The sequence below is a fragment of the Schistocerca americana genome, chromosome 1 (assembly GCF_021461395.2).
Source record: "Schistocerca americana isolate TAMUIC-IGC-003095 chromosome 1, iqSchAmer2.1, whole genome shotgun sequence".
Taxonomy (NCBI): Eukaryota; Metazoa; Arthropoda; class Insecta; order Orthoptera; family Acrididae; genus Schistocerca; species Schistocerca americana.
Window position 1 is genome coordinate 969,551,997 of NC_060119.1, and position 1,153,433 is coordinate 970,705,429.

The 1,153,433-nt window shown below is 42.9% G+C and overlaps 1 protein-coding gene across 1 annotated transcript; it reads left to right on the forward strand.

Moving 5' to 3' along the window:
- Positions 1-154,135: 154,135 nt before the first annotated feature.
- LOC124595630 (discoidin domain-containing receptor tyrosine kinase B-like) lies at positions 154,136-965,883 on the forward strand. Its single transcript, XM_047134455.1, has 21 exons — positions 154,136-154,296; positions 438,540-438,647; positions 598,166-598,249; positions 673,957-674,062; positions 732,603-732,834; positions 808,085-808,232; positions 851,815-851,973; positions 878,853-878,992; positions 883,563-883,773; positions 892,551-892,642; positions 892,700-892,939; positions 915,538-915,685; positions 924,313-924,464; positions 936,611-936,648; positions 936,706-936,871; positions 942,058-942,167; positions 951,979-952,185; positions 962,649-962,741; positions 962,859-963,000; positions 964,404-964,553; positions 964,664-965,883. The coding sequence occupies exons 3-21, from the start codon at positions 598,186-598,188 to the stop codon at positions 964,814-964,816; spliced, it is 2,751 nt and encodes a 916-aa protein (XP_046990411.1). The 5' UTR covers positions 154,136-154,296; positions 438,540-438,647; positions 598,166-598,185; the 3' UTR covers positions 964,817-965,883.
- The last annotated feature ends 187,550 nt before the right edge of the window (positions 965,884-1,153,433 follow it).

Here is a 1,153,433-nt window from a genome sequence, read left to right on the forward strand (position 1 = left end):
AGGCGGACTAGTAGTTATAATTCCGCTTATGTGATAATGTCGCTGTCAGTCGTCCATTGTTTACGCACAGTAGACACAGCTACTTTTGTTTATAGGATACAAAGGGGGGATTGCAAAAGATATGATCCATATCAGGGACAAGACGTAGCGGTTGTCTAATTTAAACACTAATAATTGATAACATTCAGACGTTTTATTTCCTACACACAACTCAACAACGCGTTCCTAGAGACAGTGCTCTCATCATCAAGGTTGCCGAACGTTGCTCATGATGTTAAACCACTAAAAAGTGTTGGTAGACATCTTACATTCATCATGAGCAGAGTTCACAACATGATGTGAGCACTGTCTCTCGGGATTCATTGATGAGTTGTGTGTAGAACATAAAATGCTACAGATTATGACTAATCAGCTATGAGCTGTTACTCGACAGTGAAGAGTAGGTTTCAGTCTGGCTTCATCAGTTTACTTTTATAGAACACACTGGAAAGACTTAATAGCACACACACAGTATAATATACAACTTACAATAAATTTGTGTAAATACTTCATTACAATGAGAAAGTGTCATTTATTCTGAAATATTTTTCTCAAAGTCTTAAAAAGTGCCAAATAGAGAGATAGTGTTGTGATCTGCAGTACGAAGACTTGTTTTATACAGCTCGCTACGTAAGTCCATCCTGTGGAAGATTCCATAGCTCAGCGTAACTACGAGGGTCGTTCAATAAGTAATGCAACACTTTTTGCGGTCAATTTCAATTTGAAAAATGCAGAATTTGACGTGGAACATCTTGAAATAGTTCCATTCCAGCCCCTATAGTTTCATGACATTCCGATGGGTGGCGGCGCTATATGTATCCTTCCAAATGGCGTCTGTAATGGAGCTTCCAAGCAGAGACGTGTCACTGAGTTTATTTTGCCGATATTCGTAAGCGCTTGCAGAATATCTACTGCAGTGAAAAAATGTGCGGTGATTCGTTGGGAAAGGCATTTGTCGTCATCGCAACGAAGTCGCGCAAACCGGTCTGATCTCCCGCGTGCCGGCCGGCCGCACACAGAGACAACTCCTGCATTGTTGGAACGTGTGGACAATCTCATTCGACGATCAGATATTAAAATATCATTCCTGTACAGGAATATACATAATGGATGTACGAGTACACGTGGTGGACACATGGTTGTCGACTTATGGACCGCAACCAACTCGCAAAAACTGGTTTGCAAAATTCAGCGGACAACAATGGTGGAATTTCGGATCTTACACTCATAGTTGCCAATAACTGTTAGCTTGATTTACATGCAATAGTGCAGGACACTGTTACATCCCATCCGAACATTCAGAGTACAATTAACACCAACATTCATTGATCAGACAAGATGCAAAGTCCAGATAACTATTTTTTTAAAATCTGAACGTTTCTTTCTCTGAGGTTATTCAAAATTCGAGATTAAATGTTGCAAAATCACCTCCATTGAAAACCTCAGTCACTCAAGCAATGCAAATTTTTTCAGACAATGCAGTCATACATCTTGTTCATGACTCAACAAACATTACGAACTCGTTGCGGAACAACGAGCTTGGGCTTCTGCTTCAGCAGTTATGACAAGAAAATAAGAAAAAAATTGCAAAATAACTCGACACTTTATTTAAATCTGGACCGAATAAACTAGCAAACAACAAAGAGTTAAAAAATTATGTTGGGTATAAATAACTGCTTCAGCAATATCTGGTCCGTTATTACCGTATCATTTCCGGTTTCGTGGACCAAAAGTCCCATCTTCTGGTGAACATATGATTAAAACATTAGAGCGGAAAATCTCTGAATCTTTTTTCCCAACATTCGTTGTCTGTCAAACAAAACACCGCTAAAAGACCCTACGTCATGGGTTAAAAACTGCCAGATTCTAATACGTGTTTTAACCATATGATCACCTGAAGATGTGGCATTTAGCGCCACGAAATCAGTAGTGACACAATAATAAAGGACCAAATACAGATGAAGCGATTATTAATACACAAGATGAATACTCATAGCTGTGGCTGCCCCACCTGCAACGTTGTTTGCCTAAGATCAAGAGGTATTTCCTAGCGCAGTCGTAAAGAAATTACAAAAGAAGTCAGGAGCACGTTCAGAACAGATATAACAAATGGAAAACGACATAAAAATGATCTATGCGAGAACGAAGGAACAGTGTGAGACACTGAAAGCCAAGGCTGATGACCGTTCAAGCAAAGTAACTCAGTTACAGCTAAATGCAGATAATCAGTCAGCTGGAATTCAACTGGTACATTTAACAGAAACAGAGGAATAGCAATCGTTAGAAAATTTTAAACAAGGACAGATGGCACTTAACAGACAGCCGTAAACATCATTCTTACCATATCAGTCTCCACCAAGAATTAACTGGTACGGATTGTATGCGTCGCATTGAATTCTGCCGATGGGCTCAACTTCAGGTTCAGAGGAATGACACAGCTATTAATTAGATTTTATTTACTGACGAATCATGGAAATGTAAATTTGCTTAACATGCATTACTGGGGAACTGAAAATCCATGTTGGCTGCGGTAAGTTGCACACCAAAAACCGTGGTCCATGAATATATGGTGTGGGATTCTGGAGGACTGAATTATAGGCCCCTATTTCATCGAAGGAAATCTTAATCGTAGGTACTACACCATATTCCTGCAAGAAACATTAAGTCTGCTGGGAAGAAATACCTTTAGGAACAAGGAACATAATGTGGTACCAAGATGATGAGTTTCCGGCACATATTTCGTTGTTGTTGTTGTTGTGGTCGTCAGTCCTGAGACCGGTTTGAAGCAGCTCTCCATGCTACTCTATCCTGTGCAAGCTAGAGTAGCATGGAGAGCTGCATCAAGCCAGTCTCAGGACTGAAGACCACAACAACAACAAGAACGAAATATGTGACGGGCACCCATCGTCTTGATACCACATTCTGTTCCTTATTCCTAAAGGTATTTCTTCCCAACAGACCCAATGTTTCTTGCAGTAATATTTCGTTGATGGCTAGAAATGAGTTGCAGGGTCATCACTTCGAACACCTTCTCTAAATGGATGTTCATGCCTCCTTTGTGACCCTCGTTGACCTTACAGTTGTACATCATTGGATTTGTCTCGATAACTGCTATCAAAAAATAAGTACCAAACTGTAGCATCCTATTTACTGGAACAAAGTTGATCTTCATATCTCTGAACATGAATGCTGGGCCCAGGGTAACGAATGTAAGTCCTTTGCTTCATTTCAAAAAACTATAAATTTCCTTTCTTATAAATAGTGTTTGTCGTCAAAACTGCTGTGTATATGGTAAGAATTTCATCTATTGGAGTAAGCTCGAGAATTTTCTCCTTCTCTCCTTTTCTCAAAGGTTTACTCAAATGTTACTGTTGAATACTTTCCATTTCGCGTTCGTTATAGTTTTCCAAAAAGTTGTGAGTACAATCCTGAGAAGTTAATCTCTTTTCAACTTCTGCTAGATGAGCGTGATTTTTGTTTATTTATTGATTGTGCTGCCTGTTAACTGAAGAAAATGGATAACCAATGTCAGGAGCTAAGACGGACAAGTCGAACTCTGAAGTCGGAAGGGGGTTACTCCAATCAACCCAGAAGGAGACACCGATGGAGCGTCTATACATTGTCTATATAGGCCCTGTGCTGTACACTTAAGTGGGGCAGCAGTACATATTTTTTGCAGTGGATGAGTTACATAGGTTTAGCTGGTTGGTACCCATTGAGAGAGTAACAGCCAGGCAAAGAATTGAATGCCTGCCCAGAATTATTTTCTTCTTTGGGCCCCCAAGAGGGACAGACATAATTCCCCAGCGTTAGTATGGCCGGAGATCCCTTCGCCAAATGGGTGAATCGGTATTTAAAGTCCATCCTCACTATATTTCATGCTGGTGCCCAAACTAAGTGGAACCATCCATTGCCCTCAGTAAACTTAGCCTTTCACAATGTGAAATACGAGGCCCACGTGCCGACCCCTGGATTCGCTGTTCACTCAGTTCGCCCTTGTCCAACATCTGGTCGATGCAGGACATGCTGCCTGACGAGATTAGTCTGGCAGTAATTGATAGCATGCAGAGAAAGGATCCGACACAGCACAACAATGGTCGACGTCTGTGCAACATTGAGATCGATGATGTGGTCTTTGTGGTGGACTATGGTGGTCGGGACTGTACAGCAAAGACATTGGAATAGTTGTCACCGGCGTTTATGGACCATACAACGTGTTGATCACTCTCACAGTCGGTAATGAGGACGTAGGTAGCAAGCAACGGATGCAGCTGAGCCAAATCAAAGTGCGCAGCTCTGACGAGCTTCACCATTGTTGTGACTTCAGTTTATAGGGAGGAGGGTATGACGCTGGGTGTGCTCACAGGTTGTACCACACCCTGTACCAGCTTATCTTTGGAGTGCGGACCACGCGCCTTGAGAAGTGACAGGGCGAGGCCTCGACATCAGGTGGGAAACATGAGTGGTGGTGGATAGAGGTCACGGTGAGTCACGCGGGAAGTATGAGTTATGAGTGGGTGTCTGCGCTGTCTGCGAGACCCTGTGTCTCGAACCCTATAGTCCATTGCCAATACGTTTCTTGAGCACGCTGGGCGTGTTCCCGAGAAGGACGTGTGGAAGTTAATTCAGTGGATTGATGTGGGCACACTCTGATGGGACCAAGCGGGACGAAGCCGCTAGCAGCACCACCCCAGCTTACGCCAATAGTGGAAATTCTTCTCTTGAACTGACACCTCACAAAAACTTCCCAGTGAGGGCGACTTGAAAGTCTCTTATTTCGCGGGGCTCACTTTAACTGTGAAAAGCTCGTTTATGACTGGTGGTGATGTCTAAGTTTTAGTGTTCTTAGAGTCTCTCCTGTTGAAGTAGGACCCTCTGTTTTGTCTATTACTCTGTTCCGCACCAAGGGCGTAACATTTGAATTTGATTAACAGTTGGTGTTTGTACTTATGCCGGTCTGCAGCGACAAAGTGGGCGCCGAGCTTTCGAGTCTGTTAAATTTGTTATCAGAAATTGCTCTGAGTACATTGGCGTCAACTTGTTTAGTATCTTACAATGATTCTATAATCGGTACGCAAATTTTGCAATTTACGTGTCGGCTTCCCGATATATAAATAATTGCTTTGGGCATTACGGTGTTCCCTAACGCAGCCTTCCCCATCTCTCTCTCTGATTTCAACTTGTTTAATTGTTAGTTGTATTATGTATGTGTATAGTCACACACACACCTACATGTGTTCCGGAGGGCGACAGCCAGGAGTTCTGAGTAGTTCGATTCGTTAACCGCCCTGAGTTCGGGCCAGTGGCGGCACACGGTGTGTATCGATTGTCTTTGTATTGTGTTTTAAACAGGATGTCGTAATATTCAGTTGGCCAGAGTTTAGAGAAGTTGCACTCCGCAGACTTTTGGTTCACTGATTGACAACTTTATTATTAACGTGACTATCTCCCAGGTCTTAATGTTAGTAAGTGTTCTTATGGATTCCCCATTGAACGTACTGAATCACAGGTCTTGATATTTTTATATGTTGTGACCTTGGCATTCCAGTTTCATATTTTAATAAGCATTAAAATTATACTTTTTAAATAAAATGGTTTAAAGCCTTTAGTTACATTACTTTCTCATTTCAATACGGGGCGATCTTTAACTGTTATATCCAACTTCATACTTGGCTCAAAATGTTAAAATTGGTTCCGAGGGAGAAACATTCAAGTGTGATCCGTTAGTGGAAAGAGACTGAATACTCTTGCCACCTCTGCATATCGAACTGGGTATAATGAACTACTCTGTAAAGGTATTATCTACGTGTGATAGAAGTTTCAAATATCTATGTGATGTTTCCCAACCATTTAGACGCTAAGATGAGAGAGGATGTGTCCACTGTTTCCCATATTCGGAAACCATCGCTATAAACAATAACGAACGCGAAATGGAAAATAAATGGAAAAAAAGCCAACATTCATGCATTCCGAGACGTTTTACAATTACTAAAGATTGAGGAGTCATACTTTCAGTTCAGGAATAACAATTTTTCACACAGAAACCGCAACTGTCAGGTCAGAAACAATAGAAGTCATTCAGGGTCATTTAATGACAACATAAAAAATTATTTTGGCAACGACGGACTATATCGAAACCAAAATTATAACAACGAGAACTTTAATGGATCATATCAGAACAATTACCAGCAGAATCACAATTTTCATCGCGACAACCAGCAGACATTCAACACAATGGGCAACATGAACTATTCCTCACATCAATACTCACTGTCTCCGTCGCATAGGCGATGCACAACACGAACAACACTACTCTTGCTCATGCCAGATTCCCTTGCGATTTGAAGCGAACTAACACAAGGCTCTCGAACAACAGAGGCGAGAGTACCAATTTCCATTTCCTTGTTAGTAACTTTCCTTTGGCGGATATATTTCGATGTGTTAAAGATCCAGTTGTTCTCAGTTTATCATACACATACTTAAATGTACGACGTGTAGGGCGAGTACATTGAGGATATCAATCAGTGTATAAGTCTCTGGCCCTCACTGAATTTCGTTGGCATTCTCCGTAAATGAGAAGCATATCGACTTGTTTTTCGAAGGAATACATCATTCACATTCGCTTGATTCGACGATACTGGTCTTGTTCCTATTAGTTTTGTACTGCGAAACCATCGAATGGCGTTTACATGTCAATGGCACGTCAGATGGATACGCCGTATTCGGCGAATATTTACTATTTGCACGATATACAAGAAAGAATTGTCAGAACATGTGTTTCGATAAGTGCCGATGTGAAATGGAATACCACTCAACCCATGATAAGAAGATTTGAAGCACTGCGTTGATACCAATGGTCACTTCAAACACCTGCTGTAAATGGTCGTTCACGCCACATTTTTGATCTTCGTTGACCTTTTAGGACCTTACTGTTACACATCATTGGATTCGTCTCGATAGTCGCTATGAGAAAATAAGTACCAAACTATAGCATCCCATTTAAGAAAAAAAAGCTGACCCTCATATCTCTGACGCGACCCACCTAGCAACAAAAACCCAATGTCATATTATGGCCCCCGTTGTCCCATGCAACATTTGTCCCACAAACTTTCCAGCTCCTATCATACTTTCGGAGTTATTCTTGGTGGAAATAGATAGTGACTCACCCTGTACTTCTACGTGTAATTTGTCTTCAAAACATAGCGAGCTTACAACTATTCGGCCATCTTTCGTGAAGGATGATTTGATGCTCTACAAGGATGCGGTATGGTCTTCTGCCCAATAAATCGGCTGTGGCTGATCACTGCCTCGGCATTGGACACTCTGTGCTTTATAACAATGTCGAAATTCTGACGCTCACTTCATCATTCTGGGACAAGGTAGTTTTGTGAAGGATTTAATTAATATAGGCCTAGATAGTGGCTCAACAAAGGATGGAATACTGCGCTTTCAACTCTCAGAGACATCGTTGCAATACAGTTTCTGTTGATGCATCGATATTCCAGAATGGATTGAGCGTGTAGTCATAAATCCACTTAGTACAAATTTATTCGCCACGGAACAAAATCTCTGGCTCTTGGGTATCGTGTACCTCCAAGGGCAGAACGCAATTTAGAGACACTGGATAGAAAACACTTAGTGAATGGAGCAATGTTGAAAATATTGGAATTTGATTAAATAGCAAAGCAAAAGATGACTGAGTTATGATTAGTTTGTAGTAGAGGTTATCGCTCCTTGATCACAACATTGTGACTAATTGTACGGTAATAACTACAGCGCTAATCAAAAAGAAGGAACATATTTGAGACATTTATTGCTTCCTAACTACAAAAGATAGAAACACAATTCCAACGTTCATGGAAAGAGAAAAGTTCAAATTTTTATACATTCAATGTGAGCACCAGGTGTTAAAGGACAAATATCAAAACGGTGGCTGATTTCCTGCCATACACGAAGCAGCTGGTCTCTCGTTACCGAATTCACAGCTCCAACAATGCGATGTAGCAGAGTTTCAGACTTTCAGGAGTGTCAGAGAGACGGGGGGCGGGGGGCAATAAAAAGGCGGTCTTTTAGGTAACCGCACAGATAAAGGTCACAAGCTGTGAGGCCTGCAGATATGCGAGGTAACTGGCCATGAAGTTCATCTTCTGCTACGGCTCCTCTTCCAATGCAACATCCCGGAATGCTGTCAATCAGGAAACGTCGGACGTACTTGGAGATATTCTCTAAGCACGTCCGACATTACCTGAATGACACTATTCTAAGACGTTGGACTGGAAGGAGCGAAGATGAACTTTATCTCCTGTGGAATGCATAAAAAACGGAACTTTTCTCTTTCCAGGAATGCTGGAATTGTGTTTCTATGTTTTGTAGTTTGAAAGCAATAAAAGTCTGAAATCTGCCCCTTCTTTTTGAATAGCCCTGTATTATCTTACGTACTCTGACTGCAATTGGCGAAAGGCTGATTACTCCCAAGCTGTAGCAATATATCTCAGTAAAGGTCATTGCTTTAGCTAATTACAAGTTACTCTTGTAAGGTCTTTAAAGTTTATGGACTGAAGGAATTCCATACCTTGTGCAAGAGTGACGCTCTCAGTGGCTGATGGACCGTAGATTCCATTGTTAAGTTAAACGAAAACTGCTAGAAACAGGACGAGTTCGGAAGTACAAGTTCGTTCCATAACTCCACATTCCATTGATCCACAAACTGCCGATGAACGACTGAACATGGAATCATGAATATTGAAGAATGATACGCCGAAATTATGATTCAATATATGTAAGTTATAGAAGGAAACCATTCTTACATTCTGCTGACTGCAACATTAATGGCCGGACGAGGTGGCTGAGCGGCTCTAGGCGCTTCAGGCCGGAACCGCACGACCGCTACGGTCTCAGGTTGGAATCCTGCCTCGGGCATGGATGTGTGTGATGTCCTCAGGTTAGTTAGGTTTAAGTAGTTCTAAGTTCCAGGGGACTGATGACCTCAGATGTAAAGTCCCTTAGTGCTCGGAGCCATTTGAACCATTTGGAACATTAATACTTCGTCCACAGTTCAGACAACACGTTCACAATTACAAAACAGCTCTAATGGCATCTTTTAACAACACAAATCAGCTATCCAGATCCCTCTCAAAACAGTAACTCCCAGAAGAATCCTTTCTCTTCGTTATCATACATGAAGTAAAGCCTCGTCAAAGGCCGTAGATCATCTGTAACATTGTTTCTCAAGTGGAGGTATAATAAGTGGAATTGTCATGACGCCACAAACTTGAACCGATGTCAGCCATATTTGCTGTCACAGGCTTTAGATTCTGCTGGAAGTGCATTGATCTAAAACTGTCAGCTTACGTAATTTACGGAGGTGCTGATCGTTCTAATCGTAGTCTACAGTTTAAAGGCATCACATTTCACGTCACATTTCATTCGTAGCTGGAGTCGTTCAAACGATATTTTCTTTTATATACCTGAATTTGATCACATTATTTTCTGCAAGAGGACATTCATCTAACATCACTTTCTTCAGTCCGTATTACGGAAAATGCTGGATTACGAAAGGAGCCATGTCACATTACAAGCTGCTCTTCTTGTTTACTGGAAACGTAGAACAAAAACAAAGTTACGTTGACGAGGTGATATGCATCATATCACTGGATCAAATATGCGTTTGAAACGTTAGAAACGTCTGAAAATGCCTTCTTGACACTGCGCTATTCACGAGAGCAATGTAACATTTGCTATTTGAAACAACTGCCATTTGCACACAACACAAATTAAGAACAAGAGCCGGTCGGAGTGGCCGAGCGGTTCTGGGCGCTTCAGTCCGGAACTGCGCGACTGCTACGGTCGCAGGTTCGAATCCTGCCTCGGGCATGGATGTGTGTGATGTCCTTAGGTTAGTTAGGTTTAAGTAGTTGTAAGTTCTAGGGGACTGATGACCTCAGAAGTTAAGTCCCATAGTGCTCAGAGCCATTTGAAACAAGAACAAGAAGCAGTGGTAAACAGAAGTCCGCCAATGTTTTTAGGGCTTCGAAACACCGCACATCGCTAGTCTGTAGCGCCGCTTCTCCTTATTATACTTTCATGGTGTCTCACCGCCGTCGGCCGTTAAGTACAATCTGTGGAGCGCTGCTTAAACCTGTACATAACCTTTACAGTCTCTCCTGCTTAAAAAAACGGATGCGTGTGCTGTAGCTTCAGTCTATGAAGATGGTGATCAGGTAAATGGCCGAACTATCAGTTCAAGAACTGGAATTATTGCTGCCGAAATCTGAGGGATAAGTTGATGAGTAGCGAAAATTTGAGCAACAGAAGTTGTATAGCTTTTAGCAAAAAAAGAAGGCAAAAAGATTGGAGCGTATGAGCCTAAAGACAGTGGCGCTGGAGGAACGAAACAAGAGCAGGTATACAGCAAATATTATCCTATGTGTCGTGCCGTCTTTCTTTTTCATAGCACCGGACGTAGGAAGCTCATTTCTCTCCGCCCTCGGATCCGCCGCCGTAACGGATGCTGTAAGAGGAGCGTGGAGCAGAAAACTTGGGTGTATATACTGCAGTGCAGCCCGCTTCGCACCCCCAGACCACCCCTCCGACAACACATTACTTCTAGCTTTGCCTCCCTTGCATCGACTTTTGCACCCTCCTACTGCCTTACTCCTTTTATTTTCTTCCCTCTTTTTTTTTTTTAAATAATCTGAAAACTAGTTGAATAGCTGTCGAATGGAGAACCCGTGGGGAGTCACGGCAGAAGCTGGAGCCGCAGAGGAGAAGGGAGGAGGAAGCTACGCCTACGCCCCCGAGCCGCGAAGCGAGTCCTCGAAGCCGTCGCGCCCACCCCTAACGGCTCGTTAGGCGAACGTTTCACATGTAGCCCACAACAGCAATACGACAATGAGAGGTCATTAACGGATGCCCCGCTCTCGCCGCCGGCTCCGTCCCCACTCGCTGCTCTCCGCTGCAAGAACTCGGGCCGTCGAGATCGGCGGGTAGCGCCAGGGAGAAGGGAGCCGCCCCCCACAGGCGACAATGATGCGTGCCACAAATTTTCCTGCCGCGCCGCGGAGAGCAGAGAAAGAAGCTGCAGCGTTTTAATTGGACGGAACTGTTGAGGCTGGCCGTGCCTTCAGGCGATGTACGCAGAAAATGAATTTCCCTTCCTGCCCATTGTGTTAGCGGGCGCCTGCGTCGCAACCCCCTGACTCCTTTCGCTGAAAACGTTGCGAGGGACTCTTTTTTCACGCAAATGGGAGTGGGAAATGAAAGGTATAGGTACCAGTTCCTCTAAGGCTGCTAGGTGTTTAAATTTGTCACTCCTGGCGGTCGCTGCAAAACGGGTGCATTTATGAGAAAAGGAAAGTAAGCCGTGCAGGTATCTTTGTAACGCTTACACATTCTTGAAATCATAAATATTATCGCGGAGAAAGTCTTGCATAACATTCAAGATATGTGTAAATAATAAATTAGAAATTTATCTTAATTTGAATAAAATACTTTTTTGTTTTAGGCCGCGTCATTGTACAATACCAAAACAACTAAATTGCCAACGTTTAGACGATTTGATGCTATGGTCTTCAGGAAGGTTAACTGGTGGATACTGAGGAGTGTCTTCCCCTACATACTGTCTGTTTCAGTTATCTGGTAGCTACCGATGTCATATGTCGGGGATGTCATTGGACAATTCGAGGAGAGTTTGCTCTAGGCGGGTTGGGGGCGGAGGGGGTGGAGAAGGCTTTACGGTTCTGGTGGCTGGATGGAAGTCAGCTCCAGTAGCTCATTCATTAGAAATAGTTTACCGGCAGGCTATTCTCTCTGCAACTCTAGTGAGTGAATTGTGGGCAACTCTCGGTGGTGACAGGTAGACAATAGCAAATCGTCTGTTAGTATAAATGGGGTAGTGTTTTCGTTCAGTGCAGCATTCAGTCCCCGCGGCAAGTCTCTCGTGGCAGCTCTTTATGTTGCTAAGCCCGGGTCAAGTGGTGCTAATGGTAGACGAAGACTCGCGGTCTGCCGGGCTGGAATCGCTAGCAGCCAGGAGTTAGCTAACCCATAGTTTGAGAGCGGATTACGTGCAACATAGAAAGCTCAAATAATGCATGAAAATATGCATGGATAATGCTTAAATTATTCACGAAATGTGTCGAAATATGTAGGATCAAATAACAAAAAACACTGTAGTTACGGTGTGCGATGTATCTCGATGTTGGTTTGATTGCGAGAAAGAGCGCAGACCACGTCAAAAATGCTGTTCTCATGACGTATATTCTGTGGTATAGGTTAGGCAGAGTCACTTTCGAGATGTGTTTTTAAGAAATTGCGAATACAAGACTCACACCATGTTTCAAATATTGGTTCTTCTTTGCTGTTGTTGTAGGCAACAAGCCAATGCGATGCGAGTTAGATGCCGCCAAAGAATCGGCATGCATAGGTCCAACTTTGAGATACAGCGAACGCAGAGGGACATACACAAGAACTCCGTAATATATTATTTCAGTAACAAGATACAATCAGGAATTTTTTGAGCAACATTAACACTTAATATTATCGGACTGAAGTATCGTTTACAAATTATTTTACATTTTGCTGCTGTTGTAAACATAAACTATCAGGTACAGTTCCAAACGTTCAGTAGTAAGATGTGTTTCCGATCACTCATAACGTTTTTATGAGACCAGGACGTTCTGCATACATTGCTATTTTCGGAAAAGTCCACCTGTTCCTTTGATAAGACTATTAGTTTGGGACAAGACTTCAAAGCATGGATTATTGTTCAAAACGTTTTCAAACTTGTCGTAAGTTTTCTGTGGAGTCCCTCCGGCAATGAGAAGGTCACAAGAGTAATTTTATTCAGAAAATGAATAGATCTATTCAACGAAGAACCTTGAGTTTCAAGCTCTGTAACACTCGGCAGCTATATAAGAAATATGAGTGTTATTCACAGCATTTCTTAAATACTGTAGCCATTAAATGCTTCCTTACACTGACAAACTACCCAAGTGTTTGGTACGCATCTGATGGCCTCAAATGTTCATTGTAAAACATGACACCTTTGACTCGTGTACCCCAACGGGTTACCACTGGTTCCGGAGGTAGAGATATATCTGATAGTTTTTCTCTGTAGGCCTTGATGAGAGCATCTGCCTTAACACTAGAACCGCGGCTGGGTCACTCGTGACCCACTTGATAATTCTTTTGTATGGCACTCTTTTGTGTTATTGCCTAGATTGTTACATTTATGTGACTTTTTATGAAATAAGGTAATTAGTGATTATACTTCATTTTACACTTTTTGGCGAAAACATAAAAGAGAAATATGAAGATTCACCTAGAACTGCGGAAGGGTCAGTTCTGACCCGCCCGGCGCAGTCGCTATAACAATCGCATTTTTCATGTAGCTTCATGCCTATTTTTAGTGTTTGTTTGGTCAACAATCGCAAAACTCGTTTTTACTTCACTTCCGGCTGACGTTTCAGTTTTCAGCAGGGGACGAGAGGGAGAGAGGTTCAAACAAGTCTGACCTTGTATGCAGATATTGCGCACCTAGAGTTTTGTACCACGAAAACGGGTTTAGTAGTGCATTCTGTCTGTGTAGATAGTGCTTGTAACTTACGAATATATTATAGCCAAATTTCTACGCACAGAAGAGGACATTATAAATGCTCTATATGAGATTTTAGATAATGAATCTGAGGGCGAATCGCTGGAGTCTTTAACGGAGGAAGAATTTCCATCGCCAATAGCTCCGGATTCTTTATCGGAAGACGATGTTACTCCTGAGAAGGTTCTACTGAATGCTCATGAGAAAGGTATGCTTGTTTAAGTGTTTGTTTTATAATGATTTTTGTTTATGTATATGCTGCGTTGACACTTATTTAAATTGCAACACTTATGTTTATACTTTGTTTCATGTTGAATTTTTACAAGTTATATATTACATTTATGAAGGTGTTTTTTTGTTCTAATATTACATAATATATTCAATATTAAATCTCGTTCTAATATGTATAACTACTATTACAGGATCAGCTGCCACAAAGACTAAGTCAACTCGAGGAAGTGGACGTCCTCAAGGTCGGCGTGGGCAACAAAATGCCGAGGGTTCTGGACTACTTCAGTTTACGTCTGGTAGCGATATTGCAGCACCCGATGGAACAACCTGGAAAGTTGGAGTAATAGGTGACTGTTCAGCTGGAAGATATGCACAACAGAATGTTTTCAAAGATAGGACAGGACCATCTCCGCATGCAAAACGAAACCTGAATGAGGCCTGTTACAGTGCATGGCATCTATTGATAACGGACAAAATTTTGAAACATATTGTAAAAAGTACAGAAACTGAAGCACGTCGTGTACTGAGCTCAGATGAGTGGACTATAAAAATTGAAGAACTGGAAGCTTTTATAGCTATATTGTACGTCCGTGGTACTATTGGAGCTAAGAGCGTAGAACTAGTGGGGAATTAATTTTGTGAGATCAACAATGGCTCGTGACAGATTCAGCGAGATAATGCGTTACCTCAGATTTGACATTAGACCCACGGGATCAGAACGACTAAGAAAATATAAGTTTGCTTTGGTATCAGAAATCTGGAATGAGTTCATTGTGAATGCACAGTCCAGCTACATACCGGGTCCATACATAACAATCGACGAACAACTTTTGCCTTCAAAGTGCCGTTGCAGATTCACGCAGTTTATGGCCTCAAAACCGGACAAATGCAGGCAAAAGTATTGGATGGCGGTAGATAAAGAGTCAAAATTTATTGTGAATGCTGTCACTTATCTAGGAAAGGATGACACTTGGCGGAGTGATGAGCGTCTTGGTGACTTTGTTGTAAAAAATTGATGCAACCTTACCTCAAGAAAGGAATAAATGTCACATGTGACAATTTTTTCACCTCCTTAGCGCTCTCTGATACACTGAAAGGTAATTCTACGAGTCTTGAGGGCACAATAAATCGATCTCGCAGGGAAATACCAGTATGTATCAAGAAGGCAAGAGAACAACATACAGCACAGTATTGTTGAGAAAAGATGATACCACACTGACTGTTTATCAGGGTAAGAGCAACAAGAATGTCCTGATTCTGAGCATTATGCATCCTTATGTGACGATTGAGGATGGTATAAAAAAGAAGCCAGATACAGTTACATTTTATAACTGCTCTAAATATGGAGTGGACGTGGTCGACCAAATGGCTCGCAAATACTCTGTCAAAGCACCATCGAGACGTTGCCTCTTTACACATTTTACAGCTTGCTGGATTTGGCTGGGATAAATGCGTGGGTATTGTTCAATTCTCTAAATGATAAAAAAATTAAACCCAGGGATTTCATCCTGCAGCTGGGGGAGGAGCTTGCTAGAAGTACGCAGCGATTAGAAAGACTTGCGTCTCTGTCAAACCTGAAGATACTCCTGACAGACAAAAAAAGCGAACACGTTGCCTTGTAAAGTCTAACTGTGAACGAAACAAATCATTTGTAAAGTGTCACATCTGCAAGAAAACTGTGTGCAACGAATGTACATCAAAAGACTATTATTTGTGTTCATTATGTAATGGTAGCCAGTAAAAACACTCAGCAAACACATGAAAGTTTGAAAACATAAAATTATAATTTGTGTAAACCTTGCTTATTTTTGTTAATTTCATTCTAAAATTCTTAGTGCTTCTAACAATAGATTCATTGGCAGTAACAATAACCCATTGACATAGGGGAAATAAAAGAAAAGATCACGGTTCATTAGTGACCCAGCCGCGGTTCTAGGTATGTCCAAATATCAGCGGTTCTAGTGTTAAAAAACGCTTTCTTTGTGCATGAAACCAGTCAATTTACATTCCCAAACGTGGATCGCACATCTTCAGCACGATGATGTACTCCATGTGGAAAGCACGTCACATGAATAAAATTGGGATAAAGTACTCGGAGAACTTCTTCTTATTTAATCATGTAGGGAGCAGCAACTGAGAAAAACACCAACAGACTTTCAACTGCAGAAGATTCTAGAAATATTTTCCTAATACCCTCATTCACAAATCTGGCAGTCATAAAACGATTTGTCTTTTCAAGTTCCTTGCAAGTGGCTAAACAGGAGGAAGGCGGCTCTTGTTTTAACGCATCAACAATTAAATTAGCAAGTGTAACAGCCACAGGTGTCGGTAGTTTCGTCAACTAATATCCAGATAATATTGTCCTAGGGTCCATTGTTTATTTTATCCAGAACATGTAGGTAAACTGTAGGCATGTAATTTTTAGGCAAATGTTGATTCTTCTGGTGTATTTTGATTTAAGCAATATTTGCGCCACCGGCCCCTGTGGCCGAGCGGTTCTAGGGGCTTCAGTCCGGAACCGCGCTGCTGCTACGGTCGCAGGTTCGAATCCTGCCTCGGGCGTGGATGTGGGTGCAATCCTTAGGTTAGTTACGTTTAAGGAGTTCTAAGTCTAGGGGCTCATCACCTCAGATGATAAGTCCCATAGTGTTTAGAGCCAATATTTGCGCGGGAAAACTTTGATGATAGGGTTTGTAAGTTTGTTAAGAGGAATATTACTTGCAGTGGATGCGTCACTTTGCTCCATGTTCAAGTGAATTTTTTGTTACCGTGGAGGTTAAAGCCCTGGTATTACTACTTGTCGCTGTCAAAAGTTGCTGTGGGTCTTTCTTTTGCAATCCTGCGGCATGGAGACTTGTCTTAACATGCTGGCCTATTTGAATCTTTGTCTTGTTTTGGACGAAACGTTTTTCTCGCAAACTCGACGACATAAAACAATTTCAACATATGTAAATTTTTCTCCTGCACCACACGTTACACACTGCGTATATAAAAGCGTAAAGAAAGAGAAAAATAAACTGAAACAACGGACGGGCGACTAACGACTGTCGTAATTTAATTCAATTGTTGACGAAGCGTGCGGTATGACAGGGAAGGGGATTAAGTGCAGGCGCGGGTGGCAGGCGCATTGACTCTGCCTGGCTGTTCATGTTCAGTGAACAGTGAGCTAGCCAGTAGCCTCTCGGTTAATGTTAAGCTTTAATAAGTTATTGCAGTCCGGTTTGTTAAATTTCCTTTTTCTCCTGTTCACTTATGTTTTGTGTATTACTATAACTGAAGCGTCGTGCTGATTCCAGTCTGGGGCTGACGTGTGAGTTGAAACTTAGGTCTCGCGGAATTCTGTAGTAATTTTCGTGAACCATCAACTGTTACCGCCCGCTATAAATAGCTTTCTGGCACAGCGTGGAGGAAGTACTGTAGCCAAACTTTCGGCGATATTTATCCATGCGAACAGAGTTCTGTCCTACGTGCTGTCACGTGGATTTGTTTTGGTTCTCCGCCAGGGCCGTGATATTTGAAACCGATGAGCGGTTCGCATTTGAACTTATTCCGATATACAGGAACAAAGTGGGTGGGGTCCTTTCCAACGAGCTAATCCGTTACCTCGGTTTTCTAATCAGAAATTAATCTGAGTGTATTGCTGCCAATTTGTATATTGTCTTGGAATGGTTCTGTAATTGAAACTTCCTGGCAGATTAAAACTGTATGACGGACCGAGACTCAAAATCGCGACTTTTGCCTTTCGCGAGCAAGTGCTCTACCATCTGAGCTACACAAGCACGACTCACGCCCCGTCCTCACAGCTCCACTTCTGCCATTATTTAGTCTCATACCTTCCAAAATTCACAGAAGCTCTCCTGCGAACCTTGCAGGACTAGCACTCCTGGAAGAAAGGGGTTCTGTAATTGTATATCGAAACTATACATGATTGTCTTATTGGGATTGCTGCGATCGGTCTTTGAATAAAAATATGGCATTTCAGTCTTTGATTGCTATTTTTTATTTTCAGTGACCGGCTTCAGTCTAGCTGCCCATATTCAGGTCATATTCGCAGTTACAGAGTAACCTATTAGTACAGAACTATTGGTTCGCTGTAATAAATGACCGTAAATTTAGGCTGGAGACAAATAAATAAGCTGTCAGCTGGATTCTGGCACACACACGAAAAACTCTGACAATTGGGCATTAGGCCTTGTGCACTTTGAGCTTCCAGTTTCCTGTGCGCTCATAGGATAGCAAGATAACGTCGTAGTTGATGCCCTGAGTAGGACGTTTGAGGAGGAGACGGACGGCCGTTTTACGAACGGACCAGGGACGTAGGTGAAGAGCTGAATGCTATCCTCACTGAGGTGCCAGCCTTGTTTGCAGACCTATAGGAGAAATAATTATTCCATTCCATCTCGGCGTGGTTGTACGGCAACTTTCTATTGTTAGTATTTAAAAAACGGTCGTAGGTTGCAAAATGTCCTTTACTAACTTAAGAACGACGCATTTCGTCCAGACAGGGCATCATCAGTAGCAGCACGATGAAGACTTTGATTTTGGCCACGTTAGGGAGTGGTTGAGGAGAGGCAAGGAGGTACTAGAGTATGATCTGTGGAAGGGGATTCTTTCCCACCATAAACACCAAGATGAGGAAGCTAAGGTCAGTGCTAGGACAAGCGGTCTTTAAATACTATCACAGTTCAGTGATTGGAAGGCACCTGGATATATATAAAACAATCCACAAAATCCGAAAATCCCTGAGCTCGCCATCACTACATATAATGTCCAGAAAATGGTGAACCAATGTCAGGAGCTAAGACGGCCAAGTCAACCTAGATGGAGACACCGTTGGAGCGTCTATTCATTGTCAATGTAGGTCCTGTGCTGCACACTTAAGTGGGGCAGCAGTACATATTTGTTGCAGTGGACAGGTTATATAGGTTTAGCCGGTTGATACCCAGTGGGAGAGTAACAGCTGGACAAAGAATTGAATGCATGATCAGGATTTTTTTCCTTGTTTAGCCGCCTGAGAGTGACAGTCATAATCCTCCAGCGTTTGTATGGCTGGAGATCTGAAAGTTCTGCTTCCAGTCTGGAGTGAAACATATCACCACTGCACCCTATTATCCCCAACCCTACAAAAATGGTCTCTGTCTGGGCAACATTGAGATCGATGATGTGGTCTTTACGGTGAACTTTGGTGTCAGGACTGTACAGGAAAGACATCGGAAAAGTTGTCACCCACTTTTGTGGACCGTACAAGGTATTGATCACTCTCACGGTCCGTAATGAGGACATAGTTACCAAGCAACTGGCACAGTTAAGCCAAGTCAAAGTGCGCAGTTCTGACTAGCTTCACCATTTTGTGAACCATTCCCTGAGGGACTTCAGTTCAGAGGGAGGAAGCCAAGACGTTGGGTGTGCTCACAGGTCGTACCACAACTTGTACAGGCTTATCTTTGGAGTGCGGGCAACGCGGCTTGAGAAGCGACGGGGCGAGGACTCGATATCACGTGACTCATAATAGCGGCAGCGAATAGAGGTCACGGTGAGGCATGGGGGAAGTATGCGTTTTGAGATCGGTGTGCGCGCTGCCTGCTAGACCCTGGGTTGCGGATACTATAATCCATAGCTAATACGTTTCGTGAGCACGCTGGGCGTGATCCCGAGAAGGACGTGTCGAAGTTAATTCAGTGAATTGATGTGGGCACACTTTGACGGGACCAAGCGGGACCCAGCCGCTTGCTGCACCACCCCAACTTACGCCAACAGTGGAAATTTCTCTCTTGAACTGAAACCTCACGAAATCTTCTCAGTGAAGGCGACTGGAAAGTCTTATTTCTCGGGGATAACTTAATCATGCAAAGCTCATTTATGAGCGGTGGTCATGCCTAAGTTTTTGTGTTTTTAGAGCATTTCCTATTGCAGTAGGTGCCTCCGTTTTGTCTATTACTCTGTTCCGCCCCAAGGGCGTAACAATTGAATTTGATTAACAGGTGGCTTTTGTACTTCTGCCACTCTGCGGCGAAAAAGTGGACGCCGTCCTTTCGAGTCTGCTAAATTTGTTATCTCGATTTTAAAGGTTTTCTGATTAGAAATTGCTCTGAGTACATTGGTGTCAACTTGTTTCGTGTCTTGAAATGGTTCTATAACTGGTACGCAAATTTGCAATTTAAATAGTTTCCAGATATACGAGTAATTGCCTAGGGAATTATGGTGCCCAACTCTTTCCCTCTGATTTCAACTTGTTTCATAGTTAATTGTGTTATGTATGTGCATAGTCAAACACACCTCCTACGTGTGTTCCAGAGGGTGACAGCCAGGTGTTCTGAGCTGTTCGATTTCTTAACCGCCCTGAGCTTGAGCCAGTGGCGGCAGGCACTGTGTATTGATTGCCTCTGTATTGTGTTTTAAATAGGATTTCGTAAAATTCACTTGGCCGGAGTGTACATAAGTTGCACTCTGCAGACTTTTGGTTCACTGATTTACAACTTTATTATTAATGTGACTATTTCCCAGGTCTTAACGTTAGTAAGAGTTCTTTCGGATTCCCCACTGAACATACTGAATCACAGGTCTTGATATTTTAAATGTTGTGTAAGATGGCAGCAACTTACATGAAGTCATTAAAGATCACCTTACTCGCGTTGAGCGAACAGTAGGGCTGAACAAAAATGACTGACAAGTCACAATGCATCTTGTAGAGGGTATAGTATGGATGTATTGGAATAATTAATGTCGGGTGATGTAAGGTAATTCAAACGACATGAAAACTTCATGGAAACGTGTCGATTTATTAGAGGCTAGTTTATCCCAGGGAAGTATTAAGAGTTGAACGTGGCCGGCTGGGGAGCGGCGAAGGGAAGCAACAGTAGGCAGCTTAGGGCGGCTCAAGCTCTGAGAAGGCGGTAACGGGGCGCAGCCTCCAGCTGCCTTAAGAAGAGTGACAGTGAATGGGTGGTTGACCCCATGCTGGTGAACCAGGAAGCAGACGGAGAGCTTGTATGCCTGTTGATAAATGTCCATCGTCCATTTTCAGCGAAACATGTGAGAAAGCCACGCAGAAGCTATGGTGGAGTGGTCAACAGAGGCCAAAATATGCGTGTTCATGACTACAGCAACTTCACGCTGAATTCAAGGTCCGCAGAGTCCGAAGTAGGTGAAGAGCGAAAGAATGAAATATGCTGGCCTCCGATGGGAACATAGGACCAAGGAATTTGAAGTACTCTCCTGGGAGTCAGAATTCCGGAAAAATTGGTGTTTTGTGTAGACGCTAACCTTGATGGGTGGCCTGGGAGGAGCTAAATAGCAGAAGTTGAGAGGAAGGGAAATTTTGTGGGAATTTGTTCACTTCCCAGAGCAGGCGTTGGTCAGCGATGGGAAGCGACACATAATTAACGCGACTTGCGCTGCAATTAGCGTAAGTGATTTTGCTGAAGGGGAAACCGAGGCAAAGAGCGGACTGGGAGAAGTCTCCGTAGAGGTCTTCCGTTCCCAGCTTGCCTACAGTGCGGATGTGGCGTTCTTGACTCAGCTTACCTGAGAAAGAGTGAGCATCTCTGCAGTTTAGGACTTAGCAAATGGAACGATTGAGCTTGGAGATAGAAAGTTTTGGTTCAGCTATGTACTGAGCAAGATAGCTAGGAGTGAATTGATGAGTGCAGCCTTGCAGAACCACGAGGCCGGCCGACGTCTTCACAATGACGCCGCTCCGCCACGCTGAATTCGGTGATGTTGCACCTGCTCCAGCTTGAATTAGGCCACATTAATTTGTTGGATCATGACGGCAAAGTTTCCACAAGGATTTCATGGACCGTGTATTGGGGAATTCTTCTCGCACTTCGCATTACGCCTGTGTCAGTCGATACGAATTAATTTTGATTTATCACACTTTACTCCACGTAAACGCAATTTATTACCACTGTCTGATAGGAGAGTCATGTAATGTGATGATGGAATGTCGGGAGATAAAATAAATTTGTGCTAATCGACTGCATCTGTTTTCAATCAAGTAGTTGAAATCCCAGGTCATTTTCTTAATTAATTTTATGTTCAACATTTGCATCTGGTGTTCAGTGGCTGAATATAACATAAATGTGCACCCCTTTTTAAATAAAAGTGATCAATTCTGAATCAATTAATGTCAACACTGCCACCGCAGTTCAATCAGGATTCACAGGGCCTTATTACTTTCTTTGCATTATCCGATATTGCGGCAGTTTTGCAGTCTCTGTTGATCCGATAGTCAATGAGCTGGGGTGAACACACGCCAAAACCAGCTAAGTGACGGTTGGGGTGTTACAGTTGTTAATCTTGGCATACAGGTTTCATATTTTAAAAGCAATAAAATTTTACCTTTTCAAAGAATTGGCTTAAACAATTTAGTTACATTACTTTCACGTTTCAATACTGGCAGATCTTTAACTGTTGTATCCAACTTCATACTTGGCTCCGATGGTAAGAATTGGTTCCGAGGGAGAAAATATCAAGTGTGATCCGTTAGTGGAATGAGACCGAACACTCTTACCATTTATTCGTATCGAACTGGGTATAATAAAGTAGCCTGTAAAGGCATTACCTAAGTATGGCAATTGTTTCATGTATCTATGTGATTTTTCCCAACCATTCAGACGCTAAGATGAGAGAGAATGTGTCCACTGTTTCCGATATTCGGAAACTAGTGCTAGATTCAGATTAACTTCATTCAATGAATGGCGTGGAGCGAGAAGCCTGGACTGTCTTCAGGTGTGGTTAAAACCTTTATGGGAAACAATAGTAGCCCCTCGTATGTGACGTAGTTGAGAACATGCTGAGAAAATTCAAAATGACGGGATGTCATTCGCTTCTAGACTCTTTTTCTCCATACCTGGGTGCTGTAAGCGACGAATAGGGTGATAGATCTCTGGACACAAGGGGCATGAAACGCCGATACCAGCGAACTTAAGATGTTTGGATGATGGGCGATTACTGCTGGATGCCTCATCGTGAGCACACGAATATGCCAAATAAGAGGAAAATAGGGGCCACGCCATGACAACTAAGCACCGTATGAATGAGGCTGGTGCATATTTTGTACTATATTCTCTGCGGGCATCTGTTCACTGTGTGCATATTTCAATACGTTGTTGTTTTAAACCTTCGATGTACTTTATTACGATTCGTGTGTTTTCTGTGTGTCTCCCTCTCGACGTATATACAGGGTGTCCCAGCTATCTTGTTCACCCAAAATATCTCTGGAACAATAACAGCTATTGGAAAACGACTTTCACCGGTATCAATGTAGGGCTGGGGCCCATGAATGTATATATTTGGAAACATTCTAAAACGAAAGCATATGTGTTTTTAACACAAACTTATGTTTTTTTTAAATGGACCTCCTATATTTTTTCTTCAGCAATCCATAGCATGACAAAGCACATACACAATGGCGTTGATTGCATCGCAATATTCGCATTACATCCCGAGATATTGAGACGCGAAGTTGACGCTTGAAACACCCGACATGCACTGCTAGCGCACGTCCTGAGGCTCAGGCGTGAACCCCATGCTGCCCGTAATCGCGATGTGATTGACATGTATAATCACACCTCCATACTTGTCAAGAGGTCCGAAACGAATAATACGGTCTGCTGCGATTATGGGCAGTATGGGGTTCACGCCTGAGCCTCAGAACGTGCGGTAGCAGCGCATGTCGGGTGTTTCAAGCGTCAACTTCGCGTCTTAATATCTCGGGACGTAATGGTAATATTGCGATGCAATCAACGCCATTGTGCATGTGCTTTCTCATGCTATGGATTGCTGAAGAAAAAATCGAGGAGGTCCATTTTAAAAAACATAAGTTTGTGTTAAAAAAACACGTAAGCTTTCGTTTTAGAATGTTTCCAAATATGTACATTCATGGGCCCCAGCCCTACGTTGATACCCGTGAAAGTTTTTTTCCAATAGCTGCTATTGTTCCAGAGATATTTTGGGTGGAGAAGATAGCTGGGACACCCTGTATAATTTCAATTGAGATATCAGTGCCCGCATCTCGTGGTCGTGGGGCAGCGTTCTCGCTTCCCACGCCCGGGTTCCCGGGTTCGATTCCCGGCGGGGTCAGGGATTTTCTCTGCCTCGTGATGGCTGGGTGTTGTGTTCTGTCCTTAGGTTAGTTAGGTTTAATTAGTTCTAAGTTCTAGTCGACTGATAACCTCAGCAGTTGAGTCGCATAGTGCTCAGAGCCATTTGAACCATTTGAGATATCAGTACTGGCAAAGTATATTATTGGTGCCAAAACTATAGGTGATACGATGTTTTCAGTATAATTAGTGAATTCTGGTGGTGCATAAAGAATACATACGTTTGCTCAAAAAGATTTTTCTTATTTGAATACTGGGCGGGTCACCATTTATTTTTATGTTCATATTGCTATCTGATTAGCCCTGCTAAGGTAGATCAACCTCAGACATTACACTAAAACTATTTAATTGATTCCAACTGGTTTATGCTCGTATACAACGTTTTAGCATCAAGGAGTCTATCATGATATTTATTTAAAAAATCCAACGAAACTGGGAAACAGAACCTGTACATCTAAAACGTCCCATTAATTCTACTGATTGGGCTGAGGTTAACATTGGCACAACACCTCTCTTCCATGGACAAATCGCGTCACCGTTTTCACAACATTAACACTTAAATGGTCGATACGGTGTGGCCTCTTTGCAAGCAAAAGCCTCCACACTCAGTGGCGCTGAGAACAGGGGGCTAGAGAGATATATAGTGGAACTGAACACATTTACCGTTATGGTTCACTATTACTGAGGCCGTGGCGTGGATGTCATCATAAAGAGTCGACTGGAGAGCACTTTTGCTGTGTCGATCTGCGGAAGGCGGCTTTCTGCGTGGAGACGAACTATGAGGTGCAGATGTGAATATGATTACACATAGGAGATGTGGTTGCGTCTGCAAACTCCTATGTTTGGGGTTAGTCAAGTATAGGGTTCGTTCACGAGCCTAGGTAAATTTTTTGCGCATTCACCAGGAGCAGACACTTGACTCAAGAGTGTGATCGTAAGTGATCACTCGGGAATGCCTGTACCTCCATGGAGAAGCACGTATTAGTGGCCAGGTCGGCACTTTGTCAGACTAAGTATGAGGAAGTGATCCCTGGACGCTTTGCTAGCGATGTCTGAAACAAATAATACGCACTCCAGCGATTTGTATCAGCTGTACACCCATCAAAGAGTCCCTGACACCTTTTGCTTCGATATTAACAAAGCTTGGTTCAGTTTTGTGGACTCTCGGCTCATCCAATGACGGCCTTCGTTTCAATCTGATTTCCTTGAATTCTTTGCAGACATGAAACCTCCAGCTAGCACCGAGCAGTTCATACTAAAATTTTCTAGAAGCTTCTCGAACAATTTCAACTAACATCTGCCTGAAGCCCTTAGCCAGCCACAGCACCTCCTGGAAACAGCGGCGGGAAAGTGCTACACGTTCTGCCTAGGAAGAAGTCTTAACCATTGAATACTGGACGCCGCCTGTGTGGCAATAGGAGCTGCATACAGACAGGGCGGAAATGAACTACAGGCTATTCTTGTTAGATGGAACTTTACTGCCTCCTTTCAACTTTTGCCCTCACCCCTGACAATGGGAGGCGGCACTCGCTGGCCTGCTCCACAGGACGGCAAGCTGCAAAAATTGTGCCCTTTGGCCGCTGAGCAAAAAGCTCCCAGCTCACCCCCGCATTGCCCGAAGTTCGCATCTTGGTCAGCATCTCTCTCGCTGTCGTAGCCAGCCCCAAAATTACTTTTGTAAAATATGCAGTAATTCATTCGTCAATGTGAAACAGCCCAGTATCAACCAGTACGATCAATAAACTGATAACCTCACCTAACATTCAATCCCAAATGATATAAACATGTTGATCTAATCGACCAAATTAATTACTTTAAGCCACTATTTAAGGAGACCAAATACCGGCGTCTAACGTTATTTAGGGGAAGTCAAATTGATCCCATATTTTTATTTTTCCAGAATCCTTTTGACACCGTTCCTCACAAGTGACTTCTGATTAAATTGCATACTTATAGAGCATCACCTCCGTTGCATGACTGGATTGGTGAGTTCCTGTCAGAAAGGTTACAGTTCGTAGCAACTGATAGAAGTTCCTTGAGTGACACAGAAGTAATATCTAAGTGTTCCACAAAGAAGTGTTACAGACCCTCTGCTGTCCCTGATCCAGATAAACGACGTAAGGGACAATCTGAGCAGCCCTCTTAGATTATTTCCAGATGATATAAATTCATATGACGATCAAAATCGGTTGCAAATGATTTAGACCAGTTATGTATATGGTGCGAAGAGTGTCAGCTGACTCTACACAATGGGAAGTGTGATGTCATCCACATTAGCACTATTCTGATGTTGTTCGCAGCTGGGCATACGTGGTAAAGGCTAGAACGCTGTGTTTTACTTTTGACAGGAGCTTACCTGCTCCAGATTCTGACCATTGCTTTTTAGTATTGTTATTTTATGGTTTAGCAACATGTATTCTGACAAAGACACGCCTAATAGGTGTCGAACCTACTCAATGTACCTACCGTTTACGTGCAACCAGTTGGCTGTTTAATCCTATGTTGAAACCACACTGAAAAGCCAAAGAAACTGGTACACCTACCTAATATCGCGCAGGACTTCGAGATCACGCAGAAGTGTCGCAACACGACGTTGTATGGACTCGACTAATGTCTGAAGTAGTGCTGGAGAAATTGACACCATGGATCGTGCAGGGATTGTTTACAGCCACTCAAGGGCGATCCAATTATCATTGCTGCCGATCGTTTGCGCACATGTATATGGCAATATGGGCAGTGTAATAATAATTTATTACTGATTAACGTGTTCAGTTTCCATAAGCAGCTACGATCTTGCACCTTTGGTCGACTTAGCTCTAAGAATACAACGATGTGCAATGATTGTCACTCGCTGAACAACATTTTAGATTGACCTGAAGATAGATCGTTAATGATTGTAAACTGGTAATCAATGAAGAAAATTTGCAATCTTGACCTAGGGTTTTTATCCACAAATGTTTTATTAGTAATTATGAATACTACAGAACGGTGCAGTGTATCTGCGCATTATATTTTATGTCACATACCGTCTGAAATACCCCAGTCTTTGATTTGAGCTTAAGGCGTAACATCATAAGATGTTTTGCTTTTAATACTTCATCTTCACCCTGCTCCAGGATTAAAACTAAAAAGATAGATTTTCAATTAACAAACGTTCTTCACGTGGCTCTCAAAATATATTTTCCAATAGCAGCTGTACCAAAGTCAAAATGAGCGTAGGAGAGCACATGCAGGAATACTGAACAGCAACTCTTGGCAAAGTCTTAGTCGAGGTGGTTTGCCGTTGCCTTCCTCCGGCCGCTTATTAAGTATCAGCTGTGTACGAGTATGCGTATCATGAGGACGACAGATGAGTGCTGATCAGGTGTAGTATTGGATACGAGTTTTTGTGTATAAATGGAGAGGATAAGATGAAACCAGGTGCCGGCACATAGCCTACTCCTCGCAAATAGTACTAAGGAGGCCGCAGAGCTTAATGTCACCATACCACGGACTGATCAGCACCAACATGCCCTCACTTCATGTGACACTGTGGAGAGATTTTGGAATTTACTCCAGGACACTAAAGAAAAGGCAGGTTATCAGGAACCTTACACCACAATCTCTCGTCTCTTTGCCGGCGAAATACTGGCAGTGAAAATTTTAGACTACCATGATTCAAAATGACTTACCTGGGAGTCAAGTGTCACAGCGCAAGCGTGCCTTAGATACCTCGGCTGCAAAATTGGATCAAGTGTCATTCACGACCACACTGTGTCTACATTCATAGCGTTAACTGTCCAGACACTGAGGTATGGTACAGCACACACTCGGGTAAAGGAAATGACATTAGGGTTTAACACCTGCCCCGTCGACGGCTACGTCATGCGCCTTTGATTGGATACAGCTAGGAAAGGAAAAAGGATGTGTCAAGTTCACAGGAACTCACCATGAGTGTTTTAGGCAAATCTTGACCAACATAAATCGCGATAGCCAGACGAGAATTTATTTACCACTCTTCCCCAATGTAATTCGAAAAGCCTAAACAGCTGCGCCACTGGTTGCTCTTGGAGGTTTTTGGCATGAATGTGTCCCTTGCTGTAAGTGCCAAAGATGGAATTCAGAGTTCTGATAACCAGAGATCGCGTTGGCTGCACTGGACGCACGAACCACTTCACTAACACTCTCGCCTCTCCGTTCTTCGTGGAGTGACTGAAACAGATTAGCCGCTATAGTAATGTTAATGCCTTGGTGTTAATCATAGTCCTATCCCGCAGGTGTCTGCGAACATTACAGGTGGACTCATTATTACACACGTTATTCCTATTAGCTGGTCTTGAAATGTGGCCTCACAGGAGAAAACAACGTTTCCCCGGAAATCATCATTTCTGCCAATTTCACGCACTCAACAGTTGCTGGACGTGCTGGCAGATTCTGTTTTATAGTTTGAGTAGTAATAATTTTGTAGACGTTGAACTGTGTTGCGAAACTCATCACATCCAGCTGGCACATTTCTTAACTGTTCGTATAGGCAACGTAGCAGTGTTGACTGGACAACTTCCGGATGATTAGGTCTGCACAACATCCTGCTTAGATAGATTACATTCGCAAGTAAATTACTACGTACACATATCCTAAATAAAGTGTTAATAACGATATTAAAATATTATGAAGTTTTCATGAAACGTGTGGACTGAGACCAAATACATGCACTACTCACGAGGAAGTTGGGAGATAACACATAAAAATCCACCAAGACGCACATTTACTCATCACAGATTTACAAAATTGTTCTTGTCAGTATTAGCGATTATTTGTGGATGTACATAAAGCTGCTTGAGTTTTCTAAGTGACTGATAAATTTAATAAAATCAAGCAAATTAAACTGGAAACATATAATGAAACCCACAAGCAAATTGCCTCGGTATTCTGAGGTAAAAACAGGTGGAACCATTTCCACTTCCGTATAATATATGCTTCAGCTTTATGGAAATAAATCACTCAGTTTAAAAGGATACAGAGATTTTTGAGAAATCCCAAAGAGAACTGAAAGTAATCATAAAAAGAAACATTCACAAAGATACTGAGGAAGGAACATACAAACTAAGAGCAAATAAGAAAATAGAAAAGTAAAACCACAGTGACTGGTTTATATACTACTGTCAGGATAAACATGCATGAGAGCTTTGAAGGAGTGGAACTAGTTAGATTAACTAGACAAATTATGGAACTCTAAGAATATCTTAGTAAAGATCAAACTGATGTAAATGTGTTCATCGCCTCACGAAAAGGAGAGTTGAAATAAATAGGGACAACATAAGAGGTAATACACAGTAAATTCAAGGTTGGACGTTTTATCGAGCAGCAAACATTAGAAGACTAGAATCAAGTGGTCTGAGGATACATAAATAGCTCACTCTGAAATAATTAAAGTAATATTCCCGCAAAGAAAGCTTAATAGAATTTTGCGCTAGTATTGAAGGTCGTTCATCCAAACGGAGCGTGAATAAAATTGACACAGCACACACTTTTGCGAAAAGGTTTTGGATGTCTTGGATCTGGTTACATATAGTGTAGTTTATTACGCAACAGCAGTAAATGCGGCATCATCTTATAAGAGAGTCATGAAATTAAATTGGAGAAAAGAGATGTGCTGACGTATCACCCATCAAATTCTGTCACATGTCTACCCTCTAATGAGTTTCGTAAATTATCGTCACTATATTAATTCGTATTAGATTAGACTTTAGTATTATGAAGACATGTTTTAGTACAACAGTCTCAAGAACACACAGAAAAAAACGATGCATTTTGTATTCCGTTCATTTACAAGCGAGTTACTAGATTTCAGAATGTATTTCACTGATTCCAGTCACAAGTATACTCACATTTTTTGTTTTATTTTATTACATTATGAGCTGTGTCCAGTTCGTTTCACTCACATTTTGGTTTTATGTGCACACAACACGTAAGTTATTATTAAAGAAAAGCATGGTCGGTGAATCGATAAGTTATTATTTGGAAACTAAGAAGTTTAAAGTACATCGAATTATTTGTTAACGAGAACGTGAGGCAACTATAATGGGCGATAGGAAGGACTGGGGTGAGAGGGGAGGGACAGCTAATATGCAAAAGACTATAATCTTTCGTTGTTAGAATGTGATAGTAATTACTTTTGAAAGGCCGACTTCATGCTAGCCAAAAAGCGTTTGTAATGGATCTTTCCAGTCAATTAGTTACCTTCTTTAAGTCATGGACTAACACTGTACCACAATATAAAATATATCTAATGTCCCTGATATCAAATACATTCTTTTTTCCCAGTTGTGGTATCTAACGAGGGCGTCTATTATGTTGCATATTATCTAGCAGTTACCAAGAGCAAAAACTGACACCCCTATTATTGTGCACACAACCCCCTTCCCAGGCCCCCTAGAATCATGGATAGTGCCAAGGTGACACCAAAATCATATTTGTGGTATACTTAACGCTACATAGTAAACCGTTATTTTAGAAATTTTTCAATTGAAAAAACTGAAAATTCTAAATAAATCTTCTTACGACGCTTATTCTTGATGAAATTGGTCGTGAACCGTACGTCTCTTGCTTCAGGCCTACGGTAAATGTAAATGTCGTGTCACTAGGGCCTCCCGCGGGTAGACCGTTCGCCAGGTGCAAGTCTTTCGCTTTGACACCACTTTGGCGACTTGCTCGTCGATGTGGATGAAGTGATGATGATTAGGACAACACCCAGAAATCTCCGACCCAGCCGGGAATCGACCCGGGCCCGTAGGATTGACATTCCATGGCGCTGACCACTTTTTTTTTTTGCACAGTTTGTTTGTTGTTGATCGTTGTGCTTGGACGTCACATGACATCCATTCCAGTTCGTCTCCTGATCCTTCCACTCAGTTTTTTTTATTACAGAGTCCAACCAACTCTCTGACCGAACACGCTGAGCTACCGTGCCGGCTTAACACAACACCCAGTCTCTGCGCACCACTCAGCTACCGGGGGCGGACAGGCCTACGGTTCAGTTCACGAACTCTGTAGCAGAAGAACGAGAATCTATATAAAGCCGGAAAGTCATTTAATTTGGTGCATAAATTTGTCCACTGTTCGGGTTCACATATTTACAATAATCTTCAGGGAAAACTAAAAAATGTTAGCTACTAATAAAGGGAAGCGTTAGAAGAATCTTCGATCCCACTGGTATATTCCTTGAAGAAAAAAAGTTCACCTCACGGAATCAACAGGGTATTTATGCAGTCTTCGCAGAAACTAAAGCCATTTGCTTGGTCCCGAAACGTACACGTTGTTCAACACCCCACATAGTCGACATCCTGCCGGTAAGCATAAATAATTTAGTGACTGTAAAAGTACCAGTTAAAATCTATTGTATTTACTAGTTGCTAACGTCTTCTAGTCCACTCAAGAACTTCTTAGGAGAACCTATTTGCCCATATAATCAACCACATCACCTGACGTAGTGATCTCGGCGAGTCATCGGCGAGTGAGGCAGTCTAAGTTATCATTGTAAAGGTATTTTTCTGATAATGCTTGCCTACAATAGCATAGGATATATCTTATTCACATGGGAATTTAAATATCTACGTGATCGTGACAAGATCTGTATGATACACCAAATGAAAATATTTGAATTAAACCGTTCAGTCCCACTGCATCTGTTTCAAACATTACGTTTGACGTTACTGTGAGGTCATGGGACTTACTGCCTAATCATTATCCCACAGGGCTGAATTGAGAGGTTAGCTAGGAGTTGAGGACAAAGTGGCCCCTCTCAGGAAAATTGAATTTTGAAACCATGGTTATAGATAAGGGCTTGTCGTTTACACTTTCAGTCTATGTATTATAAAGTACAGTAAGCCGTCACACCAAATATTTTTAAGTGAAATGAATCTAATACATAGCAACTATATTCTTTTTTTTTGAGGTCTTGCATTGTAGCGACTTTTGTCTTCTTAAGGCGACACTGTAGCCAGAGACTGGTCACCTTTCCGTATAGGTGATTTGCCTAAAAATATTGTCGTATTTTGTTCCGCTCTGTCTACTGGAACGCTAATCTCTGTAGGTAATTCACAGTGAATCCGTAAAATCGCTATAATCAAGGATTTCTGGTTCTTGTTATTCACTGAACACCCTCCTTATGCTTTACATAATATTTGCCACCTATGTGCTCTATTTTTTTCCTAGAAATCATCTTTTCGGTGTCTTACAGCTAAATTGTTTTGCTGCTATAGAAATAGAGCATGTTCTCATTCTTCACCACCCCAGTCGCATATTCCATGTTTGTTGCCCTGATTTCAGGACATATTTTAAGGTATCTTGATGCCCTATTACCTAGAACACTACCAGGAAACTGCAGCGACAGTTTTTAATCGGGCTTTTGTCCTCCGAAAAATATAACAGAACAGAGATGTTTTTAAATACAATTGATTAATTAATTCGCATTTGTAAGATGACTTCTTTGTACAGAAGAGAATTTAGAGCTCAACCTGAAGTATTGTGATGGATGTTCGGGAGAGACTAACTCTCATTGACATAAAGAGGTTAAATATGACTTGTTGGGAAAAATGGCCCAACTCAGCCACGAGTAATGTGGCCATTTTTCTCGATCGGACACCATGCAGGCATTAGTCATTCACAGATGAAACTGACACGAAACAAACAACACGAAATTGCATTTTTGATCCAAAGAATGTTATTTAAACAGTGATATTGTTTAAAAAATTACTCTACATACAACCGAGGCAACAAGACTAATTTAAATGACTTTCCCAACAAATCAGCAAAAAATGCTTCTATATCTTTGCTCATAAGGATGGCTGCTGATGAATCTAGTATGAGAGGGGTTGCACTAAATGTCGACATATACTCACATAATCGATTCAATAATTCATTATAGTCAGACCTCAACTGGGCTACCTGATTAATTAGACTCTTGAATAGTCTCATGGGTGTGAACTGTTTTTGTCTGACTGTCTGCCACTGTAACGCTTTTCTGTTTAACAAATGGTTATTCTCACAAATATACTTTCTGCCACCAGAAGAGCATAGACTCAGTTATACAAGAAGTAACATTAGAAATCTGATTACAGTTCCTTTCAAAGTAACAGGAACATCTAACACCATCCGAAAAGAAATTCTCTAGTCTGACATTTCTTAGAAAGAATGAGAACGTTACATCGTTTGTTATTTATACCGTGAAAGCTTTACTTGAAAAAGAAGAACATCTGGAACCAATTTGCAATCACCAGTGCACTGAAATACTGTCCGCTGGCTGCAGGCTGTCGTCTGCTGTCTGTAGGTTGTTCGCGGCCCGTCGCTGGCGGTGGCGTCATGAATTTCTTGCACCACAAATTCCCTACCATGTACACCTCAAAATAGAGCCAAGGTTACCTGACACCAAATGCAGCGAGTCGGTTTTAGTGACACTGGATATTGAGCGTCAGTGACAGAGGGGAGCAGTGGTCATTACATTGTCAGGGATGCCGAGAGGGAAAGCGACACCAATGGGCTCTTTCCTTGGCTCAGAGGGTAACTCGCTCAATTTCTCGCGGCAGCGGGGTCGTAGCGTGCAGGTTCCGCTGACCGCTAATGCGCTGACGGCTCGTCTTGCAGCGGCGCTCCGGCGGCGTGTTCTTCCATTCAGTATTCTTCCATTCAGTACCGAACCCGTGACTCACTGCGGCGGCGGCGCCCTGTTCTCCTCGTGAATTCGCTCGTTGTGTTATTAACAAGAAGCTAAGTAAGGCATGGCGCGGAGTGCTCCCGATCCGGAATCGAAGTTACAGCAGTAGAAAATTGCAGCGAAATGCAGGAAGATCTGCAGCAGATAGGCACTTGGTGCAGGGAGTGGCAACTGACCCTTAACATAGACAAATGTAATGTACTGCGAATACATAGAAAGAAGGATTCTTTATTGTATGGTTATATGTTAGCGGAACGAACACTGGTAGCAGTTAGTTCTGTAAAATATCTGGGAGTATGCGTGCGGAACGATTTGAGGTGGAATGATCATATAAAATTAATTGTTGTTAAGGCGGGTACCAGGTTGAGATTCATTGGGAGAGTCCTTAGAAAATGTAGTCCATCAACAAAGGAGGTGGCTTACAAAATGCTTGTTCGAGGCTGGCTCTGAGCACTATGGGACCCAACTACTGAGGTCATCATTCCCCTAGAACTTAGAACTACTTAAACCTAACTAACCTAAGGACATCACACACATCCATGCCCGAGGCAGGATTCGAACCTGCGACCGTAGCGGTCACGCGGTTCCAAACTGACGCGCTTAGAACCGCACGGCCACACCGGCCGGCACGCTTGTTTGACCTATACTTGAGTATTGGTCATCAGTGTGGGATCCGTACCAGATCGGGTTGACGGAGGAGATAGAGAAGATCCAAAGAACAGCGGCGCGTTTCGTCACAAGGTTATTTGGTAAGCGTGATAGCGTTACGGAGATGTTTGGCAAACTCAAGTGGCAGACTCTGCAAGACGAGAGGGTGCTTTTCTGGATGAGGTATCGAATATATTGCTTCCCCCTACTTATACCTCCCGACGAGATCACGAATGTAAAATTAGAGAGATTCGAGGGCGCACGGAGGCTTTCCGACAGTCGTTCTTCCCGCGAACCATACGCGACTGGAACAGGAAAGGGAGGTAATGACAGTGGCACGTAAAGTTACCTCTACCACACACCGTTGGGTGGCTTGCGGAGTATAAATGTAGATGTAGATGAACCAGCGACCCTCAGGTTCGGCGTCTTCTGGCGGAGTTCATCAACCTCTAGGTTCACAGGTGACCCATTTGGTGAGGCCGCAGCCCCCTCGTCTTCATCGGCCACCTGGGTAAGTAACACACGAACTTCTTTCGGGTAACATCTGGGATGGTATCTTCTCCGTTGACCTATTGGCGCGGTATCAACATTATCTTCTGTCAAGCAGCGTAGCGGCTGAGTCGTTTTTGCGAGGTACGTCGTCCGCTGACTAACCATCGGTCCGCCCGTCCAAGCGACGTTTCCTCATGTCTTCTTTGTTTCCTCGAAGGACCTACTCATGCCCGTTTGTCGAAGATATTTACTCTATGTGTTGCCAATGTCGTAAAGTTTCTATGGCTGCGAATGAATCTTGGTCGTTGGTCTGTGCTTCTCACGTTGGGCAGAAGCGTTACCAATATCGACATACGTGCCGGATTTCTATTGTCTTAGCTCTATGCTGTCGTCTTTAGTCATTGCCCTTTCGTCCTCCACCGCATCGCCAGATACGACACGCATGTGAGTTCAGTATGCTGACAGTTCCTGGAACATTGACCGCTGATGTGCAAACTGCGCTGGTCGTGGTTCTCCTAGGAAGCATTGCCCGTCTGCTCGGTCGTTGATCTGTCGAAGTGCTGGCTGCTGCTGCGCAAACTCCACTGGTCATCGGCCTTCTCACGCTGGACAAAAACATAACCAATGTAGACATGTGCCAGCTTTCCTTGTTCGACTGCTGCCGCTTCCAAATATTGTGGCTTAACTTGTCAGAGTCACTAAAATGTTTACTTAACCTATAATAAGTCTTTACGTCTTTTTCTGCTTTGAACAACCATAAATAACACATAATTATTGTACATAATTATTATACACCCTAAAAAACGAATTACCAACGATGTCTTTGGCATTTACCACATAGAGACGACAAAAGTCATCAAGCATCTATACAAACATTCTGCATAGATGGGCGAGATGAAGAATGGAGTGAAAAAACGTCGATACATCTCTACATTGCTCATTGCCAGTTTGCTTAGCATATGTGAACAGAGTATTAGCAGGTGAGGTCTTTTGTTATTATATGTTATGTGTTTTTGCCCCACTAATATACTCCAATTCCTACAGCATCTTTCTGGAATGGGATTACATACTGAGCAATGTATTTACTCTGATGTTAAACATCAGGCCTACCAAATGATTTGAAACGTGACTGACACGTCAATCCAGCGCTGAGGAAAGTGAATTATTGGGGCGATTCTGAGAATGTGAGTGCAGGAAACCGCACACACAGTACCACCGCAAAGAATTATTCTAGAGCACTACTCCATATAAGGCACGACTTATAGCAAACATCTAAAGAATTGAGGTGTGTACATTTAAGTGCTACCAGCATGAAAGTGTAACAGGTGTTCTCATAGAATTTAGATCGGAATTTTTAGAAGACAGGAGTCTTAGATCTCGATAATCCCTAGTGGATTAATTTAGGAAGACTGTACAGCTGTTCTGCTACCTTCATCAGCACAGCGCGTGAGCATCGGCACCTTGAGAATATGAGGAAACGGATTAAAAATTGGACATGGACAGTTACTCTTCTTCTGCTCTGTAAGTCAACAGAATATGGCAGAAAGAAACTAGTATTAATAAGATGCACCCTTCTCCATACACTAGGCAAAGACTTCGTGGGTATTTGGGTAAATGTAGAAGATAGTACAACAGCGTGTAAAAACTACAGCTGATGTTTCACGTTGGTAGTCTGGAAACACCTGTCTACTTCTCAAAGTGAAAATTTTGTAAATTAGAAGACAGTTTTTCGGTAACAAATTTAATATAATGCTTTAAGGGTTGGCAGCTGCAACTTGTGTGCTTATAGTTATCATTGAATTCATCTATTTTTTCAACTTTTGATGCTCTTGGACATTCACAGTTGCAGAAACAATTATAAACAAGGAAGCTATAAACAACAGGTCAAATAAAGAAAAGTCCACTGTCTCGGTTTTCCAATGACTCAATTGCTTTTGAGCCCTCCTGACAGTTAACCCTGGGATCAGGCGAAAGCACGCAGTGAGCAGTCCTGAATTAATTTTGTCGACCTCGCTACAATCACCGTTTCAAGAGTCACGCTATCTTCAGCTATCTACGGTAAGAGCTTTCCTCCCTGTTCCAAATAGTTTTCGGTTCAGTTTGGGCCAGGTAACGCGATGCAGACTGAGGCGTAGGAGTCCACTGACACTATGGTTTTTGACTCAAAAGAAGCCTTGCTGGGATGAAGGGGACCAATTCGATTGCCTGGCAACCGCAGGATTGAAGAGTGCAAGCTAACAGGCTCATGATGGTTTTCCAGGATTTTCACTATGTTTAAGTCATATTGTAGAACCTTGCTTGTTGATATCACGTATGACAGACTGGCTCTTCTCTATTATAGTTCATGGTCGAGTGAGAGACTGATGTCCTCTCATGAGAGGTAGAGTGATGCTGGGTAATACAGAAACTTACCATATACTATATGCATGATCTCTCGATACTGAATATTTACTACATGGTTGTGGAAAATGTAGAGCCATACAGCTGCATACAGCTGAACTACACTCAGTTAATGAATACACTGAATCCATTACTGTTGTTCTCATACTATTTTCGTCGGGTCCCCAAGAGTTCCTTTACCTTTTGCGATAAATTGTTACGGTACTTCATTTTTGCAGCTGTTTTCGGAACATTATGCCGGAAGGTATGCTTTCTCTTCAAACTGACACTCAGGTAGTTAGGATTGATTTTGAACTGTTATGTCTGGCGATAAAATACTGCAAGTTTCCAGCTCAGATGGGTTACTGCAATTTCTGTCTTCATTGTGTTCTGTTTAAGCCTGTTTAAGATTCTGCCTTCTGAAATACTCATGCAATCCATATAGATCTTCTGTCACTCTTTCTTCTGCCACTGAGAAACGTCTGTTGCACAGCTAGACGGATGTTACTGTGACATATATATACAACTGTGACTCAGTTTTCACAATAGCCCTTGGCAGGACTCAAAATTTCAAACTAGTAGAGACTGAGAAAACGGTTATTTCTTGAAGATTTTTCAGGAGTACTTTCTTGGCTTCCTGGTTTGACAAGACACGGGTATCAATGGCAATTGGCGGTTCTGAAGCAGATGAGAAATACTTAGATACAATATGGCAGCAGCATACTGTGTCATACATACCCTGACAACATTTGTCAAGAATGATATGGATTATGAAGTCAGGCTTCCACCATCAGCTTCATCAGACTTAATTTCAACATCCCCTCAAATTCCGAACATTGTAATCACAATATAAGTTAGCAAATGTTTGCTATCCAGAACTCTTCCTTGTAATACCTGTTCAAGATCGTTCAATACTTAGAGGCTTCAACAATTACTGTACCATATGAGACTATTATGAAACAGACGAACGTTGAATTGATATGTCAGTACGGGCAGATATAAGTCATGCAAGTATTGGATGTGAGGCCAAAGAGAACGACAAATTGCATTAAGCTCGTTGGAACTAAGACCATTCTTGTTTTGCATCTCCGTTTGATGTCTGGTGTTAAATGACCCAGTATTAACAGAATAGGATTTTATATCCCAGTTGTATCATCTATTTTTGTGGGATAGCTTAAGGCTAGTTCCAGAGAGCTCCGGAAGGTACTGTGCCCTAATTAAAGCAAGAGGCAAGAAATACATTCAGTAGTGAGTCTGACAGGAATGGAAAGACTTTCTGCTCAGTATCTCTAATTCCTAAACTGGACCCCTTGTTAGTACGAAAGAAGCGTGTAAAATCCCCAGACAGCTAACTTGTCTCAGTTTACAGGTTAACAGCCGACATGAAGCTCACCAGATGGGTCGAAAATGAACTGCATAAGGTGATATGCGCGTTATCAGCGATGTCATTTATATTGTTATATCTTAAAGTGTGCAAGACACTTTAACATTCTCTAATGTAGAAGGCTGCAGGCTTCGATGGGATGTTCCCGGACCACAAGTACGGTGGACGGTGGACGTCCTATTACGCTTAAGCTCGCTTTCTTTTTCAGTTGCATGTAAGAGTGAAGTGGACCACTTGCCATCTACAATTAAAAAAAAAGTGCACTGGAGAAAGGCAGCCGACTCCAATAGCCGCGCGCATTACGATGCCACTTCTGGGATTCGGAGAAGCGCGTCGACCCCTTGTCGCGTCCACCCGGCAGATTAAAGACGAAAGTAAGGGTGGGTGCGTCACCCAGCCTGGATTTAGTTTTCATGTGATTTCCCACATCCGAGTACGTGAATCCTGGGCTGGTACCCACCTTCCACCTAAGTTAAATGATTCACAAACACTTCAAAAAGGTTCCCTCACTTTCACAAGGAGATAACACTAGACGCGGACAGATGGAGTACACGAATTCAATGGCGAAGGAACCGCATCGGGCTGTGCTCTACCACTAGCATGGCCAAATCAAGATTAACACGGCGACCATGTGAAGATACGGGATAAGGGCAGGAAAGAAGATAGCGCTGGGGAAAGATCAAGACCTTCCACAAAAATACAGATGAAAAGTTAATCCTAAAAAGAACATCATCGCCTACTGAAGCTCAAATCCCTGAACAACAATTCTGATTCCGCCCAAATCGTGACTGCAATGACCAGATCCTCTCCTTGTGTACCTGTTTGGAACCTGGCTTGTAGAAGTAACAAAAACGAGTTACTGTTTTATTACGTCGGTACGTATCATACGACACAGTTTGGAGACCAGGACTTCTAATAATATTGCCCGCATCTCGTGGTCGTGCGGTAGCGTTCTCGCTTCCCACGCCCGGGTTCCCGGGTTCGATTCCCGGCGGGGTCAGGGATTTTCTCTGCCTCGTGATGGCTGGGTGTTGTGTGCTGTCCTTAGGTTAGTTAGGTTTAAGTAGTTCTAAGTTCTAGGGGACTTATGACCACAGCAGTTGAGTCCTACAGTGCTCAGAGCCATTTGAACCATTTGAACTTCTAATAATACAGATCAATGATAATAGTCTATGAGTGGTCGTATTTTTAATCATTGCTGTTAATAGAAAGGTAAACAACTATATTCCAAGTGTCCAGGCAATATTTATGTTTGATAAGAATGGGGCCACGTGGGATTAACCGAGCTGTCTCAGGCGCTGCAACAAATGGCTCTGAGCACTATGGGACTTAACTTCTAAGGTCATCAGTCCCCTAGAACTTACAACTAACTAAACCTAACTAACCTAAGGACATCACATACATCCATGCCCGAGGCAGGATTCGAACCTGAGACCGTAGCGGTCGCTCGGTTCCAGACTGTAGCGCCTAGAACAGCTCGGCCACCCCGGCCGACTCAGGCGCTGCAGTCATGGACTGTGCGGTTGGTCCCGGCGGAGGTTCGAGTCCTCCCTAGGGCATGGGTGCGTGTATGTTTATCCTTTGGATAATTTATGTTAAGTAGTGTGTAAGCTTAGGGATGATGACCTTAGCAGTTAAGTCCCATAAGATTTCACACACATTTTAAGAATTTTTTTTTTTTTTTTTTTATGTGGATGGGGCACTGGACTTTAATATCCCGTGTACAACTAGGTCATTAGAGATGGATCACAAGCTCAAACTGGGGAAAGCTGGAGAATGAAAATGACTTGTCCTTTTGAAAGAAACTATCCGCAAATTCGAATAAATGATTTAGGAAAAGCACAGGAAACCTAAATCTATGGCCACACATATGAAGAATACAGGTATCAGGATGGCCTGTCGAGGATTTAGGTTTGATCTCCCAAATGAGATTGTCCACTGCCTGAATACAATAAAAACAGTTTTTTTAAACTGAGGATTTTCAATGACCACACATCGAAGAAAATAGACTGATATTCATCAAACAAAATTATACGTTACTGCCAGCTCACTCTGAGTAACTCTTCCAATCAATAGCCCACATGGTAATGACGGTGTTGCGAGGTGACAGTTGAGCTGTTCAGCACGCTCCTAAGGTGCTGCGAGTCTGATACCCAGGGATATACAGACACGGGAAACTCACCATAAGATAATGGAAATGTAAGAGAAACGATGTCACACAATGGATAATGCCTTATCGAATGAAAATCACTGTGAGTGGCCCAATCAAAAATGAAAGTATGGGTACCCCACCTCACACAATAGTAATACAGTGACCCATCTACGTACAAACTGAAACTAGCTCTCACTATAACAATTTGATTTACCCACTGACTCAAGCACTAAACATTAAATAAATGGACAAAAGCTTACAGATGTACTACAGCCTTGACGCAGGTAGATGGATACATGAAAACATAATACGAAAATATATAGTGAATATGGCCAATAACAGCGCAGATGGCTAGTGATTTGAAAAAAAGAAACCTGGGAAAAAATGGTTGGTTCAAATGGCTCTGAGCACTATGGGACTCAACATCTTAGGTCATAAGTCCCCTAGAACTTAGAACTACTTAAACCTAACTAACCTAAGGACATCACACACACCCATGCCCGAGGCAGGATTCGAACCTGCGACCGTAGCAGTCCCGCGGTTCCGGACTGCAGCGCCAGAACCGCTAGACCACCGCGGCCGGCAACCTGGGAAAGGAAGAAAGAACATCAATAGTTTCGCCAAAGCGTATGATGGGAGGAACTAGGTGGCTGTGAATGTCAAAACTGCGCAGTTAAACCGTGATGGCTTCACGACCCTCTCGCCTTGGTGATTGCATCCAAGGCTCAAGATTACTACTCTTAAATGGTGTGAGTGTGGAAGACGTCTTCAGTAGCACGTGGAACTTCTGAGTGTGTCTGGCTCTGTGCTATTCGCTAAACTGGAGACATCTCTCTTTTCCACAATTATGTTCTTCAGCGTCCCTGAAGTAAGTATATTCTTAGATGTAATATTTTACTTTCCAAAACGTGGCTGATTCTGCCAGTACAGCTATCTCGCCGGCCAACTGCAGCAGATCTCGCGAGTTCCTACAAGTAATAATTCCTACTCTACCGGATATCGTCAGCCGGCCGCAGTGGCCGAGCGGTTCTAGGCGCTTCAGTCTGGAACCACGCGACCGCTACGGTCGCAGGTTCGAATCCTGCCTCAGGCATGGATGTGTGTGATGTACTTAGGTTAGTTAGGTTTTAAGTAGTTTTAAGTTCTAGCGGACTGATAACCTCAGATGTTAAGTCCCATAGTGCTCAGACTCATTTGAACGATTTTGGACCGGATATTGTCACGAGTGACCATTATGGTGTGGTCTGGGAAAGAAGGCAGCAAATCCTTCCCACTACATGACAGATTTCGAACCCCAGACAACCAAAAACCCTGTAAGTAGACACCAAAATAATTACTGTGAACTAATCACAAACCATCTTACTCAGATTAAAACTATCATTACTGTGTGGTGTGGCCACGTCCAACAGCTGCTTCCACAGTCTCAACCTCTGAGTTTTTCACCTGGCTTTCAGATCTTAACACGTAAAAAACGGTTTCTTCTAGCACCTCGCACAAAGCTGTTTTTATGGAATGCAGGCCACCCTCATACGTGCCTGCTGTGTGGACATTGGACCCTGCAACTTCCCTGTTCTATACCGTCTCAGGGCAAGCTCTCAGTGCTGAACAAGTATACGACATTATGGTCCTTCTAATTAAACTTCCTTGTCGTGAGCCAACTAAAGAAAGCTCCCAAGGCTGCAGGTAATAACACTTTTCTCCCATCAAAATAAAGGAAAGGAGAATAAAAAGCAATGAGCATTGAATTCATTGGCCGTAGCGAATATTGTGTGAAGTTTTCATGCAGTGTTGAAGCGCAGATAATACTGAATAAGCGACGTGCATATTACCCTGTAAAATATGTTACATGACAGTTTGGGCATAAGCTGAACATAACAGAGTGAGTCTTGGAAGTCACTTTGTTAGGTAGTGCCCTCACACTAGGCCTCTTCGGTTGGTTGGTTTAGTCTACCGTGAGAAGGGGTTATTTTCGTACCTGAAAGTCAAACGAAATAAAAAGAAGTAATGTTTCCACTTGCTCCGTGATATTAGCACCAGTGTAACGTCTGATGTTGTCACAGCTATGCCACAGAAGGGATCCACGGGAAGCTGACTCGTGCGGGCTCCACAAGCTGTCCCTTTAATGAGCCCAGATTAGGCGACAAAGGGGCAGTCACAGCTCGCGCGGCGAGCGTAGATTTACGCAGCGCTGCAGAGGCCCGGCCGGCGCCGCTCGGAAAGGAGACGTCGGGAGGGCGGCCGCGCGCGCAACACCTGTTAAAGCAGCGCCGTGTCTCGTTATCTTGCTTCGCGGCTTCAAACAGGATTTACCGCCGAGCCCTTTTCCATCTCTCATTTTCTGCACTCGCGGCGTCAGAGCACCCCGCAGCGGGGGGAACTCACACCGAACGTGCCGCGGAAGCACGTGGCTGGATTTTGTATGGCACGTGTACTCGGCACCCAAGTTCGCCTGGCTTATTACTCGGGAGAGGCTGCAGACGACGGAGGGCAGAGGGATCTTGGCGCTTCCCAGACACCTGTACATAGTGTCGCAGCTGCCTCTCATACCTAATCTGTGACAAGCCGTCGCTTTCTGCCTTGTTTGGTGTTAATTATGCTTCTTCAAATATAGTTTAAATTCCTCAGAAACTGTAAATCGATATCATAAAAACATTCTAGGAGTTACATAACCGTCTCCATCAGAGTGATCCTGGACACATCTACCAACTTTATCATTTATTAACACTGAAACTTACTGAGCGTAGGGAGAAACCCTTAATGGAACTGAATATAAATGGTGGTTACCGTTTGATGAGCGGTCGTCACGCTTATAATAAAAAAACTGTCAACGAGTCGTGGAAGATCCCCGAGACTGCAGTGAAACATAACGGAGAGTTAAGCTGGTCCTGAGTGTGAGTAAATATGAACGAAAAGTCGGAAGCTTGGAAATACTTTCCGCTAAGCAGATATGGAGAGGTCCTACGGACAATGAAAAGATTAGTGCGAGCGAGCGACTAAGTTTTACTGACAGTGCGATAACAGGTGGCCGCAGGACAGTCGCTATTGACCGCAGGTAGCTGGACACTAAAGTATACGGTTGGCTAACGGCAGACATACTACATGTTTCAATAACATGAAATGAGGCTACGAAGACTGTAACTGTAAATGGAAGAGCATCAAATCAATCAATAGAGTGCAATATATCATATAGAAAACTATCACAAATAGATCTCTGATAAGATATGTAATAAAAATGATAAGAGTTGGTGTCAGCAGACACATCACGACATAACCTGTCAACTAGGAATTGTATTTTAGCTATAGAGTCTCTAGTGTAAGAATGGTGGACCATCTTCTTATATGTCGAAGTGCTGTACCGAGTAAGTTACTGGATGGGGAACTGCTCAAGCTCTCATTGGCTGAGGTGTCATGAGGATGGTGGTGGAAAAGATGCTCTTTGGAGCAGGATGTATGAAGAGGAGGAAGAACGGGATATCGAATGAGAGTACGGGGGTTGTTGTAACTTAATTTGTGTAGAGACACTTTGGATCACTTATCGGATGTAAATTACGGGCATTCAAGGATTTAGGTGAATAATCTTAAATAATGAGTCCATGTCGTGACTTGATCTCAGTGGGGGGTTCGGTCATCTTTCGTCTCATTGTAAATAATTCAAGGGCTACGATATATTTTAATTACTAATTTTATTTGCATGTAAAATTGCATGTAGGACTACCATTCAGTCGGAGTTCGGAGCCTACTGAATAAAAAACAATGGTTTAGTGTTTGTTTAGATTAATCAATTTATAGTATGCATCACTTGTCTCAATTATCTGATCACAGGAACACGCTTCAATGAAATATTTTGCTAATACAGCAAAAGGGTGTGAAGCAGATGGTGAACACATTCCTACGAATTTACAAGCGAAGCTCTAGTCAGAAGAAGAGCAGTGACATCAACACGCAGATTTTTACACTGCTGGCCGCAAAATATCAACACCAGTAAGGACAGAAAATAAAATTTTACTTAATGTCATTTTGAAGTATGTCTCTCTGGAGTACAACGGTTAGTATATTACTTAAAAATGAATATGAACCGTCACAACCGCAATAAACTTTCTTATATGAGGTTAGTTGTTTCGGTCTGTTTTAGACAATCTTCAGTCCTTACACCACGATGATAGATAGCGGCTGTGAACCGGGATTGCCGAAACCGGTAACCTCACGTAAAGGATAAACAAAAACTAGTTTATTGTGGTTGTGGATATTAATTTTTACGTAATTTCGTTATACAGTTTAGTAGGAACAATAGACGATTACATTTGTGGGCGGTTCGGGGGCGGGAGGGGGTGTAAGAATGTGAAATTTAGTAGCAAACGGTGTTGCCAGTTCTGGAAACAACAATGGCACCGAGTGGAATGGGGCTTGATTGAAAAATATGACATAATTCTGTAGTACTTTAGATCTGTGCCACACTTTCTGGTGAATGATCGTGTGCCAATCTTTGCGCAAACCATGATTAGGCCATTTCAGTTTCAGACAAGGCAGTGTTATTGGTGTCCACTGTCTACCCTCATGGTACTCCTTGCTGACGTTGGGTAAATTAAAATAATTAATGAGTAAGTAAAAGAAAGTCTAGCTGCATAGAGAATTTTTTTAGAATAATGGAACTGCAACGAGGTCAGAGTAACGGCTCACGACATACTGACGTTTAATTTAAGGTCACTCACCACAGAGCGAAGTGAGTGGACACCGACTGCTAGTGCCGCGACGTGGGACGGTGTTGACCGAGAGACCTGTCACCCGTGCGCGGGCGTAGCCACCGCTTCTGGAAAATTCAAAGGCTATTGTTCGGTTATATACGTCCAATAATCGAAATCCATCGTTTTCTGCATCCGCTTCTGGAGATACGTATCAAATTTTATGTATTATATATAAAATCTGAACACTCATAGCTACGAAAGGTGGATGCGAAATGTGTCCTGAACCAAAACTACTGCGTAATTTCCTGCGGAGAATACTCTTTTCCGAACGGTCGGACGAGTCCACAGCGACATAAAAGGTAGTGCCCGAGAAAGTTAAATATTTAATGGTTAGGAGAGACGTCTAATTATGGTAGACGTCATTCAGAAAGCGTCTCACTTGGAGGTAACGACAGAAGCGAGTCTAATATCAAAATTATTCCCAATTATTAAAGGTGGTAGCGTGAGGTCATTCTCGCTCTGATGGGGCAGAAGACATAGGACGCGCCATTATCGGAGGAGAAAGCGGGTGGGATCTGAAGTGTGCGGACGTATCGCGAGATGTCTGTTCAGTTATGGCAAAATAAGCATTGTCTGTGCGTATTTTGCATGATTAATGTTGTCAATAGTCAACCATTGTAGGAAGCACATTTAGAAGTGTTTGTTTATCTTTGCGACATTCTGATGCTTAGGCGCCGTCAGATACTGCTCAAAGTTTTTGTCAGTCGCATCGGCATTGCTACCATGCGAAGAAGAGAGATGGTTGTCTTTACTGTTCCACTGTGCGCTGTGTCAACATTGTGTAAATAGTGTCGCTGATGGCCATTTGGTTGCTACAGGGAACGATAAGACCCTCATGGCAGGTACAGTTTCCAACAGAGAGTGCCTTCTGGAGCATGTCACTGGTATTGCGTATCAGTAGTTTCGGGCCGACAAGCAAAAGTTACGCCCGCCAGTGCGCTATGAATTATGATCGAGGTAGCTGGTACTGTATACAAATGATTTAAGGAATGAAACCGTACTGGGCCTAGATAGTATATCAAGATTTTATCAGCTTTTTCTGTAGTTTATTTACCAGAGTAACCTCTTCCATAGAGTATTATTTTTGGCCTACTTCCGTCCTCAGAAGTCACAGGTTGGAATGCTAAGTGCAGTTAGTTGTTCTGTTGGTAAGTTTACGACAGGTGTGGTTGGTGCGTTTGGGCTCCAAATTTGCGGCAACACAACGGTCGGTCTGCTTGATCCACGCACCCCAGGTGCACCGCAGGCGGTTGACATATACGTTGCTAGTTACAGTCTATACCTCTGAGACTTCCTCTCGTTACATACCAATGTGTTTTAATTTAATAGAGACTGAGAAGGTTATAAGAGAAATTTACTTAAAATGTCAGAGGAAAGACAGATTTTGTTACAAATTTGAGAGAGATCTGGAGATTTTATGGGTCTGGGCAACAGTGAGAAACCACCTAACAAGATAAGTCTTCCCAATAACGCGGAAAAAAATACACCCGTCATGGATACCTCTAAGGGAGGGCAAAGTCACCAGCCTCCAAAGGTAATAAATTTGAGTCCTATTTTTCCAAATTACCAGCAACAAAAGTCCAGAGGTTATAGTGTTGTGTACACAAAGGTACCCCATAGTATAGGCAGTGGGCACGTATGACTGTGATAATTGCAGTCTAAGCCTTTGTCATTCCCATCAGAGTTGCACACGAATGCATCCATTGCGATGCTGTAAGAAGAACCGAGACTTGCCTGAGGAAAAAAAGGGCCAGTGTCGTCTCTAGGCGCTCCACCGACACCCCCGGGATAACAAGGCCGTCCGGCAATGTTAGTGACGTCACACTAAGCGGCCCTTAGCCGACGCAGCAGTCCACGGACACCTCCGTACAGACGCGCCTGCTGCTAACGATCTTCTGTCCGTCATACAGAAAGGAGCGAACTATAATTCGAACCAAAGACCAAATTATATATATTTTTGTAAACAGCATAAAGGTTCATAACGAAATACCGATTACATATACGGGCAGAAATAGGTTCTAGAACTCCTCTGAAAAGTTTTTATCTTCAGTACCAGAATGAACATCAAATTGTCAGGTTTTCTAAATAGAAATGCACTTTGTTAGTAACAGACAGCAATAATGAGACTTGCAGTTGGTGATTTCTACGTGGAAAAGCTGTAGAGAGATTGAAAATGGTAAGTAAAGAGAGCCTCAGCCTTTTGCTCACATTCTTACATGTAATGCACTTGGCTGTTTTTCATTTCCTTACCTTTCATAACATTTTTAATATTGTTTCAAGAAGTGTATCTGCAATAGCAGAGTGAACTTCAAATTGTCAGGCTTTTCTTAAAGGGAAGAGCAGTCCCTTAGTATCACAGTGCAAGACAGAATCTTGTGTTCAGTGATGTCTATGTTAAAAGGAGAATATTTGTTATCTATCTTTTGTCTCCATTCTTTATTACTGGGGATACACTTGTAAAAATTCTTGAAAAGAGGTGTCACCATGAACATATGAGTAAATTCACAATAGTCATGTATTTTATGAGATAAAGCGAACTCTTGTTACCTTATTGTAAACGAAAGTTGTGAGGGTTTTGCTATACATGACAGTGTTTAAGATAATTTACTTTCAGTGTAATAGCTTGAAAATGTTAAGTACTGCTGTCAGTTGGCATTTGTCACCACCTGTATGCGAGTTTTAAAGCTAAATAGTGTTCTGACAATTATAAAATAGTGGCAAAGTTCCTCAATCGATTAAACTTATTCCTGCCCGTATATGTAATCGGTATTTCGTTATGAACCTTTATGCTGTTTACAAGAATGTATATAATTTGGTCTTTGGTTCGAATTATAGTTCGCTCCTTTCTGTATGACGGCTTTCGCATGAAAGCCGTTGGATCCAGCCGAACACGAACAGAAATATCGTGGGGTGGTAAATTGCAGCTTCGATCAACCGCGATCCTGCTGCTCTCTAATTCTGACTATTGCTGATACTTTTTTTCATACCGGAAGTACAAAACGCTTTCTCACAGACAAACAACGTTCAAACGAGATTTTTAATGAACAACGCGCTTGTCTAACACACTACTGGCCATTAAAATTGCTACACCACGAAGATTACATGCTACAGATGCGAAATTTAACCGACAGGAAGAAGATGCTGTGATATGCAAATGATTAGCTTTTCAGACCATTCACACAAGGTTGGCGCCGGTAGCGACACGTAAAACGTGCTGATATGAGGACAGTTTCCAACCGATTTCTTATACACAAACAGATGTTGACCGGCGTTGCCTGGTGAAACGTTTATATGATGCCTCGTGTAAGAAGGAGAAATGCGTACCATCACGTTTCCGCCTTTGATAAAGGTCGGATTGTAGCCTATCGCGATTGCGGTTTATCGTATCACGACATTGCTGCTCGCGTTTGTCGAGATCCAATGACTGTTAGCAGAATATGGAATCGGTGGCTTCAGGAGGGTAATACGGAATGCTGTGCTGGATCCCAACGGCCTCGTATCACTAACAGTCGAGATGACAGGCATCTTATCCGCATGGCTGTAACGGATCGTGCAGCCACGTAATGATCCCGGAGTCAGTAGGTGTCGACGTTTGCAAGACAACAACCATCTGCACGAACAGTTCGACGACGTTTTCAGCAGCATGGAGTATCAGCACGGAGACCATGGCTGCGGTTACCCTTGACGTTGCGTCACAGACAGGAGCGCCTGCGATGGTGTACTCGATGACGAACCTGGGTGCACGAAAGGCAAAACGTCGTTTTTTCTGATGAATCCAGGGTCTGTTTACAGCATCATGGTGGTCGCATCCGTGTTTGGCGACATTGGCGTATCACCCGGCGTGATGGTATGGGGTGCAATTGTTTACACGTCTCGGTCACCACCTGTTCGCACTGACGGCACTTTCTGGATACACCAAATGTTCGACTGCTGTCCTGGCCAGCACATTCTCCAAATCTCTCACCAATTGAAAACGTCTGGTCAATGGTGGCCGAGCAGCTGGCTCGTCACAATACGCCAGTCACTACTCTTGATGAACTGTGGTATCGTGTTGAAGCTGCATGGGCAGCTGTACCTGTACACGCCATCCAAGCTTTGTCTGACTCAATGCCCAGGCGTATCAAGGCCGTTATTACGGCCAGAGGTGGCTGTTCTGGGAACTGATTTCCCACGATCTATGCACCCAAATTGCATGAAAATGTAATCATATGTCAGTTATAGTATAATATATTTGTCCAATGAATACCCGTTTATCATCTGCATTTCTTCTTGGTGTAGCAGTTTTAATGGCCAGTAGTGTACTTTCTTATACGGAAGATATCCATGATGGTGTGCTGAAATGACAATTTTCATATCCAACCACTGAAGCATATTAATATGAAAATAATAAAAATATGTGCTTATCTGGCAATTCTTAATTCTGTAAAAGTGAAAGAAACCATCTACCTATTATCACGAACTAAATTACAGATTCCCAGAGAATATAATACTTTTCATGAAGGTAGCAGACACTAGAACTAACTGCTTTAACGCTTTCCGTGCCTTCATAGCTGTGCAAGTCTTAACCGGGACCTTCGTACCAGCAAGGCAACCATTAGCTGAAATGAAAAGTAGCTGCGCTCATGCGTGTTTGTAAGGGGACGCGCAATGAATACCACAGCTCTGCCTCCCAGTAACAGCTGCCACAATCTATCAAAATGAGCTCAGTTCCTGTTATTTGTACTTGAAACAAGAAGGTATAGGCATGCAGCCATTTAACATGCTTAAAAACTTTATAGCTGAATGTTCCATGGGATTCGTAAGAATTACTGATGAAACTACGACCAGTTTTGCATAATACCGAGGTAATCAGTAATCAGTTCCACCGTCTTGGAACAGAACCGCGCTGACTAGAGCAGCTAAGAATGCAGCGCTGGTGAGTCGCTGCTGAACTGCTGTTTATTCTTCGTGGTCTACTGTCCCTGTGAAAACATACCGATAAAACGAATATCGCACTAGACTAATCTGGGACCGCCCTATCGTATGGGCAGGTAAAAGTCACATCACTGGACGTCGCATCTAAGACGTAATGAACAGAATTTGTCTGGGCTGATTCCAGCTATACAACACAAAAACGAAATTGCAAATATGTGTCGAAAAACCAGAAAAATTGGGCTCCGCGATTCTTAGGAGAGACATCATAGATATCTGCGAAAATGCCTTAAATGTTGCAGAGATTCTAGGACATTTCGTCGCATGGTATCGCTAAAATTACACTTCGACGAAACAGCTTACCTTGTAACAATGACGTTGACTGTTGGTGAAAGATCCCAATGGCGTTGCGATGAAATAACGTTGCATGTTATTGGAAAAGCAGTTCTTAGCCATGAGTAACATTTCATTCTCTACCTCAAAGGATAGAGCGATCTGCGAAGCGCGGTTCTTTCAACCCTAGCCCCGCGTTCTATGAGTGCTCTTCAGAACTGGAATGAGATTAGTAGCTGCAGCATTTGTCTTACAATTATGGGAACTGTCTGAGAACTCTGGAGGATTGGAGTGCACTTGGAGAAAGTACACTAGAGGTATCTCTCCCAGTCCGAAGGCTTTTTATTTCTTTTGCAGCGTTTTCTTCTGTTAGCTTCACGCTTTTATCATTGTCATTTCTTGATTATGTATCTGATGTTGTATCTTGTCTTCCTGTTAGTTAAAATAACGTGAATACTAAAAGAAACGCTAAATTTCGATTACGCGATGAGTTATGCAAATCTGAAGGCTGTAAATTCAACTAAATACGTAGGGATTACAATTACAAATAACCTACATTGGAACGATCACATACATAATGTTGTGGGTAGAGCAAACCAAAGTCTGCGATTCATTGGCAGAACACTTGAAAGGTGCAACAGATCTACTAAAGAAACTGCTTACACTGCTACACTTCTCCACCATATTCTGGAGTATTGCTGTGCGTGTGGGATCCGCATCAGGTGTGACTGACGGATGACATCGAAAAAGTACAAAGAAGGGTGGCTCATTTTGTATTATCACTAAATAGGGGAGATAGCGACACAGACATGATATGTGAATTGGAGTGGCAATCATTAAAACAAAGGCGATTTTCGTTGCGACGGGATCTTCACATGAAATTCAATCACAAATTTTCTCCTCCGATTACGAAAACATTCTGTTCGCACACACCTACGATCATTCATTTCACTAACGTTCAACGTGGATCTGTCTCTAAGTGTACTGCATATTTTTGCTTCGTCGCTATCGGTAAGTTTTAGTGACACCATACGTCACGACAGGGTCAGATCTCTATTACAGCGAAAAGACTAAATCACACGTATGAAGAAATGTCGACTGGAAACTGTACTTTCTATGTTGGTCACACTGCTGAGATACACACGCATTCTTTGTCTGCTGCAATATGCCCATCACGATATTTAACTACTACTCAGCCTGACAAAAAAAGTGAAGCATCCAGAAGAATTTAACTCCGTACACGTACAAACCAAAGGCGGCTACATAAATGATTAGATTTGTACTCGTAATTGTCTGTGACAGGTAGAACAACCATCAGAGTTCATTAGTGCTGTTACCAGACGTCGTAAGGTATCGATATATAAGGGTCGTTAACAGCGTCAGATGTTGAGTGATCACTGTCAGGGACACGGAGGTGCCACACATATGTGTGGTACAGTGTGATCAGCATCAGAGTTGGGAACGGCCTCAATGTGGGTCTCCACTTGGCCGCCTGGTCAAATAGTGCAACTCACAGATTTCTGTGGAATTGTGATGCGACAGCGACACAGTCTTGGACTGCGTGGGAACCTAAGTCTAGTACAACATAAAGTACAAATCCATAAGAAAAGGAACACATCTAATTCAAACAGGGGAAAATTACCCAAACAACCAAAGAAATTATCAAACTGTAAACAGGGGAAAAATATTGAAGTAAATAATTAGCGTCAAGGTTCCGGTCGGCACCATCAGAACATCAAGGGAGTATCCCTGCACTATGCACATAGCAACCCCCACCTCCACAACTGTGCCAGCGTCCATTACAAGTAAAGGACTCGCTGCAACATTCTGTGTCATCCCGTTACATTGGTCAGAGGCTAGCAGCAATTGGAATGGCTTGGTTGGTTGATTTGAGTGAGGGGACCAAATAGCGAGGTCATCGGTGCCATCGGATTAGGAAGACAGTCGGCCGTGCTCCTTCATAGGAACCATCCTGGGATTTGCCTGAAGTGATTTAGGGAAACTATGGTAAACCTAAATCAAGATGGCCGGACGCCGGTTTGAACCGTCGTCTTCCCGAATCCGAGTCCGTGTGCTAACTACTGCGCAACCTCACTCGGTACCGGACTGGTAATTTGTCATATCTGTAAGCTGCCGTTAACACCGAAACACAAGCTTGTTAACCATTTGTAAGTTTCAGAGAAGTGCTGTGAATGACGAATTTTGAGTAAAACCTACACATTTCTCTGGTTGCGATTTAAAATTTGCTTCTTTTGCCAAAACACAATGGCGTTTACAGTCTCACTTCACTGACATGTTGTACAGACATTTGCGAGAGGATTCAAAGAAAGTTGTTTATGAAGTGAGGAACTGAGGAAAGCTGAAGTCCAGTAGCTTATGAAAAAGCACATTCTTGCTAAAAAAGAGTAATGTCTTCACTTACGTTGTTCCAAAATCCATAGCATTTCTTTTTTGACCAGCTATCGACGTCCCTTAAAAATTACATTTTTTCATCGAAAAAGTCTGTAACTAGTGGAATAACATGGTAGATAATGAAGTTTTATTAACGATATGGCAAAATACTAACCTCTTTGCGTGTTACCATTTGCCAAGTTCTCATTACGATATGAACCGATAATGAAATATGGGGAATGTTGTGGATATTTCAGTCCTGCTTTATCGCTGGCACAGCACGATCGCAAATGATTGTGCTGAGATCAGTTTTCTCGAGACTGGCAACCAAAGCTAAAGAAAAATTCAGTATGTTAGCTACATTTCATACTCACCAACATATAGTGTAATATTCACCAAACGCAAAATCATAACGACCTTTATTTTTCATTGCAAACTATTCTGAATTTCGCGCAGTGCTTTACTTCCACGTAAATATCACAATAATTATGACACTTAACGAAATGATGGGCACATCATCATGATACTGACATACGGAGCTATTACTTCAGCAACACTGCTAGTTAATACCATAATATTTCTGAAATCCTATTCGAAATGATGGCAAGGCGTACGTTCCGATACGGCTGAAGTGTGGCAAACGATCGAGTGAACTCGCACATGGGTTTGAACGATATTTGGTAGTGCAAATCACTTACCACAACTTTGCAAATCACTTACCGTAACCTCAACAGGCTTTCTTTCATATGTGATATGTTACAGTTCAGCATCACCGGTCTTTTGCGGTCTGCGTTGGTGAGGCAGTAAACTTATCCACAGGGCAGTGACGTTGCGTCACTGCAATGCACTTTGGAGGTGTGGCGGTGGGACTTGGGAGTCCTATACCACACTCCAACGGTGACAGTACTTCATCGAACACGCAGAAGGCCTTAGGCTTAGCCTGACACGAGGACTTACAATTTGCCAGCTGTCCCCGCCAGGGAATGCATCCCTAGTGGGCGTGGCAGGCCATCACTAACCATTGTCGACGTCCATTTCCTTTTGAGGGGTACAGAAAAGCGAAATGAAGAAGCAAGCGGCGCGGACGTACAATTCCAACATGGAATAACTCGTTGAAACACTGAAACAGACTTTTTTTTTTTTTGTTTTTTTTTTTTTTTTAAATGGACTTGTAGTCCGGGGTGATTTGTTACAATACAGCGTCACCGGTCTATTGCGGTCTAACTGTGTTGGTGAGGCAGTAAATTTCCACAGGGCAGTGACTCCGTCACTGCAATTCGCTTTGGAGGTGTGGCGGTGGGACTTGTAGTCCCGTACCACCCTCTGACGGTGATAGTACTACATGAGTCAGGCAGAAGAATTTTGCCTAACATGGGCAGGTGAAGGTGTTCAGAATCTAGAAAATATAAGCAATACATATCCATAATTCGAGTGCGAGAGAACTCACGGATATGCCCTGCTTGACCCGCAGCACAGGACAGATAGAATAAATTGTGGAAAGGGCCAAAATAAGGGGCTGTCAGTTACACTCGAACATACAACTTTATTATCTGATCAAAAATTACAAGAACGGAAAAAAATTTTTAAACACACAGCTTTAATCTTTGGGACTTAATTACCGGCGGAAAGTTACTTTGATTTAAAAACAACTGAAGGTGAATCTTAAAACGCAAGCATAATGAGAAATTTAAAAGTCAAGCCTGATCTTAAAACCAGTTCTTTAGTTAGGCTGAAGTAAACATGTTAAAAGTCAATCGGCTGAAGGCCGAAACTTAAAACTCCAAAACTATTTTTTTTTAATACCAATGTCCTTACGTGAAACAGTTCTTTAATTTAGGCTGAAGGTCTTAAGCACAACAACAAAGTCAAACCGGCTGAAGGCAGAAGACCTAAAAATTCAATAGGTTGAAGTAAACTGATTAAATTCAAATCGGCTGAAGGCCAAAGACTAAAAAATACAAAAAATTTTTAAATGCCAAAGGGCTTGCGTGAAACAGTACTTTAAACTAGGCTGAACGCCTTAAGAGTAAAACAACTAATTTAAAACACAAAACTGACTAGAAGCCATACAAGTACCAACAACAAGAACAAACAAAAATAATAAGGCAGTCCACACAAAGGCGTCCAGATGTTCCAGGGTCGGCCTGTAATTCAAACACCAACGCTTGCTTAGGTTAGACAGGCAATCGAGCCAACCATTCACGATCCGACTACAACCCAACCGACCGACAGTCAGCGGACCCACCGACAAGATATCTTCCACTTCTCACGACCAGGGCACAACAGGGAGTTCAACGGAAGAACGTAGAAGATTTTGTGGACTGGCAAGACAGCCAATCCACTATGACAGGAAGCCGAAAGGCACGCGTTTAAGCTCACGCAGGCTGGCAAGAGGTCTGGAAAATGACAAGGAATTTATAGTAGCAAAAATAGTACGTAGCTTCTGGATTACTTAACTTTAATCCATAATTGGTGAACATCGGTCTGACGGTACATGCATCACAAGATAAATAGCAACTGATAATGGCGCGTTGCTAGGTCGTAGCAAATGACGTAGCTGAAAGCTATGCTAACTATCGTCTCGGCAAATGAGAGCGTAATTTGTCAGTGAACCATCACTAGCAAAGTCGGCTGTACAACTGGGGCGAGTGCTAGGATGTCTCTCTAGACCTGCCATGTGGCGGCGCTCGGTCTGCAATCACTGATAGTGGCGACACGCGGGTCCGACGTATACTACCGGACCGCGGCCGATTTAAAGGCTACCACCTAGCAAGTGTGGTGTCTGGCGGTGACACCACAGAAGATATTGGCGCCCACAACCAATCATACATGGAGCTGTCAAACTACACACCGCGCTGGACAGAAACAACACGAAGAGGAAACCACGCTGCCTGAAATTTACGTTAACGCCCGGGGCAGGTAGCCGGAACGTTAACGGCCACAAGACAGAAGGTTCCGCAGGTGCACTTCAATTCAAATAACCAAATACTGTGAAACTCCACCGGAGGGTGGCTAGAATTTTCGAACTTGAAGACCACGTTGTTGCTAGCGGCAATATTCCAACAGCTGACAACGAACTCCAAATAACACGACGTGAACAGTCTTGACTTGCTGGTAGGTTGAATCAAAACTCTATTTTCGTGTGCAGGGTCGGTGAGCCACGGACATTGTAGCAATGGGAACAGCGCCACACACTCCGACACCGCGTAGAGACAGCCAGCGGGCGCCGGCCAAACTACGCTCCGCCGAGAATTCCTCACTGCTCCACGCCAATCTACCGACTCCTCAGACCCAGTACGCCGACAAAATTAAAAATAATTTGTCAATCAAAATCACACAACCCTCACACAATTTCACGAACACTTGGACGAAGAACCAGACAATGCTAACTGCAGTGAATGCACAGTAACAGGGACGAATCACGATTCGGGACACAGCCAACCCATTCGCGATCGCCGGCCACATGCACATCGTCCGGAAAGACAACCGACCGACGACCAACCAAAGTCATGGGCAACCGACTGAACTCGTGCCGCGTGACAACTCAAACACTGCAAGGGCCGAACTAACTACTGGCACTTTCCGACGCAATAGCAGATACGAACTGACTCCGAACACACGACAACTGGGAAGTAATAGCAGTCAGCAAAGATAATACGCCAGGGCTTATCACGATAAGCACCGCTGCTGCCGCTCACGGGCAGGCAAGGAGGCAACTCAGTGTCACCAGTAATCGAAATTAACATAATGAGGTGGTAGTAGAACCGAATCTTTGGAATGGCGTGTTTTTTCCATGACGATGTAGCTTACGTAGACCTTCAATTTCGTTGTTTACCAAATCAACAGTGCTTAACCTGCTCTACTCCTGTTATTTGTTATCAGAAGACGACTAATTTTAGGGAATAGTATAAAATAGTACACAGAATAAGTCTTGAGAGACATAAAGGGATTAGCTATACCGCCTTTCATGTACATCTTTGCCCTACCGAAAAAATGAATGCAATCAACAATATGGCGACGTGTGACGTAGTATTTAATTTTAATTTATAGACAGCATTGTTCTGAAAGCCATCGCCAAACTCGTGAGTGAGAAAGAAAATTAAAAAAAAGAAAGACGGCAAAATCCGGCTTCTTGAAAGGAAACGAGAAGTCAGACCAGCAGCCTTGTGTGTGTGTATGTGTGTGTGTGTGTGTGTGTGTGTGTGTGTGTGTGTGTGTAGTTCATTCGAGCACAAAGTGTTTACTGATAACTTAATAGCTCGTTTCGCTTACAAGTAGACTCTTGGCCATGCATGAACAAATAACCGCCCTCCAAATCACGTCTTTCACATGCAAATCGGAATAAGATTACGAACCTACTATTCCTTTTTATAAGAAGCATTTTACAAATTTCATAACGGACAGGAAACAATGTATCATACTTGTTTTACCGTTATGTTCCACAATTACAGGTAAGTCATGCTCTATGCGCAGACAATCCCATTTTAACGAATAATTTTTTTTTTCCAGGCATGCAGATAAACCAAATATAGTCATAGCTTCAACGGTTGCATGTTCTAAAATAATACTTAGCGCAGATATTGTGATCTTCGGCAACATTTAACCCTTACGAAGAGCGAGGTTTGTCCGCCCGAGAGCCGAAACTTCGGCTCGGCGATTCGTATCCTACGGACAGATTTCTTGCCTCAGGGGCCACAGAGCGGTGCAGACACTGGAGCCTCGTTAATCACTGCTCTGACGATGCGACCTGTGACGGGCGAGGGCGACGCTAGCAGATGCTGTGAGACGTTCATCGGAACGGCTGCAGAGTTTTCGATGGCGGAAATGATTCATTCTTTCTGTGCGATGAATACTTCGTTTTTTTGTATGTGTTGAGTTATTAACTCATCGAAAATATTACGTGGGCGAAACTAAAATCCTAGGTTACTGCAGATAAAAAGAAGGAAGTAGTGCGAAGTCAACAGCCAGCTCTGTATTGGACCTCAAATCGATGTAGCAAGTTCAGTACAGGGATATACGCGATTAAATCCTCTAAAAGTCTGTTATAGACTTAGTTTTTGCTATACGGACAGTGGTCCAGAATTTTCATGACAATCTTGAACATTTGCATTCACAAGTAATTGAATCGATATTTGAAGAAACGACGTAAGTTAGTTTTTCTAAGTTTTACAGGTAGACGAAAAGATTTTTATCTTTTCCAAGTTTCGATGAAATATGTTCATAAGTTTTTTTGTGTAGATATCTCTTACATAAAAACAAAAAGGTGTTATCAACTTCTGAACTGATTTCAATGCTATTTCCAAATGTAAAACATTTATCCCTTTGCTCTGAATGGCGAAACAATTGGATGAAACAGGAGGTAGCACTTTTGAACTGGTTTCAGTTGCTGTTTCTAATTGCAAGACTTTTTTTCCTTTTACACTGAATTAACAACTCTTTGATGAGATAATATTAACATTTATTTTGTAAACAAATTGTGGAACACAAGACTTTAGTCACTCTGCATTCTCAAATTGAAAAGTAATACATAGATCCGTTACCAAGTATGCAATATTTTCAATCTGTTATGAAAAAGTTTCACATAATAACATGTTTAGACAGCAACATAACGAAAATTTATTAAAGTACAATATTTTTTATAAAAAGTTTGTCAGAGTGATAATTTCAATAAAATCTTCATTTGAAGTGTCATTTTCTATCCCGGTAACAGGGTGCTGGACGATAGTTTGAAATATTCAGGACGTCAATTAATTTTTGAAATCATTGAGTTACGTATTTTCAGCCGTTCGTTAGTGACAAAACATAAAAATGGCACCTTCCTGCTGTATAAATTCCATCTCTTTGAGTATATGAAAGGCTATTTAAATTCTTAATTTCTGTGGTTGTCGCATCTGTAGTTCCACTACAGTTGTTAAAGTTAAGTCTGTTTGCACAACTACTAAAAGATTTATGTTTTTTTAATGGGGGCCAAAGAAATATATTTCTCACAACTGCAGCACCACAACGATTTTCTTTCCACCACACACACACACACACACACACACACATTCCGTTGCAGAGCATAATAGTAATTAAGTACAGGACTAAAATTTTGTTGGAACCGACGAGGATTTAGTGAAGCAGGTCCTCCAAGTACGCAACAGTGGTGTAACCAATACCGGCACTCAGGAGAGGTAACAATAAAAGGGAATTCATTGCCTCAGAGCGAGCGACGGGAGGTGTCAGGAACATCTTATTCACCGCTTAGACGACAGCGCAGAGCAGACAAACACTCTTCTGTAACGGGTCCGTGGGTAGTATCTTCACCTAGCGTTGACGCAAGGACGCCTTTCAGGCTGCAGACTTTACATAAAGCAACACTCTGAAGCACTGACAGGTTCAGAAAACGGGAGCACAGTCGGTACCAGTGTGGGGGAATTATGTCATCGACTGCTATAAAACTCTTGATTTCCAGCCTCTCACCCTCAGAGTCAGGCCACTCCCTCTTCATCACTGGTACCGATGGAAGACCAGCCCTCCGAGCTGCGAGATGGCTTGATGAATGCAACAAAGTGCGTTCTGCCGAAGCCAGTTTTGAATCCACTGCTCTGAGCCTGCCCTCCTCAGGCTACGGAGGGAGCTTCAACTTTGCAAGCTGCATTCCTGCCATTCACAATGGTGACTGATGAAGGCTCAGCCATCTTCCACGGATGAAGAGCTGATCTGCCCGTGCGCGAGCTGTTCAGTATGGGAGCAGGGTGCTTGTGATGCCACGCCGGGCAGTACGCGTACTGGCTTTACCGGCTGCGTGATAGGGCCGCATCCTGGGCTGTAGTCCATCGTATTCTTCTGCCACATACACGCCGACAATCGACAACCGGGGCATCCAGATTTCTCAGGTCGATCTTAAGCGCAGCTTCACTAAAAAAAAAAGCGCTGAGGCTGTCCCAGATGTCAACAGCCACGCGAGGCTGTAGAAACACCCCGGTCGCAGTACATTCTTGTGACGGAACTGCATCAGTGATCATAGTCAACACCAGGCACTGCACCAACAGATGTCTCTCCAGTCGCTGACGCCCTCTCCTGCAACGCCTCCGTGCAACGCGGGCTCAGCACGACCGCAGGGAGGCAGCACTGGAAAAAAGACAGAATGACTGTAAAACACGGAATATAAACGTCTGATAATTAAATATCTCATCAGTCCCCCTCCCCCCACCCCGCCTCCCCCGGCAACCTCAGGACCCCACCACCGCTAACAGCTCGACCATACTACACACACGTAAGAGGTCACCTCTGGTGGGCTCTAGAATACATACACAGACGTACGCACACATACAGCAGTAACAACAGTGACAATAATAAACAGACAACCGAGAAACGGATCTACATATGACTGCATACAGCCACTCCTATACAAGCAAAAGGTGACAGAAGAATGTGCTGTTGAAGTTGACAAAACTTCAAATAGTAAACACATGGGATCAGTACAAGTCTCTAAAGACACACTGAAGATGAAAGAAGGAAGTTTTCCTTTATTAAAGGTATTTAAAACCAGTTTTTGCAAATATTAATCAATGCTTTTGTATTTTATCTAATAAATTTCCTTTGATCCTTTTTAAAACTTCGTCGGTAACGTGGAACTAAAAATATTGTCAATTTCGGTTTGCTTTCCAAGCCTAACTCACTTTTTTTCAGAAGATGATGAATGTTGTTGGTTTTTTTATTTTTGTTAAAAAAAAGAAAGCGTTTTTGTCTCGTTTCTGCTTACGTCTGCACGTGTCACCTGATTTCACGTTTCCTTGGTAATCTTGCGTTTAGCACTGATGTTTTCGACCTAATTTCATGTTGGCTTGCAGCCCTACACTTTTACGAACATGAAATACTTCAAGATATTGCTGTACTAGCATTTGCTTTTCCTCTACCGGCACCACTTCAACGTTGGGCAATAAATGGTGTCTAGTCATACCATTCAGAACCACGTCCTTACTGTAGGGGTATAGCCAGCAGTCCACACTGAGAGCTCTGTTTGCAGCATGTTGTAAGCACAGAGACTAGCACAATAGTGATGCCACTGGACGCTCCAAGCATGTCTAATGATTGCATGGAATGGTTACTGACGATACATTTTGGTTGCTCGTCAATTCAGAGGTCGAGTACGACGAGAACCAACTCAGGCAATGCAGTCCGCTTTTCATCTCGGCAGGTCTCGGGTACATTATAGAGCTAGTTTCGTGCAGAGTGTGTTTAATCAGGATGAAGTGAAGCTCCTGGTACGCTTGCAATTGCATCTCACGGTCAAGGTGGTTCGCCTACTGTTCGCAACAGGAGACCCAAACATTCCGAAATGCATTGTACCCCGCTCCCTTTCCATCGCTCACGAACTGTGCCACGCTTGTTTTTAAATTTTCTTCGTTAACCTCTTCCATTAATTGTTGAGGTAAGCAATTCAAGGTCATCAGAAAAATGAAGGTGGTTTTCGTTTATCCCATTAACATACTGTCTTTGCTTATTTAGTTGTTATCTCGTTTAGTCCGAACACATTATGGGCTTCAGGCCCTGTATTCCATCGGACCAGATAAAAATATACAGTAAAAGTATTACAATACATTTATAACAAACTTCTCAACTTGTTTGTACACCTATTAAGTACACATCTGACATATATTATTATTGTAATAACAATTATCACCTCAAATAATATCTGTAATAAATTTGTTGTTTTGATTTGTAGTTCGAAGACTGGTTTGTTGTAGATCTCCACACTAGTCTCTCCTGTGCAAGCTTCCTCATATATAAATAACTAATGCAACCAATTCATTTGAACCTTCTTACTGTAGTCATGCCTCTCCACACTTTCCTCCATTACCAAATTCACTGTTTCTTGATACCATAAGATGTGTTCTTTCAACCGATTCCTTGTTTTAGACAAGGTTCGCTATAAATATCTCTTTTCTCTAAATATCTCTATTTACAGATACCTAGATTTAGTACCTCCTCTTTAGATACTCCATCTAACCGTTTAACCTGCAGCATTTTTCTGTAATACCACACTAACAAAGTATCTATTCTTCTCTTGTAACTGCTTATCATCCATGTTTCACTTCTGTACAAAGATACACGCCAAATATCTTCGGAAAAGACTGTGTAACACTCAAATTTATATTGGATGTTAGCAAAAATCCTCTTTTTCGTACATACTTTTCTTACTTTTACCACTCTGCCTTTCGTATTCCATCTATTTCGACCACCAGAAGCTACTTTTATTGTCTCGTTTCTTAATATAATCCAATCAGCACCTTCTGATTTCATTCGATAAAATTCCTGTAGCCTTGTTTAACTACTGAGGATGTTCGTAACCTTGTTTGAAGGCACTATTTCTTTAGTTCAACTACTCTTCAAAGTCCTTTACCGTCTCTGTCAAAATTATTGTGATGTAATACTTAACGCTTTTAATTCTTTTTCCAAATACGTCTTTGGTTTCCTTTACGCTTGCCCAGTGTCCAGTATGAATAAAATCGTGGATAGACTCCGACCCAGTGTATGGCAACCCCTCACAATGGACACACCCATCTAGCTGCTTTCACAATATAGAATACGACACTTTCAAAGTAACAGAGGAGCGATCTAGCGATGATGTAGAAACTGGGAAGCATTCTGCTGTGTGATTACCTGGCCTTGAAAACACTGAACAGCTGGTATACTTTGACCGAATGTACATACTGCACAGTCATCTATCTGCATTCGTAATCTGGTATATGTTATTTGCTAAATAACGCAGGGGTGTTCTAGCTATGTTAAAAATATTGGGAAGTATTCTACCATGTAACTGACTGGCGTTGAAATTACGAAACAACTGGTTATCTGCTACTTGTCACTGTGGAGCATGGGAAGAAATGTCGAGGTCATCACTGCTAAATCACCCCTGCATTATTTGTATTGGAGGAAGATCTACCCAACAGACTGTCAATCACATGAGAGGGTTCCTGCATTGTTCCTTCACAAGCAGTTTAAAACATTCTTTTCTCAATTATAACCTATACAACGATTGCACACCGCCATACAAATTCTTTTTCTACCATGACTTTGAGATCTGCGTCGGCTGCTACTAAACAGACATTAACACGTTTCCCACAGAAAGCTGAACAACTCACAGTGTGAGCTGTACAGCTACCACAACACAAAGTTTGACTGAAATAAAATACAGAGGCGATGTTTATGAATGAACAATGAAGGAACCCTCTCATGTGATTGACAGTCTGTTGGATAGATCTTCCTCGAATACAAACGACAAAACCTTGTGCAAATCTGCGCAAACGACTTCGAACATTGGCCTCTAGCTCCAATGGAGCGATACATGTATATGTAATATGCTCAATGACAACACGTTGACGGTAATCGTTTTTCACTATATGAGAAGAGAGAGACAAGGCAAAACCTTATCGGAGGTTCCATTACAAGGTGTACTACTGCTGGTTTAAGTTCTGATACAGATAGTTCTTTCAAAACTACACCGATTTTGCTCATAAAACTAATAGAAATCGGCTGTATCTATTCTCGTGGAATCATGACTTTTTTATATTATCGTCACGATTGTGTGATTAAAACATAGGTGTTACCACCCATCCTATGTTATTTCACACTTCATAAGCTCTAATTAAAAGGAGACACCGCCTGAACTATACATAGCTCATTGCGGAATCTAGATATGGTAGCTATATTTTCCCGACATGAGAGGTGATTGAGTGAAATGGGCTGTGATGATTAAATTGCTTACAAAACTAGATAACAAGAATTTGTTGCTGTATGACAGTACCTTTACAGACACATCGGTAGAGGTGAGTTGTGCATCAAAAATGTTAAATGGAAGCACACAGATGGAAATTGGTTTCGATGTAATGGAAGAGTGGGATACGTGATATAATCTTATAGGAGGTTCTAGTACAATAGAGGCTCTCTCGATTTGTTTTGAAAACGCCAGTATGATATAGCACAGTATTGGTAAAACGAGACCTGCCATGGTGTACAAAACAGCTATGTCCTCTTGCACTGTAGCTTATTGTCATTGAAGGTAAAATGATTGTGTTTTAATTTTCCGACATGTGCGCAAATGGCGTGAAAGATTGAATTTTATAATGATATTTCATGTGTCTGATATGTTTGTAATACACATAGGCATGACAGATTATTTGCAGACACTGATTTGAATGTGATAGACACTCTCAGGTAGCGAAATTTGTCCATTAAGCTGGAGGAAATTCTCTAATGAAATTTTCACTCTACAGCGGAGTGTGTTTATATTGACAAGAGAAGAATATTTTTATGCTATTAATTTTTAATTATTTTCTTTCTTTATTTAAGTGTGATGTTTGTTTTTTAAGAAGTTTGTTATCGAAAGTGAGCAGTCTTTCACATCGATTTTCTTAGAAACATTTTTTTTTATAAATGTAGTAATTAAGTAAAATCTATTCATAACACATTTTCTAAATGTCATGTACAAGTAAAATGTTTTTGTTTCTAGACACTCATTTCAACATTGTTACACTAACAAATAAGAATTATTTCCAAGAATTGCTTTGACAAAGAAATATACGTACACAAGTATTGAGATACTACCCTAACAAATGGTACTAATGATAAAAAAAAAGGAAAACATCCCACAAAATAATTTTTCATTCTTTGTTTTTATAAGGAGAAAATAAGTAAAATATAGTTATTGTTTTATTTTTATGAGGAGAAAATAAGTGGCATATAGTTTTAGTGTTTATTATACCTTACTTTTGTTATTTATATACTGTCCATTTCAGAACTAATGACTTATTTTTATCGATAGTCTATTTTTTATTTAAGTCCATAGTCAATGACTGTTATTTTGTAGTTTAATAGCAGTATTGTGACTTTCACACATATTTTTTTGCCAGTGGTGGCTTGCCCAAGCTGTCTTCTCATCGGGCCGTTTTTTGCTCGCTCCGCTGAGTCGGGGCATCCCAAGACCCTTTTGGCCTTTCATGTTCTGTCCCAGCTGGGTTCTGCCACTCTGTGGTTCCGCTTAGCAGCAGATTTACTGCCCACTTAAGATACTTTGTTGGTCTCGCTGTCCTTTCCCTTCTCTCGACGCTTCTGCCTTGTGGGAATCAGGTCTTGCTAATTACATCCCTCTTCTTTCTTGATACTTCTCTCGTGGCAACTTGTGGGTTATTGCATCTGGTTGTTGCTGGAGTTTTCACAAAGGTTCTTACAAATAGTTTTACTTATATTCATGTAACATTTGTCTAGTGCCTACATTGTTTTACACCTTTTTAAAAAGCTTTACAAATTTCGGCGCCCTTTCCACGTTACAATTCTAAGATATTTTGAGTCTTATCTTCTACAAGAATCCTCAAATTCGTTTTTTATTTTTGTGTAGTGTTATGGTGTATAGCATTTTAGTATTTCATGCTGTCAGACTATCTACACTTTATCCCTTCACCTTAATCTATGGTACTATTGGTATTATTTTTGTTTTTGTTTTTATTGAAACTACTTTCTTTTCCCCACCTTCCTATCTCTTCATTCATCTTTCTCCTGACGATCTTATCTGCAACATAAACTTGAAATATTTTGCTAATTAATTGCTTGAACTTCTTGAAATTTTTCCTCGATTTGACTTCTAACATCAGTTGAGGCGATTCCCCCTTTTGTGCATACCATTCTAATTCTTCATCCTCTTTATCTCGCATCATTCTTAATTGTTTGTTTATAACTAGTATTTCCTCTAATTTTAGCTTTTCCTCAAAGAGAAGTGTGACATTCCCGTATGTTACACTACCTTTCCCCATATCTAGTACCGCTCATCTCTCATTTAAAAAATCTGCACCTATAATCAAATGTACAGTTGGTTTAGGTATGATCACAAAGTTGGCTTCAATCTTTTGACCTTGGCACGAAATAGTTAACCTTGTTTGTCTCGTAACTTCCGCAGCATTGTTTCTAAAAGAACCTCTTACTTTAAACTTACATGTTTTCAGAAGTGGCAATTCCTCATTGGCATTACACTGCATAAACAAATTTTCTGAGATCGCAGTCAATTCACTTCCGCTATCAATTACAATATTGACTGGGATATGCTTTGCCATGGCCTTCACGATTGGTTGAATTTGAAAGGGTTGATTCTGTTCTTCTTCTTCTTGCATCACCAAATCCTCCACTGAATCATACATGAGTCTTTTCAGGAATTTCCCTTGTGAATTCGAACATTCTGTAGGATAAGCTTCGACTGCTACTTCTCTCTCTTTTATTTCCTCTTCTCTATTTCTTCCCTCATTTACACTTTCTTCAACATCCTCTACTTTTTTCTCATCCTCATCTATATTCTCCTTCTTCATCCCTACTTCCACATAATCGCATTGAAATGCTCTAATTATCGCTGCATAACTTCCTTCATTATATACGTTGGGTTGTGTGCCCACTAGTAACTTATTTTCAACTTCTGACGACTGCGCATTATCCTCATTGAATTCGCTTTCCCTGGTTTCCATCTCAAATAGCTCTGCAATACTCATTACTTCGTCCTTTCCTCCTACATTCGTTGTGCATGCCTCTGGTAATTCATCTTCCTTGTCAGTATTCTCCCAATTGATTTTGTCCCAACACGATATTGTTATTTTCCTGTCTTCGTTTTCGTCTGGTCCCTGCGATTTTGTTTCTTCCTTCTTCTCTTCTCGTGATAAGGTATTTAGATCTCTGTTCAAGGTGGTGCAATTGTCCTGGGTTGGTGCGTCATTCTCTTTTGCATGGGCGCTTAGCTGTCAATTCGAACGTTTTTCGGGCTTTGGTGGTCTTACCCCCATCTCTTCTATCTGTATTCTCTTTTCATGTTCAGCTTGTTGATATTGGTTTCCTTGCTGATAATTTGTCGATCTATTGGTTCTCAAATACCCGTTCCGGTTGTCGTTATTGCCTCTGTAATAGTTGTTGCCGTTCCTGGGTGAATTATAGTTTTTGCGGTATTCTCTTCTAAATCCATAACGTTTTTTTTGTCGAAATCTGTTGTCATTACTTGGTGTGAAGTTATCACGTGGTTCATAATTATTGTTTCTTCGTACTGTGTCTTGTGAATTCCACTGCTTTTTGCTTTCGTTTTCACGTGCGCTTCGTCTTTTTCTTGCCTCATCTTCCGAAAATATAATCTCTAGTTCCCGTATAATTCTTTTAAATGATTCGACGTCATTGCCTCCGCGACCTACTAATGATTGCGGGTATTTCAATGGTAACTTCATCGCGCATAATTTAATCAACTCTCCGTCACTGTATGGTGCATCTAAGCATTTTTTTTTCTTTTTTTTGCCATTACTTCGAAAAATTTCACGGGACTCTTCTCTCCTGAATTTTCAAAATATGGGTTCTGCAATAATTCGTACCTCGCTCTGTTCTATGCTTCACTGGACCAATATCGTGGGAGAAACTTCTCTCTGAAATCTTCGTACGATCGGCATGTCGCTGCAACATTCTGCATGGTTTCTGCGACTGTTACTGACATGTGTGCACATATAAAGTCTAATTTGTGTGCTAGCGTCCAGTGTTCTGGTAATCCTACTCGGAATTGATCAATAAAAGTTCGTGGATGTAATGAGTTTCCTTCTCGAAAGTGCTGAAATTTTCTGACTGTGAGGCAATTATCATTGCCGTACTTTGTCATGGTTCCATATGAAATTCGCAATTCTTCGCCACTTTTGTTTCTGATCATTTCTCCCGTCGTTCTTTCCGGTTGTGGTAGATCCATTGGATATTGTCCACTGTAACTTTCGCCTACACTTGCGAAGTATCGTTGGAGTGGTACGCAATAATTTTCTTCCATCAGTTGTGAACGTGTAGCTGAATGCATTGCACTGTACTCTCCGCGACCTGGCTTTCCACTGTCACGTATTGGTTCAGTATCTTGTCTGGCTAACCTTGCCGTTTCATTGCACGATCCAGACTGTCTTGAAACATACATTTGTGGTTCTGCATGTGTTTGTGGTGCCGTTTGTTCATCAAGAGCTTCGAAACGTGTTTGTTGCGGTGCAGGCTGTCTGATTTCACGTATGTTACTTTCAGCCTGTGACTGGAATCGCAAATGCGTAATATCTTCGTTAATTGCTTGTTTTTCCGGTGCTGTTACAGATACGGATGTGGTTGCAGACTCAGTGCTTGTTCGATCCTGTTCACTACGCTCTTCAATAGTTTGCAACAACTCTGTTCGCAATTTCTGAAATTGTTGCTTCGTTTGCGCTTCTATTTTGACTATGGGGTTATCATATCTTTTCAGTGCTGCTTTTGTGATACGTTTGTGTAAGACACTGTTTTCAACAATTCCACGCGATGTGCCTGCTGCTTGTCTAGTAACTACGTTTATCTGTTTCTCTAGTTTCTTGACTTCTCCCTGGGTGTTATTACGTAATGTTTTGATCTCGTCCTGAGTGTCATTACGCAATGGTTGTACGACCGCTTGTACCTTGTCAATATCTGTTCTCAGTTGATTGTGACCTGTTATTAAGTTTTCTATCACTTCTAGAGATTCTTTTGACTCGTCTTCAATATGACTTAGGTGTAACTGAATTGTTTTGTTTTGTTCTTTAACCTCACGCATTTGTCTCGTGGTTTCTGCAATTTGTTTCGTCGTTTCTGCATTCTGAATTTTAATTTGCTTCGTAATTTCTTTATTTTGCCTTGTCATGGTTTCCGTAAAATGATGTTATAATTCTGCCAGATTGGTGGGTCCTATTGCGTTTTCTTTCGACGTCCTACGCTCTGTACTTTCACCCAAGTGTTGGTTTGTAACCGATTGCATTGAACTGTGCGGTGACACGTTTCTGCTCGAATTCCTTGTACTGTGTGATGAGGGAGCTCTGATTACTTGTACTATGGGTTCTACGTATTCAAGACGCAAGTTAGAATCCTCATCGGCTGTCTCTCTATTTTCCTGCTCCTCTGTCGTATGCTGACCTAGGTTTTCTGTGCCTTGGCGTACATTATCCTCATTATGGTGCGTTATCTGTCCTATTTCTCGCGATATTGCATCGACTGTTGTACTGTCCTCTATTCTCTGTCCGTCTTCATGCTGGGTCTCTACCTCAATTCGGTCAAGGTCTCGATCAGCCATTGCTAATCTTTCTGATTCCCTTATTTTCTGTTTTAGAAGCAATTCACGCGCCCCACTTCGCGTTAACATGCCCTCATACGATCTCACGCGTTTTATAAACTTTTTGCACACACGACTTGACACTTATTATAACCAAGACTGACAATCCATTCACTTACTTGTTGGGTCAGAACCAAATTGTCAACGATGTATCCGCCACCTGTGCACTTGCATTGGAGAGAAAACTTAATTCTAAAAATATTAAAATTCGTAACTTAATTATGCTATTGTCTCTGCTAGACTGTCTCACTTTCTATTGAATACTTTCTTACTATCTATCGCAGCAGCTACGTTTTCAACTATTTATGCCTTTCAAAAAAAAATTATATTACGAAAATTTTTAACAGAATATTTTTCTGGCCTAGTTGGGCATGTGGTCGACCATCAATCATGGTATTTTACCATCCTGGCAGGGTCACCATTCTCTAACATTCTGCGTGGTGTCTGTTTGTTCTAAGTCGTGTCTCCCTACCACTTTCGCATAACGACGCTCTGAGCGTGTTTTTTAGGGAATTGACTATTTTGAACCTGTGGTAAGGAGACGCCAGACCACACATGACATGTAGAGTTCAGAAGAGTTCAGTGGGACTAGCGATGATATAATCAAATACTTAATGATTTCAGAGTCAGCTCCACTGCGTTCCCTGTGAAAGAATCTTAATACTAACTAAATTTAGTGGAAGGGGTACAAGGCTTTTCTATTTTTAGTTAGCTGGTAAAATAACGTCGAAAAAGCAGTTAAGTTTACAATTGGAAATTTTATTGTACCCGCAAAACATTGATCATAAATTGCACTATTGATAAAAGGAAATATTTTAATATAGGATGATAAAAACCAACTGCGTTCAACAAAAATATGAACGAATATTATCTGAATGGGTTTCCAAGTTCTACAATGGATCGAAGGATGACCTATGCCATATCACATCTATAATCTAGATTTAAGTTTTCATAAAAGAGAAAGCTATCAAAATGGTCTACAGTGACCCTCAATTATCTTTAACTACTTATCTAACTTGTCGTAAATTGCAGTGGCTGATGTGGCTTCTCAATAATTATCTAACAGAAAAAAACATCGCGTTTCAGATTTTAACTTCTAGTAGCAAATGTGAACACCATGAAATTTAATTGCCGGTCGTCACTAGTATTACATAAAAATGGGATGTAACAGATGAGACTTTTGCAGTTCTGAGTGAAGCCTTATGCGCTCAAAAATGCGGCATCGCGTGCGTTCATTACCTTGTCGGTGTTTAGGCAGCGTCAGGGGGCGGCGGGTGGCGCAGCTCCACACCTCGCAGTCTCGGAAGCAACTATCTCCTAACTTCCTTACTACAATTTACCGAAGTTGGTCTAAGAAAAGCTATCTGGCTGTGTTTTCAAGTAACCAATCAGGGTCTCAATGTTAACCTTAAGCTCTGCCTAGAGAATTCTATCTATCCAATGAGAAACGTTATACTTTTCGTGTTGGGGCAATGTTTTTAACGTTTGCAACATAACAGAGACGCGAAAAAGTCTCACGCTATAACTTGCAGCTGGTGTGGCCCTTTTAGTGTTATCGTAAGATCTATACTGTTCTTCTGGAGGGCTCTATCTTTTAACATTGGCTGGGGGGGGGGGGGGGGTTTTGGCGGTCAGCTGGCGACGTGGGTGTCCGTCCCTTATCGTAGGGCCTCCTAGCCTACACGATTCTGCTCTCGGCTTCTGTTCTCGTTTCTCCCCTCAGAACTGCGTCTGTTTCACGGTGGGAAGGTATTACATGCATTTAGGAGTTCTTGTGTTAGTCTGTGGTATTCCATTTGCTCACTCGTTGATCGTATTACTTTGGTTAATTTAATGTCAGGATTTATTCGGAGCTATGTGACATACTGCATGATTTTCTTATCATGTCAGGGTTTTCATGGAAGGTGTTGGATTTGCCTGACACCTTACATGGTGATCCAGCCCACCTAACATTACTCCTCTGGATTTGTTACTGTGGGGTTTTATTAAGGAAAAGGAATGTCGTACCAAAGTGACAACTCTGGAATAACTCGTAGGAGGATTAGAGGTAAAATTGGGGGAGTTACACCACATGTCCTGTTACAGATACTTAACAAACCAAATTTCAAGACTTTTGATATCTATTATTCCCATGTCTCTTCTTCATGCATCGAATATACGTTGTATTTCAGAATAGAGCGGTTCGTCTCTGACACCCTGTACGTGAACGTAAATCGTTCTTCGACTGGATCGTATAAAAAGAAACTATACAGTATTTCCATGAGATTTCAGAATTGGACTCAGATACAAAAATTTGGTGGAACAATCATTGCTAGGGAGGTATCCATTCCAAAAATTTAAATTATTCGGAAAAACTTAAACCATGAAAACATATTTAAGAATACACCCCATCGCCACTGCACAATATCAAAATAATAAGAGAGTGATAGAGCGTCACACATTTGTTAATATAAGTGCATGGCGACATGGACAAAGCACTCGTCTATTTCGAACCTGCTGTGGATAATCAAAAATATGGAAAGTGTACGTTAACACCTGTGTCACCACTAGGGCTAATGTTTCAGAGCATTGGGAAGAACTGAAAGTATTATCCTCCCAGAGGCCGGCCGCTGTGACCGAGCGTTTCTAGGCGCTCCAGTTTGGAACCGCGCTGCTGCTACATTCGCAGGTTCGAATCCTGCCTCGGGAATGTATGTGTGTCATGTCCTTAGGTTAGTTAGGTTTAAGTAATTCTAAGTCTAGCGGACTGATAACCTCAGATGTTAAGTCCCATAGTGCTTAGAGCCATTTGACCATTTCATCCTCCGAGTTACATAATCTAGTCAACGAATATTTGCCAGTTCCAGCGACACTGCACTCCCAGCCTTTATTTTTAGAGGTAGGCAGCAGTTGTCAAAGTCATGTACCACACTATTAGCGAAATGACGGGATAAAATATTGTTTTTGAGTGTCTGTGCGAAGGTAGAATGAAAAGTTTAGATAAAGTTTTAATTATTTGCTTTTTGGAACTCTTGAGCTATTTTTCTGAAAATTTGTTCTTCAGTATCAAATTTAAAGTTCCATATTTCTCAAAATTGTAATCTGCACTGCAAATGAAAACATTGCTTAATGTAATGCTGGTGTTATTCTATTTAAAACATTTGAAAATCGGCTATGTCTTTGTGTCATACGTAGATTACAAGAAAGATGGCGAGATTTCAGACTGTAGAGAGTTCCTAATCTAAACATTTTATCAAAAATATGTATGGATACCTCGAGATATCGATATGTAGCCTTTGGTACCCTAACGATAACGTTTGTGTCTTACGAGACCACACATGAGTAAAGTATCGATACTTTATTTCGATACCACGTTCTGCTCATTACGCCTGGGAAAACGCGACCAAATAGACAGCTATTACGTTAGGTGTTCTACTACTGTGTCCTACTACTGTACCAATATCAACACACATTCCCAGTTCGCGCGCATGGCCAAGCCGGAAATAGATATAACGATCTTTTGGCAAGGAACTCCGATACCGATCTAAATTGTGGGATAAAATATGATGAAAACCGAAAAAGACAGCTATTGAAAATAGTGTCCCATTACGATGACCTAAAACCCCAGCTGATGTCACCAATTCACATCATCACCACTTCCTTGTCATATCACTATTATTAAATGCAGATGAAGCACGAAGCAGCAGTCACTGAAGTAGTGACTAAATGTGCAGCGTAAGAAGTTTCTCAAGAAACAGTGAAATTCGTCCCTCAAGAGTTAATCACGTGAAAAATGATGACTGATGAGCGAGTAGCTCTTATTGCACCTTCCCGCGGTATCCTTCCAGCCCGCCGCGGCCATGGAAGGCTCCCTCCGTCACTGCTGGACGGTGACCCAGTGGGCTGCCACTGAGCGCGTGAGCGCAGTACAGCCAACATTTCAGTGAGAAATGGCTCCAAATGCATCAGCGGCGCCTGCACTCGCGCGCTGAAGCCTTGATTCATCAGAAGATTATCAACATTGCCGACACGGCCGCCCGCTCGGATTAATGGCTGGCACTCCTGCGAGCGCACTCGTAACGCAATATACGAGCACGGCCATTTCTCTCACACTTCCTCATATACGCGCCCCACGTAACGCACCGTGAGGGCGGTCAAAGGTCTGCCATATCTCCAACACCCTGACACCATTTTCTACCGGCCGGCTGAAGTTACGGTGTGGCATCTAGATCCCACTATGAGTTACGGCAAGGCCGAAAGAAATACAGTCACAACATGCGACAACACTTTTATGAGAATGTACGTCTCATATATAGCAATAATCTCGACATGATTCCAGTTCTCTATAACAATTTGAATATTGCAGAAAATAACAGAAGTCGGCAGCTGCGGCATAATTCTGTTGAACCCTGCACAATTTTTCTCAAGCAAAGATCGATTGCAAGTTTTGGAGTAATAATCGATTGCTTTAGACCATGGCTCCTTATTGACCATAACATAATTTTCGCGTAATAAAGTTTGATTCTCAAGTAAAGTAACGACACTTTAGATTAAAATGTAATACTGCTTAAGATTAACCGTCTTGTTCATAAAAGTCTTTTTACACTACTGGCAATTAAAATTGCTACACCACGAAAATGACGTGCTACAGACGCGAAATTTAACCGACAGGAAGAAGATGCTGTGATATGCAAATGATTAGCTTTTCAGAGCATTCACACAAGGTTGGAGCCGGTGCCGACACCTACAACGTGCTGACATGAGGAAAGTTTCCAACCGATTTCTCATACACAAACGGCAGTTGACCGGCGTTGCCTGCTGAAACGTTGTTGTGATGCCTCGTGTAAGAAGGAGAAACGCGTAACATCACGTTTCCGACTTTGATAAAGGTCGGTTTGTAGCCTATCGCGATTACGGTTTATCGTATCGCGACATTGCTGCTCGCGTTGGTCGAGATCCAATGACTGTTAGCAGAATATGGAATCGGTGGATTCAGGAGGGTAATACGGAACGCCGTGCTGGATCCCATCGGCCTCGTATGATTGGCAATCGAGATGGCAGGCATCTTATCTGCATGGCTGTAACGGATCGTGCAGCCACGTCTCGATCCCTGAGCCAACAAATGGGGACGTTTGCAAGACAACAACCATCTGCACGAACAGTTCGACGACGTTTGCAGCAGCATGGACTATCAGCTCGGAGACCATGACTGCGGTTACCCTTGAACTTGCATCACAGACAGGAGAGCCTGCGATGGTCTACTCAACGACGAACCTGGATGCACGAATGGCAAATCGTCATTTTTTCGGGTGAATCCAGGTTCTGTTTACAGCATCATGATGGTCGCATCCATGTTTGGCGACATAGCAGTGAACGCACATTGGAAGCGTGTATTCGTCATCGCCATACTGGCCTACCGGCCGGCATGATGGTATGGGGTGCCATTGGTTACACGTCTCGGTCACGTCTTCGCATTGACGGCACTTTGAACAGTGGACGTTACATTTGAGATGTGTTACAACCCGTGGCTCTACCCTTCATTCGATCCCTGCGAAACCCTACATTTCAGCAGGATAATGCACGACCGCATGTTGCAGGTCCCGCACGGGCCTTTCTGGATACAGAATATGTTCGACTGCTGCCCTAGCCAACACATTCTCCAACTGTGGCCGAGTAACTGGCGCCTCACAATAAGCCAGTCACTACTTTGGTATCGTGTTGAAGCTGCATGGGCAGCTGTACCTGTACATTGTTGCTCAATGAACTCCGAGCTACGTAGCTCTTTAACGCATCAGTGTTCGTTGGTAGCAAGTCTCTTATCAAGGATTGTCTGCTTTTATAGTTCACTTCTTCAGTTAGTCTTCCTAGATGGATAGGATGTATGCATTCTGTGTGCGGAGGCAGGAGAAGCTGGCCGCAGTTCGTTAACAGCTGAACGTGCTTTTGGCTCTGGTTAATCACCTTCTGGCTGCTGCCTCGGGGTATAGCGGTGGCGGAGAATCTGGAGCGGCGCCTGGGACACCTCAGATGTCGCTTGATTTGCCTACAGGCTCTGCTTCCGAGGCACCTCCTAGCGCACCCAACGCTGTGGATCCAGCCTTGCAGCATGGTGAGTGGCGGTGGTAAAGCGTTCGCGTTGCTCGAGGCGGAGTGCCAATGCGGAGACAGGCCCTCGTGCACCCTGTGTGTGGACAGGTGGCCACTCCTTCAGCAGAGTCCGAGCAGGCACACGGGGAGGGGGGAGGGGGGGGGGTTCAAAAAATGGCTCTCAGCACTATGGGACTCAACTGCTGAGGTTATTAGTCCCCTAGAACTTAGAACTAGTTAAACCTAACTAACCTAAGGACATCACAAACATCCATGCCCGAGGCAGGATTCGAACCTGCGACCGTAGCGGTCTTGCGGTTCCAGACTGCAGCGCCTTTAACCGCACGGCCACTTCGGCCGGCGGAGGGGGGGGGGGGGGGGGAGATGATGTTTACTGGGTTTAGGGATCTCCAATGTTAGACACGTTATGGATCCCCTCAGGCAGACAGCATTCAGGGCTGGAAATAAAGCCATTCTGCACTCGGTATGTCTGCCGGGAGACCTCACTCGATATGTGGAGGCGGCCTTGGCTGTGGCTACAGAGCATGCACGGTGCAGACGTCTGCAGGTTGCGGGTTGCGTCGGTACCAACGATGCCTTTCACATGGGTTCTGAGGCTATCCTGTTCGTACAGGCTGCTGGTGGAGGTGGTGAAGATTGTTCGCGCTGAGTGCAAATAGAGCTTGCAATTTGCAGCACTGTTCCCAGACAATCGGGGTCCTTCCGTTTGGCGCCGAGTGGGGGGTATCAACCAAAGGCTTCGTCCACTGTGTGACGGTCTTGGCTGTGTTATCGTGTGGAGATCTGTAGGACTCCCCTTGATAGATAAGGCGTGCACTACATAAAGGAAGCAGCTACTCGGGTAGCAGAGTACTTGTGGAGTGCGCATGAGAGATTTTTAGGCTTATCGGTAGTTTGAGGTGCTCTAATTAACACTCGCCAATCTATTCACAGCAAGGGAACTCAAAAGGCGCTCAGAATAAAGACATTCCGACTGTCACAATTTTGTCAGTAAACTGTCGAAGTATACGTAATAAAGTACCCGAATTTACTGCCCTCCAAGATAGTTCTCACGCTCACATATATCTTTGGACCTGGAACCTGAAATGGGAAGCTCTGATATATTTAGCGAGTCGTGGAACGTATTTCGGAAAGACGTATTTGAGGCCATAGGAGGGGAAGTGTTCATTGCAGTTGACAAAAACATTTGCCAGAGAACCAGAGAAAATACTGGTCGTATGTAAAATTGCCAATCCGATCTAAGGCTTCCATTCAGTATTTTGTTGACCAGTCTCATATGGCAATTGAATTCAGCAAAACGAAAGCCGATGTTTCAAATATGCTGGTGAAGAAGTAGTTCCATCATTTGACCATCGGACAGACTCCAGCGTCGATGACATAGAAATAAGCATACCAGGCTTAGAGAAACAACTGAAAGATCTAAAATAAATAAATCACCAGGTCAGTTCGATTTTACAGGTAGTAGTCTCCGACACCCGTTGTGTCTTCGATTAGTAATCAAAATGTGCTAGGTCCCGGTTTCGATACCCACCGCTACTAAAGTTTTAATTAATAATCAGCATTGGCGGCCTAAAACATCCTGCATAAGAAGTCACCCTCATTCTGCCAAAGGCCTTGTCAAAGAGGGCGGAGGAGCGGACAAGGGTTCAATGCACTCTCTTGTCCTAGGGATGGGAAACTGCCCTAAAGGCGGAAGAATCAACAATCATCAGAAGGATGCAGAAGGCAATGGAAACCACTGGATTAAAGACCCCTTACGTGTATCTACAGGGAATGTGACCTGTAATTGAAAAAAAAGGTAATGATGACTCCTCCATTGGCAAAAGATTCTGGAACAGTCCCCCATTCGCATCTCCGGGAGGGGAAAAAAAGATAGCGTTCTACGAGTCTGGGGCTGGAATGCCAAAACTTGAACGTGGTAAAGAAACTTTAAAATCTGAAAAGAGAAATGAAAAGGCTCAATACTGATACAATAGGGGTCAGTGAAGCGAAATGGAACGAAGATACGGATTTCTGATCAGATGAGTGTAGTGTAATACCAACACCAGCAGAAAATGCTATAAAGGGAGTAGGAGTCGTTATGAATAAGAAGGTAGGGCTGAAAGTGTTTCTGTGAACAGTTCAGTGGTAGGGTTGTTCTTATCAGAATCGACAGCAAACCAACACAGACAACGATAGTTCGGGTGTACATGCCGACGTCGCAGGTAGAAGATGAAGAGATAGATTAAATATACGAGGACACTAAAATGGCAATACAGTATATAAAGGGAGATGAAATCTAATAATCACAGGGGAACTGGAATGCAGTTTTAGGTGAAAGAGTAGAAGAAAATATTATAGGAGAGTATGGGCTCGGGACAAGGAATGAGAGAGGAGAAAGAATAATTGAGTTCTGTAATAAATTTCAGTTAGTAACAGAAAATACTCTGTTTAAGAATCACAAAAGGAGCAGGTATACTTTGAAAATGCCGGATGATACGGAAAGATTTCAGTTAGATTACATCATGGTCAGACAGAGATTCCGAAGTCAGATACTGGATTGTAAGGCGTACCCAGGAGCAGATATAGACTCAGGTCACAATATGGTAGTGATGAAGAGTAGAGTAGACTGAAGTGTGCGACATTAGTCAGGAAGAATCAATAGACAAAAAGTGAGGTACGGAAGTATTAAGGAATGACAAGATATGCTTGTAGTTCTCTAAGGCTGTAGATACAGTAATAACGAATATCTCAGTAGGCAGTAAGGTTGAATAGGAATGCACATCTCTAAAAAGCGCCATCACAGAAGTTCGAAAGAAAAACATAGGTACAAAGAAGGTAATTGCGAAGAAACCATAGGTAAAAGAAAACATAATTCAACTGAACGATGAAAGGAGGAAGTACAAAAACGTTCCGCGATCAAAAGTATCCGGGCATCCCCGAAAACATACGTTTCTCATATTAGGTGCATTTTGCTGCCACCTGCTGTCAGGTAATCCAAATCAGCGACCTCAGTAGTCATTAGTCATCGTGAGAGAGCGGAATGGGGAGCTCCGTGGAACTCACGGACTTCCAACAGGGTCAGGTGATTGGGTGTCACTTGTGTCATACCTCTGCACGCGAGATTTCCACACTTCTAAACATCCGTAGGTCCATGGTTTCCGATGTGGTAGGGAAGTGGAAACGTGAAGGGAAACATACAGCACAAAAGCGTACAGGCCGACCTCGTCTGTTGACTGACAGAGACCGCCGACAGTTGAAGAGGACTGCAATGATAGCAGACATCTACCCAGACCATCACACAGGAATTCCAGACTGTATCAGGACCCATTGCAAGTACTATTACAGTTAGGCGGGAGGCGAGAAAACGTGGATTTCATGGTCGAGCTGCTGCTCATAAGCCACACATCACGCTGGTAAATGACAATCGACGCCTCGCTTGGTATACGAAGCGTAAACATTGGACTATTGAACAGTAGATAAATGTTATGTGGAGTGACGATTCACAGTACCTAATGTGGCGATCAGACGGCAGGGAGTGAGCATGTCGAATGCCCTGTGAACTTCATCTGCCACCCTGTGTAGTGCTAACAGTAAAATTCGGAGGCGGTGGTGTTATGGTGTGGTCGTGTTTTTCGTGGAGGGGGCTTGCATCCCTTGTTGTTCTGCGTGGCACTATCACAGCATGGGCCTACACTCATGTTTAAAGCACATTCTTGTTTCCCACTGTTGAAAGGCAATTCGGGGATGGCGATTGCATGTTTCAACACGATCGAGCACCGAATCCTGTAGAACACCTTTGGAATGTTTTGGAACGCCGACTTCGGGCAAGACCTCAGCGACCGACATCGACACCTCTCCTCAGTGTAGCACACCGTGAAGAATGGGCTACCATTCCCCAAGAACCTTCCAGCATCAGACTGAACGTGTCTCTGCGAGAGTGCAAGCTGTCATCAAGGCTAAAGGTGTGCCAAGACCATATAGAATTCCAGCATTAGCGATGAAGGATGCCACGAACTTGTAAGTAATTTTTGCGAGGTGTCCAGATACCTTTGAAGACATAGTGTACAAGTCGCTGACGAATGAAATAAATAGGAAGTGCAGGGAAGCTAAAACGAAATGGCTGCATAAAAAATGTGAAGAAATCGAAAAAGAAATGATTGTCGAAAGGACAGATTCAGCATACAGGAAAGTCAATATAACCTCCGGTGTCATTAAATCAAGGGTGGTAGTATTAACAGTGCAACGGGAATTCTACTGTTAAATGCTGAGAAAAGAGCGTATAGATGGAAAGAATACACCAAAGCCTCTGTGAGGGGTGAAATTCGTATGATGTGACAGACGAAGAAGCAGGAGTCGATTTAGAAGAGATAAAGGACGCAGTATTAGACTCAGAATTTAAAAGAGCTTCGCGGATTTAAGATCAAATAAGGCAGTAAGGATAAGAAACACTCCATCAGAACTTCTAAAATCATTGGGCAAAGTGGAAACAAAACGACCATTCACGATGGGATGTAGAATGTATGAGTCTGGCGACATACCATCTGAATTTCGGAGAAATACCTCCACAAAATTCCGATGACTGCAAGAGCTGACAAGTGCGAGAATTATCGCTCAAGCAGCTTAACTGCTCAAGCATCCAAGTTGATGACAAGAATGACATGTAGAAGAATGGAAAAGAAAATGGAGAATGAGCTACATGACGACCAGTTTGGCATTAGAAAAGGTAAAGGAACGAGAGAGGCAAATAAGACGTTGCGGTTGATAATGGAAGCAAGACAAAAGAAAAATCATGACACGTTCATAGGATTTGTGGACCTGGGTAAGTCGTTCGACAATATATAATGGTGCAAGGTGTTCGAAATTCTGAGAAAAATTCGGATAAGCTTTAGGGAGAGACAGGTAATATACAATATCTACAAGAGCCAACGGGGAATAATAAGAGTAGATGACTAAGAACGAAGTGCTCGAATTGAAAAGGGTGTAAGACAGATATGTAGTCTTTCGCCTTTACTGTGGCAGGATGATACGACATTGAAACATGGAAGAATGACTTCCATGGTACTAGAGGGAGCTGTAGAGGTCAACAATTGTAGACGGAGACAGTGACTGGATTACATCTAGCAAACAATTGAATACAAGTTTGCAAGTGCTACTCTGAGAGGAGTTCGTGGCGGGCCGCATGAAACCAGTCAGAAGACTGATGACAACCCCCCCTCCCTCTCCCACTCTCCTTTTTCAATTACGGAGTGGAATATAGTGTGTCCCGACATGTCAGGCCAATAGATGTTCAATGTGGCAGCCATCATTTGCTGCACACAATTGCACTCTCTGGCGTAATGGATGTCGTACACGCCGCAGTACATCTGGTGTAATGTCGCAGCAGGCTGCCACAATACGTTGTTTCATATCCTCTGGGGTTGTAGGCACATCACGGTACACATTTTCCTTTAACGTACCCCACAGAAAGAAGTCCAGAGGTGTAAGATCAGGAGAACGGGCTGGCCAATTTATGCGTCCTCCACGTCCTATGAAACGCCCGTCGAACGTGTACCTCACCCCTCATGGTAATGTACATGTGCGTCAGTGAAAGAGACCAATAAAAAGATGTTAGCATGTGGACGTAATTTGCTGTTCCAGTCTCTTCTGTACCTAAGGTCCATCACCGTTCCCTTTGGATCCCTACGTAATTCGGTGCTCTCCGATACACACGATCGAACAGCGGAGGAGTGATACTCAAGCGTCAACTTTAGGTTACAATATCTCCGGATGTAATTAACATTTTACAATGCAACAAACGGCACTGATTACGTATTTGTTTATATGTTCAGATGTGCTAACAAAACTAACGGGGTTCCATTTAAAAACACGTAGGTTTGTGTTAAAAAACATACTTCCGTGCATTTTTTTATGGTTTGTATTAACCAATTACACTAGCCCCTCTCCTCACGTTCGGTCTGTGGAATCGGTTCGTCAGTATTTGATGTGGTTTACGAAATATATCCAGCGGTAATGTTAGGTGACTCACCCTGTATATTGTGGGACACTTAACGTGTTGTCAAACCCAAAGTTGGTCACAAATTAAGAAAAAAAATGTATGACAGTTGCTCAGGAACATAAAAAACTGGGATTCTAATAGTTGCCTGACTCCAAAGGTACTTTCCCAACATTCCCGGTAGTACTTCACGGAGAAAGATAAAATGTTTTCCTCCGCCAAGCGTATTGGGTAGAAAATACGGTTCAATCAGATGATCGTACACAATACCAGTCTGCATATTTATGGTAAATCTTTATTGATGGTGGAAGACACGAGTTGCCTTAGGAGTTTCAAACTCGCCGGCAAAGCGATTGTGGCCGTTGAATACGACTTCTTTTGTTGTTGATCCGTTTAGCTAAGGCTGCAGCTATTGTTCGTGAAACACGTGGTTGTTTTGAGCGTATTACACAGTCATTAGCAAGCAGATATCAACTGTCGATAACTTAAACGGACGACATTTCAGCAACGGACACCGTCTCTAGACATCACTGGCGTGAAAAGCTTCATGGATCGCCAGCGGGAAAAAGTTGTACCTGTGCCCTTTTTTTTTCAAACAAAAAGGTGTTGTTTTTTATCTCCCCTAACAAATGTAAAGTTTTGTGTAAGCAGTGTTATTTGTGTTGCTCCTTTTTCCTCTGCGTTGAACAGTCTTCCTAGAAACACATCACCTGATAATTTCTGCACTGTCGTAACTAGCCTGTCAAAATAGACGAACCGTTTTGCATCCACGCTTCCAAAGTTCAGCACCTAATATGCTGCCCACGGAAAAATAACTATTACTTGCCACATCTACTAGGAGGTACTAAACAGCCTAAGAAGAGTTGGAACAGCCATAATTTGTCTACAAATTACGTAAATATTGATGTACCACAAATATAGCGGAAAATGAAAGTGCAGTGCAAACATGACTTACCTTCCCTCCGGAACTTTTCGCCGCTCTTGGTGAGTGCCTTTCTTGTGTCTCAGTGGCGTTTCAGGAACTAACACAAACTGCAGAATTTTTAGAATCGTGTCAGTCTACCCAGTGTCAGATGTATCGAGTTCAGGCACATTTGGCACATTACAGTAACTATCTGTCTGGTATAACAATCGTTAATCCTCTGAGGTTGGATACCCGTCATCATCAGAAATTACCGTATGTGCTAAAGTGCGCTCCTTGAAGATTCGTCTGCTGGCTATTGGTTGAGGGGGCAGGTTTTTGGGCTGAACCCGACGCCGAGATACGACCTTTATTGACTGAACAGCCGGCACGAGAATTATTGATCAATTTGCTCGTTGGCCTAACCCGACATTGTTGCTTATTAAGGCTATTAAGGAACTTTCCTTGGGTTATGTGACTCAAGTTCGGCAGGTGTTATGGTTGCTTGTACGCCTTTAGGTTCACGCGGATGCCTTACAGGGTCGTCAACCCGTTTTGCTAGCCTTACTTTATCTGGTAACTAGAGACGGGTTGAGTACGCTTTGGGCGGATGTTTTGCTGGAACGTGGGTCGTTAGGGCAGCTTAGGCAACGTGTGTTAAAGCAAAAACTGTTAGCGCGTATGCTTGTTCATGTAGAGCGAGAATATTATTGGAAAGTGCAGGCGCAGCAGAAAACCTTGGGACAATATTTTGACCGAGTAGGTATCGCTGCCGACGCATTAGACATGCGCATCCAAGAAGCACAGAGCATTGACCACGTTATTGAGGGAATGCGGCCCCAGGACTACTCGCGTTTTACCTTTGCGAATAAGCCTTCCTCATGGAGTCACTTGCAAGATCTTGTAGATACGGAGGAAGCTCTTGCGTTTTCTGACTAATAGCGCGTTGCTTTGATGGATTGTCAGGACAGTGTTAGCGAGTTCGCGTTTAAACAGAAGCAAACACCAGAGATCCGATGTTGATTTCGCTGTGGCGCTGACGACCATTTTATTCACCAGTGTTCGAAGCAACGAGCTTCCCGTCCTAATAGTTGACGTTCAAAGAAGAGGGGGTCGGCTAGTGGTAGCAATTGGCCAGTTAATTGTAGGGCTATTGGCTCATCGACCACCCACTCCCTCCCTTATATTTTTACACTCACTTGCATCGAACACGTATGTGCCCTGTTTGATTCGGGCAGTTCGGTTTCTCTCGTAGATCAGGACTCAAAAATGGTTCAAGTGGCTCTGACCACTATGGGGCCTAACATCTATGGTCATCAGTCCCCTAGAACTAGAGCTACTTAAACCTAACTAACCTAAGGACAGCACACAAGACCCAGTCATCACGAGGCAGAGAAAATCCCTGACCCCGCCGGGAATCTAACCCGGGAACCCGGGAGCGGGAAGCGACAACGCTACCGCGCGACCACGAGCTGCGGGCAAGATCAGGACTGGTAGCCTACATGGAGTATCGACATTTGGGTAGATTTTCGGTTTCGAGGCCGGTCGCACAAAGAGGTAGACTTGCGGATTGCTAAGAGTTGCCTTTGTTAGGCAAGGTGCGCGGCAGTTAAGCGGTGCAGTGCTGCTCATGGCCCATGAAATTTATTACTGCTAAAAACTTGAGAGCCGGCCGAAGTGGCTGTGCGGTTAAAGGCGCTGCAGTCTGGAACCGCAGGACCGCTACGGTCGCAGGTTCGAATCCTGCCTCGGGCATGGATGTTTGTGATGTCCTTAGGTTAGTTAGGTTTAACTAGTTCTAAGTTCTAGGGGACTAATGACCTCAGCAGTTGAGTCCCATAGTGCTCAGAGCCATTTTTAAAAACTTGAGCATACCAGTAATCCTGGGCTGTGATTTTATGCATCGTACCGGGTTAGTGCTTGATTATGCTGGCGGTACCTTCCACTTCCAGTTACCGCCTGGAGATTTCTGTGAGTTCTATGCATGCCGTAAAGGTAGTTGGGGTGCATACCGTGCACAGCTGTGAATGCAACATTAATGTTAGTCACTTAGATGATCTGCAGCGTAAGTCTATGAGGGAACTGTTGGATCGTTATCTTGATGTTGTGTCGGACAGACCGGGTGTCACGACTCTTATCCAGTATGATATCCATCTTCTGGATGGAAGTCCTGTGAGCCAGGCGCCCTATAGACTTTACCCTCCTGAGATGAGCGTGCTAAAATCGACTTATGTTGGAGGACGGTGTCATCCATCATTCTACCTCCGATTATGCTTCGCCGGTCTTCCTTGTGCCTAAAGGGCAGGATGGCGATTTTCGAGCTGTTGTTGATTATAGGGCCCTGAACAAGAAAGTCATCCTGAACTCAGTTCCCTTGCCCGACATTCACAATTCTTTCACGAAGTTTTCTGGAGCGCGCTACTGTACCGTTTTAGATTTAAATCAGGCATACTATCAAATTCCGCTGGCTGAGTACTCGAAAGCGGTTACGGCTTTCTGTACCGATTGGGACTTATTTGAGTTCAGTTGAGTTTATTGCGGCCTTGCCATTGGCGCAGCTGTTCTTTCCCATCTGTTGGATAATGTTCTGTGACGTATTAAGTATAACTGTGTTTCTGACTATCTGAATGATTTGGTTATTTTTAGCAATTCTTTATCTGAACATCCTGAGCATCTTGATCAGGTTTTCTCTAGGCAGTGAAGGGCTGGGCTTATGGTCAAGCCGAATAAGATTAGCCTGTTCGGTCTGGTATTTCATTTTTGGGACATCTGGTCTCTTCCGACGGTGCTAGAATTGATCAAGAGCGTACTAGGGCTCTCGGGCAAATGCCCTACCCCCAAAGACAAGAAGGGCATTGCCAGGTTTATTGGCATTGCGAATTTATTCGTAAGTTCATTGTTAATTTAGCGCAACTGGTCGCGCCACTTAATGATCTGCGCAAGAAGCATCACCCGTTTGTTTGGGGGGGGGGGGGGGGGGGGGGGGGAGAAGAGCAGTAGCATGTCTTTGAAGCGATTAAAACCGCTATTGCCAATTCTCCGGTTTTAGCAATACGACTTTCATTGAGCAGATTGGTGCCTCTCATTCTGGAACTACCACCGTTCTTCTTCAAGAACAACAAGGCGAAGGGCCCCCTGTAGCTTATGTCTCACGTCGGTTTACTTCGGCCGAGACTAATTATTCTGTATACGAATGCCAGGCTTTGGCAATATTGTTCTCTCTCGAGTAGTTTTTTATTTGGAACACCAAGAGTTCCTTCAAAAAATGGCTCTGAGCACTATGGGACTTAACATCTTAGGTCATGAGTCCCCTAGAACTTAGAACTACTTAAACCTAACTAACCTAAGGACATCACACACATCCATGCCCAAGGCAGGATTCGAACCTGCGACCGTAGCAGTCCCATGGTTCCGGACTGCAGCGCCTAGAACCGCACGGCCACCTTCTTGAGACGGACAATGAAGCCCTGCGTTGGGTGTTATCCAGGCAAGACCGATCGAACAGCCCGTTGGGCGGTCCGGATATCTGTCTTCCGATTTAATGTTAAGTATGTATGGGGATCTGAGAATGTCATTGCCGATGCTCTTAGCCGGATGTTCACGGAAGAGTCGGGGGAAGGCGGAGAGAGCGGGGAGAGATCTCAGCCGGTTCTCGGTGCTAATAACTTTCTGAGACACCCGGGCTATTTTGTGATTCTAAGGCTAAGCAGGGGGAAGATCCCATATGGGGACCATCACACCAGCACAACATGAAAAACGTGCTCTATTACAAAAACGAGGGGCGAGATTTGCGAGGGATGAAATTTGGCTGGGGGTTTTGTGAGCATGGTCTTACAGCAAAGCCGTTCTTTATTGAACATGACACTACAAAATGTGAGAGTAGGAGAAGATTAAAATCTTGTCACCCAGTAACACAAATGAAGAATTCAGAAAGATGCTGTTACCAGAAATAAAACAATATGTCGCCCAGACAGATCCTTAACTCAAATCAGCAATAATAATATATAACACAACTTATTCTAAAACACTTCCACACACGAGGGTGAGTCAAATGAAAACCTTAAATATTATTTACTGTACAGAAGTGCTGCGCTTACAAAGTGCATATTAAATTCCTTTAGAAAAAAATTCTTTTGGTAGTCCGCGCAACCACTCATGCACCGCGTGGCGCACCTCTTCATCAGAACGGAACTTCTTTCCTCCCATTGCGTCTTTGAGTGGTCCAAACATATGGATATCACTTGGTGATGAGGAATGGCGCCATTCCTTGCTCGCTCTCTTCATTTCCGGTTGGTGAAAGTGAACCCAAGTTTCGTTCCCAGGAACGATTTTTGCAAGGAAGCCATCACCTTCTCGTTCAAAGCGCCGAAGAAGTTCTTCACAAGCATCAACTCGTCGTTCTCTCATTTCAGGAGTCAGCTGCCGTGGTATCAATCTTGCATACACATTGTGAAACTGGAGCACATCATGCACAATGTGGTGTGCTGACCCATGACTAATCTGTAAACATGTTGCAATGTCATTCAGTGTCACCCGGCAATGTTCTGTGGAGCCACAACTGGTTGTGCCTGACCTAGATGAGGATCATCTTCCACTGAAGTCACACCATTTGCGAACTTCCTACTTCATTTCCAGACTTGCTGCTGTGACAAACATGCATCACCGTACTGAAGCTTCATTCGTCGATGAATTTCAATAGGTTTCACACCTTCACTACGCAAAAACCGAATAACAGAACGCTGCTCGTCACTGGTGCAAATCGAAAGTGGGGTGGCCGTCTTTATACTGATACTGCGACGGTATGTGTGGATCTGCACTATGCTGCCACCTACAGGCCCTTCTGCACGCTGTTTGTAGCACGCATACCAACTTACAGGATAACGGCGCGAAATTTCGATTTATTATTACAAATTTAAGGTTTTCATTTGACTCACTCTCGTATTATAAGTGAGGGCGTTCAATATGTAATGCAATACATTTATTTTCTTGGCCCATTTCGGTTGAAAAAATACGGGATTTAGTACGGAAAATCGCAAAGTATTCCTGCTGCAGCCCCTGTGTTTGCATGAGGTACCGATAGGTAGCGGCGCTATACGTAGCCTTCAGAATGTCGTCTCCGACGGAGGTGCGTTCCAAGCAGGAAGCTGTCGCTCAGTTTCTCTGGACGGAAAATCAGAGCGTCGCAGATATTCATAGGCGCTTGCAGAACTTCTAAGGAAACCTGGCAGAGAACAAAAACACGGTGGTTCGTCTGGCGAGGCTTCTGCCATAATCGAAACATGTCCGATCTCCGGCGTCCTGGCCGGCTACACACAACTGTGAGTCCAGCAACGTTGGAAAGTGCATATGCTCTCATTCGAGATAATCGGCGGGTCACAGTTTATCACTTCGCTGCTCAAGTCGACGTCTCGGTTAGTAGAGCTGAAACACTCGTCCAGCAGTTGGGGTTTCCACCCTGCATCCTAGGTCTCACACTTCCATCTGTTTGGTCCAATGAAGGATGCACTCTGTGGGAGCAGAGCTTGGATGATAGGGAGGTTGCTGGTTCAGCAAGATGTTGGTTCCGACATGCTCAGGATTCATACGTAAGCTGGATGAGGAAGGGAGCTTAGCAAAACTTGCTCAGTGTTTGCTGGCTGCCTTGACCTCGCCGTTGAATACTTCGCAGGAATTGGTGGATGAGTTGAGTAAAGGCATAATCTTTTGTAAAAAATTGTTAGCAGACCCACAGGATGATGTGATAGGTTTTTTTGTTTGCCTCCGTGTCACAAAGGCAAATTTGCTCGGTACAGGCTCCACTTGATCATTTAGTCAGTAGAATGCACTCTATGTGCTGGAACTGTTATTGTTGTTAGTTAGGTTGCACGAGTGGGCCAACGTGTCGTGTGTCAGTCACAGTGTATACTGCAACTTATTTAACCAGTGGCCATAGGATGTTTAGGGAGGATAGTTGCAGAACCATTAAGGCAGCAGGAATCATTTTGAGACTTTTCGGAAATCTCTCTTAAATAAGTGTGTTCGTACTTGTGAGAAGAAAGACATAGTTGATGAACTATTGTTTTGCCTGGATCAAAATTCGTTCAATCAGCTTACATCCGTAGTTAAGCCCTTTTTCAAATTTTAATTGTGAAGTTAATTCTATGTAGCAGTAATACGGTTTTTATTAAGTTTTTAGGTCATTATGCTGTTTAACTTGCACGCCAACAATTGTTTGATTAAATTGGTGCTAAATTTTTTAATTTTGCTTCAATTCATTCTGTAATCATGATCATACCACCAGTTGCTTATGATAGTATTATTCTGTAACTGTGTTGTTACCAATGTTGGCATTTTGGTTTTGTCAAATAAACGTCCTTATTTTACTGTTGCCTCAAATTGCAGCTCGCCATTCCACTCCAGCAGCCTTGTGCCCTACAATCTATCTTATCACAGAAGTTGGAAAGGAAAACATAGGCACATTGAAGGGAACTGCGAAGAAACTATGAATAACAGATGAAATGTTTCAACAGAATGAAAAAGCAGTACAAGTTGAAAGTATTTTATTTTTCTTTCGATGAAATAATATTTGTAATTTGGACTGGTTTTTCGTTCTATTGATTAACCTAAGTTGCTGACCTAAGCTACTCCAGTGTGCTGGAAGTTCATAGAAATGTTTCAGTTGATCGATGAAAGGGGAAGTACAAAAGTGTTCATGGACTTTTAGGAATGCAGATATATAAGTCACTTAGGAATGAAATAAATAGGAAGTGCAGAAAAGCTAAGGCAATATGACTGCATGGAAAATATGAAGAAATCGAATAAGAAATGTTTGTTGGAAGGACTTCCTCAGCACATAGAAAAGTCGAGACATCCTCCAGTGAAATTAAAAGCATGAGTAGTAACATTATATGTGCATTGAGAATTCAGCTGATGAATGCAGAGGAGAGGGCTGATAGATGGGAAGATTACACTGAAGGCCTCTATTAGGAGGAGGGGGGGGGGGGACTTGTCTGATGGCTTGATAGAAGAAAATACAAGAGTCGATATAGAAAAGATAGGGGAGTCAGCAATAGAATCAGAACTTAAAAAAAAAAAAGAAAATTGGAGGGCTTAAGATCCAATAAGATAGAAAGGATAGACAAGATTCCATCAGAATTTCTAAAATAATTGGGGGAAGTCAGAACGAAATGATTATTCTCGTTGGCGAGTAAAATGCAAGAGTGTGGCGATATACCGTTTGATTTTGAGAAAAACATGATCCACGTAATTCCGAAGACTTCAAGACCGACAAATCGAGAATTATCGCACAATCACCTAGACAGCTCATACATTAATGTTGCCGACAAGAATAATACACAGAAGAATGGAAAAGAAAATTGAGGATGTGTTAGATAAAGTTCAGTTCGTCTTCACGAAAGAGGAAGGTATCAGAGAGACAATTCTGGTGTTGCAGTTGATAATGGAAGCAAGTCTAAAGAAAAATCAAGACACGTTCATGGGATCTGTGGATCTGGAAAAGGCATTTTACATTGCAGAATGGGGAAAATGGTCAATATTCTAATAAAAGTGTGAGTAAGCTATACGGAAATACAAGTAATATACAAAATGTACAGGAATCAAGGCGGAAAAGTTAGAGTGGTAGACCGTGAAAGATGTGTTTGTTTGAAACAGAAAGACGGAGATGCAGTCTTTCGCAGCTACTGACCCACATACACATCGAAAAACCAATTACGGAAATAAAAGAATGGCTCAAGAGTGGAATTAAAACTCAAATCGAAAAGATAGCAGCTATAAGATTCGCTGATGTTGTTCCTATAAACATTCAAAGTAAAGACGAATTACAGGGTTTGTAGAATGGAATGAGCAGTTTAATGCTTAGAGAGTATGGATTGAGAGTAAATTGAAGAAAGAGGAAGTAATGGGAAGTAGCAAAAATGAGAACAGCGAGAAAATTATTGGTATCATAATTTATGAAAGCGAAGTAGGTGAAGTTAAGGAATTCTGCTAACTGGACAGCAAAATAACCTATGACGGTTGGGGAAATGACATGAAGAGCAGACTAGCCCTGGCCAAAAGGAAATTTCCGGCCAAGAGAACTCTACACCAGGATCAAACCTAGGCCTTACTTTGTGGAAGAAAATTCTGAGAATTACATTTTGAGCACAACATTATTACTTAGTGAAACATGAAGTGTGAGAAAACAAAAGGAGAAGATAATCGATGCGTTTGATGTGGTGGTAAAGAAGAATGTTGAAGATTAAGTGGACTGATAAATTAAAGGATGAGGAGGTTATAAGCAGAATCGACGAGGAAAGGAAAATGTGGAAAACACTGACAAGATCAAGGGACAGGATGGCAGGACACCTGTCAAGAAGTCCGTTATAGCTTCCAGGGTACTAGAGGGAACTGCAGAGGACAAAAACTATAGAGGAAAACAGAGACTGGAACACCCATCAAATAAATGAGAAGGTAGGTTGCAAGTGCTACTCTGGGTGAGGAGTTTGACACAAGAGAGGAAATCGTGACGGGCCGTGTGAAACAAGTCAGAACACAGTTGACTCAAATAAAGGCTGCCGTAAAGTTCTATGGTGGCTTGTATGATATTGTTGGGGACGAATATCAAAGGCTAATGCCCATTCACATTGTGTAGCAGCACGACACCGAAGTGTAGAATGAGGCGTCCGAGAAGATAGCTAGTGGATCGTCGGGATTTGGATGTTGTGTGAGGCCCGTCTGACAGGCCTGAAGTGCTCCCTGTACTTCGTCAGTCCAACTGACGAGCGTGGAACCGCGCACCTTGTAGTGAATGAGGATAGCATGGAATCGCGCATATGCTCATCAGCCCAGGGTAAAAAGCAAAGGTAAACATCTATCATCCCCAGGTAGCGAAGGACTTCGCGCACTAGATTGGATGTAAGTGCGGATGCCCTCAGCTAGCTGATACTTACCGGTCGTGGTAACCCGAAATCTCAAGAATGTCACTTTGCTACCAACTATGACGCTTTTATGAGGATTCCAGTGTCATCAAGACTTCGGGAAACTGTGTGCAGAGATCTTTCAAGTTCTTCAGAAGATGTCGATGCCACCGAACGTACCATCTATGTACGAGAAACACGAGTCAAGTCCCCGCAAAAATACACCAATAAAGTGCTGAAAAGTCTGTCCCACGCTCCGTAGGATATATGACATGTATGGAAATCCAAATAGTCCAAAAGGGATTTTTATAGATATCGTCTCCTGCTGCATCTTCACAGGCCTTTACTTGGTCAAACGTAGAGAAAACGACTCGTCCTGTCAGTTGGCATGTAAAAATCTGTGAAGTGGCAAAATGGTTTCCGGTACGTAATTGCTCAAGAGTTGAGTCTGCTACAGTCGCCTCAGGAGCGCCCAGATGTATGGTTCCTTTCATACCAGATGAACGGAGAAGCCAAGTTGCTTTCTGTTGGTTGTGCCATGTCTGCTCAGGTCATTGCGTCAGTTTCTGCTCTTGCGGTTCGGAGCCTGCTGGGCGCCAGCCCCCCTGGGCCACGAGAGAACAGGACGCAGTCTTGATATCCATTGTTGAGCGGGTGAGGCTATGGCACTCCGGGCAGGGTAGCACGACTGACAGGAACTCTCACAGCAGGAGCGGCTGTGGCACTGTGTGACGAGGAAGTGTATCCATGGGTCTCCGCGCAGTATAGGCTTACACGAAACCGCAATGACGTGACACAGTACAAAACGAATTGTTCCTCACATCCGAAATATGAGCTCACAGGAGAACACGAACTCCAGCAGGACTGAGCCGTGGCAGGAAGCGTGGTGGATTGGCTGGTGAGAAGCAAGTTAGGCGCAGTTGGTGGAATGGAGATAGGGTCCGGCGAGAGAGTTTGTGAAGCCCTGTGCTGCTGCGAGCAGCTCGGTGGTTGGATCCTGTGTTGTTCTCGGCTTGACAGTGCGTCGCGGTCGTCATCATCCCTGCACAGGACCCATGGATTTGTCGCATGTCTTCCTGTATGGAAGATGTTATTTCCTTCAGCCATTCCTCTTCGTTTCTCGGGCCGAACTTGAAAGAAATGAAGGTTATTATTTAGGAAGCTGAGATGTTACATGTCCTTGCTCTCTCAATCTATGCTTTGTGACATCTTGTCCTGATCTTTCATGTCTTGGTGGTGTGAGAAAAAGATAGCCTCTCAGTTACAATTAGAGCCCTTCCGCCTCGCCGAAACTGTAATATTTGTGTGTATGATGTGGTAATATTTTTAAGCCCACAGTTTTAATTTAATCATTAGAGCGCTTTCCTTGCACAAGGAATTGACGTGTATTTTAGTGTTGTCCACGGAGCCCACAAAGTTTCAAGTGTGCCCTATGTCACCTTGCAATTGTGCCGGTTAATGTCCAGGTCATGTTATTTACATTTCGGCTTGCTACCGGTAGAGACGCAAACAGCAAGCTAATAGAGTTCTTCATTGCTCCCGCTTTCTAAATTTTACTGAATGCCAACCATTGAACGACGCCCCACAGGACCCTGCGTTGTTTGCAGTATTCAGTTTAGTAAAGCTGACTAAATATGTTACTAAATATTTTAGTTGAAACACAGTACCCTTTGTATTACTCACACTTGTTGTGTCGAGTAGTGTGAAAATTATTTAGCGGATGTTGTTGCCTTACATTTCTTCGTCGTCACTTGCTACTAAGGTGACTGGATTATATTTCAGCCAATAATTTACGACTTGCAACTTTAAATGTAAAATTGTGCACGAAGACTAGCGTAATATTACTGCACCCAAGCTGTAGTTCAGTACCTGTGCCGGTCCATGTGAAGATTTGGTATTTACATCCTAACTAACAATATTTTCTGTATCTCAGGTGCGCCTGCCATATTTATTGTCAAAGTTCGGCTGGGCCCTTCCAGCCACGAGAGCAAGCTCGGGTCCCTTCGGAGCATTTGGTCGGTTCCATCGGCTTCCTGGTTTCGGCGAAGGCAACATACACATCGGAAATGCTAGCCAATGTGTGCAACGGCGGCAAGGGGTTCTCAGTCTGTACATATAACCTGTCTCTATCAATAAGCGGATCCCGTAGGTAACTTAGATTTACTGTCAAAAATTATCGTGTATACTTTTGGCTCCTTAGCTCTGATCTTTGCGTTTGCTATCTTGCTAGATTCTGATGTGCCCCTGTTACAGGGTATCAGCGAAAGAAGTTGTTCAAATTTCCAATTTATTTAAAAGTAAGATTTTAAATTGAAACTTTTAAAAAAAGTTTCAAAAAAAATTATTGTTCTTTTGGGCCTCCTATGATTTTCTCTAATTAACTACTTGTTTGTTTCAGGGAAGCGCAATTATTTCCTGAAGTAATATTGAACTTTTAAGAAACTGAGAAAGTAAACGCTTTTCATGTTAGTGCTCCGATAAAGGCAGTAATTTAATGAGTATAATACTATTTAGTGGACTTAACCTGTTTGGAGAGATGTTGTACCTTAATTAGAAGGTTATTTGTCTCGTTTGTTGTTAGTTTTATGGAAAAATATTCTGTGGCTTTAAATTTTTTCTTATTCTCAGATGTTGGTCAGTTAACAATTGTAATAGGTCCTTTCAGTTTTCTTATTAATCAATTGCTCTTGTTAACGGCTGGCACTTGTTGTTTATGTAATAAACATATGTTTTTATTTTTATCGGAAGGTGAATATTGTTGAAGAGAAAACTCCTGGGATCCAGTCCTTCCATCTGGGTCCTACTCCGGAAATATTAATGTAGCTAAGGTCAATCGCCACTTGAATCACCGTCGTAAACCATGCTCAAATCTAATATCATGAACCCATACGTAGCTACGAGAGAATCATTTTGAGTTGATAAGTCGTAATTTGCAGACGGTCGCGGTTACCACAAGAGTCGCTTGGGAACCACACTCACGTCAGAGCTGGTATCCATCGGAAATAGTAGTCCTGCCTGTTACCAATAAACATCGTGATAGTTTTCCAGGCTGTTACTGTTGGCAGACTAGTTCGTCTGGCATGGGAGGCTGCTGTTCACAGTTTTCGTCCAGGAACACAGCGTCTGTACCTACGCCAAAAAACGGTTGTGGTAAATAACATTCGTTCCGGTCTGGCGAGAGCGTGGAGCACACATTGGAGGGTCCGTGAGATGGCATGTTTTCTCACGTTTGTGTATACAGACGACTGCCGCCTGCCGTGTCTATCATCGGGACGAGAGGTTATATCGTCCAGGCTGTCTCTAGCTCGCGTTGTAGTAGTAACCTGTCTGTGATCTATGCCAGTGTGCTCAAATTCATCTCTTGCCTTACCGAAGGAATGCATCTTCGTTAAACATAGTTTCCTTACGGAGCAAAGGAGTGAGTCCGGGGCCTTCATCCAAGCAACGTATGGAGGTTTCGCAGGAAATGTGATTACCTCCTGTCGCCCATATCCTAAGTGTTACGTGTTAGAGAGGATAGCTGCAGAATGAGGTCGACTTGTGGTAACTCTTTCTTTCCGTAGACAGGCAGGTTTGTGATAATACTGAGCAGTTTAAAATTCCAATGCGAAACTGCTGAAAAAGAGACCGCGAAGGAATGACAGTGTTTGTTTTCTAAACTATTAATGAGGAATTTCTGAAACATAAGAGTTTAGATTTCGCCTTAAACATTCCAAAGCTTGGGAACTCAAAGACTCCACTGTGTAAAGCAAGAAGAGAAGCTACCTGGACGACCCAGAACCCTTGCAGTTATTCAGAAATTCATCTCAGCGAACACCTCTTGAAATTGAATGAAGGTAACAGTTTTTTGAAAACTCACGATCGGTCTGTACCTGATAAAATAATCTTTATGTTCGTTTATGAAAACGTGGAGAAAATACTGTGTGAAATTGAAACTATTCTTATGGATGGGACATTTGATGTTCAAAACTATTCAAACAACTGTATTCCATGATATCGGAAGAGATGAAGGTATTTCCTGTTTTATTTGGTTTGCTCTCAGATTTAAGTCAAAACACATATGAAAAACTTTTATACTGGGTTGAAACATAAACTGCGTAGGCGGTCACCGAAAACCAGTGAGTTAGACATTAAAATGGCTAGGATTAAGGCTACGAAAACATTTTTCTCCGAAACTTCCTCTCCGTTTGCTGTTTTCAATTCAACCAGTACCTCTGAAAAAAAATACAAGAAGACGGATTAAAGAAGGAATACAGCAACAGAGAGGAAGCCCGATTGTTTTTGTATCATGTGTCTTGCAGTGGTACATTTTCCTCCAAAACGTTTTGAGTGTGGACAATAATAATGGAGAATTTTCCCAGTGGAGAAAATGTCATAAAATTCACGTACTACGTCCTCAGTCAGTGGATGGAAGATTCTTATGCATCAATTGACATGAGAAACGCTTTTACCAGCGGCTCAGGACCACGAGAGATGTCAAAGGTCTGTTTAGAAAACTAAACAGAAATCAGAATCTCCCGATGTATGCTTCCAGATATATAAGCTGAAGGAGAGAACAGTAAATGTTATACAAGAAATTCAAAAAGATTCCTTTGGCCTGTGTCTTCAAAAAAGAAGGAAAACATTCATAGATAATGACATAAGGTTGAAAGACATTGTAAGAGTATATAACGACTCGGTTGAGTCATTTGCTGAAGGAATGCTGTAAAAAGGAAAAATGTAAAAATTAAAACTGCTAATAAATTCGAAAGATGAAAATCAGAAAATGAATAAAACCAATTTACACATGCCCATGTACTATGTGAAAAATATCGCACAATCAGCTTAACAACTCATTCTCAAAGTTGCTGAAAAGAAAACACATTTATGAATGAAAAGATAACTGAAGTTCTGTTGATGGCAATCAGCTTGGCTTTATGAAAAGTAAAGGCACCAGAGAGGCAGTTCTGACATTGGACTTGATAATGTAATCGAGACTGAAGAAGAATCAAGACACCATAATAGGATTTATGGACCTAGAAAAAGCGTTCGGCAATGTGATGTTCTGAATTCTGAGGATGATAGGAGTACGCTATAGGGAAAGTTGAGTAATGTGCAGTATGTACAAGAACCAAGTGGAAACATTAAAACTGGAGGACCAGGAAGGAAGTGCTCGGATTGAAATTGTTGTAAGACGGAGACGCAGTCTTTCACCTCTACTGTTCAAACTATACATCCAGGAACCATCGAGGGAAATAAAAGAAAGATTCTAAAGTGAGATTATAGTTAAGGGCGAAAGGATATCAATGATAAGATTCACCGATGACATATCTAACCTCTGTGAAAATGAAGAAGAATTACAGAAACTTTCGAAGGGAATGAACAGCATAATGAGCGTAAAATATGGGTTCAGAGTAAACCGGAAAACGAGAAAATTAATCAGCAGTAGCAAAAATGTGAATAGTTAGAAACTCAGCACGGAAACTGGCGGTCGCAAGCAGATGGAGCAGACCAAAGTAAAATAACCCATGACGGACAAAGCAAGGGGGGCATATAAAGCAGACAAGCACAGATAAAGAGGTCATTTAAAGCCAAGAGAAATCTGCCTGTGTCTAACATAGGCCCCAGTTTGTGGAAGAGAGAATGCACGTTTGGAGCTAGAATTGTGTGGTAGTCAACCACAGGCAGTTGAGAAATGAGGAACAGAAGAGAATCGAAGCGTTTGTGATGTGGTGCTACAGAAGGGAATTGAAAATCAGGTGGTCTGATATGGAGGTTCTCTGTAGAATCGGCGAAGAAATGAATATACGGTAATCGCTTACAAGAAGAAGATCTGAAATGAAGAGGTTGGCTTCGTCTTTAAATAGTTTTGAAAACGGCGAAGCTGAAATGCCTGAGCCATAGTAACTGTATAAATACTGTGGTCAAGACCTATAAAAGTGCCGGCCGGTGTGGCCAAGCGGTTAAAGGCGCTACAGTCTGGAACCGCGTGGCCGCTACGGTCGCAGGTTCGAATCCTGCCTCGGGCATGGATGTGTGTGATGTCCTTAGGTTAGTTAGGTTTAAGTTGTTCTAAGTCCTAGGGGACTGATGACCTTAGAAGTTAAGTCCCATAGTGCTCAGAGCCATTTGAACCACTTTTGAACCTATAAAAGTGTTTGAGTACAAGACACTGCATTGTTCTGTTGCGCAACAAGACAGACAACTGATATCACGGCAGGTGGCGACGTACTGCCTGCAGCGTTGCCGGCGTTGGTCGTGGACTGACCTGCTACAGGTTAAACGTACTGGGCTGTAGCAGCTAGAGTGACTGAATCTGTTGGTAGCTGGAAATCACTCAAGTGGCACAGCACTTTTGCCGAACATTTGGTGAGAAAAGGTCATAAAAACAAATTCTATGCAGAACTGTTGCATATTGCAGAGACATGGACAAAAACGTTTGGCCTATTGGAAATATTTGAGCTAAATAAACATTTGGCAAAAAATCACCACCTGGTTACAGCTGAGCATGTCCCTAATCTTAAGCTTCACATTAAATCACATTCATCTCCACAAACTTGTGCCGCAATACAGTTTTCATTATTGCTTATTTTATTTTACCTTGCAGATTTTAGTATTAGTATTAGTATTTTAGATTTTAGTATTGTGTTATATGGTATTGCATGTTTTCGTTTTGTACTGCGTTTAATACTATCCATCTTGTAAACAGTACTTTAACAGTGTAATTTAAGTGTTTGGTATATGAGACGAGTGATGAGATATGACATTTTCCACCTAATATCATGATACTGCTTTTGTTGCTGGTACCTTTGTTTCTAAAGTTTCATTGTCTACACATTAATATCTCTTATGGACGCAAGATAAATCTTTCCCGACGATGTTCCAATAAGCCGAACATTGGTTCAAAATAAATATTCGTTGAACAAAGACACAGATTGTATCTTTTTCAACCTTAAACGCGAAGTTTTTCTGTGCAAAAAGTACGGAGAAATCCAGTAAATTTATTGCCTGAGAAAGCAGGTCAAGCACCCAGAAGGGGAAGTGGAAACGAAATGAAACTTCACATTTTCAGAGGATACGTAAAGTTACTTTCGTGATTACAAAATCGAGTCAAATTTACAAAGAACTTGGCAGTGTGACTCCACTTATTAGTATCATTTTGCACTACCTCTGAACTGCACTTATTTGGTTGGGACGGGTGTCATAAGGCCGTTCTATCCCCTCATCAGGTAAGCTCACCCACAACTGTTGTAACAGGTCTTTGATACACGGGGTACTGTCACCGGGAAGGAGATTGAAAGGAGCGGGTCCCATAAACATTCCATCGGGAACAGATCTGGGGATCTAGCTTGCCAAGGGAGTACTTCATCATCAAGTACACGTTTCATAGAGACAATGTCATAAATAGACGAGCATCGTTCTATTGAAAATTTGCTCCCCAATACTACCGTATGAATCACACAACGAATAACGTCCATAATGTACCATTGTGCTGGCACAGATCCCTCACTCACCACTAGCCGTTACCAGTATCCTGACTCCAGAAGTAATATTGCAGTGCTTCACCAAAATGTTGCAAGAATGGAAGCCCTCCCCAGGTCGCCGCTATGTCGTTCCACGCTAAGGACATTACACAATAAGAGTAACTCGTTGTTAGGAGAGAGTTCATGTTACGGGTTTCCTGCTGAGACAGTTCTATTCGGGTAAAGCAGGTGCATCACAGCGAGGGAGTGAAATGGCGGTATGATCGGAAACGTGTTCCAAAGCTGAAGTACCCGTGGTAGTAGAATTCATGTGGGTAAATCGTCCAAATTTGACTCAGATTCACCTTAAAATTCTGGAGATATGTGTACGAAATGAAATGTTGGTTTCAGGCGTAGTGAAATCTTACCTACAATTTAACCAACCCACACGTAAGTGTGTGATCAGGATGTCCGTATCTATCACTATGTGATTCCCATCTAACGACCAAGCTGTAAGAACATAGGAGGGAAACGAGATTTTCCGAAAGAGTAGGACGATCACGCAGAGGTTTTCGAATAGCTTCAGATTTCTAGCGCTGAGGACCTTCGAGACCTTTCTTTCTGTGATGTTTGCAAGGTAGATGATGAGTTACCGGGAGAAGTACACTGGTCACGGCGGGTCGTGAGTCATTCTTAGATACTTCAATCGGTGGCGCACTTGTCCGCGAAAGGCAAACGTTCCAGATGTCCGTATCGACCCGAAAAATAGTTTTAAACTGTTGGGAATTTTCAGATCACGTGGTTTTATCGTGCGTATTATCTTACATAGCATTGGACTGGTCACGAAACACATTTACTCCTGTCTCTGACTCAAACCTAATGACACAGCGAAGTACTCTGGACTGGGCATGCGAGAGATGCGCGTGCGCAGACATGTGATAGTAACGTGACTTTCAGGGTCGATTCTGCGTCAGAATTATAAATATTTCCCGGGCGAGTCTTATTTCGCCCACTGTAAGTAACTGGAGAGTTTCTTCAGAATATATACAGAGCGTTCAGTATATCGCGACCAACCCAGAACAAAAATAAGAACCGTATTAGACAAATGTTTCAAGGCTACCAGCGCGCATTGACCATTATGATGACTTCCTTGTACATTTAAACAGCAGTATGTCTTTTCTTTTACGTGCACCTGTTGTCGAGTGGCCGGTCTGTCTTCGTTTGTGATGAGGCGAGAACGCCTGTTGTGCTGCTTACGGGAGAGTGCACATTTGTTTAATTCCGAGTAGCGGCTTTTGTTAGAGTTCGACTTCAAGGATCATCAAGGCGTTTTCCCACCCCCAAGCCCCGATTAAATAAACCTTTCCTCTAGATCATGAACGACCAAACGCGTATGAAGTAGAACACTTTATGCGGGACGAAATGCATCTCCCGCTGCAGGATGTTCTCCGAATACAATTTTCCTCACCTACTACTGTGTAAATTAAGCTGATGAATGGAGAGCTGTGCACTGACGTTGTGCGGTGCCATAATAATGAAGTTCTGATACTCTGACAGCCATACAGCGACTGTCGCGGTTGATCATAATTGTTTTGGGTTCCAAACTTTGCAGGTTTTCCAACTCCCGGTTGAGTTGCCGGTGGACATTTTGGTGGCAGTCTTTAAACCTTACGGTAAGATCATCAGACACGTTACTGAAACGTGGATGACATTTGAAACCTACAGTGTCCTCAGTGGAGTCCGTCAGATAAAAACTGAACTGAGGAAGCACATGCCTTACTACTTGGCAATTGCCGGTTGCGGATTTTTCGTATGATGGCCGGCAGCGCACTTGTCCATGTTGTGCCCAGGAAGACCATGTCCGGTGCGAGTATTTCCAACGTAGATTGCTTCAGACGCCGATCGGAGACGTTACTCTTCCTGAGGCGCCCACTGTGTTCATCTTACGCTTCGGCGGTGGTGCTACCTGCTGCGCCCCCGCTGCATCAGCCGGTATCGGCACTGACTCCTCTCGACGACGCGATGGAAGTTTTGCCTCTCTATCCTACACTGAGGCCGGAGGCAGCACCAACGAACGACGGCCGTCAGAAAACGCAGTCTGTCTGTCCCGACAGCATGGTTATTGGAGCTGTATCGCTCTCCGATTTTCTGCCGTCTGGCCACGCGTCAGACGAAAGTCGCCCACCACACGACATTGAACAACATGTTAGGAAGCAACAAACACCGAGGACACGGAAAAGACAACGCCATACCTCTTATGATGACTGCCTGCATCGGGTGATTTGTACACAGGATGGTGCACTGGATAGTGCATTGGATGGTACACTGGATGGTGCACTGTCCTCAGACGCCCTGACATCTGACGACGCGACTTCCTTCCCCCTCCTCCATCTCCACTCAGCATCCATCTCTGGACACCGACCTTTTCCTGCCTGCGTCTTTTGCGTTTGCTTCCCTTTCTGTGTCTGACGCTACCTGTGGGCACCTCTGGTAGTGCTCCACTGAACCAGCCAGGTGGACAGCTGTCTCCTGGGCGACGACGTCGATGCTGAGGGTGGACATTATGGAGGTGTACAGAGCAATGAAAGCCCCTTGATGGGGTCAAGTCACTCCTCTTCACAGTGATGTACCCTTCCACAGTAGCCTAATAGGGAACTTCCTGTTCTTTCCAATGTTTGCTTCGCCCTCACTATATGCTGTGCACATTGACGTTGACAGGTGGTTCATACCGCAAACTTTTGTGCTCCCTTTGGCTTTACGGCTCATGTCTGCCATACTTTCCCTATTAATAGCGGGCAGACGCTCCTCCAACGTTACGATATCCTCGCTGAGGTAGTTGCCTATCTCCCTGATGCGAGAGTTATGCCTCTCTCGTTTAGAGGGGACACGATTATCAACGTCTATGCGCCATGTGGTTGGGGTCGCCACCACAAACGTTCCATTTACTTCTCCACCGGCTGCATTGATAATGGGAATTGACTTCGACTCCACCCAGGCGCCGAAAGACTAACTGCCGCGTCACACATTGTGCACAGCGCTACCGGGAATTCTCCAGCACCTCAACTTTGTGGACTATTGGGAGCATGTTCATAGCGATTGTCCCAGATTTACGTTTTTCACCGACCATGATGCATGTATCTGTGCCATCATTCTCTGCCGGCGGAGGGTGTGACGCTGCCGGGGACCATGAAAACTGATCATCCATATTATTTCACCCGACAGCCGCAGCTCATCAAGACGACGTGTACAGTTTGTCGTCGGCTCCGTGTTTCATATGTCTGCCCTGGCATGGTGGGTTCTCCGCCCAAAGCCTCCCCTCCACAAGGCCTTGATTTGTTATGGAAGGGAGGTCGCGACGTGGTGACGACGAACCCCTGATTTCCACATCCCCATTCTCCAGGAATGTACTACGATGTCGCATTAATCACAGCTTAAGGCGGTGGCGAATCGTGCCAAGGCACAGCTTACATCCCTTTCTCGACGTCACCGTGAGGGGACTAGGGACAGTGCGCACAACACGACAGGTTAGAACAAGAGCGTCCATCATGTAACATATGATAGCGGAATGGCGCCACAGTCGGAGAAATTACATTAATATTCTCACGGCTGATGATGCTTGGTGCTTAGATACCCATCGCTCTATAGGGTCTGCCCGCCAAGCACATTCTGTTATGCCGCACTCTAAACGACGTCGCCACGCTGCCAGCGTTACGGCGGTCTCCCGATTCTCCATTGGCTCGGTTCCCGGGGATACAACGGTGGATCTGCAGAGGACGAAATTTATGATGCTATCTAGATAGAGTTCCATGAATTAGTCGTCCGGTCCTGACGGTCTCCCACTAGAGTCCCCTAATGGTGCCACTGTGGACGGAAATTTGTCGAGAACTTATGACGCCTCTCGTGCAGATCCCAGACAGTTTCCTCGATGGTTTCCTCATTCCTCTCCACAAGCCTCGAGGCACATAAAGGATATGCGATTACCACCCTCTGACGTTGCGCAACAGCGACACGAAAATCTTTATTCGGCTATTGGCTGCGGCCCAGTACGTGGGTTCCCCAGACCAAACTTCATTGGGAAGTGCCGACAGCATTCGCACTGCCCTCTGTCACTAATGAGACATGATCGCTCTTGCTCACGCTCGTCGTGTGCCTGGACTTTTGGCGGCTCTTCACTCCAGCCAGGGCCGATCACGTCTACCTGGAAGGTGTGCTGCGCAATGTGGGATACCCTGATACTACCGTCGACGTCGTAATGCGTCTCCTCCGTGGAGCTACGTCCTGTATACTCTACAACGGCCATCTCACTCCTCCAATCTTGATCCGTCATTCGGTGGGTCAAGGCTGCCCGCTCTCTGCGCTGTTGTATACTTTCGCCGTGGAATCGTTGTCTGCGGCCACCGTCAACGCCTGTTTCGAATGGCCACGTATTATGTGGATGACCTCTTAATCATTCTCCGTAGCGGTGGCGAAGTCAGGGAGTCACTGGAATTGTGTACGACCTACGCCGAATCTTCTCGTAGATGCCTTAAAGTACGCAAATCGGACTCCTTGGTTGTAGGTGCGGAGCTTCCTGCGGACAGCACTGTTCCAGTGAGTGTAGCTGCTACAGTCCGATGCTTAGGACTCGATTTCGCAAGTGATCTACACCGCACGACTTCCCTCAACTACCGGCGACTACTGTCCCAACTACGAGCTGGGCTCGTTTACGAGTCCTCGATCTTCTGCCACGGACACAATATACAAATGTATATTAGGCGTCACATTTCCCTCACGTGTCACAGAGACATCCTGTTTCGCCGCTCAAGGCCCGCCGCATGCCCGTGGCATTGGGTTCGTATGTTTGCCACAGCTCGCTGTTTCAAGTTAAGGTTTGAGACCTTCACCCTCCAAGATGCAGGGGCGATTTAGGCCTGTGTCATGTCCATGACACAGCGATGACCCTTTTCGTAAGCTCTCAGCCGTTGTCCTAACTGCCTTACACCCTTTTGCTGGTAACCGTTCCACCACACTCTCTCAGCCCCCAACCCAGCTTTCGGAAGTCCCGCCGCCCCTATTTTACTTCCGCCATTTTCCCTCAAACTGAGCTGTGTCCGTACTGCGATACTGCCAGCGCACATGCCATCCACTGAGGCGATCTATGGATTTTTTTCAGCAGCACAGGCGCTGAATGTGACGGGAAGCATTTCCATGTCGACAGGCGTGCCGAATAGCCATCGGTGTGTGCTCCTTTCGATGGTATCGTACTGTCATTTGGAAGCAAACTGCCGGTCACGCCTCCACGAGATCACCTTGCAGAGGCCCCGTTAGTTATCGTCTGTGATATTCTGGACACAGACGAGCATCGTCTAGTGTTCGGATCGGCGATAGGTATCCGGTTCTTGGTGAGAGAGATGTTGGTCCTAATCACCCGTACGATTGCTCATCAAATATCTCCTCACCTAATCCTCTATCAGGTCTCTTGGTACTTCCCAAAACAAAGACGAACCCCGTGAAGTGGATTTGTGGACAAGCAGTTCACTACTTGTTTTCTGACTGTGAGAAACATGTCCTTGATTTCTGGCACCTCCTTAATGAACGCCATTGTACAGTTGTACGTAATACCAAATACAGTAGTGTCTTCCTTAACCCAACCCGGAGTTGGAGTGTACTGCAATGAGGAGTTGATCCACTCCTTTCTCACTCTTCAAACCGGTTATTCTCTTTTCATCGGAATTTCGTCTCCAAAAAACTATGCGTCGGTAGTCTTACCGAATCTGGAGACTTGTCGCTCCCTCATCCTCTCGATGTCGATTTCCTGCTATCCTCCATGTTATTAATAATATTTAAAAGTACAACAAAAAAGGAAAAAAATAAACAAATAAATTATTTATTCTTCAGTTAAAACTTCCGGGCCGAGAAGCCGTGGTCGATATATAAAATTTCCACCTGATGTTCCTTTTAGCGCTACGTCACATTTCCTATGCTTTTGTTGGTTCCTGAGTAGAGGGAACGGGAAATGGTGGTTAGGCCCATCCCTGTATTTCGGTGCCAGAGAGTTCCCTTTGACAAAAAGTTTTGAAAAAGTCTTAACGCCTTTCATTAGTAATAAAAATATCCTCGGTCCCCAGTCTGAGCCCCGCCACGGCTTAAATTTGGAATCAAAACCATTAGCAATGGAAGCCGAAGACTTCTAGCATTTGAAGTCACCTTCATCCAGCCAATGGCCTTGTCGATGGGGCGAAGAGCGGACAGTACCATTTTGCCCTTGGGGTAGAAAACTGCTTTAAAGGCGGAAGAATCAGCAATGAGTAACGGTTTAGGATGCAGAAGGAAATGGAAACCATTCTATTAAAGACACGTAATACGTATCTACAGGACATGTGTGCTGTACCTGAAAAGGAGTCATCATGATTTCTCCATTAGCAAAAGATTCCGGAGTAGTACCCCATTTGGACCTCCAGAAGAGCGCTGCCAAGAGGAAGGTATCCATGAGAAACTGTTTGAATAACTAACGAAAGGATAACGTTCTACGAGTTGGGTGGTGGAATGTAAGAAGTTTGAATGTAGCAGGGAAGCTAGAAAATCAGAAAAGCAAAATGCTAAGGCTTCTATAAACCCTACCACAACAAAGGTCAAAAATTAATTATGATTGTGGTGTTGCTCACGCTGCTAAATACTGCATTTTCGGGCAACAACAAAGTTATATTATGCGGCAGGTGTCATTAGAGCACAGTTAATAAAGTCATTTCATAAAATAATGGATAAACTAGGCCCTCATCTTTTCGTGTTTCCCACGCTGGTCTCGTTGTGAACTCATGGCTCAATCGTCGATAATCTAGGTGGTGGTGATTCCAAGCTCGCATGCAAAGAGGCCTGGTGTTACTCTGCGATATTCAAAAGTTTAATAGATGTGTTTCATAAACAATTCTTGAAGATTAAAGATAGCACAATGGTGATGTAAAAAAAGTAATCAGTACTCAGAATTAAAGTTACACTTTTTTATTACTTTTGTTGCAATATCACGTAACTCACAAAACATCGCTTCACGATATAAAACAAACTTGAAAATATCTTTCTCACTGTTAAAGTTCACATTTTATAAACTGACTACAATTTGCGTCTTTTCAACATGACGACCAAGACGTGACTCTCCAATAACCGCTTACGTGCCCAAAAATCAGAGTTACAAGTACGGCAAAGATCATAGTGACAAAAGAAAGAATACACATAAGAATAATATCATTGCAATATAAACATATCGATGTATCAAAGTACCTCTACATCAATGAAATCAAATCTGAATGTTGTCACAGAAATATGTTAACTACTTTACAGAAACACAGTAGAATATTGCTGGTATCGAGAGGTTGAGGTGAGGTTCCGTAATGGTTACGTAATTCAAGTACCATTTCAGGCTCAATCAAGATATAGTGTGGGCCTCTGAAGTAAAATAGAAAGAAGACAAAGGTATCTGGTCAGGTGAATGTAGGGTAATATCAAAAGCAGCAGACAGTGGTATAAAGAGTGTAGGATGCGTTATGACTAGGATGTGTTACTGTGAACAATTCAGTGCTAAGGTTATTCTTATCAGAACGGATAGCAAACCATGACCGACAACGATAGTTCAGGTATACATGCCGACATCATAAGCCGAAGATGAAGAGACAGAGAAATTATAACAGGATATCGGACGAGTGTAGGAGAACAGTAGAAAAAAGGGTTGTGGGAGAATAAGGGCTTGGCATTATGGATGAGAGTGGAGAAAAACTAATTGAGTTCTGCAGTAAATTCTAGGTAATAATAGTGAATACTCTGCTCAAGAATCACAATAGGAGGAGGTATGCTTGGAAAAGGCCAGGGGATACAGAAAGATTTCAGTTAGATTACATCAAGGTCAGACAGAGACTCCGAAATCATATACTGGATTTAAGGCACATCCAAGGGCAGACATAGACTCAGATCACAAGACTAGTCTGAAGTTTAAGAGTCTAGTCAGCAGGAAACAGTGTGCAAAGTAGTCGGATATGGAAGTACTAGGTAATGAAGAGCTATGGTTGAAGTTCTCTGAGGCTGTAGATACAGCAACAAGGGAAAGCTCAGTAGGCAGTTCAGTTGAAAAGGAATGGACATCTCTAAAAAGAGCAATCATAGAAATTGCGAAACAAAACATAGACACAAAGAAGTAACGACAAAGAAACTTTGGGTAATCCAACAAAAAAAAAAAAAAAAAAAAATTCTGTTGGTCGACGAAAGGAGGAAGTACAAAAATGTTCCTGGAAATGCAGGAATACAGGAATATAATTTTCTCAGGAGTGAAACAAATACTAAGTGCAGGGATGCTAAGGCGAAACGACTACACGAAATACACTCCTGGAAATTGAAATAAGAACACCGTGAATTCATTGTCCCAGGAAGGGGAAACTTTATTGACACATTCCTGGGGTCAGATACATCACATGATCACACTGACAGAACCACAGGCACATAGACACAGGCAACAGAGCATGCACAATGTCGGCACTAGTACAGTGTATATCCACCTTTCGCAGCAATGCAGGCTGCTATTCTCCCATGGAGACGATCGTAGAGATGCTGGATGTAGTCCTGTGGAACGGCTTGCCATGCCATTTCCACCTGGCGCCTCAGTTGGACCAGCGTTCGTGCTGGACGTGCAGACCGCGTGAGACGACGCTTCATCCAGTCCCAAACATGCTCAATGGGGGACAGATCCGGAGATCTTGCTGGTCAGGGTAGTTGACTTACAGCTTCTAGAGCACGTTGGGTGGCACGGGATACATGCGGACGTGCATTGTCCTGTTGGAACAGCAAGTTCCCTTGCCGGTCTAGGAATGGTAGAACGATGGGTTCGATGACGGTTTGGATGTACCGTGCACTATTCAGTGTCCCCACGACGATCACCAGTGATGTACGGGCAGTGTAGGAGATCGCTCCCCACACCATGATGCCGGGTGTTGGCCCTGTGTGCCTCGGTCGTATGCAGTCCTGATTGTGGCGCTCACCTGCACGGCGCCAAACACGCATACGACCATCATTGGCACCAAGGCAGAAGCGACTCTCATCGCTGAAGACGACACGTCTCCATTCGTCCCTCCATTCACGCCTGTCGCGACACCACTGGAGGCGGGCTGCACGATGTTGGGGCGTGAGCGGAAGACGGCCTAACGGTGTGCGGGACCGTAGCCCAGCTTCATGGAGACGGTTGCGAATGGTCCTCGCCGATACCCCAGGAGCAACAGTGTCCCTAATTTGCTGGGAAGTGGCGGTGCGGTCCTCTACGGCACTGCGTAGGATCCTACGGTCTTGGCGTGCATCCGTGCGTCGCTGCGGTCCGGTCCCAGGTCGACGGGCACGTGCACTTTCCGCCGACCACTGGCGACAACATCGATGTACTGTGGAGACCTCACGCCCCACGTGTTGAGCAATTCGGCGGTACGTCCACCCGGCCTCCCGCATGCCCACTATACGCCCTCGCTCAAAGTCCGTCAACTGCACATACGGTTCACGACCACGCTGTCGCGGCATGCTACCGTTGTTAAAGACTGCGATGGAGCTCCGTATGCCACGGTAAACTGGCTGACACTGACGGCGGCGGTGCACAAATGCTGCGCAGCTAGCGCCATTCGACGGCCAACACCGCGGTTCCTGGTGTGTCCGCTGTGCCGTGCGTGTGATCATTGCTTGTACAGCCCTCTCGCAGTGTCCGGAGCAAGTATGGTGGGTCTGACACACCTGTGTCAATGTGTTCTTTTTTCCATTTCCAGGAGTGTATGTGAAGAAATCTAGAAAGAAATGTTTGTCGGTAGGATTGACTCAGCATATAGAAGATTCATACCAGTACTCGGTGATACTGAATGCGACAGGGGTAACATTAAAAGTGCAATGGGAGTTCCACTATGAAATGCAGGGGAGAGAGCAGACAGGTGGAAAGAGTAAACGGAAATCCCCTATGAAGGCGGAAGAGTCACCTGATGACGTGGTGCCGGCCAGTGTGGTCCAGCGGTTCTAGGCGCTTCAGTCTGGAATCGCGCGGCCACTACGGTCGCAGGTTCGAATCAAAAATGGTTCAAATGGCTCTGAGCATTATGGGACTTAACAGCTGAAGTCATCAGTCCCCTAGAACTTAGAACTACCTAAACCTAACTAACCTAGGGACATCACACACATCCATGCCCGAGGCAGGATTCGAACCTGCGACCGTAGCAGTCGCGCGGTTCCAGACTGAGACGCCTAGAACCGCTGGGCCACCCCGGCCGGCGGTTCGAATCCTGCGTAGAGCATGGATGTCTAGGGGACTGATGACCTCATATGGTAAGTCCCATAGAGCTCAGAACCATTTGAACCATTTTGATGACGTGGTAGAAGAAGAAGGAGTACTCGATGTAGAAGAGATAGGAGACACGGTATTAGAATCAGAATTTAAAATATATTAGAAAGATTTAAGTTCTAATAAGACAATAGGGATAAGTAACATTCCATCAGAATTTCTAAAATCATTGGGGCAAGAGGCAAAGAAAAAAAAAAAGAAAGGAACAACTATTCACGTTGACGAGTGGAAATTGTGAGTCTGCCGATGTAGCATCTGGCTGTCGGAAAAATATCCACAAAATTCCAATGATTGTAAGGGACGACAAGTGCGAAAATCATAACACATTTATCCTAATAGCTCATGCATCCAAGTTATTGACAAGATTAATACACATATGAATGGAAAAGGTAATTGAGAATCTGTTAGGACGATTAGTTTGCCTTTAGGAAGGATAAAGGCACCACAGAGGCAGTTCTGACGTTGCGATTGATAATGGAAGCAAGACTAAAGAAAAATCAGGAAGTGTTAATAGGAACTGCCGACCTACAAAAATGGTCTGACAATGTCAAATGGAGCAAGATATTTGAAATTCCTAGAAAAATAGTAGTAAGCAATAGAGAAAGATTGGTAATATACAACATGTACAAGAGCCAAGAGTTGAAGACCAAGAAGGAAGTGTTCATATTAAAACGTTTCTAAGGCAGGATGCAGTCTTCCGCTCCTACTAATCAGTCTGTACATCGAAGAAGCAATGACGGAGATAAAAGGTGATGTGATTCGCTGGTGACATTGCTATCTACAGTGAAAGTGAAGAATGATTACAGAATCTGTTGAATGGAATGAACAGTCAAATGATTACAGAATGTGGACTGAGAGTAAATCGAAGGAAGACGAAATTAGTGAGAAGTAGGAGAAACGAGTACAGCGGGAAACTTGACATCAGGAATGGTGATCACTAACTAGATGGAATTAAAGCAACTTGCTACATAGGCAGCAAAGTAACCCGTGACGGAAGAAGCAAGGAGGACATAAAAAGGAGGCTGGCACTGCCAAAAACGGCATTCTTGGCCAGGAGGAATCTACTATCATCAAACATGGGCCTTAATTTGAGGAATAAATTTCTAAGAAACTGCGTTTTTAACACAGCCTTATATGATGTGAACCAAGGACTGCGGGAAAACTTAAATAGAATAGAGTCCAAGTCCTTGAGATGTTGTGTTATAGAAGAACTCTGAAAATTATGTACACTGGCAAAGTAAGGTAGCTGACAACCTATGCTCCAGGTGACATGCTTCAAGTAGAATCATGTTTAGGGCTCCATGCTATATAGGAGTATGCTAACTTTACGATATAAAACATTTCTGTTTTATTGTTCGCATTAACGCTAGAATCACAAATGTATTTTCCATAACCGGGGGAGGGTTCTTTTTACCCATCAAAAAATAAAGTTAAAGAAATAAATTTCGCTACTTGTTGCTAAATTTAATTGACAACATACTTTTAAAATAGGTACTGATAAGTAAGTAGGCTCCAAAACTTGAAATTTTAGCACAATCTTCGCAACACCAAATCATTTCCCACAACGTCTACACCGTGAAGAGAGGTAAGTTATGAACAACACAGAATATTAAAAAATACGTATTTTGTTAACTGTAGATGACTTTTAATCACAACATACTTTTTAGAGATATGTAGATGTGCAAGAACGTTCTGAACCTTAAATGTATATACTATATATATTGTGAAAAGTCACAACCACTACTAAGACTTTTTGGGTTAAATTTTACTGAAATATTTAAAGGAATTACAGAATCTGGTGTAAGACATAATTAAAAACATTTACTATTTTTTCGAATTTTTAAGAAATTGAGTACAACCTAGATTACGATATTTTCAGGATGTGGGCATAAAGTAACTCACTCTCCTCCACCCCTCCCCCCCCCCCAGCCCTCCCCCTCACCTTTCGTATTGCCAAGGTTAATTGGTTTCTTCTCTCAAGATACACAATTATACTTTACTGTAATAAATAAAAATGTTTTCACGGTGTTTTCTGCTTTGTTTAGCTTTTACTAACGCAGCAGATTTTCTTCCATTTACTTCGTTTCTGTCTTCCTACGAAATGAATCTAATTGCTAGTCTACTAATACGTGCACTACAATCATCTTCATCTTCAGGATCGTACTCGTACTCATTTTGTGAATCATGCTCGCTACAGTTAATGGCTTCCTCGTCTTCATCACAACTGTCGTAATACCCACCTGAATACTCTCTTTCAGCATCAGATCTTATTCGATAGCTTATGAAGTTTGTCAGTTGTGACGTTTTCACGCGACCTGAACAACAAAAAGTCTTTTGTACTCTATAGACCACTTGCATACAAAACGAGACGCAAAACACTTCCCGTATTAGGAAAATAGAAAATCCTAACAGAAGAAATTTTGTAATCTCTTTGACTTTCCGGCGATTCGTTATCTTAATGATATCGGATGTTGTGCAGTTGGTCCATGTCTTCCCAAAAGTTATTTCGAGGTCTAACTCGACGTGTTCATGAGGTGTCAGCCACAGGGAATACCTGATGAAGACGTCGAGCTACAGCCTGAAAATTTCGTGCTTGGAAGACGCGGACCACCGGCAGAACACCCGATCTCAAACGAGATGGTGATAGAAAATTTGCTTTTATGAACAGCTGCGACATGTATTTTGTACACCAAACGTGACAAACTCATTTGAACCTCTCACAGACGCACTACTGGTCTTCGACAACATAAAAAAACGGTAACTGAAGCAATGATGAAGGAACATCTGTTTGTGCTGACCTAATAAAAAACTCTAGACAGTACTTGGAGTTGTCCGCTGGAGGGTTAAATAGCACCCTATAATTTTTATTCGGTAATCTACTTCTTCCTGTCAAGGCCTGTTTCAGAACGTATCGCAAGGTACCGTTCCTTAAACGTAATTAAAAATGTAACACAGAATTGACTTTGTTTCTAGCACATAGTGCGGTAGTGGGTATAAGGTACGGTCGAGTTGCTGAGGCCGTAAAGAAATGGGAACACAAGAAAAATTCACTCATCACTAACGGTTTGTGTGGGTACAATGTACACCAACTAAGAGAAAATGAAAATGATTCTAATGGAAGACTTAAGTAAGAAGAGCTCCAATTGCAATACTTATTTCGTACTTCCAACACAGATATACGCCCTGCAGTACTGTAGTACTTTTAAATGTTATATTGTGTGCAGTAAAAGTAGTCCCTAAATGGTTCAAATGGCTCTGAGCACTATGGGACTTAAAATCTATGGTCATCAGTCCCCTAGAACTTAAAACTACTTCAACCTAAGGACATCACACAACACCCAGTCATCACGAGGCAGAGAAAATCCCTGACCCCGCCGGGAATCGAACCCGGGAACCCGGTCGAGGGAAGCGAGAACGCTACCGCACGACCACGAGCTGCGGACAAGGTAGTCTCTGATAATACACAAACCTTCAACTGAAGACGCTTGACTGAATGATCAGAGTGCATTTTCTTTGTGTTTCCATTTCTTTACATTCAACTTCATCAAGTTCATGGGTACAACTACTAGTGCAGTCAGATTTGTGTTACGGTTTGAATAATGTCATGTTTTTGTGAGTGGTACAGGAGGAGAGGAAGTGGATTGCCAACAAAAAAAATAGGATGGCCTTTAAAAAATGTAGTGATGTTTGAAAATATGCTGTGTTGCTGATTTGGGTGCTGGCCTTACGCCTTGACGGCACCCGCAGTCGGCGATATGCTGTCGGTACCCGCTTAAACGCACTCCGTCTTTTTGCGCCTACAGACTCCTGTTTCGGCTACCTGTGCGACAGCGCCGCATAGTCCTGACATACACCAAAGCCGTGTATGCATTTCTTGTCGCACTCAAAGTTTGTGAATCGGCATGACTTCCTCCACGCAGGAGAAGACAGTCCACACTGGCAATAACAAGTAATAAATACGCTTCCAGACAAAGCTGTTTCTTTTGCCCCTTAAGGTAAATGACAGCCACCCTCACCAGCTTCTGCGCTCAGCCTCCTCCACCAGCAGCGTCACCACCTCATCTATGCAGCATCCACATCCTCTAAAAATCCTGAACTGAGGGTGACTGCTACAGGCGATAAAACTTTGTAACCTCCCCCCTCCTAATCAGCCTGTTGGATTGCGATTTAAGGACTGTGATCGCGTATGCCTTGTGAAATTTTACAATGAGTAAGGCTACCGTTGTCGACGGAAAATAATACCGTTTAGTAGGAGGAAAGTGTACAACAAGCCCTTCTGAAGGAAGTATCTATTCTAAACCTAATCTAAATACTGATAATAATTTCGAAATTGGTGGAATATAGTGCAATCACTCACGAGCTACAGGAGGGGTAAAAGGGTACCACGTAATATTTTTAACACATGTAATATTTTTAACACTGCCACTAGGGCAGTAAATATCCAAAATCTCAAGAAAGATATTGGCAAAGGAAATTAAGCAAATAATCACTGGCGTGGTAACAGAAGGTTGTCACGCTTTTCTATAGCACAACAGTTCATGACAAAATAAATGAATCAGAAAGCACTGAGTTTGCATTTACTCACTATGAAATACTAAATTTTGAAAGCAAAGTTAAATGAAGTTCCTGGATAAATAAATGACTGACTTTAAGCGAAACTTTGTTAAGTAATAATTGTCTTTCAGTAACCTCAGCGTAATGGAATGCAAAATTTGGAAAAAGGCAAGTAATTTACTTTCAATCATCGAATGATTGTATTGAATTTACTTTAAGCGAATGAGGAACCGATTTACTTTTAACGTAAGAACAGTGAGATACATAGCAAGCCAGCAGAAGTCACTCGCTAAGCTAAACACATCCACTAAAATGATGTCAAGTCGGAAAACTCCCCGGTAGAGAAATACAAGGGGAAGGGTACAGAGTCACAAAGACGTTCACTATGGAGTGCAACTTTCTCAAAGACTTAGACGTGCAACATCATACCTTCCCAAACCATGAATTTCGATCACCAAAACAGTCATGTTTGAGAATCTTCTGGTGTATATTACATATTCACCATATTATGCATCTTTTGAGAGGTGCAGTGGGCCCATATTTCATATTTACGGAATACAATGTGCGAACGCATCGAAGAGTGCTGATGTAGGAGCTCATGGAATGAGACTATATTCGGCGAACGGACTGGTCTGTCCAGTCCCCCAACTCTAATCCCATCGCGCACCTGTGGGATGCATTATTGAGGAGACTTACTACAGCACGTCACGTGCATGTCACGACCATTTAGGATTGGAATGCCTACAGCAAGCACTGCTCACCATCCTTGGGGCCAGCATGTGAGCACGTATCAGAGCATGTATTGCCGTCTTTGGTGACAATACACCTTATTAAGAACCGTTTAGCGCCGTTTGCAATGTGCAGGGGGCCTCATGTCTCACAGTACCTTCAGTGTAAATGTCTTCGAATATAAATATCCGCCACTGCTGTTTATCTTATTGCGAATTCTATCAGCTACCTTCAGTACTACAATGTAGCATTTATTTCTTTGTAGAGTTCATCTAGCCTTGCGACTTGGCAATAACACAAAATGCAAAAGTGGCTTTCGTCCTTCAGTTTTTCATGTCAATGCATATTCAAGATGATGCTGGAAAACCATTTTGAAATTAACACTCCGTGCACGATAATGCGCGATATCAATATGTTAAAAATGCCTCACACGAAAATTCAAATTTTCAGGCTTTCATATCTCCATTTCTATTGGTCACAGAGATAGGGTGTCAAGTGTTTTGGATTGCCCTTGGCCTAGCGACCATTTGTATACCTACCGGAAGAACGGACATACTGTAGCTATAGTATTGTACAGAACCAAAATTTAAACATTATACACTTACTGAAGGCCAGGAAAAATGAGCAAATCGGTTGGACCTTTTGCACTAAGTATGGTACAGGGTTGGTCTTATACGGCTTATAAAAGCACCATTTGTTCATGGGTTATCCTGAGAAATTCCACCCCCCCCCTCCCAAAAAAACCACAGTTTTTTGGTATCAAAACTACCTCTTCTGTGGAGGTCCAGACCTTTCATTTCTGTTCATAATAAACCGTCAAAACTTTTACCTTATGTTAGAGTTTCAGATTTTCAGTACCGCAGAAACCGGTTCTTTACCGTTTTTTCAACTATGTCTCTAAATAACTAGCGATAGGAAACAGCTCAAATGATTTATGTCCATTATTTAGACATTTATCTAGATAAACCATTTTCCCATTTTCCAATACCTTTATCCGTAACCAATATAGACCTGAAAAACCATGATTTTTTTGGTATCGAAAGCATCAGTTCTGGGCATGACCATGTCTATAACTTCTATTCATGGCAAATCGTCAAAATTTTTACCATACATTCTTAAGATTTTCTCGCGGAAACTTCAAGCTTTCTTCGATATGGCTGTTAACAATATCCAGACGTTAAAATTTAATGTACTTATTCACTTAAGGTATACATTTAATATCCGGCCTGAGACGTAAATGTAGTTTTAATTAAAGTGGTAAGGATTATGGGGTTATCAACAAGGTTTGTAAGGTCACAAACTTTTGGTTTTATTGACATATGTTCATCAATAAAATTTTACGACGGGCTGTCTCTGCATATTGCGCATTTCACGTCCTTACAGGCCTTCTTGACTTGGTGATTTGTCGATGGTGCAACCTGGCGCCTTAACCAGCTTACGTAAAATTTATTTTGTCATCCGAAATTCATAGCACCTGCAAATAAAACGTCGTATTTTTGTTACACCTATAGTGTAGCTAAAAACTGCTGTGCATTTTTAAGTTGATGTGTTGATGGGACACAATTTTGCACGTTGAAAGCTATAAAGTGATGCCAATAACTAGTATGTTGAATATCAAAGTATCAGAAACGCAATCAGTACGGATTATTGGAGATAACATGAAAAGTAACATGACAGCAGATATCAGAGGGCTTGCTACCAGCTTAACATATTGACATTTCCGCCATATCAAGAACACAAATTTTCAAGTTTGCTCAACATGTTCGAAGGCCATCAAAACCAACATGGATTGGCTTGATGTTCATGAAATGACTCACATTACGGATGGTCAACACATTGATACACTACAGGAAAAGAGAGGAATTTTTTTTTTATGGATTACAAAGTAGTGCTAGAAGAAAATGATTTGGGAACAGGAACAGACGTGCCATCACAATTAAGTTATTATTATCGCAAAATCGCCTTACGGATTTTGAACACAATCCGTTAGAAGCGTGGACTCACATCACTACCTATCAAGACCTGGACTTTATTATTTAAGCTCTACAGCCACTTCGTTAGGTTCTGAAAGTACTGCCTGAAGGAGAAACGTCTATCAGAAATGTTTTTGTTATCCTCTGTAGACATCAATTTTTTGTAAATTTGTGGTAAGTTTCAATGGCACCAAACTGCTCGGGTCAACAGTCTCTAGGCTTACCTAAACTAAATTACGCTAAGGACAACACACACACCCAGGGAGGACTCGAACCCCCAACGGGCGGAGCTGTGCGAACTGTGGCAAGGCGCCGCTGACTCCCCGACTACCCCACGCGGCTAATCAAACTGTGGGGTATACAGTGTTATTACTGTGTTTGTTGATTAATCAGTATAGTATTTCATGTATTTATACGTTGCTCTTAATGTCATTTTATAGCTTCATTGTTCAATACAGACGTTGGTGCTGTCGGTACTAGATGTTTATACATCGATGTCGGCCGTCGATGTTCACACGTCGATGATGAAACAGAAATCAGCGCCGATAATACATGAACATCGCATATCCCTGCAATACCAAAACAGTCCAACATGTACACTCTTTGACATAAAACTCGACCGGCGGCCGGCCGCTTCAGAGGCTAAGTCCGCACCGATCGCGACATGGGACAATAAAACTGGCCAACTCGCTAATTCTCTAAGTCCGGTTATCTGCACAATCTGGCAACACTGCAGACTGCGGCACTTCCTGGAGGAAAACTTGTGCACTAGGCTGATTACGCCTGTGGTCTAGCGGTAGCGTGCATTGTTTCTGTTCGTAATCTCAGTGGATCGAGAGCAGCTGGCATAAAATATTTTTATAGCCTCTTCTGTCTGAATGCTGAAGACGTGAATGTAATGGTAGCGCAGATTCAATCTATTTCGCTTTCTGACACACCGATATCAAAATTTTATCCAGTAACGATTTTGCGGCAGATTTCCTGCAGACTGTCCTCCTCTGGCCGCCGTATGCGGCAAAGCTCCGGGATCCATTTGCTGGCTACCGGCAGCGGCCGTGGCGACAGCAGCGGCGCTGCACTCCCCCGTTCTTTATCGAAAGCGCCTGCTCCCGCTCATCGCTTTTGATGATTTAAAACGCTTTATTATTAAATGTTGCTCCACAGAAAATTTCTACGATTTCCATTCACGCTCAAAAGCAACGGAGACAGACGCCCTGATTAGTAGGCGGGTATTATATTACATTAATCGGCAAGAGCTGAGTATGGCCCGAAATTAATTTTATAGACTGGGACGAAATTAAACCACCTCGCTACATTCGATGAATTTATAAATGCTTCATACCTCGTTTCTTTTCCTTTCAAACTCAATTATTTGTGCATCTTTTGGTCAATGTTCGGATGTTTTCGTCAAGCCGGGGTGAGCGTCTGTGGTGTAAAGTGTATTACAGTTCTTGTTTCATTCCTTATGGTAACTCTATGCGATAAACTGTGTGAATACCTTGCAATACATGCTCTGTACCAGTGCAGGAACACTGCACATTTGGAGTTCCATGTATCGGTTCATGAAGTATTTAATGTTGATCGGAAGTGATAGTTAAGGTCATCAGATTTATACCAGAAAAATTTGTCGTTTTGGAGGTTTCAGAGAACGGAAAGGAATTGCTAACGCCGGTGTTAGAAAACGTCTACAGTTAAATGCTATTGCAAAAATTTAGAAGAGGGGAACTATATTAATCAACATGTGCACTTCATAAACAACCTTCTGACATGTTAGACCAATATGATGAACAAAACTCAAATTTATATCGTTGACAGTCGCTTTGAATCTTTTCAGGCTCTATTTTACAGTGAAGAACCTTGGCATTTGCAAAGCAGACATCCATTATATTAACTTAATTTACTAAGTCGAATCGGACGAAGATTGATGTTTAAAGGCATTCTTCAGATTTCGTATAAAGAATTTTTACTAGCCGTTTGCAACTCCATAATTAAAATGGAAAATAAAAGGTTGTAGTCAGCGGCTTCCACCGAGATTGGAACTGCTTGGTCATACAGTACGACCACCGCAACGCACAAGGGAACCTCTTTTTTTAATTTTGCTTTTTTTCTTTTACTTTGTTTGACGATTACCCCCTTTTTTCTCTCTTATTTTAAAGCCCCTTAGGAAAATGGCAATAAAAAAAGAAACTAAGTGCCACGGCCACTTTTCATTCTATAAAAAAAAAAATAAAATAATCTGGTCCATTTTAGGCGTTGGCTTCTGACTAAACCTACCCCAAGAGCTGCCTACATACCAGGGGAAATTACAGACAAAACAAAATCTTCCTTTTTCTGAATTTTATTTTGATTTTGATTTTTGTTTTGTTGATTTTTGTTGTGTAATTGATCAGACGCCTTCTGCGCCCCGCTGGTAATATGTTGAGTCACGTCTTCTCGAAATTGGTGTGTTCCGTTCAGTAGTTCAGAAATGTTCATTGGTTCAAACTGGAAACCTTCTTCACTCTTGGCTTAACACATTCCAGCTGCGAGGCGGGTCGTGGAAAGCACTCCCAAGGAAATTCGAGAAAAATTGTCTGTATTTTGGGTGGCGGACAACGACATAATGACGGTCGTTGAGGTATGTCCAAAAATCGAGTACAGAGTCTCCAGTTTGTCTAACTAGGTAGTGAATGGCATGTCCGCGAATCCAATTCACAGCATTGGTCTTTGTCCGAGGAAAATAGTCACGTCCCGGAACTAATAATGGAAGGGGAGTAGTCCGATTCAGAATGTCCCGCGTTAGAAAAGCCACAATGTGACGAATAACCTCTGAGCTAACGACACACTGGCGACCACAGACGGACTATAGTCACTGCGATGTTGCCTGAGCCTCAAAACTCAACCTTAAAACACACAAATAGGTGTTACTTATGTGAAGAACGCCGTTCTTGGAGTCCAGAAATTAATTATACTTTCTAAGTGTCTCATCTTACAGTGGATTCTATCGTACGAGTCTTCGATGTGGAAAACGAATGTCAAGTGAATTTAGCGAGGTAACGCCGGCCTACACCCGGAAGCAAATGCACTATCAGAGTGTTGACAAATACTTGCTACGACGCTATTTCTCGGTTCTCTTACGAGGCAGCTCTTCAGCGAAATGCTTGCCGTGATTCTCCGATACGGTACTTCCTAGAGGAGACGCGCGCGCACGTTTGGTTTTTATGCGGCGTTCTCCCCTGATGGTTTCTGACGTCGCCTTGTGGGCTATGTCTACATTTGAGACATTCAATTATCATTAATCCAGAATGATACAAGTTTCAGCTTCCGGCGTGGAAGAAGGCTGTTGACGCCGACATTATATCATTTCAACGTAGGGAAAGCAAAACGGGTCATTCAATGTTTCTCATTCAACATAAAGCATGTGAGATAATTTTCCGTAACGTTCATAATCATCTAAAAATACAAACGAAGTAAAAATACATCTGAAGCTTATTCGAATTGCATATAATGTGAGATACCAAACGCTTTGCACCTCGATGTCGAATTTGTCCACGTGCAATCTTTTGCAGCATACAAAAAGAATGTCATGATTACCACGAGAATGAAGAAATATGTTGGTACGGATGGAAGCAAGGAGAGACGCAGTCAACAAATATTCGATTCCTCATGGCATTCATTTCATTTGAGACGTAAGAAGAGTTAAAGCGGGATATTACTTTCGTTAACACGAAAGATATGCCGCACATATTGATAACGAGGAAGTCTGCGTCTTCATACGTTTCCTCCTTGAAATCTGTATGCTCTCTTACGTATATACTAAGTAGCCTGATCATTGTTTCAGTAATGTTACCCTCTTGTTTGACCCCGTAACGATGAACAGATTCCAAATGCATGTCTCTGCATGAAAGTAGCTGTTCGAACCCTTCCTGGGTTGCTTTTTGTGTTTTATTGCTTGGAATTCCTGAAGCAGGCCACTGTGCCTTCCCCCTTGTGGGTTAGGTCTCAAAACTAAACCGCTTTTTATCCAATGGCATAATTTATTCAGACAGCATCAGCACAAGACTGCCAAACAAAGCCTTCCAATTACAGTTGCAACACTCTAACCAGCACTGACCGAAGTGTAATCCACGGTCATGGTCCGTAATTAGCAGCTGTCTGCTACTGTGGCAAAGTCCGTACTACACTTTCGATTCCGCAGCACCATTTTATCTGGTAACACTGTGTAGTTGCAGAGTTGTGCCAGCATGTCTGTCTTCACACTGTCAACTTTATGTATCTCACTTCTCCTGCAGCGTTGATCACGAGGAGCAGAAGCAAATGAGTATATTCTGCATGACGTAACATTCAGTATTCCCTTCTTTCATAGCCACTCTTCATGTGCATCGATACCAAATAGGAATGTGAAAACTCTTGCGAGTGAGAGGATGACAATAACAATCGTAACAAGAACAATCAAATAATGAATGATGTTTATTCCAACGCAGAACGAGAATGGCTTTAAATATAAAAATCTGTATCTATATCCATATCTATTATCTTTGAGTTGGCACAATGCAAATATATTCTTAGCATTTAGTTACCGAATTTAGTTCGGGAAATTTGCAGAGAAAAGGAAAAGTCGGTACTTCTCGCTAGTGTAATATAATGTGAACCAGCAACTACCCTTTCCTTATAACACGACTCAAGCAGGTCCCCAAGTAGGTACCAGGGCACTGCTGCATTCTGTTCCCTGACATTGCTCTGATGACGGTTAATGCAGATAGTTCCGATTATGAAATACAAAACGTATTGCAGGTTAGTTCCTAGGATAGTAACATTAAATTTGCGTTGTAGACGGCACATGAACGTGACGACTATCCATATTACTCATCAATATAAAAAGACAATATTATGGGAATTTAGCAGGATTACTCAACATGAATTCTGAAATTGGTTGACTGACCGCACAGGTGCTAAACGTCGTCAAGAGTATACGATGTCCTAATTGCATTAGGAATATGAAGATCGTCTTCGACAGCTCGCAACTTTCACATTGCTATCTCCACCCTACTCCAGACAGCCCTCGGTGGAGTTGCACTAAGTTGCCGATGCAATGTAAGGCCTTCAAACCGACAACAGACCTCATATTGAAAATTACAAGCGAGTTCTCTTGCAGCGTAAGCTTATTGTAACTAATCTAAAAATTATTGGACAGGAACATTGTCCTATTCAAAAAAAGATGTCCAGCAGGTCCTCTAATCGCTCCTTGGTACAGTCGTTTGACTATTGAAAATGGTTCCAACAAGTCACCACTAGAAAACACTACTCTGTACCGCAATAACTCAAGATGTAAAGTAATACCACGGTACTACAAATATCAGTGAACACCTTATCACAGATAAGACTGTCCTTAAGGCTTGTACGCTCACATTTATTACAATAAATGACATACCTGAAATGTTACCACTCTCATTATTACGTCAGATTGGTAATGCACGTAGTAAGTTCGTCGTTTTCATGATTGCCTCTTCAAAGTAACATACCGTACTTATTATTTAACACAAAATGACATTAAAAATTTAAGTTATTCACGAGCAGCTAGTTGAGAATATGTATGAACTTCAAATGACACGACGAACCGTCTTGTTCCGCATATGGATTCAAACCCAGCTCATGCAGACTAAGCAACGATTTCGTTACTGACGGAAACTAACAGTCATTCCTGATTAAGCATACAGAGAGTGATATACCTCGATTTTAGACAGTATCAGTTAGCAAATATCAACTTTAAATTACATAACGCAAACATGTTTAACAGACGCGAATTCCTACCCATCATCTGTTGTTCCTGTTGACGAACTACGAGAGGTGTTAAATATTGCTTCTTCACAAGTAACTTACTTGAAATGCCGTGACGTAAAGCTTTGTGTTGGACACGGATTCGAACCCAGAACCTAATCGGATTGCTATCGAAGCACAGTCAAATGTGACATATCGGATTCTCGCGGCAGTAGCTAGATGTTTTAACTGAAATGACGAGACGAAACATTATTTTTTTCCTTCCCAGGACTCCTACCCGGCACCTATCGCTGTTATATTCTAAAGAAAACTAACGTTAAATATGGGTTTGTTACGCCAGCAGTGATATGTGGGCATGTTTGAACTAAAAATAATATAACGAAGAGTTCAGCGCTCACTGGGAATAGAGCCCCACATATATCGTTGTTGACTACACACAAAGAGACGTCAGCTACCGAATTTTTCTCCACCAGCTGCTCAGAATAACATCTTGAACTTACAGTCATCTCGCAAATAGTTCTGTGTCTCACTGGGAGTTAAAAACGTCAGATATTGTTAGTGTTGACAACGAATAAAAATACATTAAAAATCAAAATTCTTATCCACCAGCAGATAGGTGTTCTCATGCTAGAGCTTGATAATACATAATTAAATCTTTAGCGCCGGGCCAGGATTCGATCCCATTCACGCGTAATATGTGGAGATGTTGAGAAATCTGCAGTTTAGAACAAACAACAAATTGTAGCCGAGCTGTATTGTCTCGAAGGGATTAAATTCCGCGTTAAGGGCGGTCTGAGTTGCATTCCCAGTTCAGAACCAATCTTATCGACATACAGAAGCTCAGATAAAAGATGGAATAAGTGTCCTGTAACCATACATAGCATTTGTTTCGTCACTTTAAATAAATAACTAGTATAAGAAAGGTTACTGGTGATAGAGTTTCTACATGTCGCCACTCCAGACTTTATTGCGGTTCAGCCTACCGTCTACTTCGTAGAGAAGGAAAATCATCTTTAATGTGAATTTTCAGACCACACTACCATTACACCTTCTTCACATGGTGTAGCCAGGAGAGAATGGACTCTGCCCCTCCCTATCTAAAATCATTGACAGACGTGGGAATCCAGCCCAGACCATAGGTATAACAACCTACCATCCGTCCAAGAGACCACGATATCCTCTTCTCTAATTTTCCAATCGCAACGCCGTTGCGCCACACTGGATGAGAATTCTGTCACACAGGCGTCCTGTAGTAATTTGCACCATGTTCAGTAAATTCATATACTTGGTTGACCGAATCACCATGAACTAGCTGCTTCGGCTACCCAGTGCATACATTCCACTCTATATTTTGTAATCACCGAAATAAAATCACGTAACTGCCACCTACACAGAACTGCCGACAGTGTAGGATGCAGAAGTTTAAATAGGAAGTGTTTCTTTCCACTTGAGCTATTCTATTGCGCTATCTGATTGCAGAAAACGTCGTTCAGTAAAATAAAAAGAAAAGCTGCAACTGTTGGTCTCTCAGAAGTCAAGACCTGACCATATGCATAATCTCACAGTGCTGTGGAATCAAAAAGTTCTGGAGGAATAGTTGTCGAGCTCTGGAGCTGTTGTAGCTACGTGTCAGCTAGTAGCGTAGATAAGATGTCGCGAGTTCGAATACATTCAGTGCTACATTTTTTAAAACGCAATTCTGCTGTCTGCTGAAGGTGTCAGTCTAATGGAACTTTGAACATACTTCCCTTCACTTCTCAACCCAAAGTAGTCGCATGTGGAAAAAGGGCTAACTACTGTGACATTTTGTTCTGTTCAGGTTTAATAGACGGCAGGCAGCAGATGCATCTCGAAGATGTGTAGGGAGAGCGCATCGTGCCACAATATGTCAGAAAAGTATTTTCTACATTAGCTGTCGTGTGGTAGTGAGATTTTATTCTTCTTCAAACTTTGTTTGACAGCTTTAACTCAGAACAGGTTTTCTACATGCATGTAATCAATAAACTGCACGTGCATTGTCATACTGTCATAGATAACATCAGAGAATTCGCATATATCGTTGATGATTAATTTCTCTCTCATGTTTACTATTGTTTTAATACTACTAAAGGAAACCTTACGAAAATTGTGCACTAAATTATAAGAAATGAAATAAAACTAACCACGATAACCTTACGACGAAAGTATGTTTTAATAAAACCGAGTATCTGTACACAGATGTGCCTCTATCGACACGAATTAGTAAAATACTACTCACTTAGATTTTGATTGGGTCTGTGTTTCATTGGTATGCTGTGTCGTACTCAAGAGGTATGCAAATGTGGCATTTCATAAATATAGTTACGTATTCCTAGAAACCCAAAATTCGCTTGTCAGCAGCGGAAAGAGGCGTTGCCTGTTGTGCAGCATTGTAAGTTTTTCAACATTGCACTATGAGCCGAAAGTATTTTCTTGCGATTTCCTTATTGATGTTTGATCCGACTCCTTGTAGCTCTTTCACAGAAGGGATAAAAACGTTGCAGTCAGTGAGACTGGAACTGCAAACCACAACAGGCGCTTTTCCACAGATCAGCACGTTACCACAGACCTGGCGAAGAGGTATGGGTCTGAGCTTCCTCTTACGGGGGGAATAGTGCCTAGAACTCGTAAACCGCTATTTAAAGGTCGTGATTAGTTGCGATTTCCACCTGCAACGACTTTCCTGGGCTGAAAACCGTAAATTTACAATCTTTTGTTACCCTTCAAGCGATAATAACTCAGATTATTCAATTGAAATGACAGGTAAAATCAAGTGAACTTTGAGGCTTAATTCCGTGCACACCAGGAAGTAACTCGTCGATCACAGAGTTGCCAAACATACGTTGCCTTGTTGCCAAATCTCAGTTACAGTACCAGCAGGAAGAAGACGAACCGATGTGATCCTACAGCGGGCTGGGAAGTGACCATAGCTGGTGTCTCCAAGTAGCGGCTGCTACGGCCTGGAATACGTAATGCGTCTGACTCGGTTACTGTAACTAGGTTTAGGGACTGGAGCGTAGTTACTAATAATACTCAGAACTGACTGCAACCGAAGCATCATAAATCAGTAACTCTCATTGTTGTTTTTATATTTCTTTAGTAAGTGTACTCAAAACTAAGAAACTCATTCACAGGCGTTTTGGTGCCTCGCCGATAGTCGAGCACAACAAACAAATAAAAATAAAAAATAATGTTTATGTGTGTGTGTGTGTGTGAGTGTGTGTGTGTGTGAGAGAGAGAGAGAGAGAGAGAGAGAGAGAGAGAGAGAGATAAAAAAGAATGAGAGTGTAAAAAATTGTTGTAATGAAATTGAATCATGGTATTTAAAGAAATCTTTCATTGTAATGATACGTTCCACATCATTACGAAATGTCGTATTCATGATCTATGGAACAAGAAGTAATCTAATGTAATGTAATCTAATCTAAATACATCATATTGATGACTAGCCATAAAGAGTCATGAATTACCGAAATTTTTGCCAATACCAGAAACTAAATGTAAACTTGAAAATAAAAGACGACAAGTTTTGTAATAAACCGTGACTCCTATCAAGACCCTTTCGTCCCTGTTATCTAACCACGAAAGATGTCTGATATACCTCCATTCTGAAGTAACAAAGTGTGCATGCATTTAAAGATGAAGTGCATGATGTGAAGTTCTGTGACGGAGATACAAACGCAACACGTAATCGGATTGTTAACTAAGAAAAATCAAATGTTACGTATCGGTTTTTCTTACGAGCCGCTAGGTGTCTGAATCTAAAATAAGGATACAAACTTTTGTGTCTAAGAGACAATCGAACTGCACACCTACCGTGCATCCACGAATGTAGCTTAAGTATCAGTTTCTTACTCACGAACAGTAAGATGTGTGCGTGTTTGACCAGAAATAACGACACCTGTTGCGATTGTTGGCAACACATGAACAGACATTAAAAATGCGCGTTAATTTTCACTAGCAGGTGGGTGTGCACTTGATAGAGCTGGAAATGAAATTATGAATATTTTTGTACTGGATCAGGATTCGGACCCACATATTTACCTTTGGAGGAGACCTAGAGAAGACGGCAGTCTTGGGAAAAGGAACGAAATGATTGAACTATACTGTTCCGAGAGATTCAGATCCTCGAAAGAGGCAATACGAATGCGAATCACAGTCCAGCACCAAATTTTTCAACGTCTCTAGTTCAATCAAGTACAAGTAAACTAAGAGCCCTGTCCCTTTAAATGGCTATCGGTTCATCAAATAAAATAAAATTTGCTAATGTAAGTAAGCTTACTGGCGACTGTATTTCTGTTTACAATGACTTCCGCCCATGTCTTTTCCCAACGTAAACTGGCTCTGCCCAGTTGGTAATGAAGCAACGCGATGTTTAATGCGGATTCTGAATTATAATGTCTTTCTCTTGACGTTACCAGAGGTAAAATAAATCTGTTTGTGCCTCTTAAAAGCAAATGCCTGAACCCACTAATTGCACCTGTGATAGTTCGTTCCACCAGACCATTGTGGCCACATTTCCCAGCCCCTGGAGTGTGCTGTAACGGATGATGTGCTTAGCTTACAAAATTAATCACGGTGGAAAAAATGCGAGTCTATTAAATGGTGAAGTAGAAGCAAGCTTCTGACGCAGAGATTATGCTATTCTCATGTCAGCAGGATGTAAAGGCTCTTCTAGGCATCATAGGCTGGATGTGAAGCCATTTTGATTTTTCACAAATTCAGCAAATTTCTTAGTTCGAGAAAATCCACTGTGAAGTGTGAAGTTGCCGGACAATTCGATTATTACTGTTATTATTACTATCATTTAATTCATACCGCTGCTGGAACACGACCGTAGTCTTGAGGTAAAACGCGAGACCAGCTAATATGACGTCTTGCGACCGAAAGTACATATCGACAAAATTTTTATCGCCCCTTTCCTCTCGGTGCTGAAGCTATGAGTGTAATTCAAGCGAATCTACTATATAATATTATCTGGTCTCGCGTTTTAGCTCAAGACTACGGTCGTAGTGAAGAGCAATGTACTAAGACTGGAGACAAGACTTCCTCTGGGAAGTGCCGCAATCTACATGCTGCCAGATCGAGCATGTTGCCAGACATAGAATTCTGAGAGGAGCACGACTGTATTGTCCACCTTACGTGAACGACTCGGCGGTCAATTTTTTGGTCTAAGACTGTATCTACAACACATATTGCAGGCTGGAGACCCAGAAGAATTAAAGAAACAAAAGTAGTTTATGAGAGCAACGTTAACCATAGCGTTCGAAGTATTCATAGTATTGTATACGTGTGTGTAAACGCCTTCCAATGACCACTCAAGGAAGACAAGGATACACAGTCTAGCTTCAGTATTATAAATACGCCTCAGTTTGTGGATGAACTCAGACTTAGGTTGATAATAATTTTGAATATTTAGCAGCACTATACCAATTGGTGTTAAACTCGTTTTCAACCAATGATTCCCATAGCTACAGGAACACTACTTGTGATACCTCATAGACAAAATACTTAAGCAGTGTTATCAGACGAAAAGATCAACCTAACACAAACTGTGGGAAGTTTGTTTCACAACCTTCGTACCTGGATAATGAGCTTTTTCCTATTTGAGATATCTGTGAACGTTGCTGCTTAAGACGACTTAAGCAGAAACTAAATTCCCTCAGCTTCGATAATGTTTAAAGAAATCGTCTTATCGGCAATAACTCGTGATTTGTGAATTGTTTACCGGCCGCACTCTGCCGTATTTCGCCGGTTGGAAGGCAAAAGGTTACTGACAAATTTCAGACAGAAATTACTGTTACAGTGTACTTATGGAGCCAAATGAGTGGATTGCGTATTATCCGGTGAGAAAGAGCACTGGCAAACAGTCTTTGCTACATGAGGTTATTTAAACTGGTGTCACTTTAAAAAATGGTTCAAATGGCTCTGAGCACTATGGGACTCAACTGCTGAGGTCATTAGTCCCCTAGAACTTAGAACTAGTTAAATCTAACTAACCTAAGGACATCACAAACATCCATGCCCGAGGCAGGATTCGAACCTGCGACCGTAGCGGTCTTGCGGTTCCAGACTGCAGCGCCTTTAACCGCACGGCGGTGTCACTCTGAGCTAGAATTTATGGTCAGGTCAATGTTTCGGATGCGAGTTTTGCAACTGTGAAATACTTTCCTACATTATAGAAGCGAATATTAAATTTGAACTAATATTGCGAAAATTTTGTACTTGGACAGCTTAGAATGAAAATACTTCTGTTTATTTCAAAGGGAAACAATAGATTTTCTAAAACATTGTCTGTCATACACAACTTGAAACAAGTCATGTCGACCAAATCATGTGGAAGAACTAACAGCGACGTATATCGGAAGGCAGTAAGATCTCTTGCCTTTTGGTTTGTCAGTACTCGATAGCCATTTCTAGGTGCAAGTAAATGACGAAAGGCAGCGCGTTTTTGTCATCAAGTAACGTCTCCGTCAATTACTGTAGTTTTAATGTAATCTAAGAGTAATTGCCGATGTTTGATATTAACATGAAAAGGATTCCGTATACAGGGAAAGAACCTGTTCTTGGGAAACTACTTCTATAGTAACCAAAAGGCATTAAATGATCTTCAAGCACTTGTGTTCCAGCAGCGGTATGAATAAAATGATAGTAATAATAACAGTAATAATCGAATTATCCGGCAACTTCACAATTCACAGTGGATTTTCTCGAACTAAGAAATTTGCTGAATTTGTGAAAAATCAAAAAGGGCTTCACATCCAGCCTATGATGCCTAGAAGAGTCTTTACATCCTGCTGACATGAGAATAGCATAATCTCTGCGTCAGAAGCATGCTTCTACTTAACCATTTAATAGACTCGCATTTTTTCCACCGTGATTAATTTTGTAAGCTAAGCACATCATCCGTTACAGCACACTCCAGGGGCTGGGAAATGTGGCCACAATGGTCTGGTGGAACGAACTATCACAGGTGCAATTAGTGGGTTCAGGCATTTGCTTTTAAGAGGCACAAACAGATTTATTTTACCTGTGGTAACCTCAAGAGAAAGACGTTATAATCCAGAATCAGCATTAAGCATCACGTTCCTACATTACCAACTGGGCAGAGCCAGTTTACGTTGGGAAAAAACATAGGCGGAAGTCATGGTAAACAGAAATACAGTTGCCAGTAAGCTTACTTACATTAGAAAATTTTATTTTATTTGATGAACCGATAGCCATTTAAAGGGACAGGGCTCTTAGTCTTCTCTAGGTCTCCTCCAAAGGTAAATATGTGGGTCCGAATCCTAATCCAGTACAAAAATATTCATAATTTCATATCCAGCTCTATCAAGTGCACACCCACCTGCTAGTGAAAATTAACGCGCATTTTTAATGCCTGTTCATGTGTTGCCAACAATCGCAACAGGTGTCGTTATTTCTGGTCAAACACGCACACATCTTACTGTTCGTGAGTAAGAAACTGATACTTAAGCTACATTCGCGGATGCACGGTAGGTGTGCAGTTCGATTGTCTCTTAGGCACAAAAGTTTGTATCCTTATTTTGGATTCAGACACCTAGCGGCTCGTAAGAAAAACCGATACGTAACATTTGATTTTTCTTAATTAACAATCCGATTACGTGTTGGGTTTGTATCTCCGTCACAGAACTTCACATCATGCACTTCATCTTTAAATGCATGCACACTTTGTTACTTCAGAATGGAGGTATATCAGACATCTTTCGTGGTTAGATAACAGGGACGAAAGGGTCTTGATAGGAGTCACGGTTTATTACAAAACTTGTCGTCTTTTATTTTCAAGTTTACATTTAGTTTCTGGTATTGGCAAAAATTTCGGTAATTCATGACTCTTTATGGCTAGTCATCAATATGATGTATTTAGATTAGATTACATTACATTAGATTACTTCTTGTTCCATAGATCATGAATACGACATTTCGTAATGATGTGGAACGTGTCATTACAATGAAAGATTTCTTTAAATACCATGATTCAATTTCTTTACAACAATTTTTTACACTCTCATTCTTATTTATCTCTCTCTCTCTCTCTCTCTCTCTCTCTCACACACACACTCACACACACACACACACACACACACACACACACACACACACATAAACATTATTTTTTATTTTTATTTGTTTGTTGTGCTCGACTATCGGCGAGGCACCAAAACGCCTGTGAATGAGTTTCTTAGTTTTGAGTACACTTACTAAAGAAATATAAAAACAACAATGAGAGTTAATGATTTATGATGCTTCGTTTGCAGTCAGTTCTGAGTATTATTAGTAACTACGCTCCAGTCCCTAAACCTAGTTACAGTAAGCGAGTCAGACGCATTACGTGTTCCAGGCCGTAGCAGCCGCTACTTGGAGACACCAGCTATGGTCACTTCCCAGCCCGCTGTAGGATCACATCGGTTGGTCTTCTTCCTGCTGGTACTGTAACTGAGATTTGGCAACAAGGCAACGTATGTTTGGCAACTCTGTGATCGACGAGTTACTTCCTGGTGTGCACGGAATTAAGCCTCAAAGTTCACTTGACTTTACCTGTCATTTCCATTGAATAATCTGAGTTATTATCGCTTGAAGGGTAACAAAAGATTGTAAATTTACGGTTTTCAGCCCAGGAAAGTCGTTGCAGGTGGAAATCGCCACTAATCTCGACCTTTAAATAGCGGTTTACGAGTTCTAGGCACTATTGCCCCCATAAGAGGAAACTCAGACCCATACCTCTTCGCCAGGTCTGTGGTAACGTGCTGACCTGTGGAAAAAGGTCTGTTATGGTTTGCAGTTCCAGTCTCACTGACTGCAACGTTTTTATCCCTTCTGTGAAAGAGCTACAAGGAGTCGGATTAAACATCAATAAGGAAATCGCAAGAAAATACTTTCGGCTCATAGTGCAATGTTGAAAAACTTACAATGCTGCACAACAGGCAACGCCTCTTTCCGCTGCTGACAAGCGAATTTTGGGTTTCTAGGAATACGTAACTATATTTATGAAATGCCACATTTGCATACCTCTTGAGTACAACACAGCATACCAATGAAACACAGACCCAATCAAAATCTAGGTGAGTAGTATTTTACTAATTCGTGTCGATAGAGGCACATTTGTGTACAGATACTCGGTTTCATTAAAACATACTTACGTCGTAAGGTTCTCGTGGTTAGTTTTATTTCATTTCGTATAAAACAGTGCACAATTTTCGTAAGGTTTCCTTTAGTGTTGTTAAAACAATAGTAAACATGAGAGAGAAATTAATCATCAACGATATATGCGAATTCTCTGATGTTATCTATGACAGTATGACAATGCACGTGCAGTTTATTGATTACATTCATGTAGAAAACTTGTTCCGAGTTAAAGCTGTCAAACAAGGTTTGAAGAAGAATAAAATCTCACTACCACACGACAGGTAATGTAGAAAATACGTTTCTGACATATTATGACATGATGCGCTCTCCCTACACATCTTCGAGATGCATCTGCTGCCTGCTGTCTATTAAGCCTGAACAGTACAAAATGTCACAGTAGTTAGCCCTTTTTCCACATGCGACTACTTTGGGTTGAGAAGTGAAGGGAAGTATGTTCAAAGTTCCATTAGACTGACCCCTTCAGCAGACAGCAGAATTGCGTTTTAAAAACTGTAGCACTTAATGCATTCGAGCTCGCGACATCTTATCTACGCTACTAGCTGACACGTAGCTACAACAGCTCCAGAGCTCGACAACTATTCCTCCAGAACATTTTGATTCCACAGCACTGTGAGATTATGCATATGGTCAGGTCTTGACTTCTGAGAGACAAACAGTTACAGCTTTTCTTTTTATTTTACTGAACGACGTTTTCTACAATCAGATAGCGCAATAGAATAGCTCAAGTGGAAAGGAACACTTCCTATTTAAGCTTCTGCACACTACACTGTTGGCAGTTCTTTGTAGGTGGCAGTTACGTGATTTTATTTCGGTGATTACAAAATATAGAGTGGGATGTATGCACTGGGTAGCCGAAGCAGCTAGTTCATGGTGATTCGGTCAACCAAGTAAATGAATTTACTGAACATGGTGCAAATTGCTACAGGACGCCTGTGTGACAGAATTCTCATCCAGTGTTGCGCAACGGCGTTACGATAGAAAAATGAGAGAAGAGGATTTCGTGGTCTCTTGGACGGATGGTAGGTTGTTATACCTATGGTCTGGGTTGGATTCCCACTTCTGTCAATGATTTTAGATAGGGAGGGGCAGAGTCCATTCTCTCCTGGCTACACCATGTGAAGAAGGTGTAATGGCAGTGAGGTCTGAAAATTCACATTAAAGATGATTTTCCTTCTCTACGAAGTAGACGGTAGGTTGAACCGCAATAAAGTCTGGAGTGGCGACATGTAGAAACTCTATCACCAGTAACCCTTCTTATACTAGTTATTTATTTCAAGTGACGAAACAAATGCTATGTATGGTCACAGGACACTTATTCCATCTTTTATCTGAGCTTCTGTATGTCGATAAGATTGATTCTGAACTGGGAATGCAACAAAGACCGCCCTCAAAGCGGAATTTGATCCCTTCGAGACAATACAGCTCGGCTACAAGTTGTTGTTTGTTCATAACTGCAGCTTCCTCCACATCTCCACATATTACGCGTGAATGAGATCGAATCCTGGCCCGGCGCTAAAGATTTAATTATGTATTATCAAGCTCTAGCATGAGAACACCTATCTGCTGGTGGATAAGAATTTTGATTTTTAATGTGTTTTCATTCGTTGTCAACACTAACGATATCTGACGTTTTTAACTTCCGGTGAGACACAGAACTATTTGCGAGATGACTGTAAGTTCAAGATGTTATTCTGAGAAGCTGGTGGAGAAAAATTCGGTAGCTGACGTCTCTTTGTGTGTAGTCAACAACGATATATGTGGGGCTCTATTCCCAGTGAGCGCTGAACTCTTCGTCATATTATTTCTAGTTCAAACGTGCCCACATATCACTGCTGGTGCGACAAACCCATATTTAACGTTCGTTTTCTCTAGAATATAACAGCGATAGGTGCCGGGTTGGTGCCTGGGAAAGAAAAAATTAATGTTTCGTCTCGTCATTTCAGTTAAAACATCTAGCTACTGCCGCGAGAATCCGATATGTCACATTTGACTGTGCTTCGATAGCAATCCGATTAGGTTCTGGGTTCGAATCCGTGTCCAACACAAAGCTTTACGTCACGGCTTTTCAAGTAAGTTACTTGCGAAGAAGAATATTTAACATCTCTCGTAGTTCGTTAACAGGGACAATAGATGACGGGTAGGAATTCGCGTCTGTTAAACATGTTTGCGTCATGTAATTTAAAGTTGATTTTTGCTAGCTGATACTGTCTAAAATCGAGGTATATCACTCTCTGTATGCTTAATCAGGAATGACTGTTAGTTTCCGTCAGAAACGAAGTCTTTGCTTAGTCTGCATGAGCTGGGTTTGAATCCATATGCGGAACAAGACGGTTCGTCGTGTCATTTGAAGTTCATACATATTCTCAACTAGCTGCTCGTGAATAACTTAAATTTTTAATGTCATTTTGTGTTAAATAATAAGTACGGTATGTTACTTTGAAGAGGCAATCATGAATACGACGAACTTACTACGTGCATTACCAATCTGACGTAATACTGAGAGTGGTAACATTTCAGGTATGTCATTTATTGTAATAAATGTGAGCTTACAAGCCTTAAGGACACTCTTATTTGTGATAAGGTGTTCCCTGATATTTGTAGTACCGTGGTATTACTTTACATCTTGAGTTATTGCGGTACAGAGCAGTGTTTTCTGGTGGTGACTTGTTGGAACCATGTTCAATAGTCAAACGACTGTACCAAGGAGCAATTAGAGGACCTGCTGGACAACTTTTTTTGAATAGGACAATGTTCCTGTCCAATAATTTTTAGATTAGTTACAATAAGCTTACGCTGCAAGAGAACTCGCTTGTAATTTTCAATATGTGGTCTGTTGTCGGTTTGAAGGCCTTACATTGCATCGGCAACTTAGTGCAACTCCACCGAGGGCTGTCTGGAGTAGCGTGGAGATAGCAATGTGAAAGTCGCGAGCTGTCGAAGACGATCTTCATATTCCTAATGCGATTAGGACATCTTATACTCTTGACGACGTTTAGCACCTGTGCGGTCAGTCAACCAATTTCAGAATTCATGTTGAGTAATCCTGCTAAATTCCCATAATATTGTCTTTTTATATTGATGAGTAATATGGATAGTCGTCACGTTCATGTGCCGTCTACAACGCAAATTTAATGTTACTATCCTAGGAACTAACCTGCAATACGTTTTGTATTTCATAATCGGAACTATCTGCATTAACCGTCATCAGAGCAATGTCAGGGAACAGAATGCAGCAGTGCCCTGGTACCTACTTGGGGACCTGCTTGAGTCGTGTTATAAGGAAAGGGTAGTTGCTGGTTCACATTATATTACACTAGCAAGAAGTACCGACTTTTCCTTTTCTCTGCAAGTTTCCCGAACTAAATTCGGTAACTAAATGCTAAGAATATATTTGCATTGTGCCAACTCAAAGATAATAGATATGGATATAGATACAGATTTTTATATTTAAAGCCATTCTCGTTCTGCGTTGGAATAAACATCATTCATTATTTGATTGTTCTTGTTACGATTGTTATTGTCATCCTCTCACTCGCAAGAGTTTTCACGTTCCTATTTGGTATCGATGCACATGAAGAGTGGCTATGAAAGAAGGGAATACTGAATGTTACGTCATGCAGTATATACTCATTTGCTTCTGCTCCTCGTGATCAACGCTGCAGGAGAAGTGAGATACATAAAGTTGACAGTGTGAAGACAGACATGCTGGCACAACTCTGCAACTACACAGTGTTACCAGATAAAATGGTGCTGCGGAATCGAAAGTGTAGTACGGACTTTGCCACAGTAGCAGACAGCTGCTAATTACGGACCATGACCGTGGATTACACTTCGGTCAGTGCTGGTTAGAGTGTTGCAACTGTAATTGGAAGGCTTTGTTTGGCAGTCTTGTGCTGATGCTGTCTGAATAAATTATGCCATTGGATAAAAAGCGGTTTAGTTTTGAGACCTAACCCACAAGGGGGAAGGCACAGTGGCCTGCTTCAGGAATTCCAAGCAATAAAACACAAAAAGCAACCCAGGAAGGGTTCGAACAGCTACTTTCATGCAGAGACATGCATTTGGAATCTGTTCATCGTTACGGGGTCAAACAAGAGGGTAACATTACTGAAACAATGATCAGGCTACTTAGTATATACGTAAGAGAGCATACAGATTTCAAGGAGGAAACGTATGAAGACGCAGACTTCCTCGTTATCAATATGTGCGGCATATCTTTCGTGTTAACGAAAGTAATATCCCGCTTTAACTCTTCTTACGTCTCAAATGAAATGAATGCCATGAGGAATCGAATATTTGTTGACTGCGTCTCTCCTTGCTTCCATCCGTACCAACATATTTCTTCATTCTCGTGGTAATCATGACATTCTTTTTGTATGCTGCAAAAGATTGCACGTGGACAAATTCGACATCGAGGTGCAAAGCGTTTGGTATCTCACATTATATGCAATTCGAATAAGCTTCAGATGTATTTTTACTTCGTTTGTATTTTTAGATGATTATGAACGTTACGGAAAATTATCTCACATGCTTTATGTTGAATGAGAAACATTGAATGACCCGTTTTGCTTTCCCTACGTTGAAATGATATAATGTCGGCGTCAACAGCCTTCTTCCACGCCGGAAGCTGAAACTTGTATCATTCTGGATTAATGATAATTGAATGTCTCAAATGTAGACATAGCCCACAAGGCGACGTCAGAAACCATCAGGGGAGAACGCCGCATAAAAACCAAACGTGCGCGCGCGTCTCCTCTAGGAAGTACCGTATCGGAGAATCACGGCAAGCATTTCGCTGAAGAGCTGCCTCGTAAGGGAACCGAGAAATAGCGTCGTAGCAAGTATTTGTCAACACTCTGATAGTGCATTTGCTTCCGGGTGTAGGCCGGCGTTACCTCGCTAAATTCACTTGACATTCGTTTTCCACATCGAAGATTCGTACGATAGAATCCACTGTAAGATGAGACACTTAGAAAGTATAATTAATTTCTGGACTCCAAGAACGACGTTCTTCACATAAGTAACACCTATTTGTGTGTTTTAAGGTTGAGTTTTGAGGCTCAGGCAACATCGCAGTGACTATAGTCCGTCTGTGGTCGCCAGTGTGTCGTTAGCTCAGAGGTTATTCGTCACATTGTGGCTTTTCTAACGCGGGACATTCTGAATCGGACTACTCCCCTTCCATTATTAGTTCCGGGACGTGACTATTTTCCTCGGACAAAGACCAATGCTGTGAATTGGATTCGCGGACATGCCATTCACTACCTAGTTAGACAAACTGGAGACTCTGTACTCGATTTTTGGACATACCTCAACGACCGTCATTATGTCGTTGTCCGCCACCCAAAATACAGACAATTTTTCTCCAACTTCCTTGGGAGTGCTTTCCACGACCCGCCTCGCAGCTGGAATGTGTTAAGGCAAGAGTGAAGAAGGTTTCCAGTTTGAACTAATGAACATTTCTGAACTACTGAACGGAACACACCAATTTCGAGAGGACGTGACTCAACATATTACCAGTGGGGCGCAGAAGGCGTCTGATCAATTACACAACAAAAATCAACAAAACAAAAATCAAAATAACAATAAAATTCAGAAAAAGGAAAATTATGTTTTGTTTGTAATGATAGCCCTAACCTTGAATTCCCATATTTCCCCTGGTATATAGGCAGGCAGCGCTTGGGGTTGGTTTAGTCAGAAGCCAACGCCTGAAGTGGACCAGATATTTTTTTTTTTTTTTTTTTTTGTTATAGGATGAAAAGTGGCGGTGGCACTTAGTTTCTTTTTTTATTGCCATTTTCCTAAGGGCCTTTAAAATAAGAGGGGAAAAAAGGGGTAATCGTCAAACAAAGTAGAAGAAAAAAATCAAAATTAAAATAAAAGAGGTTCCTCTGTGCGTTGCAGTGGTCGTACTGTAAGACATAGCAGTTCCAATCTCGGTGGAAGCCGCTGACTACAACCTTTTATTTTCCATTTTAATTAATGGAGTTGCAAACGGCTAGTAAAAATTCTTTATACGAAATCTGAAGAATGCCTTTAAACATCAATCTTCGTCCGATTCGACTTAGTAAATTAAGTTAATATAATGGATGTCTGCTTTGCAAATGCCAAGGTTCTTCACTGTAAAATAGAGCCTGAAAAGATTAAAAGCGACTGTCAACGATATAAATTTGAGTTTTGTTCGTCATATAGGTCTAACATGTCAGAAGGTTGTTTATGAAGTGCACATGTTGATTAATATAGTTCCCCTCTTCTAAATTTTTGCAATAGCATTTAACTGTAGACGTTTTCTAACACCGGCGTTAGCTATTCCTTTCCGTTCTCTGAAATCTCCAAAACGACAAATTTTTCTGGTATAAATCTGATGACCTTAACTATCACTTCCGATCAACATTAAATACTTCATGAACCGATACATGGAACTCCAAATGTGCAGTGTTCCTGCACTGGTACAGAGCATGTATTGCAAGGTATTCACACAGTTTATCGCATAGAGTTACCATAAGGAATGAAACAAGAACTGTAATACACTTTACACCACAGACGCTCACCCCGGCTTGACGAAAACATCCGAACATTGACCAAAAGATGCACAAATAATTGAGTTTGAAAGGAAAAGAAACAAGGTATGAAGCATTTATAAATTCATCGAATGTAGCGAGGTGGTTTAATTTCGTCCCAGTCTATAAAATTAATTTCGGGCCATACTCAGCTCTTGCCGATTAATGTAATATAATACCCGCCTACTAATCAGGGCGTCTGTCTCCGTTGCTTTTGAGCGTGAATGGAAATCGTAGAAATTTTCTGTGGAGCAACATTTAATAATAAAGCGTTTTAAATCATCAAAAGCGATGAGCGGGAGCAGGCGCTTTCGATAAAGAACGGGGGAGTGCAGCGCCGCTGCTGTCGCCACGGCCACTGCCGGTAGCCAGCAAATGGATCCCGGAGCTTTGCCGCATACGGCGGCCAGAGGAGGACAGTCTGCAGGAAATCTGCCGCAAAATCGTTACTGGATAAAATTTTGATATCGGTGTGTCAGAAAGCGAAATAGATTGAATCTGCGCTACCATTACATTCACGTCTTCAGCATTCAGACAGAAGAGGCTATAAAAATATTTTATGCCAGCTGCTCTCGATCCACTGAGATTACGAACAGAAACAACGCATGCTACCGCTAGACCACAGGCGTAATCAGCCTAGTGCACAAGTTTTCCTCCAGGAAGTGCCGCAGTCTGCAGTGTTGCCAGATTGTGCAGATAACCGGACTTAGAGAATTAGCGAGTTGGCCAGTTTTATTGTCCCATGTCGCGATCGGCGCGGACTTAGCCTCTGAAGCGGCCGGCCCCCGGTCGAGTTTTGTGTCAAAGAGTGTACAATCACGGCACTCAATGTTGTGAAAGTTGTTACGATCAGACAGTAACACACTAGCGCCCCAAGGGGCATGAAAGCCATTCGGCACTCAACCTCATATGTACTATAAGATTAATGTTTATCTATAATTTTTTATAGTTAATTTATGAATTAGTTATTATGTTTTAGCATCCCAGGAGTTAGCAACACATCAGGAGACCTGAATAATCATAGAATAACTCTAAACAGAGCTAAAGCTCACGACTGAAATGACAAGAGGTGCAATTTCTTCGTGAAAAAATATTCTCTAAACAGCATATAATTTCAACTTATTCGACTAAAGGCAAGAAAATATGCACATGGTACTTCGTTCGTAAGAATCATGGATTTCTTTTGCTGACTGTTCCTGTGCCTTCCACTTTCTTCTTTTGTCGTCATTGCACTTCACCCGTCTTCTCAGTTCAACAAGGAAGGGGATGGGTGATCGGTAGGTAAAAACAAAAAACATAGTTACATCAACAACATATCACGGGTAGAATGCCAACGAAACGTGACATCATAAACCATAACAATTTTATACGTAGCAAGTCATCGATGGTTTCGGAATAGCTTCCACGTTTTGTAACTTGTGTAAAACTAATGACATATACGCCAGATGGCAACTGACATGATTTCATCGGTTATATATTTTAACTTTATTTCTGTTTTTATTTTTAATGGGAGAGTCTATCCTTCCCCTTAGGGCATTTCTAGCAAGAAACAAAGGTAACCAAAACTCTCACGCACATTTTAAAGTCGAATGGTTACCTCTGACTTTGTTGTTATTTTATTTACATTTTTCATAAGTATTTTAAATGTTTTAATGCTGCTATCTATTTGTATTTTAAATGGCATTGTAGGTACATTGTATACAGTACGCCCTCTATCATAATTATCTTTCTCTCCCATTTTAATAAATTTTCATTATCATAATAACCTGACAATTGATATTTCTGTAATCATTCACTGTACATATACCGTTTAGTAATAAAGAAGTTTCTTTGTTTCTCTTTACACAAATGTTTCAGACGTTGGTCAACTATGTACCACATTTTAAAATAATTAAACCTTCGGCCACTGACACCTTATTTACAGTTATAAATAGTCAGCTGTGTTGCTCCTTTTCCTCTTGGGTGGCGCTTGCTGTCAGCATAAATGTACTGTGGCACTACCTAGTGGCCATGCTCTCTGTATTCACAATCTGAATTATGTCAGTCCGCTCATGTTCGTTACAAGTCGACCATGTAACCATGTAATTCTCTGGTTTTTATCTGAACCAGGATAGATAATTTATTGTAAAATTTTGGATGTTTGTAGTCTACATGTATAGTAATGTTCCATTTGCTACATGTGTCTTATCTGTAATTATTTCACGTACCTCCAGTTTTCTACATGCTAGCTCTAAGTATTTCCACTCATTTCTATTACATGTGTATACATTTGTTTATAATTCTAGAAATTCTAATGATGGCTAGTGCCGAAGCTCGTAAAAATGGATGAATAAATGAAGAAATATTACTTTCTAGCTTTTTTTCCACATTACAATCCCTTCATCTGCGAGCAGTTCAGCAGATTGCAGACTACGCAAATAATTCTCCAGGTTCGCCTCCCTCCTCGTTGCCTTTATGGCATGCCATTCTTGCAGCAACGCTGTCTTGAACGGTACGTTAAATACACTACTGGCCATTAAAATTGCTACACCACGAAGATGACGTGCTACAGACGCGAAATTTAACCGGCAGGAAGAAGATGCTGTGGTATGCAAATGATTAGCTTTTCAGAGCAGACACACAAGGTTGTCGCCGGTGGCGACACCTACAACGCGCTGACATGAGGAAAGTTTCCAACCTATTTCTCATACACAGCAGTTGACCGGCGTTGCCTGGTGAAACGTTGATACCTCGTGTAAGGAGGATAAATGCGTACCATCACGTTTCCGACTTTGATAAAGGTCGGATTGTAGCCTATCGCGATTGCGGTTTATCGTATCACGACATTGCTGCTCGCGTTGGTCGAGATCCAATGACTGTTAGCAGAATATTGAATCGGTGGATTCAGGAGGGTAATACGGAACGCCGGGCTGGATCCCAACGGCCTCGTATCACTAGCAGTCGAGATGACAGGCATCTTACCTGCATGCCTGTAACGGATCGCGCTGCCACGTCTCGATCCCTGAGTCAACAGATGGGGACGTTTGCAAGACAACTACCAACTGCACAAACAGTTGGACGATGTTTGCAGCAGCATGGACTATCAGCTGGGAGACCACGACTGCGGTTACCCTTGACGCTGCATCACAGACCGGAGCGCCTGCGATGGTATACTTAACGACGAACCTGGGTGCACGAATGGCAAAACGTCATTTTTTCGGATGAATCCAGGTTCTGTTTACAGCATCATGATGGTCGCATCCGTGTTTGGTGACATCGCGGTGAACGCATATTGGAAGCGTGTATTCGTCATCGCCATACTTGCTTATCACTCGGCGTGATGGTATGGGGTGCCGTTGGTTACACGTCTCGGTCACCTCTTGTTCACATTGACGGCACTTTGAACAGTGGACGTTACATTTGAGGTGTGTTACGGCCCGTGGTTCTAACCTTCATTCAATCCCTGAGAAACCCTACATTTCAGCAGGATAATGCACGACCGCATGTTATAGGTCGTGTACGGGCCTTTCTGGATACAGAAAATGTTCGACCGCTGCCCTGGCCAGCACATTCCCCAGATCTCTCACCAATTGAAAACGTCTGGTCAATGGTGGCCGAGCAACTGGCTCGTCACAATACGCCAGTCACTACTCTTGATGAACTGTGGTATCGTGTTGAAACTGCATGAGCAGCTGTACCTGTACACGCCATCCAAGCTCTGTTTGACTCAATGCCCAGGCGTATCAAGGCCGTTATTGCGACCAGATGTGGTTGTTCTGGGTACTGATTTCTTAGGATCTATGCACCCAAATTGCGTGAAAATGTAATCACATGTTAGTTCTAGCATATTTGTCCAATGAATACCCGTTTATCATCTGCATTTCTTCTTGGTGTAGCAATTTTAATGATCAGTAGTGTAATTTAGCTGCCCCATTCCATAGCAGTTTTCTATTTCTTTGTGCACTGATAAATGGGTTTGTCTGGAAGTACAACGAACAAAAATTTACGTTATGGTGTGGATATACGAAGTATTCCTGAAAGTCGTCGTATGTTTCGTTATTTACTGTCGATTTCTCGTTCTAAAAAATATTGCGAATTTTTCTGTAAACAACTGTAAATTATAAGAAGTTCGGTACCTTAATTGCTGTAAAGCTATGGTTCCCACTACTGATGGTTCTTGGGAAACCTAAACACTGAGAAATTTGGTAGCCTTTAAATAAAACTTTCATTACAATTGCAAAAGACAGTAATAAATTTATGAAACTACTACAGTTTTTGAGCAACGTACTGCCCCATTTGTACAACCTGTATTACAAGGCAATATCGCCGCTCATACACGAGCGACTAAAAAAAAAACACAATGGGTAAGTGACCCAACTGATTGCCAACTTCCTGTTGGCCCGGCGCAACTTTGAAATTAGAAAACTGCGGGTGCTGTGTGCGTGCGTGCATCAGAGGAAATGTTCTTTATCACATTCTTTATCACATTCGAACATGTCGAGTACAGATTCGAGCTCAGGGGAAGATGTGGTTCTCTGTTATTAATACACACGGGGGAGAAAAAGAAGAAATATCTGGATATCCGAATAAACATATACTGCAAACTGTTTTAGCAGCCACGGAGCTGCAACAGACAGATTCGAAACACATAGCAGTTTATATAATATTAGTCTGTCCGTTATAAGCTGAAACCGCTGCAGTTGTTTCTGTAAATTACATGGCAGGAAGTACTCGAACCAGCCGCAAGTTTTTAGTAATGTTTTTATTGCACCGTTATTGGTTTTGAGAGTGAACCCATCCCCAGACGGTAGCGCCGATTTCTTGGCAAGTTTTACATTTGTAACTGACGATGGGCTCAGTCCCAATATAGTAGAGGTACAATAAAATCCTTTCTAAAAAACCTTGTGGCTGCTTACAATATATCCTGCAGCGTAGTTTTTATAGAACGACTGAACAGTTTTGCAATGATTTCGCACAGTTGATTTCTTCCACCATAATACAGCTTCACTTTTATTTTAAAAACCGATTTTTTTTTAATTTATGTACGCGCAGATGTGGTTGTGGTTGTTTGTGCTCGTCATATCATTCGTATGTGAACACACGTATGAGAGACTTATGGCTTTCCTCTCGTTTTCCCACCGTTTTCACTGTTTGTTTCTACATCTACATCTACATTTATACTCCACAAGCCACCCAAGGGTGTGTGGCGGAGGGCACCTTACCGGCCACTGTCATTACCTCCCTTTCCTGTTCCAGTCGGATATGGTTCGCGGGAGGAACGACTGCCGGAAAGCCTCCGCGCGCGTTCGATTCTCTCAAATTTTACATTCGTGATCTCCTCGGGAGGTATAAGTAGGGGGAAGCAATACATTCGATACCTCATCCAGAAACGCACCCTCTCGAAACCTGGAAAGCAAGCTACACCGCGATGCAGAGCACCTCTCTTGCAGAGTCTGCCAATTGAGTTTGCTAAACATCTCCGTAACGCTATCTCGCTGACCAAATAACCCTGTGACGAAACCCGCGCTCTTCTTTGGATCTTCTCTATCTCCTCCGTAAACCCGATCTGGTACGGATCCCACACTGATGACCAATACTCAAGTATAGGTCGAACGAGTGTTTTGTAAGCCACCTCCTTTGTTGATGGACTACATTTTCTAAGGACTCTCCCAATGAATCTCAACCTGGTACCCGCCTTACCAACAATTAATTTTATATGATCATTCCACTTTACATCGTTCTGCTCGCATACTCACAGATATTTTACAGAAGTAACTGCTACCAGTGTTTGATCCGCTATCATATAATCATACAATAAAGGATCCTTCTTTCTTTATATTCGCAATACATTACATTTGTCTATGTTAAGGGTCAGTTGCCACTCCCTGCACCAAGTGCCTGTCCGCTGCAGGTCTTCCAGCATTTCGCTACAATTTTCTAATGCTGCAACTTCTCTGTATACTACAGCATCATCCGCGAAAAGCCGCATGGAACTTCCGACACTATCTACTAGGTCATTTATATATGTTGTGAAAAGCATAACACTCCCCTGTGGCACGCCAGAGGTTACTTTAACGTCTGTAGACGTCTCTCCATTGAGAACAACATGCTGTGTTCTGTTTGCTAAAAACTCTTCAATCCAGCCACACAGCTGGTCTGATATTCCGTAGGCTTTTACTTTGTTTATCAGGCGACAGTGCGGAACTGTATCGGACGCCTTCCGGAAGTCAAGGAAAATAGCATCTATCTTGGAGCATATATCTAATATTTTCTGGGCCTCATGAAAAAATAAAGGGATTGGGTCTCACATGATAGCTGTTTCCGGAATCCATGTTGATTCCTACAAAGTAGATTCTGGGTTTCCAGAAACGACATAATACGCGAGCAAAAAACATGTTCTAAAATTCTACAACAGATCGACGTCAGAGATACAGGTCTATATTTTTGCGCATCTGCTCGACGACCCTTCTTGAAGACTAGGACTACCTGTGCTCTTTTCCAATTATTTGGAACCTTCTGTTCCTCTAGATACTTGCGGTACACGGCTGTTAGAAGGGGGGCAAGTTCTTTCGCGTACTCTGTATAGAATCCAATTGGTATCCAGTCAGGTCCAGCGGACTTTCCTCTGTTGAGTGATTTCAGTTGCTTTTCTGTTCCTTGGACACTTATTTCGATCTCAGCCAATTTTTCGTTTGTGCGAGGATTTAGAGAAGGAACTGCAGTGCGGTCTTCCTCTGTGAAACACCTTTGGAAAAAGATGATTAGTATTTCAGCTTTACGCGTGTCATCGCCTGTTTCAATGCCATCATAATCCCGGAGTGTCTGAATATGCTGTTTCGAGCCACTTACTGATTTAACGTAAGATCAGAATTTCCTAGGATTTTCTGTCAAGTCGGTACATAGAATTATACTTTCAAATTCACTGAACGCTTCAGGCATAGCCCTCCTTACGCTAACTTCGACATCGTTTAGCTTCTGTTTGTCTGAGAGGTTTCGGCTGCGTTTAAACTTGCAGTGAAGCTCTCTTTGCTTTCGCAGTAGTTTCCTAACTTTGTTGTTGAACCATGGTGGGTTTTTCCCGTCCCTCACAGTTTTACTCGGCACGTACCTGTCTAAACGCATTTTACGATTGCCTTGAATTTTTTCCATAAACACTCAACATTGTCAGTGTCGGAACACAAATTTTCGTTTTGATCTGTTAGTTAGTCTGAAATCTGCCTTCTATTGCTCTTGCTAAACAGATAAACCTTCCTCCCTTTTTTATATTCCTATTTACTTCCATATTCAAGGATGCTGCAATGGCCTTATGACCACTGATTTCCTGTTCTGAGCTTACAGAGCCGAAAAGTTTGGGTCTGTTGGTTATCAGTTGGTCCAAGATGTTATCTCCACGAGTCGGTTCTCTGTTTAATAGCTCGAGGTAATTTTCGGATAGTGCACTCAGTATAATGTCACTCGATGCTCTGTCCCTACCACCCGTCCAAAACATCTGAGTGTCCCAGTCTATATCTGGTAAATTGAAATCTCCACCTAATACTATTATACGCTGAGAAAATTTATGTGAAATGTATTCCAGTTTTTCTCTCAGTTCTTCTGCCTCTAATGCTGCTGAGTCGGGAGGTCGGTAAAAGGAGCCAATTAATAACCTAGCTCGGTTGCTGAGTGTAACCTCCACCCATAATAATTCACAGGAACTATCCACTCCTATTTCACTACAGGATAAACTACTACTAACAGCGACAAACACGTCACCACCGGTTGCATGCAATCTATCCTTTCTAAACACCGTCTGCAGAATTTATCTCTGGCTTCAGCCAGCTTTCTGTACCTATAACGATTTCAGCTTCGGTGCTTTCTATCAGCGCTTGAAGTTCCGGTACTTTACCAATGCATCTTCTACAGTTTACAATTACAGTATCGATTGCTGCTTGGCCCCCGCGTGTCCTGACTTTGCCCCGCACCCTTTGAGGCTGTTGCCCTTTCTGTACTCGCCCGAGGCCATCTAACCTAAAAAACTGCCCAGTGCACACCACACAACCCCTGTTACCCGTGTAGCCGACTGCTGCATGTAGTGGACTCCTGACCTATCCAGCGGAACCCGAAACCCCACCACCCTATGGCGCAAGTCGAGGAATCTGCAGCCGACACGGTCGCAGGACCGTCTCAGCCTCTGATTCAGACCCTCCACTCGGCTCTGTACCAAAGGTACGCAGTCAGTCCTGTCGACGATGCTGCAGATGGTGAGCTCTGCTTTCATCCCGCTAGCGAGACTGGCAGTCTTCACCAAATCAGATAGCCGCCGGAAGCCAGAGAGGATTTCCTCCGATCCATAGCGACACACATCATTGGTGCCTACATGAGCTAGCACCTGTAGATGGGTGCACCCTGTACCCTTCATGGCATCCGGAAGGACCCTTTCCACATTTGGAATGACTCCCCCAGGTATGCACATGGAGTGCACATTGGTTTTCTTCCCCTCTCATGCTGTCATATCCCTAAAGGGCCCCATTACGCACCTGACGTTGGAGTTCCCAACTACCAGTAGGTCCACCCTCTGCGACCGTCCGGATCTTGCAGACTGATGGGCAACCTCTCAAACGGGACAAGCAGCCATGTCCGGCCGAAGATCAGTATCAGCCAGAGACAGAGCCTGAAACCGGTTCGTCAGACAAACTGGAGAGGCCTTCTGTTCAGCCCTCCGGAATGTCTTTCGCCCTCTGCCACACCTCGAGACGACCTCCCACTCTACCACCAGCCTCAATGTGTGGGCCGTATCCCTGGGAGCCACAGCCGTAGTCCGATCGGGGGATGCGTGGGACGAGCTGGCCGTCCCCGACAAACCCCCATCCGGACCCCCACAGTGATGCCCATTGGCAACAGCCTCAAGCCATGTGACTGAAGCCAACACTGCCTGAAGCTGGGAGCGAAGGGAAACCAACTCAGCCCGCAACACAGCGAACACAGCGCTTGCAGTCCCTATCCATGCTAAAAACTTTTGTGCAAAGAACGTCTGAACTAATCTACAGGGAGCACAAACAATTAGACACAAAATTTAAACGGTTATTAAAATACAAGATTGCCTAGTAAATGCAGCAATGCTACTACTTGCGCACTGCAGACACACTGCTCGGCGGCGGAAGGAGACTACACTATTTTACACTATTCAGGTACTAAAACGCGATGCTACAACTCTCAAATACTATAATACGCCCGAAATTTATGAATTAAACAATGCAAGTACCCAAAAACACACAAAGAAATTAATAATTAAACTATGTAACAAATAAGTCAGCTAAGAGTATTCGACTTGCTGCTGGCAGCTGCTTATCCAACGGTGGCAGGGAGCAATTTAATTTTACTGAACGACACAGGTTGTTAGTCACGCAGAAGTGTACTTTCGGTATGATTCACATTTTTGTACATGTACTGCCATTGATGCACCGGTAATTATATTTTAAGCAGTAGTTGCACGTTACACTACATGCTCGTCGTATTGTATATTTTTCGCGGCTAACAACACGCGTTTCCTGTTAAACCTGCCGTGAAGCAGTCTAGTTGTGCAAAATGGGAATTTTAGCTCCTCCCGTACAAAACTGATATTCACAAACTGCTCATCCATTTTCATATTAAACCAATATATAGCTGTGTTCGAGGACACGAAGTAACTCAGATCGCTTGGCAACGCGGACGCCAAATTGTTGGCAACGCGTCGTAAGCGATTTACTGGCGACTCACTCAGCAGTCACGAAGTTTGCGGAGCCCTATTTAACAACACAGGAAGTGATTCGCAGTAAACCGTTTACCAACTTGTGCCGACAACGGGTTTCTTAGAGTCGTTCGGAGCGTGGAACCGAACGTTGAGCATTGAGCGTGCCGAGTTTCTGACGTCATAGCGTGGAATATCACGTTCGTGAGTTTTTCCAAACTTGCAGAGCAATATCTAGCATGCCAGATATTCTGAGCGTGCGTCTGAGCGTTGACCAATGAGATGGCACAACGCCACCTACGTCACACGCACGCCGTCTCCCTTCGGTACGGAGTTGTGAGGCGCCATATTGGCATTCATTTCAAGCCTACACGTATATATGCCGTTTCTGAGCCCAGCAAATTGAGAATCACTGGAAGACCCGTTGTTAACTGTGTGATCCGCTGCAATAAAATAATGAGAAACATCATATTCGTGGCCAAGGAATTATTGTAACTTGTGTATTATGAGAGTATGCTATTTGAAGGCAGCAATACACTGAAGATACACCCAAAACGCTTTGTTCTTGGTACAATTTATTAAAATTAAATTTCAATTGGTAACATAGTTACCATAAAGTTTTCAGCAACTGCTAAGATTGGTAACATCCTTGGAATGGCAATTAGCTCCAAATTTTTGGTTTAGCGTGGTGAGTAGCGTCAGTCCGCTGTTAGCAGCGGTGGGGCAAGGTCGTCGTGCCTGTGTTCCCCTGTCAGCGCACCGCGCGCGAGTGTTTACTGTTTACCTTCCGCTGCGGCGAGTATCACACGTCCGTGTCTCGGTAGTGCCATGGCGCACTCGTACCTCAAGTCCACAATTAAGATCACATTTCAAGCGGACTACGCAAGACCTCGATCACTTGACATTGAACGTTTCATCCGGGAAGAACTTCATATTGCACCTCAAGACATCATTGGGATCCACTTTTCTATAACACGAAGTGTCGTCTACATAAAACTGATCAATGAAAAGGAGTGCACTGACGTTGTTTGCCGACACGCTCATGGACTTGAATTTAAGCATTCTGATGGTCACATAGGAACTGTCACGATCGGCTACGATGGCTTAGGCCTTTGCACTTTGAGGGTCTTCGAGCTGCCATTCGAAGTCCCATTAGATGTTGTGATGACAGCTTTCAAACCGTATGGCAACGCGCTAAGCCACTTGGCTGAAAAATGGCAAACGTTTGAGACGTACCCCGTCTTAAATGGAGTGCGATAAATTAAGATTGAAGTGACGAAGCATGTGCCATCCTATTTTGTAATTGGCAGCTGCAGAGCCATTGTCATGTACGACAGACAACCGCGTACTTGCGCCGGCTGTGACCAGGAAGCACATGTCCGATCGGCCTGCATTCAACGCTGACTGACTCAGACACCGGTTGGTGAAGTTCCATCGCCGGCGACGCCTACTTCACTCCCCATCACGTATGCAGCGGCTGCAATCGCAACAGCTGTTCCTGCCCAGGATCGTAACACTATATTGCAGTCAGTGGTCGATGACAGTATCGCGGACAGCATATCCCCCTCTACGACGTCATCGGCAGACTTAACTCAAGACGGTGATCAATTGTTCCACCAAGAAGAGCCTAAAGAGAAGATGGAAGTAGAAACGGAAATTGTCCCGACCTCTGCCTTCCTACGAATGGAGACCGCATCAGATGATTGTCGCCCGCACTCTGACACAGAACAACATGTCCGGAAACAACGGTCCCCTCGAAAACGCAAGAAACGGCGCCATACGCCATCCGATGATTGCCTGCATCGGATGTGTGACCCGGACGAACATCCGGCGTCGGACAACACGCAGGACTCTACCACCTCAAATCACCCTTCCCATCACGATGCTGTGGCGGATACAATTTCTGAGCCTCGGTCTGACAACATCACTTCTGCTACTGAACATGCGCGCAAGCGCTCTACTGACAGCACTAATCAACAGTTACCAATTGCTGCATCTGTTTCTTGGGCGGATGATGTCGAGGATGAGCCACAGCACCAGGAGGATGCCGAAGGCAGACATGCTCCCTCGGCTGTACCCAGCACCAACCAAGCACAGTGACTACGGCTGTATCGTCAGCCTCTGTGGGGCCGCCCCTGCCGTCCACACCTGGCCTCCTGCACAACCCAGTTGCCGACCTGGCTGACCAAACATACCGTCTAGCGACGATTAATATCAACAACATACGTGCCCGACAAAAACTAGCGATGCTACAGGATCTACTCAACGCAGCAGACATCAACATTGCGCTCCTTCAAGAGGTGTATGTCGCAGACTTCAAGGAACCCTATGGCTACAAGACTTGGGTCTCAAATGCGTCTGGCAATGGCAGTGGTGTGGCGATCCTCCTCCGCGAAGGTATATCCGCAGAAGACGTTGAGTATCTCCCTGACGCCAGAGGCATGGCTCTTACTGTCCAAGGAGTCAAACTTATTAACATCTATGCACCGTCAGGATCTGGTCGGCGTCGCGAACGATCCACCTTTTTCGCTCATACCATCACGCCCCTCTTTATGGGCCGTCAGGACGCATTGATAATCGGACGGGACTTCGACTGTAGTCAAGCACCAAAGGATCAGTTACCACATCATTCTCCCTGCGGAGAACGTACGACAGTTATAAATAATCTTCAATTAGTGGACTTGTGGGAACATGTTTGTGGCGATCGGCCCGGATTCACTCACTACACCAGCCATTCCTCCAGCCACATAGACCGGATTTACATCTAGCGCTCCATAGCTGTGGGGGAAAAGAGCTGCCGAAGTTTGGCCCACAGCTTTTTCTGACTACGAGGCCTACATCTGCGTTATTACCCTCGGCCGCCAGAACGTATGGCACAGCCATGGTTCTTGGAAGTTGAACGTTGCCCACCTAGCCTCTCAGGAATGCCGCCGCGTTATAGAGACCACGTGGGACTCTTGTAGACGCCGGCGTGGCACCCACCGGTCTACACTGTCGTGTTGGTTACTCTGCGCCAAACCAGCCCTCCGGAAGACCTTGATAGGCTACGGCCGAGATGTTGCAGCATGGAAGAGACATACCATGAACTTTTACTACAGTTCCTCAAGGGAATGTACAACACTGCCGTACTCACCTGCACGGCAGGTGACGGTGAACCGTGCCAAGGCACAGATCATCAGATTAACACGTTGCCACCTTGAGGGTGCGATCGTCAGAGTGCGCAGTGAAGACGGAGTGGCTCAGGAGGAACCCTCCATGTACCACGTCATTGCACAACGACGGCGCCGACGCAGGAAACTGATCCTAGCTATCACGAAGAAGACGGACGACGCCTTAATACCCAGCGCGACATACGAAACGCCCTTCATGCTCACTACACTAGGCTGTACATGGAACATCAACATCCCCTAGAGGTGATCGCCGAAGTCTCTCAACTCACTTATGGCACGATCTCTCCGACAGCGGCAGCGGATTTGACTGCAGATGTAACGGAAGAGGAAATCATTGAGGCAATACAGGCTGGGGCTGCTCATAAGTCCCTGGGACCTGATGGCCTCCCTCTGGCATTTTACCGGACATATCAACAATTACTGGCACCAGCATGGACTGATATTTGCCGCGATCTTATGTCTCCCACGACGCAGATACCTGGGGCTTTCCTAGAATGACTGATTGTGCCCATACGCAAACCACGAGGCGGATCCAGGATCAGTGATTATCGGCCCTTGACCTTACTCAACAGTGACTTGAAGATTTTCACCCGGCTTCTGGCGGCACGCCTAAAGTGATCAGTACGATGTGTTGTGTCGCAGGACCAGACATCGTTAGGCGGTGACCATAATATTCGCACTGCATTGTGCCGATATAGAGATATGATCGCGCTAGCCAAAGCTCGCCAACTGTCAGGAGTTTTGGCCTCACTCGACTTTAGCGACGCCTTTGACAGAGTCGACCACACATTTTTGATGGAGGTACTGCGACACATGGGGTATCCGGACGTCATAGTTAATGTACTGATGCGTCTCCTACGCGGCGCGACGTCCAAGGTGTTATATAATGGCCGTCTCACGCCGCCGATACCGATCCAGCGATCGGTGCGACAAGGCTGCCCTCTTTCGGCGATATTGTACGCCCTCGTCTTGGCACCACTCCTCTGCGGCCTCCGACAACGCCTGACTGGGATGTCCCTAGGTGGACACACTTTTTGCTGCACTGCCTATGCGGATGATCTGGTACTCCTTCTTCGCAATAATGACGATGTTCGTGGTGGAGACCTACGGCGCGGTATAGGGGAGCCATCTAAATCTCCACAAATCACACGTCCTGTCTTTAGGCAGAGGCCTACCCGACGAGAGCGTCGCACCGCTACAAATCAGTGACACAATCCGCTGTCTTGGCATTGATTTCACATCTGACATGAAGCGTTCAACAGCCCTTAACTACAGGCGTTTATTGAATCAGATGAGAGCAGGGATAAGTGACCACCGTCGGAGGCATCTAGACCTCCTGTAACGGACACGATATGCTAACGTCTATTTGGCGTCACGTATCCCCCATTTTGCACAGATACTCCCGATACCACCTACCCTGGCTCACCGCATGTTGGCGGTTTTGGGATCCTTTGTTAATACGGGCATGTTATTTAAGATTCGTTACGAGTCCCTAACCCTCCCGAGGAGCAGAGGGGGTTTAGGCCTTTGTCATGTTCAGAACAGAGAGAAGGCCCTGTTCGTCAGCTGTCACCTGCAACTGTGGTGACGAAGTCCGACGTGCCTCACAAGTCTCTTACTGGAAGCCTTACGACCAATCTCACTCGCACCCCCTGTGATGATATCGGACATGCCAGCACCTTTCTTCTACATTAGCCAATTCCTCCTTGAATTAAGCTACATCCGCACCGCACTACTGCCCACACGCTTGATGATGACGAGGGCGGTATATGCTGCCATGTAAATGAGCAGAACGCCGAATGTAATAGAAAGCAAACACCCCACTACAAAGTGGCGCGCTGTGTGGCAGGCAGTGAATGCCACCACCCTTGATACTGACGTGCAATCTGCATGGTACGTAACTGTTATTGGGAAACAGTTGTGCCAGTCCCGCATACATCACATCCACGTCGCTGACTCACCCTTGTGTGACACATACCAAGTGATTGACACGGATGAACATCGCTTCGAATGCGGGTTGGCAAAGGACGTTTGGTATTTGGTGCGTCATATATTGGCAATTCTCACACGCACGACTCCCTTTTCCCCGATAAGATTTATTTCCAAAGAGCAAAAACCACCTCTGTGACGTGGATCAGCGGCCACGCTGTTCACTACCTATTCGGTAATGGCGAAAAGACAGTACCCGATTTTTGGTATTACCTCAACGAACGACGTTGTGCGATCGTCAAGAGCCCTAAATATATGCAATATTTTTCTAATTTTCTTTGGAGCGCATTCCATAATCCACCGCGCAGCTGGATTATCGATGACATGAGAAGATAACCATAGCACCTCTTCGCAGATCCTTTTTTTTATGAGATTGAACAAACAACGGAAACAACACAGCAACGAAACGGCAGTCATTGAAAAATTCGCGGCAGGCTATAGTATGGAGCATCTTTTGTCGTAACGGGGCGACTTCCTATTATTCTGTTTACGTAGCCGAAGAGGAACGGCCTTCCTTTTATCCATTTGTATAAAAGTAAAATAAAATAAAAATTTAAAAAAAGCAGAAAACAAACCTTCCAAAATCCTTTTTCCTTTTTTTTCATTTTTGTTAAAAAAGTGGGTAGGATAGCTGGCTATTAAAAACAAAAAGTTGCATCAGTGATTAGATAAATTTTTATGTTTGGGCGGTGGTTCGCGACTCGCCAGTACGCACGTTCTGTTTCCTAAGATTTGGGTATTTATTAGGTTCTTTTACTTTATTGTTAGTTTAATGTAAGTACATACTATAATTTCTGACGTTATGTAAATATAAGTTCACCTATCTTTGGGTGTTCGATTGGCTTGATCTACAGGACACCTTGCGCTACTTATGTAAAGGCATTTTGCTCCTTCTTTTACGCTTCGTAGTTGACGTGTTGCAAAGATTCTACTACTGGGTAGGAACAATGATCAAGTAAGACTGACCTTAAAGTTTTACTAAAATGTTGGAATGATGAAATAATGTTTATCTTATGTGAAGAAGTATTGAAATTTAGTATCGCGCTGTTTGTTATGGAACTTTTATATGCCTGTGTCCTTATTGATTGGACATGGTACTTTCCTTTTCGTGGACGATGGAGGAAATGTGCGTTTTAATAGAGCTAACGTGGAAATTTTATACTCGCCCGTTTAGTAAACGGTACGATTTACGAACTAGAAACTTCGCGCAACTGCCGCCGGAGTGCGTTGCGATCGTGTGTACCAAGTTGGGGTCCACGTACCTTATGCACAAGTCTACATCTACACCTACATCGCATCATTTCTGAGCGTTCAGCAGCACGTTGAACTTAGTACGCTTAACGTTGACGTTCGACAGCACGGTCCGTGTGCCGACGGCTTTAGACTGCGGTACCACGATGACCAGGCTACATTACAGTGTCACGTGGAAGGTTTGAACTTATCCCTTGTGGAGATCTAACAGCCATTAAACCGAGCTCTTGACAGTGGCGTTCAGACATGTGAGCTGGGGTTGGCTTCGCGAAGGCAGGAGCTGCCGCAATTAAGCTTGCCTATTGAGGACGTCCGCCGTGGGCAAGCCCTCCACGTCCACGCCGCTGGTCACGCACGGCGGCGGCGCTAGTTGCGGCGGAAGGCCAGCAGACGGCGCTGGCGGCGGCTTCGCCGTCGCAGTGTGGCGCGGGCGCGCGTCCTGTCCGGTCTGTTGTGGTGGCTGTGCGAGCGGCGCTCCGTAGCGTAGCGTAGCGTGCGCCCCTACTGTGCGGTGCGGGTCGCCGAGTGACATGCCACGGGCTGCGCAGACGTCGCCGTCGCAGGCCCCCGCGCTCAGCTGAGCCGCTGCTCAAGGGTAAGCGCGTTTGCCAGCAGACTTGCGCCTCCTTCTGTGACGAGTACGTCGCAACTCCTTCATCCGCGGTACAACACCACCTGTTCTAGTTTCGTTTCGTTTTTTCTCGTTTCTTTTCTTTTCCTGTTCCATCTGTAAGCAGCTTAGGGATAATGGGCAGGACACTGGTCAACGTATGTTTTTGCCAGCACAGTGAGCAGTTCATAATATATGGCGAACGCAGCAAACAGAAATTCTGGTGATTGTAACAATATTTGATCGAAAGAGATTTTTACTTGTGTTTTATAACCAGTTTTCACCAATAATGGACACCTTCACACCAATCTGGAAGACGCAAGAGGGTCTGCATGTGTGTGTGTGAATACTGTACATCCTGATTAGAAGGTTTTGACAGTAGCATGTACTTATAATGGGAAAGTAGTAAAGTGATACAGTCGTAGGACAACATACTTGTGTCAATATAACTGTATATAAAACGTCATAAAAATCTTTCAGAATCTGTCGAAATTAAGGAACAAGAAATCTAAGTATCTTTGCCTCTGTGTGTCGCCCGCTACTTGCTCACTTGACAAATGCGTTTGTGTCAAAGGAAGAACAAGAATGATAGGTATTTTTATGTCATAAGACGATATTATTCTGATCATCAAGTGGAAGCTTTTTCATCTGTTGCGTTTACGTAAAATACGTGGAATAACAAGAAATGAGGAGGTTCTTTGCGGTCTCATCGAGGAGAGGAACACGTGGGAGACATGGACACCAAAAAAGGGGCAAGACCAACGACATGTTTTAAGACATCAAGGAATAAATAAAATGAAGAACACGTGCGATTGATGACAGGCACTAATACTACGGTTTCCAACATCTATATCACAGTGGCTCTGTGACGATATCACATTTAATAACATTAAACATTCTCAAAGAAAGGACAAAAATATCTAGCAGAATAACATTGTTGAGGCATTATAGCAGAATGGAGAGAAAGAGTAGGATGATGTAGGAGAGCATAAGCTCACATCATTTCCACAACGTTACTGTTAATGAGATGATAAACTGAACTTTGGATGGCACTGTTACGACGAGTGTTTGTAGTAATGACGCCAGTAGGTTCCATTTAATTGGAAAGAGTGTACCTCAGTACATTTAAACAGAGCGAACACAAAATACGTTTTTGTTTTACATCTATAATCACGACAAGCCTGACAAAACCATCAGGTATCGAGGCAGCTTGAATGTCATGGGGATTGATGTACTCATAGTTGGTCATTGTTTCAATTTAACAACTAAGCTTGGTGTAAGTGACGCTTACTTTCGTCATTGTTTCAGTTTAACACCTAAGCTTGGTGCAACTGATACTTACTTTCTAAAGAGCTAATTTTAACCTGGCTTCGCATGTGTAGCGAATTTCCCATTTGCTTTTCGTTGGACGCTATTCGCAGCATATGATTAAGTTCATCGTGTAAAATAATATGTGTATATAAGTAAACCAAGTGACAAATTTATGATTTGCTGAGAATTTAGTGTTTCGCTATCATCATGTTTCACTTTAGCTACACTTTTTATTTCAGCTACAATAATTCTTTAGTTGTCATTTTATTTTTAGTCTTGACTCCAGATTCTACAATAGAAAGTAGTCGAATATAGTGCTTTGCAGATGACAAACATCTTAAGTAATATCCCCGTAATACATGATATTTTAAAAATAATAAGTGTTTGTCAGAACACCGTTTAGTTATTAATGGTACTATTATTTCCTCTTTGTTTGAGTAACGACGTGAACTTATAAGGGGATAGGTAGGTGTGTGTAGCCCTTTGTACCAAATGGAGAACAAAAGTAGGTCATTTACACTTTCGTATAAGGCTTAGATTCTCTCGTCGAAGATCGTTAGAACCATCTGCTACCGCTGTGACAGAGGCTTAAATGTCTTTAAAAGTAGCCAGACGTCTTTAGCTGTGCCGAAATGTAACGCCACTCTCTGCCATATTGACATACCGCATGTGTTATGTCATGGACATGGAAGAGACCGTTGCTTACCAGTACGTATCGCGGGATTGATTCGCAAGGCTGAGGAGAATGACAATTCTTTGAGAATATTTGCGCCTTTCGACAGCGTTAAGTTACTCAAAGTACTGCTGATTTCATAAGCTCCTTATGAACAATATGTATTAGTAATTCCGATCTCTGTTTACTAGTAATTCCGATCCCTTTGTGTTAGTTATATGTGTAACTGGTGTACTTAACTACGAAAACGGTGCATCGAATGCAGTATTTTTCTTCTGTGTTGTTGCACATTGACATGAAACGAATCGCGAAGTTGGGTGACACAGCCGGTTCATCTCCTAAATCTCCCCTAGAGAGCAAGGGAAATGTAGAGCTTATCATCTCCGTCAGATGAACGTCGATGCCTCGTGCACAGACACATTGCCATAGTTCTCATCAGCAGCGTAGGGTCGCTTAGAGAGTCACTGCTCTCCACGACCTAACGACTTGGGCACAAAGGTGGGTTAAGCTCGGAAGAACCGAGATTAAGTGAGAGACATAATAGTGGTAGCAGATTTAGAAGGAACTACGTAACTGATACTGGAATGTTGGATTGTCTGACATCTGAGAACATAGAATCCGATATCTGTGGCATGCCATTTGTTCTAAAAAACTGTACACTATAGAAATTTAGTTCTGTAGACTGCGCTACATAGTATAACTTTTCAGTGAGATATATAATAATCAGCAGTAGTTTTTCGTATGTTTAGCTTTCTCGGATAGTTAGAGCTATAATTTATACTTGCAAAACAATACAAATAAACCTAAGAAAGAGAAACTTGCTGAATTACTAACGAACTACTAGCCTAAACATTTATTGTATGAGAATGGCTCAAATGGAAAGTGGTAAGATAAATAGTTCAAGATTAATGCCAACTGCGTCTTATCCAGAACCACTCAACATTCAAGAGGGAACTCAAAACTTACTTATTAGGGACGGTATAGCCACCATTGCTGTGCCCCTCTCACCTCTTTCTTTCTTCTCTCCATCATAGCTTCGAATTTTACCATTCTGTTTCTCTTCCTCTAACGTAGCCCTTTTTTTTTTTTTTTTTTTTTTGTCATCAGTCTACTGACTGGTTTGATGCGCCCCGCCACGAATTCCTTCTTTCCTGTGCTAACCTCTTCATCTCAGAGTAGCACTTGCAACCTACGTCCTCAATTATTTGCTTGACGTATTCCAATCTCTGTCTTCCTCCACAGTTTTTGCCCTCTACAGCTGCCTCTAGTACCATGGAAGTCATTCCCTCATGTCTTAGCAGATGTCCTATCATCCTGTCCCTTCTCCTTATCAGTGTCTTCCACATATTCCTTTCCTCTCCGTTTCTGCAACAACCTCCTCATTCCTTACCTTATCAGTCCACCTAATTTTCAACATTCGTGTATAGCACCACATCTCAAATGCTTCGATTCTCTTCTGTTCCGGTTTTCCCACAGTTCATGTTTCACTACCATACAATGCTGTACTCCAGACGTACATCCTCAGAAATTTCTTCCTCAAATTAAGGCCGGTATTTGATATTAGTAGACTTCTCTTGGCCAGAAATGCCTTTTTTGCCATAGCGAGTCTGCTTTTGATGTCCTCTTTGCTCCGTCCGTCATTGGTTATTTTACTGCCTAGGTATCAGAATTCCATAACTTCATTGACTTCGTGACCATCAATCCTGATGTTAAGTTTCTCGCTGTTCTCATTTCTACTACTTCTCGTTACCTTCGTCTTTCTCCTATTTACTCTCAAACCATACTGTGTACTCATTAGGCTGTTCATTCCGTTCAGCAGATCATTTCATTCTTCTTCACTTTCACTCAGGATAGCAATGTCATCAGCGAATCGTATCATTGATATCCTTTCACCTTGTATTTTAATTCCATTCCTGATCCTTTCTTTTATTTCCATCATTGCTTCCTCGATGTACAGATTGAAGAGTAAAGGCGAAAGGCTGCAGCCTTGTCTTACACCCTTCTTAATACGAGCACTTCGTTCTTGATCGTCCACTCTTATTATTCCCTCTCGGTTGTTGTACATATTGTATATGACCCGTATCTCCCTATAGCTTACCCCTACTTTTTTCAGAATCTCGAACAGCTTGCACCATTTTATATTGTCGAACGCTTTTTCCAGGTCGACAAATCCTATGAAAGTGTCTTGATTTCTCTTTAGCCTTGCTTCCATTATTAGCCGTAACGTCAGAATTGCCTCTCTCGTCCCTTTACTTTTCCTAAAGCCAAACTGATCGTCACCCAGCGCATTCTCAATTTTCTTTTCCATTCTTCTGTACATTATTCTTGTAAGCAGCTTCGATGCATGAGCTGTTAAGCTGATTGTGCGATAATTCTCGCACTTGTCAGCTCTTGCCGTCTTCGGAATTGTGTGGATGATGCTTTTCAGAAAGTCGGGTGGTATATCACCAGACTCATACATTCTACACACCAACGTGAATAGTCGTTTTGTTGCCACTTCCTCCAATGATTTTAGAAATTCTGATGGAATGTTATCTATCCCTTCTGCCTTATTTGACCGTAAGTCCTCCAAACCTCTTTTAAATTCAGATTCTAATACTGGATCCCCTACCTCTTCTAAATCGACTCCTGTTGCAGACAAATCTTCACCCTCATAGAGGCTTTCAATGTATTCTTTCCACCTATCTGCTCTCATACCTGTTTCACAGTTTAATGAAACGACATGATAAATCCCTTACCATCTACCACTTACAGTATTCAGTCCCAGTTGGTTTACTGGAAATAATAAAGCAGATTGTAGTAGTGCAACAACAGATACGGAAATGATTTATAAAAAACGCTCTAGATGTGAGTGTCTCTTGGGGGAAAAAGGTCAGAATAACTTTTAGCTGAAGGAATGGACTACGAACGGGCTTGGAAAGTTATCTGAATGAGGGAAATCAAGCAAGATACATGTCACGGGACTGGACTTGGGGTCTGCGTTGTTGATCTTGTACATGGAAAAATGAAAGATACCTTAGGACCATTATAGAAGGTGACCAGTGTTGTAGGAGGTGATCACATCAAGGAAGACATCAGGAGCGAATCCGCAAACACAAATAGAACATTCTTCAACAAGTGAACACGCTCTCTACCATGCACTTCACAGTAGTGTGCAGTGTGTGTATGTAAATATAGATTGTATGAAATGTTTAGATTTTACAAGACAGCAGCTTGTCAGAGGACGCATTACGTGGGAAAAGTGAAGAACGTTCGTATTCGGTTGTTCGAGATTAAGGGAGGAATTTTATACAAATTTTAGAGTGTGAGACGAATCAGATTTAAGGGAAGTAGTTGCCGGAAGAAGGAACAGGTTAGGTGGAGCATTTCCTAAGGTAGCAAGGACAATTAATACAGAATATAACATTGTAGGGATAACTCGAGTTAGGAGAAAAGTTTGCATCATGTAGTATAATGAAAAAGCAGTGGCGCGTAAGAGAGGTGCTTAATCGGAAAGATTATTAATACACCATAGGGACCATAAAAACAACGTCCTCTACTACTGCTGCAGCTAGTATTACTATTACTACTACTACTAATAATAATACTAGTAATAATAATAATAATAATAATAATCAAGGGTTGTATTATAGTAATGAACAACAGTAATACATATTCTGTAATCACATGGTAATGCACAAAAAATCGGGACTTGTGTCTGTACTACTTACTGGAGAAGTCTAGATTAAGTTCGTTATGATACAAGGGAATCCTCAAAGAATTCATAAGGAAGTAGCTTTTGTACAACTCAAAGTAAAAGTATGTTATAGATGTGTACAGGTACGTCACTACCTGCCAATCCCAGGTATGGTAAGATATCTCAAAAAGCGAATTTAGGCTATCAAAGATTTGTTGGTTCGCGTCCCAAAGTAGGAAAACCTGTAAATTCTACACGGTTATGTCAATGGTCTTCATTACTTCCCCAGCCATCTTTCAGCTGCAGTTTCTTGTACTGACGACCACATAATTACTCGTACACTTGTAGACAGTCAATAAAATTCTTTTGTGTCTGTGATCGCATTGTCGGTGTGTAAGACTTCAGACGTTTCGGCCCCTACTGCAAGTGACTGCATTGTCAATGTGTAAAACTTCTTCAGCCACTTGCAGTAGTGGCCGGAACGTTGGAAGTCCTACACATTGACAATGCGATCACAGACCCAAACTAATTTTGATTGTGACAGTGGCCTCGGAAGCTTACGTTACTGCTATACTTGTAGATGTTGCTTTGTCAGTGCGTACCTTGGTCTCCAAAGTAGGGCGAGCACTTTTGGGAAAGCGACACAGTAAAACGGAAACGAAAAACGAAAGAAATAACGAGAGAATATTTCTGCTCATATACAGTCTCTGTAGCTTTATCAGAAACTAGTCACTGCAATAAATTCTGATTTGGGAGCGTAACCATGGAATGCAGTCGGTATGTTAGGCGACAAAGGGTGAGGTGGTCCTCCGCATGATACGGTTCGGCTAGGCCCTCGGCGCGGCGGCAGCGAGCTGGCGTGCCATCGGCAGCATGCAGTTTATTGACTGGGAGTGTTACGGCTTCCTGGCACGGAACTCTGTTTTTCGAGCGTCGATAGCATGCGCGACATTCAGAAATGCCGTTTACAGAAATATCTCGTGAGTTGGGCTGCGCTGGGCTCCGCGTATCTTATGGTAGGATTTGTTGACATTCTCTTCGGTGCCACTATTTTTTTCTCTTTATCAGATCTGTGTCCTTTCTCCCAGTCTCCAACGGGAGTACCTATTACAGTTTGTTAGAAAATAGAATGCGAGACTGAGGCAGACATCGAACAGAAGTCTTCTAAATATATATTTATTTACTTGAAATATACGTCCAGTATAGAGGCGGGTAAATTACGGAACTAGTTCATTGATGACCGGTTATTTTTTGGATCCTTTAACATTTTTCCTCACACCATATCTGTTTCATCTAATTTTTATGCCGTGTAGGTACAGAAAAGTCAAAAGGCGAAACTAGAAGTAGTGTTCCCAATAACAGAGTCGTACAAAAATTCATTAGCTTCGTGGGAAGAGAGAAACAGTTTTTAGATACAGCAATAAACTGTTCTGGATACACATGTTCTAGGTCAGTATCTGTTGCAGGTTCCACCTTACTTGAAACAGATTCTGCACATCTTCTGCGTCACAGGATAAGATAAAATTTCAGCGTTTTTTATGGGGTGACCGCCGATTCCTCCTCTACGTATGCCCATTCATTAATTTTAAAAAGAAAATTCATTATATATTTCTAATGACATGTTTAAATCTTCTCGTGACACGTATTCCATTACGAAAGAAGAACTATACAACGGATATCACGACAGGCACGGTGAATATTCAGATGTAAGACAAATTGACACTCGGTGACATCAATTCACAGTATCAAAGATGAACAAATGCTATTACCTCTTAAGGTATGCAGTTTAGAACCCATTACTGCACATGTATTTCTTGTTTTTATCCACACTGCCACCTGTCAAAATACAGAAAGCAAAGAGCTTCCTGTAGAAGACGTTTGTTTCACAGTACCGAAGATGAAGACGTGTTTATTGCTCTTAAGCTATTCATTTTGGAGCTCGTGTTTACCAGAACGCCGGCCGCAGTGGCCGAGCGGTTCTAGGACCTCCCGTCTGGAACCGCGCCACCGCTACGGTCGCAGGTTCGAATCCTGCCTCGGGCATGGATGTGTGTGATGTCCTTAGGTTAGTTAGATTTAAGTAGTTCTAAAATCTAGGGGATTGATGACCTCAGATGTTAAGTCCCATTATGCTCACAGCCATTTCAACCATTTTACTAGACTTTGCTTCGAATGATAGTCCCTATCATATACCTGAGTTTCGACCATTTCTCCTGGGATGCACGAGATAGGTAATAAAAAAGTCGACATTAAAAAATTTTCAAATATTTGGATAAATGTTTATCCGTCGAACTTAAGATTCGGTATTAGAGCCGAATTATGACGACGTCTTGCCACAGTATTTCGGTTGACAACAATTCAATCATCCGGAAGTGCATGTATGTATGTGTATGTGTGTGTGTGTGTGTGTGTGTGTGTGTGTGTGTGTGTGTGTGTGTGTGTTTTATACAGGAGATTGCTGGTGCACGTTGCTAAGTTTTACCAAAACCAGTTGCAGAGGCGTATTTCCACAGATTACGGCTTCATGAGCGTCTTCTGTCGAATTTAACGCCCTCCTAGAATACTGCTCCATCTGAGACGGGCAGGCGCAGGCGTAATGGTAACACTGCATACGTGCCCCCTGTCAGAGTGAGGGCCCACGTACTTAAAATTCGGGTGTCAACATAATAAAATCATTTGTCGCTACACGTATCTTTAGTCTAGAAATGTTTTCTTTCTCGAGATATGAAAAAAATCACCGGGATCCACGATTAGTAAGACACTCTGCCAAATATGTTTCCACAGACTGCTTGATAACTGAATCTCAGACGGATTTTGTAGAGGAAACGATTTCCATAGCAGAATAAACTGCTCGGCCATGGCTGACTTACTGGACTGCAAAAGGCTAGTGTGGATATCATGTTCAACGCAAGTGTCCCACGTACTGTGGAACGACGTAGTTGTCGACTTGAGGAAACGAATGGACTCCACGTAGTCCGACTGCTCTCTAATCAGATGATTATCAGCTGTATAGTGGAGGCTGAAAAGTGAAAATTGTATAGGGCACTGCTTTGACAAAGACATTTAATTTCATTTTCAAATTTTATTTTTAACAGCCCATAAAATATGTACATCGAAAATTCAACCTTGTCATTGATTAATAGTTTTTATGGAAGCTAAAATCGAAGTGATGGGCAAGCGTGTCCAAAAGTGAGTTCCTGTCATTCGGGTCTTCTTGTTTTAAATTTAACTTATAATTATAATGAAGTTATAAATTATTCAACATAGATGCAAAACGGCTCATGCCAAGCAGGCCAGATTTCTAGAACTATTTGAAACTGAGCAAGAAACGGCGAATGCAATGAGCGAATGGAGCCCTATCTCGGTAATGTACGAAATTGGTCGAACCTGAACCAGGAACGAGGGAGCACCTGTCAAAGAACAAGACCAGTCGAAAGAGTCCAAGGTGCAAACGAGACCGACCTTAAGGGAAGGCTGGACGAAACGTCGTTCCTCAGTCCTTTCACTCAGTTCGGTGAATGGCTCTTTGGCACCCATTCCTACGCTACCGATCCACCTTTAGTCCGTTCCTCACACTCAAAGACTTGCGAAAGTGGCGGACTATTTGAGCTAATAAACAGTACTGTCAATATGGAAGAAAAGCAAATATTAAAGCTAAACGGTCCTTTGATTGACTGATAATTAGAGATGGATCAGAGTTTCTGACTCAGAAAGCCTGGGGAAAAATTGGCCAAAACCTTTCCTGTTATTTCCTTACTTTATTTTAAGGAAACAACAGAATCCTACATCTGGATAAGCAGGCTGAGATTTGTAACGTCGTCTTCCGAATGGTAGTCCAGTCTGTTACCACTGTGCGAACTCGCTTTCTAGTCCTGTCAAGATATTTTGGTTTTTGTACAAGTAACGTCTCGTTGACAGAACTCTGATTGTATTTAAACAACTGCCTGTTATAAATCTGATTTTGTGTTCCATTTACTTTCATCGGTCTACAAGGAATAGGGCGTGGTCGTATAGTGTGGCGCGCAGCACTCTCGCTTCTGGGACCAGGAAGTTAGACAGTTCTGGATTGAATCCTCGCGACGGAATAACGATACTAGGTTTTTTACACTGGCCAGCTTGAATGTGGTTTACAGGCGGTTTCCAGCGCTCGCACTGGGGTGATCACCAACAACTGCCTTCGAAAATACGATACAGAAGAGTAGAAGTACCACAACACACGGAACAAAGAATCCATTCATTAAATTTCCCTTTCTCAGATGAACTAACGACAGCGCCGACAGGGTCACTCTGCCAAGAAATTAAAATACACTTGCCAAATTATGAAAACATCGGACCTCGTATGACGGGATTAACGTTATGAAAGAAAAGTTTAGGTGGAAGACGACGGAAGGAAGGAAGGATGATTTTGGTTTAGTGTCCTGTCGGACGACGTGGTCCTTAGCAACAGAGCTCACGTTCAGGTTCAGAAGGTTGGTAATGAATATCGGTGGTGCGTTTTTCAGTGAAACCCTCCCGACATTCACCTCTGTCGGATTAAGGAAAACACAGAAAATTTAAATTTAGATAGTATGACAGTGGTTTGAACCTTACTCCTTCGGAATAAGAGTCTGTTGTGGTAACCTCTGTACCCCGTCGCACGGTTTGCATTGCGAAATACATGATAGGCGTCTCTGATGCACTACTATAGAATTCAAACCAATTAACTTGTTATTTTCTTTGACTGCTTTCAGAAATTATTTTAAAAATTTCGCAATCCAGAACGAAGTTGAGAATGATTTCGACGTCTGCACATTGAGCAGAACCGTACCAGCATTTAGTGATGAGTGGTACAGAGGACAGGAGAAGACGCTCGCAACTGTCGGGAATGGTCAGTCTCAAATAAGGATTAGCCAGTCAGACGAAAGCAAACATGAAGGTGAAAGTACAGCCAGTATGCCGCATCGACTTTGCAGCGAGCAACGTACAAAACGAATTCGAACCGAACATCGCGGGATGTCTACGTGAACTGTTTGCATCACACTGTGACTTTTTGGCTAGTAGGCCTACTGGCAATGCTACTAGGATAATGATTTGTGTATGCGGACAGGAAACGATCGTTTGGGACAAAAAACATAAATTTGTTTTGCTAAAGGCGGACTCCGGCAACGGCCTTCCCGCAGTGGATACACCGGTTCCCGTGAGATCACCGAAGTTAAGCGCAGTCGGGAGTGGTCGGCCCTTGGATGGGTGACCATACAGGTCGCCATGCGCTGTTGCCATTTTTCGGGGTGCACTCAGCCTCGTGTTGCCAATTGAGGAGCTACTCTACCGAATAGTAGCGGCTTCGGTCAAGAATACCATCATAACGACCGAGAGAGCGGTGTGCTGACCCCACGCCCCTCCTATCCGCATCCTCCACTGAGGATGACACGGCGGTCGGATGGTCCCGGCAGGCCACTCGTGGCCTGAAGACGGAGTGCTTAAAGGCGGATTCCGCCCAAAAACAATTGTATTGTTAGTGCAAACACAGACGAAAGAGCTTCAACCTCAAGATGATTAAATTGTCGGCAGTGTTGGATCCACACTGTATCACTATGACGACTGAGGGCATTGTTGTGTCGACGGCATGCCGCATTGAGCTGAAGGCTGCTCTGGTGTCACGCAACATACGACGTTGACTTATACTATGCAGAAGGTACTTAGGGTTGAAGTAGCTGCCTTCGTTCAACGTGCCTCCGATTTGGCACATCCTACACACGATTGTAGTAGGCTACATACATAGACGTAATAAGTACTCCTCTAATACTACTGCCTATACGGCATCAGGGAATCTAGGTTAAGAGTTCCACGACCCTGTACCAATACCGTATGTTACCTTATGTGGTTTCAACATGAAGTGCCACCAGCACACTTCTCACTCGGTGTTAGGGATCATATTGATGTGCACTTTGAGCAACAAAGGATTAGTCATCTTGACTCTGTTCCAAGACCAGATTAGTCAATAGATTGGATGACTACTTTTTGGAGTATGTCGAAAGACAAGTTTACGAGACCGCACTGACACATGGTCTCGGTTGCTAGGATTGCTAAGTTCTTGGAGTTATTTAGCGTGCGATAGTGCATCGCTGTACAGTCTGTGGTGATAATGACGGTTGATCTTTCGAAAAGTACGTGAGAGGGACAGTTCTGCATCTGTTACGTGCTCTATTGCTCACTAACCGAAGTGACTGAATGCACTGTGAGAAGACTGTACGTGTTTCATCTGAGGGCTGTTTCATTCATCTAAATCATCTACATCATACTCCGCAACCCACCTAATGGTGTGTGGTAGAGGGTAATTTTTGTACCACTAACTGAGCCCCTCGTCCATGTTCCAGTCGCGAATAGCGCGTCGGAAAAAAGATTGTTTGTCAATAGGCCCTTGTATTGGCTCTAATTTCTCGATTTTCTCCTCTGGTCATTACGGGAGACGTATGTGGTGAGGGTGGGGGGGGGGGGGGGGGGGCGAAGTAACATATTTTTCGATTCTTCCCGGAAAGAGCTCTCTCGAAATTTCAATAGCAAATCTCTCCGTGATGCACAACGCCTCTCTTATAATGTCTGCGAAAGGAGTTTGTTGATCATAAGGCTGACGTGACGACTAAACAATTCCGCGACGAAACGTGACGCTCTTCTTTGAATCTTTTCCTTCTCTCCCGTCAGTCCCATTTGATATATAGGATAGATGAAGAATGCTTAAGAGTCAGTTGAACAAGTTCCTTATAAGCCACTTCCTTCGTAGATGAATCACATTTCCTTAAGATTCCTCACATGATGCTGTGTCTGGCATCTGATTTTCCCACTATTTGTTTTATGTGGTTATTCTACCTAAAGTCGCTCTGGATAGTTACTCCCAGATATTTTACGGCAGAACCTATTTCTAGTAGTTTGCCATCAGTAGTGTAGCTATGCAGTTCTGGATTTCTTGTCCTATGTATGCGCAATATATAACATTTATTTATGTTCAGGGTCAACTGCCAGAGCCTGCACCATTCATCAATTCTCTTCAGGTCATTCTGCAATACATTACTACTTCTGGCGTTGCTACTTTTTTATGGACAACTGCATCATCTACAAACTGCTTTAGAGAGCATCCGACGCTTTCTAGTCAATTTCGCAAAACCGAATTCAGTATTTCGGCCTTCTCTCTGTTATCTTCCGTTTCGGTGTCAGTGTAGTCACTGAGTGAATGAGTTGATGATTGTGATCGACTTACTGATTTTACATACGACCGAAACCTGTTGGGGTTTAAACTCAGATCGGCTGACAAAGATTTACTTTCAAAGTCATTGAACGCTTCTCTCATTGCTCACCTTACTCTCAGTTTCGCTTCGTTCAGCTTTTGTTTATCACCTGAGTGTTTACTTCTCTTGAATCTGAGATGAAGTTCTCTTTGTTTACGAGGCAGTTTTCTAGCACGGCTATTAAGCAATGGCGGGTCTTTTCCATGCGATAAGACCTTATTCGGAACACACTTGCCTAGAGCATATTGCACGATGCTTTTGAATCTTTTCCATTTATTCTCAGCATCTTCTTCCTCAACACCGAATATTCGATGCTGATTGTTCAGATACTCGACAATTTGTATCCTGCCACTATTGCTAAGAAGAAAATATCTTTCTAACCATTCTTAATGTTCGTTGTCAGACCCGATGTCATAGATGCTATCACAGTCTTGTGATCAATGGTACCTTCATCCGCGTTAACTGATTCGATAAGTTCAGATGTCTTTGTTGCCAGTAGGTCTACGACGCTACCCTCAATATCTGGTTCTCTAACTACCCGCTCAGAGTAATTTTCGGACAAGACATCCATAACAACGTCGCACGAATCCCTGTATCTGGCACCACTTTTGACATCATGACACCCCAATCTAAACCCGGCAAGTTGAAGTAACTCCCTATTACAACAGCATGAACAGGAAAATTACTCAGTGTTTTGTGTTCTACGTTTTGATAATTGCATATTACAGGCATTCTCAGCGTCGTAATAGTTTTTCACATTGAAACAAGGGTATTAAGTGTCACAAACCGAGTAAATCATAATTAAAGTGCTACTGTGTAACGAGCCACCGGAGACCACGGGTCGCTTATACCAAAATACTCAGAAATATGGTTCAAATGGCTCTGAGCACTAAGGGACTTAACTTTTGAGGTCATCAGTCCCCTAGAACTTAGAACTACTTAAACCGAACCAACCTAAGGACATCACACTCATCCATGTCCGAGGCAGGATTCGAACCTGCAACCGCAGCGGTCGCGCGGTTCCATACTGTAGCGCCTAGAGCCACTCGGCCACCCCGGCCAGCCATACTCAGAAATACTGTGAAAAATGAAGTGATGACAATTTCTGCAGGACCTGGCCATCATTTTACAGGACAACTCTCAAGCACGTTAAGCGCAAGCTGTTACTGATTTGTTTGACTGGTGGGGCTGCTAAGTGCTATACCACCAACTGCACTCCTCTGACATAAGCCCTCGTAAGTTCAACTCGATTTCTAAACTGAAGGAAACAGTTCACGGCATTCGCTTCAGAACTGTTACAAATTCGTCGAACAATAGACCACACCGCTCAAACTGTCAATACAACTGCCTCTGCTAAGAGTATCCTACGACTTCCACATCACTGGCAACGGGTTATACACAATGCTAGTGACTACTTTGAAGGTCAGTATCTATTTTGTACGAGCCGTATATTAATAGTTGCCACTGTTAAGGTTCCAACCCTCACATTTCGACGTACACTTGAATGAGAATCGTAACTTAGTCTCACATGTCTCTCAAATATGCCAGAAAGCTGCCAAAGTTTTGCATAAATTAGCAAGACTGGGCACAATTGGATTTAATATTCCACTGCAACTGTTTAGACTGTGACAATGAGACACTCATTGCTGTCGTAGCATTTGCAGCTAGTTTCTTGGCATTCAGACTGCGATGCAATAGACGCAGTTCACTCATAAGGCGTACAGAGATCTGCATGCTGCACAGGCTCACGGTAGCTTTCGGGACAACAACGGTGGAAGCACTATTAGTCGTACTAGACGCGTGTCATTAGTTTCGTCCTACTGAAAAAAAAACACATTTATGCTGATGATTTCAAATTGCATCCAAGTCCAAAACCAATCAACTGGAAGACAGCTATCGAGATATTCGATACCGAGCTGTGTGCACTATCCAAATGGGCAAAGAACGTAGGCTCAGACCTCAACGCAACCAAAAGCCAAGTGGCCCTGGTAGGCCATATTAGGTTAATTAGCACAAAGTATCGAGAATCCCTATCATCTTTAATCTTAAACGGTGCTGTTATCTCTTCTCACCATCAGCGAAGAATCTGTGAGTACTAACAGAGGAAAAGCTGGATTGGGACTGAGCACAAAGCCGCATTGTACAAGAAAGCATCAGCATCCCACCGTGCCCCACTAAAATATTAAGAGCTCTTCCCTTTCGACCAGAAAAAGAAATCACTACAAATGCTTATACAGCGGCATTATCTTGTAAGATCTTCCTCAGTAAAGCTGTGTCCGAACTGGTGATGAACACCTGCTTTCCATGTATCTGAGTCGTTCGACACTTTGATGACATTTCATCGTTCTTGGCTAAATGCAGACAAGTGCAGATACTTCCTTGCATTCTGTGTCCTCTACAGTCCTATCAGCGTAAATTGTCTCTCGTATCTCTTCTCGGCCTTAACGCTCTTGTTTGAACATCATAGCTGGAATACTCGTTCCCATCACAGCAAAATTCTCTCTGTCCCAATGAATCACTCAGCCAGTCGTTGGCGGGAACCTGACTGGAATGACCTCCCTTGTAATATTAGATACCTGAAAAACACCTCCATCTTCAAAATACGGTTTACGACAAATCTTCTGAAGCTACAATAACGTCATACCTTTGTGAGACCTGAGTTTGTCCAGGCGTATACAACTTTCAAATAACTTCCGGGAATTCAGCCAGGTAACACTTTCAGCAACCGTCGATATTTCGGCGGGAGAACACCCCTCCATTTTCAAGGCAACTGTCGAAATATCGGCGGTCGCTGAAAGTGTTGTTACCTGGATGAATTCCCGGAAATTATTTGGACGTCATACCTTTGTCCCACTACTCACCCGTTACCCCATTACATCTCTCTCTAGAACCAGACGTCCCTCATTTTCTCATGCTCACAACTGGTGCACATCACCTAAATTTCTGTGCCTCATAACTCCAAGGAAATTTTTTTGATTCCCCCATAAGTACATTATATATCTGCTAAATTACAATCGCAATCACGGTTCCACAACTTCAACAACGTGTTGTGAAAAATTTCGAGGAAACGCTCTAGTCAGCAGTGTGCAACTCAATTTAGCACATTCAACCGTGAAGTCAGGCTCTGAATATGCCTGTTGCCTAATGAGCGCGTTATAGGATGAAAAAAAAGGAATAGTCACAGAAGGTTGTCTAAAGAGTAGTCTACAGGACTGCGTTAGTACGCTTCATTCGAGGCAGACGGAAGTGTGAAAGCTGTTTACATTTTCAATCGAAAAAGTCTAGTTGATGGGCAACCCGACAATTTGAAATGCTACCTGTGAAACAACGGTGCTTGTTGTGGAAGCGACTGTACGCGAAGCCATACGAAGTGCAGCTGCTCCTGATGGTAAAGGCTGCGGAACACATGCTAACACGGCAACAAGTTCTGGGGCTGCGGCTGCACGACTGGCCAGGCAACAGGGCAAGGGCCGCCGCCTTCACCCCCCTCTTCACCCTCCTCCACCTGCCCACACACACGACACCAATCACCCATACGTTTGAAAACATCCTGAATATGCACACCATATGTGTGCGACGTGATTTGTAGATGACCCAATACCGTTAAGGACTACAGTTGTGTACATTTGGTGGGCGTTTTTTGCTAAAACTAACAGGAATCACTTACATTTTAAAAGATGATGTTACTTTCAAACTGTCAGTGATGTTAACTGGTGCCGAGAAGTAATATCGGCTTTGAGTATCCCCCCCTCCCCCACCGCCAGTCCTATATCGACATCACAGTATTTTTCCGTTTGACCATCACTAATTAGGGTATTTATTCTTTTACTGAGAGCGACACGGCTTTACAATGAAGCAAAAAATGCACTCAATGACTTGGTACAACACATCGTCGAAAGACACCTTGCTTACAACACATATGTAATCCCATTATTATTGTTCCACGTTCTATCAGTTCAACGAAATGACAAAGAAAACGAAGACGTAAAATAAACTCCATTTTCTTAGTTTAGGTTCAAACGGCTCTGAGCACTTTGGGACTTAACTGCTGAGGTCATCAGTCCCCGAGAACTTAGAACTACTTAAACCTAACTAACCTAAGGACATCACACACACCCATGCCCGAGGCAGGATTCGAACCTGCGACCGTAGCGGTCGCGCGGCTCCAGACTGTAGCGCCTAGAACCGCTCGGTCACTCTTTGTTTAGGCTCACATGGCAAAACTACAGTGGCATCAACTAGCGGTTCAAAATAAGTAAGTATCTACTTACCAGCGCTTTCCAATTCGAATCTGATAGCTACATCAATCCTTTTCCTTTTAAATGCCCTCTATTTCTTTTCATTCCTCTACTTCCTTCAGAGTACAGTTCGCGATCACTCTCATTGGCGGTGACCCAAAGACCGATGGAGCTGGAAGTTTTATTATCAAAAATTATTATTATCATTATTATTATTATTATTATTATTATTACAACAGACGCACCTAAAACCGTAAAATTCTGACAATATTAGCGATGTCTATACGGTCTCTCTAAAAACTGCTAGGCTACCTAGTGAAACTTCATTACCGTTATCATAAAATCTAACGTGTAGCCTACAACGTGTGGTACGAAAACCCGAGGTTTCAGTATCCAAACATTTTCTGGAACTTCCTACTCTCGGACGTGTAGATTCTGACAGAACGAAGAAACAGAAGTTAATTACCCATCCTATAAATCATGAAAAATCAATTCTCCTGTATCTGACGTCGATTTTTAAAATATTCTCTAACGTCTCCTAACAAATATACTGTAATATTCCTGCACGCAACAGACAACTTACCTCGTCTTGCCGCTGCAATTTGGTGAATGTTCTCCATCCAGCAACGTGCTAAAATAATTCAAAAGAAATACTGAGATCCATGCAGAGTGCAATGCATGGCGTCAACTACTGATGCAATAACAGCTTTTTTTCAAAGAAATTAAATGATCCGAACTGGCTGGATCAACAAGCCTTATGCTTTGTAGAAAATAAAACGAACCAATAAAAACTTTTAATTTACTGTATTCTCAAAATTGACGATTCAAACGCTGACAAACTTTATTCAGACCTTTCTTTTCTTCGATAGTTTGATTAGCAAAATTTTTAATTATTCCATAATGTCTTTAATCAATAATTACGTATCTGGTCACATATACCTACGTGTATGCGTACACAAATCTGCCAAAATGTCTCCAGTGCGCAAGCAAGCAACAACTACTCGCACCAAGAAAACCATATTACCAAAAATCCTCGATTAATTTAAAAATCTCCTCTCGGGCTGCTAGTACGGTCAGGGCAGGCTGCGACCTATCCTGACGCGGATTTTCTCCACGCCAGGTTGCTTACTCTGAACAACAGTTCGCTCGCTACTACTTGCAATAATAATATCTCAGATTCAGAGTTAGTGTATGCACGCAACAGCAGAATCAGTAAACGACTATCCGAAAAACGATACGAACGTCCAGCTTCAGGACAAACAGGCGTCTTCTATGGTCAAAGATTGCGGAGCTCACGAAATGAACGACTAGCCAGAAGCAATGCCCACGGCACAGTGAAAGTCGTCGTAAGTTGAGCAAACAGTCCTGGGAGCGATCCAAATCGATAAATATAAACACACACATGGTCGATCGGTCTGTTATCAGTGGCATGTATCGAAGGGTTAAGAGAAAAGCGAGAGTTGTCGGACAAGTGTGGAGCCGCGATAATTATGGACACTTTCACGTCAGTGGAATGGCGCACTTGACAATACACGTAGGTTGCGTCCTCCGCGAGAGTAATCTGCGGCAGTGGTCTTCACCGTTTCCTCCGTAGCGATAGCCTGGTTCGGCGGTAAACAGTCGTCCCACTTCAACCGGCACGTAGGGTCGGAAATAGACCGGCCAGAAAGGCGAAAGAGAGGTGTTAGAGTCAGAGCCAAAACCTCGCACGATGTTTGCTCTTCACGATGGGTCGATTAGGGCGTTGGGGATGTCTGTGGACTTACCGGCGGATGGATAGTTTCTGGGTGCCGGTTCGACCTGCTTACGAAAAGGTGGGTACCGCCAGTTATTCAGAGGGGAACAATGATTCAGCATCCTTCGGAGCCTCTGTTCGAAAATGTTCAACCTCCGCCAGCTGTTTGGTGAGAGTAGCTCTGGCGTTAGTGGGAGCCAGAAGTGGCATAACAGATGGAAGTAGTTCCACCTCCAACGGCTGCCAACGCTAACCACTGGTGACCCTCCGTTGACGTCATGTACTTCGCACTTCGCAACCTAAAACATTTGGCACCTCCCAATCTCCTTGGATTCTCCTGGGATTGTAGTTGAAAACGCGAACTCATACGTGGGATCCCACGCAGTAATAATCCTGCGTGCTTTGATGGTGAACACAGTGATAGCGTGTGAGCCACTGCGTCCGTTTAAGCCGGCCGAAGTGGCCTAGAGGTCCTAGGCGCTACAGTCTGGAGCAGCGCGAAGGCTACAGTCGCCGGTTCGAATCCTGCCTCGGGCATGGATGTGTGTGTGATGTCCTTAGGTTAGTTAGGTTTAAGTAGTTCCAAGTTCTAGAGGACTGATGACCTCAGCGGTTAAGTCCCATCGTGCTCAGAGCCATTTGAACCTTTTTTTTTGTCCGTTTAAGATTTCAACCAGACTACATCCGTTTTCGAGTGGTAGACCATTAGGTTGCAAGGAAACTGGAGAGTACTTCCCTGAAAAGAGATATCGTCATTATCTAGCGCATTAGTGGTTTGAAGATCCTGATCATCCGCCTGGCTTCCGCATTGGACGCTAGGTGGAAAGGGACGGTTGTCAGGTGCTCAATACCGCTTCGTTTACGAAAATAAAAAATCTGAAACGTTGACGCTTGTGTGGAAGGTGCCCCCCTTTTGCAAATACGAGTGTGACGGCACAAACGGTAGCTGCTTTGGTTGTGCCAGGCACCTATACAACCCCTGCCATATACGTAAAGTGGAGATGATATCAACAGTCACATTGCGCCTAAAAATGGTCCTAAATAATCAATATGTAGTCTTTGCAGAGGTGTGGGCTCAGGGCCTGGCCAAAGAATGAAACGCTGCGCGGGGCTGACTGATTGCGGGTGCAAGCCTAGCAGTTCAAGACCATCTGGTTTTTGGTGGCGTCAACAGCATGCCAGTACACTTGACACCTCACTGTTGCCTGTATACTGTACATTCCCCAATGAGCAGTGTGGAAGAACTTTAGTACGCGGGAGCAGAAAGAAGGCGGGATTACCGCCCAGCATTCAGATTCGTCCATGGCTGACAATGAGACACCGTCATCTGCATTTAGCCGGTGTCTTAATGTCTTAATGGACAATACGGGTGCCATGCCGGTTGTACGCCTTTGCAGAGGCACTCCGGCCAACCGCGCTCTGTAGCAGACAACCAGCGGGGCAGCGGATCACGGCCTACTTCTGTTCACTCACCATAATTGGGAATTCGTCGATGGTGTCGAAGGCAAAAAACAGCGCTTCACGTATGTCTAACTCTGCATCTGAACCACAATGCAAGCGGAGAAGTGAGTCCACATTTGCGAGTCGTGGTCTGTTAGTGGATCCCGTTGTTATAGCTACTAAGAAACAACTCCCACCATGAGTCTTTGTGACGTCTTATCGAGATGTTTAGAGTGAGGACCGAATATCGAAATGCTGGGTTGTGATCGGTTATCAGGTCCAACTTACTACCGCAGATATGCGTCAAACTTCATACCGCCCCATGTGACAACCAATGGCTCTTTCTCTGTATGTGAGTAATTTTCCATTCCCACATTTAATGAATTAGACTTAAATATACAGTGGACTATGCTATGCAGTCGGTATGTTTGTGGGACATCATCGAATCAATACCACCATCTGGGACATCGGTGGCAAGTGTTAATCATTTGCCCGGTTTGATCGCTGCAAAACAAAGAGCCGACTTAAAGCACTTTTTAAGTTGTGAGAAAACATTCTGGCTCGCGTGTAGCTATACCAGTTGACTTCATAAACAAAGTACTCACGGGGTAGGGTATCTAGACTGCCGTAGAAATTAATTTCGCATGATAACCAACTTTGCCCAAGCACGACTGTAGTTCACAGAGTTTCTTAGGAGATGGTAATTTGTTGATGGTGTCTACATGACGCCGGCCGCTGTGACGGAGCGGTTCTAGGCGCTTCAGTCTGGAACCGCGCTGCTGCTACGGTCGCAGGTTCGAATCCGGCCTCGGGCATGGATGTGTGTGGTTTAAGTAGGCCTAAGTCTAGGGGACTGATGACCTCAGATGTAAGTCCTGTAGTGCTTAGAGCCATTTGAGCCATTTTGTCCACATGACCTTGTGGTGTTTGAGCCCTTCTTTACTTAATACACAATAATAATGAGCTCTTGGTACTGGTGGCCGGGAGACCCCTCGCGGGGCGGTTCGGCCGCCGCTCCACTAGTTCTTTAACGCCACTACGGCGACTTGCGAATGAATGAGGATGAAATGATGATGAAAGACACACAACACCCTGTCATCTCGAGGCAGAGAAAATCCCTGACCCCGCCGGGAATCGAACCCGGAACGCCGTGCGCGGGAAGCGAGAACGCTACCGCAAGGCCACTAGCCGCGAACGACTTTAAACAATGTCTATATATTTCACAGATGTGTTCCCATATAAACCAGGTAATTAGCAATTCTACATACCTGAGAAATTGCAGGAGCGCTTCCGACCACTAATCGCAGTCTTTTATAATGATTGTAACAGTTCTGGTACTAAATGTAACACTTCTGCTACTAAATGTAACTGGGTATTCTCTTTTGATGCTGTCAATTGTCAGGATGAGCATTCTAAAGCATTCTGTCAGGGTGAAAATATTAAATAAATCAACTTTTCTCTCTTAACAACATGTGGGCAGGGTGGGTTCTTCCTTGACTCGGGTATGAGGTAGAATGAAACAGCATTTTTACATAAGAAAACTTTTATTGAAAGTTTCGTTCAACTGTATCTTACTGGACGTTCTGGTTCGGAGAGCGGCAGCCGTGTCGTTTGCGTAGCCTTCTGCTGCGGCAGCGGCGTCTGATTACGCGTAGCGGTGTGTATCTCGTGTCGCCGTCTCGCCCAGGTGACTGGAGACGCGCAGCGCGAGGTGGCCCGTTTAATTATTGCGAGCGAAGTCGTGCATCGGATGGTGATACCTTGGATGTGGAGTCCCAGTGTTTCTCTCCTCTAAGCGGCCTCTTGTGTTGTGCGTCGGCCAGCGGAGCGGTGCGGCGGGGGAAGGCCAGTGTCCTGGACTCGAACCGCGGACTCCCTCTTGCCAGTCTTCGGCTCTCAGATCTTCATCCCAGCTCACAGGTGACTGCTGATGTTAGGCCGTCTCCTTCCCGTCCTCACGAGTCACCCGGGTACGTAAAGATCAGACTTCAAATACCTTTTAACTTCTGTCTTCTGGCGCTGAGGCTGCTGCTTGCTATTCCATTACAGCGGCGTCTGTGCATGATGTAGCCTCTTCTTGCATGACGGTCTTCAGCACCGAAACTGACTTAAAACAACTGCTACGCTTCTTCACTTCTTCGTCTTCTTCGTCGCTCGTCTCCGTCTTCGTCTCCGTCACTCGTCTCCGTCTTTGTCTGTCGGGCCCAACGCGTCTCGCGTATTTATTCACTTCAGTTCACTGGAGGTGAACGACTTCACGGCCATTGCCTCTTCTGTCAAGTTGAAAAGCTTCTCGAAGAATCTTCTTAACGTCGGTCATTGGCTCTTGGGATGCAGGCGAGGGCCTTTGCTCATATGTGACAACTGAGAAACACGTGAGCCGGTCATTGCCTCTTCTGTCACGTTGAAAAGCTTCTCGAAGAATCTTCTTAATGTCGGCCATTGGCTCTTGGAATGTAGGTGAGGGCCTTTGCTCATATGCAACAACTGAGAAACACGTGAGCCGGTCGGGCGATGCCCTGACGGCTGAATCGACAGTGCCCGCTTATGTGGAACTTGTTGACTTCACGGTCATTGTCTCTTCTGTTCTGCTGTTTTGCCCGCTGTTTGCCAGTATGTAACTCTCTAAACTAAACCAAGTTTTTCATTTATATTCTAATTTCTAGTTCACTTTGATTTCACTAATTTATTTACTTAAGTACCACTCAACATGATATATGTCGAATGGCGTATTGGTCACTACAAATTTTTTGTGTGCTCATCCTTAGGCAACTGAAAATAGGTCAGCGAGATCTGTCTTGGAAAACTGCTAATTTTCCAGCAATTCCTTTGGCCTTCGAATGAGGTGCACATATGCACAAATTAGTTTCGGCGTTAATGGTGTTTAAAAAAAAAAAAAAAAAAAAAAGTCTTCCCTCCAGGGGTTTCCGTTTTAATTCACGAAGTTTCGATGTCTAACTTTAGTCCGATTGGGAAGGGAACCCAAAACACTGGACCAGCACTCAAGAATGGACCGCACTTCTGAACGCTGTCTGCTTCACAGCTGAACAACACTTTCCAAAAATTCTCCCAGAAAACCGAAGCTGACCATTCGACATCGAACGCGTTCAAAATCATATCGCTTTGCAACGTTACACGTAGATATTTAATGGACGTGATTGTATCAAGCAGCACACTACAGAATGCTGTATCCCATCTGTGCGGGATTGTTTTTCCTACTCCTCTGGAGTAACACTATTTTTTCTGTTTTTAGAGCAAGCTGTCAGTCATCGCACCATCTAGAAATTCTGTGTAAGTTATGCTGTATCCTCGCACAGTCAATCGACGATCATATTTTCCCGTGCACCACAGCGTCGTCACCAAACAGCCACAGATTGCTACTCACCCTGTTCGTCATATCGTGTATGTATATAGAGAATAACAACGGCCCTATCGCACTTCCCTGGTGTATTCCTTATGATAATCTTGTCTCTGATTAACAATCGCCATACAGGACAACGTATTGAGTTTCATTACTTAAGACAACTTCGAATCACTCACACATCTAGGAACCTAATCCATATGCTCGTACCTTCATTAGTAGTCTGCTGAGAGGCACCCTGTCAAACGCTTTCGAGAAATTTAGGAATATGGAAACTGCCCGTTGCTACTCAGCCATGGTTCACAGCATATCATTTGAGAAAAGGGAATGCCGAGTTTCACAAGAGGGATGCATTCTAAATCTGTGCTGATTTGTGGACAAAATCTTTCCCATCTTATGGAAATATATTATGTTCTGAATCACAATATGTTCAAGAACTACTCGATGTTAAGGATGTTGTTCTGTAACTTCGAGGGTCCGTTCATTTACCCTTCTTATATAGAGGATTCACGTGCGATTCTTTTTCAGTCGCTTGGGTCTATGCGCTGAGCGAGAGATTCACGATAAAAGCAAGCTGAGTAAGGGGACAAAATCGTGGAGTACCTTCTGTAGAACCACATTGGGATTCCATCCGGACATGGCAGCTGCTTTGTTTTCTGTTCTGTCTCTTGCTTCTCTACGCTAGGGATGCCTATTACTATGCCATCCATGCGAGAGCCTGTGCATAGGTCAAACGACGGTAGGTTTGCACGAGCCTTCAGCATGAATGATTTCTTAAACGCGAAATGTAATACCTTAACTTCCCTTTTTCTGTCTTCTGTTGCATCGGAATGGTGAACGAGTGCCTGGATAGAAGCGTTCGAACCACTTAGCGTATTTGTCTTGGACCTAGATTTCGCCCGTATCCGAGCTGATCGTTTCAGTTAGTATCTTTAATGAATGGACACTTGGACGACTCGACAGTTCGGTGTACTGAAAACCGACGCATGCGAATGTATGTCTTACCAAGCGTAGCTTTCACAAATAAGCTCAGAAAAAAGCTATGTAGAACCCTCCAATAGAAAGAGGTTTATCTATTTTGGACATGAACCACTGTGGCTCCGAATCAGTTATCTGAAGACGATGTTTAGAAGGAACTGATATTTAGTCCGTGATATTAGGTCAGCTCTGTCGAGGAAGTTAAAACGGGACGCCGTTCAACCAAGCCAGGGGGACAATCACATAGCGCGGTTTCCGTTCTGTGGTGAAATAATTAGTAATATACGTAGAGTCATAAACAGGCGAGGAATCAGTCTAGTCTTCCGGCCACTCAGGAAAGTCAAAGAAATGGTGTGACCTGTTACAGACAACAATGGACTGAGAGTACCATGTATTTCTGATATTGCCTACAGATGGTTCAAATGGCTCTGAGCACTATGGGACTTTAACATCTGAGGTCATCAGTCCTCTAGAACTTAGAACTACTTAAACCTAACTAACCTAAGGACATCACACACACATCCATGCCCGAGGCAGGATTCGAACCTGCGACCATAGCGGTACGCGGTTCCAGACTGTAGCGCCTAGAATCGCTCGGCCACCCCGGCCGGCTTGCCTGCAGATGTGGCAGCAGTTTAACCAACCTATATGGGTGATTGGCTAGGGCTGTGTTAAACATCATCGCCAACTGAAGTACAGATATCTAGAAAAATTAGCGGTTGCCGAACACCGTCCAATATGAGATTTCCACTTCTCAGCGGAGTGTGCCCTGATATGAAACAACCTGGCAAGCTGGGGCTAAGCCATGTCTCCGCAGTATCCTTTCTTTCAGGAGTGCTAGTCCAGCAGGATTCGCAGTAGAGCTTCTGTAAAAGTTTGGAAGGTAGGAGACGAGATACTGGCAGAGGTAAAGCTGTGAGGACGGGACGTGAGTCGTGCTTGGGTAGCTCAGATGGTAGAGCACTTACCCGCGAAAGGCAAAGGTCCCGAGTTCGAGTCTCGGTCCGGCACACAATTGTAATCTGCCAGGAAGTTTCACAATCCAATAAATAAACACACGACTGTGTTTGAGTAGAGAAGTATTCTTGCTAACGCTTTGAATCGCTAGGGAGCAGGAACATAGGATTAACTGGTAGGTGCGAGTTCATGAAAATCACAAATTGCACAAACAATGTTGGTAGTTTAGCATAAATTTGAGTACATAGAACATATAAAAAAATAAATTTCAACATTTATAAGAGGAACATATTTAACAAGCAATGAAGATCCAAGTGGTGAATTGAGGAAATTTAATAACTACCATTTGCCGCAATTCTGAAGCATTGACGTAAAGAGCAGACTAGAGTCTTGGAATAGTAATAACAGTTTGTCAGGTTGACAAATGATTCGGAGCTGTGACAGAGAGAGACACAGTAATTAAACAAAAGAAAAACAATTACATCGTTAAAACACGAAGTTGCAGACTCAGTAAGCTTACAGGGGAGTAGTTATAACATGTTCTCCAGCTTAGATGGTAAGTTAAAACATTAAACACTGTTCTGAACAGTCACCAACCGACGCAGCGGAAGATTAACCCCCAAGTAAAATATTAACCATTACAAGCAGAAAAGGTAAATATTCAGTGTCAGTTTTCGAGTGAGATCGGAAGCAGATTCAACAATAAGTTCTCACGGAATAAGCATTCTTCTGCGATCATCTTGAAGTAACGGAGTCATAGCCTTGAATGCCCTTGTCAAACTTAATGCGCTTAGGCTAACACCCTTCTCAAGGTGCTCTACTAAGTTAACAGCCAGACCTGGGCTAAGGAATGCATCAGAAGTAGAAAGGCGGCAAGAAGAAGTAGCTCACTTTGTCACAACATAGATACCTAACAAAGTACCATCCCTAGCCCATCACCGCTTATGATGCTCCATGTTACTCCAGGATACGACTGCGACGGCGAGCTCGTGTGATCGCAATGTGTCGGTACCCCTTGTGGGTACGAAAGGTAAACATGTTCTCGACAGCTAAGAAATGATATGCTTGCACACACTATGGATCCTGCGCATTGGCACAGGTGACTTTGTTAGGAAATTGGTGAAAATTAAACTGTATGTGTTTTTCCTGAAGTTAAAATGAGGAATATTAAGTTAAACAGAACATTTAGCATTGTATGGAAGAGTGCTTTTGCTAAAGAAAGATCACAGAGGAAGTCTTCACATAGTTTATCGCCTGTTATCAGTGGTGAGGCTCAAGGCACGCTGCACAGGACACACACAGACTTGCTGTACGGATGCAGAGGGTGACGCCTGAGCAAATCCTGTTCTACCCAACTTCGCCACTGATAACAAGCGACTCATTATGTAAAGCCTTTCTTTATGCTCTTTCTCTGACAAGAGCGCGCTTCCGTGTATCGGCAAATACACAGCCGATGTCTCTATCGAAGTTGTCACATTGTTTAATTTCCACTGCTTCCCTAATCAGCGAGCCCCAGTAAGTAGAAACAGTTGCACGTGAAAGACTAATCTTGACCTTTTTTCACATGATATTCTACAAACCATTCATGGAGGGCAACAGGCAAGCTTCCGGAAAGCGTTTGACACGGAAGCGCACTGCAGGCTGTTGGCGAAGGTAAGAGCGTATCATATGGGTTCCCGGATATGTGAGTGGCTAGAATAACTTTTAAGTGATAAAATCCGGAACGTTGCCCTCGATGGCAAATCTTCCTCGGAGACAAGGGTATCGTCAAGGGTGCCCCAGGGAAGTGTTATGCGACCGCTCTTCCTCTTTATATACATATAGGCTATTATCTGGCGGTCAGGGTGTGCAGCTGTTTACAGCTGTTCACTGATGATGGCATGGTGCACAGGATGGTATCGTCATTGTATGACTGGGGAGAATGCTATGTGACATAGGGAAAATTTCTAGTCGGAGTGACGAATAGCAGCTTGATCAAATGTAGAAAAATGTAAGTTTAAGCTGATGAGCACAAAAAATAATCTTCTAATATTCGAATAATGCGTTAGTAGGTTGTTGCCTGAGACTGTCATATTCATTAAATATCTAGGCGTAAATTCACAATGTGATACGAAATGAAACAACGATGTGAGTTTGGCAGCAGGGAAGGCGAATGCTCGACTTTGTTTTATTGGAAGAATTTTGAGGCAATGTAGCTCATCCACAAAGGAGACGGCGCACGGATCATTAATGTAAACTATTCTTGAATGCTGTTCAAGTGTTTTGTGTCTGGTAACCCCAACAGATAGGATTAAGGGAAGACCTCGAAGCTATTCATAGGCGTGCTGCTAGAAATGTTACCGGTACATTTTATCAGCATGCAAGTATTACGGAGATGGTTCGCGAAGTCAAATGGGAATCACTGTGAAGGAAAGAAGATGCTCTTTTTGCGAGCCACTACTGTGGAAATTTTTAGAAATTGCTATTGAAGCAGACTGTAGGACGATTCTTCTGCCGACAACGTGCATTTCGTGTAAGGACCACGAAGATAAGATGGGTGAAACTAGGGCTTTTACGTAGGCTTTTAGACAGTCTTACTTCCCTCGCTCTGTTGGCAAGTGGAGTAGAAAAGGAACTGACCGGTTGTTGTACATGTTACCCTCCACCATGCACTATACGGTGGCTTGTTGAGTACGTATATAGATGTAGAATTCTAGCGCAATCCAGCAACTTAGATACCATCCCGGGGGCATTAAAGTAGGAGCATCGCCAGGTTCACGACAGTCAGGGTTAGAGCTGCTGATAACGATAATGGATGCAGTCATTGAAAACTTTGGTTTTTATCCGAATTTGACCGGGCAATTGGACCTACTACTCTTTATTCGAGTATCCCATTGCAAAAGACTTCGTTGCCATGTTGCGTGAATGTTCTCTTTGGCGAACAATACTTGAAGAATTTCAGAAAACTCCTCCGCGGAACTTTATTTTCACCGGAGGTCGCACCCGATGAGATAAAGTAGCGACGGTGTAATTGAAATTTACGGGCTGGCATAGCGGCGGCCCTGAAGACACATTAGGGCCCCGCTGCCGCCCTTGACCCTCTCCTCCGGCGCTGCGGCGGCGACCACAGCGCTCTGATTTACACACCACGGGGCGCCCTCCGCCCACCCCAAAACCAAAATACGAGCCTCTGCGGTCCCAGAGGCCGCATGCGGGCGCCGGCCACGCTGCTGGGGGCGCCGCTGCCGCGGGCCGCCTCTGCAGGCGCTCCACCGCATCGCCGTTATGCGCTTATTCCGCAAAGTGCCTCGTGTGGCCTGCGGGACGTAGTAGCCCCGCATTTACAGACAACTTTACGTCAAAGAAATGCAGACACTATTCCGTCCTCGGAATTGCTTACGTTTTCACATCCTCTTACAAGTGGCACGCCAATGTATTACACAGACGGAAAAAATCCGCAGCAGCAAGAAGGAGTTGTGCAACATAAACGGAAGTTGCTAGGCGCGTTTCTGATACAAAATATTTATTCAAATTTCGTGCCAGTTGCATAAGAGTGGCGAGAGTAGAGCCATTATGAGGATGCAAATCAAGGTTACTTTAAGTACACACTGTAACGGTCATGAGTGATTAACTAACTTTGTGGGGAGTTGAACTTTGTCAAGAATGCCTTTAAGGTGACAAAGATGCCTTTGTCAACATCTCACTGAGTTTGAATGAGGTCATGTAATAGAGCTACAAGAAGCTGGATGTTCCATCCACCATATTACAAAATGATTTGGCAGGACTAAAGCCAACGTACATGATACCTGGCGGCGGTGCTCACGAGAATATACGGTCGCAGGAAGCCCGAGATCCGCGCTGTGGTTGGTTGTTTAATATGGAGGGGACCAAACAGCGAGTCCATCGGTCCCTTTGGTTTAGGGAAGGATGTGGAAGAATGTCGGCCGTGCATTTTCAGAGGAACCATAACGGTATTTACCTGAAGCGATTTATAGAAACCACGGAAAACGTAAATCATGACGGCCGGACGCTGGCTTGAACAGTCGTCCTCCAGAATTTGAGTCCTGTGTGCCAACCACTGCACCACCTCGCTCGGCGATCTCGATCACCATGTAGCACTACCGAGAGGGGAGACCGTCGTATTCGGCGTATGTCTCTGGCGCATCGTTCTGTATGTCTAGCAGCAGTTTGAGCAACAGTTGGCACCACAGTAAAACAACTAATTGTTACAAAACGGGTACTTCAAAGACACCTCCGAGCTGAACACCCTATAATGTGCAGTCCACTGACCCCAAACCAATGCCTTTTGCTACGTCAATGGTGTCAAGCGAGAGCAGGATGTAGGTCTCAGGTGTTTTCCGATCAAAGTCAGTTCTGCGTCGGAGCCAGTGACGGCCGTGAGTGGTTAGGAGGAGGCCAGTTTAGGGCGTGGCGTGCTGGACACACTAGGCCCTCACTTGGAGTCATAATCTGAGGTTTGATTTCGTATGACAGCAGAAGCACTCTTGTGGTTATCCCAAACACCCTGGCTGCAGATTTGAACGTAATCTGGCGATTCGACCTGTTGTGCTCCCATTCATGAACAGCATAGTAGGAAATGTTTTTCCAACAGGATAACGCTCGCCCACCTACCACTCTTGTAACCTAACATGCTCTGCAGTGTGTGGACATTTTGCCTTGGTTTGCCCGATCTCCAGATCTATCTCCAATCGAACAAACATGAGACATAATCGGTCGACAACGCCAGCGTCAGTAGAACGCACGTGCGTTTGAATGCTTACTCAACATATTGGCAGTTACGTGAGTTATTAGTATACCAACATTTCACATTTACAATAACTTATCTCGCGCTAACATTAACCTCCGATCCTTAAATACGTTACCTAGACAAATATATTCCCGCAATTTCATTACTATACACTAACTTTTTTTATGTTGCGATTTTTTCAGTCTGTTTATTTTGGTGGCTTGAGTACTCCTCGGCTGTTTTGTGAAATATCAATGGAGAAAACTTGCAGCCAGTCACACTTTTCGACTGATGATGATGATGATGATGATGATGATGATGTTGATTGGTTTGTGGAGCGCTCAGCGCCCGTACAAAGTCCCAATTTTTACACTTTCCAATATTTAACTCAGTCCAATCTAGTAACTGTCACGGATGATGATGATGATGATGATGATGATGATGATTAGGACAACACAAACACCCAGTCCCCAGGCAGAGAAAATCCGCAACACGGCCGGGAATTAAACCCCGGCCCCTGTGAACCGGAGGCAGCAACGCTAGCCACTATACCACGAGCTGCGAACTAATCTGCCTGACAAGAAAGTGAAGCACAGAGAGCACAGCCCGATCAGTGTAACTTCATACACGTGCACACCTTCGACAGGTAATGGAAACGATTAGAGCAGCAATTCTTCGTGACAGGTAGAACGGCCACTAGTGCTCATTAATGTCGAGCGTCTGTGGTGTTGTTATCGGGCCTGGTAGGGTGTGTAAGGGGCGTGAACTAAGCCACATGTTAAATAATCACTGTGAACGACAGGGAGGCGCCGAGTACGTGTGTAAGACAGGGTTATCAGCATCGCACAGTCTGAATGGAGCCCCATTATAGGTCGGATCGAGTCATGCAGTATCCACATCTGTGGGGGATTCAGGTGAGACAGTGGCTTGAAGGTGGACTGCACGGGCAGACACATTTGTCGTCGTCTGCACCTCGTTGTCTAGTGGCTAGTGTTGCTGCCTCTGGGTCCCGGGGTCCCGGGTTCGATTCCTGGCAGGGTTGGGGATTTTATCTGCCCGAGGACTGTGTGTTTGTGTTGTCCTAATCATTTCATCATCATCATCATCATCATCATCATCATCATCATTCGTGACAGTAGCTACATTGGACTGTGTAACAATTGGAACTGTGTACGGGCGCTGATGATCACGCAATTGAGCGACCCATAAACCAAACATCATCAACATTTCTCGTCGAGCTTACGGTCAACCATATCTGACAACCAAATTGTGGATCGTTGTACTGAGTACCAGGCACGTCGTAGCCCCTTCACATTTGCGCCTGCTGTTCATGAACACCTAAATGGACTGCCTGTAATATTCCTTGTCATCCCGCACCATTGGCCAGAGATTGGCAGCAGCCGGGCTGGGAAACTATAGCGCCTTGTGTCGCCTGGGGTTGTGTTTGGAGTGGTGTCGTTACAAAGAAGCTTAGAATGCTGATGAATGGAATCACATTCTGTACGGCAATGAATGGTCGTTCAGGGCTACCCCAGGTGATTTGGAGAGATGCAGCGATATTACACCTGTTGTGAGAGAGAAGCCGTCGAGTATGGCTCAAATGGCTCTGAGCACTTTGTGACTTAACTTCTGAGGTCATCAGTCGCCTAGAACTTATAACTAATTAAACCTAACTAACCTGAGGACATCGCACACATCCATGCCCGTGGCAGGATTCGAACCTGCGACCGTAGCGGTCGCTCGGTTCCAGACTGTAGCGCCTAGAACCGCACGGCCACTCCGGCCGGGCGTCGAGTATGACTTCAGATCTTCTCTGGTAGTGGTTGAGGGAATTTTATATGACGGTGCTGCGTTACAGAGACTCTGTCTGCGTCCTAATGTGTTACATCTCGTGCGACGATATCGCGCTGCCATTTTCGACAGGACAATGTTCGTCCATACGATGCACTCCATGAAATGTATGGATGATATGGAGCTACTCTGGTGGCCATCACAATCCCAAGATCTGTCCCCAAAAGAATACGCATGGAACTAGCTCCGACGTAAAGTGCATCCCAGTGCCATTATTCAGAGTACCAATGAGTATTTACAACAGTTATGGTCCAGCACGCCTCAGGAGACAATATAACGATCTTATGACACCCATCGCAGCCCACACAGTGCATGTGCGTAGGCCAGAGGAGTGGAACGTCATACTGATAAGTGGGCTAAAACTGCTAAATTCTCTGTGAATATGACTCATGTAGTCATCACTGAAATAATATTACATACCCCTGTGTCCATGAAGTTGCATTTCGTTTCATCCTGCCCTTCTGCCTGCTTCATTTTTTCTGTCTGGCAGTGTAATTTCTGCCCTGAGTCCAATCAGAGGGCAGTGAAGACTTTTCGTAGAACCTTCACATTTTTGTCGTATAATAGAATGTTCAAGATTTTATTGTTTACATTATCTTTTATATTATACACATCAAAAAAAGTTTTGCATCACCTCCGTTCCGAGAGTTCCGGAACCTGTACAGAAAACTGGAATAGAGTTCAACATAAACTTCATTTCCGCCCTTTTTACTGCTCATAAAAACCACACATTACATGTTTAACACCATACAGCGAGACCTTCAGAGGTTGTGGTACAGACTGCTATACACCCCGGTACCTCTGATACCCAGTAGCACGCCCTCTTGCATTCATGAATGCCTGTACCCGTCGTGGCATACTATCCACAAGTTCATCAAGGCACTGTTGGTCCAGATTGTCCCACTGCTCAACGGCGATTCGGTGTAGATCCCTCAGAGTGGTTGGTGGGTCACGTCGTCGATAAACAGCCCTTTTCAGTCCATCCCAGGCAGGGTCGATAGGGTTCATGTCTGGAGAACATGCTGGTCACTCTAGTCGAGCGATATCGTTATCCTGAATCGTTCACAAGATGTGCACAACTGGGACGCGAATTGTCCATGAAGACGAATGCCTCGCCAATATGCTGCCGATATTGTTGCACTATCGGTCGGAGGAGGGCATTCACGTATCGTACAGCCATTACGGCGCCTTCCATCACCACTAGCGGCGTACGTCGGCCCCACGTAGTGCAGCTCCAAAACAGCGGGGAACCTCCACCCTGCTTCATTCGCTGGACAGTGTGTCTAAAGCGTTTAGCCTGACCGGGTTGCCTCCAAACACGTCTCCGGCATTTGTCTGGTTGAAGGCATATGCGACACCCATCGGTGAAGAGAACGTGATGACAATCCTGAGTGGTCCATTCGGCATGTTGCATGCTGCACGAAAAGCACTATTCAACGTGGTGGCGTTGCTGTCAGAGTTCCTCCGAGCCATGATCCGTAGGTAGCGGTCATCCACCGTAGTAGTAGCTCTTGGGCGGCCTAAGCGAGGCATGTCATCGACAGTTCCTGTCACTCCGTATCTCCTACATGTCCAGACAACATGACTTTGGTTGTCTCCGATACGCCTGGACACTTCCCTTGTTGAGAGCCCTTCCTGGAACAAAGTAACAATGCGTACGCGATCGAACCGCGGTATTGACCGTCCAGGCATGGTTGAACTACAGACAACAAGATCCGTGTACCTCCTTCCTGGTTGAATGACCGGAACTGATCGGCTGTCGTACCTGCTCCGTCTCATAGGCGCTGCTCATGCATGGTTGTTTGCAACTTTCGGCATGTTTAGTGACATCTCTGAACAGTCAAAGGGACTGTGTCTGTGATACAGTATCCACAATCAACGGCTGTCTTCAGGAGTTCTGGGAACCAGGATGACGTAAAAAGTTTTTTGACATATGCATATAATAAGCTGTTTGGAAAGGCTTCTCCTGAGAAATTACAGCACAGAGGTTTGAATCATTCGTACATGGCAAGCTGAAAATTAGCTAGATTTAAGTCAAGATGGGAGACATATGCGCTCACATCTGATGTCACGTCAGCTACTGATTTGATTCGTTACATGAAAGGACACACGATTTGAGATTGAAAGGTAAATTAAATCGTAACTAATTTTTTAAAGTAATCCACACAACAAAGCTTGTATATATGAACTGCAGTGTGTGTCCTAAATTTTGTAATGACCAACTTTTAGAGCTCCATTACTGTACCATCTTGTTCTTTCATGCATTAAATGAAATCACTAGCTGTTATGACGTCTGATGCAAACGCATGTGTCCGCCATCTTGTCTTTAGTGTAGTACGTGGTGAGAATGTATGTGGCGCAGTGATGGAGGCTCCTATATTGTTCCGTAAAAAGGAAAATCATTCCTCAGAAAAGTAAAATGCAAAGACCTTGAACATAATGTGAAAGCCTTTGTAAACAAATAAATCAAGAGTACTGTTTTATATTAGAGGCTGAAAATATGAAATTGCAAGGAGAAATCCTCACTGGTGTCTGACGAAGCGCCCGGGTCCGAAGTAAGTGAGAATGGCCGAAGAAGAGAGGACATAAAATGCAGACTAGCAATAGCAGAAGAGTGTCTCAGAAAAAGAGAACTTTACAAACATCGAATATAAATTTAATGTTAGCCTTTTCTGAAGGTATCTGCCAAGTGTAGCCCTGTACGAAAGGGAAAAGTGGACGATAAACAGATGAGACAAAAGAGAACAGAAGCTTTAGAAATGGGGTGCTGCAGAGTAATACTGAAAATCAGAAGGGTATGTGGTATGACAGATGGAGGGATGCTGAATCGAGTTGGCAAGGAAAAAAAATTATGTCACGACTAACAGAAGATTCCATTAATAGGACCCGTCGTGAGTTACCAACGTCAATTTATTTAGGTCGGTAAGTGGTAGGAAAGGGGCAAAAATTGGAGGGAATAAGATAGGCATGACTGCAGTAAGCAGGTTTAAGAGTAGGTAGATTATAGTAGTAAATTCAAAGATGAAGTGACAACCACGGGATAGGATAACGTGGAATGCTGAAACAAATCACCACAACCACAATAACGGGTTATTAGTTTTTGAGCCTTTTTCAGGTCAAAAACTTTGTTGTCAGTTGCTCGCGTACATTTCCAGCTGTTCTGATAATGTTATAACTAATTTCGAGTTCGAGGCTGTTTTGTAGGAGATACGTGTCACAGAGTTTTGTCAGCTGAGTCGAGTATATGTCTGGCGCACTCTTCTTGGTACCTTTTTTGTTTTTGTACGTTACACATCAGGTGAACGCTACAATAGTATTAGTAACGTCATGGTGCCGCTAAAACCATGTGTAGTTCTGTTTGACAGCCCCATGAGGTACATAAACCACTGGTAGTGCTGAGAATACAATAAAGCGTAACAGAGCTTTCTGAAATTGTCGCACTGTCTTGTAGCTTCCACCTACAAAAATGATTTACCGGACATTACTATCGTATAAGACACAGAATATCTTCGGTTTCAGTTGCCATTATGCGATATAAAATAGTTTGTACAGTATTCTAAAGTCTATGTGAAATGTATTAATGTTGGCCTTCCTCCTCCAGAAAAGCTATATATACTTTCTGCTAGTCCCCTTATGATGGACCGCTACGGTCGCAAGTTCGAATCCTGCCTCGGGCATGGATGTGTGTGATGTTCAAATGGCTCTGAGCACTATGGAACTTAACAGCTGTGGTCATCAGTCCCCTAGAACTTAGGACTATTTAAACCTAACTAACCTAAGGACATCACACACATCCATGTCCGAGGCAGGATTCGAACCTGCGACCGTAGCAGTCGCGCGGTTCCGGACTGAGCACCTAGAACCGCTCGGCCACCAAATGTGTGTGATGTCCTTGGGTTAGTTAGGTTTAAGTAGTTCTAAGTTCTAGGGGACTGATGACCACAGATGTTGAGTCTCATAGTGCTCAGAGCCATTTGAACCAATTTTCAACCCCTTATGATGCATCACGTCAACATTCGGACCGCAAGTCATAAATGGAGAGGGAAAAATTGGGAACGTTCTAACCTTGATAAAATAATCCTTTTGATAGCTATCAACCTTTATTTTGGGCTTATAGATTTTGTGGATGTATTCCGATCCGATTTATCTTACTTTAGTTATTTCTTGTGCATGAGTTTGACCATTACCCACATGTGTCTTGGAGCATTTTATTTATTCCTTATTACGAATTTTATTTTATTTGGCGTTTTCGACGCTAACCGGAATAGACCTGTCATAATCGAAAATTCTCAGATTGATTATTCCTGAATTATTCATATATTGGTTACCTCGAGAGAAAATAAAAGCCAAAAAACTCAATCCTTCAACGTAATATACAACAAACTACTTGGCACAAGAAGTGGAGGACTAAACGGGATGTCTGGCTGAGGTACACCATAGACTACCTACTTACGCTGCGCACTCGAAGTCCAGCCGCACATACTCTTACCAGTAATGCAATTGTTCATACACTGCGCTCCTTTATGTGAAACGTGACTTAGCTCTCCATTAAACACAACACTCTGGGATGGTTTGATACACCATAAAAGCAATAGGCAAATATGGTATAATCTTAAGACGTTGTTGAAGCAGCTCTGTTGCAAGATGGGCAAACCCCACCCAAGGGCTGTCGAAGAGATCACGTATCCCATAGGCATGGAAGTTTCTGAAGGTACATTTTTAATGAACCGAACTAAGCTGCGTATGTGGCACCGAGGGTGTTACCAAACCAGGGAGTCTTGGAGGGACACATTGCCGTTTTATCCACACACATGTTAATGTTGCATTCCATAATGATCACGCTACAGGAGGGCGTAAAACAAGAGGGTTTAAAAAGCATAAATACCCTTTGCTACTTGCGATAACGTTCGGATTTCTTCGAATGCTTTTGTACGGTTACTAATGGTTCGAACCTATACACGGAAGCAGGTCGCGGTGCACTCCAAAGGGGTGCTATCGTATTGAAAGGGGGCGCAGCCCGCCGCGTCATTATAAAAGGGTTGAAACGTCCAAATGTATCAGCAGTGACAAAGATCGTCAAGAAGATCTTCCTGTTGCTCGTCACACTGCAAACTATAGTTTGTGGGAATGGATGCCCCACGGAATGGGGTGAATTCATTAACGCTTTTATGCCACCTCATGAGGCCTTTTTGTGTCGATTCTGAGCAGCAGTTTCTCTGACATGTTTTCCTCAGCCACCCATAAGAAAATCGCGTAATTTAAAGGATGGGTGTCGCTGTTCTGATTTCCATCGCAGAGACGTCGAAAGAAGGTGTGAAATGTGTGTAAGAGGGGCTCTGACGACCTTCTCGTCATGTGACAGGTACACTGTGGCGTTGGCAGAATTGTGCTGAAATTTGGTGCCAATGGGACACCATTAACCCACTTTACTACTCACGTGAATTTCCGAGCTCTGGTCTCTTTTTTCGCATGTGTCGATTTCTTAGTATTTGAAGCGTCGCTGAACGGGAGATCGACGTCGCAGGTTGTCACACTTTTGCACTATTACAGAGGAATGTTGTAGGCTTTTCTGAGCCAAATTTCCAACTTACGCGTCGCAATGAGAGGCAATTAAGAACTTTCGAAAAACCCAGCCTTCAAGTCTGTTGCACAGTGCATTCGCAACACTGAGGCGGTATACAACTAGATAATCAGCATCGTCGAATTTACTGACGATAGGTTGATGTCGACACAATACACGACAAAAGCTTTGGTCATTACACGAACTTTGACTAAGATTGCTCTGTCACCATTAAAATATACGTTACGAAACCAATGAAAAACACAGAATGCGTTTCTGTATGTATCTTCGTCTACGTAAAATAATCAGACACAAAGCTTATTGCGCAGCTGGGGTGGAACTGCCATCTGAGAGAGGTCCAGCCTCCAACAACAACCGATGCATTCTGTCACCCCAAATTGAAACTTAATGGCCTCCTTGTACGCCATACAAGCCACAGTACTAATTTTTACCCTTTTAATAAGATAGTGTCCTACACCAGTTCTTCCAGTGGCGATTCTTTCCGAACACTGCTTAAAATAAATTATTCTTCACACGAACACTTAAAAATAGTAATTTTTGAATTGACTGTTTTTCCTTTCCCGGTCTTCAAGACCAGAGACTGGACCACATGACTGTTGTAGAGCATTGCCTGCCATTGCAAACTGTGCCGAAGCTTAATCAAAATTGAAATATCTCGTTATCTATAGCTCGAATCGTGATGCAATTTGCACTAGTCGATCTAAAAGGAAAGACGGAACACATAGATGTTATGAACCAACCTCCTTGCTTATCTTAATCATCTAACATAACATGATTGCAGAACTTAAGAATCCGGAACTGAGCGAGATCAATGAGATTACATATAACTGATACACCTCAGTCTCATTGTAGCAGAAACGCCATATAAATGTTGAGCCAAGAGAGCTGCTATGATTTTCAGTACTCCTTTCGTATTCAAAGCTTAAGAGCAGGTGCTGCATTATTAAACAAGTAACACTTCAATAACTAATTACGGTTGCGAAAAGGCTTCATTTTTTACGTTCATTTCAGTGTTTGCCAGCAGAGAATTACCTACTCCACGAGGATACAACAGGGTCATAGCCGACCTTGAATCGAGTGTCTTTAATTTATTGTAAAGAATCCAATGCAGGCATTTTAAAATCTCTGCAGTGTAAAATCAATGATGGAAAATTTCTATTGAGGTAGTTGGAATTTCGTTCAGTTGCATAAATTTCTCGTTGGTTCACAGATATTTTACTGTATGACATATAACATGTGCTTAACAGTTACATGTTCGAAAACGAAATACAATATTATCAACGTACTTAAGGGCAGAAGAAACAGTTCATGGAGTATGAAGTGAACCTAGATAAAACACTGAAAAACTCTTAAAATTGGCAGTCGATCATATTTTCACATGCTTCACTTGATAATATGCATTTGTTTTTATCTTGAGAAACCATTCATTATAAACGTAGGATTCTTCTGGCAGGAGCGCGGAACAAATTTGTTGGAAAACTTGTTAGTACGAAAAAAAGGAAGTGAGTGATTCTGTGTGTGTGTGTGTGTGTGTGTGTGTGTGTGTGTGTGTGTGTGTGTGTGTGTGTGTCGTTTCCGTAAACAATCGATGTCTGTATTAAAACGGTGGCAGCTTTATGTTACCCGCAGAAAAGGATGTTACGTTATTAAGTCCGCACGTTTTTCCGACAGAATTAATTTCGTATCTTTTGCATTTTACTGTGAACAAGCGGGAAAATTTAAAACGACTGCATGGTATGATGGAGACCATACCGAACAAAATGCAAAAAGCATATCAAAAGCTTTTGTCGTCATGCTATCAATTGAACGATTAATGAAGCGAATATTTATCATCATTCAGAAATTAACATTTAGTGCGAATGTGCTGCAATTAAACAACAACCGTACAATAAGGATGAACGTACCCATTATTTGTTTAACGCGTTCGAGTGGCTTTAAAGAGCATTCACCAAAAGAACGAAAGCAACCGAAACGGCAGATACTGCACTGTTAATCATAGAATTTCATCGCTTTATAACGCCATTCTTTGAACAGTGAACACACACACACACACACACACACACACACACACACACACAACTTGGGTTTTCTCCGAATGCGAATCCACTCACTGTTGACTGCCTACTTATATAAATACTAAGGAGTGAGTCTGCGGGAAATCTATTCAGCTCCTTCAAACAGTGATGGAAACAAAATTTAAAGTCGTTCGAATTTAAGCAGCGTAGTATCCCCATGGAATATTATTTCATATCTTCTAGATTCTGGAAACATTGCCGTTTTATGCCACTTTGCTTATCTTGCAATACTGCAGTGCACAACCTTTGAAACGCCTCCGTACATTAATAATCTTATTATGGGAATAGAATGATCTAATCGGTTTGAATTGTAAATATTTGTGTAAAATTAAACTGTTTTCAGAGTGATTAAAGCTAGTTCTTATTGTCGGTCAGAACACGTCACAGGGGGGAGGGGTGGGGTGGGGGCTGCAAGTACAGTGGATATTTTGAGTGTGGATCTTCTGTTTCGTTGGTGGGCAAAAACGTTCGTACTTCCTGTACTTTCAGACAAGGAGCGTTGTCATGGTACCTTTTGATCGCCAAATGACAAACATTCCATCCCAAAGAAGCAATCTCCTAGTGAATTGAGCTTCAGTTCTGGATCACGCCCATAAAGCCATGATTACGACAAACTCTTCATGTTAACACTTTGTTACGGACACTGTTTTAATCTGCCAGTAAGTTTCATATCAACGCACACTCCACTGCAGAGTGAAAATCTCAATCTGGAAACATCTCCCAGGTTGTGGCTAAGCCATATCTCTGCAATATCCTTTCTTCCAGGAGTGCTAGTTCTGTAAGGTTCGCAGAAGAGCTTCTGTGAAGTTTGGAAGTTAGGAGACGAAGCACTGGCAGAATTGATGCTGTGAGGACGGGTCGTGAGTCGTGCTTGGGGAGCTCAGATGGCAGAGTACTTGCCCGCGAAAGGCAAAGGTCACGAGTTCGAGTCTCGGTCCGGCACGCAGTTTTAATCTGCCAGGAAGTTTCATCTCAGCGCACACTCCGTTGCAGAGAGAAAATCTCATTCTGGGGACAGTTTACATCGCTTACGAAAATACTCATCATGGCATAACTGACACCTCCGTATGGATTACAGTCGTTAAATAATTGAAAGCAGTGTGTAAAAGAGGCAACTAGGAGGAGAACCCGCCAGGACAGCGTTTTAGTCCACAGAAATAATTTCGCTAATTTTAAGTAGTCCGCCATAGACTTTATGGTATAAAATGTGTCATTGGTCCCAATTTCTGCTTGGAGAATAAAAGTAAGTTGTTGCTTGATACTATTTCCTACGTCATGTGCTATATCAATATTTAACGGTGAGATAAATGCGTTATCTTCTTTACGTTTTCGACGCTAGAATATATGCTCTTTTGTTGCAAGAGAGATGAAAAGTGACTTGCGTATCACATCATCTCAATCGTAGCTTGTGCATCGTACGTATTCTGTAGTAAGTTGTTCTCATAGTGGTATCACTTACTGTTGGTTAGAGATTTGAGATTGGCTCCCGGAAAGTGAAAGCAAAAATAAGTGCTTAGAGTCTTGGGAGAAGCAACCTCTGAAGTTCTGCCAGACAGTTCAGAGTTTAACATAACATAATTTCTCCCGTTCCATATCTTCTCTCCAGTTCTTCCAAAAGTCTGCGCTTAGTTTTCTTATCCTCTTTCTCTTCGTGGGAGCCAATGCTGCGTCCCTAACGACATTTCTGTCGACAGTAAGTTAACTTGTGACCTTCCGTCCATTGTGTCTAATTTCCATTCCCAGGGTGTAAAACAAGAAAAAGGAATTTCTGTAGAATTCCAGCGACATACGCTGAAAATTAGGACTTATATTATCCAAATAGTGGAGTACTCTTTCAACTACTAGTTTTCCATAGTTTCTATGAACGACATGAGCAACATGGTAGAAAGCTCTCTCTGTTGGCGTACATTATAAGGAGTTTATTTATTCATTTATTAACTTAGATATATTCGGAACGGTTATAGATTTATCATACGAGAACTGTCTGGTTTAGTCACTAACGTCTAGAGAAACACAACATAGCGTTACGGTTCCTGCAGAGCAGAGAAAATAGCGCTGGCTGCAGTACGTCGCTGCAAGTCTTTTTTCGGTGAGGCTGATCGTTCATGCACTTTCTGTACGCTTCCTGGCTGTTGTGAATGTCGACGAACTGCCTGATAAAACACGCAGAATGTTATTAATTTGCCGAGCGGTAAATACTATTCGCTTCCACGGTCGCTGTTGTCAATCGATGTCACTGCATGTGAACGGAAATCAGTTTGGAGGGTCATATCACCGGGGAGTATGCGATGTTCATTCAGGACTAATGGTTAATATTCTCTGCTCACGTTCGTTGCAGTCAGTGTTACGTAAATGAAAATTTTGTCTCTCAGATGGTGGCATGTATTGAGCCTACACGATCTCATAGATTGATAACTGACCCGTTATTCGTAACGAATGATAACTAGTAAAACTGTCCTAACAGCTACTGCCTTCTGTGAGTGGCTGACCCTCGAACTAAGACTACTTGACTAGTTAAGACACTTCTATAAAAGGTAATTTACCTTGTAGGTCACTGACGTATTCTACAATACCTCCAACTGTGACTGACAAATATGAGTGCATTTAATGTCCTCGCTTCACTATCTGAAGTGCTCTGGAAACAAGTGTTTATTACACTTTCACAGATACTTAATACTTTAACACACAACGTGTCCACAACACCTTAGTGAGCGATATAAACACGAAGTATGCTTCAAATATGGCTAAAGAAATCTCTGATATACGCTTATGTCTACCTTTCCCTTTATGCCTGACTTAGATGAATAAGGCAGACGACTAATGCATTCGCATTCACTCTTACAAAAAAATGAATACAATCAAATACCTACACAGATACAAATTTACAAATTCTAAACGGGTCTACTGCAGTGAAATTATTGAGATGCTGTTTCCAATTTTAAATGAATATGTGGACAAGTATCCGTGTTATGTTTAGCGCAGATGTACAGAGAGCAAGTGAACAGAAATGCTTTACTAACGTTTGTTACTTTTTTGGATAGAGTAAGGCATTCAGATCGAACGTAATAACAAAATATTGACTACTGTAATTGCTGGTTGCTTTGACGATGTGAATCCTAACCACATTTAATTAATTGTAATGCAGATTAGCATTTAACTGCAGTGAACGATGATTCCTGTAGGAAATCTATATTGAAGTTGCTGTCACCTAAAGGTAAGCTTCTGTTACGTTTCACAACAACCCCTAACTTTTATACTGTATGTTTAAGCGAAATTAGTAACGTCTTTAATCTCGTTTACAGCTCCGTCGAAACATATTTAACAAACTACTCCAATAACAACGAATTACAGGGCTGATGATGTAAAACTGCTACCACAAGCACAAACTGTAATTTTATCACAGTTTCGTTACACCATACGACTGCAAACTTCTCAGTGAGAGAAAGGGAATGCTACCGCTTTTAATGTAATTGAAATGCCGTGCAATATTGTTAATTGGATCTTAAAGCAATGTTAACACTGCTACTCCGCGTTTATTCACTTTAATTTAGTAGTTTGACGAAGGTCTGTTTTCGCACAAAGCAGCAACAAAGAGAGCGGTTGTGTTATAATTTCTGAATCGCTGATATTGCTCATCTTGTGATGAACTACAGCGTGGTAGACTCTTTGCTGTTGGCGTGGTGCTGTTGTTCTTTGAAGACCGTTGAACATCTGTAAAATGTGGCCGCTATTCTCGTTAATTAGAAAATTAATCACCAAAATTCAAATAAAATTTCCACGTCTTCTCCAAAGTTTATTGTTACATGGCTGAACCTACTGTAAACATATGTTGGGTTAGCAAAGTTAGCAGATATGTACTTATGCTTTCGACAGTTCTGTCTGCGTGACTTTATTTTAAAAGGCAGGTCGTACTTTTATTACTTTTCTCAAAACGATGTCATTGGGATGTCAAGGCTTCACAATTTTTAGTTTAATCTTTCAAAGCCATTTCCACGTGTAAGTCTGTAGAACAGTAAAATTCAATTCCTCTGTTTCGTCTTAAATATCACGGAAAGTAATTCGGTTTACTAGTCAAAAAAATCACGATCTAACGGCGCTCTTTTATTGTATTGCTTCAGTTTATTGACTCTTACATGAGTTTCGGCTTCATCTTCTTCTTCCCGTCGTCTTCGGTAATGATCATACAATATCTTCTCTCTTATGGTCCTTGGTGCCTCTCCAAAATCTTCACCACTTGTGCTTTCCACTTCTGCTTTTATTAGTGAAATAAATGTTTTGGCGGAAATATTAGTAAATTACAGCAGAATAGAGAATCAGTCGTTTTTCAGAAATTTCTGGCATCTTCTGGCCTCTCCATGCTAAATTACAGCTTTTTCATTCTCAAAACACTATACCTGATATCTTCCAACATTCTCCTCTTTTTACCAGAACTGAAACTGGCTTATTTCCGCAAAACCAATTAATTTCTCACAAACTTATTCCGCACTCGCACCCGACTGTCTTGCATTTGGGTCCTGTTGTGAACTACCTCGCATTTTTTTCATAAAGTAACTTTCTTGTGACGTGTCACTGGCAAGTAACATAGCTCGATAAAACTTTGTACCGTATGTAGAAAGTGCTGTCTCAGTATAGTACAGAAGGTAGCTGAAAGAAACAAGCAACAAAGCGAACGGAAATGACGCTTTTATTCATAGAGTATAATTACTCTGAGGTCGTCGCAATTCATGTTGGCCCCCAAAACATCACAAAAGGCGAGACAGGGTTCTTAATAGAGTGCGTGATCACAAGAGCGCCAGTGCATGCTCAGCAGTGTGCTCCCATGCTGGACCCAAGGATGGTAAGCGGTTCTTGTGGTAAGGCGTTCCATTCCTCCGCAAGTGTGGTGGGATTCGGCCCTCACTTCATTTTTTTATGGATGACAGGGCGTAACCGCATCAAGCAGTGCGGGTGGAAGAGCTTTTGGAATGGCTTGTTCTTTCACCCGACTTAAATCTCATCGAGCACGTCTGGGATACATTTGGGAGACGTAGAGCGGCACCGTCTCGTGCACCAACGACCATGAATCAGTTGCCAACCACTCTCGTAGGTGAACAGAATGCCTACCGCAACAACTCTTCAATAACCTTGTGGCCTGCATGGGAGCACGATGCACTGCATGCGATACCACCTGTGGCGATCACGCACCCTATTTAGAACCATGTCCTGTGTTTCGTAATGTTTAAGGAACGATCATGTATCGGGGCGATTTCAGTGTAATTATTGTCTTAGAATGAAAGTGTTGTTTCTGTTCGTCTCATTACGAATGTGTTTCACTTACCTTCTGTATTATAATGTGCAAGTTTCGTCGAGCTTGTTGCTTGGCAGTAACGTATCATGCAGAAGATACTTTTATCCTTAAGTTTCTCACACCAGTGTATAACGCTTCCAAGGCTACCGTTTAGACTGACTCGCTTATCAGCTGCCACTTTCTTGCTCGCAATATTTTGTTACTCAAACAAAATGTTTCCTACCGGGCCGAAGATTCCAAAAATGCAGAGAGGATGTATATAATAACACTAAAACAACATTACACCTCAAATATAATTTTTCTTTATATAAATCCACATATCCAAAGTCATGGAATAGACAAAATAGAAAGAAAGACAAAATATATATACAATGTTACAATACATAGGTCTACCAATGGAGCATTAAATTGGTGACGATGCTGTTGTGTGATCGTTGAAGGGTCTGAAAAATGCCTATGACCATAATAATCACTCAGCTAAAGTGTGCCAATATTGCTTCCGAATACAGTCAATATATGTAAGTTAAAAGTACTACGTTTCATACTCAATGGTTTATGGACAGATTGAATTCTTTTGTCTTTGTGACGTCGTCGTAATTAGTTCTTCTCTTCTTCACTATTAGGATAGAACTTACTGCCTCTGGAACACTGTTTCTTGTCGCAGGATGGTTATAATGTTACGTGCACATTTTTCAGAACTAGCTGTAACAACTTTTATTAGGATCGAAGCACATTGTATTGCTCAAGAAGTTACAATCAGATGAAAAGCTTATCTTTCACAATTTTTGTAAGATATATCGGATTTCGCTTGGCGTGTGTATCCCCTCTGGTTCCTATATCCACTTTCGTAGCATAAGCCGCTGATGCATTGATACTGAAATCTGAGTCCAGTTAGATGGGGACTTAATCGAATTTTGTACATTTCACATACATTTTTACTAACTAACACATTACTTAATACTGAAGTCAGTGGCAAACCCTAATCATAGGATTCTCAGTTATCCTGCAAACGGCCTGTCTGACGACGCATGCTTCTATGTGCATACATTTTGTTTGGCTGAATCATAATGTGGCCTTATTTCTATTGAACGACATCTTTCTAAACTGCAACTACAGATGAAGACACCAAGAAAATGCATAGCGTGGTACTCATAACATATCCGCATCAGAAGATGTACGAAATGTTTCACGTGAAGAACTGACAAAGAGAAAGCTTGTTGCAAGGTGGATGTTAATTTGTTAAATCCTGACGAAAAGTGGGAAGAATACATTTTTATTGCTGTGTTTAAATATTAAAAAAGGCAGTTTACAGGTATATGTGTTAGCAGCGAAATAGTCATCATATCTATACACAATAACCCCCTCTAGCCTTCCGCACAAGTCAATCTCAGATTTAGTTGCTCACCTTTGGACACTGAGCAAACTATGCTTAAGGGGGGTAGGACGTCAAACGGCACGACTTGGAGCAGGAGAGACACTACAGGAATTTTTAATTTCCACTGTCTATACTTTTAAAAATAAATTCATAGAAGTTTGTCACAAAGACCAGAAGGGATTAAGGATTTACACTTATATTGGTGGAAGTTCAAAAACATAAGAAAATTATTTATTTTTTACGTTTGTATTTAACCTTTTTTTCACTTACAATGGGCAGCATTTGTTGCTGTAGGTACACTTTTCTTCATAAGTAAGGGAGATTCTTCGATGAATTTTGCACAGCATACAAACCATAGGTATAGGTGTATGAAACTCTAGAATTTTCCAAATCTATTAAAAACTGTGGTGAAAATTGAGATAATTGACTAATTAACTATAAAATTTGAGTTTTTTCTAAACATGAAGTTTAAAAAATAACATCACATTCATTTTTTCATAAATTAAATAATTTGTAGAGTTTCATACACCTGTAAGTATGGTTTGTATGCTGTAAAAATTCATCGAAGAATCTCTCATGCTTATGAAGAAACATGTACCTATAGCAACAAACGCCGCCAATAGAAGTGAAAAAATGATGAACTTTCAGATGTAAAAAAAATTGTTATTTTTTGAACTTCCACTGCTATGATTGTGAATCCTTAATCCTTCCTGGTCATGCTGACAAAGTTTTATGAGCTTATTCGTTAAAGTATAGACAGTGGAAATTAAAATGTCCTGTGGTGTCTCTCCTGCTCCAAGTCGGCCCGTTTGACGTCCTATACCCTTAATGGATGACAAATTCAACAGAATTGTGTCCCCATTTGTTACTGTGGCTGAATCATAAATATACAACTTCACGTATAAACGAACCAACAACCAAAACGCACGCACCATCAAAACAGAATAAGCCGATTTAATCTGCCATTAGGGTTGTAGCTGTGTTTTCGGAAATGTTGAAATGAATTTTCTTGTAGCAAAGAGGAAGATTACAGCAGGAAAAGTACAGATTGGATACGTGAAAAAATAATTCTTGAGGACAATGAACCTAGTCAGGAATATACTTTGGTGATAACACTGAGGGATAGAAACTATAAGTTGTTGAAACAAGAAACACTCATCAGATATGGCTCCTTCTTAAGTCCACGTATTTCCTTATTTATGGAAATTTGTAACTGTAATACACTGAGATTCTCACGATGGATCTATGGGAGCTGTAGATGGGTAGTTTGAGAATTCCAGGAAAGCAACATGTATTATAACAAAGCACTGGACAAAGTTCATTTTCATTTTATTATTGATATTTGAAGACGTGTTACCTAGTATCTTAAAACAAGTCGCTTGTCTTACGATTTTCTTCATGCAGTAACAGACACTATTCCATATTACAAGCACTATTGTGTTCAGCAAAGAAAAATAAAGGTAATAATAATGAGTTACAAAGAGAATTAAGCAAAACTGAAGCTGCAATTTAGCTAATGAAGGGTGATAATTAATAATGTCAAAAATTTACAAGAAAATAAAGAGAGGATACAAAGTATATATAAAACTGTTGCACGCCACCATCAATGATCGGAAGGGAAAACTTCGGAATTGAATCTAGCCTTCGCCTGTCGATTAGAAATTACATTTTTATATGTAATTTGAGTGTATATTAAGGGTATTTATTTGCTACTATTAGTTCTACGTTGTGTTGATTAATTGTATTTATCGGTTCCTAAATCAGTTACACATTTCAAGTGACCTTTAAGTAATAAATGCCAATCACTAATACAAGTTGTACACAACGTATGGTGAATGCTTTAAATAGTTAAATTTTAAAGTGAACTTTAGAGAATAATAGGCGGTCACATATTATAAACAGTTATTATAATAGTTATTGCTGTCAACTCTTCATGGGGTTCGTTATGAAGGCAGATCTAGGATTGGAGTCCTCTAGTTATCCATTTCCGACCACCATTTTCTTTATTCGATAAGTTTCTACGCAGTTTTGTTTCTCTGTGTTTATTCCTCTGAAGAGCATGTATACTCTGAGGACCATGTCCGGTCATGGAACGTATCAGTCCCCGCGTTGGAATGCCGTGTTTTATTCCTGATGTGTGTCTTATGCTTGGGAAGAAATCATGGACTCTCCAGCCCTTACCATATGTGTTCCACTCCTTTTCCCATGTATCCCTCGCAGGCTTTTAATATGGTGTTTGTCGGTGATGATTTCTTCTATAAGTGCTCTTATCTCGCCCAAAAGCTCATCTTCATCCAGTATGCTGAAGCACGTACCTCATAATAATGTCGATTGAAAAGTTGACCAGAAGTACAGAAATGGTTTCTGGAGATGCGCTTCTAAAGGCAACTGATAACCATACAAGAACATTCTTCTGCCCGCTCCTCACGCTATCTCTGTTTGTCTTCACATGGAGTGTACATGCTCATGTACTTGTCGGAAAGCATGTAATCGGTTCAGAGATTAGAATGGTATGTTCTGATGCGTGTTAGCGGAAAACTGTAATCTGTAGTGTTTATTCTTGCCAATGTTTGTCGTTGTTTCTTGGGCCTGTCTTTTGCAGCTTCTATGTAGGAGATTCCTTCGTCAGTCGTAATTCCCAGGTAACTTGTCATATGTTTTCGCTCTACGTTTCCAGTTTTCACTGATAGGAAAACTTTAGATTCTGATAAACAGGCTGCGCCAGCCGTAGATGGAAGATTTCAAATATTCCTGAACCTTAGCCAGCCGCTGTGGCCGAGCGGTTCTAGGCGCTTCAGTCCGGAACCATGTGGCTGCTACGGTCGCAGGTTCGAATCCTGCTTCGGGCATGGATGTGTGTGATGTCCTTAGGTTAGTTCGGTTTAAGTAGTTCTAAGTTTAGGGGACTCAGACCCAGCTGTTAAGTCCCATAGCGCTTAGAGCCATTTTAACCATTTGAAGGCTACATTAGCTTGTGCATTGTGCTATACATAACAATCCCATTTTGTACTTTTGACGTCCAGGCTTGTCTTCAGAGGGCCGGTACATATACTATAAACTTATTCCTTTTAGTGTCCCCACAAATCAATGTCTAGTGGATTAAGTTTCGGGGAACGCGGAGACAAGAACAAAGGACCTTCACGACCAGTCCATATCCCTGGAAACACTTCATTTCAGTACGTACGTACATTCATAGCAAAGCGTGGCGGTACACCGTCATGCTGAAACGATCTGTCGCCGAACACCAAATGGAAGGTTTCCAAACGCACCAGGCAAAGGATTCAGGGGCGCATTCAATTTGTCCGGCAATATGTAAAGACCCAAAAACACTCCTCCCACCATTCCAGCCCATAGGTCTTCTGGCCTCTGATGTTAACATATGTCCGCAGCTCGTGGTCGTGCGGTACCGTTCTCGCTTCCCACGCTCTTGTTCCCGGGTTCGATTCCCGGCGGGGTCAGGGATTTTCTCTGCCTCGTGATGACTGGGTGTTGTGTGCTGTCCTTAGGTTAGTTAGGTTTAAGTAGTTCTAAGTTCTAGGGGACTGATGACCATAGATGTTAAGTCCCATAGTGCTCAGAGCCATTTGAACCATGTTAACGTATGATATGGATGCAGTTATTCGTCCTGTAACACTTCAACAACCATTCTTTGTGACTTCTGGAGCTACTTTGCCGTATCTCTGTTACACCACCGAGGTGATTGGTGAACAGTTTCAAGAATCGTGTCCTATGATTATGGAGTAAATCTAGTCCTCGGACGAACACTGTCCATTACTTGCGGACGAAGAGCACCTGTTTCCCGAAGGTATTGTTCCAGGTGACGGAAAGTATTCTTACCGGGAAGACGCCTTTGAGGAAACCGTGCATCATACGCACCACCACCACCACCACCACCAGCAGCTTGATTATCGGATCCACCCAGCATCAAAACCATACCGACGTATCTATCGTTCGCGTACTCCATCGGGAAGTCTCCCTACATGAACCTGATAGGACCATTTATACCTGGACACTGCGAGGTTAGTAGACGCATGCACCAGTTTATTGGATCCCATTGTCATGAGTTAAGCTATTGTCTTGTGACAAAATAATGTCCTGATTATAAACGACTAGAAGTAGTGATCGTACGTCTAAATATAAAAAAGGACCCTGACGAGGATTCGAACCATAGCTCCTTGGTGGACGTTACCCTTACGTTACCTTGATGTACGTTCCTCTGTACATTCCGATGCGCTGCATGATGTAACAGTGTTATCAGCTCCTTGTTTTTATACATGTGTAGTGTTTTTTTTTTGGTGGGGTTTAAGGGCGCTCAACTACGGAGGTCATTAGCGCCCAGCCATAAGTGTTAGAGCGCATGGAATCTAGTAAAACTCAAGGGGGAGGGGGGACACCAGAAAGTCCGTATAAAGATGCAGAGAAAATAAGTAAAAACGTTAGATGTCGTTGGACAAGTCAGTCAAAGTTATAAAACGCAGAACACGAGCAGCTGCTCGAGCGTCATCAGCTAAAATATCCGGTAAAGTAGATGGCAGGGACAGGACAACACGAGATTGACTAAAGCGGGGACACGACAATAAAACATGGCGCACTGTTAACGCTTGACCACAAGGGCACTGCGGGGCTGGGTCACCAGAGAGCAGGTAGCGGTGGCTAAACCGGCAATGCCCAATCCGCAACCTGGTCAGAAGGACCTCTTCTCGCCGAGACGGTCGGGAGGAGGTCGTCCAAGCAGTTGGGAGCGGTTTTACTGCCCGGAGCTTGTTTCCTTCGAGGGATGACCAAGCATCCCACCACAACGACACAAGCCTCTTACAAACAACCCCACGAACGTCAGATGACGGGACACAATGGGAGGCTGGCCGAGGCAGGAGGACTGCAGCCTTGCCTGCAGCATCAGCAGCCTCATTCCCAGGCACTCCTACATGTCCGGGAACCCACAGAAAGCTGACAAGAGAACAATTATCAGTGAAAGAATGGAGGGACTGCTGGATCCGTTGTACCAAGGAATGGACTGGATAGGGAGCTCCAAGGCTCTGAAGAGCACTGAGTGAATCAGAGCAGAGTACATACGATGAATGGCGGTGGCGGCGGGCATACGGAACGGCCTGATGGAGAGCAAAAAGCTCGGCCGCAAAGCTGGAACACTGGTCGAGGAGCCGGTATTTAAAGGTGACGGCCCCGACGACAAAGGCACAGCCGACACCATCGTCAGTTTTGGAGCCATCGGTGTAAATAAAGGTGTGACCGGCAAGTCGAGCACGAAGTTCGACAAACCGTGAGCAATACACTGCAGCGGGAGTACCCTCCTTCGGGAGTGAGCTGAGGTCGAGATAAATATGAACCGGAGCCTGGAGCCAAGGTGGTGTCGGGCTCTCACCCTCTCTGAAGGTGGTAGGGAGGGCAAAATCCAGTTGTCGAAGCAGGTGACGGAAGCGGACTCCAGGGGGCAGCAGGGCAGACACATACAACCCGTACTGACGGTCGAGCGAATCGGCGAAGGACTGATTAGAGGGGTGGTCGGGCATTGACAATAGCCGGCAGGCATACCGACACAGCAGTACGTCACGGCGGTAGGTCAATGGTAATTCGGCAGCTTCAGCATAAAGACTCTCGATGGGACTAGGGTAGAAGGCTCCGGTCGCAAGACGTAACCCCCCCCATGGTGGATGGAGTTGAGACGGCGTAAGAGGGATGGCCGAGCAGACGAGTAGACGAAGCTCCCATAATCCAGCTTCGATCGGACTATGGACCGATACAAGCGAAGCAGGACAGTGCGATCCGCTCCCCAAGGTGAACCACTAAGAACTCGGACGACATTAAGGGAACGTGTACAACGGGCCACCAAATAAGAGACGTGCGGAGACCAACAAAGTTTCCTGTCCAATGTGAGCCCTAGAAACCTAGTTGTTTTCACGAATGGGAGAACAACGGGACCGAGATGTAAGGATGGCGGAAGGAACGCTTTATATCGCCAAAAGTTGATACAAACAGTCTTCTCTTCAGAAAACCGGAAGCCATTTGCCACACTCCATGAGTATTGGCTGTCTAGACAACGCTGAAGGCAGCGCTCCAGGAGGCATGTTATCCGGGCACTGCAGTAGACCGTGAAGTCATCGACAAAAAGAGAGCCAGATACATTAGGTGGAATGCAATCCATAATTGGATTGATCGCGATGGCAAAAAGGGCTATGCTCAAGACGGAGCCCTGAGGCACTCCATTCTCCTGGAGGAAGACGTCGGACAATACGGAACCCACACATACACTAAACATTCGATCCGTTAAAAAGGAATCAATAAAAAGGGGCAGGCGACCGGGTTGGCCCCACCTGTGCATAGTGCGGAGGATACCTCTTCTACAACAGGTATCATAGGCCTTCTCCAAATCGAAGAACACGGCTACCGTTTGGTGCCTTCGCAAAAAGTTGTTCATGATGAATGTCGACAAGGTCACAAGGTGGTCAACAGCGGAGCGGCGACGACGAAAGCCGCATTGGACATTGGTAAGTAGCCGTCGAGATTCGAGAATCCAGATTAACCGAGCTTTAACCATGCGCTCCATCACCTTACAGACACAGCTTGTGAGAGAAATGGGGCGGTAACTAGAAGGAAGATGTCTATCCTTCCCGGGTTTGGGTATAGGAACAACGACGACGTCACGCCAATGCATGGGGACCTGACCTTCGGTCCAGACGCGATTGTAGGTACGAAGAAGGAAGCTTTTGCCCGCCGAAAAAGGTGTGCCAGCATCTGAACGTGAATGGCATCTGGCCCTGGAGCAGAGGACTGGGACAGTGCAAGCGCACGTTCGAGTTCTCGCATAGTAAAGGGGGCATTATAAGTTTCCAGATTCAGCAAGTGGAAGGAAGGTCGCCGAGCCTCTTCTATCTCTTTCCTGGGAAGGAAGGCAGGGTGGTAATGGGCGGAGCTTGAAACCTCCGCGAAAAAGCGGCCGAAGGCGTTGGAGACAGCCACAGGATCAACAAGAACCTCAATACCTGACATCAGGCCAGGTACCGAGGAGTGGGCCTTAATGCCCGACAGCCGGCGCAGGCCACCCCAAACGACAGAAGAGGGAGTAAAACTGTTAAAGGAGCTGGTGAAAGAGGCCCAACAAGCTTTTTTGCTGTCTTTGATGACCCTGCGGCATTGCGCTCGGAGTCGTTTGTATCCAATACAATTCGCCAACGTAGCATGGTGGCGAAAGGTGCGTAAAGCACGTCGTCGAGCACGGATAGCATCTCTACAAGCCTCATTCCACCAGGGGACGGAAACGCGACGTGAAGAAGAGGTAGTACAAGGAATGGAACGTTCGGCAGCATTGATGATAACAGATGTGAGGTATTCGACCTGACTGTTACAACTGAGAAAATCGTGGTCCGGAAAGGTCGCCAGGGAGGAGTAAAGTCCCCAGTCAGCTTTCGGTATGTTCCAGCTCGAAGGACGTGGGGATGGGGTGTGGTGCAGGAGACAAACGACACAGGGAAAGTGGTCGCTCGAATAGGTGTCAGAAAGGACATACCACTCAAACCGACGGGCAAGAGTGGTAGAACAGATCAAAAGGTCCAAGTGGGAGTAGGTATGAGTAGAGTCTGAGAGGAAAGTCGGGGAGCCAGTGTTGAGGCAGACACGATTAAGATGGTTGAAGACATTCGCCAAGAGGGAGCCTCGTTGACAGGATGCAGGAGAGCCCCAAAGGGGATGATGGGCATTGAAGTCGCCAAACAATAAGAACAGGGGAGGAAGCTGGACAATCAGGTGCATCATGTCAGCCCGATTAACTGTGTATGACGATGGAGTATAGATAGTACAAACTGAAAAAGTAAAAGCAGAAAGAGTAATACGGACAGCTATTGCTTGGAGTGGGGTGGTCAATGGGATGGGATGGTGATAGACATCGTCCCAAACGAGCAACATGACCCCACCGTGAGCTGGGATACCGTCCACAGAAGTGAGGTCATACCGCTCCGAGGTATAGTGAGTAAAGGCAATATGGTCAGTTGGGCGCAACTTAGTTTCCTGGAGACCAAGGACGAGCGGAGGAGCAGTTGTAATTCCTCCCGATTAGATCGAATACCTCTTATGTTCCAATGTAACAAGGCCATCGCTACTCAAAAAAAAAAAAAGCGGAACGAGACGGGGGAAGAACTGGTCACCTCGACGGCCGCGGAGGGCCAGGTTTCGAGGGAACAACGCTACAACTGGCGGGAGGCGGATCCTGTTCCATGGAGTCGTCGCCAGCTGCGGCCACTGTCCCGGGTTGCGTAGGAGGGGCAGCATCATTTGCCGATGAGAGGCCAGCAGAGCGCCTGGCAGAAGAGCGTCCCGGCAAAACCGAGGACGGCCGGGAGCAGCGACTCACGGATGGAGCGTCAGACGAAACGCGCCGGTGTGGAGAGAGGGATAGAGACTTCTTCTTGGAGGCCTTCTTGGAAGTCCGAGGAGACACAGGGATGGTGGGCTGGACCCGAAGAAGGTCCTCACGCGCGGGGTCCGTTTTGGAACGCCGGACCTCGGAAGCCGGGGTCCGGAACGTTTCCCCAATTGACGCCTGAGAAGACGATCACCTCTCAGGTGGCGGGGGGGGCGGGGAGGAGGAAGAAGGGTGGCCCCTGGGGCAGAGGGGGCGGGGGCCGCGGGGAGGAGGATTTGGAAGGGAGGGTTTTGGGAAGCGGAGGCATAGACCCCGGATGGGCGGAGGAGGTGGAGGGGGGACAGGATAGGGGTGAGGATACTGTGGAAGGAGTGGACACGACTGAGGCAAACAAAGTGGTCAACGTCACGGGATGGAGGCGGTCATACTTCTTCCTGGCCTCAGAATAAGAGAGATGATGCAAAGTTATGAGTTCTTGAATCTTCTTCTCCTTCTGATATGCGGGGCAGTCTAAGGATCAAGGCGAGTGGATGCCAGGACAATTAACGCACCGAGGTGGTGGGGTGCATGTATGTTTCTCACAAAGAGGACGTCCACAATCGCCACAAAGGGACTCAGCCTCACACCGTGACGACATGTGCCCAAAGCGCAAACACCGAAAACATCGCATAGGAGGTGGGACGTAAGGTCGCACGTCGCACCGGTAGCACATCACCTTTACCTTCTCCGGGAGAACGTCTCCCTCGAAGGCGAGGATAAAGGCCCCGGTGTCGATGCGACGGTCATTGGGGCACCGCTGGACGAAATGCACGCCTCGGCGCTCCAGGTTGGCCCTGAGCTCCTCATCAGATTGCAGCAGGAGGTCCCGATGAAAACTAACCCCCTGTGTCCTATTCAGTGCCAGATGTGGGACAATGGACACTGGGATGTCCCCTAGTCGATCGCACGCCTGGAGCGCCGCCGACTGTGTGGCGGAGGTGGTCTTTATAAGAAAGGACCCCGAACGCATTTTGCTGAGAGCCTCGATTTCCCCGAAGATGTCCTTGATGTGCTGAACAAAGAACATGGGCTTGGAGGTGGCGAACGTCCCCCCATCGGTCCGAGAACAGACCAAATAGCGGGGGAAGTACTTCGCCCCAAGCCGGCGGGCCTGTCCTCCCTCCCAGGGAGTGGCCAAGGGGGAAAGGGCAGGAGAACCAGAACCAGAGACAGTACTTTTCTTTTTGAAAGACTCGGCCATAGAGCGACCTGATACATGTTGACGTTTCATCTGCGAAACGTCCGCCCCGATACCACCCACTCCGACCAGGGGCTCTCCCCACGGGCGCCACCCAGCCTCAGCAAGGGCCACCTGGAGACGGGCGCCAAGGAGACGGGCATCTACTCCTTGGCCGACGTGGGGAGGGTGCAGCTCAGGTATCGGCAGTACGATCCCTGTGTTGTCAGGGGGCTACAACCTAGAGGGTACATGACGACCCCACCACAACGGGCTGGCTACCATGCTGGATTTCGGGTGCCATGGAAAGTCTATCATGATCGTAGGTGCAGATGGGGACGCACTATGGGCGTAACTTTTACAACCCATCAGGCGTTTAGGCCCAATTTGATGAATAGTCGGTATGGTTACAACGCCGTTACAATGGTGAGTGCCAAGGTCTTAGTGCACGGAGGACCAGTGATACACAACGTAAGGTGTCCTTCCCCAAAAGGCTCGTACTTCTGTAGAATTTTGAAAAATGGAGGTCAAACCCCAAGGGGGACCATTACATGGAAGGCCGAAACGGTTGAAACTCCTTTTAGTCGCCTCTTACGACAGGCAGGAATACCTCGGGCCTATTCTTACCCTGGACCCACAGGGGGACATGTGTAGTGAAAATGCATTCGAACTAACTTTACTAGATAAACTTCTGTCTTGAATCTGGATGAGGAATCAGATTCCGACCTCCAAGTGCGGTATTTTTTCTTCACCCTGGATATTCAGCGTGCCGTTCTGCTGCCCTAGAGTTCGAAAAATGTGTACCAAATATGTACAACGTACAGAGAGAACATTTCATCGAAGAATCTTCCACATGTGTACTGTTGCACTAAGAATTGTCGTATTGGCGTCCCATGTTTGTGAGATTTTTCGCCCTTATGTGGTATACAAACGTTAGGCACGGATGAAGATTTATTGGTGGACATCGATGATACTGACTAATCTGTATACATACGATGAAAACCACGCTTGTTCACATGCTTAGCTACTGACAGAGTAACATGAGATAACCTTATGGAGCTGATATACCGTCCATCCAGCAGCAGTTCCGCAAGGTGGCAGTGCTGTGTGCGGGAAAGGTGTCATTATTGGCTGCCTAGGGGCTCGATCTCACTGCAACCGGCAGAGTCACTGAAGCGGAAATTACCCACGTATCGGTGTTCCGAGCTCATCTACGCCTTTCACACCATCACGTGGTTTTGCTGCACAGTAGAAACTTTTAAGTTCCTTGCCGGATTTTCACTCTGTAGCGGAATGTGTGCGGATTTTAAACTTCCTGTTGTATTAATACTGTGGGACCTTTGCCTTCCGCAGGCAAGTATTCAACCAACGGAGCTATCCAAGTAAGGCTCACCACCCACCCTCACAGCTTTAGTACCGGCAGTACCATCCTAACTTGTCATTTCTTCCACACGCCTTGGGGAACTAACAGCTCTTTCTTCCAGGTACGGCACGTAGTTCTAATCTGACAGGAAGTTTCAACATGTAGCTTCGTTTTTTCGGTTAATTTCTTTCGGTCCTTGTTACACTTAATTAGTTAATTAGTATATAAGACTTATTATCACCTTTCGTTACTCAGCAATGGCAGCTTGGTGGTCATCCAGTTCTGGGGCAAAGAAGGGATTTGCAAATTAACTGTAATTGTTGTAATCATTGAAGACGTGTGTTTCTAATTCCAGATCGACCGCCATTTATGTTTGTGATTATTTTGGATTCAATATCCAATTCTTTGCACGTCCGTCAGGTTATAGTTCATGTGCGTGTTTTTTATGAAACACTCCAGTACGGTTTTCAAAACTGTTGCAAAATTTATCGATACGTAACAATGTGAACCCCTTTATACAAAGTCTCCATTTTTCACCTAACTAATATTCCTTCATGTTATGTCTAGTGTCACTTTCTCCGAAATCTGCATCGCGCAGAAGCCGATGGCATAAACCACTAGAGTTAGAAGGCATAATTGACTCTCCGGTATTATACACGTTTACATTCCTTGTCAGAGGAAAGGAAAATGAATGACTTCTTCTGCTTCTTTTTCTTTGTGATTAAGGTTTTGGGCGGTGTTTAAAATGATACTCTGTTATAACTGAATTATTGAGCTGAGCGCCTATATTTGCAGCTGACACAGGGAATTCCGGTTCATAAAACATTCTGAAAAAAAGAAAAACATATTAAGGAATTTCGTTATTCTGCACCGGTTTTATTGCTCTTCAGTCACATTTATTTCGCCTCTCTTGCCCAAAAGTGCTTGTTTTGCTAACTGAATGAAACTTGACTACACACATATAAAAAAGTTACCGTGTGGTTCTTTGAGAGCGACAGTTGTGGGCTACTATTGGTTAATCTACGAACAATAAAGCACACATCCTTTTAACTTTCACTCTGTGCGCTTTTCGTATTGTCATAGAGCGCATCTGTATGGAAATGAGAAACCAGTCCAACAATTATGCAAATCACTGTGGCAGGCTGTGTCAAAAACAAACCCGCGTTATCTGGAGTACAGGCATTGTTAATGAACCAGTGCCGCTCATCCGAATTTTCCCTTCCGGCTGGAAAGTATGTCACCTAAAACACTCCATTGCTGCAGGTATTCAGAACATCCAACATGTAATGCAGAATTGTATTCTCAGTGTTAGATGACAGTTTCTGAATTTTTCTGTATTCTTAGCCCTTTGGGAATAAACACAACAAAAACAAGGGTGGGAAAAAACTAAACGAAAATCATAGATGTACCGACCGAGCGAGGTGGCGCAGTGGTAAGACACTGGACTCGCATTCGGGAGGACGACGGTTCAATCCCGCGTCCGGCCATCCTGATTTAGGTTTTCCGTGATTTCCCTAAATCACTCCAGGCAAATGCCGGGATGGTTCCTCTGAAAGGGCACGGCCGACTTCCTTCGCCATCCTTCCCCAATCCGATGAGACCGATGACCACGCTGTCTGGTCTCCTTCCCCAAAACCAACCAACCAACCATAGATGTACCTTAAAATAACAGAGCATTTGATAAGTATATACCAGAAAAAACTCATAGCATATCATCAGCATGCCAACAAAACTTTACTCCACTACCGGTTTCGGTCCGTAAAACCACCACTGCAGGGAAAGCTGGATGTTTGTGATTTACACATACAAATTGGTACAGTAGCATTTCACCATGAATTTACCTTCGTCTTGGCTGACACAATATTTTCTAATCATTACAACTTATGTCAGAAGATCTCTATCCCATACTCATATTATTCACATATATATATACGAGGGGGTTTGCAAAACGCCATGCAAAGTCCGAGAGATGGCACCACCGGTGCGTATCGAGGTCATGTTTAGTTAGTAGCATCTTTGGAAAGAACGCACACCAAGTATCAGCCATACTGGTCTATTTATTTGTGTTTGGCATTCGTGTGAATCAAGGAAGTCGAGTGATTGTCAAAAATGGATGAAAAAGAATTTTGTGTGGTGAATAAACATTACTTTATGAAAGGCAAAACGCCTCAGGAGACTAAAGAGAAGCTTGAGAAAGATTACGGTGACTCTGCACCTTCGATTAGAAAAGTTTATAAGTGGTTTCAAAATTTTCGGAGCGGCCATTTGGGTTCAAGTGATGCTGAACCTTCTGGTCGCCCTCCAGAAATCATTGATAAAATCTATGATATAGTAATGGATGACTGAAGAGTTAAGGTGCGTGAGATTGCTAGTGCTGTGGGCATCTCGAATCAACGGGTACATAATATTTTGCATGAACATTTGGACATGAGAAAGCTATCCGAGAGATGGGTTCCAGGTTTCTCACGCTTCACCAAAAACGGAATCGTTTGAAGTGTTGCAAGGATGGTTTGCAGATGTTCAGGAAGAATCCGCAGGACTTTGAACGTCGTTTCGTCATTGTGGATGAAACATGGATACGTTACTTTACTCCAGAGACCAAAGAACAATCTAAACAATGGGTTACCAAGGGATAATTTGCACCAAAAAAGGTGAAGACCATTCCTTCGGCAGGAAAGTTTATGGCGACTGTCTTTTGGCATTCGCAAGGGATAATCCTCAACGACTATCTGGAAAAGGATAAAACTATTACAGGTGACTATTATTCATCGTTATTGGACCGTTTGAAAACCTAGTTGCAGGAAAAACGCCGGCGATTGGACCGCAAAATGTCCTTTTCCATCACGACAATGCACCACCACACACCTCAGCAGTTGAGGTCGCAAAATTAATGGAAATAGGATTCCAACTCGTTTCACATCTCCCCTATTCTCCAGACTTGGCTCCCTCGGACTGCTGTTTGTTCCCCAATTTGAAGAAATGGCTGGCGGGACAAAGATTTTATTCAAACGAGGAGGTGATTTCAGCTATTAATAACTATTTTGGAGACTTGGATAATTATTATTATTCGGAAGGGATCAACAAAAGAGAAAAGCGTTGGACGAAGTGTATAAGTCTAAAAGGAGACTATGTCGGGCCGGCCGGAGTGGCCGTGCGGTTCTGGGCGCTACAGTCTGGAACCGAGCGACCACTACGGTCGCAGGTTCGAATCCTGCCTCGGGCATGGATGTGTGTGATGTCCTTAGGTTAGTTAGGTTCAATTAGTTCTAAGTTCTAGGCGACTAATGACCTCAGAAGTTAAGTCGCACAGTGCTCAGAGCCATTTTAGACTATGTCGAAAAATATAGAAGATTTACCCCAAACACGTAAGTAGTTTTTATTTTTGCGTGGACTTTTCAAACGCTCCTCTTATTCAAATAATTTTCTGACAAGAGTTGTTGTTATTGGCAAATATTATGAGAGCCAAGATAGATCATATTCTTAGTGAAGTCCATTCTACCGATATAAACACGCATTTTTTCAAGTACTGCACAGCTGTGGACAGTTGGTTCAAAAAATTATAAAATATATAGAGTCCGGAATAGACAACTTAGACGTAGTTGTACACTATGAAATAGAACACCACCGGCTAAATTTTGGAGATCGTACAGGATTACTTTCTGAGTATTTTGGTACAAGAGACCTGTGGTCTTCGGAGGCTAGTGTGGAGTAGTTTCATTACATGAGTGTGCAGTGCCTGTGTTTTTAAGAAGTATGATGCAATATTCCTTCGGACATGCATACATGTCCCAGGGAACAGGCACTGCAGCGACTACATCCAACATAAAATACGTAAAATGTATTCGCAGTTACAAATACCGTCAACCTATAGCTGTATAATAGCATGACGACAGTTAAAATTTGTACTGGACGGTCACTCGATCCCGGATTTTCCGCTAATCGCGAGCAAAGAGCCTTAACCGCTTTGGCTGCCCGTGAACGACTCACGGACAGACCCATAGGCAAAACGGTTAAGGCGAACGGTAGCGTAAAGCAGTAGATTCATGTTCGAGACCGGCACAAATATTAATTGTCATTCCATTATACAGCTGATGGGTCTCCCTATTCGCAACTGCGAGTGCGTTTCATGTATTTTCATTCTGTTTCATTTCTTACCCTCATTTGTCTTTGCATCTGCAGAGCACTGAATATTGTTGTGACCGAGGCACAGCGCACTTAGAAAGAACTAGCTTCCAAGTTGACAAGTAATTCCAAAGTAGGTTAGCAGCATAAATGAAGACACTATCTTATTCATTTGGGCTGTCGTTGAATTTGTCATTGAAAGGCACTAAAATGATCTTCTGAATATAATATGTACTGCTGCAGACTGATAGTTTTGTGAAGCGATGACATGTCTTAATTAGGTGTCCATGATGAAGCTTAGTCACGGTGAATCGTGTTTACGTGCGGACAGGCCTCAAGCCGGACTGCTGTCCAGCGTTCACCATAATAAAGTCTATGATGGTTTGATACCAAGTCCAAAGTCTGGAATCCCCAGAGATCACGATCGATAAGGTGGAGGATCGGGGTAGACCACCTGGCATCTCAGGAAAACGGTGCAGTCGAAGACGGAGAAGAAGTCCGAGGACAGAGTCCTGAAGGGCAAAGGTCAATTAAACGACGGTTCGTGACTGACCAACTGGCTGCTATTGACGACGGCACAGGCGACGTGACCCTGGATCGGCTCCTGACTCCGACAGGTTTGGCCACTGACACAGAACTCGCTGCTACGGTTACTGGTTGGCTGGCAAAGACGAAAATTCTGCTACGGTGACTGGTTCGGTTACGAAGTCCCGCTAGCTAGCTGTGACCGAGCGTTAGCTAAATACTGTACAGGCGGAGGAACATGGCGTGGCCTACTTGAGGACGGAAGAAAGTAGTACCGTGATTGTTGCACCTCTTGCTGGCGATCCAAACGCCACCTGTTGGCGTCGTCGGCGCCACTTACCGCAGTGGTGGCTGCTGTAGTTTCCTATGACAACAACTTGGTTCGGTTGTTATTGTCTAGGACTGCTGCGTTTGATTCGCATTGTTGCTATCCGGAATTTTATGTTCGTTCCTTGACGGCATAGTGACGAGAGGCCTGCGATTAGGCAACGCGAAGAAATCGTCTGTTTTTCTGATAGACTATGTCACTCGTGACAGCAAAAATATTTCCACAACGGTACTAACGCAAGCGGTGTGCTCTCCGTATCTAGTTAGGAAAGAAACGTGTTCCATTCACTCACGGTAGTTGTTGTTGACAATAGTAATGTCCAGTTTAATCTCCGTCCTGTATTGAGTCCTTGCAGCGTCTCTCAGCCCCCCTTTTTCTGGTAAAGAGGGTCCGCCGTTCATATTGTTTATGGGTTTCAAAAATGGTTCAAATGGCTCTGAGCACTATGGGACGTAACATCTGAGGTCATCAGTCCCCTAGAACTTAGAACTACTTAAACCTAACTAACCTAAGGATATCACACACACATCCATGCCCGAGGCAGGATTCGAACCTGCGACCGTAGTGGTCACGCGGTCCCAGACTGAAGCGCCTAGAACCGATCGGCCACTCCGGCCGGCGTTTATAGGTTTACTTTACACTTTCAACAGGTCTCATAAACTGTGATAGAAGTGTACCGGTACGTGTTTCGTTTGGGGGTTGCTGAGCTGTTTTGTGTTTTACTTTTTCATGATTGCATATTAGAAGCATTTTCGTTGATGTGAATGTTTTTTCACAGAATGAAAGGTAATTAGGGTAACAAATCGAATAAATCACAATTACATTATTGCTGTGTACAAATGGCGGTGCCCCCCTGTTTGGCAAATAGCGGTTGTCAGTGAATAGTTACCACAGAAATTAAATGTATACTTGAAGTATATTGGTGTAAGGACATACGATTTCCTAGATTATTTGTCCCTCATACCAGTATAATCAGAAAACTCCAAGAACAATTTCAAAATTTTAGTCGATGGAGTTCGGGTCACGCTGTATAAATGATTTATTCAACAAGCTACGATTACACAGTATACAGAGTTGTTTAAAGAAATTCTAGGCCTCTTCTTTCGACACGTCTTAACCATTTCAGCATTAATGACCGAATAATGAATCGGGGATCCCCACAAAAGCCACAGAAAGACTTACATCACAAAAGAGGCAGCAAATTTCGGACATCGAACGGAAATTAAGCTTGGGAATGACGAATGTAATACAGAAGATAACAGGCTGTGACAGAAAACAATGCTGTTAATAAATAATCAACAGAGTAATTAAATGAAGAAGTGAAGTACACATTCAATTTCACATCACGTAGTCACAATAGTGGGAAATAATCTCTTCCTCTATAATTTTGAAACGATAAAACAAACTACTTATATCAACAGTAGCTGAGATGTACAATGAACGGAGAAATAGGTGATGAATGTCTCTGATCGTCGAATCATCGAGATACTTTTTAAAGTTATTTAGACAAATTGTATGTGATGAACATACACACAGAGGGCAACGGGTGTTTTAACAAGGCACCGTCTTAACTTATTGCCGTCAATTTTCAGCACTGAGCTGTACTCAATATAAGATTTACGCCTTTCCAAATGTGTCGGAGATAGCTAAGAAGATATTCGTAAATTACACCGAGTTCAAAATGTCACTATAAATTCTTCCTTTAACAAAAACGTAATTTTCGTCAAAAAATGAGGAATGCGTGCAGCGGTGTACACGATAACAATATTTAAGCGCAATGGTTGAGTACTGTGGACTACCGTGCAACGGGCACGTGTGTCGTCACTTTCGACAGTTGGTCCCTTCTATTCAGCTGCCAGTGGTTGCTTTCTTTGACTGAATTGCCTGATGACTCCTAACGATTTTAATGCACCAGATTCTCAGAGCATTCTTACTCACCGGCTGTTGGCACTTTAGCAGACTGCAACAGACAAGATAGTTGAAAACTAAGTTTCTTTGGCGACCAATTCATAAGAAAAATTTGCATTGATTCAGCGCTGTGTAAGATTTCCCAATGCTCACACCAAATTCTGTATATGAGTCCATACTCTGCTTTAGTTCAACTTTAGTTTGTATTCACAGCGCCTTGTTGAAAATATTACCGGTATTGAATACGGAATACTGGAGTTTATTGAAAAGTATCCTGGAGGCGCCTGCCATCTTAATTATATGAGACAGTGTGTATGTGCTATTAAGAAAACCAATAAGAAGGTTAACAACGGACAACAACTGGAACCATACGACAGATTTATAGTAAAACTCTTTGATAGCCCAAGAAGTCTACTTCCTCTATAGTTATAATTATCCCCCATTGTAGGATGCGCATGTGCGCACAGCACATGAGAATTACGCTGACGGAAAAAAATTGTAACACAGAAAAATAATTGATGTAGAGTAATGAAATGTCCATGGAATACACACTGAGTCTTAAATCAGGTAGTCGTACTAGTGGGAAATAATTTCTTCCACTATAATTTTAAAACGATAGCTGAGATGTTGGGGGAATGTTGGGGTGGGGGTGGGGGTGAGGGGTGCTTTCGTGCCTCAGAAATACAGATAGCACAACCGTAGGTGCAACCACAACGGAGGGGTATCTGTTGAGATGTTAGACAAACGTGCAAACGTGTGGTTCCTGAAGAGGGGCAGCAACCATTGCTGTAGGGACAATAGTCTGGATGATTGACTGAACTGGCCTTGTACCATCAATCAAAACTGCCTTGCTGTGCTCGTACTGCTGAAAGCAAGGGAAAACTACAGCCATAACTTCTCGCGAGGCATTACAGCTCTACTGTATGGGTAAATGATGGTGCCATCCTCTTGGATAAAGTACTCCGGAGATAAAATGGTGCCCCATCAGGATCTCTATGATGGGACTACTTAAGAGAATATTGTTATCTGTAGAAATAAAACTGGCGTTTTACGGGTCGGAGCTGAAATGTGATGCAACTTAATCGGGCAGGTAGGTTAGAAAATTTAAAAAGGGAAAGGGGTAGGTTAAAGTTAGATTAGTGGGAGTTTGTCAAGTTAGGTGGCAGGAGGAACAGGACCTGTGGTCAGTTGAATACAGGGTTATAAATACAAATGAGGTAGATGTAATGCGGGCGTAAGTTTAATAATGAATAAGAAAATAGGAACGCGTAAAAGCTGCTACGAACAGCATAGTGAGCACATTATTGTAGCCAAAACAGACAAGAAGCCCACACCCAGAACACTAGTTCCGCAGATGTAGAAGAGACTGATGAACATGTATGATGAGATAAAAGAGATTATTGAGATACACTTAAAGTAGACGAAAACAGTAGTCATAGGTGACTAGAATTCAATAGTAGGAAAAGAAAGAGAAGGAAAAAGAGTAGATGGATACGGACTGGGGGAGGGTAATGAAAGAGGAAGCCACCTGGTAGAATTTTGCACAGAGCACAATTTAATTACCGCTAACACTTGGTTTAAGAATCATGAATGAAAGTTGTATGCGTGAAAGGGATCTGGAATCACTGGAAGGTTTCAGATTGGTAATGTAATGGTAAGACTGGGATTTCGGAACCAGATTTTGAATTTAAGCCGGCCGCGGGTCTCGCGGTTCTAGGCGCTCAGTCCGGAGCTGCGCGACTGCTACGGTCGCAGGTTCGAATCCTGCCTCGGGCATGGATATGTGTGATGTCCTTAGGTTAGTTAGGTTTAAGTAGTTCTAAGTTCTATGGGACTGATGACCACTGATGTTAAGTCCCATAGTGCTCATAGCCATTTGAACCATTTTTTCTTTTAATTTAAGGCGTTTCCAAGGGAAGATGTGGACTCTGACCACAATTTATTGGTGTGAACTGTAGATTAAAACTTCAGAAATTGCAGAAAGGTAGAAATTTAAGAAAATGGGACCTGGTTATACTGATAGAACCAGAGGTAGTTGGCAGTTTCAGAGGAAGCGTTGGGGAACGATTGACAAGAACAGGGGGAAGGCGTATAGTAGGAGAATGGATAGTTTTGAGAGATGAAATAGTTAAGGCAGCAAAGGATCAAATAGGTAAAAAAAACGAGAGCGAGCAGAAACCCCTGGGTAACACTAGAGGTATTGAGTTTAATTGATGAAAAGAGAGAATATAAAAATGCAGTAAAGGAGCAGTCGAAAGGGAATACAAACATCTATAGAATGAGATTGGCAAGCAGTGCAAAATGGCTTAGCAGGAATGGCTAGAGAACAAATGTAAGGATTTAGAAGCATATATCACATGGGGAATTAAGGATACCATTGGAGAAAAGAGAGCCACCGCCAGGAATATCAAGAGCTGAGGTGGAAAACCGTCCTCTGCAAAGAACGGAAAGCTGAAGGATGGAAGGAGTAAACAGAGGGTCTGTACAAGGGAGATGTACTTTTGAGCAATATGATAGAAATGGAAGAGGATATAGATGGAGATGGGAGGTATGATACTGCGTGCAGAATTTGAGACAGCACTGAAAGACTTAAGTCGAAAGAAGGTCCCGGGAGAATACAACATTTCTTTAGAACTACAGATAGACTTTGGAGAGCCAATCATGATCCGTCTGATGAGAAAGATATACTGAAGCGCCAAAAGAACTGGATAGGCATGCGTATTCAAATACAGAGATATGCAAACATCACAGAATACTGCGCTGCGGTCGGCAATGTCTTTTCAAGACAACAAGTGTCTGGTGCAGTTATTAGATCGGTTACTGCTCCTCCAGTGGCAGGTTATCAAGATTTAAGTGGGTTTGAACGTGGTGTTAAATTCGTTGCATGAGCGATTGGACACAGAATCTCCGAGGTAGCCATGAAGTGGGAATTTCCATGTACGACGTTTTCACGAGTGTACTGTGGTCGGAAAAAGATCCTGCAAGAACAGGACCTACGACAACTGAATATAAGCATTCAACGTGACGAAAGTGCAATCCTTCTAAATTGCTGCAGATGTCAACGCTGTGCCATCCACAAGTATCAGCGTGTAAACCATTCAACGAAACATCATCCAGTTCGGCTTTCGGAGCCGAAGACCCACTCGTGTACCCGTGATGGCTACACGACACAAAGCTTTACGCCTCGCCTGGACCCGTGAACAGCTACGTTGGACTGTTGATGACCGGAACCATGTTGCTTGGTCGGACGAGTATCGTTTCAAATTGTGTCGAGCGGATGGACGTGTACGGGTATGGAGACAATGTCATGAATCCATGGTCTCTGCATGTCAGCAGGGGACTGCTCTAACTGGTGAGGTGTTGGGCATGTTCAGTTGGAGTGAGACGTCTAGATACGGTTCTGAAAGGTGACACGAACGTAAGCATCCTGTCTGATCATCTGCATCCATTCATGTACATTGTGCATTCCGACGGACTGAGGCAATTCCAGCACAACAGTGCGACATCTCACAGGTATAAAATTACTTGAGAGTGGCCCCAGGAGCACTCTTCTGAGTTTAAACACTTCCGCTGGTCACCAAACTCCCTAGACACGAACATTATTGAGCATATCTTGGATGCCTTGCAACATGCTGTTCAAAAGAGATCTCCACCCCCTCGTACTCTTACGGATATAATGGACAGCCCTGCAGGATGGTGTCAGTTCCCTTCCAGCACTACTACAACCATTAGTATACTCAATGTCACGTTGTGTTGCGGCACTTCGGGCGTGGTCGCGTGTGCCGTACACGATATTAGGCAGGTGTACAAGTGTCTTCGGCTTTTCATTGTACATGGGACAGGAGAAATATCCTCAGACTTCAAGAAGAAAATAATAATTTCAATTTCAAAGAAAGCAGGTGCTGATAGGTGACAGAATTACCGAACTATCGGTTTAATAAGTCATCGTTACAAAATACTATCACAGATTCTGTACACAAGAATGGAAAAACTGGTAGAAGCCGACCACAGGGAAGATCAGTTTGGATCCCGGAGAAAAGTAGGAAACACACGAGGCAGTACTGGTCCGACGACTTCTCAGAGAAGTTGTGTTAAGGAAAGACTAACCTACAATCATAGAATTTGTAAACTTAGAGGAAACTTTTGACAGTGTTTACTGGAATACTCATTTTAAAATTCTGAGGGTACCAAGGCTAAAGTACATGGAGCGAAAGACTACCCGGACTGTGGTTACAAGACCCGAGGGGCACGAAAGGGAAGAAGTAGTTGAGAAGGGAGTGAGACAGGGTTGTTGCCTATCCTGTTACTCAGTCTGTACATTGAGCAAGCAGTAAAGGCGAGAAAAGAAAATTTTGGAGTAGGAATTAAAGTTCATGGAGAAGAAATAATAACTTTGAGATTTGCCAATGACATTGTAATTCTGTCAGAGACAGCAAAGAATTTGAAAGTATAGTTGAACGGCGTGGACAGTGTCTTGACAGGAGGATATATAATGAACATCAACAGAAGCGAAACGAGGATAATGCAGTGTTGTCGAATTGAATCAGGTGATGCTGATGGAATTAGATCAGGCAATTAGACATTTAAAGTAGCAGATGTGGTTTGCTATTTGAGCAGCAAAATAAAAGACGATGGTTGAAGTAGAGAGGATGTAGAATGCAGCTTGACAATGACCAGGAAAGCGCTTCTCAAGAAAAGAAACTTGTTAACACCATATATAGAATTAAGTGTCAGGACGTCTTTCCTGAAAGTATTTGTATTGAGTGAATCCATGAATCTGAGTCTACGCCTGCTCCTGAGTACGCCTTACAATTCAGTATCTGATTTCGGAATCTCTACCTGACCATGATGTAAGCTAATTGAAATCTTCCCGCATCACCCGGCCTTTTCCAAGTATACCTTGTCCTCTTGTGATTCCTGAACAGAGTATTCGCTATTTCTAGCTCAAGTTTATTACAGAACTCAATTAATCTTTCTCGTCTCTCATTCCCTGCCCCAAGTCCATATTCTACTGTATCCTTTTCTTCTACTCCTTCCCCTATAACTGTAGTCCAGTCTCCCATGACTATTAGATTTTCATCTCCCTTTTAATACTGTACTACCCTTTCATTATCCTCATACACTTTCACTAGTTCTCCATCTTCAGCTTGCGGCGTCAGCATGTATGCCTGAACTATCGTCGTCGGTGTTGGATTGCTGTTCAGATTTTCTAGTTTCCCTACCACGTCAAAGCTTCTGACATTCCACGCCCCGACTCGTGGAATGTTATTATTTCGTTGGTTTTTCAATCTTTTTTTCTCATGGTAACCCCCCCCCCCCCCCCCCCTTGACAGTACCTTCCCGAAGATCCGAATGGAGAACTATTCGGGAATCTTTTGCTAAAGCAGAGATCATCAAGACACTTCTTCAATTACAGGCCACATGTCCTGTGGATACACTTTAATGCAGTGGTTTCCATTGCCTACTAAATCCTCATGAAGTTGCTCATTGCTGAGTCTTCCCCCTTTACTGGCAGCTTCCCACCCCTAGGACAAGAGAGTGCCCTGAACCTCTGTCCGCTCCTCCACCTTCTTTGACAAGGCCGTAGGCAGAATGAGGAAGGCTTCTTATGCCGGAAGTCTTCGACTACCATTGCTGATTATTAATCAAAATTTATGCAGGGGCGGGATTCGAACACGGAACCGAAGACGTTTTTATTATTAATCAAACAAGACCACAGGTGCCAGATAGACTGAGATAAGCCATTGAAAATGTGAAATGATTGTACATTACTAACCGATACAACCGCCTGAAAGTTGACTACAAGCATGCAAACATGCATGTGTTGTAATGTATGTGTGCCGAATGTCAGTTTGTGGTCTGGAGTTACATGCCTGTTGCACTTGGTTGACCTGTACAGGAAGGAATAATGCGGTTTTATGGATGGCACTGGACTTGTCGTCCGATGATATCCCATATCTGCTCAACTGGAAAAAGGTCTGATGATCGAGTAGGCCAAGACAAAATGTCGACACTCTGCAGAGCATGTTAGGTTACAATAGCGGTATGTTGGCGAGCATTATCCCATTGGAAACGCCCTCTGGAATGCAGCTGATGAATAGCACACAACAGGTCGAATCAACAGACTGGCGTACAAATTTGCTGTCAGGGTAACGTGGGATAACAACAAGAGTGCTCCTGCTGTTATACGAAATCGGACCCCAGACCATAACTCCAGGTGCAGGCCCAGTGTGTCAAGCGTGCAGACAGGTTGGTTGCTGCTCCTCAACTGGTCTCCTCCTAACCAACACACGGCTATCACTGGTACGAGGCAGAAGTAGCTTTCATCGGAAAACACAACAGACCTCCACCCCGCCTCCGATCCCCCCTTCCCCGCTCTCAGTGAGCTCTTGCTTGACACAACTGAAGTCGCAAATGGCGGTGGTTTGAGGTCTGCGGAATGCACGCTACAGGGGTGTGGCTTGGTGCTGTTCTTGATGTAATCGATTTGTAACAGTTCGTTGTATCACTGTGGTGCCAACAGATGCTCAGATTGCTGCTGCAGAAGCAGTATCATTCGTTTGAACCCCACGCTGAACTTATTGGTCGCCCTCCTCGATAGTGCCACCTGGTTGTCCGGAGCCCTGTCTTCCTACAACAGTACATTCTCGTAACCACCGCCACCAGCAATCATATACAGTGACTACAATCCTGAGAAGTCTTTTTGCAGTATCGCAGAAGGAACATACAGCTTCTCGAAACCCTGTTACACGACCTCGTTCGAACTCTGTGAGGTGTTGATAATGGCTTCTTTCTCGGCTTAAAGATATTGTTATTACTTTAATGATGACATCATTGGTAGGGCGGAAGTGCTACAGCATATGGGAATTAATCATGGAGCAAACTGCATCAGAGAACTTGAACGGATGGACAAGGTTCGCTTTGATAAAGCAGAGTATGCAGCATAGTTGGCCACTAAGGAGTCTAGAAAGAAGAAAAGAAGAAAAAACTTGGAAAAAGACCAAGAGGATGATATACAGTATGGCGCAGGATGCTTCTGAGTGACTAAAAATTAAAAAAAATTAATCATATATTAAGTGAGTTACAATCTTCCGGAACTTTAGAAGCCGTTCCTGAAAATTTACATTTTCTGTTGGATTTTTTCCCTAAATCTCAGAAACCACTTTGAGTAGAGGATTCAAATTTTCAGGGAGTAATAACATACATATCCTGAGTCTACTGACTAAAAGAGGAACATAATGTTATGTACAATAAATATATGTATGGTAACGTACAAAAAAAGAACACAAAATTTTAACCGTTTAATTAAAAAATTGTTTTTCTGAAAGCAGAGGCTGAAATACAATTATTATGGTCAAATAGACTCAGAACATACAGTTTAATGTCCTGTAAAATATTCATGTCAATGGCTGGAGTGGTTCCTGAAATACAGGGAAGCCAAGTCACTAAATTTAACACTGTCGGGATAGGGCGTTCCGACTCCCTTTAAGCTTTTTCCTTTGCGTGATGTTCAAACACATCTCCTGCAAAATGTTCTATCGTACGACCTTGCGAAACTGACTTATATCTGATCATATTGTCAGTTTATTAGCCCAGCCAGTCAAGCGGAGTTTTCCGTTAGAAACTGTAAGAACAACGTACCGTTTGTGTCCATCGGAAAATCTTAAAAGTTTGCATTTCGCCCGTCTTCTACAGCCACCATCCAGATGGGCAGGCCGCCTTATCATTCACATAATTAACAAATGAGTAACTGTGACTCACTAATACGGTCCACGACTGGAGACCGAGCGAGGTGGTGCAGTGTTTAGCACAATGGACTCCCAATCGGGAGGACAACGGTTCAAACCTGCGTCCGGTCATCCTGATTTAGGTTTTCAGTGATTTCCCTAAATCGCTTCAGGCAAATGTTCGGATGGTTCCTTTGGAAGGGCGCGGCTGATTTCCTTCCCCATCCTTCCCTAATCCGATGCGGCCGAGGACCTCGCTGTTTAGCTTACTCTCCCAAATCAGTCAGTCAACCAACCTACGACTAGATCCACATTCAGTCGCGATGTTTAAATAACACCATCTTGGGTATTAGGCCACGTCATTTTGAAACACTAAAACAAGTTTAATGCCGATTTATCGAGCGTGATAGCAGCGGTCCTTTTCATGCTGGTTAAGCGCTGGATTCTGGTGACGCATTCACCTATATACTTCCTTATATATCCTAGGCTGTGACGTCAGTAACCACCTGACTATTGAAATAAGGCAGTATATAGGTAACAGAATTTGGCAGTTAGTCGCACTGAAGCGGACTGCTGCAAAGTCGGTACAACATTCGGTATTTTTGTTGGTTTATTGTTTCATAATAACGCCTCCTCCTGCCAAAATTATTTTATTCAAATTGTCACATGCCTTGGAATTCTGGTACCTTATGACAAGGCAATATTTTTTTCTATTCATTTTTATTCTCTGTAGGTCCTCAGTGTAAAGGTGCGACGTCGCCTAACTATTGTTGTAATATGTTACAACAGTACGGGAATCAACGAGTGGTTATAACCGAGCGAAATTAGCAGCTTGAATGTGAGTCCTTTTGCTGACTCGTGTAAATAACCTATGGTCCAACAAGAACTCTTAGAGAACTTTGAAAATGACATTACTGAAGACACGGGTTTCAGTAGGGCAGACACTGTTTTGACAGCTGCTTTTCGTAACGGCCGGAATACCTCCCTGCGGAGGTTATGTTAGGTTAGGTTAGTGTTTAACGTCCCGTCGACAACGAGGTCATTAGAGACGGAGCGCAAGCTCGGGTTAGGGAAGGATTGGGAAGGAAATCGGCCGTGCCCTTTCAAAGGAACCATCCCGGCATTTGCCTGAAGTGATTTAGGGAAATCACGGAAAACCTAAACCAGGATGGATGGAGACGGGATTGAACCGTCGTCCTCCCGAATGCGAGTCCAGTGTGCTACCACTGCGCCACCTCGCTCGGTCCTCCGTGCGGAGGGATCTATGCAAATGAGGAGTCCTCCATTTCCAGCCATTAGCGTTCATCCGCCGTATTAAGGTAATTTACTATAGTCTAAAAACAGAGCGATAATCAGTAAGCAAAATTATACGAAATTACTTCGTACTTAGCTAACATATTGAGCTAACAAACGTTGAGCTAACAAGCGTCTTTATGCCGACAGTGGAACACATATCTATGACACACTTCACTAAATATGTTACGGTGTAAAGTCAAGCGCCGGCAGGCCGGTTGGAGAGGGCTGTGTCAAGACGTCAGCCAATTGCACGCTGACCGACCCCCCTCCAGGACGACAATGCGTCGGCAGCAGCCTCTGTGCGAAGAGAACATGAGCGCCGCTCCAGACTGGCCGCGGACCAGTTCTAGGAGAAGCTTCAAGACCAGTGACCTGAATAGAAGTCTCAAAGCTCGTTACTTGGCTCGAACATTCTATGCAGCTCAAACTTGGAACGTTATACTGAAGAATAATGTTTATTTAGTCCGTCGCTCTTTGCTTGCGATACTTCTGTGTACTAATCAAAGTTAGGTATGGTCGTTTGTCTTATTGCAATAATAAATCATTAATGAAATTTGTTTGAATGTTGTCTAGTGATCCGAAAAAGCAAGTTTCCTAGAAACCCCATATTATTGATAACTAATTGATTGAATTTGGCATTGTACATGAATTTCCTTACATTTCTTTTATGTTTTACCATCCTACGCTTTTATAGAGACTGTACATTTTTCAAGAAATTTTGGATAATTATTATAGCTATTTTTCTGTATATTTGCTGACGTACTCGTGGAAGTGACCTCATCCCTGTACTTAGTACAGAAATACAAACTTCATCACTCTTAAGAAAACTCCGTATGCTTTCCTGTGTTTTAAAACAGTTTCACTGATAATTATGCTATACATGTTTAAAGTATGTTCATTTTTTTCGACCATATCATTCCTTATTGTGAAGTACCATCGCACCATCGGTTGAGTCTAGCGTCTGCTCAGACAGTGCGATGTCTCTTATTTTCAATTTCAACAGCACTGTCTGAACAATATAGCAGAAACACTCGTTCTGAATAATGCAAAACCCTCTCTATACACTTTACAACGCTGTTCTCTTTCTAGCGCTCCACTCACGGAAAGCGAATGGCTAAACCAAACATTTAAATCTTTCCGTGTCAGCTCTGATATTTGTTACTGTATTAAGACGGCCATTACTCTCTATGTATTTGGACGTCGACAAAGTAATTTCACATTCGGAGCAGAAAGTTTGTGATCGAAATTTCTTGAATAGATCTCTATAACTTTGTTTTGATGACTCCCATACGCATTTTGTTATAATATCTGTCGCTCTCTCTCCCCTATTTCGCCGTAGCACAGAACAAGCTACCTTCTTTGGCCTTTCACCACATTCTTCGCCAGTCCTATTTGGTAACGATTCCATACCGCGCAGCAATACTTCAGAAGAGGATAGACAAATGTAGTGTATTAGACCTGTTGTATCTTCTAAATGTTATGCTAATAAAACGCTGTCTTTCGTTAATCTTTCCAAAACTTTCCACATGTAATAGTTGAAATTTAAATTGTTCGTAATTATGTTCCCTAGATATTTAATTGAATTGACAACCTTTAAATTTGTTTGATTTATCATGTTAGCGAAATTTAATGGATTAAGAACTCATGTGAATGACCTCACACTATTATTGTTGGCAATAAATTGCTACTTTTCGCACAATACGAATGTCTTCTCTAAATAACTTTGCAATTGGATTTGATCTTCTGGCTTTACTAGACGGTAAATGACGACATCATCTGCAAACAAATTAAGAGAGCTGCTCAGATCGTCTCCTAAATAGTTTATATAAAAATTAGGAACATCATATGGATATAACACTTCCTTGGGACCGCCAGATATAAAGTCTGCTCTACTCGATGACTTCCTGCCGGTTACTACAAACTATAACCTTTCTACAGGAAATTACGAATGCAGTAGCGTAACTGATACGGTATTCCATAGCCACAGAATTTGATCAGGAGCCGCTTGCGAGGAACGGTGTCGAAATCTTTCTGAAAATTGAGTTTTCCTGTCGATAGCACTCATTACTTCCCGTGACCAAAATGCTAGTTGTGTTTCGCAAGAACAATGATTTCTGAAACTATGCTGACGATGTATCAATAGATTGTGTTCTTCGGGGCATTGCATAATGTTCGAAGACAGTATGTGATCCAAGATCCTATTGCAAATCGACGTCAGTAATGCCGGTATGTAATTCAGTGCATTATTTCTGTTACCTTTCCCGTGTATTGGTGTGTCCCGTGAAACTTACCAGTCTTTAGAAAAGTAACTTCCGTCAAAGAAGCAGTTGTATACGAAAGCTAATATGAAGCTATGGGGGGGGGGGGGGGGGGGAATAATGTTATACGAACTGGACCGGAAGACTTGCCTTTAGTAAATGATTTGAGTTGCATCGCTAAACCGAGGATGTTTACTGTCGCTGTTATTTCATTTCTCTCTTCTACCACTATCGTTTACTTTTCTGATGATATCAAACACAATATCAAAAGTTAATTAATATTTATACTAATAATGGCAGCTATTTTTATTGTTATTGCTGTAATTTGTTATTGATATAACCTATTACCACCATGATAATAGTATCTTAGATGTACGAACTAAACCACAAGTAGACATAAAAAGTCCGAAACTTTTTTAATATTTTTTCGTGTGTGTAGTCCATTATCTGGCGTAACAGAGGAACTGAAACCTGTCAAATAAAACAATCAACAAAGGGTACTGCTTTTTCGGAGTTTAGCCTCACATATCAATTTTTATGGAGGAATAAATTTCTGTTGTGTAGAATATCCACGCCACCCACACTGAATGTCCTATATTACGTTAATTTAAACGAGAGATTAATTTATGTGTCTAACACAATAAAGTTATTCTCGGTATCTCCGTTTATCCACACTCGCCTTTTGTTGAATAGCCACCCGTATAGTGTTATGTATCTGAACTAGGCACTGCGGTACGTATCTCGCTTCTGTCTAATTTACTCGAAACTTTTTCTAGGACTTCGCATTTGCAGACACTGGGTTATTAACTGAGTTCCATCATTACGATTGCGTTTAATGTTTTATAATTAATGGTGGAGTAAGCGAGGAGAGTGAAATCTGAAGGTTTCTAGTTTTTATCTCTTCCGTTATTTGCCACTTGTTAATGAAATAACAGTGTAGTTGCTTCGTGATTGATAGTCAATATCAAACTGAAAAATGGTTGTGTAGCTGGCTGGGCAACACAGCTCAGTGTTTGAGGAATGCAACGTTATACCACTCTCAATAGGAACAATGAAACTAAACTTAAAGTTGGGGACGACCTATAGGGGATACTTCCGTCTACATTCCAATATTAAACGCTGGAACGTCCGGACAAGTATGGAAGCATGTGTACACCTAATTCGATTACTTCCTTTAGGAGACACCTGCAGCTTGTAAATCTAGAGACCTGCTTTGTTATACAAGTTGCTTGACTGAAGTGCAGAGAAAAAGAGGGACAGAAAGAGTGAGAGTGTACCGTCGGTCTCGTCACAGACGGGCCAATAGAATCCGGTCTACCACCATGTCATCCATCAGTGAATGGGGTTATCAAGGCGCTGTGTGGAGGTGTGGGTATCAGAACACCGCACTCACTGTCGTTGTCAGGTTAGCAGACCTGGTGCTGCTGGTACGCGTTTACGTAGCTCCTTATTTGGCACCACGTATTATGTTCGAGTATAATGACTTTTCTGGAGACTAGAAATTTACCATGTAGGAATCAGCATGGGTTTCGAAAAAGACGATCGTGTGAAAACCAGCTCGCGCTATTCGTCCACGAGACTCAGAGGGCCATAGATACGGGTTCCCAGGTAGATGCCGTGTTTCTTGACTTCCGCAAGGCGTTCGATACAGTTCCCCACAGTCGGCTAATGAACAAAGTAAGAGCATATGGACTATCAGACCAATTATGTGATTGGATTGAGGAGTTCCTAGATGGCAGAACGCAGCATGCCATTCTCAATGGAGAGAAGTCTTCCGAAGTAAGATTAATTTCAGGTGTGCCGCAGGGGAGTGTCGTACGACCGTTGCTATTCACAATATATGTAAATGACCTTGTAATAACATCGGAAGTTCACTGAGGCTTTTTGCGGATGATGCTGTAGTATATCGAGCGGTGGTAACAATGGAAAATTGTACTGAAATGCAGGAGGATCTGCAACAAATTGACGCATGGTGCACGGAATGGCAATTTAATCTCAATGTAGACTAGTGTAATGTGCTGAGAATACATAGAAAGAAAGATACTTTATCATTTAGCTACAATATAGCAGGTCAGCATCTGGAAGCAGCTAATTCCATAAATTATCTGGGAGTAAGCATTAGGAGTGATTTAAAATGGAATGATCATATAAAGCTGATCGTCGGTAAAGCAGATGATAGACTGAGATTCATTGGAAGAATCCTAAGGAAATGTAATCCGAAAACAAAGGAAGTAGGTTACGCTACACTTGTTCGCCCACTGCTTGAATATTGCTCACCAGTGTGGGATCCGTATCAGATAGTGTTGATAGAAGAGATAGAGAAGATCCAACGGAGAGCAGCGCGCTTCATTATAGGAGATGATAGATAAACTCCAGTGGGAGACTTTGCAGGAGAGACGCTCAGTAGCTCGGTATGGGCTTTTGTTGAAGTTTCGAGAACATACCTTCACCGAGGAGTCAAGCAGTATACTGCTTCCTCCTACGTATATCTCGCGAAGAGACCATGTGGATAAAATCAAAGAGATCAGAGCCCACACAGAGGCATACCGACAATCTTTCTTTCCACGAAAAATACGAGACTGGCATAGAAGGGAGAACCGGTTGAGGTACTCAAGGTACCCTCCGCCACACACCGCCAGGTGGCTTGCGGAGTATGGATGTAGATGTAGAAGTTGAGTGCACCTAACAAATCCACCAGGGACATTTGAACCTTTCTGAAGCTGCTCAAATCGGCTGTTGGTGATTGATTGTGATGTGGAAACGCGAAGGAACAACCACAGCTAAACCAAGACCAGGCTGACTTCATGTGCTGATGGACAGGGACCGTCGACCATCGAGGAAGGTAACTGTAAAAACTCGTATGAAATCAGCGGAAGATATCACTCGTTGACTACCAAAGTGCTACCAGCAGTCCAGCTAGTACAATGACTGTTTATAGGCAGTTAAAAGATTGGGGTAAAATGGTCGACCTTGTATTCCAATAAATGTATTATGTTTTTGTCTTTCGGTATGAAATCTTTGTTTTCTATTAATAACAAAGAATAATTAAATAAAACAATAGATTTAAAATCATAAAATAAATATTTTCATACAGTATAATAAGACAGACATTTCTTTAATCATTACAAAGCGACACTTTAATTGGTGCAAGGACCGACACCACTAGACAGCGGAAGATTGGAAACGATGGAAGGATTTGGCTTTGCGAATGCGTGGAAAACCTTATCTGCCATCTTTTGTGGTGCCAGCAGTGATGATCGCAGCTGATGGTGTCACGATATGAAGAATTACACTACAGAAAAAAATTAAGATCATACTGTGAGAAGCTAAACATGTATTAAGGGTTAAAGGCTCGTCGATGTCGAGGTCATTAGAGACGTAGCACAAAGTCGGACTAAAGAAGGATCGGAAGGTAAAATAAACGTGAGCTTCCAAAGGGTCCATTCGGATTCTCCTAAAGTGACGTACAACATGGAAGACCTAAATCCTGTTGGCTAGACAAGGATTGAAACCGCCTCATCCAAAATGCTAGTCGAATATTATAGTGTCTAATCACTGTCGCATTTTGTTTTTCAGCAGAATTGTGGAAGGGAAATAGTATTTGGAGCAACGTTTGCAAATCCCTTGGCTTCGTACGTAAACTGCTCTGCTAAGTCTCCCTGGAACACAATAAAACGAGCCATGTGAAGCAACGATTAGGATTAGATTTCTAAGGAACAGTATTTGCTCTTCCCGAAATCGTGAAAGCCGGCATGGATCCCTTGAAAAGCCGATTTTATTTGAAGGACTTTGGCAATTAGAGCTTGTGCTTATACCCCCAATGACTTCCTTCATGTCATTTATAAGAAATAAACTGATGTCGATTGAGCCATTTGCACTATCTGACGAAAAGTATCCGGCAATCCCTACGTAAATCCAAATTGACCATCAGATGTCACGAAGTGCGGAAATGCCTGAATAAAAGGAGGCGGGTAGTATTTTGCAGTCAGTGAAGAAGCAGTAGCGGCAGAACTGGTCGTTCTGGAGCGCTCACTGACTCAATGAATTTCACCGAAGTAACAAATCTATCACGGACTTGACAAACCTTCTAAAGCTGTCCAAGTCGACTGTTCGTGAAGTGGAAGCGCTATGGAACAATCACAGCCGAACCAAGACTAGATGGACCTCTTGTACTGACGGACTGCGATTGTTACTATATTTTGAAGGGTGGCTATAAAAATCGCCTGAAATCTGTGAAAGGAGTCACTCGTGTGTTTCAAAGTGATGTCAGTCCAGTTAGCGCAATGACTATGAGCTGGAAATTCAAAAGAATGTGTTTAGCGGTCGAGCTGCTCCTCATAAGTCACACATTTCTTTGTCAATACTAGGTGACGCTTGAGGAGGTGTAATAAGCGACACGGTACCACTAGACAACCGAAGATTGGAACCAACTGTTTTTGAGTGATGAAACATGCAACACCCTGTCGCAATGCAATGGAAGAATTTTCGTTTGGCATATGTATGGAGAAGGTTACCTGCTGTTGTGTACAGCGTCATCAGTGAAGTACGAAGGAGGCGGTCTTACGGTATGGGTCTGTTTTTCGTGGTTAGGGTGCGGTCTGTTACTGCGCATGAGACAATGCTAAATGCGGAAGGATATGAACACATGTTACTGCATACGGTAGAGGAAGAGTTCGGAGACGATGATTGTTTGTAAAAGCCTTGTCATAAAGCAGTAACTGTGATGCGAAAATCTGTGGACAATAACGTTCCTGAAATGGATTGGCCTGCTCAGTGCTCCGACATAAACTCAGTGGAAGACATTCGTTCCAGACACTTAGCGTCCAACACCACTACATTGTCTGGATTCGGCTCTTGAGGAGGAATGCGCTGCCATTCTTTCGGAGACACCTTGCTAAAAATGTGTCCAGTAGAATTCAAGTCATTGTAATGGCGAAGTTTGGACACATCCCGTATTGTTGTTCAATACTTGTCCGGAATAGTGTATTAGTAAGTTCAGGTGAATTAGTTCAAATTACCTATGTGGGTCTGAAATGAGTCGATGGTCGTATAACTGCGCTATACGCCACCTCGCTCGATGTGCTGTATGTCGAACTGCTCTGTGTTACAGTGAATTGTGTAACTACAAAATCACTAAATTTACATGCATGTCTGAAAGAACAGATACTGTTGACGACACACAGCTGCACGAAATATTTCGAAATTAATTCGCCGACTCTGAATTTCTTGACATCAGCTACTGTAGGTGTAGATTTACTACCCAGTCGTGACATGTGAAAGTTTGTACCGGACTGAGACTCAGTCCCGGATTTCCGGCTTACCGCGAGCGGTCGCCTTAGGTCCGTCGGCTATCGGTGCACGCTACCCGGACAGTCTATGGCCACAACCAGATTTCAAAGAGCGGGGAAAATCAACCATCTAAGAAGTAATTTAGACTTGGGGTTTTGTCTAGATATGCAAAGAAAACTGCAATACAAACAGAACAGTCAGAATTAGATGTTAAAGAAGAAAAAAGCAAAATGCGTGAAACAAGAGCACTTAAACAGAAAAAGCACACGTGTAAGCTCATTTGTTGCGATCAGTCTGCAAAACGAGATCAAGTGCCTTCAAGCTGTCTACATTTACATCTATGACTATGTTGATACTCTGAAAATCACACTTTAGAGCCTGTCAGAGGGTTTATCGAATCACCTTCACAATAATTCATAGACATAGGTATGTATAGGTAACGAGTGAACAGAAGTGACCAAAGAAAATTTTAAACTTGGAGCCGCTAGTAAGAAGGAGAGGAAGACCATATGGAAAGCAATGAAAGGCCGAACAGTGGGACCATGTAAGTGACTGGAACGAAAGAGGGCTGTAAAGCTCGAAAGCGACTAACTTCTATTGGGAAACTCCGAAGAAGACGAAGGAAAATGAAAAGGAGGTATTTGATAAATGCATTACGTTATCATCTTTTTTTTTTTTTAAATCTGCTAGAACTATGAACTTCAGTGTACTGTACATGTCGTCTTTCCAATTAAAATTTTGCTTAATTCAATAGAAAGATCAAGGAGAAAGTTATAAAAATGTTTGTGGATAGAGTGCGAAACATCTATGAAGCAGAGCCCCTCGAAGAAGAATTAGAATGTCTGAACAATGTGTTTCTGAATAATGGGCGTTCGTCCGCTGAAATAAAAAGAGCGTTAAAGACCTCCATTTGAAGCCTTCTGCGAGATTCAAATTTTTCCTGCCTCTACGTGAAAACATCACTGACACCACATGATGGAAGACCTTGAAGAAACGGAAGATGACCGTAGTTTACAAGCCCACCAGAAATGTACAGAAACTTCTCTAAGTCGGCCAACGAGCGCTCTAAGTGCTGCAAAAAGAAGTTACAGGAATCCATGTAGTTTCTGAGTCATGCCATGAGTACGGTGGGAAAACGACTGGAAGTACATAAAGGCAGTTCCGGAAAGTGAAAAAAAAAAAAGAAAAAAAGAAACAGAGAGATAAGCTTTTCAGCACGAAATCTTCAGATTCAGTTCGACAACTCTCTTCTGGCTGCAGCGAACGTGTATACCTATATGCTGTACAGAGGAGGAGGAAGGTGTGAAACTAAATGGTATGGGGCACATGTGTATCACGGTACCTCCGTGGGCTTCCGACAGCATCTGATGGTTCAAATGGCTCTGAGCACTGTGGGACTTAACATCTATGGTCATCAGTCCCCTAGAACTTAGAACTACTTAAACCTAACTAACCTAAGGACATCACACAACACCCAGCCATCACGAGGCAGAGAAAATCCCTGACCCCGCCGGGATTCGAACCCGGGAACCCGGGCGTGGGAAGTGAGAACGCTACCGCACGACCACGAGCTGCGGGACAGCATCTGACAACGGCGCTCGAGTTTTTAAGACATATAACGTTATACCTTTTACTGCAATCTGTAGGAATGCAGGGTGTGAATCAGACATTCATGGAAAGTACTGTCCAACTTGAAGATGTCCTTCACAGTCGGTGTTTCTCTAAGAAATTAATTTCACCACCGCTTAAGAGCACGGGATACGGTAACAAATGTGAAGGATAAAGACGTGAAATATCGTCATTATGCCTTAGAAAATAAATCGTAACGTCTTGTCCTGCCACAGTCACAAGTTGACCCACCTGAAGGTTGAGTTGTTAGATTACATAGCCGTCATTTAAACACTGTTTAGCGAGTAGTATCCTCGACAAAGATAAAATCAAGATATTGAAACTTCCTTCGCGAAGTCTTTCTGATGATATGTCTCCTTGGTCATGGAACGAGTCAATACATGAAATTATAACACGATATTAGAAACAGATAAAATGAAGTATAAAAAAATATATTCAGGTGACAAGTAAGTTTAAATAAAAAAATCAACAATGTAACACTGGAATATGCTTAATTTTTTAGCTCTTCCAGGAGCTCCTCGACAGAATAGAAGGAATGAGCCATGAGGAAACTCTTCAGTTTAGACATAAAAGAGTTTGGGCTACTGCTAAGGTTTTTGAGTTCTTGTGGTAGCTTATTGAAAATAGATGCAGCAGAATACTGCACTACTTTCTGCACAAGAGTCAAGGAAGTGCATTCCACACGCAGATTGGGTTTCTGCCTAGTATTAACTGAGCGAAAGCTGCTAACTCTTGGAAATATGCTAATATTGCTAACAACAAAAGACATTAAAGAAAATATATACTGTGAGGGCAATGTCAGAATTCCCAGACTATTGAATAGGGGTCGACAAGAAGTTCTCGAACTTACACCACATATAGCTCGAACAGCCCGTTTTTGAGCCAAAAATACCCTTTTTGAATCAGAAGAATTACCCCAAAAAATAATACCATACGACATAAGCGTATGAAAATATGCGAAGTAGACTACTTTTCGTGTTGAAGTGTCACTTATTTTAGATACTGTTCTAGTGGTAAATAAAGCAGCATTTAGTTTCTGAACAAGATCCTGGACATGGGCTTTCCACAACAGCTTACTATCTGTCCGAACGCCTAGGAACTTGAACTGTTCCGTCTCGCTTATAATATGCCCATTCTGTCTGATCAAAATATCGGTTCTTGTTAAATTGTGAGTTAGGAACTGTAAAAACTGAGTCTTACTGTGATTTAGCATCAAATTATTTTCCACAACCCACGAACTTATTTCATGAACTACATTATTTGATACTGTTTCAATATTACACACAAGATCCTTCACCACCAAGCTGGTGTCATCAGCAAACAAATATTTTTGACTCACCTGTAGTACTGGAAGGCATATCATTTATATAAATAATAAACAGCAGTGGCCGCAGCACCGACCCTTGGGGAACGCCCCACTTAACAGTGCCTCATTGGGACTGAACATCACTACCTCTCTCAATATTGCGGAGAATTATCTTCTGCTTTCTGTTCTTAAAGTAAGAGGGGAACCAATTGTAAGCTACTCTCCTTACTTCATAATGGTCCAACTTCTGCAGTAATATTTTGTGGTCCACACAGTCAAAAGCCTTCGTTAAATCAAAGAAAACACCTAGCCTTCGCAACCTTTTACTTAATCCGTCCAAAACCTCACAGAGATGAGAGAAAATAGCATTTTCAGTTGTTAAACCATTTCTAAAACCAAACTGAACATTTGACAACAAATTATGTGAATTTAAATGCTCCAGTAACCTTGTATATACAACCTTCTCGATAACTTTAGCAAACACCGATGGCATAGAAAAAGGTCTATAATTGTCATTATTATCCCTGTCTCCCTTTTTATAAAGTGGCTTCACTACCGAGTACTTTATTCGGTCAGGAAACCGACCACTCCTAAAGGAAAAGTTACAGATATGGCTAAGTACTGGGCTAACATACATAGAACAATACTTCAGTATTCTGCTAGATACCCCGTCATATTCATGAGAGTTCTTGGTCTTTAGTGATTTAATTATTAACTCAATCTCCCTCTTGTCGGTATCATGGAGGAGCATTTCATTTCAGGTAACAGTCTCGGAACACTTTTTTCTAAGAGCGCTATATGATTCCCTGTTGGGACTAGGTTTCTATTTAGTTCACCTGCTATATTCAGAAAGTGATTATTAAATATTGTACATATATGCGACTTATCAGTAACACGGACATTCCCACTACGCACTGATTCTGTATCCTCGACCTGTCTCTGCAGACCAGCCACTTCCTGTACGACTGACCATATGGTTTTAATTTTATCCTGAGACTTAGCTATTCTATCTGCATACCACACACTTATTGCCTTCCTAATAACACAAGTACCCGTGGTCCAGTCTGGCTTTAGCTGTCGCAGCGGTCGCGCGCTCCTCAAGTTTGCTCCGTGAACGTTCAGTGTTTACGCCAGTGTTTTCGAGTTTCGTGCTCGTTTATTGACGTTTTGCACGTGAATTAAGCGTTACCAATTGAGCATTTTGTTTTCGTCGTGTCATCTTTCTACGTAGTGCTGTTGGGATTTCGGCGTTGTCCGAGATTTCTTCGCTGCAGAACACCATGGCAAACTCCGTGAGAAAAAACACCGTGATTTTCACCTTCGACAAGTACACCCGTCGAGTACAGCCCTCTGCACTTGAAATACACGACTGGATTACCGAGGTAATTGGCCTTCATTCTGAATCTGTTCATACCATGCAGCTAGACTCTGATGAATACTGCATTTTTGTAAAGTTTAACGATTCCGTGAGTGTAGACCGCTTTCTGGCAAAATTTGGTTATGAAACGGAATTTATACACGGTGATGGTACTAAAAGTACTGTAAAACTCCGGAATTCCGAGTCTGTTTTGAATATTCCCATAGAAGTAGACAACTCGAAAATGAAAGATGTCCTTTCAAAATATGGGGTTGTCAGGCAAATAGTCAACGAATGGTGGGCTTCGCATTTCAAGCTGCAGTGCTTTAACGGCATTCGCTCCGTGGAGATGGAAGTGAAGGCAAACATTCCCTCTCACATCTTTGTTGACGGGCACAAGGCGCATGTTATGTACTCAGGGCAAACCCCTACATGTCATGTATGTAACGAGTCTGGTCACCTCCGTCAGGACTGCCCTCGCCGTGTTTTTGTGCTAACAAATAACCTTACGCAACGCCGGAAATTAACACTCAACGATTTGTTGCCAGCCAGTAATACAACAGAGCCGGCGGCTGCCGTGGATCCTGTTACTACCTCTGAAGGTGTTTCACTTAATGTTAATGACTTTCCGTCTTTAAAACCTGCATTAACTGCTGAAATTCCGTCCCGTGACAGCGAGATTCCCACTAAAAAGCGTCCTCTAGAGGACACTGAAAAAAATGTTGATGAGGACTCTTCCTGTGAAACACCCGTTGCCAGGAGGCCGAAGCCCAGTCCTGAAGATCTGTTGGAAGTGGAAAAAGGAGATGGAATGCAGGTCGATGTGGCTCCCACTTCCGCACAAGGACTTACACCGCCACGAACAAATAGTGACGCAGCTGGTAGTGACCTTTCACGGAAATGTGACCCTGAGCCTGAGCCTGAGGTCACGACTGAAATAACCGCATCAAGTGCACAGGCCATACAGTGCGAACAGTACGAGGAAGTACCAAGTAAACGAACTGCTGACTCCGAAGCGCAACGCCGCGCCGAAGGAGGAAATAAACAAGCATCACCGCCTCGCCAGCAAGACAGCACAACAGACACCACGCCGGAACCAAATATTGACGACTCGCAAGCCACGGCCGTTGCCCCATTAAGCCACCGCCGGCGGCTGCGACCGACACCGGGTCTTGCTGTCACGCGTCATCAAGCGAAAGCCACACCAGAGAAGAAAGACATCAAGAGAAAGAATATTAAACATGAAGTCATCAGGGCCAACACTGACGAGGAGAAAGATAATGGCCACAGTGACTTATAGCAATGCATTGTCGGGATTTCAGGATACTTTTCTTCTCAAGCTCTTTGTTGAGAGCAGTGCAAATTTTTCTAGGAATTTAGTACATGTAATGGGCACACAGCTTGTAAAGATCGTGCCTTGTAGGGAAGCACGTTGATGCTATAATCATACCGATCCTCATCCCAAATAGCTTCTGTTAAAAAAGTTAGTAAGTGATATACACCTTAAGGATGTGTGGGAACTTCAGCACCCGACGTCAGTCGGGTTCACGTATATAACCAACCACTCCCGCAGCAGACTAGATAGAATTTACGTGTCACCAAATTTGCAAAATTATTTATTAAACGTTGAAACTATTCCAGTGTATTTTAGCGATCACAGTACACTTCTAACTTGCTTAAATTTAAGTGTACAGCCAACCCGACGATTCAGAGGCCAATGGAATTTAAATATCCCTGTTTTAAACGACGAAGATCTGGAACAGGAAATAAGAGTAGCGTGGACTATGTGCCTCCGCACAGTAGACAAGCACCCAACAGTCATTGACTGGTGGACTAGGAGGGCTAAACCAAGGCTGCAGAAAGTTGTCATGCAGTATAGCGCAGCGAGGCACAGGGAGTTGAGGAATACAATGGAGTTTTGGTATAAAGTTTTAAGAGACTTATATCAACAGGCCCATGATGACGTAATTCGTCTGAATGATATCAAAAAAATAAAAGCCAAGTTATTAAGCATTAAACGGCAACAGATGGAGGGACTAAAAATTAAATCGAAAGCCACATCAGTCGTAGCAGATGAAACAGCTTCTCTGTATCACTTGGTGCGGCATGCTAAAATCAGACGTCTAACTTTTATTGATGAAGTCCAGACGCATACTGGTACGAGGCTCACATGCCAGAAAGAAATACTGGACGAAGTCCACAGGTACTATGAAACCTTATTTGCCCCTACCACAGTGGAAGATGCAGCTCTCGAGGACTTTCTCACTATTGTAGGTCCACAATTGTCGGGAACAGACAACGCTGACATCCTGTCACCTATTACTAAAGATGAAGTCTTTGAGTGGTGATAGAACTGTCATACGATCTTATGCTGATGACGTGGGCGTTGTAATAAGAAACAAGGAGGAGACAGTTACACTGGAAAGAGAAATCCAAAGGTATTGTCTAGCGTCGGGAGCGACAGCAAATGAAAACAAAAGTAAAATATTGAATCTACGGGGCCTAGATCACCTTCGACTGGCATGGGCAAAACAAGACAACAAACATAAGACTTTGGGAATAACCTTAATGGCATGTACGATGAGGATGGCTTCTTTTAACTCGACGGAAACTAGGAGGAAAGTTCATGGTGCTGTAATGGAGAACATCCATCGAACTATGGACCTGGTGCAAAAAGTCAGATTCGTCAACTCCTGCGTTTTGTCTAAAGCGTATTTCACTGCGCAGGTATTTACAATCCCTAAACTAGTAGCGAAAGGGATCATGTCCACTGTTACCAATTATTTATGGCGAGGAGACATATTCAGGGTTGGTGCGACTACCGTTATACTGGATGTCAGAAACGGGGGCCTCGGTTTGGTGGATATTCGCAATAAAGCGTCTGCTCTGTTCCTCAAACGGACTTTACATATACTCAGAGAACTTCCACAATGTATAACCGCAAAGCCCTTTGAGGCTGTGACACCCCATAGCCTGCAAGCACCGATTGATGTGCGAAGGATTAATGCCCGTCTGCAGTATGTAAGGAACTTTTTCCTCGAAGCAAGTTATCTTAGTGACGACATCATACTTGAAAGGAAGTTAAATGAGGGTAGAAACAAAATTGAAACGAAATTCCCAAATTGTGACTGGAAAGCTGTATGGCGGAACATCAACTATGCCGGGCTACCTACAGACGCTATTTCCGCATGGTACAAAACAGTTAATAATGTCATCAGCACCAACGAGAGACTATATGGGATCGGTTTAAACCAGACACACCTTTGTGGAAAATGCAATCTGGTGGATACACTCAGCCACAGATTCACCTGTGGTGGCAATGTGCATAACTGGAATTGGATCAGGCAACAAATCGCCTTTCTCACCAGATCCTCTACGGAATATATAACGCCATCGCTCCTCCTGAGACCAGACATGACATACTTTCCGAAATTAAACACCAACGCCATTAGCTGGTTACTGGGAAAATATGTCAGTTATGTCATCCACACACTTGGGTGTGGTTAGTAAAAATTGGATTGCTGGGGAAAAGGGATGGATAAAAAAGTGGATAGAGAAAAAAAAAGTGTTAAAAAAAGGGGTAGGGAAAAAAAGTGGTCTAGGGGTAGCGTCTTTATTTCATAATCAAAACGTCTTCGGTCCCGGGTTCGATCCCCGCCACTGCCTAAATTTTGATAGATAATCAGCATTGGCGGCCGAAGACTTCCGGCATAAGAAGTCAGCCTCATTCTGCCAACGGCCTTGTCAAAGAGGGCGGAGAAGCGGATAGAGGTTCAGGGCACTCTCTTGTTCTAGGGGTGGGAAATTGCCCCTAAAGGCGGAAGAATCAGCAATGATCAACGACATGAGGCTGCAGAAGGCAATGGAAACCACTGCATTAAAGACACGTAACGTATATCCACAGGACATGTGGCCTGTAATTGAAGAAGTATCATGATGATCTCTCCATTGGCAAAAGGTTCCGGAATAGTCCCCCATTCGGATCTCCGGGAGGGGACTGCCAAGGGGGAGGTTACCATGAGAAAAAGATTGAATAATCAACGAAAGGATAACGTTCTACGAGCCGGGGCGTGGAATGTCAGAAGCTTGAACGTGGTAGGGAAACTAGAAAATCTGAAAAGGGAAATGCAAAGGCTCAATTTAGATATAGTAGGGGTCAGTGAAGTGAAGTGGAAGGAAGACAAGGATTTCTGGTCAGATGAGTATCGGGTAATAGCAACAGCAGCAGAAAATGGTATAACAGGTGTAGGATGCGTTATGAATAGGAAGGTACGGCAGAGGGTGTGTTACTGTGAACAGTTCAGTGACCGGGTTGTTCTAATCAGAATCGACAGCAGACCAACACCGACAACGATAGTTCAGGTATACAGGCCGACGTCGCAAGCTGAAGATGAACAGATAGAGAAAGTGTATGAGGATATTGAAAGTGTAATGCAGTACGTAAAGGGGGACGAAAATCTAATAGTCATGGGCGACTGGAATGCGGTTGTAGGGCAAGGAGTAGAAGAAAAGGTTACAGGAGAATATGGGCTTGGGACAAGGAATGAAAGAGGAGAAAGATAATTGAGTTCTGTAACAAGTTTCAGCTAGTAATAGCGAATACCCTGTTCTAGAATCACAAGAGGAGGAGGTATACTTGGAAAAGGCCGGGAGATACGGGAAGATTTCGATTAGATTACATTATGGTGAGACAGAGATTCCGGAATCAGATAGCGAATTGTAAGGCGTACCACAGGAGCAGATATAGACTCAGATCACAATATAGTAGTGATGAAGAGTAGGCTCAAGTTCAAGACATTAGTCAGAAAGAATCAATACGCAAAGAAGTGGGATACGGAAGTACTAAGGAATGACGAGATACGTTTGAAGTTCTCTAACGCTATAGATACAGCAATAAGGAACAGCGCAGTAGGCAATACGGTTGAAGAGGAATGGACATCTCTAAAAAGGCCATCACAGAAGTTGGGAAGGAAAACATAGGTACAAAGAAGGTAGTTTCGAACAAGCCATGGGTAACAGAAGAAATACTTCAGTTGATTGATGAAAGGAGGAAGTACAAACATGTTCCGGGAAAATCAGGAATACAGAAATACAAGTCACTGAGGAATGAAATAAATAGGAAGTGCAGGGAAGCTAAGACGAAATGGTTGCAGGAAAAATGAGAAGATATCGAAAAAGATATGATTGCCGGAAGGACAGACTCAGCACACAGGAAAGTCAAAACAACCTTTGGTGACATTAAAAGCAACGGTGGTAACATTAAGAGTGCAACGGGAATTCCACTGTTTAATGCAGAGGATAGAGCAGATAGGTGGAAAGAATACATTGAAAGCCTGTATGAGGGTGAAGATTTGTCTAATGTGATAGAAGAAGAAACAGGGGTCGATTTAGAAGAGGTAGGGGATCCAGTATTTGAATCGGAATTTAAAAGAGCTTTGGAGGACTTACGGTCAAATAAGGCAGAAGGGATAGATAACATTCCATCAGAATTTCTAAAATCATTGGGGGAAGTGGCAACAAAACGACTGTTCACGTTGGTGTGTAGAATATATGAGTCTGGCGACATACCATCTGACTTTCGGAAAAGCATCATCCACACAATTCCGAAGACGGCAAGAGCTGACAAGTGCGAGGATTATCGCACAATCAGCTTAACAGCTCATGCAACGAAGCTGCTTACAAGAATAATATACAGAAGAATGGAAAAGAAAATTGAGAATGCGCTAGGTGACGATCAGTTTGGCTTTAGGAAAAGTAAAGGGACGAGAAAGGCAATTCTGACGTTACGGCTAATAATGGAAGCAAGGCAAAAGAAAAATCAAGACACTTTCATAGGATTTGTCGACCTGGAAAACGCGTTCGACAATATAAAATGGTGCAAGCTGTTCGAGATTCTGAAGAAAGTAGGGGTAAGCTATAGGGAGAGACGGGTCATATACAATATGTACAACAACCAATAGGGAATAATAAGAGTGGACGATCAAGAACGAAGGGCTCGTATTAAGAAGGGTGTAAGACAAGGCTGCAGTCTTTCGCCCCTACTCTTCTATCTGTACATCGAGGAAGCAATGATGGAAATAAAAGAAAGGTTCAGGAGTGGAATTAAAATACTAGGTGAAAGGATATCAATGATACGATTCGCTGATGACATTGCTATCCCGAGTGAAAGTGAAGAAGAATTAAATGATCTGCTGAACGGAATGAACAGTCTAATGAGTAAACAGTATGGTTTGAGAGTAAATCGGAGAAAGACGAAGGTAATGAGAAGTAGTAGAAATGAGAACAGCGAGATACTTAACATCAGGATTGATGGTCACGAAGTCAATGAAGTTAAGGAATTCTGCTACCTATGCAGTAAAATAACCAATGACGGACGGAGCAAGAAGGACATCGAAAGCAGACTCGCTATGGCAAAAAAGGCATTTCTGGCCAAGAGAAGTCTACTAATATCAAATACCGGCCTTAATTTGAGGAAGAAATTTCTGAGGATGTACGTCTGGAGTACAGCATTGTACGGTAGTGAAACATGGACTGTGGGAAAACCGGAACAGAAGAGAATCGAAGCATTTGAGATGTGGTGCTATAGACGAATGTTGAAAATTAGGTGGACTGATAAGGTAAGGAATGAGGAGGTTCTACGCAGAATCGGAGAGGGAAGGAATATGTGGAAAACACTGATAAGGAGGAGGAGGAGATTAGTGTTTAACGTCCCGTCGACAAGGAGGTCATTAGAGACGGAGCGCAAGCTCGGGTGAGGGAAGGATGGGGAAGGATATCGGCCGCGCCCTTTCAAAGGAACCATCCCCGCATTTGCCTGAAGCGATTTAGGGAAATCACGGAAAACCTAAATCAGGATGGCCGGAGACGGGATTGAACCGTCGTCCTCCCGAATGCGAGTCCAGTGTGCTAACCACTGCGCCACCTCGCTCGGTACACTGATAAGGAGAAGGGACAGGATGATAGGGCATCTGCTAAGACATGAGGGAATGACGTCCATGGTACTAGAGGGAGCTGTAGAGGGCAAAAACTGCAGAGGAAGACAGAGATTGGAGTACGTCAAGCAACTAATTGAGGACGTAGGTTGCAAGTGCTACTCTGAGATGAAGAGGTTAGCACAGGAAAGGAATTCGTGGCGGGCCGCATCAAACCAGTCAGTAGACCGATGACAAAGAAAAAAAAAAACAGTTTTAAGCACCTTAAAATACTGTTTGTAATGGGCTGCTGCATTTAGATTCTACCTGTTTCTAACGTTTTGATATAATTGCCACTTTGTTCTACAAGATATTCTTATCCCTCTAGTCCGCCATCCAGGCTGCCTGTTTGTGCTAGTACCCTGTTTTGAACGTTCTAACGGAAAGCAACTTTCATAGAGCACGAGAAAAGTCTTGAGAAAAGCATTATATTTATCGTCTACTGTGTCAGCGCTATAAACATTTGCCACTCTTGTTCCTTGATAAGGTTTACAAAGGTCTCTACAGCAACTGGATCAGCTTTCCTAAACAGCTGATGACTATATTTAACACGCGTTGCAGCACAAAAATCCTTTAGAGTTAAAATTTGTGCATAATGATCTGAAAGGCAAATTCACCTTTTTGCTAACAGAATGCCCTTCTAGTAATGAGGAATGAACAAAAATGTTGTCTATGGTTGTTCTACTGTTCCCTTCCACTTTCGTTGGAAAGAGTACGGTTTGCATAAGATTATATGAATTGAGGAGGTCTACCAGCATCCTCTTCCTTGCACAATCACTTATACAATTATTATTGAAGTCACCACATATAACTAACTTTTTGTATTTCCTAGCTTTAGCAAAAATGTTGTGAAATCGGAGTCTGGGGATCTATAACAGTTAGAAGTTTAGCTCAGTTAAATTTAACCACACATGTACAACATTCAAACACCTTTTCAGTGCAGTACTTTGAAACATCAATTGACTCAAATGGGATGCCGTTTTTCACATACATGGCTACTACCCCACACCGCAAAGAGCTCCTCGAAAAGCTGCCAGCCAACCTGTATCCTGGTAAAGGAAGCCTCTGAATTATCTCCTTATTTAAGAAGTGTTCAGATATACCAATAATTTCAGAGTCAACATCTATAAGCAGTTAACTTACTTTATCTCTAATACCTTGTATATTTTGATGAAATATACTAATTCCCTCATTACTCGGATACCTAAGCTTTGTCAAAAGTGGTTCCTTTGTTAGAGAGACTTCCCTTAAGCAGGAAAACCTATCAGCTGACTTCAGTCTAAAAAAGGTGCAGCTCTAACACCCACTACTGCAGGAATTTTCCCATGAGTGATCCCACCAACCCCACCTATGCTGTCACCTATAAGCTTTGCTAACCTTGCCTTCCCATACCTGTTGAGGTGCAGGCCATGTCTAGTGAAACCCGTCTTGCTGATAGACTCCACCTACACCACTGAAATGTGACCCATGCTTTCTGTCATCAGCGCACCCCCAAGTCTCATGTTATTACGCCTGACGGCTGTATTAAGATGAGGCCGATCATGACGCTGAAGCAGTTCCACGAAATGCACATTCGTGTTGCCAGTCTGAGTGGCTATCTTTTCCAGGTCACCATCTATGTCATACTCCCCATCCCTATCAATTCTATTACCAGCCCCACCCACAAACACTACCTGATCCTCTTTAGTAAAATCCCTACATAACCCCCCTATGTTAACAGTCACCTGAGCCAATCCTGCATTAGGCTTCACAATGCTGGTGACATGGTACTCACTCGCCAGCACTTCCTGCAACTGCTGGCCTACACCTCTGCCATGAGAACTACCTAACAGCAGAACCTTGTTCTTCCTCTTCGTCTTCGTCTTTGCAACTGTTCTAGCCACCGTAACTACTGAGGTCTGCTGCATACTTCCTACATCTACAGCTACTAGAGATTCCTCTCCACTAGACTCTGACAGTTGGTCATATCTATTGTAAACACCAATGGTAAAACTATCTGAAAATCTTCTTCTCCTAGCAGATCTCTTGCCAACAGCTAGCTCCCATTCCCGAACCCCCTTCTCCCTCCTCATCCTATCTAGCTCCTCCTGTGCGTTTTTCAACTGCACCTGAAGGGTACAGATCTTACGCTCCTGCTCCTCTTTCAACTTACTCTTGCTACATAACCTGCAGTTCCAGGAGAGGATCCCACCAGAATGCCCACTGGCTTCCCCACTGCATTGCCCCCAGTGAAAATACTTCGAACAAGTCTCACACCGCAATCCACTACTCACGAACCTACGCCAAAGCCCACACTTCTCACTCATGGTAAAATTGTACTTTTTCTAAGTTCTGCTACTACAATAAGAAGATGTTAAAAACCTGACTACAATAATCACAAACTTACTCTACAATGGAAGCAATTACTATTATTAACAGTATTAATAAACAACAAATGTGAATATAAAATAAGACTAATACAGAAAGAGAATCAAACGTCTAATGACACAGTAACGAAGCTGAAAACAGTTCCCAAAAGGTTCTTCTGAAATTATTTCACCAGAAAACACAAGAAACACCGGTTGAAGACTACTAAAGTTCCTAAATAAACCACTATACACAAACAATTAATCAGTACTTAGCTTTCGATGCGCCGCTACAGCTGCAACTGGTAATCGCGGAATGTAAACACAGCTAAGAGGTTACGTTGCTCGATACGAAACACTCACAAATATCGGGTCACAACACAAGAAAGACAGAGGTGAATGAAGAAACCACTAATAAGTCACCTATCTAGTAAATATTATCACAAAAACCGTTAAAATATATATCTGAAACCAAAAAATATATAAAAACGTAGAAAGCGATCTCACACGCAGTCACTCGCTTATGACGTCACACCAAAGAGCTCTCTCTCTCTCTCTCTCTCTCTGAGTGTTCTGTACAAACTTATTTATGTACAGAAACAGTTCATCCATCTCGGGAATCGAAAGAGTGTCACATAAATAGCCGTGTCTTCTAATTACATCGACTTAGATGCTTACGTGTTTTACACCGCCAAGAGACCATCGATCTTAGTGAGTGACATAAAATTTGAAATTGATATTTCAACCAGTTGACGAGAAAAAGTTGTCTTAATAGACGGACGGACAGTCGGATAACAAATGACAATGTTTTTCACGTGAGATAGCTACAGATTAATAGTTTTCGGACTTTTCCGTTAGTTGTATTGTGAAAAGCTGCTGCTTGCCAAATTTAGTGAATCTAGGTCAACGAGAAGTATGCTATAGATTTTGATGAGTGAGTTTGCGTGTACCAAAATAATCATCTTCTGAATAGTATCTTAAATTTTTGATACCGCCGACGGAACGTACACAAAAATTTAAACTCGATACGTCATTCCATTCTTGAGGAAAAAAGTTTTTAACAGTCGGACAAACAAAGGGTTTCGCTGTTACCGAATGAGGTACAGAACCTTAAAAATACGTTTCAAAAGTTTGTAACGAGTTTTCCACCATCCTCTGGAATGTACAGGACAGAAGGATGAGGTATCCATTGCTCGTTGCTAGAATGAAGGTTCTTAATTGGGGACGCGAGATGCGTAACGCATCCAGTGTCACTGACGTCACACAGGATCTCATTTAGGCGCTAATTAGAGGGCAGGTGGAGCTGCTCTGCACACCTTCATGGGGGAGGATATTAAACTGCGGTAATGCAGTGGCGTGCTGATCTCGTGGGCTGCAACCTTGTTTCTCATAGGTGAAAGAAATTTTCATCGTCAGAGAACTGCTGCTGAAAGAATAGGTACGGAGTTCGTTTCTGGATCAGGTGATTCCGCCCGAAGCGCTCTGGGTCATGTTCCTCGCATCTGCGAACTACTACGACCCATTTCTCTTGCTCTGGCCGTATAATACATGACTATTTCATAATATACGGCAATGGTTTTCATGAGTTGCAGAAATATTCTAAACAAAGACTCTTTTGGGGAAAATGCGAAGCAGTTAGCTCGGAATATCAATGTGTATGGTGGGGTCACGGGTTCTTTGTAATGTTTATCGTGTTAACTGCCCTCAGGTCCGATAACATTTACGTCCGTTCATTCATGCGTGTCTGCAGTGACTCTTTCTGACCATTAAGGATTCCTCTGCACCAGGCAACTCAGGAAGCTTTCTTGGTAATAAAAACATGTTAATATTTGCTCCTCTTCTATCTGTGCTGCCAACTCTGCTTGTGTACAGAGAAGGCTTTCTTTATAAACTTGAAAAGAACCAATCACCACTAACAATACTGATTAAATAGGTCGAGAAAGTCTGAATTCTGTTTTAAAGAAGACACATTTTGCAGTTGGAAACAAGCACCGTGTATCAAAATATCCAAGAAGTAAGTTTCATCAAACGGCACCAGATATTAATGAAAGATCAAAATCAGCTCCTCCTAAAATAAAAACTACACATAATACTACACATAGATCAGTCATTGTTCAGTTCACCATCGTAAAAAAAAAAAAAAAAAAAAAAAAATTAAAAAAAAATAAAAAAAAAATCTGTCAGTGATTTTGATTCTTGGCGATTTACGAATCTGTCGCTCTCCAGTCTGCATCTCTGTAGACTGTCGGCCTCACAAGCCATCTACATCCGCATCTACATGGTTACTTGCAAGGCACAATCAAGTGCCTGGCAGAGGGTTCATCGAACCACCTGCAAGCTATTTCTCTACCGTTCCACTCTGGAACAGCGAGCCGGAAACACCAACACGTAAATCTTTCCGTGCGAGCCTGATTTCTGTTATTTTATTACGATGATCATTTCTCCTTATATAGGTAGGCGCCAAGAAAATATTTTCGCACACGGAGGTGAAAGTTCGTGATTGAAATTTCTTGAGAAAGTCCCGCCGCAACGAAAAACGTCTTTGTTTTAAAGATTGCCATCTCAATTAGCGTATCATACTTGTGGCACCCTCTCCCTGTTTCGCGATGGTACAAAACGAGCTGTCCCTCTTTGAAGTTTTTCATACCCTCCGTCAATCCTTTCTGATGTGTCTCCCACCCGCACAACAGTACTCCAAAAGGAGGCGGACATGAATAATGTAAGCAGTCTCTTTAGTACACATGTAGAGTTTCCTAAGTGTTCTGCCAATGAATCACAGTCTTTAGTTTGCTTTCCCCACAACATTCGTTCTAGTTTACGTTATTCGTAATTGTTATACCTAAGTATTTAGTTGGCCAAAGGCTTTGCTGCGGTGGTAACACCGGTTCCCGTGAGATCACCGGTTTTGGGTTTGGCTACCACTCGAGTGAGTGACCGTCCGGGTTTGCCGAGCGCTGTTGGCAAGCGGCATACACTCATCGGGTTGTGAAGTCAATTGAGTGTTGTGTTGGCAGAAGAGCCAACACCGTGTAGCTAGAAAAGGCCGAAATGCACGCTTTTAGGCTCACGCAAACTGGCGTGAGGTCTGGAACAGGACAATGTAATTAATATAGCCAATAAGGTACGTTGCTGCTGGAATACTTAACTTTAATCCATAATTGGTGTACATCGCTCTTGACGGTACATGTTTTACAATCTCAATATAAACTGGTAATGGCGCCTTGCTAGGTCGTAGCAAATGACGTAGCTGAAGGCTATGCTAACTGTCGTCTCGGCAAATGAGAGCGTAGTTTGTCAGTATAGCATCGCTAGCAAAGTCGGCTGTACAACTGGGGCGAGTGCTAGGACGTCTCTCTAGACCTGCCGTGTGGCGGCGCTCGGTCTGCAATCACTGACAGTGGCGACACGCGGGTCCGACCTATACTACTGGACCGCGGCCGATTTAAAGGCTACCACCTAGCAAGTGTGGTGTCTGGCGGTGACACCACATTGAGTATCTACTTCACTGCTGCGGCTCCAATCACAAAACCTGACAACGGCTGGGAGAGCAGTGTGCTGACCACATGTCCCTCCATATCCGCAACCAGTGGCGCTGTCGTCTGAGGATGAAACGGAGGTCGGTTGGTACCGTTAGGCCTTCCGAGGCGTGCTCGAACGGAGAAGTAGTAAGCAGCTACTTTATTTCAAGCCATTAGATTTGTGTGATTTATCGTGTAACCGAAATTTAGCGGATTCCCTGGCAAACCGGGACAAGGCATCTTAATGTGATCCAAACGAACGCTTATCTGGATAAAACAGTTACATTTGCAGATGTCGTACCAAAATTGATGAAGGTTAGCGCATGAAAATAGAAGACACTGCTGAATGATATGGGTTTTCATCTACGGCTATAGTTAGAAGCATATTAAATCTCCGATTGCAAGCAAGTCGTCAGAATTAAGATAGAAATCACTGAATGTTGTTAAACATACTCGAGTTTCCCTACAGTTCGTCTAGCTGTTGCAGCTGGATCTCACCAACCTCGTAACCTGTTGGTGGCTGTTGAACTGTCTATACAATCCGTCACTGGCTCCATATTCACAAGTTGGGTTGTCTAAGTTCTTCTCAAATAAATGAGAGCCTTCGACTCTGAAGTGAAGTCAATACTTCTGTATGTCCACAATCTGTTTGTTGAAACTCAGTAAACAGAATTATTCCCGCGAAGTCGGCCAGAGAAGAAGAGGTAACTTTCTGCAGTATCCTTTCAACAAGGAACACTCATTCTCTGCGTTTTTCAGGTATCACGTAATTTTGATTGGTTCAATGATAAATATTGAAAGTGGTGACCAGTAATAAGTTGGCTCAGAAGACTCTGGCCTCCCTCCCTTAATCTCGCTTCAGGTGGTTAACCAGTTACAAAATTCATTATATTTGGCGCTCAAAAATGGTGTCTTACTCTCTCTCTCACTATTACATTCTTGTGCTGACAAGTAAAGTTGGACCCTTGTAAGCACAGTCGTGTTTCTTATCCCACTTCTAAGTTTTGGAGTTAACTAGTGGTAGCTACTTTTACATGTTGTTAAGCATTTGGTCCTGCGAGACATGAGTGCGGTGTTGACGGGTCACAATTTTAATAGGTGTCTTAAACTTTTTCTGTTCCCATTCCACTCTGAGATGTTAGAATAACGTCTCGTGTATTTCGACAAATTCTGTTTGTCTGCAGTTCTGCGTTATAGTCAGTCTTCCGCGACTCTGCCAAAAATTAAAAGCATCCCCTGACCACACACAGCTCCCTAAAAACTGTCTTTTTTGTCCCCGCACTGCTTATAGATACAATCTGTTTTGTGACTTTGGGGCATCCGGTGCCAAGGGGCTTCGTTCAAGGCACTGTCTAGTCCGACCTCCTGGCATGATGGCTTCCACATGTGCGAGGGTGTCTTCTGAGAAGTCTGCTGGTCGCTGTTTTTCCGGCCGGTATCTTGACCCATTGTGGGTCCCCTTACCCACAGCCAAGTGCAACTTACTTTTAAAGAGGCGTATTATCTAGGTGTACGTGTCGTTCAATGCATGAAATTGCCAATATGCGTTGGAGACCTGTAGTTAGGCTTGCTAGGTTGCATAAGAAGTCATACAGCACGTAAAGAATGACTTTGTTCATTTCAAAGTATGCATGACGCGTTTTGGAATAAGTTCCATTTTCAGAAGTCCTAGTAAGCACATCAAAAAATGTTTTGCATCACACCGTCTCCCAGAACTCCTGAAAATGAACGTTAATTGTGGATACTGCATCACAGACACAGTCCGTTTGACTGTTCAGAGATGTCACTAAACCCGCCCAAAGATGTAAACAACTATACATGAGCAGCGCCAATTAGACGGAGGGTATCCGACAGCCGTTTAGTTCAGTCATTCCATCAGAAAGGAGGTACATGGCACGTGTTGTCTGTAGTTCAACAATGCCTAGACGATCAATACCGCGGTTCGATCGCGTCCGCATTGTTATTTTGCGCCAGGAAGGGCTGTCATCGAAGGAAGTGACCAGGCGTCTTGGAGAGAACCAAAGCGATGTTGTTTGGACATGGAGGAGATGCAGCGAGACAGGACCTGTCGATGACATGCCTCGCTCAGGCCGCCCAACGGCTCCTACTGCAGCGGATGACCGCTATCTATGAATTATGGCTCGGAGGAGCCCTGACAGTAACGCCCCATGTTCAATCATGCGAATAGTGTTTTCGTGAAGCCCCAGAACATCGTGTTACGACTCACACTGTGCGCAGTACGCTGCATGATGCGCAACTTCGCTCCCGTCGTCCATGGCGAGGTCCATCTTTGCAACCACGACACCATGCAGCGCGTTACAGATGGGCCCAACAACATGCCGAATGGACTGCACAGGATTGGCATCACGTTCTCTTCACCAATGAGTGTCACATATGCCTTCAAACGGACAATCGTGGGAGACGTGTTTGGAGGCAACCCGGACGGGCTGAACGCCTTAGACATGCTGTCCAGCGAGTGCAGCAATATGAAAGTTCCCTGCTGTTTTGGGGTGGCTTTATGTGGGGCCGAACTACGCCGCTGGTGGTCATTGAAGGCCCCGTAACGTCTGTACGATACGTGAATGTCATCCTCCGACCGGTAGTGCATTCGTCTTCATGGACGACAATTCGCGCCCCTGTAGTGCACATTTTGTGAATGACTTCCTTCAGGATAATGACATCGCTCGACTAGAGAGGCCAGCATGTTCTTCAGACATGAACCCCATCGAACATGCCTGGGATAGATTGAAAAGTGCTGTTGATGGACGACGTGACCCACCAACTACTCTGTGGGATCCACGCCGAATCGCCGTTGAGGAGTGGGACAATCTTGACCAGCAGTGTCTTGATGAACTTGTGGATAGTATACCACGAAGAATACAGGCATGCATCAATGCAAGAGGACGTGCTACTGAGTATTAGAGGTACCGGTGTGTACAGCAGTCTTGACAGCCACCTCTGAAGGTCTCGCTGTATGGTGCTACAACTAGTACTGTGTTGTTTTCATGAGCAATAAAAAGGGCGGCAACGATGATTATGTTGATCTCTCTTCCAATATTCTGTCCGGGTTCCGGAACTCTCGGAACCGAGGGGATACAAAATTTTTTTGATGTCTGTAGAAGGGTAGCAAAACGGGTAACGCTGTCGTCCTTGTGCTATCTTTGCACTTGGATTGCTGAAGTTATTCTGAAATTCCTCATGCATACTTTGTACTCAGTAAACTCATTTGTCACCTGATGTATGACTTCTTAAGTGGCCTAGCCGGCTTAACTGCAGATCTTCGTCTATTTACCAGAATAGTCGCCAGCCTTCTATGTGACTTCATGTCACACCTTTATTATCCGAAACTATAATTCGCATTCGGGGGGACAAGGACTCAAGCTCATGTCCGGCCATGCAGATTCGGGTTTTCCTTGATTTCCCTAAATCGCTCCTTGACACAATCCGAGCTTGTGCTCCTTCTCAAATGACCTCAATGTCGACGGGATGTTGAAACCAATCTTCCTCTTTTCTTCTGAAATTGTTATCTGTGTTAGTTAAATACTTGCAGTCACTTTTACTGATTCATTTATCATTTTCTTGTAGAGATTAATTTATTCCGATTTGATTTCATTCTGTTCGGGATTTGCCTTAGATACAGGACAGTCTGGGAAAAATGGTAGCGTAACAGCAGATGATGAAAACTTATGGCGTTTGAGAAAGGCTGAGTGACTTGCACGAGGAACATTGCAGCATCATATCAAAAGGTCACACAGACATTCATCTGCAATGCAATGACCGCAGAATGAATGGTAATGAGATGTACTCAGGACAGCAGTGTATCAAGAAGATTAGGCATGGGCTCTCCAGAAAGAGTACACCACGAGAGGATCGCAAGGCGGATCAGATTGCTGTGATGTACAGACGGATGATATTAGCTGAAATTCTCGCAGAAGTTACAGGTAGAGTGTAACAGAACTGTTTAAGATTAGTGGGAACTAGGTTGGCATCTCGAGTTGCCATGGGCAGATTCTACACAACACACATTTGTATGGTGTAGAATCAGTATCAACTGGCATACTGAGTGGCCCCCTGCTATGTTCAACGACGAGTCTGTCTATTTGGTGGTCAGATAGGCAGCAACCTCTCCTTAAATGACCTACTGAAATTCCACGGAAGCAGCAATTTCAGAGATCAAACCTGTCCGCCTACTCATGGAATACTGCGTGCAGAACTGTTGAACGTGACAACAGAACTGACTTCGTTTACTGCAAATCATCAAAGATACATATATAAAGGTAATAAAATGAGAATTTTAAAACACGAGTGATTCATAGATCAAATTATAATAGATAAATAAATTAGATAAGGAGACTTATTCAAACCTGTCCTGTTCAGCTTAGTAACGGACCGCATCATTGATCCTGTAAGAAGTAAACCTGGATATAAAATTGGAAATGATGTAATAGACATTATATACACTCCTGGAAACGGAAAAAGAACACATTGACACCGGTGTGTCAGACCCACCATACTTGCTCCGGACACTGCGAGAGGGCTGTACAAGCAATGATCACACGCACGGCACAGCGGACACACCAGGAACCGCGGTGTTGGCCGTCGAATGGCGCTAGCTGCGCAGCATTTGTGCACCGCCGCCGTCAGTGTCAGCCAGTTTGCCGTGGCATACGGAGCTCCATCGCAGTCTTTAACACTGGTAGCATGCCGCGACAGCGTGGACGTGAACCGTATGTGCAGTTGACGGACTTTGAGCGAGGGCGTATAGTGGGCATGCGGGAGGCCGGGTGGACGTACCGCCGAATTGCTCAACACGTGGGGCGTGAGGTCTCCACAGTACATCGATGTTGTCGCCAGTGGTCGGCGGAAGGTGCACGTGCCCGTCGACCTGGGACCGGACCGCAGCGACGCACGGATGCACGCCAAGACCGTAGGATCCTACGCAGTGCCGTAGGGGACCGCACCGCCACTTCCCAGCAAATTAGGGACACTGTTGCTCCTGGGGTATCGGCGAGGACCATTCGCAACCGTCTCCATGAAGCTGGGCTACAGTCCCGCACACCGTTAGGCCGTTTTCCGCTCACGCCCCAACATCGTGCAGCCCGCCTCCAGTGGTGTCGCGACAGGCGTGAATGGAGGGACGAATGGAGACGTGTCGTCTTCAGCGATGAGAGTCGCTTCTGCCTTGGTGCCAATGATGGTCGTATGCGTGTTTGGCGCCGTGCAGGTGAGCGCCACAATCAGGACTGCATACGACCGAGGCACACAGGGCCAACACCCGGCATCATGGTGTGGGGAGCGATCTCCTACACTGGCCGTACACCACTGGTGATCGTCGAGGGGACACTGAATAATGCACGGTACATCCAAACCGTCATCGAACCCATCGTTCTACCATTCCTAGACCGGCAAGGGAACTTGCTGTTCCAACAGGACAATGCACCTCCGCATGTATCCCGTGCCACCCAACGTGCTCTAGAAGGTGTAAGTCAACTACCCTGGCCAGCAAGATCTCCGGATCTGTCCCCCATTGAGCATGTTTGGGACTGGATGAAGCGTCGTCTCACGCGGTCTGCACGTCCAGCACGAACGCTGGTGCAACTGAGGCGCCAGGTGGAAATGGCATGGCAAGCCGTTCCACAGGACTACACCCAGCATCTCTACGATCGTCTCCATGGGAGAATAGCAGCCTGCATTGCTGCGAAAGGTGGACATACACTGTACTAGTGCCGACATTGTGCATGCTCTGTTGCCTGTGTCTATGTGCCTGTGGTTCTGTCAGTGTGATCATGTGATGTATCTGAACCCAGGAATGTGTCAATAAAGTTTCCCCTTCCTGGGACAATGAATTCACGGTGTTCTTATTTCAGTTTCCAGGAGTGTATTATGCTAAAGATGCATTAGTGATAACAAACATTGGAGACAATATACAAGAGTTACTACAACATTTTACTAAAACGGCAAAGCAATATAATATGGAAATTTTGTATACGTAAATATACAAGCAATGTGGTAATGACAAAAACACGTGTAACATGTAAGTTGGAAGCAAATGGCGTGTCAGTTGAACAAGTGATGAGCCTTAATTATCTAGGGACTTCTGTCACCAACTAAAGAGACTTTAGCATTGAATGGGAAAATCGAGTGATAAAGGCAATAAGGGTAGTCGGATGCCTCCAAAATACTGTATGGAGAAACACATTTACAGTAACTGAGGAGAAACGAAAAATATATAAAACAATGGTGCATCCTGGTATCACATATGTACCAGAAACTAGAGCGGATACGAAAGAGCTAAAACAAAAGTTAACGGCAATGGAAGTGAAGCTACTAAGCCAGATGCAAGGAGTAACTGTGTGGGACAAGAGAACAAATGTATCGATAACGGAACCGTGTGGAATACTTGATATAAATAAATGGATGAAGACAAGAAACAAACCTGGATCATATTGAAAAGATGGATCCCACGAAGCTAATTAAAATTTGTTAACGTTGACGACGACACGGGAAACGACTACTAAGACGACCATCCAGGAGAGGGGACAGCAGCTGGTCCAGTGTATCCACGGAATGAGGTAGAAACGGGGGAAACCACAGTCAACAGTAGAAGAAGAACAAGAAGGGGAAGAACAGTAACAATGACAATTGGCTTCGCAATCGTTGCGGGGATAGAGAATGCCCGCTAGCATGAGGCATGAGTGGCGTAACCGGTCGTCACACACACTTCAGGACCATGATACTAGAGGCCATATTCCTGTAGCATATAGTAAGGCGCCATGCAGTTCACGTAATAAAGGCATTGAGGAAGGCACAAATCATAGGCTGACCTGCCCTGCTACCTACTTTGTCACCCACAGAGTATGTCTGGGATATGATTGGAAGGAACCTACATGAACTACCATAGCATGTATTCCAAGCATGGAAAGACGTTCATCAAGACGACATTCGGAGGCTGTCTGCTTCCAGGTTTTAGGACATCTTCGCTCCAGTTTCATATGGGCTCTAGCGACCTATTGTGGACTTAGCAACGCTTGTCTGATTCATGCCGAACGATGTTTCCAAACGCTGGAACAATAATTACTTCTTGAACCTTGCGTACTATACCATATCTATCCAGAATATTTAAACAATATCTATACACTTGAATGCTGACTGACAAGTTAAAAATTAATTGAATGTCTATAAAGGTTGCTGTTGTAGTTGGATTTTATGTTTATGGTTTATCAGACGTTAAGCAGATTAAACTGAATTAATAATGTTTGTTAGCTGTGACTAGATTTCTGTTTTGCAGAAAGGAATTCAACGTCTTCGTCGTCCATTTGGTGTTGAATCTGAATTGTGAATGTCTAAAGCCCTTGTAATCCAGCAAACACCAACACGGCATAATATATTTGCCAAAGCAACCCGAAAACCTGCGCTGAAATCATTTATCAGCGAATGATGCAGAATTCGACCAACCGGTCAGCCTTCAGTCTTCCCTGTATCTTCCGTCGAAATAGTTCCTGGCCCATGAAATAGGACCCAATAACTATCGAGGAATTCACTTTGATATTTCCGACGTTTCCAGAGATGACAACGATGCAGCCACATCTACAGCATCACTTTGCCACGGGGCAAATGTTCAAATACCGGTAACATGCACTTTACAAACATACCTAGAAATTAGTGTAGGGACGGGGATAGCACAGTATAGTCCTGTATGTGGTAATTCGAGTACGAATTATATTTATTGCCAGTGTCTATTTGACACCCCACATGAATTTAAACGACAAATATCCAAAACTTGTTACAGAATTTTACCAGCCAGTTATATATCATCAACATGCCAAATCTTCCTCAGAGGGGCAATAGCTTTATTCTCCACCACTTGAACTTAACGCAGGTTTGGATGTAGGGGTACTTCCTGTATCTGTGTATTGTATTCACCTTGTCTGATAATTGCAGTGAAACCTTAGAACCATCACATTTTTGCTTCTGTATCAGGAGGAAAATTTAGTCATAAATTTTACGAATGATCAAATACCTTCTGAGTACAACATCTGACTGCCCACTCACTGCATCTAACACATATCCCTTTCTCCATCTGGTATGTTTGAATAAACAAATAGAAGTTGCAAACTTCAATAAAACTGAAAAGAGTGGGTCAGAATGTTGATTACTATGCACTATTACCGTTGGCGAGAGGTAAATTCTTTTATGATTTGTGTGAACATACTGACAGGTATTTATGCACATTGCGACAACAGAGGAAAGAGTATGAATACGATATTTGAGTCTTCTGAAGCTCTTCAACCCCATTCGTAGTGGGAAACTGCTAAAGTCGATTGTAGGTCTACGGGTCTAGTGGGTTGCAAAACTTGGTAAGCCGGTTAAGGAAGCGGCCGAGAGGTCATCTCCCGTGGAGGATAGCCAAACTATTGAGCCGGCGCCACTCCATCCCGGAACACGACCAATTACAGGGGCAGGCCGGCCGCCTTCTGGGCGAGAGTCTCCGCGAAGGCTGGCGCGGGGGTGGAGGAGGAGGCGGCCGAGGAGAAACTAAGACGGTGTGGAGCGGCAAACCCTGTCAGAACTTGGGAGCGGCCCCTCTGCCGAGAGGTACACTCCGCAGCGCCCAACTGCGCCGCGGGCCGGACCGGCGACCGGCCTCCTGCTGCCCTCAAGGGCTCTGGGCGCGGCCGCCTGGCAGCCGCAGACCCTCCACAATTGTCTGCGTTTGTCAGCCAGTACAATCTCAAGCACACGGCTACTTGACGCTTTTGGGAACGTAACTTTTCTGCAATAGACTGAATAACCTTTTATTTCATCACTCTACCATCGTAATGTTCTCATTTGAAGTTAATTATAAAACGGTTTTGTTTAAACACACTCTTGGTTGCAATTTTAGTTCTTTATATTTCAACGACCCGTTTTGCCTTATTTGGACATCTTCAGGTTGTCATAATTTGGTATTTCTTAGAAAAGGTAATGATTTTACTATTTTATATTTCTAGTTTTTACTGAGTTTAACGAAGGCGATGTTGGCCTGATATATTCGACGGTGCCCTTTGGCTACACTGACTAAAGGACTCTTCTAAGAAATACCAAATTAAGATAACCTGAAGATGCCTAAACAAGGCGAAACGCGTCGTTGAAAAATAAAGAACTAAAATTACAACCAAGACTGTGTTTAACCCATACTGTTAAGCACTGGTTTGCTGTGTGCCACATATGGATTGGAATAATTTCTAAAACGGTTTTGATCGCAAGATACTGTAAGTAGGCTGTTTAGGTTTTTTTATTGGTAACGCCACGTAGCTACCTGTATGAAAATCACTGGCTGTGCTGTGTGCAGTCTGTGGCTGGTTTGCATTGTTGTTTGCTATTGTAGTGTTGGGCAGCTGGATGTTAACAGCGCGTAGCGTTGCGCAGTTGGAGGTGAGCCGCCAGCAGTTGTGGATGTGGGGAGTGAGATGGCGGAGTTTTGAGAGCGGATGATCTGGACAGAGACAGTAAATTTTTAAGACTGGATGTCATGAACTGCTATATATATTAAGACTTTTGAACAGTATTAAGGTAAATACATTGTTTGTTCTCTATCAAAATCTGTCATTTGCTAACTATGCCTGTCAGTAGTTAGTGCCTTCAGTAGTTTGAATCTTTTATTTAGCTGGCAGTAGTGGCGCTCGCTGTATTGCAGTAGTTCGAGTAACGAAGATTTTTGTGAGGTAAGTGATTCATGAAAGGTATAGGTTATTGTTAGTCAGGGCCATTCTCTTGTAGGGATTATTAAAAGTCAGATTGCGTTGCGCTAAAAATATTGTGTGTCAGTTTAGTGTTGATCAGAATAGGTAAAGAGCGAAATGCGAAATATCTGGGTACGTTCAGTTCTGCCCAGCTGTTTGAAAATCAAATAACGTAAGAGGTTTATAAGCACAGTAATTCATTAATTTTTCTAAGGGGACGTTTCAATACGTTTATTTAAAAGGTGAACAGTTTCGATCATCACATCTTCAGACCTTTCGTTTGACAATATCTGCATTTACATGCTGTTTCTTGTTAGTCATAAGATGATTCCACGTAATTTTCATGCTGTATTTACTAATAACAACATCTTTTTGTACATAGATCTCTTGACTTATACCAGATTTTTTAACGCCGACATGCTGTCAGCTGTAGAGGGATCCCCACTACTTAAGAAATAGCTTTACTGCTCGCCCAAGTAGTTGACTATAGCCATTCAGTGGTTTCTGCTCCATGTGCAGCCATCGTCCATCAATACAACCGTGTTGTGTAATTTCATAGCTAATTTTATGTTTTGATGTGTCCCTCTGATTTATATCCTGTATTATATTACAGATGAAGGTCGTTTATTTATTTAGAGTATGGTTAGAATTACTTCACACTAGGAAACATTTTGTCTTTAACAATACATTCAGGGTGAACATTAATAAAACCAACAAACTGCAGGGTCCGATACCTGACTGGTAACTGAGGAAAAAAGGTCATATGAATACGTGTTTGGAAATGCATCCTTGCCACTATAGACGGCGCTGACGAATGACTGTTCCTCTGACCATGTGCTGTGTTCTCCTCCTTTATTACAGGCTCTGTGATTAACGCAGCGTGCTGTAAGCAGCAGAATGGTTAGGTATTGACGTCGGGAACACGCCGAGATGGTATCTGTGTACGGCCGAGCAGATGGAAAGGGTCGAGATGCTGCATGGTTATACCAAACCAAGTACCCTCACAGACACGAGTCACTTCACAATATTTCAAGACCTTTTTGGGCGTTTTTGCGATCAATGGCCCTTTCAGACAGACTATCTTGCGGGGTGGCGGCGGACTTTGCCTAGATCAGATATGGAGGACCAGATTCCGCAGGATATTGAGACTAACCCTAGTACAAGCTGCAGGAAAGTGACCCACCAACATGGTGTAAGCCAATGTACGATTAATGTGTATCTGCATGAGAGGGCTACTATCCCTATCGGCTGGAATCCCATGCAGTCCACTTTGAACCTCTGGTGTAAGGTGGATGCAATGCAGCTTCGCACTCCTCCATTTCCAGTCAGGAATCCGTCCCTGCAGTTTGTCTGTTTTATTAATGTTCACCCTGTATACAAATTATAAGTTGATTAAATTTAAAATATTTACGAAGCACAGAAGGTCACAGGCCTATGTCCAACTGCTGAACATACACAATTGATCCCTTAAGTGCTAACGGAAACTCCTCCGGATTTCCAGGAAAGAATCGATTTGGACACGGACTAACGAACGTACGATGTGCTGAACAGTTTGTCGTTTTCCATCAGTCACCACTAGGCAATGTAGTTTACCACCATTTGTACATCGAGTCAGCTCATCTTCTACTACTTGCCCGTATTCTACTGAGTGCAGACCACATCTTGCAGTGCTCTTCTAATCTGGTCGAGATGCATGACATCTTCAGCTGTTCTTAGGTATCGTCGTTCTGCCATATTTCTATCCATAGACCTGCTACTGTTGCTGTGTTGTCCACCAGAGATTTTCCACCGTGTCGAGGCGGGGGATCGAAGAAACAGCGATGGAAATAAAAGAAAGGTTCAGAAGTGGAATTAAAATTCAAGGTAAAACGGTATCAATGAGACGATTCGCTGATGACATTGCTATAGTGAGTGAACGTGAAGAAGAATTACGTGATCTGCTGAATAGAATGGACTGTCTAATGAGTGCAGAGTAATGAGTGCAGAGTAAATCGAAGAAATGAGAAGTAGCAGAAATGAGAACAGCGAGAAACTTAAAATCAGGATTGATGGTCACGAAGTAGATGAAATTAAGGAATTATGCTACTTAGGCAGCAAAATAACCCTTCAAGATATACCATTATTTCCTTGTTTGATAGCTTGTTGTTAAGATGTAAGCTGCTAACTTCTGTTTTGGCCAGCCCTTAGCTTAACCTCCAGTTTGCCAACAAGTAATAGGTCTTCAGTCAAGGTAGGCTCAGTAACGCTGAGGTCTTTGTAGGTCGCAGCAAGAGTCCAACCGTCAGTATATCCAAATCTCTATGAAGCTGTTTAAGGCATGTTTGCTATATACAGGGAAAACAGAAGAGGGACTAACACTGATTTTGTAAGTCCATTATTAATCTTCATTAGAGGGCTTATTTTATTACGCATTAGAACTTGGAAGGTTCTCTTGTTTAACAAAGCATTTATAAAGCTTCCAATTCTAAGACATGGTATGACTCTTAAAAGTTTGAATATAACGTTTTGCCTCCACACGTTATCTATGAACACACTTGAAGTCTTTCTTGTCTTTTCTTTTTTTCTTTTCTCTTTTTGAAATCTCACTTCAGTAAAAGTTGTCTATATGTGATCACGTCGTGATCGAAAACGGTCACCTTTTAATACACGTGCTTTGCGGTCTAGACTAATATATAATTAATTTCAAATATTACATTGTAATCTCTGCTTTCTCCAACAATGTTTTAAAAACTAACTAATGTCCTCATATTTTGTGTAATACATCGAGCTATCGTATGTGATTCGAAGACTCTGCAAAAGGAGTTAGAGCACTATGCGGCGTAATTTCGCAAACCTCTTGTCGACACCTTTTCGAGGGTCTGGAAATTATGAGATTGCCCTCTCACTATACAGTGTGTAACATTTTTTGGTTGATGAAGATAGAGAAAAAGGTACCACCAAAAAAGTGATAATAACTCTCTAAATCAAATAGACACACAAGAATTAAAATCAGCGATAAATGTAAAAAAAAAAAGAATGACTACAGATCTAGATGAAATTAATACTGAGTTAATCAAATACGGAAGAATCATTTTAGAATCCTGTTTCCTCCATCTATAATAATAATACAAATGTAAAACCGTGGTGAGTGTCTATTTGAAAACGCTTCTTCTAAACTACTAGAAGAGTTTTCATAGTGTTTTCACAGGTAGCTTGGTCATAACTTGGGCACCGTGCATACTTCATTCTGAGGTGATAGAAGTCAAGTGGTACCTCCTTTTGCTGACGTAGTACAGCAAATCAACGTGGCATGGACTCAAAAAGTAGTAGGAAGTCCCCCGCAAAAATAGTGAACCATGTTACCTCTATAACCGTCCATAATTGTGAATGTGTTGCCGGTACTGGAAGTTTTGCACAAACTGGCCTCTCGATTATGTCTACTTTGCCATATGGCTTCGTGAGATCTGCTCCACACTCAAACCCTACCATCTGCTCTTGCCAACTAAAACCGGAACTCATCTTACCAGATCACGGTTTTGCAGGGGCCAACCGACGTGGTCGCTAGCCCAGGAGACACGTTGCAGGCGATGTTGTGCTGTTGCCAAGGGCGCATCAGTCGTCTGCTGCCACAGTCCATTAACGCGAAATTTCGTAGCACATTCGTCGTACCTCCCTCATTGATTTCTGCGGTTATTTCACGCAGTGTTGTTCGTCTCTAATCACCGACAACTCTAAGCAGACGCGGCTGCTCTCGGTCGTTAAGTGAAGGCCGTAGGCCACTGCACTGTCCGTGGTGAGAAGTAATGTCTGAAATTTGGTATTCTTTGCACACTCTTGACACTGTGGATCTCTTGAATACGGAATTCCCTAACTGGAATGTCCCATGCATCTAGCTCCAACTACCATTTCACGTTCAAAGTCTGTTAATTCCCATCTTGCGGCCATAATCAAGTCGGAAACCTTTCCAAGCGAATCACCTGAGTAAGAATGACAGCTCCACCAATGCACAGCCCCTTAATGCATTATGTACGACTACCGCCATCTGTGTATGTTCATGTCAGTATCCTGTTACTTTTGTCACCTCAGTGTCATTCATCAAAATCGGATCACGGACAAAAAAGATATCGTAATTAATAATTTTATCCATACTAACATTATAAATACCAAAGAGATGCTGTCTGTTATGCTTTCACGACTAACCTGCCGAACCGTTTTCGATAACGATGTAGCTTGAACCCTAAAGAAGAACTTAAGTTGCTTTAGAACGTGTGGAGTACAAAAGTCTTATTGATTTGAAAATATGACGCAAATTAGGGAAAATATTTACTCTTGGGAAAAGCTATTTACTCTTTGACTGTTGAACTCTAACATACTTGTGAAAATGCTTTTATTGGTCGGTGTATGCTACGTGATACGATTGAAAGTAATGAATTCAGTGCTTATACAAAATTTAGTGCGTTTAATCCGTATCTCAACACTATTTGTTGCATGAAGTACACGTTGTATAATGTATAGCTACTCTGATAGCGTGATGCACAAACGCGCACACCTGCTCGCCCATCTGTACGCGCTGCGCGGCAGCGATGCTGCACATGCCAACGCGACGTGCGCTGGGTCAGCTTAGGAGCGGGGAGAGCGACGCACACGTCAACAATTATGCATACTCGAACAGGCAAGAACGTGACGACTTGTGATATTATCGTATTTACAGTAGCTTACTTCAACCATCATAACAATGTGCTATTATTCATATAGTTAATTTCGTGTATTGACTCGTTAGACCATCGACATGTGCGCCTCAGTTTGGTCCTGCGGTGCTAGACATGTAAATTGAAAATAAAAATAAAAGAAAGTAATAAAAGAAAGTAAACTCTGAGAAACACAAATTAGCCGTACAATTTCATTCCGCGCCCAAGCTATTGCGGACACCGTAATCCTCTTCTGGCGCTAGTGAAAAGTGGTTTCGTTCAGCCTGGAGGACATGAACTGGTCATTCTGCATGCCTTCTAAATGTGTTGTGTTAGTGGCTTAAGGGGTAGTTGTTCCTGTTTTCAAGCATCTGTTGTACATAAACTTTTGAAAAATTCTGGCAGGCAGCAGCACTTCGTTATTGGAAGCTGCAGGTAATGGTTAAAGAAATTCTGCCCCTGTGGTTGATTGGTTAAAGGCATGAACGTTAAACAATTTCGTCAAGCTGTTTGGAGGTTGCAAGATCGAGACGTTAGCAGCTTTTGCGAGCGTAGGAGTTAAGTTGTTTGGTCTTTAGGATAGAGGTGATATTTTAAATGTTGCATTTGTGAAGTTGGAAAGCGAGTGATATCAATGATCAGAAAAAACCATTCTGATAGTACGGAAGCCTACAAGAATTTGATAGAAATGGAAACACAATTGTTGGAATAAATTGTCTCACTTTTGCAGATGACTTTGCTATACTACCTGAAAACATAAATTAATCTCGTACAAGAAATAGCCAGTGGGACTAGCTTATGAATTTTCGGAAAAAACATTTTTTTACAAACATTAAATAAGCACCGACATTTCTAAAAAAAAATGTTGGCTAAATATAAAATGCAAAAAAAAAAAATCAAGTAACTTCGGGCCACAATGCAACAAAATGGATAAGAAAAAGCTACTGTACAGGAATGATACTTAAAATACGAAGGGCACATGGTATAACTAAATACTTTTATAAGAAAATATGACGGTGGAAAATGTAAAAATAAGGCACTACAAAACAGCAATGAAGACAGAAAGTGAATATGCAAGCAAATGTCCGTCATTAAACTGTAATTTAGATACACTGAAAATTCTAGACAGACGAATCATTAGGAAAATACTTGGCCTAGGAAAAATTATCGAAGGGCGGAAGTTAAAATTTATTGCAACACAGAAAACGAATCAGATGTAATTATAAGAACACTGATATCTTTTCGGCATATCTATCAAATGCAAGACCAAAACTATCTTCAAATATGTGTGGAATAAGAAGAGAATAGCGACTTGAATCCATTTAGAAAGAAAAACTTAAAAGCAGAAGAAACATCTGACAAAAGTGTTTAGGGAGGAAGTGTTGACTATGGAAGAATTTCAAGGTAGGAGAGTTAAAAAAAAAAAGTCTGAAGTGGGCAAAGAGGAGAAGGTAAAACATAGTGAAGAGAAGAAAGACTGCCGGAAGAAAAGAACAACAAAAAAGGAACTGAAATTGGCACGAGGTCATTTGTTCACCATCGGAGAAGGAAAGAATAATAATAATAATAATAATAATAATAATAATGATGATGAATTTGCGTACAGATCAATAGCCGAGTGCAAGTCTAACTTGGGACGTCAATTCAGTGACATGCGTGTCCCTAAAGTACCCTAGTTGTCTACCTGGAGAAAGGGGACTTACAGTTTAATGTGGAATCCGAACCAAATGTCGTTCCTGGCAACTCTTCACATCTTAGAGACTTGAAGGTCAGAGTAACGGCAGACCGAAATGTTATGTGGTCCGACTGGAATTGTGTCCCGCGATCCCTCTGTTTCTAGGCGTGCGCTTTACCAATAGAACACCAGGCCCGGTATCTATGATGATGACTGTCACAAATAGCCACAGTAATTTGAAATGCATTTAAGTGTTAACGACAATGCGTAGCCTTAGGTGACGCTGTATTATGCAAGTTGCTGTTTACCTGACCACCGGCCATGTGTAGTCAGGGAGAACGTTTTACGAGGAGTGTAGTTTGATGTCTTAAAAAATAATCCGTACGATCTTTCGTCGAAACATTGAAAGTCTCAATTCTTTTCATCTTCGTTGTTGAAGTTTGTGGTTTCATTCCATTGACCGTTTCTTCTTTTTTATTGTCTGTCACAATGCACTCGGAAAATGTCTCATTCTGACAAAGTAGGATACCACTCGTGGTAGGATTTTGAGAATACACGGACACTGTGAACTCAGATTTAGAGAACAACACATAAATAGCATTATGCAGTATTCCGCAGACAAAAAATAGCTCCTTTAATACAGTTGTTGTAGACTGCCGACGCAAAATATTAGTCGCTAAACATAAAACATTTCTGACCCCTGTACACCTAATTTTTACGAATTGATGCGCAATAATAATACTAGGAACTATTGTTACCGCTTACTCCCCATCAAGTTCTCAGACAAACATTTCTGGAACTTCCTAATTCAATTCTAGATAAAACACATTTTGAACGATTCACTTACAGTGACATTTCTCGATTATTATGTCACATTCTTATAGAAACTTATTTTGCCTTACTGCATCAGTAAATTTTAAAAATATGTAGGTGTGTTGCACAGATCATTTCTTTCACATAGATGAGTCTTAGATATAGGTTTTCCACAGTCTCAGTCAGGGAAACTTACTTTTTAGAAAGGCTAGTACACCACTGTCAATTATGACAAGGAGACTGCGCATACCTGTTTATTTCTGGACTGTCAACCATTTCAGCAACAGTGGGCTGGTGGACGGCGGGCGGTCGTTGTAACACGGCTGATATTTCAACTTTACTTTACTAGCTAAGCTCTAGGTCTAGTTCAATGCAGATTATTCGCTGATTTCTTTAACACATGTCTTACCTTCTATCCCGTCTTCTAGCATATGCTGGGATACCTTAAAATGGTTTCTAATAAATTAATATACAGACAAACAGAGTGCCTAAACAACCCTGGAGTACCTTTTTCGTACATTTGAATACCACTGAAATATGCACTAATGAGCTGTCGTTTTGGCAAATCGGGATTTCTGCCAGTAATCCGCGTCATACTCGCGCATTATTTCGATCGCTTAACTTCATAATATGCTCCCCAAGCCTCTGGGAGCACCTAATGAGCACTGAGAGCTATGCGATCGAACTATCGTGAAGTTTCGACGCGGATTACCGACAGAAAACCCGATTTTCAAAGACGAAACGGAATGGTACCATGAAATCTGCTACAGTTTCGCCAAAGTAGTTCAATGCCAAGCAAGTGATGCTTTCGCCTCACCTACACGTGGCTAGTCTCACGTTTGCGCTTGCTTACGACATGTGGCCTCGTTCCACATACATACGCACATTCGCAGTTACGTAAAACAGGTACAAAAATAAAATTGTAACAATATTTATACAGCTATTTGGACCGATAACCTACTTCTCGGTTTTAGCTGAATGGTTGTGCATCAGTGTAACTAGTATGGATTCTCTTGTGTAAAATTACGGAAGTATAAACTGTTCTGAATTACTGGTTCTGCTGAGCATCTCTATGTAAAAGTGAAGTTCGGATGGAAACTTCAACATAATTTTCTATTGTAGGATTATAACTGCAGTGTAAGGACTCATATAGGCCAATGCCAAGTTAAGTTTCATTTATATTTAATGCTGACTTCAAATAGTGGATTTGATGTATTTTTTAAAACAAATTGCAAAGTTAGTAACTGCAGTATGTACTGGTCCTTAGTAAGTCCTGACAATTTAGTTAGATTTCCCCACATAACAGTAAACTGTTTTCGCATTTGAGATATAAGCAATCTATGCGTAGCAGCAACTCGTCTGACACAATCGGTTAGCCATGCTAAGAATGCATGTAGGTATATAAATTATAACAGACATATCTCCAACTTTGATCAATTATGACCTTAATAGGTCTGCATAAAAAGCAAAAGAAAGTTACTTACCCAAGCGTGGAGATTGAGTATCGTGTTTCAAATGACATCTGAGCAGCTAGTACCGCTGATTAAGTTATTATAAATTGCACCTATTTTGGATTATTTTTTAGTCTTCCTCATTTAACATCGTCTAATATACCGTATCTTAATGCGATTGTAAAATTCCTCACATTTAAAATTGACACGAAATATTGATATTTGTCCTACCGTAAAAATTAAGATAGCAAACAAAGATTTACCAACTCTCTGGTCAGAGACATAGAATAGGTCAGAGATCCTATGAATATCATTATGCCTTTTAACATATATATATGATGTATCGTAGAAATATGATTTTAATTTACGTGACTCATCATTTTCTTTTAGTAAACTTATATTAATTTTCTATTTTCCGGATAACTTCTCATTTAAGAATTTGAATGCATTTCATTGCTTTTTTTTACTAAAAACCTATTTCGGAATTATAGCATCTTTGTACGTAAAATTTAATTTGTCCTTCCTTTCATTTCTTTTGTGGTTTGTTGTGGATAAAGTAAAATTATTCCTTTTTGTTTCTAAGATCCTTTCAGTAGCAGAGATGGGTATATATACTAGACCAAATAGCTACTGAACAGACAGATCAGGATTTTATATTTAGTGTTGTAAGGTAGACTGATTTTGTGATCACATGAATTCGTTACACGTGAAAAAAATGAAGGTAGTGTGTCCACAGTTTGATCCATATCAACTTAACAACTGAAGCTATCTCCACCACATCAAGCGTTGGCTCTAGCTAAATGCTCTTCCCAGGAGTTGTTACAACTAAGACAGAAACTCGATTCAGCTTATTAGTAAGTGACTGCAAACGCAATACCCTGTTGCTTTTAATTGATAGAGAATGTGTTCAAGTACAGTTTTAGTTCAGCTAACAGCTCAAACTCCCGGTGTTCGACAGTAGTCCCTGCTACAATAAACTTCCTATCGTGTCTACCACGAGCACACAAGATAAATCTATAATTACTTATTTTAAGAAAAAAAAGAAACACTTTATACAGCCCACTACATCGCCTAGGAAATGTAATCGGTACGTAAACCGATGACGGCAGCAATAGAAGAAAAATGTTTTAGTCTGATATGATCTTTATCTTACGACTTTAAACAATTCTCTAAAGTTGACTTAGGTACCCAACTTTACAATTAATTGTTCTCGCAGGAGTCCCTAAGATAATTACCCTCAAGCAACGCGCTTATGCAGTTCCTCTCATGAAACTGGCCAGTGCAACTACCATTATGCAACTGCCATTAAAGCCAAACTAAGCAGATACTGACAGTTAATATTTCGTGCACGATGACGAAGCGTGCATTTGTCGGTTTCGTTCTCGTAGAATACTCTTTGTCGCCGCGAAGTTTCTGCATAGCTTGCTATCCCCGGCAGTAGCATTTCGCGGCATCATTCTACAGTCTTAGCATCTACGACACAATTCGCATGGTCTATTTCAATAAGTATCAACAGAGCATCTTGTAACATTTAACCAGCATATTTGCCCTTAAACACTCACTACTAAATAACGATTCATTACTATTTCTCTCCTGATACCTACGATATTTCGCTGCCGTACTTATAGTTATAGTCAAAACTTTTGACTGCTAGCGAATTGTTAGTTTGAAGGTAAAATGTAATACATTGGGATTTAGTCTTGTCAAGTAAGTTGTCAACTAAGTTGGCCTAATAAGCCGAAAACTAGTTCATACAAATAAAAATCAGTAGAACAAAAAACCGCCTAAGTGTTATTCAACCCTCAATAAGTTGTTCAGTTTCTGTCACCCTTCTATTAAGTGCACTGCGTGATGTTATGTTCTGAAGTAAATGGTTACTAACGTCTCGAAACAATGGCTGCCACCAAAGAGATATACTTATTTGTTCAGGTGAGATGTATCTCGTGCAGTAGCTGACAATGGCAGAAGGCATATAACTGTAAGTGAAATATTCGGTAGTGTACAAGAATACAAGATGGCGGCAAGCTATCTTCATAAATAAGTATACCATCTTAGGAAAATACTATGTATTAAAACAGTCGCTCCGTACACAGTCTAGCTTTGTAGATTTAAGAGATAAAATTTTTATAGCAATTTAGAAGGTGAATTGGAATGAGATGTGCTGGGAAGGCAAGCGGACATAGTGTTTTCAAGCACAACAATGGACGGCCATGTAACGATGTATTTAAGGGGCGTTACGACACTTTATTAATGCTTCACTGTCAAGCTTAGAATGTGCATTGGTGTTCACATTAAATACCTTTTAAAAGTATTCGATCAATTTACTGTCCGCCTACCGAAACACGAAAATCGATTCATTATCACTTTTCGCAACACAGTTCGCTCTACCGCTGTAGTTCACAGACTCCTGTCTGCTCTAGGTAAAATAACGCGTTTATCCGTTTAGCACAGTCTCTGTTACTGCAGCATACACTTGCGCGTTGTAAAGACGCCTAGACCCTTCTCGTATTTGGTGTCTTGATTCCTCATCTTGATAATCTTCTGTTCTTCTGCGTTGCTCTTCTTTTGTATTTTAAGTTCTACAATATTGTCTCATACGTCATCTTTCTCTTCTCTCTTTTATTATCTGTCGATAATTTAGAGAAAGTGGTAGTATCATCGCAAATTTTCGTATTTTACTGTGACAGTATTGCTGTGACAGTTTGCTGGATACTTCTTCCGTTGTTCAAAAATGGTTCAAATGGCTCTGGGACTTAACATCTGACGTCGTCAGTCCCCTTGAACTTAGAACTACTTAAATCTAACTAACCTAAGGACATCACACACATGCATACCCGAGGCAGGATTCAAACCTGCGACCATAGCGGTCGCGCAGTTCCAGACTGAGACGCCTAGAACCGCTCGGCTGCATCCATTGTGTCCGTGCTACAGTTCACTTCTCTACGCTATACCTTCCGTGTATTACTATAAAGAACACAGTTCCTTTTCCCGGAGTTTTACTTTCCTTCAGAATTAAAACGACACATCCCTCCCGTCTGTCTTTATACCGCCACATCTCAGCTTTAGCTTAGTAGCTGCCATTCTTTGCCTCCGTCGTTTACAAACAGACAACTTTTTCTAGAACATAACAACACATTTACAGAATTCGTGAATTTCTTTAGATTTAAAATAAAATAAAGATGTACAGATTATAAGAAATCATTATTACATCTATTATTTGTCAAGGAATATACGCTGTGTTAGTTTGTGGTGGTCAATTTCTCCGTCACAGCCTTGAAAATCCTCCATCATGAGACTGGCAATCAGAAGTGTAGTTAGATTATGTACCATGGTGTGGCTCACACGTACCGGCCGGGGTGGCCGAGCGATTCTAGGCGCTACAGTCTGGAACCGAGCGACCACTACGGTCGCAGGTTCGAATCCTGCCTCCGCCATGAGTGTGTGTGACGTCCTTAGGTTAGTTAGGTTTAAGTAGTTCTGCGTTCTAGGGGACTGATGACCTCAGAAGTTAAGTACTATAGTGCTCAGAGCCATTTGACTCACACGTCACCAGGCTCTCTGCTACGGATCGGCCCTGAGTCGTGAGAAAAAATGGCAGTCTAGATTTAAAATACCGTCAGTGTAAGAAACTAGTGAGTCAACAGATCAAAGATAGCGACGTGTGTGCCACATAGGCCAACTATTACAAATGGTTACTAGTTTCGATATTTCACTAATCATCCTCAACCATAAGTTCTCACAAGTTGCAATCACGTACTTAAAAAAAAAAAAAAAAGAAAGGTTGTTCATGATTTGTAATGGCCTAGCACTGAATATCATAATTGAGTAGTCGAAGCTGGTTATCATTATAATATTTACATATCCGCAACGGAGACGGGAAAGTAAACAGTTATATTAAAGATGCAGTGGCGGTATCTAACACGGAAAAGCTGCGTCCATTATCTTTGAAAAATCGAGTATTCTCTTTGCTGCCGCCAGCGAGCGTAGTGCTCAGCCAGCCTGCGCCAGCGGCATCTTCAGTTCGAGGCCCTCAAATCGGCGAGGGAGGCCGCTAAAGAGGCTTAAAGGGGCGCGCAGCCGCGCGTACGAGTTTTACGCCCTGCCGCCTCTCCTCGCGTTCCGCCACTGCCCCCAGGCGCCCGACTTTTCTCCGATAACGGCACAAAACGCAGCCTCTTTCCGCGTCGACGTTTGGACGACAGAGAGGTAATGATGTACTCTGTAACGTCGCTTGCAGTCGCCGGAACAATGCATTTTGTATCACAGAGTTTCATTTAAATTTGTGCCATTAAATCAAATGTGCTGGCTCTTATTTCAAGCTGTTTCGAATATAAACACTCGATCGCTGTAAACTGATATCGAAAGTAGAGCTAACAGTATCAAATGACATTGATACTGTTGCAGTATTATGCTCTGGTGAGCAAAAACATAACGACCGTTGCCCACCGTCAGAGTAAATGGAAGCGGGTAGTCATGTCGGCGCGCCGGTTTTGTCAAAGGACGGATTACTGTGGCCCAGTATCTGGAAACGAGCCACTCGGAAATGCGAAGATGTTCGACTGCTTGCGTGGTACTGACCATCTACAGCTAGTGGTTGAAATACGCTGAAACCACTAGTAGGCGACAAGTTGTTGGTCGTCCACACCTTCTTACAGAACATAGAGGTCAATGACTTGACCGCTCTGTGAAGTAGGATAGACCTCATCCTTTGGCAGACCTGACGACGGACTACAACGCTTGTGCAGGCACCGTGTTTCTGAACTCCTCCGTTCAGCGCACAGAGCGCGCAGTGGCGAATACTGGGGACCGCAGACGATGATCCCTGCTTATCCCCACCTAAACCCAGCGACATGGTGAATTACAACTGAAGTGGGCACATGCTAGCTGTCGTTTAGGTGAACAGTGTTGCGGGCCACTTGTATACCCTAGACTTTTAATGTCTACACCGACGGAGAAGCTGGATAATGTCCGTGACGCAAGACCATAATAATACACTACTGGACATTAAAATTGCTACACCAAGAAAAAATGCAGGTGATAAACGGGTATTCATTGGACAGACATATTATACTAGAACTGACATGTGGTTACATTTTCACGCAATTTGGGTGCATAGATCCTGAGAAATCAGTACCCAGAACAACCACCTCTGGCCGTAATAACAGCCTTAATACGTCTGGGCATTGAGTCATACAGAGTTTGGATGGCGTGTACAGGTACAGTTGACCATCCTGCTTCAGCACGATACCACAGTTCATCAAGAGTAGTGACTGGCATATTGTGACGACCCAGTTGCTAGGCCACCATTGACCACACGTTTTCAGTTGGTGAGAGATCTGGAGAATGTGCTGGCCAGGGCAGCAGTCGAACATTTTCTGTATCCAAAAAGGCCCGTGGATGACCTGCAACATGCGGTCGTGCATTATCCTGCTGAAGTGTAGGGTTTCGCAGGGATAGAATGAAGGGTAGAGCCACGGGTTGTAACACATCTGTAATGTAACGCCCACTGTTCAGAGTGCCGTCAATGCGAACAAGAGGTGACCGAGACGTGTAACCAATGGCAGCCCATACAATCACGCCGGGTGATACGCCAGTATGGCGATAACGAATACACGCTTCCAATGTGCGTTCACCGCGATGTCGCCAAACACGGATGCGATCATCATGATGCTGTAAACAGAACCTGGATTCATCCGAAAAAATGACGTTTTGCCATTCGTGCACCCAGGTTCGTCGTCGAGTACACCATCGCAGGGGCTCCTGTCTGTGATGCAGCGACAGGGGTAACCGCAGCCATGGTTTCCGAACTGATAGTCCATGCTGCTGCAAACGTCGTCGAACTGTTCGTGCAGATGGTTGTTGTCTTGCAAACATCCTCATCTGTTGACTCAGGGATCGAGATATGGCTGCACGATCCCTTACAGCCATGCAGATAAGATGCCTGTCATCTCGACTGCTGGTGGTACGAGGCCGTTGGGATCCAGCACGACGTTCCGTATTACCCTCCTGAACCCACCGATTCCACATTCTGCTAACAGTCATTGGATCTCGACCAACGCGAGCAGCAATGTCGCGATACGGTAAGCCGCAATCGCGATAAGCTACAATCCGACCATTATCAAAGTCGGAAACGTGATGTTACGCATTTCTCCTCATTACACGAGGTATCACAACAAGGTTTAACCAGGCAACACCGGTCAACTGCTGTTTGTGTATGTGAAACCTTGTGTGAATGCTCTGAAAAGCTAATCATTTGCATATCACAGCATGTTCTTCATGTCGGTTAAATTTCGCGTTTGTAGCACGTCATCTTTATGGTGTAGCAATTTTAATGGCCAGTAGTGTACTACAGTGGCACCTACCGCCAGGAACCCAAAATTACTAGCCGACTCAATGCCATGTAGAGTCGTTGCTTTATTGCGTTTCAGCATACTTTTAAGCTGGTGGCCATAATGTTTTTTGTCTAGAAACTTTGGACATAATCAGAGAGAAACGCTCATCACACTGTACATTTACACTGATGAGTCAAAACATTATGACCGCATATTTACAAGCATCTTGGTGCACCTCTGGAATGGAGTTCAGCCGTGATTATCCGTGTCATGGATTAGACAAAACCTCAACAGGATTACAGACGTCTGTGGGATCACAAGTCTACACACAGGCAGCTGGTTTGTGGGAGGCGAGCTGTCGCCCGATAGCGACTCATATGGGTTTCATCAGATTCAGATAACCCAAAATTGATGGCCAAGACATCAACATGAGTTCACTATCACGCTGCTCAACCATTGCAGCACGATTCTGGCCTTGCGACAGGGACAGTTATCCTGTTGGATTATGCCACCGCTGAAGGGAAGACATCAAGCGTAAGGGTCTACAGATGGTTCCTAATGATACTGACGTAGTCAACAGCTGTCTTGGTGCGTTCGATTACCGCCGCAGGTCCCTTGCAAGCCCTGGTAAATGGCCTCCACAACATAATACTGCTCCCACCGCCAGCGTTCGTGGCGCGCTGGATGTTTCGAGCAGTCGTTCACCTGGAAGACGTCGTATTTGGACACGATCATCGATCTGGTTCAGCAACAGCGGAATCATCTGACCAGGCGACATGATTCCGATGATCTGCGGTCCAGCCTCGATGATCTCGTGCCCATTACAATCATAATCGTCGATATTGTTGGGTCAGCATGGGAACACGTAGGGGCTCTCCGTCGCAGAACGTCATGTTCAAAACTGTGCGCTCAACGGTGTGCTCCAAAATACCCGTGCCTGTGCCAGCACTGTACTCTTTCGTCAGCTCTGACACAGATAGCCGCGTATTCTGCTTTAGAGATCGGGAAAGCTCCGGTCCCTATGTTCTGCGACAAGGTATGGACGTCCAACTTCTTGTCACCTACTCGTGGTTTCAGAAATCTTCAACCACTTTCCATAGAGGCTTAAGACAGTATCACGCGAACAACCAACCAGCTTCACCATTTCCGAGAAGCTCGCATCAAAACACTGGGCTACAACTATCTGTCTTTTGTCGAAGTCGCCTAAGTCGGTGGATTTTTGCATTTGCGCCACTTCCTTGAATGATCCGCCATTCGACCCTTCTCCTCTCATATACTTCTTTTACCGCGTCACCTGTCCTCAGCGCCACCAGGCTGCGTTCAACTTCGTGATAGGTAGTGGTCATAATGTCTGGGTCATCAGTATATTTCTAGGCATATGTAGCATGTTACTAAACAGAAAATCGTGCGACATGTATGCATGGTATCGATAATGTCAGCTGTTAATGAAGTTGCTGCACTGTGTTCACGGAAAATTAATAGTGTCAAGGATGCTAGGGGTTTGATCAAACCACAAAAGTCGCGGTGCAGCCATCTTTCTGTCGGTAATCACGGTTCTGCCTACATTATTTTCGTATAACATTCAACGGTCTTCAGTATGCGGCGGGTCGGAGTCATTCTGTCGTTCTTTTCGTCTCATTACTCTCTCTGTCATTTTCATCGAACAGTTCACATTCCTCAATATTTCTTCCTTCCGACGTCACTTCACTCTGCAGTAGTAAATACATGTTAGGCAGTGTAAAGCAGCATTGATGAAACCACTACCTAATACCTACCACACAGACTCCGTGTAACCAAGTTGCAAATCAGTTCCCGTAAGTTCACTTTCACAAATTTCGGGCGGTAGGAGAATGCAGTTTGACTGCAGTAAGCTTTTGAAAATTCTATTAACGCCTTTTTATTCATAAGAAAGAACATGAAATGGCTATCAAGTCCATATTTAGTAATGCAAATGCTCTATCATTCCAAAGTTCACTGTTTATCCAACATATTTCACACGGAAAAGCAGTCAGAATTCCTGCAAGTCCGTCATGATTAATTTTGCGATCTAACAGGCACTGGTCTACCACTATTAGTGAGTTGAACATTCGGTCGTTTCAGTGGTCTTCTATGTCAGAAGTGCTTGCCAAAATATTCCATAAAGAACACGGAATATGCCACGCGGAACTGTCACTATGACTGAAAATTTCACAGCTTACAGAACTTCAACTAATTAATTCTGAAACATCGCTCTTTCCTCAAAATGTTCGTAACTTAAACCGATTTAGTCACGACATGTTGTATCTGAATTGATCTCACTAGCTCGTCATTTTACATACCATTCTCGCGGAGACATCTAGCATGGTGTTACTCAGAATCAGGTTAGCGAGCGACTCTCCCGATGCTCCTCTCCTCTCTGCCTATCTATCTGCAACCGGGAAACGCTTACTTCTGATTGGCTATTGATCTGAACGACCAGTCAGAATTATCCTCCCAGATCTTTCTGGCGGCAAAACCTGTCTTAGCCAACCACCAATCAGATGGTCATTTACGTCATTACAATTTCAATTTCTAATATATTGCTTAATAAAATAGAACGAAATGCAAAATATTCTTTCAATTAATACAGAAACTTTTTCTGCATCAGACTTTTATTCTGGCTGCTCTCTTACAAAAGCAGGTACACATCGACATACGTCATCAGCATTGTCATTGCAACATAATTTTCCCACGGTTCAATTTTAAAAGGTTTTACATAAAATGACATTAAGTTTTAACGTATGTCCCGCATACACTCTCTCATTCATTCCCATGTATTGACACAAAAAATTAGCTGCACTGTGAGTCAGAGCAAAGATAAAACGTAGCAATCCTGAAGCTACCGTGCTACACGGCTGCGTGCTTTACTGCATAGAATGCTATCACGTAACAACTTGCTGCGTTACAAGTAGTCTGGTCCAGTCCAGTGGTACCTCAGGTACCACTGTAATTGCCCAGTTCCATCTTCCATTCGCAAATAGTGCTTCTGAAGAACGACTATCGATAAAATTTCTAATTTAGGTGATTAGCTTATGATGGCAATTTTGTGACTCTTTCTCGAACGTACATTATTCTTATTTCAAGAGTAAACCTCTCTGTGATGTGCAGTGCCTCTCTTGAAGCGTCTGACACAGTTATTTGCTGAACATCCTTGTAAGCTTTCGCTCCTCCTAAGCGGTCCCGTGACGACATGTGCCGCAACCCGTTTCATCTCCCATATCTCTACTATTATAAGAATTTCAGAATGATGAACAATACAGAGGAATCGGTCTTTCATGTTTTTAAGTCACTTTTTTCATGCAAACAATGCATTCCTTACGATTCTTTCTATGTACCACTTTGGATCGCTGTAGACAGGCACTGCTAGCTATTTCACTGTTGTTACTGTTTACAGTGATGTTTCGCATATAACGTAATAGAACAGTAATTTTAGCCTAACTAAGCTCAATAAAAACTAAAGTGAACTCTCCAAACCAGGGCTGAATCCCAGGCGATGTAAAGTTGTTGCAATGTCATCTGCGATTTTGCGTCGTTCTGGGGCGGTACAAAGGGGCACTTGGTCAGCACACCGCTCTACCGTCCTCTGCCGACTTTGCAGACCTCGGGGTCTCCCCTTCTCTTTCAGGTGCCTAGCTACTCAGTTGGCATCACGAGCCTGAGTGAACCACTTTATACAGCTTCCGCAAAGGAAAAATACGTGGCAATTCCGGGAATTGAGCTCGTGTCCTGTGCCTGACAATGATAGTCAGGCGCACTGACGACTCGAGGACAGAGGCCGACAACATCATTTACACTGAATTTCAACTGCCAGTCCCCGTACAAACCATCGATACTCAACAAAGTTTCCTGCATTTCGCTGAAACTCTATGGCATTAAAAATGCCTATAAATTCTTCCTTCTTTTTCCTTCAAATAGTTCTTAAGCTTTATGGCATTGTCATTTAACAACATTACTCATTCGCTCTTGTCCAGTGTGTCCCCTCCTTTTCCTATCTAGTAGCTTACTTGTCACCACTCTACTAAGGAATGACACTTCTGCACTCCTATTTTTGTGGACTCTGTTCTTCTTGCTTTTATTATTACTGTCTAGCATTCAAATCCATAACGCAGTTTGGTCAGTGCTGCTATGCTGTTAACCCTATCTCTAGCAATCTGTCCCTAGTGCTTGTCTTCATTACGCCCAATCGATAATTTCACTGTTTGAAATTTTGCATTGATATCATTGTTGGAGTTCACAACCCATAAATAAAAATATGTGGACCTACTATGTTTGTATGTAGTTAACCTCTTACCTCGTACTCACCCCCCCCCCCCACCCCACCCCCCCCCACCACGTTTAAATTCTTCATGTAGATATTTTGTGATTATACGCTTGTGCTACGTGCTACATCGACCAGCATGTTCAGCCTCCTTTGATAACAGTTCTGTGATTTATCAAAAATCACCAGACCATGAACAAAGGGCTCCTTACCTGAATCACAGTCTTCAAATGAGAAACGTGTGGGCCAGTTGTTAATTCTGCAAAAGACCTATTGAAGGTTTTCACTTTGATTGGCTCCGCTTGCAACTTTTTTACGTGACTGTTTTAGGGATGTGGTGTCCAATTTTATTCACTTACCAGGTTTTCGACAAGGTTATGCAATACTAGACTGCGTCAGTCGGACCAAATCACTATAATGCGTCTTATGCAACATTATACATTGTGCAATAATATTTGTCCGATAACGCTGGGCGTACACTAGTATGACGGGAGGAGAGAGCATGTAATACATCGAACTTTTTCGTTTTTCTGGTCCAGGTATTATGGTGCGAGGCGGCATAATGTTTTGAGGGCGTGGTGATCTCTGAAACTTGAACCAAGCCAGTCACCCGGTCAATGTTATTGTGACACTGAACTCTTTCCCCACATGCGTTTTCTCTTCAGCGTTACATTCATCCCTGACTTTCATTTTATGGATAGACGACGCAGGTGGAGCAGCTCTTAGAAAAATCCTATCGAACTCGTGTGAGATGCTTTGGGGAGATACAATGCAGCACATACACATGCACGAACGACCAACCAGCACTTGTCAACCACGCTTGTGGAGGGATGGAACACACTACCAGCATGGGAGCATGTTGCAGAGTATGCACTGCCACTCTTGGTGATCACGTGCCGTATTAAAAATCATGCCACGCCTTTTGTAATGTCCAGGGTACCATTATGAATCACTCTGACGTCAGTGTAGTTAGTGTCTTTTAATAAAGGTGCCACTTCTGTTTGTCTCAAAACGAATTTCCTTCAGTCACTTTCTGTACTGTACTTAGCAGTTGATTCCATATAAGGTTCTAGTGTCATCGAGCTATATTATTTGGTAGTGACACATATGCGGAAGTTACTTTCGTCCTCAAATTTTGTAGATCAATGTACGTTACTTGTGCAGCGTTAGTATTACGTAAAAATATTAACTCTGGAAAGGGAATGCCTCTTCATCGAGTAGTGGAATACGATATATGTTCATCCAATGAGACCTGATTCGATGGTGAGGTCATAGGAAAGGAGAAAAAATGACGGAACGCAAAATTGCCACTTTGTAGCTGGTAGTCCCTCGCACAGCACTGCTCGAAAGCTGATCGTGTCAGTAGGGCAAATCAGAGTTGAAGTATGTGGATGCAGCATAAATCAAGGATGATGAGACGGCCGAGCGGTTCTAGGCGCTACAGCCTGGAACCGCGCGACCGCTGCTGTCGCAGGTTCGAATCCTGCCTCGGGCATGGCTGTGTGTGATGTCCCTGGGTTAGTTAGGTTTAAGTAATTCTAAGATATAGGAGACTGATGACCTCAGAAGTTAAGTCCCATAGTGCTCAGAGCCATTTGAACCACCAAGGATGATGAAACGTATAAAATGAGGAGCCACTTCGGAGAATCAGTAAGGAAGGGATTATGTGGAAAATGGTAACTAAATCTGGATAAGTATAACAGGATGACTAAAAGAAGTTTGTTTTCAAGATGGCTACCGCAGCAACAACCAACCAGCGAATGAACTGCCTCACGCCTTCCATTATGTGTTCCACTGTCATAACCCTCCACTTCCTAAGTGCCAGTTACCAACGTCAAATGAAAACGACGCTTGCGGACAGTAGCGTAACAGTTGTGATTTGTCGTCGTCGGTTTGCTTGTTTCTTCGCGTGGCGTGTTTATTTTACGTGGCAGAATGTCTGAAAATAGTTATGGAAGTGCAGAAGAAAGTAATAAGACTACCATCATCATCATGCTAAGCAAAAGAAAATATAGCACGTTAACAGAGAGTGTGTGTGAACCTATACAGAAGGGAAGCGCAGAGGTGTTGCTGCTGCAGCTATACACGTACTTTGCGCACTGGTGAAGCCAAACCGGTAGCATTACCCCCTCCAGTGCTCGACTGTCAATCACATCGTTATTTTGATCGAAGCATAAATGAACGGGCACGACGATTGGTGTCATGTTCCTCAGTGTTTTAACTAAACATGTGAAGTTCAATATCATTTAGTTTTTCAGTTTACTGCACATTATTACATTCATTTGAACCGTATCTATTACGTTATAATGCACAACACTCTAGCGGTTGCACATATAATCTAGCTCTCGCTTCCGCGTCGTTAATACGTATGCTCGTCTGTGCGCTCATCACGTATATCGGTAATGTTACTCTAAAATGACAGAGGCCACAATATTAATGGGGTCGCTTTGGTAGTGCATGCTGTATTTTGTTTTAAACATTTGAGTAATCTTCGGAAATACTTTAACTGCTTCATGAGAATGAATTGAAAAACTTATGAATTAGCATGTCGATCGTTAAGAGTGAACTCTGTTGTATTATGTTTGCTGCCCATCCTCTAACCTGACGACAAGGTTCCTTTCAGAGCTGGAATATAGTATCTGGATCAAGCGTATTATCTACTGCGACCGTGAGGAGAGCATGACCCACGGCTCCACTATAAGAAAGAAATGTCAATTACAGAAGGCCGTCAGTATTTAGTGCCTAGCGATACATCGATAAGAATAAAGAAAATGCAAAAGAAATTTCAGTATTTCGATCGTCGCACGGGCACAGTGAATCGAAAGTGAGGGCTTGCATGGTGAAAATGGTGGATATTATACAAATTTTAAAAAAAATTTCGTTCTGTCCTCATAGTGCTGAGAATATTTCCTCGGTGATAAAAAGAAGCTACTGCAATGTTAACAAAATTCGCAAATTACATTAAAACCTACAATTATGGATAAAGGTATGTGTCATTTCCTGTTAGCACCTTATTGACATAAATAACTCTGAAACAACAGATGTCCTTGGTGATAAAATCAAGCAACTGCAAATGTTAACAAAATTCGCAGATTACATTGAAACCTAAAGTTGTGGATAAAGGGATGTAAGGGGAAAAAGGCAGGCCTGCAATAATAAGAGCTTCACTTAAGTAAAACTATCAAACAGAAAACAGGCAGGCCTTCTTTGATAATAGCTTCAGTTAAGTAAAATTACCAAATCGAAAAAGGCCAGGCGTTCTTTAATAATAGCTACAGTTACGGAAAATTACCAAATACAAAACAGACAGGCCTTCAATGATAACAGCTTCAGTTAATAAAAATTACCAAATACAAAACAGGCAGTCCTTCTTTACTCGGAAGATTAATCATGTGATAATACATATGGAATTTAATAAATAATATCCAAATTTGGCTTTTCTTCACACGTTTTCGCCTTAAATCGTTCAAGGTTACGTTAGTTCCAATTTTAATCAATTCATTCACGTCGACGACAACTACCCCAATATAACATTTTACACCACATCTAACAGTTAATGAACCTCTGGTCACCAGTCACTTCAGGACAAGACAACACATAACTACTAGTGCCCAATGGAACAGCTCTAATGGTACATCAGTATGCGCTATGCTCTCTATATGCCAAATCATCAGCCCAAACTAGTTATTTTTCTCGCAGCAGAGCTTAAACAGCTCAGCACAGCTTAAGATAGATACATTCTGAAGCAAGCCAGCTTGACAGCGCCAAATCTGCATAGACACCACTTGTGCTAGGTGAATAATCAGTACACTATCCTACATCTAACTTAGAATTAGGGGCCAGCTCCTACGCGAGCAAAAAAGTTTCTTACACTCGTACTTTTAATTTCATTGAACACAACACTTGGAAACAATATCAAAAGGCCCCGCCAATTGCGATTTATCAAATTGCACATCACCATGTCTTTGTTCACACTAAATGTGGCAAACACACTTCCTGGTATATTTCGTGAGGATACATACCGTATGTAATTCTTTCACTGGCATTGCGGCTAATTGCGCAGTCCTCCACTTTTATCGCCGTGGTTCCCAAAAAACAGGAAAAAAAAAAGTTTGAACAGGGATAAGAAATACAATTTTCCATGACCAGCAAACATGCTTGCTGTGACAGTAGCGATGTGACAAAATGCAAACTGCACACCACTCACAATTTCTCCGACCCGAGAACTATGGCGACTGCACTGCGCAAAATCACTTAATAGAAGACCTGTGATGCGACACCAAATCAATCATCAGAACATAAATGAACGGTATCCACTCAGTAAGCCGGCATATGTCTTTTGCATCAACGACCCTACACACTATTTTAATATGCTCCGATCATACCGGCAAGTCGACAAATCGTGTGGAATCCACAGGGCAAAAGCTGCAGAACAACGATGTACCCGTAGACACCAGCCATTAACACCTGGCTGGCCAATCTACGCTCGAAGACAGCACTCGAATTCAGCCACGCATTCAAATCGGCCCACAAATATATACAGCAACCACTCGGCGGACTCCGCGCTCAGAAGGTCTGCGCAAGTGCTCGCCTTACTCGCTGGGAGGGGGGTGGGGGGAGGGGGGGGGGGGAAAGGGGGGGGCAAGGGACTTCCCCACTAGCATCATCGCTTCGTTACCAGTTCCCACCCCACAGCAAGCCCCGGCCCCCATCAATAATCTCGAGAGAATTTTTTTTTTTTTTTGGTCATCAGTCTACTGACTGGTTTGATGCGGCCCGCCACGAATTCCTTCTTTCCTGTGTATAACCTCTTCATCTCAGAGTAGCACTTGCAACCTACATCCTCAATTATTTGCTTGACGTGTTCCAATCTCTGTCTTCCTCTACAGTTTTTGCCCTCTACAGCTCCCTCTAGTACCATGGAAGTCATTCCCTCATGTCTTAGCAGATGTCCTATCATCCTGTCCCTTCTCCTTATGTGTTATCCACAGATTCCTTTCCTCTCCGATTCTGCGTAGAACCTCCTCATTCCTTACCTTATCAGTCCACCTAATTTTCAACATTCGTCTATAGCACCACATCTCAAATGCTTCGATTCTCTTCTGTTCCGGTTTTCCTACAGTCCATGTTTCACTACCATACAATGCTGTACTCCAGACGTACATCATCAGAAATTTCTTCCTCAAATTAAGGCCGGTATTTGATATTAGTAGACTACTCTTGGCCAGAAATGCCTTTTTTGCCATAGCGAGTCTGCTTTTGATGTCCTCCTTGCTCCGTCCGTCATAGGTTATTTTACTGCCTAGGTAGCAGAATTCCTTAACTTCATTGACTTCGTGACCATCAATCCTGATGCTAAGTTTCTCGCTGTTCTCATTTCTACTACTTCTCATTACCTTGGTCTTTCTTCGATTTACTCTCAAACCATACTGTGTACTCATTAGACTGTTCATTCCGTTCAGCAGATCATTTAATTCTTCTTCACTTTCACTCAGGATAGCAATGTCATCAGCGAATCGTATCAATGATATCCTTTCACCTTGTATTTTAATTCCACTCCTGAACCTTTCTTTTATTTCCATCATTGCTTCCTCGATGTACAGATTGAAGAGTAGGGGCGAAAGGCTACAGCCTTGTCTTACACCCTTCTTAATACGAGCACTTCGCTCTTGATCGTCCACTCTTATTATTCCCTCTTGGTTGTTGTACATATTGTATATGACCCGTCTCTCCTTATAGCTTATCCCTACTTTTTTCAGAATCTCGAAGAGCTTGCACCATTTTATATTGTCGAACGCTTTTTCCAGGTCGACAAATCCTGTGAACGTGTCTTGAATTTTCTTTAGCCTTGCTTCCATTATTAGCCGTAACGTCAGAATTGCCTCTCTCGTCCCTTTACTTTTCCTTAAGCCAAACTGATCGTCACCTAGCGCATTCTCAATTTTCTTTTCCATTCTTCTGTATATTATTCTTGTAAGCAGCGTCGATGCGTGAGCTGTTAAGCTGATTGTGCGATAATTCTCGCGCTTGTCAGCTCTTGCCGTCTTCGGAATTGGAGAATATCTTAATGGCCTCAAACCCGAGCGACATCACATGGCAGATCGAGCTATTGGCGCCAGGACTCCGAAAGTCGGCGCCAGCAATCCCGCCACCGCTGAGACATCAGGATTTGAACACAAAATACTGAAGGAATTCTCCTTTCCTTTGAACGTAGTGTAGGGATTCAACGTTGGTAGCTAGTACAGAACGCTTTCTCAAAACGAAGCTGAAAATGGAAACGTACGTACTTTAAATTTGGGAATTAAAAAAGGTAGATTACGTCAGACGTACCAATTATGCTATGGTAATGCTCAGATTCATAAAGAGGAAAGCATTTGTCTCACATATCAGTTTTAGTGATTAGGCATCCATCCACTTAAAGGACACAACAAGCAGTTCGCTGGTCATGCTTGAACAATGGCCGATGCCGCAGCTTGATACGGGTTGAACGGATTAGATCTTCCAGTAAGATGGGGTTCGCACGCTTTTAAATCAACATGTTCCAAACCGTGGGATGGGTCGTACTGGTTGCTGTGTGCTGTTTTAGGCTCCTATGACTCCTATGACTTTCATGTGGATATACCAAAGACTGAGCTTAAGTGCCTCCTTTGCCGAAACCAAATCCAGAACTCAAAACATGCATTTCCAAAGCGCTTGCCTTGGTGACCACATAGGTTTCGAAATGTGTCGCATTAAATGGATTGTCGTTTAGTTGTGACCAACGGGTGACGTAGGTTGTTGTTAATGTAGTGGAGTTCAGTATGAAGACGGATCAGGAATGGGAGCTGAGTCAAGCCAGTCTAATACAAACCTTTCCATCTCTGCATAACTACTGCAAACTACGTCACATTGAGCCTGCTTACTGTATTCAAGCTTTGGTATTCCTCTACAATTTTACCCCCCAACACTTCCCTCCACTAACATATTAAAGTTTTCGTGATGTCTCACAATGGGTCACATCAAACGATGCCTTTTTTCATTCAAGTTGGGCACAAATTCCTTCTTTCTCCAATTCGCGTTTCAGTTTACCGTCACAAGGTAGTTGATAAACCTATTTAATCTTCAACGATTTTGTATAACACCACATTTCAAAAGCTTCTATTTTTTCTTACCTGAACTACGGGTCGTCCGGGTTTCACTTTTGCATACGCTACATTCGAAAATAATTCCTAACATAAGTGCTCGATGCCAGGTTATTGTTGATTTTGTGAAACCCTTTTCTTCCTAATGATAGCCCGCATTTTATATGTTCTGTGCTTCAACCATTAACGGTCATTTTGGTGCCCAAAAAGCAAAACTCAACTGTTGCTTTTAGTCTAATTCCTTCATTGCCGTATGTTTTAATTCGACTGCACACTAATACCTTTGTTTCTCTTTTGTTTGTGTTGATATTATAAACTTGTTTCAGAACACTATCTGTTCCGTTCAATTGCTCTTCCAAGTTCCATACACCCTGTGACACAACTAAAATGTCGTCGGCAACCTCAGACATTATATTTCTGCTCTGAGAACTTTAATTCTGTTTCAGAATCTCGCTTTTCCGCTCAATGTGCAGACAGAAAAACATCGGACGTAGGCTACAATCTTACCTTCCATCTCAACCAATGCCTCCGTTTTATTTCCTTCGAGGCCGGCCGCGGTGGTCTCGCGGTTCTAGGCGCTCAGTCCGGAGCCGCGCAACTGCTACGGTCGCAGGTTCGAATCCTGCCTCGGGCATGGATGTGTGTGATGTCCTTAGGTTAGTTAGGTTTAAGTAGTTCTAAGTTCTAGGGTCTGATGACCACAGATGTTAAGTCCCATAGTGCTCAGAGCCATTTGAACCATTTATTTCCTTCGACACTCATGACTGCAGTTTGTCTCCCCTAACTAGTGGATAACCGTGAATTCCCTTCGTTGTATCCGCGGTACTTTCAGAATTTCAAACAGTGCATTCCATTCAGCATTGTCAAAAACATTCTGTAGATTTACAAGCATTATAAACGTAGATTAACTATCATCTAAGACATGTTTCAGGGCTAGTATTGCCTCCCACAGTCTTTTATTTCTTTGGCTTATACCGCAATTTCCGTTCTTCAGTAAATAATTTTTGTCACTAGTTTGCAACCATGACGTATTAAATTGCTAATACTGTAACGTTCGCAACATTCACCACTTACCCTCTTTATATTTGAGGTAATTATTTTCCTTGTCGTCGTATGACGTAACAGAACGTATACAATGATTTACCGGTTGCTGTATATATATGACAGAGACACAGTGACACCCGGTGTCACTTCATGCGTATCTTCCACATCACTTCTGTAACCATGTGGCTCGTAGTTCTTCATAATTGGTCCTGTTTTTCGTTCCTCTGCACCAGAGTCACAATTGTCACTTGCACAATAATCTCACTTCTTCGAGGTGTGTCCACATCGGCCTTGCCCCATTTCAACGAAGCTGCGTCTCGACCACTCGTGACGGGGAGGATCAAACCATGCAACTTCATCGTTGGTCTTAGATTAGGTGGGATTTCTGTGATGAATGTTCATTTCATCGCTCTTTCCATTTCTTGGTATTATAGAAAATGTCTGTGGCTCGAAGATCGTGCCAATGTCGCTTGCATGACTTGAGACGTGTAGCTGGTGCATTATTTTGATATCAGAAAGGGAAAAGATAGAAATGCCAACCCCGGAACGGAAGAATATCTGACAAGGCCCTCATTGCACCATTCAGACGTACACCTCAGTTGTATGTGTGATGTTTTCCTACACAGCGGCACGATATTCGCAGCTGAGAGCACAAATGGAATTACAGAACTGCGTAGCGTGTTTTCAATTTCTCCTTGACTGTTTCTGGCTATCTTGTGGAGTAGCTGTACCCCATCAAGCATCATTAATAGTTTCGTGCAGTGTTTCTTAAATGACTACCCGATCGGGGGTGAGACATAGATATTTAGGGACATAATCAAATGACATGTGTAACTTCCTGTGCGTCTCTTAGTTAGGGAGATTGAACACTGTTCCCTTTGGTTTACTTGGGTTAAGATGGAGTCTCCATTTGCAAATTTATTCCTCCATATTGGTTCGGTCACTTTAGAGTGTATTTTGACGATGGTTGACGTTTTTGTTCTGAGAATCTAATGCAAGTTCATCTGAGTTCTGGGTTTTCTTGGAAAAAGAATGGGAGCCAAGGCTGATCCTTGATGAATGCCATTATTCATTGATGTTCATTTGGTAGCTCATCCACTGAGAAAAACAGAACATTCGATCGGAGAGCATTGGGAATATTACAACCTTGCGGCCGTAGGGTATTATTTCACTGCCTATCTATCTGCTGTCTGTCTGACAGTTAAGAGTCCTTTTTCTCAGGGACGGGAAGTGGTCTCACTTATCAAAACTTATAGATGAGCTATCTACATACGTGCGGCCTGGTGGTCTAGCGATGAAACGCACTCTGGAAACCGAGAGGTCGCGCTACCGATCTCAGTCAGAACACGGATTTTCAAGTCTTCGTTTTAATTTAGCCTTCATCGTTCAACGACATGAGGAATCACCAGAATCAACACCTGGCTTGGGTTTCACCTTAAACAGTAGGTCCCTTTCCCTATTCAGATGACTGCGGAAGCTTTGAAACACAAACTTCGCAGAAACGGCATCCAATATAAAGACTTGCAACAGGCCATTTAGTCACACGAAATTATTATTGTTATCTGTATACATAATTAAGTTTGTGTGGAACACACCGAGTGCTAGACTTACACGCACTTGTTGTCGGTTTTCTTTCAACATTACGTGTTCTTTTAATCGGTGTACCGTTACGCATTAAACAGTTATAACTGTTTGTAATCACTATATTCATTTTGAATAGCCTCTCAGTGTTTGCCTGTTTATTTAGCATTAATGCGCAGATCGACGGTAATAAAGGGGAGGTGGCAGGCAGGGTACAAAAAAACTTCAGTCAGTGCCGAAACTGGCAGTCCCCTGAGGGAACGGTGTTTTCTCATCTCGACAGGCCACAAGGGCAGACTTGATCACCACCACTTCCATCAATAAGAGCCGGAGGATCGTTCTCGGCTCGTCTTTGGAGAAGCCCTACTCCTACCCTCGTCTCCCCTCTACTCTTCCCGGCCTGCCCCGGGCGACACGTTCACGTTCGCCGGACGCCAGATTTACTTTGTCCGAGGTGAACTTGGCCCGGGCTCCTCTCCGCGCTGTTCCGACAAAACACTTGATTTAGGTCCGAGCGGGCCAGCTGCAGCACTCGGGGGTTAACGCTCGCTGCCTCCTCAAAGAGAAAACGCCACTGCGAAGACCTAGTATTACGGGCTTCGCAGGAACTGCACTGACCCTTATCACAGACCTCAGCTACGCTGTTCCTCAAAACAAGGGCTTCCTGTAGCAGCTATCGTATATTGTACTTCTTCTGTCTACCGTACTTTATTTATCTCTTTCTTTCTTTCCTTCTTCTATCCTTTACAGCAGCTATTCTTATAAGGATTTCCCCCTTCATAAACGTGGGGATGCTGTAAAAACGACAAGCGGTCTATACAACCAAACTTTTATAGGGAGGACACCTTAGACATTCGCACTACACTGGTAACCAAAGGGCTTGAATTTTCTGCGGCAGTTCTTGCTAGACATAAGACCATAGTTTCATGGCTTCATTGTCTCTCTGTTCACTCTTGTGAATCTAATGAGTTTTCATGATACGAAAAGCAGAAGACGAGTTTGGCTATTTGGGTACCAAAATGACTGATGGCGGCAGAAGAAAAGAGGATGTAAAGTGCATACTCGCAATAACAAGGAATGCATTTGTAAAAACATGGGATAGCAGCAATCAGTGATTTTATAATGTTACTTAAAATCCGTCTTGATTGCAAAGTTTTTTATTCATATGACCGTTTTCGTTCATTCAGAACCATCTTGAGATCTGATGTTTCAGTTGCAGAGTAACCCGTCCAAATCCAGCAACTTTCACATGCTACGTCACATGTGACGTCACATGTGACGTAGCATGTGAAAGTTGCTGGATTTGGACGGGTTACTCCTGTATCTGAAATATCAGATCTGAAGATGGTTCTGAATGAACCGAAACCGGTCATATGAATAAAAAATTTGCAATCAAGACGGATTTTAAGTAACATTATAAGGAATGCATTTCTAAAAAAGAGAGATTCATTAACAATGAATACAAATTTAAGTTCCGGGAGGTATTTTCTGAAGGTATTTGCCTTACACGAAAGTGAAACGTAGGCAACAAGTAGGCCACATCAGAATGATTTAAAGATTTTGAAATGTGCTACGAAATATAGCTAAAGGCTAGGAGGATAGATTGAAGAACTAATGATGAGGTATTGAATCCAGATGGGTGAAAAAGAAAGTCGTGGCACAACTAAAATCGGTCGATAGGACACATGCTGCGAGATTAAAGAATAGTCTGTACAGTAATGTGGGGATTTGTTGGGATAAAAACTCTAGAAAGAGACCAAAACTTATGTACAGTAAGCAGGATGGAAATTAATCTGTAGTAGCTACGCAGTAACGGTGAGGTCTGTACAGAACAATGTTGAGACTGAAAGCTACTGCAGCAACTGCGAATTTTCAGACAAAATTAAATGAAATTAATTTCGGAGGGTGTAGGTATTCCGAAATATGTCTTGAGAGCGATCTAGTCGCGAAACTGCACCTTTCTTCGTTTCAGATGATATGTAAAATAAAATTCAAAAGAATTTTTTTTTTGATAAAGTCATTGTGGAATTTTCGAATCGACATGTGACGTGACTATTCAATACGATGCAGCTCCTTCCACATGAAACATATATTGTGGAAGTTCCGTTAATGTCACGTTTATGTTTTTTGCCGTCCCGTAGTTGCTTTATTATTATTATTATTATTATTATTGTTTCCATAGTCTATACAATTTACGTAAAGGCTGTTGTTTTTATACCACACGGGTTTCATTTTCTTTTATTTAGCGATAATTTTTTAGATCTTGGTATCATACATGAGTCGCCACGGAATGCTATCCCGTTGCCTTCGTACATCAGGGTGCCCGATTTGCGGGGATGGTAAGCACATTTGAAGTAAACTCTTAACACTCGAATTATTCTCTCTTTTTTTAAAAAAAGAATGCTTGTGTTGGTTGTGTGTTTACCGTCTACAGCATCATTCATTAACTCTCGCAACAAATGCATATCCATGAAGTTTTGAATTTAATGACCAACCCTTTTTTTTGGTCATCAGTCTACTGACTGGTACCTACGTCCTCAATTATTTGCTTGACGTATTCCAATCTCTGTCTTCCTCTACAGTTTTTGCCCTCTACAGCTCCCTCTAGTACCATGGAAGTCATTCCCTCATGTCTTAGCAGATGACTTATCATCCTGTCCCTTCTCCTTATTAGTGTTTTCCACATATTCCTTTCCTCTCCGATTCTGCGTAGAACCTCCTCATTCCTTACCTTATCAGTCCACCTAATTTTCAACATTCGTCTATAGCACCACATCTCAAATGTTTCGATTCTCTTCTGTTCCGGTTTTCCCACAGTCCATGTTTCACTACCATACAATGCTGTACTCCAGACGTACATCCTCAGAAATTTCTTCCTCAAATTAAGGCCGGTATTTGGTATTAGTAGACTTCTCTTGGCCAGAAATGCCTTTTTAGCCATAGCGAGTCTGCTTTTGATGTCCTCCTTGCTCCGTCCGTCATTGGTTATTCTACTGCCTAGGTAGCAGAATTCCTTAACTTCATTGACTTCGTGACCATCAATCCTGATGTTAAGTTTCTCGCTGTTCTCATTTCTACTACTTTTCATTACCTTCGTCTTTCTCCGATTTACTCTCAAACCATACTGTGTACTCATTAGACTGTTCATTCCGTTCAGCAGATCATTTAATTCTTCTTCACTTTCACTCAGGATAGCAATGTCATCAGCGAATCGTATCATTGATATCCTTTCACCTTGTATTTTAATTCCACTCCTGAACCTTTCTTTTATTTCCATCATTGCTTCCTCGATGTACAGATTGAAGAGTAGGGGCGAAAGCCTACAGCCTTGTCTTACACCCTTCTTAATACCAACACTATGTAACATATTTGTAATGTCGAAGTCTTTCCACTTTCCCAATGCTTTCTCGGCAGATACTTGTTTCTCAAGTGTAGTGTACATCTGCGACTTGCCACTTTCAAACTATAGTGAATTAGGTAACTGGAGTTACTCATCCTGCATTTTTCAGGAGGACGTTCATATACGTGTAGTTTTTGCTTTCGTTATGAATCATTTTTTGGTTAAAATTGACGCCTTATTATCAGAATACTTCCGTCTCAGCCATGCCTTCAGGAGATTACTGATTAGAGTGGAACTTGTCTTGGATAACAAGCTTGCAACAAACCAGTTTCGTAATGTGATGTGAAGCGGCAATCACATTCAAGTATATCTTCTTATCGGTCCATCATTTATCGAATCTAATTTTATTTGAATTTATTTAAAAACTAATTCGTCCGAAGCTTTGGTCGAAATGACAGATATGCAACTAATCTCTAAAACACGATTTAGATGCTGTTAAGCTTGACAGTAGATTTTAAGTGTCCTGCGTGCAGATAGGCATCTGAAAATCTGAAACCGCCTTCTCTGTCAGCAGACATCCTACCCTCACAGTTGCCAACTCAGTCCCGTAAGACAAATCTGAGAGCCAATAATATCACAGAAGAACGTCGTAAGAAATGCTCCATTTCAATTCCATTCTTTCACACATGAAAGTTTTCGGCAATGAAATCTGTGTTCTTAGCGCATTACCTATAATAATGGATACTCACCACCAACCTGTCTTGACAATTCCTTTGTACCAACAATATTTTCAGTGTGCTGTATTCACACAAGCCAAGATAGTTTATATTGATCGGCTCTAATTTCACTGTCTTAAAAAATCCTTCATTCACTGCAAATAGTCTTAGAACACAAGCATTTACTAACCTGTTCTTGCAAATCAATAAAATTGTTGAAAGTGTAGTTAATACTGTAGACAAGTACTGATTAATACCAAGTGGATGGAGAGGAAAATAAATAAACACTAGAGTAAAAATGGCCCCAAGTACTTTTGGCACAGTTAACTTCGAAATTTTAGATTCAGTGTGTATGTCTAGCTTTAATTTATTGCAGTGAGACTGGAGCTTTTTGCGAACTCTACTATACTACTAAAAGCGGCTTAGCGAAGAGTTGACGGATGTGTGTTAATTACTAGGCGAGACTGGAAAGAAGATAAAGTGGAAGATATAATTATGTCGGTAATGAAAATGAGATAGAGGTGTGTGTGACATGTAGGCAGGATAATGTATGATAGCTGGACCAAGGAAGTTCTTTACTGGATTCCAATAGGTAAGAAGAGATCGCTACGACAACCTAAGGAAGGTGGGTGCGTGACATCTAAAAAGATTCATGTGGCTGAAAGTTGCTATACATTGGAAAACTTTAGAGGGGATATATGTCCAGCAGTGAATGTCAGTTCGCTGTTCGTGAAGATAAAATAGATTTTAACCCTCAGAAACATTAATTTTTCTCTCGGATTGGGAATCATCATTCTAGACAGCCTGATGAATTACATTCTTCAGCGGTATAGCGAACAAAAGTGAAGAGTGATAATTTGAAGCGCCGCAGGACGCAGTATGTGATATCGTCTGCTATGCATTCAGGACAACATGAATGTTACGCACTTTACCATCAAGTTTCTGAGATAAGTACTCTCTTACTTAGCTTTACATCCTATGTTTTGGTAGGACCACGCCTGGTCACCAGTATGTGGAATGTCAATTTAAGAAACACACGTTTCCACTGCTCCTTGACCTGCACGTTCTTCACAATGTCTTGGATACACTTGTTTAGTAACTTAATCGTCTCTGACCTCCGTGAAACCCTGTTGATGGACATCCCCAATCTGTGTTACGAAATTTGATTGCAAGACGAAGGTGTTTTGCACTATATTGAATAATGTGTTTACCTGATAAGATCAGTCGGTATAGAAGACGATCTATAAATTTGCACTGTCGTCTTCTTATGAAAGCATTCATTTATTTGCTAACATCGTTATGTTAACACATACGTGGATTACTAGTTTCGACAATATAAATTGCCATCTTCAAGTCTATAAAGGAAAGTATGCCGAAGTTAGAGGCTTAAGGTAATGGAAAAACACAATGGGGGACACACAAACCTCAATCACAAAAAGTTACATAGCCATAAAACCGGGTAGTGGTATTTACATCACACAATAATTTAAATCACTCTGTGACAATAACATAACAATCTTTGGCTTACGTGCCTCCATATCAGCTGAATTTGAGACGTTGTGTGACAGAGTGGTTTAAATGACTGCATGATGTAACTGCCAGTACCCGGTTTTATGGGCAAGAAATTTTCTGTAATTGAGTTTTTGCGTACATTCTACTGTGTTTTAGTATTACTTTAAGCCTGTAACTACGGCACATTCTCTTTTATAGAGCTGAAGAAGCTCGTAATCCATTAATGTTTTAACATAGCGATCTTGGCAAATAAAAGTTTTCATAACAAGACAGCAGTACATACTGAATTCCCGTTATCAAAGATAATGTCCAACTTGTAACCTTAATTATTATGACATTATCATGCACTCAATCAGTGACAAAAACAACGTAACAGATACTTTTTTGGTCATGGTGCGGCAGTTTTGACAAGCAATAGTACACTCATGAGCATCTGAATGTCAGACATCTGTTTTATCGGTTGGAACACCGAAGGGAGTAGCACGGCGAGTCACGTTATTGGGTTATCAGCAAAATGCTCGCTGTTGGCGTGGTAGCCGAGCGTAAGACTGCACATCAGTGCATTGGGTCTTGGGTTCCTGACACGTGGAAAACTCCGAGGTAACTTACGGACTGTGCTTCCCAAGTGCCATTATGTGTAATCAGTGTCTTCAGGAACTCGATCTACTGAAAAGCTTCGACCCCAGAATCAACACCAGTGTGTAACAGCTGTGAGGACCCATGGGAATAAAAGAAGAGATATCATTGTGCGTAGAGAGTCTTGTAGACTTTTTTGTCTCGCTCAACAACAGAAAAGTATAAAGCTGGCAGCAAGTACACTCGGCTATGCACTGTCCAGTGGATTGTACATTATAAACGTACATGTAGGTAACGGAGTAAATGACTCTAGTAAAATTCTTCCATTTACGTTCTACTGTTCTTCTGTATACAGTAATGAGACAAATATTTTGTTGATTCAGCAAGAAGAGTCCCCTAGCGGAACACTAAATAGCTTACATTAGATCATTAGATACCCATGAGCATGTTAAGCAGTCCGTGCAGATTCTCACAAGATACCCGGTAACTAACTCAGGCTTGACTGTACAGCTGCGTGTAACACGGACGATACCTGGTGAAATTTTGTACAACAGAGTAAACTGTACCTCGTCCACAATCTCCTAAGGCAGTAACACGGCTGCTGGTATACTCAGTTTGCCTACGGAGCAGATGGATAATGGTGACTTCATAGGCTGTACTGAACGACAGTAAGATGAACCTTGTTAACTGATATCACGCTGCTTCCCGTAGCAACGCTACAGCCAACGCCAGCTTGTTTGAATCCCAGGGCAACTAATCTGAACAGGCGCTCTCCTGGGACAGAATGACATCTAATGATCACCAATATAAGCAAATAAAAATTCGTCAATATGTGCTCGAAAATAATTGTGCCTTTCACATGCAATGCAATCCACAGGCGCCAATGACGGCAGTGCATAAACATCACATGATAACTGAAGCTCCTTTTATCAAGACACTTGGAGTGAACAACTTTCCAATTTTCTCTGCTGTGAATTCAGGTAAAGTTTACTGATTACTTCACTCATCTGTACCATACCTTCCGTTGAAGTAGTCCTGTTATGTGTATTTTGTTCAAGCGGAAAAAATGGAATACGGCAACGGCACAAAATTCTTTTTAGTAGTCGACGAATCTCAAATAGAAATTCATTTCGGTTAAGTGAAGTTTTATGACGAAAATTACTTTATTCTCAGGAGTAGAGAATAGACAGCTGAACTTACCGTTGCCGTACGTCTCAAAAAGAATGGCGTTCAAGAACAGCAACCACTAATTAAAGCCCCGAAAACAGCACAGTAAGTTTTAAGAGCATTGACTGTTAAATTTGTAGCAAATATCTGACACCATAGAGTAAAATACGAAGGTTGAGACGAGAAAGGCATAAGTTTTATTTTGTGGAAAGTTCAAGCTATTGAAACAATGTTTTGGGCAAATGATAACACGCAGGGAGGCATTTAATGATCATCAATGTCATCTGTAGACATGCGGCATAAGAAGTCACCCTTATTCTGCCAACGTGCAACTCAAAGAGGGAGCAGGGGCGGATAGAGGTTAAGGGCACTCGCTTTCCCTTGGGTTGGAAACTGTCCTTAAAAGCCAGAAGAATAAGCAATGATCAACGGCATGAGCATGCAGAAAGCGGTGGAAACCACAGTTTTAAAAACTAGTAATTTGTATCCACAGGACGTCTGGCCAGTAATTGAAAAAGCGTCATGATTATCTCTCCTTTAGCAGAACATTCCGAAATAGTCCCCATTCGGATCGCCGGAGGGGAGTGCAAAAGGGGAGTTGACCACGAATAAAATGAATGGTCAACGACGGGATAACATTTTGCGAGTCGGAGGATGGAACGTCAGAGGGCTGAATGTGGTAGGAAAGCTAGAAATTCTTAAAAAGGAAATGCAAATACTCATTCTAGATATAGCGGAGGGCACAGTGAAATGAAATGGAAAGAGGACAAGGATTTCAGGTCAGAGGAATATAGCTAGGTTAAAATCAATAGCAGTAAAATGTTGTACAACTGGAGTAGGATTCGTTATGAATAGTAACGTAGGGCAGGAAGTGAGCTACTTTGAACAATTCCGTGATAGTTCAGGTATACATGCCATTGTCGCCAGCAGCAGATGAAGAGACAGAGAAAGTACTTTAGGATGTTGAACGAGTAATTCAGTATGTAAAGGGAGATGAAAACCTAAAAGTTTTGGGGTTTTGAACGCTACTGCAGGAGAAGGAATATAAGAAAGGGTTACGGAAGAATATGCACTTCCCAGTTGGGAGGAGAGAGGAAAGAGACTAATTGAATTCTACAGTAAATTTTAAATGGTAATAGCGAATAACCTGTCCAAAATCACAAGACCCAGAGAGACAGGAGCGGTACAGCTGGATTACATCATGGGAGGCAGAGATTCTGAAACCAGTGTTAGATTGTAAGGCTCACCCAGGAGTGGATACAGACTCAGATCACATTGTAGTAGTGATGAAAAGCAGGCTGAAGTCTAAGAGAATGGCCAGAAACAATCATTGTGGTAGGAAGTTGGATACTGAAGTACTGAGGATTGTCGAGACGCGTTTGATTCTCGCTAAAGACGTAGATACTGTGAGAAGGAACAACAGAGTAGGCAGTTCAGTTGAAGAGGAATGGACGTTTGTAAAGAGGGCAGTCACAGAAGTTGAAAAGAAAAACATTAGTGCAAGGAAATAACTGCGAAGAAACCCTGGGTAACAGAGAAAATACTTCAGATGATCGATGAAAGAGGAAGAAGAAAGGAATACAGCAATCTAAATCCCACCGGAACGAAATCAGTAGCCAGGGCTAAATGGATGCAGGAAAGGTGTGAAGAAAATGAAATATACAGGGTGTTACAAAAAGGTACGGCCAAACTTTCAGGAAACATTCCTCACACACAAATAAAGAAAAGATGTTATGTGGACATGTGTCCGGAAACGCTTAATTTCCATGTTAGAGCTCACTTTAATTTCGTCAGTATGTACCGTACGTTATCATGATTTCATACGGGATACTCTACCTGTGCTGCTAGAACATGTGCCTTTCCAAGTACGACACAACATGTGGTTCATGCACGATGGAGCTCCTGCACATTTCAGTCGAAGTGTTCGTACACTTCTCAACAACAGATTCGGTGACCGATGGATTGGTAGAGACGGACGAATTCCATGGCCTCCACGCTCTTCTGACCTCAACCCTCTTGACTTTCATTTATGGGGGCTTTTGAAAGCTCTTGTCTACGCAACCCCGGTACCAAATGTAGAGACTCTTCGTGCTCGTATTGTGGACGGCTGTGATACAATACGCCATTCCCCAGGGCTGCATCAGCGCATCAGGGATTACATGCGACGGAGAGTGGATGCACGTATCCTCGCTAACGGAGGACATTTTGAACATTTCCTGTAACAATGTGTTTGAAGTCACGCTGGTACGTTCTGTTGCTGTGTGTTTCCATTCCATGATTAATGTGGTTTGAAGAGAAGTAATAAAATGAGCTCTAACATGGAAAGTAAGTGTTTCCGGACACATGTCCACATAACATATTTTCTTTCTTTGTGTGTGAGGAATGTTTCCTCAAAATTTGGCCGTACCTTTTTGTAACACCCTGTATATAATATAGGGCGCAAAATGCTATTTACAATTTGTATAGGCACCAGATGGCATTTATAAGAGTCGAGGCACATGAATCGGAAGCAGTGGTTGGGGACGGAGTGAGACAGGGTTGTAGTCTATCCCCGATTTTATTCAGTCTGTATATTGAGCAAGCAGTAAAGGAAACAAAAGAAAAATTTGGAGTAGGAATTAAAATCCACGGAGAAGAAATAAAAACTTCGAGGTTTGCAGATGATATTTTAATACTTTTTGGTTTGGTTCGGTTTGCTTTGAGGAGGAGACCAGACAGCGAGGTCGTCAATTTCATATGATTAGGGAAGGAAGTCGGCCGTGCTCTTTCAAAGGAACCATCCCGGCACTTGCCTGGAGCGATTTAGGGAAATCACGGAAAACTTAAATCAGGACGGCCGGACGCGGGATTGAACCGTCGTCCTCCCGAATGCGATTCCAGTGTGCTAACCACTGCGCCACCTCGCTCGGTTGTAAGTCTGTCGGAGACAGCAAAGGACCTGGAAGAGCAGTTGAACGAAATGGACAGTGTCTTGAAAGGAGGATATAAGATACACACCAACAGAAGCAAAACAAGGGTAATGGAATGTAGTCAAATTAAATTTGGTGATGCTGAGAGAATTATATTTGGAAATGAAACACTTAAATAGTAAACGAGTTTTGCTATTTAGGAAGCAAAATAAGTGATGATGGTTGAAGAAGAGGAGATTTGTCATGAAGTCTTTTTTGAAAGTATTTGTATGGTGTGTAGCCACGTATGGAATGAAACATGGACGACAAATACTTTAGACAAAAAGAGAACAGAGGCTTTCGAAATGTGGTGCTACAAAAGAATGCTGAAGATTAGATGGGTAGATCATTTAACTAATGAGGAGGTACTGAACAGAATTGGAGAGAAGAGGAATTTGTGGCACAACTTGACTAAAAAAAGGGATCGGTTGGTAGGACATGATCTGAGGCATCAAGGGATCACCAATTTAGTATTGGAGGGCAGCGTGGAGGGTAAAAATCGTAGAGGGATATCAAGAGATGAATACACTAAGCAAATTCAGAAGGATGTTCGTTGCAGTAGGTACTTGCAGACGAAGACGCTTGCACAGGATACAGTAGCATGGAGAGCTGCATCAAACCAGTCTCTGGACCGAAGACCACAACATCAAATATATGTAAAAGACGAAATAATCTTCGGTGAAATTAAAGCAAGGGTGGTAATAATGAGAGTGCATTGGTAATTCCATTGTTAAACGCTGAGGAGAGGGAAAACGTGAGAAGATTACACTGAAGGGCCTCTTTGAGGAGGTTAAAGGCGCTGCAGTCTGGAACCGCAAGACCGCTACGGTCGCAGGTTCGAATCCTGCCTCGGGCATGGATGTTTGTGATGTCCTTAGGTTAGTTAGGTTTAACTAGTTCTAAGTTCTAGGGGACTAATGACCTCAGCAGTTGAGTCCCATAGTGCTCAGAGCCATTTTTTTGAGCCTCTTTGAGGAGGACTTGTCTAATGAAGTGGCAGAAGAATTTGTCGTCGATATGGCAGAAACAGGGGATCCAGAATTAGAGACGGAATTTATAAGAGCTATGGAAGAGCTGAGATGATCTAAGGCTCAGTGGACAGATAACATTCCATCGGAATTTCTAAAGTAAGGGAGGGAAGCGGCAACCAAATGACTATTCAGGTTGGCATGTAGAAAAGATAGAGACGGACGACGTACCGTCAGACTTCGGGAAAAATATCAGCCACACAATTCTTAAGATAGCAAGAGCAGATAATTGCGAAAACTATCGTTCATTGAGTTTAGCTGCTCATGCATCCAAGCTGCTGAAAAGAATAACAAACAGAAGAATGGAAAAGAAAATTGACCATCTATTACATGGCGTAAAGGTATCAGAGAGGCAATCCTGACGTGGCCGTTAATAATGGATGCAAGGATGAGGAAACATTAAAACCCGCTCATAAAAAAAGGCGTTCGACAATGTAAAATGGTGCAAGAAGTCCTAAGTTCTGGGAAAATGGATTGGAAAGGGTGTAAGAGAGGGATGCAGAATTTTCCCCCCTTCTACTGAATTTATCCATCGAAGAAGCAGTGATGGAAATAAAAGAAAGGTTCAAGAGTGCGATTATAATTCAAGGTGCAAAGAGATCAATGATAAGATTCGCTGATGACGTTTCTATCCTCAATGAATATGAAGAAGAATTAGAGGATCTGTTGAAAGGAATGAAATGTCTAATGAATACAAACTATCATTTAATAGTAGACCGGAAAAAGTCAAAAATAATGAGATGTAGCTTAAATGGGAACAGCAAGACACTTAACATCGACGGACGAAGCATAGAGGACATAGAAAGCAGACTAGCACAGGCAGACATGGGATTCCTGGCGAAGAGAAGTCTACTGGTACCAAACTTAGGCCTTAATTTGAGGAAGAAATTTCTGAGGATGTACGTTTTGAGCACAGCATTATGTGGTAGTGAACCATGGACAGCGGAAAAGCCGAAACAGAAGAGTATCGAAGCCTTCGAGATGTCTCCGCAGAATCAACGAAGAGATGTAAGATACTGAAAATAAGAAGAGACAGGATGATAGAACATTTGTTACAACATGAAGGAGTTACATCCATGGCACTACAAGGAGCTGTAGAGCGTAAATACTATAGAGGAAGACAGAGATTTGAATACATAAAAAAAAATTGATGACGTAGGTGCAAGTCTACTCTGAGATGAAGAGGTTAACCAAGAAGACGAATTTGTGTAAGGCCGCCTCAGATGACCGAAGACTCTTAAACTAATGTTTAATCCTCTTAACTTTCTTATCAGTCGAAATTCTGAAGCAAGTATTTATTTTTAATAGACTGGAAAGCATCCAAACACTTTTGAATGTGCGAGAACAGTGATATGATGCTTGCTAATGGTGGCTCGCAGTAGTACAATTGTAAGTATTGTATCTGACCTTATGTCGATACCGTTCAAGTTGGGGCCTAGACGAAATCTTAGTAGCTATAGCCTGTCTTCTTGCTGCATAACAGTAATGAGCCTGCTGTGAGAGCTCCAAGTGGCGGTTGCCTTGCCTTGGAATACGAGAATTTTTCTTCGGCTACTTTTGCGGAAAGTTTCAGCGACAACATCGACGTGTATGTATGTACTCGTCTTTTCAAAAGATTTTTCATAAGGTGAAAAAGTACACCGGTCCATTAAGAAAATCATACATGCTACAGTATCTCTATTGGTACAAGGGTTAAAAGGATTAAACGCAGCAATATGTGCCACTCGGCGTACTGTCATTTGCCTGAAACTGAGTATCGATGTCCTGAACCATCCATGACGAAACTGATGTGCCACGTCTCAGCAAATCATGCCTTCGGCTTCCTACGACACTCATTTCAAATATCCAACGGTAGTTACAGTTTGACATTTATTTAATGTTCTGCAACACCACGTCAGTTCATAGACACCGAGATCGTAAGAAACAGAATACAGGTTCGCAATGACAGGTCACTGCCTCGGAACTATCTCATAAACCATCACATACCCGTTTCACTGAAGCAGAACAGCAGCTGTAATGCTGGTAGGAGACAAAGGTGGCGTCTTGTATCACCTGTTGCTGGAACTGTTGAACACGGGCGGTTCAGGGAGCGGGCTTTGAAATATTGAAGAGTAAAGCCACGGCTGTCGCTGTACGATACACGGTCGTCTGCAAATATCCAACAATTTTTAGTTACATGTGGAGATCCCTGATATCTGTAGTGGGACGGACTACACACATTCGAGAATTAAGACTTTTTAACAGTGGTTCTATTGTGTTTTTCTTTTCTTTAATGGCACTAGTTCAGTACATAAACTTACAGCTGCTCATTGCTGATGGATTGGTTACATGACGCACGAGCAAGTCTACTGACGCCGATTTTTAATTCACTTGTTGGTTGTAGGACCACTGTTTGCAAACAGGGACCACTGAAAGCGGTCGGATTTACGTAAGCGGATACAGACACACAGATGACGGTGTTATCATTATTTTTCGCTCTGATTCGTCTGTCAATTAGTTTTATTATATTTATAGACTTCTTGGACAGTGAATCTTTAGTCATTTTCTGACGTACTTAAAAGACAATTGGGCAAATCATTTTCCACATTTGAGAAATAAGATATTCAAGTACCTATCTAGCTGTGAAAGAGGCTTCAATGAAAACCCGAGTTTATTGTATGTTTCAGAGGAATGTGACTTTACAGATTCTGAGGGCCGATATACCGGCTAATCAAAATCAGTATAAATTTGAAAACTGAATAAATCACGGACTAATGTAGATAGAGAGGTACAAATTGACACACATGCTTAGAATGACATGGGGTTTTATTAGAACCGAAAATGAAAATACAAAAGGTCAAAAAATGTCGGACAGATGGCGCTTAATCTGATCACAATAGCAATAATTAGCAAAACAAAGTAAGGCAAAGCAAAGATGATGTTCTTTACAGGAAATGCTCAATATGTCCACCATCATTCCTCAACAGTAGCTGTAGTCGAGGAACAATGTTGTGAACAGCACTGTAAAGCATGTCCGGAGTTATCGTGAGGCATTGGCGTCGGATGTTGTCTTTTAGCATCCCTAGAGGTGTCGGTCGATCACGATACACTTGAGACTTCAGGAACCCCAAAGCCAATAATCGCACGGACTGAAGTCTGGGGACCTGGGAGGCAAAGCATGACGAAAGTGGCGACTGAGCACACGATCATCACAAACGACGCGCGCAAGAGATCTGACAGACATTTTGTTTTTCTTCGGTTCTAATAAAACCCTATGTCATTCCAAGCATGTGTGTCAATTTTTACCTCTCTATCTACATTAATCCGTGGTTTATTAAGTTTTCAAATTTATACTGACTTTTTGATTACCCGGTATGTAAACATAACTTTTGTCAACGTTTGCTAACTATTTATCTAGATTGACCTTTTTTTTTTTTTTTTTAAACTGTGGGCTTTTAATTCAAATCTCTTGCATAAAGAGGACTGCCTTTATTTCGTGTTTCCTAGTTAAAAGAATACGACATTTGTAACTACATGGGCGTACTGAGAACTAGTGCTTCCGTGTTTTACATGGAAAACTGATAAAGTATTTTAAATAAAACAAAGGTTTTTAACATTCTACATCTTTCTACTTCACGTATCCACATTTACATATCAACATAATCACCCTGGCGACGAACACATTTCTCCCAACGAGAGACGAGTCTTTTGACACCGTCTCTGTGCAATAGTTGACGGAGCCACAATCGCCTCTACTCGCTTTGCTTCGATACTATCAAAGTGAAGTCCTCAGTGTTTTTTAAGTTTCCGAGACGAATGAAAATCGGATAGCGCTAAGTCGGTATTACATTGAGGATGATCGATGAAAATGAAGCCAAGACGTCGCTGCAGATATCGCAGCTACCGTGCTCCATGTGTGGACGAATTGGAAACTCGATTACAGCGTGCTGTTCATCGCGCAGCGACATACATTGAGGTTACACAAGTCACGGCAGTAGTATCGCGTGAAAGTGCTGTAAAAAGACAAACATCGTAGGGACTGCCATTTGTACTCAGGTGATTCATGTGAAAAGGCTTCCGACATGCTTGTGGCCTTACGCCGGGAAGTACACACTTCTAACGCGGAATCGTAGTAGGAGCTAGACGCATGGGACATTCCATTTCGGAAATCGTTGTGGAATTCAATATTCCGAAATCCACTGTGTCAAGAGTGTGCCGAGAGTATCAAATTTCAGGCACCACTTCACGCGAAGGGCAACGTAGCGGCCAACGGCCTTCACTTAATGACCGAGAACAGTGTCACTAAAGCGTGCGACTTTCCTTGGAGGTGAGGCCACCGAAGAGAAAAATCTTCGGCCGTCGATCACTACAAAAATGATAGGAAACTACGTCGATATCCTCATGGATGGCCGACCAGCCCCAGATCTTGTTGACTCTGGAGCATCGTATTCAGTCATTTCGGAGAACTACCGTCGCCAGTTGCAGAAAACCGTATTCGTCGACAGGAAAACACCTCTGCTGAAGGTGGCTAATGCGAAATATGTAAAACCTTCAGGAAGATGTACCATTTGTGTGGGTATAAGTGGCCATACACAGCCCATAGAATTCATAGTCTTACAAGAGAGTAGTCACGACGTCATTCTCGGATTGGACTTTTTGAAAGCTTCTCAGGCAATTATAGATTGTGGTAGATCAAAGATTATGCTAGATGAGATGAGATACTGTGGACAGGAAGATGTGCATCCGAGTGTGTGGAGGCTATATGTGCTGGATGAAGTGATCGTTCCTGCAGTCAGCGCTAGAAAGGTAACATTCACGTGTCATGCCATGCATCAACCCATGGATCTTGTAATGGAATGTAAGAGAAGCATACCATTGAAGAATAACTTGGTCATCCCCGCCTCTGTCGTCTCGTTTAGGAACCAATTTGGTGAATTGTGGGTAGTTAACTGTCGCCGAGAACCACAAATCTTTCCAAGACGCATATGCGTACCAAGCGTTGAGCCGTTAATTGAAGAACAGCTGAGCGACATAGAAACCTCCCATTCTGTGGGCGAAATTAGCACTACCACTACGAGACAAGATCTTCCATCTCGACTACCAGCAGATCTCACTAAGGAACAACTACACAAAGATTCCAACGGGTATGGGATCGGTGCTGTCATGGTGCAAATTTCGGATGGAACGGAGAAGGTTATAGACTATTCTTGTAGGACACTTACAAAATCCGAGAGAAAATACTCAACTACAGAAAGAGAATGTCTTTCTGTGATCTGAGCCATGTGCAGATTTCGACAGTATCTTTATGGAAAACCATTAACAGTTGTTACACACCATGATTCACTTTGCTGGTTGACAGGTCTTGAGGATCCAACAGGACGACTCGCCAGGTGGGCACTACCTCTTGAAGAGTGTGACATTACCATAGTGTACAAAAGCGGAAGAAAACACAAAGATGCCTGCTGTCTCTGAAGAAACCCTTTGCAAGACCATCAAGACTTTGATGAAGATAGTGACTGTCTCGCTGCACTCCAGGATCTCTCTGCTGAGCAGAAGAAGGACGCCAAGATATCTCAAATTATACTTGCCTTAAATTAGTCAGAGGATGTGAAAGGACTAGAAAAACTTTGATTTGTTTGGAAAGAGGTGGCTACCAGTGATCCCTAAACACATGCGCTTCGATGTTCTACAGAAATTCCATGACACACCTGAGGCAGGACATTTACGATTTATTAAGACATACTGTAGAATCCGCAAGAGATTTTTCTGGGCAGGTTTATTTAGGAGTGTCCGTCACTATGTGTAACACTGTCGAGAGTGCCAGAGGAGAAAGGCAGTTCCTCAGAAACCACATGGCCGACTCATACCAATTCCACCAGGCATAAAGCCTTTTCAGTGTATTGGGATTGACCTCCTCGGACAATTTCTAACGTCTGCTAGTGGCAATAGATGGATTATTGTTTGCACTGATTATCTGACACACTATGCCATTACAAAAGCCGTGAAAACAGTCGAAGCATCCGAGGTAGCCAAATTCATCATGGAAGTCATTATATTAAAACACGGTGCCCCACGGTCGTTAATTACGGATCGAGGGAAAGTTTTTCAATCGCATCTTGTGGCAGAGATTAACCGTTGGTGCAACATTACTCATCACATGACGACTGCCAACCATCCCCAAACTAAGGGGCTTTCTGAACGCCTTAATAAGACTATAGCCGACATGCTATCAACGTTCGTCAATGTTGAGCAGAGGAACTGGGATGTGGTGCTACCTTTCGTGACGTTTGTCTACAACACCGCCAAACAAGACACCACAGGATTTACGCCATTTTTGCTGATGCATAGGCGTGAGGCGACTACGACGATGAACACTGTGCTTCCGTTACATCTTGATGACGTGAACGACGACTACACCGCCCAGGTGTTAACCAGACTGAGGAATCTCGGCAGCTGGCTCGACTCCGCACGCTGCAGGCTCAAGACAATGATCGCCGAAGTTATGACGCGAGCCACCGCCCTGTTGTCTACCAGACTGGTGACCTCGTCTGGATCAACATTCCTGTTAGGAAGGTTGGTCTCTCTGAGAAGCTCCTCAGGCGCTACTTTGAAGCTTATAAGGTTGTAAGAAAGTTGTCTGATGTTACTTATGAAGTTGAAGATTTCGCCACAAAACGACGTAAGGTCAGAGATACGGTCCACATCCTTCGGATGAAGCCCTATAAGGATCTCGCAACCCAGGGTAAATTCGAAGCTCCAGAGACAGGCGACAAGCGGAAAGGTGACATAGAGCGTAGCGAAAAAAGAAGTTCTAAGAAGATCAGTCATCGGGTGTCGGAGTATGCAGGACCGATGACGCGTTCCCGGACTAGGAGCATGTTAACACTGAGACGCCGTTCTCTTAAGGAGGGAGCAATGTCGCAGAAAAAGCTGAGGAGCCCCGTGGTGTAGTGGTTATGATATTAAACTGTTGCATGGGTAGTCGTGAGTTCAAAACTCCCCTGGACTTTACAATTTTAATTTCTATTTTCGATTCGCGTACATTCTAGAAGTATCCACAAATTTCATTCTACTGGAATGTTTTGTGGCTGTTTATATACTGTATGTGTTCTGACCGGAGACAGTTCGCTCCGCGCTCTTGTATGTGCAAGTGCCGAATAAACCTTCGATAAATGAAGTTTCTGTCCATCATTCATCTAATTACAACTTTTTCTACGTAACAGTATAGCACTCTTATGGGTCAGGATCGGATTCACTTTCCTGCTAGCTATATAGATTTTCTGTGCTTTTGCTAAAAGACTTTCTGCTGTATACCAGAACGGTTCCTTTGACAAGGTTTCCGTATGCCCTCTACTCTGTCTCGTTGTTTAGTCCGAGCTGCATATTGGAGGTGTCTTCCTTCCATTCTACGTCTATCCAATCAACAGCAAGACGCGCGTGCCAGTATCCACTTTCGTGGCACGTGAGCAGTTCTTAAAAAACGCGCGTAGCTTCCAGCAGCTATCTTAACACTGCGCGCTTATTTGTCGCAAGTACTGCTATGTGACATTGAGTCATATAATTATTTCCGTGTGCTTTCTGATATTGGTTTCAGTAAGAGAACATTTCACAAGATTCAATAGTATGACGTTAAGATACAAACAGGATATTTGTTAGACTAAACAAAACTTAAAACGCATTACGTTACATTAAAAAACCATATAAAGATAAACGAACAGTGGTGAGGGAAACAGAGTCTCTAAAGTACATTCGTCAAAATGCACCAAATCAATAAAGGATATACACAGTAATATACGTAATGAAAAATACGAGAAGTTTCTCTAATTTTGTACCTACCTTTTCATACATGTAAGAAATGGTAATGTATTTGGTAATGATCATATTCGTGGAACTAAGACCTACCCTGAGAGAAAAATAATCATTGAATTTTAAAATATCCTACAATGACATTGTTCTTGGACCATTATATTTGTCGCATTCTCGTAATACGTGTACTCTTTCCTCTTGAATGATTCAGCTTAGAGAGGGCATGAATGTTAACCAATGTCTTTTTCTATTAGTTTTCACGGGACCAGCACTGTTAATAATAATAATTCCTTTTCTCTTGAACTCTGGGAGCTAACGAACCAAGAATGGACTGTTATCTGTAGCTGAATCGCTCAATTGCAGGTGCCGCGTCCAGTAACTTTACTTTTTTCGCTTTTGTTTGTTTTGCGAGCTTCCTATAGTATTCACTGCATTTTAGTGGTGTGTTGGTGAGAAGCCTTCCATGTGTTTCTTTTTGTTTTATGTAAGTTTTAAATACGTGTTGGCCTTGGGGTGATATCTTACACAGGTCCCACACGTTACGAATACCAATTATTTCCAGCTGTTAGTTTTTCAAGCCAGTGTGTTCTGAGACAGCGGTCAGTTAATGAATTAACTGCTGTTGTGCTCATTCATTAACTTTTTCGTAGTCGCTCTGCACAATTTACACTGAAAGGTTGTTGAAAGAGTCACATATCAGCAAAAAAAATTAAGTTGCTCTGCTGTTTGTTGCGTATACACAAAAAGAACGTTTCGTTGGGTCAAACAGATTCTGTTGTGATTCAAGAACACAAGGCCCTCTGAAATCCGCATGAAGAAAAATACCTGTGTGGCAATGAATGGTACTACGGAAAGCGCAAAGGTTATTCACGGATGATGTAGACATTTTGCACTGTGTGGTCCAAAAGAGAACTGCACATTTCTACACGGGTTAATCTAATAACCGTGAGAGCGCTGTGGAGATATTTATTAGACTCATGAGGCAAAGGTTGCAAGAAAAACATTATTCATTATGCTGAGGTTACTATTAAAATTCTGAGAGTACACGTGCCATAAGAGTCAAATAACAAAGACTTCCTACCACAAACCTCTCGCGAGATGACCACGGGACACTAAAGAAACCAGATCTTATACATAGGCCTTCAGAGGTTTGTTCTTCTAGTGCACCGTTCGGGAATGAGAAAGGAGAGGAGAAAATAATTATGGAACCAGAAATGCTCTCAGAGACCCATCCATACGGTGGCTTACAGAATACAGATCTAGATGTAAAATAAATAAATAAATAAAAATAAAATCTCAGTTACCAATAGCTTGGCTTGGCTTGATTGATTATATTATGTAAACGATAGTCAAAGTGCCCTAACTCTCCTATCTCTAAGCGGATGCCTGTTTACGGGTATGGCTGTATTTAATCACATTGATGCTATATTCTGCAGCCACTTCCGTCGACTAGTTTATCGGGATTCAGGAACCCGCCATTTTTTATCTGGTGAAACTCAAATAATCTTTCACTCTGTAGCGAAGATTTATCATTTTCCAGCAAAATAAAATTTTCTGCTCGTTGCAAAGACTTAAGCCTGTAAGTTGATAAGTAGTTTTAAAACAAATATATTACACTATAGTTGAAAGATTCCTCTTTTATACTCAATTCGACCATTGTTTGTTCAGCCAACACACGACTGGTTGCTCTATTACGGGTACCCGAATTACGTATATAATAACAAACTGACTTTGACTGCAGACGGCTGGCAAAAGTATCGTTCCTGGGACCAGAATTCCATGCGCATAGCGGTTGATGTTGTCCATGGAGAAGAGATGGCCTATTTAAAGTCTGCAAAATCTTCTGGTGTATACCAGTCAACCTCAGATTACGTTACAAAATGCAATACCAGCAGTAGACATGACTTTTTAAGGGCAAATATAGGTAGAAAGCCAATACTCACATTTAAACTGGAAAATTATCTAGGTCAGTAGCAGGCTTTCTAAAACGACGCCTGGATCTAGTCCCGAACTCCAGAAAAGCCATGATAACTACGGGCAATGGTTTCGATTCGGAGAAAGTGAATTCAGTTTCGTCCCCTTAAATACCAGACAAAAGTCATAGTTTTCCCTCCACGTAGGATTTTCACTTACGATGAGACGGCAGTCGTGATTTTTCAGACATTCCTGCATCATTCAAGAGGAAACTATACAAGTATTACGAGAATGTGAAAAATATAAGGGTCCAAGAACAATTTCACTGATGGATATTTTAAAATTCAAGGATTATTTCTCTCTTCGAGTAGGTTTTAGTACCATGAATATTACCATTACCCAAAACATTGCCATTTCATACGTGTGTGAAGAGGGACGTACAAAATTTGAGAACCTTTTCTTATTTTTAATTAGGTATGTTACTGTATACATCCTTCGTTGCTATGGTGCATTTTGACGAATGTACTTTTGAAACTCTGTATCCCTCAGAAGCAAAATCTGCAGAATCATTGGCTTGAAAGGGGAACAAAATTGTCTCAGAAGTATCTTTCGCCGATAGGGACCTCTTATGAGTGTTATGACGTGTGCGAGTCCAACAGAACGTTTTGTTCCACCATTCGTAATATTTCCTAGAAAGAATAGAGACGAAAATCTCAAGAAGGAGATCATCAGTTTCTGTTATCAGATATCACTTGTCACTTTGACAGTTACGGCCAGTTTTCACCTAGTGGTTCGAACATTTCATCAGTAGTGTGGAAGCTATTCCTTAAGAAACAGCTTTGCTTATTTCTCGTGGCCACTACTCTCATATTCGCAACTTCGATGAGTTTGATCGTGTTTCACACTAACGCGCGCACGCGCGTGCGCACACACACATACTACTCAAGGTCTTCCATTTGACCCATTAGATTTTTTCATTAGTTGACTTCCCTCCTCAAGAAACGACTGATTATTGGTGAACCAACTACTCCAAGTTATGAAAACTAGCAGATGACAGGTCAGGAGGGTGAAGTGGAAGCAGTATTTTAAGTCCACATCGACTGTTCCTAGCTTGAAAAACAACCACAAGAGGAGACGAATTAAGTTGAAAATTATCATTGTAGCCTTTAAGAGTTTGTGTTGGAAAATTCATCAGAAAATGACGAAGATGAATAATATATTTACTGCAGTCAGCCATGGTAAACTGATGAGTCTGAAGATGCTAGAACAAAGCGCACCAAGTGCTTCCGCTAGGGATAGGAACTGTGTGCTCGGAACGAGCATTATAGCACGAAAGGATTTGTGTGAAATTCAAGACTTAAAATGTGGAGTACGTGGTTAATATGCCTATAAAGTACGAGCATTTGAGTACTATTAAAGCGTAGGCAAGAAAGTATTTTGTAATGTGTAAATAATCACACTGAATTTCCAAGACTTCTGATAACTGTAAAATACAAGTATGTTTCTTTTAGTGAAATCCAATATTAGGAAACTTATTTACTCTAAATTAGGAATCACATACCTCGAAGACTTAGGATTCTCCTGAAGATTCATTTACAATGGAACATGTGTCTAGGTATGCAAAACAGTTTAATTTTTACAGTTTCGTCAAATTAATTACATTTGAACAACAACTCAGAAGTAGGGAACTGTCAGTTCGGCTTAAGGAAACGCAAAGGCACCAGAGCGGCGGTTCTAACGTGGCGCTTGATAATGGAAGCAATACTTAAGAAAAATCAAGATACATGCATAGGTTTATTAGTGTCATAAGTGTTGGACAGTGTAAAATGATGCAAGATGTTCGAAATCCTGGGGGAAAAATATGATTAAGCTATAGGGAAAGACAGGTACCGCAGTATACAACACGTACAAGAACGAAGAGGGAAGAATAAGAGTGAAAGATCAAGAACGCATTGCTTGGATTAAAAGGGGTGTCAGGCATTACACATCATAGTAAAGTAATGTAGGACTGAACCTCATTCACGTAACGAGCGAAGTGAATGGTTTTCAGTCCTGCAGTATATTATAATGACGTGTTTGACTAAAACTGACATGTGGCTGTCGTAGTCGATGGTACTGCATAGTTTATTGGATGAGTTGTTAATGAGCTCAGGGCTCGAAACTAGTCATCAGATAATTAATATTGCAAGTTCGACGATTTTTTTGCAATTCACTGCATAATTTCGTACACCATACAGTTGCTGACGCCATTCCTTCCAGGATCCTGGAAGTTAGTAGAAAGTATATTTTCCTTATTAACTTTACGAGTGCATTGGACTAATGAAAGAAATTTTCTGTACAATGTGTACAGAATTTGTTAAATATTTCACTTGTTCTCAATACTACGGTAACATCAAATCCAAGAAACAGTTACATAAGAATGTCGAAGATGTGAGAAAATTTCCTTTGTAAAAAATGGAAAAACAAAGAAGCATTGTGGTTCACGTACAAGTTGTTTTTAATACTTCTTAGTTTTTTTAACTTGCAAATATTGTAACCCTTGTCCTCACTGTGGAGGTAGGGCTACCTAAGGAATAAATTTCAAGAATTTCCGGAACAATTGAAGATATTTTCGACAAGAGGTATGCCCAAATGGGAGCCGCACGAAACGTTTTCACCTTTACCTATATGCAAACTCCGCAACCACTTTGAGCAATTGAAAAAATTTCCCATAAGAGCTAATACTCCAGCGGACAAATCACGTAGAACGCGCATGATGTTTTACCAAAATCTACACATACAGCGTGTGCCACGAGGAATGTAAATATTTTAGGACGTCTGGACAGCATGGCGGATGCAAGTGACATTCTACCTTCAGATCTGTGATTATCATCAGTCTTCTGACCTTTTTTTTATGCCGCCCGCCAAGAATTCCTCCTTCCGCCAAACTCTTCATCTCACAGTAGTACTTGCAACTTACGTCCTCAATTATTTGCTGAATGTGTTCCAATCTCTGTAGTTCCCTCTGGTATCATGGAAGCTATTCGCTGATGTCTTAACACACATCCTATTATCCGGTCCCTTCTCCTTGTCAACATTTTTCAAACGTCCCTTTCTCCGTTGATTCTGCTCAGAAGCTCCTCTTTCTTCATCAGTCCACCTAATTTTCAAGATACCTCTGTAGTACTCTCAAACGCATCGATTCTATGCTTTTTGGTTTTTGCGCAGTAAGTGTTTCACTACCGTACAATGCTGCCGTACATTGATGTGCTCCTTATGTACATTTTCAAGAATTATTTCACACCTTAAGGCCGATGTTTGATAATAATAGACATCTCTTGGAAAGGCATGCTGCCTTTGTGTGTTCAAAAATGGTTCAAATGGCTCTGAGCACTATGGGACTTAATTTCTGAGGTCATCAGTCCCCTACAACTACTCAAACCTAACTAACCTAAGGACATCATACACAGCCATGCTCGAGGCAGGATTCGAACCTGCGACCGTAGCGGACACGCGGTTCCAAACTGAAGCGCCTAGAACCACACGGCCACACCGGCCGGCCCTTTGCCTGTGCTAGGCCATTTTTATGTCCCTCTTGCTCTGTGTGTCATGTTGTTTTCGCTTCCAATGTAGCAGAATTCCTTCATTTCGTCTGTCTCAGAGTTTCCACTTGTGATATAAAGTTTATCGCTAATCTCATTTCTATTACTCCACCTTTAACCCATCCTTTAATTCTTCTTCGCTTTCACTGACGATTTTATCGTTGATATACTCTCGCCATAAGTTCTAATTCCAATGTTGACTCTATCTTTTATTTGCATCACAGCTTCTTCGACGCATATATTGAACAGTTGGGGGGAACTACTGCATCATTGCCTGACACGCTTTGTAATCTCAACAGTTCGTTCCTTGATCTTCCACTCTTATTCTTCCCTCTTGGTTCTTGTATGTATCGTATTTTACGTATCTGTCTTTCCTATAAGTTACCCATATTTTCCGCAGAATTTCGAACATCTTGCATCATTTTACATTGTACAATTTGATAATTTATTTTCCACAGCGGCATTTTGGGCGTGGATTGCAAAAAGGCATTGCACAATTTTCAGAAGTTGGTGCGCAGTCGTGTCCAGAACGACTGTTCACGAAAACAAACCACAAAGTCGCCGTACGACAACAGTCGACGATCACGTGACGTGTTGCCAACTGCTTTCACAGTTTCAATTTCAGTCCGCGAGATGACACTTGATATCACAAAAGAACAGCTTGACACGGAAGTCGAAAAATCGGTTTTTTTACTGCTCTATAAATTTTCAGCCGGAGGTTTAAATAGATCATTAAAAACCAGGTGGGAAGGGATAAACCAAATTATTTGGTGTCCCTAGTTAGAACTGACCTGATAAAGTAATTACATATCATCAACATTAACGTCCAGCTCCTGCGATAAACTATGTGCAACAGTTGGTGAAGTTTAAGCATCCGAAACGAAAACTGAGTTAAATTTGGGCCCTTGCCGCACGAGCTTGCATCTCGTTTAGCGGAACTGCCACCTGGCGAGCGCTACTGTATTATCCAGGACGCTGACACGCACGCTCCCAGCGGCAGGAAGAGCGGCAATCGGAACAATGGGCGCGAGTAGCTGCGACGGGCGGCGCGCTGTTTAAACATTGAGGCCGCGCGGACAGCGCCGGAGTGCCGTGCGGTGTCCCATGAATTATTGGCTGGCCGCGAGGACCGGCCGTCACTCGCCAGGCGCGCGCACCGGCTGCGGCCGCGCCACGCGGACCGGGGGCCGCCGCGCAGCGTTCCGATGGCCGCCTGCGAGCTGCGGTCGGTCGTCCCAAGGCGACTACTGTATGTGCTGCGCCGACTGTGGTGGATACCAAAGGAACCTGTTGTGTGGAGCTGCCGCGTGGCACTGTGCCACTTGGAGAGAGGCAGCTTGCGAAACACGTGAGTGCGACAGGTGTCTCGAGTAGCCGACCTTAGGTACATATAAAACGCGCACGCCACTTGTAATGGTTATCTATTTACGTAACCATTACGGCACTCCAACCCCAGTTCTCGATACCAGTAATATCGTACTACTTTTCTGTGAATTGACAGACACATTTTTGTGACAATATTCAAATGGTTCAAATGGCTCTGAGCACTATGGGACTTAACATCTGAGGTCATCAGTCCCCTAGAACTTAGAACTACTTAAACCTAACTAACCTAAAGACATCACACACATCCACGCCCAAGGCAAGATTCGAACCTGCGACCGCAGCGGTCGCGCGGTTCCAGACTAAAGCGCCTAGAACCACTCGGCCACACCGGCCGGCGACAATATTCACATTTGGTTTTATTAATGTGTAGGTACTCCGATGTATCGATGTATTACAGTGATGTGGTTCTTGTGTGTATTCATTTCTATGAGACTGTTATAATCTTTGACTCACTTGTAACGGTTTTGGCACGAATGCGCACGGAGCGGTCTTTGTTTCACTTTGGCAGAAGTTGTTATTTCGCTTTGTAAAAGAGCAGTCAAGTCTTGTGTTTGGTTAAAGTGGAAATTAAATATATGAAGATTGATACAAAACTGTTTCTTTGGTCATGTGACAATCAAGAAGAAGTATATGTGAATTTACAAGAAGTTAATAAAAATGTGGATCGTGAACACCTAGTCAAAAATTACTTCTACCATACCATTGTTCTGATCTGGGATTATCTGATCATTAAGAATTTCCTGAAAAACGCATTTGTTAGGTCTTCAAATATTGCTAATATACAGATCTGGACCTTTTAGCACCCTAGAATCAACAAAATGAGCCATAACAACTTAGACGAAATCTACGTGGGAACCCATTCAAGATAAGTGCCAAATTAATGACTTTTTTACAGTGGCCTCATTATTTCCATTCTGACGATACCATCCAGAGTCAATAACTTCGTTGTTGCTCGATAAAGCGAACATATGCTGCGTGAGCAACATTATTAATCTGATTTCTAGCCTACTTTGCAAGTGGTGGTATTGTTAGATACTGAAATATCTATCAAGTGAAACCTTTGACATTGTACGCTCGGAGCCGCACAAAATCATGCTTGGACTAAGACTGTATCGTAGAAACGACAATGGTCCCTATCATTTCGAAGTAAAACTCCACGCATCTCTGCTAGCTACACTAACAAGCGCTCGAGTTGCGTGGAGGTGTAGCTGCATTACGAATGTCTCCCTTGTATTGTTCACATGCGGATTATTACTGCGTAATTTGTGTGCAGCGATATAAAGAAGAGAATAAACCCTACGAATATTGTCCAGATATTAGGGACAAAGTTGCGACGTGCTGAATATGGAAATATAACCTGGGTTGCCAGCTCGGATGGCCGAGCGGTTCTAGGCGCTACAGTGTGGACCCGCACGACCACTACGGTCGCAGGTTCGAATCCTACCTCGGGCATGTATGTGTGTGATGTCCTTAGGTTAGTTAGCTTTAAGTAGTTCTAAGTTTTAGGGGACTGATGACCTCAGAAGTTAAAGTCCCATAGTGCTCAGAACCATTTGAACCCTAACCTGGGTCGAGGATAGAGAGTTCGTGAGTATGTTATACAGGGTGGTCCATTGATAATGACCGAGCCAAATATCTCACGAAATAAGCATCAAACGAAAAAGCTACAAAGAATGAAACTCGTCTAGCTTGAAGGGGGAAACCAGATGGCGCTATCGTTGGCCCGCTAGATGGCGCTCCCATAGGTTCCAATGGTTGAAATGGCTCTGAGCACTATGCGACTTAGCTTCTGAGGTCATCAGTGGCCTAGGACTTAGAACTAATTAATCCTAACTAACCTAAGGACATCACACACACCGATGCCCGAGGCAGGATTCGAACCTGCGACCGTAGCGGTCGTTCGGCTCCAGACCGTAGCACCTAGAACCGTACGGCCACTCCGGCCGGCGCTGCCATAGGTCAAATGGATATTATCTGCATTTTTTAAATACGAACACCCATTTTTATTACATATTCGTGTAGTACGTAAAGAAATATTAATGTTTTAGTTGGACCACTTTTTCGCTTTGTGATATATGGCAGGTTCGAATCCTGCCTCGGGCATGGATGTGTGTGATGTCTTAGGTTAATTAGGTTAGGTAGAACTACTTAGTTCTAAGTTCTAGGGGACTGATGACCTCAGCAGTTAAGTCCCATAGTGCTCAGAGCCATTTTTTTCAGTGTGCTTTTTCCTGTTCAACCCCTTATCAATCCATACACCTAGAAATTTTGAATATTCTACCTTAGCTACCAATTTCTTATCGAAGTCTATATTTATTAATGATGTCATTCCATTTACTGTGTGGAACTGTATATACTATGATTTTTCAAAGTTTAATGACGTTTCGTCTCCGACTGCGGGAGACATCCTCGGAGGTACAGCGGCGAACTGCGTAGAGAACTTGAGGAAGCGCTGATTATATAGGCAGTACAGAGGGCCCCACTGTCGATCATGTGGCGTCGGCTATGAGATGGTCTCTGGTAATGCCAACATTCTCGACTGAAAGTAATCGATTGTCACGCTTGCGGTGCAACGCTGACATCCAGATTTTATCCAGTTTAACACCTTCGTCTTTCCTGTTAAAATTGTTACGGTTTTTATTATTCTGTATAGCCTCTCTATACATGCGTGCATAATAATGCGAGGTTTTTGATATGACGCTCGTCTCGCTGAATTTTATTTCATGATCACATTCCAGGTAAACATGTTCCGCTACGGCGAATTTATTCGTGCGACCCAGGCGGCAATTCCTCTTATGTTCAACAAGACGGTTGTTCACACTTCTCTTTGTGGTACCAATATAAACCTGTCCACAACTACAAGGAGTTTTATACACCCCTGGTGTAGCCAAAGGGTGTCGTGCATCTTTTGCTGATCTTAAATATTCTTTTATTTTCCTGGTGGGTCTGAAAATGGTTTCCACACCATAGTTGCTTAAAACTTTCCCAATGCGATCTGTGAACTTACTAATGAATGGAAGAAAAACTTTGCCCTTGGGCGACTGTTGTTCGTCGTTGCTCCTGATTCTGTGCCTAGAGCGAAGTGCCCGATCTATATCCTTGCTAGAATAGCCATTCTTCACGAAAGATGGCCATAGATGTTCAATCTCCTCTATTAAATAAACGGGTTTACAAATTTTGTGCGCCCTGTCTACCAAGGTTTTCATTGCACTTCTTTTTTGTCTAGGGTGGTAGTTTGAATCTTTATGTAGATAACGATCAGTATGTGTGGGCTTTCTATACACCTCATGGCCCAACGTTCCGTCCCGTCGTTTAATCACAGACACATCCAGGAAATTCAATTGCCCATTCCTTTCCGTCTCCGTAGTAAATTGGATTTTCGGATTAATACTGTTTAAATGTGTTAGGAAGGCATCCAACTCCTCTGCTCCGTGCGTCCATAGTACGAACGAGTCATCGACATAGCGATACCAACTGGCTGGTCTCTTACTGGCAGTCTGCAACGCCCGTTGTTCAAAAGTGTCCCTAAATAACTTAACCACAGCAGGACTAAAAGGACTGCCAATCTGTTCATAAAAGTTATTAATGTATTGAAAGTAGGTTGTGGTAAGGCAGTGTCGGAGTAATGCCACAATATCGGTAGGAAAAATATCCGCTATGTATAAGATAGCTTCATTTACCGCTTGGTAAATAACGTCACAATATCAGAACTGATGAGGATATCATCCGGGCCCACACTCGTTTCCTTTAACTTGTCAATGAAATGAGCTGAATTTTTAATATGACTGTCTGTCCTACCACCATAAGGTAGCAGCAATGAGGCAAGGTGTCTAGCTAACTCGTGTGTTGGTCCGCCACTTGACGGAGGGCACAAGGCCGAGTTTCTTTGAGTACAGACTTTGCGAACTGGAGCTGACAGTTATACTTCATCTCATTTGCAGCTGAAATGATGCATTGGTCGTAAAAAATTGAAGAACTTGTTGTATTAGTGTTACACATAGTCACACATACACTTACATTAATATGACGGTTATCATTTTGACATTTGGCCAGGTGAAAGGGTAACAAACATGTTGTTGTGTACATAGTTCCGCGTAGTCAGCGCGTACACAACTTTCCCAATAGAGCGCACTCCGCTAAGCACAACAGCGCAGGCGCAGCGCTCGTCCGTCTCCGCACTCCGAGATGGCGCTGTCCTAGAGACGGACCAAATTCTGCTTCCGTCGATCCGCATATTAATATGTAACGCAGCCAATGAGATCGCTGCTAACGTAGAACCTTTTCTCCCCGCAGATCACACTCGCACAGTATACCTGAACGTGCGAGGTATTATAACGAGTGTACAGACCTCCGATTAGTTAGTCTGCATTTGTCTGCACCAGTCTGTAACAGTCGGCATTTGTCTGCATTAGTCTGTAGTCAAGTTTCAGTCTGCACCTAATAAGATTATCATATTCCTGTACATAGCCATGAAGATAAATGAATAGACACTTCGTCAAGTATCAGAGATATGTGGGAATAAGATTAACGTACCAAGACAGAAGGAACTTCAGATTGTCACTTGTAAACAGCATCCAGAATCAAGTTAAGTAATTTCTCTGCTTTTTATTATTTTAATAAATGTGTGTAAAAATTAATCAAGTTCTGTTTAAAGTTGGTCACCATCAATCTGCTACTCTAAGCGTGCAAGTGGCATTTCTATCGTCTGACCTAATGGCAGAAGATAAACACGCCACGATAAGACCACGAGACATATTGCTGACACTCGCCTACTTCGTTAGAGCGACAAGTCAAATAATCTGATGGTGTGTGTGTACCGAAGGTCTTACAGTACGCACACCACACATACTGACAGTTATTTTTCCATTCAAATGAGAGTACGACACTTCATCAATGAATTCTTGTTCTTGTTGCACTGTGAGTAGTTCACTTCACCTCTTTCACAGGAGAGGAGAAGTATTGTTTTGACAGGACGTAATTTGTTTCCTAATCATTCCAGAACCACATGTGTGAAATGTTTTATTATGCTTTTGTAAGGGATGACATTCATTTATATCCATATTGTCCAGGTTCTGTACAAAATAGACGCTTAAGTTTTATGACTTTTGCATAATCTAGTGTAGATAATGAAACAATATCAAGTTAAGCATACCATTAGAAATCTGTAGCTGTAAAAAGTCCAGTTGTGAGTGAGATGTTAATATTCTGTTGTCTCAAAATCTTTGTCGTTCATCGAGGTTTAAATCTGAGGACTAACATGCATCCTTCAACTCGTGGAAATGACTCCACAAGGATTTAGAAGTATGTTTACAGCATAGCTTTGTTTAGTCGTTTGGCTTAAAATTCTCCCATTTCAAAGCAAGAGTCCAAGCATTCCTTCATATCTGTCAGTGGTAAAACTGGTATCAGTTTTAAGATTACAGAGAAACAACGCATGAAAATGAACAGAAAATTATTAAAAAGGATGACCTCGCAAATAATATTTCATAAACGTCCACACGTATTTCTTACAACATAGAAATGTAACGATCCATTCATTCAATTTGTGTTACTTAGACACAAAAAATACTCTCAAATGGAAGGCCATTAGCAACTGCTTGGTAACAATATCATTCCGTAATTTCAACCTGCAATTCCACTGACCTGAATTCGGAAAATATGCTTGCAGGTTCTTTCGTATTTTTAAAATGAATGAAATATTATCCTTTCAAATATCTTTCAGTGCAACCAAATGCTGCACAAGATATCACCATTGTAATACAAAAACCTTTTCTGAATATACTGCAGTTAATAGACAAATAAATTTAGTAGTATTAGGGAAATTGTCTGCAAATGGATGCCAATAACAGTCAACTGATCGGGATGTTATTCCAAGAAGAAAACGTCGTTTTTTTAGTGCTCCTGTTCTGTTATTTTCACGCAGGTATTTCCGCTACTCCGAACCCTGTGGCTCAGCGTCCATTTGTCTCATGTTGCTACACGTGGTATCCGGAAGGAACAAAATCCAGACTGTAAACGTCCCCTCAGTGTCGCAATGATTAGAGACTGAGTAATTGATCAACTGATGTGATGCATCCGCATTTTTCGGACGTTGCATGAGCTTCATAATTACGGTACAGAATAAAATCCCAGGAAAAAACTCTATATTGTTAACAGGAAGCAATTGCAATAATCTCCTGTACCAAATAACAAAACAATATCTACCCTTATAACGACAGGGGCATGCGTAAATGAGATAAAGTGAAAACAGTTTGGAGGGGGACTGTGCACGTTGTTAATGGCATTGGGAAACCCCAATTAACATTAACAAAAGAAGTCCCAGCTGCAGTGCAGCAAGAAATAAGCCGAGAACAATATAATACCTTTTAAATAAACACAGCCGAGACCGTGAGTAGGTGGCTAGACAGCTTTAACAAGGTTGAGACCTTTACGTCGGCGAAGTGAGGGCGGTACGCTTCACATATCGTGGCGACAGATGTAAGGCATTAGTTCATATTCCTGCGTGAATTTTTCCGAGCAGAGCATTGTGCACGTCGCTCCATCCCTTAGCGAGTGTGCAATAGCCACTATTTCCACTAAGGAAAATTTAATGTTCTACGGAACGCAGGAAAGTAGAGACTTAGTGATTCAGTCAAGGCCAGACTAGGGAATTAGCGATTCAGATCCAGCACAGAGACAACGCCGCCACAGTTCCTGATTGGTAATGTACCAACACGCATTAGGTGACATTAAATGTTGAGTCGAGAGTTTGCTCACTCCAACTTTTGTACGCTTTGAATACAGAATTTTGTTGAATATTAACATACCCTCCATTGAGTACATGAGATTTTGATTACTCTAAAAGATAAAATTTCATTCTCCACCAACTTAGTCCATTGAACAGCTATGACAGCATGGATGTAAATTTCATTGATACAGATTTAATTGTTTTACTAGTTATGACATTTTAATATATAAAGATTTAATAATCACATAGTCAATGTCTAAATGTTAATTATGTTGTTGAGAGTGGAAAGCAATTGATCTTGCTTATTATGTATCACTTGAACTCTGAAAGCAGTGATAAATTAAATGTAGAAGGAAAAGGAAGAGGTTGTGTTGTCATTTTAGAAAAAATCCCAATCTCTCATTCATATTAATTTGTGCATTCTTGTTATGTCACAGCAGAATCTCTAATTAATTTGAGACAATTCGCACCTAACACTATCAGTATTACAGGGCCAAAGTAATAGCTATGTAGAATGTCTGTTTACCCCCCCCCCCCCGGGCTTGAGACGACAGTAAGATACGTTATCCACTTGTGCGTGATCACAAAATAGCATTACCCACCAGCACTTTACAGAAAATACCTACACATTACACTGAGCACAAGGGATGTAACATAATATGTCATGAAATTTTAAAAGGAACCATCCAAATATCCGCATGGTGCTATGAAGCGATATGAAAAAGGTCGATCTCACAAAATAAGTATTGCGGTATCCAAATGGAGTACTTAGATTTGTTGTAAGGGTTCTGCTGAAATGAATCTTTAAAGAAAATTACTTAAAAGAACGCTAGTGTGTACAGTTCTTTACACATCGAACGAATTCTGAAACAGGCTGCTAGGGTCTTAACAGGTCAGTGCAAATATGAAAGAGTAACAAAGGCGACAGGGGAACGTAAAATAAGAATCCAGGGATTAAGGATGACATAGTTCTGGTGACACCCTGTATTCGAAGAACACAGTGTACCAATCCCCGCCACCATCGTATATAATGTACGTACAGATAACGAGAGAAAGGTCACATACAGTAAAACACTTATGTACACGTATAAACAGTCGTTTATCCGTCACTAAACACCCGGATGAAATAGAATACAACGAAAATGTTCTTACGATACACACTTCACCATGCGTCATATAGTAGCTTGTGTAATATACAGGTAGATGTAGAAGTAGATGTAGAAACAGTTCAGGAAACTCAGGAGACAAGTTAATCATGACGGCCTGAAAGAGGAAATTAAACTTGGCTTCTTCCGAATATGAAACTTTATCATCACCAACATCACTACCTGTACCACTACCATCACTATAAACATCATTATCATCATGAGTTTTCTGCTGTTGCTGTCAACATTTTTTGCTTTTGATGAAGTATTTCTTCAGGTCGTTCTATTTACATCTATGATGCAGATCTTCCAGGATATGAGGGCTGTTCCGTCTTTCTTTTCTCTTTGATTCCACACATTGTTTAAACGGTTATTAAAAATCTATCATACTTTCTCAATATATACCTAGTCTAATTATATTACCCACATTTGCTTACATCCAGTAATTACCTTCCACTTACATTCTCATCACAAATTCGTTAGTCACGCAATCTACCCTCTTGTCCCCTCCTTTCTCTTCTGTATCTACATTTTAAAAGGCTCCAACCACATCCTGTCCTTATTCATGATCCGTTTCTCAGATACGTACAGTGGACCACTCCAGATAAAACTCTTCATCTACATTTTTCGTAATCCCATTTGCATAGCGCTTAGACAAGGATCACTTTTGCCACAGATTTTCCGAATTTAATATATGTGCTGCAACTCCTACTGCTTTCAATTACGCTTCCTAGAAACATCAAAAAATTCTCATATCCCGTTTGACTGCATTCAGCATTATTTTGACGCCATATATGACTACTGAATCTTTAACTACTGCATTGTCAAGTAGCTAATGGCAACAGACATTCGACTGTCATATACAATACTATCCTTGCTGGAAAACAAAGGGAAGACAAGCTTAGAAAGTAACACTTTGTTGAGATCAAGGACCACTTACTCATTATAACAGTGGGTACCTATAATAGCTCTAGCGGCAGTATCTTTAATTCCTAAGGCAAACGTCCTCAGTCCCGGGTTTGGAATTTGCTACCGATTAAATTTTAATTAATAATCAGCATTGGGAAACAGCAATAAAGAGTAGATCAGTAGCCAGTAGAGTTGAAGGCGAATACATCTCTAAAAAGAGCAATTATGGTTCAAATGGCTCTGAGCACTATGGGACTTAACTCCTGTGGTCATCAGTCCCCTAGAATTTAGAACTACTTAAACGTAACTAATCTAAGGAGATCACACACATCCATGCCCGAGGCAGGATTCGAACCTGCGACCGTAGCGGTGGCACGGTTCCACATTGTAGCGCCTAGAACCGCTCGGCCACCCCGGCCGGCGAAGGGCAATTACAAAAGTTGAAAAAAACCATAGGTACCAAGAAGGTAACCATGGGTAACAGAAGAAATACTTCAGTTGATCGATGGAAAAAGGAAGCAAAAAATGTTCACAGAAAGGAACACGATTCGATTTAGAGGACATGGGAGATCCAGTACTAAAATCAGAGCTTCGTAGGGCTTTGGAGGACTTACGAACAAATAAGGCAGAAGGAACAAATAACATTCCATCAGATTTTCTAAAGTCATTGGGAGAAGTGGCAACAAACATGTTGGGGTGTAGAATGTATTAGTCTGGTGACATACCATCTGGCTTTCGGAAAAATATTATCCACACAATTCGAAGACTGCAAGATCTGACAAGTGCGAGAATTATCGTTCAGTCGGCGTAACGGCTTATGCATCTAAGTTGCTGACAAGAATGACATATAGAAGAGTGGGAAAGGAAATGGAAGATGTGCTACATGAGAATCAGTTTGGCACTAGAAAAGGTAAAGGCACGAGAGAGGCAATTCTGACGTTGCGGTTGATAATGGAAGCAAGACCAAAGAAAAATAAAGACACGTTCATATGATTTGTCGACCTGGAAAAAGCATACGACAGTATAAAATGGTGCAAGATATTCGAAATTCTGAGAAAAATAGGGGTAAACTATAGGGAGAGACGGGTAATATACAATATGCACAAGAGCCAAGACGGAATAATAGGAATGGACGTCCAAGAACGAACTGCTCTGGTTAAAAAGTGTGTAGGAAAGGGGTGTAGTCTTTCGCACCCTACTTTTCAATCTGTACATCGAATAAGCAATGATGGAAATAAAAGAAAAGTTAAGGAATGGAATTACTATTCATGGTCAAAGGACATCAATGATACGATTCGCAGATGATATTACCCTGTGTGAAAGCGATTTCATGATCTACTGAATGAAATGAACAATCTAATGAGTACAGAATATGGATTGGGAGTAAATCGGAGAAAGACGAAAGTAACGAACCGCAGGAGAAACGAGAACTGCGAGGAACTTAATATCAGGATTGATCATCACGAAGTATGTGAAGTTAAGGAATTCTGCTACCTAGGCAGCAAAATAACCGATGACGGATGGAGCAAGGAGGACATCAAAAGCAGACTAGCACTAGCAAAAAGGGCATTCCTGGCCCAGAGAAATCTACTGGTATATAACATAGGCCTTAGTTTGACGAAGAAATTTCTGAGAATGTACGTTTGAAGAACAGTATTGTATGGTAGTGAAATATGGGCTCTGGGAAAACCGGAACAGCAGAGACACGAAGCATTTGAGATCTGGTGCTACAGACGAACGTTGAAAATTAAGTGGACTGTTAGGGGAAGGAATAAGGAAGCTCTGCGCAGAATCGGAAAGGAAAGGACTATGTGAAAACACTGGCAGGGAGAAGGGACTGGATGCTAGGACATCTGATAAGACTTAACAGAATGACTTCCATGGTACTAGAGAGAGATGTAGAAGGGAAAAACTGTAGAAAAAGACGGAGACCGGAATACATCCAGCAAATAGTTGAGGACGTAGGTTGCAAGCGCTACTCTGAGATGAGGTTGGCACAGGAAAGGAATACGTGGCGTGCCAAATGAAACCAGTCTGAGGACTGATGACGCAAAAAAAAAAAAAAAAAAAAAAAAAAAAAAAAAAAAAAAAAAAAAAAAAAAAAAAAAAACCGCTCAGACTCAGATCACAGATTTACTTCAGACTTCGTACACTTCTTTCGTAATTCATTAGGACATCATAACGTGCAACTAGCAAGGCAAACTACTTAAGCAATTTCGAGATGTACCGGTGCGATGTAGACGTGAGCACGATATCACAGCAGTCACGTGGTTTGCGTTCAGGTTCCATGATCGGTGGATCACTCGATCAAGTCCGGCTCTATTTTATTTATATTTTTTCTACACTACTCACTTTTTCGTACAAATTGTATTTAAATAAAGGTATTATGATGAAAAGACACCTGTATTTGCATGAACTTTTATTGAATTTCCAACGTTATTGTGCTGTTATCTAATATTTATTATTGTAACAAGTATTACGTGGTTTTTGTTTCTATAGGGAAGCTAAAAGCTTTATCAAACACCTTCAGACTTGTTCATATTTGATTATTAACGAACGAGAAATTGCTTCTCGTGTGGTTGCTATTACATTTTTTTCAATCGTACATCATCAATTCTTGGCACCGATATTTACGAAAATGTTGCGTTACGCAAAGTTTGGATCTAAATTGTGAGAAGAAAGTCTTACAAAGTCTGAAGATTCCTTGTGCATGCAGGAAAATTGCATTAATTCAATGATATACCGTTTTAATTTATGTTATACGTGTCTGTATTAAGAATATCATCCTGCAACTTGTAATATCGAAACCACATCCGACGATTAATCGTACATTACTTCATATTGTGGCATATTGTAACTCAATGTATTACTGAGTAAAGTGATATACACCTTTACTTATTGTTGTTTGACTTGCGCTTTCCTAGACTATCACTCGTACTTGAAAACTTGCGCCTGCATATGGAAGGGTCCAGGTGCAAAGCAGTTCTCGATGCGTTACCCGATTGCAGATATGAGGGATTTCGGATATCACGACAGGCATACATTTTCAATAAATCTTCATGCATCTGGTCGTTTACTTGTAGACAGTTAGAAATGTTATGCCTAGTGGTTATAATTAATGTTTTCCTATGTAACACGTCCTGACACGGAAACCAATTACCGTACAAGTACCAAACTTGGTAGCATTAATGCCCAGTGTGTGCGGTGCATAATTTCCATGCTTCACCGAGCCATCGTACAGTTACAACTATGGCCACCAGGTGTCGTGATCAGTCATCTTGATTCATAGTCTCACATATCTGACCAGTCGCAGTGGAATTGTTGACATGTCAACATGAGAGCTTGAACGAAAGGAGCTGGGTATTGTTGGTGAAGCTCTATTATCGAAACAACAGTAATGCCGGAGCTGCACTTCGAGTAAATCGCTGGCTGAAAGGATTACGGATTTCTCCACCTTCTATGAGGAGCACGATGAAGATATTAGAACCAACTGAAGAACTGGGCACCACTCCGGGAAGAAGCCGACGCCCGGCTGCACCACAGGTGGTTGATGTAATCACTGTTGCTATGGCAGACAACCCTGCATGCACTTTCCGATATTCAGGCTGTGCGCGTGCTGTGCCACGACCGTATAACATCCCGTGGTCCATTGTACGGAGGGTGCTTCGAACCTTTTTCTCAAGTGGTATCTGTACAAGATACATATCATACAGCAGCTTGCACCACAGGATGCACAACGACGTGTTGACTTCGCTCTCCACTTTCTCACAAGGATTAAGTAGACGAGGGCTGGACCTGGACCATCCTATGGACAGACGAAGCTCATTTCTCTCTGACAGATAATGTTACCAGTCAGAACTGCCGAATGTGGGGATCTTCACCACTAGTCAGTGTGTATGAAGTTCCTCTATATGGTGAACGTGTTACCGTATGATGTGGCTTCACCGTTACGTTCATCACTGGCTCATTCTTTTTTTAACAGGTTGGTGCTCAAGAACCAAAGACGTGCAGTGTGACTGGGCAGCGTTACTGCGATATGATTCGCCAACATGACATACACTCCCTACAGGAGAGAGATGCATTGAACTCAACAGTTTTCACGCAAGATGGGGCTCCTCCGTACATAGCTTGTGAAGTTCACCTGCTTCACCCGAAACACATTTGGAAACGATCGAATTATCAGCCGTCGGCCGGTGTGGCCGAGCGGTTCTAGGCGCTACAGTCTGGAGCCGCGCGACCGCTACGGTCGCAGGTTCGAATCTTGCCTCGGACATGGATGTGTGTGATGTCCTTAGGTTAGTTAGGTTTAAGTAGTTCTAAGTTACAGGGGACTGATGACCTCAAAAGTTAAGTCCCGTAGTGCTCAGAGCCATTTGAACCATTTTTTTTAAATTATAACCCGATCGTTACCAAATGCTTGGCCGGCACGATCACCTGATCTCAGTCCCAGTGATTTCTGGTTGTGGAGGTACCTGATGGACAGGGTTTACCAGGGGAGCCTTCACACACGTGCTGATCACAAGCGCAACTTATCAAGAGATACCTAAGGACGTGCTTCTTTTCGCTGTGCAAAATCCAATCCTCCGCATTCAGACTCTTCTGGACACTAATGGGCGCCATATTGAACCCATTTTGTAGCAGTAATGATACCGGAATGTAATGGTATGGTGTACCATAGCAGCACATTGAAGGTGTTTCCATTGAATTGATTCTTTATTGCTTCTCTTCCCCGTGTCCTTGACATTAATGCTACCAGGTCTGTTACTCTTACGGTAATTAGGTTTTGTGTTATAATTTGTTAAATAGGGAAAGTTTAATTATAACCACCCGGTATTTGTTGTAATAATAAAAATTAGCATATAACAAAATAACATTGGATATTCAAAAAAAGCTCATGCAAAGAAACGTGTCTCTCCATCATATTACCGTCCAAATGCAATATTTATGAAATGACACGGCTAGTCATCATTATCATCATCATCATCATCATCATTTCCTTTCACTCCTTTCAAGAATTAGGCTGTTGCCAGTTCCGAACTCACAAACAGAATCATTCCGCTTCTTTTTCTAGGTCTTCCAACACCTCTTTTTCTCATTCGGCATGTAGTTCTGAGGAATTCTATGACGTGGCATTCTCATGAGGTGTTGTCTACAATTTTTGCAATAATTCTTAATTTTTTCATTCATGCTGCAAATATTTAATTTTGTTGTAGTATCTTCGTTTCTAATACAGCTCTTCTTGTGTAGCCCTTCGTCGTTCTTAGGAATCTCATCTCTACTGTTTCTTCAATTATATTTTTAAAAATATTTTATGTATTTATTTATTTTGTGGCAATCCAGCTTTCGTTGCCGTTACTTTATAGACTTACATGATGGTTTCTTTTTGAACTTTACGGCCTGATGTCTTGCTAATGAAACAACTGTCACCTTAGAATCGGTGTATTTTATTATCAGTATCAAGGTCAAACTCAATATAATACACTAATTAAAAAAAGTTTCATATCACCCCGGTTCCCAGAACTCCTGGATATAGACGTTGACTGTGGATATTGTATCACAGACACATTTCCTTTGCCTGTCCAGAGATGTCACTAAACTTTCCCAAAGACGTAAACAACCATGCATGAGCAGCGCCTATTAGACGGAGGGGGTCCGACAGCCGATCAGCTCTAGTCATTCCACCAGTAAGGAGGTACACGGCTCGTATTGCCCGTAGTTCAACCATGCCTAGACTGTCAATACCGCGGTTCGATCGCGTCCGCATTGTTACTTTGTGCCACGAAGGGTTCTCCACAAAGGAAGTGTTCAGGCGTCTCGGAATGAAGCAAAATGTTGTTATTCGGACATGGAGGAGATACAGAGAGAGACAGAAGCTGTCGATAACATGCCTCGCTCAGGTCGCCTAAGGGTTGCTACAGCAGTGGATGACCGCTACTTACGGATTATGGTTCGGACGAAACTTGACAGCCACGCCACCCTGTTGAGTAATACTATTCGTGCAGCCACAGGACGTCGTGTTACGACTCATACAGTCCGCAATAGGCTACATGATGCGCAACTTCACTCTCAACGTCCATGGCGAGATCCATTTTGCAACCACGACACCAAGCAGCGCGGTACAGATGAGCCCAGTAACATGCCGAATGGACCCCCCAGGATTGGCATCACGTTCTCTTCATCGATGGGTGTCGCATATGCCTTCAACCAGACAATCCTCAGACACGTGTTTGGAGGCAACCCGTCTGGCTGAACGCCTTAGACACACTGTCCATCGAGTGCAGCAAGGTGGAGGTTCCCTGGTGTTTTGGGGGTGATATTATGTGGGGCCGACGTACGCCTGTGGTGGTCATGGAAGGCGCTGTAACTGCTGTACGAAACGTGAATGCCATCCTTCGAATGATAGTTCAACCATATCTGCAGCATATTGGCGGGGAATTCGTCTTCATGGACGGCAATTCGCGCCCCCATCGTGCACATCTTGTGAATGACTTCCTTCAGGATAACGACATCGCTCAACTAGAGTGGTCAGCATGTTCTCCAGACATGAAGCTATCGAACATGCCTAGGACGGATTGTAAAGGGCTGCTTATGGACGACGTGATCCACCAACCACTCTGTGGGATCTACACCGAATCGCCGTTGAGGAGTGGGATAATTTGGACCAACAGTGCCTTTATGAACTTGTGGATGGTATGCCACGACGAATACAGGCATGGCTCAGTGCAAGAGGACGTGCTACTGTGCATTAGAGGTACTGCTATCTGGACCACCACCTCTGAAGGTTTCCGCTGTATGGTGATACAACATGCAGTGTGTGGTTTTCATGAGCAATAAAAAGGGCGAAATGATACACTCCTGGAAATTGAAATAAGAACACCGTGAATTCATTGTCCCAGGAAGGGGAAACTTTATTGACACATTCCTGGGGTCAGATACATCACATGATCACACTGACAGAACCACAGGCACATAGACACAGGCAACAGAGCATGCACAATGTCGGCACTAGTACAGTGTATATCCACCTTTCGCAGCAATGCAGGCTGCTATTCTCCCATGGAGACGATCGTAGAGATGCTGCATGTAGTCCTGTGGAACGGCTTGCCATGCCATTTCCACCTGGCGCCTCAGTTGGACCAGCGTTCGTGCTGGACGTGCAGACCGCGTGAGACGACGCTTCATCCAGTCCCAAACATGCTCAATGGGGGACAGATCCGGAGATCTTGCTGGCCAGGGTAGTTGACTTACACCTTCTAGAGCACGTTGGGTGGCACGGGATACATGCGGACGTGCTTTGTCCTGTGGGAACAGCAAGTTCCCTTGCCGGTCTAGGAATGGTAGAACGATGGGTTCGATGACGGTTTGGATGTACCGTGCACTATTCAGTATCCCCTCGACGATCACCAGTAGTGTACGGCCAGTGTAGGAGATCGCTCCCCACACCATGATGCCGGGTATTGGCCCTGTGTGCCTCGGTCGTATGCAGTCCTGATTGTGGCGCTCACCTGCACGGCGCCAAACACGCATACGACCATCATTGGCACCAAGGCAGAAGCGACTCTCATCGCTGAAGACGACACATCTCCATTCGTCCCTCCATTCACGCCTGTCGCGACACCACTGGAGGCGGGCTGCACGATGTTGGGGCGTGAGCGGAAGACGGCCTAACGGTGTGCGGGACCGCAGCCCAGCTTCATGGAGACGGTTGCGAATGGTCCTCGCCGATACCCCAGGAGCAACAGTGTCCCTAATTTTCTGGGAAGTGGCGGTGCGGTCCCCTACGGCACTGCGTAGGATTCTACGGTCTTGGCGTGCATCCGTGCGTCGCTGCGGTCCGGTCCCAGGTCGACGGGCACGTGCACCTTCCGCCGACCACTGGCGACAACATCGATGTACTGTGGAGACCTCACGCCCCACGTGTTGAGCAATTCGGCGGTACGTCCACCCGGCCTCCCGCATGCCCACTATACGCCCTCGCTCAAAGTCCGTCAACTGCACATACGGTTCACGTCCACGCTGTCGCGGCATGCTACCAGTGTTAAAGACTGCGATGGAGCTCCGTATGCCACGGCAAACTGGCTGACACTGACGGCGGCGGTGCACAAATGCTGCGCAGCTAGCGCCATTCGACGGCCAACACCGCGGTTCCTGGTGTGTCCGCTGTGCCGTGCGTGTGATCATTGCTTGTACAGCCCTCTCGCAGTGTCCGGAGCAAGTATGGTGGGTCTGACACACCGGTGTCAATGTGTTCTTTTTTCCATTTCCAGGAGTGTATTTATGTGGATCACTATTCCATTTTTCTGTACAGTTTCCGGAACTCTCGGAACTGAGGTGATTCAATACTTTTTTGATTGGTCGTATGACTACTGTTGAAAGAAATATAAATTTAAAAAAAGGTATGAGGTACTCGATCCAGCGGTACACCGATAACAGAGCTTGAACCACATGATAGCCACCAGTTCGTGCACAGGGTCGCAGCACTCCGGTATGTCAATGAAGCGTAAAACTTCTCTTGCGATTTTCTCGAAATCACTCATGTAGTATGGTTTACTACATGAATGATATGTATGGTGATACAACATGCAGTGTGTGGTTTTAATGAGCAATAAAAAGGGCGAAATGATATTTATGTGGATCACTATTCCATTTTTCTGTACAGTTTCCGGAACTCTCGGAACTGACGTGATTCAATACTTTTTTGATGTGTCGTATGACTACTGTTGAAAGAAATATAAATTTAAAAAAAGGTATGTGGTACTCGATCCAGCGGTACACCGATAACAGAGCTTGAACCACATGATAGCCACCAGTTCGTGCACAGGGTCGCAGCACTCCGGTATGTCAATGAAGCGTAAAACTTCTCTTGCGATTTTCTCGAAATCACTCATGTAGTATGGTTTACTACTCGCACATTAAACTGTCGCAATGGTCAGCTGTACGTGCACAAAGTTCGAAGTAAATCCGTGGTCCGAAAGTCGTGGCACCCGCTTGTAAGTTTGTAAGAAAAACGCAAGCAGAAGACAAAATCCGTAGTCGAAATCCAGTCTGGCAGGCACTTCCGATCTATAACTCAGTTTCATTCCGTGTAATCATTTTGGCTAACGCTGGTGGTGTAAAGTGAGCGATAGTAAGCACAACGAACAAAAGATTAGCCACGTATAGCAGACGTCATTTTATATCGTCAAACGCCACCTCCAGCCTATATAATGGTCTCTGTTCATCAGTTGCACTACATCCAGTTACTTCCAGTTAGTGACAATTAGATCTTGTGTAGCTACGAAATTACGGGGTTTTTTACAGCTATGTGTCAACCACATTCACTATTAGTCCCAGACGCTTTCTGTGGTATTAAGATCGGATGATTTAGCCGCCTTAGTTTACTTCCGTAGGCTGCTGATCGTCCTGTTTGTATGTCAAACCATGAGTATGCCTACACGACTGTGGTCATCTTGGGAACCTGGAATGGTCGGAGCATACTCAGTATGAAGATGTAGAAGGAAGTGCAAAACTTGGTCACGGATGATGTAGAAATGAACATGCTGCTTCACGTTAACGGTAACCTATTTCAGTGGGTATAAATCATGGTTCGAATAACACCTCCGAAGGAACCTGTCCTCCACACATTGCGGGTTTAACGCCCCATAGGGCCGTCGACAGCCTCGATGGATTTCATTATTTGAAAAGAGGTCTGTTCTTTCACCGTACAACAGGGTTACAATTGGTTACAAATCAGTACCACTACTGGACTAACTAAGGAATGGGGTAACCTCATTCACGGAGTGGTGAATGGTACGTCCAATCATAGGGTCTCCTTCTCGTCCGTCTACATGTCACTTCATTGGTTCATTGCAATAGCCTATTCCAGATACACCGACACACTAATATGATTTACGACAGCAATCGATGGGAAAATCTGTGACTGATGGCAGTTCTACGCCATCTGCTGCTCTCCAAAGCGACGAGTGAAATTTTTAAGGTGTTCATTAATGCAATATGTAATAAAAAGTATCCGGACTCCTGGCTGAAAATGAAGTACATGTTCTTGGCGCCATACACCGGTAATGCTCGAATTCACTCTCGCAGGCATACGTTCAACCAGGTGCTGGAAGGCTTCTTGGGGAATGGCAGCCCATTCTACACAGTGTGCTGGGCTGAGAAGAGGTATCGATGGCGGTCGGTGAGACCGGGAATAATGTCGGCGTTCCAAAACATCCCGAAGGTGTTTTATAGGATTCACGTCAGGACTCTGTGCAGGTCAGTCCACTGCAGGTATGTTATCGTCGTGTAACCACTCCGTCACAGGCCGTGTATTATGAACAGGTGCTCGATCGCGTTGAAAGTTGCAATCGCCATCACCGATTTGCTCTTCAACAGTGGAAGCAAGAAGGTGCTTTAAACATCATTGCACGCCTGTGCTGTGATAGTGCCACGCAAAACAACAAGGGGTGCAAACCCCGTCCATGGAAAACCGCCTGCAAATTTTACTGTTGGCACTACACACGCTCGCAGATGACGTTCACCGAGCTTTCGCCATACCTACACCCTGCCATCGGATCGCCAAATTGCGTGCCATGATTCGTCACTCCGCACAACGTTTTTGCACTGTTCAATCGTCCAAGAGAGGCGTCGTTTGGCATTTACCGGCATGATGTGTGGCTTATGAGCTGTCGCTCGACCATGAAATCCAGGTTTTCTCACCTCCCATCAAACTTTCATAGTACTTGCAGTGGATCCTGGTGCAGTTTGGAATTGCTGTGTGATGGTCTGGATAGATATCTGCCTATTACACATTACGACCCTCTTCAACTGTCGGTTGACCAGGACCTACTCTGTCAGTCGACAGACGAGATCGGCCTGTACGCTTTTGTGCTGTACGTGTCCCTTCACGTTTCCACTTCACTATCACCTCTGGAACAGTGGACCTAGGGCTGTATAGGAGTGTGGAAATCTCGCTCACAGACGTATAACACATGTGACAGCCAGTCGCCTGACCACGTTCGAAGTCCGTGAGTTCCGCGGAGCGTCCCATTGTGCTCTTTCACGATGTCTGATGACTACTGAGGTCGCTGATATGGCGTACCTGACAGTAGGTGACATCACAATGCACCTAATTTGAAAAACGTATGTTGTTGAGTGTGTCCGGATACTTTTGATCACATTATGTATTTTGATCAGTGAGCTTACCAAGTGAGTCATCCACAAATTAAGTCAATAATGTCCAGCACACAGCCAAAATGAAGAGCGAGGTCCAAAAGCAACGGACGTACAGCACAAATCAATAATCGAGTTGCAGTGTAGCTGTATTTACCTGTGCCAGTATGCCCTTGGTAGCAGCGCTTCCGTCGAATCTAGTTAAAAGATTGGTAGTAGGACTCTTTACTACTAATTATGCGATCGACACCTGATTTTCTACTCACGCACTTTAACTATCCTTAGAAGTTGACTAAACTACTGATTAAAATGGGTTCAAATGGCTCTGAGCACGATGGGACTTACCATCTAAGGTCATCAGTCCCATAGAACTTAGAACTACTTAAACCTAACTAACCTAAAGACATCACACACAGCCATGCCTGAGGGAGGATTCGAACCTGCGACCGTAGCGGTCGCACCGTTCCAGACTGAAGCGCCTAGAACCGCTCGGCCACCCTGGCCGGCTTACCTACTGATTGTGGTCAGTCTGAGTCTCATCTATTACAACTTACGCACAGGTAAACAGTTAACCACATACTATATTCGATTGATGTGCTGTAACGTCATTGATAGGGTGCAGTAAGCTAAACTGAAGTGACACGAAGGTGTACGTGTGGCAAACAAATAAACAACTCAGTCACTGATAGCATTTCTGTTGACACTGACTTCCATGTCAGAAAAATCAGTAAGAAGACGATGTCCACAGTAAATATAATTTGGAAGTAACATAGTTCACAGTCCGATACTATGGTGACAGTGAGCATTACTGAAGTTCGACACATTCCGTCGCCGGCCGCTGTGACAGAGTGGTTCTAGGCGCTTCAGTCCGGAACCGCGCTGGTGCTACGGTCGCAGGTTGGAATCCTGCCTCGGGCATGGATGTGTGTGATGTCTTTAGGTTAGTTAGGTTTAAGTAGTTCTAAGTTCTGGGGGCTGATGACCTCAGATGTCAAGTCCCATAGTGCTTAGAGCCATTTGAACCAACGCAGTCCGTAGGCTATAATGTCTCTGTCTACAAAACTTTCAAGGCCTGGCACGTTAGGAACTCCAGTACCACCTCGTACAATGGCTACAGTAAGCCATCCATTACCATGTGTAAACGAATCATTAATGTCTATGCTAAAATTAAGTCTGCATCCACAGAAGACACAGGGTCCATCGACAAGTGCAGTAGCAGCAGTGTTCTTCACTGTATTCTTCTTCTTGTCTGCAGCAGATGTTGTGAGTTCGATGTTCTCAATTGTTTTGTAAATTGTCTGTTTAGAACGACCAATATGATAGGTACGGTAGGCTATAATGTACCTGTCTACAAAACTTTCAAGGCCTGGCACGTTAGGAACTCCAGTACCACCTCGTACATTGAACGCCGCCACGATGCCGTACAGACGTATTCGTCGTCGTTCTAAGCAGACAATTTACAAAACAATTGAGAACATTGAATTCACGACATCTGCTGCAGACAAGAAGAAGAATACTGTGAAGAATACTGCAACCACTGCACTTGTCGATGGACCCTGTGTCTTCTGTGGATGCAGACTTAATTTTAGCATAGACATTAATGATTCGTTTACACATGGTAATGGATGGCTTACTGTAGCCATTGTACGAGGTGGTACTGGAGTTCCTAACGTGCCAGGCCTTGAAAGTTTTGTAGACAGAGACATTATAGCCTACCGTACCTATCATATTGGTCGTTCTAAGCAGACAATTTACAAAACAATTGAGAACATCGAATTCACAACATCTGCTGCAGACAAGAAGAAGAATACAGTGAAGAACACTGCTGCTACTGCACTTGTCGATGGACCCTGTGTCTTCTGTGGATGCAGGAACATGGAACATGCTGTTGCCTCCTTGAGCCCCCGGTTCGTGATGTACCCTTCTCCGTCCAATTAATCATTCCAACAGTCAATAAGTCATGGAATAAGCTCCTGGATACGAACTTTAAATAAAACTCGGTGCATTTTACGACTTGTATTTTTCCTTACTCGTCAGGTACATATCGCCGTATCGGCGGACAACGATCTTACACATTCCTTAACCTTCCTCAGACTGGCTTAAAATGGGTTCCAAATGTTTCTTGTATAGATTTACAATAATTAACTCTAGTTTTAGTTATTTTTGTTAGTTAGCGTTTCACAAATTAAAATTAATGATTTACGTTTGCGAGTAAATGAATAGTGGAATAACATTTGTTTGGATGAGGACTTTTAGATTCTAAAATAATTTCTATTGAATTACACTGGTTAGTTTGGCTAAAAATGGGATTCTGCTTCAGTAACAGTATTTTAACTAAAGAAGCTAACTACTGTGCATCTAAATAGATACAGGTCTTGGTAACAAACTTTCAACATTGGTTTCAGGCATACTTTACTTATTCGTGTATATTTTTGATCTACTTTATCAGGAAGTTAGCGATTGAGTATATGTTTACATATGAACATTGACATCGAACACTGAAATTACTGGTGTGTGCAGTTAGCACTATTTTTAGGTACACTACTTACACCAACGGATTACAACCAACCAGAAGAGTGTAACAGATAATAAAGTTAATTGGGATAAGTCCTCAGATTTTAGGTACTACGCACAAGCCATATAAATGATCACATTGAAGATATAAGTAACAAAATTTAATTCGAGGGAAAGAAAACATAAAAGAAAGAAGAAATTCACACGATTTGCTACAGAGTGGTGAGTGGAGAGAACCGGTCGCATTATTTACATGATTACGCCACTGGTTGTGGCCATGTGACGTGGGACCGTCACAGGCGTGCCTTTGACGCCACGCTTCGGCAGTGTCCTCGCTGTTTCCCGGACCCGATACGGTTTTTCTGATTACACGCTCTTCCGACCAGGATACGAAATCAGGGAAGCCTTGCTAAGCAAGCTCCGGAGTTTGGGTTGTGATCGGCACTGGATGTTACTGTAGGGGAATACATAAAGCTTCATCGCATATCGAGACACTACGTTTTATCCTTCCTCTACAGGCTTTTCCCCCGATGTGATTCCCAACGATTGTTTCCAGTCTGTATTCCAAAGACACTGTGTACTATGTTTTAAACTTACATCTTCATAAAGCGAAGATAAATTAGCAATTAATTTATCTTTACTTCCAAAACGTTTTATTCTCGTTTTGTATGTTTCGTGCCTTCAAACTGTACAGCGGCCCACTATGTATGCAGTTACACTAGATCTAGGTTTCTGCTGTCTCGAAAAAAACTCAGGTAACATTTGGAGGATTCATTGCTGTTCTGCTAGTAAGGTCTTTGGTTTGGTTTTTATTGGTAGCCCGCGTTGTTAGATATTACTGTCACTGTTTTGTGTTTCACTTTCTTCATATTTTAAATATAGGGTTCGCGACAACTGAACTAATTGTGAGTTCTGATAGTTCACATGTAGTCTGAAATGAAACGATGCTTCGTGGCAGCATAGTCGTGAAGGACATATGCTAATAGCTCAAACACTTTCTCATCGTGTTCGTAAGTCATCTCTGGAGAGAAGTCATCACGACGCTGATGAAAAATTTTGAACCTAGAGCCACAATATCTCTTTCAAGTAACTGCTCATTTAAGAGAGGTTAACCAATTACTCCAGCCAAAGAACAATCCATACTGGTGTCGTACATCGAACTGGGTTCTTTCTCCTGTCTCACATAGTCCGTGGGAGATAAACAGCAAGTTATGGAGATGTAATTGATTTAAAGCTGTGTGCCATTGAAGCTTGCTTCCTAAAAATCGGACTGTAAGTGTACATATACTTTAAGGCGTTATGATTGATGTGATAACGAAGCGATGGGCACCAGGAACCTTGTACTACCATCAAGAAGATGATTATTTCCTGAAAGGGAGATCTGTACATTCAAATAACAATCAAAGACAGATTTAGTGGTGGCGGTGATGGTGGTAGCCGTTGTGTGGTGGCAGTTGTGGTGGTGGCAGTCGTGCTGGTAGCAGTGATATAGTGGCGATTACACTAGCAAAAAACATAGTATGAATGAAAAGATAGGATGAGTGGTTAGGTTTCTGGATTTTCTCCAAGAGAAGAAGAATTTACTCTGAAGCATTTTACTTAGACGGACCAAACACGATCTGACGGAGTCATCGGTGCCGGTGGTCATGAAGTTCAATGACTAAATGCCCAGTATGACTTTTACACTCAGAGCACCTAATTCATGATACACCTGAGGTGAATATTACTGGGGTCAGAGAAAATAATAACGTTGTCCGCTCCCGCTGTGCCTGTTCAGCGAATCCTTCGCTCTTAGCAAATGGACAACTTTCCGTCGCTCCACACTATCTGCTGCTCACAAGCCATAATAAGATCACACGTACCACGACAGAATGTTAGTCACACACTTAGACATCCCTCACCAGGTCACTTGGTGGTCCCCTGACTTCCAAATAAGGCCATTCATCCTGATTTCCTCTTTTGCTTGGTGAAGGCGGTCAGGGTGAGCCTTCACTTTTGGTAATATACTCTTTGCTACATTACCAGCGATTGGTTGTTGCTCCCTCCCTCTGCGTCTTGTGCAGTTCAGTGGTGGTTCCCGTCACTTTTGAGCCATTTCGCATCAACCCCATAGAAATTTTCAAACGACTGAGAGCAGAGCCGCAATCAACGAATTTCGCTGCCGTGACATGCCACTTCTCCGCATACTGTGGAGTAACTCTTCTGCAAAAAGCTCTGTTCTGTTCTGTTCTGTTCCGTTCCTCAACCTTTCCGTCCTCTGCCTCGTCTGCTCTCATAGCTTTTGGATTCTTGTCATAAAAACAGTGTTTGCTTGGAAACGAGCTACCTCAGCTGTTAAGATTCGCAACGATCCCCCCAGGGTAGCAGCCTATAGTATCGACAACGACGTGATTAACACTCTACCGACTACACAAACAATAACAAAGGACGAGAAAAAAAACAAAAACAAAACAGAATAACGACCAGGACACTTACACGTTATACTGTTCTAACAATGTAACTTTACTTCACAGCCTGAGAGGTTACTCATTAACACTAAAGTATATGCTCAAATATTACCAGCCACATTTCTTGCCCAACATAAAATGCCTTGTGCGTCATAAGCGCCGAAAATTAGTAAACATTTTTTACAATTCTCAGACTACGACGTTGTGAAAGCTCTGTTCAAGAAATACAACAAAACGACAACAACAGGAAAAATAAAGTCAAAGTCCAACAGTATCATAATATATCTGCTAACGGACTGCAGTTTCAAATATTGAGATTCGTTCTTGAAATTCAACTTAACTGTGATAAGCACAGATGTATTACCTAAAGTGACATATGAAAATCTGTGCAGGACCAGTACTTGAACTTGGATTTCCCACTTATAGCGAGGGGTCACCTTACCACTTAGGCAGTCCGAGCACACTCCTCGGACTGATTAAAACTTCCATATGTGACACACTTATTTATTTCTTCACGAAGATTATTAATTCACTTTCACATCTCTTGATTTACGTACAGGTTTTACAGTCATGATAACGATAAGTCATAACTATCTTTGTCATTTTCGGCACAGGCCCATCCTATATGTATATATTTACAGGTAATCACGCTGATACAGCATTCGTTCTCAGAAATGATAAGTTCACAAAGGTACATGTATCGCATTGGAACAACCGAAATAAACAAATATATATATATATATATATATATATATATATATATATATATATATAGGGTGGTCCATTGATCGTGACCGGGCGAAACATCTCACGAAATAAGTGTCAAACGAAAAAACTACAAAGAACGAAACTTGTTTAGCTTGAAGTGGGAAACCAGATGGTGCTATGGTAGGCCCGCTAGATGGCGCTGCCATTGGCCAAATCAATATCAACTGCGTTTTTTAAAATGGGTACACACATTTTTTATTACATATTCGTGTAGTACATAAAGATATATGAATGTTTTAGTTGGACCACTTTTTTCGATTACTGATAGATGGCGCTGTAATAATCACAAACATATGGCTTACAATTTTGGACGAACAGTTGGTAACAGGTAGTTTTTTTTTAAATTAAAATACTGAACGTAGGTACGTTTAAACACTTTATTTCGGTTGTTCCAATGTGATACATGTACCTTTCTGAACTTATCATTTCTGAGAACGAATGCTGTATCAGCGTGATTACCTGTAAATATCACATTAATCCAATAAATGCTCAAAATGATGTCCGTCAACCTCAATTCATTTGGCATTACGTGTAACGACATTCCCCTCAACAGCGAGAAGTTTGCCGTCCGTAATATTCGCACGTGCATTGACAATGCGCTGACGCATGTTGTCAGACGTTGTCGGTGGATCACGATAGCAATTATCCTTCAACTCTCCCCACAGAAAGAAATGCGGGGACGTCAGATCCGGTGAACGTGCGGGTGCTTCGACGACCAATCCACCTGTCATGAAATATGCTATTCAATACCGCTTCAACCGCACGCGAGCTATGTGCCGGACATCCATCATGTTGGAAGTACATCGTCATTCTGTCATGCAGTGAAACATCTTTTAGTGACATCGGTAGAACATTACGTAGGAAATCAGCATACATTGCACCATTTAGACTGCCATCGATAAAATGGGGGCCAATTATCCTTCCTCCCATAATGCCGCACCATACATTAACCCGCCCATGTCGCTGATATTCCACTTGTCGCAGCCATAGTGGATTTTCCGTTGCCCAATAGTGCATATTATGCCGGTTTACGTTACCGCTGTTGGTGAATGACGCCCCGTCGCTAAATAGAACGCGTGTAAAAAATCTCCCATTGTCCCGTAATTTCTCTTGTGCCCAGTGGCAGAACTGTACACGACGTTCAAAGTCGTCGCCATTCAATACCTGGTGCATAGGAATATGGTACGGGTGCAATCGCTGTTGATGTAGCATTCTCAACACCGACGTTTTTGAGATTCCCGATTCTCGCGCAATTTGTCTGCTACAGATGTGTGGATTAGCCGCGACAGCAGCTAAAACACCTACTTGGGCATCACCATTTGTTGCAGGTCGTGGTTGACATTTCACATGTGGCTGAACACTTCCAATAATTTAACTATCCGGCGAACGGTCCGGACACTTGGATTATATCGTCCAGGATACCGAGCAGTATACATAGCACCCGCCCGTTCGGCATTTTGATCACAATATCCATACATCAACACGATATCGACCTTTTCCATAGTTGGTAAACTGTCCATTTTAACACGTGTAGTGTATCACGAAGCAAATACCGTCCGCACTGGCGGAATGTTACGTGATACCACGTACTTATACGTTTGTGACTATTACAGCGCCATCTATGACAAAACGAAAAAAGTGGTCCAACTAAAACATTCATATTTCTTTACGTACTACACGAATATGAAATAAAAATGGGGGTTCTTATTTAAAAAAACCCAGTTGATATCCGTTTGACCTATGGCAGCGCCATCTAGCGGGCCAGCCATAACGCCATCTGGTTTCCCCCTTCAAGCTAGATGAGTTTCGTTCTTTGTAGTTTTTTCGTTTGATGCATATTTCGTGAGATATTTGGCCCGGTCACTATTAATGGTCTACCCTGTGACATATGGAAGTTTGGGTCAGTCCAGTAAGCTTGCTCCGATAGACCAAATGGTAAGATGACAGTTCGCGATAAGAGGGAAATCTGGGTACCAAATGGCCCTGAGCACTATAGGACTTAACTTCTGAGGTCATCAGTCCCCTAGAATTTATAACTGCTGAAACCTAACTAACCTAAGGACATCACGCACATCCATGCCGAGGCAGGATTCGAACCTGCGACCGTAGTGGTCGCGCAGTTCCAGACTGTAGAGCCTAGGACAGCTCGGCCATTCCGGCCGGCTAAGGGTTGCAGTCTGGCACAAATTTTCGTACGTCGCTATTAAGCTGAGTTGGATTTCAGGAATAAATTTCACTACCCATTATTAACACCTTATATAGTTCTACACTCCGAGCCCCCCTTTCTCTTCATAAAACACAATGCCCATAGGCACCCTCAAAACACTGTGAGTTTACTTACCACACTTCGCTTATAAAAACAAAATTAAATACCAGGCACATGACCAACCGCCTCGAGATGACAATTGCAGGCCGCTGTACCTAAATCTGTTGTTAAATTGTGGAGGACCGAGTTTGATTACGGTGCCAAGGTTTAGATGACTGTGGTGGGCTATTGTTAGGATGACGACTAGTGACTGACCAGAGGTACACTAGTAATCACTCATTTTAATGAAGAACAAATTACAACATTCGTAGCTAGTTTCTGCAGTGGCTACGCCCTGCGGGACGTGTGCTGAAACAAGCGAGTAGGAACTAGGAACGCACTGATGTAGTGGGCAACCCGCTGTCTGCTGTGACATCAGAATCGCTGATACGCTGTGTGTGTGTGTGTGTGTGTGTGTGTGTGTGTGTGTGTGTGTGTGTGTGTGTGGCATCGCGTATGTAGCTTTGTAGTTCGCAGCAGGAATCACCAGAAGGCGTGGAAACCTGTCGTGGTGCTAGAGGAACACAACTATCAGCAGGAGTATTCACCTATGCGAGAGGTCCCGTACAGCGACAGAACGGTGACGCGGGCAGAGTTGGTCAGGTGGCTGCGCCGCTCTGGTCTCGAACACCTGCCCTTCAGATCAGAAGGCTGGCCGCGGCTGAAGTAGGCCCGCACATGCCCCTCTGGCTAGAAGGTGGTAAGGCCACAGCACCATACACAGCCAGCAGTTGGTCCACTGCTAGTGGAAGCGAAATGTTATGGTGGATGCTTCTGGTACCGTGTTGGCCCGTTGCCTGGCATAGACTTATACTTGCAGATGGCGGTTACCAGAGTGTGAACCCTCTGACTGAAAATGAGGTTTTTTTATACTGGCTCAGCTACTGCATCGGGGCTCTTCCTGAAAGACCCCAACGAGTCTGGGGCTCTGGTGAGAAGTAACGAGGCCGTCTGGACAGTGGTGTCCTACTTTCTCTGCGTCGATATTATTTACGCTCCTAACCCTTGCGTTCGCTACATGAGATAAATGGCCTGATACTTCTGCAGCCGTGCTCGCTATTTCGGTATGTAGCCCAGGCGTAACTCCAGGCCACCTGTCCGTCTGGACCTCCTTCTCTGGCTTCTTGCGTTAGCTTAATTTTACCTGCAGCACCAAGGACTTTTATATCAGGCGCAGCACTACTGAGATTTCCAGCTGGCTTGCTTTCTTTGCATCTTGTAAGTAGCCAACCTCACGGGGAATGCGTTGTATCACCCATGGATTGTTCGGTTTGTTGTAGCTCTTACCTGGTATTTGGTACGACATCGTTGCTGAACCGTTAGGGGAAAGTGCCGTATTACCGGGTGCAGTTTTTAAATTTAAAATTATCAGTAAATTAACAGTCTTCAAGGTTTCGGAAATGTGCTATACTAGTACTAGGGAATGTGCTATACTAGTACATCTGCATCTACATTTATACTCCGCAAGCCACCCAACGGTGTGTGGCCGAGGGCACTTTACGTTCCAGTGTCATTACCTCCCTTTCCTGTTCCAGTCGCGTATGGTTCGTGGGAAGAACGGCTGCCGGTAAGCCTCCGTGTGCGCTCGAATCTCTCTAATTTTACATTCGTGATCTCCTCGGGAGGTATAAGTAGGGGGAAGCAATATATTCGAAACCTCATTCAGAAACGTACCCTCTCGAAACCTGGACAGCAAGCTACACCGCGATGCAGAGCGCCTCTCTTGCAGAGTCTGCCACTTGAGTTTGCTAAACATCTCCGTAACGCTATCACGCTTACCAAATAACCCTGTGACGAAAAGCGCCGCTCTTCTTTGGATCTTCTCTATCTCCTCTGTCAACCCGACCTGTTACGGATCCCACACTGATGAGAAATACTTAAGTATAGGTCGAACGAGTGTTTTGTAAGCCACCTTCTTTGTTGATGGACTACATTTTCTAAGGACTCTCCCAGTGAATCTCAACGTGGAACCCGCCTTACCAACAATTAATTTTATATGATCATTCTACTTCAAATCGTTCCGTACGCATACTCCCAGATATTTTACATAAGTAACTGCTACCAGTGCTTGTTCCGCTATCGTATAGTCATACAATAAAGGATCCTTCTTTCTATGTATTCGCAATACAGTACATTTGTCTATGTTGAGGGTCAGTTGCCACTCCCCGCACCAAATGCCTATCCGCTGCAGATCTTCCTGCATTTCGCTGCAATTTTCTAATGCTGCAACTTCTCTGTATACTACAGCATCATCCGCGAAAAGCCGCATGGAACTAGGGAATATTTAAATACTACCTCGCACAAACTCTTCCGAATACTTTCTCATTCTTCGGTAGCAGAACAAAGAATGTAATTTGTACCTCCAGAAAATATTGTTCCTAAATTCGGGTTTTTGGATTTCCTAAAAACGGGTTGTAAATAAAATCTAATACATTAGTAACATATCCTCTATTCCCACCCTATGTTTGCTGATAAACTGAAGAGTGATGCATAACTGTCCATTATTCTCAGACGTTTCTGCCATAACAAGATAAATGCTCAGAACCACGGAAGTACTTATGAGTAAACCTTCACAGTTTAAAAATAGTGGACACCTTGCACGTGCCCCCGTGACGGATACGAGTACGTTAGCGCAGCCGCAGCACGTGATTGTGTGTGTGTGTGTGTGTGTGTGTGTGTGTGTGTGCCTGCGTGTGCGTGTGCGCGCATTGCCGGCGTGTGACGAGGGCGTCCACCCCCGCGGCCGGCAGAAAGGTGTGGGAAGGCGGTTGTCAGCACAGGCAGCCCGTCAATAATGGACGACGTCCCAGCAGCGGCAGCGACGCATCCGTCAGCCTGACGGCCGCCCGCCGCCAGGCCTCCGCGGAGTCCTGCTGACGGCCTCTCCTCACCTCACAGCCAGTCACCCCCTACTGTCGGTACTCCCCACGGAACTTACTGCTGACAGTTAGAATAAAACTTGGACGCGATTTTAATTCTGCACAATATCGGATCACGGCATGCGACACGATTTCGCCAGAATTCAGTTGTCGTTCGGACTGTATTGATTCTTCTTTCAACGGCAACATTACACCGGCCGTGACAGCCTGAAAAATAAATATCTATTCAAAACATCCCAATATCAAGGCACTGCGTAATTTGAAAAATGCCAATCGAATATATTGTAATGAACATTGAAAACAATTCACATTTAGACTACACGGATATTGTACTGGGAAAAGGAACTGATGTAATTCTTCGCTATTCTGAAATGAACTGGACTGTTTCCACTTCTTCACATAACAGTCGCGGCAGCAGTTGTAATTAATTGTTGGCAACTGCGATTCCACCAGTTACTGTAAGACCGGGAGGTTTCAGGTAAAATTTTATGAAAGGGAAGGAGTTCCCCTGCGTTCAGCAGGCGGTATTTGAGTTTTAGCCGCCTTTCATTCTCTGGCAAACGTACAATTTTCCATCTCATTGTCAGCCGATTACTACTAAACATAATTATTTTTAAAGCATTAAAAAATTTAAAGGAATTATGATTACAAGTTATTAAAATAATTTTTGTATTTGCAAACAACTTTGTGTTCAGAGGAACTGCAGTTGCAAAAGTACATCATGTGGAAGGAAAACTGCGAACTGCTGTATGTGAGATTGCCGCGTGGGATTAGCCGAGCGGTCTGGGGCGCTGCATTCCTGGGCTGTGCGGCTGGTTCCGGCGGAGTTTCGAGTCCTCTCTCGGGCATGGGTGTGAGTGTTTGTCCTTAGGTTAATTTAGGTTAAGTAGTGTGTAAGCTTAGGGACTGATGAATTTAGTAGTTAAGTCCCATGAGATTTCACACACATTTGAACATTTTGTATGTAATATCCTTTATTTGAGCCACAACCGGATTCGTAGCTTAAAAGTACATTTTCAGGCAGGTATATAAATTACGTCATATGAGACACAAATTTGTGGAAGGATAGATGAAACAACATTCGCTGTCAAATAATCGTAATTTGGCAGATATGAGGATGGATAGAAGTATGCTCACTTGGTGTATTACTTTTACTTGAACAGTGCATGTTAGGTGTTGTATCCATCGTCACATTTGGGTCTCATATGACGTAATTTATGTACCCACCTGAAAATACGGCTTTAAGCTACAAAAGAAGTTGTGGTTCCAAATAAAGGATCTTACATACCGCTGTCTGCGGTTTCCATTCCACAACATGTAATTTTTATATACTCTTGGTATTTAGAAGCTGCTTGTTACATTAAAATATTGCCGATGGAAGGGATGACGAAACAAAGTATTTCACAAAACTGAAATTAAATGAACTGACACCAAAGTATGATAACTTGGGAGAGGAAAGATGTACTGTTTTTGAGGTGCCATAAATGCATGTAGTAAAGGAGCAGATGAGGAATATCAGGTGGTAGATAATATGGGATTTGTAGTGAGTGTAATTAGGATAGACGTCCAGAGCTAGAGGTTTGGTCATTTTGTACGGATATCTAGGGAAACTGTGTTACATTGTATAGAACAGAAAAATATTAGGGTGTGTTTCAGAGTACGTTACCAAAGGCCTGCTCGTGCTTCTTTTAGAGAGAACATGGGGAGTATTTGGATGCAGATGTGTTTTTATAGACGGGGTAACGTAGCACAACTGAAAATTTTCAGAGTTTCGACTGGACTGATTAGGGTCGCATTGGTATGCGTTAAGGATAAAAATAGTCGCTCTACGTTGGCTGTCAGTGCCCATGGGGTAGAGAGGATATTACCATCAGCAGGTAAACTGTCGTGCTAAGGAGAATAAGCGAATGCAGAAATCTTTTGTTCCTGAAGACAGAAGTTCCCCCAGTGGCTGTAGCTAACTTTAGTGCTTTACGTTTGATCTGTCATTTTTCCTTGTATCCGTAAAAGAGTATTTACCTGAATCCCATAACATGACGTCCTATGATCACAATTAACACGGTTTATTGATCTAAGAGACAAAGGGCATCCTTGTAATTCTCTCAAAAGACACGGGAATGGTCATAAAATAACGAAGTTACCTCTGACATGGCAGAAAAGTAAGTTACACTGACTGACAAAATAAGATTGGTTAGTTGATTTGGAGGAGGTGGCCAAACAGCAAGGTCATCGGTCCCATCGGATAAGGGAAGGATGGGGAAAGAAATCGGCCGTTCCCTTTCAAAGAAACCATTCCGGTAGTTACCTGAAACGATTTAGAGAAATCACGGGAAACCCAAATCAGAATGACCGGACGCGGGTCTGAAGGGCCACCTCACTCGGTGACAAAATAAGTGAAGCATCGTAAGAGGCAGAAACGAAATGTAGCTACTTCACTTGAGAGGATACGTGAATTCATTTCGGTAATATCGAGTCAAAGGTACAAAGAACTTGCCGGTAGGAGCCCACTCATCATTACGACATTGCACTTCCTCTTGTCTGAATGCGTTGTAGCTGGTCCTGGGTATCCTGGATACAGGCAATGAGATGTATTTGGTTTCCGAGATGCTTCCACACATGTTCCGCCCTGGACGGATGTGGGGATCTTCATGGCCACGGGAGTTCCTCAGGATCGGACAGACAGTTCACAGAAACACGTCCTACGTGTGTGGAGGAGAGCCGCGTGTTAAAGACGGAACCACGATACTGTTGCAAGGGAAGTTACACATGACACGTAGGACGTCCATGACTTGCCGTTGTGTTCCTTCAATCACTGCCACCCGCGATCTGAAGACATACCCGGCGGTTCCCCACCAGGGAATGCGACAGTGGGACCTCGCCCCAGGTCGCCGCCCTGCTCGCCAAAGTTGTGCATCCGGGACAATGCAAAACCGCAATTCATGGATGATTATAATGTGACACGATTCATCAGGGGATCAAGCTTCCCGGTGACGGCATCACTCTTAGCTCAGCTCTTTGTGTTGCGGTGTTCACAGCTGACGCATTGAACGGTAGTTCTCTGTTCCGGCTGCTGCTAGTCTCCGACTAACGGTGTTAGATGACTCAAATGTAGCAGAGAGTCCACTTAAGATTTTCGGATAATAGGTGCAGATGTGAAGACGTTATGATGTTTCTGAGATACTGTGCCTGCCTTGTCGTGATCAGATGAGGGGGGGGGGGGGACCTTGATGATTAGGCCTGCCCTCATGTTCCCATGCAGTCTACCTTTGGTCCATTGTGAAATCCTAATGCTCCACATATCTGGATTTGCACGATTCGACCATTCGACCTAATTGAGACTACAATGAGGCCATTTTCAGTCTCTGTAAGATGCTGACAACGCTGTATCACCCTAGGACGTAGCATTTATGTGTCCTTCACGGTTATCACTCAAGGTCCGAGGCTCTTCTTGTTACTTACATACCCTACAGGAGACAGGAAAAAAACCCAAAGTATGGTCAGAACGCACTGTGGTGGCTGCTCCACCCGTTACGTATTATTAAAACTCGAATCGTTTGCATACCCGCGGATTGTCTGTACGTGTACGGAGTTACATTGACATCCGACCATGTCTTCTGAGTGCTTTACCTTTGTTGTCAAGCAGCGTACTTTCAGCATTAGCACTACATATACCTAACTTGCTATGTGTAAATACCAACTTGGTAATCTTCACTAGCAACTTCATTTACAGTTTCTCAGTCAGTCCCATGATAACCCGGATTAAAACTGAAAACTATTTCTGACAACCTGTTGGCTTCTCTCTCGGGTTCTTCAGCCGATGTTCCTTTCATGATTTCTCTAACGTTCCACCAGTACGAGTGAACGTCAATATCAAAGCCAAACCCTCCATTGCTGGTGGCGGACAGGAATCGATATCGTGATGGTTGATTATACATACCTGGCGCGTCAGTGTTCCAGGACTTTTCCGTAGTCATTACTGCTGCCGTTCTCCCCTCGTTACCTACAATGTTCGTTCGCTGCATCACGCGAATCCGGGGTCCGTTCACTTTAAGGCCTTCTTTTTCTTGTTGAAGCTGTTTTCATTTTCTGGAGTATTTCTATAGCTTCGCTGAACAAGCGCACATCTCAGTTCTCTCCACAGCAAGAAAATGCGGCTCTGCAAATTTTATTATGTGTTCGGTCTCAAGCAACCGCATGTTCCAGCAAGGTCGATTTCTTCACCTGTCCCAACCTCCAATGCTGATTATGTTTGGTGATCCTGGTGTTGACTGATCGCCAAGCCATTACGACATAGAGCGCTTCCACATGTACATTGTGTGCAGTATATCCACGAAATTGCAGGTGGGTCCCTTTTCTCTTTTACCGATCCGAGATTTTTCTCCGTCGTCAGAAAAAAACATCAAAGAAAAGTCGGCCGAAGATCGCGAAATAAAAGCTAACAGGTAATTTGTCAACAAATGGCCACGAAAGCTTTAACAGTTTTGTACAACGCCTCTACTGAAAGATTATTTGTAGGGTGAATCGACTCCTTGACCGACGACAGAGGAATAAAGTATGTTTGCTGTCCTCTGTCGCCTTTCTGTCGCGGTGCTGGGATAAAGGGGCCACACGAAAGTTCTCTAAATGTGGGCGCTTGATCACCAGCGCTCACTCACATCTCATTTGTGACAGAATGGAATGAGTTTTTCTTCTTGAGCGAATTCATGGAACACCGAGTGTCTTAGCAAGAACGAATGAGCAACTTTTGGACATTTTGTATCAACTAACTGCATCGAGGCGACTGGTACAAGATCGACAGCATCACTTACATGAGTAAGCTGAATGAACTAGACCACTGTACCGAGCGACAAAACAAAAAGAATGCAAGATGCGGGAAGCAGATAGACAATTCGGTTTCTGACGTATCACTCACTGTGATCGACCAAAGAGGAGCAGTCGGTCCTTCAGAAAGGGAAGGAATTTCGCTATCACCCCAAGACCTGTAGCTGTGGAGGATATCGTTCCTAACACCGAAGTGGCCATGCGGACCCTTCCTTGTGAAACAGTTGAGGAAACTCTCACTGAAACCACCAGGATACTACGCTAAGCATATCCCCCAGCCTGAAACCTGGAAAACGGAGTTACAAGCTATCAAGAACTTTAACGCCAACAAGAGTGTATTGGTACTGCCTGCCGACAATAGAAATGTGACCGTTATAATGAAGACCAAAGTTTATGAGCAGAACATCCGGGACATGTTAGATACGACAATGTACCGAAATCTAAACGCAGATCCGACGCAGCAGTCCACACGTAATACGAATGGGTTAATATTGGCGTCTTCTCTCTAGGCAGACGTACAGAACGCCTACTAACTCGGCTGTATGGATCCACACAGTTAATGATCCACTATGGCTGACTGTAAGCTCTCCTGACTCACAGACGTGTAAACTGGCAAAATAGTTGGCCTCTATGCTTCAGCCAGACTTGGGAAAGACCGGCAAATATACGGGATGAAGAAAAAATGCCGCACTTCGAAGTCAAAATGTTAGTCCTCATCCAGATTCGAGACAAATGTTTATGTGGCAAAATCAGGTCAGGTGGATTTAATAAAACACATGTATGAAAACGAGGAGCTGAGAACACTGTGACATCGTGCACCACGACGGAATGTACAGAGGAACATGAATCACTACACAATAAAATTAGGCGACACGGAAGTTTGAACACAGTCAATCGGTTGCAAATGACTCTTTGTTACCATCACCTAGGCCTCGACACTTCTCAGGATATCTTCATCAGAATGAAATTTTGAGAAACTGTGAAGTGTCTTTGCGAGAAAGCAATGGTCAAAAATTAGAGCAGATAGGCATATCCTCAAGTAAAACATAGAAATTAGACACGTTCCAGCCTTTGTCACATATGTCTTGCTAGGTGCAAAATCAGTCTTTTTTTTTAGCTGAGTATCATAAGACGAGGCTCAATGAAATATATATTTATTTTAGGTCATTGTAGACAATAAAATGGTGGATCTCATTTGGCCTCTTTTGCTTTTTGGAGTATTTCGGGATTATTTATTTATTTCGTATGAACGTTTTCCTCTGAAACTTCAACCTCTTTTAGCTAGTGTTGACTATTCTCAATTCTAACTATCACCGCCGGCCGGAGTGGCCGAGAGGTTCTAGGCGCATCACGCTGGAACCGCGCGACCGCTACGGTCGGAGGTTCGAATCCTGCCTCGGACATGGATGTGTGTGACGTCCTTAGATTAGTTAGGTTTAAGTAGTTCTACGTTCTAGGGTACTGATGACCTCAGAAGTTAAGTCCCATAGTGCCCAGAGCCATTTGATTGGAACCATCACCACGTCACCTGTAATACATGTTTTCTGTAATAGTCAGAACCATCTCTGAAAGTCGAGATCGTTTGTGCCTGAGAACCTGCGGATGTTTATTATACTTTAAAGCCAACTAAAGTAAAGTTTAGGAAGTCTGTTTTCTGTAACCTTAACGTTCCAGATGACCCGTTTTAGTCACTGTGATTCAGAACACATCTATTCTTGTGTCTCTGTAGCGGCAAGTTGAGCTGCTTTAATGGTTGCGGCCGAGGTGGGGCAAGGAAAGCTGAAGGAGAATTGTACACCGATGTTCTACACAAGCTATAGATAACTTTTTCACTGGCTTTACTTTACCTCACGTAAGTTCAAAATTTCAGAGAGTCTATTCCAGTCGACAATGACAGATGTTTTCTCTAAATCAACAAATGAAATGAACGTAGGTGCGCCTTTCTCCAGTTATATTCTGAAATAAGTTAGAGGATCAGTATGGGCTCGCGTTTTCTGACACTTCTCTGGAACTGAGGTCAGTATTCCTCGTGCTCGACTTGTATCATTTTTTTCCATTCTGCGGCAATATTACATCCTCATGACACGATCATTTTAGTAATGGTAAATTATATCGTCGTATCATGGTCAGAAATATCCAGGGCACGAAGTTTATACAAAAGTCAGCTACTGTCGAATATTCGGAATCTAATTCCCTTTGATAAGTGACTCACTTTCTTTCTCCAAATACCAAATGTACATTGAAGATGGATGGAGGAGAAAGGAAAAGGAAGCAAAGGAATTATTGATGTCAGCTGCGTTGGGACTTTAATCGGAATCAGCAGCGACGAGTAAAAATGTCTGCTGCACCGGGACTCGAGCCCGGGATCTTCTGTTTATTAGGCAGTTCCGTTAACCACCGTGTCATATGGATTTATCGTAGTTGCGTGCACTATCTCGGCACGCCTCCCAGACGCACCCTCTCACACCGAGCGCCACCTACACGAAGTCCCTGGTCCTGTCCTCCATGTGTGCTGCTTTAAGATTCCCGCCGGAGGACGAGAATAACTGTGCAGTTGCACTGAATGTGCTGGATTTGTGGCCCATCGAGGCTAATGAGTTATATAAACATCCAAAAGAACAGACACAACGCATTCATACTGATGAACACAACTCTGTTTGGCGCCTATGCTGATGCGCAAGTTAACTTCGCCTACCTGCAGTGAAACACGTATACAATTACTTCTAGTTCATTATTTTATGGGATCACGTTTCCTTGTGTGCCTGAAACAGCAAACGGCGTCTCTGGCGCAGCTGTCAGCAGGCCCTGGAGGGAGCGCGGCATGAATTCGATGCAACAACATAGTCAGCTGGCGCCGCAGCAGCGGCTCCGCGCCCCTTCCCCAAACAGCGCAACGCCGCTGCGCCGCTGATACTAAATCACATATATAATCTAAATTCATGAACTGTTCGTGGCAGCTGTGACACCGAACGTCTGTCTGTTTTGCATTTGGGGCCGTCCGCTGGGAACCGGGAAATGCAGCGGCTGCGGCGGATGGCAAACAATTCCGCGTTCGCATATCGACGTCGTTGTGCGCTTCTCTCAAGATGGCAGAGTGGTGACAAAACGCCTCAAGGCATGGAAGGTCATGATTGTTCAAACTGAATCTTAAAACTCATTAGGCTAACACTGCCGAGCATTCTGTGCAACGTCACAGCTTCCTTTGTACGTATTCTGTTGTTAGCGATGTAACTTGTTGTTGACGAATCATGTGGAGAGCCCAAGTGTATCACAGTTAGACCTTCAAACCACTTAATTCTATTTCTTATCTGAATTTCACAGAGGACCTATTAGTTTCATTTTTGAACCAAAAAATTTGAGACGGAGGGTATCCGCAGCTGCTGAATGACATAATGAATGAAAACACCTCTGACAGCTGGTAAAAATTGGTTTTAATTGACCGTAATTGGCCACACTACTGGATTCACGCTTACAGCCTCGTCTTCAGGTGCAACAAAAAATATTACGTTAGTACATCACAGGTGAACCCAACGTTCTTAGCCAATGAATGGTAATCTCCTGACGAAGAATGTTAGATTCATCTGAAGTGGATTACTACAATATTTTCTTGTTACACCTGAAGATGTGGGCGTAGGCCCGTGAAGCCGGTTGTGTATACAATCAAAACCAAGTTGTACCTGTTGTCAGCCATGTATTAATTTATCATTCACTTTTGAAAGATTTGTCACAGCTTAAATAATAACAGAATTTGGTCAAATATGTATTGATTTACACGCTAAAAAATCGAAATTGTATCACATTAACTGAAATTAATTATCTCTAGTTAATCACAAAACAATGGATGCCAGTGTTCCACATGAAATAAAGTTAAAATGTAACAGAAAAAATAAATTAAAAATAATAATTTCATGAAAATCCGCCAAGGGGAAATGATTAATAGATACCTGTTAGAGATGAACGATTCTTTTATAGTAATTTGTCGTGTCATTTACATTTATTCAATATCCATTTCTGGGGATTGTATGTCAGAGCTTCCATCCATAGCGTGTGGACATTTGACGGCCTTTGCAACAGTGAACTGTGAGACTTTCCTGTTGTATAGTGCGGTATTTCCACTATTCCTTTGTCTGACATAAAGTAAATTAAACAGGAGAGCGCACCATCTATTGGCGATGTTACCAAGATCATTGCTAAAGTCAAATTAAAATTAATAGACGAATATTGCTCCTTTAACCATAAAGTAACTCAAGATTGCTTATGCAAAGAGAAGTTAAAAGCACAGACGATATCAATAAAAGCGTATGCTTTTCTGGAATTATTTCGAGTGTAGCCTTACATAGAAGCGGAACTAGGACGATAGCCAGTATGGACAAAGGGGAATTTAGGCTTTTGAAATGTGGTCTTCCAAACGAATGCTAAAAATTAACAGGGTAGATAGAGTAAAGAAATATCAAACGTAAAAGAACAGAGACGAGCTTTATGACGTAACTTGAAGAAGAGACAGGTTTGTGGAACACGTTGTGTGGTACCAAAAGGTAATTGATTTGGCAAAGGAGGGAAGTCAAGGTTGTGAAGACTGTAAAGGGAGGCGGGGCCTTGGGTACAGTAAACAGTATCAAGACAATTTAGGGTGCAGTATTATGCACAAATGGAAGTCTTGAGCAAGATAGGCTAATATGAAGATCACAAAAACAGCTTTGTATTACTGAAAAAGCCAAGACATCCATTGAACACAACTGCTCCTTATTTTTTCTGCTAAACCGTAATTTTGAAACGTACACATCAAAAAAGTTTTGTATCGCGCCGATTCCCAGAACTCCTGAAGATAGCGTAGACTGTGGATATTGTATCACAGACGCAGTCCCTTTGACTGTTCAGAGATGTCACTAAACCCGCCCAAAGATATAAACAACAATGCATGAGCAGAGCCTATTAGACGGAGGGTGTTCGACAGCCGATCAGTTCCACTCATTCCACCACGAAGGAGGTACATGGCTCATGTTGTCTGTATTCAACCATCCTTAAAGGGTTCGATCGCATCCACATTGTTACTTTATGCCAGGAAGGGCTCTCAACAAGGGTAGTATCCAGGCGCCTCTGAGTGAACCAAACTGATGTTGTTCGGACATGGAGGAGACACAGAGAGACAGGAACCATATGTGACATGCCTCGCTCTGGCCGCCCAAGGGCTACTACTGCAGCGGATGAACGCTACCTACGGATTATGGCACGGAGGAACCGTGACAGCAACGCCAGCATGTTGACTAATGCGAATAATGCATTATGTGTAGCCGCAGGACGTCGTGTTACGACTCAAACTGTGCGCAATAGGCTGCATGATGCGCTACTTCACTCCCGACGTCCATGGCAAGGTCCATGTTTGCAACCACGCAGCGCGGTACAGATAGGCCCAGCACATGCCGAATGGACCGCTCAGGATTGGCATCCGTTCTCTTCATCAATGAGTGACGCATATGCCCTCAACCAGACAATCGTCAGAGACCTGTTTGGAGGCAACCCGGTCAGGCTGAACGCCTTAGACACACTGCCCATCGAGTGCAGCAAGCTGGAGGTTCCCTGATGTTTTGAGGTGACATTATGTGGAGCCGACGTAAGCCGCTGCTGGTCATGGAAGGCGCCGTAACGGCTGTTCAGTACGTGAATGCCATCTTCCGACCGATAGTGCAACCACATCGGCAGCATATTGGCGAGGCATTCGTCTTGATGGACGACAATGTGTACCCCCATCGTGCACATATTGTGAATGACTTCTTTGAGGATAACGACATCGCTCGACTAGAATGGCCAGTATGTTCTCCAGACATGAACCCAATCGAAGATGCCTAGGGTAGATTGAAAAGGGCTGTTTATGGATGACGTGACCACCAACTACTCTGTGGGATCTACGCCAAATCGCTGTTGAGGACTGGGACAATTTGGACCAACAGTGCCTTGATGCACTTGTGGATAGTATGCCACGACGAATACAGGCATGGCTCAGTGCAAGAGGACGTGCTACTGTGCACTAGAGGTACTGCTATCTGGACCACCACCTCTGAAGGTTTCCGTTGTATGGTGGTACAACATGCAATGTGTGGATTTCACGAGCAATAAAAATGGCGGAAATGATGTTAATGTTGAACTTTACTCTAGTTTTCTGTACAGGTTCAGGAACTCTCGGAACCGAGGTGATGCAAAAACTTTTTTGATGTGTGTATACGAAGAGAGACACTTTTTCGGAGTGACAACAGATCATAGATAACCGCAATATATAACTTCAATGTACAAAATAAGATAAAGGGTTCTCTTACACTGCCTTTACTTGTATACTGAGGTGATAAAAGGTATGGGATACCGTGTCGGACCATCTTTTGACCTGCGTGGTCCAACAATTCGAGCCGGTCGGAGTGGCCGAGCTGTTCTAGGCGCTACAGTCTGGAGCCGCCTCTACAGCTGTCCATTATTGCGAAGGTGTTGCCAGTGCAGGATTTTGTGTATGAACTGACCTGTCAATTATTTTCCATAAATTTTAGACGGGATTCTTCTCTGGCGATCAGGGTGACCAAATCAATCGCTCAAATCGTCAAGAATGTTCTTCAAACCAATTGCGAATAATTGTGGTCCGATGACATGGCACACTGTCAGCCATAAAAATTCTACCGGACCTTGGGAACATGAAGTCCATGAATGCCCGCAAATAGTCTCCAAGTAGCAGAACGTATCCATCTCCACTCAGAGATCGGTTCAGTTGGACCAGAGAACCGAGTCCACTCCATCTAAACGCAGCCTACATTATTACGGATTCACCACCAGTTTTGCACAGAACCTTGTCGACAACTTGGGTCCATGGCTTCGTGGGGTGTGCGCCATTCTCGAACGCCACCATCAGCTCTTACTAACTGAAATCGGGACTCATCTTACCAGACCATGGTTTTCCAGATGTCTAGGGTCCAATCGATATGATCACCTGCCCAGGAGAGGCGTGCTGTTAGGAAAGGCATTGCTGTCGGTCGTCTGCTCCCATAGCCCATTAACGCCTAATTGTGTTGCACAGACCTAACGGATACGTTCGTCGTATGTCCCACATTGATTTCTGTGTTTATGTGAGGCAGTGTTGCGTGTCTGTTAGAAAACACAACTCTATGCAAACGCCACTGTTTGCGGTCGTTAAATCAGGGCCGTCTGCCAGCGCATTGTCCGTGGTGAGAGGTAATGCCTGAAATTTGGTATTCTCGTCACACTATTGATACTGTGGACTCCGGAATATGGAATCCCTATTCGATTAGATTATATTAGATTAATACTAGTTCCATGGATCATGAATACGATATTTCGTAATGATGTGGAACGAGTCGAATTTTCTAATACATGACATAATTAGGTTAATTTAACAACATACTTAAGTTAATATGACAACTTAATTTTTTTGTGTTTTTTGCTTTTCTTTATTTTTTATTTTTATCTTTTTATTTTTTTAATATTTTTTTTCTTTGTTTCTTAATTTATATCTAAAAATTCCTCTATGGAGTAGAAGGAGTTGTCATTCAGAAATTCTTTTAATTTCTTCTTAAATACTTGTTGGTTATCTGTCAGACTTTTGATACTATTTGGTAAGTGACCAAAGACTTTAGCGCCAGTATAATTCACCCCTTTCTGTGCCAAACTTAGATTTAATCTTGAATAGTGAAGATCATCCTTTCTCCTAGTATTGTAGTTATGCACACTGCTATTACTTTTGAATTGGGTTTGGTTGTTAATAACAAATTTCATAAGAGAGTATATATACTGACAAGCTACTGTGAATATCCCTAGATCCTTAAATAAATGTCTGCAGGATGATCTTGGGTGGACTCCAGCTATTATTCTGATTACACGCTTTTGTGCAATAAATACTTTATTCCTCAGTGATGAATTCCCCCAAAATATGATGCCATATGAAAGCAATGAGTGAAAATAGGCGTAGTAAGCTAATTTACTAAGATGTTTATCACCAAAATTTGCAATGACCCTTATTGCATAAGTAGCTGAACTCAAACGTTTGAAACGTCCCCTTTGAACAATTATACAAGACTGTGCTTAAACTGACACACAATATTTTGTTAGCGCAACGCAATCTGACTTTCAATAATCCCTACAAAAGAATGGGCCCTGACTAACAGTAAACTATACCTTTCACAAATCACTTACAAAAATCTTCGCTGCTCAAGCTACTGCAATACAGCGAGCGCCACTACTGCCAGCTAAATAAAAGATTCAAACTATGAAAGGCACTAACTACTGATAGGAATAGTTAGCAAATGAAAGATATTAATAGAGAACAAACAATGTATTTACTTTGATATCATCATATATAAATATAGCAGTTCATGACAAATTTCAAAACTCCGCCATCTCTCTCCCCACATCCACCACTGCTGGCGGCTCACCTCCAACTGCGCAACGCTACGCGCTGTTCGCAGCCAGCTGCCTAACACTACAATGGCGAGTATTACAACAATGCAAACTAGCCACAGACTGCACACAGCACAGCCAGTGATTTTCATATTGAGCGCTACGTAACGTTGCCAATAAGAAAACATAAACAGCCTACTTACATAGAGAAAACATAAACAGCCTACTCACATAGCCCCCATGCTCCCCACAAAAAATTTTACAATTTTTTTTTTTTGGGCAGTGGCCAACAATGATTTGATAAAATTTTTCATAATTACAATAACAAAGAAATCAAATGCACACACTTATTGATACAATGTTGGTCAAAAGCTAAAATTTTCTCACAGTCCATAAAGATAGTCCTGATCATTCATCATAATAGTAATTACAGTTTTTTTTCACAAAGTCTCATTAGTAAAAGAAATTGCACACAGAAGTAGTGGATTTCCGTGCAGTCTTGAAGAAGTAGTGTTGTCCTTCCAACGGAAAGACAGTGCTGACTCTTGACATGCATACAGGTAATGGGCCACAACAGAGCAAACCCACAGCAGAGTCAGTCGAAATTTTGAAGAGTATTGGTAGGTAGGTCATCACAGAGCAGACCCACTGTAGTCCTGGTAGAGATTACGGTATTGGTGGGCCACCAGAGGTGCAGACTCACTGCAGTCCTTGTAGAAATAATGGTATTGATGGATCATCAAAGATGCAGACCTACTGTAGTCCTTGTAGAGACGGCCAGCAGCCATCTGTTGCGACTGTGCAGGTGCACAATCACCATTGAAGAGTCTTGCGGATAATATAGCAAGTCCATAAACCACCACTTGTGCACTCACAAAGTTTTCGGAACTGTCCTTAGAACCAACAATGCTGTTATCCAGTCCCTTGCTGAATTATTAACACACGTGCAAACACTAACAGTCCCTACTTCTCACATACTGTCCATATACTATGACCAACAGAAACGTGTGCAGTGAAATGTAACTTACAAGTTAATAATATCATGAACTGGTGACAATTACAATTTTATAACATAAGAATACAATAACAAAGGTACAAAATACATCATTAAAAACATAACAATACAGATAACATTTGTAGTACAGGCTTTACAAAAGAATCGAACTAACATATACATCAGTGGAATTATGACATGAGTACATACATAAAAGATCACAATAACTTTTGAAACGTCAACTTCACACATGAGCATTAAACAGAACAGAATTAATAATGTCTAACATCTTTACAAAGTAAATAACACATTATTAATGCGAATTGCATTTGAGGATAACAGTATTCCTCATCATAGTGAATGTAACTTAGTATTAGAAGAGAAAAAAGTTCTATGAAAAAGTACACAGAGACAGGAAGAAAACAAATACACAAGGTTACACAAACATATAGCGGAATAATACAAGGAAAGGACAGGGTTTGTTTTACTGCAGTATTTTGCAAACAAAACTTTCTTTACTTCTCGGAGATCTCCCTTCATTCTTCATTATTTCCAAAAGTCCTATCTATACCTGCTTTCTGTACTTTTCTCGGATAGCCTCTCAGTGCATTTCTTCAAATTCATCGCAACTCATTCTCTTATAGGCTACCCCCTCTTAAGCTAACTTAAATCTACTGAGCTCAGATGCTAGACTAAGGGACGAGGCAATGCAGCAGCATAAAACAATTAATATAAACAGCAATAAAAAAATGGAAAATCGCAAAGCAAGCTACAGTAAATCTAAATTACCAAGCATTTCAACATTACAACTAATATGAGGCAATGCGCAGCTAACAAAGAAATAAATCTGGCTTAGCAGAGTAACACAAATTAAAGTTCAGTAGCACTATGCCTGGCAAACAGCAGCTTATATCTAAACATGACATAGCTCAAGCAGAAAAAATATTACAGTAAAAACAACAATGCAGATAAGGGAAATGTATATTCACATCTTAATGTCTATGTAATTAAAGTGGTGCACCTCAACAACTGATTGTAAAAAAAATATTACCATGTACTTGAAAAGAAAATTATGTGTCCAGTTACTGTTACTAGTCCCTTCTTATTGTTCTTTCCTTACCCAGTGCTCCCTTTTTTTAAAGAATGTGGATTACAAAATTATCATTTAATAGATCTGTTGACAGAAAGTGTTCACATTAGCAAATGCATCTAAGTTTATTTTATAAAACTAATGCTGTAACACAGCTGGAAAACAGGTATCAAATGAAATAAGCAATTGCGCAAACCAAAGCATAAAAATATCATTCAATAGTCATGTGACATTTCATAAGTTACTAGAAATTCTCTCAACTCTCGTAGAAAGACGCTTGTCGTAATCAGGTGTGCAGATGTAAAAATATTTCTCGTCATTTCATTAGGCATTTCAGTAAATATCATGAATTACAAGCTCCACAGTATGCTTTCAACAAGGAAATGTCAATAGCGAGGATAGTGGCCTCCCTTTTTTTTTCTACCTGTGCTTCCAGAAAGGCTAATGGCTTTTTTTCGGGCGGCTGTTGCCCAGGTGGGTGCCCGCAATGCATTACGTGCAGGTGGTCTCTTAACTTTCTTACGGAAATATTTACGACAGCAGTTTCCGCTACAGTGACAGTCTCACATAAAAATATTTCACAGGTCAAGAATTAGCGTTGCAAATCTGTAGAAAGAAAATCCTATAAATATAAGTGTCCAAATAAAATATTCGTCAGCATTGTGATATAGTCACGCATTTACGCACATTTCATAACTCTTAAGGTACGATTCTTGGTTTCCAACATACTTCTTATTCCTCATATACGGTAGCATCATCTTATTGATCATAAACATATCTCAACAGCATAGTACACATCGTCATCGTAATAATAACATCATAACACCTCAGTCAAATCTCAAAAACGCCGTAGCTTTCTGCAATAATTTCAAAACCTAAAAAAAATTCCCTGCTCATTTCAATAGTGTCATCTACCTCAAACGTACTTTAAAATCATGCTCCCTTACCAAATACATCATTCAAAGCTCTCATAGTATCACAATGATTCCGAAAAAGTATGAGCATTTCACAAAGTACAGACAAAATACAATTTCATAAGTGTGAAGTTATCCAACTGTGTAATTGCGTAAACATCTGTCACTGATGTAATAAAAAAAAGTTTATCTCTCAGTTACATGATCAGATGGCTGTGTAATTTGTGTGTTAGAGAAATATGGTACCGATGTGTAAAGTTGTATAACCAAATACCATGTTAGCTAGGGTTCCTTGTGGTTGCCACACACATGGTACACAAAGTAAGCGTGTACCCCCCTGAGGATTAATGTAATTATACCCTCAGGTGTTACAGATGACAGCAATGGAATGAAATGTATCACGGAAAACATTCTTTGTAATTCAAAAATCTTTAAAATTGAATGTTTTAAGTACAAAATTAATCACTCAAATACGTGCACTGTAGCGCTAAATGTGCGTCTTGTTGCAACATAATCTGTGTGGAAGTGTCGTAGTTATCGTCCTCCGAAAGCTAAGTTCTGCAGAAGTCAATGTACTTACCTCATAATACACAAAAGTGAAATGCTTTGCGTATAAATGTCTTAGTTATTACGCTTATTGCCGTGATGAGGAAAGTACCGTGCTGTAACGTATTGTTGTGCTACGGAAAAGGCAGTCTCATTGTAGCTATACCACAAAATTTACTACTAAAACCTGTTTTACTTTCCAGAATAAAACAGAAAACTGTGCAGATATAAAACAGAAACACCGCAAAAGCAACAATGTAAATTATATCACACATTAGTAGTGTCGTAATATAACCGTGTAGCTGTCAAAGAAACCAAATACTAAGTCATCTTTAATCTCACAGAAAGTACTTTAAATCCCAAATGTATTTTCAAGTAAACCAAAATGTTGCATTAAAATCTCATTAGCAGTACCAGTATATGTTTTAAGTATGTGAGCCTTATGGTCGTTACGTAATCGTGCAACAAACAAGCAAGAATGCACACACACAATAACACTGTGACGTCTGTTCACTATAACAATGCATTCGTAATTTCTGTTTAAAAATGTTCCTAGACTGGATATTTAACTTCAAACATTGTTGTATGTTAACAGATTCTAAGTCTGACAAAGCATACTAGCAATGTAAAGTGAAAAGTTTTATGGCAATGACAAAGTTAAAAAGCAGATTATCTTTCAATAAACGGTTTTACATGTGAAACGTGGTGTAAACCTTTACTCTTCCTAGTGCACAGAGTTTCAACTTCAAAGCAATTATCATGTTGTATACATCGGTAAAGAATGCTAAAATTTTTCTCAAGGCTAGCGTCTTATGTTATTTTTCTCGGAGCCAGTGGGCGCAGGTGGCTGCCTGCGGTGTGGGTCATTGTCTGTTCCTTTGTTGGCGCGCGTCGTTATTGGGATTAGGAGACCTAACTTCTACAAATTCACTTCCTCGAGAGGGCCCTGCTCTGTTTGAATCCCGCCAGTTCTGATGCAATTCAGGTCTGTCGTTACGATCATATCGTCTGTCGTCATGTCGGTAGATTCCATAGTTTCTTTCTTGTCAGTCACATGGTGGAGAATTTCTCCCTGAATCGTAACTGCGCGCTGGTCCGTTGCGTCTAAAGTTATTCTGTCTCCCTTGATAGTATTTACTTTGGTTCCCATATTGTCTGTTTCTCCTATTGTCTCTGTGATAGTCATTACCGCGGAGAGGTGATCTTTCCCTGTAGTTATTACTGCTCTGCCAACGGTTGTCATACGGGTGGTGTCTGTTTTGGTCACGATTTGTGTTGTGAGAATAGCCTTGTCGTGTCCAGTTATTGTTTCTTTCATCGCGGAATTGCGATGGATGTGACCTGTAGTTGTTGTGTTCCTGTTTTCGCAATACGCGATTGTCAGTGTCAATTTCTAGTTCTTGTAACAGTCCCTGAAATGCTTCAATGTCGTCTTTGCAACGCCCTGCCAAAATAATATGTCGTAAATGTTCAGGCAGTTTGATTAAGCAAATTCGGATGAGTTCTGAGGGGCTGTATGGGTTTGAAAGATACTGATTCTTATGCAACATGTCTTCAAAATATTTCATAAGACTGGAAAATTCAGATTGTTCGAAACGTTTCATCATTATGATGCTATGTTTTACTCGGTCTTGTGTGGCTTGAGACCAATATGCTGAGAGGAAGGCATGGTAAAACTCTCCTTCACTGTGGCAATCGTGAATTACCGATCGCATTCTTACAGGTTGTTCATTCTCCAAGTAGCCACACATAAATTCTAATCTGTGTTCTAACGACCAGTTGGGAGGAAAACAATGCGAGAATTGATGGAGCCATGCTTGTGGATGAATGTCGTTGCCAGAATTCTTAAATGTTTTGAATTTACGTGTAGTAATGAACAGCTTATAGTCAAAATAATCATGTCGGCGAGTCGCATATCGGTCATTGTTAGGTCGTGTCGGCCGTTCCATCTCAAAATTCGGTGCACATTGCCAATTTCTTTCATAACTTCCGAAATGCCCTGTGTTATTATTTTGTGGCTGTTCCGTATTTCTGTGTCCCTCTTCCCGTATTGGGGCGCGAGTATCCTCTGAAATACATAATTCTTGTATTACCTGTGTCAGCTGATCTTGTACTTCCCGGATTTCTCTTTTGTACTGTGTATTGATTTGATTTTGATTCTGTTTGAATTTTCTAATTTCTACATACTCTTCAGTGTCAGTGAAGGCTACAGGTCTTGTGTCATTCAGATCATCATCTACCTTTGTAGATAAGTTAGTGACCTGATCCGAAAGTTCGGCTACTTTCTCCGATAGTGAACACATTTCCTCAGTGTGTTTTTCTGAACCAAGTTTCAGAGTGTCCATTTGTGTTGAAATCGAATCTACTGTGTCCTTTAAGTTTTCCTGAGTTTTTGCAAGTTGCGTAACTGAATCGGTAGATGCAACTGAGTCAATTTTAGCCCACAAGGTCTCATGATTTTCATGAACAATGGTTTGCAGTTCTTTTATGGCTGCTTCGTGATTCTGTAATGCATTTTCACGCCGCGAAAAAATGGGTTGAAAATGCTCACAAATTTGTGTTTTTACGTCATTACAGACTTTTTGACATTTCGATTCAATGTTATGTAACTCAGTAGTTACATCTTCACGTGTTTGTTCAAGTGTGGTGTCTAACTTTTGAAGATTTTGTCCCATTGCGTCTAACTGTTGCTGTGTTTGTCTCTGATTTTGTTCCATTGTGTCTAACTTTTCAAGCTTTTGTCCCATTTGTCTCTGATTTTGTTCCATTTGTTGCATTAATTGCAATAATAATGTATTAGTGTCTGGAATCTGTTTCTCTACGCTTTTCGGCAGTGCATTTGCACCGGCAACATTCACATTTTGACAAGCAGAAAATGTGTCTTGACTTATTTGAGAAAACGGTGATGACCCAAAACCTGAATCTACAGTATTTGCGAAATTGTGTCCTGTCATTTCGGATTCCTGAGGCGAGCTGTTGCCGACCGATCGATCGATAATGCTTCCCTGTTCACTACCTGTTTTAATGTCTACACCATTGTTTGCAGCCCGCTCCATTTCCCTATGCACAATTACCAAATTACTACTTTGAACATCAGTTAATTCATTACTCGGTGGCGCTAACACACTGCTTTCATTTTCACTGTCATTTCTCAGTTTACTTTGGAGCCTAGTATTACGTTTTTCACACGCCATTATTGTCACAGTATTTCACACGACAACACAGAAAAACACAATTTGAAGATCAAAAATAAGAGAACACATTAACATAGCACTGAAAATAATATCTAGTTAATTGCAGCTGCGAAATACTTGGTGCAAATCTACATGCATGCCACAACTGATTTACTGTACAACAATGAAAGACTGCAACTACAAAGGAGATTTTCACTACAATTACGCGCTAGCAATAAACAAAATCTACACTAATTACACAAACTACAAGAAAAAATCAGAAGATTCCAGTGAGGTATCCTCGGCTAAGGGTCGCCATATGAAACGTCCCCTTTGAACAATTATACAAGACTGTGCTTAAACTGACACACAATATTTTGATAGCACAACGCTATCTGACTTTCAATTATCCCTACAAAAGAATGGGCCCTGACTAACAGTAAACTATACCTTTCACAAATCACTTACAAAAATCTTCGCTGCTCAAGCTACTGCAATACAGCGAGCGCCACTACTGCCAGCTAAATAAAAGATTCAAACTATGAAAGGCACTAACTACTGATAGGAATAGTTAGCAAATGAAAGATATTAATAGAGAACAAACAATGTATTTACCTTGATATCATCATATATAAATATAGCAGTTCATGACAAATATCAAAACTCCGCCATCTCTCTCCCCACATCCACCACTGCTGGCGGCTCACCTCCAACTGCGCAACGCTACGCGCTGTTCACAGCCAGCTGCCTAACACTACAATGGCGAGTATTACAACAATGCAAACTAGCCGCAGACTGCACACAGCACAGCCAGTGATTTTCATATTGAGCGCTACGTAACGTTGCCAATAAGAAAACATAAACAGCCTACTTACATAGAGAAAACATAAACATCCTACTCACGCGTTTCAGCAGATCATCAATGTGTTTCTTCCAATTTAATCTCTTATCAATAGACACACCTAAAAATTTGGAATATTCTACCTTAGCAATATGCTTCTGATTAAGGTCTATATTTATTAATGGCGTCATACCATTCCCTGTACGGAACTGTATGTACTGTGTCTTATCAAAATTCAGTGAGAGTCCGTTTACAAGGAACCACTTAGTGATTTTCTGAAATGCAGTATTGACAATTTCATCAGTTAATTCTTGTTTGTCAGGTGTGATTACTATACTTGTATCATCAGCAAAGAGAACTAACTTTGCCTCTTCATGAATATAGAATGGCAAGTCATTAATATATAATAAGAACAACAAAGGAGCCAAGACTGACCCTTGCGGAACCCCATTCTTGATAGTTCCCCAGTTTGAGGAATGTGCTGATCTTTGCATGTTACGAGAACTACTTATTTCAACTTTCTGCACCCTTCCAGTTAGGTACGAATTAAACCATTTGTGCACTGTCCCACTCATGCCACAATACTTGAGCTTGTCTAGCAGAATTTCATGATTTACACAATCAAAAGCCTTTGAGAGATCACAAAAAATCCCAATGGGTAGTGTTCGGTTATTGAGATCATTCAAAATTTGACTGGTGAAAGCATATATGACATTTTCTGTTGAAAAACCTTTCTGGAAACCAAACTGACATTTTGTTAGTACTTCATTTTTACAGAAAAATGTACGACGTTGATGATATGTTTTTAGGAGCCAACGAAGCATTGTGGAGCAATCTTTCCGTTATGGATTTTCGGCTGATGGGTTCAGCAGACTTCTTCTGCGAAAATACCTGACTTAAGCGCAATTGTAGTTTCAAAGAACTAAATTCGTTATTCTGCGATAGTTAGCAATGTATTACTTCCATTTACACTAGCAAACGTAACTAAGGATTGGAGAAATACCCGTTGGAACTAGAACATTGAATACAAGTCATAAAACTAACAGAAAAAAGTTTCTGGTCAATAAAATGCTTCCAGGTGTTCCATGAAGTTGTTGTTTCCATTTTCTGCACAATATTTCGACGACTGACCCATTCGTCTTCTTCAAGTGCAGTAAGTTTTTTTGTCATGTATACTCACTGTCTGGACTCCATCCAGCGAGCTTTTGTTGGTACCACTGCATTATTTGCACCAGAGTTCGATTCCCGATGCCTGTCACGTCTTATGATTTTTCTTTTTCATATCTCGCAATGATATGCTATGAACGCAGATTCTCTCACTGTTTTCCAAGTCTGGTGGATGTGGTGGCAGACGAGAATCTACTAACCTGAGTGCCAGACCCCGGCGTTACTAAAATTCAAGCCGCCATCACTGTTTATTATATTTTCTAACACCTGTATTTCGATAGACTCGTTCGAATAAAGAGAAATACGGCTCTGTGGTAAGTAAAGACACAAAATACGCTAAGAGCAGTTGCAAAAGATACTGAATTTGGCTCGGTGAAATATCGAAGTTCCTCATCGAAGCGTTCAAGAGAGTCACTAGGTAATAATGTATCTATATTACGTTCCAGCTTAAATGTGATGCTGTAGTAGTGGCTGCAACAGCAGAGACGTCGACCTGGAGATGCGTTGTGATGTTCTCTGCCTTCTATGGAAGGTCCCAGCACTGCAGTGTTGCAGGAGACAGGTACTGCATTTATTCGAACTTAGCAGGCCGGACGAAGAAATGGACACATCAGAATTTTAATATGTAAACTTCACAGATCAGAAGAAACGAGGAATACCCACGAGAGGTAGGCTTCACCGCTTCCTCATATGGCTCGTTTCCTTGTGGGTGTCGTTGACTGGAGATTGCGTTCGGATTTTGAGAATGGTTATTGGAAATTTTGCACATCAAGTTCATAAATTAACTAAAAATATGAAATTTCGTAAGAGTGCTGCAAGTACATGATGAAAATAATTAACGTTTGTTGCTAACAGAAGATGAATGTGAATGTGCAATGTTTCGTCTGAGGGCTAAAAAGAGGAACATCGCTCAGCCGATCGCAAGTTCAAAGTTAGAAATGTTAAAAAATGAAATTTAATACTGTCGTTAACCTTTTCTGTTTAGTGTCAAACCTTATTAATTTATTTAAGAGTTTGAAGTCAACAATAATTCTAATCTCTTTCAGATTCGGTGTTGAAATGTAGGTGGCGGGCAAAAATGCGGTTATGCCAGAAACGTTGTACATTTCCTGGCCTAATACGGTTTAGGAAAGCCATTGGCATTCAAAACAACTTCCATTCACCTCACTGTTGATAAAAACAGTTGATGTATGGTTTCCATGAGAACTTTACAACATTCTTCCAGCAAAATAGTTGTAAGTTCTGGTAAAGATGATGGAAGCTAGTAGTGATCTAGCACACTTTTCTCCAAAACAGACTACAGAGGCTCAATACTGTTGAGATCTGTTAAGTTTTGCCGCCAGAGAAGGTGCGGAAACTCATTCTAGTGCTCACAAAATCATTCCTGGTTTGTGAAAACATTATGAACGGGGCCTTATCTTCTTGGAATACAGTATCATCATTAGGGAACAAATATTCTACCATGGAATGGACCTGATCAGCCAAAATGGTCACGTAACCCTTGACAGCAAGGCAGCCTTTCTGAGTATCCATGGTGTCCATATAATACTACAATATGACTGCCCAAATCGTCAATGAATCCCCGCTACGTTACATTTGGAACTAAACTCAGCCCAAAGTTAGAAGCATCCAACCAAATGACTATCTTCCATTGCTGCACAGTCCAGGAATTATATTTTTGGCATTACATATTCCTGTTACGAATATGAGTTACATCACTGATGAATGGTTTAAGAATTCCAGCTCGTTTTGCACTTCCCTGCTTATGGAGTTCCCTTAGTGTTGTTTTGGTGCCGACAGAGTTCGCGAATGCGACATATAGTTATGCAGTGACTTGCAGCTGTCGTACTCCTATTTTTCACCAAATCCTCTCCTGTGTCCACCCGTCCACGTTATGGCTTAGCGGACGTTTTTTTCGCCTTCCCTGTAAATATTTACGGAAGAATCCACGATACCAGCACCAGCAATTCGCCCACGTTCGAATGCACTTATCTCCGACGTAATGCACTCACGACTACATAGACCACACTACTGACATTTGCAGCGGCATCGCAATGGTGCCGTTCGTGGTCAGATACAACAGCGAACCCAGCAGAATTGGCTATCATCTGCATTTATGATCAGGGCTGCATTTCTCGCAGTGTTTTCTTAGTTTTTTCCCTCCGCTGTACTCTATATGCAGAACTAAGGTAGCACTATCAATTAATTATCCAACTGATATGTATGACTTCTCACAACATATTCTATTAGCGTTTCGTGTTTTTTGCCACTGATCGACCACTTGGGAAGAGAAGCGAGAAAATCTGAAAAGGGAAACGCAAAGGGTCGGTCTAGATATATTGGGGATCAGTGAAATTAAATGGGAAGAATGCAAAGATTTATGCTCAGATGAGTAATAGGGTAATGTCAACAGCAGCATAAAATGGTATAACTGGAGTAGAATTCGTTATGATGGTAGCGCAGAAAGTATGTTAGTGTGAACAGTTCAGTGATAAGATTGTTCTCATGAGAATCGACAGCAAATCGACAACGACAGTTCAGGTATACATGCCAACGTCTCAGGTTGATGATGAAGAGGTAGAGAAAGTGTATGGGGATACTGAACGACAAATTCAACATATAAACGGAGATGAAAATCTAGTAGTAATGGGGGACTGGAATGCGGTTGTAGGCAAAGGAATAGAATAAATGGTTACGGGAGAATATGGGCTTAGTGCTAGGAATAAGAAAGGAAAAGGCTGGGAGATACAGGAAGTTTTCAGTTAGATTACATGATGGTCAGGCAGAGATTCCGAAATCAGATACTGGATTGTAAGGCCTACGCAGGAGCAAATATAGACTCAGTTCAAAATTTAGCGTCGATGAAGAGTAGGCTGAAATCTAAGAGATTAGTCAGGAAGAATTTATACGGAAAGAAGTGGGATACGTAAGTACTAAGGAATGAATAGATGAAGTTCTGTAATGCTGTAGATACCGCGGTAAGGAAGAGCTCAATAAGCAGTTCAGTTGAAGACGAATGGACATCTCTAAAATCTGCAATCACAGAAGCTGGAAAGAAAACCATAGGTACAAAGAAGGTAACAGCGAAGAAATCATGGGTAATAGCAGGTGATCGATGAAAGATGGAAGTAGAAAAATGTTCATGTAGTTTCAGGATTACAGAAATACAAGTCACGTAGGAATGAACAACTCTGAAGTGCAGGAAAGCTAAGACTAAATGGCTCCATGAAAAATGTGAATAAATTGAAAAAGAAATTATTGTCGGAAAGATTTACTCAGCTAATAGAAAAGTCAGAACAATATTCGGTGACATTAAAAGCAAGGGTGGTAATATTGAGAATGCAAAGGGAATTCCACCTGTAAATGCAGAGGAGAGAGATGACAGTTGGAAAGAGTACATTGAAGACCTCTATGAGTGTGAAGATTTGTCTGATGTGACAGAAGAAGAAAAAGGAGTCGCTGTAGAAGAGATTCAGAACGTTAAAGAGCTTTGGCTGATTCCGATAGTCATTACGACTCTTTGGTTATTTGTACTACAATCTTAACTTATGCATAACTATATGCCCGTTTTATTTTAACTTTCAATCACCATAATGCAACTTTATAAAACTGGAAAGTAACTGCAGACCAGTTGCAGAAATAAACGTTTATCAACCATTTACCATGATTTCGACAAATACAAATTTCTTATCTTCAGAATGAAGCTTTCTCGTAGAGTCACAGTATCAATATGTGATTCTAAGAGTCCATTCTCCTTCTGAAGAGCACAAATTAAATTTGTCGAAATCATGGTAAAGGTTTAATAAGTCTTTCATTCTGAAACTGGTCTGCTGTTATTTTCCAGTTCTATCAAGTATCTACGCCTATCGTTCCTGTAGCGCTGCGATGTTTTAAATTTCTGTGGCCAAGTTTTATAAAATTAATAAATACAGTAATCTTGATGTCAGATTATCTGAGGACTAGCCGCGCACGCCTCCTGGATGTACTAAAAGCTTCGCCTTGTCACAAACTCTGGGATAGAATCTCCGCCTGACCCCGAATATTACGCTGCCACATACTTTCATTTCATTGCCTTGTCACCATACTGTTAAGCTACGAAAACGGACATTACATACACACCCTCTTAACGGCTCCATGTAAAGTAAGTGCTATCACTAAGAGGGGACGGACAAAAATATGGACACTGCGAACAACGCATGCGTGGACATACATGCCGATGCTAGCGAAGTTTGCAAGCTGCCCAGTTGTATTTGATCTCTAACGGTAGCTGTGAAATGTCCTCAAAGTGTCATTCGACGTCAAAACAGCGTTGTGCGTGCATTATGTCAGAACTAAATTAATGCAGACGTAGTAATTTGTTGGTCCTCGTATGGTGAGTGCTTACGCAATCAAGGGAACCGTATCGTTTGGTGTTTCAAGAGATACCCATCGAAGATTTATATTGCATGTAGAGAAAGCCGGATAAACACCATCCTATAGGTCAACGTGGACGCGTGTGTGTGTTGTGTGAGCGTGAAGGACAGGCATTGAAGAGGATTGTGACGCAACGTAAGAGGAAGACACCTGCAAAAGTCATTGTAGAAGAGGATGTCGTACTCGCGACCCCCGTCAGCATCAACAAGCGCGCACGGAGCTCCACATAAAAGGCGAGCTGCAATTCCAAAACCACTCAACAGTGATGTAAGTTCTCGCAATAGGAAAACATGGCGCAAAAGCCGTTAAATCTGGATGGTGCAGCGAAAGTGAAATCTCGTTTCACATGGTTTCCAACTCCTGGTTGAGTTTAAGACCCAAGAGCGAAATGTGGCGAGGGTTCGGTGACGATTTGGGCAGCCACATCGGGGTATTCCATGGACTGCGTTATCTCCAGCAAGGACGGAATGCTGTCAAGGTTTACGTGACAATTACTGGTGACCAGGTCCATCCAAATGAGAAAATTTGCTGCTCAATAGCGATGCTGAGTTCTAAGATGAGAGGTAACCTGTTCGCAGAGCTTGCGTTTTAGAGGACTGGTTTTGTGAGCACAAGAATGAATTGTCGGATGTCCCTGGCCACCACAGTCTCTGATTCTCAATGGTATTGACCCTTTGTTTTCAGCTTTGGAGAGCGGGGTGCGTTAGCTCTATCCACCTCCCTCATCTTTATGTGAACTTACACTATTTTGCAGGAAGAATAGTATAAGATTACTTGAAAACCATACATGAGCTGAGCTTTTAATTATCCGTTCCGAGACGACTGGAAGCCGTTTTGAACGCCAACTGTTTTCCTACATCGTATTAGACACATAATGTGTTTTTTTTTTTTTCTGTTTCCGTGTTTTGTCCCACCACTGCACTTAATTACGTTTCCAAAGTTGAGGCATCATCATGGTGTCTGATTGACACGTGGAGGTAATGGGTTTGTTTCTGGGAACTACTAAGAATTCTTCTTTGATGGGAGAACTGAAAGGTGCTGCACGTGGCCTTGTTATATAAACTCCACTGCACCTCCACACTGCACCCAACGGCGCGTCAGGCAGAGGTTCACGCACGTGGTATTCAAGACCCAGAACATGTGCGTATCCGACTTACATTGCCACGTAGTTAACTATTTATTATTGCACGTACTAAACCATCTACAACGTACAGGTGGTGATTTATTTGGTACAGATAGTTAGCTCTGTGTAAACAATGTCTTAGAGACAAACTATTCTGAAAGTTTCAGATGTATTACTCTGTGATTACAAGCAATGTTTACAGCTAATAAGCACTTTTATTTATTCGCCGTCAGGTAGTCAAAGATACTGTGCTTATTTCATACATCTGATGTGGAGGTCGCTAGTTATGTTAACTTCACGAAGCGTATTTAGAACTTTGTATACATTTCTGAACTACTTATTCCATTGCATCAAAACTATGCGACGACGCCCGTGTTTTCTTTCTCCCATAGTTAATTTTGGGTTTTGCTTTTAGCTACTGATTAGGAATTATTTCTCCATGTACTCCAATTTCTACATCTCGCCCCTTGGTGCGTCTCGCGCGCTGTGTGCGGGTTCATATAATTCTTTCACGAAACATAATGCTTCCTGCATATATTCCAGTACTACTTGTTCCATTATTATATAAGTGTGCCACCCTTCTTTCCCTCTGCAGTCAGTTTCCGACACTTAGTATTAGGTAATGACTGAGAATAGTCTCTCCACTTACTCGTCACAAGCTCCAGCCCCATGAAGCGCTTCGTACTAGGTTTTTGTTGACAGGTTCCATACAAGCATGCTACTGATCTCGCTACAGTTGTTCGGAGATTAGTTCCCAAACTTCCACTCCATAGCGCACTTGTCGTCGACATTAACTTATTTGCATAATCTGCAGGTTTTTATATTACTTACTACACTGGTTGCATCCAATTACATTTTGCTTATGCCTTGTGACAACCACTGTGGTTTTGTTTTATTATTTTATCGTACATTTAGTCCCACCCTGAAACCAGTATTCTCATATGTGTGTCATTAGTTGATTTTCTCCTGTTCTGCCATGAGGTCTAATTTTGTGCAGACACTATGAACCACATGTAAGCATCTCCGACCTCTTATTGTGCTAATGGATTCAGTATTGTATTACTTATTGTTCCTGTATATAATTTGGGACCATGGAATTTTGTTATATGCATCCTACTGTTGCTACTCGCAAGTAATGTGGTAGTCATAAGTATTCTTAAATTTTAAAATTTTTTGAACTTTTCGTCCCTAATTATAATGTTCTTATCAGGCTTCTACTTATTTGTATCGTATTTTCCTGTACAGCCTTCTGAAGGACACTTTATGCCCGAAACTGGCAAAGAAATTGAATTTCCTTTATGCGAATGGCTGCTTATTATTTGGTGGTACACGAATACAGTTGCTGAGGATGGATAAAATGCTAAGCTATGTTCCTTATATAGAACTGGCGTTCGGAGTGGCATCTCATGTCAGTGATGGGAGAACATCGTGACGCAATAAACATGTTTGCAACCAATGTAAATACTGCCAACGACTTACGAATGTAGGTTTCTGTGAGTGATTCACTATATATCGGAGACAGGCTGAACGTGGAAAAAAGAAACCACACACACACACATGATTTACATCTTAAGTCGTGCTACAGCATACTTCTGTGAAGCTTAGTACTCACTCTGATGCATTCTTGACACTCCCTGCTGCAGTTCTTTGTCGTGGATGCTTTAACGAAGCAAAATTGCTGATATAGTTTTTTGGAAAACAGTTTACCTGAAGCATAAAAAATAGCGACACCACATATTTCGGATTCGCACAGTTTTCGCTTTGCAGTGGTTCTAAAACGACTGCAGGGAATCTATTCTATAAAAATATTAGATTATTTCAAACTATAAGCCTCGCATCACATGAAGAGGTCGTTATTTTTTCGTTATTGGTCATTTATTAGAATACTTGAATATTAACTTACTGTCCGTAGTTCGAAGGATTTGCAGTGAATTAGCAGTCCGATTGCTAATGTCAGGGAAGCAGAATTTGGCTGGCTGAAATTGTCATATTTCGAAATGCATCGCCAGTGGTCTTCTGCATAATTTGAAAGTAACAAGCCGGCCGAAGTGGCCGTGCGGTTCTAGGCGCTAGTCTGGAACCGAAAGACCGCTACGGTCGCAGGTTCGAATCCTACCTCGGGCATGGATGTGTGTGATGTCCTTAGGTTGGTTAGGTTTAACTAGTTCTAAGTTCTAGGGGACTAATGACCTCAGAAGTTGAGTCCCATAGCGCTCAGAGTCATTTTTGAAAGTAACACGAGGCACAAAGTAGTGTTCGCCTCTATGTTTGATTCAAGCAAAGCAGAAGGCTGAGTAATATGCTGCGCTGCTGTAAGACATTCTTTATATAAACGAAGCCAAGGAGAATTCCATGTAGCGTTTCACTTTGTGCTTAAAGAACTGAAAACCACAGATTTTGGATTCGCTTGGTATTTTCACTATGGAGTTATTCCGAAACGACTGTAATCGACTGGGTATGATCCAGCCGGGATAACGGGAGCTATAGTGTACCGTAGAAACTGAGCCACTTTTCGTTTCTGGCGAATCTCCACATCACTGAGAGGTGAATGCTAGGTTAAAAGGAAGAGTGAAAAAACTTATCCCACCCAGGATTTGATCCCATAACTTGCGATTTCAGGCCAATCACTATATCATTGCACCTTCACATTAGCTAAGGATTTACTTACGTTTTATGATGCCTCATGACACTGCTGCTCTCTCAAGTTACGGCGGCTATGCGCTAGGTGGCAGTGTCATCGTTTTCACAACTTTAATTCATCGTAATTCAGACAGTTTGAACGAAATATTTATAAATTATATACACAAACCTTACTTGCGAATCAGTGTAACTATTAGTGCAACGTGCATGAAAATCCCTTCAGCAATTCTTGAGATTATCCTGCACATACAGGTGGCTCGAGGTTTTTATTTATTTATTTTTAGGTGGAGACACTCGGCGCCCACGCCGGCATGATGGCCAACACAAAAGGTCTACTGCCATCTCTGCATAAGGATTGATTTCCACTAAAGTGAGGTTAGCAAGATGTGGGTACTGCGATATTTGCACACGTTTGGTTTAAGTTAACCGTTAATACTCGCTCATCTTGAGATAGATTGAGTCTACAGTTGAACGAAGTGTAGCTGTTTGAAGGGCAGAAGAAAAAAAGTGCCAAGGGAAGAGCCGAGGGAAAAAAACCTATGCGATAGTTGGGTCAGGTTGTAAGAGCAGTAGCGGTTTTATTGCTGGCTGCGACAGGTCATGCAACGGTAGGCTTGGTTAGTAGTGGGTATCATGCATGTCGATACCTTTGTCGTTGTGGAGTCGTATTCCGTTTATATATAAAGAGAGAGATAAGAACGGTCCGATCACACATCGCTGTGTCTGTCATGACGATATTTATGCTTCCTATGAACACTCGCCGTCTAGGATAACGTACTGGGATCTTCGAGTCACTCGTATTTCTGGGAACCCAATCAGCTTGCTCGGACCTTCGTCAGAGACATATACGACTTTGACAAAAAGCGGTGTGTTATATCCTAACGCGTGGGAGAGAAACGGCCGGGCTGTTCCACGGTTCATCATGAACATTTAAGGGCCGGCCGGAGTGGTCGAGCGGTTCTAGGCGCTACATTCTGGAACCGCGCGACCACTGCGGTCGCAAGTTCGAATCCTGCCTCCGGCATGGATGTTTGTGATGTCCTTAGGTTAGTTAGGTTTAAGTAGTTCTAAGTTCTAGGGGACTGATGATCTCAGAAGTTAAATCCCATGGTGCTCAGTGCCATTTTTTTGAACATGTAAGGAAAACAGTCGAAGGCCGATAGATCTGCGATTAGGAGGCAAGGTGTTGGACGTTCACGTTTCATAGCATAACATGGAGGTGGTGGGCCTGTTCGCTCCGTAAAATAGGATAGATGGTGGTCTGTGGCAGATATGACGACAGAGTACAGTGATGGTACAGTTACAAGTGATTCGGATCACACATTAGTGTACACGAAGATCCACAGCAGACGAACTCTACGTGTTTCATTGTTCATCCAGCAATATTACCTGTAGTTACGATTGCCGGTCCCTCCCACCGGAGGTTCGAGTCCTCCCTCGGGCATGGGTGTCTGTGTTGTTCTTAGCATAAGTTAGTTTACGTTAAAGTAATGTGTAAGTCTAGCGACCGATGATCTATGCTGTTTGGTCCCTTAGGAATTCAGATACATCCATTTACGATTGCAGTGTGTACTGGATTATGGAGGTTATACTGTGGCCCACTGGAAACCAGTCGCCTGGGCGGATGAATCGCATTGCCTGTTACACCACGTCAATGGACGCCATCATCGAGGTGAACGGCTGCTCGAAACATGCACTCGTGAAAATGTTTGTTCTGACACTCTGGATATTATTGAAAATGATCCTAATTTCTTGGGAAGAATGATATAACGAGATGTGTCTTGGTTTCTGACTTATGATCCTGAAACTAAGCGCCAATCAATGCACTGGAAGCGTCCGACTTCACCGAATGCGATAACAATTCAAATGAGCAAATCAATATTGAAAGCGATGATGATTGTTTTATATGCGTATATTACTGGGTTCCTCAAGGTCAGAGTATCAATCAGCACTACAACCCTGACGATCTTGCTCAGCTCCATGAGAAAATGAGAAAAAATACCGACCTGAATTTTGGGAGAACAACTCATGAGTCGTGCATCAAGAGAACGCACCGGCACATACCACATTGTCTACTAATAGGTTTCTAGCGCTGTGTAGCATCCTATTATTAGATCACCCACCTTATTCGCCTGACGTAGCGCCATGTGACTACTGTCTATTTGCCAAGGTCAAATCCGCATTAAAAGGACAAGATTTCAGTCCCTGAAAAAAAATTAAAAAAAAAATGCGGCGGCACACATCGCGAGGAGCTCACAGAGGAAGACTTCCAGCACTGTTTCCATCAATGAAATATTCCCATGGAGCGTTGTTGGGATAGAGGAGGGAAGTATGTTGAGGGTGAAAATGACTGAATATGTCTTTTACTTTCTGCGAGTTTTCTATATCATGCGGCCTCTTTCAATCCATCTCTTTCTATCCAGAGACTCCTCTTCTTGCATGGCTCTGTGCTGCATCGCACACCTCATCGTTCCAATGTAGCCAGAGCCTTCCTCTGTTTATGGGTAATGGGAATCCCCATTGTTGCCACCTTTTCTCTGGCATTCCTCTAAGATATCCGTTCCATGTAAGCCGTTGTTTTTCTGTTGTGTCTACAATATCTTTTTTAACTCCCATCTGTTCCCGTAGCACTCCATTCCTTATTTTGTCCTTTCTTATTACCCACAACTTCGTCTCCAAAACTACATTTCCATTGTTTTTATTACTTCTCATTAATCTTAGTGGCTTTCCACATTTCAGCACCACACAGAGAAATGCTATCAACCACAGTTTCATATATCCTCCTTTTCAAAATTTTGACGTCATTTTAACCCAAACAGTGGTGTGTGACTGCTTAACACCCACCTTTTCCTTTCCTATTCTGTGCTTAATTTCCTCGTTTCTTCCACCTTTATCGGAAATTATTGTCCCTAAATATTTAGATGAACGCCTACACTTTACTATGAATCCATCATCCACAACAAAATCCCTTCCTACACTGTCAGTCTTTGTAAAATTGACTTTCATGCCCAGCTGATCCTAATCTTCCATAAGGTTTCTCACTTAAGACACATCCTCTCTTCCTCGGCGAAGATGACCTGATCGTTGGCGAAATTTAGGAATCCCAGGATATCATCACCCACTGTTATTCCCGTGCTTTCACGCCCCCCTTTCCAATTTTTCGGTGTTTCGTTCAAAACCACTTTGAAGTGAGAGGCTAAAGAAATATTCTACAACAACAGGCCCGTTATTTTATATCCACACATCGTACAATGTGTCTGGGCATCTTTTCGGCGCAGAATGTCCCGGCTACACGTTACCCCTGAACACTGCGGACAGCCGTGACGTGGCGTGGTGCACGCGCAGCGCCAGCTGCCCCCTTGGCGCTTTGCCTCCCGCCAGTCCCGCCTCGAAGCAGGCGACGCCTTCGCGGGTTTAATGCGTCGATAAATTTGCGGGCGGCGCGGGTTCGGCGCATGACGCGGAATTAGTCAAGTTGCAAAGTTTGTCTCCAGGAGTCGGGGAAGATAGGCTCCGGGCACAGCGCGGCGTAGCGCATGGCTGCGGGGTCGCCCCGTCGCGCCAACCAGCTACCAAGGCGGGCGAGAAGGCATTATAAATCCACAGGCGCGGCGTGCGCCAGCTGGGAGTGACGTCACACGGTGGCAGCGCCTGCCGCCAGCGCAGCAACGGGGGTCTCGGAAACGATGGCAGTGTGACGCGGCCCAGTGGGTCGCTCCTTATCGTGGCCGTATGCGCGGGATGCCAAGGACGTGAAACAATCAAACTCTGAAACTAGATGATCCGCTGTGAAGGGCATCAATAAAGTTCAGAGAATGGCATCTCGTTTTGCATTATCGCGAGACAATGAGAAAGACTCTCAATGGATTTCATACTCAATCATTAAAACGAAACGTTTTTTGGTGACGAGATCCATACAACGATAACTGACCACGTAAAAGATAAGAGGAATCAGAGCTCGGTGGAAAGAGGAAAGTGTTCATTTTTTCCAAGTGCTATTCGAGAGTGGAATGATAGGGAAATAGTCTGAAAGTAGTTACGTCTGACAAGTACTTACATGTGAATCGCAATGTAGTCACCTAGATGTACATGTACATGCTTTGTAGGAAAGCTATTGTAGAATGTAAATATTTCAGGATTAAAGGAAAGCATTCGCCGAAAAGCAGAAGCATTGAGTTGTCGATAGGCATACACAAAAGTAAGAAAAGTTAATAGCTTTCGAAGTTATCCTTTGACGAGTTAGAGCAAACTAAAATAAAATTCTCTTTATCTCTCTGTCTGCCTCTTCCATACACACGCACACACTCACACACACACACACACACACACAAACACACACACACCTGTGACCCTACACGTTGCCGTCTAGATTCACAGTGCAACTGTAAATTGTTTAACAGGTGGAATAGTGTGGTGACGTGGGTAGAGGAACAGGGTTTGGGGATCGGTGGGCAGCAGCTCGGAGGAAGGGGAGCAGCTTGCCGGCTAGTAATGCGGGTGGACAGTGATCTGAAGTTGGCACCCGACTTTCGGGATATATATATATATATATATATATATATATATATATATATATATATATATATATATATATATATTCTCTCAGAGTTTTGGTAGGTATGCCATATTTACACATTTCTCTGTACAAAGTTTGATTATTTCGGCAAAATTTCGGGAAGAAAACACTAGCAATACAAAAAATCTTCATCTTGTACAAAACATTAGTTGCTAAATTTTCAAAAAAAAATTATAATCAGAACCCTTAATAGTCACCCAAGAGTTATACAGAAAACCCTAATGAAATTTTTTTGTGCAGGTAATGGCTTATGAGATAACTGCATTAGTGAGGGAACCGGTTTCAAATTCGTGTGAAGCTGACACCAAATTTCCGATAAATATACTTCTTTTCAGAGTTCGCTGTAGATATGCAACAATTCTAGCGTTCTCCGTACTAATTTTGAATTGTTCTGTAGAACTTCGCGAAAAACATTATGATCACATTTCCGAATAGGTGACTGGCTGTGAAGTTCACACCTGTCTTTCCAGAAATACGCCTTTTTTCAGAGATCTTGGTGGACATGCTATAATTCTAGAGTGCTTTGTAATAAATTTGAATAGATCTGCAAAAATCGGGAAAATTGTAAAGTTGTAGAACGATTATTTGCCAATTTGAGACAATAAAGTTGTGTTCACAATTATGAACAGCTCCCAAAGACATCTACAGAAAACTTTCACGACATCTTCTTGCGCAGGTGGTAGTTTAGGAGATAACTGCAGTAATGAGAGACCCATTTTGACAACAGAAAATATACGAAATCGCACAAGAGTTTCGATGACAGTTCCGATCACAGTTCTCGATAGCGCCCCAAGAGTTTTATCGAAAACTTTACGTAATTTTGAATGAAGATAGTCATTGGTAATTGTAATTATGTGGAACCCACCTCATGAACATCTAGCTTTTCTACTGGACGCCGAAATGAGCTGCCGTAGTTGTGTTCGGTGCATGTACGTACAAGTCGGCATTGTGTCTGCTGTCGTTATGTATCCGACTGTTGACAGTCTCAGCAATCGAGGTAGTTGCCGTCTTTTCGTCAACATATTGCGTTTTATTACAACAACATCAGTTTAATTTGGTTGTCTTTGCTACATTTATGTACCGGATTTGAAGATAGCTGCCTGTATAATGTGCTTTCAAGAATTCCTGTTACTTCAGTGTTCGAAATGTACTGGGATTTTCCAACATTTAGCAAGACAAACGCTGTTTTTTCTTCCACAGAGGGGTTCCGATGTATCATACGATTCAAGCACCTTTCATACATTCATACTTTCAGTGTCTGGGCTGCAAAACAGATATAGGGGTAAGTGCTCTTTCGCTTAGACTCATGCGTTTAAATCAATTAATTTTCGTCAGTTCGAAACACACACTCTTATTGGAGTACCATTCAACAATAGTCGGTAATCATCTCTCCGATGAGAGGGCGAGTGTTTTCGTGAACCCCGCTTATGGTGCTACAGTTGCCAGAAAGCGTCGTCTGGTGAAGATAACTCTGGGCCAGAATGGTTCAAATGGCTCTGAGCACTATGGGACTCAACTGCTGAGGTCATTAGTCCCCTAGAACTTAGAACTAGTTAAACCTAACTAACCTAAGGACATCACAAACATCCATGCCCGAGGCAGGATTCGAACCTGCGACCGTAGCGGTCTCGCGGTTCCAGACTGCAGCGCTGGGCCAGATTTTCGGGTGCTATGTGTGATGCATATGAAAAGCCAAAGAAACTGGACACGTGCCTAATGTCGTGTAGGGCCCCCACGAGCACGCAGAAGTGCCGCAACACGACGTGGCATGGGCTCGACTAATGTATGAAGTATTGTTGGAGGGAATTGACACCATGAATCCTGAAGGGCTGTTCATAGATCCGTAAGAATACGAGTTGGTGGAGATATGTTCTGAACAGCACCTTGCAAGTCATCCCACGTATGCTGCATTATGTTCATGCCTGGGGAGTTTGGCACCCACGGAAATGTATAAACTCAGAAGAGTCTTCCTGGAGCCACTCTGTAGCACTTCTTTACGTGTGGGGTGTCACATCGTCCTCTTGGAATCGCCCAAGTCCGTCGGAATGCACAGTGGATATAAATGGATGCAGGTGACAGGAAGCTTACGTACGTGGGACATGTCAGAGCCGTAGCTAGACGTATCAGGGGTCCCACATCACTCCAGCTGCAGACGCCCCACACCGCACATCAGATTGAACAGTCCCCTGCTGACATGCAGAATCCACGGATTGATGAGGTTGTCTCCATGCCCGTACACGTACATCCACTCGGCACAATTTGAAACGAGACTCGTTCGACCATGCAACATGTTTCCAGTCATCAACAGTCCAATGTCGGTGTTGACGGGCCATGGCGAGTGCAAAGCTTTGCTTCGTGCAGTCATCAAGGGTACAAGAGTAGGCCTTCGGCTCCGAAAGCCCATATCGACGATGTTTCATCGAACGGTTTACAAGCTGACACTTGTTGATGGCCCAACACTGAAATCTGCAGCAATTTGGGGAAGGCTTGCAGTTCTGTCACGTTGAACGAACCTTTTCAGTCGTCGCTGGTCCCGTTCTTGCAGGATCTTTTTCGGGCCTCAGCAATGTCGGAGTTACGATAATTTACCGGATTCCTGATATTCCCCGTACACTCATGAAATGGTCAGACGGGAGAAGTCCCACTTCATCGCTACCTCGGAAATGCTGTGTCCCATCGTTCGTGCACCGACTATGACATCACTTACAAACTCTCTTAAATCTTGATAACCTGGCATTGTAGCAGCAGTAATCTATCTAAGAACTGTGCCAGACACTTGTTTTATATAGGCGCTGCCGACCGCAGCGCCATATTCTGCCTGACCATATATCTCTGGTTTTTTTTATATGCATGCCTATACCAGTTTCTTTCGTGCTTCAGTGTATATGTATGGAATTGTCTATTCTCTTTTCTCACTAGAAGGCGCCCCAGCATACGCTTAATAGCCTAACGTATATTTGTAGATTTAATTAGCGGTTTTAAGTGGTTCAATTAAGATATTTAAATAACATCTGTTGCAGGACAGGGACTTTACATACCATTAATGTGATTTTAAATCGGTGGTATTGTTTTGCCTTTAATAAGTGTTATGGATGAAAAGCCATGTATTCATCTGTGTGTCGTCTGAAAAGAGACGTAGGTCTCTATAATTATATGCGAATGTTCTTAGGTCTAGGAAATGTTCACTGAGTAATGAATATCAGAAATTAATTACGGCAGAATTATTTTGATATGAGATTATAAAACTGGTCATCCCCTAGTTTTAAAATAAGGATTTGAATCAATTTCAGGTAAGGAGATTGATACAAATGTCAGTTTAGATATGATTTTTAAATGGTCAGATGCTCTTCTCTTAGCGAAATTTTGCAGGAATATTCAAATTTTATATGTGTTGCAAGCATAACTCCCATCGGCACCTTTCAGAGAAGCAGGGTGTAGGGAAGGATCCAGTGTACACTCGTTGTGAAGCAGCTATTGAAACTGCATGAGCTGCATGTTGTTCCACCTGTTGGCCACCTTTGTTCTCTCTCTCTCACTCTCTCTCTCTCTCAATCCATCTATCTCTATTTTTCTTTCTATCACTTTCTCTCACTCTTCGCAACCAGAAATCTGGCTCAGGGCTATCTTCACCAAATGACACACTCCGGCAGCTGTATTACCATAAGCGGGATCCACGACAGTGCACTCACCCTGTTTCGAGGAAATGATCTCCGACTATTGTTAAATGGTGCTCCAGTGAGGGGGTGTGGTTTGAACTGACGTAATTTAGTTGATTTAATTACATGAATCTACGCGAACGATGTCCTACCCGTATCAATATTTTGCATCTGAGCTCCGCTGTAGGAAAAAAAAAGCGTATGTCTTGTTAAATGTTGGAAAATTCCAATATGTACTGAACCATGAAGTCAGAGGAGTCGTCAAAGCACGTTATAGAGATAACTGTCCTCAAATCAGGTACATAATTGTAGCAAAGAATATAAAATTAAATTGAAGTTGTTGTAATACAAAGCAATAAGTAGTCGAAAAGGTGGCAGCTACCTAGATTGCTGAAGTTGTCAGCAGTCGGATACATAACAGTCGGGTAGATAACGCCAGTCGACATGATGTTATACCGACTTGTCTCTACTTGCTTTGATCACAATTATGGCAGCTCAACCTCCAACCGAAAAGCTAGATGTTCATAAAGTGGGTCCGACATTATTGCAAGTATAAAATTATCTTCATAGGAAATTAAGTTTTTCGATAACACCCTTGGGGTTCTACACAGGACGGTGGTCGGAATTGCCATCAGAATTCTTGTGCGAATTCGAATATTTTTGTAGTGAAAGTGGACCTCTCATTTTTGCAGTTATCTCGTAATCTATTGATTCAAATGGCTCTGAGCACTATGGGACTTAATATGTGAGGTCATCATTCCCCTAGAACTTAGAACTACTTAAACCTAACCAACCTAGGGATGTCACACACTTCCAGGCCCGAGGCACGATTCGAACCTGCGACCGTAGCGGTCGCGCGGTTCCATACTGAAGCGCCTAGAACCGCTCGGCCACACCGGCCGGCTCGTAATCTATTATTGTTGTGTAGGTTTCCTGTAGAGCTCTTGAGAAGCTATTCAGAATTGTGATTATTATTTTTTCGTAAATTTGGCAGTCAATTTTTTGTACGAAATTGAAATTTACCTGATCACTTGTGTTTTCTTCGCGAAACTTTGCAGAACTATTTAAATTTTATACAGAGAACTGTAGAACTATGGCATACGTATCAAGAACTCTGAAAGAAATGTATGTTTCTCTAAAGTCGGGTGTCAACTTCAACCGACTTGGACGGATAAGTGGCAAGAATGTGGGTTGGCACGATTGTAATGGCCAGTGAGGAGCAGCTCACACTGAGGGCCACGTGAGGGCGTGAATTGGGAGGGGGTGCCAGGGCTAAGAAACGGAAACTGCTGGTCAGAGGGGGTGGGGACAGCGCGTTGTGCGAGACTGAGGCTGGGTCGATTACGGGAGCGGTGGATGTGTTGAAAGGATACATCCCATCTGCGCCGTTCAGAAAAGCTGGCGGTGTAGGGAAGCATCTATTGAAATTGACCGTGTTGTACAGAGCTGCATGTTGTTCCATCTGTTGGTCACCTTTGTTGATGATAAGAGTTTGTCGGTGGACATTCATCCTGATGGACAGCTCGTCGGAAGCTGTACCAACATGAAAGGTTGTACGGTGCTTGCAGCAGAGCTTGTATATGGCATGGCTGCTTTCACAGTTTACCTGGCCTCTGATGTGGTAGGATAAGCCAGTGAGGAGTAGGAGGTACATGTACTGGGAGATCAAAAAGTCAGTATAAATTTGAAAACTGAATAAATCACGGAATAAAGTATATAGAGACGTACAAATTGACACACATGCTTGTAATGACATGGGGTTTTATTAGAACAAAAAATATAAATGTTCAAAAAACGTCCGATAGATGACGCTTCATCTGATTAGAATAGCAATAATTCAAATGGCTCTGAGCACTATGGGACTTAACATCTGTGGCCATCAGTCCCCTAGAACTTAGAACTACTTAAACCTAACTGACCTAAGGGCATCACACGCATCCATGCCCGAGGCAGGATTGCAGCCTGCGACCTTAGCGGTCACGCGGTTCCAGACTGAAGCGTCTAGAACCGCACGGCCACACTGGCCGGCTAGCCATAATTAGCATATCAAAGTAAGACAAAGCAAAGATGATGTTCTTTACAGGAAATGCTCAATATGTCCACCATCATTCCTCAACAATACCTGTAATCGAGGAATAATGTTCTGAACAGCACTGTAAAGCATGTCCGGAGTTATGGTGAGTCATTGGCGTCGCATGTTGTCTTTCAGCACTCCTAGAGGTGTCGGTCGATCACGATACACTTGCGACTTCAAGTAACCCCAAAACCAATAATCGCACGGACTGAGGTCTGGAGACCTGGGAGGCCAACCATGATGAAAGTGGCGGCTGAGCACACGATCATCACCAAACGACGCGCGCAAGAGATCATTCACGCGTCTAGCAATATGGGGTGGAGCGCCAATCTGCATAAACACCGTACGTTCCAGCAGGTGTTTATTAGCCATTCTGTAACATATCGGCGTACCTCTCACCCGTCACGGTAGCAGTTACAAAACCAGAATCATGCATTTCATCGAGGAAAAAAGGCACGATAACGGTAGGTGTGGTAAATCCAACCGATACCGTGACTTTCCGTCGTGCAATGGAGTTTCCACGACAGTTCTAGGATTTTTGGTAGCCCAAATTCTGCAGTTGTGGGCGTTGACAGACCCTCAGAGCGTGAAATGAGCTTCGTCAGTCCACAACACGTTACTCAACCAATAGTCATCTTCCGCCATCTTTTGAAACGCCCACATCGCAAATGCCCTCCGCTTCACTAAATCGCCAGGTAACAGTTCATGATGACGATGGATTTTGTACGGATAGCATCGGAGGGTAAGCCTAAGTGCCAACCAAACAGTAGTGTATGGAATGCCAGTGCGTCGTGCGACTGTACGAGCGCTGACGTCCCCGTGCTTAGACGAACCCGTTACAGTCTCCATTTCTTCCGGAAGTGTCTCAGCAGCATTACATCTTATGCTCGGTCGGCCACTACAGGGTCTATCGTCTAAACAACTCGTGGCTTCGAACTTCGAAATCATTCTCGCCACAGCTGCATTTGTCAACGGACCTTTACCCGTTCGAATCCTTTTCCTATGGCGATAAGATCGTAACACTGAACTAGCACATTCCCCATTCTGATAATACAGCTTCACTGAAAGCGCCTTTTCAGGTAACGTCAACATGCAGCGATTGCTGGCGCATCTGATTCTCTCTCTTTTTTGTTTATTTATTGTGATTTTAAACACCTTATACAAAGGCAGGCTGTCAGCAGCATAGTACGCCGCTCTTTATCATTGAGTTTTACAATAAGTATCACATATAGATGGCATAGAGAATACAATCAAAACGGCGGGCAAAAAATGTAGACACTAAAAAACAAAAAAACATGGAACCGTGCACGCTGGACGAGAAACATCACTAACACTTGTTGACACGGCGCACATAACATGCATGATGGAGACGGTACACGTGAACAGTGGTGGCGTGACGGCGAACAAACACTAAACACAAACGAAGGCACACACACGAGACACTGATGGCGATGATCTCCGGCGCGAATGTTCACTGAGCGTGTGCGAGTCCGGGGACCTGCCAAGAGAGGAGTAGGGGGGGTGGGAGAGGGAGAGGGGAGAGCAGATACCATGGGCAGGGGAGATAGGGGGAAGGGAGGAAGGGGGAGGGGAAGCCCGGGGGAAGAGGGGTGGAGGAAGGGGACAGGGGAAAAGGAAAGAGAAGAGAGGGAGGGTGCCTAAAGGAAAGGACACAGGAAGCGGGGGAGGAGGATCAAAGTTGATAGGAGGGGTAGATGGAGGGGAGGAGGATATTATCAGGGAGGGGGAGCTGGCGGAAGCCACCTTGGGAGAGGGTAAGGAGGGTGGAGAGATGGAGACTGGGTGGGACGTTGGAATACAGGCGCGGCAGCAGGTGGGGGTGGGAGAGGGTGGGTGAGACAAGCGGGTGAGGAGGATCGAGTTTGCGGGAGGTGTACAGAATCTGTATCCTTTCAAGGAAAAGGAGGAGTTGGTGGAAGCGGATGAGATCTTACAGGATCCGCGTGGGGGAGGGGAGACAGAGAACATGGCGTTCAAGGATTTGGACGGATTTATAAAAGCCAAGGGGGGCACAGATCCAGGCCAGATGGTCGTTACAAAGGATAGGGCGGATGAGGGATTTATAGGTGTGGAGGATGGTAGAGGGGTCCAGACCCCACGTACGGCCGAAAAGGAGCTTGAGGAGACAGAGTCGGGAGTGTGCCTTGGCTTGGATTGTCCGGAGATGGGGAGTCCAGGAGAGGCGACGGTCGAGGGTGACGCCAAGGTACTTAAGGGTGGGAGTGAGGGCGATAGGACGGCCATAGATAGTGACATAGAAATCAAAGAGGCGGAAGGAAGGGGTGGTTTTGCCTACAATGATCGCCTGGGTTTTGGAGGGATGTACCTTGAGCAACCACTGGTTGCACCAAGTGGTGAACCAGTCAAGATGGGATTGGAGAAGGTGTTGGGAGCGCTGCAGGGTGGGGGCAAGGGCAAGGAAGGCGGTGTCATCGGCAAACTGGAGATGGTGGACGGGGGGTGACGGCGGCGGCATGTCCGCCGTATACAAAAGGTACAGAAGGGGAGAGAGGACGGAGCCTTGGGGCACACCGGCGGAGGAGAAAAAGGTGTAGGAATCTGTGTTATGGATGGTGATTCTCTCTGTCATTACAGCTCCTTTTATACACGATTGTCATGCGCAGTCACTGACGTTTTGCTGTCCAGCGCCATCTGTCAGACATTTTGTGAACTTTGTTTTTTTTTTTTTGTTCTAATAAAACCCCATGTCATTCCAAACATGTACGTCAATTTTTACCTCTCTATCTACATTATTCTGTGGTTTATTAAGTTTTGAAATTTATACTGACTTTTTGATCACCCCGTATAAGCTCAAATAACTGAAGGTTTCCAGAATTACAGTAGAGTAAAATACTGCAATCATTCACAGCTCCTTCAAAAAATAATAGTTATTCTAATTAGTAGCTAACCAATGCACGGATTCAGATTGTGCCGTATAGTGCGAATTAATAAGTAGTTCATTCGACGAAACGATCGCTGGTTGTATTGTTTTTCTCACAGCTTAAAAACACTTCTAATCACTTAGCTTGCAATGGTAGTTTATGTTCATCGTCATCCACCCCTCGATACATACGTTGCAAGTCACCTTATGATGAACGGTGGATGGTACCTTGTACCACTACCAGTCATTTCCTTTCCCGTTCCTCTCGCAAATAGAGAGGGGGGGCAAAATGACTATCAATGTGGCCCCTTACGACCCTAAATTCTCTTATTTTCGTGATCCTTACGCGAAACGTACGTTGCCAGCAGTACAGTCGCTCTCCAGTCAGCTTCAAAAGGCGGTTCCCTAAATTTCCTCAACAGTGTTCTAGGAAAAGAACCTTGTCTTCCCTCCAAGGATTCCCATTTGAGTTCACGAAGTGTTTCTGTAATACAGCTTGTTAATCGAACCTGCCGGTAACGAATCTGGCAGACCGCCTCAGAATTGCTTCGATGTCTTTTTATTACTCATATGGATGATTTCACACTTTTCATTATTTACAATCAACTACCACTTTTTGCAACATACCGATATCTTGTCTAAATCATTTTGCAATACGTTTTGAACATCTGATGAGTTTACATGACGGTGAACAGTATCATCTGCAAACAATCTAAAAGGGCTATTCAGATTGCCTCCTAAATCGTTTATGCAGATCGGGAAAAAGAGAAAGCCTATAATACCTCTTTGGGGAATGCCAGATATTCCTTGTTTTACTCGATTACTTTCCATTAATTACTATGAACTGTGATTTTTCCGACAGGAAATCATGAATCCAGTCGCACCACTGAGACGATGCTCCATAGGCACTCAGTCTGATTAGAAGTGGCTTGTGAGATACAGTGTACAATACCTTCTGGAAATCTAAAAGTGTCGAGTCAGTTTAACGTCCCCTGTCGATAGCACTCGTTACCTCGCGAGAATGAAGAGCTAGTCTAATTTCACACGTACGATATTTTCTGAATCCGTATTGGCTATTTGTCAATAAATCGTTTTCTTCGAGGTGATACATAATGTTCGAGCAAAGTATACTTTCCAAAATCCTACTGCAGACCGACGTTATGATATGGGTCTGTAAGCCGGCGGGATTTATTCGTTTTTCCTTTCTTGGGTATCGGTGTGACTTGAGGAATTTTCCGGTCTTTGAGTACGGATCTTTCTACGAGCGTGCGTTTATAAGCCTACTAAGCATGGAGCTATTGTTTCCTCACACCCTGAAAGCAACCTGACTGGTGTGCAACCTGGACCTGAACCCTTGCCTTCCTTAAGTGTTTTAAACTGCTTCGCAGCACCAAGGATATCTACTTCTAAGTTACTCATATTGGCAATTTTTCTTCATTCGAATTCTAGAATATTCACTTCGTCTTCTTTTGTGAAGGGATTTTGAAAACTGTGGTTAGCAACTCTCCTTTAGTGGTCCTGTCATCAATAACGTCACCATCGTTATCACGCAGTGAAGGTATTGAATGTGTCTTGCCACTGGTGTACTTTACATACGACCAGAATCTGGATATTCTGCCCGGTTTAGAGACAGAGTTTCTTGTAGAAACTGATAAAAGCAGCTCACATAGAAATTCGCGCTAAATTTCTGCTTTCTGTAAAACTTCACCAATCTTTGGAATATCTCGTTGTTTTAAATTTGGAACGCTGTTTTCGTGGATTCTGCAATATTGTTGTGATATATTTTGTGTACCATGCAGAATCATTACCAATCCTTTATTAATTTCATATCTCTTTGCAACGTTACGCCTAGATATTTAATCGCTCTTATTGTGTCAAACACCAAACTTCTAATGCTGCACTCGAACATTATGGGACTGATTTTTCTACTCATCTGCATTAACTTACATTTTTCTATAGTTACAGCAAGCTGCCATTCATCGCAACAACTAGAAGTTTTGTATGTCATCTTGGATCCATCTAACGCAAGCGCTCTGTCGGACACTGGCCGTTGAGGACAGCGTAATATTTTCTGTTATTTAAGAGGTTTTGTAGCCACTCATGTGTCTGGGAACCTATACCGTACGCTCTTACCTCGGTTAACAGTCTGCATTGGAGCATCGTGTCAGTCGCTTTCCGGATATGTAGTAATATAGAACATTCCTGTTGCTTTTCACCTGTAGTTCGCAGGATACCGTGCCATGAAATGGCAAGCTGACTTTTTGCACGAGTGATGCTTTCTGAATTTGCTCTGCTTTGTGTTCAGAATCATTTGTGTCTGAAAGGAATTTATTGTTGTTTGAAGTAAAAGGAAACATTCTAACTCTCCAGAAGCTCTGTTGCCTCTCCCTTTTGGTGTGGTTGGACGGACAAAGATGTGATAACAACAACTGGGCTAACCTCCAGAGATATAAAGATTACTAGACCGAAGGAAACAGCATTTAATGTGTTGAGTGACGTCGCGGAAGATACCACAGTATCATTTATGATTAAGGTATTCCCGATGCTTTCAGTTTGCTGCAAGCTGTGTATTCTGTGTAGTACATCAGGCTACTAACGAGCTACAGTCGCCAAGCGCTACTCATATTCTTATGTTTCCAAAAGTTTTTTCTTCGGGAAGAAATGTAAGGGAGGGGGCGGGAGGGATTGTGGGGGGGGGAGGCAATAAAATAAGCGCAGATTAGCATGATTAGATACGAGAGAATTATATTAGCCTATGGTTACATTACTGGAAGGCTACAATTGATTATTTCTTTCTGTCAAGTAGCGATTTAAAATACAATGTCACCGATTGCGGCTGTAATTGTTCTTCTTCAAATCCTTACAGATTAGTTATGTCTTTCCACATTAATTTCGTGGTCGTAAATGGCTGCCTCAACACTAAACTTTTATTGTTCATACAGTTATACATGGAGACGAAGATCACGCATGCACTGCAAGTAACCTAAACACGTTTGAAGATGGCCTTCAACAGCGAAATTGGTAATCGCCTGTATCATATTGCAAAAGTGACTGAAATAATAAGCTGTAGTTGATTTGTAGAAATAGTATTGGAATGTTGGAGAATTCGTACCACCTACGCCAAATAGCCGTTTATAACTTAACAAAAGAAAGTGAGTTACCAGGAACCCAAAAAAAACAAATGTTGTAACAGTTGTCGGGACCTGCATTTATTCCAAAACGTTTCGCGTCATATCTCTTGAGGCCACATGATGGACACTGTACCAGTAGATATACATGATGGTCACTGTCCTAGCAGATGTGCGTGTCTTACAATGTGGAATAAAAATCACGCAGCAAATTAGATATCATTTAATACGTTTCCGAGGAATAACTATCTGATCTCAAGAAAGGAAGCGGAAACCAGAAGAATAACATGATTTGTTAGTGGATGGAACGAGAATTAAATTTTTCTCATTGTTAGCAAACAATTAAAAACAATATTTTCTCCGGTTATCCTGTAGTGCTAGTCGGCAACGTGCCCCCAGCGTTCCGGATAACACATTTTCTCGTTACCCTTTCTGGTGAAGTGCAGAATTCCCGGTTTGATGCTTCTTATGTAGTCTTCAGTGGCGGTGGGGGTACACACTAACGTCCCTGGACCGGCCGCTCCGCCGGCCGTAGTGGCCGAGCGGTGCTAGGCGCTACAGTCTGGAACCGGGCGACCGCTATGGTCACAGGTTCGAATCCTTCCTCGGGCATGGATGTGTGTGATGTCCATAGGTTAGTTAAGTTTAATTAGTTCTAAGTTCTAGGCGACTGATGACCTCAGAAGTTAAGTCGCATAGTGCTCAGAGCCATTTGAACCATTTGAGCCAGCCGGCCGCTCCACAACCGTTGAGCAGCCACACGAGCCTTTACTCACGGGGCCTGCAGCTCACATTCCCTGCCTCACGAAATGCAAAATATTGCCGCTCCCATCTTCCGGCTTCATGCTGAACTGTGAGCAAACCACGAATCCCAATTAAAGGAATTCGGCGTAAGTCGTATTTCTGATTCAGTTCTGTTCCAGAAACTACTCGATGGGGAGATAACAGATTTCGTCAAAATCGAAAGTGAGTTTTTCGATTAAGCTGCACGTAAGCTGTGCTAGTTTTACTGCTTGGCCCATTCTTACTACGCGTATCCATTCAGTGAAGCAAATGAAGCATTGCTAGAAACTGAATATACACTGAGCAGCTACGAAAGTACATTTGAAATTTGGCTCAAAGGTGCCTCCAAGCTTCCTCTGTAAATTTGCAAAAGCTTGGCTATCTACCATTACCATTACCCTAGGCCTCTGTGACGCATCAAGCAGTAAGGTCAGACACATTCCTAATGAAGGCCAGAGCTTAGAAGTTCATGTAAGGAGTAAGATTAGTTAATGATGTCACATTGGCACAATATTTCACCACAACTCTGCTCAACGCCATCGTGGGCATCTCATACGATGGGAAGGTCGTCACACCTTTATCCACATTTCAGCCCCTCTTTCGACGCCTCTCCAATGGAGTTCCGAAAAGCGACGTCCAGCATTGAAATCACGCGGTTTCCTAATGGGTTGGCGAGGAAAACATTTCAGACACACCGCCGCTCAGAATCAACACAGGAAGGCCTCAGGAGGTGGCATGAAGAACGTCAAAGATGTAAGGTAGCAGATTTTGCACCTTACATGATGCTAAATCAGTACTAATACACCGAATAATAATTGTTAATTGGCCCACCGGTAGGAGAGAATGGACATAGAAAAGGAAGTTGTGTGTGCCATATCAGACTAACGAGATGGGTTCAGAGGCTGGAACATGGCCGGAACACCTAAGGAAGGTGTTTACGTCATTTCAAAGTAACGGGATGGCCGCCGCCGGACCCCTTTGTCGGCTGGCACTTCAGACCACCAAAGACGTTCGGAGAGGCTGGGCCATCCCAATAAGAAGCGTGAAGGAGCTATATGCGAAAGAGAGAAAGACGATTTCACACCACAGTTGAAAATTTGCGGAAGACTGTGACGAGATATGCGCAGAGATACGTGTTAAAAGTTTGGCGGCAACAGTAACCGCGGGAGAATTCTGTGTCATGGTTGGGTACAAACGCGCACGGATATATGGAAGTCTGTGTCGTGATTGCCTACCGACGCGCACGGATCCATGCGGCGAAGAACGGCGAGGTTTCCAAAAACTCTGAAGGAGGACTCTGGACTCGGCTGTGGAGGAGAGCAGTCGCGGTGTATGGCTACCCTGCTTGGAGAGCATGTAGAGAAGTAGGTTGGAGAAGTTACCGGCATTGAGTCCAGTGGTTACTCTCCAAGCCTGAATAGTTTAGAGCATACGACTCCACACACGTAGCATTATCCGTTCCTCTGAGGAGAGAAACAGATTTGTACTAACTTGTGGTGTTCATATGCAATCTGAAGTGTACCTTTGTTGCCGCGCACTTGAGTCGACCAACTACTCTTGGAATATGTGGAAGTAGCTTGAGTATTGACTAGTGATGGACTCCGCAATTGAACACTTACTTACAGGAGTTTACGGACGCAAACCACTTCCACGTTGGAGATTAAAGCCAAGCTCGCTCACGGGAAAGACGGCATCACGACGTTGGCTGGGTCGACCGTCGTAATCATCACGGAGAATTACGGTGATATTAGCAATCATCAGCCAAAGCAGGGCACTGTAATTCTAAATGAGATCGTATTCCGCTAGCTCTTTGACTGGCGCTCTCTGAGTCTGTGTCCGTTCAGGCAGAACTGCAATAGAGTCACTTGCGGGTTCAGTGTTGACTTAAGTAGTTAGGCAAAGAGGATACATTGTGCTAATGATAGGCTGGTTAGGTTAGCGAGTGTATTGTATTGTCATGTTAGGCTAGAAATAGTGGGCCGGCCGAAGTGGCCGTGCGGTTCTAGGCGCTGTAGTCTGGAACCGCGAGACCGCTACGGTCGCAGGTTCGAATCCTGCCTCGGGCATGGATGTGTGTAGTGTCCTCAGGTTAGTTAGGTTTAACAAGTTCTTCGTTCTAGGGGACTAATGACCTCAGAAGTTGAGTCCCATAGTGCTCAGAGCCGTTTTTAGAAATAGTGCTCATCCTATTTTCTGAATAAATCTTAATTTGGTATCATACGCTAACAACCGCATTATTGATTTCATAGCTAGGAATCACCATATTTAATAATTAGAGTGTAATGGTAATTTCGATACAAATGATACTGGGGGGGATAACCGCGCGTTTAAACAGAGCCAACTTAAGTCAGATAGCAACTCATGTTCGACTAAAACTACCAATAGACATTTTGCAATACATCGATAATTTTCAATAAACACCCCGTACGTTGCAAAGATACCACCCCTTGCTACGCTGATTCATCCATAATTCGCTTTCGAAAAGGACAGTTAGGAGTGCGATAAGTAACAGGACGACGTTATTGACAACGGTCGACACTGCTGACACCCTCCGGACAATTTAAGTCTTCTCTAAGCACACAGTGGGCTTGAAAAGGCAGTGCATGTGATCTAACCACATTGGAGAGTAGTGCGACCGCAAATTTTGCGCTACTACAGAGAGGGACAGCTTAAAACCAATCGACGAAATTTGAAGTTGATCTGAAGCAACATAACCACATTTGCCACGAAGTCATGTGCTCACACAAAGGCCAACAAGTTGCGATCCTTAAGGAAGATAAGTTACAAAAGTACTTTTCATGCACAGCGAACAAAAAAAAAAAAAAAAAAAAGGAGCTTACCAAAAGGAATTGGTCTCCTTGATCACAGACTCCCTCCAGTTAGCACATTCACTGCTGCAGGCGTGGATCACTTCTTTGGGCGTTGTTTGTGACAACACAGTAGCACCCGGCCGAGACACAAGGAGCAATACGGAAGTAACCGATTTTGCGACTTTTACGAGTTCCTAACCAGGAGCGAATTTTATAATATCATCTGTGTGCCTTAGCCGGCCGCTGTGTCCGAGTGGTTCTAGGCGTTGCAGTCCGGAACCGCACTGCTGCTACGGTCACAGGTTCGAATCCTGCCTCGAGCGTGAATGTGTGTGATGTCCTTAGGTTTAAGTAGTTCTAAATCGAGGGGACTGATGACCTCGGATGGTAAGCCCCATAGTACTTAGAGCCATTTGAATTTTGCGCACTTTAATAGTTTAGTTTCCTGAGTTTCTGCCTGTTTATTTATCTAATAGCCACAGTTCCCACGTTTTCGTTTGCGTCGGAAAGTAAACCGATTTTGTGACATATTACAAGTTCCTAATCAGGGTAGAATTATTTGATTTCACCTAAGTGCTTCGTTAGTTAGGTTTTTGAATCTTTGCGTATTAATCGAATTTATTAGACACAGTTCCTGCGTTTTCTTAAGGGTCTAAAATAGAGTTGTGCAGCACGTGGTGGTAGTCCGTTTCTCTGCATAGTTTATTTTTCCACAGTCTTTAGTATGGACTGAGACTGCGATTGTTGTGTGCTGATGCGAGCCGAGTTGCTGACGCTTCACTCTCAGCTTCAGGCTGTGATGGCTTAGGCTCCACAGCATGAGGCTGTGGTGAATGGCCACCACTGTTGTGAGCCGGCCGTAGGAATCCAACGGAGTCCAGCACGTCTGAGTCCTGAGGTCGGTCCTCACCGGTGGTCGGCACAGTTATTGACCCCTCACCTGGTCATAGCAGGCGGCGAAAGACTTCCCAGTCGGCCGCACGTAAGGACGTAAGGGCTCCCCGGTTTGTCTGGCAAACAGTTTCCAGGTGCTGTCTGTGGCTGACACTGTCGCTGAGCCAGATGCTGTCGCCTGTCCTGTTTCAGAGGAAACCTCTCATCCTGCAAGATACGGACAAGGTGGGATTATTGATGGTTGGTAGCTCCAACGTTGGGCACATTATGGGGCCCCATAGGGACATGGCTGCCAAGAAGGAAAAGAAAATCAGTGTGCAGTCTGTGTGCATACCGGGTGGAGTCATTCCAGATGTGGAACCGGTCCTCCCGGATGCCATGAAGAGAACAGGGTGCAGCCAACTGCTGGTCGTTGCTCACGTCGGTACCAATGATGTGTGTCTCTTTGGATCAAAAGAGATTCTCTCTGGTTTCGAGCTGCTAACAGGAGTGGTAAAGGCTGCCAGTCTTGCTTGTAAGATGAAAGCAGAACTGACCATTCGCAGCATAGTCGACAAGACCGATTGCGGACCTCTGGTACAGAGTGGGGGGTCTGATTCAGAGGCGCTTAACGGTTCTGCGACTGTGTAGGCTGCAGATTCCTCGACTTGCGCCAAAGGGTGGTTGGTTTTCGGATGCCGCTGAATAGGTAAGGTGTCCACTATGCGCAGGAGGCAGCTACATGGGTAGCAGGTGCTGTGTGGTGGGGACTGGGCGGTTATTTCGGGTAGAGGGTCTCGGGAAAACACGAGAAGGGATTCAGTCACAAATGGTGCAGGCCGTACACAGGAAGAACGTAGATACAGGAACCATCGGTATAACAGTTGTAAATTTTCGTAGCTGTGTTGGGAAAGTACCAGAGCTCCTGGCGATAATAGAAAGCACTGATGCTCAAATCGTTATTGGTGTTGAAAGCTGGGGAAGATGAACTCAGCCGAAATTTTTGCGAAGGACCTAACGGTGTTCCGAAAGGATAGGTTAAACGTGGTAGGCGGTGGCGTGTTTTTTTTCTATTAGAAGTAGTTTATCTTGTCGCAAAATTGAAGTAGATAGTTCCTGTGAGTTAGTATGGGCAGAGGTCATTGTTGGCAACCGGAATAAAATAATAAATGGATCCTTTTACCGACCTCCCAATTCAGATGATACAATTGCTGAAAGGTTCAAAGAAAACTTGAGTTTGATTTCAAACACGTACCCGATTCACATGATTATAGTTGCTGGTGGCTTTAGTTTACCCTTGTTATTATTGGAACAACAGGGGTATTGCCCCAAAGTAGCCTTATCCAAGAGGGGGGCGATGACGTCATCCATTACGGAGGCCGTGACGTCATCCAATATGGGGGGCAGTGGCGTCATTGAAGATGGCGGATTTTGGCGGGAAGTTTGAATTTTGGCGGGAAAGTGCCACGCCACCCTCTCCCAGAAAAATGACGCGAATTTCAAATTCAAACATGATAATGCGTCACACCCCAGTTAAGCAAAGAAAATGGCGGGAAAAAAGGACTAGTCTTTATTATGTACCCAATTTCAAGCATGTCTACACACGTGACTACAGGAAACTTCTACGTCTCCTTTTGCTAAGGAGTATGGCATTACCAGGCTGGAGACCACAAAGTACAACTACAGGATGGACCGTGTGTTCGACCCTGTGCAAGGCTGTTTAAATGTATTAGACACAAACGAACAGTATTTACAATGTGCTCCACTTTACTCTGTGGCAATTGCATCCATTTGGGGTCAGCTAACTAACAATTACGGATAAGTTATATGTTAAAGCAGGAGAAACTTATTTTTCTCAGTGTAGAACCCTGTTCTCCACAATACCATCCGACATAGATACCGCCGCATTGGGACAGGTTCCTACGAATAATGTTATACCTCAAGTCTTAAGAAAGAGCACCAATGTATCAAACAGACTTAAACCATTCCCCATTAAAGAAATTAATCCTTTAAGTGCAGTTAATGCATTAAGTGTACGGAAACGAAAACTGGAAATGGAGGACCTCGAAATAAAGAAAAGGACACTGGGGTATATGGAGAAAACAGCTGCTATAAAGGAGGAACATAAGCTGAAATTGGAAAAGGAAGAAGCTATTGCCGATGTGCAGGCCAGGTTTACGCATGGATTTCAACATTCTGTATGGAAAAATCTAACTGCAAAGGGGGAATACAAGATAATCGTTCAAAATGGTTCAAATGGTTCTGAGCACTATGGGATTTAACTTCTGAGGTCATCAGTCCCCTAGAACTTAGAACTACTTAAACCTAACTAACCTAAGGATATCACACACATCCATGCCCGACGCAGGATTCGAACCTGCGACCGTAGCTGTCGCACGGTTCCAGACTGTAGCGCCTGGAACCGCTCTGTTACTCCGGCCGGCTCAAGATAATAGAGTTTACTGTAAAGAGCAGTGGCAAGTGGACATATGTTAGTTTACTGGCCGAAATCAGTGCGATCGAGAACGTTTACTATATTAAGGGACACACGAAAAATGTGTTTATCAAACTCCATTCCTCCTCAAAGCTGCTTAAAAAGGATGGTTGCGTTATATCGACATGCGGTGTGCCCGACACTTAGCAACAGAACAGCCGTTTGCAGAGCTTAAAACCAACGGAATAACAAGCTTTAATGGCAATTCGTTAGCAAAAGTTGTAAACTTAATGTTCTATACCGAAATACCGCAAGAATGTGCAGCAGAAGAACTTGAAGCTTATACCCCGGAGGATGTGGGGTGTTATAACAACAGTGTCATGCAGGAAATAAGAGGTAAAACTAAAGTCCTAGAATGCTCTCGTCTAGAAGAACTTCCAGAAGGAGCAGAACTAATTATTAAAGCCTTAAAAGAGGTAGTTTACAGGAAAAAAAATTTGATATATACTGGAGTTCGAAAACATACCCTCTCTGTATCAAATTACTGGCTGGTGAAAGAAATCGATGATTCAGATGTCTATTTAAGTTATAAGTTACAAATTAAACTCGACATTAATGAAGCTACATGTACAAAAATAAGGAAAGAGTTGTATTCTGTCCGTAAATGTATATGCAAAAGTTAATAAAGATTTGCTCGCTAATCTACCAGAATTCGTAAGATTTTTCCTATATACATTGATCCATAGCCTCGTATTTCGATTGTGGAAAGTGGGTAGTCGGATTACATTGAAAAGTAGTTGAAACTAGGTAGTTGAAAGTGTAGTAACCCCCATTTCTTACCTATATGAACACGGCACTGATTAGGGGAAATGTGGAACTTTTCATTTGATTATTGAATATTGAAATTGTAAATTATATTATTTATTATGGTTAAAATTGAAGTGGAGTTAAGTACCTTGCTAACTGATAGGTTAGATGCGCGATGTGTGTGTTACTTTAGTTAGCGTATTTACAGAAGACTATGTCCGTCGCGTGTATGGAGGTGGCGACCTAGGTGTGTGACGTAATCGGTCGGACGCCCGCGGGCCGGTGGCGCGACGTGTGTCCAGTTATAACGCGCGCTTGTGTGTGTGTGTGTGTGTGTGAGAGAGAGAGAGCAGACGATTTTGTGTCATCACGCGACTTCACGATAGCGCCCTCTGGTGGGCACGATATGAACTAGTCCACTTGAGCTCTGGAGCTCACGGTGGATACATCGGCTGCAGCCATCTTGAATAACGGTACTTGCATCATCACCTGATGTCAGGAGAGAGCACTCTGCTGGCACCGATATGAACTAAGTCCAGTTGGAGTGGAGAAAACACATGCCTGAAATTCGTTAAATAATAAAAACAAGTCCGTTTCTCCCGCCATTATCGTAGGTGTACCGCATTATCATGTTGGAATTTGAAATTCGCGCCATTTTTATTGGGTGGTTAGGTTAGTGGAGGTAGGCCTAGCGTCCAATCTTACATCTTGAATAACAGTACTTGCATCATGAGCTGACGTCACAGTGGCGCTCTTTGGTGGCGACAATATCAACTAAGCCAGTTGCAGTCCAGACCCAGTGGCGAACAGACATGCTTGAAATTGGGTACATAATAAAGACGAGTCCTATTTTCCCGCCATTTTCTTTGCTTCGTAGAGATAACTGGGGTGTTATGCATTATCATGTTGGAATTTGAAATTCGCGCCATTTTCTGGGTGAGGGGGGTGTGGCACTTTCCTGCCAAAATTCAAACTTCCCGCCAAAATCCGCCATCTTCAATGACGTCACTGCCGCCATCTTGGACGACGTCATTCCCGCCATCTTGGATGACGTCATCGCCGCCATCTTCGATAGCGGTACATTGGAGCAGTACCCCAATTGTCCCAATACTCTCGATATGTTGTCGAAAATACATATTTAATTCCAAAGGTACACATAAATCATCATCCGAAATTGTGCTAAACACATTCTCTGAAAATTATTTCTAGCTGTTAGTTCATGAGCCCACGTCATTAGTAAACGGTTGTGAAAACACACTTGGCCTCTTGGCAATAAATAATCCTGAGTCAATAACGAGCATCAAATGAATACAGGGATTAGGGAGCACAGGGTTGTCGTTGCGAGACTGAATAATGTAACCCACTAATCCTCCAAAAGTAAACGAAAAATATACCTATTCAAAAAGCAGATAAAAATTCACGTGACACCTTCCTGAGAGACAATCTCCATTCCTTCCAAGTTAATAATGTGGCTGGAATTCAAATAAACAGTATCGGCAGCAATTGAGAAATTTATGCCAAATAATTTAACAAACGACGGAGCTGATCCTCCTTGGTACACGAAACGGGCCAGAGCACTGTTGCAGAAAAAACGAAATATACATGCCAAATTTAAACAGACACAAAATCCCCAAGATTGGCTATCTTTTACAGAAGCTCGAAATTTATCGCGGACTTCAATGCGAGATGCGTATAAGAGTTTACACAACGAAACTTTGACTCGAAACCTGCCAGAAAATCCAAAGAGATTCTGGTCGTATGTGCAGTATGTTAGCGTCAAGAAACAGTGCCCTCTCTGCGCTATATCAATGGCGATACTATCGAAGGTACTGCTGCCAAAGCAGAGTTACTACACACAGCCTTCCGAAATGCCTTCACGAAAGAAGTTGAAGTAACCTTGAAATATGTATCGGCGGAGTAGTGAAGCAACTTAAATCAGTTAATAGTAGCAAGTCTTGTGGTCCAGACTGTATACCAATTAGGTTCCTTTGAGAATATGCTGATGCATTAGCTCCATACTCATCAATCATATACAACCGTTCCCTCGACGAAAGATCCGTACCCAAAGACTGGAAAGTTGCACAGGTAGCACCAATATTCAAGAAAGCTAGTTGGAGTAATCGATTAACATGTGTTTAGGAAAGATCGTTCGTGAGAAACACAACTAGCTCTTTATTCGCATGAAGTGTTGAGTGCTATTGACAAGGGATATCAGGTCGATTCCGTATTTCTGCATTTCCGGAAGGCTTTTGACACTGTACCGATCAAGATGCTTGTAGTGAAATTGCATGCTTATGGAATATCGTCTTAGTTATGTGACTGAATTTGTGACTTCCTGTCAGAGAGGTCACAGTTCGTAGTAATTGGCGAGAAGTCATCGAGTAAAACAGAAGTGATTTCTGGCGTTCACCAACGTAGTGTTATATGCCCTTTGCTGTTCCGTATCTGAATAAACGATCCGGAAGACAATCTCAGCAGCCGTCTTAGGTTGTTAGCAGGTGACGCTGTCGTTTATCGACTAATAAAGTCATCAGAAGATTTAAACAAATATGTGAATGGTGCGAAAATTTGCATTTGACCCTAAATAACGAAAAGTGTGAGGTCATCCACATGAGTGCTAAAAGGAATTCGTTAAACTTCGGTAAAACGATAAATCAGACAAATCTGAAGGCCATAAATTAAACTAAATACCTAGGAATTACAATTGTGAACATCTTAAATTGGAAGGAACACACAGAAAATGTTGCGGGGAAGGCTAACCAAGGACTGCGTTTTATTGGCAGGACACTTAGAAAATGTAATAGATCTACTAAGGAGACTGACTACTCTACACTTGTCCGTCCTCTTTTAAAATACTGTTGTGCGGTGTGGGATCCTTACTACATAGGACTAACGGAGTACATCGAAAATGTTCAAATAAGGGCAGCACGTTATGTAGTTTCGCGAAATATGGGAGAGTGTGTCACTGAAATGATACAGGATTTGGGCTGGACATCATTAAAAGAAATGCGTTTTTCGTTGCGACAGAATCTTCTCGCGAAATTCCAATATCCAACTTTTTTCTCCGAATGTGAAAACATTTTGCTGACACCGACCTACATAGGGAGAACCGATCACCACTATAAAATAAGGGAAATCGGACCTCGTACAGAAAGATATAGATGTTCGTCCCTTCCGCGCGCTATACGAGATTGGAATAATAGAGAATTGTGAAGGTGGTTCGATGAACCCTCTGCCAGGCACTTAAATGTGATTTGCAGAGTATCCATGTAGATGTAGATGTAGATGAACGCCACAACGCACATAGTCTTTCAGGCTGTTAATACTTTTTCATATTGAACAAAAGTTATAGTTAGATTAGTTTAGAAAAGTACATCCTATTGAGTACATTAATGAAGACTTCAGTTTGTAAATAGTAGTGAAGTAAAAGACTTTCGCGCTTAAGCCATACACCGGTAACCGGTGAGGACGTTACATGATGCACTGGTTCAACGAACTGTAATGCTGTGGGCAACCCTGCATGTGGCAGTTCTCCTTTGTCGTTGACACCGATCAATACTTTATATGATTGCAGATCCCTGCTACAATACGTAAGGCTGTGTGAATGACATTGAAGCGAACATGCCTGCAAGAACCAGGAATATCACACTACTCGTGGTTTTCGGAGGTTATCTTCCATTCTGCCCTACAGATTTCTCATTTTTACAGATGGTCTGAAGGTGGGGTTTTCACATTCCTTCCTTGTTTAGAGCTCGATAGATTCTTACGGAGGCTCCGCCAGCATGAGGTAGGAAGGCGACAATTGGGAATCAAAGGTATTTTCCAGACCATCCAGCTTCATGAGTAGGTTGTCGTCGTCGAATAGTTTCATATTATTCGTCCTGCGTATCATCTACGAAACTCACTGTACTGGACGATGGCAGGTCATCGGTGGCAGGTATATATCCGTAAGAGTGTCTTTTCTGTATGTCGGATGGCTCACAATACCATCAGGATTCTTCTACACTTCTCAGTCTCTATGCCTATTTTTAAAATTTCTGTGAATGTATTTTAGGTGGCTGAGGAGCTTGTTGATAATTCGACAAGAAATTCGAGGAGTTTTTATTGCATTGACGAGTCCCGAGAACTTACTTTTGCATAGATATTTTGACCCTTTTTAAATACACTCCTGGAAATTGAAATAAGAACATCGTGAATTCATTGTCCCAGGAAGGGGAAACTTTATTGACACATTCCTGGGGTCAGATACATCACATGATCACACTGACAGAACCACAGGCACATAGACACAGGCAACAGAGCATGCACAATGTCGGCACTAGTACAGTGTATATCCACCTTTCGCAGCAATGCAGGCTGCTATTCTCCCATGGAGACGATCGTAGAGATGCTGGATGTAGTCCTGTGGAACGGCTTGCCATGCCATTTCCACCTGGCGCCTCAGTTGGACCAGCGTTCGTGCTGGACGTGCAGACCGCGTGAGACGACGCTTCATCCAGTCCCAAACATGCTCAATGGGGGACAGATACGGAGATCTTGCTGGCCAGGGTAGTTGACTTACACCTTCTAGAGCACGTTGGATGGCACGGGATACATGCGGACGTGCATTGTCCTGTTGGAACAGCAAGTTCCCTTGCCGGTCTAGGAATGGTAGAACGATGGGTTCGATGACGGTTTGGATGTACCGTGCACTATTCAGTGTCCCCTCGACGATCACCAGTGGTGTACGGCCAGTGTAGGAGATCGCTCCCCACACCATGATGCCGGGTGTTGGCCCTGTGTGCCTCGGTCGTATGCAGTCCTGATTGTGGCGCTCACCTGCACGGCGCCAAACACGCATACGACCATCATTGGCACCAAGGCAGAAGCGACTCTCATCGCTGAAGACGACACGTCTCCATTCGTCCCTCCATTCACGCCTGTCGCGACACCACTGGAGGCGGGCTGCACGATGTTGGGGCGTGAGCGGAAGACGGCCTAACGGTGTGCGGGACCGTAGCCCAGCTTCATGGAGACGGTTGCGAATGGTCCTCGCCGATACCCCAGGAGCAACAGTGTCCCTAATTTGCTGGGAAGTGGCGGTGCGGTCCCCTACGGCACTGCGTAGGATCCTACGGTCTTGGCGTGCATCCGTGCGTCGCTGCGGTCCGGTCCCAGGTCGACGGGCACGTGCACCTTCCGCCGACCACTGGCGACAACATCGATGTACTGTGGAGACCTCACGCCCCACGTGTTGAGCAATTCGGCGGTACGTCCACCCGGCCTCCCGCATGCCCGCTATACGCCCTCGCTCAAAGTCCGTCAACTGCACATACGGTTCACGTCCACGCTGTCGCGGCATGCTACCAGTGTTAAAGACTGCGATGGAGCTCCGTATGCCACGGCAAACTGGCTGACACTGACGGCGGCGGTGCACAAATGCTGCGCAGCTAGCGCCATTCGACGGCCAACACCGCGGTTCCTGGTGTGTCCGCTGTGCCGTGCGTGTGATCATTGCTTGTACAGCCCTCTCGCAGTGTCCGGAGCAAGTATGGTGGGTCTGACACACCGGTGTCAATGTGTTCTTTTTCCCATTTCCAGGAGTGTAGTTGTTTTATCTTCTACGGTAATACCACAGTCTGTAGCCAGTTGCAGCTGGTGGCCATTGCCCAACATTTTTTTTTACTGAAAATCACTTACGTAATGGCGGTACATTAAGGCATTCACGGACTTCCCATCGGTAATGAGTATTTTTGTGCTGCGTCAGTTGAGTATCGTCCGCCGTTAAAAGATCTGAAGTCACGTAAATTACCGCCACTCACGCGACATAGTTTACTGCAATCAGGAAGGACAAACGACAGTAGCGATACGTATTTATTTTTGCGATCAATATCGTCGGAGCTTATTTTCTTACCGTTCTACTCTTTCTTTTGTTTTTTCCTCTTTGCCTTATCATTTAGTAGCAGGAAGTATCGAGCAGATGTTTTCACTCAAGTTTTGTAAGCATTACTATGTGCTTCTTTACAACCCGTAAGACTAACTTCTACCAGCTCCACGTACTGGCTCTGACAGCCCATTCACTACCTACTAACCGCTGTGATATTCTCTGTCAATTGCGTCATTCGATTTCAGTACGGAGATGCATGCTGACGGCAGACAGCTCTCCAGATCCTCCATAGTACACTACAATGCATAGTTTTTTCTGAATTCCGTCTTGTAAAAAAGACTATTCAATTCTTTTTATTCACACAGACGTGTTTCGTCAGCTGTGTGTCATCTTCTGTGCGTTAAATATTTTTCAGTATAGTACAATACAAATTTTGTGGTCGTTTGCATATATCAGGCCTAAAAACTGTAACATACGCATTTTGTTTGGTTTGCTTCGGTAGCTGACTTGAAAAATTTTGGTACTCGAAACGCATTTTTAAGGATCGTTTTTTTTTTGTCCCTTTTTTGTATTTTTGACAGCATGTTACGTGCAAAGTATTCATGACGTAAATTTGTGCGTCTTTTAAGTACTGTCTCATGGGTAGTGGATATGTATTTTACTGTACTTCCATTTTCCGTTCTATTGTGTCTTTCTAGTGGATATCCCGTTCTACCGCTATTTTGTACAATGGTTTCGCATCATTTTTTAAAAACGGTTTCACTCTCACTTTTACTTCATTCGTATTTTTCACAAAACGTGGTTTGAGGAGACACGTACGATATGCAAAAGTGGAATATGCTGATTATCTCATTCAAGAAAACCACCAGCTGAACAACACTGAGGAAGTGTTGAATGAATATACAACACTGTGCAAAAAGCACTGTTTGAACCACTCAATAAACTACACAGAGCCATTTCCTCACATACAACATTTTAATCAAACACTCTCAAATATCGAAAAACTTCTGCTTCTCAACCTCCTCCCCGCCCGTCTTCCCTCTTTTCAGCTTCTCTCTTCCTCACTCTCACTCTCTCTGTGTCTCTCATTTTACACACACTCTTACTTAGTATCACCTGACTTCTCCCCACCAGAGGCACAACAATAGTTCTCACGAAATATTCGAAGCTAGCGCCACACTAAATATAAGTCAAACGATGAACAAGTCAACAGCCTCTCAATGAGTATGGAGACATACGCGTGTGCTCAAATCACTTTTTGTGGAGAATGTGTGTGAAGTAACGGTGAGAGTAAATAAATAAATTTCGTGTGACTACTGCCTCCCGTCGGGTAGACCGTTAGCCGGGTGTAAGTCTTCCAATTTGACGCCACTTCGGCGACTTGTGCGTCGATGGGGATGAAATGATGACGGTTAGGACAACACAATACCCAGTTCCTGAGTGGAGAAAATCTCCAACACAGCCGGGAATCGATCCCGGGTCCTTAGGATTGACATTCTGTCGCGCCGACCATTCAGCTACCGGGGGAGAACGGGGTGAGAGTGAGAATACAGTTAAAAGAAGGTCTGAAAGCAGCAGTAGAAAGGGATATCACCGCAGATACACAACACGATGGAAAATGTAATCACAGTAACCTACATAACCTCTATCCACGAAGAAGTGTTTAAAAAATACACAGTTTTTCTTCGGGACTGTTTTGCAGTTAACATGCTATCAAAATGACAAGAAAAGTTCAGAAAAAAAACAGTCTGTAAAAATTAATTTTGATTAGCAATGTAAATTTCACATGAGCAATCGAAACATAGCAAACAAGATGCGCATGTTATAATTATTGGCCCTGCAATAGATAAACGACTATAAAGTTTGGATTATACTTTACAGAAATAAATTTGACACACAGAAGGTGACACTTGTGTGTCAAAACATTATTCGGCGAATAAAAAGAAACAGTGTTTTTGCATAAGGCGGAGTTATATAAAAATGTTTAAATCGCAAATGCGGAAAGAGCTCAAGGTGAGCTTCCAACCGAGCTAGATGATTCACTGCTACTTAAACTCCTGAGAGTATGGAATAGAAAAGATCCACCGTTACATCTTTTTCTCTTTCCGTATCTGCTGTTAATAAATTACACTTACTAGCTTTGATCAAATGTGGCAAGTTTTATGTTTCATCTCTCCTCTTTTCGCCACTTTCTCATAACATATTCCGTGTGGTAACTTCACTTGAAACTAAGAGCCACTAGCAGCTACTGGTGCGTAGTATGATTCTCGCACTGATTTCTCGAGGGGGTGCTGTCAATTACGGGACGTATATTTGCACTGCATAATGCCTAGGAAGCACTGCTGAGAAATTTGGGTTTTAAGAAATAAACTTAATATTCGCTGAAAGAAAGAGATATGCATGGCATTCAAGTGAATGTAAAATGTAGTAGATCGTGTAATTTTTTTTGAAATAATGAATCAAAATGTGCCCACTACTGCGAGTGAACTTTATCATTTTATGCAATATTGTAGCACGAAGATGACCAGCACCTGCATGTCGGTCTGTGGTACGTCTATGGATGTGTTATGTTTCGCTAGGTTTGGAGAGCAAGACTATTTGAAAATGACCATCGAAGCTACTAATACTTGGATACATTAAGCGGCATTGTGATTATGGATCAATTTTATACAGAATGTGATTATGATTCTTCCATTTTTGTAGGAACGTCATTATGTGTGGGAAAATAGAGGTTAATTGTAAAAATATGACACTGTTTCGCTACAGCACCTCGCTGGAGATCACTGTGCAGGAGAATGCCTAACTTTATCGTCCCCACATTGCGTCATAATCGCTGTTCACATTGGGTGGGAAAACTGAGTAGCTACTATGGTCACCTGAAGTCGACAGTAATGACCACAAGTAGGGTGTACGCAAATTAGGCAAGTAATCAAACTGATGAGGCATTTGAATTATAGTCCTCTGTTATCTTCTGTTCAAAAACAGGGCTACTAGTCAGTTATTTCATGTTAGATGCATACACTAAACTCGTCTGTATTTATCAAATCAAATGTGGGATGTACTTTCTCTAAATCGAGGCCCACTAGTAATACAGGCCGTGGCGCAATTTCACAGCACGTGACCCTACATGTCTTACGAGTGCCAGCAGCTGTCTCCGGCGGGAAGCGAGTAAGTATTTCAGACGAATTTAGTAATTCTTGACTGAGTGTTTAAACGCGTGGAAGTTCTCGATAGCACTGGACAAAATTAAGAACTTTATTGAGCACCTTTACAATTAAACATTGATTTCCCATGGGCCCTGCATGGAGCCGAGCGTTCGCGGAGTTTGGCGGACAAGCCTAGTAATGTGACGTCACAAGTTCGTCGCAGGGCCCGTGTACCACGTTGGTCCCGCTCTGAATACATGTTCGCTGCTTTTGTGTTTGTTTTACGTTTTCATCATTATAATGTTCTACAGTTTCCCGGCGCTGGTAGGGTCTGCTTGGAAAACAATCGGGCCATCTTCTCCGGTTTTCTCACATCTCAGTTGCTACTCTGGCCAAGGATTCTCCTCACGTACGACTGTTTTTCTTCACTCCACTCAGCCACTTATCTCACTGAATTCTCCTTTGTCTCTTTTCCCTCACGCATCTTCACATTTTACAGCTTCCTAAGTATCCTTATCCATTCCCTTCGCATAGCCGCGCCTTTGTAATCTTGATTCCTCAATTTTCTGTTGTAGGGGTTTCTCATATGTTACCTCCTCGACACATTCTTTTAAGTTTCATTAACCAAAATTCTGTGCTAAACAGGCTGACTTTTACATTCAGGAGTACTTATTAATAATAATAATGAGCATATGGCATTGGTGGCCGGGAGACTTTTCGCGGGGCGGTTCGGCCGCCGTTCCACAAGTTCTTTAACGCCACTACGGCGACTTGCGAGTGAATGAGGATGAAATGATGATGAAAGACACACAACACCTGGTCATCTCGAGGCAGAGAAAATCCCTGACCCCGCCGGGGACGAACCCGGGACCCCCTGCGCGAGAAGCGAGAACGCTACCGCAAGGCCACGAGCCGCGGACGGGAGTACTATTTCATTCTCACTTTCTTACTTAGCAGCAGTATACTTACATCGTCTGCCAACTCTTGTATTTTCTTATACTAGCGTACTTCATCGTTTAATAGATACAGAACCTTAGTAACATGGAAAATCTTCCTTTATCTTAAATAACAAGAACTTGTGTTTCGTGATCTTCCCTTTTTATTATTACTGTCTAGTACTTGTATCCGTGCTCGCATTCCTTTATTATCTGATTGCAAAATTTTGAGTTTTTAATGATCCCACAATAAAAGGGTCGGTGATGACCTCCTCCGTCTAGGAGGAGCAGTTACTATCACCGACTCACTCTGACATGTCATTCGGTTTCGGCAGGTTTGTGTTCTACGCAGTTTGAAGCGCAATTAAGCATTTTAGCAACGTGACGATACGACGAAATAAACTGCCACTGACTGGACAAGCAGAAAATGCTGCTGTAGCGTAAACGTGTGGTGCACTGTACTTGCTCACAGGATCTTTGAGGTAGGCTCCAGGAGATGTCCCCGTGTGTGATAGTTCGTAGCGTGCTGTCGTGAGGTTAACATTTTGAATATCAGGTGCAGCGTGATACTGAAGATTATCAGACTCTAGTTTGTCAAATGTTACGGTCCCAAAGTTCTTCTGTTTCAGTTCAGTAGAGGGCTGACAGTAATGGAGGCAGCCATAAAAACTTGCGCAGTATACAGGGATAATGCCACTGGTAAAAGGGCGGTAATAACATGGTTTTTCCGTTTTAAGGAGGTTCAGTTAACATTGGCGATTCTCCACATTCAGAATTTTATGAAGCGGTTAAAAGCATTAATCCACAATGATTCATGCCAGTGTACTCGAGAACTAGCGAATCTGATTAATTGTGATCATTCCATCATGGTGCGACATTTGCATGCAATGGAGAAGGTTCAAAAATCACGTATATGGGTGCCACGTCGTCTATATGCGTCTCTGTTTCCTAGTCGTCAGTTGGCTCGTGAACAACACCGACCAATCATATCCTGTATTGTTACTGGTGACGAGAAATGGTATCTTCATGGTAACATAAGGAAAAGAATAGAATGGCTGGGCCGAAACAAAACAACAGCTCCCCGTACAAAGACCTGTACGTGTCCACAAAAGAAAATGTTATGCATTTGATGTAACGGCGGCGTTGTGGAGTGCTAAGAATTGCTTCCCTCACATTTACTCTGATAGGATTTGGATTGAGAAGTAATTCCGCACCCTCCTTATTCACCTGATCTTGCGCTCTCTTATTTTCACCTTTTCCGCTTTTTATAGAACACCTTTCAAGGAATTTCCTTTCCGGTTGACAATGCTCTCTGAACATGGTTCGCGGAGTTCTTCGCCTCCGAACCACGTCACTTCTACAGCCGCGGAATCAAAAAGTTACCCCAGCTTTTACAGACTGTTGTAAAGTGCAGGAGAATATACACTACTGGCCATTAGAATTGCTACACCACAAAGATGACGTGCTACAGACGCGAAATTTAACCGACAGGAAGAAGATGCTGTGATACGCAAATGATTAGCTTTTCACAGCATTCACGTAAGGTTGGCGCCGGTGGCGACACCTACAACGTGCTGACATGAGGAATGTTTCCAACCGATTTCTCATACACAGACAGCAGTTGACCGGCGTAGCCTGGTGAAACATTGTTATGATGCCTCGCGTAAGGAGGAGAAATGCGTACCATCACGTTTCCGACTTTGATAAAAGTCGGATTGTAGCCTATCGCGATTGCGGTTTATCGTATCTCGATATTGCTGCTCACGTTGAGCAGAATATGGAACCGGTGGGCTCAGGAGGGTAATACGGAACGCCGTGCTGGATCCCAACGGCCTCTTATCACTAACAGTCGATATGACAGGCATCTAATCCGCATGGCTGTAACGGATCGTGCAGCCACGTCTCGATCCCTGAGCCAACAGATGGGGACGTTTGCAAGACAACAACCATCTGCACGAAGACTTCAACGACGTTTGCAGCAGCATGGACTAGTAGCTCAGAGACCATGGCTGCGGTTAGCCTTGACGCTGCATCACAGACAGGAGCGCCTGCGATGGTGTACTCAACGACGAACCTGGGTGCACGAATGGCAAAACTTCATTTTTTTCGGATGAATCCAGGTTCTGTTTACAGCATCATGATGGTTTGGCGACATCACGGTGAACGCACATTGGAGGCGTGTATTCGTCATCGCCATACTGGCGTGTGGGGTTCCATTGGTTACACGTCTCGGTCACCTCTTGTACGCATTGACGGCACTCTGAACAGTGGACGTTACATTTCAGAAGTGTTGCGACCTGTGGCTCTACCCTTCATTCGATCCCTGCATGACCCTACATTTCAGCAGGATAATGCACGACCGCATGTTGCAGGTCCTGTACGGGCCTTTCTGGATACAGAAAATGTTCGACTGCTGCCCTGGCCAGCAAATTCTCCAGATCTCTCACGAATTGAAAACGTCTGGTCAATGGTGGCCAGGCAACTGGCTCCTCACAATACGCCAGCCACTACTCTTGATGAACCGTGGTATCGTGTTGAAGCTGCATGGCCAGCTGTACCTGTACACTCCATCCAAGCTCTGTTTGAATCAATGCCTAGGCGTATCAAGGCCGTTATTACGGCCAGAGGTGGTTGTTCTGGGTACTGATTTCTCAGGATCTATGCACCCAAATTGCGTGTAAATGTAATCGCATGTCAGTTCTAGTATAATATATTCGTCCAATGAATTCCCGTTTACCATCTGCATTTCTTCTCGGTGTAGCAATTTTAATGGCCATTAGTGTATTATTGATGAATGAAGTCGCTATTATATATATCTGTTGTGCTTATTTAACTTATGGAGGCAAGCTACGAACCTATGCACCAGCCCAAGTGATTTAAATTGTGTTAATTACCATTAAATAACTTTTCTAGTTCATTAGAATGGTCCAGACACGTTTGTCATGAACGTCAGTCCGACCAGCACCAAGGCCCCGACTGCAGTTTCGTGGGATGCCCAAAAAATTCGCAGGTGGCAAAAACAGTGAGCGGGTTTGTGCGGCTCCTCCAACTACAGCTAGGGAAATGAACGGTGTGGAAACGGGCGCTGGCGCGCAGATGGCCGTTCCACCTTGAGAGCGGAGATGGGCTCTCTCCAGTGAGGGGGAGGGAAGTTAAAAAAGTTGACCGTCGCGGTGCGGAGCGCCGGCTGCGGCGGCCAATCGCGGCTCCGGTGGCGGCGGCTTCGCATTGGCCCTCCTAATTCGCGTCACGTCTGGCACATAAACCAGCGCGCCACTCGGCCAAGTTGCGCGCACTCACTACTCCGCGAGTTTTATCCACCGCCACCTCCTGCGGCGCGCGTGAGAATGGCTGCGCACTCTCTGCTCGGACTACCTGCCGTCCGGCGCCGCGCCGCAGCAGGTAGCCACGCCTGGAGCTGCTCGCTCATGTGTAAAGCTTTACGGCGCTTCATCAGCAAAGCTCAGAAATATTTCTGAAACAGACGTAAGTTTCGTTTGATATAGTATACATCTACTGTAGGTGTCTATGGAGATTACAATAGCAAATTCGATCTGCAGTTGTTCTACTTCTACATCTATATCCATACTCCGCAAGCCACCTGACGGTGTGCGGCGGAGGGTACTTTGAGTACCTCTATCGGTCCTCCCTTCTATTCCAGTCTCGTATTGTTCGTCGACAGAATTATTGTCGGTATGCCTCTGTGTGGGCTTTAATCCCTCTGATTTTATCCTCATGGTCTCTTCGCGAGGTATACGTAGGAGGGAGCAATATACTGCTTGACTCCTCGGTGAAGGTATGTTCTCGAAACTTCAATACCCGCATCTCGTGGTCGTGCGGTAGCGTTCTCGCTTCCCACGCCCGGGTTTCCGGGTTCGGTTCCCGGCGGGGTCAGGGATTTTCTCTGCCTCGTGGTGGCTGGGTGTTGTGTGCTGTCCTTAGGTTAGTTAGGTTTAAGTAGTTCTAAGTTCTAGGGGACTGATGACCATTGCTGTTAAGTCCCATAGTGCTCAGAGCCATTTGAACCATTTTTTTGAAACTTCAACAAAAGCCCGTATCGAGCTACTGAGCGTCTCTCTTGCCGAGTCTTCCACTGGAGGTAATCTATGATCTCCGTAACGCTTTCACGATTACTAAATCATCCTGTAACGAAGCGCGCTGCTCTCCGTTGGATCTTCTCTGTCTCTTCTGTCAACAATATCTAGTATGCATCCCACACTGGTGAGCAGTATTCAAGCAGTGGGCAAACAAGTGTGCTGTAAGCTACTTCCTTTGTTTTCGGATAGCATTTCCTTAGGATTCTTCCAATGAATCTCAGTCTGGCATCTGCTTTAGCGACGATTAATTTTATACGGTCACTCCATTTTAAATCACTCCTAATGCCTACTCCCAGATAATTTATGGAATTAACTGCTTCCAGTTGCTGCACTGCTTTATTGTAGCTAAACGATAAAGCATCTTTCTTTCTATGTATTCGCAGCACATTAAACTTGACTACATTGAGATTCAATTTCCGTTCCCTGCACCATGCGTCAATTCGTTGCAGATCCTCATGCATTTAAGTACAATTTTCGATTGTTACGACCTCTCGGTATACTACAGCATCATCCGCAAAAGGCCTCAGTGAACTTCTGATGTTATCCAGAAGGTCATTGTTGTGTACATAGTTCCGCGTAGTCAGTGCGTACACAACTTCCCCAATAGAGCGCGCCCCGCTAAGCACAACAGCGCAGGCGCAGTGCTCGTCGGTCTCCGCACTACGAGATGGCGCTGTTTTAGAGACGGACCAAATTCTGCTTCCGGCGATCCGCATATTAATATGTAACGCAGCCAGTGAGATTGCTGCTAACGTAGAACCTTTTCTCCTCGCAGATCACACATGCGCAGTGATACCTGAACGCTCGAGGTATTGTAGCGAGTGTACAGGTCTCCGATTAGTCAGTCTGCATTAGTCTGCATTAGTCAATAGTCAAGTTTCAGTCTGCCTAATAAGATTATCATATTCCTGTACATAGCCATGGAGAGAAATGTACAGACACTTTTGTCAAGTATCAGAGATATGTGAGAGTAAGATTATGTACCAAGACCAAAGGAACTTCAGATTGTCAATTGTAAATAGCATCCAGAATCAACTTAAGTAGGATTTATGATTTTTATTATTTTAATATATGTGTGTGAAAATTAATCAAGTTCTGTTTAAAGTTGGTCACCGTCAATCTGCTACTCTAAGCGTGCAAGTGGCATTTCTATCGTCTGACCGAACGGCAGAAGATAAACACGCCACGATAAGACCACGAGACATATTTCTGACACACGCCTACTTCGTTAGAGCGACAAGTCAAATAATCTGATGGTGTGTGTACCGAAGGTCTTACAATACGCACACCACAGTCATTTATATATATTGTGAATAGCAACGGTCCTACGACACTCCCCTGCGGCACACCTGAAATCACTCTTACTTCGGAAGACTTCTCTCCATTGAGAATGACATGCTACGTTCTGTTATCTAGGAACTCTTCAATCCAATCACACAATTGGTCTGATAGTCCATATGCTCTTACTTTCTTCATTAAACGACTGTGGGGAACTGTATCAAACGCCTTGAGGAAATCAAGAAACAGGGCATCTATCTGGGAACCCTTGTCTATGGCCCTCTGAGTCTCGTGGACGAACAGCGCGAGCTGGGTTTCACACGATCGTCTTTTTCGAAACCCATGCTGATTCCTACAGAGTAGATTTCTAGTCTCCAGAAAAGTCATTATTTTCGAACATAATACGTGTTCCAAAATTCTACAACTGATCGACGTTAGAGATATAGGTCTATGGTTCTGCACATCTGTTTGACGTCTTTTCTTCAAAACGAGTATGACCTGTGCCCTTTTCCAATGGTTTGGAACGCTACGCACTTCCAGAGACGTACGGTACACCGGTGCAAGAAGGGGGGGTGGGGGTGGGGGGCAAGTTCCTTCGCGTACTCTGTGTAAAATCGAACTGGTATCCCATCAGGTCCAGCGGCCTTTCCACTTTTGAGAGATTTTAATTGTTTTTCTATTCCTCTGTCATCTATTTCGATAGCTACCATTTTGTCATTTGTGCGACAATCTAGAGAAGGAACTACAGTGCCGTCTTCCTCTGTGAAACAGCTTTGGAAAAAGACATTTAGTATTTCGTCCTTAAGTCTGTCATCCTCCGTTTCAGTGGCATTTTGGTCACAAATTTTCTGGACATTTTGTTTTGATCGACCTACCGCTTTGACATAAGACTAAAATTTCTTAGGATTTTCTGCCAAGTCAGTACACAGAACTTTACTTTCTAATTCATTGAACGCCTCTCGCATAGACCTCCTCACACTACATTTCGTTTCGCGTAATTTTTGTTTGTCTGCAAGCCTTTGGCTATGTTTATGTTTGCTGTGAAATTTCCTTTGCTTCCGTAGCAGTTTTGTAACTCGGTTGTTGTACCACGGTGGCTCTTTTCCATCTCCTACGATCTTGCTTGACACATACTCATCTAACACATGTTCTACTATGGTTTTGAAATTTGTCCACTGATCCTCAACACTATCTGTACTTGAGGCAAAAATTTTGTGTTGGGCCGTCAAGTACTTTGAAATCTGCTTTTTGTCACTTTTGCCAAACAGAAAAATCTTCCTACCTTTTTTAATATATCTATTTACAGCTGAAATCATCGATCCAGTAACCGTTTTATGATCGCTGATTCCCTGTTCTGCGTTAACTGTTTCAAATAGTTCGGATCTATTTGTCACCAGAAGATATAATATGTTATCGCCACGAGTCGGTTCTCTGTTTAACTGCTCAAGGCAGTTTGCAGATAAAGCACTTAAAAAAATTACACTGGATGCCTTGTCACTGCCACCCGTTATAAACGTTTGTCTCCCGGTCTACATCTGGAAAATTAAAATCTCCACCCATAACTATAACATGGCCGGGAAATCTACTCAAAATATATTCCAAATTTTCCTTCAGGTGCTCTGCCACAACAGCTGCTGAGCCAGGGAGCCTATAGAGACATCCAATTACCGTGTTTGAGCATGCTTTAACCGTGACCTTCGCCCAAATTATTTCACATTTCGGATCTCCGTCAATTTCCTTCGATACTATTGCACTTTTTATCGCTATAAACACGCCTTCCCCTTCACTGTCCAGCCTGTCTCTGCGGTTTACCTTCCAATCTCAGTTTAGAATTTTAGTACTCTTTACATCTGCCTTCAGCCAACTTTTTGTCCTTAGTACTATGTGGGCATTCTGACCGTTTAAATGAGAGCAGTTCTGAGACCTTCCTATAGACGCTCCTGCAGTTTACTATTACCACATTGATATTGTTATTCCCTGTTGCGTTTCGCCTGCTACTACCTTGTCGCGTCTCAGGAGGCGTCTTGTCTGGCCTGGGGAGGGAATTCTCTAACCGAAAAAACCCACATGTGCACTCCACACGTACTCCGCTACCCTTGTACCTGCTTGCTGCGTGTAGTGCGCGCTTGACCTATTCAGGGAGACCCTACATTTCTCCACCCGATAGTGGAGGTCGAGAAATATGCACCCCAGATCTCCACAGAATCTTCTGAGCCTCTGGTTTAAGCCATCCACTCGACTCCAAACCAGAGGACCGCGATCGTTTCCGGGAACGATGCTACAAATAGTTAGCTCAGATTCCACCCCGCGAGCGAGGCTTTCCGCCTTCACCAACTCCGCCAACCGCCTCTATGAACTGAGGATGACCTCTAAACCCAAACGGCAGGAGTCATTAGTGCCGACATGAGCAACAATTTGCAGTCGGGTGCAACCAGTGCTCTCTATCGCCGCCGACAGGGCCTCCTACAAATCTCGGATGAGACGCCCCGGCTAGAAGACAGAGTGAACACTGGCCTTCTTCCCCGACCTTTCCGCTATTTCCCTAAGGGGCTCCATCACTCGCCTAACATTGGAGCTCCCAGTCACTAATAAACCCCTCCCCCCTTGTGCCTGCTCGAACCTTGCTGAAGGAGCGGCCACATGTCCACTCATAGGCGGAGCGGGCGATGCCACATGGCTCGCCTCCACATTGACCCTCCGACTCGTGTGACGCGAACGCCGCTGAACCCGCCACTCCCCTTGGGGAGAGGGTGGCCAACCGCGCTCGGTACCCGCGAAGATGTCTCGACAGCGGGGAAAGTGGGTAAAACATGTAACACATGGGGTGTACCAGATTCCCCATTGCCGCTACACTTCAAGGCAGCAGCCTAAAGACGGCTGACCGCGGCCATCAACACGCTCAGCTGTTCGCGAACAGTGGCCAGCTCCTCCTGCGTCCGTACACAGCAGTCACACATCCTATCCATCCTAAGAAATCAACAATTTACTGTAGAAAGTTAATCAACTTTTAACTGGACTGCTAATTCACTAGAGGCGGCTGATAGCTGACTAAACTGTGGTTACTAGACACTTCTTGCTAGAAACAATGAAATTAAGAGCTACCTGCCTCTGGACTGTATTCAAAACAAACTCGAAATCTATGGAACACTATTACTATTACTCGAAAATTAAAGCTTCCTAAAAGCAAAAACACACAGAAAAAGAAGTGACCAGTAAGAAAAACACAGTTAATACTTAAATTTACGTAGCTCGCTGTACAGCAGATGTGAGGCAGATGGCAGTTACGACGACACTGACACCACTGGCACTATGGCTGACTAAAGGGATTCTCTCTGACTGTATTCAAAACAAACACGAAATCTATGGAACACTACTACTATTACTCGAAAATTAAAGCATCCTAAAAAGAAAAACACACGGAAAAAGAAGTGACAAGTAAGAAAAACACAGTTAATACTTAAATTTACGTAGCTCGCTCTGCAGCAGATGTGAATCAGACGGCAGTTACGGCGACACTCGTTGTGGCTTTCGGCCCGAAGGCTCGTTTCATGCAGCTATCCATTTTACTCTCTCTGTGAAAGCCTCTTCAACTCCAAATAGCTACTGAAATTTGCATCCTTCTGAATTTGCTTACTGTGTTCATCTCTTGGTCTCCCTCTACAGTTTTTACCCACTCCCAACCCCCTCCACTCTCACACACACAGACACACTTCCCTCCATTTCTAAATTGGCAGTCCCTTGATGTCTCAGAATGTGTCCCATCAACCATCCCTTCTCTTAGTCAGGTCGTGTCTCAAATTTATTTTCTCCTCAGTTCTATTCAGTACATCCTCATTAGTTACATGATCTACCCACATAGCCTTCAGCATTCTTCTGTAGCACTACATTTCAAAAGTTTCTATTCTCTTTTTGTCTAAACTGCTTATCGTCCCTATTTCCACTCCATTCATGGCAGAGCGACTACATTCCATTATCTTTGGGTCCCGGCGGAGGTTCGAGTCCTCCTCGGGCATGGGTGTGTGTGTTTGTCCTTAGTATAATTTAGGTTAAGTAGTGTGTAAACTTAGGGACTGATGACCTTAGCAGTGAAGTCCCATAAGATTTCACACACATTTGAACATTATCCTTACCTTGAATTTCTTGATGTTTATCTTACATCCTTCTTTCAAGACATTGTCTATTCCGTTCAGCTTCTTTCCACTGTCCTTTGCTGTCCCTGACAGAATTACAAAGCCATCGGCAAACCTCAAAGTTTGTATTCCGTCTCCATGAATTTTAAATCCTATTCCAATTCTTCTTTCGCATCCTTTACTCCTTGCTAGATGTAAAGACTGAATAACATCGATGATAGGCAACAACGACTTTTTACTATTGATACCTACAATTGCATCGATACTTCCTTAATACCGTAGCAAAACTACCGAACCAAAGGGCTTTGCAAGATATTCCTTGCTTTTTTAAAAATATTTTTAATATTTACATTAACGGTAAGGTGAAATGCCTAGCTTGCCTAGTCTTGTTGCTTCCCTGGCACTGGATAAAGAGTTCCCCAGCTGGAAGTTACTTTCACAGTGACTACTTTCGTACGTAGTTTCCTCCCAGCATATTATCTTTACTTTACCTGAAATCGACTTCTCAGTGATTCCGTTTGGTTTGCGTTAGACGGCGCCACGCACCCTAATAAGGACAGCATTCAAACCTTTTTAAAGCTTTGACAACGTGCATTTACCTGCTCGGATATTTTATGCTCGGTATTCCATGTACCCGCCGCTGCCAAATAGCCGCCAATCCGAAAATATCTAAATAAAAAGAAACGCGTCATTGGGAAATACACTCCTGGAAATGGAAAAAAGAACACATTGACACCGGTGTGTCAGACCCACCATACTTGCTCTGGACACTGCGAGAGGGCTGTACAAGCAATGATCACACGCACGGCACAGCGGACACACCAGGAACCGCGGTGTTGGCCGTCGAATGGCGCTAGCTGCGCAGCATTTGAGCACCGCCGCCGTCAGTGTCAGCCAGTTTGCCGTGGCATACGGAGCTCCATCGCAGTCTTTAGCATGCCGCGACAGCGTGGACGTGAACCGTATGTGCAGCTGACGGACTTTGAGCGAGGGCGTATAGTGGGCATGCGGGAGGCCGGGTGGACGTACCGCCGAATTGCTCAACACGTGGGGCGTGAGGTCTCCACAGTACATCGATGTTGTCGCCAGTGGTCGGCGGAAGGTGCACGTGCCCGTCGACCTGGGACCGGACCGCAGCGACGCACGGATGCACGCCAAGACCGTAGGATCCTACGCAGTGCCGTAGGGGACCGCACCGCCACTTCCCAGCAAATTAGGGACACTGTTGCTCCAGGGGTATCGGCGAGGACCATTCGCAACCGTCTCCATGAAGCTGGGCTACGGTCCCGCACACCGTTAGGCCGTCTTCCGCTCACGCCCCAACATCGTGCAGCCCGCCTCCAGTGGTGTCGCGACAGGCGTGAATGGAGGGACGAATGGAGACGTGTCGTCTTCAGCGATGAGAGTCGCTTCTGCCTTGGTGCCAATGATGGTCGTATGCGTGTTTGGCGCCGTGCAGGTGAGCGCCACAATCAGGACTGCATACGGCCGAGGCACACAGGGCCAACACCCGGCATCATGGTGTGGGGAGCGATCTCCTACACTGGCCGTACACCACTGGTGATCGTCGAGGGGACACTGAATAGTGCACGGTACATCCAAACCGTCATCGAACCCATCGTTCTACTATTCCTAGACCGGCAAGGGGACTTGCTGTTCCAACAGGACAATGCACGTCCGCATGTATCCCGTGCCGCCCAACGTGCTCTAGAAGGTGTAAGTCAACTACCCTGGCCAGCAAGATCTCCGTATCTGTCCCCCATTGAGCATGTTTGGGACTGGATGAAGCGTCGTCTCACGCGGCCTGCACGTCCAGCACGAACGCTGGTCCAACTGAGGCGCCAGGTGGAAATGGTATGGCAAGCCGTTCCACAGGACTACATCCAGCATCTCTACGATCGTCTCCATGGGAGAATAGCAGCCTGCATTGCTGCGAAAGGTGGATATACACTGTACTAGTGCCGACATTGTGCATGCTCTGTTGCCTGTGTCTATGTGCCTGTGGTTCTGTCAGTGTGATCATGTGATGTATCTGACCCCAGGAATGTGTCAATAAAGTTTCCCCTTCCTGGGACAATGAATTCACGGTGTTCTTATTTCAATTTCCAGGAGTGTAACATAAAATTTTAACACTGCAACGAAGAGTGCTGGTTTCTCCATATCATACTTTCATATGGCTCCATATTCAGGCACTTAGACACAGACTTTTATTTAACACATTACAGTATTATGTGACACAACTACAAGAGCCAATGGCTTGTGTATTTCCTTTCGGTAACGGTGCCTAAATGCCTCTTGATGAAATCATAAAAGGCTTCGGTACAGATGGAAAATAAATTAAATAATAAAGACAGGTGAAGGGAAAGGTAGTACGAAAATAGACTGTGACTTAATCCCGTGAGAGATGTTAAATTCTGGGATTCTCCTTGAGTTCAGCTGCTATGAGACAAGTAATGAATATATTTCCATGTACTTCCAACATGACGTCGGTACAGGTTCAGCAACTTGAGTTACATAAATTCTATATTGTGATTCCGTCATGGTTGCGTTTTATTATGCTGGTGACTAGTTTCGAATTATCAAGTTCAATTTCAAGCCAGGCCTATTACAGCTGCACTGATAAATTCTAGTTCAACTGCACTTCACGAATATATCTACAAAATGGTTCAAATGGCTCTGAGCACTATGGGACTTAACATCTGTGGTCATCAGTCCCCTAGAACTTAGAACTTCTTAAACCTAACTAACCTAAGGACATCACACACATCCATGCCCGAGGCAGGATTCGAACCGGCGACCGTAGCAGCCGCGCGGTTCCGGACTGCGCGCCTAGAACCGCTAGACCACCGCGGCCGGCATATATCTACATTCTGAAACCAGTCAGACATTCGATGCCACTATGTTTTCATGTGTATGTTACCTATGTGTGAATTGATCATTGCCTAACTTAGCACTGTTAGCGCAACTTCAATAGCCCTACCCCGAAAATGAACCTGGTACAATTGCGATAAAGAGTTTAGGAATATATTTCCCTACTGAACGTAGGGATGGGATTCTCTGTGACCAGATCTACAGCATCTTGAAAGTTTGAAAAGAGTCCTGAAATATACATCTCTATTATTAACATGTTCCTTTCTCTACAATTAGTGCCTATACCTTTAATTACTCGAAAAAGTTCCGAAGATGATGGGTAGATACTAAATATTTTTTGTACGTGCTACTGAAATATAATAAGGTCATTTGATCATCAGTAGTTTTTATTACAGTATTTCTGTTCCCTGAATAATGCATTGGTACAGTACACATTCAACAGTGAAAGGTTATTGGGTATCCACACTCCGTTTGATATTTCCGACAGCGATACTCTGATACTACTTACGAAACTCTGATATTACCAAATACCTGTTACCAGTAGTCTTACCACTAGTATCGAAACAAAGATATCGATTCTGAATCGTATCAGTAATATCAGATGTCCTCAGGCGGTCGGTATGCAAAATAAATCGTGAACAGTTTGTAAAAGCACTACATCCATCACCCAGATCCAATTATTAATGCAAGGTTGTCATTTTCTAAGGCCCAAATGACGTTTTAGAAACGTCTCTAAAATTCTTGGTATCTTTTTAGAAAATCGCATTAACATTAGCGAGATAATGAAGGTTGCTGATATTACACATGCTGATAAATAAATATTTATTTGTTTTAGAAAATGTTATTCACTATTTTATTTTCTGTAGTAAAATAACAAATTTAATTTAAGTTACATTTACAATCGTTATTGTACGTAGGGTAGTTTCTTTGCAACTGTATAAGAATCCACATGGTGCTTAGATTTGTGGCAAATACCGGAAACGGTTTTTGTGACCTTGTAAGGTGTCAGCTTGAATGAATGTTAATTTCGCACCTTACATGAGATTTACACATCGTAACAAGTAGATGATTATGTCACCTGACATAATTTGGTGGTAGTGAGCAGATTTGCCTATCAAAACGCTTCTAACTGGGGTTGGTGACCTGCAGGGAGAGAGATAACAAACGCGCCGGGCAAAACAATGAGGGCAGCAGGTAGCGGCCCAGCACTGCTTGCGACAGAGAAATTCTTCAGAAAACTGCGTTGGGGAATTTCTAGATAGATACAAACAGACCAGCAACTCAGTTGATCATTTGAAAGGACCATGGTACGCATGTGATTTACACGTGTAACTTTCAAGAGTTAGGAGCGGGCACAAAATGTCCGATTGGCTGAAATAAACTCTCAAGGAGAAAAAGGGGCGATGTTTCGATGCAGTTTAAAGGGAGGCCCTTTGCGATTGGCAGGGGTAGTTTCCACAAGACGAAAGGAACGCTCCCATTGGTCTGAAAAAGCCACGACGTGAAGCACGAAAGGATACAGGTGGAGGACAGTTTAACTACGAAAGACACATTACCGAAAACTTTGGGGACTCTCCTCTGAACCAGCAGCAAGTCTAAAACAGTTCGCATCACGCTCTGTACGCCGCCAAAAGTGGAATTTTTGCATGAACACTGTGTTTACTTTGGCTGACATTGAGCTAGAAATTATCTGAAGAGTCATTGAGCTCTGATAGCGGAGAAACGAAACAGCCACATAGTCAATTGTTTTCGTGAGAACTGAGATGGCATTGTAGTATACACGCTGCTCCATCTATGCATGTGTATATCGCCATATTTTTTAGACTAGGGATGAGTGCATGTTTTCTGGCTTAACGACAAACAAAGGACAGTTTCTGCTAATAAAATCAGTAAAGATTTTGATTAGCTTTTTATAGGATTTTCAGAGGGTGAGAGCAGCCATACAGCCGACAGCACGTCGCGGCTAAAGGTAAATGCCACTGGCACAGCTTGGATCACCAGCTTGCGTCCACTGTGAACCTGAGCAGCCTTGAGTAATCTTGTCACTAAAAATAACTATCCTCTGTGAACGTGATTGTCATCCAAAATACGAGTAGCACCGAAATTAGAACCAGAATAGTATGATTTGTCGTAATATTGGCCTTTTTTTCTTTATTGTTATTTTGAAACCTGTATTACAGGAAGGCCTGCAGCAGCATACTACGCCGCTCTTTGGCCGCAGAGAAACACAAATATACAAATTAAGTTATGTAGAGAAAAAAAAAACATGGTGGACATATAAATGGAGACAAACACTTTTTAAATTACAAGGCACCATTCACGGACGTAGAGTCCAAGATAAAATTGTTCATACACTAGGACACAGACAGAGACGAAAATTGGAACATGTGAACGTAGGTGCACAAAACGAATAACACTGAAGCACTTAAGCACAAAACGACGGCACACACAGAACACGGGGCGTTGATCTCCGGCGCGCAAATGTTCACTAACCGTATACGAGTCTGGGGACCTGTCAAGAGAGGAGGAGGAGGGGTGGGAGAGGGAGAGGGGAGAGCAGATGCCACAGGCAGAGGAGATAGGGGTAAGGGAGGAAGGTGGAGGGGAAGCCTGGGGGAAGAGGGAAGGAGGGAGTGGATTGGGGAAAAGGAAAGAGAAGGGAGGGAGGGTGCCTAAAGGAAAGGTCACAGGATGTGGGGCAGAGGATCAAAGTTGATAGGAGTGGTAGATGAGCGGAGGAGGACATCATCAGGGAGGGGGAGCTGGCGGAAGCCACCTTGGTGAGAAGGGTGGAGAGATGGAGACCGGATGGGACGTGGGAATACAGGTACGGCAGCAGGCGGGTCCGTATCCTTTCAAGGAAGAGGAGGAGGTGGGGGAAGGGGATGAGATCATACAGGATCTGCGTGGGGGAGGGGAGACGGATGTGATAGGCGAGGCGGAGAGCATGGCGTTCAAGGATTTGGAGGGATTTACAAAAGGTAGGGGAGGGGCGGAGATCCAGGCCGGATGGGCGTAACAAAGGATAGGGTGGATGAGGGATTTATAGGTGTGGAGGATGGTGGAGAGGTCCAGACCTCCCGTATGGCCGGAAAGGAGCTTAAGGAGACGGAGTCGGGAGTGTGCCTTGGCTTGGATTGTCCGGAGATGGGGAGTCCAGGAGAGGCGACGATCGAGAGTGACGCCAAGGTACTTAAGGGAGGGAGCGAGGGCGATAGGACGGCCATAGATGCTGATATAGAAATCAAGGAGGCGGAAGGAAGGGATGGTTTTGCCTACAATGATCGCCTGGGTTTTGGAGGGATTGACCTTGAGCAACCACTGGTTGCACGAAGCAGTGAACCGGTCAAGATGGGATTGGGGAGGGTATTGGGAGCGCTGCAGGGTGGGGGCAAGGGCAAGGAAGGCGGAGTCATTGGCAAACTGGAGGAGGTGGACGGGGGGGTGACGGCGGCGGCGTGTCTGCTGTATACAAAAGGTACAGAAGGGGGGAGAGGACGGAGCCTTGGGGCACACCAGTGGAGGGGAAAAAGGTGTAGGAGTCGGTGTTATGGATGGTGACATAGGAAGGACGGTGAGAGAGAAAGGAGCCGATCAGATGGACATAGTTAATGGGAAGGACGAAGGTTTGGAGCTTGAAGATGAGACCGGAATGCCATACGCGGTCATAAGTTCGTTCGAGTCCAGGGATAGGATGATTGTGGAGCGTCGGGAATTAAGCTGGTCGGAAAGGAGATGAGTGAGGTGAAGGAGAAGATCGTCGGAAGAGAAAGACGGCCGAAAGCCACACTGGGTAACAGGAAGGAGGCGGTGCTGGCGGAGATGCTGGTGGATGCGGCAGGTGAGGATAGATTCCAGGACATTGCTGAAGACCGAGGTAAGGCTGATGGGATGGTAGGAGGAGACGGCGGACGGCGGTTTGCCAGGTTTAAGGAACATCAGGATATGGGAGGTTTTCCACAGGTCGGGGTAGTAACCAGTGGACAGGACTACATTGTAGAGCCTGGCCAGGACGGAAAGGAAAGAGACAGGAGCTTCACGAAGGTGACGGTAGGTGACATGATCGTGACCAGGAGCGGTGTTGCATTTTGTGCGGAGTGTAGCAATGAGATCCTGTGTAGTGATAGGGGCATTGAGTTCCGTGTGTGCAATGTTGTCCAAGTACGGGAAACCAGGTGCGATGGGAGGGACAGAGGTGTCAGTTCGATCGCGGACATCCAGGACGAGGGAGTAATCGAACTGGGGATGATCGGGGATGGAAAAGACATCGGAGAGGTAAGAGGCAAAGTGATTGGCCTTACCAAGGGATTCAGGGAAGGGGTGATCATCATGGAGAAGAGGATAGTAGGGGGAGGGTTTAGTTCCGTTAAAGCGACGGAAGGCTGACCAGAACTTCGACGAGTTGATAGGTAGGGTAGCATTTAAACAGGTGCATGTCTGTCACCAGTCCCGGCGTTTCATAGCCGCGAGCAAATTACGAATATGGCGCTGGAGTTGCCGGTGGCGTCGTAGTGTGTCCGGGTCACGCGTGCGGAGGAAGGCACGGTAGAGACGGTGGGATTCACGGAGGAGGAGGACGGCCTGTGGGGGTAAGGTAGGACGGTGGGGGTGGACGGTGACAGTAGGGACGTGGGCCCCCACGGCCTCAGACAAAGTCTGCTGGAGAAAGGAGGCGGCATGGGTTACATCGTCAGGGTGATGGTAGGTGAAGGTGTGGCGATCAACCTGGGTGGAAAGGGTATCCCGGTAGGCATTCCAGTTGGTACGGGAATAGTCATGGATGTACTTAGCGGGAGGGTCATTACGAGGTCAGGGCGGGGGCGACGACCGCCTGAAACGGTAAGGAGGACAGGGAGATGGTCGCTACCAATAGGCTCCAGGACATCCACAGTTATGCGACCAATGAGGTTGGGGGAGGAAAGGATAACATTGGGAGTGGAGTTGGATTCGGGACATGTGTGCTGGGGGATGGGGATGAGGTCGCCTTGAAGGGAGGAGAGGAACCGATGCCACCGCCGTAACTGGGCGCGGAACGACTATGGATGTTGAGGTCGGCGGCGATCACGTAGGAGGAGAAGGTACGGTCAATGTGGGAGAGGTAGTCGAAGGGAATAGGGGCGTTAGGGCGGACATAGATGGTGGCGCAGGTAACGGTAAGGCCGGGGAAGAAGAGACTAAGTATCAGGTGTTCGGTGGGGTCGGGAAGGAGAGGTTGGAGCCGAACGGGGATCTGGCGGTGGTGACCAATGGCAACTCCGCCACGCGCAATCGGGAGGGGATTATCGGAGCGGTGGAGGAGGTAGGGCGAAGTGTGGACGGTGTTGTGGGGTTGGAGGAAGGTTTCATTGAGGAGGAAGACATCCACGCGGTAATATTGGCCAACTTCACTGTCTAGAAGTAAGAAAATTCTTGTAGAGAACCTTTTATTTAAATTTGATATCGTTATGTTCAGTGTTATTTCTGCTAAACACAACGTAATGCGTTATCTTGACAACTGTCCTGAAATTGTCATGCCACAATACAGGGTGGTCCAATGATATTGAATGAGCCAAATATCTCACGAAATAAGAATCAAACGAAAAAACTACAAAGAACGGAACTCGTCTAGCTTGAAGGGGGGAAACCAGATGGCGCTAAGGTTGGCCCGCTAGATGGCGCTGCTATAAGTCAAACGGATATCAACTGCGTTTTTCTAAAATAAGAACCCCCATTTTTATTACGTATTCGTATAGTACGTAAAAAAATATGAATGTTTTAATTGGACGACTTTTTTCGCTTTGTGATAGATGGCGCTGTGATAGTCACAAACGTATAAGTACGTGGTATCACGTAACATTCCGCCAGTGTGGACGGTATTTGCCCGTGTTAAAATCGACCGTTTACCAATTGCAGTAAAGGTCGATATCGTGTTGATGTATGGGTATTGTGACCAAAATTCCCAACGGGCGTGTGCTATGTATGCTGCTCGGTATCCTGGACGACATCATCCAAGTGTCCGGACTGTTCGCCGGATAGTTACGTTATTTAAGGAAACAGGAAGTCTTCAGCCACATGTGAAACGTCAACCACGACCTGCAGCAAATGATGATGCCCAAGTAGGTGTTTTAGCTGCTTTTGCGCCTAATCCGCTTATTAGTAGCAGACAAATTGCGCGAGAATCGGGAATCTCAAAAACGTCGGTGTTGAGAATGCTACATCAACATTGATTGCACCCGTACCATATTTATATGCATCAGGAGTTGCATGGCGACGACTTTGAACGTCGTGTACAGTTTTGCCACTGGGCACAAGAGAATTTACAGGACGATGACAGATTTTTTGCACGCGTTCCATTTAGCGTCGAAGCGTCATTCACTAACACCCGTAACGTTATTCGGCATAATATGCACTATTGGGCAACGGAAAATCCACGATGGCTGCGACAAGTGGAACATCAGCGACCTTGGCGTGTTAATGTATGCTGCGGCATTATGGGAGGAAAGATAATTGGCCCCCATTTTATCGCCGGTAATCTAAATGGTGCAATGTATGCTGATTTCCTACGTAATGCTCTACCGATGTTAATACAAGATGTTTCACTGCATGGCAGAATGGCTATGCACTTCCAACATGATGGATGTCCGGCACATAGCTCGCGTGCAGTTGAAGCGGTATTGAATAGCATATTTCATGACAGGTGGATTCGTCGTCGTAGCACCATACCATGCCCCGCACGTTCACTGGATCTGACTTCCCCGATTTCTTTTTGTGGGGCAAGTTGAAGGATATTTGCTATCGTGATTCACCGACAACGCCTGACAACATGCATCAGCGCATTGTCAGTGCATGTGCGAACATTATGGAAAGCGAAGTACTCGCTGTCGAGAGGAATATCGTTACATGTATTGCCAAATGCATTGAGGTTGACGGACATCGTTTTGAGCGTTAATTGCATTAATGTGGTATTTACAGGTAATCATGCTTTAACAGCATGCGTTCTCAGAAATGATAAGTTCACAAAGGTACATGTATCGCATTGGAACAACCGAAAGTAAATGTTCAAAGGTACTTACGTTCTGTATTTTAATTTAAAAAAACCTACCTGTTACCATCTGTTTGGCTTGGTCACGATCAATGGACCACCCTGTATATGTAATCCCATAGAATAAGTGTCCACTTCTAGTGAAGCTAACGCACTCACAGGGTGCTTTTGTTGATGACTGACGATTGTGAAAAGGAGTGGATTGTCAGATCATTGTTTGTATAACAGCTTGTAACGGTACCACCGACCACATTAAACGATAGTCAATACTAACGCTATACCTCTGCGAGGAATTTTTGAAAGTTGTGACCGTGAAATAACCAAATGGAAACAGAACGATCAAACTGGGAATCGTTTCCGAAACACTAGAGCAGATTAAACGATTGGCCTGTTAGAGACGTCCCCCCAGCACAAAAGCAATTTGTAACATTACATATTCAATCCGGTCGCCAGCCAAATTAGGCATTCTTGTGTCAAGCAAAATGATAAAGCAGAAGGCAGTGCTAAGGCTAAACTAACCTTCGCGATCCAACCATCTATTCTGCAGCATTCTTCTGTGGCACCAGATTTTAAAAGGTTCTATTCTCTTCTTGTCTCAAATGTTAACCGCCGACGTTTCACTTCCGTACATGGCTACATTTAGGACAAATACATTCAGAAAATAACTTATAACACTTAAATTTATGTTAAATATTAACTAATTCCTTTCTTCAGAAACGCTTTTCTTGCCATTTCAAGACTACGTATTATATCGTCATTACTCTGGGCATAATCTATTATTTTTAGTGCCACTTTTCTTCATCTAATTCCCTGAGCATCGCATGATTTAATGCGAATACGCTCCATTACCCTTATCTTTCTTTTGTTAACGTTCATTTTATACCTTCCGCTTACGACGTTGTCCATTCCGTTCAGCTGGTCTTCGAAACATTTTGCTGTCTCTGACAGAATTTCAGTGTCATGGGCAAACTTCAAAGTTATTTCCTTTACCGCTTGTTCAGATTACTGATTGAATAACACCGGGGATAAGGTACAGCTGTGTCTCACTGTCTTGCAAGCCACTGCTTCGACTCTTATAACTGCCCTCCTGTTTCAGTTGTTGTTGTTGTTGTCTTCAGTTCAAAGACTGGTTTCATGTAGCCCTCCATGCTACTCTATCCTGTTCAAACCTCTTCATCTCCAAGTAACTACTGCAACCTGCGTCACTCTGAATCTGCTTACTGTGATAACGACGTCCTCCTGAGTAGTTCCTGTCCGGAGATCCCAATGGAGGACAATTTTTTGTCAAGAATATTCCACCAAAGAGGATGCCATCGTCATTAATGGTTCAAATGGTTCTAAGAACTATGGGACTTAACATCTGAGGTGGTCAGTCCCCTAGAACTTAGAACTACTTAAACCTAACTAACCTAAGGATATCACGCATATCCATGCCCGAGGCAAGATTCGAACCTGCGACCGTAGCAGCAGCACGGTTGCGGACTGAAGCGCCTACAACCACTCGACCACGGCGACCGGCAAAGTGATCTTCTCCGTACTATGCTTCTACCAGTGTTTTTCCCACTCTTTCGGAAATTAGTATTTTGCAACCATGACCTAGTGAACTGATAATTCGGTAATACACAGAAGCACCAAATAAACTGGAATAGGTATGCGTATTCAAATACAGAGATATATGAACAGACAGAAGACGGCGCTGCGGTCGGCAACGCGTATGTAAGACAAGTGTCGGGCACAGTTGTTAGATCGGTTACTGCTGCTACAATGGCAGGTAATCAAGGTTTATGGGAGTTTCACCGGGGTATTATAGTCGGCACACGAGCGATGGGACGCAGCATCTTCGAAGAAGCGGTAAAGTGGGTCCAAAAATGGTTCAAATGGCTCTGAGCACTATGGAACTTAACTTCTGAGGTCATGAGTCCCCTAGAACTTAGAACTAGTTAAACGTAACTAACCTAAGGACACCACATACATCCATGCCCGAGGCAGGATTCCAACCTGCGACCGTGGCGGACGCCCGGTGCCGGACCAGCGCCTAGAACCGCTCGGCCACCTCGGCCGGCGATAAAGTGGAGATAATCTCGTACGACCATTTCACGAGCGTACCTGTGAATATCAGGAAGCCGATAAAACATCAAATCTCCGACATTGATGCGGCTGGGAAAAGATCCAGCAAGAATGGGACCCACGATGACTGAAGAGAATCATTCAAAGTTACTGAAGTGCAACCCTTCCGCAAATTGCTGCAGATTTCAATGCTGGGCCATTAATAAGTGTCAGCGTGCGAACCATTCAGCGTAACATCATCGATATGAGGTATCGGAGCCGAAAGCCCACTCATGTACCCTTGCTGACGGCACGACACAAATCTTTACGCCTCGCCAGGGCCCGTCAACACTGGCATTGGACTGTTGATGACTGGAAATATGTTGCCTGGTCGGACGAGTGTCGCTCCAAATTGTACCGAGTGGACGGACGTGTACGGGTATGGAGACAACCTCATGACTATATGGTCGCTGCATGTCAGCAGAGGACTTCTAGCTGATGGAGGCTCTGTAATGGTGTGGGGCGTGTGCAGTTGGAGTGATATGGGACGCCTGATACCTCTAGATACGACTCTGACAGGTGTCGCGTACGTAAGCATCTTGTCTGATCACCTCATCCATTCATGTCCATTGTGCATTCCAACGGTCTTGGGCAATTTCAGCAGGATAAAGCGACACCCCACACGTCCAGAATTACGATAGAGTGGCACTAGGAACAGTCTTGTGAATTTTTACACTTCCACTGGCCCCTTAACTTTCCAGACGTGAACACTATTGAGTGTTATCTGATATGGCTTTCAACTGCAGTCACAAGAGATCTCTACCCTCAACTACTCTTATGGATTTATGGACAGTCCTACAGTATTCATGGTGTCAGTTCCCTCCAGCACTTCTTGAGGCATTAGTCGAGTCAATGTCACGTCCTGTTGCGGCATTTCTGAGTGCTCGTGGGGGCCTTACACAATATTAGATATATGTATCAGTTTCTTTGGCTCTTTGTGTATAAACACCTGCACTGGTTCCTTTGGAATTGAAATCATGACATTATCCTTGAAGTCTGAGGGTATTTCCTCTGTCTCGGTCATGTTGCTTACTTGTTAGAATAGTTTTGTCATGATTGGCTGGCCTTATTTTGACTTAAGTCTTTCAGTGCTCTGTCAAATTCTGCTAGCTGTATCATATTTACCATCTGCCCTTCACCTATTTTCTCATCCCTTTATACAGTGTTGCAGGACCATTCCCTTCCACAGCCTCTCTATATATTCTTTCAACGTTTCAGCTATCCTTCTTTTCTTAGTACTGGTTTTTCATCTGTGGTGTTAATATTCATGCAGCTGCTTCTCTTTATTTCTAAAGCTACTTTAATTTAGCTGTCGGTAGTATCTGTCTTTCCCCTAATTGTACATGCTTCTTCGTAACGTACTTGCGTTTGTCCTCTAGACATTCGTAGTTAGGTATTTTATAGTATCCGTGAATTTATTTTTAGACGTCTGTATTCCCTTTCGCTTGCTTGATCTGCATTTTTACGTATTCTTCTTCCATCAATTAAATTCAGTATACACTGTGATATCTTCCTCTCTCTCTTGTTGTGAATTTCTTTCCCCTGTTTCAGTCAATCGTTGCCTAATGCTACCTCTGAATCTCTTAACAACGTCTGGTTATTTCAGATTATCCAGATCATTTTTATAAAATTTCATACATTTTTACCATTTCATCTCTTGCAGTCTACAATTCGCAACCAACAAATTATGGCCAGAATACGCATCTTACCTGGAATTGTCGTACTGTTAAAAATATTGTTGCGAAATCTCTGTCTTACTATTACATAATCAATCGGAAACTCTCTAGTGCCTCCAGGTCCCTTCCACATGTACAATCTTTTTTCGTGATTCGTAAGCCAAGTGTTAGCGATGATTTAATAGTGCTCTGTGCAGTTCTACCAGGCAGATTTCTCTTCGATTCCTTTGCCCCAGTTCATTTTCTCCTTATATTTTTCGTTCTCTTTCTCTTCCTACTACCTAGTTCCAGTCCCTCATCACAATTATGTTTTCCTCCCCCTCAACTACTTGAATAAAATCTTTTATCTCGTCTTACATTCTTTCAAATGCTTTATAACCTGCTTATCTACTTGGCATATAAACTTGTACTACTGTCGTGGATATTGGTTTTATGTCAATCTTGGCTATGATTCTGCCATTCATCTGGCGAGAAGTACTGTTCATTTTACCCGAGAACTTCACTAATCTCCACTATATCTAACTTCAACCTATTCATTTCTCATAGCAAATTTTCAAGCCTACTTAACTGATTAAGTAATCTAACATTCCATGGTCCGACCTATTGAATGCCATTTCTGTTTTTCCTGATGACGACATCCTCCTCGATAGGCCCAACCCGGAGATCCGAATGGAGACTGTCTTGCCTCGGAATATTTCACGCAAGTGGATATAATCATAATTTAATCATAAAGTGGGAAACGCAATACGAGTACAGAATGACCCTGCAACTACTGAAAAGACTGTTGCCCTTCTTCAGGAACCACATATTTGTCTGGCCTCACCACAACCCCTCTGTTGCAGTTGCACACTACTGTATGCACGCCATCCCAACTCGGCTAGGTCTATATTCATAGCGGAATCTGTTAGTACAGAAGTTTAATACGAGCTGGGATATTTTTTGTAGCAGAGAACTGGGGAGACGTGTATTTTTCCAAAGCTTGAAGCTAGCCTATCGGTGCTAAACCAGTCAGTAACTTTGACAAGAACATGTTGATGATTCATTGCTTAGCTTGAAAACAATGCTTGTATCGTCATCAAGCACCCAATGTAATTTCTCCCGGTACAGTTTATGTTGTGACCCTCTTTCGGCATTCTGTTTTTTGAATGAAAACTAAACCAGGAAAGTGCTTAACTATGTGTTCCGGTTTAATGTACCACGGCCTTACAGCCCCAAATATTTACCAGTAACTTAGAATATCATGATCGACACAATCAGATGCCTTCGGTATGTCATAGAAGATCTCACTTGGTGAAATTTTGTCTTTTAAAGGTTTTGTTATGTACTTAGATGATGTATATATACCTGCCACAGTAGAGCGACTCTTTTTAAATCCAAACAGCGATTGGCTAATGATGGATTATGTAAGTGACTAAGATCATTACGTGTGAAACCTTCCCCTGTCCTCTATATATCTTTTGTTGTTACGCATTAACCGTCTCCTCTATATCTCATTTGCTACGCAACCTTCCATTCTACAATAACCTATGATACCTTCCCTTAGGATTTCTATCTCTTGCTTAATAATAACAAATGAAATCTTCCCTTTGAAACTTATTCTCTTTCTCAATCTTCGCATACAAATTTAATTGCTGCTTATTAAAAGTGATTTTCTGATTATTTCGACGAAACATAGAATGTGTCGTCGTCCTGGCCCTCAGTCGTTATCTGCAATAACCCAAAACTGTTCCTTAACTTTTTTTCTGTTACTGGATCGCCATCTGACTGCTACATCTAACTGCGACATGAATATACTTACTCTGGTTTATTATACTCTATTAACTGCTGGTGGGCTGTCATAATAAGTGGCTGTATTTATTACCAAAGCTGACGTTATTCTTTAATAGCAAAGCTGACGTTATTCGTTAATTAACTCGACTGAAGTTACGTAGTTCATAGTTGCACTTTTTCTTGTCAACAATAAAATTTTTGCAAAGTTTTACGTTGATGGTTTTTGGGATGGATTATAATCAGTAATGCAACATTGCTGGCAAAGATTAGTTACAGTCTGAAAACGTTTCTTCAAATATTTACTGCTGGTAGTGAAATGATTTTACAAACGTTCAAATGGGACTTGCTTTTTACAATAATCTTACAACTAGCATTGCACAAACGTACATTCAGTAGTCCTGAGATTTGCAAAGAAAATAATTAAATAATATTAGTTCCTCTTATGATAATAATTAGCTGATGTCTCTGTACGTCCGTTTATAATCTCTTTTAAACCATAGCTGGTGGCTGGCAGGCACACTGCTCCTCTCAACCTCTCGCTTCAGACCTGTTACCAACTCGCTTCACATCTCGCTTACTACTGACTCCCTACGAACACTTAAGTGCGGTCTCTTCCGCCAACAATGCTTTCTGGTGCAGAAAATCCCTGCTACCATTACATAATGTATCAATGCGCGGTCTTTCCCGCTCTTTTCTTAAAATGTATCCATACGCGGTCTCTCCCGCCCTTTTTAAAATTATATCAATTTGCGGTCTCTCTTGCCAACTATATTTTGGTGCAGACATTCACTGCTACCACAATTATTTCCAACATGACAAATATTACTTATTCCTACTTAATCCTATTAATAAAATATAAACATCTTTGATAAATTGTGATTTGACAATAGACAACAGAAATATACACGTCTTACACGTGTTTAGGCCACAACTTTTTAGATATTATCTGCTCCATGCCAACTTCCACTTAATTAGAGTTAAGGTGATCTATTGTATTTCGGGCGGGACGTGGGATTAATTTTTATTTCACGAAATTTACTCTGTATTTATCATGGGTGAAATGGCAAACCCCTCCGCAGAGTGTGACGGAGCAACACTATCTGACATAGCGGCGATCCTTCGGTCTCGACGGGCACCTTGGCCACACTTGAGGGGAAAAGCATACGTAGAACCCGACTTACTTCCATTTCATACTTTCATTTCCCACCCATCCTAACAATACAAACACAACAATCCCCTACACAAGCAGTCAACACAGTCAGGATCAAGATTCAGGTACGCAGCATGCAACACCGAAATGTCTACATTTGGATATAACACGAGATCATGAGGATACAGTCCCACAGCTTTGCCAGCGTACATTGCTTTCGAATTATGAAAGCAATTTGCTTCTCCATTTCATATCCTTCAGTCATATTGAGACGATTCTTGGCTACACTTACGTTTTGATTTTCCTTCGAAATCTGTGTGTGTGAAACACGTATGAATACTGACTTCACAACAAGACGCAAGGCAAGGCAAACCTTCTAAGCTAGCCGCCACTCATCGAAGACACTGTTTCAGGTTAGGTTTATTCTGTGTAAACGGTGCTGAGATATTGGTGCACTGCTCTGATTTGTGCGTCACATGTTGTTGCAGACTAGGCGCTCGGGCGGCATGCGGAGCCGTGGCCGCGACTGCGGCCTGCCCTCCAGCCTCACAACCAGACCCAGCACCACCCCTGGCGTCAACGTCACGCTCCCGCCGGTGGGTACCGCGCAGAGCGCTGCAGCCCGCTGCTCTCATTGTCTGGCTGCTGCGCATCGAGGAACGACGCGACACACCGCCTCCCACCATTGTTCGCTTCCAGCGACAAGAAATACGTCACAAGAGGCACCTGCCAGGCCTCCTGCTAGTGCACGCTACTTCGTACGTCCTGTGGACGTGTCTGAAGCGAAAGATTTGGCCATTAGATGAACTTCGTGTAGAATACACTCTGAAACAAAAAAGACAAGGCTACGCTCCGCGTGGAATTATCCCAATGTGACGGAAATCGGTAGATGTGACGTACAGTACAGACAACAAACTGATTAATCTCTCAGAAAAATTGGATGATTTATTTAAGAGAAAGAGCTTCACAAACTGACCAAGTCAATAACATTTTGACCCTCTTTGGCCCTTTTGCAATCAGTTATTCGGCTTGGCATTGATTGTCAGAGTTGTTGGATGTCTTCCTGAGGGATATGATGCCAGAATATTTCCATATGGTTCTTTGTATCTTCGAAATCCTGAGCTGCTTGGAGGGCCCTGCCCATAGTGCTCCAGACGTTCTCGAGTGGGGACAAATCCAGCGACCTTGCTGGTCAAGGTACAGTTTGGCAATCACGAAGATATGCAGTAGAGACGCCTGCCATGTGCGGCCGCGGATTTTCTTGTGTAAATGTGAGACTTGAATGGCTTTCTGTAAGGGCAAAAAGCGATGCGTAGCTTGTCGGGACATACCGCTGCGCGGTAAGCATGCCGCGGATGACAGTCAAAGTGGTGCTACGAAAAGAAATGACACCCTAGACCATCACTCCTTCTTGTCGCGTTTGGAGGACGGCAGTCAGATTGGTGTCCCACCACTGTCTGGGGCGCCTGCAGACGCGTTTCTGGCCTGGAACCTCATTGACTGGAGTACAACTTTCAGCGATTAGTGCTACTTCGGAGTGAGCCCCTTTGACCAGTGAAGACGCCTTGGACGTATGTGGATACGACCCTGAATGTCGCCTGCCATACGGCCCCAAAAACCAGGAGTGATGGTCTGGGGTGCCGTTTCACATCATAGCAGGACCCATTTGGTTACCATCTGCAGCACTCTCACAGCAAACAGGCACGTTGATGATGCTCTACACCCCATTTTCTTACTCTTCATGGCAAGCCATCCTGGGTTTACAGTCTAGCAAGATAATGCTCGCACATAATTCAAATGGCTTTGAGCACTATGGGATTTAACATCTGTGGTCATCAGTCCCCTAGAACTTAGAACTACTTAAACCTAACTAACCTAAGGACATCACAAACATCCATGCCCGAGGCAGGATTCGAACCTGCGACCGTAGCAGTCGCGCGGTTGCACATAATTGACGAGAGTTTCTACAGCTTGTCTTCGTGCTTGCCAGACCCTACCTACGCCAGCTAGTTCTCTAGAAGTCTCCCCATTTGAGAACGTTTGGAGCATTATGGGTAGGGCTCTCCAAGCAGCTCGGGATTCTGACGGTCTAACGCACCTATTGGACAGTATTTGGCACGATATCTCTCAGGAGGACGTAGAACAATTATCAGTCAATACCAAGCCGAATAACTGCTTTCGTAAGGGCCAGAGGTGGACCAGTGCGTTATTAACTTGCTCATATTTATGAAGCCTTTTCTTTTGAATAAATCATTCCATTTTCTGTGAAATTGTGATCATTTATTTGTCTGAACACGTACATCGCATCTACCGATTTCCGTCTCATTCGGATAATTCCTTAGCCGGCCGCTGTGACCGAGCGGTTGTAGGGGCTTCAGTCTCGAACCGCGCGACCGCTGCGGTCGCAGGTTCGAATGCTGCCTCGGACATGGATGTTTGTGATGTTCTTAGGTCACTTAGGTTTAAGTAGTTCTAAGTTCTAGGGGACTGATGACCTCAGATGTTAAGTCCCATAGTGCTCAGAGCCATTTGAACCATATGAATTCCTTCGTGGAGTGTCGTTTTGCTTTGTCTTAGAGTGTATGTTGGGCTAACACGTCCGGTTGCTACAGGGACGTTCGATCTTTCCCAAAAAGGGAAACCTGCAGTGCAGATTCAGTAACACGTTTAGTACTCTTATAAAAGCTCATTAAAAACTACATCACACTAATGCCATGTAGTACCACCTGAAATCTTCATAACAGTCTCAATTCAGTGAGGATGTAAGTCCTCAGATGCTTTCAGATACGCCATATCCAGTTAAAGGCAGAGGTGCTGATTGTTGCATTTCACCTGTATTACCGTCTTAAGATCGGGTAATTTAGCAAAGCCAATTGGAATCTATACGATGCCTCAGTGTTCGTCAGACAAGAAACGTATACTTACAGCTCTGTGATGACGGATGTTGTCAACCTGAAGTCTGGAGTAATCCACAGCATACTGTTCTTGAAGTGGAAGAAACGGCAACACCGGGTCACAGAGAAAGATTATGAAACACCCTGGTCCATGTTCACAGTAATGTAATTCATTGGTGCCAAGTCATGTTAAGAAGAATATCCCACAAAATCACTGCAGAACCACCCCCAGCCAACTCCATGACGCGTGAAAGATGCATGAACAAATTATCCGTGACGCGTATGCATTTGTTTGTAAGCAGTCATCATCTCTAATAAGACAATGTGCAGCCCCTCCACTGACTGATCGTGAACTAACGGTATGAGGGACACTTTAAAAACGTGATACTGCCACTCTATCGACCTTCCTCTTCAACATCCATGACAGCTGACCTAAATCTGTTATAACCAGAGGAAACTACAATTCTCAGGCGATAACTGTGGGTTCTTCCATTGTTCTGGGAAAGGGTTCATAGAACTACAATACGAAATATTAGTTCCCTCTATTAGATGAATCGAAAAAAGATTTACCTGATACAATCCTTTGCCATAGGTGTGCTTGATAATTTACAGCTGTCATTCACTATTAAAATATCTCTTCATGAATAAATTAATGATCTGTTCTCCAGAAGTGCAACATTCAGCATTTACAACAGCACATATCAACCTCAGACTTGAATAAATCTTTAGTCTTACGCTATGGTGTTGACGGCTGTAGCTGAGTTCACAAACTGGGGGGAGAGCAGCTCGATGGTGCGCTCCATATTGACCTCTGGACGAGGACACTGCTGTGCTGAGAGAGAGGGAGTGTCTTCTTCAGGTTCATCCATTCATCACTACGGACTGCTCTGAGACATCGTTAATATCTGTGGTATCGGTGTGCGTTGCTGACATCGTGTTTTGCCGCTATCTTTGGACAATAACACAGAATCCACTGTAGTCCATAAGTAATGCCATCGAATGTTTTATATGTATCTTGGACTCTACTTCGATCATTCTCAGTATGGCGGTTGAAGTCATCGTGAAGAACAATTTGTAGTGTCTGTGCTCCTACAGTAACTAATGTGCATGTGTTGGTGGTGAACAGAGAAGTAAAGTGATTTAATATGTTGTCGGTTCTGTTTCCTTGTGATATTGTTCCATACCCTTGTAAGCCACCCATACAAAAGAATTTCAAATCATTTATCCTTACAGGGGATATTAGTCGCTAGCTGTGTGTGATTACATACTATGTATGGGTTTATATTATGGGTTTCATTTGTTGCGGCCGGCTGCTGTGACAGAGCGGTTGTAGGCGCTTCAATCTGGAACTGCGTGATCACAACGGTCGCAGGTTCGAATCCTGCCTCGGGCATGGATGTATGTGATGTCCTGAGGTTAGTTAGGTTTAAATAGTTGTAAGTTCTAGGGGACTGATGACTTCAGATATTAAGTTCTATAGTGCTCAGAGCCATTTGAACCATTTCATCTGTTGCGAACGCCACAATCTTCGACTGCATAGAGGAGTTACATCCATATTCCATACTTTGGAGGAGGAGCTATCTGACCAATCTGGTGTCAAGACAGCAGAGTTTGAGCAACGTGACTGGTACGTGGTCACACAAAGCACGCTTGTGTTTCCGGAAATGTTGGAACTAGATGCATTATGAGGACGTTACTGAAAATTTCTTGATGGCTTTGTATGACGTCAACTTTGTATGACGTCAACTTTGTATGACGTCAACTTTGTATGACGTCAGTTTCGATGGCCATTTTCTTTATTCCAGTATTTAGGAGTTTATGATGAGACTGTACCTTACAAGTGCCCAGTGGTGAAATAATTCATTCGTAGAGCTTTCTGTTTCATAGATATGGTCTTTGTAACCAAGATTAAATCCGTCGTTCAGAGCGAGAGGTTTGGTACCATGTACCAGTATCAGTATCGATATTTCACTTGCTCATCAGCGAACGTAAACAATGGCACACATTCATTTCATTCGACATCACCCTCCAAAGTGGTGACCGATGGAAGCGGCGTAGTTGTTAGTTCACTGGACTCACATTCGGGAGGTCAGCTGTTGAATCCCGCGTCCGGCGATACAGATTTAGGTTTTCCGTGATTTCCCAAAATCGCTTCAGGCAAAAGCTGGGACGGATCTTTTTAAAGGGCATGGCCGATTTCCTTCCCCATCCTTCAGACTGTCCGAGCTTGTACTCCGTCAGTAATGACAAAGATGTCTACAGGACGTTAAACCAAGGCTTCCTTTTTTATTTTGTAGGTTGTGATTTGTGTTGTTGGGTAGGAAATATTTCAATAAAGATCAGTAACCTGAAATTTTTCCTGTGCTGTATGGTGTCTTCTGTGTCGTTAAGTTTTCTAAAATCCCTACTGGTCGCTTCCAATCATCCCGTGCTGTTTTTTGCTTTGGAAATGAAATTAAACTATTTTTGTTAGCCTATTGTCATCAGTTCCTTAAATATGACCGTAAAACTATATAAACTCCTTTTCTGTATTGTCTCTGTAACTGTTCGTAAGTTTCTGTACAGATTTTCTTTCCTCCTCTTTGTCCAGTTATATATGTTATTTTGTGGTCCTAAAATTTGGAGAGAAAAACCACTTGCATGAATGTTAAGAACTCAGATGGAAAACCGGTCCTAAGCAAAGAACGGGAAGTAGAAAGGTGGAATGAGTATATGGAGGATCTACACAAATATGATGTACTTGAGGGCAGTATTATGAAAATGGAAGAGGACGTAGATGAGGGTGAAATGAGAGATATGATACTGCATGATGAATTCGACAGGACACTGAAATACCTAAGTCGAAACAAGATCCCGGGAGTTGACAACATTGCATTAGAACTGCTGATAGCCTTTGCAGAGCCAGCCCTGACAAAACTCTACCATCTAGTGAGCAAGATGTAAGAGACAGTCGAAATACCCTCAGGTTTGAAGAAGAATATAATAATTCCAATCCAAAAGAAAGCAGGTGTTGACAGGTGTGAAAATTACCGAACTATCACTTCAATAAATCACGGCTGCAAAATACTAACACGAATTCTTTACAGACGAATGGAAAATCTGGTAGAAGCCGACCTCGGAGAAGATCAGTTTAGATTCCGTAGAAATGTAGGAACACATGAGGCAATACTGACCCTACTACTTATCTTAGAAAATAGTTTAAGGAAATGTAAACTTACGTTTCTGGCATTTGACAATGCCAAAATGGCTTTTGACAATGTTGACTGGAATACCCTCATTCAAATTCTGAATATGGCAGGGGTCCAATACAGGGAGCGAAAGGCTATTTACAGTTTGCGCAGAAACCAGATGTCAGTTACAAGAGTCGGTGGGCATGAAAGGGAAAGGAGTGAGACAGGGTTGTAGCCTATCCCCGATGTTATTCAATCTGTATACTGAGCAAGCCGTAAAGGAAACAAAAGAAAAATTCGGAGTAGGAATTAAAATCCATGGAAAAGAAATGACACTGTAAATCTGTCAGAGACAGCAAAGGACTTGGAAGAGCAGTTGAACGGGATGGACGTTGTCTTGGAAGAAGGAGATAAGATGAACACCAACAAAAGCAAAACGGGGATAATGGAATGTAGTCGAATTAAATCGGGTGATGCTGAGAGAATGAGAATAGAAAATGAGACACTTAAATTAGTAGAGGGGTTTTGCCATTTGGGGAGGAAAATAACTGATGATGGTCGAAGTAGAGAGGATATAAAATGTAGACTAGCAATGGCAAGGAAAGCGTTTCTGAAGAAGAAAAATTTGTTAACGCTTAGTATAGATTTAAGTGTCGGGTAATCTTTTCTGAAACTATTTGTATGGAGTGTAGCCACGTATGGAAGTGAAACATGGACGATACATAGTTTAGACAAGAACAGAATAGAAGCTTTCGAAATGTGGTGCTACAGAAGAATGCTGAAGATTACATGGGTAGATCACGTAACTAATGAGGAGGTACTGAATAGAATTGGGGAGAAGAGGAATTTGTGGCACAACCTAACTAGAAGAACGGATAGGTTGGTAGGACATGTTCTGAGGCATCAAGGAATCACCAATTTATTATTGGAGGGCGGGGTGGAGGGTAAAAATCGTAGAGAGAGACCTAGAGATGTATACGCTAAGTAGATTCAGAAGGATGTAGGTTGTAGCAGTTACTTGGAGATGAGGAAGCTTGCACAGGATGAGTAGCATGGAGAGCTGCATCAAACCAGCCTCTGGACTGAAGACAACAACTAGAACAACAGCAGCAAAATTTTTGTAAATATTTATCTTTCATTCTTTTCCAGTTGTTCTTCTTCACCCCCCTTTATTCAGTGTTAGCCATTCACATCCGTGAATCAGTCTTTATTTACTTGTGGTATTATCTAATCCATTTGATGGTATCCTTTCTCACAAGTACGTAAACTTACCACCCCTTTTGAGTGAGGCTCCAGCTCTGGCCTGATACAGGTCTACAGAGCAGTAAGTTAACTGTTTATCTATTCTTGTCTTTTTCTCGTAGTATTACGAAGTTTAATCTCGCATTTTTGTAAGTGTAAGTTCATTCAGTTTGTAGCGAAGCAGTTGCTCATTTGTTTTGTTCTGAAGACAAGCGTCAGATCGTTTAGTAAACTAGTCAGTGAGGCTGCAGCTCTCGACTGATACTGATCTACTGAACAGCAAGTTAAGTGTTTATCTTTTCCTGGCTTTTATTTGTAGTATATTTATTAAATTTCGTGCATGTTTCCGTCTAAGAGGTGTAAGTTGACATATTGTAAGCGTAAATTCCGGCAGTCTGTTGCGCAGTTTTTATTTCTTCGAAACAGCTAGCTACGTAGCTTACTGAGCCATCAGCGTCCATTGGTGACACATTAAGAGGAAAGCAAGCTGCTTATCTGGCATTCTGTCTGCTTTACTTCTGTAGTTACTCTTTTTAAGACGAGTGGGATGTGTGCATGATTTGTGCAGAAGGAGCTGGCCACAGTTTGCGAACAGCTGAAGGTGCTTTCGGCTACCGTTAATCACCTTCAGGCGGCAGCCCCGAGGTGTAACGGTGGCGGAGAATCTGGCGCGTCGCATGGAACACCACTGTGTCTCTTGTTTCGCCCAAGGGCTCTGCAGCCAAGGTACCTCCTAGTGTCTCCGACGCAGTGGATCCACAAGCACATCAGAATGGGTGACGGGCCAATGTTAATAGTGGTCTTCTGGCCTCGCCCATTCACCCTGCGAGTGGACACATGACCGCTCCTTCAGAAGAGTCCGAGCTGGTACACGGGGAAAGAGGTTTACTAGTTATCGGAAGCTCGAACTTTAGGAATCCCTTAGGCAGATAGCGTTCAGGGTTGGAAAGAAAACCAATGCGCGCTCGGTATGTCTGCCGGGCCACCACATCTTGTGGCTATCGAGCGTGCAGGTGCAGTCGTCTTCAAGCTGTAGCTTACGTCGGCACCAACGACAACTGCCGCATGGGATTTGAGGCCATCCTCAGTTCATACAGACAGCTGGTGGAAGTGGTCAGGGCTGCTGGCCTCAAGCTTGGTGCGCAAGCAGAGCTTACAACTTGTAGCATAATATAGAGAGCTCATCGGGGTCAGTTTGGTCTGAAGTCGTGTGGAGGGTCTCAACCAAGGTTAGTAGATATTCTTGCTTCTGTGAAAAGATGTATGCGCGAGGAATACAACTACTATCACCGTCATACCTCAACAAAAGATCTGGCAGACAACTGGAGAAAATTTTGGTCCCATATAAAATCGTTGGGTGTGTCTGAGTGTCATCATTTCTGTCCCTAAGCTGGTCGTAGGTTGTGTTCCAAAAATGAACAGCATAGAGACACAAGTGATGACACTTTCTGCAGGACCTGACCATAATTTTGCAGGACAATGCTCAAGCACGTATAGTGCAAGCTGTTACTGATTTGTTTGACTGATGTGGTTGCTAAGTGCTATACCACCTACTGCACTCCCCTGACTTAAGCCCTCGTAAGTTCAACTAGATTTCCAAACTGAAGGAAGCACTTCACGGCTATCGCTTCAGAACTGCTACAAATTCGTCGGGCAATAGACAGCGCCGCTCGAACTGTCAACACAACTGTCACTACTAAGAGCATCCTACGACTTCCACATCGCTGGAAACGGGTTAGACACAATGATGGTGACTACTTTGAAGGTCAGTAAGACTTCGAAACACGTATATATTTTGTACGAGCTGTAAATAAATACTTGCCACTATTAAGGTCCAATCTTCGCACATAAATGATTTGGCGGACACCGTGGGCAGCGGTTGTTTGCTGATGGTGCGTCGAAGTTGAAAGACCGCAGGAGGATACAAGATGACTTAGAGAAAATTTCTAGTTGAAGTAATAACTGGCAGCTAGCTCTAAATGTAGAAAAATGTTAGTTAATGCGGATGAGTAGGAGAAACCCGTAATGTTGGGATACAGCGTTAGCAGTGCCCTGCTTGTCACAGGACGTCGTTTCAATATCTGGGCGCAAATCTGCAAAGCGATATGAAATGGAACGAACATGTAGGACTGTCGTAGGAAAGGTGAATGGTCGACTGCGGTTTGTTGGATGAATACCATGAAAGTGTGGTTCATCTGCAAAGGAGACCACATACAGGACGCTAATGCACCCATTTCTTGAATAATGCTCGGCTGTTTTGGATCCGATCAGGTCAGTTTAAAGGAAGATAACGAATGAATTTAGAGGCAGGCTGCTACATTTCATAGTTGTAGGTTTGACAGCACGCAAGTGTTACGGGAATGCTTCAGGAATTCAAATGGGAATCCCTGGAAAGAAAGCAACGTTGTTTTCGAGGAACACTATTGAGAAAATTTAGAAAATCTGTATTTGAAGCTGACTGCGGAACGATTCTGTTGTCTCCAACATACACTGAGCGTAAGGACCACAAACAAAAGAAACGAAAAATTAGGAATCATACGTAGGCAAGTAGATAGTCCTTTTTCCCTCGTTCTGTTTGCAAGTGTAACAGGAAAGGAAGTTATTAGTTGTCGTAGGGGGTACCCTCCGCCACGCACAGTAAGGTAGATTGCGGAGTATCTATATAGATGTAGATTTTTCTTTGTAGTTTTTGCATATATTTTTCTCCGTGATGTTTATTTTTTTTTTTTTTCGTCATCAGTCTACTGACTGGTTTGATGCGGCCCGCCACGAATTCCTTTCCTGTGCTAACCTCTTCATCTCAGAGTAGCACTTGCAACCTACGTCCTCAATTATTTGCTTGACGTATTCCAATCTCTGTCTTCCTCTACAGTTTTTGCCCTCTACAGCTCCCTCTAGTACCATGGAAGTCATTCCCTCATGTCTTAGCAGATGTCCTATCATCCTGTCCCTTCTCCTTATCAGTGTTTTCAACATATTCCTTTCCTCTCCGATTCTGCGTAGAACCTCCTCATTCCTTACCTTATCAGTCCACCTAATTTTCAACATTCGTCTATAGCACCACATCTCAAATGCTTCGATTCTCTTCTGTTCCGGTTTTCCTACAGTCCATGTTTCACTACCATACAATGCTGTACTCCAGACGTAGATCCTCAGAAATTTCTTCCTCAAATTAACGCCGGTATTTGATATTAGTAGACTTCTCTTGGCCAGAAATGCCTTTTTAGACATAGCGAGTCTGCTTTTGATGTCCTCCTTGCTCCGTCCGTCATAGGTTATTTTACTGCCTAGGTAGCAGAATTCCTTAACTTCATTGACTTCGTGACCATCAATCCTGATGTTAAGTTTCTCGCTGTTCTCATTTCTACTACTTCTCATTACCTTCGTCTTTCTCCGATTTACTCTCAAACCATACTGTGTACTCATTAGACTGTTCATTCCGTTCAGCAGGTCATTTAATTCTTCTTCACTTTCACTCAGGATAGCAATGTCATCAGCGAATCGTATCATTGATATCCTTTCGCCTTGTATTTTAATTCCACTCCTGAACCTTTCTTTTATTTCCATCATTGCTTCCTCGATGTACAGATTGAAGAGTAGGGGCGAAAGGCTACAGCCTTGTCTTACACCCTTCTTAATACGAGCACTTCGTTCTTGATCGTCCACTCTTATTATTCGATCTTGGTTGTTGTAGAAATTGTATATGACTCGTGTCTCCCTATAGCTTAACCCTACTTTTTTCAGAATCTAGAACAGCTTGCACCATTTTATATTGTCGAACGCATTTTCCAGGTCGACAAATCCTATGAAAGTGTCTTGATTTTTCTTTAGTCTTGCTTCCATTATTAGCCGTAACGTCAGAATTGCCTCTCTCGTCCCTTTACTTTTCCTAAAGTCAAACTGATCGTCACCTAGCGCATTCTCAATTTTCTTTTCCATTCTTCTGTATATTATTCTTGTAAGCAGCGTCGATGCATGAGCTGTTAAGCTGATTGTGCGATAATTCCCGCACTTGTCAGCTCTTCCTCTTCGGAATTGTGTGGGTGATGCTTTTCCGAAAGTCTGATGGTAAATCGCCAGACTCATATATTCTACACACCAACGTGAACAGTTGTCTTCTTACCACTTCCCCCAATGATTTTAGAAATTCTGATGGAATGTTATCTATCCCTTTTGCCTTATTTGACCGTAAGTCCTCCAAATCTCTTTTAAATTCCGATTCTAATACTGGATCCCCTATCTCTTCTAAATCGACTCTTGTTTCTTCTTCTATCACATCAGATAAATATTCACCCTCATAGAGGCTTTCAATGTATTCTTTCCACCTATCTGCTCTCTCCTCTGCATTTAACAGTGGAATTCCCGTTGCACTTAATGTTACCACCGTTGCTTTTAATGTCACCAAAGTTTGTTTTGACTTTCCTGTATGCTGAGTGTGTCCTTCCGACATTCATATATTTTTCGATGTCGTCACATTTTTCCTGCAGCCATTTCGTCTTAGCTTCCCTGCACTTCCTATTTATTTCATTCCTCAGCCACTTGTATTTCTGCATTCCTGATTTTCCCGGAACGTGTTTGTACTTCCTCCTTTCATCAATCAACTGGAGTATTTCTTCTGTTACCCATGGTTCCTTCGCAGCTACCTTCTTTGTACCTATGTTTTACTTCCCAACTTCTGTGATGGCCCTTTTTAGAGATGTCCATTGCTCTTCAACTGTACTGCCTACTGCGCTGTTCCTTATTGCTGTATCTATAGCGTTAGAGAACTTCAAACGTATCTCGTCATTCCTTAGTACTTCCGTATCCCACTTCTTTGCGTATTGATTCTTCCTGACTAATGTCTTGAACTTCAGCCTACTCTTCATCACTACTATATTGTGATCTGAGTCTGTGTCTGCTCCTGGGCACGCCTTACAATCCAGTATCTGATTTCGAAATCTCTGTCTGACCATGATGTGATCTAATTGAAATCTTCCCGTATCTCCCGGCCTTTTCCAAGTATACCTCCTCCTCTTGTGATTCTTGAACTGGGTATTCGCTATTACTAGCTGAAACTTGTTACAGAACTCAATTAGTCTTTTTCCTCTTTCATTCCTTGCCCAAGCCCATATTCTCCTGTAACCTTTTCTTCTACTCCTTCCCCTACAACTGCATTCCAGTCGCCCATGACTATTAGATTTTCGTGCCCCTTTACATACTGCATTACTCTTTCAATATCCTCATACACTTTCTCCATCTGTTCATCTTCAGCTTGCGACGTCGGCATGTATACCTGAATTATCGTTGTCGGTGTTGGTCTGCTGTTGATTCTGATTAGAGCAACCCGGTCACAGAACTGTTCACAGTAACACACCCTCTGCCCTACTTTCCTATTCATAACGAATCCTACACCTGTTATACCATTTTCTGCTGCTGTTGATATTACCCGACACACATCTGACCAGAAATCCTTGTCTTCCTTCCACTTCACTTCACTCAACCCTACTATATCTAGATTGAGCCTTTGCACTTCCCTTTTCAGATTTTCTAGTTTCCCTACCACGTTCAAGCTTCTGACATTCCACGCCCCGACTCGTAGAACGTTATCCTTTCGTTGATTATTCAACCTTTTTCTCATGGTAACCTCCCCCTTGGCAATCCCCTCCCGGAGATCCGAATGGGGGCTATTCCGGAATCTTTTGCCAATGGAGAGATCATCATGACACTTCTTCAAATACAGGCCACATGTCCTGCGGATACACGTTACGTGTCTTTAATGCAGTGGTTTCCATTGCCTTCTGCATCCTCATGTCGTTGATCATTGCTGATTCTTGCGCCTTTAGGGGCAATTTCCCACCCCTAGGACAAGAGAGTGCCCTGAACCTCTATCCGCTCCTCCGCCCTCTTTGACAAGGCCGTTGGCAGAATGAGGCTGACTTCTTATGCCGGAAGTCTTCGGCCGCCAATGCTGATTATTTATCAAAATTTAGGCAGTGGCGGGGATCGAACCCGGGACCGAAGACGTTTTGATTATGAATCGAAGATGCTACCCCTAGCAAAAAATCATATGTGTGTGAAATCTTATGGGACTTAACTGCTAAGGTCATCAGTCCCTAAGCTTACACACTACTTAACCTAAATTATCCTAAGGACAAACACACACACCAATGCCCGAGGGAGGACTCGAACCTCTGCCGGGACCAGACGCACAGTCCATGACTGCAGCGCCTTAAACCGCACGGCTAATCCAGCGCGGCTATATTCAACGTATTCTGTTTTCTCAGAAGATATTTCTAATCCGGTTTGAGCTGCAATTCTCTGAAGTGTTTCTATCGTCATCTTGGCATCTGTTTTGTCCTTAGAAGTAATTGCAATATCGTCAGCGAAAGCGAGACATTTCATCTCAGATCTTCTACTTCCTTGTACTAGATGGATCTGCCTGCTTCCCTCTCAGATTCCATATCGCAGCTAACATCCTTTCTTTACCCGGCGTTCTGTTGTTTTTTAAGCTGGCCCATGTATTTTTGAATTTGATTCATTGACAATGGTTCTGAAGGTGGGTTTCGTTTTTTAGGGTATTTGAAAATTAGTCTTTGTGTTGGTTCCTCGCAGTTTAAATTTTTAGAGTACTTTTTAGTAACACACAGTAGTCTTAGTGACTGGTAATCAGTTTAGCTGTTGAATTTTCGAAGCGAAGATTCATCGACTTGTACCCTGTTATTTCTTCTCTGAAAATTTTGTGGAAGTGACTAGTATTGCTGTGCCTGAAATTTGTTTCCTTTAACGAGTCTTTGCCATATTTCCGTTTCTCAGTTCGAATAACATTTTACGTTTGTTTTCTGATCTCACTGAATGCGTTCCATTCTCTTTCCTTTTTGCAGGAGTTCCATTTTTCCCATGATGTTAGTCTAGTCTTTATCGCTTCGTCACATCACTTATTCCATCATCTACGTTTCCTTCTTCTTCGTGAGTGTTCTAGTTTTTCCATAGTTTCTATCATTGCTACTCCGATTTTATCTTGATTTCCCAGCTTCTGTGTGTGAAGCTTCTTAATAAATTCGTTCCTGTTGTCTAAAATAAATTTTGTGTCAGTTTCATGTACTTGTTTAATTTTGGAGTTTAATTTTTTGTTGAAAATTGGCTTTGTTTTGTTAAAAAGTGATCCGAAAGTGTTCCTAGTGGTCTTTTACCGCAAGTATAAAGTAGGATACTGTTGCCAAAAAGTCAAGAATTCCTGTTGACTATGAATACGTCCGAATTACTTCGATTTATGTTCGTTGTGTATAGGTGTTAGACATCCGAAGTGTGGTTCTCCATCCTCTTTGCACGTCCTGTAGGAAATCATACCAATATACGTGCAGATCGTAGTGTATATAGACTGTAATCTTGTATTCACTTGATTATATGTTCAAGCTCTAGTTAAATTACTCTTGGCTCTATAAAGATCTTTCCTACTTTTCAGTAGATCAGTACATCAGTAAGTTTAGCATTACTTTGCTGTCCTGGCTCAAAATTCTTTGAAGTTACGCCCATTTTGTACTCATCCCACGTTAAAAAAAAAGAAAAAGAAAAGATGTAGGAGGTTTTCAGGTTCTGCGAGCACTGTGTACGATTCAGATCAAAATGGAAGTTTTTGGGCAAGGAAGGCAAACCTGTACTACAAGCCGGGTAAGACAAAGCTTCGAGAGTACTACTCGTTAGCTGATTGTCGGCAAACGATTAGGCATATCCCTCTAAGCTCTAAACTGTCCATTTGGACACAGGAGAATCTGGAGAATGACTGAAACAGTGCGCCACAAACGCTGCTACAAAATAGTGACTGGAAAAAACACGATCATCGTAAAAGGACCTTTTACATGGCCAGATACAGGTTGGAGCCAAATATGGAAATTTTGATCATAACGCATTACTCGGGGAATTTTTTTAATGGGTTAAATAAATGGAGCGAAGAGGACCTGCTGCAAACGACTAGTTTGAGACATCACAGCTGGAGGTCGTACAGCGGACGAACCACTGATAGCAGACCATGGGAAAATGAAGAGTGTGGGAGTGAAAAAATTGTTACAGAGAGCTCGTTAAGCGGTTTTTTTTTTTCAGAGGAACAGTTACAAAGAGGGGACACTTAGAGAGAATTCTGCTTAGTTGAAGCGTTGTAGTACAACACTGGAGAAAGACTTCTAATTTGTTATAGTGTTCGAAGACTAAGATAGCCTTACTAGCCGAATGTGCTATGAGATGGCCGCCACTGACACCTTGCCAACTCTACTGTTCGAATGGCTCTGAGCACTATGGGACTCAACTGCTGAGGTCATTAGTCCCCTAGAACTTAGAACTAGTTAAACCTAACCAACCTAAGGACATCACAAACATCCATGCCCGAGGCAGGATTCGAACCTGCGACCGTAGCGGTCTTGCGGTTCCAGACTGCAGCGCCTTTAACCGCACGGCCACTTCGGCCGGCCGCCAACTCTACTGTGCTGATGATGTCGCGGACTTCTTTTTCCTATGGAAAACGTGTTTCTTCCGTCCTCCACCAACGAGCCACAGAGCGGTCTGGTTGCTGGAGATAATCCTCGGCCTTAAGCATCATCCAGCTATTGAGCAAGCAGTTAAAACGCCCTAAGAGGATTGTGCTCTCTTAGTATTGAGTTATTCGTGGTAAGGATTTTAACATGTTGTTTATATCCATTTTCAATGTAAGGTTGTCATTACCTGATACTCCACAACAAGACACCACTTTTATACCATCTCTCTACCAAGGCTGTATGCAGACTGGAATTACATTACGTTTCTGGCCATTTCCAGCCTGTGACCATTTCAAATGATTGTAGTAACAATACTAACGAGGTAAAATGATAAATTACTTATTTTAAATCGTCACACTTCGCAGAATTCTTATTGCTGTTAGATTATTGACAGCTGCATCGGTGAGAAGCAAGAAAGCACCCAATACTGTGGAGAGTCGACAGTAGCTCTTTCTGCCGGTACGAACATACACTGATTCTCCGCCGAGTGCCACTGTATAAACACATTCTTTGAACATCGCTTCTCCCTGTGTTTTTATAACGACAGTCCTTATGTCTGCTGAGGTGAAAGGATGCGATGTGCTGTTAAATACCTAATAACAGGGACCTGATAACATCAGGTCAATTACTTGGGGCGTCACTGTACATGATCCTGTACGCAATATGTGACGTGCAACTATGTATAAGCAGATCTTCGATTTACCTTTTTAGTGGTTGGTATTGTTACTAAAGGAATTTGAAAGTGGTCACAGAGCAAAACTCATCAGTGATGCAGTATAATACATGATGTAATAAAGGTCATCTTGTGTGAAGAATTTGACAGCCTACGATGGATACTTAAAAAATGTTTTATGTGTCAGAAATTACGTCGAGACCGTGTACCAACACATGAGGGAACTATTGAAAAAATAATGTTCTATTAAAAATTATAAAATCATAGTTCGTTGCTGTCACTCTCTCAAAGACATCTAAATAAACTATCTTCATAGCTCGGTAGAGAGAGTAAAGTTTCTTATACAGCTATCGAAATAAATTTCCATTTCAGTTAGTATTTTTTAAGTAAAGAGAAAAAACCTTATCTCAAACACCTGTGTTTATAGTAACACTTGATTATGGATTGCGGGAAATGGGAAGATCATAAGATCTATGCAGTTCAAATGGTTCAAATGGCTCTAAGCACTATGGGACTTAACATCTGTGGTCATCAGTCCCCTAGAACTTAGAACTACTTAAACCTAACTAACCTAAGGATATCACACACATCCATGCCCGAGGCAGGATTCGAACCTGCGACCGTAGCAGTCGCGCGGTTCCGTACTGAGCGCCTAGAACCGCTAGACCACCGCGGCCGGCAGGTGGGCAGTAGTGGTGGCTGTTTCGACACATGGTTGACCACCATCTTCAGGGACGCTAGACGTCAGCAGAATGCCGTCACAACGGCGTGTGTTTAGGCGGGGCCCAGCTGCCGTCCCGCCAGCTCGGGGAGATAGGCATCTGCAATTAGCAGTGCGGAGCCGCTAAGCCGCCGACCTGCACACGAGCTTCCCCCTCGCCTCTGCCTCCCTCGGCGTACAATTTACACTTACCTCCCGATAAGCCGGGGCGCGAGTTCCTCTCTTCGGGCACTTGCTCCATTACGGGTAATCACAGGGCGCTCTTGTTAGCACCGCTCGTAACGCCGGCCGTGTACGGGATCCCGCAGAGATATACGTGGTACCCTCCGGAGTTAACGAAATCTCTGCCTTGCCGTGCCACGGACGAGCGCGTACTTCTAGTCTCTTGATTGCGGTCGCCTGTAATGGAGCTCTTAAACCGTATCACAGGTCCGCGTAACTTGGACAGCAAGTGTTAAGATCGTAAGTAACGTGGACACTTCCCAAGAGAATCTTACGATGTGGTGATGCGTACAGCGTTTCACTATTGCTCCGCGGTTGGTCATACGAGACAAGAAGGAAAATAAGTTGATAGTTTCTTATAAGGCAGAAACTGGAATCTAAAAAATAAGAAACATCCAATAAGACTTATTGAATACAAGCCGTTTGGCTATTAGGCTGCGACATTGTAAACACTGAACGGACTAAAATACCGACGTTTCGGCCGACATTGCAGCGGTCCTCTTCAGGGCCCTGAAGAGGACCGATATAAAATCAGCCGAAACGTCGGTATTTTAGATGGGTCCATAACGACGGGATCCATAACGACGGGATCTAATACCCACAATGATTTTATTTAAATACGCACTGGCCATGGAAGCCTACGAACATAAGCCCAGTACCACGTTTCCGAAAAATGAATCAATAAGAGTCTTCCGCATGCATCGTCATAGAATAACGAACTTAACTACTTTTTAAAAAGTAACATATGTTTGAGGTGGAACATCAGATATAACTTTCCAGATTGTTCCCACCCGTAAGTGTGTCACTAGATCAGGATAATTTCCCAGCTACATTAAAATATAATAAATTTTAAACCTCCACACAGCACCACTTCTTCTTCTTCTTCTTTGCAGAAACCTCTTTCTAAAATTTTTGAGACCGTCTAAGTAGGCTGTTTAGGTTTCTATGTTGGTAACACCACGTAGCGCTCTATATGAAAATCAGTCACTGTGCTGTGTGAAGACTGTGGCTGGTTTGCATTGTTGGAGTATTCGCTATTGTAGTGTTGGACAGTTAGATGTGAACAGCACGTAGTTTTGTACACTTGGAGGTGAGCCGCCAGCATATATATATATGACTTTTGAACATTATTAAGGTAAATACATTGTTTGTTCTCTATCAAAATCTTTCATTTGCGAACTATGCCTATCAGTAATTAGTGCCTTCAGTCGTTAGAATCTTTTATTCAGCAGGCAGTATTGGCGCTCGCTGTATTTCAGTAGTTAGAGTAACGCAGATTTTTGTGAGGTAAGTGATTCATGAAAGGTATAGGTTAGTGTTAGTCCGGGCCATTCTTTTGTAGGGATTATTGAAAGTCAGATTGCATGCTAAAAAAAATATTGTGTGTCAGTTTAGTGATGATCAGAATAAGTAAAGGGAGAAATATCTGAGTACGTTCAGTTTTGCTCGGCTGTTTGAAAATCAAATAACGTAAGGGGTTAACCAGTTCAGTAATTGATAAATTTTTCTAAGGGGACGTTTCAAACGTAACATCTTAAATGATACTTTCTGTACTATTACTTCTACTACTACTACTACTACTGCTGCTGCTGCTACTACTAGTAGTAACTATAGTTATTATTATAATAATGAAAATAATAAACATCTCTCTTCGGATTTGGGAATAACAGTGAAAATGTTAATACCATTAATGCAGTCACGTAGCAAACATTACAAAGATTAACTAACAAAAATATTTCAGATGTATTTTGAAAGCTGCCTGGTGTAATATGAGCGTATGATGTGCGATAATTTGTTAGAAACTGATACCTTTTAATGAAATGATATCCTTAGCAGTTGACTGATTCATATCAAGTGCAAGAAAAGAAAGATGAAGACGCTGTGCGAAATAACACCTACAAGAACAGAGGAGGAAAATATCCCATAAGGGGAGGTATCAGGAAAGAAGATCCACAAGGTTCATTTAAGTCCACAGTGGTTCTTCGTACATGTTAATAATCTTCGATACAATGTAGACTACCAGAATCGATCATTTCGCACATTATATATGAGACATACAGCAACAGACGGAATGACTAACTGTGTGTTTCAAATAACGACAGTGTGCTCCTTATGATAAAGGTCTCCCTCACACTCGCAAAACACAGCCCTTTAACCTCCAACACATATCGATAAGTACAGTGCTATTGCAGAGATAGTATTTGAACCATCCCTTATAAGTAGAGCAGAAACGTCATTTTTGGCTTATGTGTGTATGAAAATTGGGACCATAATAAACAATGTCTGGCGCTTTTGAAATAGACTCGCCAAGTATTATTTGCATTTTGGCACATTTCAAGGCCTGAAGACAAAATAAACAGTATGTTACCACTTTTTTTAAATACTGCATTTGAATAAATTCCTGCGTAAGCATTTTCTTAGGGAGAAAATTTGCTTTTTCAGAAACGAGCCAAATCATTCGAGATCGTGCTGTCGATACAAATTTTAAAAAACTTTATAATACGTTATATTATTATGAAAAATTTATGTGCTAAACCGCATTCCAAAAAATGACGAAAACTGAATTCTTTATTTCTAACTTATTGTGCAGTCGTACATCATATAACACAATAGCAAACGTTCAATCTCCTGCAAAACTTCAATTGAATATACCTACCGAACCATAGAAACATTTGAATTAGACTTCTTCCCACTATATTATTAACACCCGGATTCACGCTGATCACCTGACCATAGCGGCGAAGCTTTGTAGCATGGACACCACTAGGCACTAGCAGCGTTGGGGAGTCAACCTCGTAACTGGTAAGCCAACAGCCACACGAAACTCGCAAATGTAGGTAGGAAGTGTTTCCAGCACACACACGTCACTCAGTAGGTTCCCAGGTGTATTCGTTAGGTTCGTGATTAGGTGACCAAGTAGGCAGCGAGGGCCTCACATAAGCAACCTCTTGCGAGCAAATTGTCCCTCAAACGTAGTCTGATAGCGTTGAGACGACGCAGTATCTTGCTGTAGGTACGTGTCGTTTACAGGGTGGGCTCGTCGAACAGTCGGTTATGTATGATGTGACAGTATCGGCAGGCAGCTCCCCAAGAGCATACCTAGGAATGGGTCTGGAGAAGACAAAAGGGGGAGGGGGATGACAAAAGAGGCACCTGCTCTGCCCTGCCCCTCACTCGATGTGTCCTTGCTGCTTCAACCCAGCCTCTACGCCTAATACAGTTTATTTGTAGTATTTTAAAATAAATCACGTTACTAACTTTTAAGTGATTCGTAACACAGTATAACGGTATACTTTAAAATGATATGTGGAATACGTAATTAACGAGCGATGATAACTTGTTAAATTGTTGATACCGCAGCCAGCCGCTGTGGCCGAGTGGTTGTAGGCGCTTCAGTCTGGAACCGTGCGACCGCTACGGTCGCTGGTTCGAATCCTGCCTCGGGCATGGATGTGTGTGATGTCCTTAGGTTGGTTATGTTTAAGTAGTTCTAGGGGACTGATGACCTCAGATGTTAAGTCATATAGTGCTCAGAGCCATTTGAACCATTTTGTTGATACCGTACATCCAAAAGCAAGACCCAGAAATTTAAAAAATCTTTAATTGCATCATCAGCCCTGGCAGAGACTCCAAGAGGTCGAGTACCCTCTGAACGTTCGTATCATAATATCATATATTCGTATCTTGGAACCGTAGTGGCTACGTGTCACAAAATGTAGCGTTTTCGAAGTTACTTGAGTCACAGACAAATGTCACATGAAACATTTAATATCTGTAAACTGTGTCTTACTTTAGTATGTAATCATGTCTTCATGTATTCATGTTTTTTTTTTCGTTTTTTTTTTCTTTTTTTTTCTTCCAACCAACTCATCCATTTATATATTGTTTTGTCAGCATTTTAATGAAGCGAAATCCATATTGATTATTATCAATAATAACGAAAATCTTGATAATGAAAACAGTGTCATTTTTGAGGGGTAAAAAGCCAACACAGGTTCAGAAAATATTGTTCTTATGAAACTCAACTAGTGCATTATTGTCACTAAGTAATGATTGTAATCGACAGGGAATGTGAAATTGCTTTCATATTTTTAAATATCCAGAAGGCCTTTGACACTCACAAGTGACTTCTGATCAAATTGCTCGCCTGTTGAGCATCGTCTCAGTTGTGCAACTGGATTCGTGATTTCCTGTAAGAAACATGACAGTTCGTAGTACTTGACAGAAAGTCGTGTTCGCCTTATGTGAACCCGAAGGAACAGCTGCGATGCTATTTGGCGCCAGATCCGCGTCCACAAACTGCAATTTACGTGCATGGAAATCTGGTGCGACATAAGTACGCCCGGAAACTTAACAACGACTTATAGACTCAATGTCGCAAAGAGCCCCTGCTGTACTAATGGACCAACACTCCGTTAAGCTGTTGGCATAATGTTCTGGTTCATTGGTGTCAGTGTTTTCATGTTTCATAAACACATTCAGTATATCTTCAAACATGACATCACTGTATCTGACGGTGAAGAAACAGTCGGTGGTTTTGCGATTAAAGAAATTTTCTCTCCTGATAAGCTTAGAATAGGTAATACAAATAGCTTCACACAGTGAAAATTCACACGTCACTTCTAGTTATAAAATTTTAGATACCATTTAAGAGTAAATTTGACTTTATATGCAGCCATTAGTGTTCAGCTGATGAAACTAGGAAGTGAAATTAGTTACACATCGATTAACTTAACAGCTTTCGCAAAATTAGTTGCTATCACTGTATCGCAGCTAGCCCTATATCCATTAAATCCATTAGGCAGAGCCACAGATGCACAGTACTGCACAGCTGCTTGTCCCGTCGCAGCAGATTTTAGCCTAATTGTGGCAGTCGATTAGCTGCAGATGGATTAGCGTAATCCAGATGGCGACGAAATGCAACTGCTCGCTTTCGTGATGTGAAGAGTTGGAAAGAGTACAGGCGACAAGCGTTTAAGGTAATGACTTCGCCATTCACGGCACGGCGGATCGTCATCCCCCTTTCATTTGTTTTCAGACGTGAGCACAAATGAAAGATATTTTTGTTCCGTGTGTATGCTTCGTTTTGTTTCCTCAGCACGACATAAATGCGAGTTCTGATAGTGGTTATTTCGCATAATTCTGCGCATTTGTGGTCCGTTACCGGAGCAGTGATAGTGTACTCCAGTTAATCACAATGATCGCATGTTCATGTTTCAATTTAATCTTCTGCAGCGAGAAAATGCAGACAGATATTGTTGCAAATAAACAATTGTATCACTGATTACCTATTATTTGATCCTGCTTCATTTTTTTATGTTTAGATTCTTAACAGAGCATCGCAGCTAGCTATTTAGAGTTAAAATGTCAACAATAATATAAAGGTGGCTGATAATCCAACCGTTCAGCGCCCGTAGACCACTTACACGCGTTATTATATAGATGAATGGTCTCGTAGCGTTCATACTGCTAACGAAGATCAACAACAAAAATCATATTTCAGTTTCAATATGTACTGATCCTGGCATTACTCTGATGGTTGAATTCAGATCTCTTTTCAATTTTTCACCATTTCCTTTTTCTCTTAATCTTTTTTTTAATTAAGCACACCGTTAGTGCAATTAAAGAAAGAAATCAATTCCTTATGACACTCTACGGTGTATCACATAGAGAGCAGTTGCAAACATACATAAGACACAGAATCCTCGTAGTATTCACTTGGTTCAATTCTAAACCAACATTTGCTGTAAAATGATAAAAATTTGACCCTCCATGAACTACCATATCTTACTTTGTTTATAATGCCTCTCTTGCCTAAAAAAATACGCCAAGTAATATGCCAGTATAGATGGCACCTACTTCTTCAGATGTTAGTCAGTCATACGTACTTCAGAGACATGTTGCATTCCACATGTCGATTTCCTTCTAGCATACCGTAATGTTCCGCATGTATGTATACTCGAACGCTTTTCCAATAAAGATTTATATTACTATCTTGAAACATAAGCATGCTCCTTTACTTTTATTTCTAGTTATAAATTTAAATATGCGCTTTACTGACGCTCCCTGACATGTGCGTCCACAAATATAACTCAATTTGAGCTTACAGCTAAAAGACGAATATTTTATTGTAAGCTAAATACTTTTATCTTGTTGTAGTAAGTTATTTCACTTTTAAGAACTTTCATTAGAGCCAGTTCGGTGTCAGGAGGAGGAGAATCTTCCTGTGGTGACGGATTTTCCGTCTGTACAGTTACTTGGCGCACGCTCTACTCAAGCAGTTTCTTTTTCAAACTGTGAAATTTTTGTACCTAACTACGAGTAGTACTATAAGGGTCGGGAAGTGACTTGAGCGTCCTGAATAAAGGCTCTTTCACTGTGGTTACACTTTTTTATGAAACGGTTTCCTTTCGCTGAGCATCGGAAGGACACTTCATCACACCTGATGGAGCCATAAATGGGACCCTCGCACTTTGCCCAGCGTTGGTAGGTTAACAAAAGTACAGAAATTTCTATGAAGACAACATATAATTTACATGAATTTTATCATTTAAACAATTTATCACACAACCAGAAACCACATTATTCTCTTTAGTCTGTCTGGCGTATGGAACTGTGACAGTGTACTTTATTTTCCTGGTGAAAAAAAAAAAACGTGTCTGAGACCCTATTTTGATATATCTGTGAAAAATAACCCCAAATATTTTATTTCTGGTGGGGCCGCAGCATGCTTGAGGTTCGCGAACGACATATTTTATTTCAGGCACAGGTTTCTGCTGCACTATTGATTTATTTACTCGCAGTGATTACAAAGTTACACGACAAACCCATTTCGACGTTTTTTAATTGTAAAACGTAGCTGTGCAGACGGTATAGTAGGTGTAATTTTGTTCCTTACGTTCACGTTACTTTCTGTATCTACGTATGACACATTGTGGTTACAGAATGTCATAGCTGATATGAAGCGATCAGTTTTGCATCTTTCGGCGTTAAGCATCAGTTGTATTTCTTTTATGTTATGATCACTTTTGTTGGTGTGGTCTCGGTAGAATTATTTGCGAGAGCATTTTAACAATTTCGTCTCAAGCGATGCTTGATGTTTGCAGTGGAAATTATACTTCGCGGGATATCAGTGATTACGTTTAATTGTCAGAGATATTATTTTGTGGTTATACGTAAATAATAAATGTTGTGTTGTCTTGTGTTTTTTTGATAATTTACCCCTTTGTAAGTATTAATTCCCCCATGAACCATGGACATTGCCGTTGGTGGGGAGGCTTGCGTGCCTCAGCTATACAGATGGCCGTACCGTAGGTGCAACCACAACGGAGGGGTATCTGTTGAGAGGCCAGACAAACATGTGGTTCCTGAAGAGGGGCAGCAGCCTTTTCAGTAGTTGCAGGGGCAACTGTCTGGATGATTGACTGATCTGGCCTTGTAACATTAACCAAAACGGCCTTGCTGTGCTGGTACTGCGAACGGCTGAAAGCAAGGGGAAACTACAGCCGTAATTTTTCCCGAGGACATGCAGCTCTACTGTATGATTAAATGATGATGGCGTCCTCTCGGGTAAAATATTCCGGAGGTAAAATAGTCCCCCATTCGGATCTCCGGGCGGGGACTACTCAGGAGGACGTCGTTATCAGGAGAAAGAAAACTGGCGTTCTACGGATCGGAGCGTGGAATGTCAGATCCCTTAATCGGGCAGGTAGGTTAGAAAATTTAAAAAGGGAAATGGATGGGTTAAAGTTAGATATAGTGGAAATAAGTGAAGTTCGGTGGCAGGAGGAAAAAGACTTTTGGTCAGGTGATTACAGGGTTACAAAAACAAAATCAAATCGGGGTAATGCAGGAGAAGGTTTAATAATGAATAAAAAAATATGAGTGCGGGTTAGCTACTACAAACAGCATAGTGAACGCATTTTTGTGGCCAAGATAGACACAAAGCCCATGCCTACTACAGTAGTACAAGTTTATATGCCAACTAGCTCTGCAGATGATGAAGAAATAGATGACATGTATGACGAGATAAAAGAAATTATTCAGGTAGTGAAGGGAGACGAAAATTTAATAGTCATGGGTGTCTGGAATTCGTCAGTAGGAAAGGGGAGAGAAGGAAACATACTGGGTGAATATGGATTGGGGGGAAGGAATAAAAGAGGAAGCCACCTTGTAGAGCACAGAGCATAACTTAATCATAGCTAACACTTGGTTCAAGAATCATAAAAGAAGGTTGTATACCTGGAAGAATCCTGGAGACACTAAAAGGTACCAGATAGATTATATAATGGTAAGACAGAGATTTAGGAACCAGGTTTTAAATTGTAAGACATTTGGGGGAATTTAAGGAGATGGGACCTGGGTAAACTGAAAAAACCAGATGTTGTAGAGAGTTTCAGGGAGAGCATAAGGGAACAATTGACAGGAATGGGGGAAGGAAATACAGTAGAAGAAGAATGGGTAGCTCTGAGGGATGAAGTAGTGAAGGCAGCAGAGGATCAAGTAGGTAAAAAGACAAGGGCTGATAGAAATCCTTGGGTAACAGAAGAAATATTAAATTTAATTGATGAAAGGAGAAAATATAAAAATGCAGTAAATGAAGTAGGCAAAAAGGAGTCCAAACGTCTCAAAAATGATATCGACAGGAAGTGCAAAATGGCTAAGCAGGGATGGCTAGAGGACAAATGTAAGGATGTAGAGGCTTATCTCACTAGGGGTGAGATAGATACTGCCTACAGGAAAATTAAAGAGACCTTTGGAGAGAAGAGAACCACTTGTATGAATATCAAGAGCTCAGATGGAAACCCAGTTCTAAGCAAAGAAGGGAAGGCAGAAAGGTGGAAGGAGTATATAGAGGGTTTATACAAGGGCGATGCACTTGAGGACAATATTATGGAAATGGAAGAGGATGTAGATGAAGACGAAATGGGAGATAAGATACTGCGTGAAGAGTTTGACAGAGCACTGAAAGACCTGAGTCGAAACAAGGCCCCGGGAGTGGACAACATTCCATTAGAACTACTGATGGCCTCGGGAGAGCCAGTCATGACATAACTCTACCATCTGGTGAGCACGATGTATGAGACAGGCGAAATACTCTCAGACTTCAAGAAGAATATAATAATTCCAATCCCAAAGAAAGCAGGTGTTGACAGATGTGAAAATTACCGAACTATCAGTTTAATAAGTCACAGCTGCAAAATGCTAACGCGAATTCTTTACAGACGAATGGAAAAACTGGTAGAAGCCTACCTTGGGGAAGATCAGTTTGGATTCCGTAGAAATGTTGGAACACGTGAGGCAATACTGACCTTACGACGTATGTTAGAAGAAAGATTAAGAAAAGGCAAACCCACATTTCTAGCATTTGTAGACTTAGAGAAAGCTTTTGACAATGTTGACTGGAATACTCTCTTTCAAATTCTGAAGGTGGCAGGGGTAAAATACAGGGAGCGAAAGGCTATTTACAATTTGTACAGAAACCAGATGGCAGTTATAAGAGTCGAGGGGCATGAAAGGGAAGCAGTGGTTGCGAAAGGAATGAGACAGGGTTGTAGCCTCTCCCCGATGTTATTCAATCTGTATATTGAGCAAGCAGTAAAGGAAACAAAAGAAAAATTCGGAGTAGGTATTAAAATTCATGGAGAAGAAGTAAAAACTTTGAGGTTCGCCGATGACATTGTAATTCTGTCAGAGACAGCAAAGGACTTGGAAGAGCAGTTGAACGGAATGGACAGTGTCTTGAAAGGAGGATATAAGATGAACATCAACAAAAGCAAACGAGGATAATGGAATGTAGTCAAATTAAGTCGGGTGATGCTGAGGGAATTAGATTAGGAAATGAGACACTTAAAGTAGTAAAGGGGTTTTGCTATTTAGGGAGTAAAGTAACCGATGATGGTCGAAGTAGAGAGGATGTAAAATGTAGACTGGCAATGGCAAGGAAAGCGTTTTAACAAGAAGAGAAATTTGTTAACATCGAGTATAGATTTAGGTGTCAGGAAGTCGTTTCTGAAAGTATTTGTATAGAGTGTAGCCATGTATGGAAGTGAAACATGGACGATAACTAGTTTGGACAAGAAGGGAATAGAAGCTTTCGAAATGTGGTGCTACAGAAGAATGCTGAAGATAAGGTTGGTAGATCACGTAACTGATGAGGAGCTATTGAATAGGATTGGGGAGAAGAGAAGTTTGTGGCACAACTTGACTAGAAGAAGGGATCGGTTGGTAGGACATGTTTTGAGGCATCAAGGGATCACAAATTTAGCATTGGAGGGCAGCGTGGTGGATAAAAATCGTAGAGGGAGACCAAGAGATGAATACACTAAGCAGATTCAGAAGGATGTAGGTTGCAGTAGGTACTGGGAGATGAAGAAGCTTGCACAGGATAGAGTAGCATGGAGAGCTGCATCAAACCAGTCTCAGGACTGAAGACCACAACAACAACAACAAGTATAAAATTTTATTGACATATTTTAGCCTTCAAATTAATATTCGTATGAAATATCTCTACTTTTTCAAATAAAGACATCTTCATACATTCTCGTGACAATTGTAACCTGTTTTATATCGAAAAAACAGGTAGGAATTTCGGAATTAGATTTAGACAAGATACAGGAACTGCAAAAGCAACAAATCCGCATTTTACTTATATTTAAAAAGCCGGAAACATAATGCAGGCCGGCCGCGGTGGTCTAGCGGTTCTGGCGCTGCAGTCCGGAACCGCGGGGCTGCTACGGTTGCAGGTTCGAATCCTGCCTCGGGCATGGGTGTGTGTGATGTCCTTAGGTTAGTTAGGTTTAAGTAGTTCTAAGTTCTAGGGGACTTATGACCTAAGATGTTGAGTCCCATAGTGCTCAGAGCCATTTGAACCATTTGAACATAATGCAGAAAATATTGACAATGTCCTAAAAACTCTGCACGAAGAACCTAAAAGACATACAATGAACATTTTAGAGGAAACGGAAATTTACCTACAGAAAAACAACCAGATGTCATCGTTAATGAAGGCATTTAAAAAAAGTTACCCAGGAAATTTTGTTGACAATAGAAAAGAAAACCACAAAATAGTATCCCTGAAAGTTAAACAGAATGACTGACCTTCCGCGAAGTTTAATATCCATTATAGACATGCAGAATTCCTCGAGCCGGAGCTGTCAAAAGGACGTCAAAAATAATTCTACCGAGATCACACAAACAAAAGTGATCAGTAACATAACAGAAAGATAACTGACACTTACGCTTAAAGATCCAATACGGATCGAGTCATACCAGCCAAGACGTAAGCATAAGGGGCCATACGTAGACGTAGAATATAACACAGACGTAAGAAAAAATACTAGACCTCGTATACCATTCGCACAGTTAGCTTGATAACGCAAAACGCCGAAACTAACTTGTCGGATAAATCCTTTGTAATCACTGTAATCACTTGGAGTAAATAAGTCACTGATGCAGCAGACATCTGTGCAAAAAATGGAAAAAATTAAAAAAATGAGGAAGGATGAAAAGAATTATCCTCAGCGCAAATATCCCTAACAACAAAACTATGGTAATTTGATCAGGATTACACTTCTTCATACAAGATTTAGCGGTCTTAGAAAACTATCTAATTAACATTCTTATCCTTGAACAATTTTTTTCTACAGTCCATTCCTCGTTTTGCGTCGTTTAGATTAACCATCAGGTGAATGAGAACGTACTGTTTATATCACAAAGAAGAGAGATGTGGTAAAAATCCTACATTGTATTTCGGGAAAAACTGAATTCACGTTAATGCCAGGCCATTCAGTTGGCATAAAACACTTGGGAGAAGTGTTGAGCATAAGAAAAACGAACGGTCATTTCTTCTTCTGTCTATGGCTCATTTGTGCCAATGTAACATGTGACATAGTTCTTGAGTTCGACCAAACGATTTTCTTTCTTTTTCGTATGAATCCCCTGATTCTAGTCTTCATGGTATCCCCATGAAAGCATCTTACTCCTTTTTGGAACTAAGCTGAGTGAATTACTCGAGTCACTTCAGTGAAAATTCCGTAAAAAGAATTGCTTCTTTATACAAAATTTTGTCCGAGCGAGGCGACGCAGTGGTTAGCACACTGTACCCGAATTCGGCAGGACGACGGTTCAAACCCACGTGCGGCCATCCTCATTTAGGTCTTCCGTGATTTCTCTAAATCGCTTAAGGTAAATTCCGGGATGGTTCCTGTGAAACGGCACGGCCGACTTCCTTCCCCATACTTACCTAATCCAATTCGACCTATGACCTCTCCGTTTGGTCCCCTCCCACTAATGGACCAACCAACCAAAATTTTGACGCATGAAAGAAAAGTAAAGCGATCTTAATGCTACTTTGTTGATATCCTTACGTCAGAAGTAGAAAAGACTTTCACAGCGTGACGATCAATTTAAGGGGAGCTTGAACTGTTATTTTAAGTAAATGCAGCGTCGATCAACACACACTAACCTCCAAAAATATACCTGCATCCTACCTTACTTGCAACGAGGATATAAAACCTATTTACAATTAATATGAATCCTATTCACAATGAATATAAATCGCAATAGTCCACTCCGAGAATATTCAGGATCAGCAGGAATTCTCGGAGTTTTCTCCAACACAAAAACTACCTCACACTTGCTGCAAAATACATGGAAAGAGTTTAAAGTATTTCTCGTATTGGCAACTTACATGAAAAACAATTACACTGAACACAGAAAGAGTCTCTTAAATTGTGCTCGTATCAAATACCGATTTAAGTAAGAATACATGAACACATGGCAACAGCCCTGGAAAAATAAGTAATGATATCGGGATCAATGCACTTAAAGAGAAATTTCCAGGAACATCTTACTGTTATTTAATATACTTTTGAGACGTTGCAGACGAAAGGTTACATTTGTCCTCTAACGGACCACTTGAAGTACAATTCCATAAAGTAACTGAATCAGCACAAAAAGGAACTCTATATCATTTTTGATTCACGTAGTACTATTAAATAAGTGGTATAATAACATGTGCCATAGCCAGAGTTACGGATGAGTAAATGAAATACCTATATTAATACTAGAACATGAAAAAAAGTCCCTCGCTTTTAACAACGGATTTAACTTTGATCAAAAAGTTGGTACATGTATAATGCCGAAACAATGTGAATGAAATATAACGCCAAGCGTTCTTGTGGGAAACTATCTCACCATAAATTGCTGTATTTTGCAGCACACAAATGGTCATCGAACTGAAACAGCAGAAAAAGTCAGTGCCCTCGAAACGCGTCTAGTTCCAACGATCCCGGAAACGCAAGTGTGCTTTTCCGTTAATGTACACGAGCACGCTGCACATAACTCTGCCGCTCTGACACCGGATTCGTCAGACAACTATTCCTCCTAAGTATAGTGTATAGGAGTACCTTCGTTGTGCTACTAAATATTGTGGGGCTCGTAGCAAGCGAAACCTGTGTATAACGTTTCTCTGCAACTCGCCAGCAACAAATAACTCGCATAAAGATAAATGATTTGAGAGACTTTTCCTAACGGACGGCTTTAACCCCTTCGTTCTGTCTTGCGATATTCCTTTCATATCGAAGTTTTACCACTAATGCCATTGTGTACGATGTGTTTTGCGTTCATAATGGAATTGTTGTCGTTTAATTTTACCTCTTTATTGTTTATTCCAGTGTCAAATTAATTACGTAGCGGTGTCCGTTCTTCTGACAACTGTCTTCCATACTCTTCATTTCTTTGTTTCTAGTATGTCAGAACCTAACATCATCAGCTCTTGCTCCACGTTGGGAAAATTTTCTTTTGCAAATGCCTCAAAATGTATACGCATAGGCGGTTATTCAAAGGAGATTTCAGAGGAAATTGTTAACACAAGCACAGTTAGTAGCAACTATACTAGCTTTCGGTGACCATGAAGTAATAGAGCAACAAGAGGAATGCCAGAACAATTAGTTGTGAAGATGAGCAGACTGATATGTTGCGGGATTAGACATCCAATTACGGAAGGTTCAAATGGTTCAAATGGCTCTGAGCACTATGCGACTTAACTTCTGAGGTCATCAGTCGCCTAGAACTTAGAACTAATTAAACCTACCTAACCTAAGGACATCACACACATCCATGCCCGAGGCAGGATTCGAACCTGCGACCGTAGCGGCCACGCGGTTCCAGACTGAAGCGCCTAGAACCGCACGGCCACACCGGCCGGCCTACGGAAGGTATTTTAAGAATTATTATTATTAGTAATGAATTACAGTTGATTATAAAGGATGATTCATAAAGATATGAAAATATTTTAATATATTATTTTACAAGTGAAACTAAAAAAAAAGTTCTTATAAACATAGGTCCGCAAATGTTTTGTTACGGAGGTGCGGCTAATAAAATATTTTGGCTGAGATTTAGCAACTTCGCAAATATAAACCCATCGTAAAACTGTACGAAGTTAAAGTAAAGCACGATTTCCTTTTATTTTGTTGTTATTGATCAGGTGAATCTAGTAAAACATGTTCCAGACGTGTATCTGTAGTAGTTTTCCAGAACATCCAGAGAAGCAAACAAGAAATTTGGTAAAGTTTTTAATTTATTAAATACCTTGGCCAGTTAGGTTTTTAAATTCCAGAGAATAAAAGTACAATGTATCGACCCATGATGTCGTCGTGTAGCCTCCACAAGCAGCAATTGACTCAGGGACCCAGTCGACAGTACAGATGGCGAACACTGTCCTGGGATACATTACGCCACGCCTTCTCGACCTGTTCACGTAGTTCTCTAAGAGCTGTTGGTTGACGAGTAACAAGAGTCACTTATCGTCTCATTATATCCCACACGTGCTCGACTGGAGACGTGTCCTGAGATCGCGCTAGCCACGTAAGTTGCTGCATGTCTTACAAAGCACGCTGAATTACATGGGAAGTGTGTGGGGGAGCATTACACAGTCGCAAGACTGGCAATAGAACGGGCCTGTTAACATGCTGGACGTACCGAGTGGTGGTTAGCGTCCCCTCCAAGGCGAACGGGAGTTGTAGCTTATCGCACCACAGATGATATGGACTGCGTTGGGGCCAGTGTGTCGTGGACGAACGTACTCTACGAGACAGCGTTCACGAGGTCTGTGTCGTACGAGTCATCATTTGGGTTCTGGCAGACTCTGCTTTCATCACTGAAGACCATAGCGTGCCATTTCATCTTCCAAGTATTCCTCTGACAGCAGGAATTGACCGGTGCACGTTGATGTTGCGTGAGTGGAAGACGGGCTTAAGGTGTGCGTGCTCGTAGTCCCACTGCTAAGAACCGGTTCGCAGCCGTTCGTGTTGGCACGTCTGGGCTCATAATCCCTCTTACTTGTGCTGTTACCCTTACAATACACGACCATGGCTGGTATCTGTGCGGTGTGGACGTCCAGAACATCGTCTACGGGTTTGAGAGTATTCTTGTGACCACTGATACCTGCATAGGTGCACAACTGACCGAGTACGTCCAACGTGTGTGCCTTTTCTCTGAAAGGTCGGTCCAACCACTCGAAAGGCCAAACTTGGCCGCTTTCAAACTCGTTCAGTTGATTGTAGAACGGCAGTACGTTTAGTTTATTTACCATTGACGTTATGTCATTTTCTAAACCAATATTTCTTTCTTAAGGCACTATGCTTCTATGCTTTTGTGTCTGATCTATCCAAGGTTTTAGAAGATGCAGCAGTATGCAGAATTCGTCCTTCTATTTACTCGCCATATAAACATGGCAAAGAAAAATTAATTTTCTATCAGGGACAGCGATACTATTAGAAAAACTTTGTGAACTTCTTGTTGAAAAGGGAAGTCGTATAATAGTTCATTCTACTTTTCGACGTTGTCTATTGTCTTGTAACGCAAGATCCAGGTTCAGTGTCTTTATTCACTAGTTTTACCCATCTGATAATGCCGGTTAAGCGCCTACGTGTCGAATATCTTCAAGGACCAAGGAGTACATTCCCTAGAAAATTACCCATCTGATCTGGGCGCTTATGACTTCAGCTAGTTTTTAACCTGGAGGAAAAATCACTATCTATGGATGGGAGAGGCAAATTCTGTTCCTTAGATGATTCGAAGACACGTAGTTTTCTGTTAGGTTAACTAGATTTCAGGAGGAACTCGGAATGTCTAACGGTGCTACTGAAGCTGAGATAAACGCTATAGTACAAAGATGGTAATTAGCGGACATTAATAAATTTATATAGGCGTGTCCTCTTTAAGTTTAAGTCTTTTGCCCTGCAAGTGTTGCAGGTATTTTGTGTCGCCACTGTTTTCCAGTTGGTGCCGTAATCTCTGTGTGTAATAGATTTAAGACAACGGAAGACCTGTTCGTCTAATTTTATTTGTCGTCGTCAAACTTCCAGCGTTGATATCCGCGCAGTTCGTGAACAGATGATGGGCCTTCGAAGCAGTCAGAAGGGCCTAATCATCTAAATTTAAAAAAATTAATCGTGTCTTGCGGGATAGGCTTTTACTCATATGATGAACCTAGCTATCCAATTAATAGAAGTTAGATGTACTGGTGGCTGTACCTGGATACAGCTGAACGCGAATATCTTTGCTTTACTTCAATTCCAATCTTGGATCACAGTGTTTATTTGTAATCAGGCTATTATGGTGCAGATGGTATAACTATGGTGTTAAACAAACGATTTGTCTTTGAACTGTAAACAATCATCTTTTATCCTTGATAAATATAGGTACGCAAATGTTGCCTGAAATTTAGCATCTTCGCTGATATGAAGCCATCGAAAAACTGTACAAGATTAAAGTAAAGCACGATTTTCATTTATTTTGTTGTTACTGATCTGGTGAATCTAAGAAAACATGTCCCAGACGTATATCTGCAGTAGCTTGCTTTTCCGGTGTAACATCAATTCACATGTGATATGGTATTAATAAAAGCAGATTATCTGACACATTCATTGTTTCAAATAACGTTATTATCACCATATTTCCACAATTAAATTCTCCACAACTTCTGTTGAAAACTTTGTGCTGTTGATCTGCAAATGTAATTATTTCAGGTACTCCCTATGCACTGTCGCATCAATAGATCTTGGCCGCGTGGTCTACGGCGCCTAGTCACGGTTCGCGCGGGTCGCCCCGTCGGAGGTTCGAGTCCTCCCTCGGGCATGTGTGTGTGTGTGTGTGTGTGTGTGTGTGCTGTACTTAGCGTAAGTTAGTTTATGTTAGATTAGGTAGTGTGTAAGCTTCGGGACTAATGACCTAAGCAGTTTGGTCCCATAAGACCTTACAAAGTTTCCAAATTTTTCCAATAAATCTTGAGAGAACTGGAAATCTCTAAACCGGTGTACTAATTTTTTTCTGGCAGAAACAAAGCAACACTTAACAGTTAGAGACTTGCATCAGTCTCTGTTCATAAGTAGACTAGGAGTTCACGGAGACGCTGTTATTTGATAACTACTCCAGATAACTCACAAGCTTTGTAGTGGGCTTTGTATTAACGTGTTTACTTCGCAGTGTCCAGTGTTCCCTAGGCTGTTGTATCTGAACGTGTCGGTAAACCACATTTCCGGCTTAACATACCTGTACATTCCTGTCAGTGGCTGTCATTAGCCAGAGAAATATTGTTTTCGAGGTGTGGCCTAGTTGCGCTCGCTGTCCATTGCAGGTTTCTCCATTAGCATCACTCAAAGAAATTAGTGGGTATGAAGGTAGACATTCCGATTAAGGTTCCCTTAAATTTACTTACGAATATATGACCTCTGCATATCAAAATGCTGCTAAGAATATATCGTTAGTCATGAAATCCGGTAGGAAAATTCTACAGCTAACGTAACGAGCAACCCATCTAATTTTCAGACTGTATCGACAATTCGTCTTTACCATCCATAATTCAAAAGGCAGATGTCAAATACGACGAATTCAAAACATTTCTTTCGACCGCAGAGTCGTCATATCATGGACATTGCTGTCGTTCCCGATCTTCTCCTCTATTTATATCATAAACAAACTGTAATTTTATGAAATATAGTCTATCATATTATAGCGATGAATGAGCGACGCGAGAATCGTATTTTCACTCATAGCGTTCTAATTCCTACTCAGACACGGATCATCTAAGACCGCTGGGTTTGTATAAGTGAGAGGGCAGCTGAGTGCTCCCCGGAAGGGAAAGGGCGCTATTGTAATCTGCAACACGAAAGTAAGAAATATATAACGGCCCTTGGGGGCTGTGAATTCCGCTGCGCCAACCGTTGGCTTCTGTAATGAACTATTACCTGAATCAACGAGGCGCGCGTTTCGGCACGCAATTACGTTTAGTATTTACCATAGTGAGTATGCTGCCATTGCTCATCGTGAGCAGTAGCTCATGTCTGTGAGACCAAATTAAAACTTGACGTGCTTGTTATCATACACGGCGGTGGCGAAAGTTGTGAGATACCTCTTAATATCTTGTTGTACCACCTTTTCTTCGGCGTAGTACAGGAACTCGCCGTGGCATGGATTCAACAAGACGCTGGAAGTTCCCTGCAGGGATACTGAGCCATGCTGCACATACAGCAGCTCATACATATGGAAGTGTTGCAGATGTAGTAGTTTGTACACGAACCGACCGCTCATTTATGTCTCGTAAATGTTCCAGGTGATTCATGTTGGGCAATCTGGGTGGTCAAATCATTCGCTAGAACGATCCAGAATGTTCTTCAAACAAATTGCAAACAGTTGTAGCCCAGTGACATGACATCTTTGTTTGGGAACATGTAGTCAATGAAGAGATCGTCTCCAAGTAGATTAAGAAAACCATTTTCAGTCAATGATCGTTTCACTTGGACCAGAGGACCCAGTCCGTCTCATGTAAACACAGCCCGCACCATTATCGAGACACTACCAACTTGCACAGTGTCTGTGGACAACTTGGGACCATGGATTCGTGGGATCTTCGCCTCACTCGAACCCTGCCATCAGCTCTTCCCAACTGAAATCGGGACTCAACTGACTTGGGACACTTTCTTCCAATCGTCTAGGAAGCAACTGATACGGTCACAAGCCCAGGAGAGCAGCTGCAGTCAATATCGTGCTGTTAGAAAGGCACTCGCATCCCTCTTCTGCTGCCATAACCGATCAACGCCAAATTTCGCCGCAGTGTCTGAACGCATACATTCGTAGGACGTCCCACATTGATTTCTGCAATTACTTCACGCTGTGTTGCTTCCCTGTCAGCACTGACCGTTCTGCGCAAACGTCGCTGCTCTCGGACGTCAAGTGAAGATGTCGGCCACTGCGTCATTCGTAATGAGAGGTAATGCGTGAACTTGATATCCTCGGCGTGCTTTTGAAACTGTGGATCGCGGGATATTGCATTCCCTAAAGATTTACGCAACAGAAGATTCCTCGCTTGTAGTTCGAACTGCCATTCGGTATTCAGAGTCTGTTAAATCCCGTCGTGTGGCCATAATCATGTCAGAAAACTTTTAACATGAATCACCTGAGTGAAAAAGACAGCTCCTCCAATGCTAAGCCCTTTCATACCACGTGTAATCGATACAACCGCCATCTGTATATGTGTATATCGCCATCCCATTACTTTCTATCACCTCAGTGTATGCGGTAATGTCTCGACTAAGGTAAGCTGACGTTTAGAAGATGTGTGAGCTGACAAGTTGTGTCGTGAAAGGTATCGGGCATAAACTAATCAGACGTACTATCATTGCATGTGAAATCTTTAGTGCCATCAATGGAGAACCCAAGTTACCGTCATAGGTCAATTTGAAACACACTTTTCTTGAATAAGGCTCATGATGTTTCACTACAGTCAACAAAGCACGGCAGAGATGTATTCGAGCATTTAAATTCGTTTTTCTTGTGATAACACTTGTTTTAGTTTTTGTTGTTTACTTGTGTTTGACAAAACGGATAACTTCATCAAATAAGCAGTAGTATTAGACTATATGCGAGAGCAATTATGAATTAAATAATTCAGTCACAGTACGTCACGAAAAATGTATTAGGCGACGTCTTTGAGAGACCGTGTTTCTTGAAGTCCGATATCAGTGCGTTCCCAAGCTGCAGCTTGTCAACAGGTTATTAAAACCAGCTCCTTCAAGACAGCGCGTATTTAAACGCGAATTCTCATTTCAGATGAACCAGCCTTTTTCGAGACAAAACTTCATAAGTCTGAAATTAACCTGCAAGAAACAACCAACGTAGAGACGAATACAAACTCTCTCTCTCTCTCTCTCGCTCGCTCGCTCCCTCCCTCCCTCCCTCCCTCCCTCCCCCCCTCTCTCTCTCTCTCTCTCTCTCTCCCTCTCTCTCTCTCTCTCTCTCTCTCTCTCTCTCTCTCTCTCTACGTCCCCCCTCCCCTTCCCCCCCTCGCCCTCTTACACACACACACAGACACAAACAAAAAACAGAGAATAAAATACTTTCTTTGTGTTGGAGATAATTTTCCAATTTTTAATACAGTTATATTTACACAAAGTGCCGTGGGAAATTAGTTCTCTCACACTTTTGCCGTTCTAGAGCAAGAACGGATGAATAGTACCAGAGAAATATTATTATTGCTTCAGTCACGTCATTTATATACGACCACGTTTTTAGTATCATATATGTAGTCTTTTGCGGATGTTCAGTATTTTGTCGCAAATCCAGTAATGTGCTTATAACGGTGAATGAAGTGGACGATATTTTTTTCATATCGATGTGTATGATGGACTGCATGGGTTCTCTGTTTTGACAGCAAGAGTAAGTAACCGTATGCGACACCCAATATTAGTTGCAAAACTAAAAATATTCAGAGTAATTACTCGAAAAAGAATCATAAGAAGTAAGATTCAAATTTAAGAACTGATCATCCTTGAAAAGTGATTAATAGTAGAAATTCTTTTGTGCACGCATGTCACCATTAACTTGTCTAGTCTCCACCTTACTGTCGGTTCATTATTTTCTAATTTTTTAACACAGAATGCTGAAGTCGAAGCGGCAATAATATATGTGGCTAGTTGTGGAACTGGAAGACTGATTTTATTCCTAACGCGAGGAGGACATAATATCGCTGAAATTCGCCGTCGATTTTGTTAATCAACCGAGCCTACCGCAGTGAGCGAAGCAAAAGTAACGACATTGTGTCGTGAGTTTACATAATACATTTAAATGTTCACTGCGCCAGGAACGCGTAAACAGCGTGTGCAAATAAGTCAAAGACATTATCCATCCGACGAAATAATACACAGAGGTCTTCTGCGCCTACTTTAAGCACTTCATTAAAGTATCTGGCTAATGAAGAAGAACGTTAACCCGAGACGGAAAATATGATAGTCTGAAGTTACTTATCTGAAAATCTCATATCCATGCGAGCATTGCGGTGTGCCGTTAGCACGATCATTCACACACAGAATATATTCCTTGTAACACTGGGCCACTGCCAGTTATCGACAAAGTCATTCCGTGAAACTGCTGTTCGGCCGTATTCTTTGAGGTTAATTGCTCAACTTTAAGAGTTATTCATTAATTTATTCGTGTCAAAGCATTACACTTAATACGTACATATGTACATACATATATATCCAAAGATAATAATGTTTGTAAACTAAGTGCTAATTTTAAAAACTTAACACCGTATTACACCTTACAGATCATAGTCTATATTGGTATACATTAAAAGAATCTCAAGCAAAAGAAATAAACATAATGATGACTGACTAAGAAAATTTAGCGCAGAATTTGGTAATCAGAACGACTTCAGAGCTTCAGGTGATCAATGGTACATCCTGCAGGACATATTCTGCATTGCGCAAGTAGCAGCATTACTGCATTTACTAGGCAATTTTGTATTTTAATAACCGTATATATTTTGTGTCGATTTGTTTGTGCTCTCTGTAGATTAGTTCAGACGTTCTTTGCACAACAGTTTTTAGCATGGATAGGGACTGCAACTGCTGTGTTCGGATGCAGGCTGAGTTGTCATCCCTTCGCTCCCAGCTTCAGGCAGTGTTGGCTTCGGTCACACAGCTTGAGGATGTTGCCAATGGGCTTCCGCCGATCAGACTATGGTTGCCCGGGATACTGCCCGCATTGGTGCTGATCCCTCACCTGTGGTAGAGTGGGAGGTCGTCTCAAGGTGTGGCAGGGGGCGAAAGACATTCCGAAGGGCTGAAAGGAAGGCCTCTCCAGTTTGTCTGACGAACCGGTTTCAGGCTCTGTCTCAGGCTGATACTGATCTTCGGCCTGACATGGCTGCTTGTCCTGTTCCAGAGGTTGCCCCTCAATCTGCAAGATACGGGCGGTCGCAGAGGGTGGACTTACTGGTAGTTGGGAGCTCCAACGTCAGGCGCGTAATGGGGCCCCTTGGGAACATGGCAGCAAGAGAGGGGAAGAAAACCAATGTGCACTCCGTGTGCATACCGGGGGGAGTCATTCCAGATGTGGAAAGGGTCCTTCCGGATGCCATGAAGGGTACAGGGTGCACCCATCTGCAGGTGGTCGCTCATGTCGGCACCAATGATGTGTGTCGCTAGGGATCCGAGGAAATCCTCGCTGGCTACCGGCGGCTATCTGATATGGTGAAGACTGCCAGTCTCGCTAGCGGGATGAAAGCAGAGCACACCATCTGCAGCATCGTCAACAGGACTGACTGCGGACCTTTGATACAGAGCTGAGTGAAGGGTCTGAATCAGAGGCTGAGACGGTTCTGCGACCGTGTGGGCTGCAGATTCCTCGACTTGCGCCATAGGGTGGTGGGGTTTCGGGTTCCGCTGGATAGGTAAGGAGTCCACTACACGCAACAAGCGGCTACCCGTAGCAGGGGTTGTGTGGCGTGGGCTGGGCGGTTTTTTAGGTTAGATGGCCTTGGGCAAGTACAGAAAGGGCAATAGCCTCAACGGGTGCAGGGCAAAGTCAGGGCATGCGGGAACCAAGCAGCAATCGGTATTGTAATTGAAAACTGTCGAAGCTGCGTTGGTAAAGTACCGGAACTTCAAGCGCTGGTAGAAAACACCGAAGCTGAAATCGATGTAGGTACAGAAAGCTGGCTGAAGCCAGAGATAAATTCTGCCGAAATATTTACAAAGGTACAGACGGTGTTTAGAAAGGATAGATTGCATGCAACCGGTGGTGGAGTGTTCGTCGCTGTTAGTAGTAGTTTATCCTGTAGTGAAGTAGAAGTGGATAGTTCTTGTGAATTATTATGGGTGGAGGTTACACTCAACAACCGAGCTAGGTTAACAATTGGCTCCTTTTACCGACCTCCAGACTCAGCAGCATTAGCGGCAGAACAACTGAGAGAAAATTTGGAATACATTTCACATAAATTTTCTCAGCATGTTATTGTCTTAGGTGGTGATTTCAATTTACCAGATATAGACTGGGACACTCAGATGTTTAGGACGGGTGGTAGGGACAGAGCATCGAGTGACATTATACTGAGTGCACTATCCGAAAATTACCTCGAACAATTAAACAGAGAACCGACTTGTAGGGATAAGATCTTGGACCTACTGATAACAAACAGGCCCTGAACTTTTCGACTCTGTGTGTACAGAACAGGGAATCAGTGATCATAAGGCCGTTGCAGCATCCCTGAATATGGAAGTTAGTGGTGGTGGTGGTGGTTAGCGTTTAACGTCCCGTCGACAACGAGGTCATTAGAGACGGAGCGCAAGCTCGGGTTCAGGAAGGATTGGGAAGGAAATCGGCCGTGCCCTTTCAAAGGAACCATCCCGGCATTTGCCTGAAACGATTTAGGGAAATCACGGAAAACCTAAATCAGGATGGCCCGAGACGGGATTGAACCGTCGTCCTCCCGAATGCGAGTCCAGTGTGCTAACCACTGCGCCACCTCGCTCGGTGGGAAGTTAGTAGGAATATAAAAAAAGGGAGGAAGGTTTATCTGTTTAGCAAGAGTAATAGAAGGCAGATTTCAGACTACCTAACAGATCAAAACGAAAATTTCTGTTCCGACACTGACAATGTTGAGTGTTTATGGAAAAAGTTCAAGGCAACCGTAAAATGCGTTTTAGACAGGTACGTGCCGAGTAAAACTGTGAGGGACGGGAAAAACCCACCGAGGTACAACAACAAAGTTAGGAAACTACTGCGAAAGCAAAGAGAGCTTCACTGCAAGTTTAAACGCAGCCAAAACCTCTCAGACAAACAGAAGCTAAACGATGTCAAAGTTAGCGTAAGGAGGGCTATGCGTGAAGCGTTCAGTGAATTCGAAAGGGTAATTCTATGTACCGACTTGACAGAAAATCCTAGGAAGTTCTGGTCTTACGTTAAATCAGTAAGTGGCTCGAAACAGCATATCCAGACACTCCGGGATGATGATGGCATTGAAAAAGAGGATGACACGCTTAAAGCTGAAATACTGAACACCTTTTTCCAAAGGTGTTTCACAGAGGAAGACCGCACTGCAGTTCCTTCTCTAAATCCTCGCATAAACGAAAAAACGGCTGACATCGAAATAAGTGTCCAAGGAATAGAAAAGCAACTGGAATCACTCAACAGAGGAAAGTCCACTGGACCTGACGGGATACCAATTCGATTCTACACAGAGTACGCGAAAGAACTTGCCCCCCTTCTAACAGCCGTGTACCGCAAGTCTCTAGAGGAACGGAAGGTTCCAAATGATTGGAAAAGAGCACAGGTAGTCCCAGTCTTCGAGAAGAGTCGTCGAGCAGATGCGCAAAACTATAGACCTATATCTCTGACGTCGATCTGTTGTAGAATTTTAGAACATGTTTTTTGCTCGAGTATCATGTCGTTTTTGGAAACCCAGAATCTATGTAGGAATCAACATGGATTCCGGAAACAGCGATCGTGTGACACCCAACTCGCTTTATTTGTTCATGAGACCCAGAAAATATTAGATACAGGCTCCCAGGTAGATGCTATTTTTCTTGACTTCCGGAAGGCGTTCGATACAGTTCCTCACAGTCGCCTGATAAACACAGTAAGAGCCTACGGAATATCAAACCAGCTGTGTGGCTGGATTGAAGAGATTTTAGCAAACAGAACACAGCATGTTGTTATCAATGGAGAGACGTCTACAGACGTGAAAGTAACCTCTGGCGTGCCACAGGGGAGTGTTATGGGACCATTGCTTTTCACAATATATATAAATGACCTAGTAGATAGTGTCGGAAGTCCCATGCGGCTTTTCGCGGATGATGCTGTAGTATACAGAGAAGTTGCAGCATTAGAAAATTGTAGCGAAATGCAGGAATATCTGCAGCGGATAGGCACTTGGTGCAGGGAGTGGCAACTGACCCTTAACATAGACAAATGTAATGTATTGCGAGTACATAGAAAGAAGGATCCTTTATTGTATGACTATATGATAGCGGAACAAACACTGGTAGCAGTTACTTCTGTAAAATATCTGGGAGTATGCGTGCGGAACGATTTGAAGTGGAATGATCATATAAAATTAATTGTTGGTAAGGCGGGTACCAGGTTGAGATTCATTGGGAGAGTCCTTAGAAAATGTAGTCCATCAACAAAGGAGGTGGCTTAGAAAACACTCGTTCGACCTATATTTGAGTTTCACTAATCAGTGTGGGATCCGTACCAGGTTGGGTTGACAGAGGAGATAGAGAAGATCCAAAGAAGAGCGACGCGTTTCGTCACAGGGTTATTTGGTAACCGTGATAGCGTTACGGAGATGTTTAACAAACTCAAGTGGCAGACTCTGCAAGAGAGGCGCTCTGCATCGCGGTGTAGCTTGCTCGCCAGGTTTCGAGAGGGTGCGTTTCTGGATGAGGTATCGAATATATTGCTTCCCCCTACTTATACCTCCCGAGGAGATCACGAATGTGAAATTAGAGAGATTAGAGCTCGCACGGAGGCTTTCCGGCAGTCGTTCTTCCTGCGAACCATACACGACTGCAACAGGAAAGGGAGGTAATGACAGTGGCACGTAAAGTGCCCTCCGCCACACACCGTTGGGTGGCTTGCAGAGTATAAATGTAGCTGTAGATGTAGTAGATATAAGTGCTTCTTAGTTCCTTGAACTCCACAGTAATGGGCAGACTTATTCTAAACGGGGTTAGGGTATTCACTTGCAATTATTCATCCGTAAAGTTATTAATAAACTCAGTATCAATTACTTGAGAATGAAATACGTCGTAACTATAAATCAGGAGATCAGGCGTGTTTTATTCTCACGTGGTGTGAAGTTACTCAGGATTGTATAAAATGGGCAGGATAAATAGTTGAATTTGAACTTTGTGTGAAATGCAATAGCTAGGTGGATGTTTAATATCTGCCGTTATCCATATGATAATAACTGACACGCTGAACGATGTGAACAAAAATCGAGAAGGAAATAACTCGTGGATATGTTGAAGGAAGGAAGTTATCTCGTAGTTCACGTAAATCTTGATTCTTGGACGACGATTTCGCCAGGTCTTCACAAGTACGATTTCATTGTCGTACGAAAAGCGCCTTGTAGCTCTTTACCTGTCTCATGGACAGCAAAAACCCATCTTCGCGTCCATCGACGGTAATGCATGACGGTAGGGTGGCACTAGACTTGAAAGCAGCCGGTCCAAATAACGGTGCATGAAGAAACTTTTTGCCACCAGTATACGGCCTGCAAGAGGAGATCACCTCACGGTGTAAAGTTTATGATCAGAAGATTATGCAGCATTGTCCAAGAATATATTCCAAACCTCTCCTCAGTGTCTCGGGGTGTGACAGTATGTGACACAGTTGATGATGTTCTTACCGTTTGAACATTAAGGTGGTTGGCCACTTTGTTTTATTCGGAAGAAGTACCAGTATCAGTTTTCCATGTCTACCTTCTCACTCTGCCTCTGCAGCAACAACACACCAGTCGGATGAAGGTCACTTACAACACTGGGATCTGTGTAACAGTGTGTAATGTGGTCGCATGTCTGTACACATTTTATTGAAGATCTCAAAAAACACGTAACCATAGCTCGACCGGTTCTCTTCACAGTTACCTAGGCTTAACAATTTTAGTTAAGATGTAAATCTAACACTTCATTGATGGAAGATGCCACGCTTTTCCGAGTAGGCGTCAGAACAAACCGCTTGGAGTCTTCCAGTTACTAAAGAAATATGGAATGCATGCCAATTCGCCGCCAAAAGCTGTTGCTGTCTCCTGTCCGAAGACTGATATCACGCAGTTCCACATGTTGCTCTATACTGTGCAAGACTCTTCATCTCTGTGTGAAAGTTGTAAAATACATTCACATCAGTATTATTTTCGTAATCAAGCCTTAGTCTACCCGTGCACTTCTTACACCCCAAATTTCCCTCCACAGGCAAATTGAAGATCTGCCATACCAAAGGATCCCTTCTTGTATTCAGGTGGCACCATAAGGCTCTCTTCCAAGCTCAATTCAATGCTTCCTCATTAGTCGTCCAATCTTCAGCACTGTTCAGTAGCATTAACTTTCAAGAGCTTCTAACAGCTTCTTCTATATACTGTTTATCGTCTATGCCTCGTCACCAAACAAAGCTACATCCATATAAATGCGTTCAGAAAAGACTATATGTAACATTTTTGAATGTTTTAAAATATTTGTTCTTATCAGACATGCTTTTCGTGCTCTTATCTGTTTGCATCTTATATCGACTGCACTTCAGCCGTCTTCACTTGGCTCCGTGCCCAAATATAAAACTCATCCACTTAATTTCTTAACATAATTCCCTCGGCATCACCTGAAATAATTCGCCTACATTCCATATCCGTGTATTATTTTGGTTGATGTTCATCTCCTAACTTCCTTTATAACAATGAATAAGAAAATTGGAATGAACTGAAATAAAATGAAAAAGAAAATAGGTCTAATGAATAAGAAAACAGGAATTCGGATAACTTGCTACGAACAGCACAGTGAACGCATTATCATAGCCATGGTAATCACAAACCCAACACCAAACACATTAGTACAAGTTTATATGTCATCTAGCTCAACAGATAATAAAGAGATTGAAAGAATGTTTTATGAGAGAAAAGAAATTATTCAGGTTGTTAAAGAAAAGGAAAGTATGATTGTGATGGGGGACTGGAATTTGGTAGTACGAATAGGAAAGGAAGAAAAATAGTGGGAGCAAATAGACTGGGGGACAGGAATGAAAGAGGAAGCCGCTTGGTAGAATTATGCACAGAGCATAATTTAAAAATCAATAATACTTGATTTAAAAATCATTAAAAATGGTGTAAACGTGAAAGGGACCTGGAGACCCCAGAAACTTTCGTACTGATTGTACCGTGTTTAACGGAAATAAGTGCATTTCTTTCTGTGTATATAATATCTTAATATGTACATACAACAATGGGTTGGTTGTTTTTTTTTCCTGCATCGAACAATATTGCCACAAACACATCACATAATTTACTATATGATGTTTTCTGCGAGGCCGTAACTGCACCAATAAGTGGACTACACCTGTCAGTATATACTAACCATTTTGCGTCTGCATTTCCACACTTTAATATATGACCCTGTTGCCCACGGAAAAATAAGCATTGATGGCTTGGTCTTTTCCACATGTGTTTGGAGGTAATACCCAATCTAAAAACATGCTTATAAAATCTATATTTATTAGTCTGCAAATGAAGTAAATACTGATGTAATGTTGTTTGTACACTGTCCTCAGTCACCAATAGAACTATCTGCACTTATAGATGTTACACTCCATGTAATGGTAACCACATTTGGGAACCAGACTTTAAACTGCAAGGTGTTTCCTGCGGTAGATTTTGGTTAGACGACAACTTATTAGTTATGAAATTCAGACTAAGACTGAAGAAAGTGAAAAAAGGCAGGAAATTAAGGATAAGGGTGCTGGATAAGTTGAAAGATACAGAAGTTGCAGAGAGTTTCACATGAAGCATTAGGCAAGTATTGGCTGAAACAGGCGAAAGGAATGCAGTAGAAGACGAATGGGTAGCTTTGAGAGATGAAATAGTAAAGATATAAAAGGATAAAACAATTAAAAAAGATAAGGCCTAGTAGAGATCCTTGGAGGTAACAGGAGACACTGAATTAAACTGATGAAAAGAACAACTCTAAAAATGCAGTAAATGAAGCAGACTAAATGGAATCCAAACATCCAAAAATGATTTACAGGAAGTGCAAAATTGGTAAGCAGAAATGGTTAGAGGATAAATCAGAGACTGCAGAAGCATATATCACTGTGGGAAGACAGACACCGCCTACCGAAAAATTAAAAACGTCTTTGGAGAAAAAAGCAGCAGTGTATGAATATCAAGAATTCAGATAGAAAACCAGTACTAAGCAAAGAAGGGAAGGGTCAGAGTCGGAAAGAGTATATAGACCGGCTGTACAAGGAAGACGAAGGCTACATTAAAGAATTGTAAGAGAATGTAGATGAAGGTGAGATATACTTAAGCCTAAACAAAGGACCTGAAATGGGCCACGCTCCATCACAACTACTTGTAACCTTGAGGGAGACAGACGTGATAAGACTATTCCACCTCGTGTGCTAGATGTTCAAGACAGGCGAGAAACTCTGAGATTTAAATAATAATTTAATAATCTCAGTCCGAAAGTAAGGAACCGCTGACCGGTGTGCATATTACCGCGCTCTCAGTTTAATAATTCATGCCAAATAATAAGATGAACTATTTGCAGAAGAAAGGGAAAAGCGGTAATAGGCGACCTAGGGAGATATCAGTTTGGATTCCGAGGAAATGTAGGAATACCGGGCAATATTTATCCTGACTTCTGTTGTATGGCATGTTAAGAAAGGTGGTGATGGTGGTTAGTGTTTAACGTCCCGTCGACAACGAGGTCATTAGAGACGGAGCTCATGCTCGGGTTAGGGAAGGATTGGGAAGGAAATCGGCCGTGCCGTTTCAAAGGAACCATCCCGGCATTTGCCGGAAGCGATTTAGGGAAATCACGGAAAACCTAAATCAGGTTGGTTGGAGACGGGATTGAACCGTCGTCCTTCCGAATGCGAGTCCAGTGTGCTAACCACTGCGCCACCTCGCTCGGTGTTAAGAAAGGACAAGCCCACGTTTGTATCATTCGTAGACTTAGAGAAAGCTTTTGAGAACGTTAACAGGAATATAGTCTTCGAAATTCTGAAGGTAGTAGGAGTAAGTAGCTATAGGTTGTTTACAACATGTATAGAAACCAGAAGGCAGTTATAAGAGTCGAGGGGCATGAAAGGGATACAATGGTTGGTAAGGGTGAGACACTGGGTTGTAGCCTATCCCCGATGTTATTCAGTCTGTACATTGAGCAAACAGTAAACGGAACCGAAGAATAATTTAGAGAAGTTATTAAAGTTCAGGAAGAACAAATGAGAACTTTGAGGTTTGCCGACGTCATTGTGCCGAAGATGAGATAGGTAGATATGTAACTGAAAACGAGATACTGAGTAGAACTGGGGAGAAAAGAAATTTGTGGCACAATTGGTGTTAAAGAAACCACGAGATGAATGCAGTAAGCAGATTCAAAAGGAAGAAGGTTGCAGTAGTGGTTCGGAGAAGAAATTACTTGCACTGGATAGAGTGGAATGGAGAGCTGCATCAAACCAGTCTTCGGACTGAAGACAAAATCCGTTCCGTTCCATTGATCTTCCAAGTCATCTGCCTTCTCTGACAGAATCAAAATGTCATCGGCACAGATCTAAGTTTCTGTTTGTTATTGAAACAGGCAACGGGGATGTGTAGCTAGGTAGAGAACACCAGCAGTCAAGTCCTAGAGGAAGGTCTAGGGAAAAAATGGTTCAAATGGCTCTGAGCACTATGGGACTTAACATCTGAGGTCATCAGTCCCCTAGATCTTAGAACTACTTAAACCTAACTAACCTAAGGACATCCATGCCCGACGCAGGATTCGAACCTGCGACCGTAGCAGTCGCGAGGTTCCAGACTGAAGCGCCTAGACCCGGACGGCCACCGCGGCCGGCTCTGGGGTAAAACCATTGAACATCGTTTTTTATTAAGTACTTCCCCCAAAGTAATATTAACCAACACGAAATTAATTAACACTTGGGAAACCGATAAATCATCATTACTTTCAAAGAAGACGATTACCTTCTATTTAAAAAGAAAAAGAAAACTGAAGATCAGTTTTAAGAAAAATTATTAAACACCAATAACTGGTGTTAATACTCTTAGACATGCTTCAAAATTTGAAAAGCAGTACGAAAGATGACGCACATTCAGTATTAATGAAATAAAATTGACCGGCCAGACGTCAGAACGAGACACAATCCCACTGACAGCATAACAGACTCCAGACGTGGACCTCGGGCCCGAGCCCCCGGCGACAACAAGACAAGGAAGCGTAAGTTGACCACTACAGTATGTACAGCAATAACTCTCTTAAGCCGTGAAAGGATAGAACAAAAATAAAGCTTTCGGCTCATTTCTCAAGGATATCACACTTAGAGCGGGTACAAATACGAGAGTGATCAAGAATCAAAGGTTTCTTATATTTTAAATGTTGAGTAACATATAAAATATTCCAAATATTCTGTTAAATAGTAAGGGCGGAGATACACTGCTCCCTGCAGGTGCTTCCCCTAAAAAAAAAAAAAAAAAATGGTTCAAATTGCTCTGAGCACTATGGGACTTAACATCAGAGGTCATCAGTCCCCTAGAACTACTTAAACCTAACTAACCTAAGGACATCACACACATCCATGCCCGAGGCAGGATTCGAACCTGCAACCGTAGTGGTCGCGCCGTTCCAGACTGAAGCGCCTAGAACAGCTCGGGAACAACGTCCGGCGCTCCCCTTACTTTCTTTTAAAGCTCAACAAAGTGCAAGATTAAATCTAAATTTCATATTGAGCATGGGCGGCAAAGCGTTAAAATCTAAATAATATGGAAACAACAGTTTACTTAAAATCGGACATTCGTTTTTTTAAAAAAAACTTCTCTACACAGATAAGCCAATTTCCGTATGGGTGGGAGTTGACCAGTTGCTAGCAACCCCTTTAGATAATCAGCAATTAAATGCAAAATGTAAGAACGGAGCACAAGTAAAGTTGAAAACCTAGCGGAAGACAAGCGCCAAGCTGCTTCATACATATTGCAGACAAAGTAGACAAATTTCTGGCGAACATTACAAGTGACGCTCACCCATAAGCAGAAGGAAGCAGGATGTAGCACTGTCCTCGACCGGGAAACCATAGGAGGCATTGATTCGGTGTCCGGCATAATCATAAGATAAAAGTGTTCCGAGCGATTAGGGCAGCGTGGAACACGGACCATAGGATACGCCGAATCGCGATGACCTCTGCTGAGGGACCCCGAAACTACAAGAGCTAGTACCGCCAGCAGAGTGGTACCCTCGCGAGGCACGTCATCAACAATCGCACCGTCCGATACGGTAAACATTGGTTCATCGCGGTCGCACTAACAAATCCGTGCGCCAGCGGTACTGACCAATTGCTCCCCAAGAAGCACGTACGCTCAGGCTGACACCACTACCGACCCGCCCCTAGCTTCAACCACGTCTTTTACCCTCACTCCACTCCTTCCTTCATACCACAGGAATATCGCTGACTTCTGCAGGAGGGACCCCGAAATCACACGAACTAGCACCGTGAGGAGAGTGGTACCCTCACCAGGCACGTTGCATCAACAACCGCCCCATCCGACAGGGTAAACATTGCCTCACCGCTGTCGCAACAATAAAACCGTGCGCCAGCGGTACTGACCAGTTGCTCCCCAAGAAGCACGTACGCTCACGCTGACCCCACTACTGACCCGCCGCTAGCTTCGACCACATCCTCCACACTCACCCCACTCCTTTCTTCGTACACCACAGAGACAGAGACAGAGAGAGAGAGAGAGAGAGAGAGAGAGAGAGAGAGAGAGACGGAGACGGAGACCATAGACCCCTAAACCGGCAAAGTGCTGAACTCGCCGGCCTCGAACTTTCGATGTCGCAGCACTGCTCACTATCTCTGTGCTTTAATTCTGTTTGGTAATTTCCTTTTGGTTTAATTTATCTGTTGCTCGGTGTACATACTGAATGTACTCGTATTACGTGATCTGGTGAACTGGCAGATATTATCTGGTTTAATACTTTACTTCAAAATGTGTATCTGCCCATTCTGAACTTTCGTAAATACTTGTTTTGAAGCCGGTTTCGCATCACATATTTCGAGTAGAAGATTTATATTGGTGAGTTCCAGTTCTGCTATATTGTTCATTTACTGATTGTAGTGAGCAGCTTCATTGCAACCAGTAATGAGGTAAAAATTATGTGAATGCGTAATGTCTGGTCTTTCAGACATGTCCGAAAGAACAGACAATGGCCGTGATCTGCAGTTGTGATAATAGGAAGTTGACGAGGGAGAAAGGAAGGGATGATATCAGCTGCGTCTGTGCTTTATGCGGACTCAGAGGTGACGAGTCAACATGTGTGCCGGAGTGGGATTTGAACCCAGGATCTCCTGCCAAGTAGGCAGTTACGTTAACTACTTCGCCACCCGGACACAGTGTTTATCGCAATTGCGCTGACTATGTCACGCCTCTCGGCCGTAGCACATTACCACCAAGTGTCACCTATCCGCAGTAAATGTCCTCCGTGCTCATTGCTTTCAAATTACTCCAGAAGGCCGAACTTAATTGTGCATCCGTACTGAAGGTGGTGAATTCATTGTTCATCCAGGTTAGTCAGTTATACGAATGCGTGGTGTCTGTCCTTAAGGACATGTCCCATTGCATCTGATATCGATAGATGCTTCCCTCTCCTCTCCTTTCCTTTCTCTCCCCTCCACCTTTGACTCGCATAATTGAGAAATAATAAGTACGGAGGTACAGAACCTACGTAGCTAAAATTTTGCATATGAAGCTCAAGAGTTTTTGCATGTAGGGAGCATCGAATACGTAACTTCATTTGCAAATGAGTGTGAACGTCGTCGTTACAGGATACGTGGCGTCGTGGCTGTAATCGTACCAGAAGGCGCAGTTAGAAGTGTGTAAGTGCTAGCAACGATGCTTATGAGATGCAAATTGAAATAGGTAACTGGGGTAATGGTGTTGGTGCTGGAGAGCTGGCCTCTCCGCAGCCTGCGCGGCACATCGCGGCCGCCTTTCCGCGGCGGCGGTGGGAGGCCGTCGCAGACAGCGGCCGTCGCCGCGGAGCCTCTAATTTCCTGGCGCACTGCAGTCTCGGCAGCGAGGCGGCATAGCACGGCCGTTAAAACTTGGCGCGTTCCGCACTGTGGCAACGCGCAGCGCGGGCAGCCAGCCGGGCCGGCGACGACCAAAGGCATTTGTGTGCGCTGTTTACTGAAGACGATAAGAGGCGAGACAGGACAGGTGTGTCTGCGTGCGCCGAGCTACAACTGGGAAGCCCTGTAGCGTAATGTGCCGCACTAGCTCTTGTTTCTGTTCCCGACGAACGCAATGACAGCATCGCTCAGAATGCAGATTCCACTTCTCGTTTGGGAAGATAACTGGTTTATTAAATGGCGTATGCAGGTTATATTGGAATAAAAGTATGCATTTTTTGTTATACTAAATATGTTCTGAAAAAGTTGCAGCATTATTAAGCAGAATGAACATTAATAAAAAGGTCCTATGAACATATGTCCGGAAACGGACATTATCCGTGCAATGGCAACAAATCGTCCCAGAACACAGTACAGAGCTGCATTCCTACCAGCTTATAAAAGTTTAAAGAGGCCTGCATGGGATGCAATGCACGCGTTCACATGTCGCATCATGAATTGCCACAGTGTTTTGCACGTTACGGCCTATCTCTGAAGAGCGTTAGATGCTTGGTGAATACGCCTTTTGATAGGTCTGCACATCAAGAACCGGTTAACCACACACAACGCTTTCAGATGCTCCAGGTGTAAAAATACAGGGGTTTAAGTCCGATGATCTATCAACCCATGCTACAGCGTATCCGCGTCTATGCAACGTCCGCGGAAGGTGGTGTTGAAGAGTCGGCAAACTGTAATGCGGAACTGGGGTCGTACTCCGTCATGCAGAAACCACATAACTTTCTTATTGCGAAAGGCACATTCTCAAGCAGAGACGTCTCAACCACTCCCCTAGGATTGTCTGTATCCCACAGATGGCAATTATGCAGATTGATGATGCCAATACTCGTGAAGGATGCTTCGTCGGTAAAGAGGACTGAGACAGAAATGTTATAAATGAGAAGCTGTGCTGCAGAAACCATCGATAAAATCCCTCCTGCAAGAGGGAAATCCACTGGTGACAATCGTCGCAGTCGTTGCAGGTGACAGGGGTAGTAAGGGTTGTCACGCAGAATACGCAGCGTGTTGACGGCCCAGTTCCTTGTAGCTTCTACTAGAGTTCGTCTCAGGATCCTGTAGAACACAGGTCTCCAAATCTGATGTACGCATAATCCATCCTTTTTCATGACAATTCCAGGTCACACATTCCAGCGGCAATGACATTCCGGCAGCGTTTTCACCCACCATACAGGCCGGACTTGGCTGTCTCTGATTTTCATCTCCGCTCGCTATGAAGTCAACGTTTTGGCACAGACTAAAAGCTGAAGATCAGCGTAGATAAAACAGGCGGCCGCCTTCTATGACTAGGGTATTGGAAAGTTGGTACAGTGCTAAGACAAAAGGATCAGCCGTGGCTGCGACTATGTGGAGAAGTAGCTGGAACGTGTAATCTAACACTTGCAAATAAAACATTTTTGACTTTCATTGTGGTTTCCTTTTCGCGACCGATCGGATTTTACTTTTTGAGTAGCCTTCGTATGTTAGATGGGGCTAAAAGTACGCACTATTTGTTCTACTAAATACTTAAAAAAACTTGCAGCTATGTTTTGTCAGATACGCATGAAACGGTTAGTTTGCCTTCTTAGTAATATTGTGTAAACGTTTCATTGTTACTCAGGTATTATTAGAGGAGTAATAACAGTTTCTTTAAAAATAATCTAGCGTACTGTTATTCAATGCTGCGGAGCAAGAGTACGCAGTGCGTACTTTTACTCCCAATTGAAGGAAATGAAAAGAAATACGATTAAATTCATGCAAAAAAAATTACGAACTCTTTGTATTTGGCGTATTTAGGAATTAAATATCATAATGATCTGAGGGTAAGGCCGAAAATTATCGAGAGGAATGCAGTGCTGCAGTATTCTCGCTCTCCCTCTAGCGAAAAAGTTTTCGTGAGTCGTCCGAACTACTTTGCTACACCGACCCCTTCTTTGCCTTGCACTTATCGCAAATACCTTGCCCAGCACAAAATCCGAAGGGACTGGAAAAGAAGTTCAGGTAACTCCTCTATACAAGAAGAGTAAAACTGCGGACAGGCAAAACTACAGACCAATACCCCTTACATCGGTTTGCTGCAGAATCCTTGAAGGCCGGCCGGAGTGGCCGTGCGGTTCTGGGCGCTACAGTCTGGAACCGAGCGACCGCTACGGTCGCAGGTTCGAATCCTGCTTCGGGCATGGATGTGTGTGATGTCCCTAGGTTAGTTAGGTTTAATTAGTTCTGAGTTCTAGGCGACTGATGACCTCAGAAGTTAAGTCGCATAGTGCTCAGAGCCATTTGAACCATTTTAATCCTTGAATATATTACCAGTGCGGTTTTAGAAAGCATCGCTTCCGCGAAACTCAATTTGCCCTTTTCTCACTTGCTGTAAGCCCCGCGGGGTAGCAGCGTGGTCTTGGGCGACTTATCACAGTCCACGCGGCTCACCCCGTCGTAGGTTCGAGTCCTCCCTCGGGCATGGGTGTGAGTGCTGTCCTTAGCGTAAGTTAAAGTTAGATAAGTAGTGCGTAAGCTTAGGGACCGACGACCTCAGCAGTTTCGTCCCATAAGACCTTACCACAAATCTCACTTGCTGTACTGCGAACTAGGGAGGAACAGGCAGACTCCATATTTCTAGATTTCGGAAAGTGTTTGAGACGGTTCCCAATGCAGATTGTAATGAAGATACGAGCATATAGAATATGTTCCCAGATATGTGAGTGACTCGATGACTTATTAAATAACAGAATCTAGCGTGTTGTCTTCGTAGACAAATGTTTCATTAGAGGCAAAGGGTATCGTCAAGAGCGCCCCAGGGAAGTGCGTAGGACTGCTATTAATTTCTATATACGTAAACGTTTGGCGGACGGAGTGGGAAGGAATCTGTAGTTCTTTGCTAATGATGTTGTGGTGTACGGAAAGGTGTCATAGTTGAGTGACTTTAGGACAGTACAATATGACTTTGACAAAATATCTACTTGGTGTGGTGAATGGTAGTTAGCTCTAAATGTAGAAAAAAATGTAAGTTAATGGGTATGAGTAGGAAAACAAAATTTCTGATACAGTCTCCTACTTGATACAGTCTGGTCATTTAACTATCTAGACGTAACATTGCAAAGCGAATAAAATGGAACGATCATTTGGGGATCCTGTTAGGAAAGGCGAATGGTCTACTTTGACTTATTGAGAGAATTTGGGGAATGTGTGGTTCATATGTACAGGAGACCGCTAGTGCGGTCTATTCTTGAATAATGCTCGATTTCTTAGCATCCGTACTAGGTCAGATTGAAGGAAGACATCAGGCAATTCAGAGGCGGACTGGTAGCTCTGAACAACATTCAAGAGTTGCGGAGATCCTCCGGGAACTCAAATGCGAATCCCTGGAGGGAAAGCGACGTTCTTTTCGAGGAACACTATTGAAAATTTAGAGACCCGACATTTGAAGCTGACCTCAGAACGACTCTACTGCCGCAACCATACATTTCGCATACGGACCACGAAGATAAGATACGAGAAATTAAGACTCATATGGAAGAATTTGTTTCTTTTTCCATCGCTCGATTAGCGAATGGGACAGGGAAGGAAATTACTAGTGGTGGTACAGGGTACCCTCCGCCAGACTAACGGAGTACATATGTAGATGTAACTTTCCAGGCGTATCCTTACGGCAACCCCTTAAAACTCGATAGATTTTGATGCTTGCCGTATTGAGCTCCTAGTTTCAATACGGCCAAGAGCTTGATGGTAGAGTGGCTTTGTTAATGGCTGTCGAGGTGATGTTCCTGCTCGGTTTCTGGAAGAGAAATACCACTATGAAAGATGTTATATTGGAAGTGTGTTTGAGAGGTGGTTGTATTTGAAAAAGTCGCTATCCAACGAAAGAAAAACCACAGATAAGAAAAATTTATTTAAGTTCTCTATCTAAGGCATCTAAGGTAAATAAACACCATCAAGAAATGCTTCAAAACTATGGTTAGTGGTTTTCGTGTTAAGGTCTTATGGGACCAAACTCCTGAGGTCATCAGCACCGGCCGCTGCGGTTCTAGGCGCTTCAATCTGGAATCGCGCTGCTGCTGCGGTCGCAGGTTAGAATCCTGCCATGGACATGGATGTGTGTGATGTCCTTAGGTTAGTTAGGTTTAAGTAATTCTAAGTCTAGGGGACTGATGACCTCAGATATTACGTCCCATAGTCCTTAGAGCCATTTGAACCATCATTGGTCCCTAAGCTTACGCACTTAATCTAACTTAAACTAACTTACGCTAAGGACGATACACACACCCATGCCCGAGGAAGGACTCGAACCTCCGACGGGGGGAACCGCGCGGATCGCGACAAGACGCAGCAGACCGCACGGTGTACCCCGCGGCTCAAAAGTCTGGAAGGGACTACACGTCAAAGTACAGATTATGGGGTAAGGGTTTGCAAATATGAGGAGCAATCAAAATATTACCGTTAGAAGGCCGCACATTCCAGAATATGTATGCCAGTCACGCAACATTTCCTTGGGCACTGAGGCATTCGTCGCACCGGCGCCTTGGGATGAAGATACCCATTTGGTAAAACATCATGTCCTCCTGCGTAAAGTAGTCCGTAACTGCCTGCTGCACATGCTCCTCCGATAGGACCCGTCCACCTTTCCAGGACATTTTAAACGGACCGAATGCGTGATAACCGGACGAGGAGAGACCAACACTATAGGGCGGGTGCTCGAGTGTCCCCCTTGAGTTGGCGTAACTTCCGCGTTACGACATTTCCGATAAGGGGACGTGCGCTGTCAAAACGTAACGGCACCCCTTGTCGAGCACCATTCCTCAATGGCGGTTTTCGACAAACATGCTGCCCCCTGCACACTCTTCATTTCCCAATGGATTATCAACTGGTGTTTGTCCTTCGGCAGCCAAGAAAAAGAAACAGAACGTTGATCATGTTTGGATGCATTTGGTAATAGCGCTGACATAGCGCACGTTTCCGCGTTTACCGCACGCAAATGGGGAAGACACGAATACCAGCTAATCCCTTGCTTACATGACGATGGGGTAAAAGTATGCCCTGAAACCTTCGATCCCAATAGACTTGAATACTTTTAAAATCACTCTACTCCATAATATCGCTGCTGCACTGGTACAACAACCGTAATAGATATTTAGATACAGAAAAAAAACAGTCTTGGTTGCACAAGATAGATTCATTTACTCTTTACATGTGACGCATTTCTCCTGTTCTAAGCATCATCAGACAGTCGATAAATTCTCTTGATAATCGTGGCTGAGGCGTCGAACGTACTTGAAAGTCCCGTAGAACAGGGAGGTAACAGTCGGATGATGCCTCGGATACGAGTAAGAAGAATTTTTGTCGGTGATGTAATGAAGCACCGACTGTAGATACGGGGCTGTTACCTCCCTGTTGTATGGGAACTTTAATTACGTTCAACAGCAGGCAATCAAAGTGTTTAAAATTAATAACCTTACAACACAAATTTATTAGCGACTCGTTTTGAGCTACCAGAGCTGGTCATCAGGCTTCAAGATGTAAAAATGGCTTAATCACTATTTATGCTGCTACTACTACTACATTTATAACCACACTTTGTAAACTACTGTATAGTGGTTCGCGGAAGGCATTTCCCATTGTATCACGTACTAGGGCTTCTTCCCGTTCCATACACGTACGGAGCACGTACGGGCACTTACACTGCCTACGACTAGGTCAGTGTGATTGTTCCGTTTCATGTTCCTGCTAATGGTTACACTCAGGTATTTGTATGACTTGGCATATTAAAACCTTGTTGATTTTGTAGTTAGTGTCGTACTTTTTTTTCATTCTGTGAACTGCACTATTTGTTCATAGTATGTAACTAACCTTCTCATCGCTTTGATGTCTTACCATGATCCAGCGGAATATTTTTGCAAATTTTTCTGACAGTTGTCTACTAGGTCATTAATACATGTTGAGAACGGCAAACATCCCAACACCCTTCCTTGGGCAGAACTGAAGTTACTTGTACATTATTTTAAATCCGTAGCAGTGCAGTACTAGTGAAGCGTGAGAAACCGCTAATAACCTCAGGGGAACGACACAATATCTCCGTAATTAAAAACAATAGGTTTGGAAATGTATGTCGAGATAAGGTATAGATTAATAGATTATGATGTTTCAACACTTTAACACCTATTTAATGCATAGGAACATCTCTTACCTGCATCTTATGGAAGAGTGTAAAGCCATCATCAACATATATTTCATTGTCATTGTCACTGTCTTCACTATTGCTGCTTCTGCTATCATCCACTGATTTTATTACTAACTCTTCCACAATCTGTTCCTGCATACTTTCTCAATGCCATTCCTCTACTGCCTGATTCCTCACGCACTAAACACTTGACGTGTTTTAATTAAAACGTTGATTTCTTATTTATGGATTTTTCCGTCGCTTCTTGATAGAACAATTCCATATTGAGCGTTGAATAACACTTAGGCGGTTTTTTGTTCTGATTTTTATTTGTATGATCTAGTTTTCGGCTTATTAGGCCATCTTCAGATAACTACAGGCTATTGTTTACAAGGAGCTTGTGTTCTTACGAACTGAACATTCTGGACTGAGATACAACGCACTTACATACGATCTTTAGTTGTGGTATTGTCTTTCGAATTGTCAAACTGGTCTTTTGACTTTTTGTTCTGTAAAACTGTTCATTAACATAATAAATCACATGTTATGGTTTCTCAGTACTATGTTTGACAACAGTTAGAACTATTCAGAATACAAATTATTACAAAATTTGAATTTTTTGGTATTTGTTGTGAACAGTTGCACTGGACACTAATTGTTGGTTGTACAACAGCGATGTTTTCTTTGGGGGTTACATTTTGTTATTAGAAAAGTTCTTCATTGATAAATATCAAACATTACATTGTTACAGTGAGTTATAGTCAGGAATGTAAATACATAAGAGGTATTACATTATATTAGGGTTTGAATTTATTTACAATTGGGACACTTTGTGGTTAGTAGCAGGTTTACTGAATTATGTAAAGCTTAAGAGTGGTGATGTGCTCAGTTGCAGATGGTCATTTAGAACCAATTTGGGATTTAGGGCTAAGTGTTTGTTAATTTAAAGTGCTTCTAGAAAGCTGAGTTTTCTGCCTGTGTTGGCTATATGTAGCATTTCAACAAGGCTGACTGAACATGAACGTACCTGGAGATTAAATAAAGCAGACACTACTTTGATGAACATGTGCTCAAAGAGGGACACAAACATGTAACACACAGAAGTACTACATATAGCCAACAAAGGCAGAAAACTCAGCCTACTAGAAGCACTTGAAATTAACAAACACTTAGCCCTATATCCCCAGCTGGTTATAAATTACCAATTGCAACTGAGCACATCACCATGAGCGCTCACCATGACGACAAGTGGCAATCTGGAAATTGAAAGACACAACTAGAAGTGCATAGCGGCGTAATTTGTACTGTTTATTGTTTGGGCGCAGTATTCACATTCTCGTAAATTTTGAATGGCACGTCCTTGCATCTTCTCTTCTCTATACGCAAATATAAATTGAAGTTGCTTGCTCGCGTCCGTCTGAATACGCAGGATAATCACAGAAAATGTAGAAATTTTGATCCTGTATTGATTAACATATACACAGATTCACGAGGAAGGTTTTTGTATATAATTTTAAAAAAGCCTTACTAATAGTGATAAATTAAAGTTAAGTTGATGCTTTACCATCTAGCGAACGTCCGCCATAATTCGAGAGGGCAGCAGTGCCTAGAGAACACAGGAAGTGGGATGTACCCTGTGATGACAAAAGTCATTGGATATTTTATAATAATGTTTCGGACCTTCCTCTGCCTAGCAGCTCGACATGGTATGGAGTCAACAAGTCTTTGGAAGTCGCCTGCAGAAATAATGAGCAATGCTGCCTCTTCGGCCGTCCATAAGAGCGAAGGTGTTGCCGGTGTAGGATTTTGTGCATGAACTGACCTTTAGATTATGTCCCATAAATGTTCGATTGGATACATTTCGGGTTGCCAGATCATTCGCTCGAAGTGTCCATAATTGAGAGAAGGTTTGCAAGGTGCAGAACTGCTGGGGTAGAAGCACGGAGTCCATTTTGAGGATACACAGAATTAGTAAATAATTATTTATAAAAACGCATGAGACAATCCACCATTGGTAGTAGCGCAGTCACAGTGATTCCAGCTGCAGTTTTATAAAGGAATCCCTTTATAAGATTTTCTGGCCTCAATATCTTTGGAAGTTAAAGTTAAGATACAACCAGAGAGCGGTAAAATAAGTAAGCTTATGACGTATGCAGCAAGTTTAATTTAAATTTGGTTACCAAAACCCGTTAAAAATGTGACAGGAATCAAACTACAATAGCTTGAAAATTTAACTTCAAATAGTTTATTTTAATGTATGTAAAAAGTTAACTAAAAACATTTACATCTTCTATGAAATTTACTGCAGTCACCAAGACTTATTGGCAACATCTTAGTTAAGAAATTTACAGTCAATCAAAATGGACAACAGAGTTTCTGAGCTGGGCAGGCCAAAAACAACATTAGCCGCTTAGGGAACTTCGTCACGCATCGCCATAGGCAGAACGGCTAAACAAACAACAGCTTGATCTAAAACAGAGGGAAACGTTTATGGCTAAGGGGGCACTTTCAAAAGTTACCACGGCAGCCATGTTTTACCGTATAAGACAAGTAACTGAAATTTGGACACAAGCTTCACAAAGTATCATGAACAAATTCCACTTTTTAACTTACTCACACAGTTGTTATTAGCAGTTTACCTTTCACACTCCTCCTTAAGTTAACAGACATGATTTCAAAACTCTAATTACTACACATGTATAAAATTACAAACTTTATTTTGTAGTATTGTATTCTCACGACCGTTCTTTTCACGTCACTTTAAATCATCACGATTAATATTAACGTTCAAAAACTACTATGAACCCTGATTTAATATCAAAACCTTTTTTCTTTTAAAATATTGAACATAGACGATTATGTTACAACTGTTTGTAAGCAATCGACACAGCTAACTTCATGATCTCATAACCAAACGAGTGCGTGACCTTAGCACATTAATAAAAGCTCTTAACATGTTTAACAGACTTCTACCAAATGTCGTTACACAATCGTAAATTTTAAATCATAGAAGCAGAACGTTCAGATAACAACTAAAGCACTGCCAGAGCAATTCAAAAAGCCCGGACGAGGCACTAAGGCTACAACTAGTACCGAGCAAAATGATTTCAACTCAATAGACAGCATGGAGCACGAACCTGCTTGAAGGTCAGATTTGCAGTAGCAAGGCAACTCATCATTTATCACAGTCTCCCGTCGGCAACAGCAGAGGCACAGGGAGGTAGCAAGCACCGCGCCATCCCCAGGACAGGCCTTGGCGGGCGCAGGCAGGCACAAACAGCACACGAATAGCGACTGCATCTGCTTCGTGTTCACTGCCGAACTCCAGTTCTGCTACAAGGAGGACACCGCACAGCGCCGCGTCGAATACAGCTGCGCCGCCACTGCTCTGCCACTATGGCAGCTTACTGTAGAAATGCTCCATACCATCTCACCCCCCCCCACCCCTCCACCCCCCCCACCCACCCCTCCACCCCCCCCACCCACCTCGCACCCTGCCACGCCTTCTCGTCAAGCCGTGTCCAACCATTTGCAGCGGTCCTTGCAAATCTCAGTGCTCGGGCAGATAAACCCGAGGGGAGGCAAGAACATCGAAGGGTGTCACGGATCAAGAACGTTCTTCAAACCAATCGCGAACAATTGTATCATTTGTCATCCATAAACATTCCATCGTTGTTTGGGCACATGAGGTCCATGAATGGCTGAAAATAGTCTCGAAGTAGCCGATCATAACCGAGAGCCCTGTCCATTCCATGTAAACACAGCCCACACATTTATGGAGCCACCACCAGCATCCACCTTCCCTCGTTAACAACTGACGCAACTTGCGCTCATGGCATCGAGCCGTCTGCGCCACGTTCGAACCGTACCTTTAGCTCTTACCAATTATGATCGGGACTCATCTGATCAGGCTCCGATTTTCCAGTAGCCTATGGTCCAACCGACATGGTCACGAGTGCAGGAGACGCGCAGCTGGCGATGTCGTGTTGTTAGCAAAAGTACACCCATCGGTCGTCTGTCACCATTGCCCTTTAACGCCAGATTTCGCCGCACTGTCCTAACAAATACGTGCGTCATACGTGCGACACGGATTTCTGCGGTTATTTCACGCAGTGCTGCTTGTCAGTTAGCACTGACAAGCCTACGAAAACGCCCCTACTCTCGATTGTTAAATGAAGGCCGTCGACCAGTGTGTTGTACGCGGTGAGAGGTAATGCATGACACTTGGTGTTCTCGCAAACTCTCGACACTATGGATCTGTAATATTCAATTGCCTAAGGATTTCCGAAATGGAATGTCCCATGAGTCGATCTCCAACTACCATTCACATAAATCATCTGAGTGCAAATGATAACTGCACCAATACACTGCTTATTTAAACTTTGTATGCGCGCCGGCCGGAGTGGCCGAGCTGATCTAGGCGCTACAGTCTGGAACCGCGCGACCGCTACGGCCGCAGGTTCGAATCTTGCCTCGGGCATGGATGTGTGTGATGTCCTTAGGTTAGTTAGGTTTAAGTAGTTCTAAGTTCTAGGGGACTTATGACCTCAGCAGTTGAGTCCCATAGTGCTCAGAGCCATTTGAACCATTTTTTTGTATGCACGATACTGCCGTTATTTGTATATGTACATATCGCTATCATTTGAACTTTGTCAGCTCATTCTAATTTGCATTTGGTGTAGTGCTAGTTCGTGTTGTTAGAAATCGACGGTTATGGGATCGAATAGCAAGTGGTTCACTTTTTTCCAATCTTCCTTTTTAACTTAGCATCAACTCTCAGTGATGAGAAGATGCGCAATAATTACTATGACGACAATTGAAGATTGACATTGTCTGCTTCCCTCAGATTAGTAATCAAAATTCGCACTCTTGATTCAGTACAGATTTTTCGAACAGTGGCAGTAAGTTCCTCAGCTTTCCAGTATCGTAATAAATGTGACCAGTAATGTGAAGATAACCACCTTTCATCACGCAGTGAATTAATCGAATATTTTAACCAGTAGTTCCCTACAATCGTTTGAGAACAATTACGTAATGAAAAACATGCGAATCCAAAATTTGTGGTATTTTATTATTTATGCTACAATTAAAACGCTTTCCCAGAAACTACTGCGGCGAGCACAGCAACTTTGCTTCGATGAAGTGCGTTCTTCCAGCAGTGCAGCAGATGACTCAACATTCAGGATTCTACCTTCCTTGAATCAAACCTAGATGTCGACACGGCTCTTTGCGGTATGGCGAAGAAGCTTGCCATAAAGAGACCTCGACAAAGAATTTCTGAAATGAGTCTCAGCAATGCATCACAGTCCGTACTAAGCCCCACAAGAGCACTGCTGTAAAATGAGCTAAACATGTATACCATGCGTGTTTTTATTCCTACTTTTTTCTTTCAGTCGTTCAGCTTCAGCCAGCCTTCAATACACACTGAATCAGTCACGCGCATACATACACCCACGATACGCGTACAGTACTTACAAAGGCTCTAAACATATTAGCCGGCCGAGGTGGCCGAGCGGTTCTAGGCACTACAGTCTGGAACCGCGCGACCGCTACGGTCGCAGGTTCGAATCCTGCCTCGGCCATGGATGTGTGTGATGTACCGAGCGAGGTGGCGCAGTGGTTAGCACACTGGACTCGCATTCGGGACGACGACGGTTCAATCCCGTCTCCGGCCTTCCTGATTTAGATTTTCCGTGATTTCCCTAAATCGTTTCAGGCGAATGCCGAGATGGTTCCTTTGAAAGGGCACGGCCGATTTTCTTCCCAATCCTTCCCTAACCCGAGCTTGCGCTCCGTCTCTAATGACCTCGTTGTCGACGGGACGTTAAACACTAACCACCACCACCTGTGTGTGATGTCCTTAGGCTAGTTAGGTTTAAGTAGTTCTAAGTTCTGGGGGACTGATGACCTCAGCAGTTAAGTCCCATAGTGCTCAGAACCATTTTTTTCTGCACTGTGGCCAGCAATCAAAATACGCTACACCACACAGGTTGTCTGGTCGTAGACAAAGAATGAGACCAGTGCGAAGCCGGGCCGTGTCGCTAGTGCAATTACATCAAGTTCTGGTGAAAATACTGGAGTAAGATACCGTAGACGGCTCGACAGTAGTAGGGCGTAACTGGGACCAGAGCGGAGCTCCGGATTGTCCGTGCGGACACAATGGCGTCGTGGTACGCGGCGCTCTACACTGCTGACACTTCCGATCCGGCAGCGGGACGGGACAAGGCGGGACGGTAGGGCCAGCGCCGCAGCCGATGCCGCCCCGTCCCGCCGTCGCTCGTTAACCAGACGGCGCGCGAGGCGACGCGCTACGCTGCCCAGGCGGGAACACGGCCGACACTTTGCTCCAATTACTTATCGATCGCGCAGCCTTCCCATTTGCCGGCGGCCGTCCCCCGTCGTCAGCAGGTAGCGTGTGTGGCTGTCGTGCATACGGCTTCGCGGCAGCAGCCACACCGCGCTTGGCTGCTTTGAGCCACCGTCAGAGTGTTCTGTGGTCCGAAGAGACAGCTCGCGGCAGTGTACGTACGGCTGACATCACTTTGTGATTGCTGTACTTGACATGAGCACTGAGGACCACGAAGGTATTGCTGTCTTCTGGCTGATTTGATGCGGCGACTGTTTACTGGATGTGTTCACATGTCTGTCTTCCCCTACAGATTTTGCCCTCCCCCGCGTCCTCTAAGGTCATGGAAGTTATTCCCTCATGTCTTAACAGATGTCCTATCTTCCTGTCCCTTCTTCTTGTCAGTGTTTTCCACAGTTACTTTTCTCGTCGATTACGCGGAGAACCTCTTCATTCCCTATCAGTCCATCTGCTCATCAACATTTTTCTGTAGTACCATGTCTCAAACACTTCGATTCTCTTCAGTTTCGGTTTCACATCGCAGAAATTGCTTTCCTAAATTAAGGCCTATTTTAGATACTAGCAAGCTTCTTTGGCCAGGAATGCCCGCTTTGCGTGTGCCACTCTGCTTCTCATGTCCACGTTCCTTCGTCCGTCATGGATTATTTTGCTTCCATGGTTGCAGAATTCCTTGACTTCGTCTGTCCGCAGGTCGTGGTCTAGTGGACATCTGGATTGCAGTGGGCCCATATTCCAGCACGGCAGCTCAGCGTGTTCGGTCTGAGGGTTAGCTGCCATCTGTAATAAGAAAAACTGAGTTAATGGATCAACGAAGAACTTAAACAAGTGTCATAGGACGTACGCCCCGAAAAAAATCAACGATCAATTAGGAACAAAATGGTATATGGTTAGCGTTGCTGCCTCTGAATCGCGGGGTCCCGGGTTCAATACTCGACCAGGTTGTGGATTTTCACTGCCCGGGGACTGTGAGTTCGTGTTTTCATCATCATTCGTGAAGGTGTCTAGATTAGGATTTTGTACGTGTGCTAATGACCGCGGAGTTGAGCGCCCCACAAACCAAACATCAATAACTTCGTCTACGTCGTGATCCCCAATTTTGATGCTAACTTTCTCGGTCTTCTCATTTGTCTTACACCTCATTTTGCTTTCCGGTTTACTCACAATCCATATTCTGTGCTAATGAAACTTTTCATTTCATCCAACATATCCTGTAGTTTACCTTCAGTTTCACTGTGAATAACAAGGTCATCGGAGAATTTTATCGTCGATATCCTTTCACCCTGTATTTCATATTCTTGAACCTTTCTTTTACTTCCGTTGGTTGGTTGGTTGGTTGTCCGGGGAAGGAGACCAGACAGCGTGGTCATCGGTCTCATCGGTTTAGGGAAGGATGTGGAAGGAAGTCGGCCGTGCCCTTTCAGAGGAACCATCCCGGCATTTGCCTGGAGTGATTTAGGGAAATCACGGAAAACCTAAATCAGGATGGCCGGACGCGGGATTGAACCGTCGTCCTCCCGAATGCGAGTCCAGTGTCTAACCACTGCGCCACCTCGCTCGGTTTTACTTCCGTCATTGGTCCTTTGATGTACAGATTGAACAGTAGCGGCGAAAGACTGCATTCCTTTTTTACGCCCTTTTTAATCCGAGATCTTCGTGGTAGCTCTTTCATTCTTATTGTTCCCTCTCGATAACTGTACACCCGTCTTTCTCTTTACGTTACTCCTGTTTTTTTCGAAGCTTCGAACATCTAGTTCCATTTGAGATCTTCGACTGTTTTTTCTACATCGTTAAGACACATGAGCGTATTGTGATTTTTCATCAGTCTTGCTTCCGTTATGAAGCATGAAGTCTCAACTGTCTCTCTGCGGCTTTTACCTTTGATAAAGCCAAACTGCTCGTTATCTAAGAGCCTCAATTTTATTTTCCATTCTTCTACATTTATTTTCGTCAGCAGCGTAGATGCACTAGCTGGTGAATTGATTGTGTGACGAATTCGCACCTGCCAGCTAGAAAGTAAACCAACGCATGACGGAGCATGCAAGGAGGATATTAGTAGTAAAATAGCACAAGCAAAGAAATCCGTTAGTACGAAACATCGGCCGAGGTTAGAGGAAAATATTTCATAGAATTTACATTTTGGCTACAGCTTGCAAGGTAGTCGTGGACGGTGGGGAAACCAGAAAGAAAGAGAATCGAAATGTTTCAGATATCGTGTTGTGGAAGGGTGTTTAAAATTAGGTGGACTGAGAAGAAGTTTATCCGTAGAAACGACGAAGGTGGGAATTTGTGTGAAATACTGACAAGATCAACAGACAGACTGATTGTACATGTGTTAAGGCATCTATGGTGTTCGAAGCAGTTGTAAATGGTAAGAGCTTTTCTAGGAGGAAGAGGTTGGCACAGAATCGGAAATCGCTGTGCGCCGCTTCAGATTAGTCAAACGATAGATGACTCTAGAAACATTTCAAAATTAAAACAGTGTCTGATCGTCGCGCTCATTTCACCACAGTATCGGCATAGTAATAATAACTTTGTGCGACTCAATCGGCGAGTACAAGTGGTTAATTTGACGCAACATCGAAGACTTTAGTGTCCCTAATCCACCACAGTTACTCAGATGGAGAACAGGGACCTAGAGTATAGCGTAAAATCCTAACCATGTGTATTTCCTGGCAATTATTCATGTTGCGAAGGTTAGATTTAAGAAAGCAGCACTCCATCTGCAGGCCACAATGGGCCATCGGGACCATCCGACCGCCGTGCCATCCTCAGATGAGGGTGCGAATAGGAGGGGTGTGTGGTCAGCATACCGTTCTCCCGGTCGGTATGATGGTTTTCTTTGACCGGAGCCGCCGCTATGCGGTCGAGTAGCTCCTCAATTGGCGTCACGAGGCTGAGTGCACCCCGAAAAATGGCAACAGCGCAACGCAGCCGGATGGCCACCCATCCAAGTGCAGCCACGTCCGACAGCGCTTAACTTCGGTGATCTGAGGGGAACCGCTGCATCCACTGCGGTAAGGCCGTTGCCTTTACATTAAAAGCATGCTAAGAATTCCGTGGTCCAGCCGGATCTCAATACTGCGTCCTATAGTACAGTCACAAGAATCGACACTTCAGCATCTTGTTATTCGTGATATCATATTTATTTGCTTCAATAAATACGCAGGGTGTCTATAAATGTGTTTGAAACGATTTGGGGTGGAGAGAGATGGCTAAAATATGTTATTCCGTCGTCAAAAGATATTTCGATTGCAAATTTTCTGTGATAAAGCATTTTTAGATAAAAAATCAAAAGCGTTTAACGAAATCGTTTGTTCGACATGAGTACGGTTGATTTCCTTTCCCCAGCCTTGCACAATTACGCTAATGCTATCTGAAAAAGAAGTAGAGTGAAGAACGTGAAATCCTGCCACCGGCCTTGCCATAGTGGTAACACCGGTTCCCGTCAGATAATCGAAGTTAAGCGCTGACAGGCTGGGCTAGCACTTGAATGGGTGACCATCCGGTCTGCCGAGAACTGTTGCAAGCGGGGTGCACTCAGTGCTCCTGAGGACAACTGAGGAACTACTTGATTGAGAACTAACGGCTTGGATGATGTTAGTGTGTATGAAAGAAAAGACAGAAGAAAGATGTGTTCTCATGTGACGCAAGTAGCAATAATTGCGCCAGTAGTCACATTTAATTGCTTTCTACTGTAACTAGCGACCTTCTCCGGATTCCGCTTGCCGGACGGCTAACTTGGAGTAACAGTAATAGATAATAAACACCAGCCTTCTTCTTGAAACAGTCCATCCAGTAGTGGAAACCGTATCGATAGTCATATAGCAATTCCTGAGATTGTCTTTCATACACAGACAGGTAAAAGCGTCACGGGACTTTAGCTCAGTATATGTGGAGAAGGTGACACTGACAAGGACCTGAGTTTGTTTATCGTTAACTCTTTTGGAGCTTTTCAGCTATATCCTAAATCAGAAAATGAATTATGGAGTACTCAAAAAAAGCTAATGCGATTGTGAATCTTATGTTATGAAAACTGACTGTCAACTGACATCAACTTATTTTATGCTTCTTTCATCTGTCTGAATAAGCAAGATAGAGAAGTTATGAACCTATAAAGACTGTAATTACCATAATCAATGTTTCGACGTTAATAGTGAGAAGCCGGCCGGAGTGGCCGTGCGGTTCTAGGCGCTACAGTCTGGAGCCGAGCGACCGCTACCGTCGCAGGTTCGAATCCTGCCTCGGGCATGGATGTGTGTGACGTCCTTAGGTTAGTTAGGTTTAATTAGTTCAAAGTTCTAGGCGACTGATGACCCCAGAGGTTAAGTCGCATAGTGCTCAGAGCAATTTGAACCATTTGAATAGTGAGAAAATGTGTGAAATTACGAAAACTATACCACAGGTGATTCTTGTACCTACACTCATTGTAAACCCGAGTGGACGTAACGAAGAAATATCGAAGACAGTAGGTTGTGTTTAACGAGCTTACCACTCAATGGAAACTGCAATGTCTTCAGAAATGTCTCACCAAGAAAAATATTTTTCCTAAAGAGATATAAGAATATCAACAAAATACAAAAACGCTTTTAGGGTGTCCATGAGGCGTTTTTCAGTATCTCAGTCGTAACAGCGTTGGCTCCGAAAGATCGGGTTCCGAGTTAGATGTATCGCTATCATCTCCACTAAGAAGTTTAATTGCAGTGTACTCTTCTCTGCTTTCTAGTTACTGGATACGACACTGCTTCGAACTGTAGTGTCCAATACGTAATTATAGGCAATTTTCAGGTCTCTCACAAAACTCGTAATCCAACTAACTGAACATTATAGTATCAAAAATGGAAGTAAAATTTGGGTTCCATATTCAGTTGATGAAGGTTCTATTCAATGCAGCTCAATTTTAGCTTCATCACATGAAGATTAAGAAGACGCTGTAGGTCCGTTAACAAATGCGAAGTCTCCAGGGAAACAAGGGATTCCCAACGAATTACTGAAGTATGGAGGCTATCCACTAACTGTAACAGTTCACCAAGTTGATTAACAATGATATAATTGACAATAAAATTCCAAATGAATGGGGAAGTAGTATTACATTTCTCATGTACAGAAAAGGGGTTAAGAAAGACCCATCCAATTACAGAGGGATAAACCTACAGAGATCAGTTCTTAAACTCTTAACAAAAAAAAGTAATATGTAATAAAATAACAAGCTTTACAATCCTTACAGAGCAGCAGTATGGTTTTAGATCCGGCAGGTCATGCACAGATGCAGTATTCATTCTTAGACAGGTTGTAAAGAAGTCCAGTGAATACAACAGACCAGCTTGCCTTTGTTTTATTGATTTGCAGAAGGCTTTCGATAGGATTCAGTGAACAATTGACTTCAAACTTCTCTACAATAGGGGAATTCTTCCAACTTAATAAAAACAACTGAGTCGTTTATTCCAGCAACTATACCCATGCAAAAATTGGTTCAAATGACTCTAAGCACTATGGGACTTAACATCTGAGGTCATCAGTCCCATAGAACTTAGAACTACTTAAACCTAACTAACCTAAGGACAGCACACATATCTATGCCCGAGGCAGGATTCGAACCTGCGACCGTAGCAGCAGCGCGACTCCGGACTGAATATCCTAGAACCCCTCGGCCACAGCGGCCGGCTGGAAATTGGTACGAGGGTAACTTTGCTGCATATCAGCTAATAGTGGTATTAGATAAGATGAATCTTTGAGCCCGCTAATTTTTGACACAGTCATGGACGAAGGTGATATAGAAGGAATTTGATAGTAATGGTTATAGAGTAGGGGTTAAAGAAATAAAAATAATGTTTTTATGCTGACGATGCAGGTCAATTAGCAATCTGTCAAGATAACCTGCAGAAATTTTTACATATATTGATGAAGGCAGTCAAAAACCTAAACATGGTCATATCCACTCAAAAGACCAAATGTAGACCACATCTGTGGAACCAATTAGATGCCAACTGGAAGTGATTGGACAAGTCATTCACGAGGTAATGAAATTTTTATATCTTGTAATTTAACTGTCCAGCAATGGATTTGTAAAAAAAGAAGTTAGAGGACAAGTAGCAAAAGCAATCAAAGTGGCAGGGTGTATAAATGACACTGTTTGGAAAGACAAGCGTACAAGAAAAAGATGCAAAGCCAAGAATAGGCCATGCCAGTTGTGACATACACATTTGAGGAAAGACCTGATACATAAAAAACTACAAGACTTTTGGAAACCACGGAAATGAAAATTCTGCAAACGATTACACGGAAGACACCGAGAGATAGACAGAGAAGTAAAAGCGTTAGAAAAGGATATAAAGTGGACTCCCTTAATGAGTGGGTACATAAGATAAAGCATGAATGGAACGAAACATAGACAGGATGGGTGAACGGAAGACTGTGAAAATCGTAAGAATTAAATCACAAGCTAGTAAAAAAATGTTGGCCGTCCAAGAAAAAATGGAGTGACAATCTCACGGCGGACTGACGAGCACTGAGGGAAACAGGCTGTAGCCTTGGAAGAAAGGAAGAAGAAGAAGAAGAAGAAGAAGAAGAAGAAGATGATGATGATGTTGAAGTGACCAAAATTAGAGTCACTTTTTTCTAAGGAAACAGAGAAACTGAATTCTAAAATCATGGGAAACCGTAATTTGGTTCCAGAATGAGATTTTTACTCTGCAGTGGAGTGTGGGCTGATATGAAACTTCCTGGCAGATTAAAACTGTGTGCCCGACCGAGACTCGAACTCGAGTTCGAGTCTCGGCCGGGCACACAGTTTTAATCTGCCAGGAAGTTTCAAAATCTGGTTAGTCGTCGAGTGATATGAGCTCCACTCTTGCTAAATCACACAGTGGATAATGTCGACTGAAAACACCGCTGCATCTGTATGGTTTCTTTACTTAAAATTCACGACCGGTTCGCCGTTAATCGTGAGGCTGGCCTGTACTCGGCTCGTCGTATCCACTATCACATGGTTCCTGCTATTGTCCCTCTTCCACATTAATCATGAGGTGCGGCGTGATGTTTAGAATGGAATAAAATTCCGCCAATAGAGGAAGAAGTTTAACATTAAATGTGCTGTAGCATCGTGTTGTAATTGACTTCACCTGCTGATGTAACTAACATTACGAAACCGGTCTTACTTTTTAAATAAGGTAAGGATACAACAGCAGTGGTGTTTTTACCGAACTTGAACTTTTTAGCTGTAGATGTCCGTTAAATAAACTTCCGCGTTCAATCCTGAATAACAGGTAATGTCAGATGGCTCTGAGCACTATGGGACTTAACTGTTGAGGTCATAAGTTCCCTAGAACTTGGAACTAACTAACCTAAGGACATCACACACATCCCTGCCCGAGGCAGGGTTCGAACCTGCGACCGTATCGGTCGCGCGGTTCCAGACTGAAGCGCCTAGAGCCGCTCGGCCACACCGGCCGGCAACAGGTAATGTCGAAAGCTCTGTGAATTCGTTCATGGATGATAACATACACACAGAAGTGGCAACGCTCTAAAATCATAGCGAAATGCCGTAGCAGCTGCAGATTTTTTCCTCCTATTTACAGGATTAAAAGTTGCCGCTCAACATAAACAAACGTAACGAATTCTACATAAATAGGCCGATAACCCTGGTACTGTATTACTAAGTAATTGTTGAACAGTCACTGGAACCAGTCACATCCATTAAGCATCTCGGAGTATGTGAACGGAGCGATTTAAAGTGTAACGCCCACATAAAGCTAATTGTAGGGTCATATAAGACGGAGGTTCATAGGCAGAACTTTCTGGAATTATACTCAATCCATGAAGGTTGTCGGACACAAAACCCTCTTTCGGCAGATATTTAAGTACGGTACGGGAGTTACACCAAGTGACTGAGTGTAAAGAAGAACCAGAGCAGAGTAGCAAGTCAGATTTGATCAAGAATATACTGGTCTGACTCCGGTGGTAATCGCTTAACGGAGATGTAACAGACATGTCTAGCATACGTTCCTAGAAAAAGCAACGTATATATTGCGTCCTCTTAGGTATAACCAGTGAAAAGACCATGGAGGTAAAATTAGAGCTCATACTGAAGCTCCCAACAAACGTTCTGCTCGTGCGCTGGAACAGGAAAGGCAGGAAGTGACATTGGAACACAAGTACCTCCACCACATGCTTAAAGATGGATTGCGGAGTATAGACGTCGATGTAGATGTGGATGAAGGTCTGAAGTTTGTCCTCATTATGATGCAGCAAGAGTTCATTGGTAGTCTGTACAAAGAAAGCATCGCGGCATTATTAAGCATTGATTTAGGAAAACCGAAATTGGGGTATGTGGATGGGTATATGAGCTCGGTTCTTCCTAAATCGAGTAAGTTATTCATTGCCTAACTCGTTATGTGACTTTGAAATTTCTTAGGTGGGTGGCGAATTACACAGCAATAAACTGGAAACGAAAGGATAGTTAACAAATATGGTGATGCAATGTAATATCAGGCTAAACGGAACGAAAGCGTGGAAGGTTTGGAGACAAACTGTAAAACCACGAGGTGAAACGGGAAAAGTTAATCTGGACTAGCAAGAAAGAGATTATACGACCAAGACATCTGAGGGTGTAGATAACCAGAAACCGCTCGATTTTTGGAATGATGTCGATTATAATCACAATGAACAGCTCCGTGCGTGTGTGGCGACGTAAACGTCACCGTCCGGAAGGCGGAAATCTGGACTCGACGTGTCCTACTGCGCTGCGGCATTTGGGTTACAACTTGGAAAGGCCACCACAAGTCGGACGGAGGCGAAGGTGCGCTGCTGCCCGCAGGTGATCAATAAAGGTGTGGAAGGGTAGGGAAAGGAAGAGGTGGGGGGGGGGGGAGGGGGCTAGGGGAGCCAGAGCCACGCTTACATAGGTCGCGTGCCGCCGGGTAGGCGAGGCTGCCGCTGCACTGCGCCTGCCAAGCGAGCAGCGGGCTACCCGCTTGTCAACTCTTCGCCGCCAGCTATGCACAGTGCCGGGCAGCGGCTCCGCACGCACTGCTTGTCAGCTACATCTAGGTTCTGCTGTCGTCGTGGATGAACCTGCCCTCGGCAGTCTCGGAGGAAACAGTTGCAACAACTCGTCGATTCCGAGATCATTAGAGACACAGCGACAGTTCAGCTCCACAAAAAGTAAATAAAAAAAAATAACAAGAAAATAAAAACAAAATAAGAGCGAGTAGGGTGCATGGTTTAACGGTATGAGCGTCGCATGGAAGCGATAACTAGCTCTCATAGACAACGATGCCAAAGAACTAAATTTTGCGTCACCCTCAAGAAAGTGGCAAAAAACAGGGTTCAGTAATTTTTAAATCATATACAAGTTTTTCAGTGGTCAATAAGTTTGCAAATTAAGATTATTCAGATCTCTTATACATTTAACAACATAACAGTCCGGTTTCAACTGAAAATGAACCATCTCCTCATAAAAAAATTGGAAGGTACCCTGTTTTGCACAATTGATAGGGTAAAATCTGGTTATCCATTTAAATGAATGGGGAAACCTTGAAAAAATATTGCTCTTAAAAAAGGAATATATGATGATGTTCAGATATCTGTGAAATCTTGTGGGACTTAACTGCTAAAGTCATCAGTCCCTAAGCTTACACACTACTTAACCTAAATTATCCTAAGGACGAACGCACATACCCATGCCCGAGGGAGGACTCGAACCTCCGCCGCGACCAGCCGCACAGTCCATGACTGCATCCGCTTAGACCACTCGGCTAATCCCGCCTGGCTGAATATATGAAGACGTTTACAAACCAAAAGTGGTTTTTGGCGAAGATGTTAAATTTTCAAAATATTCCAGTAATACAGACAATGTTGTCAATAATAGATCCTAATAGAAACAGAAAAACAACTAGAACGTTGTTTATGAGCCCAGCCACGTTAAGATGGACACTGGATCCATGTCCCCTACGGTAACAAGTCCGAATATAGCCTGTTACAAAATCTACATGCTCAGTCTGTGTTTTGTTCGCCTAATGTCGGCGAAGAACCTTATTTTCTCAATTTTTCTAAGTCTGTCTAATATTTCCTAATGTCATTTTCTGCTTCTTCGCTCTCTTTATGGCTTGCCTCTTTTTGTTCTTCCGCGTCAAACGTTTTCGTTTTGCGTTTCTCTTTTCTTCTTTCTAATCCCTATTTTTCTTCGGCTTCCAAACCATTTTTGTTTCGCCGATTTGTGCTTTCTGCTACATCAACCTTTGGAAGAGGCATTAGAAGCAATGGTGACACACAGAATGACGACGTCGTACCAGTAGTTCCGGCAAACACAACAATCGTTCTGATATATTTTCTGAAGTACCAGGAAGAGCTACCAACTGACATCCTGGTTCAGGTTATTTGTCGTTTATAGAGGACTGAGAAACTTTGTCTTGGAGCACATTGGGGCACATCACGGGCTGGCCTGCGGGAAACTTGTCGGCAGTAGTTCGCCTTTCAAGATGATTACGTGCGATCACATCGTGCCCGTGGCAGAATTGAATCGAATAGCCACTGGTGTTGCTGAGATGAATCATACTAAGCATGCCTTGGACCAAATGAAACTTGCAGTGGATGGTCGCAGGAAACCACCTCACACACTGGGTGACTTATCGATATCCGACAACCTTGTGGAAACCCCGCTAAGAAGACTGCAAACATGTCACAGTGCACGACGTGTATCAACGCGGTATTGAATGCTACCCAGCAGCAGATTCCGATTTTATAGATGGGCAAAATGAGGGCTTTCGAACAGACTGACTTTACTTTTGTCATTGTTTTAAAGTAAAGTTGCTTATTGCTTCACTCTTTTCCCGTCCTTAACCTTGCAAGATTTGTAGGCTGCAAACGGGTCCACGTGACAGGGCAGAAGGTTCGTGTACTACTCGTTGGCGAGAGACCAAGGTACATTTATCAGGAGTCGCATTACGTCTTACATAAGAAAACTTCTACTGCCTGCCTGGATGTTAACCCCTTTGAAGGATGGAAGAAAAACTAGGGTTTTGCATCCCGTCGGCAACGTCGTCATGAGAGACGAAGAACAAACTCGGATTGCTTTGTTAGGAATGTGGAAGCTAATAGGACTTATCTGGAGCGATTCAGGGATATCACGGAGAAACTAAATCAGGATGGTCAGAGGCGGATTTGAACCCTGATCTCCCGAATGCCTAGTCCAGTCTGCTAACCATTGCGCAACGTCACACGGTAACCTCTTAGGTAGTCGGATGCGCATCGAGGTTCTCATACCATGTCATCGGTATATACTAACGTGTACTGTTACTCTATCAGTCCGGAAGACTTTATACCACGCTCCGAGCATAGAATAATTGTTCAAATGGCTCTAAGCACTATGGCACTTAACAGCTGAGGTCATTAGTCTCCTAGACTTAGAACTACTTAAACCTAACTAACCTAAGGACATCACACAGATCCATGCCCGAGGCAGGATTCGAACCTGCTACCTTAGCAGCAGCGCGGTTCCTGATTGAAGTGCCTAGAACCGCTCGGCCACATCGGCCGTCTAGAATAATTGTGCTACTACTCCTATGCTAATTTCTTTCCAGGGTGAGGTTGGGATGAACAGAGGTAAAGATGTGGGACGATTGCTTATGTGCCATTCAATTAAGAGGAGGATCTGGATGGTATGTTGCTAAGTGGTCGTTCACGCTCATATGGGAATTTGCTCTGTATTTGCTGCACTGTGACTCGTATACCCTTTCTCTCAATTTCCGATCGTCGACAGCGACACTTGTCAGCAAGTTGATGGTCGCGGAATTTTACTCCGTCGGCGATGATTTACCAGGACTGTGGTAGTGACGGAACACTTGACGCGGTGGCGCTTTCCCATCTCTGCCAATACAGTGTCAAATTACTTCCAATCACATGACTAGGTTAACTAATGTGTATGAAGTTATGACTGATGCATCATCTGCAACATAGCAGGAGCCTCCAATGGAGTCTCCCAGGAGCGTTTGTTACTGCATTGTGGCAGCAGGAAAACATCAGTTTTATTAGAACTGGGAAGGTATGCGATACAGCCTTAAGTGATTTTAGTGGCATTGGAACAGAGCTGTGAGCAGAGAGCTTGTTACAACAGTTTCAGGTGTTTATTTGCTCTTCGCCTTCGGTTCATCCAACATCAACCACGACAACTGACGACAGTAAGGTACTTCATTAAATGCTGTAGAAAAAATTCAGCGACTGTCAGGTATTGAAGAAATCACTTGTTAATGAATGCAGTGCTAACATCATTAACAAGTATTAAAGTTTCCGTAGGATCTGCTCCAGAATTTTGTTGCATATATTGACTTACTAGTGTGTAAATATATCAGGAAATTCCTTCCGTACATCGACCCCATAGCCAGTGTTTTCTTGAAACCATCGTCACAGGTTATCAGAACTGGCGCTACCAGAAATGGTGCAGGTAAGGTGGCAGACACCTTGGCATGTGTTCATAAACGAGAGACTGACATTACCACTACAGACTAAAGATGTATAACACCACTGCTTCGTTCAAACCAGAAAGACTCCCTTGCTAAGCTTCTTAAACCTTATCGGATATGTGGTGTAACGAATGCAGATTACTTTGAATTGTAGTAAAAGTATTCTTTTTCTTTCTGTTCATCTACATTATGAGATAATTCACCGAATCTTGCAGACGCAGGATGTACGTATATCAGTTGTGGCACCCAGATGAAATAATTTCGGGAAGCGAAGGAAACTGTCCACCGGAATGACCGAACGGTGGCTGAATCCTCTTTCTCTCCTAAGCGAGCACAGTTTCATCCTTGTTGGAAATCTTGATTCGTATCAAGAAGAAACAGACATCGCACGATTCCTGCGATAGCCGAATACATTTTGGCTAAAGGATAGTAGGTTAATCATAAATGAGTTATCGCTGTTCCATATTGTAACTGCGTGTAGCTCGTTTGTTTTCATATTTGCACAAATATAAATACTGCGGAACGTTAACAGCAAAACGTCGACTGTTTGGGCTACTTTATCAGTAAACCTATATGAAATGTCGCTTTTAGGAGCAATAAACGTCGGTGAATGCAATCAACTCTATCTCCACAACCTCTGAAATTTCTACCCCAGTAAGGGACGAAACGTCACGCATAGGAATATGGCTTGAGCAAGGCTAAAATTACAGAGATCATGAAAGTAGAAGGTTAAGATATGAAGATTAACATAAACGTAGTAATTTCTTGGAAGTATTTAAAATAGTTGAGTCGCCTTTAAGTAATGTTTCAATTCTGCACCAATTGTTTCAAAAGCTTTAATTTATTTTCCGTATTTCTTGCTTTTAAATGCTCAATATATGTTTAAGATTCTGAAGTATACATTCTGGCATAAAAAGGGTGAATCACTATAAGATGTCTCTGGCTTACTAGAACTACTTTCATCACAAACGGTGATCGAGCAATAGGAGCAGTCATTTTCAGCGTAGAAACTTTACTCATAGTCACAACTGTATGTGATTTTCCAACTGTTACCAGTTTCGGCCTTATGGTCTTCATCAGATTTGTTCTGCACTCTAACACAGTATAAAAATTGTTCGCCCACATATTATGCCTAGCTTAGGGATCCACTGTGTGATACTTTGTGCCGTATACCATCAAAAGCTGCGTGTCTGCACGTCGTCAAACGACGAAATCGATAACATACTCCTGGCCAGTAGTGGTTCAACATTAGGAAGGATTTCTAATAACACAGTATTAGTTATTATGAGTACACAGGTTTGTAGGAAGAATGCCTAATTATACTTATAGGTGATTTGAGAGTTTGAAGAGCGAGCAATTTAATTATATAGAGAAGCCACTTCTGGGAGCAAAATTGGAAAATTAGCTCTTTCGTGACTGGAGGCCGAACTAAACTTGAATGACAGATAATCGTATGCCATTACACAACGCCATGACCGAGTTCATCAGTGCTCATGGCTCGCGAGTACTTTCTTTAGCTATTAAATCTGCAGAACATGAAGTCCAGAGCTACTGTCGAACACCCCCTATATCAACGCAGGATAGAGCGGGCAGCAAGCAGTCTTCCGTTATCTTTATGAAACATAATGACACGAACATCTGGAAGATAGCGCACGGTCACCACCATTAACACATCTGAAATGTAACGCCTGCTGGCGATATTACCGCTTACACGATCGAAATACGATCGAGTTGTGGCCCAATGGCATTCCGTATCACCCTGTCAGATGTTGTACATGTTTGACAATGAGAAATGAAATCTTTCAGCGTTCGTCCCTGTTATATCCTAGCCAGTAATGCCACCCGAGCCCGCTGCCAAAAAGGTTGGCAGCATCAAAGTCCGGACGCCGTCCGCATAAGCAGCGCCAGCGAGACAAGAAATCGCCGCAAGTCTGCGCGCGCCACCGCTGGCTTCTGGTTTCTTAAGCGCTGGAGTCGCGAGCGCTAGGACAGTTCTGTATTCGCCGCTCAGTTGTATACTCGCCACCGAATTGTGTACTTGCTAGTCAGTTGTGTGTTCATTGCAGCAGAGTTGTTGTTTGTCGTCAGCAGACGCTGACCTAGCCGCTCCGACTCAAACTAGACAGATCTCTTTAGACATGGAGTTCACTACTGTGTTTCTGTATCTTCGTTAATAAAGATAAGTACCGACTTTTATTTAATCAGAGTGTTTGGGTTTTCATCTTTCTGTTCACTGTTCCAGCGGACCGGTCGGCCCGCTATTAAAAGTGTGGCGGTGACTTCGTAAGCCGTTTCTACAGCGAATTGTTTGTCGCTACGAACGCCGCCACAAAAGTCCCCATCGAAGTCTCCGCATACTGACACGTCCTTTGCGTTGCTTACACAGAAACAGTACTCGATTGAATAGATAACGCTGAGTCGCTTACGCGTCCGGTGAGGTTATTGGACGGCTCCCTTTGTTGCCGTGTCAATGGAAGTCGCAATAATGGTCATCTTGCTAATTGCCCACGTTTCTCTAGAGATGGTCGCACTGTCTGTGTGAATACTTGTCTTTCCTTGTTTCTCTAGACATGGTCGCATTGTCCGTGTTAATACTTGTCTTGTCCGCAGCTCGTGGTCGTGCGGTAGCGTTCTCGCTTCCCACGCCCGGGTTCCCGGGTTCGATTCCCGGCGGGGTCAGGGATTTTCTCTGCCTGGTGATGACTGGGTGTTGTGTGCTGTCCTTAGGTTAGTTAGGTTTAAGTAGTTGGTGGTGGTTGTTAGTGTTTAACGTCCCGTCGACAACGAGGTCATTAGAGACGGAGCGCAAGCTCGGGTTAGGGAAGGATTGGGAAGGAAATCGGCCGTGCCCTTTCGAAGGAACCATCCCGGCGTTTGCCTGAAACGATTTAGGGAAATCACGGAAAACCTATATCAGGATGGCTGGAGACGGGATTGAACCGTCGTCCTTCCGAATGCGAGTCCAGTGTGCTAACCACTGCGCCACCTCGCTCGGTTTTAAGTAGTTCTAAGTCCCATAGTGGTCGGAGCCGTTTGAACCAATACTTGTCTTCCTGCTCCAAGGGTGATCCTATGCAGCCGAGCGGACAATATATCCGTTCTCCTGAGCGCCAGACGCATAAGGTTGTTGAGACGGTGTTAAGACTCTACGTGGCGTAGAGTATAGTTCACCGGAACGCACCGATTCCGTATTAGCATGACAGTCATGGGATCTCCAACTAATCGTTGATGAGTGTCTTTGAATTGCTGCGTTGTCGAAATTTGAGACCAGTTTTACGGGCACTTAATGGAAAAGCTTAGGGTTAAAATTTGTTTCTATAACCAGGAGGCATACTGAAGTCATTCGTTGGCCGTCCCACATCTATTGTAAAGTTTCTGTGTAACGTTTTTGTATTTATTGTCGTATACTTTTACCCTTGTCAGGTTTGCTTCTAGTTATGATACTTTTGCTTATGAACTCACTTCGGCTTTGCCGCAGAGGTAACAGTGGTTCCTGTCAGTTAAGCGCTGTATGGCTTGGCTAGCACTCGTATGGGTCACCATCCGGGTCTGCCAAGCACTGTTGGCGAGCGGGGTGCACTCAGTCCTTGTGAGGCCAACTGAGGAGCTACTTGATTGAGGAGTAGTGGCACCGGTCACGAAAACTTACAAAGGCGAGAAGAGCGGTGTGCTGAACATGAGCCCCTCCGTATCCACGTAGGGTGACGCCAACGGGCTGAGGATAACATGGCGGCCGGTCGCCTTCAAGGCCTGTTCGGACGGTGTATTTATGTACCTGTTACAGAAAATAATGATTAACAACATAACTTGTTCGCAGGTGTGAGTATCTGTAATATATAACGGTATACTCCTGCTCGATCTCACAGCAAGAGAAGATTCAGCTTACCCAGAGACAGCGCCGTCCGGTAAATGGGAGACGGCGGAGCACGAAATGAATAGCGGCAGCACCTGCAGCCCCACGCGGGCGCCGGCACGGGCGGCCGAACTCCGCGCAACGGCGAGTCCATCACTGGTGCTCCTGTTTGGCTGCGGTTATGATTTACACAGGCCCTACCGCCCTCTGGGGCGCGTAATTAAATTCCAATGAGATTACGTGCCGGCTCCGCCTCCCGCCATGTCCCGGCTTGGAGGCGCTGCGAAACAGGCGCACGCCGCTCAACATCGCAAGCAGACGTCACTTCCCTACCCTCCTCTTGCAATGATTGGAGCATCCTGACGTAATATTTCAGAGCGGAACAGAAACTACCGCTACAAAACTCAAGACACAGTCCGTTTTCGTTGCCCCACATAACTGACGCGGTAACAAGTAAAAAATGTTAAATACAAACGTGTAGTCACTTGAGATTTCTGTCGATGTTTGTTTGTGGGTCCATCCTAGGTGCTGGGGGTGTCATCAGTCTTACACCAGTTAAGATGGCGTAGTGATTAAGGTTCAAATGGCTCCGAGCACTATGGGACTTAAATTCTGAGGTCATCAGAACTTAGAACTACTTAAACCTAACTAACCTAAGGACATCACTCGCATCCATACCCAAGGCAGGATTCGAACCTGCGACCGTAGCAGTAGCGCGGTTCCAGACTGTAGCGCCTAGAACCGCTCGGCCACTTCGGCCGGCAGTGGGTCGTGTTCAGTAGGTGCAGGTATCAAATACGGGTCCACAAAGCGATTCGTGAAGTAATTTGTTCCCTGAATGAACCTTTGTCACTGCAGCGGGATGTGCACTGTTTTAAACCTTCCTGGAAGATTAAAATTGTATCCTGATCCGGGACTCGATCCCGTAACTTTTGCGGACAAGGACTGATCATTCCAGACACCGCACGAGAACCTCACTGTGTACAGGGATATTTTAGCAGATGTAAATCTACGATTGCGGGTTATGACTCCTGCCTGGGTTCCTCAGTCGGTCCGCAGCTCGTGGTCGTGCGGTAGCGTTCACGCTTCCCGCGCTCGGGTTCCCGGGTTCGATTCCCGGCGGGGTCAGGGATTTTCTCTGCCTCGTGATGACTGGGTGTTGTGTGATGTCCTTAGGTTAGTTAGGTTTAAGTAGTTCTAAGTTCTAGGGGACTGATGACCATAGATGTTAAGTCCCACTGTGCTGAGAGCCATTTGAACCATTTTTTTGCTCAGTCGGTATGAACAACAGCAGCGAAATGCAAGGTTCTGCGTAGAATTACGGTGTGGCACACAGTTTGAATTTGCCAGAAGCATTTGTGCGTCGTCCTGGGAACCTCGAGAATAATGAACGTCTCCTTTTGCAATGGTTATTGCATCGTCGTTGTTCATTCATACCCACTATAAACCTGTATTAATCAGTCAGAACGTAAATATTTTCTTGAATTTACCAGGACAATACAGGACCTCCGACATAGAAAATCGAATTTATAAACTGCAGTACTATTGCAAGAGTACAAATTCGGCTGTGGGAATTTTTTTCATGTACAATCATGGTTCCGTAGTCAACTCCAAACATTTTTCCATGCAGATACTGACAGTCCTTTATCACAGTTGTATAACGTATTAAGAGCCATTACTTTTGAATTATTAAACAGTTTACTTACTTTTCAGTCTCCCGTACCTTAGTCGACAAAAGCGGAATCCTTATAGCATCACTTTGTTGTCTGTCCGACTGTCTGTCTGTCCCTCTGATTGTTAAAAGCTTTGCAGTCTCACGTACCTTAGTCGATAAAAGCGGAATCTTTACAGCATCACTTTGTTGTCTGTCAGACTGTCTGTCTGTCTCCCTGATTGTGAAAAGCGTTTTTCCCTAGGAAGGGGTAAACGCATCAAGTTGATATTTCTATCACATAGTAGGGTTTTAATTCCTTTGCCTCTGTAATACAAGCACGCTTCTAAATCAGTGCCTTTTATGTTACATATTCTAATATATTTTTATGATACATATTTTGACTCATCAAAATCTATGTGGTACCACTACTTGACATAGAATCATGAAATTCGACAAGGACCAAGGTCTCACAGTAGAAGCAAAGGAAAAAAATCCAAAAAGCGTTAATTTGTAACTACATTACACGAAAGAAATATTTATTTTGTTATTCGACTGCCTGTCTGTTCGTTCCACCGCCTGTAAAAACCTCTTTTTATCAGGAGTGGGAGGACCTGTCAAGTTGAAAGTTACGACGCAAACAGTCTATCATACCTTGGCGATGTAAAATAACTCAAGCTTCTAAGTCAAAGCAGTCAAAAGACACGTCCCTTTATGCCACATATTTCCGTACAAACTCACTCATCAAAATCTATGAGGTACCTACCGTCGACACAGAATCATGGAAAATGGAAGGAAGGAAGGTGTCACAATACAGGGAAAGGGAAGAAATAAAAAAATTGACAATTTGTTAATATCTCACGTGGAAAAATATTTCTTATTAGTACCGAAATCCTTGTAATTCTGGGGACCGATATCGTGGCACTATCAGTATCGATAACATGCAACATTGGCGTAGATTCTCGATTTCCAGGCTGGATGAACTTTCTGTGCACATAATTAAGTTTCTACGGAACCTTCGGTGATCGAGTCATACTCGCACTTACGCCGATATTTTTTTCATTTGTCTCATTTTGATTTGACTGCCCCTTAAATGTACCAAACGTGGCAAGTCAGAGCAGATGTTTTTTACATTAAAAATGAAACTATTGGTGTTACTGTCACTCTTGTAATGGGTAAAATCGAATTTAGATAAATCATTGTAGGGAAATGCTGGGATGGTTCTTTCAGTACTACTACATCTGATACCTATCGACGTCCTTGTTTAACCCGAATTGTATCTCAGCTTACAAAGATATAAAAATAACTCTTTATCCTTGAGTCTGCTTTCCCTTCGTTTTCGTAACGACCTGATATTTTACGTAAACCGAGAATCACATTGTAATAGTTGAGCGAGTGATTGAAAATAAGTAGCAGCAGATCCTCGATAAAGTTAACTCCACTGCACCAGATGGCAAACTCGTTAGACTCCATACAGAATATGTGTTTTAACAGCCGCCAGTCTTGCAACAATCAATCAGAAGTCTCAGGAGCATTTTGTATATTTGGAAAAGACACTGATCGTTCTAGTCATTAAAAAGTCTTCGTACAGATACGTGTAATTAAAAACTAATCTCAGAGGTATCATATTGCTTAGCATTATTGTTAATAGACTGTTGACTTAAGATGTTATGGCCACTGTCCATCGTGAGATCGAATGCTGACTAGTGGTGCTGTCAGAACTTCACGCGGTCAAGGAAGTATACAACCGGACGAGCAGAGACGGAGGGGAGGGAAATCCCAGAGAAGTGGATATCCACTGACATAAGTGGCTTTGACGAAGGTCAACCTATCATAGCCCGGTGACTGCGAACGAGTATCAGTTACTGTTCTATCTGTACTTTCGTTAGCATGAATGGAAAGTAGTTACAGGACGATGAAACAACGAGTAGGCGACGAGGTATTTGTCGCCTATGCTTCAAAAACAGGACGTTTTTGCCTGAGACTAATTCGTCCGCCCAGTAAAGCAGGAAGGGCGGAGAATATTGGCCGACCTGACGACGGATGTATCTCTTGTTATACTAGGTCTATTGTCACGTCGAGATACGCCGTCATACAGACGAACAGCTGTTCCAGATATGCACCCTGCAATGGAAGCTCGTTGGTAGCGGTAGTATTAGGCTACGGGGGGAAATTCATCCGTGATTCCACGGGATCTGTGCAGATAGTCGAAGACCCCCATGCCATATGTGAACTAGGCGGACGTTATTGCGGACTACCTGCATGCATTCATGTTTGATGTCTTTCATGACGGCAATGGCATCCTCCACCAGAATAACTGTCCATGTCACAAGGCCAGAATCGTACTATTGTAGTGTCAGGAGCATGATAGTAAACTCAAGTTTACATCTGAGCCATCAATTTCGACTTACCCAAACCCGATGCAATGCACCTTGGATGGTCGTTCATTTAAGGGATTTGCGTGATCTTGCGTAGACATCTTGTGTGACATACCTCCCAAAACTATTCACGAGAGCCAGAACGCATCAGGTTCAGATTCGAACCGTCGTCTGATAAACAGAATATTTCCTTATGAAGAATCGAAACAGGTTCGCCGAGTCACTGAAGCCTTCCTAGACAAATGAACTCAATAATTCCTTCATAATAAGGACAGCCCCAGAAGCGCAAGTAGCATTCAGTGTACGCAGAGGAAGTGTTAAAAGGCGATTTGTAAGTCGTGACGTACATGAAGCACGTGAATGGTTGCATTTTAGCTCTCTGAGTATCTCCGCGAAGAAAGCTGATATGTAAGAAGAAAAATGGTTCAAATGGCTCTGAGCACTATGGGACTTAACATCTGTGGTCATCAGTCCCCTAGAACTTAGAACTACCTAAACCTTACTAACCTAACGACATCACACACATCCATGCCCGAGGCAGGATTCGAACCTGCGACCGTAGCAGTCGCGCGGCTGCGGACTGAGCGCCTAGAACCGCTAGACCACCGCGGCCCGCTATGTAAGAAGAATCATGTTGTTAGAAAACGGTTGCCATGTGTACGAGTATCTGAGTTTCATGCAAGGAGTGCAAGCTGATATTCACAATTAATAAATGTAATGAACTTCGCGTAAATACTCGATAATATCCAGTACCGTTCAACTGTACTATCGTCAGCTAATGCGTGGATTCAGTCATAATCGTTATAAACGTATGAGGACGCCCATCAGGGTCGATTTAGAGGGAGCGGCCTCTTCAATATAGCCATGGGGAAAGCAGACACCGAGCGAGGTGGCGCAGTGGTTAGACACTGGACTTGCATTCGGCAGGACGACGGTTCAATTCCGCGTCCGGCCATCCTGATTTAGGTTTTCCGTGATTTCCCTAAATCGCTCCGGGCAAATGCCGGGATGGTTCCTTTCAAAGGGCACGGCCGACTTCCTTCCCCGTCCTTCCCTAATCCGATGAGACCGATGACCTCGCTGTCTGGTCTCCTTCCCCGAAACAACCAACCAACCAACCAAAGCAGACAACCAGAAGCAGAAGAAAGTACATGGTCCAGTCACATTAATGTGGCCATCTGTCAGTGGGCTGAATAATCACCTTTTCAATGGGGACGTGCAGTAAGTTAAAGAGGTTCTCGATGGTACGGACTGTGACGTGGAGCCATGCCGAATCCAGTGCCGCGGCGAGCGGCGATAAATTCCTCGGTTGAGTATCCATGGCGCAAACGGCCCGATCGAGGTGGTCCCACAGATTCCCGATTGGCTCTAAATACAAGGTGTTTGGTGGCCTGAGGAGAACGATAAACTCACCCTGGGCTCTTCGAACCACTCCCGTACACTGTGAGATGTGTGACACATTGCATTGTCCTGGTGGTCTACACCATCCTACCGAGCAAAAACAAACTGCATGTAGGGATGGAGATAGTCTCTGGTCATAGACGAATACTTGGTTTGCTCCATTGTTCCTTCCAGTATGACAAAATCTGCTAGCAAAGGACACAAAAATATTTCCCATTCCACACGATCCCTCCTCCCAGACCATTGATCAAAGCACAAAAATTTTGCATGTGATTTAGCACTGTAATATGGGGTTCCCATAATGCTTCTGACGATAAGGGAGACACTTTACAGAATATTACTTCGTGCAGTGCCACTTAATAAACTACTTTTCGCCTCACACCGGATTTTACGTGCGTATTTTACGTGTACTGGAAGGGTAACTTTGAAGTTTTCCACCCCTGAAACGGATAAACATAGCGAAAACTTTCGACGTTGTTCGAGATCTGGATCTCAGAAGTACATGGTAAAAATTTCAGACACTATATTGGGCGTAGCAGTGTGGGAATCTGCGGTTCGGTTTTGCTACGAAAAAGTGATAAAAAACCTTTTTGGGAGTTTTCTAAGGAAAGGGCTCTGAACTAATGGTGCAGCACTATGTAACACTATACAGCCACTAAAAATTGCGCTCCGTATGCCCCTTAAGATCCAACGTAACCCAGATTACATGCAAAAGGAACGAACCAATTTACTGCATTTGCTTAAGCAGGATGGAGTTCGTAATATTCATACTTTGATGTTGAACGATGGATATTGAGACTAAGACTACAAATGGTTCCTGCCGAAGTGCTATCCAAACCACTTGACTCACCGATACACTGGCTCTATGCCACTATGGGACTTAACATCTGAGGTCATCAGTCCCCTAGAACTTAGATCTACTTAAACCTAACTAACCTAAGGACATTATACACATCCATGCCCGAGGCAGGATTCGAACCGGCGACCGTAGCAGTCGCGCGGTTCCGGACTGAAGCGCTTAGAACCGCTCGGCCACCGCGGCCGGCACTCAACAATAGAACCCGAGGTACGAGCACTGGAAGAAAATTGGTTTTTGCCCGGCTCTTTGGAGCATTTTGGGTAGCGTATGCTGACGTATGCGTACCAACGTATTACAAGGTAGCGCCCCACATTCTCGAGGTCTGTTTAATGGAAGCAGAGCACTAGCATGTGCATGATTCAGAGAAACACAACACAAAACTCATGTAGCACCAGATGAAATATCTAAAATAACAGCAGAATGTACGTGTTACCTTCAGCTCTTGCCTAGTACAGCGGTGCGGGTCTCCTGCATCGTCCCCTACGCTCTGTCAAGGAATATGGGACTTCAGCATCATCATACGAGATGGTGACAGATGTGGTAACAACATCGTGGTTTCCACAGTGCTCCAACAAACGGCAGCTATGCTACGCAGAGTTGAACAAATGAGCTAATGTTCACTGATTAAATGTCTCTCCCCATAAGTATTTCACACAGGCGAATATGTAGACCAGTCCGTTTCAGTCGTGGCCACTGTGAGCTACCACGAATGAAATATAAACGCAACGTAATTGTCACGTTCCATTTGGTGGCTGCAGCACGTGAATTACATATCCGTTTAATTTAAACAAGTTTCCGGGCGGCGCGCCGCCCCAGCGCCGACCGCAGCAGTGCTGCGCGGGCCGGTGTAATTGTGCGGAACGACGCGCGTGACGCGCACTCACTGTTGCTGTGTCCACCGCTGGGGTCGCCGCCACTGCTGCAGCTGCACGGCGCCTCCAGAGCTGGCCGGCCGCATTGTCAGACACTTGGCAACCGGCGACGGCAGAGCGCCAAGAGGAGGATCGCCTCCATTCAGAAGCTGCGGCCAGGCACTCACACACTGAGCCTCTTGTACGAATATCTCTGCCGACATTCACAGACCTCTGACCAATCCATCGGTCGTGCTTCAGACGTCTAACTCGGACGCGGTTTGCGCAGTCTCAAATAGTTGTATTCCTTGTATTATTATTTATCGATATATTGAATCCTCTGAACAGTAGTATGTACTGACTGCTGTCGTCCAGTTTCCCTCTTTACCAGACATAGAATGAGACTGAACATCGTGTACCGCAACCACGCAAATCTACATCTACACCTACATCTACATCCATACTCCGCAAGCCAACTGACGGTGTGTGGCGGAGGGTACCTTGAGTAGCTCTATCGGTTCTCCCTTCTATTCCAGTCTCGTATTGTTCGTGGAAGGAAAGATTGTCGGTATGCCTCTGTGTGGGCTCTAATCTCTCTGATTTTATCCTCATGGTCTCTTCGCGAGATATACGTAGGAGGGAGCAATATACTGCTTGACTCCTCGGTGAAGGTATGTTCTCGAAACTTCAACAAAAGCCCGTACCGAGCTACTGAGCGTCTCTCTTGCAGAGTCTTCCACTGGAGTTTATCTGTCATCTCCGTAACGCTTTCACGATTACGAAAAGATGCTGTAGCGAAGCTCGCTGCTCTCCGTTGGATCTTCTCTATCTCTTCTATCAATCCTATCTGGTACGGATCCCACACTGGTGAGCAGTATTCAAGCAGTGGGCGAACAAGTGTACTGTAACCTACTTCCTTTGTTTTCGGACTGCATTTCCTTAGGATTCTTCCGATGAATCTCAGTCTGGCATCTGCTTTACCGACGATTAATTATATATGGTCATTCCATTTTAAATGACTCCTAATGCCTACTGCCAGATAATTTATGGAATCAACTGCTTCAAGTTGCAGACCTGCTGTATTGTACCTAAATGATAAAGGATCTTTCATTGAAAATACTACTTGGTCACATGCTGATCAGTAACAATGGAAAATGACGGCAGTACTGTATCATTTTCGATTAATACGAGGTTGGAAGTTCAAGGCCTCAAAACTTAGAAATCTTGTCTATGTTTAATAAAATAATGTGATTGTTCCTGATTCTAAACATATGTACAATATATGTATTACCACATCATTTCCGTGTCTGAATGTCTTTTTAAAGCAGATGCGGCGATTTTACTTATTTATGCTTAGCTGTTACATCACTGTCAAACTCAAAAATTGCCTGAAGTGTCTCTTTATTTGATTCTGGCACCGATATTTTCATAGCCAACATACAGGGTCGTCCATTGATAGTGACTGGCTAAATATCTAACGAAATAAGCATCAAACGAAAAATCTACAAAGAAACGAAACTCGTCTAGCTTGAAGGGGGAAACCAGATATCGCTATGGTTTGCCCGCTAGATGGCGCTGCCGTAGGTCAAACGGATATCAACTGCGTTTTTTTAAATAAGAACCCTCATTTTTATTACATATTCTGGTAGCACGTAAAAAAAATTGAATGCATTAGTTGGACCACTCTTTTTGCTTTGTGATAGATGGCGCTGTCATGGTCACAAAGTTATAAGTACTTGGTATCACGTAACATTCCGCCAGTGTGGACGGTATTTGCTTCGTGATACATTACCCGTGTTAAAATGGACCGTTTACCAATTGCGGAAAAGGTCTATATCTTGTTGATGTATGGCTATTGTGATCAAAATGCCCAACGGGCATGTGCTATGTATGCTGCTCGGTATCCTGGACGACATCATCCAAGTGCGGTATCCTGGACGACATCATCCAAGTGTCCGGACCGTTCCCCGGATAGTTACGTTATGTAAGGGAACAGGATGTGGTCAGCCACATGTGAAACGTCAACCACGACCTGCAACAAATGATGATGCCCAAGTAGGTGTTTTAGCTGCTGTCGCGGCTAATCCGCACATCGGTAGCAGACAAATTGCACGAGAATCGAGAATCTCAAAAACATCGCTGCTGAAAATGCTACATCAACATCGATTGCACCCGTACCATATTTCTGTGCATCAGGAATTGCATGGCAACGCCTTTCAACGTCGTGTAAAGTTCTGCCACTGGGCACAAGAGAAATTACGGGACATTCAGACAGACAGACATCAGTACTCAACTACTTACACCGTTTAGCTCATTTGTTGACTTTGATACTAATTTGTTGGAGTGTTGTAGAATCATTGTTCTCCTATCCTGTTACCTGATCCTGGGGCATAACTGTGTAATAGTAACAGAGAGAAATTGTCTTAGCGATGTACTGCACCAGAAGCCGTTTCACGAACTCATAAATTCGGACTACCATAACAACAGTGGCAACTCGATCTCCACAGTAGTAGTGAAGAGGCCTCTACAAAACTGGCGACGAGGGTTTACAAAAGGATCGTCTTCAACACACGAAAAAGTCTTAGCAAGGGTAATAATGCAGTCGTTATTAAATGCTCCTGCTTTTACGCAGTTACTAAAACAAAATTGTGGACATGAGCACGGAACTGCAGATATGGTTAGCCTCATGTAGACGACGGAGGTTAGGGATTGTACAGAACGAGGACAACAGGAATATCTCCTACAAATTCTCAAAAGTAACATGCTAGGATACTATGGGTGCTGAACTGTAGAAATCAAACCCACAGACATGTTACCAGCCAGACACAGTAGTGGCAAAATATGGTTAATGTCTATGAATGTAAAATGAGAAATAATGTTTCACGCATATTGGTAGTCCTCTTGTCCATTGTCTCAAATGTTATAATTTTGAACACAGACATACTTGTCGGATACAAGATTACGGACACGTGGCATGGTGTGAATACGTTCAAAATTCGGAAACACTTCAACTCGTACAAAATATTTTAGGAGAGAGGCTTGCGAAATAGTCTTTTCAGTAAATCACCTCGGTATGATCTTACAGTGACTGTAGTGCCACGTGTCGTGATGAAGACAAAGAACCAGGATCAAAAATACTGCTAAAGGTAACGCGAATTCTTAACGGAAGATTTCCGGGAATTTTGTGAACAAATAGGCGCTCTTTTTAGGAAGGAAGAAATTCATGGTAGACCAAATTCACTGATCTATAGACGCACTTCGTTAAATCCCATCACAGACCAGGCTTCCACTTTAAACCAATTTGAATAAAAGCAACCAAGAAATATAGTAGCAGGGTAATCTATTGAATTACACTTCTAACTGAATCAGATTGAAACTCGCTACATGTCCATATCATTAAGATCCTTATCTGAGTCCAAACTATAGCAGTAAACTCGGAAGAATTACCGTCTATTCAATTAACACAGAAGGTAAGTGACTCTTACCGGTCACAAATTTCGGCCGTTCGCGTTCTCTCTGAAAGTGGAGGGGCACACAGAACCGTTAGCCGATACCAACCAATGCTCGTAGATGCTTAAAGAGAAACGGTATATCTCTGGCTTGTCCTACGTTCACCGCTATTTCGATACTGTCAGGATGGTAAAGCTCGGGTATACAGTCCTAAACTTTCTGATAACCTGCGGGACCTTCGAAACGGATTCGCTCATTTGCCCAGTCACTGAGAAGGGTACACAGAAAGGGGTGTGGATTAAGTAAGCATAATTTCATAATAAATAAACGCATTTTTTCACTCTCCTTCCTCCAGAGGCCCGTCACCACAGAAAGAGGAGTAACACGCCCAGAAAAGCTAAATGACAAGAGCTTACGAAACGGCATTGACTGCACAGATTCACCGTGGTTTTGCTCACACTTTAAATTGTGTCCTCCAGTAACTGGCTGAGTAAATCAGTTAAGATCAGAGGAAAGCAAGGGAATACAACTTTTATGAAGACCATGCCTAATAGAGCTCTGAAGCCTATATTCAGATTAGGACTTGTCCTTTCCTTTCCTGTAGCAATTCAGTCTCATTAGTTCATATGGGAATATAGTTAATTATCATGATAGGACGCCAGTTCACATGTTCAAGTCTGTTGCTTATTCTTTATTTTTATTATATTCTTGTAGTCTTCACCCGATTGTGTTTCTACAATAAACACATGAGAAAACGAAGAAAACTTAAATTTGGTTTTCAGACAGAGATTTGAACTCAGACCTTTTCGAATGAGGCTCCAGTGCCTTGGACGTGCTCGACCGCGCTCAGTGTCTACTTTCAGCAACTCTCAGTGGTGTAAAGTACACAGGACTAAAGAGGGGCTGCGGTGTAGTCTGTTGCATAAACCGCTGTGTGGACTCTCGTCGCAGAGGATAAACATTGTGTCCCATTGGTACAGCTGAAAAGGAATGAAACCGCTGCTCATGTAGCTTTCTCCACAAAGGCGAAGGTCTACGCCGACATTCTAGGTAATGCTTTGCGTAATGAGGAAAGACCTGTGTTACATTTTTGTTTACTGATGATGTTTGTTTCTCATAAACGGTGAAGCACCAACTAAATGTGAAACTCGTATAATGCCCAAGCGTTGATGTTCGTCTGTCTTCATTAGCAAATCCATACCCCAAAGTGCGTCTTCCATTTGAGCAGCCATACCTGCACAGAACTGGATGTTCTTTGAGTAGTGTTCTGCCAAATCTCATAAAATTTCTTTGTTTGTTGAAGACGTTTTACACGAAAATTTCAGGACCTAATACGCGAGCACAAGGCGAGTAAGATGATTAAAATGCGTCACCAGTACAACAGCCAGCAACACAATATAAGCACTACACGAAGGAAAGGCTGAGAGACGTAGTTTCTTCCACTACACCTGCTGACATCAGCGTCCGTATGTTTCATTTCAAATCTCCTTACTTAATTGTATTTTACTGCCGCCATTAAAGCAATTCTTTAGTTTTGCAGCACCATTTTTATCTACGACTCGTCAAGTACTGTTTATTATGTGACAGAAGGAGCTTTGCGAACAACACAAGTGGGTTAATGCAAACATCGTATGGTATCATTGATAGCGTTCCATCCACCTAAATCGGAAAGGTTACATTGATGGAAACGGAAAGCGTTACACCATAAACGACCAGTCCGATATTTGTCAAACCTTGTGGAGATTTTCATCGCATCCAAAACATTATTTGATTGCATTTTCGTCACATTCGGAACTGATGTACATCATAATGAGGTTTGATCCCTAAGGGACGTTCGAAACCCATATATTCCTTGTAGAATGGTAGCATACAGCCTGCAAATATCATCTTGAGGAATTTCTTGCCATGTCTGAAGCACTTGCTGTGTCATTTCATAAATACTGCTAGGCGGAGAATGGTACGCAACAGTGTCCTCCTGAGTTCAAATGGTTCAAATGACTCTGAGCACTATGGGACTTAACTTCTGAGGTCATCAGTCCCCTAGAACTTAGAACTACTTAAACCCAACTAAGCTAAGGACATTACACACATCCACGCGCGAGGCAGTATTCGAACCTGCGACCGTAGCGGTCGCGTGGCTCCATACTGAAGCGCCTAGAACGGTTCGGCCACACTGGCCGGCCTTCCCGAGTTCTGAGCCTAGATTCTATGAATGTAAAGTTTACATTTGATTAGTGCAAACATTAAGGTTTTGTTGATGACATGGACATTCTGTCAAGAAAGGGCAAGGGGCATGACGCTGCTGAACGGAATAGATGGCGTCTAGGGAAGAGGTTTAAGGTGAACATAAACAAAGGCTAAACAAGATTATTAATTGCAGTCGAATTAAATCGGCGATGCTGAAGGCATTAGCTTGTCAAATGATACACTAAACGTACTAGACGAGTTTTACTATTTGGACAGCCACATCAATGATGAGGGCCAATTTAAAGAGGACTTAAAATACAGACTGGCAACGGCAAGAAAAGCGTTTCTGAAGAAGGTAAATTTTTTTAGCATTTGATATAAATTTAAGTGTCATGAAATCTTTTATGAAGTTATTTGCCTGCAATATACCCCTGTAAGGAAACAAAACGTGGGCGATTAGCAGTTAAAAAAAAAAAAAAGAGCAGAATAGATCAGCCTTTAGAATGAGGATCACAAAAACAGCAAAATACTTCTTAACTTTTGACCTAAGACATTTGGAAAAACGACTGACACCCTAAAGCCTGATACATTCACAAGTGACTGAACCCATCGCTTCCAACAAAATGCATGATCAGTGTATTAATCATTCTTGCACCTCGCTCGGACCATTGATGCTGCCCCTGTTTATATACAGGAGCAAAAAGAACACATATATATAATTATGCAATTACTATAGCTGCTCATCCTCTCAAACATCATCACTGTCGGTGGATCTCTCTCATGCCTCCAGCGTTGTGCTGGATATCCGTGAATTAGGTCCTATAGTTGTGGGGTTTCACCTCTTCATTACGTGGGAATTAAGCTATCACGCAAGATCGAACCGTCAGCGAATCTACTATTTTGTAACGTTTTCCTTATTTTAACGCAGATTGTAGTGCGTTTTACCTTGTCTTCTGGCCTACATTTCTGGTTCTTGTTCGTTACTTACAGGAAAGATATTTTAAATGTACGTGCCTCACCGAGGTATTTGCCGTATTTTTTGTCGCTCTCTGTACGCTCCTTACATACACAGTTCGAATAGTTTCCACCGCCCCTGTCGACGTCTGATAGGGAACGGCAAACATAGACTAAATTTGAGCTGTTGAACCTAATCGCATGTTCCTCGACGGTGGGCGCTTCGAATTGTGTTCGAAAATCTCTTTGCGTCGTTACATCCGCCGCTGTTCAAGCTTAATAGAGCAATAAAAATGCCTGCACTCTGAGCGGGATCATCATTTTTGTAAACAATAACAACAATATTGATTTCAGTGGCCAGCATACGAACATCACATTCAGGCAGGACACCTACCGAAATCATTTGTTGTCAGAAATTCCTAGTCGTCTGCAGAGCGTGAAACATTATAAGCATTTGTTCTTGTGACCCTTTTCATAATATGAGGCGAAAATTGCCTTACAACTCTTTGTAAGTAGAGCCGATTTACCTGTCTGCACCCCATGTGTGTTCCTTTAATTCTACAGCGAAAATTTCGAATAAAATTGTCAGATATCGAAACTACCTTATTCGATTTTGAGCGTTAGCATTAAGATAGGAGGTTCTGCTTTAAAAAGACTGACTTCATACTCAGTATTCAGAATAACGAACGGTTCATATTCCTGTCTGGTTACCCTGAATACCTTTAAGCCAACGCTAGGATGGTTTCTTAGAAAGCCCGTTCTTACGACCGCTCACCATCATGTATTATTTAGCGTGGTTTCACCCTCTGTTGATAAGTGTCCGCCTCGGACGCCGCCGCGCCGCCGGTAGCCGCAGGCGACGGCGGGGGCGGCCGCCCCACCATAGCTGACGGGAGAAGCTGTTGGGTTGGGGGGAGGAGGGCAGTAGCGGAGGGGGTGACTGGTCGCGCGGCACAGTGTTTGCGCTGCTCTCGAGACGCGAGCTGGCGGCGGCGCGCCTTGTTATGGGGGCAGTAGTTATTTGGCAGCCGCTGCGGGCCTCGCCGGGCGGCTCAAAGCAAAACGGGCCGCAGCCTTTCCCTCGTCGCTGTCCCAGAGGCGCCTTTAATGTGACAGGGACTCCAGGTCGAAGACAACTAGCAGGTCTTACAATTTATCTTGAATACTTCTCTTGACAGTAACTGGTTGTGGCGAGCATGGAACGCCGAACTGTGTTAGGTTACACTACTCGTTACCGAGACGTCACCACATACATCAAGTTGCGATGTTGAACAGAACGGGCTATAACATCGTACATAAAAAACACACAGTCCCAGTTGCACACAACGTTTGAAAGAGGAACTTCAGGGTTTCTTTCAAGGCAGAAAAGGAGGCATAATCTGTTCCTTTTTTCAAATTTTATACGAATATCAGAATGGCTGTAAGCATGCCATAATGAACTGAAATTGATGAACAGAGGAAGGATACTGGACGAAATGGGATACTGGTCAAATTGCGGCCGGAGTGGCTGAGCGGTTCTAGGCGCTTCAGTCTGGAACCTCGCGACCGCTACGGTCGCAGGTTCGAATTCTGCCTCGGGCATGGATGTGTGTGATGTCCTTAGGTTAGTTAGGGGACTGATGACCTCAGATGTTAAGTCCCATAGTGCTCGGAGCCACTTGAATCATTTTTTGAACTTGTCAAATTCCAAGTAATATCTCCACTTCCAACAGCAGATAACTGTAGGTCGCCAGGGGAAAGAAGTGTTCTAGGTGACTGGAATAATTCCTTTTCTCAAGAAGGGTCGTGAGCAGACACACGTAACCATTCTCCTATATCGCTGAAGTTACTCATATACACTCCTGGAAATGGAAAAAAGAACACATTGACACCGGTGTGTCAGACACACCATACTTGCTCCGTACACTGCGAGAGGGCTGTACAAGCAATGATCACACGCATGGCACAGCGGACACACCAGGAACCGCGGTGTTGGCCGTCGAATGGCGCTAGCTGCGCAGCATTTGTGCACCGCCGCCGTCAGTGTCAGCCAGTTTGCCGTGGCATACGGAGCTCCATCGCAGTCTTTAACACTGGTAGCATGCCGCGACAGCGTGGACGTGAACCGTATGTGCAGTTGACGGACTTTGAGCGAGGGCGTATAGTGGGCATGCGGGAGGCCGGGTGGACGTACCGCCGCATTGCTCAACACGTGGGGCGTGAGGTCTCCACAGTACATCGATGTTGTCGCCAGTGGTCGGCGGAAGGTGCACGTGCCCGTCGACCTGGGACCGGACCGCAGCGACGCACGGATGCACGCCGAGACCGTAGGACCCTACGCAGTGCCGTAGGGGACCGCACCGCCACTTCCCAGCAAATTAGGGACACTGTTGCTCCTGGGGTATCGGCGAGGACCATTCGCAACCGTCTCCATGAAGCTGGGCTACGGTCCCGCACACCGTTAGGCCGTCTTCCGCTCATGCCCCAACATCGTGCAGCCCGCCTCCAGTGGTGTCGCGACAGGCGTGAATGGAGGGACGAATGGAGACGTGTCGTCTCTAGCGATGAGAGTCGCTTCTGCCTTGGTGCCAATGATGGTCGTATGCGTGTTTGGCGCCGTGCAGGTGAGCGCCACAATCTGGACTGCATACGACCGAGGCACACAGGGCCAACACCCGGCATCATGGTGTGGGGAGCGATCTCCTACACTGGCCGTACACCACTGGTGATCGTCGAGGGGACACTGAATAGTGCACGGTACATCCAAACCGTCATCGAACCCATCGTTCTACCATTCCTACACCGGCAAGGGAATCTGGTGTTCCGACTCGCATTCGGGAGGACGACGGTTCAATCCCGCGTCCGGCCATCCTGATTTAGGTTTTCCGTGATTTCCCTAAATCACTCCAGGCAAATGCCGGGATGGTTCCTCTGAAAGGGCACGGCCGACTTCCTTCCCCATCCTTCCCTAATCCGATGAGACCGATGACCACGCTGTCTGGTCTCCTTCCCCAAACCAACCAACCAACCAACTTGGTGTTCCAACAGGACAATGCACGTCCGCATGTATCCCGTGCCACCCAACGTGCTCTAGAAGGTGTAAGTCAACTACCCTGGCCAGCAAGATCTCCGGATCTGTCCCCCATTGAGCATGTTTGGGACTGGATGAAGCGTCGTCTCACGCGGTCTGCACGTCCAGCACGAACGCTGGTTTAACTGAGGCGCCAGGTGGAAATGGCATGGCAAGACGTTCCACAGGACTTCATCCAGCATCTCTACGATCGTCTCCATGGGAGAATAGCAGCCTGTATTGCTGCGAAAGGTGGATATACACTGTACTAGTGCCGACTTTGTGCATGCTCTGTTGCCTGTGTCTATGTGCCTGTGGTTCTGTCAGTGTGATCATGTGATGTATCTGACCGCAGGAATGTGTCAATAAAGTTTCCCCTTCCTGGGACAATGAATTCACGGTGTTCTTATTTCAATTTCCAGGACTGTATAATGAGCTAGTGGATAATTCCATGTTGCTGTTCTCTGATGTTATTTTTGTGTACAGAGAAGTCGCAGCGGTAAACAGACCTGCTGAGGATCCACGCTTGGTGCAGAGATTGATTTTTGAACCTAAAATAAGCAAATGTGATGTATTGCACGTCAATTGACAGGAAGACCCATTATTGTATAATTACCCGACTGCCTAAGAGTCACTGGAAGCAGCCACAGCCAGTAATTATGTGGGAGCATATGTGTGGTGTGATATAAAGTAAATCACGCACACCTATTTGTAGATGTCAGACTGTGATTCACAGGTGGAATCCGTAGAAAGTGTAGTCCGCGAACGACTCTTATAGCTTACAAAACCCTCGTTCGACCGATACGTGAGTACTGCTAGTCAATATCAGACCCTTACCAGATAGGATTAACGAAGGAAACAGGGAATATGAAAGGAGGAGGAATGCATTTCTCACGGGCACGTCTAGCAACCACCGAAGTTTGCCACAGATGAACATCCACTCCAGGCCATAGAAAAGAGGCAATCCGCATAATGGTGTACTGTACTGTTAAGGTACCGAGAGGGTACATTACCTAAGAGTCAACCAACATACTGTGTCTTATCAAAAGTATCGGGAACTGATTACTAGGTGATACACTGAAGAACCAAAGATACTTGTACACTTGCCTAATATTGTGTAGGACCCCCACAAGAACGCAGAAGCATCGCAACACTACGGGACATGGACTCGAATAATGTCTAAAGTAATTCTGGAAGGAACTGACACCATGAACCATGCAGGGCTGTCCATAAATCCTTAGGAGTACGAGAGGGTGGAGATCTCTTATGAGCAGCACGTTGCAAGGCATCCCCGATATGCTCAATAATGTTAATGTCTTGAGAGTTTGGTAGCCAGCGGAAGTGTTTAAACTCAAAAGAGTGTTCCTGGAGCCACTCTCTAGAAATTCTGGACATGTGGGGTGTCGCATTGTCTGGCTGGAATTGCCAAACTTCGTCGGAATGCACAACGGACATGAATGGATCCAGGTGATTAGACAAGAAGCTTACGTGCGTGGTACCTGTCAGAGGCCTATCTAGACGTATTAGGGGTCGCATACCACTCCAACTGCAAATGCCCAACATCATTACAGAGCCTCCTCCAGCTTGAACAGCCCCCGTTCACATGCAGGATCCATGGATTCTTGAGGTTGTCTCCATACTCGTACACGTCCATCGACTCGAGTCAATTCGAAAAGAGACTCGTCTGACCAGGCAACATGTTTCCAGTCATCAACAGCCCAATGTCGGCGTTGACGGACCCAGACGAGGCATAAAGCTTTGTGTCGTGCGGTCAACAAGGGTACACGAGTGGGCCTTCGGCTCCGCAAGCCCATATCAATGATCTTTCGTTGAATGGTTCGCACTTGTCGATGCCTCAGCATTGAAATCTACAGCAATTTGCGGAAGGTCTGCACTTCTGTTGGTCCCGTTCTTGCAGGTTCTTTTTTTCGGCAGCAGCGATGTCGCAGATTTGATGTTTTCCCGGATTGCTGATATTCACGGTACACTCGTGAAATGGAGGTACGGGAAAATCCGCACTTCATCGCTACCTCGGAGATGCTGTGTTCCATCGCTAGTGCGCCGACTGTAACACCACGTTCAAAATCACTTACGTCTTGATAACTTGCCATTGTAGCAGCAGTAAACGATCTAACAACTGCATCAGACACTTGCTGTATTACATAGCCGTTGCAGACTGCAACGACGTATTCTGTCTGTTTACGTATCTCTGTATTTGAATACGCATGCCTATACCAGTTTCTTTGGCGCTTCAGTGTATAAGAAGCAGACCCACCAGCATAAAGCAAGGCGTGGAATATTGTATTGACAGTACAGAAGCATTAAGAGCAGAATAGGTTGGTCGGGGTACTTCGAACGTAGCCTGGACATTAGGTGACACCTGAGTAACAAATTCATCAGGCAAAATTTCAACCCTTCTAAAGCTACCAAAGTCGACTGTTGGTGATGAAGTGTGAAGGGGAAACACGAAGGAACAACCGCAGCTGAACCAAGACCAGGCACACCTCATATACTGACAAGAAGGGACCGTCGAACATTGCGGAAGGTGGTTTTAAAAACTCGCGTGAAAGCAGCGGAACTAATCACTCATGAGTTCCAAACTGACAGGAACAGTTCAGCAAGCACGATGACTGTGCGTAGGGAATTAAAAAGAATGCACCAAGTGATTTGGAGTGATGAATTACGATGTACCGTATGAGGATCCGTTGGAATTGTCTGGCTCTGGTGATTGCCTGGACAACGTTACCTCTAGTGAAGTGCGGAGAAGGTAGTTTTACAGTATGAGTGTATGTTTCGTGATTAGGGTATAGCTCCCACATTTTACATAAGATAACGCTGAATACAGAAGGACATGAACACAATTTAAAACATTGTGTTCGATGTTAAGTACAGTGACAGTTCGGAGATGATGATTGTTCGTGTAAGTATGACAATCCACCCTGTCATAAAGCAGCATCAGTGGAGCACGTGGTTTGTGGACAAAAATATTCCTGAAATGGAGTGGTCTGCCCAGAGTCCCGACCTGAACGAAATGGAGGACTTTTGGGATAAGCTGGAACGTCAGCTTCGCTTCAGAACCCACCGTTCAACATCACTACTTCGTCTGGTTCCAGCTCTTGACGCAGAATAGGCTTCCATTCTTCCGAAGACATTCAGACATACCATGTAAAGTGTCCTCAGGAGGGTTCAAACTGTCATGAAGGAGAAAGGCGGACACAGGTCAAATAAGTATTTACTTATATGTATCCGAATACTTTTCAACAACTGCTTCCTCCTTCGTCTATCCCGTGGAAAGACTTTAACGGGAAAAGCTGAAAGATTGAGGCTGACATGGTGGCTTTCCAACACTCGTTCTTCCCCGCACCATTCGCAATTGGAACAGTAAGGAGAATAGTGACAATGATACAGAAAGTGGCATTTGGAGTATCGATGCAGAAACTGTCAAAGAACTGTGCGCAACATCCATGAGACGACTATTGATCGCCACAGTGGACTCACACTGTAACTCAAGTGAATGTAAGAGGGTAATCATGTACTGAAGCTGCACATAATGGGATGAAGGGTGTAAGAAAGTATCGGAGTTATAAACTTCAAAGAGGATTTCTTCATGATGTGCGATTAGTATATTAGTGGTGCGTAGCAAGCCCTTTACGGATTTGAGATCCTGTGATCAGTGCCACAGGTCTCGATGCACACGTAGTAGATCAAAGTGGAAGTATGAGAACGAGGGGCTGTGGCAGACATTTAAAAAAAATTAAAGAAATGTGAAGAATAATGAGATTTTTTGTTCACATTAAGGTAATAATAACGGAAACTCTGAAGTTTGTCTGTAGAATATTTGTTAAATGAATAGTTGATACGAATATTAGTCTTATACTTAAGACATTTGAAGCATATGGGTAGTTGTCTTGTAAGTACTAAATTTATATGTTTAAATTTCTGTAGGAAGGAAAAATGTCATCACACAAGTACTTGTGAACATCTGAGAATAAAAAATATGTAAACAATGTAAGCGACGAGATCATAGTAGACAGATGTAGTTTCATAGTAGTTGTGGTGTAGTACTTCGTCAGTTAGCTGAGGAAAAACGTATGCCGCATCTCTGAGCATACTTAAAGTAAAAATTGTAGTTTTAGATCGATTTTAAATATTTAGATCTGTAACTGATCTGTGTCAATCAATCATTGTCATAAATTATATTGTTACCTTTTGATTACATATCACTCGTAACATAGTTATCTGTTTGAAATCTTCAGCGGCTTTTGTCTCCACGTTGTGTGTAAACAGTGTAAGTGATATGACAGCAATTTATAACTGGATTTCTTATCTCTCTGTTCTTGCGCTTCGGAGCATTTACTTTATTACAGGAACGATAATGCCAGGGAATACCTTGCACACTGGGCCTCTAGCACGTTTCAATCGGTCTTGGGTGTTTTAAGAAATTACACAGTGTACTGAAAATTGGTCAGAATATATTCGTAATCTGTGCTTATAAAGTCAGTTATTTTTACACAACAAAGCTCAGCTGTGGCAGCTTTAATCCGATTTTAGGCTATGAGTTTCATAATTAATTGTTCATAATCACAACTCTGTTAGTACTCAAATATTTCCAAATGCTCCATCGGAGCACGTCTGCGAGTCTGAGCAACTGTCCGTGTAAAGTATCACCAATCAAATATGTATAGTTTTGTTAGAAAGTTCTAGTTCTATTCCACTTGTACTGATCTTGTCCAGCAGACTCTGCTGTGCTTGATTGTTATCTCAGTCATTTGCAAAATCTTCTGCTTATTTTATAATAATTAAACGAACACGCTTTCCCCGGATTCGGTTGTTGGCCTCTTCAAGGATCTCCTTAAAGATTCTATGCTAGTAGAATTTAAGTATTATTGATGAGAAAAAACATCCACGCTGGTTACGTCGTGAAACATTTGTTGCACGTGCTTATCATACATTTTGTCGTGTAACTACCAGCGGAACCTAAAGTAATACAGAAAGTAAATATTCCGTAATACTCGACGTATTGCCGTACCACGGTTATGTGTTCACAAAAATGCACGGAATGTCAAATAATTCTTTTTACCTATAAAAACATTCATTTCCAGAGCAGTCACATTTTTCATTGTGTCGTGACACTTTAGCAGCCTTGCAAACGCTTTCCGCCGTTACTTTTTTTTAAAAAAATTAGCTGGCTGGTTACAAATGAAAAATAATGGCGACACACCGCTGAAAGTCCATTGAAGAGATTAAGAACATTTTTAACTCAGGAGAGGTTAAAGGGAAATATCTGCGATTTGTTTCGAAACTACAAAATCAGATGAAGTTACTTTAGACTGTTAAAAAGTTCACGTTGTATTAGTAATTATTCGCAATGTTAAGGAATCGTCATACCTTTTTGCATATATCTGCAGCGCGCTGGTGACAATACTTTCACATTTCCCGATTTAACCTCTTGCTTTTGCCTGCAGACCAGAAGAAGAACATCACATAGGCATAAACGCTGTGCTTAAGCAGAACAAAAAACCAACTCCATACGGACAATAGCAGAAAAAAGGTTACGTGTTGTAGTCCTGACAAAAGGATACTGGAAACTCATAAAACAGTGGTTCAAATGGGTCTGAGCACTATGGGACTTAACATCTGAGGTCATCAGTCCCCTAGAACTTAGAACTACTTAAACCTAACTAACCTAAGGACATCACACTCATCCATCCCCGATGCAGGATTCGAACCGGCGACCATAGTGGTCGCACGGTGCCAGACTGAAGCGCCTAGAACCACCAGGCTACACCGGCCGGCCATAAAACAGCCACATAAAATTTTTATTTACTTCTTTAAATTCATTGGAATAATGGAGTTCCTAACGCAAAATGGTTTTCTGCTACTCCCTTTTCCTATCGCCCTTTTAAAACATTTTAGACTTTTTCTTGGATTTTATGAGAATGTGTCTGTTGTAGGTTCAAAATGAGTGATTTTAATTTGGACTTTGAAGCTCCAGGACATCGTTCAACGTCGTATAGATTACTTTCCTTGAAAATGATTCACAAATACACGCTCTCTGTATGGCATAGGAGGATTTGACTGTGGCTCTGAATTATGTTTTAGTGAGAAGTAGTAATAATATACTGACATGACGAGCAATATGTTAAAGTAGCAACGTTAATGATGCTGATATTGATTTCATTTAACACAATTTGGTTCTGGATTTTACTGTTTGGTACTCGTTTTTAAGAACAGGCTTTAGACATTTTAATATGGTATCCCATGTCCAAAGTCTGATTTATGGGTTTTTATAGCCCTGCAGCCATTGTGTACAGCTATGGAGACAGTTCTATCATGATCTCATGTAACAGTGAAGTATTCCTTGGAATAGCAGAAGAAGAGCTGCAAACCTTTCGACAGAATGCATTACATCAAGCCTAAAATCATTTTCAAACTACTAATGTACCTGAAAACTTAGCGGCATAGTTTGTGAGGGAAACGCTAACAAGAAGACATTTCGTACAAACTATCGATAGGAAGCCTTCAGAGTTAGCAATCAAAAGTATTTCGCAGTTTCGCAATATCATTAAAGAATGTCAATAATGCACTAAGGAAAATGAGGTCAGATACCTCAACCGAGATAACAAAATGGAGAATAGGGAGCCAGCCAAGAGTCTAGAAGAGAAGGTGAAAGAAGGGACAAAAGACTTGGCTTCGCGCATGGCCGATAAGATAAAAATATTTCTCACTCGGATAAAAAATGAAACACGTTTGAACTTCGAGGCATTCATATATAGAAGATATGTGTAATGTATAATTAATTTGTAATAATTTCAAAAGGTAACTTCTCTCCAAGCTAACAGAAAAGCAACATTATACGTCGCGGTCAAAAGTTTTGAGAGTCTTCTTATTTTGAAACAAAAGATGTACCGTTAACCAATAAGTACAGACGTGGAATCGTGTTACATAACTACAGACATGGAATCAAATTGCCTCCGTCCATTCCGTTTGTCTTTTACACTTTATTATCACAACTTTTATTTATTTTATGTGTAGCTAGGGGAGTTTAGAAGAATTAGGAAAAGAAATTTCATTCAGTAAATCAAAATCATATTGAAGTATTTATAAAACACAAAAATTGTTGCTTGACTTATAAATAATGCAGTTTTCAGCGAGAAATTTAAATTACTGACTCACTCATTTCTTAGAAAGTAATAAACATTGTTCTTTACTATGTCAGATATAAATAATTTAAAACAGTACACTCTTTTAGAAAAAAAAAAGTTATGTCAGATACAAATGTGACAGACAGCTGACGAGTACTCTCCACAGATTAGTTGTAGAGTTTGCATATTCTAGAAGGTTTCATTTTCAGTTTCTTGGGACCTATAGAGCAATATTTATCGTCGCCGATGTATCTCTACCCGAAACTGATTGTCCCTCTTCTTTACCCAGATAATTCATGGTTGATGTTCTCACTTGACGGTGAACACAAGGTTTAAGTGTTTAAACAGATTTTGTTGCGATTAAGTAATTCAATTTTTTTCCCAAGTGCGTATATTAAAAGACATGAGGCACCACAATTTTTTCTCACGCAATCAGACTGACTCAGTAAAACGCAACGCTAAATTCAGTAGCAGATAACTTACTAAGGAACAGTTGTGAATCTTGTCGCTGCAAATGCAGACTTAGTAAAGACTCATTTGACGGTACTGATTTTTAACGAAATTACAACATTAAGAAACCATCGGGTATCTAGCAGTGTGTAGTCTGTCTGAATCCCGTCTGTAATGTAGGATTAAGTAAAACACAGTTCGCTAGTACAACAAACAGAATGGCGTTAACATAGAAGCAGAAATTTATGGAATTGTACTGAATTTTTGGACTATTCTCATTTGACGTTGGGTCTGTATTTATCGACTACATAAAATGTTATTGCACTGCTAGCCAATGAAATAGCAACACCATGAAGACAACGTGCGCCGCGCGGGATTAGCCGAGCGGTCTTGGGCGCTGCGGTCATGGACTGTGCGGCTGGTCCCGGCGGAGGTTCGAGTCCTCCCTCGGGCATGGGTGTGTGTGTCTGTTCTTAGGATAATTTAGGTTAAGTAGTGTGTAAGCTTAGGAACTGATGACCTTAGCAGTTAGGCCCCATAAGATTTCACACACATCTGAACATTTTTGAAGATGACGTGCAAAAATGTCAAACTTGTGTGGAGCTTTGAAGCTTGGATTTGCGGTTGTGTAACGTTTCAGAGCAGTGACACAAAATACGAACGAGTAACGAGGCATCTATTAGGGCTTGACACTTGCTAAAAAATAGAGAGATAGTTGGGCAGGAATAATCTGGGCAATTATGGACTACATGAAACATAGTACATACGCAATGGAGATGGACTGATATATTTATAACGAAAAATGAAACAGATTTCCCCACTTTTTAAAGTGAGATAAGAGACTTAAATAACTCTCACGTATGACACAGATCAGTCTCCCAAAATAAAGGTTGGTATCGGACTCTCAGATCCTCGGGTCTAATGCACATTTTGCACCTGTTATTCATGCTAACTGGCAAACTTTTGTGGAGTCCTTCGAGGATATTGTCCCCAATCCTCTCTCTGTAGGCGGTCTTGCACTGTTCAGGGCGAGGGTGTTTCTTTGAAAAACCCGTCTGCCAATAGCAATGCCGCCCATACAGCAGTTTGCGTGGTCGGCCGTAGAGCTGGAGGTATGGACTCCTTTTAATATTTTGGAAAACGGATGGCGACCTGTAAGTAGCAACAAAATGTTCCATTTTCGACCCTATTAAAAACTCACAAAATACTGACTGCAACATACCTTTTTTTATTTCCCTGAGGGCTAGCGGTGACCACGGCTCCCTTTCCCCCTATGGGCACCCATGACCAAAAACATCCGAGACATGCTCTATAGGGTTTATGTGCGGGGAGTACGCTGGCCACTCCACACATTCGGTATCTTCACTTTCCAATGTGTCCGACACCTCAGTGGTCCTGTATGGGTGGGCACTGTCGTCAACACACAGACAGTCGAACTGACGGCTAGAATCACTTGTCACATTGGAGCGGGATTCGTCGGAAATCATCACTCTGGACCACTGTTGCTGATCCCAACCAACATGCTCCCTACACCAACGAGCTCTATCTCGATGATGGCGTCGCTGGAGCAGGATGCATTTAACAGGTTTTCGAGCATACAAACTATCCTGATTTAATCACCGTGAAATGGTTGTCGCAGCGTCACATTTACCGGCGGCGGATGCAATGTCTGCAGCGATCGGCCGAGGAGTGTGATATCTGTGTGAAATCAGCCAACATCAAAGACCTAAACCGCAGGCCACAGCGTGTAGATACCAGGTGACGCCGTAATTTGTAGCATACTATAACGACTGGTACGGCCGCAGTGCGGCTGGGCAACTAGGACTGATACGCGGTTAAACGATGTAAATCAGTCGCTTCACTACAGGGTACAGAAAACATTGCTCCGGTTGCGTACCACCAGTGTAGCAAGTAACCGATTATAGACTAGCATGGGCGCTGGAGCAACGCCGTTAGACGCTCGAAACACGGAAATAGGTTTCCTGGATTTATTAGTGTCAGTATACATTCGTATTCACAGATAGCAGGGTACGAGTACGTTGAAGTTTACATGAGGCGATAGCACAATGTTCACCAACATTGCATGGTTTGGAAATCTTGTCGTAAAAGCTAACTGTAAACTTTTGCTTCCTTATGAGGTGATCCAACTGTTTAGTTCTTTGCTGGATTTTGCGTTGAATTGCGCTTTGTGAAATATATGACGGTAGTTGGACCAATAACAACCCCCGGTTTTAGGGATATACGAGGTCCGTTAAAAAAATTCCGGAACTTCGTCCACAAAATTATTCTGCGCTTACCTTTTACTTATTTTACATGGTCACCTTTCAAATACCCTCTGGAATTAACATACCGCTCCCAACGCAGTTTCCATCCGGAAGCAGTCTTCGTATGCTTCTTGCAGTATCATTCGAAGCGTCGTCTGCGAATTTTCTTTTATATCATCTACCGCTGCAAATCTTTGTCCTTTCAATCCGGTTTACAACTTCGGAAATAAAAGTAAGACCCATGAATTGAGTCACTACACTTCAGGTCGGCTACGGTCCCAGGTTCGACTCCTGCATCGGGAATGGATGTGTGTGATGTCCTAAGGTTAGTTAGGTTTAAGTAGTTCTAATTTCTAGGGGACTGAAGAGCTCAGTTGTTAAGTCCCATGGTGCCCAGAGTCATTTGAACCACTTGAACGTCAGTCCGTTTCCTTCTCATATATTCTCGCAGGCGTCGCAACACGTCCTGATAATACCATCGATTAAAAATTTGCCCTGTGGCACGAATTCATGATGAACTAATCCTTCAAAGTCAAAGAACTCTCTCAGCATGCCTTTGACATTTGATCTGCCCCGACAATATTTTTCGATCTCGGAGAACCTTTCCCGACTGATTGTGAATATTGAACCTTGGTCTCAAACATCATAACCGTAGACACGCTTCTACTCACCAGCTTTGATTCTTTTAACGAACATCTCGCTCTCATTTGCGCGATCCAAAAGCTCTTCACAGAATTCGAGGCGAAGGTCTTTCTGGACTTAACTCACGAGCCGTGGGACGAACTTGGCAACATGATGCATTCCTAGACGCTCCGTCAAGATTTCATTAAAGGATCCAATTGAAATGTTACGTTCTTATGCAGGCTCTCGAACAGTCAGTCTTCGATTGGTGTGCATAATTACACTACTGGCCAATAAATTTGCTACACCAAGAAGAAATGCAGATACATTGGACAAATATACTATACTAGAATTGACATGTGATTACATTTTCACGCAGTACGCAGAACAACCACCTCTGGGCGTAATAATGGCCTTGATACGCCTGGGCGTTGAGTCAAACAGAACTTGGATGGCATGTACAGGTATAGCTGCCCATGCAGCTTCAACACGATACCACAGTTCATCAACAGTAGTGACTGGCGTATTGTGACGAGCCATTTGCTCGGCCGCCATTGACCAGACCTTTTCAGTTGGTGAGAGAACTGGGGAATGTGCTGACCAGGGAAGCAGTCGAACATTTTCTGTATCCAGAAAGGCCCGTACAGGACCTGCAACATGCGGTCGTGCATTATCCTGCTGAAATGTATGGTTTCGCAGGGATCGAATGAAGGGTAGAGTCACGAGTCGTAACACATCTGAAATGTAACGTCCACTGTTCAGAGTGCCGTCAATGCGAACATGAGGTGACGCCAAATACAGTTACGACCATCATGATGCTGTAAACAGAACCTGGATTCATCCGAAAAAATGACGTTTTGCCATTCGTGCACCGAGGTTCGTCTTTAAGTACACCATCGCAGGCGCTCCTGTCTGTGATGCAGCGTCAAGGGTAACAGCAACCATGGTCATTGAGCTGATACTCCATGCTGCTGCAAACGTCGTCGAACTGTTCGTGCAGATGGTTGTTGTCTTGCAAACGTCCCCATCTGTTGACTCAGGATCGACACGTGTCTGCACGATCCGTTACAGCCATGCCAATCATCACGACTGCTAGTGATTCGAGGCCGTTGAGATCCAGCACGGCGTTCCGTATTACCCTCCTGAACCCACCGATTCCATATTCTGCTAACAATCATTGGAGCTCGACAAACGCGAGCCGAAATGTCACGATACGATAAACCACAATCGCGATAGGCTACAATCCGGCCTTCTTCAAAGTCGGAAACGTGATGGTACGCATTTCTCCTCCTTGCACGAGGCATCACAACTACGTTTCACCAGGGAACGCCAGTCAACTGCTGTTTGTGTATGAGAAATCGGTTCGAAACTTTCCTCATGTCAGCACGTTGTAAGTGTCGCCACCGGTGCCAACCTTGTGTGAATGCTCTGAAAAGCTAATCATTTGCATATCACAGCATCTTCTTCCTGCCGGTTACGTTTCGCGTCTGTAGCACGTCATCTTCGTGTTGTAACAATTTTAATATCCAGTAGTGTATATTGAGGTTCCTGAATAATCGTCGTCGGTAGACGCCGATGGGCGCCGTCTTGAACGATGCTCATTAACTTCCGTCGGGCCATTTTTAAACTGTGTGAATATTCGTAACACCGAGTACGATTAAGACTCATCGCCGTAAGCTTTCTGCATCATTTGGTGTGTGAGGCGCCTTGTCATGGTCCGCGCGGCTCCCTCTGTCGGAGGTTCGAGTCCTTCCTCGGGCATGGGTGTGTGTGTATTGTCCCTAGCGTAAGTTAGTTTCAGTTAGATTAAGTAGTCAGTAAGCTTAGGGACCGATGCCCTAATCGGTTAGGTCCCATAAGATCTTTCTAGAAATTAATTAATTAAAATTTTAAACGTCCGGCAGTTACACATTAAACACAGGTGTGTACTGGGGCGCTAACCGCATTGCGTTCCTACTCACAACTGGCACGAAATTATGAATGCTCCGGAATCTTTTGAACAGACCTCGTACCTCACTTTAGTCCACTCCAACACTGACCCATGGGAAAAAAACATCAAACAACGTGTGTATGGTAAGTTTACCACCTGCGTGGCTTGCGAAACACTTCAAGCAGAAATGTGTATATTTGAGAGTTGCCCATTCTGCTGGGCATGTTTGACAGGACAGATACCATTCGTGATGGCGTTGCTGTTGCACACATTTATAAGGAATAGGGACAGGGGAAAGAACGGAAAGAGATGGGTAGGAATTTGAAACAAAACCGAAAGTGTACACCGAGGTTGTGCAGGTATTTTTAGTGCAGAACAGGTACAGTGATAAATGGGGGTAAGAAATAGAATTAAACGTAATTACTCTGTAACGAGATACCAGAGACTATTTGTCACGCAGCACTCTCGAGCGGCGGCAAACTACTATCGCCGTAACTGAATTTGGGTGATACGGGCTTAACAACCCACTTAATCAGAGATTTTTCTATATAAAGTAATTCACATGAACCATAATTTATTTGTAATTTTATATCTGTTTCCTGGACGGATGAGAGATATTCAATAGGCAGTGCAGAAGCCACGGTATAAAACTATTGTCCTAAATAGTACTTATAAATCTTTATATGGTTACTTTCTCCAAGGTGGCGTTTGTAGTTGTAAGAGATCCCTTTGTGGCCAAGTTTAAACACTCCTTCCCATATGGGTAGACTCATCATGGGCCTGAGAAGCGATCCTGAGCGTTAGAGGAAGGCAATGCTTGCCATACTAACTTAACTTCTTGGCCTATCCAACACTGTGCAAATGAACGCAGTTAGGATGGGTATGAAGAGCAGAATCTCATACACAACCTTATACGGAGTCCGAGGTATCAAATAGACCGGTTAGTTGGAGGGTCTCCTAGTTGCGACTATCAGACCATTTGAAGTGATGGCAGCTCGTAATTACGATCGAAATCACACCACAGAGACCTTCATGATGCTGGTCAGGTAATCAGTCTCATCTACTGCCATCTTCTCTCCTTCTTTCTGCGAGCTTTCTGCACTATTCAGTTTTCCTTTTCCTTTTATCTTACATGTTTTGTCATGCACGCCTCACTCCATCGTTCCAATGTAGCATCGCGTTTCAATACCTGAATAGTGTAAATTCGCGTAGTCGTTTGTCTTCTGTTTTTGTTTTGAACGGCCAGTGTCGGTTGGTCACAGTCAGTGTGCTCCCTACCGCCGTTGGATAAGCAGCTGCAGCAGCAAGTCGTATACTCCTAGCTCACTCATTTGCTACATAGTTTAATTCTTAATTTCTTTGCGTGTTTTTGGTACTTGCATTGACTAATTCATAAATTTCTGGCGTATTGTAGTATTTGAGAGTTGTAGCAACGCGTTTTAGTACCTGAATCGCGTAGTCTCCTTCCACCGCCGAGCAGTGTGTCAGTGTGTCAGCAATGCGCAAGTAGCAGCATTACTGCATTTACTAGGCAATCTTGTATTTTAATAACCGTTTAAATTTTGTGTCGATTTGTTTGCGCTCTCTGTAGATTAGTTCAGACGTTCTTTGCACAACAGTTTTTAGCATGGATAGGGACTGCAACTGCTGTGTTCGGATGCAGGCTGAGTTGGCATTCCTTCGCTCCCAGCTTCAGGCAGTGTTGGCTTCGGTCACACAGCTTGAAGCTGTAGCCAATGGGCATCACTGTGGGGTTCCGGATAGGGGTTTGTCGAGGACGACCAGCTCGTCCCACGCATCCCCCGATCGGACTACGACTGTGGTTGCCTGGGATACTGCCCGCACTGAGGCTGATCCCTCATCTGTGGTAGAGTGGGAGGTCCTCTCAAGCTGTGGCAGGCGGCGAAAGACATTCCGGAGGGCTGAACGGAAGGCCTCTCCAGTTTGTCTGACGAACCGGTTTCAGGCTCTGTCTCAGGCTGATACTGATCTTCGGCCTGACATGGCTGCTTGTCCTGTTCCAGAGGATGCCCATCAGTCTGCAAGATCCGGGCGGTCGCAGAGGGTGGTTGGGAGCTCCACGTCAGGCGCGTAATGGGGACCCTTAGGGATATGGCAGCAAGAGAGGGGAAGAAAACCCATGTGCACTCCGTGTGCATACCGGGGGGAGTCATTCCAGATGTGGAAAGGGTCTTTCCGGATGCCATGAAGGGTACAGCATGCACCCATCTGCAGGTGGTCGCTCATGTCGGCACCAATGATGTGTGTCGCTATGGATCCGAGGAAATCCTCTCTGGTTTCCGGCGGCTATCTGATTTGGTGAAGACTGACAGTCTCGCTAGTGGGATGAAAGCAGAGCTCACCATTTGCAGCATCGTCGACAGGACTGACTGCGGACCTTTGGTAGAGAGCCGAGTGGAGGGTCTGAATCAGAGGCTGAGACGGTTCTGCGACCGTGTGGGCTGCAGATTCCTCGACTTGCGCCATAGGGTGGTGGGGTTTCGGGTTCCGCTGGATAGGTCAGGAGTCCACTACACGCAACACGCGGCTACACGGGTAGCATGGGTTGTGTGGCGTGGGCTGGGCGGTTTTTTAGGTTAGATGGCCTTTGGCAAGTACAGAAAGGGCAGCAACCTCAACGGGTGCAGGGCAAAGTCAGGACATGCGGGGACCAAGCAGCAATCGGTATTGTAATTGTAAACTGTCGAAGCTGCATTGGTAAAGTACGGAACTTCAAGCGCTGATAGAAAGCACCGAAGCCGAAATCGTTATAGGTACAGAAAGCTGGTTGAAGCCAGAGATAAATTCTGCCGAAATTTTTACAAAGGTACAGACGGTGTTTAGAAAGGGTAGATTGCATGCAACCGGTGGTGGAGTGTTCGTCGCTGTTAGTAGTAGTTTATCCTGTAGTGAAATAGAAGTGGATAATTCCTGTGAATTATTATGGGTGGAGGTTACACTCAACAAACGAGCTAGGTTAATAATTGGCTCCTTTTACCGACCTCCCGACTCAGCAGCATTAGTGGCAGAACAACTGAGAGAAAATTTGGAATACATTTCACATAAATTTTCTCAGCAAGTTATAGTCTTAGGTGGAGATTTCAATTTACCAGATATAGACTGGGACACTCAGATGTTTAGGACGGGTGGTAGGGACAGAGCATCGAGTGACATTATACTGAGTGTACTATCCGAAAATTACCTCGAACAATTAAACAGAGAACCGACTAGTGGAGATAACATCTTGGACCTACTGATAACAAACAGACCCGAACTTTTCGACTCTGTATGTACAGAACAGGGAATCAGTGATCATAAGGCCGTTGCAGCATCCCTGAATATGGAAGTTAGTAGAATTATAAAAAAAGGGAGGAAGGTTTATCTGTTTAGCAAGAGTAATAGAAGGCAGATTTCAGACTACCTAACAGATCAAAACGAAAATTTCTGTTCCGACACTGACAATGTTGAGTGTTTATGGAAAAATTTCAAGGCAACCGTAAAATGCCTTTTAGACAGGTACGTGCCGAGTAAAACTGTGAGGGACGGGAAAAACCCACCGTGGTACAACAACAAAGTTAGGAAACTACTGCGAAAGCAAAGAGAGCTTCACTCCAAGTTTAAACGCAGCCAAAACCTCTCAGACAAACAGAAGCTTGACAGAAAATCCTAGGAAGTTCTGGTCTTCCGTTAAATCAGTAAGTGGCTCGAAACAGCATATCCAGACACTCTGGGATGATGATGGCATAGAAACAGAGGATGACACACGTAAAGCTGAAATACTAAACACCTTTTTCCAAAGCTGATTCACAGAGGAAGATCGCACTGCAGTTCCTTCTCTAAATCCTCGCACAAACGAAAAAATGGCTGACATCGATATAAGTGTCCAAGGAATAGAAAAGCAACTGGAATCAATCAACAGAGGAAAGTCCACTGGACCTGACGGGATACCAATTCGATTTTACACAGAGTACGCGAAAGAACTTGCCCCCCTTCTAACAGCCGTGTACCGCAAGTCTCTAGAGGAACGGAAGGTTCCAAATGAGTGGAAAAGGCACAGGTAGTCCCAGTCTTCAAGAAGGGTCGTCGAGCAGATGCGCAAAACTATAGACCTATATCTCTGACGTCGATCTGTTGTAGAAATTTAGAACATGTTTTTTGCTCGAGTATCATGTCGTTTTTGGAAACCCAGAATCTACTATGTAGGAATCAACATGGAATCCGGTAACAGCGATCGTGTGAGACCCAACTCGCTTTATTTGTTCATGAGACCCAGAAAATATTAGATACAGGCTCCCAGGTAGATGCTATTTTTCTTGACTTCCGGAAGGCGTTCGATACTGTTCCGCACTGTCGCCTGATAAACAAAGTAAGAGCCTACGGAATATCAGACCAGCTGTGTGGCTGGATTGAAGAATTTATAGCAAACAGAACACAGCATGTTGTTATCAATGGAGAGACGTCTACAGACGTTAAAGTAACATCTGACGTGCCACAGGGGAGTGTTATGGGACCGTTGCTTTTCACAATATATGTAAATGACATAACAGATAGTGTCGGAAGTCCCATGCGGCTTTTCGCGGATGATGCTGTAGTATACAGAGAAGTTGCAGCATTAGAAAATTGTAGCGAAATGCAGGAATATCTGCAGCGGATAGGCACTTGGTGCAGGGAGTGGCAACTGGCCCTTATCATAGACAAATGTAATGTATTACGAATACATAGAAAGAAGGATCCTTTATTGTATGATTATATGATAGCGGAACAAACACTGTTAGTAGATACTTCTGTAAAATATCTGGGAGTATGCATGAGGAACAATTTGACGTGGAATGATCACATAAAATTAATTGTTGGTAAGGCGGGTACCAGGTTGAGATTCATTGGAAGAGTCCCTAGAAAATGTAGTCCATCAACAAAGGAGGTGGCTTACGGGACACCTATACTTGAGTATTGCTCATCAGTGTGGGATCCGTACCAGATCGGTTGACGGAGGAGATAGAGAAGATCCAAAGAAGAGCGGCGCGTTTCGTCACAGGGTTATTTGGTAACCGTGATAGCGTTACGGAGATGTTTAACAAACTCAAGTGGCAGACTCTGCAAGAGAGGCGCTCTGCATCGCGGTGTATCTTGCTGTCCAGGTTTCGAGAGGGTGCGTTTCTGGATGAGGTATCGAATATATTGCTTCCCCCCACTTATACCTCCCGAGGAGATCACGAATGTTAAATTAGAGAGATTAGAGCTCGCACGGAGGCTTTCAGACAGTCGTTCTTCTCGCGAACCATACGCGACTGGAACAGGAAAGGGAGGTAATGACAGTGGCACATAAAGTGCCCTCCGCCACACACCGTTGGGTGGCTTGCGGAGTATAAATGTAGATGTAGATGTAGATGTAGGTCTTCTTCTTTTTCTGTGTCGTGGAGGTCCTTAGTGCTATATTTTTGAAGGCTGCATTTCCACCGGCGTTCTTCTAAGATGACCAGACCATGTCACCTTTTATTTTCAGTTGTGTCGACAATATCCTTGGTAACTCCCAATCGTTCTCGTCGCACATTTCTTATTTTTTCTCTTCTTGTTATTTCACAACTTGGTCTTCAAAACTCAGTTCCCATTGCCTCTAACTTCTATTGATGGACACTGGAGACTTCCTACATTTCAGCAGGATATAGAACAACGGTGTCAAATGAGGTTTCGTATTTCTTTCTTTCAAACTTTTTTCATGTTATTGTATTGAAAATCATGGTGTGTAACTACTTAATTGCCATCTACGTTTTTACTATTTTCTGCCTTGTTTCCTCATTGCTTCCACCTTTATCTGAAGTGATTGTGCCAAAATATTTATATGGTACACTATACTTTGCTATAAACTCATCAACAATAACAAGATTCATCCCTTCCTCAAAAATGTTCAAATGTGTGTGAAATTTTATGGGAATTAACTGCTGAGGTCATCAGTCCCTAAGCTTACACACTACTTAACTAAATTATCCTAAGGACAAACACACACACCAATGCCCGATGGAGGACTCGAACCTCCGCTGGGATCCATCCCTTCCTCCACCTCTGCTAACCAAGTATTACAAGTTCAAGTATTAGAACCATAATTTAAAAGAGCTTAGAGTGACTTAGGATCAGATAAGGCAGGAAGGATATAAAACAACCCATCAGAATTTCTAAAATCATTGGGGGAGATAGCAACATAACGACTATTCACGTTGCTGTGTAGGATTTAAAAGTCTCGTGATTATTTCGGAAGAACATCATCGACACAATTAGGAAGACTGCAAGAGCTCACAAGTGCGATAATTATCACACAATCAGTTTAACGGCTCATGTTTCCAAGTTGCTGATTAGAAAATGTACACAAGAACAAAAAATAAAATTGATCATACATTAAATGTATTCGCAATTGCGAATATGGGAAACCATCAGCTGCAGAATGGAACGACGACAATGAAAATTTCTGCCACACCGGGACTCGAACACGATTTTCCCACTTATCGCGAGCGGTCGCCTTACCATTTGGCTATCCGTGCACGAATCACAACCAACACAAACTTTCATACGTCGTTAACCATGCGTCTACAACCGGTACTCGTATAGCCGTATTGTATATTCCCCTAAATGTGAGACACTGTACTTGAAAGTCGATTGCTCGGTGTCGGCGGATGTATACGATACTGTAGTGCCTGTGTTCTTCCAAATTACTATAAATAATAATTAGCAACCAATGCTGTACAATCGCAATAAAGTAATGAGATGTTCAATTGACTCTTTTATTAGACATGTTACGCATTTCGGGATTACACCCATTTTCAGACATCTGTTACAAAAAAGTACAAAAAATGAGTGAACAGCACACTCAACAGGTCTCAACGTTATAGAAAATGAGATCTGGTAATATGAGTTACATACCAGAAACTTCAATTCCTTCCTAACCAACCAAGCGTATAGCCTTGACAACTCAAATAAAGTGTCGAATAATATATGACTGTGACACACGCAGCGTATACTGACGCTAAACAAGTCAATTAGCAGCGAAGCGCCCTAGGTAGGGAGCGATGCAAGGTTATGAGCTCCTTGCCTTCACATGTAATTTAATAATAATATTCTCAGCATATAACATCTGACAGGGTGTAATTACGACTAGAAATTGTAATAGTACTTCCGTACACGTTAACACTAAAGGATTTTTTTAAGTAATTGGTTGACAGTTATTAACATACACGTGATCGCAGGCCTCAGACGGGATTTTATGTCTTGTATATCATTCTGCCTTCCCCATGAACCATGGACCTTGCCGTTGGTGGGGAGGCTTGCGTGCCTCAGCGATACAGATGGCCGTACCGTAGGTGCAACCACAACGGAGGGGTATCTGTTGAGAGGCCAGACAAACGTGTGGTTCCTGAAGAGGGGCAGCAGCCTTTTCAATTGTTGCAGGGGCAACAGTCAGGATGATTGACTGACCTGGCCTTGCAACATTAACCAAAACGGCCTTGCTGTGCTGGTACTGCGAACGGCTGAAAGCAAGGGGAAACTACAGCCGTAATTTTTCCCGAGGGCATGCAGCTTTACGGTGTGGATAAATGATGATGACGTCCTCTTGGGTAAAATATTCCGGAGGTAAAATAGTCTTCCATTCGGATCTCCGGGCGGGGACTACTCAAGAGGACGTCGTTATCAGGAAAAAGAAAACTGGCGTTCTACGGATCGGAGCGTGGAATGTCAGATCCCTTAACCAGGCAGGTACATTAGAAAATTTGAAAAGGGAAATGGATAGGTTAAAGTTAGATATAGTGGGAATTAGTGAAGTTCTGTGGCAGGAGGAACAAGACTTGTGGCCAAGATAGACACGAAGCCCACACCTACTACAGTAGTACAGGTTTATATGCCAACTAGCTCTGCAGATGATGAAGAAATTGAAGAAATGTATGATGAGATAAAAGAAATTATTCAGGTAGTGAGGGGAGACGAAAATTTAATACTCATGGGTGACTGGAATTCGAGAGTAGGTAAAGGGAGAGAAGGAAACATAGTAGGTGAATATAGATTGGGGCTAAGAAATGAAAGAGGAAGCCACCTGGTAGAGTTTTGCACAGAGCATAACTTAATCATAGCTAACACTTGGTTCAAGAATCATGAAAGAAGGTTGTATACATGGAAGAATCCTGGAGATACTAGAAGGTATCAGATAGATTATATAATGGTAAGACAGAGATTTAGGAACCAGGTTTTAAATTGTAAAACATTTCCAAGGGCAGATGTGCACTCTGACCACAATCTATTGGTTATGAACTGTAGATTAAAACTGAAGAATCTACAAAAAGGTGGGAATTTAAGGAAATGGGACCTGGATAAACCGACTAAACCAGAGTTTGTGCAGAGTTTCAGGGAGAGCATAAGGTAACAATTGATAGGAATGCGGGAAAGAAGTACAGTAGAAGAATGGGTAGCTCTGAGGGATGAAGTAGTGAAGGCAGCAGAGGATCAAGTAGGTAAAAAGACGAGGGCTAGTAGAACTCCTTGGGTAACAGAAGAAATATTGAACTTAATTGATGAAAGGAGAAAATATAAAAATGCAGCAAATGAAGCAGGCAAAAAGGAATACAGACGTCTCAAAAATGAGATCGACAGGAAGTGCAAAATGGCTAAGCAGGGATGGCTAGAGGACAAATGTAAGGATGTAGAGGCTTATCTCACTAGGGGTAAGATAGATACTGCCTACAGGAAAATTAAAGAGACCTTTGGAGAAAAGAGAACCACTTGTATGACTATCAAGAGCTCAGATGGAAACCCAGTTCTAAGCAAAGAAGGGAAAGCAGAGAGGTGGAAGGTGTATATAGAGTGTCTATACAAGGGCGATGTACTTGAGGACAATATTATGGAAATGGAAGAGGATGTAGATGAAGATGAAATGGGAGATACGATACTGCGTGAAGGGTTTGACACAGCACTGAAAGACCTGAGTCGAAACAAGGCCCTGGGAATAGACAACATTCCATTAGAACTACTGATGGCATTGGGAGAGCCAGTCCTGACAAAACTCTACCATCTGGTGAGCAAGATGTATGAGACAGGCGAAATACCCCCAGACTTCAAGAAGAATATAATAATTCCAATCCCAAACAAAGCCGGTGTTGACAGATGTGAAAACTACCGAACTATCAGTTTAATAAGTCACAGCTGCAAAATACTAACGCGAATTCTTTACAGACGAATGGAAAAGCTGGTAGAAGCCGACCTCGGGGAAGTTCAGTTTGAATTCCGTAGAAATATTGGAACACGTGAGGCAGTACTGACCTTACGACTTATCTTAGAAGAAAGATTAAGGAAAGGCAAACCTACGTTTCTAGCATTTGTAGACTTAGAGAAAGCTTTTGAAAATGTTGACTGGAATACTCTCTTTCAAATTCTAAAGGTGGCAGGGGTAAAATACAGGGAGCGAAAGGCTATTTACAATTTGTACAGAAACCAGATGGCAGTTACAAGAGTCGAGGGGCATGAAAGGGAAGCGGTGGTTGGGAAGGGAGTGAGACAGGGTTGTAGCCTGTCCTCGATGTTATTCAATCTGTATATTGAGCTAGCAGTAAAGGAAACAAAAGAAAAATTCGTAGTAGGTATTAAAATCCATGGAGAAGAAATAAAAACTTTGAGGTTCGCCGATGACATTGTAATTCCATCAGAGACAGTAATGGACTTGGAAGAGCAGTTGAACCGAATGGACAGTGTCTTGAAAGGAGGATATAAGATGAACGAGGATAATGGGATGTGGTCGAATTAAGTCGGGTGATGCTGAGGGAGTTAGATTAGGAAATGAGACACTTAAAGTAGTAAAGGAGTTTTACTACTTGGGGAGCAAAATAACTGATGATGGTCGAAGTTGAGAGGATATAAAATGTAGACTGGCAATGGCAAGGAAATCGTTTCTGAAGAAGAGAAATTTGTTAACATCGAGTATAGATTTAAGTGTCAGGAAGTCGTTTCTGAAAGTATTTGTATGGAGTGTAGCCATGTATGGGAGTGAAACATGGACGATAAATAGTTCATACAAGAAGAGAATATAAGCTTTCGAAATATGGTGGTACAGAAGAATGCTGAAGATTAGATAAGTAGATCACATATCTAATGATGAAGTATTGAATAGAATTGGGGAGAAGAGGAGTATGTGGCACAACTTGACAAAAAGGAGGGACCGGTTAATAGGAAATGTTCTGAGGCATCAAGGGGTCACAAATTTAGCATTGGAGGGCAGCGTGGAGGGTAAAAATCGTAGAGGGAGACCAAGAGATGAATACACTAAGCAGATTCAGAAGGATGTAGGTTGCAGTAGGTACTGGGAGATGAAGGAGCTTGCAAAGGATAGATTAGCATGGAGAGCTGCATTAAACCAGTCATAGGACTGAAGACCACAACAACAAGAACAACACATCATTTTGAATTACGATGCAAAGTTCCTTTGGACATGCATACATCCATCCATCATGTATATTCCCGCACAGAAGAGATATTTTACTTGATATTCTCTTTCCAGGTGTTGGAGTGTAAATACGATACTGCGGTGCCTGTTTTATTCTGGATTACTATTCATGCATGTCCAAAGGAACTTTGCACTAATTCAGAATAATACAGGCAATGCAATATAGTAAAACTGAGGATGTGTTAGATGATGATTAGTTTGACTTTAGGAAAGGTAAAGGCCACAGAGAGGCAGTTATGACATTGTCGTTGATAATAGCAGCAAGGATACGTCGGCCTGGAAAAAGCATTCGGCATTATCAAATGCTGCTTGATGTTCAAAATTTTGAGGAAAATAGGGATATGCTATAGGGGAGAGGCAGCCAGTATACATCATGTACAAGAGCCAAGAGGGTATAATAAGAATGGAAGACCAAGAATGAAGTTCTCCGATTACAAAGAGTGTAAGACAGGGGTGTAATCTTTCGTCCCTGTTGTTCGATCTATACACCAAAGAAGCAATGATGGGAATAAAAGAAAAGTTCAGGAGTACAATTACAATTAAAGTTGAAAGGATATCAATGGTAAGATCCGCTGATAACATTGCTATCCTCAGCGAAAGTTAAGAAGAAGTACAGTATCTGTTGAATGGAATGTACGGTCTATTGGGTACAAAATATGGATTGAGAGTAAATCGAAAAAAGACGAAAGTAATGAGAAGTAGCAGAAAGAGAGCAGCGAGAAACTTAACATAAGGACTGATGGTCACAAAGTAGATGAAGTCAGGGAGTTCTACTACCTAGGCAGCAAAATAACCAATTATGGACGGAGCATGGAGGACATCAAAAGCAGACTAGCACTGGCAAAAAGTACCTTCATGGCGAAGAGATGTCTAGTAGTATCAAAATATAGGCCTTAATTTGAGTAAGAAATTTCTGAGATTTTAAGTTTGGAACAGAGAATTGTATGGAAGTGAAACATGGACTGTGGGAAAACCGGAAAAGAAGAGAATCTATGCATTTGAGACGTGGTGCTACAAACGAACGTTGATAATTAGGTGTAGTGATGAGGTAAGGATTCTGCGCAGAATCGGAGAGGAAAGGAATGTATGGAAAATCAAGGAATAGCGTTCATGAAGTTAAAATCTTCTTGGTTTCTTCTAAGAAGAAACATGACGCGGCCTAATAACCCAGAAGATTTTAACTTCAGTGACAACGGCCACGAAAGCCTGCAGACTTATATAATAGCGTCCATGCTACTAGATGGAGGTGTAGAGGGTAAAAACTGTAGAGAAAGACAGAGATTGGAATGCATTCAGCAAATAATTGAGGACTTACGTTGTGCATACTACTCTGAGAGGAGGAGGTTGGCACAGGAGAGGAATTCGAGGCAGGCCTCATCAAACCAGTCAGAAGACTCAATAAATAAATAAATTCTTGAAGAATCTCCTTATTTTTTACCCTTATTACAAACAGCATTTCAGAAAAAATAATATAACCCACTCAGAAAATAAAATTAAGGAAATCTTGAGCGCTGTTCAATTAGTGGTGGTGAATTGACTTTTGTGATAGTCTAGACTGCTGCATGAATGTTCGATGCCTCTCAGCAGAGCCGCCACAACGGCGAGACAGGCAGGGTGTGACCGCAGCCCAGGAGTCAGGGCTCAGGCTGCAGCTCCCCGCCGTCGCGTCAGTCACGTCACGTCGCGACGCGACACGCAAGCCGGCATCCGGCGACGCCGACGCCTGCGCCTCCCCCTCCCCTCCCCACCCTGCCCCTTTCAGCTACCCCTCGTAGCCCCACCACCCCCTTCCCCACACGCACCGGCGAACACCGACCTTCACGCAACGCCGGAGCCGCCGCCGGCGCCGCACGCAGCCGTATGGATTTCCGGGGGCGGGCGTCGCTCTAGCACCGCACTCAGCCGACACCACTGAGGCGAGCCGTGTGCTGCGGCCAATACGCTGTGGGTCGGTAGAGTTCGTGGGCGGGCGTACCGTGCTGTGTCGGTGCAGCAGTAACCAGCGGGTGACGAGTGCCATCATTCTTGGCACCTGCTACGGGTTGCGCCAGAACCTGATTAGCCTTCTGATGGATTCGTTATAGCCTTGGGTCTTTAGGTAACGTATAATTATATTATCAGCTTATTTATTTGGTCTGTAGGCAGAGAATATTATGAGAAATGCAAGATGAACAACAAAAATTAAAAAATCTGGGATAAATACAAAGAACCTTAAGTATGCAGATGGTACCATCTTGTTGCTAGGAAGGGAAGAAGAGTTACACATAGCGGAAAAGGGGAAAAATGTGGAATACCACTTTCTTTTTCGGTCATAAATTTCTTAGTTTTTTTGGCTCCTCAGATTATGGGGTACAAATATGAATTAATCCATACATTTCAAGTTAGTTAAACTTAAAACAAATAAAGGAATATATATTCATCGTAAATAATGCACTGTAAAACATAATAACACAACAGAAAAACACACGAAATATACCCTTTACAGTTACACTCCTGGAAATTGAAATAAGAACACCGTGAATTCATTGTCCCAGGAAGGGGAAACTTTATTGACACAATCCTGGGGTCAGTTACATCACATGATCACACTGACAGAACCACAGGCACATAGACACAGGCAACAGAGCATGCACAATGTCGGCACTAGTACAGTGTATATCCACCTTTCGCAGCAATGCAGGCTGCTATTCTCCCATGGAGACGATCGTAGAGATCCTGGATGTAGTCCTGTGGAACGGCTTGCCATGCCATTTCCACCTGGCGCCTCAGCTGGACCAGCGTTCGTGCTGGACGTGCAGACCGCGTGAGACGACGCTTCATCCAGTCCCAAACATGCTCAATGGGGGACAGATCCGGAAATCTTGCTGGCCAGGGTAGTTGACTTACACCTTCTAGAGCACGTTGGGTGGCACGGGATACATGCGGACGTGCATTGTCCTGTTGGAACAGCAAGTTCCCCTGCCAGTCTAGGAATGGTAGAACGATGGGTTCGATGACGGTTTGGATGTACCGTGCACTATTCAGTGTCCCCTCGACGATCACCAGTGGTGTACGGCCAGTGTAGAAGATCGCTCCCCACACCATGATGCCGGGTGTTGGCCCTGTGTGCCTCGGTCGTATGCAGTCCTCATTGTGGCGCTCACCTGCACGGCGCCAAACACGCATACGACCATCATTGGCACCAAGGCAGAAGTGACTCTCATCGCTGAAGACGACACGTCTCCATTCGCCCCTCCATTCACGCCTGTCGCGACACCACTGGAGGCGGGCTGCACGATGTTGGGGCGTGAGCGGAAGACGGCCTAACGGTGTGCGGGACCGTAGCCCAGCTTCATGGAGACGGTTGCGAATGGTCCTCGCCGATACCCCAGGAGCAACAGTGTCCCTAATTTGCTGGGAAGTGGCGGTGCGGTCCCCTACGGCACTGCGTAGGATCCTACGGTCTTGGCGTGCATCCGTGCGTCGCTGCGGTCCGGTCCCAGGTCGACGGGCACGTGCACCTTCCGCCGACCACTGGCGACAACATCGATGTACTGTGGAGACCTCACGCCCCACGTGTTGAGCAATTCGGCGGTACGTCCACCCGGCCTCCCGCATGCCCACTATACGCCCTCGCTCAAAGTCCGTCAACTGCACATACGGTTCACGTCCACGCTGTCGCGGCATGCTACCAGTGTTAAAGACTGCGATGGAGCTCCGTATGCCACGGCAAACTGGCTGACACTGACGGCGGCGGTGCACAAATGCTGCGCAGCTAGCGCCATTCGACGGCCAACACCGCGGTTCCTGGTGTGTCCGCTGTGCCGTGCGTGTGATCATTGCTTGTACAGCCCTCTCGCAGTGTCCGGAGCAAGTATGGTGGGTCTGACACACCGGTGTCAATGTGTTCTTTTTTCCATTTCCAGGAGTGTATTAAACACGTTACTCTAAGTAATTTCACTTTTAGAAGTCACATACACATCGTTCTTTATCGTAACCTGCATATTCAATGTGCGCCCACAGTTTACGCCGGCCACTCTGGCCGAGCGGTTCTAGGCGCTTTAGTCCGGAACCGCGCTGCTGCTAAGCTCGCAGGTTCGAATCCTGCCTCGGGCATGGGTGTGTGTGCTGTCCTTAGCTTAGTTAGGTTTAAGTAGTTCTAAGTTCAGGGGACCGATGACTTCAGGTGTTAAGTCCCATAGTGCTGAAAGCCATTTGACCTATTTGAACCCACATTTTACACATTAGAAACATTACCCATTCTTCCCCTTCTTTATCCTGTAAAAATTTACCTAGGCAAAAGAGACAATCGGCTTCTCCATTAGTGGGTACACTGTTGTCCAGAACGCTACAGACAGCTGACGAATCATGTCCCAGGCTTAAAAAATCATCCTCAGAATCAGGTGATTCTTGGTTCCTAGGGTTTTGTGGCCTCTGCTTCTATGTCTCCGGTTTATTTGTTGCCGTCGTCGACATTTAAACTGAACTCTTGTACGGAGACGAAGTTAGGACTGCTGAAGACCCTACTTTTCTTCATCGGGTGCCTGGCCTGTTCTCTGTTTGTGCAACGGTTGTGATTTGCCAAGGTGTATAATTTAATATGTTGCGGAAGTTGTTCTTGATTTGACTTCAACATTAACCGTTCCGTTTTTACAGGCCTCAGCTTCTGTAGATGGTTCATTGATTGGATCATTGTGTAAATCCTCATTTATTTCTCCATTTCTGACAGGGTTTCACTGATGTATTCTTGTCACCCTAAACCCATTTATGCTATCTCCCCCGTCTGGCTCTTGAGGTAGGCCTTCCCAAACAGTTCGTCTATGTCAATGTTTGCTACTGGAAATGCATTTTCCCCCATATTTACGCGTACCTGCTCAGGGTAATAGGCATTCAAAGAACTCATTAAAATTCTACCCAGCAGTTGCATCTTGTGAGAGGCCAATCATGGACTACGTGTTGCCAAACTACGATCGAATTTGTATGGATGACAATGCCGTCAGTTTATCAGGCCACAACTGTTTGCGATTGCTTTGAAAAACATTCGGAACAGTTAGAGCGAGTGATTTGCCCACTTAGAAGGCCCGACGTGGATCCCGTCGAACATTTATGGACGGCTACAGAGGTAGCGTGCCTCAATGTTTCTGGAGGGGACTTCCATGTGACGTGGGGATGCTGCATTATGCCGGTCAGAATGTGGTCCGACACGATATTAATAGCTGTTACATGACGTCTGTCACCTCCGTGTACAGCAATTGATGGCCTTAATAGGATAATAGGTTTCGTGGGCTACCAACTCGTTTGACTACTTCCAAAACTGACTCTCACATTAAAAAAGGAAACTGGTGTAATATTCATATTCAGTTAAAATACTGGTTTCAAAAGCAACATTTATGCAACAGACACTGCAGGGAAGAACATCATGTTTTATGTACAGAACTGTAATCGAGACTCATATCCTGAATTAATGTTACTAAAACATACACTGAAGAGCCAAAGAAACTGGTACAGCTGCCTAATATCGTGTAGGACCCACACGATAACGCAGAAATGCCGCAGCACTACGCGACATGGACTCGACTAATGTCTGAAGTAGGGCTGGAGAGAATTGACACCATGAATAATGAAGGGCTGTCCAGAAATGCGTAAGAGCACAAGGGTACGGAGGCCTCTCCTCAACAGCTCGTTGCTAGGCAGCCCAGATAAGCTCAATAATGATCATGTCTGCGGAGTTTGGTAGGCAGTGGAAGTGTTTAAACTCAGAAGAGTGTTCCTGCAGCCACTCTATAGCAATTCTGAACGTGTGGGGTGTCGCATTGTCCTGCTGAAATTGCAAAGTCCGTCAGAATGCACAATGGACGTGAATGAGTGCAGGTGATCAGACAGGATGCCTACGTACGTGTCACCCGCCAGAGTCGTATCTAGACATTGCAGGATACCATATCACTCCAGCTGCACACATCCCACGCAATTACAGAGCCTCCATCAGTTTCAACAGTCCATCGCTGTCATGCAGGCTCCATGGATTCATGAGGTCGTCTCCATACCCGTACACGTCCATTCGCTCGATATAATTTGAAACGAAACTCATCCGACCAGTCATCAACAGTCCAATGTCGGTGTTGACGTGCCCAGGCGAGGCTTAAAGCATTGCGTCGCACAGTCATCAAGGGTTCACGAGTGGATCTTCGTCTCCGAAATCCCATATCGATGTTTCGTTGAATGGTTCGCACGCTGACACTTGTTGATGGCTCAACATTGAAATCTACAGCAGTTTGCGGAAAAGTTGCACTTCTGTCATGTTGAACGATTCTTTTCAGTCGTCTTTGGTCCCGTTCTTGCAGGGTGTTTTTCCAGCTGTATCGACGTCGGAGATTTGATGTTTTAGCGGATTTCTTATATTTACCGTACACTCGTGAAATGGCCGTACGGGAGAATCGCCACTTAATCGCTACCTTGGAGATGCTGTGTCCCATTGCTCGTGGACCGACTATAGCAAATTGATTTAAATCTTAATAACCTGCCATTGTAGTTGCAGTAACCGATCTAAGAACTGCGACAGAGACCTGTTGTCATATACTGGCGTTGCCGACAGCAGCGCCTTATTCTGCCTGCTTATACATATGCCGGCCGGAGTGGTCGTGCGGTTCTAGGCGCTACAGTTTGGAACCGCGTGACCGCTACGGTCGCAGGTTCGAATCCTGCCTCGGGCATGGATGTGTGTGTTGTCCTTAGGTTAGTTAGGTTTAAGTAGTTCTAAGTGCTATGGGACTGATGACCACAGCAGCTAAGTCCCATAGTGCTCAGAGCCATTTGAACCTTTTTTTTTTGTTTACATGTCTTGTATTTGAATACGCATGCCTATACCGGTTTCTTTGGTTCTTCAGAGAATATCGCAAAATAAAGTTCTCCCATAACTTCTGAATTATTACGGACTCGCAAAATCCAAGGCCAGATTTTGAATGAACGCAAAAATTTCTTTGAACTAATATATATTTTATACCCAATCTATCATTTGTTCTAAATTTCCTACTGATCTGAATCATTTGATTTTGTTAAGATGGCAGATATCTCTGTGCAAATAATAGTGGACTCAAACATGGCTGCTGCCACATTAATATACGTTCAAATAAATTTAAATGCGTCAAAAAAACTGCTTTAAGTTAATTCTAATTCAAATATCCTTCACACAGTATTATTATGCTACTGAGTACATGTCTGTACTTCGTTTTGTGATATCACATCCCTTAAAGTAGTGGGTAGAGATTATTTTCGAACACATTTTAGACAGACGAAATCATCCCTTGGTAGTGGATCGATAATGCGGTAGGTCATGTAATACTTGCAGTACTTTCAGTTGTTTTGTATTCCAACCAAATGTAGGTTGGCAACAGTGAGTAAACATGTCCTCTGTTAGTAGTGAGCATGTTTTGTGAGTTGTTTGCGAAATAAATACTGAACTGTGAGAACATTTTTTGTTCTGTCAATGTTTTCATTGGACATAGTTACAAGAATAAGTGAATATCAATACTAGAGGCTTAGGATCGACTACAGCTAGTAATTTCATCACATTACACTGATGAAATCCACTATTAGTGTTAGCGACATGATGTTCTGAATGGGGGCTGATATTTTTATTAACGCCACATACAGGTAATGTCACAAGCTGGAAGTACTCTCTCGTATACTCCTAATGGGGGGCTTCTCTGCTCCTACTCGTATATTTAGTTGTAAGAAACTACGTTTTAAAACAGCCCACCAGGCTCTCGTGAGTAGGGAAAGAAAGGCGTAAAAAATAGGAAAGAAATTCTTCCCCCATATGTAGCATACAGTAAACAAGTGCTTAACACTATTGGTTAACAACAGTCTTGGTTGCAATTTCAGTTTTTGATTTTTCACCTATGCGTTTCGCCTTATTTAGGCATCTTCAGGTTATCTTAACTTTGGTCAGTGTAGCCAAAGGGCATCGTCGAATATATCGGGCCAACATCGCCTTCGTTAAACTCAGTAAAAACTTTTCTAGATGGACGCGGGTGACACCAAGACTTGCATAACGCTTTCCCGTTTAACGAAGGCGATGTTGGCCTGATATATTCGACGATGCCCTTTGGCTTCACTGACTAAAGGATCCTTCTAAGAAATACCAAAGTTAAGATAAGCTGGAGATGCCTAAATAAGATAAAACGCATAGGTGAAAAATAAAAAAAATAAAATTGCAACTGAGACTGTTTTTAACCAATAAAACAGAAAAGAAACAAGTCGATTACAAGCCCAGCCCATTCCAGCCGTAAGAGTAGCCAGCTGCAAGTCGACTTGCGCGCAAGTTTCTACAGCAACGATGTCCAGACGGCAACCGCTGAGTCACTCGTCAGCATAAGCTGCAGCGCCAAGAAAGGGAACCTTTTAACGAACAATAGGCCGGCAGATTGCTTCCATTTCTTTTTGGCTCGCCTCCGTGCCGTGACAGTCCGGCGCCGCGTGTATTCTCGTGTAAAATGGAAAGTTTTGGAGCGCGGGGGCCGCGGCGCCGCGCGCTCCTTGAAGGGGACGTGACAGCTTAATGGGTGGCTCCCCTGGCTGCCAGGGCTGCCACTCCAGAAACAAAGCCGCCCTTTGTTTTGATTGGCGCCGCCCACGCCCCATTCCGCGCTCCCGCATTCAAATTGCCTGCGCCGTGTCAATGACGCGGCCGCGCCACGCTCTCCGTGAGCCGTTCTGAAAACTCAGCCCAGAACTCCGCTGCGAACAGGTGACTATGTCTGGGTCGCGTTCCGGGTATCTCTGGTCTTGCGTCGGCGACAACATTATGAGGACACGTGTTACCCCGTATTTGCATATAACGTCCGCCAGTAACTCAACAGTGTCTGGTGGAGAGTACTTCTAGAATCGCTGTCATTTCACCAACATCCCTGTTTCCATTCGCGAACGGTGCGTGGGGAAAAAAATGTGCTCTGGGTGTGGCATATTTTGATCGAGAGTCCTCTTTCGATGAGTTCGGTCGCATGGAGCAAGTCTTTTTATTTAAGGCCGCTTTAGCGAGATGCGTGTCGACGATGATGGCGACAACACGATACGCGATGATGATGACAACACTATACCAAGTCCTCGCATTTACATTTTTGGTGTTCCACAATACTGGTTGGCTAAATATTATGACGATACGTTGCATACAAACTTCCACAGATATTGTTTATCATGTAGTCAAGACTACGTAATGAAGCCAAAATCGTGGATAAAATTGAAATGTAGTTTGTTTATTAACACGTCTCTTTTCACTAATTAAATATGAATCGGGATTGGAGGTGATGATCATATCCTTCTTTTTTAGTATTTTAGGTCCCCGTTAATTAATATCTGGTAGTTAATAACCAAACTATTTTTAATGCTGGCGCGTTGGTTGTATCAGTTACCCCCGGAACCGTCCAAGGATAAGATTCTTTTAATGTTCCACGCACACGCCTTTCACCATTTTATAAAATGCAGAATTAAGTAGACTATAGCTTTCCGTTGCGCACAACTTTCGTGGGTTCCACAGCCATAATAGTTTCCCAAGAGTATTTTTCCCAGCTTACACAAAGTTCGAATTACGTTGTCGGATTCATATTCACTTCACCCGACGATAAACGTCTCTGATCACTTCGTCACACGTAATGTATTTTAAACGTGCTTGAAGAGTCTTTAAATAATCTCCTTAACGAATTTCGCAGTCGCGTACCACTTTCTCATCGACTATCCCGATCGCGATAACTGAAGGTAGAGAGCTCAATAATGTGTTACATGTTCTTTTATATGTATTAAAAAACAAACGCGCCCCTATATCTTTCTGTCCCGCTTGGTATTTGCTACTTTGCTTTTTATTACTTTTCATTATATTGCTTCTTAGTAATACTGTGCAGTTATTAAAGTTTCGTATTACTTTTCCATTTTTAATTCTTCCAAAATAAAGTCTATTTATCCCCGATTTTAATTAATGTGATGCTAATTGACACGCCTGCCCGCAAAGTACCTTTATAGGGTGTGGCATATTTTGACCGAGAGTCCTCTTTCGGGGAGTTCGGCCGCATGGAGCAAGTCTTTTTATTTAACGCTGCTTTAGCGAGATGCGTGAATAGAGCCTGGGCCCCTCGCATGGCATTCAGCCAGCTGACCACTCAGCAGTGACAGTCGTGAAACCTCCGTAACGGAAGAGACATCGTCACTCACGTATTAGAATTAACGCTTGTTCTGACTGCACGACTGGTGGCTACAAGGCAGTACGAAGAATGATCTATGGTAGTGGAACTTGCGATTAGCGTGTCGCCAGTTCTTCTATTCGTTATTGCCAGTAGATTTTAACCCTGATGGTGCCGCTGCTTCTTTATTGAAGCAGCTCCTCGTTTGGCCTCACAAGGCTGAATGGTTCCCGTTACAGACCTCCTCGTTTCAGAAAAACTCGGAGAAATACTGGGAATCAAAAATGGCTGAAATGGCTCTGCGCACTATGGGACGTAACTTCTGAGGTCATCAGTCCCCTAGAACTTAGAACTACTTTAACCTAACTGACCTAAGGACATCACACACATCCATGCCCGAGGCAGGACTCGAACCTGCGACCGCAGCCGTCGCGCGGCTCCAGACTGTAGCGCCTAGAGCCGTTCGACCACCCCGGCCGGCTCCTGGGTGTCAAACCCGGGTTCTTCTGCACCGAAATCAGCGACGCTTATCATTCGGCTAAGGGCTGATCCTCCGTATGAAGCTTGATTACTCTGATTTTCTTGTTGTGGTCATTTCACGAAAAATATACGGGAGGGAGTAATATGTAGCTCGGCTCTTACTGCAAGGTATAGTCTTTGATTTTCAAAAATTAAATTCTCGTTGATGCAGAACACCTTCGTTGCAGTGTTTGCTTCCGGTGTTTGACGGGCGTCTCCTTAAAGCTCGTCGGTTTCCGTTGGATCTTTCGTCTCTAATGACGTTGGTGCTGACTGGACTTTAAGCGCTACTTACCCTTTCTTACGTCCTTAGTTGGACCTTGTTCACCTCTTACATTAATCCAACCTGGTAATCGTTCCAGACTGATGACCAGTACTCAAGAACTGGTAGTATCAGCGTTCCGCAAGTCACTTACTTCGTGAAGGAAGTTTTTTCCTACTTATCGCCACCTGGCGTGATTCCACTTTACGCTGTACCAGAAAGGCACTCATGGGCTTTTACTATAATTCCTGTATCCATTGTTTCTTCGATAATAGTATAGTGCATTATTTTACGTATTTACCTGCCGTACGTTGCGTTTATTTACGTTCACAGTCAGTTGCAAGTTCCTACAACAATCGTCGCTATCTTTCCATAAGTGATACCGTATTTACTGGCTCTACACTGATAAACGAAAGTTTTATTATTATTTTGCTCTCATTACTGCTAATTTCGTGAGGTAAAATACTTATGGAATGTTTAGTGCTTATTACACGTCTAGTAACATTCAGCAAAACGTATTTAATGGTTACAGTAACAGATGCTACTGGAAACATCTAGCGCATGACATAAATGGAAATAAAACTAGTAAAATCGTTTTATTGTTTTATAAACAGTGTGTTGTATATTAATTTGGAATTGAAATCACCGAATCATATTTACGGCTAAGCCTGTCTAACAGAGAACCTTCACTGTAGTGTCAAATGGTTCAAATGGCTCTGAGTACTATGCGACTTAACTTCTGAGGTCATCAGTCGCCTAGAACTTAGAACTAATTAAACCTAACTAACCTAAGGACATCACACACATCCATGCCCGAGGCAGGATTCGAACCTGCGACCGTAGCGGCCGCTCGGCTCCAGACTGTAGAGCCTAGAACCGCACGACCACTCCGGCCGGCCACTGTAATATCAGTTTGAATGAAACGCGTATCTGCGTGATATTTTGATTGAAGTTGGCCAAAATATGGATGCCTATATGTACATTTTGCTGAATTTGTATGGTACTTATCATTTTTTTCTGCTTGTGTTGTAGATGACACCTCAAGAAAATTCCTTACTTATGTTATTTCCGTTCCAAAAAATGTACATATTTCAACTGAAAATGCACTTTAAACATTTTCAAGTAAACGAGCTTGTAACGGTGACATCGTAGTGAAGAGACTACAGTATCTGACTAAAGCTCTGAATATGTAGCTTTGATTCTAAATGTGCATTGACGAGTAAAATACAGAGTTTAAAAGGCAGTTGAAGAACTTCATCATGAAGTTAAGGAATGTGTTTGAAATTGTAATATAGTTTCTCCAAATGTAATATATGTGTGTTTATGCATACATTTCGCTGCCTTCCTTTCATGACGTGTGTGAAATGTCAATACAGTTTTCATTTCACTCCATAAAAACTGCGGAGTTATTTATTTGTGTTTCCTTCTCAAATGCTAGGTTTGTTTGTGTGAAGAGCAACATGAGAAGATCAGCTTTGATATCAGACAAACACCCTTTCTAACTTACATGTATCTACACGCTTTCAATTTCATCGGGTCGTCCTGTACCTACAGAGGTATGAGGTAATTGTTTTGAATTGTCTGTAATGACTAAAAGCACTTTATTTACCTATATTTGTCGGTATTTACGATACGCTGGAAGTGGAAGTCAAATTTGAGTCTTCCAACATGCTACGCTGAGCGGGATCCAAGTTACGTTAAGAACTTCCGGTCTAACAGCGTCTAAAAGCTCAGCCTTGCGATGAACTATTGTACTAACAGCAGCGTAACCTTGATGAAACCATGAGAAATGTAACTGTATGGAAGAAATTAAAGTTATCAACCACAGGCTTTCAAGAGGACTGTCCCAAACAACTGCGAAGTCCACGCAGGCAGCCGCAGGGGATATTTTCTTTTATCGTTTGTATGTTTCTCTCCAGTTTGGTGTCGGACGTTGTGATCGAGCGGTTCTAGGTGTTACAGTCTGGAACCGCGCTGCTGTTACGGTCGCAGGTTCGAATCCTCCTTCGGGCATGGATGTGTGTGCCGTCCTTAGGTTAGTTAGGTTTAGGTAGTTCTAAGCCTAGGGGACTGATGACCTCAGATGTTAAGTCCCACAGTGCTCAGAGCCATTTGAACCATTTTGATCTCCAGTTTGGTCCTACTAACAGCCTGTTTATTGCGGTCAAAAAAAAAAAAAAAAAAAAAAAATTTCAAATGTGTGTGAAATCTTATGGGACTTAACAGCTAAGGCCATCAGTCCCTAAATTATCCTAAGGACAAACACACACACCCATGCCCGAGGGAGTGCTCGAACCTCCGCCGGGATCAGCCGCACAGTCTATGACTGCAGCTCCTAGACCGCTAGGCTAATCCCGCGCGGCTATTGCGGTCATATTTGGTTGGTGCGTGAGAAATGATTCACTTCAGTGTTCCGGTTTTGGCAAAGATTTCAACGAAAGCACGTTGACCCTATCTCATGAGGGACTTAAGATAAAATGTATACCATATTCGCATAGCAAATATAGTAAGGAAAAAGAGTGTGCATAAAAGAGGGCTGTGTATTAAATGGGCCGCTGCAGCCGCTGCAGAATATATATTGGGGCATCTAGGATTGCCCAGTCTGAAAATAGAAGTTCAAGCCATGCGGCTACGCCTTCAATAATAAAAATTGACATTAAAACAATAAGTTTTGGGTTGTCTTGTTTTTCTGCTTTTAAATGATTTAAAAATACATTGGCTGGATGTTATAAATTTTTATTTTTTTATTTCATTTTTTTAATTTTTAATTTTTTGTCGATATATACATTCTACACACTCATACATGTTACAGTTAACACATTCTCACACACATTCGTTCACATTTTTAATATAAAATAATAAATTAAATAAATAAATAAATACAGTAAAATTGAAACAAAGTAATATATATATATATATATATATATATATATATATATATATAAGATGTGTAGTCTTGTAATTCGCGTAGATTGTCGGCCCGTCTGGTGGAGGCGAGGTAGAGCACCCTGTGTCCAAGTTCTCGTACAAAGTCGCTATCTAACTGTTGTGTGCTTTCGTAGAAGGTTTTGGCAGTGGTTTTGAATCGGTCCCTCAAATAGGGTACCCCTGCGAGTTGGTGAAGTTCGTTCGTTGGGAACCGGTATGGCAGGTGGAGTGCGTTTTTCAGAGCAGAGCACGGTTCTGAATTCTTTGTAGCCGTTATATGTGGGTTGGCGCAGCATTGCCCCACACAACAGCGGTGTAGTCCAAGATCGGTCGCACCAATGTGTGGTACAATATCACCCCCAGTGGTGATGGTAGTGTTGACGATGGGTTTAGTGGTGGGTAAAGCTCTACCATTCTCTCGAATGTTTTCTGTATGAGGTTGCATCTCAATCGCCTATCAAGGGTCACATCAGGTATTTTGCTGTTTTTGACCATGGGACTTGGGTGCCCATTATCTCAGTGATCTGGATGTTAGACGGGAGAGGTCTTCTGCAAATAGCTATTGTCTGCGTCTTCGTAGCGTTGAAAGACAATCGCCATTTCGTGCCCATTCACTCAGTTTATTACATGCTTGTTGCAGTCTTGCCTGGAGGTGTGCAGCATTCATACTTCGGGAGTAGATGACTGAATCATCGGCATATAGAGATAGGTGTGTTCTGGCCGTCGACGGTAGGTCGGATGTATACAAGATGTATAACAGTGGTCCCAGTACACTGCCCTGAGGTACTCCTGCTTTGATAGGTCTGGTGGACGATGTACCATCTTGAGTGCGGACATGAAATGTCCGATTTTCGAGACAGCTCTTCAGGAGTGTTGCGTGTGACACGGGGACCCCTTTATCTAGGAGTTTATACAGGAGTCCCTCGTGCCACACGCAATCAAAGGCGCGAGAGCCATCCAGAAATACAGCCCCGGAGAATTCCTTCCTTTCCATGACGCCGAATGCTTCCCCAACTAGGCGTAGTAGCTGCTTCCACATTCTGCTGAAGTCTCTTTTTATACAAACCTTCAAATAGTTTCTATATGGCAGGTAAAAGACTGATTGGTCTGTAGCTAGCGGGTGATCGAGGGTCCTTTCCTGCCTTCGGTATGGCGACGGTCTCGGCATGTTTCCATGTGAGGGGGAACTCGCCAGTTGCCAAGATCTCGTTGAAAGCGCCCGCTATTAATGGTACTGCGATAGGTAGTAGTTGCTTCAGCAGCTCATTTGTTAGGAGGTCTGGTCCGCCGGTTTTTTTTTCTATTTACTTCTTAGAGCTGTTTTGTAACTTCTACTGTGGAAATCGGTTGAATGTGGTCGTGTTCGGTTCGACTGGCGAGGAATCTTGGAAGTCTCTCGTTGACTAGGCCAAGGTGGTCTGCGGCGGCGGGATCATTCATCGGCATGAAGTTCTTGCCAATACATCTGCCAAGGCATTAGCTTTGGCGTCTGGTTCGCTAATTATATTGTTGCCCATGTGTAGTGTATTCAACAGGACTCGAGTAGGACGAGTATATCTCGCGGGAGGAACGTGGAGTGTGGAATCGCAGTGTATTAATCCTGCCGAAAGTGGCACCAAATTCGAATTGCTTATGGCGGAACGGATGACCACCGGTTTGGTACCTACTAATGCGATCCATTAACGTCCAGATGGGGTGGGCCGGCTGAAACAGCAAGCCCGTCAGATAACAGTTAAGACAGAGGAGCAGCGTGGCGGACAGTTTGCAGGCGTCGCAGCGCCTAATTGGGAGTGCTGGGCCGGCCGCCGTTGCGCTCCAGACCGGGCCTGCAGAACAATGGCCAGGCGGCGAAGGCATTCACGCCCCGCCCGGCCCGCCACGGCCCTTTGTCCCATTAAGAGTGCTGGCGCAGGCGCAGCCACAGCCGCCGTCGCATAATTCCGCGCCCGTGCCAGCCTCCGAGGCGCACAGCCCTGCTCAATCTCTGCGCATATCGCCCAGTCACACCGCTGGTACCGTGTGTGTATGGGCTGGGCTGTTCCCGGGATGACGACACAAACGATCGGAGAAGAGTAGGGTTGTTTCAAATGGCTCTGAGCACTATCGGACTTAACTTCTGAGGTCATCAGTCCCCTAGAACTTAGAACCACTTAAACCTAACTAACCTAAGGACCTCACACACATCCATACCCGGGGCAGGATTCGAGCCTGCGACCGTAGCGGTCGCGCGGTTCCAGACTGTAGCGCCTAGAACCGCTCGGCCACTCCGGTCGGCTGAGTGAAGAGGGAAATTGTGACAATCTGATAGGGAAACTATGGTCTAGAAATCTGTAAAGGCAAAAGAGAAATATTCAAATTATTCCTTCTTCTGCTGACGGTAATGTAACTCCAAGTAGACGAACAGTGTTATTCATAAGTAGCTCCGAGGATTTACACTACTGGCTATTAAAATTGCTACAACACAAAGATGACGTGCTACAGACGCGAAATTTAACTGACAGGAAGGAGATACTGTGATATGCAAATGATTAGCTTTTCAGAGCGTTCACACAAGGTTGGCGCCGGTGGTGACACCTACAACGTGCTGACATGAGGGAAGTTCCCAACCGATTTCTCATACGCAAACAGCAGTTGACCGGCGTTGCCTGGTGAAACGATGTTGTGATGCCTCGTGTAAGGAGGAGAAATGCGTACCATCACGTTTCCGACATTGCTGCTCGCGTTGGTCAAGATGCAATGACTGTGAGCACAATATGGAATCGGTGGGCTCAGGAGGGTAATACTGAACGCTGTGCAGGATCCCAACGGACTCGTATCACTAGCAATCGAGATGACAGGCATCTTATCCCCATGGCCGTAACGGATAGTGCGGCCACGTCTCGATCCCTGAGATGGGGACGTCTGCAAGACAACAACCATCTGCACGAACAGTTTGACTACGTTTGCAGCAGCACGGAGTATCAGCACGGAGACCATGGATGCGGTTACCCTTGACGTTGCATCACAGGCAGGAGCGCCTGCGATGGTGTACTCAACGACGAACCTGGGTGCACGAATGGCAAAACGTCATTTTTTCGGATGAATCCAGGTTCTGTTTACAGCATCGTGATCGTCGCATCCGTGTTTGGTAACATCGCGGTGAACGCACATTGGAAGCGTGTATTCGTCATCGCCATATCACCCAGCGTGATGGTATCAGGTGCCATTAGGTACACGTCTCGGTCACCTCTTCTTCGCATTGACGGCACTTTGAACAGTGGACGCTACATTTCAGATGTGTTACGACGCTTGGCTCTACCCTTCATCGATCCCTGCGAAACTCTACATTTCAGCAGGATAACGCACGACCGCATGTTGCAGGCCCTGTACGGGCCTTTCTGTATACGGAAAATGTTCGACTGCTGCCCTGGCGAGCACATTCTCCAGATCTTTCACCAACTGAAAACGTCTGGTCAATGGTGGCCGAGCAACTGGCTCGTCACAATACGCCAGTCACTACTCCTGATGAACTGTGGTACCATGTTGAAGCTGCATGGGCAGCTGTACCTGTACACGCCATCCAAGATCTGCTTGACTCAAAGCCCAGGCGTATCAAGGCCGTTATTACCGCCAGAGGTGGTTGTCCTGGGTACTGATTTCTCAGGATCTATGCACCCAGATTGCGTGAAAATATAATCACATGTCAGTTCTAGTATAATATATGTGTCCAATGAATACCCGTTTATCAATTGCAGTTCTTCTTGGTGTAGCAGTTTTAAGGGCCTGTAGTGTAGAAGATGACTGCACGGAAACTACAATATAGGCACAAAAATGACACATATCCGTGGGGAGATCATATCTGTCCAAGCTCCGAATCATAATACGCGCCGTCGCCGTTGCTTGGTTGCAGAGCACACCAATAGGAGCTCCTGCAGTTAGGCAACCTAACTAAAAATTTTCTGCAGTCGTTGCGCTTTCCCGTACAGCAATGAAGTCCACACACGTACTCTTCCGTCCGTACTAACGTTCGCCAAATCTCAAACAGTACCCCTTTTTGGTATCTTTTATGTGATCTCAGAACTTAGAGAGATATTCAATCCACTGGTAATTCTAGATTTTCCATATGTCTAGCAGTTTTGACACAGTCTGAGTCACCACACGATGCTTATGAATATCCTATGTATCCATACTAATATTATAAACACCAAAGTAAACCTATCTGCTACGTTTTCACTACTAAACTTTTAATTTACTATGGAGATAGCTTGAACCATAAAGAAGCACACAGGTAACTGAAAAAAAAAGTAATCGGCTCGTGAGAGTGTCAAGTACGGAATGGAACATCATTTTTGTAATGTAGTAAATTTGTTATATTGTGTTCACATAGTATAATGTAAATACTTCAGTAACACAAGGCATAGATACGGTTTTCCAGCATGTTAGGAAGTTGAAGAGTCAGAAAATTTTGATAGTGTATTTCAATATGGAAATGAGCCAAAGTTGTAAAACAGTTTTTTCTGCTACTTGATGATGATACTTCCGTATTTTTATTCATAACCGATTCTCAAATCACCCACCTAGTCAGAATAAATAGTAACCCACATACCAAAAAATCATGAAAATCGTCATCCAAAGGGTACAATGCAAGTGATCACGAAACCTGATACAAACAGAAATACTGGATACACAGTGCATAGATGAGACCTGCCCACGCCCCTTCACACGCACCATTCAACAGCGACCCTGCGAGTGTCATCGTGAGCTGGGGAGGCTAGGGGGGAGAGGGTCGAGAGGAGGCAGCAAACATCACGGGCTGTGCTTATTCGAACAAGGAGGCATGTGAGGGTACCTGACTCTATTGCACATACAACAGCTTACTCACTCACCATCAGGTATCATAACAACACTACTCACGTGTGAGAGCACCTACAGGTATCGGCTAGTTTTTAATTTCGCTTACCTGCAAAACTCGCAAAAGTCGTCCAAAGTGGTGTCTGCCTGCGTGACATACACCTTTTTTGTTTGAAATCGTTTTTAAACGAGTGCCTACTAATGACTTGGAACAAATTCACAATTCCTTGGATATACTTTTGGACATTGGGTACCCAATGTGGCAGGTCCTCAGGTCTACTTTATAACTGAGGTGATCTCTGCTTTATAAATGATAAACAAAGACTCCGAGCGTACCAGCGCCGTTCCTTGATTACTGATTTTCAGTACCACGTAAGTGAAAGATAGCAGGAAGCATTTAGTACATTTCGGTCCTTGATAGGTCGAAACGAAGTCCATAGTTAAATTTCCATTGTGCGTTTTCCTTCTGATAGAGCCCAATATTTCCTGGGGGAGGTGGGGTGGGGGTCCACTGGGGGCCGAACCGCACAATAACCCTGGGCTCGGTGTCGGTGTGGGCAGCGGTGGGGTGAATGGACTGTTGTAGCCTGTGTGTGGGGTTGTGTACCACTGTGGGCTACGGCGGGGATGAAGCCTCTCCGCCGCTTCTAGGTCCCCAGTTCCATGCTGTACGATACAATACGGTCTGTTTGATCAATGAACGGTTTACTAACTAATTCCAAGCCCTCTTCCAGGTAATTATATAACATTGTTTTCAAATTTTAAACATCCAGTCATGGGCAGACTGTTTTGATAACAAACGTTTGCTACAATGAGAGCCAAATACTCGGAATTACGAATTACTATCAGTCACATATAAATAAGGAAAACATTTCGTGGGAAATAAATGGAATGTAATATCCTGAAAGTAAGGTCCTACAACTACAATGGACGTCACAACGTACAGTACAAATTTAAGAAAATAGTCTTTAACTATATAGCTCAAGAGGTAGTCGCAGTACGCAATTACGTACGTAGTTATCTATCGGAAGTAAATGGAAACATTAGTAACACGAAATATTTTAACTGTTTGTCTGAAAGAAATTGAGTCGATTGTCGTAAAAAAAGCTCTAGAGCTTAAGTGGACATCAATTATTTATTGTTAAGATATCGAAGACAGTATCTGAAAATACACTTAAGCTCTATAGGTTAAGAGGAGATTACAATACGCCGTTACGAATTAATGTATGTAGCAAACGTAAATTGAAACGCTTCTGACAAGATGACCTTTTAACTTAGAAAGAAATTAAATGGAGTGGCGTAAAATGAACTTTATTGAACTTCACGACACAAAATACGAGAAGAAAACAGAAGTTTTAGTAAATAAATCGTAACCGGTATCGAAATATATATATATATATATATATATATATATATATATATATATATATATATATATATATATAGGGTGGTTGGAAATTCCCGTTACAAACTTCTAGGACGTGTAGAGCGGTGTGAGTACATCGTATTTTGAATAGGAACCCATAACCAGAAACGTCACCCTACGAGACTACAGAGCGTCAAAGTTACATGTGCGGGCGTCTGTAAATGTACGTATACACGGGGGGATTCCGTGATGATGTTACAGACTTTCTAGGATGATGGAGAACGATAAATGTATTAAATGAAAGTAAGTATCCAATTACCGGAAACGAACGAGTTGAAAGTTGTAAACGAAAACCGTTCTGATACGTCCGACAGTTGAATACATGCACCGGTTCTTGTGTTCTAAGAGTGTAATGCTGGTAACTTTCAGTGGTGATAGTGTGGACAAAGCGAGAAAAGATGTCTTTAAATTGCACATCTGAGGAGCTATGACCATTCGTTCATCTTCGCTAATGTGAAACACATCTCGCCTAATGAGCAAGTGTTCATAGCTGTTAAGCTCTCTAGAACACATAACATATTAAAAATATAATATTTCTTGAAAAGAACGAAAGTGTGACAACAAATAGCGCTATAAGGAATTGCAAATCAAAATGCCCACCATGAAGTGTCGTCACACCATTGATGACTATTACGTAACGGGTCAAAGCCTTTGGATAGTGTCTCAAATTCCTCTTGAAATTCCCTCTGTTACTCTGTTGACTACTTTCGAGACTGTTGTCAAGGGATCACCAGTGTCCTTTACGCGTTACTGGTTCAGATGGTTCTGAACATTATGGGACGTAACTTCTGAGGTCATCAATTCCCTAGAACTTAGAACTACTTAAACCTAACTAACCTAAGGACAGCACACACATCCATTCCCGAGGCAGGATTCGAACCTGCAACCGTAGCGGTTGCACGGTTCCAGACTGTAGCGCCTAGAACCCCTCGGCCACAACGGCCGGCTGACGAGTTACAATCGTAGTAATTGTTGCGGACCGTCCCTCGCTAGACAGACAACAGCTGATGGGCAGAATAACGTCAATGAGTATGTAGAGACAGCGGGAAGACGCAATCGGCTCGCGCCTGACAGCTAGCGATCAGCTGATTGCAAAACGTGAGCTGAGTTCGTGCGCCGGCCGCAGTGAGCGCTAGCAATTGACAGCTCTTTGCTGTGGAGCGGACGTTCCGTGGAGTGAACTTTTTTTTATTTCTTACTGTTTTACTTTTCCTCGGTGCCGGCCGCTGTGGCTGAGGGGTTCTAGGCTATTCAGTCCGGAGTCGCGCTGCTGCTACGGCCGCAGGTTTCAATCCTGCCTCGGGAATTGATGTGTGTGACGTCCTTAGGTTAGTTACCTTTAAGCAGTTCTAAGTGTAGGGGACTGATGACCTCAGATGTTAAGTCACATAGTGCTTAGAGCCATTTGAACCACTTTTCTTTCCTCTGTTGTTGATGGAGACTGTATGATAATACCGGTTGTGTGTAGTTGAAGATTATTTTTTCCTGTTTCTATGTTAGATGTACGTCACACTACATGTCATTATAGATAAAATGTTGAGTTTCATTGAGCTCGAAATCTTCTTCCGTAGATGGACACTATGTTAGTTCGGTAGTCTCGCACTTTAAACCTACACCAGCGACAAGTAAGAAGTTTCAGAAAGCAGTTAAAGTCTAAAAGAATACACAGAAAAGGAAAGAATAATATGTTGGGATGGATAACGAGGGGTGTCTACGGAGCACTCTTACCACAACAAGGAAAGTCGTGGTAGGAAATAAGCTAGTGCAGTAAGCTGTAAGGTTCGACTTCTAGTATCCCCCGAATAATTACGTTGAGCGTGTTATACAAATGTGAAGATCAACAGATCTGGGCAGGATACGTGGATTTGTGGATGTCTTAATCGTGATGAAAGATTGGCGACCGTAAAAAATATCGGAATATACAGTCTTTTACGGTAATATGGCAGTATAAGAAAATTAAAAGCAGTATGGCACATATTTAAAGAAACTTAGACAAGACAGCGAGGACTGTTTTAAAATAACCAGAAGGTATTACATGGAAATAGTTTAAGGCTACGCTCCATGTTCACATTCCTTTGAGAAGGAATCAAATAGGAAATGTAATCAGCAAGGACCAAATAGAAGTGCAAATGAAACTGAATACATTTCATAACACCACAGAGAAATAGTGATGGAAGTAACAGATCTAAGCCGCTACAGAACTTTTAGCTAGATTGTGGAATAAAATTGCGTTCTCAGCTAGAAAAAAATGGTTTCTCAGTTTATATTAGTACCTTGGTTAACTTAACAGTCGTGAGGTAATGCAAGCTAGACGTAAATTTGATGTCAGCCTGCGGGATCAAAATTTCGGTAGTACCAACCTACACACGCCTTATTGCAGCTAGAGGGAGTCTCGATATGATGGTAATTACTCGCCTATGAAAAGTGCTTGGGGTGTGAGCAGACATCCGGAGGCCAGACTTTGTGTATACTGAGAGTCGTCTGATGAAATATCGAAGCCTAGTCCTTCGTTTCGTCTGCTGAATTACCTGGCAGTGTTTTGTTACATGAGGCCACTCGTCGCTTGACAGTAGTCTGTCGGCCATCCTAAAGTCGAACTCACTGACTTACTCAGTGTGTTGTCCCACGCCTGTTTGCTTTCGGGATACATATTCTGCTATGCAGAGTGCAGTGCATTGTTTGCTATATCATCCTTTGTGTAGCCTCTATTCTCGTTTCCTGAAGCCGAGTCTACTCTAGTCGCTGGTGTGGCCGAGCGGTTCTAGGCGCTTCAGTCTGGAACCGGGCGATCGCTACGGTCGCAGGTTCGAATCCCGCCTCGGGCATGAATGTGTGTGATGTCCTTAGGTTTGTTAGGTTTAAGTAGTTCTAAGTTATAGGAGGCTTATGACCTCTGATGGTAAGTTCCATAGTGCTCAGAGCCATTTTCACAATTTTTTTAGTGTGCTATTAATGACAGGTGCCAAAAATCCACAGCATTTTACCACTTTGGCCAGTATGAGAGCGTACCCAAGAAATGAAACAGGAAACGTCCTATTCATATTGAGCTCGATATGAGTGACGAAATAGTCTCGGGATGTCACGAAAATGGTTGTTGGTGCTTTTGCTACTAATCAGTACCCATCATACACCGATGAGCCATTACATTATGACCACCTATTTAACAGTGGGTTTTTCCACATTCAAATGCAACGCAACGGAGACATTGTTTGGCATGGGGTCTACAAGTCCTCGACAGGATGACAAAAGGATGTGACACCAAATGTCTGCGCACAGATCAGGCAATTCCCGCACATTGCGGGATGGAGGTTTACGAGCACCCAGCTGGCGCCCGATATGTGTTCCAACGGGTACAGATCAGGCACATTTTCTGGCCAAGACATCACTGTCAGGTCACTATAATGACCCTCAAACCATTATAGGACGATTCTCACCTTGTAAAGTTGACAGTTGTCCTGCTGGAAGATGTCATAGCCGTGGGGGGAAGACTTCAAGCATGAAGCGATGCAAATAGTCAGCAATAATGTTCACGAAGTTCACCGCTCTCATGGTGCCTTCGATTAGCACCACAGATGCCATGGAAGCTCAATTCAATATACTCCATGGCATAATTCTGCAATCACCGGCCTGCATCTGTGACGCGGTGCATGTTTCGTGTAGCCATTCGACTGGATGTCGCCGTGTAAGAACACAGTCATCGATCTGGTGTAACAAGAAATGCGATTCATTGGACAGGAGAAACCTTTCTATTGATCCACGGTGAAAACTCATTGTTGCTGTGCGCACTGCAGTCATTACCGACGATGTCGTTGGGTCCACACAGGAACACGTAGGGGTCGTGTGACATAGAGCTCCACGTTCAAAAATGGTCTCTGAACGGTGTTCTCCGAAACACTGTCATCAAATCTGCCACACGTCGCTGCCCATCCTGGATTACACGTCGGGGATCCTCCGACCTCTACGTTTTGAGACACCATGCGGTCTACTTGTTATTTCAACATCCTTCAACCACTTTCCATAGTACGTCAACAGCTGACCAGTTTCGCTGTTTCAGAGATTCTCGTATCCACCTGCAAGGTCATTACAGTGTGCCCTTTGTCAGAAACGCTTATATCAGTGGATTTCAGCTCTTGCGGCCAGTATAGTCGCTACAATGACTGATTATTTTTCTCTCTTCCGCTGCTTGCATCATTATCTTACTACCTCACGTGCTCGCAACACCTAGCAGTGGGCAGTGGTTATAATGTTTTGCTCATGATTACACGTTTAACTACTCTAGACTGATACGCAATTGATGTCTGTGGAGAACTAGGATGCGATTTCGATTTATGGAGATCTTATCTTGCGGGAGGGATGGGGAGGGGAAGTGGAGGAGGGAGAGAGAGAGAGAGAGAGAGAGAAATAGATAGAAGATAGATAGAGAGAGAGAGAGAGAGAGTGAACACTGAGTACACTTACGTCTCCGTCAGTGACGGTAATAGCCAGCGAGACCTATCGTTATAATATATGTTGCGGAGTCTGTTGACTGTTGCAACTCATTTTTCCTCACTTTGTTTATCATCACTGGTGCAACACAGTCAATGTTCAACATTGCAGTAGGAACTGACATGATGGTTGTGGTGGTCTATCTACAATTCAGTACACGCAGCAGTAGAGGACAGAGTTGTACCTAGAGGATAATGTACCTAGGAACACATGATTTTTTCTTGTCAGTACTTCAGTCTAGTAACAGATTTTAAAATCACATGAAGAAATGCGAATGTAGGACAGTCGTTAGCAGTTTCTGTCATTTTCTACAGTTTTTCTAGTTGTTGTTAATATTGATGTGTTTTGTGCGTCATTTGTAAATATTTAGCGTTTTACTTACTTAAGTGCTGTTCAGTACAGTATATTGAAGCTCTTTAAATACACTAATAGCTCTTCAGGAACAGAATTCTGTAGTGAATAAAATGCTAGATAGTTTTAGAACCATCCACAGCTTCTACTTAAAAAAAGGGCTAACTGTCTTTTGATAATACTTCTGTTTGATTTTATTTTACTCACTGATTATTATTAGTGAGTTAGAGTAATAATGTAGTCGATAGTTTATTAACTATATATTGACAAGGTTTTCTCAACAGCAACACTGTCAAATCTCAACAGAATATTAAGTCCTAGACGTATATTACCACGTTGTATCATGTAACATGGTTTTGTATTTGGAAAAACCTTAATTGCGAATGCCCAAATTTCCCGGAGTAATTTCTGTAAATTCAGGGAAAGACTGTAGCACATAAAAAGAATGCCACCAATTAAAAATGAACTAACAATACGTATTAAACTTCTATTACGGGGCTGGCTAGTGGCGAATGTCTGAAAAGTAGACCGAGGTACAGTACTCTCCCTTAGCTGGGATTGTGGCCTTTAAATATCCTAATACGATATCTGTATTACTTCAAATGTGGACTGTGGCTTGCGTCTCGCCATGCTGATACGGCGAGACTCAAATGCTTGGTGTAACTGTCTTGACTGTATCTGAAAGTACATGAGCCGGTTTAAACTGTGGAAAAATTAAAACCTTTATCCTTACTAAAATCTTACTGACAAGGAGACCACATGGCAATGGGATTTTCGTGTTTTTTATTTATATCTATGGTATATAAAATGCAGAACTCAGATATGAATCACACAAAGCAGTTCGATCCATATCTCGAAAACTTTCGAGAAAATGGGCTTTGACGTTTTTCGAGTGTCCTTAATACCAGCGAGGTCGATTTTTCCACAAGGAACGTGGTTCTGTGGTAGAGGGCTCATTGTCAAGGTTGTTCGACATCTAGCCGATGCAAATTTTTAAAAGAAACTGCATGTTCTAAACCGTAGTTAAGAGCATTTCTGTGCAGCTTAAAATACATAAAGATGGGAAAAAGTCGGTAATGGTCGAAACTGGTAATCGCTGGATTGCTTGTACAAGTCGCGTTTCGATAAGTTTCTTCGGATTTCTTTTTACTTCGGTTTGAATATCTAAGTCGTCTAAATACAAAATTCATGAAATATATGGTAATCAACACATTCTAATTGGCAGTTTTATGGAAAACGTAATTCTTCTTTTTCTAATTACATATCACAAACAGAAATCCTTTCCTTATTCGAAATATAAATCTTTGTTTGCTTGTCTTTCATAAAATATTGTAAATAAAGATAGTTTAAGTGAAAATAAATTACAAATATTTTTATTATATTTATGTTTTTATGTGACGGTCATGTTTTTATACTTCGTAGTATGGAGTGATCGGACATTAAACGACAGTGATCTTCATCTATGATTGTCGATAACAATATGCAAAAATGGGACTTGAATACATTAACTCTAATTCCCATTATTTTTAATAACACCCACTGATGCTGATATTACGCCGCGTAAGTGCAATAGACACCCTGTGGTTAGTAAACGCAGGAAGCATTTCTGCCATGAAAGCATTTCCTTAGCCCGACGCAGCGGAACCAAGCAGCATAGTATCATTTTATGGGGACGAAATCACGTTGAGCAGCCCCTCACATAATATTTAATTTATTGTCTGATGCACCCGAAAATGACCTAACACGCATGAAGTAAGAGATTAATTTTAATCGTTAGGATTTATTACAGTTACTTGAATGAAGTTCACCTGCGTAATAAACAATGTTCTATATTGCTGCTACCCTTCATGAAGCGCAGCGGATTTGAAAAAGTCCTCATAATGTGGGGGAGGGTGCGGGGGAGGGGTGCCTCTATGGGAACAAAGGAAAGAATTTTTTAAGCTTGTAACTGATACAGCGTGCTGTAAGCTTTGCTCAGGGCCAGGAACAAGACAGTAAGATTTTATTACTCATTCACCTAAATTCCCGGTGTTGATAAACTTAAAACTTCGTCAAGCGATTTGCATGGGACAAGAGCAGGGCGAGAGAAAAATTGTCGCTTATTACAGTCGCCGAAACAAGATAACGAACGAGCATACTGCTCGACGTAAAACTCGATGGTGTGCAGAATGTAGCTTACGATACACGTCCGCAGAGACTTTAGCAATCCAGAAAGAGTTTGATACTAAGAACTGCGGTTACTAACAATTTCTGATCGCAACATAACTAACGATACGACAGAAAGTAGTTTCACTGCATCGTAGCAATGTTGTTCCGTGATGAAGTTGCATAGTGTGTCCCCATTGGCCAACAGCATCTCCAATGTTTCCAGCCTATAACACATCCAGTCTTCAGTTGTACGTTAGCTCCCTACATCCGTTTTGGCACACCTTCCGACCAGTCGCAACTCTAGGTTCTGGGTGCAACACAATGGCCTAATCGGATCGCGTCCTAAGCGCGCCCTATGGATTCCTTATCCGCTCGTTGTGACGGAGAGACTCTCTCGAAATATCTTGAAACCTCTACCGCGAACTTCCAGCAGACAATGGAAACACACGCCGACTTCTTCAGCTGGAAAGATCGTTCTACCTGCATCCTGAAGACAGAGAGTGCTTGTGCCCTCTGTCACTATCTCTACGATTTCTCTGTTTGTTCTTCGATCCCCCCCCCCCCCATCCCATGCTCTTGTCCTGAGCATTCCAACGATTCAGTCCTCCGTTTATAAGCTTGGAGTGAGCAGAAAACTCGTCTTATGCCAGAGTCATATAAAGAGGATTGATTCCGTACAAGACAGAAAGCGTTCATGAAATACAGGCTGCTGGTAATGAAGAAAAGTGGGGATTAAATAAAACGCATACCCCACAGATGACTTGCTATCGGTCCAAGTAGAAAATGATAAAGATGGCACATGAAAATGATAAAATACCATATCTAGTTGATAGGCTGGACCCCAAAGTAAGATATACTCAAGTAAACTGATGTCTTTCAATGTACTTTTCTCCTTCACGGAAAAGATCGAAGAACATGCAACTTTGTTTAAAAACCTACCATAGCCAGGAGTCGAATCCAGACTGCCACTTGGCATAAAAGCACTCAACCACAGAGCCACAAGGCCTCTGGAAAAATCGGCCTTACTTTACGATATTAAATGCGCTCGGAAAACTTCGAACTCGATATTCTCAAGAATTTTTGAGATTTGCATCAACTCGCTTTGTGGATTGATATTTGAGTTCTAAAATCACGTACCATTAATATAGAAAATTTCAAAACTCTTGTGAGACAGGAAAGGTGAAGGAAGCATGTAGTCGCGCGGCTTTGTGTGTGTGTGAGTGCGTGCGTGCGTGTGTGTGCGTGTGTGTGTGTGTGTGTGTGTGTGTGTGTGTGTGTGTCTGTGTGTGTATGTGTGTGCGTGTGTGTATGTATGTGTGTGTGCATGAGAAGGAGAGAGAGAGAGAGAGAGAGAGAGAGAGAGAGAGAGAGAGACAGAGAGAGAGAACAGCGAACGTAGATTCTTCAATACACAGTTGCACTTCAGAGTTAGAGTCGTAATTACCACTGTAAATACCCACTCTTTCGTGTAAAGTCACTTGTTTCAAACTCTGTTTTATATGCTGGCTGTAAATTAAATGGTTCAAATGGCTCTGAGCACTTTGGGACTTAACAACATCTGAGGTCATCAGTCCCCCAGAACTTAGAACTACTTAAACCTAACTAACCTAAGGACATCACACACATCCATGCCCGAGGCAGGATTCGAACCTGCGACCGTAGAGGGCGCGAGGTTCCTGACTGAAGCGCCTAGAACCGCTGCGCCACATCGCCCGGCCCTATAAAATAAGAAATATTTTGGATGCTGATGTGAAGTGTTTGCTACTAATATCCCATACAAATGCAAACGATATTCATTTGTCAGCGAAAGACTTCCGTACCGACTTATACCCTCTCTCTGCAACACTGATACACGATGTGATTATCCTACCTAATTTCAAAGTTACAGCAGTAGCTACTGAGTCCCGGTGATGAAACTTGTGGATTCTCGCTGCCGTCCTGCTTGTAAACAAGCAGCCACAACTGGACTTCCCTCTGAATCACGTGTGGGAGAACGAAGCCAACACAGCGGTAAAAAGGAACGGAAAAAAAAACGGGAACAAGCTGCCACGCGTTTCAACATTCATGCAAAACGCTCGGTCCGCAGGAAGGGACAGATGCCACGGACTGCCACTGGAGGGTGCCGGCACCCCTTTTCACTCGCCGGAGGTCATTCCCAGTCCTCACACGGCCTTGTTATTCACGTGCCGCAGCGCGCGGCGCCCCGTTTTAAACCGCGCACCCCTCCCTCCTGCCCTCGCCCGCCTCATTTCCATAACGTCGCCAGGCAGCGCATTTCTTTGTGCCCGCGGCAGTTCGGCAGCCGTGCAGCTTATGAATATTTGAAGGCCGCCGTAGATACGCGCCTCCGCCCCCGACCCCGCCCCCGCGTCGCTAGGTACAACGGGACGAATGACAAGTTAACCCCGCTCCGCTACCACCTGCCCGCCTGCGGGCGCCCAGATAAAAGATGAAAGGAGCGCGGGCTAACTTGACGCACGTCAGATCCCACGAGCGCTCAGCCCCGTTCCCAGGGAACCCGTCTGAGAAGAACCCCCGGACTGGAGGAAACAAGTGGATTTTCCGTTACGTCGAGGTCAACTTTCAGAGAGAGCTGGCGATCCTGTTAAATTGAATAGAACATTTGACGAAGATCCAGGAGCTCCTTCCACCAAAAAAAAAGAGATTATTTTAGTTCATCCTCTCAGTACATATTTTGTACAATACATTTAAGCCTACGTTTACTTTCATACGCTACAAGTTGAAACATCTCCTTAGAAAACTTTATGAATTGCTGTGCTGATAAACCTCTTGCGTTATTTGATTTTCAAACTGCTAAGCAGAACTGAACGTACTCAGACATTTCTCTCTTTACGTATTCTGATCAACACTAAATTGACACACATTATTTTTAGCGCAACGCAGTCTGACTTTCAATAATCCCTACAAAAGAATGGCCCTGACTAACAATAACCTATACCTTTCATGAATCACTTACCTCACAAAAATCTTCGTTACTCGAACTACTGCCAAACAGCGAGCGCCAATACTGCCAGCGAAATAAAATATTCTAACTACTGAAGGCACCAACTACTGATAGGCATAGTAAGCAAATGAAAGATTTTGATAGTGAACAAACAATGTATTTACCTTATTAGTGTTCAAAAGTCATAAAATATATATATATATATATATATATATATATATATATATATATATATATATATATATATATATATCAGTTCATGACATCCAGTCTTACAAATTTACCCTCTCTGATTGACACACGTCCAGATCATCCGCTCTCAAAACTCTGCCACCTCACTCCCCACATACACCACTGCTGGCGGCTCACCTCCAACTGCCCAACGCAACGCGCTGTTCACATCCAACTGCCCAACACTACAATAGAGAATATTTCAACATTGCCAACCAGCCACAGACTGCACACAGCACAGTCAGTGATTCTCATACAGAGCGCTACGTGGCGTTACCAATATAAAAACCTAAACAGCCTACTTACAAAGTGTGTTGGATGGTACTTTTGTACCAACATCGTCTTTCCCCTCTGCCGTTTGTGAAGAAAACATTTCTCAAAGATTTTCTTTGCCTCATTTCTACCATAAATTTCCATTATTTGAATAAAAAAGAATACGGTTTATTTCCAAACTTAACGGAAGTGACCACGTCAGTGTTTGGCAACAAACACCAAAGGACATATAACACGAAAATTACCGTATATAAATTCGTAAATAATTAAGGAAATGGCAATAATTTTGCTGGGTTTTAACTGAAAGAGATAAATAAACTCCCATCTGGAAATGAGAATCCCGTAATATGACGTCTTATTCAATGTAAACACAGCTTACGTAGTTGACAGCAGCAAAAATCAAAATTTCGCCGTAACGTGCCTTGCTCCAGAAGCGAGCGCCGCTCGCTATCTTTGCTATGATTGGTCGGCACCCAGAATTTAATGGCGGACACCGCAACTTACACGGATTGGGGAATACCACACCAAAACACGTAAATACGCTTGATACAACACTGTCCGCATAGAAGAATACACACACCCCTAAAGAAAACGTAAAAACGCATTCAGTACCAGCTACAATACAATTAATGAATAAGATAGAGAAAGTAAATAGCAGTAACTATTATTATTCCTTGGTCAATGTCAACATGACCAGCAAACACACTTCACCGAAATTACATTTATTTTAAAGGAAAGCAAATACCGAGGAACTTTTGTCATAGGATAGAAGAAAAACTACAGTTGAATCAATATGAAATGTTTTAAGTCTTTACAGGGTCACCGGTTGACGTGCAGCTTATCTGTATCTCTGGCCGTTGCGTTGTTACATCAGCTGCGTTTCGGTGATTCTGACAGCGTAATTACTGTATTTCCATCAGTCATGAGATTGCCGCGTGATCATCCTCTTGCGTAGTTAATGATTCTCCTGGCGGTAATATTATCCTCCGTATAATTCCTTTGGTCACAGACTAGTTAGACGTAGTTGTTGCGTATACTCAAGTTCGTATGACGTATTTTACCCTCAGGGCTTCGTTATGTACGTCCCGTACGCAGTTTCAGTCACCTAGAACTTGCAATACGAATTTGGCTGAAATCAAAAGTGCCATTGATCTGTGGTTTTCGCAAAATGGATTCGAAGCCAGGGACCCATGTTGTTAGCCAACCAACAGATTGTAATAATACTTGGAAAGTGTACTTTTTGTGCAGACATACACTCGTTTAAATGGAATAATGCGTATTGATATTAACAGACTAAAGGTAGGGTAAATCAGAATGTCATTGGTGTTTGTCGAAGGATTTTAGTACGAGTAGTTTCCGAGATCTCGTATTTTGAAAAAATTCCACACCGACAGTTTTTTGTGCCATTCAGTCTGCGTAGTAGCTAGGAGCGATGTTATGTTTGTTTACAGAATTCTTGTGTGTCCCCTGAGTGCATTGTGACTTGCTAGTGAGTTAGTGTTTAACAGTCCAAGTGGACGATGAGATTTACCAACGCAGAAACAGCTGACATACTTATGGTGTATGGAGAGTGTACGAAGAATGCAATTCGTTGTTGTGTGTTGTATGCGGCAAGATATCCCAATTGACGTCAAGTATCTCATCAAATATTTATCAATGTCTTCAAACAGTTACGTGAAAGTGGTAGCGTAACATCTAGACAGTGTAACAGAGCGAAACAAGTGACGGCACAAGAGGGGGAAATTAATGTTCTTGCTGCTGTTTCAGATGATCCTCACGTTACCTCCGGCGCAGTCGCACGAGGAAGTGGCACGAGTCAGTCATGTGTCCTATGCCTTTTCTATTGACACAGGTTCCATCCCCATCACATCTCTCTCCATCAGGAGCTGCGTGGAAACGATTATGAGAATGGTTTTAACTTATATACAGGGCTATTAAGACAAGGTACTCCAGATGTATGATATATCTTACATAGCGATGAAGTCACATTTATCAATCATGGTCTGGTAAACCGCCGAAACATGCACTAATGGTCTGCTGACAATCCCCGTTGGGTTTGTCAGGTGGAGTGTCAGCGTACATGGAGTGTAAACATATGATGTGGTATAGTGAATCATCAGCTGATAGACCTGTTTTTCATAGATAGAAAACCGAACGCGCACAAATATTGCAGCCTCCTCACAGACCATCTTCCACGGACGATAGAAGACGTTCTTCTGTAGATTGGGAGGGACCTGTCGTATCAATATGATGGCTGTGTAGCCCATAGTGCACGAAGTACTGGAGCATGTCTTCACGAATGGTTTGTAAATCGTAGGATTGGACCCAGAGCATCTGTACCTTGGCCGCCCCGTTCCCGGATATGACGCCTGTAGACTTTTTTTTTTCTGCGGATAAAACTGAAAGGCGCTGTGTTCAAGGACGCACCAAGTACACCCGATGATAGACAACGACTTACTACTGCAGCGTGCTCGGACGTCTCCTCTGAAATGTTAGCACGTGTGTAACAGTCGTTCCCTTCCAGATAGGCATTCTCAAAAATGTTGTGTTCAAGCGTCTCCTTAAGCATCTGACTGCAAATAATATATTGTCCAAGATCTCTTAAGTGTTCTGATATAGAGAAAGCTATTTACACTTATAGTGAGAATGTACTTAATTCATTAGATAATAAATTAGAGGCTACTGGCATTTTCTGTGCCCTGTCAAAAGCCTTTGACTGTGGGAGCCACAGCAATCGCTTAAGAAAATTAGAATATTACGGTGTCACCGGCAATGCTGCGAAATGGTTTGAGTCTTATCTATCCAAAAGGAAACGAAGGGGGTCGTTGTGAAATACCTGTGCAGTAAGCAGTCAGTCTTCATTGACTGTGAGTTAATTACATGTGGTATTCCTCAAGTTTCCATCATTGGCCCCTTGCTTTCTCTTGTGGATATTAATGACCACCCATCTGTTACATTGCCAAATGCTAAGTTTGTTTTGATTGAAGATGATACAAACATTGCAATAAGTAGCAAGTCAAGTAGAGATTTAGAAATAGATGCTAATCAAATTTTCACTGGCATTAATAAGTGGTTTAAAGCTAATTCACTGTCATTAAACTTTGAGAAGACCCACCATATGCAATTCAGAACCTGTAAGAGATTTCCTTCCAACATGAATATAACATATGAAGACATGCAGATCGAAGAGGTTGACAGTGTTAAATTTATGGGATTACACCTCAATAGTAAATTCAGTTGAGAAGGGCACACCACAGAATTGCTTAAGCGCCGAAACAAGTCTGTATTTGTCGTGAGAATGATGTCAGATCTAGGAGATATAAATATAATAAAACTTGCATACTTTGCTTACTTTCATTCTATTATGTCATATGGGATCATATTCTGAGGCAACTCATCAAACAGAGAAAAAATTTTTAGGGTGCAAAAGAGTGTGATAAGAATCATTTGTGATGTAAATTCAAGAACAACTTGTAGAAATCTGTTCAAGGGACTTTATATTCTACCCACAGCTTCTCAGTGTATTTATTCCTTAATGAAATTTGTTGGAAGTAATACATCTCTATTTCCAACCAATAGCTCAATACATAGTATCAGTACTAGAAATAAGAACAATGTACTTAAAGACCCAAAAACACTTACCTTGGTCCAAAAAGGGGTCAAATATTCAGGAACACATGTTTTCAATAAATTGCCAGCAACCATTAGAAACTTGGTTTCAGATAAAGCACGGTTTAAATAGAATTTGAAAGACTTTTTGATAGGCAACCCCTCCTACTTCATAGAAGAATATCTTAAAAGAGACTGTTAAGCCAGCTTAAGTAAAAAATATGGGATGGATTTCAGATTTTACAACACTTGGTCACAACAGTCAAGATTAGGTATTTTCTGTGAGGTACATTAATTAATAGTGCATAACAGTGTTTCATTTTGACAGCGTGTTAATTCTGTAAATATTAGCTGTTCCAGTTTACTGCATTGTATTAACCTATTTCGATTATCTCGTGACAAATGATCAGGGCAGTAAGTATTATACTCAAATGTTTTATGTAATTACATTATACTTTCTGACATGTTCCACACTCACGAGAATCATCTCATTGTTTGGGTGTATGGAACGAAAATTGAATCTAATCTAATCTAATCAGGAAGCGTGTAATTGTCGCTGCCGGTGATCATTTTGAATACCGCCTGTGATGGTCAGTTGTCGCCACGTAAGTAGTCCATGCTTGGGACTGTACATAAAGTAGTAAACCACATTAAGTTGGGCGCCACTGATCACGGTATAACTGTGATTTGTATGTATGTAATGCCACTTATCACCGGACAATTACATAATTTTGTTTTTTATAAATATATTTTTATGATTTTTGTTCGGGTGGCTTTAAATATTGTGGGCTAGCATGAGACTTTTAATTAACTTATACCGCAATAACACTCGTACGGACATTGGCTGCCCCGAAGTACCTACGATATAATATTTTTTTTAAACACAACGTGCGACTCACCGCCTTCTAATAAGTAGTTTGCGTGAGCGCTGCTATTTAGAAAAGAAAATATGCGTATTCTTACGCAAACTGTAATTGTTAATATGGGTCTCAGGGGCTACTGGTTATTTATGTACCAAATGTCACAAACATTAACTGAGATATTGTGGAGCTTACGGAATATACTGATTTTCAATATTTCTTGTTCATTATTTGCAAGGCAAAACTGGAGAGAATCTCATCTGCCGTTAGGCGGCCAAAACGAAACATACTGAACTCATTCAGTACTGTGGATATTGATAAATGAAATTTATCTCTACGTTTTCTAACTTTGAAATTAATGAAAGATCAAAATTGAGTAGTGTCTCGCATTTACATTTAATATTATGACATGAAATTTTAATTAAATAATACAGTCAGCGTAATGGCCTACTAAATCCTGCTAGAGGAGATGAGCTCCCTGCACTACAAAGTTCTGCAAAAACTTTGTTAATTATAAGTGATGGTTGCGATCATGAGAGATGACAACTAAGTCAATAATACACACTTTCTAATAACAATTTCTATTATATTTTTCAAAATACAGATAATACTGACGTTAATTATAAAACAGCACTACAATGGCGACCTCCCGCTAGACGAAACAAAACAGATTAGGTTCAATCAATGCATTGTCTCTAATCTTCATGGTCTATGTTACACAGAGTTTATAACGAAAAGCTGTGTTTTGTTAATTACATCGATATTTGTGTTTCTGTAATAATAATGTACAATATTTACTATTTGTCACACATCGCGCAGACGCACTTAGTCTTTAGATAATTTATGGTTCACATATCTCATGGCAAAAACTTCTTGTGCCTTTCTCAATATGTCCATTTATGTGACATACCATCACATGCTCTTGGGTTTTTCTTTAGTGTGTGCTTCCGCAGGTATTGCAGCAGTGCTGTGGGGGAACTTTTCAAATTCCGAAATCTCCTAAACCTGCACTAGAATCGTGCACTTGCCCGCGAAAGGCAAAGGTCCCGAGTTCGAGACTCGGTCCGGCACACAGTTATAATCTGCCAGGAAGTTTTACCAATGACATTAAAATTTACCATACCTTCAGGTTGTAATGTAGATAGGCACGGTTCCATTTAAAGGAAAAGGTGTATATTTTCACAAATAAAACGTTTTCCAAGTATTATTACAGTTTGTTGCTTGACTACCAACACGAGTCCCTGCCTGCCAAACCATTCCGGGAAAACCGCACATCAGGAGCACCGTACATTTGCACAGTATTTGCGGTGTAAGGCTTAAATGATTTGTCCTGTATAAAGTGAAGCCCCGTTATACGATACAGGTTGTTTCAAACGTCTAGTACGACATATCAAGTCAAGAGGATCAACTTTTGTGAAACGTTAAATATTTGCCAACGCTTCCCTGCTACTCTACGAGTCCTTTTGCATTCGCCGACCATGGATGACGAGACGTCACCGAACTAGCTTCGTCTACATTTAAGAAGAGAACCCTAAGAATGAATGTCTCCAACGAGAAGGAAAATCTTTTAGGAGCTAATTAGGTATTTTAGTTTCGCTGAGTCTACCGCATTTCATATGGTGTAGAGACTGTATTATAGGAGACATACAAGAAACGCGCACCACAGAGTGCCTACGCCCTACCGCCTTTCATAAATACAAATCCTTAAACCATCAGTAAACATTTTGTCTGCAACAAATAGTTATTCTCAGTGATGTGAGCTATCTTCCCTACACGTGTGATCCAAAGACTTTGCAATAGACTGTATATTTCGAACTGTAACGCCCCTGTAACATATTCGGACGCTCCCAACCAAGGGTAAAGCAAAAAGTGACCATTGTGTGGACAATTTTGAATACGACATGTGTGTTGTTTCCTTGGTTACAAAAAAAAAAAAAAAAAAAATGGGTCTGAGCACTATGGGACTTAACTGCTGAGGTCATCAGTCCCCTAGAACTTTTTTAGAACTACTTAAACCTAACTCACCTAAGGACATCACACACATCCATGCCCAAGGCAGGATTCGAACCTGCGACCGTAGCGGTCGCGCGGTTCCAAACTGTAGCGCGTAGAACCGCTCGACCACTCCGGCCAGCCCTTGGTTACAACTGCAAACTAGTTGCTGATATTCAGTAGCATGAATATGCCCACTAACGAGGGTAAATGAACAGAAAATAATTAACCCTTTAGATACCCGCAACTGAATAGAATCTGTTTGTTCCGCCAATGTGACAGGCTGCGATAATCTAATTAGGCCATAGCAGCTCATTTGTACAGTACTGAACATGGGATGTGGTATTGATTAACAGGTGTTTTAGGAGGAACGCCATTGTTGTTTATAAGGAATACTGTAGGCTATTTCTTTGATAGCGCTACACCGGATTAACCAGATTAAAAAGTGTCTACTCTCGCTTCTCTAAAAACTTGTAACAACCGCAGTTCCTAGTAGAATCTCTTGTAATGTGTATTTGGATGAAATTTAACTTACTGCTCAGTCGGTACGCTGTTGTCCGTGGAGGCGTACAAAGAACTTCACTTATATAGACATATTACACTACTGGCCATTAAAATTGCTACACCAAGAAGAAATGCAGATGATAAACGGGTATTCATTGGACAAATATATTATACTAGAAGTGACATGTGATTACATTGTCACGCAATTTGGGTGCATAGATTCTGAGAAATCAGTACCCACAACAACCATCTCTGGCCGTAATAACGGCCATGATACGCCTGGGCATTGAGTCAAACAGAGCTTGGATAGCATGTACTGGTACAGCTGCCCATGCAGCTTCAACACGATACCACATTTCATCAAGAGTAGTGACTGGCGTATTGTGACGAGCCAGTTGCTCGGCCACCATAGACCAGACGTTTTCAATTGGTGAGAGATCTGGAGAATGTTCTGGCCAGGGCAGCAGTCGAACATTTTATGTAGCCAGAAAGGCCCGTACAGCATCTGCAAACATGAGGTCGTACGTTATCCTGCTGAAATGTAGGCTTTCACAGGGATCGAATGGAGGGTAGGGCCACGGAGCGTAACACATTTGAAATGTAACGTCCACTGTTAAAAGTGCCGTCAATGCGAACAAGAGGTGACCGCATCCCATACCATCATGCCGGGTGATACGCCAGTATGGCGATGACGAATACACGCTTCCAATGTGCATTCACGGCGATGTCACCAAACACGGATGAGACCATCATGATGAAGCAGAACCTGAATTCATCCGAAAAAATGACGTTTTGCCATTCGTTCGTCGTTGAGTACACCATCGCAGGCGCTCCTGTCTGTGATGCAGCCTCAAGGGTAACCGCCTACATGGTCTCCGAGGTGGTAGTGCAAGCTGCTGCAAACGTCGTCGAACTGTTCGTGTAGATGGTTGTTGTCTTGCAAACGTCCCCATCTGTTGACCCAGGGATCGAGACGTGGCTGCACGATCTGTTACAACCATTCGAATAAGATGGCTGTCATCTCGACTGCTGGTGATACGAGGCTGTTGAGATCCAGCATGGCGTTCCGTATTACCCTCCTGAACCCACCGATTTTCTGCTAACAGTCAGTAGATCTCCACAAACGCGAGTAGCAATGTCGCGATACGATAAACCGCAATCGCGATAGGCTACAATCCGACGTCTATCAAAATCGGAAACGTGATGCTATGCCTTTCTCCTCCTTACAAGAGGCTTCACCACAACGTATTAGCAAGCAACGCCGGTGAATTGCTGTTTGTGTATGAGAAATCGGTTGGAAACTTTCGTCATGCCAGCACATTTTAGGTGTCGCCACCGGAACCAACCTTGTGTGAATGCTCTGACAAGCTAATCATTTGCATATCACAACATGTTCGTCCTGTCCGTTAAATTTCGCGTCTGTAGCACGTCATCTTCGTGGTGTAGCAATTTTAATGGCCAGTAGTGCAGATATTGTAAGTAGGCTGTTTAGGTTTTTATATTGTTAACGCCACGTAGCGCTCTGTATGAAAATCACTGGCTGTGCTGTGTGCAGTCTGTGGCTGGGTGGCATTGTTGGAGTAGTCGCTATTGTAGTGTTGGGCAGTTGGCTGTTAACAGCGCGTAGCGTTGTGTAGTTGGAGGTGAGCCGCCAGCAGTGGTGGATGTGGGGAGAGAAATGGCGGGGTTTTGGGAGCGGTTGATCTGGACGTGTGTCCATCAGAGACAGTAAATTTGTAAGACTGGATGTCATGAACTGCTATATATATTATGACTTTTGAACACTATTAAGGTAAATACATTGTTTGTCTCTATCAAAATCTTTCATTTGCTAACTATGCCCATCAGTAGTTAGTGCCTTCAGTACTTTGAATCTTTTATTTAGCTGGCAGTAATGGCGCTCGCTGTATTGCAGTACTTCGACTAACGAAGATTTTTGTGAAGTAAGTGATTTGTGAAAGGTCTAAGGTTAATGTCAGTCAGGGCCATTCTTTTGCAGGGATTATTGAAAGTCAGAATGCGTTGCGCTACAAATATTGTGTGTCAGTTTAAGCACAGTTATTCATTAATTTTTCTAATGGGACGTTTCATAATATGAGTCATAAGCAACAGAGGTTGCCCCTTTTCGCAGGATATGTGGCTCGAAGATCGAAATTTTTATCGAGGGGCACTTAATAGACGGAAAGCAATTCCTTTATTATTATTCACAAACAAAGCTATGCTCTGCTGTCGTGTTATAGGCAACACCCGAAGTGGCGCAGAGAAATTCCATTCCGTGTTGCTTGATAGTCACAATGTTTTTGATTCGACACTTTCCACTGTACGTTTTCCAGTGCATTTTGCTAAGACATTTTAGACTGAAACCCTTGACGTCGCGTCAGTACGTATGCCGCGCGCGCGGCCCGCCGCCCGCCCCTGCCTGCGACTGACGCGCCGCTCCTCCTGTGTGTTGCAGACAGCGTGACGCGGCGGCAGATGACGCGGGCGGCCGCCTGGCTCCTACTGGCGCTGCAGCTCGCCGCCCACGGACTGCGCCTCGGTCAGTAGCCCACCGTCCAGCGCTCACCAGCACCAGCGTGCGCTCCTCTTTTGGTGTGCACCGTTACATTCTCAACCTGTTCCTTCATTTACATGTAGACAGAATATTCTAGTAATAAAGGAAGTGAAAAATGTGTATTCAAATATTACGCACACTGTACGCTTCTTGCCATCGCACTTACAAGCTAATACACAAGCCCGCTTGTTTTTAATGATTATACGAAGAGCATTAGAAAAGTCCGTGCCGCTCGGGATTAGCCGAGCGGTCTAAGGGTGCTGCAGTCATGGACTGTGACGCTTAACCTTCAGAGGTTCGAGTCCTCCCTCGGGGATGGGTGTGTGTGTTTGTCCTTAGGTTAATTTACGTTAAGTAGTGTGTAAGCTTAGGGACTGATGACCTTAGCAGTTAAGTCCCATAACATTTCACACACATTTCAGCATTTGAAATGTCCGTGCAAAATTTAAAAATACTTACGTGTTTGGGGTAAACCTTTTTTTATTTTTCGACATAGTCTCCTTTCAGACTTCTACACTTCGTTCAACGCTGTTCTAATTTGTTGATCCCTTGCAAATAATAGGAATTGTCCAAGTCTGCAAAATAGCTATTAGTTGCTGCAATCACCTCCTCGTTTGAATAAAAGCTTTGTCCCGCCAGCCATTTCTTCAAATTGGGGAACAAGCAGTAGGAAAGGGAGCCAAGTCTGGATAACAGGGGTGATGCGAAACGAGTTATAATATTTTTTTTCCAATAATTGTTGGACCACAACTGCTGTGATGTGTGCAAGTGCATTGTCGTGATGGAAAAGAACTTTGTTGCGGTCTAATCGCCGGCATTTTTCTTATAGCTCGGTTTTCAAACGGTCCAATAACGGTGAATAATATGCACCTGTAATAGTGTTACCCTTTTCCGAATAGTCGATGAGGATTATCCCTTGTGAATCCCAAAACACAGTCGCCATAATCTTTCCGACCGAAGGAAGGGTGTTCACCTTTTTGGTGCAGATTCTCCCTTGGTAACCCATCGTTTAGATTGTTGTTTGGTCTCAGGAATATAGTAATGAATCCACGTTTCATTAACAGTGACGAAACGACGCTTAAAGTCCTGTGGATTCTTCCTGAAAAGCTGCAAACCATCCTTGCAAAACTTCACACGATTCCGTTTTTGGCAAATCGTGAGCAATCGCGGAACCCATCTTGCGGATAGCTTTCTCCTGTCCAAATGTTTATGCAAAATATTATGTACCCGTTCATTCGAGAGGCCCACAGTACTATCAGTCTCACGTTGCTTAACTCTTCTATTATCCATCACCATACCATGGATTTTATCAATGATTTCTGGAACGTAACCTCCACAGGGCGCCCAGAAAGTTCACCATCAGTTGTGCCCATATAGCCACTCCGAAAATTTTGAAACCACTTATAAACTGTTCTAATCGAAGGTACAGAGTCATCGTAATATTTGTTAAGCTTCTCTTTAGTCTCCTCCTGAGGCGTTTTGCCTTTCATAAAGTAATGTTTAATCACCACAAGAAATTATTTTTCGTCCATTCTTTGACAATCACTCGACTTCCTTCATTCACACGAATGCCAAATACAAGGAAATAGACCAATATGGTTGAAACTAGTTGTGCGTTCTTTACAAAGATGCTACTAACTAAACATGACCTCGATGCGCTCCGGTGGTGTCATCTCTCAAACTTTGCACGGACTTTTCGAATGCCCCTCGTATATGTTGTGGGCATTATCTCCGGTAGCACTGATGTGGATTGCGCTGTAGTATGATTCTGTGTGACGTGAATATTTTTATCACACTATTGAGACTGGTATTAAATTCAGACAGGGGCTATAAAGACGTAACAGTACTGAATGTGAGTTACAGTTAAAAAAGGATAGCAAGTGGCCAGTTCCACAGACTTTTTTACGCGATCTGAGTTAATACGCAGGTGTCATCTGTTGCAACAGATCGACCTCTGGAGGGGGTGGTGGAGAGAGGATTTGTCATCTACAGAGGAAGAGTTGTTAGAGCAAGTAACGAGTCGGGAATCGCCTTGCAGTTTCAGCCCAGTAATGAAATATTAAACGAAATAGTGAGGTGACGGAAGTCATGGGAGAGCGAAAAGCACAGATACAGATGGCGATAGTAAAGCGTACGCAACGTAATAAAAGATAGTGCTGTCGTTTGTATTTAAGTCTGTCATGTCGAAAGGTTTCCGACATGATTATGGCCGCATGGCGGGAAATAATAGACTCTGAAGGCCAAAGGTAGCTGGAGCTAAACGCATGGGCCATTCCATTTCGGAAATCGCTAAGGAAGTCAGTATTCTGAGATTTACAGTGTGAAGAGTACGCCCAGAATACTCAATATGAGGCAGGATCTCCCGCCACAGACAACGCCTTCACTTAGCAACCGAGAGCAGCAGCGTTTGCGTGGTTAGTGCTAATAGACAAGTAACACTGCCTGAAATAACCGCGGAAGTCAATGTCAGACGTACGACGAACATGTAAGTTAGAAAAAAATGGTTCAAATGGCTCTAAGCACTGTGGGACTTACATCTGAAGTCACCAGTCCCCTAGACGTAGAACTACTTAAACCTAACTAACCTAAGGATTGCACACACGTCCATGCCCGAGGCAGGATTTGAACCTACCACCGTAGCAGCAGCGCGGTTCCGGACTGAAGCGCCTAGAGCCGCTCGGCCTAAGTTAGGACAGTACGGCAAAATCTGGCGTTAATGGCTATCGAAGCAGATGACTGACGCAAGTTCCTTTGCCTAGTCGGCTGGAAAACCGTGGCCTGGTCAGATGAGTCCCTATTTCAGTTGGTTAGAACTGCGGATAGGGTTCGATTGTGGCGCTGACCCCGCGAAGCCATTGACCGAAGCTGTCAGCAAAGCACTGTGCAAGCTAGTCGTGGCTCCATAGTGGTGAGGGCTGTGATTAGATGGAATAGACTGGGTCCTCTGCACAAACCGAACGATCACTGACTGGTAATGTTTATGTTCGGCTACTTGGAGACAACTTGCGGCCATTCATTGACTTTGTCAACTCAGACAACGACGGAACTTTTATGGATGACAGTGAGCCATGCCACCAGGTCACAGATGTTATCAATTGTTTGAAGAACAATCCGGACAATTTGATTAATCCCATCGAACATATGTGGGCTGGCCAAATGTGGCCGAGCGGTTCTAGGCGCTTCAGTCGGTAACCACAACACAGCTACGGTCGCAGGTTCGAATCCTGCCTCGGGCATGGATGTATGTGAAGTCCTTAGGTTAGTTAGGTTTAAGTAGTTCTAAGTTGTACGGGACTGATGACCTCAAATGTTAAGTCCCATAGTGCTCAGAGCCATTTTAACCACTTTTTTTCTTCTACAGTTTCTACCCTCTACAGCTCCCTCTAGTATCGAGGAAATTATTCTCTGATGTCTTAACTGATGTCCTCTTATCCTGTCCCTTCTTCTCATCGACCCTGCAAAGAATCCCCTATTCCTTACCTCATCACTCCACCTAACTTTCAACATTATTTGTAGCATTACATCGTAGATAATTTTGATTCTCTTCCTTTCCAGTTTTCCAGCAAATCATGTTTCACTAGCATACAATGGTGTGCTCTAAACGTACATTCTCAGAAATTTCTTATTCAAATTAAGGCCTATGTTTGATAACAGCAGACTTTTCTTGGCCAGGATAGTTTTCTTGCCTGTGCTGGTCTTTTCTTTACAGCCTTCTTACTCCCTCCATTATGGTTTTTTTTGCTGCTTAGCTAGGAGAGTTCCTTAATTTCACCTACTTCGTGATCTCCAGTTTTGATGCTAAGTGTACCGCATTTCTCATTTCTGCCATTCTCATTACTTACGTCTTTCTTCGATTTACTCTCAGTCCGTATTCGGTACTCATTAGCCTGTTCATTCCAGTCTACACATAATGAGTTCTTCACTTTCATTGAGAATGGCGATGTCATCAGCAACTCATTATCAATGATATCCTTTCACCCTGAATTTTAATCCCACTCTTGAATATTTATTTTATTTTCGTCATCGCTTCTTCGATGTGTAGATTGAATAGAAGGGTCGAAAGACTACATCCCTGCCTTACACCCGTTTTAATCCAAGCTCTTCGTTCTCGGCCCTCCACTCTTGTTCTTGTTCTTGTTCTTGTGCTTGTGTAGATGGCTCTGAGCACTATGGGACTTAACAGCTATGGTCATCAGTCCCCTAGAACTTAGAACTACTTAAACCTAACTAACCTAAGGACATCACACAACACCCAGTCATCACGAGGCAGAGAAAATCTCTGACCCCGCCGGGAATCGAACCCGGGAGCTTGTGTAGATATTATACACTCCTGGAAATGGAAAAAAGAACACATTGACACCGGTGTGTCAGACCCACCATACTTGCTCCGGACACTGCGAGAGGGCTGTACAAGCAATTATCACAAGCACGGCACAGCGGACACACCAGAAACCGCGGTGTTGGCCGTCGAATGGCGCTAGCTGCGCAGCATTTGTGCACCGCCGCCGTCAGTGTCAGCCAGTTTGCCGTGGCATACGGAGCTCCATCGCAGTCTTTAACACTGGTAGCATGCCGCGACAGCGTGGACGTGAACCGTATGTGCAGTTGACGGACTTTGAGCGAGGGCGTATTGTGGGCATGCGGGAGGCCGGGTGGACGTACCGCCGAATTGCTCAACACGTGGGGCGTGAGGTCTCCACAGTACATCGATGTTGTCGCCAGTGGTCGGCGGAAGGTGCACGTGCCCGTCGACCAGGGACCGGACCGCAGCGACGCACGGATGCACGCCAAGACCGTAGGATCCTATGCAGTGCCGTAGGGGACCGCACCGCCACTTCCCAGCAAATTAGGGACACTGTTGCTCCTGGGGTATCGGCGTGGACCATTCGCAACCGTCTCCATGAAGCTGGGCTACGGTCCCGCACACCGTTAGGCCGTCTTCCGCTCACGCCCCAACATCGTGCAGCCCGCCTCCAGTGGTGTCGCGACAGGCGTGAATGGAGGGACGAATGGAGACGTGTCGTCTTCAGCGATGAGAGTCGCTTCTGCCTTGGTGCCAATGATGGTCGTATGCGTGTTTGGCGCCGTGCAGGTGAGCGCCACAATCAGGACTGCATACGACCGAGGCACACAGGGCCAACACCCGGCATCATGGTGTGGGGAGCGATCTCCTACACTGGCCGTACACCACTGGTGATCGTCGAGGGGACACTGAATAGTGCACGGTACATCCAAACCGTAATCGAACCCATCGTTCTACCATTCCTAGACCGGCAAGGGAACTTGCTGTTCCAACAGGACAATGCACGTCCGCATGTATCCCGTGCCACCCAACGTGCTCTAGAAGGTGTAAGTCAACTACCCTGGCCAGCAAGATCTCCGGATCTGTCCCCCATTGAGCATGTTTGGGACTGGATGAAGCGTCGTCTCACGCAGTCAGCACGTCCAGCACGAACGCTGGTCCAACTGAGGCGCCAGGTGGAAATGGCATGGCAAGCCGTTCCACAGGACTACATCCAGCATCTCTACGATCGTCTCCATGGGAGAATAGCAGCCTGCATTGCTGCGAAAGGTGGATATACACTGTACTAGTGCCGACATTGTGCATGCTCTGTTGCCTGTGTCTATGTGCCTGTGGTTCTGTCAGTGTGATCATGTGATGTATCTGACCCCAGGAATGTGTCAATAAAGTTTCCCCTTCCTGGGACAATGAATTCACGGTGTTCTTATTTCAATTTCCAGGAGTGTATGTCAACCTTCCCTATAGCTTACCCCTACTTTTCTTAGAATTTCGATTATCTTGAAACATTTCATTCAGTCGAACGCTTTTTCCAAGTTGACAAATCTTATGAAAGTGTCTTGAGTTTTCTTCAGTCCACTTTCTATTATCAGCTGCAACATTAGAATAGCCCCTCTGGTACCTTTACCTTTCCTCAAGCCAAGCTGATCGTCATCTAACAAATCGTCAGCTTCCTTTTCCATTCTTCAGTATATTATTTTGACAGCAATTTGGATGAATGAGCTGCTAAGCTGATTATGCGATAATTCTCGCGTTCGTCGGCTCTTGGAGCCATCGGAAATCTGTGGATGATATTCCTCCCGAAAGTCTGGTGACATCGCCAGCCCCATATATTCTACACACCAACTTGAAAAGTCGTTTTGTTGCCACTTCGCTCAACGATTTTAGAAACTCAGATGGAATGTTAGCTATCCATTCTGCTTTATTTGATCTTAAGTCTTCAAAAACTCTTTTAAATTCTGATTCTAACGCTGGATCTCTGTCTCTTCCCTCTTGACTCCTATTTCTTCTTCTATTGCGATATCAGACGAGCCCTCCCGATCACAGAGACGTTCACCGTACTCCTTCCATTATTAGCCCTCTCCTCTGAATTTAACTACGAGAAGAACCAATTGCACTCTTAATGTTACCCCCCCCCCCCCCTCCCCCTGTGTTTTTAATCTCATCGAAGGTTGTTTTGACTATTCTGTATGCTGAGTCAGTCCTTTCAACAATCATTTGTTTATCTATATCTTCATATTTTTCATGGAGCCATTTCGCCAGAGATTCCCTTGCACTTTCTGTTTATTTAATTCGTAAGTGACTTGTATTTTTCTACTGCTGATTTTTCATGAACGTTCTTGCACTCTCCTCTTTCGTCTATCAACTGTAGTATTTCTGCTATTATCCATTGTTTCTTCACGGTTACCTTCCTAGCACTTATGTTTTTCTTTCTGTGGTTGCCCTATTCAGGGTAGTCCATTGCTCTTGTACTGAACTGTCTCGTGAACTGTTCCTTGTCGCAGTACTTACAGCCCCAGATAACTTCAAGCATATCTCTTCATCCCTTCGCCGGCCGGTGTGGCCGTGCGGTTCTAGGCGCTTCAGTCTGGAACCGCGTGACCGCTACGGTCGCAGGTTCGAATCCTTCCTCGGGCATGGATGTGTGTGATGTCCTTAGGTTAGTTAGGGTTAAGTAGTTCTACGTTCTAGGGGACTGATGACCACAGATGTTAAGTCCCATAGTGCTCAGAGCCATTTGAACCATTTTCTTCATCCCTTAGTGATGCCTTGTCCCATTTCGTTGCACAATGATTCTTCCTGGCAAGTCCCTTAAACTTCATCCAACTCTTCATCATTATTATTGTGATCTGAGTTTGTATTTGCTCCTGGAGGCCTTACAATCCAATGTCTGATTTTGAAATCTCTGCCTGATGATGATGTTGCCTAACTGAAATATTTTTTTATCTCCCAACCTTTTCCTACTATACCTCCTCGTCTTGTGATTATTGAATGGACTATTCGCTATTATTAGCTGAAATTTATTGCAGAACTCAATTAGTCTCTCTCTCCTCTCATACCTACTGTCATGTAACCCTTTCTTCTACACCCTCCCCTACAACCGCTTTCTAAACCCCCTGACTATTAGATTTTTTTCGCGTACTGAATTAGCCGTAGAATATCGTCATATGCTTTCTGTACCTTTTCATCTTCTTCTTGCTATGTCGGCATATATACTTCAATTGCTATTGTCGGTGTTTGTTTTCTGTCGATTATGATGATAACAATCCTATCACTGAACTGTTTACAGTAGCTCACAGTCTGCCCTATCTTCGTATTCATAAGGAATCCTACTCCCATTATACCATTTTCTGCTGCTGTTATATATTACCCTATATTCATCTGACCAGATCCCTTGTCATCTTTCCACTTCACTGACCCCAGTATATCTGGATACAGCCTTTGCATTCCTTTTCTGATTTTCTGGCTTTCCTACGACGTTCAAACCTCTTACATTCCACACACCGACACTTAGAATGTTGTCCTTTCGTTGTTTATTCAGTCTTTTCCCCCATGGGAACTTCCCCCTTGGTAGTCCTCTCCCGGAATCTTTTGCCAGTGGTACCTCATCAAGACACTTTTTTTCAGTTACCGGTCCGTCTCCTGTGGACACATATTATGTGTCTTTACTGCATCCTCATGCCGTTGATCATTGCTGATTCATTTGCATTTTAGAGTCACTTTCTGACCCCAAGACCAGAACTGAACCTACGCGTATTGTCAAAAGTACGATCACATGAGGTATCAAGTGAAATTTGTGACTGGATTGAGGACTTCTAGGTAGGGAGAACGAAGTATGATATTTTGTATGCAGAGTCATCGTCAGGTGTAGACGTAAGTTCGGGTGTGCCCAAGGGAAGTGTGTTGGGTCCCTTGTTGTTAATGTTGTATGTTAATGACCGTGGAGACAATATTAATAGTAAAATCAGGCTTTTTGCAGATCATGATAAAATTTCAACGTGGTGTAGCGATTGATAACTTTCTCTAAATGTTCAGAAAAGTAAAATTTTGCACTTTACAAAACGAAAAAGCGTCGTATCCTATGACTGTAATATAAATGAGTCACTGTTTGAATCAGCCAACTCATGCAAAAACCTGGGTGTAGCACTTCGTAGCGATATGAAATGGAATGATCACATAGGTTCAGTAGTGGGTAAAGTAGATGGTTGACTTCGGTTTATTGATAGAATATTCGAGAAGTGAAATCAGTCTACAAAGGAGATTACTTACATATCACTCGTGTGAACCGTACTAGAACATTTCTCAAGTGTGTGGGACACATTCCAGATAGTACTAACAGGGGATATAGAAAGTATACAGAGAAGGGCAGCACGAATGGTCACAGGTTTGTTCAATTCATGGGAGAGTGTCACAGAGATACTAAACTGGATGACTCTTGAAGTTTCAAGAACCGGCTTTAAATGATTACTCTAGGAATATACTAACACCCCTTACGTATCGCTCACATAGGGATCGTTATGATAAGATTAGAATGATTCTTGCACACACAGAGCGTTCAAACAATCATTCTTCTCGCGCTCCATACTTGAATGAAACAGGAAGCAATCCTAATAAATGGTACAATGGGACGCACCTCTACCATGCAACTCACGGTGGTTTGCAGAGTGTAGATGTAGATGTAAATGTTAGCTAGAGGACTTACCGAACGTTCTTGGGAGCGCAGTGGGTAACTTGAAAAGAGTAGCCAACTAGAACAGCATATCTTTTTACCGTGTGGGAATGGGAACAGTATGAGTAGCACAATGTTCGGATCCCATGCTACACTCTTAAACGTTGTGTCATCCTACGCCATACATACGAGGTGTTGTCCGATTCACGAGATTTTCCGTTTTTGTGTTAGTAAAAATGTCTGAAATGTATCTGTACATTGGTAGCCATTTTGCATATTTAGTCTGTCATCGGTTGTCAGGAACTTAACTTGCTTTGCTTATGAGTGGAAATTATTGGTGTGTTTTAAAAATGGATCAGTGTATTTCCATTAAATGTCATCATAAAGTGGAAGAAAATATTAAAAAAGTTTTTAAAACCTTTAATTTTGCTTTTGGTGAATCTGGTATGAGTAAAACAAGGGTTTACGAGCGTTTACAAGGTGGTGGTGAAGAAGTTGAAGATGACGAATGTTCTGGACTGCCCAGCCCATCAACAACAGATGTACACGTGGAAAAAGTGAAAGAAATGGTTATGAACAGTCACCGAATCACAATCAGAGAAGTTGCAGGTGATGTTTTATCTTCAGCTGGTTCATGCCAGGAAATCTTTTAGGATGTTTTGGGCATGAAATGCGTGCAGCAAAATGTGTGCCAAAGGTGTTGAATTTCGAGCATAACCAGTGACGGATGGAAAATTATCAGGAGTCGCTAAATGAAGTCGACAACGATGCAGAACTATTGAAATGTGTCACAAAAGATAATGAAACGTGAACGTACGTATATGACGTCGAAACTAAAACTCACTCGCCCCAGTGGAGGAATTCTAGACGACTGAGACCGAAAAATGTTCGGCAAGTGTGATCGACTGTGAAGGTTACGAGCATTGTTTTCGTTGATTTTGACGCCGTTATGCATAATGTGTTCTTGCTGAAAGGTCAAAATGGTCAGTAAGAAGTACTGCCTACAAATTCAATGCCGTTTCCTGGAGGCAATCCGTAAAAACGCTCGGATTTGTGACGAAACAATTATGGCTTTGGCACCACAGACCACAGTAAATCACATACATTTGATTGCTTGTTCGTGAATTCATGGCAAAATAAAACTGCGTAGTGAGGCCTCAGCCTCCATTTTCACCAGATGTGGCCCCGTGTGACTATTTTCTGTTTCCAAAGAAAAGAGAACGTTAAAGGTCCACCATCTTACAAGCTTAGATGAGTTTAAAATCGCGTAGGTGAGAGAGCTAAGGTCCCAGCGGAAGTTCGAGTCCACCCTCGGGCATGGGTGTGTGTGTTTGTCCTTAGGATAATTTAGGTTAAGTAGTGTGTAAGCTTAGGGACTGATGACCTTAGCAGTTACGTCCCATAAGATCTCACACACATTTGAACTTTTTTTTTGTTTTGAGAGAGCTAAGAGTTATCTCAAAGACTGCGTTCCAGAATTGTTTTGGTAACTGGAAGTAGCGTTGGCGTAAGTGTTTAATATCTAAAGGGAAGTATTATGAAGGAGATAAATGAGTGAAATTACTTGGAAGATAACGGAAAATCTCGACACTTTCTGAACACACCTCGTGTAGAGTCTGTCATTACATCAGTCTTCTCCACAAAATGATGACAGTTCGTGCTGCATGCTACATCCTACCCCATAGCAGTCACCCTCATTATCGACGCAGTCTAGAGTGGGAGAAAGCGTGGCGAACGGAATTCCTGCTGCTAAACCATAAACGAGAAACTGCGGCTAATGGTTAAGGCTGACACTGTGGTTGTACTAAGACGCGGTCATCATGCAGTTTTCATAGTATATTCTTCTGATGCTACTGTCCAGCTTGCAGCTAATCCTACTGTTTGGAACACCGGCGTCAGAACTGAAACACTGCTGACACGTGATAACTGTTTCGTCGGAAAAATAACCCAGCCTCCTGCAGGTCAAAAATAAAACCTACTGGAGTCCACTTAATTGCCCGACTTACGCTTACAAATGACGCCTTGGAATCTTTACAATGAAAATGATAGAGAAAGCAAACCTTTCATTCAGCCAGTCACGTATTTATGTTAATAATACAGCGCCATACACAGCAATTTTGTTCTACTCACGTATTCCCAGGGGGTATTATACCCTTAATTACCACCCCAGTAGGGCTTCATTAGATGTAGTTGTTCTACGTCATTTCTTCTAAAGAATTAATTTTTCGTTTTCCAATAGTGTATTTTATTGTGAAGTTGTAGTTTTAGTGTTTAATGTACAGCATTAAATAGACAATTATTGGTGCTAAACAACCTAGTCATATGGTATTTGTGTCAGTTATAAAAAAAATGGTTCAAGTGGCTCTGAGCACTATGAGACGCAACATCTTAGGTCATAAGTTCCCTAGAACTTAGAACTACTTAAACCTAACTAACCTAAGGACATCACACACACCCATGCCCGAGGCAGGATTCGAACCTGCGACCGTAGCAGTCCCGCGGTTCCGGACTGCAGCGCCAGAACCGCTAGACTACCGCGGCCGGCGTGTGTCAGTTATACAGATAATCACTGTTAGGGGTAAATATTTAAGTCACAGTCACACTGAGTACAGCGAAGTCATGACGCTACGTTACCTTTAAATGCTTTTGGGATTTCCTTAGCTATTGAGCTCCTTACACAATCTCCTGTGAGTGGAGAGTGGGGCAGGGGGTCTCACCGTTGGAACTATTATTCGGGATTACGAGTTCCGACAGTATTTTATTTGTTATCATTTCTGTCCTAATGGACAGTGGATAAAGCGGAATGTTTGAGATCACGGGTCATTGTTGTGTACGATTTCCTTCAGCCAAATCCACTCTAACAGAAGTGGAGTATCAAGCTTCTCAGTTGGCTCTACAAGACAAGGTGGTTTTGATTCCTAAATCTGCGTTACAATCAAAGATAATGTCCAAAATACTTTGGTAGGTTTTATGAGATTCAAATAATTTTTCCTTCTTTCCTTGTAAACACTGTACCAAGAAAAATTATATTGACTAGTATCTGCGTGTGTAGCTGATTGCGCATATTAATGTTAGAAGCAGAATATTTCTTTAACTCGTAATCTGCCACCCATGTTCTCTTGGCACTTGAGTATAACCGCTTCTGAAGGGTGTTTCACAGTGGATCTACCGGCAATCATCCAAAATTGATCCGTCGATTGATCGTTGCAAATGTCTCTAATGTGTTTGGGATGGGTCTTATTTCATCATAGATCTCAGTGGCACTACAGCTGCAAGAGACAAAGATCGTTCGATTGTGTGACGAGCGCTATCGACCTATCTTATGGGCAGTTGTGGTCTCCTGAGCAGACATTTGCTCCCTTTCAGTGACTATAGCGAGAGAACTAACTACCTGGAGTATATGCTACTAGCTAGACTACCACCATGCTGTCGTCTTTTCGAGAACCATAAAACAAATATCGTGTGCACTTAGCAGCAACGCCTCTGGGAGTTGCTTTTTTACATCAGGGTGTGCACAATCAGCATTTAAGTACCAGACACTAAGTAGGGTGGGTGTGTAAATTTTGTGCAAGACAAGACGGTTGTACAAGGACACATGAAACTAGCTTATAAACAACAAAGCGGACTTCTCCCGAAGTAGTTTGCAATTGACGTGTTTTCTGAAATGGCTGGAGTTAACGAAGCACTGGTTGGCTGTCAGCTCAGCAGCATCGACAACTTGTCTCCGTAGATGTACGGAGTGATCACGTCGTTTGTATCAGAGATCTGCAGAACCATTTATCTTATTGTGACCGCTACAATGTCTACATGCAATTGGATTTCATACAGTCTACTTTTGTCAGGGGGCCTGATAACGACGTAATGTAAATCGAATCCATAAGCGTAATAGAGAGTTCAAAATTTATTGCTGTTCAGAACTTTTGTAAGGCTTACCCACTGAATTTTACTGACATCTGAATAATAACACCAGTTATTATAATTTCAACGCCTTGATCTTGTCTGTGACTTCAGACATTCTCATCTGGGCCAGGATCCTGCACCTTTCCTATTGTAAGAGAACCACGTATCGTTGGAAATCCAATCTGTTAAAGCAAGTAAGATAATTCAGATTCTCCTAATTCTTGTTTTATTAGAGGACGATCTCAATAGTTCAGTAACAACGTTGCAATCAGTCAGTTTCTTCAGTAGAGACGAGGGTAATCATTATAATTTGAATGAAATAGATGTTGAAGTAAAAAATAAAATAAACATTACGATATGAATAGTAGTGCTATTAAGGTTATAGTAAAATAATCCACGTTAACTTCTTTGTTTTTCGCCCTCTTGTTCCCACAATTGCAGATATAAAGGTTTTACATGTTAAGTACCGTCTTTTGCAATTGTAATGTCTTAATAATAATTTTCATTACAGTTGCAAACTACAATATTTAATCTATATAACTTATATTAAAATAATTTATATACAATGAAGCGCCAAAGAAACTGGTACAGCCATGCATATTCAAATAGAGTCATGTAAACAGGCAGAATATGGCGCTGCGGTCGGCAACGCCTATATAAGACAACACGTGTCTGGTGTGGTTGTTAGATCGGTTACTGCTGCTACAATGGTAGGTTATCAAGATTTAAGTGAGTTTCAACGTGGTGTTACGGTCGGCGCCAGAGCGATGGGACACAGCATCTCCGAGAAAGCGATGAAGTGGGGTTTCTCCAGTGCAGACCATTTCACGAGTGAACCATGAATAGTAGGAATAAAGTAAAACATCCAATCTCCGACATCACTGCGGCTGGAAATAGATCCTGCAAAATCGGCACCCACGACGACTGAAGAGAATCGTTCAACATGACAGAAGTGTAACCCTTCCGCAAACTGCTGCAGATTTCAATGCTGGGCCACCAACAAGTATCAGCGTGCAACCCCTCGACGAAACGTCATCGATATGGGCTTTCGGAGCCGAAGGTCGACTCGTGTACCCTTGATAACTGCACGAAAGACAGCTTTACGCCTCGCCTGGGCCTGTCAACACGGACATTGGTTTGTTAATGACTAGAAACTTGTTACGTAGTCGGACGAGTCTCGTTTCAAATTGCATGTAGCTGATAGACGTGCACAGGTATGGAGACAACCTTATGAATCCATGGATCCTGCATGTCAGCAGGGGACTGTTAAGGCTGGTGGAGGCTCTGTAACGGTGTGTTGCGTGTGCGGTTGGTGTGATATGGGATCCATGATACATTTAGATACTACTCTGACAGGTGATATATACATAAGCATCCTGTCTGATCACTTGCCTTCATTTATGTCCGTGGTGCATTACGATGGACTTGGGCAATTCCAGCAGGGCAACGTGACATCCCATACGTCTATAACTGCTACATAGTGACTCCAAGAACGCCCCTCTGAGTTGAAAAACCTCCTGGCCACCATACTCCTCAGGCATGAACATTATTGAAGATATCTGGGATGAGCTGCAACGTGATATTCAGAAGAGATCTCCATCCCCTCGTGCTCATACGGATTTATGGACAGCCCTGCAATATTCATGGCAGCGGCCCTTGCCGCAGTGGATACACCGATTCCCATCAGATCACCGAAGTTAAGCGCTGTCGGGCGGGGCCGGCACTTGGATGGATGACCATCCGGGCCGCCATGGGCTGTTGCCATTTTTCGGGGTGCACTCAGACTCGTGATGCCAATTGAGGAGCTACTCGACCGAATAGTAGCGGCTCCGGTCAAAGAAAACCGTCATAACGACCGGGAGAGCGGTGTGCTGACCACACGCCACTCCGAACCGCATCCTCAATGAGGAAGACACGGCGGTCGGATGGTCCCGGTGCACCACTTGTGGCCTGCAGACGGAGTGCTGCAATATTCATGGTGTCAGTTCCCTCCAGCACTACTTCATACATTAGTCGAGCCCATGCCACGTCGTGTTGCCGCACTTCTGCGTGCCCGCGGGGCAACTGCACGATATTAGGCAGGTGTACAATTTCTTTGCCTTTTCAGTCTAGAAGTGCAGCTAAAGTAATGATAACGTAATTTAAATGCCACAATAGTACCAAACTAAAGTAATATTTTAAAAACGTTCCATGTCATGACTCATTCACGTTCCGTGTTTCGTTATATATCGTTGCAACTGCGTTGAATAATTGTTAATATAACGTGATGAAAAGACCTCGAAATTATTTGAAAGAGCTACGTCCTATAGCCTTCAGTCTTGAAGTTGATGGGTTTTTACCTATATTTGTAAATGTTGATGTGAGGTGATGTAATTTTGGCTCTTATAGAGTTGGTTCACCATTTAGTGATTTACGTAACGATTATTTGGATTTTTCACGTTATTACATTTTATTTGCTTTAGTGATTTGAAACTGTAGTTAACATTTCTCTCTTTTATCTATCAAGTATTCCTGTTGGTTTCGTGTGTGAACTGTTTCATCAGTAGACATTTATTCAGATAAGTTTCATAATAATTACTGTTCTGTTAACCAACTGGTTAATGAACTTGTTTTTATCGAATTGGAATGACGACAAAATTTACAAATATCATGAGTAAATAGCTCATGAGTGAGTGCCAGACGTCATTGTCCAACGGGCACATTATTTCGGCATACGACAACGTTGCCATCATCAGATGAGCTGACGAACTGAATGCCTAGGAGTATTACGTCACCTCCCTCCACTCCCTCCTATTGGAGTTGTGTAAGTGTTCGGCACCCAGGCGCGGGCGCGCATCCAGGCAAGGTGACCTGCGTCTAAATGAATTGTAAGCCCGGCTGGCGTCGCAAAAATTAATATGCCTCAAAATGACGAGGAAACATATGACTACTAAATGAGACAGGAAACACAATTCCTTTGATTTTTATACCGATAAAATTATTGACATAACAAATGACCAACAGTGGTTACGTTAACGTAATGAGGCCTTGACCTACCTGACATAGTGTGAAAGGAATATAACTAACAATCGTGCAAGTGAATTAGTTGCGCTCGTAAAATGCCCTGTGATTGTCGTGTATTTAATTGAAAATAGATAGAACAAAACGGAAAAAATCACACATGTGGTTGGAGTTGAGAGCAGACTGTTCATTGAATTGAAATACAAGTCTTCAAGGTCTTGAAGTGATTGACAGGTTATAATATGACTTAAGTTTACCTACACATCGCCTAGTGTTTGCGGTTCCATTGAACGGTAGTGTTCTATGTGGAGCCTGAAGAGGCTACAAAATCAGCCATAGGTAGCAGCAACAACCACGCAGACGGAAAAGTGGAAATCAGCCCGAAATTTCTTTACGTCCCTCTACAAATCAACCCTGGCGACTGTACTTGGTGGCGACCAAGTCGAAGGTGGAGGCTCAGACAAAGTTAGCAATGAAGGAGAAGATGAAGCCCAAGATCAAGTAGCAATTGACAGTGAAAATTAAAAGATTCCTTCTTGAATGTGTACTACAATGGCCGGCCGCAGTGGCCGAGTGATTCTAGGCACTTCAGTCCGTAACCGCGCTGCTGCTACAGTTGCAGGTTCGAATCCTGCCTCGGGCATGAATGTGTGTGATGTCCTTAGGTTAGTTAGGTTTAAGTAGTTCTACGTCTAGGGGACTGATGACCTCAGATGTTAAGTCCCATGGTGCTTAGAGCCATTTGTTTACTACAAGGAAACTTCGGGAGAGTTTTGTTAAAATGTTTACTACATTGAACCGTCGAATTTTGCTTCTATTACTAAATTCAGATTGGCTGTGCTCTGGATCTTCCGAAAGCCGATCGATAAAAACGCTCCTTGGAAAACGGTACTCCTTTTCCGTAGGGTCTCCTCTATTTGGTTAACAAATAATGTTCTTCCTATCTTCTTACAGAGAAGAAAAAATTCGCTTCATTACCTCTCTCTCCTCTGTCTGTCTCTCTCTCTCTCTCTCTCTGTAGTTTATTTAATTAAACCAACCTCTGGGATTCTTGTATTGCGTTACCTTTTTTTGGTGTTTAACGTCTTAAGACCTACAACTGTGGATCTCCATTTCGAGATGTTTGTCTGTGGCATTTAGTGCTGTCCAAGGAAAAACTGTGCACAATAGTGCTTTCTCATAAAACATTTCTCGTTTTGTAGGTTGTAAAGTACTGGCAGTGTGATCTCGCCCCACTGGAGGCCCTATCTGTGTGTCCACGAAGTCTTTTGGGCACCCCATGGTGGTTTCACAAATAACTGCCGAACCGTGTGCTATTGTCCCTCGCCTCTCTCTCGGAGGACTTTCTACAAGATGTCTCTATGGGTGGCGGCCAGCACTTACTGGCTCTGCACCATCCAGAATGCATATCCGAATCAAGAGTGAATAAAGGGCAAGGTTACGTTAGTCAGTTACCGACAATCCCTAGTACTGCTGTTTAACATTTTCCTTGGTGGCAATTAAATATTCTGACTGTTTCTAGAAAACGGTCGTTAAAAATCAGCAAGTCCTTCCCCCTTCTCCCGCGATCAAGTCGATCCGTCCTAGGTTCTCACCCTCAGATGCGTGCTCGCGGGGTCTCTGCTGTAGCTCTGCCTACACCTGAAGCCTGTTCGTCATTGGATATCACCCTCCTCTTTTCAGCCAGACTCAGTCCAAGATCTCAGGCCTTATTAAGAGTGTAGCCACCAGCACACTGCCACACTTACTCAAATACAGATAGATTGTTCAATTACACAGTCAAGAACTTAGGCGTCTATGTCAGGTGTCTGTGTCAGAACGTCATTAAGGTCATAATCCATCCAATGACTGCCGACTTAGTAGGCTGCTGCATTTTGGGGAGCTATCGGTGTTCTCGGCTACAGTCTTTGAGAGTGCGCACGGTTTGACATACTTATGTACACGTAAATCATGTCACATTGGCAGGGGACCTGACTGAGGCTGGACTTCCATTGGCCGATGTCGTCCTTTATACTTCCAAGTAGTGTCTGTGTTTTAGCTAGTGGGCTCCTATCAGTTTGCACTTGATGTTTAAGAACGTATAATACGCCATAAAATGGAATAAATCACTGGCTGTATCCCCATTAGGTTCCTCTTCCGTTTCCGTGTGCGCGTTCGTGCGGTACACTGTGTGGCCCAACACGCCAGCTGCTCTTATTTTTACCAGGATGTGCAGAAAGGAGAGCACTCCATCCACATCAACTTCCATGGTACAATTGATGTATGGAACTGAATTTACTGAGGAAATCATTCAGCTTTCCTCTTCCATGAGACCATACGACGAAGGTACCTTCGTCATACCGGAAGAACGTGGTAGGCTTTCTCTGAGTTGACTCCAGGGCTACCTCCTCGAAGAACTCCACACACCTTTTGGCGATCAGTGGTGAAAGTGGACTCACCATGTCTACTCCTTTCGTCGGGTCGTAGTAACCGCCGCCGAATAGACACATTACATCTACAACCGCCAAACCAGTTGAATTACTGTACTTGGAAATGGACTGATGTTGTCATTTGGGCCAGCAGACTCCAAACAAAGGAAGGTCACCGGAAGTCAAACATGCGATTTGGAGAGTATATCAGAGAGAATACATTCTGATGCTCCCTGAAAGACCGTCATCAGTCACACGGACAAGCAACTGGACAAGGACGCTGTTTAAGTTTCTAACAACTCAATTTAGCGCCAATCCTTGAAGCCACACTCATCGCTGACATTTTCAGCGCAGCTAAAAAAGTACGTCGCGAAACCAGCCGCGTTCTCTTGTGAAATAAACCAATGAAATCAAATATCTCTAACAGGGAGAGGACGGCCTTAAGGGGCTCCGGAACGCCCTATACTTGCAATGTTAAAATAACGCTTATAAATTACATCTTTCCTCACAAAGTATTTGAGGTAGGAAGTAGAACTTTGTACAGATTATTTATTGGAATATGGGCTACAACTTGACACAGGGATTTTACAAAATTTTAGTTCAGTTATTAAAGATGATTTTTTTTCAATTGTAATGAAAATTCACAACATTTTTTGCAATTTTTTATTTATATATTCAAAAATATACAGTTTTTTGGAAAAAGGCTGTGTTAAATTATGCAGAAGGTACTGTGTAACATTTACTGAAAGTTTGAAACAAATATGTTTGGAAGATCCTTAGAAAACATGTAATTAGTATGAGAAAATAAAAGTTTTGGGAATCGAGCGACAAAGATTGGATTAACTTTTTAGTGCATTCCAGGTCCATAGGATGGATTATCTTCATCCTCTGCAAACTCCTCCACCAGCTTCCTCTTGTTCCTCCTCCTGTTTACTCTTGCTTGTATTTCTAGACTCTTTACAGCCCTGTCTGCAGCCCGAAGGCGTTCCTTGTCTAAAGCGAGCATCGCTCGTACCATGTTAGAACCTATCTTCATTCCCATATTTCTAAATACCTCGCACCTTACAATGTTGTCATCATTGAAAGTCGCAACAGCATCACACACACCAAAGTGAAGTGTTTCTATTCCAACAAATACAGTCTTGGGGATTCTCGACCATATAACACTATTTACACTTTCATTGGGGTTTTGAGTTTTTCCGTGAATACACTTTTTCAACAGTTCAGGTGCTGCTAAGTCTCTGAAAATAGGTTTTATCACCTCCATTATTGCATGAGGCAGACTATGCTTATGAGTGTACACTTAACCAGTTAGCAATCCTTTGTTATATTTACACCAACTGTCTTCTCCTTTGGGACACAAGCTATGTTGGGGATTTTCATCGGTTGAAGAAGTATGAAAAAAAAGAGCCCAAACAGCCTTCTTCATTTCGTCGACACTTTGTGTATTTTGCCTAATAGCCATTCCATAATAGTCCTGTATTTTGTCAATTACACTGTCAGTTAACCTTCTCTTCCCATCCAACCCTTTACCATCACTGAGTTTTTGTTTTTTGTACGAAGCTTTCAGTCGCCGAAGTCTTGTTCGCATTCGCTTCTGTACGTGTCCAATACACTCAAATTTCTGCACTACAACATCATCACCATAGGGCTTCAGTCCTTGAACATGTTTGAAACTTTTAGAATCACTGTCACCAAGGTAATTAACATATTGCACTTTATCACACGCCTCAGAACGCTGGAATATACCGGCAACACCAGCCACTGCCATTCCTCCACTACTGCCACTATAGTTAGCTTTGCAATTATTTTCATGTGTACCTTTATATTTTTGTGGACATCTACAATACTTTGATATTACTGCTACATCTAAAACTTTCCCTGTATACATACTGGTGGCAGATACTACACCATGAAGAGATGTGTGTCCCCGTTTATGCCAGGTACCATCAAACGCTGCAGTCTAATCTCTGTTACCATTATTTTCCATTACTGCCTCTTCCACAGCGTTCTTCATAGATTCTATACAGACATCTTCTACTTTAGACCCTATTAATTTATTATAGGTCGTAAACTTGGTTGGGGGATTTGGAAGATTCATGATGCCACAGAAAATTGCACCTGCAGTAGCACCCTTACCAACTGAACGCAAGGAATAAACAAATCTAATGTTGTGTTCGTAGATTTTGCTACCATTTTCTTCAGTTGCAGTTACTGCAACACTGTTCCAAAAGGTGGTCATGTATGAACACTTATCACCTTTCAGTTTTATTTCACTAGCAAGTCCTACGTGCTTTATTATGGAGAGTTCCAGACCAACTTCACTATAATGAATACATCTTACACAGTTTGAAAAAATTCCTTTGAGAACCGACATATCAAATATTTCATTCACATCCGATTCACCCATAAAACATTCATAGTTTTCACTCATTGAACCAAGCTTCTTCTGTGAAGTATTTTCTTTCCCACTTTGACTGCTATGGGCAGGTGTACTTGGGAGGTTAGGTTCACTCACTTGGTTATCGTCTTTATTGTTTACAGTAATAACACATACCTTTGGCTTTCCAACATTCCTCCTTTTCTTAAAAGCCTTCAGAGGATTTCTAATAACCTTACTTTTACTCATTATTATACTTCAACAAAACAGAGACTCAAGAAACAGAATTAATTACGAATATTTTCGAGATAACGACAGAGTAAATAAACATAAAACAATCGACAATCACACCAGCGATATATATTGAACCATCACAGGTTAGCCACAACACATACTTTATCTCACATCACTAAAATGTACCTGAGGAACACGGACGTTAATAATAACACCATTTGTCAGCAGTTTAACAGCGCCACAGTGGGTCACGCCCATGTAGAACACATTTAAAAAAAAATTAAAAATAGTTGTAGTCTTCGGAATTGAATAAATTATATATCTATTAAAAGGTAATTGTCTGCAGATTCAGAAAACGCAAAAAAGTAAAAATTGAACTTTTCATGATGTTGAGCCTTTCCGGAGCCCCTTAAGGGAATTAAGGGAAGATACAGATATCGTGGTTTTGATAACCTATAAAGGCAACGCAGCTGTGTTTTTATCTCTCCGGAATTATAACAAGAAGAGCTTATTGCAAGATAAGCACCGATCTTGCAAAGAGCGTTGAGATTAAAACCATCGCGCTTTTCAAGGAATTCGGCTTGCCAGACGAAGATGTTACGAAGCTACAACACAGAGCACCCGTTCCATCAAGACTTTATGGATTTCGGAAGGTTCGCAGGTTGCATGGGGGCTTAATTAAATATGATTGAAAATATTTTTATTTTTTAGTATGTCCGATTACGTAAGTCTCGTAACCGGTTGGCCCTGACTAGTATTATTACGCAATCTGACTGCAAAGAACAATGTAAGAAAATTTTCGTAAACACAGTTAATTAATTAAGTCCCCAGCAACTATAAAACCTACAAAATCCAAGCACAAGAGTAACTGTTCTGTATGTGGGAGTGTGACTCAACGCCCACATCTGGCACGGTTCTTTTCCAACAAGACAAGAATTTTTTAATACCAACTATACTGACGTGACAAAAGAAATTTAGAAAAACTATAATTACGCAAGAAAATCACAATTACACTCTAATCCAAGAACACGAGCCAGATGCTTTGTTGACTGAACCTGTAGTGACACATTATTTCAGATACACAACTAATAAAGGAACATTATAAGTTTTACCTTTATATATATTGACGAAATGCACACAATACAATAACATCTGCTATCTCTCCCATCAAATAACTGCATACAACATGGAACAACACTCTTTACTACAACATATCCCTCCGATTTCACGACAAGCAGTGCCCACTAGCACATCTCGGTATGAACTCTCAACAACCACTGACCTCTCCGATCTCTCCACAAGCACTGTGGAGGCGGCTTAATAGTACTCTTCGGCGCACTCTCTGGCGCAGTGGCACAGTGTAGCCACCTTTCATATGCCCCTCCTCCACAGGCCAGAATTTGATGGTATTTTTGCCAGCATTGGTGGTGAAAATACCACCAAATTCGTCCACAAAAATACAGACAAAAATAAAAGATAATATTAATACCTAAACATCACATAATTAGTTAAAAATTTTGGCTTTGCACTGACCTTTCACTAACCTAATGTATGAAATACAGTAAGCAATACAACTTCTTTTCATGCATGTGACTTTACATAATAGTTTACACAATATACAAAAAATCAGTTTATACAAAAGTTCACATAAAATGTTTTCAATGATTAGTTTGTACAAAAAAAAGACACTAACAGGTGACATCTTTTCAGTAGAAGCAGTCCATCAGTTGCACCCAGTAAAGTTTAGCAGGTACACCCAGCAACAAGTCACATTAATTCAGTAGAAGCAGTTTATCAGTGGCACCCAGCAATGTTGAGTAGGTGCAGACAGCAACCAGTGACTTCATTTCAGTAAAAACAGTTCATCAGTTGCACCCAGCCATGTTGAGTAGGTGCAGACACCAACAAGTGACATCATTTCAGAAGCAGTCCATCAGTTGCACCCAGCAATGTTGAGCAGGTGCAAACACCAACAAGTGACCATCATTTCAGTAAAAACAGTTCATCAGTTGCACCCAGCAATGTTGAGCAGGTGCAAACAGCAACAAGTGACACCATTTCAGTAGAAGCAGTCCATCAGTGGCATCAGCAATGTTGATCAGGTGCACACAGCAACAGGGGACATCTTTTCAGTAGAAGCAGTCCATCAGAGGCACCCAGCAATGTTGAGCAGGTGCAGACAGCAACAAGTGACATTATTTCAGTAAAAACAGTTCATCAGTTGCACCCAGCAATGTTGATCAGGTGCACACAGCAACAGGGGACATCTCTTCAGTAGACGCAGTCTATCAGTGGCACCCAGCAATATTGAGTAGGTGCAGACAGCAAAAAGTCACATCTCTCAGCAGAAGCAGTTCCATCAAACTCACTAGCACTGATCACACAGTTCATCAGCAGAAATTAAACACGACCAAATGTCACACATCATGTTGAAAAGTGCAGGTAACAGTTCAGAATATTTATCTTCACTAATCAGACAGTCCAGGCATGAACAATAGTTTGAATGCACATACAAATGCTTTTACAGTAACATACAAATCATAACAAACACACAAACGATGTCAGATAATTGTCCTATTAACTATTACAAATACTCAAATACCAGTAAACCTATAATATTTATGGGTGTCAGTGCAAGCCACTACCAACAAATAAAATAATATTTAGGAGATAGGTGGGTAGGATTAGGAAAGGAAAACACACAAAACACACTCACGCATCTCTCATCCACATTAAATACTACTGTGTAATTGAATAGTGTTAATTGTGTAAATGAAATTCTGTCTAAATCTGATGTTCATCATGTGTATCAAGTAGTACTGGCAGCAATGTATAACAGTCAATAATAGTTAGTCAACGTCATAGTCATCATGTCAAGACCAATGTTTGCCAAGCCAGATCAAAATGTACTGTTGTTGAACAACTGTCAGTGAGCCAAGATATGCAATTACTTCCTCTCTCCAAAAAAAAGTATATACTGCTTAGTTATTTAACAAAGTGTGTGTATAGACTATCTTCCTTCTATTTTAGTGTTCTAGTCTGCTCTCTTCATCCTCCTTGTTCCATAAGACCAACAAAAAAAAAAAAAATAATATGCTCCTCACTTACTTTACCTCTTATACACCAAAACTCCAATAATCATCTGCATCACATAATCTCAATGATACCTCAATAATACCTCTTCAATACGTCTTATCATCAATATCATTTACCTTACCTCTTGTCCACAAAAACTCCAATAATCATCAACTTCACATACTCTCAATACCTCAATAATACGCCGCTACATATAAACCTCAGCACCAATATCATTACACTTCCATAACAACTCTTTCCTCTAGTCAGTCTCCTTGAACAAGTACAGATAAAATCCTAATGCAACCTCAATTCAGCATCCCATACAATCCGAAGACACAGTGTCCACACACAACCTCTGTGTAATCCATCTGACCCAAATTTTCTACTCATTATGAATTATAAACAAAGAAATGCATACATGACCTCTAACAGACTTAGTTCGAATAACTCTCAGTAATTAAGTACGATTACGGAGTGTGAATAATCATAATATTTCACAGCGTGTACACCACTTCAAGAATCATAGCAGAAGCAAACATGGGGAGTATTTTTTGTGTCAAGTGTCACTTCCTATTTCAATTGCTCACGAAAATGCAGTGTAATAATTTGTTAATGGTCTAAATCTAGTTTTGGTCTGTCATGTCGTTAGCCTCCTTCCTATTAGCATAAATTTATACAGCTTCCATAAAACCTCAGCTCATGTGACTTCTATGACTTTCTTGTACTAATGTCGTTCGTCGAATTATAGCAGTTAATTTTTTTTATCTTAAAACTATAAGGCACTGAGCGTAAGCAAAACTTGCAATAGCGAGTAAATAGACCAGTAAAGAACAGAATGTCAACAAGTGGATGCAGCACAATTCCTACAACGAGGCTCTGCCAAGCGAACAATCTATAATTAATACAGTAATGTGACCTAAACTCTATGTTCATACACAGTATATCAGCATTTCTATACACCAAATTAAAGAGCAGTTATGGCAACAAAACAGAAATGTGTAAATATGTAATCCATACAAAAAGCAGCAAACATATATCTTACGTAATAAACAGGTCATTAGCATCATATCAGCATAAGCAATTAAATGTTCATGTGTCATCCTAATAAGTAAACATGAAGGCGCAAGCAGATAAATGACAAAGTACAACATACATACATAATCATAGTCAGCACAATTAATCAGATAACAATTATAATTTAAATAAATAAGCACAGCAGGCACATAATTAAAAATATGACATCAGTGAAATAGCAGTGCAGCCAAGCGATGCATAATATATACAAGTCACAACCCAGTTCATTAATCAATAATTGTCAAAATTAGTAAATGTACACAAGCACGTCGCTTCACAAGTACATTCATAGAACATAAAATTTAGCACAAAGTATGAGTCACGTAATCGCGAGCAGCAAATTACGTCTAAAGTACGTACCTAAGTGGAAATATGTTACCTGAAAAATGAACTCAATTAACAGTTACCTTTTTTTTAGTTTATTAGTTTCTTCTTCGAAATTACATTCTTCCTGAAATTTTCTCGATAGCAGGTCGTCTTAACGTCGGACACGCACAGAATTTACCTGAAGGTCTTAAATATTTTATACAACCGTATCCTGCAAAATACTGAATGTTAATAACACAATTCAACAAGTTCTTATAGCTTTATACAGAATTTAGTCGGAGAAATTAGACTGTGTGTTTGTTTACGGCTGTCAGTGCATTCGCACTGAACGCTCGATCAGCTGTAGCCGCGTGACGTAGGAAGCAATTGTTCGCGGTCAACGACTGCCTTGTGCGGCGCGCAGACTTGACTGTTGCTTTGAGTATGTGCCGCCGCCAAAACACAGCGCGGTATCCTTGTATTCTCTGCATGTTTACATGTAGCTGTTAGTTTCTCACAAGTATGTCATTCTACAAAAAATTTTTTTTTAAAGTATATCATTCCACAAAAATTTTGGAAACTACGAACCTCACGTTTTGTGGTAGGAACAGCATAATTGCGAATAGCGTCTAGTTTCTCTGGATCAGGAAGAATACCTTCTGTAGAAATAATGTGGCCGAGAAATTTCACCTAAGAACGACCAAATTCAGATTTTTCTAAGTTCACTGTAATGCCAACTCTTGCAAAGATACGTAATAATGAGTCCAAAATTTTGTTGTGCTCACTCCAAGAACGTTTAGCAATAAGAATGTCGTCAACATATGAAATAATATTGTCACGAAGAGAAACAGGTAACATTTCGTTTAAACTACGAATAAATGCTGCAATAGGTACAGTAAGTCCAATCGGTAATTTCCAAAGTCACTTTTGGGTAAAACAGTCATATCCGGTTATTGTTTATCTACTGTCTAGATAGATTGATAGTCGAAGAGTTGGTTTGACAGATGCAAAGAATAGTAAAAGAGTAGGCAGCGGTACAGAAAACTAAAAGAGAAATAGCACCACTACAGCTCGGGGCCCTATGCTCGCTACGGCACATATTCACTTAAGAGTAGTGAATCCCCTGAGGACTTTAATAACTGCACATAATTTCCAGTTTGTGACTTAATGGCAAATTTGGCGGAAGTGCGTACGTAAATTGATCTAGCCATGAACATAGATGTATGTCATTCTTAGAATTTCGGAAGATCTTAAATTTCCGGACAGTCAAAAAGTGTTTATAATCAAAGTTTTCGCCTCGTGGCGACAAAGACCTACCGCGTCTGTCCCAGTCCCAATAACGATTATTGTTAAATTCACGCGCCTGGCGCTCTCTTGTTGCATTCCGTAAATGAAACAAACTATTTTCTTCATACCGCTCTGCTAAACTAACACTTGTCAATTTATCTGAGATCCCTTCAACTCTCTCTGATGAGTCACTTAATTGTTCTTTCTGTTTATTTACGTCTTCTGTAAGTGTCGCGACTCGGGTTTCGGTATTGTCACATTTAGTAGTTAACTGTTCACACTGCTGCGTTAAGTTATTTATTCTGTCATTTAGTACGAATTCCTCGATTCTTTCAATTACTTCTGCCTTATCTTGTGCACGTTGTAAATTTAACTCTGAAAATTTCTGTACTATCACGCGATCTTTTTCTTCCTGTTCTCGGTCCTCTTCCTCTTGTCTGATTTCTGTTGAAATTAAGCTATTATTGTGAGAATTCAGAATCGGTTGTACTTCTTCCTTGATTTCTTTCTTTAATTCATCTTTCATATTTTTGAAACATGTCCCTATTCTTGAATCTAACCGTGTTTCCAAAGTTCCCATCTCTGTTTTAATTGTTCCTATCTCTGTTTTTAATTCAGATCCTAACCGAGTTTCCATTGTTCCCATCCGTGTTTCCATTGTTCCCATCTGTGTTTTAATTGTTCCCATCTGTGTTTCCATTGTTTCCATTCGTGTTACCATTGTTCCCATTTGTGATCCCTGTGAGTCTAACCGTGTTTCCATACGTGCTCCCAAATTTAATATAGCACTCATCAACTGCTCCATATTAAATTGTTCAGAATTCTTTTCGCCCCTAACATTTCCCACAAAACTAACTTCCTTCTGCATAGCCATAAGGCTATCTGTGTTCGATACTATTCCAGAATCTTCTGTCATTAATCTCGTATTCTGTAAATTTTCTGATTGAGAAAAACCTTGAACTGGTTCCAGACTGTCTTCCCGACTTATTAAATTGTTTTCCCCTTCATTATCCATCATGCTGTTTTCCTCTGTTGGCGAGTTCGCCATGTCAACAATTTCGTCATTCTCACTATCCATCATTTTTGCCTTTTTCATAGATCGCGTAATCATTTGCAAAACATACAAAGAATTCGTCACTGTACGAAAATTACACACGGTGACTCTTTATCTCAACAATACCATTCAAATGCAATGACTCCCTCAAACACGATCAATCGAACAATTGAAATAATTGCACAAAATTGTCAAACGCGTATACAAGGCAATAAAAAAATTAAATTTTGAAAAATACCATTAGAAGAATGACAATTACCAAATCTACACATGCAAAATAGACTACAATTACTAACTACAAATTACTACAACAATACTACAGTCTACAATTTTCACAATCAGAAGAATCCAAGGGACGATCCGAAGCAGCGGTCGCCACGTGCATGGGGGCTTAATTAAATATGATTGAAAATATTTTTATTTTTTAGTATGTCCGATTACGTAAGTCTCGTAACCGGTTGGCCCTGACTAGTATTATTACGCAATCTGACTGCAAAGAACAATGTAAGAAAATTTTCGTAAACACAGTTAATTAATTAAGTCCCCAGCAACTATAAAACCTACAAAATCCAAGCACAAGAGTAACTGTTCTGTATGTGGGAGTGTGACTCAACGCCCACATCTGGCACGGTTCTTTTCCAACAAGACAAGAATTTTTTAATACCAACTATACTGACGTGACAAAAGAAATTTAGAAAAACTATAATTACGCAAGAAAATCACAATTACACTCTAATCCAAGAACACGAGCCAGATGCTTTGTTGACTGAACCTGTAGTGACACATTATTTCAGATACACAACTAATAAAGGAACATTATAAGTTTTACCTTTATATATATTGACGAAATGCACACAATACAATAACATCTGCTATCTCTCCCATCAAATAACTGCATACAACATGGAACAACACTCTTTACTACAACATATCCCTCCGATTTCACGACAAGCAGTGCCCACTAGCACATCTCGGTATGAACTCTCAACAACCACTGACCTCTCCGATCTCTCCACAAGCACTGTGGAGGCGGCTTAATAGTACTCTTCGGCGCACTCTCTGGCGCAGTGGCACAGTGTAGCCACCTTTCAAGGTACCTCTACGCCCCATTTTTAGCAACAGTGTTCCCCTGACGTACTCACTCGCTAAATAACTGGAGTATATGCTTAGCGTTTACTTCGAAAAATGTCTAAGTCGTATGGATTTTATTGGACGCCGTAACAACTTTAGGCTTAGTGAGTCTGACATCCTTGTGAGTCTCATGTTGCCTCTCTTTCCAACAATGTACCTTTGAAAACTGTTTGGAACATACTCGCCAGAAATGGGAGATAGAGACAAACAATGTTTATTACGCATTTCTTGACGTCGGCATAAAATGCTTTCGATGATGGGTGACATGGGTCATAAATTTTAATCCTTTTGTTGCAGAGCGATTTCAGCTAATGCATAGCTGTCTCACTGCAATAATATCAAAGTGATTACGACCCATCGTAAATGAAATAGTTTAACTATTATCTGTAATGTCAGTGTCGTACCATGTGCCATTAATTTACGATGAGTCATCATGACCTGGTTGTAAATGAACTGAAAATAGCTACACAATAGTTGAAACCGACCTGCAATATGAAGATTAAAATGTATAACCGATGATGTCTTTCCTCTCATTCTTTAAAATCTACGTATTTCTTCTAGTATGTCGAAGACACAATCATCATATGGCCGTATAGAAGAGACAATCTAGATTTCGTCAGACATTTCAGTTCCATTCACCAGAACATCAGTTTTGCCATGGAAGTATAACTGAATGGAGTGCTCCCCTTTTGTGGACGTCCTGGTAAAAAGAAGAGCGGCCGGCACGTTGGGCCACAGTGTTTATCGTAAGAAGACGCACTGCTATATATACTTATCCGCGGACAGCTGTCACCACCCGGTGTAGAGAAGCGGCGTGCTCCTAATTTTGATACGTAGGGGTCGCACCCAATCTAACAATGAGAGACACAACCAACATGTATATCAGAGGACGGTATTCCCGAAAAACGGATTCGCAGAAAGGCATATAAAAGGCAGAAACACAAAAGGAACACCGAGCGGTCTAAGGCGCTGCAGTCTTGGACTGTGCGGCTGGTCCCGGTGGAGGTTCGATTCCTCCCTCGGGCGTAGTTGTGTGTGTTTGTCCATAGGATAATTCAGGTTAAGTAGTGTGTAAGCTTAGGGACTGATGACCTTAGCAGTTGAGTCCCATAAGATTTCACACACACAAAAGGTACCTCAGGAGATGGGGCGGTGCGGCCATTGCATTTATTCCATTTTGTGGTGCATTTAATGGTTTCACACACACAAAAGGTACCTCAGGAGATGGGGCGGTGCGGCCATTGCATTTATTCCATTTTGTGGTGCATTTAATGGTTTCACACACACAAAAGGTACCTCAGGAGATGGGGCGGTGCGGCCATTGCATTTATTCCATTTTGTGGTGCATTTAATGGGAATATGGAACGAATTCTACAGAAACATCCATTTAAAACTGCATTCTGCCCACCAGCTAAAATACAAACACTGTTTGGTAGTGTAAAGGATGACCTCAGACTACGGAAATTTGCAATATATCGGATCGCTGCTTAGTTGACATGACGTCCATGACTAAACCGCGCATATCGTCGAAGATCGTTGCCGAGAACACCAATGGCACACCAGAATGAAGCAGCCTAACAAGTTTATAGTCGTGGAACACTGCCTGTCAGAATTACGAGGAATAGGTTATGACCGTCTTGAGATTCTGACGCAAACGTCTCTAACTTTTGAGACTGCGTAATTAAAGAATCTATCGAGGTACGGATAACAGAGGCGCTAATCAAAGCGAGCAGTGACTGCCCCTTAGTAAGACCTGGGAACAGAGACTGAGTCTGATTAAGAAGAGGAGGGAGATAGCCCACAACGAACTGATTTTGGGTGCAGGCAGTACCCGTCCGTAGGCGCGGGCCTCGGACGGTACGACCTGTTGGGGGTGGAGGAGGGGAGGGGGAAGGGGAGGAAATGCTCGGTGCGTCCCTGCACGTGGACAAAGAAGGGTTACAGAATACCACGTGGTAGCGAAGGGTAAGAGGTTATTTCAAGCCGGTACCAACTCCTAGGCATTCAGTCCTTCAGTACACCAGATGCTGGCAACGTGGACGTTTGCCGAAATATTGTGCCTTCTGGACAGTGCAATCTGATAATTTACACAAGAACCGTTTCATCATGAATTACGCCGGGAGAAATTGAAGAATCACGTACGAATAACTTCACTGATTAGTTGTGGTTTATTCAAAATTTCGCGATATTCTTCTAGGTTTTTATCATTTGTGATTTGCGTTACTGCATAACGTTCATTAAAATTTTAAGTAAGAAGGTGGAGTAGGTTATTTGCAGAAGTATCTTTTTATACACTTTCCAATCCAAACAGCTTATGTTTCGCAAACGATTCCATCAATTTTCTGATCCTACTTGGTTCATACGATGAAGGTCATTTGCATAGCCGATTAGACAGCGGTGTAGGTTATAGTATTACAATGGTTTTCGTTGACTCGAATGAGCTCATATTTAGATTGCATTCGTCTTGGACACAAAAATCCAGTTACTGACGGCACAGAATGCGATAATGATCATTTACAACTTACGTTTTCCATGGGTGTCTGAGAAAACAGAGACCAGAACTTCCGCCGTAAACTGAGTCACAAGACGCTGCCGCAGCTTTCAGCTGGGTGTGTCGTGACCACGAGTGGATATGTAATACTCCATACTTTATCATGTGCGTAACATACTCTGACTGCCAAAATTCCAGAGCGTGTCCCCATAGTAGTCGTCTGCAAATCTGCAACCAGAGTTTCGACAGCGACTCGTCACGCGGTTCCCTGTCCAGCTACGGATCTTGGTGCACTACACCATGTCAGGGAGCCACACATAAAGCGGCAGTGCAAGCGCTTGTACACAGGGCGTTGTTTGGAAGACGGTATTTACTTCTTTCAACTACATTGGTCTGTAAATTTCATGGTATGACGATTGCTAGATGCCTTTTTTATGCATTTCTATCAGCCTGCGCTTTTGAATTCTGAGTCTAATTGCTTCCTGGTTTGTGGACCTGTTTCTTTCCAATCACGATGGCTTATCGATTTTCTAGCTGTCTGTTGCGTATCATCAACATCTCTCTTTTGCACCGCTCAAAGTGCACTGTCCAGTCACATTAATATGACCAATTGCCAAAAGCTTGAGTAAATACATTTGCTGCGCGGACCGTCCCGAGACATGCAGAGAATCAATGAGGTTGTCGAAGGTACAGACGGGGATGTGGAGTCGTGCCGCCCGCAGTGCCGGGCAAGCTGCTGTTGCTATCTTGGTTGAGTGTTCATCATGGCGCGAACAACTATCGACACACTCCCACAGATTCCTGATTGGGCTTAAATCCGGGGGGGGGGGGGGGCGAGGGGTAAGAGGGAGGTCGGTGGAGTGGGATGTATGATAAACTCATCCTGGCGCTCGTCGAACCATTGTCCTGCTGTAGATGCCAATATGTCTGGGAAAAAACCAACCGCCTGGAGGTGTAGACATGGCCAGTAAGGGTGCTGCATACGTACACTGTGCCATTGTGCCTTCCAGAATGACGAGATTATGCTGAGAATGCCCTCTGGTCTGGACCCTTTCGAAGATGTTGCAGTGTGTTTACTTTCAGCTGTTCCACGCTGTACACGCCAACAGTCATCTATCCGATGGTGTGTAACTGTGATACTAGCGTGCAAAGTCTAGCCTTTGACCCCGATGAACAGCAGCGTGAAACAGGCACCTGCTCCGAAGGCCCGTACACAGATACGTTGGCTGAACGCACTTTGAGAAGACACTGCTGGTAGCATTTTCATTCAACTGGGCTGTCAGTTCCTCAGCACAACGACCACATACGTCTTCACAGATGTCGTCCACACATGTCATCTATGGCCTATGGTGCAGCACAGCTGCCTCAACATCGGTTTTATATAGCTTCATTTTGCCTTGCGCTCTATACTTTTAACATGGCGATATGTGAACAGCTTACAAACTTAGCTGGTCCAGAAATATTTCCACCTATGTCCCACACCCAGCGACCATGTCCTTGGGGGGCAGATAAAACGCTTCGTTTCCGCATTACGACAGTGACTACACTGATTCCTTCTCCCTGCCCCCCCCCCCCCCCCAACCCGTCACACACACACACACACACACACACACACACACACACACACACACACACACATGACACACTTTATGTAGGCTTCACTGCTAGTGCTACCACCTGCCGTCAGTCGGTTAATGCACTTTGACGTCGAACATAGACGGTGGTCACTTTAACGTGACTGGATTTGGTTCAAATGGCTCTGAGCACTATGGGACTTAACTTCTGAAGTCATCAGTCCCCTAGAATTTAGAACTACTTAAACCTAACTAACATAAGGACATCACACACATCCATGCCCGAGGCAGGATTCGAACCTGCAACCGTAGCGGTCGCACGGTTCCAGACTGAAGCGCCTAGAACCACTCGGCCATTCCGACCGGCGACTGGGTTTGTATTAGTTCGAGGCACTGGTTCGTTACTGCCCCAAATTAAACATGGAGGATATCACTAAATCAGAACGTAGTCTGTGTAGACCCTTTTGAACGTAATGGCTGAGGGAACATTCAGATGTACCACTTACTGAGGCTTCTTCCTGTTCCATTTGCGTATTTAGTGCGTGAAGAATGTTTCTTAAATGTCTATGTGGGTGCAATAATTATTTTAATCCTGTGTTCGTGGTCCCTATGGGAGCAATTGTATCAGATTGTTGTGTTCCCAAGATCATTACTTAATTTGGGTTCTTAAAACTATGTAATATTCTATCGTGACCTATCTTCTAACGTTAGCCAGTCCACTTTTTCAGTATCTCTGTGCCACTCTCTCCTGGGCCAAACAAACCTCTGAGCGTTCGAGCTGCCTCTTTTTGTACACATTTAAAATCCCCAGTATGTCCTGCCTCTTTTGGTATACATTTAAATTCCCCAGCATGTCCTGTTTGATATAGCTTCCACATACTAGTAACTGTATAGCGTTACTAGCCCATAGACACCCCACGGATTGTTTGGCTGCTTGGTTCAAGTCTTTTTATTTGTTGCTGCTTTGCCAATTTGCACGTCAGATGAAAATGAGATGAAATGCAACGGATAAAACAAACATCCAGTCCAGTATCTTCCGACCGTCTCTGTTCGTCCACTCCTCCTCCTCCTCTTTATGTTCTCCTCCCACTTCTCTTCCTGTTCAGCTCATCCTTCCCCACTGCGTAGACTGAGGTGTCCTGTCACGGTTCGCGCGGCTCTTCCCATCGGAGGTTCGAGTCCTCCTTCGGGCATGGGTGTGTGTTTTCCTTAGCGTAATTTAGTTTAAGTTAGATTAAGTAGTGTGTAAGCTTACGGACCGATTAACTTAGCAGTTTGGTCCCATAAGCTCTTACCACAATTTCCAATTCTCCACGCTCCCTCATATATCTGCCCATCTTCTACTCGCCCCTCTGTCTGTCTGTCTCATCCTCCCCTCTTTCACTAATCACCTCCTCCACCACTTCCTCCTCCACATACCCCACCTCTCAACCATACCCTACCACTTGTACAGAGCATGCAGTGCTTTCCCATACCGCCTTCACAACATGACAATCTTGCAGGCCAACCTAGATGTCAGTTGTAACCAAACTTTCTGACTCTCACTCCCTCCAAGGCATCTAGGTAGTTCTTACCCCCACATTACTTCATTTCAGAGAATAAGCAGTATGTGTACCAGTTACTGAGAATCTTCGTTTTAGACTGCATTATCTTAGTATCCTAAGTATGAACTGATCTCTGCCATGAGTTTTACTTCTAAGGGAGCCTATGTGATCATTCCACTTTGTATCCTCAAAAATTGTTACACCCAGGTACCATAAATAATTCAACACATTTTTTCTAAAAGGAAATCAGGATTACAATACACCGTATTATTTCCCACTCTTTTGGCTACAAAAAGTTGTTTTTCAACATAATCTCCGTTCAGTGCCACGGCCTTACGCTACCTTCCAGGGAGAACTTGTATTCCTGCATGGTACCGCTCTACTGGTCGAAATTGGAGCCAACGTCTTGCTGCATCAACAACCTGCCCGTCACTCACATACAGCTTCCCGTGGAGAGCATCTTACATTGGACCGAGTTCGGAAGGTGTGAGATCCGGGCTGTAGCGTGGTTGAAGAAGAACCATCCAATGAAATTTTGTTAGTTCTTCTCGGGTCTGCAGACTTGCGTGATGCATTACATTTCCTTGGAGAAGGGTAAATTGGTTTCCAGTACTGGTGATCGTTACACCATTAGGGAGGACACCAAAGTGGATAAGCTATTCAGATTCAAAGAAGACAGTTCCAATGACTTTACCACCTGGTGGTGTGGATTTGAACTTTTTCTTCGAAGGAGAGGTAGTGTGGCGCGGCGCCTTGGATTATCGTTTCATCGCCTGTGATGATGGTCGACAAGAAATAGTCACGATCAACTTAGTACTGCGGATTATTATTTCTCCCAGAAATCTTGATCAAACAAAAACAGAACGCAAAATTCTTGCTATATTTACCAGCAGTATATTACTGAATACTACAGTCCACCTTATTATTGACTATTTTTGCCAACAGCAAATTAATGAATGGAATTGAAAAATGACTAAGATACGCAACGATTTTCCTTTTCATTAAAATTTCTTTCCCTGAATTCAATGAGAAAGCTGCTTTCCGAGAACTAACAGAAAGATAGTTGCGAAATGCCATTCAGTAAATTATTTCAATTCGAATTAGTGTACTTATATCAATGACTGCTATGTTTTTGTTTGTATAAATTCAAAGAGTTTTCAGTGTGCACTTCATAATTACTAGTGAAGACTGTAGCACACTTCAGTCGCATTCGGGAGGGCGACGGTTCACATCCCCGGCCGGCCACCCAGATATATTCCTTGTGATTTCCTTAATTCGCTCCACGTAAATGCCGTGCTGGTTCCTTGACCAGGACACGGCCGACTTCCTTCACTGTCCCTAAAACCGAGCTTGTGCTCCATTTCTGATGAACCCGTTGTCGATAGGACGTTATATACTAATATTCCTTCTTTCGTTCGGACTTTTATGTTGAACAAGTCATATATCACATTAAACACTAATATTTCGTCTTTCCATCGAAGGTTTATGTTAGACTAGTCATATATCACAAATAAACATTGAGAGAACTTTTGAAAGACGTATTACGCTAAAAGGAAACACGGAGAATGAACAGAGAAGACGTTTCAACTTCTTTCCACACACTAAATGAACCCATGAACTCATCCACACCGGGTCTCGGCACTGAATCACGACATAATGATGTTGTGGCGTGTGACAATATACGTGTGCAAACTGAATTACAATAGAACACTGGCTTGTTTTGTGTCTATATTATTCTTTGGAAAGTAGATTGTAGTGATGGACTCATTTGCAGCATAGACCAAGGACTAGGACTGGTTGAAACGTGGCAGTTCGATTATGGCTTAATAAAGCGCTATCGATGTCTTAAATTAACCCACACTTTCGAAGCTTCCTGTTACATTTATTCGTGTCAGACACTAATACTTCTTCATATTTCAGCTTGTGGAACACAGTGTGCCAGGTCATAATGATAATATTGATTATATCATGACCACCTACGCAGAACTATGTAACATATGAGACTGAGGGAATAAATAGCGATTTTGGTGTGAATATTAACGAACATAGAACATGTTCACATGAGATGATATTAGGCAACATACAAGAGCACAATTAATAAAACGTCCCGGGCTGTTACATCGTGGTCGAATGGATTTCACCTTAAAATCCAACGTTTCGTTCCCACTTACGGAGAATATTTTCAAGGGGGATCGTAGCTTCTTTGAATATTTGATTCTCACCCTGGCTCGCTACTGACTGCAGCAAAAGCCCGCTTCCGCGAGCTTCCGCGGAGTGGAGTGACGTCACATGTTTTGAATACGCGAGTGCAATTGCCCGTTGTCGACTGCTATCGCCCTCTGTTGCTATCACCCGATGTCGGAAGACTGGTACACATCTTCGTCAGCACCGAAATACAGACGTCATTCAATTTCACGCCCTCCTCCTTCCTAACAATCCTATGGCATCTCTGTAGAGCCTTTCTTGGCATAGTAGCCCGCAAAATTTTATTAATTGTGACATTTCCAGCCGTGAAGGTCTACATTTTACAGTTAGATGCCTCTACGGGGAGGACATGTCAAGAAATGTCAGATGCATGTAAGGTCTCCAGAAGAAGAGAGTGCAGTTTTTGTGTCCCTTCACTTTTCTGTCTCGTTGCAGAGCGGTCAGTGTTATTCCGAAGTTTTTGAGGATTAAGCGATTATGTAGCTTGGCCAAGTCGCAGCGGATTTTCAAACGGATGGAAGAGGCTTTACTGCGAAAGCGGATTCAACAGACCCTCCGGGACCTGCAAGCACAAACATTAAGTTATGCTTTTTATGTCCGTCCTTCTGCCAGGAGGTCTGGTGACTACGGTCGTTCACTATTGAAAGAAATTGAAACACCTAGAGCCGTCGTTACGTTGTCATTTATTGTGTAGCTACCAGTTTCGGCGCTTCAATGCACTATCTTCAGGCCTTATTTGATGTTGAATGGGTTATCACGATCCATATACACGATACATCTGTGGCCAACAACTGGTTCACGAAACCTTTCCAACCATCAATTGTCAGCAGTTGATGGTTGAAAAGATAACATCTCCGTTACTGATAGCCTAAGTAAACCAGTTCTTTGCCGCTGCTGTATCGTGTATATGGACCGTGATAACCCCTTCAACATCAACTAAGAACTGAAGATGGTGCACTGAAGCTCCAAAGCCTGTAGCTACGCAATAAATGACAACATAAGGACGGCTTTAGGTGTTTCATTTTCTAACACTAAGTTATTTTCTCCCCATATTACTGTCGGAAGTAAATTGAGCTATGATGACTGGGATAGAAATGACGGACTATTCCACGATACTATTTGTAAGAGCATTCCGACAACCCCTAATATACTGAATATGAAATTCGCTAATTTGCAATCTAATCGGACGATCCACCATTTAGAAGCTACCCGTACTATTATCAATTCACCCGGACATTTGTTACCTGACGATGAGAAATCTATGCTTGCCAAGGGTGGAAATTTTGCCATTAGCTCGCTATTTTTTCCCATGGAGGAGATAATAGCCAGTGTGGAAGCATGCATTCATAGTGTGGACACGGTTACAGCTGAAGAAATCCGTATAGAAGCCGTAAGAGTATTGTCTCGCGCAAAGCCTCCGAAAAGTAATTTAACTGTTGGTGAGAGGAATGCCATAAAACGCCTGAATGAGGACCATAGTGTTACCATTCTCCCCACTTATAAGGGAAATGCAAAAGTTGTTCTGAATACTACCGACTGTTATAGTAAGATTAACGACTTATTAGATACGCAAACATATAGGATACTGATTAAAGAGTGGCAAAGTTCCTACAACTGTACGCGTTTGATAAATAAGCCGTCTATAAAACAGAGCGTTGAGAGAAGTCCGTTCAATTCATCTGCGCTATAACCAAGACTTTACGGATTGCCGAAGGTGTACAAAGAAGATGTGCCACTAAGGCTATTGGTTCGCATAGTTCTTGACAACATTATTACGACCGTGTGTGGGCCGATCGAGACCGTATATTAAGACTCTGGCACATTTTACCAGTAAATTAAACGGCATACTGGTACAGCTCGAGGACATGCTATTTCGTTTTAGTAGGACTCAAATACTGGCAACCACAAGCGGATACCTAGAAAGGCTATACAGAAAAGCCATAGAGATCGTAAAGTACCTCGGTAATTTCAATAGGAAGGAGGAGGATGTGAAATGGAATGACATCTGGATTCCGGTGCTGAATAACATATGTATCAGTCTTCCACACGGGGTGATAGCAATAGCGGACGACGGCAATCAACAACGGCCAATTGCGCTCGCGTATTCAAATCATGTGACGGCACGCCAATCCGCAAATCACGCAGAGCGGAATTTTACTGTAATGAGTAGCGAGCCAGGGTGTGAATCGGACATTCAGAGAAGCTACGTTCCCCCTTAAAAATGCGCTCCGCAGATGGGGACGGAACTTGGGTTTTAAGGTGAAATTCATTCGACCATGGAGTAACAGCCCGGAACATTTTATTAAATGTGACATTTCCTGGAGTGAAATTTTAAAACACACAACAGCGTCATGAATGCATGTAGAAGCCTGGAAGAGTAGTAAACCGACCGCCTAATGTCGAATGGCTCCATCAGCTGGTTAAACATAAACACCAACTTGGATTGCGTTCTTTATAAGAACACGTTTTGTTCACTGTGGTGTATGGGTGAAATCATATGCCTTTGGTGTTACGAACAGAAAAGGAATGAATCTGAAAACTATAAGAGCATTACGTTCAAATGGCTCTGAGCACTATGGGACTTAACATCTTAGGTCATCAGTCCCCTAGAACTTAGAACTACTTAAACCTAACTAACCTAAGGACATCACACACATCCATGCCCGAGGCAGGATTCGAACCTGCCACCGTAGCAGTCCCGCGGTTCCGGACTGCAGCGCCTAGAGCATTACGTTTTGAAGATAAATAGCAATACTTGCCGAATCTGGCTATTATAGCTTATGCGCTACAAAAATACTCCTCTCAAACATCGAAACATTACAGACCAACGCAGAAACCCTTGCCGTTGGTACCGATCATTGTGATGAAATGTCTATGAAAATTATGCATGTAGAAAAAATGTTCCTCACGGAGTTATTACAGGCGAAAATAGCATCAAAATGTCACTTAAGCAAACATGAGAGATCAGGTATCGTACGAAGGTTCACTTAAACATGGGATATTTCACTTACTGTGAAAGTAAAGTTACGCCTGCCGTTGTTAGTTGAAGGTTCAGCCGGTTATAGCAAAGCACTTCTTCATTCTGGAGTATTGGTGGCCTCCCATTACGTATTTACAACTCCTCTCTTTATGGGACTTGATAAGTAATTATAGGTCTCATTAGTTGTGGATGTCTGAAGGATGTAGAGAACAGGTTGCGCTTTCGCTTTCATGCCCACTGAAATGTATCGCAGTCATCACTTATAGGAATATCGATGTATTTCTTACTAAAACTATAGTGACAGACATCTTTAAATGAAACAGCGAACTCTGCTAATTAATTTCTCAACACAATAACACAATGCAGATTCCATGTAGTTCAATGGCCACTCATCAACATCTGAAAATTCTGTTTGTTGCCATATTCTGAATTCACAGGAAAATATTCAATGTTCTAACGTCGTCCAAAACATTTTAAAATCCAGGACTGCCAAGAGGAAAACCGAACTCCCCGCGACTGTCAAAAATTATTTAAAGTCCGGTGACAGTATAAATAATTTCAAAATCCCGCAACCTATTGAATATTAATAAACACAGACGGAATATTGTGACTAAGGTACTGTCGGGAGACGGAGTAAATCGCACAACTTAGCAAAACCGCATAATTTTTCCAAGTCTTCACGCTACCTCCTCACTGCTCATCTCACGACAATTGCTGACATGACCGTCCGAAACAGAGGGCAGCAAAACACTGTCCATACAAGGCCTTCTCTACCTTACTTACTGCCGAAGTCCCTGTTTCACAAAACCATTCAGTTTACATGATGCATCACCATTTCAAATTCTTGCACTTTGCCTTAACTTTAGACGTGTGAAGATACTCGTCCTTCCATCACGCATCTCGTCGTGTACTTAAAAAGGTTCAATGATAATTATTTGTCGTGTAATCTGTACGTCACAGAAAATGTGTACTGTAGAATAGAAGTTTACACAAAGATCGATTATATTAGTGTAAAGTACACTACTGACCATTAAAACTGCTACACCACGAAGATGACGTGCTGCAGATGCGAAATTTAGCCGACAGGAAGAAGATGCTGTGATATGCAAATGCTTAGCTTTTCAGAGCATTCACACATCGTTGGCGCCGGTGGCGACACCTACAACGAGCTAACATGAGGAAAGTTTCCAACCGATTTCTCGTACACAAACAGCTGTTGACCGGCGTTACATGGTGAAACGTTCTTGTGATGCCTCGTGTAAGGAGGAGAAATGCGTACCATCACGTTTCCGACTTTGATAAAGGTCGGATTGTAGCCTATCGTGATTGCGGTTTATCGTATCGCAACACAGCTGCTCGCGTTGGTCGAGATTCAGTGACTGTTAGCATACTGTGGAATCGGTGGGCTCAGTAGGGTAATACGGAACGCCGTGACGGATCCCAACGGCCTCGTATCACCAGCAGTCGAGATGAGAGGCATCTTATCCGCATGGCTGTAAGACAACAACCATCTGCACGAACTGTTTGCAACAGCGTGGACTATCAGCTCGGAGACCATGGCTGCGGTTACCCTTGACGCTGCAACACAGACAGGAGCACCTGAGATGGTGTACTGAATGACGAACCTGGGTGCACGAATGGCAAAACGTCATTTTTTTGGATGAATCCAAGTTTCTATTTACAGAATCACGATGGTCGCATCCGTATTTGGCGACATCGCGGTGAACGCACATTGGAAGCGTGTATTCGTCATCGCCATACTGGCGTAGCATCCGGCGTGATGGTATGGGGTTCCATTGGTTACAGGTCTCGGTCGCCTCTTGTTCGCATTGACGGCACTTTGAATAGTGGGCGTTACATTTCAGATGTGTTACGACCCGTGGCTCCAGTCTTCATTCGATCCCTGCGAAACCCTACATTTCGGCAGGATAATGCACGACCGTATGTTGCAGGTCATCCACGGGCCTTTTTGGATACAGAAATTGTTCGACTGATGCCCTGGCCAGCACATTCTGCAGATCTCCCACCAATTGAAAACGTCTGGTCAATGGTGGCCGAGCAACTGGCTCGTCACAATACGGCAGTCACTACTCTTGATGAACTGTGGTATCGTGTTGAAGCTGCATGGGCAGCTGTACCTGTAGACGCCATCCAAGCTCAGTTTGACTCAATGCCCAGGCGTATCAAGGCCGTTATTAAGGCCCGAGGTGGTTGTTCTGGGTACTGATTTCTCAGGATCTATGCACCCAAATTGCGTGAAAAAGTAATAACATGTCATTTCTAGTATAATATATTTGTCCAATGAATACCCATTTATCATTTGCATTTCTTCTTGGTGTAGCAGTTTTAATGGCCAGTAGTGTAGTTACTGTAGGACTACTGTGTGGTTAAAAAGGCAAAATGACTAGCATTTGTGTTGTGACTCTTAAGCCTACCGGATGTTGGTAGTATTTTTAGGTACTATTCTGGGCGAACGGAACTGAGACCGTGTAATTTTGTACGTCTTATCTTGAATCGCATCGAGAGCACTCTTTGTTGCATTTCATCCGACTCTTACCGATACTCATCATCCGTTTTCTAATTTCTAATCAACATTAACAATATTTTTACTAAAATTACGCGGAATAAGAGGAAAAATACTAATATCTAAAAATAAATATTAATTTCTAACTTTAGGTACCAGATCGGCATTCTACATTGATTTACGCTTGTCTTACGCAATATGTAAATATCTGTGGAGCACTATCTAATAAGGTAATTGTGTTGCGACGACCAGTGCAGGTTTTTCTGTTTAAACTGCCATCGGGCTTCATGCTGTTTCTGTTGTGACAGTAGTTTCTAAATGTCCATTAGGCGACTGGATGCTTTCTCAGCAGGCACAAAGGACTGCACACCATAACCGTTGTTTCCCGTCACATTCGAACTCCTCCTGCCGTCCTACCTCAGCAATCACTTCTGTCCGCAAAGCGCTTAGGACAGGCGCGTGACAAGTACCGTCGTCTTTAGATCGATCAGATAGTTACCTCCTCGTTTGTGATATCTTGACACGTGTGTCCAGCTCAGCTCGCAGCGGCGTCCATGCCCTCTCAGCTGCCAGGGTTCTTTGGAGAGCGGGATTTTGCTCGGTGATAGAATTGGAATACCGTCGCACCTTGGAGAAGCGTAGATGACTGAATGAATATTTTAGTATCCTTTCTTGATGGCACAGAGGCAGAAATCAAATATCAGTCCAAAACCAACTTCTCCCGCATAGTATCAAAAATGTTAAAAGCAGTGGTTCGTGGTTTAATTTCTCTGGTAAAGGGAAATTCTGGGTAGGTTTCCTAACAAATAGGACTACTGGACAATCTGCGGCTATTCTGGGAGTGCATCTTTATTACAATTAGTAATTGTTCTCATCTGACTTAAGAAAGCTGCCTCCATAAAAGCTCATTGCCCTATAGTTTTACCTCATTACAGTGTACTATAAAAAAAAACACTTTCACCAAATCGAGTGGAATATTTACTTGTTACTAACAATAATCGACGACATTTCCGCTATCCAGAAGAGAAGTATTTGATATGACTGCCAGCGGTTCCGTAATTGCAGTGGTCGAAATGGATCTGAGAAAATTAATTGAGCCCTAACAACGGAATGCGCGAGATCCGTGCGACCATACGAAAGCCGACTATGTAATTCAATGACCTACTAATTTCATTTCTTAGCCAAAAAGATCCACAGGGGATCTTTCATATCTGATTTTATTTGGGAGTAGATTTCAGAAACAGAAGGAACACAACTCAACATTACGTTTTATTACAAAGGAAACTTGCTGTTCTACAGACACAGAATTATCTTGATACTCCGATCCACTCTACTATCCATTCTACCACAAAGAAAGCTGGATCTTATAGAAATGTAGTATTATTCCGGTACTCAGGCCTATTCTGCTACAGTTTGATACGATATTTGGAGTAGAGGGGTGTGGTGGAGAGAAACAAATATCACCCTAGTCTCTCCACACAGTGAAGGAAAAGTAACGGGAAAGGGATCATGGAACCTGATCGTTGTGACTAAACAATTACGTTATTGATCAACAAGAGAAAGAAATTATCATAATGCAATCGTCACTAGTAAAGAATAAACAGAAGAAAAGATTGGTACAAGAACAGTAAAGTGGCAAATTAGCCTCCCATCCGCAAATTATGGAAATTTCGATAAATTCTAGCACACGGTTTTTGGTTTGAGAAATATATATTTCACCACCGCGAGTGCAATTAATTGCTGTTAGATTAACCTAATACTGTACAATGCCAACCACTCGCCACGTGGCCGCATGCTCTGACGCAAAGGGACATGGGCCTGTGTCACAAAAACTACCTTTTATAAATTATTAGTTCCACATGCATATTACGATAAAGCATAAGAAACTACGCAGGAGACAATATCTTTAAGAACAGAAATTTCTACTCTAACGTGAACAACGACTGGCTTCTCGCGCTTCTATTACTTAGCGGGCAAAGGTCTGACGCCAAGTCCAGACTCACTGAATTAGCGGTGGAGAATTGCAAAGATAAAGGGAATAACAATGCTTGTTGACGAATGGATCATCTAACGCTCTAAATACGTCACAGCTAACGAGCAAACTCAACTACCGAGAGGTCCGCAAAATTTCGCTTTTAGCCGCTAGCAGCAACTGTCCCCGTTCCCTTGTCTCCAGAGCAGAGCTGGCCCCGTTGGGGGCGAGAATTGATGCACTCCTAAATCGGCCAATCAGAGAGCACAGTTTTTGCCACGAACTAGATGCCGTTCTAGCTGGCAGCCCGAACGTAGAGGCGTGGCTCGTGATTCGCCAGAGTTTCGTCACGATAACCTCTTTACAGTGCCAAAGGTGTGTGTGTGCGAAGTGAAGCTTCAAAGTTTGTACTACAACTTGCGAGAATGAGAAAAGGCACTACTTTAGCCTCTACAGAGCACTCAGACTGCCGGCGCAAGATTTCGAGAACAGCTATGGAGGGAAAAGGAAGCCATCAAGGCCGCACCAAGAAGACAAGCTGAACTGAATGAAAAAAAGTAAGAAAAAAGATCTTGCTCTCTTCCATAGGCATGCTACTGCAAATTAAAAATTAGTGAAAGAATATATATTTTCATTAGAAAATTAAAAAGCTTAAAAATGGGAAAGGTGTGTATAATGAAAGAGAATGAATGCAGGCTTTTCAAGGTCTCCGAAATGTGAGGCCCTGTCTGACTTACAAACTTCTATTAAGAATGAGACCTGGTCTCTATCTGAAACTCTATGGACTGTGCCTTAACATTGAGGTAACGAGGAATTGTTTGTAACATTCTTTTCTCCAGTTTCCATTCAAATCCCAATGACGACCTTATCCTCTGTCACAGTGATTTGACAGGCTATCATTCGACTGGAATCTTGAAACCGAGCATTAGAGGCGCGTGTTAGCGATGTAGGCCACGATGGAGGGAAAAATCTCTCTCTTCACATATAAGGGGTAAGATTTTAATTGTTACTTCCAAAATATTAAGTTAACTATTTAATTTTTGTTTGTTGCCAGGTAAATGTCTGCAGAACCAAAACAAAATGGTGCAATAACTTTACAGAGTCGGGATGAACTGCTACATCTTGTTTAGTCGAGATGGACTGCTCCAACTTCTTTAGTCGAGATGGACTGCTCCAACTTCTTTCTGGTTCCTCTAGAGGCGTGCTACGGTGCTGTGGCACGAGGATTTTAATGTGTACAAGGGCTGCAGCCACGTACCTGCAAATAAATAAAAATTAATTTTATCATTATTTTCGAGATTGCAAATAAAACTTTATGAGAAATCCTACCGAGTTCGGGATATTTATTTACGCCGGAAGATAAGTAGGAACCCTTCTACAAATATATGTATTATGGCTTGAACACTATATTTAATGTTGCTTATAAATTTTAGAATCCTTATAAATTTCTTGTTCTGAACGGAAGTAGATATGTTAGTACATTGACACCTTGGTTCACACCGCTGGGGTTTCCTCGTTGACTGATGAGTTATAGTAACAAAGAAAATTCTTCCCAGCGTTCTTCGTGCCACGATGGCATAATGTCGAGGGTTTTTGTCACAACAGTGGGTGTGGTATGTTGCGTGCTTGCAGCACATAAAAATACTTACCCCACCGTGGCTGCGGTACGCTTGCTATCTCCACGGAGAGAAAACATTTTCGTAATATACGTATAACAACAGTAGCGGTGCCACTGCGCTCAATAATTATAATGCAAATGTGGGAGACATAGACATTTGGAATAATTACTAGCAATGCCACTAGCAGGTAAATACTCATTTGTTCCGTTCGCAACGTAACTGCAGTCGCTTAACAACTTTAATGCTACGAATTTAACGGCACTGGAGGGCGCTTTGTTTGTAGTATTAGGTCATTTGCTTTATATTGCCCACTCTATTAGTCCCTTTAGGTCGCTAAACAGCTTTCCTAAACCGTATATTCTCAGCCAGTACTGTATTCGAAATTACGTGACCCAAAACGTTGGCAAATCTTGTCTGTACTTTGACGATATTTTTATTTATCAACATGTCAGAAATATTCGATGTATTTGTAGTTCATGATATCTGAATTATATAATAGTACGATTTTTTTTACAGGAGTAACACAAATTTTTATGTACACGTGCATTAGGACTTAATTTCTTAACTTATATTTTAGAATTGATGAGAAATTGCCATCAGTCTAGCACGATGTAGAAATTATCTCAAATGAGGTTCGTTGATTACTTGTGCTAAGTGGTAATTAATCTACTCAAAGTTGTCTCTGTGTTGTCGGGCAAAAGAATTAGGCTCTCTGAGGAATTTCATATTATACAAGCAATCACTATGTTACCACCTAAAGCATATGTCTGGGCGCAATAGCTGTTTACACTAACAAAAGCTAGCAGAATGCAGTAGAAACTCAAGCTATGTTTCCAATAGAATTATCCGGACAATCGTCTTAATAGATTTAGGAAAACATTGGCTGCTAAGGAGGGGAAGAAAGCCAATGTGCATTTCGTGTGCGTATGGGTGGAGTCATTCCAGACATGGAACGGGTCCCTATATCTACATCTACATCTACATTTATACTTCGCAAGCCATCCAACGGTGTGTGGCGGAGGGCACTTTACGTGCCACTGTCATTAACTTCCTTTTCTGTTCCACTCGCGTATGGTTCGCTGGAAGAACGACTGCCGGAAAGCCTCCGTGCGCGCTCGAATCTCTAATTTTACATTCGTGGTCTCCTCGGGAGGTATAAGTAGGGGGAAGCAATATATTCGATACCTGATCCAAAAACGCACCCTCTCGAAACCTGGCGAGCAAGCTACACCGCGATGCAGAGCGCCTCTCTTGCAGAGTCTGCCACTTGAGTTTGCTAATCATCTCCGTAACGCTATCACGCTTACCAAATAACCCTGTGACGAAACGCGCCGCTCTTCTTTGGATCTTCTCTATCTCCTCCGTCAACCCGATCTGGTACGGATCCCACACTGATGAGCAATACTCAAGTATAGGTCGAACGAGTGTTTTGTAAGCCACCTCCTTTGTTGATGGACTACATTTTCTAAGGACTCTTCCAATGAATCTCAACCTAGTACCCGCCTTACCAACAATTAATTTTATTTGATCATTCTACTTCAAATCGTTCCGCACGCATACTCCAAATATTTTACAGAAGTAACTGCTACCAGTGTTTGTTCCGCTATCATATAATCATACAATAAAGGATCCTTCTATCTATGTATTCGCAATACCTTACATTTATCTATGCTAAGGATCAGTTGCCACTCACTGCACCAAGTGCCTATCCGCTACAGATCTTCCTGCATTTCACTACAATTTTCTAATGCTGCAACTTCTCTTTATACTACAGCATCATCCGCGAAAAGGTGCACGGAACTTTCGACACTATCTACTAGGTCATTTATATATATTGTGAAAAGAAATGGTCCCAAAACACTCCCCTGTAGCACGCCAGAGGTTACCTTAACGTCTGTAGACGTCTCTCCATTGATAACAACATGCTGTGTTCTGTTTGCTAAAAAACTCTTCAATCCAGCCACACAGCTGGTCTGATATTCCGTAGGCTCTTACTTTGTTTATCAGGCGACAGTGCGGAACTGTGTCGAATGCCTTCCGGAAGTCAAGGAAAATGGCATCTACCTGGGAGCCTGTATCTAATATTTTATGGGTCTCATGAACAAATAAAGCGAGTTGGGTCTCACACGATTGCTGTTTCCGGAATCCATGTTGATTCCTACAGAGTAGATTCTGGGTTTCCAAAAACGACATGATACGCGAGCAAAAAACATGTTCCAAAATTCTACTACAGATCGACGTCAGAGATATAGGTCTAGTTTTGCGCATCTGCTCGACGACCCTTCTTGAAGACTGGGACTAACTGTGCTCTCATCCTCCGGATGCCGTAGAGCACAGGGTGAAGCCAACTGAAGGTGGTGGCTCACGTCGGTACCAATGATGTGTGTCGCTTTGAATCCGACGAGACGTTCTCTGGTTTCGTGCGGCCGACAGAAGTGGTGAGGGCTGCCAGTATTACTTGCGAGATGAAAGCAGAACTCACAATTTGCAGTGTAGTCGACAGGACCGATTGCGGACCTATGGTAAAGAGCAGAGTGGAGGGTCTGAATCACAGGCCAGACGGTTCTGCGATTGCGTAGGCTGCAAATTCCTCGAGTTGCGCCATAGGGCGGTTGTGTTTTGGGTTCCGCTGTAAAGGTCAGGAGCCGACTACACGCAGGAGGCGGCTACAAGGCTAGCAGGGACTTCGTGGCATGGGTTTTTAGGTTAGAGGGTGTAGGGAAAACACGAAAAGGACTTCAGTCCCAAAGGGTGCAGGCCGATCGCCGGATGAACGTAGATACAGGAACCATCGGTCTAACTCTTGTAAATTGTCGTATCACTGTTGGAAAAGAACCAGAGCTCCAAGCGCTAATACAAAGCACTGATACTCAAATCGACATAGGTACTGAAAGCTGGCTAAAGCCGGAGAAAAGTTCAGTCCAAAGTCCTGTGAAGAAACTAAGGGTGTTCCGAAAGGATGGGCTAAACACAGTTGGCGGTGGTGTGTTGGTTGCTTTATCAGATAAGGGTGTAGCCGTGCTTGGTGGAGTCTTGCTGTCAATGGTAGCCTGGCCAGACGCACATGTGATTATAATTATGCTGCAAGCGGACGGTTCCCAGTGTTTCCGAAAGACATAGCAGATGCAACATGTGTCCAGATTTAGTTCCTGGATTATGTTCTTTCGGCCACCGCTGTTCCCACAATGCATCGATCTTGACGTACGGCTGCATTAGGCAAACATCCTGCGCATGGTCTATAGATGTGGAAATGTCCCACAGACAGAGCTGAAAGCAGTCACACATCGCCGATGCATTGCGCAAAATGAGCAGCTGTCCGTCGATACACCAATTTTCCAGCAGGCCCACAATGCGACCCCCTTTAAATGGCTGAAACTGTTCAACAAGAGTACGTACTCTTCGGTTGGGCATGGTTATACTTGGGTTGGGCATGGTTATACCCTACAATGAATTTTGTATATACTGTTCAACTCTAAACCCAGCACAGTTATCGCTCACCGTGTCAAAACAGCGGGTGCACAGACAGGCTTCGTTAGTGACATCTCATCGTCGATGACCGTGAATCACTAACGTCACAACCGCACGCCTTTTTGAGTCTTCTGACTGGTTTGATGTGGCTCGCTATGATATCCTCTCCTGGGCAAACCTTTTCATCTCTCAGTAGCACTTGCAACCTACGTCTTCTGTTATTTACTGGACGTATTCCAGTCTTTGTCTTTCTCTAAAGTTGTACAATCTAGAGCTCTTCTAGTAGTGTGGTAGTCATTCCCTGAAGTCTTAACAGATGTCCTATCATCCGGTCCCTTCTTCTTATCAGTGTTTTCCAATTATTCCTTTCCACGCCCATACTGTGGAGAACCTCCTCATTCCTGAAGTTGTCAATCCACCTAGTTTTCAACATGTAGTACCATATCGCCAATACCTCGATGCTCTTCTAGTTTTCCCAGTGTCCGTGTTTCACTACGATACAGTGCTGTGAACCAAACGTACATTCTCAGAAATTTCTTCTTCTAATTGAAACCTATGTTTGATACTAGTAAACTTCTCTTGACCAGGAGTGGTCTTTCCCCCGGTGCCACTCTAATTTTTATGTCCTACATGCTTCGTCCATCGGGGGTAATTTTGCTGTCTAGGCACCATAATTCCCTAACATCATCTACTTCGTGATCACCAGTTGTGATGTTCCTTGTTGCAGTAATTTCTGATACTTCCTATTACCTTACCTTCGTCTTTCTTCGGTTTACTCTCATTCCGCATTCCGTACTCATTACTCTGTTCAACAGAACCTGTGCTTCCACTTAACTTTCAATGAGAATAGCAATGTTATTATGTCGCGTGGTTCTAATGGAGCATCAGGACTCTTCTTTCAAGAATTCTCTTTACTCATGGAGCTACATTTGTAAACTACAGAAATCGCAGTGGAAGATATTTGCATTATTGGACGGCCTGGAAACAGCATTGGCTGAAGCTGGTTGAACATGAAAGGCAGTGGAGGATGAACGTTTTGTGCGGCATTATTGGAGACTACGAGATAGGTCCTTACTTCATAGAAAGAACTTTAACGGACAAAAGATACGGCTCTACTCGAGGAACTATCACTTCAAATACTCAGATGTCGTTGGTACCAGCATAATGTGTCCCAGGCCCACTACTCATTCGTGCCTTTTTTCTAATTAAGTTCAGAAGAACGAAAATCCCGAAGATTGGCTAAAATTTACAGACGCGCCAAATTTGGCGCGGACTTCAATGTGACATGCCTTTAATAGGTTCCACAACGAAACATTGTCTCGAAATTTGGTAGAAAATCCGAAAAAATTCTGGTCGTGTGTAAAGTACACAAACGGCAAGACGCTGTCAATACCTTCGCTGCGCAGTGCCGATGGTACTGTTACCAACGACTGTGCCGCTAAAGCGGAGTTATTGAACGCAGTTTTCCGAAATTCCTTCACCAGGGAAGACGAATGGAATATTCCAGAATTTGAAACACGAACAGCTGCTAGCATGAGTTTCTTAGAAGTAGATACCTTAAGGGTTTCGAAGCAACTCAAATCGCTTGATACGGGCAAGTCTCCAGGTCCAGATTGTATACCGATTAGGTTCGTTTCAGATTGCGCTGATCCAATAGCTCCCTACTTAGCAATCATATACAACCGCTCGCTCACCGATAGATCTGTACCTACAGATTGGAAAATTGCGCATGTCACACCAGTGTTTAAGAAGGGTAGTAGGAGTAATCCATCGAACTACAGACCTATATCATTGACGTCGGTTTGCAGTAGGGTTTTGGAGCGTGTACTGTATTCAAACATTATGAATCATCTCGAAGGGAACGATCTATTGATACGTAATCAGCATGGTTTCAGAAAACATCGTTCTTGTGCAAGGCAGCTAGCTCTTTATTCGCACGAAGTAATGGCCGCTATCGACAGGGGATCTCAAGTTGATTCCGTATTTCTAGATTTCCGGAAAGGTTTTGACACCGTTCCTCACAAGCGACTTCTAATCAAGCTGCGGGCCTACGGGGTATCGTCTCAGTTCTGCGACTGGATTCGTGATTTCCTGTCAGGAAGGTCGCAGTTCGTAGTAATAAACGGCAAATCATCGAGTAAAACTGAAGTGATATCAGGTGTTCACCAGGGAAGCCTCCTGGGACCTCTGCTGTTCCTGATCTATATAAATGACCTGGGTGACAATCTGAGCAGTTCTCTTAGGTTGTTCGCAGATGATGCAGTAATTTACCGTCTAGTAAGGTCATCCGAAGACCAGTATCAGTTGCAAAGCGATTTAGAAAAGATTGCTGTATGGTGTGGCAGGTGGCAGTTGACGCTAAATAACGAAAAGTGTGAGGTGATCCACATGAGTTCCAATAGAAATCCGTTGTAATTCCATTACTCGATAAATAGTACAATTCTCAAGGCTGTCAATTCAACTAAGTACCTGGGTGTTCAAATTACGAACAACTTCAGTTGGAAAGACTATATAGAAAATATTGTGGGAAAGGCGAGCCAAAGGTTGCGTTTCATTGTCAGGACACTTAGAAGATGCAACAAGTCCACTAAAGAGACAGCTTACACTACACTCGTTCGTCCTTTGTTAGAATATTGCTGCGCGGTGTGGGATCCTTACCAGGTGGGATTGACGGAGGATATCGAAAGTGTGCAAAAAAGGGCAGCTCGTTTTGTGTTATCAAGTAGTAGGGGAGAGAGTGTGGCAGATATAATACGCGAGTTGGGATGGAAGTCATTAAAGCAAACAAGTTTTCCGTCGCGGCGAGATCTATTTACGAAATTTCAGTCACCAACTTTCTCTTCCGAATGCGAAAATATTTTGTTGAGCTCAACCTACATATGTAGGAACGATCATCAAAATAAAATAAGAGAAATCAGAGCTCGAACGGAAAGGTTTAGGTGTTCGTTTTTCCAGCGCGCTGTTCGGGAGTGGAGTGGTAGAGAGATAGTATGATTGTGGTTCGATGTTCCCTCCGCCAAGCTCTTAAATGTGATATGCAGAGTAATCATGTAGATGTAGATGCAGAACGTAATAGCTTTATCAAATGACACGCACGTTTCCTGATTTCACGTCGACGGACTGTTTTTTTTCTCTGGTGTTAACACAAACGTGAAGTCTGTGCACAAGTTGCGACGGTCAAAGAGAATTTAGAACATATCTTTGTTGCAGCATGTGCAATGATATCGAGGGAATCTCTTCAGTCTGTCCAGAAGCCCTTGCCCGAGCGACAGCAAAGGTGTAGTGCAATAGATGGTGTTTATTTCCAACACTTAATGGCACTGATGGGATTTTAAGAAAGTGTTCATGGCCACGTTCTTTTGGACGATTGCCTCTTTTTCTTTTTTTTCTTGCTGGCGTAAATTTTCAATGTAAGTGTACACGTTGACAAACTCATGATGCGAAGTACCATTCAATTTTTGGGGCGTACGTTTGTTTCGTGGCTGTGGTGGAAATAATAGCAGAACTGCTATAGTAGTTAACTGGCGAATCATCCTAAAATGCCACATTCTTAGTCTTTCCGTTTGTTGTTGCTGCAGCTGATTAATGGTTTTAAGTGACTAAGCAGTTAACGTCATCAGGACGGATTCTGTATCTTCCTCCTGTCAGTATCTGTTAATCCTGTCATCAAGTGTAAGAACGTTTTCTGAATGTTTGTGTATCATGTATGTGAGGCGGATCGTGGGTACGAGCCCCGTATTTGTCTAATTTGACGTGGGAAACCGTCTTAAAAATCACATCCAGTGTGTTCGACTCACCAACTCTCGTCAATCCACGAAGCGGATTCGATCCCAGTCAGACTTTTCTCATCGATTCATGGTTACTGTGCGTTAACGCCCTCGGCTATCCCCGCAGATTCTTTCGTTTGGTGTGTCAGTCCAATTACTTGTAGACTAGTGTGATTAGTATCAGTTTTACATCAAATTTTTCAGCATTGCTCCGCTTTTGTAAGTAGACTCCCCCAGCTACGTGAAGTTTCAGCGCCCCTCACCCTGACGCGACAGTTTAATTCAACACGAATTCGGTTCGGTGTGTTGTATTTGCTACAGAAAGCACTTTTAGCTGGAGTTTACTGTATCAAATTTGACTGGCCCATAAATTCGTAGGCCAACTGCAAGGTCCTTCAGTAAAAGGTTGCAGGAACATCTTAATTTATCAAATTCAGAATCTGCAAATCTCGAACTAACGGGAAAAGGGGCACAGTATTGCAAGCCTTTCTGAAAATCCTGTACATCTATTAAAAAGAAAAACGCAACGTTTTGGATGTACTGGATGAAGTGGAAATTTTTGGACAGAACGAAGATAGAATATACAACGCGTTTAACAATCAATTGGACTTGAGGCGTAATAATACTTCGATAAACTTTGATTGCTTGTAGTGTGAAATGTATTTAAGAAAGAATATTCAGTGTTGTGTTTTTAATGTAAGAGAGCAACCTAGCGCTCCTAGGCAAGTGTACATTACAACACAACGTCCACGTGACACTAGTATTTACATGGGCAGTCAGTGTTTCCGGGTGACCAGAGACGGCAGGGCCTACATTTGCAAGTTGCACCTTCTGTATCTGGTTGCCTCAGCTAAGGAAGTGGCATACCTAGTTTATTTTACTTTGTACCAACGGTCTTGCGCTATTTCCACTATTGACTATGTTATGAGCCGTAATTTCGAATTTGATTTTAGCCTTCAACTGTGTTTCCTTTTCCTATAGGTACTCGCATACGCAATGAATGGCCAGTAGATCGATTCGATCCATCAGGTATCTTCCTTAGAGGATATTACATGGACCTCCTTCACAATTACCCTTCTTTTGTATAGCTTTTAAATAATCACAGTACTCTCAGAACGGTAATACCTCGAACAAGAACCTTGGGTTCACCTTTGAAGGATTAATGTAATAACTTTTGTAAGTATAAGTCTTCAAATAATCATCTATAACAGTACAAAATCGCAATACAGTTTATATTATATATCAGTTCTTAAATATGTGGATTGCACCTGATGACGCCGCTGTATGCCGTGAAACCGGTAGTGTTCAAGTTTTACCAGCTGTCAGCGATGTTTTCATTCATCTGTATTCCATTTGTCTTCTGACGTGTTGAGTAACAGACATCAATACTCCATGCGAGTCGTTTCTTCGTTCCGGCTCTGTTCCCTCGGAGTGGCCGCTTCGGCATATGATCTCGTGTTGTCGGCCCCCCCATTACAAAAGCTTTCGTGCACCTTACCCTACGCCGCTGTGCGCAGTGAAACCAGTAGTGTTAGCAATTAAAACCAAGTTTTACCAGCTGTCAGTGATGTTTTCATTCATCTGTATTCCATTTGTCTTCTGACGCAGCCGTTTCTTCGTTCCGGCTCTGTTCTCTCGGAGTGGCCTCATGACACAGGGTACGTGGAGGAGATTAGTGTTTAACGTCCCGTCGACAACGAGGTCATTAGAGGGAGCACAAGCTCGGATTAGCAAAGGACTGGGAAGGAAATCGGCCGTGCCCTTTCAAAGGAACAAATCGTTCAAATGGCTTTAAGCACTATGGGACTTAACATCTGAGGTCATCATTCCCCTAGACTTAGAACTACTTAAACCTAACTAACTTAAGGACATCACACACATCCATGCCCGAGGCAGGATTCGAACCTGCGACCGTAGCAGCAGCGCGGTTCCGGACTGAAGCACATAGAACCGTTCGGTCACAGTGGCCGGCTTTTCAGAGGAACCATCTCGGCATTTGCCTTAAACGATTTAGGGAAACCACGGAAAACCTAAATCCGGAGACGGATTTGAACTGTCGTCCTTGCTCGATCCAGGGTGCTTGCAGATATTTTTAAACAGGGACACACATTAAACGGTTGTCCACGAGGGTTCTTACAATGATTTAAGGTACCTACGTGAGGTACACAATGTGGATATTGCAGGTCGGTGGTCCTAAAGTTCTGTCTGATCAGTGTATGTGCTGTGTGCTTTACCAGGCCACTTGCACGCCTTTTTAAAGACCGACACATTTTAATCTGTCGTCCACGAGAGATTCTTGGTTCAAATGGGTCAAATTGCTCTGAGCACTATGGGACCTAACATCTGAGGTCATCAGCCCCCTAGAATTTAGAATTATTTAAACCTAACTAAGTTAAGGACATCACACACATCCATGCCCGAGGCAGGATTCGAACCTGCGACCGTAGAGGTTGTGCAGTTCCAGACTGAATCTGTTAAAATCTTTCTTATTAAGTCAATAAAATGTATAAATTGAGTTAACTTGGTTTTTCAGTGAAGTAACTTCTAGTTTGCCCGTGGTCTAACCTGTCTGAGCTTCCACTTGAAGTTTTTGTAGAAACGACATTCAGATGGTGTACGTAATTCTAAAACCACAATTTCGCCCTTATTACGTGCTTTATAAAATTACCGGAAACGAAACAATTATGACTTTGCTTCTGTCTAAAGTTCACATTCTTTTTGATTTAATTATACTGTCTATTTTAAATGCTACGTGAATCACTAGTACACTGGTTTCGAATTCAGTACAACAGATTTCATATCACTGCACGGCCATTCAAAAACACAATGAAGAGCCGAATGATAACTGCCGTTGCCCATCACAAGACTAAACGCCACGTGGTGGCGTTGCGGTACGGGGCGCGGTAATGAAAGTACACAAGCGAACGGTACGAACTTGCGCTCACCGGTTTGACTCACACGACTAGGACTTCAAAATATGTAAACAGAAAGACGCAACTCTCAACCCATTCCAGGAAAATCTAGTTTGAAAACTTTAGGCGCGCTTATATATTTTGCCTGGTAGCAAACATTTATACAGCCCGCAACGGAGTGAGTAAGCCGGTAGTTTTATAAGCACGAGGTCTCTGGATCGAATCTCTCTGCTGGTACTTTTTTCTTTTCATTCCCACGTAACTGTGACAACACATTTGTTATGATTCTAAGTATTATCAATATTAGATGTGTCATTTACAGGGTGTTTCAAAAATGACCAGTATATTTGAAACGGCAATAAAAACTAAACGAGCAGCGATAGAAATACACCGTTTGTTGCAATATGCTTGGGACAACAGTACATTTTCAGGCGGACAAACTTTCGAAATTACAGTAGCTACAATTTTCAACAACAGATTGCGATGCAAGTGATGTGAAAGATATAAAATACAACGCAGTCTGTGGGTGCGCCATTCTGTTCGTCGTCTTTCTGCTGTAAGGGTGTGCTGTTCACAACGTGCAAGTGCTCTGTGGACAACATGGTTTATTCCTTAGAACAGAGGATTTTTCTGGTGTTGGAATTCCACCGCCTAGAACACAATGTTGTTGCAATAAGACGAAGTTTTCAACGGAGGTTTAATGTAACCAAAGGACCGAAAAGCGATACAATAAAGGATCTGTTTGAAAAATTTCAACGGACTGGGAACGTGACGGATGAACGTGCTGGAAAGGTAGGGCGACCGCGTACGGCAACCACAGAGGGCAACGCGCAGCTAGTGCAGCAGGTGATCCCACAGCGGCCTCGGGTTTCCGTTCGCCGTGTTGCAGCTGCGGTCCAAATGACGCCAACGTCCACGTATCGTCTCATGCACCAGAGTTTACACCTCTATCCATACAAAATTCAAACGCGGCAACCCCTCAGCGCCGCTACCATTGCTGCACGAGAGACATTCGCTAACGATATAGTGCACAGGATTGATGACGGCGATATGCATGTGGGCAGCATTTGGTTTACTGACGAAGCTTATTTTTACCTGGGCGGCTTCGTCAATAAACAGAACTGGCGCATATGGGGAACCGAAAATCCCCATGTTGCAGTCCCATCGTCCCTGCATCCTCAAAATGTACTGGTCTGGGCCGCCATTTCTTCCAAAGGAATCATTGGCCCATTTTTCAGATCCGAAACGATTACTGCATCACGCTATCTGGACATTCTTCGTGACTTTGTGGCGGTACAAACTGCCTTAGACGACACTGCGAACACCTCGTGGTTTATGCAAGATGGTGCCCGGCCACATCGCACGGCTGACGTCTTTAATTTCCTGAATGAATATTTCGATGATCGTGTGATTGCTTTGGGCTATCCGAAACATACAGGAGGCGGCGTGGATTGGCCTCCCTATTCGCCAGACATGAACCCCTGTGACTTCTTTCTGTGGGGACACTTGAAAAACCAGGTGTACCGCCAGAATCCAGAAACAAATGAACAGCTGAAGCAGTACATCTCATCTGCATGTGAAGCCATTCCGCCAGACACGTTGTCAAAGGTTTCGGGTAATTTCATTCAGAGACTACGCCATATTATTGCTACGCATGGTGGATATGTGGAAAGTATCGTACTATAGAGTTTCCCAGACCGCAGCGCCATCTGTTGTTGACAATTGTAACTACTGTAATTTCGAAAGTTGGTCTGCCTGAAAATGTACTGTTGTCGCAAGCATATTGCAACAAACGGTGTATTTCTATCGCTGCTCGTTTAGTTTGTATTGCCGTTTCAAATATACCGGTCATTTTTGAAACAGCCTGTATTACTTCCGTAATACTTGTACTGAAAGAAAAGGAGACAACATTTATTTCGGAAGGAGTTTAGTAACAAAAAAGACACACAATAACTTTCAATCAAATCAGTATAGCCAACTCATTTGTGTTATTGTATTTGCAATTGTGACAAATATAATATACTTATGATTCTGCGTATCAGACGTCCGACAGTTTGTTGGTACGTTTGTGGAGGTTGGAGGCATTAGATGTCTACGCACAGGTCACGTAATTCTCGTAAATAACGGGCTGCTGATTTACGTACGCAGTTATGGCACTGGATAGCAACCCAGATAGGTTACACAGCATTTTCATCAGGCGAATTTGGTCACCGAGACATCAACGTGAGTTCAATATAATGCTCCTCAAACCAGTGTAACACGGTTCCGGCTTCGAGACATGGACAATTATACTGCTAAAAGGCGTCAAGCATGGAAGGATACAAGTGGTTCGCAGCTGTCAGCGTGTCTTCGATTGCTACCACAGGTCCCATGCAAGGGCAGGAGAATGTCTTCTATAGCATAATATTGCTCCCACCAGCCTGCTTCCGTTACGAGCCACCGCTCACCTCGATGACGGTGTTTTGGAAACGATCATCGACTTAGTGTAGCAAAACTATGATTCACCCGAAGATCGGAGACATTTACATTGATCGACGGTCGAATCCCGATAGTCCCGTGGCCACTACAATCGTAATTGACGATGTCACTGCGTCAACATGTGAACAGGTAGGGGTGCCCTTCTGCGGAGCTCCAATTTCAACAATGTATGATGAACTGTTTGCTCCGAAACAACTGCGCGTGCATCAGGACTGTGCTCATTCGGCAGAGAAGTCAAGCCTCTTTCCCCAAGACGTGGGTAAGGCTCTTTAAGATATCAAGCGCTATCTGGATCCTTGTCTTGATGTCCTCTAGGTGTGATAGGTACGACAGTTCTGAATACAAATTCAGGCCCACAAATTTCACCGGATCCTTAAAATGTGGAATGGTGTCCCTTATTAGCAAGTCTGACAAGGCTACATTAAAAACACGAAGAGAACGATTACAGTTAAATCGCACACACACTTACCTGCAGAAAACTGAAATGTAGCCCATTCCTCTAACTTCACTGTAATTTGCAACTTACGAGTCGTTCTCGCAGCCTGTGAAGGAGAAACAAAACCCACAAAATAGTCCACAAATAACGAGCATGGCAAAGGACACCTTAACATAGATGTTATACTGTATACGGCTATGGCAAACAAACACTGAAAATATTTCCCTTATGAACACTATTCTCAGGCTCAGTGCTGACACCACGCCACTAACTCGGTACCTAACAGAGCGTCTAGATAATAAAGGACCGAATAAATACTGGGATTTGGCCGCCTAAGCCTCATTGGTGGATCTGTCCTAAAATATTGTGCCTCCAAGTAGTGTCGTTCGCGTTACTGATGTCAAAGAATATTGCTACATAATAATATTACATAGAAAAACCTCCTGGTTAGCGCATGTAGTAGTTTCAGGTTATCGACAGTCGATCGACATCCTGAATCCACACTCAGAGCGGCTAAGGAGCTGCCTGTCTAATGTCCAAACCAGACGATGGTTGCCCACTCGCTCCAAGGTCTTTCCTACACTTATCGTTAGGGTAGAGCTCTGGTAACTACTGGGACACTTTCTGCCCCTTTCCTGGTTTGAGGAGATACATCAAAGTATCTTTCCTTCATGAACTGGTAAATTGTCCTCTCTGCCACGTCGAATTAAATTATTGTAAGAGGATTTCCTCTGACGGCGTTTGCAAGGGCGCTGGATCAAATGGCTCTGAGCACTATGCGACTTAACTTCTGAGGTCATCAGTCACCTAGAACTTTGAACTAATTAAACCTAACTAACATAAGGACATCACACACGTCTGTGCCCGAGGCAGGATTCGAACCTGCGACCGGAGTGGTTGCTCGGTTCAAGAATGCAACGCTGAGAACCGCACGGCCACTCCGGTCGGGTTTGCAAGTTGCTCAGGATGTTTTGACGGGTTTGGTCATGACCGAGCGTAGCGCAACGAGATTTGAACAGTGCCGAATCAGCTCCCACATGGAGAGAATGCTGTTGAAGGCAGAATTGTTTGACTTGAAGTGCATCCAACCTCTCCGCGTGGTAGCACGGTAGTGGCTGAACGCTGCACTCTGGCTGCCAGTGGCAGTAGTCATCGCAAAATGCTTTGTCACTATCTGGGCGATAGTGAAATAGTGTCCTGACTCTTTTCTTTGCATCTTCCGCACACAGGCCTAACCGAAGACCACAAAGGGACCGTCCCAACTCCGTAACACACTGATACCCAGCACAACATAGGCAGTATACGTGTTTGTCATACGTCCCCACGTTTCTCAAGAACGCCACCTCCCCTAGCTTCTCTGGCCGTGCGGTTCTAGACGCGTCAGTCTGGAACCGCGTGACCGCTACGGTCGCAGGTTCGAATCCTGCCTCGGGCATGGATGTGTGTGATGTCTTTAGGTTAGTTAGGTTTAAGTAGTTCTAAGTTCTAGGGCACTGATGCCCTCAGAAGTTAAGTCCCATAGTGCTCAGAGCCATTTTAGCCCTAGCTTCCCGGAACATCAAGAGTAATTTACCGTTTGTCCGTGGACAAAGAAGACCTGTGACGACTTGCCAATTCTACATTTAGTTTCGCCATAAAGAGCACAGGCGTCTCTCCTTAACATGCATCAGTACAAAGAGAAAATCCCATTTTATGTGGTGGAAAAGAGGAAATAAGGGTAAAACTTCACGATCGAAAAGATTTTCTCTCCAAGAATTGGAAGATTCTCATTTGGCGATGTGTGCAGAGAATTAAAAACAAGAGTAGAGCTACAAACCCAGTACACCAGAATGCACAATAGAGTGATAACCTGAAGTCACGAGTACTGACTTGAATCAATTTTGGGTATCAAAAGTGGATTCTACCGTTCAATTTAAGTGTGGTTTTGGATGATTACTCGCGTTCGTTTAGTCAGTTATAGGCATTATACAATTCAGATCAGTCAGGAAGAATTAATACGCGAAGAAGTGGGATACGGATGTACTAAGCACTTGAGAAAATTTTGAGAACCGGCATTTGAAACTGACTGTCAAGCGATTCTACTGCACCAAAATACAAAGCGCTTAAGGACCACGATCATCAGGAAAGCAAAATGAGGGCTCATATGGAGGCATATAGACAGTCACCTGTCCCTCGCTCTTTTTACGAGTGGAGCAGGAAAGTGAATGACTAGTATTGGTACAAGGTACCCACCGCCACACACCGTACTGTGGCTTGCAGATATCTTTGTAGCTGTAGACGCAGAAGAGACACTCTTGAAGGTCCCTAAGGCTATAGATTCTACAATAAGGAATAGCTCAGTAGCAATACTGGTGAAGGGGAGTGGACACCTCTAGAAAGGGCAGTCACAGAAGTTGGAAAGAAAAACAAAGGTACAAGGAAGGTAATTGCGAAGAAACCATGGATAACACAAGAAACACTTCAGCTGACCGATGAAAGAAGGGAGTACATAATCGTTAAGCGACATTCAGGAATAAAGAAATACAGGACGCTAAAGAATGAAGTTAATAGGAATTTCCGGGAAGCCAAGACAAAATTATTGTATGAAAAATGTGAAGAAATCGAAGAGTAAGTGACTGTCGGAAGGACTGACACAGCATATAGAAGAGTCAAGAGTTAAAAGCAAGGGTAGTAACACTAAGAGAGCAAAGAAAATTCCACTGTGAAATGAACACGAGACAGCGGATGGGTGGGTGGTAACATTAAGAGTGCAAATGGAACTCCACTCTCCGGAGGAGAAAGCGGATACGTGGAAAGAATACATCGAAGGCGTCTGTGAGGGAGTGAGGTTGTTCGATGTGATACAAAAAAAGACAAGAGTAGAAATAGAAGAGTTAGGATCCAGTATTATAATCACAATTTAAAAGAGATTTGTAAGATTGAAAATGAAATAAAGTAGAAAGGATACATAACATTCCATCAGAATTTATACAATCATTGGAGGAAGTGGCAACAAAACGACTATTCAGGCTGATGTGTAAATGTATGAGTGCCGCGATGTACGCTCTTACTTTCGTCCACACAATTCCTAACAGTTGACAAATGGGAGATTTACAGCACAATCGGCTTGACAACTCGTGCATCCAAGTTGCTGACAAGAATGGTATACAGAATAATGGAAGAGGAAATTGAGGCTGTGTTGGACTATGATCAGTTTGGCTTTAGGAAAGGTAAACGCACCAGAGAGGCAATTTTGACGTTGTGGTTGATAATGGAAGCAAGACTAAAGAAAAATCAAGACACGTTCGTAGGATTTGTCGACCTGGAAAAAATATTCGACATTGTAAAATGGTGCAAGATGGTAGAAATTCTGAGCACAACAGAGGTAAGCTATAGAGAGAGGCGGGAAATATACAATACGTACGAGAAATAAGAGGAATAGTAAGACTGGACGACCAAGAACGAAGTGCTCGGATTAAAAGCGTTGTACGACAGGAATGTAGTGTTTCGTTCCTACTGTTCTATCTATACATCTAAGAAGCAATGATGGAAATAAAAGAAAGATTCAGGTGAAAGGTAAAAGGATATCAATGATACGATTCTCTGATAACACTGATATTCACAATGAAAGTGAAGATGAATTACGTGGTCTGCTGAATGGAATTAACAGTCTAAAAAGTACAGACTATGAATTGAGAGTAAATCGGAAAAGGACGAAAGTTTTGGGAAGTAGCAGAAATGAGAACACCGAGAAACTTAACGTTAGGAATGACGGTCACAAAGTAGATGAAGGAATTCTACTACCGAGGCAGCAAAATAAACAATGGCGGACGGAGCAAGGAGGAAACCAAAAGCAGACTAGCAATGACAAAAAGGGCATTCCTGGCTAAGAGAAGTCTACTAGTACCAAAAAAGCAACTACACTCTTGCTAATAAATTAAGGGTAATTGCAGAATATGGTGCCACATAACGTGGCACTATACAAAACTGGCGCTAATAGCATAGGCACATAGGGAACACACACGACACAGATCTGTAAGACCACGGTATTGGCGATAAGTTGAGAAAACCGTCTAGAAACACGTGTGCTACAAAAATCCACTGTTCCCTGCGCTTGTACCCCGACATCAGATGGGATATGATCACCATGCACACGTACACAGGCCACACAACGAGTAGGTATACTCTGGATTAGGTGGTCGAGCAGCTGCTGGGGTATAGCCTCCCATTCTAGCACCAGTACCTGTCAGAGCTCCTGAAGTGTCGTAGGGGTTTGAAGAGTTGCAGCAATACGTCGATTGAGAGCATCCCAGACGTGCTTGATGGGGTTTAGGTCTGGGGAACAGGCAGACCACTCCATTCGCCTGATATCTTCTGTTTCAAAGTACTCCTCCACGATGGCAGCTCCGCGGGGCCGTGCGTTATCCTTCAGGAGGCAGGTGGAACCACTGCACCCCTGAAAAGGCGGACATACTGGCGCAAAATGACGTCCCGATACACCTGACCTGTTACAGTTCCTCTGTCAAAGACATGCAGGGGTGTACGTGCACCAATCATAATCCCACCTCGCACCATCAAACCACGGCCTCCATACAGGTTCATTTCAAGGATACTAAGGGGTTGGTATTTGGTTCCTAGTTCACGCCAGATGAAAACGCGGCGAGAATCGCTGTTCAGACTATGCCTGGACTCGTCCGTGAACATAACTGTTCCAATAACCATGTATCGTGTTCTGGACACCAGGCTTTACGGGCTCTCCTGTGACCAGGGGTCAGTGGAATGCACCCTGCAGGTCTCCGGTCGAATTAACCATGTCTGTTCAGTCGTCTGTAGACTGTGTGTCTGGAGACAGTTGTTCCAGTGGCTGCGGTAAGGTCCCGAGCAAGGCTACCTGCAGTACCCCGTGGCCGTCTGCGGGCACTGATGTTGAGATATCGGCCGTGTTATGGTGTTGTAGATTGTGGACGTCCCGTACTGTAGCGCCTAGACACGTTTCCTGTCTGCTGGAATCGTTGCGATAATCTCGAGGTCACACTTTGTGGTACACGGAGGGATCATGCTACGACCTTCTGTGTTTGACCAGCCTCCATTCGCCCTAGTATTCTGCCCGTCATAACGTCATCAATATGTGTTCTTTGAGCGATTTTCAACACACAGTCACCATTAGCATGTCTGAAAACATCTGCACATTTACTCGCTTCACTGTACTCTGACATGCACCAACACGGCTCTGCGTATGTGGACTGCTGCCAGCGCCATCGTGCGACGACCGCGGGTAAAATGCACCTCATGGTCATACCCCTAGGTGATTTAAACCCGAAAACCGTCCACCAGAGCGTTGTTTCACCATGTATCACCATTATCCTTAATTTATGAGCATGACTGCACAACGTCAAATTAATTCAGCGTCGTAGCTGACACCGAACCAGACGCAAAAACTACTAAAGTCAGAGCTCAACAGCATCAACAACGAACAACAAAGCTGCCTCCCATCATTCTGCCATACGCGGAGATATGCAATAAGGTCTATCTGAAAGAAAATTTCACACATCCGTTCACAGCTAAGCAGGCGGGTGGGAAAAAGACTGAGGTTGCTCTTCGTGTCTACATATGATTATGTCACCGAAACATATGTGGACGAAAAAGAAGGGAGACGATGCTTCAGTTTCCCCAAAGCTAGACCGAAACTAATCTGAAAAATCTTAAGTGGCATCCAGAAAATTATACCATGGCTGCCACGAACACAGATAGCAACAGCAGTGAGGACTGACCGAAAAACAACAGACGATGTATGAACTGAAACGATTCTGTTCAATAGTTATTCCAGTACAATCACTCGTGAACCGTGAAATGTTTCACGCTAATGCACGAAGTCATCAAAATTTGTTAAGTGTGGAGAAATACATCAATGTTGTCAATGCAGAATCAAAACAGAAGACCGAGCAGAATTGCGCTTGCTGTGGACAAGGTCACCCCTGCTGCAAGGGCCACAAGGGAGGGAGCTTCCGCGTAAGAGGTCTTCCGTCTCTGGAACGTTAGTTATTTTTTGGTGGTACGATTTTTTTTTCACCAGTGTATATACCTAAACCCAAATGGCGCGACAAAAATGCGGAGCTAAACTTAGCTTTATCCTGACATTGATGCTATCAGAGAATGCCTTCCGGTAAATCCTGCACAATAACGTTACGTGTTAACGAAAAGATTCCAAACTTGTGGGTAATCAATCGAGCGACGTTAAGGGCCGCGAATGTGGAAACCCATTTACATAACAGACTTTGACAAAGGGCTGATTGTTGTCGCCTGGCGCTTGGGAACGGGTCTCTCGGAAACGGCAAAGGCGATAGGCTGCTCGCATGCCAATGTCGTGATCATCATTGTAAAGTGGCAGAAGGACGAGTAAGTATTGGACGTCGATGCCTCATCAAAAAAAAATGTGGGAGTTGAAAAGGCTTTTCCTGTTGCTATTTATTTATTTATTATGGGTTTGGGATGCAATGACCATACAACCAGCAGTAGACACAACAGTCCCACGTTAACCTAACTGCGAATTTCGGAGTAGAACATGAATGGAAGTTGTACGTACAAACTGAAATTGTTAACGTAAAACAAAATTACAAAATTACGATCCACTTTTCGAACCGGAGTGGTTCCACATGAGGACGAGATCCACATTGAAGTGTAGTTGGAGTGTCGCTAGCTCCGTTAAACAGGACTGGAGGTGATCTGTGGATGATCTGAGGATAGTACATTGGTGGTGCAGGAGAAGTTCTTTCGGAGCATAGCATTCAGCGCACTATGTTCAATACGAAGCTGTAGCAGACGAACCCTCGGTGTACTGACGTTACCCCAAAGGCATCACTTATTACCAGTGCAGTTGTCAGAGGACAGTAGACCGTGGATTAATGGAAATTTCTCTCCTGGTCGGATGAATCACGTCTCTTGCAACATTGCACGTCCAGTACGCCATCGCAGAGGCAAACGCCTACCCAAAACAAGCACAACGCCACCGACGCAGGACCGGCAGTATTATGATACTTTGGACATTAACTTGGACTTTCACGGCAGCTGTGGACTACCTGCATCCCTTCATGATTGATATCTCTCACGACAGTGACAGTAGCAACAAATTCTTTGCACGATAACAATGATGATTTTACCGATGACAGTGCTACTAGAACGGATATACTGAACACTGTTTTCCGAAATTCCTTTACACGATGAAGTAAATACTCTAGAATTAGAATCAATAACAACTGCCAACTTGAGTAATTTAGAAGTAGATATCCTCTGTGTAACAAATCAACTCAAAACACTTAAGAAAGGCAAAGCTTCCGGGCCAGATTGGATACCAGTCAAATTGCTTTCAGAGTACTTAGCAATCATATGCAACCACTCTCTCGTAGGAAGATTCGTACCAACAAACTGAAAATTTGCACAAGTCACGCAAATACCCAGTAAAGGAAATAGGAGCAGTCCGATAAATTACATACCCATTTTACTAACGTCGATTTGCAGTAAAATTTTGGAACATATACTGTGCTCTAACATTATTAACCACCTCGAAGAAAACGATTTATTGGCAAATAGCAGGCACGGATACAGAAAATGTCGTTCTTCCGAAACACAACCAGCTCTTTATTCTCCCTATGTAATGAGTGCTATCGACATGGGACGTCGAAGTGATTCCATATATTTGGACTTCCAGTAAACTTTTGACACCGTTCCGCACAATCGACTTTTAATTAAATTGCGTTCCTACGGCGTGTCTTCTCAGTTGCGTGACTGCACTCGTGATTTCCTGTTAGAAAAATCGCAGTTCATAATAATTGGCGGAAAGTTATCGGGTAAAACAGAAGAAATATCTGACGTTTCCAAGGAAGTGTTGTAGGCCCTCTGTTGTTCCTGATCGACATAAGCGATTTAGAAGACAATCTCAGCAGCCCTCTTAGATTGTTTGCAGAGGATGTTGTCATTTACTGTCATGAAAAGTCATCAGATGATGAAAATGATTTCCAAAATGATTTAAACATCATATCTGTGAGGTGCATAAAACAGAACTTGACTCTGAATCAAGAAAAGTGTGAAGCCATCTTCATGATAACTGAAATGAAGGAGCTAAATTTTAGTTACACGGTAAATGACACAAGTCTAAAGGTTGTAAAATCCGTTAAATAGTTAGGGCTTACAATTACGAATAACTTAAATTGGAAGGATCACATAGATAGTATTGTGGGGAAAGCAAACCAACGACACTAACAGTCTTCAAAAGAGACTGCTTACGCTACGCTTCTCCGCCCTCTTCAGGAATATTGCCGTGGGTGAGGGATCCGCATCAGATACGATTGATAGAGGACAACGAAAAAGATCATAGAAGGGCTGCTCGTTATGTTTAACGTGAAATAGGGAAGAGATTGTTACAGGTGTGATAAACGAATTTGGTTGGCAGTCACTAAAACAAAGGCGTTTTTCAAACACCAATTTTCTCCTCAGAGTGCGAAAATATTTTGTTGGCGCCCACCTACATATAGAGAATTGTTTATCATAACGAAATAAGAGAAACCAGAGCGTTACTCAGCAGTGGAACAGTAAAGAAGTAGCTTAAGGGAGGTTCGACGCGCCCTGTGTCACACACTTAACTATGGATTGCAGAGTAATCATGTAGATGTAGAACATCGTGTATTACACCCGTAGCACTCTCTCCTGTATTTTTCTATAATACAAAACAAGCTCCCTTTCTTTAAACTTTTTCATTCGTAGATGTATCTTCCAACAGCGTAACAGTATCGTGCTACAGTGGTTTGTAGAGCCTGATGAGGACTCACGCTGAAGGCTTGACCATTAAATTTACAAACTCGACGAAACACGTCTGAGACACTCTCGGGAGCCAGCTTCGAGCACACTACCACCGGCCTGTAATTTACGCGAATTCATACTGTTATTTGTAAAGACATCTTAGATATTATTGTACCAGCACGCTGCTATTTTTTAATGTTTATTCGGGAGTTTTACATTCAGCCGATAAGCGTATTGCAATTTTCAATGGGTTACCACATTTCATCGTATACGTAACTGTCAAATATTTCTGCGTATCGTATTTGTAGCACCGGTTGAGCTATCTGTCTCACCCCCCACCCTCCACACACTCTCTCTCTCTCTCTCTGTCTCTCTCTCGCACTTTCTCTATCAAGTTAAGGTCTGGCTCCATGTCCCGGAAACGAACGAGTCGAAAATTGTAGCCCGCAGCTCGTGCTCTCGCGGTCGCGTACTCACTTCCCGAGCACGGGGTCCCGGGTTCGATTCATCGGCGGGTTCAGGGATTTTCACCTTCCTCGAGATGACTATGTTTTTGTGTTGTCTTCATCATTTCATCATAATTCATGACTGTGGCAAGATTGGACTCAGAAAAGGTTGGGAATTTGTACGGGCGCTGATAACCGCCCCACAAACAAAACATCATAATCATTATCGAAAATTACAAACGAAAATCTTTCAGTTACCTTCGACAGTGCAAAACGTGTACTGGTACCGTTGTGGCTAAGACTGTAGGTCAGACAACTTTCAGAGGTGGTAGTATGGATCAAAACAAGAAAAAATGTCTAGTAAGCATTTGATCTAAAATGCATCCCTTAAGAGCTCTGTGCACTCATTCAATAGAGGAGATGCCGAGATGTGTTTCACATTAGGAAGACGAAACAGTGCTCACAGCTCCTCAGGTATGCATTTTAGAGCCTTTGTTCACTGGATACTTTTTCCTTGTGATACTTTTTCCTTGTGATACTTTTTCCTTGTTTTGGTCTATACTACCACCTCTGAAAGTGCCTACCGTACAATCTTAGCAACAACAACAATAGTACGTTTATTCCACTGTCAGAGGCATCTGAAAGGTTTCCACTTATAACTACCGACTCGTTCGTTTCTGAATCAGTGACCGTTAACTCAAATTGATATATTTATCTGTCTCCATCATCCTTGATAGTTAGCAACATCACCACTGAGTCATCCAGTGCGTACATACATCTACACGCAACGGCGCCTGTGACTTTGACGCTCAGTAGCATCGTTGGATTACGTTTCCGGACATCAATTCCTGTTTAAAATTTGATGTACTAAGTCCCCTCTACACCCTTTATAAGTGTCTAACATGAGCTGTGAAGCGCCCTGTATTTAGGGTGGTCCATTGATCGTGACCGGGCCAAATATCTCACGAAATAAGCGTCAAACGAGAAAACTGCAAAGAACGAAACTTGTCTATCTTGAAGGGGGAAACCAGATGGCGCTATGGTTAGCCCGCTAGATGGCGCTGCCATAGATCAAACGGATATCAACCGCGTTTTTTTTAAATAGGAACTCCCATTTTCTATTACATATTCGTGTAGTACGTAAAGAGATACGAATGTTTTAGTTGGACCACTTTTTTCGCTTTGTGGTTCCTATTTAAAAAAACGCAGTTGATATCCGTTTGACCTATGGAAGCAATCATAGCTCATCGTGCCACATCTGCAGCAACAATCTGAGCAATAGATGGCACCACAGTGACACAATGAACTGTTACAAATCGGTAGTTACAAGGAGAGCTCCAACCCAGTTAGTAGTTGATTGGTTAGTCATGAAAAGCGCGGACTATCGCGGGAGAATAACGTTTTTCTTTGGTTTTAAAGAAAACTGTTCAATCAGTACCGAGTATTCTTTGCGCGTCTTTTCTCTTGGAGATATAGAATGCTTACAGCAGTCTAAAGAAGTTGGAGCCCAGTGTAGTACGAGCTCCGAAGGAAGTTATAATTTACCGGTTTTAGTTGTGCTACAAGCTTCAAAGTGAATGCATATTTATTCCGGTGTGTTTTTTAGAAGGTACGGATTTTTAAATAATTTTGGCTATGAGAAAAGACAGTAATTCCACGTGGCATATTGAGCAGATCGGTGACTAAAAACTTGAGTGCATTAGACACCTATAAACTTAATACCATTGCGAGTATTTTCATTCAAGAACAATCCGTGCTTGGTACCTGTTCAGATTTCGGGAAATACGACGCCATAAACTCGCTAACGTGAATGAAAGGGTTTGTGCATGACTGTGTTAAGATTAGCAGTGAACGTGTACATTATCAGGGTTTAGAATATACTGAGCTTTGCCTGTATTTCCACCATTCATTCAAAATTAATACCTTTCCCTATAGTTACGTTGTATGCAGTCTCGTGTGAGCTGCAGTACGGAAGGTTTCTGCTCGCCTTTCCTACCGGCGATTTGCTGCAACGAGTTCACAGGTAGCGTGCAGGTAACGGACGAAAGGAACCGCGCCGCCGCGCTCTCTCAATCGTTGCTATTGCGTGTCATATACACCATTCAGCGATTTCTCATCCTCTGTCTGTTCTATTCGATAGGTAGTTAAACCATTCCACCATGTATACTGACTCACAATCGAACACTGGCGCTATTGACGTACATCAGTAGCAGACCGCAAGCCATTCGTCTACCCGTACGCGACACCTCTTGGCACACATCTGGCAGCGACGGCTCCGCAGCGCGTTTCACTAGTCGCGGACAACGACGGCAGCGTCACGTGCAAGCAGCGGCCCCTCTGGCAGGCGACGCACGTGTCCTGTCCACGTGGGGCGGCTGGCCTTAGCAGCAGCACATGCCTCGCCTCATGCTCACTTTGCATTAAAGGTGCAGCACGCTGGTCTTATCCGTACAGGAAGCTAGCGTGATGTTACACATGTTGGGTGTAGGTGCTGTGTCATTCTCACTGACAGCAGTTTTTAACCATTAAGTAATGACCACTTACCGCCGTGTTGAGGGCAGATCTCAAGATTTAATGCGAATAGGACAGACAGCGTTATGTTATTTGCAGGAAGCGCCAATGATCGGACCACTATTTTGAACTTAGTATTGAGTCCGACTTTCGCTCCATTATCTACGTTCCAGCCTTAAACTTATTATTTTATTGTAATGTTGAGACATCGGAACTTCCGTTAAAATGCACATGGTGGATGCTCAGTTCCTTGTGATGACTCGATTATGACGTCTTTTGCGTGTCGAGTTTAGTAGATAGTTGAAGAAAAGTGATTTCGTTCTCCTAGCAAGCGAGTAATCGTATTGTTCAGAACGTTGGACTCACTCTCAGGAAGTCGGCGGTTCAGAAACCTGTACGGTGGACCATAATTAGCTTTTCCTTGGATGCTTTAGGTAAACACCGGTTTCGTTCCTTCCAAAATCACACGACCCGATTACTTTGCTTATACTTCCCTCAGTCCATGCTTGTTCCTCTGTCTTATGTCTTCAACATCTACGGGACATTAAACTATAATCTTCCGTTTTTTCCTTTCGTTTTTTATCAGCCATCGACAGCTTCATTCCCGAGATCACAGAAGGAACTGCACTAAAATAGAGTGCGTTTTTGCCAGTTTTCTAACTAGGACTTTCATTTCGTTAGGCAAGGCAACTTACGACTTAAGTACTTTTCGTTACCGTGTTATTTCAGTGCTCCACTGCATAAGTCATTTACCTCTCAGTTGCCTTTATTGTAAAACACTGAATAGCGTGCTACACATTGTGAGAATTTCCTTGCAGTTCTTGTATACCTATACGAGGTAGTTCAGCTAAGTTTTCACTTCAAATGTTTCTGAAGTCGTTCAAGATATCCTAATACGGATTTATTTCAGATGAAGTTTAATTTATTTTTATTTATTTTACACGCCTAGTTCCGTAGGACTAAACTGAGGAGCGAATCTCTATAGTCATGGAACGTGTCAGTACATGAAGTTAGGTACAACAGAAAAATAATAATAAATGAAGTAACATACCTGTGAATCCTAAAATCACGACAAGCTTTATATAAACGGTAATCATAAGAAGCAGCTTAATTTTTCAAGGAACTCCTCGACAGAATATAAGGAGTGACTCACGAGGAAACTTTCCACTTTAGATTTGAAAACAGGTGGAATACTGCTAAGATATCCGGATTCTTATGGTAGCTTATTGAAAATGGATGCAGCAGAATATTGAACGTCTTTCTGCACAACAGTCAAGGAGGTGCGATCGAAATACAGACTGCATTTCCGCCTACTACTAACTGAGCAAAAGCTTCTATCTCTTGGGAAGAAGCTGATATTGGTAACAAGAAATGACGTTAAAGTACATATAAACGCATAGGCTGCAGAGGGGCGGGTTGGTTGCTCACTACCCATTAAACAATCACTTCAACTACCTGGTAGGCTTCAGGTTGGTTGCCCCTTCACTCTGAAATAGTAGGTACTGGTTTAGCCGACAAAAGCAGCGTTGATGAAAATTCGTCTAAATACCTACCACGCGGAGGTCACATAACTCCAGTCCATGGGCAATAGCTACAAGATAGTTAAACTAATGAACGTTCGGGAATCTTGAATGATTCTTTTGAAAAAAAAAAATCAAAAAATTCCTTTTTTGATGGCTTTTTTTCTATAAAACAAAGAAAATGGTTATCAAGTCCTTATTTAATATACCGACATCAATTTTGTGTGTTACTCACTGTCTCTGTAACAAGTTCACACCCAAAAGCAGCGAAAAGATATTTAGTCCGACCCGATAATTTGAATGTCCTAAACAATACGACTACTTGCGTGTTAATACAGTCACTCGTTCAGTAGACTCCTTGTAAAGAAGAGCTCGCCATAATATCTCGCAGTCTGATAGAAACACGCCACTGGAGTTTATGTACGACTTGAAATGTTCACACGCGTATATCTCCTAAAATAAACTACATAAAAAGTTCAAACATTCACAAAATACTCAACACAGTAGTCACTTTTCGTCAGCGATACGAGATCCGATCAAACGGGCGAATTTCCCCGTCATGGTACAGAACTGAACAACGTGATTTAATATGGGTATTTACCAGAAGACAGCTCCCGAGCGATTATATCGACTCAGAGACTTCAGGTTCAAAGCGCTACTGAAACTCACGGGAAATACTCAATCCCTATTGACTAGTATGTTAAGCAGCCAGTCAAATCATCTCGAGCTCCTCTATACCCGCAGTATTTCTAACGTCAGCCAGTCACATTACCATGAGTAATTTACACTAGAAATTTCGTAATTCCGAAACTAAATAAAATTTAATGAACAAAATAGAATTTCTTTACACAAAATAAATTCCTAATAAACATTATACTCAACGCCTCTTCTGGTTGCTTTTTACTTAATCAAGCTCACTCGGACATACGTTGCCAACTCCCTTGTTGCACAACAGTTTTGTCACGCATATATTTACATAGTTTTAATACAATATCACATTCTCGCTTTCTGTATATCCTCCGCTCACTCGCTCATTCTCTTCAAAACACTCACACAACCAAAACACGACGAAATACTAATTTTACAAAGTACTTTTAACCCTTTCACGTCGGCGCCGCGATTGTTGCGTCCTACGCTGTGGACGAGCGCCAGGACCGCCTGGCCATGACTGCTGTACGGCGCCTTTTTCGCGCTCCCCGCGGCGCTATGCTCGTAGTGTTATCACAATTACTGGACTTTATACTATACATTTATTCGGGAAAATATTTATACAAATCACGCATGTTTTTCATATTGTGTGTCAGGTCTGTGCATAAATCCAAGTGTGGGGATGTCAATCGAACAGCTGGAGCAGCACGTGCACCTGATGAAGAAGGAGCTACAGTAGGTGTTTCATGTACGCCTGATTCGGGCGGTGACTCGCTTTCATCTTCAAAGTCACTACCCAGTATGAGAGAAAGAGCTTCCTCCACAGTATATCGCTTATCTACCATATCACTTCTAGTACAAACTAACGTTAACAACACGTCACTTCAGATTAGAAACGAGGCGGAAAATGATCTGTGCAACTGAAGCATAACCAACTGTTTGAAACTGAATGCAACTGTTGTTGACTACAGCCGCTCAATGCTGCAAAGGTCAAACTTCAATACAAGTCGTGCGTAACACTAAGTGTGAAAAAGATCGATTAATGTTTAATAGTACTTCTTCAGATTCATGGAGAATATGTGCAACTTATTGCAAGTAGCATTAGTCAAGTACACGGCTCGCCCTGACCAGTAGCCAGCGTCTGCTGTGCGTGCGTGAGAAACAAATTCTGCTCTCCTCCCAGCTCCACAGCAACCTACGCTTTCAACGCTAGACAATAACTCGTGATAATTCGCAACGTTACACACTCACCATGAACCGAAAATTACTTTGAAGTATATTTGAGGTTCACATAACGGCCAAATTGTTACCACAACGTAACTATAACTAAACAACAAAGTTAATTACTCATGGATTCTTAACAAAATTTTGAATGCTTAAGAGCTAACTGAAAGATAAAAATTACGAAACGCTTAACTCTGTTACAGTATTACGATGAACCCAAACATTTAAAGAAAAGGTTTCTCGTTGCGGCGAAATCTTCTCACGAAATTTCAATCACCAACTTTCTCCTCCCAATGCGAAAATATTTTGTTGGCGCCGACCTACATGGGAGAAAAGATCATCATAATAAAATAAAGGCCCGCATCTCGTGGTCGTGCGGTAGCGTTCTCGCTTCCCACGCCCGGGTTCCCGGGTTCGATTCCCGGCGGGGTCAGGGATTTTCTCTGCCTCGTGATGGCTGGGTGTTGTGTGCTGTCCTTAGGTTAGTTAGGTTTAAGTAGTTCTAAGTTCTAGGGGACTGATGACCATAGATGTTAAGTCCCATAGTGCTCAGAGCCATTTGAACCATTTGAGCCAATAAAATAAGGGAAATCAGAGGTCGCACGGGAAGACATAGGAGTTGGCTTTTTTTGTGCGTTGTTCGAGATTGGAATAATAGTGAATTATTGTGAAGCTGGTTCGATGAGCTCTCTGCCAGCCGCTTAAATGTGATTTGCAGAGTATCAGTGTAGATGTAGATGTACGGCTTACGGCCGAATAGCGACTGGAACGCAATACAGCCGCTACTCTGCGTGGCATGTATTCGACAGGGCCTTAGCGGGTTTCACACCATATCTGCCACCAGATGTAATCACATACTATACAGGGTGGTCCATTGATAATGACCGGGCTACATATCTCACGAAATAAGTGTCAAACGAAAAAACTACAAAGAACGAAACTTGTCTAGCTTGAAGAGGGAAACCAGATGGCGCTATGTTTTCAGTGTTCGATAAATCGCTACCTTTCGGCATGTGATAGCTTTAAATTCGATTTATGTTGAGCCACTTTCACTTTGGTGTACTACGAAGCCATTTGATACTACCGCTGTGATATTCTACGACAACGTACAGTTCAAATCTTAAAGTATTTACTAAGTAAAACTTTTTCTCCCATAAAGAAGTATATCGAAGTCTAAGACTTGTCGCAAGGAAGAAAAATGCTCTGATCTTTAGCTCTTCGAAGGTGAAAGTCAAGTACATCCCAAATATTTAATGTAGATTGTGAGATGAATGCGAATAGCATCTGCAAAACGCACTATATTTTTCGACGGCATCAACCTGTACATTCAAAAATTTGCAGGGTCACATCACTCCATACCATTGTCACGTGACTTTGGCTGCAGTATATTTTGACCACAGATACTCTGTTCTATGTATCTCCGTGCTCACTCTATAGATATTCTTACTCTGATCTGACCGTGAACCAATGCGCCACCTCCGTCGGTATTAATAATAATTTCGTGTGGGTCGGTGGCCAGTTGCTTGAAAAGAAATGGTTTAATCACTACATATTCACCGATGCAGAAATGCTCTACTAAATATTCACCTACCTGCTCAGTGGCTAGTTTAACAGCACAGTCTCTGCCGAAGTGGTGGAGGGAGGATGACTTTCGCGCCTGCTTTTCTAATGTATTAACCATTTGGAAAACAGGCACTTTTTCTACCCCACCCTCTGTATGACATTACTTGGAGATATAATTCAAATTCAAAACTGACGCGCTGCCTTGTTGTTTCTGCAGATCACTGTACGGCGCCATTGGGCATGGAGTCCGGCGCCATCCCAGACGAAGACATCTCTGCCAGCTCCGCTTACGATTCCAGTATCGTTGGTGCTCGCAACAGCAGGTAAGCGAAAACAAGAATTACTCCGTGGCTATAACATTGGTCTCCTGCACTTCAGTCTAATGCTGCTACATTTTAGCGTCATCTGTAAAAAAAAAGCGGTGATTATATAACTTTCTTGTCAAGGAACTGCTCGCCCGAGATCTTTCTCTCTTCAGATCTGATTAGGTAAACATACTCTCCTTATCTTCCTTTAGAGTACTTTTAGATCCCAAACTTTATTACTGCAGCGTTAAAAATTTATATTCGATAACTGATATTGCATCTTAATAGTTTGTAAATGTGAATCAATAAATCATCTAAGAAACATAAAATATAAATAAAAATCGTCTGTACATCGCAAGACGATGAAAATCCTCGAGAGGGCCTGGTAACACTTTCTTTACTCTTTCATTGAATGCAACGCGCATAGTCACTGAACGACCTTTGTAACTAGATACTTTATCTCGAGAATTCGACTTCGTTGATACCTGTATGGAAGGTGTCCTTCTGATTCTGACATAACTTTTCTAAATTGCTGTTGAACCATGACAAGTTCAAAAAAAATGGCTCTGAGCACTATGGGACTTAACATCTATGGTCATCAGTCCCCTATAACTTAGAACTACTTAATCCTAACTAACCTAAGAGCATCACACAACACCCTGTCATCACGAGGTAGAGAAAATCCCTGACCCCGCCGTGAATCGAACCCGGGAACTCGCCATGACAAGTCCTACCCATCCCTCACCATATTCTGTTGTACGAGGGTTGTCCTGAAAGTAAGTTCCGAAATTTCGGTCACGAAATGGAAACCACAGAGGAAACCAGAAACGTTTTATTTGCAACAGTTAGGTACACCTCCCACCTACTTCTCTACGTAGTCGCCGCTCCAGCTTCGAGTGTTGTCGTAGCGTTGTATCATATATACAATGTCCTCGTCAAAGAAACCAGCCACCTATGCTTTCGACCAGTTATCTGCACTGGTGTGTAGCTCGTTGTCTGTGGAAAATTTTGTCTTCCTAGCCAGCGTTTCTTGTGAGCAGAGATGAGACTCAGGGGGAGCCAGTTACGGACTATATTGAGGGTAATCAAACACTTCTCACCGGAAACACTACAGAGAATTGGCCTGAAGAAGGAACAGCTGGACAGTTGTGTTTTCTGGGCAGCATGACACAGGCGAAATCTCTAACCAGGCCCTCATACTTAGTGGAAGACGCTACTCCCTACGCATTTTTACGTGCTCACTATTCACTCGAATCTGAAAAGATCGACGCGACACGATCGACGGGCATACTAGAGACACTGCCCAACACATCTGTGCAAAGCTTTAGTGGATTTTCCCAGTGGTTTCCATATCGCGACCGATCGGAACTTACTTTCTGGACATCCCTCGTATAAACTCTTACGTCGAATATCCTACAAATTCTGTTTCGCAGAACTGAAAGTTGGTTTCAGGCTGCTAAAATACACTGTCATAGCAGATTTACAATATAGGCATCGGTAGATGAAGGTATACATTACTCAAAAATAGACCGCAAACGGCTGTTGTGTGATCCTGTAAAAGTACTGCCTGTTTCACAACTTTAGGTACATATATTTTCAGATAGTTTACACGAAAAAGTATGACGTTCCATCACACCCACTCGTGCAACAATACGTACAATTAGTGAGTTTTTTCATATGTCACTATCTTTACGAATTATAACGGCTGACTGGGAATACTGGGACGTACAATGAACTCAACTTTTGCCTGTACCTAGAGATGCAAATCTAACGTTGTGAAAACGATTTTAAAGGATCATACAACAGCTGTTTCCGTTTTTTTTTTTTTCGTTTTTTTTTTTTTTGCAAGAGCAAACTGTAATAATTTTCCAGCTGTACTGTTTTGCAGACGTGCCTTTTTACGTCATTTTAGCTTCATTTGTTTGATAGGTAGATATTCTTCCGTCATTTTGGATGATAGCAAGTGATAACTGGTGGTTTTTGAGCTCCAGATGTCTTATCTTCTGGATAAGTACGTGTCTATTTGCTGTCAACAAATATAATACTGCTTCTTGAGAAGCATGTCTTACCAGGAAAATACTTGGGCTCGAACAAACAGATCTGTATGAACGTTTGGTTACAGGACCATTATGTACCTCTAAATGTGCTGGTGGGTGTCGTTTTTCTGCAAAACTCTGCAGTCTTGCTCTAGATATCATTGTAGATGTAATTGTAGACGCCATACGCAATGCAGCAATCTTAGCTATAAATTTAAATGCGGAATGTCAATAAAATGCTCCGAGCAATACGAATGACTGCAAAACGCACAGTGAAGAAATGTAAGTTGATCGCATGGCGTATTTGCACATTCTGTAATACCAGTGTTGAACGCCACGTCAATGACACTTTTGAAGTTGTTCACTGGTTCACCAGTATCGCAGCCAGCGTTCTGCCACGCGTAACGAAGCATTGGTCTGTATACTCCCGCATATAACTGATTGTAAATGACAGAATGCATATTCATGATAAAGAATCTGTCGTGCAATTTCGGCTTCATATTACTGGAACGTAGTTTAATGAAGTCTGTTATTCTCTTGGCATATATTATAAAATGCCCGAAGAAATACACATCCAGAGGTTGTGCATATCTTGTAGTTTTAGAAGGAATGATTTTTAAATCTACATGTTTTCCGCCAGATGCTTCCAGTAGTAGTTGTTCATCCTTATGTCCAGATCAGGAGTCACACAGTACTAATGACTTTCTCCACAAATGTGGATTCAAAACTGACAGAAAAAAACGTCTTCATATGTTGTTTCGTCATCTTCCCACTCACACTTGCATCGACGACGAAATTTGGAAGGCATCGCGTTTCTATTTCTCTTGACACGCGGGGTCCAAACTTTCCACTGGATTCTTGGAAGCAAATATAGAGTTTTCCTGCCAATCGTCCGTCCATTGATATAGCAACGTCGATCGTGTAACTATGTGTTGCACAGTTAACTGATTGCAACATCGCGACAGTGTTTCTCTCCCCTTTCATGGATAGTGTTCTGTCACAAGAAAGTTCATAGTTGAACTGACTCTGATCACAGTTCCATACAGAACTAATATCGATGTTTTCTCTCGTGATATGCTCATTGACGTCAGCAACAAAGTTTGAGCTCTTTCAATCAGCTCTTCTTCGTCATCCTTATCTTTTCGTGCTTGGAGCATAGTGATACGGCGTGATGTAATCCTAAACTCCCTTTTCAAATTAGTAATAAATCCTAGTGAAGCAGTAAATTTTGTACACCCGAGATTTCTCCCTACGTCCTATGCCCAATGTTGTAAATGCCAATAATGAACGGCGGAACCGCATTCTCGCGCTTCATCGAATTTCGCCGTTACACGCTCCTTGACGGTCTTCAACAGCAGTGTACGATTTCCTTAGAAAACTGTATTTCCTTCTCTTTTCTTTGCCACGTAATCCAGTATGTTTTTAATATTGCTTTTAGACTTCAGTTTAGGGTATCTTTTCAGAAGCTTGTCGTATGTGTCGAAACCTCTTACGTAATAATCAACCTACATGTTCTCCAGTGTGTTGTCATCAAACGCCATGATAATACTGGCAACTTTAACCTTCTTCTTGGGAGACGGTTGGTATTCACTGTCACTGCTTCCATCGCCTCTTCCCGCACTTGCCGTAGCACTACCGTTTGCAATGAGTTGTTCGTCATTATCATCCCTATGATCATCATTATGTGTTAGTGTTACAACAGTATCTGTTTCTAACTTATGCTGATACTTCTGCACTATAATAGATACCAGAAAACATGCGAATGATTCGTCTTCTACACCAATACCATCTTCACCAAGAAAGGTTCTTCGTAACTACATCTCAACCAATCGCAATACATTAGCAGGATTGATTACCAATCGCCGAGCCATCTGACGCTTCAATACACAAATAATGTCACAAAACGCAACTTCAGAGGCACACTGCACCGTCCCTACTGGTCCCGACTGGCGTACCGGCAGATCAGTGTGCAATGCGGCATGGCATACGCAGGGGCCTCTAACGGACGGCTGGAGAGTTTTGCAGATGCGGGAGTGTCACTAGTGCAATAAGAGACCTTTACATTATTTCTCACACGATTTTGGTGCATTTGTGTTTGTTCGAGCCCAAGTACTTTCCTTGTTAGTAAATGTGCAAGACAATAATCTGATAGGAGCTTTGATACGTCACTTCAGTCTTGATTGCTGTCATTTCCTACAAATGTTCTTTTTTTTTTTACAGCTGCTAATCTTAAATCTCTCCATGTTACTAAATTTATACTCTGCAACGCACCTAATGACGCGCCTGCCTCGGGCATGGATGTGTGTGATGTCCTTAGCTTAGTTAGGTTTAAGTAGTTCTAAGTTGTAGGGGACATATGACCTCTGAGGTCATCAGTCCCCTAGAACTTAGAACTACTTAAACCTAACTAAGCTAAGAACATCACACACATCCATGCCCGAGGCAGGATTCGAACCTGCGACCGTAGCAGTCGCGCGGTTCCAGATTGTAGCGCCTAGAACCGCTCAGCCACTCCGTCCGGCTGAAGAAATTATGATTGATAGTCTGTGACGTTGAGTAGTATGTGTAGTTAAGCTAACTTAGTGTACTACTAAACATGCAGAATGGTTTTCATTTATTACTTAAAGTTTTGATCCGTACTTGACACTTGTTAACGGTTGAAGGATTTAATAGTGAACTACTGTTGGTAATTTGGCCAAAGTCGGACATTCTGGATCTAATTTAGTGGTTTATCTATCTGCGAATAAGCAGCGTTTTCGGATTATAGAGAACTCGTTTCCTACACAGATACCACAAGTTTAGTTTCCACAGAAAAAATTATAAGGAAATTTAAATATACTGAAATTAGAACACACACATACATTTATGAGACATTACAATGTTAGGCTCTAAGCAACTCCTGGACAGATTGAAAGGCACATTTCACAATGAAGCCTTTCTCCTTGTAGTAGAAAACCATTCAGTTACCGCTCAAATTTTTCACTTCCACTGGAAATCGATTAAAAATGAAATCTACGACAAAGTGTGTATCTCTCTGTTCAATGTTTAAAGAAGTGTTGGCGAAGTATAAATCGTTTCTTCCGCCTAGAGTTCACTGAGTGACTGTGCCATTTCCTTTTGAGTAAGTCCTTTATTTACCACAAATCCGTTAAGGGGCAATATGTGCAGCGATAAACGATAGGTATTATTTGCTCTGAATACGAACTAGTTATTGAAGTTTCCTATTGCTTGTTATGGAGAGGTACATAAATGCGTTTTTTGAGGACATTTCCATTTGTTCAAATGGTTCAAATGGCCCTGAGCACTATGGGATTTAACTTCTGAGGTCATCAGTCCCCTAGAACTCAGAACTACTTAAACCCAACTAACCTAAGGACATCACACACATCCATGCCCGAGGCAGGATTCGAATCTGCGACCGTAGCGGTCGAGCGATTCAAGCGCCTAAAACCGCTAGGCCACCCCGGCCGGCTTTTCCATTTGTTTCTAAATACGAAAATCCCTGCTGCATATGACAATTAATTTTAATATTGGCTGTTTGCTTTACTAGCGTTCCTCAATGTACGCTGTTACCATTTTAATTAATATTTAAAGAAAATAATTTCTTAACCTGACACCAAAAATTTAGCAGCTCTTTACACTGTATCTTGGTAGCCGCTTACTATTTTCGCGGCTATATTGATACCTTGTGCAGACATCACGTCAATGGTAACAATATTAAACTTTAGAATTAATTAATGAAAATGAAGCACCTTTGACAAAAAATCAATTCCAAATCATCAATGGTTAACGCGTGGACAAACATGCGTATCAGTTTTACGCATGATGCGAGACAGAGAATAAATAGGCAATAGAAGGACACAGATAAAGACGTTGCTTCTCTGATTTTTGGCTTTGTGATTTCTAGTTGTATTAAAACGTTACTGTATAACAAAACCTTTCTATGAATTTCAAAACTATCACAATGAGGACTACACCTACGGGAGGAAGCTGATCGGTAGCAGTTTTAACGTCCCACAGAGGTCCTTCCCGTAATTCTGCGAAAGGCTCAAACTGGGTACAAAAAGCAGAGACAGTTTGCACTGCCGACTGTTTTCTTTGGCGGCCGAGATTTTAAATAGCACCATAACCAGTGTGCATTACTCGCTTGTTCTCTTTCATTTAAGATATTTTATTGTGTCATGCTGTACTGTAATAGTAACAAGAACTAATAATATTTGTTAAAGAAGAAGTAATCAAGTTAGTGTTTGGTAGCTCCATATATCTTATACTACAGTCATGGAACCCTCATAATGTCCTCTGGTGATTAAATAGCGTAATAACGTATAAGATGATAGTTCGACATAACGACCTTTGAGTCAATATTCTTTCCGTTCCAGTAACGCTAAATGTTCGGCTACCACCGTAGCATCATTTTACAGACTCTCTGCCTCAAAATTTCGCCTATCTTCAGTTTTTCGCGCAATTTAGCATATATCGTGATTTTCTTCTGTTGTCCGTCTAGTGGCTGCCTGTTCTATAACGTATACAATTTGAATAGTTTCCATTTCAGTGCAATCAATGAAATTGATGAAGTGTTCGTTTTGTTACTATATGTGTGGTTTTTACTAAATATATATATCAAGTACATAGATTTGGAATATCTCCTCCTGTCCTTAATTTCAATCCGTCACTTGTTCTTAATTAACTTGATAAAGCGAGGGGCTTGCTGGTAGGAAAGGAAGATAATAGCTGCGTCTCTCTCAGACAAGGCTGGTTTTCCTTCATCTCTAGGGCAGGTTTTACAACATCGTCTTCTAATACTCGTTTACCACGCCAGATGTTACTCTCAACGCCCGCAAATGTACACGTTTGCTTAAGAAAGACGATGTTATAGGGCCACCAAACGCATACCTCTATTACCTATTGAATACCTGTTGCGAAGAAATTTACTCTCACAGTTAAATCACACAGAAAAAATAAGGACAGAATCCCAAAATGTGATTAGAACCGTCATGACATCCTCACAAAGGGGGTTAATGTACCTAAAGTTGTATGATGTTGGAATTTATATTTTGAGATAAATTTACTGTATCAATATGTTGCAAAGAACCCAGCCAAAACAATCTCGACCGGCATTTCAGTTCTAGGTGTGTCACGTTCAACTCAAATGCGCGTCTCTGAAGATTAGAGCAAGATTCACAAAATAAAAATTGTTAATGCAACAAGCGCTATGAGTAATACAAAACGGGACAATAAGAAACATTAGAACGTAGTAGCAACCAGTTAATGAAAAAGTAACGAGATTACTTCGATCCCGAAACATCGTAAAGTTGTAATTTTTCAATTTACCTTCTCTAAAGCCACAACATAAGAAATATATAAACAGCCAGCTGGAACGAAATATGTTGTCGTACTAATGGTCTACGCTTCGAAAAAAGGTTTAATGGTAGCCTACTCCGTGTAAGTCTCTTCATCTCTGCCTGATGACTGCAACGTAAAGCCCCCCTCCCCATTCTCCAACCTCCCATGAACACTCTTCCTTGATGCCTCAGGATGTATTCTATCAACCGATCCCTTCTTTTAATCACGCTGTGTCACCAATTTATTTTCTCCCACAATCGATTAAATACCTCCTCATGAACTATTCGATCCACCTCATCTAGTTCTCAACATTTTTCGCATTTCAGAACCTTCCATTCTCTTCTTGTTTGAACTAGTTATCGTCCACGTTTCATTTCCATACAGGGCTAAGCTCCATACAAATGACTTCTGAAAATATTTCAAAACTTTTATATATATGTTTGATGTTAACCAAATATAATGGTTACAAATTGTTAGTAACAGCTCACCTGAGTTTGGTTTAAAAGGCAATTCGTGTGCAGGACTCTTATGAAATTGGTTGAGATCGGCACATACACACATTCACATCACGTAAGTTACACAGAGAGAACTACTCTCTGTAAGTAATTTTAACATCTTTTGGACATGGTTGGATATGTGCTACTACTTCACGTTACTGAATGGACGTCAAGGAGCTCTTGTTCTTTTCAGGTGTGGAACTGTAGCACACCATGTTTTTACAATGACTCGCTATTGATCTCAGCATCTAATTTGTTTAAAAGAAACACTTTCTCGTCTGGAATCTTAAGGGAGAATCCTGCAGAGGATGATATTCGGATTTTATGGGTATATTCTCTAGTTGGAAGTCACGAGGAGGATTTCCTACAACACGAAGTAATTTTATAATTTAAATCATGATGTCTCATTCAGGGATATTCGCTTGCCGCCCGAGATATTGCACTCAACGCCCGCAAGTGTACCCATTTGCATGAGAAAGACAATCATACAGCGACACCAAGTGCATACCACGATTATTTATTGAATGCCTTATGTATATAAATTTACTCTGTAAATTAAATTACACAGAAAAAATTGAACTAAATTATACAATGTATTGGGAAACGTCATGATTTCTTCACACAAAGGCCGTTTAATGTACCTAATGTTGTATGCTGTTGCCATTTCAGTTGTTATGATAAATGCACTGTATCATTGTACTATATGGAAGCCAGATCAAATAGAAATACAGCGTATGCTTTGTGCAGGGACTGGCAGTACACAGCTTGTAATAATGTTGTTAGACTCATTGATTATTACTCGTATGTGCACTGGTATGGTAGATGGGATCAGTTTTCCATAAGGCGTGCATAAACAGCTAGAGAATAGTGACAAGTAATCTCACAGATCTTCAAAGTTTCTGACTAGAGATGTTCCTGTAAACTGGCAGCCAACTGTATTCCAAACAGCCGGTTCCTTCTTGGCACTCAGATACTGCTGCTTAGAAGCTAAGATGCTGTCCAGCGTAATCCCTAGGTACTTTTCAGGTGCCCTCTGTGATGACATTTTTCTAATAAAACAAAATAGCAATAATAATTACGTATGACTGAACGGCCTGACGTCAGTATATCTGCTGAGCATCACTTCCACTTCCGTGTCTCTAACCTAACCCACTGATGCTATCGGAGAGAAAGCACCTACGCGGAGAGACGAAGTATGGGTTAGAGAGGGACTGAAACGTATCTTGGCCTTTCTGTTTCCAGGCGCGCTCTTTATCATTAAACCACTAGTCCCGGTACAAAATACAATAGTTCCTCATAGCCTAAGCTACTAAAATCTATGAAGAACAGCTCCTAAGATCTTTCAGAAGCGTCTGTGATATGTTTGATCAGACTAATTGTTTGACATGTGTTCCTCTTCCTTTCCGTTGCGTCAGTTTTCACTTGAATCTAAAGCTCGTCCCTATTTTAGATCGGACTCTGAAAGCCGCGCGGGATTAGCCGAGCGGTCTGGGGCGCTGCAGTCATAGACTGTGTGGCTGGTCCCGGCGGAGGTTCGAGTCCTTCCTCGGGCATGGGTGTGTGTGTTTGTCCTTAGGATAATTTAGGTTAAGTAATGTGTAAGCTTAGGGACTGATGACCTTAGCAGTTAAGCCCCATAAGATGTCACAAACAGTTGAACAGTTGGACTCTGAAAATATTGAGGTGGGACATATGAGAAAATACGGGGGTACCCATAACCTAATGCAACCAAATGTAACTCGCAAGATAATTGAACCAAGCTTTGCGCATCATGTCACCGACTTTAATACGGATTTTTTCAACTTTTTCTCAATTAATTTGATCAGGAAGTTGATGGATACTTTTAGAACACATATTATCACACGTGGAACATTTTCCCGAACGTTAGTTTACTTATTACTTTCAAAATATGGTGGGTTGTTCTTAGCAGTTAGATAAACAAAAGATTTTAATATCAGTCTTAGAAATCCTGCAACAAATTTTTTAAATTTACGTTTATGAACACAGCCATTTTTGTTACACGAAAGTTTAATTAAATTTTGACAGTAATTGACTTTGAAAATGCCATAGTAAGGTTTGCTACAGCGTGCACGAAATCAGCAAATTTCACCTTTTTATCTGCAGTGGTTCAGCAGAAATACTCCTTATACACTGAAAAATGAAATTTACGGGACATGCAGAGAAAACATTTTACAAATGTGTTATGCAAGAAACACGACCATAATGGAGGCCACAATCGTACATTTGGTCTTTTGCTCTTCGTGTGGCTCTTTTCTTCTAGCCTTATCTTCCTGGCGTACCCTTTTGGCAATAACATTCACTGACATTTCAGGACTAGCAATGTGAACAGATCAATCTTCTTCAGTATGTTTTCAGTGAAGCAACCTGCATCAAATCGTAGTCTCATAACTGATTCTTCCTGATTTTCCATCATTAAACACCAACCGTTATACAATGTAATTTTAACGACATTAGATCAGCAACTTGTCTGTGGATGTCTCTTCTAAATGAGATTATTAAAGTTTTTATTCGAGTTTTGTGTTCTAACAAATGGGCATTTCATTATAAAATCGTAATTAATCGCACCATAAATGAGCCAACAACCTTGTTAGTCCAGTAGAATTAGCATTCAAATCGAAATAATTGCTACAAAAGGTTTTATTGTTTTAATGGCTTCGTTTGTGTCCCAGTATAACTATCCTAGCTTTCCCCCTCGGCGGAGTTGTGGAAAAACGTTGGGGGTAAAAATGTGCCCAAAAAAGGCTATTTTTTCGGTTTTGCGATTATATATCGTAAATGACTCACAATATAGAAAACATAGTGGAATTAAAAATTGTAGGGCATGAAGTTCTGCATTGAATGGGACCATCCGCATATTTTTTGGACCACCCGTGCTCTTGAAAATTGGACCAATTTTACATGTTCATGAAAAATTTTAGTTTTAACCTCTGTTTTTTGATAATGTCGTTGAAACTAATCCACCTATCAATAACGTCGTTCATAAAAAAAATATGGAGAGATAAATTCCGCATTAGATGAAACCAAAAGTGAATTTATTGGACCACCCATTTGTGTACAGCTCGTCATTCAAGTTAGACCGTTTCCCATCATCAATGAAGACAATTTCAAATGTAGTTCTTCAGTAATTCATATGTACACTCTTTTAAATACAGAACTATAGCAATCCATTGTCTTGTACTTATTTAATATATTAATAGAATAAAAGATTAAAATTTTGTAAAATTTGAAAAATATTATTAAGAAAAGTTTTTCATACATCGAGGGTTAAGAACGGAGACCTAGTATCTGACAGATGTCAGAAAAAATCCTGTATCAAAAAAACTAGTAAGAAAAAAATATATGTTCTAACAAGATGATGCAAAAAAGACAATGCACAACCTGTGAGTAATAAATGATTAGGCTCTAAATAAAAAATCAAAGCAATCAAAATTTTAATTAAAAAGTTGTGTTTTTTAGCTCCACTGTAAAATTTGTCTTTTGTCAGATCGTGGTCTCCGTTCTTAACCTTCGATATGATATAGTGATACCCATTCTACTCATATGAAGGCAGCAGGAAGGGAGAGACACACCTTGAAATTAAGTAGTGGTTGCTATATTTCGTAATTATAAAATTTTACGTAAATGTATAAGATGAAAAGGGTAAAATTAAGTATGTACTCAAATTTCACATACGTCGACATTTGACTGTCATTGCACCACTCAGCTCCTCAAAGTCTGTTATTTCCGAGTACGACGCCCAGTCACTCGGCTCCTCAAAGTTAGTAATTTTCGTCACCTCATATATACAGTGCAGATCTTCGTTAACATCTGGTTCGTCAGTTTCATCTGGTTGGAAGGAGTTAGTGCATGAGCTCCCCTTGCAGTTGACACAAATTAATGAGCACTTAATACCAGCCTTCCGGCACCCACAACTACCTGCACAGCCCTTGTTGCATTTGCGGGAGATTGTTGAGAGAAGAAACTTTGGAGATGGTCCTTTGGAGGTAGGAACAGGGACAAGACCAAACTCCGAAGCCTTCCATCCCCAGAGGAGCAGATCCATCTGGTGTCCTAAACACATTTGTACTTGTAAGTAGGTCCTCAAGCAATGCTGGCGAGCTGCTTCCGACTTTGGTGGTAGGGATGCTAGGGTGAGTCTGGATTTCACAGTCGCTTAGGTCGAATCGCAATTTTTCTGAAGAGTCTCCTGCCGTACCTCCATAGAGGGTTGTTAAAAATCGGAGGCCAGCTTCGACAATAGCTTCAGCTTGAGTGTCACGCTCTAAGAAAGGTTTGATGTCTTCCAGAAGACATGGATTTTTGACCAGTAGATTGACCACCTTCTTGTTGCCCTGACCGAAGAGTGCTGAAGTTGTGTCACAACCACTTCTGACGTGGAGAAATATGAGTGGCCTCCTGATGTTGTTTGTCAGTTTGGAACTACTGGAACCAAATACTTTTGACGAGGTCTCTCCTCTTCCAGGTTTCAAGAAATATGTATTTGCTGATTGCGTGGCTAGGGCATTGAGCATGATTAGAAGGTCCGTATCCTCATCAACAACCACAACCTTCTCATGTTCCTGTGATACCTCAAGCGCTGTGGCAACAATTAGGTGGTCTGCGTCTTCTCGTCTCGGCTCTGAGCACTATGGGACTCAACTGCTGAGGTCATTAGTCCCCTAGAACTTAGAACTAGTTAAACCTAACTAACCTAAGGACATCACAAACATCCATGCCCGAGGCAGGATTCGAACCTGCGACCGTAGCGGTCTTGCGGTTCCAGACTGCAGCGCCTTTAACCGCACGGCCACTTCGGCCGGCTCTGCGTCTTCATTAGCTTGAATTACTGAGAAGCCCTCATCTTCAAGCCTCGAAATAAGCAAGCTAATGAGACGGGCTTTATTTCTATCATTGGAACAGAATTGCTCCTGACTCATAGTCACCATCTTTAACTAGGTGAAGATGACCTCAGGAGTAGTGTGTCCTTTGCTTCGGCGGAGGCGCTCAGCAAATTTGATGCTCTTGGTGGGGAGGTCTTCTGGGTAGTAACAGTTGGTATGGTCAGAATATGACTTTGAACAGTTTTTTAATTGTTTTTTCAACCTTTACTCATGATATTGTTATTTTTGAGTGCTCTGCATAAAACTGATCTAGAGACCTAGATTTGTAAATGTGAAGTACCTTACATGCATAGCAATGAAAGTACACACTTAACCGTACAGATACGGGTGGTCCATTTCACTTTTGGTCTCATAAAACTCAGATTTTATTCCTCTATATCGTTTGTATGAACCAATTCATTGATAGATGGGTTAGTTTCAACGATATTATCAAAAAACAGAGGTTAAAACGAAAATTTTTCATGAACATTTAACATTGGTCCAATTTTGAAGAGCACTAGTATGGAAACGGGTGGTCAAAACAATATGCAAATGGTCTCATTCAATGCAGAATTTCATGACCTACGATTTGTAATTCCAGTATGTTTTCGATATTGTGAGTCATTTATGAGATATAATCACAAAACCGAAAAAATACCCCTTTTTCGGATACATTTTTGCCCCCCACCACTTTTCCACAACTCCGCCGAGGGGGAAAACCTAGGATAGTGATATTGGGACACAAGTGAAGCCATTAAAACAATAAAACCTTTTGTACCAATTATTTCCGATTTGTTTAATTTTTAGGTTTAACCCTACTGGACTATCTGTCCTCAACAGATGTCTTCTCTGAAGGCAGGGAATACCCCGAACATCTAAAGAGTCGTGTAGAGAAGAGGTTGTGGCATTGCGCAGTACTTGAAACGAAATAGCACTTACATAATTTTTGACATTAATTTAAAACCGAAAATGGGAGACAACATTTCTAACATACGAATTCAATTAACGCCATCAGCGTCAGATAACACCTGAAGCTGGTGTGATGACGAACCGAACCTGGCGGCTGTATAACAAATAGCATCATGAGGACAGCTGGAGGTGTTCCATTGTATTACATTAGTCAGCGGCCGAAGTCCCTCAAACCTCCAGCAGTAGGATGGACGGGACCAACATGTCTATGTAAACGGAAGGAGATCACTGCTGTCAGCTGCAGAGAGACATTACGCGGAATCAGCGGCGATGAGCGAAAATACGTACCAGACCGGCATTCGAACCCAGTCCAGGATCTATACACATATTACTTCACAGCTGCTGATTAAGCTGTTCTTTAGGACACGTCCTAAAAAAGAGACACCATGCATTCATATAACTAAAATGTTTAAATTGAATAGCTTGAAATTCATAATGAGCTATCTTAGCCTTCCTACGTTTCCTCGAGCCAGTGCCAATTCATCTAGCTTGAAAGCTTCGTGAAAATCTGTTTTCTTCACCAAACTGTCTGGTGATAATTTTCTTTTATGTATTACTGGACAAACTGATCCACTGTTTAGCAAAAATTAGTGACAAATCCGATTTACAGACCATCTTAATACGTAGGCTTGATTATGATTACTATCTCTACGTCTTAACAATCTCCAAATACTTAGGCTGTTTCTACATGTCAGTTTTATCTTTAACTTTATACAGTTTTTCTTGTGAGAAATATACAGGGAAGAGTTTATATACCCTATCCTGTTTAAGAAGTCTGCTCGCTTAAGAGGTCTCCATCGTTAGCAGGGTTTCCGTTTCAGAAACATCTCCGTGGATGTGGAACCACTGTCTTTGACTAGTATGTTTGTTAGCAAAGGGTCGTGTTCAACGTGGTTGGGAGGGAATGAGGGAATGCACGAGTATTCCAGTCTTTTCAGCGAATGTAGTCGCAAAGTTTCACCACTGAGCTTTTCAAAAGTTTTATCTCCTTTTGAGTCGAACTTTCTAATGCCTTGTAGATGAGAATATGAGCTTAGTAATCGGTCATGCACATTCCGTACTGCATAACTATTCATTTACTTTTATATTCCCTCCGTCACTTTGCATTGTTGAATGGACGAGGAACCATGCAAAAACGGATTAGAGCCAGCTTCTGAGTGTCAGGACGTGACAATAACTAGTCTCCAGTTTCGCTCTTCAAAAATAGCCCCATTTCATGCTGTGACAGCCGTCAATTGTAATTAATCATGTGTCTCTAAAAGACACAGTAGGGGAAACAAGGATGAGCACTGCATTTCGAGCTTAATAAAAAAAAATTAGGCTTTAGTGTCGCAGAGCTAAACAGAGGCGATGTTAATTTGTTTCTGTCTGCTAGACGTGGTATACTTTTAGATATGGATTCACAGGTGTATCACTTCCGTACTTACCATCCGTTTAGGACCGATTTTGGAATTTTTGGACATGGTTGCGAGACATCCCTTTTTCTTTCGAATGCACAGTAAGTCACATACGCTCTCTTCGCTCAAATTACGTAGCAACTAAAATTTAGAGGTTGGCATGTAGTCAACAACTGGATTGAAGGTTGGCCGCCGGCGGGAGTGGCCGTGCGGTTCTAGGCGCTACAGTCTGGAACCGAGCGACCGCTACGATCGCAGCTTCGATTCCTGCCTCGGTCATGGATGTGTGTGATGTCCTTAGGCTAGTTAGGTTAAATTAGTTCTAAGTTCTAGGCGACTGATGACCTCAGAAGCTAAGTCCCATAGTGCTCAGAGCCATTTGAACCATTGAAGGCTGGCCGATGAACCGCCATTTCTGTAGGGCGCTTGAGTGTTGTAATTGCAGCACTCTTTAGGGAGTCACTTCCAAAGTAGCTCGTAACGTGTCAGCATGACGGAGAGATAAGTGCTGTTCTACCCATGATGACCACGAAATGACTGAATAAGTCGTCGTGTTGGAGCCTTCGCGTACCAGCTGCTTAAAGATTTGGACCAGGGTGACACCTCAGAAGATTTGTGGAGTGGTCATAGAATTTAGTATCGTTCCATACAAGGAGACCACGTTCTCACTGGAACCGTGCTGATAAGTCAGAGAAGAAATTCCCAACACGGGTAATCACATTAATAGGTGTACAGGTGAAGACATTAACCACAAATTAGAAGGCAGATGTTGATTTCCACCCGTTAAATGAATTCATGTAACGAAGACGCTCCACAATATTTTTTTAAGAAAACAAAAGGTTTAAATTAGCTGCTAGTAGTTTTATTATATTTCGCGCAGTAGGATTATTTCGGCTTTGCTGATGTAGTCAAATACACCTGCGAATATTACCGGCGGTAAATTTAATTTACTTTTGCGTTATTTGCATAGGGAGTTGACTGTACATGTATACTTACTTCTGGATAGGACGTAGATACTGCGCAATTGATGAATCTTATTGTCTGCTGTCACTGGTTTTATGAAGGTAAAATAAAATCACATTGTCATTTGACAGGTAGTTGACAGTTCGCAATGATACTGTACCTTTAGAAAGCGCTTATAGAATGTCAGCGGTATTGTTTGAGTTACAAATAAAATACTTCTTTGTGTAATCTTTGTTTTTTTTTTATCCGTTCTCATATCCCAGAATGTCAGTAAAAGTTTCCATGAAATATTTATGTTTGAATTCGGTCTCTTCTTTCAATACGATACTGCAGCTCTCGTGTTGTTCAAAAGTACGTTGCAATGTTCCTTCGGACATTTGCGCATGTCCGAATGGACAGGCACTGCTGCGGCTACAGCTATTATGAAACATATTCAATGTATTTGCAGCTGTGAATATGGACTACCATCAACTGTATAATAGTATGCCGACAATGAAAAGTTGTGCCGGTCGCGGACTTGAACACGGGTTTCCCATTTTTCCGAAGCGGTCGCCTTACTATAGTTGACGAAGTATGCTCGAATAGCCTAAAGCTAACGTGATCGCTCAGGAAAAGCGGGAAATCCGGGTTCGAGTCTCGGTCTGGCACAGATTTACAATGTCGTCATTTTAGTATACAGCAGTTGGTAGCCCATATTCACAACTGCGAACATATTTAATGTTGTTTGTTTAATATGTCGTGCGGATGATTTATCAGGTGCATATAAATTTCCATTTCTTACATTACGTTCAAGGTGATTGATTTTGACATTATGTGCAAGATTCGATGTGCTGTTTCGATGTTGCAGACTTTGTGGCATGGGTTTTTGAAATACACGAAGGGATTCGATTGATTGCTGTCATTCTCTAATGTGTTCTCTGAACCTCATGAATAAAATTACGTACTATCTGTCCAATGTAAAATTTGCTACAACTGTTACATGCACAATGATGAAAATGTATTTAAAATAGCTGGTTGGTCGTAAAATAATAGTCACAGAATGTTTCTGGATCCCTTTGTTAGTCATTATGTGTTTCGGGCCCCGCTGATCTTCAAATGACCCGTATATATCCTGGTAAACAGAAAAACTTCTCTTACGGGTTTCATCATTACAAAGTGTCTTAAAGGAATACATATGTTAAAACGTAATCAGACATCAAAGCTATTTGAAACAAAATACATATCATTTCATACAGAATGAATATACAACTTTGACAAGAATGTCTACTATCTTCGGAAGGAAGAAAAAGTTCTTGTCCACACAGGAAATAACTGTATGGCCTAACATCGGTGTTGTCTACATCCGAGTGATGTGGTTGGCAGTTCCATTCCTCGATGGATCAGTATCGTGTTAAAGCCGTCTCCTCGTGGGAACATCTGCATATTTGTAGCTTCAGATATACAGTTCTTTTCTTCGATGTGTCAGTCCTCTGTGCATTCTCAAAGGGTAGAAACTTCCGAGGTTGCTGATGCAGCTAATTGTTGCCCAAGTAATACACAGATTACACACGACAACTCATACAGGATTACGAAGAAAAAAAAAACTTTTGTTCCAAAAGAAGAATTTCATACAGTTTAATAATTTCTGTTATTCTGGATCTGTAGCTGTTGCTCATTTTATTTTTGAGGAGAAAATTAGTGTTTTGGGGTGAGTGGTCCCATCACGGGGTACCTCAATAGTTTATGTAGGTTGAAATCTATCCCTCTTATCCGAGCTCTTGAGTAATGTTCTTGTTCTGTTTATTGTATTTCACGGCGTTTCGGATGACAGTTGACGGGAAACCTGTGAATATCACTGCACCACACCGGCACTTCTTTTTCCATTGTAATTTGATGCTCGAGATTCTCTTAAGTTTCTCGCTCACGTTATATCATCAACAGTGAAGCAATGCTGTGCTAAAAAAATTCGTAAGAATTAGCACTCAAATTTACTTCTTCGTTACGGAAGAAATATTTCATTTAATTATGATTCAAAGCCGCAAAAAAGTTGAGATTTCAAGTAATATAACTGCTACGCCTGACGAAAAACTGTTTTAGAATTCTCGTCTGCCTTGACTTAGCTCACCAGCGGGAAAATTAATTACATGTTGTAAGTGTAAAAATTATTTAAACATACTGTTCATTCCTCTGTATTCATGCAATATAATTTTCTTCGGAAGATTGTATAACATTATATTTTAAGCATATAAAATGCAAATACCTTATCCTTGCTGCAATCTAATTACGTGCTAGATTCGTTACGCCTTTTGCTTTAGGCATTTTCTGTGTATTTAATCTTCAATAACGTTTGGTTTTTACAAACGATGTTTCTGGATTCGAAACATTTCACGCTACATAAATGTCATATTGCAGCAATAAAAAGGCGTTCGAAGTTACAAAACGGATATTTACATGTTTGTTTCGGAAAATGGCCGCATCAACAAACTTTAGATACCTTCCTGGAAGGTACTAAAGTAGAATTCGCCGTCTGTTCGGGTATTGTCATTAATTCGAGTAAAAGCTGGGCTTACTACGTGAACTACTACTACGATAAGGAATTTTCCAGTTAAAGTATCTACGCGCAAGTAATTGTTTTATTACGAATGAAATTTACACTGTGCAGCGGAGTGTGCGCTGATATGAAACTTCCTGGCAGGTAAAACCTGCTTGCCGGACCGAAACTAGAACTCCTGATCTTTGCCTTTAGTGGGCAAATGCTCTACCATCTGTTCTACCCATCCACGACTCGCTACTCCTCTTCACAGCTGTAATTCCGCCGGTATTTCGTCTCCTACCTTCCAAACTTCACAGAAGTTCTCCTGCAGACTTGCAGAAATAGCACCCCTGGAAGAGAGGATATTGCTGGGAAATGGCTTAACCACAGCCTGGGAGATGTAGAGCATTTGCACGCGAACGGCAAAGGTCCCGAGCTCGAGTCTCGGTCCGGCACACAGCTTTAATCTGCCAGGAAGTTTCATATCAGCGCACACTCCGTTGCAGAGTGAAAATTTCGTTCTGGAAACATCCCCCAGGCTGTAACTAAGCAATCTCTCCAGAATATCCCTTCTTGCAGGAGTGCTATTTTTATCAAATAATTGGTTTCATTTATTTGTTTACACAACTGGGTCTCACGCAACAAGTCTCTCGTCTAGGAAGGTTTGATTGGGCACAATCTCTTCCTCACTGCACGAATTGCATAAAAGAGGAAAATACGCTAAATTTCGAAAAACTAGAAGTGATTAACGCGACAGACGAATTTCTTTTATCATCGTAAACGTAAAACTATCTCCTCTAAGCAACTCATCACGTATTCACCACCATACAGCTCCGACAGCGTAAGTAGTAAGTATACAGTCTTTTCATCGGTGATGTAGTTAAGTGACCACCAAATGTTGGAGACGCTTAGAAAGCGAGCATGCCGAATAGAGTTGTTTCCGGCAGAAATCCCTCTAGGCAGATATCTATATTCTCAGGCTCGACCTTGCGTGACAAAAAGTATGGATTTGAGGTCCACATTCGGCGGGGATATGTCAGAAATTTACCTGCTGTGTATATATATATGTGTGTGTGTGTGTGTGTGTGTGTGTGAGTGAGTGAGTGAGTGAGTGAGAGAAAGAGAGAGAGAGAGAAGTCCAAACTTTCAGGAAAGTACTGTAACCAGTGAGCAAGAAAATATTTTTATGCAGTTGTGTCCGGAAATGCTATAACGCCGTTTTAGAACTACAATTATACACAGTATATTAACTACGGGAAACGTGCACAGGAACAGACTATTCTAAAATGCCATACGAAATCCTTCCTTAGGTCAAATGTTAAATATACCTAAATGTCTAATATGCCCTAATCTAGTGTTGACACATGCTTCATTACTTGCTGGATACGTTGATGTAAACCTAAAGTTTTGTGCGTTGTCCTACTCTCAGATAGGTTAATGACAGTCCAGTTCTCTGCTGGATGATGTTCCATTACCATTCCGAAGAAATATGTACTCAGTGCATGATGACTTTCCTCCATCTTTCAGTATTAATGCTACTTGTCTTCTACATAGATTGCATGACATTTGGATGAGCCGAGGCGGATCGGATACCCAACATACCGGTTTCCCTGACCTATACCCACTACAGTTTTCTTTGTAAGTCCATCTGAAAGCTTTTCTGTGTTAAATCATAATAGAGAAGGTAGTCAGTGAGTCAAATTCCACGTGTGAAACCATACACAGTACTACACGGTGAGGTTAGTGTATTCAAGATTCACGACAACGCGCTGTACACCGTCCTCCAGTAGTACTAATCTAGTTTCTTTTTCCTTTTATTTTTGTTTTCATAGAGGATCTCATAGAAATGATGGGAAGCCTTCTTCAGTAGGACGATGGTCCTTTCGTTGCCCTGTCCTTTCCCGCCAGAGACGGGGCTCCATGGGCTGACCACTTCTTACATTTTTAATAAAAACAGTTACGCTTACGTTACCTCCATGGTTTGTGTGCGAATTGGGATGCTTACGAGGTCTGTATTCCCAAACTTCTTATAGCAGAAAATGTTCCACATGTCATCGGCAATAAAATGGACGACCTCTGTGACGATAGCGAGTAACTTTCTACTAACGTGATCAGAGTATTATGAAGTAATAGAAATAAATGTGTTTCCTCGATAAATATATTCGGTGTAAGTTTTCGTTCTTAATCTCACAGAAGTAAGGAATAAATGCAGGTTGCAATATTTTCTTTTAACATAATTATTGGCTTGAAATAAATTGAAGTTAACATTTCACAGTGGTCAACAGGTACTCGTAAATCACCAAGATCTCGAAAACTAACAGGTTCGTTCCGTAGTAGAGATGCCGGTTCCAGTTTCATAGATCTTTCCTATAGCCCTTGCTAATCAGACAATCTTTGTGGAAGGAAAACTGGAGTAAGGAGGAAAAATTGAGGCTGATAGCCCTGTTTGAACACAACATCGTGATGAGGAGATTGGGAGGGAAATAGGTCGTGTTCTCCAAGTAACAATCCTTGTTTTCTTCTTTCGGTGATTTATGAAACCACGTAAAATATAATAATAGATAATCGGACATGATGCGAACCGGCGTCGTCCACCCGAATACAATGTGTTGACCGCTCAGCCACATAGCTCGGTGCAGTGTTGAGTTTTGGACCACCTGAGTTAATGATCCGTCTCTGACGAATTTAGACCATGCTGAATGTTTGTAATCTAACCTAATCTCCGTCCTTCAACCCTCCTAAACTGATCTAAGAACTACAGGCCGCTGAAAACAAGCCCTGAGAGACGTCAGTGTCACCAATGATGCTGCTGACCATGTCTTCATACAAAACAAAGCGGCGTGTTACGTCACCCGTGCAACCGCCTCCAGGTTGGTGCAGCCACGGACGCCTGGCCGGTGCCCACGGCGGCTTATTTATAGCCTCGTGCGTGGGAGCGCGTCCTCGCCGCAGACCCCTGGCATGAAATGTGCGAAATACGCTCTAACCAGATAAATCGCGTTCTGCTCCAGCTGTTCCTGTAAGCGGCCGCTACTTATAGCCCATTTAGTTAGCAAAGTGCCGTTTCTGTGCCAAGGTGGCACGCGCAACAGTCGCTCTCATAATAATACCAGGATATTTTAAGATTTAAGGGGGGACGTTCATTTAAAAAGATGCACAAAATCGCCTAGTTTGAAGATACGGCAATGAAATTTTCTACCATGCTTTAGGTGAAATCAACATTTTTACCTTAAGTTCCTTGGATTAATTATATTTAATATCTTTTTATAAAATTTAAAGTTTTATTTTCAAAAAATAATATCTGTTTTCTCGGAAGTTATTGAAGACCATTATACAAAATTTTCTCTGGTTAATCTCTTGGCATATAGTACGTTTCCCTCACGAATATTCTTGAATATATCGAACAGAAGAATTTTCATGTCTTTAATAATAATTCTTTTGGTATACTTTAACATTAATGCGAAATTCCAAGCACTTTGCCTTGTATCTCAGCTTACACTCAGAATTTCAAGATTTAGTCTTGAGACAACATTTATATGTTTACGGAAATAAGTTTCAGAATTTCATAATTCTAGCATTCATAGATTCTGAAAAATATCTGCATAAACTTTGAAATACAAACTTACAAGAAATGCAATTTAAAGGTCAATCCAAAATTTTTTCTCATGTCACTTCTTGTACTCAGGGTAATCTTTCCCTACAAGGATTCCATTCTGGTTTTTTGTTTTCTGCCTTACTTCCTTTACCAGGTCCTCAGCTGACTTTTCAGCTACAAAGAGGCGCTTAAAATCGATTTTTCTCAAGCTGTCTTAGGCGAAATTTCTTATCTTAATACCTATTCTAATACCATCATCCAGTTCTCTATACACTCTTTGCGACAGTGGCATTACTGAATGTAGAAAGAATCGAAAACTTGAGTAAACCTCAGCCAGTAGCACACAGAAAAACGAGAAATGGTTCTTCATAAACAAAGTACCTGGTTTTATTGTTTCTAATATACGGAACAGTGTCACAGATGATCTATAAAACCGAAGAGTACATTTCATGGCCTTCTATATGTATCCCGTCCATGGTGGATTGAAAGTAATCTGTGGAATCGTTGTTCACCGAGCTAGTATTGAAGTCTTGCTTCGCAAAGTGGGCGTGCCAGGAAAGTCGCGTCAAACATTAATTTATTTTAGATGCACACCATCACTGAAATTTTGAGAAGTTATTCTACACGAGTTCTCCTAATACACTAAAAATAAATTGAAAATTGACATATTCGATCAGTTTCCCACCATAATACGATTCTCTGCAGTTGTCCTACTTCTTTCCCCATTTTGCAGTACTTGCGTGTGATTTGTGGTTGACATTTCGTTATAGATTAAAACAATGTACACGAATGACAAACGGACGAAGTCTTCTAGTTCCGAAAAATTGCTTTAACTCAATAAATTCCTCAAATAAAATTAAAATTACCAAAAAGTAGCGCTAGTTTGATTAAAATGACACTGGATGATGTCTTACTTTTTGTAAGAATCAACCTGCACCAAAAAATAAACTCTTCATTAGTAGAGCCAACAAACTCGTCGTGAGAGAATTCAGCAATTGCTTTGATATTAAAAAATATATAAAGTGATTATAATTAAAGTTACGGATTAAAAACGCTGTTATAAAGAACAGCGCAGACTGACGTCAAATTTGAACAGAACACACAACAAGATATGTCGCCCGATGTCTAGGTGTTCCTTCCGGAACACAGAAGTGCGGAATGGCAAACGCGACGGTCTCAGCGACCCAAGTCTGGACGATTAACGCAAGCAAGGTAGCCCCACGAAGGCAAGTACATTAACAATTAGAATGAGAGGCAGACCTTCGCCTCCAGAAGATCGGCTTCATTTGCGCAAATATGACCTTAATGGACAAACGGAAAGAGCCAAAAATCGGTTCTGCCCATCAGCCAACATGCGACATAAATACGGCTAATGACTGATGAATTCTTCTCGGGTTATCAGCCGAGTGGTGGCGTCGTCTTGTCGCAATGTTTCAATGAGTTTCGCACCCATCATCTTCTGGCGAAGCGTCGGGATGCTATGTCCTGCATATCTGTATACCTACTTGGCCGTCGTCCGCTACTGTAGGGCAGGCCAATCACGTTCCTCCGGAAGGGAGTACCGCGTCTGCGGTGGTGGTGGGTATGCGTGGGGGTGGGGGGGGGGGGGGCAGCGTGGCCTGGCATCGAGACCCGGTGGCTATCCAATCTGTCTGCGTACGCCGCTGCCTTCAGATCGGAGCGTTCCTGACGTATTTTGTCAATTGCTGGATTCCACGCTGCACTGAGCTGAGAACCGCTAATCCTGTTTACTAAATTGTTGTGCAGACGTATCTCCACTGCCTCTTTGAAGATCGAGTCCCAGAAACGGTTGGCGCTGCACAGCTTCTTCGTTTTTTCGAATTCGAAGGTGTGTCCCCGGATAATGCTATGTTCTGTTACCGCGGAATTGTTTGTCTGTCCTAGTCGTACGTTCCTGTTGTGTTCGGTACACCGCTGGGAGATACATCATTGTGTCTGCCCGATATATTCCATCCCACATTCGCACTCAATACTGTAAATGCCCGGCGTCTGCCAACCCAGCTGGTCTTTGATTGAGACAAGTACATCCTTAACTTTTTGCGGTGCGCGAAAAATGGTTGTTATTTCGTGCCTCTTTAATATTCATGCGATCTTGGCTTTTGGTGGTCCAGCAAACGGCAGAAATGCCACAAGTTTTGCTTCGTCTTCTTCGGGTTTCTCCCCCGCCTCTAGTCTTCACGCAAGGGGCGTCTTATTTGTGTCTCGGTGTAGCCGTCCTTTCGGAAGGTTTCCCGCAGATGTGCTACCTCATGCGGCAAACTCTCGCTGTCACAGATCGACCTGGCTCTTTGCACTAAGGTGTTCAGTACTGAGTTACGTTGTGGTGGATGGTGGCAGCTCCGAGCATTGAGATGTAAGTCCGTGTGCGTCTTCTTCCTGTAGACAGAGTGTCCCAACGTACCGTCCGGATTTTTCTTGATCAAAATATCCAAGAAGGGAAGGCATCCATTCTCTTCTACCTCCATGTTGAATTTGATGCTGTCATGCATGTCATTGAGATGGCGTGGAAACTCCTGTAGTTTTTCCTTGCCATGGGGCCACACTACAAAAGTGTCGTCTGCGTATCTGTAGAACACCTTTGGTTTATGGCGGGCGGTGTTCAGTGTCACATCTTCAAAGTGCTCTATGTACAAGTTGGCAATACCTGGGCCAGGTGGGAACCGATGGTAACAAAAGGACTACTCACGTTGGTGTGGAGAACGTATGAATCTCGGAGAATTATTATCTATAGAATTCCGAAAATTGCAAGAGCCAAAACAGCGAGGATTATGGCACTATAAGCTTAATACCTCATGCATCCAAGTTCCTGACAAGAATATTGTACAGAAGAATGGAAAATAAAACTCAGAATGTCTTCGACGAAGATAAATTTGGGTTTAGGAAAGGGAAAGGCACCAGGGAGGCAATTCTGACGTTGCGGTTGATAATGGAAGTCAGATTAAAGAAAATTCAAGACGCGTTCATAGGATTTATCGATCTGGAAAAAGCGTTCGACAATGTAAAATAGTGCAAGATGTTCGAAATTCTGACAAATATTCTGACAAAAAAACTATAGAGAAAGACGGGTAATATGTAAGACGTACAAGAACCAAGTTGGAATAGTAAGAGTGGAAGACCAAGTTCGAAGTGCTCGGATTAAAAAGGATGTAAGATAGGGATGTCGTGTTTCACCCTTGCTGTTCATTCTGTACATCGAAGAAGCAATGACGAATATAAAAGAAAAATTTAAGAGTGGAATTAAAATTGAGAGTGAAAGGGTATCAATGATAAGATTCGCTGATGACATTGCTATCCATAGTATAAGTGAAGAAGTATTACAGGGTATGTTGAATGGAATGAGCAGTCTGATAGGTACGGAATATGGATCGAGCATAAATCGAAGAAAGACGTGGTGGTACAGAAGAATGTTCAAAATTGGGTGGACAGATAAGGTAAGGAGTGAGGAGGTTCTTCGGGGAATCGACGAGGAAGGGAACATACAGAAAACGCTAAGAATAAGATTGGACAGGATGGTAGGACATCTGTTAAGACATCAGGGAGTAACTTCTATGGTATTGGAGGGAGCTGCAGAAAGTATAAACTGCTGAAATGCATCCAGTAAATAACTGAGTATGTAGGTTACTAGTGATTCTATGTGCTGAAGAGGTTGACAAAAGAGAGGAATTCGCCACGGGCCACACCAAACTGGCCTAAAGAATGATGAAGTGCGAAAGCTTACTGGTTGTGAAACTAATTTTTCTGTGTTCAGGGAATAATCTTCGGGAATTAGTGACTTGTCTTTTGCTGTTCTTTGGGTTCTTTCTTATGTATATGTGCAATAATGTCCTTGTTTGCTTTTTATATGACGTATATGTAATTAGGGAGGCGAAATGTTGAATTTTTGTAACACACATGTAGAAAAGTATCACATAAACACTACGTGCATGTTACACCAAAATGATCGTTTACTAATCGACTTTATTTATTCTTAGTTTTAAAAAAACGGGACCAACGGCGGAATTGGAACTTACACCGTACACCAGCAGATGATCCGTCGCTAACTCATTGGATCGTGTAATAAATTACAGCGAAACCACCTGTAGACTGCCTGACTTGTCCGAAAGTGATTAAGGCTTCAATAAATAAATAAAAAAGATTACATTCTGTTTTCGCCAATTTTGGTGATTATAGATTACTAATATGTCCGCAAGCATCAATAAAATCGGTAATGTTAATTAATGTATGACTGATCTTGCAACATCTGGAAATAAACAACAAGTACCAAACGTATGACCTAATATGAGAAAGAAATACACTGAATATCGGAACGTAGTTGCCATTTAGAAAATCGATTTGTCACTACAGAAATAAAGAAATCACTGGAAAAACGCAGTACTCCCAGAACACTTTCGAAGGACTGACACTGAAGTAAATCGGGCATGAGATTCATTCATTGCTTTATAACATCATAGGTGAATTGACAGAGAAAGTTTATTTTTGTTCAGAGAACATACGAGGGCATACGGAAAAGTAATGCCTTCAAATGTTTATGTAAAAACACGTACAGACTTTTAAATAAATCAAACGTTATTAACATTCTACAGCTTAATTCTTCATGTCTATATATTTATTTCTCAATATAGTCACCCTGGCGACGAACGTATTTGTCCCAAAGAGATTTCAGTTTGTTGCTACGGGCGCTGTAGAACGACTTTGTTGACGAAGCCGCAACCTCAAAATCACTATCAAAGTGAAGTCCTTTTTCTGGAAAAAGATGAATATCGGATGGGTGAAATCGGGACTGTATGGAGGATCATCGATGATTGTGGACCCAAGGCGTCAAGTTGTTGCAGATGTCGCTGGCGCTCTTGTGTGGCCTGGCATTGTCATGGAGAAGGAGAGGTTGCTCCATGTGTGCACGAACTCTTCGAAATGGAAACTCGATAACAGCACGCTGTTTCTCACGCACCGACAGAGTTACGTTACACACCGGCATGTTACACGGTACAATTCGGAGCCCTCTAGCCGCAGAGGGCTACAGATATGTAGACATGTAGAATAAAGATGCAAAGCACAGAAAGAAATTTTCACTCTACAGGGGAGTGTGCACTAATATATCCTGGCACAGCTGAACTTTGTGTCAAAGCGAGACTCGATCTCGGGACCTTTGCCATGCGTGGACAAGTACTCTACCGATATTTTTTAAATTTTTTCCTAAAATCCTGAAAAACTAATGATAGCCAAAGAGAAACGTTATTTGTAGAGAAGAGAAAAATATGAACTGGCCCCCCACGTGCTCCTACCAAACATTTGTAAGCTGCCAAAGCACATGGACTATCTTAACATTCGCTTTTCTCTTTTCTTTTCTTTCTTTTCCTTGTTTTTAATGAACTGTTCCCTTAACAGCTTTTTTAATGATCTCATCTTGAAATAACGCGTGAAGTATTCCTTGTAGATCAAAATAAATAAATAAAAAGTAAACGTCTACTACATGAGTAAAATGTTGCAGCAAAATACGAGGGCAGTTCAATAAGTAATGCAACACATTTTTTTTGTCGGCCAATTTTGGTTGAAAAAACCGGAAATTTCTTGTGGAATGTCTTCAAACATTCCCGCTTCGTCTCGTATAGTTTCATTGACTTCCGACAGGTGGCAGCGCTGTACGGAGCTGTTAAAATGGCGTCTGTAACGGATGTGCGTTGCAAACAACGGGCAGTGATCGAGTTTCTTTTGGCGGAAAACCAGGGCATCTCAGATATTCATAGGCGCTTGCAGAATGTCTACGGTGACCTGGCAGTGGACAAAAGCACGGTGAGTCGTTGGGCAAAGGGTGTGTCATCATCGCCGCAAGGTCAAGCAAGACTGACTGATCTCCCGCGTGCGGGCCGGCCGTGCACAGCTGTGACTCCTGCAATGGCGGAGCGTGCGAACACACTCTTTCGAGATGATCGACGGATCACCATCAAACAACTCAGTGCTCAACTTGACATCTCTGTTGGTAGCGCTGTCACAATTGTTCACCAGTTGGGATAATCAAAGGTTTGTTCCCGCTGGGTCCCTCGTTGTCTAACCGAACACCATAAAGAGCAAAGGAGAACCATCTGTGCGGAATTGCTTGCTCGTCATGTGGCTGAGGGTGACAATTTCTTGTCAAAGATTGTTACAGGCGATGAAACATGGGTTCATCACTTCGAACCTGAAACGAAACGGCAATCAATGGAGTGGCGCCACACCCACTCCCCTACCAAGAAAAAGTTTAAAGCCATACCCTCAGCCGGCAAAGTCATGGTTACAGTCTTCTGGGACGGTGAAGGGGTTATTCTGTTCGATGTCCTTGCCCATGGTCAAACGATCAACTCTGAAGTGTATTGTGCTACTCTTCAGAAATTGAAGAAACGACTTCAGCGTGTTCGTAGGCACAAAAATCTGAACGAACTTCTCCTTCTTCATGACAACGCAAGACCTCACACAAGTCTTCGCACCCGAGAGGAGCTCACAAAACTTCAGTGGACTGTTCTTCCTCGTGCACCCTACAGCCCCGATCTCGCACCGTCGGATTTCCATATGTTTGGCCCAATGAAGGACGCAATCCGTGGGAGGCACTACGCGGATGATGAAGAAGTTATTGATGCAGTACGACGTTGGCTCCGACATCGACCAGTGGAATGGCACCGTGCAGGCATACAGGCCGTCATTTCAAGATGTCGTAAGGCCGTAGCATTGAATGGAGATTACGTTGAAAAATAATGTTGTGTAGCTAAAAGATTGGGGAATAACCTGGTGTACTTCAATGCTGAATAAAACAACCCCTGTTTCAGAAAAAAAAAATGTGTTGCATTACTTATTGAACTGCCCTCGTAATACAGCATATTATAATCTATATTGTTTGAAAAATAAAAGGCTATGTTCTTCATAAAATAAAATATTTCTGGAGAACGTAAATAAAAATATTTTTCAAGATCACTATTTTTTTCATAAATTATGTAATAGATAACCAGACATGAACTGCTTCTTTAAGTGCAAAACAAAACGACACCGGGCAACGTCCCTCTCCGTGGGCTGGTTCCTCACCTATCCTGTAGTACATCGTGTTGGTGCCGTGCACGTGTGCACGTACGGTGGTGGATCCTCTCCACCGTCCTGCTCCTTTCTTGTTCAGAATAATCATACGTGGTAATTATATTCTCCTACTCGCTACACCCCAACTGGGGAGAGGGATCAAGCAAGGCGATGCCTAAAAAATTTGTATATTATGTTCGATATCTCGGATTATGCAAAACCAGTGAGTGCCGTTCTTGTAGTATGGCTCAGAAGTCTAGCACATTCTTGCTGCCCTCTCGGAAAAGATAAAGTACAGCCAGACCCACGTTGCAAGTCAGTGCGTTGGTCTTCATTCGGACAAAGTAAGTCATGTCCGGGAAAAGTAGCATGTGTGGTTCAATTGCTTGCGGCACCTCCCGAGGGAGGAAGGCGATCATTTTATGAACCAAACACCACACTACTGTCGAAGGCCCCCATGTCAGACGATGTTCATCGGTGTCTATAATATTGTAGCGTGGGCACAGTGGCACATCCGTCATGTGAACTGTATGGATTGTGTCACCTATTTCCCATTTACAGCCTGATATCATTGTGCGCGCGTCCCCGTATTAAGATGTTCTTGGTGCCTGTACGCCATTCCGCCGACCTTGGCTCTGTTATTTGGCAGTCTCGAGTCAAGATGCAGTTATAACACGTGCCGCTGCCGCCATGATAGTCGGTAGTTCCATATGTACGTAACTGTGTTTCACAAAAGTGATTCGTTTGGGGGCGAGCGATGGTGACATGTGTGATGCCGCCACCAGCGCCAAACGAAAAGATGGTGCCATTTCTTCTATGAAAGTGCTCGTCAGACTTGTCTTGTGTTGTGTTCATATGTTGATCATCATGTTTACATAAATCGCCACTGCTCGGTCGCGGACTTGGACTAGCCCAAGGCCTTCACGCGTGCTGGGGAGGGTGAAGCTTTCACGTCTGACTTTAAAAAGCAGCCCAATGCTCAGAAAGTGTCCTAATGGACTGAGCTACTAAATAACTACTCACGATCCGTCCTCACGGCTGTATCTCAGCGACCTTCGGCATTTCTTATCTTCCAAATTTCCTGCAAGTTTCGCAGAAGAGCTTGTGTGAGGTTTGAAAGGTAGGATTTGAGGTACTTGGGATAGTAGAGGTGTGAGGAACGGTACTATGCCTTGCTTCTCCGCAAAACCAAAGGTCCCAAGTTCGAGTTGCCGTTGGGTACTTAGTTTTAATCTGCCACGAAGTTTCAACGACGAAGAATGTTAATAAAGTTTGTTTTATTTAATAAGGTTGGAGAGTTTTCACGTTAAAAATTCGAGACATTACTTTTCAACACGCACTGCTGCACTGTAATCTGCATAGCTCGTTTATATTCACGTAAGTTCCTTACAGTTTATACGCTCATTTTCACTTACTGGAGCACAACATTTATATACAGTGCTTTCAAAAATATCCCCAACGATTAATACGCAGCTTACTGTCGTTCTTCCCCATTAGCAGCTACAGTGAACACTGTCGTTAAAATAAACCAGGTACAGGAAATGGCTGGCAAACTGTTTCAGATACAGAAGTTAACTTCTATGCGGCTCATTGTCTAGACCAGTGGTCGGTTAACTGTGTTTAGCGAGCTACAGGCGGCTGTTTGTCCCCTCGCTTGTGGCTCTTCCACAAAATACTACGTGCCGGCGAGCGACGAAATGACGTTAGATGGGAGTGTAGGTGAAACTGCCATTCTCTCTCGGGACTCTGACAGTGTCCATTCGCTGCCACCCGAACCGTTGGTCCTTGTTGTCTTCGAAAGTGGTGGATGGGGAATGCTTCAAAGTTGGGTGCGTGAGATACTTTTTAACTTGCTTAAGATATCATATGAAAAACTTTGATTCACATCACTGAAGCATATTGAAACAGCACCAAGAAAATAATTCTGACAATGGCATTTGCCGTTCGAAAACAATACTCTTAAATGTGAGGGAAGCTTTCCACGTCATCTTTTAGAAATTAGGAAAGAGCAGAGCGACATTAAGCTTTGCTAAAGAAAAACTCTTAATGCTACTGGAATAGAATTTTGGTTTTCTATTTATGCAGTAGACATTATCAACTTTGAATGCAGTTGCTGTATCTGAAAAACAAAAGATTGTGTAGTCCGAAATTTGAACGTCTTTGTGTTAATACAGGACTACTGGAGAAAAACACTGTTTTGAAACACCTGGAGAAGGAAGATATGTTGATTTTTAACACCTGAAATAGTATCCCCGATTTATTAAATCAGCTATAAAAATTACCGTTTGCTGTTATTTCATTATTCGGATCTACATATTCATGCAAAAAATCGTTTTAAAGCCTGAACATTATCAACACTTAATTGAGATGTCGTCTTACTGATGGTAACTGGCATCGTGCCTAAAACTGACAAAGACAGACTGATAAAAGGCCTTGTTCACATTGCTGTTCATTGGTCATTATCTTGATTTAATTTTGTGGATATCATACAATTTTATTTTATCAATAAATAATATCGTTGTTAAGTATGATATCAAGGTTTACTCGACATAACTGTAGCTCAGCTTAGATTTTAGAGTTTAAATAATCTTTACTAACCTAATTTTACGGAACGTTGTGGAGTGAAAGCAGGGATTGTAGTGACCAACACTGAGAAAGGTACAATGAGATAGTTTGTACAGATAGAGAGGCTGAACGAAACGAGATAGACGAAGCAAGTATACAAGACGAGTGTTGATGTGGGAGTTGGAAGGGGTCTATCACAATGTAATATAAACTTTTTTAGCAATGACCAGCATATGAGTACCCTAAATAAAACAGTAGCAATCTACCTACATATTCAGTTCAAGTTTAAAAAAGAAATTGTCATTCAAATGAAATTTTAGTCGGTGCACTGTCGATATTTGCCACTTTGGTCTAGAAGATACCTGTTAGCTTCACGCATGTGACATGTACTATGAGTAATTGTGTAGTAACTTCGCAAAAACTGACATAATGTCCTTTGAGAAAGTCCGCAATCAATGATCGTAAAACTGATTTTGCATGGTCTGTCTTCACTGAGTCACTGTTATGAGTGGATGTGTAATGTTGTCTGTAATTATAATGGTGAGAGGAAGGAAAGGGCATATAACATCCATACGGCCAACTGTTCAGAAACAATTCAATTTGTGCTTTGTAACTTCATGTGCGCCTCAGAGAGGTGGTGCAATGCTGCACAGAAGTGTAGAATCCAACACACGACATGTGTACTAACAACGGAGAAATTTTCTCACGACCTCTCTTTCGCCTTTTATCCAACTACTGGAGATGTATGTTTCTTCCAATGCCTGATTTATAACCTAATTTTTGCGACCAGATACGTAACTGTGGTAAGTGGCACCCAGCGCAAAATTCGTATTTATGCCCCCTCTCCCATCCCCTGTCCTTTACCTACCGATTTGTCTGCGTGATCCACATCGTTGTTTAATCTTTTTGTTTGTTTATTGAGATCAACATAATTTGACAGTGAAGTGAAATCGAAACTTTTCCGTAATTCTTTTCTGTAGGGCTCTGAACGTAGTATAATAAGCTGTTCAAAGTCACGCTGCTTGCAACAATAACGCTATTCCTTCTTCATTGCTCCTTTACTGATGAATGCAAAGACGAAATAAGAGAAAAAAGTGCAAAATATGTTACTTAGATATACGTTGGGTTAGATCACTTGGCATTACGAGAGTTTGCCATCTAGTGCTCGAAAACAAGTTACAAGAGTGCTACAACTCGTCTGCCCTCTGGCTACACTGATAAATGGAACCCCATGATGGTCTTTCCTAAACAGTGGTGTCGTGGAAGCATCTCACTCAATCCTTCTGGTAGGTGTGAATGAAGAGGTATCATTGAGTATAGAACTAACAAAGGGGATGTAGGTGAACATGAAGGGCAGTAACACAAACAAATTTCGCTTCTCAAATTTGACGTATTGTGAGTTGAGTTGTTTGGGGGAAGAGACCAAAAGCGAAGTCATCGGTCTCATCGGATTAGGGAAGGATGGGGAAGGAAGTCAGCCGTGTCCTTTCAAAGGAACCATCCCGGCATTTTCCTGGAGCGATTTAGGGAAATCACGGAAAACCTAAATCAGGATGGCCCAACGCGGGATTGAACCGTCGTCCCCCCGAATGCGAGTCCAGTGTGCTAACCACTGCGCCACCTCGCTCGGTGACGTATTACGGATCAAAATTTACAAGGAATTAGAAAACCAATATTAAGAATGGAAAACTGAAGAAAAGAGTGCAGTACTGTTCAATATTACTAAGTTTACATGTCACCAATCATCGGTCAAAAATAAAAGTGGCAAAAACGTAATCAATGGAGCCCTTATAAGGTTGAGACGAGCGAGAGGGAGATGATGTCAATGAGGAGCAGCAGTGAAGCGTGATGCCTCGTTACCCAGCCTGTCCTGTAGACCATAACATCTCGCCGTGCTGCCCCGACAGCCGCTTTTGGTAGTGCATGTTCATTGAAAAAATACAACTGTCTTACCACCGAGTTTTGAGAGAACTATCCAGATCTGTTGGATTGCCTGTACCTGGTTGTTGCCAGCTACCCAGGAATGTATACCTGTGCTTCTGGCGTCATTCTTCAAACCAAGGCGCTTCACCGCCATTTTGGTGAAGCCATTTTGGTGAACATCAGTAAATACAGTATGACAGTCGTTGCCTTCGTAAGTGGCCCAAAATTACTCTTGTACAGATGTAATAATGTTAGGTAATTTCACTCTGACTGTTGTCTCACATACAAATAGAATATCACGTAACATGATTATCGTTATTGAAATTTATAGCTTAACTAGCGGAGAAACCCGGCTTTGGCCAGTATTTATTTGCATTTGTGCGTCCACGCCAGTACCATTCAGCGTCTGGCCTCCTGAACTATGTGACTTACAATAATATAATTTTGTAGGAACATTCAGCAGCGTATTTGGATACTGTCTACAAAATGTGTTTCAAGTGCAGTTAGTAGCAAAAAAGTAAAAATTTAAACGTCATACATGCTGCTGCAGTTTTTCACGCAACCCCCTGTTTATGACGCCATATCTCCTGAATTATGTTCGTACAATGATATAGTTTTAGCACTTACATTTAGTGGTAGGTGTACAAGCCGTCTATGAAATGTGTCACGAATACCGTTAGCCTTAAAGAAGTAATAAATTACAACGTCGTACCTCATGCGGTACTTATACTGTCTGAACACCACAAAAATAGTAAGCGAGAAACATTTCTCCTTACATCATTTCGTAAGGGCTGTCAGCGAGAAAATAGTTCGTAAATATCTTAAATTAATTGCAGAGTTTGTAGCAAGTAATTAAGTGCTTTCATTCACATATATTGGATGGATAAAATCTGAGAATTCATTCGTCGCTGGCTTCGCTACTTTTCACCCCCACCCCCCACCACTTTGATAAGTAGGTGGTTCTTACCCCGCAGCAATATTTGCCTGACAGTAAGGTACATGTGCACCAAATTCGGTTCAAATCGGTACGGTGGTCTGTAATATGTGCTATCACTGTCGTCTTCGTTCCGGAGAAAGTTGGTAAGTCTTTTGAAAATGATGCTCAGTACGGTGCAGTCCGAATCTCTTCATACAACTTCACACCTTCACATTTTAACTCTCTACAATCCACTCCATTCTTCATCATCACCTTCTTCTTCTTTCCCTTGCTACTGCTCCAGCCCTCGCCATTTCTTTTCTACGTTCTCATTTCTCCTGCCACTAACAAACCTGTGCTATACGCTTCCTATCCCTTCCCACAAGTGCCATACCCTAGGCACGCCATTGATCCGAACAGCCCGTTAGCACACGGGCATGTGATCAGCGACATGAGCTATAGGAACTGGTGCACCATAGATAAAGAATCGTCCCCCATAAATCATAACAAACAATCGTGCCAACCTGAAATTCTGCCCTTCTTTCAGGCCGTTGTTTCAAATGAAAAATATTTTGCAAATCCTTTAGCGCCTGAAACTTTTGGGGAAACAAATACGCAATCAGTGTAAAAATAAATCTCTCGCTGTAGCCTTTTTTTTCAGTTCGTTGCACGCCCGACTGCTATCAGCTAAATTACCACCGTGTTCTCCCCGGCCAGAATCACTCAGCCGTCGTTCATTGCCAGCACCCCACATCCCTCGGCCCCTCCTGCGAATCAACGAATGGCTCAATCAAGCGATGCCTCTCTCTCCTGCAAGGGAGGCACCACTAAATCGGCGATGCTTGTATCACGCCTCCCCCGACCCTCGAGTTCCGCAGCGCTAAATCATCCCTTAATGTTCTCCGCACTCAGCCAAGAAGTCGCTTGAGATCGATCCTTATCGGGAGGGTGAGTGTCTGCCATGGCGCTTAATTACCTATTTGCGTTCAGGTGGCGTTATTTCGGGAGCCGCTGGTTGCCGTGTCTCCCTCCGGAAACTGTTGGCTCTGCTGTTGTTGTCGTACACTGCTGCCATCTGCGCTGTGTTTTCTCTGTCGCGTGACGCTGGATAATCGCTGACCGGAAGGCATGCAACCGACCATGTAAATTAGCTGTGGCATTTCTTAAGCGGATACCTCTGAAATTTCACGGTTTTGGTTATCTTGGAGCTAACTAGAGTTTCTGTAATATATTTGCCTACACATTCCAACTCTTTCGTAAAATCTGATTTCATACTGGCTGGTTCGACACAGACGAGGGTTATACATATCATTCCGCAGTTTTCACACAGAATTCCACGTTTACAACGTCGATTCTCGTGTTCCTATTTTATATTAAGTAATTTTGCTACAGACAAAATTATGATCTATCACCTTCTCCTAATCCGCTTGCGTGGATGTTTGAACCGATGAGACCAATTCGCACCGATCTACTCATTCTCTCAGCGACCACACCGGGACCGAAACGGAAGAAAACAGATAGAAGGCCGATATACTGAATCCGGTTCAAATGGCTCTGAGGATTATGGGACTTAACATCTGAGGTCATCAGTCCCTAAAAGTTAGAACTACTTAAATCTAACTAATCTAACGACTTCACATACATCCATGCCCGAGGCAGGATTCGAACCTGCGACCGTAGCGGCCGCGCGCTTCCAGCCTGAAGCGCCTAGAACCGCTCGGCTATACGGCCGGCTTGAATCCGGTCTTCCTAAGTTGTTTCACTACGGAAGATCGTAACACTGTCCTATCTTCCAATCGTCGTACGAACATCGAAATGGCAGATATTGAGATACCCGATCGAGGAACTGAAAAGCAGCTACAATCGTTTATTAGCGAAAAGCCTTCAGGGCCGGATGTGATACAAATAAAATTCTATAAAGATTATGCGAAGAACTTACTCCCCTTCTAGAAGTAATTTATCGTAGATCGTTTGAGCGACGAAAGGTACCTAAAGACTGGGAAAAAGCACAGGTCATTCCCGTTTTTAAGAAAGGCCGTAAGACGGATCCACACAGTTATAGACCTATATCGTTGACTTCAATCTGTTGTAGAATTATGGTACGTGTTTCATGCTCAAGAATTATGATGTTTTTCGAAAAGGAACATAGCCTCTATAAAAATCAACACGGATTCCGCAAACAGAGAACCTGCGAAACTCAGATCGCTCTGTTCCTCCAGGAGATCCACAGTGCAGCGGATAACGGCACTCAGGTTCATGCCGTGTTCCTTGATTTGAGTCAGGCAGTGTCCGGGAGATGCAGAGATCAACTTTCTATGGGATGTTTAGATTACACATCACGAAAAGGACATCTTCGACATTCAAGAAATGTTCAAAACGTACCATCAGCTTGCACTATGAACACCGAATGAAAAATGGCGCACTATGTCACACAATTTTCAGAAGGGATAGTTTGCTCTAAAGGAGTATAATTTTTACACGCAAAGCAGGAATCATGAAAAAGCAAGTTATGTTAACCAGCTATTGGCCAAAATTAGTACTCATACCATAGATACAGTTCTCTAATGCCTATTTCCCCCCTCTTGCTTGCTGTGACATAAATATCCTCTACTGCCCTTGCATATCATAGATATAGTTCTCTAATGCCCGATTTTCCCCTCTTGCTTGCTATGACGTCAATACCCTCTACTGCCCTTGCAAGATCACGGACACGAGGAAGATACTTAGAGGGGAGAGCACCTCCAAATTCTCACAGCACAATAACTTTGCATCCAATTTACCCTCCAGATTAACAGTCGGCATAATAGTATAGGAATGCGTTAAGGCACTGATATTAGTTGATACTGATACAAACTTTCTTTGTACCTCTAATTTCCAGTGTTCCTTTCATACACATTTCCTCTTAAAATCCCGACCAGTCGCAGTTAAAAACAGATTCCTTACTGTACGATGGGGTAAGGTTTTTTATCTCTTCCATAAATTTTCGTGCCGATTTCGCAGTTTGCTGTGCATCGTCAAGTTGACGATTTGTTTGAAATTTCGTCACCTTACGTCTTTCAATTCTGTAGCACTGTTGGAAGTTATGCTGCCACCCACTGCTTTCCCTAAAATACCGTAATCTATGTCGCTTCAGTTTCGTGTGTATAACGTTGTAGGTCTCGATCGACAACATCCTGTAAATTCAATCGAGCATCCCTGATACGCGAAGACACCAGTTTTTGTAACAAGCACGCTCTTTCCTCCATCCAGTGTCCGTAGTTTATCTTATACGCTACACGGTCATATTACTGCGGTCTTATTCTAAACCTGTTCATAACTGTTTTCTTACTATGCTGCGGCTGAGCTTCCATGTACGTAACTATGTTTAGTTCCCACTCCTTGGAAAACAATTGTCCTTTACTAACTTTCAGAGGAGACGTGATCTGTGGCTCACTGTCCCCCTGTCTGACAAGGATGATGAACTACATGGTTCGAAAACTGTTTCAATATTACTTCCACTTGTTAAGCACGTATCGTCATCATTGTACTCCTCATGTACATTGTCCGTACTGTCCAGCTTATAGGACACCACACATTCCACCGACCCAACTTGCAGAAACGCAAGTATTTCATCTGCCACTTCCTTCTCACTCTGCGAAATTCCTTAGGTTCCTTTCTGTCGAAATGACAACTCCGGCAACTGTTGTAGATATAATGCAATGTTTTCTTTGTTTATCGTTGCCTTCGCTCTGCTCTGTATGAACATCACTGACACTGGCTCTGATGTGAATTATTAGTCGACTAAGCAGTTCAACTAAACTCCGTAGTCTCATGCTGTGTTTATCATTGGATTCTTCCAGTCCAGCCCCCTCTTGCCATTAGCATCCAATATTAGTGTTGCGTGGCATAGAATATGTGAGACGTCGAACGCTGTAAACTTCACTGGCCTTTTGTGACCTCGCACTCAACGGGATCCTTGTGAGTCCTAGCAGCGCGAGTAAAATCGAAAATAGAGCCAAATCCACAAACGAATTTCTAATTTCCGGTTGCACCCAAAATTTTAAAAGTGTTGGATGGACCAAATCAAACGAAAATTAAATGTTCTCACGACTAGTGAACCGCCAGTCGCTGCGCAGACTAATATGGACGCTGCTTCAAGTAGTGTCAGAATCAAAGCTATTGTTTGTAGATTCGTAAAATCTTTTGTTGTACTTTTAGGTGTCACTTTAATTTATCAGACAAACAGGTTTCACATATATGTTTTATGCAGCACTTGTGATAAAAAAAAATTGCAAAAAGCTATTCAGTCAGGTCTTTCAAATATACTGTCACCTGTAATAGCATTCATCGAACTGATTAAACTGTTTCCATGTTTTGGAATGTGCACATTTATGTAAGTTACACCTAATAATGTACTGCCGTCAGGAGCTACATACTAAAGCTACTACTACTACCATTATTACAAACAGTACTAAAGTAGTAGTACTGGTAGTAGCAGTACTATCATTTTTCCGCAACGTCATACAAGGCACTCCATTTCAAATAGTCCATATATTTCGAAACACAATTATTGCGTTTTAATAACTATCTCATAGTTCAAACAATGTTACAACACATAGTAAGTGCAAGTGCATTGCATTTGCAGATAGTTAGTACTTCTTTTGCAAAGTTGGTCTCAGTGTCAGGGCTGGTTCATGTGCTCCGATACAACATACTGAAAATATTTTGTCCGGGGTCATTTTCAAATGACGATTCGCTGGAACATTATTGTGTTTCTAACCATCTTCTTCTTTTATTTTCATATTCTTGAAACATAATTTAGCATCACATATTTGAAATTTTTCAGATGTACACTACTGGTTATTAAAATTGCTACACCTCGAAGATGACGTGCTACAGACGCGAAATTTAACCGACAGGAAGAAGATGCTGTGATATGCAAATGATTACCTTTACAGAGCATTCACACAAGGTTGGTGCCGGTGGCGACACCTATAATGTGCTAACATGAGGAAAGTTTACAATCGATTTCTCATACACAGACAGCAGTTGACCGGCGTTGCCTGGTGAAACGTTGTTGTGATGCCTCGTGTAAGGAGAAGAAATGCCTACCATCACGTTTCCGATTTTGATAAAGATCGGATTGTAGCCTATCGCGATTGCGGTTTATCGTATCGCGACATTGCTGCTCGCGTTGGTCGAGATCCCATGACTGTTAGCAGAATATAGAATCGGTGGGTTCCGGAGGGTAATACGGAACGCCTTGCTGGGTCCCAAAAGCCTCGCATCACTAGCCGTCGAGATGACGGGTATCTTATCCGCATGGCTGTAACGGATCGTGCAGCCACGTCTCGATCCCTGAGTCAACAGATGGGGACGCTCGCAAGACAACAACCATCTACACGAACAGTTTGACGACGTTTGCAGCAACATGGACTATCAGCTCAGACCATGGCTGCGGTTACCCTTGACGCTGCATCACAGACAGGAGCGCCTGCGATGTTGTACTCAACGACGAACCTGAATGCACGAATGGCGAAATGTCATTTTGTCGGGTGAATCCACGTTCTGTTTACAGCATCATGATGGTCGCATCCGTGTTTGGCGACATCGCGGTGAACGCACATTGGAATCGTGCATTCGTCATCGCCATACTGGCGTATCACCCGGCGTAATGGTTTGGGGTGCCATTGATTACACGTCTCGGTCATCTCTTGTTCGCGTTGCCTGCACTTTGAATAGTGGACGTTACATTTCAGATGTGTTACGACCCGTGGCTCTACCCTTCATTCGACCCATGCGAAACCCTACATTTCACCAGGATAATGCACGACCGTATGTTGCAGGTCCTGTACGGGCCTTTCTGGATACAGAAAATGTTCGACTGCTGCCGTGGCCAGTACTTTCTCCAGATCTCTCACCAATTTAAAACGTCTGATCAATGGTGGCCGAGCAACTGGCTCGTCACAATACGTCAGTCACTACTCTTGATGAACTGTGGTATCGTGCTGAAGCTGCATGGGCAGCTGTATCTGTATACGCCATCCAAGCTCTGTTTCACTCTAAGTCCAGGCGTATCAAGGCCGTAATTACGGCCAGAGGTGGTTGCTCTGGGTACTGATTTCTCAGTATCTATGCACCCACATTGCGTGAAAATGTAATCACATGTCAGTTCTAGTATGATATATTTATCCAATGAATACCCGTTCATCATATGCATTTCTTCTTGGTGTACAAATTTTAATGGCCAGTAGTGTACATTGCGCAGCTTGACTGACTCGTATAAAGAACATAATCGGTCAGAGAACAACACGCACCAAACTCAATAGATTCTAACTCGATTCCGACGATCTGACCAAATTCTGACACGCTTGGCTCCAAAAATACGTTGCATATTGCGAGTCTAGCTTCCAGTGCCTTCTAGGAAAGGTTGTAGCACAGATCAGCATAACAAGACTGTCTTAAATGGTTTTTCAGATTTGATTTATGTATTGTTTTCTGAAATTAATTATTTAATTGATGGTTTATAGCCATATGGTTAATAGCAAAGGTTTCAGATTTTGGTAGTATGAAAAAGAATAGCTTCTCGTTATTTTATAAACTCCATTATCAGTAGTAAAATCAGAAAAATTATAAACGAGGATAAAAATTTTGTTTACATGAAAACTGAAGCACACCCGTATTATATTCCCTTTAAATTTGTTTTTTGATAATTTAAGTTGACAACTTTGATAATTAATTTTCAAAATACAAGGTCGACATTACGGAATTGATTAATATGATTAATAAAACTATATTATCTTATAACAGTTTTCTGGCAATCATATGAGTTCAGAAATATCTGCAGATGTATAATATATAATTCAAGTAAGAAAATTAACCCAAGTGTGGCCATAATATACATGGAACATAACATTTTGTTTAATGTGTGAAAGTTCCGAGGAGGCAAGGTTCTTTACATTTTGCACCGAAACTTCTCTGCTCTTCCTCGCAGATCACGATTTTTGTGATGAGATGTCGTTCAGAAGTTACTGAAGCTGCTATGACGTGCAGTATACCGATGTTTGGGCTTCAGTATTCACTGTTGCTAATCACACTTATCATTCTGTTAATCTGAGCTACATAGGTATTACGGAGGAATAGCCATAAATGCCTGTGAGCGGTGGACATGTCTGGTCAGCGTTAAGATATTACAGACCTCTAACCTCTGACATCCAAATACCAAGCACGTGCGTTTAACGTAGATAAATGGAATTGAGAGATATTTCGAGTTGACGGGATAATAGCTCGCAGTTAAGTTTGTAGCTTCACTTTGAGTAATATGAGAATTTTATTACAGCGCAGCTGTGACCTGTAGTATTATTGGTCATGCAGAATTTTACTGACAGTGCATCTGAGAGTTCGAGAAAACCTCGCAATCGTCTGATGTCGTCGAAAGTACGGAACTGTTCTAATGACCTATCCCTAGCAACCAGAGTGTAATTTAAAATGACAGACAGATGTTCGCTTAAAAGTACTTACATTTCAGATTAATTTCTTGCTACTTTATATAAAGAAAGTTAATAATTTGTACTATCTGTATGCTTCCTGCATTCATTTTGAATGTTTCCTTCTCTGGAATATTTGCTCTGCGTAGTATTCGACACATTGTGCTTCGCTATCCATTACATACCCAACGTCTCCGGAGGTCCGCCTGATATCCTGTTTATGAAGTCTGATTGTGCTTCGAAGGGTACAGAGCCGTTTCCGGTCACAATACAACTACGAAAGTTGATAAATATAGAATGGGGGCACTATTTCAGCGACCGCCAAGATGGGTGTTTCTTAAGCTAGGTGCACTGTTAGGAAGGTTATTGCTGAACGGAGACGGCAGAAAAGCCATAAATCGGCTCAACATTCCAGTGTGGCAGAATATTATGTTGACCGAAATAATTTACAATGCTCATTTCATCGATTTCAAATTTTTATTTCCATCCGTATTGGTGACTTCCGCTGCAAGTATGGCGCGGGAGTCAGTGACAGACCAGTTGTCAGTAGCGAATCCGACATGGTTCACACACTGGAGTTTCTTTGTAGAAGCCACTACCCGCAAGAACTGGAGCTCGATCTTGTTTAATGCGACAAAAATAAAACAGTTGCTAGATTTTGGAGCAGTGTAAGACGATTTTGTGAAATAGTCACTTTAGGTTATATGGCCAACGAATACGCTATACCTGGATCTGTTGCAGGCTCAGTGCGTGGTCTTTACCCGATACTGTGCGGCAAGGAGAAAAAAATGGAGGTAATGAACCAGTCTCTGAATAAATTTTTTTGTTTACGCTCAGTTGATTAGTTTTGGCCCACATTAAATCGGCCCATTAGAGTGTACCCATGTCAGCCTCGTTCTGCCATTCACTTGAATGTGCAGCAAGGAAAAAAATGACTGGATGCCTCGTTACTTTTATTCTCATTCTTAGGATATATACACGAGATGTACAAGTGTATGTATGTGTGTGTGTGTGTGTGTGTGTGTGTGTGTGTGTGTGTGTATATGTGTTCTTTCGGTGATTTTATGGCACCCAGCTGTCGTGTTTTCGGCGCCGTAAATGTGTGACGGAGGCTTTCAAACTGTTGTACAGTCTTCTTCGAATATCAGTTCTCGGAATTTAACAAAACAGTTTTTTGCGATAAAAATTCTGCCTTTGATCCTCAGATTCGTATGCAAGTTCCGCGAGCACCTATTGAGCGAGGTGAGGCATTCGTGAGGACGACGGTTGAAACCCGCGTCCGGTCATCCGGGTTTAGATTTTCAGTGATTTCTCTAAATCACTCCTGGTAAATGCGTGGATGGTTCCATTGTAATGGGTATTGCTCGTTTTCTTCCCCATACATTCGTAACCCCATCTTGTGCTTCGTCTCTTATGAAGACAGTGTCTATAGGAAACTCTAGTCTTTCTTCTTTTCTCAGCACTTCTGTTACACATTAGTATGGCCTATACTGACTTTCTACGAATCCAGGAGTGCGTTTGTTAATTATATACATGTATCTTATCATTCACAGTCGCTAAGAATTCTAGACTCCAGAATAGGGCATACGTCACATTAGAGTCCTGTTTCTGATTGTTTCTACTTGTCTTTGCAGATGCTACACACTTTCGAAAAAAATGGTTCAAATGGCTCTGAGCACTATGGGATTTAACTGCTGTGGTCATCAGTCCCCTAGAACTTAGAATTTCTTAAACCTAACTAGCCTAAGGACATCACACACATCCATGCCCGAGGCAGGATTCGAACCTGCGACCGTAGCGGTCGCGCGGTTCCAGACTGTAGGGCCTAGAACCACTCGGACACTCGAGTCGGCCTTTCGAAAAACCTTAAATTCATGAGTTGGTCACTGCCAAGGGGGAGGTTACCACGAGAAAATGATTGAACAATCAACGAAAGGATAACGTTCTACGAGTCTGGGAGTGGAATGTCAGAAGCTTGAACGTGGTAGGGAAACTAGAAAATCTGAAAAGGGAAATACAAAGGCTCAATCTAGATATAGTAGGGGTCAGTGAAGTGAAGTGGATGGAAGACAAGGATTTCTGGTCAGATGAGTATCGGGTAATATTAACAGCAACAGAAAATGGTATAACAGGTGTAGGATTCGTTATGAATAGGAGGGTAGGGAAGAGGGTGTGTTACTGTGAACAGTTAAGTGACCGGTTTGTTCTAATCAGAATCGACAGCAGACCAACACCGACAACGATAGTTCGGGTATACATGCCGACGTCGCAAGCTGAGGATGAACAGATAGAGAAAGTGTATGAGAATATTGAAAGGGGTAATGCAGTATGTAAAGGGGAACGAAAATCTAATAGTCATGGGCGACTGGAATGTAGTTGTAGGGCAAGGAGTAGAAGAAAAGGTTACAGGAGAATATGGACTTGGGACAAGGTATGAGAGACGAGAAAGACTAATTGAGTTCTGTAACAAGTTTCAGCTAGTAATAGCGAATACCCTGTTCAAGAATCACAAGAGGAGGAGGTATACTTGGAAAAGGCCGGGAGATACGGGAAGATTTCAATTAGATTACATCATGGTCAGACAGAGATTCCGAAATCAGATACTGGATTGTAAGGCGTACCCAGGAGCAGATATAGACTCAGATCACAATATAGTAGTGATGAAAAGTAGGTTGAAGTTCAAGACATTAGTCAGGAAGAATCAATACGCAAAAAAGTGGGATACGGAAGTACTAAGGAATGACGAGATACGTTTGAAGTTCTCTAACGCTATAGACACAGCAATAAGGAATAGCGCAGTAGGCAGTACAGTTGAAGAGGAATGGACATCTCTAAAAAGGGCCATCACAGAAGTTGGGAAGGAAAAGATAGGTACAAAGAAGGTAGCTGCGAAGAAACCATGGATAACAGAAGAAATACTTCAGTTGATTGATGAAAGGAGGAAGTACAAACATGTTCCGGGAAAATCTGGAATACAGAAATACAAGTCGCTGAGGAATGAAATAAATAGGAAGTGCAGGGAAGCTAAGACGAAATGGCTGCAGGAAAAATGTGAAGACATCGAAAAAGTTACGATTGTCGGAAGGACAGACTCAGCATACAGGAAAGTCAAAACAATCTTTGGTGACATTAAAAGCAACGGTTGTAACATTAAGAGTGCAACGGGAATTCCACTGTTAAATGCAGAGGAGAGAGCAGATAGGTGGAAAGAATACATTGAAAGCCTCTATGAGGGTGAAGATTTGTCTGATGTGATAGAGGAAGAAACAGGGGTCGATTTAGAAGAGATAGGGGATCCAGTATTAGAATCAGAATTTAAAAGAGCTTTGGAGGACTTACGGTCAAATAAGGCAGAAGGGATAGATAACATTCCAAAAGAACTTCTAAAATCATTGGGGGAAGTGGCAACAAAACGACTGTTCACGTTGGTGTGTAGAATATATGAGTCTGGCAATGTACCATCTGACTTTCGGAAAAGCATCATCCACACAATTCCGAAGACGGCAAGAGCCGACAAGTGCGAGAATTATCGCTCAATCAGCTTAACAGCTCATGCATCGAAGCTGCTTACAAGAATAATATACAGAAGAAAATTGAGAATGCGCTAGGTGACGATCAGTTTGGCTTTAGGAAAAGTAAAGGGACGAGAGGGGCAATTCTGACGTCACGGCTAATAATGGAAGCAAGGCTAAAGAAAAATCAAGACACTTTCATAGGATTTGTCGACCTGGAAAAAGCGTTCGACAATATAAAATGGTGCAAGCTGTTCGAGATTCTGAAAAAAGTAGGGGTAAGCTATAGGGAGAGACGGGTCATATACAATATGTACAACAACCAAGAGGGAATAATAAGAGTGGACTATCAAGAACGAAGTGCTCGTATTAAGAAGGGTGTAAGACAAGGCTGTAGCCTTTCGCCCGTACTCTTCAATCTGTACATCGAGGGAGCAGTGATGGAAATAAAAGAAAGGTTCAGGAGTGGAATTAAAATACAAGGTGAAAGGATATCAATGATACGATTCGCTGATGACATTGCTATCCTGAGTGAAAGTGAAGAAGAATTAAATGATCTGCTGAACGGAATGAACAGTCTAATGAGTACACAGTATGGTTTGAGAGTAAATCGGAGAATGACGAAGGTAATGGGAAGTAGTAGAAATGAGAACAGCGAGAAACTTAACATCAGGATTGATGGTCACGAAGTCAAAGAAGTTAAGGAATTCTGCTACCTAGGCAGTAAAATAACCAGTGACGGACAGAGCAAGTCTACTAATATCAAATACCGGCCTTAATTTGACGAAGAAATTTCTGAGGATGTACGTCTGGAGTACAGCATTGTATGGTAGTGAAACTTGGACTGTGGGAAAACCGGAACAGAAGAGATTCGAAGCATTTGAGATGTGATGCTATAGACGAATGTTGAAAATTAGGTGGACTGATAAGGTAAGGAATGAGGAGGTTCTACGCAGAATCGGAGAGGAAAGGAATATGTGGAAAACACTGATAAGGAGAAGGGACAGGATGATAGGACATCTGCTAAGGCATGATGGAATGACTTCCATGATACTAGAGAGAGCTGTAGAGGGAAAAACTGTAGAGGAAGACAGAGATTGGAATACGTCAAGCAAATAATTGAGGACGTAGGTTGCAAGTGCTACTCTGAGACGAAGAGGTTAGCACAGGAAAGGAAGTCATGGTGCGCCGCGTCAAACCAGTCAGTAGACTGACGACCAAAAAAAAAAAAAAAAAAAAAAAAAAGCCTGAAGACCCTCTGGAGTGGGCTAATACAGGTCAGGATTGTGAGTCCGTTCTTCTTTGCAGTAAACACCGTAGATGGGTTAATATATCTGGACATATTGGAACAGTTTTAGGACCTCACATACAAGACTTGCCTTCCAGCTTCAGCTTTCAGCAAGATGAGCCTCCGAAACATTGGTCAACGCCTTTTCGCAGGTTTCTGGATACGAAGTTCCTCAGTCGCTGAATCGGACGAGAACAGCCCATTGCCTGGCCATCAAGTTCCTCCGACAAAACCCCATGACGAACAAACTGGACGATTTTTCTGTGTTAAGACGTCAAACCACTGATGCGGCTGCACGAAGAACACGGAGAGAAATGGAATGTACTTCCTTTGTAGTATAAATGGTTCACATGTATTATTTACACTGGCGATGGTTTTATAAATTCTGCAAGATGCTCTAGGATATTGTGCGATGTCACCAGCAGGTGTCTAAGGGAGACTTTGTATTATGTCTACACATTTAACGATATGAGAGGTGCCAAAAGCTTAAAAAATGGCTCTGAGCACTATGGGACTTAACATCTGAGGTCATCAGTCCCCTAGAACTTAGAACTACTTAAACCTAACTAACCTAAGGACATCACACACATCCATGCCCGAGGCAGGATTCGAACCTGCGACCGTAGCAGTCGCGCGGTTCCGGACTGAGCGCCTAGAACCGCTAGACCACCGCGGCCGGCTGCCAAAAGCTTACAACTAAGCTTTAAATAGATGGTACACTTCTCCCTCTCCTTATAAGAAGCAATATCCTACATTCATAAATATCTAATGGGAGCTACTATGTAACACGTGTAAATGCCATCTATGTAATTCCTATTGTTGAGCAGTTACTGGGGAGCAGACCGTTGTATCGCCACAATAGAGCCCTTTAAAGCATTTAATGGTAATCCTAGAACTAAGAATGTCTGGCCGACTGCACTATTCAGATGCATAACTTGAAAAAAAGTGAAGATACTTACTGTGAAATAGAGTGTCGATTGCATGTTCGCGAAAAAACGCTGGCAGTAACTCTTCAGGGAGTATCAGAAATAAGGGTAAAAAATTCTGAATTCAGATTAAGCGATATTTCTTATTTGCATTCAGAAAGAACAGAACATTACATCATGCGGCGTATTTGCAGGGAGTTACATTTATTTGCCTACTTGCTTTTTCCCAGGGGCTTTGTCTGCGTATGTGTTCGACACCGAAGCACATATATGGCCGTCTGCCTGTGTTTACTCATAGGCATTGTGGTGGCAGAAGACTGTATGATGATGCAGTTAATGGTATGTTGCAAAAATATTTGAGTGGTAGTCTTGTTGTATTTTTGTACATACTACTCTAGCGGCATTTGCGTGCTAAGACGGCAGAGAGTTGGAGCGGGTGTGGCCCCGCTTCTACGTGCTCCTGCCTTCTCCGATTAAGATATGCGAGTTTGTTCACGTCTCAGTGGCAGCGCCTAATTGTAATTGGAGCTTTGTGAATGGCCAACGATTTGTGCATGTTGTCGCTTGTGCCTGGAAGTGCAGTTATGTGTACTACGTGCATAGCTGCGAGCAATGTACGACATTTATATCGGTACAGGAATGCTAAATTGGAACCAAAACGTGAAAGTTATTTGTTATTGCCTCAGAAGCAATTCTATTGTCAAGGCGGAGTAACAACTATTCAGACGTATCGTCAGAACGGTATATGTATCCATGGACCGTTTAATCCCTTGCACCGCACCTCTGCTTATATCTTCCTCTAAGCTTCTCTGTGACCATATCCTCTATCTGTGTCCCTCTCATCCCTCCTCTCTCTATGACCATTTCATCCTCACCCCTGTCTCTCAGTCTCCACCTCCTCCTCCTCTCTCTCTCTCTCTCTCTCTCTCTATGCCCATCTGTTACTCCCATCTGTGCCTATCTCCTCTTCCCCACTATCTCTCCTATCCCATCTCTCTGGTCATCTCCTTCTCTCTGCTCTCAATCTGTCCTCCTCCTGCCCCCTCTCTCCCCCCATCGCATCCCCCTCTCCCTGTCGAAGTTCTTCTTCCCCTCCTGTCCATCACTCCTCTGGTCTTTCTCTGATATTTCCTACCACTCTCTCTGGCCATCCTCTCCTTCTCCCTCTGTGTGCTTCTCCTCTCCACTCTATATGGCATCCTTCTCCTCTCAGTCTCTCAGAATAACGCCCCTTCCCCCTGTCTCTGTCCTGGAAATTCCTGCTCCTCACTCTCTCAGACTCAGTTTTCCACCCCTCCCTCTGTCCGTTTCTTCCTTCCCAGTTCCCTATCCATCTCCTTGCATTCTATCTGTTCATCTCCTTCTCCCCACTCTCTCTGTCTCGTCGTGTTGTCCTTCCCATACTGTGTTCTACCTCTGCCCATCTCATCCTCCTCCCTTTCTCTGTGCAATGCATCCTCCCCTTTATCACTGTCCATATCATCCTCCACCTCAGCCTTGCTCATCACAACATGTAGCCCCCACAGAGCATGCCAATACTACCAACACAACGTGCACATTGTGCCAGGCAGCCTATGTGTCAGGGGCTGGAAAACGCATTTTACTATATCTGTAGTCCTGCGGGTGATAGGCAGCTCTACAACCCCCCCCCCCCTCCCCTTTGCCCCCTACTCTCCCACAATGTTGATTTCCAGATTGCAAGTAATGAATACGTGAAATCTGCTAAATTAGAAGTCACTTCTAGTCAGTTGTTGGATTCAAAGTAAGAAATATCGTTGGGAACTCAGTGATATCGAGTCAGTAGACTACCACAACATTTCATGTACAGGTGATGAAGGCGATACTCATTGAAATTGTTCTGATGTGAAGTCAAGCTCCAGCACGCCGATCAGGAACGTTAAAGCAGAGAGGGCTGTGAAGAAGATGTCAGCCAATAGTACACTGGCCAACCCCTCTCTCGAACGACACCAAGACAGCAGTGCCGCTCCGTCTGGCCGCAGCCGAATTGAAGAGTAGCCGTTCTACCAGCTCTACAGCAGAGAATTAGCAACTGTATAATTTCACTTATACGCACATCAAAACAGGTTTTCCATCACGGAACTGCAGAAGATAGTCGTTGACTGTGAATACTGTATCACAGACCCGCCCAAAGATATAAACAACCATGCATGAGCAGCGCCTATTAGACGGAGTGGGTCCGACAGCCGATCAGTTCCAGTCATTCCACCAGGAAGGAAGTACACGGCTCGTGTTGTCTGTAATTCAACCACGCCTAGACGGTGAATACCGCGTTTCGATCGCGTCCGCATTGTTACTTTGTGCCAGGAAGGGCTCTCAACAAGGGAAGTGTCCAGGCCTCTCTGAGTGAACCAAAACGATATTGTTCGGACATGGAGAAGATACAGAGAGACAGGAACTGTCAATGATATGCCTCGGTCAGGCTGCCCACGGGCTACTACTGCAGTGGATGACCGCTACCTAAGGATTATGGCTCGAAGGAACCCTGACAGCAACGCCACCATGTTGAATAATGCTTTCATTGCAGCCACAGGACCTCGTGATACGACTCAAACTCTGCGCAATAGGCTGCACGATGCGCAACTTCACTCCAGACGTCCATGGCGAGGTCCATCTTTGACCCCTCGACAGCATGCAGCGCGGTACAGACGGGGCTAACAACATGCCGAATGGACCGCTCAGCATCGACATCACGTTCTCTTCACCGATGAGTGTCGCTCATGCCTTCAATGAGACAATCGTCATAGACGTGTTTGGAGGCTCCCCGTGCAGGCTGAACGCCTTAGGCACAACGTCCAGCGTGTGCAGCTAGGTGCAGGTTCCCAGCTGTCATGAGGTGCCATTATACGGAGCGACGTACGCCGCTGGTGGTCATGGAACGCTTCGTAACGACTGTACGATACGTGAATGCGATCTTCCGACCGATAGTGCTACCATATCGGCAGCATATTGGAGAGGCATTAGTCTTCATCGACAACAATTCGCGTCCCCATCGTGCACATCAAGTGAATGACTTCCTTCAGGATAACGACATCGCTCGGCTAGTGTGACCAGACATGAACCGTATGGAATATGCCTGGGATAGATTGAAGAGGGCTGTTTATGGACGACGTGACCACTCTGAAGGAACTACGCCGAATCGGCGTTAAGGAGTGGGACAATCTGGCCCAAAAGTGCCTTGATGAACTTATGGATGGTATACCACGACGAATACAGGGATGCATTAATGCAAGACGACATGCTACTGTGTATTAGAGGTACCGGTGTGTATAGCGGTTTCCATGAGCAATAGAATGGGTGGAAATGATGTTTATGTTGATCTCCATTCAAATTTTCTGTACAGGTTCCGGAACTCTCGGAACCGAGGTGATGCAAAAATTTTTGTGATGTGTGTATTAGGCATTGTCTACACTGATGATACTTCTTATTTTTTCTGTTGCCATTTGCTACGACGTATCATTGAAACTTCTCAAAGTATTGTCATTTATTTTCTGTAAATAAAATTTGCTTGAATTGTTGTCTAGCGATCCGAGGAAACAGGTTCCCTAGGCACCCTATATTTGACGAGTAGGAAGGACACAACAGATTTGACCAAACAATGATTCGTATGTGATAGAAACGATACAGGATTTGATATCCAAACAGACAAGTTTCTCAAGTAAACTGGGTCGTATCTGCAGATAGGTGTCTCTTATGGCTACCAATGAGAACCAGAGCATCCTAGATTCTCTTCACATGGGTATTTTGTAAGTGGACATAACAGTAACTTTAACTTTTTTATATTAGGAAGAAAACGCATTAAATGAAAATGCTTGTGGTGGTCAAAAGAACTTTTCGTCCCACAAGACGATTTAGCTCTGCCACCGTTCTACAAAGTCGTGGTGCGAGTTATTCATTAATGCAGTTTATATAAACTCTTAGAACAATTTGACATTCCTCTTATGCTCTGTATATGACAGTGAACTGAACAAAATGTATAAATAATGCATCATGCATAGCAAGCAACATGACACAGTGAAGCAGTGAACTCAGAATCGTATCAGAATAACTAGATACAGGAAGTCTTCCCATGCTTTCTGCGCCATATGTAAAGTGAATGCCAGAGATGTCCCTTAAAAACCGCCAGAGCGAATTCCCATATCATTCCTGTCTAACCTATCAAAGATTCTGCTTCTTTTCTATGGCGTTGTTGAGAGCACTTGAACCCCAAAACTCATTTCCATCTTTGAAGCTCCCAGCGAAATAATAATAATAATAGTAATAATAGCCAAAATATAACAACAATCCTAAAAACATGACCAAAATTCCATTTAGCAAAGCACAGTGTTTGCGTCGATAAAAAATCAGAAGTCTGTTATCAGATGCCACTCAGTTTTACTGATAGAGTTAACACTAGTGGCAGAAAAAATCGACAAGATAAGAAACACGAGAAAAATGGGAAACATACACAGGAGAAAATAGCGAAAATAAAAGAGGAGGTTAAAGTACAAGAGGTTAGAGAGCTAGAAGAGATTGAAAGACAAAATTTCGTGATGAAAGGACAATTGTATTTCTCTGTAGAATTGTACCAATAGCGACATCCTCAACTACCCATTCTGCTTCTGAGAACCGGTCATAAATTATTCACTAGCATTCCGCTTGGCAGCTAATCTGATCAGCAGTGTTAATGGGTTTCAGCTTATTCTGGACGCCAGTTACTACCGTAATTCGCGAACAGTGTAATTAATGCAACTGAGTATCTGCACCTATGTGTTCAAGCAATTTGCTACACCGCAACATGCTGTAACTTTACCTCTACGAAAAGCTTTAATATCATCTCGTGCTAAACAATTCGAGATCAACCTCAGCTTTTAGTTTTACAGCGAGATTCTCAGCGCATGCACAGCAATTACTGAAACCTTGCCATTGCTTATCGTTCTTCCACCTGCAGATATTGAAATTTTTCCTCTCTTATTTGCTCTGTATAGCATAAAAAGTACTTTCTGTCATTGTGTAACTTATAAATATGTGCATACTGCGATGGTGAATTTTGCAGTATAGAGGAAGACAGCCCTCTAGTGTGAACAAATCTCCATGATCTGTATTTTTTCCCATGCGGGACAAGAAGACGTTTTTATATAAGTATACAATTGCTGTAGTGTCTCCAAGACTCATTTCTGTGACAGAAACTTGTTTACCAAATTTATTAAGTCCTCTGAATAGATTTCTGTAATTATGCATCCTCCACCCGTTCACTCCTCAAAGAAATAATGATGATTATGAGAAATGATTGCAGCTAGTAGCCTTTTGTGATTATTGATTTTTCTTATGTTTTCATTACCGGTTACAAGTTAACCAGCAGCCTATGATCATTAGGGAGATACTTCTTTATGTTTATTTGTAGGACTGAGGGGTCGTTGTGCGTCGCAAAGTAGAAAAAATACAAGCAAGTAAGCACATAGTGTGTGAGGTATCTAGAATTATTTACACCATAACGTCGACTTGACAGTATTGCTTACAGTTAGTTGCAACTATTGCATTAATTTTGTTGCGTAATGATTTTGGAAAACATAGATTATGTTTACGTTGTATGGCTAACGCATTACACAAACTGTGCCACACCTAACGACTTCCACATGCTGTGTAAGGTGTCATCAAAGCAAACAGTGTATCTTAAAGTAATGTTTAAAGATTATGAGCTGGAGCAATGATGTTCATTGGACAACATTTGCATTTTCGTCAGTTTCCATTTCAATGACGTTCGTTGCCCAACATTTGCATTTTCGAAAGTTTTCATTGATTTTGAATGATAGTAAATATACGTATGGATTTAAATTACATTCATTATCACAGAAATAACATATCCCCTTTATAGAGTCACTAATAGTAAGTTAAATGACATTTTTCCTGTACTTCTTGCTAATGAAATTGGATTTAGCAAGTTTATTCTTGTCTATTGCGTATTGCTTGTGGACTAGGCCTTCTAACGCACTGATTTGTTGCATCTGTTTACTGAAAATGAAGGTATAAAGTCGATTGAGATGATGGATATATATGATATGCATAAAAATGAAGAAACAAGTTTTCTTTATAGATGTTGGCCATCTTTCTGTGTTTACTACCGTTTCAGTTGTAGGCATACCGTGAGCTACTTAAGACATAATTTTATGTAATTATTTCTGATGAGTATTAGAAAAAAAGCGAGACCACTATAAAAAACCCGTTCTCACGCTAATCTCTAAAACGAAGCATAGTGGTGCAGTATTACTTTGTCAATAATGACGGCCACCTGACGTACGTATCAGGAAATTTAAGTCTTTCACGGAGACTCAGTTCCAAAATTAAACTCATTTTTCTGGTCTTAGACATTTATTTAATAGGAAGAGTGATGCTGAACAATTCTTGCTGCCACAGATGCAAATCGAAATTCCCCAAAGGTGCTAATGTTACTTTTCACAGTCGAGTATCAATGGCCCAATTTCAATTATCATACTAGAAAGAGTCGCTATATGTGTCGAAAATATTCAGACTCATCGTGATTGAGGATTAATTTTGTAGCGGTCATTTACATACGTTTATGGTCATACATGGGCCAAAAATGGTGCTGTGGGAGAGTGCAGTCAGTCATTCCTTTGAATGTATACAAACTCGAGCAGTTTGCGCTTACAGATATGATATATTTATATGCAACAGTCTGAGTCATTATCTCTGTATAACATAGATCTCAAAATCATTGCACTAATTTTAAAGCGGTCACACTAGGTAAGTATAATTCTACTGTCTATGTCCTACTAAATGATTATGTACAACTTATGTCTTAGTTCCCGAGGTGTGAACGAAGGTGAAACACACGGCACGAGAAAAGAAAAACAGAAGGTCATCTCTAAATATATCTCATTGTGTGATAAATCGATAACTTGCTGCACGTCTTAGCACCAAATTCGACTGCTTTTTTCGAAACTTTTCGCTTTGGCGTACTAGGAACCCATTTCACAATGCCACTCCAGAATAATTTGTTAAGTGACAGATTCAGTAATACGAAATACAGTACGAAACCTAATAATACAACGGTGTCTATGACTTCTTTCTCGTAACCAATATAATGTGCGACATACTACCTGTGATACTCATCGAAAACTAGCGAAATGACCTTTCATTTATCTATTCAAATATTTAAGCCACGCATATTCCAAATATCGAATGCAAATTGTTAATTTGCCTATGAAACGCCTAAACAAAGTCTGTAATACTTTTTAAAGATATCTGTATGAATTAGCGATCTAATAGCAATCAAAATGTGCAGGGAGACTGTGGACGAATCTTACGATACACCATAGTCACGTCACTTTTCGTAGCAATTAATGATGCCGAAAAAACCAGTTTTGTGTATCTGAATGGTTATTTTTTGTATGGTTAAAGGCCAGTCTACTGCACTTGAGCACTGTAGTTTATAAGAAGGTATGTGTACATGGCCCTAGTCCACTTCAGTAAAATCCTTCTGGGTGTATGACCACGTCACATGTAGTAAAACCAACATTTTGGCATTTACTGCACGCAGGTTTCATCAGTCGGCCCGATGAAAGCTGGCTGTAGTAGCTGTCTAAATATTGGTACTTTTATAACACATGACGCGGTCACAAAGCCAGAAAAATCTCATTGTAATGCACATCAGTATAATTAGAAACGGATACAGATGCGTCAGTAGAGTGCATGTATAAAATTCTGTATTTAATGGTAATTGCCTCTTAAGTTGCTTCAAAACAGCTGTTTGATCAGAAGAGCACCGAGTGTTCTGTTAGTATTTATTAATTTATTTATTCGGTCGTACAGTAATGAACAAGTTCTCTTCTGTCGCTGGAAATACCACACTGAGTTGGCTCCTTAACGTAGCGTGAATTTCTCCCATAACAAATTCGTAGCTACGAAGAGATGAGTATGCAGCAGCACTGGTGCTGTAAGATGGAAGGGCTGAGCACTGTGGTAACACAAGTTTATTACAAAACACAAACTGAATTGTAACCACAATTTCCTTATCCATAGAAAAAGCTGCTGGCATTCAGAAATAACATTAATAAAAATAATACAAATGAAAAGCACATAAAGCTTCAGCCAACGAACTAACTGAAGAAATGAAAGCAATACGTTATCTCACTTAGTTCAACAGAAAATCTGACCCAAAATTCCTATAAAATAAGAAGTGAATTACGACACACCACCACTTAACATTAAGCACTACCGGAATGGATATTCAGCTAAATGTAACTTTCGATATAGCAGACTAGCGTTAATTAAGCACGAGCATTTCTCATGGTGAATGTTAAGTACAGGGCACACAGTACAAAATCATACGCACTGTCCATGCACTCCAACCATAAGAATTCTTTCTATGAGTGTCTTTCACACACCTAGCGAAATCCGCAGTTGTGATACATATTGTGTACATTGGAGTAAAAAGGAAAGAGTACGAACTTATGGTATCAGCTGTAACTGGACTTTGTGAGGAATCAGCGGCGACGAGTGAAAATGTGCGCCAGATCGGGACTTGAACCCTAGATCTACTGCTTACTAGACAGGTGCGTTAACCTCTGCACAATTCGGACACAGTGGTTATAGAAAATGTGCGGAATATCTCGGCACGCTCCCAGGCCGACTCACATTCTCACGTAGCGCCACCTACTTGCGTTCCCTGTCTATGTCCTCCATGCCCTCTAACTTTGGATACCCGCTGAACGTCGAATGTAAGTGTGCAATCACAATTACCCTTGTCAATATAATGCCCATTGAGGCAAATCGATAATATGAATGTGTCCGAAATAAGACACATTAAGCATTCATTTAATCGATTCGCCTCGATGGGTAATGAATCCATAACCTTCATCCAGTGGGAATCTAAAGTTAGCGAGGGTGGAGGAGATATCCAATTCAAAGCCCACAACCGTCTCTGACTCCTCGAACTCCTCTCTGGCCAGACATGGGGGTTGCACCCCTCTACCATCCTCCACACCACAAATCCTTAATCCGTCCCATCCTCTATTATGCCAGTCCCGCCTGGATATCTGCCCCCCCCCCCAAATTTCTATAAGTCCCTCCAGATCCTTGACCGTCATGCACTCCACCTCGCCTTCTGTATACGCCTCCTGTCCCCCACGCAGATCCTCTATAACCTCATTCCTTTCCTCCATCTGCTCCTATTCCTTGAACATATCCGCATACTCTACACCTCCTATCACCTTGATCCCCATCACCCCCTGGTTGCTCCTCTCCTCTCCCATCCCCACCCCCTGCCACTCCTTCACTGTTGTGTCCCCCCTACCCTCCATCTCTACACCCTTCATCTCCTTTCCCAAGGTGGCTTCCATCAACTCCCCCTCCCAGATGATGCCCTCTCTCCCTCCATTTATCCCTCAGAGTTGATCCTCACATCCCCTCCGTTCCTCCGTCATTTCCCTGGGCTCCCTCTTCCCCCCTTCCATCCTGTGTGTTTCTCCCTGCCTAACCTTTCCCTACCTTACATCCTTCCCCCCCCCCCCCCCCCGAGTCCTTTTTTCTTCCCATCCTCTGCCTTCCCCACTCCCTGTCACGTCTGCCCAGCACCCTCCACCCCTCTTATGGGTCCTCATCCTCAACTGGATCCTTTCCCCCCTCCCCTTCGCTTTTCCTTACCTTCTCCCCTTTTTTACTTTCCCATCATCTGACCAGTTTCCCCCCACCTGCTCTCGGCTATGGGATATCATATGTTAGTGCAGTGTTCCAGTGACCGCTCAGTGTTGTTTCGTCTTTTCCTGCGTTGCGAATAGAAACTATTCTGTCGCTGAGTGTGAATTTTATGTCCTTTGCGAACAGAAACCAGACTGTCGCCGTGTTTTTTAATTGTCTGTCTATTATTTTCCCTGTGTGCTTCATATGTATTTTATTAGCATCGTCATCCCTTTGTTCTCTGTTTTAAGTTCCACGATTTTTTCGCCATGTTACCCTTTGTCTCTGATTTTGTCGCCTGTTTTTATTATATATTATCTACTCCTTTTTTTAAAACAAAGTCTGCAGGCTCAAGAGTGGCATACTAAGCTGCTGCCAGCCCGCTCCCTTCGGGGGGAATCGAAATTCAATAAAGGAAAAAAAAGGAGGACGTAGACAGCAACTGCAGATAGGTGGAGCTAAGTGGTAATGTGAGTCGACCGGGAAGCGGGCCGAGATAGCCCCGCGCATTTGCGGTAGACATTGTGTCTGGGTGAGGCAAAGCTTAACCCAACTGCTTAATAAGCAGTAGATTCAGGATGCAGCTGATATCATTACTTTCCTCCCTTTCGTTTCCTTTCCTCCCGTTCCACCTCTAATTTGCATAATATAAGAACTCTGCGCTGACGAGGAACGACACTGGAACACTCCCAAACCGACGATCGCCGGATTGCCCGTTCCTCGCTCGTCCTCAATACGCGCCAGCCTCCAGTTGTCTCTATCGAACCGCTGCCCCGGTCTCCAGCTCGTTCCTCTGCTATCTGCAAAATCCAATAGGGCGGTCTAGTCGCTACCTCGTGGACAACGGTGGCGGTGGCTGAAACGCTTGCCATGTCTGCGACGCGCTCTCGCTTACAACGAGCATTTGGCACCACATACTGAAGGGGCAAGGACCTCCACTGTGCAGCTATTATCATGGCACAATATTACAAGAAAAGTGCGTGAGACTGACTCTAGCGTGTGACCTGGTCCTTTGCAGGTTGCGAGAGGACAAGGGCGGTGGTGCCTGGTGTCCCCGCAACATGGTGACGCGAGCCGCCGAAGAGTGGCTGCAGGTGGAGCTGCATTCGCTGCACGCTGTCACCGCGGTGCGTACGCAGGGCCGCTTCGGACACGGCCTGGGCCAGGAGTACGCCGAGAACTACCTGCTCGACTACTGGCGGCCCGGTCTCGCCACTTGGACCCGCTGGAGGGACAAAGCAGGTAACAAGGTAAGTCACTGCGCGTCTGTATCACAGAGTATTATTTTCATGCTGTCGAATGCGAACAGGTCTGTGTGCGGCACCCAAGTCGGTATTGTGAGAGCACCAATGCTCATTGCCCTAGCTACAGTAGCATATCAACGGAGATTGGGCGGTGTACAGTAGAGCACCGCATGTGTGCACCTACAACCGCTCTCCTCTTATTACCCTTTTATGGGTGTGGGAGGGTACTCAACACGTTGTTATTAATGGTACGAAGTCGACAGATATAAAAGTAGCTTCCGAGGTAGACTGGGTGTTGTAGCGCTAGCGTTTTGTACATAGTGCTTGGCAGTAAAAGTGAAGCACCCAGAAGACATGGTCGAATGAATGTGTGGCCTCGTACACATACACACCATCAGCAAGCGTATATATGATCAGCACTGCATTACCGGAGGCATATAAGGACCATCAGAATTCATTGGTGTTGTTCATGTTTTAGTGTTGTTACCAGGCCAGACAGGGTATATAACAGGCGTGAACAACGGCATACGTTGAGTGATCACCCTGAAGGATAAGTAGATGCTGTGTATCCGTATTATCGTTGCAGCAACGAACAGTTTGGAAGAGGACTCAATGTGGGCCTCTTTTATACCGGCTGGTCGAATCGTGTGGAACATACTTTTGGGGCATTCGGATGTGGCAGTGGCTCGATGGTGGGCTGCTTTGGAACGTGAGGTATATTCGCCGTCTAGTTTCCAATCGACCACGTCTGATCACCGCAGGAGCTGATCTGCGTATTGTGCACCGCTTCGCCTGTCATCCAAGAACAAATAATGGACGAGCAGTAGCCTGTCTAGGGAATTACCGTCCCATTCGTAGGCTTCCTTTCACAACACTAAAGGCGCTTTTGGAGTGTTGCCGTGAATGGATATCTTGGAATGATGCTGAATGCCGTCGCATTGTGTCAGATATGATCGCGGTTCTGCGCTGCCACTTACGACCATCATCATCAACTATGACCTAAGGTCACGGCCGGTGGTGACTGAGATCAATTCAAATGACACAACAGCACGTCATGTGTTACCTCTCATTCGGCAACACCGTCGTTCCAGTTTTTTCAAGTGAACAATGCTCGGCCACAACTAGTACCTGTCTCAGTGTTGAGATACCACATCTGACCCGTCTGGATAGCGCAACACGGAAGTGGGTATGATCTTCCATGACTAACTGGCCCGACTGCCACACTTTTATGATTTCATAATTATTTGGCGGTACCTGAAAATGAAGCTCTAAGCTTCGAAATGGGTCTTGTAACAAATTAAGAAAACTACTGGCAACTGAATCGGATTTTTATGGTTCAAATGGCTCTGAGCACTATGGGACTCAACTGCTGAGGTCATTAGTCCCCTAGAACTTAGAACTAGTTAAACCTAACTAACCTAAGGACATCACGGTCTAATTGACGAGAATGTCGCAATACATTCACCATAATGTTAAGGAAGCATAGATTCGAAACTAAGAAATTGAATGGAACAGACTACTGTCCATATTTACACCACGTCCCACTGCAGCGTTGAGCATGGCGTAGCGGCACGGTGAATTTCCAGTGCATAAGGGCACAATGAACTAAGCTTGTCTTCAAGCATTGGTTACAAGCTGTTGGATTGAACGAAGGGGACTCCGTTAAAAAATTTTCTCTGGGGAACACCATTTGCACACAATTTACAAGGACATATCGACTACACCTGATTGTATGGAACGACATGTTACACTTGCACATCTTTAAAATTCTGATGAAGTACTGAAACCTGAGCATCAGTATGGAATACGAGAAGCTCTTATTGATGCCGCTGGTCGGCATATTCACCACTACCATGCAGGTTAATCTTTTCTTCTTCAGCATTGACAACATTTGTTTATTAATCTTGTTTCTAATAATTGGTGCTGACACATGTTATAGATAACTAACGGCATTTGCAACGTTCAAACTGCTGTTGCTCTACGACTGCCTGCAATAAGTATGCGAAAGAGAAAGGCACCATTTACATCCTAGTTTGCTCCAGTTTCATTTTGTTAATTTCTATGGGCACAGATACATTTAAAAAATCGTGTCTATTTTTAGTTACACATTATTGTGATTACTATATCCAGTGTACGGGTTTCAAATGTGGGCTCTTGATTGCACTTCATTTCTGTGAAAGCAGGACATTAGCACCTATTTCAGAAATATTTGGGGTGCCAGTTTTAAGTGACTCCGGCTTTATACGTAGGTAAATTTCAATGCAGCGTTAAATATGAACTGCCATAAATTACAGAAAACGTTGATTAACAAATATTGAATAATATTTTAATAAAATTAAAAGCCTTAAAAGTAATGATTCAATATTTATTAATTATAATTTGCGTTTGACAGTAAATATGTAATGTAAATGAAACGACAGAAAGATGCTACTGGCGAGAATCGAACGGGAGACTATGCAGTTAGATGACTTATGAACTACGCACTTAGCTACGGGCGACTCTAAAATTGTTTGAAGTGTAGTTAATGGCGCTCAGAGGTCTTCTTATCTTTAAATGTGATGTTTACCTATATCTTTGACATTTGTGATTTACTGATTTACGAAAGTTGATGTCCGGGAACTGACCATAAAATTCTTTAAGTATGAAGGAAATCGAAGAGGGCCTGTCCGGAAGGTCCCCTTGTAAGTCCAAATAAGTTGATTGCTGTTAATTACCGCACCCGAATTTATCTCGCTTGTTTTCGTGTCAGATCCATTCCTCCCGAAATGTTACAGTCGGTTTTAGCAGTGGCAAGGGGTAGATAGCGAAAAGGGGGAGGGCAGAGGACGGGTAGGACTGACATGATATAATTAGCAGGCAGCGACACCGAGGTCACCCCCCAGACCATCTGGCGACGTTGAAGTCGGAGCGCAGCCGCCGCCTGCAGAGCGCGTGACGGCGCACGTACGTGGCACGGAGGCTGCCTGCCTACCAGGCGCAGCTCACCTCCACGGCGGGCCCGCTCGCTTTATTGGATTCCCGACTTCATAACGTGTGGCGCGGCGCGACGCCACGACGCCGCGGTCTGCGCGTGGGGAGTAAAGTGGCGCCGCGAGGACCCAAGCCGAACTCCTCCCCCCAACCCTACGCCCAACCCCTCCCGCTTATTTGAATTTCGCTGCTGCCGTTCGCTCCGGCGTGTCCCGCCGGCAAGACATTTTACTTACAAGGCAGCCAGGGCGGACGAGTGGAGCCGCATGTTTGGTAAAGCTAACTTGGGGAGCGAACATACCCATCGGCGACTCACTCGGTTCCTAGCTGACTGAGATCCTTATGAGCTCACGGCTACGTTCACAGTGGATATTTGTGATGGATTCAAAGTGACAGGTTAGCCACGGTAGTGAGGAGAGAATGCGTAAGCGTTCAACATCAAATGTAAATGAGTTCCACCATAGCCGTAGCTGAGGTCCGTTCATTATACCGCAAAGAGTTTCCTTCCAAATGATTATTTTCAGGTGACATCTAAAGTTCACCAACAGTCTAATGAATGTATCGGTGAAATGACTCAAAAATGTTTTAAACCCCTGTATAAAGCTAAGAGGCACATTCTCTCAGCGTTATGTAGGCCGATTAATCATTCTTGAGTCATGGCATCAGAAAATTTCTACAATTTTATGAAAATTAGTCAATAATTTACGATAACGGAGGGACGTTGTATATTCGAGAAGAACTAGTGATTTTTATGCTACTGCGATGAGCCCAGCAATCACGGTTAATGAACAGACTGTACTAAAAGCAGTACTTTCGTCTATGTACCATGGGACGTCATTACACACTGTCAGAAACAAATCCATGCCACAGATAGTTCAAATACCAAGTGTTTCTGATGAAGTACTACTCCTCATGAAGGTCCAGTGGGGGTATGGCAGCGAAATTTGCTACACATGCTAACGAATTAACGCGAAACTGATTTACGCTGTAAAACGAGTTAGTTCCAATTTTGGCCACCAGGTGCTAATCTGGCGTGGTACAGCAATCGTCGACGTCTCGGGTTCTCATACTGAACAAACTATGTAAGCAGCTGTTAATAATTAAATCAATATTATGCCTTTCTCTCTTGTCTGACTTTCCCTGGCCGCGTCCCATTCCTAATCCATTACATGTGGAAACGTTTCTATACTTCTTTCTTCTATTCAAAATGCCATATTTTCCCCAGGGGGCCAAAATTGTAACTAATTTTACAGTTAAATCGGCTCCACATTAACGCAATAATATATTTGCCAGGTTTCGCTGCCATATGATAATTACAGCTCGCGCTAGACCTCTGCAAGTGGCTGCACTTCAATTATAATCACCCAGTATGATGCTTCGTTATTAAAGTATTCGAATCGACTACACTGGTTGACACTTAAAGGTTTTCCTGAAGGTAAAGGGTTTTTATGGTGTATTTTTGAAGCTACTTTCAGCTAAAGTGCTTAGAATGTTCTGGCACATGCTGGTTTGACCATATTTAGAATTTCTGTGAGGTATCGAAGATGTAGCTATTCAACCATTAAAATAACGCCACTCTTTCGTTGTGAAAGTTTCCAATGAAACCTGCTACAAAAAGATATTTTCTTTTATAGCGTATAATATAGCTACCTACACATTTCGATGATAACGTAATGTTGAGACCCACATGCTTGTTTTATCTATCGTTTTAATGCAAAATTCAGCAACGGATGATAAATCGACTGGTGCCTGCTTTCGCAAATTTTATGGCTTCAAGAGGATTTATTAACTTTCTGGTCACTTCTCTCACATTTGTGGCCAATTTATAGCGAAAAAACAACAGCAGACAATCACAGACTTTGTCAAAGACGTATATTTTACGTAACTGGGAATAAAGTTAAGGAATCAGGTCAAGTCATGGGCCTCACATCGCATGTGTTCAACTTGCGAGGAAAGATCCCTGTTTTTTATGCAGATGGGACAGTCGTGCAGAAGAGAATAAGAAAGCCAAAAGTTGGAGGCAAAAACGCAGTATTCGATTCCAAGGTGGCTCTAAAAACCCTTCTGCCCCCGTTTTACAAACTGTATATTATGAAACAATTTGTTAACGCTTTACTTTCAAGTGTTCAAATACTTTCAAGTATTCAAATTATTAACGGTCTACTTTCAAGTATGTGGGAAGTAAGTTACCGTAGCTGTCAGAATCTAAGATGGAAGAAAGGGGTTTCTGTCAGTACGCAGGTTCGTAAAGTAATGAAAGACTACACATTTGAAGAGTAAAGGAATTAAATTTAAAGATAATCTTAGATATCCTTTAAACAAGTTGTCAACAAGTTTCTTGGCAACTGCAAAAGCCTTGATTATGAAAATCAGTAAGAAACATGATGAATAACTTCTAAGTATTCAGTGCTTCATTGAGATCCAAGCGACATTTCCTCGACTCCAGATTCAGCTATTTTCTAGAAAATTTAGGTGCTGTGAGTGAGGAACGGGCATATAAATCCATTAAAACATTAAATAAATGGAACTGGGTACAAAGACCGATTGGATGTGAGTATGATAGCTTACAATTCCTACATTTTGAACAGGAAATGTTGTCAGTGAGTGCACAGAATAAAACGGAAATTCGATGGGGAAAAGAAGAGCCATTAAAATTGACGTCTTTCTATCAGACTTGAACTGCACAATACTTCATTATAATGTTAGCAGTGCCCCATTTTTATGTTTTTTTATAAAGTCTTCTTGATTCAATATGTTTTGTATAAACTTCCTGCATCTTTATCATTATATTTTAAGAAAACTTTATGTGAGGGAGGGAAACAGAATTTCTGAACTTAAAGTATCAAAAAGCCTTAGAATCACTTAAAATTATTAAGAAAAAATTCTGCATGAAAAATTTGTAGTCAAGTGTTGTCGTCTCCAACATGTACCTAAGACCCGCTTAGAACTCTTAAACATCTGTTTGCCTGCATTTTTTTTCTAAAACACAGTGTGCCTCTGAACCCACGAAAACGTGATAAAATCTCGCTTAATGTTCTTATTTCCTAAATTTATAACAACTCTCATGGGGGGAAAAATAACAGTTACGTTGAAGTTCTACGTGCGTTCATGTATATTTTACATACACTCCTGGAAATGGAAAAAAGAACACTTTGACACCGGTGTGTCAGACCCACCATACTTGCTCCGGACACTGCGAGAGGGCTGTACAAGCAATGATCACACGCACGGCACAGCGGACACACCAGGAACCGCGGTGTTGGCCGTCGAATGGCGCTAGCTGCGCAGCATTTGTGCACCGCCGCCTTCAGTGTCAGCCAGTTTGCCGTGGCATACGGAGCTCCATCGCAGTCTTTAACACTGGTAGCATGCCGCGACAGCGTGGACGTGAACCGTATGTGCAGTTGACGGACTTTGAGCGAGGGCGTATAGTGGGCATGCGGGAGGCCGGGTGGACGTACCGCCGAATTGCTCAACACGTGGGGCGTGAGGTCTCCACAGTACATCGATGTTGTCGCCAGTGGTCGGCGGAAGGTGCACGTGCCCGTCGACCTGGGACCGGACCGCAGCGACGCACGGATGCACGCCAAGACCGTAGGATCCTACGCAGTGCCGTAGTGGACCGCACCGCCACTTCCCAGCAAATTAGGGACACTGTTGCTCCTGGGGTATCGGCGAGGACCATTCGCAACCGTCTCCATGAAGCTGGGCTACGGTCCCGCACACCGTTAGGCCGTCTTCCGCTCACGCCCCAACATCGTGCAGCCCGCCTCCAGTGGTGTCGCGACAGGCGTGAATGGAGGGACGAATGGAGACGTGTCGTCTTCAGCGATGAGAGTCGCTTCTGCCTTGGTGCCAATGATGGTCGTATGCGTGTTTGGCGCCGTGCAGGTGAGCGCCACAATCAGGACTGCATACGACCGAGGCACACAGGGCCAACACCCGGCATCATGGTGTGGGGAGCGATCTCCTACACTGGCCGTACACCACTGGTGATCGTCGAGGGGACACTGAATAGTGCACGGTACATCCAAACCGTCATCGAACCCATCGTTCTACCATTCCTAGACCAGCAAGGGAACTTGCTGTTCCAACAGGACAATGCACGTCCGCATGTATCCCGTGCCACCCAACGTGCTCTAGAAGGTGTAAGTCAACTACCCTGGCCAGCAAGATCTCCGGATCTGTCCCACATTGAGCATGTTTGGGACTGGATGAAGAGTCGTCTCACGCGGTCTGCACGTCCAGCACGAACGCTGGTCCAACTGAGGCGCCAGGTGGAAATGGCATGGCAAGCCGTTCCACAGGACTACATCCAGCATCTCTACGATCGTCTCCATGGGAGAATAGCAGCCTGCATTGCTGCGAAAGGTGGATATACACTGTACTAGTGCCGACATTGTGCATGCTCTGTTGCCTGTGTCTATGTGCCTGTGGTTCTGTCAGTGTGATCATGTGATGTATCTGACCCCAGGAATGTGTCAATAAAGTTTCCCCTTCCTGGGACAATGAATTCTCGGTGTTCTTATTTCAATTTCCAGGAGTGTATTTATATCCATTACAGTCAACTATCGACTGCTGCTGCTGCTGCTCCTGCCAGTAAAGGTAAGGCTATACGTGATAGCATTCTGTGATTGTGCAGCTGCGTACTTTGCGATTGCGCAGCAATTTACTGTCACGGCATGCGCCTGATTATGAAGGCATTAGAGTTTTGTAATAGACTGTATTATAGGAAGATCATCAAATACAGCTGTTCAAAATTAACTTAAAAACAAAAAGAATAAATAATTATTCTACACAACATTGGAATTCAGTTCCTGCAATCTTAAAGCACTTACTATAACCCAGTCCCATCATTGTCAGTTTCTTCTACATATTTCTTTCGTTTCCCATTCTGCAGAGGAACTCTTCATTCCTGACTTCTAATTTTCCCCATCAGTCTGTAACAGCACATCTCAAACGCTCCGATTCTATTATTTGTTGACTTTCGGCAGTGTATGATTCCTTCCATACAATTCTGTGCTCAGAACGCGTATTCTCAAAACTTCCCTCCTCAGTTTAAGTCCTAGGAAGGCCATTTTGCCTGTGCTGGTCTGCTATTGATGATCGTCTTGCTTCATCCGTCTTACGTTACTGTATTGTGGTCAGAGGGTAGCAGATTTCCTTCACAACTTCTATTATGTTTTCCACAGCTTCATGACTAATTTCATTCCTGCCACTTCTCATCACTTTCGTCTTCGTTCGGTTTACTCTCAATACTTCTGCGCTCTTCATATGGTTCCTTCGATTCAGTATTTCTTCTAATTCTTCTTTTACTTGGGTAGCAATGTCATCAACGAACCTTTTCATCGATGTTTCTTCACCTTGGATTTTGATCTCACTCCCGAATACTTATTTTATTTCCGCCATTGCGTCTTGGATGTTAAGATTAAGGAATGACTGCTTCAATGTCTTACACCTTTTTTTGGTTCGAGCACTTTAGTCTTGGTCTTCCTTTATTGTTGCTCCTTATCATGTTAGACAAGAGGTCTCTCACGTATCTGCAACTGTATTTATCACTGAATGATAACACACTGGTCTGCCAAAATAATTTTTAATTTTTCATCTCATTACGCGTTATAGGATATACCCATCATCAGATCTGTCAAAATCAACAGAAAGTATCCTGTCGCATCCTACGACATTCTATATTGACCTCTATTGGTTCTTATATGCATTGCATATTACCGGTCGTTCTCTACTGCTTACACCAACTTGTCTGAGAATTTCGAACATTTTCAACCTTTTAGCATTGTGGAACGCTTTCTCTGGGGCGACAGTTCCTACGACAGTGTCTTGATTTTTGGTAAGTCTTGCTTCCATTATCAAATACACTAAGGTAAACAAATCGTCAAGAGACGTACTAACACGTCATATCAGGACCTTATTCAACATCCCACGGCAGTGCCAACATTGCCGAAGAGCTTAAGGCCAAAGACCTCGACTTCAATTCATCGTTGAGCAGTTCCAGCGAAGAAATCCTGTTTGCCTATTCACTGTACCATAACTACATCGTGCTAGGATCCATCATACCCGCGCACTTGTCCGAAGCTTGGCGAAAAAGACCAGAAGTTCTAGACATAACCTTTATAAAGGGCGTAGGACAGCCCCCTACGTAATTTTTGGGAATAGCTTTTCAGAAAGATCTGTCCTCCCACCACCTACCTCTTGAACCGTATATAGAAGAGACAGTGCAGAACGCAGCATCAGCCGCTTACTGAAATGTAAGCATGCAGTTAGGCGCTTGAGAGGCATATCCTAGGTACTCAAGGATTAAATGCAAAGTCCAGATTGATGAAGCTGTTAACACACTTACTACAACAGAATGCAATGCTGACATCATTTCAGTTACAACACAGAAACAGTACACTGCGGCCATGCCTGGCAGGCCCCCTATTTTACCATCATGTGAAACCGACTGGGAGGTACTGGCATCTTACATCTCCCTTGTCAACCGATTCCAGGGAATAATACGGGAGGAAGTACAAACATTCAGAAAGGACACTGACATCAGAAACCCGGGATACCTTGCTCCCAGTCTTGTTGAATTTCACTCGATAATTCACATAGCTGTACTACACATCCAATCTAGAAGGATCTAACGGGCCTCCCTATTCCGATGTAGAGGAGACAGAGTTTATGGCCAGAATATTAGCATTTATCACTTCGAATTCGGGTCCACAGGGCCTGACGGTCGGAAGGTTTCCTGCTCTGTAAATAAGGGAAGGCGGCGATGAGTGGCGTGTCTAACGACAGAGTACAATGCTGGTGCAGTCACACCGTTCATATGGGGCTCCGCAGCAGATGACCCCTTCGTGTTCCCATGTTGACCCAAATACACAGTCAGTTACGATTTCACGGCGCACGATATCATCAAGATTAGACCGCCAGGTTCAGTGATGAAGCGCTACGTCCATCAATTTGTCGCCTACTCAAGGTTCAACCTTCACTCAACCACTTACCATGGACATTCACTACAGCAGCTCTCAAAAAGCCAAAACCAACTACCTTCACAATTGATGAGATGCCCGTTTCCAAATTATTACAGACTGCGTTTGTCAAAGTTGTTTGCGCATTGAACGTCCCCATTTTCGGTTCCTAGCATCGTCAGAGTGATTCTCCATTCGTCTGCATTCGGCCTAAAATGCCACCATGTAGCATTTTCCAATAATCAAATGCCAACAGCTGTTATTTTGGTTTTATTTTTTAGGCAGCCAGTTTCGACATTACATTGTGTCATCTTCAGGCCTATACAATGAAGGTTACAAAAGAGCAATAAGTACATAGTAAAAAGCCAAAGAGTACTTGTAACACTACGCTCGGGCGCACGATACTCTTTAAAGCATGTACTATGGTAAGTTGACGGGCTTCACCTTATAAGAAAGGATTTTGGTATATATGTTGACCGCGTGTACCTGAATGGGGGCAAAATCAGACTTACACCCACTCAGTAACAACAATGATACGTCAAGCAAGTCTGAAGTGTCACTAAACGTTAGGACGGGCAAGGAACAACACAGCACATGCTACCAAATGTTAATAATACGGTCGCCAGCCTAATTAGGCATTAACTGAGTTTCTTCCCTGTACAAGTGGATGTACGTTCAAGCATAACAACACGTAGTAACACTGCATTATATGGTAAATTTTAGAACCGGAAAATCTACTGAACTGATAATTTCACTTTCTGTACCAATATGGATAAACCATAAATACATAACAATACACTATAATGTTTACTACAAACTTCGTACTGTCTACTGATCTGATTAAAATCGGGCATAGGTTACCCTAGAAATAGCACTTGGAAACACACATACAATGTCAATTTTGAAAAAGGTAAAACACTGATAAATTTTGGTTTTATATTGACTTTAACTTTGCTGGTCAAGTCAGTTCAGTGCACTTCAGAATTCAAATGTATAGAAAAGAAAAAGGGCGGGGGGACCCTTAAACTGTTATGATCACTGTATTGAAAATTTTGATTATTGAAATCATTAAGCACTCAAGATTTCCAATATATGAGTTACTACTCTTTTTGTCTTATTTCCTGCTCATTTAACTACCATTAATTTTGTCTCAAATTAATTAAACTTCATTACTAAACCAATTTCAACATTATCTTCCAACTTTGTCAGACCTATATTGTTTACCTATATATTCATTAACAACAAAGTTCTTTAAACATCATTCTAACATAGATAGGTCTGCAGGTAATTATTATTAACATAAACTTTAAATCTTCATTTCGGGACACTCGGATTGCACAACATGTGGAAAGGACCCTGGCTAGGTTAGTTGTGAGGATAATTAACTGACTGGACAGTTCTGGTAAAATTTAAGTTGTTATTGATCAGTATGGAACAAAAGTAACACTGGTCCACACGAATACAGTACTAAAAGTTTCAACCTGTTTGTATCGATGTGGCGGTCGGCGGGCGGCGAGATGGCGAGGCACAGAGCACACGTACAATCACAGCAATGGCTCTTGATGTATCGGCACTTTACTTCTTCATAGCGTCGCAATACTTTTCCATTTAGTGCCTATGGAATATTGCCATGCTGTATAGGCGTCGGAAACGGCACATCCGAGGCTCAACGAAATCACGTTTTCCAGGAGAGCCTCCTCGATCCAGAGCGTGTTTCTCAGACCGATGCCCAACTCCGACCACTACTGCTGAGCCCGTTATGCCGTACAGCGCCCGTGTGCATTTTCCCGCGCTCGCCTGCCATCCACCTTTTACCGCTCCCCTACAGACAGGGTATTCACCAAAGTTTTTGCATTCTACATATCCTAATACATTGCCTACGTATGGACCAGGCGCACAATTACAACTTCGACATCTTACAATAGTTTCAACGTTTCTTACATTTCAGTTCTGTTATAACATTGCTTGAAATTTGACATAAATATTAATATTCACATCGAAAATTGTTTACAGTTTCTTTAACATAATGACAAGGAAAGAAAAGAAATGAAATCAGAACATCGATTACACTAATTTATCGAAAATCGGAAGAAAAAATTATTATATGTACAATAGTATAGCGTTGGTGTTGTTACACATGCCCCTGTTTCCAGTAAATTTCACTAAGTGCAAATTTGATGGGAACACTAATTTTTATATTTATACAGTTGTTCTGAATCTTTGTGTGATTGTCCCATCAAAAAAATTTATACCACAAACTTCCATTCACTCACATTATACAGGTCTATAATTTTTTTAATATATCGAGAACATTTACCTATCGTTTGCTTAAGTGCCTTTGGCACAGTCCAACCTCCTATCACAACATGATTTAAATAGCACATTGCTCATTTTTATTAAATTTCTCAACCAAATAATTTCAAAATCTGGGACACTGACACTTAACTACAAAAGCAAATACAAATACCAATATATAGTATAAAACAATTTGTTGCTGCTTGCATTGAATGGCAGTCCATTTCCTTACTTACTAAAAAAAACACACAATAATATTTAGAAAATTACTACACATAATTGCTGCCTATTATTCAGATTTGGGCAGTCCGTTTCGCACCATTTTATCACATCTCCTGTACCACACTTACAATTCTCTTTTGACTATTTATCTGCCCTCATTGGTGTTTGGCAGTCCTTTATATTATGACTCATATACTGCCCACTTTGATTTTTGACAGTCCCATTTTTTATCTGGCTTACAGCATTTGCTTTTTCTTTTCTACCCTTTTCTCCATACATCTTTATATTTATAGGACATTTGGTAACCTGAAACTCACATAACTACATTAGCACACTGACATTTGTATATATACATTTACAAAGATTTGTTACAATCGGAATAAAATAGTTCCAGCATAATATACAGCACATTTACTGCAAATTGCTTTCTATTGTACTTAGGTCACTCACTTCTAGGAGCATACAGTTTCAGGTCCACAAGATTTTTTACACCTAAAGGTCTTTTGGATTTTGGGTAGATCAGGTAGTAAGCATTATCGTGTGGAATGTTCTGTATTATATACGGTCCATTATAAATATATTTAAATTTGGAAATTTCATGGTTCAGTTCACTAGGCTTTTCGTGGGTTTTTAAAAGAACATAATCCTCAATTTTAAATTTTGAAACAGGTTTTTATCATGTCTTTTAGATCTAGATTCAGCTTTTTGCTTTGCCCTTTTTCTGACTAATTCTTTCTTTTGACTCAGCCCCAAGCTTGTACAAGGCGGAAACTCTAGTTTTTCCTCAATTAAACTTTTACTTCTGCTGCCTAACAAAATTTCTTCCGGTGGGAACCCAGTAGATTCATGATGTAAGGTGTTCATGACATTCTCAAAATCCGATTTGAATCTACCCCAGGCTCTATGGTTATGACTGCAACACGTTCTACACAATCTCCCGATTTCTCGCATGTACCTTTCAACCAGGTTGCTAGCTGGATGGTAGGCTGCGATATATTTAACCTCCACACCATTTTGTTCCATTCCTTCTTTCCAAATTTTGTATATGAACTGGGGTCCATTGTCAGATAGTACTGCCTTGGGTTTCCCGATGGTTCTGAAGTATTCGACCATCCTACTAAATACAGCTTTTGCTGTTGCTTTTTTCAAGGGGTATAATTTCACAAACTTTGAGAATACTTCCTAAATTACTAAAATATATGCACAATTTCCCGAAGTCTTTGGGAGGGGACCATATAAATCTACTGATAATAATTCTAGGGTGTCTTCAGGTAATGTACTTTGCATTGGACCTCTACTAGTTCTGTTCGGTACTTTGGCCCTTTGACAGACATCACACGACTTAATTCGTTCCTTTACCTTCTTACTGACACTACCAGCAATCACTACTACATTATTCAATTTATCCAAACAGTTCTTTGGCCCACTATGCCCCAATGCTAAATGAAAATAGTCTATGACATCAGTATCAAACTGGTGTGGCCAACATACTCTCCATTCCTCAGTGACTAAATCTTTCCTCCTATATAAAATGCCTTTAAAGATTTTGTAATATTTCTTAATTTGAGGATACTGCACACTGTCAAAATTTATCTTCACAGATTTCCATGTGGATCCTCATTCTGATGGTATCTCATATTTTTATATATTTGCTCAATTTTCCTTTTTCCTGAAACCTCTTCCATATACCTGATCTGAAAAGTACCCTCTTCACCATTTTCATTGGACACTTCACTCATACCATTAGGCAATCGAGATAAAGCATCTGCCACATCATTCTCAGTACGCTTAACATAGCAAATCTCGTAACCAAATTGTTGCAGGTACAAAGCCCAACGAGTTAGCCTGCCATTAAGTAAACGACAATCTTTAAGAAAAGTTAAAGCTTTGTGGTCAGTATGTATGATGAGCTTATGGCCCCACAGATAATTTCTGAATTTCTTTAACCCCCATATAGTGGCTAAAGCTTCCTTTTCCGATAAAGTGTAGTTTCTCTCGTATTTTGTTAGAGTTCTACTTGCAAACGCGATAGTCCTGTGTTCGATTTCTTTGCCATCACAGATTTCTTGGAAAACTTCTATACCAATTCCATAGGCACTGCTGTCAGTACTCATGTCGAAAGGTTTTGACAGTATGGGATGATGCAAAATATTGTCATTCAAAAGTTCACTTTTTAAATTTTCTAAATCTCTCATGCACCCTTCAGTCCACACAAAAGCACTATTTTTCTTAAGTAGATTATTCAAATGAGGACTATTAAAAACTTGCCCCTTGACGAATTTTTTATAGAACCCACATAAACCTAAAAAGGCTTTCAACTGTTTTTTATTTCTAGGAGCTGGACACCCTGCTATTCCACTTAACTTTTCCGAGTCCTTGCCAATACCGGTCGTAGTAATAATGTGCCCCAGAAACTTTATTTCCGACTTCACAAATTTACATTTCTTCCACTTAAGTGTCATGCCCCCTGCTTGTAGAGCAACAAAAACTTTCTGCAATAATTCACAATGCTCATGCCATTCTTCTGTAGCAATCAGTATATCATGCCCCTTCCTGTTTTTTCCACAACGCACCTTGGTCGACTGTGACATTGTCCCAAGATACGTTCCTGACCTGTGAACCATTTATATCTGGCGGCTTTCTCGGTTTCTGGAGTTCAAAGTCTTTGCTTACTTGAACTCTTTCCAAAATAAACACTGAGTCATCAGGTGGTTCTTTCTTTCTTTGTTCAGTCTCAACATCTGGATTTTGTTTTGAAACTTCATCATCAATAGGTAAAATATCGCAATTAGCTGTATTCCCGTTATTTCCACTATTAACGCAATATTCGTCATCTGAACTATCGTCAGAATCCGACCATTCTGGATCGCTTTCAGGTTCTAACATAAAAGCTTATCTGAGACAGGTACTAAGTTCTTCCTCTGCATTTTCGTCAGGCTTTGATTTTAACTCGGTATCCTCGTTCGACAAAACGGCCTCATTATCAGCTTTACTCACATCCACTATTACTTCATATTTAGTGTAATCCTCGTGGACTTCAATTACTTTTAGGTAATTAGCTGCAGCCGGCCGAAGTGGCCGTGCGGTTAAAGGCGCCGCAGTCTGGAACCGCAAGACCGCTACGGTCGCAGGTTCGAATCCTGCCTCGGGCATGGATGTTTGTGATGTCCTTAGGTTAGTTAGGTTTAACTAGTTCTAAGTTCTAGGGGACTAATGACCTCAGCAGTTGAGTCCCATAGTGCTCAGAGCCATTTGAACCATTTAATTACCTGTCTCTTCCTCACGGTGCCTTTCGGTAGCAGCTTGTACTGTTGGCGGATCATTAACAGAAGTTACTTCCTCGTCAATGCTTAGGATTTCATCCTCCAATTCCTTTCTATCTTTAACCTTCGTCCTATCGGCAGCACGCGTACTTTGCGCGGCGCTATTTACTCTCTCCTCGTTAAAGTCGGACGACGTCACCTTATCGACGTCCCTGCTATCTCCTTTTCCACTAACTAACTTCCTTGCCTCATACTCCTTCTTAAAATCCTCCCACTCACATTGCTTGAGGCCTTTGTACAGATCGTCGATCTGCACACGACAATCAGTTACTTCTGCTAATTCATTCTCGCCATTTACTTTATTGCTAACACTGCTAACCGCACCTCTCTGTGTATCCACTGTTTCATTTATTATTTCCTTCGCCACGGAATTACCGCTCGTAATGTATTCACCAGCTCTTACGGCAATGTTCGTATCTAATGCTGCCGCATTGCTAGCGGCTTCTCTCTGAACAGCTGTTCTGCTAGGCTGGGCCGTTGCCCTCTGATGCTCCACTCGCCTGTTAACATGTAGCACTCTGCGCAGCGAAAATGAGTCATCTGTGTGCGCACCTGACGTTTGTTCCGCAACGACACGTTGTGTCGTTCCACGCCTGTCTCTAACCTGTCTCATAACTTTACTGTTAGTCCGGTAACATTTCTTAAATCGGGTCCGGTATGTACTGTCCGCTTCCGTTTGGCCCGCAACGATCGCGGAAATCACTTTCCCGCGTCGTTATTATTTTTCGCGGTGTACCCTCTACCGCGACCTAGATAACTTCCTCTTCCTCTGCCTCTACCTCTCTGTATCATATTGACGCGAAACCCATCGCCGTCATTTCTCTCGTCATTATTACGATTATTTCTGTTACCAAAATTTTGATAATTGGCACGACTTTCGCGCCCTTTCGAGAAATACTTGGAAGCTGCGATGATTGCTTCCCACGTATCTCTTTGAATCTTCTGGAAGCTTTTTATATAGCTCCCAGATGATTTCTGAATCGGATCTTCTTCCTCTTAAATGCGTCAACTTCCGGTACCGATATTCGCAGAAATGTTTCAAAGAATTCCTGCCCCTGTTATCATGAAGTTTGGCCATGATAAACTCGCACCACAAATGATCCTGTTTTTGTTCGGACCAATATTCTTCCGTAAATTTTTGCTTAAATTCTTCGAACGTCATTCGTTCGGTATTCAAATTAATTCCCCAGCGCTTAGCGTCACCTGCTAAGGCGCTAATTACTACGTTTATCTTTTCCTGACCAGACAAGTGTTCAGGAAACATTCTCTCGCAATTTTTGATGAAATCTAACGGATGCCATCTGTTATGTTTCTTGGCGGGATCGAAGCGCGTAACGATAACTGTACATATAATAATTTTCTTCTTTATGAATTTAGATAAATTAATGTAAGCAAGGTTTTGGACTTTTTTTTCGGTTCGTATCGTTATGTTAAAGAGACTGTGAGCAACTTTTGAAATTAATATTATTATTTATGTTAGTTTTCAAATAATGTGGTAATCAAAGGAAAGTGTATTTAATGTTAAAACTATTGTAAGATGTGAAAATTGTAATTTATACACTTGGTCCATACGTAGGTAATGCATTAGGATATGTGTAGTAGAAAACCTGTGGTGAATACCCTACCTGTAGGGGAGCGGGAAAAGGTGGAGGCAGGCGAGGCGGGAAAACACACACTGGCGCGGTTCGGCACAACGGGCACAGTATAACAGTCGGAGGCGAGCAACAGTCGGAAGTACACGTACTGTACCGATGAGGCTACCCAGGAAAAGTGGATTACATTGAGCCTCGGATGAACCGATTCCGACGACTACTTGGCATGGCTATATTCTGAGGCACAAAATTGGAAAGATTACGACGCTAAGAAGATGGAAAGTGCCGATGTTGTGTGAGCCTTAGCCGTGCTTGTATGTGTGCCCTGCTGCCCACTATCTCGCTGCCCGCCAACCGCCGCACCGACTTGCACAGGTCAAACATTTATTTCATTTTTAGAAGTGTATCTGTGTGGACCAGTGTCGAAAATGTTTCTAACTGTTCAATAATAACGTGACTTTTACCAGAATTGCTTTAGCCATGACTTATCCTGATCACTGACCTAGACAGGATCCTTACCTCGTATTGTGCAACCCGAGTATCCTAAACTGAAAGTTTAATGTTAGTGCTAATGAAAATTATCAGTAGATTAATCTATGCCATAAAGGAATCTAAAGTGCTGTTGTTATTGCAAATGTTGGTAACGAACAAAAGCATGACTAAATTGGAAGAGAGTTTTTTTTTTTAATTGAGTTAGCGATGCTATTTAATTAATATGAGACAGAAATAATGACAGTTAAATTATTCAGAAGTAAGACAAAAGAGTAGTTATCCATAGATTGATAATTTTGAGTGTTAATTTGCCTTCAGTACTTAATAGTTTCAGTATAACGACCATGACAGTTCCAGCCCCCCCCCCCCCCCTTCTCTTGTCCATTCTTTCAAACCTTGAAATGTGTTGATCAGATTTGACCAGTAAAGCTAAATTATATATTAATCCTAAGTGTATTAATGTTTTTCCATCTTTAATAGTGACATTGTGTGTGTGTTTTCAAGATTGTCAGTGCTAGGGCAATCTATGCTCGATTTCAGTCTGATCAATATACAAAATGCAGTTTGTAGTAATCATTGCTGTGTGGTGTTGTGTAAATTTAGCTCGTCCAAATTAGTACAAAAAGAGAAAACTTTAGTTCAGTGGATTTTTCTGGTTTCAAACTTTGCCATATAACGCAACGTTACTACGTGTTACTATGCTTGTACATGCACCCACTTGTACAAGGAAAAACTTACTTATTGCCTAAGTAGGCTGGCGACCGAATTGTTTATTATAGGTAGCATCTGCTGTGTGTACTTCTTGTCCATGCGAAAGAGTAATTATACTTTACATTTGGTTGATGCATCACTGTAGTTATTGACTGAGTGTAAGTCCGATCTTGCTTCTATTAGGTACACGCGGTCAACTAACGTACTAAAATCCTTGTTTATAAGGTGAAGCCCGTGAACTTATTACAGTACAGGCTTTATAGAGCTAACGTACGTCCGAGCAGGGCGGTAGCGTTACAAGTGGCTTCCCGGTGACAGGACATCCAGTTGTTGTCAGTTACAAATTAATGTAAAGATCGCACAGTGGATGTTCAGTGGCACGAATTGCAATAAAGTTCAGTAAAATAAACTGCAGTGTGAGTCAAGTATAATAGTGCGGTGTAGTTGGCATTTAGTATGGACAGAAACGTAGACGGGGTAGATGCGCCAAGCGAAATGGAAGAGGCGCATGGCAGTAGCCGGAGTTTACGCGGCCAGATAACAGATGGCGTTAGCGGAAGACAATTGGCATACATACAATACCACGAACATGTCAATGAACAGATTGAAAGGTTGAGATCGCCTCGGACACAGCAAGAAATAAAACAGGAAGTAGAAGGTGACTTTGTAGATGATAGTGGTTATGTGAATGAATCCACTAACATGTTTGATTGCCCACAGATAAAGAAAGAACCGAAAGAAACTTTTGAGGTAGGATCGGAATACACCGATTCCGTAGGACAAAACAGTGTGAAAATTTTAAGCATAAACGATTTATTTGAACAATTAACCAAACAAATTTCAGGACAGAGTGAGCAGATCAAAACACAGAATGATCAGCTTAAAACACATGTTGATCAGCAGCTCAAAATACAGAACGAGCAGCTTAAAACACAGAATGAGCAGCTTAAAACTCACGTTGACGAGCAACTCAAAACACAGGTGGATCAAATTAAAGCACAGGTTGAAGGACAGGGAATTAAAATTAGTAAACAAATAGAACAGGTAGAACAAAAAGTGGGTAATTTAAGTTCTGTGGTAAATACACTGAAACTTGAAATTGATACCATTAACAAAAATATGGATACTATGCAGGAGGAAATTGGAAACATTAATAGTAGATTCGATGTTGAAATTCTCAACATCCAAGAGAAAGTAGGACCTCTGGTTGAAACTAAGGTAGACGAAAAAGTTTTCGGTCTCAAAACTGAGATCGTAAACGAATGTCAACACGGGATATCACAATTGAAGAAGGTAGGTTTAGACACTGAAAGGGATTTAAGTAAAAAAGTATCCGGATGTGTTCAAAATTGTGAACAAAATACTACGAAAATTCAAGGGAGAATTTTCGATCTGGAGAGCAAAATTAAAGATAGGCCTGGTGTTGTCTGTAATGGCACACCAATTACGAAGCTGTTAGAAGGCGAGGAACGCTTCGATCCAGCCAAGAAACATAACGGGTGGCATCCATTAGATTTTATTAAAAATTGCGAGAGAGTATTTCCTGAGCACTTGTCTGATCAGGAAAAGATAAACGTAGTAATTAGCGCCTTAGCAGGTGACGCTAAGCGCTGGGGTATAAATTTAAATACCGAACGAATGACGTTCGAAGAATTTAGGCAGACATTTACGGAAGAATATTGGTCTGAACAAAAGCAGGACCATTTATGGCGGGAGTTCATCATGGCCAAACAGCATGATAACAGGGGCAGGAATTCTTTGAAAGATTTCTGCGAGTATTGGTACCGAAAATTGACACACTTAAGAGGTAGAAGAACAGATTCGGAAATTATCTGGGAGCTATATAGAAAGCTTCCGGAGGATTCAAAGAGGTATGTAGGAAGCAATCATCGCAGCTTCCAAGCATTTCTAGAAAGGATCGAAGACGAAGACCATTGGCGCGCAAGTCGTGCCAATTACCAAAATTTTGGTAACCGTAATAACCGACACAATGATGAACGAAACGACGGCGATGGATTTCGCGTCAATGTAATACAGAGAGGAAGAGGCAGAGGAAGAGGCAGAGGAAATAATCCAGGTCGCGGTAGAGGGTATACCGCGCAAAATAATAGCGATGCGGGAAACTAATTTCCGCGAACGTTGCGGGCCAAACGGAAGCGGACAATACATACCGGCCACGATTTAAGAAAATATATCGGACCGACCGTAATGTAATGAGACAGGCTAGGGTCGGACATGGAAAGCCGCAAAGTGGTGTGGCGAAACAAGCGTCAGGTGCGAGCCAGAATGAGTCATCTCTGCCGCACAGAGCACTACATGTTAACAGGCGAGTGGAGCATCAGAGGGCAACGGCCCAGCCTAGCAGAACATCTGTTCGGAAAGAAGCCGCTAGCAATACGGCAGCAGTAGGTACGAACGTAGTCGTAAGAGCTGAGGAAAATTTTACGAGTGATAATTCCGTGGCAAAGGAAACAACAAATGAAACTGTGAATACACAGAGAGGTGCGGTTAGCAGTGTTTGCAATGAGATAAAAGGCGAGGATGAATTAGCAGAAGTAGCTGATTGGCGTGTGCAGATCGATGATCTGTACAAGGGCCTAAAGCAATGTGAGTGGGAGGATTTTAAAAGGGAGTATGAGGCGAAGAGATTAGTTGGTGGAAAGAGAGATAGTAGGGACGTCCATAAAGTGACGTGGCCCAAATTTGAAGAGGGGAGAATAAATAGCACCGCGCAAAGTACGTGTGCTGCCGATAGGAGGAAGGTTAATGATAGGAAGGATTTGGAGGATGAAATCCTCAGCATTGACGAAGAAATAACTTCTGCTAACAGTCCGCCAATAGTACAAGCTGCTACCGAGAGGCACCGTGGAGAAGGGGTAGATGATTACCTGAAAGTAATTAAAGTCCACGAGGATTACACTAAATATGAAGTCACAGTAGATGTAAATAAAGCTGATGATGAGGCCGTTTTGCCAAAAGAGGAGATTGAATTAAAATCCAAACCTGACGACAATACAGAGGAAGAACTTAATGCCTGTCTCAGAAAAGCTTTTATGTTAGAACCTGAAAGCGATCCGGAATGGTCGGATTCCGACGATAGTTCAGATGATGAAAGATACGCAAATACAGACGAAAATGAATGTACTAACGCTCCCTATTGTGCAAAAGTAGCGTGCTTAAGTGAATCTGATGTTGAGGAAGAGAGTAGTGATGACTCTAGTGAAGATGAATTTTCAGGTGTAAAGGAAAATGAATATACTTTTACTGAAAGAGGGTATGAGAAAATCATTGAAAATAATGGGGATGCAGTTAATTGCGATATTGTACCTAACGATGACGACGTATCAAAACAAAATCCAGGTGTTGAAACAGAACAAAGAAAGAAAGAGCCGCCGGACGACTCAATGCTTGTTTTGCAAAGAGTTCAAGTAAGCAAAGACTTTGGACTCCAGAAACCGAAAAAGCCGCCAGATATAATTGGTTCACAGGTTAGGAACGTATCTTGGGACGATGTCAAAGTCGACCAAGGTGCGTTGTAGAACATACTGCAGTCACAATCATAGAGCCTGGGGCAGGTTTATATCAGATTTTGAGAATGTCATGAACACATTACGTCATGAAACGACAGGATTTCCACCGGAAGAAATTTTGTTAGGCAGAAGTAGTAAAATTTTAATTGAAGAAAAACTAGAGTTTCCACCTTGTACAAGTTTGGGATTGGATCAAAAGAAAGAATTGGTGATAAAAAGGGCAAAGCAAAAAGCTGAATCTAGATCTAAAAGACACAAAAAAAAATTTAAAAGTTTCAAAATTTAAAATTGGAGATTATGTTCTCTTAAAAACCCACGAAAAGTCTAGTGAACTTAACCATGAAATTTCAAAATTTAAATATATTTATAATGGACCATATATAATACAGAATATTCCACACGACAATGCTTACTACCTGATCTACCCAAAATCCAAAAGACCTTTAGGTGTAAGAAATATTGTGGACCTGAAACTGTATGTTCCTAGGAACGAGTAAATGTGCTGTATCTTATGCTGAACCAAAGTTATTCTAAATGTATCTAATCTTTGTAAATGTCTGTATACCCCTAAAAGTGTGCTAATGTAGTTATGTGAGTTTCAGATTACCAACTGTACTGTAACTGTAAAAATGTATGGAGAAAAGGACTAGAAAGAAAGGATAAATGCTATCCGCCAGATAAAAGATGGGACTGTCAAAAATGAAAATGGGCAGTGTATGAACCTTAATATGAAGGACTGCCAAATACCAATGAGGGCAGATAAATAATCGATGGAAAATTGTAAATGTGATCCAGGAGATGTGACAATATGAAGTGAAAAGGACTGCCCAAATCTGCATAATAGGCAGCAAATATGTATAGTTAATTTTCTGAATATATATGTGTGTGTTTTGTTTAGTAAGTAAGGAAATGGACTGCTATTCAAAGCAAGCAGCGACAAATTATCTTATAGTGTATACAAAATATGCAATTTTTTTTTGTAGTTAAATGTTTGTATTCCAGAATTTTAAATTATTTCTTTGAGAAATTTAGAAAAAATGATTAAATTGCTATTTTAGTAATGTTATGATGGGAAGTAGGACTGTGCAAAAGGCACTTGAGTAAATGACAAGTAATTATTCTTGATGTGTTAAAAAAGTGTAAACCTATATACAGTGAGTAAAAGGAAATATGTAGTGTAAATCTTTTTGGACATTTATGTAAAGATTCAGAACCACTGTATAATTGTAAGATTTAGTGTTCCCATAAAATTTGGACTTAAGAAAATTTTCTGGAAACAGGGGCATGTGTAACAATAACTGTACACATAATAATTTTTTTCTTTATGAATTTAGATAAATTAATGTAAGCAAGGTTTTGAACTTTTTTTTTCGGTTCGTATCGTTATGTTAAAGAGACTGTGAGCAACTTTTGAAATTAATGTTATTATTTATTTTAGATTTCAAATAATGTGGTAATCAAAGGAAAGTGTATTTAATGTTAAAACTATTGTAAGATGTGAAAATTGTAATTTATACACTTGGTCCATACGTAGGTAATGCATTAGGATATGTGTAGTAGAAAATCTGTGGTGAATACCCTACCTGTAGGGGAGCGGGAAAAGGTGGAGGCAGGCGAGGCGGGAAAAGGCACACTGGCGCGGTTCGGCACAACTGGCACAGTATAACAGTCGGAGGCGAGCAACAGTCGGAAGTACACGTACTGTACCGATGAGGCTACCCAGGAAAAGTGGATTACATTGAGCCTCGGATGAACCGATTCCGACGACTACTTGGCATGGCTATATTCTGAGGCACAAAATTGGAAAGATTACGACGCTAAGAAGATGGAAAGTGCCGATGTTGTGTGAGCCTTAGCCGTGCTTGTATGTGTGCCCTGCTGCCCGCTATCTCGCTGCCCGCCAACCGCCGCACCGACTTGCACAGGTCAAACATTTATTTCATTTTTAGAAGTGTATCTGTGTGGACCAGTGTCGAAAATGTTTCTAACTGTTCAATAATAACGTGACTTTTACCAGAATTGCTTTAGCCATGACTTATCCTGATGACTGACCTAGACAGGATCCTTACCTCGTATTGTGCAACCCGAGTATCCTAAACTGAAAGTTTAATGTTAGTGCTAATGAAAATTATCAGCAGATTAATCTATGCCACAAAGGAATCTAAAGTGCTGTTGTTATTGCAAATGTTGATAAAGAACAAAAGCATGACTAAATTGGAAGAAAGTTTTTTTTTTAATTGAGTTAGCGATGTTATTTAATTAATATGAGACAGAAATAATGACAGTTAAATTATTCAGAAGTAAGACAAAAGAGTAGTTATCCATAGATTGATAATTTTGAGTGTTAATTTGCCTTCAGTACTTAATAGTTTCAGTATAACGACCATGACAGTTCCAGCCCCCTCCCCCCCTTTCTCTTGTCCATTCTTTCAAACCTTGAAATGTGTTGATCAGATTTGACCAGTAAAGCTAAATTATATATTAATCCTAAGTGTATTAATGTTTTTCCATCTTTAATAGTGACATTGTGTGTGTGTTTTCAAGATTGTCAGTGCTAGGGCAATCTATGCCCGATTTCAGTCTGATCAATATACAAAATGCAGTTTGTAGTAATCATTGCTGTGTGGTGTTGTGTAAATTTAGCTCGTCCAAATTAGTACAAAAAGAGAAAACTTTAGTTCAGTGGATTTTTCTGGTTTCAAACTTTGCCATATAACGCAACGTTACTACGTGTTACTATGCTTGTACATGCACCCACTTGTACAAGGAAAAACTTACTCATTGCCTAAGTAGGCTGGCGACCGAATTGTTTATTATAGGTAGCATCTGCTGTGTGTACTTCTTGTCCATGCGAAAGAGTAATTATACTTTACATTTGGTTGATGCATCACTGTAGTTATTGACTGAGTATAAGTCCGATCTTGCTTCTATTAGGTACACGCGGTCAACTAATGTACTAAAATCCTTGTTTATAAGGTGAAGCCCGTGAACTTATTACAGTACAGGCTTTATAGAGCTAACGTACGTCCGAGCAGGGCGGTAGCGTTACAAGCGTTCCACACCTTCCAATAGCTTCGTAAGTGGTGTGCCATTATAGACAACACCAGGCCTATCTTGAATTTTACGCTCAAGATCGAAAATTTTGCCTTGAATTTTCGAAGTATTTTGTTCACATTTTTGTACACATCCGGTAACTTTCTCACCTAAATCTCTTTCAGTGTCTGAAACTGCCTTTTTCAACTGTGAGATTCCTTGTTGACATTCGTTTACGATCTCAGATTTAAGACCGAAAACTTTTTCGTCTACTTTTGTTTCAACTAGAGGCTCTACTTTTCTTGGACGTTGAGAATATCAACATCAAACCTACTGTTAATGTTGTCAATTTCCCCCTGCATAATATCCATATTTTTATTAATTGTGTCAATTTCAAACTTCATAGTATTTACTGCAGAGCTTAAACTACCCACTTTTTGTTCTACCTGTTCTATTTGTTTACTAATTTTAATTCCTTGCTCTTCGACCTGTGCTTTAACCTGACCAACTTGTGTTTTAAGCTGCTTGTCAACGTGTTTTTTAAGCTGATTACTTTGTGTTTTCAGATGCTCATCAACGTGTGTTTTAAGCTGATCATTCTGTGTTTTGAGCTCATCAACATGTGTTTTAAGCTGATCAATCTGTCCTGCAATTTGTTTGGTCAATCGTTCAAGTAAGTCGTTCATGCTTCAAATTTTCACACTGCCTTGTTCTACGGAATCGGTGCGTTCCGATCCTACCTCAAAATTTTCTTTGGATTCTTTCTTTATCTGTGGAGAATCAAACATGTCAGTGGATTCGTTCACGTACCCATTATCATCTACAAAGTCATCCTCTAATTCTTGTTTTATCCCTTGCTGTGTTCGAGGCAATCTCGGCATTTCAATCTGTTCGTTAACATGTTCGTGATATTGTATATACGCCAATTGTCTTCCGCTAACGCCGTCTGTTATCTGGCCTCGTAAACTCCTGCTATTGCCAGCCGCATTTTCCATTACGCTCTGCACATCTACTGTTTCTACGTTCTTGTCCATACTGAATGCAAATTACACCTCTCCACTGTATTTGACGTTCACTGCTATTTACTTTACTGAATATTATTACAATTCGTGCCCCTGAACATCCACTGTTCGGTATTCACATTAATTTGTGACCGACAACAACTGGGTGTCCTGTCACCGGGAGCCACTTGTAACACTACGCTCGGGCGCACGATACTCTTTAAAGCATGTACTATGGTAAGTTGACGGGCGTCACCTTATAAGAAAGGATTTTGGTATATATGTTGACCGCGTGTACCTGAATGGGGGCAAAATCAGACTTACACCCACTCAGTAACAACAATGATACGTCAAGCAAGTCTGAAGTGTCACTACACGTTAGGACGGGCAAGAAACAACACAGCAGATGCTACCAATTGTTAATAATACGGTCGCCAGCCTAATTAGGCATTAACTGAGTTTCTTCCCTGTACAAGTGGATGTACGTTCAAGCATAACAACACGTAGTAACACTGCATTATATGGTAAATTTTAGAACCGGAAAATCTACTGAACTGATAATTTCACTTTCTGTACCAATATGGATAAACCATAAATACATAACATTACACTATAATGTTTACTACAAACTTCGTACTGTCTATTGATCTGATTAAAATCGGGCATAGGTTACCCTAGAAATAGCACTTTCGAAACACACATACAATGTCAATTTTGAAAAAGGTAAAACACTGATAAATTTTGGTTTTATATTGACTTTAACTTTGCTGGTCAAGTCAGTTCAGTGCACTTCAGAATTCAAATGTATAGAAAAGAAAAAAGGGGGGGGGGGGGACCCTTAAACTGTTATGATCACTGTATTGAAAATTTTGATTATTGAAATCATTAAGCACTCAAGATTTCCAATATATGAGTTACTACTCTTTTTGTCTTATTTCCTGCTCATTTAACTACCATTAATTTTGTCTCAAATTAATTAAACTTCATTACTAAACCAATTTCAACATTATCTTCCAACTTTGTCAGACCTATATTGTTTACCTATATATTCATTAACAACAAAGTTCTTTAAACATCATTCTAACATAGATAGGTCTGCAGGTAATTATTATTAACATTAACTTTAAATCTTCATTTCGGGACACTCGGATTGCACAACATGTGGAAAGGACCCTGTCTAGGTTAGTTGTGAGGATAATTAACTGATAGGACAGTTCTGGTAAAATTTAAGTTGTTATTGATCAGTATGGAACAAAAGTAACACTGGTCCACACGAATACAGTACTAAAAGTTTCAACCTGTTTGTATCGATGTGGCGGTTGGCGGGCGGCGTCATGGCGAGGCACAGAGCACACGTACAATCACAGCAATGGCTCTTGATGTATCGGCACTTTACTTCTTCATAGCGTCGCAATACTTTTCCATTTAGTGCCTATGGAATATTGCCATGCTGTATAGGCGTCGGAAACGGCACATCCGAGGCTCAACGAAATCACGTTTTCCAGGAGAGCCTCCTCGATCCAGAGCGTGTTTCTCAGACCGATGCCCAACTCCGACCACTACTGCTGAGCCCGTTATGCCGTACAGCGCCCGTGTGCATTTTCCCGCGCTCGCCTGCCATCCACCTCTTACCGCTCCCCTACAGACAGGGTATTCACCAAAGGTTTTGCATTCTACATATCCTAATACATTGCCTACGTATGGACCAGACGCACAATTACAACTTCGACATCTTACAATAGTTTCAACGTTTCTTACATTTCAGTTCTGTTATAACATTGCTTGAAATTTGACATAAATATTAATATTTAACATAATGACAAGGAAAGAAAAGAAATGAAATCAGAACATCGATTACACTAATTTATCGAAAATCAGAAGAAAAAATTATTATATGTACAATAGTATAGCGTTGGTGTTGTTACATACTGTCTAAACAATGCAAGTGTTACACATTAATTTACATAAGTAAAAGAAATTAATTAAAATCTACATGATGGAACGTAATAAGTGCTGTCAGAAATTAACCAGTTATTCATGAATACTGCGAAAAATTCAGTAACCTAATGGAAGTAATCATAAAACAGAAGTGTCAAAGTAATGCAACCATCAGTCCTGTATACTCATTGTCTGCAGATATGTATGGTTATGCGTGGTAAGGCTCCACCGGTTTTTGTCAAAAAAGTAAAAGAGGCGGGCAAAGGCAAAGGGACCGATTCATCGTATGTGAGGTAAGATATCAGGAGCATAAATCACGTACACTAAAGGAGTTCAATATAGGTAATGGTAGTCTGTATATTAAGTATACAAAAAAGAACAACAAATTAAAAGAGGAATTGAGGCTATCGAAACACCGTAGCTGTACCCAGTGGTTATTAGACAATACTCTGTAAGGGGGAACCAGAAGAACACTCTATAAGGATGACTGTGAAATGTAAAAAATGTGTCCACCCATGTAATAAGACGAAGGAAGCCACAAACGACAGTTGTATATTGCGTAAGTTAACTTTTTAAAAAGCACACCTTTTACAACAGTACCACCAAGTTTATTATGTCTCCTATTGTAAGAACACTGTTTATAAGATGGGAAACCAACTTCAATTATTTGGGCAGAAAATACCTGACATCGTACATCTGGCGAGTATCTATGGAAAGAACATAATTAGCAGTAGGCTCATTATAGGAAGTCGCGAAAATAACAAATATACTTCTTAACTATGTGACTATGGAATTTATATACGAAAAAATGCTCAAACAAACCGGATGTAAACTGTTCCATATAAATCACAGGGAAAACGCAAAACCCAAGAAGTAAACTCAAGTACATACCACGAAATGTTAAAGCAAAAGATAGTCCACAGTGGATCCCAAACTTGGCATAGTTAAAGCATAACGCACACTTCGCCATATAACATCCATATATCACTTTTTAATAACGTACTAGCAGAAAAGTCACATATAAAAATCTGCACTCCCCAAACCATCATTACAACACTTAAATGAAGATGAAATCCGCCACCAGGGTAACGTGAAAAGCATATACATAAATAAACCTAAAAGTATCCCATACCCAAATGACATAACTACACGAGACAAGTCAGGTACAAACACACTATAAATTGTACTGTATGGCCTACATTAAGCTACAGCTGACCACAAAGACGTAAATCAACGAGAGAGGGTCCACTCAGCTGCGTATATCTGGTAACCCTCGTGTTAGAAACCAATGCGGCTTTGTCAACTGATATCGTGAAGATTTTTTCTGAAGAGAGAAGTCAACATGAGTAAAAAACTAATAAAAAATATACCACAGATAAGGTCTCATACCCTCACAAATACGTACTCTCACGGCCATGTGCGCTCCTTGGACAACTGTCAGCAACTGTCAACCAACCACTCAAACTAGAGGGCCAAAGATGACACCACAGCCCGTTTCATATAGCATGGAAGAGCCTACTTGAGACCAGTCAATATATCATAGTTCAGTCAATCGCTAAAACACGATCTTAGGCCATATAACAAGAAGATGGATGCAAACCTAACAGTGCGTATACAGGACTCATGGTTGCAAAACTTTGACACTTGCGTTTTATGATTACTTCCATTGGGTTACTGATGTTTTCGCAGTATGCACGATAACTGGTTAATTTTTGATAGTGCATATTAAGTTCTGTCATGCAGATTTTAATTAAGACTTTTTCTTTTACTTATGTAAATTAATATGTAACACTTGATTTGCTTAGACAGTACTCTCTGGCTTTTTACTATGTACTTATTGCCCTTTTGTAACCTTCATTGTATAGGCCTGAAGATGGCATAATGTCATGTCGAAACTGGTTGCCTAACAAATAAAACCAAAACAACGGCTGTTGGTACTTTATTATTGGAAATCGACCAGCCGAAGTCCCGCACTTCAGACACAGGATGGAATTATATGTGGGTGGCTTTCAATCTCGCGGTTGGCAGTAATAACGTTTTCGCTCGTTGTCCAGGTCGAATGAACGGACGTTTCTTCTCACACCATGTCGATGATCGTTCCCGAATACGGCGTCATCGAGGCGAACGGTTGTTCGAAAGATGCGCTGCACCACGTATGCAGTCTGTTGGCGGCAGTATTATGTTATGGAGGACATTCACATGGATTTCCGTGAAGCCTCTGGTAGTAATCGAAGGCATTTTAATAGCTGTGGACCACGTAAACTTTATTGAGGACAACCTGTTTCCCTTCATGTTCAATGTCTCTCCCAACATCCATGAGATCTTCCAACAGGATAACTGACTGTGTCACAAGGTCAGTTATGAAACTCTTTCGGGTTCCAGCTCCACTCCCAGATATTACCGGCCCGCATTTACGTGACCTGTGCGCATGGTCCAATGGAAATACTGAAACCATGCCACTCAATGCGTTCCGAAGGATGAGCAACAAACTATTAAGAAAGTTTCTTAATTGTGTTTGTTCATCAGTGTATTTCTACACCGTTATACTGGAGTTCATTAATATCATTCCGGTTGCTACTATAAAGGAAATTATGGAAAAGGTAATAAGTAAGTCTTGTATTTAAGGAATAGTTTCACAGCCAATTGCAAAACAGTCTGAACATTAACCATTTCGCTGGATGCTGCATCTTAGGACCTCCTTGGCTTGTTACATACAGCGTTGTTAATCAGGCTATTTGAAGAACAAAGTGCTGAGTTACTAATCTGTACCTCAAATTTCGCTCGAAGATGGCGAAAACGTGTAGCAGTTGAACAATTTTATAATCAGTTGACCAGTAAGTACCTTACATCAACGAAAACCAACAATTCCTTCTATATATAGACAAATACCATCAAGGAAAAGAGAGACAACGATGGAAACGCGTAATAAAAGGTAAAATTTCACGGTCGGAAATGTCAGGGTTAGTAAAAACTTCCGGGTTAATACACCATGGTTCGATGTATTTCGTGTTGACTCGCAACGTTTCATCGACATCTACATAGGACATCTTCAAGGAGTGTTGTAATGAATAGAAGGTCCAATGCACATCCTCGATCGCCATTGACTGAAGTTTCAAACTATCACTCACGACAGGACTGAGCCGATACCGCAAGAGACGTTTGTGGACCGGAGGCGCTCGGCGCAAAATTGATGTGTTGATGTAGAATGGATTGAGATAAAAAGAGCGTTAAAACTGCCTTAAGATTGCGATACACATATACAGTCGTCTGCGAAATCCCATGTTTTCCTGTCGTTCGTTAAAGTCGTTACTGACTGCTTAGGAAATGTCTTCAAAGAACGAAATATCTGTGAATCTACAAATCCACCCGAAAGAAGCAGGAAGATGTAAGAAAGCTCGCAACCCGATGGAAAAAGCAGGAAACCAAGTCACAGTGGAACCGTTTACGCGGATACTAGTAAAAGTATTGTTGGAAATACGGCTACAAAATTACAACGACAATTCTAGGAGAGGAAAGGGGACAGATCAGCTGTCGCGGAACATACTTTGCAAACAGGAGACTAGCGAATTCGATTTGATAAACTCAGACTGTGGCAGCCAAAAGTCGATACCATGAAAGGAAAAAGAGTTAGCCTAAAGATATTACCAAACACCACAATAATTTTATTCAGAAGGTGCAGGGTGTAAAACTAAATGCTACCTGGATTCCTGTGCTGAAGAATATGTGTACTACTTGTTCATTATGGGGCGATACCAACAACGAACGGCACCAACCGATAACTGCTGCTCGAGTTTTAAAAACATTTGAATTTCCGCCTGTGCGTGGGAGCACACGTAAACAGAAATTTACTTCAGTCAGTTGCAAGCCAAAGTGTGAGTCGGAGCTTAGAGAAAGCAGCAGCCACTCTTGAAAATGTCCTCCGCACATGTGGACGAAACGTTACGATTCATAGAGTAATTCATCCGATCACTGCATAATGGCACGGAATATTTTAATAATTATGATGGAAACAACCACCATTTATCAGTCTTAAGATGAAGTGCTTCTTATATTAAATTGTAGAAATATTAATTAGGAAACCTTTATGATAATATTTGCTGTTCGCAACGATGATAGAATGTGTAATGTACCGGTACGATGTTCGTTCTGTTGTCGAATCTAATAAAATATAGTAATACACCATTTTCCCAATTTCTGTGTGGATTGTCTGGTAGAGTCACCGTCGAGCCGTGGTAAAATTTGCGTTTTTGAAGAGCGCGCCGCTGCTCGTAGTGTAAAGCAGTCGACTTCCGTTTCTGGCGGTGGCACCGCTGTGGCAGTCGCAGCTCTGGTGGGAAAGGGGAAAAGCTTCCTGTTCACGTGCACTTAAGGGGCGCTATGAGCTCGGCAGTCGGTCAGTCTGTAAGTCTCGGGGAGTCGGGTCAGTTGTTCAGCCGGGTCAGTGTGGGGCAGTCAGTGTCTGTGTGTCGTCCGGGTTGCTAGTATGTGTTAGGCCGCCAGTCTGCTCGAGTTGTTCGGGCAACGGTCATTGATGGTTGGATCGATCGGTTGGTCGGTCGCGCACTGAAAGACAAGATGACTTGTCCGCCTTGAGCGTCGGCGCATGTGAGATCGCGACGTGAGTCCAGTGGGCCGCGCCGTATAGCGAGGGATAGTGTCTTCGCGGCCGACACGAGAGCAACAGGAGCCAACCCACGACATCGGTCTGGTCGGTGTGACCTGCGACGCCGTGAGACGGTACATCGGTGCGCCTTCCTGCGTCCGTTGAAGCGGCTGGCAGCGGACGGTTCGGGAGAGCGTTTTGTGGGTGCTGCGCCAGGTCTTCGCCAGAGATCGCAGTTTATTAGAAGTTAAGTGATTCGTGATATGTTGTTTCATTTACTTGTTAAATTCTACTTTTTTTCTTGATCGATCTCTCGTCACCTGCTTGCTCGTCTGTCTCCCGTCCGCATTTGTTAGGCAGTTAGTGTCTGTCTGTCTGTCGGTCTGCCGTACGTTAATACCTGCCTCTGTCAAGTTTGTCGGATTCGGTGTTAACGAAATTATTGCTTATGGTGTAAAGGCCGAATTCCTGAAATATGTTTGTTATCTTGCCTATTATCTTGAGAGGCGGTATGTGTGTAATGCAGAGCATGTTTGTACATTTTATGTCAGACTGAATTTCATGGGTTTTTATTTAAAAGGTAAATTTAGTATATAAAGTTGCCACCCTTCCTCCGTAAGAGTTTTCTTTTAAAAACAAGTTTCACTTTCGGTGGCAAGTAATTTTTTTAATGTAAGCGTTTTGTACCATATCCATCCCTTCTACGCGGTGCATGGTGTATGTGTTTCTCTGAGTTGTGAAAATTTTTAGTCTAAAGTAATATGGTGTGTTGCAGATTTGCATGAGTGTAATCTCTCGGAGGTTGTGAGCGGTCGTGACTACGGCTGTGTTAAAAGGGAGCGGCAAGCTTCTCAGCCCAAAAGCTCATACTGTAAAAAAAAATTTTATTTCTGTCTCTGAATAAATTGTAACTTGATATTTAGAGGGTGCTTTCTGATTATAATTTTTAAATCTCTTTTTTTAAAAAAAAAGAAAGGGTTTTTAGGAATAAAATTTCCATTTGTTGATAGAAATTTGTTTTCATCAGTTACCCACTGGCAACTACTTCCACGCTCACATAGTATGATTAAATGTGTTAATGTTCTTGATGAATCGCTCCTAAATAAAGTAAATTCTTTAAGAAAACATTTTGAAAGTAAATCCACGGTTCAACGGTGAAATGGGAAAGGAGATGGTGCATTTGGCGAAGATAGCAAAGATGATTTCTTGGAACTCCCTGCTATGACGCAGACGCCAGGATTAGGCAGTTAACCGTTTCCAAGTGTGAATAGTGCAGTGTAGCGAGGTACAGGGTTTGGAAAGGAGCCATGTCATGGAACGTTGAAGCTTTTTGCAAAGGTGGGTAGTATATTAATACTTTTTGTGCGCAGATAACACTGTTAAAAGCAAAGGTAAAGCCTCATTTGTGTGGAAAGCAGACTATAGAGTGTGCAGCGTAAAGCGAAGTGAAATGTTTAACTGCAAACAGCTGCATAAAGGAAGAAAAAATAGTCACAACAGCACCGCAGTCTAGCGTTGGTCGTCAGTTATTGCACAAAATTTATAATGAAATTCAGCCGCACATTGTACGAATGTGAACGGTTCCTTCTGTGGGCAGTCTACATCCGTACTCTCCAAACCTCTACGAAGTGCGTGGCAGAGGGTACTTCCCACTTTATCACGTAAGAGGCTATCTTTCAGTACCATTCGCTTATGGAGTGTGCACCTGCAGTATTTAATAACGTGTCTTCGAGTCCGAAGTAACGATACGTAGGAGGTGATAGAATATTCCTAGATTTTTGACTTAATGTTGGTTTTTCATTATCTATAACTAGGTTTTCGTGAAATAGTTGACGAGTGTATACGAGCGTCTGCCAGGTGAAGTTGTTTGGATTTCCTTGATAGTTCCTGTGACACGAACGAACCTGATACCATATGCAGCACCCTTACATTTTGTAAGCAGCCTCCTCTGCAAACTATTCTCTTTTCCCTAATGTTCCACCAATGAACGTAATTCCGCCCCTCACTAGACCATCGAATGAGCTTATGTTATCATTCCACATCATACCCCTACACACATCATACCCCTACACACATCATACCCAAACACACTGTCCGAATATGTGGGTACTTATTGGTGGATATTAATATACTTTGTGCCTACCCATAGCCTTTATGACGACTTGAACACCGCTGGAGTCACTTTCAGCGAGCTGTGTGCATGTCTGTCGAGGAATGGCAGCCTGTTCTTTCTCAAAATCCGTAACCACAGATGGTAGTAATGTTCCACACTGGGCTCTGGAGCGAAGTCGACGTTCTAATTCATCACAAAAGTGTTCCATTGGCTTCAGATCGGGACTCGGCAGGCCAATACATTTCAGGACTATTACTGTTCACAAAATATTGCCTCGCAGATGTCACATTATGACACGTGCAATGTCACGCTGATACACTCATTGTCTCCGTGCTGTTGCTGTGCTGTGAGCAGTACACAGTGGTGTAATAGTTTTTCATATCCTTCCGTATTTAGCGTTTTCTTTGCTACAATAAGGGGACGACACCCTAAACAAGAAATACACCGACATAACGTGACTTCACAGCCTCAGTGCTTCACTGTAAGCAGTAAACATTATGTATGTCCTCGGAGTCGTTCGCGATGTCAATTTTCAGTAAACTCTTTTCGGTTTACAAGCCACGTCTTCTCGAATAAAACAGTCTTGCTTTCGACAGATTTCTCCGACATAAGGACTTCCGGGCTGACACGGCGCTCTTATGTAGGTATAATGGCAATGTCTGGAACCTTAGAGGGATAGCCGATGTGGCGCATGCACGGAAGGCAATTTTTGCAACACCCAGCGGCTCCGTCACGCCGTGGGACGTAGTCACATGGCGCAAGCAGCTGGCGCCACATCTAAAACTGCCGTTTCCCCGCCCCTACAAGCGTCAAGGCTACTATTTTGCTTTCGTTCAGTGTCCAACGCCCGCCCCTTGCCCTACTATGTGTGTACCCCTGGTCGCTGTAAAAATTGTTGCTGTTTATTTTAATTTCGGACGCTTCTTCGATTACAGGATCGCAGTATGATGATGTCTGAGCCAAACTCTCATTGAAACCTCCTGGCAGATTAAAGCTGTGTGCCAGGCTGAGACTCGAGCTCGGGACCTTTGCCTTTCGCGGGCAAGTGCTCTACCATCTGAGCTACCCAAGCAGGACTCGCGCGCCGTCCTCAAAGCTTTACTTCTGCCAGGAAGGCTTCTGTGAAATTTGGAAGGTAGGAGACGAGGTACTGGCAGAAGTAAAGCTGTGAGGACGCGGCTCAGATGGTAGAGCACTTGCACGCGAAAGGCAAAGAGTTCGAGTCTCGGTCCGGCACACAGTTTTAATCTGCCAGGAAGTTTCATATCAGCGCACACTCCACTGCAGAGTGAAAATTTCATTCTGAAAACCCTCATTCTTTCAATTTGTATTTTATGCCCGTTTTCTAGGCAATGTTCAGCCACGACCGATTTCTCAAGTTCCAAAGAAACGGCCGAAATTAGAATCAACAGCAACAGTTTTAATAAAGACCAGGGATACACACTTAGTAGGGCTTTGGACATTGAGCGAACCCAAAACGTAGCGTTGACGCTTGTAGGGACGCGGGAGCCGCGGTTTCAGACATGGCCCCTGCCTCTCGCGCAAAGTGACGTCGCTCGGTCCAGCGGCTGGACGGAGCCGCTAGCAGCTGCTGAAGTTGCCTTCCACGCGTACGCCACTCTGGCCCTCTCTGCAAGAGTCCAGACACTGACATTATATCTATATAAGCAGAACGCCGTGCCACACCCGGCAGTGAGTAATTTCAACTCCAGCAGTCCTGATGACGATGACGGAGACAGCCGTCGAAATCTTGAGTGTTTTATTTCAAATGACATGGCTTGTAAACCGACAACATTTTATTGAACTACACACGACGGCATCTAAGGTGCGTTAGGAGTTCGCCAACCAAAACATATGCATTGGATTTCCACGTGACACAGCGTAATCCCACACTCCAAATCAGTCATTTCTTGTCATCTACTGCCCAGTGGCGTCGCACTTCACACCACGGCATGTTTCGGTTACCATTGACTGCAGCAATGCGTGGCTGTGGCTCATAAGAAGCTGTACGACTATTGTACTCCATGCTTTTTGGTTTCCTAGACACAGTCGTTGTGCTCGATGGCCTACTGGTAGTACTTTGGAACTGAACAATGATTTCTTCTGCTATTTTAGTTATCATATCACTAACAGTCAAACTTGAACAATTATAGAGGGATCGGTGGTGTCGCTGATGGATTTGTTTTTTAGATGACGTCCAATGACTAGACCACGTTCTAAGTCACTGAGCTCTACTGACAGACCCATTCTGCTACCACTATTTCTCTAATAGCAATACAATACGTGTTGCCTCTTTTGTACTGGTGCGCCCGCCTCTCGTGACACCTGGTGGTCAGTTCCGCACTACGCAGAAGTGTGCGGATATTTTTATCAGACAGTGCACTCGTATGAATTCACTGTATCCGATAGTCTGTCATTGATATTACAGTCATTGGATACTTCGTTATACTTCGTTTCTGTGCTGTGTCGAGTGCACGGTTTAACATTTCTAGGGTCATTTAAAGCATGTTTTTAATCATAGCATAATTGTAAAATTTTATCAATATGTGACCGAACCTTTGTACATCTTCCAGAGTGATTTTTTCCTCTACAGCAGAGAATGTATTGATTTCAAAATTACGAGGGCAGTTCAATAAGTAATGCAACACATTTATTTTCTCGGCCAATTTTGGTTGAAAAAACCGGAAATTTCTTGTGGAATATTTTCAAACATTCCCGCTTCGTCTCGTATAGTTTCATTGAATTCCGACAGGTGGCAGCGCTGTACGGAGCTGTTAAAATGGCGTCTGTAACGGATGTTCGTTGCAAACAACGGGCAGTGATCGAGTTTCTTTTGGCGGAAATCCAGGGCATCTCAGATATTCATAGGCGCTTGCAGAATGTCTACGGTGATCTGGCAGTGGACAAAAGCATGGTGAGTCGTTGGGCAAAGCGTGTGTCATCATCGTCGCAAGGTCAAGCAAGACTGTCTGATCTCCCGCGTGCGGGCCGGCCGTGCACAGCTGTGACTCCTGCAATGGCGGAGCGCGCGAACACACTCGTTCCACATGATCGACGGATCACCATCAAACAACTCAGTGCTCAACTTGACATCTCTGTTGGTAGTGCTGTCACAATTGTTCACCAGTTGGGATATTCAAAGGTTTGTTCCCGCTGGGTCCCTCGTTGTCTAACCAAACACCATAAGGAGCAAAGGAGAACCATCTGTGCGGAATTGCTTGCTCGTCATGTGGCTGAGGGTGACAATTTCTTGTCAAAGATTGTTACAGGCCATGAAACATGGGTTCATCACCTCGAACCTGAAACAAAACGGCAATCAATGGAGTGGCGCCACACCCACTCCCCTACCAAGAAAAAGTTTAAAGCCATACCCTCAGCCGGTAAAGTCATGGTTACAGTCTTCTGGGACGCTGAAGGGGTTATTCTGTTCGATGTCCTTCCCCATGGTCAAACGATCAACTCTGAAGTGTATTGTGCTACTCTTCAGAAATTGAAGAAACAACTTCAGCGTGTTCGTAGGCACAAAAATCTGGACGAACTTCTTCTTCTTCATGACAACGCAAGACCTCACACAAGTCTTCGCACCCGAGAGGAGCTCACAAAACTTCAGTGGACTGTTCTTCCTCATGCACCCTACAGCCCCGATCTCGCACCGTCGGATTTCCAAATGTTTGGCCCAATGAAGGACGCAATCCGTGGGAGGCACTACGCGGATGATGAAGAAGTTATTGATGCAGTACGACGTTGGCTCCGATATCGACCAGTGGAATGGTACCGTGCAGGCATACAGGCCCTCATTTCAAGGTGGCGTAAGGCCGTAGCATTGAATGGAGATTACGTTGAAAAATAGTGTTGTGTATCTAAAAGATTGGGGAATAACCTGGTGTATTTCAATGCTGAATAAAACAACCCCTGTTTAAGAAAAAAAATGTGTTGCATTACTTATTGAACTGCCCTCGCACCGGCAGATTAAAACTAAATGCAGTTTTTTTCTTTTTTTAATGCGGCTCGCCACGAATTCCTCTCCTGAACAAACCTTCTCATCTCTGAGCAGCACTTACAACCTACGTCTTATGTTATTTTCTGGATTTATTGCAGTCTCTGTCTTCCTGTACAGCTTTCTCCCTCTACAGCTACCTCTAGTGCTATGGAAATCATTCCCACACGTCTTAACAGATGTCCTATCATCCTGTTCCTTCTCCTTGTCACTGTCTTCCACAAATTCCTTTCCTCTCAGATTCTGCGCAGAACCTTCTCATTCGTTACGTATCAGTCCACCTAATTTTCAAGATTCGTTTGTAACACCTTTCAAATGCTTCAGTTTCCTTCTGTTCCTGTTTTCCCATAGTCCATTTTTCACTGCCATACCAAGCTGTCCTCCAAACGTACATTTCCAGAAATTTCTTCCTCAGATTAAGGCCTATCTTTGATAGTAGCAGACTTATTGTGGACAGAAATGCTTTTTTTGCCAGTGCGTCTGCTTATGATGTCCTCCTTGCTCCGTCCGTGATTGTTTATTTTGTTGCCTAGCTAGTGGAATTCCTTACCTTCATCTACTTCATGACCATGATTCCTTATGTTAACATTCTCGCTCTTCTCATTTCTGATACTTCCCATTACTTTCGTCTTTCTTCGATTTACTCTCAATCCATATTCTGTACTCATTAGACTTCATTTCATTTAGCAGATCATGTAATTTTTCTTCAGTTACACTCACGATAGCAATGTCATCAGCGAATCGTATCACTGATATCCTTACACATTTAATTTTCGTTCCAATCTTTATTTATTCTACTAGAGCCGGTGCCCCGAAGATTCCTGCGGGTGCAACGATTGGCACTTAGAAGAGTGAAACCAATGAAGAACCTCCAGGCCGACGATCATTGATGACTGTCAGGACGGTTTTGTTAGTGGCGGGTACCTGGACACCAGTCTTTTCGTCGATATTAGCTCCGTATCGCTGGTTGCTGCCGAACGCTACACCGAGTTGTTGATAGTTAGCTCTAGCGGTAAACATTGCCTGTACATAGACGTACGGTGGTGTCGAGCCTCTGCTCATCGTTGGCCACGTCTGCTACAAATTGTGGCATTTCCTCACCCACGAGTTCAGTGCAATATACACTGAGATTACAAATGCCGTTGGGTACCCCATAATATCGTGTCGAACCTCCTTTTACCCGACTTAGCGCAGTAGCTCGACTTGGCCTGTTCAAATGTTCAAAAATGTGTGAAATCTTATGGGACTTAACTGCTAAGGTCATCAGTCCCTAAGCTTATACACTACTTAATCTAAATTATCCTAAGGAGAAACACACACACCCATGGCCGAGGGAGGACTAGAACCTCCGCCGGGACCAGCCGCACAGTCCATGACTCCAGGCCCTAGACCGCTCGGCTAATCCTGCGCGGCACTTGGCCTATATTCAACAAATTGTTCGCAGTCCTCTGCAGAAACAGTGAGTCGTGTTACCTCTATAGCGTCCATAATAGCGAAAGTGTTCTCTGTGTAGGATTTTGTGCAAGAACTGACTTCACCATTATGTCACATAAATGTTCGATGGGATTCATACCGTGTGATCTGCGTGGCCAAACCATACGTTCGAACTGACCAGAATATTGTTGAGTCAATCGCAAAGAACTACAGCCCGATGACATGACTCACTGTCATCCATAAAAATTTCATCGTTGGTTCTGAATATGAGGTCCAACTGCGCCAACTCGAACCCTATCTTCAGGTCTTACCAACTGAAATCGGGACTCATCTGATCAGGCCGTGGAATTCTTCTCGTCTAGGCAACGTCTTGCTGTTAGCAGAGTTACTCGCCCTCGATGTCTCCTGCCACAGCCCACTTTCACCAAATTTTGCCACATGGCCTAACGCATACGTTCGTCGTACCTCCCACATTGCCCTCTGCGGTTATTTCAAGCTTGTTGTCTCAGGTGTTGATGGTCTGTTAGCACTGGAAAGTCTACGCACACGTCACTGCTCTTGGTCGTTAATTAAAAGCCGCTGGCCATTGCGTTGACATTGACACGTAATGCCTGAAATTTGGTATTCTTGGCACACTCTTGACGCTGTGGATCTGGAATATTCAATATCCGAAATGGAATATCCCAGCGTCTAATTACAAATATCATTCCGCGTTAATTCCAGTCGTGAGACCTAATCACATAGGAAACGATTTCGTATGAATAACCTGAGTGCAAGTGACAAATCCGTCACTGCACTGCCCTTTTACCCCTTGTGTACGTGATATTACCGTCACCTGTGTATGTGCATGTGTCTATCCCATAACTGTTGTCACTTCAATGTATTTTCTGAAAGTGCACTTGTGTCAAGAAATATTTTTCTTGCCAGTGCAGAATCCTACTACGGTGGATCTCTTGGTCACCTTCCAACTATTTGTCATTAGTAGTGAGTACGTAATATTTGGGTCCTCGGAACTTAACTGTTATCGACTCGCATACGCAACACTGCTAGCCCGACTAGGAGTCGAACAAGGAAAGTTTGCGTTTCGTGGTCAATTCTATACAGACTGAGCTACTCACGCACGAATCAGGATCCCTCCTCGCAACTCCACTACTGCCAATAGTGGAAACTTGGCTGGACGGGTGACATTTAAGCACATCGTTTAAATCTGTCAAGAAATTTCAGGGCAGAGTATGCTACGGAGTGAAAATTATTTCTGGAAACAGACGGCGAGGCTGTGGGTAACCATTTCTTCGCAATATCCTAGCCTCAACAAGTACTACACCCGTAGGTACTCAGAATTTCTGTGAAGTTGAGGAAGTGGGTGAAGGGACACTAGCAGAAGTAAAGATTTGAGGGTTGGTAGATACTGCAATGTAAAATGTACACTTGTGAGAGCTGCGCGGGGAAACAATTTCCCTAGCGTTATCCATTGCCGATCGAGCGCTGGACACCATTAAAGCGCTGTTCACAGATATACCCTTTTTGTGGTGGTCTGCTTGCTACATTTCTCATTTGCAGTGTTCCGAATGGGTCGTTCGCAAAGCACCTTCCGCTCCCGTCGCTCGTTTCACTCGCCATGTGTCACGGCGTTAAACAAAACGGACCCCGTTTTGTTGGAGCGAGGTGTGCTGCTGGTTGCCCCTTCCCTCGAAAACCCGCCCACAACCCCCATCGTCCAGTTCTCCCCATCCCGACAAACCCTGCGCGTCCCACTAACCCACTCGCCGATTCACTGTGCGCCGCCACCGGCCATCGCCCCCTCCTATTACTCTGCTCCAGAGCGGAATATGAACTGCGAAATGCATCACGTCTGTCGGGACGCTAATGACTCTATCAATCATCCGAACAGATGCGATCCGATGCATCACTGCCGGGTGTCAACGCCGGGCCGCTTAAATCGCAACCACGCCGCCGCCGCCAGTGCGCGGTCGATGTCGGCCCAGATCGACTCCGCGCTGATTGCGATCGACCTGCAGCGCGAGGCAAGGCATCACGTCAGCTGTGCCGGTGCGCCGGATCTGCTGACCGTATTGACTTCCGGTTCCCGGAAATCGTTTTTTTGAAGCGGGATTCTACTCTCGATGTATCATCCAAAGATACGACTGTGATGTCACTTCCCGACTGAACGCTATAGCGCTTTGCTGTGAGTTGTAATTGAAAGTCAGCGTTGTGTATACCCTCCTCTCCACAGAACCGTATCGCTTTCCGAAAAATGAGGAAAAAACAGACTTGTTGATACATTCAGTAGAGTGCTTCAGAAATTTTACACTGAAATACATACTACTGCTTGGAAATGACTCTGATGTTGACGGCGTTTACCGAGAAGTCATGGAAGCCCGTACACTCTTCGGACGCTATGAAGTGTTGCTCAGGGCTGGTTGATTTACACTGGTGCCTTAGATTTTGTTTTCTTTGCTTCCGCCTTTTTGCAATACGTGACAGGATTGACAAGTGGTGGTGCAAGTGATAGGTCGTGTTAAACAATAAGCCTAGGAATTTGTAAACATAACGCGATCAAAGTACTAGTCGATTTGTGATTGTATCATAAAGTTATTCTCTTTTGAATATATGAACTTACGAGACCAATTCTCATTATTTGCGGGAAATTTTAATTTTCTGCAGTAGCGTGATTAAATCAGCGGCTGAAGCACATAAAATGCTGGTTGAGAGCCAGTGCAGAGAATCACTTCAACACTAGAGGAACTGTGATTCTGACGTCGAAGTCAGGCATGGGGGTGGAAGAGAGGAGGTTTTAGAAGTTACTGAAACCTACTGAAACAAATCGAACGAGACGGTTCTCGAAAGCGATCGATGCGTTTAAGCCATGAATGGCTGCAAATGGTCTTCAGACATCCGAACTTAACCATTTTCGCTCAATGATAGGTTCAGTTGCACCAGAGGACCCAGTGCATTCCCTCTAAATGCAGCCGAGTTCATTATGGAGGCACCAACAGCTTGCACAGTGGTTTCGTTGATAACTTGGGACATGTTTTATGACACGTTCATCCACTGAGTGCCAAAATTCACTCGTGCAGGGCGTCCGGGTTGCGGGCGTACCTATCACTCGGCTTTTCTCAGTCCTTCTCGGAGGTACCCGGAACAGTGCGAAATTTCATTTAGCATTGCGGTGCGGCATTTTGCGGTCGGCACAAAACTCTCTGAGTTCGGCAAAATTGTGGTGTCAGGGTCTATCGTCACCATCCTTTAAAATGGGTGGGAATGACATAAGAGACGAATGAGAATTGTCGATCCGCATAAGCGACAGGAACTAATTATTTTCTACATAAATAACATTTTAGTACCTTGCAGAAAAAATTACACTTTTGGGTGACAATGAAAGACCAAAAAATTGCAACGGGCGTCAGACAGGGTTAATCGTTCTGCACACCGGGAAGTATCTTGTGCTAAATATGCAGGAATGGAGCGTCCATTATTCTACTTTCAGTTGCAACAGTTTTCAGTGGAAATCAATGAAGCGTACAGAGACTTCTTACATTACTGCAAAGTGCGTTGCATAAGTCAAGGAGTAAGGGTTGCAGGTTGGTTGATTTATTGCAGGGGCCAAAACAACAAGGTCATCGGTCCCATCGGATTAAGGGATAATGGGGAAGAAAGTAGGCCGTGCCTTTTTAAATCAAGATGGCCGGACTCCTGTTTGTACCGTCCTCCTCCCGAATGCGAGTCCAGTGTGCTAACCACTGTGCCACATCGTGGTCAAGGGGCATGCCTAGAACAATTTAAACCTCACCATTGTTGAATTTATGAAGGAAAGAGGAGTGCAGAAACAAAAATTAGAACATCCAGAATGGATTGCAGACTTAGCTCATCCAGTGGGCTTGATTGCGCAGTGCCCAAAGTAAGGCACACCTTTCAGATTCGAAAAGAATATCACGTTTGGGAAGAGACAAATTCTAAGAGAAAACAGCGTTCGTTTCCCTAAAGTTACTGGTGTTAAAGAAAGCGCGACGTTTGAAGCATTCATTGTGGATTGCAAGAATTACAACGACAGTTTTATAAAGGTTTTGAGAACGCTGTCAATTTTACACCTGTTTTCGAGACCGTTTTCCGTTTCAGATGAAAGCGCCATTGTAAATGCGCAGTTGTAATTGACTGACTTGCAAGATAATTGCAGCTTTAATGACAAATCTTTTTACATTACAGCTGTCCAGGTCGTCTGCATTGATTTTCTCTGGTAGAATCTTCAAGTCTCCATAATGAGGAAGTACTACAATATTTCGATCGGCATATTTGTGTGAAAGAATTTTTATGATTCTGAGACATTGCTTTTCTTACATAGAATTTCCAGGTCTCCATAATGAAGTTCCGAAAGTGCTGCAATATTTCGATCGAGATATTTGTGTGAAAGACTTTTTTAGATTGTGAGACTAAATAAAACTCACGATTACGTGGCAACTTTGTACAAAAGTCTGTAAAATTGTCTGCGTCTTACCGTATGCCGGCAGTGCGTGGCAGATAAGAATTATGTCTTTAGCGCGCCAAAAAATAATTAATAAATACTGAAGACTTGTTTTATTTGTGATCATTGTAGTTGAGAAATGTGAAATATAAGACGAAGACGTAGTACGACTGTACTGCCATTATTGCGACGCGTTCGCTGTTTTCCCCCATTCCCATTCCTAGCGCTCAGCCAGCGTAGTGTGGTGGGAGGAGGGTGAGGGGAGGGGGGGGGGCGAGAGGAGGGTAGGGTAGGGTGATGCGACACGAGGCTAAATCTTGGCTTCCCCAACCTTTTACACTTCAGGAAGTTGAAATGAGTAAAAACTGTAGAGGAAAAAGCTGTAGTGGAATATATCCAATAAATAATTGATGGAGTTGATTGCAAGTACTACTCTGAAATGGGAAGATTGTCACAGGGGCGGAAGTCTTTGTGGATCGCACCACACGAATCAGAAGATTGATGACACCGATGACCAAAATAAATAAAAATAAAATAAATATCTTATTCCATGACGAGAACGATGAGATCACGCGATCTGCGATTGTGACAATATATGAGAACTATATGCAACCTGTCCATATGCAACCTGTCTTGTAGAATGATGTCCGAGACCTCAAGTTACCATTTTAGGATGGCAGGACAGGATGCTGAAACGATTGTAAGTAATGTAGACCCTGAGTAATATTAGAATGAAACATAATTCACGTTCATTCTTCCTTTTCTCGCTGGTACGTAACAGATAACAACCACCTCTGCTTGAACATCTGTTCTGTAGTATACTTTTCCATTACAAAAGTTTTCTTCCTTCAGACGAAATAATCCGTATAACATTTTCGAACTGTCATTGCGTATGATCAAACACATAAGTCGATTTGTTTTTCAAAGTGTTGCACCATTTATCGTATCGATACCAAAATCGATACTAAAGCAGTAGACTTAAAAATACGTTCTATCACTGAATGCTATAGCATGATGAGTCTATATTGAGATGTAATTAAAACGTGAGCGACGACAGAATACTAGCGATCAATCGCTTAGCGTGAACTTGTGCTAAGAGAGAATCACTTGAGAGTTGGTTGGTTGGTTGGTTGGATGGTTTGAAAGGGAGGAGAGGAGGAGACCAGACAGCGAGGTCATCGGTCTCGGGAAGGAGGGGGAAGGAAGTCGGCCGTGACCTTTCAAAGGAACCATCCCGGCATTTGCCTGAAGTGATTTAGGGAAATCACGGAGAACCTAAATCAGAATGGACGGACGCGGGATTGAATCGTGGTCCTCCCGAATACGAGTCCAGTGTGCTAACCACTGCACCACCTCGCTCGTTCTTGAGAGTTCCTCATTACGTTACAGTCATGGCTCTTGTATCGTCCGAAGGAAAATCTGTGGCCATCTCTGCCTGCACGTGAGAAACAAGAGCCTTTCCAGTAATTGAACTATATCACTGTGTCTAATGGTAAATAAATATTTTAACATAGATTTTCAATAAGACTGTGGGGATGGGGACAGACGATATCTCACGAAAATACAGTTTTTAGTTTTCTGTGAAGCGTGGAAACTCTTTAACTATAATTTAAGGCTTTGTAAACCGTAGATATAACTCTGGCGATGGCTGTGTGGGAAGAACATATTGAAAGAGAACGATGAGTTATATAGTACATGAAATTAACATGGTTAAACGCTGATCATTCGCATTTGTTGCCTCTATTGGAAGACCACCTAATTATGACCAGAACGTCTTCGCCTGATTTTCAGGAGTTTATGTATATGTGTATCGTATCGTTTTACAGGACAGCAAAAGTGTCTATAATCAAACGGAAATGTCAAAATTTGACATAGGGCGTTCGGAGTTAGTTACTATAGAGTGCTCAAATCGCCGTCAAATGTTCAACGTGGGCACAGCTTAAATGTGCAGTTTACTGTAGGCTCCTCAGTCGCAGATAGTATACTTAGTCCAATTCTTTACGGTGTAGCCACTCCTCTCTTAGCCCATCTTAATGCGGTTCAGCTTCGGCTAGGTAGTTGGAATCCCGCAACTTTCTTTGTTGGGTTGTATATTCTACGCTCTGAACTGAAGACATTGGCGTAGGAGAGGATTCCGTGGCGAGTCGCATCAAACAAGTCAGAAGGCTGATGGCCCAAGAACAAGTGTCTTAATGTAGGGACTCTTCTACTAGAGGAAAGCTAGGAAAAACGGAGGTTACAGGACAATAATACTGAAGTTCTGTAATTGTGTATTAATCGTCGACCGCCATAGATTCGGTTCACCTGTGATTAATCTAGCACACACGATATTATTTCTCGGGCGATGGTAGGAGGGGGGGTGGGGGGGGGGGGGGGAGGCGGGTGACGGACTGGAAAGGTAATTTTATATGGTGTGATTTTTATATTATAATGTAAATTAATATTTGATTCAACTTTTAAAAAGGTCAGACAGGCGCACACGAATTGATTTGCTGTTTTCATTAGCCTTAAATGATCCATAAACGTATTAATAGCTCAAATTTCCGCTTAACTACTAGACAAATATTTCTTTAATGTCCTGAAGTGTCTCACATAGTACGCAGTAGAGGAGCAAATACCCCGAAAATTCGAAGAAACTAACAGAGCGCTACGAAGTAAAGTCAAGTTACAAAGTAAAGTCATTTCGCCGAGAGGATCGAGTGAAAATGTCAATTATAACGTCGTTTGCAGGATCTATTTTCAGTTGCACGGAAATCAATATGCAAATACCTTCCACCACCGTTTTTCAGCATTTCCTTTACAACTAAACCTCATTTCACTTGACTTTCAGTCGTAATCCAGAATGAAAAATATTAAGAAGCATTTTGGTACTAGAAAATTTCCATTTTATCTAGTATAAGCCCAAACATTTCGGGGGGGGGGGGGGGGAGGGGGGATAGCACGGGGCCACTAGACCCCCCCCTCAATCCTGGCCTGAGTGTGGGCCTGCCTGTGATTGGCACTTAGATAACTGTTTTAAAAAAATTGGGAGATTTATTGTCTAGAATTTGCTCTGCACCTTCCTCTGAGTTGGGGGACATTCGGCCAGACTCTCTTGACAGATTCCTCTGACGGGCGCGGCCGACTTCATTCCCTAATCCAATGAGACCGATGACCACGCTGTTTGGCCTCTTCCCCCTACCCTCCTCTCCTCTTGCCCCCCCCCCCCCCTCGCCCCCCTCCCACCACACTACGCTGGCTGAGCGCTAGGAATGGGAATGGGGGAAAACAGCGAACGCGTCGCAATAATGGCAGTACAGACGTACTACGTCTTCGTCTTATATTTCACATTTCTCAACTACAATGAACACAAATAAAACAAGTCTTCAGTATTTATTAATTATTTTTTGGCGCGCTAAAGACATAATTCTTATCTGCCACGCACTGCCGGCATACGGTAAGACGCAGACAATTTTACAATAACCCAATCGTGTGACAGATTTCCGAGAGCATCGCGGAAGTATCCGAAGCATGCCGCAAGGGAGGATTCCCTGCCTTTTAAGGTGTAAATAGCCTGTACGCTGTTACTTCTCCTTTGCCAGAACGCTTGACTGCCTGGACTCAGCTTTCCCAAAGCTATAAGATTGTTACGTTACGAGTTCGAAAGAGTAGAGGCCAGCGACCAACTGCTTACAGCAGGCTAGATGCAGATAGGTCACCGAAAACCTCGACGTGACCAACAGAGGCGCATCGGTTAAAGTAAAACCTGTCTACAGCGGCTTGGGCCGGATAAGCCAGCCGCCCAGTTCTCGGAGCGAAACTGCACTTGGTGGGACCCACAGATAAGCCGACGGGAGTGGCCGAACGGTCCTAGGCGCCACAGTTTGGAACCGTGCGACCGCTACGGTCACAGGTTCAAATCCTGCGTCGGGCATGGACGTGTGTGATGTCCTTAGGTTAGTTAGCTTTAAGTAGTTCTACGTTCTAGGGGACTGATGACCTCAGAAGTTAAGTCCCATAGTGCTCAGAGCCATTTGAACCATTTGGACCTACGGATACTGTGTTTGCGTTTCTATTGATTGGTCGCCCGTATCGGTTCGCAAATCTGGTTTTGCAACGCGGTTTCTCTCGCGACAGCACTGGCGCCTCTTGACGCAAATCACGACAACCCGTGTCTTCAACATTCAGTGAAACATAAATTATGAAATTAGCCGACGTGGTTTCCTTCGGAATAGAGACATTACCACTGGAGATTTCTCAGTACAGTACTCTGAGCACACACTGAGAGGGAAAAAGTCGGGAGATAGCGATGCGCACACATACAGATGGCTGCAGTATCGCGTACACAGGTATATAAAGGCGGTGCATTGGCGCAGCTGTCATTTGTACTCAGGTTACTCATGTAAAAAGGTTTCCGATGTGATTATGGCCGCAAGTCGTGAATTGACTCTGAACGGGGACATTACATTTCGGAAATTGTTAGGGAAATCTACACTCCTGGAAATTGAAATAAGAACACCGTGAATTCATTGTCCCAGGAAGGGGAAACTTTATTGACACACTCCTGGGGTCAGATACATCATATGATCACACTGACAGAACCACAGGCACATAGACACAGGCAACAGAGCATGCACAATGTCGGCACTAGTACAGTGTATATCCACCTTTCGCAGCAATGCAGGCTGCTATTCTGTCATGGAGACGATCGTAGAGATGCTGGATGTAGTCCTGTGGAATGGCTTGCCATGCCATTTCCACCTGGCGCCTCAGTTGGACCAGCGTTCGTGCTGGACGTGCAGACCGCGTGAGACGACGCTTCATCCAGTCCCAAACATACTCAATGGGGGACAGATCCGGAGATCTTGCTGGCCAGGGTAGTTGACTTACACCTTCTAGAGCACGTTGGGTGGCACGGGATACATGCGGACGTGCATTGTCCTGTTGGAACAGCAAGTTCCCTTGCCGGTCTAGGAATGGTAGAACGATGGGTTCGATGACGGTTTGGATGTACCGTGCACTAGTCAGTGTCCCCTCGACGATCACCAGTGGTGTACGGCCGGTGTAGGAGATCGCTCCCCACACCATGATGCCGGGTGTTGGCCCTGTGTGCCTCGGTCGTATGCAGTCCTGATTGTGGCGCTCACCTGCACGGCGCCAAACACGCATACGACCATCACTGGCACCAAGGCAGAAGCGACTCTCATCGCTGAAGACGACACGTCTCCATTCGTCCCTCCATTCACGCCCGTCGCGACACCACTGGAGGCGGGCTGCACGATGTTGGGGCGTGAGCGGAAGACGGCCTAACGGTGTGCGGGACCATAGCCCAGCTTCATGGAGACGGTTGCGAATGGTCCTCGCCGATACCCCAGGAGCAACAGTGTCCCTAATTTGCTGGGAAGTGGCGGTGCGGTCCCCTACGACACTGCGTAGGATCCTACGGTCTTGGCGTGCATCCGTGCGTCGCTGCGGTCCGGTCCCAGGTCGACGGGCACGTGCACCTTCCGCCGACCACTGGCGACAACATCGATGTACTGTGGAGACCTCACGCCCCACGTGTTGAGCAATTCGGCGGTACGTCCACCCGGCCTCCCGCATGCCCACTATACGCCCTCGCTCAAAGTCCGTCAACTGCACATACGGTTCACGTCCACGCTGTCGCGGCATGCTACCAGTGTTAAAGACTTCGATGGAGCTCCGTATGCCACGGCAAACTGGCTGACACTGACGGCGGCGGTGCACTAATGCTGCGCAGCTAGCGCCATTCGACGGCCAACACCGCGGTTCCTGGTGTGTCCGCTGTGTCGTGCGTGTGATCATTGCTTGTACAGCCCTCTCGCAGTGTCCGGAGCAAGTATGGTGGGTCCGACACACCGGTGTCAATGTGTTCTTTTTTCCATTTCCAGGAGTGTATATTCTGAGATCCACAATGTAAAGAATGTGCCAAAAATACGAAATTTGAGGCGATACCTGTCACCACGGACAATCGTAGTGGCCATTAACCACAGACACCAATAGGGGAAGTACAACGAACGTATCCTTTAGGGCAGTCCAGCAAAATTCGGAGTTTATGGGCAATTGCAGCACAAGACCGACGCGGGTGACTTTGCGAACAGCGGGACATCGCATGCAGCGCTTTCCCTGGGCTCGTGAGAATTACGGCTGGACCCTAGATGACTGGAAAGCGGTGGCCCGATAAGATGAGTCCCGATTTCATTCGTTTAGAGCTGATGGGAGGTTCCTAGCGTTGCGCAGACCCCACGAAGTCATGGACTTACGTTGTCAACAAGGCACAGTGCATGCTGGTGGTGGTTCAGTAACGCTGTAGGTCTTGTTTACATGCAACTGCATGGGTCCTCTGGACCAGCTGAACCGATCACTGACGGGAAATGCTTACATTTGGCTGCTATGCTGCTAGTAGACTATTTTATGGATGCGACCATTTTCTGGATGATGATGGGCCACTGAGTGGGCCACAACTGTTCGCGACTGATTTGAAGAACTTTCTGGACAATTTGAGCAAATTATTTGGTCACCCGGATCTCCCGACATGAATCCCATCGAACATTTATACGACATAATCAAGATGGCACTACGTGAACAAAATCCTGCATCGGCAACCCTTTCGCAACCTCTTTTCCTGCGGAGAACCTCTTCATTTCTTACCGTATCAATCCACCTGATTTTCAAAATTCTAGTGTACCACCACATTCCAAATGCTTCGAATCTCTTGTGTACAAGCTTTCCCGCAGTAGTTATAAAAGAAAGAGAGGTAGAGGTAGATATAAAGATAGATAGACAGACAGATAGATAGATTGATAGATATAGAGTGTTAATAGTGCTTTCTCACTGACTGGCTGCCACAAGCAGTAAGCTGGATGTGCTTTGAGAAAAGGCGAAAGAAAAATAATTTTACGGCAGCGTGTTTCTACTTCCACACTTGACTCTTGCCCATCGCGTATCCAGATACCGTGAAAAGCATGATCTATAATGCTGTGATGAAGCTAGTTGGGGCAGGCAAAATGTGTTCCTCACTCGTTAGCAGCGAAATCACCACACAGGACAATCTTCATCTTTGTTCAACTCTCCACCAAATAGAAGATAGAAACTTGACCTTGTTTCTTTCCACCTTATGCGTCTCTGAGAAGCTTTTATAGCCTCCTTTGGCCTTTGTTGAGTTTACTTTTCCCTCCGTAGTTCATTTCCAGCCCTTAATAATATATGAAAACACTTTTTCAATGTGCAGGGAAACTTTTCACAGACCATGCAATCCCTGGATTTGTAAGACGCTAAAGCGGCAGTAGAACGAGTATTTCTGGACACAGGGCAGCCTCGTCCTTTCCAGTGGATGTCCTGGCAGAGAAGCTACGCAGCTTGTATCCCTCTTTCTTCCAAGACACTGACCTAGGTTATCTCATCGCTCTGTGTTCGCTCGGCCCACTATCTTGTAATGGACAGTGAATATTGGTCAGCGAAGACACCTAAGAACAGTCATCACTAGGTCACTAAAGAGTTTTTCTTCATGTCGATACCAAAACTTAGAACAGGTTTCATATTGTAATATTTCATGAGAAGTTAAATGTATTAGTAGTTTCAATAAAAAATAAGGATGTTGGTAACGGGACACATAGATGCGGCAGTTCAGAGCTCCCAGAAAGCTCCCAAGGGATAAACAGCTTTCCTAGGCAGCCCATTCTATACAAAACAGTCATGAGCCACTGAGGCGGCAGTATGCATCGATTGCAATGCTGGCTGGGTGGCCTTACTAAGGTAGACGGTGTCACCACAGCCCTGCAGCAGAGAGGCGGTCACCAGCAAGTGTTGTCAGCTGCCCTGGAGGCAACAAGGCGGACGTCGTGCAACATAATGGAGTGCTAAGCGTTGGCGCGTTCTGAACAACCCCATGGCGATGATCCCAGTTCGTCTCCCGAGAGCAGCAGGCGTTAGGAGTCTCGTGACTGCGTCTACAGGACCGTGGGGGACGCCAACTGGAGTGAAGATCAACTCGAAGTCAGGTCATAAATCGAAGAGCAGCACGGCGGCAGCGGTGGACACGACAAAAACCCGGTCTCAAGCCAGGAAAGTAGGGTGGTGACAGACAAGCACCCACTGAAAGTGATCTTCCACTCTTCTCGAGGCCAAGATATACTCCTCCGATCGCCGTTGTTGAGACCAAAGGGCCATATTCAGTGTCAGGCACGACTGAAAAGCACGGCCCGAGGTACTGGTGTGGAGCATCCCTTCCTGTTGTGGTGCAGCTTGCCGGGGGCAGGGTGTCAGGGTATCAGTATTCCAGTGCCTATCACTGGAATTTCATAACTGGCGGCCCAATTGTCCGACTGACATGGCCACTCGAGCCGTTGCCATGACATACAGGATAGACATCGACTACACTTCCAAAAGTTTCGGTGATAGTTAAGGGAAAATTTCCGTATAGGGGACCAAACAGTGGCTCGTTATGGAGTGACTAAATTTCGCTTGAAGCCTCACCTTCCTTTGGATCTGTATTGCACTGACACTAGTTTGTATAAGGAACATCGATTGTATGAACTTGTACATGACTTACACAGAATGAAACATTTGCATTGACTGGATTTACTGGCTGTTGACAGACGTCACACCGACTTCAGTTTTCGTCCTCAAGCTGCTCGGTTCTGCCTCATATTTTCTTTTCCAGCAGTGTTCGCTGTACTTTTATTGTGGTGAACGTGGATGAAGACTTACTGATGGAGAGTTTGCCGATGTGCACCTCCTGTGTAGGTTCACTGAATGCAACAGAGAGTATCAGAGGGACGGTATGCTGAGTAGCTACCACAGCGATGGCAACCGCATTTCATAGTACTTTGGTGCTTGGGAATAGGACGTCGAACGGGCCGAGTTGGAGCAGGAGAGGCAGCACAGGACATTTTAATTTCCACTGTCTATACTTTTACGAAAGAATTCATAAAACTTTCAGTATGACGAGGAAGGATCCAGGATTCACATTCATAGCAGTGAAAGTTCAAAAACATAACAAAATAATTTTTTACATGTGAAATTTCATCATTTTTTCACTTACTATTGGCTGCATTTGTTGCTATAGGTACACTTTTCTTCATAAGTAAGAGAGATTCTTCGATGAATTTTGCGCACCTTGCAAACCATACTTACAGGTGTGTGAAATTCTAGAATTTACTTAATTGATGAAACAATGAATGAGCTGTTACATTTTAGGCTCCATGTTTAGGAGAAACTCAAATTTTATAGTGAATTATCTCAACTTTTACCACAGTTTTTAATAGACTTGATCTGGAATATTCTAGAGTTTCATACACCTGTAGGTATGGTTTGTATACTGTGCAAAATTTATCGAAGAATCTCTCTTACTTACAGAGAGAAGTGTATCTATAGCAACAAATGCAGCCAACAGTAAGTGAAGAAAAAGATCAAATTTCACATTAAAAAATTTTTGTTATGCTTTTGAATCTTCACTGCTATAATTGTGAATCCTGAATCCTTCCTGGTCATGCTGACCAAGTTTTATGAATTTACTTGTAAAAGTAGACAGTGGAAATTAAAATGTCCTGTGGTGCCTCTACTGCTCCAAGTCGGCCCGTTTGTTGTCCTACCCCCTTAAAGGTTGGTGCTTTCCTCTGGGTTTTGTGTTTTCCTTTTTGTTGATTATATATTTTAGATGTTTTACAGTTTTGTAGACGTATTAACTGAAACAACTAGGTTAACAAACCGGGGGAATCTTAATTTCATTACCACTGTGCAACGAGAGAACATAAACTACACGTACCTGCTACAAAACAGAAAATACCACTGAATAACTCCGAAGGTGGAAGTCTCTTACATGTAGGCTTGGCACAGTTCTTCGTACGAAACGTTGTAAAGCAGACTTAATACCAGGAAAGAATTAGTGATAACAGCTGTAAAGTTCCTGACAGGTTAATATGTACTAGAATGTGGTTCGATCCTGGACGTTTTCTTTGTGTAGCGTCTCAAACGGACACCTCTGAATGCAGGAGCTTACCAGCGCCATCGGAGGCGCAGCTGTCGCCTGTGATGGGCACAGCCTCGGGCCAAATCTGCAAGGCAAGTCACTTTGCTGTCCACATCGGTATCGGACCCAACTCTGTCGGATCAAATGTTTTACTGCCTCCTAGGATTTAGATTGGGTGCTTAATGGACTGTATTTCTGTTGACAGCTTCTGCATTTAGCAATTGTATTCCTCTGCACATTCTTTGGACATATTTTGGCATCGCTAAAGATGCTCTCAATACTGGCTTTCCTGTTTGTTGTCTACATTTTCAGTATTTATCCATGGAATAGCATGTTTCTGTGTTTAAAACTTTCTGACGAGCAAGCCGGACACCACAGGAGTATACAGCTCATTCAGAAGGCGGTAGTGATGTGAGTAGGTCCTAGACAGCTCATTCGTTCAGATGGTAGCTCGAGTAAGTTAAGAATCTGTACTCCCTCTGGATGTTTGTGCTGTAAGAGACACTGTCGACTCCAGGAAGGATTTTAATATTTCACCCTATAAGCGTCATTCATTGAGCAACTTCCAATAAAACAATACCAAACGCCGTTATTTAGGTTTTAGTTTTAGGTCTAAAAATAAAACCTAAATAACGACGATTGGTACTGTTTTATTGGATATTGACCAGCCGTAGCCTCACACTCTACCCAGAAGATGGAGTTACATTCATTCGTTGAGGTTCCGTAATGTCATGGTACATGTACTGAGACCGGTCCCTGTTCAGCAGGGAGCAGGCTCTAGGATCATGATATTTTAGAATTCCGACGGTCCCTAAAGCACAAAATATTGTCCGAGGCGATCGGGCTCCATTTGTGGCGCTGTAGACCTTGAAAAATGTTTAAATTTTCCGAAAATAGGAATAAGAGACAGGCAAAGACTGGTGATATACAATGTATTTAAGAGGCAAGATGGGACAGTAAGGATACGTTACCAAGAGAGAACCTCTTCAGTATAAAGGAGCATAGGACGCTCATTCAGTATTTCTCTTCATTTGCTGGACCTGTACGTTGAAGAAACAATGACGATTGGGGAGACGAATCACTACGATTAAAATTAATTGTGAACGGATGTTGATTATAAGATTTGATTATGACATAAGTCCTTTACGATACTGAGGAATAAATGCCGGATCTGTTTAGTGGAATTAACTGTCAACAGATTATTGAATATGGATTGAAAGTAGACGAAGAAAGAAGAAAGTAATGAGGTGAATTACAAACATGCTATTAGTGACCAATACGGCATCAGTATTGTGGGCCAGACAGAAGACGAAGTGAAGCAATGAAGCTACCTCCTCTACTCATCTCTGAATGGATATCGAACGTAGAGAGTCAACTCTTAAAAAAGTTTCATATCATCGGCTATTTTTAATGTGAGTGCAACAGAAACTTAATCGCCAGTCCTCGGAGGATGCCTTCCGCAGTCGAAAGCGAACCGTCAGGGGAGAGTTTTATGTATGGACCACGGCATTTCAGCCCGGAAGTGTTAAGTGATAAGTGATTAATGTGAAACATGCGTTTATGTATAGCGAAAAATGTACACGTCTCCGTTACGTCTAACAAGGAGACATTACGGACTGTTCTGCCTTCTTAGGTTTCTTTCAAATTTGTGGCAATTGAGTGCCCGGCAGTACGACACAGTTCTCAAAAAACTTGTCTTTGAAGATTTGAGAGCGTCAGTATTATCAGTTAACTAACACAATGGCTGATAGCTCGGTGCGTAGCCTAAGAGGCTTGTAATTGGAAACTCACTGTCAAGAGCTGTTGATCTACTTTTATTGAAATTCTATATTTAGTAAATACAGAAGTTTAACAACAATTATTGAATAAGATTCCTTTCAATAAAAATTACACGTTTTTATTTTAAATTACTAGTCGTATGAGAATAAATGAAATTTTGTAGTGACGTGTCCTATGGTTTGTTATTAAATGATAAAAATTACATCAATAATACTGTTCAGTCTCAAGAAGTATTCTATTTGATGTTCGTATTTTTATACCCAATTTTCTTTTTTCTGTGAATACTCGCATTTCCATACAATTAGTATTTATCATTAAAAGATTATATTTTTATTCAATTTACATTCTCGTTCGTTAACAAATAAACAATTTAAACAAAAATATAAAAATATACAGTTACTACTAGCGGGATCCCAGCCATCGACAATTTCACTTCCTTTTTTGTTACCAAACACTTTATTGAAAGTTCATTTTGTTTATAAAACTGAATTATATAAAATTTCAGTTATATATCACAAACTGTTCATAGTACATCGAAACAGAAAGAATTCTAATTCTGATAAATCACAGAGAAGCCCTTGCCACATCATATTATACTCCTCTGAGTACGTGTGTATAAAATATTATTTAAGCTTCTTTTTTAACTGTCGTTCAAATTTTTGTCACCTGTTCAAGGAAAGTACGTAATCACAGATGATACTGATCGAACATAATACATATAAAGTTACGTCACGTTTAATGAACATTCAATTGTTTCTGAGTCAAACAATTGTTCCGTTTCAACTGCATTAAATTCAGTCCCGCTCATTGACTATAAAATATTATTTTCAGCATTTTATCAAATTTTATTTTGTCATCTCGTCCAGTAAATTCTTTACAGAAATCAGTTTCTATGTAAACCTTGATTGAATCTGTACCTCTTTTACACATCATGTAATTCAGCTACCGGCGATGGTATTAATTAGTAGAAATATTTTATACTAACAGTGGTGGGAAAACCTGTAACGTTGAAAGACGATTTTCTCGTATTTCCTTGAGAATTGCATAGTACTTCTATAGGAAATATATCTCCAGACATCTGAGCTTCAAATTTCGTAAGTCTTAAGGAAATCTAAGAATGGAAGTCTGTAAGGTACTTTAGTTGTTAAAGAGTGTGTACAGTCGTTTTAATGAGGCAAGTAGGTTCTAAGCACTGCAAGAGTAAGACAACTGATCACCGTAGGACTGTTTGAAATACGAAGAAAATGTGTTAAAAATTGTTAATTGCAGCTGTCTTAGAAAAATACAGGTTGGCACGATTTCGTCGGCCATTGCCATAGAACATCGAAATATGTGCGAGCTAAGGTCTGCAAAAGACTGTGGGGCAAATCTGTCCCTCATACGATCATTTTTTTATGTGGCCATTTCATTAACCAGCATTGTGTACAAGACATTTTACGAGATATGCCGTATATGATGTAAGCAAGACTATAGTGTTGTTGTTGTTTACGATGCCGCCATTTGCTTAATCAACGTTGTCTACAGGGCCTTTTACGAAGTATATGCAATGTGATATAGGCCAGAGTAGCATGTCAGTGTTGTTTCATTCAGAGAAACATTAGGTTCAAATGGTTCAAATGGCTCTGAGCACTATGGGACTCAACTGCTGTGGTCATTAGTCCCCTAGAACTTAGAACTACTTAAACCTAACTAACCTAAGGACATCACACACATCCATGCCCGAGGCAGGATTCGAACCTGCGACCGTAGCAGTCGCACGGTTCCGGACTGCGCGCCTAGAACCGCGAGACCACCGCGGCCGGCAGAAACATTAGGAGTTTTTCGTATTTTTCATAGCTGTTTAACAATCTCATTCACATAAAATATTGGTCTCTTGCTGCAGCGCTATATTGAATAAAGAATAATATATTCTTACAGGCCACTTTAAAGTGTGGGCGACGCCAAGGACTGTAAATGAGCGCCGCTTGTAACAGTATAGAGGTATCCGCTTTAAGACCGAGCCCTGTGTTCAGCGACGTAAACCCGGTTAATCCAGAGAACAATACTTTAAGTCATCCGCCCTTTCCAATAGCCGACAGGGAGATTAAACAAAAGTTCCCTACGGCAGGAACACGTTTCACAGGTATCCTGCGCTCGAGGAAACACAACTGCGACGACAATGTGGGCCGCGGATAAAGCTAGGCTCTCCGCCTACGCTCTTTCACGAACCAGTGTGCAGCAGAATACGGCAAAAAAGTAGGGCACCAAACAATGACATCGAATCGGCATAAAAGGGACGACGGAACAGGCTGTACAATGCGACGCAGGTGCGGGTGCGCGTTAGCGGCGCGTTACGTCGAACGCGGAGCAGAAATTGTGGCTCTCTGCGAGTTCCGCTGTACTTTCTGGTACCTCAACAATGTGCGAGTGAACGTGGACGCCGTCGGCACCGGAGCACTGTGTTTTCGTGGAATAATGATGACTTTCGAACGGAATGCGAAAAGTTCTGTTCACATTTGTTTCCGAAGTAAAATTACATAAAGCAAGAGTTTGTGGCCAACGTCGGGAGGTATTTTATTATTTCTGGTTAGATTCTATAGTAATAAATTTGGTGAACGGTTGACATCTTCACATTACTTTTCTGTGTATCGTAGTGTAAAAAACAGGTGAGCGTTAATCATATTTCGTACGAATCACAGTTGACATTTTGTTGATCATTTTTCACGCCAGGAGAGGTTACTAAAGCTGTGCCCCAGGAAGTCCTTTTTAGTTTGTAGCACTTGTTGTACTACAGCGACTGCAATGTTACAGATAAATTGAAATTTTTTGTACGTTTTCGCAATACATAACACGTCTCCCTGTGTGGTGCTAGTACCTAAAGATACTGCAGTTTCGTCGAGTGATAATATTGTCTTCGCAGTTCACTCCCACTCCCATAATGTTTTAGTACCAAAAATTTCCACTCGTTTTGATCTAAAGACTTACAATGTTGGGAAGAAGCTTTTTGTATGTAGCTATGATAGAGACTCACTGATGTGTTGTAATACTTGACACCCTGCCTACACAACATTTTTGCATTGTAATAGTAGGACAGGATGTACGGATTAAGGCGACCTATTTGACTATCGACTCAGTGCAGAAACAGTCCCGTCACATGCGAAGCAGATAGTGAATGCTCGTTTCCTGACACTGAAGCTGCAACTTTACTATAATATTTTATTCACTCGTAAGGTCGTCTTCTTATGAGAAGCTGTTCTTGATAATACATAAACAACGAAGAGTACCACTTCGTCGTCCACATATATTACATAGTAGTCAGAAACAGTCTCAAAAGCTTGTAAGGCTGTTGCAGGGTAGGTTGTGCTGAGAAATAATTGTTAACAAAATTGATACGTTGCGCCGTTTTCGAGTTAATTTGAAATGAAATTAGCCAGTCATGGAGTGGCACGCGCAAGAAGATGCCCTTCAGAGGTGGTGTCATCAGACGTGTACTTCGGTTGGTTTCCCAAAATCGAAGAAGAGGCTGATACAAAAATTGGAAGTGGGAAGGTAGTAAGGAATGAACCCGAGCCAAAGGCTGAGCGCTCTCGCCCGCTATCATCTACGCTATTGGAATTACTGACATTAATAGCATCTGGTGGGCCACTTGAATCTGCGGGCACAACGACCTGATTGACTAACTTCAATGCTAATTACACTGGAAACGACGCAATACATCAAATGTTTTCTTATCAGTTATTTCGCAGCACAAACTACCCTGCAACATCCTTACAATTTTTTTCAGACTGTTTCTGATCACCCTGTACATACTAACCTTAGTCTTCTCCTACCGCTCTTGTCCTCGACCTTGGAAGTTCTTCCCTGTCATTCCCTCATTCCCTCACGTATCCTACATCTACATCTAGTCACCTAACGCTGTGTGGTGGGGCGTACCTTATGTCAGACGTGAATGAGTCACAGGAAGAAAGGTATCCGGTAAAGCTCCATGTGGGCTCGAACCTTTCTGACTTTGTCCTCATGTTCTTTTCACGAGTTATACGAAGGAGGGAGCAATGTATTGGCTGAATCTTCTATGAACATAAACCCTCACAATTTTAAGGGTAAACCACGGTGTGATAAAGAAGGCCTCTCCTGCAGCATCTGGCACTGCAGTTGGCTGAGCATCTCTGTGATGCTTTCAAGTTTACTAAATGAAGCTGTAACGAAATGTACTGCTGTCATTTAGATCTTCTGTTGTTCAAATGAATTTCTAACCTTCAAGTCTTGAACGTCTATGATGTGTAAATGCAGACGAATGAAACTTTGTACCCAGACCAGGATTCGAACCTGGGTCTCATGCTGAACAGCAAATGGACTAACCACTACACCACCCAGGCAGAGTGGCTTTCTATAACTGTACCGACTAACCTAGCATGCCTCCCTTCTCATTTCAATTCCCATTCACGCCTCAGCCCACATGGTATTCCCGATAAACTCGAACAGCACTGCAGAGGCTCTCTAATTATACTGGAATATCATCTAAGAATCAAATGAAACTAGTCTCTGGAATAATATAGCCTCATCTGATTAAAGCATCTATGCCTGGGTTTCATGTAGGAATCCTCGTTTCGTTTGATGCTGAGGTGCTATTCCAATCAAGTCAGGGAGCTTCTGCAACGCTGTTCGAGTTTAGACGGAATACCAGGTTGACTGAGGCGCGAATGGAAATGTGGACTAAGGAGGGATGCATGCGTACCAGGACAGTCGGTGCAGTTGTGCTAAGCTACTGTGACGGGGTTGATGCAGTGGTTCGCGTATCTCCCTAATGAGCAGGAGACCCAGTTTTGTATTCCTGCGTTGGAACAAATTTTTACACGTTGCTTCACTGTGCACATATACTTCATTATTTCTTCTATCAGTCCTATCTGATATTCATCCGAGATTATTATTATGTCTTATCTTATTTTTCAAAATCCTTCTTTAACACTACATCTCCAATATTTCGAATATCTACAGTCTAGGCTTCCTTTGGTCTATGATTGATTTCAATACAGTGCGGTAATCCGAAGGTAATTCTCAGAAATTTATTTCACAAATTAAGCCGTATCTCCAGTATCTGTGCACAGTTCGGCGAACTACGCTGCCTCTGTCCCACTATGTGTCTACTTAAGTCACCCTAACATGCTTTCTTTTGCTTCTAATAACAAAACACATTCACATAGTCTAATAAACGTTGCCCATTTTGTATTTTAAGTCTGTTGCAAATATAAATTTGCTGCCACTTAATACTTTCTCGATCTTTGGGTTATTCTCAGTCCATATTGTGTGCTCAACAGACAGTTCACTCCATTCAGTCCAAGCAGAATAGCTATGCCTTCAACTATCCTTATCGTCGTTTCACCCTGAATTTTACACTCATTTCTGAACTTTCATTTTATTCATTGCTTTCTGGGTGAACAGGTTGAAAAATAAAGGATAAGGACAGCATCCCTGCCTCCTAGCAACATCAAACCCCTCTCTTCTCTCTTGGTCTTCCAAGGAGCAAAATACGGCTTTAAGTTGAGAAATGTGACCAACAAGCACAGTTTCAGCCATGGCTAGGGAACTCAAGGCCCCACTGCGACTTATATTCTCCGTCAGACTGAATCATTGGCTCGGAGTGACTGCTCTATATCTCAACGATCCGCTACATGTATTTCCCTCAAACAGTCTCAATACTGTGTGCATAGCTAGGAACAGTTCGTGTAAAGTATTCGTGAAGGTACGTCAGGTATGATTCCCAAAATATGTAAAACTTCCTACGAGACAGATGTGACAAGATTAACATACACGGTGGATTTCTGCTCCCTGTCCCCAGGACAATTCGAGGAATCTGGCTTAACTCTCGTCGTCCCAGTTCCTTTCGTCTCTGCTAGCCGCAGACAGTGACGCGCATGCAGTAAACAGTGCCTAACGCAGTAGAAAATGAGAAGGAATTCAGTGCTATTAAAATTGATATCACGGAGTATTGGGATGCCACTGGATTCTACTTCTATTTAGAGAAGTCAAAAGATCAAGAAAAATATTTAGACAGCCAGACTACCACTAATATTTATAACAAGATTCCCGGACGTTAATCATTAGTTCTCGAGCACCACAAAAAATCACAACAATACTTCACTCGATCTTAACATCAATTACACAACTATGTTTTCCAAGGCAAATGTAAGCATTAATTCGTTCTTTACGTGGAGTTGTACTTCAAACACTAGTTCGCGTGTTGCCACGTCGAAAACCAATCGTAGACTGCCTAACAGTTTGGCGCCTGCACCTTAGGGCGCACTTATGATTGACCCATCTTTTCCGTCATAAACACTGACGGTAACTAAAATTTGTAATTAGCATTTCCTGGTAAATTGAGTGATATTGATATTTATTACTAACAAGTTCTCAGTGCAAGTAATCTCATCAGTACGTTTGGAGATATGTACTAATATTTAAATAGTAAATATAAATAATAAAATGATAGCTTTTGGCTCCCAGGTTGGCGCTTCGTCCGATGAATCCGCCTTGTGATCCTTATCTACTCGCTAGTCTCCCGTAACAAAACCATCCTGTTCTGTGCACTAAAACATTGCAACAAAAGCGTAAAAAACGCGGGCGGTGATGTGGCATAAACGCCACGTGTCCTCCGACATGCATGTTTCTTAAGATTTAAAAAATAAGAAACGACTCCGACCCTACTGGGACCTTAACTGCATTGTTACATCAAATGTCCCTACTGTTTTGTCTCTTCAGTAGTTATAAGTTCCTTTAACTTTTAAGGTGCTCGGAATACAATTATGTCTGTATGATTATCCGTATAAAAATCTGGGTCCTTCAAATTTGTAATAATTAAAAAAAAAATTTCCAACAAATACGTTCTTTTGATAATATGTTTCAACTATAAATTTATAGTTCTTGTTTACATTTACGATACCATGATGCCCATTTATTTGTTTTCAATGTCCAGTTTAAGCATTACGTGCTGATCTCCCGGGTGGTGGTGTCGTCGTGGTGTTGTGGGCACCCTCTCTCTATATACCTCGTACACTTTGAGGATGGCAACATAAATTAAACAATACAACCATTAGACACATACAATAATTTCATGTTCCTGAAAAATCAGAATTACTAAATTATTAATTATAAAATATTCTTCTTCGTCTCATAAGCAACTACCGGCCCCAAGTTTGTAAACTTTAAGTGAGCAACTACTCTGCCATTCACCTACTGCTGTGTCAAGCGCTCCGTCAACGAACTCGTTTCAGCAGCTGATGGCTGCTAATTCGTCGCCTTTGACACATTATCCACGCCTCCAGCACCACTATTACATGTTCAGCTGATTAAAAGTCCATACGCCGTACATTAAAAAAAGCGCTCTTATTTTAAACGCGCAATACACACACATTCCGTGATCAGTGCCACACTGTATTAGCAATACACTGAAATGACCTCACAATAAAACACTAAATTAATAGGTATACTTCTAACAACTTAAACAGCTAATACTGTTATCATCTACAGCTTTCCACGCAACTACGACATTGCCGTAAGTAATCGTTTGAAAGGGCTATGCTTCTGCACCTCAGACCAGTAGCCTAAACATGCCATTTCAAAATAACATAGATTTCAGAAAATATTTTCTGATGCCTTCGCAATAATTTTAAAATATCATCCCTCGACCAAATAAAATTACACTCTATATTGCAAATTTTATAGTCATTGCTCTGGTTTAAGACGCCAAAAACAGCATTAGCTTTCTCAAAAGTCGATTTATTTATATGTTCCTCATCTGCATTACCTGCATTTTTCATTATTCCTTTACTACTCCCCTTTGTACGACAGTCAATTTCATTCTACATTACTTCATCATTAATATTATTCTGTTTACATTTTTCAACACGTTTTCCACCTATTTGTCCGCCTGCTTAGCTGGGTGGTAACGTGCTCGCCTCCTATGCAAGCGGGCCCGGGTTCGATTCCCGGCCAGGTTGGAGATTTTCTCCGGTCGAGGACTGGGTGTTATGTTGTCCTTACCATCATTTCATCCTCATCACCGCCGCGCAAGTCGCCCAATGTGGCGTCGACTGAAATAAGACTTGCACTTGGCGGCCAAACTTCCCCGCGTAGGGGCCTCCCAGCCAACGTTGCCATACGCTCATTTCATTTCCACATATTTAACTCTTGATTCTCCGTTAAATATTCTGTTCTCATATTTTCATTTCTCGACAACTCTGTCTGACAAACAATAACTCATATCCTCACTCTCCTTCCCCATGAACCCTGGACCTTGCCGTTGGTGGGGAGGCTTGCGTGCCTCAGCGATACAGATGGCCGTACCGTAGGTGCAACCACAACGGAGGGGTATCTGTTGAGAGGCCAGCCAAACGTGTGGTTCCTGAAGAGGGGCAGCAGCCTTTTCAGCAGTTCCAGGGGCAACAGTCTGGATGATTGACTGACCTGGCCTTGCAACATTAACCAAAACGGCCTTGCTGTGCTGGTACTGCGAATGGTTGAAAGCAAGGGGAAACTACGTCCGTAATTTTTCCCGAGGGCATGCAGCTTTACAGTATGGATAAATGATGATGGCGTCCTCTTGGGTAAAATATTCCGGAGGTAAAATAGTCCCCCATTCGGATCTCCGGGCGGGGACTACTCAAGAGGACGTCGTTATCAGGAGAAAGAAAACTGGCGTTCTACGGATCGGAGCGTGGAATGTCAGATCCCTTAACCAGGCAGGTACATTAGAAAATTTCAAAAGGGAAATGGATAGTTTAAAGTTAGATATAGTGGGAATTAGTGAAGTTCGGTGGCAGGAGGAACAAGACTTTAGGTCAGGTGAATACAGGGTTATAAATACAAAATCAAATAGGGGTAATGCAGGAGTAGGTTTAATAATGAATAAAAAAATAGGAGTGCGGGTAAGCTACTACAAACAGCGTAGTGAACGCATTATTGTGGCCAAAATAGACACGAAGCCAACGCTTACCACAGTAGTACAAGTTTATTTATTTATTTATTTAACTTGGCAAGATTAGGGCCATCAGGCCCTCTCTTACATCTAACCAGGCATTCTACTTATTTTACATTCATACGTTTTAGTAGGCATGTTAAACTACATCTAGTACAAAAAGTGAAATAAACAATTAGAAAGGTACACCTGGAAAAATACATACATATAGGGTTTATATTCGTAGATCATAAGTACTGTTATAATTAGACATTATTGAAGAGACAAATTTTAGATAGGAGTGCTGGCAGCAGGGAGTATGAGAGAGACTCATGGTGAAGGGAGGAGAAGAATAGACATGATGAAACATAATTAAGGAAAAATAAATGAGAAGAAGATTGCCTGGCTAATAGAGACAGATGAAGAGGAAGGCATCTCAGGAGCAAGATAGGAGACGCTAGCTTTGCTATTTGACAGATGAGAGGATTGGCCTTGTACATTAATTTTGTGGAGAACTTTATGAGGATGATAGTAGGAAATGCTTCAACTTCTTCTTAAAAGCAGCAGGAGATTGGATTTTGCGCAAGGTAAGGGGCAGTTTATTCCAGAGGCGGACAGCGGCAACTGAGAAGGAGTTTGCAAAAGTTTTTGTTTTGTGAGTGGGCACAGTTAGGATACCAAATAAGAGTGACCTCGTGTTTCGATTATGATGGCATGACAGGTTTCTAATCTCTGAAGCAAGGTACTGGGGTGCTTGCGCGACGAGGAGTCTGTGAAGTAGACATAGAGTGTGGTAGTCACGCAATTTGTCCGGCTGCAGCCACTTTAGCTCGGAGTATGAAGCACTAACATGATCATATCGGCGAATGTTGCAGGTGTAACGCACACAGGCATTCATGGTTAACTCTAGTCGTCTTTTGTTTTCACCACTCGTGCCTTGTTGAATCACATCACAATAGTGGAGGTTCGGTAGAACGAGTGCTTGCACGAGCTGGCGTTTCAAGTCCTGTGGAAATATGTTCCGAAACCTTTTGAGAGCATAGAGACAAGCAGACGTCTTTCGGCACACTGCGACTGTATTCTCCGCCCAGTTGAGATGCTCATCCAAAGTTACACCCAAGTTCTTCACTGTTTTCTGATATGGTATTGGAGTACCGTCGAGCAGAATAGGAGGTAGCTGTTCGCGGAAATCTGAACTTATTAATTTCTGATGGGCTATTAAGATTACTTGCGTTTTTTTTTGCATTTAGTTTAAGCCCCAGGCTTTTCACCCATGTCACTACTAAAGACAGATCATCATTCATCTGAGCGATTGCAGTGTTTACGTCTTCAGGTCTGACGCTTAGGTAGAGCTGGAGGTCGTCGGCATAGAAATGATATTTACAGGAGGACAGAACCGACGAAATATCGTTGACATATAAAGAAAACAAAAGTGGTCCTAAGACTGATCCTTGTGGCACTCCCGAGGAAACATGTTTCCAGGAAGATTTTTCATTTACGCAGACAACACATTGCTGTCTGTCTTTTAAGTAGCATTCAAACCATCTCATTGCACTATCAGAGAAATTAAGCTGTTGCATTTTTCTGAGCAATATGTCAAAGTTAACAGTGTCAAAAGCTTTGCTGAAGTCCAGTAGCGTCAAAATTGTTGCCTTTCGATTGTCGATGGCACATTTCAGGTCATCTGTTACTTTAATTAGAGCAGTGTTTGTGCTGTGATGTTTATATGCAACTAGCTCTGCAGATGATGAAGAAATTGAAGAAATGTATGATGAAATAAAAGAAATTATTCAGGTAGTGAAGGGAGACGAAAATTTAATAGTCCTGGGTGACTGGAATTCGAGGGTAGAAAAAGGGAGAGAAGGAAACATAGTAGGTGAATATGGATTGGGGGAGAAAAATGAAAGAGGAAGCTGTCTGGTAGAGTTTTGCACAGGGCATAACTTAATCATAGCTAACACTTGGTTCACGAATCATAAAAGAAGGTTGTATACATGGAAGAATCCTGGAGATACTAGAAGGTATCAGATACATTATATAATGGTAAGACCGAGATTTAGGAACCAGGTTTTAAATTGTAAGACATTTCCAGGGGCAAATGTCGACTCTGATCACAATCTATTTGTTATGAACTGTAGATTAAAACTGAAGAAACTGCAAACATGAGGGAATTTAAGGTGATGGGACCTGGATAAACTGAAAAAAACCAGAGGTCGTACAGAGTTTCAGGGAGAGCATATGGGAACAATTGACTGGAATGGGGGAGAGAAGTACAGTAGAAGAAGAATGGGTAGCTCTGAGGTATGAAGTGGTGAAGGCAGCAGAGGATCAATTAGGTAAAAAGACGAGAGCTAGTAGAACTCCTTGGGTAACAGGAGAAATATTGAACTTAATTGATGAAAGGAGAAAATATAAAAATGCAGTAAATGAAGCAGGCAAAAAGGAATACAGTCGTTTCAAAAGTGAGATCGACGGGAAGTGCAAAATGGGTAAGCAGGGACGGCTAGAGGACAAATGTAAAGATGTAGAGGCTTACCTCGCTAGGGGTAAGGTAGATACTGTCTACAGGAAAATTAAAGAAACCTTTGGAGAAAAGAGATCCACTTGTATGAATATCAAGAGCTCAGATGGAAATCCAGTTCTAAGAAAAGAAGGGAAAGTAGAAAGGTGGAAAGAGTATATAGAGGCTCTATACAAGGGCGATGTACTTGAGGACAATATTATGGAAATGGAAGAGGATGTAGATGAAGATGAAATGGGAGATACGATACTGCGTGAAGAGTTTGACGGAGCACTGAAAGACCCGAGTCGAAACAAGGCCCCGGGAGTAGACAACATTCCATTAGAACTACTGACGGCCTTGGGAGAGCCAGTCCTGACAAAACTCTACCATCTGGTGAGCAACATGTATGAGACAGACGAAATACCCTCAGACTTCAAGAAGAATATAATAATTCCAATCCCAAAGAATGCAGGTGTTGACAGATGAAAAAATTACCGAACTATCAGTTTAATAAGTCACAGCTGCAAAATACTATCGCGAATTCTTTACAGACGAATGGAAAAACTGGTAGAAGCCGACCTCGAGGACGATCAGTTTGGATTCCGTAGAAATGTTGGAACACGTGAGGCAGTACTGACCTTACGACTTATCTTAGAAGAAAGATTAAGGAAAGGAAAACCTACGTTTCCAGCATTTGTAGACTTAGAGAAAGCTTTTGACAATGTTGATTTGAATACTCTCTTTCAAATTTTAAAGGTGGCAGGGGTAAAATACAGGGAGAGAGAGGCTATTTACAATTTGTACAGAAACCAGATGGCAGTTATAAGAGTCGAGGGGCACGAAAGGGAAGCAGTGGTTGGGAAGGGAGTGAGACAGGGTTGTAGCCTCTCCCGGATGCTATTCAATCTGTATATTTAGCAGGCAGTAAAGGAAACAAAAGAAAAATTCGTAGTAGGTATTAAAATCCATGGAGAATAAATAAAAATTTTGAGGTTCGCCGATGACATTGTAATTCTATCAGAGACAGTAAAGGACTGGAAAGAGCAGTTGAACAGAATGGACAGTGTCTTGAAAGGAGGATATAAGATGAACATCAACAAAAGCAAAACGAGGATAACGGAATGTGGTCGAATTAAGTGGGGTGATGATGAGGGAATTAGATTAGGAAATGAGACACTTAAAGTAGTAAAGGAGTTTTGCTATTTGGGGAGCAAAATAACTCATGATGGTCGAAGTAGAGAAGATATAAAATGTAGACTGGCAATGGCAAGGAAAGCGTTTCTGAAGAAGAGAAATTTGTTAACATCGAGTATAGATTTAAGTGTCAGGAAGTCGTTTATGAGAGTATTTGTATGGAGTTAGCCATGTATGGAAGTGAAACATGGACGATAAATAGTTTGAACAAGAAGAGAATAGAAGCTTTTGAAATGTGGTGCTACAGAAGAATGCTGAAGATTAGATGGGTGGATCACATAACTAATGATGAAGTGTTGAATAGAATTGGAGAGAAGAGGAGTATGTGGCACAACTTGACAAAAAGAAGGGATCGGCTGGTAGGACATGTTATGAGGCATCAAGGGATCACAAATTTAGCATTTGAGGGCAGCGTGGAGGGTAAAAATCGTAGAGGGAGACCAAGAGATGAATACACTAAGCAGATTCATAAGGATGTAGGTTGCAGTAAGTACTGGGAGATGAAGAAGCTTGCACAGGATAGGGTAGCATGGAGAGCTGCATCAAACCAGTCTCATGACTGAAGACCACAACAACATCCTCACTCTCTCCATTTCGTCTCCATTTCATTCAAACACACTTGCACTTCATTTTCATCACAAATAACCTTTTCTAACGTTTCTTGTTCAGTATTTCATTCACCAATTTTTTAGAGTACATTTCGAGCATTTCAGTTTTAAAATTCTTTCTTAATTCATAACAAGAATTAGTCAGCTGATTCATTCGCTAATCAGGTTTATTTGAGACATCCTTCCTAGTTTGTTTTAACTCATCACTGGTTTGCTTACTGGTTAGTTTCAGAACCTTACGAAATTCTTTTGACTAGTCATTTTCAATTTTGTGAAAATTCTTTCACATCTGTCTCATTTCACATAACAATATTCTAAAATCACATTTTGTGGTGGTTCCAATACTAATTTCATCACTACTACCTGACAGTTCTGTCGATTCAATATGATTATCAATAATATCAATCTCTTTTTCCCCATTTACTTCAACACAGTCGTCGTCGACTATATTACCAATGTGATTTACACTGTCACTAACATCTTGTTCACCATTTCCCTGAACAGTTTCGTCATATTCTAAATTATAAGACTCACTCGATGGTAATAAGTTATTATTGTCGCTATTAATTAATTCATTAATACTGATAATATTGACAAGCTCTGCTTCAGTGGCAATCTCATCAACCATATTGTCAACACTAGGATCTATCTTGAATCATCAGTAATTCACAAACACAAAACTTACAAAAATGGCTGTGAGCACTATGGGACTTAACATCTGTAGTTATCAGTCCCCTAGAACTTAGAACTACTTAAACCTAACTAACCTAAGGACATCACACACATCCATGCCAGAGGCAGGATTCGAACCTGCGACCGTAGAAGTCACGCGGTTCCGTACTGAGCGCCTAAAACCATTCGGCCACCGCGGCCTTCACAAAACTTACAAATCCGAGAACTGCTGAAATTTATTCCCTGAAATTACAACATAAGTCCCCCTCTGTAATAACTCTGTAAGCACAACTTACGCTAATTACAACGAAGTCAGGCGCCATCTCCACGCTGTCACGAAACCAGCCGCGCGCATCGAGCTGCCAACTCCACCAGATCCCACCGTCAGTCGCGCTTACTGCACTGACCTCCGCACCTGAATACGATATTGCAGTGCCTGTGTTACTCCTAATTACGGTGCAATGTTTCTTCGGACTTGCATGCTTGTCCGTTAGAAGTGACACTGCGACGACCACAGCCGTTATGAAATAAATGAAATGTATTGTTATTTGCGAATATGGACAACCATCAGCTGTGTAATGGAAAGACGACAGTGAAAATTTGTGCCGGACCGAGATACATGTCCAAAAGGAACATCGCATCGTAATTCGGAACAGCACAGGCGCTGCAGTAACATGTTTATCCGCCGACGCAGGGCAAGCGAATTTCAAGTAAAATACTTCCCCTGTGCGGGGATATTTATATAATCGATGTACGACTACAAGTTGTAGACACACGGTTGACGACATATGGAAGTAGTGATTTGGCTGTGAGTCGTGCACGGATAGCTAAATGGTAAGGTGACCGCTCACGAAAAGCGGAAGATCCGGATTCGAGTCCCGGTTCGACACAAGTCTTCATTGTAGTCATTCCATAATACAGCTGATGGTTGTCCATGTGTCCATATTCACAACTGCGAATGCATTTCGTGTACCGGTGTGTGAAATACCGCTCGTGGCCCGCCAGGCGCCTCCGAAGCCGCCTACTAACAGACGCTCCCGACGATCATGTTTTGCCGGCCGCACTCGATTTGTGGTAATACGCCGGGTTTCCTGAAATGCCGTCCTTTCGCAGAATTCACCGTATTGATGCCCTGTATGCTATTTTCTGGTACTCTTGTATCCGTATCAATGTGTCTCGCAAATGCACAGATTATAAGCGTGCTTCATGTTGTTTCCTAGGATCTGTAAAATCTTCAGTACTCGAAGGGTTTCATTAAGCTTAAAAGGGACTATAAAATCTACAGATTGATCAAAGACTTTTAAGTGCAGAGAATACTGTTACACTCAGGCACTGTGATCCGCGTTGCGAGGCGACAATCACTAGAAAGGTAATTTCCGATCGTCGTAAACGCTGCGACCCGTTCTTCGGACTGATAGGTGGTGAGTCATGGCTCTTGGTAAACTAGGTGCGTCCTTGGAAAGGTTTCCGGGATATCTTTGCGCTATTTACCATCATAGGTTGGTGTTTCATTTGCTCGAACTGAAACATTAGAAAGTAACACCAGTGCACAGACGGATTAATTCAGATAGTGACATGACTGTTGGAAATGAAATGATACGATTTCACGGGAGACTCAGGTTAGATTACCGACCTTGGTACAAATTTTCACTCACCGCTTCAATCTATATAAGAAAAAAAATGACTATTGTGGCTTTCTATTTCAGTCTGTGCTTGATAGGTAGGTTGATCCTGAATGGCTCATTTTTATGTTGAAGCGTGGCTGCATTTATCACGTTACTAGAACTGACTGAACTATCAACAATGGGAGTGTTTCTTAGAGTCAGTTACATGAAGACCCATGCGTCGAACGAAAGCAAGAGTGTGGTGCGCAATTAATGCTACCAAAATTATTGGACCGTTGTTTTTCCTCCAAATGTGAGAAATATGCTGTGATATGTATCTGTTGAAACATGACTGTATACTGTAGAATATTGAACGCAAGTGGTTTCCGCTAACGAGACAGAACTTATAATACTATGCACGAGCAGCTAAGGGCTGTGGAAAACACGATACTAGTTACTGAGGAAACAGTTGATCATCCGTCATTGAAGGTGTAGCTAATAATCAATGCCTATCAGAAAGAGCAGGGATAACACTACGCACTGCAACTCATTTCTTTCACCATTCCTTAACAAGAAACGAATACCATATAATGTTTCCGATTGTGTAAAATGGTTCTGACTGTGTGAAACTCTCCTCTGTTATTAACCTAATTGTCCCGTAACTAACAACAAATGAAGTGTTATAAAATCTGTGTGCAATAAGAAGAAAGTTTTTGACTTATTTGTAGTCTTGTCACTAGAGCGCAATACGCTGGAACCGTATACTGAAAGAAAAGCGGTAGCATACAATACCTTCTAATAAGGTAGTGGTCATGCTGTGAGCCCGCTCCGTCCCGGTCGGAACAGAGACATATAGGTTCAAAGGGAATTCTCATAGTCGAAGTGAGATCATGAGCGTATCTGTTGTTAATGAATCTATATTCTGAAACTAGGTTTACCACAGAAACAATGTAATTGAAATACTTGTGGGATGACTATTATTACACTCAGGTCATATTGCGGCTCCTCCCGTCGGAGGTTCGAGTCCTCCCTTGGGCATGGGTGTGTGTGTTGTCCTTAGTGTAGTCAGTTTCAGTTAGATTAAGTAATGCGTAAGCTTAGAGACTGATGACCTTAACAGTTTGGTCCCATAAGACCTTACCACAAAACAAACAACAACTCAGGTCATAAATGCTGATGAGACACTAATCCTGATTTCTTATTTCGCGGATTTACACTATGAGCGCTTGTTTTTAATATACAACACAGTTACCATAGAAACATTTCATAGATGCACAGATAATACAAACGTACAATACTCTCCCAAGATGCAGATGCTAGCTATAACGTGAGTGATGGACGGTCACAATTGGATAGTAAAATTATTGGAGACTGACTTAAATGCGACGAAAGTTTCCTGCTCATTCAGCAGGAGTATCCTTTCTCCGTTGTAACTGCTCTTCTCTAGGCGTCGTAGCAGATAAGCTGATGAGACGACGGATTCGTTACAGCGCTCATTAATGGTTACGTCGTGCCCAATGTTTCAAATTGCAGAAACAGACTGCTTTTCGGAACAGCACAAGAATGTGTAATATCTCAGGTAAATGACTACGTAGTTAGCTACGTTACGCAAGGGAGTAATGCGCCATCAGTAGCATCACATGTAGTTACACAGGCAAGCAAATAAACTCCAGTGCTTCGTATATCTATTATCTGTCCTGAAATTCCTTTAAAAGTCAATCATCAGTGTAAAGAGTTAACACAAAGAACGAGCCAGTGTATGTGAAACAAGTAACCTGGCTGATAGGCAGCAAAAGCCACACAAAGACACTTTATTCTAACCATTAGTTTCTATAAATGGGATAACAATCGTTCGTACAAATATTTATGTGATTGGAGATAAAAGAAAAACCTGAAATAAGAATTTAGTTCTCCTCTGTCCGCAAGTGCTATAAACAAAGTACCGGTGTCACCAAAATCTCCACAGTACGAAGTGACGCAGACAGCGTTGCCGTAACTCGGGAACACGACACTTCAGCATCACCACATTGGAGCGTGTGCCTCTAAATGGGAAAACATCTTCTGTTGAACTGACACAGGGTCTGACAAATCCATTGCTATAGAGGTAGACTTAAACGGCTCTATATGATCGCTGAGAAGTCAGTCGCCTCCTGCAGATCAACGAAAGTGATTTATGAGCTCCGACCTGCTCGTGTATGAGAGCCGAGATAAGTCAGCTTACTTTCAAGTCTTGAGACTATGGGCCCTACTGCCTTACCAGTATACTACTGAAACCACTGGCCTACGGTACTCGTGTAATGGTTTAAAAAGTTGTCGCAACCTGAGACAACCTTTCATTTCATGTAGTAGAAGCGTCATTTTACAGGATAGGTATTTTTCCCCTGATTCATAATTAAGTCGTTTGCCGTTTGTGGATTTTCGAACTCCACAGTTACAGCTAGTACGACGCTAGTTCTTCAAGACCCTCTGATATAGGGCTTCGGTATCAGCAACTTCACGTGAAGAATAATGTGCCTGAGGCACTGTAGCTTTCACCAAGAAATAAATTGCTACAATCAGCTAACGATATATCCTCGTCATATGTATACTTCAGATCGATAGCAGACTGTAAAATGTAAAGAATTTCGACTGTTTGTCATGTTAAGTACGATACATATGGTTTCAAATTTGCCTGCATCCTCCGACTGATTCTGCAACCTTAACGGCAGCATATTGGCGAGGCATTCGTCTTCATGGACGACAATTCACGCCCCCGTCGTCCACATATTGTGAATGACTTCCTCCAGCATAACGACATCGCTCGACTAGAGTGGCCAGCATGTTGTCCAGACATGAACCATATCGAACATGCCTGGGATAGATTGAAAAGGGCTGTCTATGGACGACGTGACTGGCCAACCACTCTGAGGGATCTACGCCGAATTGCCTTTGAGAAGTAGGTCAATCTGGACCGACAGTGCATTGATGAACTTGTGGATAGTATGCCACGACGAATACAGGTATCGATCAATGCAAGAGAACGTGCTACAGGGTGTTAATTACCGGTGTATACAGCAGTCTATACTGCCACCTGTGAAGGTCTCGCTGTATGGTGTTACAACATGCAATATGTAGTTTTAATGAACAATAAAAAGGGCGTAAATGATGTTTATGTTGATCTCTACTCCAATTTTCTGTACAGGTTCCGGAACCGAGGTGATGCAAACTTTTCTTGATGCATGTATTTCAAATTGTGTGTATCAGAAATGCTCTTACCGCGGTAATGAAGCGGGTGCAGTGAATTTTTATTGAGTTAAAAGCATTTCCTGTTGAATTACAGATGCTGTCCGGCAACACGGACACGAACACGGTGGTGGAGCAGCGGCTGCAGCCGCCCGTGGTGGCCACCAGGGTGCGCGTGGTGCCCTTCAGCGAGCACATGAGGACGGTCTGCATGAGGCTCGAGCTCGTCGGCTGCAGGAACAAAGGCAAGTGATTCCACGACAGCGCTTACATAACCCCCCCCCCCCCCCCCCCCTGCACGTAGCCTTGAAGAAAGGCCTAGAAATCGGAGGATCTGTCAGATGATCAGCGGGACTTTATTAAAACTAAAGGCAAGAAATGGAGGCAGTTCTGACGTAGCACTTGATAGTGGAAGAACAACTTAAGAAGAAAAATCAAGGAACGTTAATAGGATATGTCGATCTGGAAAAGTGTCTTCAACAACGTAATGTTTAAGCGCAGGCTTCCGCGGCCGTTGTCACGGTCAATGAATTTCGTCCATGTATGTGGCAGTGTTGTCAATGCGTAAAATTCTCCGGTGTTTCGGCTTATAGTGGCAATAGCCTTCCTCAGGGTGTTTTTGCTGAAAGATCCTGAGGAAGGCCATTTGCAACAGTGGTTGAATCGTCGGAGAACTTTGCACATTGGCAATGCGATCACGTACCCCGAAGAATTTTATTGCATTATTTCTATTTGCTAAAATACCCACAGGAAATTTATTTGCAATAGTGAAAGAAACGTTGGAAAATCTGAAGCACTGGAAATGCTGTCGCGTACCCAGAAGAATTTAGCTGACAGCGTAATGGGCGTAAGATATTCCAAATTCGAAGGGAAAGTCCAGTGATGTACAATATGCACAAGAACCACGAAGTAAAAATAAGAACGGAAGACCAAGAACGAAGTGCTCAAAATAGAATGTGTAAAAAACAGGGATGTAGTCTTCCACTTTCTCGCTTCCCACGCCCGGGTTCCCGGGTTCGATTCCCGGCGGGGTCAGGGATTTTCTCTGCCTCGTGATGACTGGGTGTTGCGTGATGTCCTTAGGTTAGTTAGGTTTAAGTAGTTCTAAGTTCTAGGTGACTGATGACCATAGCTGTTAAGTCCCATAGTGCTCAGAGCCATTTGAGGCCAGTCTTCCACAGAACCTGTTGAATCTGTTCATCGAAGAAGTAATGATGGAAATAAAAGAGAGCTTCGCGAGTGGGACTAAGATTCAATTTGAAATGATTCTGTTAGGGACTTGTGTACCACGAAACAGATCTTGTCAACGAATATGGCTGCTTTGGAAGCAACGTAACCCCCTTGACGAATCAAGCAGGAAAAAAAATGTAGTGCAGCACAGGCAAGGAGAACATTCACGGCAAAACATCGAACTTAAGTTGAACAATAAATTTCTGGGAACGTATGTTTGGGGCACAACATTGTATGGAGATGGTTAGCGGACTAGGGATAACTCGAAAAGAAGAAAATCGAAGCGTGGGTTTTATGCAGCCTGCAGTGCTCCAGATACTGCATGCAAGATTTTCATATTCTCTCGCTCGCTGCGTGCAGACTTAGCCCTACACAAAAATGAACGGGGCGTAGCGGGCTAGAGAATATGATAATCTTGGGCGTGGTCTTTGAAGGCGTTGCGGTTTGCATAAAACCCATGTGTAGGGACAGCTGAATCACCGTGTATAGAAGTGAGGAGGTTCTCTGCAGAACCCGTGAGGATATATTGATAATCAGAAGGGACAAGATGATAAGACGTGTCATAAGACTTCACAGAATAAATTCTTCGTTACTTGAGGAAGCTGCAGAGGGTAAAAACTTTTCTTTCTTATTACTAGGATAGTTTCTATGCAACAAAGCATTTACGTTACGGATCATCAGCGTGAGCCAAAACTCTTATGCTGTAATGTATTGCGAATACATAGAAAGAAGGATCCTTTATTGTATGATTATATGATAGCGGAACAAACACTGGTAGCAGTTACTTCTGTAAAATATCTGGGAGTATGCGTACGGAACGATTTGAAGTGGAATGATCATATAAAACTAATTGTTGGTAAGGCGGGTACCAGGTTGAGATTCATTGGGAGAGTGCTTAGAAAATGTAGTCCATCAACAAAGGAGGTGGCTTACAAAACACTCGTTCGACCTATACTTGAGTATTGCTCATCAGTGTGGGATCCGTACCAGGTCGGGTTGACGGAGGAGATAGAGAAGATCCAAAGAAGAGCGGCGCGTTTCGTCACTGGGTTATTTGGTAACCGTGATAGCGTTACGGAGATGTTTAATAAACTCAAGTGGCAGACTCTGCAAGAGAGGCGCTCTGCATCGCGGTGTAGCTTGCTCGCCAGGTTTCGAGAGTGTGCGTTTCTGGATGAGGTATCGAATATATTGCTTCCCCCTACTTATACTTCCCGAGGAGATCACGAATGTAAAATTAGAGAGATTAGAGCGCGCACGGAGGCTTTCAGACAGTCGTTCTTCCCGCGAACCATACGCGACTGGAACAGGAAAGGGAGGTAATGACAGTGGCACGTAAAGTGCCCTCCGCCACACACCGTTGGGTGGCTTGCGGAGTATCAATGTAGATGTAGATGTAGAAGGAGACAAAGACTAGAATACGTTCAGCAAAAAGTTGAGGATGTTTGATGCTGGGGCTACTGTGAGATTAACATGTTGGCGCAGGAAGACATTCGTAGTGGTCTGCACAATTTAGAAAACTTGTGAGACGTAAAAAGTAAAACAAAAGCCTTTCCTTATTTTCCTACTTTCCCAGCTATGTAGAAATAAACTAGGAAATGATTTTTCTGTCTGAATTAACAATTGAGTATCCTGTAAACGAATCATGCTTAATGGTTCCGTGTTGTAGCTAAGAAAAAGCGTAATGGGTTGTCTACACTTTAACAATACAGCATAAGAGTTTTGGCTCACGCTGATGATCCGTAACGTAAATGCTTTGTTGCATAGAAACTATCCTAGTAATAAGAAAGAAAAGTATTGGTGGTAGAGTCTGTTGAGATTACTCACCATCTGACGTACTGAGTTCCATCTAAATTACAAGTATTTCCACGAAAGAGGTTTCACTCTGCAATGGAGTGCACCTTCTAATTTGTGATTTGAAAGTTTTTGGCAGATTAAACTTTCTGCCTGACTGGTAACGGACACTGGAACCTTAGACTCTCTGCTCTACCATAGTTATCGAAGCATAAATCACGTACCCCTTACAGTTTCACCTTCTCCAATACTTCTTCCTTTTCCTTCACATTCTCCTGCTTATCTTGCGGGTCTAGTGCTCCTGGAACAAAGGAAGGAAGCTGTGAGGACCTTTCATGCTTCATACTTGGATAACTCAGTCATTAGATCACTTGCTCCGAAAGATAAAGGTCCCAGGGTCGAGTCATGGTCCGTCACAGTGTGAAAGAACCAGAAAGCTACTAACACTTCTATTGTACTGTTGAGTGGTACTTAAGATGAGGAAATAAATTAGTGAAATCAAAGTGAAGTAGAAATTAGAAAATAAATAAAAAACTTAGTTTAGTTTAGAAGGTTTTTTTATTTATTTTTTTTTTTTTTATTTTGGTCATCAGTCTACTGACTGGTTTGATGCGGCCCGCCACGAATTCCTTTTCTGTGCTAACCTCTTCATCTCAGAGTAGCACTTGCAACCTACGTCCTCAATTATTTGCTTGACGTATTCCAATCTCTGTCTTCCTCTACAGTTTTTGCCCTCTACAGCTCTCTCTAGTACCATGGAAGTCATTCCATCATGTCTTAGCAGATGTCCTATCATCCTGTCCCTTCTCCTTATCAGTGTTTTCCACATATTCCTTTCCTCTCCGATACTGCGTAGAACTTCCTCATTCCTTACCTTATCAGTCCACCTAATTTTCAACATTCGTCTACAGCACCACATCTCAAATGCTTCGATTTTCTTCTGTTCCGGTTTTCCCACAGTCCATGTTTCACTACCATACAATGCCGTATTCCAGACGTACATCCTCAGAAATTTCTTTCTCAAATAAAGGCCGGTATTTGATATTAGTAGACTTCTCTTGGCCAGAAATGCCTTTTTTGCCATTGCGAGTCTGCTTTTGATGTCCTCCTTGCTCCGTCCGTCATTGGTTATTTTACTACCTAGGTAGCAGAATTCCTTAACTTCATTGACTTCGTGACCATCAATCCTGATGTTAAGCTTCTCGCTGTTCTCATTTCTACTACTTCTCATTACCTTCGTCATTCTCCGATTTACTCTCAAACCATACTGTGTACTCATTAGACCGTTCATTCCGTTCAGCAGATCATTTAATTCTTCTTCACTTTCACTCAGGATAGCAATGTCATCAGCGAATCGTATCATTGATATATTTTCACCCTGTATTTTAATTCCACTCTTGAAACTTTCTTTTATTTGCATCATTGCTTCCTCGATGTACAGATTGAAGAGTAGGGGCGAACGGCTACAGCCTTGTCTTACACCCTTCATAATACGAGCACTTCGTTCTTGATCGTCCACTCTTATTATTCCCTCTTGGTTGTTGTACATATTGTATATGACCCGTCTCTCCCTATAGCTTACCCCTACTTTTTTCCAGAATCTCGAACAGCTTGCACTATTTTATATTGTCAAACGCTTTTTCCAGGTCGACAAATCCTATGAATGTGTCTTGATTTTTCTTTAGCCTTGCTTCCATTATTAGCCGTAACGTCAGAATTGCCTCTCTCGTCCCTTTACTTTTCCTAAAGCCAAACTGATCGTCACCTAGCGCATTCTCAATTTTCTTTTCCATTCTTCTGTATATTATTCTTGTAAGCAGCTTCGATGCATGAGCTGTTAAGCTGATTATGCGATAATTCTCACACTTGTGAGCTCTTGCCGTCTTCGGAATTGTGTGGATGATGCTTTTCCGAAAGTCATATGTTCTACACACCAACGTGAATAGTAGTTTTGTAGCCACTTCCCCCAATGATTTTAGAAATTCTGATGGAATGTTATCTATCCCTTCTGCCTTATTTGACCAAACGTCCTCCAAAGCTCTTTTAAATTCCGATTCTAATACTGGATCCCCTATCTCTTCTAAATCGACTCCTGCTTCTTCTTCTGTCACATCAGACAAATCTTCACCCTCATAGAGACTTTCAATGTATTCTTTCCACCTATCTGCTCCCTCCTCTGCATTTAACAGTGGAATTCCTGTTGCACTCTTAATGTTACCACCGTTGCTTTTAATGTCACCAAAGGTTGTTTTGACTTTCCTGTATGCTGAGTCTGTCCTTCCGAAAATCATATCTTTTCGATGTCTTCACATTTTTCCTGCAGCCATTTCGTCTTAGCTTCTCTCCACTTCCTATTTATTTCATTCCTCAGGGACTTGTATTTCTGTATTCCTGATTTTCCCGGAACATGTTTGTACTTCCTCCTTTCATCAATCAACTGAAGTATTTCTCCTGTTACCCATGGTTTCTTCGCAGCTACCTTCTTTGTACCTATGTTTTCCTTCCCAACTTCTGTGATGGCCCTTTTTAGAGATGTCCATTCCTCTTCAACTGTACTGCCTACTGCGCTATTCCTTATTGCTGTATCTATAGCGTTAGAGAACTTCAAACGTATCTCGTCATTCCTTAGTACTTCCGTATCCCACTTCTTTGCAGATTGATTCTTCCTGACTAATGTCTTGAACTTCAGCCTACTCTTCATCACTACTATATTGTGATCTGAGTCTATATCTGCTCCTGGGTACGCCTTACAATCCAGTATCTGATTTCGGAATCTCTGTCTGACCATGATGTAATCTAATTGAAATCTTCCCGTATCTCCCGGCCTTTTCCAAGTATACCTCCTTCTCTTGTGATTCTTGAACAGGGTATTCGCTATTACTAGCTGAAACTTGTTACAGAACTCAATTAGTCTTTCTCCTCTTTCATTCCTTGTCCAAGCCCATATTCTCCTGTAACCATTTCTTCTACTCTTTCCCCTACAACTGCATTCCAGTCGCCCATGACTATTAGATTTTTGTCCCCCTTTACATACTGCATTACCCTTTCAATATCCTCATACACTTTCTCTATCTGTTCATCTTCAGCTTGCGACGTCGGCATGTATACCTGAACTATCGTTGTCAGTGTTGGTCTGCTGTCGATTCTGACTAGAACAACCCGGTCACTGAACTGTTCACAGTAACACACCCTCTCCCCTACCTTCCTATTAATAACGAATCCTACACCAGTTATACCATTTTCTGCTGCTGTTGTTATTACCTGATACTCATCTGACCAGAAATCCTTGTCTTCCTTCCACTTCACTTCACTGACCCCTACTATATCTAGATTGAGCCTTTGCATTTCCCTTTACAGATTTTCTAGTTTCCCTACCACGTTCAAGCTTCTGACATTCCACGCCCCAACTCGTAGAACGTTATCCTTTCGTTGGTTATTCAATCTTTTTCTCATGGTAGCCTCCCCCTTGGCAGTCCCCTCGCGGAGATCCGAATGGGGGACTATTCCGGAATCTTTTGCCAATGGAGAGATCATCATGACACTTCTTCAATTACAGGCCACATGTCCTGTGGATACAAGTTACGTGTCTTTAATGCAGTGGTTTCCATTGCCTTCTGCATGCTCATGTCGTTAATCATCGCTGCTGCTTCCGCCTTTAGGGGCAATTTCCCACCCCTAGGACAATAGAGTGCCCTGAACCTCTATCCGCTTCTCCGCCCTCTTTGACAAGGCCGTTGGCAGAATGAGGCTGACTTCTTATGCCGGAAGTCTTCGGTCGCCAATGCTGATTATTTATCAAAATTTAGGCAGTGGCGGGGATCGAACCCGGGACCGAAGACGTTTTGATTATGAATCAAAGACGCCACCCCTAGACCACGGGAAAGTTTTAGAAGAATTACACACTGGCAAACAGCGGGCAGAGCAGCAGAGCAGAAGAGACAATGACCGTGAAGTCAGCAAGTTCAGAAGGCATCGCCCTCCCGACATAAGCGGACGCTGTTAATTCAGCCGTCAGGGCATCACCCGATTGGCTCACGTGTTTCTCAGTTGTCACATGTGAGCAAAGGCCCTCGCCTACATTCCAAGAGCCAATGACCGACGTTAAGAAGATTCTTCGAGAAGCTTTTCAACGTGACAGAAGAGGCAATGACCGTGAAGTCCTTCACCTCCAGTAAACTGAAGTGAATAAGTAAGCGAGATGCTGTGGGCCCGACAGACGAAGGAAGAAGAGAAGAGTAGCAGTTGTTTTCAGTCAGTTTCAGTGCTGAAGACCGTCATGCAAGAAGAGACTACATCATACACAGACACACCAAGTCCGCCGCTGTAATGGAGTAGCAAGCAGCAGCCTCAGCGCCGTAAAACAGAAGTTAAAAGGTATTTGAAGACGGATTTTTACGTACTCGGGTGACTCGTGAGGACGGGAAGGAGACGGCCTCACATCAGCAGTCACCTGTGAGCTGGGATGAAGATCTGACAGCTGGAGACTGGCAAGTGGGAGTCCGTTGTTCGAGTCCGGGACACTGGCCTCCCCCGCAGCGCCGCTCCGCTGGCCGACGCACATCACAAGCGGCTGCTTAGAGAAGAGAAACACTGGGACGCCACATCTAAGGTATCACCATCCGATGCACGACTTCGCTCGCAATAATTAAACGGGCCACCTCGTGCTGCGCGTCTCCAGTCAACTGGGAAAGACGGCGACACGAGATACACACTGCCACGCGTAATCACACGCCGCCGCTGCCGCAACAGAAGGCTTTGCAAATGACACAGCTGCCGTGTTCCGAGCCAGAACATCGAGTAAGGAAACAGTTGTACTAAACTTGCAATAAAAGTTATCTTGTGTAAAAATGCTGTTTCATTCTACCTCATGCCCGTGCCAAGGATGAACCCACCCTGCCCACATATTGTTATGAGAGAAAAATTAATTAATTTTGTATTTTCACCCTGACAGGATGCTGTAGAATCAAATGCCCTTAGCAGTAATGCTCATCCTGGCAATTGACTAGCATCAAAAGGGAAAACACATATGTACCTGCACTGGAAACTCAGACGTACTCTGCCTTGTGCATTCAAACTGCCATAACCAGATAATATGGCACATTGATAACACATAGAACTAGCGTTTTGCGAGGAATGCTGTTCATTTACCAGTCTGGCCCCTCCACATTTTTTCGCGGGTTCCCTAAATCTGTTAAGGGAAATTCCGGTGTTGTTCCTTGAAATGAACATCACCAGTTTCTTTGTCCGTTCTTCCTCAATCTGAAATCGTACTCTGTTTATGATAGCCCTGTTGTCTACCCTGATCTGCTCTCTTCCTTTTTTTCAGCATGACTGACGAAGTCTACATCAGTTTATAGGCGCAGAAAGTACCAAATACGAACAGATAAGGCTACGCACAGGGCCCCGAATCGATAGGCAGAATGAAACAATGGACTTCACTTAAATTTTCCTGACGTTTCGTCTCCAACTGCGGGAGACATCCTCCGAGGTAAAGCGACGAACTGCAAGGAGAGCTCGAGGAAGAGCTGATTTTACAGTATGAGAAGTGCAGAGGGCGCCACTGTCCATCACGTGGCATCGGCCAAGAGACTGTCTCTTGTAATGCCAACATTCTCGAATGAAAGTAATCGATCGTCACGCTTCCGGTGCAACGCTGGTATCCAAAACTTATCCAGTTCAACATCTCCCTCCTTCCTTTAAAAATTATTACGGTGTTTATCAATCTCGATTGCCTGTCTAAACATGCGCGCATAATAATGCGAGGTTTTAGATGTCATGCTCGTGTCGCTGAATTTTATTTCATGACTACCTTCCTAGTAAACATGTTCTGCTAAGGCCGACTTATCCGTGTGACCCAGGGGGTAATTCCTCTTATGTTTAACAAGGCGGGTGTAAACACTTCTCTTGGTGGTACCTGTCCACAGCTACAGGGAATTCTATATACCCCTCGTGTAGCCAAAGGATTTCTAGCATATTTTGCGGATCTTAAATATTCCTTTATTTTCCTGGTGGCTCTGAAAATAGTTTCCACACCATACTTGCTTAACACGTTCCCAATGCGACCTGTGACCTTACTAATTAACGGAAGAAAAGCCTTGCCTTTGGGCGGCTGTTGTTCGTCGTTGCTCCTGTTTCCCTGCCTAGAGTGAAGTGTTCGATCTATCAGTTGGCTGGAATAGCCATTCTTCATGAAAGCCGACCATAGATGTTCAATCTCATCCTTTAAATAAACAGGTTTACAAATATTGTATGCCCTGTCTACCAAGGTTTTAATTACACCTCTTTTTGTCTGTGGTGGTGGTTAGAACCTTTATGCAGATAATGATCAGTATGTGTGGCCTTTCTGTACACCCTATGGCCCAGCATTCTGTCCTATCGTTTAATCACAGAACACGCAGAAAATTCAGATTCCCATTACGCTCCATCTCCGTAGTAACTTGAATTTTCGGGTTAAGGAAGGCATGGAACTCCTCTGCTCCGTGTGTCCACACCATGCAAGTGTCGTCGACGTAGCGATATCTCTTAGTCCTGCTGTGGCAAACTTGTTCATGGAGACTTTTGAACAGCGGGCGTTGCAGACTGCCAGTAAGAGACTAGCCAGATGGTATCGCTACGCGGATGACTCTTTCGTAGTATGGACACACGGAGCAGAGGAGTTGGATGCCTTCCTGAAATATCTAAACAGCATTAATCCGAAAATCCAATTTACTATGGAGACGGAGAGTAATGGGAAACTGAATCATCTGCATGTATCTGGGATTAAACGGCAGGTCGGAACGTTGGCCCATAATTATATAGAAAGGCCACACATACTGATTGTTATCTGCATAAAGATTCTAACCACGACAACAGACAAAAAAGGCGTGTAATTAAAACCTTGGTAGACAGGGCGTACAAAATTTGTGAACCTGTTTATTTAAAGGATAAGACAGAACATCTACGGTCGACTTTCGTGAAGAATGGCTATTCTAGCAAGGAGATAGATCGAACACTGCACTCTAGGAAGAGAATCAGAAACAACGCCGAACAACAGCCACACACTGGCAAGGCTTTTCTACCGCTCATTCGTAAGGTCACAGATCGTACTGGGAAAGTGTTAATAAAGTATGGTGTGGAAACCATTTTAAGACCCACCAGAAAATAAAAGAATATGTAAGATCCGCAAAATATGCACGACATCCTTTGCCTACACCGGGGGTGATATAAAATTCCGTGTAGTTGTGGACAGCTCTATATCGGTCCCACCAAAAGAAGTGTTAACACCCGTCTTTTGAACATAAGGAGTTGCCAGTAGGGGGACAACCATCGTGCCAGTGCATGTTGCATTGTTGCCAAATTTATTAAAGATGGCGGCGATGACGTCATCCAACATGGCTGCATGTAGACTTGGCAACATTGCATGACATCATCCAAGATGGCGGCTTTTGGCGGGTAACTAGGAGAATTGTGCTACGTCCACTAACCTAAGCCTCCAGAAGAAAAAAATGGCGGGAAGTTTGAATTCCAACAGGATAATGCATGCAAAGACCATACTCGTCTTTTTATTATTATTGATCATCATTCATTAACATTCATTATTATTTAGTATTATTTATTTTCATTCATTATCATTTATTATCATTTATTATTATTATTTATTATCATTTATTATTATTGAATTCCTTCAACTAGAAAATTCCTCCAAATTCAAATTCTAACACGATAATGGCTGCAAAACCTTACATTTGTTTATTACTATTCATTATTATTTATTAACATTCATTATCACTCATGATCATTCATTGTCATTCATTGTCATTCATTGTCATTTATTATCGTTCATTGTCATTTATTATCATTCATTATTATTTATTATTATAGGCCTACATCCACTAGAAAATAGCGCCAAATTCAAATTCCAACACGTTAATGTCTCGAAAACTGAACTTCTATGTATTATTATCAAATATTATTTATTCAACATGTCCGATTTTGTCGGCGAGAAAGCCAATTTCCTTACATCCATAACAAAAATCTATCAAGTTCAAATCCCAACACCATAATTGATCACACCTACGAACTTTCTACCTCACTTATCTTTTCTCACTGATACCCTATCATAACCACGTCAAATAATAAACTGTTCTTATAGTAACGTAAGTCACGTCCTTTGATTTTTCAGGGGGGAAGGGACTGAAGACTTTATTTCAAGCAGTATGGTCATCACTTGTTCTCCAACACAGTCAGCACACACATCTTTGATATCGTAGTGCAGTCACCACGACGTCCGCGCTCCAACTGAATTAGTTCAAATCCTCGCCACCTCCTGGCCAGCGTGTGAAGACACTGCCCACGCCTGTCACGTGAGGCGGCCAGCCACTAGCGCGGGGGGCGAGCCCAGCGATCGCTCCCACGGCATAAACATGTTTTTGCTGGACACGCTGGAATTTGTCGAGTTTGACGTCACAGCGGCCCCTTCTCCGCTCACCATGTGTATTCGTCACCACCACATGTCTCCCGCCAAAATTGTCTGCCTCAGATCTGGATCACACAACGGTCAACCGTGCGCTGCCACACTTTTGGCGCCATGTTCAAACCTGTCGATGCCGACCGTTCACCGTCCACCATGTGTCCCTGTGCGAGCGAGACCACAGTGCTACACTTTTGGCAGCAAAGTTTTCTCGACAGTGGAATCCACCATGACTACATAACAGCACGTTTGGACCACACTAGAACGCCCGCTAACTGACTCGCTCTCGCTTGCCTGTAATAACTGTACAATCGATGCGCCGCCACCCCGCTTACGTCACACACCCTCCATACATGCGATGGACATAGCCTTCTGTAAATATCGGGAAAATGACTCTTTATTTCAGACATTACGGTCATGCGGGTGTGTTCCAACTGACTTCTCCATGCTCACACAGCGAAACTCCAGAGCACAGCTGAAGTTCACGCAGCCGGCTGAGCCCTTTCCATCGGCAGCTCCCTGGCTGGCTGATGTCAAGCGACCAGTGGTGAACACACACCCCCACGGCCAGCGCGCCAGGTAGGCGGCGAACGGCGTCTCAGAGTCCGACTACGTAAACATCTGTCTCCGACCGTGAGCACTTAATGCCGGACACGATGGAACCTGCCGACCGCGTGCTGGACAAAGGATTCGTTTGGCGCCAAAGTTTGACCGACAGTGGAATCCACGATGACCGTATAACAGTGCGTTTGCTCGTCGCGATAACGCTCGCTAATTCACTCTCACCACCCCCCGATATTAAATAATTGAATTTACAATTTCATATACGTATGCAAACATGTTGAACTCCCTAATTTCAACCACTTTTCGAGGACCAGACCGCCACCTCCTGCTCCTAGGAATCAGTGACAAGTTTGAAATCTGACAATAAACAAAACTCACTTGCGCTTCCGCCACAAAACTAAGAAAATTGTTTCATACTAAGCCACCACCACTCAACTTCTTCCTACACGTTTCTGGTAAATGGACTCACCCTGCACTAGGTCCATGGATGGAGGAAGGAATTTACTTTATTTAGGAATGGAGTATATGTATCACACCGACATGTCCCACATCATATAGACCTGCGAAACACTCCTACATAATCATTTATAATGTTCTAGACAGACGCCTGCTAATTGTAAGAAGTTAAAAATAACTCATAGAACAGCCTACAGACATGCGAACTGCTCGTAAATAATGCAAAACATTTACCTCCAAATAACCAAACAACTGCTAATTTTGGGAAATAATTTCAGTGCATACGCTGATGGAAAGAGGAACGAGTGTATTTTAATTATTTGCGACATATCTTTTTGAAACTTTTACTTCTCATAGGTTTCGATATGTAACGCTCACATAAGGCAGTTTCTGAACTCCAGTAGTGCACTACACTTCGCAACACAACCACGCCCATGAAGATATTCATTCGAATCCAGACCTGTAACTCCTCTACAGATAAATTTGTCCAGTTATTTGTCTACTCACTCACATTCTGACCAGATTGCCGTTATTGCACAAAGACAGCTGAAACTGCTCTGTGCTGCTTGGGGAAGAAGGGAAGGACAGAACTCTATTTATTTGGAGCACTTTTATTTAGTCGAGGAGTATATTTGTCACAAAACACCTGCCTGATCCCACTGTGGTCATCTGACACAGGCCACAAACACGTAAACAACTCCTAATTTCACCACACAATAGCAAACAGCTCTTAAGTAATGCAGTACACAATTTCAACAGACGAGCTCTGTACTCTTAAACTCTCCAAATAAAGCACCGCACGGTACACAGACATGCTCGCAAAATAGTGCAACAGACGTGTCCAAACACCACCACCAGCTGCGAAACCGACCAAAAGTCTCTGCTCGGCCTCCCCCAAACGTGACCTAACCACATTCGCATTCGCACCAATCACCGGAGAAATTGATATTGTCTATGCGCCTTAGATTACGCTCCAAGGAAGACTGCGCACGCGTGCGGTCGGCGGGGAAGGACATTCCAGAGTCTCCAGCCAAGTTCAGCTTCCGAGCACTCGTGACAGCAGAAACATGTGAAAGCTGCATTGTTCTTCTTATGTATACCGACTTCGTCTCAGGTTTGGACCTGCCTTCACGTCTATTCTCAGAATAGCTCATAGCTCGTTGACGCATTCGATTAACGCCGCCAGGAAAACATTGACTACTCGTATGCAACCGAGATGGTGACGAAAAACCAATCACTCTGATCTGCACTGCAGGCGCGTGTAATCATTGAGAACACTCTACTTATTTTTTTTGAACAAATTATTTAACCATACAGTGTATCTTTCACGCTATCACAAAACACCAATCCCAGATGTGCCCTGGGCCATGTTGCACAGCCCACAGACAAGCACACAATCATAATTTTAGTACACACTACAGCAAACCGCTACTAATTAATACATCACACAGATGTGGAGATACGCTCAGTACTCGTAATCTATCCTAATAACGCATAGCAGAGCCTGCAGATCCGCTCGCAAAATAACTCAGCAGACGTGGGCAGGTACCCCCACCCTGCACCCTGCCCACAGGATCGTGAAGTCACCCATCCGTCTGATTTCAGACCTCGCACAGCCCCTGCTCGACTTTCGCAAGCGTGAGTTGGCACGGTCAACGCGCTCGTCAGTGCCGAAGCACACACATACGTCCGTCCAGGACCGTGATCCCGAGCCGCGACCACCGAACGCGGGTGAAAGTCAACTTGATATCAACGTAGCATAATTCCAAAGCGCACCCTCCATACGCTAGACACATCATAGCAGCACATGTCTTTACCTCCTATGACACTGTAGCACACTGCGCATTGCTCCTCACACGACACAACACAGCCCTTTAACAAAGCATAACTACACATCCCTGCTCTCGCCTCGTCGCGTGACCAGCGATCTAAAAGCCTTCTGAATATAATTATTACTTAACAACATTTTTTTTTTTAAAATAAGATCTAATTTACACCTCCCACCGCACCTAACCTCACATACTTCCCACCATCAACATACGCAAACGTCTTCAACCCTATCTTGACACTCATGTATCAGCCCCACAAACCATGCCCATCAATCAATTTACCATTCTCATCCCCTCTTTTCGAATTACAAACGTAGCCTCTATCGAAACACCAATCAACTTATCTTTGTTGCACTTTCAACAGTAAAATTAATTTTACACACACCCAGAAATACCAAACGCAATTAAAGAGTCAAACTTTTATACAGAGCATCAAGCACATCCGACAATACTCAAAGCCTAGTCCATATTTACCACCTCCACCTTGAATTAAATATTATTACCATTGGCGCAACATTCTGCCAGCGCTCGATTTGTACCTATATTTCCGCTCTTAACTGTTGTCACTAGCTGTCGAATATCACTATCTATAGATTGCATAAATTTCCACATAAAAAAATCTCGCCTAGCCGTTTAGAGACTCATATATCCGAACACATAGCATTATTCATCTATCACTTGTTCTCTTATAACAACTCATCCATCAGATCTGGAGGCAAGGTCATCCGTATCTTTCTTTCTTTCAGCAGCAGACAGCAATTTTTTTTACAGTGGTAGCTAAACTGCGCCATCAACTTAACACCACCATTCGCAAAACATATCTTCAAATACGTAAACACACCTACTCAATTACACAGCGGTCCCGCTGAAGACATGACCATCAGTATTACAGTTCTTAATCCAATAACCACCGAAACAAGTACTAAATGCTCAAACGAATCCCATAGCGCCTTACAAAGCTAGTGTCCGAGCGCCGCCGGCGGCATGTCAAAGCCACATAGCTGTCAATATAAATAGCTGTCCACTCAGCCCCAGGACCAGAATGCTGAAGTGGGCTCTCCATATACCTGCTCTCCAGCTATTGTCTAACGACATACAGTGCACAAATGGGTTACTGAATAGTGCAGATCTCTATCTCCTCCTTGCATCTCCAACAGAACAATAACTTATGTCGCGGTCGCATGGATGGATCTGACATAAAATCGAAAGAAATGCGAAAACTGATTAGCGCATAGATATAAACTAACCTAATATACACCGAAATGCGGTGAAAATGAGAACGTACTTGGTTATCTTCTGGTTTGTAGGGGGGAATTTGTACATGGAGTCAAGTATGCGGTAACAAGAGGAATGCAGGAAAACGATGACGTCGAAGGGAGCCAAATAAGGAAGGCAGTCAATTTTTTCTCTTTGAATCCGTATTACAGTGTATGTCTACTGAGGTTGCAGTGATACACGCGAGTTGAATGCTGTATTTGATGCTTTTCAGAAGGCCAGAGAATCATTCACGTCTAAACTTACTCACTTCTCTGTTAAATGATAACAGAGGGTGTACAGGATGATCGATTGAGAGAGAGCTGCAACTAGGTACGATTCAAACGTTCACTCATTTATTCTAGAGAAGGACAAGTTGCTGAAGGTAGATTTTTTTTTCGAGTATTCTATTTGCATGCTTTAGTCACGTGATATAGCCAGCGTTCTAGTCGTATGCGGCTACGTGTTGGGTATGTGGTTTAAAGCGCTGTCTACTTGCGACTTTTAACGGTGAACCCGTCGGTCATCAGAGGACTTCCATCTCATGTGTGATGAAAGTTGACACATTCCTCTAAACGCACTTTGATTTACGCGATCCCCACCCTGTCGCATGCTTGGTGTAAAATCGAGATTCAGCGTCATAACTAAGTTAGCTGTGGGTATTTGTGAGGGGCTGCAATCATTGTGTACACACTTAACCGACAGACGGGTGTTTACAGAGTAGGTGACGGGATGACTTGTAATTTTCACATGTTGGACGCTGCTGTTATACGTATCTGTTTGTTTGTCGGATGTACCGGCTGCTAATAACTATCATTTTTTGTATAGATCTGATGTAGTAATAGTATTATTTCTGACTCGTGACCTGGTGTGATCATTGGGCACTAGACGTGTCTGGAGGGCTATATTGGGCTCGTATCATAGAAAGGAAAAGTTTTACGATTGGGATAGAGATAGCTCAGCGTAGGGTGACTGGGGAGAAGGATGTATGTCTGACAGGACGGAAAAGTAAGCGATCTAAGGTTATTGCCCGTTTTTAAGTGCTGGACGTTCTAGTCTTAGGAGTGTGTGTGTGTGTGTTTATGTTCACTCTCTCTCTCTCTCTCTCTCTCTCTCTCTCTCTCTCACTCCTACCGGAAACTTCGATGCACCGATCATATACTCTAGAACAATACTTTACACATGATATATTGGATGATTTGGTTAAAAATCTATCGAACTACGTTGTGTATAATTATCGCTCCATTCTTGTTCTTCTTAACTGTATGCTATTAAATTAAGCCACTTTGAGATCTGTTACTATAGATCGATATGGTGTGCTAAGCTCCAAGACTTGATTACATGTCGAGAAATGTGGTGCACTTGGATGGGCTAGGACTAGGAAAGCTCTATTCAGCTAAGAGAGGTGGAGTGTAGCTGTATTCGTCTGCTCGATTGAGAATTAATTGGATAGCTATGTTGCGGGGTAGGTTTTAACGTAAGAGGGCTAGATAGCTCTGTGACCGCCACACGCAGAGAGATTGATCGAGTACTATGCGCGAGGTCTTGGAATATGTATAGCGTTTGTCTGGTATAATTTGATCGTGTTTATGTGCTCGAGAATTAAGTGTGAATGGACGTGCTGAGCAGTTATCTATGAATTGTCGCAATGATACTTGCAAAGTAGAGGATGTATGGTTTAGCTATGATACTGAAATTAAGAAAACAAGCTGTCACATGATTGGCCAGTGTTGAACTTACTGTAAAATTTTTCGCGACATCAGCTGTGATGGATAATATTACAGTAGCTTGGTGGTGGCTTATCCATCGCATCTGTGCATTGGGTACGATATAATGAGTGACTCACAATGCTTGCTTGAGTTGGGGAGAAATTTTGAATGATGGACCGCAACTTCCAGGGTTGCTAGCACCGAAAACGGTGATCATGTACGTGTGTGCAAAAATGACCAATCACTAGAAATGGAATCTAGAGTTATAAACTATTCGGTCGCTGCAACACATGAGTTTAAATGTAGAGGTGGTCAATCACTTTCGAGGGAAGTCGCTACAACGCCAGCAGGCTCTTCTATTTTCCTTGTGTTGTGGATGTGCTTTATTTAAAATCATTCAATGTTATGCTATCGACTGTAAGAATATGATTTATAAGGTGTAAGGTAAAGTTTCCTGTGAGAGGCCGTGTCCATGTTAATGTCTGTGTAGAATCAGACAATGACTTCGGAGTCGCGAAAGAAAGACGAAATGCTCGACAGTGTGCTAAAGAGTGTTAGAAAACACTGTCTGAACAAGGGCCAGAGGCAGCTTGTCATTTGCTTAGAGTATGGGTGATCAAACTTTAAAGGGGTCTCTGCAGCATGTGTGTATATTTAATATGATCTTGTTCATATGGGCATCTGTAGCTTGAGGTGTTGGATTTGGTGAGCTGTTAGGAATTCTTGGATGGTTTCACTCTGAGTTATTCGGGGGGGGGGGGGGGGGGGGGTATTGTGAATTCCGTTTTTCCGCACTGCTGGAGGTGGATCGCATTGGTGCTTCGTGGCTTTTTCACTGTTTGATGGTAGACGATACAAATGATAGGATGTTGAGGATCTGTTGTACTTGTACCTAGTTTGAGGCGTACAACATTGCATGCATTTCCGGCGAATGATCAAAACAAGGTCCTGTTGTAGTTACTGAGATCGTTCTGTTCATAGACAGGTTGCAGAAGGTAATAGATATGTTTTTCTCCGACTTAAATTGCCGATCTCAGATGAGTGAAGATAAATGCATACTCATCTATGCTTAGAAATGGAGAATGCTTTTTTATTATTAAGTGAGTTTCGGCAAGAGTGAATATGGTTTTATATATTCGAGTGGAAATTATGAGCGAAGGGTGAATGACGTCGGGTTCGCTGGCTGGGGGAGACACTATTTACATGTCCTGTTGGAAATGCAAGGGGGAGAGAGAGATCTGCACTATTCAGGAATCCATTTCTGCACTGTATGTCGTTAGACAATAGCTGGAGAGCAGGTATAGGGAGAGCCCACTTCAGCATTCTGGTCCTGGGGCTGAGTGGACAGCTGTTTAGATGGACAGCTATGTGGCTTTGACATGCTGCCGGCGGCGCTTGGACACTCTCTTTGTAAGGCGTTATGGGATTAGTTTGAGCATTTAGTACTTGTTTTGGTGGTTATTGGATTAAGAACTGTAATATTGAAGGTCATGTCCTCAGTGGGACCGCTGTGTAATTGAGTAAGTGTGTTTACATATTTGAAGATATGTTTTGCGAATGGTGATGTTAAGTTGATGGCGCAGTTTAGCTACCACTGTAAAAAAAATAGCTGTCTGCTGCTGAAAGAAAGAAAGATACGGATGACCTTGCCCCCAGACCTGATGAATGAGTTATTAGATAAGAGCAAGTCATAGTTGAATGATGCTATGTGTTCAATTATAGGAGTCTGTAAACGGCGGGGTGAGATATTTTTTTATGTGGAAATTTATGCAATCTATAGATAGTGGTATTCGACCGCTAGTGACAACAGTTAAGAGCGGAAAAATAGGTACAAATCGAGCGCTGGCAGAATATTGCAGCAATGGTAATAATATTTAATTCAAGGTGGACGTGGTAAATATGGACCAGGCTTTGAATATTGTCGGATGTGCTTGATGCTCTGTATAAAAGTTTGACTCTTTAATTGCATTTGATATTACTGGATGTGTGTAAAATTAATTGTAGTGTTGAAAGTGCGAGAAAGATGAGTTTATTGGTGTTTAGATAGAGGCAACGTTTCTGATTCGAAAAGAGTGGATGAGAATGGTAAATTGATTGATGGGCATGGTTTGTGGGGTGATACATGAGTGTCAAGATAGGGTTAAGGACGTTTTTTTTTTTTTAATGTTGTAAGGTAAGAACAATATTGAGAAGATTTTTAGATAGCTGGTCACGCAACGAGGCGAGAGCAGAAATGTGTAGTTATGTTTAGTTAAAGGGCCGTGTGAGGAGCAATGTGCAGTATGCTAGTGTCATAGGAGGTAAAGACATGTGCTGCTATGATGTGTGTAGAGTATGGTGGCTGCGCTTTGGAATTATGCTACGTTGATATAAAGTTGACTTTCACCCGCGTTCGGTGGTCGCGGATCGGGATCACGGTCCTGGACGGACGTATGTGTGTGCTTTGGCCACTGACGAGCGCGTTGACCGTGCCAACTCACGCTTGCGAAAGTCGAGCAGGGGCTGTGCGAGGTCTGAAATCAGACGGATGGGTGACTTCACGATCCTGTGGGCAGGGTGCAGGGTGGGGGTACCTGCCCACGTCTGCTGAGTTATTTTGCGAGCGGATCTGCAGGCTCTGCTATGCGTTATTAGGATAGTTTATGAGTACTGAGCGTATCTACACATCTGTGTGATGTATTATTAAGTAGCAGTTTGCTATAGGGTGTACGAGAAATTATGATTGTGTGCGTGTCTGTGGGCTGTGCAACATGGCCCAGGGCACATCTGGGATTGGTGTTTTGTGATACCGTGATACATACACTGTATGGTTAAACAATTTGTTCGAAAAAAATAGAGTGTCCTCAATGATTACACGCGCCTGCAGTGCAAATCAGAGTGATTGGTTTTCCGTCACCATCTCGGTTGCTGCGAGTAGTTAATGTTTTCCCGGCCACGTTAATCGAGTGTGTCAACGACCTATGAGCTATTCTGACAATAGACATGAAGGCGGGTCCAGACCTGAGACGCCGGCGGTATACATGAGAAGAACAATACAGCTTTCGCATGTGTCTGCTGTCACGAGCGCTCGGAAGCTGATCTTGGCTGGAGACTCTGGAATGTCCTTCCCCGCATTCCACACCCCGCCTTGGAGCGTAATTGTGATAGCAATTTCACCGGTGATAGGTGTGAATGCGAATGTGTTGAGGTCATGTTTGTGGTAGGCCGAGCAGAGTCTTTTGGTCGGTTTGGCAGCTGGTGGTGTTTGGGCGCGTCTGTTGCACTATTTTGCGAGCATGTCTGTGTACTGTGCGGTGCTTTATTTGGAGAGCTTAAGAGTACAGAGCTGATCTGCTGATATTGTGTACTGCATTACTTAAGAGCTGTTTGCTATTGTGTGGTGAAATTAGGAGTTGTTTACGTGTTTGTTCCTCCTTCCATCAGCTTATGCACTGAAATTATTTCCCAATATTAGCAAATGTATGGCTATTTGGAGGTAATTGTTTCGCATTATTTACGAGCGGTTCGCATGTCTGTAGGCTGTTGTATGAGTTATTTTTAACTTCTTACAATTAGCAGGCGTCTGTCTAGAACAATATAAATGATTATGTAGGAGTGTTTCGCAGGTCTGTATGATGTGGGACATGTCGGTGTGATACATATACTCCACTCCTAGATAAAGTAAATTTGTTCTTCCATCCATGGACCTAGTGCGGGGTGAGTCCATTTACCAGAAACGTGTAGGAAGAGGCTGAGTGCTGGTGGCTTAGTTTGAAACAACTTTCGTAGGTTGGTGGCAGAAGCGCAAGTGAGTTTTGTATATTGGCAGATTTCAAACTTGGCTCTGGTTTCTAGGAGGAGGAGGTGGCGGTCTGGTACTCGAAAAGTGGTTGAAATTAGCGAGTTCAACACGTTTGTGAAATTGTAAATTGAACTATTTAATATAGCGGGGTGGTGAGAGTGAATCAGCAAGCGTTCCCGCGACGAGCAAATGAGCTTTTATACGGTCATCGTGGATTCCACTGTTTACGTATTCGGACTCTGAGACGCCACTCGCCGCCTACCTGGCGCGCTGGCCGTGGGGGTGTGCGGGCACCGCTGGTCACTTGACGTCAGCCAGCCAGGGAGCTGCTGATGGAGAGGGCTCTGCCGGCTGTGCATATGTCAGCTGCGCTCTGGATTTTCGCTGTGTGAGCATGGAGAAGTCAGTTGGAACACACCTGCATGACCGTAATGTCTGAAATAAAAGAGTCATTTTCCCAGTATTTACAGAAGGCTATGTCCATCGCGTGTATGGAGGGTGTGTGACGTAAGCGGGGCGGCGGCGCAGCGATTGTACAGTTCTTACATGCACAAGAGCGTGTCAATTAGCGGGGGTTCTAGTGTGGTCCAAACGTGCCGTTATATAGCCATGGCGTATTCCACTGTCGAGCGAACTTTGCCGACTAAATTGTAGCACTGCGTTCTCGCTCGCGCAGGGACACGTAGTGGACAGTGAGTGGTTGGCATCGACACGTTTGAATATGGCGCCAATAGTGTGGTAGCGAACAGTCGACCGTTGTGTGATTCAGCTCCGAGGCAGATAATTTTGGTGGGAAACGTGCGGAGGCGACGAATACATGTGGTGAGCAGACAAGGGGCCGCTGTGACTCGACAAACTCTAGCGTGTCCAGTGAAAACATGTTTATGACATGGGAGCGATCGCTGCGTAAGCAGTGTCTCCGCGCGCTCGCCAGGGGGTGGCGAGGATTTGAACTAATTCAGTTGGAGCGCGGACATCGTGGTGACTGCACTGCGATATCAAAGATGTGTGTGCTGACTGTGTTGGGGAACAAGTGATGACCGTACTGCTTGAAATAAAGTCTTCAGTCCCTTCCCCCCTGAAAAATCAAAGGACGTGACTTACGTTACTATAAGAGCAGTTTATCATTTGACGTGATTATGATAGGGTACCAGTGAGAAAAGGTAAGTGAGGGAGAAAGTTCGTAGGTGTGATCAATTTGAACTTGTGATAGATTTTTGCTGTGGATGTAAGGAAAATGGCTTTCCCGCCGAGAAAATCGGACATTTTGAATAAATAATATTTGATAATAATACATAGAAGTACAGGTTTCGAGACATTATCGTGTTGGAATTTGAATTTGGCGCAATTTTCCAGTTGATGTAGGCCTACAATAATAAATAATAATGAATGATAATAAATGACACTGAATGATAATAAATGACACTGAATGATAATGAATGTTAATAAATAATAATGAATTATAATAAACAAAAGTAAGGTTTTGCAGCCATTATCGTGTTGGATTTTGAATTTGGAGGGAGTTTTCTAGTGGAGGCAGGTCAGTAATAATAAATAATAATAAATGATAATAAGTAATAATAAATGATAATAAATGATGATGAATGATAATAAATAATAATGAATGTTAATGAATGATAATCAATAATAACAAAAAGACAAGTACGATCTTTGCATGCATTATCCTGTGGGAATTAAAAATTCCCGCCAGTTTTTCTTGAGGTTAGGTTAGTGGACGTAGCATAATTGGCCTATTTTCCCGCCAAAAGCCTCCATCTTGGATGACGTCATGCGATGTTACCAAGTATACATGCCGCCATCTTGGATAACGTCATCGCTACCATCTTGAATAAATTTGGCAACAATGCAACGTGCGCTGGCACGGATGTTGTCCCCTACTGTTGCCGCCTGGACCACACGGATAAATCGGTCGTAGCAGAACATGTTTACCAGGAAGGTAGTCATGAAATAAAATTCAGCGAAACGAGCGTCATATGTAAAATCTCGTATTATTATGCGCGCATGTATAGACAGATTATCGAGATTGATAAACACAGTAATAATTTTTAAAGGAAGGAGGAAGGTGTTAAAATGGATAAGTTTTGGATGTCAGCGTTGCATCGGAAACGTGACGATCGATTACTTTCAGTCGAGAATATTTGCATTACCAGAGACAGTCTCTTGGCCGACGCCACGTAATGGACAGTGGCGCCCTCTGTACTGCCTATACTGTAAAATCAGCACTTCCTCGAGTTCTCCTTGCAGTTCGTCGCTTTACCTCGGAGGATGTCTCCCGCAGTTTTATACATCGACCACGACCTGACAGCCCGGAAGTTTCAAATGAAGCCAGTTAATACTATTTTTTGAGTCTATTCGCAGTCGGAAGAACGCTGGCCTCAGAGCTTTCAGGCTTCATAGTATCATCTCCAGAGTCTGGAGAGCTGACAAGCAACACAGAATAACATTCTTGGTATCTAAATAAATTTCTGTGGTGCAGAAAGCTTGGCACACTTTTTTGAGACCTCTTTCTGATTTATGCAAGGTCGAACCTGATTGTCTCTTTGCACTTGAACATGACGGTTGTGGCTTAAAATTTATTCCAAATTATTTTGATTGGGAGCTACGGCTCGCGTCTGCCCAGCAGTTGGACATGGCAGAGCCACGGATGCACTGCTCCGAGCTCAAGTGGAGAGCCACAGAGAAAGAAATTCGGTCATTCTGTTGTTAGACCCCGAACTCGGCTGTTTCTCAAATGAAAATGGTTCAAATGGCTCTGAGCACTACGAGACATAGCATCTGAGGTCATCAGTCCCCTAGAACTTAGAAGTACTTAAACCTAACTAACCTAAGGACATCACACACATCCACGCCCGAGGCAGGATTCGAACCTCCGACCGTAGCGGTCGCTCGGTTCCAGACTGAAGCGCCTAGAACCGCACGGCCACAACGGCAGGCGGCTGTTTCTCATTCTGATTTTGTCATAATGATAAAGGACTCCAAACTCGGCTCTTGCCATTCTACTTAGCTATTCTGACTAAGAGCTGTTCAGTTTGTAGGTATGGTAGAGGATGGGCTCTATGTTCAGACCTCAACTGACTCGGTTTGGTGACTTTCGGTGGATGACGAAGGCAGATTTTGGGAGCACGCTATTTGCAGCCGCCACCGTTAAGCGAGGCTAGGGTGACAGTTGCAACCGTGCATCTGCATCTGCTGCCGTAACCAGCGAGTCAGACACGGCCAGAACTGCACATGGGTGCACATGGGAAGAAATATAGGTTTCGATTAGATAATGTGGGTAGATATAACAACAATGTGGGGTAATGGAAAACGGGGCCTAGTCAAGTGGTTTTCATCTTCTTTCTTTCATTTCCTATTCTCTCAAAGCTAAATGGCCACTCATTTAACGAATTAAGACTTGCGAGATCGTGTGTCGTGACGTTAAAATTCACGAAACTGATCTGGTTCATTTACTTAACTCACAAACAGCTGCGGTCTTTGCGCTACTAGTTTTGAGACAGTGTAAAGTTTCAGGTGTGCCTCTTCATTATTAAGTTTCTATTTTTCACTGTCTTTTGGATCCTGCCTTTATTTCATTCAAGCACATCGTTTGACTGAGTAAAGTAATAATCAGGTTCATGATTTCTCATAGTTTTGATTTTACCTATGTTGCTGAAGCTCCGTTACTATCCAGCATAGTCTAGTTTATATGGTCATTATCAATTGTTAAATGTTTTTGTTCCAGTCTATGATCATAATATAATGTCCTTCGACGATGACCGGTATCAGTCATGTCTGGAATAAAAACGTTTGACAGCACCTGGATTTTTTGTATTTATGACTATGTTGCAGCTTGTGGAACATTATGAATTGGTAGTTAAGTTGCACATCATTCCCTTGATAGCGTATTCTCTTGCGTAATACACTATGTGATCAAAAGTATCGAGACACACCCAGAAACATACGTTTTTCATATTAGGTGCATTGAGCTGCCACCTACTGCCAGGTACTCCACATCAGCGACCTCTGCAGTCTTTAGACATTGTGAGAGAGCAGAATGGGGCGCTCCGCGGAACTCACGGACTTCGAACGTGGTCAGGTGATTGTGTGTTACTTGTGTCATACGTCTGTACGCGAGATTTCCACACTCCTAAAGGCCTCTTGTCAACTGTTTCCTATGTTATAGTGAAGTGGACACGTGAAGGGACACGTACAGCAGAAAAGGGTACAGGCTGACCTCGTCTGTTGACTGACAGAGACCGCCGACAGTTGAAGAGGGTCGTAATGTGTAATAGGCAGACATCAATCCAGTTTATCACACAGGAATTATAAACTGCATCACGATCCACTGCAAGTACTATAACAGTTAGGCGGGAGCTGAGAAAACCTGGATTTCATGCTCGAGCGGCAGCTCATAACCCATACACATTGCGCCGGTAAATGCCAAACGACTCCTCGCTTGGTGTACGGAGCGTAAACATTGGAGGATTGAAAAGTGGAAAATCGTTGTTTTGCGTGACGCGTCACGGTACATAATGTGGCGATCCGATGGCAGGGTGTGGGTATGGCGAATGCCCCCTGAACGTCATCTGCCAGCGCGTGTAGTGCCAACAGTCAAATTCAGAGGCGGTGGTGTTACGGTGGGCGTGTTTTTCGTAGAAGGGCTTGCACCTCTTGTTGTTTTGCGTGGCACTATGACAGCACTGGCCTAGACTGATGTTTTAAGCACCTTCCTGCTTCCCACTGTTGAAGAGCAATTCGGGGATGGCGATTGCAACTTTCAACGCGATCGAGAACCTATTCATGTAGCACGGCCTGTGACGGATTAGTTACACGACAAAAACATCCCTGTAATGGTCTGGCCTGCACGCGGTCCTGACCTGAATCCTATAGGACACTTTCGGGATGTTTTGGAACGCCAACTTCGTACCAGGCCTCACCGAACGACATCGATATCTCTCCTCAGTGCAGCACTCCGTGAAGAATGGGCTGCCATTCCCCAAGAAACCTTCCAGCACCAGATTGAACGTATGCCTGTCATCTAGGCAAAGACTAGGTCAACACCATATTGAATTTCAGCATTACTGACAGAGGTCGCCACGTCTTGTAAGTCATTTTCAAACAGGTGTCCGGTTACTTTTGATCACATGGTGTAGACGTGTGACCGCTAGGTTCATGTGGTCCTCGTGCAACACAGGATCCAGATCGATAGGGGTTGATACCAATAAAGGTGATTACCTCTTGTGCCGGAGTGAGGCGACGGCTAGCAGTTTCACTTACGTTTTGTTAATAGAGTCAGCTTCTGAGTTGCCAGGCGGCTACAAACTAACCTGACAGGCTGTACGCAGGACTCCTTATTACTTAGGAGTCCCAAAGGATGCACATTCGAGGGACATTCCGGGTGGGGATGTTGGAGCCTAGTTAGCAAAATGGTTCAAATGGCTCTAAGCACTATGGGACTTAATACCTGAGGTCATCAGTCTAGGGGACTGATGACTAGACTTAGAACTACTTAAAACTAGCTAACCTAAGGACATCACACACATCTACGCCCGAGGCAGGATTCGAAGCTGCGACCGTAGCAGCAGTGCGGTTCCAGACAGAAGCGCCTAGAACCGCTCATCCATAGCGGTCGGCCCTAGTTAGCACCCGCAAAAGCAATGCCATCAATGCACGAACTGTATATGTAGTTGCGACAGTTAAGTAAATCGTTCATAGTGTAACACCAGCGTAACTGCGGGCTTAAAATTACCTTGCTTAGGAGCAACTGCAGAAGCACTATAATAAAGTAAGAGATTTTATTGAGGCTGTCCGGAAACAGCCGCGATCCTCCGATGGAACAGAGGAAGAAGAAGCAGCGTCGTATTTCAGCGACTAACGGCAATTGGATATTGTTTGTTGTTGTGGTCTTCAGTCCAGAGACTGGTTTGATGCAGCTGTCCATGCTACTCTATCCTGTGCAAGATTCTTCATCTCCCAGTACCTACTGTAACCTACATCCTTCTGAATCTGCTTAGTGTATTCTCTCTTGGTCTTCCTCTACGATTTTTACCCTCCACGCTGCCCTCCAATACTAAACTGGTGATCCCTTGATGCCTCAACACATGTCCTACCAACCGATCCCTTCTTCTAGTCAAGTTGTACCACAAAATTCTCTTCTCCCCAATCCTGTTCAATACTTCCTCATTAGTTATGTGATCTACCCATCTAATCTCCAGCATTCTTCTGTAGCACCACTTTTCAGAAACTTCTGTTCTCTTCTTGTACAAACTATTTATCGTCCATGTTTCACTTCCATACATGGCTACACTCCATACAAATACTTTCAGAAATGACTTCCTGACGCTTAAATCTATACTCGATGTTAACAAATTTCTCTTCTTCAGAAACGCTTTCCTTGCCATTGCCAGTCTACATTTTATATCCTCTCTACTTCGACCATCATGAGTTATTTTGCTCCCCAATAAGCAACATTCCTTTACTACTTTAAGCGTCTCATTTCCTAATCTAATTCCCTCAGCATCACCCGACTTAATTCGACTTCATTCCATTATCCTCGTTTTCCTTTTGTTGACGTTCATCTTATACCCTCCTTTAAAGACACTATCCATTCCACTGAACTGCTCTTCCAAGTTCTTTGCTGTCTCCGACAGAATTACAATGTCATCGGCGAACCTCAAAGTTTTTATTTCTTCTCCATGGATTTTAATACCTACTCCGTATTTTTCTTTTGTTTGCTTCACTGCTTGCTCAATATACAGATTGAATAACCTCGGGGAGGGACTACAACCCTGTCTCACTCCCTTCCCTACCGCTGCTTCCCTTTCATGCCCCTCCACTCTTATAACTGCCGTCTGGATTCTGTACAATTGTAAATGCCCTTTCGCTCCCTGTATTTTACCGCTGCCACCTTCAGAATTTGGAAGAGCGTATACCAGTCAACATTGTCAAAAGCTTTCTCTAAGTCTATAAATGCTAGAAACTTAGGTTTGCCTTTCCTTAATCTAGCTTCTAAGATAAGTCGTAGGCTCAGTTTTGCCTCACGTGTTCCAACATTTCTACGGAATCCAAACTAATCTTCCCCTTGTCTTTTTACCTACTTGATCCTCTGATGCCTTCACTACTTCATGCCTCAAATCGACCCATTCTTCTTCTACTGTATTTCTTTCCCCCATTCCTGTCAATTGTTCTCTTATGCTGTCCCTGAAACTCTGTACAACCTCTGGTTTAGTCAGTTTATCCAGGTCCCATTTCCTTAAATTCCCAACTTTTTGCAGTTTCTTCAGTTTTAATCTACAGTTCATAACCAATAGATTGTGGTTAGAGTCCACATCTGCCCCTGGAAATGTCTTACAATTTAAAACCTGGTTCCTAAACCTCTGTCTTACCGTTATATAATCTATCTGAAACCTGTCAGTATCTCCAGCCTTCTTTTATGCATACAACCTTCTTTCATGATTTTTGGACCAAGTGTTAGCTATGATTAAGTTGTGCTCTGTGCAAAATTCTACCAGGCGGCTTCCTCTTTCATTTCTTACCTCCAATCCATATTCACCTACTACGTTTCCTTCTCTCCCTTTTCCTACTGCCGAATTCCAGTCACCCATGACTATTAAATTTTCGTCTCCCTTCACAATCTGAATAATTTCTTTTATTTCATCATGCATTTCTTCAATTTCTTCGTCATCTGCAGAGCTAGTTGGCATATAAACTTGTACTACTGTGGTAGGCGTGGGCTTCGTGTCTATTTTGGCCACAATAATGCGTTCACTATGCTGTTTGTAGTAGCTTACCCGCACTCCTATTTTTTATTCATTATTAAACCTACTCCTGCATTACCCATATTTGATTTTGTGATTATAACCCTGTATTCACCTGACCAAAAGACTTGTTCCTCCTGCCACGGAACTTCGCTAATTCCCACTATATCTAAATTTAACCTATCCACTTCCCTTTTTAAATTTTCTAATCTACCTGCCCGGTTAAGGGATCTGACGTTCCATGCTTCGATCCGTAGAACGCCAGTTTTCCTTTTCCTGATAACGACGTCCTCTTGAGTAGTCCCCGCCCGGAGATCCGAATGGAGGACTATTTTACCTCCGGAATATTTTACCCAAGAGGACGCCATCATCATTTATCCATACAGTAAAGCTGCATGCTCTCGGGAAAAATTACGGCCGTAGTTTCCCCTTGCTTTCAGCCGTTCGCAGTACCAGCACAGCAAGGCCGTTTTGGTTAATGTTGCAAGGCCAGGTCAGTCAATCATCCAGACTGTTGCCCCTGCAACTACTGAAAAGGCTGCTGCCCCTCTTCAGGAACCACACGTTTGTCTGGTCTCTCAACAGATACCCCTCCGTTGTGGTTGCACCTACGGTACGGCTATCTATATCGCTGAGGCATGCAAGCCTCCCCACCAACGGCAAGGTCCATGGTTCATGGGGGGCAGGAAATTGGATACGACTGTCAGAATTGGATACGACTGTCAGAAATTTTCCGCAGGCTTGCAGTGAGTTAACAGTTATCAGCAAGCATCGAAGCCACTGCCCTTTTTTCTACGACGTCTCAGTGTTACTTTGGAATTAATGAGAACGTAAAATATGGACATCAAAGTCTGATAATACGCCCCGTGAAAATACCGCTGCCGGGAGTCAGTAACTTTATTACTTCAAGTACTATAACCGATAAATAAATCTAGTAGAACGTTATTTAAAAAAAAATCGGCTATCCAAGTCCCTAAACATTATCTAACAAGTATAGCCACCAGTATATATCAGATGTAATACGAAAATGTGCTTTAGTCTAATGTGGCTATAAAGATCATGTTTTATATACACAGTTAAACGTTGACGCTTTGTCAGTGAGCCGGCCGAAGTGGCCGTGCGGTTAAAGGCGCTGCAGTCTGGAACCGCAAGACCGCTACGGTCGCAGGTTCGAATCCTGCCTCGGTCATGGATGTTTGTGATGTCCTTAGGTTAGTTAGGCTTAACTAGTTCTAAGTTCTAGGGGACTAATGACCTCAGCAGTTGAGTCCCATAGTGCTCAGAGCCATTTGAACCATTTTGTCAGTGACATTGTTGTTCGCTCATTCCCCTAACCCAGACTCATTGAAAGTTCTAAAATGGATCCCCATTGCCAAAGGTTACCCATTTGTAAATTTTCTCCAATATTTGCTACATTTTGTAGTCATCGGTCAGAGGCGCGATCGCTTATATTTTATATCATGTTTTCCAGCCGCAGTACATGCATATTCGGTGGCCATTTCAATACACAACCATCACAATTTTATATAACATAAAATTATTTTATTTTAAATTACTGTGTGTCCTATGTAGCGACTAGGGTTTCACAAGTTGTTTGAAGCGTAGCAAGTTCGTTGGGGTCTGTTACAAGCTGGTACATTAGTCAGTGTCAACCTTACCTACTGCGTACTTCATAAGGAATAATGCTTTTAATTTCACTCACTATGGTCAAAAATCAGTGGAAGTGAAATCAAGTTGCAGAGTGAAGTTGGTTCTACACAGTTCTCGTTTCACAGGGCACTAAGAAGAATCCTATCTCGATACCTTACATGTTATTCAATCTGAAGCTACAGCGAGATGTAAATTCTAATGCATTTTCATAATTTTTATCGGGTTAGGAGTTTAGAGGTTGCAACAGCGAGGTCTATGATCCATTGTATCGGAAATACTTCTACTCGTCACTTACAGAGTTGCGGCTGTCACTGTTAAGAAATAAATATCAATTTTCCGCAGAATATGGAGCTTTATTTTCGTATTGTGAACGAAATTTAAAAGAAAATGTCACAAACTCTGGTACTTTTGGTCACTTGTAAGAAGAGTTTCCTAGGAGGTATCATATGGTTGCAAAGTGTACGCCCAAAGTTCCATGCTTGAGATAATATCCCCCGACTTGCTTGTGGCTTCCACAGCAACGTTTGATATTTAACTTCATGTCTGATATACTGTTACTGAATGCGTCACTGCTTCACTGAACTGCTTTTCAGTGATTTCCGCAAAAATAGTGTGATTGAAAGAAGCTACCTACAACAGCAGCGTAAACGTTAGTAATTTTATCAAAATGTGACGCTGTCACACACCCAGAAGAATTTTATTACAACGCAGCTGGGGCGCGAATACCTTCACCGATATTTACCTAGTGATTTATTATTTGATAATAGTGCATTCGGTACCAATGTTGCTGGAATTACGGCTAATCCTACCTGTTATGGAGAGCGCTTTTCATTTACGATCTTTGTGCAGTGAAAGATTGTATAAGAAAATAAGTCACAGCGAATATGATTCGATTCTTTGAGGAGAACGAAAGGAAAGGAACGTTCAGGTCTACGAAGAGTGTGCGTCTTCGTGAAGTCACGTTATAGGGAAAAGTGCAAGGACAACGTAACTAATCACCATGCCAGTGAAGAGACATAATTTTTTCAGGTGTTTAAATCAAGTTCCACTTTGGTTGATAATTTTTCTAGTACAAATAGCCTAGATAGATCTAAAGGATTGTCATTCGTTACCGTTTATTATGAATATAAATTTAAATGGGAATACCTCCGTGACACGCAACCGTTTTCGTGCCGTGTTCAACAGTCGCATGCTATTTATCCGCCACCGGAGGACGGAAGCCTAGCCTGTGACGAATTGTCAATGCGCACGGCACGCAGCTACGACATTCCAGTAAAAAAATGCTGTTTAGTATTTGCTGCGTGACTGCGTGTTTTGGGTACCACCGAGGGCGACGTCGGAGACACAGATTTTTCTATTCATAAATGGTGATAATGGCGAGAAACAAAGTTTGCCTCTTTTATATAACATTCCAAATAATAGTATATGCAGGTGGGTTGGCGAAATAGGGCTCCTTAGATATCCGAAAGGAGTCACATAATCGATGGAAAATCAAAATACGATTTCTGGGAGTACAATCACAAGTATGTGTCTTGCTCTAACGAGTATGACATAGGCAAATGTTAACATAGAACCAGCTCAGGAAGGCATACCGTACCGTGAAACGATTTGGCAAGAACTGTCGATTAAAAAAATGAGCTGCCTTGGATTACAGCATCTCTACCATAAAGGTTGCTGTCGACTAATGCTAATCGTATTAGAAAATAGACCCGCCACAGTACAGCAACTCAGTCGTCAATTCAGTAATGGATACCAACAAAATCTTCCCTGTTAGGTACTGACTCCATAGCTCCACGAAGCACGTTACGTGTGGGGCACAGAGATTAACATGGACCGTCCAGCACAGCCATTGGATGTACGAAGCTTGGAAGCTGGTTAGTAGGATCGTTGAGGAACAGTGGATGGTGCTATAGGCTAATGGCAGGATATGCCGAAAATTACATCATGTGCTACACCAAGACGTCGTTCAGTCAAGTAGAACTCAGGATCCCGTTGGAAGAAATGGTTCCTGTTTTTACTTAATTTTATTTATTTGTTTATCAGGTTCCGTAGGAGCAGACGAGCGAAAGTACCTTGTTCATGGAACATGATAGTACATAGTTTAGAGAATGCTGATAGAAAATTTGCTAACAAAAACATTACAAAATTAATAGAACGTGAAAGACAGCACGTTACTGAGATGAGTTCTCAGATACTGCGAGGAACTCCTGTACTGACTAGAAGGGGTGTGCCTCTAGGAAACGTATCAGATTGAACAGAAATACTCTGGGCTTACCAGTCAAAATACTAGTGTGTACATTTTTTTACAGTGGTTAAGGAAGCGTTCTCCAAGCGCACATCGGTTTTCTGTCTAGCGCTACAGTTTCTTCTGGACCAGTCAATATTGGTACGTAAAAATCCCATGATAGGGAAAGTATGTACAGAGATGACAGAGTTTGAATAACGGCCTACATGAAATTCGCGAACTGACAACTGAGCCGTGCGCGGCTCGTGTTCATGCCGTTTATTGTTTGTCATCTTCTCTTTACGGTACTGCCGCCTCGTTTTTTTATTCGATTTACTGGCGTCACTAAGTTCCTGTCTTACCTGCCCGTGAGTGTCAGCAGCAGCGCTTATCGAAAAGAGCACTGTCGCATTATCTTTGAAGTGACTGCTAGTGTTTCCGGCTCGTTGTGTCTCGGGAGTTCAGTCGGGGGACGGAGCGCCCGTGAGGAGCGGACAGCCAGTACCTGCCGACCGATGGCCACACGCATGAACTGTCTGACGGAAGGAGATTGGAGCGGGAACGACCGCCGGTTGGTCGTTCGGTTGGTCGTCTCATTGGGCGACATGTATTTGGTCTTTTGACCGTTTCTGGCCCTCGTCCGTTGGTCATCTTCCCGGAGGTTCGTCGGTACCTTCCTCGTGCAGAGATATCGTCGCCGCTGGACAAGAGTCACCTCCGCATGGGTGGGGCAGAGCCAGTGTGCCCGGGTCGCCGTGTCTCCGAGTTCCAGACGGACATGGAATTGAGTCATGTTGGAGCTGCAGTGAGCTGTGGACAGCCAAGACTCGCCCTACCGTTGCCGACACTCATAACTTGAGTGGGGACGACCGTGGTTGGTCTCTCGGTCGCTCGTCTCATCGGACGACGTGTATTTGGTCGCCGACCGCTTGTGGAAACTCTCTCTGTGCGTGTGTGTGTATGTGTGTGTGACTTGTCATTTCTCTTTATTGTTCCACGGTGATTGGTTTCAGGATTGGCGGAGTTCTTAATGTAAGTGTTTACGTGAAACTTTGTGTAGCTACTGTGATTTGCACTGAGTTATGAATGCTGTCTGCGTACTGGAGTAGGCAGTCGGTTGGTTGGGACAGAGCAGAGAGTGTGTGTTTCCTCCGAGTGTTGATGCTGTGCGGCACGGCGTGTAGTTCGACAGATTTGATGTTGTTCTCCCTTTATCTTAGAGTGGTTATTGTGCGTTGACTGTGTTTAAACGTCGATTATTAAGAACATAGTCCTGCTGCTATCCTCGTCCTCGCTATTTTTGGTTGTCGTGCGTTGATCGGGTGGAAGCGAGTTGATTAGGTTGTTGGTTGTTTCTTCAGCCGTCCCTAGGTCGTGGTGCCACCCGATTATTTAGTGTTACGCTTGGCTGCCTGTCTCACCTGAACTGCTGTTGGAGTTTCCTCCCCGTGCCGACCCTTGGAACACTTCTGAACACCACTGTTATGCTGTTAGCGATTGTGATTTTCTTTTGTCGCAAGTAATGTGCCAGGCCTTCAGCCGTGTATTAATGTTCAGTATATGGCCTTCAGCTGAACCTTGTGTGAAGTCTTTTAAGATTAGGCTGTAGACCGTGTTCTTTTTAATTCTTGTTTGCTTTGTATTTAGGCCTTCAGCTGCGTTTGTTTTAAAATCTGTGGCTTTCAGTCGTAATTTGTAATTTCCTGTTTGTAAAGTTTCTCTTTAATTATCTTGAATTCTTAAAATGGCCATCAGCCGTACTGCGTAAATGCTTATCTTAAGGTTTGTCTTTAATTATTTTAAATAATTGTTTGGGCCTTCAGCCGTCAAGATATTTCAAGTTTTCTTAAGGTGATTTTCTGTTGTACTGTGCAAATGCTTGCCTTTAAAGGTTCCCTTTTATTATGTTGAAATATTATTGGTATTTCAGTCGAGGAAATCATCCTAATTTTCCTTAATATAACTTTTAGCCGAAATTTTTAATTATTGTCTTTTAAAGAATTTCCATTGCTGATCTGAAATATTATTTTGGCCTTGAGCCGAGAAGATATTTTAATTTTACTTAAGTAAGGTCTTCAGCCGTTTCTCTAAATCCTTGTGTTTTAAAAGGAATTATTTAAACTTTATTATTGAGAAGTTACTGCGGTCCTCAGCCGTGAATTAATCCTTGTTGTTTTAAAGAAAAAACTGTGTATTGGTTTTCGAGGAAAAAAGTTGTGTGTTCTTGTGTAACGAACAGTAACTGATCTAGGCCCCTTTCCACAACCTGATCCGCTCTGTCCTGCGCAAACAACCGAAAATATTTCTGACCACCCTTTTCTGGGTTAAGAATATTCTTCATGAGTTTGAGCAAGGAAAGTCAACAAAACCTCGCGTTTAGTCTCAGAGAGAGTAGGGATCATTCTTATAGCAAAGATAGCAGTAAGTTCTAGAACATAATACTTCGAAAGCCTTCTATGTAACTCAGCTCTATGAAGTATACATAGTCGACTGCACTGATCTTGTGACCACCTTGGGACAATAATTTAGCTTTTACAGGGTTTCCGTGTAGAAATTATATGCACTGTGCTCTGTTGCAGTTCCGAGTTCATGTACATCGAAAAGCAGAGAACCCAGAACAGATCCATACGCCACACCCCACCTTACACGATACCAGATTCAAGGCTAGACCACGTTTATTCACGCTACAGAATGATCTTCTGCTTCCTGCTTTCCAGATATGAAGTGAATCGTTGCTTGCCTCTTCCCATAAACTCCACAATGCCCCAACTTATACAAGGACCACACAATCGAACGATTATGTTAAATCGAAGAAAATTCATGCTGTCCTCGACGTATCCCTTGGTCCTGCCAAACCTGCTGCATATCGAGTGTGTACGTTTGCTCATCCATGACATTCCGCAGGCCACCAGTACATTCCATGTTGCAATGGACCACTTTAGAGTTCCCAAATTGTGTCTCAGAAATTTAAGAAACACTGCATTGAAAATTGAGCATTCGTGCTACACAACTCTAGAGCAGCTGATCTCATTCCTGCTGACCACACAGTGGGTGCTATGTCAGAATAATCTTGAATATAATGGACATGGAAGTGGATGCCACCCGAAGGCTTTCAACAATCTCGTGTGGAAGATGTTTGCTTGGGATGGAAAAGGGTCACTGACACATTACCTATCTAAAAAATGGTTCAAATGGCTCTGAACACTATGGGACTTAACAAATGGTTCAAATGGCTCTGAGCACTATGCGACTCAACTTCTAAGGTCATCAGTCCCCTAGAACGTAGAACTAATTAAACCTAACTAACCTAAGGACAGCACACACATCCATGCCCGAGGCAGGATTCGAACCTGCGACCGTAGCGGTCGCGCGGTTCCAGACTGTAGCGTCTAGAACCCTCGGCCACCTCGGCCGGCTCTGATAATTGTACGAACTGCCGTCAAGTTCTGTACAGCGGCTTGTGCAGCGTCTGCGTATATACAGCTGTAAATTCTAAGACAAAAAACGACACACCGGGAACGAATTTTTCGAATAAGATAGAGATCAGCAAATGTAATGTAGTCTACATGTGCAGACAAACACATTGGTACAATTTCAGAAAAATTGCATCATTTTTTCAAGAGAAAGAGCTTCACAAATCGAGCAAATGAAATATGTAAGCAGTTAGTCGGGTTGGGAATGATTGAGAAAGTCGTTTTATGTGCTCCTGAGTGATACCTTGCCAAATTCTGTCCAATTGGCGCGTTAGATCGTCAAAATCCCGAGATGGTTGGAGAGCTCTGTCTGTGATGCCCCAAATATTCTCAGATATGCGCCGGCCTTCCTGGCAAAGGTAGTGTTAGGAAAACACGAAGGAAAGCAGTAGAAACTGTAGAGGATTGCGGGCGCGCGGGTTAATTCTTGCTGAAACGTAAGACTAGTAAGGCTTGCCATGAAGGGCAACAAAATAAGGCGCAGAATCTCGTCAACGCACCGCTGTGCTGTAAGGGTGCCGCGGATAACAACTAAAGGGGTCCTCTTATGAAATAAAATGGCACCCCACACTATCACTCCTGCTTCTCGGGCCGTATGGTGGGCGACAGTCAGGCTGGTATCCCACTGCTGCCCGTGGAGTCTCCAGACACGTCACCGCTGTTGATTGGGGCTTAGTTCGATCAGGACTAATCACTGAAGACAGTTATACTCTAATCAATGATATTCCACGCCTAATCTGCCCAACATCACTGCAAATGTGCTTGGTCGTGTACAGAGGTCAATGGTAGCCGGCGGAAGGGACATTGTGAGCTCAGCCCTCCTTGTGTGAGTCGGCTATTCGTTGTCCTTGTGCTCATTGGTAGACAGGTTGCACGTCGGATTCATGATAATGATCAGTCCGGTGCTCCGAGTGTCTCTCTGACGACCGTTCGGTCCTCACGTTCTGTCGTCACCATAGGTCGACCGACCACTTCCTTCTTGACGCTGCGTTCGGCCATGGTCCACCCATTCCTGCCAACATCGTCAATACCGGCATCGCCTGTTCAAATGTCAGCCATTTGCTGATTACTCCAACAGGCTTCTTTGAACCCAACTAAATGTCCTCTGTCCAGTGTTGACATCATGGTTTCGCCATGTGTTGAAGACACTCACAACAGCATTTCTGGAACACCAGACAAGACGTGCAGTTTCCAAAATACTCGTGCAGAGCCTATGGATCATCACAATCTGCAGTCGGTCAAACTCAGATAGATCACACTTCTTTCCTATTCTACACATGAACAGCACGCTCACTCATACTGCATGAACCGCGCGTGTGTCTGATTAGCAGTCATTCCTCGCCAGGTGTCGCTGGAAACGCCTGGACGCTGTGCTGTAAGGGTGCCGCGGATGACAACCGAAGGGGTCCTAATATGAAATCAAATGGCACCCCACACCTTCACTCCTCCTTCTCGGGCCGTATGGCGGGCGACAGTCGGGTCGGTATTCCATTGCTGTCCGGGGTGTCTCCAGAAGCGTCATCGCTCTTCATCTGGGCTTAGTTCGTAGCGGGACTAATCACTGAAGACACTTATACTCTAATCAATGATATTCTGGACTCGTATATCGATAGTAGGCCATAATGTTCTGACTCATCAGTGCATAATCTAAGTAAAAGAAAGAGAATGCGTCGCCACAAAGGCCTGATAAGATAAAAAAAAGTGTGTCAAAAAATTAAATATCTCAGTAAATATAAAGGAGAAATAAATGTAAAATGCAGTCAGTGTTGTTCGATAATACGGCTAGTAATCAATCACTGGAAACATACGCAACTTTTAAATATCTAGAAGCGAGTGTGTGATGCAAGAAGAAGTGAAACAAACCATGCCAGACTAATATTGATTGGAATAATCGCTAGAAAAGGTAGCTCATCCATGAAGTAGGTAGTTTAAGAAATCGTCTTACTTCCGACTGAATTGTATTTTTCGTCATATGGGTACATTTAACAAGTAAGATTAATACAGTTTCGAGTAGATAGACAAAGGGCAACGCGTTGCGTAGCGGACTCGTTCAGTAGGCATGTCCATGTCGTGAAGATTCCCATCTATCTACAAGGGAGACTTGGCACAGAAAGAAGAAGTTAACTGATGAACTTCCTCATGTGCACGTTCCAGGAACGACAAAGCAACACAGTTTCCTCCTCCTACATACCAAAAGTGGAAATGGAGAAGGATTAAAATGACAAATGTGGCATGCGTCAGGGGAATTAGAATACAGTGGGTATTACTTTGTACGAAAGTTAGTTGTGTCCAACAAATTTGCAAGGTATATAAAAAAAAATTGAGACATTTTAAAATAAATAATTTATTAATAACGTGGTAAGCACCAATACGAAAGTTTCTGTCTCAAATGTTGCTATAGGTAATAGGTTTAATTGCGTGATTCTTGTTCAGATATACGGCAGTAATATTTTAACAACAACTATTTATTTTGGGACAGATTTTAAAAAAATCAAATTCAAGAAACAATCTCTCAGTGCAGACTTCTGTTTCTTACACCACTGCTTTCTTGGGACCAAATGTTGTAAAGTTTACTGTACAACACCCTAAGCTGTTGCGGAAGAACAAATTGAATTTAGCGTTTTTTTTTCTCGTTTTACTAGTGCGGGTTACGCCGTCTAAGAAATTCTGAGGATGTACCAGTGGCGCGAAACTTTTAAAATAAACACCTACCTCAAAGACCGTCTTTTTACTAGAAAATTGGTTTACCGTTGCTGAATCAGACCGGAACTGGAGTGGGAAACATATTTAAAATAAAAAATAGTTTACTAACTTTCTTTCCTGTCTGTCTCATTTTCACCTGAGTGCCTTATATATGGAGACACAGTTGATAGATGTAATCAAACAATTATGGGCTATTAGTTTATCCCAGATGGAGACCGATGTCTGTAGGATTTGGGAAGGAGGCAGGGGAAGGGCAGAAGGAGTGTGAGTGTGTAGACAGGAAACTACTGTCTAACTACCATTAAGTAATCAGCTGGGCTATAAAGTGCTTTAGTTTGTACCTTACCAACTCTGTTACTGATATCGGTTGAATCTGGGAATTTTTGTACTCAGGCCATTCCGCTTTTCAGAGATTGAAGCCCCCATCATCAGATGAACTGACGTGAAATAATTCGACATTTATGTGTGTTGTGTATGAGATTGGGATAATCTCTGCTACTGTTCAGCAGCAGACAGACAAAACAAATCACTGTTTTAACACGTGGTGAGCTGTAGCGAATTGCATTGCGCCTTGTATGTCAGACACGAGCAAGCATAAAGCTTTATACACGAGTCTGTGAGGCAACGGGCGAGTTGTGGTGCCCTGAAAATATTCTAAGTTCGGAGTTGGCGTGGCCGTACGGGGGCATCTCGGCGCACCGCGGCTCGTCGTCGGCCGAGTGGTGCCGAGCATCGGCCGGGGAAAGAAGGGCAGCCCTTGCGCGTGGTCCAGGCCGACCGCGTGGCTGGGAATTCAGTGTTGACGCTGTGACGAGGGCTGTGCTTTGTGTCGATTAAGATGATTTGTATGCCGGGGGTGCCAAAGATGGCGGACTTTGTGAAAACATAATGTCAGACATTTCACAGTCCGTGTAGAAATTAATAATAGCCATAGGAATCATGATACCTTAGAAAGAAACATGTACATTACCATTATTTGCACGACGATTCTGATGGCGTAGCCAGATTTCCAATATCTTTATTACTTTAAAGTTTAGTATCGGACTGTAAATTATACAAGTAAAACCCAGCAACGAGTTTCCAAAATCTAAACGGTTCATCCGATTTTCCCGATCGATGTGTTTTTAGAAAGCTATAGTGTTAACCTAAATTGATATGAATTACAGGCTCATAACTTGAATAGTACATCAGTTATCGGAGGTCAAAGTGACCGATTACTATTGATCAGTTACACGAAAAAACGGTAGCAGCATACTTATCAATATATTTATTCGTCTATGTCTTTGTTTATATCCGATACATTCTATAAATGATGAAATTGGTTAATATTTACTGTGTTTTAGAAAACACAGAGACATAAGACTACTGGCCTACCTTTTGTTTCTATTCCTTTGATATATGTTTATTTGATTTGTTTATGTATTTAATTATGTGTGTTAGGGAGTTTTTATGGTCTAGCCATAGGAATATTGATTTAATTTCAAGTTATTGAAATGTAAATCCAGTATTTCGTATGTGTTTCAATATGTTTGTGAGTGTGCGTTGGCTTGAAGAAATGGCGGGAGTGTTCTAGCCAATCACAGCGCTCGTTAATGGGGAGACTGGATGGAAAAGGGGGAGGAGTGCTGGAAGGGACTTGGGGTGCTGGATGGGAAGCAGGACAGGTCGTCGCAGGAACTACGTTGAAGTGTGGGGCAGTTTGCGCGTGATCGCGGGAGATAGAAATATTTCATAGTACCGACTAGTGCACTGGTGAGATTTCCGTGGCTTCTGCAGTGAAGACGTAGTATGCGTGTAGAAGTGGATATCTCGCGAGCTATGATGTTGTTCATAACTAATTACGTGAAGTAGGAATCTATTGTTTCCGTGTTATTCAACTCGTATTTTATTTAATTGCGGGATCATCGACACCAATAAGTGATTTTCAGTAATAAACGGCATTCTTTAAGGTACCTCTGCTATCGTACTTGTTATTTAAAGTCGTTAAAAATAGTACTTGCAGGTTTTATTTAATTGAAATCTTTCATTTACAAGTTTCTATGTCACATCCAAATTCGCAATTGCCAAGTGATAGGAACCTTCGACCATCCGATTCACGTGTATATTCATATTGTATACTGTACACTTAGCAGTATTTGGATTGGAATGCGGCAACTACGTATCCCAGCTCCTAGACAATGAAACCAGCCCAAACATTCTTTATTTCAACTCTGAGTCAGAGGGTATGTAGCTGAGGGCCACTCATCACACTTTCTGTTTGGAAGCCCGCAAGTCATGGTTCTAGCAAGACAGATGTTTAGTCTGATCCAGCATCAGTTCTAAGTAGTTTTGGTTATAAATGAAATGTGCCAGCATCTTTTGGAGTTAAATCATACGTATTTAAAACAGTATATTTTGGAAAGAAAACTTTATCTTTTGTGAATACCTTCGTTAATTATTCTTCGTAAGTATCATTAGCAGTTTGAATGGAGGTGTAAATGTGAAGTAATATAATAAATTAATATTGTCATATCTATTAACGGAGTAAATTTAACGTGGGAATTGTATCAGTATGAAGAGAGTGAATCGTACTCTCAGGGTAAATCTGTAAAGTGCATCTGGACAGTTTACTGGACTTGGGCTGATTCTGTTAGTAAGATAGGGAGCTAGTCTGATAACGATAGATTTTCTCAATTAGTCCATTTAATGCACCGTTCATGAAAGGTGTTATGTTGTACTTAGTCCAGCGAAAAAGGCGCAGCATTGCCAGTTTAGTACTAATACCGGATTGGCCACAGCCAGTTAGTGGACAATATCTTCGCGCGTATTTTGTGGGCTAAGGTAGTTGCTTTATAAAGTCTAAAATGAAGTTTGGAGAGCAGCCTTCACCGAGTTGGGAGGCTTTACACACATGTGAAAATTTAAAGGAATGATGATTTAAACTTGATTGTGGAGTGCCACAAAGTGAACGAGAACGTTTAAGAAAGATGAAGTGAGTTTCCAATTTTATATGTAAACTTTTACTTTTGAAGTAACTAAATTCCGTGTGGGTGTGGTGTATTGTGCAAGTCTTGAACGTTCAAAGCGATCGGTTCTGTAATGTTTGCGTGAACATTGTACCACAGGCAATTCGTTTCGAGATCTTTTTAGTAACTGATTCCGCTGAATACCATAAGCTACGACAAGTGACTGTGATCACTTGTGACTGTCGAAACTCTAACTAAAGATTAGCAGGTGCATTGCGATGTTTCTTGAACCAGACTAGTTACAATATGTAGAAGTTTTCACTCACAAACTATCCATCGTTTAACAGCTCTGTTAACCTGATAGCAGAAAACATTTTGATACGACCTGTAGAGACATGTGGAGCGGCTAGTTTCCGCTACAGCTTTCTCCAGCCGAAGAACATTATTCATTTTCTAAGAGGTCAGGGCTGTAGTCCGCATAGCAGAAGAAGATATCACCGAAAGATGAGTGGGAATTCTTTTTCTATGGAGCGAACAACACTAATCGCGACTTTGCAGTGACTCTACATGGATGAAAAAATCTTTGCAATAAAGGACCTCTTGAGCTTTTTTTAGGGCTGTAATAAAATAATTTTTTGTTTTGCCTTCTGCTTCTGAAGTGCTACAGCTTATCTCAAAACCGTAGACATAACACGTAGAAGTCTTAGTAACACGCACAAATCTGCCTGATGATGGAGGTTTAAGCCTGTGGAAAGTGTAGTGGAAATAAACTACACAGAGGTGACGAATGTCGTGGAATAGCGATATGGACATACGTAGATGGCGCTAGTATCACCTACACAAGCTGTCATTTGTACTCAGGTGATTCAAATGAAAAGGTTTCCGACGTGGTTATGGTCGCACGACGGGAATTAAGAGACTCTGAATGCGGAATGGTAGTTGGAGGTGGATGCGTGGCACATTCCTTCTCGGAAACTGTTAGGGAATTCAGTATTACCGGAGCCACAGGGTTGAAAGTATGCCGAGAATACCAAATTTCAGGCATTACCTTTCATGACCGCCAACACAGTCGCCAACGGGCTTCACTTAACGACCGAGAGCAGTGTCGTTTGCGTAGAGTTGGCAATACTAACAGACGAGCCTGCACTGCGTGAAATAACCGCAGAAATCGATGTGGGACGTACGACGAATATATCCGTTACGGCAGTATAGCAAAATCTGGCGTTAATGGGCCATGGCATGACTGCTTCTGCTAACGGCACGACATCGCTTGCAGCGCCTGTCCTGGGCTCCTGACCAGATCGGTTGTGCCCTAGACACGGAAAAACCGTGGCTTGGACATATAAGATCTGTTTTCTGTCGGTAAGGGCTTACTGTAGGACTCGAGTGTGGCACAGACTCCATGAAGCCATGGACCGACGTTGTCAACAAGACACTCAGCAAGCTGCTGGTGGTATCTCAATAATGGTGTGGCGTGAGTTTACTTGGAATGGACTGGGTCCTCCGGAGTTCGGCTACTTGGTGACCATTTGCCGCCATTCATGGAATTAATGTTCCAAAACAACTGGGGAATTTTTATGGATGAGAATGCACCATGTCACCAGGCCACAGTTCTTCGCGACTGGTTTGAAGTGCGTCCTGAACTATTTGAGACAATGATTTGGCCATCTATCGAACATTTATGGGACATAATCGATCAGTTCGTGTAGAAAATCTTACACTAGCTACGCTTCCGCCTCAATATTTCTGCAAGGGACTTCCAACGACTTCCCGTGTTCATGCCACGTCGAGCTGCTGTACTACGCTGGGCAAAAGGAGATCAGACACGATATTACGAGATACCCCACGACCTTTGTCACCTCAGTGTAAATTGTGACTGGTAACAGTAAACTCGTAGTCTCAGTCGGTAACACGCTGAATTGCCGATTGTGTGTAATGGGTTGAGATTTATCGTGTGGTGGTTGTTGTATAAGCTGGATCGTTCGAGAGCGGAGCCCGCTGTGTTGCAGAGGGCCTGCTGAGCTACAGCGTGGCGCAGGGCGCGCGCGGCTTCACGGACCGCCTGTACGACGGCAGGGAGGCGGCGGGACACCTGTCGGCCGGCCTGGGGACGCTCTCCGACGGCAGGAAGGCGCAGGACCTGCTGCCGTCGTTGGAAGCGGGGCAAGGTAAGCGTGCGCCTGCAAGGGTGCCAAGTAAGCCAGCATGCGAAGTAGGGGAAAGATGAAGTATGAAGCGCACATTCTCTCTGAGAGTGCATCAATTACGGCTTCCTTCACAACTATGAGACCCCTACCCATCATCTCTCAAAAATTTAAGAAGGTATTCGAATGTTTATTTTCATGTAGCAAGTCTTTTACAAACTTAAATGACACACCTGCATAAATAAGACAAATTTTTGGCCAAGTAAGTCACTGAACCTGAAGCTCCATCTGTGACTGCCTTGTAGACTACCATACAAAGTATCCTGTTGAAGAATGAGATTTTCACTCTGCAGCGGAGTGTGCGCTGATATGAAACTTCCTGGCAAATTAAAACTGTGTGCCGGACCGAGACTCGAACTCGGGACCTTTGCCTTTCGCGGGCAAGTGCTCTACCAACTGAGATACCCAAGCACACAGTTTTAATCTGCCAGGAAGTTTCATATCAGCGCACACTCCGCTGCAGAGTGAAAATCTCATTCTGGAAACATCCCCCAGGCTGTGGCTAAGCCATGTCTCCGCAATATCCTTTCTTTCATGAGTGCTAGTTCTGCAAGGTTCGCAAGAGAGCTTCTGTTAAGTTTGGGAGGTAGAGACGAAGTACTGGCAGAAGTAAAGCTGTGAGGACGGGGCGTGAGTCGTGCTTGGGTAGCTCAGTTGGCCGCCGGCACGGTAGCTCAGCGTGTTCGGTCAGAGGGTTAGCTGCCCTCTGTAATAAAAAAAACTGAGTTAATCGGTCAACAACGAACTTAAACGGATGTCTTACGACGTCCGCCCCGACAGATACAACGAACGAAAGCGAACAAAATGAGATTAAAAAAAAAAAAGTTGGTAGAACATTTGCTCGCGAAAGGCAAAGGTCACGAGTTCAAGTCTCGATCCGGCACACAGTTTTAATCTGCCAGGAAGTTTTTTATTCTGTTGAAAATAGGCGTTTTGAAGTTGTACGACAAGGTAATAGATCTCAGCACTCCGATAACAGCACCTGAAGGTGAAGTCGATAACGTTTGGTAGGACGGCAGCACTCTGCTCAGAGACTTGAGGGGCTTTCAATAAATAATGCAACACATTTTTTTCTGAAAGTAGTTTGGATTTATGTAGTATTCCAATATACCGCATTATTCGCCAGTCTTTTGACAACAAAGCCTTTTCATTTTCAACATAATCTCCTTTAAATGTGACGGGCTTACGCCATCTTATTGGGAGGACCTTTATGCCCACATGGTACAACTACGTACCTCCAAATCATAGCTAAAGCCTTGCTGCGACATTAACCTCCTCATCATCCACGTACTGCATCCAGAGGAGTGCACTGTTCGTTGGTCAAACAGATGGAAGTCGGAAGGTTCGAGATATGGGATATGGTGTGGATGAGATACAAGAGTCCAATGAAGTTTTGTGAGCTCTTCTCAATTGCACAGATTTGTGTGAGGCAAACGTTGTCGCGGAGAAGGGCAAGTTCGTTTCCATTTTCGTGGTGACGCCCGCTCTGAAGTCGTTTCTGCAATTTCCTGGGAGTAGCAGATTACATTTCAAAGCTGACGGTTGCACTGGTTGGCTAGTGTGTCAGGACCACCAACAGAGACGTACAGTTGTGCAGCGATTCCTTGATCACCTCGAATGAGGGTGTCTGCACTTCCCAAATGGTTCAAATGGCTCTGAGCACTATGGGACTTAACACCTGAGGTCATCAGTCCCCTTGAACTTAGAATTACTTAAGGATTCGAACCTGCGACCGTAGCAGTCGCCCTGCACTTCCCAACATTGCAGGAATCACAGCTGTGGGTGGCCGGCCGGCACGCGGGAGATCGGGCAGGTTGGCGCGCCCTTGTTGCGGCGATGACAGACGCTTCGCCCAACAACTCGCTGTGCTTTTGTTCACTGCCAGGTTTCCGATGACATTCAGCAAGCGCCTGTGAATATCTGCGATACTTTGGTTATCCGTCAGAACAAACTCAGTAACAGCTTTCTGCCTCGAACGCACCTTCGATACAGACACCATTTTGAGGGCTACGATTGCACCTTCACTTGTAAGAACTTCATGAAACTATAGGGGCTGACACAAATATTCCATGGTGCCTCAAAACACAACCCGCATTTCTTCAACCGAAATTTGCTGAGAAAGAAAGTATGTTGCGTCACTTATTGGACGCTCTTTGCTCAAATTCTGGTCGGTATTTGGTGAGAAATGTGAAGGAATTAGGTAGTTATCACCAGACTATACCTTAATGATAGTGAGTGGACCTAATATCCTCTGAAATATAAAAATGAAATAATAGGTCGGTAGATCCTGTGTGGGGTCGTTTGGCCGCCTGGTGCCAGCCATACTGTTTGACGCCATTTCGGTGACTTTAGCATCTGTCAAGCCCAAAGTCCGCAAACAAAACCGAGCGAGATGGCGCAGTGGTTAGCACAGTAGACTCGCTTTCGGTAGGACGACGGTTCAATCCCGCGTCCGGCCATCCTGATTTATGTTTCCCGTGATTTCCCTAAATCACTCCAGGCAAATGTCGGGATGGTTCCTTTGAAAGGGCACGGCCGACTTCTTTTCACGTCCTTCCCTTATCCTCGCTGTTTGGTCTCCTCTCCCCCACCATCACCCACCCACCCATCCCCAAGCAAAGGAAATCTCTGACCCGGTCAGCACTCGAACACGCGGCCTAGGTATCTAGAGGCTGCAACCATACCGATTACACCACAATCTATAAGGCGGACTGCATGAGGCAGATTCACCCATTGACTGACAGTAAATTACAGTCGCGCAACGTATCATCATAATTACGTGATTGGCCTGAAGAATGTTTGATTGATAAAACATAGCAGACGACAAGTCTTGCACAGGAAAATAAATGGCACCGGATGCCATGATGGATTTTTGAAGAGTATATGGAAATTTCTTTTCTTATCTTTATCAATTCCGAGGTCATGGTCCAGTGACCTCGTCGTTCTATGGCCTATCATTTCTGCAGCATACAAAACGGCAGCTTCCGTAAATACCATAATCATTTCGCCAGTCTTACACTGAAATTTTATGCTTTTGACTGTTCAGTGTCATCATTAATGTCATTAACATCACGTAGACGAATTGGCTGATGACTTCTGTAAGATAATTCTTCGTAATCTGAGTGTTCACTCTTTCGTTTTTTACAGAAACGTGTGTGTGTGGTGTCATAATTGAAGTTTCTGCGCTACAGTTATTGCATGTGAAGTTCCTTCCTACATCATTTGGTAAAATAATTGGTAAGTGGTCGTTCCTCACCTGAAAGTGCAATTTAAAATCTACGTCCTCAAACATGTGATGAATAAATTCAAATCCCTCTCTTCACTTCTTACTCTCTACAGTTCCCTCTAGTACCTCGGAAGTTATTCCCTGATGTCTTAACAGATGTCCTATCATCTTGTCCCTTTTCCTTGCCAGTGTTTTCCAAATGTCTTTCACGTGCCAATTCTGCAGGGAACCTCCTCATTCCATTTCCTTATCAGACCACCCAATTTTCAACATTCGTCTATTGCACCATATCTGAAATGCTTCTACTCTCTTGTGTTCCAGTTTTTCTACAGCCCATTCTTCGTAATTATACAGTGCTGTGGTCCGAATGTACAGAATCAAAAATGTATTTGTCAAATTAAGCTCTATGCTTAATACTAGCAGATTTCTCCTGACCAGGGATCCCTTTCTTCCAGCGCTAGTCTGCTTTTTATATTCTCCTTGTTTGGTCCATCATGGTGTTTTTTTTTATTGTTAGATACCAGAATTCCTTAACTTCGTCTACTTCGTGATCCCTCACTCTTATTTTAAGTTTCTCGCTGTCCTTATTTCTGCTGCTTCTCGTTCCTAACGTCTTTCTTCGATTTACTGTCAGTCCAGATGCTATACTCACCAGGCTTTCCATTCTGTTCAACAGACCCTGTAATCCTTCACATTCACTAAGATAGCAATGTCATGAGCGGACCTTATCATTAATACCCTTTCACGTTGAATTTTAATCCTACTCTTAAGAATATATTTTATTTCCATCATTGCGCCTTCTAATAGTAGAGGCGAAAGACAACATGCCTGTCTTGCACCCTTCTTAATCCGAGCACTTTGTACTTCGTTTCCCACTCTTTTTTATCCCTCTTGGTTCTCGTACGTACTACACGTGTCACCTGCATTTCCCTATAGCTTACCCCTATTTTTCTCAGAGTGTCGAAAGCCATTTTACGATATAGAACGCTTTTTACAGTACTAAAAATCCTATGAACACTTCTTGCGTTCACTTCGGCCTTGCTTCCATTATCAACCGCAATGTCAGAACAGCCTCTCAGGTGAATTTACCTCTCCTAAAGCCAAACCAATCGTCATCTAACAGATCCTAAATTTTCTTCTCCAGCCCTCTGTATATTATTCTTGTCAGCACACTGGATGAATGAGCTGTTAAGCTGATTGTGCGATAATTCTCGTACTTGTCAGCTCTTATTGTCTTTGGAATAGTGTGGATGGTATTTTTCCGAAAGCCAGATGGTACATCGCCACTCGCATACAGTCTACACACCAACATGGATAGTCGTTTTGTTGCCTATTACTCGAATTATCTTAGAAATTCCTATGGAATGTTGTCCTCCGCTTCTGTCTCGTTTACATTTAAGTTGTTCAAAGCTCTCTGAAATTCTGATTCTAATACTGAATCTCCTGTCTCTTCGCTGTAGACTCCTGTTTCTTCTTCCATCACGCCCTAAGACAAGTCCTCCCCTCATAGAGGACTTTAGTGTAGTCTTTTCGCCTATCCGACCTCCAGTCTGTATTTAACAGGGGAATTCACATTTCACTCTTAATGTTAACATCCTTGCTTTTAATTTCACAGAAGGTTTTTTTGACTTTTCTGTATGCTTAGTCGTCCTTCCGACAGTAATTTCTTTTTAGAGTTCTTCAAATTTTTAATGCAAACATTTCGCCTTAAATGGCTCTGAGCACTATGGGACCTAACATCAGAGGTCATCAGTCCCCTAGAACTTAGAACACATTTCGCCTTAAATGGATCTGAGTACTATGGGACTTATCATCTGAGGTCATCAATCCCCTGCAATTACTATTTATTTCGTTGCTAAGGAACTTGTATTTCTGAATTTCGCTGAACATTTTAGTACTTCCTACTATCGTCGATCAACTGAAGTATTTCTTTGGTCATCCATGGTTTCTTGACAGTTGCCTTACTTTCACTTAGGTTCTCCTTTCTCCAACTTCTTGATTCCTCTGCTTAGAGATCTCTAGCCCTCTTCAACCAACTGTCTACTGAGCTATTTATCATTGCAGTATCTATAGCCTAAGAAAGTTTAAACGTATCTCTACACTCATTAGTACTTCCGTATCCCACTTCTTTGCGCATTGCTTCTCCCTGAGATGTTTCCTTTAGTTCAGCCACCTTTTCATCACCACTAAATTGAGATCTGAGTCTATATCTACTACTGGGTATACATACAATCGTATATGCGGCATCGGAATCCCTGCCTGATCATGATGCAATCTGAAGAGGATCTTCCCGTTTCATCCGGGATTTTTCACGTATACTTTATCCTCTTGTGATTCTTGAACTGAATATTCACTATTACTAGGTGAAATTCATTGCAAAACTCAACTACTCTGTATGTTCTCTCACTTGTGCTACCTAGCCTTTGTTCTACTCCTTCCCCTACAGCCGCATTCCGAAATCGCATGATTATTAGATTTTCATTTCCCTTTACGTACTGAATTACCTGTTCAGTATCCTAACACATTTTCTCCATACCTTCATCTTCCGCTTGCGATGTCCACATATATGCCTGAAATATTCTTGCCGGTGTTGATTTGCAGTAGATTCTGATAAGAGCAACCGTATCATTCAACTGTTCACGGTAACTCACATTTTGCCCTAGTTACTAATCATGAACTAACTTTATTCCCGTCATACCAGATTCTGTTGCCGTTGCTATTACCCTGAACTGGTCTCATCAGATATTCTTGTCTTCTTCCCTCGCTTCACTGACCGCCACTGTATCCGGATAGATCCTTTGAATTTTCCTTTTCAGATATTCTAGCTTTCCTATCACTTTCAAACGTTCATGTTCCACTCCCCATTTCGCAGAACCTTACCCTTTCGTTAGTTATCCAGTATTTTTCTCATAGTTACATCCTCATAGGCTGTCCCGTCCCGGAGATCCGAATGGGGCGTAGTACGGAATCTTGTGCCAATGGAAAGATCATCATGCCTTTTTGTCAGTTACAGGCCACATGTCCAGTGGATGCTTAACGTTATGTATCTTTAACGCAGTGTTTTCCGCCGCCTTTTGCGTTTTCATACCGTTGATCATTGCTGACTCTTCCGCCCTATAGGGCCCGGTTCCCATCCCAGGGGCAAGAGAGTGCTCTGAACTCTTAGCTGCTCCTCGTTCTCTTTGATAAGGCCGTTGGAAGAACGACGGTGAATTCTTATGCCGGATGTCTTCGGCCGCCATTGCTAATGATTTTTATTCAAAATTTCATGAGCGACGATTTTCGAACCGAGGGCCCAGGACGTCTTGGTTAGTAGACAAAGACGCTACCCCTATGCCAAGGGCTTAGTAGCAAACTCTCTAAAACCATCCCTTCTGCATTAAATGTATTCATTTCTTTCAGTACCGGTTTCATCGTTTACTTTCATTTTCAAGTGGATTCACATGGCATGTAAAGTCAATAACACATCATACACTACGTATCCTCTACTATTTACATGACTGAATTTTCAGCTTACAGCTGTAACTGTTTATATGGCGCTATTGCATTTTCCTTTTACGCCCTGCTGTCAGGTATAAGATTAGGTAAAAAATTATGGCATAAAATTGAATTACTATTAATGTTTTGGTGAAGCTGCGACACTCTTCCTCGTAATAGAGTCAATGGCTATTAAAATTGGTACGAGTTACGTAATACGAATATTTGTGTTATTTTCATTCTGGATGAAATCATTCAACGTACTCGTTAATGTTATACATTGAATACGATGTGAAACACGGAAACAAAGGAAGGACGCAGTTTGAGTGGAGGTGCAAGCCTGAATCAGATCTGAACATCCAATATCTGGGAGAAACCGACCTCTGTACAGTGGGTTTCCACGCGAACTGTTTCACACATAATTTATTTTCGTTGTTATATTTTTGACTTTATATGCTATACCAAACTGTTTGGAAGTGAGGTATCGTCAATCAGGTACTCAGATGCGTATTGTATATATGCAGCTAAGGCCCCTTAATAAAACTTTGCCATTCCCTATGCTGTAATAGCCCCACACCAAACAATAAATTTGAATTAACTGTAAGTCAATAGTTGCCGAGGGCGTAAAATTTCCAATACCGCACTAATTCTGGCCAAAACCAAAATGTCGAGTTCTGGCAGAGAGCTTCTCCCACATGGTTCTCTATTATGTACTACTATGTACCCGTACTATTTTCATCTACTGTTTGCCATGGAGCAATTTTTTTTTTTTTTTTTTTTGATCATCAGTCTACTGACTGGCTTCATGCGGCCCGCCACGAATTCCTTTCCTGTGCTAACCTCTTCATCTCAGATTGGCACTTGCAACCTACGTCCTCAATTATTTGCTTGACGTATTCCAATCTCTGTCTTCCTCTACAGTTTTTGCCCTGTACAGCTCCCTCTAGTACCATGGAAGCCATTGTCCTATCATCCTGTCCCTTCTCCTTATCAGTGTTTTCCACATATTCCTTTCCTCTCCGATTCTGTGTAGAACCTCCTCATTCTTTACCTTATCAGTCCACCTAATATTCAACATTCGGCTATAGCACCACATCTCAAATGCTTCGATTCTCTTCTGTTCCGGTTTTCCCACAGTCCATGTTTCACTACCATACAATGCCGTACTCCAGACGTACATCCTCAGAAATTTCTTCCTCAAATTAAGGCCGGTATTTAATATTAGTAGACTTCTCTTGGCCAGAAATGCCTTTTTTGCCATAGCGAGTCTGCTTTTGATGTCCTCCTTGCTCCGTCCGCCATTGGTTATTTTACTGCCTAGGTAGCAGAATTCCTTAACTTCATTGACTTCGTGACCATCAATCCTGATGTTAAGTTTCTCGCTGTTCTCATTTCTACTACTTCTCATTACCTTCGTCTTTCTCCGATTTACTCTCAAACCGTACTGTGTACTCATTAGACTGTTCATTCCGTTCAGCAGATCATTTAATTCTTCTTCACTTTCACTCAGGATAGCAATGTCATCAGCGAATCGTATCATTGATATCCTTTCACCTTGTATTTTAATTCCACACCTGAACCCTTCTTTTATTTCTATCATTGCTTCCTCGATGTACAGATTGAAAAGTAGGGGCGAAAGGCTACAGCCTTGTCTTACACCCTTCTTAATTCGAGCACTTCGTTCTTGATCGTCCACTCTTATTATTCCCTCTTGGTTGTAGTACATATTTATATGACCCGTCTCTCCCTATCGCTTACCCCTACCATTTTCAGAATCTCGAACAGCTTGCACCATTTTATATTGTCGAACGCTTTTTCCAGGTCAACAAATATTGATTTTCCTTTAGCCTTTCTTCCATTATTAGCCGTAACGTCAGAATTGCCTCTCTCGTCCCTTTACTTTTTCTAAAGCCAAACTGATCGTCACATAGCGCATTCTCAATTTTCTTTTCCATTCCTCTGTATATTATTCTTGTAAGCAGCTTCGATGCATTAGCTGTTAAGCTGATTGAGCGATAATTCTCGCACTTGTCAGCTCTTGACGTCTTCGGAATTGTGTGGATGATGCTTTTCCGAAAGTCAGATGGTATATCGCCTGACTCATACGTTCTACACACCAACGTGAAGAGTCGCTTTGTTGCCACTTCCCCCAATGAATTTAGAAATTCTGATGGAATGTTATCTATCCCTTCTGCCTTATTTGACCAAAAGTCCTCCAAAGCTCTTTTAAATTCCGATTCTAATACTGGATCCCCTATCTCTTCTAAATCGACTCCTGTTTCTTCTTCTATCACATCAGACAAATCTTCAAAAATGGCTCTGAGCACTGTGGGACTAAACATCTATGGTCATCAGTCCCCTAGAACTTAGAACTATTTAAACCTAACTACCCTAAGGACAGCACACAACACCCAGCCAACACGAGGCAGAGAAAATCCCTGACCCCGCCGGGAGTCGAACCCGGGAACCCGGGCGTGGGAAGCGAGAACGCTACCGCACGACCACGAACAAATCTTCACTCTTATAGAGGCTTTCAATGTTTTCTTTCCACCTACCTGCTCTCTCCTCTGCAATTAACAGTGGAATTCCCGTTGCACTCTTAATGTTACCACCGTTGCTTTTAATGTCACCAAAGGTTGTTTTGACTTTCCTGTATGCTGAGTCTGTCCTTCCGACATTCATATATTTTTCGATGTCTTCACATTTTTCCTGCAGCCATTTCGTCTTAGCTTCCCTGCACTTCCTATTTATTTCATTCCTCAGCGACTTGTATTTCTGTATTCCTGATTTTCCCGGAACATGTTTGTACTTCCTCCTTTCATCAATCAACTGAAGTATTTCTTCTGTTACCCATGGTTTCTTCGCATATACCTTCTTTGCACCTATGTTTTCCTTCCCAACTTCTGTGATGGCCCTTTTTAGAGATGTCCATTGCTCTTCAACTGTAGTGCCTACTGCGCTATTCCTTATTGCTGTATCTATTGCGTTAGAGAACTTCAAACGTATCTCGTCACTCCTTAGCACTTCCGTATCCCACTTCTTTGCGTATTGATTCTTCCTGACTAATTTCTTGAACTTCAGCCTACTCTTCATCACTACTATGTTGTGATTTGAGTCTATATCTGCTCCTGGGTACGTCTTACAATCCAGTATCTGATTTCGGAGTCTCTGTCTGACCATGATGTAATCTAATTGAAATCTTCCCGTGTCTCCCGGCCTTTTCCAAGTATACTTCCTCCTCTTGTGATTCTTGAACAGGGTATTCGCTATTACTAGCTGAAACTTGTTACAGAACTCAGTTAGTCTTTCTCCTCTTTCATTCCTTGTCCCAAGCCCATATTCTCCTGTAACCTTTTCTTCTACTCCTTCCCCTACAACTGCACTCTAGTCGCCCATGACTATTAGATTTTCGTCCCCTTTTACATACTGCCTTACCCTTTCAATATCCTCATACACTTTCTCTATCTGTTCATCTTCAGCTTGCGACGTCGGCATGTATACCTGAAATATAGTTGTCGGTGTTGGTCTGCTGTCGATTCTGATTAGAACAACCCAGTCACTGAACTGTTCACAGTAACACACCCTCTTCCCTACCCTCCTATTCATAACGAATCCTACACCTGTTATACCATTTTCTGCTGCTGTTAATATTACCCGATACTCATCTGACCAGAAATCCTTGTCTTCCTTCCACTTCACTTCACTGACCCCTACTATATCTAGATTGAGCCTTTGCATTTCCCTTTTCAGATTTTCTAGTTTCCCTACCACGTTCAAGCTACTGGCATTCCACGCCCCGACTCGTAGAACGTTATCCTTTCGTTGGTTATTCAATCTTTTTCTCATGGTAACCTCCCCCTTGGCAGTCCTCTCCCAGAGATCCGATTGGGGGACTATTTCGGGAGCTTTTGCCAATGGAGAGATCATCATGACACTTCTTCAAATACAGGCCACATGTCCTGTGGATACACGTTACGTGTCTTTAATGCAGTGGTTTGCAATGCCTTCTGCATGCTCATGTCGTTGATCATTGCTGCTGCTTCCGCCTTTATGGGCAATTTCCGACCCCTAGGACAAGAGAGTGCCCTCAACCAAGACGCTACCCCTAGACCACGGGTAATCCTTGGAGGAATACGAAACAAGTATTCTGCTACTGAATCCATTCATGCACACAAATTAAAAAGATATATATACATATGTACGTACAGGTGTGTATCGGTAAATGATATGTTGCAAAGCGCCGCGCATAATATGAGGTTTTCCAGTTTTAGTACATCAGGTTCTGCTGCTACTGTGGTCTTCAGTCCTGAGAATGGTTTGATGCAGGTCTCCATGCTAGTCTATCCTGTACAAGCTGCTTCATCTCCCAGTACGTACTGCAGCCTACATCCTTCTGAATCTGCTTAGTGTATTCATCTCTTGGTCTCCCTCTATGATTTTTACCCTCCACGCTGCCCTCCAATACTAAATTGGCGACACCTTGATGCCTCAGAATAAGTCCTACCAACCGATCCCTTCTTCTAGTCATTTATGCCACAAACTCCTCTTCTACCCAGTTCTATTCAATACCTCCTCATTAGTTATGTGATCTACCTATCTCATCCTCAGCATTCTTCTGTACCACCACATTTCGAAAGCTTATATTCTCTTCTTGTCCGAACCATTTATCGTCCATGTTTCACTTCCATACATGGTTACACTCCATACAAATACTTTCAGAAATGACTTCCTGACACTTAAATCTATACTCGATGTTAACAAATTTCTCTTCTTCAGAAACGCTTTCCTTACCATTGTCAGTCTACATTTTATATCTTCTCTACTTCGACCATCATGAGTTATTTTGCTCCCTAAATAGCAAAACTCCTTTACCACTTTAAATGTCTCATTCTGTAATCTAATTTCCTCAGCATCACCCGAATTGACTACATTCCATTAACTTCGTTTTGCTTTTTTTGATGTTCATCTTAGATCCTAGTTTCAAGACACTGTCCATTCCGTTCAATTGCTCTTCCAAGTCCTTTGCTGTCTCTGACAGAATTACAATGTCATCGGCCAACCTTAAAGTTTTTATTACTTCTCCATGGATTTTAATACCTACTCTGAATTTTTCTTTTGTTTCCTTTACTGCTTGCTCAATATACGGATTGAATAACATCGTGGAGAGACTACAACCCGGTCTCATTCCCTTCCCAACCACTGCTTCCCTTTCGTGTCCCTCGACTCTTATAACTGCCATCTTGTTTCTGTACAAATTGTAAATAGCCTTCGCTCCCTGTATTTTACCCCTGCCACATTCAGAATCTGAAGAGAGTATTCCAGGCAACATTGTCAAAAACTTTCTCTAAGTCTACAAATGCTAGGTTTGCCTTTTATTAATCTAACTTCTAAGACGTCTTAGGGTCAGTATTGCCTCACGTGTTCCAACATTTCTACGGAATCCAAACTGAACTTCCCCGAGGACGGCTTCTACCAGTTTCTCCATTCGTCTGTGAGGAATTCCCATTAGTATTTTTCAGCTGTGACTTATTAAACTGATACTTCGGTAATTTTCACATCTGTCAACACCTACTTTCCTTGGGATGGGAATTATTATATTCTTCTATAAGTCTGAGGGTATTTCGCCTGTCTTAAACATTTTGCTCAAAAGATGGTAGAGTTTTGTTAGGTCTGGCTCTCCCAAGGCTGTCAGTAGTTCTAATGGGATGTTGTCTGCTCCCGGGGCCTTGTTTCGACACAGGTCTTTCAGTGCTCTGTCAAACTCTTCACGCAGTATCGTATCTCCCATTTTATCTTCCTCTACATCCTCTTCCATTTCCATAATATTGCCCTCAAGTACCTCGCCCTTGTATAGACCCTGTATATACTCCTTCAACCTTTCTGCTTTCCTTTCTTTGCTTAGAACTAGGTTTCCATCTGAGCTCTTGATATTCATACAAGTGGTTATCTTTTCTCCAAAGGTCTCCTATAATTTTCCTGTAGACAGTATTTATCTTACCCCTAGTGAGATAAACCTATACATCCTTACATTTGTCCTCTAGCCATGAATGCTTAGCCATTTTGCACTTCCTGTCGATCTCATTTTTGAGACGTTCGTATTCCTTTTTGTCTGCTGCATTTACATAAGGTTTTATGGGTGATAAAAGGCAGGGTCAAGTTTTTTGGCTAGCTCTTAGGTATAGGACCATTCGTATACTCAACAGAAGGATCGTCTTAGTGTCACTACCCTACAGTACATGGTGAAAGTATGAATATTACACACTTCCACCTGCTTAGGCAAGTGGTGAAAATCGTTTGATTCTTTTTGCAGTATATAGTCTATGGTGGGTTTGATGGGACTTATGGAGGCACCATTAGTTCATGGATGGTTCCTCGGAAAACCCTACAAAGGGTTTTTGTCATTATATTTTCGCCGTCACAAGCGGACCAGAACCCAGCCGAGAATTCTGAGACGGCCCCATACAGCAAATGGCTGTAATTTTGGCGATGTATTCCCGAGATCCTGATCTCGAACATATTTGAAAATTTTCTTCAAATCTTAATCAATTCCCGAAAACACAGGTTCAGAGTTACTTTACTTGTACACGTAAAATACGCACGTCAAATCCGGTATGAGGCGAAACGTAGTTTATAAGGTGACTAGAAGAAGGAATTAATTGGTAGGACATGTTCTGAGGCATCAAGGGATCACCAATTTAGTACTTGAGAGCAGCGTGGGGAGTAAAAATCGTAGAGGGAGACCAAGAGATGAATACACTAACCCGATTCAGAAGGAAGTAGGTTGCAGTAGGTACTGGGAGATGAAGAAGCTTGCACAGGATAAAGTAGCACGGAGAGCTGCATCAGACCAGTCTCTGGACTGAAGACCACAACAACAACAACAATAACAACAAGGTGAAAAAGCTGTAAAGTGTCTCCGTTATCATTTGGGACCCTATGTTGTAGTACTGAAGCAAAATAAAATTTTTTTGCGTGTAAAGTCAGGTCTGAGATGTAGAAAAAAGCAAACTATATCAATTTTACTGATCAACTCATTTATTTCCATATGAGTTACATGCCTTGCTGCAACAGGGAAAGAAGTGACACAGGGGTAAAAGTGCAGATATGCTCCAGTTTGCTTAAAAGGCTCTGACTGAAAAGTGGGGTACAAGCTGCTCATTTTACCTTCCTTAACACCTTTAAAAATTTTCCCAAAAATTTTGGTGTGGGATATGCTGATACCGACGAAGACATTATCAGTAGGAAAGAGACGGTAAGGTAATAGATATTGGAAGATAGTGGTTGTTTTATAGAAAGAGAGAAGGTGACGCTTGCAGTGAGAGAAAAAGAGAGTGACAGTGTCAGTGGAATATAACATAGTGACAGAACAGTACTAGGAAAAAAGTGAAGGAGCAGTGCCAGGTGGAGGGGGGCAGGAGGAATAACGAGAAACAGAAAGTGGAAGTGGAAGTGCTTGAGAGTCAGTGACAATGAGAGACAGATTACATGATAATGACAGAGAAAGATAGAGTTAGAGGCAGTGACAAGAGACACCAGCAGTGGGAGGTAGTAGGAGTAAGAGAGATCAAGAGGGAGGCAGTGATAGCAAGAGGAGACTGGGTGGTAAGACAGCACGAACGGGTCTGCCGCTTTGACACAAGAAGCAATGACGGAGACACAAAGAGATAATGAGTTGGGCTAAATGACTGAGTCAAAAAGAGCAAGTGGGAGTGGATGGGCATGAGCGACTTACAGTGTTAGACTAGTGAGTGTGAGTTACAGTCTCGGGAACTTGTAAAAGTTTGACGTGAGTTGAAGCCTGCAAAAATTTTTGGGGTATTTTTAAAGGTGCTGAGGAAGGTAGAATAAGGCAGCTGGTACCCCACATTTCAGTCAGGGCATTTTGAATAAAGAGGAACATATTGAAATTTTTTGCGCTCCGATAGGAACGTTTTTATTCTGGTGTTTACATGTTTCATATCTTCTCCTGAACTGCTAAACAGATTTCAACCAAACTGGGCACATGTATCACTTACATTCTGGAAAGAAGAATCGCTGTGAGGGGAAAAGATCCATTTGCCTATCAAAGAGGGTGAAAAAGAACTGTTTCCCACTATGTGCGAATACCCAGAACGTATCCGTACAGTATTTGAGAATGAGAGCACTTAGTGACTTACAGCAAATATTACACATAATTTCTCGTTGACAACTCCCACAAAATGATGAAAGAAAAAAAGTTTATCATATACTCCATTTCATTGTGCTTGCAGAAAAGCAGGAATTTCATTTCAGTGAATTAATTCTGTACAACTGAATGTATTCGTGGCACATTCTGCAGACAGTAGTCACATGCACCTGCAAAATTTTACCATTGTACTGCTCATAGTTCACCAGATACGACGTCATAAACAGTGAGATGCGTGAAAGCATGCCGTATCGTGCAAGACGTTTAAATTTATTACACTTTACTCCCAATTCTATTCGCAACACACTTCGCAAATAGTATCGACATTTGCTGCTCGATGTAACGACAAAATTATATGTCTGTACGACATATAGTTCACGATATATGATATCATAAGCATTGAAATGTCGAATCAAACCACGTGCAGCCGTCTAAATTTACAGTTGTTATTTTATTTGAGTAACCAGTTTCAGCACTACATTAAGCCGTATTGAAGCCAAAGACTCTCACCAAGAGATAATCGAAGAGATCACTGCGCCAAAAATCTGCAGGTACCAGTCATTGGAAGCTGGCCCCTATTTTGACCGGAGCAGATGTGGGATTCTTACTAGTTTTCGGTCAGGTGGCTGAAGATCGATTGAGGTAGCGCTGAAACTGGTTACTGAAATAAGATAACAACTGAAAGTTTAGACGGTTGAAGATGTCCTGATTCGACATTTCACAGTGGACAGCAGAGGTCCCGCAACCATCTGCAGAAAGATGAACTTACAAGTCGAGCTGCTTGTAAACGAAAGTGCATGGGGAAATTCGCTAGACACAGTTGAAACAAGTATATAAATGTGTGTGAAATATATTAAGTACATGTGACATATATGTGACAAGGGCGTATTTTAGAATGTGTGTGGGCTAAAAACTGTTCCCATTCCCATGGATCGTTTTCAGAAACACCTACTATTACTTCCTGAAATATATACTGTGTGGCTAAAAACTATCAATTTCCTATTTAGTTGGGGTTTATAACATGGAGAGAGAAGGAGGAGGAAGAGGCAGGACAGAAAGAGAGGGCATGAACAATGATATGGGTAGGACGAGAGTGACAGATAGAGGGAGAAATGGACAGAAAAGGGAACAGGAGGAGATGGACATAGATATGAGGAGGTGGAAATGGACAGAGAAAGGGAAGAGGAGATGGACAGAATGGACAGAGAGAGAGAGAGAGAGAGAGAGAGAGAGAGAGAGAGAGAGAGAGAGAGAGAGAGAGAGGGTGGGGGCGGAGGAAGAGATAGAAGGGGTGAGAAGATGAGGTGGGAGCAAGTAGTCTCAGAGGGGGAAGGATCAGCTGGCCAGGAGAAGACAGAAGACGAATAAATAAAAATGTAGTACAGTAAGTATGGCAAAAATAAATTCTAATATGTAGAGGGAATCGATACAGTGCATTTGGTTATGTAATACAGTTTAAGTAGCTTGTTGGTTGATAGTAGCCTATTCAAACCTACTTCAGGTGATACGTTCTCGGTAGAACCTCGATCTGTTCTCATTTGAAATGGTGCGTGTTTAGGTAGGTTTGTTATGTTTGTGTGTATTGATATATTACTTGGAGTGTTGCATGTCAGGATACTACATTGTATTCAGTAGTTGTTTGATTGTCTTACTGTTGGTAGTTGTGGTATATTCTGTGTCATACCCTAGACACACACACACCTGGTGTCATACAGATTACATACTGACTGAGCATTTGACACATGGAATACATGAGTTTTAACTTTACATGAAGAATAAACTTATGGCTGTAAGTTTATTAGTAGAAATAGAATGGGTAATTGGTACTTCGGTGCAGTATTCCTTAAATAACATAATACATCATATTGTTAGTTTTGTACATGGTTTATACAGGAAATACATTAGATATATAAAAGAAATTTATTGTAGCTTTACATAAAGAAGGGAATATACTTCAGCCTACGAATAATAAGACGCATAATAGATTACTGCTTTTATACAGTATACTGTAAACAATATATAGAGTTTTGAGAAAGAAATTATCACTCTGCAGCGGAGTGTGCTCTGATATGGAACTTCCTGGAAGATTAAAAGTGTTACCGGACCGAGACTGGAACTCGGGACCTTTGCCTTTCACGGGCAAGTGCTCTACCATCTGAGCTACCCAAGGAGACGAGGTATTGGGGGAATTAGAGCTGTGAGGATGGATCGTGAGTCATGCTTGGGTAGCTCAGATGGTAAAGCACTTGCCCGTGAAAGGCAAAGGTCCCGAGTTCGGGTCTCGGTCCTTCACACAGTTTTAATCTGCCAGGAAGTTTCAGTATACAGAGTGTCGTTGGGGAGTAGGAGCATCGGAAAAGAAGTTCTATGAGCCTTCCCTCCCAAGCGACTTTACCTTATTATTACAGTCACTGCTTCTGTCGGTGCTTTATTTTTTTTATGATTATTATTGCTTGTTGTATTGTTTGTGGCTGTGTTATGGCATGCAGTGTCATGTGTTGGTTTGGGTCCCTCACGTGTTGATCCCTTCTGAATCATGTCCACTTTGTTGGTTCCTATCCCGGTTTCGGTGTCTGTGGTTGTATTTTGTGTCCTCCCATGTGCTTTGTTGTGTTGTTTGTTCTTGTCTACGTCTCCTTCCATAGGGTTTGGCCCTTGTATTCCTCGTGGAGTGTGTTCGACACAATATCGGCTGCGCTATTGATTGTGTTCCACTCTTTGGGATTGCGTATTATTCTGGCGTTGTTATTATCCTTCTGGATCCGTATCACACGTGCTAGCGCTGTGCTTTGTAGTATGACACGTTGTCGTTTTCCAGTATCTCCGTAGATGCATAATTCGTTGTTAGTTATTCCCAGGTAGTTTAAATGTACCAGGTACGGCCCGTGAAAATGGACCATCCACCGGCTTAGGTCGTCATGTTTTAGTAGCAGTCTTTCGCGCACGTCAAGGAAGAAAGAGTGTATTCGGTGACCCTTATCGGGTGCCTCCCACTTCCTCTACCATGTTTGATTGCGCCATTGTCTCATATGTGTTTTGTTTATAATGTTGGCTCTGTAATCTCGGTGGCCTTATCGAGCCTGCCCCTCGTAATCCAGTAAAGTGCAGCTCGATCACGTGCTGTTATGACTATGGAGCAAGTCCCCACCAGAATGCAAAGTGCTTCTGGTGACTTGGTGTTGTAGACTCCGCTCATTCCCAGGGGTACTCTGTGTTGACCTCGTCTTGCTGTTGTCTTCTTAGTCTGTATGTTCAATCTGTGAGCCCAAGCACTATGCGGCGAAGTATATTATGTATTCAATTATCACAATGTTGTCGGTCCTTATCGTCTTAATAGATAGTTTGTACTGCATTGTGTTGTCTTGCTAGTTTGTGCATAATTTTGGAGGCTTTGTCAGTTGTCAGTTTGATATCTCCGCTGAAAGTTTGTTTTTCGTCAAGATGAGGTGCTAAATAGCGTGTGGTCTGCTTCGTCTGCATGCTAATACTGTTTAATTTTGGAACTGATTTCTTCTGTAGTGTCCCTCTGAGCAGTAAATATGCAGTTTTGTTGAGAGCTACTTTTAGTTTATTTTCTTTGCATCAATTGTTCATTTTCTGAAGCGGTTACGTGCCTTTTGATTCCAGTGCTGCTCTAGAGTTGGCTGACACCACTACGAGCAGGTCATCTGCTTACGCAGGCACACCTCTTACCTGGTCGCCACCGTCCAGGATGTTCAGCAAGGGCTCGATTACGATATCCCAATACATTGGTTCGCAGATCGAGCCCTGTGGACAGCTCATTCTTATTCTCTTAAGAACCGTATTCGAGGAGGCCATTGTAGAAGGAAGCTGATAGCTGCATGTCACTTAAATTGGCAAAGAGGGACGGCCAGCGCAGATTGTCAAATGCTCAGCCAAGTCGTTTAGTATGACGGCCACGTACGTGACGACTGATGCTGTTTGTTACTGTTAGTGCTTGGTTGAAGGCGTCTTTTATTGATCTACTTTATCTGAGGCCGAACTGATCGGATGTTAGGCTGAAGAGGCGGCTGTGCGATTAAAGGCGGTCACACCTGTACCTTGGCGAGAGAGTTCAAGAGGCAAGTCGGTCGGAAAATTTGGGGTTCTACTGACTATTTGTCTTTTGATTTCCTGATTATTATTGCATTAGCGGTTTTCCAGAGTCTTGGAATTTTGCATGTTAGTAGTGCCTCGTTGAACATTTTTGTAAGGAAAGGGGTGATTTGTATTACTGTTTGTTTTTTTCTGAACATATTTTGTCTGGGTCAGGTTCTTTTCGGGTTTTAAGCCTGCTGATTGCCGTTGCGACCTCTTGTTGCGTGAATGATATCACTACGCTGTCACTGACATGTGTGCGCGCCTCATCCTGTCTCATAGGTTAGTGTGGTGTCGCTCGTCTTGTATGGGGTCCTCATCTGGGAGGAGCCTGTTCAGGAGATGTTTTGGTATGCTTCTCTCCTTTGGTCATTGCCGGCAGCTTGTTTTAGTGTCAATAGAACTGTGGATTTCTTAACTCATTCTGTTTCTGTGTGGAATGGTTGTCCCCAGGTGCAGTTTTGTAAATGTTTATTTACGAAATTGGTCCAGTAGTCTTGCCTTGTTATCTTCAGCTGTTTTTGGTATTTATGTCTAGCGTCACCATACAGGTCGAGTCTAAACTGTCTTTCAGGAACTATCTTTGCATATTGGTAGTACTTTCTTTTGACCCGTGATTCCTTCCTAAATGTTGCCAGTTCTGTCGACATCGGTTGTTTCTGTCCCCAATCCTTAAGATCATCCGGTCAATTTCCTCTTTAGTTGGGAAGCAGATTTTATCCCTGAGCTGTTTAAAATATATGCTTCATTTCTAGTCTGCTAAGTCGCAGGATAGCTTCTAAGTTTTCATATTTTACGTGATTCATGGTATTTCGCTTGGTAATCCTCAGTTGCGTCTGATTTGTGTTCTTGAGTGTCCGTGTAGTGATTTTGTAGTGTGGCATGTTTTTCCCCGCTTTATTTTTTCTGGTAGTGTGGAGTTTGATGTGTCTCCGCTGAGCATTTTCCTTGCTAGACTTGTTGTTTTTGATCTCAACAGGGAACCTGTTGTTCTTGGAAGCTGACTGTTCTATATTCGTTTCTTGGGTGGTTGTGCCTGGTGTTGTGCTGGTGCAGAACGTGTCTATCTATTCAGCTACTCTACTATTTTGATTTTCATAGTGACTGTATGTGCTACTTTTTCGTAGACAAAAGGGACTGATGATATAGGTAATGTAGAGTCTACATTTTGATCTATCTTATTCTACTTGTTGTGCAGGTAGCGTGCAATTGTCTTTGTTTGTGTTTGGCTGCGGTGTTTCATTTCTGTATAGCTCTGTGACTTCGTCTTCCTCAGAATGTTCAAGAATGTCGTTACATTTCTCTATACTGTGTCTTTGTATTTTGTATTCCAGTTCGTCACCTCGTAAAAGGAGACCTTGAAGATGGCCCAATCAAACATGTGGTGTTTCAGGTACTGGTCCACTTCGTATTCAATTGCTCCCTGCACATATCGTCTACATAGCCGGTAATGCTGAAGTGTCTATATTCTATTATCTCCAAGAAATGAGGCATTACATTAGAATAAATATCTGTATTATATCTGCATTTGGGGCTTGTAATAACCCCATATGTTGCCGCAAGGCAACGACTTGCCACCGACCTCTCATTCTAGTAGACGGCGACTTATACCTTTGCCTATTTGCGTTATTAGTTACGTCTATTCTGTGGGTGTGTTAGGAGGGTGGGTTTCTTTGTATCCTATACAACCTAGAGGATTCTCTTCCCTGCATTCAGACATTTTGTATCCAGTTTTGCACATATCGGGTCTTTGTCCCAACGCTTCGGTGGGGGACTGAAGCTCCAATTGTTAAAACATTTCTGTACAGCAACAAAGTCGTTGATACACAAAGATCCAAACTGAATAAAAACTCTTTATTTTTAAAGTGGCAGTAGTTGTTCTCTTTGTGACGCTTCTGAAATCTTGTTTACTGTCCTTTTGCTCATTGGTCCTGTTTTAAATTTTATTTTAATCTCGTTATCGAATATTTCTTTGGTAATGTGTTCACTCGGATCTATTTCGTATAGATCTTCTAAGAATTCCTGGTCTGTTAAATATGTTAAGCCATGGTGCACTGCCAGAGGACGACGAGGCTATGGGTGTTCTGGTTGTGTACGAAATACCACTGGACTGTTCCCGTATGCCTTAGGAATGCGCTAGTGGTTTACGGGAAGTTGAGGGATTGGGGTTGTATGCGTGTTTCCTGTGTGGAAGCTTGAGTTCGGCGATTTATGTATGTGTTATTGGCTTCTAAGGAGGCGTGTAAGGGTTAATTTAGGGTGTTCGTGGGAAGCTTATGGTCGTTCGTTTCCTAAATTTTGTATGAGGAAGTGGGGCGAAATTTGTGTTGTTTCGTAAAATTTTGTGGATTTTTCTTGAATAAGTGTGTAAATGGTGCGTCGGCCTAAAAAGTCTCGAATGTGTGTGTTGGAGACGTATCTGCCAGTGCCTGAGATGACACGGAAAACTTTGCTCTGCAGACGTTGCAGTCGGGATAGTGTTATGTCTGACGCCATAGACCATACCTCCGTGCCATACAGAATGACTAGAAGTAAGAGCTGGCGCCAGAGGAAGACTTTGCACTGGATGGCTAAACCATCACCTTTCAACAGTGGATGTAGCCTACAGAAGAAGGCTCATCCCTTGTTTGCTGCGGTAGTGAGGTGCCTGTTCCATGTTAGGCGCCGATCTATTTCGACCCCCAGGTAAATGATTGAACTTCTCCAAGTTAGCTCTCTGCCGTCAATGGTGAGTTGACGATCGGGAAGTTTGATTTTAGGGGTGGAATAGATCGCCTGGCACTTTGTAGGGTTGATATTTATTTTCCAGTTGTTGCACCTCTGCGTAATTTCATCGACATAATGCTGGAATTGGCGATGTATAAGGAAGAGGCTGCGACTGCTTCTGTACATAGCAATCTGTCCGCTAATCTGACTAGGGATGTCTTTCGTATATATGGTTTAGGGGACAGGACCTTAAACCGAACCTTGCGGACTCCTGCCATAATCCGTCCTGTCTGGCTGGATTCGTCTGCGTTCCTTACGAACAGCTGACGTCCTCTAAGGAAGGGGTCAGAGATTCAGGTTATGTAAAATGGGCACCCTATCTGGCATCGTGCCAGATGCGGTCAAATGCTTTTCCTTCGTCTAGGAACTCTGCTGCCGTTGCTACTCTCCTTGCCCTGGCCGGACAAATGTGTTCTACAAAGCGAAGGGATTGTTGGATAGTGGAATGTTCAGCGCGGAATCCAAACTGCTCGGACAGAATGATATTGTTTTCTGCCAGGATCTGATAGATGGGTGAAAGGATTATTAATTCCAGGACTTTACTCAGGCCAGTTAGGAGAGAAGTAGGCATGTAGCTTTCGGAAAGGAGCCGGCTTTTATTGGGTTTGGGTAGGGTGATGATCTTTGCAGTTTTCCACGCTGAGTCGAAATATGTGAGTTTCCAGCAGGCATTATTAACGCTTGCTAGGTAGGATATTGCGGGAGGGGAAGGTGTTTTAGGACTGGGGTTTGGACGCGGTCGGGGCCAGGAGCTTTGTGGTTACCCTGTCGCTTGATGAGTACACATATTGTCAGCTCGTTAACGGGCACGAATTCTGTCATTGGCAGCGTATTTCTTATCTGAGTCGTGATCCGATAACTATTCTCTCCTGCCTATAGCTCACATCATCGTGGATAGCGTGAGTTCGAAACTGTGACTCCAATGATTTTGCCATTTTTTCCGCCTTTTTTTTCTCTTCGTATGCAAGACCTTTCTCGCAGTGGAGTGGATTGTTTCCTCTGGTGGGATCTTTCCGCTGCAGGGCTATTTTCCAGATTTAGCGTCTGGATATGTCTGCTTCGGCGGATGTTAGTTTCTCCTCCCGGCAGCGGCTCCTGTGTTCTTGTAATCTTTGTCTCACCTGGTCCTGTAGTCCCTGCAGCAGGCGGCGATCGGCTGGATCACGGCAGCGTTGGCACCTGTGTTTGGCGACTGTTAGGTCCCAGGTTTCAGGGGGCAGGTCCCTGGCGGCAGGATCAGTGGTTATCCTGACGCTAGTTGCACGAGCACAGGCGTGGAGGATACCAGTGAATTTCTCAAAGGCTTTGTCCACATGCCCTTCCGTCTGAAGCGGGGGCATTTCCTCCATGTGCTCTCCCACCAGGTAGGTATATCTGTCCCAGTTTTTGATTACTTGTGTGTTTGCCATTCTCCCGGCATCGTCTTCGACATTGGTGAGATCCAGCACGACAGAACTGTGGAGTCCAGCTCGTAGCCCACTGTCGCAGTCTCATCGAGATCCCAGTTTTTCGCGACAAAAATATCTAATAGATTAGAATTTCTGTTCGCATTGCCAGGAATATGCGAGGGCTCGTCTCAGGCGATGACACTAAGGGTGGTCCGCCCCTCGATGAACCCCGGCAGAGTCCTGCCACTTGCATTCTCGGCACGGCAGCCCCGGGCTCTGTGTTTCGAAGTTAGGTCTCCTCCCACCAATACACGATTGCCAACCTTAAGCAGTGCCTGAAGGTCTTGTGCAGTGACACGTGAAGTGGGGAGATGGTAGGCCGAAATAATTTGCCTATGGTTTTGACCAATCGTGATTTCTACACCGGCAGCCTCGATAATCTGAGTCTGCGGAAGTTCCAAGGGGCGGAAGCACCTTCTGCCCTTAACCAGTACCGCTGTCTCGCCGCCTGGGCGGTACACTGCCAGAACGAATCCTAACTTCTTGGGTTCTTCACACCTACCGTGCTTAACATATGCTGTTTTTTATTAATTTTTATCTGCTTGCGATTCTGTTTCAGTTATTAAAGTGTTTGCTGTTGACCTCATTGATTTTATTTTTAATTTGTCTTCCTTGAGGTAAACCATCTCAGTGATGGTTTCTGTAGTGGTGAAGCAGGTACTTCCGCGACAGCTGTGTAGCACCGCCGTCGTCGTGCGCAGCAGCAAACCCATCTCGCCGGCGAATTACAGCGCGTGGCCACACTGTAATTCTCACCACGCAGCGAAACAGCACTCACTGGTGTATTCATTTAGCTGTCGTATCGTTGTCGTAACAAACCTCTGGTTCTTGGTCTCAGATTTCGCTGCGTCTCATATTTGCTGTTTCAAGATGACTCGTTGGGATTGTTTGTTTATAGTACCGCCTCCAGTTATCCGTTTCCTCTTTGTTTGTCTATATGTCGGCCCCCGTCGATCCGCTGTTGACAAGCCTGGACCGGTCGATCCTCTCTCAGTGGGTATGAGTCGTTCCCTACGTTATATCGAATACCAGGCAAAATAAACAGCATTTGTAGCTGTCTACCGGCAAAACCTGATTTTGTAATCACTGATGTACCGCCAGGAAAAGGCTTTTAGTGAATATTGGAGTTTGAGGTAGAGATAGAAAATCTTCGTTCTTCGAAAACACGTCAGTAATATATGAAATCCAGTTGGGAGCTGTGTAGGTCAGTTTCTAGCACTTATTACTTACAACTCTCATCCGGATGGAGAGACGTAGACAGTAACGCGGGGCAAGGTGAGGAATGGAGGAATATGAGTAAACTGCTGTTCAGATAATGAGAAATGACAATAGGAACTTGGCCTTGGCCTTGGCGTTACCAGGTCGGGTTGACGGAGGAGATAGAGAAGATCCAAAGAAGAGCGGCGCGTTTCGTCACTGGGTTATTTGGTAACCGTGATAGCGTTACGGAGATGTTTAATAAACTCAAGTGGCAGACTCTGCAAGAGAGGCGCTCTGCATCGCGGTGTAGCTTGCTCGCCAGGTTTCGAGAGGGTGCGTTTCTGGATGAGGTATCGAATATATTGCTTCCCCCTACTTATACTTCCCGAGGAGATCACGAATGTAAAATTAGAAAGATTAGAGCGCGCACGGAGGCTTTTAGACAGTCGTTCTTCCCGCGAACCATACGCGACTGGAACAGGAAAGGGAGGTAATGACAGTGGCACGTAAAGTGCCCTCCGCCACACACCGTTGGGTGGCTTGCGGAGTATCAATGTAGATGTAGATGTAGAAGATGCCTGACAGTACAAACGACCATAGTAGCAAGCTGCTTCGTCCCTGTATTTCAAGGAAAGAGTGTGTTCTCTCTAGGTGAGTAAGCTGAGACAACCAGTACTTCCATTACGCATGTTTTGGTTAGATTACATGAAATGAAATTTCTTTTATAAACGGATTTAACTGATACACACACACACACACACACACACACACACACACACACACACACACAACCGCACAGTTTGTAAGCCTTTATAAAATGGAATTCTTTGAGTAGAGGTTATAGTATTATGTGAGCAAGAAGCACAAAAATGCAGACTGTAAGCAACTTCACTTGTGTCTGCTTATATGTGAACTATTTTTTGTAGTTCTGTCATGCAAGAGTGAACAAGTGCAATAGCGCCCTATTTAAGTGGAAGTGTAAGAAACGGCGTAACCGTACGTGCTGAAAGCATTCAATTCGCAGTGCCTTATGAACCACTACGATGCTGCCTGCTTCACCATAGGTATTGGCAAAACAGCCTTCAGTTATACAAAAAATCTGAAATTTCAACATCATTTTAACAAGGAAGATAAAGTATCTGTGTCCGACTAGTTCTGGGAATTTATGAGGTGACAGATGGAGTTGTCTTTAGCAATACCTAATTACTTCTCTTTGTTGACAAGGAAGTGTTGGAATCAGTATTGCTCAGCCTGTTGAACAAAGACGAGAGATTAGTCTTGCTCTCAATAAACATCGTCAAGTCATTTCATTGCACTAAAGGACAAAACTTGCCTGCTGCAATGCTGAAGTGATGCTCATTCTTCCATTCATTGTACTGGAAGGAGTCAAAAGTAAAACTGCTATTTGCAATCGAATGTCGACAACATCCACTATCCATTCAACAGAATCAGGCCACCTTCGAGATGAAGCTTTTTGTGCATGAGTAAATCATTTTTCGAAAGTCAAGCCAGCGATACCTGTAGTGCTCTTGATGGACGCTTTCATTAACCACACAATAGCGGTCAGTCTTCTAGAATTCTGCGTGGAAGATGACACTGTGGCTTTACGCCTCCCTTCTCATACAATACATGCATTCCACCATTTGGACTAGGAGTTTTTCAAGCCTTTGGACATCTTCTGTTTGAAATTGCGCAGACAATCGGTCTTTAACAGCTCACACCACATGTTAACGACAAAGCTTTTTGCTTCTGTCTTGAAAGAAACCAGAGGAAAATCAGCTACAGTCGCAAACACAGAGGGAGGTTTCAGTGGTACGGAAATTTTACCGAAGAAACGTTAATTTCTGATACAGCATAGGGAACATTCAATGGCGAACATCAGCAGCCGTTTATGGATGCTGAAAACTGCAACAAGAGTCGTGCTGTCCACTAACCCGATCAGAGGACTGAGCACTGGGGTGACATTAAGAGGCAGGTGGAAGAAACATTGTCAGCTTTTCAAAAAAATACGTTACATCGGCTTCAGAAAATAACTGTTTCTCCTATGCATTTTCAAGATAAAGACAGCTCTGAACGAAGGAATTTGCAGTTGATTTTGTTCACAATATGCAACGCATAGTACCCTGAGCACTGTGTCCGAGAAAAAAAAAATCGTTTGTGCTCAGTGTGTTTAGCACCTAGTTCTACGCAAGCAGGATGTCTTCTTGCTCTCTTTACCCTATAAATTGGATGTGACGTGAGTAAAACACTAAGACCACAGATTTTATTGTTATGTGTATTTTCTGCGTATCTATAATTATTTTCTTTCATTTCGGATGTAGATGAAATCGTTGATGTACAATATAGTTTTCCAGAAACATATTATGTGCGATTTCAATCTAAATGCGTCTTAAAATCGAAATAAGGCACTTAACCCCGAGTGACCCTACATCTCTTTCAAAAATGAACATTTTTTCTGCTGCAGAACACGAGTGGGTGGGCTGGCGCAACGACACGCCTGGCATGGAGGGCAGTCCCGTGGAGATGCTGTTTGAGTTCGACCACGTGAGAAACTTCTCGGCGGTGCACCTACACGCCAACAACCAGTTCAGCAAGGACGTGCAGGTGAGGAGGAAGCGAGGCGAGACACAAGCCGATCCATTTCCTACAAATTTACGGTATATACAAGACTTGGCCGGACACGAAAGTGACAGAAGTGCCGGTGGTGAAGTGTTTTGGGGAGGAAAGTGTTTCTGGTCAGTGTCGGGCGAGGCAGTGACCGTTTATCATTAGTTTCCAGGCAGCGGTTGGTGAAACGAAAAGTGTTCAGAACGGGAATCTGAGAGTTTTGGAGGTGAATTCGTATGTGGAAGCTTTTAATTTCCTTTCAGTTTTTCCATTACTTATTCCCGGATAAAGTGAAGTAATGCTCAATATATTGTATCTATCAATATTTTCATGAGAGGCATGAATGGAAAAGACAAGATAAATTTTGGACGAAGAATTCAAAAACCAGTGGATGAGTACGCGGCAGAATATACGACAAACAAATTCATGGTCTTACGACGACGTTTTTCAAGATGAAGAGGTTTTGCCATCGTGCAGTATTTAACTCAGTCCCCCCCCCCCCCCCCCCCCCCCCTCCCCCAAATACACTCCGTTTCTGCAACCTGAGATGTCCGTCAGGTAAAGAGCTAGATCAAAAAGTTTCAAAAATTACTCTGATTTCGTAGAGCAAAAAAGAAATCACATTCCGTGAAGACTGCGCAAAAAACCGTTGTACATCACCTCCCCATATTTGGCAAAATGATGCATTGCGCGTTCTTTGCTGTCTATCTGTGCGACGAGGGAGAACCATTTACGAAAGTAGACCAAATTTGTTTTCGCATAGAAACTTGAAAAGAACGGTATAATTTTAAAAATGTGGTGTTCATAAGATGTGTAAGAGGCCGATAGAATTATTGCTTTTGCTGTTATAACAAATAATTTCACCCCAACACATGTAAACCAGGAATTGTAAAATAATAAAACTATCTAGTTTTATATACAAAGTTCCCTTGCACATCTTTGAGTTCCTTCCTGGAAACTCCTTTGCAGTCACACTCATTGAGTCATCTTCAGTGAATGGCCACACCGCTAATGCACGGCAGTGATGTTTCTGCCCAACTGCGGCTGCACGTGCGAACGGACGAGAGCCGAGTGCTAATCCTGCTGTTTTACCTCTGGCAGTGAAGCAAAAACATAAGAAAGAATCGGGGAATATGTGCTAGTAAGCCTGTTTAGAAGTATTCTATGCATAATGCACCAATTATAGACCTCCCTTGCGCTTTTTACGCTAATGGCACATGTAGTTAAAAACAACGAATGAGAAAGATATTTTTGCAGGTACATATTTCTGCTTTGGAGCTTGTTCAGGAGACAAATCACAGAATTAACAAGAACAGAGACTGTAAATTTGAGTGCTTTAAGATTTGTTTTCCACTTCAAGCGAAAGAAGTTAAATATCATTACACATTACGCTAAATATTAAATATTAATGTCTTAATTTAGGCAGTAATTTTGCATGTCTGCCTGACACGACATCACACGCTTACATGCAGTAGGAAACAGAACATCAGAATTGTGTGACTCTGCATGTAATGTTCACATGCATTCTCCAAGTTTAAACTAGGTGACATGAACGACTTCAGGGTTAAGGCAGTCGTTAATTATCAAAAATCGACACATTTGAATTACTGAACAATACTACAGTCAACGTATTATAATACGCGGCAAGTTTGAAAGTTAAGAAACGAGGTACTGCGTAAGTAGTGCTGCAAGGATGGCTTGTAAGCCGTGCTTTGGTAGCTCAATCGGCAGAGCACCTGCCTGCGAAGGGCAACGGTCCCTGGTTGGAGTCTGTGGCCGGTACACAGTTTTAATCTCACAGGAAGTTACGTATCGGCGCACACTCCACTGTAGACTGCCTTTACCTTTCCTGAAGCCAAACTGATCATCATCTAACAGAGTCTGAATTTCAGAATGAAAACTGGAACAGAAGAGTATCGAAGTGTGTGAGATGTGATGCTACAGAGGGAAGTCGAAAATCAGTTGGACTGATGAGATAAGGAAGGATGAGGTTCTCCGCGGATTGTACGAAGGACAGTGCATATGGTAAACACCGACAAAAGGAAGAGACTGGTTTGTAGGACATCAGTGATTAGCTTCCATGTTACTAGAGGGAGCTGTAGAGGGCAAAGGATGTAGGAAGGCTAACGTTGGAATAGATACAGCAAATAGTTGAGGACGTTGGGTGAAAAGGCTTTTCACGAATGAAAATGTTAGTGCCGGGGAGGAATTCGTGGCGGGCCACATCAAACCAGTCGGAAGACTGGTGACTGAAAAGGAGAAAGAGAGTGAGAGAGCGAAAGAGAGAGGGCCATCAGAGCAGGTCATCGGTTTGGCCACGCTACAGAGCAGACTCCACCATGTGTCGATCTCCGTCATGGGAATCATCAACGCTCTCTCGTTGGAACTGTCATCACTGCAGTGGGCTTGCTAACCACCAACTGTTGCCAGGCGACTTTCGTCATCTCGCCACTTTTGCTCCACTGCTATTTCCACGTGACCGTGTGGCAGAGATTTCGCCATCTCCTCCTGGTCCTAGGTACGAACTGAGGGCTTGCCAGACATGAGCCATTGGGATCTACCGACGCCAGGCGACGCTCTCCAGCCACGTAGACCTCAGACAGTTGATCTGATGCAATGCAGACTGTCCCTAATGTGAGACAGCTGCTAGCAAGGGCCGGCCGGAGTGGCCGTGCGGTTCTAGGCGCTACAGTCTGAAACCGCCTGCCTCGGGCATGGATGTGTGTGATGTCCTTAGGTTAGTTAGGTTTAAGTAGTTCTAAGTTCTAGGGGACTGATGACCACAGCAGTTAAGTCCCATAGTGCTCAGAGCCATTTTTTTTGCTAGCAAGGACGCAGCACAGTCACACGAAAGAGAAACGCTGATACCGGCGCGCCTATGGCAGGTTCCCGTCATGGGATTCATTGCTGGGAGGTTGATGCCGCAATCCGAAAACTCGCCAACATTCTCTGGCTGATAAATTAAGCCATACCAGTAGCTCTGCAACTACAATTCCGCAGCCGGTGCAATAACTGTCTTTTCAAGCCATTTTGACGGGTTTCTGGGGGCCGCGTATGTGACTTCAACTGGGAAAAGACCTGTCCACACGCGTATAAAAGCTGCCCGCCCGGACAGGCTGAACATGCCGAGAAAGCCGGGCTTTGAATCGGCGTCCGCTGTGTGTTGTCTGTCATCGCGAACCCACCAGTGTTCTTCCTGCTGCAGGCTGCCGCTGCCAAGGGTCCAACCGATGCGCTCCTAGTCACTGAGTTGCGAGCGCCCGCCAACCCCTGTCAGTCGCCTCATCTGGACGGAGCACGGTCACCTTACCAGCAACCTAACAGTAACATACAGCAGCCGCATCTGCTGCAGTGCCACCAAGATGCGCCCACCATGCACAGCCATTGCATTACTAGGGTAGCGGGTACTGTCAGCTTTATGATCCCGCCTCTCGCCATCGTGGACCGTGAGATCGACACCTGACTTTGCCCGTTGGACATGGACGCTGAGGACCGATGCTGTGCTGCACCACCAGAGAAAAATGTGACTCCTATTGCTGCTTGGAGTGGTAAAGAGTCATCTTGCGAGCTGTTTCACCACAGCCGTCCTGACCTCTGACCTTGCTACTCCATCGAACACATAAAGCCGAGTTGGAAGAGCTATGACGTTCCCGCCTACTAGAAGAACCGGCTCTTCCTCCTCTCTCTAGCGGTCATTGATCCCCAACTCGCTTCATTTTGGCGCCAAACATGGAGCATGCATGCGAACCGCTACATTTTGGCATAAGGCCATGTACATGCTACCGAGCTCCTAGCGCCTTGTCATCCCCCGTCACACGCCTCAGCCGAGCCTGACATTGACACACGGCTTACTGCAACGTTACAATTTATAACGACGGAAGCAAGTTAATACACTATTTTTGTTTTGTCTTGTATAGGTCACTTTCTTTCCACATTCATCTTAATTAATTCTTTTTTTCTGTACAGGTACTGTTAAGTTGTATTGTACACATTCATAGCTTTAGTATTGCGCTAAGAAAAATAAGGGAAAAAAGAAATAATAATAATAACCGCGCGTGGTAGCCGAGCGGTCAGAGGCACCTTGCCACGTTTCTCGTGGCTCCTCCTGTCGGAAGTTCGAGTCCTCCTTCGGGCTTGGGTATGTGTGTTGTCCTTAGCGTAAGTTAGTTTAAGTTAGATTAAGCAGTATGTAAGCTCAGCAGTTTGGTCCCATAGGAACTTACCACAAGTCTGAATTTTGAAAAGATAATAGTGTACTGCATCTATTTTGTGACCTACTCCAGTTTAGCACGAGGGGAGGTTTTCAGAAACCAAAAATATTTTAATAATGACCACGACGTTAAAATTTGAGAAATTCGGGACTGTACGGAAGAGGACCGACTGTCAGCCTTTCGGCGTAACATCCGTGAATGAAATAAGGAGCGAAGAAGTACCCTCGACCATACACCGTGCCGAGGCTTACAAACTAGGGATGTAGATGTGTACGAAAACACTAGAAATGAAATGAAAATAGTATGTTTCCTGCTGGTTCGTGGATTATAAAACTTCATGTTTACGATCTTTTCAGGTATTCTCGCACGCGAAGGCGTTCGTGAGCGTGTCCGAACAACAGCATGTGTCCACGGAGCCGGTGGCCTTCTCGTACGTGGCTGACCTGCTCATGGAGCACCCGCGTGACGTCACGGTCAAGCTGCACCATCGCGTCGGTCGCTTCCTGCGTCTGCAGCTCTACTTTGCCGCCTCGTGGATTGTCCTTAGCGAGATCTCTTTCGATTCGGGTAAGTTAATTTATCAATAATTACCTCTCTTATGACATAATAGGACCTTCCTCTACCTCTGGCCCTTATATACTGCTGGCCATTAAAAATGCTACACCACGAAGATGACGTGCTACAGAATCGAAATTCAACCGACAGGAAGAAGATGCTGTGATATGCAGATGATTAGCTTTCCAGAGCATTCACACAAGGATGGCGCCGTGGCGACGCCTACAACGTGCTGACATGAGGAAAGTTTCCAAACCACTCCTCATACACAAACAGCAGTTGACCGGCGTTGCCTGGTGAAACGTTGTTGTGATGCCTCGTGTAAGGAAGAGAAATGCGTACCATCACGTTTCCGACTTCGATAAAAGTCGGATTCTAGCCTATCGCGATTGCGACTTATGGTATCGCGACATTGCTGCTCGCGTTGGTCGAGATCCAATGACTGTTAGCGGAATATGGAATCGGTGGGTTCAGGAGGGTAATACGAAACTCCATGCTGGATCCCAACGGCCTGGTATCACTAGCAGTCGAGATGACAGGCATCCTATCCGCATGGCTGTAACGGATCGTGCAGCCACGTCTCGATCCCTGAGTCAACATATGGGGACGTTTGCAAGACAACAACCATCGGCACGAACAGTTCGACGACGTTTGCAGCAGCATGGACTACCAGCTCGGAGACAATGGCTGCGTTTACCCTTGACGCTGCATCACAGACAGGAGCGCCCGCAATGGTGTACTCAACGACGAACCTGGGTGCACGAATGGCAAAATTAATTTTTTCGGATGAATCCTGGTTCTGTGTACAGCAATGTTTGGCGACATTGCGGTAAACGCACATTGGAAGCGTGTATTTGTCAACGCCATACTCGCTTAACACCCAGCATGATAGTATGGGGTGCCATTGGTTACACGTCTCGGTCACCTCTTGTTCGCACTGACGGCATTTTGAACAGTGCACGTTACATTTCAGATGTGTTACGACCCGTGGCTCTACCCTTCATTCGAACCCTGCGAAACCCTACATTTCAGCAGGATAATGCACGACCGCATGCTGCAGGTACTGTACGGGCCTCTCTGGATACAGGAAATGTTCGACTGCTGCCCTGGACAGCACATTCTCCAGATCTCTCACCAACTGAAAACGTCTGGTCAACGGTGGCCGAGCAACTGGCTCGTCACAATACGCCAGTCACTACTCTTGATGAACTGTGGTATCGTGTTGAAGATGCATGGGCACCTGTACCTGTACACTCCATCCAAGCTCTGTTTGACTCAATGCCCAGGCGTATCAAGGCCGCTATTACAGCCAGAGATGGTTGTTCTGGGTACTGATTTCTCAGGATCTATGCACCCAAGTTGCGTGAAAATATAATCACGTGTCAGTTCTAGTATAATTAATTTGTTCAATGAATACCCGCTTATCATCTGCATTGCTTCTTGGTGTAGCAATTTCAATGGCAAGTAGTGTAATACGCCGTAGTGTAACACGATACATTAAACATTGTGTGCGAAACTGAACGGCACCCAGCTGCACTCCCAAAACATGCACTGATAACTCTTAAGTGGAATCGGCAACCCAGCCAGAACCCAGAATAAAACATCAACTGTTTTGCTCCCGTCGGAGGTTCGAGTCCTCCTTGGGACATGGGTGAGTGTGTTGTCTTAGCGTAAGTTGGTTTAAGTTAGATTAAGTAGTGTGTAGGCTTAGGGACCGATGACCTCAGCAGTTTGGTCCCACAGGACTAACCACAAATTTTCCATCAACTGGTTTTATTTTCCTTTATCCCTCCTTTCTGTTTAAGCCGCACCGTTTTTTTCTGCATTTCGTCGATCTGCGGAAACATAAAAGGCGCACCTATCATCCAACTCACACACCGAGCTCTTTCTACGAAAACTGTTCGCTTTAGTACGATGAAAAATAAGCATTTCAGGTTATCAGAATGAGATTTTCACCCTGCAGCGGAGTGTGCGCTGATATGAAACTTCCTGGCAGATTAAAACCGTGTGTCCGACCGAGACTCGAACTCGAGACCTTTGCCTTTCGCGGGCAAGTGCTCTACCATCTGAGCTACCGAAGCACGACTCACGCCCGGTACTCACAGCTTTACTTCTGCCAGTATCTCGTCTCCTACATTCCAAACTTTACAGAAGCTCTCCTGCGAACCATGCAGAACTAGCACTCCTGAAAGAAAGGATATTGCGGAGACATGGCTTAGCCACTTCCTGGCAGATTAAAACTGTGTGTCCGACCGAGACTCGAACTCGGGACCTTTGCCTTTCGCGGGCAAGTGCTCTACCATCTGAGTTACCGAAGCACGACTCACGCCCGGTACTCACAGCTTTACTTCTGCCAGTATCTCGCCTCCTACATTCCAATCTTTACAGAAGCTCTCCTGCGAACCATGCAGAACTAGCACTCATTTTTAAAATCCAATCCAAGATACCAACGATTAAAGTAAGATACTATCTTAAAACAGTGTGTTAGGTAGTGAAAGGCAAAACAGAGACGATGTGCTCTATATTTACGAGGCCATGAATCTTGAAATTTTCGCAGAGTGCTGAATACTTAGTGATATTTTGGGAATGCAGTCGTGGGCCGTTTACTACCACTCACTACGTTACGGTTTTACACCTGCAAGATGTAATCAGGTGAGCAGTCGAAGATTAAGATCGGCTTACCACCTCGCAAGATTTAGTATCGCGGCATGTACTTTTCAAGCATATCTCGTAATTGTATTTGCAAGGCGACCGCTTCGCATTTGCGGCCATGACGAATGCGGGGAAACGCACACAGTGGGCTAACAGCGCGTGCGAGGTAGATAGCTGATGACAGATTTCGGTGACTCCCCTGAAGATGTTTGACCGGTGCACGGATGAAATAACGTATTTGATAGGAAACGACGATCGGCTGCACTTCCGGAACATCATCGGGATCATCAAATCTTATACCTCACCCATATAAATTCCACAGTGGCAATGATATGGAGAGTATTATATCTTACATAATCACGCAAGATACACTGAAGCGCCAAAGAAACTCGTATAGGCACGCGTATTCAAATGCAGAGATACGTGAACAGACAGGATACGGCGCTGCAGTTGGCAACGCCTATATAAGACAACAAGTGTCTGGCGCAGTTGTTAGATTGGTAACTGCTGTTACAATGGCAGGCTATCAAGATTCAAGTGAATTTGAAAGTGGTGTTATAGTTGGCGAACGAGCGGTGGAACACAGCATATCCGAGGTAGCGATGAAGTGTGGATTTTCAAGTACAACCATTTCACGGGTGTATCGTGAATGTCAGGAATCCAGTAAAACATCAAATCCCCGACATCGATGCGGTCGGAAAATGATCCTGCAAGAGCGGGACCGACGACGACTGAAGAGAATCGTTGAATGTGAGGGGAGTACAACCCTTCCGCAAATTGCTGCAGATTTCAATACTGGGCCTCAACAAGTGTCAGCGTGCCAACTATTCAACGAAACATCATCGATATGGGCTTTCGGAGCCGAAGGCCCACTACTGTACCCTTGATGACTGCAAGATACTAAGCATTCCGCCTCTTCAAGTTCGTCAACACCTACATTGGACTGTTGATGATTGGAAACATGTTGTTTGCTCGGTCGAGCCTCGTTTCAAATTGTATTAACCGGATGGTCTTGTACGGGTGTGGAGAGAAACTCATGAATTCATGGATCCTGCATGTCAGCTGGGGACTGTTCAACCTGGTGGAGGCTATCTAATGGTGTGGGGCGTGTGCAGTTGGAATTATATGGGACCCTTGATACTTTTAGATACGACTTTGACAGGTGATACGTACGTAAGCATCCTGTTTGATCGCCAGCATCCATTCATGTTCATTGTGCATTCTGACGGACTTGGGCAATTCCAGCAGAACAATGAGACACCCCAGCCGGCCGAAGTGACCGTGCGGTTAAAGGCGCTGCAGTCTGGAACCGCAAGACCGCTACGGTCGCAGGTTCGAATCCTGCCTCGGGCATGGATGTTTGTGATGTCCTTAGGTTAGTTAGGTTTAACTAGTTCTAAGTTCTAGCGCACTAATGACCTCAGCAGTTGAGTCCCATAGTGCTCAGAGCCATTTGAACCATTTTGAACCAATGAGACACCCCGCACGTCCAGAATTGCTACAGAGTGGCTCCAAGATCACTCTTCTGATTTTAAACAGTTCCGCTGGTCACCAGACTCCCCAGACATGAACATTAATGAGCATGTCTAGGATGCTTGCTACGTGCTGTTCAGGAGAGTCTCCATCCCCTTGTACTCGTAGGAATTTATGGACAGCCCTGTAGAATTCATGATGTCAGTTCCTTCCAGCACTACTTCAGACATTAGTCGAGTCGATGCCACGTCGTGTCGCGGCACTTCTGCGTGCTTGCAGAGGCCCTGTCGATATTAGGTAGGTGTGCCATTTTCTTTAGCTCTTTAGTGTAATTCAACAGTTTTCACGACTTACTGGCTAACAACTGTCAGATAATGTAACACTGCAAATTCGTTCCACGAGTTCGTAATGAAAGTGAGCAATGTCGGTCGGTAATACGTATGGACCACTTACTTCATGCAAAACAATCATCTGTGTCATAAATAGTAATCAGTTATTGGCGTTTTACTTTTACTCACGAAAAGCCTTCATCTACAGAAAAAGTAAAGATGCCCACTACGCTTCTACGACAAGCAATTGACATAAATTGGCATTTTGTAAATGCTGCTTACAAACGTAAAAAGATTAAGGTTTGTAATCCCTTGGAGAAGAAATGTTCGGCAGGTGAAGGAAATAGGATGTGTCCTTTCCAAAGCCACCATCTGACCGTTTTATAAAAGGGAGTCCTTAGTCTGACCATTGTGCAACCTGACTGAGTCTTTCAGGTGCTCTTAAAAAATAAAGGAAAGGACCGGAAATCAGTAGGTGTGATGTACATGTACAGCAAAACGAATGATTATAAGTTCTGAAAAATTGGACGATTTATTCAAGAGAAACAGCTTCACAAACTGAGAAAGTCCACAACGGGTTGCGAAACCTCTGGTCCTTATGCAAGCAGTTATTCACCTCAGCACTGACTGATAGTGTTGTTGGACGTACTCCTGAGAGATATCGTGCCAAATTCTGTCCGATTGATACGTTACGTTGTCAAAATCACGAGATGGCTATGCGGATACTGCTCGAAACGTTTCCAATAGGGGAGAGATCCAGAGTCTTGCTGGCGAAGGTAGAGTTTGGCAAGCAGGAGCACAAGTAGCTGAAACTCTAGCCGTGTGCAGGCAGACATTATCTTGCTTAAATGCAAGCCCAGGATGGCTGGCCACGAAGGGCAATAAAACGGGGCGTAGAATATTATCGAGTTACCGCTGTGCTGTGAAGGTGCCGCGAACATCATTCAAAGGGGTTCTGCTACGAAAAGAAATGGCACACCAGACCACCATTTCTGGTTGGTATTATCCCACTGCTGTCCGGGGCGTCTCAGACACGTCTTTGACCTGTAATATCATTGAATAAAGTACAGCTGTCTTCAGTTATGAGTCACACTTTGAACTGAGCCCAGATGACAAGCGGAGGCGTGTCCGGAGAAGCCCCGCACAGCGGTGGGATGCCAAACCGACTGTCGCCCGCCATACCGCCCGACAGCTGACAGCTGTAAGCGACGACCTGGGATATCGTTTCTTCTTATAGGAGGACCACTTTGGATGTCAATCGCAGCACCCATCAGCACAGCGGTATGTCGACGATATTCTACACTCCATTTTGTTTCCCTTCACGGCAAGCCACACTGGGCTTATATTTCAGCAAGACATGCCCGCCCATACACGGTGAGAGTGTCTACTGTTCGTCTACAATGTTTCCAAACCATACTTTGGCCAGCAAGGTCACCAGATCTCTCTGAAACTGAGAGCATTTGGGGCATTCTGAGTAGAGCCCTGCCACCACATCGGGATTTTGACGATATCAAGCGCCAATTGGACAGAATTTCAAGAGGACATCCAATTACTTATTATAATTAGAGACTCAACAGACAGCATCAAAAACAGTCCCAGAGAGCATCCCAGAGTGCCCCAGAGAGCATCCCAGAGTGCCCCTGAGAGCTAGAACACTAAGAAGAATCGCTTCCCGGCTTTTGGCAAGATCAATGTGTAGTAGTGTTTAATAAATATGGCTGTGTGCGCCGCCATCTTGGCGGGTGACCTAGAAAGGGACTTAGCCGCTGCACGAGGCGCCTGGCGAGGATCGCACTAAGTTTTAACTAAGCGCGATCCGCTGGAAAGACCCGTTTCCGGTGCCGCCATTGCGGTTTATCAGGGCTTCACTTCCTGCCGCGCCCAGCTAGCTTCTAATTATCTGCAGGAAGTGTGACGTATGGCGCAGCTCTCATCAGTATATGCAGGCAGCTACTGCTTGTTTGTACGCTTTCAAAAAATGGTTCAAATGCCTCTGAGCACTATGGGACTTAACATCTGAGGTCATCAGTCCCCTAGAACTTAGAACTACTTAAACCTAACTAACCTAAGGACATCAGACATCCATGCCCGAGGCAGGATTCGAACCTGCGACCGTAGCGGTCGTGCGGTTCCAGACTGTAGCGCTTTTAACCGCTAGGCCACTCCGGCCGGCTGTACGCTTTCAGTTCATTCATATTATGTAGCAGCTGCATTTATTATAACACGAGGCAACTGCATGTTTTACATACCCATGCAGCGTTCTTATTGATTTCTAATATTATGATCATATTATTAATTATTTCTGCAGGAGTTCCGACTCCTGGGGAGGTGGGTGGGTTAATTTTCTTATCTATTATTGGAATAACCATTCCATAAGATCCAGAGTTGGAGCAACGTGTTGTTGACATGGCCAGTTTGTAAAGCTTTGTCACTTGAATAAGTTATCCAGTTTTTCTGATATTATAATCATTTGTTTGTCTGTACATGTACATCACATCTGCCAATATCCGTCCCATTCGGATAATTCCTTCGTGGTGCGTCGTTTTCCTTTGTCTTAAAGTGTAGTCCATGATCTTAAAAATGGCGTTTTAAGGGAGGTGTATATTTGAATTGCACAGAGCGCATCATAATTAACAGCGGAGACTGACGCCACAAGTATGCCACAATAAAACGAAGACCTTACATTAACCGTGGGTCTATAAAATACGGATTGCGAGATAATTCAGTATGTGTAGTTGTGAACGGACATTGATGTCATTGTGAAACAATTTGACAGACAGTACAAATGTATGCGATACGTAAACTTCTCAACTACGTCTTCATCCAATTTGACTAGACTTTCCCCCGTGGCCTGCTTTAGCTAGAAGTACAATAATACTTCAGGAATTTATATTTTACAATTTATTGTACACCTATCAATACTGTTCTCGCCTTGGCAGTGAGTTACAAAGCCAATAATGCCCGGAACATCCCATAAATCTTGAGAAAACAGTAACATTTGACCAACTAGGAAACTACTTTGTACTGAAGCCAGTGGCGGCTCGGAATCATACACCTGAAATTATTTTGCAAAGGGCTCGTTAGGTATCCATCTGTACCCAAGTTTTTGCTTCTATTACATATTCTATTAGATTTTTTATTAAAAAAGGAAAAATAAATAAAAATTTCATACAGCCTGTACTCACATTACTTCTCCACATGGTCAGCACCCAAATTTAAACCTCTGTCGTACGAGCTTTTTTGTTCCTTGATCAAAGAATGGTTCCGCTTGCTGTGTCATCCAGTCGCTGACAGCATCCTTGAGCCGGAGGAGATGAAAGTTGCTCGGTGACAAGTCCGATTATAGGAAGAATGTCGAAAGTTAATTGTCCGCAGTATAGGGCCACATACTGTCGTGAAAAATAATGACTGCTTCAGTAATTATCTCGTGCCGTTTCTTTTGGATTGACATTCTGAATTTCTCACAATTTACTCTCACGAAGATGTTGGAAAAATTTCTTTGCTATCCAAAAAAAAAAAAAAAAAAAAAAAAAGAAAAAAAAGAAAAATGAAAAAAAAGTATTAACTACAGTCTTAACAGAATCTGATTGAGTTTTCGGAACTTATTGACAGAATGAGTCTGTGGCTACTCGCCTGACTGTTCTTTAGTTACAGAATTCACAGACAATACCCATGTATCGTCCGCAGTATGGTTCTGTTCAGAAGTTCATCTTCCTCTCTGTGGTACCGCTAAAGGAATATTAGCGCACACTTTCGACGTTGTGAAAATCAGTTAGATATTCTGTCACCCACACTGCAAAAAAATTATTGTCACCTAACCTCTCTAAGACAGAGTTAACGAGGAATGTCCTTCAAATCCGAGGCACATCTTCAGAAACTTGAGAAATGTAAGCAGATGTCTCGCACGTACAACCTCATCGGTCACATCTGAATGCCTTCGTCACCACTTTCATCACGCACATTTGTGCAGGTAGTCAAGAATTTTCAGCGCCATTCCTTCACAACCCTATCGCCATACGCACGACAAGGCGACATTAATTTCTCCAGCTTGTAGAAAGTCTAATGCAGAACATGTCTCGCAAGTGGCGGAAGACGCGGTAACATCTTGCATTTCAATCGCTCGCTGTTAACACACTGATGAACACAATAGAGATGTGACTGATGCAGCGTAACTTTCGAAGTTTATTTTTCCAACCCCTCAAGCGCCATAAGGCTACAAGTATTTGTTTTTAATAATCAGTCAGATTTAGGAAAGCTCGTGTCGGTATTCCTTGTCAACTGTGATACGCCCCTGAATGTCGTTATACCACTGTGTGCTTTGCTGGCGCCCCGCAGCCGTGGTGGTAGGCAACTCGTCGCTAGTGGAGGCGCCGTCGGAGGACCCGCCGCAGAGGGACGAGGTGCAGCAGCCCGCGCCGCCGCCACCGGCCCCGCCCCCGGCGCCGGGCCAGCCTTCGCCGCCCCCGCGGCCGCCCCAGCCGCCCCCCGCCTCCGCCGGCCAACCGCAGCCGCAGCCGCAGCCGGAGGTGGCGTCCCCCGGCTACATCGGGCCCGTCATCAGCTCGCTGTCCACAGTGATCGTGCTGCTGGCCGCCTCCATCCTACTCATCGTGCTGCGCCACCGCCGCCTCAAGGCCGCCGCCGCCAACGCCTCCCCGCTGCCGCCCCCGCACGGATCAACCGTGGCTGCCTTCTCTCCCGGAGATAAGGCGGGAGGCATCAAGGTGGGTAGCAGACCAGCACCACTGCTTTCTGGCATGTTCACCACTACGATAAGCACTCCCCTTAGCCGTTGTGTCAGCCAGAATGTTTAGTGTGTCCTTGGCAACAATACAGTAGCCGTAGGCTGCTGAGGGACTGTCGACGTAATCTGCTGTTGCTTGTTGAAATATCTGAGGTGTTTGGGGAAACAAGGGAATGATAAAAACATATGTTAGTTCATTTCCTTTTGCAGTCTCCTGAGATCTGAAGAATCAGCGATCTGTGGCCGTGCGGTTCTAGGCGCTTCAGTCTGGAACCGCGTGACCGCTACGGTCGCAGGTTCGAATCCTGCCTCGAGCATGGATGTGTGTGAAGTCCTTAGGTTGGGTAGGTTTAAGTAGTTCTAAGTTCTAGGGGACTGATGACAACAGATGTTAAGTCCCATAGTGCTCGGAGCCATCTGAACCATTTTTGATAAGATTCGATGATGACATTGCTATCTTCTGGAGAAGTAGAATAGAGTTACAGGATCTGTTGAACAGAATGAACATCCTAATGAGTACAGAATACTGGTTGAGAGCAGACCGTGAAAAAGATTAAGTAATGAGAAGTAGCAGAAATGAGAATATCTAGAAAGAAAACGTCAAAGTAGCTGGCCTTAATGTGAGGAAACGATTTCTGCGAATGTACGTTTCCTAGCACAGCATTTTTTGATAGGGAACAGAAAAGAATAGAAGTTTATAAGGAGAGGTGCTATACTAGAATGTTGAAAATCAGGTCGACTTTTGAGGTAAGGAAGCAGGAAGTAGAGAAGAATATATTGAAACAACTGACAAGAAGAAGGCCAGGATGACAGGGCATGCGTTAAAGCATCACGGAATAACATCCTAGGTACTAGAGCGTACTGTAGAGGATAAACACTGAAGTGGTTGGGTGGAGGGGGTCAGACATAGATTGGAATTCATGCAGCATATAATTGAGGACGTAGGGTGCATGTGCTTACTTTGAAATGAAGAAGTTAGCGCAGCAGGGGCATACATGGGAGGCCGTACCAAACCAGTCAGAAGACTGATGACTCAAAAAAGTCAAAAGACTAGGCACCTGTTATTGCCTCCCAACAGTGAATCGCAGAACTCCTACAAATCGCCCATACGTATAACACAATGAAGACGGCAAAAGCAGCAATAACAACATCAGTGGCTTCTACCTACAATTTAACACAAGATGTCTTAATTTTTGCTCAAATTTTTTTTGACAGGAGTAATTTTCTCTTTTTTCCCCTTTCTTTACTAATTAATAATGAAAATACTCTATTACAGCTAAGATGATACTACGTCACGTCACTGTAACTACTTATAGTATTAGACTGCACCTACTTACCATACAGAACTATAGCTCCTACTGCGGTGAACTAATTGAAACAGATTAGAAACAGTAATGAGACTAGCTTTTTGTCTGCAACAATTCAAAACCCAAACCATCGCAACCTTTTCCCGCAGGTACAGCCGGGCATTTCCTTGGGCATTGCAGAGGGGGATGTTGTGGAATCTACCTCTTCCATAGTTTGTCCGTTTCCTCATCCCCAAGGACAACTAATCTGTTGGTAGAGATAATAGTTGTTGCCGCTGAGAGGCGCAGTTCTAATTCCTTGGGTGACGTGTCTCGTCCCACTGCTGGATTTCGACTCTGATGTTACTATCGCTGCAACTGTTGACCACAGCTGTATTCACTGTGTTGCACCTCGATGTTCCGTCGCAGCATCCCGCAGTGCATTAAACTGGGGGGGGGGGGGGGGGGGGGGCTGGCGATGTTTTCTATGACCCGCTAAGTTGCCTCGCAACGCACTGTCTCCTTTATAATCAGTCTTCCGTGCCGATTCAGTTCCCGACAATCGGTATCAGCGTATATGCCCATTTATATTCACCATAAACAAAATACGTTGGGAAGTTTATCTTCGCCCAGTTCGAAGTCAGTAAGCGACGTAAGACCCATGACCCGTCAAGAAGTAACCGAAACAGGTGAAGAAGATGAAGGAGAACTATGCTACTATGTTCTTCTGTCATTCAGCTGTACAACATAAAGCGCCCTAAGTAGACTTTTATGTCACATTTATGGGTCCACCTGTCAAACACCTGAATAACAACCATTCGCGGCGCCTGCAACCGCGACACGTGCAGGAAGAGAGTCGGCGAGTTCTGGAAGGTAGCGACAGGCATGTGGGGGCACACCGATTCCAGTGCCGTGGCCAGGTGCCGTAGGTTTCTCGAGTGGGGATCCGTGACGCGAACAGCCCGATCGAGAATTCTCGGTTGGGTTTAAATGCGGTGAATTTGGTGGCAGAGGAGTACGGTAATCTTATCCTGTGCTTTTCAAACCGACCACGTTCACACCGAGCTGCGTCCCACGTCGCATTGTCCTGCTAGCAGTTGCCATCGCCCGAGGAAAAACAAACTGCATGTAGAGGTGGATGTGATCTCCAAGGATAGGTACATACTTGAGTTGATGCTTTTTGCCCTCTAGAATGACGAGATCATCGGGGGAATGATGCTAAAACATTTCCAGTCCATAACGATCGTTCCTGCGGCCTGGAACCCTCCCACGATTGTTCCAGGTGTTTGCTTTCGGTCCTACAGAGCACAAAACGCGATTTAACTGAATAGGCCGGCAGTCGCTACTCAATGGACGTCCAGGTGCGGCAATGGCGTGCAAATTCCAGCCTGACGTTCGTTGAGGGTACACTGCTGGTAGCACCGTAGTTCGTCTGGACAGTCACTTGTTCAACAGTTGCGCGTCTATTTGCCCGTACACGTCTCTGCAGCTGCCGTTATATCCCCCATTGAGCACCACAGTTTTCTCGGCGCTGACTTCGGATGGCATCACTTTGCCATGCACGGTAGGCTTTAACCACGGCGGCACGAGAGCAGTTTACAAACTTAGCCTTTTCTGAAAGGCTCCCACTCTTGGCCCGGAAGCCGATGACCATGCCGTTTTCGATATCAGATAAATCTCTTTTTTTCCTAATTACGATGATGGCTGTAGTGATTTGCGCGTCCCCCTGACACGCTTTATATACCCTCCACAGCCAGTGCTGTGAATGGTTATTGCACGCTGACGTCGAACATACGCGGTGGCGTCATTAATGTGACCGGTCCGCGTAAATGTAACTGCTTCCGAATTTTCCATTTAGTCGTTTATAATTTGCCGTGCTCTGGATTTGGGATTAAGTATGTCGTTACGAATGACTTGGTGGGGGATACCGGCAGCTGTATGACTTAACAATACGGCCAGGCGGTGGGCGGTGTCTGACAGCCGCTGAGCGGCGACCGCGGCAGATGGCTCAATCGGCGACTCGGCTGCTCCTCGGCCGACGCGCCGCCGCACGCGATCTGCCGTGATGCTTCCGTCCGCTGCAGCCGCCTGGCACGCCAAGCCACTGTATAATGGCTCTGGGATTACCAGTAAACGCACTCCTCCAGGGCCGCTCACCACCATCGATCTCCGTTCGTAAAAATCTCATTTACTTGTCTCTCAACCTTTCCCGCCTGGAAGCGGGGCGCACAGTGTTATAGGCAAATTGAAAAACAAATTACAAACAGCACTCCACCTTCTAGCTATTATACCAAAAAGTTCTGATTCTGGGATGAATTAATGTAGCAGTGTACGGAGTCTAGTTTCCAGATTATCCTTTCAAATGAAACGGAGTCCGGTATTCTACGTGTTTAGTTTCACCAGTGACGTAACGTAACGTAAGAGTCGGCAAATCAATAGACGATGCCATCAACCATGCCCTACAGTTGTTTATACTACAACTCAGAAGTACAACATGGCAATAATTATTGACATTCCGGGGATATTTGATAAACTCTGGTGACCCACAATGTTTCAGAGGTTAAGTCATCTGTAGGTAACGCAATTACTGTAAAGATCGAGTAGTCGATTGGCAGATGGACAGCCAGAAATTAATTAAAAGAACTACCAAATGCTGTCCTCAAGGGCGATCTGCAGCCACATCTTCTGGGACATAACACTCGAACCCCTCCTGCTACTTCCAGATGGGGATGACAGGTCAGACGGAATTGCCTCCTACGCACGTAACCTACTAGTTGTTGTCACCAGATAGAAGAGAAAGCCAGTGAAATATTACAAACGATTACACAATGGTGTCACAACAATAAATTCAGTATAGCCGAAAACAAAACAACATTCATATTACTGAAAGTACCACTCCAAAAGAACCCGTCAGTTAAAATTTGGGCCACAAACATCAAACAAACACATGTTACGCGCCATCTTGGGGAACACATAGACGAGAAATTGAATTGCTACAAATATATAATGCTAACAACTGACAAAGCAGAAGAAATAGTACATGAACTGGTGAGGCTAACTTCAAAACAGTACAGACTACCTGTACCAATCATACGGACAAGCCACTGTGCGCTCTTCGAAGCAATACTCAGCTTCGCATCTAACACGTGGGCACACAGACTGGACCTGGTCACCAACAAAGCGTCAGTTAGACGAGGGCGGGGAAGTGTCCCAGCTTCGGCTATCTGGAGCCTTCGGCACCAACTCAATGGGTGCACTGTGTGTGGTGCTCGGAATATGCCCCATAGATATCAGGATCAAAACAGAACTGCAGGGCACAGTTTAAATCTGGGGAGACTTGATAAGGTACACAAACAGTAATTGTTGTACCGATACAGACGACACGTTACTTTAAAAGCTGGCGTTTGGATATGTGGCAAGGTGAGTGTGATGTAGGTGACAAGGAACGTGGACTTCACGACGTTTTCCCTGACGTAAGGGAGCGGTTGAGAATGAAACTTATCGATCCCAGCCGCAGGTGTGGTACATGTCTTAATCTGACAGACACCTACAAGCACATGCAGGGAGGAATGATCTCCAAAACACACTGTCTTCTTCTGCGAGCAATACGCGAGCAGCAGATATACACTACACTTAGATCACACAGATATAGACATACATATATACACAGCAATATGAGACAAAGAACAGTGAGCACAATTAAACGCATTGACAAACAGTATTTCAGAAACAACACGTAATCAGTACCTGGGGACACGACATAACAGACATGTGTAAATGCAACGTAATAACAATCTCCAGAGGGCGGGCAGCAACACTCCCAGTTTCAGCGAAAACAATGACAGTGAAGAGGAACAGGAGGAGTAAGGTGAGATCTAACATTAAATAAGCATTAAAAGCTGACCATCTAGCCGAGAAAGCAAAAAATGTTGTACAAGGATGAGAACATAAAGTTAATAAATTGGGTTAGCAATAGTATTTCTCTACTACTAACTAAACTTTTTTGTTGTGACTGGCGGTCAACACCTCGAAGAAACCATTCCGAGTTATTCACCGCCAGTGACAGTCGGTGGTGGCATTAACAAATCTCACCTCTGTCCTATCATCATTTTATATTCTTTTTAAAACAACAAAATTTTATTTATATTTGAACCATAAATCATCGTTATTTTAAAAAGTATTAATCTCTGTAAATGTTGTAGATAAATACAAAAGAAAAGAAAACTGAAAAAAAATTAAAAAGGAAAGTGCAGCATGTACGACCTGTTTTACAACATCACGTAACAGGTCTATAATCTGTCAATTAATAATAAATAATAATCTGCATCTACATCTACATGGATGCTATGCAAATCACATTTAAGTGCCTGACAGAGGATTCATAGAACCACCTTCACAATTCTCTATTAGTACGATGTAGTGTAGCGCGCAAAAACGATGAACACCTATAACTTTCCGTACGAGCTTTGATTTCCCCGCCGCTCGGCATTAGCCGAGCGGTCTAGGGCGGGACAGTCCTGGACTGTGCGGCTGGTCCCGGCGGAGGCTCGAGTCCTCCCTCGGGCATGGCTGTGTGTGTATGTCCTTAGGATAATCTATGTTAAGTAGTGTGTAAGCTTAGGGACTGATGACCTTAGCAGTTAAGTCCCATAAGACTTTACACACATTTTTTTCTGATTTCCCTTGCTTTATCGTGGTGATTGTTCCTCCCTATGTAGGTCGGTGTCAACAAAATATTTTCGCATTCGGAGAAGAAAGTTGGCGATTGGAATTTCGTAAGAAGATTCGTCACTACGAAAAATGCCTTTCTTTTAATGATGTCCAGCCCAAATCCTATATAATTTCTGTGACACTCTCTCCCATATTTCGCTATAATACAAATCGTGCCGCCTTTCTTTAAACTTTTTAGATGTACTCCGTCAGTCCTATCTGGTAAGGATCCCATAACGCGCAGTAGTATTCTGAAAGAGGACGGACAAGCGTATTGTAGGCAGTCCCCTTAGTAGGTCTGTTACACTATCTAAGTGCCCAGCTAATAAAACGTAATCTTTGGTTAGCCTTCCCCACAACATTTTCCATGTGCTCCTTCCAATTTAAGTTGTTCGTAATTGTAATACCTAGGTATTTAGTTGAATTTGTGGCTTTTAGAGTAGACTGATTTATCGTGTAACCGGAGTTTAACGAGTTCCTTTTAGCACTCATGTGGATGATCTCACATTTTTCGTTATTTAGGGTCAACTGCCAGTTTTCGCACCAGCAGCTTAACGTGTTCTGCTGTATTTTCTAGTTTGCAGATAAATTTGCCAAGTCATAAGGGAACGGAAGGTAATTGTTATAGAAACTCTGTTTAGGTACCTCCTGCAAGGACTTAGTCCACTAAACCCTCAGTCCCTCCCTGTCCACTCCTTGCCCACATCCCGTTCTCAAGTCACCTTCCCTGAAGTACAAGCGAGCGGAAGTGGTGACAGTTCGCCCTTCTATTTCTAAGTTATTTAAATTTCCTTACGGAGATACATGGTGAACTACATTTCCAATTTCCCCTTCGTGTTCAACAATTCGAAAATCTATTTGTTCCGCTAGCCTGGTCTGAACTTTATTGGAGGGTTCCTCTTGCTCTATTGATAGAATAAAATTAGTCACCAGCATATAACAAGGCATACTTTTTGTTGTTGAGATAATGAATCAATGCCGTGTTATTCATAAGGAATCGCTCTGGTGCCTCAGATATTTTGCATACAGGCAATTCGTTTATCTATGGTTAATTGTACTGTTACACGGATTACGATCTGCAGTGCTTTAGACACCACGTCAAATTCTAACGTAAAAGTCTGCTAGAATACAAGAACGTTTATGATGCTACATCTACACTAGACTTTCCAGGGTATTGTTTTTATTAATTTTATTCAATATGTCATATTAAATCCAATTTCAGACTTCTTAATATTTACCTTAGAATTATGTTTGAAGTTGCAATGAACACATCTCACCAGCGCAACTTTTTTGGTGTACCTGGTTTTCTTGTATTCTGTTTTAGGGTCTTTAATGTAAATTCATTGAAAACATAATATTCCTCTTTAACTATCATAGCCTCCATTGTGTCTTCTTCATACTTCAGCAAAGCACCTTCTGAGGCCTTGGGAAAAGAAAACCTCCATGCCAGGTCTGCTACACACTTCGAGCCGTCAAAACACACACTACTGCCTATTGTATATTATTCTTGTCAGCAAGTTGGATGCAGCTGTTAAGCTAATTGTTCAATAATTCTTTCAGTTATCAGCTCTTGCAGTCTTTGGAATTGCGTGGATGATATTTCTTCGAAAGACAGATGGAATGTCGCCGGACTCAAACATTCTACACACCCACATGAATAATCGTATTGTTGCCCCTTCCCCCAATGATTTTAGAAATTCTGATGGAACATTGTCTCTCCCTTGTGCAATATTTCATCTTAAGTCCTCTAAAGGTCTCTTAAATTCTGATGCTGATACTGGATCCCCCATCTCTTCTAAATCAATTCTTCTTCCATCACGTCAGACAAATCTTCCTCCTCATACAGTCCTACTCTTTCCATCCATCCACTCTCTCCTCTGCATTTAACAGTGGAATTCCAACTGAACTCTTAATATTCCACCCTTGTATTTAATTTCACCGAAGGTTACTATGACTTACCTATATGCTGAGTCAGTTTTTCCGACAAAAATTTCTTTCCCGATTTCTTCACATTTTTCATGCAGCCAATTCGTCATAGCTTCCCCGCACTTCCTACTTATTTCACTCCTCAGCGTCTTGAATTTCTGCACACATGAATCGCCCTGAATATTTTTGTACTTCCTTCCTTCATCGATCAACTGAAGTATTTCTTGTGTTACCCACGGTTTCTTCTCAGTTACCTTCTTTGTACCAATGTTTTTCTTTCCAACTTCCGCAGTTGCCCTTTTTAGAGATGTCCATTCCCTTTCAGCTGTACTGCCAACTGGAATATTCGCTATTGCTCTACCTATTGCCTTAGAGAACTTCAGGCGAATCTCGCCAATCTTTAATACTTCCGTATTCCACTTCTTTGAGTATTGATTCTTCCTGGCTAATCTCTTAAAATTCAGCCTACTCTTCATCACTCCTAAATCGTGATGTTAGTCTATATCTGCTCCAGGGTACTCCTTACAATCTAGTATCTAATTTCGGAATCTCTGTTTGATCATAATGTAATCTAGCTGAAATCTTCCCGTATCACTCGCCCTTTTCCAAGTGTACCTCCTTCGCCTGTGGTTCTTGAAAAGAGTATTCTTACTAGCTGAAATTTATTACATACCTCAATTAGCCTTTCTCCTCTCGCATTCCTTGTCCCAAGCCAATAATGTAACCTTTTCTTCTACTCATTCCCCTACAACTGCATTTCAGATCCCCATGACTATTAGAATCTCATCTAGCTTAACATACTGTATTACACTTTCGGTATCCTCACACACCTTACCTCTTCATCTTCAGCTTGCGACTTCGGCATGTATACCTGGACTATCGTTGCCGGTGCTGGTTTGCAGTCTATTCTGATAAAAACAACCTTATCACTGAACTGTTCACAGTAACATACTCCCTGTTCTACCTTCGTGTTCATAACTAATCCTGCCCCAGTTATACCATTTTCTGCTGCTCTTCATATTACCCTATACTCATCTGACGACAAAACTGCGTCTTCTTTACATTTAACTTCACATATCAACACTGAGCCTTTGCATTTCCATTTTAAGATTTTTTACCTTCCCTACCACGTTCAAACTTCTCACATTTCAAGCCTCGACTTACAGAACGTTGTCCTTTTGTTGGTTATTCAATAATTTTCTTGTGGTTACCTCCCCTTAGGCACTCCTCTCCCGGAGATCTGAATGGGGGTCTTTTTCGGAGTCTTTTGCGACTGGAGAGATCATCATGAACCTTTTTCATTTACAGTCCACATGCCCTATGGGTACACGTTATGTATTATTAACGCAGTGGTTTCCGTTGCCTTTCGCTTCCAGATGCCGTTGATATTTGCTGATTCTACCGCCTTTAGGGGCAGTTTCCCACCCGAAGGACGAGACAGTGCCCTGAACTTCTGTCCCCTCCTCCGCCCTCTTTGACAAGGCCGTTGGCAGAACGAGGGTGACTTCTTATCCAGGAAGTCTTTGGCCGCCAAAATAGTTTATTAATCATAATTAAAGCGTTGGCGGGTTTCGAACCTGGGGTCGAGGACGTTTTGATTATTAATTAAAGACGCTAGCACTAGACCACAGGTGCAGAGTGGATGTGGATGTGTCAGATGACGATCAGTTTGGCTTTAGGAATGGTAAAGCCACCAGAGAGGCATTCAGACTATGCGGCTGATAATGGAAGCAAGACTAAAGAAAAATCAAGACATATGATTTATCACCTGGAAAAAGCGTTCGACAATGTAAAATGGTGCAAGACATTCGAAATTTGGAGAAAAATAGGTATAAGCTATAGGGAAAGGAGGGTAACACACAATACGAACAAGAGCCTAGACGGAATAACACGAGTGGACGACCAATAACGAAGTGCTAGGATTGAAAAAGGTGTAAGACAGGGATGTAGTTTTTCACCAGCCTCTTCAATCTGTACGTCGAAGAAGCAATGATGGAAGTAAAAGGAAGGTTCATGTGTGGAATTAAAATTCAAGGTGGAAGGACGTAAATGATACGATTCGCTAATGACATTGCTATCCTGAGTGAAAGTGATGAAAAATTAAATGATCTGTTGACTGGAATGGTCTAATAGGCACAGAATATGGATAGAGAATAGATCGAAGAAAAGACGAAAGTAATGAGAAGTATCAGAAATGAGAAAGGCGAGAAACTTAACATCAGGATTAATGGTTACGAAATAGGTGAAGTTGAGCAATTCTGCTACCTAGGCAGCAAATTTTAGCGATGACGAACGGACCAAGGACGACATCAGAAGCAGACTAGCGCTGGCAAAAAGGGAATTCCTGGCCCTGAGGTCTCCTAGTATCAAACATAGTTCTTAATTTGAGGAAAAACTTTCTGACAGTGTACGTTTGGACCTTACCATCGTATGGTAGTGAAACATGGACTGTGGGAAAACAACAACAAAAGAGAATCAAAGCAGACTACATGCGAATGTTGAAAATTAAGTGGACTGATAAGGTAAGGAATGAAGAGGTTACGCGCAGAGTCAGCGAGGAGAGGAATATGTGGAAAACACTGACAACGAGAAGGAACAGGATGATAGGACACCTGTTAAATCATCAGAGAATGACTTCCATGGTACTAAAGGGAGGAGTAGAGAGCAAAAACTGTAGGGGAAGACAGATTGGAATACATCTAGCAAATAATTGAGGACGTAGGTTGCAAGTGTTACTCTGAGATGAAGAGCGTGGCACGGGAGAGGAATTCGTGGCAGACCGCATCAAACCAGTGACAAGACTGAAAAAAAAAAATAGAAAATCTGCGTCGTGTTCCATGTGCGAGCACTTCGTCACAAGGTTGTTCATGATGTTTCGTGTAACAGTCATTACGTGAATAACTGAAAAGATTAGTAAACCACATGACTTAATGACATTAGAAAAAACTCACAAAGAACCATGTAACTCAACGTTATTTTAAAACTATATTCCTGAAGGAAATAGGAAGGTAACTTTAGTTTCATGTGTAGTGGAAAGGAAAGTTAGCCAAGCACTTTCGTAGTTTCGAAGTCGAATGTGAGCGGCGGCTCGGCTTAACAGCTCTTGCTGCAGCGCCGATCAAAGCCACCTGCGGCTACTTGCAGTGATTGCGTTGCTGCTCGCCTTACGGCGTCAATCAAACCAACCCACCTGCCAATAGTTGCGCCGTGACTGCTGAGGCCACAGCTGCTGCTCTCGCTGCCTGCTGTGTTCCTGTAACACAAGCGACTGGTATTCGGTAGCTAGCAGTTCCGAAGCGAGTCCTTTCGCCCTGCCACATTCTACTTTAAAGCTGAAATTGCTTTTTTTGTATATAAAGCCTCGCAGCCTGTACATAACTTTGGAATGGAGGGTCTCAATTACCAGTAGTTACACTTCATTGTGTTTCTATCCGTATCCGGTGAAAAAGTAAATAGTAGTGTTCACCAGTTGGTTATTATAGTATATCTTCTTGTAAAAATGCTACTTACCATCCCGAACACTGATATTACACAAAAAGACTGTCGTCAGTTAAGAACATCTAGTGCCCTGCATAAGACACACAATTTCTATACTCTACAACCTAAAAGTCTTCTCGCTCGGGTAAACCCTGAAACACGTTTCTACACTGCTGGCCACCGTAAATGCAACACCAAGAAAGACAAGAGGCAGCACAACAAAATTTATTTTGTAGATAACATGTTGACCAAGTATCAAATGATTACGTTTACAGACGTCGGTGACATGTGGTTCCTGCCTGAATCAGTAGCCAGAGTAGCCGCTATTGTTGGAGATCACCGCTGCCACACGTCTCGGCATTGAGTCAAAGAGACATTGGATGTGTTCCTGGGGTACAGCAGCCCAAGCAGCTTCCACACGTTGCCAAAGATCATCTGGTGTGGCAGCTGGGGATGTCATCTGGGTCACTCGTTGAGCAACCATGGACCACATGTTTTCTATCGGCGAAAGATCCGGAGAGCGAGCCGGCCAGGGAAGCAGTTCAATCTGGTTATTGACGAAGAACCTTTGGACAATGCGTGCCATGTGTGGTCGCGCATTATCCTGTTGAAATATGGCTGTGGCCGAGCCCTGAAGGTAAGGAAGGACAACTGGCTCCAGCACCTCGGATATGAAGCGCCGGCTATTTAAAGTACCGGCAATGCGTACTAGAGGCGTGCGAGAGTAATAGCCAATACCGCCCCATACCATAATACCCGGTGCAAGACCAGTGTCGCGGTGCATAATGCAGCTGTCCAGCATCCTCTCTCCACGGTGTCTCCACACTCGAATCCGACCATCGTGGTGCTGCAGACAGAAGCGTGCCTCGTCAGTAAAGACAACGTCATTCCATTCTGCCGTCCACATCAGTCTGTCATCACACCATTGGCGACGGAGACGTCTGTGGTTCTGCGTCGATGGTAGACGAAGCAATGGACGTCTTGCGGACAGACCACTCTGCTGTAAACGGCGTCGAATGGTACGCGCAGACACTGGATGATCCGTTACAGACGCAATGTGCTGTGCTATGGTTCGGGATGTCACTGAGCGATCCGTCACTGCCATGCGCACAATTTGCCCATCAGCACGTGCAGTGGTGCACCGAGGTGAATGCGATCGACCACGCTGGTCCGTCGCACCCTCCTGCATTTCCGCATTACAGTTGTTTGGTTTCGTCCAACACGACTAGCGATTTCTCTGTATGATAATCCACAATCTCGTTAAGCCACTATCCTACCTCTGTCGAACTCGGATACTTGATCAAACGATGTTCGCTGTTGTCTACGAGGCATAACTGATCGTCTTGTGAAACAACCACAAGGTAAACACACGTGCCGAACGTACACTCGTCGAAATCGCCAAGCCTTAAATGGCACTATGAGGTGGCGCCACAGGCGCGCGTGATGTGCGTCTGCGCTGAAATTCTAATCAGTTGCATATCTCATCGCTGCAAACCCGTGGTGTAATTTTCACTTGATTCGGATGCTTCCTTCAGGGTATAGCATTTACGGTGGCCAGCAGTGTACATACATTACTTGAAAATTTTTAACTAACAGCTGACACCTGCTAAGAACCAACTGCCAATTGCTATGGAAAAACCGACAATTGCTACGGAACACCTTACCAATGATAGTTTAAGGAAATGTAGAGGACTGGACGAGTTAACTGAAACTTAGCCTGTGCACAATCGCTTTGTATGCATTCTACATTTCATATAGTATGGTGTTTGACGAAGATTGTGGTGGAACTGGTTAGTGCGACATTGTACGTATTACGTTATCATGTGGGCAAGACATCATTTCAGTGATCAGGATCTTGGGCGAACAGTTGGATGGCTCGAAGGCGGTCAAACTGTTACTACTGTGGCCATTGAAAGGGGCGTGTTAAAAAATATCATCTCACGATTAAAATATTCCGCTGAATATGCGAGCGATCGCAGACGCAGCACCATACCGCAGGAGGATCGATAGGCATCCCCAGTGACGAAAACGAAAAGACATCACACTCCTAATCAGATCGCTGCAGACCTTGAAACAGTTACCGGTTCATGTGTCTCTGCCAGAACCATTTCGCAGCGATTAAACAGGCTGTCTTGTATGCTCGGAAGCCTGTCAAATGCATCCCAATTCATCGACGACATCACCAAGAAAAAGTTCCTTGTTACAAGAAAAATGTTTTTAGGGGTCAGCAACTGTGATCCAGAGTAACGTTCTGCGATGAGTACCGTATCACCGTGGCAAGTGTTTCTAGCTATCAGTTAGCGTGGAGAGAGAAAGGAACTCGTTACACACCACAGAATGTTCATGAACGTCATCAGTATGGTCTAGATAGGAGTTACTTACAGTAACTAACAGTACCACTGCGTATCCTTGCGCGAACTACCGATGCAGCACAGTGGTAGTGCAGGAAGATTATTCTGCATCATGTCCGTCTGTTTTGAAATGCAGTGGAGCCCGACTTTCCGTTTACAGACGACAATGTCCGCCCATATAGGACCTCTGACATGATAGACGTACTGAAGAGTGAAGGTATTAAACGTATGGAATGTCTGCGTGCTCCCAGCACCTAAACCCTGTGGAACATGCCTATGATGCTCTTGGTAGACGTGTTTCTGAACGAAAAACCCCTCCCCGAATAGAATATGAATTAAAAACCGACTTCAGAAAGGAGTGGGACAATATCCTGCAACGCCTCCTCAACAGTTTGGTAGCCACCGTGAATAAAGTTGCAAAATCCGCATTACTGACCGAGGAGGGATTAGAGTCTGATATCGGCCTTCTTGTTGGCAGTCTGACTTGCCTCAAACATTAATGTTACTTGTCTCTGTTATCTTGCTTCCCCAAGCGGTAAAATCTGTACCAATTTTGGTTTAAATATACCACTCAACCTCTATTATGTATGTAATAAGTTTCATGTCGTCCACCATTGGTTGCGATTATGTCTTTGTTCCTTAGCATATTTTCTCCTGATATTCTTTTGTGTTAATCTTGGCTGGACAAAATATTTCTTTCCAGTCAGATTTGGTGTTTCTCCAACTTTGTGTTAGTTTTATGACCCTTCTTCTTCATCTCCATCCTCATCATTAGCACTGGTTAATCAGCGTACCATTTGACTGCGTTATTGACGCCTGTGAATGGGATCGAGTACGATGCTGCCGAGCTTAACCAGAATGGCATCTCTTGCTTTCAGTTCCCCTTCTTAGAAAAACTGCGGAGTAGCTTAGACGTACCATAGCAGCTTCAGTTACAAACGGCGATGGTATGAAAATACTACTCATACAGGCTTGTGAACTTTGTACAAAATTTTCCTTGATATTTACTACAGAAGCGTATTACCCCGACATCATTGTTCGTTTTCATGTTCGCGTGAAGTCTGGATTCAAAGGATAACTTGATTAAAATATTATTGCCAATGTGTTGTGTATTCATAATGTTCATATATTAAATTCTTGTCAACATTTTTGAGCATACAGTACACTAAACAGTATTCGTATAGTGAATGAAGTAGTTGTGGTTATGTGCTTTTATTACTTTCCATATTTCTCCACGTTATATAGTACATAGAGTCCATACCATTCTGCAGAACTTATTCACAATTCATAGACGAAATGAGGACAAATGAACTCTTCGTGAGCGGGTAAAACATATTTGCACATGTCTCACTCTGCCGTCAAAAGCCTCGTCCCATCTTCGCGTGACACTTTCATACCCGACAAATTATCATCATTCTTGACACCTTGTAATGCTTGTCTGCCCTTATGAATTTAAGCCCCTTACTGCCCCTTAAATGGAAAAATGAACTTTTTCACGTCAGTTTAGTTTATTTTCAATAGATTTTCATTTTCATTACTTGTAGCCCTCTGATTTACACCGTATATTCACACTGACTTTTAAATTTCTTTTCGTAGCAGCACATTTAAAACGCTCCCAGTTTCTTCATTGTCTGTTCTCGCTCCAAGCAATATGACATCGGTGCAATACTATGCTGCAAAATCAGGAAACTTGTACCTTGATACCACACTGACAGAAAAAATTTCTACATCAAAAACAAATTAGTATAGAGTAACGAAATTTCTGGATTACATTTGTCTGCATATCACGTTTAAGTGATTAACTTTGCAAGTTCGCAGGTTAACGTAAGAGCGAGATAGCCATTGAAAGTGCTGGTACACTAGTAACCAATGTAAGCGCAGGAATGTTGAATGTAAGCGTGCACACGTCCTTATATTGGTTGCCCAGTTGCAGGATGTCAGTTTGTGGGATGGAGTTCCATGCCTGTGGCATTTCGTCGGACAGTACAGGGACGGTTGATGCTGTTTGTGGATGGCGCTGGAGTCGTAGTGCGATAATTTCCCCTATGTGCTCGATTGGAGACAGATCTGGTGATCGAGCAGGCCAAGACCATAAGCTGACTCTCTGTAGAGGATGTTAGGTTACAACAACGGTATGTATGCGAGTGTTATCTTCTTGGAAAACAATCCCTGGACTGCGGTATGTATGCGACCGTTATCTTGCTGGAAACCTTCCCCTGGACTGCTGTTCATGAATGGCAACACAATGGTCAGATTGATAAAATGTTACAGTCAGGGCGCATCTGATAACCACGAGAGAGCTCCCATTGCCATAAGAACTTGCGCCCAAGGCGACAAGTCCAGGTGTGGGTCCAGTGTGTCTAGCACACACATATAGGTTGGTTGCAGGCCCTCAGCTGGCCCCCTTCTAACCAACGCATGAACAGCAGTGACAACGAGACGGAACCAGCTTCCCCCAGAAAGCACAAGAGCCATCCCTCCTGCCCTCCAATGAGCACTCGATTGACGCCACTGATGTCGAAAAAGGCGGTGATTTGGGATCAGCGGATTGCACGCTGCGAGACGTCTGGCTTGTAGCTGTCATTGAAGTAACCGATTCGCAACAGTTCGTTGTGTCACTGCCATGCTAACTGCGGCTCAAACTATTGATGCAGATGCAGTACGATGCACAAGGGCCATGGTCTTCCTGTCGTTAGTCTTCTTGCGACCCAACATTCTGGTGACAAGCGCTGCCAGTAGTCATGTACAGTGTCTACATTCTGGCTTCCTGAAGTATCGCAGAAGGAATATCCAGTTCCTCGTTGCCCTATTACACGACCTCGTTCACTCAGCGTTGTGGCGATGATGGCGTCTTTGTCACCTTAAAGGCATTTTTGGCTAACATCAACTCCAAAGTAACTAACGCTCACGACTGTTACGGCGCGTATTTAAAGCGAACCCGATTTGTATCCTCATTGTGGTGCTCCTGGCACCACTCTAACGCGATTATTTAGACATCATCTATCAGACGAAGAAACACTTCTACTTTCTTTTATGTCACACATCTCCTTCTTGATGTTGCGGTGTCAGGAAGTCATCCGATGTAAGTGAACGTTGTTTCACTGACAGTAATCCGCGACCAATTTAAAAATTGTCTTCAGTATCTGACGATGCAAAATAATGAGCCATAAGACGGAAATGAATGTTACAACGGCTCTGGATGTTTAAGGCAATGTTTCGATTATAATTAATCATTAAGGGAATGGTCGGGGAAAGTAACAACTATCGTCATCCTTACTATCTCACTCAGTATTGTTGTAGTCATAGCGATCATCATCATAGAGAAATGGAATTAATCTTACACTGCCTGAAAAGAGAAAAAAGAAAAGTAAGCACAGTGAAGGGAGCAGGAAACGAAATTAATATTCATAAGTTGAAAGAATGTAGAATGGATTGGATGCATGCAATGATTGAGTTGGAAAGGGTGTCATAAAGCCTTAGCATCGTCTCCTGAGTTAAGATGGCCACAATTGTTGTAACTGGTCCTTTATGTTCCGAATATTGGCACTTGGACTAAATTGGGATCCCAGCTGGTCCTACTCACGTTCTATCGGTACGACATCTCGGGATCTTGCTGGCCACAGGACTAGCACAACATAGCGCAGTCACTTCATAGAGATAAGTGCCGTATGTGGACGAGCACTATCCTGTTGGAAAACGGCACTGCGATACTGTCACGAGAGATGTAACACATGAGGACGTAGGCGGACACCGGCAGAACGATACCGTCCCATAAGACGTGGGATGAGGACACAGGATACTCTTGACGTACCGTTCGTCAGAGTTCCTGCAGTTACTACCAGCTGTAACCATTTACACACCTGATAGCATCACCGGTCTATTGCGGTCCAACTGTGTTGGAGTAGGATATTCATAACTTTAATATACAGAGTTTTCGTTATAACCGCCTGCGAGAAAGTAAATGCTGATATTCATAACTTTAATATACAGAGTTTTCGTTATAACCGCCTGCGAGAAAGTAAATGCTGAGCTCCGGAAATTTCTTTTTCGAAGTCAGTTGTAACTACGATAGCAGTCAGTTTTAAACAGAAATTCGTACATAACAATGTGGCATTTTTTTTATCCGAATGGAAAATGGAAATGAGCGTACGGCATTATGGGCCCGGAGTCCCTCATTCGGGGAAGTTCGGCCGCCGAGGGTAAGTACTTACTGCTCTCGACTTGCGCGTCGGAGATGGGTATGAAATGATGATAACAACACCACACCCAGTCTCTGAGCGGAAAAATTCTCCTGCCCAAGCTGGGAATGGAACCCGGGCCCCTTGGCGTGGCATTCCACCGCGCTGAGCACTCAGCTAACGGGGGCGGATTGTTTTATCCAAATTATTGTCACAGGAACTATTTTCCTCACAGATTCAGCAGGAGAAGATGTCTCTTATATCCCGTATACTAGTCTACTAATGATCTTAACTGATTTACTCATTCAGTTAAAGCGACTTCAGTTCCCATCAAGGTCTCGTTGGCAACAAAAATGAACGAGGTTCAAGGTCCGAGAAAGGAGGGGAAAATAGACGGTGGGGCGAACGACATAGGAAGTGCGATGTAGTAGTAGACAGTCGAAGAGAGGAGGGGGAGGAAGAGATGGACAAAGAGAGTGTGAGAGAAAGTGAGTGATAGACAGAGAGACTGGGAGCGTGGGGGGGGGGGGGGGGGGGGAGGAGGGAGGAGATGAGAACGTATATCCAATTCCCATATATTTTTAGCAATTGCAAAGCAATTCCGTGTTCGTTTGTCATTTATACACCCGTCGATGGTGCATAATTGTAGGACGTTAAATTGACACCCAACCATTTTTCTGCTGGGTGCTTCGCTTATTTGACAGGCAGTGTACATACTGCTGTCGCGCTTTGTATGTTATCCCGGATATTTTACGCCATTCTAATTTTCACCTCCTCTACTGCTGCTGTATGCTATTTTCATTTGATAGATTCCGTTTTTATCTCACACAATGTACACCATAAGAGCTTCTTTGTTGGCCTCTGTAGGTGCAAACAGTGTATATACGTAAAATTACGACAGCCTTACCAAACTTCAGAAGCTAGTAACAGTCACTATATTATATGCTGCATTAACAGGTAATTAACGTTTTATACTTCCGCGACTCGTGCCTTCCATTACTTCTGCATGAATTTTACCCTTTCTTTTCACTGAGAAAGTGGTAAAATGATTTCGTAGTATATGACGAAGAAATGGGCTGTAAGGGCTATGAAGATCAGTATCTTAAAGATTTTTGATGACGTTGTATGAATTGTTAATTGATCGAAAGAGTTCGCATACACTGGACGGATATTCAAGGATATCCAGCGAAATGTTTATCATGTCTTCGTTTCATGTGTTAATTCTTTCATTGTTCTAGTCATTATTTGTCGCTTCTGGTTTTTCCACTCTCCTGCTTTTTCGATGCCAAGTTAACGTTGTTATAATAGGAGATGAATCTTTCTATGCTTTCTTTTAGTGATGGCTGACCGAACATTTCAATTTCAGCTTATTTTGTAAGAAGATATTTACATCGTACTCCATCCATATAACTTAACCATTTTTCTAGGTAGACGTTTCCATTAAGAAATTCTTCGTAAGAGACAAAATTTAATAGCAGTAGTGTGTTTCTTTGAAGAAAGTGTAGCCTCCCGTTCCTATTCATGTCTGCATGTAGCTTCCGTCATCTAATGTAATCTTACTTCGTCTCCAGAAGTTGTTCAGTTTATCTACCATTACGTCAGTCACAGTTGTTACATTAAACTGATTTAAACTGTTACAGTAAACATTCTCCTTTTATTGTTTGAGACTACTTTGGTCTTGATATTGGTTATCCATTCTATTCCACTCAAAAGGTCTTTCAAGTTTGCCGGCCGAAGTGGCCGTGCGGTTAAAGGCGCTGCAGTCTGGAACCGCAAGACCGCTACCGTCGCAGGTTCGAATCCTGCCTCGGGCATGGATGTTTGTGATGTCCTTAAGTTAGTTAGGTTTAACTAGTTCTAAGTCCTAGGGGACTAATGACCTCAGCAGTTGAGTCCCATAGTGCTCAGAGCCATTTGAACCATTTTTGTCTTTCAAGTTTACATTTATCTCGGCCATTGATCTTTGTTCCTCGTCCAAAACCATTTCTGTTTTCAAATGTGCTTTGACTTACCTTTACTGAATTTTCGACGTAATAATTAAGTAACAGCGATGAGTATTAATGTGAGATCTGATGTATCATCTTTATTAGCAATTATTTATTTCTTTTTCAAAATTAGTTACGATCGTTTTGCAAAAGGCATCATTAATTGCAGGTTTCGAAAAATTTCTGGGCTCCTAACCTCTCATATCACCAAGCTCTCACTGAGAAAGACGAAACTTTCACTCTTGGTGTCTACGCTACATTAAATTTTATGGCATTGATGGCTCCGACAACCCCGAAGGGTTGTTCATCCGCCTAACTGGAAAAAGCTTTCCTGTACTTTGCGAACAGTTAGTTTTGTCCCATGTGGCAAATTTCGACAAGCTGCTTGTTGCTCTTGATGAGTACGTTCCACTGGGCGCAGCCTCATACACTATCTTATCAGGTAATCGGACACACCAAGGTAATGCGGAATTCACCAGTAAATGTCATCAGAGACGGACCCACAATGTAAATAGATGAGAAGCAGTGATAGCAAAATGGTTAAGTCAGTAGAGCTCATTGACCTCGAATGTGGACTAGTCACTGGGTGTCATCGGAGTAACAATGCCACCAGGGACGTTTCCAACACTCCTAAAGCTGACCAAGTCCACTGTTGATGTGATTGTGAAGGGGAAACGCGAAGTAACAACTATGGTTAAACATGACCAGGATGACCTCATCTGCTAACGGACAGGGACCGTCGACGATTGGTTGTAAGAAGCTCACTAAATCAGCACTTGTGAGTTCCAGAGTGCTAGAGCAGCTGAGTTAGTTGGGGGGGGGGGGGGGGCTGTGAGTAGGGAAATAAAAAGAGACACACTTGTCGAGCAGCTCTTTCTAAGTCAACATTTCTGTACTCGGGACTGAGAAACGCTTTAGGCTGAGTAAAGAGTGACGGCACGAGACACTGGATCAGTGGAAACGGACGATCCCAACTAACGAAACGCGCTGTATCCTGTGACAATGGGATGATGAAGGTTTGGATATGGCGACTTGCTGCAGAAAGTTACCGGTCAACTGTAAACTACGGGGGAGGAGTTGTTACAGTATGGAGACTTTTTCGTGGTTAAGATGGTTCAAATGGCTCTGAGCACTATGGGACTTAACAGATGAGGTCATCAGTCCCCTAGAACTTAGAACTACTTAAACCTAACTAACCTAAGGACATCCCACACATCCATGCCCGAGGCAGGATTCGAACCTGCGACCGTTGCGGTCACGCGGTTCCAGACTGACGCGCTTAGAACCGCACGGCCACACCGGCCGGCGTGGTTAAGAAAATGCTAAATTTTACAGTGTTGTGTATTGAGTACAGTAGAGGAATAGTTGGAAGACGCTGTTTGAATCATCATGACAATGTGCACTGCCATAAAGTAACATTTGAGAGACAATTGTTTCTGGACAAAAAATATAGATACGTGATTAATACAGATGTCGCTGTTTCCCGCTTGCCGTTTTCCATTGCTTGTTCTCTGTCTACTCTACATATTGTAGATACGTCCGCCTGCTTAGCCTGGTGGTAACGTGCTTGCCTCCCATGCAGCGGGACCGGGTTCGACTCCCGTCAGGGTTGGAGATTTTCTCCGCTCGTGGACTGGGTGTTGTGATGTCCTCATCATGATTTCACCCTCATCATCGGCCGCAAGTCGCCCAATGTGGCGCCGACTGAAATAAGACTTGCGCTTGGCGGCTGAACTTCCCCGAATCGGGACCTCCCGGCCAACAATGCCATACCATCATTTCATTTCATTGTAGATATCTAATTTGCAATGCTTCATCTACCTCCCGTTTCCACTTTCGTGATGGTGTCTTCTTCTTCATCCAGATGCTATCCACTGCCATACTCGTCTCGATCAGAGTGTACTACCCATCATTTCAAGATCTCAGTATAAAAGAGCCGTTTTTGTATGAACTGTGTCAATTATAGGTTTCACAACTTCCATTTTCCTTGGTATTTTCTCATTTGTTATGCGATTCAATGTTAATAATCCGCTGCTCCTCCTCCAGTGAACCATTTCCAATGCAAGAAGTCTCCGTTTATTTATTTTGTTAATTTTCCAGGTTTGTGGACAGAAAATTCGTGAAATGGACTGGCCTGCCCAGAATCGTAACCTGACCCACTAAAATACCTTTGTGGTTGGTTGGAACGCCGCCCATCACTACTCTCTCTAGTTCCGATTTTTGAGAAAGAATAGTCTCACATTCCTCCAAAGACAGACACCTCGTTGAAAGTTTCCGTAGCAGAGTTCAAACCGTCGAAGGGCGAGGAGTGGAAACAAACCACATTCATCTCAAAGAATAGGTGTTCGGATATTTTTTTATCGGATAATGTGCATCTCCTCACTCTCGCTGTCGAGTCTGGGTGCCCTCTACACTGTCGCGGCTCCACTGGCGATACGGCAGGGGAAGGGCGCGACAGCAATCCGAGTTGTGGTCCTTAGTGTGCCACCACCGCTGCCTCAGCAGAGTCCCTGCTCCCGTTGTGACGGTACAGGGGCTGACCACCACAACTGGGGTCCCCAGCCGCTTCAGCAGCGGGGCCGAACGAATACCCTAGAAAATTTCAAAACTATCATACGCTTGGAGAGCCTAAAATCACTATTCCGTACGCTTTTGTTGTCCACAGGAGCTGCAAATGCGCGTCAACGTTGCGGCCAACGGGAGGGTGTATGGGCAGCTGTCCCTGGACGACCCCGAGCCGCCGGCGCCGACACATTACCAGCAGCCGCTGTACGGACAGCCGTTGCCGCTCAACGGCGCGCCGTATAATACGGGTGCGTACCTCCTCCGCCTACATGGTTGTCTAGCCACAGAGTGTGCTCATTATACTTTTACGTCTGCAGCCTGTAGAATTTGGCACATTAATAACGAATCGGGCTTGGAGTGGGTATTCCTGGGATCAGAAGGAGAAGTCTTTGTAAATAACGTGAGCGTAAACACTTAGCTTTAAATACGTTTGAAACATGCTACTACTGCCGTGCCTCACTGCCACCATTTTAACGTATCTGATACAAATACATTGTATGCATTTTAGTAAGAATTTATCATCATCACTTCCTACTGTTTCAGCAAACGAGTTAAATCTAGCATTAGTATTATGCTGTCATGAGCTTTCAACTCCATCGGACCAGGACTAGAGAAACGGTGTTGACATCCAATGAGCGAGGAGTACCTAGTGAGACTTTCGATACATTACCCTACAGTGCCTCAGTTTACTAAGGTATTGAAACAGAATCCCACCCGGAATGAGCTACAAGGACGTTCAGTAAGTAAAGCTCCTAAGGTGATGCTTACAGTCAGTTTCTACTTTCGGTAATGTCTTCAAAGTCAGGCTAACACAGCATATTCTACTAACTCGATGTGTATTTGATCCTGCAGTGCGCCTAAAACGTTGTTTTTGCACAAACTGAACGGGATTTAGCACTCTCTTGTAACCTTTACGATATTCTTAATTAATTATATATCTGCAAGCTCTCTGCAGATAATATGGGGTTTGAAACTTCCTGGCAGATTAAAACTGTGTGCCCGACCGAGACTCGAACTCGGGACCTTTACCTTACGCGGGCAAGTGCTCTACCATCTGAGCAACCGAAGCACGACTCACACACGTTCCTCACAGTTTTGCTTCTGCCAGTACCTCGTCTCCTACCTTCTCATTCGGGAAACATACCCCAGGCTGTGGCTAAGCCATGCCTCCGCAGTATCCTTTCTTTCAGGAGAGCTAGTTCTGCAAGGTTCGCAGGAGAGCTTCTGTAAAGTTTGGAAGGTAGGAGACGAGATACTGGCAGAAGTAAAGCTGTGAGGACCGGGCGTGAGTCATGCTTCGGTAGCTCAGATGGAGCCGGCACGGTAGCTCAGCGTGTTCGGACAGAGGGTTAAAAAACTGAGTTAATCGATCATCAAAGAACTTAATCGGATGTCTTACGACGTCCGCCCCGAGCAGATACAACGAACAAACGCGGACAAAATGAGAATTTAAAAAGAAAAAAGATGGTAGAGCTCTTGTCCACAAAAGGCAAAGGTCCCGAGTTCGAGTCTCGGTCGGGCACACATTTTTAATCTGCCAGGAAGTTTCATATCAGCGCACACTCCGCTGCAGAATGAAAATCTCATTCTGGAATATGAGGTTTGTTCAGTAAGTACTGCAACACATACATTTTCTGAAAGCAGTTTCGTTTTGAGGAGGTTTCCAGTACACCATATTGTCCCCCACTACTTTGGCTGTTTAACATAGTCACCTTTCTGTGCGACGGCCTTACGCTACTTCACTGGGAGGGTCAGTATGCCCGCATGGTACCAACATACTACTCGAAGTCGGAGCCAACGTCTTGCTACATCCATAACTATTTCATCATCCACGTACTGCTTCCCGTGAAATTAACCCTTCATTGAACCAAACCGATGCAAGGTGGAAGGTGCAAGATCTGGGCTGTGGGCTGTAGGAGGGATGAGGAACGACAGTCGAAAGAATTTTTTGAGTTCCTCTCGAGTGCACAGACTTTTTTACGCCTTTCGTCTGCGTGTTCATGGCGACAAGCATGCGCAAGAGTCGTTTCTTCAATTTCCTGGTGGTAGCAAGTAACTGAAAAAGTGTCATGGTGATTTCTCCGTTGGTAAAAGATTCAGGACTAGTTCCCCATTCGGATCTCCGGTAGAAGACATCCAGTGGATAGGTGTCCATGAGAAAAAGACTGAATAACCGACGACTCGATGACATTCTACGACTCGGCGCATGGATTGTCAGAAGTTTGAACACCGTACGGAAGTTCAAAAATCTGAAAAGCTAAATGCTAAGACCCAATCTGCATATAGTTGGTGTAAGTAAAATGAAATTAGAGGAAGGCAAGGATTTATGGACAGATGAATATGAGGTAATGTCAACAGCAGCAAAATACTGTATAAGAGGAGTGGGATTCTTTATGAATAGGCAGATAGTGAGTTATTGTGAACAGTTCACTAAAAGGGTCGTTCTCATCAGAATCTACAACAAACCAACATCGACAGCGGTATTTTACGTATACGTGCCGACGTCGCGAGTCGAAAATAAAGAGATAGAGAAAGTATATGAGGGTGTTTAACGGGTAATTCAGTACGTAAAAGGAGATGAAAATCTAATAGTCACGAGGAATTGGAATGATGGTGTATACGAAGGAGAAGAAGAAAGGGTAACGGAAGAGTACGTGTTTGGTATTAGGAATAGGAGAAGAGAATGACTAATTGTGTTCCGCAGTAAATTTCACATAGTAATAGCGAATACTCTGTTGAATAATCGCAAGAGGAGGAGGTATATTACGAAAAGGCCGGGCTATACAGTAAATTTTCAGTTAGATTACATAATGGTCAGGCAGAGATTCCGAAATCAGTGATGATGAATAGGCTGATGTTTAAGAGACTAGTAATGAACAATCATTGCCATAGAAGTATGATGCGGGAATATTAAGGAATGAAGAGTTTCACTGGAAGATCTCTGAAGCGGTAGATACGGCGATAAGGAATATCTCAGTAGGCAGTCGAGCTGAAGAGGAATGGACATCTCTTCAAAGTGCAGTCACAGAAGTTGGAAAGAAAACAGTCGGTACAAAGAAGGTAACTGCGAAAAAACCATGGATAACAGTAGTAGTACTTCAGTTGATCAACGAAAGAAGGAATTCCAAAAATGTTCAGAGAAATTCCCGAATACTTTCTAAGACACTTAGGAATGAGAGAGATAGGAAGTGCAGAAAAGCTAAGAGAAAATGGCTGCATGTTAAACTTTAAGAAATTGAAATAGAAATAATCGTCGGAAGGACTGACTTAGCATATAGAAAGGTCAAAACAACATTTAGTGGAATTAAAAGCATGAGCGATGACATCAAAGGTGTAATTTGAGTTCCACTGTTAATTGCAGAAGACAGAGTGGATAGATGGGAGAAGTACACTGATGGCCTCTATGAGGAAGAAGACTAGTCTGACGATTTTATAAAAGAAGAAAAAGGGGTCGATATGGAAGAGATAGGGGTTCCAGTACTAGTATCAGAATTTAAAAGAGCTTTGGAAGATTTTAACATCAAACAAGGCAGAAGGGATCGATAACATTCCATAAAATGTTGCAAAATCATTGGGGGAAGTAGCAAGACAACCACCATTCACGTTGGTATGAAGAAAGTATGATTATGGCGATATAACATCTGACTTTCTGGAAAACATCATCCAAACAATTTCAAAGATTGCGGGAACTGACAAGGGCGGTAATCGTAGTACGATCAAGCTAACAGCTCTTCCATCCAAGATTCTGACAAGAATAATATATAAAAGAATGGGAAAGGAAACAGAGGATCCGTTAGATGAAGGTAGGTTTTGCTTTAGCAAAGGTAAAGACATCACAGAAACAGTTGTGACGTTGCGGTTGATAACAGAAGCAAGTCTAAAGAAAAATGAAGAAACGTTCATAGGATTTGTCGACGTGGAAAAAGCGTTCCACAATGTTAAATGATGCCATGTGCTCGAAATTGTGAGGTAAACAGTGGAAAGCTGTAGGGAGAGACGCGCAATATACAATATGTGCAAAAGCCAAGAGGTAACAAAAAGGTAGTAAGATAAGGACGTAGTCTTTCACCCCTACTGTTCAATCTATGGGTGACAATTTTTGAACTGTATGAAATAAAATTGTCATAACTTCTGAACGGTTTGCATCATGGCATAACGGGAATTAGTATGCATATGCACAAGTGCTTTATTGTTGTCGGCCATTTTCATTGTGACAGGTTTGTCAATAAGCAAATTAGCACATTTTGGTGACTGATAATCCGCATTTCAAAATAGAGAAGTCTCTTCACCCTCAACGGATGACTGTGTGGTGTGAAATGTCCTGTCACGGATTTTCCGTGATCCCAAGGTCACCACCGAACGGTACGTGAAGCTGCGACAAGATGTGGTTTATGCAAGGCGGAGCTCGAACCCATAGAAACGGGAGAGTATTTGATGTCCTGGAGCAGCACTTTTGGAACTGCGTTCTGGCTGTGGGGTACCCACAGTCCACTGGCATGAGCCTTTATTGGCCGCCGTGTTCACCGGATCTGAACACCATAAACTCCTTTTTGTGGGGCTATATTTAAAGACAAGGTGTACAGCAATAGTCTCAAAACCACTGCTGAGGTGAAAACAGTAATTCAGCAGGTCATCGACAGCATCGATGTTCCGACACTTCGGCAAGTCATGTAGATTTGCGCTATTCGTCTGCGCCACATCATCGCCAATGATGGCAGGCATATAGAACATGTCATAACTTAAATCGGAATATCTTTAGTGACGTTAACATGTTGAATACAGTATGTGCACTTTGTAGTTCGTAACTAATTTACATTTTTTTCATATAGTTCAATAATTGCCACCCTCTATAAATCGAAGAAGCAATGACGGAAATAAAACGAAGGTTCAAGAGTGGAATAAAAATTCAGGGTGAAAGCATATCATTGATAAGATTCGCCGATGACGGGAATTACAGGATTAGCGGAATGGAATGTACAGTCTAATGAGTACAGAATATGGATCGAGTGTAAATCGATGGAAAGCGGAAGTAATGAGAATTAGCAGAAATGAGAACAGCGAGAACTTAATATCAGTATTGATCATCAAGAAATAGACGACGTTAAGGTATTCTTCTACTTCGGCAGCTAAATAATTCATGACGGGCGGAGCAAGGAGGACATCAAAAGCAGACTAAAACTGGGAAAAAAGGCATTCCTAGCGAGGAGAAGTGTAGTAGGATTAAACATAGGCATTAATTTGTGAAAGAAATTTATTGAGAATGTGCGTCTGGAGCAGAATATTGTATGGCAGTGAAACATGGACTGTGGGAAAACCGAAACAGAAGAGAATCGAAGCATATGAGATGTAGTGATATAGAAGACTGGTGAAAATTAGATGGACTGATAAAGTAAGGAACGAGAAAAATCTCTGCAGGAGCGGGAAGAAAAGGAATATACGGAAAACACTGACAAGAAAAAGAAGGGATAGGACCGTAGGACGACTGTCAGGACATGAGAGAATAACTTCCATGGCATTAGAGGGAGCTGCAGAGGTAATAACTGGAGAGGCAAACAGTGATTGGAATGCATCCATCAAATAATTGAGGACGTAAGTTGCAGGTAATACTCTAAGCTGAAGAGGTATGCAGAGGAGAGGAATTCTTGGCGGACAGCATCACATCAGTCAGGAGACTGAGGAACCCTTCACTCCCCCCCACCCCCCCTACGCCCCCTGGAAAAAAACAACAATCACGTCAAAGTTAATCGTTGCATCATCAGAGAGGATATAAAATAGAATAGCCTCTTCATGGTCCTACAAGGTCAGCGCCATGCCTTTAGCGGCTGATGGTGGAGCATTGAACTTCTTCCTAGGAGAAGTGATGTTGTTGCGCCTCTCCATGGACTGGCGATTAGTTTCCAGTTCGAAGTGATGAACTTACGTGTCATCGCCTGCGATGATATTGTCACGTAAGGCGGAAGTAATTACTCGCAAATGGTTCTTCGGTGCTCTTCTTGGTCTTCTGCTAGGCGGCGAGGCACCCAGCGAGCACAAGCCTTTAAGTACTGGTGAACGAGTATGTCGTCATTACCAACAGAATCATCCAGTTGAGCATTGACGTGTTTGTGATTCGTCGATCACCTGGAATTAGAGGGTCCGCATGTTCCAACAATGATGAAGTCACAGGTGGCTGCAGCCGGCTGGAATGTGGGAGATCGGACAGGTTCGTGCGACCTTGTTGCGATGATGCCAGACGGCTCACCACGCTTTTGTTCACTGCCATGTGTCCGTAGACATTATGAAGCGTCTATGCATATGTGTGGTGCTCTGGTTTTCACCAAAATAAGCTCAATGACGGCGCTCTATTTGGATCACACCTCCATTACAGAGACAATTTTGAAGGCTACGCATATTGCCACTACATGGAAACATAGGGGCTTAGGCGGGCATATTCCCCGTTGTCCCACAACAAATTCCGTTTTTTCCAAAAGAAATTTGTCTAGATGAAAAGTGTGTTACATCACTTACGGAACGCCCTTTGTACATTACGCCATATTCGTAATAAAGGAACTTCTACATGAAGAATGGAGGATATGAGAGTGGTAAGAATTCTTTTCTTATTGGCGGGAAGACTGTAGTGAAAGATTCTTCCGAGAGATACCCCCACTATACACAGTTTTGATTTTTTAATTGTAGACGTGACTGAACGAGCTGTTAACACGTTTCTCTCAAAGTCCTTTCCCGGCGATGTGATCTTGTGTTTCACATGGGAGTCAGAACACAAACAACGGTTGAAGCAGTGGAAGGTTGCTAATTTCCTGCGAATCAGAATGAAGTCAAAGTTTGTTTCTCTGTCGGTCATCAAGAGATATTTTACCATGAATTTCTATTCGGTATCGAATCCATCTACTGCTAAAATCTGGAGCTTTACCTTACCTTTCACCATCTAAATGAAATACGTAAAAATACAATATGAGTAAAGACATTAAAAACATAGTACACATGTGTATGTACGTTGTATCAAAGTGAGGACCTGCCATTTCTGTGTACGTCTATTATCACGTTATGCTTTTTTTTAGCCATTAAGTCCACAAACTGTCATTTCATTGTACTACAGTATTTGCCATGCTGTCACCTCCAAAGGTGTGTCGTAAACTGACAACTGAATCAGCTGATGTCCGTTTTCGTACGAGTGCCATGCTATTGTTAACAGATTACTAACATCAGCAGGTGTCCATTTGGTACAAAATGTAGAACATTCACGAGTTCTATCTTACACCTTTATTTTCTAAGTGTACAGGTGTATGTGAGATTCATAACTGAATCTAAGGGAAGTTGAACTGAAAACTACTACTAGAGACTCATCTGCTTTGCATTTTTTTACATCACAACGCACTTCAGCAGCTCTGTACCTTTCTAATATCATATGGCTTGATGACTCAGTCATTAAGAGGATACATATGGTTAGCTTTTGATGGTGAAGTGGTGACAGTTGACACTTATGATGGCCATAAATTGGGTAACTCCTGTCGTGTACAACACAAAATTAGCTAAGTGAACTCGGTTCAGTGTCCATACGCACATGATTGACGGATCCTTGCTGATGCTGCATCTATTCTAAATTTTTAGTGTTGCTTTCGCCGTCCTAGACTCTAGACAAAAATGGAATACAATCTTACCGCCTTCCCAGTGCACGATCTCTTATACTAGGGGTGATTAGTAAGTAATGTAACAAATATTTTCGGCCAGTTTCGGTTATGGAACATCAGTCTGTATAGTTTCAGGAAGGTTCTCATACGTGGCTTCGCTACAAGTAGCCTTCGAAATGGCATTTGTAACGGAGGTGTGATTCAAGCAGTTTCTTTTGGCGGAAATCAGAGCATCGCAGATATTCATAGACACTTGCAGAGTGTCTACGGAGAGCTGCTATTGAAAAAAAGCACGGTGAGTCGTCATCGCAACAAGGTCACGCAAACTGTATGATTGACTGCATGCCGGCCAGCCGCACATAGATGTGACTCCTGTAATGTAGGAACGTGCGGACACTCTCATTCGATGTGATTGATGGATCATAAACTCTTCGCTGCTCAACTTGGTACTGCTGACACACTCGTCCACCACTTGCGGTCCTCAAAGGTGTGTGCCCTCTATAAACCTTATGACGCAAAACTGACGTCACATGCAAACATGTGGGTTCCTCGCCACCTAATAGCAGACCATAAAGAGTAATGAAGGACAACCTGTTTGACACAATGGAGGATGCACTCTGCGGGAAGCATTACGTGGATGACGAGGCCATTAATGCAGCAAGACGTTGGCTGCGATGTCGATCAGTGTAGTGTTCTTTGCAGGCATACAACTCTCACAATAAGGCGGCGTAAGACCGTCGCGTTGAAAGGAGATGTGGAACATCACAAGGGTGAGGAATAGTATCGTGTAATGGAGCCCTGAATAAAACGGATCTGCTTTCGGAAAAAAAAAGTGTTGTATTACTTAATGAACCCCTCGTAGTATGTTTCTTGCCATGTATGCCCACCTTCAGCACGGAAGTGTGGTAAACAACAAGAGAGAAAGTAACGAATTGGAAAACGACTGTCGTTTAGGTCTCGTGTCTCGAAAAGTAGCAAGGAGTATTTGCTATTCTCGCTGCTTTCAAAGCCTGTGTCAATGAAGGCACATGCTGTTAGAAGCAACTCCAGTTCGACTTGAGCTACCGCCTTATGGTACAGTGAAATGTTTACATGTGACGTCAGTTTGCGTCATCAGGTTTATAACCAGAACGATATCGTTCGAGCCGTCACACTCACTCTCTGTGACCAGGTGCAGCACGCGTTACGTGCACGTGGTGTCCAGCATCGAGCGCGCGTGACGGTGGGCCTGTGGTTGTGTTGCACAGGTGTTCCGGACGTGGTGTCGCGCGAGTACGCAGTGCCGCTGGTGAGGCAGACGCCGCCGCCGTCGCGACGCCCGCCGCCCTTCGCCGGCTCAGAGCCGCCGCCCGTGCCTCCGCCGCCGGAGCAGTACTACGCCGCCACCGAAATATGCAAGGTAACGTACATTCCGCCGTCGATGGCAAATGTTTTTCGAGATTCTCCATTAACTCAAGTAACCCTTCTGACAATTATGTAGAAATCATAACAGTAGCTACATCCGCTTGTATGTACACTGACGGAAAAATTGCAAAAAATAATTAATGCGGAGTAATGGAATTTCGGGAAAACATTTGTCTAGGTCGTATATTTAAGTGATTAATATTCCAACATCACAGAGAAATTTGAGCGTGAAATAAGCCTGTGTCAATACGGAAAACTGGTACATTAATAACCGGTGTAACCGCCATGGTGTTGAATGTAAGCATGCAAACGTGCATGCATTGTTTCCTACTGGTGCTACATGTGAGTTTTGGGAATGGAGTTTCATGCGTGTTGCATTTGGTCCGACAATACAGCGGCGGTCAATGCTGGTTGTGGATGACGGTGGAGTTGTCATCCGATGATGTTCCACAAGTGCTCGATTGGAGACAGATCTGGTGATCGAGAAGGCCAAGGCAACGTGTGGACACTCTTTAGAGCATGTTGGTTTACAACAGCGGTATATGGGTGAGTGTTATCCTATTGGAAACTACCCCGCGGAGTGCTATTCATGAATGGCAGTACAACAGGTTCAGTTACTGGACGGACGTAAACATTTGCAGTCAGGGCGCGTTGAATAACTATGAGAGTGCTCCTGACGTCATACGAAATTGCACCCCGGAGCAGATGTAGGTCCAGTGCGTCTAACACGCAGACAGGTTGGTGGGAGGCGCTCAATTTGCCTCCGCCTAAGCAACACTCGGCCATCATTGGCACTGAGGCAGAACCAGCTTTCATCAGTAAACACAACAGACCTCCCCCTCCCCGGCCCTCCAATACGTTCTCGCTTCACACTGTAACCTCCCCCTCACTTATCGACCTTAATGACAGTGAAAAATTAAACCGCGTGTACCTAATGGAAATTTGGGAAAAGCAATCGTCACCGAAGTCAATTTGTCGGTAAAGAGGGAGGAAAGGGTTACATCTAAATGAATGGAAAAATGCAAATGAAACTGGTGGAAATTAATTTTGAAAAGGGCTAAAGTTAATAAAGAAAGTAAATGTGCGACCGTTACGTTAACAATTAACTAGCGGTAATCAGATATTTGAGATTTGGGGGAAATTACGGTCGCCAGTCCTAAGGACAATTACTATAGTAACGTAAAAAAGAAAGGTTATTACACATATAATTAGCACTAGAAGCGTGGCAACTGAAGGTTGCCACGTGTAGTGTGAAAACTGAAAGTTTGTCATAAGTAATAAATTTCGCTACACTCTGACTTAATTTAGCAAAAGAATTAATAAAACCGGAAAATCGAAAGTTAATTTAGTGACTGAAGTTAATAGTGAGCTTTCTTTCTGAAGCACATCGAAATTCAGTAAAATACGGTTAGTCTTGGACTACCTCAACAATCATTTCAAAAGCTACTTGAATCTACACAATTTAGAAATAAGAGATTTAACTTTGAACTTGAATTAAATGATTCTGAACAATTAACAATAGTAAAGTTTAGTCGTACCAAGCTGAGCTGCAGTCACAGGTAACTAAAATACGGTAACAAAACTCCCACTCTTAATTTGTGCTTGTGAAATCTAAATATTGTAGCCAGCTATGAATACCTTAACTGAACTTTGAAATTAAAGCAGTGAAATCGAGTGATGCTGGCGTTTGAATTTCAACGACACTCGGGCTCATTTCGGAAAAGGAAGGGGCCCTGCTTGGCAATGCAATTGGGACAATGAGCAACAAAAGTTCATGCTAAGTTGCTGTAATTTTGTGATGCAACAATTTTAAAAGTTTGAAAAGCTGAGGTCTGCCATACAGTTCTAAATCTTTACGTTCTTCCAGTCTTCCTTGTTGGCTGATTGAAGGTTTGAAGCCGTCGAACGAGGAGGTGGCGACAGTCACTCATTGTCGGCCGTCGCTGTTGCAGAAGCTGGATGTTGGCGCGCCTTCTTCTCGACACGGTCACCAGACGAAACGGGCTCTTGATGTGCGCCAGCTAATGCTTCCCGTCCGCGACACCATGTCAGAAACTATCATCGCAAGTCGAGCGCAATTACATGCTGCCAAACCCCGAAAGCGCGGCAACTCGCGGGAGCTTCACACAACACACCTGCTCCACTGCACCACCCCAGCCAGACTCCCCTCTGCCCGCGCTCGACAGAGTTAACACTACCAAAGATCCTAAACACTTTGGTTCTCCACACGACCTATAGATGTATTCGTTCGATAGCATAGTTTTTCCTAGGCCAGACCCAGCGTAAAAATACAAATAATATTTACAAAACAAACCAATTATACATCAACAAAAATGCATAAATATATACAAATAGTAAAACAATTACAATATACAAAGACACAGACATGTTATATCTTCAGGTAACAAAATAAGGAAAAATTTTGCAGTGCAATAGATGGAATTAGGAGGATATGCATTTCCGGCGTTACAACACCACTGAAGTCTCAGACGGCGGTGGATTGGTTCAGTTGAATGTACGCTATAGTGCGTCTGACTCGGAGCTGTCCTTGAAATAATCGATTCATAACCGCAGTGTCACTGCAGTGCCAACAGCTGCACACATTGTTGCAGCAGATGCAGTGCGATTAGGCCAGAGCCATACTCCGCTCGCGACTGTCTTCCGTCTCGATAGTGCCACGTGGCCGTCCGGAGCACGGTCTTCTCGCGACCATACATTCTTGTGTCCATCGCTGGCAGCAGTTATGTACCGTGGATCTATTCCTGCCAAGTCCTCCTGCAGTACTGCAGAAGGAACATCCAGTTCCTCTTAGCCCTATTACACGACCTCGTCCAAACTCAGAGAGGTGTTGATAATGGCGTCTTTGCTGTCTTAACTACGCCACTGGCTGAAATTTGAATAGAAATCGTGTTTCAGATCTGAAAACACACCTTCCAACCTTAGTTTGTATCGCACAACACCTTCTTGGTGTTGCGATATTCTTTCCGTCAGTGTATTAGGCCGCATGAGCGGCATATACCGCGCTGATAAACAGAGAATACGTTGCGATGTGGCCGCACAATACGACAACTTTCCCTTCCCTGTTAGGAAAGATAGACCGTATTTGCTGTGATGTTCTCTTGGAAAGTTGATTCCGAAACATGCTGCACCGGATGTGTTCTGTGTTTAATTCTAAATGGGCTATCGCGTCGTATGATACGCCTTTATTTCCTCTTCGGGTCTCCTACCTACGTGACTTTCACTTAGTCATTACGTAAGTTGAAGTATGTGCACTGTTACCCACAGGACATCTGCAACGTGTATGCTATAAGTCCACAAGTTGCACTGTATAATTCCCGGAAATCTGCGTTGCACACAGAGCCCGCCACAGGAGTGCACGATATAGTAAAGACCAGTCTACTCGAAACTGCTTTTCTCTGGCCCTAATGAAGCTACCCTATTGTAGAGAAAACAAGAAGTTGTCAATAATCGTTACCTGCAAGTTAATTGATGGAAGGTGGGTTACGCCTTAGAGGATTCTACTGTGTTAAAAGTGGTTCTGCTTTTAATAGCTTAGTGCTCATATTGCTGCAATTCAGTACTGAGCACCCTAGGAACATATTACCATCGCCTTTACCATATCGTTATAGTCATAATAATACCCACTGTGATCGTGGTAGTGAGTGATAAGACAGGGCTGAACAATGTGCGAAGCTATGAATTTGACTATTTCTTTGTTACAAACATTCCTCTTGGAGGAACATCCGCAACTGAGCATTATACCAGAGGTTGAAAATACTGCTTCAGTTGTAAAGTTCTTTGTTATGACCTGAGCGGTTTCGGGCTCTTATGAGCCCATCGTCAGGTGGCGTAACTTGGTGCTGTGGCCCCCGAGCGCTGTGGTGGACGTGTACTACGCGCGGTGTGCTACCTATGAGAGTAGAACAGGGACTCCCTGTTCTATTTACTTGCTAATCACATAAAATTTCAGTTTACAAAATTTCATTAAAATGTTTTTCATTGTGGAGCAATCACCTGGATACGCAAAACAACCAAAAAATTTAGTTACAAGATAAAGCATCCTGAAAAATTACAAATGCCCAAGAAATTAAAGAGAAATTTAAACTCATGATGATTGCACAACTCCAAAAAGTAAAGGTAACGATAAACAATAATATTAAAATCAGATAATGATTTAACATTATTAAAAAACAGAACGCATTGTATAAAATATGTAATATTCAGCAACAGTTAAAATATTAGAACCAGAAAATAAATTATTACAGTGAATGAAAATGAAAACAATCACATAAAATTAGCCGTTAGAATACACAAGAAGATCAATATCAGTTAACAGAGCCCGCGGCCCTGATGAGGTTATCAAAACGTGACATGTGTCGAACAGTCTGTTACTCGGATATGTATACAATGGTAAGACACAGCCAGTTTCATTCACTGATCAGCGTCACATAAATTTACGATCAAACTTAAAGCTTCTACTTAGCATCTGTCTCATAAGTATTTAAGAGCAGTGTCAATTAATATTGTCAGTCTCATCCAATCCAGAGCGATTGTATACGTCCACTATATAGTTCTGCCCTCTACTTTATGTAAATACGTCACCGTTTGTGCCACAGGCAGGTTGACAACATTCGCAACAAGGAACGGAGACTGGAGAGAGCTGCTTGCAAAACACACACACACACACACACACACACACACACACACACACACACACACACACACAAGAATACACAGCTAAAGTCCAACTTCAGTCCTCACATTCCAGCCGGCGCGCTACACACTCTAACTTGTTGAAACCACTCCAGACGTACCGCACTTGTTTCTGTCAAAGAGCGCCTGCTCCTTCGCGACCACCCGCCAGTCAACGGCTACCCAACGCTTACTGTTTGACTGTTCCTCTGTCGCTTCTGTTGATCACCATCCTTCCGTCTGTGATACTCGACGTTGTGTCTGATGTACAGAGCGGCCTCCCACATTGGCTCCGGACCATGCTGCCGTAGTGTTGCTGTGCTAGCAGCGCCCTCGCTCTTATAGTGCTGGCAAAGCCGCAGCTCTGTTGCCGCTGACTTCTGAGGTCTAGTGAAAGCGCAGTTACCAATAATACATTCATCACCATTCGCTCATTGTCACTGAAAATGACTTCCCTACCGCCTTTAGCAATCATTCATTTTCCTGCTTTTCAGAGAAATACACTCTTTTCCTCGTTTGAGATCGTCTATTAAACGTCCACCCTAATAGCTCAATGGTCAGCGCTTTGGAGTGCCACGCACGGGGGCCCGGGTTCGATTCCCGGCTGGGAATCCCCTCAGTGACTGGGTGTTGTGCTATCATCATCATCATCTCACCCCACTGTGCACGCGCAAGTCGCCCAACGTGGCGTCGCACTCAATAAGACTTGCACTTGGCGGCCGAATTTCCCGCCTGGGAACTCCCGGCCACTGACGCCATACGTCCTTTCCATTTGTCTATTAAACATCGTCTGTTACCAAACATTGGACACCATAGGGAAAAAAACACGAAACATCAGTTTCAACGGATGTTATGGGGAAGCTTGATAACAAACTGAAGTTCACGCCGCGCTTGACTAGCCGAGCGTTCTAGGGCGCAGCAGTCATGGACTATGTGGCTGGTCCCGGCGGAGGTTCGAGTCCTCCCTCGGGCATGAGTGTGTGTATGTTCGTCCTTAGGATAATTTAGGTTAAGTAATGTGTGAGCTTAGGGACTGCTGACCTTAGCAGTTAAGTCCCGTAAGATTTCACACACATTTGAACATTTTTTTGAAGTTCACGCGAAACAAGAGTTTACTTTGACAATACAGGGTGTTTATGCACTCATGTTCAGGAGAAACATAACACACTGAACGACTAGAGATACGACGTTAATATTCACAGGACATGTGCATTAGTATGTTCTGTAGAAATGATTAGAATTTGAACCACGTCGGCCTGCGAGTTCAACGTCAACATCGATATCGCGACTCAACACCACCTACCGGTACAATTTGCCTGCGACTCTCGTTGTCGCTGTAGACCGAAGGTAATGAATCAGTGTGACATGAGCAGACGCGCAGGGTGCTTCGCAGACATATGCGCTAACCGTATTGTCAAATCAGTGACTAGGAAAGAGGGCGCATAATTGGCATGAGAGAATGTGACGCATCCGGGAAACTGCCGCTCCTCTGGACGAAGTGTTTCGGCAGTACAACGGATGTGTGCAGAATGGTTCTCGGAAGCCTCTCGAACACGACGAGATGTGTTGTCTGGACGCATTAAACAGAACACCCACCAAGAAGATCGACACTTCATCCGAATGGCATTGCAGGACAGATTTGCACCTTCCTCAGGTATGGTACAACAGTCAAATAGTATAACACATTGTACATTATAATGAGTGACAATCGTCACCATTTATTAAGGCGTGGGTTATGTGCCCATTGTCCTTTTCTCTATGTACCTCTGACGAATGTGCAGAAACATACAAAATGGCAATGGTGTATGGAACGACATCACTGGCGGCAGGATTGGCATCAGATAGTGATTTCGGACCAATCTAAGTTCTGTTTGTTTGTAACTGGTGGCCGCATTTTGGTTCGCTGCAGATAGGGGGAGCCTGCCAGAACAACAGACTTCTCGCCAGTCGAAAATGTGTGGGATATGGTGAAACAAAGCGTTCAGCACTGTGATTCAATGCCAACTTCTGAAGGAAAACTATGAAACCAAATGGATGCAGCATGGATGGCAGTACCGCAGGACGCCATTCGCGCTTTATACACGTCGATGCCATCACGCATGGAGCAAGTTATCAAGGCCTATGGTGGACCTTGTGCCTGTTGGCAACAGGTCACATGCTGAATCGAGGTGACTGAAATGCTAATCATTTCTGCAATACATGTCCCGTGAATAGGAACGTCCTATCTCTAGTCAATCAAGATTTTCTGTTTCTTTCTGAACATGAGTGTAAATTAATTATACAAGAGTAGCCTTTAGCTGTGAAAAGGGCAGATAACTTGCATACGTGTATCGTACAGCTCTGAATACAGTACATCCTTAATTCTTACTACCGCTTAACGCTCTTAGTTCCCGACGTTCACACTAGCTGGGCATGCCTGGAACAGTTGTTCCAACAGATCGCCTGGAGTAAGTAGCGGTGCAGTGTGTACGCAGTGTTGTTTATGGTTTCATGAAACCTGTTCAGAGACAGTTCGGGACTAAATATCGACAGCCAACACCTCAAACTATTATGAATTTGTACAATTGTTCCACCGAACGTGGCTCTGTACCACCCAGTGTGCGCCAGCAGTCTTTTACGCAGCAGTAACTGAACAAGTTCAGTAGTCTCACATTCGCAGTCCACAGTAGCTGGAAGTGCTTGGATATTATCTAATGCCTCAGTTACAACAGGACATGGGCACAGAAGTTATTTTCCAGGAAGATCACGCGCCTCTACATTATCATCGTGAAGTTGCCTCGTATCTCCGTTGGAATGTGCCAACTTGGATTGGACATGGTGGAACCATATCCTCGCCACCACCGTCACCTAATTTAACCCCACTGGACTTCCGTGTATGGGCTTACATTGAAGACCAAGCGTTTGTTCCTCCTCTTTCGGAAAACGTAGATGATCTGCGACAACAGATAACACAAGCAGTTTTCGCCCATACTGAAGACTTGCTTCATAGTATTTGGCAGGAGACTGGTTAGTTCCGTGCTGGATGCAACTGCTTCGTGCTAACGCTCGTCTACATATATATAACGTCTTAACGCAGAAGTTACGCCAGCTGAAGTGGAAGACACTTGAGTACATTCCTCATGGAACCAGTCTCTCCCCATGCGATTATCGCGCCTTCGGTTCCTTAAAAAAGACGTCAAAGATATGACGGTTCCTGTCAGACTAGGATATGCACCAAGCAGTTGTGGACTCCACGCAGCAGCAAACTGTGTCTTACCAAACGGGTGTCTTCAACTTGGTGCGTCTGTGTGATGATTGCATCTACGCTCATGAGATTTTACCTGACTAGCATACAAATTATGGACTGTACGGACTTCGGACGGAAACTTTTTGATCGTCCCTTGTACATTCAGTCACTGCTCATTGTAAAACTACCTCGATAACCGTTTTACAGGTAAAGAATTAAGAGATAAAATGAAACTGAAATGCTTCCTAGTTTGCACTCAACACACTTGTGTGTGCTTACTGCAGTGTTTACTATTGCTCGCAAATGAAGTGCGTTTCTCGATAATTCAGTGGCTAAGAGCGGACTTGATTTTTAAGGAATAGAGTGAATAAGCGATTTTATGTAAAAATATTTTCGTTTATCACCTAATAAACATTGTCATAGTTCGCTATCTGGGGCATAATAGCAAGGTTTCTTTCAATTTTCTTAAAATGATGAACTGACATATTCAGCTACGAAAGAAACTAATTACCGTTAGCGTTTGTTACTCGTCCCCCAGCGTAATAAAAATGGTATGAAACCTGAAGGTAATAGGAGGGGCAATGCTTGGAATAATAACAACCTGTCGCCTTGAAGTACAAGTAATTAGTGAATATCTATAGCGTGCAGCAGAAACCCGCCATATTTTAATTGTGGTTCACTTTATTGAGAAAGCAGCAGAAGCGGATTTGAATTTACACGCTTCTCACCCTCAGCGTGCTTTTATCAAAACACATGGTATATTGGTTTACAGGTGACTAGCTTACGATAAAAAGAAATTCACAGTTCAGAAAGTGTGAAAACGATGTTTGCACTTGAAACTTGTATTTAACTGCAAGTTAGTGAAATTAGCGGCCGGAAATTTTATTCTTAACGTTTTTCTACGCTCACATGGTATTCATTAGTATTCAAGTCCGCCGGCCGTTGTGGCCGAGCGGTTCTAGGCTCTTCAGTCGGGAACCGCGCACCACTACGGTCGCAGGTTCGAATCCTGCCTCGGGCATAGATGTCTGTGATGTCCTTAGGTTAGTTAGGTTTACGTAGTTCTAAGTTCTAGGGGACGGATGACCTTAGACGTTAAGTCCCATGGTGCTCAGAGCCATTTGAGCCATTTTTGAGTATTCAAGTCCGTTGGCCACAACGCAAATTATCTAATCTCTACGTGTGTCTTGGCACATTTTTATCAATAGTTGTACACACAGGTGGGAAAATACTGCACCCAAAATAAAATTTCTCCGCCTATTTGTAAATCCCATGACTTATCGTAATATGTTATAAGTCTTTGTTTTAATCAGTAAGTTTCATGGCACAAAATGTATAATAAATTCGCCGTTAAGAGGTTTGTAGAAAAGGTACATGTGGATTTACATTTGTTTCTGCGCTGTTTCATAAGGTAACTTATTAATGTTGTAAATCTGTAAATGCTATTTTATCCCCCTCCTCCGCTTCCCCCCCTTCCCTCCCACCCTCTCTCTCTCTCTCTGAAGCCTTATTTTTTATATGAAATGCCTACACAAATTTAACGCCTCATCACTTGAAGTGCTGTAGCTCTGTATCGCAGCAACTTACACGCTCGTGTGTCTTGTACTACTCTGTAAATGTGTCAAAGAACGTACTGCGGGTGGATAATTTGTGCGTTGCGCAACGAACTTGAGTAGTCAACATTGCAGCAACAGCGTGAAAATCGATTAATTTCAATTGAGAAAGTTGGCCATATCAGAGATTATAGCACAGCCGACGTCACGTGACAGCGGTGGCCTCTGGATGGCTTATATATAAGGCGCTCGCTCGCGTTCTCGTTGCAGTTCGCCGCTTGTCCTCGGAGGATGCCTTCCGCAGTCGAAGGCGAAAGTTCAGGGGAGAGTTTTATGTATGGACCACGGCATCTCAGCCTGGAAGTGTTAAGTGATGGCTACGTAACATGTATTTTGATAGAAGTATACGGGTGATATTGTGTGAATTCGAAACTGGTAACGCTGCTTTTACAGCAAAGTAAACCAAAGCTATGTTTTGGTTGGTTGCTGCCGTGCGCTATAAACATTCAGTATCGCATGACGTCCATTGTTCTCCACCAACCCTTAGTAGATTCGCTATTAGGACTGACGTAGTTCTACGTTTTTCTAAACTTGTTAAGGAAACAATAAATTGAAGGCCCCTGTTCATGAAAAATTAATATCTATTAAAAAGGAAAATGTGATCTTAGCAACGATTAAGACTGTTAGATTAACATTGGCCTCTTAAACATAATGATTGGTATTAACTCATGAAATGAAGATAATCTGCTTTAGCAAAAGATGTTTTTAAATAAAATAATTATAAATTACGTCAAACATAAAGAAAAATTAGACAATAACTTTCAATAAAACAATGACAGTAGGTACATGAACGAATCAAGTAAGAATTTATTTCAGATCATCACAGTCGAGACGTACCTTTTACTCAATGAAATTCCTTTGCACACGTGTTTTTGACATTTAAAAAAAATGGTTCAAATGGCTCTGAGCACTATGGGACTCAACTGCTGAGGTCATTAGTCCCCTAGAACTTAGAACTAGTTAAACCTAACTAACCTAAGGACATCACAAACATCCATGCCCGAGGCAGGATTCGAACCTGCGACCGTAGCGGTCTTGCGGTTCCAGACTGCAGCGCCTTTAACCGCACGGCCACTTCGGCCGGCCGACATTTAAAACATGTTTTGGTAGCTTTAGTGCCTTTATGGAGTGGACACCATAACCCTTTTTGGCTCAGTCGGTCCTGCTAGGACCTACAATGCAGAGTCCTTGACATCATTTTGAAATTTTTTTGAAAAGAACTTCGTTAAAAAAAAAAAAAAAAAAGGTTCAAATGTCCCCTAGAACCTAGAACTACTTAAACGTAACTAACCTAAAGACATCACACACATAGATACCCGAGGCAGAATTCGAACCTGCGAAGTAGTGGCCGCACCGTTCCAGACTGAAGCACGTAGAACCGCTCGGTCACAACGGCCGGCGAACTTCGTTCATTGCAGTTTATAACTCTTTGGAAAAATCTGAAGAATTCATTTTTTCCGGTATGATCAATGCCATGCCAATTTGTTTTATAAAATCTCAATGCACCATCTTGCGATTCATATTTGTAACGCGTTCTTCCACAAAAATATTCCAATTCTCTTAGTGTATCTTGGTTTTCTTCAAGAACTTTCTCTTACTGTGTCTCTTCATTGTCTTCTGTTTCACTGTCATTGCCATTAAATCGGTTGCAATGAAAAGTAGCTAGTGTATCCAATGAGTTAGAGTCTTAACCAGCTACAAGTACCTCCAAAATTTGATCAACGTTCAAACGTCGCTCCATTCTGTCTGAAATTTGTCATGACAAATGTGAAAGATAATGTTTAAAAGTTAGTGGGGTAGATTTTGACCCAAACTGGTAAGAACCCACGGAAACGATGGTCATTGCTTAGCACACGTCTGCACAGTGCAAAAGCACAGCCGGCACAAGATTACATAGAAGAGCAGTGGCAAAGTTGCAGTAAGAACGGAACTGTAAACAAAAGAGTGACGGGGGAGGAGGGGGGTGGTAATAATTCACCCCACAAATGTAGTTAAGGGTTAATACGATTACTGCAGTAATGTACACAAGTAATTAGCTTGTTATAAGTGTCCTTTAATTTACGTCTATGTTCACAAACTTTTTGTTAACAGATTACCGGTTTCGGTCTTTAATGACCATCATCAGATCAGCAGCAAAAATAGGAAAAACATAAATACACTCGCAAACTGTATACAGCTTAAGAACAATACATAGACCATAATGAAAAGTAGTACTGACAAAATTTACATTTGTGCGCCTTAAATATGAAGAGGCATACCTGTTTCATAATAACAAAGTCCTAATGTACTGGAGCCATAGTGGCATCGTCAAATGTTAAATGCGGAATCAGTACCAGCATCGTCAAACACATATAAATAATATCACATGCACGAGTCATGTTGTCAGTGGTACTACTGTTTAAAACAAGCTGCCGTACAGTAGCCACATGGTGTTTGTGTTTTGTGACCACAGACATAAATTAAAGGAAACTTACCACATATACGGGTCACTGTGTTTTCACGACGATGTCGCAGCTTGTGTAATTAGCTTCTGTCCTCCGATGTTCCTTGCTCGTCTCGGCGTGCGGGCTGCGAGAGACAGCTAGAGACGGTGAGTGTCGGCGGTTGCAGGGCGGGGAGTCTTCGCCGCCGCCGGTGCCGCCCCCGCTGCCGCCCCTGCCGCCGCTGGCGCCCGGGTCGCCGTACGACGGCGCCGCCACGGGCAGCGACTCGGCGGGCCTGGACGAGCTGACCACGGCCACCGAGGACGAGGCCGCAGACGGCGACGGCGACGAGGAGGAGGACGCTGCGGCGGGCGCGCAGCCGCTGCCACTGTTCCCCAGGGAACACCTGCGCGTCGTCGAGATGCTCGGCGTCGGTCACTTCGGGGACGTGAGTAGCGTGCAGTGTGACACCAACGTCACAGGCACTGCTGCAATTCCCTGAGCAGGCGCGCTCATTGGCTGCATCTCTCTCCTGGGCATTAAAACTGCAACACCGGAAAAGGCAACGAATGACAGATTTTACTTACGAAGTTAGTCATTGTATGTTTACAGGATAGGAGGAAGCAGACATGATTTAATTTGAGAGTGGTTACCAGATAAACAGAGCGCGAAATGTAGTACATCGAGTCGAAGTGAGAGTGAATGACACATACAAATACGTCATTCCATCCCGCTTCCGCTTAATGCAAGAGATATTTAATCTAAGTGGCAGGCTTGTGGTGGTGTGTCAGCCTCTCGGTAACACGTGGCCAGATGTTTTCAACGCTTGAGAAATTTGGTGGACTTGCTGGCCAGGATAACAGTCGAGAAACCTCTGGGGTGGATCAGGACTGTACAGCAAACGTGGTGTCTTGCGTTATCTTGCTGACAACTCCACAGATAGGTCGAAGATAGGTCGCATCTACCTGTTCAAATATGTAAAGAATACACTTGCCAAAAAAACTGCAACACCCTCAAGAACAACGTAATTTTATTGACAGGTGAGCTGACAGGTAGTTTATCATTATATGAGTGTATGACAGTGAATTCAGACCAAAAGAGACCCACATGTAACAGTAAACGTTGTGCAAAATTTAGCATCAGTCTACAGAGTACGCTCCGTGACAACAAGTCAGGCATGTATTCTCGCATGCCAGACGTCAGGTCATGCACGTGTCCTAGCAATTTGGTAATGGTTTTTGCAGCCCTGGAGGACGAGTACCCACTTCATCCAGCTCGATACGTGTCCAACTGGGTAAAGATCTGCTGACGTCGCTGGCCGAGGCAGATGATATACAGCAAGGACTGGTTTAACGCCCAAGCGACAAAAGCTGAGAGGAGCAGCGGAGGCGCCACAACTGTAACATATCTATACAGGGCAGAACACAGTTAGTAGCGGCCGCTTGTGGCGGCAAGCTGAGGGGGGTGCCATGGACGTAAAAGTGCAAGATTAGTGTGCCGTGCGTGTTACAATAAGTAGCGAAAACTGACACGGGTGAAAATGTACGAGGGGAAAGGGAGAAGCGGGGGACACAAAGTTCTGGAGCCGGTCCTGTGTACACCACAAAGAGCACGTTGCCTCACAGCACTCGTTTGTGGAGTTCATTGTCCAGCTGATAAACCACATCATCTATCTGTCTAAGAAATTGCTGTGACACGGTGATAGCATATCAAAGTAGTGACCACTGGTTACTTTACGCTGCAGAAACACCGTGGCGGCGATCTGCATCCCCCCTTCGCCGGTCAATGAAGAATGGGTTGAGACTTGTTTGTTATGGGTGATTGCACTCTGAAAAAGGTAGGTCACAGGGTCTACGCTATACCAGTGTAACACTCATCACTCACATAACGAACAGAACCTACTATCGTACTTGAAGTCAACAGAGCACCGTTTCATTTTCCAGTCAACTGTTTCTTGATACCAGAGTAGCCATGGTTGTCTCACTGTTATGCTGTCATGAGTAACCTGGCCAGATGCGTATGTGTTCTTAGTCCTGTGGCAAGCAGACGGTTCTAATGGTCCTTGATGACACCGAAGGTGATACATGTGGGCGCAGATTTCGTCCCTTGATGGTATTCGGTCAGCTACTGCTGCTCCCCAGCGCTTCGATCGTGACGTGCGCGTGTACTACGCGAATGTCCAGAACCTGGTCTATAGGTGCGAGAATGTTCCACAGACCACAGCTGAAACTTCTAACACACCACCGATGCCTGTTACACAACATGTACAGCAATTCGTCGATAGGTCCATCCATCTTCTCGCAGCTCCACAGTCTACCCCATTCAGATGGCTTAAGCTATTCAAGACGAGTGCGTACTCGTCGGTGGTGCATGGCTGTAGCTTAGAATGAATGTTGCAAAACTGCTCACCTCTTAGCACATTTACTGCCTGCAGCGTCAAAACAGAGGGCGCACAGACACTTCGCCTGAGCGCCATCTGATCCTCGATGACCGTTACACTTGAAACACTAACAATGCAACCCCTCATTATGCACATATTCTGCCGTGATGCCACTGAACAGAATCCTTAAGACTGTTGAATTTTTGTATCCAGCGTTGTATAACGTGTGCTGTCAAAATTAGCTACTGTGCTAATACCTTGATTTGTGTACTCTCGGAACATTCGTTCATCTCCTGCACGGCTTGGTGGACAATATGTCTCTCCTCTTAGGAGCTAGCGGAGTGGGACCATTGAAATCTTGCATGGCATTGTGTATGACACTCCTGAACCGACAGATTAGATAACCACATGACCGTCACGGGATCCCGACCAACTTGTGCAGCAGTATCACGGAACGATAAAGCGCGGTCCTGTGGCAAAACTCGTTACACATGTTAGTAGATGTTCCTGCTCCTTACCAGAAGCATAAAACGGTGTGTTCTCAATTAACAAACATTCAGAAATGATTTCTGGCTGCGTAATCCTTCCTTATGTATTGACTGTAGATGGCGTTCAGTCAACGTAGTGTGTTTGCACTTAAATACAACTCACTAGGATATTCAGTTTCATTTGTGCCAGTTTGCCGATTGCTGCACTCTGTCTCCTGAATATTGCAGTTCCGATGGCCAGCAGGGTACATATGTCAACGGAGCGTGGTTGAAACCATTTTGTGTGGACTATCTTCATCGAACATGCACCACATTTTGAGAGCGGCACACTAATTCGTCAAATGCACAAAACAGGCTGCCTGTAATGCTACAAATCATGATAAAATTATTTGAAATGAAGTATTAAGTAGCAGCTTTCACGTAGCGTACTGTAAAAGACTTGAAGATTGCCAAGCAGCAACGTCTTTCAAAGCCTTTCCACGAATAAGAAAATTTGGGAACACTATCAATAAACGAGCCAAAAACATGTTCAACGGCAGTTTTATTCTACGCCCTGCTACTGAAGGAACTATTTCCAAGTAAACACACAGAATAATTTCGGAAGTGCGTTCCTGAACAACGAACGCATGCTGCCGATCTGATTCAGGATCACTAACATTTTAGTAAGACTCTTTACGGGAATTTCAGTGTGGGTTACTTCCAAAAATCTTCGGGTAAATCGTTCAGCTTGCTTATCTACTGAGGTGATGTTTCCGTTATAACAGTCCACTTTCACAGATATTTAAGGAATATTGGCTGAGGATTTCATTTAATGAAACCGTAAATCGTGTTTGTCATTTGACTCCCACGCCTTCGAGCTAGCCTGTTTGTAGCAAGATCAGCACCCTTCAAGCAACGCACCCAGTAATATGGGGCGTGTATTTTATGAAGTGGGTGATAGGTATTTGGGTAACAGAGCGTTGACAAGAGGAGTAAGGAGGTAGGGCTTATACTCGTAACCTGTAGGAAGAATAGTTTCCTGCATTGAGCAGGAGTTTCCCAATGGCAAAATGGTTCAAATGGCTCTGAGCACTATGGGACTTAACATCTGAGCTCATCAGTCCCCTAAAACTTTGAACTACTTAAACCTAAATAACCTAAGGACATAACACACACCCATGCCCAAGGCAGGATTCGAACCTGCGACCGTAGCTGTCGCATGGTTCCAGAATGAAGCTTCATCAACCGCTCGGCCACACTGGTCGGCTGTGTGGAGGGGGCAATAGAAGTTTTATTAAGCTGGAAGAAGCATTAGTGGTCCACTGTCAGTGTAGAGATATGATCTATAGAATTCCGATGTACAGGTTTCGCGGACGCATAAGATTTCAGGTGAAATGCTAGAAATCTTAGTGGAGGTGATGACTTGAGAAACGGACTAGCAATACATAAAGGCGGTTGACAGATATGATATGCGACGGGTAGAGGATGAGGCTTAAGAGATTTTAAATATAATGATAGAACGTTGAGATCATTAGAAATCAAAGCAGCTTGCCTTCAATGTAAATAATGTTAGAAGCAAGGGATAATTTTTTTCTAGCAGTTTCAGTGGTTCATTATCGCATAACTGTATTTAACCTGATTTGGAACACTTACTACTCTCAACGAAGTGAAGAGTTTTCTCAGAAGAACACTGGACGCTGTCTGAACTGAGTGTCAGTTTTCCCTAAGTGTATTTGGCCATATTCTATCGCTTCTTTTCACAAAAGAGAAGAGTAGTCCATAAAATAACTACTCGTATCGGTAGTTAAGAGTGGCGAAGTTAGTTTAGTCTTACTAAGAGTGAGTTTCGATAATGGTTCGCTCGCAAAACAATCCAACATCATGACCACTCACCCGCGACGCTGATGCTATTGCATGCTGCTCTTTAATGTACTTGTAGTTCTTGGACTGTCCACTGTTTCTACTTTGCTTTTCTTCACAGTTCAGTACACCTTCCTGTTTTCATGCTTGGTATGTAATGAGTTATTGACGGTCAGTCCATTGGGCCGTCTTACCACTAAATCTGAGGGTGGAGCGATGGGGAGTTTCAACAATCACAGCTAAACCAAGACCAGGAGACCACCTGTACCAACAATCAGGGATAGTTGAGAATGGCGGACGGTGGTTGTAACAAATCGCATGACATCAGCGAAAGGATTATATTACACGTTCTTCAGCGAAACAACATCTTCTCAGTTTCACAGGATACCACGTATTTCCTACATTTCTAGATAATTCATGCATACAGAGGCACAACGGCATAGAAATTCACAATAATTGTATTAGAGGTGTAAAATCTTTTACTTCTTGGTGATTTACTCCTACGGGCACATCTTATCATGATACGTCTTTAAGATCAATGATGAGCTGAACTCGTACCTTGTTCATATTCAAATTAACTGTCAGCAATATTAAGACAGACTGGTAACTCAAGTAACGCCCTGTTTAGACTTTTTGTTGCCGAAAAAGCGTAATATATGACAAAAATATTACATCATAAAATTTTACGAGTTTATCAACACATAATTAGTTGAAAACTTTTATCCTAAATTAATGACTGGTTTTTCTATTCAGTAATTCTTAACAGTTATCTTTGTGAAAGAATAAGTGCAACAAAGAGAATGGCACTGCAGCTTCGTTTATGAAGTCTATATGTGAATGACCCTTCAGTATTCCAATCAATGGAATCTGTAGTTAATTGTCTGAATTAAAGATTAATGGTTCATTGAAACGTTTTGTCTGTTGCAGGTGCACTTATGCGAAGTGAAGCAGTTTCCAGAAGTTCTCGACAAGAATCTCTGCACGTGCAAACTTGTGGCTGTGAAATTCCTTCGTCCGAATGCTTCGGAAGCTGTAAGGTACTACAAACCAGCTGTTAAGCAGCGCTATTTAGACTATTTTATTTACAAATATACCGCCTCACAGAAACAGTGAAGTAACCACGAGACATGCAGGATGTCAATGTAGCTTCTGACACGTACAAATCGTCGTCTGGTACGTGAAGAGTAGGAGTAGCAATTCTCTATGGCAGAAAGAATGGCCACTAGAGTGCATTACTGTTATTCATGTTTGTTGTAAGCAGGCCTGGTAGGGTATATAAGGGCACCGGCGACGTCATGACAAGCGTGATCACTGTGAAGGACATGGAGAAGTCGCGTTCTAATGTGAGACTGCGTTTTCGGCACCCGATAAGAGTCTGAACTGGTGCTCATCGTGGATCTTTATCGGGACGGATGATGGAATTATGCGGCTTCCGGATATGTGCTACATTTGGATGTGACAATTATCCTACGTTGGACTAATTAGAAAGTGAGGGCAGGCATGTTTGTCAAGGTTCTAATCGAACATTATCTGACCACCTGGAAGGAGGATCGCCACATTATGCACCAAGCACATCGCGACCCCTTCACATCTTTCACGACTGCGCCTTCCATCCGAAAACAACTAAAGGATTCCTTCAACATTTTGTGTCATCCCACGCTATTGACAGCAAGCTGGCAGCAGCCGGAATAGGGAATTACCCTCCCATTCGTTGGCTCCCGTTGACATCACTACACGAAATGGCTGCGTTTGGAGTGGTATGTGAGCCAGAGGACTCGTAATGAATGGCGTCGCATTGTGTTCAGCGTTGAATCTGCAATTGCACTACGCCGGACAACTAACGTCGGTGAATATGGTGTCTATCTGCAGAGAGGTCTAACTATTCCAGTGTTTTGGAAAGGCAGAGCGGCGTTACTCCTGTGTGAGGAGCCGTAGGATGTGACTTCAGTTAACGGTTGGTAGTGACTGACGGAGCTCGGACGGCTGAATGATACGTCACAGACATCCAGCGTCCTCATGTATTATCTCTCATGCCACTTTCTGGCAGGAGAGCGCTTGCCTGCACGTGGCACGTTATTCTGTGAACTGTCTCGTTGATGTTGGCCTACTCCCGTAGCCAGCAAGATCTCCACAGCTGTTTTCGATAGATCGTGTGTGAGACCAGCTCGAGCGTAGAATTTGTCAGGAGATGATGCAGCATCTTTGACACGCTTCCCAACCGATTCAGTTGCAGCATGTAGGTCAGAGGAGGTGCAAGCTCATACTGTTAAAAGGGCTCATACGGCAAAATCGCTTGTAAATTTGACTCGATTTTCTGACCACTGAAATGTTATCATATGTCCTCCCAGACGGTGGTATTTCATTTCGTTTCCTTCTCCCCTCTGGTTGTTCCACTTTCTTGTCAGGCAACGTTTATAGCAGCAATATCAACTTCATATTGTGGATTACAGCTATACAAATCGTAAATAATGGAATTATTTAAATATGACTTTGTTCACATGAAATATATAAATAAAAAATTATTTTCAATATTTCACAGAAATTAATATGATCGATAAACTGATGGCGTTGTCGAAAGTTGAGAAAACTTGATACGTCTTCCTTAGCTCACCGACGTCTGAATACGACACTTACTGGGAACCACCTACCACAATTTTTGGCGTGACGTTAATATTTCTGCATTTTTTTTTTGTAAATTAAGTTGTAATATGTCATTAAGTGGGGTAGTTACGGATATTAGTAAAAACTTACATGCAAGACCCATTGAAACCATTCATCACTTTTAAGACGATTTAAAGAGTAGAAAAGGTTTCGAGAGAGCTTTGTGGTATTTGTGTATAATCTACTTTCGATTATACAGCTCATGAGGAATTTCAAAAACCTATGAGGCTGCACCTACATCTCTGAATAACACAATACGTATTATTGAACCATCTGATCACTTTTGAAGATATGTCTATAATTTACGATTGGACCCCCCCAATACAGTTGGACTGCTAAGTGACACCTAGACGCGACTGAAGAACGTTGAATACCCTAGTTTCTATATCACACTATAACTGCACTATTCCCTTAGCGGGATGAGGTCGGTTGAAAGCCACACTACATTGCACTGTTTAGTGATAACATAAAATATATAAAAGAATAAAAGATTCAAGCTAATTCTTATTATAATGGTATTCATTGCCGATTTATGAACAGGATCATACACAGTTGTGGTCTTTCAAAAGAGGTGATCCTGAAACAGTCACGATGTTAAGAGTTGCTCTGTGCGGTACTGCATTAGTTGATAAGCATCGAAATTGCTAACCGTTAAATTAGGGGAAAGAGGGTGACTTTGTAGGTTTATAGGTACAGGGAACGTAACTGTGACGAAGCAGTGGGTAACAGAAAATATTCTTCGACTGATCAACGAAAAATATTTAGGAAAACAGACGGATACATCAATTTAAGTCACTTAAACAGGAAGTGCGAGATACCCCAGGCGCAAAATCTGCAGTAAGAAAACCAAGAAACTGAAAATAAATTACCTTCCGAGGTCATTGTACAGAAAAGTCAAAACAGCTTTCGGGGGGAAAAAAAAGTAAGGACGATAACGCAGACAGCGGATACCACGTGGAGGACTTGCATGAACACGTAATGGAAGAAGAAATTGGAGACCGAAGGTATTCAGTATTAGAATTTAACAGAGTTTTCGAAGGCCTGATACCAAATAACGTGGAAGAAATAGAAAACATACCTTCGGAACTTCTAAAATCGTTGGGAAAGAGCATTTGCTGAAAATCTATGCAGGTTGGTGTGCAGAATTGATGAGACTCGAGACAAAACATAAGACTTCCGGAATAATATAATATGAGTAAATCATAGGGAAAGGCGGGTGGTGTGCAGTATTTAGAACTCGGTAAAGGAAGGATGAGAACGGATGAACAATAAAAATGACCTCAGACAGTGTTGCCGGCTTTCACCTCACTAGGACGCAAATAGTATACGAATAAGTCCACAATATACACTGAAGAGCCAAAGAAACCGGTACACGTGCCTAACATCGTGTAGGGCCGCCGCGAGCACGCAGAAGTGCCGCAATACGACGAGGCATGCACTCGACTAGTGTCTGAAGTAGTGATTTAGGGCTGTCCATACATCCGTGAGAGTACGAGGGGGGACCGATGACCTCGCTGTCTGGTCTCCTTCCCCGAAACAACCAACCAACCAGTACGAGGGGGTGGAGATCTCTTCTGAACTGCACGTTGCAAGGCATCCCAGAAATGCTGAAGAATGTTCATGTCTGGAGAGTTCTGTGACCAGCGGAAGTACGTATTTAAACTCAGAAGAGTGCTGCTGGGGCCACTCTATAGCAGTTCTGGACGTGTGGGGTGCCTCAGTGACCTGCTGGAATTACCCATGTCCGTCGGAATGCACGATGGATATGAATGGATGCAGGTGATGAGACAAGATGCTTACATACGTATCACCTGTCAGTGTCGTATCTAGACGTATCTGGGGTCCAACATCACTCCACGTGCACACGTTCCACACCATTACATAACTTCACCAGCTTGAACAATCCCCTGCTGACATGCAGGATCCATGGATTCATGATGGTGTCTCCTTCCCCTTCCACGTCCATCCGCTCGATACGGTTTGAAAGTCGTTCAGTCATAAAGGGTACATCAGCCGACCTTCGGCCCCGAAAGCTCATATCGATGATGCTTAGTTGAATAGTTCGCGCGCTAATGCTTGTTGATGGCCCAGCACTGAAATCTGCAGAAATTTGCGGAAGGATTGCATTCCTGTCGCATTGAACGATTCTCTTCAGCCGTCGTTGGTCCTTTTCTCGCAGGATCTTTATCTGGCCGCAGCGATGTCGGAGATTTGAAGTTTTACCGGATTCCAGATATTTACGGTACACACGTGAAATGGTCGTATGGGAAAATCCCCACTTCATCGCTACCCCGGAGAAATTGTGTCCATCGCTCTTGCGCCGACTATCACATCACGTTCAAACTCACTTAAATCTTGGCAACGTGTCACTGTAGCAACAGTACGCGATCTAACAACTGTGCCAGGCACTGGTTGTCTTATATACGCGTTGCCGATCGCAGCTCCGCGTTCTGCCTGTTTATATATCTCTTTATTTGAATACGCATGCCTACGCCAATTTCATTACCGCTTCAGTGCAGATTGAGGACAAGCTGAAGAAAGGCGAAACTAATGCTCTGTATTAGAAATGAGATCAGCGATATGTATAACATCAAATTGACACTGAATAGAGTCAAGGGACACCTTCGAACATTGTGTTGGACCCCCTTTTACCCAAGGGACACAAGGGACTCGGGTCGGTCGTCTGCTACCGTAGCCCATGCACTCCATATCTCGCCGCACTATCCCAAAGGATGGATTCGTTGTGCGTTCGACATTTGTTCTGCGGTTATTTCACTCTATGTTGCTTGTCTCTTAGGACTGGCAACTCTACGCAGAAGCAGGTGCTTCGGTCGTCAAGTGAAGGCCATCGGTTACTGTTTTGTCCGTTCAAAGAGATAATGCCTGAAATCTGGGATTCTCGGCACACTGTTGACACTGTGGGTCTCGTAAGAATGAATTCGCTAACGGTTTCCGAAATGTTATGTCCCATGCGTCTGGCTGTAATTATCATTCCTCGTTCCAACTCTGTTAATTGACGTTGTGCGGCCATAATAAAGTCGGATATCTTTTCACATGAATCGTCTGTGTGCAGATGATAGCTCCGCCAATGAACTGGCCGTTTACACCTTGTGTACACGATACTACCGCCATCTGTACATGTGCATATCACTATCTCATAACTTCCGGCACCTCGATGTAGTGTCCATGAATTTGATAAAATGATGACATTCCGGTACCTTGGAAGCAAAATAACATCTGACGTGTGAAGGAAGGACGATGCAAAAGTCAGACTAGCACAGGCAAAGAGGGCATTCCTCGCCAAAAGAATTTAACTTAGCATAAAAGAAAGAAATTTCTGAGAATGCACGTTTGCAACATAGCATTATATAAGGGTTCTTAATGCACCGAGAGTAAACCGGGAAGGAACAGAATTGAGATGTTTAAGATGTGAAGATATACTCGTAGATGGGTATTAACAATTAAGTGTATTTTTAATAAGAGACATGCGGAAGCTATCAGCCGAATCGGCTAAGAAAGAGTCGTATGGAAAGCACTGACAAGAAGAAAGCACACAATGACATCACATGTACTCAAACGTCAGCGGAATCTTACATGATACTAGAGGGATCAGTGGGGATTGAAAACTGTAGGAGAAGACAGCGACTGAAAGAAATTCAACACGTAACTGACAACTTTGAGTGCATGTAGTGTCTGGTACAGGAGAACGTGTTATGTCGCACCAAACCAGTCAGAATACTGATGATATTGGGGTAATCTGGGAGGTTGGTTGGTAGGTGACTTGAGGTAGAAACTGTTAGGATGAAAGCTGGGCCTTGGAAGATAGAAAAGAGAGATTGGGGAATTAATGGGATCCTTTGTTTGGGAGAGAGAAAGGGAGAAACGGGGTACATTTTACAGAAGAGATAAAATGGACAAGTGATATAAATTTCCGATAGCAAGAGAATATATGGAATGTACGTGCACGTAGAGTCTAAGATATGTTGTTATCAATACGGCCTCATACTATGTGTGATTGAATTTGAGGTCGTGAGAAATGGAGAAGTATTCTATATGGGAGAGGTATAACTTAACTGCTAAATTATTTTTTGTAGGAGAGGGTGAAAATATGCAGGAAGCATAACTGAGGGGTTTGCGAGGAATAATAGAACGTTGCAAGAACAGACATACAGGTTACCCGATAGATGAGGATAGGCAAGATTAAGATTTTGTAGGTATGGAAAATAGTGGAGGAATGTAATCCCGGTGGTCGAGGGGTTAGTACATTTATTCTCTTGTGGTCTTTCTTTCAGGTAGTTTGTAAATTCCATATTTATTGACTGTCAAAGCTACTTCAAGGCATTTTGTTTTAGAAGGATTTATGATTGGGATCAGTGGATTGCTCCAGGACTTGAAATGGAGGGACTGAAGATGGAGGAACTGAAGATGGAGGGACTGCTGAGATTTCTGAGGTTGGAACTGATGGCGAAGAAGACGACGTGTAAAAGAAATAAGCGGCGGGAGGGACCTGAGGCAGGACCGAATGGCGTACAGAAGCTCAGCGTCATGGAGCACACTCGCAGTGGGAAGGGTCTTCCTGGAGTTGGTGTTGTTAATGCTGACAGAGACCGCGTTGTTGGATAGCTCAAAGATGAAACCAGAATGCCATCCGTGGTAAGAGTTTGATTTGAGGATAATTACCCAAAATTAATGGATTCAGCCCTTGAAATGGCTCATGTTCAGGAGGTTGATATCGGAAGAGATGTTTGGCCAGAAACCGCGCTGTTTTACAGGAATGCGTAGGTAGTGGTTCCTCTGTTTATAAATGGGTAAATGAGTTAGTGAAGGGTTAATTACCTCCTGCCTACCACTATCAACCTTATGCTTCCACGCAATTTATTCACGACTTGATGCTCTTGTACAGTCACAAATATCAGTACATTTAGTCATAAACAATGAAATTATAAACAACCACTTAAATAAACGAAAGATAATAATGAAAGATTGATGTCCAGTTTTTCCAACCAACCAGCTGCTTTATACTCAGCTTGAAGTACTCGTAGTTGTGATAAGGAGCTGGCGAAATCACTTAAAGGACAGTCTTGAATTACTTAGGGCGCTATCTGCGCCATCTCGTTCCAGTCACAGCCTGGAGAGTGTCTCGCCAAGCTCAGCTGTAGACAGAAGTAGATATACTCCCTGTTCCATGTGTGACACAGTTCCGTTTACAGGATGTGACATGAGGATGACTGAAGCCCAGATGACAGATGGTTGCCTTCTACATTCGCAAGGACCTGCTGGGGTGAAGATGAATATTCCGATAGCTATTCAGTCACTGGATGGATAGCGCGGGATAACAGGATGATAGCGGGTCTAGTGGCTAGTTTTCAGCTGCTTTATATAACCTTGCTGAATGATATCCTGTATTGGAAGAGACTAATTTTTCTATATTTTGTCCAAAGTCGAGCAAGAACTTGATGATTTCTCACATGAGGTCGAGTGATGTTGTTTCGCACTTGGAGCCGCTGAATAGGCACAGGCGTAAGCTTACCAGATACATTGTGCAGGGTCTGCCCAAAGTGAATACCCGCTAAGTGAATGTGAGAACTATGAGCCGTACGGCTGAACAGGAGTCAATGGTTCTCAGAGCGTTTGCGAAGTCTCCCTTCGATGTTCGTGTTAATTTTAGCAATAAAATGTTACGACCTGTCACATTTTCAACTGTTACATGGTGCCGGTTGGTAAATGAGTAGGGGTAGATAACGGCTAGGTACATCTGATTTTAATCCGAAGAGTTCTGTAGCGGTATCGCGTATATAAAACAGTCAAATGTCCATTAAGAACAGCTGACACTTCGTTGAATGCTACGTTCTATTAACGGCAAAGAGCGGGGATACAAAAGCGTAATAAAATGTCAGATAAGTACAAACTAAACACAGATATTATCAGGTACACCATATCCTCTCCATTCTCTAAGAGGATTACCAGCTGAATGGAGGGTGTAACTGCTTTGCCATTAGGAGCATACACAACGGGGTACATATTTTTCCATCTGGTCCTCATTTGCTCAACATGGGCTCATATCCACATATGGCTGCAATGGATATCGTCGTGTTACAGAGACATATGAGCTAATCTTGGCACTGTGGTTCCTTTGTTCTTGTGAACTTCAAGGAAACGGCAGTTATGTAAGGTATTTCATCTCCCATCGCTTCCAGAAGTCATGTGTAAGTTTCTGTCGGTAATGGTACTGCTTCCTTGGGCCTGTGTCGTCATAGCGGTACGCACAGTTAGGTACTACGTTCAGTTCTTTTCCAATAAGAAAAAGCGTTCGAATGAAGGCAGTGTAGAGATCGCCGTCAGCTTGTATAAGTGGTCTGGAGTTGATCAGAACCTCAATGACAACAGGTGCAATGTTAAGGCACTCGTCTGTCATTGTGACCCTCCCGAAAATGAGCGATACGGGTGGCTTACAAGGATGGTGCTTCTTACGTAAGAGGGGCGTTCGGTAAGGCAACACTTTTTTTTATGAAAGCGGGCTTTTTAGAGTCAGGAGTACAATACACCGTACTATTCAGCAACTTTTCGGTGCAAGAGCGTTTTCAACATAATCTCCGTTCAATGAGAAGACCTGACGCCACCTTGATGTATCGGCGTACTTATTCCGGCGTACTTATTCCTTGCGCCAAAGAGAAGGAAGTCTGCGAGACACAGACTGTACATTTGATCATGAGAAACACTATCATGAAGTTTAGTCAGCTCCTCTAGGATGCGCGGACTGGTTTGTGGCCTTGTGTTATCATGGAGAATGAGATGTTTGCTTGCTTGCCTTTTTGTGACGGCGAACACGCTGAAGTCGATTCTTAAATTCACTGCGGGTAGCACAAAATGCTTCAGAGTTAATCGTTGCTCCATGGTGGAGGACATCACACAGAATAAGCCCTTCAGTCAACATTATTTCAATTCAATGAGAAGACCTGACACCGTGCTGTATCGGCGTACTTATTCCTGCGGAGTACACCTTTCTTTGGGCAAAAGAGAAGGAAGTCTGCGACATACAGGCTGTACATTGGATCATGAGAAACACTCCAATGAAGTTTTGTCAGCTCCTCTGTGATGCGCAGACTGGTTTGTGGACTTGTGTTATCATGGAGAGAGAGAAGCTTGCTAGCTTGAATTTTTTGTGACGACGAACACGCTGATGTCGTTTTTTAAATTTAATGAGGGTAGCACAAGACGTTACAGAGTTGGTCGTTACTCCATGGTGGAGGAAATCACACTGAATAAGCCCTTCAGAGTCCCAGAAGATATTCGCCATACGTTCACCGTCTTAGGGTGTGGCTTTGAACCTTTTCTTCGGAGGAGGGTTGTGGATGAACTCTCTTCGGAGGAGAGTTGGTGTGGTGCCACTCCATGGATTGGTGTTTTGTTTCCTGTTCGAAGTGATGAACCCACCTTTCGTCGCCAGTGACGATTTTCAACAAAAGTTTGTCACGATTAGCCGAGAAATGTGTAATCAGTTTTGCACAAGTGGTCCTTCGTGGCTCTTTATGGTCTTCTGTTAGGCGGCGAGGAACTAAACGGGCACACACCTTTGATTACCCCAATTGGTGGATGAGTGAGTGAGCACTACCAACAGAGGCTTCCAGCTTTACAGCAAGGCGCCCGATTGTGATCCGTCAATGGCCTAAAATGAGAGTGTCCGCAAGTTCCAACATTGCAGGAGTCACAACTGTGTGCGGCCGGCCAGCACATGGGACAGTTTGCGCGACCTTGATGCAATGATGACAGACGCTTTATCCAACGACTCATTGGGCTTACGTTCACTGACTAGTCCGCGTAGACATTCTGGGAGCACCCGAAGAAACTCGATTGCCGCTCTCTGCTTGTAATTTTCCTCCGTTAAAGACGCCATTTTGAAGACTACATGTAGCGCAACCATCTTTTGTAACTTCATGAAACTATACGGGCTGAAACAGGAATATTTCAAAGTGTGTCACACCAAACTCTGCATTTTTTCAAGGAAGGTTGGCCGAGAAAAGGAAAAAGAATTGCAATACGTATTGAACGCCCTTGTATAACTACAAGCGTTGAAGCCACGTAACGAGATTTAGTTCCAGGCATTACATAATTTAGTTTTATGTTTCGCTGCATTTTCTAGTAGAGGGAAAGATGAGAGTGAGTAGCGTGTGCTTTGGCGTTCGGCAGACTGCGGCTGCAGGAGGAGGCTTGCGCGCTGTGGCGGCTGCGGCACCCCAACCTGTGCCAGCTGCTGGGCGCCAGCGCGCCGCAGGACTCGCCCGCCTTCCTGGTGGTGCAGTACTCGCAGCTGGGAGACCTCAACCAGTTCCTGCAGGAGCACCTGGCCGACACCGTCACCTCGCCGCCGCCCTCCTGCCGCGGCCGCACCCTCAGGTACCGTCAGCAACAACCCGAAGCGCCGGACAGGGTGGCCGAGCGGTTCTAGGTGCTACAGTCTGGAACCGCGCGACCGCTACGGTCGCAAGTTCGAATCCTGCCTCGGGCATGGATGTGTGTGATGTCCTTAGGTTAGTTAGGTTTAAGTAGTTCTAAGTTCTAGGGGACTGATGACCTCGGAAGTTAAGTCCCATAGTGCTCAAAAATCAAATAAATAAAAATAAAAATAAAAATAAAACAACCCGAAGCCCACACGTTTCGTTGTTTTCTTAATGCAGAGTTTGTTGTTTATTTATTTATTTAACATGGCTACATTAGGGCTATCAGTCATATTGTGTTTAATGCACGGGTTCTCCAAGTTTGTCTCTAATGGAGGCCTCTTTGAGAATCCTGGTACCTTGATTGAACATGATGTTTAATTTGAAGATTAATGAAATAAACAAAATTTTGGAAATGAGGAAAACTTATTTTATTCAGTGATTACTTCAGTTTCAGATCATAAGTAATACCACAAAATTCATAGTAAAATTTTGAAAAATAAGGATACTGTTCAAACAAACACGCCACGTTACTAATAGTCTTTCGTGCAGCACTTATTCACTCCTAACAGAACAACAATATTGCTCGGAACACAGTTTGGGAAACCCTGATCTAGCCAGTCATTCTGCATACATTCTAAGAAAAACGACGTGCCACGAAGGAATTAACCGAATGGGTCGGATATCGGTAGGTGTGATGTACACCTACAGACAGACAAATGATTATAATTTCCAAAAAAAATATAGTAGAATTTATTCAAGAGAAAGAGCTTCACACATTGACCCAGTCAATAAAGCATTGTTCGAGGTCTGGCCCTTAAGCAACCGGTTATTCGGTTAGCACTGTTTGATCGAGTTGCTGGATGTCGTCGTGACGGATGTCGTGCAATACTCAGTCCAACCGACGAGTTAGATCGTCATAATTCCGAGGTGGTTGGAGGGCCTTGCCATAATGCTTAGAAACTTTGCAGTTGGGGAGAAATCCGGCGACCTTGCTCGGTATCATGTCATTTCTGGAAACCCAGAATCTACTCTGTAGGAATAAACATGGTTTCCGGAAACAGCGATCGTGTGAGACCCAACTCGCTTTATTTGCTCATGAGACCTAGAAAATATTAGATAAGGCTCCCACGTAGATTCCATTTTCCTTGACTTCCGGAAGGCGTTCAATACAGTTCCGCACTGTCGCCTGATAAACAAAGTAAGAGCCAACGGAATATCAGACCAGCTGTGTGGCTGGATTGAAGAGTTTTTAGCAAACAGAACACAGCATGTTGTTCTCAATGGAGAGACGGCTACAGACGTTAAAGTGACCTCTGACGTGCCACAGGGGAGTGTTATTGGACCGTTGCTTTTCATAGTATATATAAATGACCTAGTAGATACTGTTGTAAGTTCCATGCGGCTTTTCGCGGATGATGCTGTAGTATACAGAGAAGTTGCAGCATTAGAAAATTGCAGCGAAATGCAGGAAGATCTGCAGCGGATAGGCACTTGGTGCAGGGAGTGGCCACTGACCCTTAACATAGACAAATGTAATGCTTCGCGAATACATAGAAAGAAGGATGCTTTATTGTATGATTATGTGATAGCGCAACAAACACTGGTAGCAGTTACTTCTGTAAAATATCTGGGAGTATGCGTGCGGAACGATTTGAAGTAGAATGATCATATAAAATTAATTGTTGGTAAGGTTGGGTGCCAGGTTGAGACTCATTTGGAGAGTCCTTAGAAAATGTAGTCCATCAACAAAGGAGGTGGCTTACAAAAACATTCGTTCGACCTATACTTGAATATTGCTCATCAGTGTGGGATCCGTACCAAGTCGGGTTGACAGAGGAGATAGAGAAGATCCAAAGAAGAGCGGCGCGTTTCGTCACAGCGTTATTTGGTAAGCGTGATAGCGTTACGTAGATGTTTAGCAAACTCAGGTGGCAGACTCTGCAAGAGAGGCTCTGTGCATCGCGGTGTAGCTTGCTGTCCAGGTTTCGAGAAGGTGCGTTTCTGGATGAGGTATCGGATATATTGTTTCCCCCTACTAATACCTCCCGAGGAGATCACGAATGTAAAATTAGAGAGATTCGAGCGCGCACGGAGGCTTTCCGGCAGTCGTTCTTCCCGCGAACCATACGCGGCTGGAACGGGAAAGGGAGGTAATTACAGTGGCTCGTAAAGTGCCCTCCGCCACACACTGTTGGGTCGCTTGCGGGGTATAAATGTAGATGTAGATGTAGGCTGGACTTGGCAAGTACGAAGACATCAGTTAAAACTGTCGTCGGCTACGAGCGGACGTTATCTTACTGAAATATAAGCCCAGGATGGCTTGCGATGAAGGACAGCAGAACGGCGCGTAGAATATCGGTATCATACGGCTGTGCAGTATTTGTGCTGCGGGTCGCAACGAAAGGGATCCTGGTGTGAAAAAAATGGCACGACAGATAATCACTCCTAGTTGTCGGGCCGTATGGTGGGCAACAGTGAGGTTGACATTCTATCATTGTCTGGAGACTCTCCAGATTTATCTTCGACCTTTAATCTTATCGACGGGAGTAGAATTGCCTTAAGCGAAGAGTCTTGCTTCGAAATTAGCCCCGATGACCAACGAGCACGTGACTCGAGTATCGCAGACGCCAGAGGAACACCAATATGACTGTCGCCCGCCATATGGCCCGACAGCAAGAACTGATGAACTGGAGTGCCATTTCATTTCACAACAGGATCCCTTTGGTTGTCATCCGCTACACCATTACGGCACATCAGTATGTCGATTACATCGCCCCGTTTCGTTGCCTTAATGGCGATCCATCCTGGGCTTACTTTTCAGCAAGATTGTGCCCGCCAGCACACGGGGAGAGTTTTTACTTCTTTTCTTCGTGGTTGCCAATTCATATCTTGGAAAGCAAGGTCGCCGTATCTCTCTTCAATTGAGAATGTTTGGAGCATTATGAGCAGGGCCCTCTAGCAAGGCCAGGTTCTGACGGTCTAAAACCCCGGTTGGACAGAATTTGGCACCATAGCCCTCAGGAGTACAATCAACTATTCTATCAATAAATGCGAGGCCAAATAACTATTTGCATATGGGCCAGAGCTGGACCAACACATTGTCGACTTGGTTAATTTGTGAAGTTCCTTCTCTTAAATAAATGGCCCAGTTTTTCTGAAGTTGTAATCATTTACTTCTCTGTACACGTACATCACACCTACCAATGTGCGTTGCATTCAGGTAATTCCTCCGTGGTGAATGAATTTTTTTTCGGAGTTCATTTTCTTGTGGCATATAGGTAAGGATGTAAGGTTAAAGGAAACCCTACACCAGGAAATGCTTAATAGTGTTTGTTGTTATCGCTAGGGAAGGCAGATTTGTTTAAAGCAAAGACCAGCTGTATTCGATGACTTCAATGCAATCTATAAGATCACGTTGACTTGTATTTTAGTTTATTAGCGAGTGAATTGATGGAAGTACAACTGATAGGGCACATGCAGAAGTACGCAATTGTGTTGTGTTCTTACATACAAATTCGTGTGTATTAACAGTGATTGTGGAAGGTATTTTTTGTGTGTCAAGTTATTGACTGTATTTTGTAAGGAGTAGAATTTCATTCGCGATGTTATATGAGAGAAAGGATTCCGTTTATAGATGCAAGGCTAGTATCTTTGGGTCATGTAACCTATTAACGAGAGAATGATGAGAAAATCGTACACTTTAAACCAATAAGAGGGATATAAATGAATCAGACAGCATGAAAGTGGTAGTAGATGTGACAAGAGAAAATGTGATTCAAAAACACTGTGAACACAGAACAGCCACTGTAACTGATGTTAAAATTGCCAAACAACAAAGTAAAGGTAAAATAAATAGCTAAAAGATGTAGTACTTATAGTGGGAAGAGAAACACAGTTTACATAACGTGATTTTGTAATCCAAGGTGTGTTTGAACTGAGCACACTAGCAGCAACTGAGGTGAGAGAACAATTGACATTGAAAGAGAAGTGCATCAGAACACAAGCAATTAAGAGAGTAGAAAAGGCAGTGACGTATTTGGTTGAATAATACAAAGAGAATGGCAGATAACTGGTACAAGATGAGAGCATTTGCCTTACAGAGGGAAAACTGAATCCCAATGGGAAAGGCGCCGTTCTAAATTGAAGAATACTGACTCCCTGTTGGAACTACAATCAAAAAGTTGGCATTGGTGAATGCAAGTATAGCCTCTACTTCAAATATGAGGCTAGTTTCGGTGCTTGTAAAGATAATCCCCGTGTACAAGCCCTGGCGCACACATCGGTACCAATGGAATGCCGTGTCAGCCTCTCTGAATGGCGTCATAGGACACGTTATGGAGCCAGCACACCATTTTCCCAGTCGTTGTCAATTTTTGTTGCCTGGAGCCGCTACTGCTCCGTCAGGTAGCAACTGTATTGGCTGAGTGCACCCCGTTCCAGACTTCCTAGAAATGAAAAATCCCTAGCGTTACTGGAAATTGTACCTGGGTTGTTCGCATGGCAGCCGGCCGCGCTAAACACTCAGCTACGGAGGCGGTCAGTGTCCATCCTTAGTGATATCTTAAGTGCTATCTGTACTGCCATCGAAAGTGGAACTTAACTCGCGAATCATCTCTGCCTTTCCTTACGATTATGAAACGTCGTTTGATTTTAGTAACAGTTTACCTGGAGTTGTTAAATACACTCAAAAGTTAATTTTTATTTAGTCCTTCTTTCTACAGCTATCTTTCTATTCTATTTGAAATACTCTTGACAGGTCTCCTCTCCACAAATACCTAGGCGATTAGAATTCTTGCAGGGCATGAAATGCATACATTCATAGAAACCTACGTAGGCATAGTCAACTTTACCACTCATGTACTGCCTATATCAGCCATACCACCAAAACCTGCTCAGAGTGGTTAACAAGTCGATATACACTCCATGCCAATTTGACGTTTGCTGTATGCGTCGTCATTATAAAGCACTTTTAATAATTTCTATATCAAGAAGGCGGCATGAAACAAACGTCAAATTGGCAACAAGCGTACTGCATGTATCGATAAGCAAGTGGTTAGCATTTCCGCACAATCCCACTAAGCAGCTGGGAGTAACACTACTTAGCCGGCCGCTGGTGGCCGAGCGGTTCTAGGCGCTTCAGTCTGGAACCGCGCGACCGCTACGGTCGCAGATTCGAATCTTGCCTCGGGCATGAATGTGTGTGATGTACTTAGGTTAGTTAGGTTTAAGTAGTTCTAAGTTCGAGGGGACTGATGACCTGAGAAGTTAAGTCCCATAGTGCTCAGAGCCATTTGAACCATTTAGTAACACTACTTACATTCTGCATACAATGAAAGATTACATATTGGGTTCCTGATTTAAATACCGCATTTAAATATTGGCTCCTAGAGATATTCGTATTAGACCCCCTGCAAGAAGGAGGAAAGTACACCAGGACATGCTGAAATTTAGCAAATGCAGATCGAGGTCCATGGAGACTGAGATTAATCGTTTCGCGAGAATGCTGCTCGCTCTGGTCGGGACCCCACGACTGGAACGCAGATACGGAATCCATGCGACAAGGACGGCGTGCTCAAAACTATGAAGGATCCCAACGATCTCACAAGCGATCGTATAGGATTTTGGAGGCACGTTCAGTACCTCCATACAGGAAATGGGATTGCCTTCTGCAAAAAATATATGCGCATGGACAGTGCGACGACCTCTTCGAGCGCCACGGACTGTCAGGGCGTCTACTATTCCCGCAGCTTTCCTTGACCACCGACAGTGGTGCGCCTAACGAAAACGTTGGAAAGAGGGCTGACAACACGTTATCCTTTCTGATGAGCTCTGTTTGTGTGTGCAGCATCACGAAGGATGTACCCGTGTGTGGAAGCTCCCCGAAGACTGAACGTTTCCAGATTCTGTTTGTCATTCTCATACGGGTCCAGCACGTAATGAGATGGTACGGAATGGCAGTGACTAGACGTCACGATCACGTCTGGTTTGCAAGGTCGATAATCTCGACAACAGCCGTTCCATTTCAGGTCAGTGGCTTTGTCCAGTCTTCGACGTCTCTGCGACGTTGTCTCTCACGAATAAAACGCAAGACTGCATGTAGGTCGTGCAATTCTGACCTTATTCGGCACAGAAGATATTCGGTTGTTGTCCTTGCTAGCTTGTTGTCCAGATCCCTCACCCACTGGAAACATCTGGTCGTGGATTATGGGGAGAACTGACATACCACCACTCACCAACCACTGTAATTGGTGAACTCTGGCCTGACATGGAAGCAAGACGTAGTGATGTACTCGCATTTATCACCCAGGCTCAGTTCTGTTCGATACCTGTCTGGAATAGCGCGATTTTTGCCATAGGTGAGAGCTTTGTTGTTAGATTTTACGTCCATTATAGCCTCAAACCAAGTACATGTTTAATGATGGCTTCTTCCTGCCACAGTTTATTTGTTATACGTTATATGTGTGTATGTCTGGGATCTCCTCTCAAGCCCTGGACGGTTTCACCCAAAATTTGCAGACAGAAAACAAGCCTCACAAGTATCAACACTGTAGGGTTTATAACTTCTTAATTCAGATAGGAGCAGAGTCGTGGGCGTAAGGGTGCCCTACATCACAGGCATGTTTATTAGGAACAATACCGGCCTGCCAAATGGACCTGCTTCAAATAGCAGACTACATGTTAGGTGCAACAAATAGTCATCTTGGCTGCAACATGTAGGCTGCTGTGCATGGCAGGTGAGTTGTGCTGGATGAGTATAGGCCTGCTTATGGGCACAGAGGGGGTGGAGAAGGAGACGAAGAGAGAGATAGCGAGAGTAAGGAGGAGGACACAAGCGGATAGAGGTGGGAGGATGAGGTGGACAGAAAGAGGAAGGAAGAGGAGGACACACAGGGGGAGGACTGTTCAATGTATGTGTCAAATACGTTTGCAGGCAGAGCTAAAGGGAAAAGACAATATACACAACAAATAAAATTTCGTTATTTGCTACCACTACTAACATTGGAATTTATTTTGTGTGGACTGTAATTGCTAACCAGCAGCCTATGTGGCTGTATGTGGAAGGCAGGTTCGTACCAGTTGATATGTTATTTTCTAGTTGTATGAAGTGGTTATGAGTAACTGTAAGTGAAGTAAATTGTTAAAAAGAAGTTTCATGTTTGTTACCAATGCTGAATCTGCGCTGCATACAGAACGTCGTAAACGATAAACAACAAGGCCTACTTTAGGCAATCCGTTTTCTGCGAAACAATTCACCATTGTCTGAAGCATTATCGAGACATTACATCATAAAAGAAATGTATTCAAGAAAGTGGATATCTATAACCTTATTCATTTAATTTTGTTTCCTTCCCCGTGAGACAGGAAGACGAATAGCACATCTTGAATGTTTGAACATTCCCACAAGTGTATCTATAACTCTTAATAATACGGGCAGCTGCAACGGTTTCTTCCCATGCTGTCTACTTTGGAGTTTTCGAACGGCCTTAGCTCCCTTTTTCCATTTGCAGACGTCAGCACATGTGCGAGTTGGAAATTTCAAATACCTCTATTTGAATGTAGGAAATGTGATTTTTCCAGCTTTAAACAGATCGCTTTTATCGACGGACTATAAACACCAGATGATGTAAATATAGTTTTTTGAAACCAGTCATGTCTTTGAATAAAGATTTTTAATAGTCACAGCACTCCTTCTTATTTAACATACACTCCTGGAAATTGAAATAAGAACACCATGAATTCATTGTCCCAGGAAGGGGAAACTTTATTGACACATTCCTGGGGTCAGATACATCACATGATCACACTGACAGAACCACAGGCACATAGACACAGGCAACAGAGCATGCACAATGTCGGCACTAGTACAGTGTATATCCACCTTTCGCAGCAATCCAGGCTGCTATTCTCCCATGGAGACGATCGTAGAGATGCTGGATGTAGTCCTGTGGAACGGCTTGCCATGCCATTTCCACCTGGCGCCTCAGTTGGACCAGCGTTCGTGCTGGACGTGCAGACCGCGTGAGACGACGCTTCATCCAGTCCCAAACATGCTCAATGGGGGACAGATCCGGAGATCTTGCTGGCCAGGGTAGTTGACTCACACCTTCTAGAGCACGTTGGGTGGCACGGGATACATGCGGACGTGCATTGTCCTGTTGGAACAGCAAGTTCCCTTGCCGGTCTAGGAATGGTAGAACGATGGGTTCGATGACGGTTTGGATGTACCGTGCACTATTCAGTGTCCCCTCGACGATCACCAGTGGTGTACGGCCAGTGTAGGAGATCGCTCCCCACACCATGATGCCGGGTGTTGGCCCTGTGTGCCTCGGTCGTATGCAGTCCTGATTGTGGCGCTCACCTGCACGGCGCCAAACACGCATACGACCATCATTGGCACCAAGGCAGAAGCGACTCTCATCGCTGAAGACGACACGTCTCCATTCGTCCCTCCATTCACGCCTGTCGCGACACCACTGGAGGCGGGCTGCACGATGTTGGGGCGTGAGCGGAAGACGGCCTAACGGTGTGCGGGACCGTAGCCCAGCTTCATGGAGACGGTTGCGAATGGTCCTCGCTGATACCCCAGGAGCAACAGTGTCCCTAATTTGCTGGGAAGTGGCGGTGCGGTCCCCTACGGCACTGCGTAGGATCCTACGGTCTTGGCGTGCATCCGTGCGTCGCTGCGGTCCGGTCCCAGGTCGACGGGCACGTGCACCTTCCGCCGACCACTGGCGACAACATCGATGTACTGTGGAGACCTCACGCCCCACGTGTTGAGCAATTCGGCGGTACGTCCACCCGGCCTCCCGCATGCCCACTATACGCCCTCGCTCAAAGTCCGTCAACTGCACATACGGTTCACGTCCACGCTGTCGCGGCATGCTACCAGTGTTAAAGACTGCGATGGAGCTCCGTATGCCACGGCAAACTGGCTGACACTGACGGCGGCGGTGCACAAATGCTGCGCAGCTAGCGTCATTCGACGGCCAACACCGCGGTTCCTGGTGTGTCCGCTGTGCCGTGCGTGTGATCATTGCTTGTACAGCCCCCTCGCAGTGTCCGGAGCAAGTATGGTGGATCTGACACACCGGTGTCAATGTGTTCTTTTTTCCATTTCCAGGAGTGTAGATTACTTCGACCGTGGATGCCCTACATGCAAAATGTTAAGTTCTTCTTACATTCTTCGTGAATGTATATCAGATGCGAGCGCAGTAAGATGTCGTTTCCTTTACTTTCTGATAGAAAAAAATTGAACTAGTAGACAGCGGGCCGGTTGAAGGACACATAGATTCAGTTTTTCTAATTTTGCTCTCCTTATTCTCATCAATGCTCTTTCGACGAATCAATTGATTAGCTGACACACTCACCTCTTTTCTGTCTTCATTATCTCTCACTGGAGTGGTACTGGTGCTATGTCAAAAGCTAAGCATCACCATTCGTCAATTGACAACTCCAGTGATCAATTGGAAAAGCACGTCTATGAATTACTATGCCCACGATGTAATTATCTTCAGATGAATTTTCTCGTTAAAAGCAGGCAAAGGTTTAATAAAGATACATTACGGCTTTTTTTTTTAATAAGTTTCGTGCATAGAGCAGAAGTTGGGAAGATAAACATATAAACAATGGTTAAGAATTCCATCAACGGAATGAACAGAGAGAGAGAGAGAGAGAGAGAGAGAGAGAGGGGGGGGGGGGCAAGGAGAAACAGAAGCAGAAATAAATGAAAGCTGGTTGGCATTAAATATTCTGAAGACGTCGGGGATGTGGAATATTGGGGATGTGAAATTTTGCTACCCATTTGTCTGCTAAGTGACGGCCATAAATGGGAAATTTAGTACAATATCACAGTAGGCAACGCAAAGTGGGACATAACAATGTGTACAACAATTGTAGAAACGTTGCATACAAAGTTAGTAGGTCGTTGCACAAAGTAAATAACTTCGCAATTAACAACAGATGGGCTATGCTTTCTCCTTTACAATGTACCTGTTGATAACACATTCAAGCCATGATGCCTATTTTTGCGGAAAAGTAAAATTTACACAGTAACTAAGAGGAATAACAGTTTATATTAAAGCGACTGTTAGCACAACTCTTTATGACTGGTGACACCTCTTCCATAAACATGATTAATGACGCTTATACGTACGGATAGCTGTTAGAAGCAGTTACTACTTGCAGTAAACCCATTACATTCACAAACCTTTAAATTCTTATCATGTTTTCCACTTGACGGTCCTTAGGCAGATTTACACATACAGAACGGCATCCACCGACTCACCCAAGCATGCTAGTTAAGCTGCATGTATCACCGCATGCTAGTTAAGCTGCATGTATCACCGCATGCTAGTTAAGCTGCATGTATCACCGGAAAATTTTTATATAACTTTTTCGATGTTTTTTTTTCTGTTGCAGCTACGGATGCCTGATATACATGGCTACTCAAATTGCAGCTGGGATGAAGTATCTAGAATCTCACAATTTTGTTCATAGAGACCTGGCAGCAAGGTTCGTAGACTACTGTGATCAACATTTGAGCAAAAATTGCATGTGGAAACTGAATGACAGAGAATACATTTGCTATTAAGTTACTCCTCACTGCATATTCTGTTCGCTTGATTTCAGAAACTGCCTCGTTGGTCTGTCCTATGAAATAAAAATTTCTGACACAGCGATGTGTAGAAATATCTACGCCGGCGATTACTACAAGGTAGATGAATGGGCGCTATTGCCCATAAGATGGATGGCCTGGGAAAGTATTCTAATGGTAAGGGTAAAACAATTGGATTCGATTCTAACGCACAAAAAAATGTTTCTAGCTCTCACATGAATGTATTATTTGAACAAAGCAATCAAATACTTTTACTGTCGACCATATACATGGACCTTTCGGACACCATTTTCAAATTCAGTGAACGGTAAACTTCATTATTCTAGTCAATAACGAACTCCATGAGTCAAAAACTCAGAGAACAGTGGGAGAAATCTGTGATGTTTATTCTGTGTGTGTTTCCTTACAGTTAACTGACAGTGAACTGGAGAAATACTGTAGAACATCCACAATTTTGTGCTTTCTGTTTGTAAACGGACAAATTTGTCTTTAAGTTTACTTCATCGATACAGAAATACAACAGGTGTGCGGACATGTAATTTTATGAGGCCATTAAAACCCAAGAAAAATAAATTACTGTACTGCATATTAATAATTATGAAGACCAGATTCTGCTAGGGAGTTTACAGGATACATTAACAACAAAGTTTAACCCTATAAGTTATCACTGTTTGAGCATGTCACCTATAACGTTACTCCTTCGCAGACATTTTAGTTGACTGTAATCCTGTATACCAATGGAAATTAACCAGGCAATATTTCGTCACCTTGAGGGTTACGTTTTGAAAAAGAGTCCAACAGTTAATGCAGCAGGAGTCGAAACGACAGAGTTATAGGAACCAGCAGCAGTATGATTCGTGGTCCTATGATTAAATACGGTCTGTAGCCTGATTGGGGAAAAGTAATTCCAGGTAAATATACTGAAAACTAATTACAGCAAGTGATGTATTAAATACTAGAATTAGAAATCTGTTTGGAAAACCGAACACGAAATCAACAGCATACATTAACAACAAGTCTCTATATTACTACGAATATATTCACTATATTATATAGGAAAGGAGCAGTGCTACTTCAACGTAAATAAATGCTTATAAGAGTAGCGATATATATAAAAGAAAGTATTCGTGATCATTTTGATTGAAGTAAATGATTGTGGGTTAGTTGGTGACGTCAGGTCTCTGTCTCCAGAGCTCCTTCTTTCAGCCCGAAATGTATAACCAGTGATTTGAAGAAGACTTGACTCGGAGGAAGACTCCAGCGGTAGGCTTAAAATTATGACAGTTGAAGAGAACATTGGTATAACAAACTACTCAGAAACTTTTACACGAGTGGAAAAATGAATTTATGAAAGTGCTTTTAGGCGACACGTGACTCTCTTTCATGTACCTCTGACAACGTCGTGGAAGAATATTTCTCTACGAATTTTCGCTGCCGAATGGAGAATGAAAAATGTCCTTCTAAAATCATAGTTCTATATGCCTTGGTTGTCTCTTGATGCTATATAGTAATAATATACATTAAATAATAGAATTTTAATAACTGTAATGATTTTTCAGGGTAAGTTTACTACAAAGAGCGACGTTTGGTCCTTTGCTGTTACGCTATGGGAAATACTAACATTTGCTAGAGAGCAGCCTTTTGAAGAGCTGTGTGATGACAAAGTAATAGAAAATGTGTCGCACATCTACCAAGACGATGGACAGCAGGTAATGTTCATAGTATCCCTACCGTAGATCTCTGTACGTCACAGATACAGCTAACAATTGTAGCAAGGGACTCAACGATACGCCTTCATTAAACTGATGTATTGTTTCAGATGTTCCTACCTCCGCCAAAGAATTGCCCCAAAGAAATATATGACCTGATGTGCGAGTGTTGGCAGAGGAACGAATCCAACAGACCAAACTTCCGGGAGATTCATCTGTTTCTACAACGGAAAAACCTTGGTTACGAACCGGAAATGAATTGAATTGTTAGCATCACAGACTAATTTTAGAGCTGGAGCTAATGAAATTATCAGTACGTGCCTAGAAGGGAGGGTAGTGTCATTTACTGCATATACCCTCTTTTTGACAGATTAAGCTTGAAATTTTACTGGAAGAACTGTGAAGATTCTGCTCAAGCAATATGTGATAAAGCACTGGTGGAAGAATAAGTCAATAGACAGAGATAGTCATGCCATATCATCCATTTTCTTTCGTTTAAAAGGAAGTGTCAACACTATATCATTAACAACATAATTGTCAGTTCAGGGCTTAAAAGATATTCTATCCATGCAACAGAACAATCTCACATATCAGACGTTTATAAGGGAAATTGTTTTCAGGTGGTGGGCTGTTATAACAGAGAAGTGACGGTTGAGAGTACTATGTGGACTACTTTCGAGTTGGAATATTGCAGAAGTTTAGAAATGGTATTTTTGGATTTTATGGAGGATAATGAGTGTCAGAATTTTCGCCGTGGCGCTAGTAAATAATACTGGATCCCTCCATTAATGGGGGAAAATGCCAAGTTTCCTTAAACACTTAGACAATACTTGTGATGGAGTGATAAACATCTTCATTTTTTCTCTGACAGATATTTAGCATCAATAAAATTAGTAACGATTTGTTAAGTTTTAGCTAGCGATATTTTATAACAAGCTAATTTTGTACGAAATCATCTTTAAGCACAAGAATTTCATATCACATCTTCTTTTTGCAGTTTTGTTTACGTGAGAGTCCTAAGAAGACTATGACTGATATAAAATGTAAATCGTTGTTATGTTTCCACATGCTACTGTCTCCTCCTTATTTTCTCATACTATTCGTAACTATCTTTGTGCCTTCCGTCTTAGAAAGTGACAATACGGATTTTGCATGGTTTGTAACAGTGCTTGAATAATGGGTTTTAACTCCAATGTATAGTCTGTTGAATATTCACTTGATTATATATTTCCTAGCCCATGTTATTTTTGTATGTCTGGAACGTTTGTTATTTCTATGTGTACAGCAAACGTATCTACTGGTGTAAAAAGTCGATGTAGTTCATTTTGATAATTTTGGAACAGTAAACTTTGAATCATGTTGAAAGAAGCTAACACCTTGTATTCCTTCAGTCTCCTACTGCGTTTCAGTGACTCTGAGTCAAATTCCGTTTGCTGAAGCCTAGGATTGATGACATAAATCATTAAATGATTTTTTGAAATACTGATCTGCGTGATAAGGAACCATATCTTACTGCTTTGAGTTTGCAAACAACCGCTTTATGTACTGTGTCCCTTTTACAGATTCATGAAATTCATGAACCTTTTAGAAAAGATCCGGGCTAACAGTGAACTGTACTTAGACTATAATTTATCAACGAACTCATTTTTTCGTAGTTGGCCTATTAGGATAGTGTAAACACTTCAAACAAGAATGAACTATATGTGTAATTATATATGGCGTAAAAAAATTCTGTGGAGATATGTAACTGGATATTCAGCATGATTACCTTTGGGCAGGCCATGCAGATTTTTCAGACTAATCCCACGTACAAAAAAAAAGGGTACTAGTATAAAGCAGATTATTTTGTAACTGTTGTTTGATGAAAGTGGTTATGGATAAACAAAAAAAAACAGTATTGTGAGAAATCTATAAACGTCAAAAGGCATGACAGTTAAAAACGCATAGAAGGTAGGATAAAAGAAACTGAACGGACGCAACAATGATAATATGACATAAAATTCAAGAAACAACAGTAAAACTAGCAGTATTAAATACCAGATAACATTTCGTAAGTCATATTGATACACAGTTATGGTTAGGTGGAGGAGGATCGAACAACATTATTTAGATGCTGCACCACTGGAAACAGCTAGATTGAAATAATGCAAATTATTTTATTAAAATGAAGGTGAACAAAATTTTTAAGAAATCAGTAAAGGTAAACAATATTATACGTGTAAAGTAATGACGAAATGTATGAAACAAACGTAGCTGACTTCATGAAAAATCAATCATATTATATGAAAGAGCACTGACAAACATTATTACATATCTGGTGAAATGTAGTAAATTTTAATGTTAAAGAATGTTTATGGCATACAACAGCAGCCAGCTACACTTTGGATTTGGCTCATTTTACTAAAGGAAGCACCATTGCCGGGGTCAAAGTTATAAATTCATCAACAGACGGCTTGTATGCTTTTATAAGAAGTCAAGTTAAGTTAATTTGGAGGTGTGTTGCCGTAGGATAAACGATTCTTTTAGGCAGAAACGCAACTTTAGTGACACGTACCATGTGTTTTGACTCACTTATCTTGAATGAAACCACATAAAATGTAGTTATAAGGTGAATGTATCATTGATAGATTTACAACACTGGTAAATTAGGCTAACAAAATTATTTTTTAAGTTGTAAAAAGACGTATGCCATTGAATAGTGTTGTCAACAGGACGGAACAGATCTATTATATGTCTAGTGCCATAAATGTGAGTACAGTGAGTACAGAAGTAACAGTCACTATCATTTGGTAACTCAATACGAAAACAGAAGTTTTATTTGCAGTTGAGTACGCTGACGTCAAAAAGACGACTAATAGCCGTGGAAATGGGTTATTCACGAAGGAGCATCAGAATATCTCGAGAATAGATAAAAAGGCAATGATGAAGTAAGAGATAGAATGAGAGCAAATGAGACGATGACAGATGGAAATGAAAGAAAATCACGAAAGTGGGTCAAAGAAACAGTGCACAGCAGTCACTTCATAAAAGTGCACACGTACCAGCAGTTACAGATTATAATTACAAAGACATGGCGTAACAGGCACCACAACAGTGCGTCTAATGTGAAATTAGAGGTCAAAGTTATGTTAAGCTCCGTCTTCGCTGTGTGAAAAATTGACATTGTCTCATCATTTTAAATTCCAGTACACCTCAATAACGGCAAAGGGTGCAACTTAAAAGAATGAATGCGTCGAAATGAATGGTAAAATCACTCTCGGCAACTGGTTTAGTTCAGTGGCTCCCAAACTTTCTGAGAGCACGAAGCAGATCGAAATCAAATGTCAATCAATACCCCCAAAAAAGGTTGCCACTTAAGTAAACTTTAGATATAAAAAGGAAAATAACGTTCTTGTTTTAAAAGTGACGAATAATTAATGACCGGTGAAGTGGTTAAAAACCCACGAGCTCTCAACCAAGTACCCTTAGATCATTGTCAAATTGTGTGTTGCTGCTGCTGCTGCCGTCTTTATAGAGTCGTGATACCTCTTCTGACATCCGTACCATAAATATCTAGAAGTAACGTTCGTTCGAATTTTGTCCTACAAGTAACACCTACAAAATGTCTCTGTATCGATCAGTGGCGACCACACTAATCTTGCTGACGTCCAGTTCAATCAAGCAGTAAGACAAGTCATAGGAATGATCAGGACAACTCCCACGCAGTGGCTACCCGTTCTGAGCGACTGAGCCGCTCCCCAGACCAGACGGTTCGCTGCTCTAAAATCTCAGCTTCAAAAATGTTCTAATAAGCCAGCATTACATATTGACGACTATTCTGTCCAATTTACCAAGGAACATATGGAATTAAAATGGAAATTAAGAAATACCTCACTGAGAACAGTAGAGCTTCGTAAACTTACTACAGATTAACATTGGCGATCATAATGGAGACAAGAGTTCAGAAATTTTAACCACGTAAAAGATCGTACAATGAAGGTCGCCGGTTTCGACCAGAATAGAAGGATATGGTTCACCCTGTACAGAATCCTGTTCACCCAGTACAGAATCCTGTCCTCTGGACGGGGAATATGCACTAAATTGCTGTTTCAGTGGAGTATGTCCAAAAATCTTTCACGTGAAAAGAATGAAGCTATAAAACAAACAATCTTCCTCATAAACTTAGAATGCATAAATACACGGTCTGAAGGGTCGCAGAAGGAAATCCCGAACTTACGCCTACATAATTCGATTGGCCGAGAACCAGTGTTTGAGATATATTTGTATTCCTGTCCCCATATGTTACCATGTTTGCATACCTTCTGTTCGTTATATGTTACGTACCTGTTATTGGAAAAGCAATGAGTAATGTTCATACGAAAATAAAATACACAATTAAACGTATACCAGCTGGACGTCACTGGTGCCCTCTCCAGCTAAAAGGCGATGTTAAGATTACAACAGCGCCGGACCCCGTTTAACCTTCCGAAGCCCTGGTACCAACCTGTGCTTTGCTGCAGACATCCTCTGTACTGGGGGTGTTGTCAGATATTTTTATCTCAATCGATTCTCTTATTGCCGTATCCCGAAAATTTGGAAATTTGTGTTAAGGACTATGGGACCAAACTGCTGAGGTCATTGGTCCCTAGGCTTACACACAAATTAATCTAACTTAACCTAGAATACGCTTAGGACAACACACACACCCATACCCGAGGTAGGACTGGAACCTCCGGCGGGGAGAGCCGCGCGAACTGTGACAAGACGCCTTAGACCATGCGGCTACCCCACGCTGCCCAAAAAAAGCATTGACTCGTATAATAATAAATGTCCCACTGCTCGCAACTCGTTGTTTTCCAGAGCATGTTTCGCTACCGCTGATTTTTCGGGACACTACAGGCGGACCCACCACTCGTGTTGCATTTCCCGCTGTCAATAACTCGCAAAGTATGTTCGACATGAAACTGTTCTCACCCACAATGGATTTTGTATGTTCCTGGTCCTCTTAGGGCTACATAATCTTTCACAGGCCTCAAGAATTTTGCTGGAGGCCTGGAGACTGAATCAGTTTTATGCTTTCTTGGGAGACATCTAACGTCTTCTGTTCCTGAACCACGGACCAGTAAAAATGTTTTCTTTTTGGGAACGCACTGTTGTTCAAGTGGCTCTGAGCACTATGGGACTTAACATCTATGGTCATCAGTCCCCTAGAACTTAGAACTACTTAAACCTGACTAACCTAAGGACATCACACAACACCCAGTCATCACGAGGCAGAGAAAATCCCTGACCCCGCCGGGAATCGAACCCGGGAACCCGGGCGTGGGAAGCGAGAACGCTACCGCACGACCACGAGCTGCGGACGGAGCGCACTGTTGTGAGGACCTTCTAATGCATCGCGCGAAATCCATTTTAGAAGCCGAAAGAACCCATCCATTTACGGTAGGTATTCCAAGGAAACGGCTACAATAACCGACAAATTTCGTAATCCATTTCACTGACACTCGTAAGCAGAAGCCCTGCGGGAAGAACGCAAGCAAGCTTGAGCTTTTGCCATGTGTGGCTCAGCAACAGGAAAGTTTAGCCGGTTGTTACAAGAGTCATAAAACCGACTGAATCTCCAGGCATCGAGCAAACATTCGACAACTCATGAGACTTGTGAAAGATGATATAAATCTCAGATCCAGAGGAACATATAAAATACTGTGTATTATTTCGCACTGACTGTGCCAGCTACTGAACAGTGTCACGTGGAACACAAGTGGTAGTTCCACCTTCGGTATCCTCAGAAATTAGCGGTAGGAGAAATTGCTCTGAAAGACGGACACCGAATTGCAATGGATAAATGAGTTTTCTGTATAGCGTTAAAAAAAGAAATGACTGAGATAAAAATTTGTGACAATCTCCTCAATAAAGACGACGGCCTGCAGTTATGTACGGTTTGGTACCCTGCCATCAGAAGGCCGAAACGGACGGGCCCGTCTTGCAACCAGAATATCGTCTTACATGGGGCCGGACAGAGCACCAGCAATGCAAAAGGAGGAATCACGCCTACATAAGGACTACAGCAGCCACTATTCGACAGTCATTACTTGAAAATTGCTAATGAGCACTCTACCAAAAGCTTCTGGGTTTTAAACAATTTAGCCACAATTAATTATTTCTCACTAGAAGAAAGGAATTTTTTATTTACCAATCTGTAACTGAGGTCGGTAGCAGACACGGCAAATAGATGCACTTCCTACACGTTCTAGGCCACGGTCGGATCAAATATATTAATCGCAAAATCCAGTCCAGCACCCAGCATCTCACACTAATCACCATGCTGCACCACTGCATCCATATTCCACCTTCTCTGCAACCTCATGCTTGTCCATCCCCACCCGCCTGAATTTCAGCCAACTTCAAACGCGCAACGATGAACTCCGTCCCATTATACACCCCTCTTTGCAACCCTAGTGGCAACGCTCCATCATCCTTGCATTTTCTTCTCTCATCCTACCATCACATCAATGATGTATAGTCGCTGCCCTCAACTCCACAGGGTCCCATGGTCATGCTCGTCATTCTGCCTTATCATGAATATGACCATTTTATGCACGATTAGGATCAACATTACACCTCATCGTCATTAACATTATTTGAGTCAATATATTTTAACTGTAACATAAAATCACAAAAAATTTGAGATTCTTAAGTATTGCTCACCGATGTGTTTTCTTTAAAAAAATATTTATGTTGTCTCTTTCTTATTTATTTAGACATTTTTTTAAACATGTGTAACTTTTCGCTCAAAAGCGGCTCTACCCGATGCCAATCTGCAGCTCCATGGATAACTGAAAAAACAAAAAAAGGCAAAAAAAAGTAAAAAATACAAGTCACCACTTGGCAGTGGCCGAGGAGCACTCACCCAAAATCCCTTAGTGCAAATCGACAGAATTTTATCTGTATATATCTCCGCGAAACTATGTGTTCGTTCATAATGCTCACGTGAATAAAATCTTTTTGGGTATTAGGCAACGTCATTTTGAAACTAAAACCATAAATGAAACTGAAGTTTCGACTTCCATTGCAGCGCTTCTTTTAAGTTTATCTGACCTTGTTTCAGAGGATCGCCATGTCCATATACCGTCCTATTTCTACCGTCACGTGACAACTGAAGATAGTTTCCTGGACGTCACTGGGACGTTCAGAGTCAAAAGCCTCTGGAGCAAGATGTAGGCAGCGCATGGCGGCATGTTTACGTTGATGTATCCAGGTACCGTGGAGCTGCTGACTGACGAGTCCTGTGTTATTCGCTCACCTTAAGCGAAAGCTGTCAGCAACTTTTACAGGCAAAGAGCAGCCGTACGATCTATGATCTGTATACGCCCGCGAAGGATCGCATAATGCGTTTACGAACTCCAGTGTGGTTATGGAGACGTCTGTGTTTACGGAACAGAGCGCGATTAACACTCGTGTCGGAGACTGATCGCCACCTAGGTGGCAATAACTGAACACTATCTAGACTGTGGTTGACACATCAGTTTTCAAGACATCCTCATACTTGCCCCGGATCCATGGAATCAGCAGCCGAGTGTAAAGGAAACCTTTGGAATAAACGCCTCAACAACACGATAAGAGTGGATGGCTAAAAGCTGCCGACGGCCTGGCTGCCACTCATCCCAGTCCAACATGCCGCGTGTACTCTTCGGCCTGTAGTTCATCAAGACCAGGATATGTCAATGTAAACAAACATCTATAAGAGAACCGACGTGTGTTATTGAAATCTTCCTTCAGGGAAATACTGTCCTTGCGTAGGAACTGGTGTTTCACTACTTGCCGCAAGCTACCTGCAAAAATATCACAAGAAGCAGCTTTCTGAGTGGTTACCTCTCCTTAGTCGTCTTTATTTTGAACAGTCCAACGACACTCAGGAAAGTGACCTCCTTTGTCATGTGACAACCGAGGCAGGACGGTACGTACGGAGATATGTCTCCGTGTATCAGCAGTTTAATAAGATCCCTGCAAAGACGGTCGAAACGTCCGTTTAAATTGTGGTTATTATTTCAAAATGACCCGTTCTACTGCCCAAAGGAAATTTATTTAAATTTAAGCTCTATTTGATTTTAGAGACTGCCAAAATAGTGATAGTAAAGATTATTTTTTTAAATATAGCTTAAAATTGTCAATAAACAATAATCGTTACCCTTTGTGACTTTAGCACCCACAAAATTTCGTTTTATCCCTCTGCAGTTAAACATTCCCAGTTTGGGGACCACAGGTTTAGTTGCATATGGCATATCAGTTCATATGGACAGTAGTGATGATTCAGGGGAGACAGTGGATGGAAGGAAGTAGTACCTCGGGACAAGGAGGCAGTCCTCCATGCAGTGTGATCGAAGCATGGGTTGATGATCAGATTTAGACTTAACGTCCCGTCGATCGCTTTGTTCACTGTGATTAAAGCTTAGCTGTGAAAGTAAACTCAAGAAAAAAATAAAGTTCACTTTCAACATCTAAAGCAAACTGTAATTTCTCGCTATCGTTTGTTACCTGAAGGTATCCTCACACTGGCTACACGAGCTGCCGCATCACCAACCGATGAGCAGTACTGATTGGCACTTGTTTGCGGCTTACAAGAGGCACATGCAAATCCCAAACGCAAAAAAGAATGGTAGGAAGAAAAATAAGAGCAACATTTAAGTCAATAGAATGAATAAAAATAATAATAAAATTTTTTTCATTAGATTCAGAAATAAAAACTATTCACGGAATTTGACGAGAATCGAACCCCCGACCTCCAACAAGACAGGATTACAAGCTAACGCAATTTCTCGTCCCCAATTTTTTTGCCATTGTCTTTTTATCATTTGGTCTAGGCCAAGGTCATAGAACTACCCTAGGAGTTCATCGCTGAATACTTCACTCACCGCTTTTTTATTGCACAGGCCAGCCAGCCCCCTGCCCGAACAGCCTGACCTATCGTGTCAGCGTCCCCTGTGCCACGCCAATATACGGGGAAAGATCATTATCTATTTAACTCTGATGACCCTGTTTCAATGATTAATATCAGCCTTCAGAAATTTGGCTTCACGCAGTGTCGTGCGAAGCTTATCTAATGTAGTTCCATCTCTGACTATTATCGTATACAGGGTGTATCATAATTAATGGCGTAAATGCCTACAGTTGAAAGTACACAATACTAGAAGCAAAAAAAGTATCGGTAAACATAGGGCCAAAAATGCATACCTTAAGAGTTACGAGCAATTTTTCATCTTCGATATTGTGAAACAAATCTCTTCAACTGCAAGTTCTTTGCTCTCCGTATTTTGGGAAGTGATAGTATGGACCCAAACAAGAAAAAAAGGTCCAGTAAACATGTGCTCTAAAATGCATTCCTTAAGAGCTATGAGTACTTGTTCATCTTTGCTACTTTGAACCACAACTGCACGTGCTCGTAACTTTTAAGGTATGCGTTTTAGACCACATGTTTGCTGGAAATTTTCATCTTATTTTGGTCCATACTACCACTTCCCAAAATATGGAAAGCAAAGAACTTGCAGTAGAAGAGATTTGTTTCACAGTAACGAAGATTAAAATCTGCTCGTAGCTCTTGAGGTATTCATTTTCGAACCTACTTTTACTGAGACGGTTTTGTTTCTAGTATTGTGTACTTTTAAGTGTGTGTGTTTACGTCATTAATTATTATACACCATGTATGTGACGCTGAATCGCGCCTTGTGCGATAGGATCCAATGGCAGTAGTGTTTGATTAGTGCTGTACATAAAACGTGTTTATTTTGTTTTATATCGTTGTGCTTGTGTGTTGTGACGTGCGAAAAAAAAAGAGCCAGACACAGGATCCAAGCTCCAAACACATCAACAAAGAAAGCTGGACAAGTCGTAGGAAGTGAATCGACTAATAATTATTGTTGTAGCTATTTGGCAATGGCGAACGGTTCGGGTGTGACGTTGAACTCTCTCATTGAAGGAAACCACCTCTAATGCGTTAAGTGTCAACTATCACGTAATTTTAATCGGACTACATGTACTTTATCATCATATTAACTCGTTAAGCACATTCGAAAGTGTAACAGATATAAGAATCTTTAGAAAAAACGCCACTACTTTAGCTCAAAACACTGTCAGTCAAATGTATACGCGTTAGATGCAGAGGAACTAGGAAAAAACATCGACAATACTGCTACGCAGTGCATTTTATGACGCATCGCAGAGTAACTTTTCCAGGATAATTGAAAATGTATACGTAGAGTAATTAGGAGATGGTATTGTAGTAAGGGTCTATCTCGTTAGGCCTCGAATCATTTAATCTCACTAAAAAGGAAAGTAACGCAAGTTGATATTAAATTCTGTAACTACTGACACGCTCTCACATTGTCACAGTAACCAGGAAACGGATGTTTTCTGTATCATCTTGAGAAGTCCACAAATCAAGGGCTGCAACACCATATCATCAAGAGAAAATAACAAGATTGGTTTCAATGTCCAAGTACAGACATGATGCTATCAGATACCTTTTTAACTCGTCTAGAGAGTCAGTTGCATACCAGATTCGATATGCCAGAAACATCAACATGTGATAATAATAGGACCAAGCGAAAACCATGCCAGTGGAATCCGAAGACTAAAGGTAGGAATCGTAGCTACAGGACATCTCACACATCACCGATTTAAGCTACCACCCCAGTAGGTAAACAGATATGTTTATTTTTTTCTTCATTTGGTCCTGAGCCATAGTACACGTCAGGTAAAGATATTATTATAAAGAAGGTCCAGAAGAGTTGCAATGTAACTATCAGTCATTATTTCACGACACATTTGTTACGACCTTCATTGCATTTTCAAGGAACTTGCGAATACAGCGTTTGTCAGATCATTTACGTACATAATACGCCTTGCTTATTTGATTGATTATGAACTGATATATACGTCTACGTGAACTTGACGTCCATATTACATCGATAGTGAACTACCACGTAACTGTCAGTCCTCAATTGTTGGTAGAATTGCATAATTGTAATATTGTTGTGCTTAATGTATGCTCTGACAGTACTCTGCCAGTTCTCTTACTATGATCTTACATGTTTCCAAAGTATATGCAAACAGACAGCAATGATGTTACACTATGTGATCAAAAGTATCCGGACACCTGGCTGAAAATGACTTACAAGTTCGTGTAGCCCTCCATCAATTATGCTGGAATTGATAACAGCTTACAGTCTCCGCAGGGATACGTTCACTCAGGTGCTGGAAGGTGTCTTGAGGAATGGCAGCCCATTCTTCACGGATTGCTCCACTGAGGAGAGGTGTCCATGTCAGTCGGCGAGGCCTGCCACGAAGTCGGCGTCCCAAAGGTGTTTTATAGGGTTCAGGTCAGGACTTTGAGCAGGCTAGTCCACTACAGGGATGTTACTGTCATGTAACCACTCCGCCACAGACCATGCATTATCAACAGGTGCTCGATCGTGTTGAAAGACCAAATCACCATCCCCGAATTGCTCTTGAACAGTTGGAAGCAAAAAGACGCTTAAAACATCAGTGCAGGCCTATGGTATGATAATTCCATGAAAAACAACAAACGATGCAAGCCCCCTCCATGGAAAACACGACCACACCATAACACCATCTGCCCAGAATTTTACTGTTGGCACTACACACGCTGGCAGACGGCATTCACTTGGCATTCGCCATACCCCCACTCTGCCATCGGATCACAACCTTGTGTACTGTGATTCGTCACTCCATACAATGCTTTTCCACTGTTCAATCATCCAATGTTTACGCTCCTTACACTAAGCGAGGCGTCGTTTAGCATTTACCGGCGTGTTGTGTGGCTTATGAGCAGCCGCTCGACCATGAAATCCAAGTTTTCTCACCTCCCACCTAACTATCACAGTACTTGCAGTGGACCCTGATGCAGTTTGGAGTTCCTGTGCGATGGTGTGGGTAGATGTCTTCCTATTACACTTTAGGAACCTATTCAATTGTCAGCCTCTACTCTTTTATGCTGTTCGTGTCCCTATACGTTTCCACTTCACTATCACATCGGAAACAACGGACGTAGGGATGTTTAGGTGTGTGGAAATCTCGCATACAGGCGTGTGACACAAGTGACACTCAATCACCTGACCACCTTCGGAGTCCATGAGTTCCGTGGAGCGCCCCACTCTGCTGTCTCACGATGTCTAATGACCACGGAGTTCACTGTTGTGGAGTACCTGACATTAGGTGGCAGCACAATGCACCTAATTTGAAAAACGCATGTTTTTGGGCGTGTCCGGATACTTTTGATCACATAGTGTACAACGATGAAACTTCCGGCAGTTACATATTAAACACAGGCGTGTGCTGCCCCTGTTCGTGTTCTATATTTCAATGAAGTTTCTACGGTAGAATTTGTGTTTAAAATATGTATGTTAGTTTAATATTCTTTTTGGATGGTTTCTCATGTGTATCCATTTCTTCAAGAAGTCAAGATTAAGAAAAATATCAAATACAATACGCTTAGTATTTATAAAAAAGCTATCATTATGGACAACATTACAAACGTCAACTCCTGTCACCATAAATCACACGAACTTGTGTATTTCCACTCAATGATTAACAGATTAATTAACTTATCGCTAGAAGAACAAGCAATACGAAAAGAACTAGACACATTCACAAAAATAGTTTCACTCCGGACGTAGTCGCAAAACTATACACCAAGCTCATGAAACCCAAGTATAGCGCTGTACACAATCAAATACACCTAACATGGCAAACTTCAACTAATCGTGAAACAAAACATATAACGACAATTTACCTAGTTCAAATATCTATCTTCATAAATGCTCTGTTGGAAAGCACAAATGTACAGCCAGCCTTTCGTATTAATAGTAACCTGAAAATTAAACGACCTTCCGGCAGCACAAAATCCGCAGATATCATAACCCTAGTATATATAAAATCACGTGTAACGTTTGCAAAATTAAATATTGTATGTTGTTGTAAGTTATTTGCTATTTATCGAACTTCAATGTAATGTATGCAATCAATCTCAAATCTGACAAGAACTTCATTCATTTAAAATGTCGCTTACATAGCGAAATCACCACCAACAAGGAAACTTACTTCTCCTTGTAGCTCCTGCGGAGCATTCTAGCTTTCGAGAGACGGTGTGAGCCGGAACCCGCGCCGAATAAGCGTCCCATCACCTCATGTCACAGGTAGCGCTAGGATGCTACTGGCTGTCATGGAGCCGAGCGGACGCAACTGGCGTTTTATAGACAGTATTTAGCTTATTGTTTGTTTTCACATGCTTCTTATATGAAGTGAATCTATCTATTTTACTGTGTAGACTAGAGTTCACAAACTTACTCATAGTTTTTTATGTAAGTTTTAGTGTTTTAACTTTGGGTGAGGTGATTCTGGTGCGTGGTACACACTAGAATTTTCGTAGCAGCAGAATGTAGATTGCATCGAGTGACTTCATGGGCTGGTGTTACAGTGTGTCTGTATTATGTATTAAACCGGTGACCTAGAAACAACGAAGAGGCTTCATCGAGCAGGAGCCCTCACTGGTTCACAACCCCACGGCAGGCCACAGCAGTCAACCAACCCCACCGCCCCCCCCCCCACACCGAACCCAGAGGATCCTCCCCCCACCACCCCATCCCCCGTCCCCGGGAACGTCTCATATCAGACGAGTGTAACCTCAAACGTTTGTGTGGTAGAGTAATTATGATGTACGCATATGTGGAGACAGTGTTTGCTCAGCAATCGCCGACATAGTGTAACTGAGGCAAAATAAGGGGAACCAGCGCGCATTCGCCGAGGCAGATGGAAAACCGCCCTAAAAACCATCCACAGCCTGGGCGGCACACCAGACCTCGACACTAAGCCGCCGGGTGGATTCGTGCCGGGGACCGGCACGCTTTCCCCCTCGGGAAACAGCGCGTTAGACCTAGCGGCTAGCCGGTGGGCTAGTGTTACATTACTTGTGATGCAGACAAAAACTGATTAAAGGTGGATAGGGACTGTGTCTGTGGTGTACGGATGCAGGAGGAAAAGGCCACTGTTTTTAAACAGGTGGAAGCCATGCTGGCCACGATCGACAGGTATCAGGTGGTTTCCCTGAGCTGTGGTGGCGTTCGGGCTCCTGAAACAAATGTCTTGGCACCACTGGGTCCTGTAGCCTCAACTGAGAACTGTGATGCTGTTGTACCTTCCGCTTCGTAGCTTCCAGCGGATGGACACTTACCTGACGGTGACGGGCTAACAATGGTGGGGGTCGCGAATTTCTCGGCGGAAGGTGTGGACAGGCGAGTAGGATGGGACTGTTTGTATCTGAGATTCAGTGTTAGACGGCTGATGGAGCCCCTCAGGGAAACAGCGGGCATATGGGAAAACAGGGTCAGAGATTAGTCAGTTTGCTTTCCAGGAGTCTCGTAGGAGATGTGAAGCAGGCTCTTCCAGCAGCGATTGACTGCACTGGGCGCATCAGGCTACAAATCGTGACTCTTGTCTACGCGAAACGCGTTTTGTCTGGGTTCAGAGGCCATCAACGATTCATATCGACTACTGAGTGATTTGTTGAAGACAGCTAGCCTCGTTTAGGGATTTGGAGCCGAGGCTCAGATGATTCCGTAATGATCCTAGATGCGGATTTCTCGACCACTAATGTCGGGTGGAGAATTTTAGGACTCCCGCCGTCAATAGGTGAGGAGTGCTCTACACGCAGGAATCAGGTGATACGATGGGAAAGTAGGTGTGGCATGCACATGTGGGTTTTATTAGGGTAAAATCCCCCCCCCCCCCCCCCCTCCCCGAAGCCACTTCTGATCCTAGGCAGGGAAGCGTTAGTCATAGAAGATCAGTGGAAGAAAATGTAATACAGTAACAGTCAACTGCAGGAGTTTCTGTTGAAAACTCTTGGAACTAGCAGCTTTTGGAAACGGTAACAATGCCCAACTTGTACACTTGACAGAAACCTGTCTAAAACCAAATGTTAATAGCAATGAAATTCTGAACTCCGATAACACTGTGTATCGCAAAGATAAGTTGAACTCTGGTGGTGGAAGTATTTTTCTATCACTAAAAATCAAACATCTAGTGAGATCAGTACAGATTTCGCATTCGAAATAATTTGCATTGAGATAAACGTTAAAGATCAACGCCTGCCTCAGGAGCAGAAGAGGCTGAACCTCTAACGGGAAACTTGGAGAATATTTACTTCGGGTAGATTTCCTGCTCTTGCTATAGCATTATGTGTAGATTTCAACCTACGAGCTATAGACGGGAGATTCAATTGATTAGAGCGGTTATTAGGGACGGCAAATAGTGCGAAACTCTGCTGTATGTCTTTTCTGTAAACTACCTTCGACAATTAATCGAAGAGCTAATGTCTTAGATCTGCTGGTGACCAGCAGACGAGAACTTTGCGGCTCAGTTAGCGGAGACCAGGGAATCCATAAAGCCGCTACAGTACTACAAAATTCAGATATACATAGGTATTAAAAGAAAGTTAGCAAAAACTTTCTACTTGGCAAGTGCGCCATGATGCAGAAATACCTCAACAGTAAGCACGAAAATTTCAGCTAAAGCACTAACGGTGTAGAGTATTAATGAACAAAGTTCGAGAGCATTGTGCAATACGCTGTAGGAAGAGAACGAGGAGGAGGAGCAGGAGCAGGAGCAGTAGGAGACTAGTGTTTAACGTCCCGTCGACAACGAGGACATCAGAGAGGGAGCACTAGCTCGAATTAGGGAAGGATGGAGAAGGAGGGCGACAGTACCCTTTTGAAGAAACCATCCCGTCATTTGCCTTAAGCGATCTAGGAAAATCACGGGAAACTTAAATCAGGATGGCTGGACGGAAGTCCAGTGTGCGAACCACTGTACTACCCAGCTCTGTCAATGTACTAGAGACCAGGGGTGTGTAATGCGCTGCCCGCGTGCCGCATGTCACCTAAACCAAATTTCAGTGCGTCGCAGGAAGTGAGCATCTATCACACAATCGGTAAAAAAAAAGATAGAAAGAAACAGAAACTTTTAAAAAATCCCACAATACTCCCTTCATGTAAAGTTATGATAAAATATTCTGAATTAGAGACTCCCACCACGTGATGCTCTTCTCCCATTTCTCCATCCCATCTCTCTCTCTCTCTCTCTCCCTCTCTCTATCTATCTATCTCTCTCTTCTTTCCTCTCTTCTCATTTTTCGTCATTATTGTCAGTGTTAAGTATATTATGTGTGGCCCACAAAAATCGTCTTCTTCCAGTATGGCCTAAGAACCGTAAAAGGTTGGACACCCCTGCTTCAAACTGTGCAACGCACCCACATGCTGGTGAGATTTGGAATACAAGAGTAGAGATGTGTCGTTCGCGAACTAACGGGCCTAAAGGAACGGTTCACCAAGACGAACGGAACGAGCGAGGAACGAATTCTAAGCAACGGTCTGTCATAGTTCACTTCGGTCGCGGCTTTCTACTTATAGTTCCCGGGAACGGGAAACGGTCGGTCTCGTTCCCGCAACGGCACGTCGGCCGGTCGCGTTCCAGCCTCGGTCCCGTTCCCGTCTTTCCAGGTCTCGGTCCCTCTCGGCCGGAATCGTCCTTCTTCGCGTGGCCATTTCAGTTCCAGCCATTTCAGTTCCATTGCCGACTGCTCATAGTTAGTTAAGTATCGAGTTGCTGTTGTCTGTTTCGTTCGCTTCGCAAGCCCATTCTAGATCTGTTTCAAAACTTTTTTAAGCTCTGAACTTCTGGTTCTTTTCGTATTCTATTCAGTGTCCATGACAGGTAATTTTTGACTGGAAAATGATATTGCGAGTTCGTCGCTTCAAATGTCGACGTATCTTATACATTTTAATGTAAGTATAAAATGGAAATGGGAAAGAAGTACACCCTCATTATGTTTTCCTTTCACGTTGGTGTGTATCTTTCAAGCGTCTTAATTTTACTATGCTATTTTTATAAAAAGAATTTTATTGTTAGTTAGAAGTTATTGCCCCGTATGACGCAGTATTGCGTGTTATAGGTGGGCCTCTTCATCCGAAATTATTGTCCTGTGTTAGTAATGATTTCGTTCTAGTGACATATGATACGTAATATCTGTTTAGTCTCAAAAATGGCTCTGAGCACTATGGGACTTCAGTCCCCTAGAACTTAGAAATACTTAAACCAAACTAACCTAAGGATATCACACACATCCATGCCCGAGGCAGGATTCGAACATGAGACCGTAGCGGCCGCACGATTCCAGACTGTAGCGCCTAGAACCACTCTGCCACTCCGGCCGGCCCTCTTTAGGCGCCGCATCTGTTAAGGACATCAGACACATCCACGCCCGAGGGAGGATTCGAACCTGCGACCGTAGCGGCCGCACGATTCCAGACTGTAGAGCCTAGAACCACTCGGCCACTCCGGCCGGCCCTGTTTAGGCACCGCATCTGTATGTTGTATTATACACCTTGGTATTACGTTTTAAATTTACCACCTTCTTTTGTATTTTTACTCCGTCATAATTTTTGGATAAATTAATGCACAGATATTGCTCCTAGTAATTCTATCTTAATAATGTTTTATGTGCAATGTATTTATAAAGTTTTAGTGGTAATGTATATCCGGTTTACGATCTTTCAATCTTACCAGCAGCTGCACCATCTAATGAGGTGCTTCTGTATTAAGCGTTAGTACTTGCACGCGACGCTGTGGTGCACTATGCTAACTACTAAAGCCCCATCTTATTCTATAATTTGCTCCTTTGAACATGTACGAGTTATGCAGCTCTTGGACTCACGTCCATCTACAAAGGTAAGGCCGTATCTTCGGCAATATGACTGCATTTCTCAGTGTCCAATCACTGGTCAATTCTCTTATCTGCTTTTACTATTTTATATTTCTAGTATTTACTGAGTTTAACGAAGGCGATGTTGGTCTGACGTACTCGGCGATGCCCTTTAGCTTCACTGTCTAAAGGATAGTCCTAAGAAATACCAAGTAAAGGTATTTGTTCTTTCAGTATTTAATCTGTTTATACTTGCTTTTAGGTTATCCATGTTTGTACAACGCAATCGCGATCCTTAAATAGATGTATTTGTTGTCTGTTTTCTATGTAGATCAGCCTGAAGATGTCTAAATAAGGTGAAACGCATGGTTGATAAAAAGTTTTGTGTCGAACCGCCAGAGAATTCTGGAGTCAAGCTAGATGCTGAGCAGTCTTCAGGAAACGCATCGGGGATCTCATTGTGCGGTTAAGTGTTGGTTTCTAGGAGTCAAGTGGCCACACGAATACTGTAGCACCCACTGGTACTTACGATATTTCGTGAGTCATTTGGAACTTAGAGTTGAGAACTAGTTGAAGTTCAACATTTCCTGATCATCAGCAGGGGTGAAGTTGCTTTTTTATGTTGTACCTTTCAAATTCATACTGGTTATGGCAGGAAAATCTGCTCATGAATTCGCCTGTCTTAATATGTTGATTCTTAAGTGAAGTGTAGGTAATTGTGTGTTAGCGAATATGTTGTATTAACAGAATAGAATCTGTTTTTCGTTTGCTAGTGATGTTTAGATAGTATTTTCATATTATGCTACAATTCTAATTACGCTCATACGCTTGCTTGACTAAATTCGAGAATTACTTTTCTCTTATTTCATACTTGGTAGTTGCTATGTCTGAGTGATTCAATAAAACAGTACATTTAATTTAAGCCTTTGGTGTCGTCTTCATGAAATATTCACTTGAATAAATCCCTTTTGTCATTTATTATTATTTTCTGGTTTTATTGCAACTTGTTTGACTTAATAATTAGCATTACATGCCAATGCTTAGATAATTAGATTGTGCCGGAACACAGGTATAATTATTTTACTGCGAGGTTAGTTAGTCGGCATGGAAGGAAATGTCTTTGGTTTGACGTTATGGCGACGTCGAGCCAGATTTCTAAACCGAGACGCACAATACACAATTATGGCTGGTTTAGGTGAGGGATGGAAAAGACCTGCTGTGGTTCAACAGCCGTCTTGGATGGTTGTTACGGAAGCAATGAGAGCTTCACCGCATCTTTAAACGCAGTCGATGTCTGAAAGAGAGACAAAAACGAAGCCAAAATTAGTGTAACGGCATCCATGCTTGAAGCGTTAAACCGATTTGAAAGGAAAATTCTATCTACTTGACAGAAAATCCTAGGAAATTTTTTTCTGATGTTAAATCAATAGACGCATCTATACCCTTTGTCCATACTCTCCGTTACGATGGTGGCACTAAAACGGAGGACGATGCAGAAAAGTCAGAAATATGAAACGTCTTTTTTCCAAAACTGTTTCACAGAGGAAGACTGTGGTTTCTCCTTTAAATAGCCACAAGGACGACAAAACGATATATATCGAAATAAGTGACCTAGGGATAGATAAACAAATAAAATCACTCAAAAGAGAAACTGCCTCTAGACCTGACGAGATACCATTACTTTTCTACACAGAGTTTGCAAACAGACTTGTCTCTCTTCCACTAACATTGCACGGTAGGCTTCTGGACGAATAAAGTGTTCCTAATGATTGGAAGAAGAAGCACAACCCATTTCCATTTTCAATAATGGCCTTTGGACAGACGCAAAGGAAAGAAAAAAATTAGGTCAGTATTTCCGATGTCAGACTGTAGTAGAATTTTGGACATGTTTTATGCTAGTGTATTATTACCTTTCTCAAAACAGCGATCGTGTGAAACCCAGCTTCTTTCGTTCAGCTACAAAAACCATAAATCGGTAGATACATAGTCCGATAGAAGCCGTGTTCCTTGACTTCTGGAAGTCATTCGATACAGTTACGTATTGCCATCTATTGAACAGAATATCAGAGCAACAGTGTGATTGGACAGAATAGTTTCTAGCAAACATACATATTCACAACGCAGAGAAGTCTTCAGACATAAAAATATCTTCGGGCGTATGTCAAGGGAGTGTTAGAGGACCACAGCTCAAAATGGTTCAAAATGGTTCAAATGGCTCTGAGCACTATGGGACTCAACTGCTGAGGTCATTAGTCCCCTAGAACTTAGAACTAGTTAAACCTAACTAACCTAAGGACATCACACACATCCATGCCCGAGGCAGGATTCGAACCTGCGACCGTAGCGGTCTCGCGGTTCCAGACTGCAGCGCCTTTAACCGCACGGCCACTTCGGCCGGCTCTCAAAATGGTTCAAATGGCTCTGAGCACTATGGGACTTAACATCTGTGGTCATCAGTCCCCTAGAACTTAGAACTACTTAAACCTAACTAACCTCAGGACATCACACACACCCATGCCCGAGGCAGGATTCGAACCTGCGACCGTAGCAGTCGCGCGGTTCGGAACTAAGCGCCTAGAACCGCTAGACCACCGCGGCCGGCGGACCACAGCTCTTCACTGTACATATAAATGACCTAGTGGACAACCTCGGAAGTTTTTTGAGGTTTTTCTCGTATGTCTTTTCAATGTGCTTTCATATACACAGACGTCGCAGCGCTAGAAAATTGTAATGAAATGCAAAAAGAGCTGCAGAGCAGTGGCAGTTGACTCTCGACATACATAAATGTAACGCACTGCGAGTAAACAGGCATAAATGCCCTTCACAGTTTGATTACACGACAGCAGAACAATCATTGGCAGCCCTCACTTCCATAAAGGTCTAGTATTACAGATACACAGCGATATAAAAGACCGCATGAAGCTAATTGCAGGAAATTAGAATAATATATTGATACCTTCGGTTGCTGACGGGCGTTGATATACAGGGTGTTACAAAAAGGTACGGCCAAACTTTCAGGAAACATTCCTCACACACAAATAATGAAAGGATGTTATGTGGACATGTGTCCGGAAACGCTTAATTTCCATGTTAGAGCTCATTTTAGTTTCGTCATTCAGTACTGTACTTCCTCGATTCACCGGCAGTTGGCCCAAATGAAAGAAGGTAATGTTGACTTCGGTGCTTGTGTTGACACGTCATCAACACAGATTTTCTGTGAACGTTTGGGCAGGCATTGTTGGTTATGTCTTGATTAGGCCCCATGTCCTTCCACCTACTCTTAATGGAGCACGTTATCATGATTTCATATGACAAAACATGTGGTTCATGCACGATGGAGCTCCTGCGCATTTCAGTCGAAGTGTTCGTACGCTTCTCAACAACAGATTCGGGTTCGATGGATTGGTAGAGGCAGACCAATTCCATGGCCTCCACGCTCTCCTAACCTGAACCCTCTTGACTTTCATTTATGGGGGCATTTGAAAGCTCTTATCTAAGCAACCCCGGCACCAAACGTAGAGACTCTTCGTGCTCGTTTTGTGGACGGCTGTGATACAATACGCCATTCTCCAGGGCTGCAACAGCGCATCAGGCATTCCATGCGACGGAGGGTGGATGCATGTATCCTCGCTAACGGATGACATTTTGAACATTTCCTGTAACAAAGTGTTTGAAGTCACGCTGGTACTTTCTGTTGCTGTGTGTTTCCATTCCAAGATTAATGTGATTTGAAGAGAAGCAATAAAATGAGCTCTAACATGGAAAGTAAGCGTTTCCGGACACATGTCCACATAACATATTTTCTTTCTTTGTGTGTGAGGAATGTTTCCTGAAAGTTTGGCCGTACCTTTTTGTAACACCATATATATCAACGGGGACAGGTGAAAATGTGTGCCCCGACCGGGACTCAATCCCGGGATCTCCTGCTTACATGGCAGACGCTCTATCCATCTGATGCACCGAGGTCACAGAGGATAGTGCGACTGCTGGGACTAACTCGCGCACGCCTCTCGCGAGACCAACATTCTCAACTTATATGTCCACACAGTACATTCGTGGTGTCCCTACCCAACACACTCATTACTCGTGGAAGACATTCTTACCAAGTCCCGTAAGAGTTCAAAGTTTTCCATCAACAGGGGAAGTAGCTTACAAAACCGACGGCAAGGGTAACAGCAGCAATGGTCTCCGAGCTGATAGCTCATGCTGCTGCAAACGTCGTCGAACTGTTCGTGCAGATGGTTGCTGTCTTGCAAACGTCCCCATCTGTTGACTCAGGGATCGAGACGTGGCTGCAAGATCCGTTACAGCCATGCGGATAAGAGGCCTGTCATCTCGACTGCTAGTGATACGAGGCCGTTGGGATCCAGAATGGAGTTCCGTATTACCCACCTGAACCCACCGATTCCATATTCTGCTAACACTCATTGGATCTCGACCAATGTGAGCAGCAATGTCGCGATAGATAAACCGCAATCGCGATAGCCTACAATACGACCTTTATCAAAGTCGGAAACGTGATGGTAAGCATTTCTCCTCCTTACACGAGGCATCACAACAACGTTTCACAAGCCAACGCTGGTCAACTTTTGTTTGTGTATGAGAAATCGGTTGCAAACTTTGCTCATGTCAGCACGTTGTAGGTGTCGCAACCGGCGCCAACCTTGTGTGAATGCTCTGAAAAGCTAATCATTTGCATATCACAGCATCTTCTTCCTGTCGGTTAAATTTCGCTTCTGTAGCACGTCATCTTCGTGGTGTAGCAATTTTAATGGACAGTAGTGTAGTTGTACGTCAGTATCCCTACAGTGTCCAGTCACATAAATGTGACCACCTTTCAAAAGCCTGAATAACATCCTGTTACTTGGCGGACCTCTGCGAGTCTTGGAGTAAGAGATTCAGTCAGGTTCCGGGAGGTACCGACAGGGATTTGGAGACCGTAGCCAGTTGCGCTACGATTCTCTGGCGAGGATCCCGATTAGGTGATCTGCAGACTCTCGACTGGGTTTAAATACGGGGAGTCAGGTAACCAGGAGAATATGGTAAACACATCCTTGTGCTATTCGAGCCACACACGTACACTGCCGGCTTTGTGACATGCTGCACTGTCCTGCTGGTAGATGCTATCGTACCGAGGAAAATCACACCACATAAGGGGGTGGACATTGTCCGCAAGGACAGATGCGTACCTGCATTAATCCGTAATGCCTTCCTGAACGACGAGATCACACAAAGAGTAGCCCAAAACATTCGCCAAACCGTACCACTCTCTCGTTCGGACTGGATCCTTCCAACGATTATTGCAGGTGTTTTCTTCCTGTCCGATGGAGAAACAAACGTGATTCATCTGAAATGTCTCCTGCTGACACTCCGTGAATGTCCAGTTGTGGCACTCGCACGCTGATCAACCTTAATAGCCAATGAAACGCAGTCAACACGGGTGCGTGAACCAGGCCTTTGTGTGGAGGCGCATACACAGCAATATTCGCCGAACGGTCGTTGAAGGGACACTGTAGGTAGCCCCATGGTTTATCTGGGCTGTCAATTGAGCGAAAGATGGACATCTGTTCCTCCTTACATATCTCGGTATTCGTCGTTCAGCCCTGTCATCTATAGCCCGATGTGAAACACAGCTGCCTCAGCACTGGTTTTGGATATGCGCATAATACAATTAATTGACCGAAGTCACGGGATAGCTATATGCACATGTACAGATACCAGTAGTATCGTGTACAGAAGGTGTAAAGTAGTGGAGCTGTCATGTGTACTCCGGTGATTAATTTGAAAAGATTCCGACGTAATTATCGCGTACGACGGGAATTAACGAACTGAACGTGGAGTGGCAGTCGGAACTAGACACATGGGACATTTCAGCTCGGAAATCGATAGGGAATTCAATAGTCCGCGATTCACAGCCTCAGTCGTGTGCCAACAATACCAATTTTCAGGCACTTCCCCTCACCACGGACAACGCAGTGGCCGACGGCCTTCCCTTAACAACTGAGAGTAGTGGCGTTTGTGGAGTGGTGTCAGTGCTTACAGACAAGCAACAGTGTGTGAATTCTGGCGTTAATGGGCTACGGTAGCAGACGACGACAGTGTTTTTGCTAACAGCACGACATCGCGTGCAGTGCCGTTGCTGGGCTCGTGACCATTTCGTTTGGCTCTAGTCGATAGAAAAACCGAGGCCTGATCAGGTGAATTCAGATTTCAGCTGCTAAGAGCTGATAGTAAGCTTCGAGTGTGGCGCAGACCCACGAAGCCACGGGCTTAAAATGTTAACAGCACACTGTACAAGCCCGCCATGGCTCCCCAACTGTCTGAGCTATGTTCACATGGCATTGACTGGGTCCTCCGGTCCACCTGAACAGATAATTCCCTGGAAATGTTTATTATCGGCTACTTGCACACCATTTGTAGCTTGAAGCCATTCATGTGCTTCATGTTCCCAGAGAAAAAAAAAAAAAAAAAATGGTTCAAATGGCTCTGAGCACTATGGGACTTAACATCTGAGGTCATCAGTCCCCTAGAACTTGGAAATATTTAAACCTAACTAACCTAAGGACATCACACACATCCATGCCCGAAGCAGGATTCGAACTTGCGACCGTAGCGGTCGCGCGGTTCCAGACTGAAGCCCCTAGAACCGCTCGGCCACAACGGCCGGCGTTCCCAGACAACGACGTAATTTCTGTTGATGACAATGCGCCAGGACACCTGGCCACAGTTGATCCTTATTCGTTTGATGAACACTCTGAACTATTCGAGTGAATGATCTGGCCTTCCAGGTCACCCGACGTGGGACATAATCTACAGATCAGTTCGAGCACAAAATCCGACACCGGCTACACTAGTGCAGTTATGGACGGCTATAGATGCAGCATGTCCCCATATTACTGCAGGGGACTTGTGACAGCTTGTTGCGTCCATGACACGTTGAGTTGCAACACTAAGGCGGCCAAAAATTGGTCCAACGCAATATGAGGAGATATCCTATGACTTCTGACTCTTAAATGTACCTTAACTACGGCGGCCCACGAACAGTTTACAAACTTAGCTATTTCGAAAATGATCCCACCCTTGGCCCTAAAGCCAGTGTCTATGCCCTTTTGGACTTCAGACAAATAGTTTCGTTTCCGAGTTGTGACAACTATTGCTCCCGAAGCTCTTTAAGTACCCTCCACTGCAAATTGCCGTCTTTGAGTGGTTATTCCACGTTGACGTCGAACATAGGCGGAGGTCACATTAATGTGACGCGACCGTGTAAGTTGAACAAAATTATTGGGACTGTCCCTGAAGGATTTTAGGAATAGGTTAACTGCATATGGCGAAACGTTGCCTGAAGAGTAGAAAGCAAAAGAACTTGTTTCGTGAACAGTGTAATGCACTTTGAATTTTCAAAGTTGCAGCCTAGATTCGATGTCATGTTTTTAACGGTAAGAGAAATCACGGATGTAACAGACCGGAAGGAGACTCCGAGCCGGCCGCGGTGGCCTAGCGGTTCTAGGCGTGCAGTCCGGAACCGCGCGACTGCTATGGTCGCAGGTTCGAATCCTGCCTCGGGCATGGATGTGTGTTATGTCCTTAGGTTAGTTAGGTTTAATTAGTTCTAAGTTCTAGGGGACTGATGACCACAGATGTTAAGTCCCATAGTGCTCAGAGCCATTTGAACCATTCGAGACTCCGATGTCACAGGTATGGGAAATGTAATGCTGAAACAAACTCCAGTCTCGAGTGAACCATTAGATTCAGAGGCACAGGATGGATGAATCTTTCAAAGAAATTTCATAAAAGTAGTCAGATGATGATTGTAGTTGACACTCTATATTGCAGCCAGTTGCGCATAACGACGTGGCTAATTGATCAGTATACTATCTACATTTACGTGTGTATGTGGAATAAAAGGGCGTTACAGATATTTGCATAAAGATAAATGGTCGATACCATGGTGTGTGGTGCCTAGCTATTGGTGACTGCTGCACTCACAGCTTATTGATTTAGGAACAGCATGGAGAAGCGACGAACCATCCCTCCAGCCAAGCTGACATCAGAATATATTTCACAAAACAATCGAAAAACTTTAAGAAACAGAACGGCTAGTGACTTAATCCTATCATATCGTATTACGAATCCAGTCACAATGATTACTTCAGTTCACTCCGTTCCGTTGTTCAGGAAGGGAATAAAGCACCTACAGATACGTTTAATTATCAGGAAGGCAAGAATATTGTTCAAATGCAAAGCGACAGTTTGCGCAGCGCGTTAATACAATATTAAGCATTAACAAGAAACCTCAAAGTGTAACGCCTGTTTCTAGTATGTCGTCGAACCAAGGTGCACAACTCAGCAGACCCCCCCATATAGCCTTGAAACCCTTTTGCAAAATACCTACTCATAAACTAACTAATCTATCCGCCTTCACTGTCGATTAATATTCTAAACTGAAAATCATTATCGATACAGTATGTTTCAATGTAACTGTAAGCCGGCCGCGGTGGTCTAGCGGTTCTGGCGCTGCAGTCCGGAACCGCGGGACTGCTACGGTCGCAGGTTCGAATCCTGCCTCGGGCATGGGTGTGTGTGATGTCCTTAGGTTAGTTAGGTTTAAGTAGTTCTAAGTTCTAGGGGACTTGTGACCTAAGATGTTGAGTCCCATAGTGCTCAGAGCCATTTGAACCATTTTGTAACTGTAAAGCATGTGCTGCAACCAGTGTGCATACCACAACATAAGAAACACGTAATAATCAAATGATATTAGAACTCAACTAAATGCTACTTTCTGTTAATATGTAAAAATAAGCTTTCCACTGCAAACAAATTACGTAACACGTGGCGTTATATCATAATGCAAAGCACGCTCTTTAGAATTCTATAACACGTTTTGGATAAAACTGGCTGCATTGACTCTGATTATAGTCGAACATCATCGCTAAACTCATCCCCAACACACATGGCAAATTTATAGCTGTTAATAAGTAATGGAACACATACACATACAGCTGCGAGAACTGTTGCACAGCCTACTGTCTTTATTGGTTATAATGAGCGTGATGATTCAAAATTTGTTAATCAGATAATTAGTAAATTTGTTATGCATTCCTCTTCCAACGCTGCACTTTCACAAGAACATCAGCACTATTTTCTTGTACTTCGCTTTCCGCAAAACAATGGAGAAGTGTCGCGTTGTGGGAGGAAAAGTGTAATCCTACCTTTTCTCTGCGACGTCAGTTGTTTCTGCCGACTCTTCTCTGGGCGGCACCAGAAAAGAACTGGTCTGGTAATAACTGGGCCTACCATGTTGTATTTTCGGCATTATTGTTGCGAAATTTTAAAAATGGTTCAAATGGCTCTGAGCACTATGGGACTTAATGTCTGTGGTCATCAGTCCCCTAGAACTTAGAACTACTTAAACCTAACTAACCTAAGGACATCACACACATCTATGCCCGAGACAGGATTCGAACCTGTGACCGTAGCGGTCACGCGGTTCCAGACTGAAGCGCCTAGAACGGCACGGCCACACCGGCCGGCGAAATTTTAAACTGAGCAACTTCATTAAGTTTACGTAAGGCCCTCACAAATAGTAATTGAGCAGTTACTCACCTGCTCCCGTCAAATTTGTTGTATTAACATAAACTGAAGAGCCAAAGAAACTGGTACACCTGCCTAATATCGTGTACGGCCCCCGCGAGCACGCAGAATAGCCCCAACACGACGTGGCATGGACTCGACTAATGTCTGAAGTAGTGCAGGAGGGAATTGAGACTATAAATCCTGGAGGGCTGTCAACAAATCCGTAATACTTCAAGGGGGTGGAGATCTCTTTTGAACAGCACGTTACAAGGCCTCCCAGATATACTCAGTATGTTCATTTCTGGGGAGTTTGGTGGTCAGCGGAAGTGTTTCAACTCAGACGAGTGTTCCTGGAGCCAATCTGTAGCAATTCTGGACGTGTGGGGTGGAATTGCCCAATATTGATGTAGGTGATCAGACAGGATACTTCTACGTACGTGTGGCCGCGCGGGATTAGCCGAGCGGTCTTAGGCGCTGGAATCATGGACTGTGCGGCTGGTCCCGGCGGAGGTTCGAGTCCTCCCTCGGGCATGGGTGTGTGTGTTTGTCCTTAGGATAGTTTAGGTTAAGTAGTGTGTAAGCTTAGGGATTGATGACCTTAGCAGTTAAGTCCCATAAGATTTCACACACATTTGAGCATTTGAATGTACGTGTCACCTGTCAGAGTCCTATCGAGACATATCAGGGATCCCATATCACCCCAACTGCACACACCGCACACCATTACAGAGCCTTCAGCAGACATGCAGGGTCCATGGAATTATGAGTTTGTCTCCATACCCCTACATGTCCATCCGTTCGATAAAATTTGAAATGAGACTCGTCCGACCAGGCAACATGTTTCCAGTCATCAACGGTCCAGTGTCGGTGTTGACGGACCTACGCGAAGCGTCGTTTTATGTCGTGCAGTCATCACGGGTACACGAGTGGGTCTTTGGCTCTAAAAGGCCATTTTGATGATGTTTCGTTGAATGGTTCGCACGCTGACACTTGTTGATGGCAGAATACTGGAAACTGCAACAATTGGCGGAAGGGTTACATTTCTGTTACGTTGAACGATTCTCTTCGGTCATCGTTGGTCCCGTTCCTGCAGGATCTCTTTTCAGCCGCAGCGATGTCGGAGATTTGATGTTTTACCGGATTCCTGATGTTCACGGCACACTCGTGAAACGGTCGTACGGGAAAATCCCAACTCCATTGCTACCCTGACCATAACACCACGTTCAAACTCACTTAAATCTTGATAACCTGCCATTCTAGCAGCAGCAAACGATCTAACAACTGCGCCAGACACTTGTTGTTTTATATAGGCGTTACCGGCCGCATCGGCGTATTGTGCCTGTTTACGTATCTCTGTGTTTGAAAGTGCATGCCTGTACCAGTTTCTTTGGTATTTCAGTGTAGTTCATGAGTCTGCTATCGCCGCCAACAAGGATGACGTGTTATAATATTGTTTTAAGGACCATTTTCCACGAAGACAATCTCTCGCTCCGAATTATTTTACGCTTTAACAGTAAATTTCTTAAATTCGTGTCTTTATAAGTTGTTTCACAAGCACAACTTTCTTATATTGCCTGAAAACCGAATAAACCCGAATGAAAATCTGACAGTACTCTCATTTTACAATTTCACCTCGTGTTTCTTGTTAGCCAAAGACACGTGAACTAGTAATGGTATGTTGTGTTTCGAAAAGAATTATCTGATTGTGAACGGAAATAATTACGAAACGTAGAACGTGCCAGCGAGGAAATGTGGTTTGTTTGAGTGAACGGCGCCTAGAGTTTCAGAAAACCGCCGTTAGATGTCAGTCTATGTCTCAGTTTGCAGTCAGTCAGAGAAAGGATTGCCTCCCCTCGAAAGAAGGTGTTTTATGTGCTGCGGTTGACAAAGAGCGACTCAGTGATTTCCGTCCAGCATGCTTTTCGTCGTTTTTCTGGCATTGATCCGCTTGCACCCGAAAACATTCGTCGTTGGTATCCCTAGTTTGAAGAGAAGGGATACCTATGCAAATGTAAAAGTCCACAATCGCCCTCGCACTACTGGTGATTTGGTGGAAATAAATCGGCAAACGTTTGAGCGGAATCCACGGAAGTCCACTCGCAGTACAATCAGAGAACTGGCACTGCCGCATTCGACGGTCTGGCGAGTATTAAGACTGTCATCAGTGCAAGCTCTTTGGGCTGACGGTAAAAGGAAACTGGTTAACTTCGGCAGTGCTCTGCTAGACAACATGAAGGCGATTAATTTTTACCTTGGATAATTTTTGGTTATGAAGCAACATTTCGAGCTAGAAGTAAAATAAACCGACGTAACGAACAAATGTGGCGACTCCAGAAACCTCATGACAAAAGACACCTAAAGTGAACTTTTTTGTGACATTTTTAGTGAGAAAGAGTACGACCACTTCTTTTTTGAGGAAAACACGGTGACTGGGATGAGCCATCCTCAAATACTGCAGAACAGGCATTTTCCACAACTTCAGACAGACTCCAATGACTTCATTTTGCAACAGAAAAGAGCTGCTCCAAACTGGCACAACAACGTATGTCAGTTTCTCAATGATACTTTGGCTCGACGCTGGATAGGGCGTGCGGAATCCCAGGCCAATGGTCTGCATTCATAGCCTCCAACATCGCCAGCCATGAACCCTCATAAGTAAAAAGTGTTCATCTCGCCTTTACTTCGTGACGTAGAAGAACTGAAGAACAGAATAATAGCCACCAAAACTTCTATAAAAGCAGATACAATGTGTAAAATTTATGGCAAATTTAGCTGCCGTCTCGATGTTGTTCCTGCTGCTGCTGGGAGACACATAGAGCTTCATTGATAGCTGAGCTACAGTAAGTATATGATCGCAAGTATCCGGATACCTGGCAGGAAATGACTTACAAGTCCGTGGCACTCTCCATCGGAAATGCTGGAATTAAAAATGGTGTTGGCCCACCCTTAGCCTTGACGACAGGTTCCACTCTCGCAGGAATACGTTCAATTATGTGCTGAAAGTTTTCTTGAGGAATGGCAGCTCATTCTTCACGTCGTACTGCACTGAGGAGAGGTATCGATGTCAGTCGGTGAGGCCTGGCACAAAGTCGGCGTTCTAAAACATCCCAGATGTGTTCTGCATTATGAACAGTTTCTCGATCGTGTTGAAAGATGCAATCGCCGTCCCCGAATATCTCTTCAACAGTGGAAGGAAGAAGGTGCTTAAACATGAATGTAGGCCAGTGCGGTGACAGACAAAACAACAACCGGTGCAATCCCCCACCATGAAATACACGACCACACCTTATACCATCCCCTCTGAATGTTACTGTTGGCACTACACATGCTGGCAAATGACGTTCATCGGGCATTCGCCATACCCACACCCTGCCATCGTATCGCCAAATCGTGTACCGTGATTCATCAATCCACACATCGTTTTTCCACTGTTCAATTGTCCAACGTTTACGCTCCTTACACCAAGCGAGGCGTCGTTCGGCATTTACAGGCGCGATGAGTGGCTTATGAGTAGACGCTCGACCATGAAATCGAAGTTTTCTCACCTCCCGCCTAACCATCGTAGTCCTTGAAGTGGACTCTGAAGCAGTTTGGAATTCCTGTGTGATGGGCTGGATAGATGTCTGCCTATTACACATTACGACCCGTTTCAACTGTTGGTGGTCTCAGTCAGTCAACGGTCGAGGTCAGCCTGTACCCTTTTATGCTGTACGTGCCCCTTCACGTTTCCATTTCACTATCACATCGGAAACAGTGAATCTAGGGATGTTTAGGAGTGTAAAAACGTCGCGTACAGACGTATGGCACAAGTGACAATCATCTGACCAGTCCTTGAGTTCCGCGGAGCTCCCCATTCTGCTCTCTCACTATGTCGAAAGACTAGTGAGCTCGCTGATGTGGAGTACCTGGCAGTGGTTGGCAGCACAATGCACCTAATATGAAATACGGATGTTTTTGGGGGTGTCCGGATGCTTTTTATGTCATAGTGTATAACCTTAAGATTTTGTGAGTATTTTAGAATTCATCCTATGTTTGTAATATGTTTTTTATTCATAAATTTTTAGTTTTGAAATCAGTTCATTCATTTTGAAACGTTCTATATGTTTCATTAGTGACCGTTCTTAAAGCACGGTTACACGAAAATGAAATACGTGTGTGACATTTTTGGCGTCCGGCCGGCTGGTGCATGTCTTTTTATTTGACGTCTCTTCGGCGAATTGCGTATGGATGATGATGAAAGAATGAGGATAATGCACACATTCAGTCCCGAGTGGAGAAAATCCCCGATCCGCCTATGAACCGCACCTGGGGCTCCGTGATCAAGAGTAAGCTACGCTAATCACAAGAGCACTACTTGCTGACGCCTTTAGATCGAAACGTAATAAACATAATTACAACAGCCGAAAAAAATTTTTACGAACGAGCTAAAATTAATAATAATACAAGAAAAACAAAAAGCAATACATTGATGGCTCTCGAGGATATGTCCATGTCTAGTATCCAATAACGTAACTAGGCTTTGTCTGCTACTTAAATTCAGCCGGCCAGGATGGCCGAGCGGTGCTAGGCGCTACAGTCTGGAACCGCGCGACCGATACGGTCGCAGGTTCGAATCCTGCCTCGGGCATGGATGTGTGTGATGTCCTTAGGTTAGTTAGGTTTAAATAGTTCTACGTTCTAGGGGACTGTTGGCCTCAGAAGTTAAGTCCCATAGTGCTCAGAGCCATTTGAACCCATTTGAACTAAAATTCAAACATCGTTCAGTCTGTGCTATAGGAGACCCCAAAGTCCATTAAGTTTTGAGAATACAATACTTCACGAAATAATGTAGATGGTGAGTTAAAAATTAACACATATGCTTGAAATAACATGATGGCGCTTTAGAGGGTAATAATAATTAGCATAGCAACTGAGTTTTATAACAAATGTTGAATATATCGGTCGTCGTTCATCAACAATATCTGTACTCGATGGATGTTGTTGTGAACAGCACTGTACAGCACATCTTCAAGTACGGTGAGAAATTTCTGTAGGATGTAATCCAGAATCCGTAATGATGTCGGATGTTCACAGTAAACATGCGACTTGCGGTAACCCCACACCCACTAATCATATGGACTGCGGTTACCAGCTAGGCTAGGGATGATATGATAATATAACATATCGATGTAATTCGCATCCGTCATGCTGACAGTTAAAAAAGCAACACCCCGCGCTTCTTCGAAGGAAAAGGGTCAGACCTCGACTTTCTCGTGCAGTGGGGTTTCCACCGCAGATTAGGACTTTCAGTAGCCCTAATTCTGCAGCTGAAGGTACTGACAGGCCCTCGAAGTGTGGGATTGGTTTCGATAGTCCGTAACATGTTAGACAACCAGTCGCCATCTCTCCCAATTTTTTGAAGTTCCCACACCGGAAATGCCCTTCGTGTCACAAAATAGGTGGCAAATAGCTCATAATGATGCTGGATATTTTACGGATAGCATTGGAGTGTACGTTTTAGTGCCTTTTTCTTGTAAAATCAATATGGCTCAAATACTGGCGTATCTGACTCCCTCTCTCACTACAGCCCATTTTGTACACGATTCTCCTGCGGTGTCACTGACGTGTTGCTGTCCAGCGCCAACTGTTGGGCAGTTCTTGCATTTGTTTTCCTTTCAATAAAGCCCAGTGTCATTTCAGGCATGTACATCAAGTTCTACCTCTCTACCTGCATTAATCGTTGAATTAGTGCATTGTTCAAATGTTAACGGGCTTTTGGGTCACCCTGAATTAAAAAGTGGCATTAATAAGTAGAGAATCCTTAAAATACAGAAGTCTATAGAATCACATATATCTGGAATATGTTGCGTTGCAGTGTTATACATTGGTCTGGTATTTAACTAATTTGTAAATGAAAGTGATGAGGTTATTTCATTACAGTGACTAATCACAAAATAGTTTTTCTCCCACCTAAAGATTTAGTCAAGTTGCTAAAGAACTTCTAGTTAACGTTGTGTTAAAGTGTTGTCTGTAAGTTATGTAAGTGTCACTAAATCACAGTTCATACAACAGATTCTATACAACCAATGATTATGATCAAAACAGTTATCTTTAGCAAAATGATCATTAAAACCACTGAATATCAGCCGCGCACAACACTGACGTTTGTTACCTGAAACAATATTCTTCGCAACTCGTGCGTATTTAATTTCGGCTGCTTACATCAGCTAGAAAAGTTTGTTACATGGATCGTGCTATGAGCACTGTTTTTAAAGAACCAATCTGATTCGAATTATTTTCATTAAAATGAGTTCGGGACCACCGGTGCACATTTATTTTTACACATTTTTATTACCTTCGGCATTTATGTCTGCAGAGTTGCGTAATTTGAATTTGCCGCTGAGATAATTGTTAAGATGACGGCAGACAATTGATAGAGACTTTATATTGTTAGAGCAAATATGATAAGTATTTGAAACGCTTATTAAACTTTCCTTTCGTGTTGTGCAGCATTTAGACTTCATCAAGCAAACATTTGATTTTTTTCTAAGGAAAACACAGACAAAAACGCGATACAAAACGCTATCATCAATGGCTGCGCTCCTTGCAGCGGAAAGAAATAATTAACACACATAATGCTTATTGAGAGAGGAATTTAAGTTACAAATAATTATTCACTCGTCTTTATAATAATAATGGACTCTATTCTCAAGTAATAATTAACAAATAATTACAATTCCTTAACAGACCTCAGTTTGATATACGTCTTGCGTCCGCAGCCTACAAAAGCCAACCAACAAAAGGTAAAAACAAAGGAAGACCAACGCAGATCATAAAAGGAATTTACAATTATCATTGTCTTCGTATGATACACATCGATATGTCCAATCACATCATAGAATATTATATAAATAATTAGCATTTATTTCATTGTTTTTTCATATGTCGGATAGATAATGTTTACAACTGTTGGAGGCATAATTTCCTCTCGTCGCACTGTGGCTAAAATCTATCTCGTGGATGTTACGAACAATAAGAGACATGTTACTGCATTGAAAAACTGATACACAAAAACATAAACCTTTTCCTGAAGCTTTTAACGAAAGTTACAGACATGTAAGATAGAGTGAGTCAAAGAAACAATTTGGTCTAACTTGCACGGAGTAAATCTAATGGTTAAACGATTCCCGGAATTGTGAAAAACCTCTACATTTTAAGTAGGAGGGGACGAAAATATTTCGACCACATAATCGGAATAAACAGTTCTCGACTAACCGTGATAATTCTTTATATATAATATGTGCAAAAACCAAATATTGGATTTAATGAAAGTTAGACAGAAGTACGTTAGAAAATGTGAGAAGCTTAAGGGAGGTGGTACGTCAGGGAGCATTATAGTGCACAAACCTTTCCCACAAACGGAGCTTGTGCGGAACGGTGGAGTCTCTGGGATAAAAACAAACTCATGACACCGTTTTTTATGAGTAATAATCAAATTCTTGTGCTTACAATAGATTGAAGGCTACTTTTCATTCACAAAATTGCACACAGTTTACGATGTCTGTCGCAGCTGATGTGTCTTTTTCACATGGACAGCGTACAGTGACACCTGTCCGGTGATAGCTGACAGGCGGCGCTTTGGAGAGACAAGTTTTATATCCATCTTTCTGTCGAAAATCAAACGCGTGAAACGGAAAATATATAATTACCAGCTAGTAATAAGGGGAACTATTCGATTGGAAATTTCCACTCTAATAAACTGCAATTAAATCGCCAGTGCTAATATTGAAATTTGTTATATTTGGTACCAAAGTAATTTACTGTCAGCAGAGCGTATGAAGCTATTACTAGCCACATGACTCAAAGTGACTAGGAAGGCATTTTTGTTATAAGTGCGTTGAAAAGCACGGTAATGATGTTTAGCTTCGTGAAGAAGTCTAGAAAAATAGGTACACCGTACTGCGTAAGTCTACATAACAGCAGTTCAAAACTGAATTACACACTCAGCGGTACAACGAAACTGAAGGCAAATAAGATAATAAAACATATTACATAGAAATATAGTTTATTGTGCTTCGATGTGGTTCAAAATTGTTACACTAAAGGCACATCTATATGAATGTTTTCGTAATAAATGAGGAGCTTTAATTAGTTGCAGGAATAGACACCAAAAAGCTAGACTCATAACTGTTTAGTTATAATTCCAGACCTACTGCACCTGGTATGAGGGTGCACTGAGGCAAAACTTGAGGGGAGGAGTGACCTGTAAGCGTTTGTTCTAGGACCATTTCTTTTCAAGGTTTATTCAATGATCTGCCTCTAAACACAATAACCTTCAAAAAGATGCTATTTGAATGTGATGGAACGATTTACCATGTGGGGTAGAGGCTAACTTCAACTCGCAACTTAAATGCAACAGAACACAATGCAAATAAGTTTCTAACACTGAATTGTATGAGATAGTTATGTTATTATCGTAAGTCGAACAAGTAATCGGTGAAGACTGATAATCTAAGTTTTAAGCATTACACACAGGCAGCACAGGCATATCTGCGAATTAGTTACAATACATAATGCTAAATAAAAATTTAAATATTTATGAAGTCTTAGTTCTTGTAAGAAATGAATGTTTATCATTTAAGACAGGGTTTATTAACTTATACTCCGTACATCTCACAAGTAATAATATTTTCATTTTATGAACTAATAGACCAGACAATAAAATTAACAAGTACTGGGTACACAAACCTCTAGAAATTGAAAAGTGTGTCCACCATAAGAGGGCCACAATATGTGACGTACGTATCGTCCTAGGCTAACAGCGTACACACTGTTCTCAATATAGAACACCTGAACCATTACAGTATATCAGTTAACCTATATAAAATATAAAGTGGACCATAATCATATTTACTAAAGTTGTGTTGTTGAAAGTCTTATTATTAAAAGAAATCAACATGCCTAACCCCTAAATTCCGAGCGCAGTGAGTTCGTATTTCACCAATGCTGTGCTAATAACCGGAAGGCTACATGATTTTGAGCGCCAGTGCCGGCAGGTGCTGATTCAACTTGAAGCTACCAACGCTTCTTACAAGTGCTGCATCCTCCTGAGAGTTTCCGCTACCTATAAAGATCCATGACTTTTTATTTTTACCATTTATCCAAAAATTAATTCAGGCGCTATGGCATTGATAAGCACATCGGACAAGACGTTTCTCACCCCCATGACACATAACGGTAACACGCTGTAACACCACCTTCAAACCTTGTTCATGGCCTCGAATGGGCGAGTAACAGAGTCCACAAGTTACTCATTGTCTGTTAGATCCAGTAGACGTACGCCAAATTGATGGCACACTTCAAACACTGCTCTGAATAGTCCCAGGTATTTCCTACGGGATTAACATCAGGTAATTTAGCAGGCCGATGTGGCTGCCATAGGGTGCCTGAGTGTTCCTCAAACCAGTAATGTATACGTGTAGCACCAGGAATAAGGCTGTAGTCGTTGTGGAAGGTGGAACTGATCACAGGATGCTCTTCATGATGATGTAGAACAGTGGCTCCCAACCTTTGTGAGGCTATTGATCCTGAGTGCAACAAGATTGAAAGGTCCCCACCCCGTTATGAACATTAACTAAACTTTAGACTAAACCAAAATTTACTTTACACAGTTTTATATATAAAGCGATGAAACACAAATGAAATTAAGTTTCTGTAGATATTTTATCAAACCACGATGTAGGGAAGCAGCCTACTCACGCCGTATAAAATTCACATCAGGCTTTCCATTGTGTGCCAGCCAGTCCGCTGTAACTAGCTCTGACATCATAAATGCTGCGCAATACTTTAAAAATCAAGTAAATAACCTGAAACGTTTCTAGCATGTCAGGAGTGATACTAAATCAATATGTGTTGAATATCAGTTCAATAACTTTAACCATTTTCGAAATTTGGACATTTTTCTGTAAAAAAATCATTGGCGCTACAGAAAAGAGCTAGAAACTTAAAAATTTATACTTAGATTCCTTTTTCATAATAATTTAGTAGATACAGTATTCTGGATCTCACAAATTAAAATTTTAGTTGAAATTCGTGATTTTCTGGCTTTTGTCTTAAAAATTAAGGAAGCAAGATAGATTAAGTAGGCGAATAAATAAAGCTAGGATGTTTAAATTTAAATAGAAGGGAGATCCGGTATAATCATAAAGATGCGAGAAGTTTCAACAATAACTATAAAACTATAGTGGTAGCGTATCTCCTAAGGGCAAGTTCAGAGCTCGTCTACTGCGTGTAGTGTAATTAAATTAATTCTCTCGCCCAAAATATTTGACTTAGCCACGTCAGACTTTTATTATGATTACTTACCTGTGTGCTGATTGCACATTTAAATTGAGAGCTTCATCGGCCATCAGCAAAGGAAGCAATGATTTATTCGATAACTTAAAGTGGTGCATTACTAGCCCAGCGGCTGGTTGGGGGAGCGGATTTGATCAGGCGTTCCCTTAGCCGTCCGCACCGCACCCTTATATACAAGAACGCTGCGTTAGAAGAAAGGCCCCAGTTTTCTCCAGACGCTGATTAGTGCACCACCTGTGCCGGGAGTCGCGTCGCGTCGGTATCATTACTATAAACAGCCTCGGATGCCGTAATAAGTTACTCGGGATACACGTAACCATGAAATCGTTTTCGAGTGAAGTGCTAATTCTGGGATGACTTTAATGATCTATCTTCAGTTTGTGTACGTCGTATTTTCACGTGCCGCCGCGGGACAGACATTCTACCATTATTTAGCGTGGCGTTTGATGAACATTATCATCAAATTATGGCGAGCATTCACTTAAACATTTAATTTGAACAGCTATAGTTGCATCAGCGCATTAGACTCTGAACTGCTCTCTTAGTTGGATTGTGTGGATTCTTTTTGGTCTGTGACTTTCAGAATATAGTGAACATTTTAGAGAGAATGGTTTTTGATTATGAATCCCAGACAATCTCCTAAGTCCTCAGAGCTATAAGCTGTAGCTATAAATGTATTTCTCAGATGAAGTGGGCACTAGGATTTCTAATTACAGGCTTCACATTTTGCTAATCACTTTTTGGTTGCCAATATTGTAGTTAGAGAGCCAGTGTTGAGAACGGCAAACAACAGCATAAATAATAGGAACATTTTATACCAACAATTATTCCACCCGCCGCCCCACATATGGTGCATCGGCTGGGAAATCAAACTGAGTAAAAGTGAAAGTGATTTTTAAATATTCGGATTCGGGAGTGAAATGCGAAACGCAACTGAGTAATAGAACAGTGATACTGTTACGTGTGCATGTGGACGACACAATTGGATTAACAACGCATCTGGATTGACGGAGCTGGCACTGAGTCTACCGGCGCTGCCGGCATAGCGAGAAGCCAGTTTCGCCTCACTGCAGCAACCGGAGCCGTGCCTGCAGTTGCGGGCCACGCAAACACATAGCAGCCGTCGAAGTGCCGTCTGCAGTTCAACGTGCCGTGTCGCATCAGTAATCCTGGTACGCCGCGCCGGCAACGCCATACGTCGTGCAGATGGAACTAAGTTAAGTGAAAAGCTGTTAAAAATTTTACTAACCTGCACTAAAAGACTGTCGGCGATGGAACCGCCAGAAGAAACTGAGGTTAAACTTAAATCAGAACCTATGTCCGTTGAGGGAACTGTAAATCCAGACAACGGTTCAAGTGTAAATAAGCATGTTAAAGTGAAATATAGAAGTTAGATATGACTGATCAATCACAAGTTTCATTTAGTTTTGATGATTCTGGTGTTGGAGCTAGTTTTCCGTCATTTGAGTGTGATAAAAAGCCAGCTAGTGAGCAACCCAAAGATACTGGGGCTATTGATTTAAATGTTATATTACAAGCAATAGCTACCAGTAATGCTAAAATGACAGCTGAATTAAAGTCTGAAATAACTGAGGTCAAAAGCAGTAATGCAAAAATGTCATCCAGTAATACTAAAATGACAGCTGAGATTGTGGCCAGCCAAACTAATTTTAATAAACGATTGGAGGTAATGGACAATACCTTCAAGGCTGGTTGCAATAAGTTGAAAAAGGATCTGGACAGTTTGAATTATAAAATTGATTACAATCATGCGGATATTAAGAAAAAGGATGCTCAACAATGTTCTGAAATGTATAAAACAGTAAAATCCGAAGTTGCTGAGGTTCGCAAAGACTTCCAAATGGAAGATGCGAAACTGGACCACAAGTTAACAGAAAAGATCGAGACGGAATCTGAACTGTGCTCAGATAGGTTTAAAGATGTTAATATAAAAGTAAACATATGTCAAGCAGAAGTAGATGCAATCAAAACTGATACTACTCATATTGTGCAAAGAGTAGATAATTTTGAGATGAGAGAAGAAAATATTAGTACTAATATTGCTAACATGGAGAGTAAAGTAGCTTCAGTAACTTCTGGTAATGGTAGTATACAACAAATTGTAGCTGCAAACGCCGCTTTTATCGGGTGTCGGCAGTTCTTGCGGTTTGATCCAGATAAAAATATTCACCCGCTAGATTTCCGGAACGATTTTGAAGATGTAATTCCATCAACTTGGTCTGAACGAGAGAAAATCTCATTTATTAGAAGCCATTTAGCAGATGACGCCGTGCGCTGGTCAGCTGATGTTATGTTGAAGTGTAAAACATTAGCGGAATTTAAAACAGCTTTCATTAATGAGTATTGGTCTAGTAATAAGCAAAATGAAGTGTTGAGAGAATTTTGGAGTGGAAAACGCTTCAATGCAGGCAAGGAATCTATTAAAGAGTTTGCTAGGTCATCATGGATCTCACGTTTGTCACATTTGGCCGAAAATCTAAAACCTGAAATGATAATACTAGGTCTTGAAGCCAAACTGCCATGGTATTGGCAAACTAGAATTATATCTGCCCCTAGAGACAATCTTGATCGTTTCATAGAGCGTGTGGCTGCCAATGAGGAGCAAGCACGTAATAACAGAAATGCTAATAACACTAGTAGTAATTTTAAGAACGAGCAGAATGGCAATGTAAACATCAGAACAGTAGGTGTTCGCCATCCTAAGAGAGGTAGGAATTGGAGAAATAATTATCAGAACCAACAATGGCATCCAAATCATAGTAATTTTGTTCCGAACAAAATTATGCAGGTAAACAACAGTGCGGAAAGCAATGCTGTGCTAGTTAACTATAATGGAAATAAAGGAAACAGTAGTAGGCCGAGGCAGGAAAACTAGTTCCCGTCTATGAGGACACTGGCGCTCACCAGTCGGTTATTTTTCCTAAGCCAGTAGTTTAGTAATTGGTAAGACAGATCAGAATACTCAGACTGAACATATGGATGAGGGGTCGGTAGCATCTAAGGATACAGCAGAATTATTAGATCACTCACAGTATTTCATAGATACCGTGTTAGAGACGCTTTCTAAGAGGGAAGAGAAAGAGAAGGCGCAGCAGTGTAACGGTAGGGAAGAGCTACAAAGTACTGAATTGTCAGGTGAAGAAGTAGAAGAAATTCATGCTTATATTTACGATGAGGATGATGTGCTCTTATCTAAAGTGCCTGTGCAGGATGTTGATACTGTACTAATAGATTTAGGACAGGAGGTAAGTGAGAATGTAGAGGATAGCCTGTTGGGGGTCGATGAACCCAGTAGCTGTGAACTGTTGTCACTTGAGAAGGAACCCGACGATAATAGAGAAAGTGGTTTAGCTGTAACTAGTGTTATGCCCGGTCTGGAGGCGCAAATCGCTCACACTACAGTAATATGGGTCATGTTTAGCAAACTAAATGTAATGAAGTCGTGCGGTGGTTCGATTTAAATAGACCGACTGGAAAAAGCAACTGAAACTGTAATTCAGGAAACCCCTACACACTTTGACCTAAATGTAATGAAGAGAGATGTCGATCACTTTAGTTGGAGACAAATCCAAAAGGAACTATTGGATGAGTTTGTGGAGCCACCTGTACAACCTAGAATAAGCCACCCTATAATAATAGTGAATATGTTGGGTATCAATGTACGTTGTATCTTAGACAGTGGAAGTGAGGTGAGTGCGATATCTCAGTCCTTCTTTGATGCATTACCTGGTAATGACAAGCTTACAGTAATGAGGGTATCAGGACTAAGAATAATTGGTGCTACTGGCAAGGTGTCAAAAACGGTAAAACAAGAGGCTTTGCTGCCCTTTAATATTAATGGTAATTTAATTGATCATCCAAGCTTAATTGTAAACAATCTCAGTATTGAGGTTTTAATTGGCATAGATTTCTTGTCGAAATATCAGAGTGTTGTTGACTTTGAAAGAAGCCAGTTAAAATTGGTCTTGCCATTAACCGGAGTAATTACGGTACCGTTTATTGATAAACATGTAGTAACTAATGATGAAACTTGGGAGCTGCCTATACGAGTTCTGAAAAATAGGAGATATTGGGACGAAGGTGTTAATCTTAGTAAAAGTAAGATAAACACAAAAGAAAGAAAGAAGCGTCATGACGCAAAAGCTGTACCCACCAGTTTTAAAATAGGTCAATTAGTCCTTGGCAAAACCAAGGAAAAATCAAAGAAAATAAATGCAGAAACAAAGAAATTCATGTTCGTATACCAAGGACCTTTCAGGATCATAGGAAAACCACATGCCAATGCATATAGGCTAGAGTACCCTAAGAGTAAAAAGATACTAGGTATCAGGAACGTGATCGACCTAAAGAAGTTTATAGGTAGTGAATGAATTCTGTAGGTGGGAGGTTGTTCTGTAACCTCTAGACAGTGTGGCAGCTGTGCAGTCCCAGCTGTGTGAGATCTTCTTTACTTTTCAGGTCTCACTCACTCTTCATCTTTCCTATCTACAAAAATTTCGACCCCTTCTTTCCAATATGAAACGGCAAACAACAGCATAAATAATAGGAACCTTTTATACCAACAATTATTACACCCGCCGCCCCACAACGACCTACTGAGTCAGTGAGTCAATGAGAAAACGTGTACTACCTACTTCTAGCAACTACTGTTATACAGAATGATGAAGCACTTCTCTGTGCACCCAGAGTGCTAACGACGACGCATTCTCAGAAAGGAAAACTACCCATCAAAATGGTTCAAATGGTTCAAATGGCTCTGAGCACTATGGGACTTAACATCTTAGGTCATCAGTCCCCTAGAACTTAGAACTACTTGTACCTACCTAACATAAGGACATCACACACATCCATGCCCGATTTAGGATTCGAACCTGCGATCGTAGCATTAGCGCGGTCCCAGACTGAAGCGCCTAGAACCGCTCGGCCACAACAGCCGGCTAAACTAGCTATCCACATTGAGCTTAGATACTTGTTACAAAACATAGTTGCCTTCCATCATTCCTCTTCCTGGTGACACTTGCTGCACCTACTCAAGAATCTCTATTCAGCACCGAGTTAAAATGGGTGCAGTACATTTAGTCAGTCACTTGAACGCCGGACTCCTTACTTCTGGACTGGCAGAAATTGGTAGACTTCAGACTGACAACTGCCACTAATAATAATAATAATAATAATAATAAATATATATTGGCCCAACATTAATGTAGCAGCCATATGTAGTTACTGCTACCATGTGATGAAATTTAGTTCGTGTATTTGTACGAAGTGAATAGTGAAGGAACTTCTGCTGCACTGCGGGAACTACTCACAATTCGGAGAAGGTATTTTCATGAGATCCTTAAGCATAAGCATAAGCACAAGATTGGTACTGCTGGCATAAAATCTATGGGCTGTGTGGACGGATAATTTGTCGTCCCTGGATAGCTCTGTCAGTAGAGCATTTGTCCGCAGAACTCAAAGGTACCGGGTTCGAGCACTAAACCGACACACTATTTCAATTTGTAAGGAACTTTCAAGTAGTTAATGTCTGATATTGTAGTTGAAACGACCGTTTACTACGGAAGCACTTTGAGAATGATTATGCAAGCACGCAAGGAAAATAGCGTTTTCGCGTTGCCGAAAACAGGTGGCACGTCCAGTTCGTAGCTTCGCGGATCGAGACGTCTTCTGTCAGTCGGCTGAGGCGACAGAAGGCGCGGAGTGCGGCTGGCTGTCGCGCGGGTTGCCTATCGATCTCTGCTGCAGGGACGCCTTCTGTTGCTGCTACAACCCTCCCACTCTTATCAAGAAATCCCGAATCCTGCCAAGTCTCCCTTAATGCTTTCCTAGCGGAAATTAAAGATCCCAGGATAAGAATTCGAGTTACGTTGCTGTTATATTTTCATTTATACTCGCCTGCGATAACAATTTACGTTTAAATTTAGTGTCTTACGATTTCTGAAGCGGATCATCTGTTTGCCGAAGACAGAACGATTCGACCGAAAGAAAGAAGTTGGCGCGTAAACAAGGGCGCGATGAATTTATTCTTGTGAAGAAATTCATTTCATCCAGAGGTTTGGAACTATTGATCTGAAATTTCGAAACAGTTATTAGTATCTTCCACTGGCCAGAGACATGCAAATACAAGCTTTCGTGTGGGGCTTTATGACACTGTGCCGTAAGATATAAATGAATTTATAAGGAGCTATACATCGGTATGGGTGTCCTTTGTTTATGTGGTAAGCAGTCCAAAGGCAGGTTTAATGTAGCTCTTGACACTATTCTCCTGTACAAATTTCTTCATGTCTTCATAACTCTCGCAACACATGTGCGTTCGAACATGCTTAGTTATTCAAACCTTTGTAGCCCTTCCAATGCCAAATTCATAATTCCGTGATGTCAGAGAAAGTGTCCTATCAGCTAACCCCTTATTTTAGTCAATTTGCGCCCTAGGTTTCTTTTCCCTCTAATTAGATTAAATATCTCTTCATAAGTTATCCGATCGTCTCACCTTCTTCTGCATTCATTTGTGCACCCCTTTACAAAAGCTGAGTATCTTCCAATTCTTACCTCCATGGAAGTTAACACTCCACACAAATGAAATTGTAACACATTTATCTCCTGTTTCAACAAATGTCTTTCTCTCAGAAAAACCGTTCTTGCTGTTGTCAGCCAGGACGTGTATTAGCCTATTGGCTGCACGTGTGTACTATAAATCAGCATACACCTATATCGCAGTGGTACCACTTTTAAACTTACATTTAAGACACATTTTAAAGGCTGATTACATATTCTTGTTCATTTAACACTACAACGCAGTTTACCAAAAATATATTTGCGCTATATCCTATAAGCTTTTGCTCGATTAAACCGATTAATAGCACATTAGTTTCCTCGTTTCCGCCATACGCCTACAGGTCTCACAGTTTAAAAGGGAGAGTTCTTAAAACTCGATTAGGAACACTATTCTTATGTAAAATATTAGAACGTTATTAACTGTTAATTACGTAATATAAGTCACAATTGTTATAAATAGTTGAGTGAGGAACAGTTACTCAGCAGTGTGAGCAATGTGACCTTCTTAGTTTTGTTGTTACTTGCTTCTAAGACCTGCACGCACACTCTTTCAGCACTTACGTTCAAAGAAGATCAGCATTTGTAATTCAAATGAGGCAAAAGGGCATGATCGCTTTAATGTTGATTTTGTTTGGGAACACAATGTGCATATTATAAGATATCTTTGTGTCGACGATATGATATCACAGTGGAGTGTCAGGTCAAATTAAATACTGAAAAATGTTCATACCCTGGAAATCAAGAACAACACCAAAATGCCAACACCATCTGCTGGTTTATATCCCTGGAACTAAAGAAAAATATACGTTGTGTTTCAGTTACAGAAAACTGTAAATTACGGCTGTAGAGAAAATTTTGGAAATATTAGGCCTAAAATAATTTTAGAATCATTTCCACGCTCTTGAAGAAGTTATGTAGACCTACAATAATGCATTTAGTCATCTGCACATAATAAAATTTGTGTTAACACGTAACCTTATTAGTGTTAATATTAAAAAAATATTATGAACCACTTCATTTTGTTGCTATGCTGAAAAAAATTGTGTAGAAATGAACGTGTAGCTTAAGTTTCGAACAAAACAAAAGTGAAAGGAACGGTTTTCAAACGTTCTCTTACGGGAAGCACTGCCAATATCCTCAAACGAAGTCAGCAGCCGTTAAGGTTGTGTTTACAAGCGCTATAATGGTAGGCATGCTGGTGACCACTGATAGTACCTTGTATGACCCCAGGCTATGCATTGCGCGGTACACAATTGAGCGAATCTTCAGCCTGCATGAGTCATCTGCACTTACTGATGAATGATGACATGTAACGTTGTCACTGCTGCGACGTACGACGTCCATCACATTCAACAAGCTCCTAAGTTTACCTTCATTTACGCCAAATCATGTAAGCCATCTACATGCCTCAGTATTTTTATCTATTCCCTTCGCACCTTTTATTAAAAAAAAAAATCATTCTATTCTCCTTGGCGGTATTCTAATCCGATAGCAGAAAATAGCAATGCAGTTGAGTAGAACTATACGTGAGTGCCTCAGCTGTGTGCAAAACACTTTCGCCACGTGTAGGAAGTCGTCTACCGGCTTCTGTTGTTGTTTTTGTTGTAATCTTCACTCCAAAGACTGTTTTCAAGCAACCCCTCAGGCTAGTCTATGTAAGCTTCTTCATTCTGTATAACTGCTATAATCTAAATCATTTTAATCTGCGAACTGTATCGAAGCTTTGGACTCGGTCTACAATTTTACCTCCAACAACACACAACCGACGATTCCTTGATTTCTCAGAATGTGTCCTACCAACGGACCCCTTAGATTAGTCGAGTTGTTCCATAAATGTCTTTTGTTCCAAACTCAGTTGAGTAGCTCCTCATTAGTTGCGCGGTCCACCTATTTCATCTTCAGTATTTTTCTATAGTACCTCGTTACCTAAGCTACTACTCTAGTCTGCACTGCTTATCGTACACGTTTCAGTTCCGTACAAGGCTACGCTCAAGACAAATATCTTCAACAATATCGCCGTGATCAAGGAGGCAATCATTCCACCGACGCACCGGGTTGAAGATACCAGTTTGGTAAAACACCGTGTCCTGCTGCACAACCTCGGCCACAGGAACCGTCGGTCCTTCAAGGCCTTAAGGGATTGAAGGCGTGATCATAGAATGGGGAGTGCTCGGGACAGTATCGCGGTTCTTCATTGTCTCGCAATTTTGAGCTGCTGTAGCTAAGCGTTACATTTGCGATATAGGGACGAGCGATATCACGAAGCAGCAGCATCTCTTGTCGTGTAGCATTCCACAATGGTAGTTTTCCACGGACATGCTGCCCACACATCCATTATTCTTCTATGGATGTCTGACTGTGTTAGTCCTTTGGCATCCAAGAGAAAAATAACAACACGTTGGTCCTCTTTGGGTGCGTTTAGTGATAACATCGTCATAGTTCACGTTGCCACATTTGATCACACGCACATCGGGACGACACGCATATCACACTAATCCCTTCCCAACATGAAGGTGCTTATATACATGCATCGGAGTTGCCAGAGCTGCAAGACCACCCTCAGACGGAAATTTTTGATTGCCCATTTTACTAATAAATAATCATAAATTCATTTCTTGCTATTGCCGGTCTACATTTTACATTCTCCTTACTTCTTCATCAGCTATTTTAATGCTCAAATAGCATATCTCCTCTACTTTTAGTTTCTCTCTTCTTAACCTAATTCCGTCACCATCATCAGATTTAATACGATTTCACTTCAATACCCTTATTTTATTCTCGGCGAAGTTCATCTTATAGTTTTTTTCAAGACAGTATCCATCCCATTCAGATCATTTTATCGTCTTTTACAGAAGTATGATATTAGTGGCAAACCTTCAAGTTTTCATTTCTTCTTCCAGAACTTTAATTCTCTCTCCAAAAATCTCCTTGGCTTTCCCTACTGCTTGTTCAATGTACAGATTGAATAACATCGAGGATAGCTTTCAACCCCGTCTCACTCTGTTCTCAGATACGGCTTCTCTTTCACTTCCTTTGGCTCTTATAACTACGATCTGGTTTCTGTACAAGTTGAACATAACCTTTCACTGTCTACATTTTACCCCTAATCCCTTCAGAATTCCAAAGAGTGAATTCCAGTTAAGCTTTCTCTAAGACTACTAATGCTATAAATTTAGGTTTACCGTTCTTCAGTCTATATTCTAGGACAAGTTGTAGCTTCAGTATTGCCTCGCGTATTCTTATTTATCTCTGGGATCCAAACTGATCTTCCCTGTGGTCTGCTTCTGTCAGTTTTTCGATTGTTCAGTAAATAATTCGTGCCAGAATTTTGTAACCATAACTTATTGAAGTAATGTGTCGGTAGTACTTACACGTGTCATCACCCTCTTCTTTGCAACTTGAATTATTACTGATATGCCCGTATCGATATGGCGCTTGGGTGCAGTTGCGGTTCCTGTTGGTGCGGCGAGAGGGCGAGCCACGGCAAGAGACACTTTGAAGGCGGTGCGCGAGTGCGTATAGAGGCAGTTGGCTTTTGGAGGACGTCGAGTATGGATGTCGGAGAGCAACCGTGGTCATGTGGCCGCTGCCACGCCTGCGATGACGTCGACGGGTGTGGATAGACAGGGAGGTTAACAGTCTCGAGCCGGCGAGAGGTGGGCGCCGGTAACACAGGAAGACGCGGCGTGACGTTGCTTGTGAGGAAAGTGGTGGTGCGTGGGAGCAAGTACCGCATTGTGCTGCGAATCTGTGGTGGCTCTCTTCATCCTCTCAATCTGTTCAGGAAGATGGTGAGCTCCCTTTTATAACTGTTTTAAACGGAGGTATGTCACTCTAAGCTCAAAGGGGATTTATTGATCCTGCGCCAGCTTAATAGCGACTGTTCGTTGAAGCCTAGTCTTTAACTGATATACTGAATTGTACTGTTTGAGCCTTGGTAATGTCTTGCCAAATTACATGTTACTGTGTGCCCTGTTCATGTTCCAATCTGTGTGTTTAAATATATGTACTGTGAATATCAAACATTGGCATGTGTCCTATTACGTTTGGGCTTCAGTGCAAACACGACCTACGGCGACGTTTCCTGTTAAGGGGTTATCATTCCGCAGTCAGTTGTGTGGAGTTTATTAACGAGTCATTTACATTCAAGATTACTTGCAGTAAAGTGTCACAATGATGCGCCTGTTGACACAGTCATGACTACTTCTCCATGCGGGATCGTATGTCTTAATACTACTTAGTTTTGTTGTACAGATCTGATCTATTATTTGTATGTACCGAGTTAAGCTGACAAGAGACCTGTGTGAACCAGTGGATTTTGTACCAGCTACTGTGGCTGAATGTATTGTATCCGTCACGGGCCACTGCTTGGGCGCTGATATTGCAAACAGTTTGCCGTGAAATAATTTGTCTCTGCCAGGTGATAAGAGTTTGCTACTGTAAAAATAGATTTTAAACTAAAAACATTATGTTCAAGTGATGTTGTGATTGTAGTATTCCAGTACCAGACTGCTGTGAGACCTTTTTTTAATTACGTGGTAGTATTTAAATTGTCAAGTGCTGTAGAGTTTAGTAAGCCCTGCCCAGGCTATGTTAAAGTAACTTAGGCCATTATCAGTGCACTATTATTCTTAAATATTAAGTACGGTGGCATAACGACAGTTGCTCAAGTAAATTGAGATAATCAGTAACACGTGACGATGTCTTTTGTTTGCCAAAAATATTCACGGACATTTTGCCGTATTCAAGTTGTGCAGTTAAACGATCTATCCTTCCCTGTGAACAATTTTGGTCACCACCTTCGTCCAAGTTGCTTAAGTAACTAGTGTTTCTCTTTTCTTTCGGGTAAATTACATTTTAACGGGCTTTGGCTATCGTTAATCATCATTGAATGAGTGATACCTGTCAGTTGTTTAACTTATGCCTTTCTTGTTTGTGGTCAGATTTCAAAGTCCAGGGTTCGTCGCTGTGATGACTATATTAATTATAAAATATCAGTTGACACTGTTGTGCTCGAAGTATCAACATGTGTGGTGCTGGAATTGTTCTTAGTAAATAAAATTGTTTAATGTTAATTTATGAGTCCTGTCCAGTGGCATTCCACACCCAGATCCTACACGTATGTACCACTGAACAGGTAGAAAATTTAAATTGCCATTTTCCTGAAGTCTGAGGGAACTTAGAATCTTTCATATACCTTGCACACAGAGTGGAGTGTTCTCATAGACGGCTCTACCAAGGATCTCACTAATTCTAATAATGCCTATTCCAGGGTCCTGGTTCTTTCGGTGCTCTGTCCTTCTCAGCGTATCATATTTCCCGTCTCATCTTCGTCTACGTCCTCTTCTCTTCGTATAACATTGCCTTCAAGCTCGTTTTCTTAGGTAGAGTTGATATTCCATCCACCATTTAGATTCCTCTTGCTTGATTCGTACTGGGTTGGCGTCTGAGTCGTTGACATTGATACAGTTGCTTCTCTTTTTTCAAGAGATCTCAATGATCATACTAAAGGTAGCATCCATTTTTCCCCTTGTTTTACGTGCTTCTACACATTTGCATTTTTGTTAGCCAGTCTTGTACAGATACCTTGCACTTTCTGTTGATCTCGTTGTTCTTAGGTGTCTATACTTACTTTTTGCGTACTTTATATGTTGTACTTTTATATTTCTTCCTTTCGTCGACAAAATTTAATGTCTCCTGTATTATCCTGAAATATATAAAAATCCTTGCCTTTTTAACTACGTGATTTTCTGCTGCCTTCCCCATTTCACTCTCAAAGCTATACATTCGTCTTCTACTGTATTCCTTTCCCCCATTTCAGTCCAATATTGCCCTACTTCGCGTCTGAATCACTCAACAATATCTAATTCCTCCAGTTTATCTAGGCCCCACCTCCTCGGTTTCTCACATTTATGCAATTTCATCAGTTTCTCTCCGTATTTCATAACCAATGAATTACGGTCAGAGGCCACATATACCCCTGGAAATAGGTTGTAGCTGAAATTACGATTTCAAAATCTTTGTCTTACCATTATATAATTAGTCTGAAACCGAGTAGTGTTCCCGGATCTCTTTCACATATACAGCCTTCTACCATGATTATTAAATCAAGAGTTAGCGATGATTATATTATGCAAGGCAGCTTCCTCTTTTATTCCTTTCCAACAGTTCATGATCTGCTAAAGTTTTTTCTTCTCTTCTTTTTCCTACTTCCGAATTCCTTGAATACCTGACTAATTTCCATTGTCCAACCACATATTCTTTCAATCTCTTCATCATCTGCTGATCTAGATGTCATAGAAACTTGTAATAATATGGCTCTTCGAAGTGGCTTACCCTCCATTCCTGTTTTCGAATTTATTCTGTACATTACATTCACTTCACCAGAAGATCTATTCTTACTGCTACCACAGTTCACTAATTCACATACTATCTAACGTCAACCTATCCATTTCCCTTTTTAAATGCTCTAATCTGTACACCAGAATAAGGGAAGTAGAATGACAGTTCTGTTTTTCCTTATCACGACATCTTCCTCAGCAGTCCATCGCAGATAATTCGAATGGGTCTATTTTACATCTGTAATATGAACCTACACAGTAGAGATGCATGCTGTTATGAAATAAGTAACAGCTGTAATTTACCTTCTCTTTGAGTCGTTCACATTACCAGCCATGCTCTATGCCCCGTAAAAGTTTTGATAGGTAAACGAGAAGTGATAACTCAGGGGGCTAGAACTAACGGTGAATTCTTGTGTTCGTTGCATTTGTAACATCCACCTATTTGACCATTTCTGTGCTTCACATGTCCAGTTACGGTGGTTGCCACCAGAAAGGTTATGTGAGTACGAATCACGATATCTATATCATCAGCTCATCAATGCGCATGCACTCCAATAATTTTCACCAGAGATCTAGTATTTGAGATCTCACCATATTGCCAAGATTATGCTTCACGAAAATTAAATCTGACTTTACACAGTTTACATATTTTTCCGTAGGAGGTCCGAATCACACTTTCTCCAACAGATTCACTTTCCTATCACTTCTTTTGCAGTTTCAGTTTGAAAAAATGAAATGGTCGTATGGTATTTATTGATGGCCAATAGTCCCCACTTCGAAAAGTTTGGCCGAAGAGTTGTAAGTGTTTTCATATGACGCCACATTGGTGGAGCTGCGTGGCGACGATAATAAGATGATGATGACGACAACACCCAACCCCCACACGGTGACAATTTCAGACCCGTTCGGGAATCGAACCCGGGCCCACAGTGTGGCAGTCAGATGCGCTGACCACTAAGCTAAGGAGGCGAGCAGCTTTAGTTAATTATCCGTTTGTTGTCGCACACTACTGTTGAAATGGTTCAAATGGCTCTAAGCACTATAGAACTTAACATCTAAGGTCATCAGTCCCCTATACTTAGAACTACTTAAACCTAACTAACGTAAGGACATCACACACATCCATCCCCGAGGCAGGATTGGAACTTGCGACCGTAGCAGCAGCACGGTTCCGGAAAGAAGCATCTAGAACCGCTTAGCCACACCGGCCGCCCACTACCGTTATTTGGCCGGAGTACGAAAGATATTAACTTGAAATTACAGGGCTGCAGAGCAATTCGTAACGGAACTGTGCTGGTTATCAACTAGGACCTACTGCACTGAACAGTAAATGCTGTAGATTATACCAAGTTTTGAATAAACAAAACAAAAGATAGAAAATACTTACATGATATGTCAAAAAACTCCCGAGACTGGTTTTATTCTTCGCTTGTAAGCGATGTCAGCACAGTAATACCGATAGCAGCTTGAGTTAACAACCATAAACAACAAATGAACATTCGGTCATCACTTCTGTGCAGGCAGTGGCTAGAAATGGATGTGCGACCAAAGCGTATCTACGTAGTTGTGTCATAAATTGAAATAGAGGAACATCTCTAAATCAAGTCTTCAAGATATTTCTCAGAATGTTTTCGAGATGAGAAAAATTTGTCACGCATAAATTCTCTCCCGAACAAAAACGAAGATTCGCGGACATCTGAGGCGACTTTATTAAAGAGCAAAATGCGGACCACTCTGTTACGGAAGAAATCACCAGGTATGACGAGATTTCGTGTCACCAATACGAACCTACCAACAAACGACAAAGTGTAGAAATTCACATGAAGCGTCAGGGCGTTGGCTACATAACCGACATTCAAGCAAATATGATGTGTGAGTTGAAAAACATCGCTTAAAAATATTTTTTCTGACAGTTTTACAGGATTGTACGAAAGGTCTAAGCACTGTAATCAAACAGAGGGGGACTGAAACATTAAATCCACCTATTAACTTTTCCCAGTTTTTCTGTTAATCCAGTCTGAAAATTTTTGAACTGACAGGGTTAAACGGCGATGCATTGATGATGGTCTGTCTCCTCCTCCTTCCTGCCACCCCTCCACCTCTCATCCTCTCTTAATCTCTCTCCTCTCTCCCTGTCTCTCTCTCCCTCTCCCTCTCTCTCTCTCTCTCTCTCTTTCTCTCTCTCTCTCTCACTCACTCACTCACTCACTCTCACACACACACACACACACACACACACACACACACACACACACACACACACACACACAGAGAGAGAGAGAGAGAGAGAGAGAGAGAGAGAGAAGAGGGAGAGAGAGAGAAGGCATTGTGTGTACATGCCTTGTAACGTCGAAGAAATAGCATATTACGTAACAATTAATTGTATTATGAAAATTAAGACGTATTAAAGATGTTCAAGGTAATAATAATTTCAAGAGCTTTTTTGTAGCTTTGTGTGATCCCAGACATTTAGCGTAGCAGTAAAGTAGTGCAGAGTATTGCCGATGACTGGTGAGAAAGAGTTACAGAATAAGGATGAAACAGTAGTGAAGCAGCTCGTGACAACAATCGACGGAGTAAAACAACTCTCTTCTTACTATTGCTAATTCATTATTAACGAGAGAGCTGTCGTCACTGTCTTTATGCAGCGAGAATAAATCAGTTTTGGAGCAGCACATGAAAAAATTTGTCGTCAAGGGCAAAGGTTGGCTGACTGACTCAAAGGCAAGAAATTCTGTAAGAAGTAACTGGTTGTTCTTCCGGATTCGTCAGTTTTGTTATATTCACATGAGTGTGTTTTTTATGTTACTGTTGTTTGTCTAATGAGGATCATCATAGCCGTATATCAGTTAGAGAACTATACTACACTATACCGACCTTGCTGCATTCTTAGCGCATTTACGTACTGAGAAAGCGAGACTCATGTTGAAAGAGAGGGCTTAAATTGAACACTGTTCTCTAAAAAAATAATGGTGTTTTGACAAGATGGAACGTGCTGCCTTTATCTGTTGACAGTAGATTTGCTTCTATGGATGGGAGTTTTCGGAGTATCAAAAACATTTCAGCTGTTACACAAAAATGTTTCCAAATCTATTGCACTACTGGCCATTAAAATTGCTACACCAAGAAGAAATGCAGACGATAAACGGGTATTCATTCGACAAATATATTACACTAGAACTGACATGTGATTACATTTTCACGCAGTTTGGGTGCATTGATCCTGAGAAATCAGTACCCAGAACAACCTACTCTGGCCGTAATAACAGCCTTGATACGCCTGGGTATTGAGGCAAACAGAACTTGGATGGCGTGTACAGGTACAGCTGCCCATGCAGCTTCAACGCGATACCACAGTTCATCAAGAGTAGTGATTAGCGTACTGTGACGAGCCACTTGCTCGGCCACCATTGACCAAACGTTTTCAATTGGTGACAGATCTGGAGAATGTGCTGGCCAGGGCGTCAGTCGAACATTTTCTGTATCCAGAAAGGCCCGTACAGTGCCTGCAACACGCGGTCGTGCACTATCCTGCTGAAATGTAGAGTTTCGCAGGAATCGAATGAAGGGTAGTGCCACGGGTTGTAACACATCTATAATGTAACGTCCACTGTTCAAAGTGTCGTCAGTGTGAACAAGAGGTGACTGAGGCGTGTAACCAATAGCACCCTATACCATCACGCAGGGTGATACGTCAGTATGGCGATAACGAATACACACTTCGAATGTGCGGTCACCGCGATGTCGCCAAACACGGATGCGACCATCATGATGCTATAAACAGAACCTGGATTCATCCGAAAAAATGACGTTTCGCCATTCGTGCACCCAGGTTCGTTATTGAGTACACCATCGCAGCCACTCCTGCCTGTGTTGCAGCGTCAAGCGTAACCACAGCATGGTCTCCGAGCTGACAGTCCATGCTGCTTCAAACGTCATCGAACTGTTCGTGCAGATGGTTGTTGTCTTGAAAACGTCCCCATCTGTTGACTCAGGGATCGAGACGTGGCTGCACGATCCGTTACAGCCATGCGGATAAGATGCCTGTCATCTCGACTGCTAGTGATACGAGGCCGTTGGGATCCAGCACGGCGTTCCGTATTACCCTCCTGAACCCACCGATTCCATATTCTGCTAACACTCATTGGATCCCGACCAATGTGAGCAGCAATGTCGCGATACGATAAACCGCAATCGCGATAGGCTACAATACGACCTTTAACAAAGTCGGAAACGTGATGGTAAGCATTTCTCCTCCTTACACGAGGCATCACAACAACGTTTCACCAGGCAACGCCGGTCAAAAGCTGTTTGTGTATGAGAAATCGGTTGGAAACTTTCGTCATGTCGGCACGTTTTAGGCGTCGCCACCGGCGCCAACCTTGTGTGAATGCTCAGAAAAGGTAATCATTTGCATATCACAGCAACTTCTTCCTGTCGGTTAAATTTCACGTCTGTAGCACGTCATCTTCGTGGTGTAGCAATTTTAATGGCCAGTAATGTGTTTTGTTTCAGATAGTTCCGCTGTGCGCCAAATATAGCTGTTGTATTTGGATATCATGCAGGATATCCTAGAATATTAGAAATGATGTACTCAAAATTATGTTTGCAATCTCCATGTTCATGTCTGTAGACCATCTGAGTTGCATCAGAATCTCACTTAAAAGAAAGTCTGGAGTAGCTCATTACAAATTACGTAAGATTTAAAGTAAAGTTATTAATGATTTTTAAAAGTAAGGTACGTAAATCTTCAAACAAAATGAATGTGGGATGTAGTTGTAACACACAGCTGGAGAACAAAAGTGTTACTGACGTTACTGAGAACTTCTGTAATCTCTTCTCGTTTAGGGTGGGTGAACTGAATGAAAACTTTCTTCAAAAGATCAAGCACACAGATTTCCTGTAGAATGGGGTTCAAGGAAGCATGTGTATATATCAGCTAGAGATAACCGGAATGTTACAATTAAGTCTCTGAATGATACAGATTCATATAGGTGTGATACGATTCCAAGGAAGACAGTTAATATTCGTGCAATGTACATTTATTTTGTACGTTGTTACTTGGGTAACAGGTAACACAATACAAACAGAAATTTAATGCCTCTACACAATAACTGAGAAGAACCATTGAGTTTAAAACTATGTTTTACTACGATTATTGTCTGTGCTTACAAAAATTACTGATCTACTACAAACGAATTGCTATTTCTCTGAATACAACGTAAGGACAGATTCTTTATTCAGCATTTGTAGTGGTTCTTGCTTACCAATCAAAAGATTCTTACTTTTACGGGATAGTGCAAAGCATAAGAAAAAAACTTTGGCACCTACGTTACTCCCATGATTTAAGGGATCTTGATTATATGAATCATGACATATTGCTAAATAGATTAAATAATAATGGAATTAGTGAGTAAGTGTATCAGAAGTAGGAAATACAAAGTTGTTCGTACAGCCGCATGAAAGTAAATCTGCAGCATTGAACTGGGGTGACCCTCAGAGATCGCTAATAGGCGTTTCTATATCATGCCATGCTATAATGATTTGTCGTAAGTTGTTGGATAAATCTTTAAATCCCGTTTAATTGCAGGTGACCGAACTTCTTCCTAATGCTTGTTATTGCTTGTAGCCTACCTAGCGTTTTATCTCTAACGGGCATGATGTTCACAGTACGTTTCTAACTTTCGTTCATTTATTTACATCTCCTGTGAAGAGTAAATTTTTCGCTATTAGTTGCAAACCTGGAATAACCCTCCATTAGTATTTCAAAACATTTAGCTTGAAGATACTATTTAATTGAATTTATTTATAATTGCGTAGCCTTCCGAGGGCAGTGTCAGTTGACAAAAAACTTTCTGAGTATCATACCGCGTCATAATGTAAAATATCTGACTGGAGAAACTAACTTGTCGGCTTGGGTTACAGTGGCCTTCTTCTCGGACTATTGATGTGCTTTAGCTATGAAGATTCGCTTTTATTTTATAATTGTCGCTCACTGAGCGTAACGCTACATCATAATTTTGAAAGGTCATAGACGTGACTGGTCACTTGAGGTAAAAAGAGCGAGAATTTAATTGTAATCGGTTGCTACGGTGGAAGATGGGGGGGCTCTGCTATTTTGTATCACAACTTCGACCTTTCAAAATTATAACGTACCGTCATACTGAGTAAGCGCAATGACATAAAATGAGCGACTCTTCACAGCTAAAGCACATCAGTATACTTAGAAGATGGCCACTGTAAACTTGCCCGAAACGTTGGTTTTTCCAGTAAAGGTTTTTACAAGATGACGCGGTGCGATAGAAAATTTTTACCTCAACTCAATTTATTTACTGCGACAGACAGGTCTGACTGTTCACGTCAGGAGCAATTAAAAGCGTACAGAAGCAGTTTATAGCCCGAGTGCGACAGTTATTGTGATCCATATTGCTTTCAATTTTGAGACGCTGTCGACTTGTCTAGTTTGTGTATGTTATCGACAGCTGCACACTTACTGTGTTCAGCGTCGTTCCACATGCCTCTCTCGCCTTCTGGGCATTACTTGTCATTTGAAACGAAAAGCTACAAAATTACGTTTGCTTCCATAAATTTTACTCTTTTCGTATTGATACTGCAAATACTCGAAAGCGATGTGGGTACTTCGGTAAGTAGTCCTACATAATACGAGATAAACTATTTCCAACTGTATCAGAACGACGGAATATAGACTCTAGATTTCCTATGATTCTATTTTACTCACGGAATACAGAAGAAAGCTTTGAATTGTGTCTGTTTGTGAATAATTTTCTGCTAGTAAAGAGGCAGTGAAATAAGAAAATTGCGTGTAGAGAAAGGACTTGATATCTCTGTTGTTATATTTATAAACACATTATGAACCTAGAGTATGCGCTTACTTGAACATTTAAGTTTGGAAAGCGCACGGAGAAATTAGTCATAAGTTCAAGCTTTTTATTTGTCCTTGCGCTTGGGTACTGTGGAATCCCCGCAAATGGGGAGTATCAGGTTTCAAGTAACCCAATTCACACACGTTACAACCACTCATCGCAGATTGTATTACGCTAAAGATAAAAGACACATATTTTCTCTGTTTATATATATATTCTAAGTAATTACTATTTCAATGCAAGTAATTTGATGTGCTAGCATATTGGTGAACGGAGACTCAATGCTTAATTCCATTCATCATAATCGAAGGTTTGGGAAGCTTGTAACTGTGTCATTCATAATGTAAATAATTTTACGTATTTTTCTTGCTTATCCTGACAAATGTCCAGTCAGAGAATTACCCGGCCCCGCACCGGTGCAAAAGCAAGGAGTACTTGCTATGCCTTAAAGGAGATATGGGCGTTCAGAGTACCGTACGGCTGATTGTTGCAAACTTCCCTGACGTAATCACTCTCGTTAAAAGTGTGTGATATCCGTCGTTATTGTGGTTAACAAAAACTCAAGTTATCCTAGAGCTTATTGCACTTCCAGTGCAAAGCATTAACGGTATCCTGCCGCATTGTACTCTTATTTTAGTGTCTCATACTTCTATGGATGATTCAGTGCACACTAGGTTACACATAATATCTTCTCCGCTGTACTGAAAATCCCGAACACCTCATATTTCCAAAACCAGTAATGTCCGGAACATCCCACTGACCAATGACCTCCGTTCTCCAGATTACATAGGAATCGTGTACCGTGTATAAATTCCTGATTTAGCGAGGTCGAAGTTTTTTAACGGGTCGCAGGTCTTCAGACTTGCTGTAGGCGCCTACTCTTGTGCCAACCTCTTCGTGTTAGACTAACACTAGACCACCTCGTTCCTGATTGTTTGATTTATTTTTATCCCTGCCATCCTCTACAATTTCTGCATTCGGCGGCTCCCTCATTACCAAGAAAGCTACTCCTTGACATCTTAACACAAGTCTTATCATCCAGTCTCTTTTTTAGTCATTGCTTTGCATACGTTCCTTCTTTCGTTGATTATCCAGAGAACCTTACGATGTTTTGAACCACTAGGTTTTCAGCATCCGTTTGTAGCCTCACATCTCAGACGCTTTAATTCACGCATTTCCAGGTTACCTGCAACGCATGATTCACTTCCATGCAATGCTGTGTTCCAGAGCTAGAATCTCAAAAATTTCTTCTTCAAATAAAAGCTTATGTTATAATCTAATAGGTGTGTTTTTCGAGGAATGCCCTCTTTGCCTGTTCTTATCTGTTTCTTATACCCTCCTTGATTTCTACGTCATTTCAGTGTCAGGATGTCTTTTCCGAAAGTGTTCGTAGAGTGTAGCCATGTATTGAAGTGAAACGTGGACAACGAATAGTTTAGTAAAAAAAAGAATGGAAGATTTCAAAATGTGGTGTTACAGAACAACGCTAAAGATTAGATGGGTGGATCATGTAACTAATGACGAGGTACTGAATAGAATTGGGTAGAAGAGGAATTTGTGGCACAACTTGACTAGAAAAATGGATCAGTTGATAGGACGCGTTTTGAGGCATCAAGGGATTTAGGACTGGAAGGAAGTATGTAGGGTAAAAATTTTAGAGCGAGACCAAGAGATGAATACCCTGAGCAGATTCAGAAGGATGTAGGTTGCTGTAGTTACTCGGAGATGAAGAAGTTTGTACAGGATGGCCGGCCGAAGTGGCCGTGCGGTTAAAGGCGCTGCAGTCTGGAACCGCAAGACCGCTACGGTCGCAGGTTCGAATCCTGCCTCGGGCATGGATGTTTGTGATGTCCTTAGGTTAGTTAGGTTTAACTAGTTCTAAGTTCTAGGGGACTAATAACCTCAGCAGTTGAGTCCCATAGTGCTCAGAGCCATTTGAACCATTTTTTGTACAGGATGGAGTAGCATGGAGAGCTGCATCAAACCAGTCTCTGGACTGAAGACCACAACAACACCACCAAATTTTTTCATGGGTTTACTTTACCTGGAAACGTCAGCACTTATACCTTACCAGATTACCTCAGTGAGTAAACATTACTATTTGTACGGTGAAACTAGCTCTTTAATTATTTTTTTATTAAACACTTACCTACAGAATTTTTCCTGACAAAGACAACTCCGACTTAATCTATTTATTTATTACCCACAATATACAAGCCCAACGCAATCTGACTGTTATGCATTGGCAACATGGCTTCCAGTAATTAAGATAAAAGAATGGTCCTGAATTACGAGATATGCTAACAATAATACAAACAAAAAAGGATTAAATTAAATAAATATGAAACTCCCTACAACCCATTTCAGTCACGAATCGCGATAGTGGAAACCCCATTCTTTTTCGTAAGTTACTTAGCTCACAGAAAATCTTCATAACACGAACTACAGCAATCAGCAATTACAGTAAATAGCAACAATAACCAGTTAAATAAAAAGATTCTAACCGCTACAGACTCTAACTTCTGTGAGGCATATGGTTAGCAAAAAGAAAGATTTTATTGAAGAGCAAGGTGTGTTTTAGAAAATTTTGCCTTATTCGTCTGACATCCAGTTCCAAAAATTGTATAGTTGTCAATAATTCCACTGCCCAAACATTATCAACCACACATCCATTCTCATACATTTCTTACAAACATATTTTTTTCATCTCACTTCACAATGCATGTCGTACCAGCACAGAGTCTCCACTAAGAATAATATCTCCATATACTTCCCTATCCACTCGCTAACTGCTAGTCCGTCCAACCACAGAATCTCTTGCCGAGAGTGCAGAGCGCTGTCAGCGGTATTAACACTGTCTATAGTGCTACCAACATACAAACAGGTTACTTACAAATGTACATAGACAATACATAATAATGATAATAACGCTAATAATAATAATTATTATAATAATACGAGGATTGCCCAGAAAGTAAATCACCTAATTTTTTCTTTAACAATGCTTTCTTGAAAATAATGAGAACTACACACACGAAATAATGGTGTTAAATCTGTTTTCTCACGTAATCTCTAACCTGTGTTATGGCGTTTCTTCTGCGCGAATCAAGGGCGTGTATGCCCTGTTGGTACCAGTTCTTACTCTCAAAAGGTCTTCCACGAATAGCATCCTTTAATGGCGCAAACAAATGGAAGTCCGATGGATCGAGGTCAGGGCTGCCAGGTGTGACAGCCGTGGATGGTCTCCCCTACCACAGCAAATCGTGGAGCTCCGCCAAACCGCCTTCTGATGACCTCACTCTTCATGTCCAGCTACTAACTGTACCTATGTCGACAGCAGATTCTCCATAGACTTTGCACAATCGTTTGCGAATGTTCCTCACAGTTTCTTTCTCTGCACTGAGAAAGTCAATGACGGCTGTTGCTTGTAACGTACATCACCTACGGACGCCAATTTGAAACTGTCCTGCAGCTACGCTATCTGTCGTAAGTGACAGAAACTTCGCGTGCACTCAGCAGACTTCAAATAATACATACGTAACGTTTCGCATTCGTAGTATTGTTTTCGGCTGAGATAAAAAATGCGGTGCATTATTTTCTAGAAAACCCCCGTAATATGTCTACTAATTAATATTTGGAATCTAAGATATTCCAGTCTTATCGAAATTTATCAAATTCCTCATTATTTGACTGTGAGTAATTATCTCTAACAGAATCACGTAACAACGGTACAGAAGCAGTCAATATAGAGAAGAATTTGACTGGCCAGAGGAAGAGCAGTAGATAACAGAGGAAGGATTGCAGATTAGAGAAAGCATACAGAGGGAAGCTATGAACGTTCTCTTCATTCGTCCTTGACCCCGTTCATTCAAGGTCTTTTTCTGGCCGCAGCGATGTTGGGGATTTGAAGTTTTACCGGATTCCTGATATTCACGATAAACTCGTGAAAAGGTCGTACGGGAAATTCCCCACTTCATCGCTACCTCGGAAATGCTGTGTCCCATCGCTCGTGCGCCGACAATAATAACATGTTCAAACTCACAGGAATCTTGAGAACCTGCCGTCGTAGCAGCAGTAACTGATCTAAGAACTGTGACGGACACGTGTTGGGTTATGTAGGCCGTGCCGACCACAGCGCCGTATTATGCCTGTTTACATATCTCTGTAAATGAATACGCATGCCTATATCAGTTTCTTTAGCGCTTCAGCGTATGTTATCTCACACAAGGGCCACAGAGAGACACAGACAATATCATAAATTTTCACACTCAGGATACCACGCAATCATGACTTACGTATTTTCATAACTGAGAAAAGGTCTTCCATAGACATATGTTGATCGAACTATTGCAGCATTCTTGCATCCTCATATGGAGACGCGGAAACTCCACCTGTGTTAAACAATGCAAACATCGTGGACAGTTTTCACATAATGGATTTGTCCAAATGGTTCAAATGGCTCTGAGCACTATGGGACTTAACTTCTAAGGTCATCAGTCCCCTAGAACTTAGAACTACTTAAACCTAGCTAACCTAAGGACATCACACACACCCATGCCCGAGGCAGGATTCGAACCTGCGACCGTAGCGGTGCCAGACTATAGCGCCTAGAACCGCTCGGCCACCCCAGCCGGCTATGAATTTGTCACTGAAACGAGAATTACATTGCATGTCAGTGAGTGACAACCACACATGCACAGCGGCGCTTCAACTCAAACGGCCTAGAAACAAGATGTAAGATTGGCTGTATCCTCAGGACAATTACGAAACTATCCTTGTAATTCTTAAAAGGCCATTATGAATTCTTCAAAAATCGTGTTTAATTTAACGCCCGTGAGCTTAGGGAAGTGGACCGTGCTTGCCAGAATGTACAATTCTACAACGTGATTTGCTTTTTAAGCACACTCCATCAAAGAAGAAAGAAGTCCTTTATTACCCTGCAGTGGGCCATCCAGTGCGCAGTCAAGTCCACTTAGAATACGAAGTCTGCAACCCATTTTGGGTGTTCCAATTTTATTTCTTGCCTCACAAATTCAACAATAGTGTGTTTCAAATCTAATAATCGTTCCAGGCAAGCCCCTTGACTTAACCAACATACTTTACAGCACTACACAAAGTCTCCATATTCTTCATTCTGTTCTATCGAAAACTGTTCCATCTGAAAGTGGAATAATTTGTGAGACTTGAGAAATGTTACTATTTGTATCACAAATTTCTTCACTTGCTGCATACCTGCAAAGTTAACACAAACAGCTGCTTGATAAACAGAAAAATGAAACCTGTCTGTCGACACTTCTATTTCTTCGCCCTTTCGTTGTCTGTTAAATCTCTAAATTCTTTCTGCATTCTAGTGTAATGTCGTTCCGGAGTAAATTTGCAGTACTCATTGCTTGATCAACTGCATTCATTTTAAACACTTTCAACGACAGATTGTTTCACTGCCTCTTTTTGTGCGAACGGCCACTGGACCTGTGAATGTTGTGCATACTAGGAACAAATAGCGAAGGGAAAACAGTGCGGTCGCCACGATTCTGGAAACTGAAGAGAGTCGTTCCGACCTTACACTGCCGCATCGCAGTTCTAAATGAAATATCGTTCTGTAGCGGATACTTCCGAGAACGACCGAGCAAAGCCGAGAGCGGTGGAGCCTCGGCCCGCGTGCAGCCAGAACACCTGGCTCGCATGAAGTTTGACACGCCGTAGCCGGACCTATTTTACAATATCAAGAATTCTCAGTACACAGCAGGTTTCCAAAAGGTTCATTTGACTTCAGCAGAACACAGTTTCTACGTGAATGATGACCGAAACTTGCGATGAACTCTGTCTAACATACAGCACACAAAGCTATTATTTTACACGAAATCATTGGATTTAGGAAGGGCATATCTTTTACGTTGTTCGAGGGCGAATTTCTCCGAAGAGTGTAGGAATGTTGAGTGGTACTTAAGATAGGTAAATAAATTAGTGAAATCAATGTTAAGTGAAGTAGAAATTAGAAAATAAAGGAAAAACTTAGTTTAGTTTAGAAGAATTACACACTGGCAAACAGCGGACAGAGCAGCAGTGGTAACGTCCGGCGCTTGCAAGTCAGCACGTTCTCCCCACATAAGCGGACACTGTCGATTCAACCGTCAGGGCATCGCCCGACCGGCTCACGTGTTTCTCAGTTGTCACATGTGAGAAAAAACCCTCGCCTACATTCCAAGAACCAATGACCGACGTTAAGAAGATTCTTCGAGTAGCGTTTCAATGTGGCAGAAGAGGCAATGACCGTGAAGTCGTTCACCTCCAGTGAACTGAAAATAAATACGCGAGATGCAGTGGGCCCGGGAAGAGTAGCAGTAGTTTTCAGTCAGTTTCGGTGCTGAAGACCGTCATGCAGGAAGAGACTACATCGTATACAGAAGCACCAAGTCCGCCGCTGTAATGGAATAGCAAGCAGCAACCTCGGCGCCAGAAGACAGAAGTTAAAAGGTATTTAAAGTCTGATTTTTACGTACCCGGGTGACTCGTGAGGACGGGAAGGAGACGGCCTCACGTCAGCAGTCACCTGTGAGCTGGGATGAAGATCTGACAGCCGAAGTCCGGGGCACTGGCCTTCCCCCGCCGCGCCGCTCCGCTGGCCGACGCACAACACTGACACACGTGGCGGCTTAGAGAAGAGAAACACTAGGACGCCACATCCAAGGTATCACCATCCGATTCACGACTTCGTTCTCAATAATTAAACGAGCCACCTCACGAGGCGTGTCTCCAGTCAACTGGGCGAGACGGCGATACGAGATACACACCGCCACGCGTAGTCAGACCCCGCCGCGGCCGCAGTAGAAGGCTTCGCAAACGACACAGGTGCCGCTCTCCCAGCCAGAACATCCAGTAAGAAAACAGTTGTACAACACTTTCAATCAAAGTTATCTTATGTGAAAATGCTGTTTTATTCTACCTCAATCCCGAGCCAAGGAAGAACCCACCCTGCCCACACATTGTTAAGAGAGAAAAAGTAATTTATTTAGTGTTTTTCACCCTGACATAATGCTTTAGAATCAAATGCCCTTTGCAGTAATGCTCATCCCGACAACTGACTAGCATCAAAAGAGAAAACCCAGTTACATTTAGTGTCAGAAGTGTTACAACGTGTTGCACTTACACTGTTGCTACTTTTTAGAATTATGATTAGAATCAGAATTTCACAAATGTTCGTGGTGCCCTCTTATAATCGCATGACGAACATTCAGATGATATTTAACTCATCCTCTACATTTACCAGCATGTCTGGTTTCATTTTGGCAGATAAGTGGTTCAAAAATGGTTCAAATGGCTCTGAGCACTATGGGACTCAACTTCTGAGGTCATTAGTCCCCTAGAACTTAGAACTAGTTAAACCTAACTAACCTAAGGACATCACACACATCCATGCCCGAGGCAGGATTCGAACCTGCGACCGTAGCGGTCTCGCGGTTCCAGACTGCAGCGCCAGAACCGCGCGGCCACTTCGGCCGGCGATAAGTGGTTGTTAACATCTTGTTTAAACAATGAATGGGGATCTTTTACTTACAATATGACACACATGAAGACATTGTGCACAAAGCTTAAACACACTGTAAATCGCGCCGAGCAGAAACATGTGCCTAGTGGGTGGATTATTGTTGTCAGCGCGGACGTCGTAGGGGCAGTATGTGGCACTTTTTCTGTTTGTGGCCGCCCCCTGGACAGCTCGCAGGCCAACATGCAGGTGAGTGTTCCCACATGCGCGCAAGTATTTCACTTTCAAGTGCAGCTAAAGCATCTTGTTAATTGCGTTGGAAATGATCAGTGAATCCTGGCATCGTAGGTTTGCTGAAATTTGCGTCTTTCCTAAGCTTCAGAAGTCTCGGGCTAAATGTCGGAGTGTCAACGGGGCTAAATGTCGGAGTGTCAACGGCTGCGTAATCTCAGGTGCGGGGAATGTGGTTCTGTATTTAAATGTTCAACAATGGCCGTGGCCAACTGAATTTATTATAGTACAGGGCATCAGTGTCGATGTATTGTAAGGTTGGGATTTTTATAGGCTTACCAGATGAATGTGGAATTATGTTGACGAGGAAATCTTTAAAAACTCTGTCCTGGAAAGAAATTCCCTTCATGTGATCTAAAGCATCGTCGAGGAATGTGTGCGGTTGAACAAAATGGGGCTCCTTTTGAACTTTCACATTTAGAGACGGAGCAGACTAGGGCTTTGCCACGGGTTTGAGATCAGTATCCGGAGATGTTGACAGATAGTTAGTTGCCACGAATAAAATTGAGTGCACCTTTCAGATGACACCTAGCGTTCCGGCGCGGCAGTCGCCTTGTCAGTTAACACCTCCTAAAATGAAAGAAGTTCGCAAGATAATCGATCAGCTGTTGATCGATGCTGTAATTCGTCCATCTTTGTCTCCCTATGTTCCTCCGGGAATTTTAGTGGAAATTGGAAATTTGTGGTAAGGTCTTATGGGACCAAATTGCTGACGTCATCGGTCCCTAAGCTTACGCACTATTTAATATAACTCAGTAACTTACGCTACGGACGACACATACACACACACACACACACACACACACACACACACACACACAAACATGACCGAGGGAGGACTCAAGCCTCTGAAACTACCCCACGCGGCAATTTTTAGCGGCAAAGGCCAGATGTCAGGGGTACCGTCTGGTGGTTGACTGCCATCAGCTGAATGAACACTTGATTTTAGAATCAGTTACACTCCCTCCTTTACGTGATTGCTTTACTTGATTTTCCGGTGCACAGCGTTTCTCAGTCCTGGATCTGAATCGGGCGTACATCAGATATCGTTAGCAAAAGAGTCAAAGCATTTGACAGCGTTCTGTGTAGATTAGAATTGGTTTGAATATAACTGTGTCCCTTTAGGTTTGATCTTGGGAGATGCTGTGTTGTAACGTCGTTTAGATTCTTTTTGGTACGACGTAAAGTTTAAGAGCGTATACAACTATCTAGATGATGTCGTTGCTTGTAGTGAGACTTTTGAAGACCACTTAAATCATTAAGTCAGGTGTTACGCCGACTACGGGCTGCAGAATTGACAGTTAAGCCATGGATGGTTTACCTAGCGAAGAAGGAAATACACTTCATCCGTCGCACGGTCTCTGCCAATGGGGTAAGGATAGAGAAAGAGCACACCCGAGCCATACATCAATTTCCGGTGTCCAAGAATAAGAAAGATTCGGCTATATTCGTCGGGGTGACCAGCATTCTCCGAAAATTCTTGCTCATTTTCGCACAGCTTGCGGCCCTCCTTAATCAACTGAGGCGGAAGGGACTAAAACTTGTTTGTGGCGAATCTCAGCAAGCATCCTTCGACGCTGTTATGGTGACGTTAGACAGCACACCGGTTTTTGGCCATAACAATTTCTGAGGAAGATTTCGTTCTCCAAACGGACGCTTCAAATTCCGGTGTGCCTTGCGTCAAAATCTTCCGCAAAGTTTGGTATTTTTCGCCTTTCTTCGTCTCTGTTGGAATCACTGGTTGTGTAGAACCTCTTTGGGAGAGAGGCTTGTGGTGTGAGTGTGGTCCGCGATGAGGCGTGGCTCGGGGAGCGAAGAGTCTTGAGTTAGCAGCAGTGCGGGGAAGGTGGTGAGCGGGGCCCACGTATGTGCCGGAAAACGACGTGGCCGCATCTGGAGTGATAGCGCGGCCTAATTGTAATTTAAAGGATACTGCATGCATTTTGAAATGATGATGGAGTCCCACACTTCTTGACAGAGCTAAGGTGAACGGTGCAGGAGACCCACACCGCCGTACTAGGCCAGGTCCTTCGACCGTGATGCGGATGAAAGATAATGACGATGACGACACAACAACACCCGGTCATCTCGAGGCAGGGGAAAATCCCTGACCTCGCCAGGAATCGAACCCGGGACCCCGTGCTCGGGAAGCGAGAACGCTACCGCGAGACCACGAGCTGCGGATATTTTGAAATAGCCTTGGGCACTTTAAACCTTTTATCGAGCTTGAGTTGAAACTTAACTTTGGGCTCAAGTTTGGCACTGCTGTATCACCGGTAGTTTACCCTTGATGTTGGCTCAGTGTAAATATTATTGAGACTAGCCCTTGTAATGGATACCCTTTAACAGAAAAAGGGGTAGGACAATACGTTTTCCAGTAACAGTTGAGTAATAATTGTCTGTCAATAAATTTATTTCAAAGGATGTCTGAATTCACGTTAGCCCGGCACCTTACGACTCCTTAACAGTTCCTACCATATCGTGCGTCACACACGAGTACTGGACAAAGAGTATTAAGCAGTGGTAAGGTACAAGGCCAACATGAATTCAAAAATCCTTTGAAATAAATTTGTTAACAAACAATTCTTACTCAACAGGTATGAAAAAACATATTCTCCGACCCCTTTAAATGTTTTTTCTTAAAGGGTACCCATTACAAGACTTACTCGTAATTAATAACATTTATACTGATCCAACATCAAGGGTAAAATATCGCTGATACAGTAGTGCCAAATTTGAGCCTAAATCCGTTATAACATCAATTAAGTTTCAACTCAAGCTCCTTAACCAGAAAGTTTGGATTTCCGGCCCGACGTAATAAGACTGGACGTTTAGCCAGGTGGGCGGTAAGAATTTTGGCGTTCCGTTGTCAGGTGCGTCATATCAAGAGGACGGATATTGAAGTGGACGATGCCATAAATTGGATATTTTCTGAAGACGAGTCGGGTGAATCTAGAAAATTTAACGAGGGATATGTTAGCGTGGGAGCAGTGTTAGAGGAGATCCGGTGTTATTTGGAAACGTGGGTAAGCAATAGGATGATATTCAGGTAGCTCCGATAAAGTAGCAGCTGTGGTTCAAATGGTTCTGAGCACTAGGGGACTTAACATCTATGGTCATCAGTCCCCTAGAACTTAGAACTACTTAAACCTAACTAACCTAAGGACATCACACACATCCATGCCCGAGGCCGGATTCGAACCTGCGACCGTGGCGGTCACACGCTTCCAGACTGAAGCGCCTAGAACCGCACGGCCACACCGGCCGGCAGCAGCTGTGTAAAGGTGGAGAGGTTCCGGGATGTTCCATTAACAAGGGGATTCTTCGTTTTCGTACATACTACGACAGTAAAGACAAGTTGTGCCTCCCCTAGGAGTTTGTTCTTGCCACGTTCCACTACGTTCATAAGTCCTTGCGTGTGGATCTTTTGAGTGGATATAAGACCATCACGAAGAGAAAGCAAACATCTAGCCTGGCCAACCTTAAATGGAGATGTCCAAACGTTAGTTGGCCAGTGCCAAAAATGTTGTGAGGCTAAAACCATTCAGAATACTGCGTAAATGGGAACTAGCTTCAACCCGATAGGAAAAACCTATGGACTAAATTTTTGTCGCTCATGCAACAGGCAAGGAAGTAGGTACCTCTTCGTAATAGTTGATGCCTTTTCTATTTTTGTGTGACTATTTCCGAGCTAGTCAGAAACCTCAGGAACTACGATTGAGCTTTTGTTTCGGGTATTTGCTGTGTTAGGCCAGTCCAGATTATTAGTGACCGATAACGCGCCGGCGTCTGTGTCTAAGGAATTTAAGATATTCTGTTTTGGTAATGGGATATCTCATGTAACCACCACCTCCTGTTAGTTCCAAACATTTTTTGCTGACCAAGAGAACCGAAATTTGAAGTCAGCGTTTGCTATCACAGACCAAGTGGGATTAGTCAATCAGTCGGTTAAATTTTGCATTCAACACCGTTGTGCGTGAAGCTCACAAGGCGACTCCTGCCAGATTGATGTTTACTTACACAGTAAATTCTCCCTATCGACCTTGGGGGGGGGGGGGGCTTAATGATTTGTTCCTGCATCCCGTTAGCACAAAGAAAAACCGGAAGACCGCAAAGAAGAATGTTCAAATGGCCCATTAAAGAGAGGTCGCTAGATATAATCGGGCGTCCGGTGGGTAGCATGGTATTTTTGAAAGTTTCTAAGCTCGCAGCAAAGGAGGGATGATTCCAAGCAACGTGGGGCATTAAAGGATATGTTGGTCTATCGCCCCGGTCAGTTTCCTGATCCAAGATTCACCTTCGCAAAAAGCCAACTCAAAGGGTCATGGATAAACAGGATTCCGGGACAGTAAAGCCTTTCGCTCGTCCCGCCTCCACCTGCTCAAACTCAGTGCGGGGATTGTGCCGTGCGGGCACGTTTTGATATCGATAGTTCCCGCTCGTTATTAACCTGTATGGCCGCTATAGCTTCTCGAGCGGTTTGTCGCCCGCGGAGGCCGGGCTCCGAGCCAGCATTCAGGCGCTGTAGCGGCAAGAACGCGCTCTCGAAGCGACGGTAGAGCAGTACGTTTGACAGCGACTGGAGTTGCTGAATCTTGAGTTTTTTTGTCACAGCGGGTCCGGTGGTACTGAGTGTCGGTTGAGACTGAAGATTGCTCGGTGGAAAAGAAATCTCTGCGCGATGCACGGAACCAGCCTTGTTCTCGGCATCTGAGTTTGCAAGAAGCCCTTGTACGCTGTGGTGCTAGGTTGCGTTCCTGTCTGCCGGTCTTAAGAAGCGGGTAAAGGACCAGTTGATGAATTCTTTGGTTCCTCATTCTCAGCAAACTCGTCGTAAAAGTACTTGATGGCAGCCCTTGATCGAGTGTTTCTGAACTTACGCTTCGACTACCAAGAAAATACGGCCAGTGTCTGATTACCGTGTGCATGAGTACGCTCTGTCGTGCAGTGGCTTTTCTAACTTGCAATCCTGGTTAAACATCTTCATTCTTGAATACTTCAAATGTTCACTCACGCTACGTTTGTGTAAATATATGAGGAAACTATTGGTGCTAAAGCTGCTTAACTAAGTTCGGCGGCACCTACAATTAAAATTTGTTGTTTATTTTGGAATCAAGTGCTTTATGTGCAACTTTAGCCTGTCAAGCGTATTTACAGTGCATGTTTGTGTTGTAAAAGCAAATTGTTAATGAGTGATTAGTATGTTAGGGGATAGCTTTATGTAGCTGTTGCTTTCATTGTGGTTCAGCTGAAGGGGATGTCTACGTCTCTAGAGGCGATCGTCATCCACACTTCAGGGAAGGAAGAAAAACTGCTTGGAGCTCTCAGTTGTATCATGCTTTGAATTTGATGTTATCAGGTAATTCCGCTTGGTCTTCTTCATACTCATCTGCAATCAGTCAGATAACAGTGGATGGATGATTTTAATATCCTTTTAGCAATTTTCATTATATTTCTCAAACTTTTAATGTGGAATACGCAGGTTAATTTTATAGACTTGTGATATGATTAGACCTCTGTACGAAGCACCTGTCAATTTTCTTAACTTAATATTGTTCTAAAAATTTTTTTTAATTTCATAAAGTCATTCCTGAAAGTTATGTAATTTCTTCCAAAAGCTTTGTTGTTGGAAGTTAATTTAATTAATTCCAGTGTAGCTGCTCAGATTATCTTGCACCATTTTCTGTGTTTCAAAAAATTGGTTTTGTGTTTTAATAAATATATTAACAAATTTGTAGTCCTGTATCCTTCCACTCAACACCAGCCCATTAACACAACGCAGATAGCTCAAGCAGTGAAGGCAGCCACTCGTGCAAAGTGATAAATCGGGGTTCTAGCCCAAGTCTGGCGCGAATTTGCGCCTGTTACGACTGAATTTACTTTAGTGCCCGATTATGGCCAATGTCAGAGTTTCCAATTTGTCATATATATATATATATATATATATATATATATATGAGATCAAAAAAATATGTTATCCGTTCTTTTAGGAGTGTGGATTTCACCGCACGTACAGAACCCGTGGTCTAGGGGTAGCGTCTTTGATTCATCATCAAAACGTCTTCGGTCCCGGGTTCGATCCCCGCCTCTGCCTAAATTTTCATAAATAATCAGCATAGTCGGCCGAAGACTTCCGACATAAGAAGTCAGCCGCATTCTACCAACGGCAGAGGAGGGCAGAGGAGCGGATAGAGGTTCATGGCACTCTCTTGTCCTAGGGGTGGGAAATTGCCCGTAAAGGCGGAAGAATCAGCAATGATCAACGACATGAGGATGCAGAAGGCAATGGAAACCACTGCATTAAAGACACGTAACGTGTATCCACAGGACATGTGGCCTGTAATTGAAGAAGTGTCATGATGATCTCTCCATTGGCAAAAGATTCCGGAATAGGCCCCCATTCGGATCTCCGGGAGGGGACTGCCAAGGGGGAGGTTACCATGAGAAAAAGATTGAATAATCAACGAAAGGATAACGTTCTACGTGTCGGAGCGTGGAATGTCAGAAGCTTGAACGTGGTAGGGAAACTAGAAAATCTGTAAAGGGAAATGCAAAGGCTCAGTCTAGATATAGTAGGGGTCAGTGAAGTGAAGTGGCAGGAATACAAGGATTTCTGGTCAGATGAGTATCGGGTAATATCAACGGGAGCAGAAAATAGTATAACAGGTGTAGGATTCGTTATGAATAGGAAGGTAGGGCAGAGGGTGTGTTACTGTGAACAGCTCAGTGACTGGGTTGTTCTAATCAGAATCGACAGCAGACCAACACCGACAACGATAGTTCAGGTATACATGCCGACGTCGCAAGCTGAAGATGAACAGATATAGAAAGTGTATGAAGATATTGAAAGGGTAAGGCAGTATGTAAAGGGGGACGAACATCTAATAGTCATGGGCGACTGGAATGCAGTTGTAGGGGAAGGAGTAGAAGAAAAGGTTACAGGAGAATATGGGCTTGGGACAAGGAATGAAACAGGAGAAAGACTAATTGAGTTCTGTAACAAGTTTCAGCTAGTAATAGCGAACACCCTGTTCAAGAATCACAAGAGGAGGAAGTATACTTGGAAAAGGCTGGGAGATACGGGAAGATTTCAATTAGTTTACATCATGGTCAGACAGAGACACCGAAATCAGATACTGGATTGTAAGGCGTACCCAGGAGCAGATATAGACTCAGATCACAATATAGTAGTGATGAAGAGTAGGCTGAAGTTCAAGACATTATTCAGGAAGAATCAATACGCAAAGAAGTGGGATACGGAATTACTAAGGAATGACGAGATACGTTTGAAGTTCTCTAACGCTGTAGATACAGCAATAAGGAATAGCGCAGTAGGCAGTACAGTTGAAGAGGAATGGACATCTCTAAAAAGGGCCATCACAGAAGTTGGGAAGGAAAACATAGGTACAAAGAAGGTAGCTGCGAAGAAACCATGGGCAACAGAAGAAATACTTCAGTTGGTTGATGAAAGGAGGAAGTACAACCATGTTCCGGGAAAATCAGGAATGCAGATATTCAAGGCGCTGAGGAATGAAATAAATAGGAAGTGCAGGGAAGCTAAGGCGAAATGGCTGCAGGAAAACTGTGAAGACGTCGAAAAAGATATGATTGCCGGAAGGATAGACTCAGCATACAGGAAAGTCAAAACAACCTTTGGTGACATTAAAAGCAACGGTGGTAACGTTAAGAGAGCAACAGGATTTCCACTGTTAAATGCAAAGGAGAGAGAGATAGTAGGAAAGAATACATTGACAGCCTCTATGAGGGTGAGGGTTTGTCTGATGTGATAGAAGAAGAAACAGGAGTCGATTTAGAAGAGATAGGACATCCAGTATTAGAATCGGAATTTAAAAGAGCTTTGGAGGTCTTACGGTCAAATAAGGCAGAAGGGATAGATAACATTCCATCCGAATTTCTAAAATCATTGGGGGAACAAAACGACTGTTCACGTTGGTGTGTAGAATATATGAGTCTGGCGATATACCATCTGACTTTCGGAAAAGCATCATCCACATAATTCCGAAGACGGCAAGAGCTGACAAGTGCGAGAATTATCGCACACTCAGCTAAACAGCTCATGCATCGAAGCTGCTTACAAGAATAATATACAGAAGAATGGAAAGGAAAATTGAGAATGCGTTAGGTGACGATCAGTTTGGCTTTAGGAAAAGTAAAGGGACGAGAGAGGCAATTCTGACGTTACGGCTAATATTGGAAGCAAGGCTAAAGAAAAATCAAGACACTTTCATAGGATTTATCGACCTGGAAAAAGCGTTCGACAATATAAAATGGTGCAAGCTGTTCGAGATTCTGAAAAAAGTAGGGGTAAGCTATAGGGAAAGACGGGTCATACACAATATGTACAACAACCAAGAGGGAATAATAAGAGTGGACGATCAAGAACGAAGTGCTCGTATTAAGAAGGGTGTAAGAGAAGGCTGTAGCCTTTCGCCCCTGCTTTTCAATCTGTACATCGAGGAAGCAATGAGGGAAATAAAAGAAAGGTTCAGGAGTGGAATTAAAATACAAGGTGAAAGGATATCAATGATACGATTCGCTGATGACATTGCTATCCTGAGTGAAAGTGAAGAAGAATTAAATGATCTGCTGAACGGAATGAACAATCTAATGAGTACACAGTATGGTTTGAGAGTAAATCGGAGAAAGACGAAGGTAATGAGAAGTAGTAGAAAGGAAAACAGAGAGAAACTTAACATCAGGATTGATGGTCACGAAGTCAATGAAGTTAAGGAATTCTGCTACCTAGGCAGTAAAATAACCAATGACGGACGGAACAAGGAGGACATCGAAAGCAGACTCGCTATGGCAAAAAAGGCATTTCTGGCCAAGAGAAGTCTACTAATATGAAATACCGGCCTTAATTTGAGGAAGAAATTTCTGAGGATGTACGTCTGGAGTACAGCATTGTATTGTAGTGAAACATGGACTGTGGAAAAACCGGAACAGAAGAGAATCGAAGCATTTGAGATGTGGTGCTATAGACGAATGTTGAAAATTAGGTGGACTGATAAGGTAAGGAATGAGGAGGTTCTACGCAGAATCGGAGAGGAAAGGAATATGTGGAAAACACTGATAAGGAGAAGGGACAGGATGATAAGACACCTGCTAAGACATGAGGGAATGACTTCCATGGTACTACAGGGAGCTGTAGAGGGCAAAAACTGTAGAGGAAAACAGAGATTGGGATACGTCAAGCAAATAATTGAGGACGTAGGTTGCAAGTGCTACTCTGAGATGAAGAGGTTAGCACAGGAAAGGAATTCGTGGCGGGCCGCATCAAACCAGTCAGTAGACTGAAGACCAAAAAAAAAAATAAAAATAAAAAAAGACAGAAGCAGTGTCTTGACTTCATAGGTGCAGTCATCAAATTCTTAGAACTGAGTTACAGCCACATACTTTCGTGGAAATTTTGCCACTCAGCTATAACTGAAAGGGAGAGCACAAAATTACTTTTGTTGCGTATTTGCCATTTTGGCTCGAAGTTTATTGGCTGATGAACAGGTGAGCGAGTGAGCCCGAGAGATTGCTCCTAATACACAAGAAACAGCAACCTACATCTGACGGCTAGGTAGATACGTTGTTTAGACCTTTGAGTTAAAATGTGCTCCGTTCATGTAGTAGGTATAGACTTGCGAAACCGGATGAACCTCTCGAACTACCCTGATGTTTTGTGGTTTCTGTGATACAGTATGATCGTCATGGACAAGAAGTGTTAGATGAAACTCATCTCTTTATTTAGTTCCGGCAAACCACAAAACCAGGGTGACTTGACGCTTTGGTGGCACGATGCCTTTCATTTTTTCCAGTATACTCAATTATGTCAGAGAGTGTCTTAGCACCAAGCCCTGTCCAGAGGCGACTTATAATGTGGTTCAACTTGGAAAAGCAGTTTAAAAGACTGATTGCGCTTTATGTCTTAACAGGATTTATAAAACTTCCTACTAAGAGGAAGGCTAATTATGCAGCGTTAGTGCCCTGTCCTTTAGCAAAAGTAATAGGAAGTCGTGGGAAACCCGCTGTGAAATACTGCATCAGCAGCTGCAGACTGGTAGCTGCAGCGTGCCGTTATGTCGGATCACTATAACACGAGCGCAAGGGGGATTGTAAGTCGAGGTTAGCCACGCTCAGTGCAGGGATAATAATAACCTTAGTAGGCGTATCTGTGTCATCACACTAGGGAAAGTCTCTTATTATGGTCGACGTGACTAGGTGCTGGGATTCAGTGAAATAGAAGCGTCTCGGAATGACACAAATACAAATGAATTTTCAAGCAGAGACATTCCTTTCGTCAGAGACGACGACCACCACCACCACCACCACCAGAACGACGCCAGAGCCGTGCCGCTCGGTGGGATAACTGGGCGCTGCCAACAGCAGCCTTCGGTTCGAAACCGGGCGGTGCCTGTCGCAGCCAGCATGAGTACCTCACAGGACTTAGTGACATAGCACCGTCAACCTGCCGTCTTCACAAGCTCTCACCTGCGCCGAGTTCCCCAAGAGACTCAGCGCCTCGCTTGCAGCCGCCGTCTGACTCCTGCCAGAGGGCAGCCGGTCAAAACCCATGCACAGAAGTCTTCACGCTCTACCGCGCTGAACGCTTGCGGAACCAAGGAGATGCTCCAGGAGCCATCGTCAATGGAGAAGTAGTGCGACTCTCACTTACATGTCTGTGGCCTGTAGAGGCCAACAGCCGCACAAAGGCCTGCCGCCAGCAACGAATGGTGCTCATGCAGTATCCCCCCACAAGGCTGGAAACCGCCACCCTCACTACAACGCATTACTGAACTACGGTAAAGCTTTTATCGAAGTTTAATAAAGCGCTCTCAACCGTCAGAAATGTCTCCTCTGAACGCTCCACCCGTCACCACCACCGCTCAAGCCACCGACTGCTACTGCACTCTGCAAATCTACATCTACATCTACGTGGCTACATTGCAGGTCACATTTAAATGCCTCGCAGAGACATCAAAGTATATACCAACTGCACTAGTTTGCATTATCCCGTTCAGCTACATAGTACATGCTCACTCTAGTAGCCTGAGTTAGAACTGGCGACCAACCGTCAAAAGAACTGCAACTTTAACTAGTGAATAACAATTTTGGAAATTTACTCGATGTTTATTCAGTATGCTTGCTGGTTACTACTGTTGGTGTTAGGAAATTCTCCTTACAAACTTCTAGAGGGCAGTTAGTAGATAGTATTTTGAAAAGGAACCGATGTTGATGTGTTTACATTATCACAAAACAAAAAAGAACCCATCATACTGCACGTACAGAATTTAATACAAATAATGTGCTCAAGTGATAAATGAATGTTTCGTAATGGTCTCTTCGGGATTATAGCCTACCGCGTCACTTCTAATTAAGTTCATCAAGTAGAAATGAACAACTTAATCATCTAAATTGAGTCCGTCGTAGAACGGATACAGTACCTTCCCAGACAAGAGTTCCTACTCAGAATGTTATCTTCTCATCCACTATACAAGTCCTAGAGGTTTGTAAAGGGAAGCCGGCCGTTGAGGCCGAGCGGTTCTAGTCGCATCAGTCTGGAACAGGGCTACCGCTACGGCCGCAGGTTCGAATCCTGCCTCGGATATGGATGTGTGTGATGTCCTTAGGTTGCTTAGGTTTAAGCAGTTTTAAGTTCTAGGGGACTGATGACCTCAGTCCCACAGTGCTCAGAGCCATTTGAACCACTTCTAAAGGGAATTTCCGAATACCCTGCATTGTTTCTGAACTACTCCCGTGTATTATGATACACGTAATGTTTCATTCCACTGGACGAAATTCCTCTCCGAAAGATCTCATTACATTTCGATCTACTGAGCTTCCCAGCAAACGTAAATTACAGCCTATTCATAAACATAAAAGTCCACGACATTATGTTCTCACATTGCTGAAGCTTAATGTCGTCTCCTTGAAATGAGTGTGCGTTAATTTATCTACTTTCTACAATGCTGGAAAATAGTGTGTTCAATCAGCTTCATAACGTTTCGCAAAAAAAGTCCTGTAATTACACACATTTACCTCAACTACGAATTTAATTTAATCACATATCAAAAACTGCATTTCTCTAAATGCGAATAAACTCGTAACGCCCCCTCTTTATTTGTCTCATGAACAGAAGTAAGGATTTTGTTTATAGAATACCAAAAATGGATTCAGTACAATAAGCGTTTCATGCCGTGTACGTATTTGACTATTACACAATCCGATTTCCACGGTCATTCATCAACAATTATTAACACGTCTTGGATTTTAACATAATCTTTGATTCGTGTGTCATATTCGTATAGCATTTACATCCTCACTAATTTTGACACCATAATAATTGATAAGAATAAAGCCCAAAAACGAAAAATAGAGATTACTGCCTGAAATTGAAAAGATCGTGTAGCACGTACTTTTATGAAAACATTATTGTTAATCAAACTATTTAGTAACAAGATGTATAGCTTGTCATCCTCTGATGTATTCACTAAGACATATCAATGTGTGAGGAAGTTGTTTGTGACAGAAAAATATAAGATATAAATTTTAGAGTTTCTGAGTATCTCAAAATAATTTTGGGCATAAAATAGTCAAACGCAACTGTTACCTGTGTCCTCAAAGGTCACATAAAATTTTTGAACGGTTGGGGTACACATTAAATGACTCGTCACCAACAGCCTGGTATCTAATTTGTATGATCTCACTAAACTTGTAGCAAGTAAGTATAAAAACGACATGTGGCAGCTTTAGTGATTGGAAAGATATTTTCCAGGGCAGTGGGCCACTGAGAACAGCAAGAAGGGTCCAGGAGTTCTAAACGTCAATGCGTCTCTCTACACCACAATGTGCGTGATCCTTTTAAGTGGATCTCGTTTGAGGCCACGTTCCGTATCGCTGTGCGATAGAGAATTTTAAGGATCGACCATTTTATGTTTCTACGGCATAGCAAGTGTCCCATTTAATTAGCGCAGCGGGAGGTTCCGCACAGACACGCTAGCTAACGCTAATCCAGCGAGTCTGAGAAAGCCGCCGTAGCTAAGTCAGCAACACGTGACGGAGGCCAACGCCGCGTGTCCTCCCTGGAGCGAGACTAACTCGTTAGCGACAAGTGGGAAAGCTCTTTGGAAATCGGACCAGCGGGTTCTTCAGCGCGATAACCGGGACCGCTCTTCAGTCAGCGGCAGCGGCAGCGGCAGCAGCTGATAAGCATCGCCAATTAGCGCCAAGGAACCGCCGCCTCATTACGCGGTCGCCGCCGCGCTCACAAACAAACCGTGCGCCCCGACCACCGCAGGCTAATGTTCGCCCGCCGTTGTCGGCCTGATCCGATAACGCCGTAGCAGGCGCGAGGGCGCGTGTGCTGCTCTGCGCTGCCCCTGGCCACGTCCGAGAAGAGGTGTCTTATTTCTGGAACCAGCCGTTAATCAGCTTCAGGAAACGTGCTTCGAAAACAAAGAATCCCACATCGTACGCAGACACTTCAGAAATTAACTTCCGCAAGTCGTGTCACGATACGACCATTAAGTTCCCCGTTTTCTGTAGACACATATCATACTAAAATGTAAACTTTCACGGCCGGAAATATCATGTCCATTATAATTATCCGGGCTGTTATGCCGTGGTCGGTTGATGAATTCTGTGGTGATTCCCAACGTTTCGTCTCCGACTGCGGGAGACATCTTCAAGGGGGTCCGTAGCTTGATGGAAGGTCCAACACACACACTGGCTCGCTACTCACTGCCACGGACACGGAATTTAGCGGCAGTTAGTAGCGAGCCAGTGTGTATGTTGGACCTTCCATCAAGCTACGGACCCCCTTGAAGATGTCTCCCGCAGTCGGAGACGAAACGTTGGGAATCACCACAGAATTCATCAACCGACCACGGCATAACAGCCCGGATAATTATAGTGGACAAGACACATATGAACTACCACGTCGTGCCAGTGAAATGGCGCGCTATGTGGAAACGTCCTCCGAAGTTGAAATACGTGTGACAGTGGGTACTTGAGTTCAGTATGTCTAAATTGAAATTCTCGTGGTACATGAACTAAGTACAATGTCTCATTCATTCATAGTGAAATTGTACCAACAATTTGACCAAGATCGTAATCACATGGTTGACGCTGGTCGGAAGCTGAAACAACAAAAAAAAAAAAAAAAAAAATAATGGCTCTGAGCACTATGGGACTTAACTTCTGAGGTCATCAGTCCCCTAGAACTTAGAACTACTTAAACCTAACTAACCTAAGGACATCACACACACCCATGCCCGAGGCAGGATTCGAACCTGCTACCGTAGCGGTCGCGCGGTTCCAGTCTGAAGCGTCTAGAACCGCTGAGCCACACGGGTCGGCTAGCCAAATGTCACTTATATCGATTTGCACTGGGATTTCAAATAAATACGAGGGTCTTTTCATAAGTCCGCAATACACTTTTTCTCTGAAAGTAGGTTGGCTTTATTTACGATTTAATACGTCATATTATTCCCCATTCTTTCGGCTACAAAACCCTGTTTATCAGCATGAATTCCGTTCAGTGTGATGGCTTTAGGCCACCATACTGGGACGACTTGTATGCCCATATGATACCACTCTAATGGTCGACGTCGGAGCCGACGTCTCGCTGCGCCAATAAACTATCCATCATTTGCACACTGCTTTCGGTGCAGTGCATCCTTCATCGGGCCAAGCTGCGACGTCCGAGCTGTTGGTTGGATTAGGAAGAAGAGTGCAATGAAGTTTTGTGAGCTCCGCTTGGGTACGCAGACTTGTGTCAGGCCTTGCATTGTCATGGAGGAGGATAAGTAAGTTTCAATTTTTGTGGTGACGAAGACGCTGAAGTCATTTCTTGAGTTTCCTGAGGGCGTAATAACATACTCCAGAGTTGATTGTAGCATCATGAGGAATCCAGCGGGCACACAACATTGATGGACGACTGTGTCAACATCACTGATAGAGACAACCATTTGAGCAGTAAGGTGTTGAATTCTGATTCGTCGATCGCCGCGAATGAGTGTGTCCGCACGTTCCCAAAGTGCAGGAGTCACAGCTGTGTGCAGCTGGCCGACACATGGTGGATCGGACAGGTTTGGGCGATCTTGTTGCGATGATGACAGACGCATTCTTTTCAAATGAAACTAGCCGAGAAAAATGTGTTGCATTACTTATTGTACGCCCTCGTATTTTCAAGATTGACCGAGAAATGCTTCGATAGTAGTTACCGCATTATTAAAGAACTTCCGTCCCTAGAATATATCCATTACCATACACTTCCTGGCAAAAGAAGTGAAGTACGCAGAAGACATGATCGTTTGCCAGTGTAACTTCGAATACATATACATCATCGGCGAGTACATCAATGATTATGGCTAAAATGCCCAGTGGCATGCAGAACGTAATGACACTGGTGAGTTACAAAGTGGTGACAGATTAATAACAAGATGACGACCAGCGGTGAAAACCAGCACAATATTTTGGAGATATTTTATCTTTCAGTTCACCGATACTTGCAATGTATTTACAAACCTAGTACATACCACGAAATGTAATACCTTATTAACCAAATAAGAGGCCTTTCTGAAGAAAGTCACTTCTGTACAACAGCATGAACGATGAATTCTTTATTCGCTACTGGTTTCAGTCTTTTCGATCATCATCGGGAACATCTAAGAAACGCTATTTGAGTCTATAGAATACGTTTAATGTTGCAGTATCAATAATAAAAGTAAGATTATAAAAAGACATCATGTGTCCTCGACGTCAACAAGGTAAAAAATGACTTACACTAACCACTTCCATATTATTTGTAGTCAAGAGGAGAGAACTCTGCGATTTTTAAAGCTGGTCACAACCGGGCAACGCATACGAAAAGAAACACGTGAGAAACACGCAAAGGCTGCCTATGAGGCAGTCTCATATCTATCGGCACTGGGAAATTGAGTAAATACTTTAGATACTTACCCTGTAAGGAGTTATGAAGTGAAGTGATGAAAGGAAAATTATGAAAATGTTCCTATAGTCTATCTTCCAATTTATTTTAGTTGTCTATTAAAAAACGAGTATAAATTGTTTATCAGATTCCCAACAAAAAAAGTTTCTCAAAACTATAGAACAAATGAGAAGGAAAGAAAATACATACATGAAAAAAAGTTTTGCATTACCCCAGTTCCCAGAACTTATGAAGACAGACGTTGACTGTGGGTATTAAATCACAAACACTGTTACTTTGACAGTTCAGAGATGCCACTAAACTCGCCCGAAGATGTAAACAACCATGCATCAGCAGTGCCTATTAGACTGAGGGGGTCCAACAGCAGATCAGTTCCAGTCATTCTACCAGAAAGGTGTTACACGGCTCGTGTTTTCTGTAGTTCAACCTTGCCTGGACGGTCAATACTGCGGTTCGATAGCGTCCACATTGTTACTTTGTGCCAGGAAGGGCTCTCAACTAGGGAAATGTCCAGGCGTCTCGGAGTGCACCAAAGTGATGTTGTTCGGACATGGAGGAGACACAGAGAGAGAGGAACTGTCGATGATACGCCTCGCTCAGGCCGCCTAAGAGCGACTACTGCAGTGGATGACCGCTACCTACGGATTATGGCTCGGAGGAACAGTGACAATAACACCACCATGTTGAATAATGCTTTTCGTGCGGCCACAGGATGACGTGTTAGGACTAAAACTGTGCGCAATAGACCGGATGATGCGTAACTTCACTCCTGACGTCCATGGCGAGGTCCATATTTGCAATCACGACTCCACGCAGCGCGGTAACGATGGGCCCAACAACATGCCAAATGGACCGCTCAGGACTGGCATCACGTTCTCCTTACCGAAGAGTGTCGCATGTGCCTTCAACCCCGGTCAGTCTGAACGCCTTAGACACACTGTCCAGCGCGTGCCCAATATGGAGGTTCCCTGCTGTTTTGGGGTGGCATTTTGTGGGGCCAATGTACGCCGCTGGTGGTCATGGAAGGATCCGTAACAGCTGTATGATATGTGAATACCACTCTCAGAGTAATAGTGCAACCATATCGGCTGCATATTGGTGAGGCACTCGTCTTCATGGCGACAATTCGCGCCCCCATTGTGCACATCTTGTGAATGACTTCCTTCAGGGTAATGACATCTCTCGACTAGAATGAACAGCATGTTCTCCAGACATGAACCCTATCGAACATTCCTAGGATAAATGGAAAAGGGCTGTTTATGGACAACGTGAACCACCAACTAGTCTGAGGGATCTACTCCGAATCGCCGTTGAAGAATGGGACAATCTGGATCAACATTGCCTTCATAAACTCGTAGATAGTATGCCACGAGATTACAGACATGCATCAATGCAAGAGGAGGTGCTACTGGGTAAAAGCTGTCTGGACCACCACCTCTGAAGGTCTCGCTGTGTGGCGGTACAACATGCAATGTGTGGTTTTCACGAGCAATAAAAAGGGCTGAAATGATATTTATGTTGACGTCTATTCCAATTTTTTGTACAGGTTCCGGAACGCTCGGAACCGAGGTGACGCAAATCGTTTTTTCATGTGTGTAAAATCCTAACTAGGGTTCCACCTAACATGGGTTCACTCTTAGCCCAGTTTCATTTTCTCCAAGAGAAATTTCTCAGTGATGTCACAGCTAAAGGGTGTGCTAATTCCGATCCCAAACTAATTGAACTACTGACTCAGCTTACTGATACTTTACAAATGTATCCTTGCGACAAATAGCTCTGAGCACTATGGGACTTAACATCTTACGTCATCAGTCTCCCTAGAATTTAGAACTACTTAAACCTAACTAACCTAAGGACATCACACACATCCGTCCCCGAGACAGGATTCGAACCTGCGACCGTAGCAGTCCCGCGGTTCAGGGCTGCAGCGCCTAAAACCGCACGGCCACCGCGGCCGGCTATCCTTGCGACAGAAAACGGTCTTACAACATCCGCTTTCTACCTAAGAGCCATTTTATTCTGAAGTCGTTTTAATTATTTTGTTAGACAGAAACATGTTCCGCAGAAAATTTGAACGAGTTTTTATCCAAATACTGAGGAACGATATTGTTTGCACGATATGTGTTCATAATTACAAACAATCCTTTTGGAAGAACATCAGGTACTGAGCTTGATAGAAGAGGTTGAAAATGCCGCTTGAGCTGTAAATTTCTTTATTTTCACGCGACCGGTTTCGGACTGTTATAAGCCCATCGTCAGGTGTCGTAGCTGTGTTGTGGTTCCCGAGCGCAGCGTGTACCAGGCGTGGTGTGCTGCCTATTAGCGCAAACACCTAAGGATGGGCTTATTACAGTCAGTCCGAAACCGGCCGTGTGAAAATAAAGAAATTTACAACTGAAGTGGTATTTTCGACCTCTGTTCATAATTACTTTTAATGGCTAGCTGCCGGATGGCTATTCACAAGTACCCAACTTGCCCAGAGAACTCCATTTAACATTAATGAAATATTATTTTTCAGTTCTACTCATACAATTATACGTAAACCTAGCAGTTTTTTACAGGCCACCTGTTTTCAAATTTGAGTGTGAGGTAGCACAAATTGCCAGAGGAAATTATTTTACCTTATCTCCAAAACTTCAAAATATCTTTAAATATGCTGCACTATCTGTCTGATATTTTATATTATTGGGAAAATGATCCAATATTTTTGTTGGTTGATAGTGAACGTCTTTCTGAGCCACTGACATCTTTAGTAATATGTAAAAAAGGACATCAACATTCTACACAAGATGTGAAGGGTTATTTGTGAGGTATTTCGTTGGCGGAATATACTGCCTCCATAAAAAGTGAATCACTCGGAAGGGGAGAAGGAAACGAAATGAAACTTCACGGTTTGAGAGTATATGGGACATTATTTCAGTGAACACAAAATTGGCAGTATGAGCCGACTTACCAGTATGACGTTGCATCCACTTTAGCATAGCTGCATGCACCGATTCGGTTGGGAAGGCTACCATAAAGGTGTTGTATCCCTTCATGACACAAATTGGCCCACAAAAAACTTATCTTGGTACCCCGGATAGTGACACAGGGGAAGAGCCGATGACTTAGCTGATCCCAAACATGTGCTATTAGGGACATATCGGGAATTCTGTTGCACACTGTATCTTGTAGACAGTTCATAGAGACAAGAACAGCGTGTGGACGAGCATTGTTCTGTTGAAAAATGCCACCACGGTAGAGGCAGCAGATGAGGATGGTCTCTGAAGTAACCCTGTGAGTTTAGATCTGCATCAGTCACTATAAGTAGAGACTTAAAGTCGCATCCAACGGTTCCCAACCCAATGATTGCTGTACATCTTCAGAACGTTGGAATAATCTTGTCTCTCCCCAGTTCGCTGCCAAACTAGTTGGTGGTGGTCATCGATGATAGGGTAGGACCGCAGTACATCACTGTATGCGATGCGATGCCCATCATCGGGATCACAACACCACTCCAAACGCCGCCATTTGTGTTCTGATGTTAACAACAGTCTACACATGTGATTGTTGTTCCCTACTCTGGCTGCTGGTAGTCTCCGAAAAGTGGTATGAGATACCACAGAATGTTGCAGTTTGTCCCTCACTTATCCTCGGATGGCAGGCGTAGAAGAGAAGGTGTCAAGATGTGCTCGGTTCACTGTACTAAGACTCTCCCTTGTGGTGGTCAGATGCGGCCGACCGAAATCTTGACGACTTGTATGCCTGCCCTTATGTTCCCACGCAGTCAAGTATCGGGCCATTACCTGATCTGAATGCCTCTTAAATGTGGAAATTGCACGATTCGAGCAGCCAGTCAAATCGCCGCACAGTGAGGCTTATAACGCTGTCGCACTAATACACACCATCCTCATGTCCTTCACAGCGATTACTCAACCCCGGCGGGGTCAGGGATTTTCTCTGCCTCGTGACGACTGGGTGTTGTGTGCTGTTCTTAGGTTAGTTAGGTTTAAGTAGTTCTAAGTTCTAGGGGACTGATGACCATAGATGTTAAGTCCCATAGTGCTCAGAGCCATTTTTGATTACTCAACACCTGACGCTGTTTACATCGCTCATGAGTTACACGTTATCAGGACTGGTAAAAACACTAATTACGAGCAACACTAATTCCCCTTTGTGGCCGTTCTACTCCTCACAAAGATTTGCCGTGCTAATCATTTACAAACGCGCGAAATACATACACGAAGCTATATTGGTATAGGACCTTCTCTTCCGAGTGCTTCATTTTTTGGCCAGGCAGTGCACTCTAGCTAATCAAAAGTATCCGTACACCGCTATGTAATGCGGAATTGACAGCAAGATGTTACGAGAGAGGCATAAATGGAGGCGGAGAATGCTGTGTCATTAGCAGAAAACAGTAGTATCAAAATAAGTCGGTCAGTAGAACGTGGACTAGTCACTAAATGCCACTTGAGTAACAAATCCATCTGGGGCCATTCAGTCCTTATTAAAGCTACCCACGACGGCTATTTGTGATCTGACTGTGAAGTGGAAACGGGAAGGAACAACGACAGCTAGACAAAGACCATGCAAATGTCAAGTACCGACCGGCAGGAACTATCGGTCAGCAATGTGGAGCGTGGTTGTAAAACGCTACTTGAGATTAGCTGAAGGATCGGTCCACTGAGCTCCCGAGTGCTACCAGCAGTCCAGCTATCACTATGACTGAGGTAGGGAGTTAAAAAGAATGGAGCGAAACAGTCCAGCAGTTCCTCTTAAGACACAAATTTCTGCAGTAAATGCTAAGCAACGCTTGAGGTGGCGTAAAGGGTGACGGCTCTGGGCTATACGACTGGAAACGAGTGATTGTAGTGCTGAATTACGCTATATCCTGTGGTAATCAAATGAGGCATAGGGGCTGGCGAATACCTGGAAAAAGTTACCTGCCATCAAGTGCAGTGCTAACAGTGAATAACGGAGGAAGAGGTATTAGGGTATGGGGGTGATGTTTCTCGTGGTTACGATGGGGTCCCCATATTGGGTTTAGAACTACAGTAAATGCCTAAAGATATCAAAAAATTTCGCAGAATTGTGTACAGCGTACAGTGCGGGTAGCATGATTGTATTACCATGACAATGCACCTAGTCACAAAGCAGCATCCGCGAGGCAGTGGCTTGTGGAAATAGCATTCCAGAAATGAAATTGGTAAATATAGTCTTTATTGCACTGTCATTTATTAAAAATATAACAGGTTGCGGCCTTTAGTAGCAGACCATGTTCACATAATGTACCATCCGGCTGCCGATGATGACACTTGGAACAGCTGTGTTGACTCCAGTCCCAAAACTGCACAGATTCCCAACCTGAACACGTTGTAATAATTTTGGGATGAGTCAAAATTATGATTCCACTTCAGAGCCCAGTATTCAGTGCAACAAGATCTTGTCTGGTTTCGGCTCTTGAGGTAGAATGGGTTGCCATTACTCCTCAGAACTGAGACAACTGATGATATCTCCATGAGCTTTCAAGTTGACATAATCCGAAGGATAGACACACTACATATTATTGACCCCTGAAATGTGTCCGAATCGTTTTGACCCCATAGCAAATGTAGACGAGATGTCGCTCAAACTCAGAGATACAGTAGCAACAGCAATTGAGAGATTCGTTCCTCATAAATTGGTAAGAGATGGAACTGATCCCCCATGGTACACAAAACAGGTCCGAACGCTGTTGTAGTGGCAACGGAAAAAGCATGCGAAGTTCAGAAGAACGCGAAATCCCGAAGATTGGCTAAAATTTACAGAAGTGTGAAATTTGACACGGACTTCAATGCGAGATGCCTTTAAAAGGTTCCGCAACGAAATATTGTCTCGAAATTTGGTAGAAAATCCGAAGAAATTCTGGTCGTATGTAAAGTACAGAAGCGGCAAGACGCAGTTAATACCTTCGCTGCGCAGTGCCGATGGTACTGTTACCGACGACTGTGCCGCTAAAGCGGAGTTATTGAACGCAGTATTCCGAAATTCCTTCACCAGGGAAGACGAATGGAGTATTCCAGAATTTGAAACACGAACAGCTGCTAGCATGAGTTTCTTAGAAGTAGATACCTTAGGGGTTGTGAAGCAACTCAAATCGCTTGATACGGGCAAATCTTCAGGTCCAGATTGTATACCGATTAGGTTTTTTTAAGATTACGCTGATACAATAGCTCCCTACTTAGCAATCATATACAACCGCTCGCTCACCGATAGATCTGTACCTACTGATTGGAAAATTGCGCAGGTCGCACCAGTGTTTATGAAGGGTAGTAGGAGTAATCCATCGAACTACAGACCTATGTCATTGACGTCGGTTTGCAGTAGGGTTTTGGAGCATATACTGTATTCAAACATGATGAATCACCTCGAAGCGATCTATTGATACGTAATCAGCATGGTTTCAGAAAACATCGGTCTTGTGCAACGCAGCTAGCTCATTATTCGCACGATGTAATGGCCGCTATGGACAGGGGATCTCAGGTTGATTCTGTATTTCTAGATTTCCGGAAAGCTTTTGACACCGTTCCTCACAAGCGACTTCTAATCAGTCTGCGGGCCTATGGGGTATTGTCACAGTTGTGCGACTTGATTCGAGATTTCCTGGCAGGAAGGTCGCAGTTCGTAGTAATAGATGGCAAATCATCGAGTAAAACTGAAGTGATATCAGGTGTTCCCCAGGGAAGCGTCCTGGGACCTCTGCCGTTCCTGATCTATATAAATGACCTGGGTGACAATCTGAGCTGTTCTCTTAGGTTGTTCGCAGATGATGCTGTAAAAATTCCGTCTAGTAAGGTCATCCGAAGACCAGTATCCGTTGCAAAGCGATTTATAAGAGATTGCTGTATGGTGTGGCAGGTGGCAGTTGACGCTAAATAACGAAAAACGTGAGGTGATCCACATGAGTTCCAAAAGAAATCCGTTGGAATTCGATTGCTCGACAAATAGTACAATTTTCAAGGCTGTCAATTCAACTAAGTACCTGGGTGTTAAAATTATGAATAACTTCAGTTGGAAAGACCACATAGATAATATTGTGGGGAAGGCGAGCCAAAGGTTGCGTTTCATTGGCAGGACACTTAGAAGATGCCACAAGTCCCCTAAAGAGACAGCTTACACTACACTCGTTCGTCCTCTGTTAGAATATTGCTGCGCGGTGTGGGATCCTTACCAGGTGGGATTGACGGAGGACATCGAAAGGGTGCAAGAAAGGGCAGCTCGTTTTGTATTATTACGTAATAGGAGAGAGAGTGTGGCAGATATGATACGCGAGTTGGAATAGAAGTCATTAAAGCAAAGACATTTTTCGTCGAGGTGAGATCTATTTACGAAATTTCAGTCACCATCATTCTCTTCCGAATGCGAAAATATTTTGTTGAGCCCAACCTACGTAGGTAGGAGAGATCAACAAAATAAAATAAGAGGAATCAGAGATCGAACAGAAAGGTTTAGGTGTTCGTTTTTTCCGTGCGCCGTTCGGGAGTGGAATGGTAGAGAGATAGTATGACTGTGGTTCGATGAACCCTCTGCCCAGCACTTAAATGTGAATTGCAGAGTAATCATGTAGATGTAGATATAGTGCGGAAGTCTTCCTCGTCGGCTGTCAAAGCGAGTGGGGTGGATACTGATCCTAGACTCCCATGTCTTTGGTTGGAGTGGGCGTAATTCAGCGCGACTAACTGGTCCGACTGTCGCACATTCAGGTTTTTTTAATTACTTGGTGGCATCTGAAGGTGAAGCTTTAGTCTTCGAAACCGGTCGTGTAATATTTAACAAATTACTGTCAACTAAAGCAGATTTTGGTAATGTTAATGTGCTCCTCAGTTGTGGGTAAACGCCTGACAAATGATACGAAGAGCAAATTGTGCCGTGTTCCTGCATTTAATTTCGCGCGATTCCCGCGGATTTGAAATCCCTCTGGCCGGAAAAACGCACGGAGCGTTACTGTCGCCGGTAGAGGGCAGGTCAGAGGAGAAGGTAATTAAGGGCTGCGGCGACCTGGAGAATGGGGAGTGTGACATGGGCGGCGAAGAGAGTACCTGAGGCAGCGTGTTGTTATGGCCAAGTGTCTACCGTGGCCCGTTGGCAAGAGTTGCGCCTTTGCCCCCTGCGGGTTTGGCTGGGCCGAATGTTGGTTGTGGCCGTGAACATTGCTCGTTAAAAGCTACTTCGTCAGGAGGTACAGTATTCAGTGTGTCCTTTGCTACTGAAGTTGCTCGCAGTTTGTGTCCATTGTGGTGCCAGGTTGGAGTCCGTTGTGACCCTTGCACGCACTAGACGCGGTGGCGTCTGCTGGATGATAGCTGTTGGTTTCCGACTGCGAGTAATCTTCGCTGCATCCTTCTCTCGGCGCTCTCTAAGTAAGCGTATGTCTGGATTTTATGAGAAATCACGGTGAGCATCCGATTAGCGTGCACGTCACTTGGAGTCGCGTGGTGGTTATTTTGACTCCGTATCCTGGTATATATATATATATATATATATATATATATATATACTCCTGGAAATTGAAATAAGAACACCGTGAATTCATTGCCCCAGGAAGGGGAAACTTTATTGACACATTCCTGGGGTCAGATACATCACATGATCACACTGACAGAACCACAGGCACATAGACACAGGCAACAGAGCATGCACAATGTCGGCACTAGTACAGTGTATATCCACCTTTCGCAGCAATGCAGGCTGCTATTCTCCCATGGAGACGATCGTAGAGATGCTGGATGAAGTCCTGTGGAACGGCTTGCCATGCCATTTCCACCTGGCGCCTCAGTTGGACCAGCGTTCGTGCTGGACGCGCAGACCGCGTGAGACGACGCTTCATCCAGTCCCAAACATGCTCAATGGGGGACAGATCCGGAGATCTTGCTGGCCAGGGTAGTTGACTTACACCTTCTAGAGCACGTTGGGTGGCACGGGATACATGCGGACGTGCGTTGTCCTGTTGGAACAGCAAGTTGCCTTGCCGGTCTAGGAATGGTAGAACGATGGGTTCGATGACGGTTTGGATGTACCGTGCACTATTCAGTGTCCCCTCGACGATCACCAGTGGTGTACGGCCAGTGTAGGAGATCGCTCCCCACACCATGATGCCGGGTGTTGGCCCTGTGTGCCTCGGTCGTATGCAGTCCTGACTGTGGCGCTCACCTGCACGGCGCCAAACACGCATACGACCATCATTGGCACCAAGGCAGAAGCGACTCTCATCGCTGAAGACGAGACGTCTCCATTCGTCCCTCCATTCTCGCCTGTGGCGACACCACTGGAGGCGGGCTGCACGATGTTGGGGCGTGAGCGGAAGACGGCCTAACGGTGTGCGGGACCGTAGCCCAGCTTCATGGAGACGGTTGCGAATGGTCCTCGCCGATACCCCAGGAGCAACAGTGTCCCTAATTTGCTGGGAAGTGGCGGTGCGGTCCCCTACGGCACTGCGTAGGATCCTACGGTCTTGGCGTGCATCCGTGCGTCGCTGCGGTCCGGTCCCAGGTCGACGGGCACGTGCACCTTCCGCCGACTACTGGCGACAACATCGATGTACTGTGGAGACCTCACGCCCCACGTGTTGAGCAATTCGGCGGTACGTCCACCCGGCCTCCCGCATGCCCACTATACGCCCTCGCTCAAAGTCCGTCAACTGCACATACGGTTCACGTCCACGCTGTCGCGGCATGCTACCAGTGTTAAAGACTGCGATGGAGCTCCGTATGCCACGGCAAACTGGCTGACACTGACGGCGGCGGTGCACAAATGCTGCGCAGCTAGCGCCATTCGACGGCCAACACCGCGGTTCCTGGTGTGTCCGCTGTGCCGTGCGTGTGATCATTGCTTGTACAGCCCTCTCGCAGTGTCCGGAGCAAGTATGGTGGGTCTGACACACCGGTGTCAATGTGTTCTTTTTTCCATTTCCAGGAGTATATATATATATATATATATATATTGATGAATGTTTTGCCTGGTACTACTCGAGTTCAGTTCTGTCAATATGTGTGGGCTTGTTGCTGTCACTATTCCAAATTGATTTTAGAACTTAAGGGTATAGAATGCAGATGTAATTCTTTTCATTCTGTACTTTATAGTCAGTGAAAATTGTTTAATCTACCTACTTAATTTCTGAGGCATGTCTATAGTTATCTGTTGGCTAGTATCACGAGCTCGAGCTGTATACTAAATTGCTTCCATCTACCAAAAAAAAAAAAAAAAACCCTAAACGAAAATTTTGTGCCTTAGTATTCAAGTCAAGGTATCCCGCGTACGTTCGTACTTTTCTACATTTGTAGTACGTTTAATTTTTATTAAATAATTAATCAGTGGTCTCTTTTTCACAGGGTAGGTGATTGTATCTCTCGTTAACTGTGGTCTAGTTGAAAATGCTTTGCACCATGATTGAAATTTTTAACGAAGGTTTCTAGTACTGTGGTAGCGGCAACCGCCGCCCTATGTTAGTAGAGAAGGTGGAATTATTGATACTGGCGTTGCCTCTGACATTGCCTCTATCACCATAAATTGGAACCACATCTGTCAGTTATTTTGGCTACTGTGAACGTAATAGCTTTTTGATAATTACTGGCAATAGCCGATGGTTGATATTTGTGACGTATTCATATGATCATATGTTTTGCTGTTTGTCATGTAAATGTATTTTTACTTCATTTAATATTATTTAGTAAAAGGAAGTGCTTTTATACTGTTGCCGTTTGGAGGTGTTTGCTATCAGTTCTGGAGGCAATTTTTAATGTTAATCTTGGATTTTCGCTTTTTAAAAATAAATTCATGAGTATTTTTAGAAACGTTAGTAAAGTCGTTATGGCTTAGTACCTTTTCACTCAACACCAGCTCCGTACCGCATTTCAAAATTGTAGCTGAACTCTATTATTTGTGCATCTCAGTGATAAGCTTCTTCCAGTTCAAGTAATCATCAATGTTCTTACTCAACACTTTAGGGCTTTTTACTCAGTTTACTGACACCAGTTCGTGTACTACATTAATTGTTCATACGACTCTTTTTATTTTTGAACAGAGCTGAAAAACGTGTTTTATCAAAATTAACAGACAGACCAGTTTTCAGAGACCTACCCAATAAACTTTTGAAAAATACCATTAACCAGTTCCTCTGTTACTTTCTCTCTAATGGCATTTATTATGTCACACTGCGGCAGAAAGCTAGAGGAGGATTAGCTAACCTCGTGAACGCCCCAGCCATCTTAATATTTCGAAATACAAGTGAAGCCTGGATATCAGCCTCCAACGTCGACGTCTTCCCATTCTTTGTAGTCCTTGCAGACTCTAAGCAGTCCAAAAAAGACGATTTGTAATAATCCTCTGACTACTATCACATCTAGGTATCCATAAAAGATGTTGTTAAAAGGAAACCGTCAATGTGGATTGTCAGTACAGGAATCTGGGTGCCGCAAGGTTGAACGACTCTAGAGTACCTCATCCTATTTGAGGTATCAGGAATAAGATGTCACCGAACCAGTGAAGAAAAAGAGATGAGACCTAGGCGGCTATAATAATATCGTAGTCCGCAGAAATTCCTTTTTGGATGAGTTGAAGCTGAAGTAAAACCCAAGTAAACCAGATAAAAAACACTATTATAATCATAACCTTTTTCAAGGTCAGAATAATTCTGAAAGTGGCCTGAATAACACTAAACGTCTTCTTGAAATCATAATAATATTTAAAATAATTCTGTTACAGAACAGTTTGTTTTAATTGCTGTTACCATATCTAGAAGAAATTTTGTGTTATTCGTGCCAAGTTCAGATTCATTTTGGTCTCAAAGATACTTTAAGGAGGAAATATAAATTTGCAACGATAAATGTTATCTACTTTTGTAGAGTTTGGAAACTCAAACAAATGATAATCTTCTAAAACAGCAACACATCTTGCTGGCAGACATCCAAGAAACGTGGTACGCCGATCACCTAGTAATGGACAATGAAAACTACAGAATTGTTAAAGATAAACCGGCAGTTAAAGTTACGAGCTCAAATCTCAGAATTTCTTGAACAGAGTTCGCTGTTGACAAAAGTATATCAGAATTATCGTTCATTTTGAATCCTGTAGCGAAAGACTCTCTATTTTAACAATTAATAGCAACAAAAAATATTATTCAATGTTCAGCTGCCGTGCACCAACAAATAAAGATTCTAGAATTGTGTGGACGTGCAGAATAGAGAAATAACTTGGCGATTCATAGAGAGGAGCTGATACTTCACATCACCTCTCTGGAGAGGACTGACTTCTGTGAAACCTTTAAGAGAGAGCACACGCTTCGTCGTTGTTCTCGACAGAAGGAAACTTCACTGAACTTCTCAAAGGAGAACATTTGACATAGAAACAACAGCTGAAGTGTTGCATCTGCTGAAGCGCCCACCAGCTGCTTGCTTCACACATCAGAAAGCTGATTATTGTTTGAGATAACAGCGTTGGTGAACTGGTTGTGAGAATTCAGGTGCATTTATTTGCAAGGCAGGCACATTAGAGAATCCAAAACATTCTGAAACATATGCTGGCTCATCAAGAATCAATCCGAAACATTGCTTGGATGTGCAATTATTTCCTAATTTTGCAGGACACCGCCAATAACTGAGTGATCACTGTGATTTTAACTGTCGATAAATCATGTGTAGATTACAGCTTCATCCCATCCACCTGAATTACTGAATCTTTGCCGCGATGTTCACATCTGCATTACTAGTGATCCAACTATTACATAAATAATTCGTTATTCAAGCAGGTAAGCAGGGTATATTATTATAAATGTTATATGTACACCACTCTTTCATTTTACAGGTTTATTGTTTGTTATGTTACTAACAGTACTGTGGTCCCATATTTGCAAGGGTGACCACTGTGTCATTAATGATTATGTGTTGCACAATACCTTTTAAGTAAACGCATCTGTGTGTGTGGTGAACGATCTGACTGCAGGAAGACCACCTGATGTACATCATGCTGCCTTACACAGGGTATATCAAAGGCTCAGGCATAACCTCACTTCAAGAATTGTCCACCCTCCCAGGATTTCGATTATTATGGAAATTCTGATTGATAGAATGTGTAGAATAAAATATATAATCCTGTGCAAATATATTAATGGAAAATTTTGATTTGCTGCAAGCTTTAGCATCATTCAGCAATCATTATTATTGTATTCGAATTGTGACTTTAATCATCAGTGGAGACTTATGAATAATTACAGTTAAGTTGCTTGTTGGTGTAACTGGTAAATGTATTTGTCTTGCAGCAGTTTTGATGCAGTGGCGATTTGTACAGGCTCATCTTGTTTTCGTAAATAGTGTTGAAAACTATGTTGCGCTTCTGGTGGGGAAATTGTAGAGAATTCCGGAGTGACTTTGTATATGGAGTAATGAAATTAATTCGCAGTGTTATGTTTTTTCCTGTTTGACTGTTGGTGTGTTCACAATGCTATAAATGTTTTAGTACTGCTAGTTAATGCCTAAGTTGACATGGGTATTAGGAAGTAGTTTAGTTAGGATGAGTGCAGTGGAAGGTAATTCTGAAAATCTAGAGAGCACACACGGTGGTTTTAACGTGGGGAATCTGCAAGAAATTAATCATCAGACTAGCGTTAGCGAACATTGAGGTAATTTAGGAAGAGTTTATCAAATTGAAACTGGCCTGTCAGATACACAAAAATACAGGGAACAGTTTAGGGCCAGATTTAACAATTAATGATGAAGCTGAGGTATCTCCACAGGTGAAGGGCCAATCCGCTGCTACAGGGCATGAAGGAAGGGCACCCTGTGTTTCCAGTTGTGTGTCGCACCTCGTGTATCCACTGTATTTGACTAAGAAGCATGTTTAGTACAAAAATTCAAAAAGAGTGAGGAGTAAGTGTAAAAACGAAGTGTAATGAATGATGAGTGATACAAAAAAATGAAGAGCAAGATAAAAATAATTAAGAATGTGATATGACGAATGATGAACTGGTGGTGAACACCGATAAGAAAATTGATGTGACGATTAGGTTAACTAAGGAAACTGATGAAGAGGAACGAGTATTCAGTAACAAGTTAGAAGGACGTTTGCACAAGAAACCGGAGGGACTATAGAAGAATTCAGGAATGAATTCACAGATGCACAAAAGAATCTCGAATCAGTTGGTACACGGCAAGAAGAAGTTATATTCCAACTAATAGCCGTTAACAGTGGGCAAGTCACTTTATCAGATAGTGTCATAGGAGGAGGAGCCACATTACTGGGTGATGAGTTTAGGGACAACTGCGATTTTATAGTGATGCACAGTCTGGCAGAACACTTCAATCGATATAACAGATCAAGAGGAGATGAGAAATTAACTGTAGTTTAAGGAAACACTGTTGAACGTTAATCAAGAACCGACTTCTTCAGCTGCAACAAGAGAAAAATTGCAATAGAAGTTCCAGTAACAATGTAAAAGAGGTAGAGTCGAGCATAGGTGAAGCAGGCACAAGGAAGAAGAACTGCGTGATCTGCCAGACTTTGCACATCAGAGGCACACTAGATCAGTCATCTGCACGAATAGGTATGAACTACCGGGAATCTGATGAAGAGGAGATACTCAGAACGAAAATATACGCTTTTATCTAAGCCATCGAACAACTTGTATCCAAAGGTATGGATCGGGCAGTTTCAGGAGGTGGTCCTCATGTCTTGTGATCATGCCTTGAGGAGTAATTTGTGTACACATTTCCACAATCAGGGAGCAGTGTGTATGCAAGTGACTGCGGCAAATTCCAAAACTTACGACAGTTTCACGCATGCATTTCTGAATGAATATTGCACAGAAGTAAACCAGGCTCAAGTAAAACTGCAGATATTGATGGAAACGAAGAGAAACTTGACATACCAGACAGTTATAATTAAAATGATGGTGTTTTGAGTTCTGCCCTGTGGGCGTAACGTGTCTCAAGACGCTGAAATTTCGGAGGTGAGTTCATTAATTGGTGCACTTGAGGAGTATGCTGGAACAATAATAGTTGCACTTCCTGCTACCAAGCGAAATCAGGTCAGAATGTGATGCAGGTGCGGCAAAAGGGAAGGAGTGATCAAACACATGATAAATGTGATTCTGTCACATTTATAAGGATTTGGTCACAAGTTACATGTGTTCAGTATTGTCCTCTGGCTGAGCAACATGCTGCATTCGTAATACGGCATGGTGACAGTTGCTCGCACCATATACGACGTAATCAGAGTGATACGTCATCTTATGCTATCCTTCAGATCAGGAAGAGTCCAGATACCGCCCCTGTAGACACGGTTTTTCTGATACCCCCACGACTGTAAGTCACATGGATTTAAGTGCAAGGCCTAGAGATGATTAGTCGTTACCAAAGGTTTCTATAAAGAAATGTCTCAACTGGAAAGCGATTTGCGGTGTCGTCTATGAAAGTATTGATGTGGACACAGCTGAGTTCTTGCAAAGGTGGAATCATGTGTTGCACCAATGGTGCGCTATTTCATATTAGGGAAGTAATAGTGTCAACAGTCGATCATGACAATCATTAACTTTTAATTTAATTACTCGTTCGTAAGGCTCGTGATACGGTGTCAGTTAACAACCAACAATGAACTGTTCAGTAATAGTTTGACCATGTTCCTTGGGAGTGTGGTGCAGTATCAAAGTTACGTCTGTGGACAAACGTGTTGAAAGCACTGCATATGCCGGATAGACGTGGTTGAAAACATCACTCCTGAGCATGTCGTAGAAACTTCATCGATGTCATACTGGGAAAAAGGACGGGAAGAAATTGAAGAGTTCTGTTTCAAGGCGATGACTAAGCACAGTTTAGAGATTCGCGGGGCAACCAAGACAGCAAATAACGTATTCCTAGATTATGCAGAATTCGTGTGGTGTAGTGCTCAGATTTATTACGGCGTTTCAGCTCAAGTGTTTCAAGAAAAAAATGAAGTTCTAATAGTGATCTTAATTTCACAACCAGTCATAACACGTAAGAAAGATTGAAAGTTTGTCGTGGAAAAGTTTGTCCTGAAATACGTAGCCGTCAATGACTGATGAAGTTGGAACTCAAACGAAAGACATTGTCATACATGAAAAAGGAACCACGCTCTTGGGAATAACAATGGTTTCTTTGAAAACAAGGTGGAAACAGCTCCGCCGAGCTACTGCTGGTGAAACGTCTGCGTACTCGTACTACACATAAACGACATATGAAAAGTGTTCAATCGATTCTTATTGATTATTTCAGTCTCTTTTCTCTTTTTTTATTATTTGATCAAAATGTATGATAGAGTGATGTATAATTTTTCTGGAAAAGAGGAAAAGTAAGATTTCGTTATGTGGCGTTTAACAAATATCTCTATATTTATCACAATTTCCAGATTATCTGGATTTTCGATAATCCGTATCTTCTACGGTTCCACTTAGTTCGGATAAACGATCAGAACGATCAGAATTTGGTTACATCAATCACATTATGCGTATCTAGCAATTGGTTCTCATACTGACATGTTGGTGAACATAACGAATAGTTCATGATTGTTCTTCTCCATATTCACACATACCGATCGTATTCTTTCAACTCTAGATCTAGCTAGTCCTGTGCGGAGTCTGTTAAGCGATATCGATGTAGACCGACAGGACGTTTATCGGAATGTGCAAACAGCTGTAGGAGACGACCCGTGCTCGCCACAGTTAAAGCCTGATATGCTGGAGTAACTCAGATGAATGAATAAAAATTTTTCTTTGTGACGTTCGCGCTCGTGTTGGTGTCCATACAACCGGTGTGCTTTGCAATAGGTAAGTGGAAGTTGTTCCTTCCGGCTCATTAAATCAAATGGTTCAAATGGCTCTGAGCACTATGGGACTTAACTTCCAAGGTCATCAGTCCCCTAGAACTTAGAACTACTTAAACCTAAATAACCTAAGGACATCAAAAACATCCATGCCCGAGGCAGGATTCGAACCTGCGACCGTAGCGGTCGCGCGGTTCCAGACTGTAGCGACTAGAAACGCTCGGCCACCCCGGCCGGTCCGGGACATTACTTTACTCCTGAAGTCAAGGGGTGCTAAGTTCAACGAGGCGGATAACGTTATCAACGGAGTAGATTTTTGTCTTGAGAGCGCCCACAGAATTTCTGCCGTGCCCGGTTCTGTGTAGTGATACTCATTCCAAATGGATGTGGGAGAATTCATGTATTAACAGTGGAGTGACTGGATGAAAGCACTCAGAGGATCTACGGAGCAGCGATGCTTAAAAATCTAGTTTCTTTTGCCGTCCCCAGCAGGCTTCCTCACAGCATGGTGCAGCTGATGAGACAGATGAATTTTTACACTGAAGTTATTTGTCTGATCTGAGTTTCCTTCGATTCCTTAGGCTGTCATTAGTACTTTCAGAGCATGGAACTAATTAAAAGTACATAAGACTACCTCCTACACCTACAAAATAAAATGAAACTTGTGTTATTATGTTGTAAATCGGGACAGAAAGTAATTCTAGGAAACGAAATGACATGTGCAGCAATGTCAGCAGCCTTATTATCCATATGGTACCACAATATTCTTTCACTCTCGATGCAGTGATGTACTTGTTGAGACACGGGGTCATGCAGTAGTGTTAGACAGCATACTTACAAGGAGACACTGTATTACAGTTGGCTAAGACAGCTGTCTGACAGCGGGGTTGCGCTTTTCAGCCATGAAACCATGTCAAGTATTAAGCAACATACGGACTGCACACTATACGGCGGAGCAGGACATGAGAACAATCTAGTGCAAGCACTCAAGACGTGCGAAACTTTGCATGTAACATTTAATAAACAGGCGAGTTGAGACTATCAAAACGGGTCTCGGCTGCTCTCGATAAACTTTTGTTTCATTTACCTAAATCAGATCTAACTGTTTACGAAACTACTGGTAGTTCATTAGACTGATTCTAACTATCCGATCATTATTTATTGTATTATTTATGTATTTTATCTATATTTTATACCACACTCCTCTTTAAACATCTTCAATACGTCGGCCCCCGTTAACTCAGCGGTGCCGTCACGGTAGCTCAGCGTGTTCGGTCAGAGGGCTGCGTGCTCTCTGTGATAAAAGAACTGAGTCAAGGAATCAACGATCAACTTGAACGGAAGTCTTATGACGTCCGTCCAGACCAAACGCAACGAACTATAGTGGTCAGCGTGATGCTGTCGGCCCGGATTCGATTCCCGGCTGGGTCGGAGATTTTGTCCTAATCATTATCATTTTCATCCCCATCGACACCCAAGCCGCCGAAGTGGCGTCAGATCGAAAGACTTGCGCCCGGTGAACGGTCTACTCGATGGGAAGTCCTAGTCACACAACATTTACATTTACCTTCCATATATTTTATTGCCAGTTTACTGTCAGTCTTTCTCCATTTAATTTTCGTATATACTTTGCACTTCCATCTCTCGAGTACAACTGACGTTAAATCTGTCGTTAGCAATAATACTATAAGTCAAATCCTACAGGAAGTAGCAGCAAGACAAATACACAAACCTAAGAAATCATCAAGAGAGCGTGTTTCATATGATATAAAATGCCAAGTTTGTTAGACGGAGTATGTAGGTTAAACAAGATGAAACTTTACTTCACGTGAACTTGTTAATAAAGAGAATGGTTTATCGGCGTCATGAAAGCACTTTAAGAATGAGCAACACTCGTTACGAAGCATTACAGACAGCTTAAATTTATTGCGTTTTTAAGAAAAAGGTTGACCACTGCCGCATTTAGACAAAGTAAAACTACTTAGCGTTTTCAACGCAGAAAGAGTATAAATGTTAAACGAAAAGTGGTAAGTGTCCAAAAGGCATTTCCTGGTTTAGCCATGATCTTGGAAAAAGAAGCTATCATAACTAATATTCTTCAGTAGTCATAAGTTGTTGTATGTTTCTAGTTTGTAGTTTGCAATGTACGCAGTGAGCATTATTTGGAACTTGGGTCATGAGTCAATGACGTAGGATGCTCTACCAGTGAACATTTTAACACTCCAGCAAATCTAATAGCTGCAAAGCATTGTATCATAGTTGTAAAAATATCTTTATTTCCATAACATAGTCATACTGCTTTCCAGAGGTCTTTGAGACGACAGCTGCAATGTTGTTTACTTTGCTGCATCGGTAACAAACTGGTAGAGTCTCTGGTACGTAAGAGTTCTCTGACAGTGTTAAGGGCCAAGATTAATTATGATCTTTTACCGTGTTACATGTAAAACGGAGACTCTTGTGCATGTTTCACAATACGTTACTGCACATTGCATGTTTTTTACTGTGTCTTATCACAATATTCTTTTAAGGAACGTAATACATGGACAACGTAGACGGACGTCAAATATACACAGAAGCACTGAAGAAGCCGGTACAGGCATGCGTATTCAAATGCAGAGATATGTAAACTGAAAACGGGACACAACATCTCCAAGGTAGCAATGAAGTGGGGATTTTCCCGTACGACCATTTCACGAGTGTACCGCGAATATGAGGAATCGGTTAAAACATAGAATCTCTGACATCACTTCGACCGGAAAAAGATCCTTGAAGTATCCTGCAAGAAATTGAATAGTGATGTCTGAAGAGAATCGTTCAACCCTTCTGCAAATTGCTGCAGATTTCAGTGCTGGGCCATCAACAGGTGTCAGCATGCGCGCCATTCTACGAAACATCAGCTTTCGGAGCCGGATGCCCACTCGTGTACCCTTGATGAGTGCACGACACAAAGCTTTACGCCTCGCCTGGACCTGTCAACATCTACATAGGACTGTTAGTGACTGGAACCGTGTGGCCTGGTGAGACGAGTCTCGTTCCAAATTGTATCGAGCGGATGGACGTGTACGGGTATGGAGACAACCTCATGAATTCATCGACCCTGCATGTCAGCAGGGGACTGTTCATGCTGGTGGAAGCTCTGTAATGGTGTGGGGTGTGTGAAGTTGGAGTGAAATGGGGCCCTGATACGTCTAGATACTACTCCGATAGGTAACACATAGGTTAACATTCTGTTATGATGACGACGAACGAATCGTCGCCAATGTGAATGACTGGTGGCTAATATTAAATAGAAACATACAGCTCTCTTCTTTGCGTAAACAACAGGTTTGGCAGTGAAGTTGTTAAGGAGCTGGCTGCATGGTCTGGGTCTACAAGGATTAAAATGATCAGAAGTCGTTGGCAAAATATAATATATTGTACTTAACTGGTGGTACAGGAGTCTTTATAGTCAGGTGGAATATAATTACAAACAGAGAGGTATAGAGGCATCACATAGGCCATACTTTAACTAAGCGCCTTGTTTAAGGTTCCTCCCTATCAGCTGAAGGCTATACTACTTTCCTACTTGACGCCCCGAGCAAGGGTGGTCGAGCGCTCGCTAGAGACTTGTAACAAGTCGCGGAGCAGCGACAGCGGCGCCAGTGGCAACTCGCGGGTCCAGCGAAACTAGTAAGGACCGCGGTCGATAACTGCAACGCCTAACAAGTGTGGTATCCAACGTTGATACCACACATTCTGTCTGATCACCTGCATCCATTCACGTCCTTGCGTATTCCGACGGACTTGGGCAACTCCAGCAGGACAATGGTATATCCCACACGTCCAGAATGGCTATAAAGTGGCTCCAGGAACAATCTTTGCGTTGAAACACTTCCGCTGACCACCAAACTCCCCAGACATGAACGTTACTGACCATATCTGGGTTACCTTTCAACGTGCTGTTCGGAAGACATCTCCACCCCGTCGTACTCTTACGAATTTATGGACAGCCCTGCAGGATTCATGGTGTCTGTGCCCTCCAGCACTACTCAGACATTAGTCGAGTCCATATCCCGTAGTGCTGCGGCATTTCTGGGTGTTCGCATGGTTTCCCGCAGGTGTACCAGTTTGTTCGACTCTTCAGTGTATGTTAAATGTGAAATAATGCGACGTAATGATTCGTGATTTCCTTTCTTATAGAAGTTCACTAGTGGGATCGTGTCTTTTCGAAATGAGTTCCTCGTGTTTTTCTTGTTTTCTTGTTTAAATTACAAAAAGTCCACATCAGGTCAGCTTGTGCCTCTTCTTCTCCGTACTGACACAATGAGAAACCGTGGCATCGAGATAATAACTTCTGCAACCAATAACGGAAAGTGCAGGTGAAGCTGATTACTCGGTGAACAGCTAGTATAGCGGGTAGCCGTGCGCAGCGGCCGTTAGGTGCAGCACATGCCGCCGGCACAGTACAGCCGCGGCGATGGAGTGTGCTGACGCGGGGATCGGCCGGCCGCTTGCTCAGAGTGGCCGCGCCGCCCCCGTGCCGCGCCGCCTACGTCAGCGCCTGCGGCCTCGCGCCTGGGCCGCGAAATAGCGCTGTCGACATTATCCTCCGATGGCGCCCAACTTCCGCCCAACACTGTCTGTTGGCACAAGGTTTTTGTACGGTTCATGAATATTCGCGAATATTATACTGAGCTTAAAACTTGCTGAAGCCCGCCGGAATTGCGGCGATTTATTCTCAAATTTGTCTCGGTATCAACTTTAAGGTCCGCGTAGCTATCGATTAAACGGAGGCAATTTCATCGGTGCTAGCGATGCGCCTCCCGCGCTGTTAATCCGTGAAAAGTGTGTGGGTGGAGTACCGCTACTTGTAGATTCATTAATTTAAGTCGTCTGGAGATTTCCATTGATCAACTTTTGTTACTTTTATAAATAGTGCCAAGGTTCCGACATAATGTAATGGATAGACACAAACAGCAACATGTAGCGCGTTTTAGATTAGAAAATGACACTTATTCTTAGTGAAACCGACACCACGGATCTAATAAGAAAAAAAAAAAGCAATTTAAAATATTTTGGAATCGAAGAGTACCTCACTCGCTTATTATAACGACAGAGGTAAACGCTATTACCGATGGAGGAATTGAACTACACGGACTGAAAAGTCATTGCAGTTTGTGATACTGCGTCTACCTTACAAGAAGCTGCTCAATTTACGACTCTTCCTCCGAAACTTTTCTATTCAAGAAAGAGAAATCCGCAAAGTTATATTGAAAGCTGTCTTTCTCGTTCAGGAACGAGAGTAAGAGTGAGCAATATCCTCCAACCGCCGTCACCGCTTCTCCCTTTGTTGCTGGGCCAGGTTTGGAAAATAAAAATATTGAAACACCGCGACAAATGAAGCTTCCAGCACGCTAAAAGTATGTGTCAGACCGAGACTCGAACTCGAGACGTTAGGTAGTTCAGTTGGTAGAGCACGCGTCCAGGAAAGGCAAAGGTCCCGATTTCGAGTCTCGGTCCGGCACACAGTTTTAATCTGCCAGTAAATTACACATCAGCACACACCCTGCTACCGAGTGACAACCCTCACTCTGGACCACGAGAAATGCACACCTGAACGTAAATACAGATGATAGCGAAGCCTGTAGGTTGCTAAGTCACAGTGCGGACCTATGTGTGTGTTGAGTGATTGTCATAGACGGACACTGAAGAGAACTGTGACGAAAAGAAAGAGGACACAGCTGCAAAAGTCACTACTGAACTACATTTCCCACTTGTCACACTGTCATCACCTAAAGGAGGCAATTACAGGGCGAGCTGGAATTCTATAACCATTCATCACTGCTGAAAATACCCGTAACACGAAAACGTTGTGCCGAAGCCATAAAACCAGGACTATGGAGCAATGGAAGAAAGTCATTTCGTCGGATGAGTCTTGTTTCATAGTTTCCAACTTCTGGCAGAATCCACTTCCCAAGAGTGGAACATGATGTGCGCACGGTTAGGCTTTGAGCAGCATTATCGTATTCAGTGGACAGCATGGTCACTCAGCAAGGTCGGATTACTGTCAAGGATTGTGTGACTATTTAAAAAAAAATGTTCAAATGTGTGTGAAATCTTATGGGGCTTAACTTCTAAGGTCATCAGTCCCTAAGCTTACGCACTACTTAACCTAAATTACCCTAAGGACAAACAGAGACACCCATGCCCGAGGAAGGACTCGAACATCCGCCGGGACCAGCCGCACAGTCCATGACTGCAGCGCCCCAGACCGCTCAGCTAATCCCACGCGGCGTGATTATTTCGGCTGATAGGATCCATCCCACTGTACAATGTTTGTTCCCCAACAGTGATACTGTGCTCCAAGACGACACAGCCCCGTTCACACAGTTTGCATCGTCCACGACTGGTTGGATGAGCACAAGGATGAAATTTCGCATCTCCCTTGGACACCACAGTCTCCAAACCTCAATATTATTGAGCCTTTGTGGTCTACATTTGTTCGTGATGGCTATCCAACTTCATCATCGTTGTCTGAACTTTTCACTGTTTTGGAGGAAGAATAGTATAGGATTCCCTTGAAAACCATATCGGAACTGTATTCATCCGTGACGACTGTAAATTGTTGTTAATGCCAACGTGTTTCCTACACCGTATTACGCATTGCAAATTGTTGCGTTTCTTTGTGTTTACATATTTTTATCTAACTCCTGTATGTCAGTACGTATTGAACAAAGATCTACCCTTGTAATGCACACACGAAATTGGATACTTAAGCTACTTTTTATTACCCATATCTTCTTTTTCAGAATTTTCTGGTTTCACTGTAGCAATTCTATTACAAAAACAGGTGCTACTGAAACGGACAAGCAGCGTTAGCTTAGAAAAGCCAACCCAAGATATATCCATAACGAGTAAATATATGGAAGTGTTTCTGTAGCTAAGATATAGCTGATAATATGATGATTTTTCTGATACAAGCATGTAAATTTCAACTATTATAGCAGGCAGGGAGGTTCTATTTTTTTTTTTTTTTTTTAACTGATCTATACACTTTCTTCAGTGATATTGGAATGTCATTCAGAATACCTCCTCATTGGCTAAGCCTATATGTAACTTGATACAGTAGTAAGTTAAGACAGCGCTCGGCTTGGAGCAGCTGGTGTTGGCATTTTTGCCCGGACAGCCCTAGTAATAATAATAATGAAGGTATGGCATAGGTGGCCGGGAGGTCCCTCCACAAGTTCTTTAACGCCACTACGGCGACTTGCGCGTGAAAGAGGATGGAATTACGATGAAAGACACATAACACCTAGTCATCTCGCGTCAGAGAAAATCCCTGACCACGCGGGGAATCGAACCTGGGACACCGCGCGCGGGAAGCGAAAACGATACCGCAACACCACGAGCCGCGGACGGCAGCCGGAGTAATATTAGAGGGCCCCCCTCGGGACAAGCCCGAGGTACGCAATCCGCACGCACCGGCACAGCCGGCTGTGTCCGCCAGAGAGTAAGTCCATAATAGAACATACAGTCACAAGTAATCTTAATTTTACAATTATTGTTCCCTGCTTTGGCCCATATGAAGAGATACTCATCAACATTCAGCTTCTCCTTTCTTCTTGTAGACAAAGTAAACGGCTTGTCTGGCACCAAAGTACCATAGGGAACGTTAGCGAGTAGACCTATACTCTCAGTTATACTCCAGGTCTTCCAAGCCAAGATGTTTGCATCAGGGAAAGCTTCAAGGCCACCATAATCCGCATGGTTCCCCCATGGAAACTTCTATATCGTCATAAGGGGAAAGATCAACAAAGGTGTTGAAAAAGGTACGTCTTTTGCATTATCATGACTTTTTAATGGCACAATGTTGTTGCTCTCGGTATAATACTATCTTCAACACATGCCGATCCTTTGGAGATGATTGCAATGAAACGTTGTGTTTTAATCTTCGCTTAAGACCAGCAGCTTCCTTTTCCTTCAACAGGTCTTGATTTCTTTGTGTGCATGATATGGAAGCATGTGTACATATTTTCAAATCTTCGGATTAGGTCAGAGACGTTCCTTGCGCTCGTAGGTGTCCATACCAACCTTTGGATCTACGGCCCTTTCCTCTGAATTTGAGCTATATGTATCGAATCCTGAGCCTTCCCTGTCTTTCTGTTTGCCCAGCTAAAACAGCATGCTGCGTATTGTGAGCTTCCCAGGTTTTATGTTTCATTCGGTTGGCTAGTCGAACGGCACCATCCCCTCCCCAATGGAGGAGCAGGCTGTAAAGTGAGAGTATCGTTGGAATATGACCTTACTAAAAGCCGGGCTACCCTGTGTGAGTTGCTGTGTTATTAGGTTTAAACGTATCAGCCCTCTCATGATCACTTACTGACCAGTTACGCTTTTTCAATCAATACTTGCGTGTGTATACCAACAGATTTGGGTGCAGCTCGAGGCCCTGTGTGCATGCTTTGTTCTTCCGCAGTAGCTACCCATGTGGCCATAGCGCGCTATCAGGTGATAAGTTAGACATTCAGTATCGTACTTTAATTATCCAGTGCTGTTGGTTTAGCGAAGCGCTAACTCAGCGAAATTCTTATCGCTAACGAAGTTATGGTAGTGAAATGGTTCAAATGGCTCTGAGCACTATGGGACTTAACATCTATGGTCATCAGTCCCCTAGAACTTAGAACTATTTAAACCTAACTAACCTAAGGACAGCACACAACACCCAGTCCCTGACCCCGCCGGGAATCGAGCACGGGAACCCGGGCGCGGGAAGCGAGAACGCTACCGCACGACCACGAGCTGCGGACTATGGTAGTAAAGCGGACTTGATGTCTTTCATGATCGATGGCCACAGGCCTGCGTGCAGTAGGGTCTTATCCTCCATAGGCTATTGTTCTCCAGGTTTTTATTTCACTTGTTTTCTTCCACACATTGTAATTTCTTCTGGTTTCTCCATTATCTGTACTGCGAGAAACTTAACTATGTATCTTTCACCGTCACTGGTCCCATTATCTTCACTGTTATAAACTCCCCTATATAACTTTCACTGTCACTGTGATCGTGATAGTTATGTGGCTAAGCTAAAAGTTATGGGCAATGTTGACATAACTCTTTTTACTTTGTTTAATATTATCTCTATACTCGTTTATTATTATTTTTATGCTGTTGTTTTCATGCTATGGAAGTCTGGTCCTAATACCTCTAGGTAGACTATGGCAACACCATTACAAGTTTACACCAAAGAGGAACAACGAGTGGTTATTCGGTTTCTGTGGTCAGAAGATACGTCGGGAACTGCCATCCAACAAAGACTTTCAGTGCAATACGGGGAAAGTGTCTTGCTGAAAGGGAGTGTCCACGTATGGATTACAAAATTAGGAGATGGTCTCATAAGTGTTCTGCATGAGGAAGGGCCCGGACGACCATCCATGGCCACAAATAATGACAACTATGATCGTGCGCGTGACATGGTTTTGGTAGACAGAGGAGGGCTACTGACGAAGCGGTACACCGTCTGCAGCTTTGTCATGGTACTGCCAATGAAATCACCTACTGCCGACTTGGGTTTCATAAAGTCTGAGCATGATGCGCTCTAAAACAATTCAGAGAGCTGCATAAATAAACGTGCTTGAACCTCTGCCAAAAACATTTGGGCCGCTATGATAGCAAACTGGACGGATTCTTAGACAGTATCATCACTGGTGACAAAACAAGAATCCGCCACTACGAGCCACAGAGTAAACAGTGAAGTATGGAATGGAAACGTGAGCAATCATCCTGCAGGGAAAAGTTTAAAAGTGCACCATCCGTAGGAAAAGTGATGTTTACCGTTTAGTGGGAGACACAAGGCGCAATACTAGAACATTGTAGGAAGAGTGGCACAATAATAAAAAGTGCACGTTACATTAAGACGCTTAGTGACAGGCAGAGGGCTACTCTTGGAAGGTTGACAGAGGACATGTTACTGCCTCACCTACTTTTCGTATAGGAAAAATTAGTAAAGAGTTTCGTTTCAACCTATGCACCTTGAGCGTGACTCGAGAAAATTGAGCTCCTGAGCAGACATTGATGGAGCCTGGTAGGGCGTTAAAATAAAGAGGTATTTTTATGGTTCTTAGTTCACAGAAACTGCATGTTGGAAGTTGAAAGCAAGTGACAGCGAGCCCATCCCCCAGTAACTCTTGCCGTACAGGCCCACAGCCATGAAGGGCAGACAGAGCACCCCCTTATTGAGACAGGTCTCCAGCAGGACAATGCCGCTATACCTGCATTGACGCCAGCCGAAGGCTGGACTGGGGGCGATAGAATGAAAGGACGTGGCTGTGCAGTGGAGTCATAAACCAGGAATCGTGTGCAGTCCCATGCCTAATAAAAATGCACAAGTTTTCATGTTCGCCAATACTGCAAATAGGCCTGTGACCCACTTCCATCGGCCACCTCAGTCATGAAAGAAACTCTGCCATCTGAGAAACGTTTAGAGATAGAATCTTTATGACACCTTATATCTAGGACTAACATGCTCCAAGGCACATGCTATTTAGGTAACGATCTTTAAGACCGTATCTGTTCACTTGTTGCCACAGGAAGTGACGTGACTTCAAAGAAAAACATCTTCCCCCTCCGTGAAAACTTAAAAAGGCCAGTAATTGGCGGTTTCTTTTTTTTTCAGAGGTGCAGGTTTCTTAACTGTTGCGCTGATTCGACATGAGTTTGTGCTATCGTGTAGGGGGGGGGGGGGGAGGGGGAGATTTAGTGCCTCTGGACTTCGGTGTGGAAGCATCTGCTGGTAGAAACTCTGGCATGTGTGGTTGGTACTTCGGACTTGTCATAAGACTGACTTCACTTGCGAGTAGTTGGACTGGGGAGCCTCTGGTGAAGTTCTTACTGTACCGATAGTATGACTTCAAATGTTTCGGACTACTCGTTTGCCGTTGGCACACTTATCCCTTTTGGTTTACCAGTCTTGACGCTCGGTATTCCTGTGTCCTCTGTCGAATAAGTGAGCCAAATTAGTCCTTGGTATGGCCGGCCAGTGTGGCCGAGGGTTTCTAGGTGCTTCAGTCTGGAACCGCGCGACCGCTACGATCGCACGTTCGAATCCTGCCTCGGGCATGGATGTGTGTGACGTCCTTAGGTTAGTTAGGTTTAAGTAGTTCTACGTTTTAGGGGACTGATGACCTCCGATGTTAAGTCCCATAGTGCTCAGAGCCATTTGAACCAGTTTTCGTCCTTGGTATGACCAGCGAAATGGTATGCCACACTTTGAAATCTTCCGTGAATTCATGGCTCTGTTAGAGAGTAAACTGCGATCCGTCTGCTCGATCGTTTTTGCATTTCTGTCATGGCCGCGATCGATTCACAGGTGCCGCCTTACGCCTCACCTCCCCCGCACACATCTAGGCGGCTCCAAGTTACATCGGTGCACGAAGCTAACAGGGTAACGTGCTTCTGCTCCGGCCTTGTCGGGGCATATAAACGACAATCGCCACTTGCTCTCAGCTGCACCTATGTAGAATTCTGTAGATTATCGATCAAAGACTGCTCAGCGTCAGATCAATTCAGATTACGTTATCTACACTTTAAGGGCCAGAGTACTTGACTCACTTATGCCACCCAGGATCCTTGTCCATAGTGGTCTTAAACCACCTGTTAGGTGTTTACAATATTCTACCTTTCAAGATGTGTTGTATCACAATGCCCGGCTACATACCGTTACACTCATTGTTGAGACACTCCAGATACTTGATTTTGAAGTAATGGCTCATCCTCTGTATAGTACTGATCCTGCCCCTTCCGGCTACCATTGTTTGGTCCACTCGAAGAGACAACTAGGGTCCACCAATTCACCTCGGACCAAGAACGCGGAGCTTCCGTGGTTCGCTGCTCAGCCGAAAACCCTTCTTGAGAGCAATAGGAAGCTCGTACAACTATGGACCAAGTGCGTTGAAAAGCAAAGGAACTATATTGAAAAACGATGTTAACGTAGATGTCCTCTTTGTGTTGCAACAAACAGTATAGTTACAATGTGGATAATTTCAGTTTTTCACACTGAAGGTAATGGGGAAACCAGACAAATGGCAAACTGTGAAAGAAAACAAGTACAATAGAAACATAAAGTTGGAAAACCACAGCATGTGCTAATAAATAAAAAGAATAAAACTATGTATAGCTCAAGATGGACCCCGTCCAAAAGCAACTCTATTTGCAAGCAAACACGGACAGAGGAGCTTATACCTGAAGATGGTAACCTTAATGTGCAGGCTGGACTCCGATCATTCTTTCCCGTTGTGTGAATTGCGTCTTATCTCACGTCCTATTGGGAGATGTTCCTGCTGATCCGTTTAATTAACTTTCACTGTCTTTTCCGTGTTTACAAGGAACCATAGTGATCTAAAATTTATCCCCGATATTATAATCGTTCTTTTATATGGAACTGAGATTCATGTAACAAATAACTCATTTCTCTGAGGACAGTCCCTGAAATATCAGCCCCATAGTAGAAGTATCCGAGATATGGAGTAAATTTAGATTTGTCTAATGAATCCAAATATATCTGTTCGTCACCATACTGTCGTACGGTAGTACATCCATTTCCTATGCGTACATTTGTTAATTCCATACGATTCGCTAACAACGGACAAGTTTCCATTTCAATGACAATAGAGAGAAGTCATATATGTTTCTGGGGGTGTCTTAGCAATAGATCTCAAATCCATTTAATATGGTGAAAGAGGAACTCTCTAGAAGGTAATAGTCGCTCAGCGTAGCACAGTGTAGCCTAATGTTGAATCATTCCGCATTTAATTACAAATGAGCCGAGGCAGATTGGGATCTTTTTATTGCTTCACAGCTGTTGTTGCCAAAAGCTTACAATTTTGAGAAAGCATGTATCTTTTTTTAATCTTTACTACCGTACCAAGCCCCGCGGGATAGCCGTGCGGTCTAAGGCGCCTTTTCACGGTTCGCGCGGCTGCCCCCGTCGGAGGTTCGAGTCCTCCCTCGGGCATTAGTATATGTGTTGTCCTAGGCGTAAGTTAGTTTACGTTAAATTAAGTAGTCCTTACCACAAATTTTCAATTTCCACTACCGTACCAAATGAAGAAGAAAATATAGCTCACATACGGGTCGTGTGTTTACCCTTCGCGTGAAACACATTAGTCTCTGTTCTGTTCTTGTACCGATCTGACAACTGTTCATGAAGCTATTCTGACTTTCTAGAAGCATAAGACACTCGATAAAGCGGATATGGTTATCATTTGTGGTGAATGTTCCAAAACTGTTAGCGTAGCAGCGTTGTTAACAGTGACACGCATCCTTATCGTGCCGAGCCCTCGCGATCTGCCTTTGGAAACAATATGAAAAGTTTTAAGAAACTGGAAATATGAAAGATCTACTGAAAGAGAGGAAACTAGTATTTTAGCAGCATCTTACAAGAAATCCACGTATCGTTACGAGGAGCCTTGGATATATGGGTGGTATCATCAAAGTACCAAGCACATCTGAGCTACATAAATTATTTGCTTGCGTTTGTTACAGCACGCAGAAGTTCGTGGAACATCTTCTCTTGACAACGGACAGGTATTTGTGGTGCTGTTATCTTGTTGCTGTTCTATCAGGTTTCACAGGTGTTTTGTCGCGAGTACTCTCTCCTAAAGCCCTTTTTAATACCACAGTAAAAGTATATACTTTATAAGACTACAATATATATCTCATAGTTGTCACTTCGTTCACTTCGGAATATTAACATTATTTTCTGAGCATAAATGAACTTATTCCATTATTTTATCGGCATTACCTTCAGAACAGTAATACTTATGACATACTACTTGAAACCATTATTGTAATATAGTGCAGCAGGTACGCTGGCCGAGTCAGGGACGTTGCATTATGTAGAATGCAAAGACATCATTACAGTACGTCACTTATGTCGTTAAGCCACGAGCATGCGGAGATGGGCAGAGGGGTTCAAAGCATACAATGGTTGAGAACTGATGCAGTGGGGCTGTCCTGGCGTGCATAATAAAGTGCAATGTCGATGTAGTACCAAAAGTGCGGCAAGGCATTGTAAAAGTTCAACGTGTGACCACATATCTAGGTCGCAGTGCAAGATTTAATCAAAGAGAGCTGGAAAAACGAATTATCAGAAGAAGAGTACTGTGTGACCAAAGTTAATACAAATTGCTCTTTGCTGAGGGAAGAGCCTGTTGCCAGTTACTGATGCCACGGAATGCATTACTGCGCCGCATCACTTACAACCCAACTCGAAGTAAGACGATGACATTTAACAGTGCAGTATTGTAAAAGGCTTGCCTTCGCTGTACATTCAGTATATTCTAACACTGTAGTGATTCCTGGTAATCTGTAGACAACAGTCAGTGTTAATGATTTTCTTAGATACTCAGCCATCAGTATAATCGTTTCTTGTCAAAATCTTTATGTAATGAAACAGTACTGAAATACCTATTATTTGAGTTAAACAAATTAAACGCCACTGAGGCTTAAATTTAAATAAATCATGAGCAGTGATAAATATCTGAAGTTCATTTTTCACTGTAGCATGTCAAGTGCGTCCTATAATTTTTTGAGGAAGAATCTTAAAGGGTATTAAGAATAACTTCAAAATAATGGCAAAGCGTAGTGAGTTATTAGACTGAAACAAAAGTGATTTTACTTTCAGTCTTCTTTAATTTATTACGTAATGTTGCCTCTCGTAATTTTGTTTTTTTCAATAATGAAGACGTTAACTGGCAAGGTGTGACAAAAATCTCAACAAGCGATCTCACACTTAATGCTAAAAAAGTTGGAGAAAAGGATGATGGGATACATTTACCTCAATGAACTGATGCTGAAACTGAAAGTGCTTGAAGCTATAGATGATACAAATTCGCACACTCTGTTAATAAAACTGCCACTATTTTATATATGTTTAAGAAAAATGAGCGTCAATGCAGTTTGACCTCTTATCCGCTCACTGGTGACACTGACGCAGCACTTGAGGAGCTGCAGCGTCAACTTATTGACACGCAGTGATATCATATTGCAAAAGAAATGCTTAGTGTTGTGAAAATGTTTAATGCTGTGACACTAGTTGACTTTTACAACTCTTTGTTTGCTGCAAAATTTCCATACGTGAAGACATTTTCTGGGTAAATATTTTATATGTTTGTGTGTACATACATTTGTGAGAAAGTTTTTCTTTCTTTAAGATCAACACTGATAAATGCAGATGCTCGCTGGCAGACATTAGCTGGCAGGGTGTGATGAAAATATCAACAAGTAATCTCACTCTTGGCACGAAAAAAAGTTTTAGAAAAGATTGATAGGATACATTTGTCTCGCTAAACTGATTCCAAAACTGAATGTACTTGCAGCTGTAGATGAAATCAAATTCGCACAATATGTTAGTAAAACTGCCACTAATTTATTGTATTTATCTGTATTGATTATATTGTACAATTTATAGTTTTTCTGAAGTGCAGAGTTAACCATTGAATGCAGTCGTTTTAGAGAGTGCAGTCTCTCGCTAAACTCCTCTGAGCCAAGACAGTTGGCCGCTCCTTGCCTGGACGAAAATTCGTGGCAGATTAAAACTGTTTCCCAGTGTGGTAGACAGTCTTGATCGGCGAGAAAGCTACAAATGTGCTCACTCTCTGCTGCAGACAGAAGATTCATTCCACAACCAATGTACAAGACCGTGAAAAAGCCACGTCCCACGAACATTCTTCTGAAAGAAAGGATATTTTGGAGATGTGGCTTATCTCGCAAGGTATGCATGAAAAGTTCTTTGAAGTAGGAGACGTACTGGAGGAAGTACAGCTGCTAGGACGAACCGTGAGTCGTGCTTGGAGAGCTAAGTCGGTTGAGCATTTGTCAGTGGAAAGAACCCCAGGGTTAGAGTCCCAGCCTGTCACACACTTCCGGTCTGTCAGAAAGTTTCAAATCAACCCACACCTTGCTGCACAGCGAAATTTCAGTTTGGTATCGTCTGGATGTTTGTCTTCTGTCTATCAGAGGGCACATGGAGAATTTTGGAGCGTAAATGAAAACTTTAATCCTAAATGTAACTGTGTGCTATGAATTGGTGTTTCACAGCACTGTGGAGATTAGTGATGGAATGAGTACGATTCTAATGTTCGAGGTGCATACTTCACAGATCAAGGGACCGCTGTTACATCAAAGCTAACGACTCGTTCTCTCTTACTGAAGCATACAGGAGTGTAAGGCTAGTCGTGAATTATTGTTTGTACAGAACTGTCCACGATTTGGCTGCTGTAAAATAACACTGACAAGGCGGAAAGACCGACTGTTGGGTTCAGGTGGCCTTTAACCAAGGTGTGCTTTTTGAGACTGGAGGATGTAAGACTAGAATTAATTGATGCAAAGTGCACAATCGAAAACGCGTTCCAGTAGATGAGGAGTGGTATCTGGAATAAGTTTAACGCTTTAGTCCTCTCTTCAGGCGAAAAACATACAAACTTCGTCCAGTGCAAACAAAATTGTTGGGTTCTTGTTTATTGAACCTCCACCTTGAGAAAATATATATGCTTCGACAAATGAAAGCAGGGCATAAAACAATGTCATTGTTATATTCCTGCGATCAGTAGAGCTGAACGGTTTGTAAACGTGGGGGATCTGGAAAATGGACGAATAACTTTCTCATTTTCGAATGGAAAGTTTTGTGGGAGATCTATGGTTCGGTACACTGGGCAGTGGAAGGGCCGGACATTTTATGCTTGATAAGAAACAAACGACTTCAGCGGGCTAGGGAAACGTTGACGGCCTTTGAAATTCGTGGATTTTACTCTTCGTAGACGATGACAGATAAACCGACGAAAGGAGGGCAGAAAGAAAGAATCCACGGAGTCTTGCTGAGGAGTGGCATAGAAGGTGACTGCCGGGAGGATATTTCTGTGGAGCAGCAGTCTTCTGGACGTGATCGTGGAAAGTAAAGTAAGACTGATTCTGAAAGATTCTTCCAGAAAAGAGGTACACGCGGAGTGACGTAGTCGATCTGAACACTCTACGTTAGTGTAGTCATAACTATGGGCCCAGTGTATTAACCCTAGCTATATTCTGTTGGGATTTGAAACCTGCTCCTTCTTTGTTCATTGAACCCACTTATTTGTGGAGGAAAGAGACGTAGAACGTCGTAATCGTACTGCATACGTACGGTATAGTATTTACTCGAGAATTAGTCGATTTATGGATTTGCATCAGACAATTGGCCCCCAAATTTACAGCGGGCAGCTACTTGTCGGAGGAAGACACGGTGCTAACGGGTCAACGGTGAGGCGCTGCAGAGGCGTCGCGGCGCTTTCTTTCCGCCGCTTGGCTGGGTAATGGAGACGCATGAGGGCGCGCGGATCAGGGCGCCACCTCGCGCTGTTCAGCCGTGACGGGGAATCCCATTCCCCTGGCACGCTGCCCCGCCTTCCGCCGCGTCGCGCCGCTGCTTATCCCGAAGACGCCGCAGCGGCAGCTATCTCCGCCAAATTCCGCTTGACGTCGCTGCCGTCGCCAGCAGTTCCTCGGCCTGCCAGCAGGTCGCGCGCGCGCTCCCTTATTGAATTACGTTCGTCGCGATAAACTTGGTAGGCGCCCATCGCCAGTCAGCCGTCGCCTTGCCCCCACCCTCCTCCTCGCTCCGACCGCCTTACGGCGTTACATCTCCCGTTGGCTCCGACGGCGTCACAAATTCTCGCCCTTTGCCCGATATGGAAGGTCTCTGTTGGGGCGTTATCAGGTCATTTCTTCACGCGGTCATCAGATGAAATTTCTGCGGACATCAGAAAATCACATGTTCTTGGAGCACTCTGTCATTCTCGTCATAGCCTGCCAGACAAATAAGAATTTCATGTAGTTTTTAAATAGGTTGTCATTCACTATCACAGAATGAGAACCCGTAGATAAGCAGGCAGACATGTACAATTAAAAATGCTTTAGTTTTTATTTTCATTTATCTATTTACGTTAAAACCCACTCGTGCGGGATACAAATATACTACTGACTGTAACTCAGACACATCTTCTCATTATCATTTTGTCTAAATGTTCGGAGCAAATTTTGTGCTGTGGATATACACAGCTGTATAATTGTACCGCCGGCCGGAGTGGCCGTGCGGTTCTAGGCGCTACAATCTGGAACCGAGCGACCACTACGGCCGCAGGTTCGAATCCTGCCTCGGGCATGGATGTGTGTGATGTCCTTAGGTTGGTTAGGTTTAATTAGTTCTAAGTTATAGGCGACTGATGACCTCAGAAGTTAAGTCGCATAGTGCTCAGAGCCATTTATAGTTGTACCATGATGAAAACACCTCTTCAGCGGTATGATAAATGCATATTTATGATCCGACAAATTACGCGGCATTAGAGCCACATGTTCAGGTACACATATTTACTTCACAAGTATTTCAAACGAAGTTATTTGTTGTGGGCTTCAGTCCGAAGATGCAGCTCTCCATGATGCTCTATCCTGTGCAAGCTGCTTCACCTGCGAATAACTACCGCATACATCTCTTGGTCTCCCTCTAATTTTTACCATCCACTCCGCCAATACTAAATTGGTGATTCCTTACTGGCTCAGAATGTGTCCTATAGTCTTTACTTCAGCCATCAGTTATTTTGCTGTCCAAACAGCAAAACTCGTCTGCTACTTTAAGAGTCCCGTTTCCCAATCTGATTCCCTTAGCATCACCTGATTTAATTCGACTACATTCCATTATCCTTGTTTTGTTTTGGTGATGTTCATCTTATTCTCTTCTTTCAAGAAACTGCACATTCCGTTCAATTACTCTTCCTAGTCATTTGCTGTCTCTGACAGAATTACAATGTCATGGGCAAACACTAACATTTTTATTTCTTCTCTTTGAACTTTAGTTCCTACTATAATTTTTTGTTGGTTTCCTGTACTGCTTGTTCAATGTACATATTGAGTAGCATCGGGATTATGCTACAATACTGTCTCACTCCCTTCTCAACCCCTACTTCCCTTTAACGCCCCTTAACTCTTATAACTGACGTCTGGTTTCTGTACAAGTTGTAAACAGCCATTCGGTATGTGTAGTTTACCCCTGAATCCCTCAGAATTTCAAAGAGAGTGTTGCAGTCAACGTTTGTCAGAATCTTTCTTTAAGTCTACAAATGCCATAAATGTAGGTTTGCCTTTCCTTAGCCTGTCTTCTAAGGTACGTCGTACGGTTAGCCTTGCATGTTCCTACATTTCTCCAGAACCAAACTGATCTCCCTCGAAGTCGGCTTCTACTGTTTTCTCCATTGTTCTGTAAAGAATTCGTGTTAGTTTTGTTTCGCCGCCTCCACTGGCAGTGATTATTGAGAAGTAGCGGAGGGCAGTGCTTGTTGAGAACTCGTAGTAGTGAGTGCTTGCTGAGATGTCGTAGTGAAGAGTGCTTGTCGAGATGTGGCAGTAGGGAGTTCTTGTTGAGATGTGGTACTAGCGAGTCGGTGTGGAGATATTGTAACGACTAGAGTGCTTTCCATCAATATAAATGAAGGTAACAAACTCCTTTTCTTTGTTTTCCTCATTATTTCAATGTCCTGAATAATGCGTCATTACAGGTTCAGTCAACAAAGCATCTGGCTTGTGTTCTTGTATTAGAGTGTAATTCTGGTTTTCTTGCGCAATTATAGTATTTCTAATTTTTTTTTTCACGTCAGTATAAATGGTATTTGAAATGTCTTGTCTTATTGAAGAAGAACCGTGCCAGATGTGTACGTTGAGTCATACTTCCACACACAGAACAGTTATACTTGTGCTTTGGTTTCGTAGGTTTTATAGTTGCTGGGGACTTAATTAATTAATTGTGTTAACGAAAATTTTCATTTCATTCTTTGTTGTTGTTCTATGCAGTCAGATTGCGTAATAATACTAGTCAGGGCCAACCGTTTACGAGACACAGCGTAATCGAACATACAGCTACCAAAAATAAAAATGATTTTCAAATTTAATAAATAAGCCCCCATGCACGTGGCGACTGCTGCTTCGGATCGTCCCTTGGAATTCTTCTGATTGTAAAAATAGTAGACAGTAATATTGTTGTAGTAATTTGTAGTTTAGTAATTGTAGTCTATATTGCATGTGTAGATTTGGTAATTGTCATTCTTCTAATGGTATTTCAGAATTTAATTTTATTGTCTTGTATACGCTTTTGACAATTTAGGGCAATTATTTCAATTGTTCGATTAATCGTGTTTGAGGGAAACATTTCGTGTAAATGGTATTGTGGGAGATAAAGAGTCATTGTGTGTAACTTTCGTACAGTCACGAGTTTTGTATGTTTTGTAAATGATTACGCGATCGATGAAAGAGGCAAAAATGATGGATAGTCAGAATGACGAAATTGTTGACATGGCGAACTCGCCAATACAGGAGAACAGTATGATGAATAATGAAGTGGAAAACAATTTAATAAGTCAGGAAAATTTCAAAATTTTTCTCAATCAGAAAATTCACAGAGTACGAGATTAACGATAGAAGATTCTGAAATAGTATCGAACACAGATAGCTTTACAGCTATGACGAAAGAAGTTGGTTTCGCGATAAATGTTAGGGGTGAAAAGAGTTGCGAATCAATTAACATGGAACAGTTGATGGGTGCTATATTACATTTGGGATCACAGATGGGAACTTTGCGATCTGAAATTAAAACTGATATAGGAACAAAGGAAACACGGTTAGACTCACTGGGATCACAAATAGGAACAATTAAAACATAGATAGGAACAATTACAACTGGTATGGGAACAATGGAAACACGGTTAGAGTCACAAATAGGAACAATTAGAACTGAGATGGGAACAATGGAAACACGGTTAGATTCACGAATAGGGACGTGTTTCAAAAATATGAAAGATGAATTAAAGAAAGAAATCAGAGAAGAAGTACAACCTATTTAGAATGCTGACAATAATAGATTAATTGCAGTAGAGATTAGACAAAGGGAACAGGATAGAGAACAGGAAGAAAGAGATCGCGTGATAGTACAGAAATTTTCAGAGTTAAATTTACAACGTGCAAAAGATAAGGAAGAAATATTTGAGAGAATCGAGGAATCCGTACCAAATGACAGATTAAATAACCTAACACAACAATATGAACAGCTAACTACCAAATGTGTTAATACTGAAACCCGAGTCACGACACTTACGGAAGACGTAAATAAACAGAAAGAACAAATAGGTGATTTATCGGAAAGAGTTGAGGAGATTTCAGATAAATTGACAAGTCTTAGTTTAAATGGGGACAGAGATTCAGATGATACAGCACCATTGCCATTTGCAGAAACCGAAGAGTACCAGAACATAAATAAGCATGTTGAAAATCAGGGAAAATTTAATGAACGCGTTAAAAGGGAAGTTGAGGCATTACGAAAGCAAGTCAAACAAATTGAAGGCGAAATCGGAGGAAAAGACAGCAAAGGAAATTTAGAATCACAGGTAGCAGAGGGGTTTGAAGAAAGTAATTTGTTTCGTGTACGGGATGCAACAAGAGAGCGCCAGGCGCGTGAATTTAACAATAATCGTCATTGTGACTGGGACAGACGCGATAGGTCTTTGTCGCCACGAGGCGAAAACTTTGACTATAAACACTTTTTGACTGTTCGGAAATTTAAGATCTTCCGCAATTCTAAGAATGACTTACATCCATGTGCATGGTTAGATCAATTTATGTAAGCACTTCCACCAAATTGGCCACTAAGTCACAAACTGGAAATTACGTGCGGCTATTAATGTCCTCAGGGGATTCACTACACTAAGTGAATATGTGCCGTAGCGTGCATAGGGTCCCGAGCTGTAGTGGTGCTATTTCCCTTTTAGTTTTCTCCACCGCTGCCTACTCTTTTACTATTCTTTGCATCTGTCTAAACAACTCTTCTACTATCAATCTATCTAGAGAGTAAGTAAACAATAACTGGATATGACTATTTTACCCAAAAGTGATTTCGGGAATTACCGTTCGGACTTACTGTATCTTCAGCAGCATTCATTCGTAGCTTAAACGAAATTTACCTGTTTATCTTCGTGACAATATTACTTCATACGTTGACGATATTCTTATTGCTAAACGTTCTTGGAGTGAGCACAACAAAATTTTGGATTCATTATTACGTATTTTTGCAAGAGTTGGCATTACACTGAACTTAAAAAAATCTGAATTTGGTCGTTCTCAGGTGCAATTTCTCGGTCACATTATTTCTACAGAAGGTATTCTTCCTGATCCAGAAAAATTAGACGCTGTCCGTAATTATGCTGTTCCTACCACAAAACGTGACGTTCGTAGTTTCCTTGGTGTCTCTAATTTTCCTAGACGCTTTGTTAGATTGGACAATTTGGCCACACCTCGTTTCTGCGAACTAGGAGGAAAGTTCTTTTTAAACGAAAATCGGTCGACAACTCTGTTTGGTTAGTTTGTATTCCTGATGAGTGGGTCAAAAATTGATTTGGTATACGCATTTCAGTTATGCACACTTTGGTCCCAGAAAATGCGCTTTCATAAATTGCAGGAAAATTGCTACTTCAGTAATATGGAAAAACATATTCGATCTGTTCTTGCCAAATGCAAATTATGTCAAAAGGCTAAGCCGCCAACAATTTCTCACAGAGCACCGTTGTTTCCTATCATTCCAGCGAAATTAAAGGACATGGCTGCAGTCGATTTGTTCGGTCCAGTGGTTCATTCTACTAATGGTTTTGCGTACATTTTCGTAGCAATGGAGTTGACATCAAAATATGTGTGTTTTACACCGTTACGCAAAGCAACAGCTCGTTCAGTATCTAATGCTTTCATTAACCATTTTCTTAAAGAAGTTGGTCATGTTGATAAGGTTATATCAGATAATGGATCACAGTTTCGTTCTAAAATTTGGCTTCGTACTCTACGGCGTCGTAAAATTAAACCAATTTTCATTTCACTTTTTCACCCTCAATCTAACGCTTCAGAGAGATGGATGAAGGAAATCAATAAATTGTGTCGTCTTTATTGCCATCAGAATCACAGAACGTGGGATCAGTATCTTCATATTTTTCAAAACATTCTGAATGGACTTCCTAATGACTCAACTTCTATACCGCCTATATTGATATTAAAAAATAAAGCACCGACAAATCGCATTTCTGAAATCGTTCCTTTTCCGCCTTCACGGAAACTGCGGCATTCTGAAGTTGTGAACATGGCTCTGCAAAATATTGCATCTGCGGCTGCTAGAAGAGAGAAATCAGCTAAGCGTCCTGGTCGTTTAAAAACTTTTTCAGTTGTCCAAAAGGTGTTAATTAAGTCTCATCGTTTGTCTCACAAAGGAAAAGGCTTGTGTCGCAAATTTTTTCTGCTTTATAACAGTCCATATATAATTCGCAAAATTATTCATGATAACACTGTTGAAGTAGAAACTCTTAAATCACGACGCTCTAAGGGAATACATCATATATCAAACGTTAAAATTTTTGTGGAATGACATACTTTCGAGAAACCAACAGTTTACGTAAACATGCAGAGAATACAAGGATACCGCGCTGTGTTTTGGCGGCGGCACATACTCAAAGCAACAGTCAAGTCTGCGTGCCGCACAAGGCAGTCGTTGACTGCAAACAATTGCTTCCTACGTCACGCGCCTACAGCTGATCGAGCACTCAGTGCGAATGCACTGACAACCGTAAACAAATACACAGTTTAATTTCTCCGATTAAATTCAGTATAAAGCTATAGTGACTTGATGAATTATGTTATTAACGTTCAGTATTTTTCAGGATACGGTTGTATAAAATATTTAAAAACTTCAGGTAAATTCTGTGTGTCTCCGACGTTAAGAGGACTTGCTATCGAGAAAATTTCAGAAAGAATGTAATTTCCAGGAAGAAACTAATAAACTAAAAAGGTAACTATTAATTGAGTTTATTTTTTCAGGTAACATATTTCCACTTAGGTACGTACTTTAGACGTAATTTGCTGCTCGCAATTACGTGATTCATACTTTGTGCTAATTTCATGTTCTATGAATTTACTTGTGAAGCGACGTGCTTGCACACATTTGCTGATTTTTGTCAATGTTTTATTAATGAACAGGGTTGTTATTTGTATATATTATGCATCGCTTGGCTGCAATGCTTTTTCACTAATGTCATATTTTTTTTATTATGTGTCTGCTGTGCTTATTTATTTAAATTATAATTGTCACCTGATTAGTTGTGCTGATATGTATGTAAGTTATACTTTGTGATTTATCTGCTTGCGCCTTCATGTTTACTTATTAAGATGACATATGAACATTTATTTGCTTATGCTGATATGATGCTAATGACCTGTTTATTACGTAAGATATATGTTTGCTGCTATGTGTATGGATTGTATATTTATATATTTCTGTTTGTTGTCATAACTACTCTTTAATTTGGTATATAGAAATGCTGATATACTGTGTACAAACATAGAGTTTAGGTCACACTATTGTATTAATTATAGATTGTTCGCTTGGCAGAGCCTCGTTGTAAGAATTGTGCTGCATCCACTTGTTGACATTCTGTTCTCTACTGGGACATTTACTCGCTATTGCATGTTTTGCTTACGCTCAGTGCCTTATATTTTTAAGATACGAAAATGAACTGCTATAATTCGACATAAACGACATTAGTACAAGAAACTTCATAGAAGTCACATGAGCTGGAGGTTTTATGGAGGCTGTATAAATTTATGCTAATAGGAAGGAAGCTAACGACATGACATACCAAAACTAGGTTTAGACCATTGACAGTTATTACACTGCATTTTTCGTGAGCAATTGAAATAGGAAGTGACACTTGACACAAGAAATACTCCACATGTTTGCTTCTGTTTGCCATAATTCTTGAGGTGGTGTACACACTGTGAAATATTATGATCATTCACACTCCGTAATTGTACTTAATTACTGAGAGTTATTCGAACTAAGTCTGTTAGAGGTCATGTATGCATTTCTTTTATTTAATGATGGACAAGGTAACCAAAATCCATCTTATAATTTATAATGAGTAGAAGATTTGGGTCAGATGGATTACACAGAGGTTGTGTGTTGACAGTGTGTCTTCGGATTGTGTGGGATGATGAGGTTTGCATTAGGATTTTATCTGTACTTGTTCGAGGAGACTGACTAGAGGAATGAGTTGTTATGGAAGTGAAATGATATTGGCGATAAGGTTTATATGTATCGACGTATTGAAGAGGTATTATTGAGGTATTGAGATTATATGAAGTTAATGATTATTGGAGTTTTTGTGGACAAGAGGTAAGGTAAATGATATTGATGATAAGATTTATATGTATCGACGTAAGAGGTATTATTGAAGTATTGAGATTATGTGATGCTGATGATTATTGGAGTTTTGGTGGATAAGAGGTAAAGTAAGTAAGGTGCATTTTTTTTTGTTGGTCTATATGGAACAAGGAGGATGAAGATAGCAGACTAGAACACTCAAGTAGAAGGAAGATTGTCTACACACAATTTGTTAAATCAATAAGCAGTACATTTTTTTTTTTTTTGGAGAGAGGAAGTAATTGCATATCTTGGCTCACTGACAGTTGTTCAGCAACCGTACATTTTGATCTGGCTTGGCAAACATTGGTCTTGACATGATGACTATGACGTTGACTTAACTATTATTGACTGTTATACATTGCTGCCACTACTACATGATACACATGATGAACATCAAATTTTGACAGAATTGCATTTACACAGTTAACACTATTCAATTACACAGTAGTACTTAATGTGGATGAAAGATGAGTGAGTGTGTTTTCCTTTCCTAATCCTACCCACCTATCTCCTAAATATTATTTTATTTGTTTGTAGTGGCTTGCACTGACACCCATAAATATTATAGGTTTACTGATATTTGACTATTTGTAATAGTTAATATGACAATTATCTGATATCATTTGTGTGTTTATTAGAATTTGTATGTTTAGTGTAAGAGCATTGAGAATAATTTTGTAAAAGCATTTGTATGTGCATTCAAACTATTGTTCATGCCTGAACTGTCTGATTAGTGATAGTGAATATTATGGACTGTTACCTGCACTCTTTCAACATAATGGGTGCCACTTAGAAATGATTAATTTCTGCTGATGAACTGTGTGATTAGTGATAGTGAATATTATGGACTGTTACTTGTACTTTTTCTACATGATTGGTGCCACTAGGACACGTTTAATTTCTGCTTATATACTCTGATGAACAGTGTGATTAGTGATAGTGAATATTATGGACTGCTGTCTGCACCTGTCAACATTGCTGGGTGCCACTGATGGACTGCTTCTACTGAGATAATGTCACTTGTTGGTGTCTGCACCTGCTCAACATTACTGGGTGCCACTGATGGACTGCTTCTACTGAGATAATGTCACTTGTTGGTGTCTGCACCTGCTCAACATTACTGGGTGCCACTGATGGACTGCTTCTACTGAAATAATGTCACTTGTTGCTGTCTGCACCTGCTCAATATTACTAGGTGCCACTGATGGACTGCTTCTACTGAGATAATGTCACTTGTTGGTGTCTGCACCTGTTCAACATTGCTGGGTGCCACTGATGGACTTTTTCTACTGAAAGATGTCACTTGTTGGTGTCTGCACTTGTTCAACATTGCTAGGTGCCACTGATGAACTGCTTCTACTGAGATAATGTCACTTGTTGGTTTCTGCACCTGTTCAACATTGCTAGGTGCCACTGATGAACTGCTTCTACTGAGATAATGTCACTTGTTGGTGTCTGCACCCGCTCAACATTACTGGGTGCCACTGATGAACTGCTTCTACTGAAATAATGTCACTTGTTGCTGTCTGCACCTGCTCAACATTGCTGGGTGCCACTGATGGACTGTTTCTACTGAAATAATGTTGCTTCTTGCTGTCTGCACCTGTTCAACATTACTGGGTGCCACAGATGGAACTGCTTTTACTAAAATGATGTCACTTGTTGGTGTTTGCACCTGTTGACCATTGCTGGGTGCTGCTGCTGGAACTATCCACTATTTGTTTTTTTTTTGAATAATTAAAAGTATTTTATGTGAACATTTGTATAAACTGATTTTTTGTGTATTGTGTAAACTATTATGTAAAGCCACATGTATGAAAGAATTTGTATTGCCTACTGTATTTTATATATTAGGTTATTGAAAGGTAAGTGCAAAGCCAAAATTTTATCTAATTATATGTTATTTAAGTATGAATATTATCTTTTATTTTTGTCTGTATTTTTGTGGACAATTTGGTGGTATTTTCACCACCAATGGTGGCAAAAATACCATCAAATTCTAGCCCGTGGAGGAAGAGCATATGAAAGGTGGCTACACTGAGCCACAGCGCCAGAGAGTTTTGTTTCGCCGCCTCCACTGGCAGTGATTATTGAGAAGTAGCGGAGGGCAGTGCTTGTTGAGAACTCGTAATAGTGAGTGCTTGCTGAGATGTCGTAGTGAAGTGTGCTTGTCGAGATGTGGCAGTAGTCAGTTCTTGTTGAGATGTGGTAGTAGCGAGTCGGTGTGGATATATTGTAATGATTAGAGTGCTTTCCATCAATATAAGTGGAGGTAACAAACTCCTTTTCTTTTTTTTTCTCATTATTTCAATGTCCTGAATAATGCGTCATTACAGGTTCAGTCAACAAACCATCTGGCTTGTGTTCTTGTATTAGAGCGTAATTCTGGTTTTCTTGCGCAATTATAGTATTTCAAAATTTTTAATCACGTCAGTATAAATGGTATTTGAAATTTCTTGTCTTATTGAAGAAGAACCGTGCCAGATGTGTACGTTGAGTCATACTTCCACACACAGAACAGCTATACTTGTGCTTTGGTTTCGTAGGTTTTATAGTTGCTGGGGACTTAATTAATTAATTGTGTTAACGAAAATTTTCATTTCATTCTTTGTTGTTGTTCTATGCAGTCAGATTGCGTAATAATACTAGTCAGGGCCAACCGTTTACGAGACACAGCGTAATCGGACATACAGCTACCAAAAATAAAAATGATTTTCAAATTTAATAAATAAGCCCCCATGCAGTGTTTTGTAAACATGATTTATGGAACTAATAGTTCTGTAATTTTCACACGTGTCAGTAACTGTTTCCTTTGTAATGACTACATTCTTATTGAAGTCTAATGGTATTTCGCCTGTCCCATTCATCTTGAACAATAAATGGAAGAGTTTTATAATGGCTGGCTCTCCCCTCTCCCCAACCCAGTAGTAGTTCTGACGATCTGACGAATATCGTCCACCACCCGGGCCTTATTTCTTAGATCTACTCGCAGTAACACATCTCCCATCCCATATTCATTTACGTGCACTTCTCTTTCTACAATATTGCTATCAGTTCGATCTCCCTTGCATGGACACTCTATATACTCCTTTCACCTTTAAGCTTTTCCTTCTTTGCATAGGAGTGATTTACCATATGAGCTCTTGCCTTTCATACACCTTCTTCTCTTTTCCGCAAACGCCTCTTGAGTTTTTCTGTAGGCGGAATCTATCTTTCGCCAAGCGAAATACGGTTCTAAATCCTTACATTTGTCCTGCTTAGTAATTTTGGACTTCCTGTCAAATCTCATTTTTAGAAATATGTACACTCCTGGAAATGGAAAAAAGAACACATTGACACCCGTGTGTCAGACCCACCATACTTGCTCCGGACACTGCGAGAGGGCTGTACAAGCAATGATCACACGCACGGCACAGCGGACACACCAGGAACCGCGGTGTTGGCCGTCGAATGGCGCTAGCTGCGCAGCATTTGTGCACCGCCACCGTCAGTGTCAGCCAGTATGCCGTGGCATACGGATCTCCATCGCAGTCTTTAACACTGGTAGCATGCCGCGACAGCGTGGACGTGAACCGTATGTGCAGTTGACGGACTTTGAGCGAGGGCGTATAGTGGGCATGCGGGAGGCCGGGTGGACGTACCGCCGAATTGCTCAACACGTGGGGCGTGAGGTCTCCACAGTACATCGATGTTGTCGCCAGTGGTCGGCGGAAGATGCACGTGCCCGTCGACCTGGGACCGGGCCGCAGCGACGCACGGATGCACGCCAAGACCGTAGGATCCTACGCAGTGCCGTAGGGGACCGCACCGCCACTTCCCAGCAAATAAGGGGCACTGTTGCTCCTGGGGTATCGGCGAGGACCATTCGCAACCGTCTCCATGAAGCTGGGCTACGGTCCCGCACACCGTTAGGCCGTCTTCCGCTCACGCCCCAACATCGTGCAGCCCGCCTCCAGTGGTGTCGCGACAGGCGTGAATGGAGGGACGAATGGAGACGTGTCGTCTTCAGCGATGAGAGTCGCTTCTGCCTTGGTGCCAATGATGGTCGTATGCGTGTTTGGCGTCGTGCAGGTGAGCGCCACAATCAGGACTGCATACGACGGAGGCACACAGGGCCAACACCCGGCATCATGGTGTGGGGTGCGATCTCCTACACCGGCCGTACACCACTGGTGATTGTCGAGGGGACACTGAATAGTGCACGGTACATCCAAACCGTCATCGAACCCATCGTTCTACCATTCCTAGACCGGCAAGGGAAATTGCTGTTCCAACAGGACAATGCACGTCCGCATGTATCACGTGCCACCCAACGTGCTCTAGAAGGTGTAAGTCAACTACCCTGGCCAGCTAGATCTCCGGATCTGTTCCCCATTGAGCATGTTTGGGACTGGATGTAGCGTCGTCTCACGCGGTCTGCACGTCCAGCACGAACGCTGGTGCAACTGAGGCGCCAGGTGGAAATGGCATGGCAAGCCGTTCCACAGGACTACATCCAGCATCTCTACGATCGTCTCCATGGGAGAATAGCAGCCTGCATTGCTGCGAAAGGTGGATATACACTGTACTAGTGCCGACATTGTGCATGCTCTGTTGCCTGTGTCTATGTGCCTGTGGTTCTGTCAGTGTGATCATGTGATGTATATAACCCCAGGAATGTGTCAATAATATTTCCCCTTCCTGGGACAATGAATTCACGGTGTTCTTATTTCAATTTCCAGGAGTGTATTCCCTTTCGCTTCCCTCGTCTGCTGCAGTTTTTAAATTTCCTCCTTTCATCAGTTAAATTCCATATCTCCTGTGTTATGCAAGGATTTCTACTAGGTCTTTGTCTTTTTATCTATTTAATACTCTGCTGCCTTCACTATATCATCTCTTAAAGCTACATATTTGTGTACTACTATGTATTCCTTTCCCCTATTCTTGTCAACCATTGCGTAATGCTCCTTCTGAAACTCTCAACCTCTGGTTCTTTCAACTTATCCAGGTCCCAACCCCTTAATTTTCTATCTTTTCCCACTTGCGTAGTTGTTACTCTACAGTTCATAAACAGTAAGTTGTGGTCAGTGTCTACATGTGCCCTGGAAATGTCTTACAATTTAAAATCTGGTTCCCAAATCTCTGCCTAATCGTTGTATAAGCAATTAATCAATCCGAAACCTTCTGCTGTCTCCAGTTCTCTTGCATGTATACAATCTTCTTTTACGACTCTTAAACCAAGTGTTAGCTATAATTGAATTATGCTCTGTGTAAAATTGTACCAGGCGGTTTCCACTTTCATTCCTACGCCCCCCCCCCCCCCCCCCCAGTCCATCTCAAATGATAACCAGTAGATAGCCCAGTATTCTTTGTCCAATAGTTGTAAGTGGTAGGTAGTTCAGTTTAAAATATGGCAGAATGCAGAGAACATCATCCAGATCATCGAAATACAGGAACTGCAGTTCGTGCGGGTGGTCACTGTGGACCTCATGTGATGGCAGTGTTACACCTTGTTTCCCGTCTCGGGATGATGTTTCCTGCTCTCTGCCGTACTTACAACTGGACCATCGATCTCTTGCCGGTTGAACATTTTTGTCACAACTGGACAAAGACTATTGCGTCATCTACTGGTTACCGTTTGAAGGAAATTTTGAAATAAATATGTATCCCTGAAGATGTGGCTCTAACGCCGCGAAACTACTTAGATGATAAATGAGGTTTTATAGTACACTGAAGCGGTCTTTTTCATCGTGGTTAAATGTTTGGTCTTCTGGTTATTGTGGTCTTCAGTCCGAAGAATGTTTTCATGCAGCTCGCAAAGCTCCTGGCAGCACAAGATCCTTCATCTCTGCATAATTAATACAACCTACACCCATTTGAAGATGCTTACTGTAACCAAATTTTAATCACCCCTCTCCTTCAATACCAAACTGCTAATTACCTGATGTCTCAGAATATGTCCTGTCGGCTAATTCGCTTCTCTTATTCTAGTTGTGTTATAAGTATTATTTCTCATCAATTACATGTATTACGTTTTCACTAGTTAACAAATCTAGCCATCAAAATTTCAGAATTAATCTGTAGCACATATCGAAAGGTTCAATTCCCATCTTGTCTATTTCGTTTATCGTCCATGTTTCACTTCTGTACAAGACTTCACTTCAGACAAAAACCTTCAGAAAAGATTACCTAAAACTTAAATTTATATTGATGTTAAGAAATTTCTGTTTTTCGCAACCGCTTTTCTTGATGTTGTCTGTATGCATTTTACACTTTCTTCATCAGCCATTGTCAGTTTTTCTGATTCCCGAAAAACAACACTCTTCGACTTCTTTCAGTGCCTCATGTCCTAATCTAATTCACTCATATGACGTCATTCAATGTGAGTACACTTTGTTACCATTGTATCGTTTTTGATTATGTTCATCTTATAAGCACTTTTCAAGATACTATCCATTCCGTTCAGCTCACTTTACAAGTCTTTCTCCATCTCTGACAGAATTACAGTGTCAGCGGCAAACATCAACGTTCTCATTTCATTTCTCAAAAACTTTAATTTTCCTTTTAAACTTCTCCTTGGTTTCCCTTACTGCTTGATCACCACAGGCTACAAACCTATATCATTCCGTTCTCCCCTTCTTGTCTTTCAACTCCTGTAACTGAAGTCAGGTTTCTGCGTAAGGTGTATATAACATTTCGCTTATTGTATTTTATTTTTGCTACATTCAGAGTTTCAGAGAGAGTGTCCTAGTGAACATTATCAATAGCGTTCTCTAAATCTCCAAATGCTATAAGAAATAGAACACATGTTTGAATTGAATAAAGTAAGCTATCTACTCAGGTTGGGGCAGCTGTGACGCTTATTGTACGTATTAATTTATTGTCAGGTAACCTTCAAATATACGTACTTCCTATTCTCGCATTTAAAGCAGTTACATTGGCTAACAACAAAAAAAGAACATCACTACATTAAGGCACGAAATTTCTACAAGCGTTTACATAGCCCATCTGGTATTTCAGCTGTATGTATGGTATTTCAGTTGTATGTAGCATAGCGGTGAATGGCGAAATAGATTGAATACCCATTGTAGTGGGACGAAATTGAAGCGTCACCCATCCACCAGTGTCAGCCCAGTTTGCAGGTGAATATAAGTTTAATTTAGTTTTGTTTATGTATTTTTCTTAATATTTGTAATAGCTGTGAATTATTTAAAAGTTTTGTATTTTTTATGTTTCATGTACGGAGAGGGCGGCGCAACGAACGGAGACAGCATCTTCGCTGCCGCGACCAGAGAGGAAATTGCTGGCCACTATACGTCGCGGGTCGACAGCCAAAGAGCAACAGAAGATCCTGGAACCGACTTGTTGCGTCGTGCTTCTAAAAATTAAAAATGAATTTTTTTGTACCCTTTTTGTACAACAATGACGTCATAGAGAGCTTAATCTTATTGAGAAGTCAGTCCTAGTTTGTCAACGGTCAAGGTCACATCTGTATGTGTAGGAAGCTAATAAAATAGTGGATGCTACTAAAGTTGAAACACTTGTTCTGAGGATTTATTTATGAAGAATTATGTGAACGGAGTAATAATATATTTGACAAGACTTTTGAATTCTGACAGCGTTCATCGAAACTTTGAATCTCAAAGGTTTATTCAATGTGTGTTTCTGATATCGATTAAATCAAGATAACGTGTGTCAATATAATTTCTGAGGAGAAACAAACGAAATTTAAATCGAAAAAGTTTACGAAAACCAATTGGCCCAAGTGATGTAATTCTTTGCATACGACTCAACTGATGTTTTGCAGTTTCGTTCAAGAACCATTCTATGACAATTTAAAAAGAATATAAATCATTTTGAAGTGGGCTGTAACTGACGTAGGTGACGAAGTCTGCACATGGTCATATATCAAACGAAAATCGGTTGTAAAAAACTTACGTCGTTACACTACACCATGACAACTTATTTTACGTACAATTGCCAGTAAATTCACTGAACTTGACAGCTTTCTCGAAAAGTTATCATGATCTGATTAGTCTGTCTGTGAGGTAGGGAAGTAGACAAGTTTTATTTGTCCAAATCATGTTTTTATTTAAAGTGGCGTGAGGGAGATGACAACACACCTCTGTTTGAACACATCAAAAAATTAAAACTACGGTAGAACTCCAGTCATCCAAATTAATTGGGACCAGACACATTAAGATAATAAAAACGCCCGGAAACTGCGTGCTTTACAAAAAGGGGCCTTCGTATTTTAATTATAGTAATTATATGCTGCATGTACAGTATTGCATGTTGAAAACGGGAGAAAAAAATTTGTAAACGAAAAGAGGTGTTAATAAATTGAAATGAAACAGCGGCCCATTTACTTACATGTTACACTGAAGCGCCAAGAAATTGGTACAGGCATACGTATTAAAATACAGAGATATGTAAACATGCAGAATACGGCGCTGCGGTCGGCATCGCCTATATAAGACAACAAGTGTCTGGCGCAGTTGTTAGATCCTCTACGATGGCAAGTAATCAAGATTTCAGTGAGTTTGAACGTGGTGTTATAGTCGGCGCACGAGCAGTGGGACAGAACATCTCCGAGGTAGCGATGAAATGGGAATTTTCCCGTACTACCATTTTACGAGTGTTCCGTAAATATCAGGAATCCGGTACAACATCAAATCTCCGATATGGCTGCGGCCGAAAAAAGATCGAGCAAGAACGGGAGTAACGACAGAAGTGCAACCCTTCCGTAAATTGATGCAGATTTCAGTGCTGGGCTATCAACAAGAGTCAGAGTGCGAACCATTCAACAAAACATCATCGATATGGACTTTGGAAGCCGAAGGCCCACTCTTGTACGCTTTATGACAGCACGACACAAAGCTTTACTCCTGTTCTGGGCCTGTCGACACCGGCATCGGACTATTGATGACTGGAAAGATCTTGCCTGGTCGGACGAGTCTCGTTTCAAATTGTATCGAGCAGATGGACGTGTACGGGTATGGAGACAACCTCAGATCCATGGACTCTGCACATCAGCAGCGTACTGTTCGAGCAGGTGGAGGCTGTGTAATGGTGTCGAACGTATGTAAATGGAGTGATATGGGACTCCTGATACGTCTAGATACGACTCTGACAACGACAAATACGTGAGCATCCTGCCTGATCACTTGCATCCGTTCATGTCCATTGTGCATCCCGACGGACTTGGGCAATTCCAGCAGAACAAAGCGACACTCCACAGATCCAGAGCTGCTACAGAGTGGCTCCAGGAACACTCTTCTGAGCTTAAACACTTCCGGTGGCCACCAAACTCCACAGACGTGAACATTATTGAGCATATCTGGGATGCCCTGCAACGTGTTGTTGAGAAGAGATCTCCACCCCTCGTACTCTTACGGATTTATGGACCGTCCTGCAGGATTCATGTTGTGAATTCCCTTCAGCATTTCGTCAATCATTACTCGAGTCAATGCCACGTAGTGTTGCGGCAGTTCTGCGGGGGTCCTACACGATATTAAGCATGTGTACCAGTTTCTTCGGCTCATCAGTGTAAATAGCGAACTGAACAATACAGGTGCTGATAGTCACAGCTTGCTGAACATCTCGGTCGAAGAAAGCTTATTGATTCTATGGGCAGTCACTTATGTTGTGTGGACACAGACCATCTGCGGATGGAAGGTGGGAGAAACGTATGAGAAAACTTTCTGCACCAGCTACAAAACTTTACCCTAATGACTAGACATTCTTGAAAGTCTACAAATGGGAGATGCGAACGTCCACGGTAAAGACTTTCACAGAGGGGAAAGACATATAGTTTTTCCATATCTGTATATTTTCCTTAAGCATTGACTCTCGAGTAGTACGAGTAGTACGAATCAGTCGAAGGAACAGAAGAAGAGTGGAAATGAAACTATTATAATCCTTGCAATTTCTACACTTATTTGATCTGAGTGTCACGGGAAGAGTGTACCTGGGACGTTTTACATTCTGTAGGCAATCTGAAATATAATATACCTACAGGAGTCATCGTGACATACTGATTAGGATACCTAAGAGTCTCTTACAAGAATCAGCCAGTTTTTAACAGTGCGTTCTTAAAGGTCAGGCAATGGAAAAAACCTAAGAATTCATACTGGCTAACTGGTATGCTTTCGGATCGGTGTGAAATAAGGAAAAAAAGACTTGTGAAAACTCTACTACTTTGAAGAGTATCCTCAGTGCTTCATAAATCTAATTTATTTCGACAGTGATTCATACCAGAAATATAAAATTTAGACATGCGTTATTTTGCACTGAAATAAAGCAAATATAGTTGTCCGAAGGCTCAGCGGCAGCCATTGCGTACGGCTTACGTAAAGCAACGTAATCCCATTCCACCACTAAAATTAGTCAATAATCGATGTATTGGACACTCAGGCATACGCACAAGAAAAGTAACTTTGGATAATGGAAGAAATACGAGTATTTCAGTTGTTCTACGAAAGAAGGAAGTATAAGAATGTCCAGGAAAAGATAGGAATACAACAATATAAATAATTTAGAAATGAAATTAATAGATAGTTTAGGGCAGCCAAGGCGAAATGACAGCAGGATAACAGTCATTTAGATAACATTCCAACGGAGTTTCTAAAATCGTTGGGGGAAATGCAACCAAAGGACTAGTCAGTTTGGTATGTAGAATCTGTGAGACTAGCGTGGTAATATCAGACGTTGTAACTGTTTTGTTTTATTCATTGTTGTTGTTTGTGTTATGTATGTAATCTAGTTTTCCATTCTTCAAATGACGTATGTGTCTGCTGCATTTTGATGTGAACCTGAGCGCTGAACACTATGCGCTTACGCAAACGCTATATGATGAAATGAGTCCCCAAACCCACCTGAAACCTGTGTAAAGCATAGGAATTAACATCTACCAAAAATATTTAGAGAACGTAATACTATATCCTAAGGGGGCTGTCTGCATTGCACAGTGCAGTGAACATTGCCACAAAGTGTGGGTCACCGTATGTGTCCTGCTATTCAAACACGGAAAAACCAATGAAGTAAAATTACAAACCAAATTTTGAAATAATAACTGTCTAAAACGCTTCTGTAAAAGTTGCCTCGCAAATTTACGTACCGAAGCTGACTAAACAGAATTTAAAACTCTCAGTGGCACACACATGTACACGAAAACAGTACTGTACGAGTAAAAATATCTGAAAGAAATGAAATCTAAAGTGAAGTTTAGCTAACCTGAACCTGATAGTAATTTTTAATGCAATGCTTAACTGTCAATAAACCTTCGCCAAGTGCAATGGGGCCCATCACGCTTTACTTTGAATGAATGTGTTCCGCTATGTGCAATGCAGTGACACATGAATACAAAAAAAAAAAAAAATATCATGAGGAGACGGTCAAAGTAATTGAACTTACTGAATGATGTAGAAAAAGTAGCATTCGAAGACTATATTATGATACTCTGATTTCTTGATAATTACAACAAACTTTACAAAAATATTTTCTTGTAAAAATATAATTCTGCCATGTAATAAGTTACTGAAAAATTAAAGAAGTGGTGAATCTATAACATTGAGTGCTAACTGTGCGAGCAGATAATTTTGTTTAATGTCATCTCGACAAACTGACCCGAAACAATGACGTAAAATCATGCCAAAAATTTGCCTCTTTCAGACTCATCTTAAACTGCGCACGAGCAAGCAATTCAGCGGCAGTACTACCGGAAAATCTTTACCCTTCTTAAATGAATCTTTGCAAAATCATATTTAAAAAAGCAACATCCTCTTCATTTAAATCTCTAGGTTCTACTTAGTTACTTCCAGACCACTCAGCTCCATGACCAACATACGACTCTCTCTCTTACTTCTCACTGAATCCTACACTGGCAGCGATAATGTTAGTGACAAAGATGACACAGCTTGTACTCAGAACGTCTGTGGCGTAGCATAGTGTCTACTGAAGGCTTCTGTTTCAAAAGTATCCATTGCAAAGATATGGAGTACGACAAATCGAATACAAAGTGTGCTCACATCATTTTCATTGAATACCAAAAATAGGTACGAACCTTACAACTTTCGGAGAAATATCATAGGAAGGGCAGATAGGTGCGAAAACTATCGCTCTTAATGTCTCATGCGTCCTAGCTGCTGACAGCAATAACATACAGCAGAATGGAAAAAGAAATTGAGAATCTGTTCGATGACGATCAGCTTGGCTTTAGGGAAGGTGAATACACGAGAGGCAGTTCTGACTTTTCGCCTGGAACCTCCGTTCGATAGTGTAAAATGGTGCAAGATATTTGAAATTCAGAAGAAAATAGGGGAAAGGCAGTCATTTTACAATGTGCACAAGAACCAGTAGGGAACAATAAGACTGGAAGGACGAAGTGCAAGGATTGAAGTGGTGTAAGCATATGTCAAGGAAGACGGTTCAAGAGCGGGGTTAAAATCCAAGGTCAAAGGATATCAGTGATAAGATTCCCTGATAACGCTGCTATCCTCAGAAGAAATGAAGAAGAATTACAGGTGCTGTTGAATGTAGTGATCTGTTGAGCGCAGAATATGGATTCAGAATAAACCTGAGAAAGAGATATAGCTGAAATGAGAATAACGAGAAACTTAACATCAGGATTGGTGATCTCGAAGCATACGAAGTTAAAGAATTTTGCTACCTAGGCACTAAAATGACCCACGATGAATGAAGCTAGGATGACTTGAAAACCATACTAACATTGGCAAAAAGGGCATTGGTGGCTGAGAAAGGTCTACTAGCATCAAACATACAGGCAGCAGTATTTTATTGGTACAATTTTAATGTAAGCCAAATGTTATCTATTGAACGTTCCACCTTTTTTCATGTATGTCAGTAATTACATGTATGGTGACTATGATACAATTTCTATTGCGTGTTTTGACGTTCATATACTTTCTCCCATTTTATGATTCTAGTTACGGTTAAAAAAGTTATGTATTTGACATTTTTACCCACAGTGTAAACCTTAATTAGAGGAAGAACTTCCTCGGAATGTGCGTTTGAGGCACAGCCGTGTATAGTTATGAAATGAACTGTGGGAATATGTGAACGGAAAAGAATCGAAGCATTTGAGCTGTGGTACTGCAGACGTATGTTGAAAACTAGGTGGAATGCTGGGGTAAGGAATGAGGAGGTTCTCTGCGGAACTGGTTAGACAAGGGATATGTGGAAAACACAGTCAAGAAGAAGGGACAGGATGCTAGGATGCTAGGGCATCTGTTAAAACGTCAGCTTCCACGGTACTAGAGGGAGACGTAGAGGGCAGAAACTGTAGAGCAATATATCCAACGAATAACTGAAGACTTATGGTGTTGGTACTACTCTGAAGTGAAAAGCGGTTTTGAAGAAATCGCAGACGTAGTGGAGACTACTGCAAGCGATTGAGTGTTGGTGTTGTCTTTATGGAAAGTATTTTCAAACTAATTATTCAGCATCCCTAATATGAAGTGTTGAGAGACTGTGCTGGTGGATGAAGAAAAGTAGAGAACAGTATCCACTGACAAAACAGAAATCGAAATTAATTTTCGGGTGAAGGTCTGATGTCAAAAACTGAGTGAAGAAAAATCCAGTCGTTTAAATGTGAACGGCAGAAACGTCATGTTTGAAGTACTGGGAAACTAACTTGACGTTGACTTAAGTCTATTTAGCATAAGATGAATGATCTGTCCTTTTATGGAGTACGAAGTAACGTGAATGTTGTTGGGCATTGCGGTGGGAGGCGTACTTATACTGTGTTGTGCAGACGAGGTGTGGCAAACATATGAAATGTGTTTTGGTGAAAGAGAATGTAATATGGACTCTCGAATACGGGGAATAGTTTGGATCAGCTTAACTGACCGTGAGGGCATACCATGTGTGTGGGTGTAGAAGTTTAAATAAAAGTACAGTTCACCAGTCAAATAAAGACAAACGTATGGGGTGCTTTGTTGTCAGAAACAGTTCATCTCCGTGAGTCCAACCCAGAATTCATCCCCAGAGAGATTACAACATATCTTGTCGCTGAGTTGATTTCTGGGACTACAGTTTAAGTGGAAGTTATTTGTACTACATTAATGAAAATCAGAGTGAAACATGCTCCATGTTGGCACCGCCTTGCATCAGAAATACTGGTGCAGTCAGAAACTGCGTCGCCTTCTGCAACTGCAGCCGATCGTAGGTAGAAATATATTCAACTTACGTCTTTGCCCCTGATCAAAGCAATAAGAAGAAAACATATGTAAGACAACGCTGCAATTACGCCATCTTCAGGTCCTTTTTACAAAGAACAGTTTATACAGCCACAATGCCCAAGTATGACAGCTGAATTAATGTAATGATAATATACCACTAAAGCACTTAAACCATAAATGGACTAACAACAATTACACTGTGGTTAAAATTGTAAAATACACAACTTTTTTAACCGTAACTAGAATCATAAAATGGGTGAAAGTATATGAACGCCAAAACACAAAATAGAAATTGTATCACATTCACCATACATGTGATTATTGCCGTACATGAGAAAAGGTGGAACGTTCAAACGATAACATTTGGCTCACATTAAAATTGTACCAATAAAATACTGCTGACTGCGTTGTATGGCAATAACTACATATGTGGTGACTATGATACAGCTTCTGTTGTGTGCTTTTACGTCCATATATTTTCACCCATTTTATTTTCACCCATTTTATGATTATAGTTACGGTTAAAAAAAGTTATGTGTTTGAGATATTTACCCACAGTGTAATTGCTGTTAGTCCATTTATGGTTTTAGTGCTTTTGCAGTACATTGTTTTATATTAGTTCAGCTATAAGACATAAGCTTTGTAGTTATGTAAATGGTTCTTTGGTAAACAGAATCAGATCACGTAAGCGCTGCGTCAAAACTGGTCGTTTGAAATACATTCCATTGATGATAAGGATATCGTGGTTCGTTTTCTTTATTTCATAAGAGTTATTCTCATTTTTATTGTTTATTTATGATTTTGTTGTATATTATGGATGTTGGTATAAGTACGTGAGTACTTCTACTGCTTGTCAAAGACAGGACGTGAGAAAGAAATGTTTTGCGTATTAGTGCAAGTGGTCAATTGAGCAGTCGTGAAGAAGGCAACAACCAGTTTTGTGTGGCAGACAAGTAGCAACGGGTACTTGATATTCTGTTCAACGTGATATTGCGCAGAGGTAGTAAAGAGTTGACAGCTATTTCTGTTTATTTGATAAAACAGTATAAAATGAGAGAACAATCATTCCAGATACATTTATCAGCATTCTGATCAACAACTCTTCTTTAAACGACATTATACACAACCGAGAAAAGTGTTATCACGTAGGTATCGATATGCAATATATGTATAAAAAAAGTTTTAAATTTTTTATTATAAGCCGACGATCCCGTAACACTTCATGACTCCGGAGATGGTTTGCAGCTTCAAAAACTTACGTATGGAATATGATGTGGAAAATGGTAAATCTGAAGCAAAGTGTTGTTTTTCAACGGTAAAGGTCCATTCTGAACGAATGTTGTTCCAGATGACAAGATAGTATGGCAAGCATCATCGGTGACCTATTTCGGTTGACGAAACTGGACTTGGTACTAATGAAAACCTTGAAATTAAGAGGCCTGATTAGAACATCTATGTAGCATTATCTGTGACATATTGAAAAACATTACCCGGCTACAAACAAGGAAACAGTTGTATAGAACCATGGCGCTTCCACTCCTTTTACAAGTCAACTAAAGGTGACGCTGAGAGAGGATATGAAATTTCTCATGTAAGTAAGAGGTTACTGTAAAGCAAAACGAATAACAATTGTAAGTATACGGTTAGACTGCTGCTGGCAGTTTGGGAGGAGGTAAACAACAACAATTGGTATGAACGTATACAGAAGAGAGACAATGAAAGACTTCTAAAATCATGAAATCGTAAATTGTGTGGGAGAAGAGGCATTGGGGAACAATGAGATTGGTCAGTTTCCTGACGAAAGAATGCAGAGGAAAGTCTAATAAATAAAATGAGCAAGGTGGATGCCTTATTCAACGCAGAATGCATTGAAGAATAAAGAAATCAGTTGTTCGATGTTAAGCCGAAAGCTAGAAAACATTGCATCGATTCGAAAACAGTTGCAAGTGCGAAGACATACACTTCTCCTTACTGACTGATGAAAGTGGTATTTCAATGTCGGACAGAAACCTTTTTACTATGATGCCGTTGAAGAATTAATACTACATACGATGAAACTAGTTTTGGAGAGCAGACTAGTATGTACCTCGTCATTTCATCGATAAAAGTGTGGTTCTTGTATGTGAAGTGATGACGTGCATGTTATTGAAATATGATGATGACGATTACTGGCCGAAAATATTTTTCGGTTCATTATCCATGAAACGATCAGAGCCTGACCACCTTGGACAATTGTGACAAACAAGACACGAAGATGGACATGTATCTTTCATTTTGTTGTGTCTTTCATTCGATCGCTAATCTGATGCAGTTCTGCACGCCATTGTATCCTTTGCAAGAGTCCACATCTCCACGTAGCTACTACAACCAGAATCCATGGCAACCTGAATATAACGATATAAACATAAGCACTCTTCAAAATCTAAAAATAGTGTAAGTACTGCGCGTATTTTGGCCTCAGATGGGCAGGGTTTACGGTAACTTTTTCACTTGCAACATTAAGCAATGTATAACTGCTGTATATATTTAAATACGTTATTCTCTTAAAATTCCAAGTAATAAGCACATACATTTGGCTATCGGTCCTCTGCCACCATTACATGTAAGTTCATAGTTTTAAAACATACGGCGGCCTATGGAGGTCTAATATGCAAGATCGTTAGGTGGTCGGCGATGGCGCTGCTGCCTGCGAAATCAGTGCCACAAAAAATTCTCATTATCATCAATCACGTGCTGTCCGATACAACGGCGCGCATGCGCAGGAAGAGGCACGCCGCGCGTGTGTGCTTCGGTCGCGTACACAAGAAACGCAATCAGTAATTCTGATGGATACATCAATCATTTAACAGCGTGCATTACATATGTATACAACGTGCAAGACTTATAGTAACTATATTAGTCATTAGTAGCAGGAATATTAATCTCTCTGACGAATGAAATTTTGTGAATCACAAAGCGTCATAATTCTTTCAAATGTAGTAAATCTAAGTATTTTATATTTGTATTTTACTTGGAAGCCTTACTAAAGAAAATAAATATATAAAATCAACAGTAATGTAGAGGAAATGAAAGAAACTATCACGTAACATTCGACTTAGTCAGAAACCCATTTATAAAGCATGTCGCACTTAAGTGCCATCGACTTATTCTTAAAATTTGAATGGAGAATCATCGATGGATTTGGAACCGGTAATTACTGAAAATGATCAGCATCTATGTTCTTCTCAAACGATCTTAATACAGCTTTTAACACATAATGCGACACCAGCTTGTAACAATGACACATATTCAAGTCTCTGTCAATAATTACTTAAAATAATATTCATGTGTAATAAACTATGCTTTTCCGAATCATACATAACAGGAAATAGGTAAGTTACTGCTGCTGTTTGAATGTTACGATCTGTCCCGTGGTTCAAATTAATTGCAGAAAGAAATAAAGCTACTCCATGGCACGTGCGACGATAACAGAATGATATTAATGCTGGACTCAACAACTTCTATAAAAAGCAATGTTCTAGGGGATTCCACACTAACCCTTGCAAATTCATACGTCAACTACTGCAAAAGATTCATGAGCTTATAATTTAATCTTTGCCTTTGAACCTATGGTACTTCATACTTTGACATAAAAGAGGTACGTCTCGCAAAGTAGCTTCTTGTGAATGTTATTCGGAAGGACTGAATTCAGATATTATGAAGAGCTGCTTAAATTTCGCTTCAGTCAGGTTTAACTACATAAAATATCTTCTGCACTTCCACGCTAGGACCTCTACGTCAGTTCCGCCGAATCCAGTGGAAGTCGCGCTTAATCTTCCGTCAACAAATTGGCAATAATAGATGAAAAAGGGATTCCTATCGCAACTCGATCTATCTCTTGATAGAACTGATCATTGAACAAAATGTAAGTGGAATGACAAGTTCTAAGAAAAAGGAGATAAAGCTGTGATGGGGAGCCATTTATCACTAATTATTGCAAATCTGCTTATGAAAGATTTCGAGGAACGTTCCCTGAAGTCACGTCATTGAAGACAGCCTGTTTTTTAAGATACGTAACGAGAGTATTGTTATTTGGGGGTGATAATTCAACACGGCTTTTTGGAACATCTGAATTCAATTCATCCAATTATTTGGCTTACGATGGATGTGAAAAAAAATGGCTGCCTTCGCTTAGACTCGCGGATCATACGGGGCCTAATCACACTGATTTGCTTCTACAGGTTGAAATCTGATCACCATTCGTCTCAACATGAAGGGGTACTTCGTACATTTGTTCCCACGGCCTACATCATCACAGACGTCAGCTGAGTTAACGCATCTCGAAGTCAGCTTTCATCAGAAGGCTACAGTGAAATACAGATCAGACTATCATTGCACTACCGATCAACCGTGAACTAGTTGAGTGATGGTAACAACGAGTTGACACCGAGGACTACGGACATTTTGTCTACGCAGGGAACGTTTCCAACAGGACTGGTTGCATTTTTCGGAAATATGACGTTGAATGTGTTTTTCGAGCACCATCTAAAATTAGAACCCTTTTATGATCCTTAAGGGACGATCTTGGTTTGCATAGGAGGCAAGGGGGATTCCCACCGTGTTTCTTGCAGTTGTGGCATGTATATATTGATCAGGACATCTCGACTGTGGAGGACCAGTGTATTGAGTGCTTACTACAGTCGATCAAATTAGTTAAAACGCAACATTTCCTCGGCATGGGTCATCCTGTGGAACATAAGAACACAGAGACTCTGGCGAGCATTTTCCGGGACTGGGAAAGTGATATTAAGAAAGCAGTTGATGTTACAGTAGCAAGCGTCCTTCTACACTGACGTGATGAAAGTTATGGGACGGCAACACGCGCACGTACAGATGGCGGTAGTACCGGCTACACAAGGCACAAAAGGGCAGTGCAGTGGCGGAGCTGTCATTTGTACTCAGGTGGTACGTGTGAAAAGATTTGTAACAGTATAATCAATATTGTTAATAATTTGTACAGATTAGTTCTGCATAATGTCAAGTATATATTCTTTAATACCTGATGTCTTTGATTTAACGTAAAGAAGTGGAAAGGTAGTGTGACATGTTTACTCTTTGCAAGCTGAGTTCTTTGTATTATTTAGAGGGAAGTGGTATTTAATTATGTATACTTGTATTGACTTTTTAATATGTTTAAATAATGAGATTTTTTTAAATATATGTTTGCTGGAAACTATCTATTAACTGTTTCATACATACGGACTTTGTATTATTTTCTTTATTATATAAAGAAAAACCAAAGTAGTTCCCCTCTGCAACGGAAGTGAGTTGGCGCGCTAGGACACCGAGCGAGGTGGCGCAGCGGTTAGCACACTGGACTCGCATTCGGGAGGACGACGGTTCAATCCCGTCTCCGGCCATCCTGATTTAGGTTTTTCCGTGATTTCCCTAAATCCTTTCAGGCAAATGCCGGGATGGTTCCTTTGAAAGGACACGGCCGATTTCCTTCCCCGTCCCTCCCTAACCCGAGCTTGCGCTCCGCGTCTAATGACCTCGTTGTCGACGGGACGTTAAACACTAATCTCCTCCTCCTTAGCGCGCTAGGGAATGGTGGATGTGGCGCTCAGTCTGGGCGGCAAGTGAGAGAGCACAGTAGTCAGTCGGTAGCAATAAACTGGCGAGTAAACAGCGTAGGTGCCGAATGAGACTTACAGTATTGCGAATTGGAATGGAATGGCCTCGGGTTTAATACGCGGCTATAAAAGGGTGCTCTCGATTTGAGAAAAGCTCTAAAAATGATATTAACAACGCCAAGAAGAGGTAAATAGAGCTAATTATTGTCACTGGAAAGAGCACTTAGACGCCACATGCTCGCCACCACGATTGCGTCACCAGTTCATCACACATACGGAAGGTCAGATTTATATCACTGTATAAGCCAGTAATGTTGTGTTTGGTACTGTGAAAATATAATTTTAATATTCAAAATGCGTTTGAACAATGTGTCCATCCTATGCACTCATCCAAGTAGGATCCTCTCCTTTAAGTGATGAAATCCTAGAGTGTCCCTTGCATAAAAAGCATTACCAGTTTTACAGTGCATTTTATTGATGTGTGGCAAAGTTATGCCAGTACACTTTATGTGCAGGGTAAAATTTACTTTTTTTTCTTACATGTAAAAGAGACTGTTTATGTTAGAGTATTTTGAAACTTAACTAGAAAATGAACTTGAATATTAGTTTAGGAAAGAGTATTACTTGGAAAACAAAAGTGTTCTAATGTTTGTCGCCTTAAAGCTGTTTTCAAAACTATTTGCTTCACAAGAGGTCTCATAACACTTTGTCTTGGGGTTGTTTGAAGTAAAATTTTACTGGGGATTATCTCTGTTTTGTAGAGGGTACAGAGTGTTAAATTAGTACAAACTTAATGATCTCAGACGAAAGAGTACCCCAAGCGTACCTTAATGCTACATGAAGTAAACAAGAGAAAGGGCTCATTTTCAAATCTTGTGACTGCTTTACCGCTTATGTGCCAACTGATGCTGTTCACTGTGTAATTTGTCCATTGCGGTGTGTTCATTGAACTTCACAGAACAGTATTTAATGAAAGTTTGTTTTAAATTAGTAAAAATAGGTTATTTATAAATAATGTTTTACATTATTAAGCCTAATTGGGCTGGCGACCGTATAACTATTTCAATTAATAGCAATCAGATCCTGTTACTTTTTGAAAAATTGTTTTCTTTTGTTAACTGCCTGCAGCTTCCCCCCCCCCTCCCCCCCCCCCCCCACGAACCATGGACCTTGGGGAGGCTTGCGTGCTTCAGCGATACAGATAGCCGTACCGTAGGTGCAACCACAACGGTGGGATATCTGTTGAGATACCAGACAAACGTGTGGTTACTGAAGAGGGGCAGCAGCCTTTTCAGTGGGTGCAGGGCCAACAGTCTGGATGATTGACTGATGTGGCCTTGTAACACTAACCAAAACGGCCTTGCTGTGCTGGTACTGCGAACGGCTGAGAGCAAGGGCAAACTACAGCCGTAATTTCTCCCGAGGGCATGCAGCCTTACTGTATGGCTAAATGATGGTGGCGTCCTTTTGGGTAAAATATTCAAGAGGTAAAATACTCAGGAGATAAAATAGTTTCCCATTCGGATCTCAGGGCTGGGACTACTCAAGAGGACGTCGTTATCAGGAGAAAAAATATTGGCGTTCTACGGATCTGAGCGTGGAATGTCAGATCCCTTAATCGGGCAGGTAGGTTACAAAATTTTAAAATGGAAATGGATAGGTTAAAGTTAGATATAGTGGGATTTAGTGACGTTCGGTGGCAAAAGGAACAACACTTTGGTGAGGTGAATACATGGTTATAAATACAAAATCAAATAGGGGTAATGCAGGAGTAGGTTTAATAATGAATAAAAAAATAGGAGTGCGGGTAAGCTACCACAAACAGCATAGTGAACGCATTATTGTGGCCAAGATAGACACGAAGCCCAAGCCTACTACAGTAATACAAGTTTATATGCCGACTAGCTCAGCGAAATGACGAAGAAATTAATGAAATGTATGATGCGATAAAAGAAATTATTCAGATAGGGAAGGGAGACGAAAATTGAATAGTCATGTGTGACTGGAATTCGATAGTAGGAAAAAGAAGAGAAGGAAAAGTAAGAGGTGAAGATCAAATGGGGGTAAGGAATGAAAGAGGAAGCCGCCTGGTAGAATTTTGCACAGAGCATAACTTAATCATAGCTAACACTTGGTTCAAGAATAATGAAAGAAGGCTGTATACATGGAGGGACCCTGGAGATACTAGAAGGTTTCAGATAGATTATATAATGGTAAGACAGAGATTTAGGAACCAGGTTTTAAATTGTAAGACATTTCCAGGGCCAGATGTGAACTCTGACCACAAACTATTGGTTATCAACTATAGATTAAAACTGAAGAAACTGCAAAAAGGTGGAAATTTAAGGATATGAGACCCGGATAAACTGAAGGAGCCAGAGGTTGTAGAGGGCTTCAGGGAGAGCATTAGGGAACGATTGAAAAGAATGGGGGAATGAAATACAGTAGAAGAAGAATGGGTGACTTTGAGGGATGAAGTAGTGAAGGCAGCAGAGGGTCAAGTAGGTAAAAAGATGAGGGCTAGTAGAAATCCTTGGGTAACAGATGAAATATTGAATTTAACTGATGGAACAGGAAAATATAAAAACGCAGTAAATGATGCAGGCAAAAAGGAATACAAACGTCTCATAAATGAGATCGACAGGAAGTGCAAATCGGCTAAGCAGGGGTGGCTAGAGGACCAATGTAAGGATGTAGAGGCTTATCTCACTACGGTTGAGATAGATGCTACCTACAGGAAAATTAAAGAGACCTTTGGAGAAAAGAGAACCACTTGTATCAATATCAAGAACTCAGATGAAAACCCAGTGCGAAGCAAAGAAGGGAAAGCAGAAAGGTGGAAGGAGTATATGGGGGGTCTAAACAAGGGTGATATACTTGAGGACAATATTATGGAAATGGAAGAGGATGTAGTTGAAGATGAAATAGGAGATACGATACTGCGTGAAGAGTTTGACAGAGCACTGAAAGACCTGAGCTGAAACAAGGCCCCGCGAGTAGATAACATTCCATTAGAACTATTGACAGTCATGGGAGAGCCACTTTTGACAAAACTTCAAGATGAATGTAATAATTCCAATCCCAAAGAAAGCAGGTGTTGACAGATGTGAAAATTACCGAACTATCAGTTTCATAAGTCACGGTGGCAAAATACTAACACGCATTCTTTACAGACGAATGGAAAAACTGGTAGAAGCCGACCTCGGGGAAGATCAGTTTAAATTCCGTGGAGGCAATACTGACCCTACGACTTATCTTAGAAGATAGATTAACGAATTAGAAACCTACGTTTCTAGCATTTGTAGACTTAGAGAAAGCTTTTGACAATGTTGACTGGAATACACTCTTTCAAATTCCAAAGGTGGCAGGTGTGAAATACAGGGAGTGAAAGGCTATTTACAATTTGTACAGAAACCAGATGGCAGTTATAAGATTCGAGGGACATGAAAGGGAAACAATGGTTGGGGAGTGAGATAGTGTTGTAGCCTCTCCCCAATGTTATTCAATCTGTATATTGAGCAAGTAGTAAAGGAAACAAAAGAAAAATTCGGAGTAGGTATTAAAATCGATGGAGAAGTATCAAAAACTTTGAGGTTCGCCGATGACATTGTAATTCTGTCAGAGACAGCAAAGGACCTTCAAGAGCAGTTGAACGACATGGACAGTGTCTTGAAAGAAGGATATAACATGAACATCAACAAAAGCAAAACTGAGGATAATGGAATGTTGTCGAATTAAGTCAGGTGATACTGAGGGAATTACATTAGGAAATGAGACACTGAAAATAGTAAAGGAGTTTGGTTATTTGAGGAGAAAAATAACTGATGATGGACGAAGTAGAGAGGATAAAAATGTAGACTGGCAATAACAAGGGAAGTGTTTCTCAAGAGGAGAAATTTGTTAAAATCGAGTATAGATGTAAATGTCAGGAAGTCGTTTCTGAAAGTATTGGTATGGAGTGTTGCCGTGTATGGAAGTGAAACATGGACGACAAATAGTCGGGATAAGAAGAGAATAGAAGCTTTCGAGATGTATTGCTACAGAAGAATGCTAAGGATTCGATGGGTAGATCATATAACTAATGAGGAGGTATTGAATGGGATTGGGGAGGAGTTTGTGGCACAACTTGACTAGAAGAAGGAATCGGTTGGTAGGACATGTTCCGAGGCATCAAGAGATCACCAATTTAGTATTGGAGGGCAGCGTGGAGGGTACAAATCGTAGAGGAAGACCAAGAGATGAATAAACTAAGCAGATTCAGAAGGATGTAGGCTGAAGTAGATACTGGAAGATGAAGAAGCTTGCACAGGATAGAGTAGCATGGAGAGCTGCATCCAACCAGTCTCAGAACTGAAGACCACAACAACAACTACAACTACAGCTATTCTTACGAAATTAAGTTTCGATACCAACTTTTCGTTAGGCAAACTCGGTCAAACTTCTAAACTCCTCTCGGAGTGTAACATCAACTGGAAGTCTAGGCCATATTTGGCAATTTTACAACCGCAGTAGTGTTATACGTGGCTGCCTGTCAGAAATAAACCTTGTCGTCACTAGGTAAAGTGCATGCCGGTATAACAAGCGGAGCAGTAGTGTTATAGGTTCTCGAGGTGATTATAGTCGCACAACAGACTTTGAACGCGGAATAATAGTTGGAGATAGACGCATGGGACGTTGCATTTCGGAGAGAATTTAGTATTGCGTTATCATCAGAGTACTGAGACTGTCGAGGATACCAAATTTGGTTCAAATGGCTCTCAGCACTATGGGACTTAGCTTCTGAGGTCATCAGTCCCCTAGAACTTTATTTAAACCTAACTAACCTAAGGACATCAGACACACCCATGCTCGAGGCATGATTCGAACCTGCGACTGTAGCGGCCGCGTGGTGCTAGACTGTAGCGCCTAGAACCGCTCGGCCACTCCGCCCGGTGAATACCAAATTTCAAGTATTACCTTTCACCCCAGACAGTTCAGTGTCCGATGGCTTTCACCTAACTATCGAGAGCAGCTGCGTTTACGTAGCGGTGTCAGTGCTAATGGCTCTGAGCACTATGGGACTTAACATCTATGGTCATCAGTCCCCTAGAACTTAGAACTACTTAAACCTAACTAACCTAAGGACAGCACACAACACCCAGCCATCACGAGGCAGAGAAAATCCCTGACCCCGCCGGCAATCGAACCCGAGAACCCGGGCGTGGGAAGCGAGAACGCTACCCCACGACCACGAGATGCGGGCTGTCAGTGCTAAAAGACAAGCAACAGTACATGAAACAACTATAGAAATCAATGTGGGACGTACAACGAACATATCCATTATGGCCGTGCGGTAAAATTTGGTGTTAATGGCAGCAGACGGCCGACGCTAGTGCCTTTGCTAACAGCATGACGTTGCCTGCAACGCCTATTTTGGGCTCGTCACCATATCGTTTGGACCCTAGATGAGAGGAAAACCGTGGCCTGAACAGATGGTTTCCGATTTCAGCTGTTAGAGCTGATCTAGGCTTGAGTGTGACGCAACCCCACAAAGCCGTGGAGCCAAGTTGTTGATTGGTTGATTTTTGGAAGGGGACCAAACAACGAGATCATCGGTCCCGTCGGATTAAGGAAGAAATGGGGAGGAAGTCGGCCGTGCTCTTTCAAAGGAACCCTAACCCAAGTTGTCAACGAGGCACTGAGTAAGCTGGTGGTATCTATATAATGGTTGGGGTTGTGTTCACATCGAATGGGTTGTGTCGTCTGGTCCACTGAACCCATCATTGACCCGAAATGGCTACTTGGAGAACATTTCCAGCACTCGTGGACTCCGTGTTCCCAAACAACGATGGAAGTTTTATGGATTGCCATGTTCCATGCCATGTCATTCGGCCACAATCGTTCGCGGTTGGTTTGGAGAACATTCTGGACAATCTGAGCGAATGATTTGGCCAACCAGATCGCCCGACGTGAATCCCATCGAACATTTATGGGACTAATTCGAGGGTCAATTAGTGCTCAAACTTCTACACATGCAACATTCTCACAATTAAGGTTACTGCATGACCCAATATGTCTGCAGGAACTTCCAACGACTTGTTGAGCCCATGCACTATGTCGGGCAAAAGGAGGTCCGATTCGCGTTAGGTGGCATCTCATGATTTTTGTCACCTCAGTGTAAATTGAGATGAAGTTTTTTGCTTAATTTCTGAGCCGAATCCTCTTCTCTCCCTGGTCATATAGTAGACGGTAGTATCAATGTTAATGCCCACCTGTTGATAGTTATTAATAGCTGTTGATAGCTTGTGCCGTTGCTCATCTCTGCTTACATTGCGACACTAGCTATTCGCCCGCCTGGGTTGCCGAGCGGTTCTAGGCAGTCTGGAACCGCGCGACCGCTACGGTCGCAGGTACGAATCCTGCCCAGGGCAGGGATGTGTATGATGTCCTTAGGATAGTTAGGTTTAAGAAATTCTAAGTTTTAGCGGACTGATGACATTAGAAGTTAAGTCCGATAGTGCTCAGAGCCAGCCACTAGCTATTCACCTCGGTTGTCTTACCTTTCTTCATACGTCGTATGACGGTTCGTGGATGGCACACCTCGCCTGCTGAGGATTTAAATTTCCTTGAATGGCTCTCTCTCTCGCGTTGCCTCAGCGCCTTTAAAAATGTGGATCTGCACCTGTCGATAAATCGGCTGTGCAGAGTGATCCTGCCCTCCGACGATTTTCAATCCCCGCCACATACCCTGTCGGTGCGTTGTGTCAAAGTGACACTCTCTGGGAGCTGTTTCAGCGAGCTCAGGCGTTCAGCGGCCAGAGAAAACGTCTTCCCTCTCGTGACACCGCGAAGTGCAGTTCGGAAGCAGCCGGCAGTACGGACCTCTAGCCGTTGTGTGATAGTTTTTTTACTCGTTGTGTCACAGAAGCGTGCAGCCACACACGTAGAAGTTGTTGTGACAGGTTTTCAATCGCGAGTGTCGAAGTGAATGGATATCTGTTAAGAGTTCGTACTACCAACTACAGAAATTGTTTCGTGTCGTTGTCCCCGCCAGGAAGACTCCTGTGTGGTTTCGCAGCTGGTTTAGTGTTTACGTTCTGTTCCTAGTTAGTTATGATCACACGTTCGGAAATTTGCGTTGGCTCCTCCGCGAGTGTTTCCGTAATTTCCTGTAGTTGTGTATTACGATGCATGTTTCGTTTCGTATGCAGATTACACGATGATTAGTATGTGTCGGTTGGTCGTTGTTCACCAGTCAAAGAGTTTGTTCCGCGTTGGTTCAGGAATCACATCTAGGGCCACTGTTGCTTGCGAGGATTCCACACCGACGTGTGGTTGGCATTGGAACAGTGACGCTCGCTGGATGTGTGAAACACTCGAGGTTTGTAGGTCGATATTTATTTGCCACTATTTCGTACGGTCAACCGTACTTGCTTGGCTGAATGGTCTAAGGGTAAAGGAGTACAGCTTCCTGTAGCAGTGATTGCGCGTTGATTTAGCCAGGTTAGTGATGTGCAATGAAATCTGCACCTAGTTAGCTATCATGCTGTTTGTTCCTCGAGCCGAAAGTGCAAGTGCTTTGAACTGTTTTTCCTCGGCTGTCACTGGGACTGCTAACGTGTGTACAGGTGCTGAAAATGGGCTGCATCACACAGAGAGCTAAATTCCGCCTGCCGTGTGGCGTTAAGGTGTCTGTCTTGTTCATTGCCGGTTTATTCGACGAATGTGCGTGCACCTATTTACATTGTCGTTTCTTAAAAAAATTATCCAAAAGATCCATAAAAGAGAGACAAGTAAGCCTTGGATAATTAAGAGAATTAAAGTACCATGTAAGAAGGCTAGAGTAAGTCAAGATACGACATTCCTTGCGTACTAAAAAAAATATTGTAGTGTTTTAAGGAAGTCGTTATAATGCCCAAAAGTATGCATGTCGTGACTGAAATAGTTCAGGTAATAAGATTAATACTATATGGGACACTGTAAAACGGTAGACAGGACAGCCAGACAGTGAAGAATATTCCGTAACAATTAAACTAAATTTCAATATGTTGATTGATAACGCACAAGTTCCAAGTACTTCTACCAACCTCTTTCTACAAAAGGCAGCAAATATAGGATTAAATGGTTCAGTTGAAGAAGCCAGAGAAGATAATAAAATGTGATTCCACATAAATTCAAGCAACTAGAAGTAGCAACTACATCATTCACTGAAATTAATACAACTACAAAACTCATAAAAAACGTAGGATCATGTGGGTTTAGTGGTATTTCAATCAGAATTCTTAATAGTTGTTCCAACTTAATAAGTTATGTCCTTAGTGATATATGCAGTGCATCAGTCGGGCACGGAATTTCTCCAAATACACTAAATTATGCCATTATTAAGAAACTTCGTAAGATAGGTGACAAGACAGACTTGAATAGTTATCATCCAATTTCTTTACTGACATATTTTTCCGAAATATTGGAAAAAGTAATGGACTTAAAATTACTCACACCCTCAAGTGGAAGCAGTCCACTTAGCATATCACAGTTTGGATTCCAGAAAGGTTTCTTTACTGAGAGCGCTAATTATGTGTTTTGTGATTCCTCCAAGGTCTTGCATTGTGTAGATCATGAAACTCTCTTAGAAAAACTTGAGTTTTGTGGAACTGACGGTCTTTCACACAGCTGGTTTGAATCATATTTCACCAACAAAATGAAAAATCTTCTAGTGAATAATTGAGACAATGAGGGAAACGCAGAAAAATTTAGTGAATGGGAGTCCCACACAGTTCTATTCTGAGTCACTTCTTTTCATCATATACGTGAATGACCTTTTAATTAACATCCAACAAGCAAAAGTGGTATTTATTGCAAATGGTACTAGACTTATAAGATATCCCACTAGAGAGAAAGCAATAGAAGAGTTAGTAAATGGTATTTTCCAAAGAATTACTAAATGGTTCTCTGAAAATGAAGTCCCCAAAATTTTGAAAAATACACACTACATTCAGTTCTGTACAAAAAATAGAGTCATACCAACAGCACATGAGCACAAGTCAGTAAGTAGGATAGAACGCTTCAAATTTTTAGATGCACATATTTTTGAAAACTTGAACTGAAAGAAGAATATTATATACATCTCAGACAGTTAAATTCAGCTACTTTTGCTCTTCGTGTATTTGCTAATCTTGGAAATAAATGTATCAGACGCTGATACGTTTTACATATTTCCACTCAATAATGTCATACAGAAAAATTTTGTGGGTTAAATACTCACTTAGAAAGAAAGTATTGATTGAAAAATGTTGGCAATAAGAGTAACATGTGGTTTTCGTCAACAGACGCCATGTGGGCATCTCTTCAAGACTTAGGTATTTTATCTGCGCTATCACAGTACATATATTCGCTACTGAAATTCCTCAGCGTTTGAAAACAGTGACGCACATACCTACAACACGGGGGGAAACATTACCATTATTACACATAGTCAAATCTGTCAGTAAAAATGGCTCTGTGCACTATGGGACTTAACATCTGTGGTCATCAGTCCCCTAGAACTTAGAACTACTTAAACCTAACTAACCTAAGGACATCACACAACACCCAATCATCACGAGGCAGTGAAAATCCCTGACCCCGCCGAGAATCGAGCCTGGGAACCCGGGCGTGGGAAGTGTTAACGCTACTGCACGACCAGGAGTCAGTAACTCAGAGAGGAGTTCAGTATGCAGCAATAAAAATTTTTGAATATTTGCCCAATAAAATTAATTTAAAATCATTTCTCAGGGACAACTCCTTCAATGCCACAGAAGAATTTCTACTTAAAAATTGGTAGCCAGTAAGGAAAAAATTAAAGATTAGTTGCATGAGTGGGAATAAAAGGATACTATGTTCGTTAATTTTAACCCTAAACATATATATACATCTCCTACAAACTGACTGGTTCCAGATAATTTCAATAGAAAAATCGTTCAGATGGTCTGTGGAACATGTAACTAACTAACCAATTAATTAAAGTGTTACTCTGTCTAGCCTTTAGTATTAGTATTTCGGTACAGCATGTATACTGAACACAGAGCTGCGCAATTATTTGAAGTCAGCGCCGTGTGTTGATCAGTTTAGTTGAGTTTGATGTGGGGTGGTTACATGAACTTCTGCAAATTTTAAAGTTCTCTTATTGTGTCCCAAGTACCTTTCTTTTATTGTGATGCTCCCTTGAGGCGTGTATGGAACAGTGAATGTGCGATCGCTGTCGAGGCTCGGTGTTGCTGGCAAAGGCGATCCTGAGCTCACCCCAAAATCATACTGTGTCGCGGGATGAATTCTATTAGTGGTGGAGTAGCCTACGGAGGTGATGACTTAGGTTACTGCCCTATGCTTATGATACAATACCAATGGTCAGGGTAGTGCATGCTAAGTGATAAGGTCGCTTACGCCCAATTTCTTTTTAGAGTCATCAATCTCTTGACTGGTTTGCAGTGGTCTGCTACGAATCCTTCTCCTGTACCAACGCCAAGCTCTTCATCTCTTCATTTTAGATTAGCACTTCCAATCTACGTCCTCAGTTACATGCTGGACGTATTCCATTTCTATCTTCCTCGACAGTTTGTCGAGTCTGTAGCTCCCTATAGCACCATGGAAGATATTCCTTGATGTCTTAACAGGTGTCCTATCATCCTGTCCCATCTACTTGTCACTGTTTTCCATACATTCGTTTCCTGTCCGATTCTGCGCACAACCTCCTCATTCCTTACCTTGTCAGTCCACACAATTTTCAACATTCATCGGTAGCAACACATCTCAAGTGCTTCGAGTGTCTTCTGCTGTGGATTTCCCACAGTCCATGTTTCACTACCACACAATGCTATGCTTCAAACGTACAGTCTCACAAATTTATTCCTGAGATTAAGGCCTATATTTTATACTAGTAGACTTATATTGGCCAGCAATGCTCTCTTTCTCAGTGCTAATCTGCTTTTAAGGTCCTCTTTGCTCCATCCGTCGCTGGCTATTTTGCTGCCTACGTAGTAGTATTACTTAACTTCATCTATTTCGTAACCATCAACACTGATGTTAAGTTTCTCGCTGTTCTCATTTCTTCTATTTCGCATTACTTTTGTCCTTCTTCGGTTTTGTTTCACTCCATATTCTGTACTTATTAGACTGTTCATTCCATTCATCAGATCATGTCATTCTTCTTCACTTTCACTCAGGACAACAATGTCATAAGCGAATCGTATAATTGATATTGTTTCGCCTTGAATTTTAATTCCACTCATGAACCTCTCTATTATTTCCATCATTGCTTCTTCAACGTACAGATGGTACACCAGGGGCGAAAGAATACATCCCTGTCTTACACCCTTTTGAATCCAAGCACTTCGTTCTTCGTCGTCCACTCTTATTATTCCCTCTCGTATCTTATACAAATTGTACATTCTGCGTCTCTCCCGATAGCTTACCCGATTTTTCTCAGAATTTCGGGCATCTTTCAGCATTTTACATTGTTGAACGATTTTTTTCAGGGCGACAAATTCTATGAACGTGTCTTGCCTTTTCTTTAGTCTTGCTTCCACTATACACCGCAACGTCAGAATTGTCTCTCTAGTGGTTTCACCTTTCCTAAAGCCAAACTGATCGTCATATAACACATCTTCAATATTCTTTTCCATTCTGCTGTATATTATTCTCGTCAGCAACATCAGTGCATGCGCTATTAAGTTGATTGTGTGACATTTCTCTCACTTGTCAGCTCATGCAGTCTTCGGAATTGTGTGGATGATATTTTTCCGAAAGTCAGATTGTACGTTGACGGCTCATAAATTCTAGACACCAAAGTGAATATTCGTTTTGTAGCCACTTCTTCCAACGATTTTAATAATCCTGGTGAAATGTTATCCATCCCTTCTGCCTCATTTGATCTTAATACTTCCAAATTTATTTTAAATTCTGATCCTAATAAAGGGGCCGTTATCGATTCTACATTGACTCTTGTTTCTTCTACTACAATATCAGAGAAATCTTGCCTCTCATAGAGGCCTTTAGTGAACTCTTTCCAGCTATCTGCTCTTTCCATCTCCTCTGCATTTAACACTGGAATTCTCATTGCACTCTTAATGTTACCACTTTTGCTTTAATTTAACCGATGGTTGTTTCTGTTTTCCGAACAATTGTTCTTTTGCTTCAGCAGCATTCCAGTCTCCCACGACTATTAGATTTTAATGTCCCTTTACGTACTGACGGTTGACGGTGTTGGTTTTCTGTCGATTCTGAACGTCTCTTTCATTGCACTGTTGACTGTAACACCAGATTTCAGTTAGATTTCATCATGGTCAGACAGATACTCGGTAATCAGATACTGGACTGTAAGATGTACCCAGGAGCAGATATATGTTCACGCCCCGATTCGTAGAACATTACCCTTTCGTTGGTTACTTAATCTTCCTCTCACAGTCACATCCCCCTTAGCAGTGCACTCCCGGATATCCGAATGGGGGCTATTAAGGAATCTTTTGCAAATGGACAGATCACCATTATTATTTTTCAGTTACAGGCTACATGTCCTGTAGTTACACGTTATGTGCCTTTAATGCTGTGGTTTCCAGCGCCTTCTGCCTCTTTATGCCGTTGATCATTGCTGATTCCTGCGCCTTCAGATACAGTTTGCCATTCCAATGACAAGAAAGTGCCGTGAACCTCTGTCCGCTCCTCCACCTTCGACAAGACCATTGGCAGAATGAAGATGGATTCTTTGGCGGAAAGTCTTCGGCTGCAATGTTGATGAATTTTATTCACAATTTAAGTTGTGGCGTGGTTTGAACGCAGGAACAATAACGTTTTGATCACTAACGAAAGACGGTATCCCTAGACATGGGTTTTAGATTAAGCTGTGGCTAATGCCTATTAGTATAAAATGAGATTACCACCGTATAGTTTTCTATTATTCTGTGATAGTCGCCTACTGCCATTGTGTAAGTCAGGGAAGTTACCGGTGAGCACTCTAGTTAATCACATGTGTTTGGCTTACTGTGTATTAATGTTTGGTCAGTATTGGCATTGTCGGTGTACGTGAGTTGTCTGCTATATATGTGGCAATGTTGTGATCAGCGTGGCTTCATTACGGTAGTGCTTTTCCTGTTGTATATTTTATGAGACGGAAAACCTTAAGTTGTGATTAAATAACACAGTGCTTTTGTTCAAGATCGTTTGTTCGAGCAGAAGTGTTTATTTCTCGATTTTAAATGTTCTCAGTCCGTGGTGTTAATTGACGTACGACAACGATAGTTATATGGATGTCTGTTCCTGTGCATGCGCTTCACATTTCTCTGTACTAAATGGTTCAAATGGCTCTGAGTACTATGGGACTTACCATCTACGGTCATCAGTCCCCTATAACCTAGAACTACTTAAACCTAACGAACCTAAGGACATCACACAACACCCAGTCATCACGAGGCAGAGAAAATCCCTGACCCCGCCGGGAATCGAACCCGGGAACCGGGGCGCGGGAAGCGAAAACGCTACCACACGACCACGAGCTGCGGGCTTTCTCTGTACTCTCGGCTCTTGTTGACGCACTCCGTCGTTGGTCTCATCTGACGCCTGGCTCACAACTACGTCGGATCGTCCAGGTTAGCAACGGATGGCAGGACTTCAGTGAAGTTTGATTCGACCAGAGAAAAAACAAAATGAGGAAATGGAAGCTGAAAAATAAATGTTTCACTAGAATCACTCCCAACCGCAATGATCCATGTCGTCCATTTATCAACCACGTTGGCTGGGTACACGGTAGTTCTCAAACACATCATCCAGCTGCCAAGTTGTTTGAACACGCGGAATTGTAATTATTACTAGGAACGACAGGTGCACAGAGTAATAGAGGATGCTATGTTAGGCAAACCCTGCACAATGCACAAGCCAATGCTACCATTATTCACTATATACAGTTACGCACCTGACATTTCACGGTAATAACGCAAAGAGCTTTCACAATGACCGTATCCAGGCAACCAAAAATAAATTTCCTTATTGTTTCTGAAGCTCATATCCGACTATTGCTCTAAATTTAGTTTTCAAATTTCATCGGTTAAGAGTCTCAGTTGACTCCTTTCGGATTGAAACTTCCTGGCAGATTAAAACTGTGTGTCGGACCGAGACTCGAACTCGGGACATCCCCCAGACTTTGGCTAAGCCATGTCTCCGCAGTATCCTTTCATGAAGGAGCGCCAGTTCTGCAAAGTTCGCAGGAGAGCTTCTGTAAAGTTTGGAAGGTAGGAGACGAGGTACTGGCAGAAGTAAAGCTGTGAGGACCGGGCGTGAGTCGTGCTTCGGTAGCTCAGATGGTAGAGCACTTGCCCGCGAAAGGTAAAGGTCCCGAGTTCGAGTGTCGGTCTGGCACACAGTTTTAATCTGCCAGGATGTTTCATATCAACGCTCACTCCGCTGCTGAGTGAAAATCTCATTCATTTCTAATTGTCTCAAAGTTCTGTATGCGACATTTACTCATCTACATTTCTTCGTAATGTCTGCATGGGGTACCGGTATGTTTCAGTCACACTAGCTCTTTCGTGAAATTATAGTGGAGAGTTTGGTTTTTCCTTAAGTTGGGTAATATCTTTCCATTAAAAAGATTTTCTTACAAAAGCTGTTCCCTTATTTACGATTTACAAAAACATGGATTCCTCTACAGATTGTTAAATAGAAACAGATCCAAAACCTTTGCAGTAAAACCCAGTATAGATTGAAAGTTCGTTGCCTCAGCAAACAACAACGACTCCTCGTGACCTTAGCACCTGTAATGACAAAATTGCACGTCAAAGATAATATCATCACCCTCTACTCCCACATATATCACTTTTTTAGTTACGTTGTCTCCTGAACTCATAAGCAACAATCTCTAATTGTGTTCCGGTGAGAATGTCTAGCCACCTTAACCGCATTCTTCTCAGATCTTGGGGTATGTCGAAGCAAGTGAAAAAAACTTATCGATGAACTGCCTGTTACATTTAATTACAAAAGGAGACGATGTGCTGAAGGAAAAGCACGGATGCAATCGACCGCCGGCCCTAAGGGCAGGAAGATTCCCGCTGAGGTATCCACAAAGAGCCGATTACAAATCTGTATCTGCGCTACTTACATTCTCCGTTATCCACCAACGTTGCGTGGTGGAGGGTACATTGTACCACTACTAACAATGCTCTTTCCTGATCCACTCGTAAATGGAGCGAGAGAAAACTGTCTACATGCCTCCCTTGACTTAGAGGTCCTTACGCGAAATGTAGATGGAGGTAAATTAATCGTTCTACATTCAGACGCAAATGTCAATTCTCTAAATGTTCTCAATTGTGTTTTTCTCAGTTGTGTTCCGCGAAAAGAACGTTGTCTTTCTTCCACGAATTCCCTTTTGAGTTCACAAAGCCTGTCTGTAATACTCACCGGTGGACAGTAATTGCCGGTAACAAATCTAGCAGTACCGCTTTGAATTGCTTCAATACATTCCTTTAATTAGATCTGGTAAGGATCCCAAACACTCGAGCAGTATTGAAGACTGAGTCATACTAGTGTTCTCTATGTGACTCATTTGTAGATGAGATACACTTTCCTAAATTTACCGACTTTACGTGCTCGTTCCGTTTCATATCGTTTGGTAATGTCATGCCTAGATAGTTACCGTCGTGACTGGGTCAAGCAACACACCACTAATACTGGATTTGCACATTACAGGACTGTTTTTTTTATTTGTCTCCTTTAAATTACGTATTTCTACGTCAGAGAAACCTGCCATTCACCCACACTAAACGGAAATTCTAAGTCAGCCAGTATCCTACAGCAGCGTCATCAGCCAAAAATCCCAGATTGCTGCTCACCTACCCGTCAGGCTACTAGTGTTTATAGAAAACGAGTGCAGTCCTATCACACTGCTGACGATACCTTTGTCTCGGATTAACACTGGGCGTCCATGACAACTTACTGTATTCTAGTTCTTAAGAAGTCTACGAGGTACTCACATATCAGAACACCTGTTCTACATGCTCGGATCTTTGTTAGCAGTCTGCAATTTGGCATTGTGTGGTGGGGTGTCTACGCTTAAGCGGCATACGGACGCTTCTGGAAGCCGATGAAGCACTTTAGCAGCCACCTCGACTCTGTGTATGACGTAAAACCACATCGTTGTGAGATGACTGTGCAGAATGGAACGACTCAAGAAAGACAGCAAGACAGCTTCATGGGATCGAGACTCGGTTAAGAGAATTTCAGACCACTTTACCATCTCATTAAACAGCTTGATGGATAGAACCTACATATTATCAGTATCTTATTATCGACAGATTTCAAATCTGGATACGGAAAGACCTACGGCGAATTAAAATGACTGTACTAACTTGGAACTGCTGTTCCTATATTGAAGACAGCTATGTGCATATGAGGAAAGACAGTTAGGCCAGCGTACTTCCATTCTCGCTGCTTTGCGCAGCTCTGCTGGGAACAGTTCCCCACTATGGAAAGGCTGAGACAAGTTACTGGAGTAGAAACGCTTCTGTTAGGTTACCGTTTGCCACTGTTTGTTTCACACTAGCTAATTAACCAGTTACTTATTTATCACTGTCTCATATTGGACAGGGTTTAGAATAAAAACCATATGTAGCTTGAGATCAAACCTAGTTCAGTTATTGTTTTAAAACAGAATACATACGGTAAATACGTTATGAAGTAAGGTATTCGTCGAATTTATTGTAATGCATGGCTACATAAAGTATTACGATACTGCAGTGTCTGTGTGTTTGTTCAGAAGTACAATGCAATTTTCTTACGACAAGGATGCATACATCAATTTTCGAAGGAACATGCACTTCGGAGGCTACAGCCTCTCTGAAAGACGTGAAATGTAGTGGCAGTTGCGAATGTGGTTAATAATCAGCTGTTTAATTAGATTGGTGACAGTGAAAAATTGTGCCTGATAGGCATCCGAACCTGAATATCAGGCTTACTTAGAGAGCGATCGCCTTACATTAAACTACCGGAGCACGACTCAAGTTCAGACCAAAACTTGCATATGCGGTCAGCCATGTGTCTAAAACCTGCACTAGTGTATTCACTTTGTATATTCCTGTGCAGGGAGATATTTTAAATGAAAGTTGCTTGCCTGGCTTCGGCCGATGAATACATTGTCGCAGAGCCTGTGTTGTTCAGAAGTACTAAGCAGTGTCCTTCGGACTTGCATGCATACATTTTCATTGTCGTCATTCCATTGAACAGCTGATGGTTGCCCGTATTCCCAACAGCGAGTACATCTCATGTACGTCATAACGGCTGTAGTCGCATCAGACATGCATGCATGCATTTCCGAAGGAACATCTCCTGGTACTTCTATACAACAGAATTTATCCGCCAACAACGCCCAAGTGACTTTCAATTAAAATTTCTCTTCTGTATGGAAATATACATAATGAATGTTCGATACAGGTTGTAGATACATGGCTGACGACAAATGGAAGCTTGGATCCGCCTTTGAGTCGTGATTGAATTACATGACGGTCAGGTGGCCGCTTGCGATAAGCGGGAAACCCGGGTTCGAATCATGATTCGGCACAAATTTTTACCGTCTTCATTCCATTGCACAGCTGATGGTTGTCCATATTTGCAATGTCGAGTACATTTCACGTATATACGCTATTTTAGTCACTCCTCATGGCGAAACATTAAACAAATCAATGAGTGAACAGATACCTCAGCAAGCAGCTTATGGCTGTTGGGATAACGCGGGAATCTGTAATGCAGTCTACATTATGTAACAGAATGCTTATTTGATAATTTTTTCCTACATCAATCCCTTTGGAACTCTATTGCCACTCGTATCGCAGAAATTCCGTCAGCAGTGCCACCAGCCGTCGTAGCAACATATGGCAACTACGAATTCTATACATATGCGTGGCTTCCACTCTTGTTAGATCTCACATGATTCCCAACGCCTCCCTCACTCGTAGCTGTGCAAAGACTGCCTTGCCTGCACAATATATTATCCTAGTGCAATATATGGGCAATGTCCAAGTTAAGCGTAGGGCTAGAGACTTGTTCTACAAGCCTCCACTGCCAAGCCATGATAACGCCGGACAGTTTGGGATTTACTGTTCCTGTAAAGCGACCGGAAGAAAATCATTCTGTAAGTGATTCATACACATACAAAAACGTAATTTCGGGAGGCCAAATCAGTTTTTCTTTATCCTGATCTTACTTTCAAGTACGAACATTTGCGATACTCAGAGAGCGACGTACTGGCGGCTATACTATTCGCTTTGCCGGTGACTTTCAGAAAAATCGGGGAAGGAATAGAGTTACTGAAGTAGCCGGGTCATGAGACACATCCAAGACATAGTGGTGAAAAGTAAAGTCGTACGGCGTGATTGGCTGGGAAAGTCCGACGAGCAGGCTCAGATGCCTAATTGGAGAGGTTTATTCTGCCCTTTGCGCACACGGCACCTTTCCTGCACGAAGTGCACATTTGTGTGTTAAGTGCCTATGATACGTATAGATGACTGTAGTGGCTGTATGTGTAGTGTGGTGTCATGTTAGCGTTATATGATGGTGACGATGATGATGAGAGAAGGGAGAGGCTGAAACGCTGTGCCGCCACGTAGCCTTCTCCTCTCGAAAAACACCAAATAGTCAGCAAGCTTAACGTCTCCGCCTGACGGGCAGATCATCATCAACAGCGTCACATGCCCTCATTCCGTGAGACATTACGAAGAGATTTTGAGTTTAATCCAGAACATTGGCGGAAAGTCTTGCGATCAGAAACTGTAAGCCACTGCCAACCCCCGCCCCCTCCCCCCCCCCCCCCACCCCGCCGACCCTTTTTCCTCTATGCTCCTAAGGCAAAGGGAAAATTCTCCACAGTGCGTGACTAATCCCGGCTGTTACCAATGCATGTACCGGTCACTCTCGGCATTGCTTAACTTCGTTGAGCTAACCCGAACCGGTGAATTCAACAAGGCATGGTCGTCGGCAGGCACGAAGATGTCAAAAACCAAGGTGATAAATAATACAGCAAAGGTAAACTTCGAGAGGAGAGATGTTCTTGTTACAGTTGTGGTGATTGGCGGGAGGAAATCATGAACTCAGTAAATCGAGACGATTCTAACCAAAGCCCTTACCCTATGCGAATTATAGAAAGAACAAATGAAGTTTTTATAAGGATGCAGATATTATGGAGGAACTCGAAGATAAGTCGTGTGAGGAAGTCTTTCATGTGAGGCTGAGTTAGACACTTCGGAACTGTGTGTGAGTGTGTGGTTGGGGGGAGGGGGGGTAGGGGGTCAGCTGACAACGGTAATGCTGTGTGCATAGCGGACTGAGAACACTAGGGAGGCGACCCAGACGAGTGCAGCTACAATTTTTGTCTAACGACGACCCATTGCCACACTCAGCCTAACAAAGTAACCGCTCCACAGCCACCAAAGTAGCATTCCTCATGTGTGGAAGTCGCCTAATGCCCTCTCCCACTTTCGGCCAAATTAAAGCGGTGGTGAATTCTTATTGTTTTGTAATTGAAAGTTAAAATTTATCTCCTGAATAAATGTTGTCTCTTATACGTCTGTAATAAAATTTTCTGTGTAACTCTCTCCAAACCCTTAATGTTTGTCTATGGTCAATTCCAGGTTGGGTATCCAAGACAGGAAGTGATAAAAGACGCTACAGAAATTATAGTATTACACCAGCAGCTTAAGCCGGCCGGAGTGGCCGTGCAGTTCTAGGCGCTACATTCTGGAGCCGAGCGACCGCTACGGTCGCAGGTTCGAATCACTACCTCGGGCATGGATGTGTGTGATGTCCTTAGGTTAGTTAGGTTTAATTATTTCTAAGTTCTAGGTGACTGATGACCTCAAAAGTCGCATAGTGCTCAGAGCCAGCAGCTTATTTAATACACAACGTAATTCAGTCTGGGTCACATGCTACAGTTCCTATGTTATGGTCAAAGTCAGAAAACATTTCCCCTTGCTACAGTTACAAATTCGTATCCAATGATGAGAATCTGTACATCAATATCATGTATTGACTTTAGTGAATAATTCTCCGTGGTTTTAAACGTCTCTTCATTCCCTATCCCTCCTCCTTCCTTAGTGGTGCTAATGTGTTCTAGCTCCACAGTATTTCCTTCCTCACAGTATGTTATATGTGTACTTTGTTTCACTGAAACTGTTCTACTCTCCACGTTCTATTTGTCACCTCCACATATCGCCAGTGATGAAATGTCATCGTCATTCTCACCAGTCACCCGACCAGCCCCGAAAACGGGGGTTTCGTTCCTTTTCGAATACTATTATGTGTGATCCCTCCACAATTTCACCTATACCTGCGTCTTACACCAGCTGTACATTTTTCCTGGAGATAAGTCAAATACCTAACAATTCTGGTTGACACTTTCGGAGATCCAGAGTTATCCGCACACGTTACCATTGCTCCATCCCCACCACCACTGACTGAGGTGCTAGGGAGGTAGTATGCTTACGGTTTTCGTTTCCTGGTACTATATTTTGTGTATATCAAGTTTGGTTGAAATTGTTCCTGGTGGTTCAAAAGATATTCGGAACAAAATATTAGTCACCACCTTGTCGCTTTAGCGCTGCATGTGGTGTATAATTGTTGCTGTGTGGTCATGTGACCTCCATCCCGATGTAAATCATGGCACTCAATATGTGCCTGGCGGCTGTAGATGATGGCTCTCAATCTTCCACCATAACCGAGTCCACCAACATAAGGTAGAAAATATGAGGTAGCCAAGGAGGTGTAAACGTGGGTTCTACTATGCCAAGACTGTGTGCTAGCTACAACAGGAGAACAGAATTAACTAACAGGAGAACAAATTAAGAAACTATTTATTACTTAAATTATTTGTAGTCCATGATCTTGTTGGTTGACAATTATAGAAGACGCGACTAGACTATGCGTCTGTAGAATGACATAATTTACAAGTTACACATCTCACACTGACGAATTAATCTCTCGTAATCTTGAATGTCGAATCCGGTGAATTTGAAGACTAACTTGGCTGTCGACATGATAGAACTTAGAATTGTTTATGACTGCCAACTTAGTACTGTTGACTTTACTGTAATACTATTACGGAACTTTACAAGTAGGCTACAAAGACTTGATGGCAGCAATGACTGAGCTGCAGACGATGAATGACTAACATCGCTGGCCAGGGTGGGCGAGCGGTTCTAGGCGCTACAGTCTGGAACCGCGCGACCGCTACGGTCGCAGGTTCGAATCATGTCTCGGGTATGGGTGTGTGTGATGTCCTTAGGTTGGTTAGGTTTAAGTAGTTCTAAATTCTAGGGGCTGATGACCTCAGAATTTAGGTCCCATAATGCTCATACCCATTTGAACCATTTGACTAACATCGGCGCTGGATAACCACTGAGCGCGGCTACGAACTGCACTACACTCCTAGCGGCGCCTCGCGGCGAGCATAAGTACTGCGACTGGCTGTGTACTCTTTGGCTCGCTCCCGCGCTCCTCTGTTCCGTTTATTGAGGGAATCGCATCCGGCGGATCGATCTCTCAGGCGACGGTGTGGTCGTAAAGTGACGACATGACAGTAGAGAGCCTATGCGTCAAGGCAGGACGACTTGGAGGCGACAGAACAGCAATAAACGTGTAACCACCAGCGCACCCTGAACGATTTTGCCAATGTGTTGGTGTATCAGTACGGTCTGCCCATCGTGACTAAAAGAATTATTGTACGCAAGGAAAGTGGTCGCATAATGATACCAACCAAGAGGGATCGGAGACCACTGCCACGCTATGACACTGGGCTTCTAATGCGATAGCCGGCCGGAGTGGCCGTGCGGTACTAGGCGCTATAGTCTGGAACCGTGCTGCCGTTACGGTCGCAGGTTCGAATCCTGCCTCGGGCATGGCTGTGTGTGATGTCCTTAGGTTAGTTAGGTTTAACTAGTTCTAAGTTCTAGGGGACTAATGACCTCAGCAGTTGAGTCCCATAGTGCTCAGAGCCATTTGAACCATTTGAACCATTTCACATAAATTTTCTCAGCATGTTATAGTCTTAGGTGGAGATTTCAATTTACCAGATATAGACTGGGACACTCAGATGTTTAGGACGGGTGGTAGGGACAGAGCATCAAGTGACATTATACTATCCGAAAATTACCTCGAGCAACTGAACAGAGAACCGACTCGTGGAGACAACATCTTGGACCTACTGCACAAACAGACCCGAACTTTTCGACTCTGTATGTGCAGAACAGGGAATCAGTGATTATAAGGCCGTTGCAGCATCCCTGAATATGTAAGTTAATATGAATATAAAAAAAGGGAGGAAGGTTTATCTGTTTAGCAAGAGTAATAGAAGGCAGATTTCAGACTACCTAACAGATCAAAACGAAAATTTCTGTTCCGACACTGACAATGTTGAGTGTTTATGGAAAATGTTCAAGGCAATCGTAAAATGCGTTTTAGACAGGTACGTGCCGAGTAAAACTGTGAGGGACGGGAAAAACCAGTCGTGGTACAACCACAAAGTTTTGAATCTACTGCGAAAGCAAAGAGAGCTTCACTCCAAGTTTAAACGCAGCCAAAACCTCTCAGACAAACAGGAGCTAAACGATGTCAAAGTTAGCGTAAGGAGGGCTATGCGTGAAGCGTTCAGTGAATTCGAAAGTAAAATTCTATGTACCGACTTGACAGAAAATCCTAGGAAGTTCTGGTCTTACGTTAAATCAGTAAGTGGCTCGAAACATCATATCCAGACACTCCGGGATGATGATGGCATTGAAACAGAGGATGACACGCGTAAAGCTGAAATACTAAACACCTTTTCCCAAAGCTGTTTCACAGAGGAAGACCGCACTGCAGTTCCTTCTCTAAATCCTCGCACAAACGAAAAAATGGCTGACATCGAAATAAGTGTCCAAGGAATAGAAAAGCAACTGGAATCACTCAACAGAGGAAAGTCCACTGGACCTGACGGAATACCAATTCGATTCTACACAGAGTACGCGAAACAACTTGCCCCCCTTCTAACAGCCGTGTACCGCAAGTCTCTAGAGGAACGGAAGGTTCCGAATGATTGGAAAAGAGCACAGATAGTCCCAGTCTTCAAGAAGGGTCGTCAAGCAGATGCGCAAAACTATAGACCTATATCTCTGACGTCGATCTGTTGTAGAATTTTAGAACATGTTTTTTGCTCGAGTATCATGTCGTTTTTAGAAACCCAGAATCTACTCTGTAGGAATCAACATGGATTCCGGAAACAGCGATCGTGTGAGACCCAACTCGCTTTATTTGTTCATGAGACCCAGAAAATATTAGATACAGGCTCCCAGGTAGATGCTATTTTTCTTGACTTCCGGAAGGAGTTCGATACAGTTCCACACTGTCGCCTGATAAACAAAGTAAGAGCCTACGGAATATCAGACCAGCTGTGTGGCTGGATTGAAGAGTTTTTGCAAACAGAACACAGCATGTTCTGGACAGACGTCTACAGACGTTAAAGTAGCTTCTGGCGTGCCACAGGGGAGTGTTATGGGACCATTGCTTTTCACAATATATATAAATGACCTAGTAGATAGTGTCGGAAGTTCCATGCGGCTTTTCGCGGATGATGCTGTAGTATACAGAGAATTTGCAGCATTAGAAAATTGAGGCGAAATGCAGGAAGATCTGCAGCGGATAGGCACTTGGTGCAGGGAGTGGCAACTGACCCTTAACATAGACAAATATAATGTATTGCGAATACATAGAAAGAAGGATCCTTTACTGTATGATTATATGATAGCGGAACAAACACTGGTAGCAGTTACTTCTGTAAAATATCTGGGAGTATGCTTGCGGAACGATTTGAAGTGGAATGATCATATAAAATTAATTCTTGGCAAGGTGGGTACCAGGTTGAGATTCATTGGGAGAGTCCTTAGAAAATGTAGTCCATCAACAAAGGAGGTGGCTTACAAAACACTCGTTCGACCCATACTTGAGTATTGCTCATCAGTGTGGGATCCGTACCAGATCGGGTTGACGGAGGAGATAGAGAAGATTTAAAGAAGAGCGGCGCGTTTCGTCACAGGGTTATTTGGTAAGCGTGATAGCGTTACGGAGATGTTTAACAAACTCAAGTGGCAGACTCTGCAAGAGAGGCGCTCTGCATCGCGGTGTAGCTTGCTGTCCAGGTTTCGAGAGGGTGCGTTTCTGGATGAGGTATCGAATATTTTGCTTCCCCCTACTTATACTTCCCGAGGAGATCACGAATGTAAAATTAGAGAGATTAGAGCGCGCATGGAGGCTTTCAGACAGTCGTTCATCCCGCGAACCATACGCGGATGGCACAGGAAAGGGAGGTAATGACAGTGGCACGTAAAGTGCCCTCCACCACACACCGTTAGGCGGCTTGCGGAGTATAAATGTAGATGTAGATGTAGATAATACAAAACGAGCTGCCCTTTTTGGCACCCTTTCGACGTCCTCCGTCAATCCCACCTGGTAAGGATCCCACACCGCGCAGCAATATTCTAACAGAGGACGAACGAGTGTAGTGTAAGCTGTCTCTTTAGTGGACTTGTTTCATCTTCTAAGTGTCCTGCCAATGAAACGCAACATTTGGCTCGCCTTCCGCACAATATTATCTATGTGGTCTTTCCGACTGAAGTTGTTCGTTGTTTTGACACCCAGGTACTTAGTTGAATTGATAGCCTCGAGAATTGTGCTATTTATCGAGTAATCGAATTCCAACGGATTTCTTTTGGAACTCATGTGGATCATATCACACTTTTAGTTATTTAGCGTCAACTGCCACCTGCCACACCATACACCAATCTTTTCTAAATCGCTTTGAAACTGATACTGGTTTTCTGATGACCTTACTAGACCGCAAATTACGGCATCATCTGCGAACAACCTAATAGAACTGCTCAGATTGTCACTCAGGTCATTTATATAGATCAGGAACAGCAGAGGTCCCAGGACGCTTCTCTGGGGAACACCTGACATCACTTCTGTTTTACTTGATGATTTGACGTCTATTACTACGAACTGGGACCTTCCTGACAGGAAATCTCGAATCCAGTTGCACAACTGAGACGATATCCCATAGGTCCGCAGCTTGATTAGAAGTCGCTTGTGAGGGACGGTGTCAAAAGCTTTCCGGAAATCCAGAAATACAGAATCACCCTGAGATCCCCTGTCGATAGCGGCCATTACTTCGTGCGAATAAAGAGCTAGCTGCGTTGCACAAGACCGATGTTTTCCGAAACCATGCTGATTACTTATCAATAGATCGCTTCGAGGTGATTCATCATGTTTGAATACAGTATATGCTCCAAAACCCTACTGCAAACCGACGTCAATGATATAGGTCTGTAGTTTGATGGATTACTCCTACTACCCTTCTGAAACACTGGTGCGACCTGCGCAATTTTCCAATCTGTAGGTACAGATGTATCGGTGAGCGAGCGGTTGTATATGAGTGCTAAGTATGGAGCTATTGTATGAGCGTAATCTGAAAGGAACCTAATCGGTATACAATCTGGACCTGAAGACTTGCCCGTATCAAGCGATTTGAGTTGCTTCACAACCTCTACGGTATTTACTTCTATGAAACTCATGCTAGCAGCTGTTCGTGTTTCAAATTCTGGAATATTCCATTCGTCTTCCCTGGTGAAGGAATTTCGGAAAACTGCGTTCAATAACTCCGCTTTAGCGGCACAGTCGTCGGTAACAGTACCATCGGCACTGCGCAGCGAAGGTATTGACTGCGTCTTGCCGCTTGTGTACTTTACATACGACCAGAATTTCTTCGGATTTTCTACCAAATTTCGAGACAATGTTTCGTTGTGGAACCTATTAAAGGCATCTCGCATTGAAGTCCGTGCGAAATTTCACGCGTCTGCAAATTTTAGCCAATCTTCGGGATTTCGCGTTCTTCTGAACTTCGCATGCTTTTTCCGTTGCCTCTGCAACAGTGTTCGGACCTGTTTTGCGTACCATGGGGGATCAGTTCCATCTCTTACCAATTTATGAGGTATGAATCTCTCAATTGCTGTTGCTACTATGTCTTTGAATTTGAGCCACATCTCGTCTACTCGTCTACATTTGCATAGTCAGTTCGGAAGGAATGGAGATGGTCTCTTAGAAAGGCTTCTAATGACACTATGTATGCTTTTTTAAATAAAACTATTTTGCGTTTGTTTCTGGTGGATTTGGAAGAAACGGTATTGAGCCTAGCTACAACGACCTTGTGATCACTAATCCCTGTATCAGTCATGATGCTCTCTATCAGCTCTGGATTGTTTGTGGCTAAGAGGTCAAGTGTGTTTTCGCAACCATTTACAATTCGCGTGGGTTCGTGGACTAACTGCTCGAAATAATTTTCAGAGAAAGCATTTAGGACAATCTCGGAATATGTTTTCTGCCTACCACCGGTTTTGAACAAGTATTTTTGCCAACATATGGAGGGAAGGTTGAAGTCCCCACCAACTATAACCGTATAGCTGGGGTATTTATTTGTTACGAGACTCAAATTTTCTCTGAATTGTTCAGCAACTATATCATCGGAGTCTGGGGGTCGGTAGAAGGAACCAATTATTAATTTAGTTCAGCTGTTAAGTATAACCTCCACCCATATCAATTCGCACTGAGTATCTACTTCGACTTCACTACAAGATAAACCACTACTGACAGACACAAACACTCCACCACCAATTCTGCCTGATCTATCTTTCCTGAACACCGTCTGAGACTTCGTAAAAATTTATGCAGAGCTTATTTCAGGCTTTAGCCATCTTTCTGTACCTATAACGATTTCAGCTTCTGCGCTTTCTATTAGCGCTTGAAGCTCAGGGACTTTCCCAGCACAACTACAACAATTTACAACTACAATTCCGACTGTTCATTGATCCAAGCACGTCCTGTATTTGCCATGCACCCTTTGAGATTGCAGCCCACCCCGTACTTTCCCGAGGCCTTCTAACCTAAAAAACCGCCCAGTCCACGCCACACAGCCTCTGCTACCCGTCTAGCCGCCAGCTGAGTGTAGTGAACTCCTGACCTATTCAGCGGAACCCGAAACCCCACCACCCTATGGCGCAAGTCAAGGAATCTGCAGCAAACACGGTCGCAAAACCGTCTGAGCCTCTGATTCAGACCCTCCACCCGGCTCTGCACCAAAGGTCCGCAGTCGGTTCTGTCAACGATGCTGCAGATGGTGAGCTCTGCCTTAATCTCGTAAGCAAGACCGGCAGCCTTCACCAAATCAGATAGCCGCTGGAATCCAGAGAGAATTTCCTCAGATCCAAAGCGACACACGTCATTAGTGCCGACATGTACCACCACCAGCAGCTGGCTGCACCCTGTGCTCTTCATGGCATCCGGATGGACCCTTTCCACATCAGGACGGGTTGTTAAATGGAAAGTACAGCAAAAATCAAAAACGTTTAGTTTACAACATTTAGCCGCACCTTCCAACTACTTCTCTATGTAGTCGCCGCGCCGAATTAGACTTTTTTTCCTTAGCGTGGTACAAATTTCCAATATCCTCTTTACTCGTTCTGGTTTGTACCTCTTTGTCTGTGCCGAAATGCCGAAATGTAGGTAGCAGTTCACGTGAGCCAGGAGATGAAAATCAAACTGAGCCAAGTCCGGACTGTTTGATGGGTGACCAAATACTTCCTATCGAAAACGCTATATGAGCCTCTTCATTGCATCTGCTCCTTGCAGTCGAAAATTGCCCGAAGAAAGAATCGCATGACTGTTACGTTGTGTGATCTGCGCGAAATGAAGCGAAAACCCTCAGCAGGACTTCACACTTGACGGTAGACACCATTTTCTAGTGCTAATTAGGTGCTCACTGTGTGCACGGAATTGAAAAGTATGCCGGCCGAAGTGGCCGTGCGGTTAAAGGCGCTGCAGTCTGGAACCGCAAGACCGCTACGGTCGCAGGTTCGAATCCTGCCTCGGGCATGGATGTTTGTGATGTCCTTAGGTTAGTTCGGTTTAACTAGTTCTAAGTTCTAGGGGACTAATGACCTCAGCAGTTGAGTCCCATAGTGCTCAGAGCCTTTTTTTTTTTTTTGAAAAGTATGACGTGACGCGATAGTCGGGCGTACTAGAGACACTGTTCAGCATATCTCAATAAAGGTTCACCAGATTTTCACAATGGTTTTTAATTTCGTGACTGATTGGATGTTGAAAAAAAAAGTCTTTCGCCTCAGCAGTCTTGTATACAATATTCTCGAACTTTCTACCGCGTCAGTTCAGGGAGAAACATCGAGCTTTCGAAGATTACCTCCACCGTCATCGTCAGGAGCAAATGGCTGTCCAAGCTGCTGCTGTGGTGGCCTTATATAGCCCATAGACGACTGCTGATTGTTCGGTACTTACGTAATGTTATCGCAGATGTCAATGTCTTCGCTGGTGGTGTCAATGTCCCATCGAAGAGTAAACATTGCGACGAATATCTCTGCCTCTTCTCTCCACAGAGCGCTCACTTCCATGCACCGCTAAGATTATATCCACTGTCTGTGTTCTTCCCGCACATTCTTGCCTCTGCAGCCTCTTTAGTTATTGAATACAAGTAAATAGGAGCCTCTCACAAAGCTTTTGCTTGGTCAAATATTATTTTGAGTTTTCTTGTGACGCAGCGCTTAGCAACTGCAGATTTCTCCAGTTTTCGATTTTTAATATTACGGAGGTAGGGTACGGTGCGGATGGACAGACAGATGTAACTGCTTCCTTATTCACAAGAGATATTATAAAAGCTAAGCGGTCTTGAGGTCAAGTCTGTTCTTGACAGGGCGTAGCGTCTCCTTTATCTTCTCTGCCGCCACCGATTGTATTCGCTGCTTCCTGCGGCTCTACATCCAGAAAAATAGGTAGCGTTCTGAGAAGACGAGGTATAAGACCTATTTTCTGATCTCCTAAGAAAGGAGATGCTACTCCCTGTTAGGAGCCGTCTCGGTGTCAGAAGATGTTTTTTTTTGAGAGTGTGGAAGCAATTACATCAGTCAGTCCGTCGACATTGTCCTCGACTGCAGGACGTAACATTATACCGACACATTAAAATTCAAAACTTGTGGAAATCTACAGTTGCTGAGCACAGGCTCACAAACAAACACAAAATATTGTTTTACCCCAGGCTCCTGTATACCCGGATTCTGTAATTAAAGAGACCGTAGAAGTAAGAGCGCGCAAGAAGATATTCAAGCGGGACAGCGGATACAGTCTTAGCGCTTCATGGAAGCTAGCTCTCGATGCAGAGGGAGGCGGAGAAATTCGTCACTATAGTTGCGCTACGGTGGGTACGGTGGCGCCATCACCGCAGAAACTGTCACCATCTGCGACAGTATGACGTAATTACCAACCAGTCAGTATCCGTCTTTGGACTATACGAGTACAAGACCACCGCAGATGTAGTGTAGACAGTAAGTTGCTCCTGATCAGCACACTGGAGTTCATGATCTCGTGATGGGTTTAGCATAGCTATCAGCATCACCGCAATACGCTAGCTCCCTGGGACGTCCTCATCTGCTGGAAAATGGATGCTTGTACAAAACTGTGGACTCACTTCTTCGCCGAACTAAGGTCATTTTCTAAGCTGGAAACGGTGTTACACGGTATTTGTGTGATGTTGGCTGTAGTATACAGAGAAGTTGCATCATTAGAAAATTGCAGCGAAATGCAGGAAGATCTGCGGCGGATAGGCACTTGGTGCAGGGAGTGGCAACTGACCCTTAACATAGACAAATGTAATGTATTGCGAATACATAGAAAGGAGGATCCTTTATTGTATGATTATATGATAGCGGAACAAACACTGGTAGCAGATACTTCTGTAAAATATCTGGGAGTATTCGTGCGGAACGATCTGAAGTGGAATGATCATATAAAATTAATTGTTGGTAAAGCGGGTGTCAGGTTGAGATTCATTGCGAGAGTCCTTAGAAAATGTAGTATATCGACAAAGGAGGTGGCTTACAAAACACTCGTACGACCTATACTTGAGTATTGCTCATCAGTGTGGGACCTGTACCAGGTCGGGTTGACAGAGGAGATAGAGGAGATCCAAAGAAGAGCGGCGCGTTTCATCACACGGTTATTTGGTAAGCTTGATAGCGTTACGGAAATGTTTAGCAAACTCAAGTGGCAGACTCTGCAAGAGAGGCGCTCTGCATCGCGGTGTAGCTTGCTGTCCAGGTTTCGAGAGGGTGCGTTTCTAGATGAGGTATCGAATATATTGCTTCCCCCTACTTATACCTCCCGAGGAGATCACGAACGTAAAATTAGAGAGATTCGAGCGCGCACGGAGGCTTTCCGGCAGTCGTTCTTCCCGCGAGCCATACGTGACTGGAACAGGAAAGGGAGGTAATGACAGTGGCACGTAAAGTGCCCTCCGCCACACACCGTTAGGTGGCTTGCGGAGTACAAATGTACATGTAGATGTAGATCTAAAGCTCGAAGTTTTACCCTGAACTGACGCAGTAAGAAGTCTGAATATGTTTTAAACTCGTAAATGGTGACAGCAACGTTACTAAACACTCCTTTGGTTCTTCCTTCACCCCACACGCTACGTCGCACAGCTTCTCAGCCACGTGTTCTGCCGTGCGGCTACGAGAGACGGCGTGGCGGCGGCGCCGTTCACACAGTGCGTCAGCAGCGGGCCGGGCCGGACGGGCGCTGACTGCCGGCATTGTCAGCCGCGGCACGTCAGCGCGAGGCGCGCTTCGGTCCGGCGGCGGCGGCGGCGTCTCGTTTACATGTAACTCACACCGCCAGCCCCGCAGCGCCGCGCCTCGCAGAGCCGCACTCGTTGCTCTAAATTGTGTTTAAGAAAACTGTCCCTGAATACAAATAATGCGGCCACTCCCCCCGGAGTGCCGCCGTGATAGGAGGGGACGGCTGCTGCCGGCGCCGCGCCCGCAGTTATTCGGCGCACGCTGCCCTCCCGTCGCATTTACGTGGTCTCTTAAAAGGTGCGAACCGGGCGGTGGAAGCGGAGTGTCTGGGAAAGCGAAAGGGCAGCCACTCAACTTGCGACGTTTATCCTTTTCTCGATTTAGCTCGACGCAACGTCTGTTATACAGGGACTGGACAGAAACATGGAAATACCGCGCGAAATGCGTGCTTGAAAATAAATGCAGACACTAGCCAAGCCTGCTGGTTGCGCTTTTGTATTATGCCATGAGTGGCACCTGTGTAGTGTCCTCAGCACGTTGCAGGTGTCTGCCGTTGTCACAACAGTGTTCTGTGTAATTGTGGGTGCATTTTGTAGGACCTTATTGAATTCTGACGTGGGAAAATTGTTGGTGTTCGTATGGTGGTTGCTTCCGCGACCAAGGGAGCCTAAGCGTTTGGTGTTTCAAGAGGCACCGCATCGAAAATGTATAACGCGTGATCGGTAAAACATCTTCCGCTAAGTCTCAACGCGGACGAAATTGTGTATTAAGTGATCGTGACGCACTGTCATGGAAGAGCACTGTGAAGAAAATGAAAGAGAAAGACAGCTGCAGTAGTCACTACAGAACTAAATGACGCATTCGCTGACCCTGTCAGCAACAAAACGACAAGAAGGGAACTCTATAAGTAGAAACTTTGTCCCGCGTCCGGCCATCCTGATTTAGGTTTTCCGTGATTTCCCTAAATCGCTCCAGGCAAATTCCAGGATGGTTCCTTTGAAAGGGAACGGTCGACTTCCTTCCCCGTCCTTCCCCAACCTGATGAGACCGATGACCTCGCTGTTTGGTCTCTTCCCTCAAAACAATCCAACAATTTTAGAAACTTTGTAGGCGAGATGGAATATCACTCGTCAGTGATGCGAACGCCCTTAGCAGCAAACCGTGTTACCAAAGCCATGAACCTCCTTGTTGGACCAATTAAGGAAAATAATTTTCTCGGATCAGCGTTGTTTCACACTGTTTCGAATTTCTGACCGAGCTTACATCCCAAGTGAGGTTACTTGGCGGAAGTTCAGTAATGACTCCGCCACCGTATCGTATTCCATTGGCCAGATGGACACTGTGCAACGTCGTATACGTAATATCCTGTCCACTCATCTAATAGAGTGTGGCTAAGAAGCTGTTTTCTCGGATCGCTAGAATTCAAGCTCTCCTGCGAACCTTGCAGAACTAGCACTCCTGAAAGAAAGGATATTACGGAGACATGGCCCAGCCGCACCCTGGGGGATGTTTCCACAATGAGATTTTCACTCTGCAGCGGAGTGTGCGCTGATATGAAACTTCCTGGCATTCCTGGCAGGTGAAAACTGTGTGCCGGACCGAGACTCGAACTCGGAACCTTTGCCTTTCGCGGGCAAGTGCTCTACCAACTGAGCTATCCAAGCAGGAGAGCTTCTGCAAAGTTTGAAAGGTAGGAGGCGAGCTACTGCCGGAAGTAAAGCTGTGGGGACGGGGCGTGAGTCGTGCTTGGGTAACTCAGTTGATAGAGCACTTGCCTGCAAAAGGCAAAGGTCCCGAGTTCGAGTCTCGGTCCGGCACGCAGTTTTAATCCGCCAGGAAGTTTCATATCAGCGCACACTCCGCTGCTGAGTGAAAATCTCATTCTCGTATTAATGTAGTTTATTACAGTCAGTTAAACTGACAATACTTTGCGTATTCACAAAGGTGTGTCGCAAGCAAATGGCGATATGCAACAAATCAATGTCCTTCGGTATACAGTGTGTTACAAAAAGGTACGGCCAAACTTTCAGGAAACATTCCTCACACACAAAGAAAGAAAATATTTTATGTGGACATGTGTCCGGAAACGCTTACTTCCCATTAACTAGAGGTCATTTTATTCCTTCTCTTCAAATCACATTAATCATGGAATGGAAACACACAGCAACAGAACGTACCAGCGTGACTTCAAACACACAGAAGTCAAGAGGGTTGAGGTCAGGAGAGCGTGGAGACCATGGAATTGGTCCGCCTCTACCAATCCATCGGTCACCGAATCTGTTGTTGAGAAGCGTACGAACACTTCGACTGAAATGTGCAGGAGCTCCATCGTGCATGAACCACATGTCGTGTCGTACTTGTAAAGGCACATGTTCTAGCAGCACAGGTAGAGTAGCCCGTATGAAATCATGGTAACGTGCTCCATTGAGCGTAGGTGGAAGCACATGGGGCCCAATCAAGACATCACCAACAATACCTGCTCAAACGTTCACAGAACAACTGTGTTGATGACGTGATTGCACAATTGCGTGCGGATTCTCGTCAGCCCACACATGTTGATTGTGAAAATTAACAATTTGATTACATTGGAATGAAGCCTCATCCGTAAAGAGAGCATTTGCACTGAAACGAGGATTGACACATTGTTGGATGAACCACTCGCAGATGTGTACCCGTGGAGGCCAATCAGCTGCTGATAGTGCCTGCACACGCTGTACATGGTACAGAAACAACTGGTTCACCCGTAGCACTCTCCATACAGTGACGTGGTCAACGTTACCTTGTACAGCAGCAACTTCTCTGACGCTGACATTAGGGTTATCGTGAACTGCACGAAGAATTGCCTCGTCCATTGCAGGTGTCCTCGTCGTTCTAGGTCTTCCCCAGTCGCTAGTCATAGGCTGTAATATTCCGTGCTCCCTAAGACGCCGATCAATTGCTTCGAACGTCTTCCTGTCGGGACACCTTCGTTCTGGAAATCTGTCTCGATACAAACGTACCGCGCCACGGCTATTGCCCCGTGCTAATCCATACATCAAATGGGCATCTGCCAACTCCGCATTTGTAAACATTCCACTGACTGCAAAACCACATTCGTGATGAACACTAACCCCTGTTGATGCTACCTACTTATGTGCTTGATGCTAGTACTGTAGAGCAATGAGTCGCATGTCAACACAAGCACCGAAGTCAACATTACCTTCCGTCAATTGGACCAACTGGCGGTGAATCGAGGAAGTACAGTACATACTGACGACACTAAAATGAGCTCTAACATGGAAATTAAGCGTTTCCGGACACATGTCCACATAACATCTTTTCTTTATTTGTGTGTGAGGAATGATTCCTGAAAGTTTGGCTGTACGTTTTTGTAACAACCTGTATACAATTTCAGTTCAAGCAAAACAATACAGTTCATTAAGTCACTGCTGCCGTTTTTGTATGAACGCTCGTATTCCCCACACACACACACACACACACACACACACACACACACACACACACACACACACACACCTACAGACACACACACACACACACACACACACACACATATATATATATATATATATATATATAACGCTCAGCGCCCATTTGACCTTCTTCTTCTGTTCAAAATGGCTCTGAGCACTGTGGGACTTAACTACTGAGGTCATCAGTTCCCTAGAACTTGGAACTACTTAAACCTAACTAACCTAAGGACATCTCACAAATCCATGCCCGAGGCAGGATTCGAACCTGCGACCGTAGCGGTCGCGCGGTTCAAGACTGTAGCTTGTAGAACCGCTCGGCCTCCCCGACCGGCCTTATTCTTCTTTGCTGATGCAAAAAACAGTCCCCAACTCTTACGGGAATCGTCAAAAGCCGCGGATAGTGAGTATTATGTGCAGGGGCAGTATGAATATTGTGCAGGACAATAAGTTGGGAATGTGCGTTTCGCGGGAGGCGCGCCAGAGGTAAGTCCCTGCAGTCGCAGTATTCTCTGTGCCCTCGGTGGCGCAGACGGATAAAGCGCCTCCTTTGTAAGTCGGGACACATGATTTCAACTGTCTCTGTTGACTTATATAAACGCCTGTATGCATCTAGGGTTACTCATTTCATTGTAATTTCACTCGTATTCCACGGCTGGGCGGGGCGCGGCGCTTACATTCTCCTCGTGTAGATGCCGCTCCTGTCTTGGTGTCGTCCTAGTCAGCGTACTATTGGCTGACGCCGTCTCATAGCCCTCTCTGCTCTTCCGTTCTTCATTGCCGGAAGAGTATAGTGCGAAGGATCATGTGATTATGACTGAAAAGGTCCATCTGTTAGTTCTTCAAAGGTGAGACTGCCTTCGAAGACAAGGAATGTGTTCACATAGCTTGCGTTGTGCAGGACTGACTTCTGAGCACGTGGTTGAATAGTTCATCTCACCTACGCCCCCACAGTCAACAGATCTCAATATGATTGAGCCTTTGAGCGTTGTTGCTGTCCATTATTGCTATCTAAACTTGCCACAATTTTGCTGAAAGAATGGTATAAGATTCTCTTTGAAATCGTACAGGACCTGAATTTATCCACTCCGAGGCGCCTCGAAGAGGTATTTTGATCGCTAACCGGTTTACTACAACGTATTACGCATGGTGATATGTTCAGTTTTGGTGTTTCCGTACTTTTGTCAACTCTGTGTAAGTGAAGCAAGGTTACAATGGAAACGTATGTTGACGACTCATAAAGATAACACCAGTAATCGACAGATTTATGTATCTTCCGTATAAGTTCTATGCTGACATTATACACTAGTGTATTTGCATGGTCAAGATCTTTGGTTGTGTAAATATTTCATAATTATGTTAATTATTTTGGCGTTTTAAGAAATTATACTGTAACCGTACCTCTGATTTTACATCTAATGCTCTGTGAATGCAATAATTTGAAAAACTCTGAATATTTTATGTGACTTCTGAATATTTTACTGTTCCTTAAAAAAGAAATCTGTAGTAAAGCCCTACAGCTAAGGAAGTAGTTTGACTGTACTGGAAAAGATGGACTTGGCGCGCAAGGCGCTTGATTCCTTTGTGGCGAGTGGAAATTCGAGTTCTGACTGTAAGACTCAATGGTAAGCGGCAGCCCTGGTCAGCTATTGTGGTTATTTCGGATATATAAGTTGCGGCAAGAAGAGCATGCAAGCATGTAAATTAGCCTAGGATGGAAAGTAAAGTTGTCTATCGACCATGGTTATAATAGCCCTGTTTGGTTAAATTTACAACGCCATGAAGTGTTACATCAGAGCGTGGCTAACATCAAGAACCAAGGTTGCTTTCCCGCCAGTTATATAGTCACTATAATTTTCCATAAGCGCCACCACCTTCAGCAGGACTGTTATCTAAATATGTACACCCAATGGACCAGGTGTAATGCACTGAATAACAACTTCTTGTGGAACTTCTAACTTATACCTACACACCTGTAATTATTACCAGTCACATTCCTGGACAGTGTCCTTTCCAAGTGAATTAATTCCAAATGTCCTGTTTTTATTAAACCGACAATTTTGTCAGTGAAAAATTTTGCAATTTCGTTAACTTCATGGATTTTGAAGTTTGGTTAGCTTTCTGTACAGTAGTAAATGATTTAAAGGAAAGCTTTTCATTAAATAATAGGCTGCAACTAAAATAATCAATGGCGGAAATATGAATGCTTACTTGTCTGTAAGGAAAAGTTATAAAAGGCAGCAGTATCATTTCACTTTGAACAGGTCTGAAAACTTGTGGTTTTTTCTGTATGTTTTTTTAAAGTAGTTTTCCAGGTTGGGTAGTGATTAACAAAGCTAGTTCGACCTTGAGTCCAATGAGAAACTATATTAATTGTTGAACATAATTTTGCATTATTCAATATACTTATAGTTGTTACTAAAGGTATTAGCTTTTTCTTAATGTTGAATACTACTATTTAAATTGATTATGGTTCATCAAACCATACCAGTTTAAGGTATCCATAAGTTACATAATTGTGTGGTAAATGGAAGTAAAGGCTCCTTCTGAGCAAGTGCGGCAATCAGTACAATCATGTATTCTACACCAAAACTTTTCTTATAAATAATAACTGTATTTCCCATGTGTATGAAGTAAATTCATGTCAGTTTTCTGAAGCCCTTAATATTCAGTACTGTTTCAGTCATGATCTTTTCCGTGATGATTCAAATGGTAACAGTTCATGCTACTGCCAGTCAGACTTTGTTAGTAGGTTCATGTGCCTTACTGCATTTGTTCATTATATAGCTGTTGTATGTTTGCCAGGGCAAGTTAGTGTATAATATTTCGAGTTACTGTGTCAGCAGAGATTAGTTAGGGTACCAAGTGAGGTTAGTTTCCTAAGTGAAGTATATTTCCCTCTTGCCATTAAACTTGATACTGCATGGCCTAATTAGTCTGGCGACCCCAGGTATTGTTTGCTAGATCAAGTTACTGTATAATATTGAGAGTTACTGTGTCAGCAGATATTAGTTAGTGTATCAAGTGAGGTAAGTTTCCTAGGTGAAGTATATTTCTCTTTTGCCATAAAACTTGATACCGCATGGCCTAATTAGGCAGGCGACTCCAGGTATATACCATTAGGGTTTTCTTTCGTATTTGTATAACGTCATTTCAAAACCCGTTTGCTTTGCTGTTGTTACTGTTTCACATACTTTACAGTTACTAAATTGTAGTCCGATTGCTTGTCATTAGGTACATATTAATGAGTTTATTACAGTAATCGAATTGACAATACTAAACTTTCGTTTCTAAATGATGGCCTCACAAGCAATTGGCGACATGCAAATAATCAGTCCTTCGAAATATACAGTATTCATGCAAACTAACCTCACAAATTCATGAGTCACTGCTGTTGTTGATATCACTGCTGGCCTACTGGTGCGGCTATTCCAGTGCAGTCGCGGCCTAGGCGGTGTGTCACTTTTATTCTCCTCGTGTAGATGCCGCTCCAGTCGTGGTGACGTCCTAGTCAGCGTGCTATTGGCTGACATCGTCTCACAGCCCTCTCTACTCTTGTTATAGATCTTCAAAAAATGGTTCAAATGGCTCTGAGCACTATGGGACTTAACATCTATGGTCATCAGTCCCCTAGAACTTAGAACTACTTAAACCTAACTAACCTAAGGACATCACACAACACCCAGTCATCACGAGGCAGAGGAAATACCTGACCCCGCCGGGAATCGAACCCGGGAACCCGGGCGCGGTAAGCGAGAACGCTACCTCACGACCACGAAATGCGGACGTCGGCACTTGTCGTTACGCCGGTACAATAAATTTATCTTACTTTACATTGTAGGTAGTTCGCAATTTAAGTTACTAAGGCGGCTACACTCCGATTAAACTTTTACTATTTGAGTGTTGTGTAATCACACGTAGACGGTTAGACCCATTGCTGATATGAATAATTTTATGGCTTATGTGGTTATTCTCATAGCGGCTAGTGCAAATTGGAACCGAGAATCTTAAATGATACATTTACGTGAGACTGCTGTTAACTGTGGGGAATATTAAGATCTTATCGTTTCGTAATTATTTAGTTGCGAAATGCCAGTTGAATATGGATTACTTGCTAGATTGTGTCATTTGTTTTTAAGGCGGTTTGGGCCAACTGAAACATAAGAACCATGATCGTCTCTTGTCGGATTAAATTGAAAACTAGAATGTGTTATTATGTAACGTCGCTAATGCCAATTGTATGTAGTTTCCTTAATAGCATTGTGCATCGCTCTAGTGTCGAAGTACGATTTTATCAATAAATTTCATTTTAGTGCCTAGCCGTCGCACTTCAGGAGGATTGTGCCTTAGCTTCCCCTGCTCCAAAGAGTATCCCCATAGCCCCATAGAACAAAGGGGAGGGTGGGAAGAATTTTCACTTGCCAGTGAGGCTTTTTGTGTCACCCTGGAAAGTCATCTGCTGCTAAGTTGGTCATGAGAAGACCCGAAATTTTGCTAAATACGAAGCAATAGATTCATTTGCGAGCACACCACAGTAACCGTTTCTGAGGTCACAAGACATCGTAGAGAACATACATAAAATTTTGAGCCCATCTCAACATTACATCTTATGATAAGTGAATGACGACATTGATCTCATTTGAGTTACTCTTATCAAGATGAGAAAGACAAACACTGTAGCTACGCTAAGGAACGTGGCTCTCACTTAATACTTTATTTTGCACAGCAACATTGTCACTCTTTCAGCCCAGTTACGGACTAGAGAAACTGATCAGTGTCCATATTATGACTATTGTAGATTTTCTTTTTCCAATTTGAACATGGATGGGGAAAACACTGTTCACATTCTAAGGTGATTACAAAATTCAGAGGAAGTAAATTATTGAAAACAAGTACTGCAACGTGAGATGGATCTTACTGATCAACATATGAGACTCTAATAACTAATGTGTCTTTCTCCGGACTTTTCAGGATTCATACGCAGATTGTAAAAGAAAAGTAAGCTTTAACACAGCTGCAATCAAGAAGCGCGAAACATCAACACACAAGGAGGGCTGAAAGCATGCAGACGGAAAAGTCTAAAACAGGAGCGAAACGGATTTACATTTGTATCCCATGTGATCATTTCGTTTGAGGAAACAACATGGAATCTGGTCCAGCAAAGAACTATATTGTATACTTTTGTTAGAATTAATTCAATAGGTAAATTTAATTTGGTTAAAAATTGTTTTATAAAATACACAATCAATTTCGGTCCAACATCAGACCATATTTGTGTCTCAAAAGCAACTGAGCTATTCATTCACACAGTTGTAATGTAAAACAATAACTTACAGACTGTTCAGTTACAATTGTTAGATGTTTTTTCTGTTCTTATGACGTGTTAAGCCCACCGGCATGCTAAATACCTCTTCAAAACATCACATTACTTAGAGGTTAAACCAGCAATGGTCTATACTGACCTCTAACGGAGATACACATAAAAACATGAAAACATGAACATTATATATAGTAGTTTTATTGGGTCTGGCACTACTTCTCTGTTGTGGTTTAAAACCGAAAAATGGAATATTCATTCTCTGTACCTTAGCGGCAGCACCATAGATGTTTCTTTTGACGACAGAACGCAGCCAGTGTAGACACAACAATTATTACGAGCAGTTTTGCAGAGTTGGAAAAACAAGCAAACTTAGCGTGGCACTATGTGAAAGCTTCTATTAGCAACGAGTGGGCTTTGTGGGTTCCACCACGAGAGCAGCTTCCACCGCACGTATGCAAGTGCAAATGGAAAAGAAGCACCAAAAGACCACACGAATTCACAGTGCTGTTTTCATGCGTTTTGTTTGTCTGTTTACTTTCGTGGAACACGCTCATTCGGAATGCTTCCAAATGAAGGCTAACAAAGTGTGCGCCGGCTTTTGGCGGCGTTTGCTGCGGTACAATGCTTTAAAAACAAATTCGGGGCGTACTGCTAGGTAATCGTATATTCGTTTGCCCCACATATCCATGGTTTCAGAAATTTTCGCAAAAATAGAGACAAGTGCTAATCAGGCTTCACTTTGAAATTTCGTATAGCTGAAGAAACTTTAAGAAATTCTTCAAATGATGACTAGCCAGAGATTGTACTCGATAGTAGCATCTCCATAAAGTGGTGCTGCAGGCACCTGATTTTCACAAACATCCAAAATATTCTGTTGTCTCTTTACTATTAAAGGGACCTGTTGACTCAAGACTCACATTCCCTTATCGTATCTTTTGCCTTTTTCTGAATGGCTATAAATATGTTTGCTAAAATGTACTACAGCTTGCAGTGACCAGTTTCGATCTATGGATACAAGCTCCTTAGCGATATCTTTACGTCATCACTGTGACAGATTTAAGACTTTGGCGAGTCGACTTACACTTTACGAACAGTATTCGTTCGCGAATGTGGGACACACGCCCATTCTCGTTTGAAAGTAGTACTCCATTACTCCTGTTGACTTCTTCATCATACTTGGTATGGCAAAGTCGAAGGCGGACTTTGTGCTGTATTGTGTTGTTGAGAGGGAAGCTGCCACCATCTGGTAGAGATCCACGGTGTTGAGCAGACATTACAATGCATAGCGAAATGGGTCAGACCAACTCAATAAATTTGCTGTTACGAGGGTGAATTTTACGTGGCCAAGTTAGTTTGGGATTGTTTTCTTATATTATTCGCAGTGTGGGTATCCGATCGTATGTATCCAAACAATGTGGTAGGTGCTGACACGTTGCTGTCATTAACTGTTTAGAAGCTGGTAACTGCCTCACATACTGCTTTAATCACTCTGTGCTATTGGGAATTCAAAGACAAATATCTCCTGATATATAAGATTAATTCTTAAAGGAACAAAACCACGTGTGTCAGGCGTTGTCGCTTGTTACCCTCCCTTCTGATTGATTCACTTTATCGGAAGCCATATTAGTCTTTGTATTCATTCTATCTGGAAGTGACATAGTGGCTGACAATCATCTTTTTACACATATGTGGTGTTAATTCTTATTGACATGTCCGAAAGAACAGACACCATTTTGATCCAGCAGCGATTATGAGCTAAGATACAAAGGGATTACAGACATTGGTTGCGAGTGGGCATTGATTGAAATCAAAGGAAAGGTTCAAAATTTGTGCGAGAGTGTGATTCAAATGCGGTCTCCTCCTTACTAGGCAGCTACTCTGACCACTAAGCCAGCCAGACACAGTGGTCAATACTCCTCATGGACTATCCAACACGTCTCCACCAGACCCAAATTGTCAGTTTATCCACAAACTACTATTGTAATGACCATTGTCTATTCTTCTTCATTACTCACGGTATTTCGCCAATTCCTCTAAGAGATTTTTTTTCTGAAAGAACAGGCATCTCACACACACACAGACACACACACACACACACACACACACACATGTGTTATATTATATATATATATATATATATATATATATATATATATATATATATATATATATATATATATATAGGGTGGTCAGAAATGTGTGAAATGCTTGTAGGGATGTTACAGGGCAGGTTGTACTACCGAGCGGGGTGGCGCAGTGGTTAGACACTGGACTCGCATTCGGGAGGACGACGGTTCAATCCCGCGTCCGGCCATCCTGATTTAGGTTTTCCGTGATTTCCCTAAATCACTCCAGGCAAATGCCGGGATGGTTCCTCTGAAAGGGCATGGCCGACTTCCTTCCCAATCCTTCCCTAATCCGATGAGACCGATGACCACGCTGTCTGGTCTCCTTCCCCAAACCAACCAACCAACCAACCAGGTTGTACTGAGACATAAATGTTAAGAAAGAAATTCGATACGTTGCGCCGTTTCCGAGTTATTTAGCACTGAAGTTAGCCAATGTGATCGTCATGTCTGTAAATTCATGTTTCAGCTAACGAGACAAAGCACTCGTTGGGCAACACTGCCCCTGGCAGGCCGCTTGAATGCGAACGTGCGATGCCCCGATTGGCTGACTTCAATGCTAAATAACTCGGAAACGGAGCAACGTATCGAATTTCTTTCTTAACATTTATGTCAAGGAATAAATCCAATGAATGAAGATTGTAGGATATCATTAACGAAAGAAAAAAGAAAAAAATGTGGAAATTTACTTATAATATTAAGTATCCCAGTTGTGAAAATGATATTGAACATATCACCAGAAAATCAAAATAGGTACTGGAATAACAAAACATGAAGATACAATTTTACTATTATTACTGGCTGCATTACTATGTTTATCTGTTGATAGTATAGTGGGTGGTACAGCAGCAAACACAATAACAACTGAAAATCAAGAAGATAAGGAACCTGAGATACAAAATAGACATAATTTAAAGATGAAAAGAGAGGAACTGGAGAAAAACTATCAAGAATTGTTACAAATTAATAAACATTTGTCTAATTTAATATAGAAAATGTTGATAAGGAATTAAAAATTAAAGAGCTTAGAAGTGTATGGATGATTAATAAAATACACAATAATTCTAAAAAGTTTAAATGAGATATACTTAAACAGATATTTCTGATAATGTTAGTCCTCATTAGATTTCCTATTATGAAACAAATAATACAAAAACTGTCTTTCATTCATTGAGTGGCAATATACCAAAACAGTTACATAATTATTTTCGAAAAATGATTTATGTTACTAATTTAAAGGAACACAAAACGTTGATGAAATCATTTGTGGTCATTTATGTGTACTTGTGTCAACATTGTTACACATAATACAAATTTCAAGATGTTTGAAATTTAATAAATGGACATCTTTGGATATAAAATAAATGTAATAAATTAGGAATAAGACAAGATCGTAAAATCAAAAGTAAATACAAAAATAAACCCAAAATAGAATAAAAGGAATACAGTAATTAATGAAGAATTACAAATAACATTTAGTAGACAATAACTATAAATAATAAAGTATGATGTAGATCCAGAAATAGATAACTTAATTAAACAGTTATTAGAAATAGATTAAATAGTTGTCATAAAATTAATAAGCATAAATAAGGTGAATAGTATCGTAAGTTAGTAACTAATTATAATCTGAAATTCATAAAAGTGAATCAGAAAAATAAAAAGAAAGTAAATACTAAAGTGGAAATGTTTATTACAAGTGTGTTAGAAACAGAATCACAATTAATAGGAACAAAGTATTGAAAACACAATGAAAAATTTATACAAGATTTAATAAATATGGCATAGGAATAATAAATAATAAAATAAATATAAATGTGCAACACTTAATTATCAATTAATGAAAATTAGAAAAAATAAAAATGAAATGGATCTAAAACTATAAAACTTAATTAAATATGAATTAAAAATGAAGTAAAAACTGAATATGAAAGTTGTAAACATGGCAAAAAATAAAGTGTGAAATAGTTTTAAAAACAAAAAATTTAATTAGATGGGTACACTATAAATTAAATAAAATTTTTCAGATAGCCAAGAATTTGTTAGTTTCAGACATAGAAGATTAGAGGAAGTGAGTGACCCAAGTACTGGTTATGATACCATTACCAAGCGATATTTTGATAAAGAATTACAGTTATACTAGTTTTAATAAAATAAATATAATTAATCGTAATACCATAGATGATAATCATAAAAAGAAAAATACTATAAATTTAACACAAACTGAGCTCTAAATGCATTTAATACATTAAAAAATAAGATCTGTTCAAAATCAATAAACGAATATCTTTTCACAATGTGAAATGAGTGAGGAACACATATTTTTTTGTATGTATTTACCCTTAACATTCTTGTTATTGGCAAAATGGCAGATTAATATATAATTTTTGATTCTGGTATTTTAATAACTATGTCTGATAATCTTTATGAAATTACTACTGCTATCCAGTGCATAGAGGTTTTGAACAAATAAAATTTACTAACTGTAAAATTAAAAAGTGAGGTAAAACTGTTCCAATACATGGGAAATTTATTTTATTTGATGAAATTCTAATGGATAAATTGATTGACCTTTTAGACAACTGTATTTGGTGATTGAAATGTAACAAATTTTCTGACATGTACCATCCAAGTAGACAATCAACAAAAAAATAAGCCAAAGGGTTGGCGGAATCTGCTCAATTCTCGAATCTAAAAAAGTAAATTTGTTAAAATTGAAGGTGATGTTTTAATAAGTAATAACATTGGTTAAGATATATTTAATTAAATACATAATAGAATTAGAAAAGTTTTAATAAAAACTATTATTTCTTCTGTTATAGATGACTGATGACAAGCAGATTTATTAGAAAGGGATTTAGGTTATTAATAGGAATTTGGGAATTAGTATAGTACATAAATATATATAAACTAGAATTAAATTTTTTCAAAGTTCGTTGGAGACAGAGCAGTTAACAATGAAAGCAGTAAAATACTTCATATACTTTTGAAATAATTTTAAAGCCAAGATTTCCAAGAAAATTACAAACACTTAAAGATAAAAATTTTATAAAACAAAATTTCAAAAATATGCGAAAAATATAGTATTAATCACTATTCGACTTTTACAGAGTTTCAAGCATGTGTAGTTGCAAGATACACTAATGGAAATGAAAAAAAGAACACATTGACACCGGTGTGTCAGACCCACCATACTTGCTCCGGACACTGCGAGAGGGCTGTACAAGCAATGATCAAACGCACGGCACAGCGGACACACCAGGAACCGCGGTGTTGGCCGTCGAATGGCGCTAGCTGCGCAGCATTTGTGCACCGCCGCCGTCAGTGTCAGCCAGTTTGCCGTGGCATACGGAGCTCCATCGCAGTCTTTAACACTGGTAGCATGCCGCGACAGTGTGGACGTGAACCGTATGTGCAGTTGACGGACTTTGAGCGAGGGCGTATAGTGGGCATGCGGGAGGCCGGGTGGACGTACCGCCGAATTGCTCAACACGTGGGGCGTGAGGTCTCCACAGTACATCGATGTTGTCGCCAGTGGTCGGCGGAAGGTGCACGTGCCCGTCGACCTGGGACCGGACCGCAGCGACGCACGGATGCACGCCAAGACCGTAGGATCCTACGCAGTGCTGTAGGGGACCGCACTGCCACTTCCCAGAAAACTAGGGACACTGTTGCTCCTGGGGTATCGGCGAGGACCATTGGCAACCGTCTCCATGAAGCTGGGCTACGGTCCCACACACCGTTAGGCCGTCTTCCGCTCACGCCCCAACATCATGCAGCCCGCCTCCAGTGGTGTCGCGACAGGCGTGAATGGAGGGACGAATGGAGACGTGTCGTCTTCAGCGATGAGAGTCGCTTCTGCCTTGGTGCCAATGATGGTCGTATGCGTGTTTGGCGCCGTGCAGGTGAGCGCCACAATCAGGACTGCATACGACCGAGGCACACAGGGCCAACACCCGGCATCATGGTGTGGGGAGCGATCTCCTACACGGCCGTACACCACTGGTGATCGTCGAGGGGACACTGAATAGTGCACGGTACATCCAAACCGTGATCGAACCCATCGTTCTACCATTCCTAGACCGGCAAGGGAACTTGCTGTTCCAACAGGACAATGCACGTCCGCATGTATCCCGTGCCACCCAACGTGCTCTAGAAGGTGTAAGTCAACTACTCTGGCCAGCAAGATCTCCGGATCTGTCCCCCATTGAGCATGTTTGGGACTGGATGAAGCGTCGTCTCACGCGGTCTGCACGTCCAGCACG

Bases quoted from the DNA above. Each gene is read 5' to 3' on its own strand.
- LOC124595630 (XM_047134455.1), top strand. From the start codon at position 598,186: ATGACGCGGGCGGCCGCCTGGCTCCTACTGGCGCTGCAGCTCGCCGCC. The intron at 851,974-878,852 runs GTAAGCGTGCGC...TTTCTGCTGCAG, and splicing joins GTCGTTGGAAGCGGGGCAAG to AACACGAGTGGGTGGGCTGG. The intron at 936,649-936,705 runs GCCGCCCCTGCC...CGCCACGGGCAG, and splicing joins CCGCCGGTGCCGCCCCCGCT to CGACTCGGCGGGCCTGGACG.